General features: G+C 37.0%; 2 protein-coding genes and 1 pseudogene across 3 annotated transcripts; all 3 read right to left on the bottom strand.

Moving 5' to 3' along the window:
- On the bottom strand, positions 15,615-16,379 carry RPL10L (ribosomal protein L10 like). Of its 2 annotated transcripts, XM_005685552.2 has the most exons (2): positions 16,230-16,338; positions 15,694-16,148 (listed from the first exon to the last, which is right to left on the bottom strand). In XM_005685552.2, exons 1-2 carry the CDS (start codon positions 16,336-16,338, stop codon positions 15,694-15,696), a joined length of 564 nt encoding a protein of 187 aa, XP_005685609.1. The 2 variants fall into 2 exon arrangements, with proteins under 2 accessions (XP_005685608.1, XP_005685609.1); XM_005685551.2 differs by having other exon boundaries at positions 15,615-16,379.
- On the bottom strand, positions 215,427-1,143,626 carry MDGA2 (MAM domain containing glycosylphosphatidylinositol anchor 2). The gene is made up of 17 exons (XM_018054380.1): positions 1,142,795-1,143,626; positions 750,486-750,625; positions 646,229-646,403; positions 572,813-573,009; positions 560,062-560,194; positions 532,860-533,129; positions 482,287-482,616; positions 450,478-450,771; positions 364,912-365,181; positions 314,151-314,299; positions 277,098-277,275; positions 273,241-273,261; positions 265,625-265,780; positions 264,989-265,147; positions 234,833-234,963; positions 222,234-222,339; positions 215,427-219,583 (listed from the first exon to the last, which is right to left on the bottom strand). Exons 1-17 carry the CDS (start codon positions 1,143,072-1,143,074, stop codon positions 219,495-219,497), a joined length of 3,078 nt encoding a protein of 1,025 aa, XP_017909869.1. The 5' UTR covers positions 1,143,075-1,143,626; the 3' UTR covers positions 215,427-219,494.
- Positions 372,021-384,960, bottom strand: LOC102181305 (annotated as a pseudogene).

Genomic DNA, 1,153,433 nt, shown 5'->3' with positions numbered 1-1,153,433 from the left:
TCAGCTGAAAGCACATTGCTTGGAGCAAGAACCTCTTTCTACCCAAGTTTAAAGGCAGGAATACATTCCAGAATCATGAACCTCATTTTGATCATTTATACCAACTCTGAGTTGATCAATTTCTATATTGATAACCAGTCTAATACACTTTTGTTTTTAATACCAAAGAGAATCTTACTCTTGATAATACGTCTATCAGGAGATGAAATCCTGTGGCTTACTCCAATTCTCAGGAATTATGTCATAATATCTATTGACAAACCTTTCTTGCACTGAGATTGCTAAACCTCATTGGTCTTGGAATCCCCATAGTCTTTCTCCACCAGCCTATAATGATGCCTAGAACTTTCTTGAAATTGTATCAGTTCTACTGGCTTCTTATCAAGTGTTACTTGTCTCCATATTCTCTACCCTCTAAAAGTTTTACTCTCTGTAACTGGAACCTCATTCTAGTGACTATTTGTACATTTCACTATGTCTTGGTCTGCCACATCCCACTATAGATACTCAGTATACTACACAGTTTCACTTAGTAACTATTTGATCCAAAAGCACACTTATCTTAACAGAATACCATCTATCTTTTAAAAAGATGCTTCATATTTTCATGAACAATGCATTCATTTTTTGTTGGTAAGAATGAGCCTCATTATATTATTCAGACTGCATTTTGTTATAAGACCCCTCAAGAACATTATTGCAATCAGTTAGTAAGCTCAATCAGGTCTTCCAAAAGTAAATTTTAATTCATTCTTATTATAGGGTAAAATTTATCAGTATTGCAATTCTTATTTTCTGCTCAAGATTCAAAACATAATGCTTAATTTTATAAACATTGTAAATATTTAGGTGAATGATTCATACGTAAAATTTTTTGTTCCAGAATAAGTGATTTTTTCTTTCTTCCTTTTAGTTGATTGGTATGTTATTAGATTGGGTAGAATATGATACTACTGAATTTGCTAGAGTATTGACTTACTGACAATTTCCAATGTATGTGTGTATGTTGTCATATATATTCACATACAGAGAGAGAGAGAGAGAGAAAAAATGTTTCCAAATCAGAATTTAGCATGAAAACTTATTGTAATTGTGTGTGAACTGGTTGCCTTGGTAAGGTTAAGGTTAAGTCCAAAGTGAAAGACAATGTCTAGGTTAGCATTCTTTATGATCTTATGATTGGAGTCTATATGTTTTATGACTTTATTTTATACAGTTCATTATTACATTTTAATATACCATTTAAAATGCATGATGATAAATAAAAATTATTTTTCTAACTTGATCATAATTTTTCATGGTTCATCAAACCTATAAAAATATATACCAATATGCTCCTGTAAGTTATAAGTTGGAAATAGTAATTTTTTTACCTTTTACATTTCTTTAAAATAATTAATTTTTAATATTCCACACAAATAATTGTTTACATAATTACAGTTATATCTAAGTGCTTCAAACAATATAGTAACAGGAAGTAAAAGGTTAAAATATGGTAAAATTGTACAAGCTACAATAGTCATTTCACAGAAATTTTAGGTTCTTTCAGTAGAAAATCAGAATTAACTTACCAGGGAATACTGAATATGAAGGCTATTAGACATTTTCACACTTGGATTCAAGTATTTCATCATTATTGAGCTTACATAGAAAAAAATAGGTGTAATGTATACTTTAAATATGAATTTTTAAAATAACATAAAAATATTTTGAGATTCTGCAATTAGAAGTAAATATATTAATATTTTAGATTTCACTTCATGGTCAGGATAATTATATTAATAAGCATAGCTAATACACAGTGAACTCCTTTAAAGTTCTAATCATTTATTAATAAATGATGACAATAAGCAACACTTATTCTGAGCATACTATGTAACAATAACTGTGTTAAATGCATACTCTCATAACTGTCACGATAATCTTCAGTTATGGTTGGGATTGTTTTGAAGTTTAGACAACTTAATAAGCCTCTGAAAACTTCAATAACCTGCCCAAGGTGAAAGAGTATGTAGAGGACAGAACCAGAATCCAAATAAAAGTCTAGGTATTTCAAATGCTTTACTTTTTCAATAGCTTCACCAAACTAATTTTTGACATTTTCTTGATTTTAACAATCATTCCTATATCAGCTAGAGTTTGCTTAGGATATACTAAGTGTAATATGGAATAAGAAATGTATTTTAGGAATTAAACTTTGCAGAATAATGAGAACAGCTGGGAAAATAATTCTGAAGGGGATAGCAGGGTGATCAGACAAATGTCACCAAACAGGAACCATAATGAAGTCTACTGGATGCTACTGCCTCTCTCCTTGCAAGGGCCCTGAAATTATCCCAAGCCAGAAAGACAGGCAATAGGGAGGGAGAAATCTAAATGCAAAGTGAAGAGAAATATGGATAAACTTGATCCCACAGGCAAATGAAATTCATGAGGGCAAATGGAACTCCACAAGAACAATCTGGAATCCAAGTCTGTCTGTGTATCAAATTCCAACAGTGTTACTAAACACAAGTCTGTGCCCTTCAGCACAATTGCACACATGCCTGGCCTGGGTCTCAAAGAAAGTAAAGGGGGAAATCTAGCAGGGGCTATTAACTGAAGTGAGGACGTTGCCATCCATCAGTGAGGTGAGTCAGCATATCAAACACAACATTCATGAACTACAGAGGAGCCTGTGACTCTGCACCAACTTCAAGAGTATAATTGTTGTTGCTTTCCTTTTGCCTTCATGCAAATTTTGCACTGAAGGCAAATATCATTGCAAATATCATGCAAATTTCTTTGTGATCAAGCATCCTAGGAAGAAGAGAAATATATTTTCAGCTTTTGTAGAGTAAGACAACATAGTAAAAAGCCATTGCTTTGCACACAGTAATTTAGATCTAAATTTTGAAAGTAGGCAATGGAATTAAAAACCTTATAATATTTATGAAATCTGTATATATAAAGTAGGGTTAATTACATAGTTTTTTTTCCAAGGTACATACACCAGATTTTAAAATATTACAAAATTTCCACTTAGTAGGAAGACTATAAGTGTACTTCCAAATAAAATATAATTAGTTTCTGCCTATAATCTTAACTTTAGTCACATTTCTAGATTGCCTAGAAAACAAGAAATCCCAAGAGACCTAAAAATAGAAGCAAACAAACAGCAGCAAGTTGATATTGAAGCAGAAAGCTGTGAATGGTTAGAGCATTCAAAGTGGAGGGGATATATTTTCCAGATTCACACCATAATATATAATCTTTACAGAACCTATATGTGTAGCAAAGTCAGAAAGCTTAGCCTGAGAACTCCACAGTCTTGATCCCTCATGACAAAAGAAATTGGTTCCAGTATGATAGTGTCCCAGGGAACAGGAAAAATCCACTACAAATCCTTTCTGGTGGAAAAAATACTGAACGTAGACCTTGGTATACCAGAGAATAACTTAAGCAAGATATATCTAACAATAACAAATAATGTTAAAAGAAAACAAGCCAATATGAAATAAGAATGAAAGTAAAGCAACAAATAATATATTTAGATCCTCTATGATCTCAGATACTGAAATTATTAATTATAAAATTAAAGCAATAATGTATAAGAAGAAGGAAGAAAGACATATGGAATAAAGACATATGGAATAAAGAAAAGGAGTAGTGAAAATGTTGCTATTTTAAGAAAAAGCTATAGCTTCTGAAATAAAAAATGCAATTCTAGAAATTAAAATCTTAACAGATTGGTTAAACAACAGTCTAAAGTAAGGTAAAGAAATAATAATGGACAGGAAAATAGTATATTCAGAATTATTTAAATTACACGCAAGGAAACAAAGAGATGGAAACCTGAAAGAAATATCAGGAGACATGGGGGCAGGCGGGAGGTACAATAATTTCTAATACATAATCTGAGTACCAGAAAAAGAGAATAATGAAATTAAAAGAATAGTAATATCTGTAGAAACAATAGGTGAGAAGTTTTCAGATCTGAAAAAAAGAAAAGAATCTCTACAATCAGACACAAAAAAGAATAGGTTACAGCAACCAGTGTTACATAAAAAGAGAAAGTAAAAAAAAAAAAAGAGGTCGATGATAGATAAAATGATACAGAATAGCTAGGGCCCTGGGGCTGTGATAACCCATTACTAGGGAACATTCAGGAGTCACCAACATCCTCATTCAATACCATTTAGGCCTGCAAACTCCAGCATCTGTGAGCTAGAGGCGGGAGAGAGACCAGTGCTAGGCAGAAGGACACTGCCTTCAATTCCATGATTCTTTCCTGAGATGCCAGGAGCCAGCGTGAGGAACTCCGCCCATGGCAAAGGTCATGAGGAAGGAGGCTTCGGCATATGCAAAGGTGGGATCGAGCCTCAGGAAACCCCCTGTTCCCAAGCATCTACCCCCCAAACCAGAGTCTACCTACTTTACTGTTTCATGCTCTCACCTACACCTCTGACTTTATGGGGGTCTGTTCCCCACCGGTTCTCTTGGAGAAGGAGTAAACTTGCAGCTCCAGTCAATAAAAATTCCTGGGCATGACAAGGGTGTCTCAGGTCAAACCTCTCTGCTGGCAGACTAGCTTATGTGACAGGATTATCCACACTCCTGCCACTATGAACATGATTGTTTACTACCTCTCAACCATAAACAGCACAGAGAGTTTGGAGTATTTTGAAAATCTTATTTAGCACAGGGCTTTTCTCATTGTTGAGTCAATGATTGCCACCAGGCCTCCATATCCTTAGGCACCTGGGAATATATTAATGTATTTGGAATATAGAAAAGGGAATATAGTAGTTTTTGATGTTAGCAATACTAGACTTTTTGAGCTAATGAATTTTCTCTTTTGTTATAGATCATTGATCTTTGTTATAAATCACTGTGTCCTTGCTATGTAAAAATGTAACTTTATCACTATCTTAAGACTAAATAGATCTTAAAGGGAACATTGGTGAAGGGTTTTCATTTGTTGGGCTGATGTTTGCTGCTAAATCTCCATATTCCCTGATCTTATAATGAATATAACTAGCATGTAAGAGAAATAAGTATTAACCTTTAAGATTAATTATGCTAACCTTAGGTTGAATAAATTCTTTCTTAGTTGTAACCCACTACACCCTCACCCTATAGGAATGCAACTTTATCTGGTACCTTCAGAGGGTGGCGCCGGGTGTAAGAAAAAACACCCTTGGAAAAAAATAAGTTTTCTGGTTAACTGACCGTTATCAGAAAGAGAGGGTCATAAAATGTAAGCAGGCCCCATAGCCAGAAGATGATGTAAAACCCCTAAGACCTTTTTTTATACATTTATGTGAAGCACCTGATTTTGATAAAGGTCAGGACTGCTGATCCCTGCGTGACTTTAAAATTTCCATTTGTCTCTATCTGTGACAAAAGGTATATAAGCAAACCTAAAAAATAAAGAAATCGGATCAGTTTCTGGAAAGACTGATTCCCTCGTGTCGCTTCTTTCTTACTCCTCGTTTTCTTGGCTGAATTCCCATCTGGAGTGTGGGTGCTCACCATGTATACTTACTTGCCCTGGCTTCTAAGATCCGTGAGAGAGGGAGCCCAAGGTGGGGCACCCTCCGATATTCAAACGGGTGCCGGTGGCCAAACGTAGATGGTGCAAATTCCTTGTCTTGGAGTTTTATTGGTATCCCACATAAACCAAGTTATTCAGCCTCTTTTTCTCCACCAATATTTCCTACTACACTATCTGTTTCTAATCTCTCTCTATATCTGTAATTAAATAAGTTTTTCCTAGGATGCTGATTCCGTCTCCCCTTCGAATTACCCTGGATCCACCGGGGCTGGACCCCGGCACTACACATTGCATTCCAGGAAGGTTCAGTGGAGGATGGCATACAGGTATCCTGTGGCATCTCAATGCCACAGGAGCTAACTGCTGGCTCTCAATTTTATCTTTGCTTCAAGAGACTGAGAACACTTCCCAAGCTGGAGTCAGTAGAAGTAGCCTAAGGTTAGCCTGGCCAGACTGTGTACAGTTCTGACCCTCTTGTGTTATAATTCCAAGCTTAGAAACCTGCCTCGGTAGAAAGCTTTTGCTTTTATTTGTTTTTTTTTTTTTTCAATATTGTGTTGGACACTCTTACCCTCTGGTTATTGTAAATGGAAAAATTTCAGTCATATTTCCTTAGATATAATTTTTTCCTTCCAATCATTTGCTTCTGCAATTTCTTTCTGCCTAATTACATTGCAACATGACCAGAGGCTCAGTACCCCTATTGTCTGGGTCACGTGCCAGTTGGTTTCATCAGTGCTCTAAATAGAGCAACCAGGTGTTTGTTTTTTTTTAGATTATATATATATTATATATATAAAATATATATATATTTTAGATATATATAATATATATAATCTATATATATTATATATAATGTATATATACATTATAACGAATATATATATTGTATATATAATATATATGTATAATGTATATAATATATAATATATATGCTAAATTATATATATATAATCTAAAAAATACATATATACTCCTATATAATATAAATATATATATATATCTCCACAAAAATATAAAAGTCAGAATATTTTCTAAGCACTATAAAAGTTACATTAAGGTAAAAATCTTCCCTAACACATACACATATACACACACACAGGATCAAATGTTTAAAATAGACTTCTAACAAATGTTCCAGGGAAAATTATTACAGTATTATAAGTCTCTTCTAAGATAGAAAAGAGGGAACAGTACATACTAACTCAATTTATGAGGCAAGAATATCTTTGAAATGAACACAAAATAATAGTATAATATCAAACTTATTCAAGCTGAGTGTTTAAAAAATTGCACAACCAAATTAGATTTATCCCATGAACAAATGGGTGGTTTATTATGTAAAAATATATTAATGCAAACCACGTCATTTAGATATTACTACAGAAAAACTTAAAGTCGTCTAAAGAGATGCACAAAGACATGAAAAATATTCAACTTTCAGATTTGAAAGACTGAAGAGAGAAAAAAGAAAAGAAATAAAAGAAGCTAATTTTGGCCAAAATTGAAAATTTCAAAATTTTTTTATCCTATGGAAGAATATCTGTCACAAATATACAAGGAATATCATCCTTAAAAGTGGGAAGTTAGAGGCGATTTTTTAAAGTTCAAGATTAATGTAAAAATATTGTTCACTGTTGCTGCTGCTGCTAAGTTGCTTCAGTCATGTCCAACTCTGTGCAACCCCATGGACAGCAGCCCACCAAGTTCCTCTGTCCACGGAATTCTCTAGGCAAGAGTACTGGAGTGGGTGCCATTTCCTTCTCCATTCACTCTTACTATTTATATTCAAATCATATAGAATCATCATATGATTTAAATCATGTAGAAGCAACAGTAAGAATAAGAAATGTATTAAAATATAAATATTTGAAAGCAAATGGCAAAATTATTAATATTAGCAGATATTTTGATGTCTATGCAAAATATGCAAGAGAATCAACAGAAAGACTATTAAAGAGTTAGTAAAAGAGCACTCTTAAAATGTAATATGTACGATAACCTTTTCAATACCAACAGAAAAAACATAAGGCATCTATAAGAGCAAATCTAACAGAAGATGTGTAAAACAATAATGGAGAAAATTATAAAGTATATATTGAAAAACATTAAAGGAGACCTAATAAATTAGAGGTACAATTTGGAAAGAGGAAGACTCCTTTTCATAGAGATGTCAATTCTCAGATTACTCAAGAAAGTTACTATAAATTCAATAAAAACCTTATTAGGTATTGTTGAGTGTGATAATTTGACAAGCTGTTTATTAAATTTATCTGGAAGGGGAAAGTTCCAAGAATAGTCCTGACATAATGAAAATAATGAGCTGCAAAAGCTTGCTTTCAAAGGGAAAATATTTTAAAGTTATCATAATTAGCTAGTCATATGGGGAAGAAATGGCTCTCTTGGTAAACTATACAAAACAACAGATTTCCACAGGTTAAAGATTAAATCTGAGTAGTAAAATTTAATCTTTATAAATAAATCAGAGTACTAGATTTCAATATCAGGATAGATATAATTTCTTAAACAACACAGAAAAAATGCTAGCAACTAAAGAAAAAATTGATAAATTCTACTACACTATAACTAAGAATATATGTATTGCAATCTATTATTCATTAGTTACCTGTTATTGCATAACAGTTCAGCACAAATTTGGGGTCTTAAAATATACACATTTGTGTTATCAGTTGCTGTGAGTCAGGCATCTAAGCATAGCTTATCCTTAGTCTTCTGTAAAGTTGCAAAGTCTTGGCTAAGGCTGAGTTTTCACCTGGAGGAGAACCAGACTCCAGAAAAGTTTAGTAGGAAAATAGACATTTTCCTACCATAGTCTTATAAGTAGTATCATAGTTCTGGGAGTGATATTCCATCACTTTGGTTATACTTTGTTAGTTAGAAATATTAATAAGTCACAGGTCTTACCCACACTCAAGGGGAAGAGATTATATATGGGCATGAAATATCTGGAGGTAGGAATCTAGAGAGTCACATAAAAGTCTGTCTGCCACAGGTTTGTACATTTTGAATTACAATAACTAAATAGATACCTTTGAACTAAAACTCCAAAATATAAATTTAAAAATTACTAACATCATTTAATCTCTTGTGTGTACCTTTCATAGACCATGTCTATTACTCCCACGCCACGCTATGTCCCTCCCAACCAACCATTAGCGTGAATTTTTGTTCTTAGCATCCTTTAAGAAAACTAGATTTATCTTATTTTATACTTTTTTCCTCTAGTTTTCCTTGTTTGTTAGCTTAAAAAAGTGCATTACATTATTTACAGTCTTCTTTTATTTTATTTTTTTACTTAACACTTTATTTCTTATGTAAGTCTCAGAGATTTATTTATGCTGTATCTGTAGTTCATATATTTTCACTAAGTATATATCTCCCATTGTGAGTATACTCCAGTGATTATATTCATGAATTTATCTTAGGAATTAGGAGTTAGTTTTGGGTTTTCTTCACTTTTTGTTATGATGAACAGTGATATAAAAGCTCTTGCATACATCTTCTGATTCATTATTGGGTTTTTCTAGTATAGATATCTAAAAGTGGTATTTCTTTCTCTTAGGGCACAAGCCTCCTCAAATTTATTATGTAATTTTAAAATTGTTTTCTGAAGTTAGAGGGTTGATAGACCTCAAGTTCATTAATTCATTCAATAAGTACTGGTGGCACTTGTCACAAATATGTCATTAGATGTAGTTAAGAATCAATTTTCTGTAACCTTAAATTTGCTTTTTAAATAAACTAGGTTTGGACTTTGTACATACTATTATATTTCGATGATTTTCTATTATTTATAATGTCTTGAAAAATATATAAAACTGTGGAAATGGCATTTTTATCAATAATCCAGTTTTGCTTCAAGAACATGACTTGTAACCACAGAGCAAGTAGTTCATAAATTGAAGCAGTCCATTGTACATAAATCAAATCCTTACCAACTAGACAGAAAATAAAATTAATAGACATTGTTTACGGGTAATTTGAATAGAGCCACATGAACATGGGCTTCAGTGATAGAAATTTAAAGCATGCTCACACTTCAGGTGCTCAGATATGATAGAAAAGTAGAGAGGCCACAGGTAAATGGAAGTTGTTTAGAAACGATATGGAAATTTCTTTTTGTTGAATGAGGTTTTAGTTTAGTCTGGTGAAATTTCAGTGCCTTCTAAATTTTAGTAATTCAGGCATTTACTGGCATGGTGTGCAGAATTTTTTCATCCAAATGGTTTGACAGGAGAAATATTGAAGTGAACATGAAATTTTATTTTCCTGGAAAAACTACCAGCTGTGTTCCAGTGAAACCATCTTGCTTTTACATTAGCATGTTTCCTTAATAATATCTAACCCTCATCTGTAACTTTTCAATCACTTTCAATTCCTATTCAAACCTCCCATCTGTTACTTTAAAGCAGCCTAGACTCGTAGTTTCAGTTTCTTACAGCAGGAAAGAAGAAATTTCCTGCTCTTATTCCCCTAGCTGACCCTCCTTCATTCCTTGATTATGTATTACTGACAACAGAATGTGAGCATAGACAATATTCACTGTGTTAAATGAAGACTTCAAGGCACAGAAAACTAGTTCCTTTTCAGTACTGCTGGTGATCTTTACAGCACTGCCTCCTGGTTCTTTATGGATCTGATGTCCAAATGCTCACTCTTATGAGGTCTTTTTGTAGGTTCTTTAGAAGAGACTGGAGTTCCTCTCCCTATTAAATCCCCTCAAGCGAAATCTGGTTAAAGCATGGCTCATTCCATGCCTTTAGCTGCTCCCACAGAGGAGGTCTCCGAGGGCATTGAATCAGCAGTGTTACATAAAGAACCAGAATGGCCCCACATCATGGGATATTTAAGTCTTATCCTTACTATGCCAGAAGTTGAGGACTGTCCCCAAACACGCTATCTCAGTTCCACAATCTCTTTCCTGTCTTCACCCCCAGTACCATCTTCTTGTTTGTGATGGTGGTGGTGCTGGTGGTGGTAGTGGTGATGGTGGTCAGTGACTCACAGCATTCAGGTAAAAGAAGATCATCACTGGGAATTCCCTGGTTGTCCAGTGGTTCGGACTCTGCTTTCACTGATGAGGAGATAGATTCAATCCCTGTTTGGAGAACTGACTGCAAGTCATGTGGTGTGGCCAAAAAAAAAAAAAAAAAAAGTCACCATTTCCTAACAATTCAACGTCCTTTTCCCTACTCCATTCAGCCAGAGAGGGGAAAGGATTCTTGTTCCTTTAAGAACTCTGCATTTGTGCAAAAGGCACCATCGTCCTTCACAATCTCTAATATTTCTCTTCATCAGTGACCAGTCATTTTAGGACAACAGGGAGTTTAATGAATAGGACATTTGAAGAGTTTGATAATATTATCATAAAAATACAATAGTTGCTACCGTGAATATAGACCTATTATTTAAGTATTTGGAGCATACAAATATCAATAACTCTCAGGTGACATTTTAACATATAATTAACTCTGATAATTAGCTGATTGGGTAATTATTACATAACAACATAAAAGTTGTCAAGACATGTATGAGCAGAACACAAAATTTATATTTTTAGAATTTATATTATTTAAATTCTTCAGTATTAACATATATACAAAATTTGTATTTCTAGATGTTATATTAAAAATTCTTCATCTTGATGATCACAGTCATTTTACCTATAACTATTTGAGATCCACACCAGTAAAAGATAACCAGAGCTGCTACGAAACATGTGGAAGCATATTTCTACATGATTTGTTTTAAAGTTAAAATTTCCAGAAGTAGATAATTTTTAGTATAATATTAAGACAGCTTCTGGGTGAATAAACTGAAACAAAACAGGATCAAAGAATCTCCTTCTCCAATATATAATGAAGTGAATGATATAGAAAAAGAAATACATCTAAAATTCACCAAGGAAAGGGTCATGTCATAAATTTAGGAGTGAAGACATAAAATGAAGACAGTATTCTCATGTGTCCTTCTAGCACTACTTTTACTTAAAAATTTGACTTCAATAAAATGTATATATTAAGAAAAAATTCTGGCTAAATAGCTTTAATATAATTAGTATAATTATATATTTTGAGGCATGGGGAGAAATAACAGATTATATAATAATGATTTATGAAATGCACCTCGTCAAACTCTTAGAAGCATTCCTAAAGAAACATGAAATTGTAAAATGTCTCACAAATGTCCTAATATGGAGAGTAATGTACTGTGCATATAAGTTGTTACATAAGGGAAAACTAGGAAAATCCATGGACAGGTGTAGCTCCAAACTACACCAAAGATCCTCAGTATTTGGACATACCATTTTCTAGGGTTCCTCACTGAATAGGAGCAAGGTCAGGATAAGAAAGACACCATAGATAGATGAGCAGACTGCACACTTGAAAGACAGGAGTGAGCTGTGATGTAAGAATATTTAAAGGGATTTCAGAAGAGGTATCTGTCATCCATCAAAGGCTGTAACTATTAATCCTTCAATTTCTCTCCTATCCTTATCCCTCTCATCCTGAGGGTATGGAAAAGAAGATAGATAGCAATACCCAGTCCTCAAACAATGCCACCCAAAGAGAAGGCTAAATGAACCAAAAACTGCAAAAACTTTGTGAAAGGGTGACTAGAGATGTTCCACCATTTAATCTTTCAGAATTAATATAAGGTCTGGGTAGAACAGTATATATGTCACACATATGTAGTATGAAAATAATGTCAGGACAGCTATATAATCAGTCTCTTGAGAAAAAAGAGAGGAGAAGTAAAGAAAGAAGTAATAAATATTGAATGAAAAAGATAGGTAAGGTAAATAGAATAACTAGTTTGGAAGGAAAACATAGATAATGAAACAAATCTCCATAGTGAATAATAATCATATGTAGAGGATAACTGGTAAAGCATAACATTTTTCAAAAAAAAGTTCCAAAAAGAGATGACAAAATAGAAAAATATGAAAATGGAAATTTATAAAACTAAATATAACAACAAAAACTCGAACCAGAATATTGAATCCAAGTAAAACTAGAACTCAAAATTATACAACCAGAGGGAATTACGGTTGCAAAACAGAATATTAAGGTTATATATCATGAAAAAAGTAACATTACAAGCAACAACAATTAAGAGAGAGGCAGGAACAAATGTAACAACAATAACTTCAGATTCAACTGTTCTAAGTTAACATTGATTCATATGTACTTATGTGCAAGCCACAATCCTATTCATTTTCTCAATGAATTATCTCATATAGTCCTAAAAACAACCTATAATTATTGAATTATTATTAATGGTGCAATATACTTTTGGCTTTACTAATTTTTACATTATTTACTTAAAAAAAGAATATGTAGATAGTCTTAGGAAAACAATGAATTCATTACTCTAAAATAAAAAAGCATATGTTGTTAATATAAAGGCAGGAGATGATGGGGACTAAATGATCTCTCATCTCAATCTGTAGGTCAGCAGTTGACACTCTTTAAGAGACAAAAAGCCCAGCTTGAATTGTGTCAGGGCAGGCAGTACAGAGCTGCTAAAGTAGAAATAAAATGCCTGCCAATATTACTGATAACCAATTCATGTAAGAGCTGGTGTATATTTTCATAAAAATTAAGGATTCTAGGCGGGGTTTGCTTAATATAATTCCCTATTTTGAGAGAAGGAAAGAAATGGTGGATTATATAATAATTATTGGTGAAATATGCTTTTCAAAACTAAATTGGAATGATACATGGTCTATTTCCTAAGAGATTCAGCCAGTATTTTCCATAAAATCTGAAAAACTCCAACAACTAAATCAGAGAGTTTTGCAAGGCAATATTTGCTTGAATTTAGTCAACTGTACTTGGATTTTTATTTTAAATAAGCAGAGAGTTCTGTTTCATTGCAGTAGTGGATGAAATTCTGAATACATATGTTCCAAAATTAAATTTTCCATTTTGAATAGAAATTGAAAAATAATGAAGAGCTCTACAATATAAAATTAAATTTCAGTTCAAGTGTCATCAATTTTTAATAACTAGAAAATAGGAAAATGCTGATAAAACAAAATTATGGCTTGCAGAACATAAGTTAGCATGCTGTTTGTTAAGAAAAACAAGTGAAAATGTTCTATCAAAGTTAAAGGAAATAAAATTCATATATAATAGCTTGTAATAGGAAACTGAAGGGAAAAGTCAATTAATAAATCTTGATGATACCTTCCTACTAGATGTTTAATGTACTAATTTTTCATTTTTAATTCACCTATCTATATGCAATAACAATCATAGTTACCAATCTCTTAGAGCAAAGACATTCATGGGCTTATGCGTCCTGTATTTAGTGAGTATAGAGCTCCACATATGAAGGTTAAAACGTTTAGAAAGTTTGAGACCAAAGATAAGGATAAATAATGAAGATAGAGAATATTTTCAAAGCTGCATCATATTTGTATTAACATGTGACCAAGGAAGTGCTTTCTTTGGCACTGTGATTTTTCTGAAGTTGAGGGTTTTTTTTTTTTTTTTTTTTAAAGATTATGTGGTAAAAAATTAACAGGACTGGACAGGAGTCAGAAGATCCGGCTCTTTCATTGCAAGTTGCACAGTACTTAATCTCCTAGAAAATTTCAGGAGATTTAAAGTATTAATATCAAGTAAAACATGTCAAGTGCTACTTAAGCTGAAAGGTCCTTTCTATATATTCATGTAATTTAGTACCTGCTATTCTTTTTGTTTGAGCTTCCCTGGCTCAGCAGTAAAGAACCTGCCTGCCAATACAGGAGATGCAGGAGAGGCGGGTTTGATTCCTGGGTCGAGAAGATCCCCTGGAAAAGGAAACGGCAACCCACTCCAGTATTCTTCCTTGGAAAATCCCACAGACAGAGGAGTCCAGTGGGCTACAGTCCACGGGGTCACAAAGAGTCAGACAGGACTGAAGCAACTAAACCACTGCCATCCTTCTTGTTTAGGTATAATAATAACTATAGCTTAAAACAGCAACTTACCTTAAAAATACACAAGTAGGTAATATAGTAAGAGCAGAAAAGACTTATCAAGGCAGACACAAAATTTTAAGATTGACATAGGAATTTTAACTAAATGAAAATAATTTTAAAAGGATGTCTTTCAATACTGCTTATTTAGTATTCCTTTTGTTCCTTAAATACAATGACTTTGAAAATGAGTAGTTGTAGAAAACTGAGGGCACTGTTTGCAGGATTGAAATTTAGAAAACTAAATAACATTAAGAACCAGAATTTTAAAATGTAGTAGAGACCCAGAAACTTTAGCTTAAAGTAATTTCTAAAATAAAACATAACAACAACTAAAAACCCCACTTGTATGCACGACATAACTCTAATGTAGGGCAAGCCCCGACAGCTTGCAAATTATCTCTGGGATCTTTTAAATCTGCACAGATACCTGATTTAGTGTCATTTTCTTCTCTGTTCATTCTACTGGGACTCAGGTCAAGCAATATGAACTTGGATGTCATCCTATGACCTTTCTGTGATGAAGAAAAGATTGGATTGTCCTCTCTTGAGTGTAAGATAATGAAAGGCTTGTCTGGGGAAATCTTTTGCAGTGATCCCCAATTGTCCCAAGGCTGATAGTTGGAGTTGATAGGTAGTTCTAAAAGACAATGTGCAGAAATGTATAAGGAAAACCTAAGCAACAAGTTTAAGAATAGACTTTTTAGTTTCAAAGAGATCATAGTTGAAACACGACTAATGTCTACCATGATTTTCATTCCTATTATTTTCTATAACAGTAATTCTTTTCTGTAAACCTCAGATTCTTCTCTACTTTTTTATTTAAGGTAATAACTGTGTAATTTATGACTTCTCTAAAAACAAAACTTCTTACATATTTCCCTTGGCTCCCTAGGTTAACAGCGTGAATTAGAACTGCAATAGCTTTCCCTATGAATGGCATACAAATCGTTCACTTGAAAGTAAATTATCATTTGTTATTAAAATTCTTTCTGATAATTTTAATAGAAAAATTATTTCTCTAGTAGTCTAGTTTTAAAAATTGGATATTTTTAAACGTTTAAAATATTAAAAAAAATTAACAATTACTTTTTTGCCAGTAAATACAATTTATTGGTGAGCAAAATTTAGACCAGCATGGCCAAATTTGGCAGTGTTGTCAAAGACCTCAGGAGTGCAGAGCTCGCCACTTGTCCAAAGGTCCACGGTTGGGGACATATTTGACTCCGCAACCATCGGGAATGAGGCGCTTCTTAGCCACTTTGTCTTCAAATTCATCAGCATTAAACTTGGTAAAGCCCCACTTCTTGGAGATATGAATCTTCTGGCGCCCAGGGAACTTGAACTTGGCCCTGCGTAAAGCTTCAATCACATGTTCCTTGTTCTGAAGCTTGGTGCGGATAGACATGATGACTTGACCAATGTGGACTCGGGCCACCGTACCCTGGGGCTTTCCAAAGGCACCTCGCATACCTGTCTGAAGCCTGTCAGCCCCAGCACAGGACAACATCTTGTTGATGCGGATGACATGGAATGGATGGAGTCGCACTCGGATGTGAAAGCCGTCTTTGCCACAGCTTTTCACCATGTACTTGTTGGCACAAATTCGGGCGGCCTCTAGGGCTTCAGAAGAGAGCTGCTCATATTCATCAGACACCATGTGGCCACAGAGTGGGAACTCATCCACTTTGGCCTTCTTCCGACCCAGGTCAAAGATGCGGATCTTGGCATCGGGGACACCTCGGCAGAAGCGAGACTTTGGGTAAGGCTTATTCTTGCAGTACCGGTAACAACGGGCAGGGCGGCGGCCCATGACAACAGGAAGAATCTCAGCAGTGCGTAGTAACGAAGGAGGCGCTCGTGCTCACGCCTGCGCATGCGCTATATGTACATTGCCCATCTTTAGGTGCGGGAACCATAGAGGACTTGAAGACTCTCTTTCACAACATCCTCACCATAGATGCAGGGATACTCTACGCATGCGTATGGGAGATTTGAAAAATGAGCAGGACGGAGAGGCTACTGAATATATTGGCATGCGGGCATCCTGGTGAAGCAGTGGATTTTCCAGCAGCGGCCCTGTAAGGCTGTTTCCTTCCTCCTGTTTATCTTGAGCCTAGAATGTTTGCCGTAAGTTTTGTCAAAGGTATAAAAGATGTACTTTACCAGAATTTGAATGAGGAAGGGCTCTCTATCTAGTAAACACACTTTGTGTCTGGTTTGTTCAAATAAGGCCAGAGCTCACATCTCCTATTGCCGATTGTAGATCAATTGTTATTTGTCAGAGTATGTGCTCACCTTCATGGATAAAGTGGTTTCTTGGTATGAGCTCCCTGGTGAGGCTCAGGAAGAGATGAAAGTAGAGGGGAGAAAGAGATAGAATTTATCTGTTGTGCATGTTGCTTGATAATTGCTTTAGAAACATGAGTTTGGTTTTATTTATTTGGCCACGTGGAATGATTTTATTGTCAAAAAGTCATCCATAGTATTGGAATACCAACTAAACTTTTTAACTTTAAGGCTGTTTGCATTTTCAAATGTTGCTGCTTCTGGGAACTATATAAAAAGTAACTGTTGGGAATTCCTCCGTGGTCCAGTTGTCAGGACTTGGCACTTTCACTGTCCGGTCTGTGTTCTGTTGCTGGTTAGGGAGCTGATTCCACAAGCCAGGAGGCAAGGCCACAGAAAAAAAAAAAAAAAAGAGTAACTATTTATGCTTTATTAATGTTTTACACCTTACTGAGAATGAGCTTCACAGTTTGTTTTCATCTATTATTTGATTTTATAAAAATATTATGATCAGAGTGTGGGAAAGAGGGAAATGAAGGGGAGAAATTTACAATTAGTCAATCAGTTAAGTTCAGTTGCTCAGTCGTGTCTGACTCTTTGTGATCCTGTGGACTGCAGCACAACAGGCCTCCCTGTCTATCACCAAGTCCTGGAGTTTACTCAAACTCATGTCCATTGAGTCTGTGACGCCATCCAACCATCTTACTCTCTGTCGTCCCCTTCTTCACCTGCCTTCAATCTTTCCAGCATCAGGGTCTTTTCCAATGAGTCAGCACTTTGCATTAGGTGGCCAAAGTATAGGAGTTTCAGCTTTAGCATCAGTCCTTCCAAAGAACTCCCAGGACCGATCTCCTTTAGAATGGACTGGTTTGATCTCCTTGCAGTCCAAGGGACTCTCAAGAGTCTTCCCCAAGACCATAGTTCAAAAGCATAAATTCTTCAGACCTTAGATTTTTTTATAGTCCCAACTCTCACATCCATACATGACCACTGGAAAAACAATAGCTTTGACTAGATGGATCTTTGTTAGCAAAGTAATGTCTCTGCTTTTTAATATGCTGTCTAGGTTGGTCATAACTTTTCTTCCAAGAAGCAAGCGTCTTTTAATTTCATGGCTGCAGTCACTACCTGCAGTTATTTTGCAGCCCAAAAAACTGTTTCCCCATCTATTTGCCATGAAGTGATGGGACCGGATGCCATGATCTTTGTTTTCTGAATGTTGAGCTTTAAGCCAACTTTTTCACTCTCCTCTTTCACTTTCAACAAGAGGCTTTTTAGTTCTTCACTTTCTGCCATAAGAGTGGTGTCATCTGCATATCTGAGGTTATTGATACTTCTCACAGCAATCTTGATTCCAGCTTGTGCTTCATCCAGTCCAGCATTTCTTATGATGTACTCTGCACATAAGTTAAATAAGCAGGGTGACAATATACAGCCTTGACGTACTCCTTTTCCTATTTGGAACCAGTCTGTTCTATGTCCAGTTCTAACTGTTGCTTCCTGACTTGCATACAGATTTCTCAAGACCCAGGTCAGGTGGCCTGATATTCCCATCTCTTTAAGAATTTTCCACAGTTTGTTGTGATCCACATAGTCAAAGGCTTTGGCATAGTCAATAAAGCAGAAGTGGATGTTTTTCTGGAACTCTCTTGCTTTTTCGATGATCCAGCAGATATTGACAATTTGATCTCTGGTTCCTCTGCCTTTTCTAAATCCAGCTTGAACATCTGGAAGTTCATGGTTCACATATTGCTGAAGCCTAGCTTGGAGAATTTTGAGCATTACTTTACTAGCGTGTGAGATGAGTGCAATTGTGTGGTAGTTTGAGCATTCTTTGGCATTGCCTTTCTTTGGGATTGGAATGAAAACTAACCTTTTTGAGTCCTGTGGCCCCTGCTGAGTATTCCAAATTTTCTGGCATATTGAGTGCAGCACTTGCACAGCATCATCTTTTAGGATTTGAAATAGCTCCACTGGAATTCTATCACCTCTACTAGCTTTGCTCATAATGATGTTTCCTAATGCCCGTGTGACATCACATTCCAGGATATCTGGCTCTAGGATGGTGATCACACCATCCTGTTTATCTGGGTCGTGAATCTCTATTGGGATTTTTCTGGGTGTTTTGATTCCTTTTTGCTCTTTCACAAATCCATGACATCATGGAAAAAAATCCTTCCAGTGTGAATATATTCTGCTAGTGCTTTCTCTTTAACAGGGAAACATAAGTTGTGACAAAACTCCTGCTGTTAAAGTGAGGTTTTATAAAATACCCATGTTAGAGTAGAAATGTTAAAACTCCTAGTATAGTAAACTTCCCCACATTATGTAGAAGCTTGCTTAATTCCCATGCCTTCCATCTTTTCTGCCTTTTTATTTTGCTCTTCTATTTACTCTATAAACTACTATCTGTGGAAATATAACAGCAAGTAACATTGCACTGCCCTCATTGGGTTTACAAGTCTACAGGATACATTATATGTTATTCAGATAATATGTCATCATATTATAAAGTACAAATTATGGCAAAAAGGAAAGGCAAGGTGAGGTCTGAAAGCCTGGGATGAAACCCTAGTCTTAACTGAGGATTGGACAGGAAAAATGAAATAGGCTTCACATAGTGATAGGGGCACATGGAGTCTGGTTTTGCAGAGACAGTAAAGCGGGAGGAACATGGACCATTCAAGGAAGGAGTTAGAATAAGGCCCATGTGACTATGAATGAGGGGGTGAGTGGCATAATGTGAGTCCAGTGGGAGTAGCGGGGGCCGGGGGGTGGCTTTCATGTCACAAGGGCCGTTTGAACAAGTTAGTGATCCTGCTCTTCTGTTTGAGAACAGAGTAGCTTTACATAGGTTTTATCACTCGATATATATGATATAGTCATTAGAGTGGGAGCTTCCCAGGTGGCTCAGTGGTAAAGAGTCAGCTAGCCAGTGCAGGAGTCGAAGGAGATGCAGGCTCCATCCCTGGATTGGGAAGATCCCCTTGAGAAGGAAATGGCAACCCACTCCATTATTATTGCCTGAAAAATCCAATAGACCAAGGAGCCTAATGGGTTACAGTCCATGGGGTTGCAAAGAGATGGACATGAGTGAGCAGTAGAGCACACACACACGATAGACTGTAAGGGGCAAAAAAAAAAAAAAAAAAAAAAAAAAAAAAAATGGATGCAGGGAAGTCAGGAAGGAAGGCTTTTCAACACTGAAGAAAATAAGTGAATGTAACTTGAATATGTTTGTAATATCTTTCACTTTAAAAACATACTTGTATCTTTTTTTACTACTACATGCCCGGAATATATCATAGTTCTGGAAGAGATGAATATGTGAGGTCAAAGGAAGATACCCAGCTGCAGTTCATGTGCTATCACACACTCACCAGCACCTGTCTAGGTCATGCTTTGTGGTTTCAAAACCCTAGAAATCTCTGACCAGCAGATCTGTGGCTATCTGGACCTGCTTGCGTAACCCTCTTTCCATAATCCAAAAGATAACTAATCACTGTTTGCCTGGAACTGTACCAGTTTTGAAGTCCTGCATCCCCCCAAACCCCTCAATCCAAGGCAAAATGAGGGGATTGATCACCCTACCACATTTAAGCATGGGCCCCCTTACAGTTGTAGGCTGGAGTCAGAGGGTGGGAAGTGAAGGGGAGAGCCAGACTGGGGTTTTCTGTTTAGACTCGTTTCATGTTAGTCCTACAGTTATGAGAGGGGAGCCTGTGGAAAATGTCTGAGCTACACCATTCTACTTAAATGTTAAAAACATTCCCCTCAATTAGTTCCAAAGTCTGAGTGTTCCTCTGTCTCCCAACTCCTGGTACCCAAAATGTGGTTCATGCTAAGCAAATCTTGCAACAAAGTTTAAAACTTATCTGCTTTGAAATGACCTGAAATATGGTCAAGAAGAAATACATGGGAAATAGTTTAGATCTCATTTATAAAATTTTTTACTTTGGTAATTGCCATAAAAGTTTAGCGAAGGGAGACACTAGTGGCATATAAAATAGAGATGTCTTAAGGAATAATTAGAATATATGAAAGTGAAGTAAGGAATAAGGTGAGAAAGGGGCATGGCAACTGCATAAGACTGATTAGATCTAGGAGAACAAGAAATCCGTTTAGATCATTGGTTTTGCTTCCTGTTTTTGACAAATTGTGTGACCCATAGTACAGTTTTTTAATTAGTACCCAGCACTACTGAGGGACAACTGTGTTGGTCAATGCTTAACAAACCTGCGCCTTGGGGAGTGAAGTGAGGGGCCCCCAACTAGTGCTCGTTGAAATCTCTAGTGTAGATACTCCATTATCAGTTTCAGCCACCACTATGATATTAATGAACATGAAATGGCAAGAGACACACAGTAAGCTCTTGTGTGTCACTGGTTAGCTGGCTCTAGCACGCTACCATTTTGCTGTGCATACCCAAGAAAAATAGAAAAAACAAATTTGACTAAAGCTAATAATCATGTTAGAATAATGCATTTTGGCATGGGTAGGGAGAGATCATTTTCTTGGAGCCCTTAAAAAGCAGGCAGGGAAACATGTTTAGACAATGATTCAGGCTGTGAAGTCTTTCCTTCATGGTTTCACACTCCTGTTCCATAATTCCCATAGGAGAAATCTGCACTATTCTGTACTTACTGATTATGTATTATTCATCAAGGCAGCCTTTATGTGCTTAGAATTAGCACTGTATAGCATTAAAAATACAATCAAATTCCCAGTATCCTCTGCCTAGAAAAGAACAGTTCTGTGTATCAGTTCAGTGCAGTACTTCCTTTCCTTCTTTGATTTCACAGTTCAAACATTTCACAAAGAGCTAAACCTGATTTTGTTCTCAAACAAGAATATGTGCTGGAGTCTAATGTATTGACTGACATGCACCCTGGATGCCTTCTCCTGCTGCTGGGACCGCCTGCATTGTTGATCACTGAGTCATTAAGTAGCGTTTCATCACTTGGTGTTTGACAATATACTGTGATTCAGAGACCATGTTCCCAGTTGGGCTCTCAATGAAGTGTGAAGCCTCCACTGATGATGAACAGTCGTTTTCATCTGTGTTTTTTAGTCACTTCACCGTGGGAGCTGTAATCTCAATATTTTTGAGAGTCTAGATGAGCAACTTGACTGCAATTTCCTAGAGTTGAGTAGTGAATGTAAAAGAGTCATGGTTATGCTGGCCTTTTCTTCAACATGAGCCAATTTGAGTGGTCCCTCTTAGCCGGTGTCTCACACACCTGATTCACAATGGTCTTCTTTATCTGTTTGAGAAATGTACATTCTCTGAATAGAAACACAGTCAGGTGATTTTAACTGTTTTGTCCCAGGGGCCTAGTGAATTTTCTTCTTTGACTGATATTTTATACATTTTGATTACTTCCTTTTGGGAATCTGTTTTTATTTTGGATCTAGGAACTGAGTATATATATTTAACCTTTATGCTTTTGTGGTATAGGATGAATTCTTCTTCGATGAGTGATTTTATTTTTTTACATTGCTCCATAAAATTGGGGGAAAAATATATGAGGATTAAATCAGGAAGAAGTAATGCATAAATATGCTCATTAGAATTTAAGTTTAGTTTGTAAGCTTTACTTGTTCATGTCTTATCCTTGTACAGAATTTATAAGCCATTAATCAGTTTTATATGGTAATTAGTTAATGTGTAGTTTTAAAATTATAAATATTTAAGTAATGCTGTAACAAAGATATAATTTATCATATATAATAATCATAATGTTATAGAAAAGCATACAAATAAAAATGCTATACTAAAGATGGGCCTTTGCTTGTGGCTCAGCTAGTAAAGAATCTGCCTGCAATAAAAGAGACCTGGGCTCAATCCCTGGGTTGGGAAGATCCTCTGGAGAAGGGAAAGGCTACCCACGCCAGTATTCTGGCCTGGAGAATTCTATGGACTGTATAGTCCATGGAAGCACAAAGAGTGTGACATGACCAAGCAACTTCACTTTCACTTTCATACTAAAGATTAATTGACTCAACATAAATAATCTACTTATACATTTAAAAGTCCTTCTCTTTTAATGCTACCAAACCAAAACTTGGATCTGCTTTCCAGTGTGTAGTAATGCTAGTCTATTGACTCCATGCTGCGTGAAGCAAAGTACGATGTTGTAAGGTGCCATACAAGTAGTCTGGGACTGGTGATGCTCAAAAATTCCAAACTCCCTGATGGGTTTTAGCTCAAATGCTCCTTACATTTTCAGCGCAAGGTGAGGCAGGGGAGTCCCTGGGTACAGTGATCAACTCTTACACAATTCACTGATTGGTTGTTGGTAACAGGGGGGTGTCATAGGGGTTAACTTTATCAATCCTTGGGCTTCAGTGGGCCTGGGCGCCCTGTGTTCTTGGTCATCAAGTAGTTAATTTCTTTCATTTGGTGAGGAGTTTGGCCTCTGTAAAACAACTCAGGAAATGTGCATTAGACACTATTGTCTGTGTCCTTCAGAGAGGAGTTAAAGCAGAGAATGTGGGTAAGGGGTCTGTCCTGGGAGTGCCTCATAGGGTCCTGTTCATTAAAGGGATTAATTTAGCCTGAAAATTTCAGAAACACAGATCTAGGGTCAGGGTGCTGTGTATGAAGCTTGTCCTCCCTCGTATTGAGTGCATGGACTTTCTCTCCTTTAGATCCAAGTCTTCATTCGTTTATTTTAAAAGGCAAAATGCTGTTATTTTATCCCTGATGCCCAAGTTTCTTGCCAATAGTATTAATATGAAGTTTTATGTGGTTTATTAGGTTTACAGACATGCTGGAAGCAAATGTTTAGTTAAATATTGAAATTACATGACATATCATGATGCCCAATTGTATTTCAAGTTGAATGAATCTTGTATGTTTAATGGATGACCTCTTTATCGTCTGAACTGAACATTTTCTTTGTAAAAGTGTTTCTTTATGAAAGCATCCTTAGCATTAGATGTAAGCATTCTTTAATTACAAAATAAGTATTCCAATTGATAAAGTACTGACTTTGGAAGGCTTTTTAAAAAGCTTTGCTTTATCTACCAAACATTTTAATCCATTCATATTTTGTTTTTTTCCCCGGGGCAGCAAACATTAAGAAGTAGATGAGAGATGAATTACCATGCTAATTGGTATACATGGTAAACAAATACCTGCTTAATCCCTATATAAAGAATTTGGCCCTACCCAATTTTCTGTATTTTCCTTGAGCTCCAAAATCACTGCAGATGGTGACTGCAGCCATGACATTAAAAGACACATGCTCCTTGGAAGAAAAGCTATGACCAACCTAGACAGCATATTAAAAAGCAGAGACATTACTTTGCCAACAAAGGTCTGTCTAGTCAAAGCTATGGTTTTTCCAGTGGTCATGTATGGATGTGAGAATTGGACTATAAAGAAAGCTGAGCACTGAAGAGTTGATACTTTTGAACTGTGGTGTTGGAGAAGACTCTTGAGAGTTCCTTGGACTTCAAGGAGATCCAACAAGTCAGTTCTAAAGGAAATCAGTCCTGAATATTCATTGGAAGGACTGATGCTGAAGCTGAAACTCCAATATTTTGGCTACCTGATGCAAAGAACTGACTCATTTGAAAAGACTCTGATACTGGAAAAGATTGAAGGCAGGAGAAGGAGATGACAGAGGATGAGGTTGTTGGATGGCATCACCAACTCGATGGACATGAGAGTGAGAAAGCTCCAGGAGTTGGTTATGGACAGGGAAGCCTGGCATGCTGCAGTCCATGGGGTCACAAAGAGTTGGACATGACTGAGCGACTGAACTGAACTGAACTAAACTGAAAGCTTCTGGGCTTCCTTTGTGGCTCAGCTGGTAAAGAATCTGCTTGCAATGCGGGAGACCTGGGTTTGATCCCTGGGTTGGGAAGATCCCCTGGAGAAGGGAAAGGTTGCCCACCCCAGTATTCTGGCCTGGAGAATTCCGTGAACTGTATAGTTCATGGAGTCGCAAAGAGTTGAACACGACTGAGTGATTTTCACTTCACAAAGCTTCTGGGAGGTAATTTCTAGTGTCTTTTTTTGCCCAAGGACTTTGGTCATATTGGCAGGTCTGACAATGTGATTCAGAGTGAGGGCTGACCGTGCCAGAAAGACCAGTAATGTGATGTAGGTATTGTTATCTTAGAGACTTACAGCAACCTTTTGCAATCAGTCGATCAATCATGGCTGTATAATGGAGTCTCTATAAAAACTCTGGGGCTTGGGCAGATTTTCTGGTTGGCAGTGTTGTTCTTGTTCAGTCACTAAGTCCTGTGTGCCTCACTGAGACCCCATGAACTTCAGCATGCCAGGCTTCCCATCCTTCACTATCTCCCAGAGTCTGCTCAAACTCATGTCCTTTGAGTTGGTAATGTCATCCAACCATCTCATCCTTTGATCCCCTCTTCTCCTGCTTTCAATCTTTCCCAGCATCAGGGTCTTTTCCAGTGAGTCAGCTCTTGGCATCAGGTGGCCGAAGTATTGAAGCTTCAGCTTCAGCGTCAGTCCTTTCAACGAATGCTAAGGGTTGATTTCCTTTAGGATTGACTGTTTTGATCTCCTTGTTGTCCAAGGGACTCTCAAAGAGTCTTCTCCAGTGACATTGCATGTGGCCATTGCTGAGTTTTCCAAATTTGCTGGCATATTGAGCGCAGCACTTTAATAGCATCATCTTTTAGAATTTGAAATAGCTCATCTGGAATTCCATCACCTCCACTAGCTTTGTTCATAGTAATAATTCCTAAGGCTCACTTGACTTTACACTCCAGGATATCTGGATCTGAGTGAGGACCATACCAATGTGGTTATATGGGTCATTAAGATCTTTTTTTGTATAGTTTTCTGTATGTTCTTGCCACTTCTTCTTAATCTCTTCTGCTTTGGTTAGGTCCTTGCTGTTTCTGTCACAAATCAATGTTAGAAGAGTAATGCATCTTGATTCAATGGGGAGAAGGCAATGGAAGCTCCCTTGGTTGAATATAGTCTGTCTTCTTTCCCAGCAACAAACCATAACTGTGAGCATAATCACCTGCAGTGAGTTCTGTGAATTCTTATAGTGAATGATCAAATCAGATGATATTTTTGGAAATCCCCCAAACTTGCAGTTTGTGTCAAAAGTGAGGAAAGTCTTGGGGACTGCGAGTTCTCACTTTGTAATTGACTCAAAAGCTCTGGGATTTCTGTTCCTCACCCCTAGAAATCTAAAAATCCATTTGTAAATAAATGATGCGGCATTGAAACACACCGGAGAATGAAATCTGGTTTATATTATCTAGTAGAGTTAAAATATAATAGGCTTAAAATGTCATAGTATTTTCTGCTGAAAAGTATAATACAAGTTTATTGAAGAATTAGCATATAATTCATGACAAAAACATAAAGATAAACAAGATTTGAGTGTGTTTTCTTGCAATAATTTTATATGTACCATTCTTATATCCTGATTTTTCTTTTCTTAAGCTGTTTCTGTAAGAATGCTTTTCACATTCTTGTAATAATGGCAAAATGCATTTTATAATGTGCTTAGTTACAGATCCTTATATAAATATGTTTACTTTCTATGTGTCCATTTCATTGTGCTAGTCATATATTCAAGAGCTAGTACCACAGAACTGTATAAAAGGCAGCTTCAGCTTATTTACTATGATAACTTGAGGTCAACATTCAGGAGCTAATTAGGCTTAAATACAGGCTCACTGCTTCTGATAAAATAATCTTTAGAATGAGTCTTCTTATCAGTCAGTTAAGCAGCAAAACAGAGATTAACTACAAACAGTGCTAGTGACCAGCATAGGAAAAGTGATGGTGCAGGCAAAAGCACGAATGAAAATGAGCAAAACAAGTCCGTGACATGCCTGCCAGTTTTTGATAAAAGTCTTGATTTCAAAGAAATAAGAATTTGTAGTTCTTTACTGGACAGTGGGAGGATTTGTAAAATACTGACTCAATCTGGAAGATAGCTGTTTCATATTTCTTTCAGATTGTGTAAAATACTATTTTAAATTGTTCTATAGGCAATTTAAAGGCATTCAGGAGCAGAGCATATCCCCAAACTTTATTTTCTCACCATCTTATTTGAAAGCCACCTTATATCTTTTACGGAATGAGGTAGACTATTTCTGTATGTGTTTTATTAATAAAAATGTGCATCTTAACAAATTCATTTGAATAGGTCATTTTAGCAAAATTAGATTATATTACCAGGTTGTTTCTGGAAATTTAGTAAGTTTTGAAGATCATTTGTTAAGTTCACCATAATACCACAACATCACTCATGTATATATTAATAAATTGGGTAAAGCCGAGCTCAGGGATGACATATATCTCTTTATAAAAATATTTTCCCATACATTACTTCCCCAAAATAATTATCTTGCAAGGCATGGAAAGGCAAGTTAACCTGATTTTCAAAGTGAATAATTGACACTCAAATAGATGGGGAAACAGTGGAAACAGTGGCTGACTTTATTTTTCTGGGCTCCAAAATCACTGCAGATGGTGATTGCAGCCATGAAATTAAAAGACGCTTACTCCTTGGAAAGAAAGTTATGACCTAGAGTCAGAGACGACTGAAGCGACTTAGCAGCAGCAGCAGCAGCAGCAGACAGCGTATTAAAAAGCAGAGACTACTTTGCCGACTAAGGTCCGTCTAGTCAAGGCTATGGTTTTTCCAGTGGTCATGTATGGATGTGAGAGTTGGACTGTGAAGAAAGCTGAGTGCCGAAAAATTGATACTTTTGAACTGTGGTGTTGGAGAAGACTCTTGAGAGTCCCCTGAACTTCAAGGAGATCCAACCAGTCCATCCTAGAGGAGATCAGTCCTGGGTGTTCTTTGGAAGGACTGATGTTGAAGCTGAAATTCCAATACTTTGGCCATCTGATGCGAAGAGCTGACTCATTTGAAAAGACCCTGGTGCTGCGAAAAATTGAGGGCAGGAAGAGAAGGGGATGACAGAGGATGAGATGGTTGGATGGCATCACTGACTCGATGGCATGGGTTTGGGTGAACTCTGGGAGTTGATGATGGACGGGGAAGCCTGGTGTGCTGTGGTTCATGGGGTTGCAAAGAGTTGGACACGACTGAGCGACTGGAGTGAAGTGAAGTGAATTGATACTCAGAAACATAATACTCACCAAAATATAAGATTTAGTAAGAGGTAGATCTTGAAGAAAACTCAACTCATTTGTGAATGCTTTTTCTAAAATTTTTTCTTCCTCAAAATTTGCCACTGGAAGTCAGCAACACTGCAGCAGTCTATTCACTTAACATCTGAAAGTTAAGCTGGCTCTAGGATGAATTGTAAATCAATAATGAGCCCTTCAGGGCCTGTTGGATCTGAAACTGATACAATTCTGAGGGTCCTCTTTAAGAAAAAAGATGCAAATTATTGATACAAAATTGAAGACAAAGCAAATATTGATTTTAGAATGAGGAAATAAATTGCAAATTACAACTAGCTATTTAACAAAAATTAAAACACACAAATTTCAAAAATAACATATTTTCATTAATTGCCCGATCCACCTTTAAAACCTTTCTTCTTATATTTTCTGGCTGCATACTTTTTGGTCTTTTCTCTATCAACCATTGTTTTCTAACATTTTTATGAATAATAAAAACTCAATTCATTCTCCTTCTCTAGGATTGTTGAAATTTGCATTGATAAAACGCAAAAATTTCTTTCAACATCATAACTAATATCACTAGTGCTATGTACATCTTTAAAATTCTTGTCAAATTGAGGGAAATCTTTCTTTTTCAAATATGAACTGTCATATATCTAAGAACGTCAGTTTTTTGGGGCCATGATTGGCTGCACAATTTAGTGGACAATTCCTGCGAACCAATGTACAGTCGGTATCTTCCTTGCAATGTGGTGTTGGGAAGATATGAAGATATCTTCCACTAATTCCATCTGTACTCATAAGAGCTGATTGTATGCATCTGCTTCCAAGTCGGAGCTCAGTGATATCCTATTGGTAGGTTGATTGGCTATAATGGAAGTATTTACACCACTAGCAAGAACTAGAAATCAGCTTCTTTATTTATTTATTTTTTTTTCCAGAGAGCCACTTATTACATGTGTACCAACACACCAGTGTTAATACCTTCTCACAAGTCTTCACTGAGATCAGCACTCCATGTCTGGTCAGTTGGAAATTCAAATCTTTTGGTAATAAGTTCAAACAATATATTATTCTCTATTAATTGCATTTGGAAACAATCCAAAGGCCTATTTATAACTTGTTACAATTTTTGTTTAATTAAAGCTGTTGATGGGATCTGAAATTTATTTTGGCAATAATTTGTTTCTTGATTACAGAAAACTTTCTATGATATTGTTTATCTTTATTCCAGTATCTTATAGTCCATCAGTTTTTGCTGTTTTTTCTCAGTTATTTAATAAGTAAAAGCAATGCCAAATGAGAAATCTATTGTTTTCACTTGTGCCAAGTGAGATGTCCCGAAATGTCTTTCCAGATTGCAACTAAAATAGTATATTTTCAATTGTGTCAAAATAGTACACGTTCAACTGTGTCAGTTATTTAAATAAACACCTCTTTGACCATGTGTTTTTGAATCACAGTGGTAGACGAATCAGCATACAGAATAATCAGAATACTCTTAGAAGCAATTTCAACACCAGAACAACTAGCAGCTAGTAATCTGTATGTTGATATGACTGTCAACCACATAAATGTGCATACTAAGCCCATACTAAATGCATCCTTTAATAACTTCCTTTTCGCCAGAACCCCAGATTACAAAAGCCATTGCAGTACTGTCTGACGTCAGGCAGAGTGTGAAGGAAAGGAAGTAGGAGTGCAGAAGAGACTGCAATTTTTATGAAAACAATGTGTGAACACATTACTAGGGCCCATCCTAGAGCCTTGGAAGGGACCTGTGTAAATGAAGGTGCTTGAATCTGAAGCTTCATTAGCTCTATTAGAGGTCATTTCATTTCTAAGTAAATGTACTACTTTCTCTTTCTTAATATTCTTTTTCATTTTTACCTCCCTAAGTGGAGACACTAAGAAGACACTTAGAAGAGAGCAAAGGAGTAAAGCTTCAGGGTTTTTAAATGTGGTAATAAATGCATAAGTAATAAGAAAAACCTAGCTGCAGTGGACTCCATTTTTAAAAGTTTATGCTTCCAGATAGCTTCATGAAAGTGAAAAGATTGCCTATAGAACAGGAGAAAGTGCTTTTAATGCATATCTATTTAAACTGATTGACATATTCTGGATAATTTTATGTAAGATTCAACTATAGTGTTCTCTCATAAAAGATTTTAAATGACTTAAACCAAATCATAGCATAATTGGAATGTATCAAAATATACACTGGACCAATTCTAACAATTGTTTTTTAGCAAATTGAAATAATTCATGAGATGTACAGAGTGTCCTCATTAATAACATATTGCAGTGGGGGAGCTAGCCTGGGTACTTTGCCTCTTTCTGCTTTGTTATTTTTAATATGAATAAAATACTTATGTTTAACAAAAGTAAATATAGTATTTTGAAAAACTGTATGATACAGATTTTGTTCAGGCTCAACTCTTCCTCGAAATAAATGTTAATATTAAAATGTGGATAGAATTAAATCTAAAATTAATGCTTTGGAGTATAAAATATTAAGGAAATAAGTGATTAATGATCTACTTAAGATAAACGTGCAATAATACTCTTAAGCAAATTACTGGTTTAGTAATTCAGCTCTTACTAATTTTGAAAAAAATCCAACCAAGTGTTTCAGGACACAGTTTTTCTTCCATAAAACATCATTATGAGAAGATATAATTCTTGATATTCTAGATGTTGTAGCATTTAGATTTTGTACAAATTATTTTTGTCACTGCTGTAATCAACTGACATTTACTTATGATAAAACAGTTATTAAATGGTTAACAGTTAATTATTATAAAACAAGTTAACAGCATAAATATTTAAAGTTGAAATATATGACATAAATATTATAGCACAACTTTTCATCCTTCTCATTGATCCTGTGTTGCAGTCCAAACTTACCATTACTGTGTGATGGATAGCTTCACCCTCCCAGGAAACAGAAAGAATTTCACTGTCTGGCACGTTGAGACCCACACATTCTCTTGTAATTATAACAGTGGCGGTACCTACTCAAGCAGTGGTACAGTGAATCAGATTCTCTCTCTTGAGTACAGCTGCATAATCTGTCAGCCTCAAGCTTATTAAATTTCAGTGCTTGGAATGACATTTCTTTATTTAACAAAGTCTCTGATTTTAATTAAGGTTTAAACTAAGATATAAGTAAGATAAAACCTAGGTTGTGAATGAATTGCATGCTTTTTACCTAATTTAGTTAGCCACAGGTAGAATAGTTTTGAAATGTCTTCAAAGAGTGGAAGGCCAATGTTACAAAATTAATAGAGATACGTTCTCACAACAGAAGTATCCTCGTAACATCTCTGTTTACAAATACATTTATTGAAATTTCAGTTGACTTTGGATCAAATTAAAATTAGTAAAGATTTTTGTAGAGAATTAAAATGATCCAGTCAATTAATCAACAGAGATCCGCTGAGTGCTATATGCTCAGTTCTTCTCTACTCTGTGCCAGGAATGTGGGAGAACATTATTAAGAACAGATGTGCGGAAATCTAATTTGGAAGATAAGAACTTCATAAGAACATGACAGATAACTAAAAACTCAAAATCACATGTAGTAATATAACATGTGCTTTTGGTACATGTTGGTACACAGTACAATGTAGTTGGTACAATGTAGGATTCACAGTTCAGAGAAGGCAATGGCACCCCACACCAGTACTCTTGCCTGGAAAATCCCATGGACGGAGGAGCCTGGTAGGCTGCAGTCCATGGGGTGGCGAAGAGTCGGACACGACTGAGCGACTTCACTTTCACTTTTCACTTTCATGTATTGGAGAAGGAAATGGCAACCCACTCCAGTATTCTTGCCTGGAGAATCCCAGGGACAGGGGAGCCTGGTGGGCTGCCGTCTGTGGGGTTGCACAGAGTCAGACACGACTGAAGCAACTTAGCAGCAGTAGTAGCAGCAGCAGCAGTATTCACAGTTAGAGCTATAAAAATTCAATAAAAGTAATAGTTCCCAGGAAATTTGACTTTGGAGGCCAATGGGGCTTGATTACAGAACTTCCACGATCGTTGGATGGCATGACTGACTCAATGAATTTGAGTTTTAGCAAGCTCTAGGAGTTGGTGATGGGCAAGGAACCCTGGCATGCTGCAGTCCATGGGATTGCAAAGAGTCAGACATGACTGAGCTACTGAACTGAAAACTGAATAGTTCCTTAAGATTAGGTGATGAAAAATCTTACAGAAGAGTTTCTGATCACGAACCCAAATGAGCCCTCTTTTGTTTATTCAAAGATGACATTTCTGAGTAGCATCTGATAGTATCTGACAGGTAACTTTTTTTTTTTAATTTTTATTTTTACTTTATTTTACTTTACAATACTGTATTGGTTTTGCCATACATTGACATGAATCCACCACGGGTGTACATGCGTTCCCAAACATGTACCCCCCTCCCACCTCCCACCCCATATCATCCCTCAGTGTCTGTATTTCCAGAGTCTCCCTTCCTCTTTTCTTTCTCTACCATTGGCAGTACCCTACAACCTGCTAGAATGAATGACACCTTTTTTTTTTTTTTATAGAAGTGCTTAGACAAAAGTCTTGATATAACAACTAATGAGCCACAAAAATTAGATTTGCAACATGGTTAATAATGAACAGCTGTTGAGGCATACACATATACTCATTTTTATCCATTTAGTTTTTGGAACCTCAGGCTGGGGACCTTCAACAAGGTCTACCTCTGATAGGAAGAAAAGTGGGAATCAGCTTTTCTTGTAGTTTACTTGCTTCTAGAGAGCAAATATATGTTTTTTATGAGTCTTTTTCTATAGTTTCTGGAACTACCTTAGCTAGATAAATATTACTTTGTTTGACAGGCATGAAGGTCTGCAGTCCATGCTAATACTTTTTCATTTCAGCACATCACCTCTTGATGGAGTACTGTAAACTACTTCCACTTGTTGCCCTTGGTTCTGCCTGACATAACTTATGCCTTCAAGAAGTTTGGCATTATGCTCAACTTAAGTCTTTCTGAGGGGGAATAGCTTGGATAAATAGCACAATAAATTATTATTTGTTATTTTGTCACATAACTGTGTGATTAACAATGCATGGTGATTTTGTCTTTATTAGTAACTACTAAATATATCCTATATACCCTATCAAGCATAGAAGAAATGATTCATGTTTTGTTTGAGATTAACTACTTATCATTTAGGCTCATGTCACTCAGATTAGATGAAAAGGGTAAGAGAACAAGTTTGCCTTAACTTAGTACTGGACAATTAAGAAATTTATCAGTAACACTTAAAACCAAATCAGGAGAAAATGCAGTTTTAACCTTGTTAGTAGGATAAATTTTTCTGACTGTGGCAATTCAGTTGGGCATTTGGGAAAAAGGAGCGGAACGCAAGGCTTACAATAGGGAAGTGGCAAAAGAAACATATCCGAGCTGGGCTCTCAGGTAAATAAGAAAGTACTCACAATAAGACAATGCAGAGTGAAAGAGACCTTAATCCAGACAAAGGAGGGCACTAGGTAAAAACAAGACTATCATTCTGGGCTGAGGCACTTGCTTAAGCACTGTGATATAGTGTGAGTTCAAAATATATTTGATTTTTTAAAAAAATACTCCTCTTAAAATTGTTTTTCAATTAATTAGTATATTTTCTATTTAAAATAGGTACAAAATAGGCAAAACTAATCCATCAGTTTAGAAGCTAAGTTAATGGTTACCCTTTCATGTTAATGGTTACACTTGGCAAGGGGAGAGAAGAAGTTAGTGATAGAGTTAAGGGGTACTTCTGGGGGCTGGCAATGTTCTATTTTCTTGAGCTGGTTGTGCTTACAGGAGTGTTCTCAGATGGTATAAATTCATTTTTATATTTACTAGATGTGTACTTTTTATGTGAAAATTATACTTCTATAAAAGGGGTTTTTTTGTTTGTTTGTTTTTAAGTAAAAAAATTGCTAGATTTAAAAGGAAAGCCATGTCTGTATTGCATCTACCTTAAGTGAATGGTTTCGTAGGGTACTCTCAAGCCCAGGAAAATGAGCCAGTGCAGCAGGATGGTTTCTGCGTCTCTTCTCCCTAGCCCACATCTATACTTCATGCACCAATGTCAGCTTTGAACACTAATGTGGAGAAGGCATCATCAATCTGTGTTGGGGGTGAGAAATTACAATAATGACTTTGATGCTTCCCCACTCATGGTACTAAGATAGGATATCCTCAAATACTGGGTCATTTTTCTCAAAGTGGACCTGGCTAACAGTGTATATTTGTAACCCCAGATGGACCAGAAAGTGACTGTATTTTCATTCCGGGTTGTTGTGGTTGTGGCTGTTGTGTTTCACCATGGACACCTTGAGCAGCTACATTCTGTAACCCAGATCTTAGTTTTGTTAGTGCTCCCTCCTCCCTTTGTTCTCCCCCCTGCCACCCACCCGCTATCCCCCACCGCAGCTATCCACCCCCCCCACCCCAGCTCTTGTCCTTTATACTGTAGTGAGGCTGTCATGGACCCTCTCTTCCACATGTTATTATATCTAGAGTAAAGTTTTAAGTTCTATTGAATATTTCATTCAGGTCAGATGGATATGGTGTGAGAATTCATGTGTCAACTTGCCCGGGGCACAAAGTGCCAAGATATTTGGTCAAGATTATTCTGGGTGCATCTGTAAGTATGCTTTTGGATGAGATTAATGTTTGAATCAATAGACTGAGTAAAGCAGGACTGCCTTTCCTAGTGTGGGTGACCCTTCCCCAATCACTTGATGGCCTGAATAGAATAAAAGGTGGAACCTCCCAAGAGTAGACAGGAAGGAACTCCTCCTTCCTGGTTGGGTGAGCTGGAACACAGTCTTTCCTTGCCTGCAGAATAGACCTGAAACGTTGGCTCTTCTGGTGTCTCATAGTTGCCAGCTTTCAGACTGAAACTTACACTGTCAGTTCTGCTGGTTCTCAGATCTTCATATTCAGACCAGAACTACACCATTAGCTATCCTGCTATCCTGGGTCTCCAGCTTGCCAACTTTAGATCTTGGGACTTCTCAGCTTGTGTGTGTGTGTGTGTGATATAGAGGGACAAGGTTATGATAACTAAAAATAGGCAGAACAAAATCAAAATATTATTCTAGCCAGCCAGATTGTATTAATTAATATTGATGTTTCTTATCCACAATATCTAATTAAAACATAATTAAGCTGTTTTAGGAATAAAAACAATATATTTAATAGTGGAAAAATTTTCCCCTCACAGGTTCACAAGTGTCAAATTTATGTCTTTTATTTCAGCCAAGTTTAGATAATCATACACAGAATTTTAAGATAAATGTTTTTCTCCAGTGGACATGCTAGAGAAAGAGGAAGAATGTGGTATCTCTGGATAACAGCAGAGGGGTGATAGGCCATCCCTATGAAGAGATGGTAGAATGACAGGTGGAATGGCATATTTGAGAAAGCTTCTTTTTTAGTTAGAACCAAGAGCAGGGTCAAGAAAGGACTCTGCAGGTGTTTTAGACCTCACTATCAGGCAGACTGAGACTTTTTCTTAGAGGTGATAGTTATCTATTTCTGATAAAGTCAAGTACTTCCACCCTGGAGTGGGAAGTATTTATTCTGTCATTCAGCTGTTGTAGAGTGAGAATGACTCCAAAGAGTTCTTGTTCAGGGGAAAGAGAAGTCAATTTAAAAATTTAACTTACATGCTAAGGCTTCAGATACTAAACCTGGAGAACTAAAATGAAAAAAAGAAAAAAAAAGTGAAAAGATAGAAAAGGCACCTATCTGAGCTGTTATATAATAGGAATGTTTACCCTGACTTTTTATTTTAGGGCTTATTTTGCACAGAGATGGTGTTCAGTTCAGTTCAGTCACTCAGTTGTATCCAACGCTTTGCAACCCCATGGACTGCAGAATTTCAGCTTCCCTGTCTGTCACCAACTCATGGAGCTTGCTCAAACCCATGTCCATCACATCAATGATGCCATCCAACCATCTTATACTCTGTTGTCCTTTCTCCTCCTGCCTTTAATCTTTTGCAGCATCAGGGTTTTTTCCAATGAGTCAGTTCTTCTCATCAGGTGGGCAAAGTATTGGAGCTTCAGTTTCAGCATCAGTCCTTCCAATGAATATTCAGGACTGATTTCCCTTAAGATTGACTGATTTGAGCTCCTTGCAATCCAGGGGACTCTCAAGAGTCTTCTCCAACACCACAGTTCAAAAGCATCAATTCTTTGGCACTCAGCTTTCTTTATAGTTCAACTCTCACATCCATACACGACTAGTGGGAAAACCATAGCTTTGACTAGAAGAACCTTTGTTGGCAAAGTAATGTCTCTGCTTTTTAATAGGCTGTCTAGAATGGTCATAGTTTTTCTTCCAAGGAGCAAGCATCCTTTAATTTCATGGCTTCAGTCAAGATCTGCAGTGATTTTGGAGCCAAAAAAATAACGTTCCACTGTTTCCCCATCTATTTGCCATAAAGTGATGGGACTGGATGCCATGATCTTAGTTTTCTAAATGTTAAGTTTTAAGCTAACTTTTTCACTCTCTTCTTTCACTTTCATCAAAAGGCTCTTTAGTTCTTCTTTACTTTCTGCCATAAGGATGCTGTCATCTGAATATCTGAGGTTATTGATGTTTCTCCTGGCAGTCTTAATTCCAGCTTCTGCTTCATCCAGCCCTGCATTTAACATGATGTACTCTGCATTTAAGTTAAATAAGCAGGGTGACAATATACAGCCTTGATGTACTCCTTTCCCAATTTGGAACCAGTCAATTGTTCCACATTTGGTTCTAACTGTTGCTTCTTGACCTGCATACAGATTTCTCAAATATCAGGTAAGGTGGTCTGGTATTCCCATATCTTGAAGAATTTTCCGCAGTTTGTTGTGATCCACATAGTAACAGACTTTTGCATAGTCAATAAAGCAGAAGTAGACGTTTTTCTGGGACTCTCTTGCTCTTTTGATTATCCAACAGATATTTGATCTCTGCTTCCTCTGCCTTTTCTAAAACCAGCTTGAACATCTGGAAGTTCATGGTTCACATACTGTTGAAGCCTGGCTTGGAGAAATTTGGAGCATTACTTTGCTAGTGTGTGAGATGAGTGCAATTGTGTGGTAGTTTGAGCATTCTTTGGCATTGCCTTTCTTTGGGATTGGAATGAAAACTCACCTTTTCCAGTCCTGTGGCCACTGCTGAGTTTTCCAAATTTACTGGCATATTGAGTGCAGCACTTTCACAGCATCATCCTTTAGAATTTGAAATAGCTCAACTGGAATTCCATCATCTCCACTAGCTTTGCTCGTAGTGATGCTTCCTAAGGCCCACTTGACTTCACATTCCAGGATGTCTGGCTCTAGGTGAGTGATCACACCATCATGATCATCTGGGTCGTGAAGATCTTTTTTGTACAGTTCTTGTGTGTATTCTTGCCACGTCTTCTTAATATCTTCTGCTTCTGTTAGGTCCATACCATTTCTGTCCTTTATTGGGCCCATCTTTGCATGAAATGTTCCCTTGAGATATCTAATTTTCTTGAAGAGATCTCTAGTCTTTTCCATTCTATTATTTTCCTTTATTTCTTTGCATTGGTCACTAAGAAAGGCTTTCTTATCTATCCTTGCTGTTCTTTCAAACTCTGCATTCAAATGGGTATATCTTTCCTTTTCTCCTTTGCCCTTAGTGTCTCTTCTTTTCACAGCTATTTGTAAGGCCTCCTCAGACAGCCCTTTTGCTTTTTTGCATTTCTTTTTCTTGGGGATGGTCTTGATCAGTGCCTCCTGTACAATGTCATGAACCTCCATCTGTAGTTCTTCAGGCACTCTGTCTATCAGATTTAATACCTTGAATCTATTTGTCACTTCCACTGTATAATCATAAGAAATTTTCTTTAGGTCATACCTGAATGGTGTAGTGGTTTTCCCTACTTTCTTCAATTTAAGTCTGAATTTGGCAATAATGAGCTCATGATCTGAGCTACAGTCACCTCCTGGTCTTGTTTTTGCTGACTGTATAGAGCTTCTCCATCTTTGGCTGCAAAGATTATAATCTATATGATTTTGGTATTGACCAATACCATCACCATGGTGATGTCCGTGTGTAGAGTCATCTCTTGTGTTGTTGGAAGAGGGTGTTTGCTATGACCAGTGCAGTCTCTTGGCAAAACTCTGTTAGCTTTTGCCCTGCTTCCTTTTGTACCCCAAGGCCAAATTTGCCTATTAATCCAGGTATCTCTTGACTTCATACTTTTGCATTTTAGTCCCATATAATGAAAAGGACACCTTTTTTGGGTATTAGTTCTAGAAGGTCTTGTAGGTCTTCATAGAACTGTTCAACTTTAGCTTCTTCAGCATTACTGGTTGGGGCATAGGCTAGGATTACTGTGATATTGAATGATTTGCCTTGGAAATGAACAGATATCTTCCTGTTGTTTTTGAGGTTGCACCCAAGGGACTCTTGTTCACTATGAGGGCTACTCCATTTCTTTTAAGGGAATCTTGCCCACAGTAGTAGATATAGTGGTCATCTGAGTTAAGTTCACCCATTCCAGTCCATTTTAGTTTGCTGATTCCTAAAATATTGATTTTCACTCTTTCCAACTCCTATTTGACCACTTCTAAACAGTGAAAAAATGCAAAATGGCTGTGTGAGGAGGCAGTACAAGTATCTGTGAAAAGAAGGGAAGTGAAAAGCAAAGGAGAAAAGGAAAGATATACCCATTTGAATGCAGAGCTTCAAAGAATAGCAAGGAGTGATAAGAAAGCCTTCCTCAGTGATCAGTGCAAAGAAATAGAGGAAAACAACAGAATGGGAAAAACTAGAGATCTCTTCAAGATAGTTAGACATACCAAGGGAAAATTTCATGCAAAGATGGGCTCAATAAAGGACAGAAATGGTAACGCCCAAACAGAAACAGAAGATATTAAGAAGAAGAGGCAAGAATACACAAAAGAACTGTACCAAAAAGATTTTCATGACCCAGATAATCATGATGGTGTGCTCACTCACTTAGAACCGACATCCTGGAATGTGAAGTCAAGTGGGCCTTAGGAAGCATCACTACAAACAAAGCTAGTGGAGGTGATGGAATTCCAGTTGAGCTATTTCAGATCCTAAAAGATGATGCTGTGAAAGTGCTGCACTTAATATGCCAGAAAATTTGGAAAATTCAGCAGTGGCCACAGGACTGGAAAAGGTGAGTTTTTATTCCAATCCCAAAGAAAGGCAATCCCAAAGAACACTCAAACTACCGCACAATTGCACTCATCTCACACACTAGTAAAGTAACGCTCAAAATCCTCCAAGCCAGGCTTCAGCAATACATGAACCATGAACTTCCAGATGCTCAAGCTGGTTTTAGAAAAGGCAGAGGAACCAGAGATCAAATTGCCAACATCTGCTGGATCATTGAAAAAGCAAGAGAGTTCCAGTAAAACTTCTGCTTTATTGACTATGCCAAAGCCTTTGACTGTGGATCACAATAAACTGGAAAATTCTGAGAGAGATGGGAATACCAGACCACCTGACCTGCCTCTTGAGAAACCTATGTGCAGGTCAGGAAGCAACAGTTAGAACTGGACATGGAACAACAGACTGGTTCCAAATAAGGAAAAGGAGTACATCGAGGCTGTATATTGTGACCCTGCTTATACAAGCTGGAATCAAGATTGCCGGGAGAAGCATCAATAACCTCAGATATGCAGATGACACCACAATTATGGTAGAAAGTGAAGAACTTTCAAGAGCCTCTTGATGAAAGTGAAAAAGGAGAGTGAAAAAGTTGGCTTAAAGCTCAACATTCAGAAAACTAAGACCATGGCAAATGGTCCCATCACTTCATGGCAAATAGATGGGGAAACAGTGGAAGCAGTGGCTGACTTTATTTTTGGGGGCTCCAAAATCACTGCAGATGGTGATTGCAGCCATGAAAATTAAAAGATGCCTGCTCCTTGGAAGGAAATTTGTGGCCAACCTAAACAGCATATTTTGCCACCTGACACGAAGAGTTGACTCACTGGAAAAGACCCTGATGCTGGGAGAGATTGGGGGCAGGAGAAGGGGATGACATAAGATGAGATGGCTGGATGGCATCACTGACTAGATGGACATGAGTTTGTGTAAACTCTGGGGGTTGGTGATGGACAGGGAGGCCTGGCGTGCTGTGATTCATGGGGTTGCAAAGAGTCAGACACAACTGAGCGATTGAACTGAACTGAACTCAACTGAAGACAGCATATTAAAAAGCAGAGACATTATTTTGTCAACAAAGGTCCATCTAGTCAAGGCTATGGTTTTTCCAGTGATCATGTAGGGATGTGAGAATTGGACTGTGAAGAAAGCTGAGTGCCAAAGAATTGATGCTTTTGGACTGTAGTGTTGGAGAAGACTCTTGAGAGTCCTTTGGACTGCAAGGAGATCCAACCAGTCCATCCTAAAGGAGATCAGTCCTGGGTGTTCATTGATGCTGAAGCTGAAACTCCAATCCTTTGGCCACCCGATGTGAAGAGCTGACTCATTTGGAAAGACCCTTATGCTGGGAAAGATTGAGGGCAGGAGGAGAAGGGGATGACAGAGGTTGAAACGGTTTGATGGCATCACTGACTCAATGAACATGGATTTGGGTGAACTCCGCGAGTTGGTGTTGGACGAGGAGGCTTGGCGTGTTGGACGAGGAGGCTTGGCGTGTTGGAATTCATGGGGTCGCAAAGAGTCAGACATGACTGAGCGAATGAACTGAACTGAACTGAAACAGTGAAATGAATGCACATTTATAAAACGTGGTACATTACCTTCTTGGATTGTAGAAGTTTTAAAATATGCATTAATTAACTCAATTGATGCTTTAAGCTAACTACCTGACTTAATCTGGCTCTAAGGGCACCTGCTGCTGCTGCTGCTGCTAAGTCGCTTCAGTCGTGCGACCCCATAGACGGCACCCCACCAGGCTCCCCCTTCCCTGGGATTCTCCAGGCAAGAACACTGGAGTGGATTGCCATTTCCTTCTCCAGTCTAAGGGTACCTAACCAAGTCTAATTAATTTTAGTGATGTCAAATATCACACCAGTTTAATAGAATTTATGAGTTTTTAAACGAATAGTAATCAAGTATTTTGACAGAAAGCATACTCATTGTCACAGGATATTTTGGAATCTGCATACCAGCTTAACAAAGTAGTTCCTAGGGTGTATAGCATAGTTATTGAAATATATTTCCATCTAAATCTAGTATTACAATGCTTCTCCTTAATTCAGAGGCTTCCTACATAGAAGTGTTAAGAAAAGAGATTCTCTTTAAAATAACTGAACACTTGTAAAGCTTAGGAGTGTGTTAGATTTTAAATTTGTTAAAATGGATAGCTGGATATTGTTTGGATGGTCTTCACAGACATTTCAGTGATCAATGGCTTTTTAATAAACTTGCAAATTAAAATGTTTCTGCGTCATACTTATGAATAAAATCTGACAACAACAATTTGGTAAATAACTAGGAAAACATAAACATTCTGCATTGAATTTTAAATTTTTAAAAATTTTAAAAGTATTTTTGTTTAAAACGCATGTGACTGAAAACAGCAGATATATTTTGAGGATCATATACCTGTGGATGACATGACATACATGGTTCAGCAACATGGGAAAACCTGCATACCTTGAATTAAAACTTCTGAAAGTGCCTCTGGGTTCAGCAACAGAAACCAGCGGCAAAATCAAACACTTATGTTTTCCTTGGAAAAGTCCATTTAGAGAAAGAATGGCAGTACCTTTTTTAAATTATGCTGCTACTGCTGCTTAGTTACTTCAGTTACGTTTACTTCTGTGCAACCCTGTGACCTGCAGCCTGCCAGACTCCTCTGTCCATGGGATTCTCTACGTAAGAGTACTAGAGTGGGTTGCCATGCCCTCCTCCAGGGGATCTTCTCGACCCAGAGATCAAACCCATGTCTCCTGCATTGCAGGCAGATTCTTTATCATTGAGCCACCAGGAAAGCCCACCTTTACAAATTATAGAGGAGAACAATGTGTCTTCAGAACTGTGGCCTTAAGTTATTTGAATCTTACAGAACTCACTAATGAAGACACCAGAGTGTCTTCAGGATTTGTACAGAAGGCAAACTTCACATCGGAGAAGGCAATGGCAACCCACTCCAGTACTCTTGCCTGGAAAATCTCATGGATAAAGGAGCCTGGTAGGCTGCAGTCCATGGGGTTGGGAAGAGTCTTACATGACTGAGTGACTTCACTTTCACTTTTCACTTTCATACACCGGAGAAGGAAATGGCAACCCAGTCTAGTGTTCTTGCCTGGAGAATCCCAGGGACGGGGGAGCCTGGTGGGCTGCCATCTATGGGGTCGCACAGAGTTGGACACGACTGAAGCGACTTAGCAGCAGCAGCAGCAAACTTCACATCCTCATGGATAATGTGTTAAAGGGATAAATGACTGATTGGCTCTTCATCATAAAACAGTGCAGATGTATAAGGGAAAAGCAAGCAAAATTTAGAAAAGTGGATAAAAATAGCAGTGGAAAGATATGTGTAAGCAGGCATTTTAATTGTTCTGTTGACGGGAGTATAAAATGGCATATGTTTCAGGATAAATAATCAGGAGATTGTAGTCCCGAACTTATCATGTGCAAACTCTTACTTTACTATTCTATCTTTGAAGTTTTATTCTAAAGAAATAATAGATAAGATGGTGTATTTTTAACTAAAGTAGAAAATTAATGGAAAATGTATATATCCCAAGGTAAGAAATAAGAAATAAATAATATAGTAATATACTGTTATAAAGCTGTTTTATTGATGAATTTTAAAATTGTTTAAAAGGGTAAGATTCACCGATGTTAATGTGATTTAATTAGACTATGAAATAAGCAAGCAAGGTAAAAAAAAAAAATTGGATTATTCTACATAAAAATCCCTAGGCACTGTCCAGCTGATTTTTCCAAGCACCTGAGAGATTCCTGTGGTCTTTGGAATATGCTCAGCAAGCCTAAAATGCCAGGAAGTTCATACTCTTGTTGGTATCCTATAGCCTAAATAATACCTGGGAGTTTGTCAGCTTCCCTAGTGGCTTAGATGATAAAGAATCTTCCTCCAATAGAGGAGACCTGGATTTGATCCCTTGGTTTGGAAGATCCCCTGGAGAAGGGAATGATTCCGCTATTCTTGCCTGGAGAATCCTATGGACAGAAGAGACTGGCAGGCTGTAGTCCATGGGGTCACAAAGAGTCAGACATGACTGAGCAACCAACACTTTCACTTTATTGGGCCCTGGTGGCTCAGATGTTAAAGAATCTGCCTGCAATGCAGGAGACTTAAGAGACACAGGTTTGATCCCTAGGTTGGAAAGATCGCCTGGAGGAGTGCATAGCAAACCACTCTGGTATTCTTACTTAGCGAATCCTGTGGAGAGAGGAGGCTGGTGGGCTACAATCCACACAGTTGCAGAGTCCAGCATGAAACGACTTAGCATGGGTGCACTCAGTTTCTCACTGGCTGGGGCAACTCCAGATCATCTTCACTACAGTTTTCCTAAGATTCCCAGCTGGATCGGTCTCTGTCTCCCACAGGGGTAATTTATCCATCAATTCCCATAATCTCTCACAGGGGTAACTAATCCCTTAACAGTAGACTTTCTTTCTGTTCGTATATCCCTTCTCCTCTATGGGTGCTCCTGGATTCACCTCCCAGATAAAACAGATTCTTCTGTAATTTTATTCAGAGTCTGCTTATTGAAGAATCCAATGTGAAACAATACTTTTGTGTGTTATATGGCTTGTGTGTATATATATATAAGACAATAGAAATGGACACCGAAATGTTAACAGTGCTTCTTCATTTAGAATGATTAGAAGTACTACTTACACTTGTCTGTGTTATATGTTTATTTTTCAAGACAGTGTGTTATTTGTAGAAGGAAAATTTATGTACCAGAAGAGGCAGTGCACTGGGCCTTCTGAGTACACTGAGTCCTAGACTGAGGAAGAAGTGCTTCAGATGGGGCGGGAAGAGGTTTGCAGTTCATATATTTCCTTCTTCCAGAAAGATTGCCCCTTCTGTTCTGGAACTTCATAGGGTATAGGCTGAAGGTGAATTCCTCAGTGGACCAGCAGTGAGCGACTGGAGCAGGCAAAAGTAAAGGAAATGAGGGGCATTCATTATAAAAGGAAGAGAAACTCAAACTCCTGACTTTCCTATAGCAGGTTGGCTTAGCCCGCAGTAAGAATGATGTACTAAAAAAAGAACGATGTATTCATTTCTTTTCTTGCTAAAAGACCCTGTCAGTCTTCTTTACTGCTGTTTTTTTGTAATTGCTTTTGAAAACAACTAACCCGTTTAAAATAATTGAAGTTTATTAAAATAATGTAAAAGAATATGCTTATCAATGTCTTCATGTCATGGCGAAGACATTTATAATAGTAGCATAGGTTCACATGAGGAATGTCAACACTGAATATATACTTTGAAGAGAATACAAATGTTTAAGAATAGAACTGCTGATTACTTACAGTCTGCATTAATTTTTTCATTTTGAAAGGCAGTGATTTACTATATTCCCATATATTTTACTTGCCTGTAAAATTCTCTATCTACTCCCTAATAATTAAGAGTATAATAAATTTTTGTTATGAAAATTAGACATCTTGCTCAAAATTTAATTTTCACTTATTAAATTAATGAACTGAAAGATAAATTTAAAAACATACTTTTCTGTTGTGTTATTCATTAATGTCATGGATTGGTGATTTTATGTTATTAAGCATTAATGTGCTGTTCACACCATTTAGTTCTATGTTGAACAAAAGTTCAGCAAGATTTTTTCTTTACTAAAATTGTATATATCAATGGTTCTAATCATTTTGTTCTACCCTAAAACCAGGAAACAGCAGGAAAAAACACAAGTTAGTTGTAAGTCACATTTTCAAATACATTAAATCTGTACCATAAACATACTAAGTCAAGTAGACAGTGTTTGAACATTTTTGTGGAAAAATATAACAATATACATTTTGGTATTTTGATTCAGTTCAATTTAGTCGCTCAGTCATCTTTGACTCTTTGCAACCCTCTGGACCACAGTACGCCAAGCTTTCCTGTCCGTCATCAACTCCCAAAGTTTGCTCAAATTCATGTTCATCGAGTTGGTGATGTCATCCAGCTATCTCATCCTCTTTCTTCCCCTTCTCCTTCTGCCTTCAATCTTTCCCAGAGTCAGGGTCTTTTCTAATGAGTCAGTTCTTCGCATCAGGTGGCCAAAGTATTGGAGTTTTAGCTTTAGCATCAGTCTTTCCAACGAATATTCAGGACTGATTTCCTTTAAGATTGACTGTTTTTTTTTTTTTTTTTTTTTTTTTTTTTTTTTTTATGGAACAGAAAAACAAAAAAGATTAACTTCCAAATAAAATTTTATCACCTTTGTTATTGTGATACTTGCATTATATTCTATTATTGTCTATTTGGTCAAGTAAAATTTAAAGTTCTATCTGTAGCACTATCTGAATGTTCTATCTGAATGTCTATGAGGCAAAATTGTGTTTAAGAAACATGTCATGAAATAATGCTTAGGAGTTCTCTGTTATGTGTGGATTCATATTATTTGCTGTAACTCCGAATTGTTGTCACAAAAATTTAGTCTTTATTTTTCAGACTTTATTTTTTGGGGCTCCAAAATCACTGCAGATGGTGATTGCAGCCATAAAATTAAAAGACGCTTACTCCTTGGAAGAACAGTTATGACCAACCTAGATAGTATATTCAAAAGCAGAGACATTACTTTGCTGACTTAGGTCCGTCTAGTCAAGGCTATGGTTTTTCCAGTGGTCATGTATGGATGTGAGCGTTGGACTGTGAAGAAAGCTGAGCACCGAAGAATTGATGCTTTTGAACTGTGGTGTTGGAGAAGACTCTTGAGAGTCCCCTGGACTGCAAGGAGATCCAACCAATTCATTCTGAAGGAGATCAGCCCTGAGATTTCTTTGGAAGGAATGATGCTAAAGCTGAAACTCCAGTACTTTAGCCACCTCATGCAAAGGGTTGACTCATTGGAAAAGACTCTGATGCTGGGAGGGATTGGGGGCAGGAGGAGAAGGGGACGACAGAGGATGAGATGGCTGGATGGCATCACTGACTCAATGGACGTGAGTCTGAGTGAACTCCGGGAGATGGTGATGGACAGGGAGGCCTGGCGTGCTGTGATTCATGGGGTCGCAAAGAGTCGGACACGACTGAGCGACTGAACTGAACTGGACTGGACTTAGTACCAGACACAAGCTGATTTTGAAGTACTTCTACTTTCTGTATCAAGAAAGTGAAAATATAAAATAGAATCAGTGACTCTCCTTGGGCACAATAGAAAATGTTGTTGTTGTTCAGTCACTAAGTTGTATCTGAGTCTTTGTGACCCCATGGATTGCAGCACGCCAGGCCTCCCTGTCCATCACCAATTCCTGCAGCTTGCTCAAACTCATGTCCATCGAGTTGGTGATGCCATCCAACCATCTCCTCCTCTGTCATCCCCTTCTCCTGCCTTCAGTCTTTCCCAGGATCAGGGTCTCTTCTAGTGAGTCAGTTCTTTGCACCAGGTGGCCAGTATAGGAGCTTCAGCTTCAGCATTAGTCCTTCCAATGAATAGTCAGGATTGATTTCCTTTAGGATAGACTGGTTGGATCTCCTTTGCATTTCAAGGGGCTCTCAAGAGTCTTCTCCAACACCACAGTTCAAAAGCATCAATTCACTGTTGCTCAGCCTCGGTGGCTCAGACAGTAAAGCATCTGTTTGCAATGCAGGAGACCCAGATTCAATCCCTGGATTGGGAAGATCCCCTAGAGAAGGAAATGGTAACCCACTCCAGTACTCTTGCTGGAAAATCCCATGGACAGAGGAGCCTGGTAGGCTACAGTCCATGGGGTCTCAAAGAGTAGGACATGACTGAGTGACTTCACAGCCTTCTTCATGGTTCAACTCTCACATCTGTACCTGACTACTGGAAAAACCATAGCTTTGACTATATAAACATTTGTCAACAGTGTGACTAAGCAAGGTTTATTATTAAGAAGGTTTATTATTAGGAAGATTTATTATTAAGGGTATGACAGAAGATGAGATGGTTGGATGGCATCACTGACAAGATGGACATGAGTTTGAGTAGGCTCTGTGAGTTGGTAATGGACAGGGAGGCCTGGCATGCTGCAGTCCATGGTGTTGCAAATAGTCAGACATGGCTGAGTGACTGAACTGAGCTGAACTGATTATTAAGAATAAATTATTATAGTGTAAACATGGGATTTTATGTACTGGTTTATCTGTGAAATTTGATCTAATGGAACTAAAGGCAAAAAGTTGGAGTAAATGTTTTAAAATATATGATAGAAAACATTTGTTCTTTTTTTAAATTTAAATTTATTTATTTTAATTGGAGGCTAATTACTTTACAGTATTGTATTGGTTTTGCCATACATCAACATGAATCTGCCATGGGTGTACACGTGGTCCCCATCCTGAACCCCCCTCCCACCTCCCTCCCCGTACCATCCCTCTGGGTCATCCCAGTGCACCAGCCCCAAGCATCTTGTATTGAACCTGGACTGGAGATTCGTTTCTTATATGTATAGGGCATTTTTATATGAAGTTTTAAAACTATAATATTTGATAAATTTTAAATATTTAATTTTAGCAAAACTCAAATGCAAATGTTTAGAGCAAGGTAAAAAACACATGCTGTTAAATAGACCTAGGCGATGTCATTTTTATCAGTATGTACAAATTGAAATATTCTTAAAACAAGCATGTGCTGTGTTGCTCTGCTTAGTTGCTCAGTTATGTCTGACTCTTTGCGACCCCATGGACTATAGCCTGCCAGGTTCCTCTGCCCATGGGGCTTCTCCAGGCAAGAATACTGGAGTGGGTTGCCATACTCTCCTCCAGGGGATCTTCCCAACCTAGGAATCAACCCCGGGTTTCCTGCATTGCAGGCAGATTCTTTACCAGCTGACCTACCAGGGAAGCCCCAAAATAAGCATAGAGAGCAAAAAGATGAAGCTTAGCTTGGCGAAATATTCATTGCAAATCAATCCATTTATTAAAGTGTGCATTATAGAACAGCTTATAGAATAATGTAAGGCCTACTTTCTGATGTTGTGAATAGAGCTGTGCATTCAATTAAAAGATAAATTCTAAATTAAAATTTCCTACTTGGAACAAAAAATTCTTCTTTGGTACAGAAAAGTCTCAAGTCTAAGACAATAAACTGTTTTTTTGTGTGCTTTGTGCATCTGTAATATTTTAACAGTCTAACGCTCTGTCCTTGTTGATATTTTATTTTACTTATATGACTCAATTTTAATGTTAAAAGAGAGAAATAATTAAAAGTTCAGTGAAAGCAGCATATTATTTTAAAACACATTTTTGCCTCATAAAAGAACCTCTAATTTCTTGTATTTCCATGCTTGACTAAAATGGGAAAAATAGAATAACCACCTATTTTATTGTTATTAATTGTGGTGGTTATTTTATTTACTAATTGTCAGGTATTTTGCTAAGCATTTATAATATGTTAATTCATGCAGTCATCAAAATAGCCTGGTTAAATACATTATTGTTCCAATTTAATAGATAACATTGTTGAAGCTGAATGCCCATCTAAGATTACATGACTTCTATGTAGCAAAGTTGGGATTTCAGTAGGTTTATTTCAAAATGGAGGCTTGGATTACTTAGTATAACAGTGAAATATTCCTATTGCTTATCTGTAAAGACCATGCTGCTTTCCCTATTCTTGTGTTTGCAACTCTTCATAAGATTTTAATATTTTATAAAATTTTTATATTTGTAATATACACTTTTTTCTATATCCTTTGAAAGGCTGTCATATCAAAGCACCATCCCAAAACTATTGATAGCATACATCTTGTACTTAGTCTCCCTTCCTCGATTTCTTAGATTAAGAGAGAGTTTTTATTTTTAGAATAAGGTTCTGTTTTGTATGGGCAGTGACCAGGCCCATCAGTGTAAAGTGGTTAAAAAAAAATCTTTCCCACAATTAGATTGCTGCCACATCCTTGTTCTACCATTTACTGACCAGCTGCCAGTGGAAAAGTTAATTATCTGCTCTTTGCCTCTGATGCCTTCTTTGTAAAATAAGTAAACCAACAATACTTCTGGAGTTGTGGTGATAATTAATGTACATACACTGTTTCAAATAGTGATGAGTACTTTTAGGTATTATAATGAAGATAATCATAACTAACAAAATATATCAGGTGCTCATGCGCTTACTCTGTACCATGGATTCTTATTACTATTTATTTTTACTTTATTTCCTCTTCCTTTTAAAATCTTGATGACTTTGTGGGGGGGAAGATACTTGACTTTTTCATTGCAGTAAATGTACAAGCTTCCTTGATACAAAACAAAAACAAAACCTGGTAACTTGTAGGAAGTTTATATTGTTTCTGTTCTTTTGGCCCAGTGCACCAAGTATAAATTCAGTTACTTTCTAATCAATCACTACAAGTATGTGGGTTTGGCATTGCATACTGGTTGGTTAATAGCTCTAATGATGTTCTCAGCGGTAGGATAGCTTTTTTAGCACAAGTCTCAATCTTCACTAATATTACTGTGCAACATTCTCTTTTATCATTTTGTCACTTTCCTGATGGATTTTTGTACACTGAGGTATTTGTAAAATCTACCAACTGTCAGTTTTAGTATTACATTTTCATTACAAAAGGTAAGCTTTCTAAATGTTTCATATCTAGCTTACAAATGTTCCCTTCTTTCCCTTTCCTGAGAATCATTTCCTTCTTGCCATGAAACAGCTTATAAAATCCAAATTCATCCTAAATTTCTTCTTATGCAAAGGTACACAATAATATGTATCTTTTGGGTATTTTCAAGTAACTCTATATTCCTTTAGGTTCCTTGTTCATCATTATCCCAGTGAATTGGTGAAAATAAAATCATCTTTTGAGGCGTAAAGGAAATGCCTTTAAATGTTCCTAGAATCAAACTGAGGATACGTCTGCAGGAAAATTCTAGTTAATCTATTTCTTATTGTATTGTCTTATTGTAAACATTTAGCATTCAGAATTAACTATTTGAGCAGAAGTTCCAGTACTTTGATCACCTGATGGGAACAGCCGACTCTCATTGGAAAAGTCCCTGATGCTGGGAGAGATGGAGTGCAGAGGGAGAAGAGGGCATCAGAGGATGAGATGGCTGGGTGGCATCGCTGATGCAATAGGTATGAACTTAGCGAACTTCAGGAGATGGTGAGGGACAGGGAGGCCTGGCATGGTTCAGTCCATGGGATCACAAAGAGTTAGACCTGACTGGGCAACTGAACAATGGAAATTTTAAAATTCAGATCCATTTTCAGTAAGATATATTTTGGTTGTTTCTGATTAAGTATACTTACATAAATAAACTTATTCTGTATTCCATTAAATTTAAATTTCAAAGGAATTGATTTTTTTTCTCTACCAAATTTAATGATGTATTCTTAGAAAAATAAAGTTAACTATTGAAGAGGAAACAAGGCATATATGTCCTGGACCCTTCTCAAAATTACTTCTGAAATTTACTAAGGAAGGCTAATAAGCTAGAGCAGGTAATAAGTAACAGGCAAGAGACCAGCTGATTACAGACGCATATGTAGGAAAACCATAAAGAAAGTGGAAATAATATTTTCATTAAATATAGACTCATCTAATAATCTAATTTGCCTTATCATTTTGGGGCTCCCAAATCCCTTGAAAACCTGATGATAAGTATGAACTAACCACCCCCCCCACACACACACACACACAAACCCAGATAAATGTACATCCTAAAGTCTATCCAAAAAAGAACCAAAGGTCAAGAATAATCTTAGTTCTGTCAACACAGCAAGTAGCAGTAAAGTTTATCCCCACTATCTTCAGTGGTACATCCTACTTTTCTTTAAACAAGCTGAGATTTTCTTAGATCTGTGCTGTTCTGTTGTTTCATGCCCATATTTCAGTAGCCAACAACAATGTCCCAATTCAGTTTTCTCATCCCCATCAAATTATTGTAGAGGACATAAGTCCCTTGATCCCTCCACATTTCACCTTTAGTCTTCTGAGCAAACCAGTTTCTCCAGAGCTCAGAACTATTAACCACTTCAAATTCTCTCCCTAATTTCTCTGTGAGTCAGTTCTTCTTGATTTCATCATATTTGCTTGAGAACAAATCACTTTAAATCTGTCTTAGGATCTATCCAGATCACTTCTACAATAGGCTGAGTAGTGTTGCTAGAAAAAAATTAATGTATCTTCAAAATAAGTAGTTTATTGTCACTACAAATTTATGATAGCACCAGTTATCCTCTGAAATTATTTTACTGGTTTTTGGTCAATTCAGTCTCCCACTCTTGTCACCATTTTTTTTCAAATACAGGCTACTTTCCCTTAAGCCTTCTAACTAACTCTTAAACTTATTCACCAATGGGCAAGTAATTCTTTTATTTCAAAGAAGACAGGTTCTATCATATGGTAAATACCTAATTATCTAAATTCTAAGTTTCCTGCAGAATGATCTTTCAGAGAGGGAGAAAAACACAACTTCTTCCATGTATTCTAAAAGGTAGTAGTAATAAAATGGGGACCACAGTGGTACAATTGCTAGATATTGATTCTTCTAATGATTAGAATGAATGATTTAATAAAAATATATCCATGTTAAGATATCCAATAGTAAGTGGGATATTTAGAATCCATAACCTTCAGTTATACAGGTTGAAGTTCAACAGAGAAATTTTATTCAGTGTGTAAATCAGATTACTATAGATGAGAGCTATAGGTCAGAGTTTAATAAGATTGTCAAGAGAGCAGAATATGAAAGACACCTGACTGATGGTCAGTATTCTAGTCTAATCCATAGTGTAGTAGTTAAAGTCACTTAGTCTTATCTGACTCTTGGTGACTTCATGAACTATACAGTCCATGGAATTCTCCAGGCCAGAATAGTGGAGTGGGTAGTCTTTCTCTTCTACAGGGGATCTTCCCAACCCAGGGATCGAACCCAGGTGTCCTGCATTGCAGGTGGATTCTTCACCAACCAAGTCACAAGGGAAGCCCAGTCTAAGAGTCGGACACGACTGAGCGACTTCACTTTAACTTTTCACTTTCATGCATTGAAGAAGGAAATGGCAACGCACTCCAGTGTTCTTGCCTGGAGAATCCCAGGGATGGGGGAGCCTTGTGGGTTGTCGCCTCTGGGGTCACACAGAGTCAGACATGACTGAAGCAACTTAGCAGCAGCAGCAGCAGGCTAGACTGGGACCATTTCTCTTTATTGTTTTTACATCGTAGAGAAGAATTTAAATGTCTCAGAAATCAGCTTTAATGAAATCTGCCAACCTTGTCCTTTTTCCTAATCTTCTAGGATTTATTCTCAGATTTTGGCAACTTCTAACAACTCTTGGGAGCACAAAGAGTGCATTCTGTACCTTCACATTAGAGTTTGAACTCCCATCGGCAAGAAACCCATCTCCTTACTGCAGAACAACAGCAAGAGCAATATTAATCACTGAAGTGTTTTTCTGAGGGCTGACAACTCTCCCAGAATAACAGTTAATCCGTTTATTCCCTCCTTTGCATTCACACTCTTCCTCTGTCTCTTCAAGTGAACAGTCATGAATAAAATCTTTCCCCTACAACAGAAACAAAATAAAATATATATGTGAAGTCCACAATTGTCATTCTATCTCATTTCTTATAATGAATGCTTTCATACTTTGTGACAGCCACTCTGGTTTCCCACCCAGTAGGCACACCATCTGCCATTATTCTTCCTCACTGGAAAGAGGAGGAATTAATTTCCTTTGGGTAATCTTCTGACATGCAATCAGGATCTCAGAAGTTATGGTTATAATCCTTACTTACCTTGAGGCCTTGGGGTGAATGATGAGTGGTCTAAGCCAATCATAAAAGTCTTATTACTCTAGCTATTGATTGGTTTAAGTACAGCTCTGTGTCACAAACATAAGCAATGAGATGAGATAAAAATCTTACTTCTTAGAAAGTGTTCTTTTGCTAGACAAAAGAGATGAGAAAAATAAAAAACAGATGAAGATGTTTCTTATGCGTTGCCTAAAATTGTAGACATCATCATTCATTAATTAATAGACTGAGACTTCACTGGCTAAGTAGGGCAAGAAAAACAGATGAGAACATGCTGGGATACCATTGAGCCCTGAATTAACTTACCCTGGAATGACCTTTTCTCTGGATTTCATTATGTGTGAAAACAAAGGGCTAGTATTTAGCCTACTTTTACTTGGGTCTTCAGTGAAAGAAACCTATGTGACACCCAAATTTCTTATACAGGTACTTTGAAAATATGTTTGTCTGCTTATAATAAATATTACATTGTTATAAATTTTAATAATAAACATAATAAAATCAAATGTATTCAACTGACTGAGATGTTATCATATCAAATAAGAGTCATCTGTGTGTATAGCAAATTATGCAGTTTCTCATTTCCACTGCCAGAAAATCGGATTCTTCATTGAAGATGACTATAGATCTAGAATTGGTTAATAATTCAAACTATCAAAAACTTTGGTCATATTTACTAAGTGTTTACTTTTTCAAGGAAGTTGTGACTACACTGTCAACTACTTTTTCTGAAAATTACACTTTTTCTTTTATACCTTTATTTATTTTCTGGCAACAAGTTTTATTATACACAGAACCAAAAGGCCTCCATTGTTTTCTGTTTATCTGTGCAGGCACCTTTATTTTTTTCACTTGTTTCTTTTCTTTTTCTTTTTTTTTTTTTTAGGTGATCATCTCTCCCCCAGACAAGGATGTTATCCTGGAAACTTTCTGAGCAGTAATAGGACATCCTTCTATCTAGAAACTGCTCTTATTCTACATCTTGATACATATTCTTGTTACACGTTTAGCTTTCATAAGCAACTCTGGTAAGTCACTTAAAACCACACAGGAGAGTTATAGTCCATTCTCCTGTGAGAACTGTATCACCTCCAACCACAGAAAATTGACACTCCACTGAGAGAGTAATTGCTTATGTAGGATTGCCAAAACATTTCCCCCAAATTTTACACTTTGAAGTAGTGGAATATTTTATCCTTTGTTTGAACTGAGCTTAAGCTTCTTGGTGATGTAGTTATTGCTAAAGTTTTGGTGAGAATGTTATTTACTGAAATAGTGTTGTTGTTTTTTTTTTTTTTAGAGAGAATCATGGTGATAATATCACTTGGGTCTTGATATCAGGGATAGTTATGCTTCTTTTAAAAAAATGATTCACTTTAAGAAATTATGTTGTTCCTTCTTTGAGTAATCTTCTAGAAACCTTATGCATGCTCAGTCACTAAGTCGTGTCTGACTCTTTGTGACCTTGTGGACTGAATAGCCCACCAGGCTCCTCTGTCCGTGGGGATTTCCTGGCAAGAATACTGGAGTGGGTTGCCATTTCCTCCTCCAGGGGTTCTCCCAGATCCAGGGATGGAATCCAATCTCCTGTGTCTTCTGCATTGGTAGACAGATCCTTTACCACTGAGTCACCTAGGAAGCCCCTGAAAAACCTCAGAGGTAGTAATATAGCCTATATCTAGAAAAATGTAACCATAAAATGTATGTATAATTAATCTCACTCTGCTTCCTATTTTTATTGCTTTTCTTGTTGTCTTTAGGAACTTTTTTTTTTTAATTTTGTATTTATCATTCCTCTGCTTAAAAAAAAAAAAACTCTTAATTTATTATTATGGCTACACTGGATCTTTGCTACGATGCAGCCTTTTCTCTAGTTGCAGTGAGCAAGGGCTATTCTTCCCAGCAGTGTGTGTGCTTCTCATTGCAGTGGCTTCTCTTGTTGCAGAGCATGGGCTCTAGAGAGCAGGCTTCAGTAATTGCGGTACCCCAGCTTAGTTGCTTGATGGCACATGAAATCTTCCCAGACTAGGGATCGAACCCAATTTCCCTTCATTGGCAAGTGGATTCTTAACCACTGGACTACCAGGAAAGTCCCAACACTTACTTTTGTTGAAATTTCCTCACTGATTTACCATGTCTCACACCTCCACCCTGTTCTCATTCAATTTGTCATCAAATTATGAAGGTTTTTAAGTTGAAATCTCTCTTATTAAACTATTCCATTTCCAGTAAAATCATATTAGGACAGGTTCTTAGAATCTCTTTTTTAAAGCTATAAGAGTTATCTATGTTCCCGTTGGTTCCTCTCTTAATCCATTCTGCTCACTGCAGGCAAGTGATCTTTTCAAAATAAAATTATAATCGTGTGCTTCTATACCATAACTTCTGTCAAAGCAAAATTAAACATACAAAAATCTTCAAATTTTTCTAATTGCCCTGTATAAAACCACCAAATCTTTCAGGATTACAAGGCCGAAGGGAAGCTGTTTCCAGTGTCTCTTTGTTACTGGCCGAGATGATGAAAGAGAAACTTCCAACCTCTTAGACGATGAGAAGGTGGGTTCCACCCTTCCTTCACTCTCCTTCCATGTTCTTCACTAAGGATGACATATTTTATCTGGTTGGGGAGTTTGAAAAAGAGACAGAATACATATTTCACATCTTCTGCACACTTTCTTTGTCTCACAAACAAATAAATGTAAGCCTCCCCTCAAGAGGAATATGTCAACTGAAAGTGAAAGTGAAGAAGTCGGGCTCAGTCATGCCCGACTCTTTGCGACCCCATGGATAGTAGCCTGCACCAAGCTCCTCCGTCCATGGGATTTTCAAGGCAAGAGTACTGGAGTGGGTTGCCATTTCCTTCTCCAGGGAATCTTCCCAACCCAGGGATTCTCAACTTGTTAGGTTGTGCAACTGAAAAAAGTGCACAGCCTAAACGTTGAGAATTATGTTTTATTCAGCAAACAAACCTGAGGACTTCAGTCCAAGATATAGGATCTCAGATAAGTGAGAGACTGTTCCCAAGAGATAAGTGAGGAAGCAGGATATATAGGAGTTTTTGCAACAAAGACCAAGTAATCAGAACATCAAAAGGTTGCTATTAATTAAAGAAAACCAGATACCTCAACTTAAGGAATTTAGTGTTCATCTATATATGGAAAGACGGAAAAATCAGTACTCATTGAAATAATTTCTTTGATATGTACTTCAGCTATCTGGGGTCAGTATCCTCTGCTTTCTCATCCTGAGTCTTTCAGGTACACCAAGTGGGGGATGATGGCTTCAGTGGCTAACGGCTAGATGGCAGGCATCCTGTTTCTATCCTGAGTTCCCTCAGAGCTCACTGTCGGGGCAGCTGTAATGTGATGGTTTGATGGCTGCAAGCCATCATTTACTGATATGGCAGGCAACATTATATATATATATATATATATATATATATATATATATATATATATATATATATAAATCCAAAGATGGGCTTCCCAGGTGGCTCAGTGGTAAAGAATCTGCCTGTCAGTGCAGGAGATGTGAGTTCAGTCCCTGGGCTGGGACGATCTGGAGAAGGAAATGGCAACCCACTATAGTTTTCTTGCCTGGGAAATCCAATGGACTGAGAGGCCTGGTGGGCTATAGTTCATGGTGTTGCAAAAGAGTCAGAGACTACTCAGTGACTAAACATTAGCAACAACAACAAATCCAAAGCTAGACACTTGACAGGCAGGAGTGGTGTATTCATTTCCTAAGGCTTCTGTAACAAAGTACCACAATGTGTGTAGCTTAAAACAAGAGAAATGTATTGCCTAGTTTTGGAGGCTAGAAGTCTAGAATGGAGGTGTTGGTAAGGCCAGGCTCCTGTAGAGGAGAATTCTTCTTTGCTTCTAATTTCTCTTATTGGTCATCAATCATTGAAGTTTTGTGGTTTGCTGCTACATTACTCCAATTTTTTCCTTTGCAGTCACACAATATTATCTCTGTGTGTCTCTGTTTCTCCGTATGACATTTTCTTCTCTCTGTGTCTCTGCCTTTATTTTAAACAAGGATTCGAATCCTATTGGATTAGGGCCCATCCTACTCCTATGTGACCTTGTTTTAACTAATTACATCTGCAGTAATCCTATTTCCAAATAAGTTTATATTCTGAGGTACCAGGAGTTAGGACTTCAGCAGATCTTTTTGGATAGTACAGTTTAACTTGTAACAAGTAGATAGCCAGTGAAGTGAAGTGAAAATCACTCAGTCATGTCCAACTCTTTGTGACCCCATGGACTATACAGTTCATGGAATTGTCCAGGCCAGAATACTGTAGTGGGTAGCCATTCGTTTCTCCAGGGGATCTTCCCAACCCAGGGATCGAACCCAGGTCTCCTGCATTGCAGGTGGATTCTTTACCAGCTGAGCCACCAGGGAAGCCCAAGAATACTGGAGTGGGTAGCCTATCCCTTCTCCAGCAGATCTTCCTGACCCAGGAATCAAACTGGGATCCTCTACATTGCAGGCTGATTCTTTACCAGCTGAGCTACCAGGGAAGCCCTAGAGAGCCAGGTCAAGCTGTATTCTCTAATTGCTCATTTTGTAGCAGAGTTAAGTTTTAATATACGTGTGTGCATGTTTTTAAATTGTTTTAGTGTTTTGAATAAAGAAGAATCAATGTGATGAACACATCAACAAGAACCCTAAAAGGATCCAAAAGATGTGGTTGGTGTTAGCTGCTGCAGAAATATCCCACAAAATAGTGCATCTTTCTCACTAAGAGGCCTGCAGGGGCCTTTAATTCCTCAAATGCATCTTGTTTTTCCCTTGTAAGTCTTCCCTCAACTCCCACTCATCTCCTAAAGCAGCACAGGGCTTGTGTCATTGATTGGGACACTGTTCCTATCTCTCTTCATCTACTTAATTCCTACTCTTTTGCAAATCTTTGTTTAAGCACTTCTTCGGAAATGAAGCTACTAACCTATGAGTCTGGTTAGATTCCTTTCTTATATATTTTCACACACAGGGTCCCTTTCCTTAAGAACCCTTATATCAATGTGATATTAGACATTAGTTACAATGATTAACCAACTATTAGTCTCACTTAGCCTACAATGTTCATAAGGAATCCATTTGATTCTGTTCACTATATTAGTACCAATGAATTAGCAAACTACTGAAAATAAGATAGGCCACAAATAATATTTGTTGAGTATATGTAAATAACTTCTTTTGAGATATTTTCATATTTTGAGTAAATTTTTTAAATCCATTTTAAATACATTTTGGAACAAGATGGAAAAGGAACAACAAAGGAAAGAAAGAGAGGGTGAGAAAATGAGCAAAAAAAAAACAGCAAAAGAACAAAAAAGATGAAAAGGAGGGAAGATAGGTAGGGAAGAAAGAAGGGAGGAAGAACGGAAATAAAGAACAACAAAAAAAGTGAATTTCCAAGTTGATTATGAGCCATGACTCAGTTACTATTTCCAAATAATGTTTTAAGTGCTTAAATACGTTGTACTTTAACATTTCAGATTTTTTTTTTCCATGTGTTTGCTTTTATCATCGGTATGCAACTGTGAATTCCAGAATTAACACATATGCTTGATATTTCTAAAGGTGTCAAATTTGTCCTTGGTAAGTCTTTCTGAAATTTTTCAAGATGTGGGTGTGTGACCTCTGTTCTTAAGACTGGGTGTATAGTTCTGTACATGTCAGAAAAGGACAGTTGTTATGGCTGCTAAGATTTTAGATATGAATGGATGTGAACATAATATATCAGATTAGAATGTTACAGTTAGGCACATGATTAAGTATCCAGGAAGATAAATGTGGGAGTTTCACTGAACAAATTTGATTTAAATATGATTCACATTAAAACGATGCATGCATGACAAATAACCACCCAATACTCTTTGATTATTGGATATATTTGCAAGGAGTGTTGCATCCTCCTGGACCGCTCTTGCTCTTCTTCTTTTTGTAAAACTAAAAAAGAAGTTTAAAAACGAAAAAAAGAACTAAAAAAACACATTTTGTCATTGTTTGTGACAGAGATGAGGGAAGAATGAGATGATGCACACTCTGTATTTTGCACATAATTTTATAGAAATATTTTAATTTTATTCTGAATGGAGTTATATGCTCTTATGACTGTTACTCCTACTTTGGCTTTTAAAATGTTAGTCCATCATTTTATTCTCCTACACCAGATCTTCAGTGTCTTCTCATTGCATAATCAAGTCAAGTTTCCCTTCCCAGGACAGCAAAAGAAGATCTATATTGTCTTATCTTTTCCTATCTCTTCTGCTCCAACTGGAATCACTTACCTATTTAGTATGGCTTTTGCTCTCTTCCTCAAACTATTAATACCTAACTCACTTCTGCCACAGGCCCTGCTGTTTCCTTGGATAGGTTCCTCTCCTTGGGAAGTTCTTTTACAGGCCCTTCATGTAGCTACTCTCCCTCCTCATCTCTACATTATATGCAACCTCCACAGAGCAGTCTCACCTGACTAGTTTTGTTACTGAATTTAAGTTCGTATGCCTGACCCATGGTTAGGCAAGCAAACCAAAGCATCTGAGTTTGGAGCAGAGAAAGTTTTATTGCAGTGCCAAGCAGAGGAGAATGGGTTTGGGGCAAGAAAAGGAATAATGTTTTGGATAGAGAAGTTAGTCATAAACTCAGCAGATGAGCTTGGTTTTAGGGGGACTTAGTTTCAGTCTGTTTAATAGTCTTGTCTCCTAGGTCCCAAATAACATATCCAGTTCAGTTCAGTCACTCAGTCATGTCTAATTCTTTGCGACCCCATGGACTGCAGCACACCAGGCTTCCCTGTCCATCACCAGCTCCCAGACCTTGCTCAAACTCATGTCCATCAAGTCGATGATGCCAACCAATCATCTCATCCTCTGTCATACCCTTCTCCTCCTGCCTTTAATCTTTCCCAGTATCAGGGTCTTTTCCAATGAGTCAGTTCTTCGCATCAGGTGGCCAGAGTATTGGAGCTTCAGCTTCAGCATCAGTCCTTCCAATGAATATTCAGGGCTGATTTCCTTTAGGATGGACTGGTTTGATCTCCTTGTAGTCCAGGGGACTCTCAAGGGTCTTCTCCAACATCACAGTTCAAAAGCATCAATTCTTCAGTGCTCAGCTTTCTTTATAGTTCAACTCTCACATCTATACATGACTACTGGAAAAACCATAGTTTTGACTAGATGGACCTTTGTTGACGAAGTAATGTCTGCTTTTTAATAAACTGTCTAGGTTGGTCATAGCTTTTCTTCCAAAGAGCAAGTGTCTTAATTTCATGACATATTTTAATAACATATTAATAGATACCTTATTCATTGCTTTCACAGATGTAAAACAGTTTGAAATTATCTTGTTCATAGACTTTGTTTATTTTTTCACCTTACTGAAGTAGATCTCGAAGGGCAAAGCCTTGCTCACCGTTAGAATTCCATGTAGTGATTGAAAATATGCCTACAAAATTATGACAGTCCTTTCAAAAGTGGAGCTTAATTCCTTTATTTTGAGTGTGAAATGGATTTAATAACTTGCTTCTAACAATTTTTTTACGTGAAAATAATGGTGTGTGACTTATTAGATGAGATCATAAAAGGAACTGAAGCTTCCTGCTTTCTCTCCCTCTCTCTCTTTCATGGCCCACTTTGAGGGAATTAGTTGGTATGTCATGAGAATACTCAGTCTGCCTGTGGAGAGAGGCACAGGTGTAAGGCTCACAGGTGAGTCATCTTGGAAATGGTTTGTCTAGCCCAAACATGAGGCATCCTGAGCCAGGATCACTCAACTAGGCCAGTCTCACTTGCTGACATCAGAGAAACTGCGGGAGATAAAGTGTTGTTTTAAGGTATCAAGATTTTGTTAAATATTTACATAATATATAGCTAACATGCTCTATCAAATATTTTGTAACTTGATAAGTTCTCATTAACATATTTGAATGTGTTAATTCTCAAGCATGGAAAGAGTAAAATATCCAACCATGACGAATAGTACTACAGCTAATTCATGTTTCCAGCTTGAGTGAAGCATGGGCTTCTGCTCAACAATTCTGCCTGTGCTATTCATTGTTCCACTGCCTCAGCTTCTGCTCCTTTTACATTAAGGCAAAGAATGTACCTTCTAATTAAGAAAAAAGAAAACAGCATTGTGTGTGACATTTTGGGCACTATTTTCTTTCTTATTTAAAATGAATGGTTATTGAAATTTCCAGGCTTGCTTCAGAGAAAGATCTGTCTTTCTCTTCTAAATTTACCTTGAATCTATCCAGGGGACCCCATTTTCTCTCCTTTCTGTAGGATTAATATCATTCATGATCTGAGCCACAGTCAGCTCCTGGTCTTGTTTTTGCTGACTATATAGAGCTTCTCTATCTTTGGCTGCAAATAATATCATCAGTCTGATTTTGGTATTGACCATCTGGTGATATCTATGTGTAGAGTCTCCTGTGTTGTTGGAAGAAGGTGTTTGTTATGACCAGTGCGTTCTCTTTGCGAAACTCTGTTCGCCTTTGCCCTGCTGCATTCTGTACTCCAAGGCCAAATTTGCCTGCTACTCCAGGTATTTCTTGACTTCCTACTTTTGCATTCCAGTCTGTTATAATGAAAAGGCCTTTTTTTTTTTTTTATTTTTGAGTGTTAGTTCTAGAAGGGCTTGTAGGTCTTTGTAGAACCATTCAACTTCAGCTTCTTAGCATTATTGGTTGGGGCATAGACATGGATTACTGTGATATTGAATGGTTTTCTTTGGAAATGAACAGAGACTTTCTGTTGTTTATGAGGCTGCAACCAAGTACATGGGTGCATTATAGACTCTTTTGTTGACTATGATGGCTACTCCATTTCTCCTAAGGGATTCTTGCCCACAGTAGTAGATATAATGGTCATCTGAGTTAAATTCACCCATTCCAGTCCATTTTAGTTTGCTGATTCCTAAAATGTCGATGTTCACTCTTGGCATCTGCTGTTTGACCACTTCCAATTTGCCTTGATTCGTGGACTTAATATTCCAGGTTCCTATGCAATATTGCTTTTCACAGCATCGGACTTTACTTCCATCACCAGTTACATCCACTACTGAGTGTTGTTTTTTCTTTGGCTCCATCTCTTCATTCTTTCAGATGCTTTTGAACTATGGTGTTGGAGAAGACTCTTGAGAGTCCCTTGGACAGCAAGGAGATCCAACCAGTCCACTTGGGAATGCATGTACACCCTTGGTGGATTCATGTCAATGTATGGCAAAACCAATACAGTATTGTAAAGTAAAATAAAGTAAAAATAAAAATTAAAAAAAAAAAAAAAAAAGGAAATCAGGCCTGAGTAGTCATTGGAAGGACTGATGGTTAAGATGAAACTCCAGTACTTTGGCCACCTGATGGCCAAATGCTTGGAAAAGACCGTGATGCTGGGAAAGGTTGAAGGTGGGAGGGAAAGGGGATGACAGAGAATGAGATAGTTGGGTGGCATCACCAACTCAGTGGACATTAGTTTGAGTAAACTCTGGGAGTTGGTGATGGACAGGGAGGCCTGGTGTGCTGCAGTCCATGAGGTTGCAAAGAGCTGGACACGACTGAGCAACTGAACTGAGCTGGACTGAATATCATTCATTCATTCATTTACATCTAGAAACTATCTACTCTACTCAGGCTCTAAGGTAGGTGCTTGAGTAACAGATAACTGTGAGGATAAATACCCAAACACCAGTTACAGCATAGTGTGATAAGATAAGAGCTGTAATAAGGCCATTAAACAAGTTTTATGATGCAGCTGAAGATGTGGAGGGTCAGTTAGAAGCCCAAAATTGACTTCACAGAGGCAAGCTTTGAAACAGTGGGAGAAAGATGTCAGGCAGGTTAGCTGAAGAAAGGCATATCTTGTGCAAATATACAGGGGCCTGGAACCCACCACAGAGGATCTACACTGTGTGTTACAAGATACCATTTCTTCAGTCTAGAAGGCTCTGGACTCTCTCTCAGCCTGACAAATTCCTTCACACTTATCACATCAAGTGATAACTCTTGAATGAAGGTATCCTTGATTCCTCCAGGCAGATCTTAGGCACTTTGTTGCTTACTGTTCGAAAAAAAATTTACTTCATTCTCTTGTGACTCATTTGCTATAATGTATGCCTTTGGATTGGGAGGTAATCCTGGGCAAAGAGCATTTCCCCCCTACTATAACAGTGCCTATTTTATCCCTTGGTACAGAGCGGGAGATCAATAATTACTTATTGAATGAATGAATATCTACTCACAAGAGAAGTACGGAATTGAAGTTCCCAGACTAAGCCTTAAAGAATGTGTTTCTGAACATGGACATAGTTGAAAGTGTCAAGAAGATTTGTGTATTTGTATAATTATATCCAAAGTTCATTTTTCACAGTAAGAATTTTTAAATACAGAAATGATATTCAAGATTCAGTTGTGTCTAGATACAGAAAATACCTGTTTTATAAATAAAGAAAATAGATATTATAACCATAATTAATGTCAATGCAGTTGGCATGGCATGGGAATATATTTATTCTGTCTTTAAAAATATAGATGTTATTTGAGTTAGTCTTAATGCTTCTCTTAAATAAAATAAAAATTATATAAAACTTTTCATCAGTATTAACAACCAAATTTTATTTGGTCCCTATTTTAACTGTAATTATGCTACTCAAAAATTTTAGAGGCTATGTTCTTCCAGAATATTCATTAGTGCTTTTGAATAAAGCTGTATTATTTTGACCAGGAATTTATTTATGTTTTATTTGAATAGCAAATTACCTGGAAGATCAAGATAGTTTAACTCATTTGATAGTTCTCAGTTATATGAGGTTCTTCACTAATGTGGTGATCCACACAGTCAAAGGCTTTGGCACAGTCAATAAAGCAGAAATAGATGATTTTCTGGAACTCTCTTGCTTTTTCGATGATCTGACAGATGTTGGCAACTTGATCTCTGGTTCCTCTGCCTTTTCTAAAACCAACTTGAACATCTGGAAATTCATGGTTCACGTATTGCTGAAGCCTGGGTTGGAGAATTTTAAGCATTACTTTACTAGGGTGTGAGATGAGTGCAATTGTGCAGTAGTTTGAGCATTCTTTGGCATTGCCTTTCTTTGGCTTAAAGCTAAACTTTCAGAAAACTAAGGTCATGGCATCTGGTTCCATCATTTCATGGCAAACAGATGGGGAAACAGTAGAAACAGTGGCAGACTTTATTTTGGGGGGCTGATGATGACTACAGCCATGAAATTAAAAGACACTTGCTCCTTGGAAGCAAGGAGCCAACCTAGACAGCATATTAAAAAGCAGAGACATTACTTTGCCAATAAAGGTCCATCTAGTCAAGGCTATAGTTTTTCCAGTGGTCATGTATGGATGTGAAAGTTGCGCTATAAAGAAAGCTGAGTGCCAAAGAATTGATGCTTTTGAACTGTGGTGTTGGAGAAGACTCTTGAGAGTCCCTTGGACTGCAAGGAAATCCAACCATTCCATCCTAAGGGAGATCAGTTCTGAATATTCATTGGAAGGACTGATGCTGAAGCTGAAACTCCAGTACTTTGGCCAGCTGATGCAAAGAGCTGACTCATTTGAAAAGACCCTGATGCTGGGAAAGATTGAAGCTGGGAGGAGGAGGGGACAACAGAAGATGAGGTGGTTGGATGGCATTACCAACTCAATGGACATGAGTTTGTTTAGACTCTGGGAGATGGTGATGGACAGGGAGGCCTGGCATGGTGCAGTCCATGGGGTCACAAAGACTTGGACACGGCTGAATGACTGAACTGAACTCACTAACATAGAGAAGTTATAATATTTGATGAAATTCCCTCTACTTTCAAATCAGTTCTGATCTCATTGGGATCTATCCAGGGAAGGAAGTAAGCAAAGACAAAGAACCACAAGTTGAACAATCTATGATCAAAGTTGAAAAAAATAAATCTTTAGAACATAGACAACATTTTTTATATCACATTAATTATCTAAATAAAACAGAAAGGAGACCAGTTCACTCATTTATTTCTAACCTAGATGTTTTGTAGAGACGTCAGGCACAGACATACATTTGGATAACACCAACTACACATATTGTAGTTATGTAATGGGTGCACTTTAGGGCACTTTACAATCACTTCGTATAAAAACATACTAACTGAAATTTAGTCACTACATAAACAATTTTGTATCTAAAATGTGATTCCCTATCTGTCTTAATTTTTATATAAAGAAAGAAAGTGAAAGCGAAAGCTTCTCAGTTGTGTTCGTCTCTTTGTGACCCCATGGACTATACAGTCCATGGAATTCTCCAGGCCAGAACACTGGAGTGGGTAGCCGTTCCCTTTTCCAGGAAATCTTCCCAACCCAGGGATCAAATGCAGGTCTCCCGCATTGCAGGTGGATTCTTTACCAGCTGAGCCACCTGGAAGCCTTTTTTTTTTTTTTTTCATCTAACTTCTCTGTAAAAATTCTCTATGAACCTCACAATTTTTATCTTGAAGCAAAGATTTGCATCTCAGCCTTTATTTTTTCTAGGTGTTAGTTTACTCACCAAACTAAAAGCACGTTCCATATCATAATACATTTGCAGTATATTTACTTTAAAGGTATTACAGAAAAAAATGATTGGGAATTTTAATAACTTCTCAGGTATTTCAGCAGCAGAGAAACTATTTAACAAAATTTGAATTATATAGCTTTTTGAAAATAATTTGCTCCTAGCAAATATAAATATGTTTATGCACATCAGGGAATAAGATATAACTAAGTACAGAAAATTAGTCTTCAAAAAAATCAAGATGGGAGCATACATTTTTATTAAGAAAATTGTTAAATAGTATATTATATTCTATATAAATAATAAGGCATAATTACCCTCCAAATGTTATCCTCCAAAAGTGGCAAATGAAATAAAAAATTGAAATTGAGCCCCCAAAACTCCATTTCAGACAAATTGAGTTTTTAAAGTGTAAACTAAAAGTAGAAAAATGTATGAGATGAGTCAGTAAACATAATTTTCAATTAAAATACTTTTAAGAGAATACTAGGGAAAATATTTTATATGTGAATATAAAAGTCTCAATTAACATTGCATTTCCCCATAGGAACTTTGGACAGAAAAGTCCCACGGACAGAGGAGCCTGGCAAGCTACAATCCAAAGGGTTTCAGAGTTGGACACAACCCTGAGCAGCTTTTGAACTTTAATGAAACCAGTTGTGAGACAGTGCCTTTTTTTTTTTTGTTTGTTTGATGGTTTATAATGACCAATACAATTGTTTCCTTACAGTAAATGTAATAATAATATCATAGTGCTCAATTGTGAACTTCTCTAATGGGACCTGAGTTAAAATTTTTTTTTCTTCTCTATTATCCTGATGATGATCATTATTACAATTGTTGAACAATAATTAGTATTAAGGCTGCAAAGAATAAAGATCTTTTTTTGAAGTCTTAGGAATTACAATTCAGGAAACACAGATTTGGGTAATACTGAAAGAATGTTCCAGGGAAGAGAAAGAGTCAGGGAGTTACAAAGGCTAAAGCAGCAGTGTTGTTAAAGTGGTTTAGAGAGGATAACAATTGCCTCTGATGCAAAAGGGCTTCTCTGATGGCTCAGATAGTAAAGAATTTGCCTGCAATGCAGGAGACCCAAGTTTGATCCCCTGGTGAGGAAGATCCCCTGAAGAAGGGAGTGATTGAAATGTTGAAATGTTAGTCACTCAGTTGTATTTGACTCTTAGTGACCCCATGGACTGTAGCCTGCCAGATTCCTCTGTCTAATTGATTCTCCAGGCAAGAATATTGGAGTGGATTGCCATTTCATTCCCATATTTTTGTCTGGAGAATCCCATGGACTGAGGAGCCTGGTGGGCTACAGTCCTATAGTTCTGGAGTTGCAAAGAGTCAGACACAACTGAGCAACTAACACTTTAACTGATGTTAAAAGGAAATACTTGCCCTTAAGGCACAGGCTGTCACAGTTTATTTAGTATCGAAGGCTCAGATTCCATCTAGACTGAGATGTAACATTTCCTTAATGGCCTCCAGCCTCCATTTTAGAGAGTCTTTTAGCAACACTGACTCCATTGTAATTTTCTTTTTTCACTTGGTCCTGCTGCTGCTGCTAAGTCGCTTCAGTCGTGTCCGACTCTGTGCGACCCCATAGACGGCAGCCCACCAGGCTCCCCTGTCCCTGGAATTCCCCAGGCAAGAACACTGGAGTGGGTTGCCATTTCCTTCTCAATGCATGGAAGTGAAAAGTGAAAGTGAAGTTGCTCAGTCATGTCTGACTCTTAGCGACCCCATGGACTGCAGCCTACCAGCCTCCTCCATCCATGGGATTTTCCCTAGTCAAATAGCAATCAGATATAACTCTATGAGTCTTGAAAAAAGCACATGCAAAAAGTCTACTTGATTTTGATTCTTCTCTTGATATTTCTAAAGATATAGCCTTTATTTCTTTCAATAGTCCATTGTTTTAAATAAAGTGTAAGTATATAGAAAAAGTCTTATTTTAATAGTTTCAATGGAAATCCATTTTATGTTTTAGTTGCTTAAACCAGAAAATTAGCTGCATTTTTTTGTTTCCTGTCTTATATCAACATTATGTTCTCTCAGACTTAAATTCTCATAGAACAGAATGTTTTATTTATTGTTTTATCCTCATCATCAATTTTAGGAGCAACTAAATAGTTTATTAAATTAAAGTGAGCTATAAAAACCAGTAATGCACTGGTCTCTGGTAGTAGCTATTCCAAAATCCCAATGGAGGTATATTTGGCCAATTAAACACCATTTGAGTGAGAGCAAATAGCACATTGTCTAATATCCTTCTAGTTCACAGTTAGAAAATCCTCTTAAGTTTCTAGGAAAATAGCAGTGATATGTTTTCAAATATTCTGTATTGACTCAGTGAACAGCCAGAGGTAATGTTATCAATTGCTACCTTGGTTATACTCCATTCAAAGAGCCAGTTTTTTAATCTGTCATGAAGCCTATATTTCATTTGAACATCAGATTGGAATATCCTTGCAATAATTTGGGCACCTGTGTTTTTGATTTTAAATGCTGCAGAGTAGAGAAACGTGTTGGGTTGATACAGAACCCACAGCTCACTGTAAAACAATCACAGGTAGCTATAGATGATCCAGAAACACAGGAGCTTATTCCCAGGAGAACAGTCATTCTGGTGGACCGGATAAAAGCCATACAAAGTATGTTTATCCTGAAAATGGGGACTACCAAAATCCCTCTATAAATGCAAAATAAAACACGCCAGACAAAGCAGCAGATAAGTTTCCTATTCACGTCAAGTGAGGGCTTGCCAGGTGTCACTCGTGGTAAAGAACCTGCCTGCCAATGTAGGAGATGTAAAAGACTAGGCTTCAATCCCTGGGTCAGCAAGATCCCATGGAGGATAAAATGGCAACCCACTCTGGAATTCTTGCCTGGAGAATCCCATGGACAGAAGCCTGGTGGGCTACAGTCCCCAGGGTTGCACAAAATTGGACACAACTGAAGTAACTTAGCACCCATGCATGCACAATCCAACTGGGGCTGGCTTTATGATGATCAACAATTGGATGTTTTCACATGTGAAAATGCCCATAATCTGAGTGTTAGAAGGAAGAAATTTTCCTTTACCCCTCTGTGTAATTCTGCTAAGTCTAAAAATGAAATTGATGTAAAACAAATCAATAAGAGAAAGTCAAACATAAGTTTAATAACATGAATACATGGTCAGGTCAGTTCCGTTGCTCAGTCGTGTCCGAATTTTTGCAACCCCATGAACTGCAGACCGCTAGGCCTCCCGGTCCATCAACTCCTGGAGTTTACCCAAACTCATCTCCATCAAGTAACTGATGCCATCCAGCCATCTCATCCTCTGTCATCCCCTTCTCCTCCTGCCCCCAATCCCTCCCAGCATAAGGGTCTTTTCCAATGAGTCAACTCTTCTCATCAGGTGGCCAAAGTATTGGAGTTTGAGCTTCAGCATCAGATCTTCCAATGAATACCCAGGACTGATCTCCTTTAGGATGTACTGGTTGGATCTCCTTTCAGTCCAGGGAACTCTCAAGAGTCTTCTCTAACACCACAGTTCAAAAGCATCAATTCTTCAGCTCTCAGCTTTCTTCACAGTCCAACTCTCAAATCCATACATGACCACTGGAAACACCATAGCCTTGGCTAGGCAGACCTTTGTTGGCAAAGTAATGTTTCTGCTTTTTAATATGCTATCTATGTTGGTCATAACTTTCCTTCCAAGGAATAAGTGTCTTTTAATTTCATGGCTGCAATCACCATCTGCAGTGATTTTGGAGCCCAGAAAAATAAAGTCTGACACTGTTTCCACTGTTTCCCCATCTATTTCCCATGAAGTGATGGGACCAGATGCCATGATCTTCGTTTTCTGAATGTTGAGCTTTAGGCCAGCTTGTTCACTCTCTTCTTTCACTTTCATCAAGAAGCTTTTTAGTTCTTCTTTAATTTCTGCCGTAAGGGTGGTGTCATCTGCATATCTGAGGTTATTCATATTTTTCCTAGGAATCTTGATTCCAGCTTGTGCTTCTTCCAGCCCAGTGTTTCTCATGATGTACTCTGCATAGAAGTTAAATAAGCAGGGTGACAATATACAGCCTTGACGTATTCCTTTTCCTATTTGGAACCAGTCTGTTGTTCCATGTCCAGTTCTAACTGTTGCTTCCTGACCTGCATACAGGTTTCTCAAGAGGCAGATCAGGTGGTCTGGTATTTCCATCTCTTTCAGATACATGGTAGAGACTCAGAAAAATGGAGTAATTCACCATAATGCCTAAAATCTTCACCATAATTATCTTCAGGTAAAGACAAAAGAGGTCAGTGGTTGAAGGCAATTCACACAGAGATGGAAATGAATTATGGATAGGACTTGTAATTGGAAATGTTTAAGCAGGTATGAGCCGACTCATTGGAAAAGACCTTGATGCTGGAAACGACTGAAGGTAACAGGAGAAAGGGGAGGCAGAGAATTGAGATGATGAGATAGCATCACCGACTCAATACACATGAATTTGAGCAAACTCCAGAAGATAGTGGGACAGAAGAGCCTCGTATACTACAGTCCACAGGGTCGCAAAGAGTTGAACACAAATTAGTGACTAAACAAGTAGATATGATGTAAAAGACTTGCATCTCTTCTACCTGATTGTATTTTGGGGATGGACACTGAGTAAGAATCATTTCCCTTTCTTAGCACTATAAAACAGGAAGTGTGTAAATCTGCCTTTCAAGCCATGTTAATTAGACATGCTAAACGGGAACCAGTAAGATTGACTTTGAACAATGTACAATAGAGGCTTTATTGACTATGCCAAAGCCTTTGACTGTGTGGATCACTATAAACTGTGTACAATTCTGAAAGAGATGGGAATACCAGACCACCTGCCCTGCCTCTTGAGAAACCTGTATGCAGGTCAGGAAGCAACAGTTAGAACTGGACACGGAACAACAGACTGGTTCTAATCAAGGCTGTATATTGTCACCCTGCTTATTTAACTTCTGTGCAGAGTACATCATGAGAAATGCTGGGTTGGAAGAAGCACAAGCTGGAATCAAGATTGCTGAGAGAAATATCAATTAACCTCAGATATGCAGATGACACCACCCTTACGGCAGAAAGTAAAGAAGAACTAAAGAACCTCTTGATGAGAATGAAAGAGGAGAGTGAAAAAGTTGGCTTAAAGCTCAACATTCAGAAAACGAAGATCATGGCATCTGGTCCCATCACTTCATGGGAAATGGATGGAGAAACAGTGGAAACAGTGGCTGACTTTATTTTTCTGGGCTGCAAAATCACTGCAGATTGTGATTGCAGCCATGAAATTGAAGACACTTAATCCTTGGAAGGAAAGTTATGACCAACCTAGACAGCATATTAAAAAGCAGAGACTTTACTTTGTCAATAAAGGTCTGTCTAGTCAAGGCTATGGTTAAGGATGTGACAGTTGAACTATAAAGAAATTTGAGAGCTGAAGAATTGATGCTTTTGAGCTATGGTGTTGGAGAAGACTCTTGAGAGTCCCTTGGACTGCAAGGAGATCCAACCAGTCCATCCTAAAGGAGATCAGTCCTGGGTGTTCATTGGAAGGACTGATGTTGAAGCTGAAACCCCAATACTTTGGCCACCTTATGCAAAGAGCTCATTTGAAAAGACCCTGATGCTGGGCAAGACTGAGGGCAAGATGAGAAGGGGACAACAGAGGATGAGATGGTTGGATGGCATCACTGACTCAATGGACATGGGTTTGGGTGGACTCTTGGAGTTGGTGATGGACAGGGAGACCTGGTGTGCTGTGGTTCATGGGGTCACACAGAGTCAGACACAACTCAGTGACTGAACTGAACTGAACAATAGAAGCTGGACTTTTGGTAGAGACAAATTGTCTGTGCTACAACAGCTCTGTATGGAGCAGAGACAGGTTTATGATAAGATCCTATGACGACCTACTAGCAACAGATACTGTACTTGGATATTTAAGGGGCATTTGCTATATCGTGAAGAGTTGGACACCACTGAGCGACTTCCCTTTCACTTTTCACTTTCATGCATTGGAGAAGGAAATGGCAACCCACTCCAGTGTTCTTGCCTGGAGAATCCCACGGATGCGGAAGCCTGGTGGGCTGCCGTCTATGGGGCCACACAGAGTCGGACACGACTGAAGTGACTTAGCAGCAACTATATTGCTTTGGGTATTAATTGAAGCTTCTCCAATGATTGAAGGGCATTAGATGATACTGATGTCAGAGAATGGCTCTACCTTGGATGTCAGTGCCTGTAAAAGTTTTAAAATAAGATGGAAATGGTTTATATAGTATACTGATGTCCTGGAGAATGCAAGGAGAGATACTCAGAAGCAAGGAGACTCTTTTTCTCCTCTTTTCAATCCTGACTTAGAGCTGTCTGTGTTGCTGTTGAAACTGACTGCCATGAGAATGGTGCCCTATGCAAACATCCTCCAGCTGAACATCAAAGAGCTGGTTTATGGATGACCATTCCAAAATGAGGGCTTCCCAGGTGGCACAGTGGGAAAGAACCAGCCTACCAATGCAAGAGACTCAAGAGATGAGGGTCGATCTCTGGGTTGGGAAGATCCCCTGGAGTAGGAAATGGCAACCTTCTCCAGTATTCTTGTCTGGAAGGTTCCATGGAGAGAGGAGCCTGGAAGGATGCAGTCCATCGGATTGCAAAGAGTAGGACATGACTGATCAACTGAGCACACGTGCACACACACATTCCACAATGAATGGACAAAATTCTGTTTGAAAGGCAAATAGATCAACAGAGTATGGTGAGTGGCATGCAGTTTTCCTAGTAGTAATGGATGAGTTCAATGGGTGAACACTCCTATGCACGTAAGTTTGAGTGAACTCCGGAAGTTGGTGATAGACAGGGAGGCCTGGCATGCTGCAATTTATGGGGTTGCAAAGAGTCGGACACCACTGAGCGACTGAACTGAACTGAGCTGACTGAAACACTCCCGTGTTTGGGTTTTTAGTGACTCATGGGCAGTTGCCAATAGCCTAGTCATCTGATGAGGCAGGAAGGCAATGGAAACCTGATGTACTAAAGATATTCCCATATTGTCCTGTGGAAATAACTATATGATCTGAGGTGGGGGGGTTGGGAGGGTGTTAAAGAAAGACATGTAAATACTCATCAGAAGAACTCCCTCCAGGTTTGGAAGTAGATGCCTGCAGGTGCTCCTTTGAGAGTAAACTGGAAAATTATGCATAAACTAATATTTTAATGTGATTCTTACTTAGGAGTTTGGATTTAATTTCATACAATGAAACTATAAACATAGAATAAGCAGTTTTATTTAGAAGAAAGGTATAATCAAATTTGTGTCTCAAAAAAGCACTCATTCTCAGATGGATCATGGATACCAAAACCATGAAGAACTATAGGGAAAGGAATGCTGAGAAAGCAGAAAAGAGATATTAGATAATGGTCTGCAGAGCACTGGGGAACCAAAGTTGAACAAAATTAAAAACAAAATTTAGTCCTAAATTTTTACTTCAATGTGTATCTCATGGCTTTCCAGTTAGTACTCCATGTTATTTTAACCAGTTGGCCTTTCATATTTGCTTTGCTCACTCTGTTCTTTAACCTGAACCAAGCTTCTCTCTCACTTCCATTAGTCAAAATTATTCTTATTTTTTAAGGCCTAGGTCAGAACAAAGCTTCATGGAGCTTGTTTGATCTCTCCAAGCAGAATCACTTCTCTTTCTCATCTACCAACTAATTAATGGTATCTGTATCAAAGTAAACTAAAATAAACTTCAAGGACAGAACAGAAAAAAAAAAAAAGCATTAAATTCCTTAGGAAAGGTAGGTGAAATGCTATGGAATTAACAAAAGGGATAACTCCTCTGTCAGATAACTTCTGGGTCACTGCGGACAAGGAGGAAGACATAGGAAGTGATAAAAAATCATAAAAAAGATGATGATTGACATGGATTTTACAAGCTTAGGTAGGATTTGAGCACATAGCTTTGGGAGAAGGCAGTTTCTGGTGGCAGAGAGGGCAAAGGCCAAGAACCATGTTTCAGTTCAGTTGCTCAGTCATGTCCGACTCTTTGTGACCCCATGAATTGCAGCACGCCAGGCTTCCCTGTCCATCACCAACTCCCAGAGTCCACCCAAATCCATGTCCATTGAGTCAGTGATGCCATCCAACCATCTTATCCTCTGCCGTCCCCTTCTCCTCCTGCCCTCAGTTTTGCCCAGCATCAAGGTCTTTTCCAATGAGTCAACTCTTTGCATCAGGTGGCCAAAGGGTTGGCATTTCAGCTTCAACATCAGTCCTTCCAATGAACACCCAGGACTGATCTCCTTTAGGATGGACTGGTTGGATCTCTTTGCAGTCCAAGGGAATCTCAGGAGTTTTCTCCAACACCACAGTTCAAAAGCATCAATTCTTTGGTGCTCAGCTTTCTTCATAGTCCAACTCTTACATCCATACATGACTACTGGAAAAACCATAGCCTTGGCTAGATGGACCTTTGTTGGCAAAGTAATGTCTCTGCTTTTTAACATGCTGTCTAAGTTGGTCATAACTTTCTTTCCAAGGAGTAAGCATCTTTTAATTTCTTGGCTGCAATCACCATCTGCAGTGATTTTGCAGCCCAGAAAAATGAAGTCTGACACTGTTTTCACTGGTTCCCCATCTATTTCCCATGAAGTGATGGGACCAGATGCCATGATCTTCGTTTTCCGAATGTTGAGCTTTAAGCCAACTTTTTCACTCTCCACTTTCACTTTTATCAAGAGGTTCTTTAGTTCTTCTTTACTTTCTGCCATAAGGGTGGTGTCATCTGCATATCTGAGGTTATTGATATTTCTCCCGGCAATCTTGATTCCAGCTTGTGCTTCTTCCAGCCCAGCGTTTCTCATGATGTACTCTGCATAGATGTTAAATAAGCAGGGTGACAATATACAGCCTTGATGGACTCCTTTTCCTATTTGGGACCAGTCTGTTGTTCCATGTCTAGTTCTAACTGTTGCTTCCTGACCTGCATACAGGTTTCTCAAGAGGCAGGTCAGGTGGTTTGGCATTCTCATCTCTTTCAGAATTTTCCACAGTATATTGTGATCCACACATGTTTAGAGAATAAAATTAGCTCAGTGGACTGGAATATAGGCAAAGCAGACAAAGCAAACATTGAAAGGATATGAAAGACCAGGATTAGAAAAAGCCTTGAATAGAGGCCAAGATAAGGAGATTGTCTGTGTGTGTGTGTGTGTGTGTGTGTGTGTGTGTGTGTGTGTGTGTGCTCAGTCATGTCTCTTTGCTACCCCATGGACTGTAGCCCACCAGGTTCCTTTATCCGTGGAATTGATGTTCAGTTATTAAGCAAGCAAATCTTAGAAATATTATATTCCTCAGATATCTTCTTCCCTATTCATATCTAACCCCACCTTAGATAACCAGCCTCCCAGAGTCCCAAGTTAATGGTTCCCTGTGGTGTTGGAGAAGACTCTTGAGAGTCCCTTGGACTGCAAGGAGATCCAACCAATCCATTCTGAAGGAGATCAGCCCTGGGATTTCTTTTGAAGGAATGATGCTAAAGCTGAAACTCCAGTACTTTGGCCACCTCATGCAAAGAGTTGACTCATTGGAAAAGACTCTGATGCCAGGAGGGCTTGAGGGCAGGAGGAGAAGGGGACGACAGAGGATGAGATGGCTGGATGGCATCACTGACTCAATGGACGTGAGTCTGAGTGAACTCTGGGAGTTGGTGATGGACAGGGAGGCCTGGCATGCTGCCATTCATGGGGTCGCAAAGAGTCAGACACAACTGAGTGACTGAACTGAACTGAATGTGCCACAGAAACTTAAATATTGCTACCAAGCTTCTGCCCACTGAGTTGTAGCACAGCCTATAGTCCAGTGCTTCCTGAGTTATTGTAAAATAAGTTTGTATCAAGATTACATTCAAATGGTGGTACATTGATCAAAGGGGTTTCATTTCCCCATTGTAGCACTTCTCCGATCATATGCAAAATCTAATAATACCAGATAGTTCATGCATGTAAAAATGACAAAGTTTGTCTGCTATTTCAGTTCTTTCAATTTGATAGTAGATTTCTATTGTGAAAAGTGTATCTGAGTGAACAGAGGAAAAATGGTACTTCTTACACTAAAGCATAAATTTTAGCCTTATTTGCAACTACCTTCCCAGCCTCAAGATGATTTTCCTTGCTGGGTGGGTACCTATATCAATATTATGGTTAATAATAACAATATCGACTACTTATTAAGCACGTGTACTTTGTAGAGCTCTGCAATATCTCATTTAGTCTTTCCACAACAATTTTGCATATGAGCATGTTTATAGATAAATTAATTCCCTAAAGTCACACAGTATAAATGAAGGAATTGGTTTCTGAACCCAGGCCCATCTGATATCAAAACCTGAGCTCCAAATATTGAACTCTGATTGTAGGTTACTGCCTTTCAGTAGACCATGTACCTTCCATTTCTTAAAACAGAAGATTCTTTTTGATTTCTCACATGATTTGAGAGGAGATATAGAACAAATATTTAGCTTCTCCAATAAAAAGTAAAATAAAAACCATGCCTTTCTTGTCTACATAATGTTGTGTTACCTCATGTTTACTTGTTTTCCTGGAAATCATTAAAATATTAGGAATAAAATTGCACATGAAATCAACATTTTTCTTCTGGCTCTAAAGAATGTCATAACTTAGGTCTTATCATTTGCACTTCTGAATAAGCAGTTCCACCATAGCCACAGTCAGTACTTACCTCTTCTAAGGTATCATATGACTGAATCAAACTCTACAGGAAAAGGAAATAATTTCTATGTTTTAGGTCTTCCTCCTTACTTTAAGCAGTTTTAATCTTTGATTGTTTTGATAAGACCTATATAGCAGTTGCATATTTATCTTTCAATGAATGGTAAAATCATGACCTCTAGATATTGGGAAAATACATGCCAGTGTGATACTTTCAAATAATGATCAAAATTATCTCTGATTTTACCTTGAGCAAAAATTATGGATAAAACTAAATAAATACATTTTCAAGTGAGTAAATTTTCAAGTGAATAAAAACTTAAATTTGACATTAAGATTCCTGAGGAGGCCAAGTCTAGAACTCTCACCAGCCATTTGTCTTCATTGATACTTCATTTCTGATTCTAAGGAGCTAAATCATATTGTGCAAGTTTCTGTAGCTTAAATGTTCCTCATTTTTCTCATCTGTGAGTTAAGTAAGGGGTTGGATAAAGTGAACTCCCATCATGTCATCTATTTTCAAAATAAATCAGTTCTGTGATTTATCAGTCATTCTCTTCATAATTTGGATTCTCCACTAAGTTTAACTTTATATGCCTCACATATCTCTTGTACAATTTCACCATGCCTACCTTATTTTTTTTATTCTTTTTAAATTTTATTTTATTATTATCATTTTTTTTCAAACTTTACAATAATGTAATGGTTTTGCCATAGATCAACATGAATCTGCCATGGGTATACACGTGTTCCCAATCCTGAACCCCTCTCCCACCTCTCCATCCCATCCTTCTGGGTCATCCCAGTGCACCAGCCCCAAGCATCCTGTATCCTGCATCAAACCTAGACTGGCGATTCCTTTCTTATATAATATTATACATGTTTCAATGCCATTTTCCCAAATCATCCCACCCTCTCCCTCTCCCACAGAGTCCAAAAGACTGTTCGATACATCTGTGTCTCTTTTGCTGTCTTGCATACAGGGTTATCGTACCATCTTTCTAAATTCCATATATATGTGTTAGTATACTGTATTGGTGGTTTTCTTTCTGGCTTACTTCACTCTGTATAAACGGCTCCAGTTTCATCCACCTCATTAGAACTGATTCAAATGAATTCTTTTTAATGGCTGAATAATATGCCATTGTGTATATGTACCACAACTTTCTTATCCATTCGTCTGTTGATGGACATCTAGGTTGCTTCCATGTCCTGGCTATTATAAACAGTGCTGCAGTGAACATTGGGGTACATGTATCTCTTTCAATTCTGGTTTCCTCCATGTGTATGCTCAGCAATGGGGTTGCTGGGTCATAAGGCAGTTCAATTTGCAGTTTTTTAAGGAATCTCCACACTGTTCTCCACAGTGGCTGTACTAGTTTGCATTCCCACCAACAGTGTAAGAGGGTTCCCTTTTCTCCACACCTTCTCCAGCATTTATTGCTTGTAGACTTTTGGATAGCAGCCATTCTGACTGGTGTGAAATGGTACCTCATTGTGGTTTTGATTTTCATTTCTCTGATAATGAGTGATGTTGAGTATCTTTTCATGTACTTGTTAGCCATCTATATGTCTTCTTTGGTGAAATGTCTGTGCAGTTCTTTGGCCCATTTTTTGATTGGGTCATTTATTTTTCTGGAATTGAGCTGCAGGAGTTGCTTGTATATTTTTGAGATTAGTTGTTTGTCAGTTGCTTCATTTGCTATTATTTTCTCCCATTCCGAAGGCTGTCTTTTCACCTTGCTTATAGTTTCCTTTGTTGTGCAGAAGCTTTCAAGTTTAATTAGGTCCCATCTGTTTATTTTTGCTTTTATTTCCAATATTCTGGGAGGTGGGTCATAGAGGATCCTGCTGTGATTTATTTTGGAGAGTGTTTTGCCTAGGTTCTCCTCTAAGAGTTTTATAGTTTCTGGTCTTACATTTAGATCTTTAATCCATTTTGAGTTTATTTTGTGTGTGGTGTTAGAAAGTGATCTAGTTTCATTCTTTTGCAAGTGGTTGACCAATTTTCCCAACACCACTTCTTAAAGAGATTGTCTTTACTCCATTGTATATTCTTGCCTCCTTTGTCAAAGATAAGGTGTCCATATGTGTGTGGATTTATCTCTGGGCTTTCTATTTTGTTCCATTGATCTATATGTCTGTCTTTGTGCCGGTACCATACTGTCTTGATGAGTGTGGCTTTGTAGTAGAGCCTGAAGTCAGGCAAGTTGATTCCTCCCGTTCCATTCTTCTTTCTCAAGATTGCTTTGGCTATTCGTGTTTTTTTTTTTTTGTATTTCCATACAAATTGTGAAATTATTTGTTCTAGTTCTGTGAAAAATACTGCTGATAGCTTGATAGGGATTGCATTAAATCTATAGATTGCTTTGGGTAGTATACTCATTTTCACTATATTGATTCTTCTGATCCATCAACATGGTATATTTCTCCATCTACTAGTGTCCTCTTTGATAATTTTCACACTATTTTATAGTTTTCTATATATAGGTCTTTAGTTTCTTTAGGTAGATATATTCCTAAGTATTTTATTCTTTTCGTTGCAATGGTGAATGGAATTGTTTCCTTAATTTCTTTTTCTGTTTGCTCATCATTATTGTATAGGAGTGCAAGGAATTTCTGTGTGTTGATTTTATATCCTGCAACTTTACTATATTCATTGATTAGCTCTAGTAATTTTCTGGTGGAGTCTTTAGGGTTTTCTATGTAGAGGATCATGTCATCTGCAAACAGTGAGAGTTTGAATTCTTCTTTTCCAATTTGGATTCCTTTTATTTCTTTTTCTGCTCTGATTGCTGTGGCCAAAACTTCCAAAAGTATGTTGAATAGTAGCAGTGAGAGTGGGCACCCTTGTCTTGTTCCTGACTTTAGGGAAAATGCTTTCAATTTTTCACCATTGAGGATAATATTTGCTGTGGGCTTGTCATATATAGCTTTTATTATGTTGAGGTACTTTCCTTCTAATCCTGCTTACTGGAGAGTTTTTATCACAAATGGATGTTGAATTTTGTCAAAGGCATTCTCTGCATCTATTGAGATAATCATATGGCTTTTATTTTTCAATTTGTTAACGTGGTGTATTACATTGATTTATTTGTGGATATTGAAGAATCCTTGCATCCCTGGGATAAACCCACTTGGTCATGGTGTATGATCTTTTTAATGTGTTGTTGGATTCTGATTGCTAGAATTTTGTTGAGGATTTTTACATCTATGTTCATCAGTGATATTGGCCTGTAGTTTTCTTTTTTTGTGGCATCTTTGTCAGGTTTTAGTATTAGGGTGATGGTAGCCTCATAGAATGAGTTTTGAAGTTTACTTTCCTCTGCAATTTTCTGGAAGAGTTTGAGTAGGATAGGTGTTAGCGCTTCTCTAAATTTTTGGTAGAATTCATCTGTGAAGCCGTCTGGACCTGGGCTTTTGTTTGCTGGAATATTTCTGATTACAGTTTCAATTTCTGTGCTTGTGATGGGTCTGGTAAGCTTTTCTATTTCTTCCTGGTTCAGTTTTGGAAAGTTGTACTTTTCTAGGAATTTGTCCATTTCTTCCACGTTGTCCATTTTATTGGCATATAATTGCTGATAGTAGTCTCTTATGATCCTTTGTATTTCTGTGTTGTCTGTTGTGATCTCTCCATTTTCATTTCTAATTTTATTGATTTGATTTTTCTCCCTGTTTCTTGATGAGTCTGGCTAATTGTTTGTCAATTTTATTTATCCTCTCAAAGAACCAGCTTTTGGCTTTGTTGATTTTTGCTATGGTCTCTTGTTTCTTTTGCATTTATTTCTGCCCTACTTTTTTTCTCTCCTTTTCATTTCCCCCTTTTATCCTCCTGGCCACCTCTGTCTCCTTCCTCCCTCTTCTCTTCTCTGTATAACTCCGTGAACATCTCAGAGCGGTCCAGACTGTGGAGCGCACATAAGGAAATGATTACTGGCTAGCTTGCGCTCTCCTCTTTTGATTTCACCTCATCTAATTCGGGTCACCTCTAACTCCCTCCTCCCTCTTCTCTTCTCCATGTAACTCTGTGAACCCCTCTGGGTGTCCCTCACTGTGGAGAAACTTTTCGTCTTTAACCTAAATGTTTTATCAACAGTGCTGTATAGAAGGAGAAATCTTGACTACTGTAAAAATAAGACTGAAAACCAGAAGCAGGAGGCTTAAGTCCAAATCCTGAGAACATCAGAGAACTCCTGACTCCAGGGAACATTAATTGATAGGAGCTCATCAATTGCCTCCATACCTACACTGAAACGAAGCACCACCCAAGGGCCAAGAAGTTCCAGAGCAAGACATACCATGCAAATTCTCCAGCAACAGAGGAACACAGCCCTGAGTGTCAATATACAGGCTGCCCAAAGTTACCCCAAAACCATTGACATCTCATAACTCATTACTGGACACTTCATTGCACTCCAGAGAGAAGAAATCCATCTTCACCCACCAGAACACCAACACAAGCTTCCCTAACCAAGAAACCTTGATAAGCCACCTGTCCAACCCCCTCCACAGTGAGGAAACTCCACAATAAGGAGAACTCCACAAACTGCCAGAATACAGAAAGGCCACCCCAAACACAGCAATATAAACAAGATTAAGAGACAGAAGAATACCCAACAGGGAAAGGAACAGGATAAATGCCCACCAAACCAAACAAAAGAGGAAGAGATAGGGAATCTACCTGATAAAGAGATAGGGAACCTACCTGGTAAAGAATTCTGAATAATGATAGTGGAAACGATCCAAAATCTTAAAATAAAAATGGAATCGCAGATAAATAGCCTGGAGACAAGGATTGAGAGGATGCAAGAAAGGTTTAACAAGGACCTAGAAGAAATTAAAAAGAGTCAATATATAATGAATAATGCAATAAATGAGATCAAAAATACTCTGGACGCAACAAATAGTAGAATAACAGAGGCAGAAGATAAGATTAGTGAATTAGAAGATAGAATGGTAGAAATAAATGAATCAGAGAGGGAAAAAAAGAAAAATGAATTAAAAGAATTGAGGATAATCTCAGAGACTTCCAGGACAATATTAAACGCTCCAACATTCGAATCATAGGAGTCCCAGAAGAAGAAGACAAAAAGAAAGACCATGAGATAATACTTGAGGAGATAATAATTGAAAACTTCCCTAAAATGGGGAAGGAAATAATCACCCAAGTCCAAGAAAACCATAGAGTCCCAAACAGGATAAACCTAAGGTGAAACACCCCAAGACACATATTAATCAAATTAACAAAGATCAAACACAAAGAACAAATATTAAAAGCAGCAAGGGAAAAACAACAAATAACACACAAGGGGATTCCCATAAGGATAACAGCTGATCTTTCAATAGAAATTCTTCAGGCCAGGAAGGAATGGCAAGACATACTTAAAGTGATGAAAGAAAATAACCTACCGCCCAGATTACTGTACCCAGCAAAGATCTCATTCAAATATGAAGGAGAAATCAAAAGCTTTATAGACAAGCAAAAGCTGAGAGAATTCAGCACCACCAAACCAGCTCTCCAACAAATGCTAAAGGATACTCTCTAGACAGGAAACACAAAAAGGGTGTATAAACTCGAACCCAAAACAATAAAGTAAATGGCAACGGGATCATACTTATCAATAATTACCTTAAATGTAAATGGGTTGAATGCCCCAACCAAAAGGCAAAGACTGGCTGAATGGATACAAAAACAAGACCCCTATATATGTTGTCTACAAGAGACCCACCTCAAAACAAGGGACACATACAAACTGAAAGTGAAGGGCTGGAAAAAGATTTTCCATGCAAATAGAGACCAAAAGAAAGCAGGAGTAGCAATACGCATATCAGATAAAATAGGCTTTAAAACGAAGGCTGTGAAAAGAGACAAAGTAGGACACTACATAATGATCAAAGGATCAATCGAAGAAGAAGATATAATAATTATAAATATATATGCACCCAACATAGGAGCACCGCAATATGTAAGACAAATGCTAACAAGTATGAAAGGGGAAATTAACAATAACACAATAATAGTGGGAGACTTTAATACCCCACTCACATCTATGGATAGACCAACTAAACAGAAAATTAACAAAGAAACACAAACTTTAAATGATACAATAGACCCGTTAGACCTAATTGATATCTATAGGACATTTCACCCCAAAACAATGAATTTCACCTTTTTCTCAAGTGCACACAGAACCTTCTCCAGGATAGATCACGTCCTGGGCCATAAATGTAGCCTTGGTAAATTCCAAAAAATTGAAATCATTTCAAGCATCTTTTCTGACCATAATGCAGTAAGATTAGATCTCAATTACAGGAGAAAAACTATTAAAAATTCCAACATATGGAGGCTGAACAACACACTTCTGAATAACCAACAAATCACAGAAGAAATCAAAAAAGAAATCAAAATATGCATAGAAATGAATGAAAATGAAAATACAGCAACCCAAAACCTGTGGGACACTATAAAAGCAGTGCTAAGAGGAAAGTTCATAGCAATACAGGCATACCTCAAGAAACAAGAAAAAAGTCAAATAAATAACCTAACTCTACACCTAAAGCAACTAGAAAAGGAAGAAATGCAGAACCTCAGGGTTAGTAGAAGGAAAGAAACCATGACTACCTTAGAGTTAGCCTTTTAAAACCTTTGTTTAAACTATTGTCCTTACTGTAGTCTCCCTATTCCAATTCATATGTTCTATCTTCATTGTATCAGAGAAGGCAATGGCAACCTACTCCAGTACTGTTGCCTGGAAAATCCCATGGACTAGGAGCCTGGTAGGCTGCAGTCCATGGGGTCTCGAAGAGTCTGACACGACTGAACGACTTCACTTTCACTTTTCACTTTCATGCATTGGAGAAGGAAATGGCAACCCACTCCAGTGTTCTTGCCTGGAGAATCCCAAGGATGGTGGAGCCTGGTGGGCTGCCGTCTATGTGGTCTCACAGAGTCAGACACGACTGAAGCGACTTAGCAGCAGCGGCAGCATCTTCATTGTATACTAGTTCTCTGTGATACTATGAATAAATAAAGGGTGTGAATTAAAGTTTTTATAGGATTAAAGTTTATATTTTCCTAAATAAATCACTGCAGATGGTGACTGCAGCCATGAAATTAAAAGACGCTTACTCCTTGGAAGAAAAGTTATGACCAATCTAGATAGCATATTGAAAAGCAGAGACATTACTTTGCCGACTAAGGTTCGTCTAGTCAAGTCTATGGTTTTTCCAGTCGTTATGTATGGATGTGAGCGTTGGACTGTGAAGAAGGCTGAGCACCGAAGAACTGATGTGTTTGAACTGTGGTGTTGGAGAAGACTCTTGAGAGTTCCTTGAACTGCAAGGAGATCCAACCAGTCCTTTCTGAAGGAGATCAGCCCTGGGATTTCTTTGGAGGGAATGATGCTAAAGCTGAAACTCCAGTACTTTGGCCACCTCCTGCGAAGAGTTGACTCATTGGAAAAGACTGTGATGCTGGGAGGGATTGGGGGCAGGAGGAGAAGGTGACGACAGAGGATGAGATGGGTAGATGACATCACTGACTCGATGGACGTGAGTCTGAGTGAACTCTGGGAGTTGGTGATGGACAGGGAGGCCTGGCGTGCTGCAGTTCATGGGGTCGCAAAGAGTCGGACATGACTGAGCGACTGAACTGAACTGAGCTGAAATAAGGTCATTAAAATTAATATATATTTTATGGTCTTTTCAATAAATAATACAAAGTAGGAAACAACTTGTAAAAGAAAAAAGTCTAATCTTTGCCACGACCTTTTGATTTTTTTCACATACCTCTAGAACTAGAAAGGGCCTGGGCAACTGAAAATATGATATTATTAGTAATAAGTAGTGAAATTAAGAAGGCTTCCCCAGTGTTTCAGTGTCAAAGAATCTGCCTGCCATTACAGGAGTCCCAGGAGACATGGGTTCAATCACTGTGTTGGGAAGATCCTCTGGAGAAGGGAATGGCAACCCACTCCAGTATTCTTGCCTGGGAAATTCCATAGACAGAGGATCCTGGCAGGCTGCAGTCCGTGGGATCACAAAGAGTCAGACACGACTGAAAAACTGAGCATGCATATATGTAAAAGGTCAAGAAGTAAAAATTAAATCCTATTGCAACAAAGTTTAAGATTTAAAAAATTTTCTCCTCCTGTTTGCTGTTTTATTCCTTGGAAAGTATACCATTATTAAGGCTAAAACACCTTTTCATCTAGAAATTTTTGGTAGAGTATTATTTTTTGAAATGAATTTTGACCTATAAAACTTCAAAATGCATGCTTGGGGCTGGTGCATGGAGATGACCCAGAGAGATGTTGTGGGGAGGGAGGTGGGAGGGGGGTTCATGTTTGGAAACGCATGTAAGAATTAAAGATTTTAAAATTTAAAAAACAAAAAACAAAAAAAAAAACAACTTCAAAATGTTGTTAAGGGGAAAATGTGTTAAAGCTCTTGAAAACAGTCCTTTCAAGAAAATTATAGACCAATTCAATTACTATTACACACCACATAAATTACCTGATTTCATCTGGAATGTGATAAGTGAAATCCAGTTGTAGAGCAAGAGTTGATTCTGGTATCTTTCCTAGTATCTAAGAGAGGGTATGTGTCTATGAATTGCATTTACTGTACACAAACCACATCAATGTTTCAGTAATCTGTGCTTTTCTGATAAGTGAAAACTTTACATGGAATTTTAGTAATAGTTTTTCAAGTGATCCTGTTCCTCTCCAGGATCATATTTTCAATTAATCATGAGCTGAGAATTAAATCTGAATATAGTCATTAATCCTAGAAAATACATCAGTGGGTTTTATATGCAATTTTCAGGAGCAATAATTATTTAGGAGCAATTATTTCTAAATTGGATTTATAAAAATGAAGTAACTTGGTAACATTAATGCATGGACATAAGGCAACTGCCAAAATGGCATTTATAAATAATTACACTGATACAAGATTACATATGGAAATTATAGTTCACTTTCTAAAAGACTCTTAACAGTGTTTGAAATGCTGATAAGAAGAAATTAATCCCTCCAAAAAGTTTACTGATATCTAGTACATTATTGTAAATAGTAGAACTTATATGGATTAAGAGTTAATTTATACCTATTTTCTTAGATGATAAATTGTAGCAAGACTCTTTAGATATGTGAATTAAATATGTTCTGCTACCTACAATGCTCATTTTTAATAATGGAAAATCACCACCTTTAAAGCTTATTCTTATTAATCAACTGAGATTAATTTTAAAACATTCAAAACTTAGAGGCCAATATTTTTTTAAATGACAGTAGGGAGAATTTTCGAAGAAGGCAATGGCACCCCACTCCACTACTCTTGCCTGGAAAATCCCATGGGTGGAGGAGCCTGGTAGGAAGCAGTCCATGGGATCATGAAGAGTCTGACACGACTGAGCGACTTCACTTTCACTTTTCACTTTGATGCATTGGAGAATGAAATGGCAACCCATTCCAGTGTTCTTGCCTGGAGAATCCCAGGGACAGGGGAGCCTGGTAGGCTGCCGTCTATGAGGTCACATAGAGTCAGACATGACTGAAGCGACTTAGCAGCAGCAGCAGCAGCAGCAGCAGCAGGAAGAGTTTTATATTGTTAAGAGAATTTTTTCATATGACTTAAAAATTTTAGCCTTTTTTTCCAAAGGAAATTAGTGTTTCATGTGTATTTTCTATTTAGACTTACATTTGTGATTTTCAAGATGAAACTCATTCCTACCTTGGAGCCTAGTGTCACCATAGTGATAAGAAAAAAGATTTTGTAAACATTCTTTTCACAGTTGATTATTATCTTAGAGGTGCATTTGGACTAAATCTTATTTTATACTTTATTTGGTATATACTATAATACATAAAATATTAAAACTATGAGCCAATTATCAATTAAAAATTAAATGGAAAGATAGTTTTATGAAGCACTTCTAATAAATGAGTAATCCTTCAACTTAGCTATGACTGTTTAACAAAGTTTCCTGGCTATCGTCTCTGTCATGTATTGAATCTATGTCTATTTTTATTGGTTGGCTATGAGTTACATTGGGCTTCCTCGGTGGCTCAGTGGTAAAGAATCCACCTGCCAGTGTAGGAGATGCAGGTTTGAACCCTGGGTTGGGAAAAATCTCCTGGACAAGGAAATGGCAACCCACTCCAGTATTCTTGCCTGAAGATCTCGTGGACAGAGAAGCCTAGTGAGCTACAGTCCACGAGATTGCAAAAGAGTTGGACAGGACTTAGTGACTAAACAACAACAACATGGGTTGCATTATCTGTTTCTTTTAAAGAGTGTTGACCTTTGTTTTGCAGGTAGTTACTTGTAGATAAGTTTGAGTGGGTCAAAATTGCCTTTACTTTAAGGCTAATGCATGCCTTCTCCTAAAGCATGATATTTTTGAGTTTTTACTGGTTTTCCCAAGTTTCAACATATCTCTTTTCTCTGACTGGTGAAAATCAGAGAAATGTTTAATTTCACTGTAAACTCAGAGAAGTGTTTAATTTATAGCTCCCTGGCGATTATTTTCTTGGTCCTATGGAGTTTCCCCCTCTTAATGTGCAGATTAGTATTTAATGGAAGACTCAAAAGGGATCTCTTGTGAATTTCTGAAGCTTTTTCTCAGCATTCCCTTGTTTCTGATACTTTGTCCTGCAACTCTGGCTTCCTTTGTGTCCCTAAACTCTGATCTGTCTCTTCACCTCATCAGGATTTCCGGGCTCTTTGGACTCTCCTTCCCTATCAGAATATTTCATCTCACTAGAAAGTTGGTATTTGTAGAGTTTCTCTTATGTATTTCCCTTCTCTCACGGATCATAATTGGGCATTGACTCTTGTCCAATATATGAAAACTGTTTTTTTCTTGTTTCTTTACTTTTATAATTATTTGTAGTGAGAGAAAGTGTATAGGCTCATTTACTCCTTAATAAGTGAAAGTAGGAAACAATTTTTGTAGCTAAATATAAGAATAGGAAAATTTTGTCAGATATATTGGAGATTTGACATATTTGTTTTGAAAATATGAAATCTTACTCATTTTTAAATTCATACCTAATATTATCTGACCTGTGTCTGAAAGTGGTCATCAATACCAGCAAAGATGTCCTTAATGTTTATTTTGAAAACAGGATTGTCTTTTCAGATACGTGAACTAGTATAAGAAATCAGTTGTTTGAATTCCACATTGTGGAACATATGTGTTAGGATTTAAGAAATTTGAAGATTTGATTTTACCAAAGTATTAATAAATGTCATTCAAAGAAGATCTCTTAAGATTGTCTGAATTTCAGTAAGAATCATATTAAAGAGTTTTCAGCATGAATTGGAACTGGATAAGACCACATTGTGTCATTGCAAAATAAATTGATTTACTGGCTGTCACACTTTCTATTTGACATTTGAAAATATTAGTGTCATTGATGCCAAGGTATTCTTCCTTGCCAAAATTAGCCAACATCCCAAATGTTTCCTAAAGAAACTCCTGGACCAGTTTAACACAGATCAAGCCAACAGTATGGAGGTACAAGTGAATACTTTTCTTCTCCATACTTTTAGATTAGTATGCATTCAGTTACCAGAATAACAGCAGTAACTTATTTCAGAATGAAATTTAAAACAAGGTAAGAATATGCTAACTTTTATTCTGTTTGATGGTTAGAATTTAGAACTGAAATTTTATCACTTAACAGTTTTTGTTTAGTCTCATAATTTCTGTTGTTTCATTCTAGAGACTTAGAAAAAATTGTTTAGACTGAGAGTCCTGTGGTCACAACCTATCAAAGTGACCCATCTTGTCAGACTTTAAATAGTTTAAGTAGTAAAGAAATGCGTGTTACATACACACTGTGGTGGCAAAGAATAGCTAATTATTCATCAATCCTGTTTCTATTTTCTTTTGAGCACACATGCAGACAAATTGCTCAGCTTTCTTTGCAAAAAAAACTACTTTGTTAGTTGAACCTAGGTGGTCTTTGAACATTGGAATGTGAGAGTAGGTAGTGTATTTCCAGGCTGATTCATGATTACCTCCCTTCTCTCTCCTTCCACTCTTATTTCGCTGGCTCTAGAGAACTCTAAAAATATAGAGGGGACAGCCTAGTGACAGAAAAAGAGTCAAAGTCTCTGAATGGAGCATTACTCACACCCTCTCCCATGGAGTAGACTTCATATGATCAAGAAATAAACTTTTGTGTTAAGTCACTGAGATTTTGGAGTTGGTTTGTACTGCCTTGATTAAGATAGATTTATAAATTCAAGTCATGAATAAACTACTGTAAATTGTAAAGAGGGAGACCTGTGTTAGGCAGTGCCAAACATTTAGTTGGATAAATCTAACATTCTGACCCTATAGCTCTGGGGGCAGTGGTTAGAAATACTCAAGGAGTGTTATGTATGGCTTTTTATTTCTAGTTTTAGAAAGATTTCATGAAAGGAATAAGCTTAGTAAAAACTGCCTGGTTTTCAGAGAACAAAGATATTAGTAAGAGTTGAGAGAACATGAATTTTGCAGGCTTGGAAAAGCCAACTGCCACTGGGAATCTAAGTGGTAAAAATAAAGATGAAAAAAGATTTGAGCCACAGTGTCATAGTAAGACTTTTCAACTGAACAAAGAAATTCTGCAATAAAGCAAAGATCAGCTTAGGGATATTATAGTCCCCTCAAGAACTATGACCTCAAATTAACCCACTGAGTTGAGAGAGATTTCTAAGTAAGGAATCAAAGAAATAAAGCAAAGACAATTATGTCAAGGAAAAAGTGAGTATAATTCCAGGCACATGGAAAGGCACTGCAATAGATCAGAAGCTAAACTAAATCGTTGAGAGAACTGTAATATTTGCACAAGTGTGCGTGCATGCACACACACACAGACACATACACAGTCTTAGTCCATTTGGGCTTCTATAAAAATACAGACAAGGTAGCTTATAAGTGATAGAAATGTATTTTTCATAGTTCTGGAGACTGAAATTCCAAGCTCAAGGGTGCTGGCATGTTCTTAGGTGAGGGACCATCTTCTGAGTCACAGAATTCTTGTATTTTAACATGGTGGAAGGGCTAAGGAGTTCGGTGAGGTCTCTCTCTCTCTCTCTCTCTTTTTTTTTAACCAAATAAACTATTTTATTTTTTCTTTTCCATTGTGATTTATTACAGGAGATTGAATATACATCCCTGTGCTGTGAAATAGGACCTTATTGTTTACCCATCGCACATATAATAGTTTACATTTGCTAATTCCAAACTCCCAGCCCAGCCCTCCTTTGCAGCCCCTTGGCAACCACAAGTCTCTTCTCTATGTCTCTGAGTTTCTTTCATTGATATATTCATTTATGTCTTACTTTAGACTTCACGTATAAGTGATATCATATGGTATTTGTCTTTGTCTTTCTGACTACTTAATATGATAATGTCTGAGTCCATCCATATAGCTGCATATGGCATTATTTCATTTTTTTGTGGCTTTTTATAGCTGAGCAGTATTCCATTATGTATATAAGTATATATACACCACATCTTCTTTATTGCACTGTCTGTTTTGTAAGAGGACTAATCCCATTCATGACAACTTCATGCTTATATCTCTGAAGGCTCTACCTCCTAGTGTCATCATATTGGGCATTAAGGTTTCAACATATTAAATTTAGGGAGACATAACCATTTAGACCATAGTATTCTGCCCTTGAACTCTCAAAATTCATGTCCTTCTTACATGCAGAATACATTCAATTCATCACAACAAACCCAAAAGTCTTAACTGATTCTACCACCAACTTAAAAAGTCTTAGTTTAAAGTCTCATCTAAATATCACTTAAAGTAAATATGGGTAGATGATTCATCCTGAGGCAAATTACTCTCTAGCTATTAATCTGTGAAATCCAATGTGTTATTAATATGTGCTTCCAAAATACAATACATAGGATAAACACTGTCATTCCAAAGGAGAGAAACACGAAACAAGAAAGGAATAACATGTCCCAAGAAAGTACAAAACCTTAAGATTGTCACCTTCCAGACATAATGGAACAGGTATTTGTTACAGGAGCACACCCACTTCTCAATACCAGCTATCTTTCTTAACCCTTTCAGGCTGCTGCAACAAAAAACCACACCTTATCTTGTTTAGTCGCTAAATTGTGTCTGACTCATTGCAACCCCATGGACTGTAGCATGCCAGGCTCCTCTGTCTATGGGATATCCCAGGCAAGAATACTGGACCGAGAGATGGAACCTGAATTTCCTGCATTGGCAGGCAGATTCTTTACCAATAAGCCATCAGGGAAGCCCCAGGTAGCTTGTAAGAGGAATTTATTTCTCACCACTCTGGAAGCTGGAATTCTGAGATCAGGCAGAGGGCTCTCTTCCAAGTTGCAGACTTCATTCTGTATTCCTCACATGGCAGAAGTTCTAAGGAGTTCTTTGAGTTTCTTTCACAAGAACACTAATCTCAATAGGACTCTACCTTCATGATTTAGGCACTTTTTCAAGAACTTTACCTCCTAATACCATCACTTTGTATGTTAAAATTTCACCATAAAGAGGTGGCAAGAATACACAGAAGAACTGTACAAAAAAGATCTTCACTACCCAGATAATCACGATGGTGTGATCACTCATCTAGAGCCAGACATCCTGGAATGTGAAGTCAAGTGGGCCTTAGAAAGCATCACTATGAACAAAGCTAGTGGAGGTGATGGAATTCCAGTTGAGCTATTTCGAGTCCTGAAAGATGATGCTGTGAAAGTGCTGCACTTAATATGTCAGCAAATTTTGAAAACTCAGCAGTGGCCACAGGACTGGAAAAGGTCAGTTTTCATTCCAATCCCTAAGAAAGGCAATGCCAAAGAATGCTCAAACTACTGCACAATTGCACTCATCTCACATGCTAGTAAAGTAATGCTCAAAATTCTCCAAGCCAGGTTTCAGCAATATGTGAACTGTGAACTTCCAGATGTTCAAGCTGGTTTTAGAAAAGTCAAAGGAACCAAAGATCAAATTGCCAACATCCGCTGGATCATGGAAAAAGCAAGAGAGTTCCAGAAAAACATCTACTTCTGCTTTATTGACTATGCCAAAGCCTTTGACTGTGTGGATCACAATAAACTGTGGAAAATTCTGAAAGAGATGGGAATACCAGACAACCTGACCTGCCTCTTGAGAAACCTATGTGCAGGTCAGGAAGCAAGAGTTAGAACTGGATATGGAACAACAGACTGGTTCCAAATAGGAAAAGGAGTACATGAAGGCTGTATATTGTCATCCTGCTAATTTAACTTATATGCAGAGTACATCATCAGAAATGCTGGACTGGAAGAAAAACAAGCCAGGATCAAGATTGTGGGAGAAATATCAATGACCTCAAATATGCAGATGACACCACCCTTAGGGCAGAAAGTGAAGGGGAACTAAAAAGCCTCTTGATGAAAGTGAAAGAGGAGAGCAAAAAAGTTGGCTTAAAGCTCAACGTTCAGAAAACGAAGATCATGGCATCCGGTCCCATCACTTCATGGGAAACAGATGGGGAAACAGTGGAAACAGTGTCAGACTTTATTTTTTGGGGCTCCAAAATCACTGCAGATGGTGACTGCAGCCATGAAATTAAAAGACGCTTACTCCTTGGAAGAAAAGTTATGACCAACCTAGATAGCATATTCAAAAGCAGAGACATTACTTTGCTGACTAAGGTCTGTCTAGTCAAGGATATGGTTTTTCCTGTGGTCAGGTATGGATGTGAGCGTTGGACTGTGAAGAAAGCTGAGTGCCAAAGAATTGATGCTTTTGAACTGTGGTGTTGGAGAAGACTCTTGAGAGTCCCTTGAACTGCAAGGAGATCCAACCAGTCCATTCTGAAGATCAACCCTGGGATTTCTTTGGAAGGAATGATGCTAAAGCTGAAACTCTAGTACTTTGGCCACCTCATGCGAAGAGTTGACTCATTGGAAAAGACTTTGATGCTGGGAGGGATTGGGGGCAGGAGAAGAAGGGGTTGACAGAGGACGAGATGGCTGGATGGCATCACTGACTCGATGGACATGAATCTGAGTGATCTCCGGGAGTTGGTGATGGACAGGGAGGCCTGGTGTGCTGCGATTCATGGCGTCGCAAAGAGTCGGACGCAACTGAGCGACTGAAATGAACTGAACTGAACTGAACTGAGTGCTCTCTTCCAATTTGCAGACTTCATTCTGTATTCCTCACATGGCAGAAGTTCTAAGGAGTTCTTTGAGTTTCTTTCACAAGAACACTAATCTCAATAGGACTCTACCTTCATGATTTAGGCACTTTGTCAAGAACTTTGCCTCCTAATACCATCGCATTGTATGTTAAAATTTCAACATGTAAATTTGGGGTAACACAAACATTCAGACCATAATGAACATACACACGTACATATAAGCCCAGAGAAAACATCTTGGATTGTTTTAAATTTAGTATAGCTCTTAACATGCCAAGGGCTTCCCTGATTCCTGGTTTGGGAAGATCCACTGGAGAAGGGATAGCTACCCACTCCAGCATTCTTGGGTTTCCCTTGTGGCTCAGCTGGTAAAGAATCCGCCTGCAATGTGGGAGACCTGGGTTCGATCTCTGGGTTGGAAAGATCCTCTGGAGAAGGGAAAGGCTACCCACTCTAGTATTCTGGTCTGGAGAATTTCATAGACTGTATAGTCCATGGGGTTGCAAAGAGTCTGACACAACTGAGTGACTTTCACTTTTCAATCTCCCAAAATCACTTAAATAGGAAACCAGCTGTGAATCCTGGGATACTCTCAGGAAAGTATATTCCCCATTACTGACTTCTCCTATGTCCATACATGATAATGGTCCAGGAAGATCCTCTCAGAGATACATTTGAAGTATAATCAAGGAGCATGCACTAGTCCCAGGGAAGGGGACCTGCCAAATACCTGCCAGGCAGAATATCAGAATTGATAGGGAACAGTAACTATTTTGGTTTCCCCTTCATCTCCTTCTCAAATGCAAGTTTTTATTTCAGTTTCCCTAGTCCTATTTTGACATTCCATATCAGGCATTTGGGAGAGAGACAACTTATCCTTTAGGTAATAAGGCATTAGATCTTAGAGAAGTACATCCAGATCTCAGATACAGAGAATGGCATATCTTCCAGCAATTGATCCTGGACTTTTGCTTGATACAGTGACTGGATGGGGCTTGGGGTTGTTTTACTTGGGGAAGAAGTGAGTTTGTTTCAGTATGTGTGGGGGAGAAATGAACAGATAATTGTGGACCTCAGGGACAGAATGCAATAGAGAAAGCTGGTCGTTCAAGTTGTTCACCAAACCTGGCTCCTCTTCCTTCTGATACAGAGGCAAGCTCCTTTTCTTGTCTTCACTTGGAGTTTGGTGTCACCATAAACTATGAACGTGGAAAATGGATGGAATTGATATAAATCACATCACTGCTCCAAACACTGTGCAGATGAAAAAAACTGTGAGGGTGTATGAAAGGGGGAAGGACAATTTTCCTCTTCCACCACCCAGACTCGCTCCAGAATCCCCCTACCTCACCCCCACACACTCTGATTAGACTTTACAAGAGAACGAGTTGGATTTTCATTGTTCTAAATCTCTGAGATTTCAAGGCTAACAGATTGCAGCATTTAGTGTTACTTTAATTAGTACACATTAGCACATATGCATCCTTATATACAACACAATATAGGAAATAGCAAATATGGTGATTAAATGCTTTTGTCTGATATTTGATATCTCTGAATGCAGAACAAAGCTTAATAAAGTAGAGAAGTGAATTTGTATACCTCTAACATTAACATCTACATTTATTGAGTGATCTATATGCTAGTCACTTATTCAATACTATTAAAGGGAGGATTATTGTTTACACTGCGCTAGGCACTGAGCAGTGGAGATATGAACAACATAGACAAAAGGTCTGCTCTTACGATGCTTTGTTTCATTTAGACATCATATAAATCTGTTGTTGTTCCTCTGTATACTGCAAATGATTAAATGATAGCCCCAAAACTAAATCATTTGCCCAGACTCATACAATTAGAAAATGGTTAAACCCGCATCTCTGATTATTAAGCTCTTTGTAATTTTGGATATCTGAACATTTCAAATTAAATTAAACACTGCTCTTTGCCTCAGTTATAATTTGGATGTGATCACGTGGTCCATTGTACAGCTTCAGTCTTTAATATTACTCCACTGTAATATTTGGTACAAATATTTCTGGTATAAACTTGATCCATTTAAGTCACAAAGCATAATTCAAGGCACAAACAACTTCTAATAATTAAGAGTATGAATCACCAATATAATTTTGTATATTATATTTAAACAGTTGAATCTTTGACAAATTATGGATTATCCAGATATTTTCTTCACTTTCCCTTTCTGCTTAATATATAATGAAAGTCTAGAACTGATTGCTAGAATGAATGGATAAGCATATGTATTGATAGTCACCGGTAAATTCTTGCCTTTCACTGTTTACATATTACATACTTTGAACTTGATTCTTTTTATTACTATGAAAATCTTTTGTGAATATTGTCTCGTAGAGTAAGGAACTGCTTACGTAATGTATGACAAAAATGCAAACTATAAATTAGAAAATAAAACTTTAGTTGATTTTCTATTGATATTCAAGTGTGAATATGAGCAAATTAAAGGAATTTATATTATAGACTTTGGCTCCATAACAGACTGTTGGTGAATGAAGTTTCCCCTTGTCTTATGGAAAGCTGTTAGATTTCATACCCTTATGTCAGATTTCACAAATGATGCACTGAATTAAACACTCAGACTACAAATGAGAAATTATTACTCCAGGAGCAACTTGAGTGTTAAGAATATTGCACATCACTTTCTGTTTGCCTCTCCAGAGAAAGTAAGTAGTGAGAAAGTTCCTGAAATTATAACAATCTATATTGTAGTTATTTTAAAGATAAATCTAGATGATTTTAGTTTCAGTTTGGTTGCAGTTATTTTTCAATTAACAGATTGGAATGATGAACCCTAGAGTTTCAGCACAACTCATTGTATTTCTTACCACAAAAATAAATTATTCCTGGTAAAATGGTTTCCTAAAAAAGAAAAGAAATTACGACCTAAGGGGACATTTAAATAATCTTTGCTTTTTTAAAAGTCTTGGTTTCCAGTGAAATGTTACATAAACAAAACTCAGTTCAGCTGCTCAGTCATGTCCGACTCTGCGACCCTATGGACTGCAGCATGCCAGGCCTCCCTGTCCATCACCAACTCTCGGAGTTTACCCAAGCTCATGTCCATTGAGTCAGTGATGCCATATAATCATCTCATCCTGTGTCATCTCCTTCTTCACCACCTTCAATCTTTCCCATCATCAGTGTCTTTTCAAATCAGTCAGTTCTTTGCATCAGGTGGCCAAAGGATTGGAGTTTCAGCTTCAACATCAGTCCTTCCAATGAACACTCAGGACTGATCACCCCTAGGATGGACTGGTTGGATCTCCTTGCAGTCCAGGGGACTCTCAAGAGTCTTCCCTAACACCACAGTTCAAAAGCGTCAATTCTTCAGTGCTCAGCTTTCTTTAAGTCCAATTCTTACATCCATACATGACTACTGGAAAAACCATAGCTTTGACTAAACAGATCTTTGTTGGCAAAGTACTATCTCTGCTTTTTAATAGGCTGCCTAGGTTTGTCACAACTTTCCTGCCAAGGAGTAAGTGTCTTTTAATTCATAGCTGCAGTCACCATCTGAACTGATTTTGGAGCCCCCCAAAATAAAGTCTGCCACTGTTTCCATTGTTTCCCCATTTATTTGTCATGAAGTGGTGGGACCAGATGCCATGATCTTAGTTTTCTGAATGTTGAGCTTTAAGCCAACTTTTTCACTTTTCTCTTTCACTTTCATCAAGAGGCTTTTTAGTTCTTCTTCACTTTCTGCCATAAGAGTGTTGTCATCTGCATATCTGAGATTATTAATATTTCTCCCAGCAATCTTGATTCCAGCTTGTGCTTCATCCAGTCCAGTGTTTCTCATGATGTACTCTGCATATGAGTTAAATAAGCAGGGTCACAATATACAGCCTTGACGTATTCCTTTTCCTATTTGGAACCAGTCTGTTGTTCCATGTCCAGTTCTAACTGTTGCGTCCTGACCTGCATACAGATTTCTCAGGATGCAGGTCAGGTGGTCTGGTATTCCCATCTCTTTCAGAATTTTCCAGTTTATTGTGATCCACACAGTCAAGGCTTTGGCATAGTCAGTAAAGCAGAAATAGATGTTTTTTTGGAACTCTTGATTTTTCGATGATCCAGCGGATGTTGGCAATTTGATCTCTGGTTCTGCCTTTTCTAAAACCAGCTTGAACATCTGAAAGTTCACGGTTCATGTATTGCTGAAGCCTGGCTTGGAGAATTTTGAGCATTACTTTACTAGCATGTGAGATGAGTGCAATTGTGTGGCAGTTTGAGCATTCTTTGGCATTGCTTTTCTTTGGGATCGTAATGAAAACTGACCTTTTTGAGTCCTGTGGCCCCTGCTGACTTTTTCAAATATGCTGGCATATTGAGTGCAGCACTTTCACAGCATCATCTTTTAGGATTTGAAATAGCTCAACTGGAATTCCATTACTTGATTTCACATTGCAGGATGTCTGGCTCTAGGTGAGTGATCACACCATTGTGAACATCTGGGTCATGAAGATCATTTTTGTACAGTTCTTTTGTGTATTCTTGCCACCTCTTCTTAATATCTTTTGCCCCTGTTAGGTCCATAGCATTTCTGTCCTTTATTGAAACCATCTTTGCATGAAATAGTCCCTTGGTATCTCTAATTTTCTTGAAGAGATCTCTAGTCTTTCCCATTCTATTATTTTCCTCTATTTCTTTGCACTGATCACTGAAGAAGGCTTTCTTATCTTTCCTTTGCTATTCTTTGGAACTCTGCATTCAGATGGGTATATCTTTCCTTTTCTCCCTTGCCTTTCACTTCTCTTCTTTTCACAGCTATTTGTAAGGCCTCCTCAATCAGCCATTTTGCTTTTTTGCATTTCTTTTTCTTGGGGATGCTCTTGATGCTTGTCTCCTGTACAATGTCATGAACCTCCGTCCATAGTTCATCAGGCACTCTGTCAGATCTAGTCCCTTAAATCTTTTTTCTCACTTCCACTGAATAAAATTACATACCCAAATAAAATATGTGAATTCTAAAAGACTGGGCTTCCCAGGTAGCTCAGTGGTAAAGAATCCACCTGCCAATGCAGAAGGTATAGTAACAGAGGTTCGAACCCTGAGTCGGGAAGATCCCCTGAAGTAGGAAATAACAACCCGCTCCAGTATTCTTGCCTGGAAAATTCCGTGGACAGAGGAGCCTGGTGGGCTACAGTCCATGGTCTACAAATAGACACAACTGAACGATTGAGGAGAGCACATTCTAAAGGTTGTCTTAATGTGTTTTTTATTCACCCATGGAAGGAATATCTATTTTCTAAAAATATTATTTTGAAATAATATTCAACTTGGTAGACTTAAATAAATTATTTATCATTCCATTCTATTTTAGTTTGCTATTGTTATTGTAACAAATTACCACACATTTAGAAGTTTAAGACAACACAGATTTATTATTTATAGATCTGGAGGTCAGAAGTTTGAAATGGGTCACACGGCTGTGTTTCTTCAGGGAAGAAACCATTGTCTTAACTTTTCGAGTTAGTAGAGGCTTCCTGCACCTTTGGGCTCGTGGCCCTGAGGCCCTGGCCTCTGCTTCTATTTTCATACTGCCTTGTCTCTTTTGTCATTAAACTGGGCCTGTCCAGATAATCCAGAATAATCTCCTCATTTTAAAATGCTTAATTTACTTACATCTGAAAGTCCCTTTTGCAAAGTAAGGTAACATTTCATGAGTTCCAGGATCAGGATGTGGACATCTTTGGGGAGTGTTATGCATCTTTGGGGTCACAAAAGTTTGGACATGATTTAGTGACCCAACACACACACACATGCCATCTATCACATCTTTGTTTTCTGATATTTATTGAGCATCAGTTTTTCTTTTTTTTAATGCACTGATGCTTTAGGCAATACAAAGTTGAGAAAGACCTGGATTTTATATTAAGAAGTTTATGAGGTAGAAAGGAGAGATAATTCAGACCTTGCTAAGCATTATTACAGATACAGAAAAAATGTTATGCAAGTTCAAAAGAATTATCTTTTCAAGTCATAACCAGAGTGTTTACCCAGTCCTACAGTCCGAGGAATCACACTCAGTTACAAAGAGTTGCATATTCAGCCAGAGAAATTAGAATTGTTATAGAAATAAGATAAAAAATCAAATGCAAAAATGAAAAGAACTAAAAATATTTAATTCATGAAAGGAGCTGTGGTAACTATATTTAAATGTTTGAGGAAAAGTCATTTGGAAGTTGCCATAAACTTGTTCTCTTTAATTGCAAAGACAGAACAAATACATTTAAGTTATTAGAAGTCACACTGTCTTAATTCATTCAGGCTGCTATAAGAAAATACCACACACTGGGTAGTTTATAAACAACAGGAATTTATTTCTCACCCTACTGGAGGGTCAGGGTATGAGAATGTTTGGTTGAGGGCCATCTTCCAGGTCATCGATGTCTTGTCATACCCTCTCATGGTAGAAGGGAGCTTTGTGAGATTTCTTTTAGGAGAGCATTAATCCCATTCATAAAGGCTCCACCTTCATGGCCTAAATATCTCCCAAAGGTCTCACCATCACATTGGGAATTAGGATTGCAACATATTACTTTCAGAGGACAGAAACATTCAGATCTCAGCACATTAGCTCAAAATACAAAACATACTTTCTGAAAGTATCCAAAAGATGAGTGGACTTCTTCAGGAAGAAGGAAATTATTTTGAAATGAAACAGGATAACTATTTAGTCATCTTATCATACAGAAGCTTCAAAAGTCAGAAGTGTGTTTGAAATAGATGACCCTGAGTTGCTCTTTTCTAAGATCTTCAGTTGTATGATTAAGAGAAATCAGAGGAAGTTGTAATTGTGACTCATTTAGAAAGTCAAGTAGAATTTAGAAATCTTTAACTTAGGAGAAGATGCATCAAACTGAATGAAAAGAATGAATCAAAACAGCCAGCAAGGTGAGTTTGCTCTGTAAATTTGCCTGTCAGAGTGCGCAGCTTGAGGTGAAGGTGTGTGCACTGTAGTGTTCAGGCATGTCCAAGGATGTCTGAAGAATTACTGGGCTAAGTCGGCTAAGTGTCTATTGTTTATTCACCTGAGAGATCAAGAAATCTCCTGGCAATGGAACAAAACTACAGATTTTCTTTTGTAACTAAGATAATTAGAAAAACAGATATAAATTATTCCTTCAGCTACTTCTCTTAGATTTGATTTACAGTAATCTAAAGGGCTCTACTATTCCTATAAAGAATTGAGCAGGAGAAATTTCCTTTCCCCTTGTTCTGAATTTCTATGTGAGAGACTTCAGTTGAAAGAACATATTTGGCCTTTCTTTACCTTTTTTCCTCACCCTACCTAAGGGTTCATAGGAGATATGTGAAGGGGGAGGGAATAGGGTAGGGGATTAGAGGAGAATGAATTCTGTTAGTGAGGTTGGCTCAGTCGTGTCCTACTCTTTGCGACCCCATGAATCACAGCATGCCAGGCCTCCCTGTCCTTCACCAACTCCCGGAGTTCATTCGGACTCACGTCCATCAAGTCAGTGATGCCATCCAGCCATCTCATCCTCTGTTGTCCCCTTCTCCTCCTGCCCCCAATCCCTCCCAGCATCAGAGTCTTTTCCAATGAGTCAACACTTTGCATGAGGTGGCCAAAGTACTGGAGTTTCAGCTTCAGCATCATTCCTTCCAAAGAAATCTCAAGGCTGATCTCCTTCAGAATGGACTGGTTGGATCTCCTTGCAGTCCAAGGGACTTTCAAGAGTCTTCTCCAACACCACAGTTCTTCGGTGCTCAGCTTTCTTCACAGTCCAACTCTCACATCCGTACATGACTACTGGAAAAAACACAGCCTTGACTAGATGGACCTTAGTCAGCAAAGTAATGTCTCTGCTTTTCAATATGCTATCTAGGTTGGTCATAACTTTTCTTCCAAAGAGCAAGCATCTTTCAATTAGTGAGGTAGGTGAACAATTAAAGAAAGGAAGCCCAGTTTCTTCTTTTCATCCCCTTCTCTTTGTAATTTATCTCCCTTAAAACTCAGACATTCAGTTCCATCCTTCACACCAAATGTTTCACAAGGATAAGTCCCTACATGAATAGGTGCATGGTTTACTGGCTGTTGTCAGGCTGAGTAATTCCTCTTAATTCTGGGGTTCAGTACCAAGAAGCTTCTTGTTTCTGTACATCTAAAAGCCAGTTTCTTCAACATCAGCTTTATCTGTAATAATAATGTATTCTGAGCTCCCATACTGCTTTTCAATTGCTTCTGTGTTTAAGATCGTGGAAGGAGAGCTATTTATTAGAACTTTTCAAACACCAGTAGTGATGCAGTTAGAGGAATATTGATTTGTGACTGTTAAATTTAATGCTTTAGGCAACTTTTAAGGTGTTAATAACACTGCACAGATTATCTTTCTCATTTTATTCTTATCTGAATCAAATGTACTTGCTACTTCCCTTGATGCTTCAGAATTTTTTAGATTTTTAGAGTATTTTTAAAGTCTACACATAAAAACATATATAGAATATTTTATCAAGCGTTAATTCGGCAAACAGTTCAATGTTTTCAACTGTAGATAAATAGCAATGGAAGAGAATAAGCCATAGTTACATTCAAATAACCTGGATGACTCTCAAAAATGGAATATTTAGGTAGCAAGGCACTGAAAATAATTATAGTGTGTTTCAAATTATAAAAAACATATGAAAAAGTAGAACAAAGCCCTATTTCCTAGAGATGTGTAAAAAGATAATAAAACCTCAAAGACAAGGAAAGTATAACATTAGAATAACAGTCCTGGGGCAAATGAAGACATTGCAACTGAGGGGGGGGGGCATGTGGTGGGTATCTAGGGCTCTAGCAGGTTTCTGTTTCTTTACTTCAGTAGTAGTTACATGAATATATGCCTCTTTTGATGCTCTCCTCACAATTCAGACCTGTATTATTCTTCACTTAACTTTTATCCTCCTTAAATTCTACTACTATTCAGCTATGCTGTTGGAAATTATAGTTTTTTCCTCTCTTTTTTGAGAAAGGTAGTTCATATCCACAGTCTCTGCTCTTTTGGCTAACAAGTCTCATGTCTTCTTTTGTGATAGTGGTACACATTGAGGAGTATCTTAGCTTTTTTAGTTTTATTTTTCTCACCAGCCCCTCCCTCGTTTCCTTTTTTTCTTTTTTTCCTTGCTATCCTATCTGCCTTTCTTTTAACTCTGGTTCATTTATTCTAGGAATTTCCTCCCAGAGTCTTGGAGTACCATTTAAATGTAAATCTATTTTTTAACAATAGAAATGGCTTATTTTAGGGCATATGCAGTTTAACTACAAGAAAAAGATAAAATGAATTTATAAGCATATAAGTCTAAAATCAAATTCTGTTACATAAGAAGTAAACAAATAAAAAATCTCAGTACCTAAAAGACAGCTAGGAAAAGCAAAGATGAAAACAAAACCCTACAACATTTTTTTTTTCTTTTTACATGGCTTTAAGAACACTTTAAGATGGCATATGCATCTGATTATATTTTGTATTAACATTGATAGTAAATGAGTACTTATGGCAAATAGACAAGTTATAGTAGTTTTTATGACTCATCTTTTGGATCTGGACTCTAAGTGAGAAAAAAAGCTGTAGGATATTTTTTTCAGTGAGTCTTGATTAGGTGAGTAGTTGAGAAGAGCTACAGAAGGTTATAGATGTGAGTGAGTGTGTGTGTGTGTGTTTGGAAGAGAGTGAAAATAAAGGAAGACGCAGCATTCTATATACCATTGATGGTCAAATCCTTATATCTGCCAGGAGTCAGAATGAGGAATCCCGCCCGTGGCAAAGGTCATGAGGAAGGAAGCCTAACATATGCAAACGTGTGATTTGGTTTCAGGGGTTCCCCTTGGGTTTTCTTGAACATCTACCCCAAAAACCAGAGTCTGCCTGCCTTATTGTACTGTGGTTTCCACTCTTCTGACATAACAGGGGGCCATCCCTGATCACCTTCCTCTAAAAGGAATTAACTTAGGGCTCCAGCTAACAGTCCCCTGCATATAAAAATAATGTCTCAGTTTAAACCCCTTTGATGGCTTTCTAACTTACCTGACTGGTCTGCCCAGACTTTTACAACTTGTGAATTGTTTACAGCCCCCCAACCACAAGAGGCACAAAGCTTAAAGCATCTTAAAGATACAGAGCCTTTTCTAAAGAGCTAAAAATTATATTGGTGATGGGTTTCACTGTTGAGTCAATGACTGCTGCCAGGCCTCCATATTCTTTATCTTTTAGGCACCTGAAGGATATTAATCAATGTAATTGGGATATAGAAAAAGGAATATAGTAGTTTTGATGTTAGCAACACTAGACTTTTGAGTTAATTACTTTTCTCTTTGTTATAAATCACTGTACTTCTTTCATTGTTATAAATTGTTGTGGAATGTAACTTTATTTAGTGCTTTCTGAGAGTGGCACCAGACTTTGGGAAGAACAACACAAATAAGTTCTCTGGTTGACAGACCCTTATCAGAAAAGGGCTGTAAAATGTTAATTGGCCCTCTGGCCAGAAGATGATGTAAATCACCTAAGACTTGTGTATACAACTAGGTGTGCAGAGAGAAAGCCTGGTCTCAATAAGAGTCAGGGCTGCTGATGCTGCATAATTTTGTATTATCCATTGATCTCTATGTACAGTCAAAAGTATAAAAGGCCTTTCCAGACAATAGAGGATGGGCCAGTCACTGGAAAGACTGGTTTCCCCTGTGTCTTTTCTTACTCTATTTTCTGGCTGAATTCCCATCTGGAATGCGGAGGCTCGCCAAGTCTACTTACTTGCCCTGGCTTCTAAGACCCACACGAGAGGGAGCCTAAGGCAGGGCACCCTCCGCTATTCAAGAAGGTGCCAGTGGCCTAACATAGATGGTGCAAACCTCTTGTCCTGAGGTTTTATTAGTTCTCTGTGTAAACCAAGTTATTCAGCATCTTTTCTCCACTAAATTTTCCTACTATACTATTTTTCCTAATCTCTCTTATATTTCTAATTAAATAATTCTTTCTAAGACGCCATGCCATCTCCCCTTCTAATTACCCTGGATCCACCGGGGCTGGACCCCGGCATATACCCAGTCTAGATTTCTCTTCCTAGGTTCTTTTCTATGTATTCAGTTACTTTCTGAATTTTTTTCATGTGAATGTCTAAGATATTCAAAAACCAAATAATTTAAAATTAAACATATCAGTCATGAAACCTATTTCTCTTTATGTTTCTCATTATTTCGTATGAATATACAGCAAGCTTCTCTCTGGTCTAAGTCTCTAATTTTAGAAGTTCAACTTATTCCCTATCTTGCCACCACAATGATCCTTTCTCCTTCCCTTCTTTCTTTCCTCTTCCTTTCTTTCTTTTTTCATAATGAATATGAAATTTATTGTACAGCAGGACTAGATTCCTATATATCAGCAAGATTGCTATTTTTGAAGGGGAAGATGTAATATGGTATCCTCCCCACCTTGTTTGTGAAGATTTGAGAGGCTCCATGACATCCAGCCTGGGTTCCAAGCTTAAGACGAAACCTTCTCCACTGTCCTTGATGGCAGGACAAGAGAGTCTCACCAACATCAAAGTCCAGTAAACTTCAGCAGGTAGCAGCTCTGACAGACCACATTTGTTTGGTTTTAGAAAATGACTTTGCAATTCATTTTATTAACTGTAACCTGCAAGATTTAAGAGCTACCAGACAGACTAGTTCAAGGGATATAAAACAGTGGGTCGATGTCACCATCAAGGAGATACCACACAGGATAGATGTGGGAAGTTCACCCTTGGAGGTACTGAAAAGAACAGGAACCTCATTCATTCATTCCCACAACAACCACCTGAGTGTTTTGATTGGCTATAACCAATGTGTCTCCAAATATGGTTCCAAGCAAAACTCTGCCATCGTATACCATTTAGATTTTTATCCCAGATCCCAGTGAAATTGGGCAAAACCCCAACCTAGGTGGATCAGGAGAGGGTCCACATGTGTTTGTAGATCCTTCATGACAGTGAAGTTATTGACATTGAGGTACCTGGATGTAGAATCATTAGCATTGTTCTGTAAGAACTTGGGAAGGTAACTAACTGAAATGTGCAGAGGAATGTTTTTAATCAATATCACTGTCTTACAGCAAGTTGTGAGCACAGCCATATCAGACAAAACCATGTCAACTGTCAATTCAGAATGTGAAAGTTAGACACCATGGTAATGCCTGAAAGTCTAATTAAATATTGGATTTTCCCTGGAAAATTCAGCTACCTCTGTCAACAGAGAAAAGTTGGCTTATTTTTGTAAGAGTGGGGAATATGAAACACACATCTAATTTTTAATGTTTCTAAATTTTTGAGAATCAGTCTATTGCCTCACAAATAAATTTTATCTTCCTTAAAATAGACCCAATAAATCTCTAAATACTCTCTCATGCTTACTTTTCCAGGACCATCTAGCTCGTCTTCCCCACCTCCACCACTCTCTAGTTACACTAACCTGTAATTTGTCCAAGTCTCCATGATCTCTAGCTTCCAGAATTTCATAAGTTCCCCCTACCTCCTTCATCTACTTAATTATTACTAACCAACCTTTAAAATCTTCCATGTCATGTTCTCTGAAGAGCTTTCCCTGACTCTTAAATTTAGATTAGATCAATCACCACATTTGATATTGTTACTTTATGGACAGTGTTGAAATTTACATGAACTCTATAATCACAGAATACAAAGATGGCTGAGAAATCTCCCAGCTCTTTACATTCAGAGAAATATCTAACTGCCAAGAATATTCCCTACCATATGCCCAGAAAAGTCTCACCACCCCTTTGTTCAGTGTTATTTATTTGCCTCTGTTTATTTGCCTCTGTTAAGAGGAACCTCAGATCCTTTTCCTTTTGTTTGTTTCTCCATCATGAACACTCTTCCCACTGCAACTCACTCAATAAATTCATCTTACCCATCTGGTGCATCTTTACTATTAAGCACTGTCTCTGTAATATATAGGACTTGGTATACAATTAAATAAGAATTCTCTGTTGCATGTTTTTTACTCTACTAGACTACTATGTGAAAAAAGAAATCTTATCTGTCCTTTCCTCTGTAGTCTCCCTTGGACCTAGTGCAGTACACACCAACATCACTCACTTGTATTTAGTACTCTATGAGATTTACCTTTATTAACTTATTATATCTTCACAACCATACTATGATCTAGATAACTACACAGTTCCCACTTTATAGATGGGGAAAGTGAAACATGATGGAGGCAGACTAACTTCCACAAGATCAGACAAGTAATAAGTGAAGAGCATCTCTTCAATATTAACATAACTCTTGTTTCTGAGTTCCTAATCACTCACTAATATTCTCTCTCTTTGGAGAACTAAATGGAAACCCACTCCAGTATTCTTGCCTGGAGAAGCCCATGGACAGAGGAGCCTGGTGGGCTACAGCACCTGGGGTCACTAAGAGTTGGACACGACTGAGCGTCTAACACACATGATATTCTCTTGCCATGAATTTGTGTTGATTAAAAAATGAACAAGAAGAGTCTAGAAAGATAGACTCAAGTAGCAGGAGTTACAATATACAGTCTTGAATCTTAAGTCTCCACGTTAAAAAATGAATTAAAAATGTTGCATCTAGTTAGCAAAACGAAACTAAAATTGTTTAGTTGCCAAGTTGTGTCCAACTAATTGGAAGCTCTGTAGACTGTAGCCTGCCAGCCTTCTATGTCCATGGGATTTCCCAGGCAAGAATACTGGAGAGGGTTGCCATTTCTTCCTCCAGGGGATCTTTCCAATTCAGGGGTTGAACCCACATTTCCTGCATTGGCAGATAGATTCTTTACCACTGAGCCACCAGGGAAGCCCAAAATGAGATTATCTTATATATAAAATAAGATAAAGCTGATAACTGTGGGCGTTTTAATTCTATCATAATTGGTGTCCTTAAGAATTAGAACTCTTGGTGTGGAATAAGGGAGGTATAGATATGATGAGAAGCTAGGTGAAAACCTGTAGCCTTGGATTCGTGTTGTAAATATTAGTATAAATTTATAGTTTTCTTTATACACATATATTATTCATGTATATATTTACACATATAACTTAAAGGTACAGAAATATGACCAACCCAATATTCCAAGCCCCTAGATTGCAGTCTTAAAATATAACTTCCTATAGAAGAAACAAAACTTCTTGGGATAATGCTAATATCTGGCCTAGAGCAGGAATTGTGTAATAGAGGGTAGGAGTTTTATAAAATCTGACAAATAAGATCTCAAGGAAGTTATAGGAGGTCACGATGATTATGTTAATAAGACTCAGAAGCCAAAATGAAGAAGCACTTTATGGTTAAAGATAGGACAATTTACAGTTTATTTTGTATCTGAAGCACAATGGAATGATATTTATCAAATACACTTATAATTTTGAGTTCATATTGCTAGTCAAAAGCCACAAATAGGCTAACTTCTTTGGATGACAGAAATACAATTTACTATCTTGAAAACCATGCAAATAAAATGAAGGAATCAATCACATTTTAAATCTTTCTTTATAAAACTATTTGGATAATAAGTGAAACAATATGAAAGGATTAGAATATTGAAGTTTTGCAATCCCCAGTGAATTAATGGATCTGGGCAATGAACATTAAAGACTGGTAATCTTACAAAAAAAGACAAAGTAGACGTTATGTGTACATATAGACTTGTATAACAGTTTATAGTGTTGCAAAAGGGAATGACTATAAGTCTAATAAACACTGGGAATTCAGTTGCCAACTTACTGGAAATACAGAGGCCCAACAAGCATGCTGAGTAAGCCATGAGTATGCCATCAGTGAAGCCCATATTTTCAGAAACTCTATGGGTAAATGCCCTGGGCTCTCTAATAGGTAAAATTAAAAGAAAGGGAAAGTTCATGGGGACCTACAAACAGAGATTTAAAGGACATATCAAGGTAAATAGAAATTCATGGGAAAGACTAAACTGTACTGTCTAGAGATATAGAGATAAGAAAGCATTCCTCAGTGATCAGTGCAAAGAAATAGAGGAAAACAATAGAATGGGAAAGACTAGAGATCTCTTCAAGAAAATTAGAAACACCAAGGGAACGTTTCATGCAAAGATGGGCTCAATAAAGGACAGAAATGGTATGGATCTAACAGAAGCAGAAGATATTAAGAAGAGGTGGCAAGAATACACAGAAGAACTGTAAAAAAAAGATCTTCATGACTCATAATCACGATGGTGTGATCACTCACCTAGAGCCAGACATCCTGGAACATGAAGTCAAGTGGGCCTTAGGAAGAATCACTATGAACAAAGCTAGTGGAGGTGATGGAATTCCAGTTGAGCTATTTCAAATCCTAAAAGATGATGCTGTGAAAGTGCTGCACTCAATATGCCAGCAAATTTGGAAAACTCAGCAGTGGCCACAGGACTCAAAAAGGTCAGTTTTCATTCCAATCCCAAAGAAAGGCAATGCCAAAGAATGCTCAAACTACCACACAATTGCACTCACCTCACATGCTGGTAAAGTAATGCTCAAAATTCTCCAAGCCAGGCTTCAGCAATACATGAACCATGAACTTCCAGATGTTTAAGCTGGTTTTAGAAAAGGCAGAGGAGCCAGAGATCAAATTGCCAACATCTGCTGGATCATGGAAAAAGCAAGAGAGTTCCATAAAATCATCTATTTCTGCTTTATTGACAATGCTAAAGCCTTTGACTGTGTGGATCACAACAAACTGTGGAAAATTCTGAAGGAGATGTGAATACCAGACCACCTGACCTGCCTCTTGAGAAATGTATATGCAGATCAGGAATCAACAGTTAGATCTGGACGTGGAACAACAGACTGGTTCCAAATAGGAAAAGGAGTACGTCAAGGCTGTATATTGTCTCCCTGCTTATTTAACTTCTATGCAGAGTACATCATGAGAAACGCTGGGTTGGGGGAAGCACAAGCTGGAATCAAGATTGCTGGGAGAAATGTCAATAACCTCAGATATGCAGATGACACCACCCTTATGGCAGAAAGTGAAGAACTAAAGAGCCTCTTGATGAAAGTGAAAAGGGAGAGTGAAAAAGTTGGCTTAAAGCTCAACATTCAGAAAACAAAGATCATGGCATCTGGTCCCATCACTTCATGGCAAATAGATGGGGAAACAGTGGCTGACTTTAACTTTTTGGGCTCCAAGATTACTGCAGGTGATTATTGAAGCCATGAAATTAAAAGATGCTTGCTCCTTGGAAGGAAAGTTATGATCAACCTAGACAGCATATTAAAAGGCAAAGACATGACTTTGACCACAAAGTCCGTCTAGTCAAGGCTATGTTTTTTTCCAGTAGTCATGTATGGATGTGAGAGTTAGACTATAAAGAAAGCTGAACACTGAATTATTGATGCCTTTTAACTGTGGTGTTGGAGAAGACTCCTGAGAGACCCTTGGACTGCAAGGAGATCCAACCAGTCCATCCTAAAGGAGATCAGTCCTGGGTGTTCATTGGAAGGACTGATGTTGAAGCTGAAACTCCAATACTTTGACCACCTGATGATGACCAAATTGAGCTAACTCATTTGAAAAGATGCTGATGCTGGGAAAGATTGAAGCAGGAGGAGAAGCAGATGACAGAGGATGAGATGGTTGAATGACATCACCGACTCAATGGACATGGGTTTGGGTGGACTCCGGGAGTTGGTGATGGACAGGAATGCCTGGCATGCTGCGGTTCATGGGTTCGCAAAGAGTCAGACAGGACTGAATGACTGAACTGAACAGTGCTATTAAAGAAATTCAGGGAAGTAATTTAATTGCCTTGGAAGTTCAGCAGGAAAAAGGAGTTGTGAAAGGGATCAAGAAGGGATTTCTGGAGTAGCTGACAACAATCTTGAGAAGGAAATGGCAACCCACTCCAGTGTGCTCGTCAGGAAAATCCCATGAACAGAGGAGCCTAGCAGGCTGCAGTCCATGGGATCACAAAGAGTCTGACACAACTGAGCAATTTCACTTTGACAACATTCTCTTATGTTCTTGGTGATGTTTACAACCATGTTTACCTTATGTGCTGTGCTTGGTCTCTCAGTCATATCCAACTTTTTGCAACCTGTATACTGTAGCCCACCACACTCCTCTGACCATAGGGATTCTCCAGGCAAGAATACTGGAGTGGGTTGCCATGTCCTCCTCCAGGGGATCTTCCCAACCCAAGGATTGAACCCAGGTCTCCCACATTGCAGGCAGATTCTTTACCATCTGAGCTACCAGGGAAGTCCAAGAATACTGGAGTGGGTAGCTTATCCCTTCTCCAGGGAATCTTCCTGACCCAGGAATCAAACTGGGGCCTCCTGCATTGTAGGCAGATTCTTCACCAGCTGAGCCACCAGGGAAGCCCTTGTTTATCTTATGATACTTCACACAGTCATGTGGTTTCTAAGCCTGTTTTCTCAATTTACCTTGATTTTAAAGTACACTTTTTAAAAGTATCCAAAATAGGAGCTCCTAATGGTCACATCTGGAAAAAAATAATGGTGGTATTGAATTATAACTCCAAATATAAAATCAGTATCCATGAATCTGATGCCAAAAAGCTTGGTTCTCTGTGCACCAAGGCCAGAAGGAAATACAGAGACAGAGTTTTGGAGGAACAAGAAAAATGGCTTTAATCTTTGCCTGGCAAAGGGAAAAACACAGCAGGCTAGTGTCTCAAGAACTGTGCCCCTTTCTTTGGGGAATAAGGAGAGATTTTATATCCCACAGAAGGTCTTGCTTTTTTTTTTTTTTTTTTATCTTTTGCAAGATTTCAGAATGGTCACAGCTGGCATCAGGCAACCAGGTCTGTTGTTCCTGAAGTTATCAGCCAGTGACCTTCTTTTTGAAATGCAAAATGCTACAAGAGAGCGTAGGCAGGGAAGACTGCCAGGTGCAGAGAACAGCTCATAAGAGAGTCAGAGAGCAATCAGCTTTGTTTAGCTTTGTGAAGGATAAATCCAGCCACAAGTGTTTGTTAGCAGCAATAGCTAAAGAATAACAAAGATTGCTTACCTTTTTCAGGTCTGTTTATGTTGTTTCCTCAGCCTATTCATTGTTTCCTCATTTTCCTTCTTAATTAGAAAAGTCTTATTTCCGTTTAAGAAGTTTCTTCTCTATTTTTGCTGCACCAAATCCATGCTGACAAAAATATATGATTAGGCACATTGATAAATGAGGGAGATAGGATTATCCATTTTACAGAATTCTAAGTAATATATGTAGATACTAACCCTGCTAGTAAGGGCAGATTATTCACCCTTCCCTTGAATTTGAGCTGTACTCAGTTCTAACCAAAACTTAAGGAAACGGAAAATGGTAACTTTATGTAGAGAAACCTGGCAGATACCACCTTAATCAAGTGACCAAGATTGACATCATCAGTAGGTTGTTGTTTTGTGCTATTTACCTTTTATAGAAAAGCTATGAGAGACCCAGACTGCATATTAAAAACAGAGACATTACTTTGCCAACAAAGGTCTATATAGTCAAAGCTATGGTTTTTCCAGTAGGCATGTATGGATGTGAGAATTGGACCATAAAGAAGGCTGAGCAGTGAAGAATTGATACTTTTTAACTGTGCTATTGGAGAAGACTCTTGGGAGGCCCTTGAACTGCAAGGAGATCAAACCAGTTGATCCTAAAAGAAATCAATCCATGGATTTTTCTTTCGTTCTTTTTTTTTCCCCCGCCCCCAGGCTTTTCCCTTTCTTTGTCTGTCTTTTAGCTACTGCCATTTTGGACTTTTTCTCTATTCTAACTACCTAACAAGAGAACTGGATCCCACATATTACAACTAAGACCTGGAGCAGCCAAATAAATAAAAATAAGCATTTTATAAAAAAGACAGACAGAAACGGAGGGATAGTCTACAAATCACCTGACCAATACTATTCTATTCAAAATTACAGGTTCATAGTGAAAATGAAAGTAACTCAGTCATGTCCAACTCTTTGTGATCCCATGGACTATAGAGTCCATGGAATTTTCCAGGCTAGAATAGTGGAGTGGGTAGCCTTTCCCTTCTCTAGGGGATCTTCCCAACCCAGGGATCGAATCCAGGTCTCCCACATTGCAGGCGGATTCTTTACCAGCTGAGCCAAAATAGGTAATGGAAATGGTAAAAATTGGAGTTGCCTAAGGAAACGTAGGAGAAGGCAATGGCAACCCACCTCCAGTACTCTTGCCTGGAAAATCCCATGGACAGAGGAGCCTGGTAGGCTGCAGTCCATGGGGTCCATAGGAGTCGGACACGACTGAGTGGCTTCACTTTCATTTTTCAGTTTCATGCGTTGGAGAAGGCAGTGGCAACCCACTCCAGTGTTCTTGCCTGGAGAATCCCAGGGACGGGGGAGCCTGGTGGGCTGCTGTCTATGGGGTCGCACAGAGTCAGACACAACTGAAGCAACTTAGCAGCAGCAGCAGCAGCAAGGAAACCTATGGGCTTCCCTGGTTGCTCAGAGGTAAAGAGTCCTTCTGCCAGTACAGGAGATGCAGGTTTGATCCCTGGATTGGGAAGATACCCTGGAGAAGGAAATGGCAACTCACTTCAGCATTCTTGCCTGGGAAATCCCATGGACAGAGGAGCCTGGCAGGCTACAGTCCATGGGGCCACAAAAGAGTCAGACACTACTTAGTGACAAAAACAACAACAAGGAAACCTACGGCTGAATGCAGTGTGGTCTTCTACACTGGATCCTGGAAAATAGGACATTAGTGGGAAAACAGATGAAATCTAAATAAAGACAGATGTTTAGTTAATAATATTGTAGCAATATTCCTTAGATTTGACAAATATGCCGTAGTCAGGTAACATGTTACTAAAGTAGAGCTGGGAGAAGGATATACAGGACTCTGCTGTTTTTGTAACTTTTCTGTAAATTTAAAATTTGTTCAAAGTAAAATGTTAAATAATGATTTTGATGTACCAAAAAAATGAATGAAAAGACCTTTTGGTTGAAGATTTAATATCTCTTTCCCTCACTTATTTATTAATTTATTCAACCATTCAGTGAATCTTTAAAATTTTATTATGTACATGTCAAACATAATTTAATTGTCCTTTTTAATTCTCCATATGAATGTTTTTCACTTAGTTCTTCAAATTTTCCATTTGTTATTTCTGGCATTTTTTCCTAATACTTCTGGTATTTATTTCAGTTAAGAAACTTCCACCACACATTTAAACTCATTCAGTAATATCCTTACTTGTTTAGTCATTATTAACAACCTCTCCCTACACACGGATCTGATCGCGTCTCAATACTGTTGCTATAATAAATGTCTTGATGAAGTTACTATTATCTAAATTCACACACATCCACATGCACACACACATATACACAACAAACACAACTGTTTTAACTCAAGCTTTATAGGCTAAATAAACTGTGAGCTCCTCACTGGGGCTCTAAAGACTACAGAATCTGGATCCAAAATACCTTCTAAACTTATGCGTAATTGTTTAGATTTCCAGCCTGCACCCCAGGCAGTCCATTCTTCCTACCTTCTGCATACAGCTTGTTTTTCTCAGCAACATTTCACTGACTGCTTAATATTTTTACCTTAAAAATGTAAAGTTGTCTACTCTTTTGATACAAAATTGCATACCTTTAAAAATGTGAACAGTGTTGAAAGTTTGTAATGCTTGTAAAAGCCTAGAGAAAGAAATAAAATCAAAGCAAGTTAAATATACATATGAATGTATTATATTACTGTTTGAAGTTCTTGAGATTCCCCAAATGTTTACCATTTTGGTAATTTATTTCATGCTTAAATGTTTGGGGGCAAACAGAGTGATTTGCAAACAAGTAATTAGATATATGTGTGGGTTCTAAGTCGCTTCAGTCATGTCTGACTCTTTGCAACCCTGTGGATTGTACCCAATGGTATTTTCCAGACAAGAATTCTTGAGTGGGTTGCCATTTCCTTCTCCAGGGGATCTTCCCGACCCCAGGATCAAACCCTTGTCTCTAACATCTCCTGCATTGGCAGGTGGATTCTTTACCACTAGTCCATCTGGGAAGCCCAATAAGATATATGATGTAGTCACTCAGCCGTGTCCAACTCTGTGACCCCATGGACTATATATAGCCTATCAGGCTCCTCTGTCCGTGAAATTCTCCAGGCAACAGTACTGGAGTGGATTGCCATTCCCTTCCCCAGTGAGATATATAGAACTCTACAAATTAAAATTATGGAATAATTACCCAATTCTTATATTTCCACAGAAATGATGAATATAGTATTTAATAATACAACATAGTATTATATTTATTTACTGCAATATTGCTATGTGTATATGCAAATTGATATTTTTAAAAGTCACACTTAAGAGTGTTTAACACTTTAAATGTCATTTTATAGCAAATCCATTGTTACTAAATTAGGTATAAATCATTATTAGATCAATTAGCTAAATAAAATTGCTTCTAAAATTAATACCAATTAGCTATAACGGTCTAAATAACATATAGGGAATTTTAGTATCCCAGAGATTCAGTTTTAATATTTTATTAAGGAGTTTACAGAACACAATTTTATATTCTTGATATGTATAGACTAAAATACAGCTATTTGTTAAACCAATAGTTTTTATAAGAGAAAGAATGATGAAAATTCTTAAAAGTATGTTTTGTTTGGCTGTTTTTTTACAAAGTTCAGATAAAGATTGTATATATCTTGTACAAGGCATGGCCACAAATGTAAAACTAAATTTTTGTCTTGAAAAGGTAATTTTTTAAAAGATACTCAGAAGAAAAGCCATAGAGACAAAAATGCTTTTGTTAAAACAGATCAGCTTGGCTCTACAATGAGTATGATCAAAGTATCATCTAGCAATAGCAGAGGCTGAATTTGAGATTAAAATTGGAAATATCAAATTTGGTCTCATGGTTATGATGAATAGTTTTAGAAATTATGTGAGGAATAATTCATCTAAACTTTGGAGAAATCTAGGCGAAATAACTTGATACCTCAAACAACCTCGGCCAATATTTTCACTTGATCTGTTACTAAAAAACTGGTTGCCAAAGATGTTGTTCAGTTGCTAAGTCATGTCCAGCTCTTTGCTACCCCATGTACTGTAGCATGCCAGGCTTCTCTGTCCTCTACTATCTCCCGAAGGGTGCTCAAATTCACGTCCATAGGGTTGGTGATACTATTGAACCATTTCTTCCTCTGTGTGCCCTTCTCCTTTTGCCTTCAATCTTTCCCAGCATCAGGTCTTTTCCAATGTGTCAGCTCTTCCCATTAGGTGGCCAAAGTATTGGAGCTTCAGCTTCAGCATCAGTCCTTCTGATGAATATTCAGGGTTGATTTCCTTTAGGATTGATTGGTTTGATTTTGCTGTCCACGGGACTCTCAAGAGCCTTCTCCAGCACCACAATTCGAAAACTTCAATTCTTCAGTGCTCGGCCTTCTTCATGATCCAACCCTCACATTGATACATGACTACTGGAAAAATAATAGTTTTGACTACAGGGACTTTTGTTGACAAAGTGATGTCTCTGCTTTTGAATACGCTGTCTAGGTTTGTCATAGCTTTTCTCCCAAGGAGCAAACATCTTTGAATTTCATGGCTGCAGTCACCATCTACAGTGATTTTGAAATCCAAGAAAGTAAAATCTGTCACTGCTTCCACTTTTTCCCCTTCTATTTTCTATGAAGCGATGGGACTGGATGCCATGATCTTAGTTATTTTCATGTTGAGTTTCAAGCCAGCTTTTTCACTCTCGTCTTTTACCCTCGTCAAGAGGCCTAAGAGGAGGCATAGACAGTTTCTTACTTCCTGAAATAGTTGTTAACGATTTTATTTGTAGTTCACCCACAAACACATACACAGTGTGGTGCAGCTTACTAAGTATTATGTAATACATTAGGTAGTAAATGAGAAAAAGGTTTCCTTGTTGTTTTTTTATTTTCTAAAACCATGTATCCCACCTTCATTTTAAAACCTAGTAGAATATGTGCTATTTCATTTAATATAATCAGTGTCTTGTATCTGAAAGTTACAAATACTCTTAATGCATTGTTACTATTTGAGATATTACATAATATTTAATGTATATTTCTGAGCAATGTAAGAACAAACAAGAAAATTTAGTACAATTATCCTTAATACATTTCTAAATATGTTGTGTGCTTAGTTACTCAGTCGTGTCCCACTCTTTGTGACCCTAGGGACTGTAGCCTGCCAGGCTCCTCTGTCCATGGAATTCTCCAGGCAAGAATACTGGGGTGGGTTGCCATGCCCTCCTCTAGGGCATCTTCCCAACCCAGGGATCCAACCCAGGTCATCCACACCGCAGGTGGATTCTTTACCGTCTGAGCCCCCAGGGAAGCCCTTCTAAGTGTAAGTTCTCCAAATGATATGAGTGGTTTAACTTAGTTCATATTAATAAGAGAAATAGAAATAAGCATTTATAAAACTCTGTTTAGATATGAGATGATTGAGATGTTTAGTTACACAGTTAATTTTTAATGGCTTCTGTAGCACAAAATTTAACTTGATTATATAATTTTGAAATAAATGGTAAGGCATGCTGGAAAGGCTATAATCTTACTAAAGGAGATCCATTGAATATTAAGTTCAAACTCTGTGCCAGTGTTGCTTGAAGATGACCATCAAATACTTAGAAAACATAAATCACATATTATTTATGGTTATAAACAGCATCGCTAGTGCCACTTTTCCATTTCTACCTCTTAAATCATTCTGCTTCTTAATTGATGATTTTCCTCTCAAGATTTAGCACACTCATCTATTTTATGATTTATTCTTTCATGGAGATATAATGAGAAAAAATTTCTAAAAGATATATATAGGAGATATAGATAGATAGATAGGAGATAGATAGGAGATAGATAGATTTTGATGCTTTATTTATCCATTTATCCTTTGGACACAGCATTTTTCCATATCTTGAGTGGATAGAGAAAAGCTGCAGTGAGCGTAGGGGTGCAACTGTCCCTTAGAGATACTGATTTTATTTCCTTTGACTACATACCCAGTAATACGTAGTTTCAAATGATAGTTCTATTTTAATTTTTTGAAGAAACACCTTATTCTTTTCTACACTGTTGGCAGGAATGTAAAATGATGATTTATCCTGAGTTAAATTTTTTATACTTAATGATTCTGAGTTTTCTGTTCCATTGGTTTGCTTCTGCATCAAATTCAGTATTGATTTTCCTAGTGTAGTTCTTCCTGTGTGCTCTCTTGCAGCTGTCTATTCATTCCATCATATTATGTACCCCCACTGAATTGTAATTTTGTATTTTCCTACTCCTTTATACTCATTTTCGACTTAAAGGTCATGCGGCTAGGAGCTATATCTATAGTGTGCACTTTGCCAGTGTGTGAGGCAGATTAATCATAAAATTGTACCCATCAAGTGTTAAATACGAGAGGGAAAGACTCTTCAAGTCTTCCTTTTAAAATTTTATGAGATATTTTGCATATTTTCCCTTAAATTTCAGGACTATTTTGTTAAGCACCTCTCTTGACTCACTGTGATTTTGCCTGGTATGATATTAAATATATGGATTCATTTGAGAAAAATATACAACTTTTGATATTGATTCAAAATTTAATTTATGACGTGTCAATTCATGAAAATGGAGTGCATAGTTTTTTGAGATTTCTTTTAGGCTTCTCACTAAAATTTATCCTTTTCCTTCATTTAGATTTTGCATGTTTCTTGTGAAGTATATCATGTGGTACTTATTATTTTATAAATGAGATAGATTTTTTGTTAAATTTCTCAACCATTTATTGCTGGTATAGTAAATTCTAATTAATTTGAATAGATTTATACTTCATTTTCATCGGTTTCCAGTTACATAATTGTGTCCTAAGTACATTTAAAAAATATGTATCACTTTTCTGATATTGACTACTCTGGGTTTCTTTGTATTGTCATTGACAGACTAGTAGTTCCAGAACAATATATTTATCATTAGTGAGCATTATTTTTCTGTTGTCTTAATTTTTACAGAAATGACTCTAAAGTTTCAACATGAAGTTTAAAGTTGGCCCTTTGGCTTTAGTGAATCAGGTATGTAAAATTTTTTTTCAGTCATTTGTAAATGTTACTTTGTTTTTCTGGTAGTGATGAGAAACTTACAAACATGTTGATAAGTGTTTTTGAAAATAATTGAAGCTGACTATTTAACCCCCAAATATTATTTTTTTGCTACTGCAAACCATGGAATAAGTCATTAAAAGTACATTGTGCAACAAATATTTGGGCTTCCCAGGTGGCGCTAGTGGTAAAGAACCCACCTACCAATGCAGGAGATACATGAGACGCAGGTTTCAGCTATTGAACTGTGATTTTTCAATGTAAAAATGCACTAAAGTAGAAAGTATGATATTAGGAATTGCTTGCTAAAGATCTATGTAGGCACCCAATCCTTGGCACAGATTGGCCATTTAAGTGCTTTCAAATGTGTTAGCTTTCAATCTCTTGAAAACCCTATTACATCCAAAATAAAGATACAAACTCCAGGCTAACAGAACTAGAACGTTTCATTGAGGATTAAAAGCTGATTCCAGCAAATACGTCAAGAAAAAGCTAGGGAAGTCTCATATTTGAATGGAATAGCCCCATATTTGAATAGAAGCCCCAGAACTAATCATTTTAGTGCTATCTTTAACTTGCTGCTTACGAATGGGTTGCTATATAAATATCTTTGCTTAAGTTCTTTATTTTGCTATGAATATCCCAACTGCTTGAAAGCAAATTCCGTGCAAAACTGGGCCATGGAAGTTTTGTCCCTTGCTTTGGCACAGACTAATTTCTGCAAATCCAATCGGTTATGCTGAGATTCTCTTTCAGTTGTTTCAAATCTTGGCTGTAAAGTAGAATTGCCTAGGGAGATTAATAAAAAATATTGCATATTTTCGTCCCCTCCATGGAGATTCAGATTTGATTGATCTCAGGTGCATCCTGGACATGGGATTTTCTTTTCCTAACTGTTTCTGTTTACTTTAGCCGATGGCAGTTTGAGAATCACTGATCTAATCCATGATTCTTAAAATCCCATTAATACCTCTGAATATCTTCTCTTCTCTCACTTGCAGGCAAAAAAAAAAAAAATGCTTTCTTTGCTTCAAATTCTATGGAACAAAAGATATAAACACACAGTTTTGCAGTAAGAATGGTCCAGGTAAAGATTTTTTAAACCTAATGCAATGTCTGATTCTATTTATATTTTCTTGACTATTTCTTTTAACCCCTTGAGAGACAGAGGAATAGAGAGAGATCTTTTTATCCTGCTATTTTCAAATACCCATGTTTATGTATCCTGAATGTATCTATAGCCTCTGGTCTCATATGTTATTTGAAGCCATAATTTTTTTCCCACTCAAAGCAACCACATCAACAAAAGGCAAATGCCCTTTACTTTCTTGTTCTAAGCATTACCTTGGTGAACTTTCAAAGGCTTGTGCCATGATCACTACCACATCTAACCTCGAATATGCTTTTTACAAGCTTGTATTGAACTGAAAAAGCGCTTTAAGCATTTTGAGACTCTTTCTCACTGAGAAATAGGAATCCCTGAATGATTACAGAGAATAAAAGTTGTTCAATATATCAGAGTCATTTCATCCTCATAACTGGTGTCCCTTATGAGAGCACTGATAGCATGATAGCACCCCCATGACCAATTCCCAGAATATGAATAAGATTGAACACACTCTGAACTATACCTCTGTGTCAAGATGGCAGAGCCCTCTTTTTAATTTTGAAACTCACTTTGACCAGGCAGAATGGATTCTGATAATATTATTCAAACAAAAGTGAGGCAAAATTCTCTAAATGATACACCCAACCAAAAACATAAGCATCATCAGAGAACTTGGTAGAAGCCCAAATTCTCAGGTCCCAACACACATTTCCTGGACCAAAATCTTTGGGAGAAATCTATGTTTAAATAAGCACCTCCCAGGTGATTCTGATACATGTTAAACTTTTATTGTAAGTGCTGTTCCAAAGGGAAGATGGCTTCCTGGTACCTAGAATAAACTAAGTTCAACCCATGTAGGAGTAAGGGAGAAGACAAATAGGTATTCTTTTGTTCACTTGATAACTTCAAGAGTTGTGAAGTCTAAAAGGGAAACATTTACCCCACATTAAAGAAGAAAAATGAGTGATTAAAGAGTCAAATTGCAGGTTGCTACAGTTTGAAGAGTGTTTAATGGTGTTAAATAGAAAATAGCACAGCATTCAGGCTTCTGGACCATAGGATGATTCTATAGAGGTTAGACCCAATGTGGAATTTAATCTTTCAGTCAAAAGGAATTGAAATATAATGCAGCTCAGTCAGAACCCACAAGAAACTGGCCAGGGGCACAAACATGTCTCAAAGAGACCGAGAACAGAGTCCCCAAATGCCAGCCTACTAAACAACATTTCCAGGAAATAAGTCATTGGGAGAAGACATTTTCAGAGTACCCCTGAGGAATACAGCTACCTCCTGCATGAATTCTCTGAAACTCAAAGCACAAACAGCTGAAGCTCAAGAGATGAAGTCAACAAAGTCTGTGTTCATACCCATCCTTCTGCCAAAAGAAAAAAAAAAATCACTAATGGCTTATTTTTTTATGTCTTTTTATAGAAACATCTTATCTTGAAATCTGAGTTTTATAAGAGGACTAATTTGGAGAAGGCAATAGCAACCCACTCCAGTACTCTTATCTGGAAAATCCCATGGATGGAGGAGCCTGCTAGGTTGCAGTCCATGGGGTCGCTGAGGGTCGGACATGAATGAGTGACTTCCCTTTCACTTTTCACTTTCATGCATTGGAGAAGGAAATGGCAACCCACTCCAGGGGTTGGAGAATCCCAGGGACAGGGGAGCCTGGTGGGCTGCCGTCTCTGGGGTCGCACAGAGTCGGACATGACTGAAGCGACTTAGAAGCAGCAGCAGCATTCCCTACAAATAGTATGGAATAAGATAACATAATATGATTAGTCTTGCCTGTCCACTGAAAGGAACAGAAGACATTATGCAAAAGCGAGTGTAGATCTCCATGTGTGGTGAATTACTCACATGAAGTTTTTCGAAGGCTTATGTGAAGAAGGCTGGTGTTCTCAAAGGAGTGGTGTGGATAGCAGCTTGCTTCTTGCTATGCTAGCTGGAGAGATTCAGAGGGATCTGAGTTTTCAACCTCATCCATGCCTCCAGCACCTAAGGCTCTGCTCCTTGCCTTCTAGTTCCCCTACCTTAGCTGAAATCTGTGCCTCCCAGTTGCCGGGAAAATCTGCATGCCAAAGTGACACATTCTGAAAAGACTTATCCTGAATTCCATCAATACATACATATTTCCACCAGAAGGATTACTGAGAGAATCTTTCATCTTTTATTCCTTTTATCATTAAAAATAATACATCTTTGGAAAATAAGAACAATATTTGTGGGAGAAATTACTTTTTCACTGTGGAGTAAAAACAGTGATATTTTAAAATGAAAACATTGTGGGGAGAAAAGAGACGTTAAGTTTATGGCAGTTTATTCCTATACAATCTACTGTTTTTCAGTGCTATCTTTTCTCCTGAAATTTTATTTAAAGCAAAATGGCAGAAACTTGCTTTTAAAAAAAAATTCTATTTACTTAGAGAGAAAAAAATCTCATATGTGAGAATAGTAGAGAGGATATCAATAGATATTTCACTTTCCATATGGAGAACATAACCCAATGGATTAGGTCTAGTTGTGACCACAGGAGTTTTCTAGCGGGAAGCAGATGGTTAGTTACAACTAGCACATACATAAAACAGCTCCCTTCCCTAAAACCTCAGCAGTAATCTCATTTTATTTTCAGACTTGTTTTTCAAAATAGTGGGTATCTAAAACGTGGAGCGATACATATAAATTATAAAACTAAAAAAAACTTGCTTTCTTTTTATCTGGGAGAGAAGAGGTCATGTGTTACACTATAGCTGTCTTTTGGTGAGAATATCACAACTTAATTTGATTTGAATATGCCTTAATTGAGGCATATTCTTTTGAAATCAGAATGAATATATTCATAAGAAAACAAGCACAAAACTAATCACCTTGGTATAGAAATGGCTGTCTGGTTGGTTGTGGGGCAAAACCTGGAATGTATTTAACTAAGACTATAATTTTTATTATGGTTTACCTTATTTTCTAATGAATTATTTTACTCTTAGATGCAATCACATTCTAGATTTATTGCAGCTGTTCTTGGATTACTTCTTTCTTAATATAGAATTCAATGAGTCACTTGCTTAGGTGAAAAGAAAATCAATACTACAAATATCTTATTTTTTTTCCCATAGAAAGTCCCAAGAGAAATTATTCTATAATCCAATAAATTTCTTAGTGAAGAAATATATTCTATTACTCAGAAGTATGTACTCAATGTGTAGTCATTTTACCCCAAAATATTTAATTATATTGCAACCCTGTTCAGTTCAGTTCAGTTCAGTCTCTCAGTTGTGTCCAACTCTTTGTGACAACCCTGTTACAACAATGTAAATCATTTTCTTTCATCTTTGTAGAACACATTTTTAAGTTATATAATTCTTAGGTAACCTTTCAATTGGGGTTAAGAATGTCAAGGTAAAGACTGTGCTCTAAAACTGAAAACTGTAAAATTCAGTACATACATAAGAATACTCAAGTTCTTTATTCTAAGAGACTACCTTGAAATTAATTCTTAATGAAAGTGTTTTGTCATCTCTATTGAAGCTGGGGAACTCTGGAAATACCATAATCAATAGAACTATTGACCACATAAATTAGGTAACTCTTATGTTGACAAAGTAAAGGGCTGCTGATATTCATAAGAAAAATCTAGTTAGTTAGAAGTGTTATTACCTCTTCAGCAAGAGGAAACACCTTATCCAGCTTACAAAGATTTTTATCCTCCTGAAAATGTAATCAGAGTTTATCAGGTTTCTAGTATGAAGTGCATGTTCAGTTGCTTCAGTTGTGTCTAACACTTTGTGACCCCATGGCCTGTAGCCCGCCAGGCTCTTCTGTCCATGGGGATTCTCCAGGCAAGAATACTGAAGTGGTAAATGCTCTCCTCCGAGGGATCTTCCCAACCCAACGTATATCTCTTGTGTCTCCTGCATTGGCAGGTAGGTTCTTTACTCACTTGAGAAGCCCTCTACTATGACAACCTAGCATTAAAACCTTGGTTACAATTCTTCATCATACCTATGCTTAGCAAATAACTTCAGGTCATAATTTTATTTCCTTTATAAAGATCCTTAAGAGTGAAGGAGTAGGCTGATGATGTTATTTAAAATTTTTGTCCACTTGGCAGTTATACTCACCAGTGTAAACTAATACATTTTTAGAATGAAAAGCAATCGTTCAGGATTTATCATGTATGTTTCACAAAGCCCAGTTGCTTCAAGATGAATTAATAAAATCAATGTCAATGTTTAAAGACTAGATGTTAGATGTGTAAGGATCACATGAAAGTACTAAGACTTTGTTAGATTATATCTGAAATAGTGAAATGACTTCCTCTGTTATAACTTTTGCTGCATTCATTCTTTCAACAGCTATAGAGCTATGTTCCAGGCAGTAGTCTAGACACTAAAAGCACAAAAGCAGACTGGCAGACATGAACACAACCAGTTAGTAAAGTGTATTATAATAGGTGTTTTTAATTGAGACATAGTTGGCATCTAACATTATGTAAGTTCACACTGCATAAATTTAAGGTATGTAATGTGTTGATTTGATACACTTACATAGTTTAAAATTATAACCACCATAGTATTAATTAACACTTCTATCATATCACATATTATTATTTCTTTTTGTGGTGAGAACAATTAAGATGTAGTCTCTTAGCAACACTGAAGTTTATAAAACAGTATTTTTACCATAATCACTGTGCTGTGCATTAAATCTCCAGGACTTATTTATCTACTAGTTGCAGTTCTGTACCCTTGACCCCTGGTAACCACCATTCTAGTCTCTGCTTCTACAGTGTTTTTTTTTTTTAATTCTTTTTTTTTTTTCTACAGTTGTTTATTTCTTTTTTTTTTTTATTTTTTAAATTTTAAAATCTTTAATTCTTACATGCGTTCGCAAACATGAACCCCCCTCCCACCTCCCTCCCCATAACATCTCTCTGGGTCATCCCCATGCACCAGCTCCAAGCATGCTGTATCCTGCATCAGACATAGACTGGCGATTCCATTCTTACATGATAGTATACATGTTAGAATGGCATTCTCCCAAATCATCCCACCCTCTCCCTCCCTCTGAGTCCAAAAGTCCATTATACACATCTGTGTCTCTTTCCCTGTCTTGCATACAGGGTCGTCATTGCCATCTTCCTAAATATAAGTGACATCATACAACATTTGTTGTTTTGGTCTGACTTATTTCACTTAACATAATACTGTCAAGGTCATTTCATATTGTTACCCATCCTTACAAACAATGGTAATCTCTTACCTTCTTGATGACAGCCATTCTAAAAAGGAAATGGTGATATTATGGTTTTGATTTGCATTATCTTGGTAACAAAGGACATTGAGCATATCTTCAAGTAGCTGTTGGCCATTTCTATGTCTTTTTGGCAAAAATGTCTAGTTAGTTCTTTTTCTAGGGGCAGAGCGGGGGCTCCTCAGGGAATGCTGGTAATCTAGCTTGCCAGTGTGTGTGTTAGTTGCTCAGTCGTGTCCAACTCTCTGTGACCCCATGGACTGTAGCCCTGTTCACGGAACTCTCCAGGCAAGAATACTGGATGGTTTGCTGTCCCCTTCTCCAGAGGATCTTCCTAACAGTGGATCGAACCTTAGATTTTTACCATCTGAGTCACCAAGGAAGCCGAGAGTGCCGGAGTAGAGGCCAAACAAAATGTGGGAGGAAAAATTAAATAGGCTGATTGAACCTAAACTGCAAAAATCCTTAAATTTCACATTTAAGAAGTGGGTGTGGACTCTTCAGCCTAGTGAGCAAAAAATAACATGATCTGATCTGTGAAAACAGGGATAGGAGAAATGTGAATTTGAAGGCAGGAAACAAATTAATAATTATTTAAAAACCATTTCAGTATTCAAGGCAAGAAATGATGAGGGTATGGAATACAACTAATGGTGTGAGAAAGAACTTAGCAACCTATTGGAGGTAAAATCAGGTGGGATTTGGAGTTAAGTTCATCTATATTTATGGGGATTCTCAGCATATACAGTGTGGTTAAATATAAGTTGATGGGATAAGGAAGAATGTGTAATGTGAGGAAAGGATGTAAGACAGGCTTCTTTACCACTGAGCCACCTGCGAAGCCCTTTACATAATTGTAGCACACACATTCCGACTATAACAGGACTTGTAATATCTTGTGAAAGTTGCCCAGTCATGTCCAGCTCTTTGTATCTCCATGGACTGTAGCCCACCAGGCTTCACTGTCCATGGATTCTCCAGGCTATAATAGGAATAGGCTGCCATTTCCTTCTCCATGTAATATCTTGCCCCTAACAAAAATAGAAGTTTCAAGTCAGCCAAAATGGTCACACATTGGTAAAAGCAGATGATAACATAACCTGGAACATTCTAATTTTTTTTTTCAAACTGATCTTACATAATTAAACCATTCAGTAAACTACTGTGCATCTACCATATACCCCCAAAAGGAGGAAAACAGTGAGCAAAGCAGAAATGGTACCTGCCCTCAAAGGCTGTACAGCCTATTCTGTAAATGAACCAAAGATGGTCACTGTGTTTTGACCCTTAGCTTGTTTATTTCTTCAAAGCAGACTGAGGCCCATTAGCTCAAAAGCTTACTGACTCCAGACTCGTATTTTTACACATTAAAGGAAAACTCTTTCTCTACACATAGAAAACAGTTCAGTTCAGTTCAGTCACAAAGTCATCTCCGACTCTTTGCGACCCCATGAATCACAGCACGCCAGGCCTCCCTGTCCATCAACAACTCCCGGAGTTCACTCAGACTCACGTCCATCGAGTCAGTGATGCCATCCAGCCATCTCGTCCTCTGTTGTCCACTCCTCCTCCTGCCCCCACTCCCTCCCAGCATCAGAGTCTTTTCCAATGAGTCAACTCTTCGCATGAGGTGGCCAAAGTACTGGAGTTTCAGCTTTAGCATCATTTCTTCAAAAGAAATCCTAGGGCTGATCTCCTTCAGAATGGACTGCTTGGATCTCTTTGCAGTCCAAGGGACTCGCAAGAATCATCTCCAACACCACAGTTCAAAAGCATCAATTCTTCGGCACTCAGCCTTCTTCACAGTCCAACTCTCACATCCATACATGACCACTGGAAAAACCATAGCCTTGACTAGATGGACATTAGTTGGCAAAGTAATGTCTCTGCTTTTGAATATGCTATCTAGGTTGGTCATAACTTTTATTCCAAGGAGTAAGTGTCTTTTAATTTCATGGCTGCAGTCACCATCTGCAATGATTTTGGAGCCCAGAAATATAAAGTCTGACACTGTTTCCACTGTTTCCCCGTCTATTTCCCATGAAGTGATGGGACCGGATGCCATGATCTTCATTTTCTGAATGTTGAGCTTTAAGGCAACTTTTTCACTCTCCACTTTCACTTTCATCAAGAGGCTTTTTAGTTCTTCTTCACTTTCTGCCCTAAGGGTGGTGTCATCTGCATATCTGAGGTTACTGATATTTCCCCCAGCAATCTTGATTCCAGCTTGTGTTTCTTCCAGCCCAGTGTTTCTCATGATGTACTTCTGCATATAAGTTAAATAAGCAGGGTGAAAATATGCAGCCTTGACGTACTCCTTTTCCTATTTGGAACCAGTCTGTTGTTCCATGTCCAGTTCTAACTGTTGCTTCCTGACCTGCAAACAGATTTCTCAAGAGGCAGGTCAGATGGTCTGATATTCCCATCTCTTTCAGAATGTCCCACAATTTATTGTGGTCCACACAGTCAAAGGCTTTGGCATGGTCAATAAAGCAGAAATAGATGTTTTTCTGGAACTCTCTTGCTTTTTCAATTATCCAGCGGATGTTGGCAATTTGATCTCTGGTTCCTCTTCCTTTTCTAAAACCAGCTTGAATATCTGAAAGTTCATGGTTTATGTATTGCTGAAGCGTGGCTTGGAGAATTTTAAGCATTACTTTACTATCATGTGAGATGCGTGCAATTGTGTGGTAGTTTCAGCATTCTTTGGCATTGCGTTTCTTTGGAATTGGAATGAAAACTGACTTTTTCCAGTCCTGTGGCCCCTGCTGAGTTTTCCAAATTTGCTGGCATATTGAGTGCAGCACTTTCACAGCATCATCTTTCAGTATTTGAAGCAGTTCAACTGGAATTCCATCACTTCCGCTAGCTTTGTTCGTAGGGATGCTTTCTAAGGCCCACTTGACTTCACATTCCAGGATGTCTAGCTCTAGATTAGTGATCACATCATCATGATTATCTGGGTCATGAAGATCTTTTTTGTACAGTTCTGTATATTCTTGCCACGTCTTAATATCTGCTGCTTCTGTTAGGTCCATACCGTTTCTGTCCTTTATCGAGCCCATCTTTGCATGAAATGTTCCCTTGATATCTCTAATTTTCTTAAAGAGATCTCTAGTCTTTCCCATTCTGTTGTTTTCCTCTATTTCTTTGCATTTATCACTGAAGAAGGCTTTCTTATCTCTCCTTGTTATTCTCTGGAGCTCTGCATTCAGATGCTCTTATCTTTCCTTTTCTCCTTTGCTTTTCGCCTCTCTTCTTTTCACAGCTATTTGTAAGGCCTCCCCAGACAGCCATTTTGCTTTTTTGCATTTCTTTTCCATGGGGATGGTCTTGATCCCTGTCTCCTGTATAATGTCACAAACCTCATTCCATAGTTCATCGGGCACTCTATCTATCAGATGTAGGCCCTTAAATCTATTTCTCACTTCCATTGTATAATCATAAGGGATTTGATTTAGGTCATACCTGAATGGTCTAGCAGTTTTCCCTACTTTCTTCAATTTGAGTCTGAATTTAGCAATAAGGAATTCATGATCTGAGCCACAGTCAGCTCCTGGTCTTGTTTTTGTGGACTGTATAGAGCGTCTCCATCTTTGGCTGCAAAGAATATAATCAATCTGATTTCGGTGTTGAGCATCTGGTGATGTCCATGTGTAGAGTCTTCTCTTGTGTTGTTGGAAGAGGGTGTTTGCTATGACCAGGGCATTTTCTTGCCAGAACTCTATTAGTCTTTGCCCTGTTTCATCCCGCATTCCAAGGCCAAATATTCCTGTTACTCCAGGTGTTTCTTGACTTCCTACTTTTGCATTCCAGTCCCCTATAATGAAAAGGACATCTTTTTTGGGTGTTAGTTCTAAAAGGTATTGTAGGTCTTCATAAAACCATTCAACTTCAGCTTCTTCAGCGTTACTGGTTGGGGCATAGACTTGGATAACTGTGATACTGAATGGTTTGCCTTGGAAACAAACAGATCATTCTGTCGTTTTTGAGATTGCATCCAAGTACTGCATTTCGGACTCTTTTGTTGACCATGATGGCTACTGCATTTCTTCTGAGGGATTCCTGCCCACAGTAGTAGATATAATGGTCATCTGAGTTAAATTCACCCATTCCAGTGCAGTTTAGTTCTCTGATTCCTAGAATGTCGACATTCACTCTTGTCATCTATTGTTTGACCACTTCCAATTTGCCTTGATTCATGGACCTGACATTCCAGGTTCCTATGCAATATTGCTCTTTATAGTATCGGACCTTGCTTCTATCACCAGTCACATCCACAGCTGGGTATTGTTTTTGCTTTGGCTCCATCCCTTCATTCTTTCTGGAGTCATTTCTCCACTGATCTCCAGTAGCATATTGGGCACCTACTGACCTGGGGAGTTCCTCTTTCAGTATCCTATCATTTTGCCTTTTCATACTGTTCATGGGGTTCTCAAGGCAAGAATACTGAAGTGGTTTGCCATTCCCTTCTCCAGTGGGCCACATTCTGTCAGACCTCTCCACCATGACCCGCCCGTCTTGGGTTGCCCTGTGGGCATGGCTTGGTTTCACTGAGTTAGACAAGGCTGTGATCCTGGTGTTATTAGATTGACTAGTTTTCTGTGAGTATGGTTTCAGTGTGTTTGCCCTCTGATGCCCTCTTGCAACACCTACCATCTTACTTGGGTTTCTCTTACCTTGGGCGTGGGGTATCTCTTCAAGGCTGCTCCAGCAAAGCACAGCCACTGCTCCTTACCTTGGACGAGGGGTATCTCCTTACCGCCGCCCTTCCTGACCTTCAATGTGGGATGGCTCCTCTAGGCCCTCCTGTGCCCGCACAGCCACTGCTCTTCATGTTGCTCCTCCCGTGTATGTTTTTTTTCCATACTAACAACACATTCTCCCAGTTTCTATACACCAACTGAGTATCCTATAATTTAATTCTGAGAGAAACTACCTTGAGTTAATACCAACCCCAAAAGTTAAGGGCCCAGGCAGACAAACTTTGGATTCAAGTGCAAGTCTTGGGTTTTCATCTGTATTTCTCACCAGCCAGTTATGATTTGAGAGATTCCATACTCCATTTTTCAGGCTCGATAATTTGCTATAACAGCTCACAGGCCTCAGGGAAACACATTCCTTTGATTACTGGTTTACTGTAAAGGTTATTATAAAGAATACCAATGAACAGGCAGATGAAGAGGTTCATAGGGTGAAGTACCAAAGGGTCTCAAACTCTATAGCTTCTGTCCCCATGGAGATAGGGCATGTACCTTCCTGATACTGTATTTCTGCTGAACATGTGTGTTAATTTTAAAAAATGCTTCAAAATTTTAAAGTGTGCCATATTTGCATGGTGTAAGAAGCTGTTTTTTTTTTTTTTTTTTTAAGTAGCCATGGGGATTGCATACATTTTCTCTTATCACTACAAGTTAACTCCCTGTCTAGCATCGACTAAATGATTCTTATTTAGCATAGATCAAACTGAATACAGAATAGAAATTATATTTCCATTCCTTTATGAAAGAAAGCCACTTTCAGCTTAAAATTTCACTCTTCTCTAAGATATCAGCCAAAACATCAAAAAACACTGTTAGTATTTGTATCTTGTGGGATTTTATTACTGTCTATCTAACCAATGTATTCTAGAAAAGACTAATGATTTTCCGAGAAAGATTTATATACAGAGTCAACTATTTTAAGAGGAACAGTACAATTTTAATTATTTTTATCCTACAATGTCTCTTTTAATAAATGTCACATCTCTTGAGGAAAAAAGAGTTTAAGTATTCACATAAAATAGTATTATTGATTTATTCAGCAGCCAATATATTGCCTCAAAATTGCATTTCATGAAAACCATTGTGTTAAACATTTTAACTTGTTCATGCCAATTTAAAACTGTCAAAATGTACCTTGAAAGAATGACCAACCTGGAATCAATAGGAGGAATTTAAAACTTTGTTATATTTGTAATCCTTTTGGAAAAACCTGATAATTTCAATTGCTATATAAGGATGAAGAGACTCAATAATTATCTGGATAATTATATACAATAAAAGTTTTCTCAGAAAAATAGAGAAAATTTAGGTGGATTAAAATGTATATGATTTTCCCCTTTAAACTGAAGTTAGTTGTCCTTATTTTGTGTGCAAAGAAATACAATCAAGTCAGTTATTACTCTGTTAGAAACTCCTGCTTTCAGCTTGCTTTTTGCAAGCTTGTGTAGGCCTTTGCAGTAAATAAGCTACTTATCATTCCGATTCCCCACACTTTAAAAACTTGTAGTAACTATGTTTAAATAAAAATGCTGTCTCAAATATTTTTCTTCATAGAATATAAATAATTCCAGAGAGCATCATATTGTTTTAAGTCTCAATGAAAATTTTCCTTCAACTTTACTATATGCCTGTGAAAGTCACTCAGTCATATCTGACTCTTTGCAACCCATGAACTCTATACAGTCCATGGACTTCTCCAGGCCAGAATACTGAGTGGATAGCCTTTCCCTTCTCCAGGGGATCTTCCCAACCCAGGGATCAAACCCAGGTCTCCCGCATTGCAGGTGTATATGCCTAGGCACCAAACAAATTCTGGAATCAATAGATTAGACTCATACAGATATGAAAATAAAGGGTACAGGGTGATAGCTTACTTACCATTGTATTACTTTTACATATTCTCTGGATGACATATTTTTATTAAATAAGTTGATAAAACCATTAAGAATTGGAGATTTATCTAGGACATCTACTAAATCATTCATAAATACATGAATAATAAATGAAACAAACATAATTTCTTAAAATATTTTTCCTAACATACAAAAATTAATGAAAGAAATATGCTAATATTTTATATATGTGCTACTTATCCAAGCTGAATCTACATGTTCACTTCAAAACACTTTGGGAAAAAAAAGGTCAAGTTTGTTATTTGATAAGTCAGTATTAAGCTACATTAAAGACTCCTTATTTGCTTGACCAATTTTTATGCTCAAATTCAGACTTCCCAAATTCCTTAAGACTTCAAATCAAATTCAAATCAAATCTTTGAATCACACTGAAGTAGCTTTTCCAAACAAAACATGGCTAAGTAAAATATAGCATTTCATCTTTTTTTCACTTCCCTTAAAAGTAATACACTTATTCAGACTTTGAAAGTATTTCAGGTTCTTTGTATCACATTCAAACAAGGCTGAAATGCATGAAAAGAAAAATGAAAAATATATCATTAATTCTGCTTTCAAGTTAGCCAGTATTACATTATTTGTTAGTTAACTTTTAGGCCCTAAACTAAATATTCTGAATTAAGTACAATGAGATAACTTACCACAACCTCATACCCCTAATTTAAGATCTTGGGAGTAGAAATATTAATGGATATTAACATTTATCAATAAGATCTGCATTCATATAGTAACTTTAAGATAAAAAATTTGTAAAAAATTGTACTTTGTCTTAAGACAATTGTGGCTTTGAACTAGGTACTCTAAATTCTCTTTCAAATTTAAACTATTGATTCCATAGTAATTCCACAGTAATCTTTATTTCTATAAGTATTACATTGAATCTATAAATCACTTTGGGTAATATAGATATTTTAAAGTAGCTTTTCCAGTCTGTGAACACAGAAAGTCTTTGATTTTTGTGTCTCTTTCAATTTCTTTCATTGATATTGTATAGTTTTCAGTATACAGATTTTCCACCTCTTTGGTTAAATTTATTCCTTAGTATTTTATTCCTTTTAGTGATACTGTAAATGGGACTGTTTTCTTAATTTTTTTTTCTCATAGTTCATTGTTAGTATATAAGATGCAACTAAACTTTCTACATTGATTTTGTATGTTACTTTACTGAATTTGTTTGGTTAGTTCTAACATATTTTTGGTGGAGTATTTAAGGTTTTCTATATATAATATTAGGTCATCTGCAAATAGAGACAATTTTACTTTCTCCTTTCTGATATGTATCTTTTTATTTATTTTTCTTGGCTAATATCTCTGGCTAATTTTTTTGTTTCATTTCTAGTACTAGGTTGAATAAAAGTGGTGAGAGTGGGCCTCTTTGTCTTTATCTTGATGAGCCTTTTACTGTTAAGTATGATGTTAGCTGTGGGCTTCTCACATATTGTCTTTACTATACTGAGATCTGTTCTGTCTATATCCACTTACCATAATGAAAGGATATTGAATTTTGTCAAATGCTTTTCTATTACTGAAATGATTATATTATTTTTATACTTTAATCTGTTAATGTAGTATATCACATTTATTGACTTGCATATTTTGAACCATTCTTGCATCTCAACAATAAATCCCACTTGATCATGGTTGTGAGATCCTTTTAACATATTGGATTCAGTTTGCAAATATTTTGTCGAGGAAATTTGCATCTATGTTCATTAAGCACAGTGGTCTATAATTCTCTTTTCTTACAGCTGATCATTGCTTCATGAATAACACTTTGATTACAATTAGAAAGATAGGAAAGCATTGAGACATTATTCCTGCTAAGAATTTATAATATGTATTTAAACCAGAGTATGATATTAGTAAAATAACATTAAAATTATATATTTTGATTATAATGATCACTTACATAAATACCACACATACTTAAGAGTATTAGCTCAATTAATTCAGAAAAGCATCTGAAGAAAACTTTACGCCCATTCATAATAAAACTCTTAGTAAACAGGAATACAAAATAATTTCCTCAAATTGAAAAAGAACATTCACAATAGAATCCAGAGCTAACATACTTGTGAAAGATTGAATGCTTATACTCTCACCACTTCTACTCAACAATGTATTAGAGTTTCTAGCCAGTGCAGTGGGGCAGAACAAACACGCTCACCATGTCCACATTAGAAAAGAAGTAAAGTTGTCTTTCTTTTCAGATGACATTATTTGGCACGTTGAAAATCCAAGGAATCCCTCAAAATCAACTAACAGGCAAATTTAGTAAGGTATATTTTTTGATACAAGATCAATGTCCAAAAATCAACTGTATTTTTGTTATTAGCAACAAATAATCTCTCAATGAAATTAAGAAAGAAATTTCATGTATAATAGTATACATAGTATAATAGTATAAAAGAATAAACAACAATTCAAACAGAAATAGAAATCAGTTCAACAGAAAATTGATTTTAAGATATATACACTGGATACCATATAACATTGCTGAGTAAAAAAAACTGTTTATGATTCAAAAACTGAGTACTGTCAAAATAGCATTTCATCCCCAATTTATGTCTTTATTCAGTGAAATTCCTATAAAAAATCCAGTAGAAATTAAAAATGGAAAATAACAATTAAATGCAATAGCTAAACTATAAGACTTCCTGCATAAAACATAGGAGAAACATTCATGACTGTGGATTAGGAAAAGAGTTCTTAGATATGACCAAAAAAAAAGCACAACCCATAAAGAACAAAAATTGCAAATTGGATTTCAACATTTTTAAATTGCATTTGAAAATTTAAATTGCACTAAGAAAATACTTGGGATAATTTTTTTTTTTTTTTGCTATTATATTTTCAGAATATGTGGGGCTAACAACCATTAATCTAGGCAAATATCTAAAAGGACATTCCATCAAAGAAGATTTGTGAATGGCTAATAAGTGTGTATAAAGATACATAACATTCAGTTCAGTTCAGTCACTCAGTTGTGTCATACTGTTTGTGACCCCATGAGTTACAGTATGCCAGGCCTCCCTGACCATCACCAAATCCCGGAGTTCACCCAAACTCATGTCTGTCGAGTCGGTGATGCCATCCAGCCATCTCATCCTCTGTCATCTCCTTCTCCTCCTGCCCCCAGTCCCTCCCAGCATCAGAGTCTTTTCCATTGAGTCAACTCTTCGCATGAGGTGGCCAAAGTACTGGAGTTTCAGCTTTAGCATCAATCCTTCCAAAGAACACCCAGGGTTGATCTTTAGAATGGACTGGTTGGTTGTCCTTGCAGTCCAAGGGACTCGCAAGAGTCTTCTCCAACACCACAGTTCAAAAGCATGAATACTTTGGCTCTCAGCTTTCTTCATAGTCCAACTCTCACATCCATACATGACCACTGGAAAAACCATAGCCTTGACTAGATGGACCTTTGTTGACAAAGTAATGTCTTTGCTTTTCAATATGCTATCTAGGTTGGCCATAACTTTCCTTCCAAGGAGTAAGCATCTTTTAATTTCATGGCTGAAATCACCATCTGCAGTGATTTTGGATCCCCAAAAAATAAAGTCTGACACTGTTTCCACTGTTTCCCCATCTATTTCCCATGAAGTGATGGGACCGGATGCCATGATCTTCGTTGTCTGAATGTTGAGCTTTAAGCCAACTTTTTCACTCTCCTTTTTCACTTTCATCAAGAGGCTTTTTAGTTCCTCTTCACTTTCTGCCATAAGGGTGGTGTCATCTGCATAGCTGAGGTTATTGATATTTTTCCTGGCAATCTTGATTTCAGCTTATGCTTCTTCAAGCCCAGCGTTTCTCATGATGTACTCTGCATAGAAGTTAAATAAGCAGGGTGACAATATACAGCCTTGACGTATTCCTTTTCCTATTTGGAACCAGTCTTTTGTTCCATGTCCAGTTCTAACTGTTTCTTCCTGACCTGCATATAGGTTTCTCAAGAGGCAGGTGAGGTGGTCTGGTATTCCCATCTCTTTCAGAACTGGCCACAGTTTATTGTGATCCACACAGTCAAAGGCTTTGGCATCGTCAATAAAGTAGAAATAGATGTTTTTCTGGTCCTTTTTCCATGATCCAGTGGATGTTGGCAATTTGATCTCTGGTTCCTCTGCCTTTTCTAAAACCAGCTTGAGCATCTGAAAGTTCACGGTTCACATATTGCTGAAGCGTGGCTTGGAGAATTTTGAGCATTACTTTACTAGCATGTGAGATGAGTGCAATTGTGCAGTAGTTTGAGCATTCCTTAGCATTGCCTTTCTTTGAGATTGGAATGAAAACTGACCTTTTCCAGTCCTGTGGCCACTGCTGAGTTTTCCAAATTTGCTGGCCTATTGAGTGCAGCACTTTCACAGCATCATCTTTGAGGATTTGAAATAGCTCCACTGGAATTCCATCACCTCCGCTAGCTTTGCTCATAGTGATGCTTCCTAAGGCCCACTTGACTTCACATTCCAGGATGTCTGGCTCTAGGTGAGTGATCACACCATCGTGATTATCTGGGTCGTGAAGATCTTTTTTGTACAGTTCTTCTGTGTATTCTTACCACCTCTTCTTAATATCTTCTGCTTCTGTTAGGTCCATACCATTTCTGTCCTTTATCAAGCCAATCTTTGCATGAAATGTTCCCTTGATATCTCTAATTTTCTTGAAGAGATCTCTAGTCTTTCCCATTCTGTTGTTTTCCTCTATTTCTTTGCATTGATGGATGAGGAAGACTTTCTATCTCTCCTTGCTGTTCTTTGGAACTCTGCGTTCAGATGCTTATATCTTTCCTCTTCTCCTTTGCTTTTCACTTCTCTTCTTTCACAGCTTTTGTAAGGCCTCCCCAGACAGCCATTTCGCTCTTTTGCATTTCTTTTCCATGGGGATGGTCTTGATCCCTGTCTCCTGTACAATGTCACAAACCTCATTCCATAGTTCATCAGGCACTCTATCTATCAGATGTAGGCCCTTAAATCTATTTCTCACTTCCACTGTATAATCATAAGGGATTTGATTGAGGTCATACCTGAGTGGTCTAGCGGTTTTCCTTACTTTCTTCAATTTGAGTCTGAATTTGGCAATAAGGAGCTCGTGATCTGAGCCATAGTCAGCTCCTGGTCTTGTTTTTGCTGACTGTATAGAGCTTCTCCATCTTTGGCTGCAAAGAATATAATCAATCTGATTTCGGTGTTGACCATCTGGTGATGTCAATGTGTAGAGTCTTCTCTTGTGTTGATGGAAGAGGGTGTTTGCTATGACCAGTTTGTTCTCTTGGCAAAACTCTATTAGCTTTTGCCCTGCTTCATTCCGTACTCCAAGGCCAAATATTCCTGTTAGTCCAGGTGTTTCTTGACTTCTTAATTTTGCATTCCAGTCTCCTAAAATGAAAATAACATCTTTTTTGGGTATTAGTTCTAAAAGGTCTCATAGGTCTTCATAAAAGCATTCAACTTCAGCTTCTTCAGTGTTACTGGCTGGGGCATAGACTTTGATTACTATGATATTGAATGGTTTGCCTTGGAAATGAACAGAGATGATTCTGTCATTTTTGAGATTGCATCCAAGTACTGCATTTTGGACTCCTTTGTTGACCATGATGGCTACTCCATTTCTTCTAAGGGATTCCTGTCCATAGTAGTAGATATAATTGTCATCTCAGTAAATTCACCCATTCCAGTCCAGTTTAGTTTGCTGATTTGTAGAATGTCAGCGTTCACTCTTGCCATCTCCTGTTTTACTACTTAACATTAAGGAAATACAAATTAAGATCTCCATCTGTATAGCAGCTAAGTCTTGTCCAACTCTTTGTGACTCCATGGACTGTAGCCTGCCAGGCTTCCCTGTCCATGGGATTCTCCAGGCAAGAATAGTAGAGTGGGTTGCCATTTCTTCCTCCATAAGATCTCAGTATGGTACCACTATACATCCAATTGAACGGTTATAATCAGAAAGGTAGACAATAACAAGTGATGGCAAGAGCACGTAGATACTGGGACTCTTATGCATTGCTGAAGGATCTAAATGGTTACAGACACTTTAAAGAAAATTGTCAGATTCTTAAAAAGTTAAGCATGAATGGAGCATAAAATTCCATAGTTCCACTCCTAGGAATGAAGAGAGAAATGAAAACATATTTCCATACAAAGATATGCATGTGGGTTTCATAGGAGCATTGTTCATAATAGCCAAATGTTCACAACTGGCAAATGGATAAAGAAAATGTGGTGTGTCCATAAAATGGGACACTATTCAGCGATAAAAAGATGCATACTACAATATGAATTAACCTCAAAAACATTATGTAAATGAAAGAAGCCAAATGCAAAAATAAATACTTGTATCTTCCTTTTGTATGATATATCCAGAGAAGGCAACCTTAGAAAGCAGGTAAGTGGTTGCTTAGGGTTGAGGGTGGGAGTGGAATTACTGCTGGACATGAAGGATCTTCTGAGGGCAGGGAAAATGTTCTTCAACTTCAATGTTGTATAGTTGTGCAACTTTATAATTCATTGAAATTTATTGAATCATACATTCACAGCAAGTGAATTTTATGATACTTGAATTGTCTTAATAAAGTTGTTTAAAAATTGAAAGTAAAATAATATAGAGTGGCAAGAAGTGATGGAAGGTATACATGTGATTAGCTGATAATTGTTAAAGATGTAAGTGTATAAGTTTTCACTTCTTTTTATGGTTATCTAAAATTTCACAGTGTATTCTGGATTTAGTTCAAATTTAATTCATTTTCCTGAATCATAGTTCTTTGGAGCTGGACTCTGAAAAATATTCTTCTAATTTTTACCTCTATGTCTCCACTCATTTCCTAAGTTTCTCATTTCTGAAAACTATCATTGGACAGCTGGCCTCCTAGATGGGGCTATACTTGCCTTTTTTGTTCTTTTCAGTGTTTAATGTCATTTAACTTTGGAAGGAATTTTATTAACGTTCTCTTACCTTTCTATGGTCTGTTTTCTAACTTATACATTTTACTCTCCAAGGCTGATTGCTAGTCTCTGAATGTTCTCTTTTCTCGTAGCTTGCATTATTTTATCTCCCTAAGAATCCTGATGATAGTCTTGAGACCTTTGTCTACTATTTTCAATTGTTATTTGTCTCTTAAGCTGTCTTCTGTACTGGATGCTTTATTTTAATATCTAGTGTCACTTGACTTTCATATTTAGAGTGAGATTCTGAAAAAGATTGAACTAGATGAAGATGTGTGTGTGTGTGTGTGTGTGTGTGTGTCTGTGTGTGTGTGTGTGTGTATGATTGCTCATGGTGACTTTCTAGAATTTCACTGGAACATCAGGTTTCACTGGAACATCAGGTTTCACTATGTGTAGGGTTTTGTTTTGTCTTTTTCTTTCCAAAGCCCCTCAGTTTTTACATAGATGAATTCTGTAATCTATTACCTAAAGAATACATGTATAACTACTATGTTGCTGGGAACTGAGCCAGAGATAAGGCTCAGTGAGGATGTCAATGTTCAGTATAGATTGTCTTTCATTTGCTACCATTATTTGCTGTAAAGTCCCTCAACATCTCATGTTTCTTAGTCTCAGCCTCTTTTATTTTCTGTAGATATGGGAGATTGGTGGTTTCCATCTGCCCAGAGTTGCAGACAAGCTGGAAGTGTAACTGTTTTTTATAATGTCTTAAACCATCATCCAAGTTTTTGCTCCATGCTCACACCCACCTTGGCTCCTTTTGCAGCCGTTTCTGAGTCAAAGTTTCTATAGGATGAAGCAGCTGGCTACTCACTGCCCCTTCACTGTGGTTTGCTCTGTTGTGTCAGTCAATATGTCTTCCCACTGTTTTCCATTTTCCAAAATACCTGTGGAAATCTCCTGTTCTTGTCTACTTTTCTGTTCTCCTTGTGGTTGTAGATTATTAATTTTTAAAAGAAATGATCATTTTGCTATTCCTATAATGATTTTTAGAAAGAACAGAGCTATGCCCATGGAATTAAATCTGTTAATATTAAGACTGAATGGAAATCTAAATGATAGTCAAAAATCTTCATTAAAAAAAATCTACAGGTTCTGCTAGGAAATGGTAGCTATAGAGCAGAGGCAGTGAGAGTAGCTTCTGAACTGTCTAATCATAATTAATAGATAACGGTAACAGATGACTGCTAGTGAGACCAATGACTGAAAGTCAAGGAACATATTCTACAGCTTGCAAGAAAAATTATAGTATTAGTATAATCACAAAGGTGCTAATCTTTTCAGTGTTAACTTTGAAAAATACTGCAGCACTTTATTAACTTTAAAAATAAGATAGAAATATTGGGAAATGTAACAAAATGTCCAATATGATGAACAGACATCCTGTACACCAACAGCAGTCTCTGTTTTACATATTCTGTGTGCATCCTTATTTTTTTTAATAACCAGCATTTGAAAATAATATTACAAAGAAATACATGTTTCTGCTCTCCTGAAATATAAAGATATCTGGCAAATTCCTGTTAATGAAATCTGTTAGCTGAATCTGAGAATTACTTGCTCCTTCAGTTTGAACAAAAAGTGCTCTTTGGTGTTTGGTCACAACTCACATGTTGATACCAGCAAGCTGAAATAGAGCTAACCCAGAGCCCAGGCCAATGAGCATATGAGGAAGAATGCCTTAGCTCATGGGAACTTGGTGGAAAATAATGTCCTTGCCCTCATGCTTGGGTAATGAGAGGGGAAGAGCAAGAAACTTTTAATGAATATCTAATATAATTGACTAAATTATAAATTTCAAATTGCTAAGTTTACTCAAATTTTACAAAATTCAATAAAGTTGACCAAATTCAGTTTTCTTTCAGTTAGCAGAAATAGGGCCTCATGAGCAAAGGGGAGTTTGGTTATAGACAAATTAAGAAAGTTACATCTGCTCTACTTATATTTGTATTGTAAATTTGTATTGTAAAGTATTGTAAACTTTATACTCACTATAGTCATACACAATTACAATCATGTTATCCTCATATTTGCTAAATATTGATATTTTTCAAAATAGCTTTGTTTGCTTTTGATCTTTTTATTTCAGTGTTTATTTTCCAAAGCAGTTTGCCTATATGGGCTTAACTTCACATTCTGAAATCCTCTTAGGGAAAAAATGCCAGCTTGGACAATAAGATTTCAAGAAGAAGCTTTTTGCATATAAGAGTGAACAAATTTAAGGACAAGGAGTACTGTTTCAGTGGTTTTGTATTCTAGATCTATAGGTTACAGGTAAATTAAACAAGTTACTTTAAGTGTTTTGATGCCTCTGTATCCCCATACATAGATTTTATAGCAACTTTTCCAACTTTTATAAATGTAGAGTGATGCCACACAGGTTATAATTATGTAATATCTCTTTAAAGTGATAAAGTAACATATATGATACTATTCATATTTTAATATGAATAATTATTATTATTTTGAAATAATCCCCAGAAGTGTTCAACAAGACTAACTCCTTAAATTCATTGTTTCAAGATTGTGTCATTGAAGATGGAGAAGTAATTTGAAATTAGAATGCAAGATTAGAATGCTAGGGTTTATCTTATTATTATTGAATTAGTTCATTGATAAAAATTAGATGCATCTATGAAAGATTTTTGGAGAAGGAAATGGAAACCCACTCCAGTACTCTTGCCTGGAAAATCCCATGGATGGAGAAGCCCGGTAGGCTACAGTCCATGGGGTCGCAAAGAGTCAGATGCGACTGAGAGACTTCACTTCACTTCACTTCATTTCATGAGAGATTTGGGGACTTTCCAGGTGGTGCTGGTGGTAAAGAATTTGCCAACCAATGCAGGATATGCAAGAGATGAGGGTTCAGTTTCTGGGTTGGGAAGATCCCCTGGAGGAGGAAATGGCAATCCACTCCAGTAATCTTGCCTGGAGAATTCATGGACAGAGAAGCCTGGTGGGCTACAGTCCATGAGAACACAGAGTCAGACAGGACTGAGCACAAACATTGCCATTGCCATGACAGATTTTGATATAGAACTGAGTCAGCTGGGGAAAAAAAGTAGATTAGAGGGCAAGTTTCTGAGGGAGGAGTTGATTTTCTGTGTCCAGAATCAATAAAAATGATTTCCTTCTTAGCAGTTAGCTTCCCATTCATCAGCTTTTGAAACTTCCTCAAGTGTGTCAGAGTTAAAGTAATTCTTGTTGCCAGTAGTGATTGGTGGGGGCACAGTCTAGAGACTTCTCCTCCAGGTCTCTAAATGATGATGTAAACACCTAATTTTATGTAGTACGTACTTTTTGATAAAACTAGCTAGGTTGGATTTGCTGATTTTGTTGATTGGCTGACTCTTTAAATATTCAAACATCTTATTGTATTTAGACAACTTTACCCTATTGTTTGATTTTTCAGGATCAGTTGCATGCAGTTCAGTTTGATCTCTCAGTCGTGTCCAACTCTTTGATTCCATGGACTGCAGAACTGTCCACCAACTCCCAGAGTTTGCCCAAACTCATGTCCATTGAGTCAGTGATGCCATCCAATCATCTTATCCTCTCTCGGCCCCTTCTCCTCTTACCTTCAATCTTTCTCATCATCAGGGTCTTTTCCAAAGAGTCAGTTCTTTGTATCAGGTAGCCAAAGTATTAGAGTTTCAGCTTCAGAATCAGTCCTTCCAATGAATATTCAGGGCTGATCTCCTTTAGGATTGACTGTTTGGATAGCCTTGCAGTCCAAGAGACTCTCAAGAGTCTTCTCCAGCACCACAGTTCAAAAGCATCAATTCTTCGGCGCTCAACTTTGTTTATAGTCCAACTCTCACATCTATACATGACTACTGGAAAAACCACAGTATTGACTAGATGGACCTTTGTTGGAAAAGTAATGTCTCTGCCTTTTAATATGCTGTCTAGGTTGCTCACAACTTTTCTTCCAAGGAGCAATTGTCTTTTAATTTCATGACTGCAGTCACCATCTGCAGTGATTTTGGAGCCCCCCAAAATAAAGTCTGCCACTGTTTCCACTGTTTCCCCATCCATTTGCCATGAAGTGATGGGACCAGATGCCATGATCTTGTTTTCTGAATGTTGAGTTTTAAGCCAAGTTTTTCACTCTCTTCTTTCATTTTCATCAAGAGCTTCTTTAGTTCTTCTTCACTGTCTGCCATAAGGGTGGTGTCATCTGCATATCTGAGATTATTAATATTTCTCCCAGCAATCTTGATTCCAGCTTGTGCCTCCTCCAGCCCAGCATTTCTCATGATGTACTCTGCATAGAAGTTAAATAAGCAGGGTGACAATATACAGCCTTGACGTACTCCTGTCCCTATTTGGAACCAGTCTGTTATTCCATGTCTAGTTCTAACTGTTGCTTCCTGCCCTGCATACAGATTTCTCAAGAGGCAGGTCAGGTGGTCTGGTAGTCAACTGGACCTTATGAAGCATCACTACACTATGATTTTCATAAACTTATTGTTCTATTTTATAAATATTCCTGATTTGGCTTGTAAATGGCCCCCATGACCGCTGCCTCCTGGCATTTATATCCTAGGATAATCCTCCCCTAAGTGTAGATAGCCCTCAGTCTCACAGTCTACAAGTAACTAGAGATAGCAAATGAAGACATGAATAAGGTAATAGATTCTTCCCCAGTCAAGCATAAAATGATACTGCAGCCCAGGTTGACACCTTTGACTTCAGCCTTGCAGACAAACCAACTAAACAGGGCTCAGAAACTGAGCTAGCAAATATGTGTTGTTTTAAAGCATGGCATTTGTGGTTATATTGTTACACATCAACAGATAACTAATCTAGTTGTTTTAATGTGATTATAATTGTATTGTACCTGAAGAACTGAACACTTTTTTGTATTCTAATTAGAGAGTGAAACATGGCATCTGAACCACATAAGTAATGAGTAAAGATTGTTTGCATTTGTAACACTTAACAGTACATTGTTGTAAACAACTGCTTCTAACCAATCCAAAATTATATTCAAAAATGGTTTGTTAGAAAGTTTTTTATAGAATAATAATGGTTTCTGTAGTGCAGTTTCCTGCAGATAATCTCCTGAAGAGAAATTCCATTTGGCAATAATGTTCAATAAATACATATTAAATATGCATTTATTCCTGAATGACTTTTGTTGCTTGTTTGTTAATGGGATGTATGACACAGAGTCATACTTGTGTGAGTTCATCAAATTCTAACTGCATGACATTGTTTGTTCATATAAAGGCATCAATTAATTCACATTAAAATTATTATAAAAATATTAACTATACAACAAAGGAAAATAATAACATAAATTCCATGAAAAAAATCATCTAACTTCAACAGTTGATTCATACCAGTCTGATTTAGTGCACATCTTGATCTATTTCCGCAGACTTCATACAATTGCACCTGTAAATATTTCATTATGCATTTCTAAATTCCAAAAAAAGACATAATTTTAGTATCTTTCTCACAGCTACCAAGGTTCATAATTTCATCAAATATCCTGCTAGCATTCAAATTTCCAAACATCTCACACAAATGCCATATTATTTACAGTTTGTTCATTCAAATCTTGAGCCATGTAAAGCACACAGAATCTTTGTTTAATCTATAATTTCTCCCATTTCTTCCTTTTTTTTCCTTGCAAGTTATTTGATGATGAAACCCAGTTTTTGTTCAGCATCCTTTTCACAGTACGGATTCTGTTGATTTCATCCCCTGTGGTGCTACTCAGTACATTTCTCTGTCTCTATATTTTCTATAAATTGATGTTTTGGCAAGATGACTTCACAGGCAGTGTTCGTCTTCTAGCAAGTAGCACATGATGTCAAGTAGAATCTAATTTGTATTTTTAATTGAATAAACTGGAAAATGTAACAAATGGTCAGTTATTTGAAATCTTTCTACCTTTGGGGACTGGAGGGTGAATTATTTCCCGTGTGTTTTATAGTCTAAGAAACCTTGCCATTTCATCTTTTCATTCACAAGGCGTGCACCACCAGGAAGGACTCTGAGTCAGAATGATTGGCTAAAGACAACCCGGAAACTAATCCCTTCACCATAAAACCCAAGACTGCGAGCCATGTGGCAGAACTGTTCTCCTGGGTTCCCTTACCCTACTGCTCTCCACCCGGGTGCCCTTTCCCAATAAAATCTCTTGCTTTGTCAGCACATGTGTCTCCTTGGACAATTCATTTTTGAGTGTTAGACAAGAGCCCAGTTTCGGGCCCTGGAAGGGGTCCCCCTTCCTGCCACAAATGGACCTATAGAGTTTTACAGAGGTGTGCAAGTGAGAGTAGTGTTTCATTCCAAGTAGGTTTTTACTGCAAGTTTTCATAAGCAGAACTCCAAAGGAATAAAAACTTATGCAAAAATGTGAATGCCTCTTCAAGTTTTATTTATGATTACCTTTGATAAGTAAAACCACAAACATAGAAGGAAAGAGATGTTCTATTGTTACAGAGTTTCTAAAATGGTGGGCAAATAGTGCAATGTTTTTAATAATATATATTTCCTTTAAAATTACACTTGAGCTTGCTAAGTGGTTTAATATATGCAATGGAGCATGATGGATTTCCTCATAGTTCTCACAATTGTTGGGTTTGAAAAGGGGAATTCATACAGATTGCTTCCTTAGAATGCTACTGCGAAAACATTTTCAATGAAAAACAGATTTCCACTGAGATTTCTATAACAGAGTTTAACAGAAGACAAAAGTTTTCATTGAAACAGCAAAAACAGTATTTGTTCTGTAAATCTTATACCTTAAAATATATAGAAAAGTTTTGGAGTTTTTATTATAATTACAGCATTTTTATAACATGTTATCCACAGCTATACATTTCTTTTGCCTTGTCCATCTAAAAATCTTAGAGAATTTAAAAGGTATTGCACTGAAGAGTTAAAAAAAATTATATATATATATATATATATATGTTGTCACTTATCAGACAACATTTATGAGACAGAGACATATCTGTCTCCCTCTTAAACACCAAGAGATAACAAAGATCCAGACAGGTAGATTAATAAATCAGACTATGACTTGATAAACATATTATTAATGTACTTCCTTCAAGTTTTGCTAGAAAATTATTCTTAGTACTTCCCTCACCTTCTCAATTTAAAATTTCAATCCTACCACTGTTCTATCTTCCATCAGAATTCCTTATTCTCCTTACTTTTTTTTTCTTTCTGAAGCACTTGTCACTTTATAATCTACTATGTAATTTATTTATTTAACATCTTTCATCTCCATCTTCACCCACTAAAGTGTCAGTTCTTATGGATGGGGAATTTTTACTATTTTTGTTTTTAGCTGATTTATGCCCAGCACTGAAAGCAATGACTGGTTCTTATTAGCTTTCAAGAATTATAAATGAGTGAATGAGTTCCAGAAATCAAAAAGAAGAATTTATGGTGATTCAGTTTTTTACCTTCTTGATTCTCAGACTGGTTTGGTGTAGGTGACAGGTTTAGTATAGGTGACAGTTTTGGTGTATCTGATGCCAATGAAGGACAGAATTACCTGTTATTAAAATGATTTGCCTGTCAGTAAGCAATGTAGATATAATACCAAAATGGAGTCATTAGTACAAATTCTATAGACATTAAAAAATTAATAAAATATTTTAATAGAAATTAAAAAAATAATAAAATATTTTAAATGTATTCGTTTCATCAATGAAAAAAAATTTTTTCAAGTTTGATGGAAATGTGTGAGCAAAGTGCTAAAATTATTGTTTCCTGCTTGTAAGTAATTAATGACAATCATGTATATATACTTATATTTAAAAGGAGATCCACCATATAAACACTTTCCTTGCAAAAGTAGACATTAACATTCCAGTAATATTATGAAATCTAAGAAATTTTCAGTAAGTAAAATTGTTTCAAACATTTGATTGATAAAGATGAATGGAATTTATATTCTATATTAAAAGAGGTTTTGATAAATGACTACTCTAATAAACTGTGGAAAATTCTTCAAGAAATGGGAATACCAGACCACCTGACCTGCCTCTTGAGAAATTTGTATGCAGGTCAGGAAGCAACAGTTAGAACTGGACATGGAACAACAGATTGGTTCCAAATAGGAAAAGGAGTACGTCAAGGCTGTATATTGTCACCCTGCTTATTTAACTTCTATGCAGAGTACATCATGAGAAACGCTGGGCTGGAAGAAGCACAAGCTGGAATCAGAATTGCCGGGAGAAATATCAATAACCTCAGATATGCAGATGATACCACCCTTATGGCAGAAAGTGAAGAGGAACTAAAAAGCCTCTTGATGAAAGTGAAAGAGGAGAGTGAAAAAGTTGGCTTAAAGCTCAACATTCAGAAAATGAAGATCATGGCATCCTGTCCCATCACTTCATGGCAAATGGATGGGGAAACAGTGGAAGCAGTGTCAGACTTTATTTTTTGGGGCTCCAAAATCACTGCAGATGGTGACTGCAGCCATGAAATTAAAAGATGCTTACTCCTTGGAGGAAAAGTTATGACCAACCTAGATAACCTATTGAAAAGCAGAGACATTACTTTGCCGACTATGGTCCGTCTAGTCAAGGCTATGGTTTTTCCTGTGGTCATGTATGGATGTGAGAGTTGGACTGTGAAGAAAGCTGAGCACCGAAGAATTGATGCTTTTGAACTGTGGTGTTGGAGAAGACTCTTGAGAGTCCCTTGGACTGCAAGGAGATCAAACCAGTCCATTCTGAAGGAGATCAGTCCTGGGATTTCTTTGGAAGGAATGATGCTAAAGCTGAAACTCCAGTACTTTGGCCACCTCATGCAAAGAGCTGACTCATTGGAAAAGACTCTGATGCTGGGAGGGATTGAGGGCAGGAAGAGAAGGTGACAACAGAGGATGAGATGGCTGGATGGCATCACTGACTTGATAGATGTGAGTCTGAGTGAACTCCGGGAGTTGGGGATGGACTGGGAGGCCTGGCGTGTTGCAATTCATGGGGTCTCAAAGAGTCGGATACGACTGAGTGACTGAACTGAACTGTATACTCTACTAACAAGTGTATAATTGACATCTTTTTATATAGGAAAGCCCAAAGATGTGTGTAGAATTTTTCAATATGAATATCCTTCTCTCCAGGCAATCTACTTGCAAAACTGTATTCTGAAAAAGAACAGAATATGAGTACAAAGATATAGATTCAAACATGTTGGGTAAGCGTGGTTTCAAACAGAGTGAATTGTTTATTTAGGGGCAATTTTAAAAAGAAATTATATTCAAGTGAAATACATTAAAATTATCAAAAGTGATGCAGTATTAAACATTATATATTATTAAAGGAGAGCAGATCACACATGGGCTTCCCTGGTGGCTCAGTGGTAAAGAATCCATTTGGCAAGCAAGAGACATGGATTTAATCCCTGATTCGGGAAGATCCCCTAGAGGAGGGTATGGCAACCCACATGGCAATCCAGTATTCTTGCCTGGAAAGAGTAGCCTGGAGGCTACAGTTCATGGCGTCACAAAAGAGTTGGACATGACTTAGTGAGTAAATAACACCAAAATTACAGGTATCTGCAGTATTTTTATTATGACAGGCACTAATAACCACCACTTTGCACAATCCCGGAAGCACCATTCAGCTACAATACAGTGTGAATGGTGCCTGGTGCATATCTGTAGAACAGGGTTAAGGGCAAGAGCTCTGGCTCTAGCTCCTGTCTCCATGTCTGAGCTGTGTAAACTTAGGCAAGTTATTTTTACCTCATGGGGCTGATGTGGAGATCAAATGAGCTAATTCAAGCATGTGCAGGTCAATCAATGCTTGACACAGATATGCATGAGTGAATTAGTTTTATTCTTCATTGTAAACTCCATGTACATTCTGTTTTGCTCTCAACTGTATACCTGAATATAATTGATTCTTAATGTTTTGGATGTTGTCTAATTAAAAAATTTAATCCAAGTTTTCAGCGTTTATATATATTTAGAGAAAAAATTCTGAGAGACATATGTCACAACGTTGACAGCAGTTATCACTATTACATATAATTTTATTTTTCCTCTATATCTATATTTTATAAGGTTTTAACTTGAATATGTATTATGCAAAATGTTCAGTAAAACAATAGGATTACACTGGACACCCTTCAGCACGTAATTGCCCTTTAGCTCCTCAATTCTATTCATAAATGTTTACTGCAAAAAATGGAAACAAGAAGTTCTAAAAATCTTATAAGACTTATCCATAAGCAAGACTGCTTATCCATAGCAGAAGTGAGGTGAAGTGAAGTCGCTCAGTCGTGTCTGACTCTTTGCAACCCCATGGACTGTAGCCTCCAGGCTCCTCCATCCATGGGATTTTCCAGGCAAGAGTACTGGAGTGGGTTGCCATTGCCTTCTCCAGGGGATCTTTCTGACCCAGGGATCAAACCCAAATCTCCCTCATTGTAGGCAGATGCTTTACTGTTTGAGCTACCAGGGAAGCCCCCATCCATAGCAGTCTTGTTCACAACAGGCAAAAACGAAACTAGCCCATTTCCCATCAATAAGAGAATGAATAGACAAACTGAGGTACTTCATCTATATAAGAAAGTACTATTACTCAGCAATGGAAAGGAGTGTACTGCTAGTACCTGCAACAACCTCTGCATTTATCTGTGTATCCTTGTATGCATTTGTGTATGTATGTATTAATATGTATGTATGTGTGTTTAGCTATCTGCTGAGCCAGACAAGTATACACCCATATATAGTATGATACCTTTATATCAAAATTTATAACAAAAGAAAAATAAATTGTGAAAAAAGTAAAAACAATTATTATTTCATGGAAAGTCGGCTAAGGTTTTTCTGGGAAGGGTGGGAGGAATTTCCTGGTTATGATATAGCTCTGTATCTTGATGGGCTTTTGTATTACACAGGTTGATGCACTTTTTAATGTATACATGCAGCAAAGTACACTTATGATTTGTGCTTTTCATGTGCGTTTTTATGTAAATGGTACCTCAACAGAAAAAGACTGTAAGTCAACATTGAATACAAGTTAACGTGCATGCTGAAGTGTTTAGCAGAAAGTACTCTGATGAATTGAAGAATGAATAGATATATGGTAAATTTTAAAAAAATACAATGTTAATAATAGAATCTAGATAGGGTATATAGATAGTCTCTCTTATATATAAAATTTCAATCTTGTATATTTAAAAATGTCACCATAATATAATGTTGGCTAAAATGTGCAATAAATCCATAAAAAGAGAAATGTGGATCCCTCATTCTACACCCAAATTAAATGTGTTTAAGTAGTGACAGAATTAGAGACATAAACAGCCCCTTGCAATATAGGAGCTGTCTTACAGATACAGGAAATCAGTCCTGAATATTCACTGGAAGGACTGATGCTGAAGCTGAAGCTCCAATACTTTGGCCACTTGATGGGAAGAACTGACTTATTGGAAAAAAAACCCTGATGCTGGGAAAGACTGAAGGCAGGAGAAGGGAAAAACAGAGAATGAGATGATTAGATGGCATCACCGACTCTATGGACATGAGTTTGAACAAACACTGGGAGTTGGTGAAGGACAGGAAAGGCTGGCGTGCTGCAGTCCATGGGGTCCCAGAGTCACACGACTGAGCACTGAACTGAACTGGACTGGACAGTGTTTAGAGCTACAATTTTAACTTTGTATACTTTGACATAAAATAACTTTAGTCAGTATAGCCTATAAGGAACAGTTAAAACAGTTAACTCTTACAGATTTAGTTTTATGTAAAATTTAAAAATGTATATTTCTTGCACTTCAAATGAAATTCTATTTATCAAAACTATTTGCTTCTTGTTCACCTTAGGCATATAAATATGTTTTTATTATTTATTCACAAATAAGTGCTTAGAATTTGAGGTTTAATTTATTTCTAAATAAATACAAGCTTCTTAGTATAGAGTGCCTGACTTTGTGGTCTTCAAGGGCATTGAAGTGCTGGCTAGTCAGCTTTGGAGAAAACTGAAATGTATTTCAAGGGCAATTGTATTTAATAGTAAATACGAATTTGGCATTCATGACTCATTGGAAAAGACTTTGATGCTGGGAGGGGTTGGGGGCAGGAGGAGAAGGGGACAACAGAGGATGAGATGGCTGGATGGCATCACTGACTCGATGGACGTGAGTCTGAGTGAACTCTGGGAGTTGGTGATGGACAGGGAGGCCTGGCATGCTGCGATTCATGGGGTTGCAAAGAGTCAGACACGACTGAGCAACTGAACTGAACTGAACTGAACTGAACTGAACATTACTTATTTTAGGGTTGTTATTGGTGAATGATTCTTTGGATAATAATGTAAACTGACATTGTCATCTTTACAACTGCGATGAGAAATTAAATAATGTTTAGCTTTCTATATAGGGGGTTCTTTGGTATCTCAGACAATTAAGAATCTGTCTGCAATGCAAGAGATCTGAGTTCAATCCCTGGATTGGAAAGATCCCCTAGAAAAGGAAATGGCAACCCACTCCAGTATTCCTGCCTGGAGAATCCCATGGACAGAGGAGCCTGGCAGGCTACAGTCCACAGGGTCTCGAAAAGAGTTTGACATGACTGAGTGACTAGCACTACTACTACTACTTTCTATATTAATTAGAGTAAAGGAATGCCAATTCTTTTTTTTTTTTTTAAATGAAGTTCTTCACAGGTAATAGAAGCATGTGATCACAGACCAGGAATACACTTTTGAAGATTAGGCAAACAATACCTTATAATCATTTTAAACAGATGAATAGTTTTGCATTTAGAATTCAATTAAGTTGACACTTTTATTTACATTGATCATAAAAAGAAATTTAAAATTCTCAGTGTCATATGATGTTTGGCAGAGCAAAGGAATAATGGAGTAATTCATTCTTCCTTCAGAATTCCCCAATGTAAAGAAGGGCAAACTGGAACACAGCTGGGACATTGTGTTACATAGTTAAAGTTTGCTGTGCTGTACTTAGTCAGGTTGGACGTTTTGTAATTCCATAGACCAGGCTCCTCCCCAGGCTCCTCCATCCATGGGGATTTTCCAAGCAAGAATGCTGGAGTGAGTTGCCGTGCCCTCCTCCAGGGGATCTTCCAAACCCAGGGATTGAACCCAGGTCTCTCACATTGCAGGTGAATTCTTTACCAGCTGAGCTACCCAGGAAACCCAAAGTAAGTTTAATTAATATCTAATCCCAACCTTTTTCTCCCTTGCTTTGACTATAAAGGTTGGGTAAATAAACATTAGCCTCTTTGCAGTAAGTCTTGACCATGTGACTGTCCTGAGTATAAAGTAAAAGTGCTTTTAGCTTTTGGAAAGATTTGAGAAGCTACTCTTTTCTCAAAGAAAGTCGTGTTTCAGTGCTCTATTGCCGTCTCAGAAATCAGACCCAAACATTTTGGATTAAAATAGTCAAACACATGAAAAGATGCTCAACATCACTCATTATTAGAGAAATGCAAATCAAAACCACAATGAGGTACCACTTCACACCAGTCAGAATGGCTGCGATCCAAAAATCTGCAAGCAATAAATGCTGGAGAGGGTGTGGAGAAAAGGGAACCCTCCTACACTGTTGGTGGGAATGCAAACTAGTACAGCCACTATGGAGAACAGTGTGGAGATTCCTTAAAAAATTGCAAATAGAACTACCTTATGACCCAGCAATCCCACTTCTGGGCATACACACCGAGGAAACCAGAATTGAAAGAGACACATGTACCCCAATGTTCATCGCAGCACTGTTTATAATAGCCAGGACATGGAAACAACCTAGATGTCCATCAGCAGATGAATGGATAAGAAAGCTGTGGTACATATACACAATGGAGTATTACTCAGCCGTTAAAAAGAATTCATTTGAATCAGTTCTGATGAGATGGATGAAACTGGAGCCAATTATACAGAGTGAAGTAAGCCAGAAAGAAAAACACCAATATAGTATACTAACACATATATATGGAATTTAGGAAGATGGCAATGACGACCCTGTATGCAAGACAGGAAGAAAGACACAGATGTGTATAACGGACTTTTGGACTCAGAGGGAGAGGGAGAGGGGGGGATGATTTGGGAGAATGGGAATTCTAACATGTATACGGTTATGTAAGAATTGAATCGCCAGTCCATGTCTGACGTAGGGTGCAGCATGCTTGGGGCTGGTGCATGGGGATGACCCAGAGAGATGTTATGGGGAGGGAGGTGGGAGGGGGGTTCATGTTTGGGAACGCATGTAAGAATTAAAGATTTTAAAATTTTAAAAAAAAAAAGGTTACAAATTGATAAAAAAAAAGTTCACATATCAGTGAAAGTACCACACACAGAGAAAAAATAAAAATAAAATAAAATAGGGGTTTGTAAACTAGATTCCTAGTGGTAAATAAAGTTTATTGGAACATAACATATTGTTAACATTAAACTTTTATTTTTTTAATTTAAATTTATTTATTTTAATTGGAGGCTAATTACTTTACAATACTGTATTGGTTTTGCCATACATCAACATGAATCCACCATGGGTGTACACGTGTTCCCCATTCTGAACCCCCCTCCCACCTCCCTCCCTGTACCATCCCTCTGGGTCATCCCAGTGCACCAGCCCCAAGCATCCTGTATCCTGCATCGAACCTGGGCTGGCAATTAGTTTCTTATATGATATTATTCATGTTTCAATGCCATTTGTTAAATGTATTCAATGCAATCTTAATACAATAACAATTTTAGGTACCATTTTTGTTTCAATTTCATGAAACAGCACTTTTTAATAATTGAAATTTTACATAATTTTCTTTTTATATTTGAACTTGTATTTCAATTTCATTTTTCTGTAGTGCTTTTTCAAATATATATTTATGACTGAACATCTTTAAACTGTTTATATTATGACATATCTCAGCCAAAAATTTTGAAAAATATTTTTTTTCTTATGACCATTTGGCTCTAGGAGTCACAGATGGTTTTCTGGATTATTTTAGCATTCTTCAGTCACTAAGCCATGCCCAACTCTTTGCAACCCCATGGACTGCAGCATGCCAGGCTCCTCTGTTCTCTACTATGTCCCAAAGTTTGCTCAAATTCATGTCCATTGAGTTGTTGATGGTCCATCTCATCCTCTGCCTACCCGTTCTTTTGCCTTCAGTCTTTCCCAGCATCAGGATCTTTTCCATTGAGTCAACTCTTCTCATCAGGTGGCTAAAATATAGGAGCTTCAGCTTCAGCATCAATACTTCCAATGAATATTCAAGGTTGATTTCCTTTAGAGTTGACTGGTTTGATCTCCTTGCAGTCCAAGGGACTCTCAAGAGTCTTCTCCAGCTCCACAATTTGAAAGCATCAGTTCTTGGGCACTCAGCCTTCTTTAAGGTCCAGTCAAACATCTGTATGTGACTACTGGGAAAACCATAGATTTGACTATATGGACCTTTGTCAACAAAGTGATGTCTCTGCTTTCTACTAATAATATGCTATCTAGATCTGTCTTGGCTTTCCTTTCAAGGAGCAAGTGTCTTTTAATTTCATGGCTGCAGTCATTTTCCACAGTGATTTTGTAGCATAAGAAAATAAAGTGTGTCACTGTTTCCACTTTTTCTAGTGCCATGATCTTAGTTATTTTCATGTTCAACTTTAAGCCAGCTTTTTTACTCTCCTCTTTCACCATCATCAAGAGGCTCTTTAGTTTCTCTTTGCTTTCTGCCATTAAAGTGTTACTATTTGCATATCTGAAGTTGTTGCTATTTCTCCCGGCAGTCCTGATTCCAGTTTGTGATTCATCCAGCTGGGCATTTCAAGAAGGATGACAACACAAAGCCTTGTTGTACTCCTTTCCAATTTTGAACAAGTCAGTTGTTCTCCATATCTAACTGATGCTTCTTGATCTGCATACAGATTTCTTAGGAGACAGGTGTGGTGGTCTGGTATTCCCATCTCTTTAAGAATTTTCCACAGTTTGTTGTGATCCACACAGTCAAAAGCTTTAGTATAGTCAATGAAGCAGAAGTAGATGTTTTTTTCTGGAATTCCCTTGCTTTCTCTATGATCCAACAAATGCTGGCAATTTGACTTTATTTTAGCATTGCAGTTACATAAATAATAATCCAAAGAACATAAGCATATCAAATTGTTTGAAAAATGATTATTAAACATAAAAAGTACAGTGTTATATGGAATGCTTGTTTTAATAAAATGTGTATTATTTTTTCCTCGTGTAATTCATTATGTTGATATAATATTACTTGTTGCTACTACACATGATTAAAAATTTCTCAAGACATGTAAATGGACAAAAGAGATTGCAATGTGTCATTTCAGTGGAAATCCACAGATCCTCTGATTCTGTAGTGGCAGGCAGATTTGCAGAGCTTTCTTTTAACTACTCCATTTTATAACTAAGGCTGTAATGTCCAAAGTAAAAATTATAGAAGGCATTGCATATAAAATTCCCATTCATGGCAATGAAAAAGACTTTTATCTTGTAAGGAGTATAAATCTTTTCTTTTATTAAGATGGTATTTGAATTCAATGTTTTTTAAATTTTATTTATTTACTTACTTGGCTGTACAGGTCTTCATTGCAGCATATAGAATCTTTAGTTGCTTCATGCAGACTCTTAGTTGCAGCATGTGGGATCCAGTTCCCCAACCAGAGATCTAACTTGGATCCCTTGCATTGGGAGTGTGGAGTCTTTGCTGCTGGACCACCAAGGAAGTGGAGAAGGAAATGGCAAACCACTCCAGTATTCTTGCCTGGGGAATCCCGTGGACAGAGGAGCCTGGTGGGCTGCTGTCCATGGAGTCGCACAGAGTCTGACATGACCTATGTGACTTAGCATGGATGCATGCATTGGAGAAGGAAATGGCAACCCACCCCAGTATTCTTGCCTGGAGAATCCCAGGGATGGAGGAACCTGGTGGGCTGCCATCTATGGGGTCACACAGAGTCGGACACGACTGAAGCAACTTAGCGGCAGCAGCAGCAGCACCAAGGAAGTCCCAGTAATGTAAATCTTAGTTCAAAATCTCATGTGAACAGTGTTACTGAGTTCCTCATTAATTAAAGAGTTAGAAAAGTCCTTGAGAGGTCTTCATTTTATATTTAAGAGTTATGATTTATGTTTTAAAAGTTGTAATTGAGCAAAGGAGACAATACTCATCATCAATTCTATTTATTTTTGTGATGTAAGAACTGAGAAGACTCATTGACATTAGAAAAAGATGTAATACTTTTTAAAACTCTTTCAGAGTTATATGTCAAATATCACATATAATCTATTATTATATCAATTTATTATCATGCTCATCATATTAATAAATTTAATTTATTATTAAATATTCTTTATGGTTGATTTGCCAACAATATTGTTTATTCACTATTGCTAAAAGCAAAGATTGAGAAACTACCACACTTGAAAAAAGATCTGTCACCCAGTCATTTGACCATCCCAGAGGTTTCTATGTCTAGAGGCAATTTTCCAGTAAGAGTAGGAAAAAACAGTAATAGTAATAGTAATAGTAAGTGTAGGAAAAAAATGAGCTATTCCTTCTTTTGCTTTACCCTTAATTTGTAGGCATATAAATCCAGAGAATGGTACTTATCAAATCTACTTGAGAACTAATTCCCTTTCTCTCATTAAGAAAAGCTTCTTATAGATTTGGTTATCAGCATGCATCAGATTATTTTGTTTGTTTATTTGTTTTTTGTAAGCATATGTTCAAGGTAGAAAGCCCCTACAAGGACAAATCAAAGATCTACTATTTAAACTTTTCCCCTTTATCGGATTTGTATTTTGATATATGAATATACTGTTTCCTTTTACGCTGCAGAATCATTTTGAGATAAATAGTATTAATATATTTTTAAGCATTCACATGATTAAATGAAATTCTGCAAATATCATTGAAACTTGTCCCTAGAATGGCAACAGATAAAGTATACATAAAGCATAGTTTGTTGTTGTTTTTGTGTTAGAGCTGATTCTGATTTGTGGTTTACTCACCAAAAGAAGTATGAGAATAATTACGCCAAGTATTCAACATAAAAAGGTGAAAGTGAAAGTTGCTTAACTAAGTTGTGTCCGACTGTCTGCAACCCCATGAGCTATGCAGTCCATAAAATTCTCCAGGCCAGAATACTGGAGTAGGTAGCCATTCCCTTTTCCAGGGGATCTTCCCAACCCAGGGATTGAACCTAGGTTTCCCCAATTGCAGGGGGATTCTTTACAAGCTAAGCTACCAGGGAAACCCAATATTCAATATGCAGGGTTTTAAACGAAGCTCTTTTATAGGAGAAGAATCATTCATAGCAGGACATGGTCTTAGTGCTATTTTGTAGTCGATGTTATAAAAACAATGGTTTTTAACTTGTAACTATTTTATAAGGAATACTTGTAGTATTTTTACTTAATTATTTTATCTTTTATTCAGGATAAATTTGAAAGAGTAACTTTAATAGGCCTGGTGTTTTGGGGGAACTGCTAAATTTACTAACACACAGAACTGAGTGAAGTTGCTTTCATGATGCCTCCTTCTATAAGGAGCTGACTTGTGAGGTAACCAAGAAGACCTTAGAATTGCTACAAATGTATATGAGGACCTTTGCAATAAAGCTGGTTAGAACTTGGGCAAAAAAGATAACCCATAAATGATATATGACTGGACAACAAAACTGACCCATTTGAAACTGTCATTTCTGATGTCTAGGGCAGAAGGAAGACTGACAACATTTTCCACGTAGTTAGTGCTTAATGGATGTTTTCTAACTTGAATTTTATCTAGATGGTATCTCAGGTTTGTTTTCTCATAATAACTTTTTACTCAAGGTGATTAGCCCTCTCAATTCTAGTTTCAGTTCCTTAGCCTCTATAGACACATCAGTTATTCCCTGACTTGGCATTCTCTTTTAGATATTTCTTTAAGGCACTTCTGTTGTTTACTATGTATGTCTCTACACTTTGTCTTATATGCTTTTCAGTGTGTCCTGTTCTAGTTGATTTTCATCACTCTGCTAGTGCCTTCCACATTCTGAAAATCTGCTGTTTCATAAGTCAATTTTTATGCCATTTTGATTCTTATATTTATTTATTTCATTGATTACTCTAATTGCTTTATAGAAAAATTCAACATTTAAAAACAATCATGGTGGATATTTTCCTATCTTTGCATGTGAATAAACAAAAATTCTTTTTTTAAAAAAATATTCATGCATTTCCTGTGGGAGTTTTGCTTTAAAGGGCTGATATTTCTGTATGGTTTTCTTTTTATTTTTTAATAATAGTATAGTTATTTTCATCGAGGTCTATAAATTTATTTTTCTCTCCTTGCTAATGTTTGCTTGCAGTTACTTTGCTAATCAAAGGTAATTAAATGTAGTAAAACATTGAGTACCGGGACTGAATAATCTATATACATTGTTTTATTACTGTGTCAAAAGAACTCTGTAAAATTGATACCACAATATCCACCTTTCCAGCTGAAACTGAGGATTATAGGTTTCAAGTATATTTCCCAGACTGGTGTTAGAACAATAAAGTGAAACTCTGCGACCCATGGACTGTAGCCCACCAAACTCCTCTGTCCATGGGATTCTCCAGGCAAGAATACTGGAAGACGTTAATTTTAAATCCTGATTTTTTAACTCCTCATTTTGTATTCTTCAACTATTCAAACATACAATTCATATTATTATTCAGTTAATAACTGATGGTATCCATTTTGTTCAGATTCTAATGGTGCCTTTCATCAGCCACTTAAAGGAAGATTTACCTATGTAGACAAAGGACAAGTGACATGGCCCTTCAAGTGCTTTCTATAGCACACATTTGTAGGATTATATCTTAACAAGTGTCCTTATTTGAGAAAAGGGCCACAGTTTGTTTCTTTGTTGCTTAAGTTTTCTAACACTTCATGGATATTTTAATGAGAAATAGAAGCAATCACAAACACGGGGACTCAGCTAACAACTTCTGGAAGTCTTGGCTTGTGTTCATTGATGCAAATGTAATATTTGTACATCAAAGAAACCTTTGAAGCCAGCATTTTCTCACCCAGATATTAATTTAAAAATCTTTGCTTTTCTTGCCTGTTTCTTGGACTATTTTGTTTCAGATAAATACATTCCATTGCTCTATATACATGTCTAAAAAATAAAAAGGTAAACTATATTAATCTGATTTTAATGAGAAAGAATCATATACAAACACTTCCCAAAAGAAAGAATTTGATGGAAATAATGGTATCAACATGAATAATGTAATTCAATTCAAAAGTAACCCGTCACCTTTATAATCATCTTGAAATTTTTTTAAAGAAACATGACTTAATTTAAACATGACTTAATTTAAATTTATTCACAGATATTACCATCTGTCTGATAATAAATGCTATGAGATTCAAAATTCTAAGTCTGTTAACTAAATATTATTCCTGTTCTCAAAAGCATAATCTGTATTTTGAATAACAAGAAAAAAATAACTTCTTGTCTCAGATCACTTTCAGCAAACTGTTTCTTAATTCCTTCTACTGTGTGTGTCAGCCATTTTGTTTTTCTACATTTATCTCTCCTTAGAGATTTTTCACACAAAAAAATAAATTTCTGTTTCCTGCCTCCTATCCTTCCAGCCATCAGCCAGGTTCACCATCAGAATGGTCCACACTATGACCATTTCTTCTTGCCTGCTACCCACATACTTAGCTACTTTCTGTTTCTCTATGGATGCAGCTACTCATTTTCAACCCTCAGAGGTTTTCCTTCATCCCCAGAAGTCTGATAAAAATACTCTAGCTCTGAGCTCGACTCTCTGCTATTCCAGACCAATTTCATTCTTTGTTGTTGTAATGCTACTAACATTTGTTTCCATTAAATGCTGCTGCTGCTAAGTCACTTCACGTCCTGTCTTTTGCCTATCCCATTTTTGTAGACTCAGTTAAGCTCTATCTTTTACATGAAATCTTGAAAATACAAATGCTAACTGTTCTTTGGATTTCTAAACCCCTTATGATTAATACAAAAAGATAAGACAAGACCTTAGTTACTTGTTGTTTAATTGCCAAGTCATGTCCGACTTTTTGTGACCCCATGGATTGTAGCTCACCAGGCTCTTCTGTCCATGGGATTTCCCAGGCATGCATACTGGAGTGGGTGGCCATTTCCTCCTACAGGAAATCTTCCCAGCCCAAACCAGGAATTGAAACCGCAGTCTCTTGTGTTGGCAGGTGGGATGGGTTCTTTACCAGTGAGCCACCAGTAAAGTCCAGAGTTACATTATGAGAACTCAGAAAGTATTAAGAGAAAGGTATTTGACCACACTGCTCTTCTCCATCTTGGTTTGGCTCACTCTTCTGGTTTGATTTTGCTACAAAGTACATATGGATAAGTCACCCTATCACACTTAACAGGTCAGCAATCAGCCAACATAACATACCCCAGCAGCCACCAATTCTGTCAAATAAACGTGACTAAAAAGAGCAATCACTTTTTCTTGTGACATATTTTGAGCTTTCCCTTAATAAAACTCACTCATGCTTTTATTTAGAGTTATGACCTGTATGGAGGAGGTTGTCTCTTATATATATGCATTGATAAAGTATAGTTTTCAAAAAGATGACTTTAAAAGTATGACTTTAAAAATTAATTCATCTCAAATATTTTATTTCCTTAATTATTAAAAGAATGATATGAATTCAAATTCAAATTTGACATATATATACATATATATATGTATTTGCTACTGGACACAATATGCTTGCATCAGTTCAGTTCAGTCGCTCAGTTGCGTCCAACTCTTTGTGACCCCATGAATCTCAACACTCCAGGCCTCCCTGTCCATCATCAACTCCCGGAGTTCACTCAGACTCACGTCCGAGTCAGTGATGCCATCCAGCCATCTCATCCTCTGTCATCCCCTTCTCCTCCTTCCCTCAATCCCTCCCAGCATCAGAGTCTTTTCCAATGAGTCAACTCTTTGCATGAGGTGGCCAAAGTACTGGAGTTTCAGCTTTAGCATCATTCCTTGCAAAGAAATCCCAGGGCTGATCTCCTTCAGAATGGACTGGTTGGATCTCCTTGCAGTCCAAGGGACTCTCAAGAGTCTTCTCCAACACCACAGTTGTTTTATCACCCAGAAATGAAATACATTAGTCAAAAATAAAGAAAGAATATAATACTGTATGTCAATTATACTTCAATTATACATTAAAAAAAAAATAATCACCAGAAAGGTCTGCAGTATACCTCCATTGTCAGACCAGGCCACCACCTTTGCCCATTTTCTGACAGAGTAAATTGAGTCTTCAGCCTTTTAGTAGTTTCTGAGCTACTCTTTGATAGCTATCACTTTTATGCATTGGAGAAGGAAATGGCAACCCACTCCAGTGTTCTTGCCTGGAGAATCCCAGGGACGAGGGAGCCTGGTGGGCTGCCGTCTATGGGGTTGCACAGAGTCGGACATGACTGAAGCGACTTAGCAGCAGCAGCAGCAAGCAAGAATCAAGTTCTAGTAGGAGTAGGAACTGAAGTTGCAAAGATATTTTGAAAGGAGGAGACGCTGTTCTGATACATAAGCAGCTCATAGTTATAGTGGAATGACATGTAAAATGAGACATAATGCAATATTACAAGAAAAGATAAAAGTGTAGCATTGACATATATCCACTGCCGTGTGTAAAATGGGTAGCTACCTGGAAGCTGTTGCACAGCGCGGGGAGCTCACCTCCATGCTATTTGATGGCCTGGAAGGGTAGAATGGGAGGGTGGGTGGGAGGCTCAGGAGGGAGGGCCTATATGTATACCTATGGCTAATTCACAGTGTTGTACAGTAAAAACTAAAAAAATATTGTAAAGCAATTATATTCCAATACTTATAAAAAGGTAAATGTATGAATAAGTAAAAAGAACTGTTTAATTTTTAACTGGGAGTGTTATTGTAAAACATTGTTTTAAAAATAGATTCATTGAAGTTAAAAATAAGTGAAAGTGTTAGTTGCTAAGTCACGTCCAACTCTTTGTGACCCCATGGACTGTAGCCCATCAGGCTCCTCTGTCCATAGAATTCTCCAAGCAAAAATACTGGAGTGGGTAACCATTCCTTCTCCAGGGAATCTTCTGGACCCAGGGATCGAACCCAGGTCTCCTGCATTGCAGGCAAAATCTTTACTGTCTGAGCCACTGATTAATTAGACTCTTTCTTTTTTTTCTCTCTCTCTTTGTTTCTTTAAAGAAAAATGAACCTAATTCAAGAGAAACATCAAGCATCATGTAATAAAAGTAGAGAAGGCAGTACTCAGCTGAAATTTCTGAAAAACTGCAAGAAGCAAAAACAGAAATCCATGTTTCAACATGCAGCAAGTGACTCTCAGATTCCCTCAGACTTATGATTGCCTTCCTCAAGTTCCTGCTTCTAGACTATAAATTCTGCTCCCTTTTGGGGTCTCTGGCTTCTGCTTTTGTACTCTATAATGTCTTTACTGGAGCACAATTGTAGGTCTCTGAAAGCCTTGGTATTATTTCTTCCTGTTTCTTTGTGTTTTTCTTCACCATCCCCTTTCCTTCATTATTGCTTTCACAAAATTATTACTGTGTTTGTTTATCTTCAGGGAGAAAAAAATAAAGGCTATGGTTATTCTAGGAATTTGCCCTAACGTATATGTAAAATTCTTACATAGGATTTTTTTTTTTTTTTTTTTTTTTTTTAGTTTCAAGAAGAGTAATCAAGCAGTCTTAAACATTTTTTTTTTCAGGACCCAGCACTTTCTCTAGCTTGCCTTCTTCACATCTTCAAGTCAGAAAAAATACAAAACTAAACAAAAAAGGAAAATAGCTTCAGGTGTTGTGTCTTCTGCTCTGTGTATGATTTATACAAGCCTCTAATATTATCTTTTTCTTCTATAATAATATTAATTTTCATTATCACAATCAATTGTAGTAATTTTTTCAAGTCTCTTACTCTTTTTACTTTCAATATATTTGTTATTGAAAGAGGAGATTGAAGTTATAAGAGGATTATAGGAAAGAATGAAGTTTATTTGCAGGTGCAAGGACTCAACCTGAGCCATCTTTGATGAAAAAAACATTAAGGAGATAATTTATTAGTACACATAAAAATATTGCTAGAAGTACAACAGAGAGCACAACTTCCAATTAAAATGCATTTAGAGATCTCTCTCCAACTCTCCTTTCTGTGTCCTCTGTATTCTGGCTTTATTCTAAGTGTATTTCTCAAAAAAACTAGCATTTACTCTTCCAACTCTAGGATCATGTACTCACAGCTTTGTGATAAGTGATAAAAGATCTCTTTCCTCCCACATACCATTGAACAAAAACCATGGAAATAAGCTTCTTTCTCTGACTTTAGTTACATGTTTGTATTTTGGACCACTTTGTTTACTGAAATGATCCTTTATTCTATTAATATGCTGAATAGGATTAACTGATTTTCAAATGTTAAACCAACATATATTCCTGGAATAATCCACATTAGGTCAGTTTTCCAGTTATCTATTGAATAACCAACCATCCTAAACTTGTTGTTGTTATTCAGTTGCCAAGTTGTGTCTGATTCTTCATGACCCCATGCAACATGCCTGTCCCTCACCATCTCCTGGAGTTTGCCCAAGTTCATGTCCATTGAATCAGTGATGCCATTCAACTCATCAGGTGCTATAATAACAAAAGTGACATTTATATTTGATGGTGCAGGTGGGTTTGTTTTTTTTTTTTTTTGCTCACAGCCTCATAAGGTTGCAGTCAGATGGTGGTCCAGCTGGAGTGCCCCCAATCTTCATCAACGTGTAAGGGAGTTGATGCTTCCTGTAGGGTGTGACTTTAGCAGAGGCTGCAAACTGTAATGTGTGCGTGCATGCTAAGTTGTTTCAGTCATGTCTCACTCTCTGTGACCCTATAAATTATGGCTTGCCAGGCTCCTCTGTCCATGGGATTCTCCAGGCAAGAATACTGGAGTGGATTTCCATGCCTTCCTCCAGGGGATCTCCCTGACCCAGGGTTTGAACCTGTGTCTCCTGAATTGGCAGGTAGGTTCTTTACCACTAGTGCCACCTGGGAAGCCCACAAACTATAATACCTACTGGAAATTTCTCCATGTGGTCTCGGCTTCCCTACTCTAATGACTGGATTCCAAAGGCACTGAGTCCTGAGAGAAAACTGGACAGAAGCTACTTTGCTCTTTAAAATCTGGCCTAGAGCCATGAAGCATCAACCATACTGCTTCCTATACATTAAAAGCAAGTAACTAAGCCCATATCCAAGGGAAGAGTAAGTATTCTTGTTGAGAGACAGTGAAAAAATTTGTGGACATGTTTAAAAGCCATCACAGTCATGATCATCCTTTTTATTGAATCTATAACTAGGTGCAATTTGTTAATATTTTGTTTAGGATTTTTGTATCTGCGGTTGTGAGAGAGATTGCTTAATAATTTTGTTTCTTGTAATTTCTTTGTGTGTGATTGGACAGGGTTACCTCTTCTTTTTTTTCTGTGGGAGAGTATGTATGAGCTTGGTGTTATTTCTTTATAATGTTTGGCAATATTTAGCAATGAAGACTTCTGTGCTTGAGGTTTAGTTTCTGAGAAAGTTTTTAATCATAAAGCCCATTTTCTGAAAACAAAGTACTGTTGAGATTTTTCTACCTTTTGTCTAGTTTGTTACAGTTTTTTTCTTTCTAGGTGTATTTACATCTTATAACTTGTCGAATTTATTGACATATACTTTCATTGACTTGGTAGTTTTCTAATGTTCATAAAATTTGTAGATCTGTATTCTCATTTCTGAATTATTAAGAAAGGTTTCTCTCTTTTTCCCATGATCAGAATTTTTCAATTTAATTTAACTTCAAAAATCCAACTTGGTTTCAGTTCTCTAGCTCCTTTTCTCTAGCCTTTTGATTTATTTACACATGTATATTATTCTTTTCCTTCTACTTTTTTTGGGTTTATATATTTTTTTCTTTTTCTAGACTCTTATGATTTGGTTCCATAACTATTTTTAGAAAATATTACTTTAGTAACTACAATATACATCATTAACATCTCATACTCACCTTAAATTAATATACCATTTTAAATATAATGTAAGAAGTTTACAATAACGTACTTCCTTTGACTCCTTCTGATACTTTGTGTTATTATTGTAGCCTTTTTTCTCATATTATAAACTAAATAAGATATTGTTAAGATTTTGCTTTATAAAATAATTGGTAAGACTTATCAAGCAAGAAAAGTCCTATTGGCTCTACCTTCAAAATATATCAAGAATCTTGAGAGATGGATGTATGGATACCTCTGTGCTTCAGCACATGTAATAAAATGTTACTGATGGAATATGGACAGTAAGTATATAGGTGGTCACTCTATAATTCTTTTAATTCTGTTCTACATTTGAAAAAAAATTTTATACAACATTTTTAAGAAACATCTTTTTAAGTAAACAAATATTGAGAGAATTCATCACAAGTAGATCTACACTATAAGAAATGTTAAAGGAATTTGGGAGAGGGGTGATGGGTTTTGCATGGCCCTATGATTGAGTTTTCTGGAACTCTTCCTGTGGCCTATATTTTGCTTCATGGGAGAGAAAGGTGTGTGAAACTGTCTGGCTCTATTCTAACTCTTGCTCTGCTCATGGTCTTTCTTAAAAGCGTTTGGTGATGACTAATGGAAAAGCTCTTGAGACTGAATATGAAATCACAGGGTTTCAGGAGACTCATATTATCTAAGCTGTCTCATTATCTTCTATTTACTCTTTAAGAATGTTTTAAATTTTCAGCTGATTTTTTTCTTAACTGCTTTTACAATATTCACTTTTTCTTCCAGTGCTTTGTCCAAAGTAAAACAGTTCCTGAAGGGTTAATAGGGTAGCAGAGACGTGCCTGCAAACGGGTCTCTCTGCTCAGGCTGAACGTCCTTGCAAACAAGGCGTTCTGCCAAAGAGTCTGGACACAGCCTTGAGTTTAATGGTCCCTTGCAAATGAGGGAGCATTCCCTTCTTGTGATAAGAAGGAGAAGAGGGCTTTGGACAGACTCTGCAGCGGACAGGGATTTCACTCCCCTTTGCTGTACGATAACATGTATGCACCTGCGCTGTACTGAAAAAGGCTTATTCATGCAGTCTGGAATTCTGCCTAGGGGACTTTTATAATAATAAACCGCAATTAGTTTTGCACAGTTCTGTTCTTCCGGCCGGAGTGTGTATTGTCTGTCTCTTGTGTGTCTCGTGTTTTGTCTTTGTGTCATTTTGCTCGCAACATCTGGCACCCAATGTGGAGCTTGAGTGAAACCAAAAGGGTGAATAACCCTGGGGGATTTTAAATCCATAGCAGGGGAACTTTTGGGAAAATCATGGGGAATTCCTCACCCTAGCAGGGGAACTTTCAGAAAATCATGGGGAATTCCTCATCATCATTACAGACACAATACATGGAGTTAGTCAAAGGACTTCTCCACTCCATAGGTGTTAAAGCCTTGACTCGTCCATTGAGTGAGCTCTTTCACTTGGTGAAGCAATATTGTCATTGGTTTCAATATCAAACTAAGTTACAGTTAAACTTGAAGGAATGGAAAATAATTCAAAAGGAATTGAGAAAGCAACATCAGAAGGGTAATGTGATCCCTTTGAAGTTATGGACTTTGTGTAGTGCTATAACACAGGCTTTGACCTTGCTCTCTACTGATAATGAAACTAAATCTAATGCTTCCAGGAGGGGAGAAATAATTTATGAGGATGTGTCAGACGCTGGTAGGGCTTCTGCATCGCCTGAAGGCAAGGATACAAATGAGCCTCCTCCTGTAAATGGTGAAACATCTGATAGTTCAGAATCAGATTCGGAGGCTTCTTCGGTTTCGTCAGAGGAGGACAAAGAGATTAAAGAAATGACGCATCTGTTCCAGGAATGGTGGAAATCCCATAGGGAGGAGAAAAAATCTACACCTTCTGCTCCTCCTTGTGCTTCTCTTTCCCCACTGCGGTTGACCGGCCCGATGTGGGCAGGGAACATCGTCGGTTCTCCTTTCCTTTGTCTATGCTTCATGATGATGACTTGTCTGCTCCCCCTGGTGGGTTTATCGATCCTGCACAATTGTTTCCCATCCAGAGACAGCAGGATGGCAATGTGATAAATGTTCAATACACTCCTTTGGAATATAAATTTTTTAAAGATCTTAAAGCTGCAATAGCGCAGTACGGTCCTCAATCTCCCTTTGTTTTAGCTATGCTGGAATCATGGGGAAAAGGCAAATTGATCATTCCGTTAGATTGGGAATCAATTGCCCAAGCTGTCTTGGAGGGTTCTCAATGGTTGCAACTTCGTAGCTGGTAGGAAGAAGAAGCTAGAAAGCAGGCTCGGATTAATGAGGGACAGAATAACCCTGGTCCTCTCAAGGACAAGCTAATGGGAGAGGGCCCTTATCAGGCTTTAAGAGAACAGGCTCAATACAGTGATCAGAACTTACAACAAGTCCGACAGGTCTTTTTATGAGCATGGCGCCATGTGGTGCCTACTGGCCATGCCAGCCCTCCTTTGTTAAAACAATGCAAGGCCCCAATGAGCCATATACTGATTTTCTAGCAAGATTGAGGGTAGCTGTGGAATGGGCTGTAGGGAGGGATGAGATTTCAGAGATATTATTACAAACTTTAGCATTTGAAAATGCAAATCCTGAATGCAAGCATATACTGGGATCTTTAAAGGGACAGGGTGCATCTATAGCTGAATATATCAGAGCCTGCTCGGGAGTAGGAGGAGCTAAGCATCAGGCTGATGTCTTTGCTACAGCCTTGGCCAAAGTTATGAGATCACAAAAGGGAGGTAACTGCTTCCATTGTGGAAAACCTGGTCATATGAAAAGAGAGTGTCGGAAATTAAAAGCTGATCAAGGTGTAATTCCTAAAGACAGATCTCTTGCTGGGAAGAATAAGACTCCTCCTGGACTTTGCCATTGGTGCGGGAAGGGGTTTCATTGGACTAATGAATGCAGATCTAAAACAGACAAAATGGGCAACCCAATACTGGGAAACTATCCTGCGGGCCTAAGTCCCTGGGGCCCAGGAACAATACCGGGGACTTCTCCTTGCCCTCCTGCCATCCCACCTGCCCCAACCCTGTTCCCTCCCAGCAACTGTTACAAGTCGATGCCCCATTAAAAGGACCTCAGATGATGATTTCGAACTTACAGTCTGCTACTTCAGGGAGTGCTGCTGCTGATTTGCCACTAGCTGATAACGTTCTTTTCTCACCAGGGGGAGGCATTTATAAATTAAAAACAAATGTATTTTGACCACTGCCTAAGGGCACTTTTGGCTTGATATTAGGCCGTAGCAGTGCAGCTTTGAGAGGTTTAACCATAATTCCTGGGGTAATAGACTCTGACCATGTTGGGGAAATTTTAATTATGGTTTCTACTTCTACCACACTTTCATTGTTAGCTGGGGAACATATTGCTCAAATACTTCTCCTACCTTATCACCCCTTTTTGGCTCTTCCTAATGAACAAACAGGAGGATTTGGAAGTACTGGGCGACATATATTTTGGGAAATGCTTATCAAAGATTCTCACCCTGTTCTCTCCTTGATTATACAAGGAAACAACTTTGAGAGACTACTAGACATAGGGGCAGATGTTTCAATCATTTCTTCTCAACAATGGCCCCAAATTGGGAAAAAGAAAAAAGCCCTTTAATGCTGATGGGATTGGGCTCCATTGCAGATGTCTGGAAAAGTACCCATCCCTTGCAATGTCAATTCCATAATGGAAGATCAATGTTTGTTACCTCTTATATTGTAAATATACCTATTAATATATGGGGGAAGAGATTTTCTCTCTCCTTTGGGGGCTTCTGTAACCATTCCATCGGAAAACTAGTAGCCACTGCTCAAATTCCTTGAGCACTTCCATTAAAATGGTTAACTAATACTCCAAAATGGGTTGAGCAGTGGCCATTACCACAAATGAAGCTTGAGGTGTTAGAACAATTAGTACAAGAACAACTCCAACTTGGTCATATAGAGCCCTCTACCTCCCCCTGGAATTCTCCTGTTTTTGTTATAAAAAAGAAATCTGGAAAATGGAGAATGTTAACTGATTTACGAGAAGTTAATAAATGTATTGAACCTATGGGAGCATTACAATTGGGACTCCCCTCTCCAGCTCTTATTCCTCAGAATTGGTCCTTAATGGTGCTAGATCTTAAAGACTGCTTTTTTTTTTTTTTTTTTACCATCCCCCTACAATTGCAAGATAGAGATAAATTTGCTTTTACAGTTCCTGTTCTTAATCATGCTCAACCTGTTAAGCGTTATCAATGGACAGTCCTACCACAAGGAATGATAAATAGTCCTACCTTATGCCGAGAATTCGTAGCTCACTCTTTACAATCCCTCTGCTGAGTATACCCCAATTATATTCTATATCATTATATGGATGATCTCCTATTAGCAGGTCCTAGTATTGCTGAACGTGATGAATTCTTTTTAAAAGTACAGGTGGCTTTAAGACTATACAATTTGCAAATAGCCCCGGAAAAAATTCAAAAGGACTTTCCTATTTCATATTTAGGGACAATATTGGAACAACATAGAATAAGGCCCCAAAAGTTGCAAATTACAAGAGACCATCTCAAAACCTTAAATGATTTTCAAAAGTTATTGGGAGCTACTAATTGGCTATGCCCGGTACTTGGGATTCCTACTTATCAATTATGACATTTGTTTTCTACTTTAGAAGGAGATACAGCTCTGGATAGCCCCCGGACCTTAACCCCATTGGCTTTACAGGAACTTCAATTTGTTGAGCAACGACTAAATGATGGCTTTTTGACTTAGTTACATGCATCTCAACCTATTTCGTTTATAATATTTCATACCCCTTATTCTCTATCTGGTGTAATTGCTCAAGAAAAATGATTAATAGAATGGGTTTTCTTACCCAACAGTTTTTCCAAAAAATTGACTACATATATGGATAAATTAGCCTTCCTTATACAGAAAGGTCACCATCGTATTTTACAACTGTCAGGATGTGAACCACACCAGATTGTTACTCAGTTAGCAACTGCTCAAATATCTCAATGTTTACAATTTAATGAAAACTGGCAAATTTCTCCTGCCTCATATCCTGGTTCATTTTCTAATCATTATCCATCATCTAAATTGATTTTCTCCGGACTAACGCTATGATATCTCATTCCCCAATTTCAGATGTTCCAGTTAAGGGACTCACTATTTTTACAGATGCAAATAAAAATACTGCTGGATATTGGACCCCGGAAAGTTCCAAGGTTCTCCCCCACTCATCTTCTTCTGTACAGCCCGCTGAATTGTGGGCTATCTATTTAGTTTTGCAAGATTTTCCCCAACTTCCTATTAACATTGTTTCAGATTCTCGATATGCTATTCTCTCTTGCCTACAGCTTCCCCATGTCTCCCTTCCACTGACCCTTAAAACAGCTATTGATAAATTGTTTTACCAAGTACAACAATTGCTCTTGCAGCGTTCAGAGTTAATTTTCTTTACTCACATCTGTGCACATTCTGCCCTTCCTGGACCCTTATCATTCAGAAATGCTACAATTGATGCCTTACTTTATCCTATAGAAGCAGCAAAACAAAAACATCTCTTACAGCATACCAACTCCAAAGGGTTACAAAAATCTCATGCTATTACTCGAAAACAAGCTCAAAATATTGTTCGTTCTTGTTCCATATGTACACCCTTTGCTTTACCATTTACCCCCACCAGGTGTCAACATGAGAGGACAACAAGCAAGTCAGATATGGCAAATGGATGTAATTTACATTTCTTCTTTCGGACAACAAAAATGTGTGCATCATACTATAGATACTTGCACACATTTTCAATGGTCCAATGCATTACATTCTGAAAAGGCTGATGCTATTATTACTCATTTGTTATCTTGTTTTGCAGTTATGGGATTACCAATTGAATTGAAAACTGATAATGCACCTGCCTACCAATCTGCAAAATTAGCTCACTTTTTATCTCAATACCATGTAACTCATACTTTTGGTATTCCTTATAATAGTCAAGGGCAAGCTATCATTGAAAGAGCTAATCATACCTTGCATGATTATCTTGAAAAAATAAAAAAGGGGGAACAACAGAGATTTATGAAACCTAAAGACATTCTGAATAAAACCTTACTTACCCTAAATTTTTTGAATGTTTGGAGCAAGGGAAATCTATCAGCAGCAGAGTTGCATTTTCAAGGGAAAGAAGAAGATAAGAAGATCTTGAATACGCCTATTTGGTATAAAGATAAAGAGAAAGGTTGGATCGAAGCATCATTAATATATTTGGGATGAGGGTATGCTTTCATTTCTGTTAATAATTACAGGTTTTGGACCCCAGCAAGATTGATCAAAATCAACAATGGCTGATCCCTTTATTCAAAAATTCGAAGAGCTTACTATGCAGAGAAGCTTTACTTTCCGTACAAGGGAAGCAACACCTCCTATGTGGTGTCAAATGAAGAGGTTGACCCAGGAAGCAGAGAAGACATTAATGAAGGCGGGGCAACCTCTGAATCCTACCAATCTTTTGCTTGCCATGATGGCGGTGGTGACATGTCAGGTAATCAGTGTATCGGCAAGTAATCATACATATTGGGCATATATACGTAATCCCCCATTAGTGAGAGCAGTTTCCTGGGGGGAACCAGAGGTGCAGGTATGCACTGATGAGACTGCCTTCTTTCCCCCACCAGCTTGCGGGGGAATAGGACAACTATCTCATCATAAACAACAATATAACATTAGTAATTCGACCATTGCAGTGGAAGGTATTCCTTTGTGTATAGGGGGACACCCCTTTTGTCTGCCCACCAAGGAACATTCTCATCATTCCTATAATACATGGGGGGTAAAGTACAATAATTACCATTCTGCTACTTTTACTGTGCTTGTTTCCACCAGGGGATTTAGCACCTCGACAGAACCCATAGACATTCATAATGGAAAACACGTGTCGCTATGTCCTGTTAACTTTTTTGCTCCTTCTCTAGAATCTTTGGAGTGGGAACGTTGCCAAGGTCATCAACCCTTTAAAGTCATGAATTATTCTGGGGCCATCATTGTAGACTGGAGTCCAGATCATGGGCAATTCTTAGAAAAATGGTCAAATAAATCTCTTAGGTGGCATCATGCAAATAGCACTTTGATGGGCAATGGTAATGAAACAGTTAAATGGCAGCAATTTGCACTTGTCCTTCCTCAGTTACAATTGCAAGGATATCCGCACATTCAAGGAGATATTTGGAAACTATGGGCAGTTTCTGGTAATCTCACTATCTGGTCAGGAAACTATACTTTGGACAGTGGTAACTCTTCGAGTCTATTCCATGTTAATTTACATGTTAATAAATTTTATTCCACAATGGCATGTGTAAAATATCCTTTTGCATTGTTATATGGGAATTGGACCTGGAATGATACTGTGGGGTCTATGTCATGTGACTATTGTAATCTAACTCAATGTGTAAATCAGTCTTGGTGGGAAGAATTTGAAAGACGAGCCTATAACTCCAATTTCTCGTTAGTAATTGTTAAGGCTCGGACAGAAGTATGGTTACCTATAAATCTGACTCGGCCGTGGTCAGATTCTTTTGCTGTTTCTCATCTAGTAACCGATGTACAGACTTTGCTACACTGATCTCGACGTATGCTTGGTGTGGTCATTGCTTCGATTCTAGCAGTCACGTCAGTAACTGCAACAGCGGCAGTAGCAGGTCTTGCATTACACCAAGGAATTCAAACAGCTGATTTTATTCAGGACTGGCATAAAGACTCTCTTTGTTATGGCAACAACAGCAGGATTTGGATGCACAACTTGCTACCGACGTGCTCAATCTTCAACACACCATTTCCTGGCTTGGAGATCAATTGGCTGTTTTATCTACACGAAGTGTGTTAAAATGTGATTGGAATTCTTCTCAGTTTTGTATAACACCTGTACCATTTAACATGAGTGAAGGATGGGATAAACTAAAGCAATCCTTGACTGGGCATCAAAATCTCACTACGGAGATTATGGACCTGGAACGACAAATTTTGTCTACTTTTACCAGGACTTTACCTGACATTACGGGGTCTGATTTGCTGAAAAGTCTTCAAGAGGGAATGAATAACTTAAATCCATTAGGGCATGTATCCTCACTAATTGGGACTACCTTTGGGAACACTGTGTTTATATTACTTTTATGTTGTGTTGCTTTTCTAGTCTTCCGGCGATGGCGGAAAGGGAAACAACTAAAGTGCGAAGCAGAGAAGATCCAGACCATGCTACAATTTATCAAAGCAAAAAAAAAAAAAAGGGGGGGGGGAGATGAAGGGTTAATGCAGCCACAATAGGGTAGAGGAGATGTGCCTGCAAACGGGTCTCTCTGCTCGGGCTGAACATCCTTGCAAACAAGGCATTCTGCCAAAGAGTCTGGACACAGCCTTGAGTGTAATGGTCCCTTGCAAATGAGAGAGCATTCCCTTCTTGTGATAAGAAGGAGAAGAGGGCTTTGGACAGACTCTGCAGCAGACAGGGATTTCACTCCCCTTTGCTGTAGGATAACATGTATGCACCTGCGCGGTACTGAAAAGGCTTATTCATGCAACCTGGAATTCTGCCTAGGGGCCTTTTATAATAATAAACCGCAATTAGTTTTGCGCAGTTCTGTCCCTCCGGCCGGAGTGTGTATTGTCTGTCCCTTGTGTGTCTCGTGTTTTGTCTTTGTGTCATTTCGCTCGCAACAGTTCCTGTATATCATCTCTTCCCAGGGAAATTTGTCACTCTGGAATTGAGACTACGTATTGTTTTGTGACCCTGTATCTCTAATGAACTTAAAACAGACAACACAATTATATATATTGTTCAACTCTTTTTTTCATTATTAGTGAAGTAACAATATTTTCTTGGGGTTTTCAACATCATAAACTAAAATGGAATTGTCAGCTTTGCTACTGATAGATATTTTTGATAGATACAGAATTTTATGTTGACAGATCTTTTTGTTTTCTCTTCAACATCCAAAAGATATCTTTTCATATTTATCTGGATTTTATCATTGCTGATAAAAAACTAGGTTTTGTCCATTTATATTATGTCTCTTCTTTGGCTGGTATAAATAATTTTTTTCCTTTATTTTTATTTTCAACATTTGACTATCAATTATCTAGATGTAATGTTTATCATCCATCATATCAGTAGTCACATATACATAGAAGAGTTGGACCATAAAGGAAGCTGAGTGCTAAAGAACTGATGCCATTGAATTGATGGTGTTGGAGAAAACTCTTGAGACCTATGGACTGTAAGGAGATCCAATCAGTTCATATTAAAGGAAATCAGTCCTGAATATTCATTGGAAGGACTGATGTTGAAGCTGAAACTCCAATCCTTTGGCCCCCTAATTGAAGAACTGACTCATTGGAAAAGACCCTGATGCTGGGAAAGATTGAAGGCAGGAGGAGAAGGGGACGACAGAGTATGAGATTGGATGGCATCACCAACTCAATGGACATGTGTTTGAGTAAACTCCAGAAGTTGGTGATGGACATGGAGGACTGGCGTGCTGCAGTCCTTGGGGTGGCAAAGAGTCAGACAGGACTGAGTGACTGAACTGAACTAAGTGTTTATCATGTGTGTTTATCATGTTTGAAATTTTCTGAAATTCTTGAATTTATGAGTTTCTTAAAAATTTTTATCAAGGTATTTCTTCAAGTATTTTTTCCACCTCAATTTTTATCTTCTTTTATTTTCTTCCTTTCCATTAAAGATCTCTTGGACTCTTTAATGTAGCCACTTGTTTCCCTAAGGCTTGATCATATATGTATTGTTGACTAAAAAAATTGCACAGCCTAAAAGTTGAGAATAATGTTTTATTCAACAGACATTCTGAAGAATTCAAGCCTGAGAGACAACTTCTCAGATAGCACTAAGGGACTGCTCTTAAAGGAGGAGCCAGGATATATTAGAGTTTTTGTGACAGACACCGGGGAGAAAGCAAAAGATTACTGTTAAAGAAAACCAGGCATCTCAAATTAAGGAACTTGGCTTTTCTATGTAAGAAAAATCTGGTCTCATTTAAGTCATTCCCTTGATATGTAACTCAGCTCTCTGAGGTCAGTATCTGGTATTTTCCCATCCTGAGTTTCCTCAGGGTGTATGGTGGTGGGCTGGCTGCAGTGCTGATGGCTTGATAGCAGGCATCCTGTGTCCATCTGTGTTCCATCAGGACTCACGGTTAGGATGTGGATGGGGGACTGTAATGTGATGGCGTGGTGGCTGCAACATCTTTTTGTCTACTGATATGATCGGCAGGTACCATTTTTCATTCTCAGTGTATATAAACAAATAATGAGCCATGAAAAAAGAAATAGGAAACCTAAGTTAGTTTTGGATAACTTAACTAAGTTGCCACACAGACTCTGTTTTAATTGGGATAGTTTTTACTTTTCTTTTGCAGTGCCTAATTTGCTGTTAAGCACGGTCAGTGAATTTTTCACTGAATGATTTCCATTTTCTTCTTTGTTTATATTCTTTCATTTTCCATCTTTTTACTTATTATATCCATTGTTTCCTTTATATACCATTGACCTTTATATCATTTATAGTTGTGGTTTTAAATTCCTTGTCAACTTATTTCAAACTATACAGTAACTCTGAGTCTGTTTTTGTTTGTTTGTTTCTTTTCTTTATCATTTTCTTTCTTTTTTGTGAAGGGTAGGAGACTCTCTTGGTTATGGGTCATGTTTTCCTATATATTCACATTTCCTGTGATTAATTATATGCTAGACATTGCCAATCCTATGTTGCTTACAGTCTGGAATTAATTTTTTTTCCTTTAAAGGATGCTAACCTTCTTTCTGGAAGACTGTTGTTAATCAAATGATGAATAAGCCTGACTGTCTCAAGACTGTTTCAGTTTTTTGGGGAAACAGTCTAGCCATTTTCTAGTGTTATGGTAGCCTTATTTCCAAAGTATAGTTTTCATTTATAGTTACTTCAGGCTGAATTTCCTTTCAAAACTGTTTTGTTTTTCTTATTTAACTTTAAGTTTACTACTAAGAGAAAAAATATTCCTTCCTGGTTTGTTAAGACATGGTATCAGAGGGTCAGAAGGTTTGTCTGTGCTGAGTTTCATTTGTTCTATTGTGCATGAATTCAGAGAGAAAGATAGTGAAGAACACTGATGTCATGCTCACTCTTATGAGCACTTTCTCATGAGCAATACAGAAAGGACCACTTTACAACCGTTATTACTTTTGGAATACCTCCCAGGATGGAAGAGAATAATTCTCTCATTTCATCTTTTAGAAATTGTTGGATTTTGGTCATTACCCTCATTCTTTTGCATTAAAATTGAATTTTTACTTTCATAGCATCAAAACATATGAGATAAATGTATTAAAATGTGTGAAGTCCGCTGAATAAACTAGGGTTGACAGTTTTAATTCATTTCCATGCAGTCAATAAGCTCCAAAATGAAATAATTTACCAAAACAACTCAGAAAGCACTTCACAGGGATTGGTTAGTACTACATGATGGAAAGATAGTTTGAGCTTGTCTTATACAAAGATAAAAACAAATTTGCTACTTAGAATTAATAAAAAATAAATTAAAGACTTTCTGCTATAAATATAGGGCCAGATGCATGCTTTTCTTTTTTTTCTTCCTCTTTTTAAAGTGAGACTGGGCCTTATATTTGATGGGCCTTAAAATATGAAAAAAATTCAAAGTAAAAAATTTTATTTATCCTTTAGAAGGTATGTTAGCAAATTACTGCTTGATTGAATGTTTTCATTAAAAATGAAAGCTTTGTTTCATATGCTTTACTAAAAATTCCTATTAAAATTATATATATATGAAAAGTAAATACATATATAACTTCTTATGTAAAAATAAATTATGTTAATAGGTAAATATATCTTTTCAGTCACAATAGGATTTATTATTACTAACATTTGACTCATTAATTTGATGCATATATAATTGTTAAACACTTACAAAATAAAATTTTGAAGTACCAAACATATTCTATAAGATGGTCTTCTGAGGATGTCTATTTCTGGCCAATGGTGACAGAACTTAATTTCTTCAAATGAGTAAAACATTACAGAATATAGGAAATAATGTTTCTCAAGACACTGGACACCAGGCAACCAAGAACAGTGATTTGTGAGAAAAGGGAGTCAAAAAAGATGAACTCTGGGGTAACCCCAGCTTACTGCATGTGGAAATATTTCAGGCCAGAGAGCAACTGGTGAGGCTAAGAGAAACACAACAGACTAAACGAGTGGATGAGATAAAGCTCTGTGTTCAGGGAGGTAAAGAAAATACAGTGCTTAGGGAAGAATAAGAGCTGCTCATGGGATGAGCTGTGATCACATGTAGTCAGTATCGCTCCAGAATTCAGCTAAGTAATGATTAACATTTACATATGAGGGAATTTGAGGTGAAGGAAGGAACACCTGAAAGAATTACAGGAACATCCCAGTGCTTCCACACGGCTGGTCTATGTGCCTTTTCACACCAGCCATCATCAGCCCAGAGTATTGAGTAAAGTGCTCAGAAGTATTTGTCTCAGGAAATGTGCAAATTGTCCTTGTAATTACATTGTTCTGGTCCCATTCAGTAAAGATTAAAACTTAATCTGCACATTTCAAAATGTTTCCAAGCATCTTAACTAAATGAAGATGAATAACAGGGCAAAATTCACAGTACCTGGAATTTGATAAAACATTACTAAGTATGCTAAGAATCAAGAAAGTGCTACACATAATAAAGAAAAAAATTGATCAGATATATTGACTTTGAAATGACAAATATATAAAATGATGATCAATTGAATAAAAAAGAACATTAGCTTAGTTTCTGTCACTGTATCCCATACGTTCAAGAGTATAGAGGAAGATTGAACATGATAAGTAGAAACAAAGAGGAATCAAAAAGACATAATTTAATTTTTAGAAATGAAACTATTCAATATAATGTCTAAGATGAAAAGTACACATGATATAATTAATAGAATATTAAATATTACAAAAAAGTAGTGAATTTAAAGATACAGCAATAGAAATTATCTAAAGTAAAACAGGAAAAACAAAGATAGAAAATCTAATGAATAGAGTATTATTTAGCTAAGGGACAATTTCAAGTGCCAAATATAATACCTGTGTAATTGAAGGAATTACAAAGAGGAGTGGTTTTAAAATATGCCCACAAATTCCTTGCTACTCCTCCTACATGAGATGTAGCCTAATCTCCAGCCCCTTGATCATGGGATGGACTTAATGGCTTGCTTCTAATGCATAAAATAAGTTGGCAATGGTTTTCAGTGATTAGGTCATAAAGGTCCTATAGATACCTTTTCTATCACTCTCTCTTGAGGACATTAACTGCTGCAAAAGGCCCATGTAGAGAGAAATGAAAGCCATCTGCCAGCAAGAATCAAGAAATTGAGACCTCCTGTCATCAACCAGATGAGTGAGTCGTCTTTGAAGCAAACTCTTCAACCCAGCCAAGCTTTCAGAGCCAGGAGATGACTATAATCACATGATATCTCTGGATGCATGGCAATAAGCTTCTTCTGAAACTCTGTCCCTCAGAAACTATTACATATATATACATATATATATATATAATTTTAAGCTATTAGATTTTGTAGTAATATGGTATGACTCAGTTCAGTTCAGTCGCTCAGTTGTGTCCAGCTCTTTGCGACTTCATGAACCATAGCACACCAGGCCTCCCTGTCCATCACCAACTCCTGGAGTCCACCCAAACCTATGTCCATTAAGTCAGTGATGCCATCCAACCATCTCATCATCTATCGTCCCCTCCTCCTCCTGCCCTCAATCTTTCCCAGCATCAGGGTCTTTCCAAATGAGTCAGCTCTTCGCATGAGGTGGCCAAAGTATTGGATATGACTAACAGATGACTAATACATATTTTGGTACCTTAAAGCAGGGAATGAGCATAAAATTATCCTATAGGTAGAAGTGGCTTTAAATCTGGGCAATGGGAAGAATCTGGGAAAATTTAAAATTGTTTGTAAAAGCCAGAAAAGCCTAGAAGAAACTTTACAGAAGCAGCATTGCTTTTGAGGAGGCCATGGATGAGGGCTTAAAGGAAAGTGAGAAAAATCCTATTGAAAATGGGAGGAAAGTAGATACTTATAATTTAATGGGAGAGAACAACACTGCTTCCTCTGATAATATGCAAAATGGAAAATAATGAACTACATGATCTACTACTAAGGATATTTCCAGCCTAAGTGATGCATGCAGACTGGGTGGCATCTTGCTGCTTAGAATAAAATGTGAGAAGATAGACTATTACATAAAAATAATCAGAAGTTTCATATGGTTGAAAATTCTCAAACTTTTCAAAGAACTATATATTATATATATGTATATATAAAATAGAACTTTTTCTCATTTGATAAAGGTGTTTCTCCCTACAGATTTTTTTTAACATTTTTAATGAAGTATAGTTGATTTACCAAATAGAAGGGGGAAAAGTGTAGGCTGAAGTTAAAGTTCCATACTTTGGCCACTTGATGTGAAGAGTTGACTCATTGGAAAAGAACCTAATGCTGGGAAAGATTGAAGGCAAAAGGAGATGGGGGCAGCAGAGGATAGAATGGTTAGATAGCATCACTGACTCAACGGACATGGATTTGAGCAAACTCTGGAAGACAGAGGAAGACAGAGGAGCCTGGCCTGCTGCAGTCCACGGTGTCACAAAGAGTCAGATATAAATTAATGACTGAAAAACAAAACTTGATTTACAATGTTGTGTTAGTTTCAGGTGTACAGCAGAGTGAATCAGTTATATATATATATATATCTCCACACTTGCTATTTTTTAGACTCTTTCCCCATATAAGCTATTATAGAGTATTGAGTAGAGTTCCCGGTGCTATGCAGAAGGTTCTTATTAGTTACCTATTTTATAGATAGTAGTGTGTATATGTCAGTCCCTCTCTCCCAATTTATCCCTCCACCACCATCACCTGGTAGCCATAAGTTAGTTTTCTACATCTGTAACTCTACCTCTGTTTTGTGAATAAGCTCACTTGTACCTTTTTATAAGATTCCATGTATAAGTGATATCATATGATATTTGTCTTTCTGTGTCTAATTTACTTCACTTAGTATAGCAATCTCTAAGTCCATCCATGTTACTGTAAATGGCATTTATTGGTTCTTTTTTATGGCTGAGTAATATCCCATTGTATATTTGTTGTTCAGTTTCTCAGTCTTTGTGACCCCATGGACAGAAGCACACCAGGCTTCCCTGTCCTTCACTAACTCCTGGAGCTTGCTTAAACTCATCTCCATTGAGTCAGTGATGCCATCCAACCCTCTCACCCTCTGTCATCCACTTCTCCTCCTGCCTTTAATCTTCCCCAGCATCAGGGTCTTTTCTAATGAGTCAGTTCTTCACATCAGGTGGCCAAAGTATTGGAGTTTCAGCTTCAGCATCAGTCCTTCCAATGAATATTCAGGATTGATTTCCTTTAGGATTGACTGGTTAGATCTCCTTGCAGTCCAAGGGACTCTCAAGAGTCTTCTCCAACACCATAGTTCAAAAGCATCAATTTTTTGGCACTCAGCCTTCTTTATGGTCCAACTCTCACATCCATATATAACTACTGGAAAACCATAGCTTTGACTATATGGACATTTGTCAGCAAAGTAATGTCTCTGCTTTTCAATACACTGTCTAGGTTAATCATAGCTTTTTTTCCCAAGGAGCAAGCATCTTTTAATTTCATGGCTGCAGTCAACATCTGTAGTGATTTTGAAGCCCAAGAAAATAAAATCTGTCACTGTTTCCATTGTTTTCCTATCTATTTGCTGTGAAGTGATGGGACTGGATGCCATGATCTTCATTTTTGAATCTGCAGTATTAAGCCAGTTTTTTCGCTCTCTTCTTTCACCTTCATCAGGAAGCTCTTTAGTTCCTCTTCACTTTCTGCCATAAAGGTGGTGTCATCTGCCTATCTGAGGTTATTGATATTTCCTCCAGCAATCTTGATTCTAGCTTGTGCTTCATCCAGTCTGGCATTTCACATGATGTATTCTGCATATAAGTTAAATAAGCAGGGTGACAATATACAGCCTTGACATATTGTATATATGTACCACATATTCTTTATCCATTCCTCTGCTGATAGACATTTAGGTTGCTTCCATGTCCTAGCTATTGTAAATAGTGCTGCAGTTGAACACTGGGATACGTGTATCTTTTTGAATTATGGTTTTCTCTGAGTATATGCCCAGCAGTGGGATTGCTAGCCATAAGGTACCTCTATTTGTAGTGTTTTAAGGAACCTCCATACTGTTCTCCACAGTGGCTGTACCCATTTACATTCTACCAACAGTGTAAGAGGGTTCCCTTTACTCCACACCCTCTCCAGCATTTATTGTCTGTAGATTTTTTTGATGATGGCCATTCTTATCAGTGTGAAGTGATATCTCATTGTAGCTTTGATTTGCATTTTTCTAATAATTAGTAATATTGAGCATCTTTTCATGTGCTTTTTAGCCATCTGTATGTCTTCTTTAGAGAAATGTCTGTTTAGATCATCTACCTGTTAGTTTGCCCACAGAATTTCAAGGTGATTTCTTTTCCACCATTTTTGACACAGTGCTTACATTAAGGCTGGAACATACTAAAGCTTCAATAAACACTTATTCAGTAAAAATTATGACTTGCATTGATATTAACACAACTGTATTTAATGCAGTTTATATGATTGACAGTAATATAATTATAATAAAATTTTTATTTTTATATGATATGTTTTTACTCATCACACTTCTGACACCAAATATGTGAGATTCTTCCATACCATCAGCCAATTCTCCAACACTCTAGTCAGCAAACTGGGTGTCGTATAGTTCCATTCAGTTCTGGCACCAACTATAAGGAGTTATTGTCCAGACCCTACGACTTTAAGGACTCGGTCCCACAAGATTGTCCAAAGTATTGAGTCTCAGAGCATATTTTTTGTCCAACATGGCTATAATTTCCTACCCATAATCCCCTATCCTTTCAGAAAATTGAGTAGAATGGCTCAAAGAATTCAGAAAAACACTTTACTTAGTATCAGTGGTTTATTATAAAGGGTATAAATGAAGAGGTACATAGAATGAGGTCTGGAAGAGATTCAAACAGAGGAGCTTCTATCCCCATGGAATTGGAGTGCACTATCCTTCCAGTGTGCTGGAAGGGTTCACCAACTGTGTTGCTCTGAACCCCTTTGGTGAGGGACTTTTATGAGGATTTCATTATGTAGGCATGATTGATTAAATTAGTGGACACTGGAGATTGACACATTCTTTAGCCTTTGTCCTCTCCCTGCTGGTTGGGTGATGAAACTGGCTTTCCAAGCTTCTAGTCAGACTGGATCTTTCTGGTAACCAGGGTCCATCCTGAAACTTCCTAGGAGTTCTTCAGCCAAGAGCCATCTTATTAGCCTACCAAAAGTACCATTTGTCACCCAAGAGATTCTAGAGGTTTTGGGGCAGGGACAAAGACCAAACATTTATTTATTTATTTATTTTAATTTTCCCTCACACATAAATAAAAGGTGTGATTAGAATTGTTTATTGGGCTTTCCTGATGGCTCAGATGGTAAAAAAAATCTGTTTGCAATGCAGGAGACCCAGGTTCCATCGGTAGGTTGGGAAGATCCCCTGGTAAAGGGAATGGCTAACTACTCCAGTATTCTTGCCTGGATTATACATGACAACTACTAGGAAATAAATTTTTCTTGTATTTATACTGTCATTAATAAGAAAAAGTTTGAATAATGTGCTTGTCTGCACAGATTGAAGTCTTTCCGATTTGGGGAGGCAACACAACAACAAAAATCCAGTGTTTCCTGAAACTGAACTGACTCAACTTCTCAAATATCTGTTAACTATTTTATTCATATATATATATATATATATATATATATATATATATATGGAACAGATAAAATTCCAAAATTCCAAAATTATTTTTTAGTGATATTTTATAATATATGTAACTTTCGTTTGCTTGCTTCCCTGGTGGCTCAGATGGTAAAGAATCTGCCTGCCAGTGTAGTAGACCCAGGTTTGATCCCTGGGTTGGGAAAAGACCCTGGAGAAGGGAATGGCAACCCACTCCAGTATTCTTGCCCGGAGAATTCTATGAACAGAGGAGCCTGAAAGGCTACAGTCCATGAGGTTGCAAACAGTAGGACATGACTTAGTGACTAGCACTTTCACTTTAGTTTGCTTAGCTTATTTTTGCTAGTTTTAGTCTTTTGGAAGAGATATTCTTGCTGCTGCTGCTAAGTCACTTCAGTCGTGTCCGACTCTCTGCGACCCCACAGACAGCAGCCCACCAGGCTCCTCTGTCCCTGGGATTCTCCAGGCAAGAACACTGGAGTGGGTTGCCATTGCCTTCTCCAATGCATGAAAGTGAAAAGTGAAAGTGAAGTCGCTCAGTCGTGTCTGACCCTCAGGAGTGGGGTGCCATTGCCTTGTTTTCTCATTGGAAATCTGAACTGTTAAAATGCATCCAATAATTTAAAATTAGATAGGCCTAGCTTGGAAGATGTTGAAGGAATGACATCAGTTTTCATGGAACTTGTCTCATTTTTCAGCCACTGGGGAAAAGAAAACAAAAACAAAAACAAAAGTAAACTTAGCTTTTAATTAGGCTTCTGAGAAATTCCACTGTTCTTGTCTGTTATATTAGGAGATTGAGAAGAAAACAAGCAAAAGAAAGTGACTTTACCAATGCCAGTGGTGATACTATTTCTTTCCCAGCAAGGTGTTGAAATGTTAATAGCTGTTAAAAGAAAGGCATATGCAATTGACCCTTGAACATGGGTTTTAACTGTGTGAGTTCACTTATAAGCAGATTATTTTTGATAAATATACTGAAAATTTTTTGAAGATTTGTGACAATTTGAAAAAACAATATAGCTTAGAAACATGAAAAGCATTAAGAAAAGTATATGTAGATCCTTGTCTATTTCATAAACTTCTACCATATACATAAATCTACTATAAAAAGTTAAAATGTATCAAAACTTGTGCACACACTTATAGACTATACATGGCACCATTCACAGTTGTGAAAAATGAAGCAAATGCAAAGATGCTGTGTTAGATCATAACTGCATAAAATTATCTGTGATACATATTGTACTACTGTACTGGAGAAGGAAATGGTAACCCACCCCAGTATTCTACCCTGGAGAATCCCATGGACAGAGGAGCCTGGTGGGCTACAGTCCACGGGTCGCAAAGAGTCGGACACGACTGAGTGACTTCACTAATTCTTTAGACACCTCCTGTTGCTGTTCAGGTGAGCTCGAGTGACGCATGTATCTGCTTAAACTATCATGTGAAGGTAATCATCTCTCTCTAAGCAGTTGGTCTCTCCAGTATAGTGCATGCTGCAGCAGAAAGTGATCTCTTGCAGTTCTTTTGTATTTTCTCATTGTGCTTAGTGCACACAAACTCATGTGAATAACACCATGGGGCCTATATAAAATGCCAGTAGTGATGCAAGACGTGCTCCCAAGAAGCAGAGAAAAGTCACGACATTACTAGAAGTTGAATTGTTTGATACCACAGATTGAGGTCTGCATAACATGATTTGAGAAAAAGCAAAATCATTATATGGCAACTTAAAGTAAATAGAAAGTGAAGGACCTAAAACTTGAGAATTTAATGCCAGCAAAGGATTGTTTGATAATTTTAGAAAGAGGTTTGGCTTCAAAAATGTCAAGATAACAGGAGAAGCAGCTTCTGCTGACTAAGAGGCACCAGGTAAGTTCCCAGATGCCATAACATCATTGAGGAGAAAGGATATCTGCATGAACAGGTTTTTAATGTAAATGAAAGTGCCCTATTCTGGAAGAAAATGCCACAAAGGAAGAGAAGAAAGCACTAGGATTTAAAGCAGGATGGAGTAGCTAACTGTTCTTTTGTGCAAATGCAGTTGGGTTTGTGATCAGGACTGCCCTTATCTGTAAAGTTATTAACCCCTGAGACTTGAAAGGAAAAGATTAACATCAGCTGCCAATTTCTTCAATAACAAAAATGCTTTATCTGCATTAGTTTCATCAATGCTTTGTCTCTGAAGTCTCGAAGTACCTTGCCTGTAAGAGACTACCTTTTAAAGTTCTTTTGATATTGATGATGCTCCTGGACACCCAGAACCCCATAAGTTCAATGCCAAAATTGGTGAAGTGGTGTACTTGTACCAAAACACAATGTTTCTAATTCAACCTCTAGATCAGGGGTCATAAAGTGCCTTTAAGACTCATTACATCAGTACTTTATTGAAAGGATTGTCAACGCTATGGAAGAGAACCCCATTAGAAATAATATTATGAGTCTGGCACCATTGAAGATACCACACTGACATTTGACAGTCTAGCAGAAGAGATCCCATTATATCAATATAAGATTGCTTTTGACTTCTTTTGCACTATGGACCCTTCTATGATACAGGTACCGAAACTGAATCAAAAAGGGGAAGGGTTTGTGCTGTATAGAAACAATTTTATCAAAAATGAAAAAGTAAAACAGTGCTTTTACATTGCATTTCTCTAAAGTTACACCAAGCCTGCCTGCCTTCTTGCTTCCCTTTCCACTTCTTCCACCTCCTCTCCCTCTGCTACCATTAAAACAGCACGACCGTCCCCTCCCACTCCTCCGCCTTCTTCCTCTCCTCTTCAGCCTACTCATCATGAAGACGACAAAGTTGAAGACTTTTATGATGATCCACTTCTACTTTATGAATAGTAAATAATCACCATCATGTGCATATAGTAAACTTATCTTTTATATGTGTCTTCATGTGAAAATCTAGTAAATGTGTGGTAAGAATTGGATGAAACACTTTTGTGTCATCATCACCTAAGCATTCACTGGGTGAATTATTGTATGCAAGACTTGTGTTGATGTGGATAGTCTATGCTTACACAGGCATAATGTGACTGATATTTAATATAAAATTAATGTATTGGTTTTCTTATTGTTTTATAAAACTCTGTTCAAAGAATTAGGGCCTCTCCAGTGGTTCAGTGGTGAAGAATCCGCCTGCCAATGCAGGAGATGCAGGAGGCATGGGTTCAATCCCTGGGTCAGGGAGATCTCCGGGAGGAGGAAATGACAAACCCTTCCAGTATTCTTGCCTGAAATATGCCATGGACAGAGGAACCTGGCAGGCTATAGTCAATAGGGTCGCAAAGAGTTGGGCACAACTGATTGAGCACTTCAAAAATTACAGTACCATACAGTAAGCCTCTCTCATAATTGGGGAGCAGTAAATCAGCCTATTCACAGGTAAATAATTTTTTACTAAAGAGCCTTTTGATGAAAATGAAAAAGAGGAGAGTGAAAAAGCTGGCTTAAAACTCAACATTCAGAAAACGAAGATCATGGCATCCAGTCCCATGACTTCATGGTGAATAGATGGGGAAACAATGGAAACAGTGAGAGACTTTATTTTGGGGGGCTCCAAAATCACTGCAGATGGTGACTGCAGCCATGAAATTAAAAGACACTTGTTCCTTGGAAGAAAAGCTATGACTAACCTAGACAGCATATTAAAAACCAGGGACATTACTTTGCCAACAAACATCCATATAGTCGAAGTTATGGTTTTTCCAGTAGTCATGAATGGATGTGAGAGTTGGACTATAAAGAAAGCTGAGCAACGAAGAATTGATGCTTTTGAACTGTGGTGTTGGATACAACTCTTGAGAGTCCCTTGGACTGCAAGAAAATCAAACCAGTCAATCCTAAAAGAAATCAGCCCTGAATATTCATTGGAAAGACTGATGCTAAAGCTCTAATACTTTGGCTACCTGATGTGAAAAACTGACTCCTTGGAAAAGCCCCTAATGTTGCAAAAGATTGATGCCAGGAGAAGGGGACGACAGAGGATGAGATGGTTGCATGGCATAACTGACTTGATGGACATTAGTTTGAGCAAGCTCTGGGTGTTGGTGATGGCATGCTGCAGTCCACAGAGTCACAAAGAGTCAGACACAACTGAGCAACTGAATGGAACTGAACTGATAGCAATGTTTGCAGTACTCTCTCATGAATATGACTGTAATATGATATATTATAAAAATTGTATAACAGTTCTTTAATTAGCATACAGTTTGCTGTTGCTGCTGCTGCTGCTGCTAAGTTGCTTCAGTCGTGTCTGACTCTGTGTGACCCCATAGACGGCAGCCCACCAGGCTCCCTGTTCCCTGAGATTCTCCAGGCAAAAACACTGGAATGGGTTGCCATTTCCTTCTCCAATGCATGAAAGTGAAAAGTGAAAGGGAAGTTGCTCAGTCGTGCCTGACTCTTAGCGACCCCATGGACTGCAGCCTACCAGGCTCCTCCATCCATGGGATTTTCCAGGCAAGAGTACTGGAGTGGGGTGCCATTGCCTTCTCCGAGTGTACAGTCTAGGCTACCGTAAACCAATATTATTGCTACTTCTTTGTTATTGATGTGTGAGTCATTATATTGTAAAGAACTTTGAATTTCTTTTTTGCATTATTTTTATTTTGATGTCAGGTCAGTAATATGCATAAAATCTATAATGTTTTGTATCATATAGGGCAATATTAATGTCAGTACTGACAGACAATTCATCTTATAAACAGACAATGTAAGCTTATGGTATTGGTACACTGCTGTGCTGTAAATGCATTTTCTCTTGTAATTTTCTTAATAACATTTTATTTTCTTTAGCTTACTTTAGTGTAAGAATACAGCAAAAGTGTTAGCCGCTCAGTCATGTCTGACTCTTTGCAACCCCATGGACTATAGCCTGCCAGCATCTTCTTCACACAAGAATAATGGAGTGAGTTGACATTTCTCCAAGAGATTGTCTCGACCCAAGAATAGAACCTGGATTGCCTGCATTTCAGGCACATTCCTTACCATCTGAGCCACCAGGGAAGCCCAAGAAAACAGTACATATATATACAAAATACATGTTGTCTATGAACAGTAGCTACATTTATTACAGTTAGTTACATCTTGGGGGAGTCAAAAGTTCTATGTGAATTTTTGACTGCACAGGGAGTTAGCACCGGTAACCCCTATGTTGTTCAAGGGTTGAGGAGTTTACGTTGCTAGGATTCCACTGTTTAGCACATTCTGTAGTCCTATCTGGAGAACTTGGTTTTATAACATTATCAAATATAATCTGAAATGAGAGTAAAACAGTAGAAGACAGATTCTATCAGGATACAGTACAGTTCTTAAACATAATCAAGGAATGTCCTGATCATATTCATTGGTCCTGAGGAAACCAGGTGTGCAGAAAAAGACAGACACACAGAGAACAGTTGAGGCACAATCATGCACATCCTTGAAGACCTGCTGCCCAGGTGCTTACCAAAGCCTTGGATTCAGAGGGTATTCTAGTCCCAGCCACATGAAATTCATCTTACATGTATGTGGCATTCCAGGTCTCTCACACCCATGTATGTCCTTAATCTTACTCTTCACTGCCAGAAATATCCTGTGTGTCTTTATTCCCTATGGTTTACATTATTTAGCAAAAACATAAGGAAATGGACTAGATTATGGACTGAAGTATTCATAAAATCTACTTCAAAAGAATTTCAGATCTCACTTAATATGTAATGAACTTATTAATTATAACAGGAATATTCATGCAAGAGACTTGATTATTAAATATATTCATTGATATCCATCAATTATAACCACTTTTCAAAATATATTTACATAAAAATAACTAGTTGCAAGACTGTATATCAATAATTCTTAGGATATATTTATTTTCACTTAGAAAGGCAAACCCAAGGGAATCATATGCAGTGATCCTATTCAGGCTTCTCTTTGAAGCCTGAATTGAAATATTAAATTAAAACAAGCCAAGTTAATTCAAATGTCTGTAAATATTAAATATATATACTGTATTTATTCTTTTGCATTCTAGGTGGCCTTACATAAAGTCAAATGTATTTTTTCTTATTAAATGAATGACCTTTAATGTTTAGTTTTCTACTCACTAGTGGTTTCTTTTTCCTTTTTCTTTACTTTTGAGGACCTTCAGATTCTGTTTAACAAGATAGTTCTTTCTTGGAATCTTTATTATTCTAAAAAGCTTGACTTCATTGACTATAATTTGTCACGTCAAACTTAATGAATTTAATATTCTAAAAATAAGGGTTGTAAAATCTCTTCTCAAAAATCTGCAACTACCAAACTGTTTATATTGTGTATTTTTGTCTCTTTTGTTTCTCAGCACTCATTTTTAACTCCCCTTATTCTGCTCTTCTTGAATATACAGATGACCCAAGTAGAAATAAAGTGACTGAGTGCTTATCTTTGTGGGGTGCATTAGATTTTTCTGGCCACTTGTGTACATTTAATAAATTGCTACTCCAGTGCATCAAGTGGAACTCCAGTAGCCTAAAATCATTAATGCACTTAATAATTTGGCATTTGTAACTGCCAGTGATGGCTGTACATTTGCTTTCAGATTCTCATAGCAATAATTATGAAGAAAGAATTTGTGCCCCCCAAAAATCGATGATTAGCTATTAGAATTATGGAGTCTTGTTAAATTTATAATATACCCCTTTACCATCCAATACTAAATAAAAGATACTTCACCAGATGTGGCCAAATATTTTGTTTCTTCTCAAAACACAAAGTTTATTCCTGTTTCTCCCTGCAGTGAGAGAAACCACATACATACACTCTAGTATTTCAGGGCTTTACTTTCATTCTCTTTTCATAATTAACCAAATTACTACTTGAAAAAATGATGTAGTCTCTTCGAGCATTGGCACAGTAAAGAATTTAATGGTTTTGGTTGACAAGGGGCTCAATCCACAAAGTAGGAAACAATTTTTTTTAATAGAAAAATAAGGGGTTTTTTTTAACATACATTGAAGGCTAATCACATAATTCTAACTTTATATGTTTAATTTTAAATGAGTACTGTGTTATCATAGGCAGCCACTGGTGCTAAGTAATTAGTTTTAGTCAATAGACTGGCTTTATGGCTCATTTAAGGCCACTCATTATCTCTCACTACAGTGTGACGCACCTTTGTCAATGTAACAATCAGGGAAAAAGCATCTTTAGGATATGCATTTCCCTAAGGATAGGCAAATATCACAGGAAACCTAAATCACCCTCCAAGTTCTAATTCTAAAAGCTCAGCAAAATTCAGTATGTGTTTTTATGTATCTTCATTTCCTGAGATTCACTTCTTAATTAGTGAGAGGTAAACCAGGCTATGTAATCCCAAGGGGAATTGATGTGAAGGCTGAGTTTACTTGGTGGTTTAGAATCCTTGGAAATTGCTGCTATCCTTAGAGTTAAGGTGTCTATCTATCATATTGGTGTCAGTAAGAGTACCTTTATGGATCATGACTCAGTTTCTAAGCCTGATCATGAAACTGCTTCATATGCTATGCTTTTGTGGATTTTTTTTGCTGTGCTCTGTAAAGTGTTTCATCTCAGGTATAGACATAAAATTATTTTATTTATAATTGTTACTCACTTTGTTCTGTAATCACTATTTTTGCTGGAAATCAAAATTACTTTTGGACTTCTCATCTGCTTCTACAGGTTGTTATTCACCTTAGGTTATTAAAACAGCTTCTGTTCAGTTATTGAAATCCTGTTCTCCATATTTTAAAACAGAGGTTCACGGTTGACTTAGTGTTCTTCCCATCCCCCACTGCAGGCTCAATGAGGCCCCAGTAGCTTGTCTCATAGGGGTTGGTGAACTTGGTCTGCTTCTTCCAGTGTTTTCTTTCCTCTGTCTTTACTCCCAGAAGATAGGATAAGGAAAAGAAAGAGGTTTTGATTTTGAGTGTGTATGACAGTTTAGTTAATTCTTTGAGTCGTAATGTGGGCAGGAACACATTGAAGGTAGTTAAGCTGTGGTCCTTTTCATGGTGGTCATGGTGTCTCATCTATTTTGTGGTTTAGAGAATCAGCGAAAAGACAGGCAAAAACCTTACTGAGAAGATCCTGACTCCGGATTTTGTGGCTTGTCATCAAGTTAACATTATTGCCAATGGAGTTGATTTGTGCTTTACTTCAATAGAATTTAATTCAACAACCAATCAATCATTAAACATTATGTGCTGACTTTGTTTATCTTATAGAGGCAGACTTGAAAAAGGAGTCCACAATCATGAGAGAGAAAGGTGTCTAAAGAGATACTTAAAAATAATTTAGGTGGATATAATTATATTTGGGGATCATTAAGGAAGTTGAAACTCATCAACTGAAGAGATGTATCATGGAAGGTGGGACTATAAATCGAGTCTTATGGAGTGATTAAATTGTGGGTTGCAAGATTAGGTTTTGTCCCCGGCAGGCGTATCAGCCTCCCCTAGTATCCCCTCAGAGAATCTGTAGAAATTCTAAGGCTTTGTTTTCCCTCCACAGTAAGCTAAGCCACAGCATATCCAGCATTTGCCAAGAATCAAATAAAAAAAAAAAGCAGTATTGAACTAGAACAAGATAAAACAATATAAACTACCCTAGTGAATGATGAGAGAATATGCTCAAGTGAACATGAAATAAAAACGAGATTTTAGTGGGCAATAGCTAGTGAAGGACACCCACTCCAGTGTTCTTGCCTGGAGAATCCCAGGGACAGGGGAGCCTGGAGGGCTGCCATCTATGGGGTCACACAGAGTCGGACATGACTGAAGTGACTTAGCAGCAGCAGCAGCTAGTGAAAGACAGATCCTTGAAAATACTAGTATTTGAGACACTGAAGTAAAAGTATGCATGGGACCATTTTGTGAGCAAAGAAAAGATATCTTGGAAAGGAAAATTACATGAATAAAATCACATTGTCAGGAGGGCAAAGGCTATAAATATCAGTAATGCAAAACAGGTGAGAAGAGGAATGAATTGGTAGAAACTGTGACTAATTAGATAATAGAAAATTAGGTAGCTCAGATGGCAAATAATCTATCTGAGAATTCCATAGACAGAGGAGCCAGGTGGACCACATGGGGCTGCAAAGAGCTGGAAATGACTGAGCTACTAATGCACAAAATGACACAAAGAAAGGAGTTGAAACTTGTCCAAAATTTTGAATATTTTATTTGGAGACATAGATTGGAGAAAAGTTTAAATATAAAAAAAGTGAAAGTATTAGTTGCTCAGTCGTGTCCACCTCTTTGTGACCCCATGGACTGTAACCTGCCAGGGTCCTCTATTCATGGGATTTTCCAGACAAGAATACTGGAGTGGGTAGCCCTTCCTTTCCCCTGGGGATCTTCCTGACTCAGGGATCAAACCCAATCTCCTGCATTGCCAGCAGATTCTTTACCATCTGAACCACCAGAGAAGCCCCATAAATATAAAGGCAAGTGATAAAAATTTAGAAGTCAAATGAGGTCAGACTAATTGAAACAGAGCAGGTCCTTGCCACTTCTATGAACTTGCCTGCCTTTTGTCTGTGGAAAAATTTTAGCCAAAGAATAGGTTTAATCAGAGAAGTGAGAAAATGCATAAACAAAGAGAAACAGTCAAAGGAGACCAACTAATAATGTAATCATTAAGCATAGTCAAGAACCTTTAGTTCCTTCTCAAGGGTTATAGATAATATTGTAAGCCACGTCCTCTGAGCTGTCTTGTAGATACTGAAACTCCCACCAAGTGGAAGACGTTAACAACATGATGACCAGGCTGTAGCCATGACAAAAGCTGCCACAATTTCAAGAACTGGCCTCAAGAAACGGAAACAAACCAACCCTGGAACTGAAGATTAACTGTACCTAAAACAATTAAGATGTCACTGGTCAGACCACCAACAACCAATCTGAAGATGACTGTCAGAGCTGACTGTGCTGTTTCTGCATGTAGCCCCCTCCCTCTCTATATAAAATTCTTGCTCCTGATTGTTGGGGGTGGAAGTGGGGTGGAAGTCAGCTTTTGATGAGACATCCAGTTCTCCCCACCACACCCCGCTCCCTAGTTGCCAGCATCCAAAATAAAAGCAAACTTTCCTTTCCAGCTTTTGAGCACGAGCAGCTGGACCTGTGTTCAATAACATTACAACTCTTCATTCTCACATCCTTGTTAATTTTGAGAGAGGCAAGATTAAAAAAAAAAAAAAACTGATCAAACTAACCAAATAATAAGATCTAATTTATATTTGAAGATTTTAATATATTCTCTCTATCTCTTCTATACAATAAAAGTCAGCCTCATGAGATGAGCTGAAACTTTATACATTTAAGAGGGCACAGGTGGAAGCCTTTGCTACCTATCAAATAAATTTGTAAGAATCTAGAGTAACCTTTTTTTTTTTTTTTTGCATTTCTTTTTCTTGGGGATGGTTGTGATCTCTACCTCCTGTACAATATCACAAACCTCTGTCCTTAGTTCTTTAGGCACTCTGTCAATCAGATCTAATCCCTTGACTCTATTTGTATCTTCTACTGTATAATTGTAAGAGATTTGATTCAGGTCATACCTGAATGGTCTAGTGGTTTTTCCTACTTTCTTCAATTTAAGTCTGAATTTGGCAATAAGGAGTTCATGATCTGAGCCACGGTCAGCTCCTGGTCTAATTTTTGCTGACTGTATAGGGTTTCTCCCTCTTTGGCTGCAAAGGATATAATCAATCTGATTTTGGTGTTGACCGTCTGGTGATATCCATGTGTAGAGTCTTTTGTGTTGTTGGAAGAAGATGTTTACTATGAGCAGTGTGTTCTCTTGGCAAAACTCTATTAGCCTGTGCCCTGCTTCATTCTGTACTCCAAGGCCAAATTTGCCTGTTATTCCAGGTTTTCTTGACTTCCTACTTTTGCATTCTAGTCTTCTATAATGAAAAGGACACTTTGTGGGGGTGTTAGTTCTAGAAGGTCTTATCAGTTCAGTTCAGTCACTCAGTTATGTCCGACTCTTTGTGACCCCATGAATCGCAGCACGCCAGGCCTCCCTGTCCATCACCAACTCCTTGAGTTCATTCAGACTCATATCCATTGAGTCAGTGATGCCATCCAGCCATCTCATCCTCTGTCCCCTTCTCCTTCTGCCCCCAACCCCTCCCAGCATCAGAGTCTTTTCCAATGAGTCAGCTCTTCGTATGAGGTGGCCAAAGTCCTGGAGTTTCAACTTTAGCATCATTCCCTCCAAAGAAATCCCAGGGCTGATCTCCTTCAGAATGGACTGTCTAGATCTCCTTGCAGTCCAGGGGACTCTCAAGAGTCTTCTCCAACACCACAGTTCAAAAGCATCAATTCTTCGGCCCTCAGCCTTCTTCACAATCCAACTCTCACATCCATACAGGTCTTCATAAAACTGTTCAACTTCAGCTTCTTTAGCATTATTGGTCAGGGCATAGACTTGAATTACTGTGATATTGAATGATTTGCCTTGGAAATGAACAGAGATCATTCTGTCATTTTTGAGCTTGCACCCAAGTAGCACATGGCAGACTCTTTTGTTAACTATGAGGGCTACTCCATTTCTTCCAAGGGATTCTTGCCCACCGTAGTAGATATAATGGTCATCTGAGTTAAACTCACCCATTCCAGTCCATTTTAGTTCGCTGATTCCTAAAATGTCGATGTTCACTCTTGCCATCTCTTGTTTGACCGACCACTTCCAATTTGCCTTGATTCATGGACCTAACATTCCAGGTTCCTATGCAATATTGCTCTTCATAGCATCAGACTTTACTTGCATCACCAGTCATATCTACAACTGGGTGTTGTTTTTGCTTTGGTTCTGTCCCTTCATTCTTTCTGGAGTTATTTCTCCACTGATCTCCAGTAGCATATTGTGCACCTACTGACCTGGGGAGTTTATCTTTCAATGTCCTATCTTTTTGCCTTTTCATACTGTTCATGGGGTTCTCAAAGTAAGAATACTGAAGTGGTTTGCCATTCCCTTCTCCAATCGACCACGTTTTGTCAGAATTCTCCACCATGACCCTTCCATCTTGGGTGGCCCTACATGGTATGGCTCATAGTTTCATTGATTTAGACAAGGCTGTGGCCCATGTGATCAGACTGATTAGTTTTCTGTGATTGTGGTTTTCAGTCTGTCTGCCCTCTGATAGAGAAGGCTAAGAGGCTTATGGAAGCTTCCTGATGGGAGAGATTGACTGAGGGGGAAACTGGGTCTTATTCTGATGGGTGGGGCCATGCTCAGTAAATGTTTAATCCAATTTTCTCTTAATGGGTGGGGCTATAATGGTTGTCTAAGGAGGCCTTACAAATAGCTGAGAAAAGAAGAGAAGCTAAAGGCAAGGGAGAAAAGGAAAGATATACCCATTTGAATGCAGAGTTCCAAAGAATAGCAAGGAGAGATAAGAAAGCCTTCCTCAGTGATCAGTGCAAAGAAATAGAGGAAAACAATAGAATGGGAAAGACTAGAGATCTCTTCAAGAAAATTAGAGATACCAAGGGAGTATTTCATGCAAAAATGGGCCAATAAAAGACAGAAATGGTATGGACCCAACAGAAGCAGAAGATATTAAGAAGAGGTGGCAAGAATACACAGAACTATACAAAAAAGATATTCACGACCCAGATAATCACGATGGTGTGTTCACTTACCTAGAGCCATACATCCTGGAATGCGAAGTTAAGTGGGCCTTAAGAAGCATCACTACGAACAAAGCTAGTGGAGGTGATAAAATTCCAGCAGAGCTATTTCAAATCCTGAAAGATGATGCTTTAAAAGTGCTGCACTCAATATGCTAACAACTTTGGAAAGCTCAGCAGTGGCCACAGAACTGGAAAATGTCAGTTTTTATTCCAGTCCCAAAGAAAGGTAATGCCAAAGAATGCTCAAACTACCACACAGTTGCACTCATGTAGCAAAGTAATGCTCAAAATTCTCCAGGCCAGGTTTCAATAGTACACGAACTGTGAAATTCCAGATGTTCAAGATGGATTTAGAAAAGGCAAGGAAACTAGAGATCAGATTGCCAACATCCATTGGATCATAGAAAAAGCAAGAGAGTTCCAGGAAAATATCTCTCTGCTTTACTGACTATGCCAGAGGCTTTGACTTATGTGAATCACAACAAATTGTGGAAAATTCTTCAAGAGATTGGAATACCAGACTACCTGATCTGCCTCCTGAGAAATCTATATGCAGGTCAGGAAGCAACAGTTAGAACTGTACATGGAACAACAGACTGGTCCCAAATCAAGAAAGGAGTATGTCAAGGCTGTATATTGTCACCTTGCTTATTTAACTTATATGCAGATTACATAATGAGAAACACTGGGCTGGATGAAACACAAGCTGGAATCAAGATTGCTGGGAAAAATATCAATAACCTCACATATGCAGATGACACCACCCTTATGGCAGAAAGTGAAAAACTAAAGAGCCTCTTGATGAAAGCGAAAGTGGAGAGTGAAAAATTGGCTTAAAATTCAACATTCAGAAAACTAAGATCATGGCATCCGGTCACATCACTTCATGGCAAATAGATGAGGAAACAGTGGAAACAATGGCAGACTTTGTTTTCTTGGGCTCCAAAATCTGTGCAGATGGTGACACAGCCATGAAATTAAAAGACTTCAAATTAGAAAGACTTTCAAGCTTGTTCCTTGGAAGGAAAGTTAGGACCAACCTAGATCGCATATTAAAAAGCAGAGACATTACTTTGCCAACAAGGTCCATCTAGTCAAGGCTATGGTTTTTCCAGTAGTCATGCATAGATGTGAGAGTTGGATGATAAAGAAAGCTGAGCGCTGAAGAACTGATGCTTTTGGACTATGGTGTTGGAGAAGACTCTTGAGAGTTCCCTGGACTGCAAAGAGATCCAACCAATCTATCCTAAATGAAATCAGTCCTGAATATTCATTGGAAGGACTGATGTTGAAGTTGAAACTCCAATCCTTTGGCCACCTGATGTGAAGAACTGACTCACTGGAAAAGACCCTGATGCTGAGAAAGATTGAAGGCAGGAGGAGAAGGGAACAACAGAGGATCAGATGGTTGGATGGCAATACCAGCATGATGCACATGAATTTGAGTAAACTCTGGGAGCTGGTGATGGACAGGTAGGCCTGACCTGCTGCATTCCATGGGGTTACAGAGCCAGACATGATTGAGCAACTGAACTGAACTCAACTGAGAGTTGCCTTACCTTACTGCTATAGCTAGAAAGTGAAAGTCGTTCAGTCATGTCCGACTCTTTGCGGCCCCATGGACTGTAGCCCACAAGGCTCCTCTCTCCATGGGATTCTCCAGGCAAAAATACTGGATTAGGTTGCCATTCCTTCTCCAGAGGATCTTCCTGACCCAGGGATTTAACACTGTTTTCTTGCATTGCAGGCAGATTCTTTACTTGCTAGACATTTTTAAAAATATCTACAGAGAAAAGTGATGCATTAAGAAATACTAAGGGCTTCAGAAGTTCGCTTATGTTCTTGGATGGACCCTATATGTTTAGACCACTGTTACTCCAGAATTATTTTTTTATTTACTTTTATGAACCAGAACTCAGTAAAGTCAAAACCAAGAGAAACGATGAACTAAGAAGGAATCTGAGCTGATTTTCAAGTCATAAGTCTGTGGAAGAGAATGATGGAAAAGTAGAAATACAGTTATGTGTTGTTCTTGTGTTCTTTTGCTCTAGTCACACCCTGTGAAGGTGGGAAAGCCTGTCAGTAATGATGAGTCCTTGTTAATGTCTTTTTTTTTTTATATGCTACTACAAACTAGCACCAAAAATGATATCATGAGAGGCAGCAAAGGAAAGTATATGTGTGCTTAGTTGTGTCCAGCCCTTTAGGCTGTAGTCCTCAGGCTTCTCTATCTATGGTACTTTTCAGGCAAGAAAACTGGAGTGGGTTGCTGTTTCCTCCTCCAGGAGATCTTTCTGATCCGGGGATCGAACATTGTCTCCTGTGTTTCCTGCACGGCATATGAATTCCTTACCTGCTGAGCCACTGGGGAAGCTCAAAGGAAAGTATATATTATACTAATATCTAGTAAGTTCTAGGGCTCAGGGTTCATTTATAATTTATGCAAATGAAGAAAATATATAGATTAATTCAATAAGCTTTGTGTTCTTTTAATTTGTTATTTTTTCTGTTAAAATATTACATCTTTGAATCTGTTCTCTTAAAGGTAGTTGCACAATAATATAATAAAGGCACAAATATCTAAAACTTATGAAGTCTCAAATTATCATTTCAAAATTTAAAAATCAAAAGTGAGAAAAATTTAAAGTAACTCCAAGTGAAATTGCATTTTGAAATAGAATTTTAACTTCAGAGATTCCTGATGATATATATGCCTATGTCTGTGATTTTGTTTTGTACATCTGAAGGAACTCAACTTTTCAGTCATCCAGATTGTAATAGGTCACATAGAATTTTGGAAAGATAGAAGATTTGAAGGTTAGAGTCTTGATTTTGTGCTTTTGCTCAACTCATTTCTAATTACGAATACATTATCTTAGGTTCTTTGAGCATGAGATCTTAATCTATGATACTGCTACCATCATGTATGTGTATGTTTTAGTTACTTAGTCATGTCCAACTCTGTTACCCCATGGACTATACCGCCAGGCTGCTCTGTCCATGGAATTCTCCTTGCAAGAATACTGGAGTGGGTTGCCATTTCCTTCTCCAACTAACATCATAGTAGTTAACGAATGCTACAGGATAAGTGGGGCTTCCCTGGTAGCTCAGACGGTAAAGAGTCTGCCTGCAATACAGGAGACCCTGGTTCCATCCCTGAGTCAGCAATATCCCCTGAAGAAGGAAATGGCAACCCACTCCAGTACTCTTGCCTGGAAAATCCCATGGACCGAGGAGCCTGGTAGGCTACAGTCCATGGGGTCGCAAAGAGTTGGACATGACTGAGTGACTTCACTTCAAGGGATAAATGTGTGAATGCATTGTTCTGAGAAATGTACATGTTTTAATCCATTTAATTCTCATATTAATTAGTCTGTGAGATACATACTGTTATTATCCTATTTTACAGATGGGGAAATTGAGACATATAAAAAGTAAATAAATAGGATCAAAAAGCTAGTAAATAGTGGAGCTAAGACATACCCAGGCTCGTTGACCTTAACCTAACAAATTTACTTTAAATAGTGCATAGTAATAATACTTAATTCATAGTATTAGCCTACATATCAAATCAGGTAAAGTAGGCAAATGTTCATTGCCTGTGAGATGTGATCAATGATTTAAAATGTTGGTTAAATTACACTTTGCACAAAAGATTGTACTGAATGAAGTCTAATTTTAAACATAACTACTATATTTAAAGGTTTACACATAATTGCATAAAGATTGCAAGAACCATCACATACTTAATTTCTCCCCATATGCAGACCTGTGATATATGTCCTGCTGATTTATGGGACAGTGTAAAGTCATTAGACACCCAGCTGTGACTTGGTATGAAATATGTAGTTAAGACAAATCATTGAGATACATTTGCAAGTAACCAATGCAGATTTATCACAGTGCAAAACATTCTTATGTAAGCTAACAATAAATATGAAATTCAACATTTAAACTACTTTTTATAAGTAGGCAGTAATTTGACTTTTATTTCTGATTGTCTTCTTTCCAAACTGACACATTGGAAGTTTGAGATGGCTTACATATATCTGAATATTCTGTGGCCAAAAAGTGAGAACTTATTTAAAATTGCTATTTTCACCTCTCCTCTTAAAAAAAAAAAAAGTGACACAGCAGAAGGAAGTCATAGGTGCACATTAGATTTTCATATCAATATTTCATATTTGAAATATGAAAAATGTTATATCGATTTTGTATTTTCTATTTAATAAAAATAAACTCCAACTTTATTTCATCATTTGAGAGCTTTTTAGTTTCTAATCATTTCTAGATAATGTGCAATTCTTGATTTTCATTTTTTCTGCCTCATTCCCCCACTATGGGAAAAAACCAAAAGGTGAATTTTCAGATAATTTTTATTGTTTGGTAATTTGATAGAGAACGAATGTGGTTTTTTTAAAATCTTTATTGCTGTATCATTAATTGTTATCAATTTATTTCCTAAATTAGTCTCCAACTTATTAAGTGCAATTGATGGCATCAGTTCAGTTCAGTTCGGTCTCTCAGTCCTGTCCAACTCTTTGCGCCCCCATGAATTGCAGCGTGCCAGGCCTCCCTGTCTGTCACCAACTCCCGGAGTTCACCCAAATTCATGTCCATCGAGTCGGTGATGCATCCAGCCATCTCATTCTCTGTCGTCCCCTTCTCCTCCTGGCCCCCAATCCCTCCCAGCATCAGGGTCTTTTCCAATGAGTCAACTCTTCACATGAGGTGGCCAAAGTATTGGAGTTTCAGCTTCAGCATCAGTCCTTTCAATGAACACCCAGGACTGATCTTTCATACAATTCCAATACTTTCTTCTCCCCTGCTGTTTTTTCTTTTTTTTTAAGTAGCACTGTCACTGTAACACACAATGTAATTTAGTTACTTTGTTGATGTCGTGCTCCTTGTTGTTTGTTGTGGCACTGGTGATGCTTCTATTTCTACTTCCACTAGAATATAAGCTCTATAATAGTAGATTTTTGTTTATTTATATGGTTATGTTATTAGCACATGGTCTAATGCCAAGCTCATAGAAGTCACTCATTTATGTTGTTAAGTGAATGGATGGTTGGTGGGTAGATGGACAGATGCATGTATACATCCATCAACTTAAAGATGCCCCTCACATTAGTTGTAAATAGACACATTTTGTTACAGTTTATTAATCAATCAAGTAAAAGTTACATAGCTTTAACTATAATGTCACTATGAAACGTCACTTCACAAAGTCATTGAATCTGATAGCAATTTTTACGGTTTGGGGACCAAGTAGAGTGGAAATAAGATATAGCCACGTGCTTAGTTGCTCAGTCATGTCCAATTCTCTGTGACCCCATGGACTGTAGCCATCCAGGCTCTTCTGTTCATGGGATTCTCCAGGCAAGATTACTGGAGTGGATTGCCATTTCCTTCTCCAAGGGATCTTCCCAACCCAAGGATCGAACCCACATCTTATCTCTTGTGGCAGATTCTTTATCTGCTGAGACATCGGGGAAGCCCAATAAAATATAGATTGTCCTCTAAATCCCCTGATATTACTTCTAGATTATCCTTCCTTTATTGTTGCAACTCAGTTCTAGAAGGTTTGATTGAATAGCTAATCAGATAAGTATTACTTTACTTAAGGATAAGAAAAGTCAGTCTTGTAATAGCTTCTTCAGAAATAGGCATATTTAACCAAAGACTCAATATAGCTTCTTTCTTAGTTGACTGCACAGCATTATAGATTTCATTAAGCTCCTGGTAAGTATATTTCTTTTTTTTTTTTTTTTAAGTTGCAGTTCATTGCTAACTTCACAAAAAGATAGTTATGGTACATCTTCAGAATTTTTAATACATTTGTTTCATATGTTTTACTAACAAGTTTCCAAAGTATCAGGACTAAGAAATGAGAAAACTACCAGCAAGTACCTTCACAGATCCTGTCAGCATCCTTTCCTCACATGTGATCTGAAGAGTCTTTCCTTCCACTTGTGATCACCACACTTTGGCTACTGTAACTGGTTTGTAAGCTGATAAAAGACATGCTGGGTTAACAAGCTGAGTCCTTTGAGACTTTTTAAGAATGGTCTAAGGGAATAGAGTGCTACTCTATTTTCAATATGATCCCTGTAAGTTTTGTCATGAAAAACAAGAGTAGAATCAACATACAGAAATACGAGGGTGGAGTATACTTAAAATATATTTATAGAAAATTGAATAGTTATTGTAAGGCATGCATGTAAATCTGTTACTCAAAGTTTATTACTGTCTGTTTTTCACCCAGAAATTTGAAACTAGATTACCTTAACAAAGCAAAAGCCCAGTTAATTGATAATATTAACTTGAGAAGGCAGTGCTTTCCATCTTATTCACAATGTATTCCTGGTTCTTAGCATCTTAACTGGCTCATAGTAGCATATTAACACAGATCTGTTCAAATAATGCGTACTTGAAAGGATGAATCCAGAAGTGAAAAGGAACCAGAAAGAATAGTTATAAATTCAACATCATAGCTGCAAAGCCTATAATCTAGTTAATATAGGCAATCTACCTGCTTTCCCCATAACACTAAAGACTCAACCAAGTCACAAATGGGCTTTCCAGGTGGTGTTATTGTAAAGAATCTGCCCACCAGTGCAGAAGATGCAAGAGATACAAGTTTGACCCCTGGGTCAGGAAGATCCCCTGCAGAAGGAAATGGCAACTCGCTCCAGTATTCTTGCCTGGAGAGTTCCACGAACAGAGGAGCCTGGTGGGCTACAGTCCATGGGGTCTCAGAGAATCAGACATGACTGAGCGACCAAGCACAAATCACAAACATAAAGAAAAGGAATCCAAAAGTAAAAAAATTACAAATTTGTTCAAACATCTGACAAACCAAATTGTATTATTAAAACTATTTAAAGAATTAAAGATTTTAAAATTTAAAAAATAAAAAAATAAATAAAATTTAAAAAAAAAGTTTGTCAGCAATTTTTAGAATAGAACTTTTCCTTTCTAACCAAAGAGATTATATTTCATATGAGGCACTGGTCTTATCCTATCAAGTTGTAAAATCAGTATGTTTCTAATCTAAAGGATAGTAAATAAATTCATTTAAAGAAATAGTTGTAGAATATTAGATCTTTTACAAAGAAAAATGACATTCTTCTTAGTTTTTATAAATGTAAACAATCTCCACTACCTCATGAAACTCATCTCTATCAATTTCAACACATAATTAACATTTTAGAAATACTTTTGGATACTTATAGCCAGATAGAAGTATAGAAATAGTCATAGTACTTCTCAACAAACTCCTTTTGGGAAGAAAAATTGATTTTCTTTCCAACTAATTTCCACCATTGCTTTGGCAACATCGGTGTACTTGCATGCACTTAAATCTCTTATTCCCACCAGGGTCTCAGTGTGAGTGTGTCAGACAAAAAAATCTTTTATATATTTTTTAGTATCAAAACATTTCATGTTCCCACTGTGGCATTTCCAATTCTTCTTTTGAGCTTGTATTCAGTGCTGAGGATGAATGAAGATGACTATTGAAGTTTAAACACCGTATCTTCCTTGTATAATTTCCAGTGTGACTCTAGGTCCAAATTGCAAAGTGTCACAAAGAATCTGAATCCGGTTTATTCATGTTCAGGCAACTGTGTGCAAACAATGCTAGAAAGTTGAACTGGTTACAGCTATATGAGCCCTATTTTATGCTGATATGTTACAGATAATTTCAAACTAAAATGAACATGATTATATTTTGATGAAAATAAATCTTTCTCAATTTGTCTCCTTTGAGTTACTATATGATATAGCAATTGATGATTTATTGTCAAGAGATGAATATGGCCCTTGAGAGAGTCACTAAAACCATTCTTCTAAAATCACAGAAAGGTTGGGAAAGATTATTGTGTCCCTAGAATTTACAGATGTTGCATAATGCACACATGCTGATATGCATATATATACACAACCAATTGTGTGTACACATACATGCAACAACTGATCCATTATTGGCAGCCTCTGTTAAAGAGTTTTTCCAATGTTCTTATCATCTTTCAGAATATCCTGCAGAATATATTCTACATATTACTCTAGATAAAACAGAATTTAAAGCATTACATTCCATTTGCATATTAATTCACTTTACATTTGTAAACAAATAATATTGGGATTAGGAGACACTATGTTATGGAGACAAATGTCAAAAGACCCTGTTTTTAGTTTTCCAGAGAATCTTCCTGACCCAGGGATCAAACTCGGGTCTCCTGCATTGCAGGCAGAGTCTTTACCATCTGAGCCACCCTTTGGCTCATGTTAGGGTGACAAATGTCAAAAGATCCTGATTTTAGCTCTGACCTTGTTATCAGTTATGCTACCTTTGTAGATTAGTTATGAAAATCCCTGTTCTACAGTTTCCTAACCTATAGACTGAGCATGCTATTATTTGTTCTATCTGACAAAACATTTGGGAATGTTACATTAATGGTTTTATAAAAATTTTGAAAACAAGTAAATCATATAAACATAAATAATATTATTAAATCATATAATAAAACAAATGATACAGCAGGAACAATAAATTCTTTATTCTATACATTCTGTTGTACAAATTTCAGTAAATTCTTGAATATTTTTGCTATATATATATATATATATATATATATACATTTGCTTAGTATGATTTCCTACATATTTAGTTTAATTCAACAAATATTAATTGAGCACCTAATATATGTCAATTCCTGAAACTGGCATTGCAGGGAACATAAAATGAACAAAATATAATTCCTGCTCTTAAGGAGCTTACAGTCTTTATTCAGGAAATAAGATGGGGCTTGATTGTTATAATGTAAAGTAAAATATCTATTCCATAAAAGAAATGCCAAAAGATGTTATGAATTTCAAGAAAGATATCAAGTAAAAAGGTAGCATTTGACATGAATGTTCAAGAATGGGTAGAACTTTCCCCTCCCTACCACTCCTCACTCCCAACTCCCAAGACCATAAGCTAGAAGTCACTTAAGTCAAGTGGGATAGTAAGATAAAACTCAAAGAATTTAGACAGGATGAATATGTTCTAGGAAATGTATGCTCTCTAGTAAAATTTCAACATACAGTAATCTGGCAAGATGTATTAGAAACTATATTTAAGAAGAGTTGTGGGTATGCACTTAGGCATTTGTACCTTAGTTTGTATATAAAAGGTAGACACTAAGAATCCCTGAGAAGGGGACCAATATACGAAGGCTCCACAGTCTTCTAAAGCAGTGGGACTCTAGGAAGACCAACTTGACATAGTTATGGTGAGGAATTTGGGAACAGGGTGCCTAAGGACAATGACATGAGTTAGGATGCTATTACACTGTCTATACAGGAGAAAAGTCATTTTTGGTGAGAGTAGAATGGAGTTTAAAAAGAGTTAAAGATTACAGAAATGAGAAAGCAAGACTGATTAAATTTAAGACACAAGGTAAATGGAGACAGACAACTCTCCAGGTTTTGAACACAGTTTAACATGGTTCATTGGAAAATGATAGAACAACAGTGGTCAAATGAATGAGATGGATAAGTCAAGAGAAGAATTAAGAATTCAGGAGACAGATTTGGTTTTCAGGGATTAGAATCTTTGAGGGGATTTTTTATTTGGACTATAGAGATGATAATATTCAGCATAAATCTTGAATCTATATAAAATATGCAGGCTTGGAAAATGATGTCAATTTGGACATCATTGAAGAGTTGTTCTGGTAGTGGATGGGATGGGACTAACAACAAATTTAGACCATTGGAAAATACACTTGGAGATAGAAGAAGAAACAGGTGGCATGCAGGTGATAGTACCTAAAGCAAGAAGGAAAAGCCTGCCAATATGATAACATGTAACAATGTTGGATATTTTTAAAAATTGGTAATTTTATAAGTGTGATGAAAATTTGTCAAAAGTAATTTATCAAAAAGTAAAGAGATTTAGGGGGAATGTCTTTGCATGTGGCTTCTGAATGATCAAAGTGGGGAGAATATATTCATTCATCAATGCCTTACAAATATTTGACATCTTGTTCTGAATTTTTAAAAGATGGTAAGGAAAATAAGCACGTTTCCTCTGGCTTCATAGAACTTATAGTAACGTAAGGGAATTCATAATGATAAATGCACAGATATTCAATTAAACGTTTGAGAAATGTTTTAAGGCAAGATAGTGGGAATATATAATAGAAGAAACTGATTTGGTCTAAATGATGAAGAAAGGATTCCCAGAGGAATTCTTGTGTAAGCTGAGATGGAGAACAGACTGGGCAAAGGGGAAAGAGGTCTGAGAGTATTTGAAACATGGGAAAAGGAAGCAAAAGGCCCTGAGTGTGGAGGCAGCACTGGAGACACTGAAGAAATGATGTGTCTGAAGCAGCATGGGCAAGCGTGAGAGTGGTGGGTTAATTATTCATTCCTTCATCTTAATCTATGAATACCAATAGACTGAGGGCTTCCAAGGTGGCACTAGTGGTAAAGAACCTGCAGTCAATGCAGGAGCCATAAGAGACGTGGGTTTGATCCCTGGGAGGGGAAGATCCCCTGGAGAAGAGCATGGTAACACACTCCAGTATTTTTGCCTGGAGAACCCCATGGACAGAGCAGCCTGGTGGACTCCAGTCTATAGGGTGGCAAAGGGTCGGACATGACTGAAAGTTCATACATCACAATGATAGAATGCATAATATGACAGGTACTGGGAAGTACCAGTGCCTAGTGAACAAGTGAGGTGAGGTTGCTGCTGCTGCTGCTAAGTCACTTCAATCGTGTTTGACTCTGTGCGACCCGTAGAGGGCAGCCTCATGAAAGTGAGAAGTGAAAGTGAATCGCTCAGTCATGTCCGACTCTTAGCCACCCCATGGACTGCAGCCCACCAGGCTCCTTCATCCATGGGATTTTCCAGGCAAGAGTACTGGAGTGGGGTGCCATTGCCTTCTCTGAGGTGAGGCTAGATTGGTGAAAAGAAGCCAGCTTATACAGATCTTTCTTATGCTACTTTAAAGAATTCATTTTTCCTTGGCAAGCAATGGGAAGCCATTCAAAACATTCAAGAAGAGGAGTGAACTTAAATATTTTTATTTTAAAATGTATTTTTACCTAAGCTACAGGGTGAAGAATGAGTGAGGGTGGTAGTGTCAGATGCAGAAATCCACAATGAGAGACTAATGCAGTATCCCTGTGAGAATTCAGAATCACTCTGTCTAGGGCAGTGACATCAAAGATGGTGCAGGAAGACAGATTTGGAATTCATTTAGGAGGCACAGTCAAGACATGGTGATGGATTGGATACAGGGGTGAAGAATAAGGAGGCATCCAGGATGATTCCCAGGTTTCTGGCTTACTTTTAATGACTGTTATTGCTATTCCAGGTAGAAGGAAAACTGACGAAGTGATGGGTGTTGACCAAGGTAAAACAGGGTTTTGAAATTTTTATTCTATTACTGTGATAAGGAAAATCATCAGTTTAGCCGGACAATCAAAGTCCTATTTCTGACCAATACCAAGTGTTAGTTTGACTGAGACTATCAGTGTGTATCCATAGTTTTCATCTCTCTATGCACAGCTAATTAGGGGTTTTTGAATCTGCAGGACTGGCCTCATTAGCACAAGCCCCAATCAACAGAGCTAACCAGGACAGAAAGATAAAAAGAAATGCACTCTTTGTGATGGAGACTACTTTCATGTGCAGGACACTATTTTTCAGAACAAATAAATATAGTTGAAAGACTATAATTCAGATCAACAAATAATTAAGTGTACAGGAGGGAAGAGATAAAAATAGTCTCAAGGAACTTGTATATTATACTCTAAAACAGGAATTTTTCATTTCCTCTTGGCATGCAAACTCTTTATTGTTATTCATACTTGATGCACATGTTATCATTTCTATTAACTTACAAGCAAGGTTTTCACTTTTTTTTCAGTTAATATTTCCCAGTCTAAACTTTGAATGAAGTATCCTGCATTAAGTAGATCATATTTTGACTCTACAATATTACCCAATTTCCCCTGCTAACATGCAGCAACATTCAGTGATATTTTGCCCTAGTAATTATCCTGTCTTCACTATGCCGGCACATGGTGTTTCTCCTCACTCTCTTATGCCTCCATGTAGAATGCCTAAAGCTATATTTTCTAGCTTTTTTTATTTTGAAAAAAGAAAAAAAAAATCTTTCCCTATGCTGAGTCATTTTCCTCCTTTTGTCTCCCCAGGATTTTTTTGTTACATTTTTTTGTTTTGTTTTTTTCAGACTATAGAATTAGCATATGTTTAATGTCCAAAAAATTAAGAACCCAAGAATGAAATGAAATGGAATATCAAACTTTGCTAAACAAAACAGGAATAATGTTAGGAATTTGAGAGATATATATTTTTATAAATATATCAAACTATGTGTGATATTATATGTTTTTAATCTAACAATATATAGTAAATATAATTATGTGTTATATGAAATTCAAGCCCATTTTAAAAAAGAGATTTCTGCTTCTCTCTCCTATAAATAATTGTCTTAGTTTGGTTCTTTCAGAAGCAGGCCTTAAGACAAGGTTTCAGTGCAATATTTTATCTGGAAGGTGATTCCAAGAAATTCTAGTAGGGGTATGATAAAGGGGAGGAAAGGCAATCAATAAAAATTTTCTCTTATTGATGGAACACTTGTTAATGAACTTAGTCCTTTTCGAATTCTGGAAATCTGTGGAACAGTCATCGGGAGTTACTCTTCCTTGGGGCTAGAACATGATGCCTTGGTTGAGGACTGCTGGTGCAGAGCAACGGAAGGGTTGGTTGTGGTGGTGGTACATTCTGGAACTTTTGAACAATAGTGCATGGTTAGATCTCAGCTCCCAAAGAAATCTCCCATACAATTGGCAAGAGCACAACCATGCTCTTCTCAGGAAGAGCACAACCATGTTTTATTCAACATTCCCTTACTGATGGGCATTTATATTGTTTTGCATTTTCTCACTGTTATAAGTGGCCACAATAACCTAATACATGACTATTTGCCAGGCTGTCTGATTTTCATAATTCATAAATGAAATTAAGGAAGAATTTTTAAAAGTGAAACCACTAATCTTTGGGTATGTTTTGAGATGAAGAGACATGACTTTCTTCTCTTTATATGGTTGTATCATATAATATAACTTTAAATGTAACATTCAAAATTTTGATTTAATATCTAAAATATCCAAATTGTTAAACTTCCTTTATTGCTTTGTTTAACATCTCCCATCATTGCTATGAGAAAATATTAGTATTTTTGAACTAAAATAAATGTACCTAACGTTATAACAGGACTCTTAAAATGTATCTGATTTTCCATCGTAGGATAAAGACATTACTTTTAAAAAACAACAGGGAGAAAATCTTTAATATCTAGCAATAGACAAAGAGTTCTTAGACAACACCACAAGCATGACCCACAAAAGGAAAAAATAAATTGGACTTCGTCAAGACTAAAACCTTTGATCTGCAAAATACCATGTGAAGAGGATGACAAGACAAGGTGTAAGTTGGGAGGAACTACTTAAAAGTCACATATCTGGCAAATGACTTACATACATAATATAAAAATAGCTCTAAAAATTCAACTATTAAAAAATCGAATTAGAAAGTAGCTAAACATTCACAGAAGAGGATATTCAGATGGCAAATGAAAAGGCGCTCAACTTCATTAGCCATTAGGAAAATGCGAAACTTCAATGTGATGTCACGACACCCCAATCAAGATAATTGAAGTAAAAAAAAACCAGTGGTGACACTAAATTTGGTGAGAATGCATGGAAATCAGATCATTCATACATTGCTGATGGGAATGGAAATTGGTGTGATCACTCTGGGAAACAACTTGACAGGTTCTTATGAAGCTAAACACGCAACTACCATGCCACGCAGCAGTGGCACTCCTGAACACGTATCTTGGGGATGGAAACTTCCATTCACCAGACAATGTATCCATGAATGTTCATAGCAGCTTTATCTGTAATAATTCAACACTAGAAACAACCCAGATGTCCCTCACTGGGTGAATGGTCACACAAACTGTAGGTACATTCATGCTTCACAATACTGCTCTGCAATATAAATGTACAGACTGCTGATACATGCTGAAATGTGGATAATTCTCCAGAGAATTAAGCTGAATGCAAAAAGATGTTACCCTTATATAGTGCAAATTTAATATACTCCAAATTTATATAGTGTGTGATAGCATTTATATAACATTCCTGAAATGACAAAATTGTGGAAATGAGCAAATTAACTATTACCAGGATTATAGGACGGATTGGAGAAGGGAGGCAGAAGGGAAGTGAATGTGGTTATAAGTATACAACACTATAGGGGTTCCTATGGTGACGGAACTGTGTATCTTGTCTGTGGTGGTGAATACGTGAACCTACAAATGTAATAAAAATACACAGAACTAAATACACACACACATACAAATACATGATGTTATCACTTGGGGAAACAGGATCTCCCTATATTATCTCTTACAACTACATGTGAATCTATAATTATCTCAAAATAAAGGTTTATTTTAAAAAGTGAACAGCATCTCTGTCTAGAATATAAACACATATGCATATATGAGTGGTTTCCTTTGAAGGATGCCAAACCTGTACTTATTTACTAACTATTGTCTAATTTGTCTAACATTTTTTTGTATCCTAAAATAAGCATAGCTATTCAAAAATTTTATATTATAAAGAAGCCATGGGACTTCCTTATTTGAAGGGCTAATATACTTCATGCCAGATAAATAAGAACATTAAAATATTATAGAACATTCTTCCCTGGCCATCTTCAAGATAAGGAAAAGGAAATCAGAATTAGCCATGAAAAGAAGTTTTAAAGAACTTAATTTGAAAGATCTTCCTTTATTAAGCCAATATCTAAAAAAAAAAAAAAAAAAAACACTTTTTGCCAAATCCTTAGGCTGCATTGCCTCATTTACTCATCCTGGTGTTATGAGGTAAGTGCTGTTATTACTATCCTGTTTTTGCAGATGAGCAAGAAATTATCTGGGGGCTCCCCTGGTGGGTCAGCTAGTAAAAAATCTGCTTGCAATGTGGGAGACTTGGGTTTGATTCCTGGGTCAGGAAGATTTGCTGAAGAAGGGATAGGCTACCCACTCCAGTATTCTTGGGTTTCCCTTGTGGCTCAGCTGGTAAAGAATCTGCCTGCAATGTGGAAGACCTGGGTTTAATCCCTGGGTTGGGAAGATCCCCTGGAGAAGGGAAAGGCTGCCCATTCTAGTATTCTGGCCTGAAGAATTCCAGGGACCATAGAGTCAGTCCATGGGGTCCCAAAGAGTTGGACAAGACTGAGTGACTTTCACTTTCAAGGAATTATGTAGTGCTTGTTAAAGACCAGCCGTGTCCTATATGTTTTATGTATATTAGTTCATTAATTAGATAATCCCATTTTATCCATAAGGGAGCTGAGGGAGATGATGTAATGAAGAATCTGACTGTCTGAATCTGGACCGCTCTATAGTGTCCCCAGGAACACTAAGGCATAGGACTTTTAAACCATCTGCTCAAGGTCACATAGCTACTAGCAGTAAAAATCAAGATTTGAACTTACATTCTTTTCACTACACCAATCTCTATCAAATTGTAGCTGTTTTGATCACAAATGTCAGAATTATCAAGTGGCTTGTTTAAGACCCCATGTCTTCCCCTTCCTCCAGCCCTACTGTATCAACACCTCTGGCGCCAAGACTCTGGAATCTGTATTTCCAACAACCAGTCTAAGAGATTTTTATTCACATTTAAGGCAAAATCCAACTGCTTTATAATACACAGGACAGGTTTCTGTAAGTTTCAAATGCAATACTAGTACATTAAAAATAATGTCATATTCCATTAATCTTAAGATTCAGTTTTTTCACAATTTAACATCTTCAAAATAGGACTGCCTGTTATAACTGATGGTGTTTTGCAATCACATTAAAGATGTGTTTTTTTTCCCTTCTTTGTGGTACACAAAATAATGTTGTTTTAGATTTCATATCATATGGAGGCTCCCTGTATAATAAAATACCCAAAACATTGCTTATTAAACATTGTTATTTTCAGTCCTGGGTCCCTCTGAATAGGTGGCCACCTACATGTAATGAGAGTGAGAGGCAAGATGATGGAAAGAGGACAGGACATCGTTTATCATAACTCAATTCACACACACCATGGAAAAGTCACCAATCATCCTGGGTTAGAATAGATGAAACAGTGTGTGTGAAAACACTTTGAAAATGATAAATCATATTAATGGCATGTATAAGTGTGTGCATATGCATGGGCTTGAAGTAAAATCATTAGAGAAAGTGAAAATAATTTGAAAATGCTCTGACACTCGTGGACAGGATAGACATTATGATTCTCAACTTTACTCTTCTGTCTCTAAGAATATCATCCTATCAGTAAAAAGTGTTCATTCTCTTTACAACAGCCAAGACATGGGAGCAACCTAAATGCCCATCAACAGAGGAATGGATAAAGAAAATGTGGTACATATATAAAATGGAATATTATTCAGCCATTAAAATGGATGAAATGCCATTGGCAGCAACATCAATGGACCTAGAGATTGTTATACTGAGTTAAGTAAGTCAGATAAGGAGAAATACCATATGCCATCCCTTATATGCAGAATCTAAAAAAAAAGTGATGGAACTAAACTTAGAAAAAAGAAAGAAACTCACAGACATAGAGAATGAACCTATGGTTGCTGGGGAGAAGGATGCAGGAAGGGATAGCTAGGGCGTTTGGGATGGACATGTACACACTGCTATATTTAAAATGGATAAGCAACAAGGACTACTGCGTAGCACAGGGAACTCTGCTGAATGTCATGTGACAGCCTGGATGGGAGGGCGCTTTGCAGGAGAATGGGTTTGTGTATATGTATGGCTGAGTCCCTTCACTGTCCACCTGAAAGTATCACAACATTGTCAATTGGCTATACTCCAATACAAAATAAAAAGTTAAAAAAATAAAGTTTTTGAAAGTTAATTAATTCTTCGATATTCTAGGAAATTAAATGTCTTACGTACCTTATGTCATTTGAGCTTTCCTGCAGTCCTACTAAATAAGCATATTATTACTGGTGATATTATCCCTATTTTACAGGAGAGAAACCTGAGTTGTTAGGGACATTAAATATTAACTAAAATTATATAATGAAAAAATGGTGGAGAAAGAGTATGAACAGAGGCAGTCTGAAACAGAAACTAGTTTGTTGAAATACATCTTAAAGGAAAATGTACTCTACAGACTAAACTATGTGCTATGAATCCAGAGAAGCAGAAAAGAGAAAGTGGACAGAGAAGCCATGTTGTAAACATAGTCACTGCAAAGGAAGGAAGAGAAAGCGAGAGGAGCATGTGGTGAATATTTGTATATATATATGTATCATAGCTCCTTTTCAAACTTACTTAATCTAAACATTTAATTTTCATTTTTTAGGTTATGTGCCTGTACAAAATACACCTGACTGTGCAATTTTCCCTTTTTCTCCTTTCTACTAGTGTGAACAATCTGGTGGGATCAGTTTCATTTTTAAGTGCATCCATCCGCATCTATTTAATCGTCCCCTCTCTGTGACCTCATTGTTTATATTTCCATCCTAGAAGCTCTCTCACTCTGTTGTTTGAGCTCTTGCCTGTGTCTGACAGCCTGACATTCCTCTTATTTATATACTGGATATGTAATCTGGACCTGTCGTCAGGAAAACTGTGAAATGAATGCAGTCTTTGAAATCCCACACCTCTCCTCTCTGCATGTTTCTCCTTCCTGTTCCTTAGCCCCTTCCAGTAGGTCCTGGGTTTTCTAAGTCTGTTTTGCTAGATGTTCGAAGACTGAGCTCATAAAATGTTACTCCAAATAATAGGGACTAGTATGTTTTCCCAATGGGAATATTTATAGTTTGAAAGAAGAGTAAATGGAGAAAGCAACACCAGGCATAAAGGACTGGGCTCCTGAGTGAGAAATCGCATGCCCTGGTGTGGGAGTTGACTCAGAATGGATACCCTTCCAGTGCCTCGGATACTCAGGTACTGCAAAAGCCTTTTGAGTACATATAACATCCCACTCTTGTATACAATACTGGCAACAAGTAAATGAAAAAGAAAGGATGCATGTTTATCTCATTAAAAATTATGACGGTATACTACTTATTTTTTTAATTAATTATTATCATTTTTGTCACACGCTAGCACTGTACCATCTTTTATTTTGGGCTCATTGGGCTGTTGAATTGTGTCAGTTTTTGAAATCAAGACATATAATTCAAAGCAGAATCAAAATAAAATATTAAAATTAATAGACATCTCTGTTACCAATTTTGAAAATTAAATTTTCTCATTATTTTGTTCCATGTGTAAGAATCTTGTATTTGATACCTAAAATATTATCCAGAACTAAATAAATATCTTAGTTTTATAATTTATTATCATTCAACTCTAAAATATTTGCATACTAAAATATACTTCATTTCAAATCTAATGGATGATTGGGTCCCAAGAGATATCCATCTATCTTTCTATCTATCTATCTATATATACTCCAGCAAACTCTAGAAAAGAACTAAGGCTGAATTTAGCTCATGTGATCTCCTGAATGTAAAATTAAGCATAGTATAGTATAGTATAGTATAGTATAGTATAGTATAGTATAGTGAAGTTGCTCAGTCGTGTCCGACTCTTTGCGACCCTGTGGGCTGTAGCCTACCAGGCTTCTCCGACCATGGGGTTCTCCAGGCAAGAATACTGGAGTGGGTTACCATTTCCTTCTTCAGGGGATCTTCCCAACCCAGGGATCGAACCTGGGTATCCCACATTGGAGGCAGACGCTTTAACCTCTGAGCCACCAGGGAAGCCCCCAAAATTAAGCATAATAGTCTATAATTAATATATTTTGATTAAAAGAAGGGATTCTATGTCATATTATTCTCATGTATAAGGATAACATCAACACAAAACATGCAGAATTAGACTCCTTTTCCTTAGTTTGTTCGTGGAAACATTAAAAAGGTTTGCCTTTTTATTAAGAAATACAATACTTTTCTTTTAAACTAAGAAGTGCTTGAAAATCGTATTGGAAATGGGTAAACTGATGTTTCATTTGCCTCGATTCCTTATTTTTCTCAGCACCTAGGAGATGTCTTCTGTCTGTGAAATGTCACTGATTTCATAACTGAAAGTTGACATGGCTGCTTATTTCCTGTGTTCATTGAGTAAGTTTTCTTCTAAATGTATGTCTAAATTAAGAATTAATTTGGTAATCATTAGTTCAATCACCTCTGTAGAACCCAGGTAAACTGGAAGCTCTTAAATCTGTAAAAAGACATAGTCCTTGCCATGGAGGTGGTTACAACTTCAGCTGGGAAGCAGATGTGTGGACAACTAAAGAATAATCTAAAGAATATAAGTACCATAGGAATCAAATATGGGCAAAGTCTTTAATTTGACTAAAACAGCTCATGAAGAATAACCAGTACTTTAACAGGCAGTTATGGAGCAATTAGGTAGTTGATTTCTGAGGATGCTTAATAGGTCTATTACTGTTAACTGTATTTCCAAAGTTTCAATGGATATAAAGCTATAACACCAAAGATGAAGAAAAAAACTAAGCTAAATAGGCAACAGGGAAATAATAATAAACAAGTTTTAGGATTCCACTTATAATTTGTTTCACTCAAATCATTGTCAAGCAGTACTATTATTTTCCCTTGGAAGACTTATATTCACCCGACAGTGCCTCCATGAAATATGTTATTAAAACTTTCATCCTGGAAAATAGTAGTACTGTTAATCTGTAACCATACAAAAGCCCACAGTTACTAAATTGAGCCACCATTCTTAAATCACAGTTTATTCAGGAAAATTTTAGTGCCTCCTTGTTTAACACAATCTTATAAATGACCCCTCAGAAAGGATGTAAAAATCTACACATATCTTTAATGGGCTAATTGTGCTTCACTGCAGTGTTGAGTCTATAAAAGCTATTCAATACTGAGAGAAATGATGGCATTCTCATCTTAACTTGAAAATATAATTGCTATTCTAAATATCTTTTTGTTTCTAACCTAAGTGCTTATTAACAGCAGAAATTTCCCCAAAACACTAGAAGAGTATTTAACATATTTCATTTATTGAAAGAAAATCCAAGGGCAGATTACATACAGCTATCTGCAACTATTAGCAGAAGGAAAATATCAAAAGGAAAAGTAAGTTAAATCTAAACTTTGAGATCTAAAATGCAACTAATATTCGATATGAATTTAACACAGCATATATTTTATTGAACGTATACATTTAAATATACTGATGCCTCAAGAAATAAAAATGGTATCCTGGAAATCCAGGACAAGAATTGAGAGCCATACTAACACAAACTGAAACTAATAGGCTAATCCCTATTTCATAGAATTTCCCATCACTTTATTGAAAAATAAGATTACATTTAAACTCAACTTATGGAAAATTAGTACAATTGAAATTAAATTCATCAGGTTCCTTTATGAAAAACTATTTCAGTTTTTACCCAAAGTTTAACCCTTGCCTTATTCAAATTTTGAATTCCAATTCCTTAATTCCAATATACTCAATGTAGATTCAGAGTAATGAAATCACCAATCATGATTTATTAAGCCTTATATTAATGTCAATAAAGAAGTCCATATACAAATATATGGAATATTTATCTCTCCCTAACCTAACTTTCACTTCTGTTTCCAAACAGACATGTACATATGATAAATTGGTTCTGAACTGGCATATTTCACTTTAAAATTTCAAATTTTTAAGTCTTACTTTTTCTATGTAATAACATACATATTTACTTATAAATATTATGGATATCAGCAGAGAACTTTTTATACCATATTTGAAAAAAAGTTCTGATCATTCTGCAGTAGCTTTTCTAAGTAGAAGTAGAAAATGCCAGAGACATTGCTTTTTAAAAATAAGCACTAAGAAAACTAATCAAGCCAGTTAGTCACAAAGGGAGCATTGTAGGAAAGGAAATAACTTGGGATTGAACCCTATGATTTTATTGTTTTCACAGAAAATGCAATAACTCCTCCTTGACATCAACTACCCAGTTGCAAGAAGAGTATACCTTCTGCCTTGTTGAGATGCAGAGGAAGCAATTAGTAAGAAATAGCCATCACCCAAGAAGAAAATGAATTCAGAATGATTTTTTTCCAGTTTAAATGTCTGTTGAGAGGCTCTGATCTTTGAAAGGCACATTAAAAAAAAAAGTTTGTTGATAAAGAACATGCATTCAATAGAATTCTTTGAAGTCATTCTATCAAACTCTGATTATGTAGTCTGTCAGTATCTTTCAGTTCACTAATCTAAACAAACAAAAATTGATCATGAAAAACACCACAGCCAGTTTCATACAGTCTTAAGTATGGAACTAAATTAATTGTTCTTCAAATTACACATTTTGACAGATAAGTTTATTATAAAGTCTTTAAAATAAAAATGCATGTTTGGTGAAAAGTTAGTACAGTTGTCATTCATATTTTGTCATATTTTAAAATATAAAAGTAAAGAATGGTATTTTTTTTTACCATTTTTAACATGATGTAACTGACCAGCTGGTTTGCAATTCTCATTATTGTTATTTATCACAATTCATTGCCATGCCAAAGTCGATGCTGTGATGTAGGTGAAATGAAATATCATTAGTTTAGCCTATTACATGACATTGTGATGCACCATGCATTTTTCAAATCTCTGAAAGAAATTTAATGGCAGGCCAAACTTCTAATGCATTAAGTGCTATGAATCACATAAAAACAGAAAACATTTTAATCCAGGGGTACGTGGCATATTGTAATTTATGATAGAACCAAAAATAAGGTAGCAGGAAAAAAAAGAAAGAAAGCAGGGCTAGGTTTGTATTATAATATATGTAAGAGAAGACTCAGATTTTTTAAAAGCACAAAATTAAAGTTGTTATTTTTAAATAATGTGTATTCACGTAATATAAATCCTACAAATATGAAGTGGGTATTATTTCTGTTGAAAAGTAATAACACTGGGCAGGATTTGAAACTTGGAAACTTTGGTGAATTTCAATAACTAAGATGCCATTGTTTTTAGGATGTACTCTTATTTTCTTTATCACTACACAGAAATGCTGCTAATTGTAATTAAAATATGCTTGATTGCAAAGATGTTAGAATGTGGAGAAACAAGCATCTTTGAACTGATGAAACAGAGTAATGCTTCTTATTAATTAGGATCAACTACTGGCAGTAGATTATATGATATAATCTTTCTCCCAGAAAATTAAAAGCTCTATTGCCTAATGCCTTCCTATGAAAGAACAACAACAACAAAATACTGGCATCAATTATACTTTAAATGTTATCAAAAAGGAAAAGGGGGGGGTACATTGGAGAGTTCAACTCATATACAAAAGTATTAGGAAAAGGAAGGCAGTTGGTAAACAGATTAAGTGCTTTAAAGTTATTATAGCTAATATTAAAGAAGGGAATACCTCACAATTTACATTGCCTGTATGCCAACCTTTTAAAAATTTCTGCATTTTTATCCATTGTCTTTCAATTAAAACAACTAAACATGTGCTCTGAATGAAAAACATTGATTCTATGTTTGTCGGTTTATATAAGCGATCTAGAACCCATTTGAGTTATATATTTTATTACCATACCAATAAAGTTGATTGATTTGCAGTTCTGATTATTCTTTTGTTTTTGGCATTCATCTGCAATTTCTCATTTAATCAAAATTACCTTTTGGAGTACCAGCCAGTTCTCATGAACTTCTGAAGGCTTGTGTATTCTTACTGTGTGAAAGGTTATAGAAAGACTTCAGTATTTTGTGAATGTTAAGTAGTAGAACTGTATCTTTTGCTGACAGCAGTTTCTTTGTTCAGGGTAACTTGGGAGAAAAGACTTGATTCTTTTTCTGGGAAGGACATATACATATCCAAATATTCTGAATGTAGATTTTGTTTTGTTGTGATTTTTGCAAAAGCCTCACTCAAACAAAGATCAAGGAAAGAAGGCCAGGTACAATAAGTTAAGCCTCTCTTTTGATCTAGAATATTTTTATTGATATTATCAGAAATGAATATGCAGAAAATAAATTTTAAAATATGATTCACTAATATGGGAGAGTGGAGAGAAGTGGTTAGTTGCCACATAAAATGGAAGTCAAGGTGAAGGGAGATTTAGTAAATATTAAGCTAAGTGTCTCAAATATTGTTTACTTTAATTTCTTTGGTTTGATAAAATAGGTGACTATAATTTTGAAATTTTTTTCAATGTGCCTGATCTGTTCAAATATGTTATTAAATTCATCTGTTTATTCGGCTTAATTTAAAGAACTTGAGTTAGCTTGGTTCTATTACTACTGGAATACTCAGACTGGTCCCCTCTATGAAAATACACATTAAATTCCAAGTTTATATTTGTTTCATATTTTACTTTCAAAAGTTATTTTTTTAACATGTATTACATATAAGAGAGAGTGCATCAGAGATTCCCTGTCAGAATTTCTTCCTGCAGACATTACAGTGTATGAAGCACTGAAGATTTATCCCATGGTAACATAACCAGTAAATTGTATAACTAGTCTCATTTTGGTGATAAGTGAATGTTGTTCAACAAACACACATACTGCTTTTCATACCTTACCTGGAAAGAGGCTTTATTGAACATAGCTGTAAAATTATCTTTTAAGCTGAATTACTGAATTTGCACAAACATTTCTACAGAATTTTCTTTTAAAAAAATCAAGCGTTGTCACTTTCCACTACATTTTGTTGTGCTTTTTATATTAATATTTGCAAATGTTATAATTTAATACTTATATCCCAATTACTTGCATAATCAGTTTTTTAATCCTGGGGTGTTGAAAGAACATATAATAATAATAATAATAATAATAGTATTCTTCTTTAGACAAAGTCTTTTTAAATGAAGTTAAAAGCTGAGATAATTTAAGGAAAAAGATCTTCAAATTTTCATAACCAACAGGTTTAAGTGAAATTTACAATGCATTGGAAAACTGGCTGGTTAAAGGTATGATTTGTCCTCAGGTAGCTCAAAATCATTTTTACAGGTTTTTGTTTTTTTGTAAAAGTGTTTTTTAATCTTGGCAAAATAATAAAATAATATTTCACAATTTGCACAGAGTCTGACTAAAGGGCAGAGGCATTTTACCCTCAGTGCTTAGAATAAAGCCAGATTTGTCAGGCCCAGTTCCACTGTAGAGTTTGTATGCACTGCAATCACAGACATTTTCTTGCTCCCTCTAAAGCTAGGGCCAATTTCATTTCAAATGGAGGTTAGAGTGAAAAATCACGCTTGTGTTTTACCACCTTCTGCGCTAATTATTATCTTAACAACCTTTTGTTCTGGTTGACCCATTTAATAACCTGGAAGAAAAAAGTGTTGCTCCCATGTCTGGTCTCAATGGAAGTTATTTTCTAATGGACAATAAGCCAAAAGGCCATGGCTGTCTAGGAGGTCAAACAACAAATATCTCGTCTGCATGGGCTTACGCAGCAGCTTCGGTCCTTTCTTCTTCAGAAGCGGCTTAGTTGTCTTGCCTGTAATTTGCACATTTAGGCTCTGTAGTTTGTTTATAAAATAGTTTTACACAAACCACTCTTAGCAGTGCAAGCTTCTGAGTTGAAAATTATTCAGGCTTGTCTCATTGAAGGCACTTGGTTTCCATGGCAATTTATAAAAGATGGTGGTTTGGTTTCTTCGTTGGAACAGATGACTTAGTTTGGGTGTTCAAGTGGCCGCAAGCAAACTCCGATAAGCCTGTGTAATGTGTAAGCCCAGGTTTACCATCCTGGATAGTAGTGCATGCAAAAAGAGACAGCATACAGTTATCTAGCTTAGCCATGGGAGGAAAACAAATAATAATAATAAAGGTGGGATAGGGATAAGGTGGGGAGGAAGAAGAATGTTTTAAATAATTCCGAGTTCGGGTTATTGTCAAGGAAGGGTAACAACCAAAGGTAAAAGGGCCTACATTTATTTAATTCTCTATGCAAAACCTTCTCAAAAGGAAAATAAATGCCAGCTCTTCACGTACCCTGTTTACAGTGAGGTTTTCGTTGGCAGGCCATTAGGTTTCCATAGTAACAAGCAAACTATTCATTTGAAACAAAACCAGCCATGACTTTGTGCTTTGACAAGGATTTCTATAGCTCTTTTTTTTTTTTTTTTTCCGAGTTCAACCAGATGACCAGATGATGCTGTATGTAATCATTTTAGCCATAGAAGCACCTGAAGGTCTCTTCTCTACTCAGGTCAAGATTTTCTTTTATTTGTAGTGAGGAATAAGTTATATTTCCATGATGTCTTTTTATCCCCAGTGCTTAAAAAAATTTGTTTTTATTATTTTATTTTTGAGTCAGTAGTCAGTGGAGGAATCTTTGGTAGTTTGTTTTTTCAGTGTCCATTTACAAAGACTCTTTCTTCATGCTAGTGCCTGGTGAATCTTTTATAGCCTCTGCCAGGGTAAGGTCACCTTCGAGGACTTAAGATAGAGATGAGGACGATAACTGGAAAAAGCCACATATGTACTAAAATTCCAACAGCACCATCAACGGAATCTAAAGACAAGGAAATAAATGCCAAGAAACAAATGGAAAAGGAGACTAAGTACCCCATGTAGTTACCAATACAACTTTAGTGAACTAACAAAACAATTTTAGTACACAGAAGATATATTTGGAAAACATTTGTTGTTTTGGTTTGGTTTGTTTTATTTATCAGATTCATTTCCAAGACAAGTGAAAAGGAAGATAACTTGAATATATGCCTAGAAATTTGATAAAATTAAACTATTTTCAGATTTTTGAATTGATATGATATGCTACAAAACCTGTTCAGAAGATATTTATATGAATTTGTGGCTTAGCTCAGTCTCAGAGTTTTGTTGGCCACATGAAGTCATTCACACAGAGAAAATTCTCAAAAATCTAAAAGGTCAGCTTAAAAAAAAAAAAGTTTTCAGAGATGTTTAAGCTTAAAGAAAATCTACTCTATGAAAACTAGGTAGGGATTATTATCGGTAAAGGAATTAACTACTGCAAATAGTAGATTATATATATTTAGATCAGCCAATTATCTATAAATTAGATAAAAAAATATGCTCCTTAGTGTAATGTTTTAAAGTGCTAGGAAGTCTGTTCTAACTAAACATTGTTTCACCGATCAGCCTTGAGATGCCTCCTGTAGCTGATAATTTTAGTAAATTTCATATCCCGATGATACCTTTTAGAATGTGTAGTTTACCTAGGAGGACTAACAAGGACAAACCCAATAATTCATTAACCTGTCTTAGGTTACCAAATGGGTCTCACCTAGGAGCGAGCTGGGGTTAGAAAGAGACACACAATCTCAGCTTTTGATAGCATGGCCAGAGTGCTACATTTACTACTGGAGAACGGTTGGGAGCCTGAGCAATTAGGAAGGGGCCTTTGGCCTCCAAGCTAGTTTGCACTTAAAAATTAACATAAATTTAATATTCATCCAACAGTTTTCATCAAAATGAACTTAAAAAGTGATAAAGAGAAACAAATGTAACAGAATATTATCTCATAGCAAAGAAATTTTTTCCTTCAATTAGATTTATTTTCTCTGATTTACAGAGGCTAAATAAAGATACCACCAATAAATATAGATATCTTACTTAAAATAGTCACATATTTTTCTGGATTTAGTAGTTTAGAAGAAAACTGGTTATGAAACTGTTCCATCATATAATAATAAAGTGCCTGTGGGTTTTCATGGTCATTTCATTGTGGCTACATTTCTTCTGTCTCCTTTTGGGAAAGTAAATTATGTTCTCTTGCTTTCCTCATTTGGAAAATGTATTTGATTTATAATAATTTTGTGATTTAATTATCAAAATGTAAGATTTCTGTATAAGATGGTAACTATCTTCAGTTAATATACGGTTACTGTTGTGGATCCATGTTGTGAAATTCAAAAGAAATCTGTTTGCCCTCTGAGAAGAATGCTTGCTTTTCTGTGTATTTGATAAACCTACTTCATTTGGATTTAGCTACTGGTTTACTAAAGCAAAATTAGCCAGACACAAGGAGAAATTTTTACTAAAATTGTTACTTGAAATGTTAAGTGTAATGATAAAAAGGAGGAAAAAATGAGCAAAATGGCTCATTGTTATACACAATTTAATTTTTTTCTCTTAACAATATTCAAAAATGGAGTCCATTCCATTTTTATGGGCAATCAGTGGACAGTTGTATAAATTTGACTTTCAACATCCAGACTGATATAATTTCTCACCAAATATACTAAATTAACAAAGACTCTGATTTGCTCTAGACTTATACAAAGTGGATTTTCATGCTCTTTTTGTAAGTGTTAAATAATTGATGAGTCATTTGTATATATTTAGTTTGATTGATACCTCTTTAAATAACCACAAAATTAAAGATTCCAGATGGTTCTATGAAAACCCTTCAATTGGAGGAACTTTTCATAAGAATAATTTTAAATTTCTCATCTTCACATGAATAATATAATGAGGATTTTTAAAAACCAGCTCAGTACATAACTCTGATACTTTTTGCATTATTTATAATTTTCTATATAAACCTCTTTTACTAAAAATGAATTTTTGGTGAAAAAAATACAATTTGAAGATATCATTATATCATAATACTCAAACCAGAATAATATTGAAACCAAATTACTAAACAAGATTGTGATGCATGTAGGAGATTAATCATACCAGGAAAAAAATCAGGCTACTCCATTACTTAATACATATATACTAAGACTTGTCACAAGATTGAATCTGTTAAAATGGTTGGCAAAAGTTAGACCTAGAAAATACATTCATAAACTTGGGGGAATAAAAATAGCCATGGCTATATAAATGTAGGTTGATTATTTGGATTAGCCAGATATTTTAATAATAGTTTAAAAATCTTCTGAAATTAATGATATAAACAAAAAATATTTAAAAACCTTAATTAAAAATCAAAGTGTGCTTGCCTTATATGAACCAAAATCAAAATTATTTTAGGTCAAATAACTGAGGTCTAGTGCCTACCACTGGATTTAATAATTTGATTTTAAAATATGTTTGAAATTTTAGAGTTTCATGCATAGGAAATTTTTGAATAAACAAGCTAAAAATCAATTCATTTTAACGATTAGACCATATTAGCCTAATAGTCATTACTTTACTTTAACATCACACCAACAGATCCAAGAAGAGACACTTACTCTTAGTCGTTAGGTCTTGTTTTGCACATTCTCCTTCTGCAATTGATACATCATCAATGGCAATGTCACCTTCTATGCCAGGACCTCGAATACCTTCAAAAATGAGCTACAAATATGAATGAAACAAACCTAAATGTAGAACTTTGATTTGCAGATGAATTTTTACTGAGAAATAGAGGAGCCAAACCTAAAATTGACAATCCTGGTATTTATTATTGATAGTCTTCAGAATTCTTGCTTGCAAAAAAACTTTCTCAACAAAACCAATCATAGGATCTTCCTTGTACGGCAGTTTTCCATTTTATAAGCTCTGTGTCAATTTTAAAACAAAACTAAACCTAATTGAATAATAGAATAAAAACAGCTACAAAAAACAAATCATATCACTTTTTGGTTTCAAGAGAAAGGACATTTTTTTCCTCTGAAATAGATTCCCTCCAATGTTCTCTAAACATATCTCATAACACTGGCTTTCTATTAAAGATACATTTTATGGATGAATCAGTTCCAGGTTCATTGTGACAGTGCTATGTTTACAGAAGCCCAGAACAAGTGTTTACACAGTGAATAAGTTAATCATATTCCCCATATGCTCTGTTTTTAAATACTTGGAGATATTCATGGGTTTAATGGCAGATCTTCAAACTTTCAGTATCTAGAACATTGGTTGGCACTAAGTCTTAAAACATTAGTGTTGAAAGAATAGATGAATGAAATCAATCTACATTTATTACTAAATTCTGGATACAAAGTCAATGTAAGGACAAATAACAATTTTTTATTTCATTTTTATAGACATAAGACTCTTCATAAATTTTCTGTCTTGTCTCACAAATTCTCCTTGCTTCCAGTATCCTTTTGGTAGAAAAAGTAACCTATGCACTTAGTGACTATATTCCCAGAAAAATTTCTATGTACCAAAATGAAATACCTAGTTTGTTCTTTCTGAAGAAAAATTAGCTTAATAAAGAGCTATGTTCAACATCAAACTAATGTGTGTAATTTAATACGATCTCTAATCTTATTTCATTGCAACAAATTAGAGCAAAAGACTATTTTTATGAATACAAAAATTTTTGTTTCTGTCTTATCATAGAGTATTTAATATGATTCCTTAAAGGTAAATTTGTGGTGATTTTTCTGAGGACTTTCCTTTCCCTACATAAATATGGTCTGTAAGAATGAGGATAAGTTTCATTTTATAGGATAAAAAGATTTGAGAAGTTTTTTTTATTATATTATTATTATATTTAATTTAGAATTAAATTAGATATGAGAGGATTTCTTGCTTACCTATTTTGAGACAAGTATTATATGTTAATAGTGTCCAAAGCCATTTCTTTGAAAAGCATCCAATTTGTCTTATATCACTGAAGCCAAAATAAAATGGCAGACCAGAGTCAAAATATTTAGAACCAAGTTGGGAATGTATAAATGCTCCCTCCTTAGACAGAATCAGGACTGAAACCTTAGTTTGGCTGCCTGGGAATGATAATTTGCATTTGACTTAGGGTGGTGTTTTGGAAGATATCTGGGTAGTGGCTAAAAACCCTCAGAGGACTATTTAAATTACAAGAGAGAAAATTTAAATAAAAAATCAATTGGTATAAAAATTCAAAAGCACTGAATATGGAAAAGGATAAGTTATTTTAATGGCAGCAGAATAGTCCATGTTATTGATAGAACAAAATTTATTTAATCAGTATGTATTGTTATTGTTAGACAATAAAATTATTTTCAGTTATTCTGAACAAGGCTGAAATGAATATATTTCACATAATTATTATACACAATTATTTGAAACACATGGTTCTTCAGGATCATTTTAAATTGCCCTTTTCAGCAGTCTATCTGTGAGAAAGTACTGCCTTTTTCCTAACAATGGGTTTTTAAGTAATGGAGCTTTTTTCCTTTTTTTTTTTTTTTTTTTTTTAATACGTGCTGCTTACCTGGTAAAGAATCAATGTTAAGAGTAAATCAATGGTTATTCCCACCCCCTTCTTAGTTTCAGTCATGTGATGCTGAGTCTTCTCTCCTGAAGATAACAACATGAATGGAATGTTATCTTGGAGAAAGTCAGAACTCAAAGTTCATGCTATTATGAGTCTGATTCGACAATATCAAATATTTTCCACTTTGCCCCCAAGACAAATACTTTACTGAATAGAAGTAGGATGTTATCATCACAATTTTTTTTCTTTTATGCATGTATTTTAAAGATTGAATGGAAGAAAGGGTAGATTTCTGCCTCCCAGTCAAATTTTAATCCTGGAAGGAAGTATGAACAAGGATGTATTATGCAAACTTTCCTTTCCACCAACCTGGCCTTATATTGACTTTTAAGCAGTGAGCAGCCATACCTTGATGCCGGAAGCCAGTGTGAGGAATCCCACCCGTGACAAGGTCATGTGGCAGAGATCTAATGGGCAAGGCGAGTCAGATCTCAGGGTGTCCCCCTGGTATTTCCTGAGCATGTACCCCAAAAAACCCAAAATCTGCTGGCCTTTGTACTCTGCTTTTCCACTCTTCTGACACACTGAAAAAAGTCAACTTAGGGCTTTAGTCTTCTGCATTTGAAAGGGATGTTTCAGTTAAACCCCCTCTGATAACTCTCTAGCTTGCCTAACAGGTTCCCCTGGACCTCTTACAGCTTGTGAATTGCTTACAGCCCCCAACCGTGAGAGGCACAATGTTAAAGCATCTTAAAGATTCAGAGTATTTTCTAAAGAGCTAAAAATCATATTGGTGACAGGTTTTCACTGTTGACTCAATGATTGCCGCCGGGCCTCCATATTCTTTATCTTTTAGACACCTAAAGGATATTAATCAATGTAATAGGGATATAGAAGTAGGAATGTGGTAGTTTTGATGTTAGCAACACTAGACTTTTGAGTTAATTAGTTTTCTTTGTTATATATCACTGCATTCCTCTTGTGTCCTTGCTATGTAAGAATGTAACTTTATTTAGTGCTTTCTGAGAGTGGCACCAGACTTTGGGAAGAACAACACAAATAAGTCTTCTGCTTGACAAACCCTTATCAGAAAAGGGCCGTAAAATGTTAATTGGCCCTCTGGCCAGAAGATGATGTAAATCACCTAAGACTAGTGTATACAACTAGATATGCAGAAAGAAAGACTGGTTTTGATAAGAGTCAGGGCTGCTGATGCTGCATAATTTTATATTATCCATTGATGTCTATGTACAAAAAAAGGTATAAAAGCCCTTTCTGGACAATAGGGGCCGGGCCAGTCGCTGGACTGGTTTCTCCCGTGTCTCCTCTTTATGCTGATTTCTGGCTGAATTCCCATCTGGGGCATGGAGGCTCGCCATGTCTACTTACTTGTCCCAGCTTCTAAGATCTGTAAGAGAGAGAGCCCAAGGCAGGGCACTCTCCGATATTCAAACGGACGCCGGTGGCCTAACGTAGATGGTGCAAGCTTCTTGTCTGGAACTTTATTGGCTTTCCACGTAAACCAAGTTATTCAGCCTCTTTTCTCCACTTAATTTGCCTACTACACTATTTCTTCCTAATCTAATCTTATATTAATAAACAAATAAGTTTTCCTCACCTACACCATCCACGCTTCGAATTTCCCTGGATCCACCGGGGCTGGACCCCGGCACCTTTCAGTAGAAGAATGATCCTGCCATTGCTCAAAGCATTTCATAACTTCTGTCACTGAGTTTAAAGTATTAAACAGTTCTATTTTTCCTATCAATTCTCTGTTTCTTCCCCTCTTTCTGCCTCCCTATGCAGCGTGATGAAAAACATAAGATTGAACCTAAGCTTGTGCTAAAAACAAAGCTCTCCAAGCAGCAAGGCTGTGAAGGATGCTGCCACCCTTCTCTTATGGTCAGACTGAGAGGGAGTATTGGGGAGCCTTTTATGGTAAACGTCAGGGAGTAGATTGACTGATGTATTTTAATATGTGTGCTACTTGCCTACTGGCGATGTTGACCACAAGTGTGTAGTTGGATGAACAGCAGAAATACAAATCAGCAAAAGCTGAATTGTCATACGCCCAGAGGACCGCCTCTATCTAGAACATTCTTTTATAGGAATACTTCATGGTGATCTTAAATGAGGTAGTAAAAACTGTTTGGTAAACTTATTGTTTACATTTATCTGTACAACTATAGATAATACAGTTTGTCTCTGAATAAAGTTGATTACTTTCCATATAAGTGTAGCAGCATTTTAGTTATTGTGTGGGAAAAAAAAATTAGAGAATTAGTAGCAGTTATTACTGGGATGATAAGAATAACTTTTGACTATCAAACTCTTGGTACAGTTAGAACTTTTTTTTTTAATATTTATTTAAAATCTTGTGATGATAGGGAGATCCAATCCAACAAGCTAGAGAAACACTGTAACCTTCCTGATGGTCCTGTTTGGACAAGAAGAAAGAAAAATATACTGTGCAGTGTATTCATTTCCTTTAATTTCCATAGCAGCTTTGTTATTGGGAAGATATAGATTGTCCTTTTAACTCACTGGACTCTCACAAAGAAATATTTATTACATTATTCTCTTTATGCTCTGAACACCAACTACAATGCTATCTGAATTATTATGACACTTAGATTCTAATAGACTTATAAATGGCTTTGAGACAAAGACCTAGAGGGATACTTTCTCCTTTATATTGTTTTTGACTATGAGATAGATAACAGAGATAAGATGTATATGTATTAAATTTAAATAATGTACCTTGGCCAAACTTTCAAGTGCTTTTAAAAATAAGTCCTTGGTGACAAACATCTTTTTTCCTCAAATACAAAGATGAGAAACTATAATAGTCCATTATAATATGATGTATCTCAACATGGAAGATATGATCTGTATGCAATGAAAAAAATCTGAATCATATTCACTCAGTGAAGAAATGCTCTCTAATTTAATAGGTTAAATTATGTCATATTTTAATTAAGTACCATCATGATTCTGACTACTATTACATTACAAGAATAAGACTATGTCCCTTTCCTCTTTAATACTTCTGACACTTTGGCTTAATTGCCTTCAAGAAGGAATTAATGGCATCTAGATTCTCAGGGAGAGAATATTGATGTTCAGTTCTCCTGAAAGAGGGTTCAAATTACTCAGAGCCTGTTCTTCACACAATCACACTGATCTTATTTAAAATGGTTTCCCTTAACTGAAGTGACAAATTTAAAATGGTAATATTTTCACAGTGTGTGCATGCAATTCAGCAAACTTAATATGTGAGAAATACTGCACAATCAGAAAATTAATTCCTAGCGAGTAAATGCTAATGGGAGTTTAAAAAAAATGTGAATTTCTATATCAAAACTATACTACATAAAATTAATTCATCAATTGATAGTTTCTTACATTTATTTATAATGCTTTAAAGCATAAAGATAAAGATATCAATATGTAGGAAAATACAGATGATGCTATTAGAGCTGATGTTCAAATATAATTTCTCAGAAAAGTAGGAAGAGCTACATGTAGCATTAAAGAGCAAAAGCAGATGGGGAGTCAAAGATTATAACACAGTTCTGATTATCTGACTTCAACATTAATGGTGCCTTCTGCAAATGTTTTCTATTTGATGAGATATATTGGTTCTCATCATTACTGCTAAGGCAAGGTCAAAGACTTGGAATGTAGCTTGAAAACTGACAGTGTACACCACTTGGAAAAACTTCAGGATGTGAATAAATTTGAAAAGAGCTATTAACATTAATAATTTTACCTTCATTTTGTTACTGGTTCAGCAAATCATTAGACTATCCTTCCCCCGTCCCCCTTTTTTTGATAGGTAACATGTGGATTTATTCAGATTCAGAGAGAAGCACACTCCACAGAGTGTGGGTCATCGCAGAAGGGGAGTATGGCCTTTTCCCCACTTCTTATGTGCGAAGAGCGGGAGAACTATCCATAACTAATACAGAAGAGAGACTCAATGGACGTGAGTCTGAGTGAACTCCGGGAGGTGGTGATGGACAGGGAGGCCTGGCGTGCTGCGATTCATGGGGTCGCAAAGAGTCAGACACGACTGAGCGACTGAACTGAACTGAACTGAGCATAATAAACAGGACAGGACAGGGAGGTCTATCATGCTGCAGTCCATGGGCTTGCAAAGGGTCTGACATGACTGGGCAACTGAACAATAACAGCAACAACATAATAAACAGGTGGTAGTCTAAATTTTGACTTTTTATTTTTAGATTTTTTTTTGGAGAAACTACATAAATATTAACACTGAGTGTAACTTCTCAAGACTCTACCAGTCCACGTTGCTGGATAAATGTCAGATGGTTGTCAAAGCTTCTAATCTCAAATAATAACATGAGATTTTGACTGCTGGCAAAAACAGAAAGAACTAGATGGCACTATCAACTGCAATTAGAAAATGTTTTCAATTGTTAGTTACTTCAGGAACCATCAAGTCTAAAACTGCCCTGGAATTTGGCTTAAAATGTCAGATATATATCTACACAAGCACGCAGTATCTATGAAGGACATTTTCTGGATTGTTATTATTCTTAGATAAATATAAAAGCAGAATGATGTGATGAGAGCATTATAATCTCTTTTCCAATCCCTATTTAACATTAAGGATTTGTGTGATTTAAGATAAATTGTCTCACAGCTTACTTCCAAATCTTTAAATGAGAGTATAAGAATAGAAGATCTCCAGAATTCTTTTTGCCTGTGACAAAGAAAATGTAAAGTCAGTCTCATAATGTCTCTATATTTTCCCTCAGAAAATGTCTGAAATGTACTGTGAAAGAAGTAAAGGATTAAAAAGGGCAGTTAAATATTTTCCAGGGTGTAGGATATAAAACAAAAGGGACACTGTAAGACTGCTGCTGCTGTTAAGTCGCGTCAGTCGTGTCCAACTCTGTGCGACTCCATAGACGGCAGCCCACCAGGCTCCCCCATCCCTGGGATTCTCTAGGCAAGAATACTGGAATGAGTTGCCATTTCCTTCTCCAATGCATGAAAGTGAAAAGTGAAAGTGAAGTCACTCAGTTGTGTCCGACTCTTAGCGACCCCATGGACTGCAGCCTACCAGGCTCCTCCATCCATGGGATTTTCCAGGCAAGAGTACTGGAGTGGGGTGCCATTGCCATCTCCAACTGTAAGACTAACACTGCATTAATTTTACTTTTTAGAAACTTTTCCCTCTAATCCTTCTGAATATAGCTAAGTATATTTTCATTACAAGCACTGATCATGCTAAATTAATTCTAGAAAAAGAGCCCCAAAGAAATTTCAGTAGGAGAAAATTTCTATTTGCCTGGAAAAGTACTACACAATAATGTTATTGTCAGCTCAGCAAATATATTGGACAGACTTAGACAAAGAACTTTGCAAGTGGTAGCATTTTTGTTATATATTTTTAGAGTTTATGATCAAACTAATTTGAATGCATATAAACTCCTAAAAAATAAAACATAAAAGGTGTCAATGTTAACAGAGGCTCAGAATCACTTATTTTTCATTTAAAATTCCAAAAGGTAAAAGAAACCCTATCTACTCAAATTAAAGACATCCTTGGATGCCACAAACCTACATTTGAATAATATTAAAACTTCTCACAACTTAATTTATATGGCAATATATTTCATACATTTTTTTACCATGTTTTTCTGCTAGGCATCACACATCAAAGAAAGATTTTTGAGACGCTTGATAGTTTATAAATGACTTTTGAGGGAAAAAAACAGTTGGAAAAAAGTTAACTGCAACAAGAAACTTGAAAACAAATTTAAATTAAAAAAAAAATAGGGTAGGATGCCGCAGTTGTGTTTCCTTGAACAATCAAAATTTATGAAGCGAAGTAATCCTTAGCCAATAGACCTTGAAATGTCTTGGAGAGACAGAAGAACCTAGAGATCCAACATAAAAAATATTTTATTTATCTTCATTTCTCATTAGTAATTTAAATAGCTTAGAAGTTCATTGATTCAAAATCTTCATTTTTTGATTGGCTTCCCTCCAAGATAGAGTAACAGAAATCAGATTTATCCTCCCCACTGAAACAGCCAAAGAACTTGACAAAAATACTGAAACAATGGTATTGAGAACACTAGACGACATCAGGTAATGAAGAACAGTGAACCCTGAGTGACAGAAGTCAAACGAGGTTTGCTCTATGACGGCCCTATACAGAATTTGTAGATTATGAAGAAAGCAGAACAAAGGTAGAGCCTACTAGAAAATCTGGGTTGAAGAGAGAGACCTGAGAGTCCAAGGCAGCTAGAGTATGTAGGGTAGAAAACCAGCAAAGAAAGAACTGGAGAGAAAGAAACATCTGCAGAGGAACCCCCTGAAGTTCTCAGCAAAGTCCTGAATGGGACTCGAATGAAAGAGAACTACTTAAGGCTGGGAAAGGCCCAGAGGAATGCAATTAAGGGAACAGAGTCCAGCTAACACAGGACTTGGAAAAATCTCGTAATTCATGGGGCATTGGATAGAGTACTCAGAAGACTTTTGCCTCAGTACTGAGAAACAATCAACCTGCTAGCAAAGACTATTCTAATCTCACCTACAAATCTTTAAAGCAAGAACAAAAATTTTCTGAGTATTAATAAACTACATCCACAGGGCTTTCCCTGGTGGCTCAGTGTTTACGAATCCACCTGCCAATGCAGGGGACAAGGGTTTGATCCCTGATCCAGGAAGATCCCACATGCTGCAGAGCCACTAAGCTCCTGGGCCACAACTACTGAGTCCGTTTGCCTGAAGCCTGTGCCCTGCAACAAGAGAAGCCACAGCAATGAGAAGCCCGCACACTGCTTACTGCTAAAGGGTAGCCCCTGCTCTCCACAATTAGGGAAAGCACACATACAGCAAAAAAGACCCAGCAGAGCCAAAAATTAAGTAAATCTTAGGGGGAAAAAAAAAAAAAGCTGCCTCCACAAATAAGCTCCAAAATAAATACCAAAAAAAAAAAAAAAAAAGCCCATCACCTTTTAAGGTAAAATTTACAATGTCTGACACCCAGTCAGACTACCAGACATGTAAGAAAGCAAGAAAATAGTGACTTGTAAAGATGAGAAAACATCAATCAGTCAAAACTAACCAAAAACTGGCACAGATGATATCATTAGCAGACATTAGTTATTATAACTGGATTTAATATGCTCAAAACATTACCTTAAGATATGAAGAGTATTTTGTAAAAAGACTCAAACTGAACTTAAAGAGATGGAAAGTATAATAGCTAATGTGAAAAATACTCTGAGTAGAGTTAAAAGTGGAGAAGGCAATGGCACCCCACTCCAGTACTCTTGCCTGGAAAATCCCATGGATGGAGGAGCCTGGTAGGCTGCAGTCCATGGGGTCACTAAGAGTTGGACACGACAGAGCGGCTTCATTTTCACTCTTCACTTTCATGCGTTGGAGAAGGAAATGGCAACCCACTCCAGTGTTCTTGCCTGGAGAATCCCAGGGATGGGGGAGCCTGATGGGCTGCTGTCTATGGGGTCGCACAGAGTCGGACACGACTGAAGCGACTTAGCAGCAGCAGCAGCAGCAGCAGAGTTAAAAGTAGATTGCGTGCGTACTAAGTCACAGTCCTGTGCATGGACTGGAGCTTGCCAGGCTTCTCTGTTCATGGGATTCTCTAGGCAAGAATACTGGAATGGGACTCCATTTCCTTCTCCAGGGGATCTTCCCAACCCAGGGACTGAACCTAGGTCTCTTGCATCTCCTGCATTGGCAGGTGGGTTTTTTTTTTTTTTTTTACCACTAGCGCTGTTTGGGAGGCACCCTGAAAGTAGATTAGATATTGCAAAAGAAATGATTAGTGACTGGGAAGACAACTAATTATGAATAGTGGAATAATTTTAAATAAGATGGTGGTTCCCTAATTTCCTTACCACCTTATGCATTTCTTAAGTGGGAACTGTCTGTAAGGACCAGTCGTCTGGACTTGACCTGCTTTCCAGTTTGAGAATCACATTCTTCAAATTCTGCGGTCACCAAACTTTCCTGGATATTCTTCCTTGTAACTCTAAAAAATACTACTTAGGATCAAGCTGTTCTTCCACAGTTTATTGTTAATGATTGGTTTGTGTTCTATGTGGTTCCACTGTCTTTAATAACTGTTCACATATGTACACTTTTCCTTGGAAATATCAATCATTCCCATAGTTTTAGGCAACACATAAAGCCTAATAACTTACACACGTTTGTCCTCAAAGTTTCAGAAAAATATATACAATAGCCCTCTGCACATCATTAAGAGGACATTCCACAGGCATGTTATATTAACATGTCCAGAATAGAAATAACCCTAATCATCCCAGAATTTTTTTCTCTTTTCCTCTCTTTGTTATTTAAGGTAATGGGTAAAATAACAGGCATTACTCAAGATTCTCTAGTTAGAAACTTCTTGGTCATTCATGGCTACTTCCCAAATACCCAACATAAAAATGTTCTGCTAGTTTTTATACCCAAATACATCTTGAACTTATCCTCTTTTCTCTGTACCACTTCCCTGGTTTGTCCCTTCAATATCCCTTATGTGAATTTTTCAAGTGTCCTAACTGGTTTGCTGGCCCGACTTTACCTCCTTGACTCACCTTCCATACAACCACCTAAGTGATGCGCCATCCCATCCCCTGAGTAAAATCTTCCACGACTCCCCAGTGCCTGTGCTCTTGAGGTTCCTTAATGTCATCTCACATCAGTCTTTATTTTTGTATTCCGAATTCCAGGTAAGCATCTCCATGTTTCTCTGAAAAATCCTGTGATATATGACCTGCATGTTTTGTTTACTCTCAACTCTGCATCGATATTGATATTAGCCCCTTTTCTGAGCTGCAATCCGTCTCTTCAGTTCAGCTTTCACCCCATGCTACAGGCTCCTCTTGCTTCTCCTCCATACTCTTCTTGTTCATTATGTGTGCCCATAGAAACTTCTGCATATTTTACTACTGACATTATTACATTATATAATGCATGTGTTTAGATATGTATTCCCACCAATCTGAAGTAAACAATCATTATTAAATCTTTATGCCTAGCAATGTGCCTGACATATGGTACTAGCTCAATAAGGATTGAGTTGCTGTCTGTGACAATAAATGACTATCCTGAAGGTGTGGTGGTGTTGATTTAGTTGCTTAGTCATCTCCGACCTTGCAGCCCCATGGGCTGTAGCCTGCCGGGTTCCTCTGTCCCTCGGATTTCCTAAGCAAGAATATTGGAGTGGGTTGCCATTTCTTTTTTCATGAGATCTTCCCAACCCAGGGGTCGAACCCAAGTCTCCTGCATTGTTGGCAGATTATTTACTGCTGAGCCACCAGGGAAACCTATCTTGGAGGTACTCAATAAATATTGACTAAATCAATGTCTATAGCAACAAGGAATTACTCTGAAGGAAACATTAATATAACTATTCCCTTAAATGCTTAAAGTATATATATTTGATTTAATAATTTTGTATTTATTAAGTCAGTGATATAGAAAGAAAAATATGTCTTTTTAGAAATTTTTTTGATGCCTATAGAGGTATGCACATTTTAATATTAAGGTTACTTCTATCAGTAATGCTTTGAAGTTCCATCTTCCCAAGTTTAATCTGGTTTAATAATATGCTGCCATATATTCCATTTTTACTATTTTATTCTTTTTCATTGAAAAAAATTATTAGGATCTATGATTTGAGTTGCTTTTATGTGTTTTTAGATAATCAACTAGACTTACTCCATTATTCTTTACCAGAGTGAACAACTGAATGCATTTTTATCATCTTGGTGAGTTTTAGTAATGCAGTCTCTAAATCAAAATCATTACAACTTTATAGATTAGGTTACCAAAAAAGAGTATTCCACCAATTAAAAATTAGCATAATTGACACTGTCTGAATTTCCATACCCTTACTAAATGCCATAAAATACAATAAGAACTCTCCAGTATGAAAAAAAAAAAACCCCTCAACCTGAGTATATAAAACACATATATTATATAAAGTTACTAAAATCAGTAAACTACATTATTTTCTTCATTAAAACAGTTTCATGATAAATTGTTTCTAGCCATGATGACTACTAGTATAAATGCTAAAACGTTTATTATATATTTGCAACTAGTTATTTCTCTTAATTCTATCTAAGCCTTTCTTTTCTACATAAAAACAAATAAAAGCAATTTGTTTAAAGTTCTCTGACATTGAAAATCAAAGTAATAAATTACTAAAATGATAAAGGGACACATTTTGTTAAAGCATACAAAATCCCATCAAGTAAAATTCAGATTGAGAATTGATTATCCAGCTTCTGTTATATAAGAATCTATGTTGTTTGTCTTCAAGTAACAAAATATACACATATGATTTTATAGAAATGGATAACATTGTCTCCAGGCAAATCATTTGAATTCAGATAGACCATTATTCAAACATATTGCTTGAGAGATGTTACTTAATAAAAGAAAAGGGCATTTTCTCTTTATAACACTGCTTTTAGAACTAAAGGGAAACAATCATGTAATTTTTGTGATGCTTATATCAGAATTTTTACATACTATTTTTCTAATTTTGCTCAAGTTCTGCCTTTAACATTATGCTCAGGTGCAACAATCTATCCACAGACATGACTGTTCTTTTCTTACCTGAAATGAAGTAATTGGATATATATTAACATGTGCCTCATTCCATCGTTGTCCTTTGTTCCCACTTGAAGACCACAGTGGATTCTCTATTGTTGTCTGTCCTTTCAAACGTAGATAGACATTTAAAACACCTAAAAATAACAATATAATTTTATTCTGTGTATTTATTTTGGCTTCATACTTGTTTCTCCTTAACTGAGCACTTGTAAACTTTAAAAAATGAAATTTCATGGAATACTCCAGTGTCTCCTCTTCTCTTCCTCTCTCATTTCCAGTCTTGCTCTTAGGACACTTGGCATACATGGCGGGTCTCCAGAGGTGATCACATGTTACCTTATATGGCAAAGAGACTTTGCAGATATGATTAAATTAAGAATTTTATTAAGAAGATTATTTCAAATAATCTCAGTGGGCCCTATGTTTAATCACATTTATCTTTTTTTCTAAGATGGAGACTTGATACAGGAGAGAAGGTCATGTGAAAGAGAAGTTGCAACACTGCTGGTTTTAAAAATGAATGAAGGAGCCACAAGCTGAATGCAAGCAGCCTTTGGAAGCTAAAGATCACAAAGAGACAGATTCTCCCCTAGAGCCTTCGAAGACAGCAACCCTGCCGACATCTTGATTTCAGCTCCATTGTACTCATTTTAAATTTCTGTTCTCTAGAACTTTAAGATAACACATGTGGTTGTTTTAAGTCATGAAGCATGTGGTAATTTTTGTACAGTGTCAACAGAAAACAAATACAGCATGTAATCATGTACTGTCTATAATGGTCAAAGTTTATGGAATTTTTTTATCATCAGTTAACATCAGTCTTAGTTCATTTTCAGTTTACTTTTCATCCACATCTCTTTTTCCCTAAAAGAATTGTCTCAAGAGAAAATGAAAACAGGTTTTGTCTCATGATTTGTTGTATCTCAACAGTCTCATCTCCTGCACATAGTACTAACAGTAATGATGATAATAATAATATGATATGTTGAACACTTCAGGTAAGAAATGAATCCTCTCAATAATTCTGTGAAGTACTTAATACTGTTATCCTCATGTTATAGATAAGAAAACTTAGAGTGATTTAGTAATTTGCCTTATATCATACAGTAAGAAAATAGCGGAGGCAGAATTTGAACCCATTGAGTTTTAAAATCTGTTATCTTAATGCTAGGCAATCAGTATTTTAGTAGATGCAATTTAAAAAGTCAGCTTTATTGATGTATAATTTACATGCAATAAAATTCATTTTAAATGCACAAGTCAGTAATATTTGATCAATATATATTATAGTGTAAGCATCAATTCAGCCAAGATACAAAACATGGCAGGCCTCAGCATCCCTCACTATCTCCTGGAGATTTCCCAAGTTCATGTCCATTGAGTTGGTGGTGCTATCCAGACATCTCATTCTCTGTTATCCCCTTCTTCTCCTGCCTTCAATCCTTCCCAGCATCAAGGCCTTTTCCAATCAGTTGGCTCTTCACATCAGATGGCCAAAGTATTGGAGCTTAAGCTTCAGCATCAGTCCTTCTACTGAATATTCAGAGCTGATTTCCTTTAGGATTGACTGGTTTGATCTCTTGCAGTCCAAGGGAATCTCAGGAGTCTTCTCATTGAAAGAATTGAAAGCATCAATTCTTCATTGCTCAGCCTTCTTTATGGTCCAATTACCACATCCATACATGACTACTGGAAAAACCATGGCTTTGACTATACGGACCATTGCTGGCAAAGTGATGTCCCTACTTTTTAATACACTGTCTAGGTTTGTCACAACTTTTCTTCCAAGAAGAAAGTGTCTTTTACTCTCATGGCTGCAGTCACCATCTGTAGTGATTCTGAAGCCTAAGAAAATAGAGTCTGTCACTGTTTCCATATTTCTTCCATCTATTTACCATGAAGTGAATGTCTCTGCTTTTTCATATGCTGTCTAGGTTGGTCATTACTTTCCTTCCAAGGAGAAAGTGTCTTTCAATTTCATGGCTGCAATCACCATCTGCAGTGATTTTGGAGCCTAGAAAAATAAAGTCAGCCACTGTTTCCACTGTTTCCCCATTTATTTGCCATGAAGTGATGGGACTAGACGCCATGATCTTAGTTTTTTGAATGCTGAGTTTTAAGTCAGCTTTTCACTCTCTTCTTTCACCTTCATCAAGAGGCTCTTTAGTTCCTCTTCACTTTCTGCCATTAGGGTGATGTCATCTGCATATCTGAGGTGACTGATATTTCTCTTGGCAATCTTGATTCCAGATTGCACTTCAAAACAGCCTGGATTTTTTCATGATATCCTCTGCACAGAAGTTAAATAAGTAGGGTGACATATACAGCCTTGAAGTACTCCTCTTCCAATTTGGAAACAGTCTGTTGTTCTTTGTCCAGTTCTAACAGTTGCTTCTTGGCCTGCATACAGGTTTCTGAGGAGGCAGGTCAGGTGGTCTGGTATTCCCATCTCTAAGAATTTTCCAGTTTTTGTGATCCACACAGTCAAAGGCTTTAACATAGTCAATGAAGCAGAAGTAGATGTTTTTCTAGAATTCCCTTGCTTTTTTAGTGATCCAATGGATGTTGGCAATTAGATCTCTGGTTCCTCTGCCTTTTCTAAATCTAGCTTATATATCTGGAAGTTCTCAGTTCACATACTGTTGAAGGCTTCCTTGAAGGATTTTGAGCACCACCTTGCTAGTGTGTGAGATGAGCACAGCTTATGTAAAATTATATGTTATAAAGTAATTTATCCTTCAGATTTTTAGAGCAATTTTGCCTAATTATTATTCATAAGACCACCTGTATTCATATTATACACAAATGAATAAATACAAACACCTAATTTTTAAACAATAAAAAATTGCATTCTTTACATCATAACTTTCACTTTCTAACTGGATGAGCTTGACGTGGTCTCTTAATCTCTCTGCCTTAATTTCCTCATCTGGTAAATGATGATGAGCGTAACTAGCATAAGTTTTTTGTGGAAATTGAAATTAGTTATAGTATATAAACCATAAATTGTCTCAAACATTATCTTCAGTATATTTTATCTATCAAGATATCAAATACTACCTCTCTATTTCTTTCTCAATGCAATAGATTACATCAGTATACATTTCTTAATGTTGAACTATGAGTATACTACAGGAATAACTTTGTAATAGACTACTATTTTCTTATTAGGTTTGATTTAATTTGCTAGTATTGCCTTTAAAAGTAATGCATCTATATTTATATATAATATTATCCAGTTTTCTTTCTTGTTTTATCTTTCCATGTTGCATGTTCACTTTTTGCTTCAGAATCTATCATCTTCTATCTTTTTCCATCAGTGTAAGAAATAATCTCAGGCTTGTCCTTCATAGTACAGTACTGATTCGTTTTTCACAATTTGGATTCTATCCTTCTGCTCCTAATATCATCTTGATCCAGCTGTATTATTTCTGATGTTACATTCTTTTCTGATCTTATCAAATTCCCCTATATTTTGGTCCTTTATCTAATTCCTTCTTTTCTTGTTCCACTGTTGTATCATTCTATCGTTTTTTGTTTCATACAGTTCATTTTACACTTTCTTGAAAATATAAATTGTCAGTAATTCTTCTTTGACAATATGTGCTTATTTTACTGTGTACATGTTAGCCTCTTTTTATACTGTGGGATCAAGCCTGATTTTCTCTCTCTCTCTTTTTTATCTTCTTCCTCTTTATTCTTCTTAAATAGTTCTAAGTAATCCTGTGGCATTTTCCCTAAAACCACTAACGGGGCTTCTTTTATATGCACAGCATGGGTGTGGATTGTTAGCTCCTCCTCTAAAATTTAAAGCTATAGGCCAGGTGCATGTGAGGTTTCACTACTATATAATGATTCAACAATCGAGAATAAATGGAAAAGCATTTATACTTTTGAGCATTTTAAGAGTTGAACTTTCTGGGGTTTTTCCCTTATACTCAGTGAGCTATTATAACAGGGAGTAGCTTTCTAAATTCATCTTCGCTAGACACCCAGTGAGGCTCAGTTTTTCTTGCTGGCTGGTGGTGGTCCCTTGTGCATCAGATATGCAATCCTATACCAAAAGGAAAAGTCACCACAGCACGTATTTCTGTGTGGTGTAATTGCATTTTTTTTTAAAACATAAATCTACAATGGGGAGCGCTCCCAAGGAAATCATGCCCATATAAAAATAAACTGTGTTAAACATTAAAGTGATACTTTTTGAACCTGTTGTCATTGGATGAACAAAGTGTTATGTAGCAAATACCTTTTGAAAATTATGTAGGGAAATAGTCTGTGTGGATTAAATAGGAAAGGACTGCTCGTCAATTCCATGGCCTGCCTCTAGCTATAACAATGATAACTGTGCTGAACTAAGATCATTTCTACTGATTTCTACTTAAACTGCATTGCTTTTCCAGAAAGGAAAGTATCAGTTATTTCACGTTAATTTTTTTTTTTTTGTATTTCTTAAATGTATCACTTTAGCTTTTATACCCAGTAGAGGTCTTTCAATAGCTTGCATGTAAAAAAATGAAAGATACTCCCCCTAAGCTACCAATTCAGTTCAAGTTGTTCCATACATTAAAAAATTACCACTGGATACTTTAGTAAATGAAGTACTAATGTAAATAGATGGCAGTGAGTGAAATAGCATTTTATACAAAGTCTTATTTCTTTTGGTAGCATGGCCTGCTATTTTGATTGCAGTGAAGGAATCAATCCCGTCACCAAATCAATACACAGAAATATCTCTGAAATGTTAATAAAATGATGATATCCTTTTTAGATCTATTCATTTTAATTAGGCTAACCAAGCACTGTTTACTCTATGTCTTTTATAATTTACTTACATAAATATATACTTTTGAAATAATATACATATTAATAGATATGACTTACCACTACTATATCAATAATAATTATTCTATCAATATTTAATGTACTTTATCTCAGAGTATATGTTTTTCCTATGATCATGTTTACTTTTTTATTAACATTTTATTTTTACCTATGTAATATAAACTCAAACTTGGATTATTTCTATTTATATTTATTAAATATGTACTATGTGAGAAGACTTTTCTTAGGTCTAAACAGGCCAGGTCTGAATTATCCTAGATTTTGAATTAATTTTTGAATAGATTTTATGGCTAGATTTTATTTAAAAGCAAGTATTACTTTTGTTATAACAAAAAGACACTTGAAATATAATTGACTTAAATAAGTTCTTACCAATATAATGTAAATGTCTATTCCATTATCCAAATCAATAAAGACAAATTATTGATTCATTAGTCTATTTTAGAGCTGATGACAAAAAATACTATTAATAGACAAATGATAAATGGGAATTCAGTACCAGAAGTTACTTAAATTTATGTCCAGATCATCTTGGTCAACAAAGTGAGGGCTTGAGAAACAGAATAAAGCTATTCAAGAGAAATTTGATTCAGCAAAGCTGACTCAGCCCATTATTATAGTATTATAGAAAGAAAATTTTGAAGTTAATATAATGGACTGTGTTAATACCCTTAAAAAGTAACTTTAAATCCTCAGAGGCAGTGTGTTTATGCTTTGGTAAGCACCAGATATCAATAGGTGTGAATTTAATCATCCCCAAGGATTTTCATACATTATGTAATGCATGAAACAAGTCTGAAGTTTGAAGCTAGTAAGCAAAACTGACTGTGGCTCAGATCATGAACTCCTTATTGCCAAATTCAGACTGAAATTGAAGAAATTAGGGAAACCCACCAGACCACTCAAAATTTTCCAAGGCAGGCTTCAGCAATACGTGAACTGTGAACTCCCTGATGTTCAAGCTAGTTTTAGAAAAGGCAGAGGAGCCAGAGATCAAATTGCCGACATCCACTGGATCATGGAAAAAGCAAGAGAGTTCCAGAAAAACATCTATTTCTGCTTTATTGACTATGCCAAAACCTTTGACTATGTGGATCACAATAAACTGGAAAATTCTGAAAGAGATGGGAATACCAGACCACTTGACCTGCCTCTTGAGAAATCTGTATGCAGGTCAGGAAGCAACAGTTAGAACTGGACATGGAACAACAGACTGGTTCCAAATAGGAAAAGGAGTACGTCAAGGCTGTATATTGTCATTCTGTTTATTTAACTTCTATGCAGAGTACATCATGAGAAAGGCTGGGCTGAAAGAAGCACAAGCTGGAGTCAAGATTGCTGGGAGAGATATCAATAACCTCATATATACAGAGGACACCACCCTTAGGGCAGAAAGTGAAGAGGAACTAAAAAGCCTCTTGATGAAAGTGAAAGAGGAGAGTGAAAAAGTTGGCTTAAAGCTCAACATTCAGAAAACGAAGATCATGCATCCGGTCCCATCACTTCATGGGAAACAGATGGGGAAACAGTAGAAACAGTGTCAGACTTTATATTTTGGGGCTTCAAAATCACTGCAGATGGTGATTGCAGCCATGAAATTAAAATACGCTTACTCCTTGGAAGAAAAGTTATGACCAACCTGGATAGCATATTCAAAAGCAGAGACATTACTTTGCCAACAAAGGTCCATCTAGTCAAGGCTATGGTTTTTCCAGTAGTCATATATGGATGTGAGAGTTGGACTGTGAAGAAAGCTGACCGCCGAAGAACTGATGCTTTTGAACTGTGGTTTTGGAGAAGACGCTTGAGAGTCCCTTGGACTGCAAGGAGATCCAACCAGTCCATTCTGAAGGAGATCAGCCCTGGGATTTCTTTGGAAGGACTGATGCTAAAGCTGAAACTCCAGTACTTTGGCCACCTCATGCAACTGAAACTCCAGTACTTTGGCCACCTCATGCAAAGAGCTGACTCATTGGAAAAGACTTTGATGCTGGGAAGGATTGGGGGCAGGAGGAGAAGGGGACGGCAGAGGATGAGATGGCTGGATGGTATCACTGACTCGATGGACATGAATCGGAGTGAACTCCGGGAGTTGGTGATGGACAGGGAGGCCTGGTGCGCTGTGATTCATGGGGTCGCAAAGAGTCAGACACGACTGAGCGACTGAACTGAACTGAACTGAACTGAACTGAAGCACAACTTAACTGTATTTTTCTTCTGAGTGTCCTATTTCTTATCTTTTGGTCACCAGCCTTTAAGAGTCAGAGGCCAGAGTTAGGACACATTTGTTTATCTCATGCTTAGGGATTACAGTCAGAAAGACTAAACGACCTAAATGCTGTAATATCTCATGAGCTGTGACCTGAGTTTTGGAGTTCTTCCTGATGCTATTCAACAACACAATCCTTATTTTAGTACTGTTTCATAGAAACTGCAGTATAAAATATAATTTGCTTACATTTTATTTATAATTACTATTACCAAGTTCTCTTCCTTCATTAAGTCCTTCATTAAGTCCTTGCTTCTAATTATTTTACTATAAGTATTTTTTATATATTTTAGATAAGTAATTTAAATATATATCCTATAATGGGCATACTCTTTTAAAATAGATATTTGAATTTACCAAATTCATATAATCTCTAGCTTGCTTTACTGCAAAGCCTAGGGAATCACTTGCATAAAAATTATGTTTTCATTCTAATCAGTAATACAGACTCATTAATTTGAGCTTCAAGATGTGCCAAAATCATCTAGCTCCAGGCAAAAGCTATGTCTATTGATAGGTAATTGGTAACCTCATTTGTATTATACACACAGACAAAATGGGAAATTATAAAATCATTATTTTCTGCCTGAATAGAAACAGCTGCATGCATTCATTATTATTTTTTAAAATATATAATTGAAATGATATCTTAAATTTTAAAAGTCAGTTTACTTTTGGCAGTCATTACCATGCCTTCTTGTATCCAGTTGAACCTCTATAGCAGTATCCAAATTTTTACTAAAACATAGCTTTTATAAGACTTTCTATTTCTGTAATGTATGTCAGAGACCATTATAGATTTGGTCACTATTTGCTTCTAAAAAAGAACAGGACCCTATGGGACCCTCCCAGGTACAAATCCTTTTCAAGTCTGCCATTTTTTAATTTATAGGAACAAGGCTTCAGGGTCCTAGACCTTCTGGGTCTACCAAAGGGCAGATTCAAACAGTTGCTAATCTGAAAAGTGAAGAAAGGAAGAAGCAATGGAGGAAGTCAAGAAACAGTAGTGCAATGATGGGGCAGGGTCCTGGGTCCTCCTGAAGAAATATACATAACAATATCTTTGAATTCTTCTGCAGGAACAAAGGCCACCACCCAAGCGGAGAATGCTAACACCAGGCTGAGCACAAGATTCTTGGAGCACCACCTCATTACCTCACCACCAACCAATCAAAAGAAAGTCTCACACCCTGCAGTCCTCACCCCAAATTTTGCCTATAAAACACTTCCTTGAACACCTTCAGAGAGTTTGGGCTTTTTAGCTTGAGCTGTGCATTCTCCTTGTCTGTTCTGCAATAAACTTTTCTATGCTACAAACTGATATTTGGATTTGTTTGGCCTCCTTCTCTGTAGGGCACATGAACTTGCTTGTATTCAGCAACACTTACCTCTTAGAGGATGGCTTACATTTCCTTTCTTCCTTAGAAACTTTATCTTAACTTTGCTATTATAGATGTTCTCTCCCTTATTCACCCATGGCATGGGCTTGTAATGTATTTTTGCTGTATATTATATCTTTTTATTTTTTATTTTATTTTATTTTTTTACTTTACAATACTGTATTGGTTTTGCCATACATTGACATGAATCCGCCACAGGTCTACATGTATATTACATCTTGACTTTCATTTTATTCAGCAATGTGTTATCCCAAATAACAAATTTTAATTTAAATTTCTCTAAACTAGGCACAAAGCATGTTGAACTCACCCTACTGACTAGAAATGAGTGAATCTAAGACCTAATGAGACCACAAAGGGCCCTGTAGGGCTCCTGGGCACAAAGTATTTCTGTGTCCCCCCATTTCTTTGATTATAGAAAACAGCCTTCATTCAGCCTCCATGTCCTTCCCTGAATTCCAGTGGGCAGATTCAAGCTGTTGTTAATCAGGGAAGGGAGGGGATGTGAGACCAAGGAGAAATAAGCAGTGAAGAGCAGCCTTGAGGTAAGGTCCTGATTCCCCAATAAGGGATACACACAAAGATATCTTTGAGCTATTTCCAGATATTGAAACCCTTCCAGGGAAAAGAAATGAACAATTACAAGCATGCAGACCCCAGACCAGTTAGACCGGAAGGTTGATGATACTGATTCCTACTTACACACCACAAACCCATCAGAAGAACGTTACTGTTGTTCAGCCACTAAGCTATGTCTGACTCTGCAACACTATGGACTGCAGCATGCCAGACTCCTCTGTTCTTCACTATCTCCTGGAGTTTGCTCAAACTCATGTTCATTGAGTCGGTGATGCTATCTAAACATCTCATCCTCTGCTGCCCCCTCCTCTTTTTGCTTTCAATCTTTCCCAGCATCAGAAGAATGCCCATGGACTAACTGAGGCAGGAGGTAGATGCTCTCCACCCCCAGGGTAAGGTGATAGGAAATCTATACCCTGTAGACCCAAAATCAAAGATGAGAATAGCAGGGAAACTAAGAAAGGAGACTGGGCCCTTCCCAACCACATATTTCTCATTTTCAAAGTCAGGAGACCTCCTCAATTACACATAAACAGAAAGTCTCCTTGGAGGTCAAAAGGGGAGAAATGCTAACTGATATTAGTCTACCCATAGGTCTCTTCAGTAGAATCCATCTTGGATAAGAGATTCAAGTGCACACATTTGAAGATCCTGAGATATAACCAAACATGGTTCAGGTAAATCAAAACCATAAAAAATGCCCCATAGAAGGAATTCAAACTGAGGTAGGAGGTAGATGATTCCCACCAGGGTAAAGTGATAGGAGATTCATTTCCCATTGATTGAAACTCCAAGATGAGACTAGCAGGACAGTTAAGGGAGGAGGCTGAGTCCTGCCCAGACCGCATATTTCTCGTTCTCAAAGTCAGGAGACCTCCCTGACCACGTATGTGTGACAGCCTATCAGGCTGGCCACTACCCAGAAGCCCAAATTATAAACTTTGTAGTTGCTCAGGCACAAGGAATAAACTCCAAAATAAGGAGAATTACCACAGGACATAAACTCTATAGACAAAGGATCACTCCAAGTCCTGGCAACTGGTCTACTCTCATTCAAAAGCCCTTCTCTGGCCATTCTGGGTTGGGTGCCCTGCACAGGGTATCATGGGAGCCAGATATACTGTCAGAAATCGATGAGAGAGGAGAGATGCTTGAAACCTCATAGGGATCAAAGGGAATTTAGGGGATGCTCTGAACCCCTTCAGGTTAAAACCTCTTGGTAAATGTTTCCAGGACACTGTATTTCATTCTAGGAGCACTCTCTTGTTCTTGGTTGCAAGTTACTCAACATGGGAGGATCCCTCTCCAAGCCAGAAGAAACATCTCTGGAGTGTTTCCTTAAGAATTGGAAATTCTTAAATCAAAGAGTTAGAAAAGGAGGAACTTAAATTGTACTGTAGCAGTGCCTGGCCTTTGCATGAGTTGAGGAATGGAGAAAATGGCCTCAAAATGAGTCTCTAAATTATAAACCATTCTGCAATTGGATCTTTATTGCTGCAGGATGGTAAAGTGGAGTGAGATTCCCTACTTTCAGGCCTTCATGGTCCTTTACCAAAATACTGCCCTACACAGCTCTTCTAATTTAAAACCTGGAAAACCAGAAGTCTCTCCTGACATTTTAGATGATCTCTTTCTAAGCTCTTCCATCTCTCCAGGGAGGAAACCTAGCTCTTCCTGTTCCTGACAATATCCCTACATCTCTGGAGCTGTCTACTTCTCCCAGTCCCTCCAACCGATCCCAAACTCCACCTCCTTATGTCCTTCCATACCATCTGTTACCCCAAGAAACAGAAGTTAGTCCTGCTGGGGTAAGTTACAGTGGGGCTTCCTATCACCCAGGATCAGGGAAATTATGCCCTCTTAAGGAAGTGACAAATGGCAAAGAGACAATTAGAGTACACGTGACCTTCACTTTAACTGACTTAATACAGACAGAAACTGGGTCAATTTTTGAAGACCCTAGTAAGTTTACTGAAGGGTTTCATGCCCTCACCCTGGTCTATGATTTAACTTGGAAGATGTTCAAGTAGCTCTGTCTACCTGCTACACCCCTGAGGAAAACAGAGAATCAGGACAGCAGCTAGGGGCATGCTGATCAGCTTGCCAGAGTCCAATCTGAACATTATGCTATGAGTGGAGATGTAGTCCTGAGTCAGGAACACTTTTGGAATCATAATTCTTGGGAGGGAACAGAAGTCAAGAAGCACATGATCCAATATGTATTAGAAGGCATGAGAAAGTGTGTCGAAAAATGAGCTAACTACGAAAAGGTTAAAGGAGTGACCCAAGGGGGAAAAAAATCCAGCCCTCTTTCATGGGTGGCTTGTGGAGGCATTTAGATAATATGCCAATATATTGCATTCAGATCCCCCATTTCCAAAGGTCATTCTCTGCTGGGAGAGCACTTTATTAGCCAGGTTGCCACTCATATTGGGTGGAAACGCCCAAAGTTACAATATGGCCCACAAACACCCATGCCCCAGCTTTTAGATGTGGCCTTTAGGGTATTTAATAATGGAGACCAAGATCAGGACAAAGAGAGAAACCAACAAGAGGAAACACAAGACAGCATTCATGCACAACTGATAACTGCTGCTGTCAGCCACGCCTTGCAACCTCAGGACAACCCAATGGGGCCAATCAAGTCCATCTATCCATCTGGAGGTAAGACCAACAAGGGGGGATGCTGTCACTACAATGCATGTTAACCAGCCCCAGGGCCTGAGAGTGCCAGAAAAAGTCCCCTGGGCCATGCCCAGCCTGCAAAACAAACAGATCACTGGAAGAGGGACTGTCCTCAGTCTGGAAGGAGAAGTGGGGTGCCCACTCTGGAGATGGCCATGCTGAATGACTGAGGTGGCCCAGGGATTCTGGTGGCTCCTCCCAACCAGCTGCCTGTTTTGATGGAAGAGCCCTGGGGAGTCCTTGACATGGCAGCTAAGAAAATCAATTTCGTAATTGATACAGGAGCTACTTTGTGTTAATTTTTCACACTGGGTCTCTCTCCTCTAAAAGCTGCACTGTGACTGGTATCAATGGAAAATCTTGCACTCATTATTTCACTGGACCTCTCACTTGCCAATTTTAGCAGCAGTTGATTTCGACGCCTTTCCAGTTGTGCCTCAGTGTCCTACCCCTCTCCTTGGGAGGGACCTTCTGAGTACCCTCGGGGCCACACTTAGGTTAGGAGGCCCCAAGCAGCCCCTTATTTTGACTCTGACTGAGAGAGACCAGGGCTTCCCAGGTGGCTAAGTGGTAAAGAAGCCTCCTGCCAATGCAGGAGCTGCAGGAGACCTGGGTTCAATCCCTGGGTAGGGAAGATGCCCTGGAGAAGGCAATGACAACCCACTCTAGTAACCTTGCCTGGAACATCTCACGGACAGAGGAGCCTGGTAGGCTACAGTCCAGGGGGTTGCAGAGTCAGCCACGACAGGAACTGAGCATACATGCAGAAACTGCCTTCTTAATAAGAGACAATATCCTAAAAAGTCAAAAACGAAAAAGGGTTTACAACACTTGGTAGGTAAATTCTGAAGGCCTCTTGGTGTCCTGCCAGTCTCCATACAACGCTCCTATTCCAGTTGTTGAGCCAAATGGGGTCTATAGAATGGTATAAGACCTCAGAGCACTAAACACCACAGTAGTCCCTATACATTCCCTTGTGGACAATCCTTATAGCGTGTTAGCCCAAATCCCTGAGAATGTTAAACGGTTTACTGCACTTGATCTCAAGTATGCCTCCTTTTGTATCCCAGTTCATTTCTCACCACAACACCGTTTGTCCTCAAGGGGACTAATACTGACTCAGGCCAAATGCAATAATACACCCGGACAGCATTGCCTCAGGGAGTTGGGGACAGCACACACCTGTTCACTCAAGCCCTAGGAAAGGAACTAAGGGAAATAAACCTAAAAAGAGGTGCTCTTCTACAGTACACAGAAGATATATTAATATCCAGTCTCTCCATGGGGTCCTCAAATCAAAATACCATCGAAGGCCATGATTTCCTTAGGGCCCAGGGTTACAGAGTCTCTCAGAAAAAGGCACACATCTCAAAGCAACAAGTTAAATATCTGGGATATATTTTAAACCCCATAATAGACAGTTATCTCCAAAGAGAAAATAAGCTATATTAGGCCTAAGCTGCTCCAAAGACAAAGAAACATCTCTGTACCTTTTGGAGCATGGCAGGATTTTATAGAATTTGGATTCCAGGATTTGGGCTAATGGCTAAGCTCCTGTATGAAGCCACTAAAGGCCCAGATACAGAACTGTTACTTTGAAACAGGGAATGGGAACAGGCTTTTAACGATATCAAGTAAGCTCTCAATAGAGTCCCTGTTTCGGGTCTTCCCAATTTGAGAAAGGCATTCACCTTGTATGTCACTGAAAAGCAAAGGACAGTTTTGGGGGTCCTTATACAGAAGCTAGGGGAAGCACCTCAGCCTATAGGATAATTTTCCAAGCAACTAGATAGACTCCCTGACCCTAGGTTGGCCTGCCTGCTTCCAGGTGGTAGCTGCCACATATCTATTGGTGGAAGAAGCGAATAAGCTTACCTTTGAACAGCTGCTGAAAGCCTAGACCCCTCATCAAGTGCAAGGGGTCTTAGTGATAAAAGGCTACCATGGGCTAACTGGAGGCCACCTTATCAAGTACCAGGCTTTGCTCCTTGACTTCCCAGAGCTAACCCTCAAAATTTGCCACACTCTTAACCCAGCTACCTTAATGCCTGCCAAAAGCTCAGAGCTAACATATTCTTGCCTCAAAACCCTTGACCAGGTCTATGCTTATAGGTCTGACCTAACAGTCCAGGCCGTAGAAAACCAACAGTTCACTGATGGCAGCAGTTTTGTTAGAGATGGGGTCAGGAGGGCAGGGTATGCTATCGTGAGCACTCATCATGTCACAGAAGCAAAACCTTTGCCACCAATCACCTTGGCCCAAAGGCTTAACTGATAGATCTAACCCAAGTCTTAATCCTAGGGGAAGGATACATACACAGACTCAAAATATGCCTTCCTTGTTTTATGTACCCACATAGCTCTCTGGAAAGAGAGAGGACTTCTAAATGCAAGAAACATCCTTATAAAATATGAGACTGAGATCTTACATCTCACAGAAAGGATCCCAAAACTGAAACCGGTAGTAGTCATTCACTGCCACAGGCACCAAAGGGGAAATTCTCAAAGTTCCCAAGGAAACCACAGGGCAGATGGGGGAGCAAAGGAAGCAGCCCTGATGCCCACAGCCAAACGGTTCTAGCCCCATCTCTTACCCCTTCTAACATTATACTCAGGTACTTGACTTCCAAAGAGAACTGGGAAACAGATAGAGAGGGACTGAGGGAACGGATGGCTGGTGGCACATAGATCAGAAATTGCTCGTAAGTCTCTGACCAATGGAAAATTGTTAAAGGGCTATAGAATTCTCTGGGGAGAGATGCAATGTTTATGATTGTTTTCCTACTTTTTACAGGGAAAGAGTTCCTAGAGACAATTAAAAGAGTCACTTAAGTCTGTGCCCTATGCATCACCCATAATCCAGGAGGCAATGTTAAGCCTCCTCCTCTTGTTAACCATGATAAGGGACTTACCCAGGAGAGAACTGGCAAATAGATTCCACTCAGATGCCCTCCTTTCAGTGCTTCACATACTTACTAGTCTTTAAAGACATTTTTACTGGATGAATAGAGGCCTTCCTTACTAGAACAGAGAAGACAACTCAAGTAGATTTCAGTTGCTCTGCCACCTTCAGAGTGACAATGGACCTTCGTTTATAGCAAAGGTCACACAACAGCTTTAGCAGGCTTTAGGAATTAAATTTACCACCTCCATTTGTCCTAGAGACCTCAGTCCTTAAGAAAAGATGAACAGACTAATCATACTCTAAAGAAAACCTTGGGCAAACTCTGTCTGAAAATATCAGTCATGCTATTGCCTGTTGCCAATAGCCCTCTTAAAGGTCAGGGCAGCTCCTGAAACATCCACTAAATTGAGTCATTGTGAAATGATATAAGGAATGGAAGACCATTCCTTACTCTGGACATGCTGACCCAGAAACCCCGGCTCATCTTAAATATGTTATAAACCAAGGCCTGATTCAGAAGGCTCTACAAGCATATGGCAACAGAGTGCAGCCCTCTCCAGATGACAGTCCCAGGTTTTGTTGCTTTGTTGTTGTTCAATCCCTAAATCTTGTCTGAGTCTTTGTGAGCCCCAAGCCCTGTAGCCCACCAGGCTCACCTGTCCATGGGATTCTTCAGGCAAGAATACTGGAGTGTGTTGCCATTTCCTTCTCCAAGGGATCTTCTTGATCCAGAGATCAAATCTGTGTCTCTTGCATCAGCAGGCAGATTCTTTACAACGAGTCACCTGGGAAGCGAGCTTTCCTATACCTATTTCCCCTATCTACAAGTTGTGAACCAAAACTCCAAGACAAGAACTCAGTAAAAATAAGAGAGGAGGCTAGGTCCTTCTCAGACCACATATTTGTCATTCTAGAAATCAGGAGACTTCCCTAAATACAGAAGCACAGAAAGACCCTTTGGAGGTCAAAAGGGAAAAGATGCTACTGATGCCAGGCTACCCATAGGCCTCTTCAGCAGGATCCATCTTGGCTAAAAGATCCGAGTATACACACAGGTGGATCCTGAGATACACCAAATATGAACTCTGAAGCAGGCAAATAAAAAATACTGGCTAAAAAAATTTAAAAAAGAAAGTGATATACAATAAAAGAATTCAAACCACCATAAAAGTGGGACTCAGGGATTCTCTAAGTCTGTCTGTGTGTCTATCCACACACGTACAGTATTCTTTTCCTCCTAATAAATACTTGCTTCACTACTTTCTGTCTTTGTGGGAATTCTTTTCTGCAAAGCCAAGGGTCAGGGTCTTGTTACTGACCCCTGATCTGGTGGCTAGGATTCAGTGTTTTCACTGTACAACCTGGCTTCAGTCTCTGGCTGGACAACTGAATCCCCACTTGGAGGTGCTGCAGGTAGAGGCCATCAAAAATCATGATTATGCCTTCTTTGAATAATTACTCTAAAACTTCTCAATATCTTCCCCTGGGACATAGTTTTGAGGGCATTAGCTTACTGTGGCTCCCTTTGCCTGGCAAAGTAATAAAGCTATCATTTTATGAATAAATGAGTGTTTAGTTGCTTGCTGGTAAGTCGCTTCAGTTGTGTCCGACTCTGTGCAACCCCACAGACGGCAGCCCACCAGGCTCCCCCATCCCTGGGATTCTCTAGGCAACAACACTGGAGTTGGTTGCCATTTCCTTCTCCAATGCATGAAAGTGAAAAGTGAAAGTAAAGTTGCTGAGTCATGTCAGACTCTTAGCGACCCCATGGACTGCAGCCCACCAGGCTCCTCTATCCATGGGATTTTCCAGGCAAGAGTACTGGAGCTTAGTCCTATGCAAATCTTTGTGACTCCATGGACTGTAATCCACTAGACTCCTCTGTCCATGGAATTCTCCAGGCAAGAATACTGGAGTGGGTTGCTATTTCCTTTTCCAGGGGATTTTCCCCACCCAGGAAGCGCCTCAGATCTCCTCAATTGCAGGGATTTTTTTTTTTTTTTTTTTTTTTTTTTTACCATCTGAGCTACCAGGGAAGCCTTATCATTTTCTACTTCACCCAGAACTCTTGTCTCTAAGATTCATTAGGCACCAGTGTACGGAGAAGCTGAGCTTTCAGCGTTACTAAGGATACAAATATTCATCACAATAAATTTATATTTTCAGTTAAATTAGTTTCAAAAAGTATACTGGATGAGAAATAAAAGCTTTAAACTTATTTGCTTACCATTAATTCAATTGATGAAATAATACTTTATTAATTACACTGAAAATGAGATGTATATTTGAAACACCAGATTTTCTCAGTCACATTGTTAATTTTGTTTAAACATCCTTTTACAATACCTTAAACATCCCCAAGAAAAAGAAATGCAAAAAGGGAAAATGGTTGTCTGACTAGGCCTTACAAATAGCTGAGACAAGAAGAGAAGCTAAAGGCAAAGGAGAAAAGGAAAGATATAAGCATCTGAATCCAGAGTTCCAAAGAATAGCAAGGAGAGATAAGAAAGCCTTCCTCAGTGATCAATGCAAAGAAACAGAGGAAAATAATAGAATGGGAAAGACTAGAGATCTCTTCAAGAAAATTAGAGATACCAAGGGAATATTTCATGCAAAGATGTGCTCAGTAAAGGACAGAAAAGGTATGGACCTAACAGAAGCAAAAGATATTAAGAAGAGGTGACAAGAACACACAGAAGAACTGTACAAAGAAGATCTTCACAACCCAGATAATCACAATGGTGTGACCACTCACTTAGAGCCAGACATCCTGGAATGTGAAGTCAAGTGGGCCTTAGGAAGCATCACTAAAAACAAAACTAGTGGAGGTGATAGAATTCCAGTGGGGCTATTTCAAATCCTAAAAGATGATGCTGTAAAAGTGTTGTATGCAATATGCCAGCAAATCTGGAAAACTCAGCAGTGGCCACAGGACTGGAAAATGTTAGTTTTCATTCCAATCCCAAAGAAAGGCAATGCCGAAGAATGCTCAAACTACCGCACAATTGCACTCATCTCACATGCTAGTAAAGTAATGCTCAAAATTCTCCAAGCCAGGCTTCAACAGTATGTGAACTGTGAACTTCCAGATGTTCAAGCTGGATTTAAAAAAGGCAGAGGAACCAGAACTCAAATTGCAACATCTGCTGGATCATAGAAAAAGCAAGAGAGTTCCAGAAAAACATCTATTTCTGGTTTATCGACTATGCCAAAGCCTTTGACTGTGTGGATCACAAGAAACTGTGGAAAATTCTTAAAGAGATGAGACTATCAGGCCACCTGACCTGCCTCCTGAGAAATCTGTATGCAGGTCAAGAAGCAACAGTTAGAACTAGACATGGAACAACAGACTGGTTCCAAATTGGGAAAGGAGTACGTCAAGGCTGTATATTGTCACCCTGCTTATTTAACTTATATGCAGAATATATCATGCAAAATGCCGGGCTGGATAAAGCACAAGCTGGAATCAAGACTTCCAGAAGAAATATCAGTAACCTGAGAATTGGAGATGACACCACCTTTGTGGCAGAGAGCGAAGAAAAACTAAAGAGCCTCTTGATGAAAGTGAAAGAGGAGAGTGACAAATTTGGCTTAAAACTTATCATTCCGAAAACTAAGATCATGGCATCTGGTCCCATCATTTCATGGCAGACAGATGGGAAAACAATGGAAACACTGAGAGACTCTATTTTGGGGGCTTCAAAATCACTGCTGATGGTGACTGCAGCCATGACATTAAAGGATGCTTGCTCCTTGGAAGAAAAGCTATGACCAAACTAGACAGTGTATTGAAAAGCAGAGACATTACTTTGCCAACCAAGGTCCATCTAGTCAAAGCTATGGTTTTTCCAGTAGTCATGTATGGCTGTGAGAGTCGGACTATAAAGAAAGCTGAGCACCGATGAACTGCTGCTGTTGAATTGTGGTTTGGTCAAGATTCTTGAGAGTCCCTTGGAATGTAAGGAGATACAAGCAGTCAATCGTAAAGGAAATCAGTCCTGAATATTCACTGGAAGGACTGATGCTGAAGCTGAAACTCCAATACTTTGGCCATTGATTCAAGGAACCAACTCATTGGAAAAGACCCTGTTGCTGGGAAAGATTGAAGGCAGGAGGTGAAGGGAAGGGCAGAGGATGACATGCTTGGATGGCATCAGTGATGCAGTGGACATGCGTTTGAGTAGGCTCCGGAAGTTGGTGATGGACAGGGAGCCTGGTGTGTTGCACTCTATGGGGTCTCAAAGAGTCCTACATGACTGAGTGACTGAACTGACTATACCTTGCCTGAGAGAATGTAGGGGAGCAGAATTTGCCACTCTAAAACATGTCTCCTTGGCATATTAATTGTTTTAAGCCTCTTATTTTCCGAAAATCAGCAGAAATGGGAAATTCTCTGAAAAGCAAGTAGGAGCTGCTGCTTGGTAAGAAATATGTACATTTATAAGGGAAATCTCTATCTGTAAGCCTGGGCATACATATGCTTGCCTGCATGCATGCCAAGTCGCTTCAGTTGTGTAAGACCTGAAGGACCACAGCCCCCCAGGCTCCTCTGTGCATGGCATTCTCCAAGCAAGAATACTGCATTGTGTTGCCATTTCCTCCTCCAGGGGATGGATCTTCCCAACCCAGGGATTAACCCACACTTCTTAAATCACCTGCATTGGCAGGTGGATTTTTACCACTAGAGACACCTTGTAAGCCCACATAAGAAAGAGGACAACCAAATCTCTTGATTATAAAACTTTGTGTGATTTTTCTCCTGTTAATTTATCTCATGTCAATTTAATTCTTAGACCAGTCAGAACCCAGAAAGATAGAGGAAAATTTCTTCCTCCTCTGCAATACCATCATCAATGAATAATTAAGTAGGAAGAAACTATATTTAGGGGTAACTGGTGGTTCATAATTGGAGACTTAAAAGGTAAATGTACTAGATGTTACATATAGTCTTTTTGGAGAGTCTGTGACAAGGTTCTGTAATAATATTTTGATTATAAGTGGTAATAAATCAGGGTTAAATTCTATCCACCACCCCCTTAAAAGTACAGCTTAATTTAACAAAGCAATTTAGGGAATTAACGTCTTCTTTCTGCCTCATTATTTCCTCACTGATGACACTGGCATTAGCAGTATTAACTATAAAGAAGACTTTGCTAAAAGCATTATCTAATTCTTAACAGAAAGAGTACTTTAATAACAATTATTAACAAATAGCCCACTGTTGGTAATTATTCTCTTGTATTTAAGTGTAGAATATTAAACAACCTTATCTAGACTCTCAGCTACCTGAGAATTGTCTTTTGCAAGGGCCTTAATTCTGAGAAGTGGTCCAAATGCAAGTGTCTCAAAATTACACATTTATTTTGCTGAAGTACTTCTATAGTCAATGTAATTAAGACCCTAAAATAATAGCATCTTAATTTTTTTTTCCAAGCTCAAACTGTCTCTCACATGTTGTTTAACCCCAAAGGGGGGATAAAAAACTATGTGGGCAGATTTTCTGTTTGATGAATGTATTTGAAATATAAGCAAAAATGTCGATTTAAAATTACTGATCAGAAGAAATATGATCTTTGCCTAAAACAAGAATACAAATCAGTCTCCTAAAATCATGCAAAAGATTTTCACCTTTGTTTCCCTTGTACCTTGTATGAAAACATTTAAGTCTCCATTTAAAAATCTTTGAATGTCAGCATGGAGAAAGCTTTAATTCAGCTCTTGCTAAAGGATAAACTGAATATTATATTAAGAGAAACATCAAGAGTTTAATTTCAGATTTATTAATTTTTTCAGATTCATTAAATTTTATTTTTACATTTTGTTAGATCTTCATAATGCAACATATTTGAATCACAATATTTAGGATGAAAACTCGAATTTTATTATCTAATGTATTATGCCCTATTATTATATTCAATTTTTATTGTACATGTTTTATGGTTTTCTAAAAGTTCTAAGTGAAGATATTGCTAAGAGTATAGCAATATCTATATAGTATAGCAATATTTGGGCTTCCAAGGTGACACTAGTGGGAAGGAACCCACCTGCCAATGCAATAGACAGTAAGAAAGGCAAGTTCGATCCCTCAGTCGGGAAGATCCCCTGCAAGAAGGCATGGCTCCAGTATTCCTGCTTGGAGAATCTCATGGACAGAGGAGTCTGGCAGGCTACAGTCCATACAGTCATACAGAGTCGGACATGACTTCAGTGACTTAGCACACATGCATGTAGCAATATCTATATTGCTTATAGTTACTGAGTCCTTTCACCAAGTACTGAGTACTTTCATTAAGTTAAGTTTCCTTTTGAATTAATTGTTAAGAAATACGCGACACTTTTGTTTTAGTCTATGGTTAAGCTGCCATAAAACTTGAATTCACAATCAAGTTGTCAATGATTAACTCCTATTTTTTCTCCAGCCTATCCTATAAGGTCTTGGTGAAACTACTTTCCATTTTCAACCTAAACTCATACTTTCATTACCCTCATTTTGTCACTCTTCTAGAAGCTGGAGGTTAAAGTACCTGTTTGTATCATTCACAAAAATCTACTGAGGAATTTGTTTTTCCCAGAAGATCAAATATGAATAAATCATGCTTATTTCTCTCAAGGAGCTTATGGTCTATCAGGGGTCAGGGTAACAACAAACATGTGTACCAAACATGTGTACCAAGTGTTATGAGAACAGAATGAGCAGGGATGATGGGGAAGAAGTTTAGCAGATGTCCTTGAGTTGGATTTTGAAGGAAGAATATGAGTTACCTAGATTATTAAAGAGAAGTGCTACTTCTACCATATGTTTTAAAAAAACATTCATTTACTTAATAAATATTGATGGAGAGGTCACTTACACATTTACATTTGCAGAGTACCATGTGATGGGAAGAAACATTGTTTCTGCTCTCCCGAAGCATACATTTCAAGTAGGATTAAAAAGAAAAAAAAAAAAGAGAGAGAGAGAGAGCCGGAGAGAGTCTATAAAGAAGCCCTAGATACAACACAGATCAATTTGGAGAAATTCATGAAGAATTGGAATAAATGAGGGAGCCTCCCCAAGAAGAAGCCAGAGGAGCATGCATCCCTGAGGTCTTTATGTTATTAGTTTTACAGAATGATCTTTACCCCCAGAAACTTGAGGCTAAAGAGACAGCAAGGAAAGTAGTTAGCAGACTAATTCGGTACAATACACAAGAAGCAATGGACAGGGACTTTCCTGGTGGTCCAGTGGCTGAGACTATATGCTCCCAATGCAGGGGGCCGGGGTTTGATCCTTGGTCAGGGAACTAGATCCCACATGCCACAGCTCAGAACCTGCATGCAGAAATGAAGTTCAAAGTTTCCTGTGTCACAACTAAGACCCAGTGCAGCCAAGTAAATAAATAAAGCATTTTCAAAAAGAAGTGATGGAGAGTCAAACTGAACATTCTATACTAAAATACATTTAAAAAGGCTGAAGAATGACTTCTTCATCTCCAATCTCACCAGCTTTCTATATCCCTGATCAGTATTTCTTTTCATTTACCACTTTTTAAAAATGGCTTACTCGTTAAAATGCAACATTTGCATTTATTTTAAACAGAAAACAGACTGTTAGGAAGACAAATTTTGCATCTATTTGCTGTTTTTGCAACAAAGAATTAATCAGAAGCAGTTTTAATTGTTTTCATCCCAACTCAGTGGAAGAGACATGAGTATCGTTTTCAAGGCTGATCCCCCACTGGACTTTTAAATTCTAGTCTCTTCAAGAAACTTGTTTCATGCTGTTTTATGTATCTCTAAACCTACCTTTTCTATTAACTTCTTTTCCTCTTATTCACAATCCCACCTCGTACAATTCCACCTTGTACAATCCCATCTCACTCTGCTGTATCACTTCTTCCTCCCTCTCAGGATTCATGAGAATAGATTTCATTAGTGAACTCCTCCTTTTCCCTACTTCCTATTTGTTTCATAGTGAAAGTAGCTTTCTAGAGACACAACTGTATTGAACCATTGTTATCAAGTTCAATGACTATATTCGTAAGTGTCTTTTGTATTTTTATATTTACATTCCTGGTATGGTTTGATGTTTATATTTCACATTCTTATTTCTAGAAATAAATTAAGTATATATTTTACTGATTTTTAATGAGTTTTTGTCATGAGGTTCAATTTCTTTGCAAGAAAGTTAGAAATTTAGCTGATTAATCAAGAATCAAAATGCTTACTTGTGGTTTAGGACTGTTGAAACAATCTTATGTTATTACAAATAGTCAGATATTGTGTCATGTACCTATGAATCAACAGTTAGTTTAAAGGTGACATATTATAGCTCTCATTTATTTTTTTCTCAAATCAATTTTGATGAAAACTTAATAAGAAACTGTAAAAGTGTGGCAGACAATCTCTAAGATGCCACCCAATGATTTCAACCTCCTAGGATTAACACTCGTGTATCATTTTCTCCCCAGAATGTGAATTGGGATGATCAACTCAGTTGTAATAAATAGAAAAAGACAGAAGCTATGGGATGTCACTCCAGTGACTAGGTTATAACAAATGTTAGGTGTGTATTTACTCTCTCTCATGGATCACTTGCTTTGGAGGAAGTCTGCTGCCATGAGACGGTCTTAGAGAGCTGTCCATATGGTGAGGAACTGAGAAAGGCCTCTGGCCAACAGACAGCAAGAAATCAATATCCTTAGTCTAACACCTGTAAGGGAGTGAGACCTGCCAAAATCCTAAGAGGTGAGCTTAGAAGTGTATTATCCCCAAGTGAAGTCTTTGACTTAGGCTGCAGTCTTACCTGATTGCTTGTCTGCAACCTCATGACAGACCCAGAGCTACAGCTACAGCTAAGCCATACCTATACTCCTGACCCACAGAAAATGTGAGATCATCAATCTTTGTTGTTTTAAGTCACGAAACATGGGTGAATCTTATCATGCAGCAATAATAGATAAGTAATATAACATATTTGACTTTATTTCAAAGAGGAAACTTTAATAAATAACAAATAACTAACTGATCATCCACTTTTGTATTATTTAAAAAACTGTGACTCTTTTCAATGATATATTGTCCATTAGTGCCAATCAAGAGAGCAAAGATTACTCATGGTTACTCAAGAATAATTGCAAGTATGTGATTAGAAATCCAGGACAAATCATTGTGAATCTTGTTTTCCAAAAGAATGGATAAAACTGAGACTATAGTTTGTAAAACCAGTGATGATAGATGCCCACACCCCACCCCCCGCCCCAAGTTAACAGATAAATGAACATCTTAGAATAATATTTGCAAAGAGGGAAGGTTTTAGATACAGGCAATATCTTTCTAATGAGGTAACTCACCTAACTGTCATTGATTGAGTAGTCAATGTCTACAGATATTTTTGCCTAGATTTTAGCAGCTCGGTTGTTCCTGCTGAGAGGGGACCCAAGTGATATACCTGACATCTGCAAACTTTAAGCCTCTGAGGAAGCAGGGAAATGACACAGGTATCAAAATAGTAGATTTTTGAGAACATGGAAAAAATGGAGAACTGCCTTTTCTTTGAAATAATCAGAACAAAACTAGCAGAACAAGTTGGCATTCATTGACAATAAAGTTCATAAGAATAACAGTGATGAAGTTAAAAGTATATTGAAATTATCTTGAAACTCAGCATAAATATGCAAAACATTTGAGAGGGAATCGAAGGAAGCCAGCCTCACAAATAAGGTAAATGCATAGCTTGCTCAATTAAAGTAATTCAAAATATTTATCTTGAAATTATTTTTTGAAAACCATTTTAAAATATGCCTGTTTCAAGGTATACTGGAAGAAAAGAAAAAAAAGTCCATGAAATATAGTCAAAATAGAGTATGTGAAATTATACCTGATTAAAGAGAAGAATTAGAGTTAAGCTAATCCTATACTGGTAATAAAACAGTAATCTCACAATAAATAATATGGTCTGCCAATTGTGTTGGGATTTATTCCCTTTCATAGTTTAGGCTGCAGTGAACCCATGACTATTCTCATAGCTTTTTAATTGCCTTTCCAGTCTGTATTATGTTTCTCAATAATTTTACCTATGCTTAGGAGATTTATTTCCCCAAATCATAGATGTCACTATACTTGTTGTCTGTACAAACTCTGTAGTAAGTTTTCCCTGACTGCAAAACAGCTAAGCTTCCGGGATATTCCAACAGTCTCCTTGCAGGTGAAGCAGGCAGACTACATGTCCAGCTTCCCAGATTAGTATATGACTTCACTACACATGGGTTCAATTCCTGAGTCGAGGAGATCCCCTAGAGGAGGCTAGGACAACCCACTCCAGTATTCCTGCCTGAAGAATCCCATGGACAGAGGAATCTGGTGGGCTACAGTCCATTGGGTATAAAGAGTTGAACATGACTGAGTGCAAACACACTTACCAGTTATGATATGACCGGCATGGTAACTAACGTTCTCAGTATTTTAATTTCATTATCTATAAAACAGGATGATATTTTTAATGAGTCTAAATGTCTATTGCAAAAATTAAGAGAAATAACCTATCACATGTTAGGAATAGTGTCCTGGTCCATTATGAGTATTTCATAAATATTAGCTATTACTTTATGATTGCTAATATTGCTCCTCTTTGAAATTCAAAGTAACCTAACATTATGAGTGTCTACCATCTGAGATAAGATTTTATGTACATTATCTTATTTAACTTGAATTACAAGTCTTTTTTTAATTGATTTTTTTAAAGATACTTTTGATGTGATCATTTTTTAGTCTTTATTGAACTTGTTGAAACATTGCTTCTGCTATTTATGTTCTGCTTTTTTGGCTGCTAGATATGTGGAATTACTAATTCCCTGACCAAGGATGGAACACATACCAACTACATTTAGAAGGCACAGTCTTAACCACTGGACTGCCAGGGGCGCTCTGAAACTACAAATTTATGAAATAGGAATCACTATTCATATTTTAAAGATGAGGAGACCTAGATCCAGATATTTTAAGTGACTTCTGTACATTCTTACAAAGACTGAGTGCTACAACCAAATTCCCACACAGATTTCCTGACTTCATGTTGAGGGCATTTTTTTTTTTTCACTGCACAGGAGTTTACCGTTTCAAGTTTGTCACCAACTACTCCATTGTAAAGAATACTGGTTAATAATTTTGGCTATGAATTTGAAACCAGCATAAACAATTACTTGTAATTCATACAAATTCACAAAGTTTAAACTTTCTTAACTGTAAAAGATGGATAATGATGCTCATCTTTATAAACTTATTAAAAGGATTACTTCACTTACATAAGTATAATAGCTGGTAATATGTGCACAAATGTATTAATTTATAGGAAAATATTTATATTTTTAGAGGCTTCCTTGGTGGGTCAGTGATAATATATCCACCTGCAATGCAGGAGACACAGGTTCTATCCCTGGATTTGGGAAGATCCCCTGGAGAAGGAAATGGCAACCCACTCCAGTATTATTGCCTGGGAAATCCCAAGGACAGAGGAGCCTGAAGGGCTACAGTCCATAGTGTCTCAAAGAGTTGACCACGACCTAGTGACTAAAGAAAACCAACAAATTTACATTTTTAGATTTGTTAAATTTATATTAAGACAATTAATATTCTCACATCCAAATTTTATTTTTTCATTACCAGACCCTAATCTTCCCTGCAAAGTCAAGTGAGCCTTAGGAAGCATCACTATGAACAAAGCTAGTGGAGGAGATGGAATTCCTGTTGAGCTATTTCAAATCCTAAAAGATGATGCTGTGAAAGGGCTGCACTCAATATGCCAGAAAATTTGGAGAAAGCAGTGGCCACAGGACTGGAAAAGATCAGTTTTCATTCCAGTCCCAAAGAAATGCAATGCCAAAGAATGCTCAAACTACCACACAATTGCATTCATTTCACACGCTAACAAAGTTAATGCCCCAAATTCTCCAAGCCAGGCTTCAACAGTACATGAATCAAGAACTTCCAGATGTTCAAGCTGGATTTAGAGAAGGCAGAGGAATGAGAGATGAAATTGCCAATATCTCTTGGATCACAGAATAAAGCAAGATAATTTGAGAAAAACATCTATTTCTGCTTCATTGACTATGCTAAAGACTTTGATTGTGTGGATCACAACAAACTGTGGAAAATTCGTAAAGAGATGGGAATATCAGAACACCTTACTTGCCTCCTGAGAAACCTGTATGCAGATCAAGAAGCAACATTTAGAACCGGACATGGGACAACGGACTGGTTCCAAATTGGGAAAGGAATAGATAATGGCTGCATATTGTCACCCTGCTTATTTAACTTATATTCAGATTACATTATGCAAAATGCCGGGCTGGTTAAAACACAAGCTGGAATCAAGATTGTCAGGAGAAATATCGGTAACCTCAAATATGCAAATGACATCACCCTAATTACAGAAAGCAAAGAGGAACTAAAGAGCCTCTTGATTAAAGTGAAAGAGGAGAGTAAAAAAGTTGGCTTAAAACTCAGTATTCAAAAAATGAAGATCATGGCATCTGGTCTCATCACTTATTGGCAAATAGATGGAGAAACAATAGAAACAGTGACAGATTTTATCTTCTTGGGCTCCAAAATCACTGCAGATGGTGGATTGCAGCTGTGGAATCAAAGCACAGTTGCTTCTTGGAAGAAAAGCTATGACAACACTAGGCAGCATATTAAAAAGCAGAGATCACTTTGCCAACAAAGGTCCATATAGTCAAAGCGATGGTTTTCTTGTAGTCATGTATGAATGCGAGTGTTGGACCATAAAGAAACCTGTGTGCCAGAAAATTGATGTTTTTGAATTGTGGTGTTGGAGAAGACTCTTGAAAGTCCCTTAGACTGCAAAGAGATCAAACCAGTCAATCCTTAAGGAAATCAGCCCTGACTATTCATTGGAAGGACTGATGCTGAAGCTGAACTCCAATACTTTGGCAACCTCATGCAAAGAGTCAACTCATTAGAAAAGCCCCTGATGCTGGGAAAGACTGAAGGCAGGAAGAGAAGGGGAGAGGCAGAGGATGAGATAGTTAGATGCCATCACCAATTCGGTGGACATGAGTTTCAGTAAACTCTGGGAGATGGTGAAGGACAGGGAAGCCTGGTGTGCTGCTCTCCATGGGGTAGCAAAGAGTTGGACACAACTGAGCGACTGAACAACAATCTTCTCCATGCTTATCTCTGACTATTGAAAATGCGCCCTTCTTTCATAGAGAAACGTTTCCCTTTGTCCCAAGCACTCCCTTATCCTCCAAATAGATAAAGATCCACAGTCCCGTGCCAAGCTCTGTAGAGCTAGATATGCATCACCATTCAGAATTTTATCTTATTTTATAGTTAAGAGTGTATGTCTTATATAATATATAATCTGTTTTAGTTCTTAAACTAAAGTTTAGTTCTTTAGCTCTTAAGAACTAAAACAGAATTCCACAATTAAACACAATAATATTTTTGCTGAAAATAGTACATATGTTCATATTCATTTGGATAAATAAAGACTACACATGGGTTTATATCAGTTCAGGCCATAGATTCTAACATATGCAGATCAGGCTAGAAAGTGGTTGCCAAATAATTAAATTTAAAACAGTTTGTGTTCAGTGGTTTTGATTTTATAATTACACATAAAGAATTGTAGATCTGTATGAACTCCTTCTGTTCCCTATCTCCCTACTCTTAACAAGTTTATTAGGTTTTTTCTTGAGGTTATGTGGTATTCTGCCTAGCATGATTGTGTAATTACTCATCTTAGCCTCTGTTACCTTAGGATCTCTAAGGGAAGGAACTGTGTCTTCATCTTTGTATGTTTTTCAGGATCAAGGATATTCTTAAGTCCTACTAGGTATGTTAGGCACACTTTACAAACAAGAAGCTATCACACCAATATTTCAAATGGGTAGATACTGCTAAAAGCACTTGTCTTCCAAATATGGCCACACTTCTTTTCACGGTTCCAGAGATCAAGTTGCCAACATCCGCTGGATCATGGAAAAAGCAAGAGAGTTCCAGAAAAAAACATCTATTTCTGCTTTATTGAATATGCCAAAGCCTTGACTGTGTGGATCACAATAAACTGTGGAAAATTCTGAAAGAGATGGGAATACCAGAGCACCTAACCTGCCTCTTGAGAAATCTGTGTGCAGGTCAGGAAGCAACAGTTAGAACTGGACATGGAACAACAGACTGGTTCCAAATAGGAAAAGGAGTACGTCAAGGCTGATTATTGTCACCCTGCTTATTTAACTTCTATGCAGAGTACATCATGAGAAATGCTGGACTGGAAGAAACACAAGTTGGAATCAAGATTGCTGGGAGAAATATCAATAACCTCAGATATGCAGATGACACCACCCTTAGGGCAGAAAGTGAAGAGGAACTAAAAAGCCTCTTGATGAAAGTGAAAGAGGAGAGTGAAAAAGTTGGCTTAAAGCTCAACATTCAGAAAACGAAGATCATGGCATCCGGTCCCATCACTTCATGGGAAATAGATGGGGAAACAGTGGAAACAGTGTCAGACTTTATATTTTGGGGCTTCAAAATCACTGCAGATGGTGAATGCAGCCATGAAATTAAAAGATGCTTACTCCTTGGAAGAAAAGTTATGACCAACCTAGATAGCATATTCAAAAGCAGAGACATTACTTTGCCAACAAAGGTCCGTCTAGTCAAGGCTATGGTTTTTCCAGTGGTCATGTATGGATGTGAGAGTTGGACTGTGAAGAAGGCTGAGCACTGAAGAATTGATGCTTTTGAACTGTGGTGTTGGAGAAGATTCTTGAGAGTCCCTTGGACTGCAAGGAGATCCAACCAGTCCATTCTGAAGGAGATCAGCCCTGGGATTTCTTTGGAAGGACTGATGCTAAAGCTGAAACTCCAGTACTCTGGCCACCTCATGTGAAGAGTTGACTCATTGGAAAAGACTCTGATGCTGGGAGGGATTGGGGGCAGGAGGAGAAAGGGACGACAGAGGATGAGATGGCTGGATGGCATCACCGACTCGATGGATGTGAGTGTGAGTGAACTCCTGGAGTTGGTGATGGACAGGGAGGCCTCGCGTGCTGCGATTCATGGAGTCGCAAAGAGTCTGACACGACTGAGCGACTGAACTGAACTGAACTGAACTGAATATACATTGAGTCATTATCCAAGCACATTTCTTTGGAAAGAAACAGTGTAAATTATGCTGGTATTGAGTCCCAAGAAGATCTCATGAAGAATTTAACCTAATTTAGGTTGGCCTAAATTAGGATTCCAGAGGAGGTAGGTAATGCCCCAAAATTTCAAATTCTAATCTAAATTTGGGAAATTAGAACATGATGGGGTAACATTCTTTGCATCTTATTGTCCATGTGCAGTTGAGCCATTAAAAATTTAATGATGATATTCTTTGACTAAAATTGACTTCATCCTATGTGTTTGTGAACCTTTTTGTTCCAAGTTATGATTTACTTTAGAAGAAACAGTAACATTTGCCATCTCACCTATATGTTGTCCATACATGTGATAAAAGAAGCTGAAACAATATGCAGTGTTCGTGGGTCCATAAGGGTTTTTGGGAGCTATGCTGAAAACAGGGCTGAGAAGTCGAGCCTTTTCTCCTTCCAATCTGGGTCGAGATGTCTCAATGTACATGTAAAAACCTTTGAAAAGACAAAATAAAATGTGTAGGCAAATTATTAGTAGGTGACATGAAATTTAAAATCAGTGAAAGGTTAGAATTTTTGTATATATTAATAGTAAAATTAATAGGAGAGTCTGCATCTTATTTATAAAAATCTATATATGCAAACAATATAAAAATAAATAATATACATAATTAAAAATAAATTTTTAAAAATGTATAAAAATGAGGCAAAACTGGAATTTTAGACTTGAATTGTCAAAAAAATTTCCTAATCTCTTTATACAGGTCAGTAAGTTGTCAGTGAAAATTAATGATTACAAACTTTGTAAATAACTGAATACTTGATATGGTAAATAAAAAATTTCATGTTTTGTTCCAAAATATTTAAATCTATAGCTAAACATTCTCTTGCATTTCACATTTAGCATAATAGCATTTTTTAAAGTCCAAGGCTGGAGTATGATTGTGAACACACCATTTCATACCCTCATACCTTCTTTGGAGCCACTACGATCAGCATTAGGTCCAGTGTTTGGAGTATATTTTGTATTTCTTGTTGCAGTACTTTGTTTTGTCCAGTCAAAATTATCTGTATCATCTTGGGTGAACAAACAAATGTTACCGTCTTCAAATCCACAGTGAAATTCTCCTGTTGGCAAATTTTAATTACAATAAGTTAAATTAATACAAACACTGCAATAGTCTTCTAAGAAAAATTTAAAACATACAGCAATAATAATGCAAAGTTGCAATAATGGCACCATAGCCAAAATAATGTACAATATGACAATTAAAAGCTACTTCAATTTTAATGGAAATGAAAAATAATCTTGATATGTAAATCAGCCTCTTATTTAACAATTTAAACCCAAACCATTTTCCTCTGAAATATCCAAATAATTGAAATTAAAGAATGTGCTGCCTGCTTGAATTATGGCTGAAGAATTTCCTAACTTTCCTTCTTCAAGTATAGGAACAATCCAAAACGAACAATTAGAAAACGGTCTTAATTTAATTACCTGATGGTACTTTAAAGCTGTCTACCTTGAGCCTACAGTATTTCACACCACATCTGCAGATGCTCTCACGCATACTCATTTGCACAAATTGAGGCTTATTAAGGAAAGATACTGGCAAATTTTTTTTAAAAAGTAGTTATCTTTCATACTTTATTTGAATGTGGATTTGCAAGATGCTTAAAATTCACTAGAAGTAAAGTAATGAAAGTCGCTCAGTCGTGCCTGACTCTTTGCAACCCGTGGACTGCCTGTGGAATTCTCTAGGCCAGAATACTCCAGGGGATCTTCCCAACAGAGGGATCAAACCCAGGTCTCCTGCATTGCAGGCAGATTCTTTACAAGCAGAGCCACAAGGGAAGCGGCTTGGACAATAAAGCATCTGCCTGCAATGTGGGAAACCCTGGTTTGATCCCTGGCTTGGGAAGATGCTCTGGAGAAGGAAATGGCAAACCCATTCCAGTACTCTTGCCTGGAAAATTCCATGGACAGAGGAGCCTTGTAGGCTACAATCCATGGGGTCACAAAGATTTGGAGACGACTGAGCGGCTTCACTTCAAAGTAATGAAGAGGTTTTATGAAGAACCTGTGGAAGGACTGGGATTTCTTGGATGCCAGCCACATGCTGAGCTCAGACCAAACAACAAGTTCAGAGAATGGTAGTAATGTTTCCAGGGATTAAAGGGTTTTCTTACTGGAATGGGCCCTGCTTGAAACACAGGAGTAACTAATATCTTTAACTGAAAAAAATAAAGCAAGCTTGCATTATTTCACTCAAACTTTAAGAACTCTATAAAAATACAGAAATACTAACTCATGAGGTTCACAGAAAAGAAAGTTTTGGCTAATTTCAGCTAGTAAATAATGAAGTCAAAACTGAGTACAGGTTTCCTTCAATTCATAAAGTTAAAGACATCTAAATAATAAAGACTCCCATATTTTCCCCCTGCAATGGGTTAAATTTATAAAATATTCTTGGGAGTGGAGCCCTTGAAGTTGGAACCATGCTCCTGAATTAATCTGTGTTTCTACCCACTAAAAATGAAATGTCAAAAAAGGGAGTTAATAAAATTATCTCATTTTCAGTAGCATCAAAAAGAATAAAATATCTAAGAATAAACTTAGCAAAATATATGAAAGACTTATACACTGAAAACTATAACACATTGATGACAGAAATTAAAGAAGATAAAAATAAATGGAAAGACATCTTACATTCTTGGATTGGAAGAATTAGTACAGTTAAAATATCTTTACTACCCAAGGTGACCCTTAGGGTCAATGCATCCTCTCTGAAAATACATGTGGCATTTTTTTTTAAACAGAAATAGAAAAAAAAAAGTTCCTAAAACTCTTATGGAACCACAAAAAACTTGTATACTATTGGTTGGAATATAAATTGGTACAGCTATTATGAAAAAGAGTATGAAGTTTCCGTAAAAAAATCTAAAGACAGAAACACCATATTGTCCAGTAATATCTCTTAAGAACACACATCCAAAGAAAATGAAATGAATACCTAAAAGAGATATGTGCTCTCCATGTTCATTGCAGTATTATTTGCAAAATAATATTATTTGGAAGACAAATATTATTTGAAAAATGGTATTATTTGAAAGTTGTTCAGTCATGTCTGACTCTCTGTGACCCCATGGACTCATACAGTCCTAACCTAAGTTTCCATTAATGGATGAATGAGTAAAGAAGTTATGGCAGATATATGCAATAGGATATCATTTAGCCTTAAAAATGATTATCCTGCCATTTGCAATAACATGGATGAACCTGGAGGACAATATGATTCTCTTGACAACAAATGATATTTGGTTTTAGTTAAAAATGTCAATCAAAAGATTTTTTTTTAAAGAGCCTTCTGAATAGAAAGACCTCCTCAATTAAATTTAAAACATAAGTTTTTTGAGGCTAATGAAGAACAAGACTGTGACAAAATTTCATGGACTTACTCTATATAAATATTTTGGAAGTGGATATTTAGGATAAATAAGTTGATTTAAAGACTATGTAAGTCAATAAAATGCAAAAGGGCATTTAAGAGTAACTTGATTTATTGCCAACATATGAGGTCTCATATCACAATTATTATCATATTAAATGTAATATATATTTAAATATATTCTTGAAATCATTTTATTATATTAAATAGAATTTTAAATAAACTACAGTTTTATACATAAGCCAACATACATTCAAACCATTCAAAAAATTTTATTATCAAATGATCTTTTTTGGAAGAAATATTGCTAAATAGTAGTTTAAGAGTTAATGATGGATAAGTCACTTATCAATTATAAATAATATATGAGAAGAAAGATTTGGCAACATTTTCTTCATTTTTAGAAATAACTTAGAATTATAATAGAAATACTTAATGTTTGTATTGTTGCTGTTGTTCATTCATTAAGTTATATCTGGCTCTTTGCGACCCCATTAACTGCAGCATCCCAGGCTTCCCTGTCCTTCACTATCTCTCTGAGTTTGCTCAAACTCATGTCCATTGAGTAGGTGATGCCATCCAACCATCTCATTCTCTGCTGTCCCTTTCTCCTTCTGCCTTCAATCTTTCAAAGCATCAGGGTCTTTTCCAAAGAGTCATTTCTTCCCATAAGGTAGCCAAAGTCCTGGAGCTTCAGCTTCAAGAAGCAAGCATCTTTTATTTTCATGACTGCAGTCACCATCCACAGTGATTTTGGAGCCCAGGGAGATAAAATCTTTCACTGCTTCCACTTTTCCCCCATCTGTTTGCCATGAAGTAATGGGACTGGATGCCATGACTTTCATTTTTTGAATGTTGAGTTTTAAGTTAACTTTCTCACTCTCATCTATTACTCCATTAGGGGGTTCTTTAGTTCCTCTTTGCTTTCCACCATTACGTGGTATCATACGCATACCTGAGGTTATTGATATTTCTTTCTCACAATCCCAGCTTGTGAGTCATCCAGTGGCATTTCGCATGTATTCTGCATGTAAGTTAAGATAAGCAATGTGACAATACACAGCCTTGACGTACTCCTTTCCCAATTTTGAACCAGTCTGCTGTTCCATGTCCAGTTCTAACTGTTGCTTCTTGTCCTACATACAGGTTTTTCAGGAGCCAGTTAAAATAGTCTATTTCCATCTCTTTAAGAATTTTCCACAGTTTGTTGTGATCCACACAAAGGTTTTAGTGTAGTCAATAAAACATAAGTAGATGTTTTTCTGAAATTCCCTTGCTTTATTCTATGATCCAGCAGCTGTTGACAATTTGATCTCTGGTTCCTCTGCCTTTTCTAAATCCCGTTTGTACATCTGGAAGTTCTCAGTTCATGTACTGTTGAAGGCTTGCTTGAAGGATTTTGAGCATTATTTTTCTAGCAAGTGAAATGAGTGCAATTTTATGGTAGTTTGAACATTGTACAGCATTGCCCTTCTTAGGGATTTGAATGAAAACTGACCTTTTCCAGTCCTGTGGCTACTGCTGAATTTCCGGCATATCGAGTGCAACACTTTTACAACATCATCTTTTAGGATTTTAAATAGTTCAGCTGGAATTTCATCACCTTAATTAGCTTTGTCTGTGGTAGTGCTTCCTATGGCCTATTTGACTTCACCCTCCAGGATGTCTGGCTCCAGGATCACTAGGTGAGTGATCACACCATCGTGGTTATCTGAGTCATTAAGACCTTTTTTGTACAGTTCTCCTGTGTATTCTTGCCACCTCTTTTCAGTTTCTTCTGCTTCTGTTAGATCCATAACATTTCTTTCCTTTATCGTGCCCATCCTTGCATGAAATGTTCCCTTGATATCTGCAGTTTTCTTGAAGAGGTCTCTAGTCATTCCCTTTTCAGTGTTTTCCTCTATTTCTTTGCATTGCTCATTGAAGAAGGCTTTTTTATCTCTCCTTGCTATTCTCTGACATTCTGCATTCAGCTGGGTATATCTTTCCCTTTCTCTTTTGCCTTTTGCCTCTCTTCTTTTCTCAGCTATTTGTAAGGCCTCATAATTTGTAAGGCAAGATAATCACGTTGCCTTCTTGCATTTCTTTTTCTAAGGGTTGGTTTTAGTCATCTACTCCTGTACAATGTTACAAACCTCTGTTCATAGTTCTTCAGGCACTCTGTCTGTCGATCTAAGCCCTTGAATCTATTTGTTACCTCCACTGTATAATCATAAGGGGTTTGATTTAGGTCATACCTAACAGGCTCAGTGGTTTTCCTTATATTCTTCAATTTAAGCCTGAACTTTGCAATGAGGAGGTGATGATCTGAGCCACAGGGAACTTCAGGTCTTGTTCTATCTGACTGTATAGAGCTTCTCCATTTTTGGCTGCAAGAATATAATCAATTTGATTTTGGTATTGACCATCTGGGGATGTCCATGTGTAGAGTCGTCTCTTTTGTTGTTGAACGAGGGTGTTTACTATGATCAGTGTTTTCTTCGCAAAACTCTGTTAGCCTTTGTCCTGCATAATGGTTTTAATTACAGTGTTTTCTCAGATTATTTTCCTTTGAACTGCTTCATTTTCTCTTTCACTTCAATTGCATTAACAATATCATTACTGGGAAGGTACCTTTTAGTAAATCGTGGAGAATAAATACTAAGTAAGTTGTAGCTAATTAAAATGATAGCAAAATAATAGTAACATAAAACAAGTTTGCCAGAGGCTGAGGTACAAGGAACCTGAACTGCAAAGCAACACAAACCAATTTTAGGGGTAATGAAACCTTGTGGTGACAGCTACATGACTGTTTAAACTGGTCAACTCTTCTTTCAGAATTGTACACAAAATATGGTAAATTTTATCATGTGTAGGTTATACCTTGAAAATAAATGACAAAATTTAAAATATTGTAGCATTTAAGGAAAGTAGGTAAAAGTAGACTTAGGGAATGAAAAATTAACTTTCCTTAGCAAAAATCTAAAATAAAACATGACCTTCTTATACACATTGGCCTATTTTCTTTTCTTACTGAATAATGCATAGCTAGTGTATTGAAGACCCGAATCCATAACGAATGACTTTGATAAAGTACTGTTATCTGTGTTTGGGACCTGGAGGGAGTAATGAAGGTTAAAAAAAATCAATTAATAAGAAAAAATGCATTTGACTGTCAAAAATATAAAAATAATTACTTTCTTTTGATAACAGAGAAATCATTAGGTAGTATTTACTCATTTCTTTTTTCTAAACAACTCTCATATTCTACCATATTGACTATCATTAAAAAAATTCAAAAGGTACACAACCAATGGAAATTTTGGTATAGAATGTTATGCTGGAAATTACTTTAAAAATAGAAAATCCAATGCATCATTTGGATTTCCATTTCACACATGTGAAGTCCTTGCTGAAGAAGAGAAGTCAATAACTGTGACCTGAAGGACACAAGTTTTAAAGGAAGCATGCAAATTCTAATAAATATTGTCCATCTTTAGGGCACATTTCTGGCTTAAATAACTTCTGAACACTGTACACCAGACAAATGGAGCTTTGTCCAGTTACTATGTATGTGAACATGATCCCTTTTCAATGACAGGCGAGCCTTTCTTCACCTTCTTTACCCGAGGGAACTCTATTAAACTTTCAGGATCCAGCGTTGATATTATCTCTTCTGTAAGATTTTCTCAGCTGCCATAAAATAATGGTGCTCATTATATTGGACTGAGGTAATCAGTTAACAATCACTTCCTGTCTATAAATATGCATGCATTTTGTTCAGTAGATAGACTGTTCAAAATTCTTTCCTTGAATTGAAATACTTGTCAACTTGCCCCTGTAATTACTTTTAATCTTTCTATGATAACTATTTTTAAACATTTCCACTGAAAGTGCAGTCAGAGAACTTACCTTCAAAGGAATTATAGTCAATATAGTAATTAATTATCAATAGTACCCTGAGTAGAAGCCAGGGAGAATTTTATTTATGCCATTAATTCATCTTGAAACTGTCATGTATTTGTTCTTTTAACAAATGATCATTGGACACCTGCTAAACATGAGATGCCATTATAGACACAAAGAGTGAAATATAGAGAGAAACTAGAAATGGATTTAGTTCTTAAGTATCTTACAGTTTACTGGAGGATATGAGAAAATAAAAAATAACTTCTACATAGATGAAGATAAATTGTAATTGAAAATCAAAATGAGGGAGTAATTAGTGGAGGAAGAAGCATTTGTGCTAAACATTATAAGAAAAATGAACCTCAAAGAGCTGATAATAATAGCTGCATTAAAAGGTCATTGAGGTGATTAAATGAACTTTTATGCATTGAGGCAAGATGTGAACAATAAAGGTCTATAAAAATATTCAGTATTAGTGTTTGGTTATGCAAAAGCAGAGTAAAAGAGAATCTTTGGGAGGAAACACAGCAGGAATAGAGGTTATGTAATTTGGCCTTTGTTATATAATCAGTTAAAGGCCAAAAGAGAAAAGAGAATACAGTAAAATGCAAAAACAGATTTGGACATTTTCTTCACTAAGGATAGGAAATTAAGAATGTTTAATGGATAGGAGTAAGAGTACAAAGATGGCTCTTCTTTCTTTGTTAGACCAGAACAATATCTTGCTAGACACAAAATAAGGGACAAAAATTGATTCTTAATTTTAAAATGAAATATTAAGAGGATGGTGATCAAATTACTTTTTCTTCATATAAGATTGGAATATAGAATAGTGATTAGTGAAAAATCTTGATTGAACCATTAAAATACCAACTTTCTAAGTGAATATGATATTTCATGAGTTGAATATAGAAATCAAAAGGTAAAAATTAAAGAAATAAATAATAGCAATACAAATAATATACAATACCACAAAAGGCATAAATAAACCACAGTTACACAAATAACAGTTGTTAAGCATGTTGGAGAAATGGCTGGATATTTAGGAAAAGTCAATAATCTATATTAAATTATTTGTCTTTATGCCCGTAGGATTCAAAGTTTACAATTAACGCTGGTTTTACTATTTCTAAGACATTCTATGTCAACCCAAATATGAGCAATTGATAAACAACCTTTGTATGTTTATGCATTTTTTATTTGTATAACTTGTCAAATATAGTGCCATTTTTAAAGTGAAAATATACTTACTCAAATGAGGATTAACAGGAGCTACAAGAAAAGCAAAAAATAATGTTAGCATGGCTTAAATGCCTTTTATAAATAAAAGACTAATCAGCGTCTCATAAGTGCCTAACTAAAACTTAATGATCTTCCCCACTGTGGCCAGAGAGAATTGTATCTGCAATCTATTTTGTTCTCGAAGACTGAATAGAATCTACTTTGGAACTCAGCAATAACAGCCTCAAAGTACCCAAATTATCAATGCTAAATGGCTTACGGGATTTGTTCATTTCCCAAGGTATAGAGTAGCTGATTTTTGTTATCTTAACCAGTGTTAAACAAAACCAAGTAATCAAAACTGAGGCTGACAAGCTATACTTTTGATGTTTTAAGAATGAATGCAATTATCTAACAGAGAACACACTTTAGTTTTTTTTTTTTTTTTGCTATATCTACTTCTGTTTAAAATATATGGTATATATGAAAATAAAGCAATCTTCATATCATGCCATTGTGTGTGAGCCAAAACAAATAGCTACTTTAATGCTGTTTTAATTACTTTCACACACACACACAGTTTTCAAATGATAGGTAATGCATTTGCATTTTTGCAATATTTATCTCAAGAAGAAATATTTATCTCAAAAATTGTGTTTACAGTGCCAATTGATTTCTACCTGAAAAGAAATGCATACTTTAACTATTACTGAAGCAAAACAAAACTATATCTAACCTAAGAGACAAAATGCTATCTGTATATATCGATTAAGCATTGATCACTCTGAGAGAAAATTTCATTCTGGATGAAAGAAAGCATTATTGCAGTCTCCTAAGATTAAAATGGGTTGCTAATCTAACCTCCAGAAGATTGTCTATTTTGTTGCTGGTTCCTAGTGTTTGCCATTAAGCACTTTTGTTAAACTTGGACACAGCAGTAAAATACAAAATGAATGTCATAAATACACACACATGCACAAAGCATCTTCATATAAAATTTTTACATTTAATATACTGAGATCAATTTTAACAAAGTGATTAGTTTATCAACGAATTACTTTTTACTATTTCTACATCAAGAAGACAGAGTATTCCCATTATTTTAGCTGTTCTACTTGTACTTGCCCCATTGCAAATTATGAAATGAATAACATAGAGAAGGGACTATACATTTATTAGTTCCACTGAAAAACAAACAAAAATAATCCCTTTCTTGCACGGTGCATGCATGCTAAGTTGCTTCAGTCATGTCCAGGTCTTTGCAATCTTATGGACCATATCCCACCAGTCTCTGTCCATATGATTCTCCAGGCAAGGATACTGGAGTGGGTTGCCAGGCCCTTCTCCAGGTGATCTTTCACACCCAGTTATCAAACCTGTATCTCATTATGTCCCTTGCATTGCAGGTGGATTTTTTACCACTAGTGCCAGCTGGAAAGCCTCAAGGTATCAGTATGTTTTAGTTTGAAAATTAATTATTGAAATTAAAATTATTTTATAATTAGGATAACTTTTGATTTTATATATAGTTTTTGAAAGAAGTAAACATCTTTGAATTATAATTTAGTTCTAAGCAATGTCACAGCTACATGTAACCTGTGACCAGACCAAATTTTGAGACTTCTAAAATATTTTAGTCAGCAAATTCACTGCAAACATCAGGATTAATCTTGTAAAAATTTGCCATTCTAATTTGAAATATTGCAGTGAGTCTACTTTTCTTCTTTAAAACTATCAATAGCATGTTGAATTTCTTAAGGATGCCTATATATACAATGTATGCTTACACACACTAAAGTATACTTTACCCAAATCCATAGTATATAAAAGCAAATTTTAATTAAAATGTTTAAGATTTTAATAAGCATGACAAGTTATAAAGATAGTTAAAAAAAGTTGGAACTAAACACAGTACTGATTTTCCAGATTTATTTTTCATTTCTGTTTGTTACATCAGAGTTTTCAATAAAAATTAAATTGAGTTTCTGAAGATTTTTTTCTATATCTCTGTAAGACAAGTTCTAATGATTCCTATAAACTGAGCAAATAGGTAAAGATTTCTGTCATTTAGGAGTGATCTCTAGTTTTCATTAGTTAGTCATGTCATATAGTTGTTTAATGCGACAGGACACTGAAACCTTCTGGGTCTTAATATCTTCACCTTTAAAAGAATGAGTATTAATTACGGTTTCCAGTGCCCTCCATATTACGTAGTTTGCAGTTTTACATCTTAGAGGAGAGGGAGCATAAATATTAGAAGGAGTAATTCATATTTTATAAAAATATTTGATGCTAAAACTTTAGACAATTATACTAAGATGTAATGTGGTTGTTTGTTGGATGGAATCATGAAAGTGATTACAGAATAACAATTGCTATTCTGCTCTAATATTTATATCATTAAGATAAAAATGTACATTGTAAAAAGAGTCATATTCAAGAAAATATATGCAGTGATTCTAATGTTTTTATATTCCTTGATCTTATATGACTATTCCACTATATATTCTATATTTCATTTTTTAATGAAAATTGAATTTGTCATGCCCAATGTGTACTCTGACTAATGAGAGCAAATACAGGTAATTTTATAACTCCAGTGAGGTTTTAATAATTTCACTTTATTTTTTACTTTGACAGTATTCACTGTTGCCCCCGTCAGTAGGAAAATATACTTAATGCTAAACAGAATGGAAAACTTCAGCTGCAAAAACCCTCATTCTATTATCTTTTAAACTCAAGCCTTAATCAAAAAGAAAAGTATTCCACTGAGGTAACAAAACATACACAACCTTGCAAAATACATTGATGATTTTAGAGCTAGGCTTTGAACACTATAAATTTCAGCTGAAAAATGCATATAAATTCCAAATGATAAAATATTAATCTGTCAGGTTATGAACAATAATATCATATCAATCAACATTATTCCTATTTGAACTATTATAAAGGTTTTGATCAACTTTGTCACAGTTTTACACTATTTTCTATATTTGTTTAAGGAGGACATTTAAATAGTAAAGAAATAGTAAATGTATATCATTTATAAAGGAAAACCATCGCTAAAACATACACATTAAATTTAGTGTTCTAAAGGAAAAAAAATGATGAAAAAAATCAACTAAGATGTTGTTCAATAAGTGAATGGTTAAACAAACAGTGGTACACCTATGCAATGGGATGTTACTTGACAATAAAGAATAATGAGCTATCAGGCTACACAAATATATGTAAAAGCTTTAAATGTATATTGCTAAATACAGTAAGTCAGTTTGGAAAGGTTATATGTTGCATTATTCCAACCCAACATTCTGGAAAATGCAAAACTGTGTAACATAAAGACTAATTTCTGATATAAACTATTGACTTTAATAATGTATAATATTTGTTAATCAATTGTTAACAATGTGCCACATTAATGTAAGATGTTAATTGTAGGGGAAGCTGTAACAGGGAGAGGGCATACATGGGAACACTGTACTTCCTACTCAATTTAATGTGAATTTAAAACTACTCCAAAAAATGAAAAAAACTCAAAAATTCAATCACATTTCCTAACTTCTTAATGATATAAACTTTAAAATCATTAAGAATTTGTAAAAAATGTATACATACTGCCTCATAACTATGACATAGAAAATAATAAGGCATTCATGACATTATCTCTGAGGTTCAAAGTTAATTAAGCATTTGTCTATACCTCTATATTCAAAACTAAATAGTACAATTTATAATGATTAAGTATTACGGAATTTTTTTCTCACTTGGCTAACGGCCCAGAAAGTCAGTATGTTAAATTTTAGTTTGTGTCTAAATTTGGTAGATAGTTACAACTCTCTAGTTAGTTTAGTATATAAATAAATTCTTTTAAACAAAAAGCTACTTACCACTATATTTGATGACACGAATTGTTGAATCTCCTTCACCAAATTTGGTGAGAGGAGTCAGTCGGACTTCATAAGCCTCTGGTTTTATTAGCTCAGTCAAGTTATATGTAATTAATTCTCCCTTTTGGATATTTCCATTTATTTTAATCTCTTGTTCCCACCATCGCTGCTGTCCAGCCTGAAATTAAAAGAATTATATAATAATGTTTCTGATAATTTTAACTGTGTGTTGATCATGTGGTTAAGAATACTATTGCTAGAGATTCTTTAGGGCCTAGGACAAAGTTATATTTCATTAAAGATGTACCTTTATTTCTGACATTCAACAGTATGGTTCACTTTTACTTTAAATATCAAACCCTTTGGTGTCACAGATTAAAATGAAGATGGTCTCTTTTTTTGGATGCTAAGTTGCTTCAGTCATGTCCAACTCTTTGTGACCCTATGGACTGTTGCCCAGCAGGCTCCTATGTCCATGGGATTCTCCAATCAGGTATACTGGAATGGGTTGCCATGCCCTCCTCCAGGGGATCTTCCTAACCCAGGGATTTTAAATCTGTGTCTCTTATATCTCCTGTGTTGTAAGTGGGTTCTTTATACCTAGTGTCATTTGGGAAACCCTTGCTTTGGATAGGACTTGGGTTTTCATTCCTTACCACTGCCAAACTATAAGAATCAAAGTTCAAGTTTGTCTGGGTTGGTTAATAACTGAAGGCAAAAGCAATATATATACTATATATGTTAATATGTCTATACCATTGTTGTTTATTCACTAAATCATGTCTGACTCTTTGGGACCACATGGACTATAACCAGCCAGGCTCCTCTGTCCATGGGATTTCCCAGACAAGAATACTGGGGTGAGTTGCCATTTTTTTCCCAGGGGATCTTCCTAACCCAAGGATTAGACCTGTGTTCCCTGTATTGGCAGACAGATTCTTTACTGCTAAGCCACCAGGGCGGGGAGGTGGTGGGGGATGGAAAATAACATATATATATATATATACACATATAGATATATTTTCACATATTTGTTTATTTGCTTGTTTTCTGAGGGTGGGTTACTGTTAATTATATAGCCTAGCCTGCTATATTTCTAGAATTGAAAATTTCAAGTACATGCTATTAGCACAAGATTAGACAAATGACAAAGAAAAGAATGAAATTGAACAGAAAGCCCATATATTAATTTGTGTAGGGAATTGTTCACGTAGAAGACATGAAAATATATACCACTCAATTGCTTGGGTATATAAAAAAATACATAAATGTATCTTAGAAAGAATAGTCTCAGGAAAATCAAATACTTAAATTTAAAAGATAAAAGTTAAATCTTTAGAAAAACACAGAAGAATGTGGTTATGATCTCACACAAGGTGTTATATTCTTAAACAGAATAGAAAAGCATGAAGAAAAGACTAATAAATTAGTCAATCTTAAAATTGAAATTAACATTAAATTAAAAATTTTAACATAAATATTTTATCTCATCAGTGCTCCCCAAAAAACAGGTAAAATAAACGCAGAGGTTTGAAAAAAGATATTTAGAACAAATACAGTTAACCAGAATGTATTAAAACCCCCTATAACAAAATAAGAAAAATATTTCAATAGTAAAGAGTCTAATAGGAACAGGTATTTCATAAATGAGAAAGCCCAAATAACGAATTACAGAAAAGTCTTAACCTCATTGTGAATCAAGGAAGTGAAAATTAAAACCACAATATTATTTCCCATAAAAACAGAAGCTTATAAAGAAAACAACATTAAGGTTTGTTGTTAACACAAAACAAAGAATATTTATACCTGTCAAGAATCTGGAGCAGGGGAGGGTGGATGGGTAAGATATTAGTCTACTTACAAGCAAACAAGTTAGCCTGCAATAGTATCATGGGCCATCAGCAGAAGAATTCTGACTACTGGGACAGAGAAAAGGATTCACAACACAGAAGACAGCATAAGCTTTACTTTCAAACCAGTTCCCTTTGTCTCCCTATTACCCCACGGTGATGAAGGAGTGACGAGTTGGATCTTGCACATACCTTCTGTTTGTATCACATCTCTGGGATCCTGAGCTAAAAAGACTTAAGTCTTTTATAAGTGACAGTAAGTACCCAAATCTGTCCAACCACTGCCCAAGAGGGAGACTTTATATTCATTATACTAGACATTAAATGAGCTTTCCTTCTGCTCCACAGGAGGTCTCTATATTCTAAGGATGTTTGCTATGAAAATAACCTTGAAAAGATAGACTGGAATAAAAAGACAGTGCCTTTGCACATATTATGCAAAAAATCAAGAGATCTACAGAAAGCTCTCTTCTAATATAGTCTCTTCTAAATATAGTCTTGAGTATGTAAATTGGTAGAAGTATGGAGAGCAATTTGGCAATAAAAACACTATTACAATGAGAACAGATAAACTTGTATACACAGGAAACAGAAATATTTAAGGCATAGAAAACAGAATTATCTAAACATCAGTAGGAGATAGGATAATCAAATTGTAAGCTTTTAATAAAGCATAATTCAATATAGAGCATGAAAAATGAACCTAAGCCACAATACATCATCATAGATGGATTTAACAAAAGTAATATTGAGGTAAAATCAACTTTAAAGCAGATGTTTTATAAAATTTAAGTTCAAAATATGTACCTTGAAAAGGGATGCATAGACATACATTCAAGTATAAAGAAATGCAGAAAATAGTAAATACTTGGTCATGTGGGATAGGAGAGCATCAAGAAGAGAATTTGAAATTGTGAGGGGCTAGCAAAACACTCAGGTGATTTTAAATTTTTTAGATTGGTAGCAGGTATATAAAATACTTACATTATTTTGCCTACGCCTGAAATATTTCTCTTTGTTTTTCAAAGAGAGAATTTCAGAATAAGAGTTAGAAACAGGCAACCATGAGTTATCTTAAAGCTTTTTCTCCCTTGAATTTTAAGACTGTTTCCTTGTATCAACAGCTTCCCTCATCTACATCTGTGGCTACTCATCCACTTCTGTGCAGCTTTTCCTTTTCATGAGTTCAGAATGTTGATAGTCTCTGGAGTTTTGTATCTGATGTGGTTAATACTCTGTATAATGGTTCTCACTTTTAGGCAAGCATGAGAGTCATGGGACAATCGTGATTTAAAACCAAAAATTTCAAGTCTTAGCTGTCAGTAAGTATTTTGCTTCTGTGAAGTCTAGAAACATAATTTTTTGGTGAGTTTAGAAATACATAATTTTTAAAAAATCACCTTCTCCTTTACAGGGTAATTTGGAAGCAGGTGATCCAGGATCTGTATTTGGCACAGCTCAGCAGGGCTAGAGGTTTTGTCGCTAACCCGTCCAACTCATGCGACCCCATGGACTGTAGCCCATCAACTCTTCTGTCCATAGGATTTTGCAGGCAAGAATACTGGAACAGGTTGCCATTTCCTTCTCCACAGACAGGCTAGACCACAGCATTAATACTAGTGGTTTCTTCTATACTTCTATATTGATTACTGTCTAACTTGTGATGTCAGATCAGATAATAAACAACAAAAACATCCTGCTACATTAATTTGTATGTATCTGCATAGTGTATGTCCGTATACTATGCATCCGCCAGGCACCATGTTAACTGTATTATATCTACTGTATTCAGTCTAGCACAACCCTTAGTAAGCAGGAACTAATACCAGCCCTATTATACAAATTGATGAAACTGAGGCAGAAGGAAGTTTCTGTAGCTCTCCTAAGGTTGTCTGGAGAGTAGCAGCTACAAAATTTGGTTACACCCAAAATTACTTTATCTAGCATCATCTTCTCCTTTGCTTCCCCAGAATGTATTACTCCCTTGTTTTCACTAGCATTTTTATATATTTAGTTATAATACAATTAATAGTACTTTTTTGCACATAGATTATAAACCAGGAACAATTTCTTCTTCTTATTTTTTTTTTTGCCTATAGTGTCTGATCATTAACTACATAACAATGTGACAAGATTAAATTCCAGTACACAGTGTATATTCAACTGACCCAATGAGTGGAGCAGGAAATCTAACTTAGTGATAACTGCATACAGTCACTATATTTACAAACACTGGTAAAAATGTACATAAAACCTAATTCAACAGAAAGTAATTTACTTCTGCATAGCTGATACTAGACATTACAAAGTTCCTATCTGTTTTGGAGACTAACAGTTCTACAAAATAATATAATATAAATGAAAATTTCTTTCCTTGTCTTTGGACTTTAATTATTATGTATGAACTAAGAGCAATGTACTATTATTTTAGATGATAAAAGTAGTTTAAACCCACAGAATTTTAACATTGTTATATTATCTAGAGGCATACAAATTTAATCAAGTATACTTTTCTGGATGTTAACTATGTTTAATATCACTCAATATTTATAACAGATCTCAAAAGGAAATTGTAGATATTCTGTTTCTATAATGAGATGCTCTACTCAAGTAATTTTAGTTGGCAGATACATTGATGCCGTTATTTATTAAAACTCTTCATAACTTCATATGTATATTAAAAAAGCAATAACTTTGATTCTAAATCTTTAACTTAAAGCTATAATGAAAGTATATATTTCAGCAGTTGAGAAATAAGCAATTAAACACTTCATATCATATCTCAGTGAACTGTGCAAAATGTAAAAATAGAAAACTAAATGCATATACATAAAAGAAAATACAACATTAGCCCACTGTTTGGAGGTAATACCACAAAACCCCCAGAGAACATAGGACCCAAACCATAACCAGAGTTGACAGTTCCAGAGCATACCCATGAGCATGTTGATATGAAAGCAATATGTAAAGTAGTTATCATTTCAATTTTTTTTTAAATTGTGTAACTTCTTTTTCTAGCAGATATATTCATTTCACATAATTTAGAGGACCTTTTTCACTATTTGAAGATGAAATGAGCCATAATTTTTCTGCATGCTAAGATCTGTAAACTGAAACATACACATGATCTGGAAATTCTTGCCAATCCAAGTTAAACTCAACATGCTCAGGGTTTGAACTTGATACTCTTAATCCAGTCACTCTGTGTAGTGGTTATCACCTAGGCAAGTACTTAGATGGGGCAAAGGCAGGGGAAACCCATAGCCGAGCGTAAGTGCCCTTGGCCTGCTGGTGCAGGGGACGAGTGTTGCTTGGATTACTGTTTCCTTCTGATACTCTCTCGATTCAGTCAAATTCATTGGATCTTTCTTTTTGGTTGGTACTGGCATCCTTAGGTTTTGCAGCTGCCTTGGCCTATGGTTAATATTTCTATTAAATCCGCATCTTTCTTAGACAAATCATAATTCTTTTGATCTAAAAGCACCATCTCTGCCCTTTTTCAGGGCTTTGGGGAATCCTGTTTCACCTATAACACAGTAAAGCAAAATACTTACCAGACCCTAGTCTCTGCAAATCAGATTCGGTCTATGCTACTACCATATGCAAGGGCTCCCTCTGGGAAAACCCAAAGCCTCAAGGCAATTCCTGTAGTCTTCCAGAGCTACCTGTGGGAAAGTGAGCCCATTTCTTTCTTATTCAAGTGGGTTGTAGTTACCTTTCTCAGGAAAATTCTAGGACTTATGTTATTGTTCTTTTAATTTTACTAAAATATTCCTCATACCTGAGGACTTTGTATATTTGCTCTGGAATGTCTTCCTATATTTTCATTCTGAAACTCTATGCTTTTCCTCATTCAACCACCTCCAGCTCACTTTTATGACCTCTTGTTTCATTTAAAGTCTAGGCTTTTGAAGCTACCAGATTTCCTTAGGTTTTATAAAATCTATTCAAATATCATTTACTATCTTTTTAATTTTGTACTGGTGTGTGTTTATGGGTTTGTGTTCATATACTTGGACTATAAATCTCATTCTCCTTTGTTGCAATTTTAAATAATGAAAGGGTAGCAGATAAAAGAGAATTACAAGATAAAAAGTGCATTTGTTAATATGTCAAACTTCCAATTATCTTTTGTAATCAATATTTTAAATTTACATGGTATATGAATATCAATCTGCATTTAGCTTTAAATTTTTTGAAACTTATTCCCTGTAGTTTGTCTAATTTATATTTATCAGAATAGTTACCTAATTAAAAAACAAAACAAAACAAAAACCCTCAGGTAAAGACAGCATGGAGTGGGTATACAGCTTCAGTAAATCTGTCTTTCATGAAGTTTTCTGTCCTTGCCTACCTTGGTAAGCCTCTGCTGTCAGACAGAGGGGTACAAAGTGGATATACAAGAAGTCTTTGGCAAACATTACGGTACATAGATGAAAGGCCTTGTAAATATTTTTCAAGGATGATTTAAAAATTGAGAACTAAATATTAGGTACATAGAACAAAGTCTTCAGTGACAACCTAATGAAATAGGATTGCCCAGTGATCCTAAAAATGGAAGAAATAGAAGTAGAAAAAGACTGGAGTCTAATATTTCCTAAATATATTGTGTGCCATGGCTCAAAGCTCAACATTCAGAAAAAACTAAGATTATGGAATCCAGCCCCATCACTTCATGGCAAATAGAGGGGAAACAATGGAAACAGTGACAGACTTTATTTTGGGGGGCTCCAAAATCACTGCAGATGGTGACTGCAGCCATGAAATTAAAAGACACTTGCTCCTTGGAAGGAAAGCTATGACAAAACTAGACAGCATATTAAAAAGCAGAGACATCACTTTGCTGACAAAGGTCCATATAGTCAAAGCTATGGATTTTCCAGTAGTCATGTACAGATGTGAGAGCTGGACCATAAAGAAGGCTGAGCACGAAAGAATTGATGCTTTTGAAGTGTGGTGCTGGAGAAGACTGTTGACAGTCCCTTGGACAGCAAGGAGATCAAACCAGTCAATCCTAAAGGAAATCAGTCCTGAACATTCATTAGAAGGACTGATGCTGAAGCTGAAACTCCAATACTTTGGCCACCTGATGTGAAGACCTGACACATTGGAAAAGACCTTGATGCTGGGACAGATTGAAGGCAAAAGGAGAAGAGGTCAGCAGAGGATAAGATGTCTACATAGCATCACTGACTCAATGAACATGAATTTGAGCAAACTTCATGAGATAGTGAAGGACAGGGAGGCCTGAAATGCTGCAGTCCAGGGGTTGCAAAGAGTCAGATATGACTTAGCAACTGAACAACAACATGGCTTGAAGTTAAAAACACAGTTCTAGAAAAATGATGACAAATATTAGAACAGAACTTTGGATAAAAGGAGTTTTCTTTATAAGATAAAAGGAGTTTAGCACCCTAAAAAATTGAATGCTGTGCTTCCTTGGTGGCTCAGTGGTAAAGAATCCACCTGCCAATGGAGGAGACACAAATTCAATCTTTGGTCCAGGAAGATTCTGCATGTCACAGAGTAACTAAGGCCATGTGCTACAACTACTGAGCCTGTGCTCTAAAGCCTGGAAGCCACAACTACTGAGCCCACATGCTGCAACTATTGAAGCCCGCATGCCCTAGAGCCCCTGGTCCATGACAAAAGAAGCCTGCACACACAAGTAGAGAGTAGGCCCCACTCACTGCAACTAGAGAAAAGCCCATGCAGCAATGAAGACACAACATAGCCAAAAACAAATAAATAAATGGTATAAAAAAGCAAAGGAATGCTCAAAATTCTCCAAACCAGGCTTCACCAGTACGTGAACTGTGATGTTGAACACTTCCAGATGTTCAAGCTGGATTTAGAAAAGGCAGAAGAACCAGAGATCAGATTGCCAACATCCGTTGCTTCATTGAAAAAGCAAGAGAGTTCCAGAAAAACATCTACTTCTGCTTTATTGACTATGCCAAAGCCTTTGTGTGGATCGCAACAAACTGTGGAAGATTCTTCAAGAGATGGTAATACCAGACTACCTGACCTGTCTCCTGAGAAATCTGTATGCAGGTCAAGAAGCAACAGTTAGAACTGGACATGGGACAACAGACTCAGATTCCAAATCGGGAAAGGAGTATGACAAGGCTATATATTGTCAACCCTACTTATTTATCTTATATACAGAGTACATCATGAGAAATGCTGGACTGGATGAAGCACAAGCTGGAATCAAGAGTGCTGGGAGAAACATCAATTACCTCAGATATGCAGATGACATCCTTATGGCAGAAAGCGAAGAATTAAAGAGCCTCTTGATGAAAGTGAAAGAGGAGAATGAAAAAATTGGCTTACAACTCAACATTCAGAAAATGAAGATCATGGCATCTGGTCCCATCACTTTGTGGCAAATAGTTGGGGAAACGATGGAAACAGTGACAGATTTTACTTTTTTTGGCTCAAAATCACTGCATATGGTGACTTGCAGCCATTTGGAAGAAAAGTTATGACCAACCTAGACAGCTTATTAAAAAGCAGAGACATTACTCTGCCAACAAAGGTCCATCTGGTCAAAGGTATCGTTTTCCAGTAGTCATGTATGCAGTGAGAGTTGGACTATAAAGAAAGCTGAACACTGAAGAAATGAAGCTTTTGAACAGGGGCTTTGGAGAAGACTCTTGAGTGTCCCTTGGACAGCAAGGAGATTAAACCAGTCTATCCTAAAGGAAATCAGTTCTGATTATTCATTGCTGAAGCTGAAACTCCAACCCTTTGGCCACCTGATGTGAAGAACTGACTCACTGGAAAAGACCCTGATGCTGGGAAAGCTTGAAGGTTTGTGGAGAAGGGAACAACAGAGGATGAGACAGTTGGATGGCATCACGGACTCAATGGACATGAGTCTGAGTAACTCTGGGAGTTGGTGATGGACAGGGAGGCCTGGCATGCTGCAGACCTTGGGGTCACAAAGAGTTGGACATGACTGAGTGACTGAACTGAATCGAATGTTTCTGTAGTAGGTAAACATTGAGTAAAGACTAGAATTTTACACAGTCATAAGTGTTTAGTGGGCCTCCCTGGTGGCTCAGAGGTATAGAATCTGCCTGCAATGCAGGAGATGCAGGTTTCATCCCTGGGACAGGAAGATCCCTTGTAGATGGAATTGGTAACCCACTCCAGTATTCTTGCTGAGGATATCTCATGGACTGGCAGGTTACAGTCCATTGGGTCTCAAAAGATTTGGACACAGCCTAGCAACTAAACAACAACAAATGCTTAGTACATATTTATTAGTGTGATTTTACATTCTCAATGTGACTTTATAATGGAAGAGTTACATGAGAATATTTTAAATAGTTAATGTTTATTGAGTGATTGCTATGTACTAGGATATTCTTTGTATTTTGTTATTTAACTTAACCACAAAGAATTCAGTGGTAGATATATAATTAACTTTAGATTTATTATTATATTTCCACTTATTCTATTAAATACATAGTTATTGTTTCCCTGATAAAAATAAAACATTATAACAAAGAGAAAATACTAAATATGGTATCTCAGAAGACATATAGAATGAATTGAATTTCAAATGATTCTTACTAGTCTTTTTTTCCTGCCCCTTGAATGAACATTTTAGATTGTCTGTAATATACATGGCATTTGAAAGGTAACTGTTAACACAATTTAGGTAATGCTTCAGGGGAAAAAAAGTTTGTTTCTTAACACTGCAGAATATGTGTATCTTATTATATGAATATGAGATAATTGTTTACTGTTTTATGAAGTTAGTAATACTTTAATGGTGAATTGTAGGCATTAATGTAAACTATATAGCAGAAAATACAGTTTAAACTCATAATTTGATAGAATTTAAAAGTTCTGATATTTAATAGGACATATAAGCCTTTGACTGTGTGGATCACAATAAACTATGGAAAATTCTGAAAGAGATGGGAATACCAGACCACCTGACCTGACTCTTGAGAAACCTATATGCAGGTTAGGAAGCAACAGTTAGAACTGGACATGGAACAACAGACTGGTTCCAAATCGGGAAAGGTTTACGTCAAGGCTGTATGTTGTCACCCTGCTTATTTAACTTATACATAGAGTACATCATGAGAAACCCTGGGCTGGAAGAAGCACAAGCTGGAATCAGGATTGCCGGGAGAAATCAAGAAATCAGTAACCTCAAATATGCAGATGACACCACCCTTATGGCAGAAAGTGAAGAGGAACTAAAAAGCCTCTTGATAACAGTGAAAGAGGAGAGTGAAAAAGTTGGCTTAAAGCTCAACATTCAGAAAAGGAAGATCATGGCATCTGGTCACATCACTTCATGGGAAATAGATGGGGAAACAGTGGAAACAGTGTCAGACTTTATTTTTTGGGGCTCCAAAATCACTGCAGATGGTGATTGCAGCCATGAAATTAAAAGATGCTCACTCCTTGGAAGAAAAGTTATGACCAACCTAGATAGCATATTCAAAAGCAGAGACATCACTTTGCCAACAAAGGTCCGTCTAGTCAAAGCTATGGTTTTTTCAGTGGTCATGTATGGATGTGAGGGTTGGACTGTGAAGAAAGCTGAGTGCCAATGAATTGATGCTTTTGAACTGTGGTGTTGGAGAAGACTCGTGAGAGGGCCTTGGACTGCAAGGAGATCCAACCAGTCCATTCTAAAGGAGATCAGCCCTGGGCCCTTCTTTGGAAGGACTGATGCTAAAGCTGAAACTCCAGTACTTTGGCCACCTTATGTGAAGAGTTGACTCACTGCAAAAGACTCTGAAGCTGGGAGGGATTGGGGCAGGAGGAAAAGGGGACGACAAAGGATGAGATGGCTGGATGGCATCACTGACTCGATGGACGTGAGTCTGAGTGAACTCGTGATGGACAGGGAGGCCTGGCGTGCTGAGATTCATGGATTCGCAAAGTGTCAGACATAACTGAGTGACTGAACTGAACTGATGAAGATCTTGATTTAATACTAAAATGATCTTTGTTTCAGTTTATAAAGAATAGTTTTTTTTGTCTTGAGTTAGTAATATAAAGTCCTAATAACTACACTTCATCTCCCGAACTATTTTCGGATGGTTGCACATTTTTTGGATAATGATGCACTTTATACTATGATTATAGTAAAATATTTTAAAGTTTATCAAAATTTGAACATATGGAAAAGCTCCAATCTAAACTTAAACGAGCACATGTATTAATGTATAGTACAAATTAATATGGGTGGTTCTAGTTCAGCAAAATTGTCACTTTGGTCCTGGTCAGACTATCATAACTCTACCTGTGGTGAAGTGGTCCCATTATGAGAAACATGAATTCTAAAGACACAAGTGGGATTTCCCTGGTGGCTCAGTAGTAAAGAATCCACCTGCCAATGCAGGAGACATGAGTTTGATCTCTGATCTGGGAAGATCCCATATGCCGTGGAGCAACTAAGCCCACGCACCACAACTAGCTGGTGCTCTAGGGCCTGGGAGCCATAACTTCTGTGCACACATGACAACTACTGAAGCCTGTGTGCCCTACAGCCTGGGCTCTGCAACAAGAGAAGTCACTGTGATGAGAACCCCGCATACTGCAACTAGAGTTGCAGTAGCCCCCATTTGCTGAAACTAGAGAAAAGCCCCACACAGCAACGAAGACCCAGCATAGCCAAAAATAAAAAAAATAAAGAAATAAGTAAAATTGTAAAACAAAGACACAAGTGACGAGTCTGTTAAAAATGGACTATAAGTTCCTTTTAAAGAGTATAATACAACACTCATTTTTAATTATAAAAATGTAAATACAGTATATTCATATTTCAATATTATATCTAAAATTTTAGGAACAAACTTGACAACCATGGTGTTCTTTACATAGGCATTAAGAAATTAATCACGAAGATTGAGCTTACATAAAGATTCTCTTTAATTATATACTTTCTTTGAGTATAAATAGTAGTAAATCAGGATCCCTCCAGTTCTGACTGCAGGGAGCTGGGTGCATAAATGATGACTTCTGTATAGTTTGCCTTTTGATTCAGCCCCTGGACACAAGAAAGGCTGATCCTTTAAATGTTCAGTTTATTTCTACAGTTTATGGAACTTTGGTATGACAGTTGGTCATCCTCAACTAAATTATTTAAGTAATTTTGTCTACTAAGAAAATTAAAAAATGCTAGCTACTGAAGATTTTAAACACTAGTTTTCATTCAATTTTTATAAAACTCCAATGAGGTTAGAATTATTATATTTATTTCCTCAGTCAAGGAAACTGACACTTAAAGAACTGATAAACTTTTCTAGATCACATGGTTGATAAGAAGCAAAAGATGAAATAGGAACCCAATATTGTCCAATTTCAAGGCTACCCTTTTAATCTTGATCACTGTTATTTTTTGCTATTATTTATATTAATATGTTGCCTTCACAAATTTTTCAAATCAATGTGCACTTTATTTCCATTCCCTTGGAAAAGTGATAAAGAATTTTTACACTTAGGAAGGCCTAATTATGTTGAACTGAATTATATGGCAATGGGTGACAGACTTAAGATAATGAATCTTTCTTTTGGAGGCAGGTTAAGCATACAAAAGGTTTTGATTCTGTGAGTCCTGACAGTTTAAGAGAATTCAAATTCTGCTTTTGAATTTTATTTCAGGACTCCAATGAATGTATGCTCTGTTTGTGCTGAGCTCTGCGCTCATAACTGTTACATAAATTAGTAAATGACAGGGTATTTCACATTGCCTCAGGAAGAAATTTGCATGTGTTACTGGTGTATCCCTTCAACCATGCTGTTTTTACTTCCATCTGCTGAAACAAAACAACACTGAAAACCACCCAAGAGACCATGAATAACAGTAAAAATAATTATTCTTTAGCAGGTAGTAATAAATCACTATAGTAGAAAAACTGGTTTCCTATCAAGTTTGGAAATAACAGTCTATTTTCTTGCCATGCTTAGATCAGCAGGTGAAAGGACACCTCAACCTAAACCTTAATTCATCATGCATTTCTACCTTGATACCTTGGAATTAGGCAGTCCAAGCAATGTCTTTCTTCACAAGGTAATTTTTTCAGGATATAAAATAGATCAATATTTAGGGTTTTTATTTTGGCATTTCATCTTGCCATATCATTTCTCTGATATAAAGGGGATCATAATAACAACTTTCCTTTTATGAATATGTACTGCTTTACATCTATATTTTACTAGTGCTATGCTCTGGATTTATTACTGATAGCTTTGTATTTTGACCCTGCAAATACCACCTGACCCCTCCACATCTCATTAATAACTTTCTCTAATAGCCTTTTCATTAAATTTACTACCAGTAAATTCTGATTCCTATCCATCCTATACATTGCCACCAAAGTAACTTAATCTTATTATCCTGCTCCAATTATCTGAGTGCAATGAGTTTGGAATATTATTTATAATAATAGCTAACATTATTGAACACTTACTGGGTACATTGATGAACCATTCAGCTAAACTTATTTGAAATCTATAATATCACCATGAATATTTTCTAGGTTTTGTTATAATATGTTAGCATGATACCACTTAAATAGACAATTATCCATTTGGGCAATCAATTTGACACTCATCGGGAGAAGCCTCAAGTTAATATATTTTCATAAACTCTAACATGTATACTATCATGTAAGAATTGAATCGCCAGTCTATGTCTGATGCAGGATACAGCATGCTTGGAGCTGGTGCATGGGGATGACCCAGAGAGATGTTATGGGGAGGGAGGTGGGAGGGGGGTTCATGTTTGGGAACGCATGTAAGAATTAAAGATTTTAAAATTTAAAAAAATAAATAAATAAAACATTTTAAAAAAAAGGAAATAAAAAATAAAATTAAAAAAAAACAAATGCAAAAAAAAGAGAAATTAGTTATATAGCAGTTAAATGTATTTAAGTACTATAGTTTCATTTCAATTGTCATAAAAGTCTTAATCATCAAACTCTTTTCAAATTATAGGCATAGAAGAAAAGAGAGTAACAAAAACAAATATGCTTATACAAATATGTAGAGATAAGCATTTCTTACTGCATTTTAGGAAAAAAACAACAATATTCTCTTTTCATAATAAACATTGCACAACAACATTGACTGATACAATTGCTCATTCATTAAAAAATCACCTAACTAGATTGGCATGAAAAAATAAAAATAATGAGAAACTAAGCAAAATTATTTTAACAGATACAATATCTGTTGAACTGAAAATGGATGGTTGAGGGAACAAGACAATGAAAATATTACATAAAACTTTTATGCATTTCAAATATAATTTCAAATTTTGTGTACATTTTTTATGAGTCTTGGGGAATTTAGATTTAAAAATTTCCTGAGATACAAAACCATTACATTTTAGTGAGTTTATGGCCAATACAAGAAAATAATTTTTCTCAGTAAATGAATAAAGCAATGTCACTAAAGCTACTGTTTCCTAACTCATTCCCAGTCCCCTTGCTCTTTAGCAAGAGAACCCAGTTTTCAGCTGTGCTGTTTTTCTGAGTCTCCCGTTAAACAAATTGTGGCCATGTGATCTAATCTTGTCCAATGAGTGGTAAGTAGAGTTGCTGCATGGTGTTTCTGGGAAGGCTAGTGCAGACAGCCTAAATAGTCATACAGCATTTTCATTCATTTTTTGGTTTGTTTCTTAAGGATTTTATTTTTTTATACTTTGCCTTTACTTTTGATTCTGGCTTATGATGACTTTGTGATGGTATAGGTTATAGCAACTATCTTAGATTCTCAGGTAAACTTGGGCATGAAAGACATGAACTTTGATTGTGAAAAAGAAAGCTATAAAGTTATGTCTCTGATGATACTATGGAGCACATGTCAACCCTGGATGGCTGATGTCTGAAGTGATTTTATGTGAAAGAGAAATAAACATCTATCTCATTTAAACTCTTATTATTTTGCTTTTTTTCAGTTATGAAACTAGGTACAATCTTAATTATGACAACACTAGCAATTTGTTTCTTTTTCTATATATCTTAAAAAATTCAGACCGTTGAGCTTACTCAATGTAAAATTGTAAATCTTTCCAGATTCTTTTAATAAATCTGATTGTGGTTGAAGCAATGTGGTCTTCTATGAAAGACTCACTTTAAAAAATTGAAATATAAGTTATCAGGGAAAAATAATAGTACATTTGTTTAGATGTTGCATAACAATACTATTTTACAAATAACCACAAAATCTTAATGGTATAAAATAATAACAAGCATTTGTTTCTTGCTTGCCTCTGCAGGTTGGTTGGGTTTCAGCCAATTTAAGCTAGGCTTGACTGGACTTGTCATTAGTCATGGATCAATTTCCAGTTAATTCTATATTAAATTATTAACATCTGTTATTTTTATCAGACCACCAACCTACCCAAGGTAGGTTTGTCTCGTTGATGAGGTCAGATGGTCCTTGAGAGTGAGCAGAATCAGCAAGGCCTCTTAATCCCTAGACATTCCTGTACTTTTTCTCTGTAGTGACAAAAGCAAATTACTTGCCCAAGCTCAATATCTGTGAATACATTCTTTCCATGAAGATCAGAATCAGGGAGAAATAAATTTTAGATGAACAACAATCTAATATTCTATAATGTGGTTTTAGAATTTTGTGTGTATCACGCATTTCTAACAGCAAAGTTTTCTTATTAAAGGGAAAATTTTAAATACATAAGCTCTTGGAGCTTAAACCAAAGGTGTATCACACTGACATATAATCACATTTTCATACTCTTTTTCATATATGAGAGTTAAAAGCAGTATTTCTAGAAGCCAACCTTTACTTTATCTAAAAAATATCATTGACAATAGATGCTTAGCTAGTTATAAGTCTTTTCTATGACATGAAACTAACTCTGATTTTAGGGAAGAGATAATCATTGAAATCAGTCTAGATACTAGGAATACATAGTAAAAAAAAATTAACAACAATAATAATGATACTAAAAAAAAAAAACAACCCAGATTTCTCAAAACTAACATTTCAGTTGTGAGAAACAACACTAAACAGCAATAAAAATTAAATATGTAATATGTAGGAGAGTAACAAGTGTGACAAAAGAAATAAATCAGGAAAGTTGGATAAAGAAAAAGGATCTTAATAAAATTAGGGTGAAAAGAAAAATTGCACATTATTTAAGATACAATTCCTTAGCCCCAAACTTGATTTTGTAATATTAGAGTATATTTATGACTCCATATGGACCTTTCTAAACTTGTGGGGACATGGAGTGCTTTTATATGCTTTTTTCTTCCATTTCAAGTGGGACTTTTTTGTTGTATTTGTTTTTTTTTAATCTTTATTTTAAAATGATAAGTATAAGGTTACTTGCATATTACTAACATTTTATTATAAAAACTCAAGGACACTACCTAGTGAGATTCATTAAATAAATTTAGAGGAGAAAAAGCATATAATTGAGTTGAAATATCTTAAAAGCAGAAGGCTCCAGGATAGTCCATCATCTAAGTCGTTAGTTGTTTTTTATTTTTATTTTATAACTATTAGTTGCTTTATTGGACCCATCAAGAAATTTGAGGGCTGCAGTTTCCTCAGTAGTGTAAGGGTGGTCTCTAAAATCCACTGCAGCACTGAAACTGATGAATATTTGAATATTTTGTACTATCTAGTTCTATAGATGAGCTCCATTATTAATATTTTATCATAATCTACTATTTTTATTTTTACCAATAACTGAGTTGGCTGAATATTTACTATAAGTGTTTGAAGATCATTAGACTGTGTGACCAGAAAAACCAACCATGTGTACTATGGAAACATTTTAATTTTAAATACTTTTGAAATTATGAAAAATGTTAAAATGCAGAAACATACAGAGAATATATAAACTAATAACCATGTATTCATCAATAAAGTGAACTCAGTATTTTATCATAGTTTTCTTAGATATCTTTTAAAAACAGATAAAATCTTACAGATTTATGTAACCCCACAAATGTATCCTCTTTCCTGATACATTTTTTTTTCACTCACCACAAAAAGAACTATACATAGGGTGCACTCACTCTTCCCAAATATGGTTTTATACTTTTCCAACATATATTTGAATACATAGAAGTTACATTGGTTGAAAAAGAAAAAAAAAAAACTATCTTCTTCCAAAATACAAGCTTTTTTTGCTATGATAAAAATAATTTTTGAAGACTTCCCTTGCAGTCCAGTGGTTAAGACTTTGGGCTTTGACTTCAGGGGCCTTGGGTTTGTTCCCTGGTTAGGGAAATAAGTTCTCACATGCTATGCAGACAAAACAGTTTTAAATAATAATAATAATTTTTCTGTAACTGAGATTTTGTTTTATTTCCTCAAAACAACTGCACCTAAATGGGCATGGCATTGTGTTGATGTAGAATGTATATATACAAGTACCAGAATTCTTCCCACTATTTGTCTATGTTTATGGTTTCGTATGACTTCCCTGGTGCCTTAGATGGTAAAGCATCTGCCTACAATGAGGGAGACCCGGGTTCAATCTCTGGATCGGGAAGATCTCCTGGAGAAGGAAATGGCAACCCACTCCAGTATTCTTGCCTGGAAAATACCATGGACGGAGGAGCCTGGTGGGCTACAATCCATGGTTTCATATATGGGTATAATATCCTTATATTATCAACTAATAATGACCAAGAATCTGCTCCATGTTCAAGGTAATGCTATTGAGCCCTTTATAGTGGAGAAAATATGCATTTTCTCAAGACTTACACTACTTTGTACGGCAATACTTCATTTGCTACATTCTCTAATGCACTGAGAACACACAGATCTAGCTATACACACAGCATAGTCAGTGTTTCTCTTTTATGTTAAACAACCTAATTTCCCATTTTAATAGATTTCACCAGAAAATTAAATTATCATTTTTATTATGTCAGGAAATATATTCTTTTAATTTCAATGTTAGGGGAGAGTTAGCCCAGTGTAGCCTTTACAGATAAAATGGTTTGTTATGTGTTTTGACTTTTTACTATCTCAAAATAATAACTTTTATTTTGATACTTCAAAAGTTTTATTTTCTAATCTTGACCAAAATGCCCAATTCTATACTTGACTTGGGGTAACTTTATTCTGTTTCCAAAGAAAGTATTTTACTTCCTCACTTCCATTACATAGCCACTGTGTCAGATGGCCAATATAATTAATTATTTTTCATCAAGAACTAGTTGAACTTAGACTAATACATGTGCTTATCACCTTATGTGTAAAAAGTTCCTGCTTTATCTTGTGTTGTGGTTTTGCTAATTAACTAAGCATTATTTGATTATTCATTATGTTAGTTTGGTTTATAAGGAACAGTTTTTTGAAGAAGATGTGATACTAAATACCTAAATATAGCAATTTTTTGATGGTTGCTTTTGCATTCATCTAATTAGAATTGTCAAATCTAGAACATATAAAATAATTTTATACTAGCTAAAATGAATAAGCTTTTAAATTATTCTGAGTCAATTAGAATCACTTTGTAAACAGAGGTAGTTTTAAAATAAACATTTGTTTAAAAAGAAAAAAATTTATAAAAAGCTTCATAAAAAGAAAAATTTATAAGAGAATTTAAATTTTATTTGAAATATTTTGTTATAAATCACAGTGTTGCCTTTATCAACATTGGCATTAATAATAAAAGTGATAATTTTAAACATTTTAATCCATAAAAGAATATACATATATATACCCAGAGCATGTCAGTGAGGCAGATTAAGTACTTTTCGGAACCTAATATAATTCTCAGATGTGGAACCAAAAACAGAATTATTACTGAGGATCAAACATATTAAGAATAATTGAGAAAATTCATATGTGAGACATTTATTTTTATCAAATCTTTTAGATGTTTTTAATATACAAGTTAAAAATGTTTCAGTGTTCACATTAGCAAGTTTTCCTTTAAAGAATTAAGGGTCCATAAATAGTGAAGGAACATTCATGCAAGGATGGGCACCATAAAGGAGAGAAACGTAAGGACCTAAAGGAGGCAGAAGATATTAAAAGAGGTGGCAAGAATACACAGAAGAACCATACAGAAAAGTCTTAATGACTGGGATAAACATGACGGTGTGGTCACTCATCTAGAGTCAGACATCCTGGAGAGTGAAGTCAAGTGGGCCTTAGGAAAGCATTACCATGAACAAATCTAGTGGAAGTAATGGGATTCCAGCTGAGCTATTTTAAATCCTAATAGATGATGCTATTGAAGTACTACACTCAATATACCAGCAAATTTGGACAACTCAGCAGTGGCCACAGGACTGGGAAAGGTCAGTTTTCATTCCTATCCTAAAGAAGGGCAGTGCTTAAGAATGTTCAAACTACCATACAATTGTGCCCATTTCCCATGCTAGCAAGGTTATGCTCAAAATCCTTCAAACTAGGCTTCAGCATACTTGAATTGAGAACTTCCAGATGTACAAGCTGGGTTTAGAAAAGGCAAAGGAACCAGAGATCAAATTGCCAACATCTGTTGGATCATTAAGAAAGCAAGAGAATTCCAGAAAAACATCTACTTCTGCTTCATTGACTATGTGAAAGCCTTTGACTGTGTGGATCACAACAAACTGTGGAAAATTCTTAAAGAGATGAGAATACCAGATCATCTTACCTATATCCTGAGAAACCTGTATGTGGGTTAAGAAGCAACAATTATAACCTTAAATGGAACAACTGACTGGTTCAAAACTGGGAAAGGAGTATATGAACGTTGTATACTGTCACCTTGTTTATGGGAAATAGATGGGGAAACAGTAGAAACAGTGTCAGACTTTTTTTGGGGGGGGCTGCAAAATCACTGCAGATGGTGACTGCAGCCATGAAATTAAAAGACGCTTACTCCTTGGAAGAAAAGTTATGACCAACCTAGATAGCATATTAAAAAGCAGAGACATTACTTTGCTGACTAAAGTCCGTCTAGTCAAGGCTATGGTTTTTCCTGTGGTCATGTATGGATGTGAGATTTGGACTGTGAAGAAGGCTGAGTGCCGAAGACTTGATGCTTTTGAACTGTGGTGTTGGAGAAGACGCTTGAGAGTCCCTTGGAATGCTAGGAGATCCAACCAGTCCATTCTGAAGGAGATCAGCCCTGGGATTTCTTTGGAAGGAATGATGCTAAAGCTGAAGCTCCAATACTTTGGCCACCTCATGCGAAGAGTTGACTCATTGGAAAAGACTCTGATGCTGGGAGGGATTGGGGGCAGGAGGAGAAGGGGACAACTGAGGATGAGATGGCTGGATGGTATCACGGACTTGATGGATGTGAGTCTGAATGAACTCCAGGAGATGGTGATGGACAGAGAGGCCTGGCGTGCTGCGATTCATGGGGTCACAAAGAGTCGGACACGACTGAGCAACTGAACTGAACTGATGCAGAGTATATCATGAGAATGCCGGGCTAGATGAGTTACAAGCTGGAATTAAGACTGCTGGGAGAAATATCAACAATCTCAGATATGCAGATGATACCACTTTGATGGAAGAAAGTGAAGAGGAACTAAAGAACCTCTTGATGAGGATGAAAGAAGAGAGTGAAACAGCTGGCTTAATGCCATGTTTTCATGACTGCAGCCATGGAATTAGAAGATACTTGCTTCTTGGAAGGAAAGGTATGACGAATAGACAGTGTATTAAAGAGCAAAGACATCACTTGGCCGATAAAGGTCTGTATAGTCAAAGATATGTTCTTTCCAGTAATCATGTACAGATGTGAGAGTTGGGCTATAAAGAAGGGTGAGCACTGAAGAATTGATGCTTTCAAAATGTGCTGGAGAAGACTCTTGAAAGTCCCTTGGACAGCAAGGAGATAAAACTAGTCAATACTAAAATAAATCCACTCTGAATATTAATTGGAAGGACTGATGCTGAAGCTCCAATACTTGGCCTCCTGATACAAAAAGCTGACTCATTAGAAAATACCCTGATGCTGGGAAAGATTGCAGGCAAAAGGAAAAGAGGGTGGCAGAGGATAAGTTGGATGGCATCACTGACATGAACTTGGGCAAACTCTGGCAGATAGTAAGTGACAGGGAGGCCTGGCATGCTGCAGTCCTTGGGGTTGCAAGGAGTAGGAAATGACTTAGGTACTGGACAACAACAACAAATAATGAAAAGCATATATCATTCCTAAAAAAATTCATAAACTCATAAAATAAAACTTAACTAAATGCTCTAGACTTCAGTGAACACTCCTTATCCAACTACAAGGTCTCAACAAACTTGCTTCTTAAAAAAATTCACACTTGAATTCTTAGAAGTCTATTTCCTAGTCTCCTAAGTAGTATTACCAGGGTAGACCATGTATAACCATTGGAAGTAAATATGAATTTCTGCAGCTGCAAGAAGGCATTGAGAGGTCACAGCTCTATTAAAACAAAATTAATGGAAACGTAGTGATAACCTATGCAAAACAGATAATCAGAAAAAAATTTCAGAAGACTCTTCTCTACACCTAGATGATTATCCTTCATCTCACTTCATTCTCACAGGATCATTATTCATTAAGTTATTTTGAGATAAGTTGCTAAGTCTTTAACTTAGATGGAAAATCCAGAATTTCACCTTATTTGGAGTACTCACTTTATAGAAGAAGATGAATAAAGACAGAAAAGATTTCAAATGTTCAAAGCAATATCCTATGGTGCAGTGTCAAGACTGGAAAAGCTATTTTTGAGCACGTGGGACTTCTTGAAATCTATGTGAAAATACTAAGAAGTAACCCTTACATGAATACAAATAAAACCATGCCTTATTTTTTTTTATTTGGCAAATGTACTCATCTTTTAAATCCATTTTACACTTCTATTTATATTCTTCTGATTGCATGCAAACTATCTCATATGTAATTATTGATATTAATTTGTGTCACTATGCATAGGCACACAAAACCCATACGCACTGGAAACAGAAGCAAATGTAAGTCAGTCAAAACAGAGGAGTGCAAAATATTTCTGAAGTATTAAAATATATCAAAATATTATCAGGCTATACAAAATGGTAGTAAAATATAGTGAACTACAATAATTTTATTGCCATTTGATTTTAGCAGCAATATAACTGCTCAGGTAGTGACAGAAATAAATAATGGAGCATTCATAAGCATGGGCTTCCCCAATAGCTCAGCAGGAAAAGAATATGCATTCAATGCAGAAAACACAGGAGACATGGGTTCAATCCACAGGTCAGGAAGATCCCTTGGAGGAGGAAATGGCAACCCACTTCAGTATTTTTTTTTTTTTTTTGCCTGTGTACTATGTATTTTATTTTTTTATTTTTTGTTCTTTATTTTTATTATTATTATTATTTTTTACTTTACGATACTGTATTGGTTTTGCCATACTTTGACATGAATCCGCCACAGTGTACATGAGTTCCCAATCCTGAACCCCCCTCCCACCACTGTCCCCATATCATCTCTCTGGGTCATCCCAGTGCACCAGCCCCAAGCATCCCGTATCCTGTATTGAACCTAGACTGGCAGTATTCTCATCTGAAAAATCCTGTGGACAGAGAAGCCTGGCAGGCTACAGTCCATGAGGTTGAAAGGGGTGGACATGACTGAGTGACTTGAGTGTAATTTATTAGAACTCACTGCTCTTTGTAACTATCTGATACTGGGTTAATTTACCCTTTATAATGTATACTCCACATAGCAAACAATCTTTTTGTCACTGTGTTATTCCCACAGGATAGCCTAGTACTTACTGAATTGATATATTAATATAAGCATTATTACATCAGTTACTCAGTAGAAAGATGTATCTTACTTTCTGGATAAGAAGAGAGACATTTTGCCCATCCTAATAAAATGTTTTGCCATTATTTAGATTACTGACAGATAGCTAATAAAAACTTAAGTCCAGCATCAAAATTAATTAACAACTGTCTCTCATTGAGCAAACCCAATTATGAACAAAGTTTCACTCTTTGCGTGTTTTAATTTCTACAAAATCAGCTGTGGACTCTTCATTTTGATCTTCCACATAATATATCCTCTATCAGTCCTCTCATCTGCTAATCACATTTCTAATTAGCAAAATGTCTTATTCTCTGCAGCTGGCCTTTTTATTATTATAACAATTAGATTCATAAAAAATTTTGTATTTGGACCTTCATTATTTCTTTTAATAAAACTACTCAATTTTTCTAATAGGTATTTACAGATAAAGTGCTTGCAAAATAAGTATAAAATGCATAATTTACATATGCATTTATTTCCCTCTGATATACTTATGTGTTGCTTTCATCTCTAAGTTCAATGTTTTTCTGGCTCATAATTCTTGACTTCACTCATATCTGTATTCAACATCAACTCCTGAGAAAGGAGCCCCTGACCACACTATCACACGTGGCACCAATATCACTCTTTACTCGATGATCTTACTACATTTTACCCCCAAAACATTTTTTTAACTGTCTGAAATCATAATGGTTGTTGTTTGTGGATACAATTTCTTTATAAATAAAAAGGAAAGTTTCACAAGGTAAGGAGCTTTACCTGAGTATATTTTTAGGGCTGTTTCTGTCTTATCAACTCAAAAGTGGGAGGCACATCTTTGTTCTCAGCTGCAGGGTATTAGGTACCAATTTAAAGGCAACAGGAGGAGTTCCAGGCAACATCACTGATACAGTGTCCCACAGATGTCCCCCCATATCATCATACCACTATTAGCAATGAAACCAGATGTTAATAAAGCCATATATATTATTTAACCATATATTGGTGATAAAAACAAAATCATCTTTAACATTACTATTCTTTGTGCCTATAATAAAATATAAGCTAAAAACTGAGAGTACATAGGACCTCATGCAGAATTTTAGAAATTAAAGATCACCAAAAAAAATTCCATTTCCCATAGTTAGAGCCATCTTGAAGTGGGGAGTAGCTAAAGTTCTAGTTGTCGATTTCTTGGTATCACGCATGCTGCTTTGGGAAACTCTTTCCTTCTCAGTTTTATCTTTTGTCACCTGTCTCTTAGCAGCTTGATACTCTTCCCTGAGTCACTTTTTTTTTTTTGGTTGGGGAGCTATTGAGGCTCATTTTATCCTAATTAAATAACTTAGGTTTTGGAATGCAAAATTCAAAATAATTATTTAAATAAGCAAGGAAATACAGTTATAATTGAAGCATTAGGAGTCTCAACCCTTTTGAAAGTAGGTCTTCTGTTCCACACAATAATACCTCTTAGAATCTCATATGTTCCTCTTAGTTGTCAATTCTTGTTATGCAAGTGACCTGCCTTGCAAAGTGTTGCATGGGTTTTTACACACTGACCAGTCAAAATATGTTCTCAAAATATATAAACTGTATTCCAACTCAGATTTTTCCTTTTACTCCTGAACATAGTTAAGGATTATGAATGTAGCCACTGAATTTTGGGGTTATTTACTTTATTTCATTCAGTTTTTAGGAATAAATAACATGATAAATGCAGGAAAAGTTTATTACTGTTTAATTTTAGCTAATGTACTTAATTATTCAAAATTAGATTCCTTCTTTTCACCAGACTAAACTATAAGTCCACTTCATGAGAACATGGTTTAAAAATTATCTCAAAGTTATGAACTTGTGGAGAAAGTAGATAAACATCCTGTTACTTCTCAAGTTTTCATGAGATTCTTTGAATACAGAATAAATTTTTAAGATACCAGTTTTCTTCTGTCTCTGTGTGTTGCATAGCATTAATCAATTTCTGATAATATTTATTGATTTATTATTTTCTTTTATCTTATGGTATCTTTGATTTGCTCTTTACCAGAATACAAGGTTCATGAGATCATGGACTTTTTCTGCTAGGTATACTTTGGAGAAGGAAATGGCAGCCCACTCCAGTGTTCTTGCCTGGAGAATCCCAGGGACGGGGGAGCCTGGTGGGCTGCCATCTGTGGGGTCGCACAGAGTCAGACACGACTGAAGTGACTTAGTAGTAGTGGTAGTATACGTTGTGTTCCAAGTACATATAATAGTATATAACATTTAATTACAAAATAAGAATTAATGTTGAGGCTTAGATTCTTAGAGAAGCATGTGTCAGATTTTAGTATCCTTTTACATAGATCATATGTATAATCTAATATTTATTTATTGACTCAGGCACTGTAAAGACATGAACGTCTTTGAATTCTTTATGCTTTCATTATTTGAAATAAATGGTACAATTTCATAGATAAATCTTTTTTTTCAGTATTTTAAAAGTCAATTTAAGAAGCAGATCTTTCTGAAATTATATATTCAGCATAAATTCAAATGGTATTATTAATATATTCAGTCAAACACTGCCTACCATAGAGACAGATCTGGGTAGGAGTTTGAGCTCTTCACATATACTTGATCCTTATGTTCCTTGCAGTACATGAAGATAATACTTGTTTGCCTTGTTTGGCCTCAGATCATGTCATAGGGCTTACTTTAGACAAGGATATTTGAACAGAAGTGATATGTGCTCCTTTCAGGGAGGATTTTAAAACCTGGTGCATGTTTTCAGCATGCTCTCTCCAAAAAACAACTGATATTGTAATGATTGTTTTTTATCAACATATAGAAGTACTTAACCTAGTATACCAATATTTGTGGGATACAAGGACAACTAAAGGAGAAGGCAATGGCACCCCACTCCAGTGCTCTTGCCTGGAAAATCCCATGGACGGAGGAGCCTGGTGGGCTGCAGTCCATGGGGTCGCTAAGAGTCAGACACGACTGAACGACTTCACTTTCCCTTTTCACTTTCATGCACTGGAGAAGGAAATGGCAACCCACTCCAGTGTTCTTGCCTGGAGAATCCCAGGGACCGGGGAGCCTGGTGGGCTGCCGTCTATGGGGTCGCACAGAGTCGGACATGACTGAAGTGACTTAGCAGCAGCAGCAGCAGGACGCCTAAGGAAAGAGTGACCCATAGGTCATGAAGATCCCCTGGAAGAGGGCACGGCAGCCCACTGCAGTATTCCCGCCCAGAGAAACCCACGGACAGGGGAGGCTGACAGGCTATAGTCCACAGGGTCGCACAGAGCCGGACACGACCGAAGCCACTTAGCACAGGTGCATGCACACAAGGGAAGGATAATACAAGAAGCACAGAGGAGCTAGCATAATGGGAAACCCACAAAATTATGTGTTAAGTGAGACTATTCTTATCAAAAAATCTAGACTTTGTTAAATTTAGGACCCTTTATTGCAGCACTTTATAAAAACATACAGTAAGTCCCATACATGGGAATGAGTTCTGTTCCGAGGGCATGTTTGAAAGTGCAACTTATTTGTAAGTCCAAAAATGTTGGCCTAGGTACCCAATTAACACAATTGACTATATAGTACCATAATGCAATAGGTAGATAGTGTTTTTCCCACAAATAATGCATAAAAACAAAAACAAAAATAAAACAGTTTTAGCTTACAGTACAGTACAATAACTGGCATATGGGGGCTGGCATCAGGTGAACAGTTAAGAAGAGTTTCTGACTGGACGAGGGAGAGGGGTGGAAGATGGTTGAGCTGAAGATTCATCAGCTAGAGGAGATGGAGGGCAAGCTGCAATTTCATTCCTGCTTCACCTTGATGGCACAGGTTCTGGTTCCTTGCTGGATTCAGTTCTGGCTACCCTCTTGAGAAAAATCCCCAGTGACGTCTGGATAGTAGTTCTTTTTTTCTCATTGTAGAATGACACCATAGCACTGGATTGCATTCTGAGCTGCAACCTTTGTGTAGCTTTCTATATTCTGGTCCTATGCCTCAAAAATTAACAGTGCTTCCTCAAATAAAGAAAATCCCTTTGCCATTTCCTGCATCATGAATCTCTTCTCTTCTTCAGTTACTTCTTCCTTTTTTCTGTGTCCTGTCTCTCGGCCTCCACTTCCATCAAGTCTTCATCTGTAAGCTCCTCCAGTGGCACAGCGTAGAGTTCAGTGAAGTCATCCTTTTGCAGACCTAGCTCCAGGTTCTCCCTGAGGGTCACTGAGCTGCTGAAGACCCCTTTGGACTCCTCAACCACCTTCTCAAATCCACAAAAAATAGTGAACAAACTATGGGAAAAGATTCTTCCAAATCCTTTCATGGTGATGGCTGTAACTTATACCAAGCAAAGTCAATGTGTTTTTGCAGCCATTAAGATGTCATAGTCCTTCCAAAACTGCCACAAGGTTGTTCCTGATTTGTCACTTGCCTTTACTGCCTGAAGAAAAGCATGACGTATTTTTTGAAAGTTGCTATGACTCCCTGGTCTCTAGGTTGGATACGTGATGTACGTTTGCATCTTTGAAAGTTTGTTACTTTAAGGTTCATATGTAGGGACCTTATTGTATATGTTTGAATTTAGCATCTCTAAGCAAAGAAGCAGCTAACTAAATATAAGAACACTTCCTATCAATTTTTTATGTCATTTTATTAATACATGTATCTTTTAGAATAAATTCAAGCTTAGTATATTTAAAACATTAAAAAATGTTACATAGATATATTGGTTCTTTATTTTACATTATAAGATGAAGCTTTCTTCAGATTTTATGTTTTTAAATTTCATCATTTTATACTTCCTTGAAAATATTTCATTAAAGATATGTCTAACATTCATTTCAGTAACAACTCATTTTTCTTTCAGTATAAACAATCATATTCAATAATATTTTCTTAACATATAAAAATAAGAAAACAAATATTACCAAGTTTTAACCTAAGATTTTCTAAAGACAAGCACTTAGGTAGTGAATAGTTTCTTCATCTCTGCCTTCAGGTTCTCTTCTTTTCTGCAACCTACACTTGATCATCAAATCCTTCTCATATTGTCATATGAATTTGTCTTCAATTGCCACTGCAGCAGCACTGATTCACGTCGTTAATTTTCACTTGTAGTAAAACAACAGCTTCTACTCTATGGTGTCCCCTGTGTTGTACCATGATAGTACTCTTGCCTGGAAAATCCCATGGATGGAGGAGCCTGGTAGGCTGCAGTCCATGGGGTGGGGTCGCACAGAGTCGGACACGACTGAAGCGACTTAGCAGCAGCAGCAGCAGCAGCAGCAGCAGCGATTATTTGACGCCTCTGTTTTGGCTCTTCATGTGTCTCCCTACTTCTCTCAATGTAAAGTCCAATTTCTCGGGACCAGCTCATATGGCCCATAATGATCTCAGTCCCTTGTATCTTTCGTCTCTTCCTTCTCTCTTGAACTATCAGGAAAGGTCTAGATATACTGTATTATTTTCACTTCTCCAAATTTATCAAGCTGGCTTTGTACCCAGGCACCTGGTAATTTCTCCAAGTCTCCTGATATGTGTAACTTCTCTTCAACCCTCTGGTATCAGTTTGCTAGTATTTCTTTCATCAGCATTGCTCACATCCCAAAGTTAACTTAGGTTTCCCTCCAATGTTTTCTAGTAATACCTTACAACCATGCTTATTATCATACTTATCAAACTATATTGTAGTTTGATATCTACTTGGTTGGGCTTTCCCTGTGGTTCAGTGGTAAAGAGTTCACCTGCCAATGCAGGAAACCTGGATTCGATCCCTGGGTTGGGAAGATGCCCTGGAGGAGGGCATGGCAACCCACTCTAGTATTCTGGCCTGGAGAAGCCCAGAGACCGAGGATCCTGGTGGGCCACAGTCCACAGCATCGCAAAGAGGCAGACATGACTAAAGTGACTGAGGTTGCCTGTATCTACTTGGCTGACTATCTCCTCTTATGTTTGTTTGTTTGTTTTCTTAAGTTTTTTGACGTGGACCATTTTTCAGAAGTATCTATTGAATCTGTTACAATATTGTTTCTATTTTACGTTTTGGCTTTTTGGCTGTGAGACATGTGGGATCTTAGCTCCCAGACCAAGAATTGAACCTAGACTTCCTTCATTGGAAGATGAAGTCTTAAACACTGGACCACCAGGAAAGTCCCTCTTCTCATATGTTTTAAAGTCTCTGAAGATAAGAACTATATCTTAACTTCTGTAAGATTAGTTCTGTACCTAAACAAGAGTGATAATACCAATTTTACAAAATGTTTTGATATTTAATATTATACTTAAATATTTTCCTAATTTACATTTTATTCTTTTGAATCCAAACAATTATTCTATTTCCCTTTATCATTAAAAAATTTAAAAAGATATGATCATACCATGATTGAACAACTTATAAAATTAAAAGCTGAGGAGGGGCTTCCCTGGTGACTCAGTGGTAAAGAATCTGTGAGCTAAGGTCCATAGGGTCACAAAGAGTCAGACATGACTGAAGCAAACACACACACACAAAGCAAATGAAGCACTTTGTTATATTTTGCATTTGTTGTTTGAACTTTTTAAAACAGAACAGAAATTTGGAAAAAAAAAAAAAAAACCAGCAATCTATAATCAAGCAAGCATACAGCAGTAATTTTATGTAATTTTATTGATAATTGTCACATTCAATATTTATCATTTGAAGGTAAAATTGTTTCAGATATAGCAGTTGAAATATTTTAACTGCTGAAAAGAAGACACGTTTCTGTTATAGAAATAGTGTAGAAGAAATATACCATGTTCGTGGATTGGAAGAATCATTATGGTGAAAATAAGTATACTACTCCAAACCATCTATAGATTCAAAGCAATTCTTATCAAGCTACCAATGGTATTTTTCACAGAACTAGAACAAATAATTTCTAATTTATATGGAAATACAAAAAACCTCAAATAGCCAGAGAAATCTTGAGAAAGAAGAATGGAACTGGAGGAATCAACCTGCCTAACTTCAGACCATACTACAAAGCTACAGTCATTAAGATAGTAAGGAACTGGCACAAAGACAGAAATATAGATCAATGAAACAAAAATAGAAAGCCCAGAGATAAATCCACGCACCTATGAGCACTTTATCTTTGACAAAGGGGGCAAAAATATACAATGTAGAAAAGACAATCTCTTTAACAAGTGGTGCTGGGAAAATTGGTCAACCACTTGTAAAAGAATGAAACTAGAATACTTTCTCATACCATACACAAAAATAAACTCAAAATGGATTAAAGATCTAAGTGTAGAAAACTCCTAGAGGAAAACATAGGAAAATACTCTCTGGCATAAATCACAGCAAGATCCTCTATGACCCACCTCCCAGAGTAATGGATATAAAAGCAAAAATAAACAAATGGAGACTTATTAAACTTAAAAGCTTTTGCACAATGAAGGAAACTATAAGCAAAGTGAAAAGACAGCCTTTAGAATTTGAGAAAATAATAGGAAACGAAGCAATTGACAAAGAATTAATCTCAAAAATATACAAGTAGCTCATCCAGCTCAATACCAGAAAAATAAACAAACCAATCAAAAAGTGGGGAAAAGACCTAATCAGACATTTCTCCAGAGAAGACATACAGATAGCTAACACATCAAAACCACAATGAGGTACCATTTCAGGCCGGTCAGAATGACTGCTACCAAAAAGGTTACAAACAACAAATGCTGGAGAGGATATGGAGAAAAGGGAACTCTCTTACACTGTTGGTGAGAATGCAAACTAGCATAGCCACTATGGAGAACAGTGTGGAGAGTCCTTAAAAAGCTGGAAATAGAACTACCATACGATCCAGCAATCCCACTGCTGGGCATACACACTGAGGTAAACCAGAATTAAAAGAAACATCTGTACCCCAGTGTTCATTGCAGTACTATTTACAATAGCTAGGACATGGAAGGAACCTAGATGCCCATTGGCTGGTGAATGGATAAGAAAGTTATGACACATTGTTGTGGAATATTACTCAGCTATTAAAAAGAATGCATTTGAATTTAATGAGGTGGATGAAATTGGAGCCTATTTAGAGAGGGAAGTAAGTCAGAAAGAAAAACACCAATACAGTATATTAACACATATATATGGAATTTAGAAAGATGGTAACAATGACCCTACGTGCAAGACAGCAAAAGATACACAGATATAAAGAACAGACTTGTGGACTCTGTGGGAGAAGGTGAGGGTGGGATGATTTGAGAGAATAGCACTGAAACATGTATATCACCATATATGAAATAGAGCACCAGTCCAAGTTTGATGCGTGAAACAGGGCATTCAAAGCTGGTGCACTGGGACAACCCAGAGGGAAGGGATGGGGAGGAATGTAGGAGGAGGGTTTGAGATAGGGGATACATAAACACCCGTGGCTGATTCATGTCAATATATGGCAAAAACCACCACAATATTGTAAAGTAATCAGCCTCCAATTAAAATAAATAAATAAATTTAAAAAAAGAAATAGTGTAAAAATAAGTATGACTCCATATTTTAAAACAACTTAAGAAACCTAAAGAAATACAACTGAAAATGATAAAGCTAAACAAATAGTAATTTATATTTTAAAATGAAAGGAAGCAATAGGAAATAGTTATCAATTCAAGAGAACTCTGAGATTCATTCTTGAAACTTGAGGGAATGTTCACTGAGAAGTTGTATTTTCAGGTAGTCACACTCCTATGTAAAGCACTGAATTAGTCATCAGAATTACCAAATACAAAGTTTAGTTTGCATACCACAATAAAGTAACTTTTAATATCTCATTAATATGTTTGCTATTTAAAAATTTTTTTTCTTAGAAATATATTCTAATGTAAGTCTAAGGAACTGAGTGTATCTTGCCCAGAAGAACTAAAGAAAATATTTGCCATTTGGGTTAGTTCTCAGTCCATGGAGTAAATCTTGAAACTTAATAGATGACTGAGCACAATATTTTAATAATCACTGGATTTGGAAATGCACCAATCCAGGCATAACTAGAGAATGCATCTCTTGTTGGAACTTATGTGTGTATGCTCAGACATGGCCAACTTTTTGAGCCCATGAACTGCAGCCTGGCAGGCTCCTCTGTCCATAGCATTCCAAAGAATACTGGAGTGGGTTATCATTTCCTTATCTAGGGGATCTTCCTGACCCAGGGATCAAACCTGGGGATCTCCTGCATTGCAGACAGATTATTTACCATCTGAGCCACCAAGGAAACCAGTATTTATGAGATGATTAATGTAGTAAGAATTTTGTTGACTGACTGGATAAGAACATGAATACGATAACTCAAAGTATTTTAGTGTCAACGTTTAGTAAGACAAGAACAGGGTGAATTAAGGTATTTTATTCAATAAAATATCCCCTATTCCAAAGATGAGAGTCAAAAAAATCACATTCATTGTGGGTCTCTAAGACAGAGTATAAAAAGAAAACTGTATAAAAGTCTAAAATCCTTCATGTTTAGAACCTATAGTATATATGTTGCTGCTGCTGCTGCTGGTAAGTTGTGTCAGTCATGTAGTGTTTGACTCCGTGCGACCCCATAGACAGCAGCTCACCAGGCTCTTCTGTTCCTGGGATTCTCCAGGCAAGAACACTGGAGTGGGTTGCCATTTCCTTCTCCAGTGCATGAAAGTGAAAAGTGAAAGTGAAGTTGTTCAGTCGCGTCTGACTCCTCGCAACCCCATGGACTGCAGCCCACCAGGCTCCTCTGTCCATGGGATTTCCCAGACAAGAGTACTGGAGTGGGGTGCCATTGCCTTCTCCAAGTGTATATGCTAACTGGAGTCAAATGATACCTATGTTGTGTTGTATATTCAAATAACTCGGAACCGTTTTGCTTGTTTCTTAATTCTTTAGATACTAAAAAAAGCAGACACTCAAATAACCTTTTTCTCTTTCCTGTTAAGCAACAAATGAAGCAAATAGTTGGGAAGCTAGCAGCTGTCTAAGGAGATTAAACAATTTCTTAGCTGAGCCTAAAAAGTACAACTTAAAGACATTAAGATTTTGAGAAAAATTTTTTTCCATACATTAATTTTTTAACTTCACATGAAATATCTGTTCTCTTTTTAAGTTTTTTAAAGCAGTGATTCTAGAATTCTAATGCTTTTTTATAGATAGACAGCAGCAACATTTATGAAAAGTATATAAGCCAATAATCAAATTCTAAAACTTTTCTCATTATATTTAAATGAAGATCATACAATTTAATCAAAAGAGTCAGCTAATTTTACCAAAACTTTGGAGGAATGCTGGGTATAGTTACCAAACCCATCCAGGAAGGAGTTTAATGATACAGTACTGATTTTATAACCTTAATTTTTAGAATAAATAAGCTTTTAACATTTTGTGGATTAAAGAAAAGGTGGGCTCTTTTTGAACTGAATTTACCATGAGTCTTTAAGGGTCAAATTTACTTTTCATGCTTCAGCAAATCAAAAAAGTGTTGTATAATTGAAGTCATGCTTGATATTAAAAAAGAAAGTACTTTTCATTACACAATATAGACAATTTATAGATAAAAGAAATTATATATACATAGGCTCAAAATAAAACTATAGACTTTAAAATTATAAAGTATGTAATATAAATTAATAATCCCTTGGAAAAAAACAGTCTCACAGTCAAAGACATAAATAGTATTTATTAGAGAAGAAATCTTTTTTAAAAATTTATGTTGTGTAAATTTAAAATTTATTTTATAGAAATTTAAAATTTGCTACATTCCTAACATCTTTAAACATTATCCAAGTTACATTGGTTACATTCAGAAGCTCATTGATTCAAAATTCTAAGTTTGGGACATGAAAAGGCCATATTCATGTTACATAAAATCTCCACTACAATAATCATTAAATCAGAATTAAAGAAGGATTATGTTAAATGCTAGTATTTGATTGTGTCTTAAAATAATGTTAATATCTAAATGTGCATACTTGAGGAAGTTGGAATCTAAATTTTCTATGATAATACAGAAAAATGATTTTACTTAATGACTTTGTTTCCTATTATTAAACAAAGAATATTCTTAAAAATTATATCAATTTCATTGTATCTAGAATGCTTCTGCCCTATGGTCCTCAACTTTGGTGTGCAAGAGGATCTTCAAAAGAAATGATGTCTACTGAGGCCATTTTTGCATGTTACGATTTTTCATGAAAGGGTTAAATGTAAAGAATATGGGAGTGGAGTATGGAAAAAGAGTAGTGTTTATACTTGATCTTTCTGTTCTTATACTATATCTACAAACATTTCCTTTCTTTCACTTTGGCAGGACAGTGGAAGGCCATTATTCTTTATTGAAACATCCCCAAAAGATACATCAAAGTTTTTCTTCCATGGCAAGATACAGTGTCTGGGTAAATTACCAATTAAAATAGAGTATAACAAAAACAAAGCATCCTAGGAAAAAATAATACTTGTTTCTAAATATAAAAGAAAATCCTAACAACAAAGAAAACCAGAAAATAATGCTAAGGCAAGTAAACAGCTAGCTTCAGAAACTAAGAAAAAGGACTGTTTTTTGAACCATGGTTTGTAAAACCAGAAATATGTCTTCCTCTGGTGAATAGCATGAATCTCACAAACTTGGAAAGAATACTATTAGCATCAGGCTTACTGATCTGATCAAGAAAGCTTTAAAATAAAACTGATAGTAGAATAGAAAAATGTGAATTGGTAAAATGGGTATTAGAGAAGAAAATAGTTTTGAAATAAAAATAAGACAAGTGAAAAAAATGGCTAGAAATTATTTTGTGAAAATCATGGCTTGGAATACTACTTAGATCCAGGATATACACTGTTCTGAATAAAGCTGAAATAAAAATAGTACATATGTTAAACTCTTAAAATGCACTAAAAAAAAAAAAACAAAAACTGTTAACACATCCCAGGAAGATGAGTTTAAGAATTACCACAGATGTCTGTGTAAGGAGTGCCCTGCATAAGGGAACCTGGCCTGTGGTATAAGTGGGGAATATATTTTACTCCACACTCCAATTACCTGACAGGTATTATTATCTTTGACTTCCCAGGTAGGAGTCACGGTTTTGGTATGTTCAGAAATATTGAATAGTGCTCAAGGTTATATAGCTCAAAATGATAAGGCTAGATTGGCTAGAATTGGAAGCTAGGTGTGCAAGAAATGCATAATTTCAGCAAAACACAGTAAGGAGAAATTTATACACATGCATGCATGCAAATATAATGCATTCTAGTGTAGCAGGATGGGGGAAAATTACCTAACTAATTTGTTCACAAGGATGAACACTGACTGGGAAATGTGTGTCACCACATATCAGGGAGTTATATACTAGTTTTATGATCAGGAAGCAAAGACAGGAATTTAGAGATGTTCATGTCAGGAAAGGAAAATTTAAAGAAAAGAAACTCATTGGAAAATAGCATGGGAATCCCAGGAAAAAATATTACAGAAGATAGTGTATTAATAATGAATACAAGATATGGACAAGAAGGAAGGGCTTCCCTCTTAGGAGGAAGTTTAAAAGTTTTAAATCTCTCCATTTGAGAGGAGGACTTAGCTGGTAACTCTTCTGTCAAATATAATTTATAGAGAAGGTGATTTGCATACATAATGGAGACTTCGGGAATGAAAGTTGGAATACTTTTAGAATAAAACAAGAGAATGGTAAGTAGGGTTGGGTAAATTAATTCTGCAGATGTAACCAGACAGCTCTGCAGCATACAGAAAGCAAAGGGCAGTTATCCAGACACTTTAAGAAAATATAACCAAGGAAGAAAGTGAGAAATTAAAGATGAAATTCTGACTCAAATGTTGGAGAACAACCTATAACAGGAAAAAGGAAAAGATACCTAAATAAAATGATTCAATTTTACACTGCAGTTTGGCATTGTGTGTTGTGTTAAGTTGCTTCAGTCATGTCTGACTCTTTGCAACCCTACGGACTGTAGCCCACCTGCCTTATCTGTCTGTGTTATTCTTCAGACAAGAGTACTGCAGTGGATTGCCATGCCCTCCACCAAGGCGTCTTCCTGAGCCAGGGATGGAGCCTGCGTTTCTTATGTCTCCTACACTGGCAGGCAGGTGCCTTACCACTGGCAACACCTGGGGTTCTTTGTTTTTTAAAAACATATGTAATAAAAGATGAATATAATTGCTCAAATCATTGGGTAAGGGCTTGGAAAGGAATGTAAGGTATCTAAAGTCAAGAATGTGCTAAAATGCTCTAAATATAAAAGATCTAAAAACATTAACTGTGTTGAGAAAAGAAAAAGAAAAAGAAAAACATAAGCCAATAAACCGGGGGAGAAAGGGCTGCTGAACTTTTTCGTTTCTATCGTTCCATCAAGGAAAATTACCATTAAATTCTAACAAGTATAATAGAACAATTTTGACATGTATTTGGTATTTACTTAGGGACCGAAATAAATAAGAGTAATAGAGAAAATTTCCAAATGAACAATTCCTGCCTACCATGCCTGTGACCTGTGAATACTTAGACAAGAAGGATAAGAATATTCAACTTAAAATGTATCAATTTTAATGACATATATTGCATAGTCTTTTATTATAACTTTGTTAACAAGATGAAAAAAAACAATGGTTTTATGATATTGAGACTGAATGGATTGGTGGTGATGGATCAGTCTTTCTCTAAGCAAATTCAGTCTTTTCTACTTTCAAAACTCAAAATGTTATTGTATGATTTAGCTATGAAAGTGGAAAACACACTTTACAAATCTCTGCATAATACAAAGATGTTAAAGAAAGCTAACAGCTTATGTGATAATCAAATAAATCTTCAAAAATGTTTTGTCATGCTGAAACAGTGTTTCCATATAACTTACTATATAACAGGAAATAATGAAAAGACCTACATTTAAATTAAAAAAAAATATGTATCATTTATACCAGCAAAGGATAACTGAATTTAACATTGGTTCATTTGAAAAAGCTATGATATTTTTACAGACTCTATAATCTTCAGCTACTTTAGGAAAACACCCTACTTCATTGTTTTTTGTCATTTTACCAAAATATTTCCATTCTTCAGACACATTAAATTAACTTTTAAAAATCAGATATGCTTTGAATCCCTGAGAATAAAAATATGTAGGATTTCTAGCTTAGGAAATGAGACAAAGAATTACTCAGTGCAGGTAAATGTAAGCACATGTTAAATAAGTTTCTTTCATAGAAATTATACCATGTAATTTTTTCTACAGCACAGCCAAATGATGAAGTATTTCAGAAAGCTCCCTTTAGCATGTCTCACATCATAGTAAAAATGCATAAATTAATTTCAAAGATTTGTAAATAATTTGAAACAGTTCTTGGTAGTGTACTGTTATCTTTGATTTAGAAAAAAATATGGTCTGAAGTTCACTGAAAAATTTTTATATCAACACATCATCATAACAAGATCTTCAAAGAGAATCACATAAGCACAAAAGAAGATAATTAAATTCCTCACCTGCCTAATACCCAACCGGTATGCAACAATCCGATCCACTGCATCAGGATTCATTTGAGTCCACTGTAGACTGTAGGAGTAAACACGGTGTCTGTTCTGCCACACAGGATTGTAGGTATCGTAATAGAATTCTGGAGCATAGGCCTTTCCTAGAAACAGAAAGAGACCTTAAAATTAAATGTATATTACAGTCAAACCTAATTACTCTTTTTGTACCTTTTATTACTTTCTACTTCATGTTCCACAAGCAATTTTTATATTTAAAAAGTCATATGATTAAATTCAAATTAATTTATGGAGAATTTGAGAACAGATGCAAGATGATTTCCTGGTAGGTTTGATGAACAGTGTGAGAGGAAGAGAAGACCCAAGAATGACTAAAAGATTTTTGGCAAAAGAAACCAGAAAAATGGAATTTCCATCAACTGACATGAAAAGCTATGGGAGGATCAAATTTGAGGGGTCAGGAAATTATTTTTGAACAATTTGAATGATCTAAATGGAGACATCAGGTGAGATACATTGGACTAAAATGCAGGAGAGGCCAGGCTTGGAAATATAATCTTGCTAACCACAGGCATATAGATAGATTTCATTTATATATGTTTAAATATTTTCATTGATGCATAGTTGCTTCAAAATGCTGTGTTAGTTTCTGCTGTACAGCAAAGTGAAACAACTAAACATATACATATATCCCCTCTTTTTTGGATTCTCTTCCCATTTAGGTCATCACAGAACAGCCAAAAACTTTATCAGCAAGTGAATGATAACTCTGCCAAAAAAAAAAAAAAATCAGTGAATATGACAATCTGTGTTTATATTATCCATGTCTTTGGTCAGTAAATTGAAATTAACCAAACAATGATCAATAACAAAATGGTTTGTTTGTTTGTTTGTTTTTAGATTTTAAGGATACGTGAGGTGTGTGTGTGCTGTGTCACTTCAGTAGTATCTGACCCATTGAGACCCTAGGGACTGTAGCCTAACAGGAACCAGGATCCTCTGGCCCATGAATTTCTCCAGGCAAGAACACTGGAGTGGGTTGCCACACCCTCCTCCATGGGATCATCCCAACCCAGGGACCAAACCTGCATCTCTCGCATTGCAGATTCCTGTGGATTCTTTACCACTGAACCACCAGGGAAGTCCCCATACATGAGGTACACATAGTGTATATAACCTACATAAACCATCTCAGGTTTTTCTTTTAATTGCCAAATTGAAAAATGTACAAACTGTTGGGAATTATGGGTCCAACTCATTAATAATCTGAAATATAGACTTTTTACACCTTATATTTTATACCAACAATACATTTATTTATTAAATCAATATTTATTGAGAGTCTATTGAATGGTGAGTAGTGTTCTAGGCAATGAACAAAGAGGTATGGCCTCTGTCTTCCTAGAAATTGCTTCCATTTTCTCAGACCTTTCAGATAGATTTACAATTTTTACTGGATTTACGATTTAATAAATGGTAAGTTATTCAACAGACTTTATTTTTTTGAAATTAGGTTAAATATTAAACGTCCTCCTGAGGTTTTCATTCTGGGTTCCTGTTTGCAGGGAATTTTCTTACCTGGTTTTCTTCATCATTAATCACCTAACATCTAGGGATTGCACAAGAGCTGATTCATAAGAATTTATAACAGATAGTTAAAGAATGAATTTTGAAGACTAAGAATGAAATTTATGGTCTCTATTACCCTAGAGAGGTTTACCAGGAAAAAAATGTTAGATGAACTGAAGTTAATTTCTGATAAATTTACTAGTAAAATTAAATACATTGAATTAAATATCTGAATCTTAATAACATTTGGTAAAGTCTTACACCAACATTGTGTGCTTTTAAAAATGTTCTATGAAGGTTCATTTATTTTAATTGAAATTGGATTATTAATTCTATACAAATTGTCTTGCATAGGAGAAAAAGAGCCACCACATTTGTTTTATTGTTTCTTTATTTTGTATATTTTTTACTTATTACTAACTATATGAGAGTGCAAATTCATGTTCACATCACTTAGTAAAATCTAGATGAGAGGAACAATATACTGAATGAAGGGATCAATACCCAAAATGTCATTGACAACTTGCATTTGAGACAAAATTTCCCAAACCATTATCGAGGAAGTACATTTGATAGAAGCCTATATAATGAGTCGAGGGTTTTGATTAAAAGTAAACATCCAAAATGTATAAATGAAGTAGTGAGCTGTTTAAGTGAGTAATGTCAATATACAGTGTTTTCATTAGAAATTAGTGTCTAGATTGAATTGAGGAGGTAACTATCAATGGTTGGTTTTTCATTTATTGCTTTTTATTTTTGCTTTTTTTGAGGGGAACAGGGAAAGAGGGGATTGCTTTTGTAACTAAGCCAAGAGGGAAATACAAGGGGTATTAGATTTAGTGCTATCATTCATATTTTCATAAAAAAACAGAATCAAACAGAAATAACAAAAGAATAAAGTCACAACCAGAGGCTATTTAGCATGAAAAAGAAAAAAAAAATCCCTCAAAAACTGGCAAGTGAAGTTTTTCTGAGAGTTGAAACTCCATCACAGAGAAAGAGAATCAGGCTATATTTTAACAGATCTATGAAAGATGAAAGCCAGTAAGAGGATGCATATTCTGATTTAGGAATGTTCTAGCAATCCTCTCTGAATACAGGCTATGAATATTCCTTTCACTAAAGGTATGGTTGTCTGAGGAGTTCTTACAAACAGCTGAGAAAAAAAGAGAAGCTAAAGGCAAAGGAGAAAAGGAAAAAATATACCCATTTAAATACAGCATTGCAAAGAATAGCAAGGAGAGATAAGAAAGCCTTCCTCAGTGATTAATGCAAAGTAATAGAGGAAAACAATAGAATAGGAAAGACTAGGTATCTCTTCAAGAAAATTAGAGATACCAAGGTAATATTTCATGCAAAGATGGGCACAATAAAGGACAGAAATAGTATGGACTTATCAGAAGCAGATTTTAAGAAGAGGTGGAAAGAATACACAGAAGAACTATACAAAAAAGATCTTCATGATCCAGCTAACCACGATGGTGTGCTCACTCACCTAGAGCCAGGCATCCTAGAATGCAAAGTCAAGTGGATCTTAGGAAGCATCACTATGAGCAAAGCTAGTGGATGTAATTGAATTCCGGTTGAGGTATTTGAAATCCTCAAAGATGATGCTGTTAAAGTGCTACACTCAATATGCCAGCAAATTTGGAAAACTCAGCAGTGGCTACAGGACTGGAAAAGATCAGTTTTCATTTCAATCCCAAAGAAAGGCAATGCCAAAAATCTACTGCACGATTGCACTCATCTCACACACTAGCAAAATAATGCTCAAAATTCTGCAAGCCAGGCTTCAACAGTACATGAACCATGAACTTCCAGATGTTCAAACTGGATTTAAAAAGGCAGAGGAACCAGTGATCAAATTGTGAACATCCACTGGATTATTGAAAAAGCAACCGGGTTCCAGAAAAATATCTACTTCTGCTTTATTGACGATTTCAAAGCCTTTGACTGTGTGGATCACAACAAACTAAAAAATTCTTAATGAGATGGGAATACCACACTACTTGACCTGCCTCCTGAGAAATTTGCAGGTCAAGAAACAAGAATTAGAACCATACATGGAACAACATACTGGCTCCAAATTGGGAAAGTAATACATGAAGGCTGTATATTATCACCTTGCTTATTTAATTTATATGCAGATACTTATATGTATCATGCGACATACTGGGCTGGATGAAGCACAAGCTGGAATCAAGATTGCTGGGAGAAATATCAATAACTTCAGATATGCCGATGATACCATGCTTATGGCAGAAAGCAAAGAAGAACTAAAGATAAAAGTGAAAGAGAATGAAAATGTTGGCTTAAAACTCAACATCAGAAAACTAAGATCATGGCATCTGGTTCCATCACTTTATGGCAAAAAGATGAGGAAACAATGGAAACAGTGAGAGAATTTATTTTCTTGAGTTCCAAAATCGCTGCAGATTGTGACTGCAGCCATGAAATTAAAAGACACTTGCTTCTTGGAGGGGCTTCCCTGGTGGCTCAGAGGTTAAAGCGTCTGCCTGCAATGCAGGAGACCTGGGTTTGATCCCTGGGTCGGGAAGATCCCCTGGAGAAGGAAATGGCAACCCACTCCAGTATTCTTGCCTGGAGAATCCCATGGACGGAGGAGCCTGGTGGGCTACAGTCCACGGGGTCGCAAAGAGTCAGACACGACTGAGCAACTTCACTTTCTTTCACTTTGCTTCTTGGAAGAAAAGTTATGACCAACCTAGACAGCATATTTTAAAGCAGAGACATTGCTTTGCCAACAAAGGTCCATCCAGTCAAAGCTATGGTTTTCCAGTAGTCATGTATGGATGTGAGAGTTGGACAATAAAGAAAGCTGAGCACTGAAGAATTGATGCTTTTGAACTGTGGTGTTGGAGAAGACTCTTGAGTCCCTTGGACTGAAAGGAGATCCAATTAGTCAATCCTAAAGGAAATCAGTCCTGAATATTCATTGGAAGGAATGATGCTGAACCTGAAACTCCAATACTTTGGCCACCAGATGTAAAGGGCTGACTCATTTGAAAAGACCCTGATACTGGGAAAGATTGAAGGCAGGAGGTGAAGGGGATGACAGAAGATGAGGTGGTTGGATGACATCACTGACTCGATGGACATGAGTTTGGGTAAGCTCCAGGAGTTGTGATGGACAGGAAAGCTTGGTGTGCTGCAGTCCAGGGAGTTGCAAAGTGTCGGAATGACTGAGCAACTGAACTGATCTGATCTGAGAGTTATTTAGTTAATACCTAACTACCATTTAGCAGGGATGAAATGGGTGGATGATTGTCAACAAAATGGCCTTGAAGGTAGGGCTCAGGCTCAAGTCTGAAAGTTGCTATGAAATATTTGCCTACTGTTTCTTGTATTACTTCAATTGTTTTAAGCACAATTAAATTTACTTATAAATCCCATTTAATATTTCTATTGGATTGGCCAAAGATGTTAGATAAAACCCTATTGAACTTTTTGGATAAGTCAATAATATCTGTAGTCTAGTTCTATCTTTTATTGACTGCCAGAAGAGTAACTGGCACATTGGTATTGCCTGTATGTCATAAATGCAAATTGGCATAATCCTAGAACTGATTGTTTATCTAAACAAATACTTTTCACATTATTGAAGCAGTTTGACACTGAAGTCAGAAAACAATTGGCAGGGCCTATGTGAATAATATGAATTTATTTATCAAAATCCCATTTTCAAGGTTGTGAAAGATTAAGGTACAATCTAACCCTCATTTAAACATTCTAAGTAGATCACATTTTCCCATAACATATCATCACAATCTTTATATTTAATGGTAGATTAATATAAAGGCTTTTCAATGTATTCTTGAAATATTTTATTTGTAGTGACATGTCTACATTATGTATGAGTGATATTTTCAGGAAATATTGGAGAAAGAAATAGCGATTACCAACTCGAATATCTTGTATGACAGATAAATTATGGAGCAGAATAAAAAAGGTGACAATATATGGATGTTGATATAAAATTTTATTTTAGTTGAATAATTGCATCACCTTTTTTTAGAATTTTAGAAGTTTTTTTAGAACAAAATAGGAAAAAATTTTTAGATAGTTCATAAGTAATATTGATTAGCAATAAATAATTACTGATAAGAAATGGTTTTGAGTAGTTATGGTTAAATATGAACTTGCTTGCTATGTCTCAGAGAAAGCATATCTAAATTTTGGATAAATGTGATACACCTCTTTTGGATAAATGTGATAAAAGAAAAATGCTTTCTGACTTCATCTGAGAAATCTATCTTAGAAGTAAAAAAAAAAACCACAATTTTTCTGTCTGCTTTAAGAGCCACTCACATGCGATATTTATATACTCATTTTGTAAGAAGCACATAGTACACATAGTAATACTAAGGAAATATTGTTATAATAACCATAAGCTTTGACAAGCAAACATGACATCTGCTGGTTGAACAGGGAAATAATTCATAATTTTCCTTCTTTTTTTATCCTTTAGACATTTTTTTGTCCTTCTAGCAAGCGCACCAATTTTTTTCTCATTCTCTCTTATACTCCAGTTTTATTTTATGCAACATTGTTTGAGTTTACATCTTTTCAGATTAATTGACCTAAAACTACAGTCATTATCTAAATTAGCAAATAAACTTTAGACATTATGCATGATTATCTATAGATTTTGAATTTTAAAATATTCATAAAATATATTTGGAGAAAAATTTAATTGTTCAAATTTTTAAAATAAGATTTATGCAAAAGTAAATTTATTCTATTTTGCAAATAGCTTTTCAAAAATGAGTAAACTGAATTTTCAAAGTATTTTATGCACAAAGCTCAAAGTAAAAGAGATGTTAAGAATATGCAACATGTCACTTTCCTAGTCTAAAAATGTTAGATTAAAGTACAACAAAAATCTTTCTTAGATGCATTCCTAAGCTTACAAGTTGAAAGGTAATTTTTTATTAAGGGTCAAAAACAAAGAACTGAAAATCAGACATTGAATAGGAGCTTAGGGAGAAAAAGTGTTCTTGGAATTTGTACTCTTGGGAGCTGGAATTTTAAGTCCATAGGAGATGAGGTTAATGGGCCAACTCAAGATAAGTTAGAAATGAGACCCCACATGAGTATAATCACTGAAAAATAGCATTCTTAGTCATAGAATATACTATAAAAAAAAAGTGTCTCTAACCAGCATAGGAAAATGAGAAATATATTTATATTAACAAAAAGTAATTCTTGGCTAATAATACCACAGGATGGCTTGAGTAGATACAATATCAATTTGCTCTTTTTTGAAATTTAAGTATAGTTGATTTACAATGTTAATTTCTGCTGTACAGCAAAATGATTTAGTTATACATATATAACTGAGTGGTTATAGGGTGGTATATGGATGTGGATATAAACATGCATATACATATGTATGAATGTATATATATATAAATGCATTCTATTTTTAATATATTCTTTTCCACACGATTTATTGTAGGATATTGAAAATAGTTCCTTATGCTATACATTAGAACCTTGTTGTCTATCTCAATTTTTTCCTGAAAGACATTCTCTCAACTTAAACTGCAGAGACTTTCTGCAAACTAAATCTCAATGAGTATGAATTATTAACACAGAGAAAATTTTTCATGAGTGACTAAGAAGGCCAATAAACAACAGGGTTTGACTGACTCCTAATAGGAGAAGCATGAAATGGAATTTATAAATAAGTATTCTCAAAACAACTAAAGAAATATGGTATAGAACAGTAAACAAATACTATGGGACCTTCTATGAAAGAATGATCAATACTCATTATTGCAACCATTGGTAGGCTTCATGGGGTGCATAACTGACATCTTTATTGATTTTAAAGGAGAAATTCCTCAGACAGACAAAGGTTTCTCATCACAGGATAAAAAAGAGAAAAAATAATACATGGTTTTAGAGCTTCCCTGGTGGCTCTGCCTGCAATGCAGGAGACCTGGATTTGATCCCTCAGTTGGGAAAATCACCTGGAGAAGGGAATGGCTACCCACTCCAGTATTCTTCCCTGGAGAATCCCATGGACAGAGGAACCTACCAGGCTACAGTCCATGGGGTCATAAACAGCTGGACATGACTAAGCAACATTCACTTAAGTAGGGGAGAAAATGTATTAAAGACAATAGTTTAGAACTCCCAAGGATCTGGTAAAGTGGCAGTGCCCATTTTTCTTACCAAACTGTGCACTCTTGAAGGGCAGGGAAGGTCTTATTAGCTATTACTACAATGGTTGACACAATACATGTGCTTGAGTAAGGCAGGGAGAACAGGTAATTGCTAATTTATGAAGCTTCTTGTTCAATATGGTAAGATGTTAGGTATTTACCTTATAGTCTAATTATTCTCAAATTATTTTAACTAGTACTCACCTATGTGGAAGAAAAGATTTTATAGTGAGTCTACCAATTTTCATATCCCAGTGTAAAAAGAACTCAGTGATATTAAAAAAACTGGAAGATAACTAAATTAATAATCAAAATAGTAATAATAAAGTTTCATAAAAACATACTTGTAAAGTATCGAAAGTAATAAAACAATCTAAAACTTTTCAAATGTGTCTTTATTAGTATAAAAAGAGTAACTACATAGATCTATGGCAAATATCAACACTGATGATGCGCTGATGAAGAGAGTTCTAAAAAGATGCAGGGATCAGCTCTCTATATGCATTTTTAGCAAAAACTAACTGAAATAGTCAAGAAAGAACATGTAATTGTTGAAACCATAACTATTTTCTCTTCACATCAGTGAATCTCATTGTTGTTCTGGTTTCTCTGGTAGCTCAGTCAATAAAGAAACTGCCTGCAGTACAGGAGACATGGGTTCAGTACCTGGGTCAGGAAGATCCCCTGGAGAAGGAAATGGCAACCCACTCCAGTGTTCTCACCTGGAAAATCCTATGGACAGAGGAGCCTGGTGTGCTATAGACCATGGGGTCACAAGAGTTGGACACGATTTAGCAACTAAACCATCACCATTGTCATTCAGTAGCTCCATTGTGTCTGACTCTTTGAGACCACATGGACTACAGCACACCAGGTTTCCCTGTCCTTCATTATCTCCCAGAGGTGGCTTAATTCATGTCCACTGAGTTGATCCAACCATCTCCATGAGCTGATCCAACCACCTCCATGTCCATGATGCCATCCAACCATCTCATCCTCTGTTGGCCCCATTCTCCTCCTATCCTCAATCTTTCTTGGTGTTAGGGTATTTTCCAATGAGTCAGCTCTTCACATCAGGTGGCCAAACTATTGGACTTCAGCTTCAACATCAGCCCTTCCTATGAATATTCAGGGTTGATTTCCTTTAGAATTGACTGCTTTGATCTCCTTGCAGTTGAAGGAGCTCTCAAGAGTATTCTTCAGCACCATAGTTTGAAAGTATCAATTCTTTGGCATTCTGCCTTCTTTATGGTTCAACTCTCACATACATACATGACTACTGGAAAAACTAAATCTTGGACCATAAGGACTTTTGTTGGCAAAGTGATGTCTGTGCTTTTTAATATGCTGTCAACATTTGTTGAAATTGGACAGTTCTATGAAGACCGGCAAGACCTTCTAGAAGTAACACACACTAAAAGCTGTCCTTTTCATCATAGGGGACTGGAATGCAAAAGTAGAAAGTCAAGAGATACCTGGAGTAACAGACAAGTTTGGCCTTGGAGTACAAAATGAAGCAGGGCAAAAACTAACAGGAGTTTTTCCAAGAGAATGTACTGGTTATAGCAAACACTCTCTTCCAACAACACAAGAGATGACTCTACACACAGACATCACTAGATTATCAATATCGAATTTAGATTCATTATATTCTTTGCAGCTGAAGATGAAAGTTCTATCTAGACAGCAAAAACAAAACCAGAAGCTAACTCATGCACAGATCAGGAACTCCTTACTGCCAAATTCAGACATACATTGAAGAAAAGAGGAAAATCACTCAGCCTTTCAGTTCAGTTCCGTTTAGTCACTCAGTCATGTCTGACTCTTTGAGATCCCTGCATGCCAGGCCTCCCTGTCCATCACCAACTCCCGCAGTCTATCCAAATGCATGTCCATTGAGTTGGTGATGCCAACCAACCATTTCATCCTCTGACATCCCCTTCTCTTCAAGCCCTCAATCTTTGCCAGCATCAGGGTTTTTTCAAAAGAGTCAGCTGTTTGCATCAGGTGGCCAAAGCATTGGAGTTTCAGCTTCAACATCAGTCCTTCCAATGAACACCCAGGACTGATCTCCTTTAGGATGGACTGGTTGGATTTCCTTACAGTCCAAGGAACTCTCAAGGGTCTTCTCCAACAATATAGCTCAAAAGCATCATCAATTCTTCAACACTCGACTTTCTTTTTTTTTTTTTTTTTTCAATTTTTATTTTTACTTTATTTTACTTTACAATACTGTATTGGTTTTGCCATACATTGACATGAATCCACCATGGGTGTACATGTGTTCCCAAACATGAACCCCCCTCCCACCTCCCTCCCCATAACAACTCTCTGGGTCATCCCCGTCCACCAGCCCCAAGCATGCTGTGTCCTGCATCTGACATAGACTGGCGATTTGTTTCTTACATGATAGTATACATGTTTCAATGCCATTCTCCCAAATCATCCCACTCTCTCCCTCTCCCTCTGAGTCCAAAAGTCTGCTCTACACATCTGTGTCTCTTTTGCTATCTTGCATACAGGGTTATCATTGCCATCTTTCTAAATTCCATATATATATGTTAGTATACTGTATTGGTGTTTTTCTTTCTGGCTTACTTCACTCTGTATAATTGGCTCCAGTTTCATCCATCTCATTAGAATTGATTCAAATGTATTCTTTTTAATGGCTGAGTAATACTCCATTGTGTATATGTACCACAGCTTTCTTACATCTAGGTTGTTTCCATGTCCTGGCTATTATAAACAGTGCTGCGATGAACATTGGGGTACATGTGTCTCTTTCAATTCTGGTTTCCTCAGTGTGTATGCCCAGCAGTGGGATTGCTGGGTCATAAGGCAGTTCTATCTGCAAATTTTTAAGGAATCTCCACACTGTTCTCCATAGTGGCTGTACTAGTTTGCATTCCCACCAACAGTGTAGGAGGGTTCCCTTTTCTTCACACCCTCTCCAGCATTTACTGCTTGCAGACTTTTGGATCGCAGACATTCTGACTGGTGTAAAGTGGTACCTCATTGTGGTTTTGATTTGCATTTCTCTAATAATGAGTGATGTTGAGCATCTTTTCATGTGTTTGTTAGCCATCCGTATGTCTTCTTTGGAGAAGAATCAATATAGTGAAAATGAGTATACTATCCAAAGCAATCTACAAATTCAATGCAATCCTTATCAAGCTACCAGCGATATTTTTCACAGAACTAGAACAAATAATTTCACAATTTGTATGGAAATACAAAAAACCTCGAATAGCCAAAGCAATCTTGAGAAAGAAGAATGGAACTGGAGGAATCAACTTGCCTGACTTCAGGCTCTACTACAAAGCCACAGTCATCAAGACAGTATGGTACTGGCACAAAGACAGAAATAGAGATCAATGGAACAAAATAGAAAGCCCAGAGATAAATCCACACACCTATGGACACCTTATCTTTGACAAAGGAAGCAAGAATATACAATGGAGTAAAGACAATCTCTTTAACAAGTGGTGCTGGGAAAACTGGTCAACCACTTGTAAAAGAATGAAACTAGATCACTTTCTAACACCACACACAAAAATAAACTCAAAATGGATTAAATGTAAGACCAGAAATGATAAAACTCCTAGAGGAGAACATAGGCAAAACACTCTCCTACATAAATCACAGCAGGATCCTCTATGATCCACCCCCCAGAATTCTGGAAATAAAAGCAAAAATAAACAAATGGGATCTAATTAAAATTAAAAGCTTCTGCACAACAAAGGAAACTATAAGCAAGGTGAAAAGACAGCCTTCTGAATGGGAGAAAATAATAGCAAATGAAGCAACTGACAAACAACTAATCTCAAAAATATACAAGCAACTTAAACAGCTCAATTCCAGAAAAATAAACGACCTAATCAAAAAATGGGCCAAAGAACTAAATAGACATTTCTCCAAAGAAGACATACAGATGGCTAACAAACACATGAAAAGATGCTCGACTTTCTTTATAGTCCAACTCTCACATCCATACATGACTACTGGAAAAACCATCTACTCTAGCCTTGACTAGGTGGACCTTTTGTTAGCAAAGTAATTTCTCTGCTTTTTAATATGCTGTCTAGGTTGATCATGACTTTCCTTCCAAGGAGTAAGTGTCTTAATTTCATGGCTGCAATCACCATCTGCAGTGATTTTGGAGCCCAAAAAAGTAAAGTCTGACACTGCTTCCGCTGTTTCCCCATGCATTTGCCATGAAGTGATGGGACCAGATGCCATGATCTTCGTTTTCTGAATGTTGAGCTTTTAGCCAACTTTTTCACTCTCCTCTTTCACTGTCATCAAGAGGCTTTTTAGTTCCTCTTCACTTTCTGCCATAAGGGTGGTGTCATGTGCATATCTAAGGTTATTGATAATTCTCCCTGCAATCTTGATTCCAGCTTGTGCTTCTTCCAGCCCAGCATTTCTCATGATGTACTTCTGCATATAAGTTATATAAGCAGGGTGACAATAATCAGCCTTCACATACTCCTTTTCCTATTTGGAACTAGTGTTGTTCCAAGTCCAGTTCTAACTTTTGTTTCCTGACCTGCATATAGCTTTCTCAAGAGGCAGGTCAGGTGGTCTGCTATTCCCATCTCTTTTAGAATTTTCCACAGTTTATTGTGATCCACACAGTCAAAGGCTTGGCATAGTCAATAAAGCAGAAAAAGATGTTTTTCTGGAACTCTCTTGCTTTTTCAATGATCCAGCAGATGTTGGCAATTTGATCTCTGGTTCCTCTGCCTTTTCTAAAACCAGCTTGAACATCTGGAAGTTCACAGTCCACGTATTGCTTAAGCCTGGGTTGGAGAATTTTGATCTTTACATTACTAGCATATGAGATGAGTGCAATTGTATGGTAGTTTGAGCATTCTTTGGCATTGCCTTTCTTTGGGATTGGAATGAAAACTGACCTTTTCTGGTCCTGTGGCCACTTCTGAGTTTTCCAAATTTGCTGGAATATTGAGTGCAGCACTTTCACAGCATCATTTTTGAGGATTTGAAATAGCTCAATTGCAATTCCATCACCTCCACTAGCTTTGTTCATACTGATGCTTCCTAAGGCCCACTTGACTTCACATTCCAGGATATCTGGCTCTAGGTGAGTGATCACAACATCCTGGTTATCTTAGTTGTGAAGATCTTTTTTGTACAGTTCTTTTTTGTATTCCTGCCACCTTTTTTTAACATCTTCTGCTTCTGCTAGGTCCATACCATTTCTGTCCTTTATTGAGCCCATCTTTGTATGAAATATTCCCTTGGTATCTCTAGTTTTCTTGAAGAGATCTCTAGTCTTTCCTATTTTTTTGTTTTCCTCTATTTCTTTGCATTGATCGCTGAGGAAGGCCCTCTTATCTCTCCTTGCTATTCTTTGGAACTCTGCATTCAACCTAAATCAAATGTCTTATGATTATACAGTAGAAGTGACAAATAGATTCAAGGGATTAGATCTCACAAGACAGAGTGCCTGAAGAACTATGGACAGAGGTTTGTAACATTGTACAGGAGGCAGTGACAAAAACCAAGAAAAAGAAATGCACAAAGGCAAAATGGTTGTCTGAGGAGGCCTAACAAATGGCTGAGAAAGAAGAAATGCTAATGGCAAAGGAGAAAAGAAAAGATATATCCATCTGAATGCAGAGTTCCAAAGAATAGCAAGGAGAGATAAGAAAACCTTCTTGAGCAAACAATGCAAATAAATAGAGAAAACAATGGAATGGGAAGGACTAGAGATCTCTTTGAGAAAATTAGAGATACCAAGGGAACATGTCATACAATGATGGGCACAATAAAGGACAGAAACAGAGTGGACTTAACAGAAGCAGAATATATTAAGAAGTGGTAAGAATACATAGAACTGTACAAAAATGGTAATGACCCAGATATCCACATTGATGTGATCACTCATCCAGAGCCAGACATCTGGAGTGTGAAGTCACGTAGGCCTTAGGAAACATTATTATGCATAAAGCTAGTGGAGATGATGGAACTCTAGCTGACCCACAAAACCCTAAAACATGATTCTGTGAAAGTGCTGCACTCAATATGCCAGCAAATTTGGAAAACTCAGCATTGACCACAGGGCTGGAAAAGGTAAGTTATCATTCTAGGACCAAAGTAGGACAATGCCAAATAATTTTTAAACTACCTCATAATTGCAATTATTTCACTTGCTAGCAGGGACTTCCCTCATAGCTCAGTCAGTAAAGAATCTGCCTGCAATGCAAGAGACCTGGGTTCAATTCCTGGGTCCAGAAATCCTCTGGAGAAGGAAATGGCAACCCACTCCAGTATTCTTGCCTGGAAAATCCCATGGACAGAGTAGCCTGGCAGGCTACAGTCTATGAGGTCGCAAGAGTCAGACACTACTTAGTGACAGAACCATCACCACCACTTGCTAGAAAGATAATGTTCAAAATCCTTCAAGCTAGACTTCAGCAGTATGTGAACCATGAACTTCTAGATGTACAAGCCGGATTTGGAAAAGCAGAGGAACCAGAGATCAAATTACCCACAATGCTGGATCACAGAAAATGCAAGGGAATTCTGGAGAAACATCTACTTCTGCCTCTTTGACTATTCTAAAACCTTTGACTGTGTGGATCACAACAAACTGTGGAAAATTCTTAAAGAGATGGGAATATCAGATCACCTTATCTGCCTCCCAAGAAACCTGAGTGCAAGTCAAGAAGCAAGCATTAGACCATACATGGAACAAAGGACTGGTTCAAAATTGGAAAGGAGTACGTCAAAGCTGTATATTGTTACCCTGCTTATTTAACTTATATGCAGAGTACATCATGTGAAATGCCAGGCTGGATGAAGCTGAAGCTTGCATTGAGATTGCCAGGAGGAAAAACAATTACATCAGACATGCAGATGACACCATCATAATGGCAGAAAGCAAATAGGAACTAAATAGCCTCTTCATGAAAGTGAAAAAGGAGAGTGAAAAAGCTAGCTTGAAATTCAACATTCATAAAACAAAGATCATGACATCCAGTCCCATAACTTTATGGCAAATAAATGGCGAAAAAATGGAAACAGTGACAGACTTCATTTGTTTGTACTCCAAAATCACTGCACACAGTGACTGCAGCCATGAAATTAAACATGAATCTTAAGTGATACATTTTTTTAAAAAGGAAATAAATGCTTCTACCGAAATGTGGATTTTTCTGCTTGTAATCAGGAATGTGATAGAAATCTACTTTTATTTTACAACTCTAAATGGTGAGAAAGAAGAAAACACATTAGATTAGAAAGAAACCCTCAGGAGGAAATTCAAGAAGCGACTGTCTTAAAAACAGAAAAGAAAAAGAAATGTGATCTGGGAAATGAAGAAAGGCTGATTAATTCAAAAATTGCAGACAAGCAACTGACCAGTACTTGTTCTCTGACTGGTACTGTGAATGTACTCCTAAATTTCAATCATCAGAGACTAAAGGGACACCAGAGTCTCTGAGTTGAAAAATGACTGTATGCATCTCATCCTGGAAGAAGAATAAAGAAGTATGATAACTCTTGGGATCCTATTCTACTGAAAGCTTATCCTTTTGATTCAAAGCCATGTAAAAAGTGTCATGAAGATGGCATAAGGCATAATCTGAGGCCGCAACATTTTATCTGTGAAGTCAAAGGAAATTGTTTTAAAAAGAATCAGTGTCCTAATCTTATTACCTATATTTGGTATTTAGTTATTTAACACTGAATATTAGGCCTAAATATTTAGTGAATGTATTTAGTGAATAGTATTCACTAAAACTAATAAAAGAATTATTACTGAGTTGGTGGTTCAATTTTCATATGAATAGAAAGGTGTAAATTAATATGAAGAAGGAATTAGAAAATTGAAAGTATGTAAATAACACTTAACAAAAATGTTATTTTATCTGATAAGTGACAATTTATCTTAGAATTAAGGTGACTGTCACAGAAGCAATAAAATGAATGTCATCAAGCGTTTGTTCAACTATGTTAACTTGGAGATAGCATGTAAGAAACAAAAACACAAGATAAAAACATACAGCTAGGAAGTCAATGATATCTCTCAGTTAATGATTGTTTGGAGTTTGTAAAAATAATTGCAAGATGTGTGACAATTTATAACTCAACTAAATCATTTAGGTGCAATGCTTTTGTGCTTGAAACATAGAAGTGTTTATCCATACTTTGTCTTCCCATATGTTTTCAAATGACCAGTCATTGGGACATTATTTTTATTTATTAAAAAAGTTTTTATTTTACTTTATTTTACAATACTGTATTGGTTTTGCCAGGATTGGGGACATTATTTTTAAACTGCAACCCATCAGTCCTCACATGGATCCATTTTCTTCTGCTGAAGTCAAAGCTGTGAATACCATATAGATGGCAGACTGCCCTATGACCACACTTTAGCACTCAAGAACTTCCTTAGAATTTATATCCCTGGAGAACAAGTTTATTGATTAGATAAATAACAAAAATATTGACAATACTGTCAGTCTCTACAAATCACCTGGACCTTTGTAAAAAACTTTTAAATTTGCTCAAGTATAAGGTATAGTTGCTTTTGTTACATTGTGATTACATTGTGATTTCTTTTGTAGGTTATGTCCTTTCAAAATAAAACAGCTAAAAAACAGGTTTCTCACTCTTCAATAAAATGGCTTAATTAAAAACACTTTGTATTAAGTTAGTGCTCCTATTCCCCACCTGGAAAAACTTCAGAAAATTTTTAGCATTATTTTTCTTTAAAAATCCAGTCACTGGAATAATATTTTCGATAAATATATGTTCATGAATTTACATTATGAACTGCTAAATTCCTAATAATATGTATAAAGCATTTTTATAAAGGAAATAAAACAGTGGAAACTTGGAAGAAATGTTATGGGATTTATGTCTAAATTTCTTTATAAAACAAAACTTTGCATTCATCTTTGCCTCTTTTCTCTGTTGCATTTGAAGATTCATCATTAGATTGTCTATTGTTTGCAACTATTATAGTTTATTCTAACGGCATCTAATATCGCTCCTCACTTCACACCATCAAAAGACTTCTAACTCAGTGTTCCTTGTATAAACGAAGCAGTAAACTTCTCTCCACCTTGCGCTTCTCTTGCCTATAGTCTAGTGACTCAGCTTGCCAGCGACTGAAATTTCCTAAAACTTTAGTTTTATTCTCACACATTTTGACTCCTTAAACTGAAAGTCTTTCCTGGTATGTATTTTATCTGCTTTTCAATTATTTGGTACCCAATCATGACTATCATTCCTTTCTTGATCTTTTTTCTATGATAATTATTTATACTATAATACTTTGCACTTAATTAGGAAAACACAACACATTGTACTGTTATACTGATACATAAGTACTCCTGAAAATATTTTCTAGTTAATATTTTTCTTTTATTTTTCTGACTAGAGGCTCTTTCCCAGATTTAGATATAATGTAATTGCCACCAGTAGAGTATATTGAACAATGTAAAGAAACTACAGTCTTGTTTTATCTTGATGTTTCAATTCACACGCATATAAACTTTTAAGAATCAGAATTGTGCTATAACTAATATCTCTAAGTAAAATCAGTTTTAATTAAATTCCAGCCATTAAATTTAATGCTACTGGCCAAGAAAAACCTACCCTAGGCATACCTGTGCTTTTCATATTAGTCCATAAATGAAATATTAGGATGATTTTTGCAAAGCAAAATAAATGGGATTATAATATGTTATTATAAATGGGATATAATAAATGGGATTATAATATGCTATTATAATATGAATATCACATTTACATGTTTTCATTTCTGATGGTTATTTAAAACATTATTTGGAGAGTTTTGATAAGGATATGTTAACATAAATATTCATAGGTAAGGGAAGAAAAAGTTAAGCAACTCTGTAACTTGCTCCCTTTCTCCTCAAGGATGCCTGAGGTGCTTGTGACTCTATCAGACCACCTTCTAAACCAGGGCTTCAGCAAACTTTCTCTGTAAGGGATCAGATAGCAAATATTCTAGGCTTTAAATTGTAATCATAAGATATTTGACACAACTATTCAACTATGATATTCTAAAGAGGACGTGGTCATGGACAATACTGAAGGGACATGACTGTGTTACAATAAAAATGTTATTTATGGAGACTAAAATGTGAATTCCATACATTTCACATTTACTAAATTATTATTGCTCTTTTGAATTTTTGACTACCATTTAAAAATATAAGAAAACATTTATTCATTTATTTAGGTCACAGGACATACAAAAGAAGATGGTGTGCTGGATTTGTCTCATGGGCCATGATAAACTCTATTATAAATCATTAGGGGATGTTAGAGTTTATAATATAAAGTTTGTTTCTAAAAATTCAGGATGCACTATGTAAGCACCTGAAAATGCCTTGGTTCAGCTCTATCTGCCCTATGAAACTGCTTATTTTTAATAAATATGCAATAAATATATTTATGAAGCAAGGCAGCAGTGAAGAGGGGAAGTTAGCTACATACCAACTCTCAAGACACCAAACCTATATTTCCTGGGCTAATCACATGTGTCACAGGAAATACCAAAAAAGGCAAAAGGAATATTGGAAGCTCCATCTGTTGGATATGGGGATTCATATACAAATGCTACATCTGCATCAGTTTCTTGCTTATATACTGGGCTAAATATTAGTGAAAGACATGATTTATATGAGCTTGTTTTGACAGAATTGGTATGGACATAACAGAGGCAGAAGATATTAAGAAGGTGTGGCAAGAATACACAGAAGAACTATACAAAAAAAGATCTTCATGACCCAGATAACCATGATAGTGTGATCACTCACCTAGAGCCAGACATCATAGAATGCAAATCAAGTGGGCCTTAGGAAACATCACTATGGACAAAGCTGGTGGAGGTGATGGAATTCCAGTTGAGCTATTTCAAACCCTAGAAGATGAAGCTGTGAAAGTGCTGCACTCAATATGCCAGTAAAAAGTGGAAAACTCAGCAGTGGCCACAGGATATTCAAACTACCACACAATTGCACTCATATCACACACTAGCAAAGTAATGCTCCAAATTCTCCAAGCCAGGCTTCAACAGTACCTGAACCATGAAATTCCAGATGTTCAAGCTGGATTTCGAAAAGGCAGAGGAACCAGAGATCAAACTGCCAACATCTGTTGGATCATCAAAAAAGCGAGAAAGTTCCAGAATAAAACATCTACTTTTGCTTTATTGACTATGCCAAGCCTTTGACTGTGTGGATCATAACAAACTGTGGAAAATTCTTAAAGAGATGGGAATACCAGACTACCTGAACTGCCTTCTGAGAAATCTGTATGCAGGTCAAGAAAAGAGTCAGAACCATACATGGAACAACAGACTGGTTCCAAATTGGTAAAGGAGTATGTCAAGGCTGCATATTGCCACCCTGCTTATTTAACTTATATGCAGAATACATCATGAGAAATGCCAGGCTGGATGAAGCACAAGCTGGAATCAAGATTGCCGGGAGAAATATCAATAACTTCAGATATGCAGATGATACCACATTTATGGCAGAAAGTGAAGAAGAACTAAAGAGCCTCTTGATAAAAGTGAAAGAGAATGAAAATGTTGGCTTAAAACTCAACATCAGAAAACTAAGATCATGGCATTTGGTTCCATCACTTCGTTTCAAAAAGATGGGAAAACAATGGAAATAGTGACAGACTTTATTTGTGGGGGGGGCTCCAAAATCACTGCAGATGGTGAATGCAACCATGAAAGTAAAAGATGCTTGCTCTTTGGGAGAAAAGTTATGACCAACCTAGATAGCATATTTAAAAGCAGAGACATTACTTTGCCAACAAAGGTCCGTCTATGCAAGGTTCTGGTTTTTCTAGTAGTCATGTATGAATATGAGTTTTGGACTATAAAGAAAGATGAGCACCGAAGAATTGATGGTTTTAAACTGTGGTGTTGGAAAAGACTCTTGAGTCCCTTGGACCACAAGGAGATCCAATTAGTCAATCCTAAAGGAAATCAGTCCTGAATATTCATTGGAAGGACTAATGCTGAAGCTGAAACTCCAATACTTTGGCCACCTGATGTAAAGGGCTGACTCATCTGAAAAGACCCTGATGCTGGGAAAGATTGAAGGCAGGAGGAGAAGGGGACAACAGAGGATGAGATGTTTGGATGGCATCACGGACTCAACGGACATGAGTTTGAGTAAACTCTGGGAGTAGGTGATGGACAGGGAAGCCTGGCATGATCCATGGGGTTGCAAAGAGTTGGATATGACTGAGTGACTAAACTGAACTGAAGACAATTTAGTTTATCTCTCATCAACAGTTGATTAAAAGTACCAATTTTACTTTGCAGATATATATAAGCAATAGTTTAAAAATTTTCTAGAGCAAATGGAAGTAGATTTAATATGTGCTGTGCTGTGCTGTGCTTAGTCATTCAGTTGGGTCCAACTCTTTGCAACCCCATGGACTTTAACTTGCCAGGCTCCTCTTTCCATGGGGATTCTCCAGGCAAGAGTATTGGAGTGGGTTGCCATGCCCTCCTCCAGGGGATCTTCCCAGCCCATGGATGGGATCCAGGTCTCACACATTGCTTGCATATTCTTTACCATCTGAGCCATCAGGGAAGCCCATGAATACTAGAGTGGGTAGCCTATCCCTTCTCCAGGGTATCTTCCATACCTAGAAATCAAATCAAGGTCTCCTGCATTTGAGGTGGTTTCTTTACCAGCTGAGCTACCCGGGAAGCCCAGATTTAATATGTTCTTAGTGTATTCTCCCAAAGTGGTCAATTGCTATATCACAGCCTTTTGGTATTCAGTGTGGTATTTTCTGACATATTGACATCAGTAAAGAAAAGAAATGCTTTTTTTGTAAATAATAACATATTTAGAATAGAGATTTAATGAGCTATTAAAAACATCATGATTTTAAACCTTTAAAAGAAAACATAACTAAAATAAAGCACTCATTTCTCATGCTTAAATCATTTTATATAAGACCTTGTTTAACGATGAATAAAATCTGAAGTACAAGACTACACTAGTCACACATACATGAAATTGAAGAGAGTTATTCTCACTGTATGTTTAGTAGATTATAAACACCTTGATGGCAGAAACTTCATTTTTTATATACTCTTCCCTCGGTTGAGGTTTTGAGGAAAAATAATTAAACTCATAAACTATCTCTGCTACAATTTTTAATGCAAATGGTCATTTGTATTGTATTTTGTGGGGGTGGAGTGAGGAGTTATTCAGAGTTATCATCACTAATACATTAACTAAAATTTTTTTGACTGGGAAGAGATTTTTAAACTTGTTAATATTATTGATGAAAAGATCTCCCCAGAACAGAACACTCAAATATGTACTGTCCATTTCAGTAGATCCTGGAAAGACTATTTCATCATTTTCCAGTTGTAATGTAGAAAAGTGTATTTTAGCCCAATTCTTTTCCATTTATTTTTAGGGTATTTTTTAGGATAAAAAGGTAATGTCAATTTAGTTGTAGTCATGTCAGTGAAAGCCTTCCCACAAATTTCCTTGTAAGTTTTATTTAAATAAATGAAAGTCACTGGAATAATCAATAGATCATCAAATAATATTACTGGAATAACAAAAATTGATGCAGAGCAAAATAGAATAATGAGTTTGTACATTACTTAGAAGTTGACAAATTTCAATTATTCTTGCTTGATCTGCATAGGTGTGAAGCTGATTAGGATTAATAACGTAATCATATAAAATGCATGGGATCATCGCATGTACACCCGTGGTGGATTCATGTCAATGTATGGCAAAACCAATACAGTATTGTAAAGTAAAATAAAGTAAAAATAAAAATTTTAAAAAAGGAAAAAAAAAAAGGAAAAAACAATATATAGCAAGATTCTCATGACATGCTAATGAAATGGCATCATAAAATTCATACTACTTATTAAAATGTGTTACCATGAAGGGTAACACATCATTAAAATTACACAGATACCAAAGCTCTTTTCCTAATTAACAACAACAACAAAAAAATCATTAAAAGAAGATACTTAGACTTGAGTGGAAAACTTTAACTTAGTCTTTCTACGGTTTTCTTCAATAATTTAAGTTCACTTGAATATAATATCCTACCATATGATTCAATTTTCCTTTACAGATACTTCCTAAAATGATTAGATATGTACAGTAAGTGTGTTTATAGAAATATCTACTTGGAAAATTATTTAACCATAATGAGTTCAAATTGTCTAAATTAAAATATCATTTTTTACCTCATGTATTGAAACATGAAATGAACACAAGACTCAATTTTATAAATTTCCCTAAAGACATCTTCATTTGTCAATAATTTAGTCTTTTCCTTAATCTCTAGGAAGGCAGAGGCCATTAAAATAAGACCAAAGAATATGGCCTCTAGGCCTATTCACTAGGAAGTAGAAACTGAAAATGATGATCAGGTACAAAGTCTATATAACTTACCAAGAATCCTGCCTTTGGTTATGAAGAAGCAAATCACTCAGATTGAAAAAGGTAGGCAATCAAGTAGGGTTTTCAGAAATAATATGGCTTATTTATTACTTCTTGCAAGAAAAAGGTCCATTTTAACAAATCACTAACTGCTCACACCACACATATTGATATCAGTTGGAAGCTAATGTGATCTGTTTTTCATTGTAAAAAAACTGCCCGAAATTTATGACACTTCTCAGAAGTGTTCACGCTTTTCTTTAAGTAGGGATCCACCATACAAAGTCATGATTCTTTATTTAATAGAAAATAGAATTAATGGTTTCCTTTGTAGCTCAGATGGCAAAGAATCTGCCTGCAATGCAGGAGACCTAGGTTTGATCCCTGGGTGAGGAAGATCCCTTGGAGAAGGGGATGGCAACCTACTACAGTATTCTTGCCTAGAGAATTCCATGGACAGATCATGGGGTGGCAAAGAGTTGCAAAGAGTTAATGAGCACAGCACAATCAGCAAATAATGATAGATTCATTTGTAATTGTAAGAACTCTTTCAATTAGGTTTTGGGGGTTCAAAAATAATAATTATTTTATAAAGTTAGCCAGGTTAAAAAGATATCACTGAAGATGCAAATGGATCAAAATATAAAATTTATTCTGTTAAAATTACTGGATATAGTCTACATAAAATATCTATCATCACACTGGGGAAATAGTACTTAATGAACATTAATCTCCCATTGCACCCTCTCCCACAAAGAATAAAAAAGAACATAAAATAAAATTGTCTAGAAAGAGTTTCATAGTTTGGTTTCATTGTTACTGTTTAAAAGCACAGAAACTTGAAGCAATATAAAAAACTAAACTAGACAAATTTAAATGAGTTCCTATTTGTTTTTTTTTAAACTTTAAGCACTATTTCAGTACAGTTAAATTGCTTCTGGACTCTTTTGGGCATCAGCCTAGAAAAAGAACTTATGCAAAGTCATTATTGGCTTACATACCAAATATATACAGTTGTCTTGGGTGATAGAAAGTAAATGCATGCACTTATCAGATAACATTTCAAATTAAGCAAATGACATTTTTTACTCTAAAGCCCTGAATGTACTTTGTCAAAAATGATGCTAAATATGAATAATCTGAGGGTTTTTTCCCCTCAAATTGGCTTAAATTAAGATCTAGTCCAAGAATATATAAGGTGATTTGGATTTGATAAAAAAAAATAGCTTTCACATTAGGCATATAAACAGGAAATTATTAAGGAATCAGAGGAAGTTTTGTAATAAAAATTATACGTCCATTGATATTTCACGTGGAAATATCTAAGTAAGTTTTATGTGTATTAAAAACCACGTTTGAAAGAAAAATAATCTGAGCACTCCTCTGGGACAAAGAATGGTTGACTTTTGGAGGAGAGACGTATATACAAGAAAAAGAAAAGTCAGCTCTTACACTCTGCACTTCAATTATACCTTTGTATAAGATATAGCTGGCACAAGGCTTTTGCTCACTACTATTCTGTCCAGTATTCAAGACACCTCCTGGAATTATTTGTCTAGGATTGCCACTAAAAGTTATTCTATTATAATTTAACATTGCAACCATGGGCTCATGGGGCAAGAAAAATCTTGAGAGATGAAAACTGTATCTTAAATTTATATAGGAATTTACAGTTAAAAAGTACTTCCACAAATATTCACTGTTTTTAGTCTTCACAGAAGTTCGAAGGGCAAATATGCAGAGGATATAACTTGGTTTGAACTGCAAGTCCAGGCAGTTAATGTGCACATCATAATTACTAAAATAAAACTCAGACTACTATCTTTGTCCAGTCTGTGGATCATCCCTCAAAAAGAGTCAAATGAATATTTTGTGAAAAGGAAGAGAGTTTACACCATTTGTCTAAATTTGCAAAGGTAGCTGGCTTACATCCCTACCTTCCTCAGAGATGTTAGAATAAAATGAAATTATCAGAAATCTCTCTTTTTGGAAATATTGCAGCAAATACTCCCAAGGAAGACCGAATTTTCCTGTCATTGGTGTTGGAAGCACAAGGTCAGAGTGGCTGTCTGGAGAACCACACTTGGCCATGTCACAACCATGGCTCTAGACTGATTTTGTCATTCTCTTCTGCTATCCCTTCAAGACTTGCACCATTTCTTTCATATATCAAAAGTCTGCTTGTTAATGAGTCAATTCTAGAATATTTATGTATGTACTGGCATAAGGGGCTTCCCAGGTGGTGCTAGCAGAAAAGAACCCACCTGTCAATGCAGGAGACATAAGAAATGTGGGTTCAATCCCTGGGTCAGGAAGATCCCCTGGAGGTGGGAATGCAACCCACTCATTAAAGACAGAAGCAGATTCAGAAACAGCAGATGACTAAATATACATGGGGTCCAAAATCCTGTCGCTTAGTCACTTCAGTTGTGTCTGACTCTGTGTGACCCTATGGACTGTAGCCTGCCAGGTTCCTCTGTCCATGGGATTCTCCAGGCAAGAATACTGGAGTGGGTTGGGATTTCCTTCTCCAAGGGATCTTCCCGAACCAGGAATCAAACCTAGGTCTCCAGCACTACAAGCAAATTCTTTACTGCTGAGTCACCAGGGAAGTGCCCCAAATCCTGGACTAAGCACAGATCTCCTATTTTGTAGCGAGTGTGCTGTTTTGTAAAAATAGTGAGTGCACCTTTTCTAATGGCACCGCACTCCAGTACTCTTGCCTGGAAAATCTCATGGACGGAGGAGCCTGGTAGGCTGCAGTCCATGGGGTCGCTAAGAGTCGGACATGACTGAGTGACTTCACTTTCACTTTTCGCTTTCATGCATTGGAGAAGGAAATGGCAACCTAGTCCAATGTTCTTGCCTGGAGAATCCCAGGGACGGGGGAGCCTGGTGGGCTGCCATCTACGGGATCGCACAGAGTCGGACACGACTGAAGTGACTTAGCAGCAACAGCAGTCCTATACATCCCTCACCTAAGAAATGCTGCTAGAAAATCAATCACTGAAGTAACTAGTAATCATTTATTTAGAAAGTCAATTGCTAATACTTATATGGCCCAGAAGGAAAACAGAAATACTATTTGTATTCCCCTTAAATATGAATATTTATGAGCCAAAATATGGAATAACCAAAATCTCTGCTTATTTACCAATGCCTACATTTTTACAAAGCTCCAAAACTTTTCTCTCTCTTTTTCTGGGAATCCCCAAAGGATATTTCATATATAATTCAAAAGCTAGTGATTTTAGGCTTTCTTGTCTTTTCTTTCCTATTTCAGTTTTTATCAAAGGGACACTCAGAGAACTTCTCCCTTGAGGTAGTGTATAGTGTGGGGAAATTTTATGTAAATATGAATTATGTAAGAGAAACAGTATATGAAAAGCATACCAATGTTCAGATTTGAAATAGAATTTGAGAAAAACCACACAATGTAATATTAGAGATTCAATTTACTTTTATTCAGCTTTTTAATATCAGGTACTGAAGGATTTTTTTTCCTTCATTTCATATAGCACATATATATCTGTATATGGACAACTTCTCATAAAGTTTTCATAAAATGCTTTCTTCTGGGGTCTTCCTCTTTGTAAGCCTGCTTCCAGTGTTCTATCCGTACACAGAAAATATTCTGATTGTGACATAGGAGAAAGTTTAATCTAGGGAATACAACAATTCTTTCTAGATGCTTGATCTCTCCCAGAGGCACTGATGTGGTTAATTTTTCTATTTGCCAGATACCATGCCAACCACTTGCATACGTTATGTTTCTTAATGCTCAAAATGCCCTGCAGGAAGAGAATATTCTTATCATTTTCCTTTCACAAAAAATGAAAGTAAAGATTAGAAATATTAAATGACTTGCCCTGTAGTAAGCAACTGTGGAGTAACAAAGTGGCATTCTAAAACCATGTCCGAAGTCCCTTTCATTCTAACTCCCAGTGTCTTTGGATAGGGTTGCCACTACCACAGGTGACTGAAATCCAGGCTCTGTTTCTCTTGTAATCACTTGTGCTCTGGCATGGGAGTCACAACCATTTGAAGAAAGGGGCACCTTTTCCCTAATTCACACACACAATCTGTGCAGGCTGGTGGATTTCCTGATAAGATGCTACTTCCACTATTCTCAAAAGGATTCCTGCTTCCTTACTCTGCCCACTGTGAATAAAGAAACTTGAACTACAATTTACCTGTAGGACTAAACCAGATTTGCTATACTACATCATTATTTCAGAGTATTATCAAGTCAGGAATTTCTAAAGATAAGGACTGACTAAATCTCTAGAATGAGAACTACATGTATTTATTTAATTCAGAAGTAATGAATAGATAATAAGCTGCAAATAATTCAGTCTTTCTTAAAGCTTTACATTTCCTAAAATCATAACATTTCTAAAGTATCTAAAAGCCTGTGTTCCTTTAAAGGACCACTGGTTGGGGTGTGTGCATGGATGGGGAGCAGATGGATGAAGTGACCCAGACACTCTCAGGCTGAGAGGACTGAATGTTCAATGGTGTACTTAGAAAGCACATTAACTTCTTGGCAAGCACCGCTGCTGCGCATGTGGGTGGTCCATTGCTGAATATGAATGTGCCGAATATCATTTAGGCAGGGAGCAAGAGGTGTTCCAGAGTTGGAGAGGAGCCCAGAAGGTATGCTGTTTATCTTCTAGGAACATTTATTTTCTCCAAAACATATAACTTGAATTAATAAAGTGGATTTAGACGTGAATAAAGGAAATCAGTTATTGAAACTGAATAACTGTGACTCTCTAAGAATAACCAAAAGATCTGTGAATATGTCTCCTGGAGCAAGAAAAAGATTAGAGCACAAATAACTGCTCTTATCATATTGACAAGAAGTACAGGTCCAGATCCAACTGCAGAGCTGGTATCTGCCTGGAATTAGATCCTGAGCTACTAGTAACTGTCATTTTGATGAGTTCTTTAGAAATAGACAAAGTTCATTGGAATGATGAAAGAAGGTGATTTCTTAAGTAACACTTACATATGGAATGTGAAGTTATAGGATTTTGGTTATATCCTCTGGTCCTAAGTGAAAAAACAATCTGTAAAAAGAAGACCTCTTTTGACTTTCTCAAGTTACTGCTATGTCACAAAATATCCCTTGAGAAAAGACAATCAAGTTGTGGGCAATCATCTGTGGAAATTCTCACCTGATTACCTTACGTCTTGTTTCTGGCATGTCTTTGGAACAAGTTTTACACTGTCCTCATCCATTAATCATTTCTTCAGGGTGATGGACAAAGGCCAGGTGCTTAAATAGACACTTGGGAGTAGGGATGGGGGGCTGGGAGATGGCTTTGATTACACTGAATTTAAAAAGTCCTTTGATTCTTTCACAGATGGATTTTATTATTGCCCATTATCTACTGAAAAAAAAAAAAGTCCAATTGAACTAAGTGTTATACGTTCTCTTAAGAACAGAAATACTAAACATGTAATATTCATATACATAACGTGTTCAGTTCTATATTTGGGCTTCTTTGTTTTATTCTTTTCTGGTGTCAAAGAATATTATGAAGATTCTTTCCTCTCAGGGGAAGCTATTTGTGATTTCAAACTATTCCTTATCCTCTACAAACTGAATCTAATGCCTGCTCAAAATAATATGAGGAAGCTGTGAGAAATAGTTTTGGAATATTGTGTCCTACCCTACATCTCCATCTTCTCTCTATTCTACCCAGCAGTGACAGTATCATTTACAAAATGATAATTCTCCAAAAATCTGCTTCATATCTTTCTGATTTCACTTTGTATATATGACCTTTGTTACCAATAAACTGGGTCATTCAATATTCTTAATGCAACAGTCGCTATCTCTTAAAGTAAGGGATATACATTTGGGCAAAGATAGTAGTGGTTATCCTGGGAAGGGGAACTACTATGAAGATAACCAGTTTAGTGTCTTCTCCAAAGCATGTAATTTAGAGGTTAGGGGAAGGAAAAGGTACACAGGATTCTTGAGAAGCAATTAAATTTTTTAAAGAATTAGCACAACATGGATTAGAAAAAGTATATATATATATAATAACATTAAACACCTCCTATTCCCAACCCTAGCTTATTTGTCAAATATTGTCCATTTTTTCAGTAATACTTTATTGAAGTATAATTTACATACAGCAAAATGCATGCATTTTAAATGCAAATTTCACTGAGTCTGGAAATCTATGTAACTGTATAATCACCAATCAAGATACAGGGGATTTTCATCACTGCTGAAAGTTGTCTCCTACCCCTTTGTAATCAATCAACCGAACTTTCCAGCCCCAAAGAATATAATTTCTAATACTAAGGGTTAGCTTTGTCTGTTCATGGAGTTCATATAAATGGATCATAAAGCATGCACTTTCTGTGTCTGGTTGTGTTTATTCAACATATTGTTTTTGAAATCCATTCATTCATGTATTGTGTATCAATTTTTCTCTCAGTTTTTATGAATTAGTAAAATTTTGCTATATGAGTAAATTTGATCACAAGTTGTTTATCCAATCAGCTGTTGATGGATATTTGGTTTGTTTCTAGTTAGACACTTTAACAAATAAAGCTGCTATTAAAGTTGGAGTATAAATCTCTGTATAGACATTTCCCTTTCACATCTGTTGAGTAATCATCTAGGACCGGAATTGCTGGATCACTTGATCAGTACATATTTAAGTTCTTGAGAGACTGACAAGCTATTTTAAAAAGAGAAATCCCATTTTACACTCCTTGGTAATAGTGCGTGATAATTCCAGTGACTATGACATTCTCACCTACAGTTGCTATTAGTCTTTTTAACTTCAGTCATTATAATGTGTACGTAGTGCTATCTCATTGTGTTTTAAATTTAACTTCTCTGGTAACAAATGATGCCTACCACTTTTAATACAAATGTTAGTTAATTGTATGCTCCTTTGTGCAATGTATATTCAAATATCTTACCAAATTTAATTGGATGGTTTGTCTTATTATCGAGTTTTTAGAATTATTTGTATACTCTGGATAAGAACCTTTTGTCACAAACATGTATTTTAAATGTTCTTTTTTTCCAGTTTCTGGCTTGCTTTTTCCTTTTTTTTTTTTTTTTTGTTTGTTTAGACCAATAACTTGAAAATTTACTGGAGTATAGCTGATTTATCCTATTGAGTTAGACTCAATTATACACATACAGATATCCACTTATTTTTAGATTCTTTTTCTATGTAGGTCATTACAGAATATTGAGTAGTTTCCTGTGCAATACAGTAGTATATATATATATATGGCTGAATCCTACTTTACTATAAAAAATGATTTAAATAATGCTGTTTGCAGCAAAATGGATGGACCTAGAGATTGTCATGCTGAGTGAAGTCAGACAAAGACAGACAAATATCATATGGTATTGCATCTATATGGAAGCTTTTCCTTTTATAAGAGCAGAAAGACTGTAGTTTGAATGATGTTTGTATTGCTATTACTATTTATATTATTTTTAATTGATCAGTGATGTTTTGGCTTACTTTCTATTCCAAATTTGCCTAGATCTTCTCTTAAGTTTTCTTTTGTATGGCAAAACCAATACAATATTATAAAGTAATTAGCCTCTAATTAAAATAAATAAATTTATATTTTAAAAAGTTTTCTTTTAGAATTTTACAACTTTAGCTTTCTGTGTTTATAGCACAGTCAATTTTAAATTAATTTTGTTGGCAGTGTGAGGTATTGTTTAAAATTTATTTCTTTAATATGAATATCCAGTTGTTCTAGCAGAATGTATTCAGTAGACTAGCCTTTCCTAATGGATTACACAGACTACTTTGAAAAAGTCAACTGACCATATGTGTATTATATCTGAAGGTCCATTATAACCATATCATAACCATGAAGGTCTATTCCTAGATTCTTTATCCCATCTCAATGATCCATGTGTTTATACAAAAAAAACACACTATTATGACTTTACAGTAAGACTTGAAATTGTGTAATTTAAGTCCTCTAACTTTTTTCTTTTTCCAATAGGTCAATGTGGAGGGAATAAGTATGAAAACAACATTGATTTTTTCCAAAACATGAATTAGGGATATTTCTCCACTTATTTAGGCTCCTTTTGCTCTGTAATTTGGGGGTAGTTTTTAGTGTATCTCTTGTGTGTATTTTAGGGCTTCCCTGGTGGTGCAGAGATTAAAGCATCTGCCTGTTATGTGGGAGACCTGGGTTTGATCCTTGGATCGGGAAGATCGCCTGGAGACGGAAATGGCAACCTACTCTAGTATTCTTGCCTGGAGAATCCATGGATGGAGGAGCTTGGTGGGCTACAGTTCACAGGTCGCAAAGAGTCAGACACGACTGAGCGACTTCACTTTCACTTTCACTTTGTGTATATTTTATTAAATTTATTCACACTTTGATGTCATTGGAAATAGTATATTTACATTTGGATTTTAGTTTCAAATTTTTATATATATTATGTGGAAATATGATTGATTTTACATACTAATTTTGTATCTTATGCTTTTGCTAAATTATCTTAATTCAAGTAGATTTTCTCATAGACACTTGAGCATTGTCTACAAAAATAACCAGATAATCCGTGAAAAGAAGTAATTTTACTTCTTTTCTGCTGTTTATGTATATTATTTACTTTACTTGTATTACTGTAGTAGTAAGGACCTGCAGTACAATATTTGTGACTAATGAGAATGGATATTTTTTCCTAGCTCCCAATTTTAGAAGTAAACTGTTTGATCAGTGTATTATCTGTCTTGGTGAGCACTCCATGTGCACTCCATGAGCAATCGCTAAGTCATGTCTGACTCTTTTTGATTCCATGAACTGCAGCACATCAGGCTTCCTTATCCTTCACTATCTGCCAGAGTTTGCTCAAACTAATGTCCATTGAGTAGGTGATGCCATCCAACCACCTCATCCTCAGTTGCCCCTTTCTTCTGCCCTCAATCTTTCCTAGCATCAAGATCTTTTCCAATGAGTTGGCCCTTCACATCAGGTGGCCAAAGTATTGGAACTTCAGCATCAGCATCAGACCTTCCAAAGAATATTCAAGGTTGATCTCTTTTAGGATTAACTGGTATGATCTCCTTGTTAACCAAGGGACTTTCAAAAGTCTTCTCCAGCACAGTTTGAATGCCTAGTTCTTCAGCACTCAGCCTTCTTTATGGTCCAACTCTCATATCTGTACATGACTACCAGAAAAATCATAGTCTTGACTTTATGGACCTTTGTTGGCAAACTGATGTCTCTTCTTTTTAATATGCTATATAGGTTTGCCATGGCTTTTCTTCCAAGGAGAAAGTGTCTTTTAATTTCACGTCTGCAGTCACCATCCTCAGTGATTTTGGAACCCAAGAAAACAAAATCTGCCGCTGTTTCCATTGTTTTCCCATCTATTTGTCATTAAGTGATGGGATCAGATACCATGGTTTTTATCTCTTGAATGTTGTGTTTTAAAGCAGCTTTTTCAGTCTCCTCTTTTACCCTCATCAAGAGGCTCTTTAGTTTCTCTTTGCTTTCTGTCATTGGAGTGGTATCATTTGCATGTCTGAGGTTGTTAATATTTCTCCTGGCAATCTTGATTCTAGAGTGTGATTCATTCTGCCTGGAATTTTACATGATGTACTCTGCATAGAAGTTAAAGAAGTACTCTGCATAGAAACCTTGACGTACTGCTTTCGCAATTTGAAACCAGTCTGTTGTTCCATGTCCAGTTATAACTGTTACTTCTTGATGTGCATATGGGTTTCCCAGGAGGCAGGTCAGGTGGTCTGGTATCCCCATCTCTAGGAATTTTCCACAGTTTGTTGTGATCCACACAGTCAAAGGCTTTAGCGTTGTCAGTGGAACAGAAGTTGATGTTCTTCTAGAATTCCATTGCTTTCTCTATGATTCAACAAATGTTGGCTATTTGATCTCTGGTTCCTCTGCCTTTTCTAAATTCAGCTTCTTCATCTGGAAGTTCTTGGTTCACGTACTGTTGAAGCCTAGATTGAAGGATTTTGAGCCACACATATTTAGAGCTGTGTAATTTTCTCTGAGGGGGGAATGGCAACTCACTCCCATATTCTTGCCTGGAGAATCCCCATGGACAGAGAAGCCTGGTGGGCTACAGTCCATGGAGTTGCAGTGAGTCATACATGACTGAGAACTAAGCACAGCACAGCACAGCACAGCAACCTTCCTTATAAATTCCTCTTTTGCTATTACTAAAATGTCCTCCTTAATTCTTTCAATTGTTCTTTCTTGTAGTCTACTTGTCTGGTAATAACATAGCCAAGTCAGCTTTCTTATGTGTCCTTACCTGTTTTTCCTCAATCCTCTCAGCTTCTTTCTGTCTTTATATTTAATTTGTGTTTATTTTTAATAGATAGCAGTGTCTGTCTTGTAGACATCTTGTTTTTCTGTTTTCTTTTTAAAATCCAGTCCAGTGATTTCTGATAACTGAAGTGTTAACTTCTTTTACCTTTCATGTAATTATTAATATAATTGGGTTAAAGTCTACCATCTTATCATTGTCTTCATTGTCCCTTCAGTGTTTTTGTTGTTGTCCATCTATTGTGCTTTTCTTAAAATATTTTGAGTAAATTCAAACGTGTTTTAGTTTCTTCCATACAAACCTTAAAAAAATTTTTTTTGGAAGTCTATATTGCCAACATCTGCTGGATCATGGAAAAAGCAAAAGAGTTCCAGAAAAACATCTATTCCTGCTTTATTGACTATGCCAAAGCCTTTGACTGTGTGGATCACAATAAACTGTGGAAAATTCTGAGAGAGATGGGAATCCCAGACCACCTGACCTGCCTCTTGAGAAACCTGAATGCAGGTCAGGAAGCAACAGTTAGAACTGGACATGGAACAACAAACTGGTTCCAAATAGGAAAAGGAGTATGTCAAGTAAGTTGTCACCCTGCTTATTTAACTTATATGCAGAGTACATCATGAGAAAAGCTGGACTGGCAGAAACACAAGCTAAAATCAAGATTGCCGGGAGAAATATAAATAACCTCAGATATGCAGATGACATCACCCTAATGGCAGAAAGTGAAGAGGAACTAGAAAGCCTCTTTGTGAGAGTGAAAGTGGAGAGTGAAATAGTTGGCTTAAAGCTCAACATTCAGAAAATGAAGATCATGGCATCTGGTTCCATCACTTCCTGGGAAATAGATGGGGAAATAGTGGAAACAGTGTCAGACTTTATTTTGGCGGGCTCCAAAATCACTGCAGATGATGACTGTGGCCATGAAATTAAAAGACGCTTACTCATTACTTTGCCAACTAAGGTCCATCTAGTCAAGGCTATGGTTTTTCCAGTAGTCACGTATGGATGTGAGAGTTGGACTGTGAAGAAGGCTAAGTGCTGAAGAACTGATGCGTTTGAACTGTGGTGTTGGAGAGGACTCTTGAGAGTTCCTTGAACTGCAAGGAGATCCAGCCAGTCCATTCTGAAGATCAGCCCTGGGATTTCTTTGGAAGGAATGATGCTAAAGCTGAAGCTCCAGTACTTTGGCCACCTCATGCGAAGAGTTGACTCATTGGAAAAGACTGTGATGCTGGGAGGGATTGGGGGCAGGAGGAGAAGGGGACAACAGAGGATGAGATGGCTGGATGGCATCACTGACTCGATGGACATGAGTCTAAGTGAACTCCGGGAGTTGGTGATGGACAGGGAGGCCTGGTGTGCTGTGATTCATGGGGTTGCAAAGAGTCGGACATGACTGAGCAACTGAACTGAACTGATATGGCAAAAATTATGCAAATTTAACTTACTGATTCCATTTACAGTCAATATGGTATCATTTAATATATCATACTTCATATTTCATGCTTCTCTGAGGTCCCATTGGCTTCTCAGTTCCCATTTCACAACTAATATAAACTTAGAACAATGTAACTCAAATTAACCTCATCATTTATGCTATTGTTGTAATATTTCAGTTGAAAAGATATTATAAACCCAAACTTATAATGTTGTTTTTGCTTCAAACCAAGCATTGACAGGCTTTTCCTCAATGAGCTATATTATAAATATTTTAGGCTATGAGTCTTGTGGTTGCTGTTACAACTACTCACCTCTCCTGTTGTAGCATGAATGGAGTCACAGACAATATATAAGCAAATGAATAAAGCTATGTTCCAGTTAACCTTTATCTATAAGAACTGTTGTCAGGTCCTCAGCTGTAATATTCTGACCATTTCTTGTGCAGCTGTTTATTAAAGAAATTACAAAAACAAAAAAACAAACACAGTCCTTTATCTTTACCTACCTGTTTACTGGATCTGAACATCATTCCATTTTTCTTACCCAGCTTTATTGAGGTATAAATGGTATATAAAACAACTGCACATAATTAACAGAATACAATTTGGTAAATTTAGACATATGTACACCTTGTGTTGCTATCACCACAATCCAGGTAATAAACAAAGGTTTCCTTGTGTTCATGTGTGTGTGTCTGTGTGTGTGTCTGTGTGTGTGTAACAGCCCAGAAATAAACTTACTCATATGTGCTCAACTGGTCTTCATCAAGGGTACCAACAATATACAATGGAGAAAGCACAGTCTTTCGAAAATACGATGTTGAAAAAACTAGATATCTGCATTCAAGAATGATATATTGGACCCTTGTCAAAATGAATGAAATTGGATCCTTGCCTTTCTTTCAGTACACACAAAGTTTAACTCATAATAAATTAAAGATTTGAACATAAGATCTGAAAACATAAAACTCACAGAAGAAAACACAGGGAAAAAGATTATTTCTCTGTGCTATCCTGGTTTCCACTGATAACTTTTCCTTTTGGTGTGAAGAATATACTTTGGCATATTTTGTGGTGCAGTTTTATTGACTACTAATTCTCTAGCTTTTATTTTACAGAAAAAAATTATTTAACTATTTTCAAAGCATGTTTTCACTGGAAATAAAATTATGAACTGACAGTATTTCTAAGAGGTTTAAAGGTTTAAATTGTTTCCTTGTCCTCTAGCAAACATTGTTTCTAACAAGAGGGTAACTATACAGGACTGGAAGAAACACAAGCTGAAACCAAGATTGCTGGGAGAAAGGTCAATAACCTCAGATATGCAGATGACACTACCCTTATGACAAAAAGTGAAGAGGAACTAAAAAGCCTCTTGATGAAAGTGAAAGTGGAGAGTGAAAAATTTGGCTTAAAGCTCAACATTCAGAAAACAAAGATCATGGCATCCGGTCCCATCACTTCATGGCAAATAGATGGGGAAACAGTGGAAACAGTGTCCGACTTCTTTTTTTTGGGGCTCCAAAGTCACTGCAGATGGTGCCTGCAGCCATGAAATTAAAAGACGCTTACTTCTGGGAAGAAAAGTTATGATTAACCTAGATAGCATATTCAAAACAGAGACATTACTTTGCCAACAAAGGTCCGTCAAGTCAAGGCTATGGTCTTTCCAGTAGTCATGTATGGATGTGAGAGTTGGACTGTGAAGAAAGCTGAGCACTGAAGAATTGGTGCTTTTGAACTGCGGTGTTGGAGAAGACTCTTGAGAGTCCCTTGGACTGCAAGGAGATCCAACCAGTCCATTCTGGAGGAGATCAGCCCTGGGATTTCTTTGGAATGATGCTAAAGCTGAAACTCTAGTACTTTGGTCACCTCATGCAAAGAGTTGACTCATTGGAAAAGACTTTGATGCTGGGAGGGATTGGGGGCAGGAGGAGAAGGGGTCAACAGAGGATGAGATGGCTGGATGGCATCACTGACTCGATGGACGTGAATCTGAGTGAACTCCGGGAGTTGGTGATGGACAGGGAGGCCTGGCATGCTGCAATTCATGGGGTCACAAAGAGTCGGACACGACTGAGTGACTGAACTGAACTGAACTGAAGATTATGCATATCTTCAAAATATCAGTTTTATTCTGGCTGCTTTGAAATTTTTCTGTTTTTGGTTTTCTGCAATTGGATTATGATGTCCTTAGGAGTGATTTTATTTACATTTTTTCTTGCTTTGTGTACCATGATATACTTGAAATCTATGGGTTTGAAAAAAAATTTTTTTGGCCCCACTCCCAATCTCTTCTAGAACTTCAATTTCAATTATCTCAGACCATTTATTATTATCTACCATGGCCTTTGGTCTCTTTTCTTTAGTCTTCATTCATTTTTCTATCTATAAGATTGTCTCAGCTCATTTAATTTGCCTTCAATTTCACTGACCCTTCTACCTTTTCCAATATGTTGTTTATTCCATCTATGTACATTTTTGCACTTCTATTTTACTTAAAGAATTTGCATTTGTTTTATTTTTAGAGGACTTTTTCCTTCTGCTGAAATTTCTTATCCACTTGCTCATAAATACTGCATTTATCTTTAAACCTTTGAACATATTTTCCTTTAATACTTAGATATTATTGTAATAGCTAGGTTTTGATATATGCATCTGGGCTAGCTCAGGGTTAGTTTTTATTTTTTTTATTTTTTTTAATTTTTTATTTTTTTTAAATTTTAAAATCTTTAATTCTTACATGCGTTCCCAAACATGAACCCCCCTCCCACCTCCCTCCCCACAACATCTCTCTGGGTCATCCCCATGCACCAGCCCCAAGCAAGCTGCACCCTACGTCAGACATGGACTGGCGATTCAATTCTTACATGACAGTATACATGTTAGAATTCCCATTCTCCCAAATCATCCCACCCTCTCATTCTCCCTCTGAGTCCAAAAGTCCGGTATACACATCTGTGTCTTTTTTCCTGTCTTGCATACAGGGTTGTCATTGCCATCTTCCTAAATTCCATATATATGTGTTAGTATCCTGTATTGGTGTTTTTCTTTCTGGCTTACTTCACTCTGTATAATAGGCTCCAGTTTCATCCATCTCATCAGAACTGATTCAAATGAATTCTTTTTAACGGCTGAGTAATACTCCATTGTATATATGTACCACTGCTTTCTTACCCATTCATCTGCTGATGGACATCTAGGTTGTTTCCATGTCCTGGCTATTATAAACAGTGCTGCGATGAACATTGGGGTACATGTGTCTCTTTCAATTCTGGTTTCCTCGGTGTGTATGCCCAGCAGTGGGATTGCTGGGTCATAAGGTAGTTCTATTTGCAATTTTTTAAGGAATCTCCACACTGTTCTCCATAATGGCTGTACTAGTTTGCATTCCCACCAACAGTGTAGGAGGGTTCCCTTTTCTCCACACCCTCTCCAGCATTTATTGCTTGCAGATTTTTGGATCGCAGCCATTCTGACTGGTGTGAAGTGGTACCTCATTGTGGTTTTGATTTGCATTTCTCTAATAATGAGTGATGTTGAGCATCTTTTCATGTGTTTGTTAGCCATCCGTATGTCTTCTTTGGAGAAATGTCTATTTAGTTCTTTGGCCCATTTTTTGATTGGCTCATTTATTTTTCTGGAATTGAGCTGCAGAAGTTGCTTGTATATTTTTGAGATTAGTTGTTTGTCAGTTGTTTCATTTGCTATTATTTTCTCCCATTCAGAAGGCTGTCTTTTCACCTTGCTTATATTTTCCTTTGTTGTGCAGAAGCTTTTAATTTTAATTAGATCCCATTTGTTTATTTTTGCTTTTATTTCCAGAATTCTGGGAGGTGGATCATAGAGGATCCTGCTGTGATTTATGTCTGACAGTGTTTTGCCTATGTTCTCCTCTAGGAGTTTTATAGTTTCTGATCTTACATTTAGATCTTTAATCCATTTTGAGTTTATTTTTGTGTACGGTGTTAGAAAGTGATCTAGTTTCATTCTTTTACAAGTGGTTGACCAGTTTTCCCAGCACCACTTGTTAAAGAGATTGTCTTTACTCCATTGTATATTCTTGCCTCCTTTGTCAAAGATAAGGTGTCGATATGTGTGTGGATTTATCTCTGGGCTTTCTATTTTGTTCCATTGATCTATATGTCTGTCTTTGTGCCAGTACCATACTGTCTTGATGACTGTGGCTTTGTAGTAGAGCCTGAAGTCAGGCAAGTTGATTCCTCCAGTTCCATTCTTCTTTCTCAAGATTGCTTTGGCTATTCAAGGTTTTTTGTATTTCCATACAAATCTTGAAATTATTTGTTCTAGTTCTGTGAAAAATGTGGCTGGTAGCTTGACAGGGATTGCATTGAATTTGTAAATTGCTTTGGGTAGTATACTCATTTTCACTAAATTGATTCTTCCGATCCATGAACATGGTATATTTCTCCATCTATTAGTGTCCTCTTTGATTCCTTTCATCAGTGTTTTATAGTTTTCTATGTATAGGTCTTTAGTTTCTTTAGGTAGATATATTCCTAAGTATTTTATTCTTTTTGTTGCAATGGTGAATGGAATTGTTTCCTTAATTTCTTTTTCTACTTTCTCATTACTCGTGTATAGGAATGCAAGGGATTTCTGTGTGTTGACTTTATATCCTGCAACTTTACTATATTCATTGATTAGCTCTAGTAATTTTCTGGTGGAGTCTTTAGGGTTTTCCATGTAGAGGATCATGTCATCTGCAAAGAGTGAGAGTTTTACTTCTTCTTTTCCAATTTGGATTCCTTTTATTTCTTTTTCTGCTCTGATTGCTGTGGCCAAAACTTCCAGAACTATGTTGAATAGTAGCGGTGAAAGTGGACACCCTTGTCTTGTTCCTGACTTTAGGGGAAATGCTTTCAATTTTTCACCATTGAGGATAATGTTTGCTGTGGGTTTGTCATATATAGCTTTTATTATGTTGAGGTATGTTCCTTCTATTCCTGCTTTCTGGAGAGTTTTTATCATAAATGGATGTTGAATTTTGTCAAAGGCCTTCTCTGCATCTATTGAGATAATCATATGGTTTTTATTTTTCAATTTGTTAATGTGGTGACATAGATGCAAAAATCCTCAACAAAATTCTAGCAATCAGAATCCAACAACACATTAAAAAGATCATACACCATGACCAAGTGGGCTTTATCCCAGGGATGCAAGGATTCTTCAATATCCGCAAATCAATCAAGGGTTAGTTTTTAAAGACCACTGTTATTCTTGACTACAGACAATATTTACCTATTTCCTTTGCATGTAAGATAACTTTTATTATTTATTGAGCAATTTTAGTAATTATTACCACATTCAGTTCAGATCAGTCGCTCAGTCAGGTCTGACTCTTTGTGATCCCATGAATCACAGCACACCAGACCTCCCTGTCCATCACCAACTCTCGGAGTTCACTCAGATTCATGTCCATCGAGTCAGTGATGCCATTCAGCCATCTCATCCTCTGTCGACCCCTTCTCCTCCTGCCCCAAATGCCTCCCAGCATCAGAGTCTTTTACAGTGAGTCAACTCTTTGCATGAGATGGCCAAAGTACTGGAGATTCAGCTTTAGCATCAGTCCTTCCAAAGAACACCCAGGGCTGATCTCCTCCAGAATGGACTGGTTGGATCTCCTTGCAGTCCAAGGGACTCTCAAGAGTCTTCCCCAACACCACAGTTCAAAAGCATCAATTCTTTGGCACTCAGCTTTCCTCACAGTCCAATTCTCACATCCATACATGACCAGAGGAAAAACCATAGCCTTGACCAGACAGACCTTTGTTGGCAAAGTAATGTCTCTGCTTTTGAATATGCTATCTAGGTTGGTCATAACTTTCCTTCCAAGGAGTAAGCATCTTTTAATTTCGTTATTTCTCTGTAATATATTCTATATAATACAGATAACTGGACTATGCCCTTTACTTCTGAAGAATGTCAGTATTTATTCTAGTAAATAAATCAGTTACCTGCTGACCACATTACACTTTTGTATTCTGCCTTTTTATTTTATTTGGATAAGCTGCACAGAGAATGTAGATTCTTGCTCATCTATATTGGTGGAACTCTACTTCCAAATTCCACTTCCTTATGGATCTTATCAGGGCTTGGAGTTAGTCTTTGTTCAGGAGTATCTAGACTAAGCCTTTATTCTTAAGCATGGTCCTTATTCCTAAGGCTTAATCATTCTGATATCTCAGCAGGAAGTTTGGAATTTTAAGAAGGTATATCTTCTTTTACGAGCTGAAAACTCTAGCTTTCTCCAGCACTTCTTGAACTCTATGTCACTTCATGGCAAATGATGGGGAAACAATGGAAACAGCAAGAGGCTTTATTTTGGGGGACTCCAAAATCACTGCAGATGGTGACTACAGCCATGAAATTAAAAGACACTTGCTCCTTGGAAGAATAACTATGACTAACCTATACAGCATGTTAAAAAGCAGAGATGTTACTTTGTGGACAAAGGTCTGTCTAGTCAAATTTATGGTTTTTCCAGTAGTCATATATGGATGTGAGAGTTGGACTATAAAGAAAGCTGAGCACCGAAGAACTGATGCTTTTGAACTATGGTGTTGGATAAGACTCTTGAGAGTCTCTTGGGCTGCAAGGAGATCAAACTAGTCAATCTTAAAAGAAATCAATCCTGAATATTTATTGAAAGACTGATGCTGAAGCTGAAACTCCAATACTTTGGCAACTTGATGCACAGAGCTGACTCATTAGAAAAGACCCTGATGCTGGGAAGGATTGAAGGCAAGAGGAGAAGGGGATGATAGAGGATGAGATGGTTGGACAGCATCACCGACTCAATGAACATGAATTTGAGCAAGCTCTGGGAGTTGGTGATGGACAGGGAATTTTGGCACACTGTAGTCCATGGGGTGACAAAGAGTTGGACATGACTGAGTGACTGAACTGAACTGATCACTTTTCTGCCCTGAACCTGAAAGAGCAGAGTGAGCTAAGTCTCAGTGGTTTCACTTTATCTATGCAGCCCAATCCTCAGGAAAGGACTAGAATGAAATCAACAGAAATTCCTATGACCTTTTCTTTAATCAGCATTTTCTGCTCTGGTGTCTAAAATAAAGTATAAGGTAGAGAGAAAAGTGAAAGTGAAGTCACTGAGTCATGTCTGACCCATTGACTGTAGCCTACCAGGTTCCCCCATCCATGGGATTTTCCAGGCAAGAATACTGGAGTGGGGTGCCATTTCCTTTTCCAAGAGATCTTCCCAACCCAGGAATTGAACCCAGGCCTCCCACATTGTAGGCAGACACTTTACCATTTGAGCCACCAGGGAAGTTAGATTCAATATTAAAGTAAAGAGTTTGGTAAAATGTTTGCTAAATGATAGTATTAATTTCCTTAACTGATATTTACATTTTTATTTCTACCTTTTCAGAGTTAGCATGGACTCACCTATATTTTGGGGCTTCTCCAGTAGCTCAGTGGTAAAAAATGTGCGTTGCAATGCAGGAGACTTGGGATTGATCCCTGTGTTGGGAAGATCCCCTAGAGGAGGGCATGGCAACCCACTCCAGTACTCTTGCCTGGAGAATTCCAAGGACAGAGGAGCCTGGTGGGCTACAGTCCATAGGGTTGCATTGAGTTGGACATGACTAGAACAATTAAGCAGCGGCAGGACCTACATTAGATCTGGCTTAATTATCCAAAAATTCAACTTCTTTAGAGTCACTAATAAACAGTCACTGAAGTGTGTCACAAAGAACTTGATTTACAGTCAGAAGATACATATTTTATTTTTGGTTTCCTTAACCTCTATTAGCTTACTCATCATAAAAAGGTGATACCACTTCTACACACATAGCAGAATTGTCTGAATAAAAAGAATATTAGTGGAATCAGTTTATACAACATAGAATACATTGAGTTGTTACCACATACAATGAATTTTCTGCTCTACAGTTTTCACACAATTGTAATTCATAAGGCTGACAAAAACACTGGGATCCATTAGACTATCTATTATCATCATAAGTAAATTGTAATAAATTTAACACAATTCTAGCCCCCAAATATTTGATTTGACATTGATGTTTTTTGCCTCTTAGAGTTATCACAGTGAGTTAGTTTTATTATATACTTTTGCATCAGTTCATTTCTCTTATTTCTGGTAGTTCTAACGATTTTTCCATAGTGTTGGGCTGTTTAGACTTAACATGTTTAGACTTAACAAACAAGTATTCAGCTGAATAATGCAAACATATACATTGCAGGAAAATAAAATATATTTTATATCTCATTACTATATAACTCAATCTGACTTTGGAAAACAAGAATAAAACATTTTGATTTGGAGTCAAATGTGATTTGGTTGTTATTTCATCCTTTTCATTATTTAGAACTAAATAATGCTAAAAATAATACAACATCCTGTCTTAGGCACATTACAGTTCTCATTCATTCTGAATTTCTTTACATTCAGAGTAATAGTATGTACTTCCTTTCAAAGAAATGTCTCACTCTTGCTTTATTTGTTCTTTAGGATCTATTTAATTTTTTATTTGTCTGATCTGCTGGTGCTGAATATGGAGAAAATAGTAATCCCAAAACGTCAATCTAAATATTGTAATGTATCAATTGAAAATTAGAGGATGAACAATCCCACCACAATATACTTCCAAATTAGAGGTGAAAGCAACAGTCACAAGCAAATTTTTGTTGGTAAAACCCTACTTGCCATGTTTATTGACAAGGGAGTAAACTATGAGAGATTTCTTTAAATATTGCCATAGATAAAGCAGTTTGATACATAGGTTGTGTTTAGAGTATTCCTAGCAAACAGAAAAGTTGATATTATGTGACAGACTGAACCTAAGGGAACTCCAGTGATTTCTACTTCTGCTTTTCATATCTTTGTATATAATACGCTCCTTTTGAGTGTGGCAAATAATTTTAATGGAATGTTCCTTTGGTAATTAGGTTATGTTATATAAGATTCTGGGGCTCCCCAGGTGGTTTAATCGTAAAGAGTTCACCTGCCAATGCAAGAGATACAGGAGAAGTGGGTTCCCTGGACCCCTAGGTCAGGAAGATCCCCTAGAGGAGGAACTGGCAACCCACTACTGCATTCTTATCTGGAAAATCCCATGGACAGAGAAACCTGGCAGTTTACAGCCCAGAGGGTCACAAAGAACTGTGCTCTACATGACTGAGCACATAGGAACACATTTAAGATTCCATCTTAACAGACTGGAGCTAGAGATTCTTCTTCACAGCTTGATAAGTGAAGTAGCCATGCTGGAAAAGCCCACATGACAAAGAATTACAGGTGACCTCTAGGACCTGCAGAAATCTTCTAATACATAAGAGTGGTCTTCACTCAACAATCAGCAAAATCCTAGGGTTCTACCATGCAACCTTTAGAGTGTTAAGTCTTTTACTAACCTTAATAAGTCTGGAAGTGATTCAACTTCTTACACAAGTTGAACGTCCGGATAAGAAAATCTCACAAACATTTGGATTGCAGTCTTGTGAGAGCCAAAAGACAGGATCTAGCTAAGTGATCCTTGTACTCCTGACCCACAGAAATTGTGAGATGTTAATGTATGCTGTTTAAAGATGCTAAGTTTGTACCAATTGGTTATACGGTAATAAGTAACTAACATGGTATTCTCAATTACATTGTTTACCAGTAAAACTCTGTTTTCAGTTGCTTAGTCATGCCCAACTCTTTGTCACCCAGTGGACTGCAGCACACCAGACCTCTCTGTCCTTCATCATCTCCCAGAGCTTAAAAACTCTCAAGAATCTTTATTAAACCAATTAAAAAATATTCTAAACCTGAATGACCATGGCCCCTGAGAGATGATTCTGATGATCAATGATGGTGTTAAGTATTACAGAGATAAAACCAGAGATCCTAAAGTTTCCTTGTCAAGCTCAGTTTTATTTCATGAAATAGTTTCAATAAAGGCAAGTTTAAAAATATATATATATATAGCTCATGTATATATATGTGTGTGTGTGTTACCTAATCTTCCTAGAACAAAATATATACCCACAGTTTGTATAGCAGTTATCACACTATGATTAAGTTGCCTCCAATGAGTGAAGAACTAAAGAGCCTCTTGATGAAAGTGAAAGAGGAGAGTGAAAAATTTAGCTTAAAGCTCAACATTCAGAAAACTAAGATCATGGCATCCGGTCCCATCACTTCACGGGAAATAGATGGGGAAACAGTGGAAACAGTGGCTGACTTTATTTTTCTGACCAACCTAGACAAAATATTAAAAAGCAAAAACATTACTTTGCCAACAAAGGTCCGTCTAGTCAAGGGTATGGTTTTTCCAGTGGTCATGTATGGATGTGAGATTTGGACTATAAAGAAAGCTGAGTGCTGAAGAATTGATGCTTTTGAACTGTGGTGTTGGAGAAGACTCCTGAGAGTCCCTTGGACTGCAAGGAGATCCAACCAGTCCAACCTAAAGGAGATCAGTCCTGGGTGTTCATTGGAAGGACTGATGTTGAAGCTGAAACTCCAATCCTTTGGCCAACTAATACAAAGAGCTGACTCATTGGAAAAGACCCCAATGCTGGGAAAGATTGAGGGCAGGAGGATAAGGAGACAACAGAGGATGAGATGGTTGGATGGCATCACCGACTCAATGGACATGGGTTTGGGTGGACTCCGGGAGTTGGTGATGGACAGAGAGGCCTGGCATGCTGCAGTTCATGGGGTTGCACAGAGTCGGACAAGACTGAGCTACTGAACTGAACTGAACTGAATGAGATGCAATGGAGAAGAAAATGGCAATCCATTCCAGTATTCTTGTCTGGAGAATCCCATGCACAGAGGAGCCTCGTGGGCTACAGTCAATGGATCACAAAGAGTTAGACAAGAGTGAGCAACTGAACAATGAGATGTAAGCAGAAAAGATAAATATAATAATAATAAAAAACACTACTGGGTAGCATCATTAAAAAGAGGTGGTGGGGGGAGAAGGAATATGCTGAGATGTAGAAGCATATTCTACATGCTAGAAGATGCTAGTAGAAGATGTAGCCACTTAAGTAGCTATTAAAGCTATGAGATGTGCCATCTACGGATGACAGTCAAGTAGAAAGATGGAAGAAACCTGGACCCCTGAGGACTTTGTGGGACAGAGCTACTACGTTAGTTTCTGAAATAATACTTCAAGGTTTTAACCTTAATGAAATAATTTTCTATTCTGTTTAAATCTTGGTTTCATTGTTCAGTCCCTAAGTCTGACTCTTTGTGATCTCAAGGACTGCAACACACCAGCCTCCTCTGTCTTTTACTATCTCCTGGAGTTTGCTCAAATTCATGTGCATTCAGTTGGTGATGCCATACTCGGAGTTTTACAGATACTTTCAGATACTCAATAAATATTAACATATATAATTTATTTGTAAATTGTAAAATAATATATTATTACAGCCTATATTTCTATATTTGGCTGAAGAGTCAAGGTCAATATAATCATTTTAAAGGTAAAAAAAAAAAAGTCATCACAACTCTAGTAGAGGAATACACAAAGAGCTAGTATTTTAGAATAAAGTATCATGTGAACAAGGCACAGAGTCCTGAAATTATGTAACTTAGCAGATGGCAGCAGAATCTAGTTTGACTGGAATTTAAAGTAATTGATAGGATTGAAGGAGAAACGATAAACTTTTTAAAGGATATTAATGAATGGTTTAAAGATCCATGAAATGAGTTTGCATTTCACCTATAAGCCACAAACATTTATCACTAAGAATAAGATCTATTTTCTGGAAAAATAAAGCCCAGTAGTATAGAAAATAGATTGAAAGAGATAAAGATTAAAAATTCAGCTAGCAGTAAAAATATATAGAGAGGACATAATATCTTAGATAAGAGAATATAAGGCTAACAGGAGCAATAGGGTTAAAAAGAAAATGGTGGCTACAGAGTACTATGAAAATATAAAAATGACAAGACTCAGAAATATACATGCTAGGGGAAAGATTTTGAGATGAGGATATTCATTGTTTTACTTCTGATATAATCTAGTACCTGACAGTCAGTAGGTACATAGTAAATAACTTAAATATTTGTCAGATTGCAAAGAAATTCAGTAGGGACAATAATGGTTGTTTCATGCTAAATTATAATTTGTAGTTATGCAATAAAAATTTTTAGTAGTATACCTAATGTTACCTGTTGAAAAGAACACCACTGTTTCAATATTTTTCATTTAATAGAATTTAAAACTGTCTTCATTGATTGAATCTTAAATGATTCACAAGTTTCAGCATATGTAACTGTGTATATATACCCTCTGGAAGTTATAAAGACATTCTGTTTTTGCTTCTGGGCTATAATTGACAACCATGTTATTCTGCTTTTACTTTAACTGACTTAAAATATAGTTTAATAAGTACCCATGTATATACTGTCACATGAAGGCTTCCACATTTTATTCAAGTAACTAATTAAAAGAAGTAAACAGAAAAATTCGATTCATTTCCTTGTCCAATCTGCTTTTAAGTCTTAATTCACTAACATCCATAAAATTTCAATAGATACATATTGTCAGAAACAAATTTGTTAAAGGAAAGAAATATGCTTATGGGATAGTTTAGAACTACCATCTCAATCACTAAATAATTTAAAAGACATAGGTAATTTAAAATTTTATAAATCAATTGTTGTCATTATTGTTTAGTTACTAAGTTATGTCCGACTCTTTGCAACCCCATGAACTGTATAACCTGTCAGTCTCCTTTATTCATGGGATGTCCCAGGCAAGAATACTGGAGTGGGTTGCTATGCATTTTAATTCAGATAGCCTAGTTTTTCATATTCAAGGAAGTCAAAGTGCATCTTCATTAAACCTGGGCATTTCAACAGAATCTGCCAACAGATTCTCTCTCATCTGTTATCCTATGTAATCAAGCAGCTGCAGACATCTTATCTTCACTTTATTATATAATAGGCATAACATTTCAATCTTGAAGCATCCCTTAGGGGTCTTTACCAATGTATAGCTTAAAGCAACATCAGTGACAGATGCAGGGGGCGATGCAACCTCCCAAGGTGCTTTCCCTCCCAGGCTTTAGCAGTTATAGCCTTGTTTCAGTTAGCTCTTAAGGAGGTAAAAGCAACCACTGTTTATAACTTTTCTGAGCTGTGAGAAGTTTCTATGCCTATTGTGCAGGGGTTTAGCCTGAGTAAGGTATCAGAGTTGAGGATATCTGGCAAAGCAGTTCTATTTAACTTGAAGCATTTTAAAGAAAGGAGTTTATTGAAACACTGGTTTAACTGCATCCCTGCCTCTGTACTCACATTGCCTTCTCCTCTCTCAAAATTCCCTATGCCTTACTTTAAAGGTACACATCATTGCATTTAAGACCAACATCAACCATCCAGGAAAAGCTGCTTGTCTCAAAATCCTTAAATTAATCATGCATTACCATGTAAAGTGATATTCACAGGTTTTAGGGATTAGGACATAGATTTACTTTTCTTGAGGGACACTATTTGGGCTTCCTAGCTGGCACTAGTGGTAATGCAGGAGACATAAGAGACATGGGTTTGATTCCTGGGTCAGGAAGATCCCATGGAGGAAGGCATGGTAACCCATTGTAGTATTCTTGCCTAGAGAATCCCACAGATAGAGGAGCCAGGTGGGCTACAGTCCATTGGTCGCAAAAAGTCTGAAACAACTGAAGCAACTGAGCATACACACAGGACACTATTCAGCCCACTACATATTTTCACCTTGACTATTGTTTTATCCTCATTTTTTCCTAATAAAGAAATGATATTCAGTAAGAGTCCCTCCATCTAATCATTCATCTTGGCCATCTGTTTCACCATCCTAAATTTCCTGGTTTTCTTTTCTGGATCAAGCTGTGTGCCAGGATCTAACCTAGCATATTATTCACTTATATCTATAATATAATGAATGTGCCTACATATTTTAGAGTATTTAAAACTTTTTTTGTTTTCCAAATGTTAGTTTGGAGCATTTGGACCTGTGAGAAAGTGAAATCCATGCTCCAGTGGAGTGACATGCTGAATAGTACAGAACTATTTATTAATATAAAAATACTTCCGTCTATGTATGTATACATATATACTTGGAATTTCACATTTAAAAGTGGATTGATTCTAATAAGTTAAAATTCCACATTTATTTCTAGAACTTGTAAAAATTCTCTACTAGAAAAATATGATAAAATGGTGTTTGGGTTATTGCTATAGATCACAAAGGCTTAAACCACAAAAACAAACAAACACACACCAGGCTTAAGTTCACTATAACAATACTAGAAAATAAAATAAATGAACTACACAGTACGTTGTAATATTATAATTAATATTTCCTAACATAGATAGTGGATTACAAGCTGGGGGGGTCATTCTTCCTAAAATACCTTTGCTTACTTTCTTGTTTTCCTTTCCAGGAAAATATTCTCACACCCTGTCTGACTTCTCGGTAAAGAAAACCCTCCTCTCCTACCCCTGAACACCGACACATATCACATACTCATGATATATATGAAGACAACAGGCCTGAACTTTTGAGCTTTCCCAGGAACTAACATACATATAGACATGCGGCTGCCACTGCCTTTGTGCTCAGCTCTATACATTTGGATGTACAGTCAGATCAAATCCACTTTCAGGTGACTACATGGTATTCACGACAAGCAAGTGGAAGTCTGTTCTTAAATTTGGTAAAATAGTTCTAACGATAAAATTTTAAATGTTTCTTAGTTAATCTGGTCCTCAAGGAAGGAAAGAGAACTGTCTTCAATGATTGGTGTTTTGGGTAAAGAACATACGCACATTGAATGCATGCAGCCTTGCATCTATTATATTTCCTAGCTCTCTTCTGCAGAGCTTCAAAGAGTTTTGAATTGCGGGGAATTACTACTAATTCTATATTATATACTACTTCATAGTACTACTAATTTATGCTATGTTTTAGTAGAAAAAAGTAAAAGGCCTTTCAAAGTTTCTTCCAGATGTCTGATTCTACGGATGCATTAATTTCTTTATATATTTTCTGGAATTATACTGTATTTGGGATTCAATCATTTCCTTTTCTCTTCTTCAAAACTTTGTTAGATTTTATGTGGAGGTCTTGAAAAAAATGAAGCTGACCTGAAGACTGAAAAATGCACACTGGAAACAAATTAATGCCTGGGGTTATTTTCTCTCCCTCCATGGGGCAATCCACAACAGGTTTATTCCTTTCTGCAGCTATTGAAATCTACTTATTGCACCCCATGAATCTGGGATGGGAGAATGGAGCTAGTGTTTCTTTCAGTCTCAGCTTGTCTTCTAGCTCAAGAAATAGGATTTGGATCATATAATAAAGAACAATGAAAATCTCACAGAGTGCATAATTTAATATAGTCCAAGTTAGAAAACAGCGTCACCAAAGAAAAGCAGAATATGTATAAAGCTGAAAAGGATTGGAGAAAGGAGTTTAGTTAATTTTATGGGGTATTTTTATTTTGGAGGGATAATGGAAGGAAGTAAAGTGTTCCATTTGTACCAATATGTGAAAAATAATTGCTTTTGAAGATTCTTATTTTTTTGGAATATACAAATAAGGAATGAAAGTATATCATGCCATTTAAATTACCTCTAGAGTAATATATTACATTCTTTTACCCTTTTAAATATTCCTAGGGATAAAAATTAGATTATCATGTAAGTATCAGTCCTAGAGATTTTTTCATTTTAACAATTCACTGGAAGAATTACAGTAGAAAAGACTTAGGTTCAACTGAACGTTAATAAAAGAGATTGCAAAACCAAGAGGTGGTAAGCTCCAGTGGAGAGGATGTCTTCATATTCTTTGCTTAGTCAATTACATTTTACCTATTAATGCCTAATATCCTATTTCAGGAAGTTAAATGTCCCAAGGCAATCCATATTAGAAAATTCTCTTATGAGTAAGAACTCATTAATAAGAGTTTATATTACCAATGAACAAGATTTAATTAAGTCTGAAACATTTTAATCATAATTTTTATGATTGCTTTACATATAACATCCAGTTTCTTCTTTTAGTAGCATAAACACTGTAACTGTTAAAACAAACTTTATCTAGAACAAAATAATAATGTAAAGGAGTATATTCTTTTAAGATATGCCTAAACCCTAGCTCAAAAATAAGAGATTTAGATTATAAAAATAATTTAAATAAATATATATATATAATTTAACACAGATTTACTATCTCTTTAAATACAGTAAAATATAATGACATCAAAGGCGATAATATTCTCAATTCATTATATACCAAATACAACTATATTGATTTCCCTTTGAATATCTGTGATCCAATTGTAAGCCAATGATAAAATGTACATTCACCACACATTGAGTTAATAAATAAACAAGAAAAAGAAAGCACTCTTAAAACCAGCAAAGATAATGGATTGCAAGGGCTTTTAGACTTGCAGAAAAAATACGTGTTAATATTTGCAATTTGATCTAAAAAAAAAAAAGCTGGTTAAGATTTGTCACTTTGTTACTGTGATATTCAAAATAACCAACCTCATCACCAAATCTATTCAAATTCACATAAGCTTCTATCCTATTTTATAGGCACATAAACTATCTTAACTACTGAAATAGACTTGCCTTGAAAATAAATGAGTAGACACTCTAAATAGAACAGGCAAGCTGTTCATAATATGCTCCATGGATTTGCAAAATGCTTTCATTCTTACAAGAGCCTAAGCTCCTATGATCTAAAAAAAAAAAAAAAAAAAGCAAAATATTTAGCACCTTACCTGTAACAAGAAAGCTGCATCTCCCTGCTCCAGCTTCATTTATGATGCTACAATTATAAACCCCATAGTTTTCATTGGAAAGACTCTTCACTGGGTATTCTGTGTATTCTTGAGAGTCAAACTGACCCGTCCGCAATAATTTGTTGCCCAAGCGCCACTCATAGGTCAGCACCCGTATTGGATAGGCTCTTAGGACCCTGCAGCTCATAGTGACACTTCGGTCTTGTCCTTGCCGGATTTCCAGAAATGCTGGTTCCACAGCAGGAGGATCTGTAGAAAAAGATATTATAACAGATAAAACGGGTGATTGGCAATAAGCCAGTGGCCACTCTTACTGTGAGAAGCTATTTTCAAGAATACATCTAGCCAAAGGAAAGGGCTATTATCAGATAGGTGGAGAACATATTTAGGCTAGGAGATTTTGGCTTGGGTGAAAGTGAAGTCGCTCAGTTGTGTCCAACTCTTTGCGACCCGGTGGACTGTAGCCTACCACGCTCCTCCATCCATGGGATTTTCCAGGCAAGAGTGCTGGAGTGGGTTGCCATTTCCTTCTCCAAGGCCTGGGTAGGGAAACATAATTCCTGAGTGTAGGCAGTGAGTAGGATTAATCGCCTTAAAATAGCATTTGCAGGTGTGTGTGTCTGTGCTTAGTCTCTCAGTCATGTCTGACTCTTTGTGACATCATGGACTGTAATCTGCCAGGATCCTCTGTTCATGGGATTTTCGCAGCAAGACTACTGCAACAGGTTGCCATGTCCTCCTTCAGGAGATCTTCCAGACCCAGGTACTGAATCAAGGTCTCCTGTAGCTTCTGCACTGGCAGGCAGGTTCTTTACCACTGAGAGGCCTGGGAGCCTCAGCTGAATCTAGAAGAGCTTTTTTTTTTTTTTTTCTTTCTAGCTGCTTCCCAGAAAAAAACTGTCATCAGCGTGTTTGGTTCACAGTGCATTGTGCTTAGTCACTCAGTCATGTCTGACTCTTTGCAACCCCAGGGATTACAGCCCACCAGGCTCCTCCCTGGATGGAATTCTCCAGGAAAGAATACTGGAGTGGGTTGCGATTCCCTTCTCCAGGGGATCTTCCTGACCCAGCGATTGAACCCATGTCTCCTGCATTTAAAGTAGATTCTTTACTGTCTGAGTCACCAGGGAAGCTCTGGTTTATACTGTTAGCAACCAAATGATGTTCTAGGTATAAAAACAGAGTATCCATATTAGCATGAAATTCTGCAGCAGATGAAGCCACTGGTTCATGTAAGCAAATTCTAATTATCCCATATGAAGCTCAGTCCTTAGCATTCTGGATACCAAGTATTTAATAATATGGATAACACAAGTATATAAATTTATTTTCAAAATTATTTGGTCAGAAAGAATGTGACAGCAATTTATAATATTCATGTGTAAGCAAACAGAAAATTGTGCTACAGGTGGATATGGATTTCAACCCACTGCAATGGTTCATGGATTTGGCGTAATCGGGAATTTTTTCCCTATACAATTGAAACTTGCTGCATTAGATACCTAATCTTTTTTGTTTCTGACGGAAAGATTTCCAAAATGTGTGACACCCTTCTCCCGTCATTCAGGTTAGGCAAAATACAGGCCTTTACTTGATGACTCCCAACGGCCATAATAAATAATACTTATTTTCTGGGATCTAATGCCATGATTCATTTAATAAAGGAAATTAGGTATGACCAATCAGGGTTTTCTTCAGTCAGAACTGCTCTGTGCAACACAACCATATCCTTGACTAGAGTGTATGACACCCTCCTGAGTTGCACAGTATCAATGCTGGACAGTGCTACCCAGAAAACCCTTCCTTGAAGATGCTAAAAGGTTTTAGGACTATCACACCAAATGCACCATTTGATATTCTTTACGTGTTAATCCATCTACTTTTTATAGCATTGCTCTCCTCTCTCACAACTAGTCTACTGACTGACCCTTCTTGCTTCTTTCAACAAATATGTTTAAGCTACCATATCAATTTTAATTTTATTAATAAGTTTAACTTTTGAGTCTTCCTTATACAAATGCTAAGAATAGAAAAAATGAACAAGAAAAAATCCTCTCTGCATATAGTTTATGGCTTAATACAATAGATAAAGATTTAAATAGCTAATTTAAAAATTGGAAGGAAAAAATATTCTATGGTAGAAAGTGAAGAAGTGAATAACACCATGAGGACTGATCAGGCAAGGAATGTGATACTTGAACTGTATCTCTCAGGATGTATAGGAAATTGTCATGTGGGTAAACAACAGGAGAGGACATTGCAGGTAAGAGGATAAGTAGGTACAAAGGTAAGGAGGAGACAGGGAGGAGGGAGTGTTCAGGGAAGTATAAGTTATAATAATACAACTAGTGCGCAAAAGGTGCATGAAAGTTTGGGAGGAAATAAAAAGGAAAAAAAAATAAGCAGACATTGCCATGGATCCTTGAACATCATTTTATAGATTTTGAATTTTATCCAATTGGTATTTAAGGCCTTTAAAAAGTTTTAAATGAAAGTTTTATATGAGTAAACCAATCTTTTAGGAAGATTGTGTGACAGATAGGAGGAGTGTAAACCTCGAAGAGAAGAAACTCAAAGAAAGACTTGAACTAAAGTAGTGTCATGGGACCATAAATGACGCCTTAGACAATGATGGGGATGAGATGAAGATGGGGAAAAAAGGAAAGGTAGTTTGAAACTTGATAGACATGTCAGATTTGTGCATGTATTAGTTGCACAGTTCAGTTCAGTTCAGTCGCTCAGTCGTGTCTGACTTTTTGCAACCCCATTAATCGCAGCATGCCAGGCCTCCCTGTCCATCACCAACTCCCGGAGTTCACTCAGACTCACGGCCATCAAGTCAGTGGTGCCATCCAGCCATGTCATCCTCTGTCATCCCCTTCTCCTCCTGCCCCCAATCCCTCCCAGCATCACAGTCTTTTCCAATGAGTCAACTCTTTGCATGAGGTGGCCAAAGTACTGGAGTTTCAGCTTTAGCATCATTCCTTCCAAAGAACACCCAGGGCTGATCTCTTTCAGAATGGACTGGTTGATTCTCCTTGCAGCCCAAGAGACTCTCAAGAGTCATCTCCAACACCACAGTTCAAAAGCATCAATTCTTTGGCACTCAGCTTTCTTCACAGTCCAACTCTCACATCCATACATGACCACAGGAAAAACCATAGCCTTGACTTGATGGACCTTTGTTGGCAAAGTAATGTCTCTGCTTTTCAATATGCTATCCAGGTTTGTCATAACTTTTCTTAAAAGGAGTAAGTTAATTTCATGGCTGCAGTCACCATCTGCAGTGATCTTGGAGCCCCAAAAAAATGAAGTCTGACACTATTTCCACTGTTTCCCCCATCTATTTCCCATGAAGTGATGGGATGATTTTGTTTTCTGAAAGTCAGGCTTTAAGCCAACTTTTTCACTCTCCACTTTCACTTTCATCAAAAGGCTTTTTAGTTCCTCTTTACTTTCTGCCATAAGGGTGGTGTCATCTGCATGTCTGAGGTTATTGATATTTCTCCCAGCAATCTTGATTCCAGCTTGTGTTTCTTCCAGTCCAGTGTTTCTCATGATGTACTCTGCATAGAAGTTAAATAAGCAGGGTGACAATATACAGCCGTGACATACTCCTTTTCCTATTTGGAACCAGTCTGTTGTTCTATGTCCAGTTCTAACTCTTGCTTCCTGACCTCTATACAGATTTCTCAAGAGGCAGGTCAGGTGGTCTAGTATTCCCATCTCTTTCAGAATTTTCCACAGTTTCCACAGATCCACACAGTTTATTGTGATCCACACAGTCAAAGGCTTTTGCATAGTCAATAAAGTAGAAATACATGTTTTTCTGGAACTCTCTCACTTATTCCAAGATCCAGGAGATGTTGGCAATTTGATCTCTGATTCCTCTGCCTTTTCTAAAACCAGCTTGAACATCTGGAAGTTCACGGTTCACGTATTGCTGAAGCGTGGCTTGGAGAATTTTGAGCTTTACTAGCGTGTGAGATGAGAGGAATTGTGCAGTAGTTAAGAGAGTTCCAGAAAAACATCTATTTCTGCTTTATTGACGATGCCAAAGCCTTTGACTGTGTGGATCACAATAAACTGTGGAAAATTCTGAACGAGATGGGAATACCAGACAACTTGACCTGCCTCTTGAGAAATATGTATGCAGGTCAGGAAAAAACAGAACTGGACATGGAACAACAGACTGGTTCCAAACAGGAAAAAGAGTGTGCTAAGGCTGTATATTGTCACTCTTCCCATTTAACTATGCAGAGTACATCATGAGAAATGCTGGGCTGGAAGAAGCACATGCTGGAATCAAGATTGCTGGGAGAAATATCAATAACCTCAGATATGCAGATGACACCAACCTTATGGCAGAAATTGAAGAGGAACTAAAAAGCCTCTTGATGAAAGTGAAAGAGGAGAGTGAAAAAGTTGGCTTAAAGCTCAACATTCAGAAAACTAAGATCATGGCATCTGGTCCCATCACTTCATGGCAAATAGATGGGGAAACAGTGGAAACAGTGTCTGGCTTTATATTTTGGGGCTCCAAACTGCAGCCATGAAATTAAAGATGCTTACTCCTTGGAAGAAAATTTATGACCAACCTAGATAGCATGTTGAAAAGCAGAGACATTACTTTGCTAACAAAGGTCCGTTTAGTCAAGGCTATGGTTTTTCCAGTGGTCATGTATGGATGTGAGTGTTGGAGTGTGAAGAAAGCTGAGCACTGGAGAATTGATGCTTTTGAACTGTGGTGTTGGAGATGACTCTAAGAGTCCCTTGGACTGTAAGGAGAATCAACCAGTCCATTCTGAAGGAGATCAGCCCTGGGTGTTCTTTGGAAGGAATGATGTTGAAGCTGAAACTCCAATACTTTGGCCACCTCATGCGAAGAGTTGACTCATTGGAAAAGACTCTGATGCTGGGAAGGATTGGGGGCAGGTGGAGAAGGGGGCAACAGAGGATGAGATGGCTGGATGGCATCACTGACTCGATGGACGTGAGTCTGAGTGAACTCCGGGAGTTGGTGACGGACAGGGAGTCCTGGCGTGCTGCAATTCATGGGGTCAAAAAGAGTCGGAAACGACTGAGCATTTGAACTGAACTGAACTGAACTGACCTTGCCTTCTTTGGGGTTGGAATGCAAACTGACCTTGTACAGTCCTGTGGCCATTTACTGATTTTTTCAATGTTGCTGGCATATTGATTGCAGCACTTTCACAGCATCATGTTTCAGGATTTGAATTAGCTCAACTGGAATTCCATCACCTCCACTAGCTTTGTTTGTAATGATGCTTCCTAGGGCCCACTTGACTTCACATTCCAGGATGTCTGGCTCTAGGTGAGTGATCACACCATTGTGATTATCTGGGTGGTGAAGATCTTTTTTGTATAGTTCTTTTGTATATTCTTGCCACCTCTTCTTAATATCTTCTGCTTCTGTTAGGTCCATACCATTTTTGTCCTTTATCGAGCCCCTCTTTGCATGAAATGTTCTGTTTGCATCTCTAATTTTCTTAAAGAGGTCTCTAGTCTTTCCCATTGTATTGTTTTACTCAATTTCTTTTCATTGATCATTGAGGAAGGCTTTCTTATGTCTCCTTGCTTTTCTTTGGAACTCTGTATTCAAATGGGTATCTCTTTCCTTTTCTCCATAATTTTTGGCTTCTCTTCTTTTCACAGCTATTTGTAAGGCCTCCTCAGACAGCCGTTTTGTTTTTTTTTGCATTTCTTTTTCTTGAGGATGATCTTGATTTCTGTCCCCTTGAAATGTCATGAACTTCCATCCATAGTTCATCAGGTACTCTGTCTATCAGATCTGGCCCCTTAAAACTATTTTGCACTTTCAGTAACCTTATATTGTACAAGCATCTCTTATATTTTTATATTTTTATTTATGTTTAGAGTAGAGACTTTATCTTAGAAGGATAAAGGATAGAGGTGTGATAATGTTTGGCATTTAAATTCAGGTTTGTTTTAAGTTTAATGTTAATCCATGCCATGTATCAGTAAGAACAATACAAATTCTGTAGTTGTGGCCCCAGTCAGATACATATCTAGTATTACAAATTCCCTACAAGATACACATATTGAACAAGAGGTTGAGTTAGCAAAGGAGGCAGGGCGGTGAATGGAGGGTGAAGAGGGTAGGAGAAGAAAGAAAGAATTGAACATGGATGCAGGCTTTTCCATACTACCTTTAATAACTTGCTTCGAAGGGAGAGTAAAATTAGGCAAGGATAAGCAGCCAAGGGTTGTTGACTTGTTACTAGAACCATGCTTTTTAGCAATATTTCAGCAGAGTTTGAAACCCTTTTTTTAATAGCAAAACCATTACAACAACTCCCCCAAACAACCTTTAATCACCTCCAATTAATTTTAAACATTGGCATAAAGTTCAACTTGAATGATCAGTTAAAAGGAAAATGATACCACACACATCTCTACAGTGTGATTTACCTGTCTCTTACATGCTTGCATCAGCTGAAAGTCAAATGGTTTTCAAATGTAACTTTCATTCCTAATGGCACTGTTGCCATATCTGGCAGGAGACAATACAGTAATGCCGAAAAGGCTCCTATGCAGTCTTGTTAGTGTTTTAAAGAACCTAATGCTTGGGACCAGTGAAATCCACAGAAATTCACTCTTGCCTGTAAGAACTTTTGAAAATCGTTTATAATATCATATATGAAACGAATCACCAGTCCAGGTTCGATTCATGATACTGGATGCTTGGGGCTGGTGTACTGAGATGACCCAGAGGGATGGTACAGGGAGGGAGGAGGGAGGGGGGTTCAGGATGGGGAACACGTGTATACCTGTGGCAGATTCATGTTGATGTATGGCAAAACCAATACAATATTGTAAAGTAATTAACCTCTGATTAAAACAAATAAATTTATATTAAAAAATAAAAACAAAACAAAAAAATAAAATAACAACAACAAACCAAATAGGGCAGGAGCCTAAATTCTTAGACTGAAGGTAAAAAGTCAGATTTGGTGGTTCTCAGTGACCGTTGGTGGATTTCCTAGAAGGGTGGGATGAGGAGTGTGGAGTGTTCAGAGGTGATTTCTCTTGTTGCCTTTTATGTCTTACTGATTTTCATCTTACACATCCTGCAGCACTTCTTTATTCTGCTCTTCACCATCACCCTGATGTCTGAAGTCCACAGTGCCAGATTATTACATAGTACTGCTACTGCTAAGTCGCTTCAGTCATGTCTGACTCTGTGTGACCCCATAGACGGCAGCCCACCAGGCTCCCCCACCCCTGGGATTCTCCAGGCAAGAACACTGGAGTGGGTTGCCATTTCCTTCTCTAATGCATGAAAGTGAAAAGTGAAAGTGAAGTCGCTCAGTTGTGTAAGACTTCACCACCCCATGGACTGCAGCCCACCAGGCTCCTCTGTCCATGGGATTTTCCAGGCAAGAGTACTGGAGTGGGGTGCCATCGGCTTCTCCATCTTTAATAATAATTGCATGGTAAATGTAGTTTTTATAGTTTTATTCACTCAACATATCCAGTTCTGCAACTGCATCATCAAAAGCGGCTTTTGCCAACCTGCAGGCACGGTTTGAGGGAATTAAGAATTTCACAGTAGAATACAGGGAAATTGAGAGCAAGACCTAAGCAAATGGTAGGTGTCGGTAGAAGTTCTGTTACTGCAATATCACTAGGAGCTTTAAAGCCACTAAGTTATTCTCCGTAGCCTCCTTTTTCTCATTTCCAGGTAGTTCCCTTTCATCTTATAATAGGAAATCTTGGACTTGCCAGTGTTAGCTGCTGGAATGAGGGGTTTGTTCAGTACATCCAGAATGTCACAACAGATTAGTTTAGCCCCAACTATTTGCCACTATTCCCAAATCATTTTGAGTTTGCCTTCACCTCTCTTGTTTTCTTCTTTCTCTTCAGTGCTGCCAATTATTCTCCAGGAAGCTCTCTTAACTCCAGTAGCATTTTCACATGCAACAGATGAGAAATTTCTTTATTCAACTGTCAACTCCACATCCAATCCTGCTTCTTTCTTCATGGATTCCACCGTTTCATCCTATCACTCAGCTGGCTTGGCCAGCTCTGCCTGGTACACCAGATCCTCCCATCACCCATAACAGCAGTGGGTCAGGCAGGCTTTACGTGATAGACGGAAGTGCAGGGCAATAGCGTCTGGGACCTTCAGTCTCTCACTCAATGTCCAGGCAGCAAAAATCAAGCACTTCTTTTAAACAGCACATAGGCTTGCTAATATTTCCTCTGTATATACATGTCTTTAACATTATATGTAATAAAAATGAATCATTCAATATAAAAAAAAATAAACAGCACATAGTTATATTCTTTTTTTTTTTCAAAAAAGTCTGACAATACTTTTATTTTACCCAGAACACTTAGCTTTATTCATTTAGTATATTGATATAGTTGGGTATAAGTGTTCCTTTTCATGTCATAATTTCTCTTTTTTTGTGTCCTTTCTTTGTCTTTTTTATATTAATGGATGATATCTTTATTGTAACCCTTTTTCTGATATTCATCGGGACTTTAAAAGTTTCTATTATTTTGTTGATTGTCTTAAAGCATGCAACATACATACTTAAGTTATCTAAAAATATCAATATCTTTACCATCCTCTTAAAATAAGAATCTTAGAACACGTTGCTCCTTTAAATCCGATTCTGACATATGTTACTGAGTCTTGATTTTACATTTATTGAATATTATCATAACCTTAAACCTGTACTATTTTTTAAATTACCCATATATACGCTAGCTTATAGTAAGGTAAGTTAAGTGAAAGTCGCTCAGTCTGTCCAACTCTTTGCGACCCCATGGACTATACAGTCCTTGGAATTCTCCAGGCCAGAATATTGCAGTGGGTAGCCTTTCCCTCTCCAGGGGATCTTCCCATCCCAAAGATCGAACCTCGGTCTCCTAAATGCATGGATTCTTTACCAGCTGAGCCACAAGGGAAGCCCAGGAATACTTGAGTGGGTAGCCCATCCCTTCTCCAGGGGATATTCCCGGCCCAGGAATCCAACTGGGGTCTCCTGCACTGTAGAAGGATTCTTTACCAACTGAGCTATCAGGAAAGCCTTATTTGCCCTTAATGCCTCTTCCATTATAGACCTTCCAAATCTATGATCCCTTTCCTTTTGCCTAAAGTATATCATATAGAATTATCTTCAGTGAACTTTCTGATCTTTATTTTCTAAAAATATATTTTTAATTTCATTCTTAAAAGACATTTTCCTTGTGTATATTGGATTACATGTTGGCAGTAATTTTTTTCCAGCACATCAGGATATAATTCCACTGTCTTCAGAAGGCCGTTATTGCTATAGAGAAGTAAGCTCAACATCTCACACTTTGAAATGAATGAAATGAAGAGAAATGAATGCCTTTTTTTTCCTCCAGCTACTTTGCCAATCTTTTTTGTTTTTGATGTTCTAAAGCTTCAGTAAAATGTTTCTAGGTATAGGCTCCTTTCTATGTTTAGTTTGGATATATTGGGCTTCGTAAATCTCTTGATTTATGTTTGATGACTTTCATCTAGGAAAGTTTTGGAAAATTCTCATTGTAAGCTCTTCAAATAACCCCTGTATGTTTTTCTTTGTACTCTTCTTGAAGATCATTTTTATTCTGTCTTCCATGTCTCTCAATCTCAATTCCAAATGCTCCATTTGAGGTTTCTGCATTGCATTATGAATAAATTCTCTGAGCTAATTCAGTTACTGATTATTTTTTTTTTTTTGGCTCTGCTTAATCGGCTAAATTCATCCATCATGTTATTACATCAGTTATTAGTTATTAATAACTAATTATCAATATGTTCTTTGGTATACTTTTATACCAATGTTTTAGTACATTTTCATGACCTGCAAAGGTAGTAAGACTTGCCTTTTATTACTTTGTTTTATTTAAAACTAAGTAATTGTTTTAAACTGTCTGATATTTCTAATTACAGTGTTGAGACAGATTTTCTCTTAACTTTCTCTCAGGGCACCTTGTTTCTGTGTATTCTTTGTTAATTTTAACTCTGTGCCACTCATTGTCCTTTAAAAATATTTATGAGAATATTTCATGCCAAAGATGATGACTTCCTCCTCCAGAGATCCATGTCCACAGGCAGCTCTTAGCATCAATATCTCGTTGTTGTTCAGTGACTAAGCTGTGTGACACTCTTTGTGACCCCATGGACTATAACATGTCAAGCTCCTCTGTCTTCCACTATCCCCTAGAGTTTGCTCAAATTCATGTCCATTGATTTGGAGTTGCTATCTGACCATTTCATCCTTTGCCACCTCCTTCTCCTTTTGCCTTCTATCTTTCCCAGCATCAGGGTCTTTTTCAATGGGTCGGTTCTTCCCATTAAGTAGACAAAGTACTGGAGCATCAGCTTCAGCATCAGTCCTTCCAATGAATATTTAGGGTTGATTTCCTTTGGGTTGACTGATTTGACCTCCTTACTATACAAGGAATTCTCAGAAGTCTTCTCCAGCACCACGATTTCAAAGCATCAATTTTTTGGCTCTCATCCTTATTGGTCCAACTCTCACATCTATACATGACTACTGGAAAAACCATAGTTTTGACAGTGTGAATCTTTGTCAGTAAAGTCATCTTTCTGCTTTTTAAACCACCATCTATGTTTGTCATAGCTTTCCTTTCAAGGTGCAAGTGTCTTAAAAGCCATTTCATAGCTGCTGTCATCATCTACAGTGATTTTGGAGCCCAAGAAAATAAAATCTGTCACTGCTTCCATTTTTTCCTCTTTTGTTTGCCATGTAGTGATAGAACCAGATGCCATGATCTTACTTTTTCAATGTTGAATTTGAAGACAGCTTTTTCATTCTCCTCTTTCATCCTCATCAACAGGCTCTTTAGTTCCTCTTCACTTTCTGCATTAGAGTGGTATCTTCTGCATGTCTGAGGTTGTTGATATTTCTCCCAGTAATCTTGATTCCAGTTTGTGATTCATCCAGTCTGGTACTTCACATGGTGTACTCTGCATATAAGTTAAATAAGCAGGGTGGCAATATACAGCCTTGTCATACTCCTTTCTCAGTTTTGAACCAGTCTGTTGTTCCATGTTAAGTTCTAACTGTTGCTTCTTGACCTGCATACACATTTCTCAGGAGATAGGTAAAGTGGTCTGGTATTCCCATCTCTCTAAGAATTTTCCACAGTTGGTTGTGATCCACACAAAGGTTTTACTTCAGTCAATGAAGCAGATGTTCTGGAACTCCCTTGCTTTCTTATCATCCAGCAAATATTGGCAATTTGATCTCCAGTTCTTCTCTTTGATATCCAGTTTGTACATCTGGAAGTTCTCAGTTCACTTACTGCTGAAACCTAGATTGAAGGATTTTGAGCATTACTCTGCTACATGTGAAATGAGCACAATTGTAGGGTAGTTTGAGCAATCTTTGGTGTGTCCCTTCTCTGGGACTGGAATGAAAATTGATGTTTTCCAGTTTTGTGGCCACTGCTGAGTTTTCCAAATTTGCTGGCATACTGAGTACAGCACTTTAACAGCATCATCTTTTAGGATTTGAAACTACTCAGCTGCAATTACATCACCTCCACTAGCTTTGTTCGCAGTAATGCTTCCTAAGGCCCACTTAACTTCACACTCCAGGATGTCTTGACTCTAGGTGAGTGACCACACTATGGTGGTTAACCTGGTCATTAGGATTTTTTGTATAGTTCTGTGCATTCTTGCCACCTCTTCTTAATAGCTTCTGCTTCTGTTAGGTCCTCATTGTTCCTGTCCTTTATTGTGCCCATCCTTGCTTCAATATTCCCTTGATATCTCCAGTTTTCTTGAAGAGATCTCTAGTCTTTCCTATTCTAATGTTTTCCTCAGTATCTTTGCATTGTTCATGTAAGAAGGTTTTCTTACCTCTCCTTGCTATTCTGTGGAACAGTCTTTTGAGTTCCAACTTCTGTTGGTAGACACTTCCCCAGGAAACACCCTGGGTTTGGAGTTCTACTCCTCTTGCCCCAAGATGCCATCAAAACTGAAGTTCAAATTTGCTCGTATCAGCAAATGCCCCCAGGACAAATGTAGTCTCACTGTACTATATTCACATAAATTTGGCATGGAATTTTTAACAACCACTTTAATGCTTTCAGAATATTTTAATAATATTTCCTAGCATTTTCAGTTGTTGACATTGAAACGGTTTGTGGAGTATTTTGGCTATTTTATGCCCAGAAATGCATGCCTCATATTACCAAGAGGAATGTGTGTGCATGCTCAGTCATGCAGTCTTGTGAAGCCCACCAGGCTGGTGTGTCCATGGGATATCTGAGTCAAGAATACTGGAGTGGGCAGTTATTTCCTCCTCCAGGGGATCTTCCTGACTCAGGGATCAAACCCACGCCTCTTGCATCTCCTGCATTCTTTATCCACTGAGCCAACTGGGAAGCCCATGGATCTAAACTTCAGAATGGAGCAGTGACTGCAGGATACAGTGTTGTTAAGATATCTCAAGGTAAGTATTAACAAAGGCATTGTGTGTCTGTGGGTGTTCAGTTGCTTAGTTGTGTCCAACTCTGTGTCTCCATGGGCTGTAGCCTGCCAAACTCCTCTGTATATTGGAGTTTGAATACTCCAATAAGTTTTATATATTACCCAAGAATACTGCAGTGGGTTGCATTTCTTACTCCAGAGGATCTTCCAGACCCAGGGATCGAACCTGTGTCTCATGTGTCTCCTATACAGGCAGGTTGATTCTCTACCACTGCACCACCTGGGAATCCCATAGTAAAGGCATAGAGAATGTCAAATTTGAATTTACTCTTAAATATAATCACAGAGTTTGAGGAAAATAAAAGTTCCTAAAAGAAATAAACACAAACTAGCATAGATATATGTGGATCCAGAGAGTTGTGTTACAAAAATTAAAGTAGTCATATGTTTCTAAGAGCAGGAAGTAATCAAATGTGCCAAATCCTAGCAAGTCAGGAATTAATACTGGAAATATATACTGTTTTTGACAAATTCAATATCATAATGATTATAATGAAAGTACTTTCTGTGAAGTATTTATAGTCTGGTTTACAGGGTTTTGGCATGTGTGAGGATGGTTAAATATTAGAGGTCATTAATGACAGCTATTTGTTCAAAAATGTTGTCTGTGATTATAAAAGATGGTTACTTAAATTTATTCTACCTTCAAAATACATTAGGAGTTTGTACATTTCTCTCAGTCTTCACTACCACCAGTGTTACCTTTTGTGTGTGTGTGTTAATTGCTCAGTCATGTCCAACTATTTGTGACCCCATGAACTATAGCCCACCAGGCTTGTCTGCCATGCCAGGAATACTAGAGGAGGTAACCATTCCTTTCTCCAGTGGATCTTCCCAACCCAGAGGTCGAATCCTGGTCTCTTGCATTGGCAAGCGGATTCTTCACCATCTGAGCCACCACAAATGTCCTGCAACAGTCTTCAACCAGGCCAACATGCTTCTTCTTTTGACCCTCTCTACCTTCTGAGATTGGCCAGATATTCTTTTAAAAGAGAAATCAGCTCCTTTATTCGCCTTCTTAGAACATTCTATTGACTCACCCCTGCTTGTTAACCAGGCCTACCAGGTCCTACAATTTCTGGGTCTGGCCATATACCCATCTACTCTCATCTTGAACACTGTGCTTCAAAAATACAGGTTTTCTTCCTGCTTCTGTATGACAAACCCTTCTGGACAACAAACCTCTGATGTTTTTTCTTCCAAATTCGTTCTTTTCTTTATTCTTTCCTTTTATCCTTTCTTTTACTATTTCTAAGTCTCATGTTTTAGATTTTTTACCTCGAGAAAGTCTACCCTTGGTCAACAGTAAGTGAAGCATCTCTCCTCCTGTGAATAATACAATGTTATTATCCATTGCATTTGCTTCCTGTGTTAGCTTTATTATAAAGAAAGTTGCAAATTCCCAGTCATTGCATCACCCTGCTGAATCTATCGAGTACCTAGTATTATATTTGCATGCTCAGTCACTTCAGTCATGTCCAGCTCTTTTCTGACCTGTGGACTGTTGCGCACTAGGCTCCTCTGTCCTTGAAATTCCCCAGGCAAGAATACTGGAGTGGGTTACCCAAGACCTCCTCCAGGGGATCTTCCTGACCCAGGAATCAAACCCATATATTGCTTATACCTCCTGCATTGGCAGAAAGGTTCTTCACCACCAGCACCACCTGAGAAGCCCCACCTAGTTTTATATCTAGTGACAAGGATTATTGATTAGGAACCCCCCCCAAAATGATTAAATTAATTGCATTGGTGTTTGAACACTGTTTTGGATTTATTATCTTTCTTTTCTCCATGAAAGTCAAGGAGTGGGACCAGAAGTTCCAATCTTCCAACAATGGCGGGGTCTTTTTGGAGACCAGCTCACATCCTGAAGATATCTAGGGATCAGCCAAGATTCACCTTACTAGAATGAATTCAGGATGGTTGGAAAGAGCTTTTTATAAGTAATAAAGGGTGATCCTTTTACTCAGGAAATTCTAAAACTTTTAGGAGGTTGGTCCCAGGAATGAAGGACAAAGATTTTATATAGATATATATCCCATCAATTTACAGCAATTAGTTATTGCCTTCTAAGAATCTGCACATTGATTATATTAAATTGTGTATACTTACCTATATTACAATATTATCTTTACACTGATACTATAAATTCCATGTTAATAGGAGTCATTTTTATTCATTTTAAAAAATATCTTATTATATCATCGCTCACCCAACATTATCTAAGAATCTTATAAGTTTGGGCATGGTTGATAAAAATAAAACAAGGGTATTTTGAACATATATCTGTTTAGTTACATAAAGCTTCAGTGTATCACGTGGTCAGATCTAAATGGCTGTCTTAAAGGTAAATTAGCCTAGGTTCAAATATGTTCAGTGTCTCTCAATGGACATAAACAGGTTACTTTCATTCATCTTTTTGAAGTTCAGTTTCCTTAACATCATTCTTGCTGTTCAGTCACTGTCGTGTCTGACTCTTTGCAACCCCATGGACTGCAGCACGCCAGGCTTTCCTGCCCACCACCAACTCCCAGAGCTTACTCAAACTCATGTTCATCGCATTGGTGATGCCATCCAACTATCTTATCCTCTGTCATCCCCTCTCCTCTCACCTTCAATCTTTCCCAGCATCAGGATCTTTTCCAATGTGTCAGCTCTTTCTATAGGTGGCCAAAGTATTGGAGTTTTAGCTTCAGTATCAGTCCTTCAGTGAATACTCAGGCATGATTTCCTTTAGGATTCACTGGTTTGATCTTGCATTCCAAGGGACTCTCAAGAATCTTCTCAAACACCACAGTTCAAAAGCATCAATTCTTCAGTGCTCAGCTTTCTTTATCGTCCAGCTCTCATATTCATACATGACTACTGGAAAAACCGTAACTTTGGCTAGATGGACCTTTGCGGCAAAGTAGTGTCTCTGCTTTTTAATATGCTGCTTAGGTTGGTCATAGCTTTTCTTCCATAGCTTTTCTGAGCTGTATCCTTTATAACAAACTGGGAAGCCTAAGAAAAAGTGTTTTCTCAAGTTCTGTGAGTCCTTTTAGCAAATTATCAAAATTATCAAATGGGAGGAACTGCCAAGCCATGGGAACTCCCAAATTTGTAGTTGGTTTGTTAGAATGACAACTGGGAATTGTGACTGATGTCTAAAGTGAAAGCAGTTTTGCGGCACTGACCCCTTTAGCTTGTAGGCTCTACACTAATGCTAGGCAGTTAGTGTCAGAAATGAATTGATTTATAGATATCTAGATGATGTCAGAGAATCAGAGAACTGGTGTTAGAAAACACACCTCTTACTTGGTGTCAGAAAGAATAGAATTGCTAGTCAAGTCTTAAATAAGCCTAATTTATTCAATAGGGAAATATAAAGAATGGACTTGGAAAAAGATGACTGAGAAGTCTGTAGGATCTGGCTAATGTATCTAGAAAAGATAGAGAGTGAAACAGCTAACATTTATCCATTAATGTACTCTATATGACTGTGCTAGCACTTTTCACATATTTATTACCTCATTCAACCCTTACAGGAACCTTGTAAAATGTGTATTATTATCTTCATTTTACACATGAAGAAACTAAATCTGAGATGCTATATTCTCAAGCATCCCACACAGCCCAGGTGACAGACTTCAGACCGAAAACAACACGACTTCAAAGTCCATGTTCTTTCCAACACAGCAGACTGAGGAAACAGTGCCAAAAGCAAACTGTAAATTAGTCTCTAACATAATGTTAGTCTTGCATAGAAGCTTTTCCATTTCTTTTCCATGGGAAAGACATGCAAAAAAGCAAAATGGTTGTCTGGGGAGGCCTTACAAACAGCTGGGAAAAGAAGAGAAGTGAAAAGCAAAGGAGAAAAGGAAAGATACATGCATCTGAATGCAGAGTTCCAAACAATACCAGTGAGAGATAAGAAAGCCTTCCTCAGAGATCAATGCAAAGAAATTGAGGAAAACAAAAGAATGGGAAGGACTGGAGATCTCTTCAGGAAAATTGGAGACACCAAGGGAACATTTCATGCAAAGGTGGGCTCAATAAAGGAAAGAAATGGTAGAGACCTAACAGAAGCAGAAGATATTAAGAAGAGATGGCAAGAATACACAGAAGAACTGTACAAAAAAGATCTTCACGACCCGGATAATCACGATGGTGTGATCACTCACCTAGAGCCAGACATCCTGGAATGTGAAGTCAAGCGGGCCTTAGAAAGCATCACTACAAACAAAGCTAGTGGAGGTGATGGAATTCCAGTGGAACTATTTCAAATCCTGAAGGATGATGCTGTGAAAGCATTGCACTCAATATGCTAGCAACTTTGGAAAACTCAGCAGTGGCCACAGGACTGGAAAAGGCGTTTTCATTTCAATCCCAAAGAAAGGCAATGCCAAAAAATGCTCAAACTACTGCATAATTGCACTCATCTCACATGCTAGTAAAATAATGCTCAAAATTCTCCAAGCCAGGCTTCAGCAATACATGAACTGTGAACTTCCAGATGTTCAAGCTGGTTTTAGAAAAGGCAGAGGAACCAGAGACCAAATTGCCAACATCTGCTGGATCATCAAAAAAGCAAGACAGTTCCAGAAAAACATCTATTTCTGCTTTATTGACTATGCCAAAGCCTTTGATTGTGTGGGTCACAATAAACTGCGGAAAATTCTGAAAAAGATGGGAATACCAGACCACCTGACCTGCCTCTTGAGAAACCTATATGCAGGTCAGAAAGCAACAGTTAGAACTAGACATGGAACAACGACTGGTTCAAAATAGGAAAAGGAGTACATGAAGGCTGTATATTGTCACTCTGATTATTTAACTTATATGCAGAGTTCATCATGAGAAACACTGGCCTGGAAGAAGCACAAGCTGGAATTAAGATTGTTGGAAGAAATATCAATAACCTCAGATATGCAGATGACACCACCCTTATGGCAGAAAGTGAACAGGAACTAAAAAGCCTCTTGATGAAAGTGAAAGAGGAGAGTGAAAAAGTTGGCTTAAAGCTCAACATTCAGAAAACGAAGATCATGGCATCTGGTCCTATCACTTCATGGCAAATAGATGGGGAAACGGTGGAAGCAGTGTCAGGCTTTATTTTTCTGGGATCCAAAATCACTGCAGATGGTGATTGCAGCCATGAAATTAAAAGATGCTTACTCCTTGGCAGGAAAGTTATGACCAACCTGGATAGCATATTCAAAAGCAGAGACATTACTTTGCCAACAAAGTTTCATCTAGTCAAGGCTATGGTTTCTCCAGTGGTCATGTATGGACGCGAGAGCTGGACTATGAAGAAAACTGAACACCAAAAATTGATGCTTTTGAACTGCGGTGTTGGAGAAGACTCTTGAGAGTTCCTTGGATTGCAAGGAGATCCAACCAGTCCATTCTGAAGGAGATCAGTCCTGGGTGTTCATTGGAAGGACTGATGCCAAAGCTGAATCTCCAATACTTTGGCCATCTAATGCGAAGAGTTGAGTCATTGGAAAAGACCCTGATGCTGGGAGGGATTGGGGGCAGGAGGAGAGGGGATGACAGAGGAGGAGATGGGTGGATGGCATCCCTGATTCAATGGACATGAGTTTTAGTGAACTCCGGGAGTTGGTGATGGACAGGGAGGCCTGGCGTGCTGCAATTCATGGGGTCGCAAAGAGTTGAACACGACTGAGAGAATGAACTGAACTGAATTGAGATGAACACAGAAGCAGGCAATATTGGAAAACGTGGTTTAGAAATAAAATAGTCTATAGCATTTGTAAATAATTAGCAGGAAAGCAACCCCAAAGATCTGGTGATGTACTTTACAAAATTATTATTTGCCTCTTTTCATAAACACTTTGAGATTGCTAATAATTATTACTTCATATTTTAAGTAGTTTTCTCAGCAGGATAAAATTTCAGAGTTACAGTGTAGAATTATTGTTATGTGACTGAAATTACTGGTACATTTGTATTGTTCACATGAGGCACATGATGCCTAATCTGTAGAATTACTGCAATTTCTTTCTCATAACAAAAATGATAGTACACTCAGTACTTAAGCCTTTTATGGAAGTTTTGCTTTGTGTGATTATAGATACTATTTATTATTTAGCTATTATGTTTCTAAGTGTAAAAGAAAGTGACAAAACAACTCTAAATAATTAAAGGATGTTTGTCATAAAACAATTGATTTAATTATTTGGATTTCTCTAGGATATTAATTATGAATAAAATGGAATTAGCATCTGTCCATATAGGTAGTATAGCCATAAAGAGAATCTAAATGGAACTCAAAATGTTTTCCTTCTAACTCACACAACTAGATTCTTGATATATGTATAAATAGATCTAGAAACATTATTATTCATGATGATAATAAATGTCTTCTAAACTAGGAGAGAAATACATTTCTATTTTTATTTTTTTTTCTATTTTTATTTTTATGTATGTTATAATATGGTTGAATGGCATCACCAACTTGGTGGACATGAGTCTGAGCAAGCTCTAGGAGCTGATGATGGACAGGAAAGCCTGGGGTGCTGCAGTCCATGGGGTCACTAAGAGTCAACATGACTGAGTGACTGAACTACACTTATAAGGCTCGAGCTTCACTGTTTCGCATGTGGTTCTCCAGTTTTTCCAATACCATTATTGAAAAGACTATTCTTTCTCCATTGCATATCCTTGGTGTCCTTATCAAAGATTAGTTGAACATATTACCTTGGGTTTATTTCTGGGCTCTCTATTCTGCTCCATTCTCCAAATGGTGCTGGAGAAGACTCTTGAAAGTGCCCCTTGGACAACAGCGAGATCAAACCAGTCAATCCTAAAGGAAATCATGCCTGAATATTCATTGGAAGGACTGATGCTGAAGCTGAAACTCCAATACTTTAGCCACCTGATGTGAAGAACTGACTCATTGGAAAAAACCCTGATGCTGGGAAAGATTGAAGGCAGGAAGAGAAGGAGATGACAGAAGATGAGATGGTTGGATGGCATCACTGACTCAGTGGAGATGAGTTTGAGCAAGCTCTGGGAGATGGTAAAGGACAGGGAAGCCTGGTATGCTGCAGTTCACGGGGTTGAAAAGAGTCAGACACGACTGAGCAATTGAACAACAACAAAATCCTGTTCCACTGGACCTGCTGAAACAGTCCCTTGCCTCTTGTTTGTAAAAAAAAAAAAAGCTTCTAGGCCTTCCCCACGTTCCAAAGATCAAATTTAATCAAAGAAGTCATATTTTAAATCCAAAAAATCAATTTTTAAAGGAAAATTCAAAAACAAAGAAAGTAGTCAAGCAAGATCAAATAATAACATTTTAACCACAAAACAAAATGAAAGACCTTTAGTTCCTCCTCAAGGGCTATAGATAATATTCTGAGCTGTATCTTTGACCTGTTTCTCACATACTAAATGCTCCACCAGGTAAAGAAGTTAACTGCATGATGACAAAGAGTAAGTAGACCCCAAAGTGGTTGGAGCCAGATAACTGATAATTGAGATTCCTGAAATACCTCCATGTTACCTCTCCATCAACCAATCAGAGAAGTGTGCATGAGCTTATCAGGAACCCAGCAACCTTCTCCCTCACATTGTCTTTACAAACTCCTTTTTAAAAGATATTGGGGATTTCAGGTCTCTTGAGTCCTGGCTACCCATTCTCCTTGATTGGTACTCTGCAATAAACATTGTACTTTCCTTTACCAAAATCCAGCATCCATAGGATGGCTTTGCCACATGTCCAGCAAGCAGACATGCTTGGTTTGGTAAAACTATGTGTCTGCTTTTATGCCAATATTGTATTCTTTTGATTAATATAGCTTTGCAATATAGTCTAAATATAAGAAGCATAATGACACCAGCTTTGTTTTTCTTTCTCAAGATTGCTTTGGCTATTTGGAGTCTTTTTGGTTGCATAAAATTTTAGGATTGTTGTTTCTATTTCTGTAAAAATTGGCACTGAAATTTTGATTATGATTGTATTAAATCTATAGATTGTTTTGTGCAATACAGATATTTTAACAACATTTATTATTCAAATAACATTTATTATTCAAATGCATGAGTAATTAATATTTTTTCATTTATTTGTATCTTCTTTGATTTATTTCATCAGTGTCTCATAGTTTTCAGTGTATATATCTTTCAACTCCTTGGATAAACTTATATCCAAGTATTTTATTCTTTTCAATGCCATAAATTGGATTATTTTCTGAAATTCCTTTTCTTGAGAGTTCATTGTTAGTGTATAGAAACTCAACTATTTTTCTATATTGTTTTTGTGTCCTGAAAACTTACTTGATAGTAAAAAAAATCTACTCAAAATGGATTAAAGACTTAAACATAAGTCCTGAAACCATAAAACTCCTAGAACAAAACTTGGTGGCTAAACTCCTTGACATTGATCTTGGCAATGGGTTTTTAGATTTGAATCCAAAAGCAAAGACACCAAAATCAAAAACAAATGAGTGGAATTACATCAAACTAAAAAGATTCTGCACAGCAGAAAACAAACAATTTTTTAAAAGCCAAACAAATAAACAGGAAAAAAAAAAAAAAACCCACCAACAAACTGAAAAGGCAATCCGTGGAACGGGAGAAAGTATTTCAAACCATGTATCTGATAAGAATTTAATATTCAAAATATATGAACTACTTTATTGTCATGAGAAGAAAAGGAAATATTGCCACTTGGAACAACATGAGGACCTTGAAGGCCAAGGGAAATAAGTGAGACAGAGAAAGACAAATATTGCATGATATCACTTATAAATGGAATATATCTATTACTATGCTTATATCTATAATTTAAAAGGTAAAACTCATAAAAATAGAGCTAAAAGATGGTTGCCAGGGCTTGGGGGATGGAAGAAATAAGTTGATAAAAGGGCACCAATTTTCAAGTATAAAATGAATAAGATCTGGAGATCTAATATATAACATTGTGATGACAGTAAATGACACTGTAGTGTATAAATGAAATTTCCTAAGACAGAATAACTTAAACGTTTTCACACACACACACACACACAGAAGGTAAATATATGATATAATTAAATATATGATATCATTAATTCTTCTCGGAAGAATGTTTTCACAATGTATACATATATCAAATCATGTTACACCTTAAATATTATAATTTTATTTGCAACTGATACCCAAATAAGGTAGAAAAAAATCTATTTCCTATGCTTTGTTCTTGTTTCCTTCTCATTGCCTTGTTTACATTTTTCTTGTTGTTTAAATGGTTAATGGTCAACTTTGTGCAAGATGCTATAATTAAATAGTTATAAGTAATATGCTTGGGGAAAGTTTGTTAACAGCTATATCATTTTTTAAAATGTATGAGCAGTGTCTTACTAACAAAAAAGTGAGACATTCCAGAAAAAAAAAAATCCTTGTAGTTATTTAGTTAACATACATGCACGTGGATATGTTTAAGAGATATTTTAGTGAAGTAGCATGAGAAAATTGCAAAGGACATTAAACGTGTTACACTAGTGCTCAAGGTTTATGATTATAGCCACTGATTTAACTAGAGCATCTTTTTTCAATTTATCACAACAAATCTGAAGCTTTCTCCTGTGTGCTCCGTCACTCAGTCGTGTCTGACTCTTTGTGACCCCATGAACTTTACACCACCCTGCTCCTCTGTCCATGGGATTCTCTAGGCAAGGATGCTGGAGTGGGTGCCACTCCAGGGGATCTTCTCGACCTAGGAATTGAACTTGCAGGCAGATTCTTTACCACTGTGCCACCAAGAAAGCCCTCCTTTAGGTTATTCGCTCTTAAAGCTGCTACCAGAAAAGCTGCATCCCCTTTCCCATCTCCTTGCTTCTGTTGTTGTTCCCTGTAGTTGCATACTTTAAAAGAACTACTTAAAAAACCAACTTTAAAAAAAAAAACAACATCTACTAAGTGAGAAGGATTTCTCCAAAAGATTTATAAATGACAAAAAATTATATCTGTTCACAGTTTTGCAGTTTCTGACTCGACCTTTTGTATAAAAATATAATGAGGGTGAAACAATATAAATGAATACAATTCATACATAATTAAATCACACATAGGGTCAGAAAGAATCATAGTTTCACATTCAGTCATCTGTTTAAAGACTTTATTAAAGCTTTATTGAATATTGATTTATAGAAACAAAGTAAACAACAAAAAATAAAATTGAGGTGTTGCATGCTAAGCAATTCACCTTGTCAAAACCTTATGCTTCTCGTTCTTGTTAAAAGAAGAAAAAACAAAAAACAAAAAAACCAAAAAACACTTTGTTTCTCTTCTAAATTTCCTCTATTAAAATTTCTTATCCTCTCTTCCATCCACACTGTACTCATTAGTTTGTTTCATTTTTTTCTCTACATTCTTCTTACTGTGACCAAATGTCCTCAATATGTAATATTTTCATTATGTATAGCTCCCCTAGGAAGCAGCATTCTTCACCCTTTTCCATTGCTTTGATCAGGGGAATCACTGCAATTGCCTCACTGTAATTGCCAACACTATCTCAAGTTTTAGTTAATAAAATTCTGTTGCATGTTGCAAACACACAAGAAAAAATGTTGAGTCAGAAGAAAACACTATTGGACTATTTCTGTACTTTTTAAATTAAACATATAGCACTTTAAATCAAAACACCAACATAAAAAGAGAAACTTTGATGGCAATATCACTTTTTAAAAGTGGAGCACAAGCCCAACTAGATTCCAATAGTGTATCTAAAGATTCTTTGTGCTCTTTTTCTAATATTAGGAAATGAAACAGGATTAATCATTTAAAATAGCTATTTCTACCTCAAAACTATGTACATTTGGCTCAGCAGATAAAGAATCCACCTGCAATGTAGGAGACACAGGAAACTCGGGTTCAATCCTTGGGTCAGGAAGATCCCTTGGAGGAGGAAATGGCAACCCACTCCAGTATTCTTGTCTGGGAAAATCCCATGGACAGAGGAGCCTTATGGGCTACAGTCCAAGGGTCACAGAGTTGAATATGACTGAGCAAGAGCATAACCTACATGTGAAATGTACATTATTACTCTGAAGTATTACTTTTTTATTAAAAAATTATAACTGTGTGGTGATAGAAGTTAACTAGACTAATGACAATCATTTAACAATATATACAGGTATTAAATCATTATGCTATACATCTGAAATGTTATATGTCATTTATATCTCAATTTAAAAAATACATATATATATGTATAGTTTAATGTTGAGGGACTCTTGGCAATATATATTTGGTAATAATTTCAGTGGAAAAGGAATTTTTAATAAGAGTAATATAACACCTATTCTTTCTGGGTGACCTTTTATATTTACTTCTTTGTTAATTTGGGAGGAAAGTACATTTAACACAGACATTGTAGAAATCTTCAACTGATTAGTTCATACCAACCTAGATAGCATATTAAAAAGCGAGACATTACTTTGCCAACAAAGGTCCGTCTAGTCAAGGCTATGGTTGGTCATGTATGGATGTGAGAGTTGGACTGTGAAGAAAGCTGAGTGCCAAAGAATTGACGCTTTTGAACTGTGGTGTTGGAGAAGACTCTTGAGAGTCCCTTGGACTGCAAGGAGATCCAACCAGTCCATCCTAAAGGAGATCAGTCCTGGGTATTCTTTGGAAGGACTGATGTTGAAGCTGAAACTCCAATACTTTGGCCACCTCATGTGAAGAGCTGACTCATTGGAAAAGACTCTGATGCAGGGAGGGATTGGGGGCAGGAGGAGAAGGGGACAACAGAGGATGAGATGGCTGGATGGTATCACAGACTCGATGGACATGAGTTTGGGTAAACTCCGGGAGTTGGTGATGGACAGGGAGGCCTGGCGTGCTGTGATTCATGGGGTCGCAAAGAGTTGGACATGACTGAGCGACTGAATTGAACTGAACTGAACTTGCCTCATGAAAAAAAAGGGCTACATGAAAGGAAGAAAATGTATCCCCAATAATAAAATGTATTATTATTCAGAAAATATTTTAAGGTCAATTATCTAGAGTTTTAGTAATTAATGTATAGTTTGAGGTTAAGGTCTGGTTCAAAAACTGTTACAGTTGTGTGACAAGATAAGGAGGTTGTAAGAAAATGTAAACTAATTACATCACGGCATACTGCTAAATTCAGCTGGTAATTTGAGTGGGAAACTTAGGAAATTGGTAAAAGCAATTATACAATGCATTTTTATTGATGAAGTCAGTTAAAAACTTGTCTGATTTCCCTTTAAAGCCTCTTAGAGCTATCTTGTGGGTCTATGTAATTTAACAAACTTGTCTCAAAGTTAAAATTAAGACTTAGATGAAAGCTGGAAAACTGACTTGCTAACAACAAAGTCAAACAATATCTGAGATGAAGTTCTAGCGATGATGCAGAGGAACCACAAGAAACTAATCTTCAAAGCCTCAACCTTTTCTGCACTTGGTATTCATCAATGAAAGGAATATTTCAGACTCATAAGCAGTAAGAATCACTTCAATAAAACTGGCCTTTTATAATACTTAAACTCTAAGCCAACCAGGAGGTTCAATTAAGCAGAATAACATTCTCAGAAAATGAAATTTCAATACCCTCAACTTGTGCTCATGTTTGATTTTATAACACATAGTAAATGAAAAACAACAGACTAGATTTTACAATAAATTTTGAACTTGGTCTATAGACTATGATATCATTTAACTGTCCTTATATTTTGGAACTTGATGTATGCTATAAAATTTTAGTTTAAAAATTAGTTCAATTTACTAAAATAGTTATACACCAATAAAAATAAATAAAAAGAAAAATTATTAAATTTAAAATAAACTTAAACAGAATTGATTCATTAACCTATCACCTTAGGATAGGTTTCAGGACTCAACAAAGCATGGAATCATCTAGTTCACCTTTTATATAATGAAAAATGACTCTATAACACAGAAGGATCTGCTTTTAGATGTAGTAGCTTACCAATGATCACTGAGCTAAACCTTGAAAATCTGGGACAAGAAATTTTACATTTTATATCAAGTTTTACATTTAAGAAGAGACAACTTAATTGTTTCATGAAAAAAGTTTCCCAAGAGAATTTAGTTTCTGATGGAATTAAAGAAGAATTGAGAGATCTATAAAGTTATTTGGACATAGAAAATTATATTTTTAACAATTAAAAAAAGGGTTGTTGAATACTATATTTCCAATATGCAAATAAGATATAAGAATAAGAAACATGAATTTACATGTGTGACTGGGATTCTTCTAGCAAATGTGATTCCTATTGGAGATGTCAAAAAAAAAAAAAAAAAAGAGAAGAGACAACAGAAATAGGATTGTGAAGTAAGCAGAAGGCAAGGTCAGAGAACACATTTTATGAAAATGTATTTTGGCAAAGATAAAGGAAAGAGGAAAAGTTAAGGTATTCAATAGAGTAGACACCGTGCATTTTTAAGGAAGGAAAGGTCTGTGGCACAATAAAGAGAGACTGATATATTCCTTGAGTATGGAGGGAAGAGAATGAAGTAGATCGATAATACCAGTGTACCACCACTGTAGAAACTGAACAAAGACTAATCAAGTTTTTTCACCCACTAATAGTGAGCAGTCACTTAATAGGCTCCTCTGGAATGAATGGTTGCATTTGGTGTGTCTTTATAATTTGAATCAAAAAGTATAAAAGCAGCTTAACAGTTGGTTAGAGGGCCAGGCAGGAGTTTGCCTTATATATCTGAAATATATGAAAACAAATTTACAACTAAGTCTTTGAAAACATAAAACAAAGCTGGTCCTCAAAAGTCTCTATAATGTCAGACATTAGCAAATAAAATGCCACTAGTTTAGTATATTGCATTTAATGTGTTGTCTTTATTGTTTTATTTAATGTCATCCATTTGCTCACTCATTTTCTCAGTTGCCTAATACAGATTTTGTTCTCTATTTTGCTGAAAATAGTTCTCCTAAAATGGGTTTTTTTTTTTGAAATATAACTTCACACTTAAGAAGGAAATATACTTTTCTTACTCATCTGCTCTTGTTATTATCAAAGATAATCTGCAGATTGTTGGAGATTGCAATTTTAACAAATTTGGTTTCAGATGATACACAAACTGTTGCTTTATATCTTTCAAACTTCATCATTCCCTTGGAATTTAGGTAAGAACTTGAGAGATATTCAATCCAAATTATGTTATTAAGGATATGGGGGCCAAGTTTTCAATTATGTGCTAAATTATATTTAATAAGATAGGATAGTAGGATTAACACAATCACATGCATGTCTATTGTCAAGCTCAGAAAGAGTAAAAGTTAACTCTAGAACTTTAACTAGGGAAAAATGTCAGTTTTCAAATCCCATCCTCAGAAATCCTTTATAGTGTTACTTTTAGCAGTCAGTCTAGAGTTCAAGACACTCACTTTTTTTTTTTGAAGGATAATATAAAGTATCTTTGAAAACATTAAATAAATGGGCTTAAAATGAGAATGCTAAAATTTTTAATATTTTCTTCCTTTCACATAGACAAATATTAATAATAAAAACACAGAGAGATTGCTCATTTTCTATGTTCATGTATGAAATCATAATTTAAAATCCATTTATTTTATTTCAGCCCATATTTCTACACCCAAATATGAAATGGTTATTTGAAAATAGACTCAATATGTAAAACATGAAACCATGTGGATTTGCCAAAAATATATTTTATATGTTGCATTTTATATATAGACTTATCATACATAGGCATTTTGTGTTTGCTCTAAGTCGGAATATACTTAATAGATTGCTACTTTGACAAATGAAATATTAATTCATTCATCCTTTACAAATCAGATATCTAGATACTATAGATCATTGACACTATCGTTAACTTAGTAGATGTAGAAATTTTCAGAAATAAAGAGAAGGGCTCAGAAAAAGTATTATCCTTGAAAACCCTGCTATGAAATTGAAAAGCCTAATCTTGGGCCAATCTTAGCGGAAGATATTTTGCTTTAGTCTTTCAGGAGACCTGAGTTTGATCCCTGGGTTGGGAAGATCCCCTGGAGAAGGCAAAGGTGACCCATTCCAGTATTCTGGCCTGGAGAATTCAATGGACCATAGTCCATGCTGTCTGAAAGAGTTGGATATGACTGAGCAACTTTCACTTTCACTTTGGCAGCAAAGAGGTATAAAAAATGAACTCCATTACCAAAATATTAGAAAATGGAAGTTGCATGGTTTTCTGTTGTTGCTCCTGGCTCCTTCAAAGTGCTTTTTTTTTTTTTTTTTTTTGGTGTATATTTAGTGGATACTTTAGTTATCTTATTTTCTTTGAAGGTTAAAGACTCTTCATGTATTGTCTATTCATACAAAAATATTTTCAACAAAAACAACAAATAAAACAAAGCAGAAAACCAAAATGATTATAATACCTGTGGCTACAAGATTGCATCATCAAATATAGTTACCACATTGTTTTATTTTACTCGTTTGACTTATTATAACAAAGATAAACAGTCTGATGAAAAATACTAACAGGAACCACTCATAAGCAGAAAATATTTAAATTAATATGTTGCTCTAATTTAGGCTTCAAAAATAGCATCTCAATTTCTCTTTCTGATTTTTCATTGTTACCATATAGAATTTAAGAGAAATTACAGAATCAATCCCATTCACCACTGCAACATAAAGAATTAAATATCTCGGAATAAACTTACCTAAGGAGACAAAAGAACTGTATGCAGAAAATTATAAGACATTGATGAAAGAAATCAAAGATGACATAAACAAATGAGAGATATTCCATGTTCCTGAGTAGGAAGAATCAATATTATGAAAATGACTATACTACCAAATGCAATCTACAGATTCAATGAGAGCCCTATCAAATTACTAGTGGTATTTTTCAAGAACTAGAACAAAAAATTTCACAATTCATATGGAAATGCAAAAGACCCCGAATAGTCAAAGCAGTCTTGAGAAAGAAGAATGGAGCTGGAGGAATCAACCTTCCTGACTTCAGATTATACTACAAATCTATAATTATCAAGACAGTATGGTACTGGCACAAAAACAGAAATATAGACCAATGGAACAAGATAGAAAGCCCAGAAATAAACCCATGCACCTATGAGTAACTTATTTTTGACAAAGGAGGCAAGAATATACAATGGGAAAAAGATAGCCTCTTCAATAAATGGTTCTGGGAAAACTGGACAGGTACATGTAAAAGAATGAAATTAGAACACTTCCTAACACCATACACAAAGATACACTCAAAATGGATTAAAGACTTAAATGTAAGACCAGAAACTATAAAAGTCTTAGAGGAAAACATAAGCAGAACACTCGACATAAATTAAAGTAAGATCCTCTATGACCCACCTCCTAGAGTAACAGAAATAAAAACAAAAGTAAACAAGTGGAATTTGATTAAATTTAAAAGCTTTTGCACAGCAAAGGAAACTATAAGCAAGGTGAAAAGACGGCCCTCAGAATGGGAGAAGATAATAGCAAATGAAACAACTGACAAAGGATTAATTTTCAAAATATACAAGCAGCTCATATAACTCAAAACAAACAACCCAATCAAAAAGTGGGAAAAAGACCTAAACAGACATTCCTCCAAAGAAGACATACAGATGGATAACAAACACATGAAAAGATGCTCATCATTACTTATTATCAGAGAAATGCAAATCAAAGTTCAGGGAGATATTACCTCACACCAGTCAGAACGGCTATCATCAAAAAGTCTACAAACAATAAATGCTGGAGAGGGTGTGGAGAAAAGGGAATGCTCTTGCACTATAGGTGGGAATGTGAATTGATACAGCCACTATGGAAGACAGTATGGAGATTCCTTAAAAAACTAGGAATAAAACCACCATATCACTCAGGAATCCCACTTCTAGGCAAATGCCCTGAGGAAACCAAAATTGAAAGACACATGTATCCCATTGTTCATTAAAGCACTATTTACAATAGCTAGAACATGGAAGCACCCTAGATGTCCATCAACAGATGAACGGGTAAAGAAGTGTGGTACTTATACACAATGGAATATTACTTAGCCATAAAAAGGAACTCATTTTAGTCAGTTCTGATGAGGTGGATGAACCTAGAATCTATTATACAGAGTGAAGTGAGTCAGAAACAGAAAGGTAAATACCGTACTCTAATGCATATGCACTGAATCTAGAAAAATGGTACTGAAGAATTTATTTACAGGATAGCAACGGAGAAACAGACATTGAGAGTAGATTTATAGACATGGAGAGAGGGGAGGAGGGCAGGGAGAGGGGAGCATTTCTACTTACCATAATTTAACAAAGCATTCAGCATACATGCTAGTAGTCAAGAAGTACATTAAATATGCTGGTGTAGAAGTGGGAGATACAGGTAGTGATTTAGATAGCCATGCGTTATGCTATTGACATTAATTGCAGGGCCCTATATTGGAGCTTTCAGGATATACTTCAAAACAGCCAATAACTACCAAAAAATCCCACCTATCGTTTCACTATATTTTACTTAGTGATAATGACAGACGAAGCAAGGCACTTTTTAATGTGCTGCAAATTTTTGTATATCAAGTAACTATAAATCTGAAGTTGCAGCTTCCGGGAGTTATTGTTGGTAACAGAGGAAGAGATGTTTTCATTGCTTCTGCCAAGTCAGCGATGCTACATTTGCAAACACTGGGAAAATATTACAGAAACCCTATTAACAAGCACTAAATCTTTCCTGAAGAACCATTCAGAGATGCAAGGTAATATTTATATCTCCATTCACACATTTTGCGATGTATTTTGGAAACTGTACATTCATATTAAATACTGAATTTGAAAAATAAGCCCTTGCCTAGACTTTCTGTATACATTAATAGATGCATTGACTGAACATAAACACAGTTGGGTTAGTATTTGACTTCATAAAAATGTCTATATTCAAAATTTTGAAAAGTTCTGACCATCCCTGATTTTAAAGTACCTATCATTTTCCCTTGGGATAAAAGTAGGTACTTATGTCAATAAATAGATACACTGAGATGAGGAATCATGTGAAACAACTACACAGAACATTTTTTTCTACCTTTTAAGAAACTCTGAGCCTGAGCTAGTAGATAAGAAATAAAAATATAAGTTACACATCATAATACTACCAAATGCTTATTGTTGTATCAAGCAATATGACAAATCAGTTACGTTTCAATAAAAAATTTAAAAACATGGAGAAGAGAGTTTTGACTAATTTTCTTCTTCATCCAACAAAATGCATCCTCATAATACCTAGTGGGGTGCTCAATGAAATTATTTTGAATATTAATTTATTATTAACATAGAATTAATAGCATTGGTATTACTTTATACATGAAAGTCTCTCAGTTATGTCCGAAGTCTCCAGGCCAGAATACTGGAGCGGGTAGCCATTGCCTTCTCCAGGGGATCTTCCCAATCCAGGGAAGATACTTTATATGACTACTTTATAAGACTATAAGTATATTAATACTTTAAAGATACTTTAAAGACTTTATAACCATATTAGTAACAATATAGATTGGGCTTCCCAGGTGGTGCATTGGTAAAGAATCCACTTGCCAATGCAAGAGATGCAGGTTTGATCCCTGGTTTGGGAAGATCCCGTGGAGTAAGAAATGGCAACCCACTCCAGTATTTCTTGCTTGGAAAATTCCACAGATGGAGAAGTCTGGCAGGTTACAGTCCATGTTTTGCAAAGAGTTGGCCATGAGTGAACAACTGAGAACACAACAATATAAATATGTAACAATATTTGCATGGTTCCAATGAATACCTCAAATTAGATTTCTGATTTCCACACTTCAAAACATACCTACTAGTCTTTACATCCTCAGCCTTGATTCTTCACTTATTAAAACAATATACTATACTCAGTACTCAATTTTCCTGGCATTTCAAAAGAGTATCTGACATGTATTTATAATTCTTCAAGCTGTAGTAGGTAAATAAAGCAGAATTGCAATCTCTAGGGAAGTGTTAATAATCGTATTTCCATTTATAAGTATTTTCTACCTTCTATGAAAATTTAAAAATAATGTTGTATGGTTTCCTCAAGCTTCTTTGCTCACCTTTACCTGACTTTATCTAACTGTAAAGGTAAATGTGCATGCCCAGTCATGTCTGACTCTTCGCAACCCCATGGGCTGTAACATGCTGGGATCCTCCGTCACTTGAATCTTCCAGGCAAGAATATTGGAGTGGGCTGCTATCTCCTACTCCAGGTAACCTTCCTGACTCAGGGACTGAGCCTGCATCTCTTACGTCTCTTGCATTACACCCAGATTATTTCCACTGTGCCACCTGGGAAGCCAAATCTTCCAAAAATAACTTTGGCCTAGGTTTTGCACTATCCTATAAGGAAATGCCTCAATGAAAGCTTCTAGATGCAACATGGTATATGCTGTTGTTGGTTAGTTGCTAAGTCATGTCTGACTCTTGTGACCCCACGGACTATAGCCTGCCAGGCTCTTCTGTTCATAGATTTTCAAGGCAAGAATGCTGGAGTGGGTCACTATTTCCTTCTTCAGGAAATCTTCCCAACCCAGGGATGGAACCCACATCGCCTACACTGGCAAACAGGTTCTTTACCACTGAGGAAGCCCAAACATGGGTATAACGTCTACTAAATCTCTCCCTTTTCCATGTGTATTCTCTTCTCTAAGAGTGGTGAGTGTAAGTCCTTATTATACAAATATGAAAAATATAATCAAAGCACCCATAGAATTTCCACATGGAAAATAAATGATTCCTGCTCTCATGTCTATAATCAATAGATTAATGCCATTATGTCCAAATCAGGACAATGATTTTCAGTGGATACTTGTACATCACATTTCTCAAGAATATTTACACAGTCCATCCATTCATCAGTTAAAATCGTATACAGTTGATTTACAACACTGTGGTTTCTCCTTACCTATTGAACTGGATATACTCTAGCAACCATATCAAAATGCTTGTAACTGCCAACTTATAAAAGAACTAGAAGTTATTTTCATGTTTAAATTTTCTGTTAACAGAATTACAACATTTACATACAAGTGAAGTTTATATTTTGCTCTTTCATCCCTAATACTCCCAAGTCACCCACAAATTTCTTTTAGCTGCCCCTGTAGCATGTGGGATCTTGGTTCCTCAACTAGGGAATAAACCTGGATTGGAAGCACAGAGTCTTAACCAATGGGCTACCAGTGAAACTCCACCAACAAAATTTTAGCATAAACTTAATAACGGTCATTCCAAATTGTAGTTAGTACTGGAATCTCTAAGTAAGCATTTGTTGAATTTCCCTCACAAATTTTCTTTTAAATAGGAATTGTTCGTCAATATGCAGTAGTGCGTTTTTGTTTTCACTTTTTCTCATTCATTTTCTGCTTTGGGGCCTTCTGAAGACAATAACAAAGAAGTAAGAGAAGAATAAAGTACAAAAAGCTATAGACAAGGATCCAGAAGTCTCTTCCTACTACTGAGGCTGAGAGTCTAGGTGACTGGGAGCAAGTCACATACTTTTGATCAGGTTCGATTTTCTAGTCTATTTTGTGAATTTTAGGTACAGACTCAATTCTGTCTTTGTCAATGAGTTCTCATGAAGATTGAATGAAATAGATGTGAAAGTGGTTAAAAAGAAGTGATAACAAATATCAGTATATATGCTGTATATACTGTACAGATTAGCACATATGAAAGATGCATGCTAAGAAATTTTATAGATAGAAACATTCAATAATTATACACTAAATATAGAGATTACTGATTGTAAGCATTAGAGAGAATATTTAGATATTTTCTGACTTTATAAATAGTTGACATAATAAATGTTCAACAAGTGATGACCACTGTTACTGTGCAAAACTGGTATTATCATATTCTCTTCCTTGTTTACTAATGAAAGTAAAAGTGTTAGTTGCTCAGTTGTATCCAACTCTTTGCCACCCCACAGACTGTAGCCCATTATGGCTTCCCAGTCCATGGAATTCTCCAGGCAAGAATACTGGAGTGGCTTGCCATTCTCTTCTCCAGAGGATCTTCCTGACCCAGGGATTGAACCGGGTCTCCTGCATTGCAGGCAAATTCCTTACCATCTGAGCCACTAGGTAAGCCCTGTTTAATAACAGCTGTCATTTAATATTGGCCCAAAAGGCTGTGTTTAGCTTATTTTTATATTGCAGGGAACATCTAGCTCAGGTCCATGCATATAGTAGTATTTTTGTGAAAAGTTTAATTTTCCCTATTACATTCAGTTGTATTATTCTAATTTAGCTGTTTTAATAAGGAATACTTTTTTATATGAAGACTGAATAAAGAATTAATAACAACATAAGAGAATACAATGGCAGGGAATAATTGATTTGTCAACATTATTTTCTGCTAACTTATTTTGTTTGAGAAAGCCAGTACAATTTCGTGAAAATAAGTGTTTCTCCTAGAAAAAATGTTGAAAAAAGTGAACTGACTATAAAGGAATATTCATTTATAAGTAATTTACATGCAAGCATTTAGATGCCATATGATGCTAAATTGATAAGCAAATATCTTGCTTTATCTTATTAAAATTCCCCTAAAGTTTCATTTTTAAAAAATTCTAGTGAATGTATGTTACAATGATTTATAGTGTGGTTAGGCCAGATAAGTTTTTGGAGAGAGGTTATTAATAGTTTTCTTAAATGCACACTCATCCCCTCTCTGACATACTGCTACTCAAAATAGCCTGTGTTGGACACAAAATACTGTGCACTTACAAAGAAAATGAGACCACAATAGGAAAATCCACTCTCCATGTAAATAGTGGAATATGGCATCTCTCCTGCTGCTGCTGCTGCTGCTGCTAAGTCACTTCAGTCGTGTCCGACTCTGTGCGACCCCATAGACGGCAGCCCATCAGGCTCCCCTGACCCTGGGATTCTCCAGGCAAGAACTCTGGAGTGGGTATGGCATCTCTCTTACAACTGAGCAAATCTTTACTTGAATGGTTTACCCTGGAGCTAATAAATAATTGGCCATCAGTGGATACAGGGTAGAATTATATATTGATTATGAATATACAAGGAACATCTTCACAGATTCTACATTATTTCAATAATCCTGTATTCAAGTGAAAAGAGAGGCATTGTTGGAAGAATCACAGCTCTCATCATCTTATCCTACAGGATTAACACAGGTGTCATCCACCTTATCAAGGCACCATTAACTATCTGCAACTGGGACATTTTTCCAAAAAAATAAAGAATTAAGTTTTCTTGGGTTTTACATATTGCTCCATAAAAATGATTCACCACCATTCCGAATACTATCCTTGCCTACTTAAAAGCATCACTACATTTTGTTAAGCTTTGACACTCTGAGGAATCCTTCCTGGAATATCAGGTTTCAAGTGAGTATCAGAACACTGCAGTGCTCACAAACCACTGCTTTTGCCCTATGGTGCCAGCACTCGGCACAAACACAAAATAACAGATGGCACGGAGATATCAATTGATTGCCATTCACAAGCAGTGTCATATACAGAACTCAATTATGCACAAATGGATACAGAAGCCCTTTGTACAAGAAGTTTTATCAGCTACCTTTACATCTGTGCCTTTATTATTTGTACCGAAAAAAAAAGAACCCCTTCAGTGATTCTTTCTGTTTAAGCTACCCCATTTAATTATAAAGCACTGGGATGCTTTACTCAGCACTAATGACCACATGAAATGCAAGAACAATATGAAGGCTGACAATCTAAGCAGCTGCCAACACTGATCCCAGAAAATCCAAATCACCTTCTCTGAAAATACTAGTGCAAGATTTTCTTTCTGATTCTCATCTACAGGCCGATTAAATTCATGTTTAATGTTATGGGGTACTATTGAGGAAAAGAGCTATCAAAGAAATATCTAAAAGAGAAACATCTTAGAAAAATTAAAAGTCTAACTGAAATTATCTACCCAAAAGGCACAAGTAGGTTTTTAGCATGCTATCTTTGTTTTCTTACCAACACATCACACATTGTTTGTTCCTAAGTATCAATGGTAAGCTATATCTGATTTGCTAGCACTGATTTAATTACTGAAGTCAATAAAACTTACTTGTTCTATACTTTTTAGCATAACCTGTCAAGAGTGTCTGATTTTCTATCAGAAATTATGTAGAAACCTTGGTTAAGAATGTTGTCGATTTTCAGGACCATTCTGGGGAAAGAACTTCACAACTCTTCAATGCGACTTCTCACATTTCCTCAAAGCAGCTTTAATTTGATTTAAAGCTATTACAGTGATGCTTACAACTTTGTCCCAGTCTCTGTATGTCTACCTGTCTATTTATTTGTCTATCTAATATGCTATTTACCTTTTTACTTATTCATTAGCAGTTCACCTGACAAAATCTATATTTACCTCAACTTATTTTAAGAAATTTATTCACAGAAAGATTATCCGAACTATCATTCTCAAAATGACAGTTCTCTCAAGTAAAGGATTAAAGTATTAATATGCTCAAGGTGAATTTTGGGTGAAAGGCTGGCTGAGCAAATGGAGCTGAATTTCTCATTGCTAATACGTTAGCACATATGATGAGTCAGTCTCCTCATTACTATTGAGACACTGTCACAGAATATTTTCGTGATATGCCCTGTCGAGATGTAACTGAGAACTTGGCATTAAAATGGCCAAGGTAAAAAATATCATTACCATCACATATTCATAATATCCACAAGACCTATTCCTTCTCAGGAACCATGGAGCAGTTTAAGATATTCTCTCTCCTATGCAGATGGGTGTAAGGCCTGTGTTCGGAATGTTCCAGGGTACAGAGGAAGTAACTGATACTTACCATATTGATAAATTGAGAAGAAAGTTACCTTGATGATCTGAAAACAGAAAATCACTTTAAGGAGCAAAACTAGTGTACATAAAATGTTTGCTTAATTAATTTCCTAAATATGCATAAGATTCACAAAAATACTAGAATAATACCCACTTTGATAATCAATGGAAATGAATTTAAGTGATATTTACTAAGTTCCTACTATGTACTAGGGATTTTAACCAGTACTAAATTACATTAAAATATAGTAATATAACACCATTAGGGCCTCAAAAAGCAACATTGTTTTTCACTGATGAATTATTATGTCTTGTAAGGTATGGAAAATATGTATGGAAAAGGGTGTTGAGATAGAATATCCTGGGGGTTCTTATAATTTACTGTAAAGCATGCTACAGTTATTTAGGGTGAATATTAGTATGTAATGGTGTAATAAAATATAAATAATAGTGCTGAAATTAATATCATTAACATAATATCATTTTACATATTATTCAAAAACTGTCATAGAGAGTAGAATGTATTGAGACCAGAGTAAATGGAAACTAGAAGCTTGTAATTCTAATGTTATGTGGGAGCTGAGGATATGTCATGGAAATGGAGATAAGAAAAGAAGACTAAGATGAAGGTCTTCATTTTAAAAGTAGAAATCAGACTGAATTTGTTTAATATAAGTATTTCATAACATTTCAATCCACTCTAGAAAAATCTGTCTAATACATTTCATATCCCTTCAGAAAAAGTAACATATTGTCAACATAACATTATAGCCAATAAGTAGGTAATGATCAAGAGTTTAAAATACAAAAGTGAAGAGGCTATGATAATCACAAATAAAGACAAATAATATTTGTCCAAAACTAACTTTGAAAGGAAAAACAGAATATTAAATGTTCTAAAATAAGCATTATAGCATTAAATCAGTGTCAAGGTGATATAAGCATTCAAAGGATGCAAAGTGAGAGTCCCAATACCACCAATCAATAAGCTCGTTCATTTGAATACTTTCAGTCTCCTGTCTTTGGCATCATTTACTCTAAACATTTATTTTCTGTTTCTTCTCCCTTCCTCTAAACACAGTCACAAAAACAGAAAGACAGGGAGGAATATGTGGGAGAACAATCTAGAAAAGTCCTTCCCAGGAAGGCTTTCTGTCTCCAACCTGCTCACCACATCCACCCCATTCATGTCAACCTACACCCCTCCATCTGTTCAACACCTTGAAATTTCTCATGCCTACTCATCCCACTCTTATTTCCTACTCTTCTATGCATTTCCCTGTTTCCCCTCTTCTATTCTTTCACTCACAACCATTGCCTCCAATTCACTCAGTGAAATTTACAATTTCAGCTTGCAGACAAAATTAGTCACAGTTCTAAATAAGTATGAAAAGTGGAAGTGTAGTTGCTTAGTCAAATCCGACTCTGTGACACCACAGACTGAAGCCCGTCATGGCTTCTCTGTCCAGTGAATTCTCCAGGCAAGAATACTGGAGTGGGTTGCAATTCCCTTCTCCAGGGAATTTTCCTGATCCAGGGATTGAACCCAGGTCTCTACATTGCAGGCAGACTCTTTACTATCTGAGCCATCAGGGAAGCCCTAAGTATAAAAAGGGTAAATATAAATTTTGAAAATGTCATAAGTGAGTTATTACTCCATCATAAAGAATGTATACCAAACTTATTGTAGCTCCAACGAACCATGGTCCTAAATGACATTACAAACCATCTTCAAGAAAGAGTACCTTTCAAATTTTCAGTACATACTCTTACTACTATCATAATGAAGATGGTATTTTAAGATGGTACTGGTTAGCAAGGCCATGTAAGAGTGTGGGAGAAGGGTTGTCTTTTGTCCACTTTCTGTAGGGTTGGATATTGTGTCTTCAGATTCATAATGAGATAATTGTAATGATTCTTCCAAAAATTATAAAGAATAGGAATAAAAAATCAGGATCAAAGAACGTTGGAGTTGATGGAAAAATTCAAGTTTATTAGTTTAATTTGGAATCCACAACTCAGACAGCTATGATCTCAAAGTTGAATTTGGTGATAAAAAACTTAATAGAAACTGAGATACCAGGAAATCAAAGGTTATACTCTTCTGTGTTGGCTGATAGAAAGGATGTTGATGCTGTGTGTGTGACAACAGTGTTTCAGCTCACCAGAGACCCTGTGGAGCAGTCTGATGCCAAGATAAGAATATCATGTATCAGGGACAGGAATAAGCTAAACAGTGGCAGAAGAATTTGCAGAAAACTAAATGCTAAGAAGAAGAATGAACAGGTACAGCTTTTAATATACGATAGCAAGCGTACCGTACATAAGATGGAAAGAGGGATGAATGAAGCAGAGCTTTAAGAAATCTCAGGAGGCTCTGATTTACCTGTATTTTCTCAGGTAGAATTGAAATTTATGTTATATATTGGTTTTACCAGTAGGAATGAGACCCATTTCAAAACAGATATGTTTAGAAGAGTGATTTTCAACTGTTTATGCAGGATAACACCTGGATAATGTGTTCTCAAGCACAACACAATCTCATGTATGAGGAGTGAGGAGTGTACAACATTAAATGATATATGCCACTTCTGGAACGCTAACATTGCCTCGGTCACGAAGAGTTGGGCACGACTGAGTGACTTCACTTTCACTTTTCACTTTTCACTTTAATGCATTGGAGAAGGAAATGGCAACCCACTCCAGTGTTCTTGCCTGGAGAATCCCAGGGACGGCAGAGCCGGTGGGCTGCCATCTCTGGGGTCCCACAGAGTTGGACACGACTGAAGCGACTTAGCAGCAGCAGCAACATTGCCTCCATCCTTCATTTTAAAGAAAGCATATCAAAGGCATTTTGTTCTAATTTCTTTTAATTTATATTGGAAGCAAGTCCAAGCAAATCACTACCTTATACTAATAAATAATTATTCATCACATGCCTCTGTAATTCTGTCTGGTTTTCACTTTCCTTCGTATCTTTCCAGTAAGCTCTACAAATCCCAATGTCACCATAAACTTCTGTGTTCCACGTCTACATGCTGCTGCTGCTAAGTCACTTCAGTCGTGCCCGACTCTGTGCGACCCCATAGATGGCAGCCCACCAGGCTCCCCCATCCCTGGGATTCTCCAGGCAAGAACACTGGAGTGGGTTGCCATTTCCTTCTCCAATGCATGAAACTGAAAAGTGAAAAGTGAAAGTGAAATCCCTCGGTCGTGTCTGACTCTTCGCGACCCCATAGACTGTAGCCCATCAGGCTCCTCTGTCCATGGGATTTTCCAGGCAAGAGTTCTGGAGTGGGGTGCCCTTGCCTAGTTAGACCTAATTCCACTAGCAAGTCTCAGTGGCCTTTTACATCTGTATGGGTCAGAAATATTTACAGTGAAGTGATGGGGAAATGGAGCTTGCCTAAAATATCAGTACAAGACAATTGCAATGAAATAAAAGCTTGCATGTATAGACAATAAAACACGTTTCTGAGGAAATTCTTACTAGAAAATGAACTAAACATAAATAAAAACACAAGGTGGCAAGATTACATTTTTTAATCTTGGCAGTTGACAGTACATGACTAATCTGTTTCAAAATCTCCTGAATTACATAATGTTAGCACTATGATGGGAGAGACTAAATATAGCATCAGCTTAAATAGTCTGTTGGCAAGAGCTACTCAAAACACATCCAGTTAACTCCTCAGTGACTGTACCAATGGAAGAGGAAATGATAGAAGTAATATAAATAATGGATTGCTTCTTTCCAAATAGGTTCCATTTAGACTGCATTTTATCAGAGCTAGAACTACATACAGGCATTATACTTGCATTAAATGGTTAGCTACATAGGACCACACTGGCTGGCAGAGGATAAAGATGGCAGGAATCACAAAGAGTGTTTCATCAAGTGGATCCTGTATATTTCATAAAATCACAGAACTCTCAGTGTTGAGAGAAACATTAAAGTCAGAAGTTCAACAGCCCACTAGTGCCTGTTTTCCTGCTACTATTTTCTCAACTCAGTTTATTGATTTTATGAAACTAAAGTGACAGCTTCAAATTTAATATAGATGGTGCATCTTATGCAGGGCAGGTTATTATAAAGGCACAGTCTTTTATATAACTTAGGGTACTTTAGAGTTCTGAGACGTGAATCCAGATTTTATCTCTTGCTAGACGTATGAGAGTGTGCCAGAGGAATTATGAACAAAGGTTTCTAACACTGTACAGGAGGTGGTGATCAAAACCATCCCCAAGAAAAAGAAAGGCAATAAGACAAAATGGCTGTCTGAGAAGGTCTTACAAATAGCTGGAAAAAGAGAAGCAAAAGACAAAGAACAAAAGGAAAGATATACCCATCTGAATGCAGACTTCCAAAGAACAGTAAGGAGAGATAAGAAAGCCTTCTTAACTGCACAATGCAAACAAATAGAAGAAAACAATAGAATGGGAAAGACTAGATATATCTTCAAGAAAACTAGAGATACCAAGAGAACATTTCATGAAAAGATGGGCATAATAAAGGACAGGAACAGTGAGGACTTAACAGAAGCAGAAGCTATTAAGAAAAGATGGCAAGAATGCACAGAAAAACTATACAAAAAAGTCATAATGATCCTGATAACCACCATAGTGTGATGACTCACCTAGAGTCAGACATCCTGGAGTGTGAAGTTAAGTGGGCCTTAGGAAGCATTACTGCTAACAAAGCTAGTGGAGGTGATGTAATTGCAACTGAGCTGTTTCAAATCCCAAAAGATGATGCTGTGAAAGTGCTGCACTCAATATGCCAGCAAATTTGGAAAACTCAGCAGCGGCCACAGGACTGGAAAAGGTCAATTTTCATTTTATTCCCAAAGAAGGGCAATGCCAAAGAATGTTCAAATTGCTGTACAATTGTATTCATTTCACTTCCTAGCAAGGTAATCAAAATCCTTCAAGCTTGACTTTAGCAGTAAGTGAACTGAGAACTTCCAGTTGAACAAAATTTAGAAAAGGCGGAGGAACCAAGATAAAATTGCCAACATCTACAGATCATCAAAAAAGAAAGGGAATTCCAGAAAAAATATTTATTTCTGCTTCATTGATTATGCTAAAGCATTGCTTATGCTAAAGCATTTGACTGTGTGAATCACAAAAACTGGAAAATTCTTAAAGAGATGGAAGTACCAGACTGCCTACCTGCCTCCTGAGAAACCTGCACATAGGTCAAGGAGCAACAGTTAGAACTGAACATAGAACAATGGACTGGTTCAAAATTTGGGAAAGGAGTACATCAAGGCTGTATATCATCACCCTGCTTTTTTAACTTATATGCAGAATACATCATGAGAAATGCTGGGCTGGATAAAGCACAAGCTGGAATCAAGATTGCCAAGAGAAATATCAATAACCTCAGATATGCAGATGACACCACCTTAATGGAAGAAAGCAAAGAGGAACTAAAGATCCTCCTGATGGAGGTGAAAGAGGAGAGTGGAAAAGCTGTCTTAAAATTCAACATTCAAAAAAACGAAGATCATGGCATCCAGTCCCATCACTTTGTGGCAAACCCATGGGGAAAAAATGGAAACAGTGAGAGACTATTTTCTTGGGCTCCAAAATCACTGTGGATGGTAACTGCAGCCATGAAATGAAAAAAGATGCTTGCTCCTTGGAAGAAAATTTTTGACAAACCTAGACAGCATATTAAAAAGCAAAGACATCACTTTGCCTTCAAAGGTCCATATAGCTAAAACTATGGTTTTTTCAGTAGTCATGTCGGGGTATGAGAGTTGGACCATAAAGAAGATTTGAGTATCAAAGAATTGATGCTTTTGAACTGTGGAGTTGGAGAAGACTCTTGAGAGTCTGTTGGACTCAAACTAGTCAATCCTAAAGGAAATCAACCCTGAATATTCATTGGAAGGACTGATGCTAGGAGACCCAACCAGTCCATTCTGAAGGAGATCAGCCCTGGGATTTCTTTGGAAGGAATGATGCTAAAGCTGAAACCCCAGTACTTTGGCTACCTCATGCAAAGTGTTGACTCACTGGAAAAAACTCTGATGTGGGAAGGATTGGGGGCAGGAGGAGAAGGGGATGACAGACGATGAGAGGGCTGGATTGCATCACTGACTCAATGGACGTGAGTCTGAGCGAACTCCAGGAGTTGGTGCTGAACAGGGAGGCCTGGCGTGCTGAGACTCATGGGGTCTCAAAGAGTCGGACACGACTGAGTGACTGAACTGAACTGAACTGAACTGATGCTGAAGCTGAAGCTCCAATACATTGGCCACCTGATGCGAAGAGTTACTCACATGGAAAAGACCCTGATTCTGGGAAAGATTGAAGGCAGTAGGAGAAAGGGACAATAAAAGACAAGATAGTTGGATGGCATCACCAATTCAATGAATATGAGTTTGAGCATCCTCCAGGAGATAGTGAAGGACAGGGAAGCCTGATGCTGCATTTCATGAGGGGGCAAAGAGTTGGAGAAGACTGAGTGACTGAACAACAAAGACACATGACCTTGAAATATGTGAACTAAATTTCTCTCAGGCTTCACCGTCACACTTGTAAAATGGACTGATAATAGTTCTTAAGCCTCAAGTTTTTTATTTTTTGTAAATTAAATGGAATAACATATATGAAGCATTTATTGTATTTCCTTGCCCCCAGTTTGAAGGACACTATAAAGACTCTGTAGTGTACCACTCCTAGGAGGCTAATTTACAACAACAGAAGCTCCTTGAGAGTAGCAAACTTATTCAGGTTTGTTTACTATGGAATTTCAAGTATTCGTTAAACACCTCTTGAATAAATCAAAAGGTAAAAGTCTGAAAGTAAAATTTGTTTGGAAAATTCTGCTTGTTCTATTCTTCTCTTGAGAATTTACACTATACTTTAAATAAAAGATGTCGAGAAGTATTATAAAAGGTACAGGTAGTAAAACCTGTTGACATTTGTTAAGCTTTCTTCAAAAATGTTAACCATTTCTTTTATTTTTTGAGTTTCTGCTAATGTCTATAGTTATATGCAATGCACAATGGAAAATGATGTCTTTGAAATATTATATTTTAAAAAGTAAGATGAAAGATGTAAAATAATTTCTAGCAAGCATATTAGGTACAGATAGGTAAAAAAATACATATTTTTATATACAAAATACATCAAATTTTGCTGTGTTACATATAGTAATATGCTTAATAATTAAATTAAATGCTAGAACAGGTATAATGATCAAGCTTCTAGTTATTAAGCTGTCTTTATATACAGAGTCAAACATAGAGAATACACATAAAACAGAGCAGGGAAATACAGGAGCAAGCTGTTGTTGATCAGGTCCATAAATGATTATGGGATCATGGCTACAAGTGTCAAAGCACACACTGAATTAGGCTTTCTGCTCAGTGATTTTTTCCCTGGCTACCATCTGGCCCTTCAATATGGGGTAAGTGCTGGTAGTATAATTACCTTGTCTTACTGGGGTCATACAGCTAGACGCTTTTTATTCTAATGAATGTGCTTCCTGTTCTGTTCTTTAATATTTCTATTTAAAGTTCTGTGGAAACGTCATATACAGCAATAGAAACTTTAGGATGCCGAATAAGAAGAAAGACATCCTTTTCTCTAGAAAGGTCATCTCCTGAGGATTATTTAAATTCTTGATGAAATGTAAAGAAGATCTTATAGTTTCCAGAAAGAAAAGAAATAGTATTCTCATCTCAGTACTTAAAACACAATTATTTTGTTATGTATTGAGTTGTCCAGATAATTAATCACACAGAACCATTGCCAAATAGCAAGACCAGCCATAACTCAATAATTTACCTTAATGGATCCTATAATATCGCTATTCTTTTTTAATTTATGTCCTAAGTCAAAACAGGTAAGTTCAATCATTGATGGCCTTAATAGTGAAATTATTTGGTAACTTTATATCCACTAATGAATATATGACAATTTTCATCATACCTTTGAGTTTAGTATAAGACTCTCTTGGATCCCTTTCAAAGTTTGAAATACAAAAAGAGCCTTGTACGTTAGCTTTTTGTCATGGACTCAGAAAAATGAATAACTGTGTGACTTAAATAGGAGAAAAATTATTGCTTCCACCTCATATTTGATGATTTGGTGAGAAAAGCTAGTTTTAAGTATAATCTTTTTGTCAGAGTATAACTAACAGTTGCTATCAGCAGTTGAGTTATACACCATAACAACAAAACTGTTTCCAACAATAACAATTAAGAAATTCTCACACAGTTCAAATCCTTGATGTGAGCATAAGTAAAAAAAAAAAAATGCAAAGGAGAACAATACTCAATGGCAAGTCTAAATTGAAATTTCATTGTTTGGAAGTGACTGGAGTTAAAATATATACAGTGAAAATAAATCTGCGTTTTTATTCAAAAGAAATAGAATAGACTAGGCAAATTCTATCAATATTACCAGAAGAAATACATGGTAATTTTCTATTTAAGCAATTACCCTAGAATTTTGAACAATATTTTAAAAATCTTAAGAGTTTTCTTCCTACAAGGCGGGTAATTGCTTACAGTTCCATGTTTGTTATAATCAAGTGCTTCCCTGGTGGTTCAGATGGTAAAGAATCTGCCTGCAATGTGGGAGACCTGGGTTTGATCCCTGGGTTGGGAAGATCCCCTGGAGGAAGACATGGCAACCCACTCCAGTATTCTTGCCTAGAGAATTCCCATGGAGAGGAGACTGGAGGGCTACACTTCATGGGGTCGCAAAGAGTTGGACATGACTGAACAACTAAATACAGCACAGACCACTTACTAATAATTTATATACTATAGTGTTTAGTAGCTAAGTCATGCCCAACTGTTTTGCAACCCCATGGACTATATAGCCCACCAGGCTCCTCTGACCATGGGATTTCCAGGCAAGAATGCTGGAGTGGGTTGCCATTTCCCTCTCCAGGGAATCTTCCTGACCCAGGGATGGAACACTATAGTCTTGTATTGGCAGGCAGATTCTTTACCACTGAACCATCAGGGAAGCCTAAATACTACAGTAGCTTGTGATAAAAAAGGGAAAAAAAGCTCAAATTTATTATCCACTACAAATGTTTCAGTGTAGTTTTTGAATGAGTGGCACAGCATGTGGGATCTTAGTTTCCTGACCAGGGATTGAATCCTTGCCCACTGAGGTGGAAGCACAGAGTCCGAACCACTGAACTGCCAGGGAAGTCTCAGCAGTACAGTTAGTTTTATTTGTACAATGATTTTCCCTCTAGAAGAGAATATTCTGTCATATCGTTCTGATAATTTATTGGTACATTTCTCAGAGTAGTTAGATACCTGAGTTCTCCAACAATAATATACTTATTTGTACTCTGCTAAAAGCTTCTATGTAATGAACATACCTATATAAGTTGTGTCACTTTCTATATGTCAGAAGAATTAAATTTTGAGCTCAGCTCTAAGAAATGAATTGTGAAACAAAAATAGATTCAGAATTGTCCCAATGATTCCTGAGCCATGCATGAAGTTGATTAATGACAAAGCAATATGCCTTGACTAACCTAATCACTTAACATTTAATACTGACAAGAGGAAAATGAGTGATATGAAAACATTTTCAACCAAATATCCTGAAATTGTATACCTCTTTCTCCAATAACTGGATTGTTATTCCTTGAGCTTGACTTGTCTCTTTGATTATTTATTGTGGAAATACACACATACAACATTTCTTCTCATACACTAAAAAAGAGGCACCTTTGATGAAAAAGATGTTGTTATTAGGAAAAGATTTAAAAAATTATTTTTCTACCAATATGATGATTGAAGCATTCTTTCAATAAAATGACACTATTTATTAAGAATATCTTTCAAACTGCATCCCAGTTATCCATAAAATGATATGAATTGCTAAAAAAAAACACCTAAAAACCATTCCCTCTATCAACATTTTATTTCCAAAATGTTCCTTCACTACTTAGTTCAGTTATATTCCTAAAATATTTCATACTGACTGTGTGCGTGTCTACTAAGTGGCTTGAGTCATGTCCATTCTTTGTGACACTATGGACCATCGCTCACCAGATTCCTCTGTCTACGGGATTCGCCAGGCTAGAATACTGGAGTGGGTTTCCATGCCATCCTCCAAGGGTTCTTACCCACACAGTGATTGAATCCACCATTCTTAATGTCTCCTGCATTGGGAGGCATGTTCTTCACCGCTAGTGCCACCTGGGAAGCCCTCATACTGAATGAAACTGTGAAAGTCCTTCACTTCTGTCTGACTCTGTGACCGCATGGTCTGTAGACCACCAAGATCCTCTGCCCATGGAATTCTCCAGGCAAGTATACTGAAGTTGGTAGCCATTCCATTTCCAGGGGATCTTCGCAACTTAGGGATCAGGTCCTGTTCTCCTGCATTGAAGGTGGATTCTTTACTGTCTGAACAACCAGGGGAATAATTAATTTCAAAACCTATGCATTTAAATTGCTATTAAATAGTATTTACAATGAATTTCACAAAATTATCAGGTTTTTTTCCTATACTGTTCTTTATACTAGGGACCATGTTAGCTATCTCTAACTCATTCAAGCTTTTATCTTTCTGCTTTAAAGAGCTGTGAGAAAAGGTGGCAAAAATATGCAGAAGAACTATACAAAGAAAAAAAAGTTCTTAATGACCTGGATAACTAGGATGTTTGGTCACTCCCCTAGAGCCACATATCCTGGAGTGTGAAGGCAAGTTTGCCTTAGGAAACATTGCTACAAACAAAGTTACTGGAGGTGATGGAATTCCAGGTGATCTACTTAAAATCCTAAAAGATGATATTGTTAAAGTGCTGCACTCAACATGCCAGCAAATTTGAAAAACTCATCAGTCGCCACAGGACTGGAAGGGTCAGTTTCATTTCAACCCTTAAAAATGGCAATGCCAAAGAATGTTCAAACTACTGTAAAATTGCCCTCATTTCACATGTAAGCAAGGTAATGCTCAAACTCTTTCAAGCTAGGCTTCAGCAGTACATGAATTGAGAACTTCCACATATAAAAGTGAGATTTACAAAAGGCAGATGAACCAGAAATCGAATTACCAACATCCACTGGATTATAGAAAAAGCAAGAGAATTAAAAAAAAAAAAAATTCTGCTTCATTGACTATGCTAAAGCCTTTGACTGTGTGGATCACAATAAACTGTGGAAAATTCTTTAAGATATGGGAATACCAGACCACCTTACCTGTCTCCTACAAAGCCACTATGCAGGTCAAGAAGCAGCAATTAGAACTGGATATGGAACAATGGACTGGTTCTAAATTCGGAAAGGTGTATATCAAGGCTGTGTACTGTCATCTTGCTTATTTAACTTATATGCAGAGTACATCATATGTAATGCTTGGCTGGATGAATCACAAGCTGGAATCAAGATTGCCAGAAGAAATATCAACAACCTCAGATGTGCAGATAATACCACTCTAATGGCAGAAAGCGAAGAGGACCTAAAGAGTCTCTTGATGAGGGTGAAAGAGGGGAGTGAAAAAGCTGGCTAAAACTCAACATTTAAAAAATGAAGATCATGGCATCCAATCTCATTACTTCATGGCAAACAGCTGGGGAAAAAGTGGAAGCAGTGAAAGATTTTCTTTTCTTGGGCTCCAAAATCACTGTAGATGGTGACTGCAGCCATGAAATTAAAAGATGTTTGCTCCTTAAGAAAAGCTATGGCAAATATAGACAGCATACTAGAAAGCAGAGACATCACTTTGCTGACAAAGGTCCATACAGTCAAAACTATGGTTTTTCCAGTAGTCATGTATAGATATTTTAGTTGGACAATAAAGAAGGCTGGGCACCAATAAATAGATGTTTTTGAACTGTGGTGGTGGAGAAGACTCTTGAGAGTCTCCTGGACAGCAAGGAGAACCAACCAGTCAATTCTAAAGGAAATCAACCCTGAATATTCATTAGAAGGACTAATGTTGAAGCTGAAGCTCCAATATTCTAGACACCTGATGTGAAGAGCTGACTCACTGGAAAAGACCCAGATGCTGGGCAAGATTAAGAGCAAGAGGAGAAGGGGTTAATAGAGGATGAGATGGTTGGATGACGTCATCAACACAGTGGACATGAATCTGACCAACCTCCCGCAGATACAGAAGGATAGGGAAGTCTGTCATGCTATAGTCCATGGGGTGGCAAAGAGTCAGACATGCATGACTGAGGGACTGAACTACCACAACAGTAAATAGCTAAGCCTTGACCGAGAGTGTTCTGGCTTTTACTTTCAGATTCTGGGATATACCTACATCATAACACATAGAAACGTCTTTATTCTGGGTGGGAGCTGGCCACACTAGACGGTCTTGAGTTTGTCACACCAGAATGGCCTCGTAATTTAGGGTGGGAGCTTTGGATTACACAGAATTAGGTAATGTGGAGAATGACTTCAATTAGATGGGCAATCAATTAATCATGACTGGTACACAAAATCCCTAAACGCTGAAGCCTGAATAAATTTCCCTGGTTGGCAATATTCCATGCATATTGCCACACATTAGTGCTGAAAGGGTATTGTTACATACTGGCTCTTTGGGGAAGACAATGGAAGACTCACAGGTGGAGACTTCTGTGTCTCTTCCTCTGCCTTCCTCTTTAATCCATCTCCTTTGCCTGTAAAAACTGTAAATTTGAATACAAAGCTTTAAATGAGTCCTATGAGTCTTTTCAGCAAACTACTGAATCTAAGAGTGGTTTAGGAGACACCCCTGAACTAACTCTTGCAATCGGTGTCAAAAGTAAGGGCAGTTTGCAGAGAACTGTGTCCTAAAATTTTGCAGTTTGGTTGACTCCCAGGCAGAAGTGTTTCGAAGACACATTAACTGAAAGGCAAACATACACACACACACAGTGAAAAATACTACACAGAAACTCAGTCTCAACATAAAAATGAACAAAAAATCAAATTATAGATCAATAAATGTCAATAATGTACTGTCAGTTCTGTATGTGTAGGCTGTCATGTGTAGGCTCTGAACTCTTACACTATAGAGTTCAATAGTTTATTCAAGTATTTATGCAAAACAATTTTAAGTATAAGAGCAAAACCCTTAAACAAAAGATAGAAATAGAAAGCCTTTAGAATGGAAAGTATAAAGCATTAATTTCATGTCTTGATGCTAAGGAAATAACATGACAAAGCAGAAAAATTCAATTAAATGTAACTGCTCATAATCTTTTCATGTTTTTAAAACACAAATGATAGTTCCTTTAATCAATTCTCTGAAGACATTATTTTCAGACCTTGCCTCATTACAGTATTATTCTTGTAGATGCATACACATTTGTTAACATCAATATTAAAAAAAATTTCAATATTTGTAATTTTTAATTCCAAATTTAGCTCATATAGATCAGAACAAAACAATATTCCTGAAATCTGATGAGAGTAGAATGACATTTCTCTAATCAAATAGGGAAGGTATACCATTAAATGGTTATGAACATTATTTTATGAAAATTACATGAGACAGCTTTAAAACAGATGAATTAAATCAGAATTTTAAAGTAAAACAAAATTAAATTCTATTTGCTCTGCTTTCATTTATGTTCTCTTAAATGATCATCTGCTACAATGCCTTTAATGAAACTGTTTTCATGAGAACCACTGGTGAGCTTTTGGTTTCCAGATAATAACCTAAGATATTCTGAATTGGCAGATTGGGTAAGATTCTGGGTTTCCACATTTTAGTAAGTTCTCTAAATGATTCTCTTGAATATCAGAATTTAAGGACTATTGATCAACTAAAGTTTCTTGAGGATTGGACCTCGCATACTGCTTTGGACTAAAATAAAATGTTCATGGAATTTTAATAAATCACATTCTAAAAGTCAAAATTTTCAAAACTGTACCATTTAATCAACTATGATTATTTAAATAGTTTTTGTGATTTTGGTATGGTATTATATGCATTTATTTCTATGAGAATAGCTTTGTTGGACAGTATCTTTTGCTGAATTCATTATCAGAAGAAAACACATGCTAGTTATTCTGAATGTTTTAAAGTTTCTTTTGATAATATTAAAATCAGAGTTTTATTTTTCAACAGAAATATCTTTAATATAATTTTATGAATGTGAAAATTCATTTCTTCACATATATTAAAATAAGGCAAGGATAAGTATAAGGAATCTTTCATAAAGAGTTTTATGCAACAAATTAAAATAAAAATGCAATTAAAAAGAAAATGCAACAAATTTCATTAATATAAAACTATCCTTTGTATCAGTCATATAATAGCATAAAAAGAATTTGCAGGTAGGACAAGTTAGAGAGTAATTTTCTTGAATTCTAAAGTGTTTCTTATAAAAGTAAAGTGCTTAACACAGTTGGCTGAAAAAAACTGGGAATGCCATTTTAATTTTTCACATTAAAAAACTGGTCTATAGCCAAAATCTATTCACATAAAAAGCAGTGGTCAGTGTCTTGACCATATACATCATTAGTTATATGAGTAGGAAAAGGTGAATAATTTCATAAAGTATTTAAGTATTTAATAATTTCATAAAGTATTGTATCTAAGAATGATGATAGTAGTATTATTTTGTATAGTCTTCAGGAAAAGCTTTTTATTCTCTAAATTTTGTATTTGCTCTCAAAAATCACTGAATTTCTGCTGAAGGAAAATTATTTCATTACTGAATTATTGCTTTAATTTTAAACCTCTTGTGGGCTCAACATTATTCATATTCAAAATGCAAAGGGAATTTAAAGTATTTCTTGTGTTCTCAAGTATTACTTGTGGAATTCCATAAAAATCGAAAGGAATTAGGGTGTGACAAGTATCAATATCATAAACAATCAATTCTGCTGTGAATACTCCAAGTTCAAAGGTCTATGAATGCAAATATTTTGTGTGTATTTCATATTTATCAGGAAATTGATGGGTTTGTAATTATAAGATTATGAATAATTTCTATAAAATATCAGAAAAAAAAATGAAAACCAAAAATGACAAATTTAGACAAAGAGTAATGGGTGGTGGAGGAGGAAAAGAGAATTGTTTTAAAAGAGCTCTAAGGAATAAAAACAAAATGAAGTGAAATATCATAAGGCTTAGAAAACAATTTCTCTGTTTTATTGAGGAGTGAGGAAACCAAGCCACTTCTAAAAAAGTTAAATTCATGAAGCTATCTTGGGAGACCTGGGGTTATATAAACATATCTGTTGGAGAAAAGTTTAGAAACATATTGCTCAAAAAGTTTAATAAAGCTGAGTACCTTAAGCAAAGGTTACATAAACTTTGTTCAGTCTTAAAACTGCAAGATCAAGCTCTTCTGCATTTCAGAATCCAATAAGAAGACCATAAGGTAGAAACTATTAACAGCAAGTCATAAAATAAGAAAGATGGAAGATCAGACTCTCGCTCATAATTCCTTTAAAATATGTATTTTCTGCAAAAATAAAAAGATACAAATAACTTTTGGAATGTTCCACAAAAGAATCTGAAACTTATTTTTATCAAATATGAATAATAATGGGCACTAATTATATATTACTCATGACTACTAATTGGCTGTAATATCATTTATGATTTTAACTGTGGGTTGAATTTTTAATTATTTTAAGGCTTTTAAAATAAAGGCCTTAATGCCTTTATTTATAACCTTGATCTCCCATTTCTATTTCCCTATGCAATTTTAAGTTTGTTGTTCAGTCGCTCAGTCGTGTCAGACGCTGTGACCCCATGAACTGCAGCACACCAGGTTTCCCTGTCCTTCACCAGCTCCCAGAGTTTGCTCAGACTCATGTCCATTGAGTTAATGAGGCCATACAACCAACTCATCCTCTGTCATCCCCTTCTCCTCCTGCCTTCAATCTTTCCCAGAATCAGGGTCTTTTCCAATGAGTCAGCTCTTCACATCAGGTGGCCAAGGTATTGGAACTTCAGCTTCAGCATTGGTCCTTCCAATGAATATTCAGGACTGATTTCCCTCAGGATTGACTGGTTTGATCTCCTTATAGTCCAAGGGACTCTTAAGAATCTTCCCCAGCACCACAGTTCAAAAGCATCAATTTTTCGGTGATCAGCTTTCTTTATAGTCCAACTCTCACACCCATACATGACTACTGGAAAAACCATAGCCTTTACTAGATGGACCTTTGTTGGCAAAGTAATGTCTCTGCTTTTGAATATGCTATCTAGGTTGGTCATAACTTTCCTTCCAAGGAGTAAGCGTCTTTTAATTTCATGGCTGCAATCACCATCTGCAGTGATTTTGGAGCCCCCAAAAATAAAGTCTGACACTGTTTCCACTGTTTCCCCATCTATTTCCCATGAAGTGATGGGACCAGATGCCATGATCTTCATTTTCTGTCTGTTGAGCTTTAAGCCAACTTTTTCACTCTCCACTTTCACTTTCATCGAAGGCTTTCTGCCATAAGGGTGGTGTCATCTGCATATCTGAGGTTATTGACATTTCTCCTGGCAAGCCTGATTACAGCTTGTGCTTCATCAAGCCTGGAATTTCACATGATGTACTCTGCATATAGGTTAAATAAGCAGGGTGACAATATATAGCCTTGACACACTCCTTTCCCAAGTTGAATTTTAAGTTTGTTCAACTATAAGTTGTTCTACCATGGGAGGTCACTGGAACCTAACCTTCCTAAGCGACTGTTTATTAAATTATCTCTTTAAAAAAAAAGAGTGGAATACGAATGCAGAATGGAATGTAATAGATGGAAAATACATTCTCAGATATAAGCTAATTATTACCACTCCTTTCATTCTCCAGCTCAAATAAAACTCTTGAATGTTTTGCAAAATTTAAAACCTGGCAATTTGAAATATGATTTAGGTATAAATTGCAGAATCAGAAGGCCAAAATTCTATTATTATTTCAGCAAGTAACAAAAAATAGCTGCAATGCAGTCTGTTCATTTGGCACTGTACTCCTAATAAAGATAATAGCTGATATCTTCAATATAATTTTTTTGATATATGAAATCATACGCAATATTAGAACACAGGCACTAATAGGTAGTTACATAATATGTGGTTTGATTTTTTTTTAAATCATTAAGGTTAAGTACTTAGAAAGGTTTTTCAAAATTACAGATTTACCATTAATAGCCCAAACAGATGTAAAATTACTTGATTCTAAAACTGGTGCAACATCTCAAAAAAATGCTTTTTTTTTCAGTATATCTAAAGTCTAAAAACGTGTCTTTTTTGCTATTCCACTTTGCAATCTATTGATAGACATATTTACAATGAGGTAAACATAAGAACTATTGGACAACAATAAATCCAATATTAAATATTTAAAATATTCTGAAGGAAATAAGGAAAGCCATATATTTCCTTTTCTGCCAGCTTGGAAACTACAAAAATGGCAATATCTCTCATTCTTTCACTCTTTTGTTTCCCTCTACTTCTTCCGAGGTGAGGTAAGGTGAAGTTGCTCAGTCGTGTCCCACTCTTTGCACTCTTCGCGACCCCGTGTACTATAATCTACTAGGCTTCTCCGTCCATGGGATTGAATACTGGAGTGGATTGCCATTTCCTTCTCCAGGGGATCTTCCCGACCCAGGGATCGAACCCAAGTCTCCCGCATTGGAGGCAGATGCTTTAACCTCTGAGCCACCAGGGAAGCAGGGCACAATTACCTACCAAATTAGGACATACTAGAACATCTACTTTGCCTGGAGAATCCCAGGGATGGGGGAGTCTGGTGGGCTGCCGTCTCTGGGGTCGCATAGAGTGGGACACGACTGAAGCGACTCAGCAGCAGCAGCAGCAGCAGCAGAATATCTATCTACTGGAGAAGGCAATACTCCAGTACTCTCCCACTCCAGTACTCTTGCCTGGAAAATCCCATGGACGGAGGAGCCTGGTGGGCTGCAGTCCATGGGGTCGCGAAGAGTCAGACACGACCAAGCGACTTCACTTTTCCTTTCCACTTGCATGCACTGGAGAAGGAAATGGCAACCCACTCTAGTGTTCTTGCCTGGAGAATCCCAGGGACAGGGGAGCCTTGGAGGGCTGCCGTCTATGGGGTTGCACAGAGTCGGACACGACTGAAGTGACTTAGCAGCAGAACATCTATACTATCTGCCCACACACATTTTAGACAGTTGAATTTTATAAGGAGGATATAAGCTCATCAGATTAATTGTGGTGACATTTAAAGCAAAACACCTGGGTGGGAATCCTAGCATTGACCTTTGTTAACTGCACAGATTTTATGTCATTTATTCTTTACAAATTTAAGTTTTACTGCTTAAAAAATAACTGCAATTTTATGTGTAAGAAAAGAAAATATATTACACTGAAAAGCTATACTAATACTAATGGCTGCTATTTATTTGATACTTACTGTGTGCCAGGCAGATTTAATTCTCATAGCACTAAGACATTCTGGTATCTATTTAATACACAAGGAAGCTGAAGGGTAGAAAGCTTGACTTCAAAGTACATTACTGCTATTAAGAATGATAATACCTTCTTTAAAAGCCTAGGTTCCAGGCAGCTGTGAATATATTATTTTAAAAATGTATGCAACTTCTTTGCAAATTAAATTGCTAACTGTGAGGTGCTGGGTATTATAACATAGCTCTCAAAAATATATAAGCTTTCAAAGTAAAAAAGTTGTTCTAATCCCTAAATTCATGAAGAAATAGTATAGAATGATAATAGAATTTTAGAATCAGGAATAAAGCAATGTGTCATGGTAAAGGAAAGTAAGCAATTCAATAACTTATATTAAAATTTTAATTTAATAGATTTGACATAGCATATCTAGTAAGATCTTTTTGGAAATAAGTAGATGCATTATTAGAGTAGCCTATATTACCACTTTTATTGAGGTTCAACTAAAAAATAAACTGCATGTAAAGCATAGTTTAATATGTATTGATTATGTATTTTGACAAAGCTATGAAACCATCACCAGAACCAAGATAGAGGACATGTCCATCATCCACATGTTTCTCCACACTGGTTGGTGATTCCTTCCTCCCATTCCCCTCATTTCCAGGGAATCTGCTCTCTGTCAATATAGATTAGTTTGCATTTTCCAGAATTCAGGGTAAGTGAAATCAAGCATCACATGTTCTTTTTTGTCTGGCTTCTTTCACTAAGACTAATTATTTTGAAGTTCAAACATGTTATTGTTAGCATTTTGTTTATTCCTTATACAGACATACCACAGTTTTTCTCTATTCACCTATCCGTGGACATCTGGCTTGTTTCTAGTTTTTGGCTATAAGATTCTGTGAATTTGTGTACCAGTCTTTGAGTAGACGAAAGGCGTTATTTCTTCTTAGTAAACATCTAGGAGTGGAAAGCCTGGATCATAATGATAAGTGAATTTTTAATGATTAAGAAACCCACCAAACTGTTAGCCACATTTGTAACCTTTACATCATGAGAAACGCTGCACTGGAAGAAACACAAGCTGGAATCAAGATTGCCGGGAGAAATATCAATAACCTCAGATATGCAGATGACACCACCCTTAGGGCAGAAAGTGAAGAGGAACTAAAAAGCGTCTTGATGAAAGTGAAAGAGGAGAGCGAAAAAGTTGGCTTAAAGCTCAACACTCAGAAAACGAAGATCATGGCATCTGGTCCCATCACTTCATGGGAAATAGATGGGGAAACAGTGGAAACAGTGTCAGACTTTATTTTGGGGGGCTCCAAAATCACTGCAGATGGTGATTGCAGCCATAAAATTAAAACACGCTTACTCCTTGGAAGGAAAGTTATGACCAACCTAGATAGTATATTCAAAAGCAGAGACATTACTTTGCTGACTAAGGTCCATCTAGTCAAGGCTATGGTTCTTCCTGTGGTCATGCATGGATGTGAGAGTTGGACTGTGAAGAAGGCTGAGTGCTGAAGAATTGATGCTTTTGAACTGTGGTGTTGGAGAAGACTCTTGAGAGTCCCTCAGACTTCAAGGAGATCCAACCAGTCCATTCTGAAGGAGATCAACCCTGGGATTTCTTTGGAAGGAATGATGCTAAAGCTGAGACTCCAGTACTTTGGCCACTTCATGCGGAGAGTTGACTCATTGGAAAAGACTCTGATGCTGGGAGGGATTGGGGGCAGGAGGATAAGGGGACAACAGAGGATGAGATGGCTGGATGGCATCACGGACTCAATGGACGTGAGTCTGAGTGAACTCCAGGAGATGGTGATGAACAGGGAGGCCTGGTGTGCTGTGATTCATGGGGTCGCAGAGTCGGAAACGACTGAGCGACTGAACTGACCTGAACAATCCCAATAGCATAGTATGTGAGTTCCACCTATTCACATTTGCCAACATTGGTGTGGTCAGTCATTTTAATATTAGCCATTAATAAATAACAACTGTGTAGTGCATCACACGTGGTACATCATTGTTTTAACTTGCATTTCCCTGGAGGAGGGCATGGCAACCCACCCCAATATTCTTACCTGGAGAATCCCAGGGACAGAGGATCTGGTGGGCTGTAGTTCATGGAGTAACAAAGAGTTGAACACAACTGAAGCAACTGATGAATACAGTAATAATGTTGAGTAAATTTTCATGTGATTATTTGCATTCCATATTCTTTGTTGAAGTGTCTATTTAATCCTTTCAGTTCAGTTCAGTCTCTCAGTCGTCTCTGACTCTTTGCGACCCCATGAATTGCAGCACGCCAGGACTCCCTGTTCATCACAAACTCCCGGAGTTCACTCAAACTCATGTCCATCGAGTCAGTGATGCCATCCAGCCATCTCATCCTCTGTCGTCCCCTTCTCCTCCTGCCCCCAAACCCTCCCAGCATCAGGGTCTTTTCTATGAGTCAACTCTTCGCATGAAGTGGCCAAAGTATTGGAGTTTCAGCTTCAGCATCATTCCTTCCAATGAACATCCAGGACTGATCTCCTTCGGAATGGACTGGTTGGATCTCCTTGCAGTCCAAGGGACTCTCAAGAGTCTTCTCCATTTAAACCTTACCCACATTTTATTGTTATTTTATCATTATTGAGTTGAGAATTCTTCACATATGCTAGATTTGCAAATATTTTTCTCCTGTCCATGGTTTGTCTTTTCATTCCTTTATCAGTCAATGCCATTGAAAGAGCAAGCTTTTATTAATAATATAATCAAATATACCTTTTTAAAAATAATGTTTTCATTGCTGCACAAAGCTGAAAAACTTGTAGAAGAAAATACAGAAAAAATCTTTGTAACCATAGATTAGGAAAGACTTTCTTAAATACAACACCAAAACACAATTTGTAAAATAAAGAAATGATACACATTACCAAAACTTAAAAAAAATTCTATTAAAAGAGACATGAAAGAATACAAAGACTGGGACAAAACATTTGCAAGTCATATATTTGATAAGAAAAAAAATGTGTATCCAGAGTATGTAAAGAATTTTCAAAACTCAATAGTGAGAAAGCAACTTGATAAAAACTTCATAAGATGTGGATAAAACTTTACCAAAAAAAAGATATATGGATAGTAAATAATCATATGAAAAGATACTAAGCATTATTACTCACAAGGAAAATGCAAATGTAAATTCATGATAAATTTTGTGTTATTGTTTGTATGTGGAGCAAAGGATGTATTAAGGTTCATTTTGGAAATTCAGCTATTATGGAAACTTTTGTTGAAAAAATTATCCTCTCGTCAATAAACTGCTTTTACACATTTGCCAGTAATGAGGTGTCCCATATACATGTGGGTGTATCTATATTCTAGAGAATAGTTCCATGAATCTATTTTTACATGAAAACCACACCTTCTTTATAAATAAACCTTGAAATCAGGTAGTTAGTAATTCAACTTTGTTCTTCCTTTTAAAGTTGTTTTGGCTACTGTATTTCCACATGAATTTTAGAATCAGCATGTTTATGTTTACCAAAAAAATTTAGAATTTCAAATGAGTTTATTTGAATTTCTATAAGTTAAACTGATGACGACTGAGATCTTAATAATACTGAGCCTTATAATTCATGAGCACATATATCTTTCCACTTATTTATGTCTTTAATTTATCTCAATAATATTTTAAAGTTTTTTGCTGTGTGGCCTTTCTCATCTTTTGTCAAATTTCCTTTTGCATCATATAGTACAATTTTATTTTAAAATTTAAAATTTTAAAATTTATTACAAATGGGATTTTATTTTAAAATTTTATTACAAATGGGGTTCTTCTCTAATGCATTGTCTGTGTATTTGTTGACCATATATAGAATTACAATTGTTTTATACATTGAGATTTTATCCTGAAATCTTGCTAAACTCAATTATTTTAGAATCTTGTGTAGATTCTACTAGATTCTTTACATAAATCATCACATAAATTGTAACAAAAGCCTTTATATTTCTTTATTTTCAACAAAGATGTCATTTACTTCTGTTCCTTGTCTCTTTGTACTAGCTAGAATCTCCAGTATGATAATGAATAGACCTGGTTAAAAACAGACATTCTCATCTCTTCCTTAAGAAAGAAATCATTCACTTTTTTTTCCCTCATCAAGTATGATGATATCTCTGTTCTTCTTTTTAACATGCTTAGGAAGTTTCCTTCTATTGCTAGTTTTCTAAGAATTGTTTCTGCCATTTTTTTTTCCTTTTTTAGAAAAAGTTGTTGGGTTTCAACAGATGCTTTTTATACATTTATTGAAAGAAGTGTAAGATTTTTCTTCTTTAACTTGTAAAGGGAATACCAGAAAAACATCCACTTCTGCTTCAGTGACTACGTGAAAGCCTTTAACTGTATGTATCATAACAAACTGTGGAAAATTCTTAAAGAGATGGGAATATCAGGCCATCTTAGCTATCTCCTGAGAAACCTGGATACAGGTAAAGAAGCAACAGTTAGAACCGGACATGATAGTGGGTTGGTTCAAAATTGGGAAAGGAGTACATCAAGGCTGTGTATTATCACCTCGCTTATTTAACTTACATGCAGAGTACATCATGTGAAATGCTGGGCTGGATGAAGCACAAGCTAGAATCAAGATTGCCAGGAGAAATACCAATAACCTCAGATATTCATATGACACCACCTTTATGGCAGAAGGCAAAGAGGAACTAAAGAGCTTCTTGATGAAGATGAAAAAGGAGATCAAAAAAGATGGCTTAAAGCTCAACATCCAAAAAACAAAGCTTATAGCATGTGGTCCCATCACTTCATGGTCAACAGATGAGGGAACAATGGAAACAATGAAAGAATTTATTTTGGGGGGCTTGAAAATCACTGCAGATGGTGACTGTAGCCATGAAAATAAGACACTTGCTCCTTGGAAGAAAAGCTATGACCAACCTAGACAGCATATTAAAAAGCAGAGATATTACTTTGCTGACAAAGGTCCATATAGTCAAAGCTATGGTTCTTCCAGTAGTCATGGATGGATGTGAGAGTTGGACCATAAAGAAGAATGAGAGTTGAAGAATTTATGCTTTTGAACTGTGGAGTTGGAAAGGACTCTTGAGAGTCTCTTGGACTGCAAGGAGATCTAACCAGTCAATCTGAAAGGAAATCAACCCTGAATATGCATTGGAAGGAGTGAGGCTGAAGCTGAAGCTTCAATACTTTGGCCACCTGATGCAAATAACTGACTCATTAGAAAAGACACTGATGCTGGGAAAGATTGAAGGCAGGAGAAGAAAGGGACAACAGAGGATGAGATGGTTGGATGGCATCATCAACTCAATGGATATAAGTTTGAGCAAGCTCTGGGATATTGTGAAGGACAGGGAAGTCTGGCACGCTGCAGTCTATGGGGTCACAAATATTTGGACAGGACTGAGTGACTGAACAACAACACAGCCTAATAGATGGTTATCTGGCCTGAACAGGCTGAAGACTTAGATAAGCTCTCTAAAGGGTGATTTAGGCAATGCTCTTTCTCAATGCAACCATCTTCTTCCATAAAATTATATAGATACAGGAAATTTTCCAGAAGGCACATTTCCTATATAGAGTTCAACATTCTGGATGACTGATAAACTGAATTCTATGGGAGAAGACTCTGATGCTGGGAGGGATTGGGGGCAGGAGGAGAAGGGGACGACAGAGGATGAGATGGCTGGATGGCATCACTGACTCGATGGACGCTGAGTCTGAGTAAACTCCTGGAGTTGGTGATGGACAGGGAGGCCTGGCATGCATAGAAATTCTGGTCTTGCACGTGAAACTCAACTCATGAGTCAAGATTTAAAAAAAAAAAAAAAGACTAATGCAGAGAGGTGACTGATTATGCAGAACATACATTGACCAAGCCAAATTGTAGACATCTAAAACAAAGGCCTTAAGAACACAAATCCAGTTCAAATTATTGCTGCCCTCCAATTTTTCATATCAATTGTAATTAATTAATTGAAGGTTGAGATTTTATGTTGCATTTCTTCTATGTTATGATGTATTTGCTATAGGATTTGGTGTGTCTGGTGGGTAAAGGTAACAGAAAGTAGTTTGGTAGTTGCAAGATGCTTACTATATACCTACACATAAACCTAAAGGCTATTTTAATCAATATTAAGATTACATGGTATCCTGTTATTTGTGAGGGCAATTTGGATCACTTACTAGAGATATTTACCTTGAACACTGCACTATGGGAATTAAGGAACTTTACATAGATTGTTCCCAATGTTACCATCTTGACTATAGCAAGTTTGTTTCTCCTCTATGATTAGAGAATGGAAGAAGACCAGGAGGGAAATGTAATAACATTTAAAAGCACTGGTATTTTTCAATGATCTCTAGATCTCTCCTCTTGCTCCTCAATTATCATGATGTTTGGGTAGAACTTTTATTGATATAAATAAGTATCAGATTATTTTGTTTAATGTATAAATGGCGCTCATTTTAAAGCTGTGAGTTGCTCTCTCTGCTGAAAGTGTTTTAAGTTTAGGTGAAGCAAATTCTAAAAATATTTAACTATATTCACTTTCAAATATGATTTAGGTTTCCCTAAATAAGCACAGGGTGAATTTTCCTGTGATGAAAATTATTTGGAAAACATCCAATTTCTAAATGTGTTTTATTTGGAACTTTCATTTGTGTCTACAAATCAAATTTTAAATTTATTATAAAATGGCAAATGTTAAACAACCACTATATAATCATGCCTTTAAATATCCTATAATATATAAATGTACTTAAGTATAATTCCATACGCACTTTATGAGGGCAAGATGTATGCTTTGGACAAATGCGCATAGAGGAACAAAAACAATTCAGAGGTCCTCAGGATAAAAATGAAGAACGGTTATGGAAAAAAAGTATAATTTAAATAAAAATTCCAAAGCTAAGAGTAGATCAAATATTCCTAATAGGCAATGTTAGAGTAATTAACTGATGTCTAATTGTTTCTGTTCCTGCAGCTGGCTCATACAAGCAGATTAACAGTGATAACTCCCCTCTATATCTGGCATGTGGAAATAAGTTTTTGAAACCATATATTCCCTGAGCCACTTTGCTAATCAGTGTCAAATTACTAGGACTGGTCTGAGTGCACTGATTCAATTATATCCTTTGGGCTCTACAGTCAAAGAGTATGGTGTATTTTATGTTTCTGTACAACACAGACTTAAATATTTTAATATTTTGTAGAATTTGGCAGTATTGGTATGAAAAATAACACTGACAGTTCCTGGCCCCAGTTCTGCCACTAATCAGGTGTATGATTTAATTAATCCATTTAACCTCTTAAGCTACAATGTTATTATCTACAAAATATCTTCTCTGTAAGTAAAGATAAAATGCAGTAATGTTCTTAAAGGAGTTTTTAAAAATTAAAACATTGTATAGTTATAATTGTAGATCATTCTATGAGATCTCACAGTCTCTTCAATAAAGTGTGTTAACTCTTTGTTATAATATTCATTTTATTTAAAAATATCTAAGATCCTTATTTAGAATTAATATAAATGTTTATTCCTCCCTGAGCACATCTTAGCTGTTAAATCATTAAATTTTATTTGACAATTTAAGCTAACATGTATTCTTTCTATTATTAACCTAATAACATGGAACTACATGAAAACGTTTCCATTACCCAACTCAAACTTCATAAGCAAATATCACCAGGTTAACTTTGCTTAATCAGGTAACATAATTTGATGCGATGTCTATTCCATAGATCAATAAAATTGTATAGTATGGCACTCAAATAGTCGTATTAGTTTATATTATCATATAAACTGAGTTGGCACATAACAATTTTTTTTTTTTTACTTAAGTAGCAGATTATCCTGTTTTCTAGAATAATGAACTATGGAAACGATCACATAAAATGATTAAACGTCCCAGTAAAGTTTGCTTTTTTCTTAAAAAAAAAAAAACCTGTGGTTTTTCTTAAGGTCACTATAATCAGAAAAAAATCATAAATACAGGTGACTTCAATTTGACCACTCTTTAAACATGTGCCTTATGGAACAGATTACCTGAACCCTTTCCAGCTCCTTTGGTAATCAGAGAATCTTGACATGTAAACTGGCCTCTCATCTTTAAACCTGATCAATATCCATTTTTCTCTAGCACATAGCAAACATTATACTTTGTATTAGAAATACAAAGTTTAAGAAAAAAAAATCAGACCTATAGTGACTAGGACTTCAGAAATATTTTGCTATGATATGTGATAAAATGAGTGAGCACTATTTGTACATTTAACTGTGATTCCATCTCTCCAGTAAAAAGGTGCATTCAATGTCCCTTGTTGAACATACTTACTGAATCCTATTAAGTATAGGCAAGAATTTTCAACTCAGTATTTCAGGCCAACAGGACAGTGGAAGAGACACTCATCTCTGTAGCTAGCATAGCAGGACTTCATCCCCTCATATCTTCCTAGCCACAGCTGTGCCTTCTTTGTCTTCAATTTTCCTCTAGCAGTACTGACTTCCTCTGTCATTCATAAACAACATGCTATTTCTAGTCCTCTAAGCCTCTGCTCATTCTGGTTTCTCTGCCCCATACACTGTTTCCAATCAATTAAGTCCTGATCATCCTTCAAATCTTAGTTTAGACATCACTTTAAGAAAGATTTCAAATTTTCCATTCTAGTAGACAAGACTGAATCTCCTTTTATTGATGTTCTCCATTGACTCTCAAGCCCCAGTAGAAAATTTCCCCTTATGGACTAGCACAGAAATGATGGATATTCTGACTACTCAGCCACATAGGAAATTCTTAAGTATAGCAACCAGACCTTAATAACACTTGTACCCTCAGTACTCAGTCCACTTGCTGACATGTTCAATATATGCTTTTTGAACTTTTCTGACGAAACAGCTTAGAGATAATCAGAGAACCTTTTGAGAGCTTCTTAAAAAGGAATTTAAATTAGATGTACAAAAAAAGAAATTTCCAGGACATTAAAGCTGAATGTGTACACTTTGAGGTTGAATTTCTACCCAGTGAAAATAAGGGTCAAATTCATCTTTCTGATATATTTCAATAAGCAAATCAATTTTTTCTTTAAGTCTGTGTATTACAGAACTAATTACCTCAGTTCATAACTACAATTTCATAACCCAGTTTTGTTTCCTACAGTACTTGGGGTATTAGGTGAGGATAGGCAGTCAATGATTCCAGCTATTCAACATAAAGATTGCATAGAAATTTCAGTGCTTTGAATGTCCAACTTCCATTTTTTAACCAGGTAAGATTATGTTCATTAAGCTTGGTGTTTTAAATGCACTCATTTATATAATCCAAATTATATTATTGATAATACTTAAAATATTAATTTTTCAAAAAAGGTAGGTTCCATCATTCTATAGCATCCTTACATCTATTAGATTTTCAAGGCTTGCATAGCACACTAGGCTAGACAATTTGTCTATTATTCAGATATTTTATTTTTATTTCACTTTGTATAGTGAACATAGATTTATCATTTAATATGAAATTAGAAAATAAATACATTGGAGAAGATATTAGTATATATGTTTCAATGACTACCCTGCATATATTTTAAAATTTCCATTGGAAAAAGAAATAGAGCCTAAAACTCTCATTATCATTCAGTTAATTTCGAATCTGCAATAATGCTGTTTAGAGCTTGGGAAACTGTCTTACCAAAGAAACTCATTGTGAATATAGCTAACATGTGCAGTGTGAGTGAGTGTGTGTGAGTGTGTGTGTGTGTGCATGCTGTCACTTCTGTTGTGTCTGATTCTTTGCTTTTGAAATGAAGCTGTATCATGATTTTTTGTAAATATGAAAGCATGAATCTAAACTTCTGATATATGTATTAATACACCTAGGATATGTTCAAAATTAATAGAAATTATTCAAATTTTATATAACTCATAAATAAGTGCTTCCAAGACACTTGTCTAAAATACTTTCATATTTCCCTTTCTTAGTAGTTTTTTAAATCATTTTCTTCCACATTCTATACATTTTTCCTATTTATTCCCTATTTAAAAGAATGTTTCCATGTTGCAAAGTACCTGTATTTTATGTTACAACCTTTCTTATTTAGGAAAAGTAGATATCGTGTATCTATGTATGTCTCTATTTCTCCTGGTTTCCATTTGTGTTTATCTACCGATTCACTTTTATCAAGGCACTTTATCCTTGAAATTGACTTTTCAAGCTTATCAAAGGAAAACATTTTCCTGACTTCATGCTCACTTGCTACCCATAGAGACAGGTTTCATTTTTGATTGAGTTAGGAAAATCTAGTTGCAGTAAAAGCCACCATCCAAGGGGTCAAAAAGAATTATTCTAGGCTCATACAAAGAAAAGGAATAAAATTTTATTTTTGTGTTCTTTTTGAAAAATATCCCATTAATCAATATTTTAAATCAAGTAGGAAAATATATAATAAAATACATTCTAATTCTATATTATGCCCAGCTGGGAAAGAAATACAAACACAAGAAGAGAGAACTGAAAAGCCCAGAGAAACATGACAGAATCTCAGGATTTAACCAAACCCTAAATTCAGAGTTCTCAAATTTATATACACACATGAAATTCAACATTTATGAGGGAAAAGGTGTGAAAAGGTTTCAATCTAAAATAAAATCAGAGGACATGAAGTGGTGAACTTGACAAAAGAAGGCAGAAGAACATATTCATATGATTCCTTAAGGAAATGGTTTTAAAATTCCACATAAAGCTGAAAAATACAATTCTTAATTTTCTTCTTTTGTTTTCATTTATTAGAGAGATAAGCCCTACTTTCATGTTCCAATATGTGGGAAATATATGCTTCAAATTTTAAGGGAAAGATTTTGCATAAATAGATTAACACTATCATCCTGTGTTGCTTTAAATTTCAGTGTTGTTTATAGCGATATTTAAAACACAATGCATGAAGTAGGACTTACATGCTGCCAAGTTGTTAAAGAGGACCCCCAAGCAAAGTGTGGGCATTTGCTTTGGTATTATCCTTTTCTGTCACTATATTGAATTTTGTATTCATTGCTTGTGGTAGTTGTCACTTTCTTCTTTTCCTAGTGCATTCTTCCTGCTCTATCTTTGATATGTTTTTCTGTAGACACAGGCTTACACACACACACAAATATATACAGACAAACACACAGAAACATATATTCACATGCCGCACAGAGAAGGAAAGTAAAAAATGTACTGTTTTAAAGCCCCAAATAACTATGTTCTGTGGGAATGCCTTTTTCTGAGGTAATTGGCTTTTTATATATTTAATTTTCACTAGTCGACCTAGGACAGTCTAAATAGGAGGGCACCACCATGAAAAGAATTAAATTGCTATGCATAATAAGTAAGATATATTTGAGTTGTGCCTATTATTGATGTCTCAGGTTAGGATGTAAAGATGGCACTTAGAAGGGAACTAAGGAGATAGCGACCACAGAGTGATTGCTTACAGAAGGAAATGTTAATGGCGATTATCTAGGAACTCTGATAACTCATTCTACTCTATCCCCCAGTTTCTGGAAAGCTTCAGTAATCTGTTTTGCCTCTTGACCTTAGATTAAGACTACTTTAGGGAAATTATGAAGGGAGATTATGTCCAATAAATTAAATTATGTGAGAGGAAAATTATAATTTGCTAAGGGAGGGATGATGATGATGGGAAAGCTGAGAACATAGGAGGAATTCAGATTGAGAGATTCACAGAATTAAGAACCCCAGAAATTCTCAGAAATATTAGAGAAGCAGGCTAGGAAACATCTCATAATTAACTGTAGGGCTCTAGCCACTTTATAAAGTTTATGTTGAGAGAATCAAAATGAAGTAACAGGACTGAAGTAAAACTTTTATACATTAATACCTATCATTATTGGTGAAATTTAATGCAAAAATATGTACTGCAATATGGCTGTCAGGACAAAGCATAATTAGTTACCTCAACCACCTCTTCTTTAATCATATGGTACCTATTACATATCTTATGTTCAAAGTATCTGTTTGATTTTACATTACAGTATTCTTTTACCTGCATACACACTACTTTCCTTTCTTATTTGAAAATTATCCTTATTATGAAACAAAAATTGATAGGTTATCAGTAAATATTCACTGAATTATATTAAAGCTTTCCCATTTAAATATCTATTAACATGGAAAGAAGAAAAAGTTTCATTACTTTGGAAAAGAATGAAACATTTAGCAATTAATTAAACATAACTAAGCCAGGAGTCAAGACAATGCCAATGTTTGAGTTTATAATGTAGGAAGAACGGTCACTGTTTTGAGAAAAACAGACGAAAGTGGAAGTATACAAAACAATCATGGTGAGGCATAAAAAACATACTGCAAGTAAATGTTCTTTTGTAATTTGGCTTCAATTTTTTAATGTAGTTCATTGTTACTGTTATTTTGTTATTTTTGTTTTAACAATGTATAAAGAGATTTGAAGCTATCAATATTTTATTTTCAAAATAAAGTGAAATTATTTACTAGATAAAAGAGATGAGACACTTTCAAAAACTAGCATCTCATCTACACTAAATTTATGTAACTTACTATTGCTAAAAAGGAAAGAATATACATTTCTATTCCTATCAATTTTAGTATAGTCAGGTGAATAACAAATCTTTATTTGAATTTTATGGAGAGACTGACTCCAACTTTTCAGGCCCCCACTCAACATTAAAGCTGAAAATTCAAAGCACTGATATTTTGAGATCTAGTGTCAACAAAGAACATGCATATTCAGATTATCAAATCTATTTGTGTTTTTTCATTTAAGGGCATCTATCTAACAACCATATGAATAAGCACATCAGTGTTAAGAAATTCTGCATATGAACTAATTAAAATGCAAAATATGCAAAAAATTATTGCAGCCCAGAGTTGGGGGCTATATGATCAAATAAGATTCTTAAGAAACATTGGTTTACACAATGAGGTGCCATCTCAGGCCGGTCAGAATGGCTGCTATCCCAAAGTGTACAAGCAATAAATGCTGGAGAGGGTGCAGAGAAAAGGGAACCCTCTTACACTGTTGGTGGAAATGCAAACTAGTATAGCCACTATGGAGGACAATGTGGAGATTCCTTAAAAAAAATGGGAATAGACCTGCCATACAACCCAGCAATCCCACTGCTGGGCATACACACTGAGGAAACCAGAATTGAAAGAGACACGTGTACCCCAACATTCATCGCAACACGGTTTACAATAGCCAGGACATGGAAGCAACCTAGATGTCCATCGGCAAACAAATGGATAAGAAAGTTGTGGTACATACACACAATGGAATATTACTTAGCTATCAAAAAGAATGCATCTGAATCAGTTCTAATGAGGTGGATGGAACTGGTGCCTATTATAGAGAGTGAACTAAGTCAGAAAAACACCAATACAGCATATTAACACATATACATGGAATTTAGAAAGATGGCAATGATTACCCTATATCTGAGACAGCAAGAGACACAGATATACAGAACAGACTTTTGGACTCTGTGGGAGAAGGCGAGGGTGGGATGACTTGAGAGAATAGCATTGAAACATGTATATTACCATATGTGAAATAGAGCACCAGTCCAAGTTCAATGCATGAAACACAGCACTCAAAGCTGTGCCAGTGGGTGCACTGGGACAACTCTGAGGGATGGGATTTGGAGGGAAGTGGGAGGAGGGCTCAGGATGGGGGACACATATATGCTCATGGCTGATTCAATTCAATGTACGGCAAAAACCACTACAATATTGTAGTCAGCCTCCAATTAAATTAATTTTAAAAAAGAAACACTTGTTTATTCAGTCATCAATGTCAAAATCCAAGAATTATGATCAAGTTACAAATTAGGATCATTCGTACTCCATAACATGGGATGGCTTGGTGCTCATCTTCAGAAGTAGGCAGAAAGGAAAAGATCAATAATTTCTTGTGTAGAATTCTAAAGTATACCAGTCTGATCATTTAAAACAGACAGTGGCAAGATATGTTCCATCTTCAAACAAGGAGCTACAAGCTTAAATTATAATCACATAAAAGTGTGTATGTATGTATGCAGGGGAAGAGAATATAGCAATATGGCAAGGGTTGGGGGAGGGAAGAGACAGACACACAGTCAGACTTTCGGAAGGTAAAATTCTTCCAAAACTACCTAAGAAAACAATTATATTTTCCCACGACTATTGGAGGAAACTTAACACATCTCTTGTGGTATTGTCACATGACTTATTACATGTTACTTTGGATGTAGCCCAAAGTCAAAATGGTCACTTCAATTAACATATTTTTCAAATCTAGACAAATACAGCATGTATCCTGAACAAATTAGGTTTCTGGTTTTTTTTTTTTTTTTTAACCCAAATGAACTGATGTATTAATATTTAAAGTACTAGAAGCAAAACTTTTTTAAAAACAGATTGCTCACTCTGTTAAAAAGACTCAGGAACTTCTCAAAAAAGATACACTTGCTAAAGAAAACAGCTGATCTAATTTTAAAATTAGGTACTTGACATGTTCTGGTGCTATTTTTTTAAGAAGATACTGGACAATATATTTATATTCTTTAAAAATAAGTAATTGCAAAGTAACATATCTGCACATACAATGCTTAGACTAGCACATATGTCCTATTATACATAGTGATCATTGCTATAAAATGAAGTTAATCAAAATTAAGACAAGGGGAAAGGTTCAGGTAAAATTCACAAGACAACACCTTTTATATATATATATATTTTTTTTTTTAATTTATCAGCCACTGAAATGTTGTCACTAAATGTACCAGGAATACCTTTTCAGTAAGATTTCAAATGTGTTGCATTTTCTCTAATGCAAGAGATGCAAAAGAACCAAGCATGTGAAATTATAGGTGCCTCTAGTCTCCTAATTTATCTTTTCTTTTATCTTTACTTGCATCTTTTAATTAGAATAGACATTTGGGTTCTTTTAACCTTGACTACTTATGTGATGAAATGTTTTCATCCATATATCTTCTTTTTAATTCAAGTATGTAGTTTCTAGGAGACTCCTGAAATGATTACTAGAATATGTGTTTTCTGTAATACAAACATTAATTATAATGGCTTATTGTTAACAATTTGAAACTTCAAGAATACTAAGAGATCACCTTACTAAGCTCTTCACTTGCATAAAGAAATTAGTGGCAAAGACTAAGACAAGACTAATACAATTTAAAACGTCACCACTAGAATTAGAACCCAGTGACAGACTCAGAATCTATCCTACAATTTATAGTCTATTTCTCCCCTATTCTAGTGTGTACCCATATTCACAGTTCAGGTAAAAACTATGTGTAGTGTAACATTTTCATTAACAAAATTATAACTGAAAAACACTAAAGCCAGAAATATATATTTCAAATAGTTATTAAGTAATACAGTTACTGATTTAGGCTCTTTTAGAAGCAGCAATTATGATTCATGAAGGGAAGAGCTTATACTTTAATGAGAAAGAAACAGAAAAAAGGAGAACAGAGACATGCATAGATAGATATAGATATAGATTCATATCATACATATCTGTATCTATGTCAATTTATCTATCAATTAGTAGTTAGAAGGTTGGCATTACTAAGAACAGAAAAAAGGTCAGATCTAGAGCATAAAAAGATTACACCTAGCTGGAGGTTTCAGAGGTTACCATTAGGAAAGATATTTGAATGCTGTTTTGAAGGTGGTAAAGAGTGAGTTCACAGAGGTGACTCTTAAGAATATTTGTGACAAAGGAAATGGAATTACAAGCAATAGCAAGTTCAAAAGTACACAGGGTAATGAACTGTTCACCCTGACCGGAATATGGTGACGGATCATGTTTTCCAATTTAAGAGTCTGAATTTTGAATCACAGGCAATGAGTAGTCATATAGAGCTTTCAAACAGAGAAAGAACAAAGAATGCTTGCATTCATGCTTTTGCATGAATTTGGCTTGGTTATTCAGGCCAAGAAAATCATGGCCCATTGGAGTTAATCTTTGATGAGAGGAAAAAGGGACAAGTGTGTTTGTCTGTTTTTTCAGGTACAGCTGGAAATAATGAGACCCACTAAATAACCCAAACACATGGAGAACTGAGCTGATGGTTGAGAAGAAGGTAATATTTAAGCTCCTGGAATCCACTACACTTTATTGCCCATAACAGACAAGAACTTTCTGTTATTTTCATCTGAAAATGTTTCTGCTCATAAAGCAAGATTCATCTGATAGAAATGTTCTGAAGGGAAAGGGAAGATCAGAAATGAGGGAAAGTAGTAGGGTTTCTTACAGGAGATAAAAGGGCCTCCTTTGGTAAATGACAGTGGGATTGGAGAGACAGGGATGAATTCAGAGAATGTTTGAGACATGACAGCTCACATTTAGTACTATCTATGAGTCAGGTGGCTTCCCTCATAGCTCTGTGGTAAAGAACATGCCTGCGATGCAGGAGACACAGGAGATGCAGGTTCGGTCCCTGGATTGGGAAGATTCCTTGGAGGAGGGCATGGCAGTCCATTCCAGTATTCTTGCCTGGAGAATCCCATGGGCAGGAAAGCCTGGCGGGCTACAGTTCATAAGTTTGCAAAGAATCAGACACGACTGAAGCAACTGAGCATGCATGCACGCATCTGTGTGTCAAACATTGGGCTAAACACATATCAAACATCATCTAATTTAATCCTTGGATAGACCTATGACATAATGAATGAAAATAAATCTCTCTCATGATAGGTATTTTAAAAAAACAAATATTGAGAGAAATGATGTCTAAAGTAGCAAAGCTACAATTTAAATAGTCTAACTTCAGAATCCAATATTCTAATTTTCAAAGGCATATTTAATAAAAGGGAAAATCAAATAGTGACTCTATTTTTTTTTTCCCCCTCGGGTGGGAGGCAGCACTCCCTGTGGCTCAGTCTGCACATCTGGACACATGAGGAGAGCTGAGGCCAGCAGCAGGGAAGAAGGGGCATGGAGAAACTCCATGGAGCTGGTCCTCACATCAGCAGCTGCTGACCCCCATCAGCAGTCATACGTCATAGGTCTCCAGTTCACTGGGCAAGCTCTAGTTCAAAACCAGGATTCAGGAGGAACAGCAGTAGCCCACCCACCATTCACAGGATCCTCCCACATGATCTGAAACCACTAACAGGAGGTTCTAGGCTATCTGGAGGCAGCTGCTAAGCATTCTTGGGATGAGGAGCAGGGTGCCAGCATGAGGGAGCTGGGTATGGTGATCACTTAGGTCTCCACAGCACTGAGGCCTCAAATCCAGGAGGCAGCCTCTGCTCCTCATGGCTGGGGGGCTTCTGCAAGGATAGAGCAGGCTGCACACTGGAAGAGAAAGCACTACTCCATCGACAGTGACTAGAACAAGGAGGAGAGACATCCTTTAAGGTGGGACAGGGAATTCAAGAGGAGAAAAACAATAAAGGGAAATAATTATAAACTTATTTTAGTCACATTAAATTTTAGAATTCATTAGGAGACAAAACTGAAATTTCACAGAAGCTGGCTGAATGTCTCAGATATACATGGAGGAAGATCTGTGTAGCAATGATAGTTTAAATCATTAGGTTGCCAAGTGAGAGAGCACAGAGTAGAAGAATAATATGAGACCAGAACCTAATTTGGGGAAAGAAAGATAAATAGCAGTAAAGACTCAGTGAAAGTTGCTTAGTCTTGTCTGACTCTTTGCAACCCCATGGATTATACAGCCCATAGAATTCTCCAGGCCAGAATACTGGAGTGGGCAGCCTTTCCTTTCTCCAGGTGATCTTCCCAACCCAAGGACTGAACCCAAATCTCCCGCATCGCAGGCAGATTCTTTATCAGCTGAGCTACCAGGGAAGCCCTAATAAAGACACCAGAACTAGCATCTCAACATCATAAAAGACAAAGAAGAAAAAACAGTAACGAGTGCTCACTCAATAAATATGCCCTCTTTAAGGAGCCTACACCAATTCAGATTGATATACATTATATGTATTTATATCTCTCTAAATATTTTCATAAAATGCATCTGTATCTATTTATATGTGATCAATCAGTTTATACACTTGTATCTTACAGTTTCAAGTAAGCACATCAAGCAGAAACCTCATATAGTTAAATTACTTTTATTTTTAACTGAACTGTAGGGCTTCCCTAGTAGCTGAGCTGATAAAGACTCTGCCTGTTATGCAGGAGACCCAGGTTCAATTCATGAGTCAAGAAGATCCATGGGAGAAGGGATAGGCTAAGCACCCCAGTATTCTTGGGCTTCCCTGGTGGCTCAGCTGGTAAAGAATCAGGCTGCAGTGTGGGAGACCTGGGTTTGATACCTGGCTTGGGGAGATCCCCTGGGGAAGGGGATGGCTACCCACTCCAGTATTCTGGCCTGGAGAATTCCATGGACAATATAGTCCATGGGGTCACAAAGAGTTGGACACAACTGAGCCACATTCACTTTCACTGAGCAGTAAAGTGTTATACTTTATCTTATGTTGTATCTTATGTTATACACAAAGCAGTTAGCTTACATTTAAGAACATATACTTCAAACACAAGGATCAATAGGGAACATATTGACACAAACAGAAACTCAGAACAGCTGAAGAAATCAGATAATTTCTACCACTTCAACCACACATTTTAATACAAATAACTAAATGCTAAGAAACAACTTGGAAGAAAAGTTATGACCAACCTAGACAGCATATTAAAAAGCAGACACATTACTTTGTCAGCGAAGTTCTGTCTAGTCAAGGCTATGGTTTTTCCAGTAGTCATGCATGGATGTGAGAGTTGGACTATAAAGAAAGCTGAGCGCCGAAGAATTGATGCTTTTGAACTGTGCTGCTGGAGAAGACTCTTGAGAGTCCCTTGGACTGAAAGGAGATCCAACTAGTCCATCCTAAAGGAAATCAGTCCTCAATGTTCATTAGAAGGACTGATGAAGCTGAAACTCCAATACTTTGGCCACCTGATGCGAAGAGCCAACTCATTTGAAAAGACCCTGATGCTGGGAAAGATTGAAGGCGAGAGGAGAAGGGGACGACAGAGGATGAGATGGTTGGATGGCATCACCGGCTCAATGGACATGAGTCTGAGTAAACTCCCGAGTTGGTGATGGACAGGGAGGCCTGACGTGCTGCAGGTTGTGAAGAGTCGGACATGACTAAGCAACTGAAGTAAACTGAACTGAAGAAATACTGTCCCATTTTTCTTAAATGCTTTTCTATTTCCTGTTTATTTTTGAACATTTTCTTCCCCTGATTAATTCTGCATATTTAAATCCCTCTTAAATTTAAGTACTCATGCTACATAATTATCCTTCTCTTAATTTATTGAGAAACGATATTAAAGAACAAATTCCACATATTGACCAATTTTCAAGATCATTATTTGACTCCTTTCCTTTTGGAAACACTCTGTAATTAAAAAGAAAGTAATTTCCAATTTTAAAATAATTCTAATAAGTGTGAAATCAACATAGAATGTCTTTCAAATTCACAATGCGTGGTCAGCTTAGGTTTCAAAGTTTCCTGTTGAAGGATTTTTGTTTTTGCCTACTAGAATCCTTAAAGCTTCAAGTAAACGCTCATTTGCCAGAAGAAAGAAACTCATAAGATGATCAAAATGATACAAGAATGAAATACAGCTACTGCCTCCCAAACCCAGATACCTGCTGAAAGTCCAGCAAAGAAAGAACATAAGCACAGCAGTAAAACCGGAAATGAGACAAATAGCAAGTTAAGAGACAAAAAGTAAGGTATATTGGAAACATACTTTCGTAATTTATACAACAGCAATTATTATGACCAAATGAAGAAAAACACTGAAGCAAAAGAATTACCAATAATGTGTAACAGATGCATTTGAAAAAAAAAAAAATTCCCTACTGCATGAGACTCTGACCGTCTTTTAAAGTTCTAGCTCTGATCTCCATGACAAGGGAAGAATGCCAACTATGTTTTTAAGCAACATTTCTGTATTAAGTTGTTTCTGGATTGAGAGAAACGTTAATATCTGATAAGATTAGACGTAAATTAGAGCTTAGTGTAGCTGGTGACTCTTCTGACTTTGGGGACTTTGGATGTTGTACCTATAGATTTGTTACAAGAGACATTGGTTCCCGTGGGGCAGAGAATTCTGCCAGAGTCCCCGTCTCCAAATTACAGAGATCTTGGCTCCTTATACACAAGCCATCATCTAGGCAGAGGTTCTCAATGGGTATAATTTATACCCCTTTGGGTACAATTTTGCCCATCACAAGCATACCTGATGTGTATAATTTTAATTATGCCTAGTATAATTAAGTATACCTGATGGGTACAGAAGACATCTGGCAAGGTCTAGAGATACATTTTATTGTCATGATATGAGGGAGGGGTGTGCTACTGTACCAAAAGATTAGATGCCAGGGAAACCTCCAAACATTCTAAAATTAACAAGATCTATGTATTAGACGCCAGTGGCATTCTTCTTCTAATTATGACAATCAAAATTTGTTGACAATTTTCAAGTGTCCCCAGAAGTGGGGACAGGTGGACATGCTGGCAAGCTGTGGTTCCTGTCTTATATCTGCAAAAGTGTATTTGAGTCAATATGTGTCTATAGTAAACCCATGAGTTGAGTTTGAATGTAGTTGAAAATAAGAAGACCCTCTGGTAGGTTATACAATAGGACAGTTCACTACTAGGTTAAAAGTTATTCACATAATATAATATAATCTCCATTAATATAATATATGCAAAACTCTTTGGCTGGTGTTAAATATTAAAATATGATATTGAATCAAACAATTGATAATACCTAAAGAAAAAATTGCTAGCACATAAGCTAAAATTCTGTATGAACAATGTTCATAAGTGGATTAAACATTATTGGTAAATGCATCTCTCTTGCTGAAGTAATAGGGAGTCATGTCTTCCTGTGACAATATCAGCCTTTGATTTCTCATATCCTAATTGGTTCCATGTACTGACTGAAGTGCCTTTCTATCATCCAGTTTCTTATATTGTTACCTAACTTCTAAGGTGCTTATGCTGTTTTTCCTAACCAGAAACTCATGTCTTTTGCACACTTTATATTTTCCTTCGCACGAAATGTTTCATGGCAGGTATATTTATAAAATAAACTGATCAAATCACAACCATGTTCATGGAATATATTATTATAAAACTCTGTGTGTGATTTATTTATTATTATTATCTTTTTATTTTCATGGGATTCTTGTAGTTACACACATATATTTACAAACATGTTTATGTTTACTTCTCTTAGAGGATGTATTTTCATAAAGTGAGGAAGGGAGAAGGATAAGAAAATATCCCAGGGAGAGGGCCAACGTAAACCTTCATTCAAACAACATTTAATCACATATATGAAGGCTTTCAAGAGACAAAACCATCTTTTCAGTATTATGGTTGTAATACTACAATCATCTATTTGAATTCATATCTGCATAACAGGAGTGGGCAGAAGTACTTAACTGACAACATCAGTCAACAAATACTTGCCTGAGTTAAGTTGTCAATACTTTTAACTATACTGTTAAAACTGGCTGGTTCCCATCTCACTTCTTCACATAGATGCTGAAAATAAAACTTTTAATGAAAGGTTTTTTTTTCCTCTAAATATTAAACTATGGCTGTATTCTACATTAAGATAGAAGCAGAGACGGCACCAGGAAAAAAAAAAAGTGCTTATTTTCTTTACAAGATCCATATACTTGAGGAAATGATCATCTTTCCAGGTGATCTGTGCTCCACAGTTCAATGAAGACATCTTGTCAGTGTTCTGCGTTGAGAAGCTCTTTAGAATGGGAGGTTAAAGAATCCACCTGCAATGCGGGAGACCTGGGCTGGGAAGATCCTCTGGAGAAGGGAAGGGCTACCCACTCCAGTATTCTGGCCTAGAGAATTCCATGGACAGACAAGCCTGGCAGGCTACAGTGCATGGGGACTCAAAGAGTGGGACATGACTGAGCAACTTTCACTTTAGAATGAGAATTTCCACTTTCTTTGACAGTTTCCTTAGATTAAATACCCTATCGCTGTCTCTGAAAGAGTGAGAACAAGGAAGCAAGAAGATAGCCCAGGATGGCAGGAGCAGTTCAGTTCAGTTCAGTTGCTCAGTCATGTCCAACTCTTTGTGACACCATGGACTGCAGCACGCCAGGCTTCCCTGAACATCACCAACTCCCGGTGTTCACTCAAACTCATGTCCATTGAGTTGGTGATGCCATCCAACCATCTTATCCTCTGTCGTCCCCTTCTCTTCCCACCTTCTATCTTTTCCCAGCATCAGGGTCTTCTCCAACGAGTCAGCTCTTCGCATCAGGTGGCCGATGTATTGGAGTTTCAGCTTTAGCATCAGTCCTTCCAGTAAACATTCAGGACTGATCACCTTCAGGATGGACTGGTTGAATCTCCTTGCAGTCCAAGGGACTCTCAAGAGTTTTCTCCGGCACCACAGTTCAAAAGTACCAATTCTTTGGCACACAGCTTTCTTTATAGTCCAACTCACATTCATACATAACTACTGGAAAAACCATAGCTTTGACTAGATGAACTTTTGTTGACAAAGTAATGTCTCTGCTTTTTAATATGCTGTCTAGGTTGGCCATAGATTTTCTTCTAAGGAGCAAGCATCTTTTCATTTCATGGCTGCAGTTACCATCTGCAGTGATTTTGGACCCCCCCTCAAAAAAAATAAATAAATAAAGTCTGCCACTGTTTCCACTGTTTCTCCATCTATTTGCCATGAAGTGATGGGACCAGATGCCATGATCTTAGTTCAGCTAAAGTAAATTCATCATAAAGACTCTGTAAAATATCATGTCCACTTGGGACATTTAATTTTCAAATATTCACGAGGAATATAAAAATAAAATCTTTAAACAAATATTTTTTCTCAAGGCAGCTCCATTATAATTTCTCATTAAATCTTCTGGGAAATGAGGTGAAGTATACTTATATGACATATTGACATGATATAAAAATTTTAGAGTTTATTTTATACAGTTTAAATTGTACACTATCATATAAGGCTATAGTTTCTTCTTTTTAAAGATAAGATCTTAACTACTTGGGGATGCAGAAGCTAAGATGGGAGAAAATAGCACAAATATTAATATTCTCAAAATATTAACACTGCCTCAAGGTTTAATTGATTAATGCTTTTAATAACTTCTGCAAACATCAGAAAAACAAATATGGCCACTTAATTCAAATAAAGGAACCGAGTGTAATAAATTCTTAGTTCCATTTAATAATCATTCATGTTAAAATATGAAAAGTGAATGATTAAAATATTATTTTCTTGGTAAATGTAAACATTTTCGCCAACCTACATTCACTTGAGAAGATAAAATTTTACATTTCTTATTACTAAAGTTTTAGCTTTAACCTTATCTCAAGTACAGAGATCCTGGAAATGGATCAGTTAATCAAGAATCTACTAATTTTACATCTGCTCTCATGCTAGAAATGTAAGAGCTGCTTTGGCCCACAAAGACCTTAAGTTATAGTAGGAATGGATCGAAGGGTCTTTAGAGAAGGAAACAGGAAACAGTAAGGTAGAGGAGGAATAATTTGCACTAAGACACTGGATAGTTTACATTAAAACATTTCAGAACTGATACATTAAAATGATAATCATAATTTCTATTTTGTGCTGTCTGGTGAGCAATATTCTAGGAGCTTTGCAAAGTTATTTCAAATAAATGTTAATTGAAAACGGAAAATGTTTTTCTTTTCTTGGAAATAGAAAACTAAAGCTGAGAGATATTAAGATATTGTCCATGGGCCATATACATATAATGTTAAATTCATTAAACAAGGAGGCCATTTGACTGAGGGGTAAGCAAACCAAAATCAAAGCCTAGGAAAGGATCAAGTTTACAAAACTGAAATCTAAAGATGACCAGTCACAAACAGATAACCAGGCTTGAAACTTTGAAAGTAAAAGTGACTCAGTTGTGTCTAACTCTTTGCAACCTCCATGGACTATACAGTCCATGGAATTCTCTAGCCAGAATAACAGAGTGGGTAGCCTTTCCCTTCTCGGATTTTCCCAACCGAGGAATTGAATGGGGGTCTCCGGCATTTCTGGTGGATTCTTAACCAACTCAGCTATCAGGGAGGCTTTAAACAATAGCCAGTCAATAACTGGCTTACTTCGTTTTTACATTTTCTATACGTGTCGCCACAAGCTCCTGTCTATGGAGCCCTCCTAATCACTTCCAGTTTGGTGCTGGTGGATCGGAATCAATTTCTGCTCAAATATGAGTTTAAGAGCTTGCTTAAAATTTTCAACATGCCTCAGTTTATCTTTTAATAACACGGGTGTGGGTGTGTGCGTGCTTAGTCATGTCTGACTCTACAGTCTATGGCCTGTACCAGGCATTGGAAGGAAAAAAAGCTATGATTCTGCGGGTCAAAGAAAATTCTTATGAATACTCTCTTCAAAGTTATCATTCATGCAGGGGCAGTGGTTGTACACTGTTTTGCTGTCGTTACCTAAAATGTTGAGAAAAGAAACTTGAACTTACCATTTCTGTTTCTGATATACTCTTTTGAATAACCTTAAGGGTTTGTCTTCAACTTTTGAGTGTAAATTTATTTTGTGAGAGTAAACTAAGTCTTTTAGAATCAAGTCATACTGGTGAAAGAAATAAATCCATGAGAAGGACTTTTTGTGTTGTTCCAACTCACTCTATGAGCAATAGTACAGAGGGTTTGGATGAAGTCAACAGTGAAATGGCTAGATAGCATCACTGACTCAATGGACATCAATTTGAGTAAACTCCGAGACATAGTGAAGAGCAAAGGAGCATGGCGTGCTGCAGTCCACGGGTTTGCAAAGAGTCAGACACAACTTAGTGACTGAACAACAACAACAGTGAAATAATAGCCAGTGATTTTGAAAGAAGTATATCTTCTAATGTTATTGTTGTTGCCATCTAATATGCATGTTCAAAAAGCAGTTTCACTTTGAAGTTTTAAATTGTGCATACTAAACACGAGGGTCCACAGGGCTATCAAGGAGGGCCCTTCTCAGTAACTAAGGGGCTTACTAAAGGGGGAAGACTGAGGCAGGACTTAAATGGCTGAAGAGTTGAAGAACTGGTGGGAAGAGGAGAATGGGGGTATAGAAGTCTACGATAGAGGCATCATTGAATTACCATGTCTATCAGGCTGAGAAGAGATGGGAAGAATTAAGATGAAAATAAGAATACATCTGAATAAGTAGAGCATTTCCGGTTATGTTAGAAGGCACATTATTGTTCTTTTAAGTAAAATTATTGTCCATTTACTTATAAATTCCCTTGTATAGCCTTGAACATCTCCCTGTGTGAATATGGCTAACTGCCTCCTTGTTCCCTCTTTAATCAGTACCTTGTCTCTCATATAATATTTAGATCATTTTAGTCAAAATAGTTTTAAAATAAACCAAAAAGCAGTTCAGTTCAGTTCAGTCACTCAGTCGTGTCCGACTCTTTGCGACCCCATGAATCGCAGCACGCCAGGCCTCCCTGTCCATCACCAACTCCCAGAGTTCACTCAGACACACGTCCATTGAGTCCGTGATGCCATCCAGCCATCTCATCCTCTGTCGTCCCCTTCTCCTCCTGCCCCCAATCCCTCCCAGCATCAGAGTCTTTTCCAGTGAGTCAACTCTTCGCATGAGGTGGCCAAAGTACTGGAGTTTCAGCTTTAGTATCATTCCTTCCAAAGAAATCCCAGGACTGATTTCCTTTAGAATGGACTGGTTGGATCTCCCTGAAGTCCGAGGGACTCTCAAGAGTCTTCTCCAACACCACAGTTCAAAAGCATCAATTCTTTGGTGCTCAGCCTTCTTCACAGTCCAACTCTCACATCCATACATGACCACAGGAAAAACCATAGCCTTGACTAGAGGGACCTTAGTTGGCAAAGTAATGTCTCTGCTTTTCAATATGCTATCATTATATTTGTTCAATTCAGTTACTCTGTATATCTCAACACTGTAGAAAATTACTCAGTAATTCATCTAACAATAGTCAGCATATCTGTTACATGCATTCCAATCTGTCTTTAATTTTCCTTTTCTTTATAGGGTCCGTGATATTCTGCTTTGGTTGAATATTCATTTGACTGAAAGAAATAAACATGCACTCTTCAATAAGCTTCTGAGTAAAAGAGTAAGCGATAATGGCTTTAATCTATGGTTCCCTCCTCTTCATACAATCTGGTCTTGCTTTGGAAATAGATAAGGAACATGGGTCTTTCAATAGCTCTGACTGTTTTCTTTCACAGTTTTCCTTCATTTGGAAAATAGAAATTGTAAGTAAAGGGAGCATGGAATCACATTTGAAGATAGCTGAAAGATGGTTACTTAATACATTTTAACACTTGTCAGTTTTGAAGTTTTCATGTGTACTTTATATCTTATAAAAGAAATATCTTTAATTGTAGGTGCCTACATATAATAAAGCTTTGGTTAAAACTGACATCCAACGTAGCATATATCTTCTTCACTTGATTTTCAAGAAAATATATCTCAAAATACATTGAAATATATTTCTTCACTAAAAGATTTCTTACTTCACTGAAAGATTTTACCAGTGCTTTGAGATTAAACCATTTAAAGTTTGGCTTTTATTAAAAATAAAATGCTATAGTTTATGAAATCAAAATAACAGTATGTAATATACATATGTACACTTCAAATAATTTCTTTTAGAGGACCATAGGCATAACTGGACATCTTCATTTAATATAAGTATTTGAATATATTCTTCCAATGACATTTTCACTTAATTACTATTTAAATGATCATTATTTTACTGGAGAAATGTAAAAATCACTTTACTGCTACTATGTTTAGGCAAGTGCTCTAATTTTGTTCAATAGGCTCATGCATACTATAATTTTTAAATAATGAACCAATTAACCTATGCAACATTTTTATTTTCAATGATCTATTCTAACACTGCTTCAAATAAATATAAGCAACTTAAAAGAATTATTACATATTTTCAAAAAATGTGAATGAAATTAAATAGTGGCTGAATATTTAAACATCTGTTATTTAAAACTGTATAATACATGCTGTAATTTCATCTAGCATTTTTAGAAATTTAGATGAATTTTAAACCACTATTTTTCAAGGCCTTGTATTTGAAACTTCTCATTCCAGTCTATATCATTTGTCCTAACTTGCTATTGTAGAAATTAAAAATATTATAAAATAAGCATCAGCTTTCAAGAATGAGCACTGTGAACAAAAATTTAATAATTTAAACCATTTCATTATGGTGATTAAGCTACGCTTAATAGGACATAGAATGGTGTAAAATACCTCTAGGCTTCTGTCACTTCCTAAATCACTATCCACACATTTTAAGAAGAAGCAAATTAACTGGGGATAGTAAATAATTTAAAAAGTTTTAATAAATGACTACTGTATAATTTTAACACATTGGCTAAGAACAAATCTCATTTGAAGATTTAGAACATTAAGCTAAGTGGACTGTTTCATTTTTTATGCAATATGAAAACAATTATACTATTTATACTTAGGCCTTACTACCTCTGCTCATCAATTACTAACTCAATTAATTCTTTAATTCTTTTGATTGGTTAGTGTTTAATTGGACACAACTAAAACTTAACAAGGGAAAATATGCTTTCAGTTCAGTTTAGTCACTCAGTCGTGTCCGACTCTTTGCAACCCCATGAATCGGAACACGCCAGGCCTCCCTGTTCATCAACTCCCGGAGTTCACTCAGACTCGCATCCATCGAGTCAGTGATGCCATTCAGCCATCTCATCCTCTGCTATCCCCTTCTTCTCCTGCCCCCAATCCCTCCCAGCATCAAAGTCTTTTCCAATTAGTCAACTCTTTGCATGAGGTGGCCAAAGTACTGGAGTTTCAGCTTTAGCATCATTCCTTCCAAAGAAATGCCAGGGCTGATCTCCTTCAGAATGGACTGGTTGGATCTCCTTGCAGTCCAAGGGACTCTCAAGAGTCACATTTTTGTGTGTTTTTTTATCTATGATGACCATCTATTTTTCATTCTTTCATGTTTCAAAACAATATGCACAATATATACAATTATATATAAATATATGTTTATATTTATATATTTTATGTATATATATACATATTGTGTGTGTGCAAAATAGACTGTCATAGAACTTGTCAGTGTAATATATTTTAGGAAAGGAGATCTTAGTAAACTAAAGTGTAGAGTTTGCATCCTGAAAAATGTGTTAGGTACAAGTTAGAGTATTTGACATCTCCTCCCTTCATACACTTGGACATTTTCAGCTGTCAAACTGTTATGTGGCTAGTCATCAGATATTCCTGAACCCTAAATAATAAAGAACAAACTATACAAGAAGCAAGATATATATATATACATATATTCCATATATGTATATATACATTCATTTGATATATTTACTCAATGCATTTGATTAGCTATAACATAAAATATATTATGCTGAGAATACAAAATGCATAAACCATAGCTTTATATATCAAATGGATATCTGATATATAAACTATATGAAATAACTTTATATTCTATATGAATTATTAGCACATGTGGCACAGCTATCCCAATTAAGCACAAATACCATATTATTTTCAATCTTTTAAGAGATCACCATAAAAGTTAAAATGTTTATCATTTTAAAATGTTATCAAGATTTCTGCATGACTAGTTTTACAGAAATAAGCCTTAAGTAGTTAAGGCTTCTGGAGTTGTTACCAGTTATTTGTACCTGGCAGATGCTCAGACACATAACCAGAGTCTTCAAAAGAGTTGGGAATACATGAAAGAGAGCTTTTTGAAAGACATTAGGGCATTCTCACCAGCAACTGGCCAGACTGCTGGCACTCAGCCTTGTTTCCTGGTAGGCTGGGGAACTTGCCTCTAAGAGGAAGTGTTGTTAGATTAAACCTTCTGCTCTGCAAAGTCACCTTGGGATGCAAATCTTTTCCTGCGCATTAAATGAATTTGGCTTTGCCTACCTATGTCTATTGATGTCTTTTAGTCAAATACATCCTTGTGACACTAGAGACAACTTTGCCCGTATTATCTTCATCTGATATTAACAGGATTGAATTTTAAGATCTGGTGCTGAATTTATTATATCTGAAATCTATTAGGAAGCAAAAACGGGGGAAATTAGGTCACCAAAGGAATCCTAGAGGTTAGTATATTCTATGGAGATTAAAGATCCTGGCTCTTGAAACTTTAATTCAAAATTCCCTAGAGCCAATGGGTTCCACCGCTTCTATTTGTGTCACAGCTTCCACAGAGAGATTTCAGTAGAGTGAAAACGAATTGCCCAATAGCTTTAGGAACATTGAAACTTCCTACATAGTTCCAGAGGAAAAAACATATTCCTGTGATTACTAACAAGAATGAAGTACTCCAAACTGTATCCACATCCTGATTACCTAAGGGTGTCTCTTATTTATTGGAGAATTGAGGAGATTCTTTAAAATTTTGTTTTTCTTTCTGAAACTTGTTTTCACATGAACCTCCTACCCTATGAGCTTATTATCATGAGTATAAAGGCCAGTGAGAAAAAAAAGGTAACATTCAACTGTGGAATGGAACTCACCATTTAAGAGCTGCATTCTTTACAGATAAAACTAGTAAGATACTTGACAAGTATAAGTTTGCTTATCCACAGGACAAACAGCACATTGAAACCTGAGTTTCTAAAGTATAGGGACAGGAAAGGGTTAAACAGGAGCCAGACCCTTTCTCCTCCCATTACTCACACTCACAGTCCTCATACATAAACATGTGTGTTGTTATCTGTTGCAAACATAATCCTTCCATATTTCAACTATCTTTCCAAATTTAAAGTAAGATAATTCAATCTTCCAACATCTTTATGACTAATATAAAAATAGATATTTTGGACTGATTTCTATTTTCCATTTTCTGTGTTAGGAAAGAACCACAAAAGAAAAGAACATCATTGCTTATTAAAGTGTATAGTTACTTCCAATTCATTCTTTTTCTTAAAGATTTTGCCACCATGTAAATAATAAATAATACCTCAACTAAATTTTACAGCAACATTCCTGGAGTTTGAACAGATTGTGCTTAGCTTGCTTCTTCTCTTCAGTATTACCCACACCACCTGCTATCCAAATTCCAGGGCATCATTCTCTAATAACCCAACACCAGTAACATTGTTAAATTTCTTAATTTCATGAGTTTAGGCATTTTTACACTAAAAGCAAATACAAAGCACACCATGTCTGCATTTTTTGTTAGCCCTTTCAATGAAAATAGTTAAAAATCTATCATTTTCAGCTCTCAGAGTTAAATAATTATCTGTTAGGAAAGTAAAGCAAAAAATCAGCACCTAATATCTGCCTGAATTATCTCAATATTACTACAATTATGTAATTTACTCTTACATTTTCAGATAGCAAACATAGCATTGCAATGATTAGGTCTCCACAATTTAAGCAAAGGACACCCTGAAATAGGTGAATAATTTGGGCAAAGGACAGGCAATTGCTGAAGCAGAAACATAAACAGTGAAAACAAAAGAATATTATAATCTGAATTAGCAATTACTTCCAATTTCCATTTTGCTTCATTGCACACAGCCAGTTTTTAACCATTAGGCTTGTTGATTCTTTGGCCTTAACCAATGACATAACACCATCATAATCATCACACACATACTAATACAATTCTTTTCCATTAGTGTGTATTAGCTCAAATAATAGGCAGACTTAGGGAAATTATAGTTTAAATTGGGTAGCAATAATGTAGAAATATTGATTCCTAATCCAACTCCAAAAATTACCTAATTTTCTTCCCTTCTCCCCCCAGTAGAAATACATAGAAAAAAATGCACTCACACTGCACGATGAGCTGCACCAAGGCTTCTCTTGGTTTCACGTTAAATCCATTATATTGGCTGGTCTGACATCGGTACATTCCTGACATTTCCCTAGACACATTCACAATCCTCAGTGTTCCATCATAACTCTCCATTTGCATACTCCCGTCAGGCATTGCGACTTCTTTATCCGCTCTAGACCAAAGGATGATGGGTTTAGGTTTTCCAGTTACTTGACACTGCAGTTCTATTGTGTCTCCTTCTCTGGTGACCAAAGGTGATTTTTCCTGTGGAACAGTCAGATTGGGTGGAACTTGAAATGGGAAAAAGAAAATTTTTCAAGGTTAGTATATACTGGTAAAGCGTATTCAAACACAGAAAATCATAAGGAAACAATTTCTGCTGGTTGAAGAAGTGTGGCAATTCAGATGACAAAAATTACAGAGACCTTGGGATAAGTGGCACATACCCTCATTTAAGTAATTCTAAATTGTTTTCATGTTCTCAAATGAGGACTTCAAACATTAGCAAGATAAATAAGCATTAAACTGGAATGCAAATGATCAACAGAAGAACAATCTACTCCATGATTGGCCATTATCAACCATTAACTGGGTCTTTAACATCTGCATTTCACAAAAGAGTGATCCTACTTGCTACGGTAAGAGTAAGTTTTTCAGTCTTCTGCTTCTTAGGCCATTATCTCTTACCCAAGGACGCTATAAGAAAGGGATAAGAGATATTATAGACTTAGTAGGTACAGTAAATGCAATAGGAAGGGGAAAAAGAAGAACCTCTGATATAAAATCCAAAGTTCTGAAAACTGATTTAGAAACTGACCAAACTGCTAAGGTTTAGATTTTGTTCTCTCCCCTGAGAAAATGAAATGGAACAATGGGTTTCAATGGCATACTCTGACAACTGAATGTATCATTCTTTTCGATTTTTAGTATTTTTTGACATTTGAATTTCATACGATTTGCCTTGAACACATTTTTAGATCATTGTAAATAGGTTGTCATGACATTGCCACTATTTCTATAAAATGTATTTCAAGTGAGTTTTGAAAAATATATTTCAATAATATAAGAATGTAATTTTCTCAAGTAAAGCTAATTTCTGATGTTGCCAAAGATATTTATTAGAAAATTAGGTTGATTTTTAAAAACTGTGTATTATTTATTTTGGTTGTGCTGGGTCTTTATCGTGTTGCGACAGCTTCTCTAGTTGTGGTGCGTGGCTTCAGTAGTTGTGGCGTCCGGGCTTATAGTTGCAGTATGTGGGATCTTAGTTCTGTGACCAGGAATCAAACCCAGGTCTCCTGTACTGGGAGTGCAGAGTCTTAGCCACTAGACCATCAGGGAAGTACTAGATTGATTTTATAGGAAGTTAACTTTACCACACTTAAAAACATGAACTAATAAAAGGGAAATATTATTCAATGAATTTTTAATTTTTTTTTAAAAAGGTATCTCCTGTTCCACTGGAAGACTTTTACTTCTCATACAAATGTATATGAATTCAAAAGTATTTATACAATAGAGGATCTGTAAGAAAAGCATGGGCTAAATTAGAATGGCAGAATAAGAATAACCAGAAACATACACATAATTCTATCCTTGTGAAAATGTCATACATTTTCCCCTTTGGAGGTAATACTGCATATGAACAAAAAGGCAAAAATTTTATTTGCCCTTCTAGCATTACTGTGCTCCAGTGCTCAGGAACAAAACAAACATATTTAACCTTTAATATATTTTTCTACTCATGTTGAACTGTTTTCTTATACATTCAGAAAACAAAATTTACAAAGTGATATCAGAATTAATTATTTTGCTGTTTAAATATCTTCATGACTACTTTTCCATTTAATTCCTTCATTTACTTCTAGTTTAAAAAATTATTTAACCATGCACAGCATCTTAGAAATTAGAAAACATGAAATGTTTACCACTATCTTCTTGAAATATGTATACATTCTAGGAAATGGCATTAACAAAAACATATTTAAATATGGCTGCATTAAAAAAAACCTATATGATTAAATCATTTACTCTTGTAAATATAAACCACTAAATAATGTAGCTAAATAATTTGTTCTTTTTGAAATGAACCACCAGAGAATGATAACAATACTAAACAAGCATCACCTTGTAACAATAGGATCAAAAAGAAAGCTGAAATATTTATTCACCCTCCATGAGAAAGGATACAGAATAACAGCAATAACCTCAACATTTAACATTAATTATGCTCCTACTGTGTACCTGGCATAGTTAGGAACTTTACATTTTCATGAATTCTCATGACCATCCTTGAATCAAATGTTTAATATTAAAATTTAACAAATGAGAAAACTGAGAATAAGAGAAGATAAATATTTTGATTTGAGCAGAATTAAAACTGAGGCAAATTGATAGCAGGTGGCTGATGTAGAGATATGAACCCTGAAGCAGGCTTTAGCAAACTATGGTGTTTCAAAGGAACAACGAGTTAGCACTGGACTCCTCTCCTTTTGCTCATAATTACTTTGTTCCTATGGACAAACTGGAACAGTTTTCCCTGCTTATCTCTTGGTTGGCATCTCAGGGACAATAAAACAGTCTAGGTAGAAATGTGACGGAGTATGTAACACATATGCTACAAATTACCTTATCTTTCTATACTGCATCTTATATATCTGCCTTAAATATCTATATATAAAAATACTAGAATAATTCCCATATATGGCAAAATAAATGTCCAAATTATTTTACATTTGTACAAAATAAATGAAAATAAATTATACATTGAAAGATTATTTAATGGAGTGTTATTTAAAATTGGAAAATTTCACCTCTTCCAAAAACAAGTCACATGACCTTGGCCAAGCTTAAACACTCTGAGTATGAACTGCTTCATTTTTGAAACTAAGAATTGAAATTTAACCAACTCCAAGGGTATTAATGTGCTGATTATAGGAACAAACAGTAAAATATTAAAGACAGAGAGGGCTAATAAAAGTATCCATTTTCTGATTTAAGAAGATGAATATTCAAAGATCTTATTACATTAGGCCAGTCTAACAAAAAAAGACCCTTGGCTAGCTATATTCTTTTTAAGTTTATCATGCTAAATAGTTAAAAAAAAAAAACCTCCCTTGTAAATGTAATCATTTGTTAGATAAACTTTTATCCTTTTGTAATACAAATTATAGAAATGTAAACCTCAGTTTTAATCTAGGTAAGTTACAAATTTATTTTTTAATATATTTGCTCATTTTAAAACAAATACCAAAATCCAGTTAAAATACAGCTTATTTTCCACCCTTTCCATGATGTTTTTGAAATTTTTATTTCAGAGTTAACCCCTTCTTTAACAGCTTTCTTGGCTAAGAAGTTCCTAAAATGTTAAGTTTTTATAGGCTTCCCTCTTTCTCTCCACATTATATTTTCCATTTTCTAGAATGCTCTAAATTATCATTATTATCATATTTTTTTCTGTTAGGAGATTTTGTTTATTCTCATGAATCTCTCTCTGTTTTGTAGGGTTATAATAAGAATTATAACTTTACCTCAAGATTCTTTCAGTCTGTAATTGCAGCCTACTATGATTTTCCAAAATTCTTGCAAGTCCTTAAACCTAAGCACTATTTATTTCTTGACTTAGTTGATAGCTAATTATGAGGACACTTGATATGCTAATGAAAACCCATAGACTTTTCTTTGTTTAGCATTTATTCTAACTCATCACTTCCAATCAGCTGCTTTGGTTTGTCTATCAAAAATCTCTCTTATATCTACCCATTTCTTTTCATGGCTACTGGAAGATTTTTTAGTAAATTCATCATTATTTCTTCTTGTGACAATGTCCTAAGTGGTCTTTCTGTCACCAGTTTAATTCTTCCTGTCCTCCTGCTTCCCTGTCATAAGATTTATCATCAGAAACACAATTATGTTTCTGTCACTATGAAAATTTCAATCCTCAGTGAGAGTGCTCATCCTAATGCTGCTTTAATTAAAAAAAAGAAACTGAAATCAGACTGACAGATTTTGAAAAAATCATGATATAGTCACATAATAGATTATGATACAGCATTTTCAAGTGATGATGTAATTGACCCACACTTATTGATAAAGATATTTATATTGTTATGCAAGAAAAGCATTCTTGTGAATAGTATGACCAGCTATAACCACTATTAATAAGTGAGTAAAAGATGTTACTGAATGGTATATACCGTATCATATTTTTATATAGAAAAGACACATGCCAATGAATGTCAGCAGAGAGCTTCTTAGAGGGGAGAATATACATGATTCACCTTTATATTTGCAGAATTCCCCACTCTCTTTTGCAGTCTCTGAGCTAATAGGAACTCAGTAAAAATGTTTATACCAAATATACAAATTAAGACAGTGAGGCAGTTGATCACTGGGTTAGAGAGGAAAACAAGACTTTCACAGGGGAAAATGTAGAGGAAAAGAAAGCCTAGAAGGAACTATGCTGAAACACTAACAGTAGTTCTCTCTGAATGTGGAATTATTGCCAAGTTTTATTTTTGGTATATTTTTCTTCATCTTTCACTCTTCTATAATATGTGCTATGCATATTAGCATATTGTAGGGTTCAAGAACTCAGAGAAACTTAAAACATTAATGCAGCCTGTTTTCCAAAGCTCATTTGATGAAAACTCCACTTTTCAATAACAACAAGAGGGTCACTCCAGATACACTGATCTAGACAACACAGCCTTAGAAACGCTCTTCTAGAATCACTCACTCCTACAACATTCATTTACTTACAGTTCCACTGACCTTGAACCTCAGCGCTCTTGCAGTTTTTTCCTGCAGTAAAGTGTTCAGCAAGTCTGGCCCTGTCTTCTAGCACTCCTGTTTGTCCCATGTGTTGAGATTCAGTTCAAAGTTATCACTTAGGTGATAACTTTGCCCACCCCTCGGCTGAGCTGGTTGTTCACATTTCTTGACCACATATTGGGTGTATACCCACTTCAGCTGTACTCATGGCTTCACTCTGTATTTTCTCCCATGTCTATATCCCTGACTACACCGCTCTGAGAAGGCACAGAATGTCTTGCTCTACCTCTAAAGCCTAATGCCCTACTTTTCTGGTTGGCAGAAACCAGGAAGTTATGAAATAACTGAGGAAGGAAGAAGGAGAGAGAGAGCAAAAGGAGTTAAGGAGGAGAAAAGATAAAATGCTAAGACTATAACAGAAAGAAAAGTGAAAGTTGCTCAGTCATATCCCATTCTTTGTGACCCCATGGACTACACAGTCTATGAAATTCTCCAGGCCAGAATACTGGAGTATTCTCCCTTCTCCAGAATACTTTCCCTTCTCCAGGGGATCTTCCCAATCCAGGGATTGAACCCAGGTCTCCTACATCGCAGGTGGACTCTTTACCAGCTGAGCCACCAGGAAAGTCCATAACAGAAATAAATATGATAGATAAAAATCATGAATATTTTTTAAAAAGCGATAATGACCAAATGTAATAATTCTACAATTATTTCAACTAGCAGAATTTCCACTAAAATAAATTTTTAATACAGATTTCAAATGTAGTAGTTATTGAGATCTGGGGAGGTATGTGAGAGTTAAGGGGATCTTTCTGATGGCTCAAAAGGTAAAGAATCTGCCTGCAATTCAGGAGACACCAGTTTGATCCCTGGTTTGGGAAGACATGGAAGTGGCTTCCAACTCCTGTATTCTTACCTAGAGAATTCCATGGACTGAGGAGTCTGTCAGGCTACAGTCCATGGGATCTCAAAGAGAGTTAAGAGAGTCAAAAAAGGGCTCTTGCAGTTTTCCTTTTCTTTCACTTTTCATTTAAGATTTAGATAGATAAATTGTAAATTAAAAACAAACAAACAACAAAAGTGCCAACAGGATATATTATTTAATTTGGTCATAATGGTTTTTATGTTCTTTCTCTAATCAACTAAGTTATTTTTTATTAAAATATAGACTCATAACAAAAACATCAAATTAAGGAGAAATTTAAGAAATGTCTAAGCTTGGTTTATTCATATTACATTAGCTAGAAAAATGTCTCTCCTATTGAAAACACAAAGATACATACAGTCTCTGATATATAGCCTATAATATGCTGACCTTGCTTTGATTTTTCTTATCTAAAATGCTATTGTAGGAGATGCTATAATCAAAGAGACTTCAAAAACATGATATGGCACCAAAACTTCTCATTCCAAACATAACAAAAAATAGGCAAGTAATTTGAGCAAACCAGTTTTCTGTCAACTTTTCCATTGTATCACAGGCTGTAAACTAAAGCAAGTGTAGAAAATAAAAATGCTTTCATTTCTTCATTAGGAAGGAAGGTGAGGAAATTCAATCTTAGCTTTTACTCAAAAAATGGCAGGCTTATTTTCCTCACTGAAAAGAATACAGGGGAAAGTTAGTTAATCTCAACTATATGAGAAAATATGCTGTTAGAAACAAAAAAAATCAGAATATGCTTATTATGAGCTTATTGCTTTAAAATATATACATCTGTATAGTGTATTTTAATAGTAGATATTTAAATAAGATCCATTTCTTTAATACAAAAATTATAATAAAATAATAAGTGGAATTGTCTCCAGAAGGACATCCAGATTCATATTTTCAAGAATCCTAAAATAAGTATGGCACTAATTTAATTATATTTGAATTTTAGGGAGAAGTAATTTATAACACATATGTATGTTTTAGAGTGGAATGTATAATCGATATTTAAAACATAAATAAGACCAAAATAATATTTTTTGTTTATAAAAATGAACCTCAGAAATAAAAAGTCAAGCATGCTCATGCTGACTAGGTCTATGTAAACACATGTAAAAAAGTTAAGACTCAAGAAAATAGTGAATTTGTAGATTTAACTAATCCAAATGAACCGAATTTATTGTATTTTTTTTAACCTTCAAAAACAACAAGTGAAGTAAAACTTTCCTGTAGACTTTATGTGAGTTTCAAGCTTAGTGACCTAGTGATTGAAACGCAAAGGTTAGAAACGTCCTTAATTTAGACCTCAAAATTTTAAAGGAAACATATTCTCTCACACTTGAGTGCTTTGTCAGTGTTTAAGTCAGCAGTTGTTGTTGTTTTTTTTTTTTTTTTTCCCCCCGTGTAACATATTACACATTAGCTTTGTAAACATGTGGAGAAGGAAATGGCAACCCACTCCATTGCCCTTGCCTGGAGAATCCCGTGGACAGAGGAGCCTGGTAGGCTACAGTCCATGGTGTCGCAAGCAGTCAGACACGACTGAACAACTTCACTTTCACTTTCTTGAAGCATGAGACTTGCCCATGGATATAGTTGGATTTAGAGGTTTTGAAAAATCAAAGAATGATTTTACATGAAGGTATAGAACTGAAAGATGGGGAAACAGTGGAAAAGGTGGCTGACTTTATTTTTGGGGGCTCCAGAATCACTGCAGATGGTGATTGCAGCCATGAAATTAAAAGTTATGACCAACCTAGACAGCATATTTAACAGCAGAGACATTACTTTGTCTAAAGGTCTGTCTAGTCAAGGCTAAGGTTTTTCCAATAGTCATATATGGATGTGAGAGTTGGAATATAAAGAAAGCTGAATGCCGAAGAACTGATGCTTTTAAACTGTGGTGTTGGAAAAGACTCTTGAGAGTCTCTTGGACTGCAAGGAGATCCAACAAGTCCATTCTGAAGGAGATCAATCCTGAGCATTCATTGGAAGGATTGATGCTTAAAGCTGAAACTCCAGTACTTTGGCCACCTAATGCGAAGAGCTGACTCATTGGAAAAGACCCTGATGCTGGGAAAGATTGAAGATGAGAGGAGAAGGGGACGACAGAGGATGAGATGGCTGGATGGCACCACCGACTCAATGGACATGAGTTTTGGGTAGACTCCAGAAGTTGGTGATAGACAGGGAGGCCTGGCGTGCTGTAGTTCATAGGGTCGCAAAGAGTCAGACACGACTGAGCGACTGAACTGAACTGAAAAGACTGAATGGGCCTCCCGAGTGGCTCAGTGGGTAACGAATCTACCTGTAATGCAGGAGATGCAGGATAACTGGGTTCAATCCCTGGGTCAGAAAGATCCTCTGTAGAAGGACTTGGAAACCCACTCAAGTATTCTTGGCTGGAGGATCCCATGAACAGAGGAAACTGAAGGGTCCATAGGGTCACAAAAGTCGGACATGGCTGAAGGGACTGAGCACACATGCAAAGAACTAAATCGCTTGCAATTGCAACAGGTATCAATGGCATATCAGAAATGCGTTTTAGTAATGGACTATGGGTTAAGTATGGAGAAGGAAATGGCAACCTACTCCAGTTTCTTGCCTTGAGAATTCCATGGACAGAAGAGCCAGGCAGGCTTACAGTTCATGGGGTCACAAAGAGTCGGACATGACTGAATGACTGACGTACACACATGGCTTAAGTAAGATAAGCCTGTGGTTAAGTGCAATCGTCAGCATCTGGTTCTAACTACACTCAATTTTCTTCCATTCAATTCAGTATCTTCAATCTAAGAGAGAATAATATCATAACTATAAACTATGTTTTAAGACCTTCACATACTAATGGTTGAAATATTTTAATTATCATGTACCTCATACAGCTATGAACACATTTTGATGAACATACCACTAAGATTTGGAATAACAGCCTTAATATATGGAATTTATAAGTGGCCATTAGAAAACATTCATATGATATAAGGCAAATCTGATAATTCCCTTCAATATAAAAATAATTATAATCCAAATATCCAAAATACTTTTTAAACAAATAAGCTTGAATCATTTTCTTAATAATTTGTGTCAATTAAAATATCTAGTAAGATGTGTTTGAAAGATATTCAAGGTGACAAAAGAAATCCAACATGCTAAAGTGAAAGTGAAAGTGAAGTCGCTCAGTCGTGTCCGACTCTTTGCAACCCCATGGACCGTAGCCTACCAGGCTCCTCCGTCCATGGGATTTTCCAGGAAAGGGTGCTGGAGTAGATTGCCATTTCCTTCTCCAGGGGATCTTCCTGACCCAGGAATCGAACCCGGGTCTCCCGCATTGCAGGCAGACACTTTACCATCTGAGCCACCAGGGCAGCTCACTTATTAATGAGCTTCTCATATACGCTTTCTTTCAGAGACCATGATGGGTAATAATATTTGATGAAAGATAGCAACACTCGAAAAGCTCATTTCTCATGACAGAAATAAAGGTTGCCAATAGATACTTCCTGTTTTGTAAAAACATGGAGATAATATGGTGATTTATATGATATGCAGTACAGAGAGTGCTTCTGCAGTTTTTTTTTAAATATGAAGAATATCCCAGAGCCATAGGTTAATATGGTATAATAATATATCACATTGCTGCACTTTCTTCTGAATTATCCCCCCCTTTATAAATCACTAAAATCCAATTGATGTCTTTTTTCTCTCTTGTTCTAAAAAGATCCTACTATTTCTGAACTAATCTTCCTTTAAAATATTATTCTACAGTTCAAATAGCGTCAGCAGCTCCCCATTTTCTAGAACTAGACTAAATTCCATTGTTTGTTTTCCATCTTACCTTCCACCATTATTAATTTATAGTGCTTTTGTGAAAAGCTCTCTATTCAACTTAGATAGGTTGCTTTTGGTCTGCTTTTGGGCTTCCCTGGTGGCTCCGATGGTAAAAAATTTGCCTGCAATGCAGGAGACCCGGCATTGATCTCTGGGTTGGGAAAATCCCCTGGAGCAGGGAACGGCTACCCCTGGAGAAGGGAATGGCTACCCACTCCAGTATTCTTGCCTGGAGAATTACATGGACTAAGGAGACAGGTGCCAGGCTACAGTCCATGGGATTTTAAAACGTTGGACACCGCTGAGTAACTAACACTTTCACTTTGGTTGGCTTAACACTTGGCTCATTTCCTATTCAATGCCTTCCATCTTTCCCTGTAGGAATGACTTTTCCAAAATAATTCCCATCCAATGATTCCCAATTCTTCTAAGGCCCCATTGAAATTTCCTATTCTCTTGTCTTTCCTAATTTCTGTATCTTTGTATCACACTCCACATCTCTGAATAACAGTATGTCTGACTTACTCTATCAATGTATTACGACAAAATGTCTACTCCCTTTTATATGTAGGTAAAACATTCTAAGGTAAGTATCAGATTTTATCTATTTCCTCAGAAATGGCTCCGAGACCTTGTGATGTGTTATCTTAGAGGTGCTTAATACATTTTTGATTGATTGATGGAGCACCAATCAAGGTTACTAAGCAACCACAGTAAGAAAACTATTGATGAATAATCACCTCTTGATTATTTGAGCTTAGTTATAAAGTATATGAATTTCAAGATCATTTTTTTACACATGAACGCTATTTTTAACTGAAAAAGAAAACCCACAAAAACAATAGGTTTCATAAAGTTAGGTCTTACACTAGATTTTAATTTGGGCACAGTAAAGATGCTTGAGACTCCCTTGGGCTGCAAGGAGATCCAACCAGTCCATTCTGAAGGAGATCAGCCCTGGGATTTCTTTGGAAGGAATGATGCTAAAGCTGAAACTCCAGTACTATGGCCACCTCATGCAAAGAGTTGACTCATTGGAAAAGACTTTGATGCTGGGAGGGATTGGGGGCAGGAGGAGAAGGGGACGACAGAGGATGAGATGGCTGGATGGCATCACTGACTCGATGGACGTTGAGTCTGAATGAACTCCGGGAGTTGGTGATGGACAGGGAGGCCTGGCATGCCGCGATTCATGGGGTTGCAAAGAATCAGACACAACTGAGCAACTGAACTAACTAAAGATGCAAGGAAGTAAAATATTAGAAATATTTGGTAGTAGTGAGTAATTTGTCTATGTTGGGGCTTTCCCCCATCATCAGTAAAGAAAAGGCTAGTTGGCTTTACAACAGAATGTCAGTTTAGACCCATATTTTAAGATTTGTATTACTTACAGTCTTTTTTGTAAATCACATATGAAATAGATATATTTTTAAACATGCCATCATACCATATGGCAAGCTTACTGTTTCTGTCCATGATATGAATAAGCATAAATACTTCTCTTATCATATGCTGTGGATAAAAACTGTCCTTTTTGCACTGACACACACATTTTTTTTTTTTACTGAGTCATCCATAATAAAGCAGAAGATTCTAATAAAGCAAAATTGACAGTGATTTACAAATCTAGCTACAGAGCAGGATGAAAGCATGCATTAAAAACAAACATGAGATTAAAATACCATGATGTGTGCTTTCGGAAATTCTAAAGGGAAATGGGCATGCATACACCCACATAAACACATACACACACATGCAAAATGCTTATTTTTTTTAAAGAGTTAAAGAAAATCTCATTCTAAGGGTATTGCTAGTGATTTGAAATCTATGGGAGGAGGCAAGATTCTGAGGAGTAGCAACTGTGGAAAGTTTAGTATTAGAAGATGGAGGACACGCAGTGAGTGTCACTCAATCAGGATAACGGGTTTGGCAGGCAACAGTTGTGGCTGTTCCAACTCCCCTCTCCCAGCAGGTGCTGCTATGGCACAAGAATTGTCTCCAAGGGCTTCAGTGGAACACAAAGTATAAGATGAAATAGCAACACAGAAAATAAGTCCCTGAGTGGCATTCATATTTTCTCTGCTAAACAAGATACAGGGCCAGTTGCAAATAAACACAGGTTCCATCTTTGCTGCCTCAAACAGATCAGTAAATGGGGCCTTAAGCTGGGGATGCTTATGTAGCATTTGTTTAGATTTAGTTTTCAAGTATCTTGAATTGTTATGATCTTCTCATAGTCTGGTTTTCTAACTTGAGCTTATAATAAAATATTTTATAGAATCATTAATAGAAATCTATGTCAAGAAGACAATGTTTTGCTGATATTCTGGGGCAAAGATGTGAAAGCATATCTTTTTTATTTTTTTTTTCCTGGGTTTAACTTCTCTTTCCTGACTTATTGTATGTTTCTCATATACTGAAATACAGAAGTGAATGATGGTCACTGACTGAATATGCAAAGTATTGCAAGTGAAACACTTATTTTCTTTGGAACAGCAACAACAACAAAAATGAGACCAAGATCATTCTGCTTGCTGGTAACTCAAATTACGTTAACCTTTTAGCAAGCCAGGAATCTGAACTAGACTGAAAATGTTGGAAGATACGGACCACAAAAGAAGCACTTGCTTTTATTCTTTAATAAGAAAGGAGATATTATAATAGTCAAAACAGCAAATAAAATGCTAAGATTTCAATTATTTAGAAAAGAAAGAATCATGGTTTTGCATTGTAGACTTTGCCATTTGATTTTGGAATACATTCTTAAATAAATGTAGTTACATTACACATCATTTTAATGTGCATTTCTCGCTTTACATTGTTTTACTTGTTGTTTATTTTATATTTATTTTAGACTAGGGAAATGATGTTAGACAAAAGCAAATTCAAGTGATTTTCTTATTTGATTTTGAAATAGGTCATAAAGCAGCAGAGACAACTCACAACATCAACAATGCATTTGGCCCAGGGACTGCTATTGAACATATAGTACAAGAAGGGTGGTTCAAAAAGTTTTGCAAAGGAGATGAGAGCCTTAAAGATGACGATCATGGTGGGTGGCCATCAGAAGTTGACAATGACCAATTGAGAGGATCACTGAAGCTGATCCTCTTAAAACTACACAAGAAGCTGTCGAAGAACTCAACCTCAACCATTCTATGGTCATTTGGCATTTGAAACAAATTGTAAACGTGAAAAAACTCGATAAGGGGGTGCCTCTGAGCCGACCACAAATCAAAAAATTGTCCATTTGAAATGTCATCTTCTCTTCTTCCATGCAACAACAAACCATTTCTCAACTGGATTGTGACAGGTGACAATAAGTTGATTTTTTATATCAACCAGTGATGACCAGCTATGTGGCTGGACTGAGAAGAAGCTCCAAAGCACTTCCCAAAGTCAAAGTTGCACCAAAAGAAAGCCACGGTCACTGTTTGGTGGTCTGCTGCCAATCCACTACAGCTTTCTGAATCCTGGCAAAACCATTACATCTGAGAAGTGTGCTCAGCAAATCAATTAGATGAACTGAAAACTGCAATACCTGAAGCCAGCATTGGTCAACAGAAAGGGCCCAATTCTTCAGCACAACACCCTACCACACATAGCACAACCAACGCTTCTAAAGTTGAACGAATTTGGCTATGAAGTGTTGCCTCATTCGCTGTATTCACCTGATCTCTTACCAATTGACTACCACTACTTCAAACATCTAGACAACTTTTTGCAGGGAAAATGCTTCCACAACCAACAGGAGGCAGAAAACACTTTCCAAGAGTTCATCAAATCCCGAAGCACAGATTTTTATGCTACAAGAAAAAACAAACTTATTTCTCATTGATAAAAATGTATTGATAGTAATGATTTCTCTTTTGATTAATAAAGATGTGTTTGACCCTAGTTATAATGATTTAAAATTCACAGTCTAAAACAGCAATAACTTTATTAGTAATTTACTTAGTATTTAACAACCTAAAAACTAAGATATGATCAGGTCATTTGATGAAAAGGTAATCAATCTATAACCATTTCTGGGAAATAAAGGGCCAATTCCTCAACTCTCTACTGTTAATCAAGTTCAACGTCATATTTGGTATATGTTATTTTTTAAATAATGCAGAATAAAGCTGGAAAACATAGTTATTTAAGGATAAGAAATTGATTAAGAATTTAAACTTTAAAAGTTGAATATCACACTCTAAACATATACAAACTAAAACTGTCAAGCAGGAGAGTCCTAGAACTTAAAAGTTAGCTCAGATAGTCCCAAATTCATAGAATGTTGATATTTCATAATACAGTTGTGCTCTTGCCTACTTATTCTAAAAATATTGTGCCATGATTTGTCCAAATACATTTAACTATATATAAATGCACTACCGCTTAAATTAACACTTTGGAGTAACAAAGGCAGATCTGCATATATGAAAACATGCACTAGGCAGGACTTATTACCAATTCATTTTAATACACATTTGTCAGCCCCTCAAATAGGTACATATGCTGAAGACTGGGGCAAGAGAGATAAATTAGACCTTTAACTACTTTTAGAACTTACAGTGTGCATGATGAAAGCTGATAAATAAGGAGAATTCTCAGTAACTGATCATTGTTCATAATCGTTTTTAAGTCAGAAGGCCTTTTTAAATTGAGATGCAGAGTTCGGAACAGTTGTAAGTGTACAAGATCAGAAATTTTACCTGGACTCAGTAACTACCACTTACTAACTGTACAGCCTTGGTTTGTCTTTGTTTTCTCATCAGCAAACAAGGCTGATGAAAAGAATTTGATGAGAATTTAAAAATAAAATGGTATAAGTTACATTAGAGCATACTGTGAAGTGAAACATATTTCAAGTTTTATACTTTTAAAGAGCAAGGCTCAGGCAGCCTGGATTCAGCTCTACCACCTACTAACTGAATAACCTTGGGAAAGTTACCTAACCAGTATATTAGTTTAACTAAACTGAGCATAATATTACTTACTTCAATTTTATTTTTTTAGTATTAAACAGTATAATATACCTAAAATCTTGACCATAAGGTCTATCATATAATAAATCCTCAAAATTCTCATCTTTGTCTTTTATTAGGGTGGTATCAACAACTATGAGGGATTCCCTGGTGGCTTAGCAGTAAAGAATCTGCCTGCAAATGAAAGACATGTGTGAGGAGATGCAGGTTCAATCCCTTGGTGAGGAAGGTCCCCTGGAGAAGGAAATGCAACCCATTCCAGTATTCTTGCTTGGAAAATCCCATGGACAGAGGTGCCTCGTGGGCTATAGTCCATGGGGTCACAAAGAGTCAGACCCAACTTAGTAACTAAACCACGACAAACATTAATGACTATGACTATATTTTATTGTTCTGTATATATGTCTATATTAGGGCCTAGATTTTGTTTTATTCATACTTGTGATGTCTCAAATACTGAGTTTCAAATATGAAACTCCAATACTTTGGCCACCTGATGTAAAGAACTGACTCATTGGAAAAGACCCTGATGCTGGGAAGGACTGAAGGCAGGAGGAGAAGGGGATAACAGAGGATGAGATGGTTGGATGGCATTACCTACTGGATGCACATGAGTTTGAGCAGGCTCTGGGAGTTGGAGATGGACAGGGAAGTCTGGTGTGCTGCAGTCCATGTGGTTTCAAAGAGTTAGACATGACTGAGCAACTGAACTGACTAACTGGTAATATATGTGTGTGTGTATATATATATAAAATTATATATTATATCTTATAGAAATTAAATATTTATTTATATTATATAAATTTATCATTTATATTTATTTTATGTTTTAATATTTCATATCATTTATTTTATATTTATATAAATGTCTTCATAAATTATATATTTTATATAAATGTATATTATGTATATACAAATATATATATTAAACATTATATATATTATAATTATACATTATATATGTAGTATATATATATTATCATTGCCATTTTCAGCTTTCTTGGCAATATGTAGTTCATTTCAGATGATGACATTATTTGAAGAAGATAACATATTGGAAAGGATAGGAATGAACCTTTTTAATCTGAATAGTCAGAAACATTCCCCAAAGCCATCCAAAGAAAGCAGGTTGCAGATTTCTGCCATTAGATACAATAACTTGATCTGTGTGTTTGGATAGCATTATAAAATAGGACATAATGCAGATAGTCTAGGTCTCAGTCTATTTCTATGAAGTAATGAGGTTTGGACATTCCTAAATACATATATATTCCTCCCTTATGAGGATGACAAAATGTCAGCGCTGTCCATTTTCACAAAGGTCAGGGTGTTGCCATGAAAACCAGGGACAAATAAGTAAAAATAAACTGTCTGATCATGTTAATTATGTGATCGCTTCTTTGGATGAGGAATTCTAAATTAAAAAGAGGATAAGCTATAAACTATATACCAAATCTACTTAATGAAAGCATAGAAAAAAAAGATGCTTTAAAGAAATTCACAATTTATTTTATTTTCAAGAGCAACTGTTGGTCACAGAGGTAAACTCCTCAATGACAAATGGCTAGAAAAATCAATTTACTTCTATAATAAAAAGGCCATTTGTCTCCTTGTAGAATCCATGTGACATTGTTTGGCCTTTTATAAATGATCAGTCTGAATAATGTCTATGGTTTACAAATTCCCTAACCACATCACTGATTATGTACCAATGAATATGCCTTATCCTGTGGAAATAGACACTCTCACCATTTTAACAAACATTTTAACCTAAATAAAGCTGGCTCTTTCATGCTTTGTCAAGAGTATAGCAAAAACCAGTCGACCCCATAAACAGTAGCTGCACCAAGCTCCTCCGTCCATGGGATTTTCAAGGTAAGAGTACTGGAGTGAGTTGCCATTTCCTTCTCCAATTAGTAGATAAGTGGTCAATTAAAACATAGGATTTTTCTTATAACACATGGTGACTTTATTAAGAAAATTTCTACACATGCATGATTGCATTTTATGATTCAACCTGCCACTCTGTAGAAGTATAGAATGCTACAACAAAAATATGGGCCTAATTTTGGAGCTACATAAAAACTCATATAACGTCATTGATAGGAAGGATATATAACTCATTCTCAGCTAATAAATGTGTGAATAGAGTTTAGCACCATTTTATTAATGTAGTTTTAGATTGCATTTTATTCCTAAGCAAGGATATTTCCATTTAAATGTCAACTAAATATATTCTGTTTACAAGTATTATTTAGACAGTCTTGGTAAAAGTGGACTACTTATGTTTCATTTATAGTGCACTGTTATTCACACTAAATGCATTTTACAGTGGAGACATTTGAACTGCTTGTCATTTTATTATTTCTACTTTGCATATTTTAATTACCAATATATTTCATATTGTGCATGGAACCTCTTTTTAAAGTGCAGTCATATGCTTCTCAGTTCACATCTTTCTAATCTCATCATTATTACTGATAGAATATCCCTAAAATTTGGGAAACTGTGATTTATTTACCTGATTTATTTATGTACTTGAAAGAAACCTGGTATCCTCAGTTCTTCATTCCCCTGGAGATTATCATCTTGTTCTCTTTTCTAAAAACCTCATTTCTGAGCCTAGGCTGTCTCTTAGGTTGACTTTCACTCAACTGGACTGCTCAGGTTCTAATTCTTTAGTCAAAGAGATACGGAGGCAGACATGGCATGATTTGGGTTTTCTGAGATGGAGTCACTTATCAAAAATAAATTTCTCATAGTTTATCTCTTGAGCCTGAAACTATATTCCTGTGCTCGTTCCATTGAGAAGCTGTGTGTCTTTTGTAAAGAGCCTAGGTTTTGTAGTTAGAATTGACCTGCGTTCAACATTTTGAAATGCTTCAGCATATGCTAATACTTCGCTCCTTTAATTGGGTGTGTACACTAAGCTACATGCTTACAATTCAAGCATTATTCCATTTTTGTTATGCTGCTATAAAAGTTAAAAAAATATTTCATTGACAATGTTATTTACACTGGCACACTGAAAGTTTTAATGTATAGTCTCAGGTTACTTTAACACATAATATATGCCACTCAGGAGCACACACCCCTAGATGTGGTTAGGCAGGATTTTAAAGATACAAACCCTGGGTCCTCTCTTCTCAGGAAGCTAGGACAAGACAAGTATCATCATGTTTAGTTGCACTAGAGGATTTTTAACCTTGCATAATGCTGAAAGTGGTCTTTTTGGGTGAAAAGAATACTGCTCAATCTATACACCTAGGTCAGAATAGGGTAAGGCTTCGTCTAATGTTAGTGACAGGGATATGAGATAGGCAAACAGAACCTGACATCCTAACACTCTTTGAAGTGATGTTCTCAGAGTAGGGGAGAATGTTGTGCTCTGCCATCAATCCAACACATGACCCAACTAGACTGTTACATGACTTCCTCTTAGAATATTTTAATACCTGCCAACAGTAATCCTTTCATGCAAGGCCCTTGTTAAGTGGTATAACTAAATATAAGAATCACCTGAGATAGTAAAGGGAAATGCCCATTTAATGTAAGCTGCTGCAAGCTTATACTGAATTTGGAATCTGAGATCATAAACTTGAATTAGGATGTGATCACAGGAAGTGAACAAGTACCTCTAAACTTTGAGATCTCATTTTCCACTCTATAAAATGAAAGGTACCAGGTACCTCAGTATTTAAAAACAATTCCAATAACTGAGACATTTAGAAATATTTTAAACTTGTTTTACAAAATAGGTATCTAGGAACCTGAACAAATTATCTTTTGCTTTTATTTAAAAATAGATATCCAGAGATCATAAATATCCTTAAACTGTGCCACCAAAATCCTAATTGTAATGATTTACTAAATTTATTTAATCTCTGGCCTAACCTCACTGATCTCTCACAATGAAGGATGAAAAAGACTATGAAAACTAATGAGGCCCTTTTCACAGTAAAATGTATGCTGATTTAGAGGGCAAAGTCCTTTGCACTAATGGTAGTTCTAACTTATATTTTGGAGTTATTGAAAGAAAGAACTTAGATTGAAGACATTCCAAACTGTAAAATGAAACCTAGACAATACAAACAAATTATGTCACTATAACAATTTTCTATCTAACGCCAGGGATCTAGGATTCTAGATTTATTGCTATTACATAAAGTAAAGTAGTGATCCAACTGTTAGTCTACGGGTCTAGTTTCTATGGATACTTCTATTAATTTCTCTGTTCTTCAATTGATAATGGTAGCTTGGTAGTGTCATTTAAAAAGAACATAAAAATCCCAAGTGTTATCATAATTCTATCAGTAGTGAATCTCCCCACACCTCTATCTTCTCTCCTAGTCAAGAGATGCAGAGTGAGTCCTGGTATTGTAGCTTTAATAATATATTCTGATTTACATCCATTCGCTACTATAAATTTGATGGAGACACTTATTTTTCATCAGTTAATGAATATAATTTTCACAATTCTTTCTTTAACTTGCATAAAGTATTGGTAGTTATAATTTTAAGTGCAAATTATGAAACCAACTAATGATGTTCAGCCCTATAGATTAGAGGAATTTCTATACAGTCATTTAAAATTTAAATAGTTTCCATGTCCCCATTGCTTGAATTTATAAATGGATGAAGGGTGTAGGAAACATAAATTGAGCATTCATTCCTATTTCTCATTGACTTGTTCTTATCTCAGTGTAATCTTGGAATTTCAAAAAGTGTTTAATTCTGCCAAGTGAAGGAAGTCCTCAACGCAGGACACAGTAATTAGGTAATAGTTAATTAACCACTGTTAAACTATAAGTTGTAAGGTAGAATGGAGCTTCCCTTGTGGATCAGCAGTAAAAGAATCTGCCTGCAAAGAAGGAGACACAGCAGACACTGGTCGTATCTCAGTTTCAGGAAGATTCCCTGGAAGAGGCATGACAGTGCACTCCAGTATTCTTGCCTGGAAAATTCCATGGACAGAGGAGCCTGGTGGCCTATGGTCCATGGGGTCGCAAAGAGCTGGACACGACTGAAGTGAATGGGCATGTACATAAGATAGAATCTTTGTTCTTAAATTTGAGAAAAAAAAGTGTTAGATGTTTTAAGATGATAATTAGAGTTGTAAATCTGATGTTATTTTCATCATTAGTTAGATTCAATTTTTTGAGAAAACCCTACTATAAAAACATGATTAATGTTTAATCAACTACCGTAGGAAACAGAATTAATTTAATGCAGCCAATCTTTGCATTTATGCTCTCCTCAAAGTAAGCAGTATCAATATTGATAAAATCTATGCTTCTCAAAACAATTTTCAACTTCCTGGCAAGGCCAACTAAGAATGTTTCAAATATTCCTTCTCACTTCTTTAAATGATCTCACTGAAAACAGAATTAGTGTAATTGTTGCTGCTGCTGCTGCTGCTGCTGCTAAGTCACTTCAGTCGTGTCTGACTCTGTGCAACCCCAGAGATGGCAGCCCACCATACTCCCCCGTCCCTGGGATTCTCCAGGCAAGAACACTGGAGTGGGTTGCCATTTCCTTCTCCAATGCATGAAACTGAAAAGTGAAAGTGAAGTCGCTCTTCACAACCCCCTGGACTGCAGCCTACCAGGCTCTTCCGTCCATGGGATTTTCCAGGCAAGAGTACTGTAGTGGAGTGCCATTGCCTTCTCCAGTGTAATTGTTACTGTCTGTAAATCTCTCTTTCTCTCATTCTCTCCCTTATTTTCTGTCTCCTTTGCTCCCACCTTCCCTCCTTAAATTCCCAATCCTTTCACTTAAAGAAAAATTAGAGCTTGCTTCTATTATCAAAATCTATGCATCAATATTAAAGTACTTGAAACAAATATAATCTTTCACGTGCCTCTTCATGCTGATGAAAAGGTACTGAAGGCTCTAAAGCTGTTGTACATGAAAGATGCCACTGGATATTCCTGTCTTTCACATAAACTAAGGCATTTTTTTTTTCCCTTGATTTCCACTGACTATTCTTTTTTTTTTTTTTTTTCTGCATGATTTCTGCTTTTTCCACCATATTCTTGGACATTATTTTTGTTTGTTCTGCTTCATATTCTCTTCTTGGATAAGATGATCTACTTCTAAATAATGAAATTGCTTGTGAAGTCCATGTCCTGAATTTTCTCTCAACCATCAAACCCTACTTTCTAATTGGTCACCAGAAACTTGATGATGTCTTCTTATCAACCATTCAGGTACAACTACTCTCAAACCGATTTATCCTTTCAGACTTTTCCTTAAATCCCTCTTTCAGACCTAACATCCTTCCCTCAGAATGTGGAATTACCATATGCTGAAATGAAGTTGAACACTTTGGAACCATAGAAAGAAGAACATACTTTGGAAGGAATGGAAGAACTCATCTAAGCAAATGGCTTTCAACTATGTGTGCTTACTACTGTGTGCACTCATATATGTTTGTGAACTTGAGTTAGAATTCTCTGTCCAAATATAATCTTAGACAGAAGTTCTATATAAGAAAGAGAGATAGGCTTTGTTCTATTTGAAATTGGAAGGTAAGTAAAAAAGGTAAAAGTCTCAACTGGTTACTACCCTTCCTCCTGCAGTTTAGCAGCCCCTAAGGATAGCTTTTAGAAATCTCTAGTTGTCATTGGAACACCATTTAGAAATCAGCTATCCAGCTGATCCCTTTATTCTACAGATGGAAGTTTTGGGGTCTAGCCAGACCCAAGGTCACAATGCTATTAAGCAGAAAATTTGGGCCTGGACCCAAGTCCCAGGCTCTACACACACTAAGCTACCTGATGTCAGTCAGACATTTCTCAAATTGACTTGAGTGCATTGGTCACTGACTTAGCTCTCCTGTAATGAGGTTGTGAGTGTCCCTCAGCACCTCATTTGATTTCTATCAAACTCTTCAGCTGAATAAACTTCCACCCCCAACCACTCACAAATACCACACACAGGCTCTGATAGGTAGACTTTTTTTAAAAAATCATATTCCATTTTTCATTCTATTTCTTCAAAGTATCCTAAAGCTGTGGTGAAAAAGAACTGAAGATGTAAAGAGGCTACCTCACTTCTCAGATATAGTTTGTGAGTGAGTCTCATGCTGTTTCTACCAGCTAAGCTTTATGGCAGCCCACTCCAGTATCCCTGCCTGGAATACTACATGGACAGAGGAGCCTGGTGGGCTACAACCCATGATGTCACAAAGAGTTGAACATGACTGAGTGACTAAGTACACACACACACACGCTTTCTGTATTTTCTGTCACATGACACATCCGTTAAAGAAATGTGTACCTCCAATGCCTTAATTTACTTCCTAAGAGAATTTTTCTGCCTCCTCTTTCACATTATTGCTAAATGACTCACTGAACACCTCGCCATGATGCAAAGGTAGTCTACACTATTGGAGAAACAGAGGAAAAGTTTTCTTTCCCCTGTTGATTGAGTGTGAAGCTTCTGAAGTGTTTCTTGAATGCTCTTCTAATTCTTCACCATCCTTCTTCTAATTATCTCATTTTGGAACACTGCAAATTCATCCAATGAATAAACCCTCCAAACACCAATCTGATCATGCTGCTACAATGATAAAATTCTGTGGTCATCCTTGACTGTGTGAAGGAGATCCAATTACATTCATTTTCTTCAAAGATCTAGTGCCATATTATCCCCATTCTTAATCCAGCTCAGACACCACCTGCTTTATGTTAACTCTTGCGGAATAGACTGAATAGTTTCATCCTGTATTCTTCTATATCACTCTAATAATTTATAAAGCAAATGCAAGACTATCTGTTAATTAAAATTTTTGAGTTTGGGGGATATAAAACCCATGAATAAGATCCTACACATCTTAATTTCTTTCTGTATCCCTCTCCCTACAGTGGTTGTTTAATAAATATTTTGGGGGACTGAAAATGCACTACATTTAATGAATTAATCCCTGAATTGTGGATGACAGCTCTATTTAATTTCCCTTTGCCATATTAGAACACTTGGCATTATTCCTACTTGAATTGTCAGTTAACCTTTGTCTCTCAAAGGTAAATCTTCCTCCACTAAGAATAGATTATCTAAGGCTGAGGGCTTGTGAAACAAAGGTCAGATATACCAAAAGGAAGGAAAAAATACCAATGACTTAAGTTGTAAATACTGTGTTCATCTCTTGTCATGGGTTTCCTATTTTTTATAAAAAAAATCAGAAGTTTCAGGAAGCTTCAATAAAGTGCTGTCAATTGATTTAATTTTGTGCAATTTTAGCAATTTCTCTCCTAGGTCATTCAGCATATTTTAATGTGGCATTTGCTAAGCCTTCTGGAGGTATCTTACTTTAAAAATATTCAAGCATAGATGTTTCTCTTTGACTGTTTGAATGGCTGATATCAATAGGGAACTGGACCTTAGCTCCAAAGAGTCAATGCTACCTGAAGCTAAATGATAGTATCAATAATAATACAAAAATAATATCTCATGTGGATAACTGACATTTTCTCAAACTTATTTAGTGTCAGTATACCATTTTTGGACTTCCCTGTGGCTCAGATGATAAAGCGTCTGCCTACAATGTGGGAAACCTGGATTCAATCGCTGGGTTGGAGACTGGGGTTGGAGAAAGCAATGGCAACCCACTCCAGTATTCTCGCCTGGAAAATCCCATTGACGGAGGAGCCTGGTAGGCTACAGTCCATGGGATCACAAAGAGTTGGAAATGATTGAGTGTCTTCATTTCACACCATTTTTAGAAAACTGCTGTTTTTCCTTTTATTATTTTAAACATATAATCTGAATAAAAATTGTACTGCTCATTTAAACACAGATTCCAGACAATTACCCTAACTACTCCCAACACTTCCAGACTGTTGTGTTTACATGTCTCCTATATAGAAAATCTTCACCAGACACAGAACATGAGCAGAGCAGAATAAATAATTCTAAATTATTAAATGAATTTTATATAAAACACATTTAATTTACAGAGTAAAACTTATTTTCTGATAGGCAACATTAAGCATAAAATTTTCTTCTTGTTAAACTTTTATATACCTAAATATGAGTTTTATAACCATGCCTGCCATGTAGGCTGACATTAATACCACCATTTACTATAAAAGTACAAATGAATGGAATTAGGTATCTCTATGAGTATGCCACAGATGAATATTTCCTAAGGAATGTTCTTTGTATATGGTCAATAAAAATAGTATTTCACAGCTCATTTTTTCCTCTGGTAAGTTCATTAAGCACTATAGGAATTTGAGTTGTATAAGAAACACAGTAAAGATGTGCCATGCTTAATTCTAGTCCCAGTGCTGGTGAGGAGGCATTTTCAATTATGAAAAGAAAGTGGGAAAGGCTGTAGAAGAGATAATTTGAAGTTTTTAGGGGGACAGTTTCCCTATTGACACCTGATCAAAATACTCACCTTCTTTTTGGGCCTTATCAAGGACAGATATAATATCCCTTACAATCAACATAAACCAATACAGTATTGCAAAGTAAAATAAAGTAAAAATAAAAATTAAAAAAAAAGAGTCAACTGAAAGATAGGAATTTTCAACATCTAAAGAGTAAATACAATCTGTATGAAACTTTGCCTAAAGCCAATGTGAAAAGCAGCCCATCATCCATTCAGATGTCTCCATAAGCAGGAGAAGCTATAAAGTTCAGAGTATGTCTCACTGTTTTAAAGTTTGTTTGTTTTTTATTGTTTCCCCAGCCATTCAAAATTAAATATATAGAAATTGATTGGAATAAAAAAAAAAAGGTGAAGGAGTTCACAAACAGAATGGAGGCAGCAGCAGGAAATCTTGCATGCTAGGAATGAGGTGAGCAATTGCAAAGTAATCTCAGGAACCCCTGAAAACTGCGCAACCTAGCAGAGAATGATTCATTTAACAAGGAGCCCATAAAATATAGTTGACCTTGAACCACATGGATTCAAACTGCATGGATTATCAATAGACAAGCACTGTAGCACTGTATGATCTTGGGTTGGTTGAATCTGAGGATGTGGAACCTCAGCTATGAAGGAACCTAGAATATGGAGGGCCCTGATGAGTGAGTGAAGTTGCTCAGTCGTGTCCGACTCTTTGCGACCCCGCGGCCCCATGTTGTAGTAGGGCCCTCCATTATACTCTGATTTTCCACAGCTCAGAAGTCAGCATCCTTAGCCTCCATGTTGTTCAAGGGTCAACTGCATACACGGACATGAGAAATAAGGAATAACCAAGATTTTTGCCTCAATCATTAGAAAATATATTACTGTTTGTATACACAAATAAATTATATGTAGATTTAACTTAATTTCATAGTAAGTTCACAGAGTTTAGATTTGTTATGATTTTCTTTCTTAATAAACAGGGTTTCAGAAGTCTAGGTTTGAGGTTAGCACACTATGGCCTATGGGCAAAATGTGGTCCACTACTTGTTTTTCTAAATAAGGTTTCATTAGAAAAGAGCAGTACCCAATTATTTTATTGCCATGGCAGTTTTCCTAGTGTATTAGCAAAGTAGAATAGTTGCAACAGAAACCATGTAGCCTGAAAAACTGAAAATATTTACTATTAGACTCTACAGAAAAAGATTTCTAACCTCTGTTCTCCATCAGTTATCTCCATTTGGAGGTTATGTGTTGAAACTTACAGTTTTGGAGTCAAGGAAGAAAATGAATTCTGTGTCCGGTAATTTAGGAACCAATTACATAAACTTTTTGGCTACATGGAAGCTTCCTCTGGTCAAATCATTGTCAACTCTTACATGTGTTAGTCGTACTTATGACTTCCTCTTGTATAAAGTGATCTATCACTCACTAGTGTCATTCTCTAAACTTTTAGTTCAAATAAGCACAATTTCATGAGTCTCTACACCTCTATAACTTGAAAATGGCAAAGAAGCAAATCCAATATGATAATCATTTGTCTTTTGCTCTCATGCTCATTAACTATTCTTATTTGTTGTGTACCATAGTCCTATATTATCAAGAACTTTCATTTCACAGATGGGAATACTTGCACAGACACTTAACTATCATAATTATAGTATCTAGTCAGGTAGATACTGAAAAAGAAAATTTCAAACTAACTAGATACTGAAAGAGAAAATTTCAAACTAACTTTCTCAGTTTGTCACCTTCTCTTTGCACCTATATTTATATTGCTAGCTCCAGTTTAATCCTCTCAATCTTGCTCCATTTTCTGCTTTATAAAATGCCCCTCTACCTTAACAGGGAAGAAAAAAAAAATTATCAAATTTGTATCGAGTCAAATTTGTATATTTGCCCGCCAGATGTCTCACCATGGAATTCCACAGATCACTAGGCTCACTATTTGTATTTTCAAGGCATAATGCAGGCTTCAAAGTTTAGTATAAACCTACAAGTTTTCAGGTCATGCAAAGGAACACATGCAAGCTCAGGAGCACCAAAGGACTTGATGCAGAACAATATTACAGGAGGCAATGGGATGTTATTCAGCAAGCCCTCTGAAAATTGAAAATCTATAACATTTATACTTATATAAATGTATAACATCTATTTCTGCTTTATGGACTATGCCAAAGCCTTTGACTGTGTGGATCACAATAAACTGTGAAAGATTCTAAAAGAGATGGGAATGCCAGACCACCTGCCCTGCCTCTTGAGAAACCTATATTCAGGTCAGGAAGCAACAATTAGAACTGGGCATGGAACAACAGACTGGTTCCAAATAGGAAAAGGAGTACGTCAAGACTGTATATTGTCACCCTGCTTATTTAACTCATATGCAGAGTACATCATGAGAAATGCTGGGCTGGAGAAAGCACAAGCTGGAATCAAGATTTCTAGGAGAAATATCAATAACCTCAGATATGCAGATGACACCACCCTTATGGCAGAAAGTGAAGAGGAACTAAAAAGCCCCTTGATGAAAGTGAAAGAGGAGAGTGAAAAAGTTGGCTTAAAGCTCAACATTCAGAAAACGAAGATCATGGCATCTGGTCCCATCACTTCATGGGAAATAGATGGGGAAACAGTGGAAACAGTGTCAGACTATTTTTGGGACTCCAAAATCACTGCAGATGGTGACTGCAGCCGTGAAATTAAAAGATACTTACTCCTTGGAAGGAAAGTTATGACCAACTTAGACAGCATATTAAAAAGCAGAGACATTACTTTGCCAACAAAGGTCCGTCTAGTCAAGGCTATGGTTTTTCCTGTGGTCATGTATGGATGTGAGAGTTGGACTCTGAAGAAAGCTGAGTGCTGAAGAATTGATGCTTTTGAACTGTGGTGTTGGAGAAGACTCTTGAGAGTCCCTTGGACTGCAAGGAGGTCCAACAAGTCCATCCTAAGGGATGTCAGTCCTGGGTCTTCATTGGAAGGACTGATGCTAAAGCTGAAACTCCAATACTTTGGCCACCTCGTGCGAAGTGTTAACTCATTGGAAAAGACTCTGATGCTGGGAGGGGTTGTGGGCAGGAGTAGAAGGGGATGACAGAGGACGAGATGGCTAGATGGCATCATTGACTCGATGGACATGAGTTTGAGTGAACTCTGGGAGTTAGTGATGAACAGGGAGGCCTGGCGTGCTGCGATTCATGGGGTCACAAAGAGTCGGACATGGCTGAATGACTGAACTGAACTGAAGTGAAATGTATAACAGATAAGTGATAATATTTTGAGGATTATTTTAACTGTTGCTAAAATTTTAGGCTAAAATTTATGTGCATTTTCCAGCAAGTATGTGAAGGATTTTCATTTTATAAGATTTAATTGCAACAATTAATATTTCAGTATATTCATTTTTTAATTAAGAACTTGACTGTGATTACTAAATGTTTTTTAAAACTTATTTGCATTCTAGACACATAAAATATACTTCATTAGTGATAACAATAAAATAAAACAAACCAATAAAACTTGCCTATATTAATATCAGCTGATACTAATTCTACATAGAAAGCAATAATCACATAGTATTTCTGGGACTTCCTTCATCCTGTATATTCTACCAAATGTATTCTCACTTCACCGCCACTGTCACAGTGCTACTTCCATCAAGATTTAACTCAAATGTTGTTTCTCTGTGGAATTTTCCTGGGCCAACAGTTTGTCAATATTGACAAAAACATTCATGATTCCTACAGAAGTCTAATCAAATTTTAAGTACAGTATCTATTCCACTATATCTTGTGCCTAGTTTTTAAATCATCTGACAGCTGAGTAATTTGACAACTTAGACTCTAAGCTCCCAATGGGCACGGCTCAGTATCTGTCATCATGAGACATATAACCAGACACACAGAGCAGTAACATAGTAAAAGAATCTGCAAGGAACATGAATTCTAAATTGACAGAACAACAAACACTCACAATAAAACAGTTTGCATGTTTGTAGAATCAGGAGGAAAAAATACTTCTAATAAGGAATTAAAGTAAAAAGAAGAGATAATCTCTTATCACATATATCATAATTTTCATTATTCAGTCAGATGCAGGAGGCAAACTCCAAAACACATGGAGCCTCTCTCTTTAAATTTTTTTTTAGTTAAATTATTGTCTTTTAAAAATATTAATAATTCTGTAAACTAGGATTTACCTTCCTGAGGTATTTTATATTTCAGTATTAAGGTCCTCAAAAGCAGATCTGGAAATGCACTTCTGTCATTTAAAGAAACAGTTTTCAATCTATTAGGCAGAACTATCTTAATGGCACTTCATTCTCATCTTAATGAATTTCATATATGTATCTTAAAACAGTAACAACTAAGATTCAATATAAAATTCTGTATGGAAAACAAAGGTTAGAATTTTTTTAATTTAAAATTTCATCCTAAATTTGGTTACATTTAACATATACACAGTTTAACAAATAAGAAACAACAATTATAAATTCCCTAAACTAGTATAATTAACAAAACCCAAAATGGCCTCACATTATGTACTTACGTCTAAACAGTAGTTTCCTTTTCTTTGACTTCACTCACCCAATTTGTGTGAATTTCCTCTGAATTCTATATGGTTCATAGAATTAATATGGTTCAGGATTTTCCTGCATGCTATCAGTTCAATTCAGTTCAGTCACTTAGTCATGTCCGACTCTTTGGGACCCCATGGACTGAAGCACGCCAGGCTTCCCTGTCCATCACTAACTCCTGGAGCTTGCTCAAACTCAGGTCCATCAAGTCAGTGATGCCATTCGTCATAGCATCCTGCATGCTATAGCTTGTTCAAACTCTATTTCCCAGTAATCTCTCTGTATTTCATATCAAAGCCCTCTTTAAGTATTTTCCCTACTTTGCAGGGATAAATACAATTTTTATTGATACTGACTGAATCACACAACCTCCGGTCTAGAGATCTTTATGCTGCACTCTGGTACTCTACAGTACTGTGAGCAAAATGAAACATCAAATCCAGTTTCAGCATGAAAACAGAATATGAAATCTCCTTCAGTGACTTATCCTTTCAACACCATCTTCTGTGAATTTCTATCAAAGTACAATTCCCTGCACAGATTGCCCTGCAAGCATGTCATCTGTGCAGCCATGTTTAGAAAGGCCTCCTCACTTGGTTTAATGCTTTGATATTGCCATCAAGAAATTCTTATCAAGTTCTGAACAGGGGACATGCCTTAACAATTTTGCACTGGACACCACAAATTATGGAGCCAGTCCTGTCCCTGAGAGTTGTAGCACATTAAATCATAGTATAAATTGGTCTTTTGAATGACTTTTCTTAAAGTCAGTAGAGAATTATATGATCAGGAATTACAACACCACATGTCTATATTGGGAAGGTAATAATAAGAGGAGGAAAGCAAACCTAAAGGGAAAGCTACATGCACAAATTAGTTTATTGTTTTGATTTAATAATTATTTATTATCTTCTAAGTGCCATCTCAGCAAAGGCTGAGATCACAACAATGAACAATACGGACAAGTTCCCAGACTTCATGGAGTTTCCACTCAAGTGAGGAGACAGGCAACCAGGTCTGTCTGTGGTGGGTAGGGCAGAAAAGCGAAATGTTTTGGAAAAGGATTTAACATATCTCCTTCAGAGATATCCTATGACATCCCTTATATGTGGAATCTAAAAATAAGTGATACAAATGAACTTACTTACAAAACAGAAAGAGACAGACAGAAAACGAACTTACGGCTGCCGGGTTGGGGCTGGGAGAGGAAAGAACAGTTAGGGATTTGCAGAAGGTCATTTGGGGAAGGTACACACTGCTATATTGAAAATGGATAACCAGCAAGGAACTATCGTATAGCACATAGAACACTACTCAGTGCTATGTTCCAACCTGGATGGGAGGGGACTTTGGGGGGAGAATTGATACATATATATGTATGGCTGAGACTCTTCACTGTTCCCTGAAGTTACTACAACATTGCTAATTGGCTATACTTCAATACAAAATAAAATGTTTAAAACAAACAAGCAAACAAAAATATATCTCCTTTATTTTGGGTATTATCACCTTTGGTGACCAGACAAAATGTTAATGGTTAAAAAAACTTTATTACAACCACATTTTTATTACTAAGAGGTAATTTTGAGTGTTTTCATCTTTTAGCATTTTCCTGGGAAAATTTTTGGAAATTTCATAAATTAATGCTGGTCATTTTACAACACATAGTTTCAAACTGGCAATATTATTAGGTTATATAAAAATGAGTGTTAGGACTCATTTGGTGAATAATTATATAGTGCTCCTGTCTCCTCTCCATTTTCTCCTCCCTCCTCTCTCTAAATTTAATTGTATATAGACTGTACTCTGTTTGGAAAGGAACACTGATTCTTTGCATATGAGTTTGTGTCACCAGTTCCAAGAAAGAAACAAGCAAAAACCAGGCAAACAAACAAAGCAATGGTCATGATTGAATGTAGACCACTTGAAAATTGTCTCTCATAAATAAGGGCAAATTCCACGGATCTCACAAAATTGTTCTTACTCTTATAGGAATTATCATATATCGGGTGTCCCCTAGCATGTTGATGTAGGCATTCAATGGCTATTTTGCTGATTGAATAAATACATAAATGAATGATGACTGAATAGATCAACAGATTTCCTTACATATCCTAAAACTGGTCCATCTCCTAGGGATAGCACTAATTTTGAATAAAATACTTATTGTTGTAGTTTTTGTTTGTTTGTTACCTAGGAAAGAACATCTTTCCAAACACAAGTACCATCCATCACCCTAGAATTGAATATTCCTTAGAAATGATCTAGAATGGTGAAAAGCAAGCACATTTGGCCACCAGAAGTATGGCCTATATCCCTTAAGAAGTAAAATAAATTCAGTGTGTATTGCAATTGAATCATGAGAAGACACAAAATCACAAGTCCATCTGTTAACACACAACAATCAAAATACTGCCTGACTGGAAAGAAGACGTTGACTATTTTAATTCCTTCAAAACAGTATGTTTGCAATCTACATTTGTGCTCTTTGTTTTCAACACATATTACTCACCCTCGGATTATATGAAAATTCTAAATTAAACCTCAATCTAGTTAGCAAGCTGTCAAAACAAATAAAGCTACACTGGAGTTCTCCAAATGCATACTCACTGCAGTTCATAAAATTGCAGGGCTTCAAAACATCCTAAGAATTACGCTAACATGTCCTCCATGCCAAAGCCCTGCAACTGTCCTCACCTAAGGATGTTCATTTGATTGAGAGAAAATTGATAACATAATTTTGGTCTTAATAGAAGAAATTTCACTCCAATATATTTTTATATTTAGTCATTCTCATTGTGAAGAGATCCTAACATAAAGGTCTACAAAGAGTCACATCTGATTACAATTTTAACATATCTTTTTTTATCTTGGTGGAAAATATATTTCTTATATAACTTATATTTTAATACTCAACTTATCTCTTGATATTTTATCCTTAGGAATAAATAGTTTGTTTGTTTCAATTTTCTGAAAATTGTCCCAATTCTTTCAACATTTGGTATTCAACTTTATCAATTAATATAATTACAGGCTTTACAGAGAGTTCCTAGTTAATAATTTAAAACCTGGTACCATCTAATCCAGAAGTTTTTATCTGTTATAACCCACACTATTAATTTTATTTGCATTATTTCTGTAAAACCTCATGTAAATCTAAACAAAACTTGATGTAAATCTAAATCTAATAAAAAATCAAAGTCTCTTAACATGATATTTATTGGGCATTTGGAATGTTAAGATTTTGGTTTCAGGAAACTTTTTGAAAATCTTAGCTTGACTGAAGATTATTTTATATATTCAACATTAAAAAAAAAAGGTTTTCAATGTGAACATCTTTTAAATCATAAATATGCTTCTTACCTGTGCTGCTGGATATATTAACATCAATACTGATATCAGATATTCCGCCTCCCTTCAGAGATGCTACACATGTGTATGTCCCAAAATCCGTGAATTTTAAATCAATGATGTCCAAGTTGGTCGTTCCCGGAGAGACATCCGGATCAGTCTGCGTAATAACCATCCGCTCAGAACTTCTTAATGGACGACCATTTTTAAACCAACTAAATGTTAACTCCTCAGAAGGAACAGCTTCTACTTGGCAAGATATTTTCACCTCACGCCCAATCTGGATGTTGTCATCTTTGTGATAAGGATCTGGTGTGATCCAAAATCGTCCTTTTTTTAATGCTAAAACATAAAAATTCCATAAGTAATTAGTGTTACTTTCATAATGTTAGGGATTAATTCACTATATATAGGTAGTCATCTCTGGTCTGAAATAAAGTAAAACCAGATAAAATAAAATGTATATGTATTTCTTCAATTTCCAAGTAGTGTACATATTAATAAAACTCTTTTAGGTAATTTAGAAACAATCTAAGTAACTAAATTACTTACAGACTCTAAAATGGATTTTTATAAATCAGACAATATTTTCCAGGAATACAAAAATGCTTTAAATATATATATGATACTTAAACATTGTTGCCTTTGAATTTTGAACAAATGATGAAATATGTCTATATAAAGTCATTTAGGTATTAGAATTAAAAATAATTATCTGGATCATTAAGCCCAATTTCTTACCTACGTCATACCTATTATGGCATCATTTCTCAAATAACTCAAATACTGTGAAAATTTCGTATTAAAGAAAATTTTTAAGTTCTGTTTGCATGCTGACCAAAACTAGTTTGGTAAGAATTCAGTTACTTCATATCACTTCATATTCATGAGGCACTTTCATATAGTATTGAAATAAACTGAATTGAAGAAAAATGTTTTTTCAAAAAAATTGCTCGGATAGCTCTGTTCCACCATACATAGATGTCTTCAGTAGAAACCATTTACTGGCTATCTCATGCAGGTGGCCAAAGAACCTCTTGGCAGATGGCTTGGAAAATATGCTGTGTTTGTATCCTAACAGCAGTGCCTTCTGGGTCTAAGGTCATTGCTGTTCTCACAGCCTGTGTCAGTAATCACGACTACCTGAAACTGCCAGAAGAGCATCTATTGTTTCTTTTTTTAAGGGCTTCAGTTCTGAGCTTTGAATGATCCGATGGTATTCAGTTTGTAATATAGCTCTGTTGTTGTTGTTGTTGTTAATTGCAGTAATACTGTTTTGTACACATTTTTCTCTTCTCCAATACCCTATCCATGCCCCTCTCCAACATCATCATGCCTACACAATGAAATGGAGCATATGCACTGAAACATAATGGTCAGAATAAAACCATGTTCATTCTCTTTCACCATTAAACCTAAATATATGATGACACCGGCAAAAATGTTGTGAGTTTAGAGGACCTGCAGATATTGGAGGCCTACTAATTGCATTCTGGGCAGACTTTCTTGAGTTTAACTTGATTTTCCTCAGTTCAAAAAAGGCCGGGAAATACCACAGGTTTAGAACTATTTGAGAACACACTAGAAATTAATTCATTTTTAAATCATAAAGAGATATTTTAATTTTCTTTACTTTTCAGCCTCAAGTATTTTCATCTGCTTTCTTGTTTGTATCTTAAGAAGAGATAAATGAATATCACAAAAGGTGTTTGTATGTCTTTTTTTTTAATTCAAGAAATATTTATGGGGCTCGTATTCAGAACTAGGCACTGGCAAGACTCTTATAACATGAGATGAACAAAATAGACATAACCTCGATTCTTACATATGGCAAATTGTATATTCATAATTTATAGTGCAATCTATCTAACCTGTACATATGATACTTATGTCTAAAAATATATGAAATGTTTAATGAGTTTAAAGAAGTCTGAACCACAGAGGAGAATCCTCCAAAATATTGTTTAGAAAATGCACAAGGCTGCAGTCTTAACAAAATCACCGGCAGACAAATATTTAAGTCAGGTTCTTATATTGCTGTTTGTTACATCTTCCAAATGCAACTGATGAATCTTATTTATTCCAACCATAACTTTATCAGTACATGACTCTAGGATGAAATCAGGAGAAATTATGTAATTCATTATGTAGAGTCACATTTGTATATTTTAATAAGAAACTGAAGCATGTGACTTTACATTATATCTAGAAAGCGAAATGTGTTAAAAAAATCTCCACATCTGGCTACTTACATCTGATATGAAATACTGTGCACATATAATTCAAATATAGTTGAAGTTCTACAGCACAAACAAAATTATAAGATCACAGAATGTCATTTTCTTTTATTTAATAGACCTAAAACACAGTCCATGGGGTCACTAAGTCGGATATGACTGAGTGACTTCACTTTCACTTTTCACTTTCATGCATTGAAGAAGGAAATGGCAACCCACTTCAGTGTTCTTGCCTGGAGAATCCTAGGGATGGGGGAGCCTGGTGGGCTGCTGTCTATGGGGTCACATAGAATCGGACACGACTGAAGTGACTTAGCAAAACATAGTACGTCAAGGGGCATTTACTTTCATTAGCACTCACAACATTTAAACTAAAGTTTCCTTTCATTTGGTAAGAATTTTCCTTATCCTGTTTCTATAGAGAAATAATAATCCTACATTTAAAAAGATGAAACTGATGATACATAATTTTCAAAGATAAAAAATTATATACATATTAATAAGTTCATATGGAGGTACATTTAGGATAAATTCCACTCCGAAGTTTTAAATTGGTTGTCATATACAAACACCACAAAAAACCCCTGATGTTTCAATGATTAAAATTTATTGATGAGGTAGCTATTGTTTTCTAGCTCTGTTCTCTGTACAGTGACATATTAAAGGGATACTGATGTTGAGAGAACTGCAAACTCATCAGACAAATGAGATTTAAACTACTAAACCATTCAAAAGCCACTGATAAAAATCAAGAAGATATCAAAATCTATGTTATATATCCTGGACTGTTTTATTCATGAGAGAGAACTTTTAAAATTCAAAGTAAAAATATTAAATATTATAAATGCAATAAATTCATAAATAAAATTATATTTTTAATATAGAGCAATATAACCAAGTAGACTTTAAAGACTGAACTCCTTGCCACAAATATTTGTTGATCTCAGTATCAGACAATTCTACTATTTGGCCAAAGTCAATCATATTAGTCTCTCAAAAGATAGACTCTGAGAGGGACAAGAGGGACAAGTTAGTCTGGCAATGAGCAAATGGTGAGGAATATCAGAATAAGTAGCATGGATTAATTGACTCTGGAGCTAGCTATTTTGAGTTTGTTTTATATTACTCCATAACAAAATAACTGGTTTTACATACAGAACAGAAATGTTCTAAAGGAAAACATTATGTGTGTGTGTGTGTGTGTGTGTATGTGTGTGTGTAGCCATCTGACAAATTTACTTAATTTTCTAACTTACTTTAGGTGCTCAGCTCAGAGGTTAAAGTGTCTGCCTCCAATGTGGGAGACCCGGGTTTGATCCCTGGGTCAGGAATATTCCCCTGGAGAAGGAAATGGCAACCCACTCCAGTATTCTTGCCTGGAGAACCCCATGGACTGAGGAGACTGGTGGGCTGCAGTCCATGGGGTCACAAAGAGTCGGACATGACTGAATGACTTTACTTACTTACTTACTTAGCTCTGTTAACTAGGCACAGGTACATTAATAACTTGAAACCCCATTCCAGTTTTTCATTTCTAAGTGGTCCAATATGGGCAATCTAATTTTTTTTTTTCAATATGGGCAATCTAATTTTTATGGGTCAAGTGCATCATTTATAAAAATAGGAGGTGATAGTATTAGACTCCCTCTGAGACCCATTTTGAGAAATAGCTTATTAACAATAGTGTAGATCTTTGAAAATATAAAATGTTTAATATAGTTAATCAACTGGGAAACAGGTTTCTTCATTTATAATTAAACACACTTTTCCAGTGAACAATTTATAGTAGTTCATGCAATGTTAATTTAAAGTCATTTCCTGCTACCAGTTAAGATTTCAAATACTTAAAATCAATCTGTGATTAGTACCAGAATATAACAGCGCTGCAATAGACATAACAAGACTCTGAAGAACTAAAGAAACTCTATGGAGAAAAAGAGGAGAAATCCCTTTCCCCAAATGCAATTTCTTAGCCTGAATATAGAAAATCCCATAACACCAGCTTCAGAGAACATTAGATTTAGCTTAATGTATCATAAATTGTGATGGATGAACCTCAAAAGGTACTTGTTTAGTCTGGCAATGCATGTAAAAGAACTGGCATCAAGCTGCGCCTCTGTTCTGGATAATCAGCTTAGAAACACTGCAGTATAACCCACAGCCCCCTTTCATAATATTGTGAGAACTGAATGCAATTGGCCTGCATTCACTTTCCAGATATTACTTGCCAGGACATTCTCATTGCACTCACTGAAGCCCTCTACTTTGAGATTTACAAAGGTACTTTCTGAATAGAATGAAACCAGTGTATAAATGAAAGCCCACTGCAAAGATCTGGGTACAGCTTGCTGCTGACCTTGTCCTAGAGAGAAAAGTGGATTTTTGCTTGTGGATGACTAAAGTTCCAAGGCAGACTTCAATTATTTAAAAGTGATTACTTCTTGAGTTTATCCTTGAGCTAAAGACCAGTGGCTTTGGAGAAGTCTAGGCTCATGGCTTCCAGGAATACAATATGCATATAAAGACAATGGGGGTACTATGGGATTATATCTTGTTTAGCATTATAGATTTAAAATGATAAAATGTACTAATTGTTTGTCATATGTTCCAATAATTATACAATGCATATTAGTACATTTTGAAATAAAATTTCTGCTTGAACAAAAATGAACATTAAATAACATTTTTTAAATGTTTTAAATTTTAATGAGAAAACATCTCTTTGAAGAGAAGAAATATCAGGTATCAGCTTCTGAACATCTGCTAAGAATCTGTTAGGTTGGTAAGAGACAGACTGACCACTGACCATCATTCCAAGTAGATAAATTAGTTAAAAACCTCCAAATACATCACTTATTATCATCTCAGTAGGATTCTAGTCAACATGAAACATTGATAAATGTTGCTAAGGAGAATGGATCTAGAGATAATTAATAGTGTAATCAGATAAATAAAAATTGATTCTATTCATGTATTCTCTGTAAAGAACAATGAATATATCTGAGTGAAAAAAGTACTTGCTAGTCCCACAGGATGCTAGCTAAATAAAGAACTGGAAACATATCACATCAGCAAAGCAATCTGCAATAGTAAATGACAGTAGATAACAATCTGTCTTGGGGATTTCCCAGGTGGTGCTCATGGTAAAGAATCCATGTGCTGATGCAGGAGACGTAGAAGACGGGGGTTTGATCCCTGGGTTGGGAAGATCCCCTACAAGAGAGTATGGCAACCCACTCCAGTATGCTTGCCTGCAGAATCCCATCTACAGAGGAACCTGGTGGGCTACAGTTCATACGGTTGCAGAGTCAGACAGGACTAAAGCAACCTAACACACACACACACACACGAATAATCAGTCTTAATAGAGTTAAATGCCTACCTTTCTTCTTAAAGAGATTGTGAACACCTGGGGACTGGGCCTGTGCCTAAACCCTCCTTTTTGTCCCCAATCCAAAACCTGGTTCCTTGGTTCCTCAGTTCCTTGTTACATTCGGTATTTAACAGTTTTCATTAAAACGGATTAAAGTTGACTTAATTGTCAGCTTTACAGCATTGACTTTACAGATTCCAATTGTTTCCATTCAGTCTGATCTGTCTATGTTAACTTTGTTCCTGCTTGGTAGTCTTACATTCTAAGATGCAAGGGGGAAACAAGATAGAGAAAATAAATTTCTCGATATCCTCTAGGATTCAAGGGTTTTGTTTAGGGAGCAAAATATATTTGATGAAATAACAGGATTAATGTACAGAAAACTCAGGAGACCTCATTCTATCACACTTACTGAATAGCTAACTTTGTGTCCCAGCCATACAATGGTACAAGAAAACCAGCTGCAAACATGGTATCATTGACTCATCCCTGCTGCATAAAGAGATGGAATTTCATGCAAAAGGGCTTGTTCATATGCTTTCAAAAAAAGGTTAATAAAAATCATGTTAAAAAAGAACAAATAAACTGAGGATTGAATATGACAGTAAAATTTTTGCTTTTCCACAGAACTTTGAACATATTAAAATGCACATTAAAATATTCTTATTGTTCATTTGTAAAGTCATGTCGGACTCTTTGTCAGACATGGACTGCAGCTAACCAGGCTCCTGTGTTCTCTACTATCTCCTGAGTTTGCTAAAATTCCTGTCCATTAAGTCAGTGATGCTATCTAACCATATCATTTGCTGTTGCCTTCTTCTCCTTTGGCCTTCAATTTCCCAACATCAGGGTCTTTTCCAAAGAATTGGTTCATCATATTAGGTGACCAAATATTTGGAGCTTCACCATCAGTCTTTCTAAGGAATATTCAGGGTTGATTTCCTTTAGGATTGACTGGCTTGACCTTCATGCTGTCTAAGGGTCTCTCAAGAGTCTTCTCCAGCACCACAGTTCAAAAGAGTCAATTCATTGGTGCTCAGCCTTCTTTATGGTCCACCTTTCACATCTGTACATGACTACTGGAAAATCCACAACTTTGACTGTGTGGACCTCTGTCAGCATAGTGACATCTTTGCTTTTTAATAACAATGTCTAGGTTTGTCACTTCTTTTCCATGGGGATGGTCTTGATCCCTGTCTCCTCTACAATGTTACGAACCTTCATCCATAATTCATCTATCAGATCTAGTCCCTTATATCTATTTCTCGCTTCCAATGTATAATTATAAGGGATTTGATTTAGGTCATACCTGAATGATCTAGTGATTTTCCCTACTTTCTTCAATTTAAGTCTTAATTTGGCAATAAGGAGTTCATGATCTGGGCCACAGTCAGCTCCTGGTCTTGTTTTTGTTGACTGTATAGAGCTTCTCCATCTTTGGCTGCAAAGAATATAATCAATCTGATTTTGGTGTTAACCATCTGGTGATGTCCATGTGTAGAGTCTTCTTTTGTGTTGTTGGAAGAGGGTGTTGCTATGACCAGTGCATTTTCATGGCAAAACTCTATTAGTCTTTGCCCTGCTTTATTCCATATTCCAAGGCCAAATTTGCCTGTTACTCCAGGTGTTTGTTGACTTCCTACCTTTGCATTCCAGTCCCCTATAATGAAAAGGATATCTTTTTTGGTTGTTAGTTTTAAAACGTCTTGTAGGTCTTCATAGAACCATTCAACTTCCACTTCTTCAGCGTTACTGGTTGGAGCATAGACTTGGATAACTGTGATATTGAATGGTTTGCCTTGGAAATGAACAGAGATCATTCTGTCATTTTTGAGATTGCATCCAAGGACTGCATTTCAGACTTTGGTTGACCATGATGGCAACTCCATGTCTGAGGAGGCCTTACAAATAGCTGTGAAAATAAGAGAAGTGAAAAGCAAAGGAGAAAAGGAAAGATATAAGCATCTGAATGCAGAGTTCCAAAGAATAGCAAGGAGAGATAAGAAAGCTTTCCTCAGAGATCAATGCAAAGAAATAGAGGCAAACAACAGAATGGGAAAGACTAGAGATCTCTTCAAGAAAATTAGAGATACCAAGGGAAAGTTTCATGCAAAGATGGGCTCGATAAAGGACAGAAATGGTATGGACCTAACAGGAGCAGAAGATATTAAGAAGAGGTGGCAAGAACACACAGAAGAACTGTACAAAAAAGATATTCATGACCAACATAATCATGATAGTGTGATTACTCACCTAGAGCCAGACATCCTGGAATGTGAAGTCAAGTGGGCCTTGGAAAGCATTGCTACAAACAAAGCTGGTGGATGTGATGGAATTTCAGTTGAGCTGTTTCAAATCCTGAAAGATGATGCTGTGAAAGTGCTGCATTCAATATGCCAGCAAATTTGGAAAACTCAGCAGTGGCCACAGGACTGGAAAAGGTCAGTTTTTATTCCAATTCCAAAGAAAGGCAATGCCAAAGAATGCTCAAACTACCACACAATTGCACTCATCTCACACGCTAGGAAAGTAATGCTCAAAATTCTCCAAGCCAGGCTTCAGCAACACATGAACCATGAACTTCCTGATGTTCAAGCTGGTTTTAGAAATGGCAGAGGAACCAGAGATCAAATTGCCAACATCCACTGGATCATCAAAAAAGCAAGAGAGTTCCAGGAAAACATCTATTTCTGCTTTATTGACTATGCCAAAGCCATTGACTGTGTGGATCTCAACAAACAGTGGAAAATTCTGAAAGAGATGAGAAACTAGACTACCTGACCTGCCTCTTGAGAAACCTATATGCAGGTCAGGAAAAAACAGAACTGGACATGGAACAACAGACTGGTTCCAAATAGGAAAAGGAGTATGTCAAGGCTGTATATTGTCACCCTGCTTATTTAACTAATATGCAGAGTACATCATGAGAAATGCTGGGCTGGAAGAAGCACAAGCTGGAATCAAGATTGCCAGGAGAAATATGAATAACCTCAGATATGCAGATGATACCACCCTTATGGCAGAAAGTGAAGGGAAGCTAAAAAGCCCCTTGATGAAAGTGAAAGGGGAGAGTGAAAAAGTTGGCTTAAAGCTCAACATTCAGAAAACGAAGATCATGGCATCTGGTCCCATCACTTCATGGGAAATAGATGGGGAAACAGTGGAAACACTGTCAGACTTTATTTTTGGGGGCTCCAAAATCACTGCAGATGGTGACTGCAGCCGAGAAATTAAAAGATGTTTACCCCTTGGAAGAAAAGTTATGACCAACCTAGATAACCTATTGAAAAGCAGAGACATTACTTTGCCAACAAAGGTCCGTCTAGTCAAGGCTATGTTTTTTCCTGTGGTCATGTATGGGTGTGAGAGTTGGACTGTGAAGAAAGCTGAGCACCGAAGAATTGATGCTTTTGAACTGTAGTGTTGGAGAATTCTCTTGAGAGTCCCTTGGACTTCAAGGAGATCCAACCAGTCCATTCTGAAGATCAGCCCTGGGATTTCTTTGGAAGGAATGATGCTAAAGCTGAAATCCAGTACTTTGGCCAGCTCATGCGAAGAGTTGACTCACTGGAAAAGACTCTGATGCTGGGAGGGATGTGGGGCAGGAGGAGAAGGGGATGACAGTGGATGAGATGGCTGGATGGCATCACTGACTCAATGGACATGAGTCTGAGTGAACTCCGGGAGTTGGTGATGGACAGGCAGTCCTGGCGTGCTGTGATTCATGGGGTTGCAAAGAGTCAGACACAACTGAGTGACTGAACTGAACTGAACTGAGGTTTGTCATAACTTTCCTCTAAGGAGTGAGCATCTTTTAATTTCATGGCTGCTGTCACCATCCACAGTGATTTTGGAGCCCAAGAAAATAAAGTCTGTCTCAGCTTCCACTTTTTCCTTCCTATTTGCTATGAAGTGACAGGACTAGATGCCATGATCTTCGTTTTTTGAATGTTGAGTTTCAAGCCAGCTTTATCACTCTCCTCTTTCACCCTCATCAAGAAGCTCATCAAGGTTCCTCTTCATTTTCTGCCATTAAAGCAGTATCATATGCATATCTGAGGTTGTTAATATTTCTTCCGGCAATCTGGATTCTGGTTTGTGATTCATCCAGCCTGACATTTCACATGATGTACTCTGCATATAAGTTAAATTAGCAATGTGACAATATATAGCCTTGATGTACTCCTTTCTCAATTTTGAACCAGTCAGTTCTTCCATATCTGGTTCTAGCTGTTGCTTCCTGGCTGACATACAGGTTTCTTAGGAGGCAGGTAAGGTGGTATTCCCATCTTTTGAAGAATTTTCCACTGTTTGCTGTGTGATCCACACAGTCAAAGGCTTTAGTGAAGTTCATGAAGCAGAAGTAGATGTTTTCCTGAAATTGCTCTGCTTTTTCTGTGATCCAACAGATGTTGACAACTTGATCTCTGCTTGCTCTGACTTTTACTAAATCCAGCTTTTGTGTCTGGAAGTTCTCAGTTCACATACTGTTGAAAACTAGCTTGAAAGATTTTGAGCATCACCTTGCTAGCATGTGAAATGACCACAATCGTACTGCAGTTTGAACATTCTTTGGCATTTCCCTTCTTTGGGATTGGAATGAAAACTGATCTCTTTCAGTTCTGTGGCCACTGCTGAGGTTTCCAAATTTGCTGGCATACTGTGTGCAGAACTTTAACAGAAGCGATCTTTTAGGATTTTAAAAACTTCAATTCTGTCACACCCACTAGCTTTGTTTGTAGTAATGCTTCCTAAAGCCTGCTTGACTTCACATTTTTCTGGCTCTAAGAGAATGACCTCACAGTGGTGGTTATCTAGGTCATTAAGACCTTTTTGTATAGTTCTTATGTATATTCTTGCCACCTCTTCTTAATCTCTTCTGTTTCTGTTAATTTCTTATCATTTCTGTCCTTTACTGTGCCCATCCTTGCAGGAAATGTTTCCTTGACATCTCTTTGTTGAAGACATCTCAAGTCTCTCTCATTCTATTGTTTAACTCTGTTCCTTTGCCGTGTTCATTTAAGCAGCCTTCTTACCTCTTCTTACTATTCTCTGGAACTTTGCATTCAGTTGGGTATATCTGTACATTTCTCCCTTATCTGCTTCTTTTCTTTCCTCAGCTATTTATAAGACAATCACTTTACCTTCTTCAATTTCTGTTTCTTTGGGAGGGATTTGGTCCCTGACTCCTGTACAATGTTGTGAACTTCCATCCATAGTTCTTCAGGCTCTCTGTTACCAGATCTAATCCCCTGAACCTATTCATCACCTCCACTGTTTAATCATAAGGGATTTGATTTAGGTCATATGTGCAAGGTTTAGTGGTTTTCTCTACTTTCTTCAGTTTAGGCCTGAACTTTGCAATAAGGAGCTCATGATTTGAGCCACAGTCAGCCCCAGGTATTCTTTTCACTGACTTTATAAATTTACTTCATCTTTGGCTGTAAAGAGCATCGTGGTGGTTTGGTTGCTAAGTCATGTCCGACTCTTGCAACCCCATGGATCGTAGCCTGTCAGGCTCTGCTGTCCATGGGATTTTCCAGGCTAGCATAGTCAATCTGATTTCGGTATTGACCATTTGATGATGTGCATGTATAGAGTCATCTCTTGGGTTGATGAAAAAAGGTGTTTGCTATGACCGGTGTTGTTCTCTTGGCAAAACTTTAGCCTTTGCCATGCTTCATTTTGTATTCTAAGGCCAAACTTGCCTGTAATTTTGGGTATCTGTATTTTTGCATTCCAATCTCCTATGACAAAATAGACATCTTTTTTTATTTGTTTGTGTGTGTGTGTGTGTTAGTTATAGCAGGTACTGTAGGTCTTCATAGAACCAGTCAACTTCATCTTCTTCGGCACTAGTGGTTGGGAACTAGACTTGGATCGCCCCTGTCATAATGTTCATGGAGGTCTCATGGCAAGAATACTGGAGTGATTTGCCATTTCCTCCTCCAGTGTACCACATTTTGTCAGAACTCTTCACTATGACCCATAATGGCAAGGCTCATAGCTTCATTGAGTTACACAAGCCCCTTCACCATGAAAAGACTGTGATCCATGGAGGAGAAATATTCCTAGAGGGGCTAATAATACTTAATAAAAACTCTTTACTTGTGAAACATCTTATCTTTCAGGACTAGTATCTCATAGGATAAAATAAGAGAATCTATTAGCTGATGAAAATCATTAAAATTACTCTAAAATTAGACTCCATTGTTGTTACAGGCATTTCCATTATAAGCACCATAAAATGATAAACACAATACAATTCTCTTGTAAAAATAAAATTTATAATTGAAAAAAAATAAAGGAAAAGGAAAATATCTTGATTTTTTTAAGTTGTGTCTAATGACACAATGAATTGCAAAACACACTTCAGAGCCATGTAATAAAGTATCTGCACTAACACTAGTGTGGTTCTTTCTTTTTCCAAACCACCAGGACTTCTTCAAACTGAATTATCAGTTTGTTCCTATCTTGGAAATTCACACTTTGAAATATCCAACTATCATGAAAAAGGGATGAAATGTGTTCACATCTGTGTAAGCTGCAATTATTGATACAAGCTAAAGTATAGTCTCACCCAGTTGCTTGAGGAAATAATAATAATAATAATATATTTATTTATATCTTATTTTGATATAAAATGTATTTAAACTGTTATTATGATGTGTAGTAAACCTTCCAGAAGATGGATGGGGAAGAAGTTCTTTATTTGAATTTTATATACTATTTGCTATTCTTATACTCTTTTCTTTTATATAAATATTGCCAATCTATAGTCTGAATGAAAGCTCATTAATAATGTAAGAACAACAAAAAAAATCATTACACCTATTTCCAAAAAGTAGTTCAAAATAGCACCCTTGATAATTTGAATGCAGAGTTAAATGCTGAAAGGAAATTGGGGTTCTATTTAATTATGAAGTATCAAGGCTCTATTTACTTTGTGAATTTACTCAAAGCTAATTACTGCAGTTAGTCATTCAAATTGTTTAAGCAAAGTATGGTTGAATTTTTAATTCTCTTTTAAATGTCCTTGCTCAGATTAACTGCAGGTAAGTATTTTGAGTGAAATTAAAGGAAGAAAAATCTTTTAGGGGTCATAAATTTTGCTTTTTGATATAAGCCCTTCCTTGAGAGGAGAAAAAGAAGTGGACTAAAACAATATTATTACTATCATCATTAGTATTTTGCTATTCTTACCATTTTAGCCCTATCTTAAGAAGAAAATATATATTAGCTATGGTGGCTAAGAGGTTAAAGCGCCTGCCTCCAATGCGGGAGACCTGGGTTCGATCCCTGGGTGGGGAAGATCCCCTGGAGAAGGGAATGGCAACTCACTCCAGTATTCTTGCCTGGAGAATCCCATGGACAAAGAAGCATAGTAGATTACAGTCCACGGGGTCGCAAAGAGTCGGACACGACTGAGCAACTTCACCTCACCTCATAAGTTATCAAACTGTCCATATAATGTCATAAATAAAGACAAATAATTTCATAGTATTATTGCTTTTCAGTCACTCAGTTGAGTCTAACACTTTGCACCTTCAAAGACTGCAGCACAGCAGGCTTCCCTGTCATTCACCATCTCCCAGAGCTTACTCAGGCTCATATCCATTGAGTCTATAATACCATCCAACCATCTCATCCTCTTTCACCCCTTCTCCTCCTGCCTTCAATATTTCTCAGCATCAGGGTCTTTTCCAATGAGTTGACTCTTCACATGGGGTGACCAAAGTATTGGAGCTTCAGTATCAGTATCGGTTGCTCCAATGAATATACAGGATTGATTTCTTTTAGAAAGAACTGATTTGATCTCCTTGTAGTCCAAGGGACTCTCAAGAGTCTTCTCTAACATCACAGGTCACAGCAGCAATTCTTTGGTGCTCAGTTTTCTTTATGGTCCAACTCTCACATCCATACATGACTACTGGAAAAGCCATAGCTTTGACTATATGGACCTTTGTCAGCAAAGTAATGTCTCTACTTTCTAATATGCTGTCTAGGTTTGCCATAGTTTTTCTTCCAAGGACCAAGTGTCTTAATTTCATGGCTGCAGTCACCATCTGCAGTGATTTTGGAACCTGAGAAAGAAAATCTGTTTCCGTTTCCATTGTTCCCCCTTCTATTTGTCATGAAGTGATGGGACTGGATGCCATTATCTTAGTGTTTTGAATGTTGAGTCTTAAGCCAACTTTTTCACTCTCCTCTTTCACCTTCATCAAGAGGCTCTTTAGTTCTTCTTCCCTTTCTGCTATAAGGGTGGTGTCATCTGCATATGTGAGGTTATTGATATTTCTCCTAGCAATCTTGATTTCAGCTTATGTTTCATCCAGCCCGGCATTTTTCATGATTTACTCAACATATAGGGATCCCCTGGTAGCTCAGCTGGTAAAGAATCCTCCTGCAATGAAGGAGAACTGGGTTCGATCCCTGGGTTGGGAAGTTCTCCTGGAGAAGAGAATGGTTACCCACTCCCGTATTCTGGCCTGGAGAATTCCACAGACAGAGGAGCCTGGCGTGTTGCAATTCATGGGGTCGCAAAGAGTCAGACACGACTGAGCAACTGAACTGAACTGAACTGATGTCATTAAAAATCAGTAGGTATTTTGAATTCACATTTTCTATCAAATTAAATACATCCATTCACTATGAGAAGAGTGAATCCAAGATGAGTTATAATTTAATTAATTTTGAAAAACTTAGGACTAGAAACAGCCATAACATGAACTGCAACTTAGAAAGGCATCTTTGAGAAAATAGCACATCCTTAGTATTTATGGAATTGATTATGCAGTAGTGAAAACTGGAAGAAAATAATGAGATTAATAAACTAAAAAGTCATTACTCTTTTTGCTTTCCTTATTTTCTGTTTCATAAGCTGTGTACCTTCTCCTTTTCAAATGGATCCTGCCCATCTACCAATCTTTATCCCTGTTCTTTGATAACTTGTACCCAGGTTATACACTTTCTTTTGAAATTTCAATATTTTTAGGTAGTTAGAATAGGAAAAAGGAGTCTAGAATGGTGGTGGATAAAAGAAAAGGAAGGGAAAAGCTCATGAAAAGAGAACAAAGGAAGGTCCAAAGACCTGAGTGAGGACCTCAGGTAGAACAAACAGCGCTCCTGGCTAGCCCAGTTTACACAGGGCAGGCCCAGGGGGAGGAAAAGACATATAAAAAGAGGAGCCAAATGGTCGGGGCTCTCTCTCGTCTCTTCGCCTCTTTTGGGTAGGTATGCCTTCATGCCTAGAGGATGTATTTTCCTTTTATTTTCTAAATAAAACTGAGCTGTAACACGGAGATGTAACACTGATCCGTCCCCAAGAGCTATAACACGGTCTGTCCAAGAGCTGAGAGCTATAACATGGTCTATCTGAGAGCTGTGACACTCCAAGAGCTTTAATGTCTGTTGCTTCAAATTTTTGTTGTGACGAGACAGAACCGAGGAGATTACACTCCCCTGACAATATGATGTTTAATCTTAGAGTAGAAAGTTGTTTCGATCACATCGAAACTTAGAAGATGCTCCCATCATGAATAATCTTACATATTATTTGTTTCAATTTTCTTAAAAAAAATAATGAAAAACCAATTGTCTTCTTGTGTCAAAATGCACTCATTCAGGTGGGCAGTTCACAAACTGGTTTTCACTGGTGCTATTCTGACACTGAAGTCTCAAAGGTTACCAATAGCCACTTATTTCATTAATACAAAGATATCTTTCAGTTTTTCTCCATGTTTGTATCACTTGCATTTTGTACTTCATATCACTTTACGTTACTTATTCTTTCTTCCTTCTTGAAAATTCTTTCTACAGACTTCTGTGACTAGGGAAGTATAATATTTAGAAAATGAATGAATTAATTGACTTTGCACACATGCACCACAATTGTCACAAACCATATCTTAGTTCTGTAGTTCATTTGAATTTTATCTTTTGAACAGTTGTTGTAAAGCTAGTCTTTGTTGAGAAAGAAAGTATTTTTATAAATTACTTTGTCATAATTGCAGACCACAAAATTTTTATTTAATTTTCTACCTTTTAATTTGTTGCCCACGTTTAGGCACATGAGATTGTCATTTGTTTTGTTCCTTGACACACAAAAGATTGCAACAAGATCCACACACCTTCCATTTAAATTATAATAATTATTTAATCATTTGAATCTATTCTTTCATATTTAATAATAAACAGCAAGGTAAATAACCTAAATATATTGAATGAGCAGATGAAAGTTACCTGTATTTACTAGGAATTTATAATATTATCATAAATTGTAACCTGTTTTGTGAGAATTTGAAATGTCAACACCATTGACAACGCCAACTAAACATTCCCCCCAGTGTGACTAAACATTAGACATGCTTTGTCCTGACTCTAGGCCCCAGTCTTCCTTTTCCTCTGAGAGCATTTACCTTTAGAAAACTTTCAACGGTAGAGCAACTTTTCTGCTCCTTTGAGATGCAAATTTTATAAGCCAGAAATGGTTTTTTCAAGGAGCTAGGAGCCATCCATTTAAAAAGTGCTAACCTCAGAGACACTATGGGTTCAGTTACACAGCACCACTATAAAGCAAATCTTGATAAATGGACTCACAAATTTTTCAGTTTCCCAGTGCGTGTGGCAGTTATGTTTGCACTATGCTATAGTCTAGTAAGTGTGCAATTTAGCATTATGTCTAAGAAAGCAAAGTACATACCTTAATTAAAGAATGCTCTATTGCTAAAAATTGCTAATCATCACCATAGCTTTCAGCAAGTCCCAACTTCTTTGCAATAGTAAAATCACAGATCACCATAACAAATATAATAATAATGAAAAAGTTTTAAATATTATGAGAACTGCAAAACTGTGGCACAAGAGACACATAGTGAGCAAATGTTGCTAAAAAAAAAAATAGCCCCAATAGACTTGTTCAATGCAGGATTGACATAAACCTCCAATGCAGGATTGATATAAACTTCCAAATTGTTAAAACAAACAAAAAAAAATCAATACCTGAGAAGCACAATAAAGTGAAGTTCAACACAATAAGGTATGCCTGTAATTATCAAAAGAGATAGTATTTCTAGCTCCCAGTTTCTATAGGAGAGTAGGAGCCTAAGTTTGAAAATGAAAAGACAACGTGGCAAGCCCAGATGGCTTAATCACATTGACCAACTTCCCCTCTAAAGTCTTCAGTACTTTTCCGGTAGCTCATCCCTGCATTTAAAAACCTTCTTTTGTTTCAGCATAGTTACATTTTATCTCTCCCCTCCTTTGCAACAGTCTCGAATATTGCTGTCTTTGATAATTTATAAAGTGTCTGGTATAATTTTTCTTTTACATCATGGTAGTCTTTTATACCATAGTCTTTTGTATTACTGAAATAGATGAAACATTATAGGCAGATTCTTCATCAGCTGAGCTATGAGGGAAGCCCTGAAAACTGAATATGCCTAGGAAATCCATTGCTATAAAGTTTCAAATGAAAAGAAAATAATGTTACAGTCACAACACACACATTGTAGTAGATTGTTCAAAGATGAAATATCGCATGAGTAAAAGTATATCTGAGAGTTAGGGAGGTTAATTTAATCCCTTTATAAAGCTGTGCTTCCTCCAATGTGGTAATCCCTAGTTAATATTTAATACCCTGTGGGTCTAGGATTTCTGATAATAGGCCACAGGACAAGACTCTGGATTTGTGAGCAACCAAAAGATGACAGAACTGCTGAAGTGAAGTCTGAAGAGACTAAAACTTTAATGTATATATTATAAAGAGAAATGTATAATATTTCTCTTTTAAAAAGTACACCCTACCTTGTTCTGCTGCTGCTGCTAAGTCGCTTCAGTCGTGTTTGACTCTGTGTGACCCCATAGATGGCAGCCCACCAGGCTCCCCCGTCCCTAGGATTCTCCAGGCAAGAACACTGGAGAGGGTTGCCATTTCCTTCTCCAATGCAAGAAAGTGAAAAGTGAAAGTGAAGTCACTCAGTCGTGTCTGACTTTTAGCAACCCCATGGACTGCAGCCTACCAGGCTCCTTCATCCATGGGATTTTCCAGGCAAGAGTACTGGAGTGGGGTGCCATTGCCTTCTCCAAAAACTAAAACTTTAATGTATATATTATAAAGAGAAATGTGTAATATTTCTCTTTTTAAAAGTACACCTTACCTTGCTCTAGATAGTTTTAAAGCAAACTTTAGCCATATATGTTACAGTTTTCCTTTCCTCTTTTTAATGAGAAAATTGTAGCAAATAAGAAAATGAGTTAAAATCAAAATGATGGTGGTATAGAAATGTTTTTATATCCTATAAAATTCTATTTGGGCTATAAATTGGCTCTGATCTTTACAGGAACAAAGGCAAAGAAGAAAACACTAATTTGATGTTTCACTCTATCTATAAGATCAAAATACTCCAATTCCTAACAAACAAACAACAAACAGAAAATATTCTTGGTCCAGAGATCTCAGTAGAATTTATCTCTTAAATCTGCATGAGTGAAATACACAACAAGCAGCATTATAACCACATCCTTATGATGATCATAACAATGTAATTTACTGAACTCATTGTCGAGAGAGTGAGAGTGAGAGAGAGTGAAGTTGCTCAGTCGTGTCCGACTCTGCGACCCCATGGGCTGTAGGAGCCTACTATGCTCCTCTGTCCATAGGATTCTCCAGGCAAGAGTACTGGAGTGGGTTACCATTTCCTTCTCCAGAGGATCTCTCTGACCCAGGGATTGAACCTGGGTCTCCCACGTTGTAGGCAGACGTTTTACCGTCTGAGTCCCTCAATTACAAGGTTGTTAATTACATTATTTTATTCTGGAACCAAGGGTTTCCCAGGTGGCACTAGTGGTAAAGAACCCTCTTGCCAATGCAGGAGACATAAGAGACGCAGGTTCAATCCCTGGTTCAAGAAGACCTCTTGGATGAGGGCATGGTGACCCACTCCAGTACTCTTGCCTGGGCAATCCCCATGGACAGAGGAGCCTGGCAGGCCACAGTCCATAGGGTCGCAAAGAGTTGGACATGACTGAAGCAACTAAGCAATCATGTATTCTGGAACCAAAGGAGTATGACCCAGGTACGCAGGTATTCAGTCTCAATTTAAAGATAAATCCAGATAGTATTCAGTGAGTATTACGCAATAGTAAATGCACATTCACAGTCTATGAGCATGACCCAGCAAGGTTATCATCGGTGGTCATGGAGGGAGAGTGGTGTTGCAGATGTTATATATTGAGGGTTATATGGAAATATCTGCTTTGTTAGCTGACATAGATGTAAGATTCACATACTTCTAGAAAGTAGAAAGAAGACAAGCCAAACTAGGACCCAAGCTCTGTAAAAAGATGAATAGTGGGATGCTTGGTTATAAGAACAAGACAGAGGTCCAACATGTTACTGAAACCAAATGAAAATACCACTTTAACAAGTAAAAAATGCTGAGCATCTTAAGCAAAAAAAAATTGGTTTCACAATTTATCTCTCATGTCAAATCAACTGTTTGCATTACTTAGAGAGTCATTGGCTATAAGCCAGTTCACAGTGTTAAGACGCATTTACCAGAAACAATGACTTTTGTGTTTGAAGAATTGCTCTGAACTCCTTCTTAAAGGAAATGATTTGATAATAAGGCTAGGAATATATTAAAGGTATGCATACTATTTGAAATTAAATCTATGACATCTACAGTTTAGAGCATTAGTATTTACAGTGTGGATCCTAGGCCAATAGCAACAACAAAACCTGGGAACCTATGGGAAATGCATGTTCTTGGGTGCCCCTCACACCAAAACTGCACTTCTTGGGGTAGAACTGAGCTATCCAAATCCAAAAGTTTTGCTAGGTGATACTGATGTACTGTCAAGTTTGAGAACAACTGTCTAGAAAGCAATTATCCTTGGGAATTCCCTGGTGGTCCAATGGTTAGCACTCACTGTTTTCACTGCCAGGACCTTGGATTCAATCCCTGGTCAGGGAACTAAGATCCTACAAGCCACATGGTGCTCCCAATGAAAACAATTATCTTTCTATCTTCTAGAAATGCAGAGATAGAGGAGCAGGAGACAGGCCATCAGTTCATCCAGAGGATTACTGAATTATTATGCAGCTCAATTCCAGAAAAATAAACGACCCAATCAAAAAATGGGCCAAAGAACTAAATAGACATTTCTCCAAAGAAGACATACAGATGGCTAACAAACACATGAAAAGATGCTCAACATCACTCATTATTAGAGAAATGCAAATCAAAACCACAATGAGGTACCATTTCACACCAGTCAGAATGGCTGCAATCCAAAAATCTGCAAGCAATAAATGCTGGAGAGGGTGTGGAGAAAAGGGAACCCTCCTACACTGTTGGTGGGAATGCAAACTAGTACAGCCACTATGGAGAACAGTGTGGAGATTCCTTAAAAAATTGCAAATAGAACTACCTTATGACCCAGCAATCCCACTGCTCGGCATACACACCGAGGAAACCAGAATTGAAAGAGACACATGTACCCCAATGTTCATCGCAGCACTGTTTATAATAGCCAGGACATGGAAACAACCTAGATGTCCATCAGCAGATGAATGGATAAGAAAGCAGTGGTACATATACACAATGGAGTATTACTCAGCCGTTAAAAAGAATTCATTTGAATCAGTTCTGATGAGATGGATGAAACTGGAGCCGATTATACAGAGTGAAGTAAGCCAGAAAGAAAAACACCAATACAGTATACTAACACATATATATGGAATTTAGAAAGATGGCAATGACAACCCTGTATGCAAGACAGCAAAAAAGACACAGATGTGTATAACGGACTCTTGGACTCAGAGGGAGAGGGAGAGGGTGGGATGATTTGGGAGAATGGCATTCTAACATGTATACTATCATGTAAGAATTGAATCGCCAGTCCATGTCTGACGTAGGGTGCAGCTTGCTTGGGGCTGGTGCATGGGGATGACCCAGAGAGATGTTATGGGGAGGGAGGTGGGAGGGGGGTTCATGTTTGGGAACGCATGTAAGAATTAAAGATTTTAAAATTAAAAAAATAAAAAACTGAAAAAAAAAAATAATAAATAAATAAATAAATAAAAATTAAAAAAATAAAAATCTAAAAAAAAAAAAAAACAAGAATATGCTAAAAGAGGCCACAGCATATCTTTTTACTTTATAAGGCCCTCAAGAAATTGTTTACTATGATTAAAACACTTAAAATATTATTAAGGAAGAAATCCTACAAGTATCATTAAAAACAGGGTCTAAATTGACCTCACACAGCTTAATCTATATCTACAGTCCTTTCAACACAGACAAAGCCAGAGGAAAATGGCACAAAACTACATTATTTTTAGATTTCTTCACAAAATGACAAAGGTGTTAAGAGTGGCCAATATAAAGTATCTTCCCCCTCTTTATCTAAGAAACTGTCACTACTGAAGTATTAAGGATGTAAGCAAATTTCGGTCATAATTTGTCATTGTCGTAGACCATCAACTTTCTTCTGAGAGCCAATGGCGTCTCAAGAGAGTCAACATATATAACAGTTAAGAGTAAGTATTCTGAGGTCAGATGTCTAGGTTTGAACACGATTTCATCATTTATTAGCGGTGACCTTGTGTAATTTAGCCACTCTCCTAAATCTGTAAAATGGAGATGATGATACAATTCACCCGTGAAGCTCTGAGTATGCTGACACTGAGTAAGCAACCCATAGATGTCAGCTGCTTTTTCTTCAAGGTCACCCAGGCACTCCCAACATAACTGTCACTCTGCTGGCTACCAAAGGGACAAAGACGAAGAGCACTGTGGTCGAGAAAAGCATAGAAATAAATAACTTTATTTACAGAGTAATAAAGATAAGGATTCATTGTACTATGTATTATGGAAAAGAATACTTAGAAAAATACAACTAATTACCACGAAGCAGGCATTTCTCTGTGATTTCAACCAGTCACTTCCATTCTCCTCCTCCTGTCTCTGAGGATACAAGTTTGGTCCTCATTTCAGAGTTAACCTCTTCAACTGTGCTCCTGATCTCAACTCCAGCTCCATACAGAATATCACACACTTTCAATTTTTCCCTGTCTTTTTCTCTTAAATTCTCCCTTGCAATGAGGCCCATCCTATGCATCTATAAACATGATCAGAAGCTCCTCATTAATTAAAACAAAATAAAGAGACCACTAAATAATACAGGGAACCTGTCCTCAATTTCTTTATCTCATGGAACTACTTCCTATTCACTCTCCTTTGTTTTCTCACTGTCAAAATATGAAAATATAAACCACTCACCTCTAACCTCTTGCAATGAGATCTGATTTCCACCAGTAACAGAACTTCTAACCGTCATCATCAGTGAGGACTGTGCTCCAAGGAACTGCAGCTCTGTGTATATTCCAGGCTGCATCTGTTGGGTCTTATTCATCCTGACCATTTGTTTCTAGCTGTCAGACCAACTCTGTCTTCACCTCCTTTGTCCTGAATCTGTACTTCTATTTTCTTTTCTCCGTCTACACTATTACTTTACCACTTGCTTTTCTGTCCATGGTGTCTGTCTCAGCACAGACGCACCCTTGGTAAAATCCTCTGTACCCACCTCAATGAGTTATACTTGCTTATTTCCAAACACCTGCTAGCTTGTTATGTGATGGAGCACTTCAGGGTCCATGGGCCTCAATTAAAACTTTTCATATCACCACTGTAAGAAATATCTGTGTGACTCTCCTTTATTCTCCTATTTTATCTGTAAATATAATCTATTAAGCAAAATAAATATTTGAGACCATACTGTACGGACCAGACACATTCCTTAGGAAGTCCACATGAAACTTGGGAGCAAATCAATGAAGGTGTTATGATGCTGTTATTCTAAAGATTCTCTCAAAAGTTATTCTCCTGAATCTACTTATTTGACCTAGGTGATAGAGCCATACATTAGCCTTCTATGTTTTGTTTTATTAACAAAATATAGAAGTAACCAAATAGAGGATACATTTAAATTTAGCTGATCTGGAAAATGTTTCCTTACCTGAACATTCTGCAAAATTTTACTCTTTTTATCTTTCCTCTTTTAAATAGATAAGGATTTTTGTTTATAGCAAAGTTAAAACTCAAGCATTGGATTTATAAAACGTTTGTTCTGTATAACTAAAAATATATCATCTTAGGGCTACAGCTTTAAAAGATTAAGCATTTTAAAAGCATTTATTTTAAAATATATTACATATGTTGCTGTTAATTTTAGGAAAGGAGTTGGAACATATTTTTCATTTTCTTTACGGTTTGAAAGCCTATCATAATCAATTTACTTTAACTCATAGTTAGATACTAGGTATCTTCTCATTATGATAGAATTATTATTTTTTCTTTAATAAAAGCTGCAGGGAGGTATTTTTAGCCTATGCATGTCTCTTTTTGGTCTCAGCCATTTTCTTTGTTGATGACTAACAACTCTTATCTCCACTATCAGCATATGCTTAGTCAAACAAGTTTATTCCTCTCCTAATCTGTTCCTTTATCTCTTTTTCAAAAGATGAGGTTTATCACATGCAGTTGTGCTCTTTCTTTCCATAGTTATATTTTCTGTCATTTTTTGGTTTTCTTTCATTGAATCTCAACTCCTAGTTGTGCTCTTTTAAGTTAGTATGTTTGCTGTAAATGTGTAATTATCACCTGCCACTCTCTGCATGGTGGGATTTAACATAAGTTGGAGGCTACATTTATACCTTGCCATATTTTAAGAAGGACTTTCAACATTTATTATTAATATATTGCATCTTGCAGCAAAAACAACAAGAAACAAGGAATCAATGATTGAATCAAGTTAGGAAAATAAGGCAAAGCCAGACTGAAGTTGATATGAAAAATAAATACAATAAACCTCTGTATAGTTATTCACTGAGGCAAGACAGAGGTTATATACTAAACATTATAGCAGCCAAAATTATAAGGAAAACATAGCCAATTAAAAGAGCTTCCCAGGTGGCTCAGTGGTAGAGAATTTGCCTGCCAATGCAAGACATGTGGGCTTGATCCCCAATCCAAAAGACCCCCTGAAGAATAAAACAGCAACCCACTCCAGTATTCTTGCCTAGAAAATCCCATGGATGTAGGACCCCGGTGGGCTACAGTCCATGAGGTCACAAAAGAATCAGAAACGACTTGATAACTAAATGACAATAACAACAGCCAGTTGTGGCAGGATCTGTAGAATAAAGACAAAAAAATTGTACAGGGGAAGTACAACCACTCCATGGTCCTCAGAAAAACCACGCGTTAGAGAGTAGGGAACAATACCTTTGAATAATTTAGGGAACAATTTTGGAAGGCTATTTGTTTAAAAAACAAAGTTCAGTACAGACCCAAAAGGTTAGGCCAAGAGGAATTCAAAAGGAGGACTCTAGTATGTGAGGATTGAGGCACTCTACTATGCTATATCAATTTAGGGACTGATTTTAGATCACTGAGTCAGCGCTTCTCAACTAAAAGTAAGCATCAGGATCACAATATCTGATCCATATCCCCCAGTGATTCCAAGTAAGTTACTTTAGGGTAGGGTTTGGGATCTGCATTTTTAGGCTACAATACAGATTTTAATTTATGCCTTGGGATGAAAAACTACTGACCTAAAGGAACAGCTGAAAAACAGCCTACTTGAATTCCTCCATGAATTTGATATTTTTAAGATTCTAAAAGATATTTAGCAGCAATAACTTTGAGGTCAGAATCCCCTACAAGTAACCACAGGACAACCAATCTATCCTGATGGTTAACTACAGAGCCATATTTCAACAGTCAGCCAAGTCAAGACAGCGTCCCATAGAAACTATGGAGCTTATATGTATCACAACTTTTTTATCCATTCATCTGTCCATGAACATCTAGGTTCCTGCCAAGTCCTAGCTATTGTAAACAGTGCTGCTATTAACATTGGGGACACAAGGGGGAAGGAAAGAGTGAGATGAACAGAGAAAAGAGAATCAACATATATACACTGCTGCTGCTGCTGCTGCTAAGTCGCTTCAGTCATGTCTGACTCTGTGTGACCCCATAGATGGCAGCCCACCAGGCTCCCCCATCCCTGGGATTCTCCAGGCAAGAACACTGGAGTGGGTTGCCATTTCCTTCTCCAACTTATGAAAGTGAAAAGTGAAAGTGAAAGTGAACGTGAAGTCGTGTCTGACTCTTAGCAACCCAATGGACTGCAGCCTACCAGGCTCCTCCATCCACGGAATTTTCCAGGCAAGAGTACTAGAGTGGGGTGCCATTGCCTTCACTACCATGTGTAAACTAGATACCTGGCGAGAAGTTGCTATATAAAACGGGGAGCTCAGCCTGGTGCTCTGTGATAACCTAAAGGGATGGGAAGGAGGAGGGGAGGGAGGCTTAAGAGGAGGGGATATATGTATAATTATGGCTGATTTGTGTTGTTGTAAGTAGAAACTTACCCTAAATTAGCTCAGAGTATCGATGACAGAAACTCCTTACAATAGCAGCATATAAAATAAAACATCTCTATCAAATGCTTAAAATATAAATCCAATTTATATTTTAGATGTTAGTACAGCACAATCTGTATAACTGTTTATTCCTTCTCAAATTTGAGTCAAAGTTACGAAGGGAATACCTTAGATAACTTCTCTCACATTTTTCATGAGGGAAATAACCTTTCAAAGTAAAGTTTTGAAAAAAATTATGTTGACTACCAAGCATGCCAAATATGCAAATATGTGACATTTTTAATCCTACGTCTTCATATAGCTATAGCCATTATCACATATTAATCCTAATAGTCCTTCCTATCCAGACTGTATAATACCTCAGTCATTTAGGACATCATACTATGGGCATCACTAATATCTGATCAGCAGTTGGCATTCATGAAGAGATCTTTCCGAACTTCAGCAAGGTTACCTACTCTTTACTTGACATAGTAATTATTTCTTAATGAAGGACTGTCTTTAATTTGTAGATTCTTTGGGTGATTTTTTTGTTTAGCCATTGAAGGAGGGTACAGATTAGGATAATAAATGATTGAAAAACTGTGGTAGATAATGTATCATTAATGGATTGAGAGATGTACAAACTAGTAATTGCTCCAAAGAACTAGCCTACATTTAATTCTTGCTTTGATTATAATGTTTCTGCTTGCTAAAACTAAGAAAAATTCAAGCCACAATGAAATTTCATTACTTTAACCTTTAGGAAAGAAGACTAGCTCAAGTATACCTTCATTCTGAACATACTTGAGGTAGAAACCTGCACAAAATAATATATGAATGCAGGCAAATCAAATATGAAAAATATAGGTAATTGATGGTAAATCTGATAATAAAGCTTAGTGATGAGGACAGCCAGATTCTCTGTCCCTGTACACTTGGTTTTACTATAGAAAATATTTACTGAATCCAAATGTCAGTATTAATGCTGATAATAAGTAGTTTTTTGATATTAATCCTGATAATAAGTAAGTTGGTGTGTTGATAAAAAACAAATGCTACCAAATATACTATATTATTTAAGTCAGTTGTTGTTTTTACTCCTAATTTCCATTTGCAATCCACCTGGAACTGAAAAAAATTGAAAGAAAGAGCTACGGGTAGGGGAAGTTTAAAAACTCCAATTCAATTAAACAGATACTATGTATCAGTTATGTAATTCAGGCATTAGATCTGTTCTCTGTCATCACATATGCAGAAGAAAATATTAATCTAAAACAAAGCTGAATGTGATAGAAACTAAGAGTAGTAAAAATTACTTAATTTATATTGTATGTTTAATTCAATGATTTCTGGTTGAAGAGATATTATTCTATTTATATAGGTACTGGTTTATTTGAGGACACAGGATCAGACTAATTTTCTTCCACAAAGGCCTTGAATGAGTTTTGCTTCAATGAGAAAACAATTTTTGACTATCTAGTTTAAAAATGCCATGTCTATAAATATTAAGAGCTATATGGCTTAATTTTATGTTAGTTGCTCAGTTGTGTCTGACTTTGTAACCCCATGGACTGTAGCCCGCCAGGCTCCTCTATCCATGGCAAGAATACTGGAGTGGGTTGCCATTCCCTTCTCCAGGGGATCTTCCTGACCCACGCATTGAACCCGGGTCTCCTGCATTGCAGGCAGATTCTTCACCAGAGCCACCAGGGAAACCACCCTAATTTTATATTACTATACATATATCTTTAGTTCTTAAATCCCAGTCACTCCCATAGTCTGCTGAAATCTGGCTTGTGATCCACCTTAGTGCCACTGTGCACCAGTGGCATATTTTCAAGTTTCAGCCTAGTCTACCTTAACTCTTTCAGACATCTTACATGTTTTCAAGGCACAGAGAGTAGATTTGTCACGGAACTCAGTCACAGAATGAACAGAATCAAAACTGGGTTTGCTCTGTCTCCTGTTTGCCCCAGTCATGTACTGTGCTTGTGCTTAGCCTCTCAGTCGTTTCCGCCTCTGCGGCCCCATGGACTGTAGCCCACCAGGCTGCTCTGTCCATGGGATTCTCCAGGCAGGAATACTGGAGTGGGTTGCTATCTCCTAGTCCAGGCACTCTTCCCAACCCAGGGATAGAAATCAGGTTTCCTGCGTTGCAAACCAGATTCTTTGCCATTTGAAATACCACCTTTAGGCAGTGGCATTTGTGAAAAATCCTTTTTTTTTTTTTTTTGGCCTCTGGAACAGCATAAGTTTCTCATTCTTGTTTTACCTTGCAAACAACTTTTTCTCAATTTTAAAAAAAAATGCTATATCCTCTAAATGTATACATTTCCAAAGGTTTATGTGAAGGTTTATGCCCTTAATCTGGAGATACTGAAACAGAAGCATAGAACAACTTACTGAAAAGATATAAGTATCAACACTATAAAAAGAAAGTATTTCTAAGTAATATTTTAAATATTATCTAACAAAAGAATTTTAGAAAAGAATATATTACTCATGCATTAATGCAATCTCCAAGCTTACATGTCATTTGTGCATTTGGGCTCTTTCTGTAGGGTAAAGAAACTCAGGCAGGAAATTGGGATGCAAAATGCTTTTGAAAGAAAGAAAAAATAAAAAGCACTAGAGTTTATTTGGCAAGGGAATACCATCATGAGGTTATTTTTGGAAATGATGTGTTTCTTAAATAAAATGGTTGAATTACACAAATTGCTATATCACATTAACTGGTAACTATGAACAGTTCCTAAATTATCACTGGAAAAATACATATCCATTAACATATTATTTTCATTGCACAGTGCCTACAATTAAGACATTTCCATTAGCAAAGAAAGAACTGTGAATTTATTGCTCAATTAAAAGTTTTCATTATTTGCTGATTGAGCCGTTTGCCAATTATTGTTTCTGTGCTGGTAATCATTATATTATGCTGGTAATCATTATATTACATTATGGTAAAATTATGCTACTGTTAGCACCTTTACCATGTAAATACATCAGCTGCAAATCTTATCATATTCTATCACCCTTTTTGCTCCTCCAAATGAAGAGGTACCAAAAGTTTCAAATAGTTGTAGGAGCTTAAAAAATATCACATTTATGGTATAAAAATGAACAAATCTAAACTACTTGGTTATTTTCCATTTTACATGCTCAAAATGTTTGAGTTTCCTATGTTCTATCATCATTGCTCTTCAAATATAAAGTTAGTCTCCACTGCTACAAACACATCATTGTTAAAACTATCCTGAATCAGACTTCTATTTCTGACTTTACTAGGGTCATTTGTAGTTGACCATCATTCCCATGGAGAAAAATTAGAAAAGTCAATAAAAATCCTTAAGTCTTTTTTGAAAGCAGCAAATATCAGTTCAGACAACCTGAACTTGAGAAGTCAAAATCCCAGAGAATGAAAAAAAAACAAAAAGGTGAGCTAACATACTACAGCCATTTTTCTTTCAAGATTTTTTTTTTTTTTTTTTTTGCCTGTAGTAGGAGGCTAAAGATCCAAATAAAAAGCTCCAGTGAATAGCCCAGGATATTTAGTTGGGGCAAATAGCAGACAGATCATTACCAACTTAGCCTTGAATCTGGTCATTTCCTGACTGAATTTAGATAATTGAACTATATACTCTCTGCCTGGAAAAAAAAAAATTGAAAAGAAATTTTCTGAACAAACACAACATAATCCTGAGCTATTTTTAACATAGAATAATGGGGTCGCTAGAGTCGGGTACGACTGAGCGACTTCACTTTCACTTTTCACTTTCATGCATTGGAGAAGGAAATGGCAACCCACTCCAGTGTTCTTGCCTGGAGAATCCCAGGAACGGGGGAGCCTGGTGCGCTGCCGTCTCTGGGGTCGCAGAGAGTCGGACAAGACTGAAGCAACTTAGCAGCAGCAGCAGCAGCAATACACATTCAATAAGAGGATAAGGCTTCTCAAGAGACAGGACAAAATCAAACAGAAGAATAACAACAGACCACAGGTAATCAAGACACTGGAGTTCTCAGATAAAAATACTAAAATTGTTATGATTAGAATGTTTAACAAAATAAAGTAAACACTGGGGAAAGCAAAATGAGAAGATAGGAAGTTTCACCAGATAACTGAAATCTATAAAACTACACCAACTGTAAATTTTACAATGAAATAATAAAACTATGTAAGAAATTACCTCAGTAAGTGTGCTTTATAGTAGATTAGAGACAATAAAATACAGCATTGGTGAACTAGAAGGTGGGGCAATAAGAAATATTGAAACATAGGTGGAGGAGAAAAGGAGGCGAAGATAGGAAAGAGCATAAGAGAACTATGAAACAGTGAAAAGTCTAAATAGAAGTGTAAATAAAAGTGTAAATAGAACCAATGAAGAGGAAAAAGAAGTGGAATAAAGAAAACAGACTAAAGTCCAAAGACATAAAATGCTCAGAAAAGTCCAAGCAGGATAAACACAAAATCACATCAAAGTAGATATCAAGCAAGCTATTAAAACATCTAAGCAAACAAACAAAAAAAAAACCCAAAAGTGTTAGAATTCAGCCATGGGGCGGGAGTGGGAAACTGGAAAAAGAGATATACTCACAAACACTACAAATAAATCAGATGGAAACTTTTAAAATTTAGTTATATTTCATGGGAAAAATAGGGAAAAGTACATCTACTCTCCATTCCAGAATATACAAGTGCCCTATATTCAAATATCCACAGAAAGACAAATAAAAGAAACAAAGTGAAAAATGGAAAACAAACAGCAAACAGAAGATAAGTGGCATACTTAATCTCTAACATTTCAATCACTATATTCAATGTTAATGGTATAAATGCACCAACTAAAACACAGACTGGCTGAGTCAATGGAAAAAGAATCCATGACTCAATTATACATTGTCTACAAGAAACTCACCTCAAATATAATTAAGATTAAAAGTGAAAAGAAAAAAAAAGATACTTAACATTCAAACTTCAACAGCAAGAAAGAGGAGCTATATTAATTAATATCAGATAAGACAGACTTCACAGCAAAGAAAATTGCCAGGTTCAGAGAGGGACATTATATATTGACAGAGGGTCAAGTCACCAAAATGATATAGCAGTTTTAAACGTGTATACACTAAAAACAAATAGACAAAAAGAGGCAGCAAGATAGGTGAAGCCGAAACTGATACAACTGAAAGAAGAAATGGACAAATTTAAAATTATATATAGAGACTTTGATATCCCTCCTTTAAAACTGATAGACATAGTGGATATTAGAGAGTATTTCAAGCTGAATAATACTAATTAATATTACATACCAAAGTTCATGAGACACAGTTATTATTATGTCTAGGAAGAGATTTATAGCTGTAAAAGCCTACACAGAAAATTTTTAAAAGGTTAAAAAGTAATAATCCAATCAATGCTCTCAGAGATTTAAAACAATTTGCAATATGAATCTACAGATTTAGGAGTAAGGAAATAAGGGTAGAATTTATTATAATACAAAACATATGTACAATGAGGAAAAATTTTAAAAACCGTAAAGGTGCAGAGTTAGTCCTTTACAATAACTAATAACATTAAATGAACTCCAGAAAAACTAATCAATAAAATCAAATAAAGAAGACATAAATTTTCAATATTTTTATTTAATTACAGATTACAAAAGTAGTACGTTAGAACTACTTCATATCTGCTCAAGACAGCAAAATATGTGCATGTCTTCCAACTATATGACTTGAAATAGGTTGTTCTGATGGTATATTGGCAAATATTATAAATCAAGTTATTTTTTCTCCCAAAACTGGTTTATCAGCACATCACTAAACCAAAAAAATAAAAAGTAACTACAGTACTTATAACAATTTTATACCAATAAACTCAACAATTTAAATAACACCTGTAGGTTCTTAGAAAAACAAACAACATTTTAAAACGTTGAAATTTAATAGTTCTATATTTACTAAAGAAATTTTGCAGTTGAAAATCTTTGTACAAATCAATCTGCAGGCCTGGACGGTGGCTTCTCCCTAAAATTCTTTCCTAAACCATTAAATAAAAAGTAATACTGCATTTACTTAAACTTAAGTTTTACAAAAACTTAAGATAGTGAAAAAGAAAACATGTATATGGATTTGGTTTTTTATATATATATATTTTTGTAGTGAAGTGTAATTTACATACGGTGAAGCCTAGACCACTGTGATCTAGTGGGCTTCCCTGGTGGCTGAGACTGGTGGTAAAGAAACTGCCTGCAATGCTGGAGACCTGGTTCAATCCCTGGGTTGGGAAGATCTCCTGGGCAAGGGGATGGCTCCCTCTCCAGTGTTCTTGAGTGGGAGAATTACATGAATAGAGGAGCCTGGCAGGCTACAGTCTGTGGGGCAGCAAAGAGTGGGACAACACTGAGCGACTAACACTTTCAGCTTCAGACGACTGTGAAACCCACATTTCTATGATGCAGGAAATCCTATCATCATATAAAGCTCTCCAAGTCCCATCTTAGTGAATGAGCCCTTCCCAAGAAGTAACCACTAATATAATTTCCATTAAAAAGGATTACTTTGGTCTATTCTAGATGTCATATAAATGAAATCATACAATTTTTACTTTTGTACATCTGATTTATTTAACTATGGTTAAATAGTATGGTTGTTATGATCCATCCTATTGTTTCAGGTACCATTATTTTGTTCCATTTTATTGTCAAAAGTATTCAACTATATATAGAACTATATAAATAACACAGACTATTTTCTATCCATTTTAAAGATGATGGGCATCTGGACTGTTTCTATGTTTTGACTAATAAAAAAGATGGTATACATTACACACAAGAATTTGTATGTATATAATTTAAACTTCTCTTTGAAAAATGCCTAGGAAAAGAATTGCTATATCATAATGCAAATTATGCTTAACTTTTAAAACTGCTAATGCTATTCAAGGATTTACGACTTTATGCTCCTACTGGAAGTTTATAAGTACCAGGTGCCCCACATTTCCTACAGTTTTTGGTGATGTAAATTATTTTCATGAATCCATTTTAGTGGGGATCTTGTGGACTTAACTGTTTTTTTTTAACTGGCATTTCCCTGATGAACAATGACGTTGAGTACTTTCTTATGTGCTTATTAGCCATTTACATACCAGTGTCTGTACAAACCTTTTCTCTATTTTTAAAAATTGGCTTGGTTGTTATTTTATTACTGAGATGCAAGAGTTATTTATACTATCAGGATATAAGTCATTTGTCATAATATGTGAGAGGGTATTTTCTTCCCATCTCTGTCCTATTTTCTCAATAGTTTCTTTTGAAGAACAAAAGCTTTTAACTTTCTTAAAATTGAATTTATCCATATGTAATGGCAACTTTTGTTTTTCACAGATTCACTAAGAATATGTCATCAGAGAATAATAATAATTGTACTTCTTCCTTTATAATCCACAGGATTTTCTTTTTCCTCATTTCACTAGTGGAAACTGCAGGAGGTATAATGCTGAATAGCTGTAATGAGAAAGGACATCTTTCTCTTGTCAGTCTTGGGAAGGAAAGTGTTTAGTATTTTATTATTAAGTCGGTTTTTGTTTTTGTGCTTTATCCAACTGACCTCTTCTATTTCTAAAATTGATGTTAAATTGTAACCAATTTTTTTTTAACTGTAGTGGGGCTTCCCAGGTGGCTCTAGTGGTAAAGAACCCACCTGCCAGTGCAGAAGATATAAGAGATGCTGGTTCATTTCCTGGGTCGGGAAGATCTCTGGGAGGAGGGCATGGACCACTTCAGTATTCATGCCTGGATAATCAAATGGACAGAGGAGGCTGGTGGTCTACAGTCTATAGGGTCAAAAGAGTCAGACATGATTGAAGTGATTTAGCACAGGATTTTTACTGTAGTAATTGAAATATTAATATTCTTTTTCTTTTGTAATCTAGTGATTACATTAATTGCTATTTGAATGCTAAACCAACACATTTTTAGATACAATCTACAAGATTATTTGTATTATTCTCTTTATATATTAGTGGAATTAATTTGATTACATTTGTTAGGATTTCTGTGTCTATGACTATAAAGGATATTGGTATGAATTTTCATTCCATGTAATCTATTATCATATTATTTTGCTACTAAGGTTATGGTGGTCTTGTAGTATAAATCAGAATTTCTTCTTCTCTTTAATATTGTTTTGTTTGTGTGTGTAGGACTGACATTGTTTATTCCAGTAGATTTGATAGAGGTCACTAGTGAAGTCATCTGGACATGTTTCTTTAGGAAATTTTGAAATTATGAGTTCAATATCTTTAATTAATATTAAGGTATTCATCTTTTAATTTTTTCTTATGTTTTGATGAATTGTTTTTTTCAGTAAATATGTTCATTTTACTTGTCAAATATATTTGCAAAAAGTTGCTCATAAAACCCTTTCACTGTCCTTTTAAGTTTGTAAATTCTTCAGTAATGATACTTCATTCATATCTGATGTTAGAATTTTTTATTTATCAATTTTTTAAATCAGTCCTTTTAGAAATTAACCAACTTTGTTAATGTTATCAAAAACACAGTTTTGGACTGTTTAAGTCTCTCTGTTGCTTTTGTATATTTCATTGACATATGTTCTCTTTTATTATTTTCTTCCTCCTGCTTAATGCTTGATTTCTACAAGTTCCACATATCCTCGTTCCCCATTCTTCTTTTCTTGCATTGTTTGCATTAATTCAATTATTTTATGGCATTTAGAACTCATTAAAATTTCTTGGCCTACTATGAACAGAATAGTATTATTAAATTGTCTGAATCATGGAAAAAGATCCTGATGCTAGTAAAGATTGAGGGCAGGGGCCGAAGGGGGTAACAGAGGATAATATGGTTGGATGGCATCACCAACTCAATGGACATGAATTTGAGCAAACCCCAGAAGATAGTAAAGGACACAGAAGCCTGGTGTGCTGCAGTTCATGTTGTTGCAAAGAGCTGGACATGACTTAACGACTGAACAATAAAAACAACAAACCTAGTATTTAATGATTTGACTCTTAAAACTTTCCCTTTGGCATTGCAAAAGGGAGAAGAGTACATAATATTCTACTGCTATTAAACATGTAATTTCAACATTTTTGGCAACAAAATAAATCAAGAAAAATATATATATACATGCAAAAAAAAGAAGTATAACTTTCATTATTTGAAGCCAAAAGATTATGTACATAGAAAATTCAAGAGACTCTAAGATAATTATTAAAATCAATAACTGAATTTAGCAAGGTTGATATACAGTCTTTTGCATCAAAACAAATAGGAAATAAATACATTAAAATAGATAGGAAATAAAACTTTAAAAATGATACTATTTACAATGCCGAGAAGAAAAGCAACAAAATTCTCAAATACTCAGAATAAATCTAATAAAAGTTGTTAAGATCACTCCGTTGATGATCACAAACTGTTGTGAAAGAAATTAAAGAAGACAAATAAATGGAGGGATAGAAAATGCCAATAATTGGATGATCTGCAGATTCAATTCAGTCCAAATAAAAATTTCAGATTTTTTTAGGAGTCCAAGTAGAAATTGATAAACTGCTCATAAAATACATATAGAAACACATGAGGCCAAGACCAACCAAGGGAAGATTGAAAAAGGAAAAAGCAAAAATCCTTGCTCTACCAGATTTCATACAATTTTATAGTAATTGAGACATATTAACATAGGGATAAACAAAGACAAATAGAAGAGAAATGAATCAAGAAATGGACTCACATGTATTTAATCCTTTAATTTATGACAAATGTGATGAGGCAGTATAATGGGAAGTAATGGTCAATTTTATTGGTGGTAATGATTTAACTAGATATGCAAATTAAAAACCAAAACATTATCTTTAGTCCTACCCCAAACCACATATAAAAGTCAATTTCAAGTGAATTACACATCAAATATTTAGGTAACACAATGAAATGTTTAGCAGGACACATAAGAGTATATTTTTATTATCTAGGTTTAAGACAATTTTTCTTAAAAAGAATAAAAAAGATTTCTTAAATTCCTTTTTTTTTTTGGATAGTTTAGACTGCATCAAAATGGAAGATTTTCCTATTCATTATAGAATGGCATTAAGATTGTGAGAAGGTAAGCCACAAAGTAGAAGAAAAAAATTTAATAAATATATTAAATATATGACATATCAAATACATAAAGGATTTTACAAATGAAGAAAAGTAAGACACAAAAGGGGGAAGGGGGACGAGACTTGAACAGTTGATTGCCAAGAACAGATAATCTGATGGTCAAAATCTTTTGAAAATTTACTCAATTCACAAATCATAAAGATAAATGCAATTTAAAATCACACTATGATTCCATGACACCAATTAGAGTGTTAAAATGAAAAATACAGATGACATTAAGTGCTGACAATAACATCGAACAAATGCAATGCTTGCAGAAATGTAAATTGGAAAATTGTTTGGTATTAGATATCAAAATCTTCTTATCCTATGCTTATTAGGTACATATGTGATAGAAGGGGCTTCCCTAGTGGCTCATCAATAAAGAAATCTGCATGCAATGCAGGAGCTGCAGGAGAGGCGGGTTTGATCTCTGGGTTGGGAAGATCCCCTGGAAGAGGGCATGGCAACCCACTCCAGTATATTCTTGCCTGGAGAATTCATGGACAGAGGACCCTGGTGGGCTACAGTCCACAGGGTCACAAAGAGTCAGACATGACGGAAGAGACTTAGCGTGCATGCATCTAATAGAAATATGTTCATCGAAAGACTGGTCCAAAAATACTGAGAGCAGAATTATTCACACAATGGTCTCAAACTGGAAACAACTCAAAAATTCATAAATAGCCAAATGTAATAATTCTGTTCTATGCATACAATGGAATATTATACTAAAAATTAAAGAAATCTTGCTATACATAACAGCGTATGAATATCACAAACATAATATTGGGACAGAAATCTAGAAATAAGTTGTATTGTATATAATTCCATTAAAACGGCAAAACTAGTATAGGACGTTCAAAGTCAGAAGTCACATTTTAGTGAGGCTGTGAAAGAGTGGCAAGAGAGAAGCTTCCTGAGAGCTATTAAAATTAATTCTCTGCTTCTCAATCAGGGTGCTACAGACACAGATGTGCCCACTTCGTGAAAGTCCAATAAGGTATATACTTATATGCTGACGATTTCTGTTATACTTCTTAAAATAAAGTCATATTTTACATTACATTTTTAAGACAGTGTTTTAATATACCCAGATTATATTATCGCCAGGCAAGAGGATACTGTGTGACAATAATATATTAAAACTAATAACAAAAGCACAAGTCTAGACTACCATTACTGTGAGAGGAAAAAAAGACTGACATTTTGCTATGAAGTGAACATCATTTCTCTGAGCACTCACACCAAATAACTTCTAAATTAACAGACCAACTGCAATCAATCACATGCCTCGCTTTTCAGGTTTTCCTACTTCCATCAGAATAAATTAATAGTCAATGTGAAATGAAATGAAATGTGCCCTGGTAGAAACAGTCCTTCAAAATAAGTTTCAGTAAAGAAAAAGTCAGTATTTAACCCACAGTGTATGAAGATAAGCTCTTTCGACCACATATACATTCTGTATTTCCCACACACATATACACACACAAACAGGATAAATTAGGAGAAAGGTTAGAATGATTGATAAAAGCAACCGAAATATCTATTTTTTATTTTCCATCACCTTACTTTCATGTCTTGGATCATCTGACAGGTTATCTTCTAGTGCTACTGGAAACATGGAGATTGTATAGGACTTAAGAGCACCATACATGAAAAAATTGTGTTTATTTGGCTATGTTCATTGACTCTGTGGGCTCAGTGGATGACCTGGGAGAGGCAGCACATCTTAGTACATTAATATTTACTACTAGAGTAAATATTACATTTCAAAATTAGGAAGCACATTGAAAAACTTTAACAAATGAAGTGAGACCTGTTGGCAAATGGAGTATAGAGCTTCAGAGGAATGAGTCTAAGATACTGAGTGGGTAAACAATTGAGACTCACAGAGAGAGATCATTATAACCCAGGAGATAGGAGCTCATAAATATGGACCATAGAGAAAAGACACTGCTCAAAGGTGAGGGACAGGGAGGCCTGGCATGATGCAGTCCATGGGGTTGCAAAGAGTCGGACGCAACTGGGTAACTGAATAACAACAACAAAAGCCGGGCTAGTCGATACATTTTTCCAAGATACAGAGAAACAAGCAAGTCAGGTTAAGAACAACTGACATCTGAAATTCTAAGAAATGTGTCAAGAATGATTAAAATCTGACATCAATCTTGGGTCAAAATGTACAGTGTTTTTGGAAATTAACTATGTGTGTGTGCACACATCAGTGTATAGCTTTGTGAATCTTTCTAGCTTGCTATAAGGGAAAGCTTTACCTAGGCCAGATTTTCTCAATAGCATCACTATTTACACTTTGGACCAGGTATTTTCTAATATGAAGGTTGCCCAGTGTATCGAATGGTATTTAACAGCATCCCTGGCCTCTACCCTCAGATGTCAGTGGCACACCACACTCCCCATCATAACAATAAAAAATGTCTCCTGCCAAGTCACTTCAGTCATGTCTGACTCGTTGTGACCCTATGGACTGTAGCTCATCAGGCTCCTACGTTCATGGCATTCTCCAGGCAAGAATACTGGAGTGGGTTGCCATTTCCATGCTAGGAGATGTTCCTAACCATCTAGCCTATGTCTGTTATCTCCTACATTGGCTGGTAGGCTAGGGCTACCTGAGAAGCCCCAAATGACTCAGTACATTGACAAATGCCCTCGAAAGGAAATACTGCCCCCAACTGAGAACCACCAATCCATGCAGATAAATAAAATGCTACTCTTTTCTATCTCATTTTTTTTGCAATGGGCTCACATCATCCACTCAATGGTGGCTTGAACTTGAATATGAATTGTGCTATCCCTGTGCATATTAGCTGAATAACTGCATGTGGGGCAGAAATGATAGAAAGAATCATGGGAAGACCAATCCTAATGTTTCCATGACTGAAAAAGTTCTCTAATTAGAAAAAAAAAGTAGCTTTTAAAAGTATATTACTACTTTTTGGATTTTGGAAATTAATTAATTAGTTTTGGAATGAATTTATGAACTTTACACAGATAAATTTTCTCTTATCACTCACATTTGATTGATTTTAACAGATACATTTTTGCTAAGAGGGATTGGAACAAGTGCATTGATTTCCATGCACACACAATTTTCAGATAACTATATTTGCTGAGACAATAAATTTTAAAAAAGAAAAAAATATAGAAGATTCTTTGAAAGCTAAAATTAAGAAATCATCTTATCGAGTCCAGATGAGTTATAATACACGAATTAGGTTGATTATCTCTCTTTAGAGATTTCCTGAAGCATTTAGAAAAGGCACTAGTGTTAGAAGAATATTGGATGGAAACCAAGGAGAAACAGAAAACATAGTAAACATAAAATTGACTAATTCAATAAGACTTTTATATAAAATCTTATGCAACTCAAGACTGCAAAATATTAATGTTAAGGCTTTATTTCAAAATTTCAAGATAAAATGCATAAATTACCTAATTCTGAAAATATTTACTATCAAATATGAAAGTTAAACACAGTTATTTTTCTTTTAAAAAGCTATTAATAGTTTCTGATTTTTCATAAATAAGAAAATGGAGAAAGTTCAAAAAGCTACTTAACATCAATATTCTGAGCACAAAAGGAAAGAGGGACTTCATTTCTACATATGAAAGGATTCTCATTTTTCAAAGACCTTGTCAAACGCCACCATCTTGGGAATTTTCCTCTGTCTTCCTAATCACAATTAACTGTTTCTTCACCTGAGCTTACAACAGCACACTGCCTATTCTACTGTGAAGTTATGATCTTCCTCACAGTCTATGGAGTAAGTTGCCCTGCTGATTGTCTCCCTGTAAGTTTAAGAACTCAAGAGGTTCAGGGACTGTACCCATTCTTTTTCTGTCTCTTATAGCAACTGATACAGATCTAGAGTGGAATAGAAATCTTGTAAACATCTACTGAAAGTACCATTTGCATTTATCTTTCTGGCTTAACATCCTAAGGAAAGAAACTAAAACAAAATTTTTTAAAAATAATTTAGTTTGAAAGTTCAATGTTTTTTAACAATCATATCTGTACACCTATGTATTTGTAATCACATATTTGTATGAGCAAATCTGTAAACAAAAATAAAGTGTGATTAAGTCAGATTTCATTCCAATCCCAAAGAAAGGCAATGCCAAAGAATGTTCAAACTACCACAAATTGCACTCATCTCACTTGCTAGCACAGTAATGCTCATAATTCTCCAAGCCAGGCTTCAGGAGTATATGAACAGTGAACTTCCAGATGTTCAAGATGTATTTAGAAAAGCCAGAGGAATAAGAGTTCAAATTGCCAACACCAGTTGTATCTTCAAAAAGGCAAGAGAGTTCAGAAAAACATCTACTTCTGCTTTATTGATTGCACCAAAGCCCTTGACTGTGTGGATCACCACAGACTGGAAAATTCTTCAAGAGATGGGAATACTACACCACTTTACCTACCTCCTGAGAAATCTGTATGAAGGTAAGAAGCAACAGTTAGAACTGAACATGGAACAATAGACTGGTTCCAAACTGGGAAAGAAGTACATCAAGGCTATATATTGTCACTCTGCTTATCTAAGTTATATGCAGAGTATATCATGTGAAATGCCAGGCTGGATGAAGCACAAGCTGAAATCAAGATTGCTGGGAGAAACATCAATAACCTCAGATATGCAGATGACATCACCCTTATGGCAGAAAGTGAAAAAGAACTAAAAAGCCTCTTGATGAAAGTGAAAGAGGAGAATGAAAAAGTTGGCTTAAAATTCAACATTCATAAAACTAAGATCATGGCATCTGGTCCCATCACTTCATGGCAAAATATGGGGAAACAGTGACAGACTTTGGACTTCATTTTTTGTGCTCCAAAATCACTGCAGATGGTGACTGAAGCTATGAAATTAAAAGATGCTTGCTCTTTGGAAAAAAAGCTATGACCAACCTAGCCAGCATATTAAAAAGCAGAGATATTTTTTTTTGCCAACAAAGGTCCGTCTAGTCAAAGCTATGTTTTTTTCCCAGTGGTCATGTATGGATGTGAGAGTTGGACTATGAAGAAAGCTGAGCGCCGAATAATTGATGCTTTGAAATCTGGCATTGGACAAAGGGTCCCTTGGACTGCAAGGAGATCCAACCAGTCCATCCTAAAGTAAATCAGTCCTGAATATTCATTGGAAGGACTGTTGCTAATTCTAAAACTCCAATACTTTGGCCACCTTATGCAAAAAACTGACTCATTGGAAGAGACCCTGATGCTGGGAAAGATTGAAAGCAGGAGGTAAAGGGGACGACAGAGAATGAGATGGTTGGATGGCATCAACCATCTCGAGTTGGTGATAGACAAGGAAGCCTTGCGTGCTGCAATCCGTGGGGTCACAAAGGTTCAGACAAGACTGAGCAACTGAACTGAACTGAACTGAATTCAGAAATTGGCACAGGTCATGGTATGTTTTGATAGTGTAGAATCATAGACTTTTAGTGCAAAAAGTACTTGAAAATTAGGAACTGTAATTTCTTGGTGTAGAGGAAAGTATGCAGAGGCCTCTTTATTCGTAGTCTGGGAGCTAATTTAAAGGAAGCCATGTCCATATCATAGATCTTTTTTCCTGCTATACTTTACTGTCTGCAGACTGTTTAATCCATATAGACTAAGAGTGGTGAGACTATAGGCCTGGGAAATAAGCACCTTCTATAACAACAGGATAAAAAATCTAAATATATCATTGTTTTGGTTCTATTTTACAACTGTAGGATATCCAAAAATGAAACAAACAAAAAGATATATAAATGCCTTCAAAGAAACAGAAGAAATTTAAAAGTAATGTACTTGAATAAGCTTCCTTTTTTCTGGCTGTTAACAAGTAATTGACTTTTAAAGCACTACTACTAAGTGATGCATCTCCTTTTGACTAAAGTATATGTGACAGATTCCAACTACTGAGTGGGACAACCTAAGTTTTAATAAAATAAAATGTATGACTAAGCTATCTGTATATAATTATATAAAATTAATTATAAGATTATACAATATCCAGATAAACTTGTTACTTGGAATTGTATTTTATAATTCCTCCTGTGTTATTTCAACAAACAAAGGAAGTTAGATTTATTTTGTTTGTAAGAGAAGAGAAATCTATATTCAGATGAGAACTACCAAATTGGTAATTTTTACATTTTGTATAGCCCTGCTTAATTTTTAAAAAGATAATAATGAAACAATTTCAGAGCTACACAACATAATACACTAAAATTCTCTGTGGTGTTTTGGGGAGATGTAATTACTACAGAATATTAAGTTGGGAAAATAGAAATAGAGCATTTAATCTACATGAGTAATTGGGACACCTGCACACAGCAAACAGTTTAGCTGTTGGAGAATGTTAAAGGATTATTATTATTATTTTTTTTTTTTTACAATTTCAGCTAATATCATTACAGTTTTTATTACTGAAAGGTTATGGAAGAAAACTATTGATGACTAGAAATTTAATTTGATTAATCTAAATGCTTGGGAGGAACTGGGCCCACCCTGTAATTGGTAATTCACAAGTAATTTACATTTAGGAACACACTGGGAGCTAAATAAGATCAAATCTTTCTGGAAAATTGACAATTAACTCTGAATTTCTGATCAATAGCTTATAGATATATACCTTTTAGCGAAAACAATGAACACACTTTATAGTCCTTGTTTTGTTCCTTGTTTATACTAGATGTCTTATTTATGCAGCTATTTTGTATCTTTGTCTTTCATAATTCAATTGATATTTTATCATTAATAGAAATTTTTAAATAATTTTGTACTATAATCTGTAAGACTGCCAATAAAAGTAGCAGAGTCATGGTCAGTCCTTCAAATGTAACATTATTTAGAAAATCCTAAACTACAAACAGTATGTTGGTTAGAATTTGAAGTATGCCCACCATTACTGGAGAAAAAAAATACTGATTAACAAAAACATGGGATTTCCTCCAATCAAAAATGATTTTATATAGGGGAGGGAAATAGTGTAATGCGAAGGACTATACAGTGTTGGGGATCTTTTTCTAATGTGCATAAAAATGTATTCAATTTACAACCCAGAAAGAATTCTTTGTAAGGTTTTGGTAAGGCAATGATAGAGGAAAATAGAAGGACATTAGTTAGTTCAGTCTGGAGACAGGGGAAGGAGTTATACATTTTTAAAAACTTGGCTGAATTTTGAAAGGCACTATGGTACCTTGGTTAAGACAGTGGCCCTTGAACCATACTATGTGGGCTTTGAAACTCAGCTTCACTGATTAAATAAGGCTTGTACTTGGGCAAAGTTATTTCACTGCTTACTCTTCAGTTTTGTTATTCTTTAAAATAGAGATAATATTTTTTACTTCATGAAATATAAGAATTATCAAAAACGTCTTGTATATGGTATACCTGGTAGCCTAGTACATGATGAATGCTCAAAATGATAATAACACTAGTTCTTAAACAGAACCAGCATACTCAAAAAACTAACATTTTTTTGCATAAAATTTTATAATTATAAGACTTTTTTCAGTAATAATCCTAAAGATAATTTGGAAATATTAGCAGTGCTAATATTTGATATATTACCATTAAATGAGTTCTGAACAAATATGTTTAATATAAAACTCAAGTTTTTAAAGATCTTAGTCCTTTTATGTGGATATAATAGAATTAGGTAAATCAATGCTTTTCAGAGCGGAGGGTTATGATATTCCTGGAGGTTACAGTATATTTTTGTTCAGTTAGGAAAGTGTAAATTCATGCTTTGCTGAATACATATTGACTTCTTCCATAAAAGTTAAACCTATTTCAATATTGACAAAATATTTCCTCCATATTAGGAATCTGAGATCACAGCCAACAAAGATAAACTGGAGAAATTATACAATTCAAAGAGGACATCTGTTCAGGACATCAATTTTGCAGAAGCTATGGTTCAACATAGGAGTTGATGAAATTAAGGAGGAAAGGGGAAAGACAGAGGCATAAAAGTGCACTGAGGCAGCCTAGGAGTATGAACGAAGACTATGGCTTGTTGTGGTGGCTCTAAAACACATCTGCAGGCTCTCTGACTCATATCCCTCCAAAAGGTGAAAATATTTGATCTCCTCTTGGAACCAGGCCAATCTCTGGCACTGACTTGATGAATAGACAATAGCAGTAATGATACTACATGACTTAAAAGGATAGAAACACTCTAATCTGGGAGCCTGTACAAGTCTGGGACCTTGAGGCTGCCAAGTGGAGAAACCATGAAAAGAGGCTATTAAAAATGAATGAGAGAAATGAGAGACCAATAGATGAGAGATAGAGAGACTGACCTAAGGAGCCCAGCTGTTTTAAACTTTCTGGTCCAGAAACCAAACATTTGATTGGAAAAGCTTTGAAGATGATGCCAGTCCCATTATATTCTGAGTGAGACCCTGATGGCTCAGTGGTAAAGAATTCACCTACCAATGCCAAAAGATCCCTTGGAGACAGGCATGGCAACCCAGTATTCTTGCCTGGATAATCCCATGAACAGAGGAGCCTGGAGGGCTACAAGCCATGGGGTTTCAGAGTCAGACACAACTGAGTATGCACACACACAGTACTAGATATTTTAGCCAAGTTTGCCAACCCCCAGATTTGTGAGTAAATAAATAAATTATATCATTTCAAGCTATTGTTTTGTAGTGGCTTATTACACAGCAATGGATAATTAGAACAATGTGGCCTTTCAAATGAGTAGTCATCACATAAATGTTTAATATGATTTAACATGTTGCAGAATTTCCTAATTTTGTTTGATATTATGTATTACATACTTAAGAGTATCAACAGGCAATAGAAGTCCAGAAGAAATCATTAAAAGTGATGAATTCATTCAACATTTATTTATGAGAATCTACTGTATGCTGAGCAATTTTTTAAACTCCAGGTATATGTCATTGATAAACCTGAGAAATAGATAATTTCTTTGTTCCTATATATAGTGCCATGAAATAGACAGACAGTAAGTTGTTTCAATGTATAAAATAACTCCAGGCATTTATGTGATAAGAAGAAAGAACAGATCATTCAGTGGATTAAGGGTCGATTATCTACGATAGGGGAGTCTGGGGAGATATTTCTCAGAAGATGGTATTTGAAAATTAACATCCCAGGCTGAAAGAACAGCAAATGTTTAAGTCCTGAGTTGTGAAGAAGAACAAGAATAATGTATCTAAAGCAGAGTGAGTAAAGAAGAGAGTGACGTGAAATGACCAAGTGAGGAATGTGAATTCCATTTTAGGTAAGGGGGAGGCCATGGGAGGCCCTTTCAGAATGAGACGCCTCTCGAATGAGTGTAACAGAGATGGTTTGCAGTTGACCAAAACCCATGCCCTCTTACACCTGGCACCCAATGGTGTGACCATGTACCAACAGAACAGACTACATAGCCAACAGAACAACAGAATGTGACTGGAACTAATACATGTGCAACAGATAGAAGTGTTCCATGTGTGCTCATTCAAGCTCCTTCCCACTCCCAGCTGACAGAGATGGGGGTAATACTCAGAGCAGTCTTACAAGCCATAGGTTGAAGATGACAGAAACATCATCACCCTAGGTGCCTAATGACTGCATGAAAGACTCTCTACTACTACATGCACCCACTTCACACACCAATCACACATACAATGCCACTGCCAACATATCAACTAGGCAACACCTTAAAGACTTCCGTGATAAAAGCTAGAAGATTTTTGTTTTGGATAATTATATGTATGGGTCTATTTGTTATCTCGGCCTCTTGTTGTTTCAATGTCTAAAATAACTCTTTGTTATTGTTCAGTCCCTAAGTCATGTCCAACTCTTTTGTGATGCCATGGACTGTATCCCGACAGGCTCCTCTGTCCATGGGATTTCCCAGGCATGAAGACTGGAGAGGGTTGCCATTTCCTTCTCCAAGGGATCTTCCTGACCCAGGGACTGAATGTGCATCTCCTACAATGCAGGCAAATTCTTTACCACTAAACCACCAGCGAAGCCTTGTCTACCTTATATAACTCAGCCTAGTCCACCTTATATAATATAGTGGATAAACAGCCTCTTCTAAAACAGAGGCTGAAGTGGAAAGAAGATTAATAAAAAGACTATTTTAATCAATGAGGGGAAACATGCTGATAGCTTACACAAGGGTGGCAACAGTGAATTTGCCAAGACATGCTCCCATTCAGAGTATAGTCCTAAGATAGAACCAAAAGGACTTACTGATGATCACATAAGAACATCAGCTAGAAATTCTGAAAATTCTTACAATCCTTCTATACTCTTGTGAAACCAGATAATATAATAGACTTTTCCTGATTCACTCTTGACAGAGAATAAAATCCACAGAATTTCACAACGAGTGTAAGGCTAATCTCCTTCTTATGTAGAATTTTCAAAAGTGAAAGAAACTCCATTCCATGATTCTAGGGGTTTACAGATAATTAAGCACAGAGATGCTGTGGAAACAGTGTCAGTCTTTATTTTGGGGGGCTCCAAAATCACTGCAGATGGTGATTGCAGCCATGAAATTAAAAGACGCTTACTCATTGGAAGGAAAGTTATGATCAACCTAGATAGCATATTCAAAAGCAGAGACATTACTTTGCCAACAAAGGTCCATCTAGTCAAGGCTATGGTTTTTCCCGTGGTCATGTATGGATGTGAGAGTTGGACTGTGAAGAAAGCTGAGTGCCAAAGAATTGATGCTTTTGAACTGTGGAGTTGGAGAAGACTCTTGAGAGTCCCTTGGACTGCAAGGAGATCCAACCAGTCCATTCTGAAGAAGATCAGCCCTGGGATTTCTTTGGAAGGAATGATGCTGAAGCTGAAACTCCAGTACTTCAGCCACCTCACGTGAAGAGTTGACTCATTGGAAAAGACTCTGATGCTGGGAGGGATTGGGGGCAGGAGGAGAAGGGGATGACAGAGGATGAGATGGCTGGATGGCATCACCAACTCAATGGACGTGAGTTTGAGTGAACTCCAAGAGTTGGTGATAAGGAGGCCTGGAGTGCTGCAATTCATGGGGTTGCAAGGAGTCGGACACGACTGAGCAACTGAACTGAATTGAACTAAACTGAAGCACAGAGAAAAGTATCAAAGATGATAGTTGACTGGAAATATATCTTTGAATAAAACTGTGAGATGATGCTTCTCAGGCCAAAGCACCTGGGAGCCTATTTCATCTCAGGCCTATTTAGGGGCATTGCATGGGACCAGCCAAAGCACTGAAATATTTTCGCTGAAATGACACCTGGACATATCTGAGGAAATCAAAACCTGTGTGACCATAGGCTAGAAGTTGGAGTCTCTGTGCTCTCACAGCATTTATTGGTAAGCACTTCTGCCTATAGCAATGAGTCACACAGGAAGGAGAGGTAATATGGACTTCTTGTCTTGGGCTCTTGTTGAGCTGGCTGCCTCGAGGAGAGAGAATCCTTCAGCAGACAAGCAGGAGGGATAAGGTACAAAATGTTCAAGGAATATGGCACAGTGATGGTCTTGGGACAACGCATGACTAGAGATCTCTCCTTGGCACACATAGTTGTGTATCTCTTCTAGATTGTTGTTGTCATTTAGTCACTAAATGAGTGTCATTTAGTCATTAAAGTCATGTCCAACTCTTTTGCAACCCCATGAATTGCAGGACTTCCCATATGGCTCACTGGGTAAAAGAATCCACCTGCAATGCAGAAGATGCAGGCAGATGTGGGTTTAAACACTGGGGTGGGAAGACACCCTGGAGAAGGGCATGGCAACCCACTCCAGTATTCTTGCTTGGAGAATCCCATGGACAGAAGAGCCTGGTGGGCTACAGTCTACAGGATTACAAAGAGTTGGACATGACTGAAGTGACTGAGCCTGCATGAACTGTAGCCCACCAGGTCCTTCTATCCAGGATTTCCTAGGCAAGAATGGGTTTACCATTTCCTTCTGCAGGGGATCTTCCTGACCCAGGGATTAAATCTACATCTCCTGCATTGGCAGGCAGGTTCTTTACCAGCAATCCACCATGGAGAGTCCATTAATGTGCCACAGAAGAAAAACAAAATTATATTGAGAAACCTTCCTACCCTACCCCAAACCAGGAACATCAGGATCTGGCTATCAGGTCAGGGACAGGGTGGTAGAAAGGAGGGCAGAGAATAAACAGACAAACAATTAGAAGCCAACAAGACTAGCCCCTCATTCCCTTGCCCACTGAAGGTCTCCAGCCCAAAGTTGCCCCAAGCTGTTCAGGAGAGATAACTTTCCATTACATCAGGTTCAGTTAAGTGTCCAACTCTTTGCGACCCCGTGAATCACAGCATGCTAGGCCTCCCTATCGATCACCAACTCCCGGAGTTCACTCAGACTCATGTCCATCAAGTCAGTGATGCCATCCAGCCATCTCATCCTCTGCCGTCCCCTTCTCCTCCTGCCCCCAATCCTTCCCAGCATCAGAGTCTTTTCCAATGGGTCAACTCTTTGCATGAGGTGGCCAAAGTACTGGAGTTTTAGCTTTAGCATCATTCCTTCCAAATAACACCCAGGACTGATCTCCTTTAGGGTTTGTATTACTATTTTGCAACATGCATACAAAATTCTGAACTAAATGCATGACTGTGATTTGAATGCACTGCAGGACTCTATTTCTCAAAATGAACCAAAGGTCCATGGGATCTGCCTGACTTTTTTTTCTGAAGCAGGGCAAGATTCAGCCACTGAATAAAAATTTTAAAAACTGCAGGACACTAAAATATAGTAAAGTCTTGATCATGTTATGAACCATGCTTGCTCAACACAGTGGCTCATTCAATTCATAACAGAAGAGAAATGTGGGCATTTCTAAATACAGTGACTCACAACAACAGAGAACTTTGGGTGGGAAAGTGGAAACTGAGCTCAGGTCATCAACATGTAGCTCGGAAAACAGCATACTTTTCTTACCAAATGTATGGCGGAACTTCTCTTCTGACTTGGAAGAAATGTAGCTTAATCACTATAATCTCTTAGAGGATCATAAGAAAAGAATTGCTGCTGTTTCTGAATGTCCAACAAAACATTAAAACCTATGAGATTCCTCTTCTGTTTTGGAGTTCACTATCTACAGAGATGGTTAACTACATTATTTAAAGTGTTTTCTATTTTTTTTAAAGCAAATGACACATTCAAAAATATTTCTAGAATTTATTTTTTCCTGTCTGCTACCTACAATCTTGTTTTGTCCATGGATACTCTCAAATGATAGTGGAAACTCTATGCATCCCCTATCCTCATGCTTTCTTAGAAAACCTGGTCTGTGGCTCTTGATTTAATTATGGAAATGAATGGGGGAAAACGAACCCAGAGTTCTATTTTTGTGTATCCATGACACAGTTAATCTAAGATATGGCAGAGTTCTACAAATTCAAAAGACTTGAAAATAATTTATTTGCTATAATAAGAAGAAAACCATTTTTTCTTTAACTGAATTTCTTATCCTTTGTGGCAGAAATCAAATGCCTCATAGTACTGTAGCAGTTTTTCTCCTCACAATTTAATCTAGGACTTCTTAACCAAGGCTATTTCTATATTCAGCAAGATTACATACAAACTCGATTTTATGAATCATGTGAATGCTACTGCTGAGAAATTCTACTGGTAATATGACTATGCAAATGGACACTTCAGGTAAATTAAAGGCATAAAAGAGAAATTATAAATTGAAGAAATACATTATAAGGGTTTATTTATTTTAGGTCATTCATGTCAAAGCTAAAAACTATCTTTAGTAAGAATACAGATGAAAACTGCTAGATGGGCTAGGAAGAAGCAAATCATTCTAGGAGTATATACTTGCTGTGAATTGATTGAGTTCTTTATGGAGGGTCCCTGAGCAACACCACTATGCTGGACACTTTGCCAGTTATTCAGGAATTCAATACAGTTGCAGATGGGTCTATGATTAAACTAGATTTAGAAATCTAAATGACCATAGTCACCAAAGATTGATATGAAAACTGACTTATAAGTTGGGTTGGTTCTGAGTCTGAAGATTTAGGAACAATTTAATCAACCGATTTTCCTTGTTATATATGCTAATGGATGATATATGGTTTAAAAGCAAACCTAAATATGAACAATACTTCTTTCAGTAACATTCGGTTTCGTAAGACAACATTGCAGTAGCTGAATAGGCATGAAGTTTTATTTTATGATGATCCTAAGATAATGGTCTATCTGACAATTACTAAGTACAATTGCTAAATACATATTGAGTACAATTTTGCGGTAGATAGTGCAGTATCTACAGGGTCTTGGTTTACATTGTAACATCTTGCGATATTTTGAATAGAGTGTATTTTTGACCAAATAGTATATTTCTGATAGTTTAGATGGTAACACATAACTATGGTCATTAAAACTGCTAGTCTATGTTCACAAAACCACAAGTGTTTATCTCAATATACCCAATTATATTTTGTTATCATTACAATCTTCCATCATGAGAAATTTTCATTTGTCTACTGGAAGAGGCCCATATGGATATCTATTTTAACTTTAGAGGCATGGATATCCATCCTCAGTCCCGAAGCCAGAGCCAAGCCAGTGAAGTGAGACAAGAAGAAACATGCTCTCCTTGCACAGTGACTTTACCTTCTCTGAAATGGAAAGTTAGCATCTCCTCCACAAGCAGCGCCAGTACACTAGCTATACAAATCACTGCTATTGACAGTGGTAGGTAAGCAGCAGGTCACTACCTACTTTTTACATCAATTCCTCAAATAAACTTTACCTTTTCCTAACTCTAACTTTTCCATGACTTTAGCTAATCTCAGTCTGTTAAAACTCTACCCAGCCTACAAAACCTGATACAAATTATTAGATATTCCCTAATAATATTTGCCAGAAACTACTATAATTTTTATTTTTATGTCCATAGCTTTTGCCTATGCTTGTCAAACACTGTATCATATGGCTCTAAATTGATACATTTAATTTTAACACTCTGACAGTAGAATCCTTGAGTACAAGGACATGTTTATAGATTTCAATGTAATCCCACAGTTTAAGGTTCTTCATATAATAGGGATTCAATAAATGTTTATTAAACATTAAATTGATACATTTGTTAAATCCTTAAAATTATACCCAATCTGTATAACAATGCATAATATTCTATGCCAAATTTGGGTTTTAAGCTTTTTTTTATATATATAAAACTATTCCACAGTATCACTTAGAATGTGTTATGAAAACTATTCAATGCAAATATAAAGCAGTGTTATTAAGACTCAGAAATCTTGGGTTACTTTTATAATTGAAGAACATTATTTACAAACATTATTTGCTTTATCATAGCCTGGCTAACCTAGAAATTTATGCTGTAACATTCTCTAGGCAAACTTACCTCTCACAATGATGTTGGTGGACTTTTTTGCAGGGTTTCCCACGTTATTATTGGCAATGCAGCTGTAAGTGCCAGCATCTTCTGAGGTGATGGCAGGTATGGTCAAAGTTCCTCCATTCAAAACAGTCTTTTCAGGCAGAGTCCCAAAGGATCTGACCCATGTGAGAGAGGGTGCAGGCTCTCCTCCTGTCGTGACACATACTAATGTTATGGCCTCTCCAGGATTTACAACAATAGGGTCATCCACCAAGAGTTTGATTGATGGAGATGCTAAAAGACAAACAAAAGAACACGCACCTATTTAGATCTACTAGAGCTAGACCTCAACAGTATGCTTTATATTTACACAGACAATTGAAATACTGTTCTCTTGTGCAAAAATCTTATTGTATTGATCACATTTAAACCATATAGAATGGTTATTTATTTTAATTATGTGGCGTAAACCTGTGGAATTTTACTAAGAATCTTACACATGGAGAGGGGAATTAAATTTTATGTATTCTTGAATTGTTCCGCAATTAGAAAGATGAGAAGAATTAAAGTTTTAAAACAAGAACCCCTTTCTCTTTTAATGTTGACAACCACCATTTGTTTTTGTCCTTCCAGGTATAAATATTGAAGCTGTTTAGTTCTTGTATTTTCATGGTCACGATCATCCTCAGGTCAAATGATGCATATTTTGCAAACTGAACACAATCAAGTAAGGAAAAAGATTGCCAGGGGTTTTTACCAGGCAGTAGGCCTGGTTTTTCATCTTGAAAGGAATAACAAAATCATGTAACTTAAAGCATCTCCAATATTTCATCTCTAACCTCTGTTCAGAAAGTTTAGGCAATGTGAGTTCTCATAACCAGTTTTAAAACTTAGAAGCAAACAAACTGCTTTTCAAAAATAGTCACCTAACTATGATGGCCACCACTCCAACGTTCGGGTTATACTGATCTCCCCAGTGAAAGTAAGTTGTTTGAAACTTTTTATGTAAAAAAAAAAAAAAATGTAGATAAATATCCATTCAATAAAAAAAATGCTTTATTGCACACTTTTCATCACACAAAGTAGAAACTGCACAAAAACCTGTTCAGACACAGTAATTTCTTTTCTGCTTATATCACAGTGTCAGTCTATGTAGTACATTACTAAATAAGAATAGAGGAAATGCATTATGCTAATATTTGATTTCATATATTCAGAAATATTTGAGGCCAAATTTAAAACTGAAATCTATCCATATTTGGAATATAAAGTGTTCAACTGTACTGTGTAACTGCTTTTAGATATTAATTTCAGCTCAGAGTTGGAGAGAGTTTTTCTCAGAATGAAAGGTAAACTCCCTATGGGGTTCAGTATTCTGCCTTGATGGAATATATAAATATTCAAATGAATATATATATTCTACTGTATATATATATCTTGCCTTTGGGAACATAGGTGTGCCTTGAGGGCATTATACTAAGTGAGATAATTCAGAGACAGATCCCATATGATCTCACTCATATGTGGAGTATAAAAAAACAAAAAGCAAAAGAAATGTACAAACAACCCCCGCCCCAAAAATGTAGATATAGAGAACAGAGTGTGATTACCAAAGGGAAAGGAGTAGGGAAAGGGTGAAATAAGTAAATGATATCAACTGTATGGTGATAGACGGAAACAAAATTTTGGGTGGTGAGCTTGCTGTAAGGTATACAGAAGTAGAAATATAGTATTGTATATATGAAACTTATAGACTATTATAGGTCAGTGCTGCCTCAATAAAAAACAAATTTGAAAAGATGCCAGGGGAGAATAAGAAAACAATTCCATGTTACAATTATGGTTCTGTGTAATAGGCATAGTCACAGGCATAGTCATATAGGCATAGTCATACGCCTGCTAAGTTGCTTCAGTCGTGTCCGGCTCTGTGTGACCCCATAGACGGCAGCCCACCAGGCTCCCCCATCCCTGGGATTCTCCAGGCAAGAACACTGGAGTGGCTTGCCATTTCCTTCTCCAATGCATGAAAGTGAAAAGTGAAAGGGAAGTCGCTCAGTTGTGTCCGACCCTTAGCATGGACTGCAGACTACCAGGCTTCTCCATCCATGGGATTTTCCAGGCAGGAGTACTGGAGTGGGGTGCCACTGTCTTCAACCTTTTTAAACATTGTTGGCCTTTCTAACATCATTGTAAGTAATATACAAGTTTTCAAAGTATTTTAGTTGCCCTTCTGAGGTGCTGACTTTAAATTATAAAAATCTATGATTAAAAACCTGTTGGGAAAGTAACAAAATGAAAATGAGACAAAAGGCACTGCAGAGTTTGGTAGAAAAGAAAGTATTTAAAAATGCTATTTAATATTGCTTAACTGATAAAAAGATACTACTAATGAAATTTTAAAAATAGTTTACTTATTTATTGACACAGCATTATGAAACAATAGTAGAAATTCTTACAGCCCAGTTTGAGGTAAACAGTATAATTTTACAAAGGTATTTAGTTAAAACAGAAGTCTAGAGAGTCCAATAGTTATATTAATAAGACTCATTTTTTTACACCATGTTTTGGTAAATTAAAAATCCCAAGGCCTAAGGACCATTAATATATGTTTAGATTATAGAAACACACAATGGTGATATTAAGTCAAGAAATATTTGCCCCTGAAATTGACTTGTATAAGGATGAGTTGTTTTAAATATACTTGTATATTTTGAGGACACATAATAAAACATTTATTAATTTTGCTTTACAATTTTAATTTGGAAGTTGAAACTATTGTTTTTTCAAGATTCAGCATTTTTTTAGAGCCTTTAAAGTCTCAGGCAAAAGTGAATTGCAAGTGAATAGTATTATTTTAAACAGTGTTTTTAAACTCTTCAACCACATTGATCCCATGCACAGTTTCTTACTTTGTACTTACATAGGTAATTAGGGAACTAAGAAAGATTGATCTCATTGCATTAAATCATGTTCATGGCTGAGTGTTCTTTAAACGTCTATTGCATGCTTTGCTTGATCTACTCCATCATTACATAAGAACAAACGTACAAAGCCATTGAGATCATCAGCTTCCTTATAACCGTGAGACAAGAGCATTGGTCAAAACCATATTGCAGGATCTAGACATCCAGTCATTCTTCACAGCAACATGTGAGAGACGGACTACTATTTGAAGTTCATTTTTAAGTTAATAAAGAAATGAAACACAGAAATTAAAAAGGGACAAGAGAAAAACAGAGTGGACAGTATGTTAGTTTTTATTTGGAATGTTCATCAAACCAATGTAAAAAGTAGAAAAAGGTGAACTACACAAAGTAAACAAAGGCAGTTTATCAAGTTAAGTGAAGAAGCATTGAATGGATGATGGATGAAACTAGGGGGAGGAGTGGGAGGGAGGGAATATATGTTTACATATAGCCGATTCACCTCATTGTATAGCAAAAAATTAACACAACATTGTAAAACAACTGTACCCCAATTAAAAAATAAAATAAACATCACATATTATTTTAAACATGTTTATAGTTATCACCAAATGGTTCAAATTACATAAAAATTATTCCAATGAAGTCCGTTTTTAACATGACACACAATACCAGCCATAAATTCGCTATGTACACAATGCTCATAAATAAGTGCCCATCTGACTTTCAGAATGAGAATCTTGCCAGCCCTCAATGATGGAGGGCATGGGTCATCATAGCAATTGTCTCAGAGACTTGACTCTTTCCTTAAGATGAGTATGTCAACATTCTAGCATGTTTGATATGCTCTGTGGGGCAAATACAGTAGATAGATCTATAAATTATTGGTCCTGGGAGGGATGGGATGAAGTATAATGACAGGCAAACAAAGAGAAAGAAAGGAAAAAGAAAGGAAGGGAAAAGAAAGAGAGGAGAGACCAAACAGTCTGTGGTTTTTATTTTTCAAAATCCTAAACCCTTTAATAACTAAACATGGAAAGTATATTTTAGGAAATCTCTCTGAGGAAGAGAACACTTCCCAAGCTCTCTTCAGCTCCTCCCCTCCTGGCAAGCAAAAAGGAAAGTTTTTTTGGGCTGAGCAACAGTTACTTTAGTTTATCTGCAACATAAAGAGGATTGGCTTCCTGGCTCCCACACCAAATCCCAAACATTAGTATATTCAAGAGCAAAGGGGATCTCTGTGTCCCTTCTTGGTTGAGGTCACTAAGTTTGACTGGCTAGACAGACATAGTGAGTCCAAGGGGTAGGCTCCAGGCCTCAGGGGAATAGCCCCAGCCCCAGATGATGGAATGGAAGAAGCAGAGAGATAGGTCAGAACTGAATGTGACAAGACAATTGGAATGAAGGGGATGTTAGGTGATCCATGCCCATCAGAGATCCAAGTCTCATGTCCCACACCATGGTAAAATAAAAGCAACCCCTAGAATTTAAACAAAATCTGGTGGAAATGGGAAATCCATGTTACCAATTTCTGAAATTATGGCAAAATAGATAGTTGAAATAAAAATGAAGTTAAATTATAGAATAATAAAGATATATTTCTTTCAAACCTGAGTTTGTAGGCAGGGATTCATACCCATTAATTTTAGTGAGTCAGTTCCTCATGAGGTCCTCTGGATGGGCAATACAAAGGTTTAGCTTGGGGTTAATTAAGAATACATTCTGTAGGAAGAAAATACTATTTTAGCCAAGGTCAATGACGTTTTTGGTGCTTTGTTTGGCTATTACCTAACATAATAGCTTGCTGAAGATAAACATTTCTTAAAAAAATGAAAACAATGCAATGATAATCATCTTATATTTTTAGAGATTTAGCCCTCCATGGATCTGGGCAATTTTTAAAAAGGAACTTAGATTTCTATCCCTGACTCTGATTAAATGGATGTGAAGTAGTTAACTATAGTAAAAGCTACCATTTGGATTGAGTTAGAAATACCCTAAGACATATAATTCCTTGATTGAAAGGAAATTGACTATTGAGTCACAGAGAAAAATCACAAGGAAGGAAGAACATAAAAACCAAACCAAAAACAAAACCAAAAACAAAACACCACCACCACCAAAACTCACAAGAAAGAGCTACATCCTAGCTGTGGATTAATAAAAAATCTACAGCTAGGATGGTATTTGTCTTAGCTTGAATCCGCCCAAAAGCCAGTCCTGATATAAGTAGATCATTAGGGTGATGAACCCAGGAAGTATACTGAAGGAGTAGAGAAGAGATAAAGAAATGGAAAACATCCAGTAATGGAACAGGAATGAGTGGTGGTCACTGTGGGAAACTTGACTCCCTGCCTTTGGGAACCCTCTGGGAAACTAGAAAGAACACATCCTAGAACTTTCCCTCTGAAAAATGAGGAGGCTGACTGGGGTGTTTATCTACCAACCCCTGTCCCTCATTAGTTAAGGACTGTTCCATGGGTTTTAACTTTCCAACATTCTCCATTGTCTGAAAACATTGATTAGTCTAGAGAGAGTTTTCAGACAGAAGGACATGGAAAAGAAACTGTCAAAAGAAACAATAACCTCCAGAGCAAGGCAGTCAGAGTCTCCTAGGGCACCCTTTCCACGTAAGTTCAATGATCAATAGTTGGCCACATGGAGATAATGTCAAAAGTATACAGAAAAAATAAGGAAGAAATCAGTGGTGAGTTGGGGCACATTTACTCATCAGGATATAAGCACAAAATAAAATGAGTAACAGCACAGCATGAATAAAAGGAAGAGGAAGCGAAAATATATACAATTAACTTTCTGTTTCTTTTCCAAGGATCTACATTTTTCAAACTGAAAGAATATTTACATGCTAGACAAACCAAGTCCAGCTTCTAAATGGAGAGATATGCTATATATACAGATTTGAGGAACAAAATTTCTCTTGCAAAAAGAAGTCATTTAACTGAGATACAAGAATCACTATAATTTTGTGCATTTCACTGAAATTCATTTTCAACAGACATTTCAATGAGCATTTCATTTAATAAAAAATGAGAGCATATATTAGAAGTTGATTTGAAAATTCAAAATAATCCTATGTAGTTGAAATTATTATTCTAATATTATCATTATTGACAAGTTGATTGATTCTCATGAAGTCCAGGAATGATATATTACTAGGAAATTCTATAAAACAATGCTCCAGGATATGACAATATTTGAATAGTAATCATAAATAATCTCTAAAGCATGAGAGAGCCTTTGCTACAGATATAGAAGCTAACAAGCATTTTTCTTTTTTTTTTTTTTTTTTAATGTCCGTAGGACAGATAGTCCTGCAAATGAATGAGAAAGCAGAGTAAATATGTTGCTTCATGGAACATAAAAGTTTCCTAAAAGAGACATACTGCATAATAACATCAGTTCTAAAAAGAGTTTCACTAGATAGGTTTTGTTTGATTGACAAAATATTATTTATTGTTTATTTTTATTGTTACTAGGAATAAACGCTTTTAGATATTGTTTGTTCTGCCCAGTATAACGCTTTTCAACATAGTCATTTAATACGTATTTATTGACCACCTACTGTGTATTAAGGCCTGTGATAGGCACCTGTAATATAACAGTGGACAAAACAGCCAGAGCTCCTGCACTTAGTTTTACATCCTAATAGGACAAAAACCTGTTCTCTCTCATTGTCTTGAGTGACTTCACATATTTAAATCACCTCCTGTTCTCTGATTTTGTGTGCATTTGTTATTCTTGACCAGAATATTTATGCCATCACAAAACAATGAGTAAAGAAATTTGCCAATAGGTATTCTTCAGTGAAATCAGACTTTATAAATTATAACAGGTTTTATATATATCTGAATCTAGTCATTAAACAAGATAAACAGAAAAAAAATAGAACTACAAATTGGTTTCCAAGGTGAGCAAAAGATATAAAGATTAAGTCAAAGCTTATTTTAGTCAATAAGTTATGTTAATAGCTGGGGTACTAATACTTAATGGCCTGAAAAGTCTTTATAATATTTTTGAAACATGATGGGAAAAACATCATCACCACACACATCTCCATCCTTTGGTGAACAATCCCTTACTGTTCCTTCCAACAGGTGAAATTGGCAAAACATGGTCTCATTCAGTTTTATGAGAAGCTGAGTGTCATCTGCAGTTGCAGCTGAATCCTTGAGGGTCATCACTCATGGAAGGAAAATCCAAGCTATAAAGCACTTCCAACCAAGGGATCTGTTTTCCAGGGAATTTTCAGTTCTAGAAGATACCGGCTTTTTAGGGATAGGGCCAGTGTGCAAAGATGCCCTCCTCACAAAATCAGCATAATGTGAACTTGCTATTCCTGTTGCCTGGGAGTTTCTTCAACTGCTTATTCACCAGGTAAACCACTTTATTATGGTCAAATGTCAATAAAATTTCTTTACCAAATTCCTAGTTTTTGTCCAAAGCAATTGAATCCTTTCCTGCTTTGAATTATATAAACATAGCAGTTTATAATAGCTCTCCTTACAACATACCCTGGTTTAGTTGCTCAGTTATGTCCAACTCAGCCACCTCATGGTCTGTAGCATGCCAGGTTTCTCTGTCCTTCACCATCTCCCAGAGCTTGCTCAAACTCATGTTCATTGAGTTGGTGATACCATCAAGCCATCTGGCCCTCTGTTGTCCCCTTCTCCTCCTGCCTTCAATCTTTTCTATATCAGGGTCTTTTCCAGTGAGTCAGTTCTTTGCATCAGGCAGCCAAAGTATTGGAGCTTCAACTTCAGCATCAGTCCTTCCAATGAATATTCAGGATTGATTTTCTTTAGCATTAACTGGTTTGATCTCCTTGCATTCCAAGGGATTCTCTAGAGTCTTCTCCAACACCATGGTTCAAAAGCATCAGTTCTTCAGTGTTCAGCCTTTATGGTCCAACTCTCACATGCATACATGACTATAGGAAAATATCACAGCTTTGACTGTATGGAAATTTGTCAGCAAAGCAATGTCTCTGCTTTTTATATGCTGTCTAGATTGGTATTAGCTTTTCTTCCAAGGAGCAAATGTCTTTTAATTTCATGGCCGCAGTCACCATCTGCAGTGATTTTGGAGCCCAAGAAAATAAAGTCTCTCACTGTTTCCATTGTTTCCCCATGTATTTGCCATGAAGTGATGGACCAGATGCCAAGGTCTGTGCTTTTTGAATGCTGAATTTTAAGCCAACTTGTTCACTCTCCTCTTTCACCTTCATCAAAAGGCTCTTTAGCTCCTCTTTGCTTTCTGCTATATGATGGTGTCATGTGCATATCTGAGGTTATTGATGTTTCTCTCAGCAATCTTGATTCCCGCTTGTGCTTCATCCAGCCCAGCATTTCACATGATGTACTCTGCATACAAGTTAAATAAGCACAGTGACAATATACAGCCCTGACAAACTCCTTTCACAATTTGAACAAGTCCACTGTTGTATGTCCATTTTGAAATGTGGCTTCTTGACCTGTGTACAGGTTTCACAGGAGGCAGGTAAGGCAGTATGGCATTCCCATCTCTTTAATAATTTTCCACAGTTTGTTGTGATTCACACAGTCAAGGCTTTAGCATAGTCAATGAAGCAGAGCTAGACATTTTTCTGGAATTCTCTTGCTTTTTTTATGATCCCACAGATGTTGGTAATTTGATCTCTGGTTCCTTTGCTTTTCTAAATCCAGCTTGAACATCTGAAAGATCTCAGTTCACACAATGTTGAAGCCTAGCTTGGAGAATTTTGTACATTACTTTGCTAGCATGCGAAATGAGTGCAACTGTGTGGTAGTTTGAACATCCTAGCCACATACCCAAGCCACCATTAGAATATTTACCTTCCCCTTTCACTCTGAAATATTTAAGAATTGAATTATCTGTGAAGAAGGTGATGGTTTTCATATTTGTAACAAAAACAGTTGCAAAATTGTTTGCAAAGAACTGTGAGCTCAATAAAGTTTTATTGAAAAAAAATGCTGAATGTAAAGATTAGAGAACAGGAGCTCCACATAAGACCTATTTGTCATAAACTGAACCTGCCAAAAAAAAATCAACACGAAAAACTCAGGATTCCATGAACCTTTCATTAAAAAGTACTAGTTATGAAGACCTTTCCAGTTTTTCATTGTTTAACCCATCTAAAATAACCATGCTTTATGTCACTAACAAGATGATAGCAAAGACTTTCTCTATCAAAATTTAGAGTACCACTCACAAAAATAATTACAGCATATTACTTATACTTCTTTGAACTTAATTTTTTGCTCAGTTTCAGCAAACATATTACTATTAATAAACCATCAGATTAAATCAAATTATGTCCCTGATACCAAAACTAGAGGCATAAGCCATTTGTCATAAGAGGACAGCATGTGAGTAATTCAACATAGAATTTTAAAAAATCAGTTAAGATTTAAGGTTCTTCCTTAAGAATGATATAGCAGCGGAACAGATAAAAACATCACCTAAAACCATCTGGTGTTGGTCTCCTAGCTATACTTTTTGAGCCCTCATTAGTGTAGCAAAGAAAACAAGACAATAAAATTCTGCTTTGGCTATCACAGTTGCTGAAGTGGAGGCAGCTGGCCTTTCTACAACCAGTGTTATAACATAGAGGGATTGTGCAAAAAGGTATTCTCTTATTAGTCAGTCTCTTGTTCCATCGTATTGGTCTTATAAAGATAAGATTTTTAAAATATTTTTAAATTAATTCTTGTACCTTTTTCTTTTTTAGGCTGCACTTGCACTGCACAGGCTTCCCTGATGGCGCAGACGGTGAAGCGTCTGACTGCAATGTGAGAGACCCAGGTTCGATCCCTGGGTCGGGATCCCCTGGAGAAAGCAATGGCACCCCACTCCAGTACTCTTGCTGAGAAAATCCCGTGGACAGAGGACCTGGTAGGCTATGGTCCATGGGGTCGCAAAGAGTCGGACACGACTAGGTGACTTCACTTGCACTCCACGGCATGTGGATCTTAGTTCCCACACCAGGGATTGAACCCATGCCACCTGAACTGGAAGTCTTAACCACTGGACCCCCATGGAAGTTTCATTTTATAGTAATTTGGCTAATATGACTCATAGCTAATCTTAAAGAATAATGTTGAACAGATTTAACTCTGCTGGGACTCTATTTGCCTCTCCAGGGGAATTTGTTAGTTTCCAAAGTATTGCCCAGGCCAAATCTCTGCTTGATTAGGAAAAAACCTTGGCATATAGTCTCCTAATCTTATGACATATCTGTACTCAGATTACTCAAATATCTAAATTGGTTCCAAGAGAGAGCAAAGGTTAGAAATCACATCATGAGCTTAATTAGCCAGGTCATTAATAGCAACTAAATAAACTGATGGCAAACAAAGGAATAACCTATGTTTTATTTAAATAAAAACTGTTAATTTAACATATATCTATTAAGAGCCAACTGTGTGTCAGACTATTCTAGGCACTGGAAGTAACAGGGAAAAACAGACAAGAATCCTGCCTGAGGTGTTTGCAATTAGATGGAGACAATCACGGCCCTTAATATGCTCCAGGCACTCTTCAATCACTTTTACGCATATTTTTAATGTAATTTTATGAGACGACTAGTATTATTAACTATTTTACTTATTACCAATCTGAGAAACAGTGTAGATAAGTTTGCCATGGCAACATACATAGTGAATGGCTCCAGAGCTGAGATTCTAATCTAGTCAGTCTCACTTCAGATGGATAAACACAGTAAATAAACTCCAGAGTGAAATAAAATTAATAATTCTCAAGTTCTAATTAAATTCCTGGTGATATTTATGCCAGAGGAAGAATTAATTCTGCTCCTCTAATAGAAGGGATAACATTAATATCATCCATTATAATAAAGCCTAAGGAAGGGAAAAATAGACATAGTTTGCTTGTCAGGCTTATAGAAATCTCTATCATTTATAATAGAAGAAAAAAAAGGTCTTGTAAACCCCCTAAGGCATGATTTAAAAGCCAAAATTCTGAAGTGATGGTAAAAGAGGCTCTTAGGCCATTGCTCAGTGTTTGCACTTCAGGGCTTAGTTATTTAAGTTCTCAGACTTCACAAGGTAAGGAGGAGAAATTTCAACACGGAAAGGATTCCTGAGACAGGAAAATGGAGAACAGTGTAGGTGACAACATGCCACTAAGAAAAGAGTAAGAAAAACAAGTGTAAAAAAAAAAAAGTGTATTATTACAAGGACTAGCAAGCAAATTCACAAAGATAAACTTATTAACCAACTATTCTTCTATTTCAACTGCCAATCTTAAAATATCAGATTAGGCAGGTAGAATTTTAAAAGGCAAGAAAAGAAGAAATATAGCCATATATTCAGGTATTAATCATGGGATAAAGAGAGAGAAAAAGGGAGAAAGAGAGAGAGACTTTTGCTGGTGCTTCTAAAGTAAACTATCAAATACTACTTTGCAAAGGACAAAAGTAGTCATATTTTGCTAAATACAACACTGGACCAAAGGTCAGATTAAATAAATCAAAGTATATGAATCATGTATACATTCAGACTTAACACATTTAAGCATTAAAATGATTATTTATGTTAGTGTCTAGAAGCAGTTTCATAAAATAGAATAGCATATCTTGATTGCTGAATTGGGCCACAACTCAAAGACTCATGGCACTTGCATCATGGGCACCTCGGCCCTTACCAAGTATCTACTGCAACCTTCTAGCTGGAATTTCTGCGGCAGCCTGAGAATGCTGGAGTGAGGAATCTAATTCTAGGAGATGAGAGGTGCTTCAATAAATAAAGGCCTGCCCTGGGAAACGTAAGCACTGTGTACATTTTCACTTACAAAGGGCAAAATATGTTTTCAGGAGATGTTCTCCTTTCAAGTACACAACAATTCACTATTATTTACTTTGTGCTTACAGTGATATTCTTTCCCCATGGTTAATTAAATGAAAAAAGAAAGGAAAAGAGAGGCTGAATCAGAGCATAGTTTGTTAAAAATGAATGTGCCAAAGAAGAGGGATTTGATTCCAAGTTTTGTGTATGGTTAGGAGCCAATTTATTGGACTAAATTACAAAACCACAAATTTGTGGTTTGCACTTCAGAAAGATGACAATTTGACACTCTAGACCTTGTAATAGATGTCAGTACTGTATCATGTTGACACACTGTAAATACTAACTGCTGTTTAAGAATTTTATTAGAGACCTAATTCCAACATGAGTCAATCTAGGCCTATTAAAACAGTTATGTTTCTTATCTTGGGATTTCAGACATTCAGAGTACTTTTAAATATACTGTTGTCATATTCTGGGACAATGCAGCTATATTATAAGAGAGGTATTTCTTTTTTTGAATAAGATAATACTGTAGTGTAACATACGTGAAGGAACTAAAAAAGCTGCACAAAATAAAACGTTGCTTAAGGAAAGACTAAAAGCCAATAAAACTTTAAAAATATGATTTTTTTTTTTGTTAGATCTTTTTTTTATTTATTTATTTTTTTTTTTAAAAATTTAAAATCTTAAATTCTTACATGCGTTCCCAAACATGAACCCCCCTCCCACCTCCCTCCCCACAACATCTCTCTGGGTCATCCCCATAAAAATATGATTTTAATAAAAGATAAAACATTTACTGAATCACCTCCGAATGCAAATCCTCTCGACACATGAGAAACGCATGCACGGAAAATGTCCTGCTGATACTGTATTTCTCAAAGCTACTGAAAACATGATTTTCCCCCTCTAGTTCCAATGCTTTCAACATAGATTTTGTTAAACCCATATTTCCCATTCTGCATGATTAATATGCACTAACGAAATATCTTTACAGAGGAAACAAATACTTCCTATTTGTTTGCAATGTCGAATTATGCTTTGTTTTTCTTCATCTTAATATTGATATGTATTGAACTGCCTATTAAACTCTCCAGTGACTTGAGAATTAAATCCATATTACATATCATATTCTTTGACTGTGGATCTGTATGCATATAATAATGCCTTTCTAAACCTGTTCATATTTAACATTTGCCTTAAACACACTAAACAATGCTTAGTACGCAGATAGTTACATAGTCACTGAATTTTCAGGTTCTCTGAAATCTGGTTATTATTTTGCTGTGTGGTCCACACTGTCATAACTCTACATGGATATCATATCTGATTGCTGTTTCCTTATGGTTCCAAAGTGAAAAAGACATAAACATTACAATTTTCAACAGGTTGAGCTAATTCTAATCCTAAAAACAAGATGCAGTGAGGCAGGACTTTGGTTATTAAGTATTCATGATCAACACCAAGAGAAATAGAAAAATACAGTTAAGAATAGAAGGAGTTTTGCTTCTTTCCACCCATTTCGTACCTCTCAGACAGTTATCTTAGTAGATTCAATTTCAGGGAAAATTATAAGACCCTATATCACACTATTTGTTTATCTAACCACTTGTTCATTTACTTCCTGTTGTGTTTTTCCTTCAACTTGAAAATATATATTTTAATTTGTACTTAATATGTAATAATCATTTTGAAAAAATTTCTTATTTATGGTTACCTATTAAGTCAAACTATATGAAATTGCCTATATTTTACCATTTTAGAACTATAAACTATTTTTGGTAAAACAAAGCAAACCTGTCTTGCCAGATTCTACTAAAGACAAACCACTACCTACTAGTATTTTACTTGACTGACTAAAAATTCTGCCTCTTACTTGGCTGTGCACAACGTTGCAATGCAAAATCAAAATGCAGCTTAAGAGTAGCTTCATACAAGTGTCACATCTAGTAATGCCAAAAAATTGTACACCCTGTTCCCTGATAATTTTCATTTTTGTCAAAGCAGGGAAATAGGTACCATTAACTGAGGAAATCAGTCCTGGGTGTTCACTGGAAGGACTCATGTTGAAGCTGATGCAAACAGCTAATTCATTTCAAAAGACCCTGATGTTCGGAAAATTTGAGGGCAGGAGAAGGGGACGACAGAGGATGAGATGGTTGGATGGCATCACTGACTGAATGGACATGAGTTTGGGTAAACTCCGGGAGCTGGTGATGGACAAGGAGGCCTGGTATGGTGTGTTCATGGGGTCACACAGAGTCGGACATGACTGAGCAACTGAACTGAACTGAACGAGAGGACAAGGCTGCTGCTGCTGCTGCTGCTAAATCGCTTCAGTCGTGTCCAACTCTGTGCGACCCCATAGGCGGCAGCCCACCAGGCTCCGCCATCCCTGGGATTCTCCAGGCAAGAACACTGGAGTGGATTGCCATTTCCTCCATAAATTTCTAGTACAAACTGTGTCTATCAGAAATCAATAATGTTGACTTTACCACACAATCACTCAATAGTATGTGATTGAAGGGTTCAGTAAAAAAAAAAAAAAAAAAGTCACTAGTACAATATACCAAGTAAGGAAGAGTGACTAAAAGGAGCTGAAAGAAAGAAATACTGCTCAAAACATGAACTAAGACATAATACTAAACAATTGGACATACCTATTTTCTATAGCAACAGAACAGTAGCAAGAAAATAAAGAAGAGTATGTTGTTATCAGGAAAAAAAAAAAAAGTCTTTCCTAGAACAGATGTTGCAAAAAAATGAAAATGTAGGGAAAAGCCAAAATCTCTGTGATGCTCTGGAATTAAGTGCCCCAAGAGCAAACCAAAAGTACAAGCTGCATCTAGACTTACAGTCAAAGTCTAGACTTAAAGTCAAATTTCTGATCAACTAACATTATGCTCCAGATCATCTCTCTCATTTTAGTCCCAGTAATGACTGTGCCAAAGCCTTTGACTGTGTGGATCACAATAAACTGTGGGAAATTCTGAAAGAGGTGGGAATACCAGACCACCTCACCTGCCTCTTGAGAAATCTATATGCAGGTCAGGAAGCAACAGTTACAACTGGACATGGAACAACAGACTGGTTCCAAATCGGGAAAGCGGTACATCAAGGCTGTATATTGTCACTTTGCTTATTTACCATATATGCAGAGTACATCATGAGAAACGCTGGGCTAGAAGAAGCACAAGCTGGAATCAAGATTGCTGGGAGAAATATCAATAACCTCAGATATGCAGATGACACCAAAGTGAAGAGGAACTAAAAAGCCTCTTGATGAAAGTAAAGGGGAGAGTGAAAAAGTTGGCTTAAGGCTCAACATTCAGAAAACGAAGATCATGGCATCTGGTCCCATCACTTCATGGGAAACAGATGTGGAAACAGTGTCAGACTTTATTTTTGGGGGCTCCAAAATCACTGCAGATGGTGACTGCAGCCATGAAATTAAAAGACTCTTACTCCTTTTAAGCAAAGTTATGACCAACCTAGATAGCATACTGAAAAGCAGAGACATTATTTTGTCAACAAAGGTCCCTCTAGTCAAGGCTATGGTTTTTCCTGTGGTCATGTATGGATGTGAGAGTTGGACTGTGAAGAAAGCTGAGTGCCTAAGAACTGATGCTTTTGAACTGTGGTGTTGAAGAAGACTCTTGAGAGTCCCTTGGACTGCAAGATCCAAGCAGTCCATTCTGAAGGAGATCAGCCCTGGGATTTCTTTGGAAGGAATGATGCTAAAGCTGAAACTCCAGCACTTTGGCCACCTCATGTGAAGAGTTGACTCATTGGAAAAGACCCTGATACTGGGAGGGATTGGGGGCAGGAGTAGAAGGGGATGACAGAGGATGAGATGGCTGGATGGCATCACTGACTCGATGGACGTGAGTCTGAGTGAACTCCGGAAGTTGGCGATGGACAGGATGTCCTGGTGTGCTGCGATTCATGGGGTCGCAACGAGTCGGACATGACTGAGCAACTGAACTAACTGAACTGAACTGAACAATACATAAGATACTGTCCTCTCAGGATATGGAATACTGTGTGGATTTTCTTAATTTTCAAATTTAATTCAAAGCCTTTATGAACCAATGTGGATCTTTTAAATTATGTCTAGAAGTTGCTCAAATGACTATATGAATTTGAGTTAACAATGGCCACAACGCTAATCTTAGCCACACCACAGGATGTTAAATCCTATGAGAAGTGTGGTTAGGGTCAGAAGTCCTTAAAAAAACAAATATATTAGCATGACGTTTTAACAATAATATGTGTATTTCATCATACCAGAATATCAGTGGAAAAAAAATGTCAGATCTTTATGGCACACTGCTTCCCTCAACAAAAGTTGTTTGCATTTTTTCCTGTTCTTTAAAGTAGAAATTTTATTCTAGAAGTGTTCCCTGATGAGATAATAATCAATCCCTACTTTTTTTTAAATTTACATTTACTTGGTACTGATTAGCATACTTGATTTTAAGAAAGGGTAGGAATATAAATTGTATCGATTTCTTCATTATGAAAGTAAGTACGTTACCAAAAGTTTTTATAAAATCTAGCAGAACTAATGTAAAAATTTACTCATTACTAATACACACATTAAGTTCAGTTCAGTTCAGTCACTCAGTCGTGTCCAACTCTTTGTGACCCCATGAATTTCAGCACTCCAGGCCTCCCTGTCCATCACTGTCTCCCTAAGTTCACTCAAACCCGTGTCCATTGAGTTGGTGATGCCATCCAGCCATTTCATCCCCTTTTCCTCTTGCCCCCCATCCCCCCCAGCATCAAAGTCTTTTCCAATGAGTCAACTTCCAATGAGTCAACTCTTCTCATGAGGTAGCCAAAGTATTGGAGTTTCAGCTTCAGCATCAGTCCCTCCAATGAACACCCAGGACTGATCTCCTTCAGAATGGACTGGTTGGATCTCCTTGAAGTCCAGGGACTCTCAAGAGAATTCTCCAACACCACAGTTCAAAAGCATCAATTCTTCGGCTCTCAGCTTTCTTCACAGTCCAACTCTCACATCCATACATGACCACTGGAATAACCATAGCCTTGACTAGGTGGACCTTTGTTGGCAAAGTAATGTCTCTGCTTTTCAATATGCTATCTAGGTTGGTCATAACTTTTCTTAAAAGGAGTAAGAGTCTTTAATTTCATGACTGCAGTCACCATCTGCAGTGATTTTGGAGCCCCCCAAAATAAAGTCTGATACTGTTTCCACTGTTTCCCCATCTATTTCCCATGTAGTGATGGGACTATACGCCATGATCTTTGTTTTCTGAATGTTGAGCTTTAAGCCAGCTTTTTCACTCTCCTCTTTCACTTTCATCAAGAGGCTTTTTAGTTCTTCTTCACTTTCTGCCATAGGGTTGGTATCATCTGCATATTTGAGGTTATTAATATTTCTCCCGGCAATCTTGATTCCAGCTTGTGCTTCTTCTAGCCCAGCATTTCTCATGATGTACTCTCCATATATGTTAAATAAGCAAGGTGACAATATACAGTCTTGACGTACTCTTTCCTATTTGGAACCAGTCTGTTGTTCCATGTCCAGTTCTAACTGTTGCTTCCTGACCTGCATATAGGTTTCTCAAGAGGCAGGTGAGGTGGTCTGGTATTCCCACCTCTTTCAGGATTTTCCACAGTTTATTGTGATCCACACAGTCAAAGGCTTTGGCATAGTCAATAAAGCAGAAATAGATGTTTTTCTGGAACTCTCTTGCTTTGTGGTGATCCAGCGGATGTTGGTAATTTGATCTCTGGTTCCTCCACCTTTTCTAAAAGCAGCTTGAACATCAGGAATTTCACAGTTCATGTATTTATTGCTGAAGCCTGGCTTGGAGAATTTTGAGCATTACTTTCTTAGCGTGTGAGATGAGTGCAATTGTGCGGTAGTTTGAGCATTCTTTGACATTGCCTTTCTTTGGGATTGGAATGAAAACTGACCTTTTCCAGTCCTGTGGCCACTGCTGAGTTTTCCAAAGTTGCTGGGATATTGAGTGTAGCACTTTGACAGCATCATCTTTCAGGATTTGAAATAGCTCAACTGGAATTCAATTACCTCCACTTGCTTTGTTCGTAGTGATGCTTTCTAAGGCCCCCTTGACTTCACACTCCAGGATGTCTGGCTCTAGGTGAGTGATCATACCATCATGATTATCTTAGTCGTGAAGATCTTTTTTGTATAGGACTGAGGTTCGTGACATTATGCAGGATACAGGGATCAAGACCATCCCCATGGGAAAGAAAAGCAAAAAAAGCAAAATGGCTTTCTGGGGAGGCCTTACAAATAGCTGTGAAAAGAAGAGAAGTCAAAAGCAAAGGAGAAAAGGAAAGATGCAAGCATCTGGAAAGATGTAAGCAAAAGGAAAGATGCAGCGTTCCAAAGAATGGCAAGAAGAGATAAGAAAGCCTTCCTCAGTGATCAATGCAAAGAAATAGAGGAAAACCACAGAATGGGAAAGACTAAAGATCTTTTCAAGAAAATTAGAGATACCAAGGGAACATTTCATGCAAAGATGGGCTCGATAATGGACAGAAATGTTATGGATGTAACAGAAGCAGAAGATATTAAGAAGAGTTGGCAAGAATATACAGAAGAACTGTACAAATACACATATTAGTGATATGATATTTTGAGGCTTCCCAGGTGTTCTAGTGGTAAAGAATCCACCTGCCTATGTAGGAAACATGAGACACAGGTTCAATCCCTGGGTTGGGAAAGTCCCCTGGAGAAAGGCATGGCAACCCACTCCAGTATTCTTGCCTGGAGAATCCCATGGACAGAGGAGCCTTGTGGGCTACAGACCACACGATTGCAAAGAGTAGGATACAACTGAATCAACATAGCACAGCACAACTAAGTATGAAAATTTACATTTAATGAGTATATAATATTCGATATTCACTTATTTCTGTAACCATTGAAAAAGTTGGAATTTGTGATTTAATATTTCTGCTGAAAAGTACAAAGTAGTCTATTGTAACACTGATACTTTCAATAAGTAAAAAAGGACAACCAAAGGGCTAAATGAGATTTTGGAACTCCTCACTGATTTCTTCACAATGGTACTTTTTTTAAAAATCTAACAACCATAATACCATAATACTTAGAGCCCACCATTTTCCAGTCAATTTAAATACAATATCATTTAATCTTCAGTTTGAGTAATAAGGTAAAGTTCTATGGGGAAATGTGTACTTTTAAATGTCTTAGAGCTGGAGGCAGGACAGTGACCAAGAATATATCTTCTCTTGAATGAGATGAAAACTTCTCTGCCAGTGACTTTTTGTAAACAAAATATTGAGGGCTCAAGATTTGCAAAACTTTCGTCAAGTAGGTTCATGAGTTCCACAGGTTATTTGTTTGCTATTTTTTCTCAAATAGTAATGTAAGCCTTATGTATAAAAGTACAACAGCAAATGAGGTATTAATCTTATCGAATTCTGCAAGCCTGAAACTTGCCTGCATGAATGATGGAGCTTAAGAGTAGCTGTGTACATATAGGCTGTATCTACTTCTTTGTAGCCATCTCTTTTCAACTAAATTTCCACTGATGTTAGAGTTACCATGCACATAAAAATGAAATCTGAGAGTAAATATTCTCTATCAATCGATTATCCACCCACAGCACGCTATCAACATGGCTTAGCAAAAGTCAGGTTCAAAGAGTCGAAGGACTTGATCACACAACTGGGGAGAGTCAGGATCTACACCTTGGTTTTTCTCAAAAATGCTTCTTTATGTAGAGCTGCTTAAGGCTGCATGTGAACCAGTGTTAACAACTGACATTGAGACTCATATTCCATATGTGGGTAGGCTGCATGTGAATTAGATCATTAAGTGACCAATTATACTAGCTTGCTTGAGATTTATAGGATGTGAGACTTTCATTGAGTCCAGGACAAACTGGGATGGTTGGAAACCCTCAAGACAGTTCACTGATATAATCTATTCTAGGATTTTGGGAAAAAAAAAATATGGGATTAGTTACATGCACTTATGGAAATCATTGTATATCATCATGAGATCCAGTAATGTATTAAATGAACTTTGTCAGTGAATGATCATTAAAATATTCTAAACTACAAGTTGTACATGGAAGTTCAAAACCATATAAGAACCTTAGAGTGCATTTTCAGCAACTGAATTATTATCTATAACATATTTCTCAACAGTTTCACTAGAACAATAGAACCTTATTAAGTACTAAGCCAAGGTCTACAAATCTGCAATCTAAAATTAAAAATTAATTGTTCTAAAGTGTAAAAATTCTATTGCTTTGTTTTAGCATGATCTCACCCAACTTGCTGAAAGAAATATCACATGACTTGAACTCCTTTATTCTTAAAAATAACTTTTAAATTGTTTAGTTATAATTATAGTTTATTAGCATTTGAAGAGGAGAAGGCAATGGCACCCCACTCCAGTACTCTTGCCTGGAAAATCCCATGGACAGAGGAGCCTGGTAGGCTGCAGTCCATGGGGTCGCGAAGAGTCAGACACGACTGAGCGACTTCACTTTCACTTTTCACTTTCATGCATTGGAGAAGGAAATGGCAACCCACTCCAGTATTCTTGCCTAGAGAATCCCAGGGATGGGGGAGCCTGGTGGGCTGCCGTCTATGGGGTTGCACAGAGTCAGACACGACTGAAGTGACTTAGCAGCAGCAGCAGCAGCAGCATTTGAAGAGTAACTGAAAAGCTGGGAAATAACATCAATGAATTGTTCTAGATGTTTGCTAAAATACAGACTATTTGACATATTTTCCAAAGTATTTGGTTAAGTTGTAAGACAATATTTCTTTAGTGGCTCAGATGATAAAGAATCTGCCTGCAATGCAGGAGACCTGGGTTTGATTCCTGGGTAGGGAAGATCAACTGGAAAAGTGAATGGTGACCCACTTCAGTAGTATGGAGAATTCCATGGACAGAGGAGCCTGGTAGGCTATAGACCATGGGATTGCAAAGAATCAGACATGACTGAGTAACTAACACTTTCACTTTTAAAAATAGGATTTCAATAATTTATACCCTTTTATGATAGTGTTACCTTTCATTTGATTAACAGTCTTTTTTTCTTTTTTAATCTTATTTGCTTAGCTATCTACTATATCTGAGTTATGATGTCTTCTGGGCAAGTTAATAGTTTATGAGGAATATTGTATATAAGAGTTCACAGTCTAAGTTCACTTTGGATGTAGTGAAACTAAAAAATTCATTGCTAGGACAATAAAATGTACAGGTGTAGAAAGATCCCAGAAATATGCATACTTTCTGTTACTATGGCAGTAGAATTTTGGAAAATTTGAGTCAGATTGTTGTTCAGAAAATAGTCTCAGTCAGACCAAAGTTGAAGCCCCATAATGACCATTGCTTCTGTCCCCAGATTCACTGCATACTCAAGATCTGTATGCTCATATTATGAAGCTACATTAATGAGGATAGGGCATATATAGGTTCAATTGCTATAGGAAATGATGGAGCACCCAGATGAAGAATCTGTTACATATCAACAAAAGTCCAAGTTTATTCAACTCCTTATCATTTTCACAGAATAGCATTTTATATTTCTGTTATACATTTTGTCAATTATAGTTTGATGGACATATGACAGAAGAACTATTCATTATACTTTTTTGGGAAAATAGTAGTATTAATTTATCCACTGATAAAAGTAATTTAAAAATGATAGAGAACTTATTTGAAGATTAGTAATCAATGACTGAAGCTATATACCATATCCTAGCAAAAATCTAAGATTCTTGTCCTCATCTCACCATGATTACTGATGATACAAATTTTATTCTTTTTCGCCATTATCAAGGTTAACAGCCCAATGATGATACTATTTATTGGATTTGTTATGTGCTGGAATCTCTAAACGTTTTTCATTTAAGGGCATTTACAGCCTATAAAACAAAGTAATATGGATTTCTGTGTCATCTCTGTTTTAAAGAGGGGAAAAACAAGTTTAGAGAAGCTAAATAAAATCTCCAACTTGAGAAAAACAAATATGAACCTTAGGCTTTTGAACTTCAAAATTCATGCAAGAGAGTTGTAGGAAACATCTCATTCTCTAATTATATGGCCTATCAATAAGATTGTAATAGTAATTACATGTATTCTTCTGGTGTCTTCAGTAGTAAATACTGTTGTTTAGAAAACCTGCATTATGTATAATTTTAAAAAATCTGCTAAAGCATTCATATTCCCAAGATTTTAGTATATAAACAATAAAACATTTTTTTTCCATTTATTTTCCTTTTTCTTCCTTCTGTTTCTTCTTTCTCTTTTAATAAGTGGTGCTAATGACCTGTTTGGCTAGATGCTATGGAGCTCACCTAACAGAAAGAAGTTCAAATATACAAATGGCTAAGAAATATTTATGAGGTTAGTACTCAGGTACAGATGACAGAAAAGTTTCCCCAGTCATTTCTTTTCATCTTTTTACTAGTTATATATGACAATGGGATATACTGTTTTACAAGAGAAGGGGCTTATGTCCACACTATTCCTATTACAGACAACTCCATAAAGTTCCAATAACTGAAGTATTATTTATTTATCATAACACTTAGATAATTTAAATTCCTCTAAACATAGAAGAGAACTACCATGAATAGATCACAGCATGCACAACGTTTTATATTAGGTCTCACAGAAATTGCTGAGCATTACAACTTTTCTACAGGTTATATAAAGTAATAAGAACAGATAATGGTTATATAATGAAGGGAACAGATGTTTCCTAACCTCTTTCTTTTTCCATGGTAAAATGTAATGGGACAGATTAGAGAGGAAAAAATAAGGAGAAAGAAGAAAGAGAGAAAGCAGAAGAGAAGGAGGATGTAGATGTTTCCCATATTTCTATAGTCAGTAATATTTTGGGATGACTTGGTTCCTAAATGTAACACATTTATGGAAAACATCCCAATTGGATAATTTTATAAATGCCAAATTTGAGCAGACTGAATCAGAAGACCTATATAATTTAGTAAAATTAGCCCCACCTGTCTCATTTCTTTATGGATTCATCATAACCTCCCAAGTAGGTACAAAATATGTATTTCATCCTAAAGTAACATGCTTAATTCTTATTTGCCTTTGAAATCATGTCATCAACATATAAGTGCTTGAAATATATTAAAATAAATTAAATCTGTTTTATTATAATTTATAGGTGTCCTCGTGTTAGAAATACACATAATTTCAGTTTAGTTACCATAACTATGATAATTTAAAATATACTTTCATTTATTAATATTCTAAATTTTAACATTTGAATAGGTTTATTTTAATAAACTATGAAAAATACAAGGACATTAAGAATTTACCAATCAAAAGGTAATATTCATTTTCTTCCAAAAGGGAGTTGAAAAAGGATCAAAACAATTTTTAGACCCTGCTATAAGATTATGACAACTGAAAATCAACAAACATGCTATCTTATGTTTCATAAACTTCTATGAATTTTTCATGATGAGGTCTAAGACAGCTAGATTAGCATGATAAATACTATCTATATAACAGAAAATTTTTCATAGCATGGCAAATAGTCAACAGAGACCAACAAATGATTGGATACTCCATGACAGATATATAATTTCAAGCTCTACTATGATGCTAATTCATAGTAAAAAAGTTAAGAAAACACATTACTGGTAAATCTATAGATGACACAGACTCTTAAAATGACACCTAGCAGTTGCTTTTTTAAGCAGGTCTAGAAAATTGATTTTTATCAATGGAAGTTTCTATTCACAAAATGTAAGAGGTTCATGGCAAACAGTCTGACAATAAAGACATTTGTTTTCCAAAGCATTTATATATGTTTAAAATGTATACATTGCCAGGTCATTCCCTAGAAATTCTAATTCTGTAGATGTGGAATAGGCTCAGGAATCTATACTACACAATGCAATTGTTCTGCTGCCAAATCTTTTAGAAACCCTCATCTACAGTAGACACTTATTTCCATCTTAACATGCTGTATCATTTGGGCATTGTGCAAGTCCAGTCGATAGAGTGATTGAAATTTAAAAGTTTATTTGACTATAAAGATGTTAAAATGAAATTTTGTCTGCACAAAATATACATTTTTAGTAAATAATTTGATCTCTATACCAAAATTATTAATATTTCCAGTTATACTTTCCTAAGTATATTACAAAGGAGATTAATCAAACATTACAATATTTATAATAGAATATCTTTTCCCTCAATAAATTACACATTTTCCTTGACACTGTGTACACTAAGAGTTAGAAATGTGAGAACTTTTTATTTAGAGATTCACAAGAAGGAAAACTTAAAAATATCTGACTCTCATACTGGTTATGGCAGTGGTGACTTAGGATCTCCTGATGTTAGTAAAACTTTGGACTTATTTGTTAGTTTACAGACCTATTTGCATGGAGATGATGGAAACTTAACTTATTTGAAATTCATGGACTCTTCTAACTTTGAGTACAACCAGAGGGGAAATGTGGTTAAGCAAACCTGATTTGAATATGAAAAAACACCAGGTACATACTTGATTATAGTCAACAAAGAATCAAACAAGGTATTGTTTTATATTTTTCAATTCAATTATTTACAATAACTCTGAAGCTCATTTTGTAATGATTGTCAATCTAAATGTTGTCAAATATTTATAAAAGAGAATATTCAAAATATTCATTAAAGAGAATAATAGTTTGTTTGTTCAGTCTAGATATATCATATTTTTGCTTAAAAAATAATAGACCAGAAAGTGATCTTGTGTTCTTCATGTAGTCAAATCTCTGCTTTCTGAGCTAATGATTCTTAAAAATTATCTTGGAAATAGTCATCCAGCTGCTTTACAAGACTTTAAGAGTTGGAAAGCCTATTACTTCTTGTGATAATCTTCTCCCTTCCACTTTAGGATAAATCATTTATTTCTAATAAAACACTATGGCTGAGATTTAAGTTCATTTTCTCAGATCCACAAAAAGATCTGAATAGCTAGTCAGTCTCCTATTTTAAAATAACCCTTCAAACATTGGGACCAAGCCTGTCTCCATCCCTTCTTAGCTGTGGAAATTGGAAGGTAATAAAATCATACATATGTTCAGCATTAAAAAAAAAAGATGCAATTTTATTATACTTTAATCTTTAAGAATTTTTGTTTGTCTTACTTCAGTTCATCCTCAAAACAACCCAATGAGGATACTTTTTAAATCAAAAATTTCATTTTTTAAAAAATTTCCATTTTATATTGGAGTATAGTTGATGAACAAGGTTCTGTTAGTTTCAGGTGTAGAGCAGAGGGATTCAGTTATACATATATATATATCTATTCTTTTCAAATCCTTATCCCATTTATATGTTATTATACAGTTCTGAGCAGAGTACCTGGTGCTATACAGTAGGTCCAAATGAAAATATTTTAATTGCTGTAGGCCAGTTTGTTATGTGTCAGGTGATGCGAAAACACGTGACTAAAAAAATCCACCTGTTTACATCTCAGTAGTTATAAAGAGAAACTGAAATGATAAACATTAAATACTTTTAAATTAATAAAGCACTTCTCAAATGCAAGGCTGTAACATAGGTAATATATACACTATTATGCTAGTCCTCATTTCACTGAATGGAAGAAATATTCACACACATTGAGATATGGTGAAGTCAGCTTGGCTTACACATGATCTGGCTTGAACTAGAACAGCCTGCATTATCGTCTGTCAACATGCACTGCACATTTGCTTTAATCATTAATAAAAAGGGTGCATTTAAAAATCAAAATGGAGTAACCATGGTTCAGGCATCCAGGATGGAGCCGAGAGGTCTCTTCATTTTCTGCCATTAAAGTAATATCTGCATATTTGAGGTTGTTGGTATTTCTCCCTACAATCTTGATTCCAGTTTGAGTTTCCTCCAGCCCAGCATGGAAGTTAAAAAAGCAGATGTACTCTGCATAGAATTAAATAAGCAGAGTGACAATATACTTGTTGTACTTCTTTCCCAGTTTTGAACAAGTTGGTTGTTCCATGTCTGGTTGTAACTGTTGCAGGTTTCTCAGGAGACACATACAGTGGTCTGGTGTTTCCATCTCTTTAAGAATTTTCCATAGTTTCTTGTGATCCACACGGTCAAAGGCTTTAGCATAGTCAACAAAACAGAAGTAGATGATTTTCTGGAACTCCTTTGCTTTCTCCATGATCCAAAGGATATTGGCAATTTGATCTCTGGTTCCTCCAACTCTTCGAAACCCAGCTTGTATATCTGGACGTTCTCAGTTCACATACTGCTAAATCCTAGCTTGAAGGATTTTGAGCATAACGTTGCTAGCATGTGAGGTGAGCACAACATTGCTAGCATGTGAAGTGAGCACAATTGTATAATAGTTTGAACATTCTTTGGCATTTTGGCATCCCTTCTTTGGGACTGGAATGAAAACCGACCTTCCACAGGTCAAAGTATGAGCATACAATTTTTTCATCTTTCCAAAAAGCCCTAGATTTAATATTTCTACCAAATGAGTAGATGGAGCTGCTGACTACTAGCTCACTGCCAGAGGAACAAATAAGTGTGTCCTATATTCTTTATACATTAACTCATAAATCCCTTCCTATAACTTTATGAGTTTATGAGGAAACTGGGGCAATGAAGAGTAAAGTAACTCGCTCAACAAGATCTAATAAGAGCTAATAAGTGGCAGACCCAGGACCTAAACTGAAGAACACCAAAACCTACAGTTTTCCAGGTTTTTGTTAATGGGTAAAGCACTTTTTAAAGTTCTATACTTTTAATATAATAACAAGATCAAAAACTCAATAATTGCCACTGAAAATTTCTCAAAATCCATTCAAATTATAATTTATTATGGTGATTTTTTATATACAAACTTATAAAAGTAGGTCATTCACATGCTCTTTCTTTGCTTTTTCATTCAAGCATTTCTTCTCCACATGTTTGCAATTATTCTGAGGTCTATATTACTAAACAAAGGCTAACTTAAGGGGAAATCTTGTTGATTTTTGACATTTTCTACAAAAATAATTTCCTAAAAATACCTACCTGAAATTACCAATTAGCTTTCTTGGCATGAAACGGAGTAAGGGAAAGGTTCTTTTACTCAGCTTTGGAATCACGAAACACTTATAGCAACTTGGAGCATAAATTTTCATATGAAAAATCTAGTATTTCTCTGAAATTTCTTTGAACAAAAATATAGGCTGATTTGTGATATCTAGGAAAGCATTATTTTAAGGAATAATCATTTGATTTGCTATATAAACAAATGCCTTACATGGGATCCTATTGCAGTTAAATTTTACAGTTTCCAATTATAAAAAATTTTCATGTATCACAGAATTTTCTGGAAAGAAAAGACACTGTTCCTACATATACTATAGAAATCGTTTGGTCAGTTAAAAAGTTATAGAGACTTTTAAAACATTTGTTGTGGATAAGGAACATAAAACATTCAGATTGTAGTTCCATACCTGTTTTATTGGAAAGTCTAAATGACACCATCTTATCAGGGATATTACATACATTCCTCACTGAAGCAATGCAGCTATAATTAGCATAGTCCTGTGGTCGAAGATTCTTTAGTTTTAAGATCTTCGTTTCACCCTGAAAATGTAGAAAAAGTCATTAGAAAAAGTCAGTGGTGACCGAATTAATAAATGGATGAATCATAACATTATATTTTAAATCATATTATCAGAATATGGAAGATTGTCAGTTATTTAAGAAAAATGCCCTAAATTTTAAAAATATATTGCACTTAAAAATCATACTGTAATTTGCTTGGAGATAAAAACTAACAAACAGCAATGAAAATTCATAACAATTTCTTTGCAAACCAGCTTCCTAAGGGGGAGGGATCTATTTCTGGTGGTAGTTATGCAAATTATTATGCAAAGATCAGAACAGTGTACTTAATAATGGAGTCTATTCAACAAACAGTGTAATCTATGCAGATTTCAACATGAAATGTTATGAAAGAAAAGGATTCTGAAGATGAGACAATAAATGAAACGCTGTTGGTAGAACAAAGTTAATGAAGTCAATCTAATGATAGATAATTAAATTTATATACATAAATATTTTGTGTATATGGAGCAATGGCAGATGATAGATCTAAAACTGCATTTAAAGAGTATTCATGATGTTTTTATATTATTTTTGTTCTTGTTACTTTACTTTCAGGAATTTAAAGTCTAAATCTCCTGAGTAAATCTGCAGAATTGCAGATAGATTCAAATTAGGCAAGTTGCCAAAAATGTCTTATCCACTCTTGATGAACCAAAAAGCCCATACAAAAACACTGAAATTATTCAGAAGATAAAAAGAACCACCAACAACAATAAGATGATGAAAAAAAAAAAAAAACTTGCCCAATTCAAATAAGGTCTCCTGGGATTTTTTTCTTTACCAGCTAAAGTTATTAATGCATCTCTCAAAATAGTTCCTCTCACAAGTAACTTAATTATGGAGATGGTAAAAATGTCTCCCAATGACATCCCATTTGGTATAGCAATTTTCAAAATGTTAATTTTTCCAGATAACATCTGTACAGAACCATGTGTTTCTTTTATTTTACTTAAGGACTTCATTCAAGTCCTAAAAATTGCAATACTTTCATACATTATTCAAAAGAATCAGAATACTTAGTGACTTAATACATAAGACATGGCCTGTTCATTTGCCAAAGAAAAGAAAAGAAAAAACCACCCTCCCCCCAAAAAAAGCATAGTTAGGTATACAGTGTTTTCGAAATGTCAAATGAATCTTCTTCAGTGTGTACAGGCATTTGGCTAACACCTTTCATTCAGTCTTGAAACAGTCACACCTTAAAACACTAGGATTTTCCTCACTAGGATAAATAGTCATATCTTAATTTTTTTGTAAAAAAGACATTGCATTTTTTTCTGTATAAGCAATGCAAATACACCCCACAGAATATACAGAGTCAGTGTCTGTGGTTCTAGAATTTATATTTAAAACATGTTCTCAATATATTACAGAGCTTTCATGTTATCTATATACAATGCATATAAAAGTGTGCTTAGTTAGAAAGCATAGAGAAAGAATATGTTATACTAGAACCAGTTGACTCAGATAATTTTTTGAACAAGATACTATATCTTCCTCCTTGTACCTCTGAATATCACAGATAATTTTTTGAACAAGATACTATATCTTCCTCCTTGTACCTCTGAATATCATTGCTTAGATTTCTTTTCTTTCTCCCCTTAACACTTGACTGTCAGTATTCTCTGGAATTCTATTTGTTTCACAGTTAATCACACTTTATAAAATTTCCTTAAATGATTTTATCCTTGCTGATGAATTTATGATGCAAGCCCTATATTTCTGCCTTTTTCTTCAAGTCTTTATTTCTATTCCAGAATTGTCTCAATTTCAGATGTATACAGCAAAATTTTTACATCAGTTTTGTATATTTTTATGTCTCGTAGATACCTAAAACTCAACATATCCCAAAGCAGACTTCAAGTCTATTCCTCTAAATTTACTCTTTCTTTTTTAGCAACAGGAATCTTAGATTTTCAATTATTATTTGATATTCATATATTCAGTATCTCCATCTCAGATTCTCTTATTGACCTTGCAACACATTCAATATTGAACATTCTTTTATTTATACTTAAATATAATGCTCTAAGCCCAACATTCAGCTGAGAAATTTCTGATTGTGCTTAGTATAGCTTAAGAATCCAAGCAAATATGATCATCTAATCTAGAATCAGGACTTTTCAACATGGAAATCTGATTATGCCCTCTCTCTGCTTAAATCAAAGGAATGGCATGTTATTGTTCTTAAAAATAAACATAATAATTCTTAACATGACTGTCAGCCCTTTGGACCTGCATTTTCCTCACCTCTCCTGTCTCCTCTCATTTTCCTAACGCTTCCTGTGGCCACAGACCCTCTGCACATGCCTGGTTCCTTACTTCTCTATGCCTAACCAACTTTGTCTCATTCTTCAATCCCAACACTCCTCACTTCCACAGGTAGGTCTTTCCTTACTTTCTGGAAAAAGAGGAAACGCTTTCTGGGAGGTCTGCTTATACCTTGTTATAACACAGTTTCTTTTTTCCACTTATTTTGGTAATGGATTTATTTTCTGCCATGCTCCCCCCTTGCTAGTAAGTACCAAGAGGGCAGAGATTATGTCTGTCTTGTTCTCAGCAGTATGTCCTAAGCACTTAGCAGAGGATTTATCATAGGTGAGATACTTTTTAAACACATTCTTTTGCAATTAAAAGTACTGTGAATACTTACATTTTAGCACTCAGCATTTTGCTTATACATATTTATTTTCCCAGAATTTATTTCTGATTGGTGCCTGATATGAATTCAATAGACATTAATAAATATAGTCAATATTCTAAAATAAGCCAGACAGTGATAACAATTCTTATATAAAAGAATAAATGGTGCCATTCAGATGCATATTAAATGATAAAGTCTCTTATTTACATAGAATTGATTATATTCTGCCAGTATTCCTTGTTTCTGTTTCCACTGGCAAATTATATTTAATCTATATTTTCTGGATATTTTTTCAACACTTCACTGAAACTTCCAATGTCACTAATAATCTCTTTTGTTAAAATTCAATAAATCTTAATAAATCTTCATTTCCTTTTTATGTGTGTATCGTTCTCCACTTCCTTCTAATACTTTAGATCACCTTTGCTATTTTGACAGCACCTTGTGTGTAGGTAAAAAATTATAAATAAAATAATTTAGACACATTTTGGTTACATTTATTTCATTTTCTATTATACAAATTTTAGTCTGCAAACTTCTATGAATACTATTTTTCTATAGCAATCTGATGCATTATCATGGTTTCAATTAGCATTTATGTTCTAGGAAGTAGATTTCATCTATAAAAGATCTCAACTGACATCCTTTTGAAACTTACTACTACTCTTCTGTGATTTTGATGGACTTCCCTGGTAGCTCAGATGGTAAAGCGTCTGCCTACAATGCAGGAGACAGGGTTCGATCCCTGGGTCAGGAAGATCCCCTGGAGAAGGAAACGGCAACTCACTCCAGTATTCATGCCTGGAAAATCCCATGGACCGAGGAGCCTGGTGGGCTACAGTCCATGGGGTCGCAAAGAGCTGGACACGACTGAGCGACTTCTGTGTGTGTGTGTATAGATACCTAACAAATTTCTAAGCCAAAACACACACACTTTTGGAAAAATAGCCAATAGTATTGCAATTAATGAAATCCTGCTTTTCCAAATTTTCCTGTCTTTTTAGTTGCAATGTTTGCTAGCCATTACACTCTTGCACTTGAGTGTCTCCACACCCCATCTGGATCTCTTAAGATATTCTATCTTGGTTTTCTAATTCTTTCTGACTCTTCTTTTTATTGTTATTTACCTTTACTGACTTCTATTCTTCCTGCAATACAGAGCTCCTACCCCCAAAAAAGCCACTTCATATTTTGCCAACAAACAAGTTAGACTTGTCTCTCATTTCCAGATTGAATTTGTTCTCTCTTGGATTTATATTGATATAAATATACAATGCAAACTACAAGAAACATACATAACCATGTAAACAAACACAACTGGTATAACTATATCAAAGATACTAACTCAGAAAATAAAAAGCATGAAGGAAAAATATACTTTTAGAGACTGTCGCAGAGGTAAGAGATTTTTAGTTTGAAAACTCTTCCTTGAAATAATGACATACATACACTACCATGTGTAAAATAGATAGCTGGTGGGAATCTGCTGTAAAGCACAAGGAGCTCAGCTCAGTGCTCTGTGATGAATTAGATGGATGGGATGGGAGGTGGCAGGGATTTCCAAAGGGGAGAAGATATATGTATACAAAAAGATGGTTTACTTCAGGTTCAGTCCCTGGGTTGGGAAGATCTCCAGGAGTAGGAAATGGCAACCTGCTCCAGTATTCTTGCCTGGAAAGGTCCATGTACAGAGGAACCTGGAGGGCTACAGTCCATGGGATTGGATAGTCAGATATGACTGAGCACACACACACAAACAGCAGAAACTAATGCAACACTGTAAATCAATTATAGTCCAATAAAGATTTAAAAAATAAAAGAATAGATCCAACTCATAGTTCTGAACATAATGTATTCAGTAAAAAATTTTTGAACCACGTTGACTCTAATTTTAATAGTAAGAATGAAAAAAACATTAATATTAGGGTAAGATGAATGATAGATTTAAGAAGCTGAGTTAGGGACCATCCACAGAAGAACTGAACAGTCCACTATTAACAAGCAAAGATAAATAGGAAACAAGCCCCAAGGGACTGATGAAACAATCAAGTACATTCAAACCAATAGCAATGAAGCTCTGGCTGTTAAAATAAAGAGGTCATTCTTGTAGTGAATGCATTCTTGAAATATTACATATACTTAAGTTCTTGTAGTTAGAAATGCCGCTAGTATTTATGTTATCTAAAAATAAAGACTATAAACTAGGTACTGATAGTGAGTTTTTAAAACTTTACTTTTGAGATGATTCCTACCTTTTAAAGATCAACAGATATGGTTCAATAAATATAATGGTTTATGTATAGCATATCCTAGTTAATTCTTATGCAGATCAGAGCAGCAAAGTGAACACATGAGAATGACTGATGGAATGGAGAAATAACTTACTGTGACTTCTAGGTCCACCATCTCCCAAGGTTAAGCTATCATATGAATGGAGAATCATTTGGGTTGAACTAAAATGATTTATATTTTCATATGAATTTCTATCATTTGTAAAAAGGAATTTTCAGTTAATCATTGTCTAATTGTATAATTAGTCTAATTAGCCTAATTATAACTAATTACATAATTGATGTAAATATGTTCAATCTTGCAATTAGATGGTATAATTACAATGCACAAGATGATGTCATGAACATCTTTATAAAAGCTCTGGAGAAATAGCAAGAATACATGTGTTTTGTAAAATTTAAGTACAAGTTTTTTTAATATTCACAAGATTATTTGAAACATGTAGATTTAAACATTTAAAACTACTTTTTAAATAAATAAAGGGAACCTCCTTACCAAAGGTGATTATTGCCTAATGAAATAATATCCATAACCTGAAACAGTATTGCTATTTTACTTAGAAAAGGAATTTGAACTTTCTTTTAATATTTACTTTCATATATCAATAAAAAGAAAAAAAATCAATTCACACTCATTTTTTAGCTCTAAAAGTTAATTAATTTATTTATTTCTAAATAGATAACAATATATGCTGTCCAGCATACCTAGTATTAAGTGAGTGCAAGTATGAAAAGCATAATTATTCATCTTAGACTTATATGCTTATTAATTCATAGCTGCCTCAGGAACACAGATCAGTTTCATTCTGGAAGCATGATCTATAAAAAGGTGCAGTCAAGGTTCTGTATTTCTACTGTATGGTAAAATAAATATTCAATTTAAGTTGATATAGTTATTAACTTAGTGTGAACGTGCATGTGAGGCACATGTATTGCATTATCTTAGAAATTCTATTTTATTAAAAACAAGACATTGTTATTGAACAGCAAAACATAATATCTTTAAAACAAATGTAATTCTCTAATATTAAAAATAAGCAGATTATGATCTGTCATTCGAATCCATCCACAGTATATATAGTCCCAATATATCTTTCCAGCTTTGTGGTCCACTGTTGCCCCCATATACCAATCATTATTCCAACCAACCAGAGGGGTGGCCAATCTTTGAAGATATCATCATCGTTCTGTGTATTATACATGCTATTGCTTTCCATTTTGAATGTTCTCTTTGATTTCTCCCTGTAGTATCAAAGTTAGGAGGAGCCTTGCCTAGTAACCTCTGTATCTCTGATAGAGAGGTGCCTGAACCTTGTACGAAACAGATCTCAATCATTTTTAACTGGATCTTATTTACACTATGTAGCCATAGCGGCCTTAGGTTCTATGAAAATAAATTAAAATATCACTGTAGTGCTCCAAAACAAACAAAACTAAAATGGAAAGTTTTTTTTCCTAATAAAGTACACATAGCGGTTTTTGGGAAACAACAGTCTAAGAAATCATTAACACATAAGAATACATATACATACATAGTAGCCTGATAAGCAAAAAGAAAAGTATGGCTAAATACCATTCCTATCTCATTAAGAACTGCAAAGGCATTACAGGAAGGCAAAACAAAACAAAACAAAAAAACCCTCAATATTGGGAAGCAATTTAAGGATACAAAGCAAAGCTAATTTTAAATCTAAAGCAACTATGATATATACCCCAAATAACTGATGCTTTCATTCCAATTATACAATTCTGAATAGTTACTTAGAAATGTTTGAGTTACCTTTCAATATAGGGAAAAACAACTAAGTATTATTAACTTTGTAAATTAGAATCTACATAAAATTTTTGTTTTATCATTGTAAAAATAAAGACCACAAGCTGTATCTACTGTGTTTCTTTCTCCTCCTGGTTGATCACAGTTCACCATGCTTCCAAATTTCCAATGCAGCTAGAAGGTACTAAAGAGAATGCTGTTTGTTATCAAATAAATTCATGGGTTAATAAATGTTCTTTTCCTGTAAATAAATGTTCTTTACATCCTATGTGTCTGTATTATAAAAATGTGCCCTAGAGGCTGGAATGAGCCCTGGAATTCTCAATGTGTTAATTTTAGTTTTTTCATACAAGATAACTTTTAGAGAAATCCTGCTTATTCTATAATTCCCTATATTTGCAATTGTACAAAAGTAGTAATATTATCATATGTGTCCTCCCCTCATGAAGAAACTGTGGACTCAAGCAGAACTTCAAAATGGCAGCCCTGATGGTCAGATATAGAATTCTGAAAGCAACAGGTCGTATATTTTTTTCTAAAAAGCAGGCACATACAGCAAGCCTAACCGGCTATTATTTTCATACTAGCCCCCACAGATCACATATTTATGGTATCAGATAGTTTAGTAGGCATCTGCATTTGTGTTTCCTGCACAAAAGTAAACATACTATGGACCACTGGAAAAACAAAAACTGGCTTCCTAGGTGGTACAGTGGTAAGAATTGGCGGGCCAGTGCATGAGACGCAAGAGACTCAAGTTTGATGCCTGGATCGGGAAGATCCCTCCAGTATTCTGACTGGAATAACCTCATGGAGAGAGAAGCCTGGTGGGCTACAGTCCATGAGGTCACAAAGAGTCAGATGCAAAGGAGTCACTGAGCATGCACGCACCCCTTAACCCAAGAGGTATTCGTTTTAAGTAAACCCTTGAGAATTTCTTAAACAAATGATTAGCTTCCCATGCATTTATGATAAATATCCATATATACATGAAAATACTCAGAGAGTATCTAAAAAATTTTAAAATGGTATTGAAAAATCTTACATATACTCTTGAATTTTCATAGAACAATACTACACATGATAGAGAGGTAAAACCAAAATGGAGCAGGTTAGATTTTTCTTTGCTTGGTATTAATACATTGCCAATATCAATCATCCTCCACTCTATAGCTTTCATATCTCAGCTTGTTCTCAGATTGATCTACAGATTCAACAAAACTTCACTCAAAATCTTATCACACTTTCCGCAGAAATCAAGATGATCCTAAAACTTAAGTGGGAATACAAAGAAGTGAAAACATTTAAAACAAATTTGAAAAAGATGAACATGGTTATGGTACTTACTCTTTCTCATTTTAAGATTTGTTATAAAGCTATAGGAATTAACACAGTGCAGTATTTAAATAAAGACAGACAAATAAATCAATTGGACAGAATAAATAGCTCAGAAATACTCTAATACAAAGAGGCAATTGATTTTCAATTTAAATGCCAAGGAATTCAGTGATGAAAGAAAGACTTTTTCAATAAATATTTCTAGAACACATGTATATCCAACTGCAAAGAACTGAAGCTCAAATGTTTCCTTACTCATAAATCAATGCAAAATGGAAAAAAGGACATATATTGGTAAATTTAAATGAATAATGATTTTTTCAAAGAACAAAAAAAATCTTGTTTTTAAAATATATGTAGAATTAAAGTACTAGGCAAAAAATGGCATAAACTATAAAAAGGGTAGATATTTCTAAGTTATTCTAAAGTTCTATCATTCTTGAAGAAGTGCTAAAGTAGTAAATAAATAAGCATGCATGGTGTAATTTTTTAAGGTAGCCAATAAAAGTTATTAAGATAATTTTAAATTTTAGTTAGATGGATGATAAAAATGGAATAGTTAAAATATCTGATAAACCCAGAAGGCAAGAAGAAAGAGAAGTAAAATAAAAGAAGAGCCTAACATGGTTAAAAAAAAAAAAATACTAGTCATTGGATTAAATGTACTAAAAATTAAGATAGTTCCACTGGCTTAAAACAACAACAAAAATCTATATTCTGATTATAAGCAATGTGTTGCAAATATGAAGTTTGAAAGTAAAGAGATGAATATTTATTACTCTCCCCCTCCCTCTAAAGAGGCCCACCAACCAAAGGAAAGTGTATATAGTTAAATTGATGACAGACAAAACAGACATAAGGCAAGAACACTGCCAGTAGTACATTTCTGAGTGATAGCTTACCAGGAAGCTATAATATCAGAAAAATAATACACTCAGATCATCCACGGCTGCTGCTGCTGCTAAGCCGCTTCAGTCGTGTCCGACTCTGTGCAACCCCATAGATGGCAGCCCACCAGGCTACTCTGACCCAGGAATTCTCCAGGCAAGAACACTGAGCAGGTTGCCGTTTCCTTCTCCCATGCATGCATGCATGCTAAGTCGCTTCAGTCATGTCTGATCTGTGCGATGCTGTGGACAGCAATCCATCAGGCTCCTCTGTCCACAGGATTCTCTAGGCAAGGATATTGGTGTGTATTGCCATTTCCTACTCCAGATAAGCCACTAAGAAGATATAAAAATTCTAATTTTGCAAGTTCTAGGAATATAATTTCAAAATATAAAAAGCATAAATTGATAAAAATGAAGATGAAAGAAACAAATCCACAGTCAAAGTCATAGACATTAACTAAATTCTCTCAGCTTTTAGAACAGCAGTCACAAAAAATCAGGAAATATGTAGAATACACAAACAACAAAATTAACAAATATGACCCAACTGAAACTCAACAATTTTGGAATCACAATTTGTGGGTGCATAAGGATCATTCAAGGAAATACATCCCAGGCAAGTCTCAACTTCTAAGGACTGAAACTTTCCTACCCAGTAAAATTAGACTAGAAATCAATTAAAAATTACAACAAGAAAATCATCAACAGTTCAGAAATTAAATACACTAAAATTGATTTAATTTTAATATCATTCTCATTCACATTTCACTAAGCTTTCTTTAGTGGGGAAAAAGAAGTAAGAGTTACAGAGAGTGTTTCAGGATTTACTAATAATTTTAACTATTCCTTGGGCTTCCCTGGTGGCTCAGATGGTAAAGAATCCACCTGCAATGCAGGAGACCTGGGTTCAATCCCTGGGTTGGGAAGATCCCCTGAAGGAGGACATGGTAACCCACTCCAATATTCATGGCTGGAGAATTCTATGGAGAGTGGAGCCTGGTGGGCTTTAGCCCATGGGGTCACAAAGAGTAGGACATAACTGAGTGACTAAGCACACATTCCATAGTTAAAAATCCAGACATCTTCATGGGAATATTGGCTCAATATATTCACTGAGATTCTTCAGTGTGTCAGTCACCATGTGAGTTATTGAAAAGAGTTTATGTCCAGATATACAAATAAGATAAGTTTATAATTTTAGTGCTGTAGAAAAAAATGAAAACAAGAAAAACTGAGTTTTGGGGATGAGTAACTGAAAGGGAAGAGATGTTACTTCAGATAGATCTGTCAGGGAAAGCCTTTCTCAGGTGATGAGTTCTCAGTGTTAAGAAGATCCCTGCCATGTTATCTAAACAGCATTCTAATTGGAGGAATCAAGAACATGCAGAACCTGGCCATGTCTATAGTGGGTGTGACTAGAACAGTGAATGAGGTATAGGAGGTTAGATAAGCAAGAACAAGGTGGAACAAGATCAAAAATGGTCTTGTAGGCCACAATACTTGGACTTGTGTGCAATATATCAGCTTGTGTAGTATGAAGAAAGACAATTAATAATGTTTGTCCATGAGAAAGCCAACATTTTCTGTGGTCATAAGTACTTTCCATGTGCTGCTGTTTGACAGTTTTATCAATCTTGCCTACCAAAAAATACGTTTAATATTGACAAATTAAGTACATATATAACATAAAAATATTGAAGCATTTCTTGCTTCTATGTAATTTTTAAGACAGATATAAATACATAGCCATTTTAGGAGCAGAGATAAAACAATCAAGTAACCAAAGGCAAGAAAGACATTTTAAAATGGAAGCTAAAATTATATGCTATTGGCAATTATCAGTTACAGCCGGTGAATCCAGAGCACAGAATTTTAAGAACAATTTGTTTCTTAAACACTTTTTTAAGATAATTAATTTGGAGGGTCCAAACAGCAGAGTTCCAAGTACAGTAAAAAGCAGAAAAAGCATGTGTTATGCAGCACAGTATAATATTCACATCAAAGAAAGTATCAGTATTGAAATGTTCAAATTAAAAAGTTGTTTTTCTCATAAAGAATGGGAGAAAAATAAAGAAGGAAGAGAAAATAAGTAACTTTCAAAAGGCAGAATCAACAGCTACAAGTCTGAGAGCTTCTTTAAGATACACTTTTTGAATTGCTAACACAGAAACAGCAACAAATTTAAAGGAATGAATGAAAAATTTGATTGCGCTTATTTAAAACTTTAAAACAAAGTCTTAATTACTTGGAAAACATAAAAGTTTCCCCTAAATTTGGGCAAGACCCATGTGTTTATTTTTAAGTGACAAGACCCTTCTTCAAGTAAGAAGCTGCCTACGGTGCTTCAGTACTTAGTGAATATGTGTTTAGAATTGCCTTAGTATGGTAAATATCATGTGAACAGAAAATTATGCTTTCTGAATTTTAACAACATACATATTTTAAAAGAAGTTGACAATAGAAGAAGCAAATAGATGATAGGTGATCATTTATTCAGATTTCTAAACCTTAGGGACATCAAGATACTAAATAGTGTTAACAAATTTTTCAGTTATTTTGCTAACAAAAACAATGAATTTTAGTAAAAATTCCATAATGAACTGCAATATGTATTTAATGCTGTATTTAATAAAAATGGGATGATGGGGAATTTATAATCTCAGGACAATCTTATATTATTGGAGGGCTGGGATGTGAAATGTAAAAATCTTTAACATTCTGAAGTTAGAATATTTATAGTATTTTAAATTTAGTTATATGTTTCTCTCCTTATGGACATTGGATGCTTCAAACTTTAACAGTGTAGTCAGATTCTTGTTTATTTTGTTACCTATATAATTAAAAAAATAATAGTCACAATTATTTTGAAAATTTTTCCAAGTACATTTTTTTAAATTTAAAATATTTTCTTTGTTAGTTAGGTTTGTGTTCTTTTGTAAATGTCAAAATATCTTTATAATTACAGCATTCAAATATTCTCACAACTTCCATGTCTCCTCAAGAAGCATTAATTCAATCAACTACACTTCAATAAAATTTTAAAAAATGCATTACAAAAGAATGTTCCATATTACATGCACAGTATATAAAATTAATTTAAATGTTCTTTTTATTAAATAAGTTTTTGATGACCAAGATATATTAACTTTTATATAATTGTGATTCTATTCTTAAACTAAGCCAACATCGAAAAAGAACAAAGAAAATTTGATAGATTTTTTTCCCCTTTAAACCAAAACCAAACATATTTCAAATACATTTCTTCATTTTCTTAAAATGAATTTACCATTACAAACGTGGAAATCAGAATATTTTAATAACTATTTCTCACAAAAAAAGAAAATAAAGCAGACAGCAAATGTATAATTATGGACTTTAGCATGAAATCCAGCCAAACCTATGGACAAGGAAAAATTTAGCACATATACATTTAACTTGTTCTCAAGAAGTAACTTGATGCATGTAGCTACTACATGACAAACAAACAAATTGTTTTCCATTATTTGAGTCCTCTGATCTTTCAACTAAATATATATTGCTTAAAAAAAAAACAACAACTATCTTTTCAAACAGAAAAGTATTTGAAGTATTGCAATGCTGCCAGAGTTAGGAAAATATCCAGCAGTGGGGTGGAAATACTATTACATCAGTTCCTACCTGGGTAAAGAAGGGTTCATAAATCTCAACGCCTTTATCAGATCCTTGTAGTAATACCTCCTGGCCACGTCTCCAGCTGTACCGCACAGGTGGATTGGAATTGGCAACACACCGGAGAAACACTGTTCTCTCATAATAAAACTGTTCTTTAGCTTCACCTATACTTTGATGAACAGTTACTACTGGATCATCCAAATCTAGAAAACATAAAAATAGTGTTATGAGTTATATGGCTTTAAATTACTGAACATATAAAACTTAACCAAAGATTAATTTTCTTAATTGAATGTATTACGTTTAACTAGACTCTTTTTCGTTGAGCTCATTGAGCTCATTTGCAGAGAAATTTTCAGTGATAGAAAGTAACAAGAAAGAATAGTTGCTTCTTAAGATCTCTATTTGCTGAAATAGTACAAATGACTACATATTTCTAATACATTGTCAACAGCCATATAAAACAGAGTTCCAAGATAGAGATCAGAAAATTCAGGAGGTTAGCCAATGAATTATAGTCATAGAAAAAATTTCCAAGCATCTCAGTTGACTCTTAACTTTATCATACTTCCTTTTCCAATTATTCATAACATATATTTAAAAAATAAAATAATTTATGTTTATAAATTATTATAACCTTTGTAGTAAGAAAATATGACCTTGTGCCAGATTAAATTTTCCTTCATCTCAGATTTTATATTCCACATTGGCTGATTTAAAATGTACTAGCAGAAGGTACTATTAAAATGCATTAATATTTCTATTACTGAATATTGGAACTAAATTTTGCTGTTTTACATACATCCTAAAGAAAGAATTCACAAGAATTAGACTTCTTGATTTCAGACTATACTACAAAGCTACAGCAATCAAAACAGTATGGAATTTTCATAAAAACAGAAATACAGATCAATGGAACAAGATAGAAAGCCCAAAGATAACCCCACACACCTATGGTGACCTAATCTATGACAACAAATGGCAAGAATATACAATGGATAAAACACATTCTCTTCAATAAATGATGCTGGGAAAACGAGATAGCTATTAAAAGAATGAAATTAGAACACTCCTTAATATCATACACAAAAATAAACTCAAAATGGATTAAAGATCTAAATGTAAGGCTAGATCCTGTAAAACTCTTAGAGAAAAATAGAGGCAGACACTCTTGATGTAAATTTGAGCCATCTCCTAGAAAATAAAAACAAAAGTAAACAAATGGGATGCAATTAAACTTAAAAGCTTTTGCACAGCAAAGGAAACCATAGACAAAACAAAAAGACAACCCTCAAATTAGAGAAAATATTTGCAAACAAAACAACCAAAAAAGGATTAATCTCCAAAATATAAAAACAGCTCATGCAGTTCATTATCAAAAACATAAACAACTCAGTCAAAAAATGAGGGGAAGATCTACTAAAAAATAGACACTTCTCCAAAGAAGACATCTAGATGGCCAATGAACACACAAAAAGATTCTCAACATCTCTAATTATTAGAGAAATACAAATCAAAACTACAATAAAGTATCACCTCACATCAGTGAGAATGGCTATCATCAAAATATCTACAAACAATAAATTCTGGAGAGGGTGTGGAGAGAAAAGAACCCTCCTACACTTTTGGTGGGAATGTAAATTGATAACACTCACTGTGGAGAAATGTATACAGTTTCCTCAAGAAACAAAAATAGAACTATGAAATGACCCATTCCTGGGCATATACCTAGAAAAAACCATAATTCAAAAAGATATTAAATACATGCACTCCAATGTTCATTGCAGATCTATTTACAATAGCCAGGACGTGGAGGCAACCTAAATGTCTATCAACAGAGGAATGGATAAAGAAGATGTGCTATATATATATACAATGGAATATTACTCAGTCATTAGAAAGAATTAAATAATACCACTCACAACAACATGGGTGTACCCAGAGAATGTCATACTGTGTGAAGTAAGTCAGAAAGAAAAAAAACAAATATCATATAATATCACTATACGTGTGGTTTAGAAAAATGATACAGATAAACTATTTGCAAAGCAGAAATAAACACACACATGGAGAGAACAAATGTACGGACAGCAAAAGGGGAAGAGGGAGTGGGATGAACTGGGAGACTGGAATTGACACATATGCATTAGTATGTATAAAATAGCCAATGAGTATAACTAATAATGTATAAAATAACTAATGAGTACCTACTGTAGAGCACAGGGAACTTTATTAGATGCTCTGTGAGAAGGGAATCTAAAAATGAGGGGATATATGCGTGATTTACTTTGTTATACAGCAGAAGCTAACACAATATTGTAAAGGAACTATACTCCAATAAAAATTAATTAAAAAAAGGGGTATCCACAACGTGTGTGCTTAGTCACTTCAGTTGTGTCTGACTCTCTGCGACCCTACGGACCATGGCCTGCTAGGCTCCTCTGTCCATGAGATTCTCCAGGCAGGAATACTGGAGTGGGTTGCCATTTCCTTCTCCAGTATCCATGACACGGTTTAACCTATATTTTCTGGAAACAGTTTATGAATATCTTGTGCTTTGTAGTTCACACAGTTTTTATCTCAACTGTGATAAACTCTATCATTATAATGGGAAAGCATCCAAAGACAACAGGTAAATGAATGAAAGATGAAGGTTGCTGAGTTCCACAAAATTTCATTTACAAATGCACGTGCCACAGCCAGATTTGGCTCATGGGCCATAGTCTGCACGGATTACCAACCTCTGATACAGCATATCCCAAGTTCTTAAGAGAAAAAGAAATCAAGGATATATTAGCTTTAAAACAATTGTATTGCGTGTTTGAAACTTTCTAAGAGCGTAAATCATAAAAGTTCTTATTATAAAGAGAACAAATTCGTTACTTTGTATGATGACAGACAGTAACCAGAATTATTGTGGCAATCATTTTACAATGTATGCAAATTGGAATCATTATATTGTATACTTGCAAAAAATATAATGCCATATGTCAATTATACTTCAACTAAAATAAATACACACAAAAGTTTATAATTATGTGTTAAAATAATAAAAAGGCAACTAAAATGGAAAACTAAGTGCTTCCTTAAGAAATCAAAATAAAGAACAAAATTCCAAATTTACCCAGTTTTTAAAAATCTTTTTTCCAATAAGAATTGCTTGATAGCCCTATTTAGATATTTAGTTTTGCAATATTCTTATTTTTCCAACATTAGGATCTTTTTCACAGCTACCTCAATGGCCTCTAATTTTGGTAGTGAAAATTTAGAGAACAATTGCTGGTTTTTTGGAAAAGCTGTAGGAACCTTCAGTTTATATTCATTCTATTAGCTGTACAGGAATATATGCCTGGTTTTAATAAGCTGGAGTATTCAGGGATCACAGCATCATTACCATGAAATGTTTAAAGGTCTTTAAATTCCATCAAATGGTCTCTTGTTTGATGATTAGGCTTTTTACATATAAATCAAACCCTACAGGAGACTGATGAGCTGAATTCCATCTTAGTGGCTTGAAAAAAAGGTACTGTGAGTCCATTGTAAGCAACTTATTTTCTCTTGTTCAAAACATAATTTCTATTAGTTACAGTTTCTTTTTAGAGATATGAACTGTGTTATATTGTTAAAAAATCTGAAGCTGGAAAGTTCTGGAACAAAATAGATTTGAATGAGAAACAGGGTAATGATGATAACGCTCTTTGGGTTCAAAATAGTTAATAGTATTGTAGTTTTCAACTTCCATTCATTGATGCATCCCTAGCTCTTTTCACATTAGGTACTGGTGTCCATAATTGCAGTCAGAATAGACCAAAGCTGAACAATCGTTTAAACATGCTCTTCCCTGACTTGGATGAGTTTCAGGTGAGAATCCAATCCTATGACAATGGTTTACAGAACACTATATTGGCAGAATTACCTGTTAGATTCACCCATGTTTAGGAATTTCTATTTCAGAAAACTCCAGGATGATTTTTTTATACTTAAAAACAAATACGCAGGGTTACCTTCCTGTACAGTATAAGACATTTCTGTCTGTTATTTTTATTACTATTTTAAAAATCTAAAAAAGATGTAATAGAGAAAGTAGTAAACAAAGAAAACCGATTCAAGTCAGTTCTGATGAGATGGATGAAACTGGAGCCGATTATACAGAGTGAAGTAAGCCAGAAAGAAAAACACCAATACAGTATACTAACACATATATATGGAATTTAGAAAGATGGCAATGACGACCCTGTATGCAAGACAGCAAAAAAGACACAGATGTGTATAGCAGACTTTTGGACTCAGAGGGAGAGGGAGAGGGTGGGATGATTTGGGAAAATGGCATTGAAACATGTATACTATCATGTAAGAATCGAATCGCCAGTCTATGTCTGATGCAGGATACAGCATGCTTGGGGCTGGTGCACGGGGATGACCCAGAGGGATGTTGTGGGGAGGGAGGTGGGAGGGGGGGTTCATGTTTGGGATCGCATGTACACCTGTGGTGGATTCATGTCAATGTATGGCAAAACCAATACAGTACTGTAAAGTAAAATAAAGTAAAAATAAAAATTTAATAAAAAAAAAAAAAAGGAAACCAAATAAGCCAAAAACAAGATTTCTGTTAGACAAGTCAAATAATGGCATGGCCAAAAAAATATTTTAAGTAAGATTATACCTTTATGTACACATACATATATACATATATATGATATATATCATATATATACAAATATATGATAGTTTAAGTGATATAGAAATATATATCCTTTAAAAATATGTTTAATATCTATTCTTTATATTACTGAATATAGACTGAATGTGTGTATTTGCTTTAGGTCAGGTTTCTTGGAAGAGAAACCCTAAGACAGAGATATGTGTTCAGAAAATGGAAATTGTCTTCAACACTCGTGGGGGAGTGAATGAAGTAGACTGGTTAAGAAGGACAGTGGAACAATACAGCAGTTGCATCTAAGTTTCACAGTAGCTCTAGAGGCGATCTGGAGCCCTGAGGTCCTCCCACTGCCTTAAGACAAGGAAGCTAAACCTTTATACTTCAGCCCTTTCCCTCATCAACCAGTCCTGCTAGTGCCCTGTTCTCCTCAACTTTGGAAGGGGCAGTTCTGTCTGGCTTGGGATAATTCCTAGAGGAGTTAGCTGACAGTCATCAATGTTAAAAGTTTTAGTGGCTGTCGGAATAAGTGCTTCAGCCCTGAGGAAAGGATCTGGGGGTGCACTTCAGCATCCACCCAGATCTACCTGCCAGATATGAAAAGTCACTCTATCTGAGAAATGCTATTCCAGGATTCTCGATAGTCACCTTTCCTGGTGAATCTTTTTAAAAGGAACCATGGTAGGATGATAGTCATCATCTCTTACTATTGCCATTCTATATTGCTCTCATCCTGGGCTGGTACATCTTTTGATATAAGTAGTTTATCTAGTGAGACTACTAGATCTTTGTCACAGGGGATGTTGAGCCTCTGGTAAGCATGCTCTTCTCAAGCCGTTAGTGATGTATTTGTCTGTTTACCACCAAAACTGGACGACAGAATAGCAAGAAATGGCTCAGTGGATCAACTGGGTAAGAAATATATTCTTACTGCCTTCTTGTATAACAACAATCTTATCTTCAAGCTGACCATATGGGCCAGTTACTCCTTCCAGGATGGTGATTCCTCACATCTGCTATTTCTTGACACAGGAAGCCTAAAGTAACAGCAGCCAACTCTTGAAGATTAATGGGACTCTTGCAGTGTCATTTAAGAAAAGCATTTTCCCTTTCTGAGAACAAGAACATCTAAACTAGCAGAAACCAGCATTGTGGGGAGGGAAACATATATGCCCCTAGAGGATCACGGAACGTGATGGTAGTAAGTAGGGTCTCTACTTAATTCTGGAACCTATGTATTCCACCAACAACCCCTACCCCCAAAACAAGAAAGAAAGAAATGGAAATAAAAGCATCATATAGTGACGGTCATTGATTTAGGATGTATACTGCATCTTGGAAGATGGCACCCATTCCTTACTGGATATTATCTCTCCAAGACTTAGATGCCTCCTCCAAAGACTATTCTATAACTCTAGTAAGTTAATTTTTTAGGTGGTATTGAATATGATATGACTAGAGATTCCCACAGCAATGTTCCCACTGCTACATCTTAACTGCTATAAAATTTGCTTCTGGTCCCATGGGTGTTTAGGAAGAATCATATATTAAGAATAAAACATCCTAAAAGGCTTTCGATAGGACTGATGATGGCTAGGGTCAGCAGAAAAGTTCATACTCAGAGTACGCATCAAATTCAATCAAAATGATACACTGTTATTTTTAGGGTAAAAAAAATCATTCTAATATAATCTACTGGTTGGCATTCTTGATGGATAATGCTTTATCATGAAGAAGTGGTGTCTATTGTCCGATTAGATATTCAGTAGTGACATTAGAGGAGGAGGCAATGGCAGCCGACTCCAGTGCTCTTGCTGGGAAATCCCATGGATGGAGGAGCCTGGTAGGCTACAGTCCATGGGGTTGCAAAGAGTCGGACACAACTGATGTGACTTAACAGCAGCAGCAGTGACATTAGACAGGCCAAGCTTCATGAATGATTATTGAAATTTAAAACTTATGCATAGCCTCTCTCTCCCTATCATTATAGCTATTCTTTTCATGAGTCTGTTGTCCCAACTATGGGCAGCCAATGACAGAAACTGGTTGGCATCAACTGTCTGCATTACTCTGTCAACTTCATTATTTTGTGCTGCTTCTATGGTAGATAATTTTTGGTGCTCATTAACATGCAATACAAATGTTCAATACTTCATGGCACACCCACAGGTCCATCCAAATGCTTGAATGTATCTCCCCTGTTCACTCAAAATGACTGACCAGGTACACCGCCCAAGTCAAAGTTCTATCCACTGAGATAATTTTCCGTTATTACCTGTCTATCAAAGACATCACATAGTGGGGTTCTCCTGAAATAACAACCCAATTTCCAACCTTCATAAATGTACTGAGCTGACTCATTATGAAATAAACTTAGCCTCTCTGCCCTATTATTATCTCAAAAGAGACCCTCTATATGGTCGTTATGATTTTAGAGAGAGAAACTGGCAAAACACTGATAGCTGCCATGGGGGTCTGGGCACTTGCTTGTACAGTGCTCCTGGCCACTCTGGCCCTGGTCATGCCTCATCTTAGTTTTAACACTTCCATATGATGATGGACTACTGATATCTTGCCCTATTTTATTACTGAACACTTGGTAGATATGACAAAACCCAATGCATGACTGGCACTGGTCTGAAAATTACCATGTTCAACAACTGAACAAGGAGTCTTGACTTTTTATTATATCACCATATTCAGCCTCCTGATTATCCATTTGTTTTAACTGTGTATATGGGGCAATACCCTTGTTGACTATCCACTTATTTTGCCCCAAGGAATGCTATGTTCTATTGACCGTCTCTAGAGCTCTCTGTGGGCTCCCCACATGTGCTAGTGGTAAAGAATCCACCTGTCAATGCAGGAGACTAAGAGATGCAAGTTAGATCCCTGGGTCAGGAAGATCCCTTGGAGTAGGATATGGCAACCAGCTCCAGTATTCTTGCCTGGAAAGTTCAACGGAGGGCATGCAAAGAGTTGAACACAATTAAGCAACTGGGCACATACACACACACATACACACACACACACACACACACACACACACACACACACACACATACACAGAGAGCTCTCTGTGAGTCTAGTGCACTGGATGCATTTGAACTGTCACCTCCCCTCTATTATTGTGTAATCTCAGCATCCCATTGTTATCAGGAATACCAATTCTGTAATAGCATATCCTAATATGAACATTTGTCTGCAAAGAACAGTCACCCCTAAGTCTCAGTGATGCCTGCATCTCAGTCATCAGCACATTCCTACAGATTTAATAAATGTGGTGTCTTTTGAGCCTTTACATAAAATATACTGAGTTGATAACATTTTTAGGTTCTAACTGGTAAATTCACTCTAGCATGCTTACATATGGGTCTTTTGATCTCATTTGATTCTATATACACAGCGTTTGTGGCACATATTCTTCTTTTTGTGGGGCTCACTGCTTTCCCCAAGCTTCCAAACACCATCCGAACAGCAGCAACCATCTCCTGCTACCCTGGCTAGGGTCTGCATCTTATATGGGAGAATGCTCCTACATCAGTAGACTCTTATTTTTTCTCTCCACTTGATCTTATTCTCCATCTGTACTCTTAGTCTGTCTTACTGTCAGCCCCACGTGGTACAGCAGCCTCAGGATCCTACTCCCTGTGTACTCTCTTGGTTCTTACTAGAAAATATTGGGTAGGGTCAGCAGCTCATTTGAAGAATAGCATAGACTCCTCCTCTCCCTTGGAAACCAAGCATTTCCACACCAGCCCATGTCATCTGTTGACCCTACATACTAATTTGCTGGTAAGAAATGAAGGTGAGGGTAGACCCCAAGAAGTGTATATATTACCACAAAAGGAAGAAGATTCTGCAACATCTTTAAGTGGGATGGAAGTTATACCCTCCAATTGGAAGAAAGGGTACACTTAGGTCCACAATGTTTAAGAAAATCTAGGTTTTCAACATTTTTGAGATCATAAACCCAGATACAGCCCACCTGTCCAAGTCAGGGTCCTACTTATTCCCAGCTGGGGTTCAGATACTGGCTTGGGCGATTTGCTGAGGCTGAGGATTCACACTTCTCTGGAACTCTGCTATACTTTAAATAAGTTCTAAGCCTTATTATCAGCTTTTATAACCTCTGGCTAAAGAAGATAAGACTTTCTTTATATTCTGTAAAGAGACTTTCTTATCCTCACATATCACCTTCAACTCATGATTAATCACACCCAGTCTTTTATTCTTTCTCTTCACTGTATAAATAGAACTCAGCAGAAATGGATTATATTGTACTTATTACTTTCCATTGAATTCCTCAAAAGCCAAAGATATTGAATTCACAGAGCATTACCTTCCATTGGCACCCACCCGTCCTTGTTCACCATCTGTGAAGGTTTTAACAATCTCACCTCTATAGCATTCCAAGGCTATCCATGGTCTACCTACCACCAGCAGTGGGATCCTCACTGCCAGTTGGTTAGTGGGCTGATGAGTGATCTAACATTTTATTTTATACACTACTTCCTCAGACTGTCTAGAATTATTCCTTGAAAATATGATTCTCTGATGAAGATATGCTTTCAGGAAATTTACAGGGTAGTGCTCTCAGGATCAATTTTTGTGATTATGTGCAGAAAAGAAAAAAAGGGGGGAAGATAGCATTAGGTAGTGAGGGGAGTTAAACTGTGATACATCACTACAAAGTCTCCATGTGATCCAGAGGAGCTCCAGAGTTGAGATGGTCTTTCAGAGTTGTCCTACAAAGGATAACAATCAGTCACTAGATTAGGCCTGGTAGGGATAAGGCTTGAACTTGGGTTAGGCAGCTGTTTCCAACTGAGGTAGTTTCATGAGAGGGATTCACCTGAGATCACGATCTTCCAGCACTCCCAGGATATAGAGAGTACCTGCTATATTGTTTCACCGTAAGATAACTTTCTACATTTACTCATCATCAAACACACTAGTGGCTTAGATACTCTTACCAAACCACGCTGGGCGATCTTACATTATTGATGATATTTTACTGGCATTTATTTCTTCTCTTTAAATTTCTTTCAGTTTTATAGGCTAAGTAGGTAAAATTCAAAAATCTAGAGATGATATTCATCAACAAATGCAAATTATTTTTGAAACCAAGAGATAGATTTTATATAATTTAATGGAAGTCAAACTCTTCATATTTATCAAATAAACCATTGAATGCAATATTTGATGCATGAATATTTTATATGTTTTTAAATAACAAACAATATAGTTTTCTATAAAACATAGCCCAATGTGCATAAGATCTATACCTTAATCTTGTTTTATTCCTAGAACTGACATAAGGGATAAAAGTACTCAATAATGATCTAATAAATTAACATGAAATAAATCTTTAACTATATGCTCAATGTCAACTTTCAACACTGCTATACATATGTACTATAATGAGAAGCCTAAGGAAAATTCATTTTTCTTTCTAACAAATGCTACCTGTCCCTTTCTAATTGAAATAATTTTCTGGAAACTTTTACTTTGATTGATTAAATATGCCAGCAACTGACAAATTAAAGCCATTTATATACATACATTACCAGTTACCCAGTGCAGTTCATGAAAGCTTCTAAGCTTACATGAACTTACATATAAGTTACGTATATATGTGACTTACATGAATATATTAGTTACATGAACTAACACACACATATAAATGTATATATATGGCTTTAATTTGTCATTGTATATATATGTGTGTATATATACACACATATATATAAAATGATGAAAACTACCATTCTTAAGCTTAGAAGCTTACATGAACTGTACTGGGTAACTGGTAGGATATATGGCTGAAGAAAAGGTGAGAATTTAGGAAGGACCTGGCTTGGCAGCAGACAGTGTATTAACTGAAATAGGAAATGTAACGATAACCCTATCTTCCCAGAGGATGGAGTGAAGGAAGACGTGATTAGAGAAAGGAGCTATTTCTGCTTAGATCATGCTCAATGTCAAGTACCTATCGCTCTCTTAATCATAATGTTTTAAACTAGACCAGAATGAGAAGTGTGGGCTACAGATGTTGGACAGGAGACACCAATATTCTGTGTGTGGCAGTGAAACAACTGAAGAAGTGTGCAGAATGAAAAGAGGAAAGGACAAAGAAGAGAGCTCTGGGCTCTGGTCCACAGCTAGTGGAGGCGAAATAATTAAATAAGTAAATGAAATAAGGGAGATATCTGAAAAAGACGGGAAAAAGTGATGAGAGAGGTGGAGACAAAACAAATCACTGGGATAGAAAATAGACTTTAAAAGTATTTTAAAATGCCCTTTCAGGGATTGGAGAACGGAATAAATGGTAAAACAAAATCAAGGTGAGAACAGAACTGGAAAGGGATTTTAAAATTGGCAAGAGATATACTGCTGGTGAGCTTCATCAGAGCTGTGCCAGTGGAGTTGTGGGACCAGCAGTCATCTTTCTGTATCTTTGAAAGTGAAAGAAAAGTGAAAGTTAAAGTCGCTCAGGTTCGACTCTTTGCAACCCCATGGACTGTAGCCCAGCAGGCTGCTCTGTCCATGGAATTCTCCAGGCCAGGATGCTAGAGTGGGTAGCCATTCCCTTCTCCAGGGCATCTTCCCAACCTAGGGATTGAACCCAGGTCTCCCACATTGCAGGTTGATTCTTTACCATCTGAGCCACCACAGAAGCCCTTTGAAAGACAGATAAAAAACATGAAATATCTAATGTATATAATTATTTCAGGTAACTTGGCTATGACAAGGAAGAGTTTGGGAAGTAACTAGAAGACAACATGCAATCACAAGTCTTGCTTTGTTTTCAGTTTTGTTTTTTTATAAGTCGAGAGACATATATTTAAACACAAGCAGGGAAGAGTCAGTAGTTTGCAAGGAAAAATGATGGGGAGTTCTAGGAAAATGGTAGATGCTTGAATTAGCTGTCTTAATAAATAATGACCATTTCTACGGTATAATTATGATATGAATTTTTACATCTCAACATTATTTAAGATTTCCTTTATCAGTAGTATGTCGGTTTTTAGATGTCTTCATTCAAGCTTTCAGTCCTTTATGCTAGAAAACTTGGAATTATTTCTAATCCTTCCCTATCTTTATATATATTCAAGATAGCTTACCTTAAAAAATCCAAAATTAATTCTTATATACATTAGATATCCTTGTTTGAGATAAAGGTAACTAAGTTGTGGAAGCATTTGTTTAGTCTATTCTCCACTTAAACTGAGATACCCTAGTGACATGAGGAGTTAACTCTCATCTCCCAGTATGCACTGGCACAATTAATCTATGTGCTTATGGTTAATCAGTTATTAACGGCAACTGAAGTCATGGGTGTAGTTACAAGTTAAAGAAGCAATTAATCTCAAGAATAATCACAGCAGAAGCCTGTTTTCCACAGGGGTTTATTCCACCATTTGGTCCAATTTTTCTGTCTTTAATCTTTGAATTAAACCAAATGAATCTGAAGACCCAGATGGCAAAGACACACTAAATACTGTATTGGATATTGCCTTTCCCTCTGGGAAGTTCAAAAAATCTTATGCAAAAGAAATCCAGATGTGTTTTCTTAAGGAAAATAACCATACAATAAACTTGTAGGCACTAAAGCTAATCAAGTATATTACTTTTTCACTTTATGGGCAAAAATGTATGTTACTATTATAACCACAGGATGGATGTACATAACAATAGATAATGCTGACAGACTAACTTGAATAAAAATAAGTTGCTTTGAAGTTATAAAAAACTAATTAAATCATTGTTAGATATATCAATAACCAAGAACTAAGCACTTTATTATAAACAAAGCTTTTATGTCAATAGTTTGTAGTACACTCTGCAGATACAAATACAAAAGCACCATCTTTTAGATAAATGAGAAATTTATCTAAAATTCTGTAAAAATACTGAAAACAAGAAATGTTTCATATGTTTATCTGTATAGTGATTTTTGAACAATGACTAATTTTATCTAACAATCTATAAAAGGAAACAGACACAATGAGTATTTATAGCCAAATTCTAAACATGGGATATTTATGAGAGAAGCTATCGGTAAGATTTAGATTCCTTCTTTCAAATTTTGTTCATATCTACTCACACTGGTTAGAATACATTATACATTCTGTAATTTTTAAATGCAGCCAACTGTTTAAATGGGGACTAATTAAATTTAAAAGCTTTTGCCAGCAAAGGAAATTATTACCAACACAAAAAGACAACCTACTGAATGGGAGAAAATATTTACAAATGCTATGTCCAGTGAGGGGTTAATATCCAAGATACCCAAACAGCTCACATAACTCAATATAAAAAAATCAAACAACCCAGTTAAAAGATCAGCAGAAGAAGCTGAATAGACATTTTTCACAAGAAGGTATGCAGATGGCCAATAGGCTGTCAGGGAAATAGAAATCAAAACCACAATGAGATACCACCTCACATCTGTCAGAATGGCTATCATCAAAAAAATCACAAATAAATGTTGATGAGGATCAATCAACATTTGGAGAAAAAGGAACCCTTACACACTGTAGATGGGAATATAAATTGGTGCTATTTACTGTGGAAAACAGTAAGAATGGTCCTCAAAAAACTAAAAATAGTTACCATGTTGTCCAGCAGTTCCACTCATTCCACTCCTCAGTATACATCCAAAGAAAAGGGAAATACTAATGTGAAAAGATACATGTGCTCCATTATTTACAACAGCCAGGATATGGAAGCAACTTAATTGTCTATATACATATAAATATAATGAAGTATGATTATTTTTTCTTATATAGCTTTGGTTGGTAACATAAAGTAAAGTCTGCCTCATTTTCTCCTTGATTGCACATGAAGTCTTTACTCTCATAAAGATTCCCATCTTTTGATCTTATATATATATATATGCAATATATATATATTCTATATAAATATATACATGTATAGTAAATACACTTATATTTTTTAAAAGGTTATTTTATAATGTATCAGCAAAATTTAATTTTTTAAATAATTTCATCAATAATTTTATTTTCCTTTCTTAGAATGTTTACTAGAAATCTAAGAAAATACAAAAAATAAGACTGCAAACAAGCATCCACACTGGATCCTAATTTTACCTGAAATTATTTTAGTTTTCTGTTTTTGTCATTTAAGATTTCTAAATTGAATAGTCTTGGTTTAAGTAGTTTTTTTTTTTTTCTTTCTACTTCTAATTTATTTAGAGATTTGTTTTAAAGTTAAGATGGCTGCAAAATTGTATTAAATGCTTTTAAAAAACCTATTAGTAATGGGTGTATACCTTTTCACATAGTGGGAAAATTTTTGTACTCCTTGAATAGACCTTTTTTTGATAATATTTATTGCACTTATAATTCTACTGGCTAGTTAATGTGCTAAATTTTACTTAATTTTTTTCTATCTCTGCCATAAAAATTCATCTATAATTCTCTCCTTTGTTCATCATTCTTAATCTGAAGTGACTTATTTAATTTTATGAAAATAAGAAAATATCTCTGGTTAATAAATATGACTTTGTGTTCCAAGCGTACTTTTCAGCAAGGTATGTTATATGGGCTAACAAAATCATTATTCCTAATATAAGCCTAATATCCACAGAAAACAAAATCATAATCTATAGCACTTTATAACTCTTCTGTTTTCTCCATTACTTAGTTATTTAAAGAATTGAATTTGAAAATATACATATCAATAGTAAATTAAATTTTTATTGTAATTTAGTGAACTCTGTAGCATAAACTTCATAAAAGGACCTTCTGTATGACCATACAACCATATACATTGCATAAATTAACTAGAAGGTAAAGAGAGTAGATAGCATTCTTGTTCCCAGAGATATATGTTTATAAGCAATATCAATGAAAAAAATGTCTCAAATTATTCAACGTAGATAAAAGGGACAGTGTATCCAAGTAAAAACTGTGTACATTTTGGTAAAAAATATATATATATTTATATTCAAGTAATAATGAACATTGGTGAGATATTATGAATTGTTTCTTTAAACACATTTTTTTTGTTTTTATCTGCTATCTATCAAAATAATAGAAAAATGTGGAAAAAGAATAAGGAAGGATGTTAAAAAAAAAAACATAATCTAGATGAAAGTATAATTTGGGCATATATCTCTCAGTCCAAAAATCAGATTGCATACATTTTAAATATATTTCTTGCTTATATCATATATATTATGACAACATTTATTTTTCATAAGCATTCACCATATTCCTCCTCTCATTTTCCAGGCACTAGTCTAGGTACTATGTTTTCAATAGGAAAGGAAGGAAGGAAAGAAAAAAGAGAGAGAAAGGAGGAAGGGAGGGAGAAAAAGAAAGGAAGTCTAAAGCACTAAGTAATTACCAAAACAAGTGATTAGTAAAAATTCTGAATTATAATTATGATAAGGGCTAGGAGGAAGGTATAGGATGCTATGAGAACCTGTAAAAAGGGAACACAGCAGTCTAGCATCACAGGAGGAATTGATAAGGGCTGGTTGAGAATTTCAGATGAAGTGTGGAGTATTCAGAGCTCCTGAAATGGGCAGAAGCTTTGTGGATTCCAGAAACCGAGATAAAAGTGGCATGACTGAAGCAAAAGCAGAGAAATGGAAGGAAACCTGGGGTGAAGCTTGAAAGTCAGGCAGAGCTCAGCGGAACCAGGTCATATACCATATTAGGCAGTGGAAAGACTTTGAAGTGTTTAATGAAGGTGTTCTGCAAGCAAATTTGACTTAATAAAGTTGCTCAAGCTGCAATCGCAAGAAGATATTGAATGGCAAGTGGCAACAGTGAATGTGAGGAGACCTGTTCATATGCCTGTCTAAGGGGCCAGAGTGGTGTTAATAGAAATGGAGCAATTGTGTTCAAATGGCTATACGATAACCCATGGTATTACTGCAAACACAATTGGATACATCCACCATAAACTTTGAATCAGGCGCTGTTGATGCAAAGAGAAGATCTATTCTCATAGCATGTGGTGGAGGTGGCAGCAACAATACTGAGTTTCCTGGGGAGCAGGGAGAACTGTGCTAGTGGCAGAAGCCAGTGTTTGATAGGAGCCGCAGCAGGGCACTTTGGGAAATGCTGTGCACCTTGCCTGAAAAAGTGGTTTTCCAGACCTCACTGGTTGGTGGAGGGATTAGGTGTGTGCCACTCATGTGATTTATCCTTATGTGTCCCTGATTGTTTTCTAAACTTCATTCTGAAGCCTGAAAGCAAGTCTACAACATTTAAGTTCATTCATTCATTCATCCAGTTTCAATCTGCCAGAGTCGAAGTTTCCTCCTTACATGTGGTGGTTACTGAATAGCAGTAAATCAACCTTATTCCTTCTGCCACTTGTCATTAGATAGGCTACTTCTTTTCCTGCTATTGGATAAAACTGGGGGACATGTTTCACAGCTTTCTGAGTTCCCTGTAGTCAGTCACAAGAACAGTCCCATTTTTATAATTAAAATGTCCAATTCAATAACTTAAAATGAAGACCTGTGAACTTTCCAATTAAGACTTTCTCCATTGCCTCCAGCTGTATATTAAATTAAGCTTGATATCTTGAAAGTCTGAGAGCAACAAATGGAGAGTGCGGGGTGTTTACTTAGCTCCTGTTTTTCCCTTGGCCAACATTTGTTGTTTGACTCCTCCCTCCTACTCTAACTAGCCAAAGGGGCTAAGCTCCTTCAGGACTGTAGACACAATGACTGAAGGAGAAGGTTAAGAACTATGCAGCTCTGTCTTTTGAAAATGAAAAAGTCTGCAGAATTTTAAGGTGAAGCTCTTAAAATTCCTCTCATTTGGCTGGAGGAAGCATTACCATCTTAATCCACCTTAGAGTGTTCAATGAAGCACTCTCAACAAAGAATTCCTTGGCCTCCATCCCTAGGTCCCAATCTCAGATGTTTATAAAACAGAAATGGGGAGTCTCAGATGCTGACATGGAGGGTCTAGCAGTTCACCTTGCAAGAGGTACTGGGCAACTTCTAAACTGATCATCTCTTTGCCATGAAGTGATGGGACCGGATGCCATGATTTTAGTTTTCTGAATGTTGAGTTTTAAGCCAACTTTTTCACTCTCCTCTTTCACTTTCACCAAGAGGCTCTTTACTTCTTCTCTTTCTGCCATAAGTGTGGTGGCATCTGCCTATCTGAGGTTATTGATATTTCTCCTGGTAATCTTGATTCCAGCTTGTGCTTCATCCAGTCCAGCACTTCTCATGACATACTCTGCACAGAAATTAAATGAGCAGGGTAACAATATACAGCCTTGAAGTACTCCTTTCCGGATTTGGAACCAGTCTGTTGTTCTATGTTCAGTTCTAACTGTTGCTTCTTGACTGCATAAAGATATCTCAGGAGGCAGATCAGGTGGTTTGATATTTCCATCTCTTTAAGAATTTTCCACTGTTTGTTGTGATCCACACAGTCAATGGCTTTGGCATAGCCAATAAAGCAGAAGTAAGATGCTTTTCTGGAACTCTCTCACTTTTTTGATGATCCAATAGATGTTGGCAATTTCATCTCTGGTTCCTCTGCCTTTTCTAAATCCAACTTGAACATCTGGAAGTTCATGGTTCACGTACTGTTGAAGCCCGGCTTGGATAATTTTGAGCATTACTTTGCTAGAGTGTGAGATGAATGCAATTATGTGGTAGTTTGAACATTCTTTGGCATTGTCTTTCTTTGGGATTGCAATGAAAACTGAACTTTCCCAGTCCTGTGGCCACTGTTGAGTTTCCCAAATTTGTTGGCATATTGAGTGCAGCCCTTTCATTACCTCGTCTTTTAGGATTTGAAATAGCTTAACTGGAATTCCATCACTTCCACTAGTTTTATTCATAGTGATGCTTCCTAAGGCCCACTTGACTTCACATTCCAGGATGTCTGGCTCTAGATGAGTGATCAAACCATTGTGATTATCTTGGTCATGAAGATCTTTTTTGTTCAGTTTTTCTGTGTATTCCTGCCATCTCTTCTTAATAAATTCTGCTTCTGTTAGGTCCATACCATTTCTGTCCTTTATTGTGCCCATCTTTGCATTAGATGTCCCTTGGTATCTCTAGTATTCTTGATTTTGGGGGGCTCCAAAATCACTGCAGATGGTAATTGCACCATGAAATTAAAAGATGCTTGTTCCTTGGAAGAAAAGTTATGACAACCTAGACAGCATATTAAAAAGCAGAGACATTACTTTGTCAATAAAGGTCTGTCTAGTCAAAGCTATGGCTTTTCCAGTAGTCATGTATGTATGTGAGAGATGGACTATGAAGAAAGATGAGTGCTGAATAATTGATGCTCTGAACTGTGGTGTTGGACAAGATTCTTGAGAGTCCCTTGGACTGCAAGGAGTTCCAATCGGTCCATCCTAAAGGAAATCAGTCCTGAATATTCTTTGGAAGGACTGATGCTGAAGCAGAAACTCCAATACTTTGGCCACCTGATGCAAAGAACTGACTCATTTGTAAAGACCCTGATGCTGGGAATGATTGAAGGCGGGAGGAGAAGGGGACTACAGAGGATGAGATGGTTGGATGGCATCACCAACTTACTGGACATGATTTTGACACCCCAGGATTTAATGATGGACAGGGAAGCCTGGTGTGCTGCAGTCCATGGGGCTGCATCGAGTTGGACACGATTGAGCGACTGAACTGAACTGAATGAAGTTGATCTCAGCCTTCATGTTCTCTGCCAAAACAGATACAAAGAGACTCAAGGCAAAGTGTTCTGTTACTCTTGCAGCTAAGAGTCCTGACAAAAGAGCTTTTTGAACTTCTAATAAACCTTTTTTTCTTAAACTTCACTCAATTAATGATAAGCAAGATAAAGACATACATTTTTTGTCCTACTTCCTACTTTATTTCATACCTAAGAATAGCATCAGTGGCTGATTACCAAGATAGTTCAATTTTTGTAGGTCAAAATACACCTGCTCTACATTTTGATTTCTTCAGCTTTGTAAGTAAGCCCTGTTTACTGCTTTAATCCATTACTTTAATTCATTCTTAGAAATTTTAAAAGGTTTAATAGTGAATACATATATACTACTTATTTCATCATTCCAAAAAATATATATTTCTATGCAATTAATTACCTTTTCTATTTTCTCCAGGAAATACAACATGCATCTTCCTGCTTTTAACAACCCTGGTTATTCATCCAAAATACATGCTTTAGCAACTTTCTGGTATTGGGAAAAGTATCTTTGATAACACATTATGTAAGAATGGGTCTTTAGAGTAAAATAAAAATACCTCAAAATGAGACACAACCCAGAGGAATCCTAGGTGAAGACTAAAAAGTCTGAAAGAACAAAAGTGGAAGCAGCTTATTATTTCTGAAAAAAAGGGCAAACATGAATCAGCTCAGCAAAAACCTCACCTGAGATAAAGAGTGTTTACGACTCCAGTGCTGGCCTGATGGTACAAAGAAAATAACTGGCTTCGCACCTCCTACTGATTACCAAATGCTCCTCATTCTAATTATTAATTTAAAAACTAATCAACAGGGACTCCACACAGGTAGACAAGACAATTCGTGTCAGCTAGAATATATCAGGCAGTCTAGCCAAGTATCCAGCATATAGGATTCTGCTTTCAGCTGCCGTCTCCTAATGGTCTGGATTTAGCTCTCTGAAAATCGGAGGAAATTAGCAATACTGCCAAATGTAGACTCTGCGCAGTCACTACTGACAAGCTCCACTTGTGAGAATCCACCCACCTTTATTACTGAAGTTGATACCTGTTTAAAAAGTAACAGAATGAAACTAATTCTAATTAAAGGTGAATAGGAATTAATTTAACTTGCTGCTTACACAGAGAACAGGTAATCTCCCAGATCTCTGCTCTAGTCTTTACTAATACTCCAATTTAAGGCAACTTACTTAACCTCTCTCTGCTTCTATATCTTCTCTTAATGTAAGCTCTGCTGAGGGAAGCACCACTGAACCAGCTGATCGTGAAAAGCAGAAAGAACTTTCTGATTGAGTAGAGAAGGAAAAGGGTACTGGAGATTAACCGGGAAGAGAAAATCAGTATCAGTGAGCAACCTTCTCACAAGAGACAAATAGAAGAGGCCAAAGGAACAGAAAGGAGGCAAGAGTAGCAGAACTGAGCAATTTCCAAGCTATAGGAGGTGGTCTGATTAAGTCAGTCTTTCCTTCTGGGACATCAGATTTAAAGAGGCTAAAACATCTTTGAATCATACATGCAAGCATCCAGGGAGTTACTGGAAATACTTGGGATGGCCAATCCTACAAAAAGATTTAGATTTCCTTAACAAATGAGTGATACAGGTGACCAGAATGGCATTTTACTTTAAACACAACTGTTTCATTTCATATTAAAAATCTTGTAAAATCTGAGAATCTTTGTAGAGTGGTTTCAGAATGATGGGTGTACTGCTGCTTCTATACTGTCCCAAGCAAATAATTTAATTGCATTTCCAACATGACTGACTATTTTAGTGTATATTTTAATTACACAAAATTCACAGCTCCCTGGAGGAGGGCATGACAACCCATTCCAGTTCTCTTGCCTGGAGAATCCCACAGACAGAGGAGCCTCACAGGCTGTAGCCTAGGGGGTCGCAAAGAGTTGGGCGACTGAAGTGACTTAGCATGCATGCACACATGCTCACATGTGAATAGGTAACTTGTCAGGATGCTATGGGTTTAGGTCTACATCTTTGACAATTGTCTCCCCTTCTCTACCATTTCAGTTTGTTTTTCTTTTATAGGATTTCTGATAATTTTAATAGCCAAATAGCAACCTTTGCCACTTCCACAAAAGAGATACAGCAATCTCCATCAAAATAATGAGAATTTTAGCAAGAATATCATAAGCATCACAGAGATGGAATCAGCATTGGGGTGAATTTACAATGCCTCATGCCATTTCTTTATTTGCCAAAACATAGAAGGAAAGGAAGTTAGGGACTAGTGTTCTGCTATTGAGAATGATAGAAGAATCTAAGATTTTTGACTATGAGGAATCAAATAATTGACTTTGGTCAGACATACTGTTTCAGCAGAATTAGAGGCTATCAATCAAAATGATTGATAAATTAGTAAGCTGGGTGGGATGTCTCCATACTAAATGTTAACTATAACTATACTAAAAAGTATTTTAAAAAATAACATAAATTACATCATTCAGAATCAAATGCAACTAAATAGCATAAACCGAGTTATAGAAAAGGAGGTAAATTTAATAAATGTGTGCTGATTTTTATAGTCTGATATTAAGCTATCAACCAAGTTCAGTTCTAAGGCACTGCTAGAAACTCAAGTTAATGCAACTTAAATTATATCTATACATTAAACTTAAGGAGCAGAAATTTTTCAGCAAAGTAATAAGATGTTAATAAAGCTAATGGAAGAAATTTTGCCTTTGAGGCACTAACTTAATGAAAGGCTTATGTTCCTCAGAACAGTTTCCCTTTGGGAAATGATTGACCTAAAGTATCTCATCTGTTGAACCTTAGCAACAATTATACCTGACTGATGTTTGTAAATATAAGTCACATGACACTGACTTAAAGACTGAAACACTAGTTTTTTTATTGTCTCATTAGTTATAAAACTAATTGGTCTAATTTTGGCTCTTTTGAATGCACATTGAAGGAAATTTAACTAATTAACTCATGGTATTTATTTATTCAATCAGTCTTTCCTGGGCATTAAAATTTCCTTTCCAAATAGACATAGTAGGGTGACAAGAAACAACTTAAAAGCTACTTTGCTTAATTTGAATATTTCAAAGTAAGCACGCTGAGCACACTGAAATTGAAATTCAGTTTATGAGTTCAACAATATGACCAACAATAATATATGACAACTTTAACAACTGGTTCCTTTGCAGAATATTTTCTGCCATTCTTTGCTCTGAAAAATACCCAAAGATATTTGTACACTGCAATCAAAATGCATCTACAATTTAAAAAAATATTTTTCTGGCTCTAATAACCTTCAAATACTAAGAAAAAGATTCATATTTATCAGAAATCAACAATTTTTGCTAAGAATTTCCAAATATTGTTGACAAGGAAATGAAGTATTAGTAAAATATACGAATAAAACTTTAGGACTTTTGAATGATGATTTTCATAAAATATTAATCACCCAGAAATTGAAAAAATTAAGTATATTGTTACAGAATCTCCCTCTCCCCTTTTCCACATTCATGCTGTTCCAGTCAGGCAAAGAAATACAAGGTATTATTAAATAAATATCAAATGGTAGATAAATAGAATAATAGTTCAATTATTCTGACTTCATTTATCTATATTGGGGACCCTGTGGCTCAGATGGTAAGGAATCCACCTGCAATGCGTGAGATCTGGGTTTGGTCCCTGGTTTGGGAAGATCAATAGATAAATAGAATAATAGTTCATGATCCTGACTTCATTTATCTATATTGGCCATCACCCAGAACCCATCCTAGCATTTATCCATAAACACAAGAGACTTCTGAAGAAACAAAATGTCCATATCCTTTACTGATAGGACCCAGCACTTTTCTCTGGCCTCCAATCCAAGCTTTTAGATACAATAATAAATTGCTTCCTGGTTTAATTACTAAATTCTCAGTTAACCAAAAGGAGAATGGAAGAGGGAAAATGGCAGCAGCAATAAGAAATAGTATTAAAAAAGGTTGACAGTTTTCTTTAATAATGTTATGGAAATAATGTCATTAAGCCAGAAGCTTAATGAATGTTATGGAAAAAAGTGAAAGTGTAAGTCACTTAGTCGTGTCTGACTCTTTGTGACCCCATGGACTGTAGCCCACTAGACCTCTGTTCATGTAATTCTCCAGGAAAGAATACTGAGGTGGGTAGCCATTGTCTTCTCCAGTGGGTCTTCCTGATCCAGGGATGGAACACGATTCGATCTCCTACATTGCAGGCAGAGTCTTTACCATCTGAGTGAACAGGGAAGCCCAATGAATGTTACAAATACTTCTAATTCATATACTAGGACAAATAAAAATAATAAGATATATCAATATCAATATATAAACATATATATTGCTTTCATTGAAATAATTTGGAAATCCTTTTGTGTAACTGGAATAAAAAAACTAAAAATTAATAAATATTAAACTGAAATCTTATATTCTTGGCCTGGGAAAAGGTCAGATTTCATAGAAAAAATGGTATTACTTTTCTAGAACTCTCCTCTATTGTTTCTTATTGACACATGACACAAAGCAAAGTAGGTGATATCTCATTGTTCAAAGGGAGATAATTTCATCAGTGACAACATCCATTTTAGATAAGTGGTATAATACTTTTAGCATCTATATAAAACTTTATGCCAATTTATTATATATATGCATATATTTCTTTACCAATTTTCTATTTGTGAACTGTTTAAGGCCAAAGGTTAATAGAGATGCTTAGCAGATTAACTATAAATATATATATTAAATTTCATCATAACTGATTCTGCTCTGTGGCTACAGTGTTACAAAGATTTCCCTTCGAATGCATCTCAAGGAATGGACGACTTATAAAACACATGTTGAGGGAATTAAGTGCTGACTCTGAAATCTAAAAAACTTAGTCCAGAATAGCTCCATTTTCCTTAAAAGAAACTTTTTAAAAGGCATTAAATAGTATTAAAATTCATAACTAAACTACTATGGTGTTTCAAAGTAAATGAAATGGTGTCATTTTCCGCTTTAACAAAGAAAATGCACATTTGGCTGTCTGAATCCCAGGCCATTTCTGGAGCAATTATTTCCTTTCATAAATAAAAAGCATTCAGAAGCATCTCTACCAGGTCAAAGCCCCCAGGCTGACTTTGACCTTTTTTCGCTATTCATAACTGGGTATTTAAACCTGCTACTATGTTAGTAAACCTTTGACTATTTTGTCTTTTGTCTCTAACTTTGGTATTTTGCAGGTATTTAAAATATCTTCTCCCTCGTCTATTTAGATATTTTACAAAATGTATTGATAAGTTAATTCATTTACTCTATAAAAGTCTTTCATGTCTACCATTTGTGTATCAAGCATTCAGCTAGTAAAAATAGAAAAATAACTAAAGGAAATTATTACCTGGGAAGATCTCACACCTCAGTGAAGCAGAAAATACAGAAAAATAAACATCCTCAGGTGGAAGGTGACTATGGTAATGATGGGAGACAGCTATATTGTAGATATGCGATTATATAACATATCCAAAATTTTACAGAGATCCAAGGCATAAATAGCAACAGATTTTGCCTGATGGTGGAATACAGAGGACACTTGAGCTGAGGATGGAAAAGTGGAGAGGCTAACCTTTTTCTAGCAGAGGGATGAGCAAGCACTTGGAGGTATAAAAGAACATGGTATACACAGGCAACTGCAAGGAGTTCAAAGTTGTTGTATGTGTCCAAGCTCAGCCTCTAAGTCATGTTCGACTCTTTGCGACCCCATGGACTGTAGCCCACCAGGCTTCTCTGACCGTAGGCAAGAACGGTTTCTCAGGCAAGAATATAGGAGTGGGTAGCCATTTCCTACTTCATGGAATCTTTCTGATCCAGGGATTGAACATACATATCCTGTGTTGGCAGGCAGGTACCTTACCTCTGAGCCACCAGGGAAGCCCCTCAAAGTTGTTAGAGCAGTACATATTTTTATTCTACATTTTTGTATTCTCATGAGCAATGAAGATCACCAGAAACTTTTGGGAGATGATGAAAACAACCCTACGTATTAGAATGTTAACTTGCTTGATAAACAATTTTAATTGAGAATCTACTGTGCCTGGCCATTTGTTAGGCCATGGAGAAAAAATTTTGGTCATAGCACAGTGACGGTCTGCACTAAGATGAATATTAATCAAATAATTATAAGTAACAAATATTAAACAAACGATTCTAAGTATACAATGTTATGGGAAGGGAAAATCAACAAGTCATCAAGTTCAAATATGTAATTTTAAAAATCTGTATTTTCATTTATGGTTTACCATTACTTGAAATTTTTACTGTTTTTCCTCTATTTACATCTGTAGTAAGTAATTATTTACTATTTAATATAAAAATAACAATTTGAGGGCAATTATTCTAAATTTTCATAACATTTTCTTTGTTTTTTTAAATCTGATTATTAGTCCAAACAAACTATTGGGTATCTATGAACAGCGACCATCTCCATACTATTCATGCTCTTTTTTTTTCTTTCTTTCCTATGTTTTAAATTATGCAAATATGACAATACAGTTACAGGAGACTTGAAAAATACAGAACAAAGTTACGTATAGTTCCACTGTATATCACAATTATTTTTTAAGTAAAGATCAATTTTTAGTTAGAGTTTCAATTTCCAACTATTTTTAGGTCCATTCATATTATTCAGATTCTTAAGCCACATTGATAATACGTATCTGAATCAATTCAGATCCATTTATGCATCATTAAAAGTTTGGAGCTTTCTTTATAATATCAGAAATATTTTTACTATACATTTTAATAGACTATTGCTGATATATAGAATTTTAATATAAAAAGGAAACCAAACACAAATATGTAGTTTCTATGGAAACACAAAGGGAGGTAAATACTTTAAATTATGACAAATATTTAATTGCTACACCTCATTATTTAAACTCATCAGTTCCGTTCAGGTGCTCAGTCATGTCCGAGTCTTTGCGATCCCATGAACTGCAGCACTCCAGGCCTCCCTGTCCATCACCAACTCCCAGAGTTTAATCAAACTCATGCCCGTTGAGTAAGTGATGCCATCCAACCATCTCATCCTCTGTTGTGCCCTTCTCCTCCTGCCCTCAATCTTTCCCAGCATCAGGGTCTTTTCAAATGAGTCAGCTCTTCCCATCAGGTGGCCAAAGTATTGGAGTTTCAGCTTCAACATCAGACCTTCCAATGAACACTCAGGTCTGATCTCCTTTAGGATGGACCGATTGGATCTCCTTGCAGACCAAGGGACTCTCAAGAGTCTTCTCCAACACCATAGTTCAAAAGCATCAATTCTTCAGCGCTCAGCTTTCTTCATAGTCCAACTTTCACATCCATACATGACTACTGGAAAAACCACAGCCTTGACTAGACAGACCTTTGTTGTCAAAGTAATATCTCTGCTTTTTAATTTGCTGTCTAGGTTGGTCATAACTTTCCTTCCAAGGGGTAAGCGTCATTTAATTTCATGGCTGCAATCACCATCTGCAGTGATTTTGGAGCCCCTCCAAATAAAGTCAGCCACTGTTTCCACTGTTTCCCCATCTATTTGCCTTGAAGTGATGGGACTGGATGCCATGATCTTAGTTTTCTGAATGTTCAGCTTTAAGCCAACTTTTTCACTCTTCTCTTTCACTTTCATCGTTCATATATTCATCAGAATATTCTAGTGGAGGAGTTACAAACAAATTCAAGCAATTAATGATTCTATATTCTGTCTTAACTAGAAGAGCATCATTTTTTAATAACTTAATTTGGATTTCCTAAACATGGCAATATCAAGAAACACACTTTAATCATTTAATGTTTTACTAGATTCTAATGGAGTAGTCCTCTGATTTTATTCATAATGTGACTGCATTATTCTATTCTTCATTCTTTTAATTAATTTTTGCTTTCTAATTAACCATAAATATATTAAGATAATCTTGACTGGTGAGTTTTAAAAACTATAGCTTATTGCTTATCATTTTAGATTCATAAGTTACAGTCCATTTTAGCTGATACAATTTAAATTTTCTGTTTTCAATAATTTAATTTTCTTTCCTATTTAGTAAGTGGATATAGCTTCCCTTTCTCTTCCCTTTTCTCTTCCTTTCCTCTCTTACTTTTTATTGTTATACTTTGCTTTGCAAATAACATACATCCATCACCATATATCATCAAATATCATAGGTGAAATAAAACAGGAGGATTAATTCCAGACCAACTTTTTCTATTCATTAAGAGTGTGACATTGTAAAAGGCATTTAGACTGTCTGAATTTTCATTTCATCATATTTATACTAAGAATTTGAAAGTAACTGATTTTTCAGTTCCCTAATATAAACTTCTAACTGTCTACATTTATTGTCTGGTGAACTAATCAGCCATGTTTTCATTCAAGATTAATTCACAGCAATAATTCAACATCTTTTCTATGCTAGGAATTGTACCAAGAGCACTTCCCATAAGCTTTGATTCTTGTTTACCTGTGACATCAGGATAGTATAACAGATTATTTTATCTCTTTGAATAGACTTGTCTTAAAAGTAGATTATTTTTCTCGTGATTAAATTTTTGATTGAGGCAGTTTTTATTACACAACTTATCAGAATTTTCACCTTATATTGATATTCTTGAGTATCAACTGTTCACCCCAAAATGTGAATATTGAAGCTCAATATGACTGTATTTGGAGATATGACCTTTAAGGAGTTAACTAAGGTTAAAAGAAGTTATAAGAGTAGGTCCCTAACCCCAAAGGACTGATGTCCTTATAAAAAGAGGTAGAGACATCATGAGTGCACGCATAGAAGAAATGCCATCTTGAGGAAAAGTGAGAAGGCAACCATCTGGAAGCCAAGAGAAGCCTCATCAGAATCCAACTCTGCCAGGACCTTGATCTTAGAATTCCAGCCTCCAGAACTAATAGATACCAAATTGCTGTTATGTAAGCCACCCAGTTCATGGTATGAAGTATGACTTCATTTTCACCTGAATATTGAGCTGAAGTTTCTTCTGAACCAAAATCCAGTTTAGCAAATACTTGCTACGCGTGGACATTTTGTTCTTCTCTAAACATTTGTTATCTATACACATGTAAAACTGGACTCATCATCTTCCCTTTATATCCTTCAGTGTTTATCATTCCAGGGAATAGAGTCATCATAGACAAAATTCATCAACCTTGATTCAACAGCTGAAGTTAATAAATCTCTAAGCCAGTAAGGTCTATCCCCTAAGTCCATCTTAGATTCTATAACATGTCAATCTCTATTGCATCTACCACAATTTAGGCATGCACCACAATTTAGGCATCTCTGGCTTATTTTAAGTATTTCTCCCTCCAGTTTCACTCCTCATATTCCTACATCCATTCATTACAATATAGCAAATGAGAGTTTCTATATTGTGAACTAGACACCTACCTCAATACTTGTCAAATGCCACAAAATAATGTTCATATGTTTTGGTGAGGTTTATAAAGCAAGTCATAGTCTGCCCTGAATGACTGCTGTCTCCTACCACCATATCACTCAATTTTTATATGTGTTCAAGTTATGTTGAAATAACTGCAGGGTCTTAAACAGGCAACAATGATTACAGCCAAGATAATAATAATAACTGATAGCATATTTATTGGTCACTTACTCTGGGCTAAAAATTGCACAAAACAACATATATACATAAAAATATCAAACCTATAGAACATACTGTTGATATACATAATATTATCATTGGAATTCATCTGAGTATTAGAAATTAAATGACTTCTACAAAATAGTTCAACATCAGAATTTAAATCCAAGTCTTCCATAAACCAAAATGTAGGTGGCTATGCTGCCTCCCTGCATTTTTTGCCTCTGTGCCTGAGATAGTTGCCTCTACCTGAAAATCTCCATCCTTTTTTTGCATATCTAACTCTTAGTTGATATTTAAGGTTCAGATATCAATTCTATGAACAAACATAAAACAATGATCTTCCCGCTCAAATAATGGCTTAAACCCCTTATATGATTTAGCACACATTATGTTTACCATACATTCATTATATATCTTATATTAATTAATTTTAAATGATATGCACATACATATATGTGTGTATCCAAATAAATACATGATGTCTACCTATGTATCTCCTTATTTTGAATGTGAAACAGAAATATTTATGCATAGGTATTAGAATTTCTTACTGTTGAAGTTTCACCATCCTTTAACATTATTTTGTTGATTTAAATTCTCTGCTTCAATATTCCTTAATTAAAATGTATTAATGGTCAATATTTCCTTGAAAGCTAGTCAAGCAGTCTTTATTCATGCATAATTGCTTTGCAGATAATAGTAGGAAAACAATCAAACAGCTGCAAATTAGACCTCTATTGGGATATTTTAAAACATTTTATTGTCCATGTGGGTAATTAGAAATAAACCCATATGATGACAAATTTTATAAACTGATACTGGTATAAATCTGGATCACTTTACAAAATAGCCATGTGGTCCAGATGCAGCTTTCTATTCAGTCTCTCTCTCCATTTCCCTCTCTCATTTCCTCTTTCCCTCCCTCCAAAGTTGCTGCAATATTTTCTAACATGTAAGACAAGCAAAATTTGCATTTTCAAAGAAAGTTTAGCTAATCAGAATCAATTTGAGCATTGTAGAATAAATGTCATTCTATCCATCCCCTCCTTGAAAAAGCTGTTAAATAGATAATAGTCAAGGTAAACGATATGTTTTATGAACTAGAATATGGGGGGTGTGTGTGTGTGTGTGCACGTGCTCAGTCACTCAGTCGTCTCCGACTCTTTGTGGCCCCATGGACTGTAGCCTGCCAGCCTCCACTGCCCATGGATTTTTCCAGGCAAGAATACTGGAGTGAGGTACCATTTCTTCCTCCAGACTGAGCTACAGATTTAAAGATATCTAAAACACATGTATTATGAAAAGAGCAGAGATATTGACTAAAGTTTAACATAGGTTGAATACACACCCAAAAGCTAGGTTTATCTATTAAAATAGAATGTGCGATTTTAGAATACATGGAAAGAATAAGTAAAACTAGAACAAATAACACAGAAAGGAAATAAAGCAAACAAACCCTATAAAATGAAATTAATGAATAATGCTAGAAATGTAAAATATGTTAATAATACTAATGTAAGTTGATAATAAAAGTTAAGAATTTTCTTTTCAAAAAATCCAATGATATCGTCTTTACAGAAGATATACCTAAATAAAATGTTAACATAATGTTATAAAATATTTTAAAGAAAAGGATGCATAAGAAAAGGCAAATATTAACCACAATAATATTATGGCAGCACCATTAATATGAATAAAATAAGGCAAAAGAAATGATAGTGATAAAGTGAGTCATTATTTTATAATTTTGAATATTATTTTTCAGAGAGACAGTGAAGATTTATATGCTAGGTAGCAATTTTAAACATTTTACATGTATTATCCTAATTAATCTTCAAATATTCTCATCAGGTGTGGAGAAAGGGATATAAAATAAATACAATTCAAAAAGAAAGAATAGAACCATCCCTGTTTACAGATTACATGATCATATATATAGAAAACACTAAAGACTCTTATTGAAAATACTTTTAGGACCAGTAAAGGAATTCAGTGAAACTACAGGAAACAAAATCAACATACAAAAGTCAGTTGCATTACTAGAATTATCTGAAAAGGAAATTATGAAAGCAATCCTATTTACAATAGTACCAAAAAAAAAAAATACTTAGAATACACTAAGTAGATGAAAGACTGTACACTGAAAGTACAAAATATTAATGGAAGAAATTTTAAAAGATATAAACAAATGGAAACATATCCCATGTTCACAGATTGAAAGAATTAATATTGTTAAATATCCATAAACCTCAAAGATATGCCTATTCAATGCAACCCCTATCAAAATAACAATGGTTATTTTTTATAGAAATAGAAAAACAATTGTAAAATTAATATGGAATCACAAAAGACTGTGAACATCTGGAACAATCTTTAGAAAGAAAAACAAAACTGGTAACATCACATTCCTGATTTGAAAACATAATTTAAAAGCATAGTAATTAAAACAGTATCTGACTGTCAGAAAAACATACAAATATACCTACCAATGGAACAAAACACAGGGGCCAGAAATCAATCCATGAATACATGGTCAATTAATCAACAAAGATACCAAGAATACACAACAGAAAAAGGATAAACAAATGGTGCTGAGAAAACTGTATAGCCTCACACAATAAATGGAATTGAATCATTATCTACACCTTACAGAAAAATCGACCAAAACTGGATTAAAGGCTTAAGTTTATGACTGGAAACTGTAAAGATCCTCGAAGAACATATGGGAGAAATGTTTCTGGATATTGGCCTTGGCAACAATTTCATTGATATGATTCAAAAGCACAGGCAACAGAAGGAAAAATAAACAAGTGTGACTACAGCAAACAAAAATTTTTCTGAACTAAAGGAAACAAATACCAAAGTGGAAAAGCAACCTGTTAAATGGGAGAAAATATTTGCAACCATATAATAGATGAAGGAGTCTATTTCCAAAACACATAAGGATCACATACAGATCAGTAGCAAAGAAACTAAACTCTATTTAGAAATAGACTAATAAGTTGAATAGACATTTGTTCATAAGATATTAAAATGGCCAAAAGATATATGACAAATGGTGAACATAAATGAAAGTGAAAGTTACTCAGTCGTGTCTACCTCTTTGTAACCCCATGGGCTCTACAGTCCATTGAATTCTCCAGGCCAGAATACTGGAGTGGGTTCAGTTCAGTTGCTCAGTTGTGTCTGACTCTGCAACCACATGAATCGCAGCACGCCAGGCCTCCCTATCCATCACCAACTCCGGGAGTTCACTCAGATTCATGTCCATCGAGTCAGTGATGTCATCCAGCCATCTCATCCTCTGTTGTCCCCTTCTCCTCCTGCCCCCAATCCCTCCTAGCATCAGAGTCCTTTCCAATGAGGCAACTCTTCGCATGAAGTGGCCAAAGTATTGGAGTTTCAGTTTTAGCATCATTCCCTCCAAAGAAATCCCAGGGCTGATCTCCTCCAGAATGGACTGGTTGGATCTCCTTGCAGTCCAAGGGAATCTCAAGAGTCTTCTCCAACACCACAGTTCAAAAGCATCGATTCTTCAGTGCTCAGTTTTCTTCACAGACCAACTCTCACATTGATACATGACCACTGGAAAAACCATAGCCTTGATTAGATGGACCCTTGTTGGCAAAGTAATGTCTCTGCTTTTCAATACATTATCTAGGTTGGTCATAACTTTTCTTCCAAGGAGGAAGCATCTTTTAATTTCATGGCTGCAGTCACCATCTGCAGTAATTTTGGAGCCCCCCAAAATAAAGTCTGACACTGGTTCCACTGTTTCCCCATCTATTTGCCATGAAGTGATGGGACCAGATGCCATGATCTTCGTTTTCTGAATGTTGAGATTTAAGCCAACTTTTTCACTCTCCTCTTTCACTTTCATCAAGAGGCTTTTTAGTTCCTCTTCACTTTCTGCCATAAGGGTGGTGTCATCTGCATATCTAAGGCTATTGATATTTCTCCCGGCAATCTTGATTTCAGCTTGTGCTTCTTCCAGTCCAGCATTTCTCATGATAAACTTTGCATATAAATTAAATAAGCAGGGTGACAATATACAGCCTTGACGTACTCCTTTTCCTATTTGGAACCAGTCTGTTGTTCCATGTCCAGTTCTAACTGTTGCTTCCTGACCTGTATACAGATTTCTCAAGAGGCAGTTCAGGTGGTCTGGTAGTCCCATCTCTTTCAGAATTTTCCACAGTTTATGGTGATCCACACAGTCAATGGCGTTGGCATAGTCAATACAGCAGAAATAGATGTTTTTCTGGAACTCTCTTGCTTTTTTGATGATCCAGTGGATGTTGGCAATTTGATCTCTGGTTCCTCTGCCTTTCCTGAAACCAGCTTGAACATCTGGAAGTTCACAGTTCATGTATTGCTGAAGCCTGGCTTGGAGAATTTTGAGCATTACTTTCCTAGCACGTGAGATGAGTGGAACTGTGCGGTAGTTTGAGCATTCTTTGGCATTGCCTTTCTTTGGGATTGGAATGAAAACTGTCCTTTTCCAGTCCTGTGGCCACTGCTGAGTTTTCCAAATTTGCTGCCATATTGAGTGCAGCACTTTGACAGCATCATCTTTCAGGATTTGAAACAGCTCAACTGGAATTCCATCACTTCCACTAGCTTTGTTCGTAGTGAAGCTTTCTAAGGCCCGCTTGACTTCACATTCCAGGATGTCTGGCTCTAGGTGAGTGATCACACCATTGTGATTATCTCGGTCGTGAAGATCTTTTTTGTATAGTTCTTCTGTGTATTCTTGCCACCTCTTCTTAATATCTTCTGCTTCTGTTAGGTCCATACCATTTTTGTCCTTTATCGAGCCCATCTTTGCACGAAATTTTCCCATGGTGTTTCTAATTTTCTAAGACATCTCTAATCTTTCCTAGTCTGTTGTTTTCCTCTGTTTCTTTGCATTGATCTCTGAGGAAGGCTTTCTTATCTCTTCTTGCTATTCTTTGGAACTCTGCATTCAGATCTTGATCCCTATCTCCTGTACAATGTCACGAACCTCTGTCCATATTTCATCAGGCACTCTATTAGATCTAGGCCCTAAAATCTATTTCTCACTTCCACTGTATAATCATAAAGGATGTGATTTAGGTCATACATGAATTGTCTAGTGGTTTTCCCTACTTTCTTTAATTTAAGTCTGAATTTGGCAACTAATCATCAGGGAAATGCAAATCAAACTCCAATGAGGTATCACCTCACACCTATTAGGATGGTTATTATCAAAACAGCAGAGGACAACAGTATTGCTAAAGATGTAGAGAAATGGAAACCTTTGTAAATTATCAGTGGAAATGCCTAACAGTGCAACCACTATGGAAAATAGTATTGAGATTCCTCAAAATATCAAATATTGAACCACCTTAAGATCCATTGACCAAACTTTTGGATATTCATCTAAAAGAATTTCAGTCAGGATATCAGAACCTCTCAAAGTAACTGCAGCTTTGTTTACAACAGCCTAGATATGGACAAATTAAATTTCCATCAATAGATAAATGAACACAGAAAATGTGATTTATACATATAATGGAATATTATTCAACCTTAAAAAAGGAGAAAATTCTGCACCCTGCAAAAGTGTAGATTAATCATGAGGATATTATGTTAAGTGAAACAAGCTAGTCACATGAGAGCAAATACTGTATGATTCCATTTAAGAAAACTAAAATAACAGTCTGAGAAAGGATACTTGTAACACATATTACAATTATTAATTTCAAAAGAATTTAAGGTCTTTCTTAAAATTAAAAACAACAAAAATAAACAGTCTAAAAATAAAATTTAGAAATTTTATGGAAGGCTAATTTACAGAAAAGCTAGGGTAGTGTTAATAAATATGCAAAAGGTATGCGTCCTTACTAGAAATTAAAAATATCAAATAAAAAATTTCAAGATACCATTTAAGACCTGTTTGATTGGCAAAGTAACAACTACTGACAAGAATATGGGAAAGAAAACATCCAATAAATTTCTTATTAAAATGAATTTTAACATGAACTCTTTGAAGAGCCTTTTAACAATCCTAAATACAGTTGAAGATGTGCCCTCAGACCTAATAATTCCACTTTTAGATATACACATTGAAAAATATTACAGATGTGCACATGAAGACATTTATACATATATTCAATTAGGTCCTGCAAAAAATTAGAGAAAAGTTTTAGTATCACTATTCAGTGTGATTGCTATACTATAGTTTAATAAATGAGGTAAATCTTAATGTATTAACTTAGATAACTCCAAAAAAACTCATGTGGAATAAAAAAAATAAAGCTGTAGAAAAATGCATTCTGTTTCATAATATTTTAATAACTACTGAAATACAAAATTACTACATATGATGCATACTACATATATGCATACAAAAACATGTAACAAATGCAAACAATCAAAACTTGGATAAGAAAGATAAAATTTTAGTGCTGGGAGTCCAATGCAATACATTTTGATGAAATTATTTAATAATTATAATTAATTAGAAAGTTAATTCTAATAGTAGATACTATAGGTAAATACGTATCTAATATGGGTAGGGTGAATATTATTAGAAACATAATTGTTTTCATTTAAAGTAATATATTAACCATTTTCAAATAATTAGGAACTCATACAATCTGTATGTCTAACTAATAATAAAAGCTAATATTTACAGAATTCTTAAAGATTATTTCCTGTTCTACAAGCTTTATAAAGACTAACTCAATACTAACAGGAATCTTATGAGGTTATGAAGATTACAAGTAAGCAAAAACTAGAATATTTAGGAAACTTCTCATGATTGTATAACCCGTAAGTGACTGAATTGATTTTCAAATCCAGACATGGATTTGAATAGCATGGTCTAATTCATGCTATTAACCATATATTCTACTGAATCTTGATATGCCTTAAACACAAGCTGACTTTTGACTGTCACTGGGACCTATCAATCCTTCTCAAATTACTCTGGATTGGTAAATCAACAGATGGAGCCCAATCCTCTCTAAAGAAATATATTTACTGGATCACTTTGATTTTTCTGGGATGATCATGTATTGTTGATTACACTATTACCACCTTCTTTTGTTAATTTGTTCTCTTGTTTTGCTCTGAGTTTATAATCATTTGTTTTATCTCATTCTGGATGTGGCTCTGTTTCTATGATGAGGCTGGGCCAATATTCCCACTTATTTCTGCTGCCAATAATGAAGAGTTAGAAAGATCCTATTTACACATGTTATTATTTTCAATGTAAATAGTTAGCCACAGCTGCTGCAATTTTCCCAATTGTTAGGCAGAAAAAGGAGGTGGGGAGATGAGGGCACAAATACATCATCTGTCTAAGCATTCAGAATGAAAGATGTAAAAAGACCAAGAAACAATGATTTGTTTCCAGGACACCAAACTTCAAACTGTTGGATCCATAGATAGCCTATTAACACCTAACATGTACAATGAGCATAATCTTAAGACAAGGTTTGAAATTAATCATTAAAATGCTAACACATGCCAGGGATTTTCAGAAATATGTTTTCTGATTACCTCACATAACTAGTTGGTAACCTGAAGAACAATAGAATATTAGATGACACAATGCCTTTAGTGATCCAGGAAAAAAAGTTCTGTAAGTACATTTTAAATGAGTAACCAAGAATAACATTAAACCACTTAAAAATTAGTTGAGTGAACATATGTATTATTTAAGATATTCTATCTCCAAATTAAGGTTTGTGAGATGAATTCATGTTAATATGTGATTCCAGTTCATTTATTTCCATTATGATAATATTTAGCTTTATGAATATACCAAAGTGCTCATCTCCATTTAGTAATAAATATGAATTCTCCCTTTTCTTTTTCTGCTGTTATGATTATTACTTTTTCCAGCAACCTTTTACATATATTCCTGGGAGCATATGAATAGATAAAACAGAGGGACCATTGTATGAGGGTTTTAAAGAAGCAAAATAGTAGCATATTGTTAAATAATGCATAAATATTATAAAATTATAAAAATATATATTGAAAAGAACACCAAAGACAGGACAGCAATTATCCCTAAGGAAGTAGGGGTACATAGGGGATTTTAGCTACACTGACCTTGCTCTGTTATTAAAGTAGGATGTAGATATTAGGTGTTTGTTCTATTATCTCTATACTTTCTAGAGTTACCAAATACTCTATCAAATTATGCAAATTTAATCCCTTTACATGAAAATACAAAGGTAAAATAGTTTTCCCATTTGAGATTTTGTAAAACTGACTAAGTAAACTGTCTTTTTTTTTCTTTAAAAACTAAAGCCACTGGTTAAAGTTCCCATTCGTGGTAAATGGAAACTTCTAACATGAATCCCAATGACCTCTCTTTCTGGTATTCATGACCTGGGAAAGCTTCTCCCTTTGAGTGTGGGCTGTAACTCACTTCTAATAAATACAATGTAGCAAAAGTAAAAGGATTTCACCTCCATGATTAAGTTACAAAGGCAGAGTGGTTTTCTTCTTGGATATCCACTCCTACTCTTTTGCTTGTCTGGTCTATGAGAAACAGGGTACTGTGCTGTGAGCTGCCATGTGATAAGGGACTTTTATCTCTGGGGAATAGCCAGTGGTGTCATGAAGCCTGCCAACAATCATCTGCTTTAAGATTGAAAGTGAATCTTTACCAAGTCAAACTTTCAGATGGCTATAGTCCCCTTGGAAAACAGCTTGGTTATAGCCTTGTGAGAAATCCTGAGCCCCAGGACCTAGCTAAGCCATGATGAAATTCCTGACATACACAAACTGTGAGATAATAAATGTTTGTTAACTGTGAGCTATCAATATTTGTTATTTTAAGCCACTGAGTTTGGAGTAATTTATTATGCAATAATAAACACTGGGAAAGGAAACGAAACTGGACCACAGGAATGTAAAAATATTTCTAGAAGTAAAGTTAGAAAGAACAAATATGAAATATTCTTCATATATTCAAAAAGATGACTAGAGGGGATTAATTTCTAACAGGACAGAACAAGGAGATCAACAAATCCTCTCCCAAAGAAGGCAACAAACATCCCAACCCTCTGATATTGACTCTAGGCATACAACCTACTGAAAAACATTTACTTACAAAATTCCTGAACTTCAGATAAGGACAGCACAGATCTGTGATGCTTATGTTTGTGGCTACTTCTCTACCCCAACCAAGCTCTGTCTTCATCAAGAGAAGTTCTGCTGCTGCTGTCAAAGATAGCTCATTGACTGAGAGGTTTTCACTTAAGGCAAGCAAACAAGAGAGCTGACAGCTATGGTATCCTGAGTTTGCAACCCTATCCTCCTGTGGCATACATGGTCACACAGACACACACACACACCCCTCCACATTAAAGTTTATCAATAATTACTTTTCAGTCGATGCAACTGTCACTCCCCAAGGTGCAGGAGCAGCTTGAAGCCATCATACTGCTCCTTTATGAAAAATGTTCTTCCCAGAGTGACTTGACAAGAAGCATGGGAATTATTGCTTCAGAGCCATGGAATACAGTTGGCTCAGTACCTCTGTTTATGTCTCACCAAAGTCACTAGATGGCTTTCCCAGGTGGTGTTAGCGGTAAAGAACCTGACTGCAAATGCAGGAGACATAGGAGAAGCAGGTTCGATCCTGGGTCAGGAAGGTCCCTGGAGGAGGAATGGCAACCCACCCCAGTATTCTTGCCTGGAGAATCCTATGGATAGAGGAGCCTGGTGGGCTACAGTCCAAAGGGTCACAAAGAGTCAGATACAACTGAAGCAACTTAGCACAAAGTCACTAGATATAGGCAAAAAAAAAAAATATTATTCTTGGCAACTACAGTTACTGAGTCAGCTGTCACTTCTGTTCTTCCTAGTGTAACATAGAGATGGTTGAACCCATCCACTTTTCCTCCTCCCAATCACCTCTTAAACAAAAATATCATTATTGATTTTCAAGTTTAATGGTGACTGAAAACACTCCTGTGTCATTAGACAAACAAGCATCATTTAATTTTACGCCCAAACATCTTTCCTAAATCATGGAAGTAATGACTAAATTTCAGTTGCTATTTAAACCCTGATTGTGAGAAGCACAGCTCAATACATGGTTCTCAAGGGAACAGATTTAAATATTCAATCACCATGTTAGGTAGGAGATGGATTTAATGGGTTTATCATCATATTTGGTGGTCTCTCTCACTGATCTGGTGATAATTAACACCTAAAAAGCACCTCAGTTCAGAAATAAAAAGAAATAATGAGGTTACGCTCTAACACCCTAGTAAAATGTCACTCTTTCGATTACTTCTCCAGAATTTCACTTGTCTGCCAGGTCCAATTGTTTCTGTCATTTATCTGCGGCTTTCACTGTAGGGTTGGAGAAGGAAATGGCAACCCACTCCAGCATTCTTGCCTGGAGAATCCCATGGACGGAGGAGCTTGGTGGGCTACAGTCCACGGGTCGCAAAGAGTCAGACACGACTGAGCGACTTCACTTTCACTTTCACTGTAGGGTAGTGGCAATATCGTACAGAAGTGCTCAGTCTTATGGCCTCTGTATTTACTAAACAAACAGCCTGTGATAAATTCATATCAGTTTGACCTGCCATAACATCCAATGTCAGGCTAGAGTTGATCCCATTCCAAATTGGAATGCATAGCATCTTCTTTCTGCTTCCATGCAGTGTCTGGAAATGGCTACTTTGCTAATCTACAAGTTGGAACCTAATGACCCTTTGCAATGCTGCTGTGGTAAAATAGCATGAATGTGTAACAAGTCTCACTGACTTTAATATACACAGCCTCCTAGGACAGCAAGCCAGGTCGAAATCAATTATGTGGGAAGGCCTGCCTATCCTCTGGGCTGAACTATTAGACAGTCAAGACATGCTGCTTTTTTCATATTATTATATTAGCACATCTGTTTTCAAGGCAAGAGTCCTTTGGAATTTTTCTCATATCTCTGGTGGAAATATATAAACATCAGCAAATTCAATAAACTGCTTCACAGATCAACTTGAATGTAAGGTCAAAGTTCTCAGACATGACACATCCTCAAAATATTCTCTTTGGCTATTAAAAAATAAATGCATTGCTGTGAGAGTATCATATCTGTATGACATTATATAACATTTGGACTCAATGTTCAGAAGATCAGCATGGTGTATAATCCATGGAGCACTTTTTTTTTCCCTTTTCCCCTTTATGAAATGAACATTACTAACAGAAATTGTTCCAGTGGGGAGAAATATGGCTTAACACAGAACTATCTAAATCAATTTTCTTTTCACATCCACAGTAGAATACAGCTATAAGTTGCTGGAGTAATATAGTAGAAAACCCAATATAGGAGACTTGCATGTACACTGGAGTTTTCAATCTTATTCCACTACCTTGTTTGAAACAATATAGTTGGGGTCAGTTAGGGTACTTTTCTCCAGGTTTTTCAGAAGGCACTCATTCATGTAACTGTTTCAAAATGTGTGAAGTTGAGATTTGCTCTATATGCTGTTACCTTAGATTTAGGGAAGGAAGATAGTTTTTCAGCTGAAATGTTAAAAAGTGATTTTCAAATGTTTAAAAGATACTTTTAGTACATGAACTTAGCTGCTACTGCTGCTGCTAAGTCGCTTCAGTCGTGTCCGACTCTGTGCAACCCCATAGACGGCAGCGCAACAGGCTCCCCATTGAACTTAGCTAGTGTCACATATATTTATGTATACACAAATGCATTTTATATTTTAAATACACATTATATATTTCTTTGTACTTATATATATGGGCTTTCCAAGTGGCACTAGTGGTAAAGAAGCTGCTTGCTAATGCAGGAGACATAGGAGACATGGGTTTGAACCCTGGGTCAGGAAGATCCCCTGGAGGAGGCAATGGCAAACCACTCCAGCATTCTTGCCTGGCGAATTCCATAGACAGAGGAGCCTGGTGGGCTACAGTCCATAGGGCTGCAGAGTTGACATGACTGAGTGACTAAGCAGCAGCAGCTAAAAATAGTTTATATTAGGATGTCAGAATTTTTAAAATAATATGAAAACCCTAGAAAACTGCCATAATGTTCTTTTTTGAAAGCATTTAAAAGCATCCTTTACAGATCTCCTAAACTAGTACCACTTATTTCATTCAAGAGAACCAAAAAGTGCTTTCTACATACAACCATTGATTTTTGAGCCTTAAAAAATGAGGAAATGCTAGAAGTTTTACTATCAATGCTTACTTATGGTATCTATTTTTAGAACAGGCTATCTCAGGGCCATTTTATCTTTTTGAAAATTTTCATTGTCATATCTATAGTTAACGTCTTCATTTGATTAAGGTTCAATTACCTGCTTCAATTTCTTACAAAACTCTTTACTAGAAAAGAACTTTATGTCCATGAAACCAGCAGATTACCAAGCTAAGTATAATAATGTCTTCTTAACTTTCTCACTAATAATAGGTTATAATTGCCTACTTGTTTCTACATCTGCTGTTCAACCTTTGTAATTAATGAATACACCATGGTTAAATGGTAAATCTAATCCACTGTAGTCAGAAAATACTTAGTAATGTCACACACACACACACACACACACACACACACATTTTAGCTTTCCTTCTCAAAATCAAAACACAGTATTATGGACCTACCTGTGGAGCACACAGTGAAGGAGTAGGAGGCAGAGAAACCTAGGTGTTAATCAAAGGTACAGAGTGTCATAGTTCATACAAATGAAAAGTCACCCCGGATAGTGAGTAATCTATTGCCTGCATCTTACTGAGCATATCAGTAAGCAACTGCTTTCATATCGAGAAAGCAACTATCTTAGCTATGAGATAAGTGAGGTCTCCTCAGTTGAAATCTGAACTGTGCACAAAGGCAGGTCTTGAGGACTTTATGCGATTAGTATAATAGTAAAGGAAGGCAACGCCATTACCTGTGTAGATGCGTGTGAGATCTACGAAGAGACACATGTGCATGCTTTGCTTTGACTGAATCTTGGTGACTCCTGCCCTGAAAATGGCATTTTAATATCTAGTCACTTGTTATTTTTTTGACTCACTATTTTATTGAGGTACAATTGACATATAAGATTATATTAGTTTCAGGTATACAACATAATGATTCGTTATTTGTATACACTGCAAAATCATCACCACAATAAATCTATTTACCATCTGTCACGATACGAAGTTATAATTTATTTTTCTTGTGATAAGAACTTTTAAGATTTACTTTCTTAGCATTTAAAAAAATGCAATACAGTATTATTGACTGTAGTCACCATACTATACATTACACTCCCACGACTTATTTATTTTACAAGTGGAAGTTTGTACCTCTTGATCCCCTTCAGTCTAAAATTACTTTAAACATAAAAACAGCAGACAGAGATGAGCTTCTAAATAGTAGATTTCCACTAATTTAGTCTTAGAGTATATTTATCAAAGAGTAATTCTAATTAGACTTAGAAGAAATACTTTGCTCATTAACCACTAACATAAACAACAGAATATATTTTTTTAACTCTCTTCAGAAAAAATTGTCTCAACAACCACTTGCCCAGAATACTGTACCTCAAAGGAATGTATAAGAATATTTCCTAGATATGTATCATATTTGTGTTTGCATTATAATATATTGTATTCTGAGCTTCCCTCGTGGCTCAGCTGGCAAAGAATCTGCCTGCTATGTGGGAGACTTGGGTTCTATCCCTGCATTGGGAAGATTCCCTGGAGAAGGCAATGGCTACCTACTCCAGTATTCTGGCCTGGAGAATTCAGTGGACCATATAGTTTATGGGGTCACAAAGAGTCAGACATGACTGAGCAACTTTCACTCACTCATATTGTATCCTGGACAAAATTATATTCTGCTAATAGATTTAAAGTTTAATTGAAAAAAATTATCCACACATGCCATTAAATATTTGAGGTGAAATACTAATTTAGTAAAATAACAAATTCAGAAGATCCAGGCTCAAGTTCATTCATGTGGATCATTAATATTCCATTGTTTTGGCTGAATAACCAATAATAAAGGTTTTAACAAAAGTGCTTAAAATAGTTTTATATTCTATGTATTACTGTATCATCAGTTTAATCATAAAATTTCAATTATAAGTTGTTTTTTTATATGAAATTTCAGTTAATTCACCTGTTTTGATATATTTTTACCCTTTTACAATATTCAGACATGGAAGTTTTTGTGCCCTATAAAAATACTTATCTTGAGATTGTTCCTTTGTCTGAGATTACTGAAAAATTCTTTTTCAACTAGGTTAACTGGCCCCTTGGAACCTCTTTAGGAAGCACAGTTTCAAGATAAATACTTGAGCCTGATGAAGTAAAGCAATCAGCTCATAAGAAACAAGAAAACCGTAATAAAACTCCAGTATTGAATTGAAGATGCAGATAAAGAGACAGCACACAGGTAAAGATGTTGGCCTGAATTGCAATTAGGTAATTAGATGAATGGATAAATATTTGTTCTCTCTTCCCTTCTTCTCTCTCTTTCTCTTTCTTCATAACATCTTTGCAAAAGTTATTGCTATTGTTCCTTTTTTAGCAACAGAAAACCTGACTTTAAAAATAATTTATGACCTTTGCACAGTGATTTAACTGTTAAATATAGAGACAGGAGCAAATGCATTGTTCATGTTTCTTATTGCATCATACCACTTTCTTATTTATTTGATGTATTCTGAAAGATTGTGATATGAATGTGCTTGATACAAGACACAACTCTCACATTTTCTCTCCTGTGCATTAAAGTACAATCCCTGTATTGCAGCACAAACCTCAGTATAATGGTTAAATAAAGGTTGCTGTTCAGTAGCCCAGTTGTGTCTGACTCTTTGCGACCCCATGGACTGTAGCACGCCAAGCCTCCCTATCCCTCACCATCTCCTGGAGTTTGCCCAAATTCTTGTCCATTGCATTGGTGATGCCATCCAGTTATCTCATCCTCTGATGTCCTCTTCTTCTGCCCTCAATCTTTCCCAGCATCAGAGACTATTCCAGTGAGTCAGCTTTTCACATCAGGTGATCAAAATACTGGAGCTTCAGCTTCAGCATCAGTCTTTCCAATGAGTATTCAGGGTTGATTTCCCTGAAGACTGACTGGCTTGATGTCCTCACTGTCCAAGAGACTCTCAGGAGTTTTGGCACTCTGCCTTCTTTATGATCCAACTCTCACAATCATATGTGACTACTGGGAAGACTGTAGCCTTGCGTATACAGATCTTCGTCAGCAGAGTGATGTCTCTGCTTTTCAACACACAGTCTAGGTTTGTCATAGCTTTCCTGCCAAGAAGCAATCATCTTCTGATTTCATGGCTGCAGTCACCATCCACAGCGATTTCAGAGCCCAAGAAGAGGAAATCGTGGTAGTACATGTTATATTAAAAACAGTGGGGTGAAAATTTTCATTCTTTCAACTTTAAATTGTATGCTTTCTATGTATACATCAGTTATATTTTGAGATTCTATGATTGTATTTAATTCTTCAAATTTCCATCACTGTTGGCAATAGTTTATTGAACCACCATGAAAAGCATCGTCTTTTCAACAAAATTGCGGCTTAACAGTGCAAAGATAATAATACTGTAATTTGACTAGGGAATAGAGGAAATATTCTTATGTACCCTAGGAGCACTTTTAAATCCTTAATTTAAAACTTCAGTCTCTGAAAACACCTATCATCAAAATGTGAAGACATTAAGAATAAGATTTGTACTATATCTCACCACAGGGTATGTTTAATGAACAGTTTTATTGGACTACGTGAAAATGATTAATATAGACTTAAATCTGCAAAGTATTCTAAAGTTTTTGGAAAGAAACTTAAAATGCTATTGCAGCAATGATTCCCAGTTTGCTTCAGTCCATAACTGACAACTGGAATATAAGAAGACAGCTAAGGAACTTATAAGTAAATTGTCTATTCTCTTCAATTTATGGATATATCTTTTTTTAAAAAAACGTTATTTTTAATTTGAGGAGAATTGCTTTATAATGTTGTGTTGGATTCTATAGTACAACAAAGTGAATCAGCTATAAGTATACATAGAGCCACTCATATAGCCCTTTCCTCTAGTGCTTCCCTCCCACAGCCCCCATCCCACCCCTCTAGGTTGTCACAGAGCCCCAGGCTGAGCTCCCTGTGTTAGAGAGCAACTTTCTTAAATGCCAGAGATCTAAAGCAGAGAGCTATAGACAGACATCCAGAAACGATGCATGCCTAATAAAGGAAAATAATGAATTAAAAGCTCCATTTAAAGTTAAAATCAGGAAGGGTGGGAGAGAGATGGATTGGGAGTTTGAGATTAGCAGACGCAAACTGTTATATCAGTTCAGTTCAGTTTAGTTCAGTCGCTCAGTCATGTCCAACTTTTTGCGACCCCATGAATCGCAGCATGCCAGGCCTCCCTGTCCATCACCAACTCCCGGAGTTCACTCAGACTCACATCCATCGAGTCCGTGATGCCATCCAGCCCTCTCATCCTCTGTCATCCCCTTCTCCTCCTGCCCCCAATCCCTTCCAGCATCATAGTCTTTTCCAATGAGTCAACTCTTTGCATGAGGTGGCCAAAGTACTGGAGTTTCAGCTTTAGCATCATTCCCTCCAAAGAAATGCCAGGGCTCATCTTCAGAATGGACTGGTTGGATCTCCTTGCAGTCACAGAATGGTTACAAAATAGGGTTCTGCTGTATAGCACAGAGAACTAAACAAATGCAGCTTCTGTTTTTCCTTATTCATATTGCATCATCTGCTAAACTGTCTATTCCATCAACTTCTTAAGGAAATTTTTATATCTAGTTTACAACCTCTTCCTCCATGTTTCCTTCCATCAGACTGAGATTTCAATATCTATATCAGCACTGCATGAATCCTCACTAGCTCTAAATTCCTTAATTACCTCTACTGAAAGGATGGTAACTTTCATTCTACCCGAGTCACCCTTTAACAATGTTTTACCCAGACTTGAGATGACACATAGGCAGCCTGCTGCTGCTGCTAAGTTGCTTCAGTTGTGTCGGATTCTGTGCGACCCCATAGATGGCAGCCCACCAGGCTCCGCCGTCCCTGGAATTCTCCAGGCAAGAACACTGGAGAGGGTTGCCATTTCCTTCTCCAATGCATGAAAGTGAAAAGTGAAAGTGAAGTCGGTCAGTCGTGCGCGACTCTTAGCCACCCCATGGATTGCAGCCTACCAGGCTCCTTCGTCCACAGGATTTTCCAGGCAAGAGTACTGGAGTGGGTTGCCATTGCCTTCTCTGTAGGCAGCCTATCCCTGCAATTATAAACCCAGATTGTTTGTTTTCCTACGTGGCCTCACTATTGTTTCCCTCTGCCTTACCTGGTGGACCTACAGGTAAATCTAATAGCTTTTCATGATGTTTCTTGAAATAAACAGCATTTCCCATGCCTCACAAATGCTCAAGATATGAAGAATTTCTTCAGCTCTCTAAGCCCATCTCTGTCCAAATTCTCATCAAATGACTTCCCTTTTATTTTAGTACACCAAAACGTCTTCACCTTCTCAGCCACTGCCAGCCTACTTAATCTGTATCTTTCTCGATTTCCTTCTTTCCTGTCTTGGTATTACAAAGCAAAAAGGTTAGATTTTATTCAAGTAACCTATCTGAGTTTTTTATTGTATTTCCTCCAGTATCCCATCAAATAGCTCTGCTGTCTTATACTATTTATCTTTCTTTATATTCAATTTCATTATCTGTAAAATGAAAAATGTGCAAATTTAATAAATTAACATAAGATGTATTTGAAATACTGCATAGTGCATAGTAAATGCTATGCAATGTTAACTTTTATTATTGTTGAGTAGTAATAATATTAATCATGATATAATTATTTTATGTGCTCAAGTCTCTTGCACCTATACATAAACAAATAAGATCAATATGATACATCCCATTGCCTCTTCTTTTCATTCCTAGACTTTTTCTTCTAGATATCCTTTATTGAATTCTTACCATATCAGTCACCATATTACTAAAACCTTTATAGTTGTAAGAATGAAATAGCAAAATCCTTACAATGGACTCAACACTGCTGAGCAAATAGTAGGCACTTGATTATGCTCAGTAAATGCAGTTGTGATAGTTAGGCAATAACAATTCTATGGGCTAGATTCTCATTGCCCTTTAATAAGGAATTAAGTAATTTGTCCAAGATCATAAAACTAGTAACTGTGTAGATGGTTTCTTGTGATTAGATTAACTCACTTTAACAATCCTTACCCTTGGAAGGATCCTGCAAACTTACTGATTTTCTCAGATATCACTTGGTATAAAGTTTCAAATGGTGACAATGATGACTGAAATTACATAGTCCTGAAATTACTCCTTAGTCTGTTATATCCCTATCATGCCACATGTCAGTAGTAATTAAAAGATGACTCTCTTGAGCTTTCACTTTGTGTCAGCCATTGATTTAGGAACTTTACATGCCCTGATTTACTTTATCCTTGAAACAACTCTCTCTATATATATATGTATGTATATATATATGTGTGTGTGTGTGTGTGTGTATGCAAAAGGATGGCAACCCACTCCAGTATTATTGCCTGGAAAATCCCATGGACAGAGGAGCCTGGCGGCCACAGTCCAAAGGCTCACAAGGAATCAGACACCACTGAAGTGACTTAGCATGCACTCATATATATACATGTATATATATATATATATATATATATATATGATAGTATCATTATCTCCATTTTCAAAATGAGCAGAATTAGTTGCATGATATTCAAAAAATGAAAATATATGGATTATATGGTTACACCACTTAACAGAATTGACAAGGGCAGATCCAGGATTGGAACCCAGCAGCTTGATTGAATGTCTGTACTCATAAGGATGCCACTCTACTGACTATATGTCCAGATTCGTGGCACATAATTGATTCTAGGACATGATCATTAAAGAGCTGCGTTCTATATAATTATTATTATAATAATTAACTAACTACAATGTTAAGAGAAATCATTGCAATACTGCAAAATAACTTTTCTTTACAATTCTGGTGTTTAAAACACCTGAAAGAGTTATCAATCATCATGTTTGACTTGAAGGTGAAGGTTTGCTCTTATGGTCTCAACATACCTATACATAAAAAGTATAAGCAAGCAGAGTCAGTCACAGATATTGTTTAGGCACTGTGCAGTTACAGGGATCCAGATATTCCTTATGAAACTCTAATGAGGTAGATGAACTTTATTAATTTACTACCTGAAACTAGTTCCCCCAAGGAAATCACTCTTTTGAAAATACAATTATTTGTGATCAAGGAGAAGCTGAAATTGGAAGGACTGGAGGAAGAGCCCACTAGATTTCAGAGGAAGGTGATGCTGTTTTTCATGAGGGAGGAAATGGTGACAGGTCAGGGAGAGAGTGTTGTACTGTACTGAAAGAAAGAGGAAAAGAATGTAGGGAGAAAGGCACCAGGAAGACACAAAACATCTGAATACACAGAGAGAACACAAGATCAATGATTCCATTGAGTCTAGGTAAAGCTGTTTGTATTTCTGTGATGCAAATTTGCTTCCATCATAGATGGACAAGTTTCAATACACTTTACTGTGATCATGGAAACTTGGTAATTATGGAGTTTTGAGTAAAATCAAATAGGCCATGCTTGCTGACTGGGTGAAAAAGGACTGCTCAGTGATATAGACAGAGAAGCGGAACCCAGGTGGCAGAAGGCTCAACAAATTAGGGCAATTTTCAAAAACCTTGAGGGAAAGCTTTGGATTTTGACAAAATAGAAAAAGATCAAAACTTTGAGGCAGATACCTAGTTTTGAATCTGGAGGTCGACTAAGATCTATAATTTTTTAAAGGTCCCCAAGAGATTGAGATATATAACCAGAGATAAGAACCACAATATGGCTTCAGGACCATGAGGAAGAAAGAAGCTTCTCCAACAACACCTCCTGAGGACACACTCTTGTTGCAAAGAAGCAGATGTATATCTGTGGGGTCTTTACGCAAGGTTAGTGGAATGGTGAGTTCTGAGAGGTGTCCATAGGAAAAATTAGGGTGAGCATAGTGTAATAATTGGGAAAAGAAGTATGAAGAGATATAAAAACCCTACAATTAGAAATGCGCTCATACATAGTAAACATTTTGAAAGGGCCATATAATTTTTATTGAAAGGCTTAATAATTAATTTTATATGAATATTAACTGGGGTCATTCTATCTCATTTTTTCCTATCAATTATAGTAAAAATTATCAATTATAGCGACTCATTTCTGTTTTAGCCTAACACTGCATGCTTAACACCTAGCAAAAAGAGATTATGTAGAAGAGAGAATTAAATGGTTATAAACTTAATATGGTGAATGAGAAAATTCAGGAAAAATACATTAAAAATAACTCTTATTATCACAGGGAACTCTGTGAAAAACTAGAGGGGTGGGAAGTGGTAGGGTGGTGGGTGGGCAGGAGGTTTAGGAGGGAAGGAACACATGTATAGTTATGGCTAATTCATGCTGTTGTATGGCAGAAGCCAATACAATATTGTAAAGCAATTAACCTCCGATAAAAAATACATTGGAAAAAAAAAAGAACTGGTATTATAAAGTGATGCAGACATGTCCTTCAAAAAAGATAAAATTCAGTGAGAAAGAAAATTATGTAATACAAAAAGAAAAACTGCATCTTCTAAAATACAAATTGACAAACCATATAATAATCTGTTTCCTAGGTTGGAAAGATCCCAAGGAGGAGGAAATGACAACCCACTCCAGTATTACTGAATGAAAAATTCCATGGACAGAGAAGCCTGACAGGATACAGTTCATGGGATTGCAAAGATTTGGATTCAACTGAGCATGCACATATAATAATCTGTTACCTCATTTCAGATAGATTTTGCATTCTCCTCCAAATTAGAGCACAGAGACTATGTTTTTGGTTCTTCAAAATATACTCTTTCATTCTTTTTTAAAATTCCTATTAATTGTAACACCCACTCCACACTCAGTATTGCTTTATAAAGAGTAGACCCTCAAAAATGTGTGTTCACTAAACTCACTTATTAATAGTTTGAAACAGCTCAGGCTCACAATGTTTCACTGAGTTCGTGAAAGATAACATGCTAAAAGATGAAAATTTACCAGAGTTTCTTTATTACCAACATTACATCATTCTAAGACAATTTCTCCATGATACCAAACATCGTGCTGTGAAGACTCCAGAAAGCTATTTAAATTGAGTGATCCAAGTCACAGTGCAGAAAATGAGGCCTTTCTTGCTTTCTCTCTCTTGCATCCTTCACACTTCTACCGATTTTTTTTTCTTTCTACATTTCAAAGAATACACATATCCTTGCTCAGCAATTCAACCAGGGCTCCTCACTGCCCACACAATAATAAATAAACCATGTAAAGTTTGCATTCCAGGCCACTGTGCAAATATCCAGAAAATATTTGCCCTGTAACTTTTACCCAAGTTTCTCTCCCACCTAAGTAATAGAATCAAGCTCTCCTAAATATATAATCCTACATTCTCCCTTGGCCAGTCCCATTCTTCCAGTCAGAAATATTCTCCCTTCATCACCTCAACAGATCTAAGTCTTCTCTTCCTTTATTGCTTTCTTCCTTCAATCATACCAATATTTAGTGAACTCCCTGAACTTCTGTAATACACCTTTGTGTTTATGAGCTTATATCTGTTCATACTTGCAAAAGAGGCTATAACTAATAGTATGCTTTACAAATGTTAATATCCCCAAACCTAATAAGTACCCCACAATATTTGCTAAAATGGAATTATAATTATTAAGAGCTGTTCTTAGGGGACAAAAGTAAGTTTTTGTTTAATAGAGCTTTAATCTCTTCCATGCCCCAGCATTTACTCAAAATCTTCACTCTAAATGCTTTCTGTTTAATCTGAAGCAATCTTTCTATAAAATACTCAGAATCAAAGAATATAAAAATTCTGGTGGCAATTAAGGATATTTTAGTTCTATTTATTCATTTAGAAAAAAAGAAAAACCCATGAGACCCAATAAAGTTGTATCTTTATTGAATTCATAATTTAGAAAGTCTCAGGGACAGCATGAGAAGACATGGAACCATTATTTCTCAATTTTAACTCAGCATTTCAGCAAGTATCTTAACTGTCTCTCCTGGATCATATTCTCTCTCATGATATGATTTGTGCTGATTTTGTATAACACTCTGTTTCCAGCAAAGATTGATATAAAATCTGCCAAACATACATCAGTTAAGAATTGTTTATTGAATGAATACTGAATGGCTCACTGTACATGATAACATGTAAAGTAGAATTTCACTTCCACAAAGCACACTATTCAAAGGGTGTCACCCATTTCCAGATGCCACCCTCTTGTTGACAACATTGCTTCATACTTATAAAGAAAACAAAATAAAGGAAAGAAACTGAGTTTTCCAACTCAGAGTTTTCCAGCTACAGCATAGCATCTTATTGCAGTGAACTGCCACTATCAGAAGCTCTCTTTTCCCCAATGAACATATACCATCATTTAATTGACTACATCTTTACTTTGAGGAAATTCACTGGCACACAATTGTTAAGCAGTTGTTAAAAAAAAAAAAACAACAGCAAAGAATTTACATATTATTAACATTTATTTGGCAATGTTATGACTAGAATGGGGAATCACAGGACTTAAGTTATACATGCTATTTATAAGAATTTGGAGGTCATAAAAGAGGGGCCAAAAGTCTAAGGAAACATAAATACTCAAATGTGCATTCTAAATGAGATTAAATCAAGTAGTTTGATTTTGGTTCTAAGTGCTTCTCAGAAATTAATCTATCTCTCTACAAACACCTGATTCTTATATCCTTCAGCTAGTTCAGCATTGCCCTGGTCATTTGGAAAGGACTAAATAACAACAAAGGCAATGCCAAAGAATGCTCAAACTACAGCACAATTCACTCATCTCACACACTAGTAAAGTAATGCTCAAAATTCTCCAAGCCAGGCTTCAGCAATATGTGAACCGTGAACTTCCAGATGTTCAAGCTGGTTTTAGGAAAGGCAGAGGAACCAGAGCTCAAATTGCCAACATCCGCTTGATCATCAAAAAAGCAAGAGAGTTCCAGAAAAAACATCTATTTCTGCTTTATGGACTATTCCAAAGCCTTTGATGTGTGGATCACAATAAACTGTGGAAAATTCTGAAAGAGATGGGAATACCAGACCACCTGACCTGCCTGTTGAGAAATCTGTATGCAGGTCAGGAAGCAGCAGTTAGAACTGGACATGGAACAACAGACTGGTTCCAAACAGGAAAAGGAGTACGTCAGGGCTGTATATTGTCACCCTGCTTATTTAACTTATATGCAGAGTACATCATGAGAAATGCTGGACTGGAAGAAGCACAAGCTGGAATTAAGATTGCCAGGAGAAATATCAATAACCTCAGATATGCAGATGACACCACCCTTATGGCAGAAATTGAAGAGGAACTAAAAAACCTCTTGATGAAAGTGAAAGAGGAGAGTGAAAAAGTTGGCTTAAAGCTCAACATTCAGAAAAAGAAGATCATGGCATCTGATCCCATCACTTCATGGGAAGTAGATGGGGAAACAGTGGAAACAGTGTCAGACTTTATTTTTGGGGGCTCCAAAACCACTGGAGATGGTGACTGCAGCCATGAAATTAAACGACGTTTACTCCTTGGAAGAAAAGTTATGACCAACCTAGATAACATATTCAAAAGCAGAGACATTACTTTGCTGACTAAGGTCTGTCTAGTCAAGGCTATGGTTTTTCCAGTAGTCATGTATGGATGCGAGAGTTGGACTGTGAAGAAAGCTGAGTGCCAACGAATTGATGCTTTTGAACTGTGGTGTTGGAGAAGACTCTTGAGAGTCCCTTGGACTGCAAGGAGATCCAACCAGTCCATTCTAAAGGAGATCAGTCCTGGGTGTTCTCTGGAAAGAATGATGCTAAAGCTGAAACTCCAATACTTTGGCCACCTCATGCGAAGTATTGACTCATTGGAAAAGACTTTGATGCTGGGAGGGGTTTGGGGCAGGAGGAGAAGGGATGATAGAAGATTAGATGACTGGATGGCATCACCAACTCGATGGACATGAATTTGGGTGCACTCCAGGAGTTGGTGATGGACAGGGAGGCCTGGCGTGCTGTGATTCATGGGGTTGCAAAGAGTCAAACACAACTGAGCGACTGAACTGAACTGAACTGAAATAACAACATAAGGTGATCCTCGCACTCTGGGTTTTAAAAGACCTTCAGAAAGACAAAATTTACAGGTATGAATCATCATATAATACCTGCCAATGTACACAGTAATATTAACACATCTGTAATTTTTATGTATGATTCAACAATTTCTTCTGCACAATTCTGAAGTAAAGATTTTTCATAACTCATTTGATAACAAAATCAGATACAACGTGACTATTTTGATAACAAACATTGCCTTCATATGATTTGAGTCTATTTATAAAGTTCATTTCTCCCACTTCATGTTTGATATAACTCAGGGTATAGAGAGGGTTATATTAATATTTTCATCATGGTGATGGTATAAAAAATACTGTATATTAATCATAACTTTTCTAAAAATCTGAAAAACTGAATTGTGAAATTGCCTGGAAGATGCACAAAACATACTGTGGACCTGTAGCTTAAAGAGGCTGATAATTGCACTAACTGTTTGAAGAACACAATTTTTAAAAAAATGATGTTATAATTCCCAAGAGTGGAGATGAAGAAAGAATTCAAGCAGTCAGCAAGGAATCCTGAATTGTAGACAAGGTTGGGAAACTGGACAAAAGCGAGGGGAGAATGATGCAGAAGACACAACAGGAACACAGTGTGGACCAGGCTCTTCAGCAGCAGGAGAGGGCCAAGCCCAGCTAGAACAGGGGGAAAGGGAAAGAGAAGAGACCTGGGGGGGGGGGGTCACTGTTTTGGGAAGATGAAGCATTACATTTCAAAAAGGAGGAGAAAAACAAGCGCAAGGAATTTGGGGGTTATTAGTGAAAAAGAACAGAATGAATGCAGAATGTTTAGTGACAAGTATTATGATGAACTCTGAATTAAGTGAGATTGATCTGGCCATGATATGCATATAAACTCAGGGGGAACACTGCTGCTGTAGGAGAGGTCTACAGGAACCAGGTGTGAGGTTCCGATGAGGGACTAGAATAAAATAGTGGAGGTGGGATTACAAAACGGCATCTGTTACCCTTTCTCTAATTTAGCTCATTCTCAAAATTGGAAAAGATTTCTAAACGCCTTTCGTTATGTGTTCACTCCACATTTTGAATGTAACTTAGGGATGGACACCTGAAAATGGTTGAAATTGAACAAACCCTTCATTTACTTCATTCACAGCCATCTGGACCCCTTGAATACATATATGCTTCACAGTTACCTCATAAAACATGGATTTTATATTCTAAGCCCAGTGACAAACCCAAGTGACAATGAATAAAAAACAAAAACAATATAAATCTAACAAACAAAAACCACTGTACTCTTCTCTACCAAGGTTTAACTGCTTTCGTTTCACTTTCAATTTAAGAGTGTGAAAGTAGGCGTACTTTTCAGATACTTCAATATTTGGTGTTCAGTCATACCAATGGTGGCTCAGACGGTAAAGCATCTGCCTACAATGAGGGAGACCTGGGTTCAGTCCCTTGATGGGGAAGATCTCCTAGAGAAGGAAATGGCAACCCACTCCAGTGTTCTTGCCTGGAAAATCCCATGGACAGAGGAACCTGGTAGGCTACAGTCCATGGGGTTGCAAAGAGTCAGACAGGACTGAGCAACTTCTCTTTCACTTTCATACCAGTATGGGACTTCCCAGGTGGCTCAGTGGTAAAGAATTTGCCTGCCAATGCAGGAGACACAGGAGACACGAGTTCAATCTCTGGGCGAGAAAAGATCCTCTGCGGGAGGAAATAGAAACCCACTTCAGTATTCTTGCCTGGAGAATCCCATGGACAGAGAAGTCTGGTGGGCTACAGTGTATGGGAACGCAGAGTTGGACATGACTGAAGCAACTTAGCACACACACATAGCAGTTGGGACAGATGCTAAAAATGTTAATTAAACTTCTCCCTCTATCAAGAAAAGAGAGCTAAGTCTTTCAAAATATGAAGTATCAAAGAAAGGTAAGATGTTTCATGTCATTGACCATACTGAAAAGAACTATTTTCTTTAATTGTCAAAGAAAAAAAAAACTTAAATAAATTTGCTTTAATTTAATATTGGAGGTAGGAATCATTTTAATTTTAAACAACTTCTTAGCTTGTGTAAATCTAATTGATTTTTGACCCTTTACAAGACTCTTTCTACCTTATCTTATAAAGGTAGCCAAGATTTAATAATTCAAATAATTTCATCTGACTCATGATATAGACACAGCTGCAGAAGCAAAGTTTGCTAGATTTTCTTGGGAATGTTATAAATTTGAGAGTATAATACATTCTGAGTAAATTTAGAGAAATTATTAGTCACATAATAGCTTCATGTGTAGTACTTTACTATTGAAACTTTTACTTTATCCTTTCAGTGAGAGAATTTTCTAGATTTAAAAATATGTGAAACAAATCTAATCAAACATCTTCATATATTTTCAGATTTAAATCATTTTATTAGTTCACATTATTTTATAAATATATTGCCTTTTTTTAATGAAATATGTATGCAGTCTAGATTTGAAAGTAGTAGACTTTATCCTCAGGGAGAAAACTGGATTCAGAGAGTCAATGAACTGGAACTCAGAACACTGAATGCCAATCTCAAATCTCTGGTTCACTCAGTACGAACACATGCCTGCCATTTGATTTTAGGCTAAGCAATTTCACAGAGATTTCTGTGGTCTGTTTTCTCAAGGGCCTTTTATTCCATTTAATTAATGAATTTATCATTTTGAAACGACAGATAAAACTTTTACAAATATTTTTTAGATATGAGAAAGAACTTTTACTGCATTTGGATACAAAGACTTTGCTTCCATTTGTTGGTAAATATAAGCATAAAAAATATCAACATAGTTGCTCATCAGAATATTCAACATTTGTGAAAAACATTGCTCTTGTTGTTGTTCAATTAGTTAAGTCATGTTCAACTCTTTGCAACCCCATGAACTGCAGCAAACCAGGCTTCCCGGTCCTTCACTATTTCCCAGAGTTTGCTCAAATTCATGTTCATTGAGTCAGTGACACCATCCAACCATCTCATCCTCTGTCGCCCTCTTCTCCTACCCTCAATCTTTCTCAGCATCAGTGTCTTTTCCAATGAGTCAGCCCTTTGCATCAGGTGGTCAAAGGATTGGAGCTTCAGCTTCAGCATCAGTTCTTCCAGTGAATATTCAGGGTTGATTTCCTTTAGGATTGACTGGCTTGATCTCCTAGCTGTACAAGGAACTCTCAAGAGTCTTCTCCAGTCCCACAACTCAAAATCATTAGGTCTGAGCTCAGCCTTCTTTATGATCCAGCTTTCACATTTGTACATGACTGCTAGAAAAACCATGGCTTTGGATATTTGGATCTTTGTTGGCAAAATGATGACTTAATTTTTTAATATGCTGTCTTGGTTTGTCATGACTTTCCTTCCGAAGAGCAAGCTTCTTTTAATCTCATGGCTGCAGTCATGGTCTGCAACGATTTTGGAACTCAAGAAAAGAAAATCTGTCACTGCTTCCACTTTTCCCCCTTATATTTGTCATGAAGTGATGGGACTGGATGCCATGATCTTCATTTCTTGAATGCTGGGTTTCAAGCCAGCTTTTTTACTCTCCTCTTCCACCTTCATCAAGAGGCTCTTTAGTTCCTCCTTGCTTTCTGTCATTAGAGTTATATCATCTGCATATCTGAGGTAGTTGATATTTCTCCCAGAAATCTTATCAGTAAGTAAGTTTGTTCAAGACTTCAAAGTTTTACACAACTAACAACTAAGCAATTAAATGCCTATTGATGTAATAATTATATCTATTTTCTTGAATTCCTTAATATATCTGTGGAAAGACTTTCTAACTGATATGTCATATTTCATATCACTTTTCTTTAGTATTTTTTATACACATATTCATTTTGCTTCCAGCCTATTCTTCAACCATGTTGTTTTTATGGCTATTTTTCAAATCTCTAGCTAATTATTAACTTCTTTAAGTCAAAGCCTTTATATTTTTTTCTTTCATCTCTCACAATAGCTTCTAGTTAGAATGTTTTCTATATAGCAGGTCCTCAACATTGCAAACTGACTGATTTTAATTGGAAATGTCTTTGGGTACCTCCAGTCAAGAAAGTTTTGAAAGCTTTGGATTTTCAGAATCAGGATGAATGAGCACAAGGACCTAAGGGCAGTAGGAACAGGTGCAGAGCAACTGAGAGAAAGCTGCTTCTAGCTACTTTTGTTGTGTCTATGGAATCAGGCAAGGATTCCTATAGATGCTCTGTGAATAATGCTTAAGAGATTGTGTTTGATCAGTAATGAATGCTTGATGGTCTTGATCCCTGTCTCCTGTACAACGTCACGAACCTCATTCCATAGTTCATCAGGCACTCTATCTATCAGATCTAGGCCCTTAAATCTATTCCTCACTTCGACTGTATAATCATAAGGGATTTGATTTAGGTCATACCTGAATGGTCTAGTGGTTTTCCCTACTTTCTTCAATTTGAGTCTGAATTTGGTAATAAGGAGTTCATGATCTGAGCCACAGTTAGCTCCTGGTCTTGTTTTTGTTGACTGTATAGAGCTTCTCCCTCTTTGGCTGCAAAGAATATAATCAATCAATGTGTTGTTGGAAGAGGGTGTTTGCTACGACCAGTGCATTCTCTTGGCAAAACTCTATTAGTCTTTGCCCTGCTTCATTCTGCATTCCAAGGCCAAATTTGCCTGTTACTCTAGGTGTTTCTTGACTTCCTACATTTGCATTCCAGTCCTCTATAATGAAAAGGACATCTTTTCTGGGTGTTAGTTCTACAAGGTCTTGTAGGTCTTCATAGAACCGTTCAACTTCAGCTTCTTCAGGGTTACTGGTTGGGGCATAGACTTGGATAACTGTGATATTGAATGGTTTGCCTTGGAGACGAACAGAGATCATTCTGTCGTTTTTGAGACTGCATCCAAGTACTGCATTTCAGACTCTTTTGTTGACCATGATGGCTACTGCATTTCTTCTGAGGGATTCCTGCCCGCAGTAGCAGATATAATGGTCATCTGAGTTAAATTCACCCATTCCAGTCCATTTTAGTTCACTGATTCCTAGAATGTCGACGTTCACTCTTGCCATATCTTGTTTGTACACTTCCAATTTGCCTTGATTCATGGACCTGACATTCCAGGTTCCTATGCAATATTGCTCTTTACCACATCGGATCTTGCTTCTATCACCAGTCACATCCACAGCTGGGTATTGTTTTTGCTTTGGCTCCATCCCTTCATTCTTTCTGGAGTTATTTTTCCACTGATCTCCAGTAGCATATTGGGTACCTACTGACATGGGGACTTCCTCTTTCAGTATCCTATCATTTTGCCTTTTCATACTGTTCATGGGGTTCTCAAGGCAAGAATACTGAAGTGGTTTGCCATTCCCTACTCCAGTGGACCACATTCTGTCAGACCTCTCCACCATGACCCTCCTGTCTTGGGTTGCCCTGTGGGCATGGCTTGGTTTCATTGAGTTAGACAAGGCTGTGGTTAGACTGACTAGTTTTCTGTGAGTATGGTTTCAGTGTGTTTGCCCTCTGATGCCCTCTTGCAACACCTACCATCTTTCATGGGTTTCTCTTACCTTGGGTGTGGGGTATCTCTTCATGGCTGAAAATAGCTGTGAAAAGAAGAGAGGTGAAAAGCAAAGGAGAAAAGGAAAGATATAAGCATCTGAATGCAGAGTTCCAGAGAATAGCAAAAAGAGATAAGAAAGCCTTCTTCAGTGATCAATGCAAAGAAATAGAGTAAGAGAACAGAATGGGAAAGACTAGAGATCTCAAGAAAATTGGAGATACCAAGGGAACATTTCATGCAAAGATGGGCTCAATAAAGGACAGAAATGGTATAGACCTAACAGAAGCAGAAGATATTAAGAAGAGGTGGCAAGAATACACAGAAGAACTGTACAAAAAAGATCTTCACGACCCACATAATCATGATGGTGTGATCTCTAATCTAGAGCCAGACATCCTGGAATGTGAAGTCAAGTGGACCTTAGAAAGCATCACTATGAACAAAGCTAGTGGAGGTGATGGAATTCCAATTGAGCTGTTTCAAATCCTGGAAGATAATGCTGTGAAAGTGCTATACTCAATATGCCAGCAAATTTGGAAAATTCAGCAGTGGCCACAGGACTGGAAAAGGTCAGTTTTCATTCCAATCCCAAAGAAAGGCAATGCCAAAGAACACTCAAACTACAGCACAATTGCACTCATCTAACATGCTAGGAAAGTAATGCTCAAAATTCTCCAAGCCAGGCTTCAGCAATACGTGAACTGTGAACTTCCTGATGTTCAAGCTGGTTTTAGAAAAGGCAGGGGAACCAGAGATCAATTGCCAACATACGCTGGATCATGGAAAAAGCAAGAGAGTTCCAGAAAAACATCTATTTCTGCTTTATTGACTATGCCAAAGTGTTTGACTGTGTGGATCACAATAAACTGTGGAAAATTCTGAAAGAGATGGGAATACCAGACCACCTGACCTGCCCCTTGAGAAATCTGTATGCAGGTCAGGAAGCAACAGTTAAAACTGGACACGGAACAACAGACTGGTTCCAAATAGGAAAAGGAGTACTCCAAGGCTGTATATTGTCACCCTGCTTATTTAACTTCTATGCAGAGTACATCATGAGAAACGCTAGACTGGAAGACACACAAGCTGGAATCAAGATTGCTGGGAGAAATATCTATAACCTCAGATATGCAGATGACATCACCCTTATGGCAAAAGTGAAGAGGAATTAAAAAGCCTCTTGATGAAAGTGAAAGAGGAGAGTGAAAGGGTTGGCTTAAAGCTCAAAACTCAGAAAACTAAGATCATGGCATCCAGTCCCATCACTTCATGGAAATCAATGGGGAAACAGTGGAAACAGTGTCAGACTTCTTTTGGGGGGGCTCCAAAATCACTGCAGATTATGACTGCAGCCATGAAATTAAAAGACGCTTACTTCTTGGAAGAAAAATTGTGACCAACCTAGATAGTATATTCAAAAGCAAAGACATTACTTTGCCGACTAAGGTCCATCTAGTCAAGGCTATGGTTTTTCCAGTGGTCATGTATGGGTGTGAGAGTTGGACTGTGAAGAAAGCTGGGCACTGAAGAATTGATGCTTTTGAACTGTGGTGTTGGAGAAGACTCTTGAGAGTCCCTTGGACTGCATGGAGATCCAACCAGTCCATCCTGAAGGAGATCAATCCTGGGATTTCCTTGGAAGTAATGATGCTAAAGCTGAAACTCCAGTACTTTGGCTGCCTCATGCAAAGAGTTGACTCATTGGAAAAGACTCTGATGCTGGGAAAGATTGGGGGCAGGAGGAGAAGGGGCCGACAGAGGATGAGATGGCTGGATGGCATCACGGACTCGATGGACGTGAGTCTGAGTGAACTCCGGGAGTTGGTGATGGACAGGGAGGCCTGGTGTGCTGCGATTCATGGGGTTGCAAAGAGTCAGACATGACTGATCGACTGAACTGAACTGAATGCTTGATGAAGATAGGACTATATTGGTTTACAAGCAACTCCTCCATTATGTTCTTAAATAAGAACCAGTGAACAGGTATGAAATAGGCAATGTTTGTTAGGCATTAAGAAGAACTAAGTCTTCTATAGACCCAAGGACATGCTTCAGAATCTGTTCCACTAAATTTGACAACTGTAAATATAACCAGTAGAAGAGAACGAAAAAGTATTTAATGTTTCCTCTTCTCTAGTAGTGAAATAACAAATTATTCGTTGAAATTTATGTTGAAAATCCTTAAAAATCCTGAAGGTATTACTTAAAAAGATACCTTGTGATTACATAAAAATGATATTCTTTATTAAATAAGTCAAAATACATGCTAATCAACAGCTTAACACTCACTATATACAAAATAATTTTATGGTTATTCCATAAAGTCAATAATTATTAATTATATATATTAATGATGTTATATTATTAATTAAAAATATTTATATTACTTAAATGTTATTCATTTATAAATGGAATAAATATTTTTCATAACATAAAAGTTATGAAAATACAAATGAGCCAGATCTATAGCTTGCTCTTAAAGCTAAAATCAAACTGCTAACATTCTAGAATAATTTATTATCATACTAAGTTAAACACACTTCCCTTTATCAATATATATCCTTTTGAGTTTTGCCAGAAGCACCCCTATGACAAAGATGAAAATGCAAAAAGTGTGTTTGAAAAGTGTTCTCAGAAACCCTCATAAGGTATTGGGAATGTGTGGGGAAAAATATATGCAAAGGATATATTATTAAACTAGTAACAGTTGTGAATAATTAGAATTTAATTTTCCTGAGGAACTCTAAGAGACAGTGAAACAGGTGGAATTAGTGGGAATTCCATTACTTTATTCATTTAGTACCATAATAAATAGACTTCTTTTCTTTCATGAGTTTTTTTTTTTTGGTTAAAGTATATTTACTTCTAACCCTTAAAATGTGCTAAGAAAAAAAAAGAAACCCAAAATGACCGATACACTTTTGAAGACATTCTGTATACTTCATAAATACACTGTAGAAATGGAGAATAGGTAAAAGTAGTAATCAAGAAGCCACAGATAAGGATAAGTGTAACAAATATCCCTAAATCCTCAGTGGCTTCAAAACAAAACAAAAAAAATCTTTCTTTCATGAAAATTCCCATTCAACTGCTCCCATTCTTCTAGGTCCCCTGGGTGGCTTCCCTCCAAATGGTGGCTCTAGGGAATTCACTGGCAGTCCAGAAATTGTGAATCCGAGCTTCCACTGCAGAGAGAAATGGATCCAGTCCTTGTCATGGAACTAAGATCTTGCATGTCGCATATCATGGCCAAAAAAAAAAAAAAAAGGATAAATAAATGGTGACTCTGTTCTTCAAAATTTTTGCATTGTGTGGCTCCAAAAACCAGTGAGTCCTCAGACACTTGGGAGGCTCTGTATGTAGAGATAGAAAACTCAAGATACTCTGTAAACAATTGTGTGAGGTGTTTCACACACTCAGCCTGAGTAGGGCACATACTACTTTCTCTCACATGCCTCTGGCCCAAACTCGTCTCATGACCCCAACCATACTGACTGTGAAATAGAGTTCCCCTATGTATTAAGGAAATTAATATTGGTCTGGAAACATCTGGAAAGTGTCTACCACAGGTAATAATTGATAGCCTAAAATTTGGAGGTGTGTTTCTAGCACTGCATATTAAAGTGGTTTGGTCTTGGTCTTGCCCCTAGGATACATTTTTAACAATGAATGAGATGAAATTTAGGAAACAAGTAATATTTTAAATGAAATAGAAAACTATAAAATGAATAAATAGGAAGCATAATCCTACAACAAAAGTATTTTAAAATCTTAATTTATGCACAGGTAAGGTGAAAAATAAAGTGAAATTAAGTGGATGAAACAATATTCTGCCTTTAGGGTACAATACAATTAACTGCACAAATATGTTAACAGAATGTAAATTTTCAAATGTCTATTTAAAAATATTTTTTCCACAAGCCAAATTCAAATCAATACAGTGAAAATATTATTGCTCTATTTTTTTCAAAAGTTAAATATTTTTATTATCAAGAAAGTAAATTTCTTGATTATATGGATTACACTTCTAATTTAGACTATGAATTAGCAGATATCTAAAGTTGTTTGGGGAAATATTGACAAATTTAAACATGATATGAAAGCCCACTATAAGTTAAAATATTTGGAAACTTTCTCATACCAAGAACAATAAATTACGTGGAAATAATAAATCAATTTAAAAAAACTACAGGGGGTCAGAACGCCATTGTTAAAATATTCTAAATGGCCACCTGAAAGGGAGAGCAGACATATGTTTATATACTAAAAATTTTAGGAAATGCATTGACATTTTTTAAAATCTAAAAACGTGACACAAAGAACTGAACAAGCAATTGTAAGTTGAAGATATATTACAGTAGCCAAGTATACTTTATGTAAGACTCTAAGCAGAAGAAATTAGATGGGTTTAAAAGGGATGTAATATATAGCTTTATCCACCCATTCATATTTAAGATTACAGGAATTCAAGTATTCTCAGCATGATGTTGACACAGTTTGATAGGAGTCTCTACATTCTCACTGTAGCTTTCACTGAAGGGTTTTTGTGTGTGTGTGTTATTAAGTTCTTTTATTGGTAATGCTAATACTACTTGGGAATTAGATTGGTTATGTTTCCCATGAGTAAATAACTGATAAGCAAGCATTCTTCATTGGCAGCATACCAAAAAAATGGAAAAATTCTGTCTTGAAATTTATTAACAGGCTAATTACCATGACAGCAACCCATTTTTAATAAGCATTGTAATTACCACATCAATCTTTAAGACCTTCCAAATCCAAGGCTGATGTTTTGGGAAAAGGGGTGGTGCTAAGACAATTATGTTTAATGAGATTGACTTAAGACATTATTTTTCTTCCAGAGTTTGTCTTGCTACCAGAATCCCCATTAGTTGTTTTAGACCTCTTTCTAAACTGTGTTGTCCAGAAGTCATGTTGATGAGTCTAATGAAAATAAACTCAAATAACTCACTGTCAATATTTTTTAACTGTGAAGTTTCTCATTCTTTCTAACACAGGTAAATTGTATTTGAGAATAAATTGATCACATGTCATCCTAATTTCCCATTAGTTTCTCAGGTAAAACAAATCTAACAGACAGTGAAATGAAAGTGGGTAGTATGTTCAGAAATAAGAAGGCTTACAAAATGTTTAATAGATATTGGAAAAGATTTGTCTCATGTGTGAACAGTGTCTGCACAGATGAAAACTTATTAAGCTAATGCCTCTGAATCTAATTTCCTTCTGATTTAAAAATAAGTTTTAATCAAACCCTAACCTTTAAAGTTGTATGACCTCTATTACCCTGTGAGCAATACAGTCATGGCTGAGAATAAGTGAAAGAATTACAGAAACATATTCTCAAAAAATTGTTTAAATGCCCTTAAGAATCTCAAAGTAATATTTATCTCAGTATGAGAACTTCAAAATTCTGTGAATCTACCTTTTTATTTATTTTTTTAACATAGAATATACTCTCTTCCTCCAAAGATAGATCCTGTCTTTTGAGTGACCATTGCTTCTTAGGGCAAATGAGTAGTATTAATATTAGGAGAATGCTGACTCTCATCAGTAATTCTGAAGTCCTAAAATTATAATTTATTCATTTTACATTTCACATAAACAGCAGATGGTCATTCATATCATCTGAAAACATTAGCAGTAAAATCTTAACACAATATGACAGCCCATTTTGCAAATTAAGCTTTCTTTCTTCTAAACCCACCGTTTGAGTCACTGTTCCCCCAAGCACAGTTCTGTCTTCTGTATTTCTAATCAGACTGCTCACTCATTACAGAATATCATTGGCTTTCCCCTCTACTTATTTCAATCTATTGTGTCAAGAACTCTGAAGAGTTGTCTATTTTTTTCAATTTACTAGCTAACATTAGTTTGCCACAACTTCATGGAAGCTGACAGAAGATGATTCCTGGGTCAGAAAAAAAAAGGACTTTACTATCCAAGGCTCATCTCAGATGAGCCTCATGTCTTTATAAGTTCTCTCCCTTAATTTCAATAGGAGCAATGTGAGAGGAGTCTAGATAAATGTTGTACCAGTTTGTGACACAGTTAAGGAATTCTGAGTTTAGGAAACTTCTGATCTTTAAAAGGTCCTGCTAGCAAACCTGCCTAATTTTTGCCCTTAAGGGAGACATTGCCTTCAATATCCTGATCAGGAAGCAGATCTTCCTTCAGACCTGGAGGCAGACACAATCTCTAACATATAAGGCTGTCTGCTACACAAACAGCCTTGAGAAAGAGAGTTCAGGACAAAAAAATGCCAAAAGACATGCCGAAATGCATATCAAACCCCATCCTTCAAGCTACAATGTAAATCCTACTTCTTTTATGATCAGAGGCCACAGTAACATTTCACTATACATTTTCGGCACCGTTTGACACATCATTCATATTGTGTGGTATTATGCATGTTATTTATTTTCTTGCTTAACATTTATGTCCCATTTAATTAAACTATATATTTCATGTTGTCTCCTTACTTCAAACTCAATGAAGGTACAAATTATAATATTAAATTCCTTTTTAGCCTCACAGAATTTAATGGAATTTTATTTTGAATAGTCTCTCAAATATGTGTTCCATGAAGAAGGGTCAAACTTTACTTTGTAAATTTTTCATCCTAAACCACTGGTAAACAAATGGTAGTGAAAGAGTTTTACTCTATCAATTTTTTGTTGTTGTTGTTTTGGTTTGGGGGGAATTAGTTAGAATGTGGCAACAACGTTCCCTATGCTATCGTCTATCCTTTTCTTAAAGCTTTTCAGTCAACTTTATTGGTGTCAAATATCAAAGAATGTCAACTCTCTATGTCTGTTTCTCCACTGTTGCCCTGCAAATAAATTCTTCAGTACCATTTTTCTAGATTGAGAGGGGAGGAGAGGGTGAGATGTATGGAAAGAGTAACATGGAAACTTACATTACCATATGTAAAATAGATAGCCAACGGGAATTTGCTATATGGCTCAGGAAACTTAAACAGGGGCTCTGTATCAACCTAGAGGATAGGGAGGGAGATGGGAAGGAGTTTCAAAAGGGCTGGGATATATGTATACCTGTGGCTGATTCATGTTGAGGTTTGACAGAAAACAGCAAAATTCGGTAAGGAAATTATCCTTCAATAAAAAATAAATTAATTTTAAAAATGTCAAAAGCATCAATTCTTACGGAGAATTAAAGAAAAGCATAAATATAATTAGAATTGACAACAATCTTCAACAAAATTTGGAATGAGATTAGTTTTCACTTCTAGGAGCTTAATAACAAGGCCTGCAAGGCAAAATCTTCAAATCTATATTTTATGAATTAAAAATTATCAAATATGCACATAGGTTAGAAAGCCAAAAACATTTATAAAACACAACCTCAAGTATTTCTAATACGTCAAGGCAACATTTTCTAATGCATCTAACTACCATTCTTGGTTTTGCCTTCATATTTATAGATGTTTAACTGCTATTACTGGTGACTCAGAGGGTAAAGCGTTTGCCTGCAGAGCAGGAGACCTGGGTTCGATCCCTGGGTCAGGATGATCCCCTGGAGAAGGAAACGGCAACCCACTCCAGTATGCTTGCCTGGAGAAGCCTATGGACAGAGGAGCTTGGTAGTCTATAGTCCACGGGGTCACAAAGAGATGGACACAACTGAGCGACTTCAATTCACTTCACTTCATTTCACTTCAACTGCTATAACAGATTTTTTTTTTCCATTTTCACATGGGCTTACTGATTTCTGCCTGTTGAGAGAAGTTTTTTTCTCTCTTATACCAACTTTTCTCCTTCCCCATATTCCTTATATTTATATCCTACTTGTTAATTCAACTGCTATTATTACCACTGACTACATAAAAGTTTATCTTCAGAGTTGAACCTTGTAATATATTTCAATTACAATTCATTTCAAATAACTTTTTTGTGTTCATTAATAACACCCACAAGTTGTTTCTTCAATCATGTACACACGCATCATTACCATATTATCAAGTTTTCTATGAGAAGTGTAGAATCCTTCTCTAGTACATCAAATAATCCACCAGTTGCATCTCTTTTATGAAGACATCCTTCATGAAAGCTCTTCTGGCAGCTTCAGTCTGTCTTGAATGTTCCTGAGTAACACAGCATATCTATCATCATGATGTTTTGCTTCAATATCACTTTGGGAGTCCATTCTCTCTTATATATAATATCTTATATTTTAAATTAGTTTTGGTAGAACATTCATTAAACTAGTGTTGAAGAAAAGAAACATAGCAGAAAAAATTTGGAAATCTAAAAATGTCTTTCTTCTTTAATACCTGAAAAAATATGTCTGGTTGGGTGGAAAATTCTAGTTTGAAAATAGTTTTCCTTCAGAATTTCAAAAGTTTTACTCAGACATCTCCTAGCTTCTTAATTTTTACTATGTCATTTTGATTCCTAATTCTTGATATATGATTATTTTGGGAAAAAAATGAAAAATTCATTGGAAATGTTTAAGATCTTCATTTTTTCCCTAGTGTTTTAAATTGCAAGTGAATGAGTTTTGATGCAGATCTTGCTTACTTTGTGTGCTGGACACCTAGTGGAAGCTTTGTAATTGAAAACATTTGTCTAAATATGATATAGTTCTTTACTTTTTAGAAAATAATTTCTTAATCTCTATTTTATCTTTTGGAATTCTATTCATATGTTAGATTAGCTGGACAAATTCTCTAATTATATTATCTTCCCCTTCTTCTATCCCTTTGATTGTTTTATTCTCTGGAAGATTTCTTCAGCTTTATTTTCCACTCCTTTTATTGATTTTATATAGTAACATTTTTACTATTCTAAGAGTTCATTGATGTCCTCTGAAAATTCCTTGCTTTTATTTTCCTATTCTTGTTATATGATTGCAACATTTCCCTTTTTTCTCTGGGAATACTAATTAAAAGTATATGTAACTGTGATTTATTTTGTAGTTCTGCTCCCTGCAGCATTTTTGTTTCCTGAGTCTTTTTCTTGGTTTCTCTCTTGTTTTTTTTAGATGATTGTCTCAAATGTTTGGTCATCCGGTATACTCACACCTAAGATTCAGTTATAAAACAGCTTATTGGTAGCTCTCTTGATCAACAGTGGCCTTTGCTGTGAGTGTATTAGCAGGGTTGTTTCACCAAGGATTACCTTGTCAGGATTTGTAGCTGTTTCTCCAGAGTTCATCAGTTTTACTAGATAGGTTCTCTAATATTCCTCCAGAAAGGCATTCTCAGAACCAAGTGTGAGACGGGATTGTGAAGAGTACATAAACTTACATTTAATAACTCTAATTAAAGAGCATATTGCCTTTTGTTTTTGATGATTTCACATTTCTTAGATCAAAGTTTCTCTGGCGAACATCTCATAAAAATAAATTTATAGTCATCTGTAGGGATTTAACTAGCAAGTTGGTAAGGGAACAGAGGTAGTTTGGTGTCGAACTGTGTGAAATGTAAAAGATCTGGGAATGTAACTCTTCTTAAATAGATTTTAAACCACTGGTATTGTTCAGACTGAATTACTCAATATGCCAGCAAATTTGGAAAACTCAGCAGTGGCCACAGGACTAGAAAAGGTCACTTTTCATTCCAATCTCAAAGAAAGCAATGCCAAAGAATGCTCAAACTACCGCACAATTGCACTCATCTCATACGCAAGTAAAGTAATGCTCAAAATTCTCCAAGCCCGGCTTCAGCAATATGTGAACTGTGAACTTCCAGAAGTTCAACCTGTTTTTAGGAAAGGCAGAGGAACCAGAGATCAAATTGCCAACATCTGCTGGAGCATCAAAATAGCAAGAGAGTTCCAGAAAAACATCTACTTCTGCTTTATTGACTATGCCAAAGCCTTTGACTGAATGAATCACAATAAACTGTGGAAAATTTTTCAAGAGATGGGAATACCAGACCACCTGACCTGCCTCTTGAGAAGCCTATATGCAGGTCAGGAAGCAACAGTTAGAACTGGACATGGAACAACAGACTGGTTCCAAATAGGAAAAGGAGTACATCAAGGCTGTATATTGTCACTCTGCTTATTTAACTTATATGCAGAGTACATTATGAGAAACTCTGGGCTGGAGGAATCACAAGTTGGAATCAAGATTGCCGGGAGAAATATCAATAACCTCAGATATGCAGATGACACCACCCTTATGGCAGAAAGTGAAGAGGAATTAAAAAGCCTCTTGATGAAAGTGAAAGAGGAGAGTGAAAAAGTTGGCTTAGAGCTCAACATTCAGAAAACAAAGATCAAGGCATCTGATCCCATCACTTCATGGCAAATAGATGGGGAAACAGTGGTCACACTGTCAGACTTTATTTTGGGGGACTCCAAAATCACTGCAGATGGTGACTGCAGCCATGAAATTAAAATATGCTTACTCCTTTGAAGGAAAGTTATGACCAACCTAGATAGCATATTCAAAAGCAGAGACATTACTTTGCCAACAAAGGTCCCTCTAGTCAAGGCTATGGTTTTTCCAGTGGTCATGTATAGATGTGAGAAAGCTGAGCGCCGAAGAATTGATGCTTTTGAACTGTGGTGTTGGAGAAGACTCTTGAGAGTCCCTAGGAGTGCAAGGAGATCCAACCAGTCCATCCAAAAGGAGGTCAGTCCTGGGTGTTCATTGGAAGGACTGATGCTAAACCTGAAACTCCAATACTTTGACCACCTCATGTGAAGAGTTGACTCACTGGAAAAGACCGTGATGGTGGGAGAGATTGGGGGCAGGAGCAGAAGGGGACGACAGAGGATGAGATGGCTGGATAACATCACCGACTCAATGGACGAGAGTCTGAGTGAACTCCGGGAATTGGTGATGGACAGGGAGACCTGGCGTGCTGCGATTCTTGGGGTCACAGTCAGACACGACTGAGCGACTGAACTGAACTGAACTGAACTGAAATGTATAACAGATAAGTGATAATGTTTTGAGGTTTATTTTACCTGTTGCCAAAATTTTAGGCTAAAATTTATGTGCATTTTCCAGCAAGTATGTGAGGGATTTTCATTTTATAAGATTTAATTGCAACAATTAATATTTCAGTATATTCATTTTTTAATTAAGAACTTGCCAGCGATTACTAAATGTTTTTTAAAACTTATTTGTAGTCTAGACACATAAAATATAGTTCGTTAATGATAACAATGAAATAAAACAAACCAATAAAACTTGCTTATATTAATATCAACTGATATTAATTCTATATAAAAAGCAATAATCACATAGTATTTCTGGGACTTCCTTCATCCTGTATATTCTGTCAAATATATTCTCACTTCACCGCCACTGTCACAGTGTTACTTCCATCAAGATTTAATTGCAACAATTAACATCTCAGTATATTCATTTTTTAAATTAAGAATATTGTTTTTTAACTCAAATAATGTTTTTCTGTGGAAAACAAATTTTCTGTGGAAATTTCCACAAAACTCTGTGGAATTTTGTCAATGTTGATGAAAACACTCACGATTCCTACGGAAGTCTAATCAAACTTTAAGTACAGCACCTATTCCACTATATCTTGTGCCTAGTGTTTCAATCATCTGACAGCTGAGTAATTTGACAGTTTAGACTGTAAGCTCTAAGGGAGCAAGGCCCATAATATGTCACCATGAGACATTCATGGGGTTGCAAAGAGTTGGACACAACTGAGCGACTGAACTGACTGACTGACGCTCTAAAAGCTAAGTGATGTCTCCAATTACTGAGTTTTTTAATGATTCCATAATTCTGTGCCTCATTTTATCCTCCATACTGACAGCTTTGATTCAAGCTTTCTTCAGTATGTTGAACAGTGGTCGTTTCCTGATCTGATTCATTTCCTACGAAATTGTTTTCCTGTCATCTCCTCTTCCACTCCCTCTATCACTGTTCGCAGGCTTGGTTATTGTTTTATTCCTTCATTATTGTTTTAGCATAGTTTCAGGGAGAAGACACATAGAATGAATATTTTGAAAACAGCAGGTTTAAGTAGAACTAACTCTTTATTTTCTCTTAAACATATAGCTGTTAGTATTCAGACCCTCAGAAGCTATTTCCCAGCAAAAGAAGAAATGTAATTGAGTAGCTTTGGATCAGAAATATTTGTATAAATAACTAGGTAAGCTTTCTTTTTTTAATGTAAGTTATCTGGTTATAAAATCTGCTTGTTTATAAATATATTTTTAAAGAAATTATATTCATTTTGAAATGCTTTTATAGTTCTTAAGAAAAGAATCATAGGTCATGATAAACTGAAAAACAGGTATATCTTCTCCAAACAGTTGCATTGAGTAAACTATTTTCTAGATTTAAACAGCAAAGAGAATAATAATAGTACATTTGCTAGTTTCTTTATGGAACCTACAAGGTCCAATTACTACAAGACATTTTAGAAAATTATCTGGGAAGGAATTGTTAATTCAAACTAAAAAATCTTCCCAAACTGATCAAAATATTAATACAGTATCACAAATATTTTTATATTACTATATAATAAAATCACCTCATTTTATATCAATCAGCATTGTGGCATGTTTCTCTTCAGAAAATAAATTTCCTTATCAAAATAAAATTTTTTTAGGATAGTATTAGCCATTAAATCTAGAAACTCACGATTACCGAATGGGGTTTATGTAAGATATACATTTTTGTGGTTATGAAATCTCTCCAGGATGGCTGTAAAATTGGTACTTTATGGAAGATTTTTAAAAGACAAACTATCATGAGGAACTCAAGGCTAAATTCTAATGCCATTTATTAGAATTTTTGCTAAATCTAAGCCATAGTCTGTCTCAGCTGGCTGTTGCAAACATGATCCTCACCTGCAGATTATTTTGCATTCTATGCCTATATTATTTCAAGTTCTACCAGTTGGATGAACCAGTTTAGAAAAAGAAACAGAAATTTATAGTGTATTGACAATCCTAAAACTATGGCTCAAAAGGTTAAAAAAAAACAAAATTAGTCCTATAGTTTTAGCATTTTTCAAAATTAAGGTAAAAGCACCTGAAGTAAAGTTGCTCAATTGTTTATGGTTTATAAAAATGAATTTCTAGTCAATCAACCAGTCTGACATCAAATCAAAATTCAAATAACAGATGAATCTTAAGACTATAAACCAATTTTAGATGTTAAGGTTGTCAAGTTTCAATCCAGCACTAATACGTTACTCATGTTCCTATTGACAATGATAGGGGAGGTTTTAAAGAATAAATATTCATGTAAAGAAAACATACTTGAGCCTAACAACTGTTATATATAGAACACATAGATCATATATAAAACATAGATTCCCCGAAAGACCTGTCACCTTTATTCATAGAGTCCATATGAATGGACTACTAGTTTACATGTTATTCTCTGAATACATGTTATTGTCTCAAGTAATATAATTTTAGACAGCCTTCTACTAAATCCTTGTCATCAAAAATGTATTGAAGGTAGTACTCCACTACGGTATGCACCACCATGACATTTCACATACACAACAAAGAATGAGATGTTTGTCAAGTTCAGGTTGTGTGGGAAAAATCCCAAAGTAGGTCAAAGAAGAAGGTTATAGAACTAGTGCCTTCTAGCATGGTTTCCTGGAAGGTGACACCACCTTAAAAGACTAACAGGGCCTGGGGAAACGAGGTGCCTTGTGCTGTTAGTTCCCCTCAAGTATGCAGTGTGAACTGAGATCCTGCGGCCCAGCTGACTCTGGGCAGCAGGGCCCTGAGCAAATAGAAAAGAGGGAGAATCATGCACGGCAGTGCTGCAAAGGCTTTGCAGTAAGAAGAGAAAAGAAGCCTCTTTCCAAAAGTCTTTTAAAATGCCATTTCTCTCTTGTATTAGATTTTTAATCCAGCAATACAATCTTATTGTTTTATCAAATGTATTCCAGTGGGAACACAACTCACAATCTCTTACTCAAAACCTTAGGGAAATGTTTTTCTGAATATTTGAGATTTTAGGAAGATATTATAGTACGTATTCCATGTTTTACATAACACATCCAGCAGGCTCTGTGGCAATACTGTGTAATCAAACACATTATTTCCAGAGTAAAACATATGATTATTCAGATGAAGTAGGATAAATAAAGAAGAGAAAGTATTTTCTATTTTCGCATTCAACTCATTTCAGGTTGGATGTCACTACCAAACTAGTTCTCATCAGCTTTTGCTACAAAAAGTTACCAATAATATTTAACAAAACACATCCATTCAATCACTAGAACTTTTTAGATTTTAGAATTGTGTCTAAGGTATCAAAGTTGTGTACTATAAAACTTCATGACCATAATTATAACAAAAATCACATGTATGTTCTTTCTAAAAGATATATTATAGAAGTGTTTGACTAATTTAATTAAATTTAGTGCCATTTAAAATTATATATGAACAAAACAATATACATAGTCTTTTTTAAAAGTATATATTACTATAAATATTTGATTGGGGGGGGATGGGCAGAGGATATACTGTTCAGAAACATACATGTAAGGCCAACCAGAAGGCCATTAAGAAGAGGGAGAAAGCAGCCTCCGGGATACAGATGCCTGAGTTATTCCAGGTCATGCCTGAAGGCCTGGGAATTGCTAGAGATATTGGAGCTTGGGCTTCTTCTCTTTCATCCTTTCCAGGAACAGTGAAAGCTCCTGAATGTGGAAGGTGAATCACATATGCAACCCTGTCACTCACTTCTCAGTCACCCGAACAATTACATGAGATGCAGCATAGGATCTGATCAACCACATATAATTCCAATCACTTTCCTAACTATGCAACCATATCTTGTATTGAAAGAAAAAGAAAAAAAGGAAAGAATGAAAGGTGGGTTAAAAAATGAGAATGCCTCACTTGCTACTTATATCTGAATCACTAAAAGTAAACATCTTTTTATTATAACACTAAAGAGTTAAATAAAATGTAAGTATTTGCAAAAAAGACAATGGAGCAATAGAAACCTATACAAAAAAAAAAAAAAAAAAAAAAAACTGAACTGAATGTAGGCCCTTAATTTCTTTTGGTGGGGAAGACAGTATTGAGACCAAGAGGACTTTAAATATATCTGCTAACAGCCAAGAGCAGAAAAATGAGAACAAAAACAAAAATAAATCAACAAACACATTCCAAGAGGCTCAGCATCACCCTAGGTACTGATTACTTTTAACAGAATTGGATCAAAACAGAGTCTACACAGAGATTTTGGCCTTTTACAAGCCGGTTCAAGTAACTTCACTCATGAAGTGCATTTTACAAAATAAGAATAACTGAAATTCACATGGGCTAAGTTAACAAAACCAATCACCATATCCACAGCATGATTTTTTTCTTTATACAAATATAAATATGCATTTATATACTTATATGGAGAGATAAAAAGTATATACATTCAACACTAATAGTCATTATTAGGATTTTAAATGATATTTATTTTATTTTAATCTAATTCTTAAATGTTCTGTAATTAATATGTATTATTTAATCATAAAATCTATGAAAATTTCTAATGGAGATTCTACAGGAAATATGCTAAATGAGCTATCTTAACCTTAAAGACTTGTCATTCTCAACTAAATATAACTATTTTTTTGAACAAACTCTAGTCTTTCTCAATAGATGTAACAACAAAAATAGTTGTAGGACAAAACATATCTGCAATTGACTTAATTATAGATTTCTGGGACATTTACTTACAGTACACATCCACTCTGATTGACTTTATCGCTGGGGACCCCAGGCCATTCTCTGCTTTACAGTAATACCGGCCTCCTTGATGTCGCTGAATATTTGTAATCCTCAAAGTCTCGTTGAAGACACTTGAGTCTTGGAATCTGTCAGAGGCACTTCCTGCTGTTTTGGTCCACCTGATCTGAGCAAGCATCAACAAAGATTGTTACTTTAGGTTGGCTTTCTCACTGAAAAATTAAATAGCAATTACTCATATGGAGGGACTTCCCTTGTGGCTCAGCTGGTAAAGAATCTGCCTGAGATGTGGGAGACCTGGGTTCAGCTCCTGGGTTGGGAAGATTCCTTGGAGAAGGGAATGGCTACCCACTCCAGTATTCTGGCCTGGAGAATTCCACCGACTGTACAATCCATGGGGTGGCAAAGAGTCTCACACAACTGAGCAACTTTCACTTTCACTTATTTGGAGAGTTGGCATTCAGAAACTACTACAGTGCCATTTTTGGCAAGTTATTGAAAATTAAGAAGAAAAGTTTACATAAAAATAAAATTATAAAATTTTAAATGCAGTGTCCTTATTATATAGTACATATAATTCTACCTCAATTGCATAGAGTTCATCATAGTTTCATCAGTGTGAAGGACAAAAAAAAAAATTAATATATACAAAGGAAGTTAAATATAAGTAGTACATTGGAAATATGGATTAGTTTCTTTTCCTTGAGCCCCTAAAATTCTATTTTCCAAATCCTGTAAGGCATTTTTAATTTACCTAGCATAGGAACAACAGGTAAGCTCTCAGTTTCCTTTTGGACATGTTTCATTATTTTACACAATATTTTCTATTTCATTTGGTTAATTAAAGTTATTACTAGAGTAGCTTATTGAGATTATGTGTAATTTTATACACCTGGTTGTTACAAATGATTTTTATATCATTTTTATAGCTTTGCTGTTATAACCCCACAAATGACTTGTCTGTTTGATAATTAGAATTCACTTTACATCAATAATTATTTTCAAAAAATGTGTATACTTTTCCAAAGAGAACATTTCTATTAAACTGCCAAATCACTTTGAATATCTAAAACATTCCATTATAAACAATACTGTTCTTTTCAACACAGCTGTGCACATCAGACTTGGGTTTTACTAGAAATAAAGACTAGTGTTCAAGTACACTTTTGGGTAGTTTATATAAACCTGAACAAAAGCCACGTGATGGTACTGTAAAGTGATACAAAACAGGATGTAAAAAGATTCAGTTTTATATTTCTTCTTGTCCCTGCTGTGTAATATATTGCTTTACTTATTTTTAGGTTGTAAAGCTACTGATAGAAATCCTCTGCAAACACAAATGAAGAAACATAGAAAAATGCAACTAAATAGTGGGTTATCAATATTTAAATCATTTAATACTACTATTATTTATGCTATTTTGATACAATGTTAATTCAAACTTATGATCTAATGACACTAAGCATCTTTAAAAATTCTCCAAATCATTACAATATCAGTATAAATATATTCATGTTTGCCCTTAATTGCGTGTGAAATTAAAATTTTACTTAGAGATTAATAAAAGTTGATTAATTCATAAAAATACATATCAAATATTTATCTAACACTTTGTACAGAAAATATATATAAAAATTAAATGGTATGATTCTTGATTTCAAGTAGTTCATAAGCTGATTATTAATATGCTCATACAAAGACAAAGGGTAACATTGGCACTGATTTGATAAGTACCATTTCCATGGGAAAATATAGGGTTCTATTTTAACTTAAATTTCAAAATTTATAGGTAACAAAATAAAAAAAGATTGAAATGAACAAGCAAATTACATATTTTTGCTTTGTATATCTTATATGAGTGAGTGAGTGAAGTCACTCAGTCGTGCCCGACTCCTTGCAACCCCATGAACTGAGCCCACCAGGTTCCTCCATCTATGGGATCTTCCAGGCAAGAATACTGGAGTGGGTTGCCATTTCCTTCTCCAGGAGATCTTCCCAACCCAGGGATTGAACCCAGGTCTCCTGCATTGTAGGCAGACGCTTTACCATCTGAGCTACCTTATATGCTGCTGCTAAGTCACTTCAGTCGTGTCCAATTCTGTGTGACCCCATAGACGGCAGCCCACCAGGCTCCCCCATCCCGGGGATTCTCCAGGCAAGAACACTGGAGTGGGGTGCCATTTCCTTCTCTAATGCATGAAAGTGAAAAGTGAAAGTGAAGTTGCTCAGTCGTGTCCGACTGTTCACGACCCCCTGGACTGCAGCCTACAAGGCTCCCCCGTCCATGGGATTTTCCAGGCAAGAGTACTGGAGTGGGGTGCCATTGCCTTCTCCACCTTATATAGATATATGCTAATTCTTTCCTATATATATATAAGTATATTTCTAAGGTAAAACCTAAGATATAAATAAAACACAATTCCAATTAAATGCCAAGTTTTTCTTGACTATCACAATATGGTACCAATATTGATTTTTAAAAATAAATATTTCAGAATATAAAAAGTAAGTTCAGAATCAAAAGAGTTATGGAAATGGCCTAGAGGTTTTGGATATTAAAAACATGATATTAAGACAATAATTTAGTTTTAGAATACTGTTATAGTACTGGTGATTGTCCAGGAATTGGGGGAGGTAGAGAAAAGAGTGCACATGTGTGTGTTGCGTGGGCGGAGAGAGACAAAGAAAGAGAAAAGAGTGAGAGTAGAAATTATGATACAGACTATCAAACTTTTTGATCTTAGAATACCTTTATTAAAAATTATTAATGATCCCCTATATCTTTAGCTTATTTAAATTATATCTATTCATAATCAGTGTAGTAGAAACTAAAACTAAGACAATGTTAAATTATGCATTATTAACTCATTTTAAATCATTTTAATAAACTGAAGACATTAACTTAAGGAACACTTTTAATAAAAATTATATTTTTCAAGACAAAAATAATTGAGTAAATTGAATGGAATTGCTTTATAGTTTTGCAAATCTCTTCAGTATCTTCTTTAGTGAAAAAAGCTGGCTAGATAATTATATCAACATCTGCATGCAATCTGTGGCAGCATGTTGGGTTTATCAGAAATATTTGAAGAAAATCTTGACTGGCTATAAAGGAAGTAGTATTTCAATAGCCTTTTTAGATAACTGTGGACAGTCTTCCTTGAGACTACAGTAAAATTCCTTCAGTGTTAGTTTCCTACCTGCAAAATAGAATGAAAACCATATCAATGCCCTTTCGGCTCTTTGTAACATAAAACCCATTGGTCTATATTGCACTTTTAATAGATCATTTTCTCATGCATGATTTTGTAGCAACATAGATTAGTCATCTGGAAAATATGAATTCATTGAGTTATGAAGATCTTCCAGATGTTGAGATAGCTTGATATATAATACAATTCACATACACTAATATCATCAATCTTCATAGAATATTCTATAAGGATTGGTAAAATTAGTATATGTGACTATGATGCTATCATGCTTCTGTTGGCAGGTTTTCCAAAATTCTAAATTTTCTCTTAAATATGTGAAATTTATCATCAGGAATAAACATTGTTAAGGTGTTTTATTTGGGATGATAGGTTCATTTCATTCATTTTTGGGGAAATATTTGCCAAATACCCAAGTCTGAATAACCATTGTATAAAAAGCATCCTTTTAAGTTAAAAAAAAATTCTATAAAAAAAGTGGGTAATTCACCACAAAACTCATTCATACAAGACTTTGTCTTGGGACAAATACCATACTTTAGTAAGCAGCAGAAATGCTTTTTAGGAATTTTCCATTTTGTCACTTAGGATATTAAAAATATAGAAACTGTCTTCTAAGATGTTAAAAATTAATACTGGAACTTCCCTGAGGGTCCAGTGGTTAAGACTTTGTCTTCCAATGTAGAGGGTGGAGGTTTGTTCCCTGATCAGGGAGCTAAGATAGCACATACCTCTTAGCCACAAAAGACCAAGAAATGTAACACAAATTCAGTAAACACTTTACAAGTGGACCACATCAGAAAAAAAAAAAAAAAAAACTTTAAAAAAGGAATACTGATTTTTACTGATGTATCAAAAATAGTGACACTGATCTTTTAGTAGTATTATTACTGAGAGTAAATAGTAGTGAATTAGCGAAGAATACAAAGACTGCTAGTACAATTTGATGCCACAGCTTTGTTCTGTGCTAACATGCTGCCTGTTTTATCTTCCTTTACTACAAAAGCAGCATAGTGAGAAACAACATTCTTCTTCATAAACTCCCTGTAAAGATCACAGGGTCCCCAGAGAGATCTAGGGACCACACAAGAGAACACTGTTAAGAGTACAGAAATATGTATATAGTTTAGATTTCATGCAGGAAATATTTTAAATGAAAAGCGAAAAGAAAGTTTGTTTAGTAAGTAGTGTTCAGGCAATTGACTATGTATCCATAATGGAAATAAAAAGCTGACTCTCTAACCCACCCTTCATATCAAAATTAATTCTAGATGCAATAAAGATTTCAACGTAAAAAATTGAAATTGTTCCATAAGAAAATATGGAGTGATCTGTCTACAATTATTCAAGTGAGCAGGGCTTTTAATACAAATTCTAAAAAAAAAAACCTATCATTTTGATTAATATGGCACTCTTTTTAAAAAATTATGTAAGACAATTTACTATTAAAAATGTCAGAATTCAGGGTTAATTTCCATAATATATACATATATATACATAGTATACTAGGCGATGAGTAAGTTAATGGATAAGAAAAGAAAAGGGAAAAAACAGAACTACAAATTGGCATTATTTAAGTAAAGAGATGTTTAATTTCTTTCTTTTTAAAACTGTAAATCAAGCATGAGAAACCAACTTTCACCTATTGAATAGCCACAAATACTGATACTATCTTGTGCTGTTGAGGTTTCATAGCTGGGATTGTGCTGGGGGCCATCGTGAGGAGCCCTGCCCATGGCAAAGGTCATGAGGAAGGAGGCTTGGCATACACAAAGGCGTGATCAAGCCTCAGGAAACCCCCTGTTCCCGAGCATCTACCCCCAAAACCAGAGTCTATCTACTTTACTGTTTCATTCTCTCGCCTACACCTTTGACTTTATGGGGGGCTGTTCCCCACCGGTTCTCTCGGAGAAGAAGTAAACGTGCAGCCCCAAGTCAATAAAAATTCCTGGGCATGACAAGAGTGTCTCAACTTATGAACTCCTTTGAAGGTCCTCTAGCCCACCTGTATAGGTTCGTCCGGCCACATGTGATTGTTTATAGCCTCCCAACCTGAGAGGCACGAGATGTTTTAGACTTACTAAAGGCAAATTCTTTGGGGAAGTTGTGCCAATAATTGCTGCTAATTCCCTGCCCTGGGTGTGACAAGGGTGTCTCAGGTCAAACCTCTCTGCTGGCAAACTAGCTGTGTGACAGGATTATCCATACTCCTGCCACTATGCACATGATTGTTTACTACCTCTCAACCATAAACAGCACAGACAGTTTGGAGTATTTTTAAATTCTTAATTAGCATAGGGCTTTTCTCATTGTTGAGTCAATGATTGCCGCCAGGCCTCCATATCCTTAGGCACCTGGGAATATATTAATCAATGTATTTGGAATATAGAAAAGGAAATATAGTAGTTTTTGAGGTTAGCAATACTAGACTTTTTGAGTTAGTGAATTTTCTCTTTTGTAATAGATCACTGTACTTTGTTATAAATCACTGTGTCCTTGCTATGTAAAAATGTAACTTTATCACTATCTTAAGACTAAATAGATCTTAAGGGGAACATTGCTGAAAGGATTTTCATTTGTTGGGCTGATGTTTGCTGCTAAATCTCCATATTCCCTGCCCTTATAATGAATATAACTAACATATAGGAGAAATAAGTATTAACCTTTAAGATTAATCATGTTAACCTTGGGTTAAATAAATTCCTTTGTTGATTGTAACTCACTACATCCTCACCCTATAGGAATACAACTTTATTTGGAGGGTGGTGCCTGGTTTAAGAAAAAAACACCCTTGGAAAAAATAAGTTTCTTGGTTATCAGAAAGAAAGGGTCGTAAAATGACCGTAAAAAGAAAGGCCTCATGACCAGAAGATGATGTAAAACCCCTAAGAAGTTTTTTTTATGTAAAGCACCTGATTTTGATAAAGGTCAGGACTGCTGACCCCCGCGTGACTCTGTATTCATCCCTATGTGTAACAAAAGGTATATAAGCAAACCCCAAAATTAAGAAATCGGATCGGTTTCCGGAAAGACTGATTCCCCCATGTCGTTCTTTCTTGCTCCCTGATTTTCTGGCTTAATTCCCATCTGGAGGGTGGGCGCTCACCATGTCTACTTACTTGTCCTGGCTTTCAAGCCCATGTGAGAAGGAGCCCAAGGAGGGGCACCTTCTGATATTCAAGTGGTACAGGTGGCCCAATGTAGATGGTGCAAATTCCTTGTCTTGGAATTTTATTGGTATCCCATGTAAACCACGTTATTCAGCCTCTTTTTCTCTCCTACTATTTTCTGGCCGAATTCCCACCTGGTGCATGGGTACCCACCATGCCTGCTAATTTTGCCTGGGCTTCTAAGATTGGACCGGGGGGGCCTCAGTGCCTCCTCTCCTTCGGGAGAATGGGAAGACGCCTGCAGCCTAATAGGTGGTGATTGGTATTCCATGTAAACCAAGTTATTCAGCCTCTTTTTCTCTGCTAATTTTCTAATCCCTCTCTATCTGTAATTAAATAAGTTATTTCCAAGGATGCCAACTCCGTCCCCACCTTCAAATCACCCTGGATCCACCGGGGCTGGAAGGGTAAGATGGTAAAATCTTCCCTTTTGGCGCAGAACTCGGTAAATTATGTCAAAAAATAAATACATTCAGACTTGAACTTAGCAATTATCTAGTTAAAATATACCTAACATTTGCACAAGAATGTAGAAAAATGTCTATGTAATAGTACAACACTGAAAATAATACAATATCAAAAGATAGGGAAGTGGTGACAAATTAATTGACTCCAGTGCTGAACTGAATAGAGTAACGGAAAGAATAAACATACAAAATGTTTTATCAAGCTAACAAAAAATGAGACTATTCTCATCTGTGTAAAAAGAGTACATGTGTGTACATGCATTTGAACATATATACTAATATGTTACTTCTGGAGAAAGGAATGGCAACCCACTCCAGTATTCTTGCCTGGAGAATCCCCATGGACAGAGGATATTGGCAGGCTACAATCCATAGCATCGCAAAGAGTTAGACATGACTAAAGCGATTTAGTATACAGGCATGCACTAATATGTTAATACATATTAATACATAAATGGAGCACATGAATACACACAAAATTTAATCTTGATTAATTCTATGAGTGGGACAGGTAAAAGAAGAGAATATGCAAAATACTCTTTTCAAAAACTTATTTAAAACAGCAATACAGTATACTAACACATATATATGGAATTTAAAAAGATGGCAATGACGACCCTGTAGGCAAGACAGGGAAAAAAGACACAGATGTGTATAACGGACTTTTGGACTCGGAGGGAGAGGGAGAGGGTGGGATGATTTGGGAGAATGGCATTCTAACATATATACTATCATGTAAGAATTGAATCGCCAGTCTATGTCTGACGCAGGACACAGCATGCTTGGGACTGGTGCATGGGGATGACCCAGAGAGATGTTATGGGGAGGGAGGTGGGAGGGGGGTTCATGTTTGGGAAAGCATGTAAGAATTAAAGATTTTAAAATTTAAAAAAAAAAAAAAGAAAAAAAATTCTATTTAGTTATTTTATAATGTCTTGTTTTAAAATAAATAAGATAGAAAAAAATTAAAATAAAATTCTTATTTATATTTTATTTTACTATGAAAAAATACTGAATTTATTATAAATAAGTTTAAAAGAAAAAAATACAATGTAGTTGTGAAATATAATAGGAAAACCAGAAAAGTATAGAAAGAATACTAAATAATCACTTATAGAAAAGGTTTTTTCCCCTTCTACTTAAAAAGATAAATAATGAAAGGAAATATTCTTGAGTTTTAGAAAGATAACTTTACTCATTAAGGGGGTTTACCAAGTTATACATCTAATTGATGAGAAAAGAAACCCCTATACCATCCAAGGAATTCTCCAGGCCAGAATACTGGAGTGGGTAGCCTTCCCCTTCTCCAAGGAATCATCCAAACCCGGGGATCAAACTCAGGTCTCCTGCATTGCAGGTGGATTCTTTACCAGCTGAGCCACCAGGGAATCCCAAGAATACTTGAGTAGGTAGACTGTCTCTTCTCCAGTGGATCTTCCCATCCCAGGAATTGAACCAGGGTCTCCTGCATTGCAGATGGATTTTTTTACCAGCTGAACTACCAGGGAAGCCCATAATGAAACCCCAGGCATACTCTGACAGAACTTTTGACCTCAAAGTCTACAAAGGAGACTGTATAGGCTTCCAGGCAGAAGGAACAGACTATTACAATAAAGTATTACAATGTGTTAGAGTCGGCCCATTCCCTGATGTTGATTTCTCCTACTTCCACAGTAATTGAATCCCACAGTATTCATTAGGCACAAGGTTGCCCAAAACAAAGGCATTTCCCATTTCAGCTACATTCTTGCCAGTGTGTTTCAAGAAGAAATATTCTTATAGGGAAATAGCCCTCCACATTTCGCTCATTTCAGCACATTACTGCTGTGTGCCATCTTGGACGCTGAACAGATATGCAATGAAAGTCAAGCACAGAGAATCTATAAAACAGAAGAATCTACATCTCTGACATCATGGGAGTTTCACCTACCTAACCTGAACTATGTATAGCTTCTGGGTTTCTACAGAGGAGAAAAATAAAATTCTATCTTACATCATACTTTGGGAGGGGGGTGGTTTCTATGACTAACAGCCAAACTTTAACTGATAAACCTGGAGTGATAAGGAACAGCACACACACACACATGCACGCACACACACATGCACGCACACACACATGCACGCACACACACATGCACACCCACCATAGAAATACTTTATGGATAAGTCAACTTTGCATCCCAATCCTGATTAGTTCAGTAGATATTTAATCTGTTGAATGAAATGAGAACTTGAGTTGAAACTTGAGGTGTTGGTGGATATAATTCAGCTGTAAGATAAACACATGAAAGTCGCTCAGTTGTGTTTGACTCTTTCAACCCCATGGACTATTACAGTCCATGGAATTCCCTAGACCAGAATATTGGAGTGGATAGCCATTCCCTTCTCCAGGGGATCTTCCCAAGCCAAGGATCAAATCCATGTCTCCCGCACTGCTGGCAGATTCTTTACCAGCTGAGCCACAAGGGAAGCCCCCAAATACGGAGAGGATAGCCTATCCCTTGTCCAGAGGATCTTACCAACCCAGGGATCAGACTGGGGTTCCTGCATCGCAGGTGGATTCTTTACCAACTAAGCTATCAGAAAAGCCCAAATGAGCTATGAGGGAAGGTAGATATAATTCAGCTGTAAGATAGACACATGAACAGAGATTTATACAAGATAAATTTAGATTCCATCATGTAAAAAAAAAATCTGGAGTGAGGCAGACCAGTGAGAATTTAATGACTCCGCTCAGGGACTCAGGCTCTTTGAAACTGCCTGCACTACCATGTGCTGCTTGAGCTCAGGGCCCAGAATAGCAGCTACAAATCTAGTTTTCACATCCCATTCCTAACAGAAGAAAAGAGGAAAAGACAAAAAAAAGTGCCTACCAGATCTGCTTTACAGAAGGCTCTAGGATATTGCCTCAGGGCACTGGCTCACTTCAGATAGACAGAGATCTACCCATAGCTACCAGAAAGGCTGGGAAATGTACTCTTTACCAGGCAGAGCTCCTGTCTCCCAGGCTCCTTCTAAAATCTAATTCTATAGCTCTGGGAAAAGAGGAGATGGGTTATTTGGGACAACTTGCTAGTCCCAAAGCAGGAATAAAATACATTCACTACTCAGATATGCTGCATTGTTAAATATGATCGTATTTAACCCCTTTTTATTTCCATAACATGTACAGAAAAAGAAAGATGTTACATTTTAGGGGGATACTCTTTTTGGTAACTATATAATCTAAAGGAACAGCTTGGAGATACTCCTAGGCTGCAGATCATAACACTTCGCTTAGAGTCACCCAACCCTCAACAGAGAATTTTCTATTTTGCTTTTTGCAAATAATGATATTTCTGAAACATCATTGGTTTTATGTAGTCTTAAGTAAAATCACTGTTGACTAAAATAGCTTAAGAAAACGTTAGAAACCTGAAGTGCAGACCAGAGATAGACCTAGGTGAATCCAAAAGAGTGTATTCCATAGATAGTACAAACTCAATAAGTAGTTAGCCCTTGACAATTCTCAGATTTCTAGGTTCACCCCTTTAATTAACATCTAGTGAATGAGGAGTTTTGTGAATTAAAGATACTTTCTATCAGTTGTCAAGGTGTTAAGCTTTATTCTCCTATCTCTTCAGGTCAATCTATGATGACAAATATGAGCTTTGTATCAGCCTTGTTCATATTCTTAAAAAAGATCCATTATCTGTAAAAGACATCCAGAGAAAAAGTAAGATAAACATCATCTGATCTGCTATAATTATGGGGGTGATTTGCCACCAGGGCCTTTGGGCACTAAACAAAGCCAGTCATAGCTCTTGTCATTTCCAGAGTGATGGTGTTAAAAAGAATAAAGGTATGATTATGAGTAAACAGTGCTCTTCACAGTTTTGAAAATAAAAGTTATCCTCTTATCCTGCACTAATATCAGGGAAAATAACACAGAAAATATGTTCTCTTTGAGCTACTTAATAAATAGAACTCTGAGTGGAACAGGACTCCAGATCACATGGGTTCAATTTTTAATAAACTGTATCAGTCTATTATAAATAATAGAAAAATGTCACTCTTGTTTCTATATATCATACAAAAATTTTCTGTCAAAGCAACAAATTTTTAACCTGAAAACTTCTATAGACTGTGTGTGTGTGCTCAGCCGTGTCTATTTTCAACCCCATGGACTCAGCCCGCCAGACTCTGCTGCCCTTGGAATTCTCCAGGCAAGAATACTGGAGTGGGTTGCCAATTACTACTCCCTGAGGATCTTTCCAAGCCAGGGATCGAACCCGCATCTCCTGAGTCTCCTGCATTGACAAGTGGATTCTTTACCACCAAGACACCTGGGAATCGAAAACTTTTTCACTCTATGCATGAACATTATATTTTTCTAGTACGCTGACCAATATTAGAGATCACTACTATCACTAATATGATTACTACTAAAAATAAATTAGAACTTCAAAAGATTCCTACAAGTTAGAGTTACTATCTGTTAATACGTCCACATTGTAATAAGGAAGAATTGTTTAAAGTGTGTAGTGTGAGTAAGAAGCTCAGGGAAGCAATAAAGAAAAGAGAGTCTGAACATCAACCTGGGGTCTTCTCACCAGCCAAAGAATAGAATGGTGAAGGAGAGGGAATCATTATGGTAAATGCATTGGAAACAAAGGGAGAATTTCGAGGTGAGGACATGGGTATTTCTGAAAATGAGATACGCCTTAAAGCAGAGAAAACATTTTTTTCTCATCATGCTCTTGACTGTGGCTTTTCTTTTGAACTTAAACTTTGAAGACTATATTCATCTCTTGTGAAAATAAGCAGTGAGAGATACTAAGTAAATATTGTGTTTATCTTTAACAGCATCGTTTCCTACATGTGTATGGAGAACTACAATAGGACCTGGTAACAGTCTATCAAACCAAAGGTGACAGAAGAGGGTACATTTTGGTGCAAATGCTTTAAAAAGTGTTGGGGGTTACTGCAGATTGCTTCGTTGAAGGCTTTTCTTTTGTAGCATAACCAAGATATTAATCATGGACTCCAGACAACCAGTAACAGGATTTTACTTCTTTCAAAGTAAATAAAATGCTTTTTTATTTTATTGGTTGATTTTAAACCCACGACAGGCTTGAAAGGTAGGATTTTTTTTTTCTATGTGTCTGTGCTTTTGTACACCATGCTCCTCCTGAAATGAAAGTTCTCCTTTTTTCCTTCACTCATTATCTAGTTAACTCCCTCTGATCCTCCAGAAATCATTTTATTAGAAAGTCTTCCCTCTCCCATAGAACTCTGTTTCATCCTGTCCTCAGTGTTGCCATAGCACCTTGCAAATCTCTCTGCCAGAGTACTCATTATGTGTCATATAAATTAGCTATTTCTATGTTGTAGATAACTGGTGTTCCGCCTGAATCTCTTGCAGTCCCTTTGTGCTTTCCATGTGCATCTCCTAAGGATGCCCTCTTACATTTGGAAGGTCTCAGGTCTGTGGGGCCACTTTGCTCTCAGAGGCAGAGTCTGAGAAATGCTAGAGATTTTCCGCTCTATCCGGTGGCTTTTTAGTGACTATGTAAGCCCAACTCCCTTGTCTCCCTTAGGACAGATTTTGAAACATAACTTACACTCTTGAGCTCCTTCCACAGGATCAGGTTGAGGCTAATCCCCTAAAACCACACCCTTGCCTGGCTTCTTCCTTTTTCTGTCTTGCTTTTTTACTTCACTAGCAGTATCTCCAACTCTGATGCTGGGAGGGATTGGGAGCAGGAGGAAAAGGGGATGACAGAGGATAAGATGGCTGGATGGCATCACTGACTCAATGGACGTGAGTTTGAGTGAACTCAGGGAGATGGTGATGGACAGGGAGGCCTGGCGTGCTGCGATTCATGGGGTCGCAAAGAGTCGGACACAATTGAGCGACTGAACTGAAATGAACTGAATAAACCCCTTGGACTTGAATTCTCATCTCAAACTCTACTTCTAAAGAACCAGACCTAAGACAACTATTTTGCCTTTAATAAATTACAACATCAAGGACTGTTCTTGATTTTGGTGTCTCCAATCCAATGCACTGAGTATAGGATATAAGAATAATTAACAAAATCATTGTTGCTTGAATGGATTCTTAGCACAATAATTCTGCTGACAATGAAACCTAAATTAGAGAAAAATTCCACTCCACAAGGCACCCACAATATAATGAGTTTCAATTAATTGCAGTTTTGATATTTTAATAAACATTTCCTCAAATGAAAACTGAGTCTACTCAGCCACATTCATTTTGAAATGTAACAGAGGGATTTGGGGGTAAATTGTATAATTTTAATAAATTTAATTAATATCTAAATATTAATATTTTCATTTTATCTTTATAAACATAGGATTATATATTGAATATGAATGGACGAATTTAGAAGAAAATATCAAATGGTACTTCTCTACTGTCATATTTTAAATTCCTACTGAATCAGCAATTAGTAGTACTATCTAGGACAAGAACAAAATTTGATAAATGGAAAAAAATAAATTTATAAAACTAAATTCATTCAAGAGAGCTGGAAATATTGGAGAAAAATAATATGAAAATGAAAACAGAAGAATAGGTAATGTGAGTTATGAATTTGTTTATCAGAAAACCATCCAAATTTTACAGATAGGGTGTTAAATGAATCAACATTGCAATACAGCTGACATAAAAATATCAAACACCATGCTAAATGTATTCAGATATGATTAAAATGTAAAGATTTGACTTCATTTCCAATAACCTCAGATATGCAGATGATACCACTCTAACAGCAGAAAGTGAAGAGGAACTAAAGAACCCCTTGATGAAGGTGAAAGAGGAGAGAGAAAAAGCTGGCTTACAAGTCAACATTCAAAAAACTAAGATCATGGAATCTGGTCCCATCACTTCATGGTAAATAGAAGGGGAAAAATGGAAAAAATGGCAGATTTTATTTTCTTAGATTCCAAAATCACTGTGGATGGTGAGTGCAGCCATGAAATTAAAAGTCACTTTCTCCTCAGAAGGATAACTATGAAAAATCTAGACAGTATATTAAAAGGCAAAGACATCACTTTGCTGACAAGGTCTGTATAGTGAAAGTTATGGTTGTATTAGTAATCATGTACAGATGTGAGAACTGGACCATAATGAAGGCTGAGAGCCAAAGAATTTATGCTTTCAAATTGTGGTGCTGGAGAAGACTCTGGAGAGTCCCCAGGACTGTAAGGAGATCAAACCAGTCAATCCTGAAGGAAATTAGTCCTGAATATTCACCAGAAGTATTTATGCTAAAGTTCAAGCTATAGTATTTTGGCCATGCAGCCTGGCATGCTACAGTCAATGGAGTGACAAAAAGTCAGACATGATTTAGCGACTGGACAACAACAACACAAGCTATAAAAAACAGGGGGAAAAAACCAGCAAGATATATTCTCCCAAGTTCCAACAAGGTGACTGGAAAGATATTTGTTTTGCTGCTTTCTTACTATCCGTTCAGGCTTCCCTGATAGCTCAGTTGGTAAAGAATCTGCCCGCAGTACAGGAGACCCTGGTTTGATCCCTGGGTCAGGAAGATCTGCCGGAGAAGTGTTAGGCTACCCACTCTAATAGTCTTGGGCTTCCCTTGTGGCTCAGCGGGTAAAGATTCCAACTGCAATGCAGGAGACCTGGGTTTGAATCCTGGGTTGGGAAGATCCCTGGAGAAGGGGAAGGGCTACCCACTCCAGGATTCTGGCCTGGAGAATTCCATGGACTATATAGTCCATGGGGTGGCAAAGAGGCTGATACAACTGAGCAACTTTCACTTTCACTTTCCCGTCGACTGCTTCCTAGTCTCCTTTGGTGGTTTCTGCTCATCTGCCTGACTTTTAAATGGATGCTGAGTGCCATAATGCTTGTTCCATCTACACTCACTTCCTTGTTCATCCGTTCTGTACCTTAAATGCCACTTATGTGATGATGACTTCTAATTTATTATGTGTAGTTGAGCCCTTTTTTCTTGAATGCAGTCTTCTGGCACCACCACCTACTCTCTGTCTACAATGTAACATATCCAAAATTGACCAAGATATAAACTCTTGATCTTCCTTCCAAACAAACTCTCACTATCTTTCCATTTCAGTTAATGACAACTCCATTCTTCCAGTCATCAGATCCAAAACTTTGCAGTCATGGTGATGAAAAGAGAAGGCCAATAAAAATTTAAAATTATGCTATTTATCTATGTACCAAAAAAAAAAAAAATCACATCTGTGATAGACCTTAAAATGTGTTTTATAACTTGAGTGAATGAGTAAGTATTCAGTCACTTACTGAATTTTCATGTTTTTTTTTTTAAGAGGTCTTCAAGATGATGTCTAGGTCTGATGACTCACAGAGGACTTATAGGACTCATGATATAGTCATACTCATGACTATGACATATTACAGTGAAAGGATACAAAACAAAACTAATAAAAGAGAAATGTGATGGGGGGGATGACATTTAAAGGAAAACAGGAATAAGCTTAAAAGAATCCTCTCCCCATGTTGTCACAATGAGGCACTTAACTCCCCCAGCATTAGCTAATGACAACACTTATGAAATATTCTATCAGGGAAGCTTACTAGAGATTCAGGTTTTACTGGGTCTGGTCACATAAGCACCATCTGCCCCGCCTATATCAAAATTCGTTCTGCAAAAGTAAAGCAAGTGTTCCATGCCAATCATATTGTTTGCAGAAAAAATTCAAGCACAATGAAGCATTCTAATCAGAGAGGGACTGGAGCAACCCTTCCTGAAATCCAAATTCCCAGATGCCAAGCAAGGACCAACCTCTCAAGCAGGCCTTTCTAAGTACAGTATTCTGGGACCTGCTAGATTTATTCTTTCTGCACATATGTTGATGACTCACAGAGGACTTATAGGACTCATGATATAGTCATCCTCATGGCTATGACATATTACAGTGAAAGGATACAAAGCCAAGTGTTGTGAGGGACCTCTAAAGAAACTCCTTAAAAGAGAAGGGCATGGACCCATTTCTGTGTTTCCCATTTCTTCCTTCCTGCCTGAAATTCAACTGTGATAGCTAGGGCTGCAGAACCCATCTTATATTGTGAGCTAACTCCAAGGCAAAAGTCATATGTGCTAAGGATGGGTCCCTCATGACACCATGAAGGGATTACACTATCTCAAAAATTTTGACATCTAGATTCATTTTCTAGACATCTAGATTTCATTTTCTTATCTTGTTTAAGGTACTATTATTTCTGCATTTGGTAATTAGCAGACAAAGACAACTTGTCATGAAAAACTTAAACAATAAGAAATCCATTTTTAATATTTGCAGACCTTATAAACATTTGATTTGCTTTTCCAAGTGCAAAATAACTAAAATGCTACTCTTGAAGAAGTAACTAGAAATGCTCTATTTAAGGCATCTAAAAGATCAGAGTGCCAGCTCATAAGACAAAGAATAAACCATTGGTTAAAAAATAAATAAATCATTACACTGAGTGTTTAGAACTCAATCATCAATATGTTATTTTTATGAATGAGCAGGTGCTGTAATGGCATACAGTATATTCCAAACACTTTTTTTTTGGCAATTAGAGGACATATATGGGAGGGTAGTCAAGTTTCACTATAGTGTTTCTTCCAGAACTTTAAAAGTTTCCTCTGATTTAAATTTAGCACTTTTATACTTAATAATCAATATTTATTTAACCACAATTTTAACTATTAAGTATTTTTTCAGTGTTGCTGATAAACAGCTAGTTTTTCACTTTTTCCCTATGGGTTTCTTATGGGACATTTTTCACCATCACACTTAATCTTGCTGAAAGCAAAGCAGCAAATTCTTTAATGATTTTTATAATAGAATACAATCTAAATTAACAGTATTTCAGACACTGCAGAGTATTAGAAATGTAATAAAAAAAAGTTGCTCTGCCTCACTCACTCTGAGTGGACCCTACTAAAGCTGCATTTAAATTTATTCATAAGATAACAAAATGAACTTTTGCTATTTGAAATGCTGAAAAAAACACCAACACACTTCAGAAAAATGACAATGTCTTTTGGCATGTAGGCTTGGCAGAAACGTTTGTAATTATGATATTCTGACCTTCTCCTAATAAATAAATTTAGCCAGATTATACCAAACATATAATTAAAATACAATTCTATTTCATGTTTTATAACAATTCATCTAAAATACTGAAAGAAAGGTACATTGAATTGGCCTAAGGATATACTTGAGAGTAAATTATCTGTCCCTCTGTACTTTTCTGGGAACCTGAAACTAGAAAGAGAAATTAACATCCTCAATTCCTATAGGTACATTTTTAATCTATGGAAAAATCTTTATTACATACTTTTCCCCTGAAACATCTGAGCAACTTTTAGAAAAACAGGAATAAGAAGGGTAAGATATTTTATGGGCACCTTACAATACTCAGAGGTGCAAATGATCTTTACTCATAGCTGTTGACTTGGAATTTAAACTTGCGGCAACATCCAGGTGATTGAAAGCTATCAGAGGAAGACATGCAGAACCAAACCGAGGCATTATAAATAATAAAAATGAAAGAGGACCACTTAAATATTCAAGAAAGTGGCTTAATTTCAGGAGCTACAAATCAGAGAGTATTAATGGTATGCTAATTTCAAACATACTTGAAATATTTCAGCCCTCTAGATTAATGTCATAGTAAAATATTGCAAGAATTTCTTTTTTCCTTGTTTCAATTTTGGATAAAGCTTAGACAGGGAAGATATGGGAACTAATATTGTGTTAGATTCTATATAGTCACTTCTGCATAATTGTCTTCATAAAAAATCCTAAAAGAAAATGTTATTATACTTAATTTGCAAATTACTAAATTCTAGTAAATACTAAATACTATATTCAAAAAGGTTAACTATAATACCTTTCCTAAGACCATACAATCAATAACTAGTGGTTAAAGGATTTTAACAAGCATCTGTATGACTCTGAATTTCTACTAAAAGTAGTCAATAATTTACTAACAGTTTGATCTGGAAAATGCTTTATGATGAAATCTCATTTAATTCTCACAGTCATATCAATTAGGGACTACAGCCCCACTTTACAGATGAGAAAACTGATGCTGAAAACAGTAAAGTGATTTGTCCAAGGTCCTACAAGGAATATATGGGGAAGTTCTCTCTGAAATCAGTCTGGTTTTAGTCTTGCTCTGGTGTTACTAACAGAAATTCAGGCTGATAGCTTTGATTCAAGAAGATCAAAGAATTTTTCTCTCAGAACAGATAGAAAAAAGGATGGTGCCTAAACTCTTAGTAAAGAGAGAACACATCATTCAACTTTACCAACACACTGTAATATTTCTGGCACATATTTATATTTCTGAAAAAAAAAAAGAAAAAAAGAAACTGTTAGTCACTCAGTCATGTCCAACTCTTCACGACCCCACGGACTGTAGCCTGCCTCGCTCCTCTGTCCGTGGATTTCTCCAGGCAAGAATACTGGAGTGGGTTGCCATTCCCTTCTCCAGGGGATCTTCCTGACTCGGGGATCAAACCCACATCTCCCATGCTGCTGACAGATTCTTTACCATCTGAGCCACCAGGAAAGCCTAATTTATATTTCTACGAGACTGTTTTTCCCAATTTAAATGGAAATGAAAAATAAAGAACAAAATTATCCTGTGATTCTCAGGACTGAATATTTCTGCAACAGGAAGGAAATCAGAATATATGTAGATTTCTGCAGAATAGAACCTGTTTGCTGGGCTAAAAAGAGAGAAGAATTTTAAAGTTAAAAGAGGTCTACAAAGAAGTCTGTTCTAAGACAGAGTGGTTTCCACAAACAACAGGAAATTGATATATCTTCAACATGCTGGCAACTTCAAGACCTACGTCTTTGATAACAAGTTTGAGATTTTGGCTTTTGTCCAAATATGAGCATGCATGCTCAGTTGCTAAGTTGCATCTGACTTTTTGAGACCACATGGACTGAAGCCCATCAGGCTCATCTGTCTATGGTATTTCCCAGGCAAGAATACTGGAGTGGGTTTTATGTCCTTCTTGAGGGGAATCTTCTTGACCCAAGGATGGAACTTGCATCTCCTGCATTGGCAGGAAGATTCTTTACCACAGAGCCACCAAGTCCAAATAGAATGAAGACCAAATTGTTTCTGGAGATAGATGAATATGAAATCATCCCATATAATTGCCCCCTTGGACCACAAGATACAGTTCATTGGTTGCTTGCCATCTCTTTCAACTTCTGAGTAGGATGCCTTCTTACAATCTGAAGCCAGAAAGCTAAAAATTACATTTACCAGACTCCTTTGCACTAAGGTTGCAAACAGAATTTCTGTTTTATTAATGACAATTCAGAAACAAATTAGGTGGGAAGAAAGATATTTTCTGAGGAATCAATCATAACTAAGATCCATTTTTTTTTAAATCCACTGACTAAGAAACTACTTTGTGATTCTAAAAGAGGAAACAGTTCAATTGTGGGTAAACGCTGGGAGTCATTCCAGTAGAAACAGCCTTACAGCCTCCTGCAGCCCTTAAAATGAGCTTTGTAAGCAATTAATTACCTCAATTAATCCATTTATGCTGAAACTAGCTAGAATAGACTCTGTTATCTATAACTGAAACCTGACTGATAACAGCCATTTTCTCCTCACTCTCATCTGACATCAATCAGATTCAGCTTCAAAGCAAGACTTAGCAGAGTAATGTCAGCACTACTTTGTCATACCAGGGGCCCCCAACCTCCAAAAGCATGTTCCTCTCCTTGGATTTACCTACCTTAGTATTTTCTGGATACTAAAATATTTATTCCACAAATATAAATGAGCAGCATAAAATCCAGCTGCCCAATGGGATGGATAATAGACAGGACTGTTGGTCACATAAGTTCAAACAAAGAAAGGCTGCTCAAGAATTTCTTTGGAGAAGGCAATGGCAGCCCACTCCAGCACTCTTGCCTGGAAAATCCCATGGACGGACACAACCATAGGAAAACAATGTTTTTTAAAAACTTATTAAAAGACTCATACAAAGTTTCTTATCTAAAAGATTACTCCACTAACAAAAACATGACTTTCAGTTCAGACTCATTAAGAAATTCCTGAGAATATTTCACTCTTACCCCTAGGACTGGGGGGAATTCAAACATTTTTAAAATCATGAAGTAGGGCCTCTAACAATGGATGTTACCAACAGCTCTATACTTTGAATTGAGGTCCTTTAGGAAAGTAAGTGACACAGATGAAACTCACTCAACTTATTGCCCCTTGAGCTATTAAGAGTAACCCCTAAAATGTTTTCAACTACTTGACTGGTTCAAAATAAAACTAGTACACATAGCACTATAAAATATCTTTTATAAATAACTTGTTCTCTTTTTATTAACTTTATTGTAGATTTTGTTGTTATTGCTGTTTAGTCACTAAGTTGCGTCCAATTGTTTGCCACCCCATGGACTGTTGCACTTCAGGCGCCTCTGTCCTCCACTATCTCTCAGAGTTTGCTTAAATCCATGTCCATTGAGTAGGTGAGGCTATTTAACCATATTATCCTCTGCCACCGCCTGCTCCTTTTGCCTTCAATTTTTCCCAGCATCACTGTCTTTTCCAATGAGTCAGCTCTTCGCATCAGGTGGCCAAAATATTGAAGCTTCATCTTCATCATCAGTCCTTCCAAGGAATATCATGGTTGATTTCCTTTAGTATTGACTGGTTTGATCTCCTTGAAGTCCGAGGAGTCTGAAAAGTCTTCTCCAGCTCCACAATTCAAAAGCATCAATTTTCAACTTTCATCCTTCTTTATGGATCAACTCTCACATATGTACATGATTACTGGAAAACCATATTTTGTTAGAAGTCTTTACTATGACCTGTCTGTCTTGGGTGGCCCTGCATAATATGGATCATAGCTTCTTTGAGTTATACCAGCCCCTTTGCCACAACAAGGCTGTGATCCATGAAGGGGATACAGGTAGATACCAAAACCAAAATCACATAGAAAGTGACAGAGATATTAATACATAACCTGCCTCTCATAATTCTGGATACTGCCCCAATAATATGTGTGTACAAATACTTTATGTATTATATAAGTATATATTCAATGTATAAAAATGTTTATATTTATATAAATACATATTTACATTTGTTATATATATATGCAATTATTTGAAACTACAATCAGATGTTCTCCAGTAAAACAACAAAGACATACAAAATAACATGAGGTGTAGATACTGTTTCTCAACTATTAATTAAAGTTTGGACACAGTTTTATCATCAAATATGTATTAAGTAAAAACAATTATAGTACCTAAGATCTCATTACCATCTGAGCAGGAGACATAAGAGACTCATGTTCGATCCCTGGGTCAGGAAGATCCCCTGGAGGAGGACATGGCAACCCACTCTAGTATTCTTGCCTGGAGAATCACCATGGACAGAGGAGCCTGGCTGGGTACAGTCCATGGGGTTGCAAATAGTCAGATGTGACTGAAGTGACAGCATGTACACACACAAGATCTCATGATTCCAAATGTACACTAACCACTGTTATCTTCTATGCCTAATGCCAAGAAGCCCCCAAATAGCAAATATATTCAAATAGTCAATACTTTATAGCAGTGACTCATGTTGAGGACCCAATACCAAAAGCAGATAAATGTATGTTGAACTGAATAGATAATAGGAGATGATGTACATTCTAAGATGCTACCATGGCATTTAATGGAAAGGATTTTTGTCTCTTCTAATAAACATACATTTACTATTTCAGGTAAGATGCAATCTTGTTATGTCTTACTGTAAAATTAATACAGTTCCTATCAAACTTCTAATAAACAGAAAATGCTAGAGTTCACTGAGAGGTAATTTCAATAAATATGTATTTTTATTTTTCCCTGACATTTTTTGATGGAAGTATTTATTTGATTTTTGTCACTTCAGTCAATTACTGTTTATTTACATAGTTAAAATAAGTGTCTATACTTAAGAAATTAGTGTTCACATGTGTAATCATTTGAACATGCAATTATGATATCTAATTATACAATTATAGGATATACCGAAATGATCAAAATCTTCATTATCTTATTGGTTTTAAAAGAGTGCATGATATTAAGTATGTGAAAGATAAAACTTTCAAGTGTCACTTATAATACTGTCTTTAGAATTGCTTACTTTCCAAAATCAACTACTACTAGATTTTAGAGGGAAATAAAGAGAAGGTAATGACACAAATCTTATATATCCATATTAGGTTACAAATTTTTTTGCATTGTTTCATACTGTGACATGCCAAAAAGCCTATTAGTGAAATCTCACCATTCAATGTATTCATTTACGATGCATTTATTACAAGTTTTGCCCAGGGATAGATTTTTTTTTTTTAATTCCTGGAATAATCATAGGGAGAAAAAAAAAAAAAGGTCTTATGTCTTCTGGAAAAAGTTTTTGTTTTGTTTTGTTTCAGAACTAATAATGGAAATAATGATATGAACAACTGATGGTAACAGTGTAGGGAGAAGGGGACTTTATAAACCTTTCTATTCCTTATAATCTTTGCTAAATGAATGGAATAATAATACCATCTATCTTAGTCCCAATCCTTTAGAAAGAGCAGTGCCCAAAGCAAGACATTGTTGACAGTTTCTTTGGGAGATCCGAGTCTAGGGAAATGAAGGGGGATAAAATGCAGATGTGACTAAGGCAAGGAAAAATGTAGGGCAATGAAAAGGTATGTTGCTCCTGCTGTGCCTGTTTCTGCCTGCAGGTTTATCTGCAAGATTTGCAAACTGGAAACACACTCCCATTGCAGTTCTCTGAAAAATGAAATGAAATGTATCCATCTTATCCTGTCTCCTGCTTCCTACTTATCTAGATTCATGCCAAGAAAAACTAACTCTCCCACATGGTCTCAGTGGCTACTCAAGATGCTAGATCTGAAGACCCAGAAATGGTCCTCAAATCAAGGACTTTACCAATTTCAAAGCCTGGGGTCAAGGGTCAAGGTAAAAGAGAGGAAGAATCAGTGTCAGAGAAAACAGGGTTACAGAGGAGAGTCCACTGTGGGGAGATGATTTGATTTTAAGTGGCCCAAAGAACAAAAGTGAAGGATGCAATTAACTTTAGTTGGAATTGTTTAGGAGAAGTTAGTGCTTGAGAAGTCATAAATAGATAATATTGACGGAAGTAGATTAAGAATCCCACACTATTTCTGGGATGAAGGAATGCTAAGTAGGCAAGATGTTATTTCCCATAGGTTATTCCCATAGGTTATTTCCCATAGGTTCCATTCATTAAAGCACAGTGAATGCTGACTTGGATTACTTTCTCAAATGCTTCCCTAGATGTTGGGTAAGGATTGATGATGCAATAACTGTTGGCACCTTACAGAACACTAATAATGATGGTTAAATGAATGAATAGCATCTTCAGTGTCTTCAGGGAGGGAATAAAGGTTGTGGTAGCTTTTTGTACATTAGCAAAGTGTTTAAATACCCAATAATCAACTTGTTTAAAATATTTAAAACAAGTTAGTAGGTAATATCAGCCTTAAGGATAAAAAGCTAATATTTCTAGAAACTTTTTCCTTTTTCCCTGATCTAGGCCATAAAATATAGAGGAGAGTCTTCATGAAAATTCACTCTTTAACTTTGCTTTGCAATATAAGTTGATTAAAAAAAAAAACTTACAAGGTACCAATTTAATAATTCTCCGTGACCCAGTTCTTAGAAATCTGTTATTGAGTTATCTATTAATATAACTTACTAGTGCAAATACCCTGAATATGCAGTACTTATAATATTCAGGTTCCTATAAAAATAGCTATTGCCTCCCCCAGAGTAAGGCAAGTTTTCCCTTTCTCACAACCTAAATCTAATTTAGACAGACTTATTATTAATTCAGAATACCAGAGATTCTGGTGCATAAAAAAGGAGAGCTTTGAAAAAAAAAAGTCACATATTTCTTGAGCCTAATCCAAGAAAGTAAGGTCATGATAGGTCATGATATCTAAAATACCTTAGTTCCCTGATAAAAATTAAGATCAAGTTAAGCAAACTGAAGAAGTCTAATTTATGACATAATCAACTGACTTGCATTGTTCATCAAAATTTGAGATGAAACAGAAACAAGAATCCAGATAATCTTTCTGGAATGAATCACAGATTTTCACTTTTCAGCACAAAAATGTTAGAAACCAAAGATCTGTTATACAAACTTTTCTGTTGATAAAGGATGTAGAGGTCCTTAAAGTTTACAGTTAAAAATTCAGTAGTCAAAACTCCTTGTTTGTATATATGGCACCCACCATTTGTTTAGCTCCTAAGACCAAAATTCTTGAATCATCCTTGACTACTCTTCTTCACTCACCCTCGTACAAATATTTATCAACAAAAACTTCACTCAAAATATACATGATCCACTTTTTTCTACCAACTCCAAAACTAGCCCCCATGCAAATGTCACCAGTATACCTGAACAGAGCAACAAGTTCCCTCTTCTGCTTAAACTCTTCTTTGGTTTCACCTTGCAAGTAGAATGGAACCCAATCCCTTTTCATCAGGCCCTCTATCTTCCTTCATCTCCATCAATCACCTCTCAGTCACTGGATTCCAGTCATACTGACCTTCCTCATCAGTTCAGTTCAGTTCAGTCACTCAGTTGTGTCTGACTCTTTGTGACCCCATGAATTGCAACACGCCAGGCCTCCCTGTCCATCACCAACTCCCGGAGTTCACTCAAACTCACTTTCATTGACTCGGTGATGCCATCCAGGCATCTCATCCTCTGTCATCCCCTTCTCCTCCTGCCCCCAATCCCTCCCAGCATCACAGTCTTTTCCAATGGGTCAGCTCTTCACATGAGGTGGCCAAAGTACTGGAGTTTCAGCTTTAGCATCATTCCTTCCAAAGGACACCCAGGACTGATCTCCTTTAGAATAGAGTGGTTGGATCTCCTTGAAGTCCAAGGGACTCTCAAGAGTCTTCTCCAACACCACAGTTCAAAAGCATCAATTATTTGGCGCTCAGCTTTCTTTACAGTCCAACTCTCGCATCCATATATGACTACTGGAAAAACCATAGCCTTGACTAGATGAACCTTTGTTGGCAAAGTAAGATCTCTCCTTTTGAATATGCTATCTAGGTTGGTCATAACTTTCCTTCAAAGAAGTAAGCATCTTTTAATTTCATGGCTGCAATCACCATCTGCAGTGATTTTGGAGCCCAAAAAAATAAAGTCTGACACTGTTTCCACTGTTTCCCCATCTATTTGCCATGAAGTGATGGGACTGGATACCACGATCTTAGTTTTCTGAATGTTGAGCTTTAAGCCAACGTTTTCAATCTCCTCCTTCACTTTCATCAAGAGGCCCTTCAGTTCTTCTTCACTTTCTACCATAAGGGTGGTGTTATCTGCATATCTGAGGTTATTGATATTTCTCCCAGCAATCTTGATTCCAGCTTGTGCTTCTTCCAGTCCAGCATTTCTCATGATGTACTATGCATATAAGTTAAATAAGCAGGGTGACAATATACAGCCTTGACCTACTCCTTTTCCTATTTGGAACCAGTCTGTTGTTCCATGTCCAGTTCTAAATGTTGCTTTCTGATCTGCATATAGGTTTTTCAAGAGGCAGGTCAGGTGGTCTGATATTCCCATCTCTTTCAGAATTTTCTACAGTTTATTGTGATCCACACAGACAAAGGCTTTGGTATAGTCAATAAAGCAGAAATAGATATTTTTTCTGGAACTCTCTTGCTTTTTCGATGATCCAGTGGATGTTGGCAATTTGATCTCTGGCTCCTCTGCCTTTTTTAAAACCAGCTTGAACATCTGGAATTTCACAGTTCACATATTGCTGAAAAGCACACCAACATTCCTTCTGCTTCAGGCCCTCTGTCTTTGCTGTTCTTTCTCTTGACTTCATTCAAGGCTATGCTTAAACGTCATTTTATCATTATAGACTTCTCCGAGCATCCTATATAAAATAGTGGTTTCTGTTATTCTCAATCATGTAATCTAGTTTAGATTTCCTCAGGATACTTACTTAATGTCAGAAATCAGAATGTATGCTTATTTGTTTATTACTTGAGGTCTGGGAATCAGGAAGTCTGTATCCTAGCGCCAAAAGAGTGTCTCACTGTTTGTAGGTGCTTAATGCTCGCCTCTTTATATATGGCATCCACTTGCCTTTTCCAAACTCCCTAGATAGTCATTAGAAAGTATCAAGGGCCTCATTAACACCCCATGTAATTCTGAGGGAATACTGCACTCCATTTAAGAAACTCAGCTTTGTACACACTCACACACACACACACACACACCAAAAACACACACACACACACCAAAAAAAAAGTTACCCATTCAGCAATAATAAAAACATTATTAATTTAAATGTCCGTGCTTTAAGTTACCCTATAGACCTCTTCAAATAAAAGTGAAAACACCATGTTCCCAGAAGGGCACTTTATTCACAGAAGTTTTATGAATAGAGTTTAAAGCTCAGCAGTTTTAGGAAGAGAAAAAGTGGAAAGCTCAATAATAAAAAGGAAATACATTCCAGTAACTTCTCCATACCTAGTGATATAAAAACAAAATAAAACTTAACAAAACAAAACCTGATTTTAAAAAAATATGAATAACCCAGAGGACTCCAAATACTACAGAGGGATATAGCAGAATATTTTTTAATTAATAGAAAGCAAAAATGAGTTAAAAAGTAGAAAATCCAAAATAAGAAAGCATTTTTAAAGCATCTGATGTGTATAATCTGTGCTCAGTTCTGCAATTACATGCTATTCTTCATCAAATATTCCATTATAGCATTTATATAGTTGGGTTATTTCTAGAAAGTTATCTAATAATTATCTTTTGCATCCCTTGAAGTTTAATGAAGGTCTAATATGAGCTTTACACTGACTAGGGGAACCAAAATATATTTTGTGTGATCCTGAAGACCACAATGTATAAGGAAGACAAAATGTATAAGACAACTGTTCTTCAGTTCAGTTCAGTCACTCAGTCGTGTCTGACTCTTTGCGACCCCATGGACTGCAGCACGCCAGGCTTCCCTGTGGGTCAACAACTCCCAGAGCTTACTCAAACTCATGTCCATTGAGTCAGTGATACCATCCAATTATCTCATCTTCTGCCATCCCCTTCTGCTCCTGCCTTCAATCTTTCCCAGCATCAGTGTCTTTTCCAATGAGTCAGTTACTTACCATCAGGTGGCATAAAATGATTTCTAAACTTTCTCACAGATGAGCAAATCAGCCACCTCAAGAACATGTTTTTACATAGGAAAAGGAAAGGAATATTTTTTGATCAGTTTATTGTGAAACATAAAAGTCTTCCTCAATATAAACATAATACTATTGAGGAAGATTTCTGTTAATTTTTAAAGTTTCAAGGGAATGTGTACCAAAAGGAGCAGTAAGTGAAATGGTTATTTTATTATTACATTTGCAATAAAACAATAATGTATTGGAAAATACATTTCTTCTTTAGAAAAAGTGTCTTCACTGCTTGCCAAATAATTATAAGTTCAATTATCTGTCTAAAAAGTCACTATTTTAATAAACATTTTATTAGGGTTTTTTTGTCCTTTGCTTACACATTTGCTATGGCATCCTCATTTTTTGAAACAATAAATTTTAAGTAAAATTTGTATATCAGCCTTTCTATGGTATGGATATATATTTTTTCTGAAGTATAGCAGCACTCTTTCTCTCTAAACATTTCATTCCTTGAAATATCTTGGGTACATTCAGTTATTCTAACCTTGTCACTGAAGTATCTGATAAAACAAAGTGATCTTACCAAAACTAATAAGATAATAGCATGATTCTTGGTAAGAAATATTTTTTTAAGAGGAATAATATTGTGTGGGCCATTTTCTGTGTCTTAATTGGGTTATAGGAGTATAGGAGTGTTTTCAGTTATATACATATATATATACACACATATACATTTATACAAGTATATATATGTATATATATAATAACCATCATCATAATAAAGGGTAACTGGATAATTAGAAGGATTTAAGAAGTATAGTGCATAGGCAATGTCAAGGAACCCTTGTTTTTGTGAATATCCCACAGGAAAGAAGGCACAAATTGAAAATGAAAAGCAGCATAATATGGTAATGGAGAGAGAAAAAATATATATATGTAAAGAAATTATGGAAATAATCAAAATGAATTAATGATTATTGCTATAGAGGTAGTAGATGCTTTAGAAAACATAAAACCGAGAGGTTTTAGATAAAAATATATTACCCAGAAAGGAAGGTATAGAGCAGAAGCAGAAGCTACATTTCTGATGCTCTCCTAAACCATGATTAGTGAGTGCTTAGCCTATCAATTCCGGAGAAGGCAATGGCAAGCCACTCCAGGACTCTTGCCTAGAAAATCTCATGGGCGGAGGAGCCTGATAGGCTGCAGTCCATGGGGTCGCTACTAGTCAGACACGACTGAGCGACTTCACTTTCACTTTTCACTTTCACACATTGGAGAAGGAAATGGCAACCCACTCCAGTGTTCTTGCCTGGAGAATCCCAGGGACAGGGGAGCCTGGTGGGCTGCTGTCTATGGGGTCTCACAGAGTCGGACACGACTGAAGCAACTTAGCAGCAGCAGCAGCAGCAGCCTATCAATTCACTTGAAAACAGCTCTGGGGATGGCAGTCTCCATTAATTCATGAGTTCAGTTCAGTCAGTCATGTATGATTCTTTCTCACCCCATGAACCGCAGCATGCCAGGCCTCCCTGTCCTTCAGCAACTCCCGGAATTCACCCAAACCCATGCCCATCGAGTCGGTGATGCCATCTAACCATCTCATCCTCTGTCGTCCCCTTCTCCTCCTGCCCTCAATCTTTCCCAGCATCAGGGTCTTTTCAAATGAGTCAGCTCTTCTCATCAGGTGGCCAAAGTATTGGAGTTTCAACTTCAACATCAATAAACAGCCAAGACTGATCTCCTTTAGGATGGGCTGGTTGGGTCTCCTTGCAGTCCAAGGCACTCTCCTGAGTCTTCAACACCACAGCTGGAAAGCATCAATTCTTTGGCGCTCAGCTTTCTTCACAGTCCAACTCTCACATCCATACATGATCACTGGAAAAACCATAGCCTTGACTAGACGGACCTTTGTTGGCAAAGTAATGTCTCTGCTTTTGAATATGCTGTCAAGGTTGGTCATAACTTTCCTTCCAAGGAGTAAGCATCTTTTAATTTCATGGCTGCAATCACCATCTGCAGTGATTTTGGAGCCTAGAAAGATAAAGTCAGCCACTATTTCCACTGCTTCCCCATCTATTTGCCATGAAGTGATGGGACTGGATGCTATGATCTTAGTTTTCTGAAAGTTGAGCTTTAAGACAACTTTTTCACTTTCCTCTTTCACTTTCATCAAGAGGCCCTTTAGTTCTTCTTCACTTTCTGCCATAAGGGTGGTGTCATCTGCATATCTGAGGTTATTGTTATTTCTCCCAGCAATCTTGATTCCAGATCGTGCTTCTTCCAGCCCAGCATTTCTCATGATGTACTCTGCATAGAAGTTAAATAAGCAGGGTGACAATATACAGCCTTGACGTACTCCTTTCCCTATTTGGAATCAGTCTGTTGTTCCACGTCCAGTTCTAACTTTTCCTTCCTGATCTGCATACAGGTTTCTCAAGAAGCAGGTCAAGTGATCTGGTAAGTATTCATACTTTATTGCAATTAATTTAATCAGGTGTTTCTTCATAACATTCAGCTGAGTCACCTGAATTTAAGAAATTTTATACATATGGAGAGTATGAAAAGGAGTGTGTGATTCTGGAAAATGGGTTATACGAAAGAAACCTAGCCTAGATATATCTGATGGAATGACTGCAGGTTTTCAAGTTTTACTCACCTAACTCTTATGATGGTCTTCCCAGATGTCTTAGCAGGTAAAGAATCCACCTAGCAATGCAGGAGACATAGGAGACATGGGTTCAACTCCTGGGTCAGCAAGATCCTCTGGAGGAGGGCATGGCAACCCACTCCAGTATTCTTGCCTGGAGAATCCCACGGAAATAGGAGCCTGGAGGATGACAGTCCATGGAACTGACAGTCCACTCGGACATGACTGAGTGACTAAACACACTCTCTGAAAGCAACTCATGATTGGATGCCCAGACCAGAAGATGGGGATTCAGATTCACTTGATGCTGCAAGACTGAGTACATAAAATGCTACTTTACTGCTTCCTTAAAACAGGTGTAACTCAACTACTAGGAACGTTACCATGACTTGGTGGGGAGAGGCACTGCATCAAGTAATTATAACAAAAGTCAAGTGTTTGCTTTAAAGCTGGACTTACAAAAGGGAAAATAGTGAAACCACTAGTTTCACTTAGGTTCCTATCTCTCTTTTTGATGCACAGCAACACATATTTCTATTGCTATAGGATATCTCCACAGAAGCAGAAAATATGAAGAGTTGGCAAGAATACACAGAAGAACTATACAAAATAGATCTTCATGATCCAATACCCACTTAGAGCCCGATATCCTGGAATGCAAAGTCAAGTGGGCCTTAGGAAGCATCACTATAAACAAAGAGAGTGGAGGTGATGGAATGCCAGCTGAGCTACTGCAAACCCTAAAAGATGATGCTGTGAAAATGCTGCACTTATATCAGCAAATTTGGAAAACTCATCAGTGGCCACAGGACTGGAAAAGGTCAGTTTTCATTCCAATCACAAAGAAAGGCAATGCTAAAGAATGCACTCATTCAATTGCACTCATCTCACATGCTAGCAAAGTAATGCTCAAAATTCTCCAAGCCAGGCTTCAAGTTACATGAACCGTGAACTTCCAGATGTTCAAGCTCGATTTAGAAAAGCCAGAGGAAGCAGAGATCAAATTGCTAACATCTGTTGGATCACTGAAAAAGCAAAATTGTTCCAGAAAAACTTCTACTTCTGCTTTATTGACTACGCCAAAGCCTTTAACTGTGTGGATCACAATAAACTGTGGAAAATTCTTAAAGAGATAGGAATACCAGACCACCTGACCTGACCTGCCTCCTGAGAAATTTGTATGTAGGTCAAGAAGCAACAGTTAGAACTGAACACGGAACAACAGACTGGTCCCACATTGGGAAAGCAGTATGTCAAGGCTGTATATTGTCACTCTGCTTATTTAACTTATATGAAGAGTACATCATGTGAAATGCCTGGCTGGATGAAGCACAAGCTGGAATCAAGATTGCCAGGAGAAATCAATAACCTCATATAGGCAGATGACACCACCCTTATGGGAGAAAGGGAAGAAGAACTAAAGGGCCTCTTGATGAAAGTGAAAGGGGAGAGTGAAACAGTTAGCTTAAAACTCAACATTCAGAAAACAAGATCATGGCATCCGGTCCCATCACTTTTAGGCAAATAGAAAGGGAAACAATGGAAACAATGAGAGACTTTATTTTGGGGGGCTCCAAGATTACTACTGATGGTGACTGCAGCCATGAAATTAAAAGACGCTTGCTCCTTGGAAGAAAAGCTGTGACCACCCTAGACAGCTTATTAAAAAGCAGAGACCTTACTTTGCCAATAAAGTCCTTCTAGTCAAAGCTATTGTTTTTCCAGTAGTCACATATGGATGTGAGAGTTGGACTATAAAGAAAGCTGAGCATTGAAGAATTGAACTGTGGTGTTGAAGACTCTTGAGAGTCCCTTGGACTTTAAGGAGATCCAACCAGTCAAATCTAAAGGAAATCAGTCCTGATTATTCATTGGAAGGACAGATGGTAAGGCTAAAGCTAAAGCTCCAATATTTGGCCACCTTATGTGAAGAACTGACTCACTGGAAAAGACCCTGATGCTGGGGAAGATTGAAGGTAGGAGGAGAAGGGGATGGTGGAGGATGAGATGGTTGAATGGCACCACCAACTCTATGGACATGAGTTTGAGCAAGCTCCCGGAGTTCCTGATGGACAGGGAAGCCTGGAGTGCTGCAGTCCATGGGGTCACAAAGAATGAGACATGACTGAGTGACTAAACTGAACTGATCTCCACAGAGATACTTTCATCCAGCTGCAGAACCATATTATCTTCCCCATTAAAATGTCAATTCCTTCTGGAGCCAAAAGAAAGAAAAAATGTGTGTGTGTGTGTGTGTGTGTGTGTATGTGTATGTGTGTGTGTGTGTATGTGTGTGTATAAAGTATTGACACTGATGAATGATGTAGAGGTTCTTTAGTTCATTGTCTTAGCAAAGGGGTTTCCTTTAATGAAAGGTCATCCTTAAACCAAAAGAAAAGTTCTCCCGTGAATTATTTGTGGCCTTAAATATGTGTATGAATTTCTATGGGGAAATAGTATAACAGATTCCCCATGCTCTTACATCCACCAACCTTTTTCTCTGACTAATTGTCTTGCTTTCCAAAGTATTTCATAGTATCATAAAACTCTATTATACATTCTAAGATCTTTCCCACTAGGGTAACAATAATGCTTAATACCGAAATAGGCAATGCAATGTTTATCTATCAAGAATTTTTTTTAGGCAAGGGAACAATAAAACACTGCTTATATAGAATGCTAGATTGAGATCCCTTTTATATTATAATTGCTTTGTGATCTTGCCTTAGAAATTAATGAACAAGGGCTTCCCAGGTGGCGCTAATGGTAAAAAAAAACCCAGTGGTCAATACAGTAGAGGTAAGAAATTAATGAATAGAAGTTAAACGAGTACAGAGGCCAGAAAAGAGTTTCTCATTTCCCAGGAAGATAGTCCAGGGACGAAGAAAGAATGTCCTCTTCTTGCCTGGCCACAGTGCAGCCAATAACAGACTGTTGGAATTCAGCCAATGAAAGTCACTGTACTTGAAACTCCCAATTCCTCCAACGGACTCTTTATTTACTATATCCCTCCCAACTTCCTTTTCCCAAGGATAAAGGAGTTCTCTCCTTGTTGCACCTGGCTCATCATGTTTGCAGACCTTGAACTGCAATCCCAAACAAGCCTGATTTGCTAGAGAGATAACTGGCAGTCCATGTATATAGCTGACTCTGGTATAGCTACTCTGTTTTCCTAGAACTTCACATTCCATATTAGCAAAATGGAAACAATTATACTTAACTCAGAGGGCAACTGAGAAGAAAAATATGAGATAGGATTTGGCTAATGATGACAGAGAATGTTTTTATTCACTGTTTCCTTGGCAGTAACCCCCCGAAAAACTTACTCCAATGTTTTCTTCCAATAACCTATAGCTAATATTCATCTACCATATATTAATTGTTAATTTCAGCTATACACCCTCTACCATACACACCAGCAGCTCTGTTTTTCAATAATTTTATGTGTGCTCAGTTGCTCAGTTGTGTCCAACTCTTTGCAACCCCATGGACTGTAGCCTGTCAAGCTCCTCTGTCCATGGGATTTTCCAGGCAAGAATACTGTGCTGCCCTTTCCTACTCCAGGGGATCTTCTCAATGATTACATAATTATTAAATGGTTCTATTAAATAGTGCCTTGATTAGAGGATGTTAAATCCTGGTGGTACCAACCACTACATTTCAAGTGGTCACTGGAAACCATGTCCCAGTGGCATCGCATCAGAACATGCTTAAGTTTTGCCTCTGTCTCTTGCTACAGTTTATTCTAAGTTTCAGATTATGGTTCTATAGAATGTTAGATGAGCAGAGCAGTTCTTTCTACCTTTGTACTTTTATAGTTCTACTCATTCCTGTCCTGATGATTTTTCCCTGATGGCATTTACCATGTTTTGCAATTGCTTCCTTATAAATTTCCCACTTCCCTAACTTTCTGCTTTTGAGGGCAGAAACTTAGCTCTCACTTTAGTTACGGTATCCTCAGCAGCTAGCAGAATGCCTGACAAAATTATTAACTAATTAGTTTAATCTATTAGTTAAAAACTAAAAGGTAGTTTTTAAAAGCCTACTCTGCATTGAAACATGTATAATATCATATATGAAACGAATTGCCAGTCCAGGTTCAATGCATGATACTGGATGCTTGGGGCTGGTGCACTGAGACCACCCAGAGGGATAGTACGGGGAGGGAGGAGGGAGAGGGGGTTCAGGATGGGGAACACGTGTATACCTGTGGCGGATTCATGTTGATGTATAGCAAAACCAATATAATATTGTAAAGTAATTAGCCTCCAATTAAAATAAATAAATTTATATTAAAAAAATAAAAGGATTGTAAAAAAAGTAACAATAAACCTTATATTCTTAAAACAATAATAAATAGTAAATAAATTTAAACTACCTATTAGTTTTTAAAAACTACCTAAGGTAGTCTCCATAAAAACTACCTATGGAATTACAATGAATTAGTTTAATGAATGAACAAATGCCCACCATACTCAAGTAGAAAAGATAACATAGGTTTATTAATTTTAATGTGATATTTCTTCTATTTGCCTTTAAGCAATGTACTTTCATTATAAGTTATGCACCCTCCAGAATTAAATAAATAAGACTCTTTGTATGCAATTTTATACTCTTACAATTTTTTAATTTGTGTATCCATCTTTTCTGCTACAGTCTTTGCTACAGTCAGAAAACAGTCTTTGCTCTTTGAAGGCCTCTCCCTGGCCTTCAGTATCAACATATTTTTTGGTCACATATATTCTCATACCTAATACATGTTAAAATAATCTTATTGACACCTTTGTAAATATAATCATTTTAATTCTTTAAAATCATTTTACATTTATCATTTCAGTGTGATTCTTGTATCTATGTTAACACTGCTTTTCAAAGCTTCTGTAAAATAAGAGTCAAGCTTTCAAGGCAAACGGTTGTCTAGTTTGTGGCACATAGATGAGGCAGCATTTTTTCAACGAAACAACATCTCAATTAAAGGGATAGAAGATGCTACATTGTGAAAAGGCAATTGAAAGTGTGGTTTCTGTGTCTATGTATTTTTATACACATTATCCAAAATGGTCTTCAGTTCCCTTCATCTCTTGTATAATGATAAAAACAGAATAAGCATGGTCTCCACACCACTGAGATGAGGACAGGGAGCAGAGAAAAATGGCTGCAAGATATGAATTGTTAGTTTGCAGCCAGCTTTTACATGGAGCTGGCAGCCTCAGATTTAGATATGTTGACAAGTAAACTACTCCTACTCTGGTGCCAGGACTTCTCCAACCCATTATTAAAAGATACCTGAATTTCTCACCCTCACTTCCTAAAGGAATTGATTCTGATAACAAACAGTGGTAAAGGTGATAATATAAAATTCTTATAACTTTTTCTTGTATTTCTTCAAATTCTTGAATAAAACAACCGAAAACAAAGGCTTTTTTTTCCCCAAGTAAAAGGGACTTTTGGAAGATTTTTTCCCTCAGATTTTGCTCTTAAAATCTAGTTATGAGGAATCTGGAAGTATTAGAAAGTTGTAGAAAAACATCCACTTCCCTCTTATAATTTTAGTTAAAAATTCTATGTATAATTTAGCAGCAAATGATTTTAAGAAATTTGTCTTTAAAACACAAATGCTACCGAAAACTCTGTGAATCCATTCCCTGCCTATCAGAGAATATAAATATCAACTCTTCTAGTTTACTTTTATGACATTTGCTTCCACATACCTAAATAACATTTATATAATTTCTTCTAACTTTTTATTAGAGTACTCTGTATTGGCATCCATTGTACGAAATGGGGATTTAGTTCTTCTCCATTGCCTAGACTCACTCATCCTCATCACAAAGACACACAGATTAGACACAAAACACACTTCTTATCCCTACGTATACCCAAATATAATTAAGTCTATTGTTTTAGCTTAATCAGTCAGTGTTTATAGTACTGTGTCTGTAAGAATGCTATTCAAGGCTGAGCTCTCGAGGATGCTATGTAATCCATACTTTCTTATTCCAGGTTTGGCTTTTCTTGAAATAAATTACTGTGAGTTTGCTTGTCTGATCTCTTTTTTATATGACTATTACTAATTCATTCTCAATTGTCAACAATATACTTTTATATCTCAGTATATACAAATACGTTAACTATTTCATTCACTTTCCTTATGGAAGATGCAAAAGCTTCTACCTTTCAAATCTGGATAGACTGCTTTTCTCAATTTCTTTAGCAGCTGTAATCTAAGAATGTCCATGTGTGCTAAATTGCTTCAGTCATGTCCCATTCTTTGGGATCCACCAGGCTCCTCTGTCCATGGGATTTTTCCATTTGGAACCTCCAGAATAATTCTCTATTTTTTTTTCCTCCTAATTTCAACTTCATCGCTTGTTTTACTTTCTGATATTTCTGAATTTCCAAAGTTCCTATTCAGATTTCTCTCACAACTCTCTGATCTTTAATTTCCATTAGCTTGTTTATGTTTGACAACTATTTTAAATAAAATACTATTGTCTCATCGATGCATAAGCATGTTTTATCACTCTAAGACTAAGTGCATGCTAAGTCATTTCAGTCATATCTGACTCTTTGCAACCCTATAGACTATAGCCTCCAGGTTCCTCTGTCCATGGGATTCTCCAGGCAAGAATACTGGAGTGGGTTGCCATGCCTTCCTCTAGAGGATCTTCCTGACCCAGGGATCAAACCCTTGTCTCATGCTTCCTGAACTGGCAGGCAAGTTCTTTACCACTAGTGTTCCGTCGTTCAGTCATGTCCAACTCTTTGCAATCCCTTGGACTGTAGGCCACCAGATTCCTCTGTCTGTCCATGGAAGTTTCCAGGCAAGAATACTGGAATGGCTTGCCATTTCCTACTCCAGGGAATTTTCCATACCCAGGGATCTAACCTAGATCTCTTGCATGCCCTACATTGGCAAGCACATTCTTTACCACTGTGTCACGTGGGAAAGCCCACTCTAAGATTACTAAAAAACAGGTTTGAAGATAACTTCACTTCCTGTTTAGCATCTTTCCTTATATATATACTTTTCCTTTTTTTTTTTTCACCTCTACCTTTCATCTTGTGTGACTTCCTTAAATATGTAGTGTTCCATAGCTCTCTGTTCATACTAAGCATAAAATATCAAAAAGTTGATTGGACATTCCATGCCCATGCATGGAATTTGTTAACTGTGGCCTTCTATATATGATGATCTTCTGAGCCATTTGGGGACCTGTGATATCAGTACTTTCAAGATTCTCTGCCCATCCACCCAAGATTACCTATACAAGCAGCTTTCATTTTCATGCCTGCAGTATGTACCATGTTTCCAGGATCCTGGATGTGAGGTGGCAGGAAGCTAGGGCTGGGTATGAGGCACCTCAACTTAAGCACTCAACACTCATTTGCTCACCCTGTGTTACTTTAGTGTTCCTCTCACTTCCCTAGGCAGAGATTCTCTCATTTGCTCTTTCCAAAATATAATGTCTTCATCTTTTGTCAGAGTGTGAGAGGAAGAACTATCAACCACACAGAGTTCACGAGAGAGGATCAGGGTCTAATTGCTTTTCAAACAGTTTTCAGCCAATTTTCCCTTTTTTTTTATTTTTGCTATTTCCTCCACTTCTACAGGGCTTCCCAGGTGGCACTATTGGTAAAGGACCCGCTTGCCGAAGCAGGAGACATAAAAGACCCATGTTCGATCCCTGGGTCTAGAAGATCCCCTGCAGGAGGAAATGGCAAACCACTCCAGTAATCTTGCCTAGAGAATCCCATGGACAGAAAATCCTGGCAGGCCACAGTCTATGGGGTTGCAAAGATTCGGACACAACTGAAGCAACTTAGCATGTATGCCACTTCTACAGATACCTGATACCGTAAGTTTACAAGGCTGTGATGTTGGAAAGGAAGGATCCTGTGAGGTAAATCCTATTTCTTCTCTTTTTTAACAATGCTGGCTTCGAATTCAGCTCTCTTTTCCCCCTTTCTGCTGCCCAGCTGCTGTTTATATTCCAATGATTTATTTGCTTAAGTCTCCTTCCCCATTCAAATTGTCATTTTTACAACTTTATAACAAACAGTCTTAACACATGTATTTAATCCATTATTTTTAACTAGGTTTAAAAAGATTATGCTACTTCACGTTTACTTTTGCCACTGCTCTGTTTGCAATATTTCACATGATTACACAGGTAAAGGCTTTGTCTGCTCCAGAGAATCAGAAGTTTTATAATAGCAAGAGCTCTTTCCTCTTTGCATTGGTGAGGCCCAAGTCACTCTAAATAACAACAAAAGAACCAGATACTAAATATGACACCCTGTATAGGATTGCAAAGTGCATACTTCTAAGAAGCCACCTGATGCAAAGAGCCAGCTAACTGGAAAAGACGCTGATGCTGGGAAAGATTGAAGGCAGGAGAAGAAGGCGATGACAGAGGACAAGATGGCTGGATGGCATCACCGACTCAATGGGCATGAGTATAAGCAAACTCCAGGAGACAGTGAAGGACAGGGAAGTCTGATGTGCTGCAGTCCATGGGGTTGCAAAGAGCCAGACATGACTAAATAACAACAACAACAAGGAATTTGAAAAACTGTAGTACTACAATCAATCCATAATATGGAGGGAGAAGAGTAGAAGAAATTATTTCAAAGTTCCTTCCTAACTCTAAACAACTATGAAAGCATATATATATGTATATGTATATATCCTGACATGCAAACATGTCCAAGATATACATGAAAAAAGCAAATTATAAGACTTTATGTACAGTGGTCATATTTTTGGCAAATATACAGAATACTAAATGTATTCTTATTTCCAACACAAAAGAAAATACTGCTATAAACATTAAAAACTTTTTTACCTAGTTAAAAGTTTAATATTTTAACATCTTACTCTTATTTGCAACTATCTGCCTAAATAGATAGCAACCACTTATATTACCTAACTCTAGGAGTGCTTTTTAAAGAGTCTTAAAAACATTAACTCATTTAATACTTATAACAACACTATGAAGTAGTTGCCATTGTTACTCCTATTTTGCAGATGATGAAATTGAAATAAGGAGAGGTCGAGTGTCTTGTTCACGGTCATACAAAGCTACTGATCAGTAGAGAAGAGTTTAAACTCAGGGCATTTTGGTTCACGAGCCAGGTCTTTCCAGCCCCACCTACAACATTGTGCTGCACCATCCTCTTCACTCCACCGCCCATTCAGAACATTAACTTGATACTCAAGCTCATTGGTGATTTATTAATATATTTACCTTCTGTTAATTTATTTTACATACATTGAGCACCAGTTATGTGCAAAGCATTGCTTGTTAACCTCTGTTTTCAGTAGTTGATGAGTTCTGTTTTTCAGTCCTCTCCCCTTAATAGCTAGACCCAAATTTATCAGTACTTCTCAAGGTCCTGATCCAATCATTTCAAAATATTTCTAATATCATCATCATTAGTAGAAACATAGAGGCATTAACAGGCTACTCAGAAATATAGAGACAACCTATCTCAACACTTTCTAGGAGGCCACCATTTCCCAAACTCCCTGCATGCAACTCAAAACACTCACATGTTAGAACAGATACTCCCACGGTAAAGCGTCTGCCAGCAATGCGGGAGACCAGGGTTCAATTCCTGGGTCGGGAAGGTCCCCTGGAGAAGGAAATGGCAATCCACTCCAGCACTCTTGCCTGGAAAATCCCATGGACGGAGGAGCCTGACAGGCTACAGTCCACGGGGTCGCAAAGAGTCGGACACGACTGAGCAACTGAGCGACTTCATTTTCACTGTATATATACCAACATTCAGGAACTGCTGACAGGTATGGAAGTTTGAGCTAGATAACTCCTAAATAATCATGGAATGAGTCACATACTCAATATCTGTGACCCTAGAAAGAACACTTTTTCCAGGAATGATATCTAAGAATAGGGTCAGAAAATTTCACAAACAGGACAACTTATTCCTTTTATTTTTCAAATGTCCAAGTTTGCAAGGTTTCTACTAAAAACTAAAGAAAGGCTACAAGAAAGAATCAGAAACTCCTGAATTCTGAGGGTAGATGAAGAAGAAAACAAAAACAAAATGCAAACTAAAACACTTGAATGTATAATAGCAACAAATAAAAACAACAAAAGCCAAAGGATCCTTGAATGTGTGACACGGCAGAGGCAGGGCCACAGTCCTGGGTCTGAGAGAGACAGAAGGGCAGGCAATACTAGAACAGGTTACTGCTACCCAGTGGGATCCTTAGTTAACCGATAAGTAGTTTGGATTCTTTTTTGTTGATACATTTCTGTTAATTACAAATACTTTGTATTTGTAATGTTGAGACTGTTCTTCAGGCTGTATTTTAACTGGTTTGTTGGAGCCAGGACCAGTTTGGTCACAAAGAAAATAAAAGCCTTGCAGGACAAGAGGCTCTCCAATCTCTACACCTTAGACTGAGGGAGAAGGGTAGCTTTTAAGCAAGGGAGCCAGATGTGGAGCTCCTCAGGAAGGAGAGGGGTGTAGACTTAAATATGTGTATATTCCACATGCCTAATATAGTGTCAAGTTGACAGAGTCAACATAATTTGTTAAATAGGTGAAAGTATAAATTAGTACATTAAAGAACAAATATACTACGTATTATGAAAAGAGAAGAAACTGATGACTCCTCAAAAAACATGAGATTCATAAGATGGATAACAGCAATAATGAAACATAATGTAAAGAGTGAACCCCTTTCCACATCTTACATAAGTTTCATAGAAGCTATGGAGGAAATGTTATGTTTAAAAGTTTAGGAAAATCATGAAAGAAGATAATTTTCTCCATGAATATGCAGAAAAGCAGACCTAGATAGTAGCCACAAGGAAGTGATTCAGATGATAGTATTCAAAGCCAAAAAGAAAATGACCTTTTAAAATTTACATGACAAATCCCTAATGTCCTGTTAAAGTTATACAGCTTTATAGTAATAAAATGAGCCTTTAAATTGGCAAGTGGTTGGCAGCAGGCAAACTATAGTGTCTTGGTTTTGTTTATTTTTGTTTTGCTTCCAATTTGGAAAAACATACAATGCCTGAGCATCAGAATAATCATAAATCTTATTAGTGGCTGGAAAACAAAATAGTGTGCATAAGAGCAACAAAGTATTAGGTTTGTCAAAGTAAATAATTTCAAGTAACACTGCTACAGTGTTTAAACTCTGCTATAAGAACTTAGAAAAAATTAGTATATTTGATGTTAATATCATTGTCTAAAACCTAAAAGTTAGATTTATGCTTCAGTTCATCTTTTCTATCAAAATCCTTATGGTCACTCTACCTTCTTCAGAATTTGTTGGATAAGACAGGTATTTATATCTGTTAAGATGAGACAAGGGATTAATCAGAGGCTCCCTTATTTTTATTTTAAGAGAAACAGATTTAGATAGTCCTATAAAAAGTAGGACAGGAATGAGCATAAAGCTGGAAAAACTTGTAAAATCTGTTCTTTGTATTTTCCTTTACGTAACAGTTTGTGTTCCTAAAAAATTGATAATGAGAGGACACAACGGGAAACCTTGCACCTGTAACCTGGCACTTCTATGGCAGGGAAACAGACCTCCACACTGTGGAAGAAGCTCTAAGAGAAGACCCACAGTCTATTAGGGTTGTAACCAAAGGGACTAAGGGATGCCTTTAAAAAGTCCCAGGAAGAGGAGTTAAGAGATATAGGATAATGAAGGAAAATTCTGGTGTAGAAGGGACATGTCTCTGTTCCAGTCGTATCTAATGTTTTATGTTAGATTGGACACTGAGTCAATATATTCCTGCCCTTAGACTGAGGCAAAAAATGCAACACCAGCATAGATCTTCTCATAGAGATTAGTTCTCTGGACTTTTAGGGAGCAGACTACTCAAAGTCTGCAACAGATGATGTGAGGGCAGGCCTGATGGATTCTGGGAACAGGACTGCCATTGGGGAATTCTGGATAGTACTGTATTTTTAAGTTGTGTTATTTACCTATTTATCTTCTTATCTATCATTTATTAAATCAATACACCCTTCACACACATATATGCATACTGAAAAAATAGGACTTAAGATATTGTGGTAGTTTTAAAACACGGTCAAAATCCCTTGGTTTTCTTCCATTGAAAGTTGGAATTGATGCTTTTGTCACTGGAATGTGAGCAGACCTTGTAAGTGCTTTGAGTAACAGCAAATGGGCACAAGTGATGCCATGTTTCTTCAAGGTTAGGTCATAAAAGGCTATTCAGCTCCCCCTTATCCTCTGAAACACATTCTGAGAGTCCAAGCCACTCTGTGGGATGTACAACTCCCTTGGGCCCATCATTCGAGAGATTCCATATGTAGGGACTGCAGTTTTCCTTCAGAGCGTGCTTAGTCTTTCAGCCATTTCTGACAAGGCAGCACACATGTCAGTGAAGCCTTATTGACCCATCTAGAACGGGTTGACTGCTAAATAAATGCCACCAAATAACTTTGGTAAAACAACAACAAAACACAAACAAAAACAGAAGAATCATTTAGCTGAAGTCTAACAAAATTCCTCACAAAATAATGAACTACAATAAAATGATTATTTTAAGACACTAAGTTTTGAGGTAGTTTGCTGCATTATAAATAATAGGAACACCCAAAAGATTTATTAAATATGGACACATAAAATATTAGGGTATAGAATAATATAATTTATGAGTGGAAAAATAAATGTTCCTACTGAACATTTCCAAGCCTTCTTTTATGGTTTAAGTCCTGGACTTAAACCAACATAAGGACTTAAACCAACACACGCCTCCCAGGACTGCTGCTGCCAGTCCCCCTGTCCTCCGGGCAGGCCACTGCTGATACACGCCTTCGTGGGAGAACCTCAAATACTCACAGGCAGGCCTGACTCAGTCTTTTCTGGGAACGTGGCTCCTTTCTCTTGGTCCTGGTGCACACAGGACTTTATTTGTGCCCTCTGTTTCCCTTAGTTCTGTGGAAATTCTGTAATTGAACCCTGCTATCCTTCAAAGTCAGGTTCCCTAGGGATTCCCAGATCCTTTGCAGGATCCCCAGATTGGGAAGTCTGATGTGGAGCCTTGAACCTTCCCAACAGTACAAGAACTTCCTTAGTATTATTGTTCTCCACGTTGTGTGGAGAAAGCAATGGCACCCCACTCCAGTACTCTTGCCTGGAAAATCCCATGGATGGAGGAGCCTGGTGGGTGAGTTGCCCACCAGGCAGGTGGGTAAAGAACTCGCCTGCCAATGCAGGAAATGTAAGAGATGTGTTCTGTCCCAGGGTAGGAAGATCCCCTCCCCCCTCTACCAAGAAAAGCATGGCAAGAAGAGCCAGTATTCTTTTCTGGAGAAGTCCATGGACGGAGGAGTCTGGCAGGCTACAGTCGATGGGGTTGAAAGAGTGGGGCACAACTGAAACAATTTAGCATGCACCCATGCACATCGGACACGACTGAAGTGACTCAGCAGCAGCAGCAGCATGCACGTGCACGCAGGCACATCCGGTAGGTATGGATTTGATTTTAATGTGATTGCACCCCTCCTACAGTCTTGTTGCAGCTTCTCCTTTGTCACTGGACATAGAGTATCTTTTTGGTGGGTTCCAGAATCCTTCTGTTGATGGCTGTTCAACAGCTAGTTGCAATTTCGGTGTTCCAGAGGGAGAAGAGAAGCGCAGGTCCTTCTACTCCACCATCTTGCATGTATTTAACTACAAGTTTGTACATTTCTATTATTATGGGTTAGCTACTTATTATTTCATAATCTATTGGGCTAGTTATAGCAGTAAATTTTAAAATTATTTATAGAAGAATATGTAGAGTTAAGAACATTTATTCTGTTAACATGTGTTTTTCTTGAAAATTGAGACATGCCACTATTATTTCATTTTGGTGATAAAACATGAGTGTTTAACAGAAGCATAGTTTGGAATCACAATCTGAATTAGAAGCTCAATGCATATGGAAATGCTATACATATCTGTATATTAGAATATAGACAGAGACAGCAAAAGGTGAGGAAAAGGATAAGGTGAAAGTGATGTTTCAGAAAAAGAAAATAACATTTACATGTGACAAGTTACATATTTTAAGTTTGCAAGAAATTAAAAAAAAACACTTTTCTAACAGTAATAAGAAAAACAGAAATGCCTAAAATAGGAAAAATCTAACATATGGTCAATATCTCAGTCAATACTTCTTTGGCAGCTTCCTTTATTTTTTGAAATTGAGAAAATCACTTGCTATTCAAGATCAGCCAACTATGAGTAATGTTCATGAAAATTAAAGTCTATCCTATTTACAAAATAGTTAATGGATGGAAAATTTGCTCAGGCGATGGTATGGCTCTGCTGTCCAATGAATATGATGTCTGAGTATCTCTTGGTGATTTGATAATTTTGATTCTTGTTCCCCATTTAGCTCTTTCTTTTACTTCCATTTTGGTTTTTTTTAGGTTGGGTTGAAATTGTGGGTGATAGAGGGAATGGCTGATGTTTTTATTCTTAATTCACTCAACATAGTTAGCAAGATGTGATAGATACGTGTTATGGGTCGTTCATTACCAAACTGTAGGGATGCAAGGGAGACTAGACCTTGGATTGTGCCTTCATGGAGCATACATTCTCAAAGGAAAGACAAACAAGTACAGAGGCAATTAATACCATTATTATACAATGGTGCAATTGCTAATAGATATTGGGAGGAATTAACAAAAGGGTAAGGAGAAAGAAAAGTGAGATTAATGCCTCAATAAAAGAAGAAAACTAACAACTGTTTTCTATAGTGTTGTTGTTTTTTTTAACAACTTAACCATTTTCAATTGTACAGTTCAGTAGTGTTAAGCATATTTACATTGTTGTGCAAGAGATCTCCAGAACTTTTCATCTTGTAAAACCAGAACTCTATATCCATTAAGTCACTTCTAAAAACCTTTCAGCCACTTTCCCTTCATTCCCATCAGGAATTTATCATGAGAAATGCTGGACTGGAAGAAACACAAGCTGGAATCAAGATTGCCAGGAGAAATATCAATAACCTCAGATATGCAGATGACACCACCCTTATGGCAGAAAGTGAAGAGGAACTAAAAAGCTCTTGATGAAAGTAAAAGAGGAGAGTGAAAAAGTTGGCCTAAAGCTCAACATTCAGAAAACGAAGATCATGGCATCCAGTCCCATCACTTCATGGGAAATAGATGGGGAAACAGTGGAAATAGGGTCAGACTTTATTTTTGGGGCTCCAAAATCACTGCAGATGGTGACTGCAGCCAGGAAATTAAAAGACACTTACTCCTTGGAAGAAAAGTTGTGACCAACCTAGATAGTATATTCAAAAATAGAGACATTACTTTGCCAACAAAGGTCAGTCTTAGTCAAGGCTGTGGTTTTTCCAGTAGTCATGTATGGATGTGAGAGTTGGACTGTGAAGAAGGCTAAGCGCTGAAGAATTGATGCTTTTGAACTGTGGTGTTGGAGAAGACTCTTGAGAGTCCCTTGGACTGCAAGGAGATCCAACCAGTCCATTCTGAAGGAGATCAGCCCTGGGATTTCTTTGGAGGAAATGATGCTAAAGCTGAAACTCCAGTAATTTGGCCACCTCATGCGAAGAGTTGACTCTGATGCTGGGAGGGATTGGGGGCAGGAGGAGAAGGGGATGACAGAGGATGAGATAGCTGGATGACATCATGGACTCAATGGACGCGAGTCTGAGTGAACTCCGGGAGTTGGTGATGGACAGGGAGGCCTGGCGTGCTGCGATTCTTGGGGTCACAGAGTCAGACACGACTGAGCGACTGAACTGAATTGAATTGACACTTAGCAAAAGCATACAATCAGTAATCTTGTCTCTGTTTCCTCTCTCCTTCTGTCTCACTATCTGACTTTCCTGCTCTCTTTCTGTGATTCCTCTTACTATCAAATTTCAGTACATTTCTCTAGTAGAACAGTTTATGTATTTGCTTCTTTCTTTCCAACCAAGTCATCCACTCAAGTGCTTACCTTACACATTAAAAAAAAAAAGATAATTTACCAAAAAATAAGTCATTTCTCTGGGGAAAAAAATATTCTAGTACTCCAACAGTAAACAAAGTGATTTTACTTATTTGTCATTTTAAATAGAATATTTTCTTTCCTCATCAATAATTAGTGTGACCTTACCTCAGGGATCTTGTCTTTGCTATTTCTTCTGAAATGTTTGCATCACTCCCTTACTTTCCTTCAGGTATTTGCTCAAATACAAGCTTCTCATTAAGGTTTTCCCAACAATTTACTGAAACTTGAAATTGCCCCTGACTACCTCTTCCAGCTCTCCTCATCTATTACTCATGTTTTAGTTACATATTTGTCCATTATCTGTGTCCCCTTATTAGAATATCCATGATAACAGGGATTTGTGTCATTCATTCACAGCTGATTTGTCCAGTGCCTAGAAATGTGTCCGGCACATATGTTGCTCACTGAAATATTTGTAATGGTTGAATCCTAAAGATATTACCAGTTATCTGACTAATGTATAATTAATCACATGTACAGTTCTTTAAGAGCTCTACCAAGACAGAGCCAGTTAGCCTGAAAAGAGGGGAAGGACACGGGAACCTGGAAATGAGAATAAGAACCTTAAATTGTAGAACAATACTTCCCAACAAGTATTAGGTAGAATTATGGTTTTCACACACTTCTGGGGCTCCTAAAAGACTTTTGAAAGACCAGGTACCTTCATATATTAGTTTTCCTTTTAATTTTCCTAATTAAAAACTGGGAAACTTGCTCATATAAATAAGAATGTAAGAATTTATTCTTTGAAATTCTTCCAAGCTTTGGGAATAATATCATTAGTCCTATGATACATCATCAAAAATTACTTCCAGTAAACTGTCAGCTGATAACTCTATCAGATTCACCTTAAATTTCTTGAAAGAAAAAAGAAATAAAAACCAACTTAGTTGCAGTAGAATTTCTTACCCAAATACAGATACTCACTTTTTGAACATCAAGACTTATTTCCGTTTGTGCCTTAAAAGCTTTTTCACCCTTCAGAAATAATGTACTAATAATAAGATCAAAGTTGTGAACTATAATTTTTTTCTTTGTAGAAAGGGATAAGAGGGATTATCATGAGTGGGGAAAAAGTATTTAAATACCACCAACATTTTCCTCAAGCACATCAATTTTAGGAAAGTGTAAGGAATCTGAAAATAATAAGGTTAATTCCCTTAACATTCTCTATCTACTGACCCTTGTTTGAAGTTTTTGCTTGAACTTTTTTTTAAAAAAGTAAGTCTACATAAATGCGCATCCTAAAATGTTTACAAAGTAAACCTGTTTCAAAAATGCTGTTTTTGTTCTTCCCCTTTGAAGAAATTCACAATATTCATTGGTCTCTGGGGAGGAAACCTGTTGGGCTTGTTTAATTTGTATTTTCTAAACCATATTTGAACCCAGAACCTTTTTCTTTACAACATTATTTGGCAACCCACAAACTAATATTCCATTGTTAAATGATTAATACTAAAAGCAGATGCTGCCACTGAGAAGCATAGAGAGATTATCTATTTATCTATTTATCTTCTTTTAATAGAAAACTGGCTTTAGAAAATAAGGACTTGCTGTCATAGGAGAATGAATTCTGAGAACTGAGGCATCTGAGAGTTGAGAGGGATCCAAGAGCTGAGCAGAATACTGCATATTCATAACAGAACTAGTTCAAGAAATGTGGGGGAAGGGAGAGGAAACAGTGTCACCACCAAAATATTATATAAGAGATTGACAAAACTGTCCAACATCTAGGATACTTCATCTATATTCAACAGATAAGCTGCTGCTGCTAATAGACTTTTCTTTCTTCTGGAAGCTAAGGGTGGGAACCTAGAAAGAAAATAACTCTGCATCTCCAGAGATCAAGGGAGAACATTCATTCAGCTTCAAATTGGTTCTAGGTATGAAAATGGTGATTTAAGGTGGGGAAATAAAGATGGCCTGACCCAAAATATAATGCTATGCAGAAAACTGAACTGACTGGAGAAAAAGATTAAAAACTCCAGATGAGAGCTCCTTAAATTAGTGTAGCATGAATTAATATCTGACAAAGGAAGAATTTATATATACGTATATAAGAGAGAGGAAAAGAGATTGTTTCTGCTTTTTCTCAGAGATTTTCTAGAACTATAAAAATTTCTGTATGCTCAATGCAGTGCACATATGTTAGAAAATTATAAGAACGGAGAAATGAAAGGGAAAGTCAGGCTTTAAGCAGGAAGTGAAATTTTTACTGAGCCCTTAGACAGGAAGAACAGAATTCACCTAAGACAGAGAGCAGATAGGATGTATCTAGGAGTCTTACAGAGATTTCTTGAATGTGTGCTCTCTCATTTTGGTTCTCAGATTGTAATTTTAAAAACAGTTTAGAAACATTAAAAAATCATCACAAAGATAAATAAGAGAAAAGCAGCATAGGAAATGCTCAGAATGAATTTTTAAAAGTAAAACTTTGTCCATACAACCCCTGTAACATTTAGACCGGCATCTTTCTTGGGTTCTCTGAACAAACATCTAATGAAACTGGGCTGAGTCTGAACAAATCATAACCTTGGGGCTAAAAACAGATGCCACTGTATCAACTCCTCAGTCAACCTAAATTTTCAATGTCCTTTTTATACAAAGTCCATGCTCAGCCCATACAGTTTCTAAAGAATGCAAATACTAGCAATGATTTAAATGTGAAATCCAAGAAAGAAACTTATATTTAGCTTTAATATCAGTTACTATGACAACCAATGGGCTGTTTAAAGCTATTAGCATTCTCGCCCACTCATTTAATAATACTGACAAAAATGGCATGGATGTTGAGAAAAAGCAAGTTACTTCAGTGTCATATCACACAGCAATGACAGTGAAAGCCACACAGGCTTAGGAAGGTTCAGAGGGTTTAGAGAAACAGTTCAAAAGACGAGTCAATCAGCAGCTCTTAGAACATGGAATATATTGATGCCCGCTCCCTATCATACTTTTCAAGTTTTTTTGTTTTGTTTTGTTTTGTTTTTTAATTCCAAGTTCAGGATTTAAACAAGACATGAAAGTTATACTGGAATGGACAAATGGATGTTTAGCCAAAATCTTTTACAATTACAAGGACTTGATCTTACTGTTACAAGAACTTGATCTTACTGTCCACTGTTTTATCTCAAGTACGTGGTGAATAGTAGAATGTAAAGTTAGCTCTGTGATATCCAGGTAATTTTAACAAGGAAAAAGGTGATGTGATACAGAAGGCAGGATCAAGTTTCATGAACTTCCCTGTGAAAGATTTATCTGCTAAAAGCAGCTAAGAACGATATATCATAAGATGTTAAAACAGATGGCTGAAGTCACAGTGCTACATCACAAAAGTATGGAGACTAAAACTAAAATAGCCACAGTAATATGTCTATTAACAACACGCCAAGTACAGCAGCAAAAATACCTTGAGGAAGAATCTCACTTCAAAAAAAAGGTTTTTCCTCCTTACACTTGATGCTATTTTCTGAATTACTCTTGGTTTGTTGCATATGTTTAACCATCTGGGTGTTTGCCATGCTCAGATGAAAGAAACTAACCTCTCTCCTTGAATGAGGTGTCCTTGTCTTATAAGCCTACCTATGTTAAACAGACAAACAAGAGTAAACTAAACAGGCAACCTAGGAGCAGCATGCTATACTGAAAACTTTTGCAGAGAATATTTTTTTGCACATTACACAAGCAGAGTGAAGAATTCTCCAGTCTTTATATTAGTTATTAAGAAAAGAACACTCATTAACCCATGACAGTAAATGCTATGAAAGTGACCTTAAGATTATTACAGATGATGTCAAAAAATCACTTCAGAAATGTAAATATACATGGAAGTGGTTGTAAACTGAATCATGATTACTCATAGACATTTCGACTACAAAAGTAGGCACACAAAAAGCAGATCAGAGTATGGTATAGTCAAAGACATGGGAAAGTTTCTTCCAAATCAGAAAGAACCCACTGAGATTTACAGAAGGATTCACTTACACAGACGTATCAATAAATATTGTTTACTAATGTATGTGGATTCATTCATCTATTAATTATACTTAGAAATTACCTTTGGGAAGTGGCATGATGTAATAGTTAAGAAGATAGTCTGGTGCCAGACAACGTGGTGTGAATCTCAGGTCCACTCTTCTGGACAAATTATGTGACCAATCTGGGCTTCATCTGTATTTTTCTTACAAGGCTACTTTAAACATCAAAAGAGTGATTTTAAACATCAAATGAAGCTTAAATTTGATTTAAACATCAAATGAGTTTAAAGCTCTTAAGTATCCAACACATGGTTTGTACTATATACTGTTGACTATTATCATTATTTATTATATACAATATAAAATATATTTAAATATAAATGTTGAAAATATGGACAAATAAAAATTATAATATTGTTCTCCCATGAATTTGCTTGCACAACCCCACCAAGCCCATCAATCTGAAGGACAGAAGTTTTTAATAACTTAGAGTCAAAAGACAAAGATTTGCTGGTGGTGGTCCAGTGGTTAAGACTTTGCACTTTCAGTGCAGGGGGCATGGGCTCCATCCCTGGTTGTGGAAATAAGATCCCACGTGTCACACAACAGAGCCAAAAATAAAAATAAATAAATAAATAATAAGCGCAATTCCTGAAGGCCCAGCATCAAAAAAAAAAAGGAAAAAAAATATCCTGATCTTTTGTCCCTGATCAAGCACAGGAAAAATATGATACAAAAGTCTTAATATTTGCTCTGACAGGACTTGGGACCTTGGATTTTACTCTACAGAGACAAATAGCACAGCTTTTTGAAACCTAATGTCATTTTATCTTGAACCATAAACCTAACTTGCCTGATCAAAATGTAGCTTTCCTTACAGCTTTCAAGTAAGGAAAGAATATTCTACTCAAAGAATGAAACTACCACTTTACTAGCTCGATTTCTCTAAATAAATAAATGAATGGATAAATAAGTGAAAAATCATTCTGCTTGTAAACTTGAAATTATTTTAGGTTTTGTCATCATGAGGCTGACACGAGTCAGCCTACAAGTCCATTGAAAAGTTTGAGTTGCGTGGCCTACCAGGCTGTGGGGCAGACACTGAATAAAGGAATATTCACCAGGATAATTCCTCCCTGTATAGCCTTCGCCTGCCTGCCTGGCTGGCTGACTGCATCTTCCTAATGACATCCTAGCTACTCAGACACTACGGCTTTAAATTTCTCTAAGTTGAATCATAGAGAATTGGCACTGCTAAATATCAAATATTAGAACTTACTCTATAGAACCAAGATGTATTTAAGTATGTGGATTTTAAGCTGTTTTTGTTTTTCTTTTCTCATATTATCTCATCAAGGAAATTTTCACAAAACTTCCTATATTATTACTATTCTTTGAATCCATGAATAAAATCAAGAAGCAAGCTCTTTAAATTGAGATGTCCCTGTGTGTTAGTTGCTCAGTCATGTCCAACTCTTTGTGATACCATAGACGACAGCCTCTGTCCATGAATTATCTAGGCAAGAATATTGGAGTGGGTTGCCATTCCCTTCTCCAGTGGATCTTCCCAAACCAGGCATTGAACCTGAGTCTCCCAAATTGTAGGCAGATTCTTTGCCATCTGAGCCAACACGGATGTCCCTGGGGAATAATTTAATAATTTGAGTTGTTTCCAAGGAGCAGAGTGGTACTGTTTCTGAATATCTCTCTTAAAATTGTACCTCTCTTAAAATTGTAGTTCATTTCTATTGTGGTCACTAAAAATTTCTTCATCAATTTTTCTGCTCTCAAATCTTTGGCAAATTGACATCTTTATAGACATTATCAGATAGTTGAAATGAGGTGGACGAACCTAGAGCCTATTATACGGAGTGAAGTAAGTCAGAAAGAGAAAAATAAATATCGTACATTAATGCATATATATGGAATCTAAAAAATAGTACTGATGAACATAATGGCAGGGTGGGGATAGAGATGCAGAGGTAGAGAACAGACTCATGGACACAGCAGGGAAAAGAGAGCAGGGGATGAGTTGAGAAAGAGTTGGCATATATACACTACCATGTGTAAAACAGCAAGCCAGTGGGAAGCTGCTTTATAACTCGGGGAGCCCAGCTTGGAGCTCTATGATGACTTAGAGGGGTAAAATGGGGTGGGTAGAAGGGAGACTCAAGAGGGACAGGATATTAGTACACATATAGTTTTGACTGATTCCAGTTGTTGCATGGCAGAAACCAACACAACTTTTTTTTGCCCCTGTTTTTTTTTAATATAAATTTATTCATTTTAATTGGAGGCTAATCACTTTACAGTATTGTAGTCGTTTTGCCATACATTAACATGAATCTGCCACGGGTATACATGTGTTCCCCATCCTAAACCCCCATCCACATCCCTCCCCATCCCATCCCTCTGGGTCATCCCAGTGCACCAGCCCCAAGCACCCTGTATTACGCATCGAAATTAGACTGGTGATTCACTTCACATATGATAATATACATGTTTCAATGTCATTCTCCCAAATCATCCCACCCTCACCCTGTCCCACAGAGTCCAAAAGTCTGTTCTATACATCTGTGTCTTTTGCTGTCTCGCATACAGGGTTATCGTTATCATCTTTCTAAATTCCATATATATGCGTTAATATACTGTATTGGTGTTTTTCTTTCTGGCTTACTTCACTCTGTATAATCGGCTCCAGTTTCATCCACCTCATTAGAACTGATTCAAATGTATTCTTTTTAATGGCTAGGTAATACTCCATTGTGTATATGTACCACTGCTTTCTTATCCATTCATCTGCTGATGGACATCTAGCTTGCTTCCATGTCCTGGCTATTATAAACAGTGCTGTGATGAACATTGGGGTACACGTGTCTCTTTCAATTCTGGTTTCCTTGGTGTGTATGCCCAGAAGTGGGATTGCTGAGTCATATGGCAGTTCTATTTCCAGTTATTTAAGGAATTGCCACGCTGTTCTCCATAGTGGTTGTACCACTTTGCATTCCCACCAACAGTGTAGGAGGATTCCCTTTTCTCCACACCTTCTCCAGTATTTATTGCTTGTAGATTTTTGGATAGCAGCCATTCTGACTGGCGTGAAATGGTACCTCATTGTGGTTTTGATTTGCATTTCTCTGATAATAAGTGATGTTGAACATCTTTTCATGTGTTAGCCATCAGTATGTCTTCTTTGGAGAAATGTCTGTTTAGTTCTTTGGCCCATTTTTTGATTGGGTCGTTTATTTTTCTGGAATTGAGCTGCAGCAGTTGCTTGTATATTTTTGAGATTAATTCTTTGTCAGTTGCTCATTTGCTATTATGTTCTCCCATTCTGAAGGCTGTCTTTTCACCTTGCTTATAGTTTCCTTTGTGGCCAACACAACATTTTAAAGCAACTATTCTCCAATTTAAAAAAATAAATTAATTAAAAAAATGTTGAACAGAAACCAATGAAAATAGTTATTACTAATATTCACAATTCTTTCCTCCAAAAAATTTAGATAAGCTACAGTTTTCAACATTTTTAAAGCATGTTTTTGAACACAATAAAATTTTCTTCTCAGATATTGCTGAAGGAGAATATCTTTAAAAACAAGTTTGGAGGGATCAGAGAAAGATGGCAGAGGAATAGGACGGGAAGACCACTTTCTCCCTCACAAATTCCTCAAAAGAACATTTCAACGCCGAGCAAACTCCACAAAACAACTTCTGTAGGCTGGCAGAGGACATCAGGCAACCAGAAAAGCAAACCATTGTCTTCAAAAACAGGTAGGAAAAAATATAAAAGACGAGAAAGGAGACAAAGGAGGTGGGGAGGGAGCTCCGTCCCAGGAAGGGAAGCCCGTCCCGGGAAGGGAATTTTAAGAAGAGAGGTTTCCAAACACCAGGAAACACTCTCCCTGCCGAGTCTGTGGCGAGCCTTGGAAACACAGAGGGCAACATAACAGGAAGGAAAAATAAATAAATAATTAAAACCAAGAGATTACAAGCCCAACAGTAACTCCCCCAGCGGAAAAGCAGCACAGACGCCTGCATCCGCCATTGGGAAGTGGGGGCAGGGCAGGGACGCGCGGGAGGCGCGGGCTGCGGAGCTTTGTAAGAATTGGGCAGGAACGCCCCACGCGCAACCAGAACGATCTAACTTGGGCTAGCAAACCAGACTGTGGGATAGCTACCACGCGAAAAGCTCGAACATAAGACACCGCCAGGACCGCGCACAGAGCAAAAGACGGAACGGAAAAAGCCGGCTGCAGACCATTCCCCGCTGGGGACAGGCAGCCAGAGCCGTAAGGACTGGAAAGGGGCAATTGCAGACCCGGAGAGACTTTACTTACCTAACTGCAAGCAGGCTTCTTTGCTAAGACTTCTGGGGGTGCTGGACAGTCACAGTCTGCCTCACGGGGGGGCGCCAGCGGGCCACCCAGAAAGCTGAGCAGCAGCGGCAGAAAAGGTGACAGGCCGCGGCGATCTCGCTCGCCAAACTCCTGAGCTACTCGGACCTGGGAAGGGCACAAAACGCAGTCCCAACCGAATCTGTGCCTCTGAGGGCTGCTTGAGCGCCGAACCTGAGCAGCTTGGACCGGGGAAGTGCACGCAGCCCAGGGCCGGCCCCAGACGGTTCCCGGCTGAGCATCGTAGAGCCGGAGCAGAAAAAAAAAGAGGAAGAAGTAGGGAATCTACCTGAGAAGGAATTCCGAATATTGATAGTGAAAATGATCCAAAATCTTGAAATCAAAATGGAATCACAGATAAATAGCCTAGAGACAAGGATTGAGAAGATGCAAGAAAGGTTTAACAAGGACCTAGAAGAAATAAAAAAGAGTCAAAATATAATGAATAACGCAATAAATGAGATCAGAAACACTCTGGAGGCAACAAAGAGTAGAATAACGGAGGCAGAAGATAGGATTAGTGAAATAGAAGATAGAATGGTAGAAATAAATGAATCAGAGAGGAAACAAGAAAAACGAATTAAAAGAAATGAGGACAATCTCAGAGACCTCCAGGACAATATGAAACGCTCCAACATTCGAATTACAGGAGTCCCAGAAGAAGAAGACAGAAAGAAAGATCATGAGAAAATCCTTGAGGAGATAATAGTTGAAAACTTCCCTAAAATGGGGAAGGAAATAATCACCCAAGTCCAAGAAACACAGAGAGTTCCAAATAGGATAAACCCAAGGCGAAACACCCCAAGACACATATTAATCAAATTAACAAAGATCAAACACAAAAAACAAATATTAAAAGCAGCAAGGGAAAAACAACAAATAACACACAAGGGGATTCCCATAAGGATAACAGCTGATCTTTCAACAGAAACTCTTCAGGCCAGGAGGGAATGGCAAGACATACTTAAAGTGATGAAAGACAATAACCTACAGCCCAGATTACTGTACCCAGCAAGGATCTCATTCAAATACGAAGGAGAAATCAAAAGCTTTACAGACAAGCAAAAGCTGAGAGAATTCAGCACCACCAAACCAGCTCTCCATCAAATTCTAAAGGATATTCTCTAGATAGGAAACACGAAAAGAGTGTATAAACCCAAACCCAAAACAATAAAGTAAATGGTAACGGGATCATACTTATCAATAATTACCTTAAACGTAAATGGGTTGAATGCCCCAACCAAAAGACAAAGACTGGCCGAATGGATACAAAAACAAGACCCCTCTATATACTGCTTACAAGAGACCCACCTCAAAACAAGGGACACACACAGACTGAAAGTGAAGGGCTGGAAAAAGATATACCTCGCAAATAAAGACCAAAAGAAAGCAGGAGTGGCAATACTCATATCCGATAAAATAGACTTTAAAACAAAGGCTGTGAAAAGAGACACAGAAGGCCACTACATAATGATCAAAGGATCAATCCAAGAAGAAGATATAACAATTATAAATATATATGCACCCAATATAGGAGCACCGCAATATGTAAGACAAATGCTAACAAGTATGAAAGGGGAAATCAACAATAACACAATAATAGTGGGAGACTTTAATACCCCACTCACACCTATGGACAGATCAACTAAACAGAAAATTAACAAAGAAATGTAAACTTTAAATGATACATTAGATCAGTTAGACCTAATTGATATCTATAGGACATTTCACCCCAAAACAATGAATTTCACCTTTTTTTCAAGTGCTCATGGAACCTTCTCCAGGATAGATCACATCCTGTGCCATAAATCTAAACTTGACAAATTCAAAAAAATCGAAATCATTCCAAGCATCTTTTCTGACCATAATGCATTAAGATTAGATCTCAATTACAGGAGAAAAACTATTAAAAATTCCAACATATGGAGGTTGAACAACACACTTCTGAATAACCAACAAATCACAGAAGAAATAAAAAAAGAAATCAAAATACACATAGAAACGAATGAAAATGAAAACACAACAACCCAAAACCTGTGGGACACTATAAAAGCAGTGCTAAGAGGAAAGTTCATAACAATACAGGCATACCTCAAGAAACAAGAAAAAAGTCAAATAAATAACCTAACTCTACAACTAAAGCAACTAGAAAAGGAAGAATTGGAGAACCCCAGAGTTAGTAGAAGGAAAGAAATCTTAAAAATTAGGGCAGAAATAAATGCAACAGAAACAAAAGAGACCATAGCAAAAATCAACAAAGCCAAAAGCTGGTTCTTTGAAAGGATAAATAAAATGGACAAACCATTAGCCAGACTCATCAAGAAGCAAAGAGAGAAAAATCAAATCAACAAAATTAGAAATGAAAATGGAGAGATCACAACAGACAACACAGAAATACAAAGGATCATAAGAGATTACTATCAGCAGTTGTATGCCAATAAAATGGACAACGTGGAAGAAATGGACAAATTCTTAGAAAAGTACAATTTTCCAAAACTGAACCAGGAAGAAATAGAAAATCTTAACAGACCCATCACAAGCACGGAAATTGAAACTGTAATCAGAAATCTTCCAGCAAACAAAAGCCCAGGTCCAGATGGCTTCACAGCTGAATTCTACCAAAAATTTCGAGAAGAGCTAACACCTGTCCTCCTCAAATTCTTCCAGAAAATTGCAGAGGAAGGTAAACTTCCAAACTCATTCTATGAGGCCACCATCACCCTAATACCAAAACTGGACAAAGATGTCACAAAAAAAGAAAACTACAGGCTAATATCACTGATGAACATAGATGCAAAAATCCTCAACAAAATTCTAGCAATCAGAATCCAACAACACATTAAAAAGATCATACACCATGACCAAGTGGGCTTTATCCCAGGGATGCAAGGATTCTTCAATATCCGCAAATCAATCAATGTAATTCACCACATTAACAAATTGAAAAATAAAAATAATATGATTATCTCAATAGATGCAGAGAAGGCCTTTGACAAAATTCAACATCCATTTATGATAAAAACTCTCCAGAAAGCAGGAATAGAAGGAACATACCTCAACATAATAAAAGCTATATATGACAAACCCACAGCAAACATTATCCTCAATGGTGAAAAACTGAAAGCATTTCCCCTAAAGTCAGGAACAAGACAAGGGTGTCCACTTTCACCACTACTATTCAAGATAGTTCTGGAAGTTTTGGCCACAGCAATCAGAGCAGAAAAAGAAATAAAAGGAATCCAAATTGGAAAAGAAGAAGTAAAACTCTCACTGTTTGCAAATGACATGATCCTCTACATGGAAAACCCTAAAGACTCCACCAGAAAATTACTAGAGCTAATCAATGAATATAGTAAAGTTGCAGGATATAAAATCAACACACAGAAATCCCTTGCATTCCTATACACGAATAATGAGAAAGTAGAAAAAGAAATTAAGGAAACAATTCCATTCAACATTGCAACGAAAAGAATAAAATACTTAGGAATATATCTACCTAAAGAAACTAAAGACCTATATATAGAAAACTATAAAACACTGATGAAAGAAATCAAAGAGGACACTAATAGATGGAGAAATATACCATGTTCATCGATCGGAAGAGTCAATATAGTGAAAAGGAGTATACTACCCAAAGCAATTTACAAATTCAATACAATCCCTATTAAGCTACCAGCCATATTTTTCACAGAACTAGAACAAATAATTTCAAGATTTGTATGGAAATACAAAAAACCTCGAATAGCCAAAGCAATCTTGAGAAAGAAGAATGGAACTGGAGGAATCAACTTGCCTGACTTCAGGCTCTACTACAAAGCCACAGTCATCAAGACAGTATGGTACTGGCACAAAGACAGACATATAGATCAATGGAACAAAATAGAAAGCCCAGAGATAAATCCACACACATATGGACACCTTATCTTTGACAAAGGAGGCAAGAATATACAATGGATTAAAGACAATCTCTTTAACAAGTGGTGCTGGGAAAACTGGTCAACCACATGTAAAAGAATGAAACTAGATCACTTTCTAACACCACACACAAAAATAAACTCAAAATGGATTAAAGATCTAAATGTAAGATCAGAAACTATAAAACTCCTAGAGGAGAACATAGGCAAAACACTCTCAGACATAAATCACAGCAGGATCCTCTATGATCCACCTCCAAGAATTCTGGAAATAAAAGCAAAAATAAATAAATGGGATCTAATTAAAATTAAAAGCTTCTGCACAACAAAGGAAAATATAAGCAAGGTGAAAAGACAGCCTTCTGAGTGGGAGAAAATAATAGCAAATGAAGCAACTGACAAACAACTCATTTCAAAAATATACAAGCAACTTATGCAGCTCAATTCCAGAAAAATAAATGACCCAATCAAAAAATGGGCCAAAGAACTAAATAGACATTTCTCCAAAGAAGACATACGGATGGCTAACAGACACATGAAAAGATGCTCAACATCACTCATTATTAGAGAAATGCAAATCAAAACCACAATGAGGTACCACTTCACACCAGTCAGGATGGCTGCGATCCAAAAATCTGCAAGCAATAAATGCTAGAGAGGGTGTGGAGAAAAGGGAACCCTCTTACACTGTTGGTGGGAATGCAAACTAGTACAGCCACTATGGAGAACAGTGTGGAGATTCCTTAAAAAATTGCAAATAGAACTACCTTATTACCCAGCAATCCCACTGCTGGGCATACACACTGAGGAAACCAGAATTGAAAGAGACACATGTACCCCAATGTTCATCCCAGCACTGTTGATAATAGCCAGGACATAGAAACAACCTAGATGTCCATCAGCAGATGAATGGATAAGAAAGCAGTGGTACATATACACAATGGAGTATTACTCTGCTGTTAAAAAGAATTCATTTGAATCAGTTCTGATGAGATGGATGAAACTGGAGCCGATTATACAGAGTGAAGTAAGCCTGAAAGAAAAACACCAATACAGTATACTAACACATATATATGGAATTTAGAAAGATGGCAATGACAACCCTGTATGCAAGACAGGAAAAAAGACACAGCTGTGTATAACGGACTTTTGGACTCAGAGGGAGAGGGAGAGGGTGGGATGATTTGGGAGAATGGCATTCTAACATGTATACTATCATGTAAGAATTGAATCGCCAGCCTATGTCTGACGCAGTATGCAGCATACTTGGGGCTGGTGCATGGGGATGACCCACAGAGATGTTATGGGAGGGAAGTGGGAGGGGGGTTCATGTTTGGGAACGCATGTAAGAATTAAAGATTTTAAAATTAAAAAAATAAAAAGAAAAAAAAAAGAAAAGCAATATTTCTGGCAAAAATAAATAAATAAATAAATAAATGTTAAAAATAAAAATAAAAACAAGTTTGGTGGCTCAGCCTTACCAATAACATAGGGCTTAACTAAACTAAATTTTCTAAATTCTAAGTTTTGCTGGCTATGGAAGCACCAAAGAATTTTTAAAAATTTCTTAGTGATTAGTGCTTTCCTTGATTTACCCCTAGTCAACATCATTCAGATTAGTTAGTTAGTTCAGTCGCTCAGTCGTGTCCAACTCTTTGTGACCCCATGAATCGCAGCACGCCAGGCCTCCTTGTCCATCACCAACTCCTGGGATTAGCTTTAAAAATACTTTAGACTTTCCCTCTAAATGTTTTTAATTGTTTTCTTTTTAAGTTGCTACAAGAGTTTGATCCCTAACTTACCCCTTTGTTCAGTGGCATGCTAATAAATATTTAACAGCCAGCTCACCAAACAAAATTAAACAAAAGTCTTGATTTGTAACATTTACCAATTTCTGTGAAGCAAATACTTCTTATGGGGCTGATTTCAAATTACCAATATAATGACATTGAGAATAGAGTTAAGAAGAAATGCATAATACAGCATTATGTAACATTTCCAACATTTAAATACAGCAGATATAAATAACTTCAAGATCATCAATAATAAGATGCAGTAAAATAATGAGAATGTGATTAATTTTGATGATTTATTACCTTTAGTTTTAATGTAATTTATTCAATGGTAAGATCATATCATTTAATTATTAATAGTCTCCATGTTTAACGATTTTTTTCACAAGCAATTAAGAGCTGGCTCCAGCACACCACTGCCTGCATTATAACAATTGATTAATATTTAAATATATATGTGTATAAATATTTTCATGATAGCAAAATCCGTATTTCAAACACCTATTTAAATACATTCCACAGTTTTGGCATTTTTCTTTTCTTTTCTTTTTTTTAATTGGTTGTTAACTTTTCTACTCATGGTAGCTGGAGTATTCTACTATCTTTGCTTTTTAAGTTCATGGAGGAAAGACTAAATGTCGTGGCATAAACTTGACATTGCTGTGGAAGCCAATATTTCAACTTGTTTTATAAATTAACCTCCTTTAAACTGGCTGATTTATGATATGACAATTTTTCTTTGTAAATGGCTGGGCAAATCTTTGAAAACTAGAGAGATAACAAGTCTTCTGTGAGGACCAGTGACATTAGCATAATTTTTTTCACCTCAGAGGCCTTCATGTTAATACTGACCAAACTGCTGCTGCTGCTGCTAAGTCACTTCAGTCGTGTCTGACTCTGTGCGACCCCATAGACGGCAGCCCACCAGGCTCCCTTGTCCCTGGTATTCTCCAGGCAAGAACACTGGAGTGGGTTGCCATTTCCTTCTCCAATGCATGAAAGTGAAAAGTGAAAGTGAAGTTGCTCAGTCGTGTCCAACTCTTAGCGACACCATGGACTGCAGCCTACCAGGCTCCTTCGTCCATGGGATTTTCCAGGCAAGAGTACTGGAGTGGGGTGCCATTGCCTTCTCTGACTGACCAAACTAGTGAGCAAACTAGTGAGACCAAATTCTTAATAACACAGAAGTTCTACATTTCCTAATCAAGCATTTTAAAAAGAAAATCACATATTGCAATACTTTCTACACAAGTGATACAAACATCATAATCTCCACTCTCCAAAAATCTTCACTAATATTATTAAAATGAATGCTATTAATAGCTAACACTACTGCTAGGATGACATAGTGAATTAGTTATCATAAGTTTAATAAACACAGTGGAGTAAACAAAGGTCTTGGGAGTTAGCCAGAATTAGATTCGGGTTAAGCTGTTACCTTTATTACCTCATTTTACCTTTGGAGAAGGCAATGGCACCCCACTCCGGTACTCTTGCCTGGAAAAGCCCATGGATGGAGGAGCCTGGTAGGCTGCAGTCCATGGGTTCGCTAAGAGTCGGACACAACTGAGCGAGTTCACTTTCACTTTACCTTGCAATCACAAGTAGGAGGTACTCCTGCTAACCCCAATTTATAGGTCAAGAAACAGATAAGGTTTAAATAAACCAAGTAAACAGTCCAAATAATAGTAGGGATAAAACTGGAACCTGAATGTAATTCTGGCTAACTCCCAAGACCTTTGTTTACTCCACTGTGTTTATTAAACTTATGATAACTAATTCACTGGGTCATCCTCCTAGTGTTCAAACTAGAAGCCCTACACTTTTTAAATGCTGTGTAATCCTTCACCCTCGCACTTACTCAATGACTAAATCCTACTGGTTATACTTCTAAAATGAGTCCAACATTTGCTATCTCCACTGTCGCTACCCTGGTAGAGGTCACCATCATCTCTGGCCTGGGTAACTATAATAATCTTCTACTTAGTTTCCTTTCATTTTGCCACTGTACTCCGCATCACCATGCTCTATCATTTCTCAGTGTATAGGCAGAATAGTCTCTAAAGCTAAAGTCTGATTCTATCAATATCTTAATTAAAATACTTCAGTGGTGGATCACATTAAGCCCAGAGTCTTAGATGGACCTCCCCAGACTCTGCAGTTTGTTCCCTGTTATCTCATTAGGCTCTGGCATTGCAGCTTCCTCTTTTTTATAGTGACTGGCTTCTGGTTCTCTGAAAGTGCCAAGCTCTCACCAACTGGCTTTTGACAGGTGCTTTCTTCTGTCTGAAGTGTTAATCTTCTGTTCCTACACTTCTCCAATGCTCCTGGTTTGCTCTGGTTAATTATTTAATTCTCAACTTAAAAGTCACTTTCTCTGGAAAACTTTCTAGACTCTTGCAGCCTAGGTAAGATGTCCTGCCTTCTTGCTATCCACAAATTCTCCATTTAAAACATTTACTACACTGTATTATAATTGCCCTGTTAATTCTGTGAAGTCAGAAACTATGTCTATCTTATTTATCTCTATATGTCCACCTCTGAATATGGAGGCTTAAATAGTAAAGGCAATCAATAAGCATTTGTTGAATGAATTGATGAGTTTGTTCTGCAGATTATAAGGGGATAATACTACAAAGTACTTGGTCACACAGTCCTTTTCAAGAACTTAAATATACAAGTATAATCATGAATGGAAAGAAAATGATTCCTCCACTTTCAGTCCTGAAGGTGATCCTTTTTGATTAATGCATGTATTTTAATAATTATACCAACACAAATATATTTTAAGTGTGAAAACAAACCTTAAAATTAAGATTGCAGGGGGAAGTTAATTCTTTGAAAAATAAATTAAATGATTTACATTCTTCTGGTTGAATATTTTCACTTCACTCCGTCATGTCTGATGTTAATTACAGAAACAATTTGATTCACTCATTTGAATTTGTTCATTGCGGGGAGCCAGCATGAGGAGTCCCACCGGTGGCAAAGGTCATGAGGTTAAGGGGCCCGACAGGCAAAGGCGAGTCGAGCCTTAAGGGAGCCTCACTGAATCTGCTTGTGCATCTGCCCCCAAAGCCAGAGTTTGCCTGCCTTGCTGCATTATGCCTTTCACCTATACTTCTGACATTATGGGGGGCTATCCCCCACCACCTCTCTCTGTAAAGGAGTTAACTTAGGACTCCTGTTAATAAATCTCCTGGGCGTGTTTCAGTCCCAAAACTCTTCTGATGGCTTTCTAGCCTGCCTGACAAGATTATCCAGCCACATGTGATTGTTTACAGCCTCCCAACCGTGAGAGGCACGAGATGCTTTAAACTTTCTAAAAACAGATTCTTTTGAGAAGTTAGAAAATTATTAGTATAGTATTAGCGAGTTAGTTAGAAATTATGTTGGTGAGGGGTTTCATTGCTGAGTTAATGATTGCCGCCAGGCCTCCATATCCTTAGGCACCTCGGAGTATGTTAATCGATGTAACTGGAATGTAGAAAAAGAAATATAGCAGTTTTGATGTTAGCAATACTAGACTTTTTGAGTTAATGAATTTTCTCTTTGTTATAGATCACTGTACTCCTCTTTCTTTGTTATAAATCATTGTGTCCTTGCTATGTAAAAATGTAACTTTATCACTATCTTAAGGCTCTCCTGGTCGCTCAGATGGTAAAGCATCTGCCTGCAATGCAGGAGACCCGGGTTCGATTCCTGGGTCGGGAAGATCCCCTGGAGAAGGAAATGGCAATCCACTGCAGCACTCTTGCCTGGAAAATCCCATGGATGGAGGAGCCTGATAGGCTACAGTTCATGGGGTCGCAAAGAGTCGGACACAACTGAGTGACTTCACTTTCACTTTAAGACTAAATAAATCTAAAGGGGAAACAAGTTTTCTGATCGATTAACCTTTATCAGTAGAAAGAAAGGTGGGTCCATAAAATGTTAATTGGTTTCCAGACCAGAAGATATTGTGAACAAATGTAAGACCCTTGTAAGAACAAAGATATGCTGAGAACACATTTATCTCTATGTATAACTAAAAGTATAAAAGTGGACTTGGAAAATAAATGAACCAGTTCCTGGAAAGACTGGTTTCCCCCATGTGGTCTTTTCTCATTCTCTTCTTTTCTGGCTGAATTCCCATCTGGTGTGTGGAGGCTCGCCATGTCCACTTACTTGCCCTGGCTTCTAAGACCCACGCGAGAGGGAGCCCAAGGCGGGGCACCCTCCACTACTCAAGCGGGCGCCGGTGGCCTATGTAAGTGGTGCAAACTCCTTGTCTCGGAGTTTTATTGGTTCTCCACGTAAACCAAGTTATTCAGCCTCTTTCCTCCATTTATTTTCCTACTACACTATTTCTTTCTAATCTCCCTCCATATCTTTAATTAAGCAATTAATTCCTCAGATGCCGATGCTGTCTCTGCTTCAAATTCCCTGGATCCACCGGGGCTGGACCCCGGCAGTTCATTTCAAAATTTAATTGGGGTTTCTACCATTGGTTGTTTTATGTGTGTATTGTGCTTGTTGATTCCAAATTTCTCAGGTTAAATTTGGTAAACAGAAATTTTGTCAGAATAATTTTATTTTCCATTATTTTCTATAGATAATGTTTTTAAGTTATGCATATCTGACCAATATCAGTGTTTTATAGATTATACACAAAACATGCAGTGGTTTATCTTCCCCCAGTTATGTTTTCTTTTAAAAAATTTTATGTTTTTTACAGGTTTTTTTTTTCTTTTCTTATAATTGATTTTTAATATCATAGCATTATGGTTGGGAAATATGCTTGATATGATTTCAAATTTCCTAAGTTTACCAAGGCTAGATTTGTGGCCTAGCATGTGATCAAACCAGAGGATGCTCCATGTGACCTTGAGAAGAATGTGTATTCTGCTGCTTTTAGATGGAATGCTTTATAAATATCAATTAAGTCCATCTGGTCTACTATCCCATTTAAGATCTGTGGTTTCTTAATGATCTTCTGTCCAGATGATCTGTCCATCAATGAAAGTGGGGTGCTAAAGTCCCCCATATTGTGTAACTGTTGATTTCTCTTTTTATGGCTCTTAGTATTTGCCTTATAAGTTGAGGTGCTCCTAATTTGGGTGCATATATATTTACCATTGTTATATCTTCTTCTCGGATTGATCCCTTGATCATTATGTAGTGTTCTTCTATGTCTCTTGTAACAGTCTTTATTTTAAAGCCTATTTTGACTGATATGAGTATTGTTACTCTAGCTTTCTTTTGATTTCCATTTGCATGGAACAGCTTTTTTCATCCCCTCACTTTCAGTATGTCCTTAGATCTAAAGTGGGTGTCTTGTAGACAGCATATATATGGGTCTTATTTTTGTGTCCATTAAGCCTGTCTATGTCATTTGGTTGGAGTATTTAACTTGTTTATGTTTAAATTCATCATTGATACATATATGCACTTATTGCCACTTTGTTAATTGTTTTGGATTTATTTTTGTAAGTCATTTTTCATCCATTCCTCTTTCATGCTCTTCTCTTGTGATTGATGACTAACTTTAGCATTGTGCTGGATTCTTTGTTCTTTTTTCCTATAGGTTATCTCTTGTAGATTTTCAGTTTGAGGTTATCATGGGGTCATCATAATGTTTATGAATAGTACTCTCTATATACATGATATTTTTTCACTTAAAAATACTCTAATAAAATATACATTTATTATTGAAAAATGGGGAGTGTATCAATAGATATAAAATCCACCTATATCCATCACACAGAGATTAATTATAGATAGCAGTTTTGTATAAATGAATAAACAAATTTTTAAAAAGTATTGAAACACTATATGCTGTATTGACTTTGAATTCTTCTTTTTCTTAATATAAATTTATTTATTTAATTGGAGGCTAATTATATTACAATATTGTATTGGTTTTGCCATATCTCGACATGAATCTGCCATGGGTGTAGTCATGTTCCCCATCCTGAACCCTCCTCCCACCTCCCTCCCCATAGCATCCCTCTGGGTCATCCCAGTGCACCAGTCCCAAGCATCCTGTATCATGCATCGGACCTGGACTGGGGATCCATTTCACATATGATAATATACATGTTTCAGTGCCATTCTCCCCAATCATCCCACCCTCGCCCTCTCCCACAGAGTCCAAAATACTGTTATATACATCTGTGTCTCTTTTGCTGTTTTGCATACAGGGTTATCGCTACCATCTTCTAAAATTCCATATATATCCATTAGTATACTGTATTGGCACCCCACTCCAGGACTCTTGCCTGGAGGATCCCATGGACAGAGGAGCCTGGTAGGCTTCGGTCCATGGGGTCGCAAAGAGTCAGACACAACTGAGTGACTTCCCTTTCACTTTTCACTTTCATGCATTGGAGAAGGAAATGGCAACCCACTCCAGTGTTCTTGCCTGGAGAATCCCAGGGACGGGGGAGCCTGGTGGGCTGCTGTCTATGGGGTCACACAGAGTCAGACACGACTGAAGTGACTTAGCAGCAGCAGCAGCATACTGTATTGGTGTTTTTCTTTCTGGCTTACTTCACTCTGTATAATAGGCTCCAGTTTCATCCACCTCAATAGACCTGATTCAAATGTATTCTTTTTAATGGCTGAGTAATACTCCATTGTGTATATGTACCACAGCTTTCTTATTCATTCATCTGCTGATGGACATCTAGGTTGCTTCCATGTCCTGGCTATTGTAAACAGTGCTGTGATGGACATTGGGGTACATGTGTCTCTTTCAATTCTGGTTTCTTAAGTGTGTATGCCCAAAAGTTGAATTGCTGGGTTATATGGCAGTTCTCTAAGTCTGAGTGAACTCTGGGAGTTGGTGATGGACAGGGAGGCTTGGCGTGCTGTGATTCATGGGGTCGCAAAGAGTTGGACATGACTGAGCGACTGAACTGAACTGAACTGATGGCAGTTCTATTTCCAGTTTTTAAGGAATCTCCACACTGTTCTCCATAGTGGCTGTACTAGTTTGCATTCCCACTGACAGTGGTTCCCTTCCAACATTTATTACCTGTAGACTTTTGGATAGCAGCCATTCTGACTGGCATGAAATGGTACCTCATTGTGGTTTTTATTTGCATTTCTCTGATCATGAGTGATGTTGAGCATCTTTTCATGTGTTTGTTAGCCATCTGTATGTCTTCTTTGGAGAAATGTCTGATTAGCCCTTTGGCCCCTTTTTTAATTGGGCCATTTATTTTTTTCTGGAATTGAGCTGCAGGAGTTGCTTGTATGTTTTTGAGGTTAATTCTTTGTCAGTAGCTTCATTTGCTATTATTTTCTCCCATTCTGAAGGCTGTCTTTTCACCTTGCTTATAGTTTCTTTTGTTGTGCAAAAGCTTTTAATTTTAATTAGGTTCCCATTTGTTTATTTTTGCTTTTATTTCCAATATTCTTGGAGGTGGGTCATAGAGGTTTCTGCTGTGATTTATGTTGGAGAGTGTTTTGCCTATGTTCTCCTCTAGGAGTTTTATAGTTTCTGATCTTACATTTAGATCTTTAATCCATTTTGAGTTTATTTTTGTGTATGGTGTTACAAAGTGTTCTAGTTTCATTCTTTTACAAGTGGTTGACCAGTTTTCCCAGCACCACTTGTTAAAGAGATTGTCTTTAATCCATTGTATATTCTTGCCTCCTTTGTCAAAGATAAGGTACCCATAGGTGCGTGGATTTATCTCCGGATTTCTATTTTGTTCCACTGATCTTTATTTCTGTCTTTGTGCCAGTACCATACTGTCTTGATGACTGTGGCTTTGTAGTAGAGCCTGAAGTCAGGCAAGTTGATTCCTCCAGTTCCATTTTCTTTCTCAAGATGGCTTTGGCTATTCGAGGCTTTTTGTATTTCCATACAAACTGTGAAATTATTTGTTCTAGCTCTGTGAAAAACACCATTGGTAGCTTGATAGGGATTGCATTTAATCTATAGATTGCTTTGAGTAGTATACTCATTTCCACTATACTGATTCTTCTGACCCATGAACATGGTATATTTCTCCATCTATTAGTGTCCTCTTTGATTTCTTTCACCAGTGTTTTATAGTTTTCTATATATAGGTCTTTTGTTACTTTAGGTAGATATGTTCCTAAGTATTTTATTCTTTTCGTTGCAATGGTGGATGGAATTGTTTCCTAATTTCTCTTACTTTTTTCTCATTGTTAGTGTATAGGAATGCAAGGGATATCTGTGTGTTGATTTTATATCCTGAAACTTTACTATATTCATTGATTAGCTCTAGTAATTTTCTGGTGGAGTCTTTAGGGTTTTCCATGTAGAGGATCATGTCATCTGCAAAGAGTGAGAGTTTTACTTCTTCTTTTCCAATTTGGATTCCTTTTATTTCTTTTTCTGCTCTGATTGCTGTGGCCAAAACTTCCAAAACTATATTGAATAGTAGTGGTGAAAGTGGGCACCCTTGTCTTGTTCCTGACTTTAGGGGAAATGCTTTCAATTTTTCACCATTGAGGATAATGTTTGCTGTGGGTTTGTCATATATAGCTTTTATTATGTTGAGATATGTTCCTTCTATTTCTGCTTTCTGGAGGTTTTTTTTTTTATCATAAATGGATGTTGAATTTTGTCAAAGTCTTTCTCTGCATCTATTGAGATAATCATATAGCTTTTATTTTTTATTTCTTATTTTTATTTTTTATTTTTCAAATTTTTTATTTTATTTTTTATTTTTCAATTTGTTAATGTGGTGTATTACATTGATTGATTTGCAGATACTGAAGAATCCTTGCATCCCTGGGATAAAGCCCACTTGTTCATGGTGTATGATCTTTTTAATGTGTTGCTGGATTCTGATTGTTAGAATTTTGTTAAAGATTTTTGCCCCTATGTTCATCAGTGATATTGGCCTGTAGTTTTCTTTTTGGGGGGCATCTTTGTCAGGTTTTGGTATTAGGGTGATGGTGGCCTCATAGAATGAGTTTGGAAGTTTACCTTCCTCTGCAATTTTCTGGAAGATTTCAAGTAGGATATGTGTTAGCTCTTCTTTGAATTTTTGGTAGAATTCAGCTGTGAAGCCGTCTGGACCTGGGCTTTTGTTTGCTAGAAGATTTCTGATTACAGTTTCAATTTTCATGCTTGTGATGGGTCTGTTAAGATTTTCTATTTCTTCCTGGTTCAGTTTTGGAAAGTTGTACTTTTCTAAGAATTTATCTATTTCTTCCAAGTTGTCCATTTTATTGGCATATAATTGCTGATAGTAGTCTCTTATGAGCCTTTGTATTTCTGTGTTGTCTGTTGTGATCTCCCCATTTTCATTTCTAATTTTATTAATTTGATTTTTCTCCCTTTATTTCTTGATGAGTCTGGCTAATGGTTTGTCAATTTTATTTATCCTCTCAAAGAACAAGCTTTTGGCTTTGTTGATTTTTGCTATGGTCTCTTTTGTTTCTTTTGCAGTTATTTCTGCCCTGACTTTAAAGATTTCTTTCCTTCTACTAACCCTGGGGTTCTTCGTTTCTTCTTTTTCTAGTTGCTTTAGGTGTAGAGTTAGGTTATTTATTTGACTTTTTTCTTGTTTCTTGAGGTATGCCTGTATTGCTATGAACCTTCCCCTTAGCACTGCTTTTACAGTGTCCCACAGGTTTGGGGTTGTTGTGTTTAGATTTTCATTCATTTCTATGCATATTTTTATTTCTTTTTTGATTTCTTCTGTGATTTGTTGGTTATTCAGAAGCATGTTGTTCAGCCTCCATGTGTTGGAATTTTTCATAGCTTTTTTCCTGTAATTGAGATCTAATCTTAATGCACTGTGGTCAGAAAAAAGGCTTGGAATGATTTCAACTTTTGTGAATTTACCAAGGCTAGATTTATGGTCCAGAATGTGATCTATCCTGGAGAAGGTTCTGTGTGTGCTTGAGAAAAAGGTGAAATTCATTGTTTTGGGGTGAAATGTCCTATAGATATCAATTAGATCTAATTGGTCTATTGTATCATTTAAAGTTTGTGTTTCCTTGTTAATTATCTGTTTAGTTGATCTATCTATAGGTGTGAGTGGGATATTAAAGTCTCCCACTATTATTGTATTATTGTTAATTTCCCCTTTCATACTTGTTAGCATTTGTCTTACATATTGTAGTGCTCCTATGTTGGGTGCATACATATTTATAATTGTTATATCTTCTTCATGGATTGATCCTTTGATCATTATGTAGTGGCCTTCTTTGTCTCTTTTCACAGCCTTTGTTTTAAAGTGTATTTTATCTGATATGAGTATTTAGGAAGACTTTAAGAACCTTGTTTGCTGATGGGTGGGGCTGTGTTCCCAACCTGTTGGTTGTTTGGTAGGTGGCATCCAAGGACTGGAGCCTGCAGTTTGTTGGGTGGGCCTGGGTTTGGGTGAGAAAATGGCAGCCTCCAAGAGGGCTGACTCCAAAGAGTACTCCCCAAAACTACCACCACCAGTATCCTTCTCCCCATAGTGAACCGCAGCTGCCCACCACCTGCACAGGAGACCCTCCAATACTAGTAGATAGGTCTGGCCCAGTTTCTTATGAGGTTACTGTCATTTTTTCCCAGGTCCTGGTGACCACAAGACCCTGTGTGTGCCCTCCAAGAGTGGAGTTTCTGTTTCTCATCCTGTGGAGTTTCTGTGATCATTACCTGATGGCCTTTAAACCCAGATTGTTTGAGGCTTCTTCCATTGTCAGACTCTCAGGATAGAGAGCCTGTTGTGGTGCTCATAACTTTCACTCCTGTAGAAGAACTTCTGTGGTATAATTATTTTCCAGGCTCCAAGCCCACGTGGCATATATGGGATTTGATTTTTATTGTGATTGTGCCCTTCCTACCACCTCATTATGGCTTCTTCTTTGTCTTTGGATATATCTGTTTTGATAGGTTCCAGCATTTTTCCTTTATATTTTTCATCAGTTAGTTGTGATTCTGATGTTTACAAGATGAGATGAGTTCATTAAATTTTACTTCACCATCTGGTCTCCTCTTGCTTCTTTTACCAACTTTAAAAGGCTCAGTTTTATACATTTGGGGCTTTATTTTGTATTATTAGGGTTACCAATATTATTTATTATAAGTAGTATATAAATGACTAATAATTTGATTTATTTTTAAAATAGCTGAAAAAATATAAAGCCTTTAGTAGGTCAAAGGTATACCTGCAAAGTAAAGCGCTCATCATTATAGCCAAAATGTGCTTTACTTGAGAAATGTGCTGTACTTAAGAAACATTCATTGGTTGTCTTGAACTTTTCTTTGAATTTTAAACATTAGTCATTTTCCTTAAGTACTTTGAGTAATATGACCAAGGCTTAATCTATTTAAATGTCCTCAAAAACTTTTATTTACCTTTTATATATAGGAATGGGAATTTTCAGCATGAAAGGAATTTTGGAAAATTTAATAAAAAAGAATAGTACTACAAGAGCAGTGACTGGAGTATCTCAGATATTTAAGTAAGACAGGGCTTCAGGAACAGCCAAGGAATAGAATTCAGAGACAATTTGTCCTTACATGTTGGAATGAATGAGAAGGCAAGATGGAAAATGATTTCAGATCCTCCATCTTTTAAAACATGAATTGCTTTTGCCAAAAGTCTAAATATAATCCAGATCTTTTCTGTGTCAAAACATGATGCAATTATTTATGAAGCAGGTATGCAATCTGGGTTACAAAGTTCTCTCTGCCCTGTGATGATCTGAGAATACTATCATAAACTCTTCTTCAGACTACACACAAAACATTCTCAGCAGTCATGAAGCATGAATTCTAGGAATTAAATATGTTATTGTCAGGGTTGACAGGAATCAGTGTTTAGAGATAAAAACTGCAGAGGACATGGCAACAATAGCAAAATATGATTCAAATTCATAAGTTTTAATTTTTAAAAGATGTTAAGACTGTTGTGATTATAGACTTCCCCTACTAGCCCTTCCCCTCCCTTCTTTTTTTCCCGTAAATGTTACTTTGCTTTTATGAAAGATATACATTGGTAAGGTAACTGCTTTTTTTTAAAAGTGAAAATCCTTTTTGGATTTCTTTTTATTAATGAAAAATAGGTATGAATGTAAGTCTTTCATAAAAGCCAAATGGCATAGGTGAACTTTCAGAAAGGGTAACTATATGGTTTTCACAGACTCTGAAGCAAGGCTTGCCCCTATGAATAAAGACCTCTTACTTAATACTTGAGGAAGAAAGAAGTCCTTATTGATCAAGGAAATGTCCAATGGGAGGACAATTTCATGCAATTAATCAGTTGGAAATTGTTGAATGATACAATTAAGGAAAATATACTCTAACAAGATCACTGCTTGATACTGTATAATTGTATTTCATGGGTCTTTGTATGAAACTTTTTCTTCAGATAGCCTATGTAATATATTTGTTTTTGTAGAGAGAAACAACAGGTCATTTCAAATGTCCATTATCATCATTAACTATATTCATTCACACCACTCTTTCAAGTCTGCACAGAGAAAGTTAGTTAACATCCCAGGCACCAGTTTCCTTATTGAAAAAATGTAGAGTGGACCAGATAGTTTTTACAGAACAAGTATATACTTTACATTTCTAAATTAGAGGACTCTGTACCTTAACTGAAACAGTTTCGGGGATCATAATATAAGAAGCAGTAGTAATAATTTTATTTTCTAAGAAGCAAGTAGCTTTTGTTATGAAAATTCCGGAAACATTATAAATAATCAGTTTCTGAAAGAAGTTGGATAGTTGCACGATACTGAATAGAAATGTTTTACTGATATACTCTTCACTAAATATCAGTAACGTGTGTGAGGGACTTGAGAATTAAGAATGAAATGCTCCACATACAGATTTTTCAGATGTCAACTTAAAATTCCCAAATTTGGGGGTCTCTGTGCATACTCAGATAAGAAAAATTCAGTAGGAATAAGCAAATGATATGGTCTTTCTGTATAGACGACACTTTCAAGGGGCAGTTTTTACCTATGAGCCTAGATTCTTTCAACACACAACAAAAAGACTGGTGAAATGAAGTCTGGAAAAACACCACTATGTTTTCCCCTTGCAGCCTATTACATCAGCCAGCATTTCCCTGTACTTGTGATTATTATATTATGACTTGATTACTAACTATTACTGCCACAGTTGGAAAAGTGAAAGCACAGCATGGAGCCATTTTCATCAAAGGAATATGAAATTCCATAACAAGCTCTGAGGCTGCATGGCTGCTGTGGGTTGAACTCAGAAGAGCATAAGTATCTACTTAAGATGCTCTTTGAAGGAGCACCCTAACTAACATCATTATTTCATTTAGTTTGAACTGTACCATGGATTTTTCCATTAAGCAATATTAGATACTTAAACACTATATAAAGGTTATTTGTGCTTTAAAAAAAAAAAAAAGGCAATGTAGTTTCTTCTGCCCTTTTGAGAGTACCAGAATTTTCTATCTCATGTATATGCAATCCTGATTCTGTCTAGTAGAACAGACTAAATGGTTACATAAGCTAGACAACACCAGTCATGTTGAAGTGGTATAACTAGGAAGAGAAGCATTAATATCCATGTTGGTAATATGGTCATCTGTCATTTGGGAAACCTGAGAGAAAAGAGCTTCATTGTCTATTATTTAACAGGCCAAGAAAATGTAAAATAAAGAGTCTAGCATATTCAGAGCATATAAATTAATGTTGTTGGAGAAAAGGAATGATGATACTCTTTATATATATTCTTGGTTTATGTATCATTAAAATGATAAGGTGGCCTGAGATGAGAAGTGGGCTATAATCAAGTTATTTCACAGTGTTTTTAGGACAAAATCTGTTGGTGGAAAAACACTAAACCATTTAAACAGTTTATAGAGGGATGATCATCACTTAAAGAAAGTTACAAATTATTATATACTTACTTTTGCTTAGGACAGATTCTATGCTTGTGTGCATATGAGCATGTGAGTGTGTGACTATATACCCAAAGTAAGATAAATACCTGGGAATGTATGATTTCTTTTTATTTTTAAAACCACAAAGATCTGTTACTTTATGTGATTTCTTCTACCATAATCTTATGGAGAAAATCTGTGTTTAGCATGATTAAATCTATCTCCAGAAGCTTCCTCAAGGTAAAGAGACATTTACAGACATTTACTCTGTCTCATTAGGCTGTTTGCTTTCCTGCATGGGACTCCTCACTTGGACATGAAGGCACGTCCTTTGACAGTAGCCAGTACAAGTTTTTGGATCCTAACTGTGAGGGAGAGGAATCTAAAATGGTTCCAAATCTCAGTATCAGCATCAGTTACTTTCTCCTTCACCCAAAGCCTTGGCTACTCCCCTTTCAATCATCCTTCCACTAGTATTAGCATTAATGTCACCTCTGAATGCCTGTCTCCATTTTATTTTTAATCTTTTAAGCACGCTTAAAAATCACTAATATAATTCTACCCTCCTCCCACCAATTTTGAAAAGAAAATACCTACAAAAGTATAGGAAACCGTGTGAGCGACTTTGTTGGCTTGCTTTCCAAAAGGATGTATAGCTTTTTTTTTTCTTTCTAAAAATGGAAATGCAGATGAAATTTAAAAGTCTAAATTATGATTCTAGGCCCTCCATAAAAGAGGATAACAAACGAGTATAAGTGGAATCTGGGAAAATAGAGACTGTGATTTAAAAAGACCCTGGAAGCCTGGAAAGAGGCATCAAAGAGTAGCAAGAATGATAACCTCTGAGTTATTATCCTGGACCTGTGACTGGCTGTGTACCTCTTAATTTTGAATAAATCACTTAAGCTTAGGAAATTATTACTTTCTTTAAATACATCAACACCAATAACATTAGAAAATACTTCTTTAAAAGTTATTAAAATTATAAATAACTTTCAGTCATTAATAAAAAATACACTTATAAGTGATTCCCCTAAGGCAAATAGTTCCCTATTTCCTCTGAATTTCTAAAATAATTTTCTTTTCCCATTAAAAATGATTAACTTCTATAAAAACTATTTAATCTAGGACTTCACACTTACTGAATCACAGCATATGGAAAACCATTGTTTATTGATTTAAGTGTTGATATTTCACTATTTTGTGCAGACCAGTTTTTATTATCTAAATATTTATGAGTAATAATGCTTTGTTTTCCCCTTTTAAACTATTATTTCATTAAAGCACACCCAAATTAAAGGCTTCAGATGTCAAACAAAAATGCTCAGCAATTTTTTTTCATCAGTAAGTAAAAATGAGAAATACAGTACATGTTAAAAAGAAATTTAAGGAAGGGAGAAAAAAGGGAAAAGAAACAGCTAGTTCAAAGGTCAACTGTTAATATTCACAGAACCCTAATTACAAGCCAGACTTTCTGCTAAGTGCTCTACATGGACTGTATCGCTTAGACAACATGCAACCCCATGAGGAAGGTGGCATTATCATCTTTCTTGCTTAGATGAGGAAACTGAAAGGAAAGCTAGAGCTTTATTTGAAGATTCTGCTCTGGGTGAACAGCAGAGCTGAGAAAGATACTCAGGAATGTGATCCAAGGAGAAAAGAGAGATTGAGATCGAGATAATGATAAGGAGTGGATGGATATGGTTCCCTATTCATTCATTCCCAAAGTCACATTCAGGTTATAAGCAATCCCCATGCCAGCTGTTACTCCACTCTTTACTCTGTTCTCCAATTAGCACTTTTAATTAAGAAAAAAAAAAGGAATAACATAATTTTACTATAAAAATAACCCTGGTTTTTTTCTTTTACTCAGGTGAACCATTTGTGGAAATTGACACTTTAAATATTTCTAGTAACATATTACATGCTATCCATTTCATAGCTGTTTTTATCAGCTCAATGTATCACCACTGAGTTTATCTATTAATGCTTTTTTATAAAAAATAGTCTAGATAAAACAATATGTATGTGAGATGGGTTACAGTGTTTGCTAATCAGCAAAATGCCATTAACTTAGCTTAGTTCAAGGTAATTGGTTACTATAAAAAATATAATACCCCAGGTGCAGAGAGATGCAAAGACCTACTTTCCACCTAACTAAGGCAGTGGTTTTTACTCTAAGGAGTTTTAGGCATTCTTTGGAGGTGTCCCAGAAGAGCAATGTGGCTAGAGGTTGGGTCTCCTGACCCTCTTTTTTAATTCCTAAAAAGGAGAGTAACTCTGTTCTTATATGATTTATATACTGGATTTTGAATATGATTTTGTTTAGGGAAGAGTTCAGTTCACAAAATCTTGAAAATCACTGAGGTAAGGGACTTTCTATTTTCTTCTAGAATAACTTTTAATGTAAAACAAATTTAAAATAGTTTCATAAAGATGTCTTCAAAAATCATATCAAATTATATTTGTTTTATTAATGAAATAAAATGACAATGAAATATTGCCATAAACCCATAAAATAATATTTGAGTAACAAAGTTTTAGTTGTTCAATACATTTTTCACTCAAGTATACTTGGGAAAGAAAAAGGCAGAGCAAAGTAACAATGTTTGAAAAGTTTAATGGTGCTTTTAAAAAAAGATAAAATAATCATAATCGATAAAGTCTATACTATGAGAAAAAATCAAAATGAGTCTGATCTGATTTTTCTTTCATAAGATCATGACATTAATGGCCCAGTATATTCTATCACTTTTTGCATGCAAATATTGATTACCTGCCTTTGAAACTTGTCTTTATCATCCATAATTTCAAGGCAAAACCTCTCCTACATTAAAAAAAGAAAAAAACGAGTATTGCACACTGCATTTTCTACTGGTGGCTTGGTGGTAAAGAATCTGCCTGCAATGGAGGAGACATGGGTGTGATTCCTGGATTGGGACGATTCCCCTGGGGAAGGAAACGGCAACCCACTCCAGTATTCTTGCCTGGGAAATCCCGAGGACAGAGGAGCTTAGCAGGCTACAGTCCATGGGGCCACAAAGGGTCAGATACAACTGAAGATGAAACAACAACAGTAAGGAAAGGATTACTTACTAACTGTCCCTAAGTATTTCAAAATTGATTTTAATATTATAAAATTATAAATAGGCTCAAAAGGGTTACATCTATGCTAGACTCTGGCAAAATAATAACAGCAATAGTTATTATGAAGAGGAGGAGAAAGAGGAAGGGAAAGGAGAAAGGGAAGAAAGAAGAAGAGGGGAGGAGGAGGGAGCCACAGGAGAAGGAGGAGAGGAAGAAAGTGAAGGAGAAGAGAGATCAAACCAGTCAATCTATAGAAAACTCTTAATATCCATTGGAAGGACAGATGCTGAAGATGAAGCTCCGATATTTGGCCATCTGATGCAGAGAGCCAACTCATTGGAAAAGACCCTGATGCTGGGAAAGATTGAGGGCAGGAGCAGAAGGGGACAACAGAGGATGAGATGGCTGGGTGGCATCATTGACTCAGGGGACAGGAGTTTGAACAAGCTCAGGGAAAGAGTGAAGGACAAGGAAGCCTGGCGTGCTTCAGTGCATAAAGTCAAACACAACTGAGTGACTGAACAAAAACAACAGTCTCTGATCTCGAAGAACTGTTAGTTTAGAGGTAAAGCCATCCACATGAGGAATTTTAAGGCAATATGACTGATAATGTAGATACCCTGGCAACCCAAAGAAAGGGAAATGAGCTCCAAGTTAAGTTTCAAAAAATTTTTTCTAGAAGCCACAGTTAAGCTGAGGGCTTTCTAGAAAACAACTTTATTGACATATTATTGAGGAATAATTCACATACCATATTATCCACTAATTTAAAGTTTACAACTCAATGTTTAATATATTTGTATGGTTTTGCAACCAACATCAAAACCAAATTTTTGACCATTTTGGTTCCCTCTAAAATAATTCAGTAGCCATTAGCTATCATTCATCATCTGCCTCCACCACCATCTGTTTTCATCCTCACAAGCCATAAGTACGCACTCATCTGCTTTATGTCTATGGATTTGCCTATTCTGGACTTTGCTTGTAAACTGGAGTATATACTAGGTGGTCTTTTATGACTGACATTTTTTTACCTGGTGTTTTCAAAGTTCATCCTGTTATATGTAGCATGTGCTATTATTTCATTTATTTTTATTGCTGAATAGTTTTCCTTTGTATGAATGTGCTATATTCTATTTAGTCATTCATCAGTTAACGGATATTTGGGTTGTTTCTACTTTGGTCTACTGTAAGCAGTGCTTTAAAAACATCTGTGTGCACATGTTTTCTGTGGACTTGATTTTACTTCTCAAGTATATTTATACATAAGAGTGAAATTGCTGGGTCATATGGTAACTCTATGTTTATTTTTTTGAAAAATTGCCAAACAGTTTTCCAAGATGGCTACATCATTTTACATTTCCACTAGTAATGTATGAGGGTTTCAATTTCTCCACATCCTCACTAACACTAGTTATTATACCTCTTTTTGTTTTTGGCCAATTTAGTGGTAATGAAGTGTTATATTGCTAAGGTTTTGATTTCCTTAATGACTAAAGATTTGAGCACCTATTTCATGTACTTATTGTCCATTTGCACATCTTCTCTAGAGAAATGTCCATACAGATCCTTTGCCCATTTTTTAATTGATTTTTTTATAACTGATTCATAAGTGTTGCTTATATACTCTCGTGGCTCAGACAGTAAAGAATCTGCCTGCATTGCAGAAGACTTGAGTTCATTTCCTGTGTCTGGAAGATGCCCTGGAGAATAGAATGGCTACCCACTCCAGCATTGTTCCCGGGAGAATTCCATGGACAGAGTCTGGTGGGCTACAGTCCATAGGGCCACAAAGAATCAGACAGGACTGAGCGACTACCACTTTCACTTTCACTATACAAGTTCTTTATCAGATATATTTTTGCAAATATTTTCTCCTTTTTCATGGGTTATCACTTTACCTTCTTGGTCTTATTGGCAGCACATGTGTTTCTAATTTTGACTTAGTCTAATTTATCAACTTTATTATTGTTGTTACTATGCCTTGTGCTTTTGGTGTCATGTCTAAGATACTATTTGGGCTTTGGCCTCAAATAAAGAGTAGGAAACAATCAAATTAAGAAGCTAATTCTATCCAAAGATAATAGAGCAACAAATGACATGGAAGCATGATGCACTGTGAAATCCTCCCCTATTTGTACAGAACAGGGGAGATTCCCACAGAGTCATACTTAATAACTTTGGCACACCATCATCCCAGTTTTATAATGTACAGTACAGGTCCCAAAATGGTATTGTTAACACAATATTAGGTTAAGTTCAGTTAAAGGAGTATTTGTTCTAAAAGAAGGCCCATATGATGCAAACATTTAAAATATATATTCTTTTAAATAATTAAATGATTCGTGTCCTCTAACTGGAAGATCCTAAGGCAAAGATCAGTTTATGTATCCTAGTTATTATTCGGGATTCAAAACTCTATCTAGGAAAATGTCAACTAAATCTCAAGATTTTTTTTCAAGTATGATAATTCTGTGGAAAGGTGGTAAAAAAAAAATCTATTCTTCACTCAATAGTGATTTATTTTTACTGTTCCTACAGCTTTGATTAACTTCTCTGTGTCTTAATCTGCAATGAGAATCTAAGCTCCTTGATGCTATCACGGCTAGGAAGCCTGGAAGTTATAACTTACACTGTAGACTTTCCCCAGGATCAGGCTGAAGCCACTCTCTAAAAGCCTTTGCCTGATATCACATCCTCTTTGGCTTCCTTCTGCTCTGCCTTTATTTCCCCACATCTTTACCAGTCTCCCCTATAAGTACTTCCTTAGCAAATCCCTTACATACCAGTCTTCATTTCAGTAACTGCTTCCAGGAAACGTGATCTAAGATACTGTGATAGAAGATAAACAATGACAAGGATATGCAATGAGGATAAAGAATGAACAAGATGGATTTCTATCTTTCAAGGAGGCCAGTCTTAAATAACTAACTGTACATTTAGACCTTGATCACTTATCTTTGATTAGCATTGCACTAGAAGATATTTCATAACTATGTGTTGGGTGCACAATTATAAATAATTTAACTAACAAATGTAGAACACATATACCCACTAACCAATTCCTGTGCATTTGATTGGGCCCTGCCCAGAGACAGATTTGAGAGAAGAAATCTATTTAATTGCAAATAATAGGCTTAATACAAATTAGGGGAAATTGAATATATCAACTAGGGAAAAGTACATAAGTCACTTGGACTTAATCCACCAGAACTATGAAATGTTCTCCAACAGAAATGAAAGGAAAAAGGAACAAGGAACATAGCGGGACTGAACAAGGATTAATTAAAAGCTCTAGAAGCTTAAATCGTTAATGCATCATTTTAATGTCTTGGCAATAAGAATTAGACACCTTTGAACTTGCTGACAAATCCTACTCCCTCAATTTTCCTGGAAATGCTGATAACCACAAACCTCACCCTAAGTAAGTAATTCCTCTATATGGGTGCTGCTGTGTGACAGAGTGAGGAGACATTTTCCAGGGCTGGCCCAGGGATGGAGTGAAGAGGAAGAATACAACAGGCAGGAGGATTACAAGCAGCAGCCAGCAGAGGGGGAAAACAGAGATAAGGAGGGGAAGCTCAAGGAATTATAGAGGAGGGTAAAGGATAAAGAAAGGAAAGAAAAACCTCTTAGATACATAATCTACATGGCTACAAGAATGAACATGGAAAAGCAGAGAAGTCTCTACAACAACTGGGAGTGAATTTAATATGTAAAATGATAGTTATCCTTGTTTAGTATTGTCCAACTCTTTTGCACCCCATTGACTTTAGCCCCCAGGTTCTTCTGTTCATGAGATTTCCCAGGCAAGACTACTGGAGTGGGTTGCCATTTCCTTCTTCAGCAGATCTTCCCAACCCAGGGATCAAACCTGTGTCTCCTACATTGGGAGGCAGATTCTTTATCACTGAGCAACCAGGGAAACCTCAAAATTTACAGTAGTAAAGATGAAATTATAAACCTTGGAATATATATTCATAAGGGCAGAACTGATACTGGAAAGCTGGCAGTGGCATTAGGACACACTGCCCCCTTGGAGGTCCTTTATGTACCCAGAGAAAACAACTTTCATCACTGACAGGAGCACAGCAACAGAAAGATTTGTCAACCATCCAAGATACTTAATGAAATATTAAATAGGACCCCATATAATGGGTCAGACATCTAAAGACCTGCACCAAGCAGTGAGCTTATTGAAAGAGTCTCATCGGACTAAGACTTTTTTTTTTCTCCATTCAGTTCAGTTCAGTCGTTCAGTCATTTGTGACTCTTTGCGACCCCATGGACTGCAGCAGCCAGGTTTCCCTGTCTATCACCAACTCCTGGAGCCTGCTCAAATTCATGTCCATCGAGTTGGTTATTCCATCCAACCATCTCATCCTCTGTCGTCTCCTTCTCCTCCTGCCTTCAATCTTTCCCATCTTCAAGGTCTTTTCTACTGAGTCAGTTCTTTGCATGAGGTGGCCAAAGTATTGGAGCATCAGCATCAGTCCTTCCAATGAGTTATTCAGAACTGATTTCCTTTAGGATTGATGGTTGGATCTCCCTGCAGTCCAAGGGATTCTCAAGAGTCTTTTTCAACACCACAGTTTAAAAGCATCAATTCTTTGGTGTTCAGCTTTCTTTATGGTCCAATTCTCACACCCATACGTGACTACTGTAAAAACCATAGCTTTGACTAGACAGAATTATCAGCAATGTAATCTCTATGCTTTTTAATATGCTGTCTAGGTTGGTCATAACTTTTCTTCCAAGGAGAAAGTGTCTTGTGTCTTTTGACTTCATGGCTGCAATCACCATCTGCATTGATTTTGGAGCCCCTCAAAGTAAAGTCTCACACTGTTTCGATTGTTTCCTCATCTATTTGCTATGAAGTGATGAGACTGGATGCCATGATCTTTGTTTTTGAATGTTGAGCTTTAAGCCAACTTTTCACTCCTTTAGTTCTTCTCTGCTCTCTGCCATAAGGGTTGTGCTATCTGCATATTTGAGGTTATTTATATTTCTCCCGGCAATCTTGATTCCAGCTTGTGCTTCATCCAGCCTTCACATTTCACATGATGCACTCTGCATATAAGTTAAATATGCAGCGTAACAATATACAGCCTTGATGTACTCCTTTCCCAATTTTGAACCTGTCCATTGTTTCATGTCCGGTTCTAACTATTGCTTCTTGATCTCCATACAGATTTCCCAGGAGGCAGGTAAGGTGTTCTGATAGTCCCATCTCTTTAAGAATTTTCCACAATTTGTGGTGATCCACACAGTTAAAGGCTTTGGCGTACTTAATAAAGCAGAGGTAGATGTTTTTCTGGAGCTCTCTTGCTTTTTTGATGATCCAACAGATGTTGGCAATTTGATCTCTAGTTCCTCTGCCTTTTCTAAATCCAGCTTGAACATCTGGAATTTTTCAGTTCATGTACTGCTGAAGCCTCACTTGGAGAATTTTGAGCATTATTTTATCCTCACTAATGTTTTGGGAATATTACTTATTTTTTACTTTAAGTTAAAGAATAATTAATATATACATAAATTTATAATTCAAAGAAACATGAAATATATATAGTTAAATATAAGTATCTTTCCCTCCATCCTATGTCTCCCTTGATAAAAATAGACATGTTCTTATTAGTTTTTTTCGTATGTTCTTTCAGGGCTATTTCATGAATTTTTCAGACCAATGTTAGCACTCTGTTTTTCCGCTTGTCTTGTCCTCCTCCTCCCCCTCACCTATTTAACAATATATCCTGGGGCATTGTGCAACAACATAGTTTCAGAATATATATAAAGACTTTATTGTTTTAAAAAATTTCATAGTATTCAATTGTATAATTTATGGGTTGGTGTGCATGTGTGTGTGTTAATGAATTTATTTGTCTTGTTCTCTACTATTTTTGTACTAGCAAAAGATGTTTCTATATTTTTCCTAGTATAAAAATGTTGCAATAAAAATCTTTGATCCATCTTTATGTAACATCAGAGACATATACGAGAATATAAGGTAAATGCAGGGCTTCCCAGATGGGCTCAGCAGTAAAGAATCTACCTGCCAATGCAGCAAATGAAAGTTTGATCTCTTGGTTGGGAAGATCTCCTGTAGAAGGAAATGGCCCTAGTCATTCCTGCCTAGGACATCCCATGGATAGAGAAGTCTGGTGGATACAGTCCAGAGGGTTGAAGAGTTGGGTTTGACTTAGCAACTAAACAACAAGATAAATGCACTGAAATATAATTTCTGTCAAAATCTAGATTCATTGCTTTTAATTACACTTTGAAACTGACAACAAACTTAGTAATTTATATTATATCAGAAATAAATGAGAATATTCATTCACTCACATACTTGCAGATAGTGAGGTATAAATCACTTTTTATCTTAGCCAACTTAACAGAATTTTTAAAAGGCCTCCATTTTCAATTTTACAAGCTTATTATATGTGTCACACTAAGCTAATCTTGGGCTTCCCTGGTGGTTCAGTGGTAAAGAATCTGCCTGCCCATGAAGGAGAAGTGGATTCAATCACTGCGGGGGAAGATCCCCTAGAGAAGGAAATGGCAAGCCACTCCAGTATTCTTGCCTGGGAAATGCCATGGACAGAGGAGCCTGACAGGCTATAGTTCATGGGGTCTCAAAGAGTAGGACATGACTTAGGGACTAAAGAAGCTAATTTTGGTCTATTTAAGGACATCTGTGTAACTTTTTCTGCCTAATCACATTCTTTGAATTTATTTCTCTTGAGCTGCAATACTTTCTCTTACATATGCCCTGCTTTTATTTTGCTGAAAGCATTACCTTTGTCTTAGATATAAATAGTAAATATTTTAATATTCTTTCCCACTTTGGCACTTGTTTTTAATTTAGAATTTTTCCCAAAACTTATTTTGTATTATTATTATTTCGTGCACTAGAACATACCACTTTTTTTGTTTATGGCATCAGGATTTCATCCTTAAAAAGATTTCCTTACTCTAAGATTAAAAACAAAACAATGAATCTTATTTTCCTTTAGTCTTTTCCATTTTTTATGTTTAACTCTTAGATCCCTCCAAAACACACACAAACACACATTTTTTTCTTCTTTTTTAACTCAGATGATAAGGCTTATGTTGTACCCTAGATACAACTTTACTAGGTAACTGGTTCTGATGTGTAATTTTTAGTAATAAAGAGAACTATCAGTTCAGTTCAGTCACTCAGTCATGTCCAACTGTTTGCGACCCCATGAATCGCAGCACGCCAGGCCTCCCTGTCCATCACCAACTCCCAGAGTTCACTCAGACTCATGTCCATCGAGTCAGTGATGTCATGCAGCCATCTCATCCTCTGTCGTCCCCTTCTCCTCCTGCCCTCAGTCCCTCCCAGCATCAGAGTCTCTTCCAATGAGTCAACTCTTCGCATGAGGTGGCCAAAGTATTGGAGTTTCAGCTTTAGCATCAGTCTTTCCAATGAAGAGCCAGGATTGATCTCCTTTAGAATGGACTGGTTGGATATCTTTGCAGTCCAGAGACTCTCAAGAGCCTTCTCCAACACCACAGTTCAAAAGCATCTATTCTTCGGTGCTCCGCTTTCTTCACAATCCAACTCTCACTTCCATACATGACCACTGGAAAAACCATAGCCTTGACTAGATGGACCTTTGTTGGCAAAACAATGTCTCTGCTTTTGAATATGCTATCTAGGTTGGTCATAACTTTCCTTCCAAGGAGTAAGCATCCTTTAATTTCATGGCTGCAATCACCATCTGCAGTGATTTTGGAGCCTCAAAAAATAAAGTCTGACAGTTTCCACTGTTTCCCCATCTATTTGCAATTATTTCTAAATCCATTATTTTCAGACATTTATCTATCTATTCACCAAAACAAAAAGCAAATTAATTCTTTTGTATACTTTATTAATATTATATAATCAATTTTATGATGAATATAAGGGGACATTATTATGTTTAAGGTTTAAATTTTTATGAATGTTTTTACTGACATTAAAAATAACATTTTAAAAACAGGACCTAAAGATAAGTGTACTTCCATATTTATTACAGTTTTATTCACAATAGCCAAGGTATAGTTAACAGATACGTGTCTCGTCAATGGATGAATAGATATGGCATATATATACAGTGGGATATTATTCATCCATGAGAAAGAAGGAAATGCTGCCATTTGCTGTATTATGGATGGGCCTTGAGAGCAGTACACTAAGCGAGATAAGCTACCCAGAGAAAGAGGAAAACTCTGTGATATCACCAATATGTGGAATCTAAAAATCCTGAATTCATAGAAACAGAGAAAATAATGGTTACCAGAAATTGGTGGTGACAGAAGTGGGGAGATGTTAAAGTGTACAAACTTGAACTAGAAGATGATTAAGTTCTGATGATCTAATGCAAAGCTTAGTGATTACAGTCAACAGCACTATATTATATGCATCAAAGCTGCTAAGAAACTAATTCTTGAACATTGTCACCACACAAAAGCAATGAGAATCAGGTGATACAATAAAGGCGCTAGCTAACGCTATAAATGCAATCATATTGCAATGCATATATGGGTCAAATCAACATGCTATAGATCTTACACTGACACAGTTATTTATTAGTTAAGTCATAGTTAATTAATTTTTCTAGGTATTTAGGTATTTAGCTTATCTGCTTTAAAATGCTTTCCAGACTAAAACTCTCCCTGTCCAGCTCTAGTTATGTCACTCCGCAGACTCAGTTATTTGTCATCTATGTGCTAGATCCAATCCAATGTTATTTTGATATTTATCATAATATTCTGGAAATGTTACACCTACACAAAAGTAAATAGAATTTTTAATGAGCTCATATATACCCTTCACACAGCTTCAACAAACAACTTACATTTAGAGTTCCCCTTCTCATCCTCTCGTCTTTTTTCATCATATATTTTAGTTATCTTGAAATGTCTTAAGCAAATTACAGACACTGTTATCGTCTATTCCGTAAGTACTTCATATTATCTTTATGAATATCAACACTACATCAAAATACATAACCACTAAATCTTACAATATGAACAGGGATTCCTTAATATAATACAAACCAGGCTGTGTTCAATAGTTCCCAATTGTCTTGAGAGTACTTTTGAATATTTTTTTTCGGTAAGAGTCTGGAAAAATCTTACCCATTATGTAAGAATGATATGACGCTTATACATCTAACTCTGTAACTTTTCCCCGCCCACAGTATGTACTGGTGATCTGACCCATACATTTCCTACAATCCATGTTTAGGTGACTGCCTTCTGGTTCTATTTAACATTGTTTCCTAACTCCATATTTTCTAGAAACTGCTAGTTAGTTCTATAGGCTTCATTATATTTAGGTTCACTCTTAAATTTATTTGGGAACAGAGAAAGAATAATTCATGGGTAGCACCATGCACTCCCTAGTGTTTTTTTAAAATTCAAATTTATTTATTTTAATTGGAGGTTAATTATTTTACAATATGGTATTGGTTGTGCCATACATCAACATGAATCCGCCACGGGTGTACATGTATTCCCCATCCTGAACCCCCCTCCTACCTCCCTCCCTGTACCATCCCTCTGGGTCATCCCAGTACACCAGCCCCAAGCATCCTGTATCCTGCATTGAACCTGGACTGGTGATTCGTTTCACATATGATATTATACATGTTTCGATGCCATTCTCCCAAATCATCCCACCCTCTCCCTCTACCACAGAGTCCAAAAGACTGTTCTATACATCTGTGTCTCTTTTGCTGTCTTGCATACAGGGTTATCGTTACCTTCTTACTAAATTCCATATATATGTGTTAGTATACTGTATTGGTGTTTAAGCATAGAATACTGGTTGTCCCATCGCCAGTTAAGTTAATACTGATCAGGGGCTCCAGGTGTGCTTCTCCTGATCCATCCACTTTAAATTTCCTCAACATATTCCATCTAATAATTTTAGCAGTTATTGATGATTCCTGCCTAGATTCATTATTTTGGGAGGAGCTTAAAAAACATTGATCCTTAAATTCTATATTTATTTCAGTGTGTATTAGCTGAAATTCATTTCCAAAGAAGATATTTTCTTTAACAAAAATTTGCTTACTTTGAAATACAGTTTGCATAGAAGGTATTTTCAGGAAAATGAATATATGTTAGCAAATTCTAAATGTAACCATTAATTTTTTGTTGTTTTGTTTTGGCTTGCTAGTATTATTATGTATAGATTTTGATGCATTTGACATTAATACAGTCATTTTGAGATTCAAATTGTTTATTCTTTGACCAGTAGAAGCCCTTTCCAGTTGGCTTTTGTGTCCTTTGGAAATGACCCTAAGTCATCTTTGATCCTTTCTTTGTTTTAAGGCCAGAATAAAAATCTAGGCTCACCTTATGTAATTGCCTGCCCCAGGATAGGAATCAATCATTCTTCCAACAAGACCTAATTCTATTTACCAGGAAATTTTACTTAGAGATCTAAATCCAGGTGCTATGAGGCACTCTGTGAGACATTATCTCTAGAAATTTTCATTAGATTTAGCTAGGGAATGCATATATTTTCAAAAAAGAAAATTAAATTATGAATTCATATGGATATTTCCAGCTAAAATTAAAATTATAGCTTTCATTTAAATTGCATGCGTACTTACACCTTTTCTAGTATTATATTCTTTAGGCTATTGTTTTAATATTAGTTTCCTATTGCTAGCATTATAATTACACAAGCTTAGAGGCTAAAAACCAGAGATAGGTATTTTCTTAACAACTCTGGTTAAAAAAAAAAAAAAAGGTTTAAAAATGGATTTCAAACCTGCATCTTTTGGAGTTTCAGGGAGAAAAGCTGTCTTTTTTCTTTTTTGCTTTTTCCAATTTCCTGTAACTGCCTACTTCCTTTGAATCATTGCTGCTTTCTTTCATCTTCAAGGGCTTCCCCTGTGGCTCAGCTGGTAAAGAATCTGCCCATTATGCAGGAGAACTGGGTTCGATCCCTGGGTTGGGAAGATCTCCTGGAGAAAGGAAAGGCTACCCACTCCAGTATTCTGGCCTGGAGAATTCCATGGACTGCATATTCCATGGGGTCGCAAACAGTGGAGAAGACAGAGCAACTTTTACATCACTCCATACTCAAATTCAGTTCATTTCAGTTGCTCCATCTTCAAATCCAGCAGCATATTATCTTCTCTCTTTCACACAGAGCCCCAGGGTAATTTCCCATCTCAAAATCCTTAACTGAATCCCACCTGCCAAGTTCCTTTTGCCTTATCACTCACAGGTTATAGTGATTACAGCATGGACATCTTTCAGTTCAGTTCAGTTCAGTTCAGTCGCTCAGTCATGTCCGACTCTTTGTGACCCCATGAATTGCAGCACGCCAGGCCTCCCTGTCCATTGTATAGCACCTGTCCCTGTCCATATGTGTAGCATATGAACTGGCTATACATATGCATGCATCCACTGTTTGTTTTTTTAGATTATTTTCCCATATAGGCCACTACAGATTATTAAGTAGTGTTCCCTGTGCTATATATCAGGTTCTTATTGCCGCTGCTAAGTCGCTTTAGTCGTGTCCGGCTCTGTGCGACCCCATGTACATCAGTGTGCATATATTGGAGTCCCATTCTCCCAATTTATCCCTCCCCTGTCCCTTATCCCTTGGTAAACATAAGTTTTTCTTCTACATCTATAACTCTATTTATGTTTTGTAAGTTCATTTGCACACTTTTTATACAATTCCAAATATAAACAATATCATATACTTCTCTTTTGGTGTCTAATTGACTTAACTCAGTATGGCAACCTCTAGGTCTATCCATGTTGCTGCAAATGACATTATTTGTTCTTTTTTTCTTTATGGCCGAGTAACATCTTATTGTATATATGTACCACATCTTTTTTATCCATTTCTCTGTTGATGGACATTTAGGTTGCTTCCATGTCTTGGCTATTGTAAATAATGCTGCAATGAACATAAATGTGTAGTATCTTTTTGAATTGTGATTTTCTCCAAGTATATGCCCAAGAGTGAGATTGCAGGATTATATGGCAGTTCTTTGTTTAGTTTTTAAAGAAATCTCCTTACTACGTATGTTTTTATTAAGATCATAATACAAGAGAATAAGTTTTTGAGATTGAATGAGAAATAAAGGGGCTGTGAGAAACAAAGAAATTAGCTTCTGTGAGTCACAGAAAAGCAGACACTGGTGTCAAAGGCAGCAATAGTTTCAGGTAGTAGTATGCACTCTGTGTAATACTATTAATACTGGCAGTAGTGATTTAGCACTTACGCTAGTGTCTAATATTTGCCAGGCACTGTGCTCAAATTCTTTATGTATCTTATGTATCGAAATTTCAGGCTTCACTGATGGCTCAGATAGTAAAGAATCTGCCTCTAATGGCAGGAGAACTGGATTTGATCCCTGGGTGGGGAAGATCCCCTGGAGAAGGGAATGGCAACCCACCCCAGTATTCTTGCCTGGAAAATTCCATGGACAGAGGAGCCTGGCAGGCTACAGTCCATGGTATCACAAAGAATTGAACATGATCGCCTGACTAACACTCATATAAACCTTTCAAGAAAGACAAATGTGAAACTTAAATCTATATTTCCCTGAAGGTTATAATGAACCACTACATTCCACTATGTCTAAGGAAGCAAGTATGAAACAATCTACTAAGTATTATCCTATATTAAATATACTCTGGAAGAGAACTGCCTTCAAAGAACCAGTAAGTGTAATGAGTAGGAGGATCTCAGTAACAATAAAAGGATTGTCCCTGCCTGCTGGATAATGCCGAGTTTGTGGAAATTAACAATATGCATACAGTATCTCTTATAAGATGGGTAAATATCTAAGACCCACATACCCTGGGGTTATGTATGAGCTTCTTGGGGATTTTCTTGACTGCATGACTATATAAATCCATAAAATGAATGACCCTCAAACTTTAAAATGCACCAGAATCATCCGGAAGATGTATTAGAACATATGTTGCTATACTCTTCTCCTATAGTTTCTGATTCAGCAAGAATCTGTATTTCTAACAAGTCCCCTGATGACACTGATCCTGTTGTTTTGAGAACCACAACTTAAATCATACTATCAATCAATTGCTATGCCTACAATTGGTAATAATAAAAGCCAATCTAAGTAGCAAATAAATTATTTTTCAGGTTATCAAGTTGAAAAGTGAAGTTACTAAAAGGGGACAGAATGGGTACATGTGTTTAGAAACACAGAGTTGGTGGAGGAGGAGTATGAGGTCAGCAGTCTGACAGACACCACCTAGTCTGTATGGCTGAACAATCTGAGTAGCCTTGACTTAGTCACTTAACTTCTCCAGGCTCAGTCTGCATATGTGTAAATTGCAGAAGAAAGGGTAAAATATATTGAAAGAGTTTTGGGATTCTAATAAAATTTAATAAGATGCACCCATCCTAAAAAAATCAGAAATATAGGAGCTAAGATTGTCCTCAGAGAAGGCAGTTATCGTTAAGCATTATAATACAGAATAGAGATAATGCAAGGTCAGCATAATGAAGGCACCACATTAGCACATCTCTGGGACATGACTATGTGACTGAATGTATTAATATTAAATCTAAAGAAAGAATGGGCCAATCAAAACATAAATAGGTCATCCTTCGGAACAGAAAAATAAGCTTTCAGGAGAACAGACTGGCACGTAGTATCTAATTGGGAACTGTCCAAAAGAGAGAAAATCTTTACTACCGGATTCAGGCCTTTTGGTCTCCTACCTCAAAATAGATTAGACAGGCTTCGGATGTTCCAGTTGAAATTTCTTGCAAATCAACCTGATTTTTGTTTGGCTTCTTGATTGGTTTGCCTACTGAGAGAGTGATCCTAATATATAAGAGCAATGTTCAATCAATTTGCCATTGTACATTAAAAATTTGATCAATATTTTGCTTTGAATGTAGTTTACCTACATTGATTAACAGGTGGAATAATTTGCTGTAATCTACAACTGCATTTCTCATTATAGATGCCTAACCTGATTTTTGTATTGTTTGTATGTGTATCAGTCTTTATAACTTCGGAAAATGCAAACTCATCCTTATCTTCTTTCATTATATGAACAAAACAAGACTTGTGAACGCACAACATGAGTATTAGAACCTAATGTGGCCTTATTTACCAAGGTGAAAGTCCATCTGTGGAAAACTGCCTGGAAAGCCAGCCAGCATTCCCCAGGTGGTACCCCTCTCCACTACTGTGATGGATTCCTGTGACCTGTTTCTTCATAAATCTGTTTTCAAGGCTTCCTCTTTGCCTCTTAATGAAAGTGAAAGAAGAGAGTGAAAAAGTTGGCTTAAAACTCAACATTCAGAAAACGAAGATCATGGCATCCAGTCCCATCACTTCATGGGAAATAGATGGGGAAACAGTGGAAACAGTGTCAGACTTTATTTTTTGGGCTCCAAAATCACTGCAGATGGTGACTGTAGCCATGAAATTAAAAGACGCTTACTCCTTGGAAAGAAAGTTATGACCAACCTAGACAGTATATTAGAAAGCAGATACATTACTTTGTCAACAAAGGTTCATCTAGTCAAGGCTATTGTTTTTCCAGTAGTCATGTATGGATGTGAGAGTTGGACTATAAAGAAAGCTGAGCTCATGGATGCTCAAAGATGACTCATTGGAAAAGACCCTAATGCTGGGAAAGACTGAGGGCAGGAGGAGAAGGGGATGACAGAGGATAAGATGGTTGGATGACATCACCAACTCAATGAACATGGGTTTGAGTGGACTCTGGCAGTTGGTGATGGACAGGGAGGCCTGGCGTGCTGAAGTTCATGGGGTCACAGAATCAGACACAACTGAGCGACTGAACTGAACTAAACTGAACTTTGCTCTGTATCATTGAGCAGATGCTAAACACTTGCAGATTATAAATATTTTCCCAGACTCTCACTGGTTTCAAACAATAGATTGGCACTGGCATGAGAATGGATGATATTAAAAAAAAAAAAAAAAGAAGAGCCATTATTGATTATTTTTTCCTTCTCAGCCTCTTCGATTCCCAGTAATTCATTTCTTTTGTTAAATATCCTCAGCTTTAAATTCAGAGTTTTTTGTTTTTTTTTTTTAACAAACTAATGAAGTATTGTGTTAGATTCAGGTAAAGAGCATTTTGATTCATTGCTTTCTTTTACCAATTATCTCTAGTCAAGGCTATGGTTTTTCCTGTGGTCATGTATGGATGTGAGAGTTGGACTGCGAAGAAGGCTGAGCGCCAAAGAATTGACGCTTTTGAACTGTGGTGTTGGAGAAGACTCTTGAGAGTCCCTTGGACTGCAAGGAGATCCAACCAGTCCATTCTGAAGGAGATCAGCCCTGGGATTTCTTTGGAAGGAATGATGCTAAAGCTGAAACTCCAGTACTTTGGCCACCTCACGCAAAGAGTTGACTCATTGGAAAAGACTCTGATGCTGGGAGGGATTGGGGGCAGGAGAAGAAGGGGATGACAGAGGATGAGATGGCTGGATGGCATCACTGACTCTATGGACGTGAGTCTGAGTGAACTCCGGGAGTTGGTGATGGACAGGGAGGCCTGGTGTGCTGTGATTCATGGGGTCGCAGAGTCAGACACGACTGAGTGACTGAACTGAACCGAACTGATTAGCTATTACAAGATATTGGGTATAATGCCCTGTGCTATACAGTAAACCTTTGCTGTTTTTGTATACTTAAAAGTTTCAAATAATCTGAATGATTTCTGTTTTCCTTGTCCAAACCCAACTAATGACCATGTAACATAAGAGCTTGCTAGTAACTGCCACCATCTGTTCAAGAAGTATCAAATGTGTACCCATGGATACAGAGAGAGACTCATAATAAAATTATATAAATCAATAAAAAAATTGGTTTGCATTTTTTTTTTGGTAAATTATACTAGGCAGCCACATTAAATAGTCACAGCCAAGTGTGTGACTTATTTTGATTACTAAAAAGCACTGCAAGGAGATCAAACCAGTCCATCCTAAAGGAAATCAGTGCTGAATATTCATTGGAAGGACTGATGCTGAAGCTAAAACTCCAAAACTTTGGCCACCTGATGCGAAGAACTGACTCATTGGAAAAGACCCCAATCCTGTGAAAGATTGAAGGCAGGAGGAGAAGGGGACAACAGAGGATGAGATGGCTGGATCACATCACCGACTCAATGGATGTGAGTTTGAGTAAACTCTGGGAGTTGGTGATGGACAGGGAGGCCTGGCATGTAACAGTCCATGGGGTCGCAGAGTCACACACAACTGAGAGACTGAATTGAACTGAACTGAAAAAGCAGTCAGAGCTAATCATCAAAATCTCAAGTAGACAAAGTGGTTTTGAGGGCAGCTGTAGAGTTAGATTATGCATGTGTCTAATAAGAAAGTAAATGTAGTTTTCAATTTAATCTATGAAGAAATCAAACTACTGGCAATATTCAGACTGAAAAACAGAATGTTACAGAATGTCATCACAGTATTGGAATATTTACCCATTTTGTTAACTAAAATATTGGCAAAGACAGTGCATTTTTCTCTCAGGGGAATTCAAATGTGAGAAAAAGTGCCTAAGGTTCATCCATTTAATATCATGCATCTAAATTCCCTGTACTTACAGAAGAACTAACTCCCTTTGGATTTTCTGTTTCACCATACGTACAACTTTGACACTATGCTCTCTTAAAGCCTTTCAGCAAAATTAAGTGGGGCCAGTTGACAATATGAGGTCAAACATATCTTAGTATACACTTTTAAAATTCTGTTCTACTTTATATCAATGTTAATTTTTCCCTTTTCTGATGAAAATTACACTTCCATTTTTTCCCTGTTATTTGGACATAATACTATGACTTTGTCATTTAAAGTAACAAAGTCCAAGCAATGAATTACCAGGTTTTTGTAACTGAAGAATATGCTACAGTCACTTGAGTCCCCAATGTTGCCCTGTTATATCTATTAAAAAAAAAAAAAGTGTATTGTTGTCAAAAGTGGCATGAGGGTTTAAAACTAGACTCTTCAACTACAGGGCTGTAATAGCTTCATATTATTGAGTCCCATTTCCCAAGTGTCTTTAAGTTCTTGCTGGGTAGTAAAATAAGAAGACACATTAAAAACTCTTAGAGACTACCAAGGGAGCATTAAACGCAACCTTGAAGGCACTGAGGTGTGTGGCTTCCTACAGTGCCTACACAAGTGAATCTAAGATTTCCTTAAATGCTTAATTTTAAGAGGTAAATGACACAGGCATTTACAAACATAATTTTGTACTTTTAAAAAGGAAACAAATTAATTAAAATATTCAACAATTATCTCCAAGTGATAATGCCTGCCACATTTACTCCTTTAATAAATAATCTAGAACCCCTCTGTGAATACCTTTATGTTTATGGTTCCATATATTTTATCCTCCAAAGTAGGATACTTTTGGGGACTGAAAGACAATGACATCAACAAGTGTACCAGAACACTAGCTGTAAATCAGGTCTGTCCCAGGCAAATCATGACTTATGTTCACTCTGAGACAGAAAATGGGAATGCAGGACCCAGCCCTTTGTTTTCTAGGAATTTACAGTTCAGTGAGAGAGAAAGGAAACAGAAAAGCAACATGGTTATTCTATTATTTCTATCATTATCATCATTGTTATTCAAGATTTTTATCTTCCCTTGTATGGTTTTATTTGACACTTAATGAACAGATGTTTACTACTACAATTGTCTTTTTGTACATGAGGAAAACAAGCGAAATGGAAGTTAAATGTATTGAGTTGGCCAACAAGTTCATTTGGGTTTTTCTGTAGGATGTTATGGAAAAACTCAAAAGAATTTTTTGGACAACTGAGTATTACCCATATTGACAGAGCTGAAAAAGTAGAGAAGGTGAAACGTGAAACTATGGAATTTTTCTGCAAAATCTAAAATCTCACTCACTCCCCAAAGCAGGATCCTATGATGTATTGTGGTAAGAAATGGCTTGGTATTATGGAATCATATAGAAAGGGTACTTGAGCAAGTATCTTTGACCAAGCAAGGCTTTATGGAAGAGGTGACAAATAAGACACTGACTCAGCTGGCCAAGGGGAAGGGGTGTAGGCAAGTGGGACGACAAATACTAAATCATTAGGCAAAACACTGTAAATCCCTTGAAGATTAATGATGCAGAGTAGTCACTGCATATGTAATGTGCTCTTTAAAAGCAGCCCTAGTATATGCATAAACTATGTTATTTAAAATGACAAATGAGTTGAATTATGTGTCCCTAGGATATGTTGGAGCCTGGTAGGCTGCAGTCCCTGGGATCCCTAAGAGTCAGGCACAACTGAGCAACTTCACTTTCACTTTTCACTTTCATGCATTGGTGAAGGAAATGGCAACCCACTCCAGTATTCTTGCCTGGAGAATCCCAAGGAAAGAGGAGCCTTGTGGGCTGCCGTCTATGGGGTCGCACAAAGTCGGACACGACTGAAGCAACTTAGCAGCAGCAGCAGCAGGATATGTTAGAATACTAAATGCCAGTTCCTCAGAATGTGATCTGATTTGTAAACAGGGCTATTGCAGACGTAATTAGCTAAGATGAGATCTTACTGGAGTGTACCAGTATGACTGGTATTCTTATAGGAAGAAGAAAATGCCATTCAACAGACCAGACAGACACACACACGCACACACACACATACAGGTGACAACAGAGGCACAGATAGCAGTGATGTGGCTGAGACCCAGTGGACACCAGTCTTGATGGTTACCACCAGACACTGGGAAGATGTGAGGAGGGGTTCTGCCTAGAATCTCAGAGAGAGCATTCGGGCACCGCTGACATGGATATCACAACTCCAGCCTTCCAAACTGTGAGAGAGTAACTTCTGTTGTTTTAAGCCACCCAGTTTATGGGACTGTATTGTGGCAGTCCTAGGAAACTAACCCAATGTACAACCATGAAATTCAGACACTTATACCATTCTGGAATTAGGGAACTGTTCAGGCTATTATTGGGCTTCCCTGGTAGTGGCAGAGAATCTCCCTGCAATGCAGGAGACCCAGGGTTTGATCACTGGGTCAGGAAGATCCCCAGGAGAAAGGAATGGCAACCCACTCCAGTAGTCTAGTCTGGAGAATTCCACAGACAGAGGAACCTGGCGGACTACGAACCATGGGGTCACAAGGAGTCGGACACAACTTAATGAATAACACTTTCACTTTTCACTTTAAGTTAATATTATACTTCAGCTGATATGAAATTTAAATATCTATGAAATGTGTTTACATGCATTTTATATAATAACACATGTAATACTTTTGTGTTATTAAATGACTGGCTATAGTCTATCTTCTTGATGGCACTGTGAAGAATTATTCAAGATGGTAAATTGTTCTGATTATAGCCTGGCATGCTGCAGTCCATATGATCACAGAGCCAGACACGACTTACTGACTGAACAACAACAGCAATAAAAGCAATGTAAAAGGTCAGTTAGATTCGGTACTATACCATACCTGGATGCCTAAAAGTTAATCTTAAGAAATACAGATTGCTATGATGCCCAAGAAAACTGGAGTGGGTAGCCTATCCCTTTTCCAGTGGATATTCCCAAACCAGGAATCGAACCAGGGTCTCCTGCATTGCAGGTAGATTCTTTACCAACTGAGCTATCAGTGAAGTACAAGCTGGAATCAAGAATACCGGGAGAAATATCAATAACCACAGATACTCAGATGACACCACCCTTACGGCAGAAAGTGAAGAGGAACTGAAGAGTCTCTTCATGAGGGTGAAAGGAGAGTGAAAAAGCTAGCTTAAAACTCAACATTCAAAAATGAAGGTCATGGTCCTATCACTTCATGGCAAATAGATGGGGAAACAATGGAAACAGTGAGACTCGATTTTCTTGTGCTCCAAAATCACTGTATATGGTGACTGCAGCCATGAAATTAAAAGATGCTTGCTCCTTGGAAGAAAAGCTATGACCAACCTAGGCAGAATATTAAAAAGCAGAGACATTACTTTGTCGACAAAGGTCCATCTAGTCAAAGCTATGGTTTTCCAGTAGTCATGTATGGATGTGAGAGTTGGACTATAAAGGAAGCTGAGCACCAAAGAATTGATACTTTTGAACTATGGTATTGGAGAAGACTCTTGAGAGTCCCTTGGACCAAAGGAGATCCAACCAGTCCCTCCTAAAGGAAATCAGTCCTGAATAATCATTGAAAAGACTAATGCTGAAGCAGAAACTCCAATACTTTGACACCTGATGAGAAGAGCTGACTCACTGGAAAAGACCCTGATGCTGGGAAAGCTTGAGGGCAGGAGGAGAAAGGGGTGACAGAGGATGGGATCATTGGATGGCATCAACGACTCGATGGACATGAGTTTGAGCAAGCTCCAGGAGTTGGTGTTGGACAGGGAAGCCTGGTGTGCTGCAGTCCATGGGGTCATAAAGAGTCAGACATGACTGAGAGACTGAACTGAACTGAACTGATGATACCCAACAGTGAAGACACTAATTATGGATTTTGTTATTCTCAAGCTGATCCAACATCATCACCAAAGGCAAGTAAGTTATCGAATAATGATTCCTCATGTTTCATGGGAAAAAGGAAAAAAAAATCAATGTTTGTTGATTGAAACAGATAAAACTGTCAGGAAAATAAATGTTATTTTTAGGCTTTTGTTAAAACTGGCACTAAAAGAAAATCAAAATAAAAGATTAACAAGTCTAAAAAAAAATAATTGAGTCATTCCGAATAACTATTTTCTCATTTTTCAGTCCTAGAAATACTTGTTTTACACAAGTGCTTTTTTGTGTAACATGAATTAACTTTTTCAGATCATAGATAGGTTTTCCTCCTTATTGATTTTGTTTGAAGCATTCTGAGAATTTCAGGAAAAGGCTGTGATGAGCCTAATTTGAAATAAATGTGCCATGCTTACAACCAGCACCTGTATAGATTATTAATTACAACTGATAGCATATTCTTTAATATAGACTAGATAGGTAATATTTTCTATAATTTTAATTAAAATTATTGAAGCTAAGTCTCAAATCTCAATATTTTAAAGTAAACGTAAGGAGTGGTACATTCCATTGGAGTTTCAAAACTAAATTCAGTTCTCTTAATTGGCATCTTTAATGTACTAGCCAGAAATGAAGAGGGTAAACTTGATTCAATAGGATCACAAGTAGATCACTACTATTAATATATTTGTTTTCACACTACCTTTTTAAAATAGCAGGGATTCATACAACTATAAATGAACACTTATCGTTGAATGTGCCCCCAAAACTCACACTGTATTATGAATTTATCTTTCTGTGTGTGTGTGCATATACATACATACATGCATATATATAATATAGACTTGAAAATAGAAAAATTGATTATCATCCCATCATGAAAAAATTCACGTTGAAATTAGTGCATTTTGATTTTGTTGACAGCTCAAGTGAAAGTGAAAGTTGCTCACTCATGTCCAACTCTTTGTGACCCCATGGACTATACCGTCTATGGAGTTCTCCAGGCCAGAATACTGGAGTGGTAGCTGTTCCCTTCTCCATGGGATCTTCTCAACCCAGGGATCAAACCCAGGTCTCCCACATTGCATGTGGATTCTTTCACAGCTGAGGCACCAAGGAAGCCCAAGAATACTAAAGTGGGTAACTTATCCCTTCTCCAGTGGATCTTCCCAACCCAGGAATCAAACCAGGGTCCTCTGCACTGCAGGTGGCTTCTTTAATAGCTGAGCTACTAAGGAAACCCTGACAACTCAATAACTACTACAAAAATATTAAAAACTAAAGGAAAAATATATATTGTAGGGTATCTATCACTCAGAAATCTCCCCATACATCAAATAATACATACTGAAAATATATCAATGGGAGTATTCTTCTAATAATAAAAATACAAAACCAAATCAATGTCTATGTAGTTATACAACACTTCTACTTTAAAAGAATCACAGCTATTTACTTTAAAATGATCCATGTTAACTATGTACAATACAACCAATAGATCCTCAACCATATATTGATAAGCAATAGTGATTTCTTCTATCTTCTGGAAATGCCCTGATCATTTTAAAAAGCTTATTTCATGTCAACTGCTGCAATAAAATAATGATTATGTTCTCATAACTCATATATATTTTTCATTGAAAGATGCAGATTTCAAAAAGACACATCTAATTTCAAACTTCCATGTGATCTGTATATCCAATTATTTTGACTTTGTTTTGAGATCCATTTTCCGATTACGCTGGAGATCCAATTTTGACAATATAATCTACAGCCATGCCATTTATATTATCTAAAAGTCTTAAGAAATAAAAGCAAAATTTAATTGAGCATCCTACCTTGCCTAGTGACATGTGGTTTACCTTTACAAGTCTTCAAGAAAAGTAGAAGTACAATAATCCTGAATCAGAATTAAGCAACATTAGGTCAGCAGCAAGGAAGCACAAACTAACGTTAGGTGGATAAATGTGCTTGCTCCTCATGAGGTTTGAGTCCAGAAGACAGGTACTGTATTATCCTGGAGTTGCCTCAGGAAGGAAAATCTGAGACAAGAGATTACAGGTAAAAGTTTATTTTCAGAATTAATTCCAGGGAAGCAAAATAGGGGACTGTGAACAGTGACACGGAGAAGGAGAAAAACCAATGAAACAAAGTGTTATTATGCTAGACATTGCTGAGAGTGACTGGGGCTCCATTCTTCTGGGACCCTCCAAGGAACCATGTGGAAGTAGAATGTGTTACAGAATCACCTGACCAAGGGGGCAGGTACCAACTGGATCCTACTTCCTATTGACCAAAGAACAGCATTTCAAATATCAATTAGCACTATGCTGTAGAAAGTCCAGTCTTGTTCTAGAATCTAAAGGTTTGTGCTGTGACTCTATTCTTAGGACTTTAATATAAGATCCACACATTACCCATAAACAGCATCAAATCTTCTAGATCATCATGCTTGCGGAGCAGGCAAAATGATGTGTTATAATCAATATAATGGACTAGTATAATGTTATGTAGATTATGAAGATGATCTAGTTCTCTGCGCACTATAATGTTACAAAGAGTGAGACAGTTCATCTTGAGCTAGGGCAGAACTGTGCAAGTGCACGGCTGTCCATCTCACATAAGAGCAAATTTTAAATCCTTCTCCTTGAGAATTGAAAACATTCACTTATCAGATGACTAGCTACATACTAGCTAGTATCAGAAGTGTGTCAGTTTTTTCCAGTATAGACACAACTACTGGCCCAGATTACAGCTAGCTCAAAATACATGAGCTAAATTCATGCTTGTGACCAAGCCCAACTTCAATGAGAGAGTAAGGAATACCCTACCTACTCTATTGGGTTACCTGCAATTGAGTAGTGATGACAATAATAGTTTAGAATTATTAAGTTTATAGAAAAAAATATTATTTTGTATCAGTAATACAATCATAAATATGATGATGACTAAGTATTTACTTTTTGCTAGGTACTCTGCTAAATGATCTATGTGTATTATCTCATTAGGTACATTGACTAATGTTGCTTTTGCAAGTATCTGGAATTGTCTGATAAATGTTTCTTCTAAGTATCAGGAACTGTTCGTGGAATTAAACAAATGATGAACTCTGAAATAGCTGTAAATAAATTCAGATCTCCTCAGGAAAAAAATGACCCTTTAAATTCATGAGGATTTTTATTAAATGTTAAAAAGTCTTTGGTTAATGCTGATGTACTGGGCATAAAAAGTATCAGTACTTGTACAGTATATTAGAGTGTTGAACCAAAAGAGTCTTTCTATAGTCCATATTAAAAGTAACAGTAACAAAACTATTTGAAGGCATGATATTAATGATCAGAAAGGCTATAAGAGCTATCTCCTAAACAAGCTATGGGACTACATTTTCCCCATGTAACGATGAACTTAATAAAGATGTATATCACCAGGGGGTGAGACTTTGTGCGTATGTGTTTGTGTCTATGTGTGTATTGGGAAAATGTGAAAGTAGTTATTGATATGAAATTTGTGATTAATAAATTTTTGGATATTTCTCCTAGACCCTTTCCCATATCCTATCCAAAGATAAACTGAAAAAAATATTAGTTGTTTCAGTTGGACAGTCACTCACCTGTTACAGTAAACAGACCCAGTCTGTTAAATATCCTATTGTTTAAATCATTTATCAGAGAACTGTATTTATAATTCATTTCTTACTGGTTTTGTAACATTAAAAGAGAAGAGAGGAAGGAAAGAGGAAGAAGGAGAGAAGGAAAGAAGGAAGGAAAAAAGAAAAGAAGGGAAAAAAAGAAAAGGAAAATTAAGAGTTTAGGTAGCTGAATTCTGAAATTATGAATGTACAGAGGTACAACAACACTAGGTTGGTAGATTAATTGACAAACCCTTGTCTCCATTCTTACTTTTCCATATATTAACATCTTTATAATAAGCCTTTCTTAATGAGGAGGACTTAGTTCTAGTCCTTGCAAGCTAAGAAAAGTTAATTAACAAAGATGCAAAGTCTCTGCAATACATTAAAACACAAAAATAGTGAAACTTATTGAAACGTATCTAATTTAGACTATATAAATGCTAAGAACCATTTCTAAAATTCGCTTATTTCAAATATGTTCAACAGTAGAGACCAAGTATAAATTACTTAAAATAATAAAAAGCCAGTATATATTTTATTATGTGCCATCTGTTTATATGTATATATGTAAGATATATGCATATATTTTTATAACCTGCATTTACCTTTTGAAAGGAGTCAGTGATATAGATATGATGGTTGCCATTATTGTATTATACACACAGGAAGACTGAGATGCAGAGAGCAGTGAGGTTAAGGAACTTTCCCAAGATCACGCTAGTAGTCAAGAAGGATCCTGGACTATACCCATGCAGTCCCATGCTCATAACCACTACTATTTACTGAATTTATTCACTTATTTTAAAGAAATTTTACATTGCTGCCTTAGAATACTTGTGGAAATGGAAATCTTTATGACTCTCATTGCCAGAGAAATAGGTAACAGATTAAGAAATCTGAAAAGTGAATGAGGAACTTCTCTTTTTCACTGCATTTCCAAATATTATCATATTCAGATTAAACAAAGGAGCAAGAAAACCTTTTCAGCTTCATGGTATCATCCAAGAAAATTCATCCTGAGAAAACCAGCTGCCAACAGCACACCCTTTAGTATTTAGACAGGATGCAAAGGCCCAGCTGTTTTGTCAGCCTTCCTTATACAGCTTGTTGACAAAGAAGAGGCCCAGTTAATTTTTCAAGTATGCAATATAAACTGAAACTGATTCACCTGAAAACACCTGAATTGCTTCTAGGAATGAAGAAATAATGATACCAAAATAATAAATTTTTCATAGGATTAGAGTACACTGAAATGATTCAAAAAATGGAATTTATCAGGAAAAATGGATAAGGCAATAATCTACTTCTGTTTTTCAGAACTTCTTTCAGATTGCTCAGAGCTCAAAGATTCCATCCAGACTGCTGAAGCATGAAAGGGAAGATATATGGACAAAATAAGAAATGTCGAGACTGAGAGAATGTAAGTATGTAGATAGAGGGAGCAGAATATCGGATGAATTAAAATGTAAGTTGCATTTTTAGTTCAGAATGTGCAGAATTTGGTACCGTCATTGTAAGAATAAGGGGATCATCAGTGAGTATTCTCTTGTGTCTTCTTTTAGGTTTACTTGGACATTCCTGTTTTGATTTCAACTTTTTTACTCTGGAATTTTTATTCTATGACTATAAATTAAAAAAATAATAACAACACTGAACTTTCTTTGGGATAATATTCTCGAGTTAATGTTATCATTTTTAATATAACTAAAATGATTTTAATTGGACTACCTTATTTTCGATACAAATTTTTAAATAAAAGTGCTATTTAAATATCAACTTATTTACCTACGTCATATTTCAACAATTATTGCTTCTGGGCTTGTGTATTGAGTGTGACAATCATTTTTTTTCCTACCAAAGCTAATTCACTGGGTCAAATTTTCTGCCTATGTATGCTCAGTTGCTCAGTCGTGTCTGACTCTGTGACCCCATGGCTCCTCTGTCCATGGAATTTTCCAGGCAAAAATACTGGAGCAGGTTGGCATTTCCTACTCCAAAGAACCTTCCTGGTCCAGAGATCAAACTCATGTCTCTTGAGTATCCTGCACTGGCACGCAGATTCTTTATAACTGCGCTAACTGGGAGGCCTCAAATTTTCTATGACTCAATTTTATTGAGACAAATGTATTCTTTAATAAATTTTCTGTTCTTAGAAAGTATCATAATTTGCAATTTTAGCCACTATGGATCTTAATATTTTAAAATAATTTTTAGATTACTTTTATTGTTTTCCATTTTTTCAACAGCATAATTTTTATAAAACATGTTTCCCCATTGAAGTTCACTCATGGTCTCATCAATCCATTGCTTCATTCTATAAAGTTCACATGCTTATTTTCATTTGCTCTTCAGGGTCAAAATGGCAGAGCCAAAACATCTTCGAGAATTAAAGAGTTAAGGATGACAAGACCAAAAGACAAGATTAAAATGATGGGAGATTTTATAATCTTCACACTGTTCTGTACTTTTCCCTGTACAGTCGTGTGTTAACTGGAATGTTTTTCTGTAATACAAATAAAATATATAACTTTGTCTACAAAATGAGACTTCTTTTTCAGAACAGTGTTTGTGTTGAATAACAATCTATATTTTGAACCAGTGAAGTTAAATATATGACAATAACAACTGGCAATTAATGAATAAAACATCCTGAAAATTTTGGATCTGAATTAAATCTTTAAATCACAAATACATAGCCTAACAATATTATCTCTTATCTAACCTCTTTTTTCACTCGTACAATTTTTTTCTTTGCTCATTATTTATCACTGTAGTGCCCTGTGAAAGTCTCAATTTCTGTTCCTGGTACTTAGCTTGTAAAAGCTGTAGCTGCTAACTCTGAGAACCTGAATTCACATAGCACCTGCAAATATCTGTTTTTCAAGGTTTTCTCTGAATATAATGACAAGGAGTAAGGAAAGTACCTGTGACCTCGTGCATCACACTTTTAGAACAAACGCCTCCTCCACTGCAATTATGTCATCATGAAATCATGTTCCACGTTCTAAAATAAACTCATTGCCATATGAATTGTTATCTGACAGAGATATTTTTGCAGTTGTCTTTTTTAACAGCTTTCTTAGACTAGTGTCTTTTAAATTTCTCACAATACCAAAACAAAAAATTTTTCTTTGTCTATTCTACATGCTTACTTAAGCTTGAATGTTCAACAATTACCACCCTTATCCTACACTGCACATATAATATGGATTTCACATACACACACACACAAACACATACACATTTTTAGCTAAATTGTCTAAACACACACATATATATATACTTTTGTTTTTCTGATTTGCAAGACAAGTCAGAGAGTTTTCCACAATTTCACGGTTCGGGACTCACCTGTGGACGTGGATGTCCCGTGACTAGACAGGTCAATTCCAGGGTTTCCCCTTCCCGTATAGTGTAGACCCTTTCTGAGTAGCGCTCCTCTTCAATGTTACAGGCCAAGCCTGAATGCACAATACGAACCGTGGGGGGAGCTGTTGAATCAGAAAGAAGATACGTAAAAAGATAAATAAACTGTCATCCAATGAATCATCGTGGTTGTAAACAGCAATTCTTATTAGATTTTAGCTCTGTCAGATCCATCAGTCTTAACACTTTGAACATCCTCAAGGGATTAAACATTTTGCTGGACAGAAAGCTTCAAATTTATCTAAAAGTCGCCAACACATTCTGAAAATGGAAAATGGGAGTAGGGTGCTGAGAAAAACTGGTGATTCAGGAAATCACCATCATTACAAGACCTGGGATAAAACTTTGACTGCTAAAATGTGATAGTTCCCCTCATCTCTGAAATGTGAAATTTAATATAGTAAAGGATGTTGTCCAAAGTCTATGTAGTAGTAACAGTCGTTCAGCCGTGTCCGTCTCTTTGCAACCCCACAAACTGTGGTCCCCCAGGCTCCTCTGTCCGTGAGATTCTCTGGGCAAGAACACTGGAGTGGGTCGCCATTCCCTTCTCCAGAGGATCTTCCTGACCTAGGGATAGAAACCAGGTCTCCAGCATTGCAGGTAGATTCTTTACCATCTGTGATACAGGGACTATGGTGGTGAAAAAGAAAGATCACTCAAAGGAAAAAGTAATCTAAATTAAAGACATTTCCATTTTTCTGTTAATGTTCTAAGTCCTGTGTTAAAACTAGGAAGCTAAAGCATAGGAAGATTTATCTGTCAGAAATTGAGTATCAACTTAGTTTTCAATATTTATAGACTCCTATATTAATATGAACAAAAGACACTGGTGAAGATCATAGATCACTGAGGCCTAAGTATAAAATTCTGACTCAAGATAGACTTAGTTTTCATGAAATTGTATAAATTCTTAAGTACAGTTTCTCCTACTTCAATGCTTCATGGGCCTATAAAACTTGTCTAGGATTCAATGACTTACTCTTTGTTACCCTATGGAATATAGCCCACCAGGTTCCTCTGTCCATGGAATTTTCTAGGCAAGAATAACGGAGCAGATTGCCATGCGCTAAGAATTGAATCCATGTCTCCTGCAGTTCCTGCACTGCAGGCAGATTCTCTACCACTGAGCCACCGGGGAAGCCCATAGGAAACCTATTATATGCAAAAACTCTTTTGGTCCTGAGAAATACTTAGATAACAGGATAGGCTTCTTGCCATCAAGGAGATTACAGTAAGTGACTTCAAATTGGAGATCATCCCCATTTGTGAATTCAGCAATTTGTTTGTAATATATTTGGAGTAGAGAAGAAAAATATTGTTGTACTGGAGAAAAAGCTTCATCTGTATATAAGAACAATGATCTCAAGAATTTACTGATAGCAATCTCAGCCTCAACAGCAGTATTATCAGTAGAGGCTGTGGTTGCTTAAAAATTAATATGACTATATTTGGAATTTTTTACTTAACATTTAAAAGATCATGAATATTGTTAAATTTACAGATAAATTTGGTGATTTATGGAGGAAATAAGATAATTATAAGTCCAACTTACAGGAAATTTTCTTTTGGGACAACCTATGTTCTGAAAATAAAAAAGAATAATTTCCAATACTAATACTTTGCTTTACATAACAAAAATGTATAGAATACTCCTAGAGTTTAAGAACTGAAAAGGGCAAAGTTTGTTATTGTTCTTAATTTCAAACTGAGAGACAGAGAAGTCTGCTTGTAAATAATAGAAATAAAACAACCAGTTATTTCCATTTTCTTTCTGGCTATCCAAGCAAAGTACTGTTCTTCAACCTTTCAATGAAAGATCAAATTTAAACTTCAATTTAGATACATAATATTAGAAAGCCACTTATTCTTAAACATCTGTTGCACACTGTATACATATTATGGAGGTTAACAAACTGATGACAATCAATTAACACTTTCAAAATATAAATAGAAAATTGTTAAGGAAGAAAATAGAGATTCATTACCTTGAAATATATTTCTATGCCAAATTTAGCCTAACAAGTGATAGTTCACATGTTTATTAATACATCTAATTATATAGTAACATGGCATCTTTTCTAGATTATTTTACAATGTTATTTTTGCTTTATTTCATATCAATGAATAGTATTATTATTTTAAGGATCATCTTTCTAAAGAATCACTATGCAAATAAGTAGCTTTATTTTAAAAGTTTAAATTATACAGTAAGCACACTGTCTTCATCTACAAGGGGTAATTTTCTGCTTTTTTCTTCCATATTTTAACACACTCTTGGAACAGGTAATTGCCTATATATTGAGCCTTCCACCTATCTTATAGGAAGGTGGAATATTCTACCAAATTATAAATGTTAAAGACGTACTTTACCCAGTATGCGTTAAAATATATAGTCAGTACTTAAGGAGCTCAATGATAATGTGAACATTTTGGAAGCTCCCATGAACTCTTCTGGCCTGCAGAAAGCTCAACTGAAAGGTCTTAGAGTTCATCCAGGCCAATGCTCTTATTTCCGAATTATGGAAGGAAAGTCTGAGAACATCAGGTGAGCTGGCAACAGGCTTGCAGCTAGTTGTGGCCTCAATGAGACCAGGACCACTGGTCCTAGGCTCTCTTTACTAACTCACGCTATTAATTCTATAACAGACATAGTCAAAGCAGATTTAAATAACTCCTAAACTAGATCTAGACTAGACAAGGGGGTAAAAAAAAGATTGAGAAAAAGTTCATGAAGTAGTTACAGCACCATAACTAGATCAACAATATTAATTGTATAATTGTTCCAAACCTAGCCAGTGTAACATTGTCACAATTTTTGTCCTGTCTCCAATCCCTAACAAAATCTTATGAGTTCCCAAATAATATGTTGTAACTTGTTTTTTCATTATTTTCCCTAAGAGGGACTTCCCAGCCAATGCAGGAAACATAAGAGACTTGAGTTTCATCCCTTCTGGAAGATCCCCTGGAGAAGGAAATGGCAACCCAGTCCATTATTCCTGCCTAGAAAATTCCACAAATAGAGGAGCATGGCGGGCTATAGTCCATGGGGTTACAAAGAGTCAGACACGACTGAGTATCTAAACAGCATGACATTTCATGGAGTCCAAATCACCCCACATGGCGTTTAATCCCCCATAAATGGGCCACATATTGACTATTCAACATGAAATCTCACTTCTCTGTATCATCAGCCCAGTGTCAATGGGAAGTTAAAGAATACTGACAATTCAATTTCTTTGATCATAATGTCCCCCCATATAGAATTCCCACACTGATCTTTGGACCAATGTTGCGAAAGCTTCTTGAATTACTTAGCAATGATTTTCTTCTCTTTTTTACCAGGAAATGTGTATTGCCCAGTGATTCTCCTTTTTCTTAACATTATAACTTGATAAGAAGCATGTCATTACAAGAATGAACATCATTTTGAGCATCTGTACCACATTACCTAATTCAGAGCACAGAGTAGGTATTTAATAATTAATTCATAATTTTAAAGCATGTATCACTATAAGGACTCTTCCCTCCTATTTTAGCAAAAATATCAACTATTAGGACACTGAATTTGCCTACTTTAAATACAAATACAATTTGCAGAACTCTATCTAAAGCAAGACATATTTTATCCTCTGCCTTGTTGGAAAAAAAATCTTAACTCATCATTCTTAAATTGGACTAAGGGTTATGATCCCTTTTGCCCTGTAGAGTCAGCAATGAATTAAAATGTTAAAATATTGCAAGAGACTCATATTCATCCAAATTTGCTTGCAGTAAACAAAATCCCATTATATAAAATCTTTCCTAACACTAATTCTATCAACTCCCTTAATCTGAATAAACTGGCTTTGGGCTCAAGAGGTCAGCCTAAAAGGACAGAAGAGAAACATTCTCTTATCTTGTTAGCATATACTTTTGAAAGTCATACCAAATTCTCTCTGTATTCTGTTGGAGAAAGAACACAAATAAATTCTCCAATGGCAACAGCAAGAGCATATTTTAGCCTTTTATCTCATAAAAATACTTTCAAACATATATTAATTGAGCAACTGCTATAGATGAGATGAGACATGTGCTAAGGATACGAAGATTGATGCTACGAGCGGTGCCCTCTGTGCCCACTGCCTATTGTGTTTTCAGCCTATTGGGTCTGACCAATTTATTTACATACAAAAGTCATTCAAAAATTACAACTGAACAGAATAGTTATCTAACAGAAGAAAGTGAAAAGTACCACAACAGGACAAGGCAGAAACTGACTAAATCTGCCTGGGGGATTCCGACAGGTTTCAGGAAGCCAATGACATTTAACAAGGTTTGGAAAGATACACACAGTGGAGGCAAAAGAACATTCCAGAGAAAGGAAACAGTGTGTTCAAAAGCATGTAATCATGTCTTTTGACATAATACTGCCTGCAGTGTTCAGGAAATAACTACATGAAAATGTGATCCACACAATTTATAATCTACTCCAAACCCCGAGACCAGTGCCACTCTCTCAATCTACCCTGATGTCTCCAGACATGAGAAAGAGACCGTAGGGCCCTGCCAATGGAAAAGATGAGAGAAACCTACGTGAGAGTTCTTATTAGACAAGACAAGCACTGATTGATGTGGGAGTGAGGAAACATGAATTCAGACGTCACTGAAGTTAATATTTTGGTTAAACAGGTGAAAGACTTTTTTTTAATAAAAAATATTCTCTTGATCAGTAGGGGCTCCACATTATTCACAGTTGGGAGAGACTTAAAATGAGGGGATCTGAGTCCAAATAATGGAGTGCTTTGTTAGAGTGAGGACTTAGACATGAAGTGTTTTTGAGGGAGAAGCTTTTTCCATGTTCCTGAAGGATATGCTGTTATTAGCCATTAATAAGTTTCATAATAAGAGTTTTCTTTCCTCTAACAACGCCAAGCAAGAGCATTGTACTTTTGCATATCCTTCAAATCCCTGGTCCAACTATTCTCTGGGAATTCAAATTCCAATAATATCGTACAACTTTGCTACACTAGTTCAAGGTAACTTGGGGTTACTGAGTCACTAGTTTAAAACAGTACAAAAGTCTTCTCCTCCCTCCTTTTTCCACAATGAATTCCCATTCAAGTTTTAAATTAAGTATTATGTTTACAAGCATGGGGCTTCCCTTGTGCCTCAGACAATAAAGAATCTGCTGCAATGCAGGAGACCCAGGTTTGATCCCTGGGTTGGGAAGATTCCCTGGAGAAGGGTATGGCAACTCACTCCAGTATTCTTGCCTAGAGAATTCCATGGACAGAGGAGTCTGGGGTCACAAAGAGTTGAACACAACTGAGTGACTAACATTTTTGCTTTTCTCTGAGTATAGTCTATAATTATCCCTCTTCTTGGTGACAATTCTTTTGCCTAATATCTTTCTCCTTAGGCTCACTATATTAATATATATTTAATATAATAAATTCAGACAAGGAAGCAGAGAATATGAAGATTTTGGAGAGGAGGTGAAAATTTTAGTTTTAGATGCTGATGGTAAGCTGGGCACAAATGAAAAGTTGCTGCTTGATATAAAGATTTAGAGCTTTAAAATGGTAGCCGATGTTTGACAGCAATAGAATAGATGCAAAGCCTAAAACAGAACATGTAGAGTGAAAAATTAAGAGGATAATGATAAAATCATAAGGAATGTGAATTCTTGGTACAGAGCTGTTGTGGATGTGAATATGGATACAGTGAGGCCAAGAAAGGAGACTCAGGGGCAGAAGGAATACAAAGAAAATGCAATGCTTCAAAAGTTATACAAAGAGATGCTCGAGGATGGTAAATTGTCCAAAACTGTCACTTACAACAGATTTGAAGGAGCATAAACAAAAGATCATTGCCAATGATAGTTAGGAAGGCACTGGGAAATTTCAAGTGAGGCTGTAGAACAACAGGGGGAAAAGATGAAGGAGGTGAGGTTTGAGAAAGATAAAAGTCTTCCTGGGTCAACCTAGCTTCAGGCAAAAGGCAAAACTGCTTTGAGGTTTACCCACATGTAAAAAATAAGGAAACATACAATTAAGCATTCTAAAATACTATGCCATGCCTCAGGATTACAAAGACTAACTATTTACATTATAAGAAACAAACCATAATGTCTGTATTTCCGACATAAACTGTAACTTTTAACCATACTATACTATTTTTCTTCTATCTTTCATCATGCTTCTAAAATTAAATTTCTCTAAAATCTGGCTTTCTTTATTTTCTTCCTTTTTTCTTATCTTTCTGCTCTTTTACTCTTTTACAAGTTTAAATCTTGTAACTTTGTTATCCCATATGTAGAAATCACTCAAAACAGTCTAATCTTTTCTGCAAAAAAAAAAAAAAAAATCAAAGTTAATTCTCACAGCATATAAATATGCTAATCTCTCCCATATTAAAGGCTGGAGACAAAACAACATTTATCCTCTCATCACAGGTCTCCTCTCATCTTTGCTTTACAGCCTAGTGATTGGAACTAATGGTACCCACTCTATGCCAGACTTTGCACGTTTTTGCAATCCTCAGGCCATAGCAGTCTGGCACCTACCTTATCTTTTGTGTTTATAAAAGAATAAAGAGAAAAATAGAAAACTGTTTTCTTTGCTCTACTGCTAATTTTTGTCATTATTTTGATCCCTTATATCTCCTTCAGTCTTAGTTTGCCTGCCCTCATTTCTGCAACTATAAGGATCTTTTGAAATTACACATTTGTTCTACCCTTCAGAACAATATAAACTATTATTATATCCCACTATTATTCTTACAACCATGAATGTAAGCATATATTAAAACATGCAGATAGCAGAATATTCAATTTCTATGTCTATTACAATAATTTCTGCAAAAAATAGTTAAAATCCTTCTGTTACTGTCATTTAAATAATCCCAAATAGGACAATATCTTGATACACAAACATTTTGCAGATTATTTATAATCGGCTTTTACTCATTTGGTTGTTTTTAATTAACTACTATTTCAGCATCAAGGTGAATTTATTTTCCTTTACCCTCATCCTTCATACTTGGTTAACACTGAATTCTTGCCCACTGGAGAGAAATACATTTTTATCTTTAATATGATGAGTTATAAAGTAAAAGTACTAAGATCATATTGATCATATTTTGGATTTAATCAAAAGAAGATCATATCTACCTCAGCATGACTTTGGTGAAGGCTCTGAATATGAAAGGTTTTGAATATTTTGTATTATTTCCTCAGCACATGTTGAGCAGCATTGTTATAAATTAATTGAACTGCCCTAAGAAATTCTGCAAAGCCCAGAGTAACATAAGAAAATTAAACCCTGAAGCCTCTGGTTCTAGAAAGAAGCTATTAATTTTTCCTAAATAACAGAGGTTGATCTGATTTTTTAGGTTAATGTTAGTCAAGAATTTAAAGCAAAGAGTTTATATTTTTAATTAAAAAACAAGTTATCTGTTATATGCAATAGATACTATTTAAGAAAATGAAGAAAGTTTGTCATTAAAGAAAATGACATTAAATAACAATGCAATTATGTTCATGAAATTTTAAAGTTAAACATAAAAAAACATAAGCAATTTAAATTTTAATATTAAAAACAATAATAAAAGTAATAATGTTTTGTATAAAAGAATTATCTTTCAATGTCATCTTTAAGCATTCTTGAATATAGGTGCTAACTTTACAAAAAACTGAATGTGTGCATGCTAAGTTGCTTCAGTGGGATATAGCTCTTTGCAACAAAAAGCTGAATACATAATGGCAAAACATTAATCTAAATCATCTTCTATAAAATGACATATTTGATTCTTATGTGTCTTAAATGAAACAGTATGAAACTTATAAATGTTATTAAATTAAGGTTTCTACATTAACAACTTCATCAGAAATAACCTTTTTGTTTTCATCCCAAAACATAACCTATTAATATAAAGCTAAAACTTGAAAGACTCTTATATGTTTTATAGATACAAACAAAAAAATAAAAAAAAGTTTCACTGAACCTATGGTTCTTAACATTCTTTTCAAATACAGCATTTGACAACCTCCGATATGTGTACCAGAGAGGAACTGTGGGTCCCTAAGTCTGACATACATAGCCATCCATGCTTCTACATGGATATCCCCAGCCCAAGCCATTCAGCCATTCACTATGTTCTTCGCAGTATTTCCCAGGAGAAATATATGACCTATATGTAAGCAATATTTGAAAGTTTATCAAATAGTTCATTAACCTTTTATTGTATTTACAAAAGACTTATGTTAACTAAGCTTTGTGCTACAACTTAAGGTAAACATTGTGGTGAACTAAGCTTTCTCTAAGAAGGTAGAAATGTGAGATACTATACACAAGTTCCTGTTTCTATATCAGATCCAATGCCAAATCATGAAATGTCTCCAACTAAAGACTGAATCATGTTTCTATCTAATCAGTAAATTTTAGTAGGAACAACAAAAACAAGAAAACAAAAAAACAAAAACAACTACTCCAGAAATTTTGAAGGCTAGGCCATAGACTATAAATACAAAAACAAACAAAAAATGACAAAGACAGAAGGGAGTCTCCTCTTGCTTTTATGGTACCATTCTGTTATGTGCTTTGAGTCATCTTGGAAGCATAGTGAAGGAGGCAGAGAAACTATTATAATGCTATGAGAGAGAACAGCATTTAATCTTTAAAATGGTTGGTAAGTTTTACCCCCTCTCAATCAACTTCATGAAGTGGCTTCCTCTTAATAATGTCAAAAGTTATATATCATGTGCTCAGTGAGTCCTCTAAAGTTCTTTGAACCAAATCTTCCTGACTCATGAATTATCAAAACGTCTTATGAGATTAGGATTTCTGAACCCACAGGTGTTAATTACATCATTTTAAACACTCTGGACTGAAATGTATACTTAAATGTACTCACCTTCTCTAAAATTAAGAGCATTTCAGCTTTCTTGGGAAGAACTACAAAGCCACAGCAAATATTAACTAAAATGAAATTAGTATCATCATTATGCTCCAACTTTAATCACAATTTGGTTATTTAGAGACCACTATTATTTCTTTCACTCTAGCTCATCAACAAAACAAATGATATCTACTAAAGTGAAGCGAAGTTGCTCAGTCGTGTCTGACTCTTTGAGACCCCATGGACTGTAGCCTACCAGGCTCTTCTGTCCATGGGATTTTCCAGGCAATAGTCCTGGAGTGGATTGCCATTTCCATCTCCAGAGGATCTTCCCAACCCAGGGATCAAACCCGGGTCTCCTGCATTGTAGACAGATGCTTTACCATCTGAACCACCAGGGAAATCCCAAAAATATTTACTAAACAATATGCCAAAAATGAAAACTTCAATTTGCTTCTCCAAGAGTGGCAATAGCAGACATAGGATTTTGTCTGCTGACTTCTCCATTGTTTCTCTCCATTGAGTAATGACTACTGCTGGACTACCCCCAAGAAGGACAAGTTCCTCAGGATGTTACAAAATTGCCTTTGAAACTCCAGCATAGAGGAATCTGTGTGATAATGACACAACCCAAAGTCTCCTTCAGAACTAAATGGAAGAAAAATTATCACAAAGCCATAATGATTCCAATCCCACCAGGCAATATTCATAGACTAAGAACTTAGCAAACACCAGACACTTGTGCAAAGCTTGGTATTTTTTGACACATTTGCTAGTTCTTTCTAAATCCCAAAAAGGTATATTTTAAATATACATTTGAAAAAATAAGACATCTCCATTGAAGGTTAGTGAATATTCAAAGTCTAGTTTCATCTACAGTTGTCTTCCCTAGGTTGGGAAGATCCCTTAGAGAAGGTAAAGGCTATCCACTCTAGTACTCTGGCCTGGAGAATTCCATGGACCTGGACTGACTGTATAGTCCATGGGGACGCAGAGTCAGACACAACTGAGCAACTTTCACTTTCGCATTCACAGTTGTCTTTCTCTAGAAACAAATCATGTTGTGTGTATTTATATATATGTGTGTGTGCATGTGTTGTTGTTGTTGTTTAGTCTGTTTAACACTTTCATAGATATATATATGTTTAACACTTTCATCAGTTCAGTCACTCAGTCGTGTCTGATTCTTTGCGACCCCATGAATCGCAGCACACCAGGACTCCCTGTCCATCACCAACTCCCGGAGTTCACTCAGAGTCGTGTCCATCGAGTCAGTGATGCCATCCAGCCATCTCATCCTCGGTCATCCACTTCTCCTCCTGCCCCCAATCACTCCTAGGATCAAAGTCTTTTCCAATGAGTCAACTCTTCACATGAGGTGGCCAAAGTACTGGAGTTTCAGCTTTAGCATCATTCCTTCCAAAGAAATCCCAGGGTTGATCTCCTTCAGAATGGACTGGTTGGATCTCCTTGCAGTCCAAGGGACTCACAAGGGTCTTCTCCAACACCACAGTTCAAAAGCATCAATTCTTCAGTGCTCAGCCTTCTTCACAGTCCAACTCTCACATCCATACATGACTACTGGAAAAACCATAGCCTTGACTAGACAGACCTTAGTCAGCAGAGTAATGTCTCTACTTTTGAATATGCTATCTAGGTTGGTCATAACTTTTCTTCTAAGGAGTAAGCGTCTTTTAATTTCATGGCTGCAGTCACCATCTGCAGTGATTTTGGAGCCCCCAAAAATAAAGTTTAACACTGTTTCCGCTGTTTCCACATCTATTTCCCATGAAGTGATGGGACCGGATGACATGATCTTCGTTTTCTGAATGTTGAGCTTTAACCAACTTTTTCACTCTCCTCTTTCACTTTCATTAAGAGGCTTTTTAGTTCCTCTTCGCTTTCTGCCATAAGGGTGATGTCATCTGCATACCTGAGGTTATTGATATTTCTCCCAGCAATCTTGATTCCAGCTTGTGTTTCTTCCAGTCCAGTGTTTCTCATGATGTACTCTGCATATATCACTTTCATATATATATATATATATATATATATATGTACACACATATATATGTATGTATGTGCATGTGCATGGGTGCTCAGACATGTCTGATTCTTTGTAACCCCATGAACTGTAGCCCACCAGGCTCCTCTGTCCATGGGATTCTCCAGGGAAGAATACTGGAGTGGGTTGCCAATCCCTCCTCCAGGGGACCTTCCTGACCCAAGGACTGATCCAGATCTCCAGCATCTCCTATATTGCAAGAGGATTCTCTACCGCTGAGCCACTAAGGAAGCCTATATATGTACGTAGGTATGTATATAAATAATGCCATGCCACATCCTCATTTTTAAAGGATAGACTTTACATCTTTAGAATTTAGAGGAAAACAACAGAATAAAAAAATAATTACTAATCACTTATATTCCCAAAGACAAAGAGTATTTTTATTAAATTAGTTGGAACCATAAGAGATAAAAGTAAAAACATTTTTGTAAACCATTAAATGTGAAACATAAGCACTTATTAGTAAATATTATCACGCAACTTTTAATTTTGTACTTAGGCTTGACACTTTCAAAGAACTATACACAAGAGATGAGGAAATGCCCACAGTTTCTGTTCAAACAATTTAATTTCCATCTATTTGAGGATGAAGTTTTGAAATTGACCTTTTAAATATCTCAGTGGTTCACCTCTATGCAGTGTGAAACAGCATTCCCCAGGAAGCCTCTTAGACCTGTCATCTCTCCCAGACCCCTCTCATTGCAGGTCCCAGGGCCTGGCACACCCACTTTCCTGCTCAATCACCTGTGCTCCTTCAGTTTTCCATGGAGCAAGACCTTGCTCTCCACTTTATGTTTCACATTCTCCTAAATGAATTCATAAATACCTTTTCTAAGAATTGTCATATTTGTTATTAATGTCAGGATTTGTTAATAAAACAATATGAGAAATCTGCAGTATCACAAAACCTTAAAATCTTGAGTAGTAGCAAAAACATGGTTGATCCACACCACTTAATAAGTACACAAGGTTTTTTAAATTTAATTTTATAGCTTTAACCTGCTTTTTTTTTATTACAAACTTCTAAATAATATTTACCTGATTTGTTTGAGCAAACAAAGGAATCTATAAAAATTTATAAACAATTCCTTTTAGCTATAGCCCCTTATGTTAAATATAAAACTGTTATGCTTAAATTCTCATAGCACCATCCACCTAGTCTCAGATATTATGCTTGACATCCTTCCAATTTTCTCTGCAGAACCTAAGAGCTCATATCTGTTTGATGTTAAACCAAATGAGTTATTCAGATTTTAAGCAATCTGGGTTGTAACACAGCTGGATCAGTGACTTTCAAAACATTCTTCCAAACACAAGTGGTCTAAAGACATGTTCAGTGTTGTTCAATCTGGATAATTTTTAAAGAAATTTAAACCACTAAAGTATTTGCTTTGCCAAAGATATTGATAAAGATAATAAATACATGAAACCAAATGTTAGAATAATCATGAGGTAATATATATCTCCATGATTATTAGATGAGAATCAGTAGAGTTTTTTTGAGGATGCAGTTTGCCAATTTAGATTCCAAATGTAAATGTATATATAACATTTGAGTCACCCCTAACACAAAAACAACTAATGAGACAAACTGCCAGAAAGTACACAAACAAATATTTCCACTACAGTATTTATAAGTGAAAAACTGGAAACATCAGAATATTTGGAAAACTATTGAGTTGCTATTTCCTTCTCCAGGGGATATTCCTGACCCATGGATCAAACCTGCATCTCCTGAGCCACCAGGGAAGCCCACTTTAAACATGGGTATGTAGCTCCAAATTTATTGATATATAAAAATGCTGATGTCATTGATTTTTTAAAAATTTTAAGAAGAGTGTAGATCACACAGAATGCTGTGATCATAAGCGAGGGCTCTGAATTGAGGTGTCCAGGTTCAAATTCCCACTATGACATTTACTGTGTGATGTTGAGCAAGTGACTTTATCTTTCTGCGCCTCTGTTTTGGTATCTATAAAACTAATTAAAAACAAAACCTCTCTCAGAGGATTTAGTGACAGTGTGATAAATAATGCTCATTAGAACAATGTTCAGCTCATCAAAGCTGGCAGCAAGTGTAAGCCATTAATATTTCCAAATGTACATGTAAAGTTTGCACATATACAAATTAGATATATGTATAAGGAGATTTCTATACAGATATTTCCTGAATTTTTTTTCTAAAAGGTAATTTAGAAATAATCACACAAGAGGGAAAACATATGATCAAATATAACCATTAAAGTAGTCTTATTTTTTTAATGATTGATAAAAGTATGGAATCAGTATAAGTATCAAATTTATGGTACCAGATTAATAACAGATTACCCTAATACCAGTATAAAAGGATGCAAATTCATACTTGTTGACATGGAAAGCAATCCATAATAATTGCTAAAAACAACATGTTTGCTATGACCCTGTGTGTAAGTGTGCATCTAGAGACATGTCTAGAAGGATGTTGACTAGAATGCTAACAATCATGGTATATTGGGACAGCAATTTTTCTGATATCTTTACTTTTTCTTAATGTCATCTATATTTTCAAAATCTTTAGAGTAAGAGCTTTTATTACCCCCCAGAACTACTAAAATGATCTCATAGTTCACATCTAAGATATGGAGCCATCTCTACCTCTGACTGTAACACTTCTCTACTTTTACTCCACAGTTGCACAGTTCTCTTGATCTCAATGAATAAAGGAAATACTTGTCTGTCTGGATCCATCAGATTTTTCCCCATAACTTGAGGCCATTTTTAAAAATTGATTTAGAATCCTCTGACTTTTCTTCAACTATGTTTCAGGACTTCAACAATCCTACCCTCTTCTTGGTCCTGACAAGTCTGACTATAATATAACCACCGCTTCTATTGGCAACTTTAAAGAAGCTCGTTTTTTTTTTCACTTATTGTATAACTCTAAGCAACTGTCTTAGCAAAGTCTCAGTAAGCATCCTTAGAATTGAAATCTGGCATCATCATTGAAGTATGACAGCTGTTTCTTTTCATCTTGCAAAATGCTAACGTATTGATAGACTTCTGCTCTTTCCACTCCCAAGTTCCTGCGTGAAACTCTTAATAACTTCTTACATTCTCCCAATTTCAGTTTAATTTTTTCACTTTATTGGTATGGCAAATAAGACAATACACAAATATCCAATTAACGATCAAGCTCATTATGGTTCAGGTCACCAGTTTAGTCCAGTTCCCCAAGCCCCTTGCAACAAGTCATCACTCATGTATCATCTTGCCAGTACCCATTTTTACTGGTACACCCTCCTGGGTATCTATCTCCCAAAACCCAACAATACAATTTTACAATATCAACATAATTTAAAACAAGAACTCAAACAGTCAAAGTTTTAAGCGAAGGAAAATTGACATTTTTCTTTTAATAGTGATGTTCTCCCACAAGTAATTTTCTCCCACACTCGCTTAATGCTACTGATAAATAGTGAACAAGTGTGTATATATAAAGGCTTTCCAGGTGGCTCAGTGGTAAAGAATCCACCTGCCAATTCAGGAATAAGAGATGCAGGTTCCAGTCCTGGGCTGGGAAGATCCCCTGGAGAAGGGAATGGTAACCCACTCCAGTATTCTTGCATGGGAAATCAAGTGGACAGAGGAGCCTGATGGGCCACAGTTCACAGGGTTGCAAAGAATTGGACATGAGTGAGTGACTGAACAAGCACATATGTATATATATACTTGTTTGTATAGATAAATACATGATTGTGTGTATAGATAGATGGATATATACACACATGCAGGTGTATATACAGATGTGTATACATAGATTTTTTTCTTTGAATTAAAAAGTCTCTAACAGCAAGAATTGAATCTTCCTCATATTGCTAATTTAAAGTACTGGGTTTGGAGTTGGGTTTCCTGGGTTGGAAATATTAGCATATAATCTAAAATAATCAATTTCTTCAAGAATAAAGTGGGGATGAAATGACTTTCTACTTCATACAGTTGTAGTAATAATAGTAGATAATCATATCTAGGGTTTACCATAGTACACAGCTCTAGCATTAAGCATTTAAAATTTTAGTTTTTTCTTAGCAGCCTAAAATCTCCATGTATGGAACAAACATTGCAGGAATAATATTATTTCTGATTAATAAAAGCATTACAAATTCTCATCCCAATAACTAATATGAAACAAAAAAACTAGAAATGAAAAACATTTGTAAAAAGTGACAGTAACTTTATGTAAATTGCTCAAATAATGAAATGATCAAATTTGTCAGTGAATCTAAATTTAGATTCATCTGGTGCTTTTCAAAATTAAACATGGAAAAATAACAAGGTAAATACTATTTAATTTATTTAATTAATATCACAAACCAATTTTAAATAAATAAAACTAAGGAAATACCAAATAAATAACAAGGGTACTGATCAACAGAAAAACATTTCACATAGGCTTTTGTCTAATTAATCACTGCATTCAGCATTCTTAGAAATAATATTTTAGTACTCAGTGCACAAATCATGTAGAGCCAAACATCTGTAGAAATTTCAAAGACATATCCAAAAAAATTGTTAAGTGACATTTTCAATACTGAAGTTTCAATACTTAAAATGAAAAACAGAAGCCAAAAATGTTATTATGTAGATGAAGTCTCCCTTTTAATTAAGGGCTGAGAACGAGAGACCTGAGGGTCTAATTCCAGACCTATTTTGACATATATCAAATGTTCCTTAATTTACACTGAAAAGCCTTTCTAACAAGTCCTCATGTCAATATGTTCCTATTAGCTACCAGTACCTTTAAGTGGTGTTTTGTCACTGACCTACATTAGCATATCAAATTATGACAAGAAATTAATGGCTTCTCACAATAATAATTCAGATTACACGCTCCAGCCAAATACTTAGAAGAGAACCTCAAGAGCAACAAAACATGAATATCTGTTTCTACTTTATTTCACAATAAAAAAACTTTGAATATAACAGTAGATAGCTATACAGTTCAGTTCAGTTCAGTTGCTCAGTCGTGTCCGACTCTTTGCGACCCCATGAATTGCAGCACGCCAGGGCTCCCTGTCCATCACCAACTCCCGGAGTTCACTCAGGCTTGGGAGATGCCATGAGATGCCATCCAGCCATCTCATCCTCTGTCGTCCCCTTCTCCTCCTGCCCCCAATCCCTCCCAGCATCAGAGTCTTTTCCAGTGAGTCAACTCTTCACATAAGGTGGCCGAAGTACTGGAGTTTCAGCTTTAGCATTATTCCTTCCAAAGAAACCCCAGGGCTGATCTCCTTCAGAATGGACTGGTTGGATCTCCTTGCAGTCCAAGGGACTTTCAAGAGTCTTCTCCACCACCACAGTTCAAAAGCATCAATTCTTCAGCGCTTAGCCTTCTTCACACTCCAACTCTCACATCCATACATGACTACTGGAAAAACCATAGCCTCAACTAGATGGACCTTTGTTGCCAAAGTAGTATTTCTGCTTTTGAATATGCTATCTAGGTTGGTCATAACTTTCCTTGCAAGGAGTAAGCGTCTTTTAATTTCATGGCTGCAGTCACCATCTGCAGTGATTTTGGAGCTCCAGAAAATAAAGTTTGACACTGTTTCCACTGTTTCCCCATCTATTTCCCATGAAGTGATGGGACCAGATGACATGATGTTCGTTTTCTGAATGTCAGGCTAAAGCCAACTTTTTCTCTCTCCTCTTTCACTTTCATCAAGAGGCTTTTTAGTTCCTCTTCACTTTCTACCATAAGAGTGGTGTCATCTGCATATCTAAGGTTATTGATATTTCTCCCGGCAATCTTGATTCCAGATCGTGCTTCTTCCAGCCCAGTGTTTCTCATGATGTACTATGGATAGAAGTTAAATAAGCAGGGTGAAAATATACAGCCTTGACATACTCCTTTTCCTATTTGGAACCAGTCTGTTGTTCCATGTCCAGTTCTAACTGTTGCTTCCTGACCTGCATTCAGGTTTCTCAAGAGGCAGGTCAGGTGGTCTGGAATTCCCATCTCTTTCAGAATTTTCCACAATTTATTCTGATCCACACAGTCCAAGGCTTTGACATAGTCAATAAAGCAGAAATAGATGTTTTCTTTCTGGAACTCTCTTGCTTTTTCCATGATCCAGCGGATGTTGGCAATTTGATCTCTGGTTTCTCTGCCTTTTCTAAAACCAGCTTGAACATCTGGAAGTTCATGGTTCACGTATTGCTGAAGCCTGGCTTGGAGAATTTTGAGCATTACTTTCCTAGCGTGTGAGATGAGTGCAATTGTGCGGTAGTTTGAGCATTCTTTGGCATTGCCTTTCCTTGGGATTGGAATGAAAGCTGACCTTTTCTAGTTCTGTGGCCACTGCTGAGTTTTCCAAATTTGCTGACATATTGAGTGCAGCACTTTCACAGCATCATCTTTCAGGATTTGAAATAGCTCCACTGGAATTCCATCACCTCCACTAGCTTTGTTTGTAGTGATACTTTCTAAGGCCCACTTGACTTCACATTCCAGGATGTCTGGCTCCAAGTGAGTGATCACACCATCATTATTATCTTGGTCATGAAGCTCTTTTTTGCACAGTTCTTCTGTGTATTCTTGCCACCTCTTCTTAATATCTTCTGCTTCTGTTAGGTCCATACCATTTCTGTCCTTATTGATTACATTCTTTCCAGCCAAAGATGGAGAAGCTCTATACAGTCAACAAAACAGGACCAGGAGCTGACTGTGGCTCAGATCATGAAATCCTTATTGTCAAATTCAAACTTAAATTGAAGAAAGTAGGGAAAACCACTAGACCATTCAGGTATGACCTTAATGAAATATCTTATGATTAAAAAGTGGAAGTGAGAAATAGATTTAAAGGACTAGATCTGATAGATAGAGTGCCTGATGAACTATGGAGGGAGGTTTGTGACACTGTACAGGAGACAGGGATCAAGACCATCCCCATGGAAAAGAAATGCAAAAAAGCAAAATGGCTGTCTAGGGAGGCCTTACAAATAGCTGTGAAAAGAAGAGAAGTGAAAAGCAAAGGAGAAAAGGAAAGATATAAGCATCTGACTGCAGAGTTCCAAAGAATAGCAAGAAGAGATAAGAAAGCCTTCCTCAGTGATCAGTGCAAAGAAATAGAGGAAAACAACAGAATGGGAAAGACTAGAGATCTCTTCAAGGAAATTAGATATACCAAGGGAACATTTCATGCAAAGATAGCTATACAGGCTCTCAAAATTTTCACTTAGGATTTTGTACAAAGGTTCAGTTCAGTTCAGTTCAGTCACTCAGTCCTGTCTGACTATTTGTGACCCCATGAATTGCAGCACACCAGGCTTCCCTGTCCATCACCAACTCCTGGAGTTCACTCAAACTCACGTCCATCAAGTCTGTGATGCCATCCAGCCATCTCATCCTCTGTTGTCTCCTCTTCCTGCCCCCAATCCCTCCCAGCATCAGCGTCTTTTCCAATGAGTCAAGTTTTCACATTAGGTGGCCAAAGTATCATAGTTTCAGCTTTAGCATCAGTCCTTCCAAAGAACACCCAGGACTGATCTCCTTTAGAATGAACTGGTTGGATCTCCTTGCAGTCCAAGGGACTCTCAAGAGTCTTCTCCAACACCACAGTTCAAAAGCACCAATTCTTCGGTGCTCAGCTTTCTTCACAGTCCAACTCTCACATCCATACATGACCACTGGGCAAACCATAGCCTTGACTAGTTGGACCTTTGTTGGCAAAATAATGTCTCTGCTTTTGAATATGCTATCTAGGTTGGTCATAACTTTGCTTCCAAGGAGTAAGCGTCTTTTAATTTCATGGCTGCAGTCACCATCTGCAGTGATTTTGGAGCCCCAAAAAAATAAAGTCTGACACTGTTTCCACTGTTTCTCCATCGATTTCCCATGAAGTTATGGGACCAGATGCCATGATATTCGTTTTCTGAATGTTGAGCTTTAAGCCAACTTTTTCACTCTCCTCTTTCACTTTCATTAAGAGGCTTTTTAGTTCCTCTTCACTTTCTGCCATAAGGGTGGTGTCATCTGCATATCTGAGGTTATTGATATTTCTCCCAGCAATCTTGACTCCAGCTTGTGCTTCTTCCAGCCCAGTGTTTCTCATGATGTACTCTGTATAGAAGTTAAATAAGCAGGGAGACAATATACAGCCTTGACGTACTCCTTTTCCTATTTGGAACCAGTCTGTTGTTACATAATTCAATTCCGGAAATAAACTCCCTTTTAAAATAAACAGAACAAGAAATAATTTTGAGAAATAGAAGACTAAGACTTTGACATGTATATTTTTGACATATATACTCCTGAAAACCTCAAATTGAAAACATTGGGCTCATGTTGACCTGATATTTGTCTCTTTTTTCTTCATATAAGGTAACAGGTTAAAATATGTGACTTTTTATCATTCCTGAGATAGAGATGACTAACAGTGTGCTAGGGAGCTAAGGGCTTTCAGAATTTTGAGAGTCTGCCTCAAATTCTCAAAATATTTCATCAAGAAAAGCTTCCTATAGTGCTTACCAAAACTAAAAAAAATCTTCCCTTAGAATGATTACATTTTCCCACTGGTCATTTATGGGGGAGTGGGTGTTGTGGGGAGGGAGGGGTAGTGGTCCCTACCAATTTGATTATCTTTTACAAAAAGAGGCAAAACATAATATGCTACCCAGGGCTCTCCTCAATCATTTTTACTCTACAGAACACTTACATTTAGTTGTAGAATGATATATCTATCATCTGTTTAAATGGCTCACAAATTCATCTGCCCAACACAGACCTTGGGCCTGCTCTCTGGGCCTCTGTATCCAGTTGGCTACTCAATGTTTGTCTTGAATATCTTTATATTCCAATATATCCAAAATTTAATTTAGGCCACAACACTCAAAAAAAGAAAAAAAAAAGGAAAACAAAACAGAAGTCTATTTCAGGATTTCTTATGTCACTGAAAGGGCAATACTATCCAAAAAAGTTGCTTATACTAGACACAGAGAACTCATCCCTGCCCTTACCCTCTTAATCAGCAACCTCACTCCACCTTCACCACCCCAAACTACAATCATCTCTCACTAAGACTACTGCAAAAGCAACCTAACTGATGTCCTCTTTCCAATTGCATCTCCAGGCAGCACACTAGCGATATTTCAAAATGACTGTATCAACCTCTTACTTAAGAACCTTCAGTGGCTCCCTGATGCTTTCAAAATCAAATTGCTTAACAGGACTCTGAAAACCCTGAAAGCTTCCCCTTTCCCACATGGACATGAAGGCAGAGATTAGGTATGACGTATGCAGCCAAGCCATGAAACACCAAAGCTTGCCAGCAACCAGCAGAAGCTAGGGGAGAACCATGGAATAGATTCTTCCTCAGAGCCCTCAAAAGTGAAACTGTCCCACAAAGGTCAACAAAAATTGATCATTAACAGAAATTCTTGAGCTCATTTTCCATGTAGGTTCAGTCACGTCCAACTCTTTGCAACCCCGTGGACGATAGCCCACCAAGCTCCTCTATCCAGGGGATTTCCCAAGCAAGAATACTGGAGGGGGTTGCCATTTCCTCCTTCCAACCCAGGGATCAAACCTGCATCTCCTACTTCTCCTATGTCTCTTGCACTGAAAGCAGACTCCTTAATTTTAAGCCACCAGGAGAGCCCATCTTACAGAACAACAAATAAGAGAAACAGCCTATTAAAACTCCTTTACTTGTAAACTGCCTTCACAGAAGAAGTTCACTTTAGTTATTTTGTTTTTTTACTCTTTAACTGCAAACGTTCGCAGCTTCACACACCCAGTTGATTCACAGGACTGGAGTCAACCCTTGCCTGGTGCAAGCTGGTTAGGGCGTGTGGGAGCCACTGCCTCCAAAACTAGCCCAGATGCCCAGGCTGGAAAACTCCACCCTCCAATCTTATTCAGAGTGTTCTTGCTGAATATGCAGAGTCCCCTAACAAGATGCGGATTACTAAGTACCTCCCTGTCTTCCCTGCCTCCAATCACCTTTTCCCACCCTTCAGTTCAGTTCAGTTCAGTTCAGTTCATTCGTTCAGTCGTGTCCGACTCTGCGACCCCATGAATCACAGCACACCAGGCCTCCCTGTCCATCACCATCTCCTGGAGCTCACTCAGACTCACGTCCATAGAGTCAGTGATGACATCCAGCCATCTCATCCTCTGTCGTCCCCTTCTCCTCCTGCCCCCAGTCCCTCCCAGCATCAGAGTCTATTCCAATGAGTCAACTCTTCACATGAGGTGGCCAAGGTACTGGAGCTTCAGCTTTAGCATCATTCCTTCCAAAGAAATCCCAGGGTTGATCTCCTTCAGAATGGACTGGTTGGATCTCCTTGAAGTCCAAGGGACTCGCAAGAGTCTTCTCCAACACCACAGTTCAAAAGCACCAATTATTTGGCGCTCAGTCTTCTTCACAGTCTAACTCTCACATCCATACATGACCACAGGAAAAACCATAGCCTTGACTAGACAGACCTTAGTCCTTATACCTGCCCAGTTTATCCCATATATATCCTAACGTTCTCACTTTTGGGGAGGCAGCTTTCCATCTTGTTTTCCAGTCTCCTTGCTTCGCTGTCTCATGGATAAACTTTCTCGGCTATAAACCTCAGAATCTCAGCATTTCGCTTGCCGCCAATGGGACAAACGAACTGGTTCCATAATAGAAGCAATCAGTCCTACCAATACCTTGATCTTAAACTTCTAGCCATTTATCTTGTTTACACCATCCAGTCTGTGGCACTTTGTTATAGCATCCCTAGGAAACTAACACACTATTGAACCATTAGTGAGAAAGATGGGATGGGCTATTTATAGCTTGGCATTTTCCCCTAATGATATAATGATAGGCTCCCTGGTGGCTCAGGCAATAAAGAATCTGCCTGCAATGCAGGGGACCCAGGTTCCATCCATGGGTCTGGAAGATTCCCTGGAGAAAGCAATGGCAACCTACTCCAGTATTCTTGCCTGGAAAGTCTCGTGGATGGACCAACCTGGCAGGCTGCAGTGCATGGGTTCACAGAGAGTTAGACATGACTGAGAAACTAACACTTTCAATAGGAATGAAATAATTGTGTCTACTTATCTTTCCTTCATTTCAGCCCCTTCTATTTTCCTCTTTCTTCTACTCTCCCTTCCTTTTTTGTTATTTTTTTTCTCTCTTTCTTCTCCCATTTCTTTTCTTCCTTCCTTTAGACAACATGCTAAATAAATCATGGCCAGTACCATCAAGAATACCTTAAAAACAAGGGAGTTTTCTGAGCAAAGAAGTCAAATATTTTGTCCTTGAATTCAATGAGAGATGGTTATATTAAATAGCATCTAAACTTTTGTTATCAAAAACATAAATTCCCCTCTATTTTTCCTGGAAGGAAATAGGCTGAACTAGAGGATTTAAGACTGTCTTGGGTATCTGCACTGAACTTAGAAGAAAGTTATCTATCTCTGCCATTTACCCATGAAACACTGTAACCCATATAAAACTAAACCAGAACTTATAAGAGATGGTGGTCAAAAGGGGCACAGGGAAGGATTTCATTGAGGAATATCAAGGACATCCTATGGAATACTATGGGAAGTGTGGGACCTTCTCAGGATACAAAATATCTGTATGTTACTAGAATGACACATTTGAGAGTGAAAGATGGCACAGTCGATTGTGGACCCTGAGTGATTAGTTGGCTTGAGAGTGAAAACACACACACAAACATATACCAGGATGACATTACAGTTAGTGCTGGGTAACCCTGTACATTTGTTTTTGAGGTTCCTCCTTTTGTGGCAGGCCTAAGCAAGGTCACTGCAGTAAAGGAAGGCTCTGTTGGTATTTTATGTCTTGCAATTAATTGCTTTTTGACACAGATGATATTCAATGGAGCATTATTAACATCACATATTATAATTTTCACAAATTTTATCCAATGGAAGATCTTGGCCAAAGGATATATCCCACTCCTAGCTGTTATATATCAGTTCCCCTAGAGGGTGGAAATTGAAACCCAGCCTCTAGCCACTGGGCTTGTCATTGTTCAATGCAAATTGTCTCTGCCTAAGAATAAGGTTGTCTGTGTGTGTGTGCTCACTCATGTTCAACTCTTTGAAACCCTGTGGACTGTAGCCCACCAGGCTCCTCTTTCCATGAGATTCTCCAGACAAGAATAATAGAGTTGGTTGTCATTTCCTTCTGCAGAAGATCTTCCTGATCCAAGGATCAACTTTTCCCAATTCTTTGTTTATTTTTTTGTGCTACAAAGAGATTTAGTAAGAACTACTAAAGATCATTAACAGTCAACCATTACTCTGTGGCTCTCAACTAGGTTTTTCCAAACCAGAGTAAAAAGAAAAATTCCAACACTATTTGTGACAGTTTTAGCTATATAAGCCAAAGATTTTTACAAAATGCGATACACTGATATTTATAAAAAGGTAATCATATTGCGTTAGCCAATCTTTCACAATCTTTTTGTCTGAAAAATTGACACACCCTTACTTTCATCTCACTTGTTTATGAATATTGATCACATATATTCACAAAGAAAATAGCTTTACAAAAGTGTATAGCATTCTACTTAGGCAGAAATATTTATGCCACTTGTTATTAAAATGCTAAAAATGGCTTTTTCTCCCCCAAAACACCAAACTTTGAATGCAATAGTGCACTGAGTAAAATGAGAGTGATAGAGACAAATAAAGATTTCAGTATTTTCTATACAAAGAAAAGCATTTTCCATTCACAGTGTTCTATTGGGATTGGTTCAATGTCCCTGGAGACACTGGCTGACCAGACATGAGCATATGTCACTAAGCACAGGGTTTTAAAACTTACACCGCAGGAAATGCTATAAACAGCAGAGTAACCAGTGGTAAGTGGAGGAAAGCTGAGGGTTCCTGCATGTAACTAAAGCTTCCTCATCCTCAGTATTTTGCTGACAAATGTCAAAATTAACTTACCTTCTGACAACAGTTTTGGAAAGTTTGTTTGCAATGTAATTTGTTTAGCCACTTATTATTATTATCTTAATATCACTGCCCTGTAACAGGAAAATAAGAGACTAAAAAAATGAAACTAACTGCTAACATTTGATGAAATCAACAAATGATGAAATCACACAACCTGACAAAGAAAAGCAGAATTTCAATTTGATTTTATCCTACAGGAATAGTGCTGGAATAGACAAGGCAGGACTTCTAATGTGACACTATCCAGAAAACATGACCTGCGTGTAAAGAAAGTAACTTTTATGGCATAGTCACATCTCAGATTCTATTTATCATCCATGGGTACTCAGTTTTTCATTTGGGTTGAGATGGCATAATAATTTAGGATCTATGAGGAGTTGGTCAGATGGTCGATACAAAAATCTGATTGATCATATTCTTTGCAGCCAAAGATGGAGAAGCACTATACAGTCAGCAAAAACAAGACTGGGAGCTGACTGTGGCTCAGATTGTGAATTCCTTATTGCCAAATTCAGACTTAAATTGAAGAAAGAAGGGAAAACCACTAGACCATTCAGGTATGACCAAAATCAAATCCCTTATGATTATATAGTGAAAGTGAGAAATAGATTCAAGAGATGAGATCTAATAGAGTGCCTGAAGAACTATGGGTGGAGGTTCATGACATTGTATAGGAGGCAGGGATCAAGACAATCCACAAGAAAAAGAAATGCAAAAAGGCCAAATGGATGTCTGAGGAAGCCTTACAAATAGCTGTGAAAAGAAGAGAAGCAATGGTCAAAGGAGAAAGGGAAAGATATATCCATTTGAATGCAGGGGTCCAAAGAACAGCAAGGAGAGATAAGAAAGCCTTCCTCAGCAATCAATGCAAAGAAATAAAAGAAAACAATAGAATGGGAAAGACTAAAGATCTCTTCAAGAAAATGAGAGATACCAAGGGAACATTTCATGCAAAGATGGGCACAATAAAGGACAGAAATTGTATGGACCTAACAGAAGCAGAAGATACTAAGAAGAGGTGGCAAGTATACACAGAAGAACTATACAAAAAGGATCTTTATGATCCAGATAATCATGATTGTGTGATCACTCACCTAGAGCCAGACATCCTGGAATGTGAAGTCAAGTGGGTGTTAGAAAGCATCACTATGAACAAAGCTAGTGGAGGTGATGGAATTCCTGTTGACCTATTTCAAATCCTGAAAGATGATGCTGTGAAAGTGCTGCAGTCAATATGTCAGCAAATTTGGAAAACTCAGCAGTGACCACAGGACTGGAAAAGGTCAGCTTTCATTCCAATCCCAAAGAAAGGCAATGCCAAAGAATGTTCAAACTACCACATAATTGCACTCATCTCATGCTAGTAAAGTAGTGCTCAAAATTCTCCAAGCCAGGCTTCAACAGTACGCGAACCGTAAATTTCCAGATGTTCAACCCGGATTTAGAAAAGCCAGAGGAACCAGAGATCTAATTGCCAACATCCACTGGATCATCAAAAAAGCAAGAGAGCTCCAGAAAAACATCTATTTCTCAAGATGGGTTTAAAAATCTTGAGAAAGATGAATGGAATGGAGAAATCAACCTGCCTGACTTCAGGCTAAACTACAAAACAACAATCATCAAGACACTATGGTACTGGCAAAAAGACAGAAACGTAGATCAATGGAACAAAATAGAGAGCCCAGAGATAAATCCACGCACCTATGGACACCTTATCCTTGACAAGGGAAGCAAGAATATACAATGGAAAAAAGATAATCTCTTTAACAAGTGGTGCTGGGAAAACTGGTCAACCACTTGTAAAAGAATGAAAGTAGAACACTTTCTAATGCCATACACAACAATAAACACAAAATGGTTAAAGATCTAAATGTAAGACCAGAAACTATAAAACTCCTAGAGAAAAGCAGAGGCAAAACACTCTCTGATGTAAATCATAGCAGGATCTTCTATGACCCACCTCCAGAGTAATGGAAATAAAAGCAAAAATAAACAAATGGGACCTAATTAAACTTAAAAGCTTCTGCACAATGAAGGAAACTATAAGCAAGATGAAAAGACAGCCTTAAGAATGGGAGAAAATAATAGCAAATGAAGCAACTGGCAAAAAACTAATCTCAAAAAAATACAAGCAACTCCTGCAGCTCAATTCCAAAAAAATAAGCGACCCAACGAAAAAATGGGGCAAAGAACTAAACATACATTTCTCCAAAGAAGACATACAGATGGCTAACAAACACATGAAAAGACACCCAACATCACTCATGATCAGAGAAATGAAAATCAAAACCACAATGAGGTACCATCTCACGCCGGTCAGAATGGCTGCTATCAAAAATCTACAAACAATACATGTTGGAGACAGTGAGGAGAAAAAGAAACCCTCTTACACTGTTAGTGGGAATGTAAACTAGTACAACCACTATGGAGAACAGTGTGGAGATTTCTTAAAAAACTGGAAATAGAACTGCCATATGACCCAGCAATCCCACTGCTGGGCATACACACCGAGGAAACCAGAATTGAAAGAGACTCATGTAACCCAATGTTCATCGCAGCACTGTTTACAATAGCCAGGACATGGAAGCAAGCTAGATGTCCATCAGCAGATGAACGTATACAAAAGCTGTGGTAGATATACACAATGGAATATTACTCAGCTATTAAAAAGAATGCATTTGGATCAGCTCTAATGAGGTGGATGAAACTGGAGCCTATTATACAGAGCCAAGTAAGTCAGAAAGAAAAACACCAGTACAGTATATTAAGCCACATATATGGAATTTAGAAAGATGGTAACAATGACCCTATATGCGAGACAGCAAAAGAGACACAGATATATAGAAGAGTCTTTTGGACTCTGTGGGACAGGGTGAGGGTGGGATGATTTGAGAGAATAGCATTGAAACATATATATTATCATATGTGAAATAGATTGCCAGTCCAGGTTCGATGCATGAGACAGGGTGCTCAGGGCTGGTGCACTGAGATGACCCAGAGGGATGGGATGTGGAAGGAGGTGGGAAGGAGGGTCAGGATGTGGAACACATGTACACCCATGGCTGATTCATGTGAATATATGGCAAAAACCACCACAATATTTTAAAGTAATTAACCTCCAATAAAAATATTTTTTTTTAAATTTAAAAAGAAAGGGAAAGAGGATAATGAAAAGGTTGGCTTAAAACTCAACATTCAGAAAACAAAGATCATGGCATCTGGTCCCATCACTTCATGGCAAGTAGATGAGAAAATAATGGAAACAGTGACAGATTTTATTTTGGGGGGCTCCAAAATCACTGCAGATGGTGATTGCAGCCATGAAATTAAAAGAGACTTGCTCCTTGGAGAAAAATTATGACCAACCTAGACAGCATATTAAAAAGCAGAGATATGACTTTGCCAACAAAGGTCCATCTAGTCAAAGCTATGATTTTTCCAGTAGTCATGTATGGATGTGAGAGTTGGACTATAAAGAAAGCTGAGTGCCAAAGAATTGATGCTTTTGCACTGTGGCTTGGGAAGACTCTTGAAAGTCCCTTGGACATCAAGGAGATCCAACCAGTCAATCCTAAAAGAAATCAGTCCTGGATATTCACTGGAAGGACTGATGCTGAAGCTGACACTCTAATACTTTGGCCACCTGATGCAAAGAACTGACTCATTTGCAAAGACCCTGATGCTGGGAAGGATGGAAGGCAGGAGGAGGGGATGACAGAGGATGAGATGGTTGGATAGCATCACCAACTCAATGGACATGAGTTTGAGTAAATTCTGGGAGTTGGTGATGCACAGGGAGGTCTGGCGTGCTGCAGTCCATGGGTTCCCAGAGAGTCAGACACGACTGAGCAACTGAACTGAATGAGGAGTTGAGCGTTATTTTTTTAAAGTGTGTTCATTTACCTAAAGTATGAATGAATTTTTTTTCAGACCCACGAACCATGATGCAAACAAGGGGAATATTTATCAGCACTGGGTCAAGTCTGGTAATGTATAATCAGCCGCCATGATTTCCATCACCACCACCAGGTCTCACAAGCATATATATTTTCCTCCTCTGCAAGGTGGTTAGTATTAACATAAAGTTTGCAGTTGCCACAGACAACAAAGGAGCAAATGGTCCTAAGTCTGTGACATAGAAGCAGAGAGAAAATTTGGGGGTTGTAAAAGATTCTTCCTCTTCTTTAGGGACTAACTTTATCTACTGTCCTGCGGTGAAGGTTGTTAGGTTTTTGATAAGGCTAACCCCAGGGGAAAAGAAGCCATGCATTTACACTGTATATAGTTCCCGATGACAATTTTGACTGACTACATGTAAGGATTCAAAATAAATGGCTTAACCACAGTTATTCACTAAATAACTTGTGGCTAAAATTGATTAATCGATGTGATAAAATAAATAGTTCATTTCCTACATAAGAGAAGCAGAAGAAAAAAAGAAAAGAAAGCTTTCTATAACTTACAGAGTTACTAAACATTCTCAACTGCAATAATATCCTCAATTAGAATTAATTTGCAATTGAACTTTGAAAGTAGAGTTTGGAAAAAGCAAAGGAGGGAAAAACTTCAACCAAAAAGAACTATGATAAGAATTAAAGTATGAAATAACTTGGAAATAGATATGAGAAAAACTAAATCTTGAATCAATCCATTCAGTTTGAATTAGGAAACTATAATTGAATAGATACTCTATATAAATGTTGCATTAAGATCTGTCAGTGATACAAAAGTATAAAAAACATTATTCTCTTTTTCCTAGAAGTCCAAAGTACAGTGAGGAGAATCAGATATTTCAATGTTGCCCAGGGACCAGCTATACCAAAATCACTGGGACTGAATGTTATAAATGCACGTTCCATTAATCACTCAGAAAATGCAAAAGTTACCTTCCACCTAGAGATGTACAGAATATTTTCTTTCTTCAGTTGAAATTAGTCCAGAACCTCAAATAGACCTATCTAACCTAGAACCATTGGGCCAAATTATTATCATATCAAAATTATAAGAGAATTTTTTTTTCATTTTTTTCTTCTTAGTTTACTTTAAAAATAAGATGGAAATACACAGGAAACAAATTCATTCATATTTTCCTTCCAACCATGAACATTTGCATATTTCAGATTCTAATATAAGATGATTAAATTGTCATCTTTTGTCAACTGTTTGAAAATTTTAAGATGTGAGTTTTTTTTCCCCTTGATTTCTCATCAGTGGTTATCTTAACTTGATAAAAGAGGAAAAGATGATAAGTAACCTAAGGGTTGTTGTTCAGTATTGTATGAGAGAGAAGGAGAAATTAAGCAATTAGTCAGCCTGAGGAGTAACTAATTTTAAAAGATGTGGACTATGCATATGACAGAGCAAACTTTGGGAAAATGGATCAAGAAAAACTAGTCATGTGTATCTGAACATAAAGGAGAACAGTGCTAAAACAGAAGTAAATACCACAGCATGACTACTGTGTTGCAGCACAGTTTTGGAAGTAAAGATTGGCAAAAGCAGGAGAGGACATAAGAAAGAAGTGAAAGAACGAGAATGTGATCAAATGAAACAAGGAATTAGCATAGAAGATATGGATATTAGAGATGACATATTCTGATTTTTTCATTGGCCATTCAAGATCTGATCATATTTCTCAACTTATCCTTAATTAAGAAACTGAAATTGAGAACTCAGCAATGTTCACGTCATGAATCAAGTGTAGTTGAGATGATTGCATCCATCCACTCATCTCAGGGGCAGAAATTTCAATCATGAGAAAATTATGCATACCAAGAGAGGAGCGTTAAGCCTGGGTGATGAGTAGTGTCAATCCCTTTCTCTTTGATCATTGATCATCATAAAATGCAGGCGTGCACGCATGCTCAGTCACTAAGTTGTGTCTGACTCTTTGTGACCCTATAGACTGTAGCCCACCAGGCTCCTCTGTCCACAGGATTTTCCAGGCAAGGATACTGGAGTGCAATGCCATTTTCTCACCCAGGGGATCTCCCCATCTAGGGTTTGAATCTATGTCTCCTGCATTGGCAGAAGGATTCTTTACCATTGACCCACCTTGTGTTAAAGCACACAGACCTTGTAAATCAGAAACTTTTGGATTAGGACACTCAAGAAGCTGTATTAATGACATTTATACATAATCAGATAATTTATTTTCTAATTTGAGAACACTTTGAGAAATGCTATAATGTATCTTTACTTAGCATAACATAGGAAAGGGAGGAAGGGAGAGAACATAACTTAAATGGGAGAAGGGGATACGAAGAGCATCTCTTCGAGAAGCAGATTGATTGAGCTCTGCAGAATGATTGGTATTTTCTTGGGTACATATAGAAAAGATGGCTATATATCAATCATAGGAAATAGTTATAACAAAAGCTCAGAGGCAAAATAAATCAAAACTCTCAAGGATATTTAAATAGCTGCTAATGGAGTACAATAAGAAAATAAAGCAATATAACAGATGGGCTAAACCAGTAAGAACTTTGAATTCTAGATCAAGGATAGTTAACGCCATATAATCAAAAAAATAAAGAGGCACAGATGTCTGAGGATACATAAGACGAAATCAGATTAAGTATATAAAGGGCAATTTAGGTGAGAAGAACTGAAAGAAAGATTCACTAGGGCAATATGGAGGAATCTCATAAATATAGTGAAAGTGAAAGTGTTAGTCGCTCAGTTGTGTCTGACTATTTGCGACCCCATGGACTGTAGTCTTCCAGGCTCCTCTGTCCATGGAATTCTCCAGGCAAGAATACTGGAGTGAGTAGTCATTCCCTTCTCCAGGGGATCTTTCCGACACAGGGAACGAACCCATATGGCCTGCATTGCAGGCAGATTCTTTACCATCTCCGTCACCAGGGAAGCCCCATAGATATAAAGGGATCAACGTAAGACATAATCATTGCGGAAGACACCTAGAATACACCTGGAATTTAAAGGAATTTGGGTTTTATTTTGTTATATTTTGAGCATAGGAATGACAGCATCTAATATTAATATAAAATGGCAGCAATGCAAATTTTTAAAAAATGAAATTAATAGGAATTAGAAAATATTGAAGATCTGAACTTTCAGCTAAATTATCCATTTCAGTAAATGACACCAAAAAAATCACATACTGCACCAAATCATATATCTGCAAGTCTTCTCATACACATCCTCTTCACCATACATGTTCCTTTCACACCCACAAACGTACTATTAATATTAATAATATTTAAGGTGCATATTATATAATGTTTACTATGTACCAGGAGCTATACTATGTATCTTAACATATGTTAATTAAATCCTTACTCTGAGATAGGTACTATTCCCCTCATTTGGCCGATGAAGAAATAAAGACTCAGAAAGGTGAAATTATTTTCCCAGGTACACAGAGCAGGTAACATGCTAACCATTGCACCCTAATGCCTCCTAACAACTTCCAAATTATTCCTCTCCAGTACCTTTTCCTCTTCCTGATCTGATCAGTTACTCTCATCTCTTACCTCAACTGCATGACAGTCTCTAAATGAATATTTCTGCCTTGTTTTATCTTTTTTCAAGTCACTTTCCATGATGCTGTCACACCAGTTGTTCTAAAATGCAAGCCATAGCGTTCCTTTGCCCTTAGGCAACAATAAGATATATTGTATATACAAAACACACAGTTGCAGAAACTCTTAATCACAGAGAGAGAAAAATTCAGGCAAATTGGTTACAGCTTGTCTTGGTTTTATAAATAGAGATATTAAGTGCTATCGATCTCTGGAGTAGAATAATCTATCATTCCTTCCTCTCTACATAGAAATCATTAATTTTGTTTCATTGAAGACATTTGTATCAGTCAAGTTCTTGTCAGGAATCAGATGCCACACTCAAAAAAGCACGCTAGAAAAGATAGTAATGAAGAGACTGTTGAGCAAGGAATAGGTGGAGTTAAGGGAAACAGCAAGGGCAATGAAGACCTCCAGGACGAGTAAAAGTGGGAAGCCATGCCCTGACCTGGGCAAGGAAAGACAAGCAGTCTGAATCCATCCAGATCAATGAACAGAGAGGGAAATCCACAGGAGTCACTGATTAGGCAGAGAACAGAGCCACTGACAAACTGTGGTCCCCTAAGACAGCAAGCTAGTGAAATAACTAGCCCCCAACTTCCTCTATGGACCAATCAGGGCCCTGTGGTCCCACTGGTCTAATCAAGTCAGAACCTGGATAAATAGGGGGCCCAGTCAAGTCAGCCCACACAGGTTTGCCTGTCATGGAACAGAGTGAGATAGACAAAGGAAGACAGTGAATAAGAAGACAATAATAGGAGAATATCCAGCAAATTTGTCTGCCTTTATATATAACAGTCGTTTTTGACACAGAATTATGTGAATTAAGGCTTATCTGAATGTAAGAAACAAGCCCATCATTTGACTCAGCAAGAGGGAGGCTTGCTGGGCTTCCATTTTCTATTGCTTTTCTATTGCCGTATTGCTGGAATTGTCTTGCCTCTCATTTACCACAAAATCAACGATTTTGGCAGGTAGAGACATGTATAAACCTTTATTGCCAACAAATAAATCCTAATGCAGAGCAAGTCCAGATCAGTGTACTCATTTTCCAGAAACAGATTTCTTTACTCCTCAAGGCTCTTAGAATTGCTTACCATCATAGTTTATTTATAATGTAAACTACTACACAAAACATAAATATAGCCTATGCACATACATATGTGCGTATATTTTATTTTTTAATATACCTGGCTCTGTGTTACATATTTCATATAACATTACTCATTTAACATTTACTAACCTTGGATAGTGTGTATCATTCTCATTATCATTTAGCATGGAAGAATTCTGAATAAAGAAGAGGGAACACCAAAACAAAAGTTCACATTTTAAGGAAAAAGTGGAAGCAAGGGTTCAAACCACAGGAATCTAGTGTCACATTATACTCAGTTTTTAAGTTTTACCACCTACAGCTATAGACTCACATAGAGTAATGTAGTATCATATATTTGTTTCTGGAGAACAAAAATACTTCTTATCCCAGGGTAACATTAACAAATTTAGTCTAGAAGCTCGTTCATGATAGAGGATTGAGGTAGTTATTTAAGCATCACTTTATGTGTATACATATACACACACACACTTTTTTCATCTGAGCACTCCCCAGTAGCAGAGAGGAATAAATCAAAGTGCTAAGCACTGTCTGAAAGACAATGTGGATTTAGTCACAAATTCCTGAAGAAATATAAAGGGAAAGATTTTTCTCTACACAGTGTTCATCTCCCACTGTGAAATCTTCTATTTCTACCAACCCAGGGAAACTTTAATGATCAGCTGAGGGCAGTACAAAACAGAAGTGTGCAGAGAACAGATAAATCAGAGGATCTATTGTTCATCTTTCAGTGCATACAACAAAAATTTATGCTAATATCATGATGAATTTTAAAGATTTTAAGTAATACAAGCTTATTTTCACTATTCATGCACTTTAAGCACTATTAGGAGACCCCTCCTTATTCCCACTATACATTGCACTGCTATACTCCTGGAACAAATTGGTAGATGTGAATTCATAAGCCTGTCTGAAAGACTTGTGTCCTTCATGCACATGTATCCGGCCGGTTTTGCTTTTTATTTATTAATTTTTGTTTTTATTCTTTCAGGTGTCAGTTCAGTTCAGTCGTTCAGTCGTGTCCGACTTTTTGCGACCCCATGAATCACAGCACGCCAGGCCTCCCTGTCCATCACCAACTCCCGAAGTTCACCCAAACTTATGTCTATCGAGTCGGTGATGCCATCCAGCCATCTCATCCTCTGTCGTCCCCTTCGCCTCCTGCCCCCAATCCCTCCCAGCATCAGCATCTTTTCCAATGAGTCAACTCTTCACATGAGGTGGCCAAAGTACTGGAGCTTTAGCATCAGTCCTTCAAAAGAACACCCAGGACTGATCTCCTTTAGAATGGACTGGTTGGATCTCCTTGCAGTCCAAGGGTCTCTCAAGAGTCTTCTCCAACACCACAGTTCAAAAGCATCAATTCTTCAGTGCTCAGCTTTCTTCACAGTCCAACTCTCACATCCATAGATGACTACTGGAAAAACCATAGCCTTGACTAGACGGACCTTTGTTGGCAAAGTAATGTCTCTGCTTTTCACTATGCTATCTAGTTTGGTCATAACTTTCCTTCCAAGGAGTAAGCGTCTTTTAATTTCATGGCTGCAATCACCATCTGCAGTGATTTTGGAGCCCCCCAAAATAAAGTCTGACACTGTTTCCACTGTTTCCACTGTTTCCCCACTGTTTCCACTATTTTCCCATGAAGTGATGTGGGATGCCATAAATAACAATCATCAAAGAAGTAGCCTTGCACAAAATATTTTATTGAAGTTAGCATTATAAATATGAGACAAGCAATAACATAAGTGGATAACTGCAGGGTTTTGGAAAAATAAGTAGTGGGTTCTTTTAGAATCTGCTGCCCATCTAGCCAATTAGGATTAAGGAGAATGCAAGTGTTTTAGAAGGCACTGCATCCCCAAAGAAACGAGATGAGAATCATGGCAACATTTGTTAATATTCACATTTTGGATAACCTGAACAGAGCAGATGTGACAAAATTCTTAACTGAGGCTTGGCTTTGATCTTAACTGATTACTTGATAAACACCATGTATGTGATGTCCCGTTAACCAATCCATATTTTTTTAATGGTGTGTATATTATAAACTAGGGGAATTTTTTTTTTTTTTTCAAATGCTTAAGGGGACACATCAGATATCATCTGGGACAGACCAGAAGACAGAAACAATAGAGAGGTAGGTTATGCTGAGAACCAAAAAGAACTGGCCCAGTGAAATATGAAATGCAGGGGAAAACGGCCAGCTCTTACTCCACATCAGCAAGTAGTTGCCAGGTGAGAATATGGTCTCATTGTTCATAAATCTCTTTTTTTTTTCTAAAGACAAGAGGAAAATGTATGCATGTGTGTGCGTGTCTGTGCATGTGTGTGTGTGTGTGTGAAATCTCCCATTTCAGTGTTGGCAACTGATGCAAAACCTTTGAGACATTGTACAGGCAGGCATTCTGTACTCCAGTCCACACACATCTGCAGGTATGCAACAGCCCACAGGCCACCAACTGTGCCCTCAATTATAGATAAAGGACATCATTCTTATGCATGTGACTGTTTTCTCTATCAATTGTTCTGACAGGGTTTTGTTTGCTTTGTTGATTTTTTAAAGTAACTTTCTAGGTTTCAAATTATCCTCCAGCAGCAAGATCCCCATTTCTTTTGTCCACTCTGAACTGACAAAGTGTTGAACTGGATCAACTCATTTTTTACATATATTTATAGCAGAAGCAGGGCAAGATTTTGTTGTTGTCATTGGATTCAAGTAGTCTTGGCTATCATTATTTCTTAAACTTTGTATTCTGTTTAAGAATTACCTAAAACCACTACAATATTGTAAGTAATTAGCCTCCAATTTAAATAAATAAATCAACTAAAAAAAAAAAAAAAAGAATTACCTAAAACCAAAGCAGTACTTATATTCCCTAGGGGTTTATTTTCTTAAGTATGTCAAGAAAGAAGAAAGACAAAGAAAGGGAGGATGGGAGAGGAAGGGAGGGAGAAGAAAAGCAAAAAGGAAGAAAAGAAAAAGAAAACAGGAGATGATGTCAAACTGCTAGGGAAAGGGTCCAGTGAATCTTCCTAACTGCCAAAATAGAGAAATACCTGCTTCTGTCTGAGTTCATGGAAAACTTCAGAAGTTCTCACTTCTCATGAATAAACACAGTATGTGTTCATATTATACGATTCAAGTGTGGTTTATTTTCTTACAGAAACAAAAGTAGAGATGTTTATGATCATTCAGTACGTTCTTTTTCTGTATGTATGTTCTGACTTTGAAGAAATTTTGAAAACTACAACTCATAAATACTGGGTCATAGGGCCTCAAAATCTCATAGTAAAAATTCCAAGTGTTGACTATTATATATTAATTGTTGTTAGTGAATATGTAAAATCTGACACTGAGGGATAATCAGAAACAGATATAAAATTAATTATATCAAAACTCTAGGTAATCTAGCAGTCATTTTATAATGATAAAGCTGAAGCAAAAGGAAATTAAATGATTTACCCAAAGTCACTTCTTTGGAAGTCAGAGTGAGACTTTAAAATTTAGTTCAAAACATTAAATATGGAGTGAAATAAAGTCTTCTCTATTTGTAGAAAGAAGCAAAATCAAAGACATGAAATATTCAGATGTAAAATATCTCATGCACAAATGTTTCAATAATGTTCAAACTGCGGTTGTTCTTAGCTGCTGGAAAACCACTTAGGCTAGAAATATTAAGGCATACCAATTTAAAAGGAATAATATTAAAATAAATGTAACCATATCCACATGTATATTTCATAAATATCAATTTTAAGTGAGTTCCATTCCTGTCATTTTAAGAAGTGATTTATAGATTACCTAATAAAAATGTTCATTTATATTAAGCATTTTATATATCAATTGATTTATTTTTACATACTTAGACTTAAAATTGATATACATGAGAATTCTATACATTTGTGGTACATTACTCTCTATATATAATATAAATTCTACTTGAGATATTAGCTGCTATAGTTTGTGCTTTGAATAACTGGGATATACAAAGAAATGAAGAGAAAAGAGGATATATCTTCCAAGGATTATTTATATAAGATATATCATAATTCAATAAAATATCAAAAGGAATAATCTATGAGCATTTGGTAAACTTTAATCCGGAAAAGCATAACTCTGACAGTAAAATTAAGTTATGCCTGTGAAAAGTAAGGCTTAAATATACAGTATGTATTTTTTCATCTATGACAAGGTATAAACAGAATAACTTGTATTCCCATGTCCATTTCAATCATGACATAAGGTAATAGACCTTATCATAATGATCTATTGCATCAACATAAAATTCAAATATTTTATACTTAGACCCCAAAATCTATGTAAGTGATTTCTTAAAGAACCACAGACTATACAATCTCCTTTCTGACATTCAAATATGTACGAGTGAAATGAGGAAGCATTTAAACAGAATGGGAAAGACTAGAGATCTCTTCAAGAAAATTAGAGATACCAAGGGAACATTTCATGCAAAGATGGGCTTGATAAAGGACAGAAATGGTATGGACCTAACAGAAGCAGAAGATATTAAGAAGAGATGGCAAGAATACACAGAAAAACTGTACAAAAAAGAGTTTCACTACCAAGATAATCACGATGGTATGATTACTTACTTAGAGCCAGACATCCTGGAATGTGAAGTCAAGTGGGCCTTAGGAAGCATCACTACGAACAAAGCTAGTAGAGGTGATGGAATTCCACTTGAAGCTATTTCAAATCCTGAAAGATGATGCTGTGAAAGTGCTGCACTCAATATGCCAGCAAATTTGGAAAACTCAGCAGTGGCCACAGGACTAGAAAAGGTCAGTTTTCATTCCAATCCCAAAGAAAGGCAATCCCAAAGAATGCTCAAACTACCGCACAACTGCACTCATCTCACACACTAGTAAAGTAATGCTAAAAATTCCCCAAGCCAGGCTTCAGCAATATGTGATCTTTGAACTTCCAGATGTTCAAGCTGGTTTTAGAAAAGGCAGAGGAACCAGAGATCAAATTGCCAACATCCACTGGATCATAGAAAAAGCAAGAGAGTCCCAGGAAAACATCTATTTCTGCTTTATTGACTATGCCAAAGCCTTTGACTGTGCGGATCACAATAAACTGGAAAATTCTGAAAGAGATAGGAATACCAGACCACCTGACCTGCCTCTTGAGAAAACTGAATGCAGGTCAGGAAGGAAAAGTTAGAACTGGACATGGAACAACAGACTGGTTCCAAATAGGAAAAGGAGTACGTCAAGGCTGTATATAGTCACCCTGCTTATTTACCTTATATGTAGAGTACATCATGAGAAACGCTGGACTGGAAGAAACACAAGCTGGAATCAAGATTGCCGAGAGAATAGAAAATAAACTCAGATATGCAGATGACACCACCCTTATGGCAGAAAGTGAAGAGGAACTAAAAACCCTCTTGATGAAAGTGAAAGAGGAGAGTGAAAAAGTTGGCTTAAAGCTCAACATTCAGAAAACGAAGATCATGGCATCTGGTCCCATCACTTCATGGCAAATGGATGGGGAAACAGTGGAAACAGTGCTGACTTTATTTTTCTAGACTCCAAACTGACTGCAGATGGTGATTGCAGCCATGAAATTAAAAGACACTTACTCTTGGGAAGAAAAATTATGACCAACCTAGATAGCATATTGAAAAGCAGAGACATTACTTTGCCAACAAAGGTTCTTGTAGTCAAGGCTATGGTTTTTCCAGTGGTCATGTTTGGATGTGAGAGTTGGACTGTGAAGAAAGCTGAGGGCCAAAGAATTGATGCTTTTGAACTGTAGTTTTGGAGAAAACTCTGTAGAGTCTCTTGGACTGCAAGGAGATCCAACCAGTCCATTCTGAAGGAGATCAGCCCTGGGTGTTCTTTGGAAGGAATGATGCTAAAGCTGAAGCTCCAGTACTTTGGCCACCTCATGGGAAGAGTTGACTCATGGGAAATGACTCTGATGCTGGGAGGGATTGGGGGCAGGAGAAGAAGGGGACGACAGAGGATGAGATGGCTGGATGGCATCACCGACTCGATGGACGTGAGTTTGAGTGAACTCCGGGAGATGGTAATGGACAGGTAGGCCTGGCGTGCTGCAATTCATGGGGTCTCAAAGAGTTGGACATGACTGTGCGACTGAACTAAATTGAGTGGATATCCTTGCCCATCTAAATCCAAATATCTTCAAAAAATAAAGAAAGATAGACAGTTTTGTGAAAGAATTACATATTTCTGGATAATGCAGTGTATCTGCATGCTTTTTTGAGGTTTAGAGTTGCAGGATTTATCCACTATTAATGAACTTCAGGCTGGACTAGTTTTAGTTTATTTTAATAGCTTTTTTGAGGTATAATTGATTTACAAATTACTGACCATATTTCATGTGTACAGTTCATTGAGTTTGAACACATGCAAATATCCATGGTACTATCACCACATTTGAGGGAATAAACACAACCAACATTTCCCAGATATTCCTTGGTTCACTTATTTCTTTTGCATATGTAGTAAAATCACTTAACATTTGATGTCCCCTTGTAAAAAATTATGAAGTGTGCAACATAACATTGTTAACTATAGTTACTATGTTGTATGGTAGAAGTCTGGTCATGTAATATAACTGACACTGTATTCATACTGAATAACAACTCTCCATTTCCTCCACACTGCCTTATGATCCAGCATTTTCACTTCTGGATGTATTAATATATTCAAAAGAATTGAAACCAAGATCTTAAAGAAATATTTGTACTCTCCTTTTCATTGCTACATTATTCATAATAGCCAAGATATGTGAATAATAGATGAAACTGTTATAATCACATAGAGTGGAATATTACTCAGCATTAAAAAGAAGCTAATCCTGCCATTTGCAACATAGATAAATGTGAAATATTTTGCCAAATGAAAGAGCCAATCATAAAAGAAAAAAATATTGCATGATTTCACTTACATGAGTTATCTAAAATAGCCAAATTCAGAGAAGTCAAGAATACAATAGCAGTTGCCAGGGATTGGGGATGTGGGGAAAATGGGCCAAGGCTCTTTGTTTTATACTGCTTTTTTATTTAATTCATATTTTAAAATTCATTTTTTTAAATCGGTATTTAAAAACTCAATTCTTAATACAAAACAGGTTTACTAATAAAATTTTTTATGATGAAAGTTTTGTGAACTGCAGTACTGATCCATGAAGATATTTATTAAATATTAATTTTTAAATGTCAAGATTAAAGATGAACATACATAGCTGCATAAGCATATATAAATTCAGAAAAGGGCAATATTGCTTTCAAGATCAGAGCACATATTTTCATGAAAAAGTACTCTTCTTATAAGATGACATAATTCTTCAATCAAATGCTCAGATTAAAAAGAAAACATAATTTCTGTATTTAGCCCTGAGCAGTTTGGTGTGAGCATGAAAGGAAAAGGAGCAAAAAAATCACTCTACATGTCATTATGTCAAGTAATAAAAAGGTGCTAAAATAAAATTCATACTGTAGAAACCAGTATTCTAATTTACCCTTACTCACTTTAGTTTACAAACACAGACATCTGAAAAAAGTTCTGTTTCACAAAAATGCGCATTTTGACACAACTGCTTTATAGACTCTCCCACTTTATCTTACTCTACCTCATGCAATTTTTCTCAACAAGTCACTTGATATTATTCTGGGTTAGTTTGATATTTTACTAGAAAGCTACTGATACTACTTGATTTTTGTTAATAAATTAGCCTACTGGGACTATCGGAAGGATAGGATTATTAGATTATTTGAATAGGATTAACAAAGACTAGCTGCCTTATTTTGTATATGCTTCATAAACTAACTAGATCACTGACATATTTGCCATTAATGATTGATAAACTTTCTATTTTATTGGTAAACTTTCATTTGTAAATCTCAAACAGTTAAAAAGAAGTCCTCTCTTCTTTTAACAGTTGACCACAGATATCTTTTTCTAAAAGAAATCCAATAAACCAATTCTCATTTAGTACATAGGGATATTTCAGCATAAAGAAATCAAAAAATTTGAGGGGACATGAATAATAGAATCAGAGGAAACAATCCAGGTTGTCTCATGTCTGGTCACAATACAAATCTTTAAAATGACCTGCACCACATTTACAAACATAAAATAACAATGTTAAATTTGACTGCAAGACCATTTCGTTCATCCCATAAATACTAGAGACCAGTCTCAATTCCTCCACTAACTCTCTGTGATCCTGCACAAGTTAGTCCTCTTCATTAAGCCTCAGTTTCTTCTTCTGGAAAACTAAAGCATAGACAATGCTGAAGTCTCCCATAAGCTCTTAAGCTCAGATAATTAGTGATTGATTTGCGTTCGGAAATTGGCTAAGTGACCACCCTGGCTTTACTCCAGGTGAAGTTGGCAATGGCGTGTCAGCACTTCATTAGCAAAACTCAGACATGCTGTAGGGTCCAAACAACATTAAAACAATGATAACAAAAAGAATTCAAATAGCGAATTTGAGTTAATATACAAAACTATAAGCCTATCCTGAAAAATCTTCCCAACCCAAGGATAGGACCTAGGTCTCCTGCATTGCAGGCAGATTCCTTAAGGTCTGAGCCAACAAGGAAGCCCAAATATGTAGCCATAGTATATAACATTATTCCAAATTACAGCAAATATCAAAAGTCTAAAATATTCATTTTCATAATCATGTTTTCAAAACTATAATTCAATGATCTAACCACTTTTGTTTAACAATATGAATTTTTGTTTTACCATAATACTTACAAAACTAATTTTGAAACTTACTGCATTTAATAGTAGTTCTTCTATCACTGCTAGCCCAAGAAACAAAACTAAGTCTTCCTCTCTCATTCCTCCCAGTCTCCACCCTCCACTCTGATGCTCACACATGCACAAATGGAATAAGTCATTTATTAAACAAAACAAGGAAATGATTTCACAAAGTAATTCTAAATCTGTGTTAATAAGTAAAGTGTGGTAATATTAAAGATAGTCTTAAATCCGATTTTGAACTGACAAACGAATAAGAAACAACAGTATCCTAAGCCCACAGTTTAAAATATACTTTAGGAAGTTCCCCAGTGGTCCAGTGGTTGGGACTTGGTGTTTTCACTGCTGAGGGCCCAGGTTCAATCCCTGGTTGCAAAATAAGATCCCACAAAGTGTGTGACTTGCCAAAATTACACTTTATGAATTGCAGTAGTTTGTGTTTGAGATGACTTTCCAGTTCCAGGTGATAAACTAACAAGTAATATTTCTAGATCCCTCAGTATTTTGAGTTGTGGTTAAGATATTCCCTCTAGCAAAATGTTGATGTTCAGACTTTGGGGAAATCACAGCTCTCAACAGAGATGATAATGACAAACTAAAAATAAGTCTAGAGTGGAGTTGTGATTCATCACATTCAAAAGGTGATAGCTAGGAAGGTTTGAAATCTCCCAATGACACATAAAAACAAAACAAAAAATTTCCTGGTGTTTTGAGGCAGAACTCTACAGCACAGATGCACTGGAGAAATTTTTTTTTTAATTGTCTAGATTCAAGACAGAGTAGACCTATTTTTTTCATGGTGAAACATATTTTATATATATATATATGCATTAAAAATCATTTTAGTAGGAAATATGCAAGTTTAAGTACAGTAAATCTATTACATATAGTGTCATTTTAAAAAATACAAATTTCTAGAGTAAGGGAGCCTTATTTTAAGTTCTAATTTTATTTATCACTTGTATAATCACAGGTAAGTCACTGGATCTTCCTAAATATTAGTTTTCTCATCAGAAGTAGAGGCATAATGATCCCTCATAGGCAACCACATGTTCATTCTCTAAGTCTGTGAGTTATCTTTCTCTTTTGTAAGTTCATCTGTATCATTTCTTTTCCAATTCCACATATAGGGGATGTCAGGTTGCCGGTGGGAGGGATAGGGGAAGGAATAGCTAGGAAGTTAGGGATGAACATGTACACCACTCTGCTATGTTTAAAATGGATAACCAACTGGAACCCACTGTATAGTTCACGAAACTCTGTTCAATGTTATGTGGCAGCCTGGATGGAAGGTGAGTTTAGGGGAGAATGGATAACATGTATATGTATGGCTGAGTCCCTTCGTTATTTACCTGAAAAATATGACAATACTGTTAATCAGCTATACCCCAGCACAAAATAAAAAGTTTAAAAAATGATACCTCATAGGGTTATTAAGAGAATTAATGAGATAATCATGTCAAACTACATAAGAGAATAATGGCTATATTTAAAAATTACTTAAATATATTACTCAATATCTTGCATTATTTCAAGGTTAAAGACAAGTGAGCATTAGGTTACCTGAATTATTTCTATTTTGCTGATTATTTTGCAAGCAAAATGCACGTCTTACTGGTGTCTGACTACATTTTAAGTGTCAGAAGGACTCAGGCTATAACACGATTGATAATTCAAGTGGAATCAAATGCAAGAGACTGTGATTGCTCAGAAAGCTAGTCTTATGTGGTGGAAGGATCCCTGGGGTGCAGGTCAAGACCAGATCTGTCTTTACATAGAATGAGCAATATCTGTTGAATAAGCCTTTAAATCTTTGAGACTTGGATTTCCTACTGAAAATGTTAAGGAGCTGTACTGCATAATCGCTAAGATAAATTCATCTACCTTTAAATGGGGAGGGAGGTGGGAGGGGGGTTCAGGATTGGGAACTCATATACACCTGTGGCGGATTCATGTCAATGTATGGCAAAACCAATACAGTATTGTAAAGTAAAAAAATAATAATAATAAAAAATAAAGAGCACACAAAAAATTGAGTGCTTTTTTAATATTTAGAGATAAATTATTATATTGGAGAAGGGCTTACTATAAAGCAAACAGTATGTCCTTTATGTATAATGCCTCAATTAATTTCATTTATTCAAAGCTATTATTAATATTTACTATGTACTAACCTCTTACTCTTCTCACAATGTTGGGATTCAGCAATGAAAAAGCAGAAAAAAAAAATAAAACTGCCTTCATAACTTCTACATGGTAGTAGCAGAGACAGAGATATAAATATATATGCCATAGTATTTTGTGGTCAATATTATAGAGAAAAAAGATATAAAGAATATGACAAGAAGATATAAAAGAAAGATTTCTGAGGTTGACGAGCTGCAGTTTTCATGAGTGGCCATGGAAAATATTCCTGAAGAGAAGACATGAGCTAAGTCTTGATGAAGATGAAGAGAGAGGGCCACTGGGATAGGTAGGGGAAAAGCCTTCCAGGATTCAGAAGCAGCAAAGCAAAGACCCAAGGTAAAATGTTCTCATTGAACAGGGCAACTGAGGGGAGAGGAATGGCAAATGAGGTCAACAGTTACAGGAGATCAGATCATGGAGGACTTTTTCATAATGGCTGAACAAGGTAGAATGTCATCATAGCCATGAGATGAATTTAAACAGTGGACAGATATAATCTGACATACAGTAGACACACACACACAGGATCACTTGTTGAAAATAGACTAAAGGGAGACAGAACTTGAGGCAAGAAGACCAGTGAGGATGCTATCAGTTTAACTCAAGCAAGAAACACCAATGGATACATGGACAGTTGATTATAGAGCATAGAGAGAGAGGGCCAGGACAGCAACATCATTTGCGTGGCTCAGGGCAAATAAAAAGATGCAGTTCCTGTTGAAAAACATTTAAGGAATTCAATACAGGGCAAGCAGAACAATAAACCAAGCACAGAATTTTCTGAGTGTGGAGCCCTGTGTGACTGCATCACAGAGTCACATACTCATGATGCTGATTCTAGAGAGAATTTAAGGATGACCCCAAATTTTCTACCTGAGTAATGAAGTGAAGGAGCTTCTACTAATACTGAATTTTTAAAATGTACTGGAAAGGAAGTTTGGGGGCCAGGGGAAAGGTCAGGAATTGTACATTCATGAGATATCTCAGACTTCACATAGAGATGCCAAATAAGTAGCTAGATCTATGATTTGGGGGTTCAGGGAGAAGTCTGGGCTAAAGATATATATTTGGGTGTAATTCACATATCAACTCACATTAGGCCTAGAGTAAACACAGACAATTGAGGGAAAAGGCCAAAGGATAGAGTCCTGAGAAAATGAGGAGGCTGAGAAAGAGTAGTAATGAAGAAATATAAATTTAATGGCTCTGGAGGCCAAGAGGGGACAAAATAGAAGTAAAGGAGAAAGGAATGATTGACTACGATGTTAAGTGGTTTCTCACGGACTAATAGAATGATGACTAAGAATTTACTTTTACATTTAACAATACAGAAGTCATCACTGACCTCAACAGCACAATTTTGGTGGAAAGAGTAATGGTCTGACTGTAGTAGTTTTGAGAAAGAAAAAAAGAAGAGAAATTAGCATCAGCAAGTACACAGCCACCACAAATTTAGCTGAGAAGGGAAGCTGAAAATGGAGAATGGCAGTAAGGAGAACATGGTAAAAAGAAATATATTTGATAGAAAAAATAACTGCACTCTCATAATAATCCTTTTAAGTTGGCATTATTTACCCTCCTTTATTAAGTTTAGATAACTTGCCCTAGACCACAAAACTAGTAAGTTGCAATAGTATGAAACCACAAGTGATTTTATTTAAATGAATGTGCCACTTTTCATCACTGCCTTAGATCAATTGCTTAGGATCTTAGCATCTCGGGGTTTAAGGTGAGAGACGTTATATAAACACACTGGCTTAAAAACAGTAGGGTTTAAGATTTCAGGTTAAATGTCACCTCTTCAAAGAAAAGTAGGCCCCCTCAAGATCTCTACTACATCATATAGTATGCTTCCTTCACAGTACTCAGAAAATGGGCAGTTATTTCACTTATTTCTTTATTTTTTGCTTATCTACTTTTTTTTTCTATTTCCTACCTGTAAATGAATTCAGAATTTTTTTTTTCAAAATTGCTCTCAGAATTTTGTTCACAGTACCCAGCACAATGCCTACAGTAGTATATGCTCAATAAATATTCACTAAATGAATAACCATCTTTATTTCATGCACCCCTTTCATAAGCATGCCAATCTAAAGAAAAGAAACATATATCTCTCTTAATGGATATTCTTCTCTTTTACCAGAAGCAAAAGTACAAATGCTCATTCTCTTCTAATATCTGATTCCATTTACATTTCAAACTCTAATACTGGTTATGAATGTGATGTTACATTAAATTATGGTCATAATATTTTCATATAAATTATATTATTCACTCAGCTTCTTATAAAAAAATAACCAGTTAAATGAAATAGAAAAACAAAGGTGAGATATGTAAAATGTCAATAGTAAAAAGTGAGTCACTCAGTCACGTCTGACTCTTTGTGACCTCATGGACTATACAGTCCATGGAATTCTCCAGGCCAGAATGCTGGAGTGGGTGACTGCTCTCTTCCCCAGGGGATCTTCCCAGCCCAGGAATTGAACCCAGAAAAATGTAGAGACTATGTTAAATCAGGAAATCTAGTTGGTCGAATTCATTCACTTTTCCAGAGCTTCAATAATGATAATACTTCAATATATTTCACACATATAGCCATAAAATGTATCATTCACAGATATTACTCTTGAAGCATATGCTTAAGAATCATACTAGCTCCAAACAGACCATTTGCTATTCAGCATTCTACATTCCATGTTCAACGTTCTACATTGCCTACACTCTCTAACTAAAATATTTGCAACCCAAAGACCCTTCAGTTACAACATGGCAGTTAAGATTTCATCTTGACTATAAATCTGCTGGTTTGGGTGCTACTAACAGCCTGCGAGGTGGCGGGGTGTCGGGGAGCGGGGAGGCGGGGAGTAGGCTCATTTGAGGAATAAAGAGGAAAGTAAGCAATAGTTGACCTTTTTAGCCAAATTTTCTTTGTGATCAATATGACATCAATCTGCTTATACATTAAAGCCCCCATCTATCTGATTGTCAAAACAACAACAACAAAACCAAGCTCTCACACCAACTAAATGAAAAGAGGAAAGAAAGAAGAAAGGAAGGAAGGAAGGGAAAGAAAAAAGGAAAGAAGGTAAAGAATGAGAATGAGAAGAGGTACTTTTAAATTTTTCAAGGTATGGATACTAGCAACTGATAACACAGTACTATTTATTAAGAAAGGAGCTGTAAAAATAAAATTAAGAAAAATCGGAAATTGCTTCGATGAAGCAGGATTACAAAAATAGGAGAAGTAGACTTTTCAGATAATGGCCATTGCCTAGGTACCATCAATAACTTTTCCCCTTAGGTTCATAATCTAAATCTAAATTTAGATTTAGGATTAGACAGTATTCAATGATCATGATCAAATTTTGTATACTGCTGTATGATATTATATGAAATATCAAGAAAGAACTACATAGCATCACATTCCTTATTTTATTTGGAATAAGCTACTCTATAAATAATTATTTTTAAAATTCTTCAATCACCAGGATATGATTTTCTTAATTACACACACACTAGAACACTGTGCTATAGTTTCTACTCCATAGTTTGATTTTTCTTTTGAGAGTTGTTTAAATAATCGTATGGTGTAACAGAACAATTTTGTTCTGAAGGCATCTTAAAATAATCTGTATGTTTACTTGATTCTTTAAAATTACCTAGGAGAGACAAGCTTGGTTTTCAATAGCCGTTTTATCCTAATTGTGTATTTGTTCTTTTTAATTAACAAGTCATCAAACTAGAACATGTGATTAGAGTGAATGATATTTTATTGCATTTGATCTGGTTTGCTTTAAATAGATAGTTTGTGTAGGTTTATGGAAATAATTTTACTATCTAGGTAGGATATGTTAAGTACATAGTTTCTGAAGAACTCTCTTAAGAACTAGATGGCATCAGAGAAGGATCCTTTTCAGCAAAGGACCATGTTGCTAAGTGTACCCTAACAGGCTATATTTCTAGTTAGTAACATACTCATAAGTGGGCTCTAAAGTCTCTCTATATGCATGTGTATTCCTGATATTCAAACTTAAACATAAGAGAATGATCACATTCTTACTGACTTATGCAAATTTATAGTGCAATTAAATAAGAATGAAATTTGGTAAGTGCTTCATAACTTATAAAGCTTTCAAGCACTGCAAGAGAAATGGATTTGACATAGTTATTATACTTTGGTTTTTAAAGACAGTAGTAAAAGTATTGATTATTTCCCAAATGGCTTTTGCAAATCTATACTAGCATAAGCTATTGTTCAAAAGTCCACTGACATTGTTTAAAGTAGTGAACCTAATGTGTCGTTTTAACATTATCAGATTACTTTTGTTCTACCAAAGCCCCAGTTCTTTGTTTTCTGAAAGACATAAATATTAATTTCTGTCTTAAGAAAGCATATTAATAACTCAGTTGTATGTTTGGAATTATAACCTAAGTCAGTGTCCACATAATACCTAAACCAACAACCAGTTCTAGGAAAACATTGTTCAAACCAGTTAATGAACAAAGTGTCTCTTTTAGTCAATCTGTCAAGAACCTACAGTGAACAATCTGTAGGTTCACACATCCCTCAAAATTCTACCCACAATATGACAACTTCTTTACTGAGAAATAAAAGGAATCTGTTGACTCAAATAAGGATATTTCACAGAAGCATTATAATTCAAGACATTAGGATTTAATTTACAAGATACAATGATTTACTTCCTCAACTCTAAAACGTTCACAAATACATAAAGCCCAGCTGTCGCTATTTTCATTCCTGATTCTCAGTGTGAAGCAACATTAAAGGAATGTATTTTGTTCATATGATATACAGTCCTTTATAACTGAATCACAAAATACTAAACTAATTAACAGAGGGCAATTAGCCATTACCTTCATGAGGAGTTGGATATTTTGAAAATTTCTACATACCTATAAAATATTTAAGAGGAAAAAAAATGTCTAGTTTATTCTGGTTTAAATTAATCACTAGTTATAAATTTGTAACCTAAATAAGTTAAAATTGGTGAAAGAGATTTCATGTTTCTCATGAAGAGGGAAAACAAGTTATAAAAGTTTGAAAAGTTAGCACATATTAAAATTTAAATGAGAAAGCAAAATTTCTAAGACTATATTTATGTAAGCATATATATTTGTTTTTATGTCTGTATACATATATATATATATATATGAGTTTGTATACACATAGGTGTTTCCCCTACTAATGTGAGTATTCTGAATTGTCAACAAACACCATAACTTATATACCCTCTAAAAATAATATAATTTATCACACATGTGCCTTCTAAAAATAAATATACAGCTAACACATTGCTTTGGATTTTAGACTTTTTTAGGATAAAATGAAGATGTAACAGCAATGAGGCTAGGTGGCCACTTGGGGAGGCCTTGATTTTGACTGGACATTCATAGTTTAAGGTCATCAGTTTTAAAAGTAATCATTTAATTTTCACAACCAGAAATCACAGCATGTTATAATCAATGGGGAAAATTCTGGCTCACAAAACTCTCAACACATTATTGCCCAAATCAATTTTTAAATAGATTTCCTACCCATTAATTTATAATGAGAAATATAAGTACTAAAGAAATTAAATATTTATATGTGTTTGATCAGTGTGGCCAAAGATGGAGAAGCTCTATAGAGTCAACGAAAACAAGACCAGGAGCTGACTGTGGCTCAGATCATGAACTTCTTATTACCAAATTCAGACTCAAATTGAAGAAAGTAGGGAAAACTGCTAGACCATTCAGGTATGACTTAAATCAAATCCCTTATGACTATACAGTGGAAGTGAGAAATAGATTTAAGGGACTAGATCTGATAGACAGAGTGCCTGATGAACTATGGAGGGAGGCTCGTGACATTATACAGGAGACAGGAATCAAGACCATCCCCATGGAAAAGAAATGCAAAAAAGTAAAATGGCTGTCTGAGGAGGCCTTACAAATAGCTGTGAAAAGAAGAGAAGCGAAAAGCAAAGGAGAAAAGGAAAGATATAACATCTGAATGCAGAGTTCCAAAGAATAGCAAGAAAAGATAAGAAAGCCTTCTTCAGCGATCAACGCAAAGAAATAGAGGGAAACAACCGAATGGGAAAGACTAGAGATCTCTTCAAGAAAATTAGAGATACCAAGGGAACATTTCATGCAAAGATGGGCTTGATAAAAGACAGAAATGGTATGGACCTAACAGAGGCAGAAGATATTAAGAGAGGCGGCAAGAATACACAGAAGAACTGTACAAAAAAGATCTTCATGACCAAGACAATCATGATGGTGTGATCACTCACCTAGAGCCAGGCATCCTGGAATGTGAAGTCAAGTGGGCCTTAGAAAGCATCACTACAAACAAAGCTAGTGGAGGTGATGGAATTCCAGTGGAGCTATTTCAAATCCTGAAAGATGATGCTGTGAAAGTGCTGCACTCAATATGCCAGCAAATTTGTAAAACTCAGCAGTGGCCACAGGACTAGAAAAGGTCAGTTTTCATTCCAATCCCAAAGAAAGGCAATCCCAAAGAATGCTCAAACTACCTCACAGTTGCACTCATCTCACATGCTAGTAAGGCAATGCTCAAAATTCTCCAAGCCAGGCTTCAGCAACACGTGAACCATGAACTTGCAGATGTTCAAGCTGGTTTTAGAAAAGGCAGAGGAACCAGAGATCAAATTGCCAACATCCGCTGGATCATGGAAAAAGCAAGAGAGTTCCAGAAAGAAAACATCTATTTCTGCTTTATTGGCTATGCCAAAGCCTTGGACTGTGTGGATCACAATAAACTGTGGAAAATTCTGAAAGCGATGAGAATACCAGACCACCTAACCTGCCTCTTGAGAAACCTATATGCAGGTCAGGAAGGAACAGTTAGAACTGGACATGGAACAACAGACTGGTTCCAAATAGGAAAAGGAGTACGTCAAGGCTGTATATTGTCACCCTGCTTATTTACCTTATATGCAGAGTACATCATGAGAAACGCTGGGCTGGAAGAAATACAAGCTGGAATCAAGATTGCCAGGAGAAATACCAATAACCTCAGATATGCAGATGACACCACCCTTATGGCAGAAAGTGAAGAGGAACTAAAAAGCCTTTTGATGAAAGTGAAAGTGGAGAGTGAATAAGTTGGCTTAAAGTTCAACATTCAGAAAACAAAGATCATGGCATCTGGTCCCATCACTTCATGGCAAATAGATGGGAAAATAGTGGAAGCATGTCAGACTTTATTTTTGGGGGCTCCAAAATCACTGAAAATAGTGCCTGCAGCCATGAAACTAAAAGACGCTTACTCCTTGGAAGGAAAGTTATGACCAACCTAGATAGCATTTTCAAAAGCAGAGACATTACTTTGCCAACAAAGGTCCATCTAGTCAAGGCTATGGTTTTTCCTGTGGTCATGTATGGATGTGAGATTTGGACTGTGAAGAAAGCTGAACACTGAAGAATTGATGCTTTTGAACTGTGGTGTTGGAGAAGACTCTGGAGAGTCTCTTGGACTACAAGAAGATCCAGCCAGTTCATTCTGAAGGAGATCAGCCCTGGGATTTCTTTGGAAGGACTGATGCTAAAGCTGAAACTCCAGTATTTTGGCCACCTCATGTGAAGAGTTGACTCATTGGAAAAGACTCTGATGCTGGGAGGGATTGGGGGAAGAAGGAGAAGGGGACGACAGAGGATGAGATGGCTAGATGGCATCACAGACTCGATGGACACGACTCTGAGTGAACTACGGGAGTTGGTGATGGACAGGGAGGCCTGGCGTGCTGCGATTCATGGGGTCGCAAAGAGTCAGACACGACTTAGCGACTGAAATGAACTGAACTGAACTGAACTGATCAGTGTGGTCTCTCCAATCAAGTAAATGACTATAGGGGATAAAAAATATCCAGAATACTGATTTTAATCATGATTTTGGGGCCCAAGGTAATTAAATAGATGGCATCAATAGCTAGTACCATCTAGTTATGCCACCCTATAGAATCCATCTCAGCCACAGGAATATATTTTCCAGCTGGATTTCTGATAGTGATGGCACTCTCACTTTTTAGCACTAGAACCAAACCAAAAATTCATTCCCAATTACCCGAAAAAAATTCCTGATCTCCTAGAGTTTATAAACATAGCATTTACAAGATAGAGTACCCAGAGGATTGGCAAATCATTTGCTGCCATTCCTTGACGGTATAAGATGGCAGATGTCAATTATAGCTCTCTTTTCTGATAAATCTGGACTTAGTTTTAGAGTAGCAAGCAGCCGACTGCACTCACTATCAATTGATTATAATTGTCATTTTAAATGAAATTCACTTGCCATCCTGGAGTTAGAATTAACTTTCAGACATACTATGTATTCAAACAGTCAAGATTCAGTGCCATGAAATTCTCCCTGTTTGTGATAATATTGTTTCTGTGATTTCAGAACCATCACTTACAGAATAATGGTTCAGGTGGGTTGTTTATACAGGTGGTTGGTTGATATCACCTACATTTAATACTCTATAACTTTATTTCCAATGAATTTCTTATCTTCAAGTTTTGGATCCAACTTACTTTGCTTTCCATGTACTAATGCAATTCGTTTCATCTGCTATTAGACAATCTTGCACTTTCCCCTACACTGATCTTATTTTAAATTATCTTTTTAAGAACAACGAAATTTAATGATACGTAAAAGAACAGTTCCACATACTAGGCTGGACTGGGGAACTGTTTTTTAGGGAATACAAGTAATAGTACATTCAATTCAGTTCAGGACACGCTGAGCATGTCTGAGTCTTTGGAATCCCATGGACTGTAGCACGCCAGGCTTCCCTGTCCATCACCAACTCCTGGAGCTTGCTCAAACTCATGTTCATCGAGACAGTGATGCCATCCAACCATCTCATCCTCTGTCATCCCCTCCTCCTGCCTTCAATCTTTCCCAGCAGCAGGGTCAATAGTACATTAGGACATTACTAATAGTACAATAAGGATATTAATATTAATAGTTCTACTATAATAAAAATACAAAAATCCTGAACTTCTTGATGCAATGGTATACAACCAAATCAATCTTTGTGATAGATGTTGTAGAGTGAAATTAATAAAACTGATTATTTTTTCAACACTGATAATTATAAAATGGAAAAGAAATCATATTAAAAGTATAAGACATCTGCTTCTTGGTAGGTCCTTTCTTACTTTGGGGTAAATTTTAAGTTGTTTTGTTGTTGTTATTGCTGTTGGTGTGTTAATGCAAAGATAAAACAATATACTCAGTTACTCAAGCGGGTCTGAAAATAGGGAAGTTACCTCAATGCAAATAAGGTTAGCTTTGATCTTGCACTAACATTATCATTATGTAAGGATATATCTGACCAGCAGCCTTATTGTAAGAGTTTAAAATGTTCCCCTTAGCAAGTTTGGATGTTTCTTTGGGGAAAAGTGTTTCTTGTTTCCCTTTCCCTAGAAGTGACTGGCTGTTCTTGAGCAGCCACCTGTGCTATTCTTTGAGCAGCTATTTGCTGAAGACAGTGAGGTGGAGAGAACAGCGGCAAGACCCTGTAGGAGAGATTGCTACTAGGATGTGAGCTGGTTTATTCAGAGATTCATAAACTGATCTGTGAGTTCCTACATAGAGATTGCATTTAAAAATATTTTTTTAACATTTAAAATGTATGCCCAGCTCAGATAAAATGTTATATAACTATACATAGTATATCCTATTCTTATATGAAATTAAGAATTCACATAAAATATGAATGATGATTATATGAAATATTATAATTCTTATATGAAATGAAGTATATGTCATATATATATACTTAAATATATATAATATAGTATATATCATATGTTATATGATAATTCTTATATGAAATGAAGAATCATTATTTCCATCCTACAGATAAGAAAACAGAAGTTCATAGCCAGTGAGTAGCTAAGCTGAGACTCAAATTTTGGTATCTCTTCCTTCACAGCCCAAGTTCTTATATTCCCTGTTGCCTCACACTTAATAATCCCAAACTAGAGAAATGTACTCCTTTCAGACTATTGTTTTCTTATATCTGTGGATAATGTTGTTGGTGGGTTTTCTCTCAGTACAGAATGAAGTTACCTATTTTACTATGAAGAATTCATCATAAGACAGCATATGTGAAGTCCTGTGAAGAATTTTTTTCTTTTTCAGGAAGGCACCTCCAGTTTAAAGATGTAACACTTGATTGAGGGGGTTCTCCCTTAGAGAGGTAAACTGCCCGAGACATGGTCACGAAGTGGCCTATGAGCAAAGTTAAAAGCAGCCTGTTGGCTCAGACGGTAAAGCATCTGCCTACAATGCGGGAGACCTGGGTTTGATCCCTGGGTTGGGAAGATCTCTTGGAGAAGGAAATGGCACCCCACTCCAGTATTCTTGCCCGGAGAATTCCATGGACGGAGGAACCTGGTAGTCCATGGGGTCACAAAGAGTCGGACACCACTGAGCAACTGCAGTGTGTGTGAGAGACTTCACAGAGACGGATCTGTATTGGGGTGGACTGAGAGGAGTCACAATTGTGGTAGTAAGTTCTTCTCCATATTGTATTTCTCTTCTGTTACCACAGAAAGCTTTCTTAGAGACTTGAGGACTAGGTTCTGCCTGAAGGACTCATTTTATACTTGGGATAGATGAATGAAAACCATATCCTTTCCTCTGAAGTCAGAGTAATGGCAGCTTTGCTTGACAGAGCACTAGCTCAAGGAAGCCATCACTAGAGTGGGAAAAGCAGGTAGCAAGACTAGAAGGCCAAGAGGATCCCTAAGGGACTTACATCTAAAAAGGGAGGCCACAGCCCAGGGAACAGGTGCTCAAGACATCATTGATGGATTCATGAAATATTAATAGCTGAGTTACTTTGAGAAGGACCGATTTCTAATGACCTTTCTGATAAGGTCTCAAGACATTAAAATGAACATGGTCTAATGTTTTAGACATTATTGAATACTTGGCATCACATCAAGAAGGCAATGTCACCTAAATTATAAGTGGTAATGAGATGTGGTGAATCTGGGATGAATTGAGCATTCCCATAGCTGAAAGGAGGCCACAACCTGGCCTAAAAAACCTAACTTTGAGTCCAAAATAAATACATCCATTCTTTCCATCAACATCACTAAAATTCACTTATCTATTTTATTGAGGTATTTCCATTCCCTTTCTTTACTTCTTTTTGTCATTTTTCACCCTTATGTTTTCATGATGGCCTTCTTTTAGCTTTATCTTGAATTGATATGGCATAATTAACTGGCACAGAGTAAAAATGTTTTCTCTAACAAAGAAGGCAGATCCCAAGGAACAAAAATGCCATTTTCACTCATTACCTAAATATAATAACAGACATGCACAACAGGAAAGTTTTTTCTCCTCTTAAAAAATGTTTTGAATTTAGGTTATGATAATTTCATATTGCTTTACTAAATGATTTGTTCAAACTTTCCCTAGTGCTTGTGGCTTTTCTTTCCCTTGTGTATTCAAGCATTGCACAATTATATGGCCTGTATGCATTTTAGAATGCATTAAAAAAGAAAACAGTTAAGGTAATATGCAATAATTCAGAATAAAATAGCCATATGTTTCTAAAAACACAACACTTATTCTGTTCAATTTGATAATGGAATTCACCTCTTAACAGCTTATTCATTTACCCTGACTCTCAAAGAAATAAGAAAAGCATGTGCACCTCTGCACATTTAGGATTAACTGAACTGTCATTGTCACCCCTCCCAGATGGCAAATAGCTGATCATTGTTTACACACAATCATGCTCAGCTACAATTGTTTCCCTCATTTTCTTTCCAATTTCCTTCTGCCTTCTTTATCCTTGCATTTATCAAAAACATGTCTTCAGAGGGATAAGAGATTTCTTTATTTCATAAAGAGAAAAGCATTTTTAGTTTTGGCGTGTGCATACACAAAGTAATTTTTAACTCTGTGATGTTGTCAGTAGAACAGTTTCGTCTGTCATCCTATCGTTAAAGATTGACCAGGGTAGGGCTGACCGACATGCTTTTGTGTGAAGAACCACTCCTCAATTTAAAAAAAAAAAAAAGCAGTCTTGAAGCAATGTTTTGTTACACAAAACCAGAGCCAATTTTAAAACTAATTTATTCTTTCCTTAAACACTAGTTTGCTGTCCCAGAAACATGACTGAAGAAAGTGAGCTTTTCTCTCTCTCTTCCAATTTTGCATCTTCTAGTCAATATCAGGGAATTTTTTTACAAGTTGTGTGGTGACTAATAACAATATACTATATATAGTCTGGGATTTGGGCAGATTGAGAAAGGCAATTACAAAGAATGTTCAAACTATTGCACTGTTGGGAGCAAACAGGCGCCATGACAGGCTTCAGGGGGCCAAGGTAGGCCTAAGTCTCCTTTACAGAGGGGCTGAGTTATTGCCAGGGAGGAGCTGAGATCATCCTCTGCAGGCGCCAGGACTCGACCAATCAGTATACTCCTTGTAGCCTGGTTCAAACTTATCAGGACAAGGAGGAAACACACCCCGCCCCCCACCCCGAGAAAGCCCGCATGCGCGAAAATCTAGCCAATTAGCAGATGCTAAGGAGCCCTGGCAACCAATCCGCCCCTGCCAATGCCCTGTCTTTGTCTTAACCCTATCAATACTGCTGTAATTCAGGGCTCGGGGCCCTTGTTCCACTCCATTGCATTGGATGAAACTTGGGTCCTGGCTCAAGCTAGCAATAAAATTCCCTTTTTGCGTTTGCATTGCTGTGGATGTCTTGTTCTCTCAGTTCTGGGGATTGGGACCTTGGGCATAACATTTGGGGGCTCGTCCGGGATCCCCTGACTGAGAAGAACAACACTTTCCAGGCATAAGGGAAGCCTCGCTAGGAGGAAGTATATTAGGACGCCGGCATCAGGTCAGGGGGCGGAAGAGTCGCCCACCCAGCATAAGTCCGGGGCCCAGCATTTGAGCTGGAAGGCAGCTGGTTCTGTGAGCTGCTCTGTAAAGGAATGGGGGAAAACGTTTCTCCCGATCCTGAGTCTGGTGGGCAGTGGTCGCCCTTCGGTAAGGTAACTTTGGGGAACAGGACAACAGCAAGGCGGGATAAGCCTAGTTCAGTGTTTTCGGCCGATATTTGTTCGTCTACTGTCTGTCGCTTGTCTCTGTGTGCCGGCCGTGTGCTTGCTGTTTGTGCGTTTATTGTGGGTGTTGCCGCCATGGGTCAAAGTTATTCTATACCACTATCTGTAATGACTGACCATTTTTCCAATTTTAAGTCCAAGGCTCAGAATCTATCCCTGCTAGTAAAGAAGAGCAAGCTAAAAACCCTACGCTCATCTGTGTGGCCGACATTTCAGGTCGGCTGGCCGCCGGAGGGAACTTTCGGGCTGCTGGTTATCCAGGCTGTTAAAGAAAAGATAATGGCTCCTGACCCTCGGGGCCATCCGGACCCAGCTCCCTACCTCCTGGTCTGGGAAAATCTAGTAGAAGACCCTCCCGTCTGGCTGAAACCACAACCCCCCCAGTGCTTCTGTTCCACAGGTCCTGGTCATGGAGACCTCTAAGGAAGAAAACCGGGAGGCACGGGAGAGCCGGAAGAAACCGATACTCCAGGAATCTTCCCTATACCCTAGTCTGATTGATTTAGACACTGAAATCTCGCCTCCCCCGTATATCCCGCCACCCTTGCTTCCGCAGGTACCTCAGGTGTCCTCCGGAGATCAAAGAGGGAACTCAGAACCCTCGGCTCCGCAGCAAGAAGGGGGGCCAGCCCAGGGAACTCGCCCCGAGGGGGCGGGGACTCGTCTGACTACGGGAGCCAAGAGGCCCCTTCGTCTACTGTTCGAGCACTTCCTGTCCGGGTCGGGCGGCAAATCCTGACGGAGAACGGAATTATCAATATTGGCTGTTCTCTACCAGTGACTTTTATAACTGGAAAGCTCAAAACACCTCTTTTTCTGAAAAGCCCCAAGGCCTTATTGATCTTTTAGACACTATCCTGTTTACTCACAATCCTACTTGGGATGATTGTCAGCAGCTGTTACAGGTGCTTTTCACCACAGAGGAACGGGAGCGAGTTCTGTCGGAAGCGCAGAAACACGTTCCCGGAGCTGATGGGAGGCCGACCATGCAGCCCCATCTAGTGGAAGAAGGGTTCCCTTCCATGCGGCCGAACTGGGACTTTGAGCATCCGGACGGTAGGGAGCGTCTTCGGGTCTTTCGTCAGACTCTAATGGCCGGCCTCCAGGCAGCCGCCAGAAAACCGACAAATTTATCTAAGGTGAATCTGATAAGACAGAGCCCGGCAGCCTTCTTAGAGAGGTTAATGGAAGCCTTTAGGCAGCATACACCCATGGACCCCCCAGGCTGATGAGTCACGCGCAGCAGTTCTGTTAGCTTTCGTGAACCAGGCAGCTCCAGATTATCAGGGGAAAGTTACAGAAGACAGAAGGGCTGGGGGAATTGTCAATACAGGATCTGGTAAGGGCAGCTGAGAAAGTGTTTAATAACAGAGAGACCCTTGAGGAGAGGGAGGAACGGATAAGACGGGAAGAAAGAGAATATGAGGAACGGATTAGACGCGAGGAAAGGGAATATAGGGCCGAAGAAAACCGGAGAAATCAGAAAGAGCTGGCTCAGATCCTTTTTGCGGGGACGAGAAAGGGGCCTGAAACCCCAAGAACTAAAGACACCCGGTCGGGAGGAAAGGAAAAACCAGCTAGACCTGCCCTAAAGAGAGACCAGTGCGCTTACTGCAAAGAGCAGGGACACTGGAAAAATGAGTGCCCCAAGAGAGAGCTGAAGAAAAAGACTGTAAGACAGGAAGAATCTTCCTCGGGGACCCGCGTCTTATATGCCGGGGAAGATAGTGATTAGGGGGGTCAGGGCCCGGCACCTCTCCCCGAGTCCTGGGTAACTATTAATGTGGAGGGGAAACCGGTCGGCTTCATGGTGGATACGGGAGCCCAATACTCAGTTCTCAACCAAAAATTTGGGCTGATGTCCAAAAAGACTAGCTTGGTCCAGGGAGCCACCGGGACAAAGAGATATTACTGGACTACTAAACGAAAAGTGGACTTGGGAGCCCAACGGGTGTCCCACTCATTTCTGGTGATGCCGGAATGTCTGGCCCCTTTATTAGGAAGAGACCTATTGGTCAAAGTCAATGCGCAAATTCACTTTGACTCTGGGGGAATATCAGTCACAGACGGGCTTGGACAACCAATTCATGTTTTATCCCTGGCACTGAGAGATGAATATAGACTACATTCACCAAAACCCCCTGCAGCGGTGGATCCTGCTATGCAACAGTGGATTCAGAAATACCCTCTGGCCTGGGCAGAGATAGCAGGAATAGGACTGGCTAAACAAAGACCTCCCATTGTTGTTGAATTAAAAGCAAATGCTATTCCTGTGAGGGTGAAACAGTATCCCATGAGCCAGGAGGCCCGGCAAGGAATTATGCCACACATCCAGCACCTCCTAAAGGCAGGAATTCTCAAAAAGTGCCAGTCCCCATGGAATACTCCCCTGTTGCCTGTGAAAAAGCCCGGGGGAGCAGACTTTAGACCAGTCCAAGATCTTCGTGAAGTCAACAAATGGGTGAGTGACATTCATCCCACTGTCCCTAACCCATACACCCTCCTGAGCAGCTTGCCACCAGACTATGTCTGGTATACAATTTTAGACTTGAAAGATGCCTTTTTCAGCTTGCCTTTGGCACCCCAGAGCCAGGAAATCTTTGCATTTGAATGGGCTGACAAGGACGGCCAAACTGTGGGGCAGGTGACCTGGACTCGCCTCCCACAGGGGTTCAAAAACTCGCCGACGTTGTTCAATGAGGCTCTAGGCAAAGATCTCTGTGAGTATCGAACCAGCCACCCCGAAGTCGTCCTGTTGCAGTATGTAGATGACCTAATGCTGGCCGCTACGACTAAGGAGGTATGCCTAAAGGCCACAGGCGATCTCCTCCAGACTTTGGGGACACTGGGGTACCGGGCAAGTGCAAAGAAGGCCCAAATTGCTAGACAGGAAGTCATTTATTTGGGATATAAAATAAAACAGGGACAAAGATGGTTGACTCAGGCTATGAAAGAGACTATTCTACGGATCCCCGAGCCAACAACTCCCCGGCAGGTGAGGGAGTTTCTAGGGACGGTTGGGTACTGCAGACTATGGATTATGGGGTTTGCTGAAAAGGCCCGACCTCTATATGAAGGAAGCAGAGAAAATAGAGACTGGACTTGGACTGAGCCAATGAGGCGGGCATTTCAGGAACTTCGACAGGCATTACTGGAAGCCCCAGCCCTTGCTCTTCCGGACCCAGCTAAGCCGTTTCAACTGTTTGTGGATGAAAAGCAGGAAGTAGGGAAGGGAGTCCTGACGCAGCAATGGGGACCATGGAGAGGGCCTGTGGCATATCTCTCTAAACGACTGGATCCAGTAGCTGCGGGATGGCCACCCTGTCTCCGTATCATCGCAGCCACTGCTCTCCTTGTCCATGATGCTGACAAGCTGACTTATAGACAGCGTCTCCTGGTCTACACTCCTCATGCCATAGAGGGAATCCTCAAACAGCCACTGGGTAAGTGGATTTCTAATGCTCGCTTAACCCATTACCAGGCCCTGCTGCTGGATGCTCCCCGGATACACTTTCAAACACCTTGTTTTCTGAACCCTGCCACTTTGCTACCCATCTCAGAGGAGGACGGGCCTCTCCATGACTGTGTTGAAGTGTTAGCTGAGGTAACCGCCATACGAAAAGACCTCAGCGACTTGCCATTAAAAAACAGTGCGCTGGTATGGTTCATGGACGGGAGCAGTTATATAAAGGATGGGCAGAGAAAAGTGGGGGCAGCCATAGTAGATGACACTTGAAGGATCATCTGGGCTGAGGCTTTGCCCCGTGTAACATCAGCCCAAAAAGCAGAACTGATAGCTATGATACAAGCACTAGAGAGGGCAAAAGGAAAAAGAATCGCTATTTACACTGACAGCCGATATGCATTCGGCACTGTGCACATTCAAGGCCCCATATATAAAGAGCAGGGGCTCTTGATGGCGGAGGGAAAAGAGATTAAAAATGTGCCTGAGATTCGCAGACTCTTGGCAGCGGTCCACTTGCCCCGGGCAGTGCCCATAGTGCATGTCCTGGGACACCAAAAAGGAGAGGGTGCCAGGGCCCGAGGCAACCGTGCTGCCGATGCAGCAGCCCGTGAGGCTGCTGCTGGAGACCACGGAGCCCATATACTGACTGTGGGATTGCCACCGCCGGGGATGGGAACACTCCCCCCAAGCCCCATACACTCCCCCTCTGATTTACGTTGGGTGCAAGATAATACCACCTGTCCTGCTGTCAAAAACGGATGGTATCGGGACCAAGATGACAACTTGTTGCTTCCTGCCGACCTGGGCAGGCATCTCTGTACCCATTTACATCAAACTACCCATTTGGGAGAGAAAAAGACTTTGACACTCCTACAAACAGTGCAGCTGCGGTTTCCCCAACAGAAGAAAACCATCCAGTATATAGTCCACACCTGCAAGGCCTGCCAGGTGATGAGACCGGGAAAAGGACAGCACACAGGTGTAAGATATTGGGGGGAAAGGCCAGGACATCATTGGGAGATAGATTTCACTGAGGTAAGGCCAGGCAAGTATGGGTACCGTTACCTGTTAGTTTTGGTTGATACGTTTTCTGGGTGGGTAGAAGCTTACCCTACTAAGAAGGAGACAGCGATAGTAGTAGCTAAGAAGCTCCTAGAAGAGATTATACCTAGGTTTGGGCTGCCGGCATCTATTAGCTCTGATAATGGACCTGCATTTGTGAGTAAAATTGTTCAGGGACTGGCCTCAACCCTGGGGACCAAATGGAAGTTACATTGCAAATACAGTCCCCAGAGCTCAGGACAGGTAGAAAGAATGAATCAGACCCTAAAAGAAACTTTAACAAAACTGGCAATAGAGATTGACAGGGACTGGGTGACCCTCCTTACCTTCGTGCTTTTTCAGGCACAAAACACCCCCTATAAACTGGGTTTGACTCCCTTTGAAATTGTATATGGAAGTCTGCCCCCCATTTGTCCAGCATTTGAGGGAAAGACCAAATCACCTCTCTCGCTATGCGCTTTCCAACAGGAGATGCTAGCTTTGAGTAAGGTGCATAAACATATCTGGTCATTGGTACGGGAAATTCATGAGGGCCAAAATGAAGGAACAATCCCGTCTCATAATATAGGCCCGGGAGATTGGGTTTGGGTTAAAAGACACCAGTCAAGGACCTTAGAACCAAGATGGAAGGGCCCTTATGTTATTCTTCTTACCACCCCTACTGCCCTCAAGGTAGACGGAATTGGACCCTGGGTACATTGCAACCACGTGCGACAGGCCACTCCAGAGGAACAAGAGAGGGCTCAAAGAGAATGGAAGTCAACGCTGCATCCCTCCAATCCCTTAAAATTGAAGCTCGTCCGAGAGCAGATCTCAGATGGATCACTCTGACTCTCCTGATGATGGCTGTCCTCCTCGACCCCGGAACTGCCAGCACTGACCCACATCAACCTGTCAAGATCACCTCGAGACTTCAAAATGGGCTGCTGCGAGAGATACTCAATACGACCACCGAGACACATCCTCCGAACACCACCTGGTGGCCTGACTTATATTTTGACTTCAAGGACTTAGTGGACACCCCGTGGTCAGGGCTTTTGGTCCGAGCTAAAGGTTTCTGGGCATGTCCTGGTCATAAAAGTGACGAGGAAACTTGTGGGGGTATACAACATTATTTCTGTAGGTCATGGAGCTGTGTGACTTCAAATGATGGGGTAGGGAAATGGAAAATTAGCAACCGAGATTTAGTCAACTTCTCCTTCACTCAGCCTGTGTCAGGAGATGAATCCTATGAATTCTATGATCAGGGAGATGAGATACCTAAAGATGAGATTGCTCAGGTAAAATTAACGTTCAACCAGAAGTTGGCTATGCAGGAAAAGTCTTGGGTGTCTGGATTATCTTGGGGCTTCCAGCTACAGGCCGATGGGTTCAGTGTAAACCCTGGGGGAATCTTGATTGTGAGTCAGATCATAGAACCTATCCAAACCCAAAGTGTAGGCCCCAATCAGATTGAAAATCCGGGCCCACAGGGTGTTTAAGGCAGATCCAACTCAGAGGGCTACAATTCTGAGCCCTACGCCCTCCGTTTCCCGACCAGGAGGCCAGCCTAATATAGCAGAGGCCCTCGACCCCTTGTCCTCCACCTCCAACCTTGAAACTTCAGACCTGTTATAGGATCTAGCTAAAGCAGCCTTTAAAGCCTTAAACCATTCTAACCCCAGAGCAACTCAATCTTGTTGGCTCTGCTACACTCTTTACCCTCCCTTTTATGAAGCAATAGGCTTAGATGTTTCTTACAATCTGTCCACCAGCTCAGGTCCACCCCAGTGTCACTGGAGAAAACATAGGGTCGGTCTCACTTTAAAAGAAGTTTGGGGAAGAGGACTTTGCTTAGGTAAAGTTCCACTTGAAAAGACTCCCTTGTGCGCCCGAACAGTCAATCTCACAGAACTGGACCAAATAAAATGGATTGTGCCCAACGCAGGGGGATGGTGGGTCTGCTCACATACCGGGCTGACTCCGTGTCTATATGCACCGGTCTTTAATCCAAATAGAGAGTTTTGTGTATTAGTGACTGTGATGCCCAAAATCCACCCAGAAGAAGCTATGTATGACTATTGGGCCAAGGAGACTATACATCAGTGGGGGAAAAACAGAGTTAAGAGAGAGCCTATCACAACCATCATGCTAGCGAACATGTTCGGTCTCAGGATTGCCGGGGCAGGGACAAGAATAACATCCCTGACTATGCAAAATCAGGGATTCACTTCCCTATGAGCGGCAATAGATAAAGACATTACCCGTATAGAACAGTCAATCAGCCACCTTGAAGAATCCCTAACTTCACTGTCAGAAATAGTTTTACAAAACAGAAGGGGCCTAGACTTGATCTCCCTACACCAAGGCGGATTATGTGCGACTTTGGGAGAAGAATGTTGCTTTTATGCAGACCATACTGGGGTGGAGAGAAAGTCTATGGCAAAAGTAAGAAAAAGATTAGTACAGCAGAAGAGAGAGCAAGAAGCCCAGCAGGGGTGGTTCGAGTCTTGGTTCCATCAATCTCCTTGGCTAACAACACTAATTTCTACCCTACTCGGACCGCTCATTATACTCCTACTCATTCTAACTTTTGGCCCATGTATTTTAAATAAATTGATAATCTTTGTAAGAGAACAAATCAGTACCATTCAGGTAATGGTACTGAGGCAACAATATCAGGCAGTGTCTCAGAATGGAGAGGAAGATTCCTCTCAAGGATCAAAAGACAGAGGGGAATGTTGGGACCAAACAGGCGCCATGACAGGCTTCAGAGGCCAAGGTAGGCCTAAGTCTCCTTTATAGAGGGGCTGAGTTATTGCCAAGGAGGAGCTGAGATCATCCTCTGCAGGCGCCAGGACTCGACCAATCAGGCTCCTTGTAGCCTGGTTCAAGCTTATCAGGACAAGGATGAAAACCCCCCCAAGAAAGCCCGCGTGCGCGAAAATCAAGCCAATTAGCAGATGCTAAGGAGCCCTGACAACCAATCCGCCCCTGCCAACGCCCTGTCTTTGTCTTAACCTTATAAACACTGCTGTAATTCAGGGCTCGGGCCCTTGTTCCACTCCATTGCATTGGATGAAACTTGGGTCCTGGTTCGAGCTAGCAATAAAATTCCCTTTTTGCGTTTGCATTGCTGTGGATGTCTTGTTCTCTCAGTTCTGGGGATTGGGACCTTGGGCATAACATTGCACAACTGCATTCATCTCACACGCTAGTGAAGTAATGCTCAGAATTCTCCAAGCCAGGCTTCAACAGTACGTGAACCATGAACTTCCAGATGTTCAAGTTGGATTTATAAAAGCCAGAGAAATCAGAGATCAAATTGCCAACATCTGCTGGATCATCAAAAAAGAGAGAGAGTTCCAGAGAAACATCTACTTCTGTTTTATTGACTACACCAAATCCTTTGACTGTGTGTATCACAACAACTGTGGAAAATTCTTAAACAGATTGGATTACCAGACCATCTGACCTGCCTCTTGAGAAATCTGTATGCAGGTCAAGAAGCAACAGTTAGAACTGGACATGGGACAACAGAATATTTCCAAATAGGGAAAGGAGTATGTCAAGGCTGTATATTGTCACCGTGCTTATTTAACTTATAGGCAGAATACATCATACAAAATGCTTGGCTGGATGAAGCACATGCTGGAATCAAGACTGCCAGGAGAGATATCAATAACCTCAGATATGTAGATGACACCACCCTTACGGCAGAAAGCAAAGAAAAACTAAAGAGCCTCTTGATGAAAGTGAAAGAGGAGAATGAAAAAGTTGGCTTAAAACTCAGCATTCAGAAAACTAAGATCATGGCATCTGGTCCCATCACTTCATGGCAAATAGATGGGGAAACAATGCAAACAGTGAGAGACTTTATTTTGGGGGGCTCCAAAATCACTGCAGATGGTGACTGCAGCCATGAAACTAAAAGACGCTTACTCCTTGGAAGAAAAGCTTTGACTAACCTATACAGCATATTATAAAGTAGACACATTACTTTGCCAACAAACGTTCATCTAGTCAAAGCTATGGTTTTTCCAGTAGTCATGTATGGATGTGAGAGTTGGACTGTGAAGAAAGCTGAGGGCCAAAGAATTGATGGTTTTGAATTGTGGTGTTAGAGAAGTCTCTTAAGAGTCCCTTGGACTGCAAGGAGACACCACCAGTCCATCCTAAAGGAAATCATCAGTCCTGAATATTCATTGGAAGGACTGATGCTGAAGCTGAAACTCCAATACTTTGGCCACCTGATGCAAAGAACTGACTCATAGAAAAGACCCTGATGCTGGAAAAGATTGAAAGTGGGAGGAGGAGGAGACGAAAGAGGATGAGATGGTTGGATGGCATCACGGACTCGATGGACATGGGCTTGAATAAGCTCCGCGAGTTGGTGATGGACAGGGAAGCCTGGCATGCCGCAGTCCATGGGGTCACAAAGAGTCAGACATGACTGAGCGACTGAACTAAACTGATTTGGGCAGATTCCAAAAAAGGAAATCTGGTGTGGTCTTTACCATTTTTTACAAACTGGCCCCATGGTTCCTTGGGATCAGATATTTCTATGAAACTTCTTAACAGTTTCTTATGATGAATTTAATATTTACTCTCCTATATAAAATATATATTAATTCAGTTTATCTCTTTTTTATGTACCTTCAATTTGGTGGGACATCTTTATTAATAAAGCACTATTTAATATGTTAGAGCTAAGACTTTGCACCAATGACCAGAAGTTAAATATGAAAAAATACCTTCTAACGAGCCAACAAAATATTATAATTTTACATTTTTATTACTTTACCATAAAATTACTACTTAATATACTAATATGGAAAAGTGTGTGTGGGGGGAGGTGATAAACATAATATCAATGACTGGTAATCATTATTTCATAACAATTTATATAAAATAGATGAGACAGAGAAATGAAAGAAAAATTTTGGCATATTTGATTTTAAAATTCAACCTAATATTTTGTAAATGAAAATTAAACACCTACATTTCTTTCTCCTATATTCTTTCCCTTGGGCATTTACAACATCTTCTAGGATAGTTCAAAACCAATGAAAAAAGAAGCAAGTTCCATTTGATATTTATTTTTAGCAAGAACTTGGCACAACCAGATGCCAGGAGTAGTTCTACCATTCTGAATACTAAGTATTCAACAGATGGCTCTTCTTAGATTTCATCCAATCTGGAAATGCCCCAATAGGAAACAAAGATGGCCTTCAGATTGACCCTTTTCTAATAAAATATACTTCCCACACATGTTATGAATAGGAAGGTAAGAATTACAAGCTCATTCTATAAAACAATGAGTTTAAAGGACTATACCAATATTTATTATGTAAATAAATATCTCAAAGAATAGTTTACATATCCATTTGTAAGTGAAGTATTAAGAAAAGAAAAGATGAAAAATATCTCAAAGATGGTTTGGAACTCCTAGTAACTTGACAACTCTTAACTACGTAGTGTCTTTACAATTTAAAATTTAAGTTGCCACCCCCCCCAACCCCACACACACACACACAACCAAATTCTCAAATGAAGCTTGGTTAAACAATAAAACCATTGAGATCTGGCAATTTCCACAGCAAGAGGATCCTCCGCTGTAAGACTACAGATGAATTACAATGAGGCTCAAAGAATAGTCATAAATTAGCTAACCCAAATACTAGATGTTTTATATTCTGCAGAAGTGAAGCATGTGTTGTCTGTTTTCTTCTCAATATAAAGACAAATACGTGTGCATGTGGTATATTAATAGGTTTAGTCAAAGTGAGTTAGTTCATATAGTTAAGCTAACATCAATTGAAGGACAACTAGTAAGTAACACAGTGAATATTCAACAAATGGTAACTATTATTCTTGTTCTATTGTTAGTACTGATCAGTTAGCCATACTAGTTTGTATCTTATATTACTATAGACTTGTCTAATAAACAATGTATGAAAATTTTGTACTTCTAGCACTTCCAAAATTCAGTCAGTGAGATACACCAAAAGCAACAGTAATTGAGAAGTCAGGGGCTCTAATTCTATTTTTTTAAACATTAGCTTTTACTTTAGGCAAGTCATTGTTTTTTGTTGTTTGTTTGTTTTATTTTTGCATTTCAATCCTCTTCTGTATAAAACAAATAGTACCTCTATTCAGAGAACTGTCTTTAGGATCGCATGGTATAATGTATATAAAACATTTAACAAATTGCATATTAGTCCTCCGACTAAAATAAATGTGTCTTGTATTATAATTTTATTATAGCATATCACTTACTTTTAGTAACCCATTCAAGAAATATTTATTAAGCATTTACTGTGTCTGGCACTGTTCTAAGTGCTGGGGATTTAATGATGAACAATAAAGACATACTTATCACCTTCACAAAGCTTACAATCCTTAAAGAATATAATTCATATAAGGTAAAAACAGAAAAACAAGCAATTATAACGCTGAAAGAGTTTATATGGTGAAGTATACAAAGTAGGAGCAGTTCTACGTATCTTGTAATTCAAGAAAGGCTGAGAAGAAATTGGTGCCTAATCTGAGAACAGAAAGGTGAGCCTGGTGGAGGGAGAACTGGGTTAGGGAAACACACCACAAGCCCAGGGAGCAATCCATGAAAAGGCAAAGAGTCAGGGCAGGAGTGTAGACACAAAGAAATGAAAGGCTGATTCTAAAGGATACAGAGAAAGGAACGAGAAGTGATCACACGTAAGTTGGAAACCATTTAAACAGAGCTCAGTAGCCACATTAAGGAGCTGGGACTTTAAGAGCATTGGAGGATTTTAAGCCTATAAGTGATATAGTCAGATGTTCATTTTTAAAAGTCATTCTGTTAGCAACTGTGGGTAATGAGTTAGTTAAGCAGGTAAGAATGGAGATCAAAACACTTCATAAGAGACTGTGGCAATAATTCCAGTAAGGTAAAAGGGTATGATGTACTAGAGAAAAAGGAAGAAAAAGTGCTAATGAGAATGGATAAAAGTGATCAGTGGAACAGATATTTAGATAGTAGAATTAAAGAATGTACATTTTATTGACTAGTGATGGAGGCAGGCATTAGGGAATGGGGAAATTGGTTATGTCAAATGGACAAATGATCCCAAGGTGTCTGGCTTAGACTTCTAGTTGGTTGATGTTGTCAGTCACTGACTTAGAGAACACATGAGGAAATATGAGTTTTCTGGAAGACTTTGCATTCAGACTTCAACATTTTGAAGTTAAGCTGCTTACTGCACCTAAATATGAAACAAAGGACAGAGATCTGGACAGGAATAAAGATTTGAATAAATCAGCATACAGTGCAAATGAGTCATGAGAGTCTATGAGTTCACTGAAAGAATATGAAGCAGAGGAAAAGAGTGTTAAGGACATCCTTATAAATAACATTAACATGCAGAGAATGGACAGAGTAAAGAGCCCACAGAAATGACTGAGAAAAAATGGTCTGGCATATGGGTATATAACTGGGAAAGAGCAATGCTATAGAATCTAAAATATAAGGAAATGTTCAATGGCACCAAGTGCTAGGAGGAAGTCAAGGAAAAAGAAACTTTTTATATTTTCTCTAAGTCTTGTTTTCTTTTATAAAATCCTCAGCATAATGCCTGAAACATAGGGGTTCAAAAACAAATGTGACATGTTCTTACATGTATTATAACTTATTATCTATCCCATGGAATAATTGTGAGGAATAGATGAGATTATATATGTAAAGTCTCTGTTTAAATTACAAATTACTAAATATTTTTTTTTTTTTTTGGAAAAAAAAAAATCTATGACAAACCTAGACAGCACATTGAAAAGCAGAGACATTCCTTTATGGACAAAGTCTGTCTAGTCAGAGCTATGGTTTTTCCAATAGTCATGTATGGATATGAGAGTTGGACCACAAAAAAAGTGAAAGTGAAATTGAAGTCACGTCCGACTCTTTGCAACCCCATGGACTGTTTGCAACCCCATGGACTGTAGCCTATCAGGCTCCTCTGTCCATGGGATTTTCCAGGCAAGAGTGCTGGAGTGGATTGCCATTTCCTTCTCCAGGGGATCTTCCCGACCCAGGAATCGAACCCAGGTCTCCCACATTTCAGGCAGACGCTTTACCATCTGAGCCACCAGGGAAGCCCCTACAGCCACAAAGAAACCTGAGTGCCAAAGAATTGATGCTTTTGAACTGTGGTGTTGGAGAAGACTCTTAAGAGTCCTGTGGACTGCAAGAAGATCAAACCAGTCAATACTAAGGGAAATCAGTCCTGAATATTCATTGGAAGGACTGATGCTGAAGCTAAAACTCCAATACTTCGTCCACCTGATGTGAAGAACTGACTCATGGAAAAGACCCTGATGCTGGGAAGGACTGAAGGTAGGAGGAGAAAGGGATGACCGAGGATGAGATGGTTGGATGGCATCACGGACTCGACAGACATAAATTTGAGCAAACTCCAGGAGTTGGTGATGGGCAGGGAAGTCTGGTGTGCTGTAGTCCATGGGGTCACAAAGGGTCAGACATGACTGATTGACTGAACAACAACAATCTCCCCTATGCCAATTGGTTGCCATTTCCTTCTCTAGGGTTATGATTCATAGTAAATTACAAATCTTTAAAAATAAAAGAAATAATTTTGACTATCTTAAGTGTGTGTATATATATATATATCAACACATTAAGTCATTCCATTTTTAATTAGTCTAATGATTGATTATTTAGTGTTTATTGTCTTTCCAAGGTATGGATCAACTATACCAAGTACACACACAAAAAATGAAAATTTAATTACTAACATTCTTGGTTGCATTTACTTTTATTTCTTATTCTGCCTTACATAGATTTCCCCCCCATTTTACATTTTTTATAAATGACTTCTTTGAATTATAATAATTCACAAAATTATTAGGTAAAACTAGAAAAAAAAAACAAACTAACTAAAAGTCATCAGCTTCTAAGTCTCCCCAAATTTTTTGAAGGGATATTTTATCATCTTTAATAAAACTCTTTTTTATATTTTGCTACCTCTTATCAGTTTGTTATTTTGCTAGTTATTATGATATTAAAAATTGAAGCTTTCTCAATGGTTTTGACAATAGGTATTATTTCATTTTACTTACCCTAAATTACTTCAAAATAAAGACATCAGAGACTAGTGGACTGAACACTGGCAGTAAAATCTCATTCCATAGAAGCACTTAGAACTAAAATTGCATGATAATTTAAAATTTATATATATATATATATATATATACACACATATATACATTCCTGCTGCAAAACAATTAGTAAACCTTTAAAAATAATTAAAAATGTAATCATTAAAATTGTAGCACAACCATAAAATTGTAGCACAATTTCATATGCTCACAAAACAGCATTATTTTCTTTCCCTCAGGAGAAAACATGTAGAAGATAAAGATATTAGAATCTGTGTTTATCTTGATAATATGACAAACTATGCAGGAATGCCTTCCTTCCTCTATTAGCATATATCTTATTTTCATATATTTTACATACACTTTTAGATATACAATTGTATTAAAAATGCTTGAATATGTGTGTTGTATCAAATTTGTATGTTTTTACCAAATCCTGATGACAGATCCAAGTTTCAAACAGCTCCTACATTTTGAATTATATCAAAAAATCATGCAGCATGGTAAAAGAACTGGTAAACATTTATTTTATAAACAAGGGCCGGAATAAGAGACAAAGAGAAGGAGGAGCAGGAGGAGAAAGAAGGAAGGAGGGAGGGAGAGGAAAGGGAGAGAGAGCTGAAGACAAAACAGATGAGCTACCTGAGTATTTCTGGTGAAGAATTAATCTAATTCTGTATGTGAATATATATTTTAATACTCAGTGCATGTCTAATATGTATATTTCATTTGCTTTGCACCTTTTAAATTTAGAACAGATACTTAAAAGTGCTAATATATTTCAAAACAGTAGCTGCCTGAATAAAAATGAAATTCTTAGAAATTTTGAGTTAAGGGAAAAAAAAAGATAGATCACCTACACTGAATCACATGGCTATAGATGAAGCTCACATAGAATCTGGGCATTCCCAAATGTTTTACACTGTCATCTTTATTTCAGATAATCATTGTCGTGATTTTCTCTGAGTTTTATCAATCCTATTTCAACAATGCATATATACGCTATCTCCAAATAATAGGTATATACTTTCAGAGAAGGAAATGGCAACCCACTCCAGTGTTCTTGCCTGGAGAATCCCAGGGACGGGGGAGCCTGGTGGGCTGCCGTCTATGGGGTTACACAGAGTCGGACACAACTGAAGTGACTTAGCAGCAACTTAGCAGCAGCATGTATACCTTCAATACTGAATCCACTATTCTGCTAGTCATGAATTATATTAGTTGGAAGAGTATAGTTCCCCTGTTAAATGACAACCAAATGAAAACGTATGCTACTAATGCTAAATTGTGTTGCACAAATTTTCACTGGAGAATTGACTCTCTAGAGAAACATTCCCTGGTATTCTAAGTTGGATCTTAAAGCTAATTTATTATACAAAGAGTGTGAGGAGAGTTGCTTAGGAAAGTCAAAAGGGAATATTAGTAGTTTATAGGTAAAAACAGAATTTCATGGTCTCATCTAAAACTGAATCACCAAGTAAAATAGTACTTTCATAATATAATGTTTATGAATTCTAAGAAACAACTAAGAAAACTTGAACGAAAACCATCTGTAAACACAATAAAGTTCTTTTGGGGAAACTGTAGTTTGATTTCTACACTATTCAATGGAATTTCAACTAAACAGGCGCTCGAGCTATTATCAGAGAAATCAAACAACATTCAGTTCCATCACCTCCATCCATTTCTCAATAGTATATTATATCTGAAAGAATTACGATGAAGCTCACTCTTTTCCTTCTGCCTTAGAAGGAAGACATGCCTTTCTGAGCACAGCTGGAAAATGTGCCCCTTGGTGACCCACGCCTGTCTTTCTTGTCTGTCTAGGTTCACCCACGGAAGCTAGCAGTATGCACAGCTGCTGAGGCAGAGATAACTTCGCCCATAATAAAGGACTGAAGCTCTTTACACCATGAAACCTAAAGAGCTGATTATTTTGGAATGGGCAGAATCACCACAGCTATGCTGCCTACAGCACAATCCGCTGCCATTCCTAAGCTACTTAGTGTCATGACCAGTTAGCACCAGGAGAAAAAACTTGGAAAAGGCCAAGAACACCTCGTGACAGTGCACAGCATTTTTCTTCAAATATTATTTCCTCACTTTTATTCTCCTTTTTCTCTCACATTAAGCAGCATAAGACAATTGTTTCAGATTGTGAATGGTAGCTCACTCTGCTTCCAAGTACAGAAACAGCCAGAATACCTACAAAGGAGACTCAGTGAAGGACATTAAGTACAGTCTTAACTTTCTCTTTCTTGCATAACATATTGCTTCATTGAATCATTGTAAAGACTTTTCCTTCTTCCTCTGTTTACAAATATTTATAGCTCCAGTATGCCACCACATCCTAATTTGATGCCAAGCCAAAGCATATCCATTCTTTTAATCTTTTCTCATAAATCAATACTTCCAACTCTTTCATCATTTTTGTGGCTTTTCTCGGAAGCTCTTTTAATTTATTTAAATCTTTCCTAGAACTGAGGTGCCAAGAACTCAATCACAAAGGCAATCTAAATGACCATGCATGAAGGAGAAAAGGAAAGGGAAAAGTCCCCAGTTCAAAATCACTCTTATACGTCTCATTTTCAGCAATTGCAGTTCTCACAATAGGACCTGTTCTTCCTGCATCACTAGAAGCATTCAAGGGCTCTTTCCTACAGTTCAGTTTCCCCCATTGACAGCTTTAGGGCCTTGGGTCTTGAAGATAAGTTGGGAAAACTATTAGAACTCTGGATTGAAGCGCCCCATTCTTCAGGAGGGGCAGAGGAAATTTTTTTTCTTTTTTTTTAAATTGGAGGATAATTGCTTTACAGTGTTGTATTGGTTTCTTAACAATGTCAATCAGCCATAAGCATATTATATCCCCTCCCTTTTGAGGCTCCCTCCCACTCCCACCTCTCAGCCCACCCTCTAGGTCATCACAGAGCATTGGGCTGGGTTTCCTTGTGTAACATAGCAGCTTCCCACTAGCTGCTCTACATGTGGTAGTATATGTATGTCAATGCTAGTCTCTCGATTCATTCCACCCTCTCCTTCCCCTGCTTTGCCCACATTCTGTTCTCTATTCCTGCCCTGTAAATAGGTTCATCTGTAACATTTTTCATTAATGTTAGATTCATTAATATACAATGCTTGTTTTTCTCTTTCTGAGAGAATTTCAAAATGTGAATGCCCAAGGACATCTGGGTCTGATGTCATAAGTTTGTAAAACATCTGAGTTCTAGAGTCTCTCTAAAGGGAGAATAATTCCTTCTAATCCTACTAGCATTAGCCTGGATGAACCTGTTTCCCATGGGCTTTTTTAGTGAAGGCTAAAATAACAGCAATATGGGGATTCCTTCCTAATTTTTCTCTTCATCCTGTTTACTTTTACCAGCAGTGATGATGTAGTAAGTGCTGGATTCATCAGCCAGTAAAATGGGCTTCCCTGGTGGCTCAGCTGGTAAAGAATCTGCAGGAGACTTGGGTCCAGTCCCTGGGTTGGGAAGATCCCCAGGAGAAGGGATGGGATACCCATTCCAGTATTCTGGCCTGGATAATTTCATGGACTGTACAATCCACGTGGTCGCAAAGAATCCAACAGGAGTGAGCAACTTTCATTTTCATTTTCAAATGGTCAATGGTCTTCCCTGATGGCTCAGTGGTAAAGAACTCACCTGCCAAGCAGGAGATCTGGGTTCAATTCCTGAATCAGGAATATCTCCTGCAGGAGGAAATGGAAACCCACTCTAGTATTCTTTCCTGGGAAACCTCATGGACAGAGGAGCCTGGTGGGCTACAGTTTTTAGGGTCACAAGAGTCAAACATGACTTAGAAACTAAACAACAACAAAATGGCCAATATAATACGTTCATCTGTTACAAAGGTTATATAAATATATATATATATATATATTTTTTTGGTTTTTAAAGTTTTTTATTTATTTATTTTTAATTTACTTAGTTTAATTGGAGACTAATTACTTTACAATATTATAATGGTTCTTGCCATACATTGACATGAATCAGCCATGGGTGTTTAAATTGCATATTACTTAAATTTGCATCCTCAATTCAGTTCATTTACTCAGTCATGTCCGACTCTTTGCAACACCATGTACTGCAGCACACCAGGCTTTCTACCACCAGCTCCCAGAGCTTGCTCAAACTCATGTCCACTGAACCAGTGAGGCCAAATAAATGATAATGTTACTAAAATTGAAGAACTCTATACTGATTAAATATAAATGAACTAAATTTGCATCCCAATTCATTTATATTTAGTCAATATAGAGTTTTCAATTTTAGTATCATTATCATTATCAATTATTTGCCTTTGTTCAAGTGATTATGTTATTTCATCAGAAGCTTTTAAAATATTATATAAATTTCAGATAAACATACTTATATCTAAGCAAGTTGGCATACCTTAAACATTATGTGTGATACTGTGTTTTTGCCAACATTTAAACAAAATGCAATCATTTCACTTTGACTTTGGCTCATCAGTCTTGCTTCTAACAGAAGAAAAGAAAGAAAAGCTGATTTGTCTGTAAAAGTAAGAACTAATGAACAGAAAGCTTAATCTATATGGTTAGAACGGTTACAAATAAATGTGTTTCAAAGCCAATCATCTGTCGTCAAATGAAAGACTGACAGTTATGAATAAGAACACAGTTGGAGTTTATTAGCTAATAATTGCTAACATACACAGAGAAATAGAAATATAATTAAGCTACCTTAATTCTGCCTTATAGTAAGTATTAAAACACAGTGGTATTAATTCACTCAATTCACAAAATATTGTGAGTAATTTCACAATATTCTGTGTATTTGCAGTGATACCTATCCATCTTTCTTTCAGAGTAAGATAAAGTCCTAGAGTTTTCAAAATCACTTAAATCTTTCCTGCTGCTGCTGCTGCTACTGCTGCTAAGTCGCTTCAGTCGTGTCCGACTCTGTCTGACCACATGGATGGCAGCCCACCAGGCTCTGCTCTCCCTGGGATTCTCCCGGCAAGAACACTGGAGTGGGTTGCCATTTCTTTCTCCAATGTATGAAAGTGAAAAGTCAAAGTGAAGTTGCTCAGTCGTGTCTGACTCTTCACAACCCCATCGACTGCAGCCCACCAGGCTCCTCCATCCATGGGATTTTCCAGGCAAGAGTTCTCTAGAGATATACATCTCTAAAAATGTCTTTCTTAAAACCAGTGATACTGTATTCATGCATGAATGCTAAATTGCTTCAGTTGTGTTAAACTTTGTGCAACCCTACGGGCTGCAGCCTGCCAGGCTCCTCTATCCATGGGAATTCTCCAGGCAAGAATACTGGAGTGGGTTGCCATAGCCTCCTCCAGAGGATCTTCCCAAGCCAGGGATGAAACCCACATCTCTTATGTCTCCTGCATTGGCAGGAGGGTTCCTTACCACTAGCACCTTGAAAGCCATATAATCTAAATTATAAATCACCTGGTTTTGACTCCCATTTAATTTAGGTACACAGATGTCAATTACTGAAGCAATTATTTTTATCTTACTTTCTTAAATAGCACTGGTTACTACACAACCTACAGTCCTAAAATTATCTTAAATCTCATCAACATTCAGAAAGGGCATAAAAATGTTCTAAGTTTCTCACTTTGGAAAAGCAAACTTTCTTTCTGAATTATATTTAAGAGAAAATAAAATAAAACCTCTTCATAAAATCCATATTTTCTAGTAAATAATAGAAGACAGATACTAGATACGGTTTAATGTAATATGATTTCTGATCTGATAATTGAATACTGATAAAGTTGATTGTATTTGTTACTTCTCTTTAGCAGGACCATCAAAAGAGTAAGAAATCAATTAAGAGGTCATATAACCAAGATGCTTGTAAGAGACTAAAGTGTAGCAAATTCTTTTCACTAGCAAGGATAAACTTTAAATTAAAGTTATACTTACTTCCATATAGAATTAACTTGATTCTAGTACTACCAAAAATACTCTTTCTCAGGTAATCAAATGTCAAATTGTCTAGTTGTGCACAATACCTTCCCAAAGTAAAACCACAGAATGATGGGCCATTAGCCACTAGACTATTATGGAGAAACTATTCTGAAAATTGTTATTCTTTTTCTTCCATAGTTTGCCAAACAAATCTTAATTTAAACAAGAGCAACGATTACAAGCATGTGCATCTTGATCTTCTAATCCCCTTTTTTAAATTCATTTTTCTCTGCTTTACCTAATTCCCTTACTTGGCCAATATACCTTTTGGTATTTCTCCAAACTTGAGTTAGGGTGACTCTAAAGAAGGTTGCCAATTACTTAGGCAATGCTCTTATCATCTGGGAAAGTAAAAATATATCTTTGCAAAGGCAAATTGTCCTTGAAACAGAAAATTTATTATTTTTCCCTTAAAGTACCAAAGTAAATTACCCTGTGTTATCCATGCTTTTTAAGAAAAATAAGGGAACATACGCCAAACTAATCTGGAACTGAAATGAATAAATGATGTGATAGACATAGTAAACACTAACTTCACAAGATATATTCACAAATTAAATATTTCTTCAATGGAGGTTAGATGGTGATACAAAGGAAAATAGAATTGAATAATTTCACAGTTACATGGATCTTTGTTTTGTAAGTGCATAGTTGAACAATAAATTGATTTAGATTTTTCCTTATTAGATGTGTGCTTTCAACTATATACTTGTGAAAAGAAACATGAAATAGTGCTGGTCAGTGGCAATTTCACACCACTTTTTATTTAGGACCTAAGATATATAATTCCAGCTATTTTATCTTATTGTCATAAAAAGTAACTATGATAACACCAACAATTCTAAAGGGTAATCTTATTTTTTTAAATTTATTCAAGGTTTACACTGTCCTTAATGTAAGAAATGAAGTTCAGAGTTCAATGAATTAAAGTTGTATTATAAAGTACATTAAAGTGTATTATAAAGGGGGCCATAGGAAGCATCACTACCACAAAGCTAGTGGAGGTGATGGAATTTCTGCTGAGTTATTTAAAATCCTAAAAGATGATGCTGTGAAAGTGCTGCACTCAATATGCCAGCAAATTTGGAAAACTCAGCAGTGGCCACAGGACTGGAAAAGATCAGTTTTCATTCCAGTCCCATGAAAAGTAATGCCAAAGAATGCTCAAATTACTGCACAGTTACACAACCAGGTTGTGTGAGATGAGTGCAAAATGTGTGCTCAAAATTCTCCAAGCCAGGCTTCAACAGCATGTGAAGAGTGATCTTTCAGATGTTCAAGATGGATTTAGAAAAGTAGAGGAACCAGAAATCAAATTGCCAACATCCATTGGATCAGTGGAGAAATAACTCCAGAAAGATTGAAGGGATGGAGCCAAAGCAAAAACAATACCCAGCTGTGGATGTGACTGGTGATAGAAGCAAGGTCTGATGTTGTAAAGAGCAATATTGCATAGGAACCTGGAATATCAGGTCCATGAATCAAGGCAAATTGGAAGTGGTCAAACAAGAGATGGCAAGGGTGAACGTTGACATTCTAGGAATGAGCAAACTAAAATGGACTGGAATGGGTGAATTTGACTCAGATGACTATTATATCTACTACTGCGGGCAAGAATCCCTTAGAAGAAATGGAGTAGCCATCATGGCCAACAAAAGAGTCCGAAATGCAGTACTTGGATGCAATCTCAAAAACGACAGAATGATCTCTATTCGTCTCCAAGGCAAACCATTCAATATCACAGTTATCCAAGTCTATGCCCAAACCAGTAATGCGTAAGAAGCTGAAGTTGAATGGTTTTATGAAGACCTACAAGACCTTTTAGAACTAACACCCCAAAAAGATGTCCTTTTCATTATAGGGGACTGGAAAGTAAAAGTAGGAAGTCAAGAAACACCTGGAGTAACAGGCAAATTTGGCCTTGGAATGTGGAATTAAGCAGGGCAAAGACTAACAGAGTTTTGCCAAGAAAATGCACTGGTCACAGCAAACACCCTCTTCCAACAACACAAGAGAAGACTCTACACATGGACATCACCAGATGGTCAACACCGAAATCAGATTGATTATATTCTTTGCAGCCAAAGATGCAGAAGCTCTATACAGTCAGCAAAAACAAGACTGGGAACTGACTGTGGCTCAGATCATGAACTCCTTATTACCAAATTCAGACTGAAATTGAAGAAAGTAGGGAAAACCGCTAGACCATTCAGGTATGACCTAAATCAAATCCCTTATGATTATACAGTGGAAGTGAGAAATAGATTTAAGGGACTAGATCTGATAGACAGAGTGCCTGATGAACTATGGAATGAGGTTTGTGACATTGTACAGGAGACAGGGATGAAGACCATCCCCATGGAAAAGAAATGCAAAAAAGTAAAATGGCTGTCTGAGGAGGCCTTACAAATAGCTGTGAAAAGAACAGAGGTAAAAAGCAAAGGAGAAAAGGAAAGATATAAGCATCTGAATGCAGAGGTCCAAAGAATAGCAAGAAGAGATAAGAAACCCTTCTTCAGCAATCAATGCAAAGAAATAGAGGAAAACAACAGAATGGGAAAAACTAGAGATCTCTTCAAGAAAATTAGAGATACCAAGGGAACATTTCATGCAAAGATGGGCTTGATAAAGGACAGAAATGGTATGGACCTAACAAAAGCAGAAGATATTAAGAACATGGCAAGAATACATGGAGGAACTGTACAAAAAAGATCTTCATGACCCAGAGAATCATGATGACGTGATCACTAATCTAGAGCCAGACATCTTGGATTGTGAAGTCAAGTGGGCCTTAAAAAGCATCACTACGAACAAAGCTAGTGGAGGTGATGGAATTCCAGTTGAGCTGTTTCAAATGCTGAAAGATGATGCTGTGAAAGTGCTGCACTCAATATGTCAGCAAATTTGGAAAACTCAGCAGTGGCCACAGGACTGGAAAAGGTCAGTTTTCATTCCAATCCCAAAGAAAGGCAATGCCAAAGAATGCTCAAACTACCGCACAATTGCACTCATCTCACATGCTAGCAAAGTAATGCTCAAAATTCTCCAAGCCAGGCTTCAGCAATATGTGAACCATGAAATCCCTGATGTTCAAGTTGGTTTTAGAAAAGGCAGAGGAACCAGAGATCAAATTGCCAACATCGGCTGGATCATCAAAAAAGCAAGAGAGTTCCAGAAAAACATCTATTTCTGCTTTGTTGACTATGCCAAAGCCTTTGACTGTGTGGATCACAATGAACTGTCGAAAATTCTTCAAGAGATGGGAATACCAGACCACCTAACCTGCCTCTTGAGAAATCTGTATGCAGGTCAGGAAGCAACAGTTAGAACTGGACATGGAACAGACTGGTTCCAAATAGGAAAAGGAGTACGTCAAGGCTGTATATTGTCACCCTGCTTATTTAACTTCTATGCAGAGTACATCATGAGAAATGCTAGACTGGAAGAAACACAAGCTGGAATCAGGATTGCCCGGAGAAATATCAATAACCTCAGATATGCAGATGATTCGACTCTTATGGCAGAAAGTGAAGAGGAGCAAAAAAGCCTCTTGAGGAAAGTGAAAGAGGAGAGAGAAAAAGTTGGCTTAAAGCTCAACATTCAGAAAACGAAGATCATGGCATCTGATCCCATCACTTCATGGGAAATCGATGGGGAAACAGTGGAAACAGTGTCAGATTTTATTCTTTTGGGCTCCAAAATCACTGCAGATGGTGACTGCAGCCATGAAATTAAAAGACGCTTACTCCTGGAAGAAAAGTTATGACCAACCTAGATAGCATATTCAAAAGCAGAGACATTACTTTTCTGACTAAGGTCTGTTTAGTCAAGGCTATGGTTTTCCCTGTGGTCATATGTGTATGTGAGAGTTGGACTGTGAAGAAGGCTGAGTGCCGAAGAATTGATGTTTTTGAACTGTGGTGTTGGAGAAGACTCTTGAGAGTCCCTTGAACTGCAAGGAGATCCAACCAGTCCATTCTGAAGATCAACCCTGTGATTTCTTTGGAAGGAATGATGCTAAAGCTGAAACTCCAGCACTTTGGCCACCTCATGCGAAGAGTTGACTCATTGGAAAAGACTTTGATGCTGGGAGGGATTTGGGGCAGGAGGGAAAGGGGACGACCGAGAATGAGATGGCTGGATGGCATCACGGACTCGATGGACGTGAGTCTGAGTGAACTCCAGGAGATGGTGGTGGACAGGGAGGCCTGACGTGCTATGATTCATGGGGTCATAGAGTCTGACACGACTGAGCGACTGAACTGAACTGATTGGATCGCTGCAAAAAGAAAGTTCCAGACAAACATCTACTTCTGCTTTATTTGCTACACCAAATCCTTTGACTGTGTGGATCACAACAACTGTGGAAAATTCTTAAAGAGATGGGAATACCAGACCAACTGATCTGCCTCTTGAGAAATCTGTATGCAGGTCAAGAAGCAACAGCTAGAACTGGATATGGAACAACAGACTGTTTCCAAATAAGGAAAGGAGTACATCAAAGCTCTATATTGTCACTATGCTTATTTAACTTATATGTAGAGTACATCATGAGAAATGCTGGGCTGCATGAAGCACAAGCTGGAATCAAAATTGCTGGGAGAAATATCAATAATCTCAGATATGCAGATGACACCACCCTTATGGCAGAAAGTAAAGAAGAACTAAAGAGCCTCTTGATGAAAGTGATACAGGAGAGTGAAAAAGTTGGCTTAAAACAGCATACAGAAAACTAAGATCATGGCATCTGGTCCCATCACTTCATGGCAAATGGATGGGCAAACAATGCGAACAGTGAGAGATTTTATTTTCTTGGGCTCCAAAATCAGTGCAGATGGTGACTGCTGCCATGAAATGAAAAGACACTTGCTTCTTGGAAGAAAAGCTATGACCAACCTAGACAGCATATTGAAAAGCAGACATTGCTTTGCCAACAAAGGTTCATCTAGTCAAAGCTATGGTTTTTCCAGTAGTCATGTATGGAGAGTTGGACTATAAAGAAAGCTGAGTGCCAAAGAATTGATGCTTTTGAACTGTGGTGTTAGAGAAGGCTCTTGAGAGTCCCTTGGACTGCAAGGAGATCCAACCAGTCCAACCTAAAGGAAATCAGTCCTGAATATTTGAATACTAAAAGGATTGATGCTGAAGCTGAAACTCCATTGGCCACCTGATGCGAAGAACTGACTCATTTGAAAAGACCTTGATGCTGGTGGGAGGAAAAGGGAACAACAGAGAATGAGATGATTGAATGGCATCACAGACATCGAACTCAATAGGCAGGAGTTTAAGTTAACTCCTGGAATTGGTAATGGACAGGGGGGTCTGGCATGCTGCAGTTCATGGGGTTGTAAAGAGTTGGACATGACTGAGAGACTGAACTAAACTGATAAAATGCATAGAGAGGTCAGATAATAATACACACTTTTTAAAAAGTCATTTTCCTGTCTGCAAACATTAATAAATTAAGTTTAATTTATACCTCAAAAGTTGGCAAGTGATTCCCATCATTTCGTGCCATATATGCACTGAAATATATTATCTGAATTGCATATATTTATTACCACTTGTCTAGGGTATAAACATAGTATGTACCCAATGTAAAACAATTTTGAACAAATGAACAAAACTTATAAAAGTAAAAATCAATTCATGGCAACATTATTCAGAGATAGAAACTACTATACAATTTAGTGTTTTAAGTCAAAATATGGTAGATAGATAGATGGATAAATATACTGGGCATGAAGGTTTTCATTATATATTTTTTATCATGTAACATTATATCATAAAATATTTCTAGTGACAGTAAAGATTCTCTGATGTAACTTCATTTCAAACAACTGTATATTATTTATTATATCAATTATTTAATTTTTCTCCTAACATTTTACATATTCATAATCTTACAATCAAAAAATAGTGCCATGTTGAAAATCCTTGTACAGAAATTATAATTTGTCTCTGAAAATTCCCTTCAATAGATTCCGAAGATGTAAGTACATTGTCAAGGGTAAAAATCTTTTTATGATTGACACCATTGCTGAATTGCTTCCTCAAACTGTGGTGATAATTTGTATCAATCCCTCTCATAATAATGTTTGAGAGCTCAGGGTTTTTACCTCCCTCCCCACCAAAAAATTATCACAGGATGGATAAAAAACGTTGCTTACTAGGTGTTTTATTTTGACTTTCATGATTAAAAATAAGATATGGTATTTTTATATGGTATTAATACAGTGGTCTTTTATATTTCTCTCTCTTAAAGATTTTAATCAATTTGCTTAGCTTTTAGGGAAATCATTTAGAAAGGTGGAATATTTTTTCATCATGATTTGTACAAACTCATATTAAAAATATTATCTCACATATATTTATAGGAAATATTTCAACCAACTAGCCACTTTGTTTTTAAATGGTTCACAATAACTTTGTGTATACAGGCTTCTAGACATTTAGGTAATCATTCAAGTACAAATTTCCTTTGTGGTGTTTCTAGTTTTAATGTTTAAAACATTACTTCTCATTCCATTTTGTGGTCATTTTAAAAAAATAAATAACTCTTTAATCATTCTGACATTTACTTTGAAATAGAAGTAATTTACCAGGCTTATTTCTTTTTTATTGCTGTTTTTCCTTATATGGTAATCTTATTCTCTCACAACAGTCAATGAATAATAAACTCAATCACTCAATAATTCACTCAGGGGTTATTTACTAAGATACCATGAGCTTAGTATTGGTGTAGGTGATGGGATCCAGCCTTTGCTGGAATGAAAGGGTGAAACAGCCTTTGCTCCCATGAAATTTACATTCCTGGGGAAAAGAAAGTAACAGATAACTATATAATAGCATGTGTCAACAAATGCTTTGAAGAAAAAATCAAAAGTAGATTAAGAATATAGAGAAGGCTGTACATGTGTGCATGTATGGGGGATATTTAAGACAGGTGACAAAAATGCCTCTCCTAGGAAAAGTTGATATGATTTTGAATGAATATTTTGCAATATTCTGTTTATTGTTTTAATATGTATAAATGTGAGTAAGATTTTGTGTTTGGACATCTAGAACGAAATTTATGTACAAGATCTAATAGTCTATGTCAAATATTTTTGTCAAACTGATTTAGAGATTATGCTATTCACTTAAATAATTTTGTTTATATTATATATTACTCAAACTGAAGTCATTGGAATATTCACTATGGTGCTAAATTCATAAAAATTGTCCATCACTAATATTGTAAACTATTAATGTCAGATAGCCCACCCCAACTTCTTCTAAGCATTTGTTGTCCAGTGACTCAGCCATGCCCAACTCTTTTCAACCCCATGCACTACATACATCAGGCTTCCCTGTCCTTCACTGTCTCCCACAGTTTGTTCAAACTGTGTCCATTGAGCCCATGATTCCATCCAACCATCTCATCCTCTGTTGCCCTCTTCTCCTCCTGCCCTCAATCTTCCCTGGAATCAGGGTCTTTTCCAATGAGTCGGCTCTTTGCATCAGGTGGCCAAAGTATTGGCTTTTACGTTAGAGTTTATACAAATATTCTGTGCATGTGTAAAAATCTTTTACACAAAGGTTTTACACTATTTAAACATTTATAACATTGTTATTCTGTTCTAGTTAATACCTTGCTGAGTGCACATTTTATATCTCTACCTTTATAACAAAATCGTCAAGATTTAAATATATATCTCATATCTAGAAGACAGCGAAAAAGAAATTATAAAATATTTATTGACATGGAAAAGTTTGTAAAAGAAACCAGAATAAAATAGGGGATGAAAAAGTGTAAATAATGATAATTTCACAATTTAAAATAAACTTGAAAAGTGGAAGATACTTTTATTCTTCTCTGAGACAAATTTGCAAGCCAAAATTCAGTGGTATGATAGGGAAATTTTTTTTTCATAATAGTCTAGATTAAGAGATATTATTATTAGAGTAACAGTTATGACCTTTTAAAAAGTATGCATGAGCCATTTTAAAATATTGTTCTTTCTAATTCAATGAAAGAACTACTAAATTTTAGTACAAAATTATAAAACCTAAAGTCACTATATAAAGTTTCAAATATATACCTTTTTGGAAGTTACCTATTGGAAATATCACTCTTTGTTAGTCCACTAAATTAATGTACTGACTCTCTCCAGCCATAAATTGTATTCAAGTTAGGAGTTAATATGTTTTCTCATAAAATATTAACATTATAGTGATTAATCATTTTAACCCCAGGCACATTTTTATATTCTGAATAGAACAAAGAGGAGCCAAGAACCAGATAAATAGCTCTAGGATAACAATGCACAAAAAGTAGTTTCCTAGATGATAATATTCTTGCAATTCCCTCATCCCAAAAATGTCCTAATCAAGAGGTTTCACATAAACTAAAGTTCTTCCATACTGCTAATGCTTTTCCAACTTTAAAAATAATGGATTCTTGTTTTCACTGAACGGGTACCAGAAAATAATGCACACCAAGATAACATCTAGACCTACAACTTGAATATTTTATATCATAGAATCAGATTAATCAATATTCCTCCTTTGGGGTAAAAATATCTATTAGTATTATTTTACATTTTATATATAATAGCATTGTTAGTAGCTGTTTTTTGAATTAAACATTTATAATATATACTATCAGTTTTTCATTTTTAAACATAAAGACATATGTATAATTTCATTTTGTAAAATATTCTGAGATTTTAAAAAGCATTTGATATTTAGAAAAGGAACTGTGAAGAAAATGTATATCATATTAACAGCAGCTAATATGCTGCTAACTGTTCAGCTAACTGAATATCTTAAAAACATTATGTTCTTTTGCTTAAACATAATACTAATGTCAGGGGAAGCACACTGACTGAAGCTGCCCACCCTGGCCAGGCACCATAGTAACAATTTGCATGAATTGTCTTATGACAGGAGGTCCTAATAAGGAACAGGGAACTAATAAGCTGCCACCAACAAAGAGAATTCAAGAAAGGTCAAAAGGTGACACCAGGTGTCCAACCACCTCCCAGAATCCCTCTCACTGATCCATCTTGGCTGAGCCAAGTGTGAACCACCAAGAAGGACTCTGAGTCAGAATGACTGGCTAAAGACAACCCAGAAACTAATTCCATCACCATGAAACCTGAGACTGTGAGCCACCTGGCAGAGCAGTGCTCCGGGGTTCCCTTACTGCTCTCCACCTGGGGGGGCCCTTCCCAATAAAATCTCTTGCTTTGTCAGCACATATGTCTCCTTGGACAATTCATTTCCAAGTGTTAAACGAGAGCTCACTTTTGTACCCTAGAAGGGGGTCCCCCTTCTTGCAACACTGAGTGAAGTCGCTCAGTCGTGTCCGACTCTTTGCAACCCCATGGACTGTAGCCTACCAGGCTCCTCACTCCATGGGATTCTCCAGGCAAGAGTACTGGAGTGGGTTGCCATTTCCTTCTCCAGGGGATCTTCCCAACCCAGGGAGTGAACCCGGGTCTCCTGCATTTCAGGCAGATGCTTTAACCTCTGAGCCACCAGGGAAGCCCTAGCTGAAATGAATTAAATTTTTTTAAAAGTATGAAAATAATCCTATAACTAGAAGGCAGAAAAACTTTCTTGAGCAAAGAAAAATGATTGAAAGAAAGTAAAAATAGATATATATGAGCAAATTAAAAAGATTTATATAGTAAAAGACAAAAACAAAGTCGAAAAACAAATGATAAACTATTTGCATCACAAATAATAAGCAGATATTAATATCCATAAAATATAAAGTGCTCCAATAAGTTGCAAGAAGAAAGCAAACAAATTTGATGGAAAAAGAGCAAAGGGAAATAATTACCAATTCACAGAATATGAAATTTAAATTGCTAATTAACATATGAAAAGATTTTCCCTTTCCTTGCAGTCAGAGAAATTAAAATTAAATCAACAAAGAAATAGACAGAGAAAATTGGCAAATTTAAAAAAGATTGACTATATCAGTCTTTGGATTATGGAGAGGCTATGAAACAGTTACTCTCATGAACTGCTGGTTGGGAGTATGATTTGCTATATATATTTTTGAAAATAAATTTAACATATATAAAAATTAAGGATGACTATCAGCTTAGCCCCTCTGTTTTATGGAAGCAAGCCTATAGAAATTAATATATTACTTATAAAAAGTATATGTTCAAGGATGATTACTGTAGCTTTCTTTATAGTTGTAAAAAATTAAGAGGCAAAGCAACTAAATTTGAATACTCAATGAGAGGCAAATGTTTATATTAATTTTGTTAATACCAGTTTTATGGAACATTATGTCATCATTAAGAAGAATGAGTTAGAGTTACATCTTTTGGCTTAGAAATATATGCATGGTATGTTTTTAAATGAGAAAAACAATTTGCATTGCAGAAAAATGCAAACGTCAGGATTATTCCATTTCAAAATGTCATACAACATACCCTCATATGTGTGCAAATATAATTTTGTATTTGTATAAGTTTGTATGTATATTTTATAAATTCAGTAGCAAGAGAGAACAGTATTGGGATATAGTTGGTGATGCTATTTAACCATCTTATCTTCTGCTGCCCCCTTCTCCTTTTGCCTTCAATCTTTCCCAGCATCAGGGGCTTTTGCGATAAGCTGGCTCTTCAAATCAGGTGGCCAAAGTATTACAGCTTCAGCATCTCTTCCAATGAGCATTCAGGGTTGATTCACTGGTTTGATCTCCTTGAAGTCTGGGGGACTCAAGCGCCTTCTCCAACACCACAGTTCGAAAACATCAATTCTTCAGCCCTCAGTCTTCTTTATGGACCAACTCTCACATCCATACATGACTACTAGAAAAAGCATAGCAGTGACTATACAGATTTTTGTTGACGAAGTGATGTCTCTGATTTTTAATATGTTGCTTATGTTTTTCATAGGGTTCCTTCCAAGAAGCAAGTGTTTTTTAATTTCATAGCTGTAGTCACCACCCTCAGTGATTATGGAGTCCCCAGAAAGAAAATCTGTCACTGCTTCCACGTTTTCCCCTTCTATTTGCCATGAAGTGTTGTAACTGGATGTCATGATCTTGGTGAATAATGTACCTGATCTTAAAAGGTTACATATTGTGAGTTCGGTTTTGACTATTTGGATGTCTTTTCCCTCAATTTTTAGTTCTTCTCTCTGGTTCTCTATAAACAAGTTTGTCAGACATGAGCAAAATATGATAGAATAATTTTCAGTCTGGGCAGGGCCCCTGATAGTCTCTGATATTCAAATTTTTAACATTTTCAGATCTATTTTTACTCCATGGGGGATTACAATTACTGCATGAATATCTATTTTCAGACTACAGTTTTCCAAACATGGGTTTGGCAGTAAATTCAGCCACTAACATTTTCAAATTAAACACCAAAATGGTTTCCAAATCTGTGACAGATCAATTTAGGGGTGTTATATAAGAACCAGGAAAAGTTGCAGGTGCTGGAAAAAACAGACTGGATTTTCTTCTATGGTTTTATGCACATTTGTTCCTCAACCTGATTAAAGTTATTATTTAGTGCTAAAATATGTGATCCTTTCTGTTCCAAACTGGTATTTGTAATAGTATGTCTTCCAAAGTGTATTTTTTTACCCATACCTATATATTATTACATGTCAGATGGACTAAATATAAAACCTATTATCTCTCCAGTGTTCCCCTTCACAGGCATAGTCGTCTTCAACTCAGTTTTCTTTTAACTTGCCCTCACCCTGATAACTAATCATTTAACAACATTAAAAAAAAAATGCTTTTCTCAGTGTTAAAATAGTAAGCGCTTGAATATTGAAGTCAAATAGAGCTTATCTTGAATTTTGGCTCAAGTGTTTTCTAAGTTTTCACTTGGTCACTCTCTTAACCTTTCCAAATCTATTTCTTGACTGACAAAGTAAAGAAGAGAGTATATGCTTTGTAGCTCTGCAAGGTGGTGAAATTAGTCATCATTAAAACAAAAAAAGTCTAATATAGTGCTTTATTTAAAAAAAAAATGACCCACAGTAGTTAATTTTTTAACATTTTAGCCCACAGTTTCCATCTTAATAAAAACCCTTATCATGTTGATTGATCTTTTTGCCACATAGGACAGCCTGTTTTATCTCTAAAGTATAGTTCACGTCTTTACTCCGCAACAATCTTCGATGCCAGGTTATGGAATTAATTTGACAAATAAACTCAAAATGCTTAAACTTCAACTTTAAGAGCCTTCTTAATCTGGCTTCATCCTTCTTTTATTTCAGTAAAACTGATGTATACTTGAAATAACTTGTTTTCCCCAAATCTGCCTTTTCCTAATGTCAACTTAAAAAAAAAAACAAAAAAATATTTAACTTTTAACTTATTAGTCTCTGCTTCCATGACTATATACATTTTACAATTTTATTTTCCATTTTAACAATATAATGATATTATAGTTGTCCCAATTCTCACAATTACCCAGATTTAAAATTTTACCTACTTTGTAAAACTTTTCCTAATATTTCTAACTGTAAGTCATGTCTCTCTTCTTTATCCTCTAAAACAATAGCTTTTAGACTTTGTGATGCAAAAGTCTGTATTATTGTTAAAGTTCTGATGTTATTTCCTATGATTGCTTTCCTCTTTTGTATGGCTTATGTGTGCTTTCCTTGAAAAAGCACAGCACACACATGCAGAAAGTACCATGTGCTCAGTGGATAGCCTATGACCAACTGAAAGTCTTGATTTGCTTCTTTTTAATTAGTTCACTTTCAGGTCAATCAGTCAATTGAGTTCTAACCATCTGTACAAAAGTCACATTCTTCTGAATCATTAGGAAAATAAAATTCCATTGTATTCACTTTATAAGACAAAAAAGATTTCTGTCAAATTTCTTCAAAATAATGAAAAGGTATTTTTAGAATTTCACTTAAATAGAAAATGTAATTTATTCCAGTGCTTTAATCTCAAAGCACATTCACAATTTTATTTTATGCTAACTATATTTGATGAGTTTATTTTTGAAAATCTGTGTGCATAATGTCAAGAGGTACTGCAAAAAAGTAAAAAATGCAACAGATATTAGAGTGCACCTCCTATAAACTGGCCAAATGTTTTACACATACTCATTCCACATTTGTTTTCCTTATAAATATCATTATCATCTGTACTGACATGTCCATTGCATATAAAGGCTCATATGGGTAACGAAAAGGAGAAAAAAAAATTACAGCTGTGTAACCTAATTATTATAGGTCAAACTCAGACCTAGGCTTGTTCTCTTTTTCAATTAAAAATAAATTATAAATTTATTACAAGCACAAATTTATTTTTAAAAATAATTTCTATTTAATGCTAACTTTCAAGACCGTATCTTCTCTGCATGTATTTATTTTCTCCTTAATAAGAAATATTAAAATTTGGGAAATATTTGATGGTTTCCTTTGGCTCCTTTATTTTATGCAGTTGCTCTTGCACAAGATGTCCATCTTAGCATCCATACATATCACAGTTTTTTAGTTAAACCATTTAATGATTTCCTAAGCAAGAGTTTACAGAAACAGTCACTTTGCCCAAGAAACTGACTTAGGTTCTAGAGAAAGTTGCTGAAAAAAAATAAAAATGCATAGTCTCAGGGACTTTTGCATTCAGTTAGAGCAAAATAACAAACATGAACTTTCCTGAAGATTAACTTTAATCAGTTGAAAAAATAAATCCTCATAATTATTGTTGTGGTTGTTCAATTGCCCAGTAGTGTTCAACTCTTTGCGACCCCATGGACTGCAGCACAGCCAGGATTCCCTGTCCCTCACCATCTCCCAAAGTTTGCCCAAGTTCATGTCCATTGCCTTAGTAATGTCATCCAGCCATCTTATCCTCTGATACCCTCTTCTTCTGCCCTCAGTCTTTCCCAGTACCAGGGACTTTTCTTCCAATGAGTCAGCTGTTCTCATCAGATGACCAAAATACTGGACCTTCAGCTTCAGCATCAGTCTTCCAACAAGTATTCACGTTTGGTTTTCCTTAAGATTGACAGGTTTGATCTTCTTATTGGCCAAGGGACTTTCAGGAGTCTTCTCCAGCACCACAGTTCAAAGGCATCAATTGGCACTTTGACTTTTTTACAGTCCAGCTGTCACAATCCTATGTGACCATCGGGAAGACCATAATCTTGATTATATGGATCTTTGTCGGCAGAGTAACGTCTCTGCTTTTCAACACACTGTCTGGGTCTGGCATAGCTTTTCTGCCAAGAAGCAGTCACCTTCTGATGTCATGGCTGCAGTCATCACCCACAGTGATTTCAGAGCCCAAGAAAAAGAAACCTGTCACTACTTCCACTTTTTCCCCTTCTATTTACCATGAAGTAATGGGGCTGGATGTCATGATCTTAGTTTTTGTTTTTGTTTTTTTTAATACTTGGGTTTAAGCATAGAATACCAATAAAAAATGATTTTAAAAAAATGTATATATATATATATCTCCTTGACCAAACCTTAGTCAGAATCCTGTAAATTCTCCTTTCAACTAGACCTTGTATTTGAGCTTTTATGTTCTCCTTTGCATATTCCAATATTAGCAAAAAACCCTACTGTCAGTCCAATCATAATCCCCTACCTTGGTAACTGATCATCCTCAAAATCTGATCAAGTTCCTCATCCCCCACAGTTCTCCAGGTGATGTCTATACCCCTGGCCTCCTTTCAACAAGAATCCTGTTAGGTCATTCAGGCAGAATCATCCTTGCCAGATATGCAGTATTTCCTCTTATCAATTTTCCATCCACTGACCCCCACCTTACAACTTGGCTATCAATTCCGACCTTTCCTTGTTGTGTTTTGAGTTGAGCCTGATCTCTGTCCTCACAAAATCCCATGTAGTAGGCCCCTGAATAAAGTCTACATTACTGTCTTCAATAAGTCTCATGAATAATTTTTCTTTAAGAGCATTGATGGAATACAAAATAAAGACATGGATAGATTAAAGAAAAGGTTATTTATTTGGATTTCATGAGGCAAATTTTGGAGTTATGAGCCTTGGAAGTAATGAATGAACATGGCAGAAAAGTTATGGTTGTCTGTGGAAGGAAGAGAGATGGCTATTAAGAGGGGCTTCCCAGGAGGTGTTAGTGGTAAAGAACCTGCCTATCAATGCAGGTTAGATGTAACATACATGGGTTGGATCCCTGGGTCACAAAGATCCCCTGGAGGATGGCATGGCAACCCAATCCCGTATTCTTGCCTGGAGAATCGCATGGAAATAGAAGCGTGGCCAGCTGCATTCCATAGGGTTGCACAGAGTTAGACTCAACTAAAATGACAGTACGACCTATAAAAAGACACTGAAGAGAAATATGGAAACTGAAATTTAGGGCATTATACACTGCTTTATTTGAAGCAGAGGTTTCAGAAGTTGAAGAAATAGACACTAACAGATTTAGTGCATACTGAATGCTTGTCTAATAAATTTCAGGTATTAACTGACCGATGTGTACAATCTGCGATTACTTAAGGAAGCAATAAAGTACTAAGTGAAAAGTGATTGAAACATATCATATCCTTCTTCTGAACACAGATTCATAAGAATTTATCATGCACAACCACTCTGTGGAGAATATCTGATCAGCTTTGATCATGACTGAGACAAAATGTTGCCGTCTATGGACTGTCCAGTCCTTGGAGGCAGTCTGGCATAAAGTCACTATGTATGGTGTTCCATAGACAGATACATACAACATAATGGTGTTCTATATTGCTTAGTGACTAATCTTATCAATTATTCTATCAGACATTTGAATATTAGATATATGTGCTGTGTGTTAAGTCACTTCATTCATGCCTGACCCTGCAATCAAGAACTATAGCTTGCCAGGCTTCTCTGTCCATAGGATTCTCCATGGGGATCTTTTCCAGGGGATCTTCCCAACCCAGGGATTGAACCTGCATCTCTTATGCTTCCCGTCTTGGCAGGCAGTTCTTTACCACTAGCACTTCCCAGGAATCCCAGATACATATTTAGTGACTGATAAAGTACTATAACATAGCAACTGATATAGATGTCACAGAAGCATCCAGGAGGCAGTGAAGAAAGTAGAGACTTCATCCTTGGCAGCACTGACAGATGCAGAGGGACTGAGTCAAGAAAACAGAACATTATGAGAGTTGCTGCTGAGCCGTGACAGGGACTGCAGAATCCAGACAATTCCAAAGTTCAACTCCAAGGTGAGGCTGTGACAACTTGGGTAATTAATTTAATTAATTAACTTCATGATGATCTAAAACTTTATAATAATCTTAAAACTTGGAAACATTTGAAGGTGCAAACTCTGTTTTTCCTGAAGATACATTTCCTAGATTATTTCTCATAGAATTATTATTCCGTATATTATTCTGTATTCTTCTTCCTTCCCTTCGCTCTTGTTTTTTCCTTGGTATGTGACTACCCCTGGCACTATACCAGATTTACCTTCATATGCCTCCCCCCCTCACTAATCTGGACTACTTTATATTTCTGTGTTCTGCAGTATGGCTGAAAGGGCAACTTCACCACATACTGTCATCCAAATCATGCTCCTGATTGCTGGGCTGGATGCACAGTGCTGTCACGCAGCTCCCACCTGATATACCCACTTACAGACACTCCAGTAGAGAAGAAAATACTGCAAAACACATTCAAAGTCACTGAACAAATGGGGGTGTTAAGCCCAGTCAAGTGAACCAGATGAACAGAACACTGCAGAGCTAATCAGGAAACTATGCAACCTGGGAACACAAAGATAGCTGAGCCCATAACAATGCAGCAATCCTACAATGAGCACTTCTGATGCCTTTGGCTAGTTCAAATTTGTCTTGCTAGGGTTTTCCTAAAAGAGAGCAAACACTGTTCTTGATGTGAGCAGACATGATTTAAAGTCCCAGCTGTGCTATTGGCTGCTTGTGTAATCTTGGGCAAAGCCCGATCTGTAGAGCCCTAGTGGGAGAGAATACTGACCATCTCATGTATATAATGTATAAATACTTGTGAACTAATTAAAATTATAAAATCATATTTTTATTTCTAAGGGTTTTTAATACATGTTTTTAATAAACTGCGTGTTAAAACCTAAAGATTTTAGCTATATAGATATAAATATCTACAGTGCCCCTGGTAGTGTCTGGGTGCAAACAAAATTAATTGAAAACAGTCACATTTATCAAGATTAAGAGTTGACATTCATCCTCTTAAAACACAGTAAAATACACTTACTAAAAATTAAAAAGGCATTTCTGAATAAGTGATAAGTGTAATTTATTTCTGAGAGTTGTTAGGCCACATGCATTTTGTATGTGAAAATACTTATCAGATTAAAAATTCAAACACAATCAAAAATATTTTGAAGAATGGTGAATACATAGGCCATTGTTTCAAAGTTAGAGTCATAATACTCTTATTGAAAAGATGGGCACCAATCATTATAAAGCTACATTTTCCTTGTAATGTTTTACATATTTCAAAAACAAGGCAAGTGACCATCAGTGATTCCTTCTAGCCTCCTTCTTTGCTCACCCATTAGCAATGCCCTCACTGTCTCTATGTGTCCAGAGCAGAGAAATCACATATTTGCTCACTGTCGAAGAAGGGGTGGCTAGCCCTGGTGTGACCACAATGAACAAATTATCCTTAAGATTTCCAAAAAAGTCAGTGATGATAACAACTGAGGCTACTGCTTACTCATCTTTATAATGTCGATAAACCCTGGGGCTGGAAGCATTAAATGCATGACAGAGTAAAAAATAATAAATGCAGATTATCATTGAGAACAGTATAATGAAATAAAGGCATCCATATCATGCCCATCAGAGTGATTTTTTTAAATTTTAAAAGTACAGACTTCATTTGTAATATTCTTGTCAATTCTGATTTCACAGGGACTGATTATGGTGGATTCTAGCAGAGGAAAAAATGCAACCATTGATTGATAATATGTAGTTAACACAGAGATAATCATCACCATTAGTTTCACAGTAAAATGGCCACCACTCCTTAAAGATGTGAATGTAGTAATCATTTCAGAAAAAAATAGCAACAGAAGTGACAATTACAAGGTGAAAGAATCCTTAGGAAATGACAATATAAAATGCTAGCCTTGCTAAAAGGTACTGATTAGCTACAGAAGCAGAGTGAAAACACTAAAAAGAAAAGAGACAAATGGAGGGACAAGTACCAAACTATCAATACCTGCTGAGGTTAGCCTCTTACAATTTTTCAAACCAAATACAAAAAGAAGCAACTTCCACAACTAAGCATGTGCTTCATTCAGATCACATACGAGCCATGTAACAACTCCGTGTACAGACATGGTTGTAAGCATCGATTCACAAGGAAGATTGTTGGCTTTAAATCCTATTCCACCATTCAATAGCTGTGTGATCTTGGAAGCTTACTTTCCTTATCTGCAAAATGAGGGCATTAATAGTTACTTCACTGGATTTTTAATAAGGATTAAATGAAAGATAGTACATATGGCACTTGGCAAGCACTCAATAATGTTTTAAAATATAATAAATTAAAAATAACAAAACAAATATAAACAGACTATATACGTCACATAAGTGAGTGCTATTTTTCAAAGTCATCTTCAAAGGACATGACTATGATACCTGTAATGAACCTGTAGCTTCTGAATACTATTCTTAGAATATATTTTTAGGAGATGGCTACTCTATAGCCTAGCCTTAGGAAATAAAAGGGTTTCTCTAACAGTTACTTCAAAATTTTGTAGGCAAAATTGATCCTGGATTTCTATGGTCAATACATCAGAACAGCTCTCCATTTCTTATCTCTCATCATTGTCTACTAGGTATCTCTTCTTCTCATCAATCTCTCTCTCTGTTACTTTCTCTTATACATTTGATGTAAATAATTTCAGTCAGAGAAAATATTAGAAAGTTGCTCTAAATTGTGCTTTTCAGTAAATCAAAGTGTTCAGATGCTTCAAAAATTTTAACACAGAGAACACTTCTTTGTTCAAATGTCATCATGTGGGCATGATATTGTTTAACATATTTGCACTTTAAATATCTTTGTGTCAATGATTAACACATGCTGTACTCTTATCTGATATACTCTATACTTTCTGTAAAATGGATATGACAACTTTAAAAGATATAGATCTCATTACTTTTGTAGATTGAGGGTATGTTTCTATGTAAGCAGACCCCTTGACTTTATCCAAACCAGTCTTTATTTATGGCTGGCTCAGGCTTCCCTGGTGGCTCAGACTCCAAAGAAACCACCTGCAATGATCCCTGGGCTGTGAAGATCCCCTGGGGAAGGGGGAATGGCAACCCACTCCAAAATTTTTGCCTGGAGAATTCTGTAGACAGAAGAGCCTGGCGGGCTATAGTCCACAGGGTCAGAAAGAGTAGGACACAAGTGAACAACTAACACTTTCACTTTCACAGACAAATTGTGGGGCTTCCTGCGCTAGTGGTAAAGAATCTACTGCCAATTCAGGAGACACAAGAGACACAGGTCAAATCCCTGGGTCAGGAAGATCCCCTGGAGGAGGGCATGACAACCCATTCTAGTATTCTTGCCTGGAGAATCCCATGGACAGAGGAGCCTGGTGGGCTACAGTCCATGGGGTCACAAAGAGTCAGACACAACCGAAGCCACTTAGCACTCAATGGACATGCGTTTGGGTAATCTCCGGGAGTTGGTGATGGATAGAGAAGCCTGGCATGCTGCAGTCCATGGGGTTGCAAAGAGTCAGACACAACTGAGCAACTGAACTGAACTGAACTGGAAGCCTTAGATCCTGTTTTGTTTTAACACTCAGGAGAGCCTTAATCCCAGATGCCCTATCTCAGGACTCGGCCCCACACAATCTGGTATCTCTACCAGACAGGACATGGGGAGAGAAGTTAGGAGATCCTCCACAAAGTGGAAATAAAGGACGGATTTGTATCACCTTGTTCCTTAATAATCTTTGTTACTTGTGTCTCCCTTTTGAAACATTGTCAGATTCAATAGCCTTTCAATAAGACAGTCTTCTGTAAATGCAATGCGCCCTTCAGAGACAGGCCCAGCCCATCTAACACACTTTTCCCTGTCATCTACCAACGCTCCTTCCCACCGCTTCCAGCTCTACTTGAACGCTCTGTATCCTGCCTACGTTACTTCTTTTCTAAGAGTTGTTTTAGTGGCAGTCATCCAACCCGGTTGCCCTTTTGACCTTGCTTGACCAACAAACTCTTCCTTCAGCTACTGAGATTAGGAGTTTGAGATGCCAGTCAGCATTTGACAGGCACTTAAACTGAGGATATAAAAATTTAGGATTTTGGAGAATGAGTTGTAATCCTCCTTCATGTGCAGAAAAGTAAACTTATTCCAGGAAAATGGAGATAGTGATGCAGATGTTCACAGAAAAGTGCAGGGAAGGGGACTTTGTTGCTGTTGTTCAGTCGCTCAGTCGTGTCCGACTCTTTGCGACCCCACAGACTGTAGCACGCCAGGTTTCCCTGTCCTTCACCATCTTCTGGACTGGAACTTGCTCAGACTCATGTCCATTGAGTCAGTGATGCCATCCAACTATCTCATCCTCTACCGCCCTCTTCTCCTCCTGTCCTTAATCTTTCCCAGCATCAGGGTCTTTTCCAATGAGTCAGCTCTTACCATCAGGTAGCCAAAGTATTGGAACAGGTGAGCCCAGATTCAAAGAAAAGGTTAGAACAGGGCCACTGTGGCTTTCAGCTCTTGAGATCTAAGTGTAACTCCTGATCATACTATGATCACGTCCATTTCCTCTCAGTACAGGCTGCTTTCTGTCTAAGCTGGCTGAATGGATTTCTATTAGTTGCAACCATGGGTCCCAAACAAGACACTGACTATCATTCATACTAAAGGTCACATTTCACTTTCTGTGTGATGTCTTCTAAGATTATCCCTTATTGATTTCTGAGTCTCAGAAATCCCACTGCAAAAGAGGCTTTGAGTTACAGAAGTCTGCGCTAATGATGCATTGTCTTTGTCTATTAGTCACAGCTCATTGCCAAGATTGTAAGCTCTTGTGATTGGCATCAAGCCTTTACTTTTTATTTCCCAATACATACAACATGCTACTAGCACATAGTTGTGTTAGATAATAATTTTTACTTAGCACTATATTCATTTTGATCTATGAAGTAGAAATACAAATGTTACATAAATTTTTGCATAGAGAGAAAATATATGTAAACATATAAGCATGTTGACTCCTAAAATAGAGGGAGCATTATGCAAATAAGTTTAGTTTTTTAAAGTTTCCAAACTAATGTATAATGACTAGAAAATTATGAATAATACATTTTTTTATGTTTCTTAGGCTGAACTTACTGATTTTGTGATTTTAAAATGGTATATGGAAATATTTATTCCAACCAATATATTTCTGGTTTGTTCCCATATTGTGGGGGGTGGGGGGTGCATGCTGAAATGCAGTCTTCAAAAAAAAAAAGAAAAACTGCTTTCTTGAAATGTATAGAAATATTTGGACCAAGAACTAACAAAGTGTTGTAGTTCAGTTATATTCTAAAAACAAACAAAGTCATAGTAAAAGACATCAGATTTGTGGTTACCATAAGCTGGGTTTGGGGGAAAAGAGAACTGGATGAAGGCATTTCAAAGGTACAGAATTCCCGTTATAAGATAAATGGTACTAGGGATATAATGTACAGCATGACAAACAAAAGTAACACTTCTGTATGTGATATATAAAAGTTGTTGAGAGAGTAGTTCCTAAGAATTCTCATCACCAGGAAAAACAGGCTTTTTTTTTTTTTGCTTTTGCATTTATACTTGTCTATATGAGACAATGGATGTTCACTAAACTTATCATGGAAATAATTTCACAGTGTATAAGTTGACTGGGAAAAATGCACAACCTAAAAGTTAAGAGTTATGTTTTATTCAATGGACAAAACTGAGGGCTTAAGTTTGGGATGAATGAATGAAGCCACTCAGTCGTGTCTGACTCTTTGTGACCCCATGGACTGTAGCCTACCAAGGCTCCTCTGTCCATGGGATTTTCCAGGCAATGGTACTGGAGTGGATTGCCATTTAGTGGATTGCCATTTCCTTCTCCAGCGGATCTTCCCAACCCAGGGATCGAACCTGGGTCTCCCACATTGTAGACAGACGCTTTACCATCTGAGCCACCAGGAAAGTGGGATAGAGCATCTCAAATAACTGAGAGACTATTTTGAAGAGGCAAGGTGGGGAACCAGGATATTATAGGAGTTTTTACAACAAAGATTAGGTAGTTGAAACATCAAAAGGTTACTATTAATTAAAGAAAATCAGATATCTCAATATCTCAAGTTAATTACTTTTGTGATTTTCTATGTACCTGCTGTGCCAAGTCACTTCAATCATGTCCTACTCTTTTACAACTCTATGGGCAGGAGCCTGCCAGACTCCTCAGCCCTTGGGTTTCTCCAGGCAAGAATATTGGCTTGCTAGGCTCTCCTCCGGGGGATGTTCCAGACCCAGGAAGATCCCAACACAGGGATCTATCTAACCCTTATCTCTTCTGTCTCCCTCTCCAGCATTGGTAGGCAGATTCCACTGGGAAGCCTTTCAGTGTTTCTCTCTGAAAAAGGAAAAGTCTGTGCTCATTGAAATCATTCCTTTGATATGCACCTCAGCTATGAGGGGTAGGGTGGGGGGGGTAGTATCCTGTGCCTCTCATCCTGCGTTCCCACAATGTACACCATCTGGTGGCAATAATGTGATAGCTTGATGACAGCAACATCATTTGTTTACTAATATATATTTTTTTATTCTCACATAAGTGAAATCAGTATACTTCACATCTTAAATTCACACAGTGCTGCATGTCAATTATAGCTCAATAAAACTGGAAGGGGAAAAAATGTACAACTGTTTAAAAAGGTAAAACATTGCTATCTAGGAATATGTTCAGACAATGGGATAAATGAATAGAGTGCTGTATGAACAGTTACAAAGGACTTAACAAATTTCCTTTTGGGGGAAAAAAAACCTTAAGAGAGCAAAGCAGTCTAACCTTCTGCAAGTGTAGAATTAGACAAAGCTATGCCCTACTTTGCAGTCCTTGAGCCTCAGGGTAAAAAAACTTGGGGGGAGGGGAAATTCTCAGAGAGCTGTGAATAAAAACTGTTGCCACAGTCAAGTACTTCAAAATGCCTAAGGGCAGAGGATTCCAACATAATTCTCTCAAACACAAACAACATTTTAAGCATTAAGCCAACTGACTTTAAAAAGATAATAAGAAAGAGGCCATTTAACTATATAGTAGTCAATTTTCTGATTCTTACAGAGAAAACGAAGTAGGCTGGCTCTCTCAGTATGCTCCTCCAATACTGAGGATACTCTCAGACTTAAAGGACTGGCCTCTTTGAGCTAGAAATAGTTTTTTCTCTCGACTCTCCATTGTCCCAGCCCTTTTTGAAAAATCCTTGAATTTCAGTGTTTCAGGTAGTTGATCAACTAATTTACTCTCAATCTAAAACTGTTCCTAAGGGCACACATAGAAGTTAAAAATGAGAGGCTTAATTCTCTCTATGGAAAGTGAGGGAGAGGCTTGTTCCCACACTCTCTTCTTGGAGCAATTTCTTAAGAAAACTTGTGTTAATATTTTAAGTTCTTAGTGGCTGACTTTATTTTTCTGGGCTCCAGAATCACTGCAGATGGTGATTGCAGCCATGAAATTAAAAGATGCTTACTCTTCAGAAAGAAAGTTATGACCAACCTAGACAGCATATTAAAAAGCAGAGACATTACTTTGCCAACAAAGGTCTGTCTAATCGAGGCTATGGTTCTTCCAGTGGTCATGTATGAATGTGAGAGTTGGACTATAAGGAAAGCTGAGCGCAGAAGAATTGATGCTTTTAAACTATGGTGTTGGAGAAGACTTCTGAGAGTCACTTGGACTGCAAGGAGATCCAACCTGTCCATCCTAAAGGAGATCATTCCTGAGTGTTCATTGGAAGGACTGATGTTGAAGCTGAAATTCCAATACTTTGGCCACTTAATGCGAAGAGCTGACTCACTGGAAAAGACCCTGATGCTGGAAAGATTGAGGGCAGGAGAAGAAGGGGATGACCGAGGATGAGATGGTTGGTTGGCATCACTGATTCAATGGATATGGGTTTGGGTGGACTCCAGGAGTTGGTGATGGACAGGGAGGCTTGGCGTGATATGTTTCATGGGGACGCAAAGAGTTGGACATGACTGAGCAACTGAACTGAACTGAACTGAACTTCTCTTTGAAACGTATGTAGCTCTTTTTATTTTTAATGAAGTATAGTCAATTTACAATGTTATATAACTGAAACATTTTGCTGTACGTAACTCTTTTTGAAAGCATGGTAAGCCTCCTGCCAGCTTCACAATACAGCCATGTCTCTTTGAAGAACTGGACAATCAACCCTTTGAAGTGTGATTATCAAGGAAACTGATACCCTATCTCTTAGTTTCTGTTTGGTGGGTAGGTGCCTAACCCTGGCACCAAAACTACCTTCTGTCAGAAAATTATTTTTTCTTTGGATAAAGCCAACTAGCTAACACAGGTGGTCACCCCAATTATCAAGTGAATTTAGGATGAATTACGTGCAGCACATGGTGTTTTCGAGTCCTCTTACCTGAAGACTAATTACTGTATATCTTGAGTACATGTATGTGATGGCTCTCTAGGAAAGGATGAGATGTCTGTCTTTCTTTACAATCTTTTATCAGGTTGCCTGTGACACATCATATTCTGATATAATCCTTATTCAATACTGAAGCTGTTTTCTCTCTCTTCTACACTTGTGATTTTAAAACTGAAGGTACCATTAGATTGAGGTGCCTTGATAGCAATCAAAACTGATGTTAGAGTCAAAGCTCTAGAATCCCAGAAAATGAAACGTAAGAACCACCAATTCCAAACAGCCAACATGGATTTCCCAGGTAAAGCAACCACTTAGGCTAGAGACAGTCAAATAACATTCCTGCTTTGCTAGTTATCTTCTCTATAAAAGCCTTTCTTAGCTGCTGCTTGTGGAGTGTCCCAAAGACTTTCAGTCTGGCACTGCCTGACCCATATAGATGTATGCTCAAATACACTCTTGAAAATGTAAAGTGCCTCAATTCATTTTTGAGCAGTTCAAAGGTTTTCTGGGATAGAATATTTTGTTTTTTAACTATATTGCCCCAACACCAGCTCTTGACACAGGGTGAGGGATCCCTGGAAGAAGAGAACTGGGCATAGCTTTCTCAACAAAAGTGAAGTCATTTTTGGCCTAAGTCATTCTGTGATCAAATCCTGGCTACAATGTTGATCCTTGAACAGGTCTCAGCAATTAACGATCTTAAGGGAATAAAAGAGTAAGGAAACATTGACTGTCATCAGGCAAGTGAAGTAGCAATAGCGAAGATAATGTATCAGGTGTAAAGACTCCTACTTCTGTTTCAATGGTAAAGATTAGCCTGAAGTGCTCAATCACCAGATCAACTGGTGATCCAATGAGAAGACCATATTGACCTTTTCTGACCCCTGTGAAATCAATCAAAGAAAGCTTGGACTCTGTGATTGCCCAAGCCTCTTTATGAATATCTATATACCTTTAGCTTAAAACTTTCCCAATTTTGCTGTTTTGGGAAGCACTGCTTTGTGAAAGTTCCTGGGTGTTCTTCTTACATGCAACAAGTAATAATAAACCCTTCTTCTCCCGATCTTTGGCTTAGTTGTGTCTTTTGGCCCGTTACCCACTAAAAGGTGAATCTAGTTTTTGGGTAACATCTCTCTGCCTGCCTTCTTGGTCCCCTTGGTTGAATTATCTTTGCTAACATTGACTGGGCCAGATTTTTCAAGATTAGGTCCCTTTCCATCTTTCCAAACTGAGCTTTTGCCAGTACAGGCTCTACCGACCCCTGCCCAGCCAGCCCTTGTACGCTATACAATAAAACGACACCACCAGAGTCACACCATAGTTTTGATTCTATGTATTTAAGGTGCTGTCCTTTCTGGCTGGAGTCACCTATTCCTCTGGTCTGATCTCCTCTGTTAAGCTTTTCCTGACCAGACTATGGAAAATTAACTACTCCCCTTGCTGCACACTCTGCTCTGATTCCACGCTACCCAAATAATCTTCTGATTGTAAATACATAGAGTATAGATTTGCTGAAGGGAGAAAACGCACTAGTCTGCTCCAGAATTCCTGTTCAGTGACAGTGATTTCTCATTATTAAATTGGCTGCATTTTATGTATCAGCTTCTGGGAGTAGGTGAGTGTGATACTGCTTTTAAGATAAGGGACAATCCATTCAGAGAATTCCTGAATTCGTGAGGCTGTGAAGGTCAGACTCAAGGCCATGGTAACCTTTGGGACCCTGTGAATGCTATCTAGTCAGGCTTCTCTAGTTACATGCCTACCTCACCTCACTCTGAAGTCTGTTTAATTGTTCTAGTTGCAAGCATGCATATAAATATAACCACTAATCAAGACAAGTCACTTTACTGATCTTGGTTTTGTCACTTATAAAATGTCAGATTGACCTTGTTTATCTCTAAAAGTCACGCCCACAATGAGGTACATGTATCCATAAATGTTTTCCTAATCTGCAGTGTCAACATCAGAAAATACTAGGAATCCTCATGTATATATAATTAGTGTCAGACATTCTATTTTCTTCTTAGTGGGCTGTTGTGGACTATAAACCCCCTTCAACAAAGATATCTCAAAAATTTCATATAAGGAGCTGACAGGCATTAAACAAGTTTTTTTTTTTTCATTTAATTTTTTTCCAAGTAAATTTTCTATATCTTTTTAAAAATTAAAGTTTATTTCCTTATTTTTATTAATATTTCTTCTCTTTTTGTTACTTATTTTCATAGGCATCACCCAAAAGGATAAAAGGTTTAACAAGATTATTTGGAGCATATCTATGTGCAAGTTGCTTATAGGAAAGTGACATGAAACTAATCTCCCTTTGATCTTATCAAACTCTCAGAATGTCAGTCTTTTAATTCTGAGATTGCCTAAGGGCTTGTGCCTTAGTCACTCAGTCCTGTCCAACTCTTTGCAAAATGAATTCTCTGGGCAAAATACTGGAGAAGGTAACCATTTCCTTCTCCAGGGGATCTTCATGATCCAGGGAGAGAATGTAGGTCTTCCACACTGCAGGCAGATTCTTTACCATCTGAGCCACCTAAGGGGAGCATTAAATAGGTGTGTTGCTTTAGTGGGACACTAAATAGTGGGAAGTTGCTTTAAGACGGAGGAACACTTCAAGAGGGAGCACTCAGAATAGTGCTCTCTGATGATCCAGATGGGTGGGATAGGAGAGTGACAGGAAGTATCAGAGGGAGGGGATATATGTGTGTGTGTGTGTGTGTATATATATATATAGCTGATTCACTTTGTTGTACAGCAGAAACAAAGACAATCAACAAACCAAAACAAAGACTGCAAAGCAATTACATATACTCCAATAAAAAATATTGTACAAAAATGTGTGTGTAAATGAGTAAATGAATGATGGATAAGTAAATAAATAAATACACATATACAAAATTAATTGAAGGTGAAGCTGAGGAGAGGAAAAAGACTGTTAGTTACCAAAGTAAAGGGTGAAATAAAGCAAAGCTTAGAAATGATTAATTGCTATTATTTGATTAGGCAAATGTTCCAACATTAAAGTGATGAGAAATTATAGTCATAGTACTTTATAATGCAAAATCTAATTTTTGCTGATAGTTCATGCTGACCTACATCAGAATGTTTATTATAATACAGATTCATGCAGTAAGGCCTTTGAGTATAGGCCAAATTTCAGCAAAAGTTTTGTTCATTTAGCAGATATTTTTGAGAGAAAGATACAATGATGAACAAAATAAATATAGTCCCTGCCCCAAAAAAGGTAGTGGATTTATAGCCAAAATTTCCATAATGGCCTTACTGAGCTTCACATACCAAGCAATGCCTCTTGGAAGGCAGGAAGGGCCAGAACCAAGGCCTGCGAGCATCTCCTGGGAACAGAGGAAGAGACAGCTGTGCATGGTGACTTGGCTCAGCCTATACTTTCACTTGAACTTGCTGTCCAGAGACAGTTACTTCTTGACAAACAAAAAAAGAAAATATACCCACATTTAAGAAAAAAATATCTGATGAATGAGATTTCTGAATTTAAACAAAAAACATACAACTCTATTATTGCCTGAATGAAATAAAAATCACATTTAGAGAAATGAAAAGGCTCTGGAGTGTGTGAATAATGTGAGTTTAGGGGTCTCATTCCTCTTATTTCTTTATAAGCCAAGGAAATTCTGATGGGGAATATCAGATCAGTCTCATGTTTTCTGAGAAGCTTTTATGGCTAAAAGAGAAGTTAGTCTTCCAAAGTCTTAAAAACTAAATTGTTTGCTAGATGAATCTTAAATTGCTGCAAGCTAGATAAACAGAACCAATAATCAAAAAGAATTGCAACAAGAAGTACATGTATCTACCTGTGCCAGAATCTTTTTTCTTTACGATTGACAGGCTTGAAGAAGAAAAGCAACTTTAGAGTTGCTTCAATTGCAAAGTCCAAAGCATTCACTTTTTTTACATCCTTGAGAATCTGGGTAATGTGTTGCAGCAATGTAACACCCAAATACTGTTGAAAACTCCAGACCAGATCTCTATGCATTTTATTTTTTCAGAATTTAGTTTTGTTTTTTAAATTTAAAAAAATTGTGCTTCTCTATTTAAAATGACATATAATTACATATTTAATGCATGAATGTATTTGCTATTTAAAAATGAAAATTCAACAGCTAAAAACTATTTCTTTTAATTTGTGGGTGAATTGTGGGGGGGAGGTGGATTTATAATCAAAGGCTTCCCCTATGGCTCAGACAGTAAAGAATCTGCCTGCCAATTCAGGAGACCTAGGTTCAGTCCCTGGGTCTGGAAGATCCCCTGGAGAAAGGCATAGCTACTCACTCCAGTATTCTTGCCTAGAGAATTCCATGAACAGAGGAGCCTGGCAGGTTACAGTCGATGGGATCTCAGAATCAGAAACAACTGAGCGACTAACACTTTCATAGCAGAAGCAAATTTCCCATAAAGCTTAACCTTAAGTCTCTTATTTGCACAAGGCCCTACCTCAAGCTTTTTATTTGTTATTTTATATACTATTTCTGTAGGAACTTTTCCCACTCTACCTCAAAACTGTACAAGTTTGGGGAGTCAATAGTCTGAATGTAAACAGTGAAGGACTTTATTTTCTTGGGCTCCAAAATCATCGCTTATGATGACTGCAACCATGAAATTAAAAGATGCCTGTTACATGAAAGAAAAACTATGACAAACCTAGACAGTGTATTAAAAAGCAGAGACATAACTTCTGACAAAAGGCTGTACAGTCAAAGCTACAGTTTTTCCAGTAATCATCTCCGGATGTAAGAGTTGGACAAGAAAGAAGGTTGAGCTGAAGAATTGATGCTTTCAAACTGTCCTGCTGGAGAAGACTCTTGAGAGTCCCTTCCACGCAAGGAGATCAAATAAGTCAATCCTAAAGGAAATCAACCCTGACTATTCATTGGAAAGACTGATGACTTTGGCGACTTGATGTGAAGAGCTAACTTACTGGAAAAGACCCTCATGTTGAGAAAGGCTGAGGGCAGGAGGAGAAGACGGGGAGGGCAGAGGATGAGATGGTTGGATGGTATCACCAACTCAATGGACATGAGATTGAGCAAACTCCGGGAGATAGTGAAGGATAGGGAAGGCTGGCATGCTTCATTCCATGGCGTCTCAAAGAAGCAGATATGACTAAGCGACTGAACAAGTCTGAATGTGATACCAATAACTGATATTCTAGAACCATAAGATCCTCAGCTACTTGTTCATAGTTCAATACAGAGAATATTCTGTGATTTATGCTTGAACTGGAAGTGAGAAAGTGTGCTTGCAAACTTGACTATGTAGTTATACTCATTAACCAAGGTCTGGAGGTTTTCTTGGGAAATGAGACATTCCATGCTAAAAACAGACCAGCTGGTCACCAGAACACTGAGCTGGACAGTGGTTTAAGAAACAGAAGGAGCAAAACAAAGCCTGTTCAATAATGTTCCCCTATGACAAAATTGTTGTTAACCTACCTTTTCCTGGCCCTTTCTTTTCTTTCAATTAAATTGAAAATGCACATTTTCATAAGTTTTATCATAAAGATAATTACCATCAAAAGAAAAATATGTGTATGTCTATGCATATGTAGTAAAACACACTATGTATTTGGAAGTGTGTGACATAATTTTTACTGATTGCTTGTACAGCTGTTTATTCATTTGAAACTTTAAATAATCCATCAAGGTAGACACTATATATTTTACTTGTTTTTTTTTTCTTTTTTTTTTTTTTAATTAAAGCAACCAGGCTAGTAAGGTTTTGAATCACGAACTGAAGGACAACTGTTTGTTAAAGCCTGAACTAGAACTAAACTTTCTTGAATTAGCACAACAGATCAGCAAGAAGTTATCTGACACATCCTGGAAAATGTCCCTGACTGCTAATATTTCCCAGTCAAAACCCATCTTGGTATTAATCTAAACCATGCTAGCAATTTAAGCAAATCAGAAACCATATCACAGAAGCAGTTATTTGACTATAACAGAAAAAAAGAAGTCTTAATGCCAAACTAGATAAGCTACTGTATTGCCATTCAAATGGATACATCTGGTATAGAATGCAAAGAGTACCTATTTCCCTTTATATGTTCTAACATGATTTTTTTTCTACTTGTAGTTGGTGGTTCTCTTTAAAATTACAACAGTTTAATTTGAGAATTTCACAAATCACATAACTATTAAAATATGTGGATTTTCTTCACATTGTTAATAGGTAAAGTGTCCAATTAGACCAAAAGTATTTTAAGATCATAAAACGCTCAAAACCAAAACCGATAAAAAAGTTTTTAAATTAAACATTATTAATTACAAATGCAAAGTTATATATTAATGACAAAAAGTAACATTTAGTTGTGAGCTATAGGCAACTAAGACCCTGTGGTTTTAAGAGAAACTACTGCCCCTCCCTTAACTTTCTAGAAAGAATTTAAACTGGGGCTATTTCCCAGTAAAAGAGATATTACCAGAGATAAATTGTATCTAAATGGCCCCATCTCAATGGCAAGGCAAACATCTAGACACCAAACATCTGCTCTTTCTCTTATGGAACTCTCCTGAAATGACTCTCTTCTCCTTGGAAATTCCAAGTTCATATTCCATTTCTTAGCTCAAAATGACATATATACCTCATTCTATCTTTCTGTGTTTGAACTTTTCATGTATTTGAGGTCTGTGACCTCTCCTGTATGTAGGATTCTTATACTTACAAAATTAAATTTGATTTTCTACTGTCAATATGTATCATGTCAATTTAATTCTCAGATTAGCCAGAAAAACCTACAGGGGACAGGAAAATCTTCCTCCCCAACATATCAGAATGTTTAAATGTACATTCAGTTAGAAAATAAATTAGATTTTTTTTAACTAGGCGGGAACTAGCAATTTCTGCCACTAGTTGCCATATTTACTTTTGTGTGTAGTAAGCAGAGAGGAGAAAACTAAACTCAAAGTCTGAGTATTTTCTGAAGCCTAAGGTAATGTACATATTTCATAAGTGTTGGGCTGGGTGAAATTGAGGTGAGGTAGTAAAATGTGCATTAATATTAAAAGGAATGCACAAATAAATTTCCAATAATACACATGGCTTATAACTTTAAGTGAATAAACAACTTTTCCTAATAAGCATAATCTTAAAGTTAAGGAAATTTAGAGGTTTCTTTTTTTTCTGTATTTTATATAAATCAGATGGCTAATGTGACTACTGTTATAGAATCTTAGAATCTTTTTTTAATATAAATTTATTTATTTTAATTGGCAGCTAATTACTTTACAATACTGCATTGGTTTTGCCATACATCAACATGAATCTGCCACAGTGTACACATGTTCCCCATCGTGAACCTCCCTCTCACCTCCCTCCCCATACCATCCCTCTGGGTCATCCCAGAGCACCAGCCCCAAGCATCCTGTATCATGCATCGAACCTGGACTGGCGATTCATTTCACATATGATATTATACATGTTTCAAAGCCATTCTCCCAAATCATCCCACCCTCACCCTCTCCCACAGAGTTCAAAAGACTGTTCTATACATCTGTGTCTCTTGCTGTCTCGCATACAGGGTTATCGTTACCATCTTTCTAAATTCTATATATATGTGTTAGTATACTGTATTGGTGTTTTTCTTTCTGGCTTACTTCACTCTGTATAATCGGCTCCAGTTTCATCCACCTCATTAGAACTGATTCAAATGTATTATTTTTAGTGGCTGAGTAATACTCCATTGTGTATATGTACCACTGCTTTCTTATCCATTCGTCTGCTGATGGACACCTAGGTTGCTTCCATGTCCTGGCTATTATAAACAGTGCTGTAATGAACATTGGAGTACACGTGTCTCTTTCAGTTCTGGTTTTCTTGGTGTGTATGCCTAGCAATGGGATTGCTGGGTCATAAGGCAGTTCTATTTCCAGTTTTCTAAGGAATTGCCACACTGTTCTCCATAGTGGCTGTACCAGTTTGCATTCCCACCAACAGTGTAAGAGAGTTCCCTTTTCTCCACACCATCTCCAGCATTTATTGCTTGTAGACTTTTGGATAGCAGCCATTCTGACTGGCATGAAATGGTACCTCATTGTGGTTTTGATTTGCATTTCTCTGATAATGAGTGATGTTGAGCATCTTTTCATGTGTTTGTTAGCCATCTGTATGTTTGGAGAAATGTCTGTTTAGTTCTTTGGCCCATTTTTTGGTTGGGTCATTTATTTTTCTGTAATTGAGCTGTAGGAGTTGCTTGTATATTTTTGAGATTAATCCTTTGTCAGTTGCTTCATTTGCTATTATTTTCTCCCATTCAGAAGGCTGTCTTTTCACCTTGCTTATAGTTTCCTTTGTTGTGCAGAAACTTTTAATTTTTATTACGTCCCATTTGTTTATTCTTGCTTTTATTTCTAGTATTCTGGGAGGTGGGTCATAGAAGATCCTGCTGTGATTTATGTCAGAGAGTGTTTTGCCTAGGTTCTCCTCTAGGAGTTTTATAGTTTCCGGTCTTACATCTAGATCTTTAATCCATTTTGAGTTTATTTTTGTGTATGGTGTTCAAAAGTGTTCTACTTTCATTCTTTTACAAGTGGTTGACCAGTTTTCCCAGCACCACTTGTTAAAGAGATTGTCTTTTCTCCGTTGTATATTCTTGCCTCCTTTGTCAAAGATAAGGTGTCCATAGGCGCATGGATTTACCTCTGGGCTTTCTTGTACTCATAGAATCTTACCTGCACTCTGAGACAAAACTAGTGAAAGCTGCTCAGTCGTGTCTGACTCTGTGACCCCATGGACTATACATGGAATTCTCCAGGCCAGAATACTGGGGAGTGGGTAGCATTTCCCTTCTCTAGGGCATCTTCCCAACTGATCTTCCCAACCCAGGGAATCAACCCCAGGTCGTCTTCATTGCAAGTGGATTCTTTACCAGCTGAGCCACAAGGGAAGCCCAAGACCACTGGAGTGGGTAGCCTATCCCTTCTCCAGTGGATCTTCCAGACCCAGGAATTGAACCAGGGTCTCCTGCATAGCAGGCAGATTCTTGAGCTATCAGGGAAGCCCTAAGACAAAACTAAGGCCTAAAACAATTATAATATAAAAGTCACCTAGATAATTTTCCAGACTCCAAATAAATTAGAGTGTAGGCAAATCAACAGGGCTTCTTTTCTCTATACAGCAAAAGAGAGATATCTCTATAAATAGATAGGTGCTCTCTCAATAAAGGTATGTATTGCACATGTGTGTGCATGAGTGCATGCTCAGTCGTGTCCGACTCTTCATGACCCCATAGACTCTAGCCTGTCAGGTGCCTCTCTGTCCATGGGATTTTCCAGACAAGACTATTAGAATGGGTTGCCATTTCCTCCTCCAGGGGATCTACCCAACTCTGGGATAAAACTAATGTCTTTTGCATCTCCTGCACTGCAAGCAGATTCTTTACTGCTGAGCCACCAGGGAAGTCCCTGCATTATATATGCACATATATATATACATACATACAAACATAGGTATTTTTATATAAGTACACAAAAATACATGCATATATTTGGGCACTAGATGCAACAATGTAGTACTGGGGGGCTGGTTGAAGAAACCTAGACTGAGAGAGCTGTAATATAGAAAACGTGGAGTTCTTATTGTCAATTATGTATATCTATGTCAATTATTTAGATGTTTCAACTATCATCCATATCTAGTAACTAACACTTATATGGCACTTAATATGTACCATGTACTGTTCTAAGCACTTTTATGTATTCCCATTTTATCCTTACAGAACAAGATTGTTATTATCCTCATTTAACAGAAAAGCACTTGAGGCACCATAAATTTTGACATGACTAAAGTCATTTGTAAGTGTTTGATCCAAGAATCAAAGCCACTAGTAGTTTGGTTCCAGAGTTTATGACCTCCACCATGTGCTCTGCTGTGCTTAGTTGCTCAGGCATGTCCGGCTCTTTGCTACCCCAGGGACTGTATTCTTTCAGGCTCCTTTGTCCATGGAATTCTCCAGGCAAGAATATTAGAGTGGGTTGCCGTGCCCTCCTCCAGGGGATCTTTCCAATCCAGGGATCGAACCCAGGTCTCCCACATTGCAGGCAGATTCTTTACCATCTGAGTCACTAGGGAAGCCTGACCTCCACCATAATGCCCTTCAACTAACTGTCTAGGGCCAAAATTGCCATGATAAAAACCTGTGGCTTAAAGACAGTCTACCCCATTTACTTATAACTCTGAAACTCTTGAAATTTAGAAATCAAGATTATTTTTATAGGTACAATTTCACATGCATTAATTCTAGCAACAATCTTATAAGAGGCAGCATGAAGCCAGGTAGGTCTGACTCCTAGTCCAGCTCTACTAACAACTTCCTGTGAGAGTTTAGGAATATGTTTTAACCTTCTTCAGCTTTATTTTACTATATTATGCTATGCAGGGAAAAAAGCATTCTTTAAAGGGTTGCTATGAGGGAAGATCCCCTGTAGAAGGGGATAACTACCCACTCCACTATTCTTGCCTGGAGAATCCCATGGACAGAGAAGCCTGGCGGGCTACAGTCCATGGGGTCAGAAAGAGTCCAAGACAACTAAGCATGCACACACACATGAAGGTAATAGAAACTGTATATATATTTTCTGGCCCATTCACAAGTACTCTATAAATGACCGCCACTATTAAGCTATCATTTTTATTCCCATGATAACTGAGAAAACTGAGGTTCAAAGACTATAAAAGATTTCCCTAAGAGAAAACTTCTGAAGTAGCAGAGATATATCTTGAACCTGTCAGGTTCCTTGATACTATATGTGATGAAACTTGTAATATGTCACATTGTTTCAAAATTTCCCTCATTGCACAGCACAGATGTTATCTGTTCCATTTTCCCCTAGTTAGTTAATTCCACATCAAGTTTTCTTGATTTTGAATCTTTATGTTGTATATAATTTATAAGATACAATTTAGTATATAACTACTTCTAGATCTGTATACTGGTGCTTCTGTAAGAAGATTGCACATTTTCTGAGGGAAGAATAATCGATATCTGTACACAACTGCATTTACATACCACTGTATACTCAGTAAGCAATTTTACTTGTTTTCATTATAGAACAATGTTCACTTTTTCATCAGATAAAGCCTATTCGAATTCACCTAATGGGACCTCTGAGTCTCCAGGAATTCTTTCCTCTTCAGCCAAGAAAGAATACCAGGTTTTGTCAAAAATTTTTTTATCAAAAATAATTTCTGGTATCATCAACAAGTAAGGAGAATTTGTAGAAGCAACTTTTAGTTAGATATACAGAAAGAAAAAAAAGGTTAGAGATGAGACAAAAGAAAGAAGGATGCAACCATCTTCAACAGCAGCATAGAGAAGGACAAGTCACGGGAAGGAGGAGGAGGAGGGACAGGAAGAGGAATAGATCTGACAGAGAGTTTATGGTACACAGTCACACGGGGACCAAAATAGAAAGGAGCAACAGACAGTGCAAAGTGCGAAACGCAGGTAAAGCCCTATGGGACTGGGAGTGTCTTTTTGCATAACAGGAAAAGGGAGAAGGAGGGATAATAACTTCCAGGATTTGCTTCTTTGTTCTCAAAATAAGTAGCCACTTCTCCATTATCTTAGAAGTAGATTTACTTCTGTCTGTTTTGAGACCTCAGAAAACTATGATTGAACAACATTTTTTGTCCCTTTGAATACCACAGCTGACTAACGTTTCTGGCTCTAGAGAAAAATGTCTTTCTCTTCCACAGGACAGACCTAACACATTAACAGGTGCCAGAGCCTGGGTTTCCTGGAGAATTTTGTTTCCATGGCTTTGCAAGTATAGGTTCACCAACTCTGAATGAAATGGAATTTAGTGAAATACACAATTAAAGAAGACAATTAAAAAAATAAAAGTTCCTAAAGAAAAAAGAAAAAAAAAAAAAAAAAAACAGGTGCCATGTGCCAGAGCAGACTGATGAAGCATGTGTTAATAACACACAGCAAAAACCGGATGTTTTATAAATGTTTCGTTACTTCCATGAAGAGTTTATAAAAAGTTCAGGAAACAAAGAATGTCTGAATTAAAAGGAAAACAATGCTATGTGATAATATATAGTAACTGTCAAATTTAGGATATAAAAATAGCAAGCTTTAGGATTTCAGAGGAAAGGAAAATCACCATGGGTCAGCTGATGTGGTCAAAAGAGGCATCCATAAGGAGGTGGGTCTGGTCATCAGCCAAGTCTCTTACTGTGGTACCGAGAGTATATAATTAAGCAGTGACACCTAAAAGGCTGACCATGGTACAGGAATAGCATGTATTTCCAATTTACATCCTGTTTCCCACCGATGGAGTTTTGCCAGTTTAGATGCATAAAGTTCTGATAAAAATAATCTTGTTGACAGAACATTCATATACAGAAGAAAATTTCTAGATCTAGGACAGTTGAAAATGCATGATTATCATGAAAAAATCTTTTGAAAACTTGTATACTTTTTTTTTCTGTTTTCTTCCCAATTTAATGTTAACATCTTTATTTTCCAACATAGTTAGTTCCTGGTCCCAAGCTACCAGAGCTCTATCATTTAGTGTGAATTCTTTCGCAAACTCACTCAACTTTATATTCAGCTACTCAGCATTTACTCTTCTTATCATGACTATCATTTTTAAAAATTATTTTCTGGAATGTGTCTTTCTCCATTCACCTTTTATGCAGAATAGTCTTTTAGATTGGAGAAGGCAATGGCAACCCACTCCAGTACTCTTGCCTGGAAAGTCCCATGGATGGAGAAGCCTGATAGGCTACAGTCCATGGAGTCACGAGGAGTTGAACATGACAGAGGCTTCACTCTCACTTTTCACTTTCATGCATTGGACAAGGAAATGGCAACAAACTCCAGTATTCTTGCCTGGAGAATCTCAGGGACAGAGGAGCCTGGTGGGCTGCCGTCTGTGGAGTTGCACAGAGTCAGACACGACTGAAGCGACTTAGCAGCAGCAGCAGCAGTCTTTTAGATTGCCTTTTCTGTCCCCCATACTTGTACACTGACATCTAGCTCCAAATGAAAATCTACCAGTGACATTTAACCAATAATAAAATACATTTTACAGAACTTATATTAGTAACACCTACAGCTATGGTTTTTTCAGTAGCCATGTATGGATGTGAGAGTTGGACTGTGAAGAAAGCTGAGTGCCGAAGAATTGATGCTTTTGAACTGTGGTGTTGGAGAAGATTCTTGAGAGTCCCTTGGACTGCAAGGAGATCCAACCAGTCCATTCTAAAGGAGATCAGTCCTGGGTGTTCTTTGGAAGGAATGATGCTAAAGCTGAAACTCTAGTACTTTGGCCACCTCATGGAAGAGTTGACTCATTGGAAAAGACTCTGATGCTGGGAGGGTTTGGGGGCAGGAGGAGAAGGGGACGACCCAGGATGAGATGGCTGGATGGCATCACTGACTCGATGGACGTGAGTCTGAGTGAACTCTGGGAGTTGGTGATGGGCAGGGAGACCTGGCGTGCTGCAATTCATGGGGTCGCAAAGAGTCAGACACGACTGAGCGACTGAACTGAACTGAACTGAACAGCAAACAAAATCACTGGAAGAAAAACAACACAGCACTTTTAAAATCATTGATGCCAAGGCAAATATTCCCCCCACCCCATGTTTCCAATTGGTATTTTTCCTGCCTAATCAAAGAACCTCAATAAAAATATTCTAAATAAATGAACAAACTATTGAATACAGTAACAAAGCAAGTGTTCATTCTTTGTTTAATCTATTTAGTTAATCATTAATTCTTGTACCCTTTTATTCCAGTAGACACTTTGGGGATAAAAAGACAGAATGGAACTTTAGCCTTTGAAACAGTAAAAGAGGGAATGGAGGAGGACATGAATGTGAATAATTTAAACAGACCCTGAAAGCTCACAGTGCCAGGGTGCCGTAAGATAAGATTCAGAGCCATAAGATGCATGGGAGCTGAAGGGAGAAAGAGAGAGCAAACCAAGGTTTGTTCTGTTTGCCAGAGAAAAGCACTAACACGGCCTAATAATTACAAACAACCAATATGACTGGAGAAGGCAATGGCATCCCACTCCAGTACTCTTGCCTGGAAAATCCCATGGGCAGAGGAGCCAGGTAGGCTACAGTCCTTGGGGTCGTTAAGAGTCAGGCATTACTGAACAACTTCACTTTCACTTTTCACTTTCATGCATTGGAGAAGGAAATGGCAACCCGCTCCAGTGTTCTTGCCTGGAGAATCCCAGGGACGGGGGAGACTGGTGGGCTGCCTTCTAAGGGGTCACACAGAGTCGGACATGACTGAAGCGACTTAGCAGCAGCAGCAGCAGTATGACTAAAGTTAGTATTAGGTTAGTCACGAACTGCTTGAATTTTTACCAATGAATTACCATACAGCTTGGCTATGTTTACAAGTCAACACTGAATGATGAAATGTAACCAAGCTGTGAATTGGGGTCCTCATGATGTTTGGTACCAGGCAACCTGGCAGCAAATGACAAGCCCTGGCATAACCTACTGCTGTTGTGCGTCAGGCTCTGTGCACTCCATCAGATCAACCCATTCAGAAGTTGTGTCTGTCCTCCCCAAACATGTCTCAACCACAATCACCTGAGAGCTCTTTTTCTGGAAACCCATGACAGCCAAGGTCGGTTCTGGCTGGGCCACTGATTGCATATCTTTTGCTGATTTAATTAAGTGATAAATTTTGATGTGTGCTGAGAGACAAAGTTTCTTTATTGTGAAGCTGACTTAATGCAGTGGATCTTCAAGGAGTGGCAGGTGAGAGGCAATAAATAAACAAAATCCAAATACCTTATAACAAGTGAAGACCTGACTTTAGGACATAGCCTAAAGGTATGAAAAATCAATGGCCATCAAAATCCATTTTGTGGCAAAAGTTATCACAAACAGGTAGTTTATTGATGTTTATTCCACATAGACTAGGAGTACTTAAGACTTTTTCATGGTTTGTTTCTTGTTCTGTAAATTACACTTTTTTTTTTTCCCTGCGCCTATGTTCATAGATCTGCCACAGTAGTCAACACATCTTTAAAAGGCATTAAATGCAGAGATCCAGACTTAAGGAGCTTCCAGTATATTCAGAAGGATAGAAGGAAGTTAAATCACAAGCTGGAGGGTTTTTTTGTCACTATGTTTCCACAAATCTGATTTAGGTTTTCACAAACCAACAAAGGACTGACTTATGCTAGAACAAAATATACACAGACCACACACACACACACACACACACACACACACACACACACACACACACATCCCGCTACCCTTTTATTTGCTGCAAACAGGGAGTAAACTTAACCTCAGGTACAAGTACATTTCCACCTCACCAAGGAGTACATTATTTCCCCAATGCAATTCTGTAAATGAGGCAGAAGTTCTCTTTCTAGCCCACAAAATATATTTATTCTGTAATATTGCTGGAACAGTATGGTAAAAAGAAGTGACGAATGTCACTTTGAGGAGAATGTCAAAAAAGAACAAACAGAAGGATAAAATATAAATTGTTTTACTTTAAAACAGTATTTTGCATCTGTATAGCATTAAATAGTTCACAAAATATCATGTACACAGGTTTCATATTACCTTAAAAATGGTGTGTCATCAGGAAATTACAAACAAACAGAGTGGAATACCAAGAACATATTAAAAGTTTGAAAGTTCTAATTCAAAAGTTCGTTTCAGCTTCATTAACAAAGAATTTCTACTCCTGTGGGTAAATATTTTTCACCTTTTCATCTCTTTAGCTATTTGGCACCATTATTTAACTCCCTTCCAAATACAGTTTTTTCCCTCTTGACCTGCTTTTTCTCCCTTAACATAAAATCATTCTTGAACTTTTTCTCAGGTTAAAAACAACAGCTGTTCTCTCAGCACTGTCTTTCCCCAGCCACCAAGCTATGCTCCCTTCTTAACTTTTTGAGATTCATCTCCAGTCGCCTTCCTCCATCCGCAGCTTAGTTTCATCCTTCCCAACTCTACAAATGCACTCTTGCCAAGTCCAAAGACTCCCCAGCTGCTAATTCAACTGGGCATTTTCATTTCTTATCCAAGTTGGTATCTCTGCTTCATTTCACACTGTCTTTTTCTTCCCTACAGCTCTTTCCATTTGCCATTACAGAATCTGCAAACCGCTTTCTTCACCTTTCCCCTCTGGACATTCCTTATCAGTCTATTCTGCAAACTGCCTTTTCTCTGCTGTCTACATGAATGTTAGTTGATCACATTCAAGGTCAATACTGCAGTCTTCTGGGATCTTTCCCTCTCCCTTTCACCACTGCAATGAACTGAACAACAGGGACCATCCATCCGACCAACTAATCTCTCGAAATTCCAATTTGCCCTCTCTATTTCTGCTGCCAGTGCCTCAACTCTACTCCTTGCCACCTATCACAGTTTATTATACAATCTGCTAACAGTTCTTACTGCCTTTCCTCAACCATCTCTACCACTATGAACACCACCCCTGACAACAACCACTCATTCACCCTCCATGCAGATCCCCCCAAAATTATTACTTTTCAACTTTATTTGGCAATCAGGATGCAGTTTTTTCAAAATAGCAAGCACATTTCTTAAGGTCTTATTCCTTCCTTTTTGTTTCATTCATTGCTAACCTTCAACATGAATTCTTAGTCCAGTTCACACAGCTGTCTTGCTCCTCTGCGAGGTTATGCTGCCCTCTCATGCCTTCAATCTTATGGAGGTTCCATTCCATAGACAGTGGTCCCAACCTTTTTGGCCCCAGGGACCAGTTTCTTGGAAGACAATTTTTTCACAGAGAGGGGTGGGGAAAGTTTTAGGATGATTCAAGTGCATTACGTTTATCACATGCATTTTATTTCTATTATTATTACATCAGCTCCACCTCAGATCATCAGGCATTAGACCCTGGAGGTTGGGGACTTCTATGAAACTCTTCTCTGATGCTTATCTTCGAAGGCCTCTGCTAACTGTCATCTCCTTATAAAAGTTTCCCAAGACTTCCTAAATTGTGTTTGAATTTGGATTCACTAGCTTCCTATATCTACCATTTTTAAGTTACTATGGGGTTGTTGGTTTATTTAACTTACCTATAAATTTTTATGAAAGTGATTATGACATAAATCTTAAGGATTTTAAGCAAACTTCTAATTTTATGCTAAAATAAATCTTAGATTATCTCTTTGTATAATAAAGCCTTTAACCAGGATAGCAAAAATGAAAAAACAAGCAAACTGCACCTCAGTTTCAGAACACGCTATTTCTAAGTTTTGGAATCTGAAGCAATGAATAATGTTTATAGCAGTCATTAATTAATCAGTGCTTTCTAAGTGATAACTCATGAAACAGTTTCTCATATATTTCTCCTCTGATATACACATGCATTCTTATGTTTCTATAAAAATGATTAATAACAAATGTGCCTTGATGCAACTTTATCAAAATACAAAGTGATCAATTAATTTGCCTTTTAAATCAAGGAGATGTAATGTGTCCTTCATCTTAACTGAATTCCTAAATAAAATTTAATTCATAGCCTCATCTTGTGTTTTACACTTGTCTCTCTCCTGGTGAATATGAACTCTGATGCATTACTGCTACAGTGTAATATTCTGTCATATCTATAAATTCCAGAAAGTCTTAAACCATAAAAAAGATGGCTACACGCTGTTTTTTTTTTTTAATGTCTGAGAATTAATCATTTATTTCCCTTTCCTGACATGTCTTTTATGCTTTGCATGTTTTTCAAAGATAAGGGGAGTAGTAATGTTAAGCAATATTACTATTCTCACCAGTGGAAGAAAACAAAACTATCAATCCCAAAACAAATCTACACACTTGACTTTGAAGGTGCAGTAGTTTGTCCAATTTCTGAGTATTGTCCAAACACCTTTCCTTGAATTATGAACTGCAAAATCACTTTGACAGTTACAGATTCTATTTTTAGAGTCTATACCTTTTGTCACATAATTTTACATAATCTTCGAAATACTTGGAGCATGAAGACAATAAGAGGGAGATATAAACTGCTTGAACAGTCACAGTATAAATAACATATGAAGCAATCACATAATTCAGTCAACAGATATAACACCACAAAGACTGTTTCCAAAAATTATCTATGTTCATGCATAATTCAGCATTATTAACAGCATCTGCATAGTCAATGTTGGAATAAAAGAGAAACAATTAAGAACTTTAAGCTTAAAAATGTACAACTAAATTTTTTCTATAAAATATAAATCTCAAGCCTGGTCCACAGAAATTGAAATGCATTGGTTTCTTTAGTTGGAAATTCTATGCAAGTGGTTTAATGAAAGGCAAGACCAGGAGCAGGAAAGGAGATGATCCTCATTGTGAGAATTAACACACATAAAAAAGCTATATTCTCATACTGCAAATTAGTGATACATTATGGAGAAATATAAAGATAATTTTCAATAAACCTAATAAATCTTACACAGTCAAGTCAGAAATTTATTCTTAAGAAATAATGAGAAACTCATATAAATTAGGTAGTTCATTGTTGCATATTCTAATATAGCAAAGCAATGAAAACAATACAAAATTTTGAAATTATAAGTGCAAATATGGTACAAATAATTGACCATATGGTAACTATGTAATTAAGTGTGCTACCAATTAAGGATGGCTTATTAGGTGACCACTGAAAGAGCAGTACATATGGAAACAAAAAATTTAAAACCTGAGGAGCAGAATTTATCCAAGAAAGTTTGGAACAAAGAGGAAACAACATATTCTAGTCTTCACATCCAGTTATATTTTCTTCTATGCATCAAAGAGAAGAGATACCATAAAGCTATGAAGTATTTCTAGTAATAACTGGGTTGTTACTTCTTCATCTCTGTCTATTCTTTGTACTTAGTGAACAAAACATGTTGTATTTATTCTGTGACTGTTTATTCATATGTATCACTTTTTTCAACTGAATTTTTGTGAGTTCTTTCTAGATTAATGAAGAAATATTTAAATGTTACTCCCCACTTCAATTTTACCCCTGAAAATATGGTCTACAACTTTGGCTCTTAGTAGATTTTCCTACATGGTATATTCCTAGAGAAAGTTAAAGTAATGCATTTACGTAATCAGATTCTAACTTAAGATATGTATACAAAATAGATTTGTTTCCTTCATTCTCTATATAGAGAGTTACAATTAAAATTTCTTTTTCACTATTCACCACTAATTAACTGTACATTTCACCATAGTATTATGGTGAAAATGAGAGTGTGTATTCAATAATATTTATTAAGCAGCTACTAGCAGAAAGACTTCCTTCTAGGCATTTTGAATATGTCAGTAAAGAAAATAGATGGAGATGTGTATCTGCGTGAGGTTTTCCTAATTCTAGTAGGGAGAGACAGATAACAAACCACATGTATGAAGCAAAGCAATGGGTCCTCAGAAATGTACATACCCTAATCCCCAGAACCTATGACTCTGTTACCCTACATGGCAAAAGGACTCTACAGATATAATTAAGGTTGCGGACATTAGAATAGGGAGTTTATCTTGATTTATCTGGAGAACCCATCTAACTTAATGACTCCACAAAAAAGAACTGTTTCTGGTTGTAAGTGGAAGGGAGATGATTCAGAAAGGGAAGTCAGATATTCCACGACTTAAAAGTATATTATGAGCCATTTCTGGCTCTGAAATGCAGGGAACCACATGCAAGAATTAGAGACAGAACTCTAGGATCTAAGGGTGGCCTCAGTTGACAGCCAGCAAGGTCAATGGGACCTCAGTTATATCAACACATGGAACTGACGTTTGCCAAGATCCTGAATGAGCTTGGAGGTCTATTCTTCCCAAATCCTCTGACAAAAACCCAGGTGACAAACACTTTGATTTCAGCCTTATGAAATCCAGAGCAGAAAAAACAGCAAGCCAATCTGGACTTCTGACATACAAAATGGGGAAATAATAAATCTGTCTTGTTTGAAGCAGACACTACCTCTGTGGTAATTTGTCCTGACATCGAGAGAAAACTAATACAAAGTGTATAATTAATAATTAAATTAGATGCTACATTAGAAGATATTGAATGATCTGGGAAAAATCAAAATTAATGTAAGGCCAGAAGAATCAGGAATGCTTATACCAGGAGACCGCACAGATGGAGCATTAACAGGTGGCCAGGTTAGGCCTCATCAAGAAGGTAAGAATTGAACAAAGGAAGTAAGAAGACTGGCCAAGTTAACATAAGGAAACAGAGGTACCTGCTATTGGAAAGACTCTAATACAGACCTGGCATGTGGGGGAACAGGAAGGAGCCTTGTGTAGCTGGGCAGGAGTAAGCTGGGGCTGCACACGGTTAGTGGAGATGAGGTAAGAACATTTGCCATCTCAGCCCTTGAAAACCTGAGCTTTTACTCAGTGAAATAGAAATCCACTGAAAGGTTTTGAGTGGATAAGTGATATGATCTAATTTAAAAGTTCCGAGACCAATCTTGCTGCTGTCCTGAGAACAGGTTGTTAGGGAAGCAGGAACAGAGATCAAGAGACTTGTTCAGAAGTCCACAATTTGCTCATTTATCCACACAAAAGATGGTCATGGTTTGAATTAAGTTAGTGAAAATAAAGATGATAAGGAATCCTTTTCTGGAAATAGTTTTGTTTCTAATTTAAGGAATATGACATTATAGAAATGTATAACATTTAAGGACCTCTTTTTCCAGGAAGCTTCTGTGACACACTTAGATAGCTTTACTTAATTATCACAACACATCACACTATTTTCATATCACTTATCACACTCTATAGCCTGAAATGACCTGCTTACTTTCTCTCTCCCTCTAGACTTCAAGTTGGACTCTTAAAAAGGCAACTTCATATTTTCAGATGAGCCTAATAAAAAGCTACATGCTGCCAGCCTTATCTCTAATCTGTACTCCAGGTACAATCCAGACTTCTAAGAAGAGTTATCTTTTATGACACACCAGAAGTCCTCCAGGCCACTTCTCTCAGAAGCTACATAATTTCAGACAACTTCAATGACACCTAGATGTGAAAATCAGGTTCATATTATTTTGATTTGTTTTCCAGTAGAAGAAAAACCTCAGGAATAGTATAATCACTGGTAGAAAGACAGTCTAAATGGAATATTGTTTCCTAGATTTTAATTCACTGGTTTTCCCTTCTTGGATTGGAGCATTCTAAAGAAAAGGCCTAGAACAATCCAAAAAAGAAAAGTGGGTGGTGGAAGAATATTAAACCTTTCAAAGCCAAGAAGTTCGTGTAACAATTGATTTCCATGCAATAATAAGGAGCATATCATTCCAGACTATAAATTGGATTCTGTTTAACTACTTTTTAAAAACCTTTTATTTTGTATTAGGTTATAGCCAATTAACAGTGTTGTGATAATTTCAGGTTAACAGCAAAGGGACTCAACCATACGTATACATGTATCCTTTCTTCCCCAAACTGCCCTCCCATCCAGGCTGCCACATAACATTGAACGGAGTTTCCTGTCAAACTACTCTATTTTTTTTTTTTTTCCTGCCTTGCCCTTATTCTAACAAGAACAAAAGCCAACTAATACTTGTTGTCTTCAAGCAAGAAACTTGTCAGGGTGTGAGAAAGGACCATTTTGCATTCTAATCACTGCTTAGTAGACCTACCTATAAATTAATCTCCAGGCCTAACAACTTTAACCGTTTAGTACCCAGAGAAGCATCATTAATCTAGGGTAAGCCTTCGTTTGCTAAACCTTACTTACGAGGAAGATTAAAAAAAGGCCGAGAAAGTTATCACTTATTTCTAGTTTTTGCAAATTTTATGAGCAAAAATGTTAAAGGTATTCAAACAACCAAGAACTTATATATGTCCTTTCCTTTCAACTATATTGTACTAATTTGATATAGGAATTTACCAGTTTTCTTTTTGTTTTTATATATTTGAGGTTCACTTCCCTACTTTTTTTAAACTGTGCCTCTATAACAAACTTATAAGAAGTGATTTCATACGGTGAATGATGTACTGACTACAATCATTTGCACAGAGATATTTGATCAGAGTTAATAAGGGAGGAAAAGCAAATCTCTAATCAGAAAAGGGACACTTGTGAGTTGCAACGAGAAAGATAAGATAATATTAATTAATCTTCATATAATTATAATAGGAATAGATAGAAGTTTCTTTTTTTTCCCCCCACCCCCAACCCTGCCATGGGCTAGGAGTTAGCAATTAGACAAAGAAATAAATAATAGCCCCAAGCCTTGAAAGTACATTACAGAATACAATTTTATTGGGAAAAAGGAAACAGTGTATATTAAAGTGGCTGGTGGTTGGGTTGGAACATTCCAGAGTGACTTGGAATTACAGCTGTTCTTCTAAGCCCAGGTAGGGAGACTGTAGCCAAACCTTATATACCCTAAAATGATTAAGTACAAGTTAATCCAAACTTTTGACCTACATCACTTAAATTTCATTGCATCTCTGGGAACTTAAAGGGTAGGTATTGGGAAACAAAAAACAACTATAAATTGAAAAACTCATATAATACCAGAAAATAGGAAAATAAAGCATGTGGAAATGAAAAAGATTAACTGGTAGTAGGCTCATGTAGGATTAGGTAAGAAAAATGTCAGCAGTAATCCACGTGGAAAGTGGGAAGAACACAGCCATCTGCTTTATTGGTCTGTTGAAGTTATGCTTTTATTCTATCAATGCATGTATTCCAGGATGAACCATGAGGCATAAGCTCTTATCTTTGAATCAGAGCCCTGACTACCTTAGGGCATTTGATAGTACCTCATTGCTCAGGCAGATTGTCCATGGAGTGCTATGTACCAGGCACTGTGAATGTATTAACTCCTCCTCACAACAACCCTAAGAAATAGGTACTCTTATTAGGGGTATTACCATTTTACAGATTATAGAAACTCAAAGCTAAGTTAAGAAACTTCCCTAAAGCCCCAGAATTAGTAACCCAGTGCACTACAGTTCCCATTTTTTCTGGTAACATTTTCTGGGATGAAGACAGAAAATGCAGCCATCAGAAGCTCATAACTGTTTTCAGTCTGTTTTATATGAAGTATCTGTGAGCCTCCATGGAAAAGGATAAGGATGAATGATGTGAAGCAGTGCAAAGCATGAGATAGGAAGTTCTACAATTACTTAGAAGAAAAACCAAATAGAAATGAAAATATTTCAAGTGCCAAAAATAGTTTTACAATGTTGTAAATGGCTGATAATGTCTAAATTATGCAGTAAAATAAATTATGCTGATAGATTTTCTATGGAAGAGACAGGTTGGAATGAAAGTGGTCCTCCAGACTGTTACCAATGCCAGACCCCTGAATTTCCCTGGGAAAGAGGCCCTGAGGTTTACAGATGCTACTGATGTACATACACAAAGCAAGCCACACACTGCTCATACAATTTCAAGGTGTGTTTTGGGGAAAAGGCCTTTAGAGCTAAACAGCTTTGCATTCATCTGTTGGAGGAAGTGATGACGAGGCCTTAACCACTGGTTGAACTGTGAAATGGACCAGGGAAACTAGAGATTCCTCACCCCTTAGCATGTCCTCACTCGTTCCCACAGTGAGCTGATGCAAGGACACAGCCTTGAGAGAGTAATGTGTTGCTAAGACTATCTAGGCTGTGTACAGTAACTGAACCCACTTAAGGGTAAACTTTTAAGATTTGAGATGACAGGTGTGGAGATCTACTTGTCTTGTGACTGCCCAAGACAAGCCTAATAACTAAGTTCTCTTGCTCATTAAGCCAGTCCCCTGCCAATCTGGAGTGCTCTGTGTCTTTTTCCAAACTCTCTTTGCTCTCTGTGTATGATGGCCACTTTGCAGACCAACATCATCCTTTATTATAAGGTTTTGTGTTTTTTTTTTGGTCATGTGGCATGCAGGATCTGAGTTCCCCAGCCAGGAACCAAACCTGCAACCTCAGCAGTGGGAGCGCAGAGTCTTCACCAATGGACTGCCAGGGAAGTCCCAAGACAACTATTTTAATTCATGGGTGCTTTGAAAACTGAATATACTACAAATAAAGGAATCTCTCAGCAATCCATTCATTAATATGCATCTAAAGCTATCAACTCCTCATTGAAATTTCATTTGATTTTTTTCAGAACCATTTGGTGGTCCAGAAAATTGTGTAATGTCAAACCTTTTTATTTAGTGAGAAAAATGACATTCTATCAGGCTACCGAGCATTAAACTATATTTCAGTATTTCAAGCTTATATTAAACTTGCCCTATCAATATTAAACATCTATCAAATGGCAAAGGTTTTCACTAGACTGGAAATTATTTGACTCTTGGTAAAATAATTAGATGGGCTTCTCAGGTGGTACTAGTGGGAAAAAAACCCATGGGTTCAATCCCTGAGTCAGGAAGGTGCCTTAGAGAAGGAAATGGTAACCCACTCCAATAATCTTGCCGAGAAAACTTCATAGACAGAGAAGCCAGGGAGGCTACAGTCCATAGTGTTGCAAAGAGTTAGACACAATCGAAGTCACAGCATGCATGCATGCACACAAACTTTTTAGACATACAGGAAAGCACATTCTTAAACTCCAGGTACACAGGATGGAACCTATGGCTGCCTAATATTTGAAGTTGTAAGCTTGTCCATTATCAAAATTAAGCTCAGAAAATTATTACTAAGTCCCTACTGTGTTCTACGTATTGCATTAAGTAACTGAGTTTCTAAGGGTGAAAAAGACAAGCTCTCTGCTTCTAAGGGAAAGCTTAGTGGGAACAACAGATGTTACATGAAAAAGGGAAATGAAAAAATAAAGGCATTGCCCATGTCCTCAATGATTTTATGAGGGAAAGATTACAAAATGTCTACAAAATAATGGGAGGAAGTTAACAACTTACAAGGGGAACACAAACAAAAGGTAACAGATTGGCCAGCCTGCTTGATGGTCTATTCATCACAAGCAATAATAAACCCAAATGGCCTGTTCTATATGCAAAGAAAGAAGAGTTGCAAAAGGACATTAAGCAAGCAAGAGAATAGAGTGGAGAGGAAGGACATCAGTGGTGGCAACAGCAAGTTTAGAGATGTGATGGGACACAGAGTTGGGAAGTTCTGTCTTCAGTTCTGTCATCAATGTCACCAACAATACACAGTGCTCTGTCACAGTCTTTCAAGCTCCAAGGAAAGAAAAGAAATAGATACATGCTCTCTGGGACTTGAAAGCCTATTCAGAAGATGACATTTATAAAATGATAAGTAGTGTTTCCTAAGGCCGAAAGAAAATAAATTTTCCGATAGAAATTAAGAGAAGTGTAAAATATCAGTGGAATAAGGTTGTGTTGAAAAAGTTTGCATAAAATGGAGTTGTAGTCCTAGGGTATTATTAACCTCCTTATTTTTAATGAAATTTCTCCATCTCCATAAGCTCATGAATGTAGTAGTCAAAACCACTGACTAGTAACAAACAGCATCTTGTTATAACCCAAGAGCTGTCCCTTACAAGTTTTGTGTCCTTAGCCATAAAATCCTTTCTAAGACTACGTATCCTCAACAGAGTATGAAAATGATAAAATGATTAGTTTTATCCATCATTAGTTTTCATTGATTAGTTTTTAGAGTTAAATTATATAATTCATTAAAAATCCTTAATATAGACCAATGTTTTTAATAAACATTAGCTACCAATAGCAAAAATAATTTTCTTTGCTAAATCACAAATCAGTCTTTAGAAATAAATTTCTTGATATATATATATACATATATATATATATATACATACATACAATATATATTCACACAGACATAAGAACATGGAGGGTAAACACTTGATGATTCATTAATTCAAGTAAAAACTAAACAAAAACTTTACTAGAGCTCTACAAAAATGCTAACGCACACTATATCTATGGATATTAAACCTGAGGAGCTTGGAGTTTTCAAAATTACTTTCTTTGATTCATATTTCATTGTATACATTACTACTGTGTTGCACATTTGACCATTATTAAGATTTATGAAGTTCTGTCCTGATTTAAATTCATACTATGTAACCAAGGCCCAGCAAAAATTTAGATGCAACAAAATAGATATTGAAAAAGAGATAAAAGCCAGTCAAAAGAACAATAATTAAGATTAATGCAACTGTCATTTTACTAACATTGCAAGAATTCAAATTTAAATCTATAAAAAATAAAAGAAAATAAAAGAAGACTCAATTTTTGTTCAAAGATCTTTAGTTAAAATATAAATGTGTGTGTGTGTGCATTAGTTGCTCAGTCGTATCTGACTCTTTATGACCCATGGACTGTAACCCACCAGGCTCCTTTGTCAATGCGATTCTCCAGGCAAGAATACTGGAGTGGGTAGCCATTCCCTTCCCCAGGGAATCTCCCTGACCCAGGGATCAAGCCCGGGTCTCCTGCATTGAAGGCTGATTCGTTACAGGCTGAGCCACCAAGGAAGCCCAAGTGTTTGTGTATATTCATATATAAATTTGGATATTTTCATTAGGGTCACTCTTTAGTTCACTCATTCCCTTTAAAACTAATGCCACTATTTCGACATGAGAAAACTTATTTTGAAAACTCTTCATTGAATAGACCCAAGTGTATTCAAGATGAGAGCAATATCCACACCAATAATTCTTGAAGTGTATGTATAATTTTGGATAATAACATAAAGAAGCGTGGATTAATCAACAGAGGTGTTTTCAGTAACAAATTCAAAGATCTATCATTGCCTCATAATTATGGAGAGCAAACACCCTCATACATTTAAAAATTTAACCAGTTTTAGTCATTCTACTTTGTTGAAAATATGTCCTATATACATATTATTTGGAATTTGGGTATCTATATTTGCACACATATTTGTGCTCAATATAAAGTAAATTACATTATTTTATTCTTCAAGATTTACTTTCCACTTTTATTCTAATATAGTAAGGCTCTTCTTTAATTACAAATGTGTCAATCCTACTAACCCCATAAGAATCACCATATAAATCTTAACAGAATACACTCAAGGCATTGTACAAAATGGAATTCCTTTCATAAACTGCAAAGTTCCAAAAGTGCTGTGCACAAATGAAGCAGGCAGTCACCACCATGGTTGAATTTGAAGGAAATGAAAGTTTTTCCAGATTGAAAGACTCATTCAGTCAAAATATCTTGATAGCCAGTTTACCAGATAACCTAAAATTTCACCAGTAGAGATTTATGTCTTTGTTATTATATAACCCAGCTTCTGACTCATTAAAAATAAAACAAACAAACATGGGTTTTGTAAGATAAAACATATACAGTCATCATTTATTAACATCTTATAGTAATAAGTTTTTTACTTCACTTGCTAAACATATCTAACAAGTAAAAAACAAGAGAACCTAGGTTTGAGAGAACAGGAATAATATTACATCTGAAATGCTGTCAAGGAAATCAACTTATTGGGGAGGGTTCATTTGATCAAAAAATATTATGCTGCTTTAATCTAAGTGCTCTATGAATTCTGGGGACAGAAACTGGAATAATATTCAGTTCCTGCACTATACAGAAAGTATAGGTTAAACAAAGATTAAAGAGATGTTAAAGGGAATTTAAAGAGGGATTTAGACATATAGATAAATAGTTCCAGTTTACTTTTAAGAAGTGTAACTTTGAACAAGTCATTCACTTATATATAGGGTATATCAGTTATCCACTTACCAGTGTTGAAATTGATTTTTAGGCTGATACTTACATTTGAAGAAAAACTACGGAGACCATGAAAGGAAAGAGGATTCCAAGTTGAAATGGCATTAAATGCAAAGGCACAGACAAACAACACACACACACTGCCCCCATGTTATCAATATTGCTTACACGAGAGAGTAATTTAGCAAAAGGGAGCTTCCTTTCGGTCTTAACAAGGATTCAGATATTGAAAGATCAAATAAGAAGTCAACAGCCATGCCCTAAAGAAAGTAAGATGGTCAAGATCCTTAAACATACATTCAGTAATCATAAGAAAAACGATTTAAATATGTTTTCAAGTAGTCTTCTCTTAAATAACATACCTGAGCACAGAAGAATGAATTTGATTAACTGGCTTTAGGACTCTTGTATTCTTATTTCTATTAATCAAGACCTTTCCTGACATATTCCCTACACAGGTTCACTGCTTACTTATACATGCATATATGCATGCTCAGTCACTTCAGCTGTATCTGACTCTTTGTGACCTTATGGACTGTAGCCTGCCAGGCTCCTCTGTCCATGGGATTCTCCAGGCAAGAATCTGGAGTGGACTGTCATGCCTTCCTCCAGGGTATCTTCTCAACCCAGGGATCAACTGTCTCCTGCACTGCAGGAGGATTCGTTACCTACTGAGCCTCTTGGGGAGCTCCCATTGATACATTCTTTTTATCATCAAGTGAATTTGTTTAATTAATTTTTAAATTAAATGTTTAAAATCATGTAAATAAAATATACCATATCTCTCAATATACACAAGACCAAATCTATTATTTGGTAAAATATACTGAATATTAAAATTTAAATTTTAAATTGACAGTTGCAGAATTGGTTTGATAACTGAGTAGGGAGTAAGAAATATTCTCCTGTAAGGGTCACTTTTGAGGGGCAAGAGAGACCTTTCTCTGAGGCTAGGCATACTTACTAGAAGCTGAGATGTTTTTTAAGGGAATATATGGAACATTCATATATGAAGAAAGGTAACCAAAAGTTATACAAAGGTAATAAGATATAAGTGAATAAAAGCTAGAAATAAGAAATGACTTAAATAGGAAAAGAATGATGGGCTCTGAATATAAGAGCCGTTACTTAGCAAATTATATGAATCAGTTTTGACTGGAAGAAAGAACAAAATAGATACTGTACAAGTGGTCAAATCACCCAAAATCTGCATATTCTTGTGCATGTATGCATATACCTATATGTAATATATATGGTAACAATTTTTAACCAAGTTTTAAAAATGACTTTTAGAATACTTAAATTGAAAGTCACATAAGCAATGCAAGCTTGATAACTGACAAGTCATCAATTCACATGAATCTTTTCAGAAATAAATCTGGTAAAGTAACATGACCATGTAACAAGATAATGATGTTGATAAAGGGTTCAAATGTAAGGGAAAGAAATAGACTAGTTCCTAGTATTCCATGTTATTTTAAACATAACAGTATCTTCTGTGATTCCAATAAATTCTACATTGGGGAAAATTTTATAACAAATTAGCATTATGGGTGACTTAGATCTTTAAACTAACATTAAGGATAGTAAAACCAAGAAAAAAAGGAGAGGAGATGAGGAATGGGAAAGAAGGGAAATCAGAAAGGAGTCATCCAAATATATTTGATGAATCAAACAGGCTGCAGAGTGGAGAAAAGATAGGAAGAGAGCTCCTCTGTTGTTCCTAGAAAGAACTCACAGGATAGGAAAATGTTGTATTTTACATGGATATTCAATAACCTCTAATGCAACTGATTTAAAAAAAAAAAAAAAAAAGACAGACCTAAAATGGAGTCACTTGTGCTAAGCCCCAGCAAACTGGGGATTTAATAACCAAACTAAGTAAGTTCAGTTCAGCTCAGTCACTTAGTCATGTCTGACTCTTTGTGACCCCATGGGCTGCAGTGTGCCAGGCTTCCCTGTCCATCACCAACTAAGGGAACTAAGTGAACTAAGACTTAATACCCAACCTAATTTCAATTACAACTTTCTCCAGGAATGTATTAGACTAAAATGATCAGGTCAGCACCAGTGAGGTAATCTGCCACTGTCCTCTTCTGTCCTCCATGGATAGGTTGCCTAAATCTAAAACAACTCTGCAAATTCCCCTTCTGTCTACAAAAGTCTTCCATGTTGTAGAGTGCCTTGGAGCACCTCTCTACTTGCTAGACAGGATGCCGACCCTATTCCTGACTTGCTCCATAAAGCCAATCATATCTTCAAATTTACTTGGTTGAAATTTTGTTATTTAAAACATCTGAGAGTCTATCTTTGAAACGGTATACAAGCTCTTCTGTCCCTGTACTTTGAAATAAAAGGCTTTTGCTTTAGTCTTCCAGGACTCCCCACAGTCTCAAAAGGCTGGCTCAAGAGTTAATGATTAGGAAATGTAAAGAGTGAGAAACAAAGAATAGCTGTTAGGTCAAGAAACTGGTAACGACTTATACTATAAATCAGCTACACAGCAGTCACTGAACTCCCAGTTCCCTGAAAGATATAGATAAAGATCTGATACACATTCCTAAATTGTATTTACAGGAAGCAGACCCCCAACAGATTAAAAGTGCTGATCGAATGCATGTAAAACCCAGACCAGTTGAAACCAGACAGTTAATGATGCTTGCAAGTTCACCTTGATGCCAATCAATCCGGGAACTGAGCAGAAACTGATCACACACCCTGTGGCCTCCTCCCTCAGACTACCTTTAAAAGCCTTTCCTAAGCCATCAGGAGTTCGGGCTTCTGAGCATGAGCTGCCCATTCTTCTTGCTTGTTGTTGGTGCTTAATCACTAAGTAGTGTCTGACTCTTTGTGACACGATGGGCTGTAACCCACCAGGTTCCTCTGTCCATTCTCCAGTCAAGAATACTGGAGTGGGTTGCCATTTCTTCATCTAGGGAATCTTCCTGACTTAGGGATCAAACCTATGTCTCTTATGTCTCTGTCATTGGCGGCAGGTTCTTTACCACTAGTGCCACCTGGGAAGCCTCTTCTTGAGTTCAGTTAAGTTCAGTTCAGTCACTCAGTAGTGTCCGACTCTTTGCGACCCCATGAACTGCAGCACACCAGGCCTCCTTGTCCATCAGCAACTCCCGGAGTTCACTCAGACTTGCGTCCATCAAGTCAGTGATGCCATCCAGCCATCTCATCCTCTGTCGCCCCCTTCTCCTCCTGCCCCCAAACGCTCCCAGCATCAGAGTCTTTTCCAATGAGTCAATAAACCCTGTACTTTCCTCCACCAAACCTCATGTCAGGTGACTGACTCTACAATGCACAAGTGAGCAGACAAGTCCAGGTTCAGAAACATTTTCTGTATCAGTATGTTGCATTGGAATAGATCTGGAGAACTTCATGCTAGGTCTACCCCTCTGTAATATATACATTTTAAAACTTTGTTACTCAAAGAGTATGAAGAAATTAAAAGTTGTATCTTATGAGATTAAAAAGTCAGAAGCAAATCAAAACTTCAACCTGTGGAGAAAAGTTCTGGTTAATGGATAGTCAAACAAACAGTTTTGAACACTATGATTCATGTTTTCAGAAAAAGATGAAAAGTAGAACACATATTTCATGAACTTCTATTCCTTAATATACGATCAAGCAGAAAAATAAAAGAAAACAAAAGCAAAACTGGACAGACAGAAAATTCCTTGAGTTTCTTGGTTTTCAGCACAGAAAGGGTAAAATCAAATTTTATTGACATCTACAGAAAATATTTGCTTATATAATGGTGCATTAATAGAGTTGTGAGTACCCCTGATATATCACTAAACTACTACTTGGTATCAAACATATATTCATTGATATTTGTGAGGGAAAGTGTCATATTTTAAGAGAAATCTCTCTCGTGATGCCTGAAGTGAAAGTGTTAGTTGCTCAGTATGTTCGATTCTTTATGGCCCCATGGACTATAACTCACCAGGGTCCTCAGTCCATGGAAATCTTCAGGCAAGAATACTAGAGTGGGTTGCCATTTCCTTCTCCAGGGGATCTTCCCGACCCAGGGATTGAACCTAGGTCTCCTGCATTGCAGGCAGATTCTATATTGTCTGAGCAGACTATGATGCCTAAAAACATTTACTGATTCTTTCATTGTGAAAACTAGATTATATTTCCTAAATGTCCTTAACTTTTGCAGAAATTTAAGAGTGTGCATTTTGCTTTCTTTTGTGTTTGCTTTGGTGTCAAACTGTTTACTAATTGTGTTAACTTTTAAATTCATTTTTCCAAGTTAAAAGAAATCAAGCACCTGACAGTTTTAGAGGTGCGATGACTGTACTTTTTATAAAAAGCTGTATATTACAACTTTAACACTATTCTCTGAAGTTGTCATGTCACTAAACAGAATATTCATTTCTTCCTAAAACCTAAAATTTGCCCTCTATGTGCTATGGCACAGACATTCACACTCTCTCTTCTGTTTACTAAATTGCCAGACTTGCATTTTCTGATTTTTATCTCTAAACTCATAAATTTTCTGCTCTCTCCTTCAGTAAAGCATTCTCAGCATTCTGTAATAGCAATAAATTAAACACCTGAGTTCATTTGTGAGAAAAATCTCTATAGACTGAAAGGTAAATCTGACCTTCCAGTTACCTTTCTTCCTAGTGAAGCCTGGGTTTTCTTTTGGTTTTTATTAGCAAAGCGGCAGTCTTCTCTTGTTTCTCAGTCACCCCTACTTCCCGCCTCCAGATTCCAGGTTAGCAAAAGTAAAATCAACTGAATTGACAATGACTCCTAGAGAATAAGAGAATCACCAAGGTACTTCTGAAGTTCACATAAGAATTTTGAAAAACAAGGCTCAAGTGGAAAAGAAGCTTATATTAGAGACATAATTTACATTGAGTCGAATTTTGTTTTCCTCATTCAAATATTCCGTTTGAAGTTTTCTAATGTTTTATGTCGTAATTTCTATGATGTAGGATCTTTTTTATCAGCCCTTCTCGCTCCACTCCTTCCATATTTCAAGGTGTGCAGTCAGTTGACTACAATACAAAGTTAAAAAAGGAACTACATTTGGCTAAAGTTTTGCATGAAAAATAAATTTTATTCTTTTTTTTTTCAAACGCCACCAATAGGAAAGCCAAAATGCATGTCTCTTCTATTCATCAGGTCATTGACAAGGACTGAGTTAGAACTGTCACAAGGAAAGGAACTGGAAGGCTGAAACAGCTTTCATTTATTCGACATATATATGGTGATATACCCATTCCCCACATATCTCTGTGGTGTGCTTAGCATCCCATTCTTGCCATCCTTAGGGGACCCTATCATTATCTGTGAGATACATTATTTTAGGAAATAAATATAAAAAGACAGAATGGAACAATGAGAATATATGCTATCTTCTTTTACCTCACAGAAATAATTTATAATTAGTTTTTAAAACAGAGAAGACAATGGCACCCCACTCCAGTACTCTTGCCTGGAAAATCCCATAGATGGAGGAGCCTGGTGGGCTACAGTCCATGGGGTCGCTAAGAGTTGGACACGACTGAGCGACTTCACTTTCACTTTTCACTGTCATGCATTGGAGAAGGAAATGGCAACCCACTCCAGTGTTCTTGCCTGGAGAATCCAAGGGATGGGGGAGCCTGGTGGGCTGCCGTCTATGGGGTCGCACAGAGTCGGACACGACTGAAGTGACTTAGCAGCAGCAGCAGTTTTTAAAACATTGATCAAAGCATAAACCATATGTTAAATTTCAAACTGAAAAATCAACTGATGAGCTATGAACTCAAAAGCCAGAGTTTCATGGAGCTACAAATCCCCATTCTATAAATTGCAGTGTTTATAATCTGTTTTAGCAACAAATTAAAGAATAATGTTGATAGTACCAGGAACATAAAACATCTACAGATGACAGATTATTGGACAGTATTTAAGAAAGTGTTTCAAGACAATGTGTACTTGAGAACCATCATGACAACTGGACTCTGGATAAAATTGGAAACATAGAAAAATGGAGCCTTGACAGGAATAACAAAGGTCATCTACTGGATAATTGATAGGTTGTTCTTACATGATTATTTCCTAAACTAGAGGAGCTTAACAGTAATCCCCTAACTAAAGGACCATTTTTTTGTTTTGTTTTGTTTTTTGGCTCATGAAGTCTTTTCTATGCCATGATTCTTGTTCAGATACAAAGTACACCCTATATATCTTTTAAGAAATATATTTGCCTTATACTGTCTTCATTTAGTAATGGTACAAAATTAATTTGAATACTAACAATTATGAATATGTATGCTAATTTCAGATATGCCCACTATGATTTCCAAACACATGCAGAACTTCAGCAATGCCTGATAATTGTTTCAATGACCGACCACATCTCAGGCTATGTTCTGTAAAGCTTCAACATTCCTGAATTAGCACATGCATTTATTTCCTGCACAACTAGATGAGAAACTTAAATACCCGAGAATGCTCTGTCTGCTTTGAATAACAAAAAGATGATTTCATTTTTCTCTGTGTGCTTACAATTCAAGTCTACAGCTTTATTCCATTTTCATGAAATAACAATGTAAATGGCAGCATCAGCCCCACAGCACTTCAATTCCCTGATGTCCTGGATCCAGAATTTCTAATTTCCTTTAGCGAGGAGCTTTCACTCTTCAGCCTCTTCAGTCCTCAGTTCAGTTTTATAAAGCTTTAGGGAATATCTCCATTAATATATCAAGCTACTTAGTTCAAAACTGGCAATACAATGGTGATTATTTTACAGGGTATAAACATTTTTCAAAGCAATTCTAAATTATTTTCAGTTTCATATCTTCTCTATTTTCCTATGCCTTTAGGTTGAATGTTTTTGAAAAGATTATTCTGTGATTCCCAAATCAGGCGGAATGTCAATTGCTTTCTTCACCAGTACTTAGTGTTTCTAGAAGACAGTCCTGGTGAAGTAACCAAGTGTCATAAAGAGGCACCTCTGTTTCTCAGAAGGGAAACTCGGCCAGTTCTAAGGTTCTATGGCTAATACTGTCAAAATGGTTTGAAAGAAAAACTTTGGATTGTGGTTGTGACCATTTATAATTAATATTTCTCCTCACGCACTTTTGATCCACAAGTTATTCTGCTCTGTTTACACCTTGCCTTTTTTCTTTTGAAAAGACAATTGCATCCATAATTACTGGCTTAGTACATGCCTTCTCCATGTGACCATGAGGGCAGGAAGAAAAAGCCATGCCTCTTCATTCATCTTTGTATTCTAACATAGGCTGGCATATGGCAGGTACTCAATAAATATGGAAGAAATGGGTGAATAAAATTATATTAATACTTGGGTCCTGGTCTGCCAACAACCTCTACAATAATCATTTATCTTCAAAATTTTTATCTGCATTTACTTTGGTCATCCAAAAATATAAAATAAGGGTAATAGTTTTAAACTAGAGCTTTCAAAATGTCTTCCTTCAAAATTCATTATTGAGAATGTGATTTATTTAAACTATGTTATATATATTAGTGATATCAAGACCGAGAGAGCAATTTTCAATGTATTAACATAGAGCATTTTCCTGCACTCAAAGTTCTTATTTGAGACAACATGTCTTTTTTCCTTTTTCAAAAGTACCCAGAGAGTATCAGGAGTTTGTAAGGCCTTTGTTCATATAATTGAGAATATGAATATATTTATATTTAGACTGAAATCATATCATTGTTTAGGCATACATTTTCAGCTAAAAAACACCATGGAGAAATCCTTTCTACTTATAATGGCATTAGGAGAGGAGTCAGAAAGTATATATAAAGCAACATAAATATACAGGTTTTTTTATTCCAAGGACTTATAAATTTAACTGGGCAGATACATGTGAGACAACATAATATGAAATATATCAACTGCTGAACAAAATTTAAGCAGAATTATGACCTCACATAAAAGCATGAGATTTCCTCAGCCATCACATATGGAAATTAATTCAAGAATATCTGTCCAACTCTGAAGGTGAAATAGACTTTTATCTTGTGTCATAGATTTTTAATAATTTTTTTGTAATTTTTAAACATTCATTTTTTAATTGGAGGAAAATTGTTTTATAATCTTGTGCTGGTTTCTTCCATACAACAGTGAAAATTATCCATAATTATCACCTCACTCCTCAGCCTCCCTTCCCTCCTCCCATCTCACCCCTCTAGGTCTTTACAGAGCACCAGGCTGGGCTCCTTATTTTTTACAGCACAAAACCATGAAGTAAAAATATCCATATGAAAGCCAATTATCCTGCAAAATATTTTTTTAAGTGTCAGATATAGATATGTGCACAAATACCCATAGATTGGCCAAATTATTCAGTTATGCAGACCTAATGGCTATTCTCTTTCAAGGGCTGATTGTTAATGCTAATCTTCACTAGATAAAGAAGTTTATATAAATCATGTTCTACCTACATTCATATCTCCCTCACTTTGTTCCTTAAAGTAGTAATACCTTGGGAGGTTAACAAGGGTGTTTGAAATAAGTTTTAGTCAAATATGTTGTAGAAAGCTGCATTAAGCAAATCTGAAGAGGTTTCTTCATTGTAGGACTTTTCAGTCTTTAGTTTACTGATATGTATTATAAACTGCCAGAGAAGGCAATGGCACCCCACTCCAGTACTCTTGCCTGGAAAATCCCATGGATGGAGGAGCCTGGTAGGCTGCAGTCCATGGGGTCGCTAAGAGTGGGGCACGACTGAGCAACTTCACTTCCACTTTTCACTTTCATGTATTGGAAAAGGAAATGGCAACTCACTCCAGTATTCTTGCCTAGAGAATCCCAGGGACGGAGGAGCCTGGTGGGCTGCCGTCTATGGGGTCGCACAGAGTTGGACACGACTGAAGCGACTTAGCAGCAGCAGCAGCAGCAGCAGCAGCATTATAAACTGCCATTTTAAAGAAAATGCAATATAGACACAGATTATTTTTCAGTGACTAATTCTCTGCCTGTTTTTAACTTTCCTAGTTTTACTGTTCACAATAAAATTTCAAAAATGTAGAAAGTAAAGTATAACTTATTTTTGTAATAAAATAATATTACTCCAGAAACCCTCAATTTTGCAGAGAAAAACTGCACCCCAAGCAACATTTGAAATATGATCAAACTTCTTCAGTAGATAATTAGTAGTAAAGCCATAATTTGAACTTACCTCTACTGCTATGCATTTCCCATTATAAAATATCAGAAATATAACATTTAATGAGTTCTTTCTATTTGTTCAGTTCAGTTCAGTCGCTCAGTTGTGTCCAACTCCTTGTGGTCTCTTGGACTGCAACCAGCCAGGCTTTCCAATCCATCACCAACTCCCGGAGCTTGCTCAGACTCATGTCCAATGAGTCGGTGATGCCACCCAACCATCTCATCCTCTGTTTTTCCCTTCTCCTCCTTCCTTCAATCTTTCCCAGCATCAAGGTCTTTTCCAACAAGTCAGTTTTTCCCATCAGGTGGCCAAAGTATTGGAACTTCAGCTTTCTATTTGCTAGGCACCAGGATTATATATATTACCACATAAAATTCTTATAATACTCATGTGATATGTGCACCATTACTCCCATTTACACAGGCCCTTTGACTGAGAAGATAAATATAAATGCCTTTAAGTAACTTTTATCATTAAATTTAGAAAACTCTACATATTTTCCTCACTCTTTAAACTGGATGATTAAATTTTACATTTTGTACTTTCTGCTCAGTTTTGGTATGAATCTAAAATTTACTCTAAAAAAAATAATGTCTGTTGACAACAACTTACATTGTAAATCAGTACCCACGATTGAGTGAGTTGCCCTCACTTACAGCGGTATTTGTAATTTCCGATTAACTGTTTGCATGTGTGCTGAGTCACTTCAGTTGTGTCTGACTCTTTGCGACCCCATGGACTGTAGCCTGCCAGGCTTACTGTCCATGGGATTCTCCAGGCAAGAATACTGAACTGGGTTACCATTTTCTTCTTCAATATATAATACACAGACACACACACACACACACACACATATATAGTGCATGCATGTGAGAAAGAAATAATCATAGGGGAAAGCTCCATATATACAGAGTAGCTGCACATATATAAAGCTCTCTATATACAACAATGACAGGGGAAAAGCTCAGCTGAAAGTAGGCTGTCCCAGTAGGGCCTATTATTTGGGTTTGACTGATGATAATACGATATCAGAATATAATAAATTTATGTATGAGAGTTTTGGAAACAGATTCTTGAAAACCACATTCTTTTTAAGGTAACACTTTTCATTTTGAAAATAACATCACATCTCAACTAATAAGAATCAAATATAAACTTGATTCTGAAAATTAGTTTCTATATAGGCTAACCAGGATTTCTTATTTTGCAGTATGACAGAATAATAACTTATTATGAAAATTTCTATATGTTTCTAATGTAAGGAGAAATTCATTGAAATCTTAAAATAATTCATAGCAACATTTTCAGTGAAACCCAAACTTTAGAACTGAACATGCATCTTTTTTCACTATGAGAAGGACTGAATGATACTGATATGGTATTCTCCAGACTAAGTGTCCATACTCATTAGTAATGCAGACAACAAAGTGAGAAAAAAATGCTTTTTAATTTTTTCCCTCAATTTCCAATTATATACTGACTTTGAAGTGGCACTCAAAATAGAATGATATATTTTCAATGCAAATCATCCCTAGAAAAGTTTCTCTGTGAGCTGATCATCAAGTTAAAATAGCGATTCAGAAAGAGGAAAGAAAAATCTGGCAAGATCAATAAACGTGTTTTAGTGAAATCAAGGAATAATTTGTCTTTCTTAGGAGTTTGGCAACAGTTTATTTCCTTCTTAGGTGCAGCTAATCCATAGATCTAGACTAACAGCATGATAAATTTTAATCTTGGCATGTTCCAACGATAGATCCCTTAATAATGAGAAAGAAGCACATCTCTCACAGAGTCTACACTGAATCAAATGTTTAGCAGAACCACATGAAGCTTCCCCTAACTCACTGTTCATTGGCACTTTCTAAGAGAGAAAGAATTGCTAGACAATTCAAACAAATTCACCATTTGAAAAGGTATCTGGCATCACATTAAGTCCCAGAAAGAGAAAAATGGCTGTGCTTTTCTCACTCCATCTCTTGGCTCCTACCACCTAGCTTCCTGACAAATACTCAATCGCAATTAAATTCTGCTTCCACTGAGAATTTTGCAAAAAAGGGAGAGACTTCAGAGAGTGAGGAGACTTCCTGAGTTTGTAACTTATGTTTAGATAAATAAAAACCAAATGACATAGAGAACCTGGATCCAGAGACTTCTTTTTCCTTATTCCCTTGATCAAATTGGTGATGCTAAAAATAACTGCAATTCATGACTGCAGCCATGAAATTAAAAGATGCTTGCTTTTTGAAAGAAAAGCTATGATAAACCTAGACAGTGTATTAAAAAGCAGGTCCGTCTAGTCGAAGTTATGGCTATTTACAGTACTCACATATGGATGTGAGAATTGGACCATAAAGAATGCTGAGCACTGAAGAATTAATGCTTTCATACTGTGGTGCTGGAGAAGATTCTTAAGAGTCCTTTGGACAGCAAGATCAAATCAGTCAGTATAAAAGAAATCAACCCTGAATATTCATTGGAAGGACACATGCTGAAGCTGAAGGTCTGATACTTTGGCTACCTGATGCAAAGAGCTGACTCACTGGAAAAAACACTGATGCTGGGAAAGACTGAGGGCAGGAGGAGAAGGGGATGGTAGAGGATGAGATGGTTGGATGGCGTCATCAATTCAGTGGACATGAGTTTGAGCAAACTCCAAGAAATAGTGAAGGACAGAGAAGCCTGCTATGCAGCAGTCCATGAGTGAGCACCTGAACAACAATAACAGAGTATTTAATATTGAAAACATAGTATCTACAAACCCAAACATCAAAAATCATAATAATCTTTCCTCTAGCTTTATTTACCACCCTCAGCTGACTCTTGCTACTCCGTAACCAAAAATTCAATCATTTTCCTTAAATCCTTGTATTCCCATAAGTTTCTGGCTTTGAAGGAAGCAGGAATAATAAGGTTTATTTGTTTGTTTGTTTGTTTACCTTCAGAGAGCACATTTGAAATACAAAAAAAAATTGTTTTGTTTTCTTTTTAACCATTTTGCTATATTGACAATAGTAGCATGACAGCAGCTTATGGGAAGTCTATGTGGATTAAAACTAAGTAGAGTTATTTAACTATTGTCAATTGAAAAGAAATGAAATTCAGCAATGTTTGTATTTAAATTATTACATAGTTTTAAGAGCTTCTGATGTTCAGTGGGCGTCCCTGGTGGATCAGACGATAATCTGCCTGCAATGCAAAAGATCTGGGTTCGATCCCTGGGTTGGGATGATCCCCTGCAGAAGGAAATGGCAACCCACTGCAGTATTCTTGCCAGGAGAATTCCATGGACAGAGGAGCCTGGCAGACCACAGTCCATGGGGTCACTAACAGTCACACATGACTGAGTGACAAACACTTCACTTTATAGTCTTAACCTATTACCACTACTGTATATTTACTTCCAGACATTTTTTCCTATGGTTACAGGAATACAAAAAATTCACAATAGGTAGAGAATTCCAAAGAGAGCTGTTCATCTCAAAGCAGAATATTATGTATTTCCTTCCTCTTCTGTAAATATAAATCTGTACCATACTTTAAAGATTACATGTTTCAAATACTATTAATTTAATCAACCCCTTATTGTTGGACATCTAGATTTTTCACAGCATTTTGTTTTAGATATATAGACAGATACATGCATATATAGATAAATCACACAAGTATACATGGCGGCTCAGAATAGTATATCAAAGTTGCACTAAAATGAACATATTTTTCCTTAAGCTCTCTGGGAAAGTGGGCTTTTAAATTACACTTTAGTGAAAAATATCTTAATGCCTTTCAACATCCCTGTACAGGAAATAATTTTACTTGTTCCTGGAAGTGTCCAGCCTCTATGGTGCGTGTGTGTGTGTATTTAGTATTTCTTTTACTCTTAAACATTTTAATAACATGATATTGACTATTCTTAATGATTTCCATTAGAAAGTGTTCTCAGGATTTGATGTTGATAGATACTATTATTTGGTACTTTAAGTGACTTTTTTCTATATTTATTTCCTACAGATATTCATTGAGGGTTTATCTGGTTTCATTTTATTTTCTACATGGATATGCGCACTATCACTAGAAACTAGTTTTGTCAGGTAGTTCTAAAAACTGATATCCTCAAATATGAAGTTTGTAATGTGAATCTCAATGTTGGTGCAGCTTCTCCCAGTATATTAACATTGAACCATATTTTTCAAGGATGAGGATTTTTCAAATTTACAGAAATACACAAGGGATTATGAGATTTATCAGATAAGCTAAATTTAAATTGCCTGATAACTTTAAATGAGAACTTGTGTTTGAAGATCTACCTTGGGAGTTGCTGTAATTCCCATCACACTTGGGCTACTTCTTTGCTGGATCCTCCTAACTGTCTTTATTCTTATACCCTATCTCTTTCTCCCTATTCCAGGTTGCCTTCTCTTGCAGTTTTCCAACATCAGATATCACTTCATCATGTTTCTCCTAAAATTAGAAAAATTAAAACTATGAGCTTACTAGTTGCTATTTGCTTTGGTTTATTGATAACCAGGTGATGGGAAGACAGGTGGAGGATATGATCTATCATATTAGTTTGTGAAATCATAAAATTAATTAAATTAACCTATGAAAACAGAAACATGAAAAGACCATTACCCAAGTCACATGGGTATGTACTGCTCCTCTAAGAACCTCTAGCTATAAGAACCTCTAGCTTCACACTGCACTGATTATACAATTTTATAAAGTTTGTGCATCATTTAAATTTTTTTTTAGTTGAAGGATAATTGATTTACAATATTGTGCTGGTTTTTGTCACACATCAACACAAATCAGTCCCAGGTATACATATGCCCTCTCCCTCTTGAAACTCCCTCCTATCTCCCGCCCCACCTTACCCCTCTAGGTTGCCACAGAGCACTGGGATGAGCTTACTGTGTCGCACAGCAAATTCCCACTGGGTATCTAGTTTAAATTCGGTAATGTGTATGTTTCCATGCTACTCTCTCAATTCGTCCCACCCTCTGCTTCCCACACTGTGTCCGCAAGTCTGTTCTGTATGTCTGCATCTCCATTATTGCCCTGCAAATAGGTTCATCAGTATTACCTTTCTAGGTTGCATACACATGCATTATGTATGATATTTGTCTTTCTCTTTCTGACTTACTTCGCTCTGTACAACAGGCTCTAGGTTCATCCACTTCATCAGTATTGACTCAAATGTGTTCTTTTTATAGCTGAATAATATTCCATCATATATATGTACCACAATTTCTATTTCCATTCATCTCTAAATGGACATCTAAGTTGTCTCATGTCCTAGCTATTATAAAAAGTGCTGCTTTGTAAATTGATACAACCAGTATGGAAAACAGTATGGTAATTTCTCAAAAAGCTAGGAATAAAACTACCATATGACTCAATAATCCCACTACTAGGCATACAACCTAAGAAAACCATAATTGAAAGAAACACATGCCATGTATCATTTTGAGTCAGAATCACCTCTGTCATAATCATACATGCTTAAGAGTGAGGTATTTCTAATGTATATATTAGATTGTTTAAGTGGTAATAAAGTCCTGACACATATGGGAAGATGTAGGGCATTAGAAAGAACACTGAAGTCAAGAGAATTTGGTTCAAGTGCCCACCTATGTCCCTAACTTACTGAGTCATTTTTGGAAAAGTGAACAATCTCTCTGAACTTCTCTCTCTCAAAAGTTAAACAAGGCTTTAAGTAATTGATTAAAGCAGATAAATCATATACTAGTTATTAAACACTGTGTATGTCCACACTCATATGCACACATATATTTTGGTTTAACAATCTTAAGCAGCAGAAAAATTCAGTAGGAAATACCATATTGAGTTCTAGTGCATGGTTCCTTAAAAACCAGGTAAGTAAGAAAGTAAAGAATCCTAAGGCATAAAAAAAAAAATTCTTAACTTTCTGTTTCCATCTCATCACCATACTGAAGTTGAACAGCAGAGAGAGAGAGAGAAAATCACACACACACACACACACACACACACACACACACACACACACGCACGCACACATGCACATGCATGGAGACAGAGAAAGAGAGAAAACAAGCACTGGGTTCAAGTCTGAGCTCTGACAATTAATTAGTAGCTCCGCGATCTTGGGTAAATCACTTACAATTTTGAGGTTCATTTTCCTGATGTCAGGTTGTTCTGATGACTAAATGAAACCAACAATGTATGTAAAGGACCTAGCAGAGTATATTTTACATTTACACCAGTATTCAGCAAATGTTAGTCTCACAGTCATTACTGATAAGTATTAGGTGTATGTAAGTTAGTATGGAGAAGGGAGAAAAATGACCTACAGAGATGAATTACCTAGGGATTTAAAGACTTTTGATTTTTTTCCTTATTTTTCAAATCAACAATAAGTAGAAAAATGATTAATTTCAAATTTAGTTCATGGTTCTATGCATGGGGGTAAAATTATTTAATACATAAATACAGACAAATGTGTGTGTTCTGTATACAGGAGTAACTTGAAAGAAAAAAGTAGAGAAACAAGGATTTAGTATCTAAACATTGGAAAAGAAACTGCCTACTCATGAAAATATCTTCCCCCACACATGAAAGAGAGGACAACTAGCTATTTATAGGTGGTTAGGAGAAGACAAAGGCAACGGCAACCCACTCCAGTACTCTTGCCTGGAAAATCCCATGGTCAGAGGAGCCTGGTAGGCCGTAGTCCATGGGGTTGCGAAGTGTCGGACACGACTGAGCGACTTCACTTTCACTTTCTTGTGTTGGAGAAGGAAATGGCAACCCACTCCAGTGTTCTTGCCTGGAGAATCCTAGGGATGAGGGAGCCTGGTGGGCTGCTGTCTATGGGGTCGGGTCGCACAGAGTCAGACACGACTGAAGCGACTTAGCAACAGTAGCAGCAGCAGCAGCAGCAGGAGAAGACAAGATAATCACAAATTATAGGTAAGATAAATCTACCTATATGTATAATCTGTCTATCAATGGCAGACACACAAATAAGTATCTGAAGAATAACATGGGAGTATAGCATACATAAATTCTGATTTGGTCACTCTGGTCTCAATATTTCAGGACTCAGTAAAGGAGGCAATACTGTGCTTTTATTAAAATCATCCTGCAATAGTATCAAATTGCATTTTACATGGGCGATACAGTTACTCTATTTAGCTCTAGCAGGAGTATCAGTCGGAGAAGGCAATGGCAACCCACTCCAGTACTCTTGCCTGAAGAATCCCATGGACGGAGGAGCCTGGTGGGCTGCAGTCCACGGGGTCCCGAAGAGTCAGACACAACTGAGTGACTTCACTTTCACTTTTCACTTTCATGCATTGGAGAAGGAAATGGCAACCCACTCCAGTGTTCTTGCCTGGAGAATCCCAGGGACGGCAGAGCCTGGTGGGAGGCCGTCTATGGGGTCGCACAGAGTCAGGCACGACTGAAGTGACTTAGCAGTAGTAGGAGGAGGAGGAGTACCACTGGTGCACTGTAGTCCATGAGGTTGTGAAGAGTCGGACATGACTTGGCAACTGAACGACAAGAGTGTCACTCTCCAGGAAAGGCAGCTGCACCTTCCTAAAAGTATGAGGCTCTTGTGCTGTGCTGTGCTTCATCACTCAGTCATGTCCAACTCTTTGTGACCCCATGGACTGTAGCCTGCCAGGCACCTCTGTCCATAGGACTTTCCGGCTAAAGGTTTCCTTTGTGTTTTGCCAGGCATTTCTCGATGCAATTATTTCTGTCTACTGTGCTTTTTTTTCTTTTAAATAAATTTCTCATCATTTTCTGAACGAGGAATTATGCACACATCTCAACAGACCCACATATTTGTAAAAGTATGGACTATGAAATGTGAACCAGGGCAAGCATGTCTTAGCACAACCTGGGAATCAGCTGTCTTGAACTTAGTTGTTTTCACTCACAAAACCCTTTACTCACAGTTTAACAACCTGGCTTGTATTTTATATGACGTATGAGATTATGGCTATTGTTGCTTCCAAAATAACCAACTTGTTTTGTAAGACTTTCTATGGTCACCATAAATTGTTATTTATGTTCATGGTAACACCAGGAAATATTTAAAAGCTTATTAAAAAAAACACCTGTCCTGCCAAGGATTTCCTGTACTGAGGAACATACGGCTTTATGGCCCTGCCACTAATGTGGTGATGGAGGTTGACATTCCTTCATGACCAAGTTATGGGCTTCCCACATGGCTCAGTGGGAAGGGTCCACCTGCCAATGCAGGAGATGCAAGAGATGTGGGTTCAATTTCTGAGTTGGGAAGAGCCCCCAGGTAGGAAATGGCAACCCACTCTAGTTTTCTTGCAGGGAAAAAATCTCATGGACAGAGGAGCCTGATGGGCTACAGTCCATGCATGGGGTTGCAAAGAGTCGGACACAACTGAGCATGCATGCATGCATGGCCAAGTTACCAAAAATGTCTAATTCAGCCCTCTCAAATTAATTCCTTATGAATTTGACAGAATATGACATATCACACCGTATTTGCATCATTCAGTTTCTCCTAGAATATCTAGAGCATTCCCACCTGACCTATCTAAAACCTTCAGCCTTATTCTAGGGCTCCTTCCCTTCTTCTTCTCTCTTGTCATAAATCTGGTTACTTCTTGGCAGAGAGCCTATCATTGTCATAAAGGGCCTCCTCAAGCTCCATTGTGCATTCTATGCAGCCAGTACTTCAAGGCTTAAGTCCAGAAATCAAACTTTTCTTCAAACTGGGCCATCTCACAGAAAACTCATCCATGGAAATACATCTCTAATACCCCAAGTCTTCCCTTTTCATACTTGAGAGGTGGCTCTTCTCAAGGAGATGAATGGAAGCTGATAATAAGAGATTTTGGGTTTCAAAAAATGGTTGAAATTTTTCAGTCCTGGATGAATACTTCAGGCATTCTAGTGGAACGGGGGTTAGAAATAGGTTTAACACTAAGTGATATATGTTTCACACTTGTGTATAAACTGAATTCCATACATGTTATGTTTCTAGTAATGCAGACAAGCATAGCAAATAGCATTTCCTTCTAAATATAGTATGTATAGTATCATTTATATTATATATTACTATATGCATATTGTATAGTATATAATACTATGCACCATTTATCTATAAACTACATATCTAATTATATGAATGCATACATAATATCTTTAAAGAGGGAACCCCCAAGTGGTATTCAGAGAGTAGAATGAAGAAAGAGAAGAAAAATGGACACGTTCACCTTCTAAACTGCTCTGTACTTTCTGGGTCAACTCAACATATAAAGCCCCAGGTTTGCAGGGAAACCACGGAAAGTGTCTGGCAGCCAGTTGCCTTCTCAGGGAGAGTACTAGCTCCAGTCTGAGTTCTGGATACAAGCTCACTGCATGTGCTCCTGCAGGAAGGAGAGTAGTACCTACTCTACATCGTGTAGGCTCCTCTGGGTTCATCATCGTTGCACACAGACCCCACCATTGCACTTCTCCTTCTGTATACTGCTGACTACAGAGTGTAACACTGTTTGGTTTCTGTCTTTACCACTACATGGAAAGCTTCTTAAGATTGGGCACCGTACTTAATCATTTAAGTAGGCCTTTTTTTCGGTTTCTTTAAACATAACTCTATGAGAAATAACCTCAGATGAATGCCTCTTCAGTCCAAAATAGTTATATAGAAACATGGCCCTACCCTATACAGGGTCCCAACTGGTACCAGTCTGTGGTGGTCCATTAGAAACCAGCCCTCACAGCAGGAGGTGAGCAGTGGAAGAATGAATGAAGCTTCATCAGTGTTTACAACTGTGCCCCGTTGCTCTCTCATCAGCCCCAGATGTGAACTGTCTAATTGCAGGAAAACAAGCTCAGGGCTCCCACTGGTTCTGCATGATGGTAAGTTGTATAATTATTTCATTATACATTACAATGTAATAATAACAGAAATAAAGTATGCAATGAATGTAACATACTTAAATCATACCCAAATCATCCCCCACCACCATCTGTGTAAAAATTGTCTTTCATGAAATCAGTCCCTGGTGTCAAAAATGTTGGAGACCACTGCCCTAATGGATAATTATATTGGCTACCAGGCCTGAAATCTTAAAGCAAGATACGTAACCCTTTTGGAGTTCAGATATCTCAACTGGGTTGTGAGGATTAAATATGATCATGCACCCAAACTTAGCCTATCCCAGAGCATATGGTAAATTTCAATAAACATTAGCTATTATTTGTATTGTATTTCATAGCTTTGATAGGCTTCCAATTGCTCAAACCATATCTAGTGTATGTCGCCACTACAGAAACATGGCAAGTTGCTAGAAGACAATGATACCACCTCTATTTCTTTAGTGGTTATAGTATTTTCCCATGACTTATACTCATTCACCCACAGTTTGTACACAGAATGGGTTCCCCAAATTTTGAACAGTGCACTGGGCAAAGTGGAGGCAACAAGTGACATTAAGTTACTGTGTAAAACAAATCAGTTTTCAAATGTGATCAGGAAACTGGGGTCATTCTTGTACTTTAAGAGTATGATCAGAATTTCTTCCACAGCTGATCTTTTAAATTAAACAAACAAGCGCAGCTGGAAAAACAAATGCAAATTTTGGTATTTCAATCCAGCAATATGCAAGCATATCCGCAGTAAGAGTAATTTTCTGAAGAAGCCTCATTAATGAGTTCTAGCCCTGGTTTATTATGAGAAGTCATGCTATACTCTAATAAAGGCAACATTTTCCTGAGTGCTGCATAAGGTCATGTCTATGCACAGTGTCTTTCCCCATAAAACACCAGTCTTCTGAGTCAAGAACCTTCTCCCATTATGAATAGTTTGTCAAATACACACAGGGCTCTGTATTTCTCAGCATCTCATTCTGAAGTAACTCTGGATTGAATTGTTATTAACACATACTGTTCTACATTAGGATGTAATTCAGAAACACCAGTGGACAGACTGGTGTTATAGTCTGTTATTAGCTGTTCGTACATTGATTTCACTACTTACTACATTGCAAATTTAAAGCCTAAAAGTAGAATAATCTGAAGTGAAGCATGTTAACTCAACTTTAAGATAAGAGGAAGGTAAGATTCTGCAGTGAGGCAATGGGAGGATCACCAAGAGCATACTAAGGGTGAATGTCTCTCTCCAGAAAGAATGGTTGGTACAGCGTCCATTAAGCTTTAGATTCACTTTGCAACTCTCATAGTGGAAATATCCAATATATAAAATATCACTGGATATACCTGATGACAGACACTGTTCCGACCTATAGCTCAGCACGTTGTATTTGTACAAAAGATTTCAAACATTCCTAATCAGTCCTTCATCAGGAGGACTGATGCTGAAGCTGAAGCTCCAATCCTTTGGCCACCTGATATGAACAGCCAACACATTAGAAAAGACCCTAATGCTGGGAAAGATTGAAGGCAGGAGAAGGGGATGACAGAGGATGAGATGGTTGGATGGCATCTCTGACTTAATGGACATGAGTTTGAGCAAGCTCTGGGAGATGGTGAAGGACAGGGAAGACTGGTGTGCTACACTCCATGGGGTCACAAAGAGTCAGGCACGACTGAGTGACTGAACAGCAACAATCAAGCTCTAAGTACCTTCCCCCCCTCATATATATAAGCCAGTATGGTACTTCACTCCTCTAGTTCCATGATGCCATTTTCAAGAGACAGGAGCCAAAAATATGTTGCAGCTCTAGCCCTGCAGCTGAGATTCCCAAGCTGAAAGAAGGAAATGTCAGCAACGCAAAAAGCAAAAGAAGAAACAGACCAATTGGCACTGCTATTGCCTGATTTATTAGCATGGGCCAGGGGTTATTTTCCAATGTAGAAAAAAAGCTGGCACAAATGCTTGGCATAGTGCTCCAAGCTCTATCAGGGAAAGGAATTGATATTTGGATAAGTAAGAAAAAAAAAGGCTCTCGCCACCTCACTGTGTCTCGTATGTGTGGTGCTACTGTACTGCTTCAGGAACAAGCATAGTGTGTCTATTTTTAGGGCAAATGTGCCTACTCTGTCCTCGCCAACTAAATCTTTCTACATGACTAATTTGCAAGTTGAATTATCTTGGTAAATAGGCTGACTCACTAGCAAATAATCTGCAGAATTTAACTATGCATTAGGCTTCTGTAGTGAATTAGGTCTTTCTGTCTTGCTTAGAATGCTGAAATGAACTGCAGTAGTGCTTTGGTTAATAAAAAAAAAAAAAGGAAAGAAAAGTTATTCCAAAGGCAAGACAAGTCTTTCTTTAGAAGAGTTTGGTATGATGGAGATAAATATAGCAGGCTATATTGAGAGACATAGCAGTGACTTAAGTCAAATAAAGAAATGAGCCACAGTTCAGATAGATGTGTGCAGAGTTGAGATGGTTGAGTGTGTATACATAAGATGTATTTTATGTATGTATGTATCCTATACATATGTATATGATAATTTATACTTACATAATCATTTATCACACTGCGCACAGCAATCAGTATCCAGTAGTTGCTCAAGAAACACTTGTGAAATGAATGAAATTAAATGCTGGGTTAACATTATCACACTGGATCAAACGTCCTGTCCCTCTGCTGCCCCACCCCCTCTATGCCTGTGATGATTCAGTTGTAGAAAGACACATCTTATACATCATAGGTACATAAAATTTTTTCTCTTATTTCTTGTTTTGTTTCCGTGTGGTTTAAAAAGATTACTAAATAATTTGCAATTATAGGGATAATGGCTGACATTCAAAAAAATACATATACTGTCCAAATATTGGGCTTCCCTGATAGCTCAGTTGGTAAAGAATTCACCTGCAATGCAGGAGACTCTGGTTTGATTCTCGGGTTGGGAAGATCCGCTGGAGAAAGGACAGGCTACTCACTCCAGTATTTTTGGGCTTCTCTTGTGTCTCAGCTGCTGAAGAATCTGCCTGCAATGCGAGATACCTGGGTTCGATCCCTCGGTTGAGAAGATCCCCTGGAGAAGGGAAAGGCTACCTACTCCAGTATTCTGGCCTGGAGAATTCCATGGACTGTATAGACCAGGGGGTCGCAAAGAATCGGACACGACTGAGCAACAGTTTTAAAGCATGGTAGGAATTAAAATTTTATTTACTTGAGTACCTAAGAGTGGGCCAGGATGGCAGCACGCCAAGTAAATGTACACGGGATAAGCAGAAAGGGGGTCAGAAGCATTCTATCAGTGACAGTATTCAGAATTGCTGGTGCATGGTGACCATAAAAAGAAGACTGACTTTTAGCCAGTTTTATTTTATGTTCTTTGTAAACCCTCAACAGACAGTGTACTTTCTTACTGCTTGCCCTTAGAGAGCACTATCTCTGTCAGCTTCCCCTCTTGGGCCAGGATCCTTAGCAGAAACCGATGTCAGAGTTCAGGCTGAGGCTGTAGCAAAGTCAACACCCTCCCACACCTGTGCTGATGTACTGCTCATTTACCAGCACACGCACTGGCTCCGACATGCCCTCACTCTCAGCAACAGGCACCTGTGGCTCCCTGGGGGAGGGCTACCCTCAGTCTCTGGACTCGGCTTTGCACGTACCCAGGAAGAGATGCGCCCTTGGAGGTAGATCTTACTGATGACATCTAGATGTCATGCCCTCAGAGGACCATTCGGAAGTGTGATCATCACCATCTCCAGAGACCCCTGCGGGACTGACTCCAGCGTACTCTCCATGGAACTCCGTTTAAATTCCATCCTTACGTGTCCTGCCCTGTGCCATTTCCTTACTCCTAGGAGTACTTTCTAAGAAACCATCAGCTCGTGAAGCCTTGTCTTGGGGTCTGATCTGGGGAGAGACAGGGCAATCTTAGACCCAAGTGACTGTTTACCTTAAAACTGGAAGAATCATGGATTGCTGGGCAATCTTAAAAATTAGGCTAGTCTAGTTTGTATCTTGGTAGCTCCAATTTCATAAAAGAAAAGCTAATATAAACCCCATTGTCTTACTCAGCATGATTCTACCCTTTCTGTAGGCTTCCAGAAGTTCCCTGGAAAGAGAAATGTCAAAACGTAAAACGACCTTTCTCTCAGTCTAACGATATTCTTTGCCTTCCTCGTTATACATAGATGAGGGAAAAATGCAGTTGCTTTCCCTGGAATCCAAGGCATTATTATATAGAAATTCTTTTCACTTCTCTCTCACTTCCTTATCCCTTCCAAAAGTAGAATTAAATTCAAGATCACAGCTACGGCCTGAATACATGGCAAGCCCTGATTCCATCTAGGGACTGCAAATTCACATTCTAAAACATTATCTACCTTTGGTACCACAGTGTAATTGGAAAGTCAGATTTGTGCACAGCAACTGTAAAGCATGGGAGAAACTACATGCCTAAAAAAAAAAAAAAAAAAACACCTATAAATAAAGGTTTATGGGAGCTGAAAGGTGAGGCAGATGAACTCTGAACAGGGAAGCCAGGCAAAGCAGCATGGCCAGGGTGGCCCTTGGGGAGATCCTTAATGTACGAGTTTGGTCAGAGGGAGTCAAGGAGGACTCTTCCAAGGTGACAACAACATGATCGGTTGTGATATGCAGAGACTAGAGCAGCAGGTCATACAGTCAAATACAGGGAGCAAAACTGGAACAGAGCAAAGCTTGTGGCAAGGATGCACCGAAGACCCAATGGCTATTTCATGATGACTGAAATTCCACTGACCTCACTCAAATTGCAACCTTGCAAAGAAGTGTAATTGTAGCTATGTCGTCACTTTTATCCTGAAGTGAGTGATTTCTAAAATAGTCTGATTCACAGCTGGCTTTGATAGAGGAGAAGTAAGATGAAGTTACTACTTCCTTAGGCCAGGAAGAGGAGAAAGTAAAGCACATTTTGTCCACTTAAAACACTGAAAGTTTCAACCAGGCTTTTGCAACAGCCACATACTGAATAAGAAAACAAAACATATGAATATCCAGCACTCTTTCTCACAATGAAGAAAGGAGGAATAGTAAACATCAGCAATTGATATTAACAATTTTTTCATACACACACTCTTGGATGTAACAGAATAATTAATTTATCAGCTATAAAGTATGGTGACTTTAAGCAATTGAAATCTGATGAGAAATCATAGCTAGAAATGATAGCACAGAAGATTAGGAACTAATCCAGACACAAGGAAAATAAATTTGCCTAAACCCTATAAAATCACTTGACAACATAAACTATAAAAGTCAAATAAGTGACTGAAGCAAGGCATTTTTTAGCCATATTGAAGGGCTTATTGGGAAAATTAAGGACTAATCTAGTTTTAACTACCAAAATAAGTACATGAACAAATATTGTGTGAACAAACATATACTCAACAAACATATACTGACTACCTATAAGTACTAGGACTACATTGTTGAACCAGAAAGACTCATTTTTCTCATATGAAAATAACAGTGAAAATCAGGTTAATGACAGGTAGGTACAACATATGACACCTAGCAGAGAGAAAAATAAAAAAATTGGTTGATAAACTTCATACATGGATACACGTTATTATGCCAATAGATAGAATGGTGTTAATACAAACACAAACTAGTATTTGAGGTTTGAATGAAACATCAATTAGACCCAACATCATGAGTTCAAAGCTGAGAATAATTATGAAACAGCTGCCACAATATATCCTGGGATAGAATTACAGTGCCAGATGCAAACATTTTGTGCAACAAAACTTTTCCAATTTAATTTCAGAAAATATATAAACCAGTCAAATATATTGATTCAAGGTTTCACTTAGGAGAAAAAAACTCAGAATATAGCAGAAAAGATAAATGGTGTAGAAACTGTTTTACACACACTGTTCACTATGTGAAGTATCATAGGTTGGCATCAATTTGTAATAATCATATTGATAATAATAATAATGGATAACATAATTTGAGTTATTATGTGACAAGCAGTCTGTTCAGGGATTCATGAGCATCTATTTACTTGTTCCTATGTTCATTGAAATCATGCTTATTTTGGTTCTATTTCATGTTAGGCATTGTCCCAGATACTACAGACATAATGATGATTTAACAGTCGAGTCCTTGTGTTCTGGAGCTTACTTTCTAGTAAGCTGGAGGGACAGTAATAGTAAGGTGGAGAGACAGCAATAAACACACACAGAGGAAGAATGTAGTCTAGTTTGAATACTATAGTAAAATCATCAGGATGAGAAAATAATGGGTCCTTTGCTAGCTATCCTGGACTCTCTGATGACCGGGGGAGGGACATAAGTGAGAGTCAGGCAGGTGGCTATCTGAAGGCTCAGCCTTCATGGAAGAGGGAATGGGAAGGGGGACAGCCAGGAGTGAGAGCACACGTGACCTGGTCAGAGTCCCCACTGAAGGCTGGAGCACAGGGGCGGTGTGAGCAAGAAGACTGGCCCAGGAGGCCAGTGGTGAAGGCAGAAGCTAAGCATTAACATATTTATCCTCACAATGATTCTACACAGTAGGTGTTATTACATATGAGCCAGCAGCTCAGATGGTAAAGAATCCACCTGCAATGCAGGAGACCCATGTTCGATCCCTGGGTCCAAAAGATCTCCTAGAGAAGGGAATAGCAACTCACTCCAGTATTCTTGCCTCGAGAATCCCATGGTCAGAGGATCCTGACAGTCTTGATTTTCCTTCTTACATAGTTCTGGGGTTACTCTTTATTCTCCATATCTATTCTATGTCTACGAGATTACAACCTCACTGAGGGCAGGTCTTAAGTTTTTGTGTTTTTCCCATAGCACAGTCTCTGGCACTTAAGAGACACTAAAGAAGAACCTGTTTAAATGAGAGATCATCTTGCTTGTGATAGAGGTTTCCCTTCCTGTAGACACCTTTCTGGAGATGAAAACTTTCCCTTGGCTTATTGCCCATAATGCATGCATGTATAACTTCTGGGGTTTTCTAAAGAGTCACTTTGTATTGGAGCCTTGGTTATTTACCAGAATTACTAACAGAAAGGAAAAGTGAATTTGGTGAAAGCAGGTATTTAGACACACGAGAGACTTAGCCTCATAGCGTTAGCTTGGAACAGGAGTGCCATCATGCATGGCATTAGGGGTTAATAAGACTGGATTTATTAGCTGAACTTATTTTCTCAGATGTAAAGTAGATGTTATACATTGAAATCATTATATATTATAATTTCATTGAATATTGCCATATACCTAGTTTGCCTATTAGAAGATGAATATACTTCAAAGAGAAAAACATCCTTCCTCACAGTAAGTTTGCTGTAGGAAGGATCCTACAGAGTAGGCATAAAGAAAAAATGTGGGGGAAATGTTAAGTGCTGAATCTAAGCTGTGCATATGTGTGTGTTAGTATCTCCATCATGCCTGACTCTTTGCAACCCCATGGACTATAGTCCGCCAGACTCCTCTGTCCATGGAATTTTCCAGGTGTGGACAAAGCTGAGAGTAGAAGCATAGAGCTTGCTGCCTCTTTATTCTACTGTGACCTTTTCTCCCTCTTTGAAAACAAATGGAGTTCAGAGCTGGGCCATTGGTACCCACAGCAAGGCTATGATAAGGAGGAAAGGAAAAAGAAAAATGAAGGGATAAAACACTGAAACAGCAGCAATGTCATGGAAGAATATCTGTTTCTGGCGCCTCTATCACCTGACTGTGGGCTTCCTTGGTGACAGCTGGTAAAGAATCTGCCTGCAATGCAGAAGACCTGGGTTCGATCCCTGGGTTGGGAAGATTCCCTGGAGAAGGGAACAGCTACCCACTCCAGTATTCTGGCCTAGAGAATTCCATGGACTGTATAGTCCATGGTGTCGCAAAGAGTCGGACACAACTGAGAGACTTTGACTTTCAGTTCTTACCTGACTGTAGCAACCTCTTATGTTTATAAATGTCATTCAGAGAATAAGCATCTATGTGTTCTGAAAATAAAGGTATTTTTTCATACATCTTTTAAAATTTGAAAAAGTAACAAGTGAAATTATTAAACTTGCAAATTATGCCTTATATTTTTATTATATCTAATTGCAACAAAAAGTTTTCTTTTCTTTTTAATTAGTTTCATTTTAACCAATGTCATTTCATTTTTTATTATTTGATGATAAGGATAGAGTTCATGGAAATATTATTTTAATTTATTTTTAACTGGAGTATAATTGCTTTACAATAGTGTGGTTTCTGCCATCTATCAACATGAATCAGCCATAGGTATACATATATGTCCCCTTTTAAAAAGAACTTTAATTTCTCTATCAATTCTTTCTCAACCACTGAGATGACAAAACATAATAAGACAAAAAAAAAAAAAATCCTGAGGGGATGTCAATAAGGAAGAGAGAAAATAAGAAAATGAAGATGATTTGAGGGAGTCAGGAAAATGGGGGCAGGGAGAGAGCAAAGTCACTCTGTACCAGCTTCAGTGGATGCCATGTGGGTCCTTTGTGAATGGCCTAGGGCAATGATAAGTGCAAAAAGAAAAGGCAAAGCAATGAATCAGAAATGGAATTCAATTTCTTGATACCACAGTAGTACAGGCTATGCTGACTGACAGACGGAAAAGAAAGGAACACAATGGAACAAAATACAATTTATATCCATATCTCTCATAAGGACTCAGAAAGCAATCTGGGTCAATACTCTGTGTATGTGGCAATTGCCTAGCTTTGTAGTTTTAGGCTACACAGTCATTTAATCTTTTTTCAAGAGCTCTCACAAGCCTGTCCCCTCAAACTGCTAGAGCTTGTCCCTATGTGCCAACAGAAGGGGAAGGGGTTATTTACGACTTAAAAAAACAGTTTGTATAAGTAATACATAAAAATAACTGCCCACAATTTTAGACTCACTGCCTTAAAAAGAAAAAGAACTTGTATCAGAGTTAGCCCAATGTGGAATTTTTAATAAAAATGGCTTGTCAACTGAGAAATTTTACATGAAGATATATATGAGGACATGCTTTGCTGTAACAAAGCACAAACACCTTAGTAATTATGTGTGAGCAGATTATACAAGAAATCTGGGTGGAAGTTTATGCAGTTAGTAGCTTTTAACGAAAATGTAATGTGTTTGTCATCCAGAATTTATACTGGTTCCACAAGCCATAAACCATGAAAAGAAAGCTGCTTAAATGGACACATTACTGGTTTCCCCACCTTTTGGGGTTCAGCTCATTGTGAAAGAAGAAGAATCAGAAACATTTTGATCCGTGTTTCTTCTAAATGATACTAAATATAAAAGTAGGGAGCACTTGTAAGACTGACATGAAGTTTATATAAGATTCAAAAAGATAGTTTCTCCCCACTTGTCAATAAGATCACCCACTCCCCTCTTCTGACTCTCCTCAGCTTTGTCCTAGTATTAAGCCAAATTAAAAAGCCTGAGCCAAGGCATGTCGGTGTACAAAGAAAAAGAAAGAAAGAAATTAATGGGGGAAGTTCAGATTGGAGAGCAGCCACTTTCCAAGGTCAAATTTGAATATGTGATGCTAATATCCAACAGGTTCACTTTATCCCCCTGGACTACAGACCTAAGTGGGGCACACCAGAATTCTCTTCTCATAGTGGGAATGAATTTCATGCATCCTTGTAGTGACTTTTATCATTATATGGAATGGGCCGAACTCCATGGCATGTAATCGGAAAACAATTTATTTTTTTTCCCTCACTGTTCTGTTAAACCTGACCCAGGGACTCATTCTTCTCTAACTCATGGATGAAATACTTTCCTATTACTTTCAGATAATAAAATATTTTATGTTGCTCTCACTTAATAAATATTACCGTTTTAGCAATAAGAACGTCTAGTCTAGGGAACTCCTAACTTCACAGAACTTAATGCTTTTTCCTCCACTTCCTACCTATGCTAACCTTGAAACTGATTAGCCTGGGAAGATTTTGATGAAGGTAAGAGGAAAGGTCAGAATCTTTTCTCATTCCTAGCCCCACTGCCTGTCGTTGCCTCCAACCAATGTTTTGGAATCCATTTAAGGAGTCAGATCAGGGAAGGAAGGGGCCAAGGAAAGGGGAAGGAGAGATCTTTCTCCATTTATTCAGATGCCATCTGGCTGTGGGTCTCCCTCCTATGGTAGGTTCTCAGTATAAATGCTGTCTCATTGTGGATGCTTCTGTGGGTTTCATGGGAATTCTTCACAGTGCCTGGAGCTGTGGCAGTTCACTTCTCAAACAGGCCACTTCTGATGTTAATCCTCAGCTCTCTACCAGGACATATGGCAGCCCACTCCACAGAGACTGTCCTTCTAGACGGCACTTCTGTAAGAAGCCCTTTTAAATTCACTCTGTACAGGCTCCATCTTCTGTAGTTGGTTATAGTTTATGGGAAATTAGGAGTTTTGTTCCTACCATCAGTAGAAGTGATTTCATTCCCAACATATAATCTCCTTAGTAGACAGTTAAGTCAGCAGCTCAAGCCAAAGACTATTGCCTGTGAATTGCTCAGATAGAAACAAATATCAGAGTTTTGGCCTCTTCTAGACTCAAGTCAATCTATGACAAGATCTGTGAGCACCATCTTAAAACTCCTCTCACTCGATTTGAGGTGAGAAGGAAGCATTTCCCCAATTCTATTCACAGGGATCTTAACTCTGGTTCTTCAGCTTCTTATGTACACGGGAAGCAGATGAGTAGCTAAGAAGCACTAAACTAGTATTCTGCCCCTGCTTTCGCCTGTCCTGAAACAGTTGTCCAGTACCCTTCTTCACAATGTGAAGGTTCTTATCACTTATGTTTTTTGCATCTGGAATCCCAGCCCTATCTATGGTCAAGTGTTTACTTCCATTTAAACACTCCACTAAACTCACAAAAGTACATTTCATATTTTAAATCCATATTGCATATGGTCTTAAAGCAGGAATAAATGAGGATTTTACAGAAACTCAGTCAGATTTAACAGATCATTATAAATTAATTTATGATTTTATGATAAATCAATCATACATTGATTTGTGATTTAATTATAAATTTAATTTATTAACAAATATGCTTTGCCACAGTCTTTTCTCATAGGATTTGCCATGCTGGGAGTGTTATTACAAAGGAGCATAACTTTTTGTTTAGAAATAGAAGTGAGTTTTGAAGTCATCTAGTTTATATTCTTCAATAATTTAGATTTACCCGAGAAACTTAAACACATTTGCAAAGTCACTAACATTATCTTACATATAACAGTCACAAAAGATAAAAGGGAAGATGGCAAAAAGCTTTTAAGTTTCAAGATTTGTAAATATATACAACTCTGAAAAGCAAAAACAGAACTGCCTAGGCTAATATTGACAAACTACTTCATTCATTGTAAAAAATATTCTAAGAACTGCACCAGAATATTTCTCTAAACATGGGTTTTCTTATGCAAAAAGAAAAAACTGGTGACTTAAGAACAATTACTATTTTCAACAGGGTTTCATAAACTCAAATTGTTTCATATTTTTATAATCCTTATTGACAACCTACATGTTTTTAATTCATATCTTCTTGTGAGGATATTTTGAGGGTAAATAGCTCTCAGTATTTTTGAAGTTTACTGGCACTTTATTTAAATAGAGCTTCCTAACACTTGGTAGCAAAAATTAGATTCCCAGTGTATTTACACACAGTTGTGTGGATCTGTCACTTTTCTTTTTTTGCATTCTCTGAGCAAAGACCTTTTAAACACACCTTAAGTCAAGGCAGTTGGAGAAAAGGTGTATCTCACAGATTGTGCAAAGGAGCATCATCTACTTCCAGCCTAAAGTAAGTTGCAGAGGGGAGCTGCTGTGTCAAAAATTGGGATGTAATCTTCTGCTATATTCTCATTGATATATAGTGTGTGCGTGCTCAGTCCTGTTCGACTCTGCAGCCCCCTGAACTGTAGCCCACCAGGCTCCTCTGTCCATGGAATTCTTTACATAAGAATACTGGAGTGGGTTGTCATTTCCTCCTCCAGGGGATCTTCCCAACTCAGGGATCAAACCCATGTGCCTTACACCCTCTGCACTGCAGGAGGATTCTTTACCACTATGTCACCTAGCAAGCCCATATATAGAGAAACCAAGGGAATTCCAGAAAAACCATCTACAGAGATCATGGCATTCAGTTCCATCACTTCACAGCAAATAGAAGGGGAAAAATTGGAAGCAGTGACAGATTTTATTTTCTTGGGCTCCAAAATCACTGCGGATGGTGACTGCAGCTAGGAAATTAAAAGACACTTGCTTTTCGGAAGAAAAGTTGTGACAAACCTAGATAGAATATTAAAAAGTACAGATATCACTTTGTCAACAAAGGTTCATATAATTAAAACTATGGTTTTTCCAGTGGTCATGTATGTTAAAGTTGGAACATAGAGAAGGTTGAGTGCTGAAGAATCGACGCTTTCAAATTATAGTACTGGAGAAGACTCTTGAGAGTCCTTTGGAGTATAAGGAGATCAAACCAGTCAATCCTAAAGGAAATCAACCCTCAATATTCATTGGAAGAACTGACGCTAAGGCTTTGGGTTCAATAATTTGGCCACCTGATGTGAAGAGATGACTCACTGGAAAAGACCCTGATGCTGAGAAAGATGGAAGGTAAAAGGAGAAGGAGGCAGCAGAGGATGAGGTGGTGAGGTAGCATTACTGACTCAATGGACATGAATTTGAGCAAACTCTGGGAGATAGTTGGAGAAGGCAATGGCACCCCACACCAGTACTCTTGCCTGGAAAATCCCACGGACTGAGGAGCCTGGTAGGCTGTAGTCCATGGGGTCGCGAAGAGTTGGACATGACTGAAGCGACTTAGCAGCAGCAGCAGCTAGGAGATAGTGGAGGACAGAGGAACCTGGAGTGCTACAATCCTTGGGGGTCTGTCCAAAGAGTTAGATAAGACTTAGTAACCGAATAGCAACAAATATAAAGGCAAAATTTTAAAATATCAGTGTAAAATAATGCTATCTTCTTTTACCACCTGTCATTTGAGATTATCTATATTTCATTTACCAATATTAATTAATACATTTTTGTCTTAGAATTAAGACACTGTAATCTTAACCTAAACTAAAGGACAATTACTTACAGCCTTTATAACAATGGAAGAAATGTTCTGTGAGTAAATATGAATAAGGATAACATATTTTCAAGCTGAAGGGAAGCACAGCAGTTGCAAAATTGTGAATAAATTTTTTCAAATGGTTGCTATTGGAATTCATAATAAAGTTTAATGGCTTAAAGAGCTGAAGGTCTTGTTTTTTAAATGAACTTAAGAATTCAAATTCAAAAAGCTTAGTTACCTGGAGCACTACAGAATGAACATTTGGATAGGACAGGTGTTTTCAACTTGGTTTGCTCCCTAACTCATCAGAGGGATGTGAGAGACACACATCTGTTAGTAACTATAGTTTACCACAAAGAGATGCTAAGATGGCAGCCACGCTAGAAAAAAGTACCACATCTCATCACTGTTACAACCCCTCCAAATCCCCCTTCCTTAATCACTGGAATAAGGTTTACTATCTGCAATTCTAAAGACTTACTAAAACAGCACACTTTAGAAACTTCAGCTCAATTTCTCCAACCCAGGGAAGAAGGTCTCTGATTTGGACCAAGTTCATTAAAAATTCTTTAAAATATCTAATGGGGATCATTGTGATAAAGGGAAAAACTTTAGTGGTTTTGTGGAAGGAATAAAGTGATCATATGAATCTGAACTGGGGCAAGTATTATTATTTTTTTATTTTTTTTAAAAAACTTTCTGGTCACTCTGTAAATTTCAACTATATATATATATATATATATATATATATATATATATATATATATATATATATATACCTGGCATTAAAATGGAGCCTGGGAACATGTTCACATGAATTTCCTTGTCTTTGGAAGGTGAGAGAGATAGCAACTTGTGGTTTGGGGAAAAAGCAAAATGGAACTTCCTATTTAAACCTCCTTCAAATCTTAATCTAAAGGAACCTTTGAAGCCAACAAACATGTCAACCAGTCTACCAGGATGGAGAAACGGATGCAGATAATAGACCAAAACCTAGAGTAATAAGGAAAATTTTAATCACATATCTCCATGTGCATCTCTTTTGGTACCTACACACAATTGACTATGGCTACATTAGGTATCTACCTGTTTCATGTAACGAAATTTTGATCCTGGCTATAGGTTTTATTTATCCTCCCCTATGTAATGAAAACTCAGTAACATATATTATAATAAAATACTTGCCATTTCATGCAGAGAAAATACTGGACAAATAGAAAAACACAGAAATAGTAGAAGACCTTGGAAAGACTCAGCAATGTTTGGAGATTGATGATACAAGTCATAGGGTACATTGTGTATAAGTTTGAGGGTACAGTGAGACACAATTTCTTTATGTCTGAAGAATATTTGAAGAATGCTGATGCAGAAAAGTATTAGATTTGCTCAATAAAGTACACATTAAGAACCAAGGGATTCAAGATATGTGTTTTAGTTGCTAAAAAGAAAAGTTTCTAATACAATTCTTTAAAAATGGACAAAGCAGTCTTGAGTGGTAACGAGTATGCTATCATGTGTGGTGTTCATGCATAAGAAGGTTAAAAGTTTCTCTGTGTTTCTTCCCCGCCAGCACACACACACACACACACACACCATAGATGGAAGATGCCTGTGCAGAGATTAAATAGCTTGTGAACTATGTAGGATTTCTACCATGCTATCTGTGCTTTCTTTCCAACAAAGATACGTGTTGCTGCAAAGCACAAGACCACCTAAGGGTATTTTCCCCAGACTCACTGCATCTAAATAACTAATTCTCTATAAAGTAATGTTTGCATAAGTGAACATGTCAGTTCTAAACTGAAATAGCTAAGGAACTGTTATATCTTCATCATGCTCTTATTTCTTGTCTTCTGCTTAAAGGACAAAAATATGGTTAAAAAAAAAAATCTCCAATGCTGAGGGGATGGTAGAGACATAAGATTAAAGGCATTTAAGTCCATGGATTACAGCGTGGAAGGCCACCAACTTTACAAGCACATTATAGTAACTGTTATATTAGTGAGAAATATAGTTCTATTATGTTATGTCACTAACATCCTAGGGTTAATTTGTTATAACAGTTAATCTACTTTGAGCAATAAAAATTATGATAATGTCCTTTTCTCTAATAAAGTTTAAAGTATTTCACACATTCTTGCCCTATAATAATATAATAATATTATTACAATTTATTGGGCACTCTATTACTAGGTACATTTATGGCAACGGAAGAAATGTCAAAAGAGTAATTTTAAGTAAAGGCTACTCTGCTCTTCAAGAGTGATCAACTGCAGACTGGGCCTGAGCTTAGTTTTTGATTACTCCAAATTTCTCATATGTCTTAAGTCCCCCTGGTTTCTGTCCTCTTAATTTAAAACATAATGATCTTTACAAACAGATGCTATAGAGTTTCAACTTATTTTAAGGTCTTTTGTCTTTGACAAATTCAAGACCTAAATTGCAGAATTCTGGAAAAATAATGAATTTGTATCAGGTACAACACTACCCCCAAAAGCTGTACTTTATACAAATTCATTATTTACTCGATGGACGTGAGTTTGAGTGAACTCCGGGAGTTGGTGATGGACAGGGAGGCAAGGCGTGCTGCAATTCACGGGGTCGCAGAGTCGGACACAACTGAGTGACTGAACTGACCTGAACTGAACTTGCTACTCAGTGAAAAATAACTCCCTCACATGGTAAATACTAAGTAAATCTTGAGCTTTCTAGATGTCTTTTACTTATTTCTCAATATGCTTACTATTCTCTTCCCTCCTAATTGTACCTCCCTCTAATTCCGGCATCTACGGGCCAATCTGAAAAGCACAAGGTTTGAAATCTCCAAAGAGCAAAGATCTTCAGATATGACTAACTAAATTTTAGAAATATCATTCTGATAAAAGTTGCCTTAGTTTTAGACTTATATAATTTCAATACTTTGGTAACAACTAAATAATTGATTCAGTTCAGTTCAGTTCTTCAGATATGACTAATTACATTTTAGAAATATCATTCTGATAAAAGTTGCTTTAGTTGTAGACTTAAAAAATTTCAGTACTTTGGTAACAACTAAATAATTGATTCAGTTCAGTTCAGTTCAGTTGCTCAGTCGTGTCTGACTCTTTGCGACTCCATGAATTGCAGCACGCCAGGCCTCCCTTTCCATCACCATCTCCCGGAGTTCACTCAAACTCATGTCCATTGAGTTGGTGATGCCATACAGCCATCTCATCCTCTGACATCCCCTTTTCCTCCTGCCCCCAATCCCTCCTAGCATCAGAGTCTTTTCCAATGAGTCAACTCTTCGCATGAGGTGGCCAAAGTACTGGAGTTTCAACTTTAGCATCACTCCTTCCAAAGAACACCCAGGGTTGATCTTTAGAATGGACTGGTTGGATCTCCTTGAAGTCCAAGGGATTCTCAAGAGTCGTCTCCAACACCACAGTTCAAAAGCATCAATTCTTTGGTGCTCAGCTTTCTTCACAGTCCAACTCTCACATCCATACATGATTACTAGAAAAACCATAGCCTTGACTAGACAGACCTCTGTTGGCAAAGTAATGTCCCTGCTTTTGAATATGCTATCTAGGTTGGTCATAACTTTTCTTCCAAAGAGTAAGCGTCTTTTAATTTCATGGCTGCAGTCACCATCTGAAGTGATTTTGGAGCTCCCAAAAATAAAGTCTCACACTGTTTCCCCATCTATTTGCCATGAAGTGATGGGACCAGATACCATGATCTTTGTTTTCTGAATGTTGAGCTTTAAGCCAACATTTTCACTCTCCTCTTTCACTTTCATCAGGAGGCTTTTTAGTTCCTCTTCACTCTCTGCCATAAGGGTGGTGTCATCTGCATATCTGAGGTTATTGATATTTCTCCCGGCAATCTTGATTCCAGCTTGTGCTTCTTCCAGCCCAGCGTTTCTCATGATGTACTCTGCATATAAGTTAAATAAGCAGAGTGACAATATACAGCCTTGATGTACTCCTTTTCCTATTTGGAACCAGTCTGTGGTTCCATGGCCAGTTCTAACTGTTGCTTCCTGACCTGCATATAGCTTTCTCAAGAGGCACGGTCAATATATAAAAGGAACTAGAGAACTGGAAAGATCTGACAAGATCTGCCTTTGGGTCAGCATTGACATCCACCAGGCATAGTGAATTGGTATTATTAGCTAATAGTTCAATAAAGGCTATCTCTGCTTCTGCAAGGCTTTTAATCTCACAGAAAATTAAAGCCACATAGATAAGCCTTTAAAAAGATGAGGTAACAGATGTTAAATGTCATGCTAAAATTACTGTTTACAGTATTTGAAAATCTTTTGATTTGTCATTGGATAGGTTACATACCCCCTCTGCTCCTAGAATTGTGAAACAGGCCCCAGTAGGGAGGTTTAGCTTAATAAATGTAGCTGCTTTGTTCTTCAGATGGCTGATCCATGTGATTGATCAAAGCCTCTATTTCATCCAGGGAGGTGGGAGAGTGTGGTAGGCAGCAGACGGTAATTTTTGATGTCTGACAGAGCAAATGAAATTCATGGGACAGAATTCCTCTGCCCCTCCAAGCTGCATCAATGTGTACTTATGATGAAGGAGAAGGTGAGTGAAAAACAGTAGTATTGTTTACCATAAAGCATGAAGTTTTACATTCTGCTTTTTAGAAAGAGGAATGGCTGGTCTGTGGTATATTTACAACCTCAAGTTTCTTTAGTATTTTAAATATCTAAAATGTAGAACCAAGTCTACCAAAAAGCTCACTCTATAATACTTAATGTCTTTAAGGGATCAATGAAAATTATTATTCATTCTCCTGTTGAAGTTGTTTTTAACTCTGTGTATAGGTTTCATACTCAGTGAGAGCAAGCTTTTACATATGTACTGGATACGCTGAGCTACATAATCATTTCTCAGTTTCAATAGTGGTGTCCCCATAAAAAGACTTCAGTTGAGAGCTTGCTAGTGGGCATCTATTATGATGCTTGAAATTAAAGGACCTGAAAGTGTGCTGAATGACCGCCTGAAGTAACAAATGGTAAAAAATGGTATCTTTCAGGATCTTCTCAGATTTGGAATTCACTCTTCCGAGCAAGGTAATTTCACACTCCTCCAAGCAAAGTTGATTTCAAAAGATAAAATGTGAGGAATCAGGATACATAAACACAGGGCAATGGGCAATGTTGGGAAGATAACACTGACAAAGGACCATTAATAAGTACAGTGGAGAAGTGGATACATAATAGCGTGTTTGAAAAAGCATACATACGTCTTTTCTTTCAGCTTTGTTCAATAGTCTAAAAGGATAAGGAAAATACTATCATTTGACAACAGGGCATGGGCATTATGTTAAAGCAAGAATGACGAAGCACATTATAACATTCCTGTTGTATAAAATAATGAACCAAAAAGGAATATAAGGTGTTTATGAATATATATTCTCTATACTTTGATAATGCATAGAAGTAAAAGTACCCTAAGGAGGGGTATATTATATAAATTAATCTAAAAGGATATGAGGAAATATTGAATAATATGAGTTATGAAGAATTTTGATGCACAAAATATAGGCCACAGAAACTATGAGCTTTTGCTTTTCTTTTTTACATTGATAGGTGACAGTGAATCCCAGATTAAAGATTAGATTATTACTGACAATGGGATATGGAAACAAAATGTCAAGTTGGTTAAATGAATTTTTATCAAATGTAATTAAAAGGAAGATGATAGAAGAAGAAGCCTTTTATAAGGCTTTAGAGGGGAGGGCATTTTAGAATATTAAATGATCACGGAAAAGTCTTCAAGAACAGATTATAACATTTATACTAAAACAGATAATTGAGTCAGTGTTAGCAAGAAGTTGTGTCAATTTTATCGAGTTAGAGAGATGTAAAACTATAGGGTGAGGGATGAATTAGAAGACAAATGACAAGTTATAATGTCCCTATGTGAGAGAAAAAATAATGCAAATGATTAAGGAAGTCACCTCTTTGAAGAAAGAAATATGATGTCTGAATACTTCAAGAGCAGTTTTTCCCTAGTGTTTTATAGAAGAGCAGTAGAAATATGGTGGCCCTTAGTTTGTGAATGTGGTTTTTTTGTTTTGTTTTTTAATTTTAATTTTTACTTTATTTTACTTTACAATACTGTATTGGTTTTGCCATACGTTGATATGAATCCGACACGGGTGTACGTGAATTCCCAATCCTGAACACCCCTCCCACCTCCCACCCCATATCATCTCTCTGGATCATCCCCATGCACCAGCCCCAAGCATCCTGCATCCTGCATCGAACATAGACTGGCGATTCATTTCTTACATGATAGTATACATGTTTCAGTGCCATTCTCCCAAATCATCCCACCCTCTCCCTCTCCCACAGAGTTCAAAAGTCTGTTCTATACATCTGTGTCTCTTTTGATGTCTCGCATACAGGGTTATCATTACCATCTTTCTAAATTCCATATATATGTGTTGGTATACTGTATTGGTGTTTTTCTTTCAGGCTTACTTCACTCTGTATAATCGGCTCCAGTTTCATCCATCTCATTAGAACTGATTCAAATGAATTCTTTTTAATGGCTGAGTAATACTCCATTGTGTATATGTACCACTGCTTTCTTATCCATTCATCTGCTGATGGACATCTAGGTTGTTTCCATGCCCTGGCTATTATAAACAGTGCTGCGATGAACATTGGGGTACATGTGTCTCTTTCAATTCTGGTTTCCTCGGTGTGTATGCCCAGCAGTGGGATTGCTGGGTCATAAGGCAGTTCTATTTGCAATTTTTTAAGGAATCTCCACACTGTTCTCCATAGTGGCTGTACTAGTTTGCACTCCCACCAACAGTGTAAGAGGGTTCCCTTTCTCCACATCCTCTCCAGCATTTATTGCTTGCAGACTTTTGGATCGCAGCCATTCTGACCGGCGTGAGATGGTACCTCATTGTGGTTTTGATTTGCATTTCTCTGATGATGAGTGATGTTGAGCATCTTTTCATGTGTTTGTTAGCCATCTGTAGGTCTTTCTTGGAGAAATGTCTATTTAGTTCTTTGGCCCATTTTTTGATTGGGTTGTTTATTTTTCTGGAATTGAGCTGCATAAGTTGCTTGTATATTTTTGAGATTAGTTATTTGTCAGTTGTTTCATTTGCTATTATTTTCTCCCATTCAGAAGGGTGTCTTTTCACCTTGCTTATAGTTTCCTTTGTTGTGCAGAAGCTTTTAATTTTAATTATATCCCATTTGTTTATTTTTGCTTTTATTTCCAGTATTCTGGGAGGTGGATCATAGAGGATCCTGCTGTGATTTATGTTGGAGAGTGTTTTGCCTATGTTCTCCTCTAGGAGTTTTATAGTTTCTGGTCTTACGTTTAGATCTTTAATCCATTTTGAGTTTATTTTTGTGTGTCGTGTTAGAAAGTGATCTAGTTTCATTCTTTTACAAGTGGTTGATCAGTTTTCCCAGCACCACTTGTTAAAGAGATTGTCTTTACTCCATTGTATATTCTTGCCTCCTTTGTCGAAGATATGGTATCCATAGGTGTGTGGATTTATCTCTGGGCTTTCTATTCTGTTCCATTCATCTATATGTCTGTCTTTGTGCCAGTACCACACTTTCTTGATGACTGTGGCTTTGTAGTAGAGCCTGAAGTCAGGCAAGTTGATTCCTCCAGTTCCATTCTTCTTTCTCAAGATTACTTTGGCTATTCGAGGTTTTTTGTATTTCCATACAAATCTCGAAATTCTTTGTTCTAGTTCTGTGAAAAATACTGCTGGTAGCTTGATAGGAATTGCATTGAATCTGTAGATTGCTTTGGGTAGTGTACTCATTTTACAAATTATAGTGAAGTGTATGGTGAAAAGGACTGGGTTACTTAGTGCAGGAGTCCCCAATCCCCCAGGGCTTGGATCAGTACCAGTTATGGCTTGTTAGGAAACAAGCCACACAGCAGGAGGGGACTGGTAGGTGAGAGAAGCCTCATCTGTATTTACAGCTATTCCTCATTGTTCACATTATGACCTGAGCTCTGCCTACTGTCAGATCAGCAGCAGCATTAGATTTTCTAAGAAGATCAAACCTTACTGTGCTTTGAATCATCCCAAAACCTTCCTCTCCCCAAGCCCACGGAAAAATTGTCTTCCAAGAAACTGGCCTCTGGTGCCAAAAAGGTTCGGGATTGCTGACTTAGTGGAGTTAGATAAACTGTATGAACAGTAACTGTGTTAACATGATATTATCAGTCGGGAGTAGAAAGATTTAGTATTTCTTGTTTGTATGTGGTTTCCCAGAGGAGAAAATATTAATCATATATTAGCAATCAGCATACATTTTAGAAGGCATGCTTTCTGCAAATATTTATCAATGCAGTGAGGACTACACTAATGCAAACTCATTAAATTCCATATTAAAATACAATTGAGAATTAATACATGAAGACAAGTAATTCCCATTCAAGGTGCTACGTGACAAGTGGTTTGGAAGAATATAAACAATAATTTAGAAAAAAATGGAAAGGGAAGAGACAATATATTTTCTCCAAAGAAGCCTTAAATAGCTTCTAACAATATACTTCTGCTTCACTGAATACATGAAAGCCTTAGATTGTACGGATTACAAAAAACTATGGAAAATCCTTAAAGAGATGGAAATATCAGACCACCTTACCTCTCTGCTGAGAAACCTTTATGTGGGTCAAGAAGCAACAGTTAGAATTGGATATGGACAAATGGATTGTTTTTTTTCCAGTGTACAACATAACCACATTTATTTAAGAATGCATTCTAATATCAAAGGGTAAATTTCTTTTTTAAAATATAAATTTGTTTATTTTAATTGGTGGTTAATTACTTTACATTGGTAAAGAAGTACAACAAGTCTGTATATTGTCACCCTGCTTGTTTAAATAATATGCAGAATACATCATGCGAAATGCCAGGCTAGATGAATAACAACTGGAATCAAGATTGCCAGGAGAACAACAGCCTCAGATATGTAGAAGACACCTCCCTAATGGCAAAAAGTAAAGAGGAACTAGAGAGTCTCTTGATGAGGGTGAAAGACGAGAGTGAAAAAGCTGGCTTAAAACTCAACATTAAGAAAACTAAAATCATGGCATCAGGTCCCATCACTTCATGGGGAGGATAAAATGGAAGCAGTGGCAGATTTTATTTTCTTGGGCTCCAAAATCGCTGCAGATGGTGACTGGCAGCCATGTAATTAAAAGGTGCTTGTTCCTTGGAAGGAAAGCTATCAAAAGCCTAGACAATTTATTAAAAAACAAAGACATCACTTTGCTATCAAAGGTCTGTATATCAAAGTCGAAGCTATAGCTTTTCCAGTAGTCACGTATGGATGTGAGAGTTGGGCCATAAAGAAGGCTGAGTACTAAAGAATTGATGCTTTTGAACTGTAGTGCTAGAGAAGACTCTTTTGAGAGTCCCTTGGACAGCAAGGAGATCAAACCAGTCAATCTTAAAGGAAATCAACCCCTAATGTTCATTGGAAGGATTGATGCTGAAGCTGTAGTTCCAATATTTTGGCTACCTAATGCGAAGAGCTGACTCACTGGAAACTCTGATGCTGGGAAAGATTGAAGATAAAAGGAGAAGGGGGTGACAGAGGATGAGATGGTTAGATAGCATCATCAACTCAATTGACATGAATCATAGCAAACTCTGGGAGAGAGCAAAGGATAGGAAAGCCTGGCATGCTTCAGTCCACGTGATCACAAAGAGTTGGACGTGACTTAGTGACTGAATAACAACAGCAACAACAAATATTTCTCTATATTGCATATTTGATTTTCTGTACTTGTTAACTCCACTGTTCATTTTATCATATTTGGAGTTAGTTATGCTATTTTGTTTTTGTTTTTATCTGCTACTTAAAAACTTTAGCTTATTTCCTTATTTCATATTAGCTTGAATCAGTCTATATTTTAAAATATAAGTTTGATCTTTTATTTTGACTTACTAGTCTCAGGTTGTATGATCATTTTTATTTTCCTATTTATTAATTTACAGAGTTTTTTAATGACAATAGTTAGTAGATATATTCTAAAAATCATTCACTGTTACTATAGAAAATTATTTTCACAAGTATATTACTATTCCAAGTGGTTAAAAAGATATTACTTATTTTTATAATTTTTAAATTTTCCTATCTTTTCCATAAGCCTGCCCCTCTCCAATTTTGATATCTTGCTCTGATATCCTAAGTTAATGACATATTCAGAAAAGTCTTCTAACAGAAGCAAGATATGTGTGAATTAATCTTTTTATTCCCACTGTCCTCTGGAACTGAAAGAATATTCTACTTTATGGCAGGGCTGATATGCAGAGCTTCCAGTTCAGTTTTCAGTAATGGCCAGAAATGTATCTAGTATGGCTTTGTGGGATGAAAGTTTATTTTCTTCTACCCTCCAACAGTTCTTTAACTAGGAGAAGTGTTTACAGCCTAGTGAATTTGAGGCAGTCTATATTCTTTGACCAGAAAAATCTCTAAACCATCATGGCTCAGGCAATCTCTACTGTTATGCAAAACATTATGCACTGGAAATAAACCTCAAGTAGGCTATGCAATGCCTTCCATCCCTTTTCTAAATTCTCTTGTTGTTATCTTTGAGTTGCTGACTTACCAATGAGAGGTTAAAGGGAAATAACCAAGAAGAAAACATACAGAAAGCTGGCAGAGAGTGGGGGTTGGGAGTACAAGACAGTGACCTGGTTTTGTCCACGGTCTAGGCACTGAATCTCCAAGAATAAAAGTGACTGAAAGTCAAAGTGAAAGTTGCTCAGTCGTGTCGGACCCTTTGCAAACCCTATACAGTCCATGGAATTCTCCAGGCCAGAATACTGGAGTGGGTAGCCTTTCCCTTCTCCAGGGGATCTTCCCAGACTAGGGATTAAACCCAGGTCTCCGGCATTGCAGCCAGATTCTTTACCAGCTGAGCTACCAGGGAAGCCTAAATGTGACTGGGCTGTACCATTTTAAAGGGAAAAGAATCCCTTTTAGATTGTGGCACTGTTTAATGGCTGGTTTTATTTTTTTTCCTTCAGAATTGTGTTATCCATCCATCTATCTATCTATCTTTCTATCTATCTTAATCTATCTACCGTCCTTTCCTTTTTCCCATTATTTTTATTTTCTGCTTTCTGTGTTTGTATGTGTGTGTGTTTCAATAGCAGAAAGTTGTTAGAAAGGGTATATCAAACCCTTAAGGTGAAATGAAAAAAACTGAAAAAATCTCAAGAAATTTAAATGTAATTATTTCATAATTTTGTAAGTCTCAAATGCTATTGCTCTTATCAAAAATTCTATGAGATTAAGAATAATAAAATGAACTAGTATAACTCTTATGGTAACTACTTCTGCAAGGTCTGTTGAAAATGTTAAGAAGCAGAATCATTTTCAGAGTAGTAGGAAAAGGTAGGAAATAGAGAAAAGCATTAAGCTAGCCAAAAATTTCATTCTGGTTTTTCCATAACACGTGGAAAATCAAACTTTCTGGCCAACACAATATTTTCATAATTTCAAAAAAACCCAGATAATTAGTGATCTAGAGTGGATATTTATGTATTTGAATCTCTTTTCTTGAACTTAAAGACTACAAAATAAGATATTTTCACTTGCTCTGATTCTGATCTTTTATGAAAAAATCGTAATGCCACTTTCTTCACTCATACCCATTGTCAGTATTAAAATTGACTCCTTAGAGATCTTTAACATTCTTTTTATAGACATGCCTAACACAGAACATGTTCTGAGAGCATCTCATTCCTGTTTGGCGTGTTATAACCTTTGATTCTCTATAAGTGATCCTAAATTCTATGTAATAAATATTGTTTCTGCTCTGCCTGAAATTATGAAAAATAATAAGTGGAAGATAGGATATGACTTTGAAATGATTTGAAAATAAAATAGAAATAATGGAAATGTGTTAAAACTGAAAGGAGATATGTAAAAAAAACAAGCACTATATTGCGATGTTTACAATTTGCTACATTTTTGTCTATTTCTAGAAAACTGATACACTAGAGTTGTTCACTGAGATGAAAGACAAAGAGAAGACAGAGGAAAGAATCACACTACAAGAGGAAAGCGTTCGAATTCCATGCAACATTCAAAACGAAAGACAAAAAAGACAGTTCTGTGCAAGTAAGCAAAAGACTTAAATAATATTTTATCTAGCAATCATATTTGGGTAATCTAGGACCCACCATGCAGCTAATTCAAGGGAGCACCCTCTTTGGAAGATGAGGTATTACATAATGGCATTCTCCAGTGCTCTGAAAACAGAACCCAGGAGGACATGATTCTATGCAGAAACTCTCAAAGAGACTAGGATAAAGGATAAAATGGGCATTCCTGATCCGTATCTGCTCACTTGGAACATCTCCCCCGCTAACTTTAGAGGTATACAAGTCCCATGAGTAGATACAGGCAGCCCAAGAAAGTGTTTTTTATCCCACTTGCTTGACTGAGAGCATATATTCATTATCTGCATAGTTGTTCCAACATTAATGATCAATATTTAAATAAGAAAGCTCAATATTTAACAGAGCTTCACATTTTACAAAGGCAATCCCTCTGATTTGATTAAAAAAAAAAAAAAGTAAAATCTTGGAATCTCACTTTCCAAATCTGATGGCATAATACACTTTGGTCATGCAAGCGTAAAGCCGCTTATTAATTGTACCTCTGCGTTTTAAGAACTCTCTCTACTTAGATGGCTGTGAATGCATGCCAAGTCGGTTTAGTCCTGTCCAACTCTTTGTGACCCTATGGACTGTAGCCTGCCAGGCACCTCTGTCTATGGGATTCTCCAGGCAATGGAGGATTGCCATGTACTCCTCCAGGGGATGGTCCCAACCCAGGGATCGAACCTACATCCCTTTACGTCTCCTGCATTGCAAGTGGATACTTTACCACTAGCACCCACTCAGATGGCTACATGGCACCAGCTACCCACTAAGAGGATGATAGGAGGAGGAGAACTATGCAGTCTAAGCAGAATAACCCCAGAGTTTCTTAATGATGCCATGAGAGTCAAAATTAAGTACTTTCATAGTTGCCTGCAGCTTAAGTTAAAAAACATTGTGAGATAGAGGCGCAAACCCAGCAGTCCATCCGGGCAGTTACACCAGGAAGAACACCTGGTCCAACTTCTGACTCAAACTAGATATAAAACAGAGAATTGTAAACATCTTAGAACAGAGGGAATTCAGAGCTGGAAATAACAACAAAGAGCGTATCTTAGTTTTATAAAGAGAAAGCACTGTCCAAAAATGGAGAAGCAATTTAAATTTTCTGCGGTACATTTATTTCTCAGGAAAGTTGCTTCCAACTGAGAGCATTCGCTCCTTCACAGACTGTGCTCAGTGGCTCCAATACATTCCAGCCCACAAATACCTGTAATGATTGCAGACTACAGACAACCACAAAAAGGCATCAAAAAAGACAAGGAAAAAAAAAAAAAGACCAAAGGAAGATACTTAATGAAAAAGATTTGAGCGATATATGACACTGGTTTTCTTATTTTCATGTAAAGTGAATGATACCACTGAAGTTCAAAGCTGTTCGCTTTTCCCAGAAACCCAATTTCGAATTCTTTCAAAGAGGAACACTTTGAAAAGACTGAAACAACAAGGAACAAAAGAAATTCATACATGAGGAATGTGCTTTCAGAAACAGTCTCTAAACTGAAATCTGTGGGAACCCTACGTATTTAATTGAGGACAGTAAATTGTTCTAATTAGAAATATCTTGTAAGTGATGAAGACAGTTCAGCAGCTAACAGCCCTCTTAGGTCTTTGCCATTAAAAGAACCTTAATAAACTCTAACTGTCTTGCCACCTCTATATCCAGCTCACAAGAAATGCTCCAAGTAAAACCAGTGATTGTGGTAGGTGATGTTTGCAAGCATTTATAACTAGGAATGAAGGGAGCAGACAAGAAGGATAACTACTTCATGCGGATGCTTTCCAAATTTCCTGGATGTTAAAAATTGCCTGAAGTAATTTTTTAAAATATAAAATTCTGCAAGGAGTTATGGTTACAAACACAAGTTCCTGTTAAAATTACCACTAATCTAAGAGTCACTGACTAATAAACCCCCCAAGAAGGAATAGGAAGTTGCATGCTCAGGGACCCAAAGAATAATTATCAACATGATAATCTTGGAAATAAGTGATACCAATAATGGAACATTTCATGCAAAGATGGGAACAATAAAGGACAGAAATTATATGGACCTAATAGAAGCAGAAGATATTAAGAAGAGGTGGCAGGAATACACAGAACTATACAAAAAAGATCTTCATGGCCCAGATAATCACGATGGTGTGATCACTCATCTAGAGCCAGACATCCTGGAATGTGAAGTCAAGTGGGCCTTAGGAAGCATCACTATAAACAAATCTAGTGGAGGTGATGGAATTTCAGTTGAGCTATCTCAAATCCTGAAAGATGATGCTGTGAAAGTGCTGCACTCAATATGCCAGCAAATTTGGAAAACTCAGGAGTGGCCACAGGACTGGAAAAGGTCAGTTTTCATTCCAATCCCAAAGAAAGGCAATGCCAAAGAATGCTCAAACTACTGCACAATTGCACTCATCTCACATGCTAGTAAAGTAACTCTGAAAATTCTCCAAGCCAGGCTTCAACAGTGTGTGAACTGTGAACTTCCAGATGTTCAAGCTGGATTTAGAAAAGGCAGAAGAACCAGAGATCAAGTTGCCAACATCTGTTGGATCATTGAAAAAGCAAGAGAGTTCCAGAAAAGCATCTACTTCTGCTTTATTGACTATGTCAAAGCCTTTGACTGTGTGGAACACAGTAAACTGTGGAAAATTCTTCAAAAGATGGGAATACCAGACTGCCTGACCTGCCTCTTGAGAAATCTGTATGCAAGTCAGGAAGCAACAGTCAGAAATGGACTGGCTCCAAATTGGCAAAGGAGTACTTCAAGGCTGCATATTGTCTCTCTGCTCATTTAACTTATATGCAGAGTACATCATGAGAAACGCTGGGCTGGATGAAGCACAAGCTGGAATCAAGGTTGCCAGGAGAAATATCAATAACCTCAGATATGCAGATGACACCACCCTTATGGCAGAAAGTGAAGAACTAAAAAGCCTCCTGATGAAAGTGAAAGAGGAGAGTGAAAAAGTTGGCTTAAAACTCAACATTCAGAAAACTAAGATCATGGCATCTGGTTCCATCATTTCATGGCAAATAGATGGGGAAACAGTGAAAACAGTGTCAGACTTTATTTCTGGGGGCTCCAAAATCACTGCAGATGGTGACTGCAGCCATGAAATTAAAAGACGCTTACTCCTTGGAAGAAAAGTTATGACCAACCTAGACAGCATAATAAAAAGCAGAGACATTACTTTGTCAACAGAGTTCCATCTAGTCAAGGCTATGGTTTTTCCAGTAGTCACGTATGGACATGCGAGTTGGACTATAAAGAAAGCTGAGCATTGAAGAATTGATGCTTTTGAACTGTGGAGTCAGAGAAGAGTCTTGAGAGTCCCTTGGACTGCAAGGAGATCCAACCAGTCCATCCTAAAGTAAATCAGTCCTGAATGTTGAAATACTGCAAGGACTGATGCTGAAGCTGAAACTCCATAACTTTGGCCACCTGATGCAAAGAACTGACTCATCTGAAAAGACCCTGATGCTGGGAAAGATTGAGGGCAGGAGGAGAAGGGGACGACAGAGGATGAGATGGTTGGATGGCATCACTGACTCAATAGACATGTTTAAGTAAACTCTGGAAGTTGGTGATGGACAGGGAGGCTGGCGTGCTGTAGTCCATGGGATTGCAGAGTCTGACACTACTGAGCTACTGAACTGAACTGAATAATGGAACATTTCTTTAAATGGGAATAATTGACTAAAGTATGTGATAATTTTGCCTAGGTGACTTCAATACTAAACAATTATTCTGGCTTCTCCTCTTCCCACCTCTCATCCTAAAATGATTTAATATATTAGCCACATATCAACATCACAGGGCTTCCCTGATAGCTCAGTTGGGAGAGAATCCATCTGCAGGAGACCCCACTTGGATTCCTGGGTCGGGAAGATCCACTGGAGAAGGGATAGGCTACCCGCTCCAGGATTCTTGGGCTTCCTTTGTGACTCAGCTGGTAAAGAATCCACCTGCAATACAGGAGACCTGGATTCAATTCCTGGGTTGGGAAGATGCCCTGAAGAAGGGAAAGGCTACCCATTCAAATATTCTGGCCTAGTGAATTCCACGGACTGTATAATCCATGGGGTCACAAAGAGTTGGACAGGACTCAACAACTGTCACTTTCACTTTCTTCAAACATCAGATGTTCAGAGCACAGGAAGTTGGACTTTACTTGCAGAACTGAAGCATTTATGTACAGTTGTGGTTTGTTAACAAAAACTTTGAAGAACTTTTTAAAAAAGAAATTTCGTGTATATGTGTCAGAGAAATAAATATGCCAAATGCTAAGTCATGGAAAAGAGCAGGAATATTCAGTCATCAAACAATTCCTGAAAAGGTGAGTATAGAAGTGCAAAATAATAATAATAATAAAATAAACATTATATCATATATAACAGTTTTCAGCAAATTTCTATTAAAATTGCTTTTGTATTTCCTTACCCCATTTCACTGAAAACAAACAAACAAACAAACATTCCTTTGAGAATTATTTATGTACAAACCCCTGAAAAAAATCACATAAATGTCTGCCTCCAAGCATGTAGTATAATGGTAAATACCGTATGGACTATGAGTCAGCTCCTGTGTTTAGGATTTTCATAACTTAGGTGGAAAAAGATGGGGCACAACTATCCCAAAACTAAAACAACAGTAACAGTCCATAATATAGCAGTCCATCTAACTGCATGTGATACAATATATACATATTATACATCATCGAAATGAGACACCTAATGAAAAGTGATCAATCACAGAAAACTAACCAACTGATCACCTGGATCACAGCCTTGTCTAACTCAATGAAACTATGAACCATGCCATGTAGGGCCACCCAAGACAGAAGGGTCATGGTAGAGAATTCTGACAAAAACATGGTCCACTGGAGAAGAGAATGGTAAACCACTTCAGCATTCTTGCCTTGAGAACCCCATGGACAGTATGAAATTACAAAAAGACGTGACACTGAAATTACTCTGAGGGTGGGAAAGATTGAAGGCAGGAGAAGAAGGAGATGGCAGAGGACAGATGGTTGGATGGCATCACCAACTCAATGGACATGAATTTGAGCAAGCTCCGGGAGATGCTGAAGGACAGGAAAGCCTGGCGCGCTGCAGTCCACGGGGCCGTAAAGAGTCGAACATGACTGAATGACCGAACAACAACAATGAAAGTAAATATGGTTTCATGTGTTTGTGAGTCACTCAGGTGTGTCTGACTCTTTGCAACCCTGTGGACTGCAACCCTCCATGCTCCTCCGTCCCTGGAATTTTCCAGGCAAGAACACTGGAACCAGTTGCCATTTCCTTCTCCAGGGGATATTCCCGACCCAGGGATCAAACCCACGTCTTCTACATTGAAGACGGATTCTTTACCACTGTGCCACCTGGGAAGCCTGGTTTCATGTATGTGAGACTAATTATTCAGCTAAGTCTTCACACAGTGATTAAGGTGAACTTTGTTTGTGACCCCATGATCCATGGGATTTTCCAGGCAATGGTACTGGAGCGGATTGCCATTTCCTTCTCCAGCGGATCTTCCCAACCCAGGGATCAAACCTGGGTCTCCTGCATTGTAGACAGATGCTTTACCATCTGAGCCACCAGGGAAGTGGGTTGAAATAGAGGGAAATTTATTTTAGCAAGAAGATGAAAAGGGGATACTCTATAAGAACACTTAATATCCAAGCAAACTTCTGGAGACAAGAACATATACACAGTATTGTTAAATAAAATATACATTTTATGACCACCAATTATATGCAAGGCATTGTGCAAAGTAATTTTCATATCATTTAATCTTCCCATATTGTTTTGGACTCTTTTCCAGCAATAGAAAGGAAATTCTAGGGTTTTTCTAGTCATTTCTTATATATTGGTATCCTTTTCATTTATATGGGTATAACTTAAAGTATGGATTCCATGATAGTTCAGTGGGTAAAGAATCCGCTTGCAATGCAGGAGACCCTGGTTCAATTCCTGGGTAGGGACAATCCACCCTGGAGAAGAGATAGGCTACCCACTCCAGTATTCTTAGGCTTCCCTTGTGGCTCAGCTGGTAAAGAATCCACCTGCAATGCAGGAGATATAGGTTCTATCCCTGGGTTGGGAAGATCCTCTGGAGAAGGGAAAGGCTACCCACTCGAGTATTCTGGCCTGGAGAATTCCATGGACTGTATAGTCCATTGGGTTGCAAATGGATGGAAATGACTGAGTGACTTTCACTTTTACTTCCAACTTTAAGTATAGTGTTGTATTTGAAAATTCAATTTAATGACCAAATGTTTGGTTGAGAGGAATGTTAGGACAGATCACCATTGTGCATAACCTAAGAATTTTATAACATTAGTCACAAGTTCTCACTAGAATAATTACTGTAAGACAAACTGAGTAGCTTAGTTTTCAACTTCTCAACTTGAGAACAAGTATGCTCCTCTTATATGGATGACAAAGTACCTGATCAGCTAGAGGAGTGGGATGGAGGGAGGGGAAGGAGGCTCAAGAGAGAAAGGATAGATGTGTAATTATGGCTGATTCGCATTATTGTATGGCAGGAACCAAGACAACATTGTAAAGCAGTTTTCCTTCAATAAAAAAAAAGAAAAAAAATCTTACAATAACATGGAAAAGTGATATTTCAAAGGGAAGTCTTCAAATTAATCCTTTGAAATATGTGGATGTATACATATGTAAACACATGATACATTTGATTCATTAATGATATATTGCTAATACCATATATTAATACCACATTACAACATAAAATTTTATATATATATATATATATATACTTTCTTTCTTTTGACAGATATCTTTAATTTCACTTTCTGAAGCTTGTGCTTTCCTGTGCATAACATAAATGATTGAGGGAATTGCAGAAAAGAGAAAGGGCAATTGAGTCACTGCTAGAAGGAAAGAGGCCAAGTGTTCAGCACAAACCACCAACTCAGTGACTGTGAACCAGAGCAATTATGACTAAAGAGGTATAGTGAGGGTGCCACTAAGGAGGTAACTCTATTCTTCAAAATGGCACCAAGATCATAAATTACTACTTTCTCTACAAAAAAAGCCACAAAGATTTATGATAAATGCCTGCCAAAATGGTAATACGGAAAAGCCAAAACAAGGCTGGTAGTTAGAGGTGGGGGGGGGGGGAAGCAACAGAGCTCAGAGGAAGGTTTCCTTTATCTTCCTCAGATTCAGCAATACTTTATATCCATGACTGACGATATGGGCAGCTGAGTGATCAAATTACACAGGAAGTATATGTGCTACAGGAATGCAAAAGAAACACAATTAAGCTTCAAGCAGTGGAAAATCTGGAAATGGAGAGACATGAATCTTGCAGCATGACAAGCAATAAAGTTCTGAATAAGGGCTCTGGGAAAAGAGACTGTCACCTTTCATGCTTCTCCCACCATTAATACGCCCTACAATGGCATGAATGAGGGCATCACTTAAAGGTTTGGATAGCTTGGCATAATTTTAATATTGTGAAGGAGCTGAAGAAGCAGCATAATGCCATAATGCAGTGGGGAAATGGACAGCTCTCAGAGCCACACTGCTTGGGGATGCCTTCTCACTCTTCCACTTACCTCCTTTTTGACCTTGAGAAAGGCATTTAGCTCCTGTGCCTCAGTTTCCCTATCTGTAAAATGAGAGACAAATGAGGCTGTGATGATGACTTAATGAGTATTTGCCTATGGGTGTGTAGTTAGAAACAGAGCTTAACTCATATATATGGTGCGTGTGTATGTGTGTGTGTGTGTGTGTGTGTGCGTGTGTGTATAATTTAATGTTATTTTAATCATTAACTAGTTACAACATCTCATATAAACTAAACTTTAACTCCATACCTAAAACATGGCTAAAGTAAAAACTCTATTCATAGAGTATCTGTCACACAATAAAATTTTTGTATAAAGATGGAGCAGAAAGTGAGAAACACTGGAAACCAGTTAAGGAAACTGGATCTGGTCTTACAGTAATGGAGAGCCATGGAGGGTAGTAGCTTACAAAAGGCTGTAGCTTACAGAGTGGAAGCAATGTGGGTTTTGCATTGCTGTTAGGTTAGTACAGGAGAAAAGAGCTGAAGGGTGAGGGCAACCAAGCCCGTGTTGCAAAAGTCCGATTACCCAAAGATTTCTGGGTGGGTGACAGTGACAAAAGCAGTCTTAGGATGGTTTCAGACCAACTTCATGATACCTTGTGAAATTTTCTGAGGTCTTGCCTATCCATGATCTTCAAAATGTATCTCAACGAAGGGAAAGAGACAAGCATTTGTTCTTTAACGGAATCACAAACTGACTAGAATTCTGCCAGCTCCAAAGTTGATGGATGCCCATGTTGGTTTTGTTGCCCTTCATCTTCTTTCTAAGTCGAAAAGCTAGGCGCCAATGACTGGTCCCCATACAACAGAAAACTCTGAATTACAACTGAGTGAAGTAAGTAGTTTTTTTCTTTCTGAAGCTTCTTCAAGTAAAGACTTGTATGGATAGTAACTCTGATTGTGATGAGAGGCCGAGGCCAAAATTAATCCAAATCTAAACAATACTTAATAAATCAACTAAAACAAAAGTAGGTTGAAATCCTTATCCATGCCTAGTAGAGCTTCACCTGACCTCGTAAATTGAAGTTCTCATGGTTAGTTTTTCCTTTAACTAAGGAGTTAAAAATAGCATTAAAATCTAGATTAAACCAATGGATAAAATCTTTAAAGTATATTTTAGTGAAGCTTGGCACCTCTTAGGATGTAAATGCCAGGTGCATTGCTTTTCAAATGACTTAACTCACTGCAAAGTGTCTGAGCATATAGAGAATCTTGAGAATTTACTATGCAAATAATAATCACTTAAAATTACCTTTGAAATGTCAAATCTGCTTCACACTGAGGACTGCAAATTTGAAAAAAAAAGATTTTTCTTTCATGTTTTATATCCAGAGGAAGGCTCTGGAAACAAATATAATTCTGTTTTATTTTATATATATATATATATATATATATAATAGTTCAGACAAATATAAAAATCACATAACGATGACTTACATGATGTCATAATATACTCAAATATATTGAGGTAACAATTCTCAAGAGACTTACTGAACTTAATTTGGATTAGAAATGGGAAGAAATTAGCACCTTCTTGTCATATTAGAAGGGCACCCTAGAGTTAATGCCTATAAAGTAGATGGAGCTTTCCCTCATGCTCCCCTTGTCTCTCTTCTTAAAGAAATTAAAACAATGACACCACAAGCAGGTTCACTACTGTTCAGTTCTATCACAGTGTCAGTTAGCAGATTTTAATGAGGTTTCCCATGGGATCAGTTTCTCTAGTTTAAATGGAACTTCCACTGAAGGGCTACCAGGTGGCAGGTTGATCAAGATGAGTGAAAAACTCTCCCAGGAGAAGGTATTTCCAGTGCCAAATTGGTATCAATTAATTAAAGCATCAAATCAAGGTTGACTTTATACTCAGCTACGAAGACATTATTCTTTCCTAAAGTTTATAATAGAAAGTTTTAGGAAGTGAATTTCTGTTATAATTTATCAGCAATGGTGGATTTGTTTACAAGTCTAATCTCAAGGATGTAGTGGAGTGGTAAGGAAAAATTACTATTCTTCTCCACCTGGGGTAGTATTGGGGAGGAGGTTCTAAATCACCATTACCACTGTTTTAGTATCCCCAAATATTACAGAATGATAGTGCAAAAACAGACCCTGATGCTGGGAAAGATTGAAGGCAGGAGGAGAAGGGGATGACAAAGAATGAGATGGCTGGATGGCATCACTGACTCAACGGACATGAGTCTGAGCAAGCTCCATGAGATGGTGAAGGACAAGGAAGCCTGGCATGCTGCGCTCAGTGGGGTTGCAAAGTCAGACATGATTGAGACACTGAACAACAAGTGCAAAAAACGAATGAGGGTCTTTTTGTTTTGTTTTTCTTTTTTTATCTCGCCAGGTAAAGCTAGATGGCTCTCAGAATAGAATCCAGAAGAGAAGGGGAGAGATTATAGAGCATTCTTCTATTTCCCATGACTAATGGCATTAATAGAGCGTTTTTTTGGATTTTTTTTTTTTTTAGTAACAGACTCTAGATGTTGTCATTATCATTTTAACACAGTCTGTGCTAAATCACTTAGTAGTGAGAGAAAGTTATAAAATTATCTTGACATTTAAAAATACATTGCCTTATTTCCACTCCATATTAAACTAGTTAAACATATTTTAAAGTCAACTAAAGCAAAACAAGGAGGAAATTCAACATATGAAAAAGTCTAAGAAATATAATTTAGTGAAATGCTTATTTATTTGAAAAATAATCATGGCAGCCTTTTTCCCATTTTTAGAACTTCTTTGGCAAAATGCTTTCTACTTTTCATTTAGAAACACCACATCTTGGTTAAACTGATTTATTCAACTAAAATAAAATAACTAATGCTAGATAATTTGCACAGTTAACTCTCACATAATTCCAAATTTTAAAACTGCCTGAATCATTTTAGTGGCATATTTACTCTTTGGGGATTAATTTAGTAATAAACTCTATGAATGCAGAAAACATTAAAGGCTTGACAAATATAATGATTCTTGGATTCCATAAGAGTTCCAATTTTGTATTAGGATAATAATTTACTAAATTGGAAGACAGTAGCTGAAAAATCATTTATATCTCTTTCCTAATATGTTTTAGTCTGCTACCAGATCAAGCTTCCACAAATAAAATGTTTATGATGTTGTTATATTTTCAGTGAATATTGAATGAAATCCTTTTTATTCAAGGTAATAAAGTAAGTTACATCAGGGACATTGGGGAACAGTATTGTTTTTCCTGTTAAGTCTATAAATGTAATATATTAAGACTAATGATAATTCAGAAAAAGAGAAAACATATAAATAATCCCATTATTCCAACCCAATGGTTCTATTATTGCTTATTCATTGAGCTATGCATATATGTATATTTTAGCTATTAAATATATACATATTAGCCATAGTAATAGCATATACATAATTTCAGTTTTCATTTTTTTTACTTAACATTCATCTCCTATGATCTTCCATAATTTAATGTCGTTAGTAATGATTGCATACTATTCTATCAAACAGCTACCCTATAACTTTTTCAAGAATAGCTTTTAAATTTTTTAAGCTTTTTATTTTGTATTGTGGTATAGCCGACTATGGCACCCCACTCCAGTACTCTTGCCTGGAAAATCCCATGGACAGAGGAGCCTGGTAGGCTGCAGTCCATGGGGTCGCTAAGAGTCAGGCACAACTGAGCGACTTCACTTTCACTTTTCACTTTCATGCATTGGAGAAGGAAATGGCAACCCACTCCAGTGTTCTTTCCTGGAGAATCCCAGGGACAGAGGAGGCTGGTGGGCTGCTGTCTATGGGGTCACACAGAGTCGGACACGACTGAAGCAACTTAGCAGCAGCAGCAGCATAACCGATTAACAATGTTGTGATATTTTCAGGTGAACAGTGAAGAGACTCAGCCATACATATACAGGTATCCATCACTTTTAAACTAAAATATCTTAAGATTTTTAAAAAGTGAAATGATGATTTTAAGCAACTGAAATTCCTTGGGGTTTCCCAGTTGCTGCTAGTGGTAAAGAACACGTCTGCCAATGCAGGAGACATAAGAGACATGGGTCTGATCCCTGGTGGGTTACAGTCCATGGGGCCACAAAGAGTCGGACATGACTGAACTACTTAGCACCTGAAATTCCTTGATACTCTGAAAGTGTAAGTCAAAACATCATATACATTTTTGTGGCTGTCACTTGCTCAGATTTTTATGCTTTTTCTTGATCATATACTATGACCCACTTTATGACTAAAATCATAAGCTTAAACAATTTCTTGTGTCTGCCAATAACTAAAAGGTAAAGCTAAATTTTGAACATAGAATGTTTAATTCTTAGGGTATATGCGTCATTTCTGTCAGAGTCATCAAGTGCTTACTTTGTGAGACTTGCCATACTAGTCACTGGATGACAAAATAACTTGTAAGGCAAAACCCTTCTCAATAAACCTAAGTAATTTATTTACAGAAGTGAGGCAGTGGATTGTTAGTTCTACAGCCTCTACAGAGGCAAGCTTGGTTCAGTTAATGCCAGTGGTTGTTAAGGATGGAATGATTAGAGCAGCTTTAGTACTTTATCAGGTCACTACCTAAAAATGGCATCGGGAAAGAGTCAGGCAAGGCTTGGGGAATTTGCTCACCCTGGAGGAGTGTAGAAAGAGGGGCTGTGGGGTTATCCTTTATCTCACCAGCTGGGCAGCTTTAAAAGCCTGTGTTTTCATTTCCTTAGCTGGAAAGAATTTTAATAATATCAGGCTTCCCAAGTGGCTCACTCAGCCTGCCAATGCAGGAGATGCAGAAGACTTGGGTTTGATACCTGGATGGGGAAGATCCCGTGGAGGAGGAAATGGCAACCCACTCCAATATTCTTGCCTGGAAAATCCCATGGTCAGAGGAGCCTGGTGGGTTACAGTCCATGGGATCACAAGAGTTGGACACGACTTATTGACTGAACAACTTCGTTGAATGGTTCTGAGATTCAGTGAATTTGTACCTGAAGGCTGCTTACTAGAATCTCTGTGCTAGATTTAAAAAAAAAAAAAAAAATCCTCAAGACTGTTTATTCTTGTTGTTGATAGAATTCTCCAGCCAATTTAAGAGCCAAGTATAAGTTTGTATAACTGAACATGAGAAGGCAAGAGGTTCATTTAGGGAAGTGTTCGGAGAAGAATACACACAGTCCAGGTGGAGAAAGTCCATGTGTAACAAAGGACCCGGAAGCAAGGCATGAGGACAAAGCAGATAAAAGGAGGGAGAGTCACTGATCAGAGCCGGGAACAGACCACAGGGCAAAAGTCAGTCAGCCCTGATGGCTGGCAGCTCTGCTTGCTCTGTGCTTCCAGTTGCCTTCATTTTATTTTTTTATTTTTTTTATTTTTTTATTTATTTTTTTTTTTTGGAAATCTGTCCTTTATTTATTATTTTTTTTTTTTAAAGAAAATGACTTTCAATCTTGGAGTAATTTAAGATTACAGAAAAGTTGCAAAAAAGCTACAGAGAGTGGCCATGTACCCTTCTCCCAACTTCCCCAACATTAACATCTTATATAGCCATGAAGCATTCATCAAAACCGAAGGACTACCATTGGTGCAATATTGGTGCAATGTTGTTAGCTAAACTGAAGATTTCATCCTGCTGCACTAGCTTCATTTTAGGTTAAGGCACCAGAGGTCTCTCTGCAAGCTACGGAGTAAGACAGATTCCAACCATCAGCCATGAGTATGACAACTCTCTCTTGTTTTATAAATAATATTGCTTTAAATGTTGGATTTAGGCATTTAAAGAAACCATAAATGTACTCCAAGACAATTTCCGAAAGAGCAAGGACTTTAATATTTTGAAATAAAGTTCTTTGAACGAAACTAACACAACATTGTAAAACAACTGTGCACCAATAACATTAATTAAAAATACTAAAAACATAAATAAATAAAGTAAAGCTCTTTGAAACCAAAGGCAGAATAAAAAAGAAAATAAATTGACTACATTATTACTAACCTACTTGAAATGTGAAAAAGCATCATGAAGAAAGTTAAAAGGTAAAGAACAAACTGCAAGGGGACTTGTACTATAAAGTCGAAGAGCTAATATCATTATATGTAAAAGACTCACAAAGCAAATTTATAAAATTCCCTGATGGAGTAGGGTATCTGTTTCAGGAAGCTCATTTTGAGAACAGTGTGAATAAGGCAAAGCTGGAGGCTCAAAGAAAGCTACTGCGATGGTCCACGGAAGAAGTGAAAGAGAACTTTCACTAACAGCAGCGGCAGCAGGGCAGAAAAGAGAGGGAGGCAGAGCTTCAGGAAACACTGGGGAGATTAAATTCACAGTGATGGATTAAACACATGAGGACATTTTCTAACTCGGGCAGAAATGAGGGAAAACGATGGACCTAGAATACATCTGTTATTAGCAAATTTAAATTTTATTCCCTATTTAGGAATGCTTGGTGTACTTGCTCTCTACCTGAAATGTGCTTTCTTCAATTAAGAAGAAAGAGCTCATCAGTAAAATTCAGTCTGACATCAAAAAATAAAATAAAAATTCCATTAGAAAATGGACATGTTCAAGGACAAAATTAATTTTTTAAAACTTTAACTGGCTCAAAAACATAGACATAAATGTTTAATCTGAGTAATGAAGATTTGTGAATATAAAAACTTATGTGTACACCCGTAGCGGATTCATGTCGATGTATGTATGGCAAAACCAATACAATACTGTAAAGTAATAGCCTCCAATTAAAATAAATAAATTTAAATTAAAAAAAAAACTTACAAATAGTCAAAAAGAATAATATATGCAGATATATTCAAAATCTAATGTTAGACATAGGGAAAGAGGCATCATACTTACCAGGGGTATAAAATGTTAAAAAATTATCTGGAGCACAATTTGTCAAAATGTATTAAAGCTCTTAAAAATTTATAAAATTTTATCCTGAATATCCTAAATAATAAGAATATTCATGAAAGTTTAAACATAAAGGTAATAACATTTTGCATTAGAACAATTTAAAGATATTTTTCAGTCAGTTCAGTTCAGTCACTCAGTCGTGTCAGACTCTGCGACACCATGGACTGCCTCACCACCAGGCTTCACTGTCCATCTCAACTTCCAAAGTTTATTCAAACTCATGTCCATTGAGTTGGATATGCCATCCAACCATCTCATCCTCTGTCATCCCCTTCTCCTGCCTTCAATCTTGCCCAGCATCAGGGTTGTTTCCAATGAGTCAGTTCTTTGCATCAGGAGGACAAAGGAATGGAATTCAGCTTCAGCATGAGTCTTTCCAATAAACATTCAGGACTGATCTCCTTTAGAATGGACTGGTTGGATCTCCTTGCAGTCCAAAGGACTCTCAACAGTCTTCTCCAATATCACAATTCAAAAGCATCAATTCGTTGGTGCTCAGCTTTCTTTATAGTCCAATTCTCACATCCATACATGACCACTGGAAAAACCATAGCTTTGACTAAACAGACATTTGTTGGCAAGTAGTCTCTGCTTTTTAACATGCTGTGTAGGTTGGTCATAACTATTCTTCCAAGGAATAAGCGTCTTTTAATGTCATGGCTGCAGTCAGCAGTCACCAACTGCCGTGATTTCGGAGCCCAAAAAAATAAAGTCAGCCACTGTTTCCACTGTTTCCCCATCTATTTGCCATGAAGTAATGGGACCGAATGCCATGACACTTTTCTGAATGTTGAGTTTTAAGCCAACTTTTTCACTCTCCTTTTTCAAAAGGCCCTGCCACAAGGGCGGTGTCATCTGTGTGTTTCTGACATTATTGATATTTTTCCTGGCAATCTTGATTCCAGCTTGTGTTTCATCCAGTACAGCATTTGGCATGATATACTCTGCATAGAAGTTAGATAAGCAGAGGGACAATATATAGGCTTGATGTACTCCTTTTCCAATTTGGATCCAAACTCTTGTTCCATGTCCAGGTCTAACTGTTGCTTCTGACCTGCATCCAGATTTTTCAGGAAGCAGGTCAGGTGGTCTGGTATTCCCATCTCTTTCAGAATTTTCCACACTTGGTTGTGATCCACACTGTCAAAGACTTTGGCATAGTCAATAAAGTAGAAACAGATGTTTTTCTGGAACTCTCTTGCTTTTTTGATGATCCAACAGATGTTAGCAATTTGATCTCTGGTTCCTCTGCCTTTTCTAAATTCAGCTGGAACAGCTGGAAGTTCACAGTTCACACACTGTTGAAGCCTGGCTTGGAGAATTTTCAGCATTACTTTGCAAGCATGTGAAATGAGTGCAATTGTGCAGTAGTTTGAGAATTCTTTGGCATTGCCTTTCTTTTAAATTGGAATGAAAACTGACCTCGAGTCCTGTGGTCACTGCTGAGTTTTCCATGTTTGCTGGCATATTGAGTGCAACACTTTCACAGCATCATCTTTGAGGATTTGAAATAGTTCAACTGGAATTCTATCACCTCCACTAGCCTTTTTTCATAGTGATGCTTCTTAAGGCCCATTTGACTTCACATTCCAGGATGTCTGGCTCCAGGTTGGTGATCACACCATTGTGTTTATCTGGGTGATGAAGATCTGTTTTGTATAGTTATTCTCTGTATTCTTGCCACCTCTTCTTAATACCTTCTGCTTCTGTTAGGTTTATACCATTTCTGTCCTCTATTGAACCCATCTTTGCATGAAATGTTCCCTAGTTTTTTGCATGAAATGTATCTCTAGTTTTCTTGAAGAGATCTCTAGCCTTTTCCATTCTAGTGCTGTCCTCTATTTCTTTGCATTGATCATTAAGGAAGGCTCCCTTATCTCTCCTCGCTATTCTTTGGAACTCTGCATTCAAATAGGTATATTTTTCCATTTCACTTTTGCCTTTCATGTCTTTTCTTTTCTCAGCTATTTGTAAGGCTTCCTCAGACAATCATTTTGCCTTTCTGCATTTCTTTTCTTGGGAATTGTCTTGATCTCTGCCTCCTGTACAATGTCATGAACCTCATTCCATAGTTCTTCAAGCACTCTATCAGATCTAATCCCTTGACTCTATTTGTCACTTCCACTGTATAACCATAAGGGATTTGATTTAGGTCATACTTGAATGGTCTAGTGGTTTTCCCTCCTTTCTTCAATTTAAGTCTGAATTTAGCAATAAGGAGTTCATGATCTGAGCCACAGTCAGCTCCCAGTCTTGTTTTTGTTGACTCTTAATAGCTCCTCCATCTTTGGCTGCAAAGAATATGATCAATCTGATTTCAGTATTGACCATCTAGTGATGTCCAAGTGTAGAGTCTTCTATGTGTTGTTGGAAGAGGGTGTTTGCTATGACCAATGCATTCTCTTAGAAAAACTCTGTTAGCCTTTGACTTGCTTCATTTTGTACTCCAAGGCCAAATTTGCCTGTTACTCCAGGTGTTTCCTGACTTCCTACTTTTGCATTCCAGTCCCCTTAATGAAAAAGACATCTTTTTTGGGTGTTAGTTCTAGAAGGTCTCATAGTCTTCATAGAACCGTTCAACTTCAGCTTCTTCAGCATTAATGCTTGGGGCATAGACTTGGATTACTGTGATATTGAATGGTTTGTCTTGGAAATGAACAGAGATCATTCTGTCGTTTTTGAGATTGCATCCAAGTACTGCATTTCGGACTCTTTTGCTCACCATGGTGGCTACTGCATTTCTTCTAAGGGATTCTTGCCCACAGTAGTAGATACAATGGTCATCTGAGTTAAATTCACCCATTCCAGTCCATTTTAGTTTGCTGATTCCTAAAATAATGTTCACTCTTGCCATCTCCTGTTTGACCACTTCCAATTTGCCTTGATTCAAAGACCTAACATTCCAGGTTCTTGTGCAATATTGTTCTTTACAGCATCAGATTTACATCCATCACCAGTCCCATCCACAACTGGGTGTTGTTTTTGCTTTGGCTCCATCCCTTTTTCTTTCTGGAGTTATTTCTCCACTGATATCCAGGAACATATCAGGCACCTACCAGCCTGGGGAGTTCATCTTTCAGTGTCCTATATTTTTGGCATTTCATACTGTTCATGGGGTTCTCAAGGAAAGATATTTTTCATGTTTACTTATCTGGGGTTACTTAATAAAATATCATATATATTATCTGAATCTAATCTTATGAACAGTTATTGACATATAAAGATATAGACATACCCCCAGGTGAAGAAAAGAAATTGATTTTTTATGGGTAAATTCTATATAAGTGTGTCTAGATGAAATATGAAGGACATAGAGTTTATCATTTAGCATGAGGTGGCATATTTTTACATTAGCCTTTTTTTCCCTAATCATGCATTATACATTTTCAATAACAAATGTGGACATACTCATATAGTTTTATAGTCGGAAAAATATTAAAATGTGTAATAACATGACCTTTGGACACAGATCAGGTATGGACAGCCAATTCTTCCAAGGAGCAATCTTCTTAATACTTAGGTTTTAAGTTAAATCATGGCATCCAGATTATAAAGTCACAGAAATTAAATAAAATAATACATGTAAAGTGCTTGATACAATGATTGCCACGTAAGGAATACTCAATAAATCTCTGTTCAGTTTGTAGAAATTTGCCACTTTAAACTTCTGGATGTTAGAAAACATGATTTTAATTTAAATAACTATGAAAGCTAAAATAGTACCAAGTATGAAATGCAAATTCATTTGAAATGGTAATGAAATGAAATGGAAAATTCTGAAGGAGATGGGAATACTAGACCACATGACCTGCCTCTTGAGAAACCTATATGCAGGTCAGGAAGTAACAGTTAGAACTGGACATGGAACAACAGACTGGTTCCAAACAGGAAAAGGAGTACGTCAAGGCTATATATTATCACCCTGCTTATTTAACTAATATGCAGAGTACATCATGAGAAATGCTTGGCTGGAGGAAGCACAAGCTGGAATCAAGATTGCCGGGAGAAATATCAATAACCTCAGATATGCAGATGACACCACCCTTATGGCAGAAAGTGAAAAGGAGCTAAAAAGCCTCTTGATGAACGTGAAAGAGGAGAGTGAAAAAGTTGGCTTAAAGCTCAACATTCAGAAAACGAAGATCATGGCATCTGGTCCCATCACTTCATGAGACATAGATGGGGAAACAGTGGAAACAGTGTCAGACTTTATTTTGGGGGGCTCCAAAATCACCGCAGATGGTGACTGCAGCCATGAAATTAAAAGATGCTTACTCCTTGGAAGAAAAGTTATGACCAACCTAGATAGCATATTCAAAAGCAGGGACATTTCTTTGCCGACTAAAGTCTGTCTAGTCAAGGCTATGGTTTTTCCTGTGGTCATGTATGGATGTGAGAGTTGGACTGTGAAGAAGGCTGAGCACCGAAGAATTGATGCTTTTGAACCGTGGTGTTGGAGAAGACTCTTGAGAGTCCCTTGGACTGCAAGGAGTCCAACCAGTCCATTCTGAAAGAGATCAACCCTGGGATTTCTTTGGAGGGAATGATGCTGAAGTTGAAACTCCAGTACTTTGGCCACCTCATGCGAAGAGCTGACTCATTGGAAAAGACTCTGATGCTCGGAGGGATTGGGGGCAGGAGGAGAAGGGGACGACCGAGGATGGGATGGCTGGATGGCATCACGGACTCGATAGATGTGAGTCTGAGTGAACTCCGGGAGATGGTGATGGACAGGGAGGCCTGGCTTGCTGTGATTCATGGGGTCGCGAGGAGTCAGACACGACTGAGCGACTGAACTGAACTGAACTGAATATGTATGGATGTGAGAGTTGGATTATTAAGAAAGCTGAGCACTGAAGAACTGATGCTTTTGAACTGTGGTATTGAAGACTGTTGAGAGTTTCTTGGACTGCAAGGAGATCCAACCAGTCCATCCTAAAGGAGATCAGGTCTGGGTGTTCATTGTATGGACTGATGTTGAAGCTGAAACTCCAATACTTTGGCCACCTGATGAAAAGAGCTGACTCATTTGAAAAGAGCCTGATTCTGGGAAAGACTGGGGGCAGGAGGAGAAGAGGACAACAGAGAATGAGATGGTTGGATGGCATCACCGACTCAATGTACATGCGTTTGGGTAGACTCTGGCAGTTGGTGATGGATAGGGAGGCCTGGCATGCTGCAGTTCATGGGGTTGCAAAGAGTTGGACGTGACTGAACTGAACTGATGTAATGAAATTTTGTGAAAATTGTGAAATGGAAGGAAGAATTAAGGCCTAATATGGAAAGCATGCTCCTTCTATGTTTGAATATCTCAAACAGAGTCCATATGTGATTCTTTTGATTTTTCAGGTCCTTACCCAAATTTTCATTTATGACACTAACTCTGACTTTTTGTCCCCTGGGACATTTGTCTTTACCTGATTTAAATAATTATTGGCTTTCAACTTTGCTTTCTACCTTGGGTTTTATTTTTGTACATCAAATCGTACCTGATTGTTGACTCATGTTCCTCCACTATAGCAACTTTCATTTTTCTGTATTAATCCTTTATCTGAAATATGAGAATGATATTCATTCATTTATAAGTGAAGAGAGACCCTCATAGACTCTATGTGTAAGAGGATCTTGCCCAACTACATCAAGAAACCACCCATGATACTCCATAGACAGTCAAACATACATGTGGCACCAAGCACCCTGAGAAAACATCATACAATCTTTCTTTTAAAGAGAACAAAATTGTGTCCCTGAACGTCAAGGTGTCTGTCCATGGTTAAATGACTAACTAATAAGAGGACTCAGTTCAGGCCTTCTTATTCCCAGACCACTGACCTTCCCACAACATCCTGTGGCTTTTAAGGTACTTAAAAATAAACTCAGTGCTGCTGAAACATATTGTTTTTGTTTTTAAAATGGACAACACTTCTGGTATTTTAGTTCACAATGCCTAAGGCAAAACTCAACCCTACATATTTTCTCTGATGAAAATAAAGTTCAGTTCATCTTTAAATAGCTGCAGTTGACTGGGTAGAAATTTTGTTTTCCATATTGTAAAGCAATCAAACTTCAAGGCTAAACTTTCTATTTTTCAAAACACAGACATATTGAATATATTCTAAATAGACACATTGGTGATCAAATCTAAGATACTTATGCAATATCAAATAATGCTTTCAGTGCTACTTTTGCTGAAATACAATTATATTTACAAATATTGCTTTATACATGTTTTTATATCCAAGGGCAGTACTTATCCAGCAACAATAAATTCAAAGAACGCGTTGAAAAAATTTCCTGTGTTTGGAATTCAGTGGAGAATATTTCACGAGTGGATGACACAGCATGCTAAATAGATGAGGAAAAGACACAGCTTTGAAGTGCTGGGGATTTTTTGGCATCTTGAAGCCTTCTAAATGGCAGCTAATTTCTAGAGAACTTCACTTTTGGCTCTTTTAGGCAAGTTAGATTTGTCTGTAGTTCCCTATACTTGGCTCCATCAAAAAGAAATATCCACCATGCTAACTTTAAAACAATGATTTTTTAGAGTAAGAATCGTTACATAACCTCTTTCTTGTAACAGTCCAATAAACAATCATTTTTTTCTCAATTAAACTGAATTTGCAAGGTACCTTGCATATAAACATAATAATTATCCTAATAATAAGTCAAATAGATGAATACTAGATCTTGATATAAACTCAGAAATACTTCAAAATTGATAACCACTTCCCTATTGAGATATAGAGTAGAATGACGATTCAAATGAGGTTTCCATCAGTTCAAAATCTAGGTCCTACAGTAAGGTAAGGTACACAATAACAACACTTTACATGCTCTCGTCTCTAGACTCAAAGCTGCAAACTGTATGAACTATTAAAGGATCTCCTGCCTCCTCTTGGCATCTAATTTTAATTACAGGTTTATTCCTTATCAGCAATTATTTTCCTATACCAAGGACAATCACAAAGAGTCCGACACAACTGAGTGACTCTCACTTTTCCAAATAGGACATAAATATTTAATGATGCAAACATCCCCTTTGGTGAGATGTTTTTCTAAATATCCACCAGTAAACATTCACTCTATCTCATCAGTAAAGAAAAACATGCACACAATACAAGAAACAAGTGATTTTAGACAGTAAATATTAATAACACAGCCTATATTCCCTCCCCCAGTGATGCACCATGCTCCAAGCTAACCACACAGAAAGCTGAATCACCTTACCACCACCAGTTTATTGCTTCCAGTTCATACAATCTCTCTCAAGTCAAATCACGTCTGCTCCATTTCTACGGCCCTTGACAATGTTCAGGTTCACATCTTACCTTCCAAAGGTCATGCAATAACATCCTTTCTGTTCTCTCTCCCTTCAGGTTCATCCCTCTCAAAGGCCTTAAGCAAAACTTAGGCATTAATATTTTTTCAATGTGGCTCCTTTACATATAAAGGCATACAATTTTAATTATTTAGAAACTATCTCATACCTAATGCCTTTCCCTTCTTAATATTTACTTAAAAGTTTCTAATGGAAAGTTCTTTAAATATCAGTCAACCTTTAGAACATGTAAAATTAATGCATAAATACATATAAAGAATAAAACAGTTCCATAGAAAAGAACCTGTGTTTACAGTTAATCGAAGAACTGCACAAATTGAACTAAAACTGTTTCTAGTTAAGGCATTTAAGTTCTGGGGGACTATTTTAAAATGTCAAATGAATTTTTCCCATCAAATGTCTTTTATATCTAAGAAACAACAGTTCTAAGAAAATGATGCCTTTAATTTGTCTAAAATAAAATATTTGACAACAGACTGACATTGCGTTCCTAATTTCTTGTATTACTTGGTGAAAAATGATTATAAGAATTAATATTTCAAACAGCAAGTACTAATAATACAATATTTTCTGTCAAGAGAATACAGTGTAGATGTTGAGTATGACAATATTATGCAAAAGAAAAAATACTTTTTTCTCACATTTTCTTCAAAATGATGAAGATACCAAATACACTTAACTATCATCCCCATGACAGGAAAAAACAGATAAACTTAATCTACCAAGGTGTCTCCAGTGGTAAAGAACCTGCCTGCCAATGCAAGAGACCTGAGAGATGCGGGTTCAATCTCTGGGTCAGGAAGATCGCCTAGAGGAAGGCATGGCAATCCACTCCAGCATTCTTGGCTAGAGAATTCAATGGACAGAGGAGCCTGGTGGGTTACAGTCCATGGAGTGGAAAAGAATCAGACACAAAAGATGCGACTTAGCATGCACCAATATTGATTCCTGAATAACCACTGTAGCTTTTGAAACCTGGAATTGAAGATAAACTAGGAAAGAGAAGATTGTGAGGTTTTGGTTTTTGTTTTAGTTTTTTTGGACCAAATAGGAATCTTTAAGAAGAATGAGGTATTGTAAATACCCCTGTAGTAATTAGGACAATGTGGTATTGTAAAAATTCTCACATTATAGGATGATTATATTATTCTTTTTTACACTGAAAAGGAGAAGCACCCTTGAGAATTGTTCCAATAGTAATAATTATCTTGCAATTATAATGGTAATCTCATAGTGTTTGAGAATAGAAATGGATAAAGAATGGGAAAAAAAATCCTAAGATATTAGAAGTCTTTATATAAGAACTTTCTAACATTAAATCTAGAGGTACATAAGTAGTGGCACTGCCATTGCAAATATGAGTTAGAGAGGTCCAATTCTCTGCCTAAGTTAATGTGATACTAAGAAAAGATGCTAGCATTACTCCTCCTACTCTTTCACTCCCTTTGCCACACAGAAAGTGGTAAGTGTAGGAGGAAATCTGACTTGGCAAAGAACCAGCACTATTTCCAGTGTGCAGAAAACAGTTTCCACTTAGAAATTTTAAAATCAACATTAACTGAATAGACTATCAGAGGTTTTTTTGGACAGTGTTTACGTGATGTATCAGTTTACAGGAAATGAAATGTGCTAATGATATGGCTGCCCATGAAGCAAAACAAGGTTCACAGATGCAAGGTATTTTGTCCAACATGTTAATAGCCAAGAGGAAGAAGTTCTAACAGACACTAATATCCTGAATGTTCAGAACAATGTTTCCTCTGTGCCTTGAGTGTAAAATAGATCTGGTGCAAAAATACCCATTCTCTACCTACAGAGAAAAGTAATCAAATTATTCCAAAGTCATATCATCACTTAAGTCCTTTTTATTACCAGATAAAGCACATAAAAGAGAAGTAACGTTTTTCTTAGTTTCTCTATCCTAGGTAGAAGGGCTTCAAAGGCAAGGAAACACTTACAGCTCTTAAGTTATATTTGACTTAGTAATTTTGCAAAGCCATGCTCAGTCACATCCAACTTTTTGCAGTCCCATGGACTGTAGCCCACAAGGCTCCTCTGTCCATGTAATTTTCCAGGAAAGGATATTGGAGTGGTTTGCCACTTCCTACTCCAGGGGCTCTTCCTGATCCAGGGATCAAACTCACATCTCTTGTGTTTCTTGGGTCTCCTACATTGGCAGGCAGATTTTTTAACATTAGTGCCACCTGGGAAGGCCCAGGTCTTATCATATCAGGGTTATTTTTCCATTGATGAAATTTAAAACACTATTTCACTAGAAGTAGCATAGATTATTTCTGAATAATAAAAAGAAAATATCTAATGTGTACTGTATATGAAGAAATATATGAACTGTCAGAAATAAATAGCTGAAAACATATAATGATTTTGTTATCCCACATTTACATAATGTTAAAGATATACAAGGACTATAATACAGGGGTAAGTCTTAGTTAACATATCTTTAGTAATATATTGCAGTGAATTAACAGACTCTGTAGGTTGAATTTAGATTTCCCTGGTGGCTCAGATGGTAAAGATTTTGCCTGCAATGCAGGAGACCCAGGTTCAATTCCTGGGTTGGAAAGATTGCCTGGCAAAGGAATTGGCAAACCACTCCAGTATTCTTGTCTGGAGAATGCCATGGACAGAGGAGCCTGGCAGGCTACAGTCCATGCAGTTGCAAAGAGTCAGACACATCTGAGTGACTAACACTCATGCACTTCTAGTTAGAATTTATCATAAGGTTGTAATAGTGAATGCACTGTGGCTCCCCAGGTAGCTCTGGGAGGCATTAGAATTTCTAGGTGAAAAACAAACACGGGAAACTTTAACTCTGGAAGCTTTAACTCTTGGGTATTGAAAAATCATATTGTCTCAGGAATAACACTCCTTTAGGAAGAAGGGAATAGAGGGAAGTTTCCCTAAGATAAAGTTTCTGCTATAAAACCTTTTACAAAACAGCATGTTGAATGACACAGGATGCCAATCAATTCCTTACCAATAGTTTTCATTTTCATATCAGGAGTGGTATGGTATATTGGAAGGAACACTGGACTGTAAATTAGTCCCAGATCTAAATAAAACTATGACATGCACCATCCTGCCTGTGTCACTGGGTCTCAGCTTCCTCATTTGGCAAAGAGAGCATTAGACTACAGCTCATTCCAACTCTACAAAACCTAGACCTCTCTAATTTTCAAATGCAAAAGCATGCTAATTTGTTTTGCAATACAATTTGAATCTAAGTTCCCAGGCTGTGAAACAAGAACCTTTCTCTTCATTCTCCTTTCATTCATACATTCATGCATTCATCCATTCAATACTACTGACTACCTGCTGATGATCATTCTAACTTCTATACTGAGAGACTATAGGAAGCAAGGAGGACAGGGGAGACCTATTAGAGAGCTACAGTGAAACTCTGGGCTTGTATCAGGATGTTACTAGCAGAGGTAGTGAGAAAGCAGTCAGACTGTAGATATATTCTGAAGGTATAGCCAAGAAGGTCTGCTGAAGGATGGGATGTAGGATAATGAAAAAAAAAAAAAAAAAAGGAGGATATTACTACAATTTCCCTTTCAGCCATCTCAACCCTTTGTGTACTAAAGAACTTCTTCCTTTCCAATTTACAATATGATGAATATTTTTTTACAATATTAAACTGGTACTTCATGGTATACTTTCAAGTTTTAAAAAAAATTGAAGTGATTGACTTATATTTCTTTCATATCATGGCAACTATAACCATGGAAACAGCCTTTTGAGTCTTTTTATTGATACCCGTCCTTCCCTTTCCACAATTCTAAAACACCTCTCAAAGGCATTTTTTTTTAAAATCTGCTAACTTGTATTACTGTTATTCCATATGACATTCACTTTCAATGACCACATATTTTATATATTCCATGTTGTTCTTTCTCCTCCCTGATACCCATTGGCCTGCGTTTGTCAATCTTTCAGTGAGAAACACTGATGAGCAAGAGTTTGCCTCAGACACACACGATCACCACAATCATGATCTTTGTAGTTGCTTTTATTATTTCTTTCAGCTCTTCGTGCCCCATCAACGTCATGTCCTAAGCTGACCTGTAATGTTGAGAGGCTCCAATGTTAAGAATCATTCTTATTTCTGAGAGCCCACATTTCGAAAATTTACCCCAGAGAACTGCTTTAAATCTTTTCTCACACAGTGAAGTCCACCGTGTATGTGCAGAGAAGTACAGATGGTTTTAGACAAAGCTGAGAGCTCATGAGTGCATCACAGAAGTCAAAATAACAGTGGCTTTCCATCTGTTAACATATTCATATTTACCTCATTTCCCACAAGTACTACTCTTTACTTTCCATTCACACTGGCAAATCTCAGCAGGCAATGAGTGGTTGGCATCTATTTTCATCCTGTAGTAGTTCTTGAGACTTCGTTTTCTAAACAGTGTGCTATTATAAAGACAAGTGCCAAAGACATATTTTAGCCCCCAAGATGCGTTTGAGTGTTCTCACTCCTAAGCAATTTCTACTGTCACTGCTCAGTATTGGTGACAAACATAGCAGTCTATTGGTATGACTACCCTTGAGGTACAAATTTTTTCTAATAGCTGTAAAATCTTCATTTTCATGTATTTCAAAATAAACTTTTTCCAATTATTTTAGTATTTTTTCTTTCTTTTCTTTCTTTTTTTTTTTTTTAACTTTTGGCTGCACTGGGTCTTTGTTGCTGCATGTGAGCTTTCTCTAGTTGCAGCAAGCAGGGGCTACTCTCTAGTTGTGGTACAATGAATGGGCTTCTCATCGTGATGACTTGTTTTGCTATGGAGCAAAGGCTCTAGGGTCTACAGGCATCAGCAGTTGCAGCACACAGGCTTAATTTCCCCATAGCATGTGGAATCTTCCTGGACCAGGGATTGAACCCATGTCCCCTGCACTGGCAGACAGGTTCTTAACCACTGAAGACCTAGTTATTTTATAAAATAAATTCAAGGAGAATTGAATGGAAGAAATCTCCAAATGAAAATGTATGGCTACATAGATTTAATCAGTTTACAACAGTTTTTAAGTTAGCTATTATTTTTTTAACAATGCTTCAGCTTTATCATACCAAGCCATATCATAATTATGATATAGAAGTTATGGACCAGTAACTATATATAAATAAATGTTTATATATTTTCAAAGAATTTACTTTTAAAAACTGATAAATATTGGTTTTCACATTTCATACGATTTATACAATTTCATACAATTATAGGGGAATAATTTACATGGTTTCAAAATAAAGTATAGTATTTAAGTCCATCGAATAGAGCAGCTTTTGATGATAACTGGTTAATTAGAAAAAAAGCATGATTCATTTATTAATGCTTTACGACAGAATCTTTCAAAACCTGCAAAAACCGCTTGTTCATTTTAAGGAGGGCTTGATAACAAAGTTTTCTTTAAATTGTCAATAGAAGCAACACTATCTGTTAATTTTGTTCTCCTGCTTGGTGCTAGTTCTATGGAGATCTGCACGGTCCAAAACAGCTCTTCAAATTGACATGTGGATACCAAATTAGCACTGAAGTTTTTTCTTTTTTTTCCGTATCACTTTCATGTGTAAATGTGCTTGACAAGATCCATGCATTCTTCATCAATTTACAACATTACAAATATAAAAGTCTCTACATTTATAATATGCTATGAAAAATAACTGCTCAGTTTGAATGTTTGCTAATTTCTTCTCACTTATCTCTTCCTAAGCCAAACCTTGAGAAAGCAAATAGTATCACAGGCCCTGTTCAAAACAAAGAATGTAAGTGCCTTAAGCAACACTGCCTTATTCAAATTCCCTGATGGATGTTCATGCACAACAAGGTTACTGTTTCTGATCCCAAAAGAGATACAGTAGATCACATTCAACCAGATGTAAGTCTAAGACATCTAGGTTTGACTTTAGAAGATTTAGCATATTTTCCATAACTAGGAATATGGGCAGTACATTATCAAAACTTACACCTTGGGTAGGTTACTAAATATTTCTGAGCTTTGGTTTCTTCATATATGATACAAAAATTATACAACATAATCAATAGAGTTGTATAGGTTGAATGATAAAAGATAAGTGAAAGATAAGTGGTATGGAGCAGGCTCCCAGTAAATGAGAATGTTTATCATCACTTCACGGCTGTTCATTTTCACATGTTACGAGCACTTTGGCTCCATTATCATGTCTTATAATGCTCTCTTCAGAGAGCAGAATAATGGAAAAAATATCAGATAATTATTTGAGCCCAATATTGCTTAAGGTTACTTTTAAAATGTATTTGGTAGTTTATTTCTAAACTTAGAAGCGGTACCATAAATAGAAAAACTAACCCTTCACTTACTGTTTCATAAATTTATGTTGATTGACAATTAACCTTTCTTCCTAGCATTTCCAAGATTTCCCTCTTTCATTGAGTTTTGTTAATACCTCAAAATGCTCATTATAAAAGTCTAATTTGCACCATATTAAAAATAGCTAGATTTTAAATTATCACTTATTTTCATATATCACACAAGGATTTTCTTATCCATGGAGCATTGCTATAGTAGGAAAGTAAAATTATTGGTGAGTTAGGAATGTCTGTTTGAATGCAAGCTGTCTATCACCTTGTAGGAATCGTTTCCTTCCATAGAGCCCTGGGGGCTGTCTGGGCTGTCTGACTGCTTCAGGCCACTCGTTCTCTAGCCTGGTTAGATCCTTGTGTATTCTAAGTATAAGCGTATATTTTAGAGAATCCAGTCACCCTATGAGCTGTCTTGTCAATCATGTGTATATGCTGACATATGAGATTTCAAACCAAGACAGAGTGTACTTAGGCCAGAGAGGAATAGAACCATCTAAATTTCAAACCTTCAGTAAGTAAATCTCTTTACAAAGCCAACTTTTGCAAAACAACAGAAATAAGCTGACTAGTTTCCCCTTTCAAAGAAGCAACAGGCCTGGGCATTTTGTTCACAGATCAAATTCAAGGAAATCATTATGCTTTTAATATCTTGCCTCCTATAGTTCTACTAGTTTACATGTGAACTTTGTCACAGATACAAAGACTTCCTAAGAATGCATCATGAAAACGCAGGCCACTCCTTTTATAAGGTGAAAGAAAAAAATCATCATAGACTTAAGGCATATATATTAATGAGTTAAAACTATACAAAAAAGAATAACAGAAAAATAAACATAGAAAAGAAATGGGATGAGGGAGAAGCACATAACTAAACAGAGATCATGGTCAAGGTCCCAGTTTTTATTTTCAGTGTGGTTAGTGAGTGCTTATTAGAGATTTATAAGCAAATAAAAAAGTTCAGTCAGTTCAGTCGCTCAGTCGTGTCTGACTCTTTGTGACCCCATGAACCGCAGCACACCAGGCCTCCCTGTCTATCACCAACTCCCGGAGTTCACCCAAACTCATGTGCGTCAAGTCGGTGATGCCATCCAGCCATCTCATCCTCCGTTGTCCCCTTCTCCTCCTGCCTCCAATCCTTCCCAGCATCAGGGTCTTTTCCAATGAGTCAACTCTTCGCATGAGGTTGCCAAAGTACTGGAGTTTCAGCCTCAGCAACAGTCCTTCCAATGAACACCCAGGACTGGTCTCCTTTAGGATGTACTGGTTGGATCTCCTTGCAGGCCAAGGGACTTGCAAGAGTCTTCTCCAGCACCACAGTTCAAAAGCATCAATTCTTCAGAGCTCAGCTTTCTTAGTAAATAAAAAAAATGTAAAGGCTTGGAACAGTATTGAAAGCACATAATGAACAGAGGATACTAATGAGTCCATTAGTGCACAGCACAAGTTGACTAGGAAAATGAAAGAAAAAATGTGTCATGAGAAACACATACCATAATCAGCTGAAGTGGAGAGATGACTGCACTATCTCCTGTTAGCTAATAAGAGGTATCCCTTATATAAAGGATAGGACCAAGTTATGGTAAGTGATCAAACAATCCAACTAGGAAATGTGGTTCCTGGTAATTATTATGTAGATTTAGCTAAATCATATCTAGATATATGGACCACTGAAGTTCCCTGTTATGCTATAATGATTTTGAGTACTGATGGGATTTCAAAACATAAATGGTTAAAAAGAAATCAGCATTTCTGTGATGGCTAAAGAAAATTAGGTTAGCTTAATAAGAACTAACATTTACAAAACTAAATCATATTTTTAAAAGTTTTTCTTTCTAAATTTATAAATGGAATTCATTAAATTATGTTTTTTATATTGAATTCATGATAACTTTTTCTTGGTGTATCTTTAAAGGATTCATCTACTTACTAACTTGAACCAGCCTTTTAGTTTGTGTTTCATCCTTGAACATCTTATTCAAAGAACTGACAGACAACTAATTGCTGACAAAAAAATAGGCTTTTCCTAAGTGCTATTTTCTTTGGTTGACATTTTAATTCTTTTCCCCATCTATTTGGTGAAAGTCACAGTGGTCTGTGAAACGTCAACACATCAGAACAAGACAGACAAACAACACTGATGATTCAAACAGTACTTTACATAGACAACATTTGCATAAGATGATTTAAAATTTTTCAAGTTTATCATGCCGTTGATACAATAAACACACAGGCTTCCGAGGTGGCTCAGTGGTAAAGAATTCATCTGCCAAGCAGAAGACGCAAGTTCGATCCTGAGGTCAGAAAGATCCCCTGGAGAAGGAAACCGCAACCCACTTCTAGTGGGATGCCTGGGACATCCCATGGACAGAAGAGCCTGGGGGGGGGGGGGGGGGGGGAGTGGCTACAGTCCATGTGGTCGCAAAAGCGTCAGATACGACTTAGTGACTAAACGACAACAACAAATATAATAAAAATCCTGTAAGCATTCACAACAGCTACCATCTGCTCTTTATAAAGGGGAAACTGAGGCAGCACATGGGATAGTGCCACAGTCGTGTAAATGCTCAATGAGACACCTGGGTAGTGCTTGTTGCTTTCCACGTCTAATGAAGTGTCAACATGTCTTCAGCTCTCTTTCTTCCCATGGGATACGTTTTTCTTTTTAACATAGCTCAAGCTAATCATCAGCATTTCTTTATAACTTAGTGGGTTACTTCCTAAAAACGATGCAACTTTCAAGATCAGAAAATTACTCGGCAGTTTTCACACCCATACCCTTTTGTGGCAGGTTGTTTTCTAAAGGTGTCCTAACGAAGAATGAATATGTGCACCTACTTGTAATTTGGAAAATGGAAATGTGACAATGATCACTGCTTTAATGAGAGATGGTATTGTCAACACCAAGATAAAATCTATTCCCCAAACAAACACTTAACAACGAGACTAGTGGGTCTTTTTGCTCATAAACTATGTAGAAATTGCAACTCTTGGGGTTGGCTCATATAAAATGTTTTTGAATTTTAGATTTTGTTGTTATTTAAACAAAATCACTTCCCTGCTGGCAGAGAAGTTGAACTCTACTGACTATGCTAACAATACTGTGCATATATAGAGGAATCATCTTCAGTAATTTGAAAACATTTCATTTAAAGCAAATACTATTGGAAGCAAAAGAAATGAAAAAGCTGTGAAAAATAATTTTATTCTGAATACATTTCAAGAAAATAAGCAATTCTTCTATAATGGGTGATGGAAAGCATCATATAAAAGTGAAGATTCATTTTGAAACCAAATCATATGGTATAGCTTGATTCCTCTATGCAGATCACATTAACTTAATAATCGCCAAATCTCACTTTCACAATGTTACATATATTTGTAGGAATAAAAAGAGATGATAAAAACCATATTAGAAGTAAAACTGGAAGTATCAAATTGTAGAATTGTAAGCAAAAGGAAATACAAAATAAGAATTTACAACAACAACAACAAAAAAATGAACATCTAAAAACATGAACTAGGAAATCCCCTGGAGGTCCAGCTGTTAGGGTCTCATTCTTTCATTGCAAAGGGCCCAGGTTCAATCCTTTGTCAAGGAACTAAGATCCTGCAAGCCACATGGCATGGCCAAAAAAATAAAATAAATAAAAACATGAACTAAGCGATAATGAAGCTTGTTAGATTAGATGTAATAAGCAAAACAAGCATCTTGTTATGGTGGACTCTGGAGAATCCTCTCCAAGGGTCCTATGATTCAGTCGCTCAGTAATGTCTTACTCTTTGTGACCCTATGGACTGTAGCCCTCCAGGCTCCTCTGTCCATGGGAGACTCCAGGCAAGAATACTGGAGTGGGTTGCCATGCCCTCCTCCAGGGGATCTTCCTGTCCCAGGGATTGAACCCACTACTAAGACCAGCGTGTGTACCACATACAGACAAGCTGTGTGTATGATATATGGGAGAAGGTTTCACAGGATCTCTGACAAGATATCTGTTATAAGTCCTTTCATTATAGAAACTATTCGTGACTTGCTTTTTATTTGTCTGTTAAAGCACTAGGAGAATTGGCCCTTGTTGTACGATGGTAGATGTATAGACATATGGGTACCTAAACAAATGTAATCAATCACTCTAAAGACAAGTTGATTTTTAGGAAATAATTATAGGAGGATATTGAGTGGAATTCTTTCTGTTATCTGAGAATTATGATTGAGGTTCATAGGTGAAAATAAAATTCATCAGCTAGTCTGCACACTGATTTGCCTAAGAGCTATAACACGGTTTGTCCAAGACCAGAGAGCTGTGATGCACCGAGGGCTTTAATGTCCTTCGCTCCAAATCTTTGTTGTGAGGAGACAAAAGAACCGAGGAACATACACTCGCGTGACATCTATGGTGCTGTTACTCGGATTTAACCTGGCTGAAACAACCTCCTCACGGAAGAGGCCAAGCACAGCAGGAGCCCAACTCAGTGAAGCTCCCACGGTAGAGGCGGAACACGAAGAAAATCCAGCGCAGGGGAAGGCCCATCGTGCTGGAAACCAGGACAGGGGAAAACAAACTCAGCAGAAAGCTTGCACAGCCCAGCCTCAGATTCCAGAAGACCTCCGGTTAAGGTAAGAGGTCCTCGCTCCTATGGCTGGACGGACATGCCTAATGAAATCTTAATTCCTTTACAATCTCTCGTTTCTTGTTCCCTCGAACCTCCTGCGAACAGGCGGGAGGCAGGGGGCACAATTGAGGGACTCTGGAGAGGCTACTCCTCAGCATGTCCCAAAGGCTCTATTTGCTGAGACCCAGTAGTTGTTACACAAGCTGGTGGGGGTTCTTCTGTCCTTTCTCTTCTCTTTACCAAGGATCAGACCAATGAAATTGTGAGCACCAGTCAGATATTTAGCAAATTTTCCAGCGGGCTATGAAGGGGATTCCTTGGCACGTTTTCCCCACTGCTTTTTCCTCCCGTCCTTCAGCTCTCTCCCGGGACTCAAGCTCAGCCAAAACTAATGAAACTCAGGCCCTGATGTCTCATTGCAAAAATTCATTGAGAGACAAAGCGATAAGAGGTAGATTTGTTAGGATCCAGAGAGAAGTCTTCACTTTCATGCACTGGAGAAGGAAATGGCAACCCACTCCAGTGTTCTTGCCTGGAGAATCCCAGGGACGGGGGAGCCTGGTAGACTGCCGTCTATGGGGTTGCACAGAGTCGGACATGACTGAAGCAAATTAGCAGTAGCAGTAGCAGCAGTCTAAAGAGATATGCAAGAATTCAGAAAGCCAGAACCAAATTCCACACAAAGTTTACTGAGTTAAGCACAGCCAGCCCCACTGCCACCAAACATCAACCCACCAACTGCTCCCTAGAGTCTCTTTGAAGGTCTTGTGACGAATGCAGAATTTACAATGAGAAAGATGCCCTTTTCCCTCTGGCAAGAAAGGGAGAAAGGAACTCTCACCTATGTGAAGCTAAGTGAGAAGATTAAAGATGCTTACAGGAAGGAGAGACTATCACTTCATCTCCCAGAATCTCTGCTTAACCAAGAGACTTGCTGATAAATGGATCTAATGATGACAAATATGGAGGTCAAAATGGGGGCCTAAGAAGGTGGAGATGCTTTTGTTTTTTTGTGTGTTTTTTTTAAGTTTTATTTGGTAACTTGGATATATAACAGTGGTTAACAATCATTCCTAGGAGAATCCCAGGAATACTCCAGGATGATAAATATCTGTTACACAATTATTATTTTATGTTTAAATACCACATTTGCTATGTAATAAGTCTAATTTAAAGAAAAAGATATTAAAGCTATTATTCATTTCAAACTATTAATAGTATTTTTTTTTTAATTCTCTAACAAATGCTATCACATTTGACCAGAGAATCATTGTAATATTTTCAAACATTCCTGGTAATATCCACTTTTCAATAATCTATTTATGGCAATGACATCGCTTAGAAACTCAGTTTTACCATTAAGTATGTTTGTCTACAGAGTCTCCAGCAATCCGTGACCATTCAAGAACATTTGTTCTCTATGAACCAGCAATCACAAATATAAATTCCTTTCCTTCCAATGCTTCCTCATGCTAAGAAGAAGTGAGTTCAAGTAAAGGCACACTAATTTTTTTTCATTTAATCTTTAATTTCCCAGTACTAACATATTAACAAGGTTGTTTTTATTGTAATAAACCCATACACCAATCAAATTTGCTATCGTTTCTGATTTTAAAGCCAGAACGATAGAGAATGACCAGAAAGAGATCATTTCTTCATTCATTCATCTATTTAAAAAATTGTATGAAATCTCTATCTCTGCAATGTTGTTATTTGTAAGAAATACTTATTTGGTCCTTCTCCATGGTTATTGGCTCACAGCTTCTAAAACCCTTGGAATTTCCTGAGAAATAAAAGCCTTTGACTGTGTGGATTACAACAAACTATGGAAAATTCTTCAAGAGATGGGGGTACCAGACCACCTTAACTGCCACCTGTTAGAAGCAACTGTTAGAACCAGACATGGAACAACAGACTGGTTCCAAACTGGGAAAGGAGTATATCACGGCTGTATATTTTCACCCTGCTTATTTAACTTATATGCAGAGTGGGCATCCCTGATAGCTCAGTTGGTAAAGAAACTGCCTGCAATGCAGGAGATCCCTGTATGATTCCTGGGTTGGGAAAATCTGCTGGAGAAGGGATACCAGCTATTGAAACCAGCATTCTTGGGCTTCCCGTGTGGCTCAGCTGGTAAAGAATCTGCCTGCAATGCGGGAGACCTGCATCAATTCCTGGGTTGGGAAGATCCCCTGGAGAAGGAAAAGGCTATCCACTCCAGTATTCTGGCCTAGAGAATTCCATAGACAGTATAGTCCAAGGGGTTTCAAAAAGTCAGGTGTGATTTTCACTTTCACACTTTCTTTTATATGCAGAGTAAGTGAAATCACTCAGTCGTGTCCAACTCTTTGGGACCCCGTGGACTGTAGCCTACCAGGCTCCTCTGTCCATGGGATTTTCTAGGCAATAGTACTGGAGTGGATTGCCATTTTCTTCTCCAGCGGATCTTCCTAACCCAGGGATCCAACCCAGGTCTCCCGCATTGTAGACAGACGCTTTACCGTCTGAGCCACCAGGGAAGTCAGAGTACATCATGCAAAACGCCAGGCCGGATGAAGCACAAGCTGGAATCAAGACTGCCAGGAGAAATATCAACATCCTCACATATGCAGATGACACCACCCTTATGGCTGAAAGCGAAGAGGAACTGAAGAGCCTCTTGATAAAAGTGAAAGAGGGGAGTGAAAAAGCTGTCTTAAAACTCAGCATTCAAAAAACTAAAATCATGGTATCCAGTCTCATCACTTCCTGGCAAATAGATGGGTAAGCAATGGAAACAGTGAGAGACTTTATTTTCTTGGGCTCCAAAATCACTGCAGATGGTAACTGCAGCCATGAAATTAAGACACTTGCTCCTTGGAAGAAAAGCTATGACCAAGCTAGACAGCATATTAAAAAACAGAGACATTACTTTCCTTAGCTCTTGAAATAGCTTCAGAGCCATAAAGATGAAGTGGGTGTCTAATTATTCATAACAAGACCTTTTCCACCATGAGAAGTGAAAGTAAAAGCGTTAGTTGCTCAGTGATGTCTGACTCTCTGCCACCCCATGGACTATAGCCTGCCAGGTTCTTCAAAACATGAATAGAAGTATAGGACTACAAGTGCGTGATTTCTTGCACAGGGAGGAGAGAAGAACTGGAGATTGAATCAATCACCAATGTGCAATGATTTAATCAATCATGCCTTTGTAATGAAGCCTCCAGGACTTCCCTGGTGGCTCAGATGGCAAAGAATCTGCTGGCTTGTTGGAGAGCTGGGTTCAATCCCTGGGTCAGGAAGATTCCCTGGAGAAGGGAATGGCTACCTACTCCAATATTCTTGCCTGGAGAATCCCATGGACAGAGGAGCTTGGTGTGCTACAGTACATGGGGTCACAAAGAAGCAGACACAACTGAGTGACTAACACTTCACTTCTTCCAAAGTGAACTTGGTACTGTCCACTTCTTGACTGAACATATAATAGCTTAGATATAATGGGTATGTAAAGCATCAGAAAGTCCTTAAACTGGGCTTCTCTGGTGGCTCAGATGGAAAAGAATCCACCTGCAATGCGAGAGACCTGGGTTTGATCCCTGCATTAGAAAGATCCCTGGAGGAGGCCATGGCAATCCACTCTGGTATTTTTGCCTGGAGAATCCCTATGGACAGAGAAACCTGGTGGGCTACAGTCCATGGGGTTGCAAAGAGTCAGACAGGACTGAGTGACTAATCACAGCACAATGAAGCCTCCATAAAAACCCCAAAGGAATGTGGTTTGGTGAGCCTCCAGGTTGGTTTACATGTGGTGAATCAGAGGGAATGGTTCACCCAGAGCAGACCTGGAAACTCTGCACCCCATCACCCACTACATACTTAACCTATGCATCTTTTGCACCTTGTTGCTCCTGAATTACACTCTTTTACAATATACCAGTAATGCAATAAGAAAATGTTCCTCTGAGTTCTGTGAGCCACTCTATCAAATTAATTGAACCCAAAGAGGCCATAGGAATCTCTGATTTATAGCCAGTAGATCATAAGTCCAGGTAAAAATCTGGGCTTTCGATGGTATCTGAAGTGGGTGGCAGTCTTGTAGGACTGATCCTTGTGGGTTCAAGCTTGGCTCTTGAGACAAATATAAACATTAATCAGACAGAGAATATGCTCTCAATGAGCTTACAATGAGTTGTTTTGATATATGTATGTCCAAAATTATCAATCAGGACAGAAATGGAGAAATGGCAAAAGCAATTCAGAGAGAATTTTTGCTCCTTCAATGGAAGGAAACATTATTTATGGCTCGTTGGGTTCATTCATTCAGTTCAATAAAGGTTAGTTTCTAAGTGATTTTTCATCCCAGTCGTTAAGCTAAAATATGATCAATTTCAGACCACATTAGCTGAGCTTATTTTCAATAAGAATTGAGTTGAAGTTTCCTGATAGGCAAATTTATTGAAAAGATATGGGTAATCTTTTTTAATGTTCTGAACCACATCCAAGACCTTACTGAATCATATTAGCAATAATAAAATTATCTTCATGATATCAGATTTATACAATATAATCTTTTATTTCATGATTCAAGGTAAGTCAGAAAGATCTTCCAAGAATCAAAACAAAAACTTGAATACTTACTTTACATGATTCTAGAGATATTCTCTTTCACTTTGTTACAGTCTCTAAAATCAGACATTTGCCTTTTTTTTCTGTTCTCTCCGTGCAAATTTTGAAACTACTATATTGCTTTTATCACCAGAATAAAAGTAATATAGTTATAGCTCTCATAAATGTGACTTACTTACATTTGTAAATGCTATGCTTTAAACTATTAATGAAATGTTTAATACAAAAATCTCAATATTTTTAGGTAACGGAAAGCCAAATATACTGTACTAATGATATCCAATTGTGTCTTCAACTCAGAAAGATTTTAATAGATAAATACAACATTTTTTCCATTAAAATGTAACTGAAATTCAGATATATTAAAATTATCTAAAATATTTAATATATGTTTTTTTATATTTAATAATATATTTAATGTATATTTATATTATATTATTATACATTTAATTACATATCTCAAAAAGTAACTTTCAAATATCTTTTAAATTCCATCTTGGAATATTTTCCCACCCCATAGATTATCAATAATTACACTTAAATTATTGGTTCTTTTTGTTATTACCAGTGCAAATAGTTCAATGGAATTCATGATTTAAAATTTTTGAATATAATCTACAAGATTCCAGAAAGAAGGTGCCATTCAAGAGAAAGATATAGATACTGATCACTCTGTAACATATGTAAATCTATGTAACAAGTATTAAATAAACCTCATTTTCCTGAAACCATTCCATAATGACTATAGTTTGGTGACTATCCTATTGTTTTTAAACTGCAGGTGATGGCCAAAGCTACATTCCCTCAGAGGATATAGAACAAAACTTTTGGAAAAAAAATTTGGCAATACTGCTATGTTAAACTAGATAGCATGTTGTTTTGACTTTATCTATGAATCCTCCACAGATAATGACCTGGTAAATCCAATCAACCAAGTCTGGAGTCAGATGATCCTGTTTTCAAATTATGTATCCCTTATTTACCATCTTCATGGTTTTGAGAAATTTTATTTACTCCTTATAGCCTCATTTTTAAAATCTCCAAAATGGAAAAGAACTACTATTCTTATTATTATGGAATGGCATTTGTGATGATTAAATAGCTAATGCAGATTTTAATAGTCTCATTGTACATGTCAGGAGGATGGTGGTCACTGAATAGAAAGAAATATCACTGCTTCAGATCTCCATTTCTGGATGCTTTACAAAGAGGATACATAAATTTGCATTCTCAGTGGCAGTGTATGTAAATATCCATTTTGCTATTCTATCATAATCATTGGGTTACGTCATTTTTTAAGCTTTTGCTGATTTAGTGATTGAAAACTTATTTTACTCTAATTTTTATTTAATCACTTTGAAAATTCAGTTCAGTTCAGTTCAGTCGCTCAGTCGTGTCTGACTCTTTGCGACCCCATGAATCACAGCACGCCAGGCCTCCCTGTCCATCACCATCTCCCAGAGTTCACTCAGATTCACGTCCATTGAGTCAGTGATGCCATCCAGCCATCTCATCCTCGGTTACCCCCTTCTCCTCCTGCCCTCAATCCCTCCCAGCATCAGAGTCTTTTCCAATGAGTCAGCTCTTCGCATGAGGTGGCCAAAGTACTGGAGCTTCAGCTTTAGCATCATTCCTTCCGAAGAAATCCTAGGGCTGATCTCTTTCAGAATGGACTGGTTGGATCTCCTTGCAGTCCAAGGGACCCTCAAGAGTCTTCTCCAATACCACAGTTCAAAAGCATCAATTCTTCGGCGCTCAGCCTTCTTCACAGTCCAAATCTCATATCCATACATGACCACAGGAAAAACCATAGCCTTGACTAGACGGACTTTAGTCAGCAAAGTAATGTCTCTGCTTTTCAATATGCTATCTAGGTTGGTAATAACGTTTCTTCCAAGGAGTAAGCGTCTTTTAATTTCATGTCTGCAGTCACCATCTGCAGTGATTTTAGAGCCCCCCAAAATAAAGTCTGACACTGTTTCTACTGTTTCCCCATCTATTTCCCATGAAGTGATGGGACCAGATGCCATGATCTTCATTTTCTGAATGTTTAATTTTAGGCCAATTTTTTCACTCTCCTCTTTCACTTTCATCAAGAGGCTTTTTAGCTCCTCTTCACTTTCTGCCATAAGGGTGGTGTCATCTGCATATCTGAGGTTATTGATAGTTCTCCCAGCAATCTTGATTCCAGCTTGTGTTTCTTCCAGTCTAGCATTTCTCATGATGTACTCTGCATAGAAGTTAAATAAGCAGGGTGACAACATACAGCCTTGACATACATCCTTTTTCTATTTGGAACCAGTCTGTTGTTCCATGTCCAGTTCTAACTGTTGCTTCCTGACCTGCATACAGACCTCTCAAGAGGCAGGTTAGGTGGTATGGTATTCCCATCTCTTGAAAAATTTTCCACAGTTTATTGTGATCCACACAGTCAGAGGCTTTGGCATAGTCAACAAAGCAGAAATAGATGTTTTTCTGGAACTCTCTTTCTTTTTCCATGATCCAGCGGATGTTGGCAATTCGATCTCTGGTTCCCCTGCCTTTTCTAAAACCAGCTTGAACATCAGGGAGTTCATGGTTCAGGTACTGCTGAAGCCTCGCTTGGAGAATTTTGAGCATTACTTTACTAGCATGTGAGATGAGCACAATTGTGCAGTAGTTTGAGCATTCCTTTGCATTGCCTTTCTTTGGAATTAGAATGAAAACTGACCTTTTCCAGTCCTGTGGCCACTGCTGAGTTTTCCAAATGTGCTGGTATATTGAGTGCAGCACTTTCACAGCATCATCTTTCAGGATTTGAAACAGTTCAACTGGAATTCCATCAGCTCCACTAGCTTTGTTCGTAGCGATGCTTTCTAAGGCCCACTTGACTTCACATTCCAAGATGTCTGGCTCTAGATTAGCGATCACACCATCATGATTATCTGGGTTGTGCAGATCTTTTTTGTACAGTTCTTCCATGTATTCTTGCCACCTCTTCTTAATATCTTCTGCTTCTGTTAGGTCCATACCATTTCTGTCCTTTATCAAGTCCATCTTTGCATGAAATGTTCCCTTGGTATCTCTAATTTTCTTGAAGAGATCTCTAGTCTTTCCCATTCTGTTCTTTTCCTCTATTTCTTTGCACTGATCACTGAAGAAGGCTTTCTTATTTCTTCTTGCTATTCTTTGGAACTCTGCATTCAGATGCTTATATCTTTCCTTTTCTCCTTTGCTTTTCACCTCTCTTCTTTTCACAGCTATTTGTAAGGCCTCCCCAGACAGCCATTTTGCTTTTTTGCATTTCTTTTCCATGGGGATGGTCTTCATCCCTGTCTCCTGTACAATGTCACGAACCTCATTCCATAGTTCATCAGGCACTCTATCAGATCTAGGCCCTTAAATCTATTTCTCACCTCCACCGTATAATCATAAGGGATTTGATTTAGGTCATACCTGAATGGTCTAGCGGTTTTCCCTACTTTCTTCAATTTCAGTCTGAATTTGGTAATAAGGAGTTCATGATCTGAGCCACAGTCAGCTCCTGGTCTTGTTTTTGTTGACTGTATAGAGCTTCTCCATCTTTGGCTGCAAAGAATATATTCAGTCTGATTTTGGTGTTGACCATCTGGTGATGTCCATGTGTAGAGTCTTCTCTTGTGTTGTTGGAAGAGGGTGTTTGTGATGACCAGTGCATTTTCTTGGCAAAACTCTATTAGTCTTTGCCCTGCTTCATTCTGCATTCCAAGGCCAAATTTGCCTGTTACTCCAGGTGTTTCTTGACTTCCTACTTTTGCATTCCAGTCCCCTATAATGAAAAGGACATCTTTTTTGGGTGTTAGTTCTAAAAGGTCTTATAGGTCTTCATAAAGCCGTTCAACTTCAGTTTCTTCAGTGTTACTGGTGGGGGCATAGACTTGGATAACTGTGATATTGAATGGTTTGCCTTGGAGATGAACAGAGATCATTCTGTCGTTTTTGAGATTGCATCCAAGTATTTTTTCAGTTTATTTGATATTTGCATGCTTTGTAAATTGTTTCTTTACATAATTGGTATATTTACTAATTAGGATTTTTGTATTTATTTACTAAATGTATTCATAATTTGTCATTTTCTTATAATTCAGCCAATTTTCTAAACCAAATGAATAGATGAATGAATGCCTGAGAATAATTTTTAGTATCACAAATAGAACAAATCATATCCTTAGAATTTACTTGTTGTTTTTACAAAATTGTTAGTTTAATTTTGGAAGATGGAGAGAAAATTTAGGTAAGTAATTTTAAAAGGAAGACTGATTTGCATTTTAGTTACAATTAAATACGCTGGCATATCATTGTTAAGTATAATAATCTCTGTAAAGTGGAAGGCTTGAAATTTGCATAATTTTCGTCACAGATCACTAATGTCTTGTAAATTTAGCAATCCTGAATATTGTTCATTAAGAACAAGATTTGACTCATCTTAAGATTCTCAATATCAAGTCTTTCAATACTGAGACTCACTTAAACAAGTCACTTATTATCATTCATAGACTTGGTGAGGGATTTAGCAAATGAAGCAACTGACAAACAACTAATCTCAAAAATATACAAGCAACTTCTGCAGCTCAATTCCAGAAAAATAAACGACCCAATCAAAAAATGGGCCAAAGAACTAAATAGACATTTCTCCAAAGAAGACATACGGATGGCTAACAAACACATGAAAAGATGCTCAACATCACTCATTATTAGAGAAATGCAAATCAAAATCACAATGAGGTACCACTTCACACCAGTCAGAATGGCTGCGATCCAAAAATCTGCAAGCAATAAATGCTGGAGAGGGTGTGGAGAAAAGGGAACCCTCCTACACTGTTGGTGGGAATGCAAACTAGTACAGCCACTATGGAGAACAGTGTGGAGATTCCTTAAAAAATTGCAAATAGAACTACCTTATGACCCAGCAATCCCACTGCTGGGCGTACACACCGAGGAAACCAGAATTGAAAGAGACACATGTACCCCAATGTTCATCGCAGCACTGTTTATAATAGCCAGGACATGGAAACAACCTAGATGTCCATCAGCAGATGAATGGATAAGAAAGCAGTGGTACATATACACAATGGAGTATTACTCAGCCGTTAAAAAGAATTCATTTGAATCAGTTCTGATGAGATGGATGAAACTGGAGCCGATTATACAGAGTGAAGTAAGCCAGAAAGAAAAACACTAATACAGTATACTAACACATATATATGGAATTTAGGAAGATGGCAATGACGACCCTGTATGCAAGACAGGAAAAAAGACACAGATGTGTATACCGGACTTTTGGACTCAGAGGGAGAGGGAGAGGGTGGGATGATTTGGGAGAATGGGAATTCTAACATGTATACTGTCATGTAAGAATTGAATTGCCAGTCCATGTCTGACGTAGGGTGCAGCTTGCTTGGGGCTGGTGCATGGGGATGACCCAGAGAGATGTTGTGGGGAGGGAGGTGGGAGGGGGGTTCATGTTTGGGAACGCATGTAAGAATTAAAGATTTTAAAATTTAAAAAAAAATAAAAAATTTAAAAAAAAAATAAATAAAATAAAATAAAATTACTTCATTAGAATATTCTCTTCAAATTGTGATTATTATCTAAGAAGTATCTGTTTACATTAATTTCTGATGTATGCAAATTTAGGGACACTATAAAAAGTTACAGGGTGAGTGTGTACTGAATCAAGATAAGCCCCAACTGCTGACAAACGTGTCTGATGTTGGTGCAAATTAATAGAAAAACACAATGTAATTTGCAGTAATTCAGTTTGTATATTATTGTTCTGGTAACTATTACTTTAAGAATCAGTTATAATGTTCTCTTTTGGATGCTCTTTCCAAACTTTCAGTAATTATTCAACAAGCTTCACTTGGAAATCAGAAAACAAACAGTAGAAGAAGCATGGTTGAAAAGAGGATGCTGGCCAGGAAAACATAAAGTAGTTGACTCTCAATGCAGGTTCGAACTGTCCAGGTCGACTTAAATGTGACTTAAAAGTGCAGGCATTTCTCAAGGGCAAATACTGTAGTGCCCATGCTTGGTTGAATGCAAGGATGCAAAGGAACCATGGAAGTGGAGGGATGACTAAGGTTATACTTAGATTAAGTTCCCGAATTGTTGAAGAGTCAATTGTAATTATAAATCTTTGACTTTCCTATCAGCATCCAGATACCAGCATTTCCTATGGTGTAATTCTCTTCATTGCTGCACAGTATTCTGAAGCAATTATCCCCTCTTATCAACTCTAATGATATGTGTTGTTAACTTGTTAACTGAGCTAATATTTCTACAATAAAATGCTGACCAAGGACAAACAAATTATTTTTATCACGAAGCTGTTACTGAAACAATATAGACTTAGAAGACCCTTGATTTCTGAAGTTACACCAGTGCTCATCCTTGTGCTCTATTGTTAATAAACGTGTGTGCTCACGATGCCTTTTCCACCATGGTAAGTACAAGAGAAACAGGACTGCACAAAGGGAACGTAAGAAAACTTCTCTTCAGGTATTCACTCACAAAGGATCTATTTAAGATACACTCAAGCCAGGAAAAAAAAAAAAACAATGGCATTATTTAAATTATTATTAAATGCTTCCACGGTAGCAAAGCATATGAAATAAAGATATCCAATGCTTGGCAAAATAAAAATATCAAGAAACAAACATGTCAAGACTTGAATTGAAAGATGGAAAAACATGTAACAGGAAGGATTTCAGCACAGTTTTTGTCACACAAACATCCTGTGTATCCATACATACTTTGGTCTGAAAACTTGGAAAAAGAAAGAAAGAAGTTTCCTTAATCATTGTCATGGCCTCACCATTCATAGTTTATAAAACCACAGTTTATGAATCATGTCCACAATTTAAGTACTTGACAATTTGGCACTTTTCTTATTCTGTAGGATTTCTTTTCATTGTATTAATTATCATGTGCTAATTGTTCATATTTCTTCAGCATAACTAAAATTTGTTCACTTTTAAAACCAAAGGTGTGTGTTCATTATTTAGGCATATTTCTTCCTAATCACTCCAGCTGGAGCTGGTCCATAATGTAATGGAACAAAGTTGCATAAAATGAACCTGGCTCTCTTTCCACTGATTTGTCTTTGCTAGATTGAGATCTTAGGTTCATAGCAAATCCTAGAGTATCAGAGGTATCAAAGTAAGTTTTGTCCTTTGTAGGCAGACCTTGCATATCTATTTCTTACTTCTGGAAAAATCACTAAAAAGTATTTTTATTACATAGGCAAAGATAGTCTTTTTATTTTAAAAAAATATTTATTTTTTAATCAAAGAATAATTGCTTTACAGAATTTTGTTGTTTTCTGTCAAACCTCAACATGTATCAGCCATAGGTATAGGTATACCTATAACAAGGATAGTCTTGCCTTTTCCTACTTATACAGATTTATAACTATTCAATCAGATTAATGCCATTCTACCTACACCCACAATATATATAAACTCCATGCTTCCTATTCTTCTAGAACAAGAGAGTGTTTTACAAATTGTAAGCAGGTAATGAATTTACTTTAATGTGTACTGCTGGACTCTAACAGTGCATTTCTACTACAGTTCACTGCCACCATCAGTCTATACATCTATAGTTTCCAGCAACAGAGATGAGTGTGGATTGGCTGTTCCAAAGATAATGAGAGGAATACAAGGTACAACAGGAGGAGAGCCTGCACTTATCTTTTGATGAGTTTTTCCACTTACTAAATCAGGACAGCCAGGCTCTGCCTTCTGAGAAAAGACAGTTCATAGGCACTGCAAATTCCATGCTTGAGAATTTACAAATAGATTTTCTTTTTCAATCAGATCTAATTTAGTCTCCTAAAAGTGTCCATTCTCTTGTTTTGTGTCCTGGCATTTATCTTTGCCCAGATAACCACTGGAAAATATGTACCTGTAACCTTAAAGATGAAAGAAAATGTGCAATTTAGTATTAGACATTGTTAGAAAATATATCAACACTAAAAGTGTTTTTTTTTTTCCTTATCTGCAAGTCTACTTCCACTGAAAAATCATTTGCTGTTGCTCAGAAAAGAACCAGAGAAAATACACATGACAGTATGCACAATCCCCACACATGAGTCTGAGGCTCATATCATTTTGAATTTAGGGCAAAAAGTATGTTGCATAAATTTCCTCATATCTTCCTAACTGACTGAACTCCTTGGTTATTCTAACAGTTTTTATAAAAGCCAAATTAATCCTGTGACTGATAGACCATTTAAAGGCCTAAATCAGTCACAGAAATTTCTCTTCAACTGAGATTATTTTGTACAAATAATATTTATGTAATATACCTGTGTGTGTATGTGGTTAGCCTGTATCAAATTTGTGAATATTTCATTCTAGATTTTGTTTCCAAATAAGGGTTTTCATTCTTTAAAGAGTAGTGCACTAAAAGAAAAGATGTATAAAATGTGTAAACCTAAGATCTTCGTAACAATGTACATGGAACTTTAAGATGCCCTTTCTTATAGCTGAGTGACTTAATATTTAATGATTATTCTATAATAAAATTAATATCAAATATTATTGTAGTTGTTTAGTCACTAAGTCACATTTGACTCTTTGTGACCCATGGATTGCAGCCTGACAATCCTCTGTGCATGGGATTTCCCAGACAAGAATACTGGAGTGGATTGCCATTTCCTTCTCCAGGGGATCTTCCTACCCAGGGATTGAACCCGGGTCTCCTGCATTGGCAGATGGATTCTTTACCACTGAGTCAGCAAGGAAGCTCAATATTGAAAATATTTGAGGTTAAGCAAGGTCAAGGACCAAAAACAACAAAATTCTGTAAAGCAATTATCCTTCAATTAAAAATAAATAAATTAAAAAGTAATCTAAAGGAACTCTTGTAAGACTTTGGTATTTCAATGGAATAGTGATTTTTTTTTTCCACATTTTCATTTTGAGAATTCTTTTTTTAATAGTTGTTAAATTGTTCTTTGGTCATGGAAATTATTTTTGAGTACTAAAAAACTGCTACTGCTCACTAGTTCTGGTAATATTCAAAAAAGATGAGGATATGCATATTAATGTCTTCAATGTCCATCTTCTCCATCCTCCATCATATTGTATCATATCATATCACATTATATTTCATATCATGTTATAATATAATGAGGTGAAGAGTGAGGCTAGCACCTGCCCTGTTCATGTTTTATCTGCAGACCAATAATAATGCCTGTTACATCATTAGGTACTCAGTGTTTGTTAAATGAATAAATAACTCCTACATATGAAAATGAATTATCTAGGTTATTATCATTCATTCTAGTAAAAACAAGTTTTAGCAGTTTTTGTGTATGAATTTTTCCTAGGAATTTTTGCCATTATTTGCAAAGTTCAGACTAATCCTAATCTTCAATTAAACTTCAAATCTCAACTTGCACTGCAGTCTCTTGTGACATTAATGCAAAAGTAATAAAAGAATCTAATTTGAATTCAAATCCAGATTCATTTATCCATTGAATAATTCATAATCCCTGTCAAGGTATTCCATTATTCTACATATTTCCACTATGTTTCTTGCTTATTTATTTTTCATTTTTTGAACCCAAATTTAGAAAAACAATAGCCATGTTATTCATGCACTCTGAATGAATACTGAGTAGAAATGATACACAAAACACACTCTTCTGAGTGGAATGAGAGAAAATTATTAATAAAACAATGGTACTATTATCTTTGAACAAGTAGTTTGTAGGTGAGATAAGGCATGCACCCAAATAACTAATAAAATATAGGTTTCAGTGATAAGAAAGTACAGAATAAAAAAGAAATATCTATGAGAGTTCAGTAGATTACTTTTAGCTGGAGTGATCAAACATTCTTCACAGAAGAAAGTAGTGTTTATACACATAAACTGTTTGGACAAATTGAGTTTGGATGTCAGAAAAAACATCAAAACAGATTGACTAGGAAGACCAAAGGCATAGAAAGGGGAGACATGAGATAGAGAATAAAAAGACATATGAAAAGTAGACTTGGTGAAGGACACAGCCAATTCTGTTCTCAAAATCTAATTTTTTTCCCTTGGCTACCCATCTAGAAACTATATTTTCCAACCCTGTTTGCAGTCAGATGTGGCCATGTGACCAATGTCTTGTCATGGCACATGAATGCAAATCCCCCTTTTCTGCTGTAGATGAAATTGCTTGCCCTGAATTTTCCTCGTTTCTCTCACTTTCCCTTTCTCACAGTCTGAATGTTTCCAGAATTTGAATAGGGTTCAAGAACACGTATGAAAAAAGTGCTCTAAACTATGAGGCCTTGAGAAGAATGGAACCAAGGTCTCTTAATGGTTTCCTGGAGCAAGTCATTCTGGACACTGAACATTCAGACTTTATGCTATGCTTGAATGCCAGGATGAGTTTAGACATTTTTCTGTTTACTCACTTCAGTAGGTGAAAGAAGGATAGAAAAGAAGATAGTCTCCTTTTTTTCCCACTTACTGTGAAGTCTTCCAAGTTATTTCATTATAATATGATGAAAATAATTTCTTTAATGGAATGAAGTAAGAATAGATGACAAGATTAAATTAGTTAATATCATATGTAAGAGAAGGTGAAAGAGAGAACAGAAAGGTAAATTGTAAAGAACACAGAATCTCAGTTATAACAGATTACTGAGCTATGATATTAGCCTAGGAGACAATAGAGACTGGGTTCCTTTCAAATTAGGTAACACAGAATAAGGAAAAGGATATAAAATAGGGAATTATGAATAGATTTATGAAAATATATATATTCATTATATGTGAATATATATTCATATAAAATATATATTCATAAATATATAATGAAAATATTTCATTCATTCTTCTTTGTTACACACTTAGAAGAACTAGCAAGAAAGCAGGACTGAAACTTGAGTTTAGAAATCATTTGTTTAAAAGTAAGTTAAGAAAATAGCTCGGTATAAGCCCAAATGTAGAGTGTACAAAACAGACCAGATCTGAAAAGGAAAGAGGACAGGATTTCACAGATCCACATTTGATCCTCAATAAAAGAGAGCTGATAAACCTCTCACTCTAAGTTCCTTTCAAGTAGTTACAACATGTTAACTATAGATCATCAGACAGAAGAAGAAAAGTTTTGAATAGTGATTTCAACTTTCCCCTAGTGAAAATGGTAATGTTTTATTCTCTTAGTGTTTTTCTTTATACTTAAAGGAATGTTTCCAGATAATACTCATGTGGGTCTTATCTTCATTATCAGAACTGCCTAAATAATTCATACAGTTTTTCTTGCTGCCGAGATTACGTCAGTAACTGAAGAAAACTGAATTTGGACTTCAGATCTCCAAGTTGATTGCCTAGGTTGTTCATTATTCCATTCCAATATGGAATCTGAGAACTGAAGCAGTGATTGAAACAGTGATTGCAAGTCCACAGCAGCCAGCTCACCCTCATGCTTAAATCCCTCTATACCCCTCTTGCCTCTGTCTAAATATTACCAGGTACTTCCTGACATCAGTGAAAGATAATCCTGTTTTTGAATGGCTCTATTTGTTCAGAAGTCTTCCTGATATAGTAATACAATCATATCAGCCCTCTAGAGAAAGCTCCCAGTATAAAGATAATTCCTTTTCAACATGACTACAATTCAAATATTCAAAGACAGTTATGTTTCCTATAAGTCTCCTTTCCAGACTAGCCATTTCTAGTTCCTTAAGTCATCTCTGATACAGCTGTTTGCACTACCTTTACCATATTGATCATTTACTGTACTGGGGACCTACATACCCATATTCTGCAGACAGCCAGAAGGAAAAAGAATTCGATCAGTGTGGAACAATCAGGAACTCTCATCTTATCTATTACAATCAAAACATTATGCTAAAACTAATTCAACCTTCTGCTAGCTTCAAAGCTTACTATGGGTCCTTCCTGTATAACAGTAAGTAACAGCAACACAACAAAATTAGTCATTTAAAATTATCAAGCCTCCAAAAAAATATGCTGCTATTAGTCTGTATGCGTGCAGCTCAATTATTATCTAAGTGAAAGATTTTGTATTAATTCTTACTCAGTTTCACCTGAATGATTCATTCTCCCAACCTGTTGAGAAAATAAGTGCATCCCAATCCTATACCCAGATTATTCATCACTGCTTTGTTTGAGTTTTATCATTATGCTATGCATCTCCCTTTTGAAATAATAAGAATATTTAAAGGACAAAATTGAAAACTGAACCCAGCAGAATGCCACTAGAGGCTTCCCATAGGGTGATGTACATTCACTAATAAATTATTACATTATTATCTATTATAGTAAATATTATTTCTATTTAATAAGTTATTACATAATTGTATTTCACATATGGTCATCCAACTCACTTATGAGATTAACAATGTATTTTATAATCTAGACATTGTTTTTTCAAATTAGTCAAAAATATTTTAAAAGTCATTTTGTCATATTAATCTAAGTAGAAATAATATATACTATATGTACTATTATTGAAAAAAACCAGCTTTTCTAGTCTAGTTAAAACAGAAATACAAAGAAACAGGCAGAAACAATAGCAACTTAAGAAACTGAGGTCCTGTTGCATGTCTTATTCCTAACGCATATATGTGTTGCTCCAGGTATTAAGTCACTTTTAAGCACCAGTAATCATCTAATTCAGAGAAGGCAACCCACTCCAGTACTCTTGCCTGGAAAATTCCATGGACGGAGGAGCCTGGTAGGCTGCAGTCCATGGGGTCGCTAAGAGTCAGGCACGACTGAGTGACTTCACTTTCACTTTTCACTTTCATGCATTGGAAAAGGAAATGGCAACCCACTCCAGTATTCTTGCCTGGAGAATCCCAGGGACAGAGGAGCCTAGTGGGCTGCTGTCTATGGGGTCGCACAGAGTCGGACACGACTGAAGCGACTTAGCAGCAGCAGCAGCAATCATCTAATTAACAAGTCAAAGGAATCAATGCTGGTATCTAACCTAGTATTATTATTGTTGTACTAGACTTTTTGTCCTTTTAAATATAAATACATTGTATACATCTCCAATGGTTTACTAATGCCCCTAAAAATACTGGAGTAATCCAGAGTTAACTAGTACCAGCCATTCTAATTTGTCAGTTGCCTCAATTTCTGTTCCACTGGTAACTTTTCTCATTTTTGGAGTATGTATGAGAAATAGAATTTTTTAAAAAATGATGACATTGATCTCCATATTTCCATTCATTGTTGGTATATAAAAACTAAGTCTTTATGCAAGAGTGAGATAAGGAAATTTATTTTTTATTGTTTCATTGTCTGTTTTGGGTGGTTATTTTTACATGGAATTGAGATCTGGTAGATGGTTTAGAGGTTGTGTCATATTTTTGAAAGCAACTTCCAGAGTATAGGTGGGAATAAGATAAATGCCTACACATGCATATAACAGTCTGGGCAAAATGTGGCACAACTTCCTACAGGACCACAGGGGAGGAATTGAGATGGTTACAGATGTGGATAGGTTTCTATGAGAAAAGTTGAGTTACTGAGGGTTAGACAAAAAAAGAAATTAAAAAAAAATAGTCACCATTTATAGGAGAGGGCTGATAAAAATAGAAAAGCCTGGATGAGAAATTAATCAACACTGAGTGGGTAGACTGTCATATAAAAAAACCTCTAGAATACGCTTTGCTGGGATGGGGTAGGGTGGGACTGTGTGTGAATATATACAGTAATACCCTTGGAATATTTATTTCAGAACTAAAGAAAATGAGGTAAAGATATCAGTTTAGGGATTATAAATGCAGTGGTAATCCATGAGAGTGGATGAGCTCATTCAAGGAAAGTGGCATGAAAGCACAGAAGGATGTTCTGGGAGGCCCTGTATGCAAGAAGGAAAAGTGAAAGTGTTAGTTGCTCAGGAGTTTCCGACTCTTTGTGACCCCACAGACTGTAGTCCACCAGGCTCCTCTGTCCTTGGAATTCTCCAGGCAAGAATACTGTATATATGGGTTGCTATTCCCTTCTCCATGGGATCTTCCCAACTCAGGGATAGAACCTGGGTCTCCCGCATTGTAGGCAAATTCTTTACCCTCTGAGTCACCAGGGAAGCCCATGTAAGAGTGGGAGAGACAAGTAATCATGGGAGAGAGGAACACAGAGAAAGACGCAGAGAGGCAGATCTTCCATGTTTAACCTATTGCTCTAAATAAACATCCCCTAAGGGGCAGGAGGAAAAGGGGACAACAGAGGATGAGATGGCTGGATGGCATCACCGACTCGATGGACGTGAGTTTGAGTGAACTCTGGGAGATGGTGATGGACAGGGAGGCCTGGCGTGCTGTGATTCATGGGGTTGCAAAGAGTCAGACACGACTTGAGCAACTGAACTGAACTGAACTAAAGGTCCTATTGGTTAGCAGTATTATAAACTTCATCTTATTTTTAGTCTATAGCCTTTCTGTTAGCTTGAGATCTCTGCAATTTCATTTATTTTAATTTTCTAATTCAATATCTCTTTCCAAAATATGACATAATGAGCACAGCCTCAAATAACCATCCTTCCTTTACTATCCCACCTCCCCCTTTTTGTGGGACAAAAGACTGATGTCACCATGGGATGTAAGGACAAACGGGAAACCCTCCAATGACTTCCCCTTGGTACAGCAATCAAATCTAAAGTCCTTGTGGTTGTCCCGTAAGTTCTTACAGGACCTGGCTCCTGCCTCTCTGATGTCATCACGTTTTACCTTCCATCAAATATGTCTTCCTTCTGTCCTGGCATCCTCCAACATACTACTACCTCAGGGACTTTACACCTGTCATTTTCTCAGTCTGGAACGTGAGTTCTTTGTTCTCATAGTTTGAATCTCAGCTCAGATATTATCTTCTTGGTACAGACTTCCCTAACTATCTTAGCTAAAGCAGACGTCTCTATTCCATGGTCCAGCCTTAGTTCCTTTATACAGTTACAATTATCTATACTTCTCTAATTTTTATTGGTTTGATATGTGTCTACCAATCTACTTACATACATTTAACTCCATGAAGTGTTTCATTCCTAGTGTGTCTTCAGATTTTGGAGTAAGCAGGAAGAAGGCCCTCAGGATACAAATTTCATTAAATTGAATTAGTGATTGCAAAAGACAACTTAAACTGTGCCCAAAGGAAACCTCACTACTCACAGAAATTTAATTTCAAAAGACTGAACCATAAAGCGAACATCAATTATGTTTACAGAAAAATATGACTATTTACAATATAGAAATTTTCTTTTAAATAAATATTTTTAAAAAACTCTTTCATGTGCAAAGAATTAACATATAAGAGTGCTGATTGGTTGGTGATGGTTGTGATATTTTTGCCCTTTTTTGATTTTTTTCAACTCTAATGGACCTAAACATGCCATGTATTTTCCTGAGAATAAAAACATTTCCAGTAACTTGTTATTTTAAAGTGTTCGGTATTATATACATGGAAAAAAGAAGAGGAAAGATAGGACATTTCACAGAGCACAGACACACAAATACACTTTTGTACCAGAAATATAAATGTAACTGATGGAGCAGCCAGTTCAAGCTGAAAACCTATCTTCACTGTACTGAGCATGAAGAGGAGCAGGAGTGAAAAGGAATGATGACCAGTCTGCAGAAGTACACATAATCAGGTCTGCTCCTCAAAGAAATAGTGTGTTTTTTTTTTCGCTTGTTTGTTTGTTTATAATGAGTACTTGCACATCTACATACCCCAAATGTTCTAGCCATCTTGGACACATAAGCACAATAACTCACAAATAATAAAATTGGCTCAGTTAAGTGAAGTCCTTGTCAAGGGTCATAGAGCTGGTACGTGAAACTGTTTCATGGGACATTGTAAGAGCTACTGAAAACTGCCCAGGGAACACCAGCATGTCAACTGTTTTAATATTTTATTTTCTTCCTAAATTCAGTAATATAGATGGACACATAAAAATATTAAAGAATAAAAATATTTTGTCTTTATCTGACTTTGACCTCCAACAATGAGTCAAACTGAATGTGTTAGATTAAAAAAAAAAGCTGACATAAATTTACCCACTATAAAATTTTTCTGATCTTTCTGCATTAGAAGAATCATTAAAATATTTGGTATCTATATTAATTCACTGAATATAAACATTTAATATGATCTCAATCTGATGATAGTTCAAAACTGCTCATAAAGATTCAAAGAGATTCCAAAATTAAAGGACTATAAAGTCATAAATCAAATTCTCCACTTTACTTACTGAAATGGTATCAACCTCTCAAGTGCCAAAGATTTGAATGACTTATGAAGAGATGCCTTGTTCTATCGACATCATAAATCTATCGTAGCCCATGCCAAGGTCCATACTTAACAGTACTTCAACTGTGAAATGCTAATTTAAATCCACAGTTCAATGATTTTCTTAAGAGATGACAGCATAATGCTGAAATTATTGATGTCAGTCTCTTATACAGCAGATTCCCTGCAGAGCTACTCAAAATCCATGGCTTTCTCTCACTGTGAGGGTACCAGCCACCTCTGAGTTGGATGAAAGAATGGGAGAAAATATGACCCATGTTATCATACTCATGTAACCTATCCTCTTTTTTAAATTGCACAATACTAAGCCAAACTTTGAAACTCTGCTATGTTTCTAGTCAATGCCATAAAAAATCTGACTAAATGGCATTCAAGAAAAATTTTAATAATATTTATACTCCCAAAGTTATTATATCATTTATTTCATGTACATTTTGGTAAGAATGTTCTATCTTGTTCTGTTGTATCCAGTCAATGTTTACAGTATATTCATTTCCTTCAAACAAATCTAATCCACTGAAAGAATTTTACAAAAACAGTAATTCTTAGATAGCTGTGTTATTTAAGTAAAACTTGTGATGAAAGTGCTAGCTAATTGAAAATAGGAAATTTAGCACACTATTTGAGAGAAGAATTCACTGCAATTATGCAAAGACATACTGAAAACTTTCTATAGGCCCATACAGCAATGAACAAAGCAGCAACAGAGCAGTTTCTGTCCCAATGGAGCTCACAGTGAAAGAAATTTTCTAAAATAATTACTATAGTAAACTCATGGGATAATTTAATATTTCATTCTAAGGTTCCTCACATAAAAAATTTAGACCACTAAATCCATTTCTACTTAGCATATTTAGTGACCTTTTTCTACCCATATAGAGAAATAGATTTATATCTGGGAGCCTAAAAAATGAATGGGTAATTAAGCATTTCATTCAGTAACAGAAAGCAGAATCAGTTGCAATGTAAACTCCACCTAACATGTTAAAATCTAATACATATTATCCATAAGGCTGGTAACCATACATAAGTGTTTGCTGCAGAATGTTTGAAATTCAAAGAACTGTAAAGCACATTAAGTTAGTACCCTCTATGTCTTGAGTTACAAACTAATTGACTTCCACTTCTGTGTTCAGTTGCTCAGTCATGTCCGATTCTTTGCAATGCTATGGTCTGTAGCCCACCAGGCTCCTCTAGCCACAAGATTCTTCAGGCAAGAATACTGGAGTGGGTAGCCATTCCCATCTCCAGGGGATCTTCCCGACCCAGGGATCAAACCTGCGTCTCCTGCATTGTAGGCGGATTCTTTACAGGCTGGGCCACCAGGGACCTCCATTTCTAATACTGTAAAAATTTACTGAAATGATTTCTCCAAATTAAGATAGCAAGCCATCAATCAACTTAACATTCATTGATCTTGTACCTTTGTCCTTTGTTAAGCACCTTTAGATGCCGCTGGGATCTAAATACTGAGAGATACTGAGATAATGTGTAATATCTGAAACATAGTAAATGCCCAACAAATCTTGTTGATTTCTAGGAATATTCTACTTGGTTAACACACCATGAAGTATGTAGTGACACTGAAGAGAAGGGGAGCAACTCAGAAGCTGACAGCAAAGAACATTTTAAAAAGAGTTCTGGTTTTAGCTAGGGTGCCTTAACAGACTTTTTACTGAGTTTTCATTTTGTTTGTTTTTCATAGAGGTAAAGTGGTACTCGAGAGAAAACTTCACCTAACACATGTTTTTCTTTTTTTTTTTTCCCCCATACAGTGTTTCTCTTTCTTCAAAGTCAAAAAAGATAGGTGGGTAAACGCTCCCCAGTTCCTGAGAAACATGATATATGCCAACCATCTTTATTTGTGATCTCCTCATGGGCTTGGGAGGCAAGTAAAATTAGATCAAAAAGCCCTCCCAGGCTAATATTAACTTCTGAAATTCTGTTTTTCTTCTGAATCTCCTAGGATGATTGGAGAAGAAAGACTCTATAGGTACCGCAAATCTTTGTTTTGCAAAGGAGAGCACCAGAAACTCTTGAGATTTTTTTTCTGTAACACACAAATTTATTAATATCAGTCCTGGGTCCTGAAGAATACTTAGTAATTTTATCATCAGTGTACTTCTGTCAGTTCCCATTCCTTGCAGTACACTTTATACAGGTGGTACTTAATTTATACTCGTATAAGGTAAATTCTGCCTTATAACTGAATGACCACCTATGAATAACATCCCTCGTCTTACATCATTTTTCGTCTCAATTTCTTTCTCTGCTACTTCCAGGTGCCGCTTAAGCAGCCAAGACTCTTGATTACAAGAGGTCACAACAATGTTAAAGGTTCTCCCAAAGTTATTTCTTTTTTTCTCTTCTATCTGGTTGTCCTGATATTTCCCATTTCATCTGCTGTGATGATAATCTAAGCATAGCTATCTCTGAAATAAAGATTACTGATGCTTTATCTCTTCATATATATCTCTGCCTACTTTGCATTTTCTTATATGGGCTTCCCTGGTGGCTCAGAGGTTAAAGCGTCTGCCTCCAATGCGGGAAACCCGGGTTCGATCCCTGGGTCGGGAAGATTGACTAAATAAATAGAAGATAAGTTGAAGAACAAAGAGCAGAAAAAGTGGTTCTACAGTCAGAATTAGAAAATGATTAGGGCTTCCCAGAAGGCGCAAAGTCGGAAAGAATCTACCTGCCAGTGCGGGAGACGCAGGAGACGCAGGAGACGCAGGTTCAATCCCTGGGTCATGAAGAACCCCTGAAGGAGGAAACAGCAACTCACTCTGGTATTCTTGCCTGGAAAACGACAGAGGAGCCTGACAGACTACAGTCTATGGGGTCACGAAGAGGTGGACACACCTGAGCATGCACACATGGACGAGTGAATAACTCAAGCAAGAAAGGAATTTATTTCAGGATTTACAGTAGCTCATACAGCGAACTAGAAGAAGAGAATTTGGCCTAGATGAGGGGCCGGGCCATTGATTATACAGTAAGGTGATGCCACAGGCATAGCCATTTAGGATGCCAGCCCAGACATCATCACAGTAATTTTCAGCAGTGTTGTCAAACTCTCAGTTTGGTTACCACCATGGTGAATTACCTGTGAATACCCTGCACACATGAAGATATAAAGTTCACATGTTATGGCCCTGAATCACATGACCACATGTCTGCAGAGTAAGAGCAGGGGGAGGAAATATCTTCTTATTTATATTCACAGAGAGATCAGTGTAGCATTGCTTCCTTATTCTTTTGGAATCCCACCCCCAACACACACAGACACACACACTTGCACACACAGACATAACATGCACAAACCAATAAGAGAATGAATATTCGGTGGCTGGATGCCAAACATCAAATAAGTACTTAAGACAGAGATGGGAATCTCTGATTTTGAGAGGTTCATTTCAAGTGTTAGAATATTATGCTTCAGCTTATGCAGATATATAAGGCATGGTGGGCAGGTCTGGAAACATGAACAAAGCATCAAGTGTCACAGTATTTTTTAGGAAGAACTATACAACGTTTGAAAGCCAGTGTATCCAATAATGACGAGCACAGACTGCAAGGTGTAAATAGTGTTTCGGCCACTCTGGAAAAATTCACCCAATTTTCTTTACTTAAATCCTCTAATCTGATAATAGAACAGAATCAATATCTAAGTGTTCATTCCAAGTTCTGAGCCACCAAATAAATGCTAAAATCACATCCAGTTACTAGATTTAAGACTGCCTTAATTCCACTGTTTGCAACTTAAGTCAAAGAAAATTTTCTGAGATGCAGATAGAGACCCCTCATTCCCAGAGTTAATGGAAAATAAGCATAGTTCAATCATTAAGCCCAATTCAAAAGACTCAGGAAACTCAAACAGGGGCTCTGTATCAACTTAGAGGTGTGGGATGGGGAGGGAGATGGGAGGGAGTTTCAAAAGGGAAGGGATATATGTGTACCTATGGCTGATTAATGTTGAGGATTGACAGAAAACAGCAAAATTCTGCCAAGTAATTATCCTTCAATAAAAATAAACAAATTAATAATAAAAAAAGACTCTACCTTTTCTTACATACTGACTGCATTTACAAATAGTTTTCTATAGGCGACACTTATGGCTATTCAGTTCAGTTCAGTTCAGTCAATCAGTCGTGTCTGACTCTTTGCGACCCCATGAATCGCAGCATGCCAGGCCTCCCTGTCCATCACCAACTCCCGGAGTTCACTCAGACTCACATCCATCGAGTCCGTGATGCCATCCAGCCATCTCATCCTCTGTCGTCCCCTTCTCCTCCTGCCCTCAATCCCTCCCAGCATGAGTCTTTTCCAATGAGCCAAATCTTCACATGAGGTGGCCAAAGTACTGGAGTTTCAGCTTTAGTATCATTCCTTCCAAAGAAATCCCAGGGCTGATCTCCTTCAGAATGGACTGGTTGGATCTCCTTGCAGTCCAAGGGACTCTCAAGAGTCTTCTCCAACACCACAGTTCAAAAGCATCAATTCTTCGGCGCTCAGCCTTCCTCACAGTCCAACTCTCACATCCATATATGACCACAGGAAAAACTATAGCCTTGAGTAGATGGACCTTAGTTGGCAAAGTAGTCTCTGCTTTTGAAGGCTGTAGTGGACCCCAATTAATTTTTTCACCAGTTCTTCATACATATTACTAATACCTCCCTCTGCCTTCCACTTTATCAAGTGAAATCATTAAATATAAATGCATAGGACATTTTTAAAAATTGATAATTTTTTCATAAGCTGTCTGTAAAATGGTCTTTTATGCATAGTCCTGGAGCTGACATTTGTTGCTTGCCTCCTCAATAACTAACCTCCATTAAATTCTCATCAACAGTACCTAGGCTTTCCTATAGCCAATCTGTGTAACATCATTCAAAGCTTTTTTTGAGCCTCAGGTTCAGAAAGCCACATTGCTTAAACCAGGTAGTAAATTCCATACTCTGGGCGGCAGGCTTCAGTTCAGGGATGATGAAGTCAATGGATCACAGGAGGTATTCACCGGGGCTGCCAGAAGAGCAGTTTCTCTGCTTTGTGGGGGAGCTACCAGAACAGTTGCCTTCTCTTTCTCCGGACTTCATAGTGTGAAGTTATGAGGTTTGACTCCTTTGTGGTTATCACGTGAGAAGACGACCTGAGTATCAGACCTGCACACAGAGTGTACACAGCTGGACAATTACAGAAAAAAGCCAAAATATGGATAACCTCATTAATGTTTAATTCAAACTGTGTCTCAAATCAGTAAAAGCTCTTATTTGGTAGATGAAAAGTGAAAAAGTGTTAGTAGCTCAGTTGTGACCCTTTTAGTGACCCCATGGATTGTAGCATACCAGGCTCCTCTGTCCACGGAATTTCTCCAGAAAAAATACTGGAGTGGGTAGCCATTCCCTTCTCCAGTGGATCTTCCTGACTCAGGGATCAAACCCGGATCTCCAGCATTGCAGACGGATTTCTTACCATATCAGCCACCAGAGAAGGCTTATTCTGTAGATATATGTCAAATTAATTTTTATTTCTTATGCCAATTTGGGCGAGATTTTCCACCACATGCAAGCAAAAGATTTCCAATTAAAAAGGAAACTAGAAAACGATCAGAAAATATATTCTTACACATAAGAACAAAAATAATGGATGTTATATTTACCAAAAAACTGTGTACTGTAATACATTCATCAGAGAAACAATCAGAAGTTGAATCAGAAGGCATGGCAGATTGAGACTCAGAGCAGTTGTGATAGTAACAAATCGTTTACAAGCATCAACAAATGTTTTCACATATGACTATTTATCCTCCTTTTGGACTGAAAATGTCAGTCAGATAAAAGGAATCTTAGGTTTAGTTTAGTTTTTTTTTTTTTTTTCACAAGTACATGAGAAAAAAAATCATTCCTGCCAAAAATGCTTACACCTGACTTTACAATTTAACTCTGACTGCAGGTGGGAGTCTTTCAATGACACAAATGGAGAGAAGTCAAGCTTAACATACCCCAGAGCTCTGAAGGGAAATTACAATGTCAAAATACACTCTTCAGCAAAAGTTAATGCAGAGACACTAGTGTACTACTGTGTACACTATTCTCAAGGGTGTGAAAAGAGAGAGGGGAAATCAGGATATTTACAGCAAAATATTTACAAAGTAGGTTATAACTTTCAAAAACATTAACCTTGCTTAAATCTTTCATTTAAAATAAGCAATTTGCAAACCAGAGAGAACCAATAAATCACATATGTTAAATGTCCCCTGGATTGTAGCTCACCAGGCTCCTCTGTCCATGGAATTCTCAAGGCAAATATACTGGAGTGGGTTGCCATTTCCTTCTCCAGGGGATCTTCCCAACCCAGGGATCGAACCGAGGTCTCTCACACTGAAGGCAAATTCTTTACCATTTGAACCACCAGGGAAGCCATATTATGTGCAAAACACTACATTTAGATGATCAGATAAAGTGAGCCCATTCCATAAAAATAGAGGTAATGAACTCTAAATTAGATTCTGCTGTGGAATTAGCTCGATGAACTTGAACAGTACACAGACACCTCTTGATTGTCTGTTATTTATTGATAACATATTGTGCATAAGGGTACTGAAGACATGACATTGTTAAGATATAATGAAGAATAACTTATCCTTGAATGCATAAAATTACAAAAATGCCTAATAATCTAATTATGTGCATTCATTTATCCCTATTTACCAAAGTATTAGGTCTCAGACAAGAAACTGGAACTTTTTGGTGTAAAGAAAACATACCCTCAACATATTGCATGTCTTAATTTCCTCACTTTTTCCTCCTTTCTTTTCAGTTTTTATTATTTTTTAAATCCAACAGTATAAAAAATTAAGGTGATGAAGACATATAATAAGGAGAGGGTATGCATATGTGTGTATGTGTGTGTGTGCATGTGTGTGTGTGTGTGTGTGTGGTAAGTGTCAGGGGGCATTATGTAGTTGAACTAATGACATATTTTGTAAGCGGCTGGACCAATAAACAGTGAGGAGATACAGTATGCTGATATAAAAGAGCATATATGTGCATATTATCAAGATGGGTTAAGAAATAATTATTCACCAAATGACTAAATGATATTTCAAAATTCTAGATGCAGAATAATCTACCCAGAAAAATATACCAAATTTGTAGGGGTGGAGGATGGGTAGGTGGTTGGGAGGTCAATAGACTTCATAGATATTGCAGTATTAATAGAAGAGATACGATAAATTTCCTCTGAATAAAAAGAAATCATACAATTTTAACATACTTATATATATACACATATATATAAGTTTATAGATGCTAAAATTATATTTACACATGCTTAGTCACTTCAGTTGTATCCAACTCTTTGCAGCACTGTGGACTGTCACCCACCAGGCTCCTCTGTCCATGAGGATTCTCCAGGCAAGAATAATGGAGTAGGTTGCCATAGCTTTCTCCAGGGCATCTTCCCATATCTATACATAGATACATGTTTATGTATGTATAAAAAACGGTGCAAACTGTTATATGACACTAATTGTTTAACACAAAACACTATTTAGGCTTTCTGTTACTGATGTACATATCATACACTTTAACAGATAATTTGTAAGAGTGCGCTTGCCAAAATATTGTTATTTCACACTTGCTTCATGCTTTGTTTTTCTATTTGATATTCTGTTACATTAGGTATCCCCATAGAGAAGCTTCTTTTTTAAAAAAAAGGAAAGTTGAGGACTAATGTATTAAAATCACTTACAGGAATTTGACAAATGGCTATCCAAGAGACCTAAGGCATCATGAACAGCACCCTGCTTTATATAAGCTCTGGAGACACTGTGAGCTGTCACACACATATTCAGGAGACACACAGAACCAGGTTAAATGCTAGGTCATCATCATTTTTATTATTTTCACTTTCTGTCTGTTGCCTAATTTGGCAGCCATGTGTCCTGTTTTTCTTAAAAAAAAAAAAACAAGTTATTAAATCTAAATATTTTAGTGCTCTTTTGCTTCCTATTTTAGCAAGCACTGGTATCTTTATGGAATATTCATCTTTATTTAATGTAAAACATAGAAAACATACAGAGAAAGCCCATGAATTAAAAATGTTTTGTCCAATTTTATTTTTAGTGCTTAACTTATTTATATTTCATACATAGCTATGTTCTAACTTATAGGACTGATTTAGTCTTTTTGACTCAGTCTTTATAGGATTTCATCAGAGGGAAGATGAACATACTTTTTGGCCACTTGTTGTGGGAGTTTTGTTTTATCTTTTCTCATGCAATTTTTAAAAATTGCAACTTTATGTACAGTGTGTGACTTAAAAAATACTCCTCAGTCAATTAAACTGCAACTCCATTTTAAGGGAAATAATTTAAATTTACACATGATGCTTAGTTGAAATCGTTGATTGTTTTCTCAGAAAAATAGGCAATAAAAGAAAGCACAAGAGTGGTAAAAAAATGTTGTCCTAAGATTTCATTTCATACACACAGAGAAACTAAAATTAATTTTCCACCTTCCTCAATCTGGTTGCAATCTTTTCATGAAAAGACTTGTTTTTTCCTTCCAGGGTATCTTAATCATTGGTTCAATGACTGGCATCTTTAATATCCAATTGTTGAACAAGGCGATAGAAACTGAATTTGGTAAATTTTTCTTGGACCCTCTCACATGCTTTCTTTTCACAAAAGTATACTCAGTCAAGCTCCCTGACTCCTAGTGAGTGCATTTAAGGGTAATTATAATAAGAACATCCACCAGGTACACTGCTAAGTTTCATACGTCTTGATCTTTCTACCACCCTTTCTCTTACAAAAAGAAAAAAAAAAAACAACAAAAAAGGAAAAACTATACAGCAGCTGTAATTAGTCTCACTTTATAGATGAAAAACTGAAGCTCAGAGAGTTTAACACTTTAACTAAAGGACCAAGGACAGTAACAAAGGGAGCTCACGTTTGAAACTTGATGTTAGTTACAACCTCCAAAATGCTAGAGCCATTTTTCAGAATGGCTTCATATTTAAAATACTGGAACTTATCTTCCTAGGCATGTTTATACTTCCTTTTTGGATAAATAAACCTCAAATCTTCAATGAGAACATACTTTCCCTATTTCCCTCTTACTTTAAATACTCCTCTGAACTAAGATAAACACATAAACTTATAAATATAAGCCCATGGTCAGAAACTTTTTCATTTCATTTTCTTTCCATAGGCAAGTCAATGATTTTCTCTTGCAGTATAAATGTCTGCTTTTAATGTGTTACATAGGTTAATAAAAACAATATAATATTGTCTTTTCATATATGAATATCCAAAATAAGAACATATTTGTTAATATGTGTATATATATATACATATATACACTTCATAAATTACATATACTTAGAAATGCTATATTCAGTTGAATATGTTCACTAAATAAATTCCTCTTCTGCTTTAAATAACTTGAGAGATGCAATTTTGAGCAATGTCATTGCCATTTGATCAGGGAGACTACTTAAAATTTTAATGTTTGAACAGTCCAGAAGAAATGAGTGAGGTAATAACTAGTGAGATAGTATTTTTAAATTTCAAATTTTATCCATTGGAAGGAATAATATCTTTAAAAATACCACAGGTTATTTCCTCCAATTGGAATTAAATCAATTCAATAATTCTAGCACTGAATTAATTTAAAAGCAACTATTATGTTCAGAAATGTATCCCTAGCTTATAGTATTTCTAAAACCCATTTTTCTTATACAGTATTTCCATAATGAGGTTATATTCATTAAGATGCCAGAATTTCAATTTCCCAAAGAGACTGACACTTTCAGGCAATCTTCACAATTTCAGAGGCAGTTCAATCTATTTTCATTTAATATTGATTAACATCTTTGGAAATAATGTGTAGTGAATTGCTGAGCTAATCAAGGTAAATAGAGCCCTGCAGGAAGAATGTTATTCAATCACAAAATAACCCACATTTTCAAACTCCAAAACAACAAATTAAAGCTGCCCTTTGAAAAACTTAATTTCAAGTCAGTTCATTGGTATTGTCATACACATCTATATAGTTATCAAACAGTAACAATATGCTCCTAACATAAGAAATAGACCATCTACCCTGTAAAGCAAAGGCTAAATAAGACCAGCCCCCAAAATATAATAATTAAAATACAATCAAGTCCATTTATCTTGCCCATTCAGTTTTGAATGACAAAGCACTCCACAGTACCCAATTTTATTAACAGAAAACCTAGTTTAATCTGAACCAACAAAATAATTTGGGATATACAGTAGGAGGGTAATACAAACCATAGAGGTTGAAGATAATTTAATGGACACTGATCCTAAGCCATTGGCTATTATTTTTATTTTAATCTTTTTTTAAATTTAAAACAATTTAGGGAAAGAAGCCCCTTACATCAGTATACTTTAAACATAATCTCCTATTTGAAGTGGAAAAAAGAAATGACAGAGACTGAAGTGTGGAACACATGCAGGTTACATCTGTAATCAGGCCATAAAATCTTCAGATACTCTGGACCTAATTCACTTGAAACTTGGAGGGATGATGACAAGGAAGGACCATTCAGGCAGATGGAAAGGCAAGGGCACCTGCAACCTGGTCTGACCTCCAGACACCCTGCCCCACATTGACGCCTGGCTTACGTGCCTGCCTATACATGGGTTTACGGCTTGACTATGCATAGGTTCATTAAGCCTTCAGCACAGGATCTCAACGAAAGGACATCTCCATTTTTATTTTGCCATCCATCATATTAGAAGCTGCTTTGCCTTAGTTTGTGACTGAAACAAAACATCCCTATTTCTTTCTTCAGCAGCTTACAAGTTGAAAGGTGTATCAAATGGGAACACAATGTCACAGTTGAAACATTCATTTTCTCCAGAAAACAATCTTCAGGCAGTGGAACTGACAATATTTTTCAGTAATGTTTGAGGGCAAATCAAGGACAGATTAAAAAGGACCTGAGATGCTTGGTATTTTCTTATTTTTCCCCTCCAGTTAAAAAAAAAAAAAAGGTGCTTCCAAAATGTAAAACCTCTTTTCTACTATGAAGACAGTTTTTAAAAATATAATTTTGTATGAAGTGTATGTTTTTGAAGATATGTGTCATGATCACATACTGTAGATCACATGATCACATATTATAGACCACAGTATAAGCCAACCTCTCAGCTGGGGTTATTAAAATGATGGCATAAAAGATTATCAATCCCATTTGATTTAATAGGAGAAAATGTTTGGGGTAGAAAATAATTGCAGAGGATTTTGATTTAATGGCACAGAAAATGCATTTAAAAGTTACTATTAATAACATCTTTTTTCCTACTGGCACAAAAAGACTTATTTGATCACTTCATGACAAAGAACTGGAATCATTTCATTAACAACCAATACAAAAATTAGGGTCTGTTGAAGAAACACAAGATTGTTTAAACTGATAATACTGAGGCACCAAGTGTGCCTTCCAGAATTTTGAAGCAACAGTATGCCAAGATCACCTAGTTGTCCTGAAAAGGGTTATATTTATAGCAGTTATGTTCACTTTGACAAACAGCATGTAATCTCCTCTGTAAAAAGGAATAAAATGTGCATTTAGTGAGAATAAATTATTCTCTTACACTATTCAGCTCTGTTTTAATAATATATGTCCTATCTCCCCTTGTACAATGTTATATTATAGTGACCTGAATAAGACAGAAACTCTCAAGCATAGGCTTTTCTCAAGTTCATGATTCAGATGATGCCAGAAACTGTCTTATGTCTCCTAGTAGCCAGCCCCTCTGCCTGGGACGAGGCCTTCCATGAAGTAGGTACTCACTAACATTTGCTGAGTTAACAATTAAATGAACAACTTCTTAAATCAGTGGTAGTCATAAAAATAATCATTCACTTGGAATGCACATTTCAGAATTATTTAACCTTGGAGTTGCAAGGAGCCGAGGAGAGCTCATTAAATTCATATTCAGTTTAAGAATACCTTCTACCTCTCAGAAGCTTGGTCATCAAAATCTCAGTTTTAAAAATTTCCCAATGTTTGGCAGTTCACTGTTTCATTTTCATCCAGGCCTATTTATTAAACTTTCCTGGGTTGAGGCACAAATTGCTTCCCTTCAACTTGCATCCTAGCTTTGTCCCCTGGATAACATAGAACAAGTAAATTGCCTTTGCATCCTGACAACACGCCAAATATTTTAAGACTACCAAAATTGTCTCACTCGTTTCTGGTTCAACATTCCCACTTCTTTCACCTTCTTATTATTTTCTGGTCTCTAGGCCCAGTCTCCAGGTGTTTTAAGATCTCTGCACACTTGCCAATGGACATGATCCAGTTCATCAATCACCTTCCATATGCATGGAACTAAAAAATGAACAAAATTAAAATGTGGCTCCACTGCTTTTATGTTTTTTTCTTCTTTTGTTTGCAGTAGGTTATGATACACCCAGGTATGATTTGTCATTGTATCTACTACCCTGGAGTCTGAAGATTTTTGAACCTGTGCCTTAACTGCCAGTTTTTGAACATTTTCATTGATACTTTCCCATTCTCTTGCACCTCCCTTTCTAAAACTCTAAATTATAAGTATGTTTGGCAATTGACACTTTTTCTTTTTTTAATACTCTTATTCGTTTTCCAGCCTTATCTGTCTCTGGCTTTAATCTAGATATTTTTAGTCATTTATTTCCCAGTTCACTAATCCTCTCTTCTGACATGTCAAATCTGTTATTAACCTATCTGTTGGATCTTTAATTTTCAACCACTGCATTTCTCAGGTTCCAGTTCACTAGGAAAATTCTGCAATTTTTCCTTCTATTTTTTTGAAAATATTAACCATAGTTATTTAAGAGTTCCTATCCTCAGATATATTACTCCAATATCTAATTCATCCTCTGGGTCTCCAACTATAGAATTTTGTTTTTACTTTTAGCTTTCTAGACTTCTTTTTGTGCACGTGAGTTAATTTTAAAATGACTATTAGGTATCATATATTAAATAGGGTTGCAAAGGTTCAAGCTGCTGCTGCTAAGTTGCTTCAGTTATGTCCAACTCTGTGTGACCCTATAGACAGCAGCCTACCAGACTCCACCGTCCTTGGGATTCTCTAGGCAAGAACACTGGAGTGGGTTGCCATTTCCTTCTCCGATGCATGAAAGTGAAAAGTGAAAATTGAAAGTGAAGTCGCTCAGTCCTGTCCGGCTCTTCGTGACCCCATGGACTGCAGCCTACCAGGCTCCTCTGCCCATAGGATTTTCCAGGCAAGAGTACTCCAGGCCAAATTTTATTTTACTCTAGAAGGCAGGTAGACTACTGGCATATTCAGCTAACCATGGGTTTTGGATTTTGTTAGGGTTGGTCTTTTTTCTCAATTCAGTTCAGTTCAGTTCAGTCACTCAGTCATGTCTGACTCGTCACAACTCCATGAATCGCAGCACACCAGACCTCCCTGTCCATCACCAACTCCCAGAGTTCACTCAGACTAGTTCACCCTTATTCCTAGATCTTAGTACTTCTGGCATGACTGAAAGCCTATGAAATTGACAAGGGCCACTCCACTTTTTCTGGGCCTTAAACTCTAACTTCTCTCTTACTATGACCACCAGGATATTGATTTCTTTGCTAACCATTGTGGTCTTTTGGGAAGAGGTTTCTAGTTGATTTCTAGGAGTTCCACCATGCACATGTATAGTTTAAAAATTAATCAATATGATACACCACATTAACAAATTGAAAGATAAAAACCATATGATTATCTCAATAATGCAGAGAAAGCCTTTGACAAAATTCAGCATCCACTTATGATAAAAAAAACTCTCCAGAAAGCAGGCATAGAAGGAACATACCTCAACATAATAAAAGCCATCTACAATAAACCCACAGCAAACATTATCCTCAATGGTGAAAAACTGAAAGCATTTCCCTTAAAGTCAGGAATAAGACAAGGGTGCCCCACTCTCACCACTACTAGTCAACATAGTTTTGGAAGTTTTAGCCACAGCAATCAGAGAAGAAAAAGAAATTTAAAAATCCAGATTGGAAAAGAAGTAAAACTCTCACTGTTTGCAGATGACATGATCCTCTACATAGAAAACCCTACAGATACCACCAGAAAATTATTAGAGCTAATCAATGAATATAGCAAAGTTGCAGGATATGAAATTAACCACAGAAATCCCTTGCATTCCTATATGCTAACAATGAGAAAACAGAAAGAGAAATTAAGGAAACAATTCCATTCACGATTGCAATGAAAAGAATAAAATACTTAGAAATATATCTATCTAAATAACCAAAAGACCTATATATAAAAAACTATAAAACACTGATGAAAGAAATCAAAGAGGACCCAAACAGATGGAGAAATATACCATGTTCATGGATCAGAAAAATCAATATAGTGAAAATGAGGATACTACCCAAAGCAATCTATAAATTCAATGCAATCCCTATCAAGTCGCCAATGGTATTTTTCACAGAACTAGAACAAATAATTTCACAATTTGTATGGAAATAAAAAAACCTCAAATAGCCAAAGCAATCTTGAGAAAGAAGAATGGAACTAGAAGAATCAACCCACCTGACTTCAAACTATACTACAAGCTATGGTCATCAAGAAAGTATGGTACTGGCACAAAGACAAAAATACAGATCAATGTAACAAAATAGAAAGCCCAAAGATGAACTCACGCACCTATGGACACTTTATTTTTGACAAAGGGGCAAAAACATACAATGGAGAAAAGAAATTCTCTTTAACAAGTTGTGCTAAGAAAATTGGCCAACCACCTGTAAAAGAATGAAACTAGAACACTTTCTAACACCATAAACAAATATAAACTCACAATGGATTGAAGATCTAACTGTAAGACCAGAAACTTTAAAACTCCTAGAGGAGAACATAGGCAGAACACACTCTGACATAAATCACAGCAAGATCCTCTATGACTCACCTCACAGAGTAATGGGAATAAAAGCAAAAATAAACAAATGGAACCTAATTAAACTTAAAAGCTTTTGTACAACAAAGGAAACTACAAGCAAGGAGAAAAGACAGCTTTCAGAATGGGAGAAGATACTAGCAAATGAAGCAACTGACAAAAAATTAACCTCCAAAATATGCAAGCAGCTCATGCAGCTCAATACCAGAAAAATAAACAACCCAATCAAAAAAGCTGGGCCAAAGAACTAAACAGATATTTCTCCAAAGAAGACATACAGATGGCTAACAAACACATGAAAAGATCCTCAACATCACTCATTATCAGAGAAATGCAAATCAAAACCACAATGAGGTATCATCTCACGCCAGTCAGAATGGCTGCCATGAAAAATTCTACAAACAATAAAGGCCGGAGAGGGTGTGGAGAAAAGCGAACCCTCTCACACTGTTGGTGGGAATGCAAACTAGTACAACCACTATGGAGAACAATGTAGAGATTCCTTAATAAACTGGGAATAGAACTTCCATACAATCCAGCAATTCGACTGCTGGGCATACACACTGAGGAAACCAGAATGGAAAGAGATACATATTGCAGCAGAGTTTATAATAGCTAGGATATGCAGGTAACCTAGATGTCCATCAGAAGATGAATGAATAAGAATGTTGTGGTATATATACACAACGGAATATTACTCAGCTATTAAAAAGAACACATTTGAGTCAGTTCTAATGAGGTGGATGAAACTGGAGCCTTTTACAAAGTGAAGGAAGTCAGAAGGAAAAACACTAATACATTATGTTAAGGAATATATATGGAATTTAGAAAGATGGTAACGATGACCCTACGTGCACGACAGCAAAAGAGACACAGATTTAAAGAGCAGACTTTTGGACTCTGTGGGAGAGGAAGATAGTGGGATGATCTGAGAAAATAGCAATGAAACATGTATACTGTCATATGTGAAACAGATGACCAGTCTAAGTTCCATGCATAAAACAGGGCACTCAAAGCCAGTACTACTGGGACAACCCAGAGGAATGAGATGGGCAGGGAGGTGGGAGGGAGGCTTGGGATGGGGGGACACATGTATACCCATGGCTGATTGATGTCATTGTATGGCAAAAACCACTACAATACTGTAAAGTAATTAGCCTCCAATTAAAATAAATAAATTTTAAAAATTGAAAAATATTTTCAGAAGAAATCACATATATTATTTCTGGTTCAGTTCTCAGAGATTTCTTCCTCATGTCCTGATCTACTCAATAGTGCTGAGTGCTAAATTTTCTCTCTCCAGCCCAGCAAGTCTGTTGCAAGCCCCTTAGCTGACACTTTCCCTCAGCTTCTCTTCCATTCACTGAAAATTAACAAGTTCTGTGGGGGGAAACTGAGGCTTCCCAGGTAGCCAGTGGTAAAGAAGCTGCCTGCCAATGCAGGAAACTCAGATTCAACCCCTGGATTGGGAAGATTCCCTGGAGTAGGAAATGGAAATCCACTCCAGTACTCTTGCCTGGAAAATCTCATGGACAGTGGAGCCTGGTGGGCTATATATAGCTCATGGGGTCGCAAAGAGTCAGACACAACTCAGAGACTGAGTATGCACCCAGGCACACATGTGAGGGAAAACTAGAATGATTGTTGGGATCACCACAATGATCCCTTTACTCCAGGATGTTGGGCCATGTCCTGTCTGCATTAGGTTTTCACCCATGTCATCAAGACATCAAGATTTGAATATGCCATTTTAGTGCAGGGTGCAGTGAGGTTATTATAGTTCAAAAATGTTTGTTGAATATTTACTAAATCCTAAGCCCTGTGCTAAACAACTTACTAAGATGATTAAGATATGATCCCCACCCTGAACTTCACTTAACACAGAGAGTAAGGTTAAGCCTGTGAGGTGATAGTGGGTATGTCAAGGAAAGCACTTACTCTTGAGCAGATTCATTGTTTGTTTGTTTGTTTTTTCTAATTAGAAATATTTTTAATTTCTAATTAAAATAGTAATTCACATTAATTTTCAAAAAATCAGAAAAGGAATAAAACTACCTCTTGACTCTCATCCAGGAGACAGACTATTTTACTATCTATCCATCAAGGCTTTTATGGTTAGATGCATGGAAAGAACAAAAGAAGAAGGATGGAGGAAGAGAGAAAAGAAGGATAGGAGGTAGGTGAGAATTAAAATGCCAACTGCTATATCAATAAACAAAGGTTGTTACAACCATTAAACCATCACATTATAGCCACCGAGATGGTGAGCCTTGAGGGAACTCAGTTCAGTTCAGTTCATTTGCTCAGTAGTGTCCAACTCTTTGTGACCCTATGGACTGCAGCACAGCAGGTTTTCCTGTCCATCACCAGCTCCCAGAGCTTACTCAAACTCATGTCCATCAAGTCAGTGATGCCATCCAAGCATTTCTGTCATCCCCTTCTCCTCCTGCCTTCAGTCTTTCCCAGCATCAGTGTCTTTTCAAATGAGTCAGTTCTTCACATCAGATGGCCAAAGTTTGAGAGTTTCAGCTTCAGCATCAGTCCTTCCAATGAATATTCAGGACTGATTTCCTTTAGGATAGACTGGTTGGATCTCCTTGCAGTCCAAGGGACTCTCAAGAGTCTTCTCCAACACCACAGTTCAAAGGCATCAATTCTTCAGCACTCAACTTTCTTTATAGTCCAACTCTCTAATCCATACATGACTACTGGAAAAATCATAGCTTTGACTAGATGGATCTTTGCTGGCAAAGTAATGTCTCTGCTGTTTAATATGCTGTCTAGGTTGGTCATAACTTTTCTTCCAAGGAGCAAACATCTATTAATTTCATGGAACTCAGGATGGAGACAGATTGAGTTGCTCACTGCCAAGCCTGTCTAGCAGCCAGACACTGTAGCCAGGCCCAGTGGTGGAAACTCAGGATGAGAGTACACAGGATACTAGCCCCAGACTGCTGTCCATATCAAAGGAATGATTTTAGTGAGCCCAGACTCTTGCATCTTCCCATATAGAGAAAAGCACTAAACTCCTTAACTAGAGATATCTGATTTTCTTCTACTAACAGTAATCCTTTAATGGTCCAATGACCTGGTGTTCTGTTGCAAAAACTTCTAGATATCATGACTTCCCTCCTTGCCTCTTTGGGATAGTTTTCTCAGAGTTATCTGAGATGCTGTGTACTGGACTTGAAATCCTCAGAAAATCCACCAAATAAAACATAACTCTCAACTCTAGGTTGTGCATTTTTTTTTTTAGTTGACTTAGGAAAGAAAGAAAAAGGCAACAGTTAGCATATAAGATGTGCTAAAAATACTAACAGTGGAAAGGAATATCTTTGAAGCATGTGTTCATGAGACACTCAATGGACTGAAAACTGAGGTAAGAACCTTGTAAAAAGCTAAAGTCTTATAAAAGCTGGAGAGGAGTGAGACTGGGGATTGGGGTAGTGAGAAAAGAGGAAACTGAAGACTCCATGAGCAAGAGAACAGAGTTTCAAAAGGATGACATGAGCTGAAGGTTAAAAATGCAGCAAAGATTATTGAAAACCCCTCTTCATCGGACCCTCATAATACCAGCATGTGCTGGCATATGTGCTAAGCTCTTTCAGTAGTGTCTGACTCCTGTGACTCTACAGACCATAGCCCCCCAGGCTCCTCTGTCCATGGAATTCTCCAGGCAAGACTACTGGAGTGGGTTGCCATGCCCTCCCCTAGGGGATCTTCCTGATCCAGAGATTGAACCCATATCTCTTTAGTCTGCTACTTTGGCAGGTGGGATCTTTACCACTTACACCACCTGGGAAGCCCAATATCAGCATGAGTGACTTAAATGGGACTATTTTGTGTACAGCAGTGGTGCAAACCCAGGTTTCACAGAGGAAGGAGGAAATGAGAAAAGAGAAATGGAAGACATCAGTTATCAATTATTCTCCTTGATCTTTGGTCATGACAGGAAGAAAGAGATAAAGCAGTGGGTAAATTATTTAGTTTTAACTCTAGAGAGACTTGGGCATGTTTAGAGACTAAAGGCAGGAAACCATAAGAAGGCAGAAACTGAAAATGTAGGCAGAAGAACATGAAGCTAACAAAATAAGATCCCTTCCTTGGATGTTATGATAGAGAATATGATCACGCCAAACATTTGTGTACATATATTTCAGAGCAGGTGCACATTAAATTTTAAGGTCAAATAAACTTCTTTTTCATAAGAACTTCTACCAAGTCAGGCCATCTCTTATCTGTTTGTGCCCAAATAGGCTAACGTTCCTTTTCCTGTATCCAGACCCAGCACTGCTAAATTCCGTCTCTGCCCTCCAAAGCTTTCACTCAATAAATATTTAATCATTGCTTACTGTGGGCAGAGCATGAAGCATAGCAAGCAGAGTATTGTAGTGAACAAAACAGACACGTTCCTGCTCCTTGAAGCTTATACTCTAGCTGTTCACAGAACAGTATACGCTCCGATCAACCAACCACAGTGCTGTGTATGTCAGTCGCTCAGTGATGTCATCTCTTTTTGACCCCATACACCGTAGCTCTCCAGGCTCCTCTGTCCATGGAAGTTTCCAGACAAGAATACTTGATTGGGTAGCCATTCCCTTCTCCTGGGGATCTTCCCAACCCAGGAATCAAACCTACATCTCTGATGTCTTCTGCATTGGCAGGCAGGTTCTTTACCACTACCACCAGCTGAAAAGTCCAAACATACTGAAAGTTCTTCAGTGAGTAACTGTGGAAACTTGTGGCAACTTTCCATCTTCCAACTGAAGACAGAAATCACAGTCTCTTCTATAGTTACCTGAGAGTAGGTTTCCAGCAGATTTTCAGATAAAAAGATTAGAAAATAAACATTCACTGAAATTATAGATACATTATGCCAACAACGTTCAACATAACAAAATGTCTAAAAGTTACATTTAACCAGCTTATGTTTTAATGATCTGTGTAATAGAAATTATTGATTAAATTAAAATTTATTTTCTTTCAGATATATTAGCTTTTAGGCTGAACTGACTAAATCAAATTTTATAATTGGCCTAAAATAAATAGTCTTTTTTGCACCAAATTGGGAAGCTCATGAGTAAGGACTATCAAAACATTTTATTTTGTAAAACAAACCATCTACTACACAGAGATAATTATCTAAACATCTTCTCTTGGGTAGAGACAATGCTGCTGCTGCTGCTGCTAAGTCACTTCAGTCAAGTCCAACTCTGTGCCACCACATAGACGCCAGCCCACCAGGCTCCCCCGTCCCTGGGATTCTCCAGGCAAGAACACTGGAGTGGGCTGCCATTTCCTTCTCCAATGCATGAAATTGAAAAGGGAAAGTGAAGTCGTTCAGTCGTGTTCAACTCTTAGCGACCCCATGGACTGCAGCCTACCAGGCTCCTCTGTCCATGGGATTTTCCAGGCAAGAGTACTGGAGTGGGGTGCCATTGCCTTCTCCAGAATAGAGAGAATATTATTCCATGGAACTGTTTCATAAAGTTTTCTGGACAAGGAAGGGGTAGCTATCATTAACCCCTATAGTATCAATGAGAAAGATTTTAAAGACTCTTTTGTAACACACTACATCTATTAATACAATACAGTGAGTTACCATATTACCAAGCCCCCTTTTGTATAACTATCCTATAGAAACTACAAAATCTACCATGAACACTTATTATTTGTGTTTTATAGAGAATATTTCACTAAGTAATAAAAAAAAAACATTTTTGTAAAGTTAAAATGGAAAATTTTTCCATTTGTCATTATTTCCACACTGTTAGTGACCTTCTACAGAGAGCTCTGTTCCAGCATTCTGAACTCATGACCTGAATTTCTACATTCTTTTCTTTCATGAAAAACACTGAGAATGGTCAGCTAGAACTCAACCTGCAGGAAGAATCTTTTTCAGCAGGTAAGAACTAAGTCTACCTGTTTGACTAAATGTTGTTTTGCAAGTCACAGCTGGAGATTTTTCTATTTTGGAAATCCTATCATTCAAAGCAATTGTACAGTTGCACAGAAGCAGCTGCAGGAAATCTATGGCTATGACATTTACACAACTGCAAGCATCTTCCATACAGGAATCATGTTTCATTAGTTTGAACTTTTGCTATTCGGAAACATGAAGCTGCTGGTGCTGCTAAGTTGCTTCAGTCGTGTCCAATTCTGTGCGACCCCAGAGAGGGCACCCCGCCAGGCTCCCTCGTCCCTGGGATTCTCCAGGCAAAAACACTGGAGTGGGTTGCCATTTCCTTCTCCAATGCATCAAAGTGAAAAGTGAAAGTGAAGTCACTCAGTCGTGTCTGACTCTTAGCGACCCCATGGACTGCAGCCCACCAGGCTCCTCTGTCCATGGGATTTTCCAGGCAAGAGTACTGGATTGGGTTGCCATTGCCTTCTCTGGGAAACATGAAGGAGCAGAGTCAAAATGATAGATAAAATAAAACAAAGAATAATTTTCTTCTAGCACTCACCTTAAAAGTTTCCTTATCCAAATTATTAATTAATTAAACCCAGGTTATCTACATTCCATGAAGTTTCCATACTAAAATTAATTTTCCAAAGGAGGTTAAAATTAGCCTGGAAAATTAACACTGAATTCCAGGGTCAAAGGGGCTTCCCAGGTGGCTCAATGGTAAAGATTCTGCCTGCCAATGTAGGAGATGTGGGTTCGATCCCTGGGTCAGGAAGATCCCTGGAGGAGGAATACTGGACAACTCACTCCAGTATTCTTGCCTGGGAAATCCCATAGACAGAGGAGATTGACAAGCTGCAGTCCATGGGGTCACAAAGAGTCCGACATGACTGAGTGACAGCATGCATGCGAGGGTGGAAGAGGTAACATCTGGGAGTTAGGTACCACTCTTTCAGCAAAACTTCAAATACGATCACTCAAAATGAGGATACAAGATGTATAATCACAAAATGTGCACATCACGTTGGCCTGCAAAAGCCAGTATCTAATGAAGCCTCATATTAAAAGGGAAAGGGAATTATTTGCACTATTTTAGACAGCCATCAGATAACTACAGTATTACTAGGTGTATAACTTAAACCTATCTGAGCCTCAGTCCCTTGCTTATAAAATGTGAATAATAGTAGCACCAACTTATAACATCGTTGTGAGGATTAAATGAATTAATTCACAGAAAGTCTTTACAACATTGCTGTGCATCTGATTGTGCTTCCCTATTCTACCTTGCACAGGAGGAGTTACATTTTAGCCTTTCTACTGTGGCCAATGAAACAACATCCTGTCCTTCCCTCATGGTAGCAGCACACAGCTGCATCTGCTACAGTTCTCCAGTCCTCACATCACACACTCCAGGGCAGAAGACAACATCTTTTCTTACAGTTTGCACACAAATCCTGGGGTTCTTTCTCTTGTTCTGATTTAGGTCAGATTTACACCCTTAACAAAATTACTGGCTTGGAGATAGGCCTACTGAGTCAGAGGCAGCTTCAAGTCTTCCCACAACACAAGGCTTAGAATGGGGCAGATGAATCCTTTGAAGAAAAATCAGGGTACTGTGTCAAGAGAAGGGGAAATGTGTGCCAGAGAGGAAAGCAAGTCCCATCAGGTGACAAACTCTTAGCACAGATCAAGCTGTATATACTCCTGTGCTCTCTCCTTGTTCCCACGGTATCCACACGCAGAAAATCCATAAGTTGATTCTTAATATATGTGTTGGGATTTACTGATTGATCAATAATAATTACAACTTGACATACATATTTGGATTATACGGTTTATATACATCTATCTTGGGGCCAGATTAGATGCTTGGAGGAATACTAGTAGTAAAGGTTATGTTTGTTCACCTCTACAAACATAGGAAGGATGCTCAAAACATAACTAATGGCTCACATGGCAAAAAGTCTGCCTGCAGTGCAGGAGACCCAGGTTCAATCCCTGGGTCAGGAAGATTCCCTGGAGAAGGGAATAGCTTACCCACTCCAATATTCTTGCCTGGGGAATTCTATGGACAGAGGAGCCTGGAGGGCTACAGTTCACAGGATCACAAAGAGTTGGACATGACTGAGCAACTAACACTTCACTTTTTCACTTCAGAATATAATTTTTAAAAGTATATAGTACCCTGTGTGTGTTTGTGGGCTAAGTCACTTCAGTCATGTCTGACTCTTTGTGATCCTGTGGACTATAGCCCGTCAGGCTCCTCTTTCCGTGGGATTCTCCAGGCAAGAATACTGGAGTGGGTTGCCAAGTCCTCCTCCAGGGATCTTCCTGACCCTACCTATGTTCTAATTTGCAAATTTGAGAATTATGACCTCATTATACTGCCTATGCCCTGATATAATCTTGCTTAACACTTGAATGTATTTTAATAAATATATATGTCCTTAGTAGACTGTACAATTATTTAGTTATTTATATTTGTTTTTGATCATTTTATTAGTTCCAGAGTTCAGCAAAAGTCATGAAGCATAGCAGGTCCCAAATATCTATTTGCTAAATAGCATTAACTATTATCCTACTCTTTGATTAGTAAGTACAGAAAGCAAAATTGACATTCCTTGAGTTATGGTAAATACAACTGGCCAAATTCACCACTGGAAGAAATTCTTTATTTCTTCCAGAAATAAAGAAGGTCCAATTTTAAACAGCCTAAACCCTTATACCATAGTATTCAAATGGGTCTGGATATGCCTTGGGAGCTTCATGTTGGAGAAAACTTGTGGGGAAAAAATATCTTGTGGAAGAGATGTGAGACTCAACAGAGCTTCAAGGACAGAGAGCTTATACTGAAGGGGTAAGACTGCTTTAAGGTGGGGAAAACATCTGTCACTCTGATCTGTGGTCCAGTATTCAGGTCTTTATACATAAATCCTAGGAAAGAGGCACAGTGATTGGGAGACTGGTGGCTTCATTAAAAAAGCAACTAACAATGAAAAGTGCTGGCTTTGAATCTGACAGCTTTGGCACCAGCAAATATAGTCGCTTCATGGGCACAGGTTGTTTTGATAAGAACACTGGCTCCCTGAACTAGGTCTGAGGGCTCTGGGAGAATATATTAGGCACCAATAGCAGGAAAGGTAGAAAATGTCAGACAGCAGGTGATAAATGAGAGGACCACAGTGAAGCATATAATGTAGAGTCTCCCCGGGAACTTCCAGACTATGTGGACAGAAACTGAAGAGCCTGAGTGTCTCACAGATCAGTTTAGATAGAACTCAAGGAACACAACACCACTGTTCTTCTTACAGTCTTTGGTGAAAGCCACTCAGGTAGAGCCTAGGGAAACATAGACTGTGTCTCAAACTTAGTAACTGAACTGTGAAAAATTATGTGACCAATAATTAATATGTCACATTAAAATGACATGTTTTCTTTTTGTTTATTCAGAATCTATTTGTCATCCTTAGGACTTCCAGGTGTTGAGCATTGATTCAGATCGTATTTTAGTTCTTGTCTAGCAAAAGGAAAAAATTAAAAAGCAGCAGTATAAATTGCATTTATGTCAACTATACAATTTCTTTCATACAACAGGATGCACTGACACTGGATCTTCTTCTTCCTGAAGACACGATAACCAGTGTAGTGTGAATGTATGTGTGTGTGTTTTTAAAAATGTCCTGTATACTATGAAGCTGACATTTTTTGAAATCATTCTGGCTGGGAGAGACTGCTCTCCTTTAGTGGCTTTTCTTAGAGACAGCAAAAGGCCCAGCCAAGAGCAGGCCTTTGACATGCAAACACTACTTCTCTCTGGGGACCTTTAATCCCAAGAGGCTATATTTCTTTGCCTTAATCACCCCAGTTCCAATACCAACAATCAGAGATTAGTCTTATAGCTCAAAGCCCACCTGAATTATTCAAACTAGCCACTCTTAAACTGCTTCCCTGCCCTGACTTGTCCTTGCTGCAGAAAACCCAATAAAGGCCACTTGCCTAAGCTCTGCCATGCTTCTGCTTTCTGACTCCTGATACCCTACTATTTTTCCATGTGGTCATGTATGATGTGCCCTTCCTCCAGTCTCTAAGATCTGTGAATATAACACACTTACCTTTGTCCTGAGCCTCTCCTCTGTCTCCTCCTGTAGCTACATCTGATTGACCAACTCAGTAAGAGTACACGACAACTAATAATAAAGATTAAACTTCCGTACCTAAAACTGACAGCTATTTGCTTTTAGTCGTACCAATAATAGAAACAGGAAATCCTATTTAGGGCAGATTCTTTGTTCTGGAAGGAGCTATTTTGTTTTCCTCTCTTGGGCATGCAGAGGTAAGTCAGGAACTTCTAGTTTCTAAAGGTTAACTCCTAACTTTGGAAAGTTAAGTCAAGTGCAAACAGTTTAACTGGAATGGAAGTAATGTCCTGTCTGACATTAGCAGGCAGAGGAAAGGACTGTTCTGAAAGACTTTATAAGGGAGTTGGATGACAAGGACAGGGTTTAGTCAGCTCTGGGTTACAAAAGAGATGGGAGCAGTAGCTCTGAGTTGAAGAGCCGTGGATTTCAGTAAAATCGCGACAGACAAAATAATAGAAGGAGATAATGGGTCTTCGGAATGGTGATGTCCTATATAAATAACTCATAGACCAAGAAAGAGGATAAATAAACATGAAATGCTGAAGTAAAATTTTTCTGCTTCACCTTCCAGTACAATAGTTCTAAAGTCAATGCATATACATAATCAAACTTAAATTTTAGCCACAAAAGTAATGCATAACAAACCACTCCCAAACTCGGTTAACATTTCATTGATCCAAGCACATGACCTGCTTAAACCCAAATCAAGAAACAGATTTCTAACTCTAGTTTGCAGAACTACAGGGACTCAAAACAAAGGACAAGGGCTTGGACATGGTTATGGTGAAAAGTTAGGGGCAATACTTTAACTTACCACAAAAACAGCTGAGGAAGTGAAAATACCAAATATGTACCAACACATTACTAAAAATAAATTTAAATGCATCCATGGACTGAATGTTTGTGTTCCCCATAAATTCATATTGAAACCTAATCCCCAAAGTTATGGTATTTGAAGGTGATCAGGTCACTAGGGTGGAGTTCTCAAGAATGGGACTAGCATCCTCATAGAAATAGCCCCCAAGAGCTTTCTTGCCCTTTTCACCATGTGAGGACACAGCAAAAAGACAGCTCTGTATCAACCAGGAAGCAGGTCCTCACCAGATATGAAATCTGCTAGGGGCTTGGACTTCTGACCATGAGAAATAAATTTCTTCTGTTTCTAATTCACTCAATCTAAGGTATTGTGTCATAGCAGCCTGAATGAACTAAGATATATGTCTCCCTTCCGGATGTTGGTCCAATATTTATAGACAGAGACTATCTGTAACCTTGGGCATTATGTGTACAGATGTGATGTTAACATTAGCACACACAAAAAAGTAATTATTGTCTTGAAAAGTGAATGTTATATTGCTCAGTCATGTCAGACTCTTTGTGACCCCATGGACTATAGCCTGCCAGGCTTCTCTGTCCATGGAATTCTCCAGGCAAGATTACCGGAGTAGGTAGCCATTCTCTTCTCCAGGGATCTTTCTGACCCAGGGATTTAACTCGGGTCTCCTGCAAACTTGAGCCACAGGGAAGGCCAATAATTGTCTTATGTTATGTCTGTGTGAAGTGTAAAAGTTTCTGTGAGATTTACATTGCTAAAGTAGATGTGAATTTCTAAGTGTCCTATTACTCAGAGTAAGAGTTCACAAGTACTCCATTAACTAGTTAAGCACACAAGTCAATAAGCATACCCCTTGAAACAGTGGTAATGAATAAATACCAGAATATAACCATACCATTGTGAGACATAATTGAGAGTTTGTAATAATATGCAGAAGTTCCAGCAAGTCAATTCAGAACTACTAACAACTTCTTTGTAAGAAGTAAAAAAAAAAAAAAAAAGTTTTTATTTAAGCCACCAATGATACTGACAGTCCAGCATGAATATTCTTTATAGTTGGCCATCAAGGCATTTCAGCAATCTAATTTCCCTACAGGTATGCTCTTGCCCCAAAGTTAAACTCATAACAAAAGAAACAGACAACATCTGTGTCTATTTAAAAGTTAAGTATGACACTAACTCTAAGCATCTGGTTAAAGGTTATAGACCACTCCATGAAAGAATGGCAGCCTAAATTAGTTAATCCACAAAAAAGACATTGCAAAGAGGTCAAGTGACTATGGAAGAATTTAAGGAAGAATTTTAAGAACTGTAGATTCTAGAAATAAAAGATCCTTCAAATGTTCCATAACAAATTGTACCAGCTGTTGATAACAAAGAGAGATCTTACTGTGCAATTCAAGAATTAATCTGAAGAGGAAACCTGGGGCCTACTATTATCCACTGGTACCTACTCACTGTAAAAACTTAAAAATAAGCAAAAGCTTGTTTCAATACTAAAATGTGTCACATTACTCTTTATTTTTATTTTTATTTTTTTAAGATTTAAAATGTTTTATTTTTTATTTTTTTTTTAATTTTAAAATCTTTAATTCTTACATGCGTTCCCAAACATGAACCCCCCCCTCCCACCTCCCTCCCCATAACATCTCTCTGGGTCATCCCCACGCACCAGCTCCAAGCATGCTGTATCCTGCATCAGACATAGACTGGCGATTCAATTCTTACATGATAGTATACATGTTAGAATGTCATTCTCCCAAATCATCCCACCCTCTCCATCAGAGGCAGATGGGTAATTTGACTGAACCAACATTTGTTTACAATGGAAAAGATACATTGATCCTGTGCCAAAGATGGAGAGTGGGAGCGGGATTCGGGACTGGGGGACACATGTACACCTATGGCTGATTCATATCAACGTATGGCAAAAGCCACCACAATATTGTAAAGTAATCAGCCTCCAATTAAAATTAATTAATTAATTAAAATTTGGGCTTGGAATACGGAATGAAGCAGGGCAAAGGCTAACAGAGTTTTACCAAGAGAACGCACTGGTCATAGCAAACACCCTCTTCCAACAACACAAGAGAAGACTCTACACATGGACATCACCAGATGGTCAACACCGAAATCAGATTGATTATATTCTCTGCAGCCAAAGATGGAGAAGCTCTATACAGTCAACAAAAACAAGACCAGGAGCTGACTGTGGCTCAGATCATGAACTCCAAATTGCCAAATTCATACTTAAACTGAAGAAAGGAGGGAAAACCACTAGACCATTCAGGTATAACCTAAATCAAATCTCTTATGATTATACAGTGGAAGTGAGAAATAGATTTAAGGGACTAGACGTGATAGACAGAGTGCCTGATGAACTCTGGATGGAGGTTCGTGACATTGTACAGGAGACAGAGATCAAGACCATCCCCATGGAAAAGAAGTGCAAAAAAGCAAAATGGCTGTCTGGGGAGGCCTTACAAATAGCTGTGAAAAGAAGGGAAGTGAAAAGCAAAGGAGAAAAGGAAAGATATAAGCATCTGAATGCAGAGTTCCAAAGAATAGCAAGAAGAGATAAGAAAGCCTTCCTCAGCGATCAATGCAAAGAAATAGAGGAAAAGAACAGAATGGGAAAGACTAGAGATCTCTTCAAGAAAATTAGAGATACCAAGGGAACATTTCATGCAAAGACGGGCTCGATAAAGAACAGAAATGGTATGGACCTAACAGAACCAGAAGATATTAAGAAGAGGTGTCAAGAAATACACAGCAGAACTGTACAAAAAAGATATTCACGACCAAGATAATCACGATGGTGTGATCACTTACCTAGAGCCAGACATTCTGGAATGTGAAGTCAAGTGGGCCTTAGAAAGCATCACTATGAACAAAGCTAGTGGAGATGATGGCATTCCCGTTGAGCTGTTTCAAATCCTGAAAGATGATGCTGTGAAAGTGCTGCACTCAATATGCCAGCAAATTTGGAAAACTCAGCAGTGGCCACAAGACTGGAAAAAGGTAGTTTTTATTCCAATCCCAAAGAAAGGCAATGCTAAAGAATGCTCAAACTACCACATAATTGCACTCATCTCACACACTAGTAAAGCAATGCTCAAAATTCTCCAAGCCAGGCTTCAGCAATACATGAACCGTGAACTTCCAGGTGTTCAAGCTGGTTTTAGAAAAGGCAGAGGAACCAGAGATCAAATTGCCAACATCTGTTGGATCATCAAAGAAGCAAGAGAGTTCCAGAGAAACAACTATTTCTGTTTTATTGACTATGCCAAAGCCTTTGACTGTGTGGATCACAATAAACTGTGGAAAATTCTGAAAGAGATGGGAATACCAGACCACCTGACCTGCCTCTTGAGAGGTCTATATGCAGGTCAGGAAGCAACAGTTAGAACTGGACATGGAACAACAGACTGGTGCCAAATAGGAAAAGGAATATGTCAAGGCTCTATATTGTCACCCTGCTTATTTAATTTATTTGCAGAGTACATCATGAGAAACACTGGGCTGGAAGAAGCACAAGACAGAATCAAGATTGCCGGGAGAAATATCAATAACCTCAGATATGCAGATGACACCACCCTTATGGCAGAAAGTGAAGAGGAACTAAAAAGCCTCTTGATGAAAGTGAAGGAGGAGAGTGAAAAAGTTGGCTTAAAGCTCAACATTCAGAAAACGAAGATCATGGCATCTGGTCCCATCACTTCATGGGAAATAGATGGGGAAACAGGGAAACAGTGTCAGACTTTATTTTTGGGGGCTCCAAAATCACTGCAGACTGTGATTGCAGCCATGAGATTAAAAGACGCTTACTCCTTGGAAGGAAAGTTATGACCAACCTAGACAGCATATTCAAAAGCAGAGACATTACTTTGCCAACAAAGGTCCATCTAGTTAAGGCTATGGTTTTTCCAGTGGTCATGTATGGATGAGAGTTGGACTGTGAAGAAAGCTGAGTGCTGAAGAATTGATGCTTTTGAACTGTGGTGTTGGAGAAGACTCTTGAGAGTCCCTTGGACTTCAAGGAGATCCAACCAGTCCATTCTAAAGGAGATCAGTCCTGGGTGTTCATTGGAAGGACTGATGCTAAAGCTGAAACTCCAATACTTTGGTCACCTCATGCAAACAGTTGACTCATTGGAAATGACTCTGATGCTGGAAGGGATTGGGAGCAGGAGAAGGGGACGACAGAGGATGAGATGGCTGGATAGCACCACCGACTCAATGGACATGAGTTTGAGTGAACTCCAAGAGTTAGTGATGGACAGGGAAGCCTGGCATACTGCGATTCATGGGGTCGCAAAGAGTCAGACAGGACTGAGCGACTCAACTGACTAAACTGAATTAATTTAAAAAATAGAGGAAAAAAAAACTTCCCCCTGTTTCAGCTACTATATTAATTCCAGGTTTCACTGAGCCTCCAAAGAACAAGCTAAAGATTTTACCATATTCCTCAAGGATAAAACAACTTCCATGAGTTCATACTAGTAAATATTTAGGAATCACACTTCCCAAGAAAACATAATGAATAATAACCTTATACAGCATAGGTGGGCAGTTTTATATCCTAATGTATTATCTATATGATAGGACAAAATATTGTTAAATGAAATGCACTGTTTCCAGCACTTATGTTTAAGACCATGCAGATTCAGATAAATAGATCCTTTGTGTTTTCCTATTTGCAATTTAAATTACAATATTGGAGGGGTTTAGGTCCTAATTATTTAAAAGAGGCAACAGTTAAACAAAGGTATGCTGTTCTGAATCTATGCTAACACATTTTAACCATATGTAAATGTATGCCCTGGATATACATGGCTTATTGATGAAATAAAATTATTGGGAGCTTTGTCTGCACTAATGTATTATTAAAGTTTGACTGACTGTGATTGGTGTGCTATTTCAAATTTGTGAATTATTTTCTTCTAATTATTATTGCACAATCTGTCCAGCAAATAATTCCATAAGTTTGGAGTAGCATCTAAGATGTTGACTTGATTACTCAGCTAACAGGTGATTCAGTAAATTACTGTTCAAGAATAGTAAGTGATAGGTCAAAGTGTTTAAGTCTTACAGTGAAACTAAGTGGTCTTAGAAATTAACTTACTGATACTTGGTGCTATACATAAAGGTAACAACATAATATCTATAGACGGGGTCCTCTACTGAAAATTTGCTCACACTGATTTGCTCAATGACTGATATAATTGACTTTCTGATACATCTCTGCTCTGTCACCTCCATCACAGGTCTCACTACATCATGATGTCACTCTGCATGTGTGTGTGTGTGTTTCTTCGCCACCTCTCCCCACCACTGTTTGCTCATACTCTCCAGTCATGTCCGACTCTGTGCAGCCCCACAGACAGCAGCCCACCAGGCTCCTGTGTCCCTGGGATTCTCCAGGCAAAAACACTGGAGTGGGCTGCCATTTCCTTCTCCAATGCATGCATGCACGCTAAGTTGCTTCAGTCGTGTCCGACCCTGTACGACCCCATGTACAGCAGCTCACCAGGGTCCCCTGTCCACAGGATTATCTAGGCAAGAATACTGGAGTGGGTTTCCATTTCCTTCTCCACAGTCTCCCATAGGACTCTAAATTACCTGAAAGGTAGAAATTCTCTTTACATGCTATGTGGTTTTTCTTGGCAATTATCAGGTACCAGCACTTAACTGTAAGTTTCAGAGCAAGTAACACAGTTGCTTTACATGTAAAAATTGCCCAGTAAGTATGCATGTCCCTGAATTAAACTATATCTTTCTATTCCTTATTAAGTTCAATTTGCTTGTCAAGAGTGCTTTGCACACTTGTATCAGTTGCCTCTCTTACTCCACCTATCATGCTCCTCTTACTCTTGAGTTTTCAGATAACAGCAACTCAAGTAACATTTTGGCTGACTTCTTCAATTTGATATATCCTTGAGAATACTGACAAAATAAGCATGCATCTTTCAGTTTCAGCATTAATATTTTGCCCTATCACCTGTATCATTTGCGGTCCAATCAGGGGTTAGAAAACATATCTTGATATGAACAGGCAAAGTTTAATACCAATAATTAGGATATACAGCAAATAAAATTAACTAATATTTAAGTTATTAAATAATAAAGAATGATTAAGTTATCTACAAAGGCTTATTGAGAGCTCTAGAGAAAACTCTAGAGCTGAGGGAGAATACCTGAGGAAGGTAAAACTGCACAGGGGAGGAGAGTTCTCCAAGTCTGGAACACAGATATAACTGATGAAATCCACTGAGCTGTCCAGGCCAGAGCTGTTTACAGTTGCTACGCCAGCAAGGTGCACCTTTTGGGGTACAGGTTGCTCAAGGCTGGCAGGTGGGCATACTGAAGGACTCAGGGTATTAGAGCCTGCTAACCAGCAGAGCAGCAGGAGAATACTATATGTAGTATCCCACTGGGAGACCGGAAGCAAGATGATGCATCAGACTGGATGCTCTGGGTCCAGTCTGAAACAGGGTACCACTGTGTGTTCCCACACCAGCATTCTTGTAATACAAGTAAGAAGCAAAACAGATTAACACAGAGCTAGTTAAGGGAAAGACTCTTCCTTCAGCAATGTCGCTTTAGCACCCTCTACTGACAAAGCTTAATTTTGCGTAAAGGACCTGACTCCATTATAGCTGGGCAGGTAATGAAGGGTAGATGTGGAGCTGAGAGGCAATGAATGAATCACTGAAATATCACTGGACAATCAAAAGAGGATCAGGATTAGCATTTCATCATTTGGATTCTCTTATCTGTTGGCCCAACTTGCATCCTTTCTTCTAATCAATCTATTGCAGTGGAGTATCTATAGAGGTAGAGGGCACAGGTTATGTTACTTGGACTTTACAAAACTGGGACATATTAGAGCAAGTTCGGTATAAACTCACTTTCTTTAGGGCCTAATACAGTTCATACACAGAGGCAGAGTGCAACTTGGAGTGTTAACAATTTATAAGGCATTTCAAATAGAAAGCACTGTTACCTCTCTTACTGGTTCACACCAGGCAATCACCCAATTCACTCCTCCCACTCCTCCCCCCACACACTGGCCTCTTTAATGTTTATTTAACATACTAGCAAATCCATTCAGGGCATCTGTCCTTAATTTTTTTTTTTTTCCTTGGCCGGAAGACTTATCCCTCAAAGAGTCACAGGGATTATTTTCTTTATGTTCTTACACAAATGTAACCATCTCAATTTAGACAGGAGAGTTAGGGAAAGCCTTAATGAGAGGGTGACTATCCCTAATGACCCAGCCTAAAATAGAAACCAGTGATACTGTCCCTTTTCCACCTTTATTTTCTCCTTAGCACTTATAACAAACAAACTATATATTTTAGTTGATTGCATGATTAGATTACATAATGGCATATGTACATTAGAACAGAATCTCCACGGAGGAAATTTTCTAACTTCTTCACTGTCCTATACATTAGGTCTTAGATCGGTACCTGACAGATGCCTGGCAATCAGTAAATACATATGGAATTACTTTTATTCTATAATCTAAGATCAGATCATTGCTCACTCTCTCAAAATTAAAAAATTCAAATGCCCACATATGCCAACAAGGGAATATAAATATCTGAAGCAGGCCGAGGTGAGTCCTTGGGTGAAGGGAGGAAAGCATATCCTGTTGGAAGGGAGTTAGCTGTTTATCATCTCTATTGAAAGTTGTGGCCACAAAGGAATAAGACCTAATCCTTGCTATTTTAAAACTTTTCAAAGTGGCAGGAAATCAAGACTTTGAGGTATGTCTTCTACTTTGTAATGTAGGTACTGGTTCAATTTAAGAACAACAACAACACACACACACACAAATAAAACCAAAACAATTTTGCAAAACAAACAAGATATACCTGGAGCCTGAAAGCAGCCATAGCGGATATGATATTCCCTCACTGTGATACTATGGAAATACCATGCTTGATTTCTAAATGCATGTTTCCTGTATTCATGCTCAAATCAATGTTTCAGTCCTCTCTCTTATCACATTTGGCTCCCATAAAGACATCTCTTCCCTCTGTCCTCTTATATCCTTTATTCTTTCAGTCTTTTCTGTCAATAGCCTACACATGGTAAATTTTCAGAAGAAATATCTGCTTTGGAATTTAAAAAATAGAATTGTATTATAGCTCTATCTTTTGATTGTTAGGAGAACTTGATTAAATTTCTACAGCTCCAACCTCTTAATTTTCTCATAGAATTTGAGTTCCTTAGAAAACACACCACCTTTTTTCAAGTCTTTCTATCACTTTCCAATAACCCAGCTGTCCCCGAGGCCTCTGGCTGTGCTTCCCCAGAGTAGCCTGAAATCATCTCTGCTTAATAGGGAGAAACACAAAAGCTTGTCTTCTAAAAGAAGTCAAATTCTGGCACTAAAACCTCATTTTTACCATAGAATATTTTTATTTAAGAAACGAGTAATTATTTTGTTAACAAGTATCCCTTGGAAGCAAAAGAATGGATTCCACAGTCTTAAACCACTCCTTGCGTTCCATGGTTCTGTGACTACATGGACTCAGTAAATAACTAAGAGGACAGAGTATGTTAAAGACACAAAATATTTATTTCCAACAAAGCACTTATTTCTCCCTAATAGTTTATGAAAGGAATATTCTACTAATAATTTCGGTTTATGATACCCTTAACAGACATTTAAAAATTCATGTTTATTTCTGAAAAGATATATGGATAGCAAACTCTCCATCAGTGTTATAAAAACCTCTGGGAAGCACATTTGATTGGTGCTTTAGCACACAAGGGAAGATAGAGGTTGATTACAACTGGTCTATCTGATGTTCTTTCAACTTTGAAAGCGTTAGTCATTCAGTTGTGTCCGACTATTTGTCACCCCTATGGACTGTAGCCCATCAGGTTCCTCGGTCCATGGGATTCTCTAAGAAAGAATACTGGAGTGGGTTGCCATTCCCTTCTCTAGGGGATCTTCCTGAGCCAGGGATCAAACCCAGGTCTCCTGCATTGCATCAGATTCTTTACCACTGAGCCACCAGGGAAACCCTGACAATATTTCATGTTCCTACCAGTAAATTCAGAATCAATACTACTTTAGCCTTTAGACTACAATATAGTTTAAAGATGGACAGCATTTAAAAATCGTCTCAAGGCCAAAGACATAATAACATTATTTAGGTTTTATAACAGTAGGTTTGTATTGATAAAGAGTTTTTAAGAAAGATTATCTATCCATAACCCAACTGGAATAAAAAATTAATTATGTTAGATTAAAAATTTTGACACTAAATGCCTAAAATGTTGTAAAATTTCTACTTTATTTCTCTCATATTTTATATTATCAACTAATGTCTAAGTATCATAACTGGTTAATGCAAAAATGTAGTATGCTTTGTGTTGAATTAAAAAACAGATCTATAAATGAATTTTATCTCTCAGGTTATAAAAAGTAATACATACATTTTAACAAGCATGGGAAGTATAAAAACAGAAGATAATAGAAAATAAAATGATTAATAATTTCAATTATGAAAGTATATCAAGTCATCTCAGGCACAAAGCTCACTGAGCTGTAAGTAACCGTAATTAAGACTTAATGCCTAAAGATATAGTAAAGCAGAGAGTAAGCACTAAAACTTAAACAAGGGGAAAGTTAGTTAAAGTATCTTAATACTCTAATTTAAAGGAGTTAAGGACACAGGCATGGTCCAAAATGGTGAATGGAATGTAACTTCTGAACAGGTGACATTATCAATTTTCCAGTTTTTCCCCATGGTTAATAAGTTAATGACCTTTATTCTTGCCACTTCAAATGAATTAAGTCAGATAATTCAAAAATATCATGAGTTCTCTCATGAACCCTCCTAGAATTATAGTCATAAATCATCTAATCTAGCCACCAGACTCCATAAAAATCTATAAATCATTGAGGGAGATATGTTTGAAAGATGCTATGAAAGATATTAAGCACTAAAATATCATTCAGCAAAGTGAATACAGCAGAGCACTAGTCCAGTGAGATCTTCTAAGAAAAAAAAAAAAGGGGGGAGGGTAGCTTATGAACCCTCCCTGCAGGTGTCTCAAAGTATATTATTAACATATAAAGTGTTAATAACACATATAAAGTGTTCTCAGAGCATACAAGTGGGATAAACACAACTGATTGATTAATTTTTTTTAACCCGCTATCTTCCATTATATTTTCCAGTGAAAGGTTTAGCCAAACTTCCTCACTACTCCTCAAGAATACCTTAGAGGTTTGGGATTTGTTCATATAAAGTTCTAATAGCAAACATAATCAAAGGAACTAAGATAAAGTCCAAATATCTGAAATATAAAGTTTAGAAAATATGTCATAGACTAAATGCTGGGGTTAATATCACCAGTGAGAAAATAACAGTTATCAAAAATGTAATCGTGTTCAGGTTTAACAGTTACAAGACTAGTGTTTAAACACTTTTGATTTTTACAAAACCATTAGCAAGGAGATCAAACCAGTAAATCCTAAAGGAAATCAATCTTCAATATTCATTGGATGGACTGTTGCTGAAGCTGAAGCTCCAATACTTTGGCCACCTGATGCGAAGACCCAACTCATTGGAAAAGACCCTGATGCTGGGCAAGACTGAGGGCAGGAGAAGGGGGTGGCAGAGGATGAGATGATTGGATAGTATCACGGACTCAGTGGACACGGATCTGAGCAAACTCCAGGAGATAGTGGACGACAGGGGAAGCCCAGTATGCTGGAATCCATGGGGTCACAAAAATAGGACACAACTGAGAAACTGAAAAACAGCAACTGGCAGATGATAGTAGCCTTTAATTTACTTTCCAGATACAAAATGTATAATCTGTATATTTCAAACCTGTAGTCATGCACTAACAACTGTAATAAAATATGTGCCTCCTAAATTGCACGTTTTTAATTGCCTGAAAGATCAATGTGAAACAATCACATTGATTCTAATTAGAAAAGCTAATCAGATGAGCTCTCCCAGCCAATCTGACTGTAGATTACAAAGATTATACAGTGGAATCAAATCTGTAGAGAGAAATAAAGATACCATGAGAGTCACAATACAGGACCAATATGAAAGATGACCCAGTAATTGCTTTGTATCACCAGAGATATGCAGATTTAGGCTTTACTTAAGGTTTATTTTTAAATGTAAAACAATCTTTTCTAAATTTAATCTAATTCACCAGTAGAATAGTACTAAGAAAAGTAGGTATAAAGCAATGATCTAAATGATCTGGGCCAACTAAAATTGATTTTTTTTTTCCAGAACAAAATAGTCATTTTTATTATTCAACTATGCAACACCAAGTTCAATATTTAAATGAAATATCCTGGCTTTGTATTACTATTGCAAAATCTGTCAAATTCTGTGACAAATGTTTCATATAGATGAATCAATTCTAAGTTACTGTTGGCTCTGTTTAATAATATTTATGGAAATAAAAGGACAAAATATTCTGATGCCACTAAGAGCTAATCGCTAAGCCTGAAACGTATTTAAGTGTTCATATTTAATGGTTGGGAAGCAATTTAAACCGCGTACCATAAAACCCATCAACACACACTTTTATTTAAAAGGGAAATCTCCATTTTGTGGTTAGATAGACTCAATATTTGGTCTGAAAACATTTCATGTGTTCATAGATTAGAAAAGATTAGAGCAGGGGCAGGGATCATGTGCTAGATACACTTTATTTTTCAAAAAGGAATATGTTCATGACTTGGTATACACTGTAAACAAGAATGAAAGCCATAGATTAAAGGTCTATACACATCAAAAGCCAAGGAGAACTATGCAGGGTGCTACTCATGATGTATTATTTACACAGGTGAATTTCTGCCAGCAGAGCTTTCCACCACAAAACACATTTGAAATCTGCAGTGTCAATCAATGACATTTAACAACGCTGTCATGGTCAAAAGGAAAAAAACAACCTGCTTGGATCCTTACACTGAACATTTAATAATGATAATACAAAAAACCCAGCAGCAGTCTCAAGCACAGCAGTGTGCTACCAACAGAAAGAAAGAAGATGATAGTGGAAAGGATTTGAAAGTTATGTCCATCAAGTGTACTGTGAACAATTTAAGCATCGTGTGTTTACTGATATCTGTCAAAGAATACAGCAGCCTGATTTATGAATAGCCTGTGTTAATGAAAGTATGTGATCTGTGCTAGGCACTTTGAGGGAATATTTAGATGTTTAAGACACAGTTCTTGCCTTTAAATAACTGCTATGATGGTGAAGTATTCATTGAAAGGACTGATGCTGAAGCTGAAGCTCCAATACTTTGGCCACCTGATGTGAAGAGCTGACTCATTGGAAAAGACCCTGATGCTGAGAAAGATTGAAGGCAGGAGAAGAAGGGGACAACAGAGGATGAGATGGTTGGATGGCATCTGAGTCGATGGACATGAGACTGAGCAAGCTTCGGAAGATCCTGAAGGACAGGTAAGCCTGGAGTGTTGCATTCCATGGGGTCACAAAGAGTTGGACACAGCTGAGCGACTGAACAACAACAATATGATGGTGAAAAGGAAAGCTTAATTGGGTTTAGGAGAATAATGAAACGATTACCACAAATGGTATATTTGTACATGAAATAAATGCAAACAGAATTACATGATTATTCATAAGGGAACAGGTTACAGATAGTGGGGAGAAAATACTTTGCATAGAAATGGAAACTCCTAAAAGCCACCTGGGAAAGCCCCTTTGGTTCCAACCAGAGGTCTTTGCTGGGGTCTGGACAACCCAGAAGAGTAGTAGGAGGAGGGCTCCAGGGTCTGGAGCTGAGGCTCTGGGGCTTCTAATTACTTTAAAACCTCAAAGTTGTTTCTTGTGTCCTCTAGTTCCTAGATTAGCCTCTTTATTTTCTTCAATGAACCTCCATAAAGCCAAGGCCTTTAACGTTGTTCACTTTGAGGCCGAGTGCTTAGAACAGTATCTGGTTCCTTTTAGGTTCACAGTACACTGAATGAATTCATGTTTTAGTTATCACATTTATTTAAAAAATGCTTATCCTCCTGAACTCACACAGGAACTGATTAGTCTGTTTTCACAAATGCTCCTCAAGGTATACTTTCTTGATGCACGTACTTAGGCCCTTGAGTTTTTAATGAAGACATCTCACACAAATTACTGAGAGAGGGTCTGGAATAAAACAGCTTCATTTTAGTTCAATTTATTTTTTCTTTATTTATAAGATGTATGTGTGCTAAGCCACTTTAGTCATGTCCGATTTTTTGCAATCCTATGGACCATAGCTCACCAGGCTCCTCTGTCCATGGGATTGTCTAGGCAAGAATACTGGAGTGGGTAGCCAAGCCCTTCTCCAGAGGATCTTCTCTGCCCAGGGACCAACCCATGTCTCTTCAGTTCAGTTCAGTCACTCAGTCGTGTCCGACTCTTTGTGACTCTATGAATTGCAGCATGCCAGGCCTCCCTGTCCATCACCAACTCCTGGAGTTCTCCAAACTCATGTATATCGAGTCGGTGATGCCATCCAGCCATCTCATCCTCTATCGTCCACTTCTCCTCCTGCCCCCAATCCCTCCCAGCATCAGGGTCTTTTCCAATGAGTCAACTCTCCACATGAGGTGGCCAAAGTACTGGAGTTTCAGCTTTAGCATCATTCCTTCCAAAGAACACCCAGGACTGATCTCCTTTAGAATGGACTGGTTGGATCTCCTTGCAGTCCAAGGGACTCTCAAGAGTCTGCTCCAACACCACAGTTCAAAAGCATCAGTTCTTCAGTGCTCAGCTTTCCTCACAGTCCAACTCTCACATCCATACATGACCACTGGAAAAACCATAGCCTTTAGTAGATGAACCTTTGTTGGCAAAGTAATGTCTCTGCTTTTGAATATGCTATCTAGGTTGGTCATAACTTTCTTTCCAAGGACTAAGTGTCTTTTAATTTCATGGCTGAAATCACCATCTACAGTGATTTTGGAGCCCCCCAAAATAAAGTCTGACACTGTTTCCACTGTTTCCCCATCTATTTCCCATGAAGTGATAGGACCAGATGCCATGATCTGTTTCTGAATATTGAGCTTTAAGCCAACTTTTTCATTCTCCTCTTTCACTTTCAACTTTCACTTTCACTTCTCAACACTTTCAAGAGGCTTTTTGGTTCCTCTTCACTTTCTGCCATAAGGGTGGTTTCATCTGCATATCTGAGGTTATTGATATTTCTCCCAGCAATCTTGATTTCAGCGTGTGCTTCTTCCAGCCCAGCGTTTCTCATGATGTATTCTGCATATAAGTTAAATAAGCAGGGTGACAATATACAGCCTTGATGTACTCCTTTTCCTAGTTGGAACCAGTCTGTTGTCCACATCCCTTAGGTCTCCTGTATTGCCAGACAGCTTCTTTACCACTAGCGCCACCTGGGAAGCCATTTATAAGACAGTGAAAGCTAAGCAATAGATGAAGTCCTGTAGTGGGTTCTTGTACGTTAGAGAATGAACGAAGACTCAGCTATATCTCAACAGAAAAACTAGATTCAGTCTATTTTAAGCATTTTAAGACAGAAAACCAGCAAGACTGTAATTAAAAAAAAGAAAAGTTAACGGACAGAACTTCAGTCAACAGCTGCCACCAGGCTCCTCTGTCCATAGAATTCTCCAGGCAAGAATACTGGAGTGAGTTGCCATTCCCTTCTCCAGGGGATCTTCCCAACCCTGGGATCGAACCCAGGTTTCCTGCAATGCAGGTGGATTCTTCACTGTCTGAGTCACCAGGGAAGCCCCACCGCATTAATTACAGTCTGTGAAACTTCTGAACACTGGCCGTTTGCCTGTTTACCTTTCTGCCTACACTTTCTATCACTTTGTTGGTGGTCAAAAGAACCAAAGATCGAATGAAGAGACTCTAGGAATTTGGTGTCCTCTCCTTCCCCACCTTTCCTCTTTTCTTTTCCCAGGATCTTTTATGAGTTTCCCCCCAGGATTTGGCCTGAAGAGAAATACAAAGCAGGGAGAGTAGGGGTTGGGAATCGGCGATGCCAAATAATGGTGACATAGGAGATGAACTGGCTGTCGCTGATGCAGAAATGGTGTTTTCACAACTCCCTGACATTCCAAAGTTTAGCCATGAATAAGCATGAAAACTGGTTATTGCTTCTAGAATTCTTCCAAAGTTCAAAATAGGTTAAGAACAGAGGCCCTAGAGTAAGAAGTCTTTGATTTAAAATCTGGCCCTGTGCTTTCCTCCTGATATGCCCATGAGCAAGTTACTTGGCATCAGTTGAGTATTTGTACCTGGATATAAATTATATCCCTCACTTTACCTGTGGTTGTTATTATTAAATATGATAAATCAAAAATATTAGCACCGAAGAAAGAAGGCAATAACCACCAAGTATCACATGCTATTGCTATTACTGCCCATTAATGCAAATATATAATCACACTGTGGTTTAAAATGAGAAAACATACTTACTGAGTGCCTTTTAAATGAAGATTTATGTCTGAGAATTAAAGTTGACTTATATATTGTAATATCCTGTGTATGGCAGAATCTTAATAAAAACATGTTTATATATTCATTTAATGATGATGAGAAATCTAGTTAAAAAATTAGATGGACCAGTAATCTTTGTTCAAGTCTTGTTATAAACCATATACCTAGTTCCAAAGCTCAGAAATTTCTGTTTATCATAGAGCAAATGTGAGGCAAAGCAAAAGCAGTGGGATTAAAAACAAGTGAGCAAAAAAAAAAAAAAAAACAAGTGAGCAAACAAAACAAAACCTCAATTTACTTACTTTATTTGTAGTACATATATGGATGGTATCAGTAGCTCTAAACATCTAAAAGAATGGTCATTCTTTGTAGAAAATTATTTCATCCCCATCATGAACAGATACAATAAAAACTGTTAACTGCATAATAACCTTAGATATGCACATGAAATCACTCTAATGGTAGAAAGCAAATAGGAACTGAAGAGCCTCTTGATGAGGGTGAAAGAGGAGAGTGAAAAGGCTGGCTTACAAATCAGTATTAAAAAAGCTAAGATCATGGCATCTGGTCCCATCACTTCATGGCAAATAGAAGGGGAAGTGGAAGCAATGACAGATTTTCTCTTCTTGGGTTCTACAATCACTGTGGATGATGACTGTAGTCATGAAATTAGAAAGACACTTGCTTCTTGCAAGGAAAGCTATGACAAATCTAGACAGCATTTTAAAAAGCAGAGACATCACTTTGCCAACAAAGGCCCATATAGTTAAAGCTATGGTCTTTCAAACAGTCATGCACAGATGTGAATGTTGGACCATAAGGAAGGCAGAGCACCAAAGAATTGATGCTTCCAAACTATGGTGCTGGAGAAGACTCTTGAGAGTCCCTTGAACAGCAAGGAGATCAAACCTATCAATCCTAATGTATTGGAAGGACTAAAGAATATTCATTGGAAGGACTGATGCTGAAGCTCCAATACTTTGGCCACCTGATACAAACAGGTAACTCATACTAAGAAAGATGGAAGGCAAAAAGAGAAGAGGGTGACAGAGGATGAAATGGTTGGATGCCATCACTAACTCAGTGGACATGAACTTGAGCAATCTCCTGGAGATAGTGAGGGACAGGGAGGTCACAAAGAACCAGACATGACTTAATGACTGAACAATAATAAACAGCATAATAGTATATATTTTTTAAAGCTAAATTTCATATTCATAATCTTAGTCATTCAAAAAGAATTTCTACCTTACCATTAACCATCACAATTGCTAAAAAATTAATTAAATACACATAATTTTCATGGTATAAATGGTATAAAAATATACTGCCTGCAATATGCCCTTGTTTCCATGAATAGTAATATCTTCAGTTTCAAAGAAGCAAAGTGATTTTTAAACACGTTTGAACCAAGATTATTTTACACTTTAAAATTGTGTCAAATGTAATTTTTCGCAGAAGCTAAATGTAAAGTTACTGCTATATCACTGGTGGCCTTTAAAAATAACCATTGCTACAACCATGGTAATAATGACTGATTTTCTTGAGCAGAATTAGAAATTCCATTTGGTCCCACTTTCACATAATATTTCTTAAAGAAAAAAAAAGTCTGAACTAGAGTAATTTAAGCATTAAATACGTATCTATTACACCAGACCGAGAAAAAACATGGAATCATGTGAATAAATTCCAATAATTTTAATGCCATAAAATCTAGACAGATTTTTCTTAAAAGAATATATAATCAGATTTTTGACTTATGTTTAATATACCATTTACATACCATAACTATACCATGCATTGACAAATGAGATAAGCATGAACACTGTGGCCAGGCACAGGCCAACTCTCATGATTGAGAGAGTCAACACTAAAAATATTCAGTTTTGATATCTGCTAATCACAGAATCAGCACAGACATAATTCAGATCTGGCTTGGGTTAGAATGTCATGCAAACTTCAGAGGCAGAAAATCATTTATGCATATAAATTGGATAATTAGATAGTGTTAATTTGATAATACCAGCAATCAAGCATAGTTATAAGCCATGTATCTGTATTAAAAGAAAATCATCATTTTTTTCACATGAAATAAAATGATAAAACTATGCTCCTTCATTTATGTTATTTGTCTCTCAGTCTCTTCCTTTCTATTTCCAAACATCCCAGTTCTCACAGGACTTATCTGTGATTCTTTTACTCCTTTAAATTGTATTGCCCTTTCTCTCCTGGTTATCTGAGTTGCTAAATGTTATGGACTGAATGTTTAGAGTCAATTCAATTTCAAAGTACAAAAAAAAAACTTGCTCCAATTGTCATACAAATTATTTATATATTATAAACCCATCAGTACAGTTTTAAAATTATTGCTTTACACATTTGCCTTTTAAGTCAAATAGGAAAGAAGTACATCAAGACTGTACACTGTCACCTTGCTTATTTAACTTATATGCGGAGTACATCATGCAAAATGCCGGACTGTATGAAACACAAGTTGGAATCAAGATTTCCAGGAGAAATATCAGTAACATCAGATATGCAGATGACACCACCCTTATGGCAGAAAGTGAAGAGGAACTAAAGAGCCTCTTGATGAAGATGAAAGAGGAGAGTGAAAAAGCTGTCTTAAAACTCAACATTCAAAAAACTAAGATTATCGCATCAGCTCCATCATTTCATGACAAATAGATGGGGAATAATGGAAACAGTGACACACTTTATTTTCTTGGGCTCCAAAATCACTGCTGATGGTGACTGCAGCTATGAAACTACAAGACACTTGCTTCTTGGAAGAAAAACTATGACAAACCTAGACAGCATATTAAAAAGTAGAGACATTACTTTGCCAACAAAGGTGTATATAGTCAAAGCTATGGTTATTCCAATAGTCATGTATGGATGTTGAGAGTTCCTTGGACTGCAAGGAGATCTAACCAGTTGATCCTATGGGATATCAATCCTGAATGTTCACTGAAAGGACTGACACTGAAGCTGAAGCTCCAATACTTTGGACATCTGGTGCAAACAGCCGATATATTGGAAAAGACCCCGATGCTGGGAAAGATTAAGGGCAGGAGAAGAAGGGGATGACAGAAGACGAGATGGTTGGCTGGCATCACTGACTCAATGGATATGAGTCTGGGCAGGCTCCAGGAGATGGTGAAGGACAGGGAAGCCTGGCATGCTGCAGTTCATGGGGTCACAAAGAGTCAGACATGACTGAGTGACTGAACAACAAAAACATTCGCTCTTCCAGAAGATCTTCTCTTATTATGATAACTTAATATTAGAGTCAATCTTTTTTTATTTAGTCCTCATTATTCCTGACTGCCATACTTTTCCTTTGGGTCTCATTTCTTTATATTTAAAGCACTGATGATTCTACCTCCTCCCTGGCTTCGGTTTCTGTTACAAACTGAATTGTCTCCCCCCCACAAAATTCATATGTTGGATCCTTAACTCAATGTAACTGGAGAGAGGGTCCATGAGGATATAATCAAGGTTAAATGAGTATTTGGGGCTCTGATCCAACAGATCAGTGGCCTTGAATAAAAACACCAGAGAGCTCTCTCTCCACCCATATGTGCCAAGGAAAGACAATGTGGGCAAGTGCAGAGAGGAGACCATCTATGAGCACGGAAGAGGGCATTCACCAGAAAACGGACAGTATTAGCACCCAGATCTCAGACTTCCATCCTCTAGAACTGAAAGAAAAGAAGCACCATATCTGTGGTATGTTTTTTATGGAAACCCAACCTGATGAATGTAACTATCCTCTAACCTATAGGCGGTAAAGTGTCTGTCTACAATGCGGGAGACCTGTGTTCAATCCCTGGTTTGGGAAGATCCCCTAGAGAAGGAAATGGCAATCCACTCCAGTACTCTTGCCTGGAAAATCCCATGGACAGAAGAGCCTGGTAGGCTACAGTCCATGGGGTCGCAAAGAGTCAGACACGACTGAGCGACTTCACTTTCACTTAACCTGATGAATATAACTATCCCTCTAACCTATTTCTCAACTCTTAAGTCCACTTTTAAGTTATCAGCATGTATTTTTAATTTATTGCTTCATATCACTTTCTTGATGTCTTGCTGGCTTCATAATCTCAGCATATTCCAACTAGAATCCATAACTGTAAATCAGCAACTCTTTCTGCCTTTCTAAATTTTACTGATTCCCACTCCCAGCCACCCTTACCCATACCCTAGCAGAGTTGATTCTATAAAATGTTTTCTAAAACTATCTAGTGGTCGTTTCTAAGCAAGAAATTAAAGACTAGATAGCATTTTCTTTTCTTTTCTGTGACTTCTCAGTGAAAATAAAAAGTCCCATGCTAGCAGAAGTAGCTATAAGATATAGTTGTGTATGTTTGGCAAGTCAGCTCTGTATGTTAATGCTTCTGTCACTTTCTACAGAATCAATAGCATCAAGCATACAAAAGCTATGCACTATAAAAAGAAAATTACTATTGCAAGAAATGTAGACTTGTCATTAAACCTGTACCTCTAAAAAACCCACCAGCAAAACTGAAAATCTGATGAAGAAAAAGCAAAATCACAGCAATCCTTAAATGTTGCATAAGTCAAAACATGATTTGTTGACTGATTTTTTCACTTTTTAATTCAGTTTAATTCACAAATAATATGACTAAATTTCTGTCTCACCATAGTCTTATTGAGACTATGTCTTTGTAACCATCACTGTCCCTGCCTTTAGCAGCAAGGCAGAATTCCTGGAATTATGTGAGCATTGCCAGAAGGGACAATGGTTTTCCTCTAAGTTATATCCAGTTCTGCCTAGTGTGATCTCATTTTTGATAACCAGATAACATACCAAGAAAACACCTCCTCACTGAATTTAAAGTCCAGAGATTGGCCTAAGGTGCATACTGAGATAGTTAGAGAGCCTCTCTCAGAATCCTTACCCTTTCCAAGTCGACTCTTGGCCACCTAGCTGAATGGATCTCTCTGCAGCACAAGGAGGAAAACCAACCTAGTGTTTTCAAAACACACAGTCTCATTCATTTTTGCATCTCGAGTATTTTCATCATCTAAAGTATGTGTTGAAATGAGAACCATAAATGTTTAATGTTAATTTATTAAATATACTTTAAATTTTAAGATGGAAACCAGAAGAGGTTTATAAAGAAATTAAGCACAATATGACACCTTCCAAACTAAACTAATACTATAATTATTACTTATTGAATACATATCAGAGGAGATCTTTTGTTTTTAACTCAAAACATCTTTCAAAATACACATACTTTTAAATTCCACCTTCAGATAACTTGAAGTGAAGTGAAGTGAAGTGAAGTGAAGTCGCTCAGTCGTGTCCGACTCTTGGAGACCCCATAGACTGTAGCCTACCAGGCTCCTCCCTCCATGGGATTCTCTAGGCAAGAGTACTGGAGTGGGTTGCCATTTCCTTCTCCAGGGGATCTTCCCAACTCAGGGATCAAACCCAGGTCTCCTGCATTCCAGGCAGACGCTTTAACCTCTGAGCCACCAGGGAAGCCCTCAGATAACTTAGGTAGGTAGTTTTCCTTTTGCCTTTTCATCAGCCTTTAACCTATTAGAATGATTTCTGACTGCATGTGTGTTCAGTTCCAGAGTCGTGTCTGACTCTGCAACCCTACGGACTGTAGCCACTAGTACCAGCTCAGAGAAGTCACTAAGCCTCGTCTTTGCCTGGGAATAATCATTTTTGCTTTCTGTGCTTTTCTATTAAAACATCTATACCAAATGCAACTGCTGTTCGGGATAAATATTGTGATGTTCTCACTTCTTCACAATCCACATAAAACATATTGCTCCTCTGAGTCTTCACAAAATACTTTAATAGCATTTTATTTAAAGAAAGGGTGTCTTTGACATCTTATTGGATGGTTCTAACCCTTTCCCCAAATTTGATCTCATATTAATCTCCAAGGGAGGGTTTCTGCATTATTATACATTTTATATATGTTACAATCTAGTGTCTCCAGAGAATTAAGACAAAAAGCAGAAATCAACAGAAACAGACTCAAAGCCAGGTCTCCCATAGACCTTAATATTACAACACATTCATAACTATTCCTTGACAGACTGGAAAGTGAAACAAACAAGACCAAAAGAAGTTGTAAGCATATTTCTAAAAATGTCTACTAAGGTCCTTTTTATGGAACACTCATGAGGCAAAAAATCAATTTCCATTTGTCCTTTTTCAATAAACTCTATCTTTATTGAAGAAATTATTGTATCTGTAAGAGGAAAGAAAGCAGCTGAGGTAGAAATAACATCAACGATAGTAATTACAAAAGGACTCAAGTTATTTTTTCTGTTCCAATAGGAAAATATACTTCATTTTTGAAAGAGTTATAGTCATTTGGAGTTTATTCTTAAATTACTCTAAAAGCAATATTTAAAGACTTCAGCTCTCTTAGTTTTCTTACCTCCTCCCCAGCTATTCTATCTTAGTCTTTTCTCTCATTATTTGATGTAAATAAATAACATGGAACATAAATGATATATTTTTATTATTTGATAAATTTTAATAGCTCCTTTTTTGAAATAAGTATATGATCATTAGGAAGATTTTCAAAAATATCAAAAGGTAAAAAGAACTGTCATCTCTGTCTCAACATTTGAAATATTTCTGATTTTTCCTATGTACACACATATACATATATATACACACATATAAGCGACTTCCCTTTCTCTTTTCACTTTCCTGTATTGGAGAAGGAAGTGGCAACCCACTCCAGTGTTTTTGCCTGGAGAATCCCAGGGACAGCAGAGCCTGGTGGGCTGCTGTCTATGGGGTCGCACAGAGTCGGACACAACTGAAGCAACTTAGCAGCAGCAGCAGCACATACACACATGCAATTTATAATACAGGAATAAAAATACATTCAATTTTAAATACTTTATCAAGTTATTAACTATTCATCAAAAACATTTTAATAGTGCCATTATATTTGAATGCACATGAATTAATTTATTTAAGCAATCCCGTATTATTGAAATTTATCTGAAGGACCATAAGTCCATTATCTTCCACACACAGTTTATTGATTATGAACTCATCCAGAATCATTCATCAGAGATTTCACAGGATTGTAACTTACTTGTTTATAATATATGAGAATATGGTTTTCTTATAATTTATTGCATCTATAGAACTTTCCATTGTTTTCTATATATTAGGTGTTCCATAAATATTTATTTACTAATCATGAAGAAAATATGCAAATACCCTATACTTTCCTAATAGTAAAGTCACAGATAAAATGAAATCAAGCATTCTATTTGAGCTTCCCTGGTATCTTAGACAGTAAAGAATCTGCCTGCAATTTGGTAGATCCAGGTTCAATCCCTGGGTCAGGAAGATCCCCTGAGAAGGAAATGGCAACCCACTCCAGTATTCTTGCCTGGGAAATCCCATAAACAGAGGAGCCTGGTGGACTACAGTCCAACTAGAGTCGGACGCAACTGAGCGACTAACACACACACACATTCCATGTATTTTCAGGTAGTGTTAGTCGCTCAGTCATGTCCAACCCTTTGTGACTCCTCTGTCCATGGGATTCTCCAAGCCAGAATACTGGAGTCGGCTGCCATTTCCTTCTCCATTTATTTTCAGGTAGGAGTACAGCAATTCTATATACTTTAGTTTGGATCTTGCTATTTTAGCCCTTCCCCTATTTATTTCTGCTATCATTTAAGAAATCCATTTTCTTTTGATGAGTGTTCATTTACTGAAATCACTGTCCATTATGTAAGAGCATTTGATTTCCTGGATGCCTATGTCCTGGATTTCAGAGTGGGAGTTCCATTACAGATGTTACTGATTTGGGCTGAGTTTCTTTCTCTGAGCTACACTCAACATTTGCCATCTGACTGTCTGATGCTGAGTATATTGCACCTGAGTAGTTTTTCTGCATGTTATTTCATAGGAAAACGGAGATACGGATGGAAATTTGGCTGCTAGGAAAAATAACTTTGAAGACTATTTTTTGAAATGTATGTTTGTTGGGTTTTTAGTATGTATGTTTGTGTGTAAGAACAAGATCATAAACTCAAAGGAATACAAAGAAAAACCCCATGAAATATCATCTTGTCTTCATAAACCACTCCAGCAGCCTTAGAACTAAACTATCCCAGACAGATGGAGATGTGTATTGATAGGCTTATTGGATGGCTGAAAAATTAATGATTCTTTGGGAAAGTTTCCAAGCAGCAGGCTAATTTTATTACCAGTACTTTTTAATAAATCTTTGTTCCCTAACTGTACTCATAATAAATAATTTTTAAAAGATTATCTGCTTTAATATGAGCTGATCCAATCTTTTGACTTGGATATTAGTTTCCCATTTCATCTAAGAATCAGTGGTTGAAACTGGACTCTTTCTATCCTAAATCACCTCTGTTAGGACATTTTGGTTATATTCAAACACAGAATCTAAGAAGTTCACGTTTGGAAGTGTCTAAAGCAATCACTTCCTTTAGTTCCTTTCTTTTGCTGATGTAGAAACTGAGGCCAAAAGTCATTTGCCATGAGCGGTTATGTCACTATCTATTTCACCTCTCTTTCCTTTTTTCCCTCATATTTCTCTTTTCTAATTTTCCCCAGCAGAATTGCAGAATAAGGTCAAATCTCTACAAATAAGTAAGTTCAGCTCAGTCAAAAACAACATTATGTCCTATAAATGTTACAGGAAGGAGATTATTAGAACAGGCCTATTGCCTTTGTCAGAGTACAGGCTGGCAACAAGCGATGGGCTTCATCCTGTATACGTTCTCACTGACTGAGGAAAGTAAATAAGGATTGCCAATGCTTTCTGTGGCTTCAGTTGGCAAGTCTCTCTCTAATATTTTAAACCAAGGTCACACAGCTAGCTGGCACTAGAATTAGCACCCAGAAACCCTGGCTTTCTGTAACTTTTCATTCCTTATCACGGCAACATTATTAGTCATTGGGATTGCATGCTCATGAAAACTGGGGTGTGGCATTGTAGCATTTGTGAGTTCTGTATAATAGAGACTCATGACATTGAGCATGAAATGGAACTAACAACATATACCCCTAAGTCTGAGAAAGACAGCAACTTTATTCTGACCAACATGTGTGTTGGGGCTACACACTATATACTCTGGAGGAAGATTCAAAAGTAGGGGTATAAGTAAGAATCCTTCATCATGATGTTTAAGAAGTTACTTTAAAGTACTATTTCTACATTCCAGGAGACATATCTTTTTAAAAGAAAATGAAGCAATAGTGAGCCAATGAAAATGAGAATCACTGTTTCTTCACCTCCCATGGTAAAGTAACTCAGTTGGCCAAAACTGTTTGATTTCTTTTTAAACTGCTCCTTCTAACTCGTGTCCCCTGTCTATCTCTTACCCTATGATCGCAGCAATTTTTCAACAAATACTGCTCTACCTTTTCCCCTCCTTTCCACATCCACCCCATTTGTAAACCCCAGAATCCTTCCGCTCCCCAACTACCACTGAGAGCAAGCAGTGGTTCCGCAAACAGGCTGCAACCTAGAAAAACTGCTGTTTGGGCTTGAAGGTTTCCGTTACTTTGCACCTTGACATTTCTGAATTTAGAATCTTGCTTGGGCTCAGATTCTTGCAGTCAGTCTTGCTGAGTTACTTCCTTCCAGTTACTACCTTCCTGAGACCCGCTTCTGCTTCCACTCTGGCTACATCTTGGTTGGTAGGCTCAGCTGTGTTTCCCCATTACTGGTCCTTAGGCTGTGCCCCATCTCTGAATTTGAAGTTGGTTCTGTCATTGCAAGTGCCACACAGCACAGATTATGGGACCATTTTCCACTAAATCAAATACAAATTCCATTCACTGACCTTTATGACTCCACGATCTGACCTAAGGAACTGTGAGAACCTATCATTCATTCCCTCTCATTTCTCACCAAACAAGTACAACCAGTCATTTCAAAACCTGCCCAGTCAGTGCTTTCCCACCACTGAAAGTTCCCGCACTCAATTCCCTGAGTTGGGAAAGCCTTTGTCAGAATCCTATCCCCACTGAGAGAACTCCACACATGTTCCAAGGTTGGATTTTTTAAAGCCACCTCTCCAGATTATAGGCAAAATTAACTAATTTTCAAAATATTTTTTTCTTCTTTTATTTTAATTTTTATTTTTTTAATTTATTTTTATTTTTTAAATTTTAAAATCTTTAATTCTTACATGCGTTCCCAAACATGAACCTCCCTCCCACCTCCCTCCCCACAACATCTCTCTGGGTCATCCCCATGCACCAGCCCCAAGCAAGCTGCACCCTACGTCAGACATGGACTGGCGATTCAATTCTTACATGACAGTATACATGTTAGAATTCCCATTCTCCCAAATCATCCCACCCTCTCCCTCTCCCTCTGAGTCCAAAAGTCCGTTATACACATCTGTGTCTTTTTTCCTGTCTTGCATACAGGGTCGTCATTGCCATCTTCCTAAATTCCATATATATGTGTTAGTATACTGTATTGGTGTTTTTCTTTCTGGCTTACTTCACTCTGTATAATCGGCTCCAGTTTCATCCATCTCATCAGAACTGATTCAAATGAATTCTTTTTAACGGCTGAGTAATACTCCATTGTGTATATGTACCACTGCTTTCTTATCCATTCATCTGCTGATGGACATCTAGGTTGTTTCCATGTCCTGGCTATTATAAACAGTGCTGCGATGAACATTGGGGTACATGTGTCTCTTTCAATTCTGGTTTCCTCAGTGTGTATGCCGAGCAGTGGGATTGCTGGGTCATAAGGTAGTTCTATTTGCAATTTTTTAAGGAATCTCCACACTGTTCTCCATAGTGGCTGTACTAGTTTGCATTCCCACCAACAGTGTAGGAGGGTTCCCTTTTCTCCACACCCTCTCCAGCATTTATTGCTTGCAGATTTTTGGATCGCAGCCATTCTGACTGGTGTGAAGTGGTACCTCATTGTGGTTTTGATTTGCATTTCTCTAATAATGAGTGATGTTGAGCATCTTTTCATGTGTTTGTTAGCCATCTGTATGTCTTCTTTGGAGAAATGTCTATTTAGTTCTTTGGCCCATTTTTTGATTGGGTCGTTTATTTTTCTGGAATTGAGCTGCATAAGTTGCTTGCATATTTTTGAGATTAGTTGTTTGTCAGTTGCTTCATTTGCTATTATTTTCTCCCATTCAGAAGGCTGTCTTTTCACCTTGCTTATAGTTTCCTTTGTTGTGCAGAAGCTTTTAATTTTAATTAGATCCCATTTGTTTATTTTTGCTTTTATTTCCAGAATTCTGGGAGGTGGATCATAGAGGATCCTGCTGTGATTTATGTCTGAGAGTGTTTTGCCTATGTTCTCCTCTAGGAGTTTTATAGTTTCTGATCTTACATTTAGATCTTTAATCCATTTTGAGTTTATTTTTGTGTACTGTGTTAGAAAGTGATCTAGTTTCATTCTTTTACAAGTGGTTGACCAGTTTTCCCAGCACCACTTGTTAAAGAGATTGTCTTTACTCCATTGTATATTCTTGCCTCCTTTGTCAAAGATAAGGTGTCCATATGTGTGTGGATTTATCTCTGGGCTTTCTATTTTGTTCCATTGATCTATATGTCTGTCTTTGTGCCAGTACCATACTGTCTTGATGACTGTGGCTTTGTAGTAGAGCCTGAAGTCAGGCAAGTTGATTCCTCCAGTTCCATTCTTCTTTCTCAAGATTGCTTTGGCTATTCGAGGTTTTTTGTATTTCCATACTTATCCTGTGAGAGGTAGAGCCATGAAGCCAGACTAGGTTTGAATCTGTGCTTCTCCACTGGAATTCCAGCTGGAAGAGTGTGGTCAAGTGAAGTGTTTTTAGCCTCCATATCCTAATCTTCAGAGTAGAGCTCTAATCATCCTAACTTCACAGAGTTTTAGGAATGACTATCTGAGTTTAAAGCAAAATGCACCTGGCATACGATACATGCCCAGTAAATACATAATATTGTTAATACTTTGCCTCTAAGATACTTTCGAGAGAAGGTAATGGCAATCCTCTCCAGTATTCTTGCTTAGAGAACCTCATGAACACAGGGACCTGGAGGGCTATAGTCCAAGAGGTCACAAAGAGTTGGGCACAACTGAGTGACTAGCAGCAGCAACAAGATACTTCCCCAATAAAAACTAAAACGCTTTATGGGTATAGACTTCTTTTCTAAGTGTTTCTTGGATATTTAATATTGTTATGCAGTATTCTATAGTTAAAATTTATTCTATTCTATAGTTAAAATTTCCATATATAAAGAGGTTTATCTATCCCCAAGCTCTGTGTTGTACCTGTGAATTATCCCCATTTCATCAATAAGGAAGACTGAGAGACCAAGCTGCTGGTCCAAAGACACACACACCTGGTAAATGGCACAGACTCTGACATCAGCCCCACAAACTACGCACGATGGTGCAGCTTCCTTAGGCAGGCAAAAGCAGGTTTACCAAATCCTTCTATTCCTCACAGCACAGAACTCATTGTTTTATCTGAAGTAGGTACATAAAACACATGTCATGAATTATTATTCAGTGGCAAAACAGGAACAAAAAAGTCATCATGGTGGAGGTAAGATTTATAAAACTGGAATGGAAATAAAACTTACAGAAATTTGTGAATGGATACATTTTAGCATTTAACCAATGAACATCCCAGAAGGCTTAAGAAGGCCTTCTTAAGTGAACAATGTAAAGAAATAGAGGAAACAACAGAATGGGAAAGACTAGACATCTTTTTAAGATAGTTGGAGCTATCAAGGGAACATTTCATGCAAGGATGGGCAAGATAATGGACAGAAATGGCAAGGATCTAACAGAAGCAGAAGAGATTAAAAAGAGGTGGCAAGAATACACAGAAGAACTATATTGAAAAGGTCCTAATGACCCAGAAAACTACAATGGTGTGGTCACTCTCCTAGAGCCAGACATCCTGGAATGTGAAGTCAAGTGGGCCTTAGGAAGCACTACCATGAACAAAGCTAGTGGAGGTGATGGAAATCCAGCTGAGCTATTCAAAATCCTAAAAGATGATGCTGTTGAAGTACGCACACTATTTAGAAAATTTGAAAATCTCAGCAGTGGTCACAGGACTGGAAAAGGTCAGTTTTCATTTTTCAATCCCAAAGAAAGACGATGCCAAAGAATGCTCAAACTACCATATAACTGTACTTGTTTCACATGCCAGCAAGGTAGTGCTCAAAGTCCTTCAAGATAGTCTTCAGCATTACATGAAATGAAAACTTTGAGATATCCAAGCTGGGTTCAGGAAGGCATAGGAACCAGAGATCAAATTGCCAACATTTGTTGGCTCAAACAGAAAGCAAACGAAGTCCAGAAAAATATATCTTTTTGCTGCATTGACTAAGCTAAAAGTCTTTGACTGTGTGAATCACAATAAACTGTGGAAAATTCTTAAAGAGATTTTAAAGTACCAGACCACCTTACCTATCTCCTGAGAAATCTGTATGCGGGTCAAGAAGCAACAGTTAGAACCAGACATGGAACAACAGACCAGTTCAAAATTGAGAGAGGAGTACAACAAAGTTGTATATTGTCACTCTACTTATTCAACTTACTTGCAGAGTACAACATGTGAAATGCCACACTGGATGAATCACAAGCTGGAATCAATATTGCAGAGAGAAACATCAACAGCCTCGGGTATGCAACTCTAATGGGCGAAAGTGAAGAGGAACCAAAGAGCCTCTTGATGAGGGTTGAAGAGGAGAGAGAACAAGCTAGCATAAAACTCAACATTCAAAAAACTAAGACCATGGCATCCAGCCTCATCATTTCATGGCAAATAGAAAGGGGGAAAATGTGGAAGCAGTGCTGGATTTTACTTTATTAGGCTCCAAAATCACTGTAGACAGGGACTCAGCCATCAAGTTAAAAGATGTGTGCTCCTTAGAAGAAAAGCTATGACCAACCTAGACAGCATATTAAAAAGCAGAGACATCACTTTGCCAACAAAAGTCCATACAGTCAAAGCTATGGTTTTTCCAGTAGTCCTGTACGGACATGAGAGTTGGACCATAAAGAAAGCTGAGCACCGAAGAACTGATGCTTTTGAATTGTGGTGCTGAAGGAAACTCTTGAAAGCCCCTTGGACAGTAGTAAGATCAAATCAGTCAATCCTAAAAGAAATCAACCCTGAATATTCATTGGATGAACTGATGCTGAAGCTGAAGCTCCAATGGTTTGGCCACCTGATGCAGAGTCAAGTCATTGGAAAAGACCCTGATGCTGGGGGAGATTAAAGGCAAATGGAGAAAAGGGTAGTAGAAGATAAGATTGTTAGATAGCATCATCAACTCAATGGGCATGAATTTGTGCAAACTTTGTGAGATAGTGAACGACAGAGGAGACTGGCATGCTACAGTTCAAAGGGTCGCACACAACTTAGCGACTAAACAACCACAAAAACCATCCTATCCTAGTAAGATTAGGGACATTCTGGATATTGGTTTGTTACTTTATCCCTGGGAAAATTTTAGACAAAGGATACAATTTATTTTTAAGTGAATTGATTTGGTTTTAACATCCCTTGTTTGAAGTGTTAGATCTATAAAACTTCCTGATAGTTCAGGCTCACAAATCAATCTTAAAGGCCCTACACATAGGCCTTTAAGAACCAGAGAACAACAACAAAAGAACCAGAGGAGGACAGAGGACATTTCCAGTATCTGGGCAGGCCGAGGTGGGGAAGGAAGAGAGGGAGGCCAGATACAATGCTAGGAAGCTTGGAGTTATTGTTCAAAATTTCAAATTCTTCACAAATTTTACATTGTATCTAACTTAAATCCATTTCTTTATTCATTCAACAAATGTTTACTAAGTACCGATTAGTAAGGCATGTTCTGTATCAAGTAGTTTGGCTTTAACATTGAACAAAAGGTCTGCTTGTTAAGAAGCAGTATACTTATTCTGGGTCAGTTCTATAACTGGTATGTGTGTGTATGCTCACATGCATGTGGGTGTGTGATCGATTTGTGAGTAATTTCTGACACATTTTGTTTTGACCACCCTTTGTTAGCTTGTACACGCAAAACTCACCTTGCCACACTGTCGTATTAAAAAGTTACAAACAGACCTGTAAGTCAAATAAATTGATTTTTGGATTACCTACATTTTTCATTAAAATTCTTTCACTTATCCCATGTAATTGAGATATAAGTCTGAATGGTCACGTTTCTGAAAATGAGTCATCATGGATTTTTTAAAAATAGAATCTTATGGGATAGCTGACAGTGAAAATGAAGGCAAGTGGAGAGGAGCATCAGAAAGAAGGCTGATCATATGAGACTATGTGTCTCTCATCCTTAGAAAATACGGTTCATTACTGGATAAAAACCCTGATAATTCCCATATATGCCTATGGATAGAAGTGTAATGCTTTCTAAAAATAATATTATTCTTCAAACGCCTTCCAATCCTGGTTTTAAAAAGATCTGTAGTAGAAGCAGCCAGGGTTAAGAAAAAATAAGTTTCCACTTTTATATCTTCACATTTTAGGTCTAGACTGGTGTAATGCCAATTTTGATTTTAACCCAACATCTGGAGGAAGTTATATTTTCAATAGAAAAGTAATGTTTACTGAAAATGACTGACTCATCACGTAGTTTTCTGGGGGAGGATATTATTTATACCTAAACAAACTGAAGAACAACTGTCAAGAATCCAAAAATAATGAGTAAACATCTCTGGATTTTAGCAATCAATGATATGAATTGACAAAATAAAGCAGTCTCTCTAAGTAGTGAATTTTATAATTTGCCTCTATCGTCAGGAAGAATATATATATGCACATCTTCTTTGTCCATTTTTATGACTTTTGTGCCTCTATTACAATAAGTGCTGTCTGCCAGTCAACGACAGTATGCTTGGACTTTTATGAGTGTATATAAATTTAACTCTTTCCCTTAGGACAAACAGGGAATATACATATATAATGACAGTTATAGTAAAACCTAGGGGTGAGTTTGTGCTGATAAATGATTATTTTTAATGATAGAACTTCTCACAGAATCCTGATTAAAGATTTTCCTGCATGGAGATATTTTATCTTTCTTAAGGGAGTAAAATAAGTACCTATAATCTGTAAATTGTACTTCATTTTCTTAAAAATTTTATATGCCTATTTTATATATATGTGTGTGCGTGCATGTGTGTGTGTGTGTGTGTATTATATATATATATATGGTTTTGAAAAATAGTTTTGCATGAAGTTGTTCAAGTTGGCATTCTATAGCCAAGAATACTGGAGTGGGGTGCCATTTCCTTCTCCAGGGGATCTTCCCAATACAGGGATCAAACCCACATCTTTTTGTTTCCTGTACTGGCTGGCAGGTTCTTTACCACTAATACCACATGGGAAGCCCCAGTTTTATGCAGATATTTCAAATAAGTAAGCACTTTAAAAATATTAATGAATAAAGTATTAGATAAAAGGATAACATAAAGAATATTTTTAAAATATTTTCAAAGATAATTCATTCATCATAGATAAGTATTTGCTTGTATTATTATACAGCCTGTCCCAAGCAAGGTCTATAATAGAAAGAGATGGTGAGCTTTACCTATGACTAACCAAAATGAGGTCTTTATGCCATGAGGGACAAACATATCATACATCTAGCTACCGGAGCTCTTCATCTAGAAGCTAAATCTCACCTACTCTCTAAGCCAATCCACCTACTCTCTAAGCCAATCCCACACACCACAAGGAGTGCCTCTGCAGACAAAACACTGATGAGTAAGGTGAAATTAAGTCTTATTCTATGAGATCTAGTGCTCACAGTATTAGCATTAGTGGAAAGGTTGTGTTACATACCCCTGAGGCCATGTGCCTAGGCTTCTGGGTCTACTTCCCTAAACCAAGGACAGCTTACTTATCCTGACATTATGTCTATAGTTTTTTTGTTTTATTGGTTTAGTTTCTGTGTATGCATACACAGATATATAGCTATAGACAGATTATGGATGTATAGTATATATACATTTTACATATAAAATAAACAAACCAAATCTCATTCCTTGTGTCAGTAAGGTGTATTTTATTTGTTTTCTCCTAGGCCTGGCTGGAATGCTGCTTTAAACTGTCAGATTCTCTAAAACCTCCTGTGCCTCTGCTTGTTGGCATGCTCCCAGCACCTGGATGCTATCTGCGGACTTCCCAGGTTACTCCCATACCAGTCCCCCCAGATAAGGAGCCAGCCCTATAGCTTTCCTCGGCTCACTCTTATGTTTCCACAGGATCCCAGTGTCCTTGTTTTCTTCACTAGTCAGTACTGCTAACAGTATGGATTTTGTTCCAGCCTGCCTGAGTTATGACACAGGAAGGTCATTAAAGTTAAAAGTTTTAAAATCACATGTGGGTTTTATGGACCTCATGCTGTCTATATAGACTAAAGCCATCAACCAACTGTTGTTCCAGGGAATTCTGCTCCTGCAACTGCAAGTCAGTGTGTTAAGACTGCTCAGCTTCCCTTACCGCTGTCCACTTAAAGAATTCACCATCATCAGTCGCTTTTTAAAATTTTTAAATAAAATACAAAACTGAACAAATCATTCCAACTTAAGGAATTATTTGTGAGGGCTTCCCTGGTGGCTCAGTGATAAAGAATCCACCTGAACTGCAGGAGATCCAGGAAATGCAGGTTCAATCTCTGAGTAGAGAAGATCCCCTAGAGGAGAAATGGCAACCCACTCCAGTATGACCTGGACAATCCCATGGACAGAGGAGTCTGGCAGGCTACAGTCCCCAGGGTCACAAAGGTCACACACAGCTGAGCATATGCAATTATTTGTGAATTCCCTTTTGTGACAAGCACGTCTAAATCCTAAATATGACAGTAGGGACTATGGATTATATAACCAATTTTTTAGCAAAAGAAGTCACTGCCAAAAAAAAAAAAAAACAAGAACATTTTCTCTGAACAGTAAAGAAAAACTTCAAAATCTGTCTTTGGAAAAGGTAGCTAAATGGTTCAGAACTCTCAAAGTCTACATATAGAGTCATTTATTCCAATTTCCATATCATAGAAATTTCCCCAAAACTATTCACCTTATTTTCTCTGGGGAGAATAAAAATGAAGATTTAGATAACTGCATTAAGAAATCTTTGTAGACTCATAAAATTATTTTTCTATCAATGGGTACAGGACATACTAGGAGAAGCTTGGCATATTTGAAATTGTTGCTGAAGTGAAAATAACTTTTTAAAATGCAGAATTTTCATGCGATCAATTTTGCTTTCATGTGGTCAACAGTTGGTTTGCTGGTTATAAACTATATACTTTCTTTTTTTTTTTTTTTAACTTAGCACCGGTGCTCATGAACTATGACCACTGTCTGGAGACCCTTACTTCCTATTGGTACATAAGTTCCTTCTATCACATTTAACTAAACCATGAAACTATGACCACTCTAGATATAAACTTGGATGGTTACTGAAATAAAGAATAAAATCAAATTCTGTGTTCTTTTTGCTGTTAAGGCCTTTATTTGTTTTACAAAATAACTCTCATAATCAGAAGTCCTACAGAAAAATTTAAGTTGACGTCAGAGTAACAAGGACACTGCATTTTTAAAAAATGCACATATGCAGTGTTTAGGATAAAAATCTAATCCCTGTTTTCCTCTTTTCAATACACAGCTTTGTTCAGATAGCCATCCCATCACTGCTTCTAGAGAATGCATCTTGATTGCTCCAAGCTACCCAGTGTATGGCATTAACATGGCGACTGCCATTAGTCTGACCTAGTCAGATAAACATGAGGATTTACATTCCATATTTGGGAAATAAGTTCTCTGTTTCTCACTAAATATGAACCAAAAAATTTGTGACAGTCCCAGGTCACAAATTCAGCCATCGTGTAATCACCACAGAAAAGAGTCTGAGGAGCAGGCTAACACATCAAGGGTGATAGAAAGCCCCCAGTGACATGGTTCAGTCAACAATCAATTCTTGAGCACTGACAAATTCTGGAGATAAGAAATACCTTTATTGCTTAGGCTATTTCTGTCAGAATTTCCAGTACTTACAGTTCACAGCATACTAACGGATTAAATACAGTTTAAGAGTAATCTAGCTGAAAATGCAAACAATTATATTTCACAGATTGAGCCTTCTCATGGTATTGAATTCCACTGGCATACAATTAGTAATATCTGATATATTAATTTCAAGACCAGTTTTAGGAAAAAATTCACCTTAAGCATGGGAAACAAAAAGTGCTTTTAAAGACTTACAGTTATACTCATAAAGCAAGAGCTTTAAAATGTTGAATAAACTGTTTAGGCAAAACAAACCACGTTATTGATGAAGACTGAAAAATGTTTAAAATTAGATTAAGTTTAATTTTGCCCATGATTCAGTTTAAGGAAATAATGAAAAATTTGTTTTATACAGATATATTATTAGAAAGTATCCAGTTTGTAAGATGCTTTAAATTTTTAACCTTAAAGAAATTTTGTTTTCTCTCTCAAATATACCCCAGAATTAATGGAAAAAATAAGGACCAAATAACAAGGTGGGAGGGGGGTTCATGTTTGGGAATGCATGTAAGAATTAAAGATTTTAAAATTAAAAAAAAAAAAGACCAAAGCAATAAAGGCAGAAATTATCCTAAGAATCAAACAATGTAATTAATTTACCATGGACTTGTGTTTCCTTGAACAGATCCCTTAACACAATGACCAACCCCTCTGCAACTGATTATTTCTCTAGCTTAATTCTATAAATGAGCATGACCATTAAGGAATTTGCTTCTCTGCCTATTTTTATCTATAGATACATTAATAGACATCAACTCCATCAAATTGTCAATGAAAATATGAAATACTATGAAACGATCAAGATAACACTTAAAGAAATGAGTATTATTCTTTTAGTGAGTGTTTTCCAAGCAGTTAAGCATGAACTGTTGAGTAGAGAATCCAACATAATAGACACATGCTATTTTTAGCCCTGGAAAAGTAGAATGTTATTAATCACATTATAATCCTTGGATAATGCAGGCAGATATGTTAGTATACTTCTCATTGCCAGAATCCTGAGGGCTTGCCGCCTTACTGGATAGCATATTTTTTAACAAACCCTACATTCGGCTTACATGTGTCTTCATTTTAACTGTGAGAATCTAGTAGAAACCCAAACTTTCTCATGCTCAGTTTCTTTATCTGTGAAATGGGGGGAAAGTAATAATTACCTAATGTTCTCAGGTGTTCTGTGGTTTAACTAATTAGAGGTTATACTGCCTGATAAAGCACTAAGTGGTATTAAATATCTATATAGCATGCATTTACTGGCCAACGTGTTCGCCAACTGCTTAAACACAGCTGCTGTTAACAAGCAGTAGAAAAAAATCAGCTAAAAGCATGTGAAGAGCGGATTGGAGCAAACGACATGGAAGGAGTGCTTTACAAGTCATGAATTGGTTAACATTGTTTTTAAAATTAAGATTTGATTTCTTTGTAGAATGTCCATGTCTTTTAAAATCCTAGAAAGGTGAACCTTAGGTAAAGCTTAGAAATTATAAGAAAATACTCTGAAGAAAATACTCTGAAGTTCATGGACTGTGCCAAAAGGACTTTCAAACCCAAATTGAGATCGTTTGCCTTTCTTCCCCACTGTTCTTTCTCTTTGTTCTGCTGATGATAAAACTTAAGTGATGTATACAGATACAACCCAAGACACTAGTTTATCAATGGCAAGTTCTTACGGAGAAGTTGGGTTATATGCACTGTGCTTCTTTAGCAAGCTAGAGTCAGATTAAGAAAGAGAGTGGATTAAACACAAACAGATACTAGGGTACTCACTGACTTTGGTTCCTGCTGATGATCAGTATCTGTGGCCCCAACCATATCGTGGCTTCCCTGGTACCACAGCAGTAGCAGTAAAGAATCTGCCTGCCAATGCAGGAGATGCAGGTTTGATCCCTGGGTCAGGAAGATACCTGGAGAAGAAAATGGCAACCCACTCCAGTATTCTTGCCTGGAAGATCCCATGGAGAGAGGAGCCTGAGAGGCTACAGTCCATGAGGTGGCGAGAGTCAGACATGACTGAGCAACTAAACCAACACTGCCGGCAGGACTGGGGCTATGCTATGCCATTGTAGAACAGAGGCGAGCGTGTGTCTGTCAGTATTGTAAGGGTAACAGTGATCTACTGTTAGAACACAATATTTTTTTGTTTATTTATTTATTTCAGTAAGACTCGCTTCTGAGTTTGCCGTTCCAAGTTAATTTTCAAGTAAGAAGATTAGGATAATTTCTAATCATCATTGTCCATTATACAAAACGCACTCAGAATATAACTTTGCACAGGAAATGTAATATCCTTTTAAATACGGATGACATACTTTTAATCATTATAATGGATAGCTTTCAAATAAAATAGAAAAAAAAAACCCACCCTGGTCCTAATATCTAAATGTTCAAAGAAATAAGAGCTCAATATTAATTCTATCAAAAGCTAAAGCATTATTTTTGGCAAGTAACTGAAATCATTTGTTTTGTATTAAACACTACACAGACTCACAGAAAAAGTGCACCATGTCACTTGGAATCACTTATCAACTGGCTAAACATGGTGATCATAAATGTAGGACTTACAACATTTCCAGGCATAAATTAATTCTGTCATGCCAACATCCCAGGTCATCATCAGATAATAAAGCTCAGATGTTTGTCATCCATTACCATTCAAGAACAAGAAGTGATGTTTAGGGAAAATATGTATAACTCATCCTTTCCTCAGTGCTTTACATTTTATTAGAGATCAAAATCAGCTATTATAGAAGGATATTATTTGAATTGTATTAGTTTTGCATTCACAGATTCACCTTTACTGAAAGATACTTTAATATTGTGCCCCTTACATTTTTTTGAGGGTCATAAAATATATATGAAATTTAATATGGCATATTATGTAAAATATAATTTAGGACTCTATTATATAAATTCATATCCAGCACATAAAAACCCACATGATACATTTTGGAATTCAGTGCTAAAAAAATATCTGGTTCCTCTGAAAAACTGGTGTATATATATATTCTGGCTCAGTATTATAAGCTACATAATTACACCATGTTTGTTGTTTCCTGAATCCCAACTCCAGCTTTCTGGAAGCTGAGAGCCAAATTTGAGTGTCAATCACACAACCTTTATAATATGCTTACATTGCTTATAATATGGCATCTTTCTATTTGAAACATTTTCTAATTCAATTTGTATTTTACTATTTAATTAGAGATTCCTATTTTTGAAAACAATCTCAAAGTTTTCATGAAACAGGTATGCTGTAAATATAAATATATAAATGCAAAAGTCAGCTTATCCTATAAATAATTTATCTTTGTAAAGTACAGATCAATATTTTAAAACTGCTATTACAATGCATCCTCAATGTGGATAGTTGATATGATCTTAAGAACTGAAAATAAAAGGATTCTGTCTTCTCTGTAATTTTGACTCTTCATCTCGTTATCTTTGTCTTAGCACAAAATCAGGCTATACTTGGTGGCACAAATATCATTTCAATCAGTATAAAAATCAAAGAGCCATATTTCCCACATATCAATCACCAGGGTAAACCTAGCAATATTGGAAAACAAGGAGGAGCAATCTTGAGAACAGAGCCTAGCATAAATATACTAGCTGGATATTGTCGGTGGTGGAAATAAAATGTTACTATTGATAGTAACAATGTTAATAATTTACTATGAGCCAAATGCTCACTTAACTTTAACCTCAGAGCCCATTCCAAAAAAATGCAACGTATGCTTGCTAGGTTTAATTTCTCCATCAGTATGTTTCCTCTTTCATTTCAACTTTGTAGTCTTAAAAAAAAGGTACTCATGTCACAGAAGTTCTGTCCTACAGGAGCTCCATCTATGGCAACTCTGTGGAGGTTGGGAAACTTTATTAAATTCAGTAGGAAAAGGGAAATAAGATTTAATGAGGTCAGGAAGAAATCTCAGCACACTAACTTAACTTGGGTATGATATTTCCCAGGCTTTAGTTGTTTCAAATCATAAGTGTTTTTCCTTTCCTTATAAAATAAACTCCACAAATGTACTCCCAATCTCCACTGCAAGGTCACTGTTTCTGTAATCTTGCAATTACCTTCTCTGGAGTGCACACCATAAAAATGCTAACACAAACCCATGACCTGCTATCCCGTTTCCAAATAAAAATAGAAGGAAAAAAGCCCTGAAATGTTTGCTGTAGTAACCTAGTTATAGCTCTATTTTCATTCCCACTTATTTGAACTTTATCGCAGAGCAACATATGCCCATAGAGCTGCGACAGCCAGCCAAGTACCTTCAAGTAGTAGCAAGACGGTTGACTGTAAAGACATCACGCTAGCAGGTGTGCTTACTAAGGACAAGCAGACTGTTTTATAGGACACAAAACTGAGGATCAAAACCTAATCAAGGCTCATTCCTCTTTACCAAGTGGACTGCTGGACAACCTTGGACTAGTCAAATAATTAATTACACATTTTCTCTGTTTAGTCATTAGTAAAAGATGACAGCCAACTTAATGGATAATTGTATGTGTTCCCAAACTCAGAGGCTTCTCAGGTGGCTCTAGAGATAAAAAATCAGTCTGCCAATGCTATAAGAGACGTGGGTTTGATCCCTGCGTTGGGAAGATCCCCTGGAGAAGGGATGGCAACCTAGAGAATCCCACGGACAGAGGAGCCTGGAGTGCTACAGTCCACAGGGTCACAAAGAGTCGGATATGAGTGAAGCAACTTAGCATACACCAAACTCAGAGAATAACCTATTAGTAAGCAGTGTTTTTCTGTTCGCCTGTTTTTTCATGGTTTGGAATAGTGAACATTATGCCCACTATGTATGGAGCATGTAGACCAGTGTTAGAATTTTGGCTTAGAAACGTAGCAGCAATTCGATCTTGAACAAACACCATTTTTGAGCCTAAATTTCATCAACTATTAAAAATAAGGATAATAATAGATATTTTGCAAATTGTAGTGAAAACTACCATTAAGAATAGCTGTAGAATTTTCATCTATATCATCAGCACATTACAGTTCCTCAAGAAGACTTAGTTTTCTTTAATCACTTCCCCTTATCTCAAGATACATTGTTCCCATCAAACCAGGTTTAGTCTCACAGAAGCATTTAGGTTAATTCAATCTGTGATATATGTTTTGTGATTTTATCACAGGTCCTATATGAACTGGGAAGCCATCCCTGCCTTCAGAAAGCTTACAACCTAATTATAAAGGGGAAAAATAGGCCAGAATTTATAATTGAGCATCAAATAAAATATGGAGAGTTCTCAAATTTAAAACAATGTCTTGGTTTTCTTTGAAAGTCCACTTTCTTGCCTAGCCAGAATATTCTTGAAGAAAAACTGTAATGTTATTCACATGCTCAGTCACTAAGGCATGTCCGACTCTTTGCGACTCCATGGGCTATAGCCTGCCAGGCTCCTCTGTCCGTGGGATTCTCCAGGCAAGAATACGGGAGTGCGTTGCCATTTCCTCCTCCATCTTATTGTGCATATTTCTAGGAAGAAAAAGTTAAATGAAACAAGGGATGGAATTGAAGAATAGAAATAACCTGTTTAAGCAAAATGACTTTATAATGTCCCCAAAGCATGGTGAACTTCCACCTTACTCTGGAAATTATCAAAATTTGAGTTCAGATCCCCAACCAAGCAATGATAATATGACATGACCAAGGTAGGGAAGAATTCAGCCTAGCTAATTTTGATAATTTACTTTCTTTTTTATAATTGAAAAACACCATAATTCATGATTTTGCATTTAAATCACCTATAATCATTATATGTCAGTTAATATGCTGTTGCTTTTACTCAGCATCATAAGTAGTTCTCTAACTTTCTATGGTGTTCACAATTATCCTTGTTAGAGGACATACCATAACTTATTAAAGGGTTTTATATGTTATGCATTAATCTTGCTTCCATTTTTGTGCCACAGTGAATTTCTTTTTCCTTGGCTTGAAATATTTTCCTAGGACAAATTTTTGGGAGTACAATATTAGATCAAAGTCTATGAACTGCTTACCCTCAACATATCAGAAAAAAACTAATCATTACCATTTACCATTTTCATTCAATTCTTAAAAAATAAATATATTTTAGGTTTTATCAATATTTGACAGAAGTGTAATGAGAGAGTAAAACTTTATTACAATTTGTCATAAGATTTTAAACATATCAACCTCTATTTTAAAGAGAATATTTGTATAAAATATTTTAAAAGATAAACTTTCATCAAAATGGGGTGAGTCAGGTTTTTGTAATAAAGTATTACATGATTAAATCTTTCCAGTTGAATGCCAAATGAAGTGAAAATGCTACATTTATTTTTGTCCTTAAAAATGCATTATTCATCTACTTATTCTTGATTTGGGGAAAATTCATCTAGAATATCATAATCTGAAGACTCATGGTCGGAGGTTTCACTTAAAAAAGAAATTTCATCAGCATCATTAAAGTCTAAAGTGCTACTGTCTCTTTCCATTCATCTTTTGATTCATTTAATAATTGTGAAACATCTTCCCTTAATTTTATTTTTTAAGTCTTTTTCAGGATAATTAGGAATCAAAGATGAAAAATTAACTAATTCCTATAATAATTAAATAGCAAAATGTTTAGGATATGGGAAAAATAATATCACTATATCCCACAATATAACTAAGATTTATAAAAGGGCCCAATGGACCCATATGATAATTACAAGAGAGGATGAATTCTATCCTAATTAAATAAACAAGTAAATGTTCTCTTTGTCCTTTGGAAAACTTCTAAGGATAACATTTCTAACATCTCAAGACTTACAAAGAGTTTCAGAAAATCAAAAATTAGATCCAATGGGCCCTATGGTATGTAGGGTAGACAGCTTTTTCTGCTTGTTCATTTTCTAGTTAAAACAATTTTTAGGAAAACAAATAGAAATCACTAAAAACTACTGGGCACCTATTACTATATTCAAGGCATGATACTATTATTTCATTTACAAAGTAGGGCTTCCCTGATGGTAAAGAATCCATCTGCAATGCAGGAGACACAGAAAATTCAGGTTCAATCCCTGGGTCAGGAAGATCCTCTCAAAGAGAAAATGGCTACCCACTCCAGTATTCTTGCCTGGAGAATCCCATGGACAGAGGACCCTGGTGGGCTATAGTCCAAAGGGTCCCAAAGAGTCAGACACAACTGAGCTAATGAGCACGCACAGGGCAGTTTACAAAGTAGGTCCAAAAGAGAGGAATTTTAATTCCCATATTAGAGGAAGTATTTGAACCCACCTCTATTTTATTTCTATTTATTTTATTTTACTCATTTTATTTTTATTTATTTTCTGGCTCAAGCTTTTACATGGGAGTCAGTTGTCATAAATTGTAATCATATAAATAGGCTTCCACTCAACCCACTGTTATAAACCATAAGAGGAGGCAATATGAGATAAGTAGAAAAGGAATCTAGAAAAGAAATAGTTGCCTGCAAGTGGTCTCTGAAAGAGTAGAAATTATGCTATTTCTACATATTTGAGAACACAGAGAAACAAATGCCAGCATATCCCTTGGAAATTTTTTTTTCTTTGAAACAGTATGGATTTATATTTTCCTGAGGTTTTAAATCAGAACAAGGCACTGGTTTTCTTGCCTCACGGTTTGCAATTATGAGAAATAATGCTCCTACCACATAACATGATGCCTGTGGTTCCTAGTCAACTTGGTGACAATGCTGCTCTCCACAGGTCACACATCAAAGGGACACATCAACAGCAGCTGCCTGGTTTCACAGACTTCCCTCCAACTCACACTGTTTTAGAACAGAACAATGATTGCTAATAAATTTAAAGCCACGATGACTCAATCACTGGGCAAGGCCAGGTTTTAATCATCTGAAATCAGGAAACACAAGTTATCACAATGCCTTAAGTTTCTTCAGCAATTTGCTTCTAAAAACCTTTATCTCTAATTCAGTTTTTCAGCTAATTAAACCTGTAAGCACTTATCTTCACAGAACCAGGAAAAAAATGTTTTTTCTATCTCCAACCCATCCTGTGGTACTCTCTTCACTGGGGTCTACTTCCTGACTGGAGGTTAGCAACATTTTTAGGAAAGTATTCAATAGTCCTCAACAAAATGTGGTGGTAGGGGTAGTATACACCTGTGGAAGTAGTATTTCCATACCACCTCTGCCCACTCAGTTCAGTTCAGTTCAGCTCAGTTGCTCAGTCGTGTCCGACTCTTTGCGACTCCATGAATCGCAGCACACCAGGCCTCCCTGTCCATCATCAACTCCCGGGGTTCACTCAGACTCGCGTCCATCGAGTCAGTGATGCCATCCAGCCATCTCATCCTCGGTTGTCCCCTTCTTCTCCTGCCCCCAATTCCTCCCAGCATCAAAGTCTTTTCCAATGAGTCAACTCTTTGCATGAGGTGGCCAAAGTGCTGGAGCTTCAGCTTCAGCATCATTCCTTCCAAAGAAATCCCAGGGTTGATCTCCTTCAGAATGGACTGGTTGGATCTCCTTGCAGTCCAAGGGACTCTCAAGAGTCTTCTCCAACACCACAGTTCAAAAGCATCAATTCTTTGGTGCTCAGCTTTCTTCACAGTCCAACTCTCACATCCATACATGATTACTGGAAAAACCATAGCCTTGACTAGACAGACCTTTGTTGGCAAAGTAACGTCTCTGCTTTTCAATATGCTATCTAGGTTGGTCATAACTTTTCTTCCAAGGAGTAAGTGTCTTTTAATTTCATGGCTGCAATCACCATCTGCAGTGATTTTGGAGCCCAAAAAAATAAACTCTGGCAGTGTTTCCACTGTTTCCCTATCCATTTGCCATGAAGTGATGGGGCCGGATGCCATGATCTTCGTTTTCTGAATGTTGAGCTTTAAGCCAACTTTTTCACTCTCCTCTTTCACTTTCAACAAGAGGCTTTTCAGTTCCTCTTCACTTTCTGCCAAAGGGTGGTGTCATCTGCATATCTGAGGTTATTGATATTTCTCCCAGCAATCTTGATACCAGCTTGTGCTTCTTCCAGTCCAGCGTTTCTCATGATGTACTTTGCATATATGTTAAATAAGCAGGGTGACAATATACAGCCTTGACGGACTCCTTTTCCTATTTGGAACCAGTCTGTTGTTCCATGTCCAGTTCTAACTGTTGCTTCCTGGCCTGCATACAGATTTCTCAAGAGGCAGGTTAGGTGGTCTGGTATTTCCATCTCTTCAGAATTTTCCACAGTTTATTGTGATCCACACAGTCAAAGGCTTTGGTATAGTCAATTAATTTCCCTCAATCCTCAAGTTTCTAATAACTCAGCCCCTGGTTGAAGACTATAGTTGGGCTTCCTAGGTAGCACTAGTGGTAAAGAACCAGCCTGTCAATGCACAGGACATATGGGTTCGATTCCTGGGTCAGGATGATCCCCTGGAAGAGGGTACGGCAATCTACTCCAGTATTCTTGCCCGGAGAATCCCATGGACAGAGGAGCCTAGCAGGCTACAGTCCATAGCGTCACACAGAGTTGGACACAACTGAAGAGACTTAGCACACACACACACACACACACACACACACACACACACACACACACACGATAATCGGGGACTGTGAACAAGTTTGTAGGGTAATATGTTTAAATATAGTCTCTTGAAAAGAAATTAGAAAATCTATGGGATCCACTTAGCTGATAAATGTGGGAAGAACACAGAAGGTTTACCATATGGAATACATACAGGGCATGGTCCCACTCATGATTCTCACTCTGTGTGGGGAAATCACTTTCTCACCTCCTTGATACTGAGCTTGGTAACATGACTGGTTTTGATCATTGGAATCTGAGCAGAAATGACAATTTAGCTATTTAAAGCAGAGGCTACAGTTAACACAAAATTTGTCTGCCCTTTTGCTTCTTCATGAGAAAGCTATGCCCCCGTAGTCACTGGTCCCAAAATGAAAACACAGTGGAGTGGCTTGGACCTAAGAGGAAAAATAAATGTTTGTTATTAAAAGTCTTTGAACGCTGTTAGTTAGGACTGATTATTGTATAGACCTGACTAATGAGCATAGTATTTCAATAATTACTTTCCATCTTCATTCCCCTCATTCTGCCCGCAGGTGCATTCATTACTTTAGGCAAAACAATGTCAGTTAAGCATGCAAGCTCTGAAATCCGATAGACCTTCAGTAAGCTAACTTCTGCAAACACAGTCAATTGTGAAACGGGCATAACAATAGTATCTAGTTCATACTGTTGATAAGAGATAAAGTCCATAAGATAAGAGATAAAGTACTATGCTCATTATACAGCAACCATTCACTATATGTTAGCTATGATTTTACTATTTTTTCATTATTTATTCTTCATTATTGACACTCTATCATGCCACAAGCTGCCATTAAAGACCCAGGTAAGAAACATCTTTCCAATTATCAGTATCCCATGTTAATGCAGTGAAAATTTTTGCATAAAAATGCATATCATTTCATAAAAAGTGCAACAGCAAAACAGAAAGTATGATGAGTTTATGTTTTAAAACTGCGATGCTGAGAACAAATGGCTTTTTCATGTAGCTGAATAGGAATTCTTTCACACTGAAATTGTTTTAATCCCTTTTGATGAAAATATTCCCAAATTTCACGATGATTTGCCTTTCTTCTGTATACAAATTTCAAGTTTTAAGCATTTTCCATGAACCTATGTTTATTTTTTAATCATTATAACACTTGGCATTTTTAAAATAAATTTGAGGTATCCATACTGATTATAGGATAAACATACATTTATCCTATAACTACATTGGCATATAACTATAACTACAACTTACATTTCTCAATATAATCTGTATAGCATCTTCTCCTTTGCTTAGTTTAAATAAAGGTAAAGTGCAACAAGTATAGTTGCTTGGCTTTAGCCAGATGACCACTGTCCTACCTCAATCAGATTAGCAAATCCAAGGATTAACCAGTTTTCCTTGAAGTTATTTTATACTCTTCAGTTCAGTTCAGTCGCTCAGTCGTGTCCGACTCTTTGCAACCCCATGAATCGCAGCACGCCAGGCCTCCCTGTCCATCACCAACTCCCAGAGTTCACTCAGACTCACGTCCATCGAGTCAGTGATGCCATCCAGCCATCTCATCCTCGGTTGTCCCCTTCTCCTCCTGCCCTCAATCCCTCCCAGCATCAAAGTCTTTTCCAATGAGTCAACTCTTCGCATGAGGTGGCCAATGTACTGGAGTTTCAGCTTTAGCATCATTCCTTCCAAAGAAATCCCAGGGCTGATCTCCTTCAGAATGGACTGGTTGGATCTCCTTGCAGTCCAAGGGACTCTCAAGAGTCTTCTCCAACACCACAGTTCAAAAGCATCAATTCTTCGGCGCTCAGCCTTATTCACAGTCCAACTCTCTTAATGAGATAATATTTTGTTTACCAGTACTTTTGATACTATAGCATTATTCAAAGTATTTTCTCCTAATTCATAATCAGTAACCACTTCAACTGCTTTGACATGTTCGACTCAGTCTATCATTTCTATAAATGTCAAACTATGGCAAGTGACTAAATATGTATCCGATTTTGAGACAACACTCTTTGATGGGAAAATAACACCATCTCGTGAAGACTTCAGATATTCAGTCTCAAGTCTATCCATCCCAATTATGTTTTTAATTCATAATTTATTCATGTACTAAATCTTTCCAAATAGGAAAGACATACATCAAGGCTGTATATTGTCACCCTGCTTATGTAATTTATATGCAGAGTACATCATGAGAAATGCTGTGCTGGAGGAAGCACAAGCTGGAATCAAGATTGCCGGGAGAAATATCAATAACCTCAGATATGCAAATGACATCATCCTTATGGCAGAAAGTGAAGAAGAACTAAAGGGCCTCTTGAAGGAAGTGGAGAATGAAAAAGTTGGCTTAAAGCTCAATATTCAGGAAACTAAGATCATGGCATCCAGTCCTGTCACTTCATGGCAAATAGATAGGGAAACAGTGGCTGACTTTATTTTTTGGGGCTCCAAAATCACTGCAGATGGTGATTGCAGCCATGAAATTAAAAGACGCTTACTCCTTGGAAAGAAAGTTATGACCAACCTAGATAGAATATTCAAAAGCAGAGACATCACTTTGTCAACAAAGGTCGGTCTAGTCAAGGCTATGGTTTTTCCAGTAGTCATGTATAGATGTGAGAGTTGGACTATAAAGAAAGCTGAGCACTGAAGAATTGATGCTTTTGAACTGTGGTGTTGGAGAAGACTCTTGAGAGTCCCTTGGACTGCAAGGAGATCCAACCAGTCCATCCTAAAGGAGATCAGTCCTGGGTGTTCATTGGAAGGCCTGATGTTGAAGCTCAAACTCCGATACTTTGGACACCTGATGCGAACAGCTGACTCACTGGAAAAGTCCCTGATGCTGGGAAAGATTGAGGGCAGGAGGAGAAGGGGGTCACAGAGAATGAAATGGCTGGATGGCATCACTGACTCGATGGACATGAGTTTGGGTAAACTCCAGGAGTTGGCGATGGACATGGAGGCCTGGTGTGCTGCGGTTCATGGGGTCGCAAAGAGTCGGACGTGACTGAGTGACTGAACTGAACTGAACTAAATCTTTACCAAGAACCCACAATGCATTATTTTGGGAACCCGAGAGAAAGATGTAAAGCAAGACAGCCTCACAGAGTTTAAGGGGCAACAGATAATGTGCAAGTAAATAAATGAATAAATGTAGTGTGATGCAGAGACTTAAGGCAGAATGATGTGACAGCAGGCAGTCAGATTAAGTTGGATGACTGCGAAAACACCTCTCTCAGGAGGTGGGATTTATGCTGAGCTGCAAGTGACAAGAAGCAGCTATCCAGTGGAACTAGAGAGCTTTACAATTCCTGGCTTAAATGTGAATTAGAGCCTTTGATTCATCTTGACATTTCTCTTTAAAATTGTGTAATTGATTCTTCATTTATTTTCAGAGCCATCAGGGCATCAGACTTTGGGGTGGTGAATAAACAAGATTTTACTGAAATATACATATGTCTATATGTATGTATGTCAAATATATATATATATATATATATATATATTTAGCTCTCTCTACCTTGAAAATTTGATATAAATTTTATGTCCCATCAACAAAATCACATGCCTATAACTCTCAACGGGATGGAGAAATGATAGATTTTAAACATATCTTTTTATTAATCATTATCTATTCTTTATTTAAATCCCTGTATTTGGGTCTTGGATTAAAATAATATAAAATTGCTTCTGTTGTCAGGCCAAAATAAGATCCCCAGATAATATGTGATTACTTCCTCAGAAAAATTCTTTATTAGCTGTCTTTAGAAGTTGAAATGATTACCTTGTGTATAAACAGCACTTTCTCTGAACGGTTTAGTTGTCCATTCAGACTTTTATTTTTAATTACTTTAAACCCACATAATCCTCAACACATCTTAGTGATGCAGAGGGAAGACAACCTTATCCCTACAATGCTAATTAGTAAACTGAGGCACTTGGCAATTAAATTACTTATTCTTGATTACCCTGTAGTCTGTATTTTCATGGTTTCAAAGTGTCAGGATAAAAAGTAATCACCTTAGCTAGTTATCTTCCTGATGACAAGAGGTTGACTATTTGAGAAACATACAGATGTTTATTTAAAAAATAATCATCTTTTTTTAAAATAAAACTTTTCACATTTTTTAACCCCCTGATATATGTTCATTTTTCATTCACTAAGTAAGCATTAATTGTGCCCCTCCTATTTTCCAAAGACAGTGCTTGGCATTGAGTGCACCGTAAATGAATCAAATGTGGTCTCTTTTGAAAATTTTTAATCTAATTTTAGAAAATATAAAACCTAATCACACCCATGGATAATCATCTAATTGTTATGCATTAACATTTAATCTGGACATATGATGATTGCTCAATCAATACTTGCTACCTGATAATGTTTTGCTGTGTAGATGTAATCTTAATATCAAAAGCACATATAAGATAGAGCTTTGCTTACAACTGTCATATGGAGGAAGGTGTTGTTCTATTGTTGTAGTACAGACAACTAAGAAAATCACACTTCAGAAACAAAAACATGCATTTAAACGTCCTGTTATGTCTCTTACCATCCATCCCCTCCTCTCCATCCCCTCCTCTCCATCCCCACTGCTACAACCTTGGCCTAGAAACTTAGAGCCTCCTGTCTGGATTATCACAAAGTCTCCTCAAGGCCTTCCTGACCTCCCAACTTGCCTCAGCTAAAATCACTTTTCATTTTAAGTCTTCTTATGTTATCTTTGTGCATATAATTTTTAATGGTTTTTTGTTTTCTACTGGATAGAGTTCAGACTTCTTAGATTCCCACAGAAGTTTTTCCATGAAATTAAGCATCAATATCTCATAACTCAGCCATGCTGACTCCTTTCAGTTCCTATGGTGTGCATTCTCTTTCTCAGTTGCACGCCTTTGCAAGTGCTCCGTCTCCTTGGAATGCCTTCCTCTTCACCCCAAACGGCACACATGTATTCATACTGACTTCATTCTACACAGCTTTTTCTAAATCTTATTTCCCTATTCTAGTAAAAACAAATTCCCTCTTTAATGGTCCCTTATAACAGTTCATTTAGCCTTAAAAATCATAATGCCCAGATTCCAATATACTTTTGGAAACATATATAAACACAGGGATATCTCTCCCTGGTTGAACGTAATCTATTGAAGTTTAGAATCTTTTTTTCCAAACAGGTAATTTGGCATTCAAAGAAAATCTTTGAAGAATAAGTGATTATTTAAAAGACAGCAAATAGGTGCTGTAGGGAACAAAACTATGTATGCTAGGTGGTGGCTGCTTTTTCTCCAACTTTGCAGATGTAGGTCTGCCAACGTTCTCTCTAAGCCATTAGTACCATCAGCTTCCAGAGCAAGGCTAGGTTATGAACGAACTCATACTTTACATTTAAGAGTCTCCTTCCACCACCACTAACAAGCATCTAAACTTGAGTAAATTATTTATCTCTAAACTTCAGTCTTATCGATAAAATGGAAATAACAGGACACATCTTATAAAGCCACTGTAAGGATTAACTGAGAATATAGACACAGTGCTTAGAACAGGGTCTGGTCCATAGTAAGTGCTCAGGAAAGAGAGCTGTTTGATAGTTAGGGCTCTTTTTTTTTTTTTTTTTAATTTTAAAATCTTTAATTCTTACATGCGTTCCCAAACATGAACCCCCCTCCCACCTCCCTCCCCACAACATCCCTCTGGGTCATCCCCGTGCACCAGCTCCAAGCATGCTGTATCCTGCATCAGACATAGACTGGCGATTCAATTCTTACATGATAGTATACATGTTAGAATGTCATTCTCCCAAATCATCCCACCCTCTCCCTCCCTCTGAGTCCAAAAGTCCATTATACACATCTGTGTCTCTTTCCCTGTCTTGCATACAGGGTCATCATTGCCATCTTCCTAAATTCCATATATATGTGTTAGTATACTGTATTGGTGTTTTTCTTTCTGGCTTACTTCACTCTGTATAATCGGCTCCAGTTTCGTCCATCTCATCAGAACTGATTCAAATGAATTCTTTTTTACGGCTGAGTAATACTCCATTGTGTATATGTACCACAGCTTTCTTATCCATTCATCCGAGAGACCCAAGATAAGCCAACTGACAATAACAACAACAAAAGTGACTGACTGGTTCCCGTAACTAGGAACTATAAAGTGCCTAAAAGGTTGCCATAAATCATTAATTCACTTTGACTTTCAGAATCAATTTCTCTCTCCCAACTCCTCTTTCATCCTTCCCTCTTTAGTTTATTCCTACATACATTGTTTCACTTTTTTTCCATATGTGTACGGCCAACATCAGCCCCATTGCTCCATGCTTGCATCATTCAGCTTCGGCAAACTTAGCAAAACACGAGGCAAGAAAAATTCTTTCTTAGCCTCAATCTGTACAATCTCTGTGAGGCTGGATGGTCAGTGGGATAGCCTTCCCAGGTAACTCTAGTGGTAAATAACCCAGTTGTCAATGCAAGAGCTTTAAGAGATGTGGGTTTGATCCCTGGGTCGGAAAGATCTCCTGGAGGAAGAAATGGCAACCCACTCCAATATTTGTGCCTGGAGAATCCAATTCCATGGACAGAGGGGTCTGGTGAGTTACAGAAAGTAAACTCACAGAGTCACAGATAGTCAGACACAACCGAAGACACTTAGCATGTGTACACGCAACCCCCAAGATGATGGTGTTTGGAAATGGAGTCTTTGAGACGTGATGAAATCATGAGAGCATGATTATGAACACTAGGTGTAACTATTTTACACAGAAAATGAAGTTATGTCTTCATTATTGTGAATTTAGTTATTAGAATACCAAGAAGATAATACAGATCACTTAAACCAAAAAATGTTTATATGCAGTATGAATCTTAGGACAATCATAGCAACAATGTATCAAATGGTATCTTGTAATTTGTTCACTGCCCATCCATTAAACAAAGAAAATTTTAAATTAACTTAACCAAACAGTATTTTTGAAATCTGATGATTAATCAACAAATAAAGATGAAATGTTAGGGAAAATGTCAGTTTAACCCAATTACAGGCTAATTTTGGAACAGAAGAGGACATTTCATCTTTATACTGTCAACAGACAAAACTCTGATATGTCATAAGGAATGATTCTCTCCTATGGACTCATTAAATTTAGTGCCAGTTTTACAAAAGAAAGTTTTTGCTCTGCTTCCTCCTGGCAATGGAAAACTGCTAATCTCTGACGTGAAGATTCCCAGGCTTGACTGCTAGGACTGGACATGTGCCTTTCATGCTCTAACTTACCTGCTAAGTTTTGGCACGAGTTCAAGCAATATGAAAGCTCAGTGCCAGTGCCATGTAAAGACAGCTCAATCAAGGCCCTGACTAAACATACATGTTTAAATTATATTTAAAACCTAATTAAACTGAAAATACTAGTGAAATTGTAAAATTGCCAGAAGTATTTCAGAATGAAACATACATTTTTCAAAATAAAAGCTAGTGAAATAAAATTTTTATCACAAATTATGCTTTTAATTATTTAGCTTCTTATAGTACTCACATAACAGAAACTGACACACCATGTTGTTGTTTAGTCTCTAAGTCACGTCTGACTCTTTTCGCAACCTCATGTACTGTAGACCACCAGGCTCCTCTGTCCACAGGATTTCGTGGGCAAGAATATTGGAGTTAGTTGCAGTTTCCTCCTCCAAGTAAAATTGTATTTTTCAAAATAAAGACCAGAAAACAATTTGTGAAATATTTAAAAGTGCTCAAGGCATTTTAGAAAGTAAAAAAATACACTTTTCAAAATCAATCAGTTCACTTCTCTTCCTCAGATAAGGAATTCAGATTCAGTGTGGCTTGAGAACAACAGTCCTTGTAAAAGTATAAGTAACTCCTAGATTAAGGCTCGCTGTCTTTCAGGTTTTGTCTGGGATAAACATTCGGAGAAGGCAATGGCACCCCACTCCAGTACTCTTGCCTGGAAAATCCCATGGACAGAGGGGCCTGGTGGGCTGCAGTCCATGGGGTCGCTAGGAGTCGGACATCACTGAGTGACTTCACTTTCACTTTTCACTTTCATGCATTGGAGAAGGAAATGGCAACCCACTCCAGTATTCTTGCCTGGAGAATCCCAGGGATGGGGAAGCCTAGTGGGCTGCCGTCTATGGGGTCGCACAAAGTCGGACATGACTAAAGCGACTTAGCAGCAGCAGCAGCAGCAGCAGGGATAAACATTAGACTAAATGTTCATACTTTCAAAGAGCTAGTTTGTTGAGACTCTGGTAAGAATATGAGTATAGATATCCTTCTGTATGCTAAGGGCTTCCCTTGTGGCTCAGCTGGTAAAGAATCTGCCTGCAATGTGGGAAACCTGGGTTCAATCCCTGGGTTGGGAAGATCCCCTGGAGAAGGGAAAGGCTACCCACTCCAGTATTCTGGCCTGGAGAATTCCATGGACTAAGTCCATGGGGTGGCAAAGAGTCAGACACAACTGAGCGACTTTCACTTTCTTTATGTTACTTTGTTCGCTCACATACTTCTAGAATAACTTACTGGTTTTGATGACTAATCTTATTTTAATTTTTAGCTTAAAGTGTTAGAAAGTAAAATACCTTGAGAGCTTATAGATAAATTCAACATTCCAATAAGAGGATAGATTTTTCTACAGATTGCTCTGAAGGGCCATAGTTGTTTCAATCAAAAAATACCAATTAATGGAAACATTAAGATTCAGGTTGAGTAAAACTAGGTCTTGTCACTTTTTAGAAATAGACTTTTAGGTTCAGTGCTCCTCGGGGCTTAAGGGGGAAGCTACCTCCTAGGCGTTCATGTTCTCAGGTGTCAGATACAATTGTGCTCATTTTATACACAAGGATGTGGTTCTCAACTGCAAGCACAGTAGAGACAGAGCCAGGCCCCTCTAGTCTCTGTGCTCACCATGAAGTTCCATGTACGCTTTTTATTTTTTCAGCCAATATTTATTGAGTACCTACTGTGTACCTAACACTGTGCTAGTTGCTGAGAATAGAATAGGGCAAGGAAGTCTCTTTGTTCTCAAGTTACTTCTAGTGAAATGGATGAGAAAGATTACAAGTTGTACATCACGTTTACCTGTCTTGTCAATTTCCTCCATATCTTCCAACCTTTTGGCTTTCATTGGTACTCTCTTCCTTCATCTGAGAATGCCTCCTCACTCCTGACAATTAAAACATTATCTATATTCAAGGTCTAGCTAAATACCTAGCTTCTTTCACAAATCCCACTCTAACAAATAGACACACTCTTCAAGAGCAAGGCCCATAACTTCAGCTTCTCTCACTTGTTGAAAGTGCCTAACAATAACTTATGCATGCTGTAGAACCCTGATGATTTCTGGCATAAGCAACAGCAATAACTGGGATGTTCAAAAGATGATCCTTTAGACTCTCTCAACCATGTTTCCTTGCTGATCCTTAGCACTGAAGGAACATATAGAGATGACTGTACTCGAAGAAATATTTTAAAAAGAAGTAACTCACATAAACTCATCCTACTATGTTCTGAGTTGAATCCAAGTGAAGAATTCACTCGAGGGCATAATAGCCTAATAGGGTGAGAGGCATTGATTATACTCTGAAGGAGCCATCCTCAGCCATGCAACTTAAATGCGTATCACCTGAAATGAGTTGCCAAGGCAGTGCCCACGCTAGGCAGAAGCATGTAGGCATATAGTAATCTCTGTCCCTTAACTCAGTTTTTCCTGTATGATTTGGTAGTTTTCAAAGCCCTAACAAGGAAATTGATGGTCTGCATGAGATCTGATGCCTTTTCTATAAGAACAAGTCTGACTTTATATGACTTCCCTGCTGAACAAAATAATTTAACTATTAAAAAGCATATCCTATAAAACGGTAAAATATCCAGGAATAAACCTAACAAAAAGCACACCAGATCTATTGGACTGGTCAAAAATTTTGTTGGGGTCTTCTGTAATATCTTACCGAAAAACTCAAACTTTTGGCCAATCCAGTACTTAGAGAAAATGTTAAAATATTCCTTCCATTCAACTATTTAAAAATACAGAAACCATTCTTAACTTACGGATCATACATAAACATGCATGGAACTGACTTAGCCCATGGACTATAGTTTCTCCCTTATAGATTTAATTAATTTTAAAAGCCATCAAATCAATGCCTCTATTTGTTCAAGTTTCTTTTTTTTTCTTTTTTGGTAATACAAACAATCCTGGCATGAGTATCCTCTGCAAGACTCCTGGTACACATATATGAGGATCTGCATTTAAAATTTTATAAGACCTTGCCCAGGACTTAACGTTCACAACTAGTATACGAGAATTCTGGTTTCTTCACATTATTACCAATATTTATTATTTTCAGATTTTAGTTTCTGAAATTCCTGAGGAGTGTGACATTAAAATTTCATTTTAATCTGCATTTATCTGATTTTTAATGATGCTAAACATTTTGGCCATTTGGATATCCTTTACTGTGAGTTGCCTATCAAACTTATTAATTACATCATAGAGAAAAAATAATTTGTGTTCTAAATATCTTTTTTCAGTCTATGGTTTATCATTTAACTTTGTGCTTGGTGTCTTTTGTGCAATGTAAAAAAAATTTAATTGAATGCAAAAAAAAAAGAGAATATCCTGTATGATTTCATTTTTAGAAATTCTAAAACAACAGCAAAAATTCAACCTAATCAGTTGTTGCCTGAAGCTAAGATGGAAGACCTGGCTGCAGAGGAAAACCAAATAATTTGGGAGGGTAGGCAGTGAAAGTGTTCTATACCTTGTTAAAGGAGTATTAACACAAGTGCACATATTTTGTCAATACTTGTTGACCTGTGCACTTCAGATGGATGCATTTTATTGTATGTTAATTATACCTCAATAAAATTTGTTTAAAAGTTAAAAAAGAAACCCAAAAGGCCTTTGAAAAGTGAAACTGAAGTCGCTCAGTCTATCAGACTCCTTGTGACCCCATGGACTATTGCCCACCAGGATCCTCTATACATGGGATTCTCCAGGCAAGAGTACTGGAGTGGCTTGCCACTTCCTTCTCCAGGGGATCTTCCCGACCCAGGGATTGAACCTGGGTCTCCCACATTGTAGGCAGACACTTTACCGCCTGAGCCTCCAGGGAAGTTCTGGTGGACCTGCTGCTGCTGCTGCTGCTGCTGCTGCTGCTAAATCGCTTCAGTCGTGTCTGACTCCGTGCGACCCCATAGACGGCAGCCCACCAGGCTCTGCCATCCCTGGGATTCTCCAGGCAAGAACACTGGAGGGGGTTGCCATTTCCTTCTCCAATGCAGGAAATTGAAAAGTGAAAGTGAAATCGTTCAGTTGTGTCCGACTCAGTGACCCCATGGACTGCAGCCTACCAGGCTCCTCCATCCATGGGATTTTCCAGGCAAGAGTACTGGAGTGGGGTGCCATTGCCTTCTCCGCCACTCTTCATTAGGTGGTAGCTATTAACACATCAAACAAAGCATCTGTGCTAATGTGTTAGTGAGTCACCGTGTCACCACACTGAGGCCACACATTCAAAATCCCATCAAAGCCTTCTTCCGGTAGAAGACTGAGTTATTCTGCGAGGGATGGGTGTGCTTGAGCAATCAAGAGACCTTTCTTTAAGAAGCTGAAGTCACAGAAAATTTTCCTTTAAGGTTAAATTTAATAGGTAGTCAGTTAAAGAAAAGATAAAGGAATCATCAAAAAAAAACAAATTCTCTAGAACTATTTCTCACAGACTGACTAAGATTGTCTGTTTCCATAGTCAAAAAGTGTAGAAGTCTGGCCTTTTTTTTTTTTTTTTAAAGAAAACATTATTTTTCAGTAAAACTCAATAGGGAAAGTATCCTAGATGAAACTTTCTCTTTTTTTCTAGCAAATTCACCAACACTTTTCAATGAACTAAAAACAATAATGTCAGTAAAATATTCCAACTATAATATGACTAACCTTTGGGATATCTTGGAATTTATTATGACCCTTAACCTTGTATTTTACAACCTTCTAACCCTACATCTTAGAAATTAATTTTTGAAAAATAACTTTATGTTCCCTTTCAAAAGAGATATTTTATAAATATAAAAGTGAAAAGTTAATAGTTATTTGAATCAAAATGATCTCTGCTAACATCCTCCTCCCTAATCATCATTACTATAACAACTTTAAATCAGTTTCATATACCCTTGCTTGCGTTCAACAGCTGCTACAATGGCTTCCTCTTTTAAAATCTAGTAGATTACAGTCAAAAAGAATGTTACATATATGGAAGATTTATTTAAAATAAAATAAAAACAGGGTCTGGACTTGCCACCTCCAGATATAATTCTTCAAGCCCTGGGAAAGGACAGATACTGATTTATTAGGACATCAAAGTATAAAGCTTAACAAATACTGTGTCTATAAGGTATAGACACAAAGTGTGTGTTAGTATATATTTTGGAAAAGAAAGCTTTGATAAACACACAAAGAGGCATTCAACATCATTAGTCATTAGGGAAATGTAAATCAAAACCACAATGAGATATCACTTCATCTCTACTAGGAAGGCTACAATAAAATAAATAAATAGTCCTGGAAATGATGTTGAGAAAATACAATCCTCACACATTGTTGTTAGAAATATAAAACGGTGTAGCCACTGTGGAAAATAGTTTACGGTTTCTAAAAAGCTAAGCATAGAACTACTATATGATCCAGAAATTCTACCCCGAAGTATACATTCAAAATAATTGAAAGTAGAACTCAAACAGATGTTTGTACACCAAATTTCATAAGTTATTTACAATAGCAAAAGGGTGTTAATAACTTGTGTCGATCAACAGATGAAATAGATAAAGTAAATATGATGTATAATAGAATATTTTTCAACCACAAAAAAGGAATGAAATTTTGATATATACTGTAGTATGAATGGACCTTGAAAACATGCTTAGCAAAATAAGTCAGACAGAAAAGTGCAAATACTGTATGATGAAGAATCTAGAATAGACAAATTCATTAAGACAGAAAGTAGAAAAAGAAAGGGGAGAATTATTTAATGGATATAGAATTTATGTTGGGAGAGGTAAAAAATTTTGAGTGTACACAGTGGTGATGGTTATAAAACTTTATGAATGTATATAATGACATTGAATGTGTACATTTAGAAATGGTTAAACTGATAAATAGTATCTTACATGTATTTTACCATGTTGACAATAATTTACAAGGAAATTCGCCCTCAGTGTAGTTCAGTGCTTTTCTCCACAGAAACAATGAACTAGGAGAATTAACTTTTGCAAATACATTATAAGAGGGGTCCCCTAACCCCCAGGCCACAGACCAGTACAGGTCCATGGCCTATTAGGAACTGGGCTGCACAGCAGGAGGTGAGCAGCAGGCCAGCAAAGCTTTGTGTTTATTTACACCCACTCCCTTGCTAGCATTACTGCCTGAGCTCCACCTCCTGATCCGATCAGCAGAGGCATTAGACTCTCATAGGAGCACAAACCCTACTGCATTTGACTCATCCTGAAACCAACCCCTCCCCTCAGTCCATGGAAAAACTGTCTTCCATGAAACCATTCTGTAGTGTCAAAAAGGTTGGGGACTGCTGCATTACAAGAAAGGGTTATTTTTTAATACCTAGACAGAATATAGCTTAGTAGAAGGAATCGTGAAACTGGGACACAACACCAACAGCATGTCATCCTCTATTTGTTTCCCATCAGTTTATTTCATCTCCTAAACTAGATAATAAGATCACTTGGGAAAGACATCATGTCTGTCCTCCTCTGCTATGCTTCACAGTATCATTACGAACAAGGAGGATATTCCATAATTGAGTCAATGATTTTTAACTTAAAAGGAATCTGTCAAATCATTCCATCTGAAACGGAACTAGACAGAAAATCTGCTAGCAGGAAAGAATGAAGTCAGTTGGAAACTAAGACAAGTCCTGTTTTGTTTTGTTTTTCCATTTTATTCAAATGGCAGCAAATCAAATTAAGATAATTACTGATGTATACTTAGGCACAGAAAGAAAAGGCAATATAGGGAACTCCAATCACTTACACACAGCTGAGAATTTTACTGCATCCAATATTTCTTCCAAGAAGTAGCAGAAAGTGGCATGTGCTTAGAATAAGGAGTCATGAGTTTTTCATTTAACTCCATCAATCAGTTCAACTCCATAAAAAAGAATAGGTTCTATATAAGTATCTGATTTTGTTTGCCTCAGTCCATGGGGTCGCAAAGAATGGGACATATCTGCAGCTATTTAGCACACAATACAGATTTAGGTGGACAACCTATTTATGTTCTGTATATACGCAGTAGTATCACTATCAGAGATGGAAAATAAGACTCGATTTAGTTTCCAGTTTATACCATATGGAATAAATAAATGTAATTCAAATTTACGAGGAAATGAGATATATTTGATTTGCAGCTGTATTGACTACAAGGCTATGGTATGTTTTCTCCTCTCTAATACTGTACAATTGTCCAAGGAGGATAGTTTAATACTTTACCTAACTCTTATTAAATTAATGACTACATGAAAGAGAATGAGACCACCTGATCTGCCTCTTGAGAAACCTGTATGCAGGTCAGGAAGCAACAGTTAGAACTGGACATGGAATAACAGACTGGTTCCAAATAGGAAAAGGAGTACATCAAGGCTGTATATTGTCACCCTGCTTATTTAACTTCTATGCAGAGTACATCATGAGTAACGCTGGGCTGGAAAAAGCACAAGCTGGAATCAAGATTGCCGGGAGAAATATCAATAACCTCAGATATGCAGATGACACCACCCTTATGGCAGAAAGTGAAGAGGAACTAAAAAGCCTCTTGTTGAAAGTGAAAGAGGAGAGTGAAAAAGTTGGCTTAAAGCTCAACATTCAGAAACAGATCATGGCATCTGGTCCCATCACTTCATGAGAAATAGATGGGGAACAGTGGAAACAGTGTCAGACTTTATTTTGGGGGGCTCCAAAATCACTGCAGATGGTGACTGCAGCTGTGAAATTAAAAGACGCTTAGTCCTTGGAAGGAAAGTTATGACTAACCTAGACAGCATATTCAAAAGCAGAGACATTACTTTGCCAACAAAGGTCCGTCTAGTCAAGGCTATGGTTTTTCCTGTGGTCATGTATGGATGTGAGAGTTGGACTGTGAACAAAGCTGAGTGCTGAAGAATTGATACTTTTGAACTGTGGTGTTGGAGAAGACTCTTGAGAGTCCCTTGGACTGCAAGGAGATCCAACCAGTCCATTCTAAAGATCAATCCTGGGTGTTCATTGGAAGGACTGATGCTAAAGCTGAAACTCCAGTACTTTGGCCATCTCATGCAAAGAGTTGACTCATTGGAAAAGACTCTGATGCTGGGAAGGATTGGGAGCAGGAGGAGAAGGGGACGACAGAGGATGAGATGGCTGGATGGCATCACCAACTCGATATACATGAGTTTGAGTGAACTCCAGGAGTTGGTGATGGACAGGGAGGCCTGGCGTGCTGCAGTTCATGGGGTCGCAAAGAGTTGGACACGACTGAGCGACTGAACTGAACTGAACTGACTGTTTTTGGATGTACTAGAATTGTGTTATTTCTCAATGGCTCTCAGGAGTCTTGGTTCCTCAGAGTGTCATGCTGTTGGGACCAAAGAAATGCACCCAAACCCACAGGTGGGGATGCTTATGGTCCAGAATAACAGTCTCAGTCACTCTTGCCCTTATAACTACTTTGGAAATGTGTATCTGCATGTCAGATCATTAAAAAAAAAAAAAAAAGCTAGAAAGAGCTCACTTAAATTGGTGTAATTTATCAATGTTGCTTAAAGGCAGCCTTAAGTGTCTTTTTGATAGCTGAAGAAAATTCAAACACTGAAAAGTTATATTAACCAGTAAGTTTCCCCTGACTGAATGAACAACTTTAACAAGGAATTTTAATTTAGGGATACTAGACTTACATGCTGTTATTGCTAGCATCTTCTTACAACATGCAGAGAAATGTGCCATCAAACGTCTAGCATCTACAAGTCTGTTATCACAAGATTTCCAAAGACAGTAGAAGCTGATGGAATATTTGATGTTGATATCAACTCAAACAGAAACACTAAGCATTTAATTGAACAAATATTTTTGAGCATCAACTAGGTTATAGGTTGATGAGCTCTTTTACTCTGCAGAATAAATGCTAGTTGACACCATCAGTTAAATCTGAGGAGTCAGACAGAGGGTATGAAGAAATATTGAAGGTCTGTAAGAGCTTCAGAGACTTCCCTGGTGGCTCAGAGATAAGCGTCTGCCTGCAATGCAGGAGACCTAGGTTCAAGCCCTGGGTCGGGAAGATCCCCTGGAAAAGGAAATGGCAACCCACTCCAGTACTCTTGCCTGGAAAATTCCATGGATGGAGCAGCCTGGTAGGGGTCACAAAGAGTCAGACGCGACTGAGCTACTTCATCTTGGTTCTTGGTAAGAGCTTCAGTGAGTAACAAGGAGAGAATAGAACAACCTTGATTTCAGAGCAAGACTCAGGACCCATCTGAGGTGACAGGCTATGTGTCTGCTGTGCTAGAAATCGACAATTCTGACTTTCTCAAATAGGCTTCTGCATCCTGGATACAGAATTTTTTTAAAAAGTGTATTGATTCAAAGTAGTTATTTTTCTGGAAGATTAGAAAATGTCAGGGAGCAAGAGCTTTATGTATGGCCCTTAAATTATAAAGGATGCTTACATATAAACCTATATTCTATTATTAGTCAATAGTCTTGGATGAAACAACTCTATTCACTTCCTTTTCCACTGTACTGCAACTAAATGGTTTAATAAAACATCCTTTCTTTTTTAAATAAGAAAGAGATAAGACTCTGTCAGAATTACATGCATACTTGAGATGAAACTCAAATTTTGTTCTTAAAAAAAATGGGTAAAAGATATTTTGTTCCAGTTTTAATGGCATCTGAGACAAGGCCATAGGTCATGACACAGCTCCATCAGTGAATAGTGTTTGGATGTGTTAACCCAGTATATGTAGCTCTGGGAATGAAAGCAAGCTTGTGTGTATCTGGGTCCACACTAACAGATATTCTTCAGTAAAACTTGAACTCTCTTTTAAATGTAAGAAAGTCTCATGAATCCATACAAAGACAAAACTCATATTCTCTCTTTTAGCTTTGGAGTTCTGGTTTAGGTTTATTTTCCGGGAGATACTATGTACTGTTTTAGGTAAGCACTAAAGGAGATTCACTCATTTAAAAAGAATAGGAATGCCACAGTCAATGCTACATATTAATCTAAGAAAGCTCCTCTCAGGGCTATGGAAATCTATGACTATTTTAAACTTAAACAGAATTATTTTTTAAATAAGTAGCATGCGTTTTAATTCAATCTTATCAAAGTGTGTGTGTGCTCAGTCATGTTTGACTCTTTGCAACTCTTTAGGCCCCTCTGTCCATAGGATTTTTCAGGCAAGAATACTGGAGTCGGCTGCCATTTCCTCCTCCAGGGATCTTCTCCACCCAGGCATCGAACCCACATTTCTGGTGTCTCCTGAACTGCAGGTGGACTCTTTATCCACTGAGCCATCTTATACCAGCAACTTAATGTTTTTATGGAATGACAATGTTAAACAACTAACCAATGAACTGACAGGCCCAATAACAAAGGTGTACCGTGAAGACCAGTTAGTCTAAATCCAAACAGACAGCTGAAACCAAGAGGCCCAGCACAGAGTAAGCGCAGTAAAAGCACTAGCTAGTGCCTGCTTTTAGATCAGACAGTGCCAAGAGGAACGAGCGGCATTAACTCTGAACAGATGCATCACTCATTAAAACAGTATAGAAGAATTCCACTTTATTTTTTTTTTGAGGGTGTTTACACAGTTCTGAAGCTCTGTAAAACACAAACAATTACAATTCCTCTAAAAACAGCAGGAAAAAGAGACCACCTATATTTCCTCTCTTAGTAGGTTGAAATTTACATATATTTAGATCTTTATGGAAAACTTATTTCCAGTAAAGAAGACTTTAAAGAGGAATGTCTTTGGGGAAAGGGGAAAATTATAAGCACCTACATTCTTTGCTTGAGGCTTCCAAAGGCAGGAAAACTTAACCATCTGTTTGTAGTATGTAAACCTGATGAAAGATGGAGCTTCGGGAGAAAACTAGCCCGTCACCCACGCTTTCCTTGCACAGGGCTCAGGACTTCCCTAGCACAGGACTATGAAATATGATGTACTGGATACAAGCAGCCCAAGAATTCAGAAGGTTACATTGAATGCTGCATGTTTTTGAACTTTGTTCTGATATATATCACTGGAGTCCAAGTGAGGTACTTAGTAAGTCTGAAAGCTCAAGGCTATCAGTGAAAAAGGAAACAACATGAGCTATAAGTCACACATTAAATAGAGCCTATACAGAACTTTCATTCAATTACTGCCCACACAAAGCCACAGGAGCCTGCTTATCCTTGCAAGTTCATCTGGTCAATTTAGGGGCTTAGATTAATGAGCCTACATAAAATCTACCCCAATAAGAAATAGGACCATGGCTCTTTAACCAACAATGCATTCTGTCTGCCAAGAAACAGAGACAAGCAATATTTTTACTTTTTCCATCTGCATGATTTAAATAAAGGGATTCTAATTTTTCTGCCTTACCACTAATTGATTTTGCTTTTACAGTCTTTTCCCAGCCATTAATGAAACTGTTCGATTTCATTTGAATGCTTTATTAAACTAATACATCAGTCTGTACTCATTCCTCATAGTGATGTATTAGTCCAAAGCACTGGAGTACATCCTCAAATTACATACAGTGGACATAAAATCATCACTGGTCAAAGAAGCGCTGCTTTAAAAACGGGTGTTATTTGATGTCATGCTGAAAATGCTCCCATGTCAGAGGCTGCTCCTCTGAAGGAATAAGAGATCTATATTCTGCAAGATGCTGGTTAGAAAATGCTTTGACTTGTCCAAAGACTGAGCTAAAATTAGAAATGGATTTATTTTCTGTTCCTTACTCATCTCTTACAGTCTCTCTCTGCTGCCTTCCTTTCTCTTCCTTTCCCTGCTCCATACTCATTGTCTCTAAATCCTTGGAAAACTTTGCTGAACATACATGCAATTGGTTGACAGTCCTTGAGTCAAATGGGAGTAAAATGTGAAAGGAGTACTGGCAGCTTTTACTTGGATACTACAGATGTCACTCTTCTCTCCTCCTATGCACCCCCTTCCTCCAGTTTTCCCCTTTACCCATCACTACTCTCATCTCTGCTCCTCTTTTCTCCAGAATCTTGATCTCACTCTAGCTCTCTCAAATTACAAAGAGCCACACTTTCTGGGCATTTCTTTCCCTCAGGAGGCCGAATCCCTCTCTAACCTGGGTAGGTTTTGTGATTTTCATGGAAGTGATACCCAGCAATTTTCAAGAAAGACTCTTTCTCATCCTCTTTTAACCCTGAGATCATCATACTCCAGAGAAGCCTGGTCTGGCTTCCTCGAGGTTGAAAGACAACATGAAGATAGGTCCACCTGTCCCAGGTGATCCCCTGCTGAAGCATCTGTATGACAGAGCGCAGGCAAGACCAGCAGAAGAACCACTGTACCAGGCACAACATCCCTAAGAACAATGAATTGTGTTTAAGCTACTAAACACCTGAGGGATAGTTTGTTACAGAGGGAAACATAGCAAATATACTCTGATTTTATCCCGCTTTTTTTTCTTATTTTTCTCTACAATTTAAAGTATTTTGTTCTACCAATGCTATTGGCATGTGCCCAATAACAAGAGTTTCCTCAGGTTCATATTTTCAGTTCAGTTCAGTCGCTCAGTCGTGTCCAACTCTTTGCGAACCCATGGACTGCAGCACACCAGGCTTCCCTGTCCATCATCAACTCCCAAACTCATTTCCATCGAGTTGATGATGCCATCCAACCATCTTATCCTCTGTTGTCCCCTTCTCCTCCAACCTTCAATCTTTCCCAGCATCAGGGTCTTTTCTAGTGAGTCAGTTTTTCACATCAGGTGACCCAAGTCCTAGACTTTCTGGAATGCTGGTAACTTCAGCATCAGTACTTCCAAAGAATATTCAAGACTGATTTCCTTTAGGATGGACTGGTTCGATCTTCTTGCTTTCCAAGGGACTCTCAAGAGTCTCCTCCAACACCACAGTTCAAAACTATCAATTCTTGGTGCTCAGAATTCTTTATAGTCCAATTCTCACATCCATACATGACTACTGAAAAAAAAAAAAAAACAGCTTTTACTAGACCGATTTTGTTGGCAAAGTAAAGTCTCTGATTTTTAATATGCTGTCTAGATTGATCATAGCTTTCCTTCCAAGAAGCAAGCGTCTTTTAATTTCATGGCCATAGTCACCATCTGCAGTGATTTTGGAGCCCCCCAAAATAGAGTCTCTCACCATTTCCATTGTTACCTCATCTATTTGCCATGAAGTGATTGGACCAGATGCCATGATCTTAGTTTTCTGAGTGTTGAGTTTTATGCCAATTTTTTAACTCTCCTCTTTCACTTTCATGAAGAGGCTCTTTAGTTCTTCTTCACTTTCCGCCATAAGTGAAGTGAAGTGAAGTGAAGTCACTCAGTCATGTCCAACTCTTTGCGACCCCATGGACTATAGCCTACCAGGGTCCTGGGTCCATGGGATTTTCCAGGCAAGAGTACTGGAGTGGGTTGCCATTTCTTTCTCCAGGGGATCTTCTGACCCAGGGATTGAATGCAGGTCTCCCGCGTTGTAGGCGGACGCTTTACCATCTGAGCTACCAGGGAAGCCCCTTCTGCCATAAGAGTGGTGTCATCTGCATATCTGAGGTTATTGATATTTCTCCCAGCAATCTTGATTCCAGCTTGCGCTTCATCCAGCCCAGCATTTTGCATGATGTACTCTGCCTATAAGTTAAATAAGCAGGGTGACAATATGCAGCCTTGACATACTCCTTTACCAATTTGGAACCAGTCTGTTGTTCCATGTCCAGTTCTAACTGTTGCTTCCTCAGGAGGCAGGTCAGGTGGTCCGGTATTCCCATCTCTTTAAGAATTTTCCAGTTTGTTGTGATCCACATAGTCCAAGGCTTCAGTGTAGTAATAAAGCAGAAATAGATGTTTCTCTGGAACTCTCTTGCTTTTTTGATGATCCAACAGATCTTGGCAATTTGATCTCTGGCTCCTCTGCCTTTTTTAAATTCAGCTTGAACATGTGAAAGTTCACGATTCACATACTGTTGAAACCTGGCTCGGAGAATTTTGAGCATTACTTTGCTAGCATGTGAGGTAAGTGCAATTGTGCAGTAGTTTGAGCATTCTTTGGCATTGCCTTTCTTTGGGATTGAAATGAAAACTGACATTTTCCAGTCCTGTGGCCACTGATGAGTTTTCCAAATTTGCTAGCATTTTGAGTACAGCTCTTTCACAGCATCATCTTTCAGGATTTGAAATAGCTCAACTGTAATTCCATCACCTCCACTAGCTTTGTTCATAGTGATGCTACCTAAGGCCCACTTGACTTCACATTCCAGGATGTCTGGCTCTAGGTGAGTGACCACACCATCATGGTTATCTGGGTCATGAAAATCTTTTCTGTATAGTTCTTCTGTGTATTCTTGCCCCTCTTCTTAATATCTTCTGCTTCTGTTAAGTGCATACCATTTCTGTCCTTTATTGTGCCCATCTTTGCATGAAATATTCCCATGGAATCTCTAATTTTCTTGAAGAGATCGCTAGTCTTTCCTATTCTATTGTTGGCTTTTATTTCTTTGCATTGATCACTGAAGAAGGCTCTCTTATCTCTCCTTGCTATTCTTTGGAACTCTGCATTCAGTTGGGTATATCTATCTTTCCTATTCTCCTTTGCCTGTAGCTTCTCTTCTTTTCTCAGCTATTTGTAAGGCCTCCTCAGACACCCATTTTGCCTTTTTGCATTTCTTTTTCTTGGGGATGTTCTTGATCACTGCTTCTTGTACAATATCACAAACCTCTGTCCATAGGTCTTCAGCCACTCTATCAGATCTAATCCCTTGAATCTATTTGTCACTTCCACTGTATAACTGTAAGGGATTTGATTTAGGTCATACCTGAATGGTCTATTGGTTTTCCTTACTTTCTTCAATTTAAGTCTCATTTTGGCAGTAAGTTGTGTGTGTGTGTGCTCAGTCATGTCTCTCTCTTTGCAGCCCCATGGACTATAACCCACCAGGCTCCTCTGTCCATGGCATTTTCCAGGCCAGTATTCTGGTGTGGGTTTTCATTTCCTTCTCCAGGGGATCTTCCCAAAGCAAGGATCAAACCCACGTCTCTTATGTTTCCTGTGTTGGCAGACAGATTCTTCACACTGGCACCACCTTCACATCAAATCTACAATAGATGGTGGAGGATGGCAGTGTAGAAGGACATTCACTCATCTCCTGCAAGAACTCCAAAATTACAACTTGCTGCTGAACAACCGTCAACAGGAGAATGTTGGATCCCATCAAAAAAAATACTCCATATCCAAGGGCAAAGTAGAAGCCCCAGCAAAACAGTAGAAGGGGCCAAGTTGCATTTAGAATCAAACCCCATACCCACCAGAGAAGCTCAGAGGGCTCAAACAAACCTTGTTCACACCAGGACTGAAAGACCCCACAGAGACTGAGCCAGAACCGTGTTTGAGTGTCTCCTGTGGAGGTACAGGTGAGCAGTGACCTGCCACAGGGGCAGGGGCTCTGGGTACAGCAGACCTCGGTATGGCATATTCTTGGAGGAGATTGCCATTAACCCCACCATAGAGCCACCAGAACTTACACAGGACTGGGGAAACAGACTCTTGGAGGGCACAAACAAACCTTGTGCACATCAGGGTCCAGGAGAAAGGAGCAGTGAGCCCACAAGGGACTGACCCAGACTTGCCCGTGAGTGCCCAGGAGTCTCCATCAGAGGTATGGTTGGCGGTGGCCTGCTACAGGGTTGGAGGCACTGGGTTGGCAGTGGGAGTAAGGGACCTTTTGAGGATGTCTCCATTATCTTCATTACTTCCACCACAGTTTGACCTGAGGTCAAACAACAGAGAGGGAACATATCACCACCCATCAACAGAAAATTGGATTAAAATTTTATTGAGCATGGCCCCCTTGAACAGAACAAGACCCAGTTTCCCCCTCAGTCAGTCAGGAAGCTTCCATAAGCCTCTTATCCTTATCCTTCAGAGGGAAGATACAATGAAAACCACAATCACAGAAAACTAACCAAAATGATCACACGGACCACAGACTTGTCTAACTCAATGGAATTATGGGCCATGCCATGTAGGGCCACCCAAGATGAAAGGGTCATGGTGGAAATTCTGACAAAACATGGTCTACTGGAGAAGGCAATGGCAAACCACTTCAGTATTCTTGCCTTGAGAACCCCAAAGACAGCATGAAAAGGCAAGGAGATAAGACACTAAAAGATGAACTCCCCAGGTCAGTAGGTCCCTGATATGCCACTAGAGATCAGTGGAGAAATAACTTCAGAGAGAATGAAGTGACTGAGCCAAAGTAAAAAACAACACCCAGCTGTGGATGTGACTGGTGATGGAAGCGAAGTCTGATGCTGCAAAGAGTAATACTGCATAGGAACCTGGAATGTTAGGTCCATGAATCAAGGTAAATTGGAAGTGGTCAAACAGGAGATGGCAAGAGTGAACACTGATATTTTAGGAATCAGAGACTAAGATGGACTGGAATGGGTGAATTTAACTCAGATGACCATTATCTACTACTGTGGGCAAGAATCCCTTAGAAGAAATGGAGTAGCCCTCATAATCAACAAAAGAATCCGAAATGCAGTACATGGATGCAATCTCAAAAGCAACAGAATGATCTCTGTTCATTTCCAATGCAAACCATTCATTATCACAGTAATCCAAGTCTATGCCTCGATTAGTAATGCTGAAGAAGCTGAATGGTTCTATGAAGCCCTACAAGACCTTTTAGAACTAACACCCAAAAAAAGATGTCCTTTTCATCATACGGGACTGGAATGCAAAAGTAGGAAGTTATCGGGATACCTGGAGTAACAGGCAAATTTGGCCTTGGAGTACAAAACAAAGTTTTGCCAAGAGAATGCACTGGTTATAGCAAATACTCTCTTCCAATAACACAAGAGAAGACTCTATACACCATCACCAGATGGTCAATACCGAAATCAGACTGATCATATTCTTTGCAGCCAAAGATGGAGAAGCTCTACACAGTCAGGAAAAACAAGACTGGGAGCTGACTGTGGCTCAGATCATGAACTCCTTATTGCCAAAACTTTTAATGAGTAACAGCATTTACCTATAAACTCATCAATCCATTTAACTTCCATGAGGGATAATGAAGGCAATCATTACTTTCCTGCCTAAAGATAAGAAACAAAAGAGCTCAGTGGAAACACATGTGTGTTTGTGTCTTTGTGTAAGTGCACATACACGCATGCATACACACAAGTTTTTTCTTATAACTACAAGGAAGTCCTAACTACAAGAGAAGAATATGGACCCACAAGGATGGATGAGTCATCTAGTAGGTGAAGAGAAAAATTAGAAACTTTTTCTATAAGACATTATAGATAGAATAACATCATTTACAGGAATGGGGAAAATCACATCAAATCAGCCTAGCAAATATTCAAGGGAACAAAATTAAGGTACTATCCAATGTTCTCATAGATCAGCTTTACAGCGGTTGTGTGTGTGTGTGTGTGTGTGTGTATGCTTAGTCTTGTCCAACTCTTTGCAATCCCATGGACTACAGCCCACCAGGCTCCTTTGTCCATGGAATTTTTCCAGGCAAGAATACCAGAGCAGGTTGCCATTTCCTCCTCCAGGGGATCATCCCAACCTAGAGTTCAAACCCCCATCTCTTGAGTCTCTTGCATTGGCAGGTGGATTCTTTACCACTGGGCTATTTGGGGAATCTCCTTTACAATGGTTACAATGAAAGAAATGAGTCTCAGAACTCCTCAAAATAACTTTAACATGAATTCTGAGGCAGGTTCATGAAATTCCTTCTCACAAGTCAAGAGAGTAAGCATTCCTCCCAAAAAGAACTAGCTTTTACAGTAGGTTCCAATAATCATGATTGCTATTTGATTACATAGTACAAGTGTATTTCATAAAATGGTATCTAAGTAATCTATCTTCTTTCCTGTCTCTCCTAATTTCCTTCAACTCTCTTCTTTATTTTGGTCTTGGTTTTTCTCAAACATGCTCAACTCATGCCATGACTGTCTCCTGACTGTTATGAAAGTCTCTTCTCTGTGTTGCTCTCTCAGTGAAGTTGTCTCCAATCACTGTATCTTATGGCGCCCCCTCCTCATTTAATCTTTTACACATTAACAAGGTTATAGAGTTTTTCATAGCACAAATCACTAACTGAAGTTTTTATATTTTTCTTTTACTTTTTATTTTTCTCAACTAAAGTGTGCAGTTCATGAGATCAGTGACCTTCCTTTTCTTGCTCACTACTATGTACTTAGCGCCTAGAATATGTGACCATAAAGCATGAATTGACAAAGGAACTACACAAACACCAAGTACAGAATTGACTGCCTCCCCAGTCAAAACCTCATACCATGTAACTTTTTCCTGACACATCACATCACACAATTTGGAATCACTTCCTTTTCTATCAAAACCAGGACTCAGAAAACAAAGGGAAATTTAGATCTTGCCACAAACCTCTTTTTAAATGGTATGGGAAACAGTGGAAACAGTGTCAGACTTTATTTTGGGGGGCTCCAAAATCACTGCAGATGGTGATTGCAGCCATGAAATTAAAAGATGCTTACTCCTTGGAAGGAAAGTTATGACCAACCTAGATAACTTATTAAAAAACAGAGACATTACTCTGCCAACAAAAGTCTGTCTAGCCAAGGCTATTGTTTTTCCAGTGGTTATGTATGGATGTGAGAGTTGGACTGTGAAGAAAGCTGAGTGCCGAAGAATTGATGCTTTTGAACTGTGGTGTTGGAGAAGACTCTTGCGGGTCCCTTGGACTGCAAGGAGATCCAACCAGTCCATCCTAAAGGAGACCAGTCCTGAGTATTCATTGGAAGGACTGATGCTAAAGCTGAAACTATGATACTTTGGCCACCTCATGTGAAGAGTTGACTCATTGGAAAAGACCCCGATGCTGGGAGGGATTGGGGGCAGGAGGAGAAGGGAACGACAGAGGATGAGATGGCTGGATGGCACCACTGACTCGATCAGATTAGTTTGAGTAAACTCTGGGAGTTGGTGATGGACAGGGAGGCCTGGCATGCTGCGATTCATGGGGTCACAAAGAGTCAGACATGACTGAGTGACTGAACTGAACTGAACTGAACTGAACAGAAAGGAACTTAATTTAATCCAAATGCCAAATACACATTCTGTATGTTCAAGATGTACTTTAACGGACTTCCCTGGTGGTCCAGTGGTTAGAAGAAGTATTAGTTGCTCAGTCGTTGTCTGATTCTTTGCGACCCATGGACTGTGGCCTGACAGGCTCCTCTGTCCATAGGATTTCCCAGGCAAGAATACTGGAGTGGGTTGCCACTTCCTTTTCCAGGGGATCTTCCCAACCCAGGAATTGAACCCAGGTCTCCTGCATTGCAGGCAGACTTTACTGTGTGAGCCACCTAAGACTTCACCTTCCAATGCAGGGGGTGTGGGTTTGATCCCTGGTTGGGAATTTAGAATCCCACATGCCTCACAGCTCAAAAACCAAAACATAAAGCAGAAGCAATATTATAACAAATTCAGTAAAGACTTTAAAAATGATTCACATCAAAAAATATCTTTTAAAAAATGTGCTTTAGAAATCACCATGTTGGGCATGAGATATCTGCTATTCCTCATCAGAAGAGGTATTTGAGACCTAACTGTAGAGTGAGCCCAGAATTGCAGCCTCCAGCCTCAACCTCACATCTGAGGCTAAATACTACAGGTACAGTTTGCCTGTGTAAGCAGATCCACCCACACCACTTTGAAAAGGCACCACCCTTTCCTACTACACACAGTACACTTATAAAGATGCATGATATGATGTGCTTCCCACTGGGAAGAAACAGTTTGTAGGACAAAAAGAGCTGCTGTGAGTCAGAAAGCATGCTTCTTGTGCAAAACTGAAATGTCTCTCTCCATGAACAACAAAGAAATAGTTTTTAGTTTTTTTTTTGTAATAATTCACCAGTTTTCTCTATTGCTTAAACTTTTATCAATAGCTTAATGAATGCGTGCATGCTAAGTAGCTTCAGTCATGTCCAACTCATTCCAACCCTATGGACTGTAGCCCTCCAGGCTCCTGCAGGGCTATAATCCTCCCAAATGTTTTTTGATGTGAATTATTGTTAAAGTCTTTACTGAAGTTGTTATAACATTACTTCTGTTTTATGTTTTGGTTTTTTGACCTGTCAGGCATGTGAGCTCCTAAATCCCCAACCAGGGATCAAACCCACACCCCCTGCATTGGAAGGTGAAGTCCCCTGTCCATGGGATTTTCCAGGCAAGAATGCTGGAGTGGGTTGTCATGCCCTCCTCCAGGAGATCTTTCCGACACAGGGATCAATCCCACATCTCCTGCTTTGCAGGCGGATTCTTTACCACTGAGCCACGGAGAAGCTCAGTTTAAAGAATATTAACAAACAATATCATGCATTGAAGAGGTTGTAAAACTAGGAAGCTTGAAAATTTTTAAAACATGCATACACTAGCGTGACCAAATTATCCAAAATTTTAATTGGCCCAGGAACTGTAGAATAATTGAATTTCAAATTTTTTTTTGGTTATTGTTTGCTAAAGATTATTTGGGTAATAGCAAGAATCAAATTATTTTTAATGTTAAGATTTCCTATAAGAAATACATGTCCAAGAAAATAAACATGCATTTCTCTATTACAATGCATATTTCAAGAGAAAACAAATTACTTGACATTTGTCTCCAGATATATGTTGCTTCTGAATCTGTGTAGCTTTACTCTGCAATTAGAGAGACTGGAGTATGAAAAAGGAGAAAATAAAGCACACAAAGATAGGTATTTTATCTTCATGTTTATCTTATAAGACAGGTATTTCACTGTTGCTTATGGAACAAGGGGACATTACAACTAATGATATACGAACTTTGTTCACCACTTATTTTTCACTTTCAGCTTTACTGCTGTTAGTGGGAAAAGCATAAAGTGATTTTAGTTGCTGTATATCAACAGAACTACTTAGCTTAGGCAAAATAAAATTTTTAACACACTCTTCTGTGCCCTTTAAGACTAACATTTTCTTTTTACATTTTGAAACTTTTTATTTGTGTATTTAAAAAGTGCACATTCCAGTATTTAAAAATCACTTTAACAAAGAGGAAATGGCACTCTAAACTGCACTTCACAGCCCACAGGACATCTTGGACCAGCTCGCTTTTTGCTCTAAAGTTCACTGCTGCCCCATCCAGCTTCCTCTTTCACCAACTTTTCCTTTCCTTTTAGTCAGACAGGCAGATGAGAGAGAGAGAAGTGGCCTACACGTTGTTAGTAGTTCTACTTTCTTTGATGTGAAAAGGGTAGCACAGTCATTTAAAGCTGATCCAACCTCTTTGTATCTTACAAAGTTAAACAGCAAAAAGAAGTAAAATAAGGCACTGCTTGTGGAATGTACCCGGCATTCTGGCACTGCAGGTATTGTGACTTCATTATGACTCCCCTGCTTGCTTTTCCTGTTCAATAGTTTCTTTTGAAGGCAGTGCATTTTTCTCTTGTGTTTCTGTTTTATTCAATTTCAACTTATCGAACTTCTCTAGCTCAGCCTTATGGGGTTTGTCAGACATGGTTGCAGAGGGAAGGGAGCGAGCTGTGAGCGAGTGAAGTCTGGTTTGCACTGTGGCCGCTGCCGAGTGCCTAAGACTAACATTGGTAGCCAGGAAATGGTTCAGATCATTGTATGGTGGGGCAGCAAGGGTCAGAGGTAGCAGCGTTGATCAGCAACAACTAACCGAGGAACCAAACGAGGATGGCAGAAAAGACAAGGATCCTTGCAAGGGACAGGTTGGTAAGGATATCAGAACACACAGGCACAGAAGGAAGGGCCCTTCATTCAGACGAAGTGGTTTTGACTGCACCGTGTAGGCCGGAAGGGATGTGAGACTGTGTTTCAGAAAACTGGTTAATAAGCTAACTTAACTCAGTACGTTCAAATTAGTAGTCAATAGCTATTCAATTACTTAAAACAGGTTAATGGTCTTGTGTATACAGGAAATGGCCTAATCAGGCCCCCTGGGAAAATGGTGCTTATAATGTGATAAGATCAAGTACTGAAGAAAGACTTTGCTTTGCAACACTGCCGTGTCCTCTTTCTGAGCTACTTACGGCATTGACTGTTTTTCCCCAACGGTAGAAAAATATAAAAAGCTAAAAATCTTGCCAAAAAATCACCATGAGCTTGTTTTTCAATCTTGTGACCACACGAGTGGTAATGGCTTGAGATAGTCAATGTGAACCACATAAAATCAAGTAATATCTATACCTCACGGTGGAGAAGGCATCACTGAACAGCGCAGTTGTACCCACTCACTCCTCATGGATGCTGGCTCAGGAATGGTTGATAGGTGCTAGTAGTTCCTAGTGAGTCAGGGTACATTATAGCTCATTCATGAAGACCTCCCCACCATCTTCCGAACAAAACTGTGAGAAATTAATCATCTTAATATAGCTTGATCTTCAAGCGGTTAGACAAGTGATTCATCAACTTCTGTTTGCTGCTGCTGCTGCTGCTGCTGCTAAGTTGCTTCAGTCGTGTCCGACTCTGTGCAACCCCATACACGGCAGCCCACCAGGCTCCCCCGTCCCTGGGATTCTCCAAGCAAGAACACTGGAGTGGGTTGCCATTTCCTTCTCCAATGCATGAAAGTGAAAAATGAAAGGGAAGTCACTCAGTGTGTCCGATTCTTCGTGACCCCATGGACTGCAGCCTACCAGGCTCCTCCATCCATGGCATTTTCCAGGCAAGAATACTGGAGTAGGCTGCCATTGCCTTCTCCGCAACTTCTGTTTAGATCCCACCAAATCCATGTGTGTGTTAATCACTTAGTTGTGCCTGACCTTTTGTAACCTCATGGACTGTAGCCCGCCAGGCTCCTCTTGTCCATGGGATTCTCCAGGCAAGAATACTGGAGTGGGCTGACATGCCCTCCTCCAGGGGATCTTCTTGACCCAGGGATCGAACCTAGGTCTCCTGCATTGCAGGCAGATTCTTGACTGAGCCACCAGGGAAGCCCCCAGTATAATATAAACAATTATTTGGAGATCCTGAGTGCAACATTTAGAGGAGAAAACTCTGGCCATCTTATATGGAAATATTTTCCAAGGTCAAAATAAATACTTAATCCAAGAAATATGTTTCCCCTAATCTGTACCCCAATACTGTACTTTTCTGCAGCACTCACTACATTTATTTTATATTTAAACTATACGTTTCTATATTGTACCTGTTTCCTGTGTTTTATCAAATGCCTGTCTCTGGAATAGAGAGTGACATTTACTAGGTGTAGGATAAAAACTCACTGCAGAGAATTCACGTAAGTAATTTAGGAGGTTATGCACCCTCATGGACGGAGAAGGCAATGGCACCCCACTCCAGTACTCTTGCCTGGAAAACCCCATGGATGGAGGAGCCTGGTAGCCTGCAGTCCATGGGGTCGCTAAGAGTTGGACACGACTGAGCGACTTCACTTTCACTTTTCACTTTCATGCATTGAAGAAGGAAATCGCAATCCACTCCAGTGTTCTTGCTTGGAGAATCCCAGGGACGGGGGAGCCTGGTGAGCTGCTGTCTATGGGGTTGCACAGAGTCGGACACGACTGAAGCGACTTAGCAGCAGCAGCAGCAGCAGCAGCACCCTCGTGGAAAGACCACTGATATAAAAGAACTATTTTTTACTCTACTTTAAAATGAAAACATTTATACATATAAGCTTTAAAACAACCACAAAATAGGTTCTATAACTTTCTTAAGCTTGTCAAAGTTCTAGACGCCCAAGGTTATAACTAGGGGCATGTGCATTTTAACTTTCATTAACCCCAAAAAGTGAATTTGTCTTTAAGCATCTTATACAGCATTTATCATCTGACACTTTTCACTTTTGGCCATGCAGAGTTATTTGAATGTGCTCCTGTTTGAAAAGCCTTCAACCTTCTCCAAGTAATTTGTAACTGTTTATGCCCTTTAAGTGCTATCTGTATAAGCTTTTTCTTTCTTTTTTTTTTTTTTTCCTGAAATAAAGGGCTGAAATAACATTTCTGGCTCAGGAAACATTTTATCCACATAAAGTCAAGTATACTTTAAACATTCTACTTCCTCAGGTAAGAAATACAAAGTAAAATTCATATCCAGTTTAAAATATGGGGTCAGTTCATGACTTGTTAGGCAAGTACATTCCTAAGATCTAAGTCTGACCATACTAAAAGTGGACCAAGTCTGTCTGCAGGATTTCCTCCTCCTGGGCCTCGCTGACACTCCTTTCTCAGCATCCTTTGAAGACCTACTCATACCATGTTTTCTCTTATTACTTAGTTTTGAAAATGGAAGTCAGGGAAGAGCTTCAGGCAGCCATTCATGTTGAGTTTTAAGCATCTTCCACTGAAGGACAGGGAAGACTGGTCTGCTGCAGTCCATGGGGTCGCAAAGAGTAGGACACAACTGAGCAACTCAACAACAACAATATGCCAATTACCGTGATAGTTGCTATAATTTTCCCATTTCTTTTTCACACCAACTCTGAAGTAACCACTGTGACTTTATTTTCCTGAAGAGCAAATTAGGACCTTAGAGTATAAATAACTTGCCTATGGCCACTCAGCCAGCTACCACCAAGAGTCAGTACCAGCTCTGTTGGGTCCTAATAGCCTTGTTTTTCATTAGATGGCAAACCGCCTAGAATATCTCCCAAGGAAGTAATTTTTGCATGTTAACCCATTAGTGAAGTCTTAAAGCAAAGAAATGTGCACGCTGTGTAAAGGAGTTTCAGATATTCACCCAAGAGATGAGAATGCATATTTTGAGGGAGAGGTTCTGAATTCACACTCTGCACACATTACCTAATTTATTACATACGCATGTACAAACACACTCACACTTCAAAAGACAAATTGTGAACTTCCTACAATATTATTTATCATGAAAGAAGGATTCCTTTCATACTGTGAGGGTCAATGCTATCTGAACAGCCTAGGATATGGACTTACATTCTCTCTGCACGTACATTCATATATAGCTCTCCTGACTTCCGCTATGAATGACACACATCTGTCATGTCAACATTCACCACACAAGATGATCATATCATTTTCTTTATTAGGAAAAAGTCTCAATCTCATATAACTAACTTCCCACATGTCACCAAAAATCAAACTTCAGGCACTTATTAGGATATTTTACTTGTACTTTTATATGAAATATTTTTAATTTCTTTTATCAGATATGAACACATCTAACACATATGTATTATACATACACACACACATATATATATATCTGGAGCTATATTTGGAATTGTGTTAAATATAGCTTCTCTACTCTGAGGAATTATGAACAGAATTTATGCAATTTTGAAAGAAATTCATATATATTATTTTAAAATATATAAACTTGATTGAATAGTAAAAGCTATGTAATGAGGTACTCCTCATACCAGTCAGAATGAACACAATGACCATCATTAAAAAGTCTACAAACCAAATGCCGGAGAGGGTGTAGAGAAAAAGGAAGCTTCCTACACTGTTGGTGGGAATGTAAATTGTTGCAGCTACTATGCAGAACAGTATGGATGTTCCTTCAGTTCAGTTCAGTTCAGTCACTCAGTCATGCCCGACTTTTTGCAACCCAATGGACTGCAGCACTCTTGGCTTCCCTGTCCATTACCAACTCCCAGAGCTTACTCAAACTCATGTCCATCAAGTCAGCGATGCCATCTAATCATCTCATTCTTTATCAGCCACTTCTGCTGCTGCCTTCAATCTTTCCCAGCATCAGGGTCTCTTACAATGAGTCAGTTCTTCATATCAGGTGGCCAAAGTACTGGAGCTTCAGTTTCAGCATCAGTCCTTCCATTGAATATCCAGGACTGATTTCCTTTAGGATGAACTGGTTTGATCTCCTTGCAGTCCAAGAGATGCTGAAGAGTCTTCTCCAGCACCACAGTACAAAGCCATCAATTCTTTGGTGCTCAGCTTTCTTTATAGTCCAACTCTCACATCCATAAATGACAACTGGAAAAACCATACCTTTGACTAGATGGACCTTTGTTGGCAAAGTAATGTCTCTGCTTCTGAGTATGCTATCTATGTTGGTCATAGCTTTCCTTCCAAGGAGCAAGCATCTTTAAATTTCATGGCTGCAGTTACCATGTGCAGTGATTTTGGAGTCCAAGAAAATAAAGTCTGTCACTGTTTCCATTGTTTCCCCATCTAATTGCCATAGAAGTGGTGGGACCATATGTCATGATCTTAGTTTTTGAATGTTGAGTTTCAAGCCAGCTTTTTCAATCTCCTCTTTCACTTTCATCAAGATACTCTTCAGTCCTCTTCACTTTCTGCCATAAGGGTAGTGTCATCTACATATCTAAAGTTATTGATATTTCTACTAGCAATCTTGATTCCAGACTGTGCTTCATCCAGCCTAGCATTTCATGATGTACCCTGCATCCTTCATAGCTCAGTCAGCAGAGTCTGCCTCCCATCCAGGAGACCTGGGTTCGATTCCTGGGTCAGGAAGATCCCCTATAGCAGAAAATGGCAACCCACTCCAGTACCCTTGCCTGGAGAATCCCATGGACAGAGGAGCCTGGCAGGATACAGTCTATGGGGTCACAAGAGTTGGGCACAACTGAGAGACTAAACACATATACACACAGACACCCTGTATATAGGTTAAATAAGCAGGGTGACAACATACAGCCTTGACATACTCCTTTCTAAATTTGGAACCAGTCTGTTGTTCCAGGTTCAGTTCTAACTGTTGCCTCTTGAGCAGCATACAGATTTCTCAGGAGGCAGTTAAGGTGGTTTGGTATTCCCATCTCTTGAATTGTCCACAGTTTGTTGTGATATATAAGTCAAAGACTTTGGTATAATCAATAAAGCAGTAATCAGTCAAGTAGATGTTTTTCTGGAATTCTCTTTTTCTATGATCCAGTGGATGCTGGCAACTTGACCTCTGGTTTCTCTGCCTTTTCTAAATCCAGCTTGAGTATCTAGACATTCTCGGTTCATGTACTGTTCAAGTCTTGCTTGGAGAATTTTGAGCATTACTTTACTAGTGTGTGAGATGAATGCAAATGTGCAGTAGTTTGAATATTCTTTGGCATTGCCTTTCTTTGGGATTGGAATGAAAACTGACCTTTTCCAGTCCTGCGGCCACTGCTGAGTTTTCCAATTTGCTGGCATATTGAGCGCAACACTTTCACAGTATCATCTTTGAGGATTTGAAATAGCTCAACTGAAATTTCATCACCACCACTAGCTTTGTTTGTAGTGATGCTTCCTAAGGCCCACTTGACTTCGCATTCCAGGATGTTTGGCTCTAGGTGAGTTGACCGCACCATCATGGTTATCTGGGTCATGAAGATCTTTTCTGTATAGTTCTTCTGTGTATTCTTGCTCCCTCTTCTTAATATCTTATGATTCTATTAGGTCCATACTATTTCTGTCCTTTATTGTGCCCATCTTTGCATGAAATGATCCCTTGGAAGCTCTAATTTTCTTGAAGAGATCGCTGGTGTTTCCCATTCTATTGTTGCCCGCTATTTCTTTGCATTGATCACTGAGGAAGGTTTTCTTATCTCTCCTTGCTATTCTTCTTGCATTCAGATGGATATATCTTTCCTTTTCTCCTTTGCCTTTAGCTTCTCTTCTTTTCGCAGCCATTTGTAAGGCCTCCTCAGACAACCATTTTGCATTTTTGCATTTGTTTTTCTTGGGGACGGTTTTGATTACTGCCTCCTCTATAATGTCACAAACCTCCATTGATAGTTCTTTGGACACTCCTTGTCTATCAGGTCAAATCCCTCGAATCTATTTGTCACTTTCACTGTATAACCATAAGGGATTTGATTTAGGTCAGACCTGAATGGTCTAGTAGTTTTCCTTACTTTCTTCAAGTTAAGTCTGAATTTGGCAGTAAGGAGTTTGTGATCTGAGCCACAGTCAGGTCCCAGTCTTGTTTTTGCTGACTGTATAGAGTTTCTCCATCTTTGGCTGCAAAGAGTATAATCAGTCTGATTTTGGCATTGACCATCTGGTGGCGTTCATGTGTAGAGTTTTCTCTTGTGTTGTTGAAAGAGGGTGTTTGCTATGACCAGTGCATTCTCTTGGCAAAACTCTGTTAGCTTGTGCCCTGCTTCATTTTGTACTTCAAGGCCGAATTTACCAGTTACTCCAGGTATCTCTTGACTTTCTGCTTTTGCATTCCAGTCCCCTATGATGAAAAGAACATCTTTTTTGGGTGTTAGTTCTAGAAGGTCTTGTAGGTCTTCACAGAACCATTCAATTTCAGTGTCTTCAGCATTGTTGGTTGGGGCATAGACTTGGATTACTGTGAGATTGAATGGTTTGCCTCTGAAATGAACAGAGATCATTCTGTCATTTTTGAGATTGCACCCAGGTACTGCATTTTAGACTCTTTCGTTGACTATGAGGGCTACTCCATTTCTTCTATGGGATTCTTGCCCACAGTAGTAGATATAATGGTCATCTGAGTTAAATTCGCTCATTCCAATCCATTTTAGTTCACTGTCTCTGAAAACGTCAATGTTCACTCTTGCCATTTCCTGTTTGACCACTTTCAATTTATCTTGATTCATGGACCTAACATCCCAGTTCCTATGCAATATGGCTTTTTACAGCAATTGGACTTCACTTCCATCACCAGTCACATCCACAACTGGGCATTGTTTTCACTTTGGCTCCATGTTTTCATTCTTTCTGGAGTTATTTCTCCACTTTTCTCCAGTAGCATATTGAGTACCTACTGACCTGGGGAGTTCATCTTTCAGCATCATATATTTTTGCCTTTTCATACTGTCTTTGGGGTTCTCAAGGCAAGAATACTGAAGTGGTTTGCCATTCCCTTCTCTGAGAGTTCTCTCAGAACTCTCCACCAAGATTCCTAGTTTAGAACCCTCCAGTAGAGCATGATTTAAAATGCTACCTAATCAGATTAAATTTCTACTGGTTCATCATTTTAACTGGGTAAAATAAGAAGAAAAGGCTAAACAAGAATCATAGTAATTTTTAAAATATATCTCAAACATCAACTAGTTCATTCAGAACATTCAGAAAATGTTAAGTAAGACATATGTTTCTAGGGCTTAACAGTGACCTAGTTCTTCCATGTTCCTTCTTCTATAAAATGGTACAAATAATAGTACTCACTTCATGTGGGGTTTAGATTTTTTTAAAAAAGATTGTATCTATTAAGGATTTGGCTCTTTCATACATCTATGACCATCAACAAGATGAGGAAATATAATTTATTTCTCTTGACCTCCTCAGGAATAGATGTTGAAGTAATATTAAAAAATGATACTATTCAGAACATGAAATAACATTTGATTTAATGGTGCTTTTAATTCCCATCAAAACAACTATTTCAACCATTCTAAAATAATGTATATTTATTAAAAATCATGGAACATTTGAAATTCATGAACATTTTAAGGATAATTCTAGTTATCCAGATCAGTGGCTACACCGAGCATTAAGGGACTGTCCAAGATACCACTAAAGCGAATGACTCTAGCGTGAGCTAACAGATAAGATGTTTATAGCATAGAGCCTGGGATAGTCAGAGAATGAAATGTGGGTTGTGCAAGACTCAGTTCAGTTCAGTTGCTCAGCTGTGTCGGACTCTTTGTGACCCCATGAATTGCAGCACGCCAGGACTCCCTGTCCATCACCAACTCCTGGAGTTCACTCAGACTCACGTCCATCGAGTCAGTGATGCCATCCAGCCATCTCATCTTCTGTCGTCCCCTTCTCCTCCTGCCCCCAATCCGTCCCAGCATCAGTCTTTTCCAATGAGTCAACTCTTCGCATGAGGTGGCCAAAGTACTGGAGCTTCAGCTTTAGCATCATTCCTTCCAAAGAAATCCCAGGGTTGATCTCCTTCAGAATGGACTGGTTGGATCTCCTTGCAGTCCAAGGGACTCTCAAGAGTCTTCTCCAACACCCCAGTTCAAAAGCATCAATTCTTCAGCGTTCAACCTTCTTCACGGTCCAACTCTCACATCCATACATGACCACAGGAAAAACCATAGCCTTGACTAGACGGACCTTAGTCGGCAAAGTAATGTCTCTGCTTTTGACTATGCTATCTAGGTTGGTCATAACTTTCCTTCCAAGGACTACGCGTCTTTTAATTTCATGGCTGCAATCACCATCTGCAGTGATTTTGGAGCTCCCAAAAATAAAGTCTGACACTGTTTCCACTGTTTCCCCATCTATTTCCCATGAAGTGATGGGACCGGATGCTATGATCTTTGTTTTCCAAATGTTGAGCTATAAGGTTATATCTTATAACTAAAATACATTTGACTCAGTTTTGAAGCAGACAGTAAAATATGATGGAGTGTAACTGTCAAATTTGACTGAAGAATCAAAGTGAGTATCTGTGTACTGTCTGATATCTGCTAAAATGTCCAGATTAGTTTGTACCTGGCAGTAAACTTTGAATTAGCCTGTTCAGTTCAGTTCAGTCACTCAGTCGTGTCCGACTCTGCGACCCCATCAATCGCAGCACGCCAGGCCTCCCTGTCCATCACCATCTCCCGGAGTTCACTCAGCCTCACGTCCATCGAGTCCATGATGCCATCCAGCCATCTCATCCTCTGTCGTCCCCTTCTCCTCCTGCCCCCAATCCCTCCCAGCATCAGAGTCTTTTCCAATGTTAGAGGGTTTATTTTAACGTTGTCTGTTTATGTCATTTATGCTACTCATATAATTTTTGCAATAACAGGTGATTTATTATTCTATAGCTATTCAATTAACATTTAAAAATCTAGATTTTATAATGCTGTTCAACTCTTGCTTCTTCTTTCCCCAGCTGCCTGTATAGTTTTGAAGCAAGTACTTCTTTAGTTCAGAAACTTTTTGCTGGAGGCATGTTTGAGTTTTCAAACACTGTCTCTATATTTATCCTGCTAAGTATTTGGTCTGCTTTAAGTATAACATAATGGGCCAAACAGCAACTTCTCTTAATTTGGAGATTGTTACATACATGGGAAAACTGAAATCCCACTGATTTCTAAAATTTTCACCAAAGTCATCATAAAAGACAACATAGCAATTTTTAAGATAATGGACTGCCAATGGAAGTTCATTTCCACATTTGTATGAGCTTATATATGGAATGCTCACTGGACAGAACAAATGAAAATCGCATCCATCATCAGACAGCACTGATTTTAGGGCATCACTTTTGGAATAAACTCATTGTTAAACGACGGACTTTAAGGAATTAAATTCATATGCATCCATATGATGTAATCTTTTTCTACACAGTAGAGAGTAGATATAATCTGATAAATGAGGTGAATAATAAAGCATTTCTAAGATTATTTAAATTTTATCAGTCTTTTTTGAAATAAGTGAACTTGCATACTACTATAATAACCACTACAATTTTAAATTATTTCTGCACTAAAGCTACCAGCTCACTACAGTTCTTAGACTTCATAAAAAACCAAGACTACATATATATGTAAATAATTTTGATTTTTTAAATATGCACTGAATTTACCAATATATAATTAATATGCACGCATGTGTGCTCAGCTGCTTCAGTCGTGTCTGACTCTTTGCACCCGACGGACTGTAGCCACCGGGCTCCTCTGTCCATGGGATTCTCCAGGCAAGAATACTGGAGTGGGCTACCATGCCCTCCTCCAGGGGATCTTCCTGACCTAGGGATCGAACCCATATCTCTGCATTGCAGGTGGATTCTTTACCATGAGCCACCAGGGAAGCACTATATGTTAATATATATTTAGTGTCTTGGTTGACACTCTCCAAGATAGTTTCTTATTCTGCTCTCTATCCCTCCACCCTTCCCTACCCCCATGGATGCATAATTATCTATCAGTATGTTTCCACCACTCATCCTTCCCTGAAAGTTACACATCCTTTCTTGAGACTCTCTAAAATTCTCCATTGGTACTTTTCTTGCTGCAGTATATATTAAAGGCTCCACGTCTGGTGAAAGTAAGCCCTCTATCTAAAACAAAATTCTATTTTATCTACTTTGGATTTCTTCTTTTCATTTGCCTTGCTGCAATTTCTATTCTAGTACTTTAAAACAGCCACAAAATTAGAAAGAACCCTTAAACACAGAGCATGAACAAAGTTAGTTTAAAAACAAAATAAATCACCCAAAAAAGGCAAAATAATACAGCTTTGAATGCAGGTAGGCTATAGCTGAAATTGCAGTTACTTAGCAGGCTTTGGAGCTTTCCAGACTCAACACTGATGGCACTCACATAAAGGACTGTATCTGTACAGTACACTAAAAGGAACAAAAAAATCCTTTCATGGTGGTCAGATGGGACCCATCCAGGGGCTCTAGCTTCACTTGGCCCCTCTTTTCATGTCTGAAAGCTCAAAGAACAAAACCCTGGAGTGGAAATCTCTGGGTTACATTGCTTTTGATGCATTAACATAATAGTATCTCTAAGCCTCAATTTCCTAATTTTATATAGACGTAGCAATACTTTCTCTGCTGGAAAACAAGGTAAGTAACACATCAAGCATTATGTTCGACACTAAGAAGACATTCATACATAGTACCTAAAAATTTTAGTGCCTAACAATGATACTCAATATATAAGTCACATGAATAAAACAGTACTCTTCACAGAATAGTGTCAGGTGCATTGTCAATACCATGAAGTAGACTGCTCACAGAAGACTAGCTGATTGATATTTTTTTTAATAAGTAAGCAGAGCTTTAAGCACATTAAAACTGATATCAGTAATTTCAAAGGTAAATTAAAGGCTTCTCTAGAACCAAACATCAAATGAAGGCTAGAAGGAGCCAAGAATTAGAACGGTGTATTCAGTCATGGTTAAAGAGCTCTAGGAAACACCACTCCAGCCTTCCAATGGCAGAGATGGAATCTCAGAATGACAGAGCCCTGAAGGCTCTCAAGAGACCGCATAGCACAACTCACAGATGAACAGGTACTTGCCTGTATTCACAGCCTGAGCATAAGGAGCTCCAGTGCCCTTTTCAAGCCTGGGGACTGACATTTTAAAAGGCTGTTGATTTTATGTTTTGTTTCCTCTGACAAATGCAGTCATCTGATTGGACACTTTTCCCCCACAGAGTCAATATTTGAACAGGTTTTCAACACTGATCTTAAACGCAATTGCAATTTAACTTATTACTTTGTTAGCCACAGCTGCTCCACTCTCAACAGTGGCGCATGATTGACCCAGAGATTGATTCGCTGCTGTCCTCATCACAGCACACAGCCATCTACTTGATTCAGCTGGCACAGACCTGTCTTCGTATCTTGGCTCCACAAGAGACCTCGAAAAAAGGGTCACAGGAATCTCCAGACTAGATACACATACAATCCTTGGCTTAATGCTGATATTTGAGATCTAGAGTTAAATATTGAAGAATGAAATTAATTTAGATCTAATAGTACTTACATCGAGAAATCCAAGGCACCAAATAGATGCCAACTTTTAGAAATAAATGAATCATCAGGAAGCTAATATCAATATAATGGTTTATGAAATCATTCATCAGATATTTCTAATTCAAGAGAAAAATAATTGAGTTTCTGAATTACAACAATAGGTAGCAGTCAAGACACTGCAGCCTATTCAAGGGCATGTGGAACACGATGATACTTGGTGGACTATATTGTGATGTTGTTAACATATATAAAGTTACCATTAAAAAAATAACTGTTTATTTTGGAAAATATTTGGCAAGTACAAATTAAATCATCCCATGAAGTTCACATCTATATATTTTAAAAAGAATGCATGTAGTTCTCAGTTTCCCAATTGTTGTTGCTGTTGTTCAGCCGCTAAGCCATGTCCAACTCTTTGCAACCTCATGAACTACAACACACCAGTTATATTTTTCCCAATATATCACATCAAATCAACACAGTATAAACTTCTTCCTTACAAGAAATAGAAAGCATTGCTGATTCTATATGAGCAATATTTTTTTAATTTCTTTAATCTGACTTCTAAATTCTTAAATTATAAAGATCCAATTACATGTAAATACATTTCATTTAATTGTAGGTATATGTTATATGCTTACAAATGCTTTTCCTCTTTCCTCAATTAATGAGAAAGCGGAAGAACCTAATTATGTGCTGCCTAGTTGTACCATAAATTTTGTGCCCAAAACTCAGAACATTTTAGTTTCTAAATAGTAAAATTAGCATACACAATTAACCCTTCAAAGTGTCCAAAACAGTCTACCAAGAAAGTAAGAATCTGGTTGCCATGTTATGGCTTGATTGCAGGATAAGGGTTTGAGGAGAGAATGGAGCAGTTAAAGGCAGTGGCTTCTGGTCTTTTGAACAGCAAATGTGAACATCCCCTGGTAATGCATGATTGGATATTTGTGTTCATTCTGACTGAGTTAGGCTGGCTGAAGCACCACCATTCCAATCAAGGCAATGTGAAGCACATACAGGAAAAACTGCCCACTATTTTCACCTGAAGCCTAATTACAACTGTAATCACTGAGTATTCCCAATGCCAAAAATTAGTTTCAGTCATTTACCTCTAAAATACATTAATGTAGCAAATAGTTGAATATGACTTAAATGGAAAAACTCCTCTGCAACTCCAGTCACATCCCTACTACCTGACCAGTGCAATGATCATTATGTCTGAATACATACATTTGTCATCACAGACCAATCTCATGAACTGCCAACCCCTTTACCACCACTTACACTTTTGCATTATTAGAACTATATTTTCCTTTTTTCAAAGTCCCTAATCCTTTCACAAACCCCCAAACTATCAAATGCGCTAATATCTAGTTCTTAATGATTATTATTTTCTTTTTCCTTCTATCTTTTTGCAATAATCAGACAACCATAAGAACTCCTGTGCCCACTCCGTATTAGTCACAAATACTTGCCTCCTTTGTTTAATTTTCTTGACCATGTACCTTAGCTAATAGCACTTATTTGTATTTGTTGTTCAGTCGTTCAGTTGTGTCTGATTCTTTGCAACTGTATGGACTATAGCATACCAGGCTTCCCTGTCCTTCACTATCTCCTGGAGTTTGCTCAAACTCATGTCCATTAAGTTGGTGATGCCATCCGACCATCCCATCCTCTGTCGTCCCCTGCTCCTCCTGCCTTCAGTCTTTCCCAGCATCCGGGTCTTTTCCAATGAGTCAGTTCTTCACATCATGTGGCCAAAGTACTGGAGCTTCAGCATCAGTTCTTCTAATGAATATTCAGGGATGACTTCCTTTAGGATTGACTGGTTTGATCCCCTTTTGCATTATTAGAACTATATTTTCCTTTTTTCAAAGTCCCTAATCCTTTCACTGGGACTGTCCAAGGGACTCTCAACAACACATGCAAACATGGGCTTCAAGCTTGACTATGTGACTTTCCCTGGACAACAGAATGTGAGCACAAGAACAGAATGTTCCATAAGCATCTGCTTCTTCTGCTTAGTTCCCAAAGTGAGAATACAGAGCAGAATCACAACTAAAGCACACCTAAGGTAAATGAAAAAAAACATATATTATTGTAAGCCCCTGACATTCTGAGATTATCTGCTATCCCAGTATAACTCAGAGAAAACTAGTACAGTATGTCATGGGTTTATAGTGATAACTAATTTAAATAAGACAATGTGAATGGTGATTAGCACCGTGCTGGTACAGGAAACATTCTACACATGTGAGCGATTGTCAAGTCGGCATTATTCCACAGGTTATCTGTTTCATTTTCTTACATTCTTCAAATAACAGAACTATGTGTTTTCTAAGCAGTGATTCCTAATATGCCCAGAAGAATGACAGGTACCTAATAAATACGTATTAAATACAATCAAAAGGAAAGGTAACAAAAAGGTAACCTGAAGAGAGGGAGAAGAATAACAGGGAGAAGAGTAAGATTTAGAGGAGGGGGGAGAAAATGATGTCATCACTCTTTTTCACTCAATAAATATTTATTGTACACTTAACTGTGAGTCAGACATAATGATACACATTAAGGAAACAACTGTGAATGAGGCAATTCTGTCTTTCCAGAGAAGGAAAAGAAAATGAAAAATAGCAATTATATGTCCTCCCATGTAGAGAAGCACAGGTGACTTTGAAACAACACAGAAACTGTTGAGACGTTTTCTTCAGGTGAAAACATAGTCATATATTAAACTGAAAGGAGCAGAGGGAATAAACCCATCTTTAGGGAGTCAGGCAACAACTGATGATGCCATTACAGACAGTGAGTGAGGAAGCTGACCAGAACTGAGAAAGCTTTCTAGGCGCTATTGCTGACTTACTGGAAAGCATAGCAGTAGAGGGGCATTGATAATCAGAGTGCAGTGATTTTCTACAGTGATACTCAGACTGGTTATGCTCACAGCAAAGTAGACAGGTGGTTGGTGCCAGAGTAGTTTCTGATGCCAGATGGGTGCACTGAAGCCAACAAGGAGATGGAATTGTGGATATTGGCAAGGATGTGGCTGTTGCTATGGAATATGATGAAGATAATATTCCATCAGGAAAATAAAAGGATGATAGTGCTTCCATAGATTAATGCATCAAAAGCATTATGTTTTCCAGGAACTGGCGGTCTCAATGAAGCAAAAGCATGGCTTTTTTAAAAATTTAGGTTCCATGCAATATCTGACGGAGTTGCTCTCTACAGATATGACCAGGATATACTTCCAGGATCACTTCCTTCTGATAACTTACATGATCTAACACTCTATTATTACTTTATTTGCAAGCACTTAAGTTTGAATGGTTTCATATGTATTAAAAATACACTTGACATTACCATGTGTGTTAATGGGATACCACTATTAATATCTTTGTTTTGTAACAGGAAAAAAATTGAGGTTTGGGCAAATTTTAAAACTTGCCTTAGGTTCCAAGGTGAGTTTGTGATGAATTATAACAGAAGCCAGCTTATTACTCCTTTGATATGTACCTCTTAATAAATATATGAAGAAAACTCAAAAACAGATGCAGATTACCTATATGATATAATACCAGCATATACTGAAATTACCCATCATCTCAAACTCCTTTTGTGTGATTTCCAAACCATAGGCCAATGGCTGCCTCCTTCTGGTCATTCCAGAGAGAACAGTTATCTGTAGGAAGTTATTATGTCAGTCTTATCCTCATTTTTGAGACATTGCTTTTGCTATAATGTGTACCTTTATGATATAAATATTGTTTTTATCTAATCATTGTAAACCTTAAAGGCTACATCTTCAACCTAGTAAGGTTGAAGTTCCATATTCCTTTAGTTTTGGAGATCTTTTTATTCACCCTTGAGAAATAACAACTATACATTTTATCCAATTATAAGGATATAAATAGAAACAAATGGTTGGTTCCAGGACCGGAAAAATAAATTAATATTCTTATATCCAATCAGCTGAAAACAGCTCCAGGGTATGAAATAGATGGTAAACAATTTTCCTATGTGCTTCTAATTTTAAATTAAAATCAAGGTCACATTGAACTGGTGGAAGTCAAAACCAATTTAGTTTCTTTGATCTCAAACTGGGAAATATACATTCTTGCTTATTTACTCTATATCAAATAAATGGTTTTCATATAAAACAAAGACTATACTACATATAAATAAGGGGATAGTATGGTAGGCACCATATAAAAGTATTTTCAAATGCAAAATAAGTTGATTCTGTACAGATTGACTTTACCTTTGCCTGTGTGTGTGTGTACGTGTATATATTTCTATTAGAATCACAATTAAATGGAGCACTCGTTTATATCTGGTTTGACCATGACCTTGACATGTGAAATTAAAGAAATCACTCAAACTCTCATTTTTTAGGTTTAGGTTTCCTTGTCTGTAGAGTAAGTGAACTTATTTGCCTTGACCAACTCTTAGGTCCTAAAAATTAAATGATTTGTTCAAGATTTTGTTGCAAGTGACAGCTAAGAACTTCAAGCCATATCTCCTGAAATCAATGACTCCTTTTCAAGTTATAGTACAGTTGTTTCTGCAATAGGCTTTTATTCATCTTGGAATGATTTATTATCGAGTACTACAGTGGTCTCCATGAAAACCTGATCAAACTTCTTATATCTGCTGCAAAGATATAGACAAAGAACACAGATGATCCTCAATAATGTATAAGCAAAAAATAAAATTAATTTAACTACAGGATGCAAGATTCTTTGTTTCACTAAATGACTTTATAACAGTGTTCTACTTCAGTCAGTTTAGTTCAGTCACTCAGTTGGTCTGACTCTTTGCAGCCCCATGGACAGTAGCACGCCAGGCTTCCCTGTCCATCACCAAATCCTGGAGCTTGCTCAAATTTATGTCCAACTAGTCAGTGATGACATCCAACCATCTCATTCTCTGCTGTCCCCTTTTCTTCCTGCCTTCACTCTTTCCAAGCGTCAGGGTTTTTTTTTCATTTAGTCTGTTCTTCACATCAGGTGGCCAAAGTATTGGAGTTTCAGCTTCAGCATCAGCCCTTCCAATGAATATTCAGGACTTATTTCCTTTAGGACTGACTGGTTTGATCTTGCAGTCCAAGGGGCTCTCAGGAGTCTTTTCCAACACCACAGTTCAAAAGCATCAATTCTTCAGCATTCAGCTTTCTTTATGGTCCAACTCTCACATCCATGCATGACTACTAGAAAAACCATAGCCTTGACTAGACAGACCTTTGCCAGCAAAGTAATGTCTCTGCTTTTTAATATGCTGTCTAGGTTTGTCACAGCTTTTCTTTCAAGGAGCAAGCATCTTTTAATTTCATGGCTGCAGTCACCATCTGCAGTGATTTTGGAGCGCAAGAAAATAAAGTCTGTCACGGTTTCCATTGTTTCCCCATCTATTTCCCATGAAGTGATGGGACTGGATGCCATGTTCTTAGTTTTGTTTCTTTTTTTAATATTGAGTTTTAAGCCAGCTTTTTCACTCTCCTTTCACTTTCATCAAGCGGCTCTTCAGTTCCTCTTTACTTTTTGCCATAAGGGTGGTGTAATCTGCATATCTGAGGTTATTGATATTTCTCCAGGCAATCTTGATTTCAGCTTGTGCTTCATCCAGCCCGGCACTTCTCATGAAATTCTATTCTGTGTAGAAGTTAAACAAGCAGGGTGACAATATACAGTTTTGAAGTACACCTTTCCCAATTTGGAACCAGTCTGTTGTTCCATGTGCGGTTCTAACTTTTGTTTCTTGACCTGCATACAGATTTATCAGGAGGCAGGTCAGGTGCTCTGGTAGTCCCATCTTTTTTTTTTTTTTTTTTTTCCCCACAGTTTGTTGTGGAAACAGACTGTGTGGATCCACACAGCCAAAGGCTTTGGCATAGTCAATTAAGCAGAAGTAGATATTTTTCTGGAACGCTCTTCATTTTTATATGAGCCAACGGATGTTGGCAATTTGATGTTCTACTTAATCCCATTTTAAAACTACCTTGTACCTTGTAGTCACATACCAATGCCAATATTTATAATATACCCCTAAGAGCAATGTTACACAAAATTTATATTGTTTTCAGGTCTGAAACTGGCTAACTGTGGTTTGCAACTATCATAATTGCTCAATGACTTTTGGCTATTAAATTGGTCATTGGAAAGAGACATACATGCACTCAGACTTAAGAGTTCTAAGTTCTGTTCCTTCCTCTTCAGTATCAATGTCTTAAAATAAGACTTCTTCACTTATTATCTGGATTACTGAAACGTCTCTCTAACCATTTCCCTACTGATAACCTTACCACTCTCCAATTTTTAGTCCACATGACCATCAGTGTAACCTTTCTAATATGCTCAATAGACTGTCATTTTCCTGCTTTATAGTTTTCACTAGTGTTTCACAGTTTTCAGAATAAAAGAAAAAATTCCTACCTCAATCTCTAAATTCGTAAGACTTAGCTTCCATCCTTTCTTTAACCCCAGACTCCTCTGCCATCCTTATCAAGTTAATTATAGGAGGAGCCCAGGACTGGAGATCAAGTTTCAAATCTCTGTAAAACTCTAATACACTGTTTCTTCACCGAGGATCCTTGCCTGTTCCTCGCTGGGTCAGCAGAGCTCACTGAAACTTAAAAGCTTCCCTCAAGCATTAGTTTGCCCTTCAGTCTGATTAGATGCTCTCCTGTGTGTTCTCACCACATCCTCCTAACTGTCACATCCTATCAGTCAGCAATCTATGTTTAAATCTATTTTCTGCATAGCAGCTAGGGTATTACTTTTTTAAAAAATTGTAAATCTAATCATATTACTAAAAAAAAAAAAACAGTCCAGACTTGCCCCCTGAATTCTGGACAACAGCCTCCTAAGGGTGCTACATGACTTGCCCAGCCCAAGCCTTAATCCTTATTGATCTGGTAACACATTTCTTCCTGCCCACTATGTCCCTGTCATAGTCTGGGGACAGAAGAAGAAAACCTGAACTCTTCCCCAGGTTTAGCATCTTCTCTCCCCGTGTCTGAAGTGTGCTTCTCCCCACCTTGCTCATCTCGAGTCTCATTTTACATGACACTTCCTCAAAGTCTTTACCCAACCCCCATTTTCAGGGTAATTCACCTTTCACTCCTACTCATATTTTGCTTTTCTTTCACAGTAATTATCAAAATGTGTCATCATGTACTTATCTCTAGGACCATTTGTTTAATGAGACGATGCTGGATTTGCTCATCACGCCGGACTCAGTGCTTGTCCTAGTGGCTGGTGCAGAGTAAGGCTCGAGAATATTTCTTGAATGAGTTCAAAGCCTCTTTTACTAAGTATCCTTACTCTTGAGGAATGATTTTATCTGACTTTATAACACCAATTAACTGTATAGTGTAGAACTGCCCATAGTGGGCTCTTACTTAATATCGGATCAATGAGTAGGCAGTTGTCAGAGATCAAAATCTTACTATTAAAACTATGCTGAACAGTATCAACCTTTCTTTGAATATCCATACATATTGAAGGGTGCCCACTCAGGAGTGAAGACACTCCCTGAGCTGGCAGGAGTACTGCAGGAAGATGGCTCTCCCTATCAGCTCACTTTGGGGATGGCCTCAGCTGAAGAAAACCACTATGTTTTGACTCTCACCTACCTACAGAGGCATTCTCATTCTGGTGTCCAAAGGTCCAGTCTCACCCAACTGCAGACAATGCTGGACGTCATATATAGCTCTCCATGGGATCCACAGAAGAAGGCCAGGGTCTGGACCATCACTCAACTTCCCCCTTTACCCACTCTTGCTTTTTCCTCTTCACTTCCATAGATGCTGACCTGAGAAGCCTTCCCTCATGAACATCTTGACTGCTACATATCATCTCAGGGTCTGCTTCACGGCAAGCCCTTCTGTGACAAGAAGAAAAATTAGCATTTGTGTGGATAAAAGTGACAGAAAAAGGACTTGTGGCACGTTGATGTTGTGGAGAGGTATATATTATTATTAAAGGGTTTCTTAAGGTACTGGAAGAAAGCATGGAGTTCTTTCAATAGCATTATATATAATAGCAATTCTAACTAGAGTTAAGTGGATGTTTCCAGATACTTTGGTATTATTGTCCAAGTTTCTTTTTGTTAATATTAGCACTGTGGTCCATATTTGCCTGAAGAGAACAAGTACATTGTTGACGATCTCTTTGTGTCAACGGAGAATACGATGGAGGGTAAATATGCTACATTTTGTGCAACACCATGATGATTTTTGTCTTTCTAGAAAACAGAAGCTTATCCTTATAAGCATTGGTCCAGACAGTAAATGTTGTAGGATAAAGGTGTAACTAGTTTCAGAGCAAGAAGGGATGCCTTATGCAAAAGGAAAAATGTATAAGGACTTGCTGGTGGTCCAGTGGCTAAGACTCCATGCTTCTAACGCAGGGGCCCGGGTCAGGGAACTGGATCCCACATGCTGCAACTAAGACTTCTCATGCGGCAGTGAAGACCTGGTGTAACCAAATGAATAGATATATTTTTTTAAAGTATACATGTTTGTTTAGAATAAAGGAATTAACCACCTGACTTTGGGAATTGCTTTTCAGCATACTACACCAACATTTAACCCTATTACTTTTTCTCTTGTATCTCAGTTTTGCATACTACATAGTTAAGTATTTTAAATTAAACACCTACACTTTTCTAAAGAAATATGCATTCTCTTTCCTCTGTATCTCATTAGAAAATGTCTAATGGGAAAGGACAGCTTTCTTTTGAGGCATTTGAGCTTCTCAATCTTTACTATAAATCAAACCACCCAAAAGATTTTATTAAAGTGCACACTCAAATTCAGGAAATCAACAGTGAGATCACAGAGCCTGCATTTCTAGCAAGCACCCAGGTGTGATGCTACCAATCTATGGACCATACCCTGAATAGCAAGTGTATAAATAAACAAAAGAACATGTAACTAGAGCTCACAGAATATGATTTAGATTTAAGCTCATATTTCTGATATATTGTTCACTAATGGAAAGAAAAGATATGTGTCACTTTTGAAGGAAAAAGAAAATTATACACACAAGCATATGTTAAAAAAAAAAGTTGCTCAGCTACTTTAATTGCACTTTATAAAATGAGTACACCAAAAGCCTAGTCAGCCTTAATGAGTAGTTGTTTGTGAGGAGTAAGTGAAAATCATTTCTGTAATGCAAACATTAAAATGTTCAGTGTTTTTGTAACTGTGAATTGCATGGTACAATAAATAATTTCAGTAGATTGTTTTCATATTGAAAAGCTACATTTTCAGGGTTAAATGTAGATATATATCTGTGTTGTGTGTGTATGTGCACATATCTCACACATACAGAAATCAAAGTTTGCATGTCAAATTTTATGTGCTACAATGACAGATAATACAGTTGATCCATACACTATTCTTGTTTCATGTCTTTTTATTTAATAAAAGTCTTAACTTTTTCTTTGCGTATAGAATTATCTAAATAACAGAGAACTTTCTTTCAAAGGATATAAATACTCTCATGTGTCTTAACATTAAAAACAAAGTCAAACATGAAAACAAGCTCGTGTGCACTGTCTGAAAATGAATTATTGTGATACTGCTAAAGAAAAAGGGAACATCCAGAACATCTATTCCCTTCATTCCAATGAAGCAAGAATCCTAGAGTGGGTTGCCATTTCCTTCTCCAGGGGATCTTCCCCACCCGGGGACTGAACCTGTGTCCCCTGTGTTTCCTGCACTGCAGGTGGGTTCTTTATCCACTGAGCCATCGGGGAAGATCAATGAAGTCAAGACAACTATTATCATGTCCTGAGTGTGCAGAACAGTCAGGTATTAGAAATGAAACACATTTCTAAGAGTCTTCATTTTGGGGTACAAAAGAACAGAAACAATATTTATTGAGGATTTGCCATTTTCCAAGGACTATACTAGTCGCTTTATCCCTGTGCTTATCCATTCCAAAAGGCAAACTTGTGTGGTAGGTCCTATTCCCATTCTACAAATGAAACAAATATTCCTGGTCACAGAGAAAGACAGCTCCCATCTTCCTTTGTAAAGATATACAACTCTTGTTAATAGCTGTCGATCACATTTACACAATGGAATCAGCCGAAGAGCTCTTTTTTTTTTTAATTTTTATTTTTATTTTTTTAAATTTTAAAATCTTTAATTCTTACATGCGTTCCCAAACATGAACCCCCCTCCCACCTCCCTCCCCACAACATCTCTCTGGGTCATCCCCATGCACCAGCCCCAAGCATGCTGCACCCTACGTCAGACATGGACTGGCGATTCAATTCTTACATGACAGTATACATGAAAGACTAATTCTTGGATCCCACCTCTTAGAGGTTCTAACTTAAATAGCCAGGTGTTTGGTCTTCATGTGCTTAGTCACTTAGTCATGTGGACTCTTTGCTACTCCATGGACTGTAGCACCGTCAGGCTCCTCTGTTCATGGGATTCTTCAGGAAAGAATACCGGAGGGGGTTGCCATGCCCTCCTCCAGGGGATCTTCCCAACCCAGGGGTCAAACCCACAGTGAGTGTAAAAGTCCCTTAGATGAGTCAGTCAAAGCTGAGAGCCAGGGTTCTGGAGCATCTGAATACCTCTTTCCTTATCCACTTCCCCTCAGTGTAAACACAGGACCTCATCTCTCAGTTTTTATTTCATAAGGAAAGTAGGCTCTATCAAATAGGGACTGCCTCAACTTGTCACAACTATAATCTTGATACTGAGCTCTAATAATATTCTCTTTTTCCCCAATTTTCACTTTCCCCCCAATTTACATCAGAGATTATTCATTCTAATTCTAATGTCACACACCCCTCATGTCAGTTCTTTCCCCCTGAGTGCAAGACAGCACCTTCTTCCCCAGCGCCACCTCCAACTCCTTCCCTGGAAGCTTCTTTAATATACAGTTGTCTCTTTATTCTCTAACTTCAACTTGTCCCTCCCTGTCAACTCACTTCTATATCTATTTTTAAATCCTCACAGTTCTCCTATCTTTTAAAACAAAGCCCCCAAAGCCTCTTTATCACCATAAACCATTTTAGCCTATTCTATTATACCCATCACAGCCAAATTCTTCACCAAGTTATCTGAAAGGGCTGTTGACATTTTCTCCCCCTCATGTCCCAGTCTGATTTCTACCACAACATTCAATGAAATCCACTCTTACCCAAATCATAGATATCACTTTTCATCAATACCTCACATGTCTTACCAGCATTTGACCCTTAATCTTTCCCTTTTTTCAACTGGTTTCTTTCCTTCTTTGCAACACTGCACTTTTCTGGGCTTTCTGCCTACAATTTGGAAGGTCCTTCTCAATCTGAAGGCTTCTTGTCCCATATATTGATGTTCCTCCTTGTATTTCTCTCACCCTATGTATTACATAGACATGAATCCCACATAAAAACCATTAGGGAAGTGAATCACCAGTATTGATACCCTGCTCGAATCTCTCTTGAACTGCGGATTTATATGCCCTATTATAAATCAGACATCTCCAAACTATGGCAACTTAGTATGTTCAAAATTCAACTCAGAATCTTCCCAACACTCTTTCTTATCTTATGCATCCTAACCCTTTGGCAATGAAGAGTACCATGATGTGGCCTCATCCCAGAAACATAACTACATTTCTGAACCCTCTCTTTCCATATAAAAACATTAAACCAATCATTGTTGTTTTTGTTCAGTTGCTCAATTGTGTCTGACTCTTTGCGACCCCATGGACTACAGCAAGCCAGGTTTCTCTGTCCTTCACCATCTGCCAGAGTTTGCTCAAACTCATGTCCATTGAGTCGGTGATGCTGTCCAACTATCTCATCCTCTGTCATCCCCTTCTCCTCCTGCCTTCAATCTTTCCCAGCATCAGAGTCTTTTCTAATGAGTTGGCTCTTCACATCAGGTGGCCAGAGTATTGGAGCTTTAGCTTCAGCAGCAGTCCTTCCAATGAATATTCAGGGTTGATTTCCTTTAGGATTGACTGGTTTGATCTCCCTGCAGTCCAAGGAACTCTCAAGAGTCTTCTCCAACACTACTGTTGGAAAACATCAAATCTTCGGCGCTCAGCTTCATTATGGTCCAACTCTCACATCCCTACATGCCTACTGTAAAAACCATAGCTTTGATTATATGGACCTTTGTCAGCAAAATAATGTCTCTGCTTTAAGTCCTCTTAACTTTCAAAGATACCATCTTGACATCATCTTCTACTGCCACTCCCTTACCTGGTAACCACTATCTCTTACCTAGGTGGCTACTCCTAACTGTCCCCTCTGTTTCTACTTTTGTCCCCTCTACTGTATAATCTGCACATGGTCATCATGGGAATCACTGTAAAAACAAACTGGATCATGGCACTTTCCTTGAGGAAACTCTTCAATGGCCCCACATTTCCCTCAGAATAAAATTCAAACTTACTGTCTTCATTTAGAAGATCCTTCATAAACTGATCACTTCTTTCCTTGTAGCTCCATCTCAGGTTTTTCTCTTTAATATTCAAAGAAATATCTATGATGAACTTACTAAAGTTCCTTCAATTCGTCATGTCTTTTCTGGCTTCACAGCTTGGCACAGGCTCTTTTCTCTGCCCAGAATCCTTTTCTCACTCTTCACTACCCCGATCTGTCTCCCCTTATGGTTAACACTTCGTTCATCTTTCAGGTGATAGTTCTACAGTAGGTGTCCACATCTCAGACTCAGGCTGTGCTTGAGTAGGAATTCTAACATTTCATATCGAGTGAATATAAGATAGTTGTTTAACCTCCCTAATTCACAGTCACCTCATCTTTAAAATGAGGATAACAGAAATACTCATCTCACAGAACTACGTAAAATTCAAATGAAATAATGCTTATAAAGTGGTTGACACACTACCCAGCACATGTTAACTGTCAATGAATGTTATTATTCACATGTTCTTGGAAAGGTTCCACTGACCCCAGAAATGTTTTTGGTCAGTATTTTAAGTATTCTTACATGCTCTCTATTGCTCCTACCACTGACCTCATGATGTAGAATGACTAAGTCTTTTATCTTTTTATTTCCCACTACGTGGAAGCCTCTGAGGGTCAGGACCATGTCCATTTTACTTAATCCTGAAGTCCTGACATCCGGCACAGAGACATGCCAGTAACAGTACCAGTTAAATATTATCTCAATAAAGGAGGAGGGGCTTCCGAATTAAAAAGAAACCATTCCAACTGCATGGACTGTGCACTTCTCAAAGCTCCTTGCTACTTCTGGAAATAATAACCAGTGTGTGTGTGTGTGTGTGTGTCTGTGTGTGTGTGTGTGTGTGTGTCTGTGTGTGTATTAATTAAATCATTCAGTAATAATCTTTAAAATTTATGTTTAATTTGAGATGCTAGTTTATGTTATATGCATTTTAGTAAATGTAAAGTATAAATCATTACATAGATAAATTTTTGACAGAATGCTAAATGGACATATAAAAGAAACATCAAATTTTAATCTGAGGAATTCTGAAATATTTTAAAATATTGGTGTCATGTCACTAATTTCAACAGTGAACTATACAGAGCATTGTGCTTATTTTACAAAGGCCATGTGAAAGCTGCAAAATTCTACTGATAATGCTACAAAGACGCTACAAATTTCAGTTGGTAATCCACCTTAAATGTAAGGCAGATCTTTGTCCCAGAATCTATTTCTTAACCAAATCACTTTCAAAACCCTGTATATATAAGATCCTTGGGCTTTTGTAATCTAAGGGTTGGTGCCAACTGAATTAACTGAATAAAAGTTGTTCAGATGAGAAACTCTAAATCTTGAAATACTGAGGAGAGGAAAGGCTTGAAAAATAGATTATTCTTTTCTAGGATGTAATACACAGCAGTGTGTACCTAACCAATAAATGGATCCTTTAAGAAAGAAAATAAGGCACATGTCTTTTGGAACATAATGTGGAAAATGTTTGTATAGCTTGACCCAGTATTCCTCCCTCTGGAAATTCACTTTGAGAAATATTCTGAAAGGAGAAAAAAGATAAATGCATTAAGAAGTTTATTGTAGTATTTCTCAAAATAGAAAGGAAAAACCAGAAACTATATTCAAAATGAGAAAAGAGTTTAGTGTCTTAAGACAGATCATGTGTACCCCTTAAAATTAAAATGAAAACTATGATCATATCATAAGCATTTTATGTTGCTATATAATATCAAATAAAAGCATACTGAGTTCAATTATGTGGAAATGATACATGCATAACTTATTTTATTGAACTTCACAGGTATTGGGATTTTTTGCAAACTGAATGTCTCTGACAACCAACCCTGTGTGGTCGTCAGTATTTTATAGCAGTAAAGCATTTTAAATTAAGTGTGTACATTGTTTTTAAGACATATTGCTGTGGTACACTTAGTACAGACTATGGTATACTATAAGCATAATTTTTACATACACTAGGAAACCAAATATTTCATATTGTTCACTTTATTACTATATTTGTTTCACTGCTATATTGCTTTATTGCAATGGTCTGAACTGAACTCACAATATCTCCAAGGTTTGATTGTATGTTCATATTGAAGAATAGATGAGAATATAGCTAGGCAATAATTTATAAGAGTTGTATAGTTGTGAAGACACTTTTTAATAAATTCTGGGAAACATGTATATTTATTATAATATCTGTCCATTTTTAAAGTTTCCCAAATGTAAAAATCAGTCCTAGAAGTTTACTAGTATTATCATTCTGGAAAAAACAACTGCTTGTGAGTCTGGCTTCCAATAGAAAAGAAGGGCTTTTATAAACTGTATTTTTAGTAAAATAAAATGATTACTTTTGTGTCTCAAGTCCAAAGCACAGGACTTCAATTAGAAAGAGTGATTTCAATACCACTTAATTTGACTTTCTGAGTTATGCAGCCACAGTTTACCTGGCAAGAAAACTATTTTTATTTTTTTATTTGTCACAAATGAAGACTATGTAGAATGCTAGGTAAAAGGCACAATGTTCTTATATTCTCCCATGTTAATCATTATTATGTACCAGTCCATTAACTGAATCATTTTAAAAGAGGCCATTAATGTGAAAGAGCTAAATTTAAGAAGAGGCTCTGCAATCACATCAAAACGCCTCATGTACGAAACTGTGTGGCTTCAGGCAACTTATTTAACATCTCTGAGCTTCAAATTTCTTGTCTAGATTATTATTATGAGTAATTATAATGCCTACTGAATACAGTGGTTGTAAGCATTAAATATATTTACAGATGAGAAGCACTTAAAACAGGAAGAGATGTAGTATACAACATATAAATGTTAGTATAATCACTCAGTATTAATCAGAGCTAAGTTTTATACATTTTGTTTTCTTATTTAAAGTGCTCAAAAAGTACAGTACAAGAAGTAAATTCCATTCTGTTTTCCTAAGAGAAAGTCCTGAAATTCTTTACCTTGAGGTTGACCTAAGGTAAGTCACTTTTTTCTCTGAGCATCAGATTCTCCACTAACAAAATGAGATTAATATCTATATTTTAGGATTACATGAAACAAATAACAGAATCAGTGCAATACAATCAAAGTTGTTGTTGTTGTTCAATTGCTCAGTAGGGTCCAGGTCTTTGTGACCCCATGAACTGTAGCACGCCAGGCTTCCCCATCCATCACCAACTCCTGGAGCCTGCTCAAACTCATGTCCGTTGAGTCAGTGATGCCAGCCAACCATCTCATCCTGTTGTGCCCTGCTCCTCCCACCTTCATTCTTTCCCAGCATCGAGGTCTTTATCAATGAGGTGGCTCTTCGCATCAGGTTACCAATGTATTGGAGATTCAGCCTCAGCATCAGTCCTTCCAATGAATACTCAGGACTGATTTCCTTCAGGATCGACTGGTTTGATCTCCTTGCAGTCCAAGGGACTCTTAAGATTCTTCTCCAGCACCACAGTTGGAAAGCATCAATTCTTCAGCACTCAGCTTTCTTTATGGTGCAACTCTCTCATTCACACATGACTATTAGTATTCTCCTCTAAGTTCATATGGCCTAGCATAGCATCTGACACAAAACAGATGGTTTACAAATAATAATAATTTTTTAAAGTAGATATACTTGAACAAAAAATAATTTCTGAGGTGGACATTCATTTAGAAATATAACCTCAATGGGTCAAATGTCATGAGATGCCATTATTCCTTACTTACCAAATGTATTATGATGCCAGAGTGCCAACATCTCATCAATGTGTGGACAGACAGGACTATGGCCATTACCTTAATTAAATCTAGCTTCACAGAAAACAGTTGCCAAAGTCAGTGGTCCTTGACTTCAGAAGTGCTATTTTTCTAATCTTGCAACTCAAACTTTAAAGGACAATAAGACCCTTAAATGCTGACTTCTGTCAAGAAAAAGTAATGCCTTGTTGTTACTTTCCAGAGAGCTTAGGTTTCATTCAAAGCAGCACATGAGGTATTCAAGAATATGGTAGAAAAGTATTAATTTAGAAACGGTAAAAGTAGACACACTTACGCAAGACATAATCTAAGGGAATGAAGGACACTCAACTCGCTGATAAAAAAGAAGACCCCAGCAAATCTTTCTTCTAAAAGTCGCCTACTTTAAAATTCTCAGTGAGTAACTAAGAGGGAACAGGATAAATCGGAACATTTTTCACAAAGCTGCTGAGGGAAACGGCTTGCCGGTAAAGGACAATAATTTCTTACAACAGGGATATTTTATTACTACGTCTGATCTATTCATGGTAACACAGTACTTTCAAGCACTTTGTTCCCCTCAGACTCAGAAACCCCTTAAATAAAGGTGTCCTTCTAAAAATACAACTTGAATTTAAGCAAAAGATAACATGGAATATTAATCTTACTATTAAAAGCAACACTGTCTAAGTATAACTGGAAAGGAAACACGAAACCAAAAGGCAGTCTAATCTGCCTTCACTGAATACAAATGAAGAAGACAGCTTCTGTTGGTTTTTAGGTTTGAATCAAACATGAGAGCAAAATCTGCTAAAACTGTTCTAAGGCTAGAGACAGTTACATCAATTGAGGATAGCTTACTGATACTATCCAGAAACCAGCATTAGCACATGAATGTATACATGTGCACACCCAACAACTTTCAGGAATTAAAAAGTGTTTCAACATGCTAAGCCTCGTAAGATATATGGTACATGCATTTTTCTCATGTTAACCGTCAACTTTTGGAAGTCTGGTATTATATCCTCATTTACACATGAAGAAACAAGATCTCATAAAACATACCTGTCTACATGGATATGGATATGTATACAGAGTTGAATGCCTTGCCCAAGATCACTCAGCTGGCTAGGGAAACAAACATGCTTCAGATACAAGTAGAATAGATCCAGCACATCTAACTCTATCCACTAGGAGAATATGTCTGTGTTTATAATGCCTACAGTTAAAAATTTGGTATCAAAAATTTTAATTTATGAATAAACCATTTAGCCTTGGGCAGCAAATTAAAGTAACTAACACACAAATATCAATAAAATAAAATAACTTGAGTGGAATATAAAAATATTTTAAGAGAAAATTAACTTTTTAATGGTTTAGTTCTCTCCAGAGCAACACAGCAAAATAATTACCTAAAATAACTACTACAAGGTATAATTTTAAATAATTTTCCAAGAATGATATCCCTACAGAGACTTTACAGAAAGAATTTTGAAGGTTAAAAAATTCCCAAGAAAGATCACATCAGTCCTACCTCTAAAGAAAATCAAAATTCTGCAGATTTTAATTGTGTATAGAAAAGTGTTAGTTAGTCGTCTCCAACTCTTTGTGACCCTATGGACTATACGCACTAGGCCCTTTTGTCCATGGAATTCTCCAGGCCAAGAATATTGGAGTGAGTAGCTATTCTCTTCTCCAAGATATCTTCTTGACCCATGGGATTGAACCCATGTCTCCTTCATTGCAGCCAGATTCTTTACATCTGAGCCACCAGGGAAGCCCTTTAAATGTGTACAGCTCTGCATAAAAGTATCCTTATATAGTATATTAAATAAAATATAAGCCAGTATCAAGTGACCATAGAAAATGCTATCTGATTTCACTGCAAGATAGTATTAAATATGGCAAAATGTCAGATTTCAGATGCAATATATATAATCCTAAACTCTAGCTGGTCTCATTTCATTGTTATTCTTGAATGAACTATCATGCTAATTGCATAGCTCTGTTCCTACACTGCCCTTGGCAAGGCAAACAGCAACACGCTCAGATTAAATGTCTATGTGGTTACCCAAGGAGATGAAATGACTCAACCATGATTCTTTTTGCTTACCATCTCCTTTGTCATCATCATTCTCAATCAAATCCTACCAGGCTTTGAGCATGTGATTATGGTCTTCAAAGCTACAACAGTCAAAGAAGCTGGCCTAATGATGCCTAACACAAAGAATTTAGATGAAGCCCCTGACATCCAAAGGCAGAAATACTCAGTAGTGAAGAAATGAATGCCAATAAACCTGGGCACCTCCACAAAATATGCCCGTACATATGGATATGTGTGCATATTTCTAGGTAGGAATGTAAAATCCATTTTGCAGCTAAAATCATTTAAAATAAATTTAATTTGAGCAATAGGAGGCGCTGAGAAGATTCAAAGGCAAATGATAAATAAGAAATCTGGTTCTGCTATGAAAAAACCTTAGCAAAAAGAGCACCTAGAGTGATTCTTAGCACCTTAAATAAAACCTTTCCTCTGTGCTTCCTTGAATATGAAATTGAGTCTAAGGGAAACATTCATCAAATGCCTACCTGCAATTCCCCAAACTAGGTAAGAAGTAGAACTGCAGACTCCCAGATTTCATCCTCAGATTTAGTCAGCTTAATTCTGCACAATTACTCAGACTGAAATTCCCAAGGAGGTCTTGGTCTCCACTCTTTCTCTCCTACCCACAGCCAGTGCAATAACCAATCCCATTAGCCCCTACTTTCAAAACAGAAAGTCAAATTGTGGATCTTCATACCATCTCCAATTCTGATCCAAACTACATCATCTTTCTCAACTATGGCAAATGCCTTCTAATGGACCTCTCTCAGCCCATTTCAATTCTCTCCAGTCTACCGTATATCCAGCAACCAGAGTCATCCCTTTAAAGACTGTAACAGATTACCTCACATTTCTATTCAGGCCCCATGATCTCCACTGCACGCAGTCAGAATATGCTTACATGTAACAGTTAACAGTCTTCATTATGTGTAACACATTTAATGATGTTCAAGACTTACTTGATTGGCCCCTGGTTCTCTCTCTGGTCTTTTTTTTTTTTTTTTTCCCTGCAGTTCTGTGCAGTTCCCTGATAGTCTTTGAACACACAAAGCATTCCTACATCAGGGTCTTGGCACTAGAGTACCCTCAGCCTGGAATTCTCTGTCCTAGCTTCCTCATGTAATTCAAGTTTCTGATGAAATGTCACCACCAGAAGTCTTCCCTGATTATTGTACTTTAAAAAGGAACCTCCTGCCACTGTTCCCTATTTTCCCATCTTAATTTATATTCTTTATAGTACTGTTACCAGCTGATAATATAAATATTTATGTATGTGTATAGATTGTGCTTCCCTGGTGATAGTAAAGATTCTGTCTGCAATGCAGGAGGCCCGGGTTCAATCCCTGGGTTGGGAATATGTCCCAGAGAACAGAATGGCTACCCACTCCAATATTCTTGCCTGGAGAATTCTATGGACAGAGGAGCCTGGCGGGATACAGTCCACGGGGTCACAAAGAGTTGGACACAACTGGGTGCCTAACACTTCCACTTTTTTTTCAATCTGTATAGATCGATAGATATAGATATAAATTTGTTGCCTATTTTGCACCACTAGACTAGGTACTATGACAATGATGTCTTTAGAGGATGACATTCAATTAAAAACTTGACAAGGAAACATATTATCAAGCACTGCTGACACAATCTCCATATATCATCCCCTCAAAGTATTTCATTATCTGATCTACTCTGGCCAAGACATAGACAAATCCTTTCTCTCATGTCTACCCTCTTCCCCTTTGAATACAACTAAATAGTAATGCATTTTTGTCTAAGTAAAAACTCTCTCTCCTTTCATAATCACTCATGAGCTCCAATCTACTTTATATTTTCATCCCAAACCATTGCAAAGCTGAATTCTACTGAATTATATTGTGAATCCTCTTGTTATGGTATTATATAACACCTCTTAAATTCTGAATTAAAATGTCAGCTTTTATTCATCTCATTAAACCTTTCCTTATAGTTCACATTGCATACTATTTTATTTTTCCATGACTTTCTTGGTTCAACTCCTACCATCCAAAATACTGCTTCTTGGTCTTATTCAAGGAACTCTCCAGCATCACCAATCCATTAGATGTTAGTGTTTTCTAAGATTCCATAGTATGATTTTTTTTTTTTTCTCAGTGGAAACACTGCCTGGACAACCCCAGATATCTACATGCTTTTGACTCCCAGACATCCCTACTGGCTTTTCTAGTCTGCGTTCCTGGGGAAAAAGGGCCATTGCCTTCTCATCAATGAGTTGCTAGCTCTAAGTATAGTACATGGCACAGAATAGATGGCAAGTAAATACATGCTAAATGAATGACCCCAAGGCAATGCACAACTCTGAGCCAGACCTCTCTCCAGATTTCCAAAGCCGAAGCTCTACCTACTAATGGGGTATGTTCACTTTGATTCTGACGTTCTTTGAACATGTACGAAAAACATGTTCACAAGTAAATCAAATATTTCCCCATTTTTTTTCTTCCCCCACACTTAATTGTAAATTGCTCCCTTGTCTTATATTCCAAATCTTAAAAAATGAAACCCACATAAGCCAAGATTTGAGAATCACACTGTCATGTATATCCAACTTTTAACTTCTATAGGCTCCTTCTTCTAATTGCCTCTTTAGTAAATCCTCCCTTGTTTAACACTGACACAAATATGTCAGTGCATGTCTTTCCTTAACAGGTTTACTGCAGTGACTAAGTGTCCTCCTTGCCTCCAGTTATATCCTAATAGCCTTCCACATGGCTGCCTTTATGTTGCTGTAGGTGCTATTGTCTTTTAAGGTTAAACTATGTCATATTACTTGCTGGAAATCTGTGGAGGGCTTCCTATCTCCTTCTAAAATGCTTACAAGCCAATTTTTACCACATCACATAAAGCCTCACATCATATGGACCCCACATCTTCTTTAGTCTCTTCTGTCTCTTTCCTGATCTCACCCATTCCCACCCATCTGCTCCCCAGTACTTTTCCGCTCATTGTCTCCAAGGGCTGACTTATTGCACATGCAGGTCTTTCCACCTGAAACACACACCCCACTCAACACTATTGATAGTTTTATGAAGACTTGCTCAGACATTATTTCTTCTAAGAAGTTTTTCTGCCTTGAGCTATCATCAGGTCCTTTGTGCATTTCTCTCATTGCACATATCACATAAGACCACAGCATATGTCCAACAGAGGCAGGAGCATCACCTCTCTGGTTTACACCTACACATAGAGAGGTTAGTATAATCCGCACTTAGGAAGTACATATCAAACATTTCTTGAAGAAGTGTACAATTATTTTTTTTACTTTTCTGTCTCTCCTACTCAAGTAGCTCCTCAGTGGCAAGAAGAAATATCCATCTCATTATTTCCAGTGAAATAAACATAGCAAGTAGGTATTCAACATTTTGCTTTATTCATTCAACTAAGAAACTGCAAAAATATGCATATGTACCTATACATCTATATGTATCCAAAGCAAATTAAATATGTCTAATATTGGTATAGTTGGAGTCAGGCCAAGAAATTTATATTCTAACCAGGGATACAGATCCTTACTTTGATGCCTAGTCTAAAACACAAAACAGGTCCCGTTGCCAAGTGTATGCAAATCTGATTCCAAAACATAATCAATGGTTTCTTCACTTACATTATCAACTTTGCTCACTCTGGGAAGTTGTAATCCCTGATTCAATAACTGCTTCTAGAAATATCTCAGCATGTCTTCTTTTACTTGTTTCTAAATGCAAATATGACTGTAAAAGTTTGACTAATGAAAACACTACAACAAGAGGCCAAGTTTGAGAGAAAAAGAGAAGTGAGAGAAACTCCAGCAGAGGAAAGTGATGCCAAAGTTAAAGTGAAATTGTTAGTCACTAAGGGCTCGATAAAGGACAGAAATGGTCTGGACCTAACAGAAGCAGAAGATATTAAGAAGAGGTAGCAAGAATACACAGAAGAACTGTACAAAAAAGATCTTCACGACCCAGATAATCATGATGATGTGATCGCTAATCTAGAGCCAGACATCTTGGAATGTGAAGTCAAGTGGGCCTTAGAAAGCATCTCTATGAACAAAGCTAGTGGAGGAGATGGAATTCCAGTTGAGCTATTTCAAATCCTGGAAGATGATGCTGTGAAAGTGCTGTACTCAATATGCCAGCAACTTTGGAAAACTCAGCAGTGGCCACAGGACTGCAAAAGGTCAGTTTTCATTCCAATCCCAAAGAAAGGCACTGCCAAAGAATGCTCAAACTACTGCACAATTGCACTCATCTCACATGCTAGTAAAGTAATGCTCAAAATTCTCCAAGCCAGGCTTCAGCAATACATGAACCGTGAACTCCCTGATGTTCAAGCTGGTTTTAGAAAAGGCAGAGGAACCAGAGAGCAAATTGCCAACATTCGCTGGATCATGGACAAGGCAAGAGAGTTCCAGAAATACATCTATTTCTGCTTTCTTGACTATGCCAAAGCCTTTGACGGTGTGGATCACAATAAACTGTGGGAAATTCTGAAAGAGATGGGAATACCAGACCACCTAACATGCCTCTTGAGAAATCTGTATGCAGGTCAGGAAGCAACAGTTAGAACTGGACATGGAACAATAAACTGGTTCCAAATAGGAAAAGAAGTACGTCAAGGCTGTATATTGTCACCCTGCTTATTTAACTTATATGCAGGGTACATCATGAGAAACGTTGGGCTGGAAGAAGCACAAGCTGGAATCAAGATTGCCAGGAGAAATATCAATAACCTTAGATATGCAGATGACACCACCCTTATGGCAGAAAGTGAAGAGGAGCTAAAAAGCCTCTTGATGAAAGTGAAAGAGGAGAGTGAAAAAGTTGGCTTAAAACTCAACATTCAGAAAACGAAGATCATGGCATCCAGTCCCATCACTTCATGGGAAATACATGGGGAAACAGTAGAAACAGTGTCAGACTTTATTTTGGGGGGCTCCAAAATCACTGCAGATGGTGACTGCAGCCATGAAATTAAAAGACACTCCTTGGAAGAAAAGTTACGACCGACCTAGATAGTATATTCAAAAGCAGAGACATTACTTTGCCGACTAAGGTCCGTCTAGTCAAGGCTATGGTTTTTCCTGTGGTCATGTATGGATGTGAGAGTTGGACTGTGAAGAAGGCTGAGTGCCGAAGAATTGATGCTTTTGAACTGTGGTGTTGGAGAAGACTCTTGAGAGTCCCTTGGACTGCAAGGAGATCCAACCAGTCCATTCTGAAGGAGATCAACCCTGGGATTTCTTTGGAAGGAATGATGCTAAAGCTGAAGCTCCAGTACTTTGGCCACCTCATGCGAAGAGTTGACTCATTGGAAAAGACTCATGCTGGGAGAGATTGGGGCCAGGAGGAGAAGGGGACGGCCCAAGATGAGATGGCTGGATGGCATCACGGACTCGATGGACGCAAGTCTGAGTGAACTCCGGGAGATGGTGATGGACAGGGAGGCCTGGCGTGCTGCCATTCATGGGGTCGCAAAGAGTCAGACACGACTGAGCGAGTGAACTAACTAACTAACTAAAGTTGTGTCCAACTCTTTGTGACCCATGGGCTATAGCCTGCCAGGATCCTCTGACCATGGAATTCTCCAGGTAAGAATACTGGAGTGGATTTCCATTCCCCTCTCCTGGGGAGCTTCCTGACCCAGGGATAGAACCCAGGTCTCCTGCATTGCAGGGAGATTCCCTACTGTCTGAGCCACTAGGAAAGTATTTGAATAGAGAGCTGAATGATGACCAAGAGTTCAAAAGTCCAGACAATGGTCAATAAGAAATCAACAGAAAGACTGATAAGCAGCTGCAATCCTCTAACAATTTCTTTGTCATTGTAAGGATTTAATCCTCTTACAAAACAATTTGGGCTGAATATTATGATAACCTTCCAAGCTAAAATGAAATAATCAGAAAGTTTTACTGTAATACTTTCCTTTACATAACAATCTTAGCTTAAGATTCTCAGGTGCCTGAGTGCATGCTCAGTTGCTCAGCTGTGTCCAACTCTTTGGGACCCCATGGAGTGCAGCCCACCAGGATCCTCTGTCCATGGAATTCTCAAGTAGTTTACACAAAATGCCACTTTAGACATATATAAATTCACTTACCAGTCCATTAGTCTACCCAACGTATTTCAAAGAGAGAGGAGAGGCAAGGACAGTAGAGAAGAGAGGAGAGAACAGAAGAGAATTGGTATAATCTACAGATAGAACCCAAGGGTTAAGGAGTAGGAGTGGGATGTCATAGCTTTTAGGTACGTCATTCCAATTGTGAGAGGAAAGTATGAAAAAGTGTGAACTAGGCTAAATTAGGAGGAGGAGGCTCCTCTCCCAAGAGAAACTTGTTCCCACAGATTTAAACTACTTTACGTACAGAGAATGGACCCTGGAGATAGAATGCCCAGATTCAAATCCTGGGCCTGTCACTTATTATCTCAGTGACCTTGGACTCATCAGAAAAATGGGGATTATTGTGGTACTTGTCTCACTGTATTGTTATAAGAATTAAATAAATCATTATTCCCAAGGCACTTAGAACAGAATCTGGTGTATACGTTTGTTTGTTCAGTCACCAACTCGTGTCTGATTCTTTGCGACCCCATGTACTACAGCATGCCAAGGCCTCCCTGTCCTTCACCATCTCCCAGAGTTTGCACAAGTTCATGTCCATTGAATTGGTGATGCCATCCAAACATCTCATCCTCTGTCACCCTCCTCTCCTTCTGTCTTGAATCTTACCCAACATCAGGTCTTTTCCAATGAGTCAGCCCTTCGCATCAGGGTGTCCAAAGTATTGGAGCTTCAGCTTCAGCATCAGTCCTTCCAATGAGTATTCAGGACTGATTTCCTTTAAGATTGACTGGTTTGATCTCCTTGCTATCTAAGAGACTCTTAAGAGTGTTCTCTAGCACCACAGTTAAAGAGCATCAGTTCTTCAGCACTCTCTTTCTTTATGGTCCAACTCTCACATCCATATATGACTATGGAAAGACCATAGCCTTGATTATATGGACCTTTGTCAGCAAAGTGCTATCTTTGCTTTTTAATATACTATCTAGTTTTCCTGCCAAGAAGCAATCATGTTGCCCGTTCATGAGTCACTGTCTTTTCATGGTGAAGGGTCCTGCATAATTCAAAGAAGCTATGAGCCATGCCATACAAGGCCACATAAGACAAACTGGTCACAGTGGAGAGTTCGGACAAAATGTGATCCACTGGAGAAGGGAATGGCAAACCACGACAGTATTCTCACCATGAGAACCCCGTGAACTATATAAAATGCCTGGTAGACAGTAAGCACTATATAACTGTGTGCACTAAACATGTGTGCATTTCAACACAACAAAATAAGCTCAAAAACATGATCTTCCAACAGATGAGAAACAGACAAGTACCTACATCCATCAGCCACTCTGCAGGAGAACTTGGACAGAGCTTTAGCTCCCACGCATTCTCCAATCAAAATCAACATTTTCTCAACCTCACACACATTACTAGGCAAACACAGCTTCACATCCCTTTCAATCAACCAATGTCCCTCTAAACCAACATGGTATAGCAGCCATAGGGCTCCTAAGGCCACAGCTCCTAAATATCTACATTAAAACATGTATGTATATGTTAGTTGCTCAGTCATGTACAACTCTTTGTGATCCCATAGACTGTAGCCTGCCATGCTCCTCTGTCCATGGAATTTTCCAGGTAAGAATACTGGAGTTGGCTGTCATTTCCTTCTCCAGGGAATATTCCAGACCCAAGGATCAAACCCAGGTCTCCTTCATTGAAGGCAGATTCTTTGTCATCTGAAACACCAGGGAAGTCCAGCTGTAAATTCTATACTCCAACCTGTTAACCTAAAGAGTTAACTTTGTAAATTTAACTTCCAGAAATTTTCTATGTGGGGTGAATTATTTGCATATTCATGAGGATTAATGTTTAATAATATTTTTAAAATACAATAATGATTTGTTTTGAGTTCAGACTCAGATTGTCAGAGTTGACACAGACTGACTGAGTTCAAACCCCAGCCGATATTAAATAGTTATGTAATTTAGATTTAATCTTTGTGTTATTTTCTTATCTATAAAATGAGGATAATTAGGCATATATTTGCATATATATGCATATGTATATGTGTATATATATATATACACATATGTATATGTGTAACACACTTGGACTATTATCTGGCAAATAGCATTATGTAAGCTTTTGCTTTATTATTATTATTGTTATTCTGGATAGAGCACAATGACTATACTTCTTTCCTATGCTGAAACATATTCTACTCTTAAAGAAACAGCCAAATAAATGATGAATTCTGTGCATGTTCATTTATTTCAAATTCTGTTCATGAAGCAAAGGAAAAAAAGGAAAATATTTTAAAGTACTACATTATGCGATTTTAATAAAATGTCTATCAAAAGTTGAAAAGATATTTAATGAGCAGAATGTTTTAGTATCTCTGGTTCTTCTTGTCAATCATTATAAAAATCATGCAGAAATCACTAACATTCACCATTTTTGGACATGCATATGCAAATCACTGATTTCTCTAAGCCCATCAGGTATGCTGTAGGGAAGCTAATGATGTAAATATGAAATGGCAATTTCTTCCCAATAATTCCTCAAAACTCATCTCCAGAAGTAGTTTAACATGCAAGGAAATGGCATCCTAGTTACTGAAATAAAACCTTGCATCTTTTTATCACCAAGCATTCAAACTATTGGAAAACAAGAAGGTATCAACTGCTAACATACCTGATGGAAGCTCTTAATCTCTCCTTTAAAGCTCTGTTGTGCACATAAAAATATCAAGAAGTCATAATTTGACTGGCAGGTTCTCTATATAATAATAATCATCTTTTACTGGAATAACGAAAATATTTTTAGTAATACTTTTCCATTTACTCTGCAGTGGTAAACGGGGATAACCAGTGCTAAAATAAAAATAAAATGGTTTAGATTCTCACTCTTTTTTTATTTGAATAGAAAAAAAAATTGTGAGAAAAACTAAGTCTCTTTGTAATGCAGTAACTGCTAAAAGCTCATTATCAAGCACTCTGCTAGTTGTGTATAATTTCCATAGTGAAAAGGAGGAAATGAGCCATTAAAGGGTCATTCAATGGATCAGAGCATAAAGCAGGTGAGTTTTCTCATGGCTAATTTTAAATTACTTTATTAGAGCATCTATGGAGAAAGCAATGGCACCCCACTCCAGTACTCTTGCCTGGAAAATCCCATGGACAGAGGAGCCTGGTGGGCTACAGTCCATGGGGTCGCTAAGAGTCAGACACGACTTAGTGACTTCACTTTCACTTTTCACTTTCATGCACTGGAGAAGGAAATGGCAACCCACACCAGTGTTCTTGCCTGGAGAATCCCAGGGACGCGGGAGCCTGGTGGGCTGCCGTCTATGGGGTCACACAGGGTCGGACACGACTGAAGCGATTTAGCAGCAGCAGCAGAGCATCTATACACATGCAGTAAGAATTATGAAGATATGGTTTCATATTGAAAACAATCATTTACTCTATATTATAGAATCTGATTGTGGTAAACAGAATAACACCCCCCCCCAAATGTCCATATCCTAATTCTTGGTACCTGTGATTATGTTACTTTATATAGCAAAGGGAACTCTGAATATGTGATTACTTTATACTTGTTGATATATGAAAATTATCCTAGATTATCTTCCAATGGAAGGATCCAATAGAATCACAAAGCTTCTCATAAGATTTAGCTAGGAGTGTTGGGGTAAGAGAAAGATTTGAAAAATACTAAACCTGCTTTGAAAATGAAGGAAAGGCCATGGACCAAAGAACCTAGGCAGACTCTAGAAGCTGGAAAAGGCAGAGAAAGAAAATCTCCTCGAACTTTCAGAATGAATGCTGTGGAAACATTGATTTTAGGCCTGTAAGACCCATTTCACATTTCTGTCCTCCAGAACTATTAAGATAACAAATATGAGCTGCTTTAAGTAACTAAGTTTACAGTAATTTGTTACAGCAGTAATAAGAAATAAATGCACTGCTTTTACAAAAATAATACAGCCTCTACTATATCATCCTTGAAAGGAACTATCTTTTTCCTCTCTTCTACCTGCAAGAATTTCTGAGTGATCATCTTTATTTTTCTTCTGCAAGTGAAAATTCTAAACAGAAAAAATTGCTTTCAAGGACTTGCTAGATAATGTCTGTTTTATTATTACACAGTTTTTTAAGTTCTCACTAATCTAGTACCCAGGGATCTTAACCACATCTCCAATGTCTTCCTGCATTGGCAGGAGGATTCTTTACCACTGAGCCACCCAGGAAGCACCCATTTGGCTTAGAGACTGAGTATAAAATTTCTTATCCTGAATGAAAAAAACTTAACTAGATAAACAAATCTTAACCCTTAAGAAATACTACATAAAATATGATCTCCTTTCGTGCACAAAAGTAATCATATTCCTCATTTTGACATTTAATTTACACTATTCCATGCAGTAGAGTAATACTGATATGGAACCACAAAATAACATAGATATTTGATATCCATATGTCCGAAATATATATATGCTGTATAACTGTTTTAAAAGCTTTAGAAAACTAAAAATGAAATATAATAAAACATGAAACCAGCTATATACCTTACAGCATCTTCTTTATCATTTTATTTTCTCAGCTTACAAAACAATAAAGTGTGCCTACCAATTAAATTGTATTCTCAAGTATTCATTCAAATACACACAACTTCAAACTATGTTTCATGCAAAACCTCCAGTTCTCTGCCCATCTCATGATGTGCTATTTTATATTGTTAAGAGGCATGAATACAGATTGTGGTGTTCAACGCTTGTGGCTTCCAATCTGGACTCTGGAACTTATTAGCTACATAACTTTTCAAAATTATACAATCTGTCTGAGACTCGGCTTCCTCTGCTGAATTTGGATACTCTTAAAGGAGTATTTTGAGAATTTATGAAATATGAACACAAGGTTCATTCTCAGTAAATGATGGTATTGTGGGTATGGTTATGGATTTCCTTGTCTTGTCAATGGGAGTATATGTTTGTTATCTGAGGACAAAGTCCATTCTCAAAACTGTTTGAATATTTTCCTGAATGTCTAGGAAGTACTATGCTATGTACATAACATCTAACAATGATTCACTCAATGAACAATTGTAACCAAAGATAAATAGAGAACAATTAAGCACTAAACCAGAAGGCACTGAAATACAAGTGCAAGAAAAGCTCAGCTTCACAGTGATGTGAAGGGAAGGATTGTAGTCAGGGAAGGATCAATGGCAGACAAGGGACTAAAACAGGGAAGTGATAGCCTTTCTAGACAGAGCAAGACTAAATAAATAAAATCACACAATGTTCTCAGCAGAATATATTTCCAAATTTTAACCTAAGTGAAGTTACTAAAATAGGCTACTCAGTTTTCTGATCTCTTCATGTGAGTTCAACTTCTTTAAATCATCTTTATATATATCTTCCTTAAAATACTCACAGAAATGGAAGAAAGATCATTTATTTTTGCCTAAAATTATATCAATAACAATTATTTTACCTGAAGCTACTATGTTAACAATGATGACGGTTTTTGTATGTGTTCCACCTTATGTCTTCCACCTTAAGCATACTTACTTATTTGGAAACATCAGTGCAATAGAAAATCTCCAAGATTAATTATGTAAAATTTCTGTATACTCACTAAAATAATCTAAAAATTATTTCCATAGTTCTAAATGATTCATAGTAACTTCGAGTGTTCACTAAAAGCTTATGGGGTAAATTTTTCTTAAGGGATGAATAAGAAAATGGTAACTTTGTACTGGAAAACTTTCCCACTATCCTAAGATTTTAACAACTACTTCTATGACAAACTTAAAGAGCTGCATCTATAGTGACAAACAATGGTAGGGACCAGGGTGATGGCAGCAGTACGTCTGAGACCTGCCCGGGGGCCTGGTTAAATGGGAGTGAAGGAAATGGCAGAGTCAAGTATGACTTCCAGGCAGATGATATGAACTATTGTGTAGATGAGAGTGTCCTTTAATAAATACAGGAAAACTGAGGGGCAAGAGTTAGACAAAGATCAAGAGTATATAGCTTTTAACATATTAAGTTTGCTGCATTTGATGAATTAAGGTGGCACCGTGAAAGAGGCAGTTACCTACTGGAGCTCAGAACAGAGCTCTGATAGGGAATAAAGGTCTGCAAGTCATCAGACAGAGATGGTGTGCAATATGCCTAAGGAAAGAAGGTGCAGCGTGAGGGAAAAAGAGGGAGAAGAACAGAACTCTGAGAATCCCTAAAATCTGGAAACCGAAGAGCGGAGGAATTAGCAAAGGATACAGATCAGCATTGGGGTTTCCCAGGTGGCTCAATGGTAAATAATCTGCTTGCAATGTAGGAGATCTGGGTTCAATCACTGGGTCAGGAAGATCCCCTAGAGAAGGGAATGGCTACGCACTCCAGTATTCTTGCTGGAGAATTCCATGGACAGAGGAGCCCGGCGGGCCACAGTCCATGGGCTCAGAAAGAGTGGGACACGACTGAGTGACTGAGCACTGGGTACACTCTGATAAGCATTATCTATGAAAAAGATTTCCTTGTTAGAAAATACTATTTTCCTTTACTACAAAGTACTATTGGAACATCTCAAACTGTTTGGAATAAGTTATTCACAGAAAACTTAAATATAGCCAATATTCATCTCACCTATTATTTCTGAGTATAGAACTTCTAAAATGACATAATAAATTATTTAGAGAGACACCTGAACTTTCATTATATGTATACCACTATCAATAGAAGTCTCAAATGACATACAACTGTTCTTAAATTTTGCATAATTAAGACTAACTGCAATGACGGAAAACTCACAAAGTAATTTTCCTTTATCTGAAAATATCAATGTATCCAATATTTATAACATATATATGTTTTAAAATAGAATTAGGCGGTACTTTACAATGTAAAACTTATGAAGATGCCATGAAAGTCACTTTGGATTTATATAATTATTTCTTGAGAGAAAATAAGTCTTAGAAAATTTTGGCAAACCAGAAAAATGGAGGTTGCATAAAAAACCAGTACCATATACTTTTTTAAATAATTTTTAAAATTGTAAGTACTTTTTCAGTATCATATACATACATACATACACACATATTTCTCCAATAACTGATAATTTAGAGTGGAAAAAATATACCACTTTGGGGGTTTGCCTGGTGGCCCAGTGGTTAAGACTCCACGCTTCCACTGCAGGGATGCATATTTGATACCTGGTCAGGGAGCTAAGAGTCCACATACCTCACAGAAAAACAAAAGATACCACTTTAAATTTTTTTCAAAAGAATCAGGATTAAAACTCGGAAATCAGGATCTCAAAATACCTTAAGAGTTGGCATGTATGACCAAAATTACCACAGAGGGTAGCTGGAAGTCAGAGCCAGATCCAAGCTGAAGAGAAGATGATACTGACTGACAGACCATGTAATGTCCATTTTCATCCCCCTTACTTCCAACGACCAATTCATGGAGCACTGGTGGGTATGGGTGCTATCCTGGCAGAGCCTTATTTTCCAGTAAGACTATTAGATGGCGAGAAAAAAAATTTCAACATAAGAAAACCTGAAACTGCCATAGTTAAGGTCCTTTAAAATAAAAAATAAAAAAATTGTTGTCTAGAGAACATAAGAAATAGAAGAAATACGAAACAATAGTAACAAATCCCAGGAGTATAGAATAAAATCTATACTGATAGCTCAGTTGGTAAAGAATCCACCTGCAATGCAGGAAATCCCCGTTCGATTCCTGGGTTGGGAAGATCCACTGGAGAAGGGGTAGGCTACCCACTCCAGTATTCTTGGGCTTTCCTTGTGCTCAGCTGGTAAAGAATTTGCCTGCAATGAGGGAGACCTGGGTTCAATCCCTGGGTTGGGAAAATCCCCTGGAGAAGGGAAAGGCTACCCACTCCAGTATTCTGGCCTAGAGAATTCCATCGACTATATAGTCCATGGGGTCACAAAGAGTTGGACACAACTGAGCGAGTTTCCCTTTCATAGAATAAATTCATCACAGGAATATTGCAGAAGCAACAGTTCTTTGCTGAGATTTGCTGAGATCTGTGATGAGGACTGCTTGACCTTTTTTGTGATTTTCTCTCTCTCACCTAGACGAACAGAAATAATGACATACGAGAGGAAGTAGTATGCAGTGTCTCAGGTATTGACAGGCTGGGATAAACAGTAACATAAGGAGGGCAGATTCAGGTGGTTATTGCTAGGGACTACCCATGCATTTGAGAAAAACAATGGAAGGTTGGCATCAATTTATTACTGTTGTTCACAGAACACTGCCCCATCCCTTAAGATTTCCACATCCTAATCCCCAGAAACTGACTATATTAGCTTGCATGGCAAAAAAGAATCAAGGTTACATGTGAGATTAGAGTTGCAACCAGCTACCTTAAAATACTAAGAACACCCTAGATTTCAGGGTTCATCCAAGGTAATCAGAGGTAGATGTGACTATATAAAAAGGGCACAGAGAGACACCACACTGCTAGCTTTGCAGATGGAAAAATGGGCCATGGGTCAATATGGGCAGCCTCCAGAAGCTGGAAATGTCAAGGAAATGGATTCTCCATTTCCATTTCCTTGGAACCCCTTTATCCTTCCCTCAAATACTCAGTAGTATCAGTAACATTTTAAAATACTCCATTGTCATGCACTGTATTTCTACATTTGATCAATTATACATTTGGTTTCCAAGAGAATTGTTCCAGACTAAATTGTGTCCACAAAATTCATATGTTAAAGCCCTAAACCTCTAACGTTACATTGCTTGGAGCTTAGGCATTTAAAATAAAGGTAATTAAAATAAAATTAAATTTTTAAGAAGGTCATTAAAAAAATTAAATCAGAAGTATGAGACTGTAAACCAAGAGGACTTTTGTCCTTGTAAGAAGAATAAGAAACACCAAGAAAACACCCACACAGAGGTTACAGAAATGCCAGAAATATAGCATATAATGGAAAAGTAGATGAAAAGAAAGAGTGCATTTATTTCTAGTAAGGGGGATAGATGTGTACTATCATAGTAGTTTCTTTCACTGAGCCCTGTGTTAGTTGGCAAGAACGGCCATAAGAAAACACCACAGACTGGGGGGCTTAACCCACAAAAAGTTATTTTCTCTCAGTTATGGAGGCTGGAGATCCAAGTTCAAGGTGCTGGTAGGACTGTTTTCTCCAGAGGCCCCTCTCCTTAGCTTGCATATGGCTACCTTCTTGCTGTGTCCATACCTGTGTGTGGGTGTGGTTTATTACATACACACAGCAGTCCTCTTGCTTTATTAGAGCCCCATCCTCTGATCTCATCTAACTTTAATTACCATTTTAAAGGCTTAATCTCCAAACACAGTAACATTGGAGGTTTAGGGCTTTAACATATGAATTTTGTGGACACAATTTAATCCCATAACAATTATCTTAGAAACCAAGAAATGTGTAATTGATCAGATGTAAAAATACAGTCATGACAATGGAGTATTTTAAAATGTTACTGAGACTACTGGTTATTTGGAGGAAGGACAAAGGGGTTACATTATCTCTGGGTTCTCCAGAAAATGGGGCTAACCAGACCAAACACTATACTCTTATCATAGAGTGACTAAAAAAGAATATTTCTAAAAGGTTAAATGAGTGGGAAAGCTTGAGCGCACATACTGTTTAAAGCCAGACACATCACCAACTGCCTATGTCTGCACCAGGGGTCTTGACATTGCTGTGGTCAGGACTGACAGTAGGAGATGTCGTTACAGAATTGGATTCCCTGACAGCCGTGGGAACGATAGGATCTCTAAATAACAGAGGCCAGATCGAAGCACTTAAGCATCAGTAGCAACGATGGCACAGTTAATCATAAAAAGCAGCAGAGTGGCAGCTAGGGTGAGGGATTCTCTAAAACGTCTATTATCTCAGCCCTAAAGCAAGCTAGCAAATCACAAACAATATCGTCTACTGGGAGGAATGGATGATATAGATGCCACTCTTATAACCTGAAATGAGGCCTTATGTCCTAATTTTATTCACTAGTCTGGTCAACACAACAACCAAATGGATGATGGAAGATGAGAGTGGACTACCAGATATTCAACCAAGTAGCAGCATCAATTGCAGTGTGTGACTGGTGGCAGTATCTTCACTAGAGCAGATTGACACAGCTTTAGGTCATGGTACTTGACAACTGATCTAGGAAATGCATTCCTGTCCATCTCTATCAAGAAGAAGAACCAGAAACACTTCTCACTCACATGGGGCAAACAGCAGTATGTATCTACCATCCTGACTCAAGACTATAGCAAGTTTTTCATCCTTTGCCATAATACAGCCCATAAGGATATGAACTTAATGGACATTACATAAAGCATTACACTGGTCCATTATATTAATAACATCCTACTAAGTGAGCCAGATAAGCAAAAATAGCAAGTATAATACTTCAAAAACTTAGTAAAACACATGTGCTCAGAGAATGCAAAATAAACACCTTAACAATGAAAGTTTTAGGGCTCTAATATCTGAGTAATAGGAGGACAAGTCTGCATAAGGAAAGGACAAACAATTGCATCTCACATTATTCATCAGTAAGAAAGAAGCAAAATCCCTATCAGGCCTCTTTCTATTCAGGAAGGAACATGTCTTACTCTAGGAACACTACTCTCATCTACTTAACCATGTGTGACAGAAGGATGCTGGGTAGGAATGGGCCACAGGGAAGTCAAAGGCTTTGCAGAAAGTACAGGCATAAAGGAAGAAATCCTGATATTTCAGCAAAATGATTCTACACAACTCCATGGTACTAGACTATTGTGGGAGAAAACACCATATAGAATTTATGACAAATCCCAGTAAGAGAATTACAACACAGACACCTAAAGATTTTAAGAAACCCTAAACCATTTGCAGTAGAGAATTAAAAATAATTTGGAAACAGCGTATGATGTCCTGAGCCTCGTTTAGGCAGAGTGCCTGATCATAGGCTATTAAGAGACACTGTAGCCAAAAATGTCCATTGCAAGCTGGATTCTGTCAGTCAAACCAGGCAAGATCAAGCAAGCCCAGAAATAATCCATTATTAGATAAAAATGGAATTCCTGGGCCTGAGCACAAGTAGAGAACGCATAAGTGAGCTACATGCAGAGGTGGTCCAGACCCCTACATCTACCTGCATAGTGAACAGTGGCTCACTAATCTCAACTCACACCTGTGACGACATGAGACGTCCTTCTAACCACCAAGGCCAAATATGGTGGTTAGATGGGTTGGCTTGATGTGACGTTGTTGTTTTTGTTTAGTCACTAAGTCATATCCAACTCATTGACTATAGCCCTCCAGTCTCCTCTGCACATGGGATTTCCTAGGCAAGGATACTGGAGTAGGTTGCTATCTCCTCCTTTAGGGCATCTCCCCAGTGCAGGGATCGAACCCAGGCCTCCTGCACTGGCACGTGGATTCTGAGCCACCAGGCAACACTGGCTTGCTATGTGGTAAACTACAAAGGCACTGCACCTGCCCTAAAGCCCCACTAGGGGGTGCCTTCAAAGTGAGTATGCCAAATTGCTTTAGTCCCGCAGGACTCTTTGTGACCCTATGGAATGTGACCCACCATGTTCCTCTGTCCATAGGATTCTCCAGGCTAGAATGCTGGAATGGGTTGTCATTCCCTTCTCCAGGGGGTTTTCCCGACCCAGGGATCAAACCCCCATCTCCTATGTCTCCTGCATTGGCAGACAGGTTCTTTACCACTAGTGCCACCTGGGAAGCCCATTCAAAGTCAGCAGTGAGGAGAAATCTAACCATGGACACAACTTCAGGGATCACACACTGTGTGTGCAAAGAGAAGTTGCTGAGGTAAGAATATATACTTATCTACTTGTGTATTTATTGGCAGTGAATAGCTTGGCTGGTTGGTTGGCTGGAGACCTAGAGTGGGCACAAAGTAGACAGATCTTTGTCTAGCATGTTACTGCCCTCAAGAGAGCATCCACCACGAGTCATGTTGCAGACTGTACTCTCTAAAGAAATCTGCAATAATTTCCCTAGTTGCCCAATGTGCAATGTGAACATCTTCCAAAGTGAACTTGGTACTATTCCCATCAACTAGGGAGATCTATAGTCCCTTCCTTTCAACTTGGGTGGACATTTGTCTCTGCTTCATACAAAAGCACATAGAATTGATGCACAGTTTTCAAAGCAAGATCCAAGAAGACCTCTTCTATTCTCCAGGCATACACGCTCTTAGAATTCAGCCACCATGCTGTGATGAAGCCCAAACAACGTGAAAGCCCACATGGAGACAACACATGTAGGCATTCCACCTGCCAACAAGCTGAGGTCCTAGCTCTCGGCCAGAATAAAGACACCTCCAGACGATTCCAGTCCCGAGAGGCCAAGACACCCTCTGCCTTCAAATCTTAATAGGTAAGAGTCCAGAAACTATGGGACCACAATGAGCCATTCTGACTGCCCCTTGTATGAATTCCTAGCCCACAGAATCCATGAACATAATAAAGTGGCCACTCTCAATTGCTAACTTTGGATAGCTTTTTACAGAGCACTAGTAATTAGAGTAAAGCAATTAACAGCCAAATAGACGGAATGACTTGGTCCGTCGACATCAGTCAGCTTGCTGTCAGTCACCTCAGTGTTGTTCGAGAGGTGCAGGAAGAAAGCAGCCGCAGTGAAAAGTAGGACACTGCAGATTGAGCAGCACAGGCTCCCATCCATCAAGCTTATCCAGCTACTGCTGCTGCTAAATGCCCACCCCACCCCGATGTACACCATTCCCCAAGGAGGCCAGCCAGCTATTCAGTGGTAATTGACTACACTGGACTCCATTCAGACATGAAAGAACGGACACATATTCTGGGTATGGGTTTATATTTACTACCTACAGGGCCTTAGCAAGTACCTTAATCCAGGGGCTTACAGAATATGTTATCTACCCAAATAGGATCACTCATAACCTTGCACTGAACACGGGGACCCATTGAAGAGTTAAAAAAAAAAAAAAAAGAAAAGGTACAGCAATGAGTATATGATCATATAATCCACTGGTTATATCACACCATGTGCCATTCAAAAGCTGTTGATCTGACAGAATGATGAAACAGTCTTTTGAAAGAGCAGCTGACAGAGAAACCTGGGGATAATACCCTGAGTGGATCAGGCACCATACCCACAGTAGTAGTAGAACCTTAAGTTAATGACCATTGTATGGAGCTGCGAACTTTCCTGGTGACTAGACAGTGAAGAATTCACTTGCAGTGCAGAAGACCTCAAATTCGATCACTGGTCAGGAAGATCTCCTGGAGAAGGGAATGGCTACCCACTCCGGTATTCTGGCCTGGAGAATCCCATGGACAGAGGAGCCAGGCAGGCTGCAGTTCACGGGGTGGCAAAGAGTCAGACATGACTGAAGCGACTCAGCACACAGTCATGTGGAGCTGTGTCCTTAGCAAGTAGAACACAAAACTCCAAGAGTCCCATTTACCTTCACTCCCAGTAACCCACTTGAGGTATCTGTGCTTTACTCCCCGTAAGTATAGACTCTAAGTGGCTAAGATGTCCTGGCTTCCAGGGGAGTAACAAAAACCTCCACAAAAGAACAAGGATCTCAAACTCCTATGACAGCAGCCACCTAGCCACAGTGCAAAAGACAAGCAGGCAAGAAAATTACCTTACCTTCCAGGCAAGGACAATTAACCCTGATTGTTAAGAGAAGGCAAGACTACTATAAATTTAATGTGAGGATGGAAGAAGACATCAGGCACCCAGGTGACCCACTTAAATATCTGTCAGTGCTCCCTCCCAATGCTGAAAGCAAACTGACAAATGTAACAGCTGTGGAAGTAGCTTGAGAAGGACACAGTGACCAGGATCCCAAGCCCTTTGGGGTTACTTCTCTATGCTTGATATCCAGCCCATCAGAGTTGTTCACTGTGGGGAAGGAAAATCTAGAAAAGGTAGTTTAAAAAATAAGAGATAATGAATATCAGAGATCAAGGATGACGATGGTTCTGAGATCCGGGGTAGCAGCAGGGACTGAAATTCATCCCACAGACTTTCTTTCTGTATGTATCGCTAAGAAAAGAGGCCTGCTTCCAGAGGACTGGGTACCAGATGAGATGAACTTTCACAAGCAAACAAATACTAACTCCCTAAGGGGAGAGGCATAGAAGATGTGATGCACTGTCCAGAATCCTTTCTGCATGAAGACATTCATTCCCCCAGCTCCCAAGGGTGTTACCTCCTAAGCTTTCACGGTTGAGTTCCTCCTAGGTTTCACCTTCACTCCAAGGGAGCCACCTCATCCTGAGAAATGTTACGTCTTCCCCAGGGGCAATCCACACCCAGTGATTAGTTAAAAGGGCGGGGTGAAAAGGGGTTTTCCTCTATCTGGGGCATCTCTGAAGTCTACTCCAACTTCACAGTATCCCATTCACTCAGTTGAGACTCTGCTGTAACTGAGTCACAGCTCAACTTCTCTGTCTGCTGAATGCTGGCTCCCTCCCTCTCTTCCAGTGGTAGTTCCAAGAGAACACACCCCAGGAAGATCCCCTGAAGAAGGCATGGCAACCCACACCAGTATTCTTGCCTGGAGAATCCCATGGACAGAGGAGCCTGGTGGGCTACAGTCCACAGGGTCACAAGGATCAGATACGACTATGCAACTAATACTTCCCAGGAAACTACCTGCTCGTTAATCTTCCTCTCAACCCCTGACAAGCAGACACCTCATCCTACCTTGATCCATTCTACTAATTCCCATGCTACTGCTGCTGCTAAGCTGCTTCAGTCGTGTCTGACTCTGTGCGACCCCAGGGATGGCAGCCTACCAGACTCCCCCGTCCCTGGGATTCTCCAGGCAAGAACACTGCAGTGGGTTGCCATTTCCTTCTCCAATGCATGAAAGTTAAGTCGCTCAGTTGTGTCCGACTCTTAGCGACCCCATGGACTGCAGCCTACCAGGCTCCTCCATCAATGGGATTTTCCAGGCAAGAGCACTGGAGTGGGTTGCCATTGCCTTCTCCAAATTCCCATGACGTAGGCCCAACTATCTCCTTGTAATAGCCATCAAGTGATTCCAGCTGATTCTGCCTGTGTGGGGGCCAATATCATGATCAGACTAACTCACCTGTTGTTCCTCCACTTGCAACTTCAAACTCAATCCCCCCCAGAGCAACACACAATAGTATGTTGGAAGTTTGCTTTACCAGTTTTCATCTTTTGCTTTATCAAACACTTCCCATTTGTACAAATGCTCAGTTTTCATTAATAATGAGAAAACCTCTGGGATGTCACAATAATTGTTGGGAGGATGACAGTTACGTACAATGAATGAGAAACAGTCGATAGTTACGGCACCAGAAAAGATTCTGAAGCTATTTTAAAATATATAGACTTTACTTTCTGTCACAACTGAAGATATTTAAATACCATTTTCAAGTTTGTAAGCTATTTCATCCTTTGTTCTAAGAATACCTATTCCAGCTTTTTTAGATATTCAACTGAATAAATATTGTTAATATATATAATATTCAACTAAATGATAAACCATAACATACAGATGCCCACGGAGGCTCCTCTGTCCATGTAATTCCCCAGGCAAGAATACTGGAGTGGGTAGCCTTTCCCTTCTCCAGGGGATCTTCTCAACCCAGGGATCAAACCCAGGTCTCCAGCACTGCAGGTAGATTCTTTACCATCTGAGCCACCAGAGAAGCTCTTAATATATATAATATTCAATTAAATTATAAACCATAACATACAGACAAACAACGCTTTTGGTATATAATTTTATACCAAATCATTAAGACACTGTGCAACTTCATCCAAAACAGACCATTGCCTCCAAAGTATCATAAGATAGAAAAATTAGAAGAAAAGAAAGATGCAAAAACAGGGAGCACTATTTTTTGTAAGTACTCTGAAATACAACATTAAATATGTGAAGCAGTAAAAACATACAATCTATGATTAAGCTCTTTTGAACACTGATTTGATTCATCTTTCACTATATTCCTTTACAAAAGTTTGTGATTTAATTTGAGATTTTTAAATTTCAAAATACATGATGGCACACTCCATTTAACAACATTATCACAATTTCCAGTGTGCAGAAAGTCACAGACCACTAGTTTCAAGTATCTGGCTCAAGTATTAAGAAGCACTGTTCAGAGAAAAATTCACAAAATAGATGTTTCCCCATATTCTTCAAATAAAGAGGTCTGCCTTTAAAATGCAACAATCATAACACAGTTATACTAAAAATTAATGAATTCCCAATTGTGAACTATGAGTGCATAATGAATTTCAGGGCACTTCTCTGGCAACCAGACCAAATTAAGAGTTAAAGTTCTAAAGCCTCAACTGCCTCTGAAAATTTGGGGGGTGGTGATCAGTTAAAGAAAACATCAGCTGTTTAGAAATGCATGGCACTACAGCTGAATATAATACCTTTCCTGTTCTCTCTTAAAATGGTTTCCTATCGAAGCAGTTTCTGTATCAATCACACAATAGCCAGAATGGTACAGGGTTATACTATATGACACAATAACCACATTCAAAAAGCATAGGAAAAAAAAATCACTTTTATAGTAGCAAATGCTGTAGCTAAAAGCCTAAAACAAATCACTAAACTGCACTAATTTGTAAGCTTTGAGGTTTGGGGAACTCCCTGGCAGCTAAGAGAAGGGCAGAGCTTGCAATCAACTGTCCTCTGGAGCACAACAAGATTTTCAAGAAAAGAAACCCGTTGATACAGTCTCCTCAATTAACTTTGCAAAAAAATGCTCAAGCAATACCCGGAGGGAATTCAAGGCAAAAATCAGGCCAAATATCACATTTAACTATCAATCTTACCAAGGCCAGTGACTGTTAATCAGCCTGGGGGGAAATAAAGTACTACACTTGACAGTGGTTGTTTTTTTAATAAGCATAATGCTTCGTATTTTACATGGAGAAATATCACTACTTCTGCAGAATATCTAGTAGAGCCACGTCTTCATTTTTACAGGTCACTAATTACGAGTGTGCTTAAAATATCCTCCCAGTCCAAAAATAAATTATAGCAGAGAGAGCCCTCAGTATGGGCATTTTGATTCTAAAAAAAAAAAATGAAATTATAAATCATATCTTCCTTTTCCAAGAAAGAAAATTGTGATGTGAAGTGCTGACATGAGCTACATACATATATATATATATATATATATATATATATATATATATATTTCTTGGCCAAAAAACTAGAATTTATACCCAATTTGCATTTCAAATATAGAGTGTTTGAAATGTCTCAGAAATGGCATAAGATGATTCAGGTAACTTGTATGATTCTGTCATAGTAGGTCTACACACACATATGTGAATATAATTTAATAATATACATAAGGATATATACAAATATTTATTTTTATATCCATTTCACATTTGATTTCAAATTCAGCCATTAGTAACTATACGGTAGTTAGTCAAACTTTATGAGTTTCAGATTTCTCATCTACCTCATTCAAAGATTATCGAATATGGCATAATGTACATAAAACTCCTAGCAGAAGGTGCGGCATATAGGAGGCACTTGTAAGATGGCAGTTATTCTATGAAAAAATTATGGTATCCTATGTTTGATTATTTTTCAATGATAGATGGAAAAAGAAGATAGATAATCCAAGTCAATTAAACTTGGTTTAAAAATATATTTTAGAATCCACACTTGAAGACAGATGTGCCTGTTGCTCTAAAATCCCATTTTGGAAAAGAAAAAAGACCAGTATAAAGACCTGGCTACCAGAGCAGGAGGGATGGTCTTCTGAGTATGCAAGTGACTGGGCTTCAAGTTTATACATCACTATACTGCCGGTAAAATAAACCACATGTATTGCTCTTACCCAGCTAAGAAACACGTCTCTTCTGTCAATTGCAAAAATACAGAAGGAAAAATACAGAAAGTAATGGGAGTTCCTGGAGGTAATGTGGCAAATTGGAAATAGTACAAAAAGGAATTATCACAAAAGATATTTAAAAACAAAACGAATATTAGAAGAGATACTGCACTCAACACTAAATCAGAGTCAGCTTTGTAAGGGAAGCAAGAAAGCCATCCAGTCCCTCAAGCTCAGCAGAAAGTTTAGCCACTGCTCCCATCAGACACACTCAGCAAACAGAGACACATACACTCCCACACACACATATAGAGTTACAGTATGAGTATACAGTCTACAGTATATACATATATACTCTACATACAAATATAGGTGTAGTTTGTGTGTAGATAGAAAGATGGATATCTTCTTTACAGTTTCTCTAAAGCTGGAGAGGTGATTAAATGTAAAGGTTTCAAAGTATTTACTTCTTTGCATAAGTAAGCTTAGAGAGTTAAGACATTAACCAGTGAGTTTTCACTGATGACGGAAAATTAAAAACTTAAATGTTTTTTGAAATATCAAGCAAAATCACATCATTATAATTGAGTTCAACAGTAAATCATGAAATCACAGGAAGCAGGAAGAAGGCCACTTTGAATCCCAGCTGCTGTGACTGGAGGGATGCTTGTTGGTGCAACACGGGAAATCATCAGAGGATAAATAGCCTCTGAGTGAAAAGTCTGCAGCCCACCAGGAGTTATTCTTGTCTTGGGTAAAAAGGGGTAAGTTTCTAAATCTCAAAGTTTACAGTGATTCTGTCATTATATCGTTGCAATATGGCAGGGAATGGTCAAAATGGAATAGAGCTGTGCCTCCTAAGGAAACTATACTTACACAAACCTACATATGACTAAGACCAAAATCAGCCCCAAATTGAGGTTTGATTAATTATGAACTAAAACAGAGAACTTTAATATTAATACAACAGCTCAGAACAAAAAAAAAAAGGTACAGGTAATATAGTCCAGTGTGAAACACAAACTAAATAAAAATACAAGTGAATACAAGAATATAAGTAGTGTTGGAGAAGACTCTTGAGAGTCCCTTGGACTGCAAGGAGATCCAACCAGTCCATCCTAAAGGAGATCAGCCCTGGGTGTTCATTGGAAGGACTGATGCTGAAGCTGAAACTCCAATACTTTGGCCACCTCATGAGAAGAGCTGACTCATTTGAAAAGACCCTGATGCTGGGAAAGATTGAGGGCAGGAAGAGAAGGGGATGTCAGAGGATGAGATGGCTGGATGGCATCACTGACTCGATGGACATGGGTTTGGGTGAACTCCAGGAGTTGGTGATGGACAGGGAGACCTGGCGTGCTGCAGTTCATGAGGTCGCAAAGAATCGGACACGATTGAGCGACTGAACTGAACTGAACGGACAAGCATAAGAGAAGAATCACAGCAATGGTGAAGAATAAGCCATGAAAAAGAAGAAGCAAGTTCAGAACCAGGATAAAAACCGGTAACTATACAACTTCTTGATGATAACTTCACTACTTCTGATATATGCCAAGATAAGACTGACAACTACCGAACCACACATCTGCTAACCCTGTGTGTGTCAGAGTCTGCTTGTGTGCATACGCTTAAGCGGCATGCCTAGCCAAGCTAGTATTGTTCATTCCATATAATGGGCAAAATTGCTTCCAACTAATGATTTTGTTGTCTGTTTAAAGTCTAAAGTAAAGATGACCTTTTGGTTTGGTTACAGCACCTTACCAACATTCCCAACCATTATAGAGCTAATAATCTGACACTTAGAAAACTAGTCTGAAGAATTTCTCTGATGTACTTAATTATGTGAATGGGTATTATCAAGCTGAATTATCTTTCACCCTTGAAAAGTAGAAAAGAGTGTTTACCAAGGATAATTTAAATCCATTGTATACAACAATGCATTTTTTAATGGTGTATAAGGTCCCAGGCTTATCATTTAATTCTACAGATACTTTTTTTTTTTAATGACTACGTGACTAGATGGGAAACAGCAATTTTAGTCACTCACTTTTGGGTCATTTTTGGGTCAGTTCAGTTGCTCAGTCATGTCCAACTCTTTGCAACCCCATGGACTGCAGCACGCCAGGCCTTCCTGTCCATCACCAACTCCCATAGCTTACTCAAACTCATGTGTATTGAGTCAGTGATGCCATCCAACCATCTCATCCTCTGTTGTCCCCTTCTCCTCCCACTTCCAATCATTCCCAGCATCAGGGTCTTAGTTCTTCGCATCAGGTGTCCAAAGTATTGGAGTTTTGGCTTCAGCATCAGTCCTTCCAATGAATACTCAGGTTGATTTCCTTTAGGATGAACTGGTTGTATTTCCTTGCAGTCCAAGGGACTCTCGAGAGTCTTCTCCAACACCACAGTTCAAAAGCATCAATTCTTTGGCGCTCAGCTTTCTTTATAGTCCAACTTTCACCTCCACACATGACTACTGGAAAAACCAAAGCTTTGACTAGATGGACCTTTGTTGCCAAAGTAATATCTCTGCTTTTTAATATTCTGTATAGATTGGTCATAACTTTTCTTCCAAGGAGCAAGTGTCTTTTAATTTCATAGCTGCAGTCAACATCTGCAGTGCTTTTGGAGCCCCCCCAAATAAAATATGTCACTATTTCCATTGTTTCCCCATCTACTTGCCATTAAGTGATGGGACCAGATGCCATGATCTTAGTTTTCAGAATGTTGAGTTTTAAGCCAACATTTTAACTCTCCCCTTTCACCTTCATCGAGAGGCTCTTTAGTCCTTCTTCACTTTTTGTCATAAGAGCGTCATTGGCATATCCGAGGTTATTAATATTTCTCCTGGCAATCTTGATTCCAGCTTGTGCTTCATCCAGTTCATCAGTTTTTTTATGTACTCTGCATATAAGTTAAATAAGCAGGGTGACAATATACAGCCCTGACGTACTCCTTTTCCAATTTGAAACCAGTCTGTTGTTCCATGTCCAGTTCTAACTGTTGCTTCTTGACCTGCATACAGATTTCTCAGGAGGCAGGTCAGGTGGTCTGGTATTTCTGTCCCTTGAAGAATTTTCCACAGTTTGTTGTGATCCACACAGCCAAAGGTTTTGGAATAGTCAATAAAGCAGAAGTAGATATTTTTCTGGAACTCTCTGGCTTTTTTGATGAGCCAATGGATGTTGGCAATTTGTTCTTTGGTACTTCTGCCTTTTCTAAAACCAGCTTGAACATCTGGAAATTCACGGTTCACGTACTGTTGAAGCCTGGCTTGGAGAATTTTGAGCATTACTTTGCTAGCCTGTGAGATGAGTGCAATTGTGCAAATACACAATAAATCTGTGACAGCTTCATTTAATGTTTATTCTCACTTTATCTGGTTTTATTTTTAAATTATCAATTACTTGTATTCTTACAAATAAATCCCTATTTTTCCCATTTGGAGGTATCGTTTTTATTTATAGTGTTATTTTCCATTTAGTCTCAAAATGGCATGATATTGAGACTATTCTTGCTCTTTGATACAAAAGGGATATTTATACACATATTTGAACACATATAAATATACTCATTATGATAAGGTCAGGGTGACATTAATAGTCTCTGGAGCTCATAAATGAGGAGCGATACCAGCTCTCCACCCTGACCCCCACCCCCGCCATTAAGGAGCAAAAGGACAAACTCCAGGGTTCTGTGAATTCAGAGGAGAATAGCCCAAGGAGCAACACCAAACACAGAGGCATACAAGATAGAGTACCAAATGGCATTCTTGTGCACATATGAATATTACATGCACTATTTACAATATACCACCTGTGTTATTTTCCGTTTGACAAATGAGAATTATTTTCTCCAGATTATAATTGCTTGCTCTCTATTACTTCCTGCCCCCTTACTCTGTTCTGAGAACCAAATGGCACTCCTGCTAGAATCCAATTGTTGCATCCCTGAACATGTCTTTCTAAGACTGAGGACAGTCGCTATGTACTCTCCCTCTCCTCCAGATATAAAATGCAACCATACTTTATTTTTGCTGTTATTTACATTTTCCTTATTTAACAGTCCACTTTCCTAAAAGTTTATTAGATACAGAAACTGAGGGGTAGAAAGATTACAAAAATTTTTTTTTGCCTGTGGTCATGCAGTAGAGCAGCAGGTGAATGAAAAGAAAGCCCAAATTCACCAAGAGTTTTCAACTACATCATCCTTCTCTGAATGAGAATTTTTTTAAATAATAATAATAATAAAAGCACATATCTCTCTTTTCTTAAGGGCAATGAATTCATCTCAGTGGCTGCACATCTGTAAAGAACATGATGTTTTAAGTCATTCTGGACTCACAGTTCACTGCTTCTAAGTAGTAGACAATCTAAAAAAGCTTTGATAAGTCTTTGACTTTAACTCCAAAAGTATCCCCTACGTAAGTTCAAAGCTTCCTAAGACTGCCTCAAATTGGGGAGGGCTCAGTATCCTACAGGAACTCAAGAGATAACTGTCTTTTCTTCTGATGAGCAGGTTAGGTGGCTTCACATTGAACAGACACAAACCTAGGAATCTGGTGGACATAAATACCTGAGCAAGTTTCAGGGTATTATCCAGTAAAATTTATTTCACAGATTTACAAGCTTTGGGAAGGGAGAGTTACCAAAGGTTAAAGGATGGACACATTTTTCTAGTTGGAGTAAACTTTGGAGAAACTGCTGGAAAAGACTCTTGAGAGTCCCCTGGACTGCAAGGAGATTAATCCAGTCAATCCTAAAGGAAATCAACTGTGAATATTCACTGGAAGGACTGATGCTGACGCTGAAGCTCCAATACTTTGGCCACCTGATGCAAAAAGCTGACTCATTGGAAAAGACCTGACTCATTGGAAAAGACCCTGAAGCTGGGAAAGATTGAAGGCAAAAGGAGAAGAAGGTGGTAGAGAAGGAGAAGAAGGTGGTAGAGGATGAGATGGTTAGGTAGCATAACCAATGCAACAGACATGAATTTGAGCAAACTCCGAGAGACAGTGGAGGACAGAGGAGTCTGGCATGCCATGAGGAAAGCCCCATATACAGTCTATGCGGTCACAAGGAGTCAGAAACGATTTAACGACTGAGCAACAGCAACAAGTCGCAGGGTTATTTTTCTCTCTGCCTCCTGTTCCTGCAGCTGGAATCCGTGCTGTAGCACTGCCCTTTCCTTTCTTTTTACCTATATATCACCAACCTACTTGAAAGATTCAAATCATGATGTACCAGCTTTTTCAAGTTTCCTCCAACCATGGCAGCTATCAGCGCTTTCTCCTGTCCTGGGTCAAATGTTTGTATATTTCTCAGTCTTGATTGTTTTTCCACTTGGCTTTATCTCCTCAATTAACTTGCAAACTCTGAGTTCATGGGGGCCTCCAACTCTTCAGTAATAAGTGGACCTGAGGGGAGGCCTGGATTCAATTCACAGCTCCGCAGAAATAACGGAGAGAATGTCCCAATGTTTAATCTGTGTCTCTCTCTCCTTATGTACAATCAATTAGCAGGTAGGGTAATCTGGTCCACTGGGACTATAGGTCCTATTTAAGAATTCTTCATTTTTCCCATTCAGGAGATCAGAAAAATGTCCCTGAAGAGGCCTTTATATCAAATGGTAGCCATTTTTTTTCTTCCTCTGTTTGACATGCATGAACAAAGTTCTATTTAGTTAGATTTTTTTTTTTTTTTTTTTTTGCTGGTTTGCTGCCACTTAAAGGGCAGATACACTTTTCCAATACTGTTTTCAGGCCAGCATCTGATTTCCTGCTCACCTCTTTGAGATTTCAGTGCCCTCTTTACTGTCCTTTAGTCCTGTGGGAGGCCTAGCTATGAACCAACCCTTCCTCTCTCGGATATATATATGTATTTCCCTTTCCACAGAGTCGCTCCATTATTTTTTATCCCTCCCACTCTCATTACAACAAAAGAGGACAAGAAATGTGCTGCTTGCAGATATGGCAGCATGTCACATATCTGACCCTGTCTGCCAACCACATAATAGTCCTTGGCACAGTTTTGTCGGGGAACAGTAAGAAACTGATGTCTCCCATTGTTATGCAAAGAGGTAGCTTACTAAAAGAAATAATAAGTTACATCATAATATCTAATACCTTTACTCCTACCATAATATGTCTTTAACTGATAAATTTATGGTAAATGTGTAACAGCCAAAGGAAAAAAAAAAATGTTCCTAATATTTGAAATTCTTTTCTGTGATTGTGAACTCCTGGGGAATGTATGATCTGGATTATGAAATGGAAATTATCTTTCTTCCTGAATTCAATTACATCAACAGGAAAGGAAATAAAGTGTTTGAAAACGAAGATTAGAAATGGTATCTTGGAAATAGTATCTTGGAAGAGTAGTAAGAAACCAATATAAAAAAGCTTAACTAGGATCAGTTGAAGTTGGTATAGTTAAGAACAAAAATGGAATTGTACTGGCATACAATGGGAAATAACTAAGTGCATACCCAATAAAGAAGATGAGGAATTTTAGCAAGATGGCAAAAGTATCATTCCAGTGAATAAGTCTAGACTGTGGAAAAAGAGTTGTGAAATTTCTTTCTGTAAAGAAAAGTCACAAAGAACATAGGACCACTGTCTGACTAGCATAATACAAAGCTATTGTGTCATAAATTAGTGAGATGATTTAATGCCATCATAAAGTCTCTTACTTGCAACTTTATGATTTTACGGAACCAAAAGTTTATTAATTGGATTTGAAAATAAAAATAGAATATAGTGCTCTATGAATGAAATCATTTATTCAGTCTGCTCTAAGTAATATATTTACATTGACAGTCACTGAAGCAAAGAAATGAAATTTCATTTTGAGGGACTATTCAGTTAACGGCAATTACAGTGAAGCTAAAAACGTTCACCCTATTCATACTTGAAATGCATTCAGTATAATACTTTGCTTGTCCTTCCAAAAAGCCAAAAGGGAAAGTAAGATCTTCCCCAATTCAACTGGGAGCTGATAGCACATTCCTTTAGTTCACTGCAGCTGCCAAGAGCTCAGTTCCAGGACTAGGAGGGTATAACTGGCTCTTTGCCTTAGATTTTGTTGATTGCAAGCCTTGAGCCTATCTCTTCCAAGACTCTTCCCAAAGCATGAGAACCAGGCCTGAGAACATGAATGATTAATTATCTGTATAGATGGAAAGCAACCCAAGATCATGGTTCCTAACACTATCTTAAGACATAAATTGAATCCATAGGCTAATGCAATTAGCTGCATCCCCATGAGTCTTACCCTAGTCACATTAAAACAGTACATTTTAAGAATACACAGCACATTTTTTCCTGAAGAATTTGCTCATTCCCCATTTCTAAAAATAAGTTCAAGGTAGTTTGCCTTACAAAACAAAAACGAAAAGAATTTTACAATATCAGTAAGAAGAGCTGGTACCAGAGGCAATAAAATTAAGCAAAGATGATGAAGAAAAATGCATTCCTTGAATTTCTTTTATGACATCTATTCACCAGCACTGCTTCACCCCTAAATTTTTAACCTCTGATTCCTAATTGTCAGGACCCTGGCATCCTCACTGATTTGTTCACTAGAAAATGATTTCTTAGGCTTGATGTGCAACCTGGTCAATCTAAAATACTTAATAAATCACTTAGAGGCTTCCCAGGGACAAACAGGACATGAGTAATTGATACTGTATAAAATAATCTGCTCATCTGGCATGTGAATTTTCAGTAACACAAACAGTAAGGACAACTTTGAATGGACAAAAATCATCTCAAGATACAAAGAACAGCCTACTTTTTCTTGTGATGGTGACCAAAGCAGTGATGATTAAGGATGTGCTGTGTGTGTGTGTGTGTGTGTGTGTGTGTGTGTGTGTGTGTGTGTTCTCAGATGTACATAGGGATAACGGAGTGAGAAGTGGGAAGAGAAAAGGTTAAAGCTAACTGTATATGAAAGAGCTTCAGATTTACTTTTTTAAACAACATTCAATAAAGTCCATCCTCCCTCCTCCCACAGACTGACACCCTATAAATATGTGTTCAATCAAAAAGCGGTACCTGATCACAAGGTTTCTCCAAACTCAAACGGGCTAAAAATCACAATTCATTGCACCTTGGGATAATCTTGCCGTGAGGATGACAATATTCTGGGACCAGATGTAATGGTCAACTGACCTTCCAGAGCACTTTTATCCCTTAGGGTCAAGCTGTACATTTAGATTCAACCCACTGACAGTCTGAAATATCTTCCAGATCCTTCTTCTCTACCTAATCCTTTGGTTCTCAATTCCACCAATCTTTTCTGTCAGCTACTGCCTGAGGTGTCATTCTTAAAATTTGTGAGATTAATTGATATTACTTGAATTGAGAGCATATAGCTTGCTAATTTGTCATACACGTTGATAAATTTATTCAATTTACTGGTTCTAGCACATCCTGCAAGCTATTTATGGGCAGTACATTAACTATATTAAGACACCAAGTCATCTGTTGATTTGGCTCCCCTTAAAAACTATTCAAAGACATTTACTTGGTTTTTCAATTGCAGTGGGGATTTGTCCTGCACTAATGCAGTTATAAGGCTTCTCTGGTGGCTAAGTAAAGAATCTGTGGAGATGTGGGCTTCATCTCTGGGTCAGGAAGACCCCCTGAAGAAGGAAATGGCAACCCATTCCAGTATTCTTGCCTGTGAAATCCCATGTACAGAGGAGCCTGGTGGGCAACAGTCCATGGGGTTGCAAACAGTCAGACATGACTGAGTCTGACTAAACAACAACAATTATTATAACAGCAATTATAGTCTTTTATTAACCTCCTTGGAAATTATGAGTATAATAGGTCGGAGGTAAAAAATACAGTAGTTTGTTTGTTTGTTTGTTTGTTTCTTTTTAAAGAAGACAATTGTGAAGTTTACAAGAGATATGACTCTCAAAATTATGTAATTATCAACAGGTTCTCTAAAAAACAAATAAAACATCCACAGAATAATTTACAAAGAAAGCTTTAAAAACTAAGAAAATACTTTGGATCACTCTGCTCTAAGTATTGCACTAGTATACATTTAACTGGGGTTTATATTTTGACCCTGAATGCTATGTTTACTAGTTTTCCCAAACTTAATGCAATGAGTTTAGTGCAATAAAATTCACAATGTCAAAAATGGGTACCAGTTCACAGTTCTTTAATGACTTCTTAGTTTCAGTGATGTTTAATATAGTAAAAAGAATATTAAAATAAAGCTTTGCAATTCCAAGATTATTTTACTAAAAAGGTTTGACTACAAATAACTTTTTAAAATTCAAGATGGGACAATATATAATTAAGGAAACTTATTCTGAAGACTACACAAATATAGATATCTACAGGGAAAATATCATTTAAAAAATTGCTTTTTAATAACATCAGAATCATTGGTGAATGGTAGACAGGCAGATATAAATCAAAGGATAATCTTCCTTACCCATATGCCACATATCCACAAATCTCAGCTACTATGAAGTAAGTCTGCTAAGCAATATTCCCAGATAAATGATGATAAGTTCCTAGATCCATAGCAGAAACTTTTATACTTAAGTAGTTCACAAAGGACCAAACAGATCAAGCACAACAGGAAGACAATTAGAGTTAACTCGAGACAATATAAACTATGCATTAAAACAAATATTCCCAATTACTTCAAAAAATCTGAATTTCATGCTCAGAATTTTCCAGGTGAGCAGTAGAGTAAGGGACTGACCAGCTATTTCAAAGAAGAAAAGTCACAGTGATATCTTTCTAACTCTTGTAATTAATTTTAGACCACAATGAAATGATTTTGCCTAAACTACCTATAAACTAATTTTATTTCCTCTTGATTCTAGCTACTAGAAGACAAAATTAAGAAGTAATCCTTTGTGTGTACCATGGATGGTTTTAGATCTGCAAACACAGGCAAATACAGGGATACAGTGGCATAGACTTTTATGCTGGCAAAGTTCCTACCTAGTCTTTGATGTGTCTGTTTATAATTGCCCTGCTTTTTTAAATTAAATTATTTTCAAGACTCCTTACGTAAAATGTTCAAAACACACTTTTTATAATCTTACACTAACTCTCATTATCTATGTCTTTTTACAGCTGATCAACGTTTTAGGCCTAAATAAAAATAAAATCTTCTCTTCCCCATAAATGTTTTCACAAATGAAAATAAAGCTACTTCAGGTTAAGAAAGGTCATGGTTTACAAAGTCAGAGCAATGGAATTTGCAGTTTTATCAGTGGTTCTCAGACTTTAGCTTACATCATAATCATCACCTGAGGTGAAAAACCCAGAATGTGGGTCCCACACTCTGAATTTCTGATTTAGAAAGCCTGGGACAGGTATGAGAATTTGTATTCCTAACAAGTTCCCAGGGGACACTGACGCTGAAGGTTAGGGGTAACCACTTTGAGAATCTAACTTCTGTGATATGAAAGACAGATTTGAAAAATAATAGATAAATATAGTTTTCACCCACCTAATAGCTATGACATTTACGACTAGAGATGCTGCCTAATTTTCAAACAAAGCCAATTCTATTCCTAGCTAAGTAACTAATAACCACATCAACAGTAAAAAAAAAAGAAGAAGAAGATCATCACCTTCATAACTAGGATCAGCTAAGTAGCAGAAATGCTTCCCCCCTTAATGCCAATCAGCTTGAGCACAGGATCATTTTGATGCAATTGTTCTAGGGTAAGTCTTATGCTTCTAGATCTTATGCTTTGCCACTACCTAATATGAAACTTGCCAGGGCAAATAATCTAAATGGCAAAAAGTGACAGAAAAATGGAACACTGCCTCTCTAATCCAGACAGTTCCAAAACATCCCTTACCCCCACCTCTCATTATCTCCTACACACACACACACACACACACACACACACACACACACACACACACATACACACACACATTAAAAAAAAAAAAAAAAGACCCCTCTGTTTATTTGGGTTAATATGAACCAATGGGAGAGAAATAAAGACTTGGATAAGCAGAATTCAGACTCTCAGACTAGGGAACAGCTTCCTGAGAAGGTTCTATCGTTTATCTGCAACAGTGGTCCGCCCTTAGAATCCCAGCCACTCTCAGATGCTAGACATCAGTGTCCAGCAAAAGTCAAAAGAGCTCTAAATGAATTCCTGCTGCTCAAGGCTCCACCTCCTGCCATCAGCCAAGCGGGTAAGACCTCCGGAGAGTCTCGGCAACTCTATCCGACATGCAACACCACCACCAGCAAGAGCCGCGCTACCATCACCACCAAGAAAGCTCTCAATTTCTTTCTGGAAAGAGGGAGTGCGGAGAGAGGAGATAATCAGATGCTTAGAGCTGGGAGAGAGTGAGGATCTCTCGACTAGAGCCAAGGAGGGAGGCAGGAAGACAGGCAAGGGGAGTGGCCGCAGAAGCTCAGCACAGACCAGTCCTCACCGCTTCAGACCCTCTCCCTCCACCCCCAGCAGGGCTTAGCCCTGGACCAGACACCGCGGAGAGAGTCAAGGCTCGGTTGGATTTCGCGCCTCGGTTCGCAAACAGCTGCCCACTGCGCACTCGAGGCTCCCAGAGTTCGAGGACTCAAGGTCCCCTGGCATCTGCGCCCACTCCGAAGTCACTTCTAAGGTCCGCGCTTCCACAGACACTCATGCCCTTTACCCCTGGGCAACCTCTGTGGTGCTGGGGCCTCGGCCCCTAGAGAAATGGAAATCACAAGCCGGGGGTCGGGGTTGGGCGGTGGGGGGAGGTGTGTTGATGTGCAAATTTCATTTTTTCTGGATGTCAGCCATAGCCTAGATGCTTTGGGTGAGTCTCGGCCTGCTGTCCCCTCAAGGGCTGTTGTCCTAACCTTCCCACCATACCTCGAGAATACAAAAGTTATTTTTCCTTTGTGTCACTGCCCGCTTGTCCCAGGAGAAGACGTACATTTCAGTTCAGCCAGAGCCTGAGGGTGTGTGTGTGTATCTTTCGGTCCCAAAAGCCAAGGGTGCCAACTGCTGACAGGCAAAGGAACCTGGATTTGCTCTTGAGGACTTAAAAACATCCGAGTTAACAAGCCTGCCCTTCTCTCCATCCTAGCCCGACCAGCCCTGGGTTTTCCAGAGAACTGAGATTGTGTTCCAGTTGCAATGAGCTCGCGTCCTGCCCCGAAGCCGAGATGCGCGGACTTGGCTGTCCGTTCATTCATGCATTTGCTCATCCATTCACATAAACATGTTCCTTAACTGCGTCTGGCACCGAGAATCTTGCCTGCTTTTTTCCCCTCCCAAGTCAGTGCTCATGGCAACGGCTGGTGCAGAATGTAACTCGACTGTCAACCCACTTCCAGAGCCGGAAAATCAAGTCAAGGAGGCATTCCACTCCGCCGTCTCCCCCCAGAGAAGGAAAAGGTGGAAAGGAGAAAGCTGGGGGAGGGGGACGGAAGGCAGAGAGGAATGGGACGCTCACTAGGGTCACATTCGAAGCTTCCCTTCGGAGGAAACGGCGACACCGACGGCAAAGACTGCAAGGAGCCCAATCATCATTAAACCCAAGACTGCTAGAGCTCCGGTCCCCAGAGGCGATAAATCAAGTGCAAAGTCACTCATTCGCAGGAGAGCGGGGCTGCCGGCTCGACCCAACACTGAACCCGAGCCGAGGCACTCGGAGAGCGGCTCGCAGCCCAATCCGCAGCGCGCTCGCTGCCTCCTTATCACTCCCAATAACGTGATGAAGTGTAAATCAAAAGCCACGCCGGGAGGGGCCCCGGAACGGCGCGAGTCGTGCATTTTCGCTCACCAGCCTGTCTTACCTAAGAATCACAAGGTCACGACAGCGTCGCGATTCCACTCACCGTATACTCCTTGGCCAGAGATCCCCTCCAGGAGGACTGTCAGCAGCCACACGAGACCGTACACTAAATCCATCTTCACGTGAACATGAACATATCCAGCCCGGGGGGGACGCAGCGGGACCTTCTGGAGGCCGGCGGCCAGCCGGGCGCGCTCCGCTCGCGCCTCAGCGGAGACGAGGTGCCGGGGAATCGCTCGCGGAAGAGAGAAGCGCCGTGCGTCCGTCCTTTCCCGGCGGCGGCCGAAAGCGGAGCGCAGGAGCCCCGCACACCCCACACTCATGCACGCACGCACACACAGACACACACACACTCACACAACACAATACCCTGACACACTTCCACGCACGCCGCACTCACACCGGGCGCCTGGGAAAATCGCAGACGCCGGGGAGGAGCAGGGGGCGTGCTGGGAAGCGGAGCCGCGAGGCGAACGGTTCTCCAGGGGAGCCGGCTCGAGTCTCCGCAGCGGCGGCAGCGGCGGCGGCGGCGGCGCCCTGGGCCAGCGGCGGGTGCGGGCGAGGGGCCGGGTGTGCCGAGCGGTGCGAGCCTGGCGCGGGCAGCCACGGAGCAGGAAGTGGCCTCTGACTCGGGGCACCGAGCAGGGGCTTCCTCGTTTGGGTTCGCCTTTACAAAGTAACTCGCGAAGGTCCCCGGAGGAGCGTCAAGCGGCGGCAGCGGCCCGCCGGTCCGCAGTCCGGAGCCCCCAGCCCTGCTGTCTTGCCTTCCCCCATTCCATCAGTTGCCATTGCAACGCCAATCCTGTTACACGATACAGGCTCGCATCGCCGAGCAGGGAGAGGAGGAAGAGAAGGAGGAGGAAGAGGAGGAGTGGGGCTAGGGGTACGGGGGTGGGGAGAAAGGGAAGGGAGGAGGGGGAAGAAGGAGGAGAGGGACCGGCAGGGCGCAGAGTGTGCGTCTGGAGCTCTCTCGGGCACCAGCCTCAGCTGCCGCCGCTGCCACCGCCGCCACTATTCTCCAAAATAGCCTTGAGCGCCCCGCCAGCGAAGAGGGGTCTCAGGCCCGCCGCACCAATTCCGGGAGCCGAAAGCAGAGTCCAGGCACCGCCACTTGCAAGAGAGGGAGAAAGCCAAGCAGAGACCGGATCGCACACACGTCTACGCTTGCCCACCGGCACCGCGCGCGTCCTCTTCGCTTCCCCGCTGCCCCCGCCAGGTGGAGGGATGGGGGCGGTCGGGACAGGCGGGAGTTTAGAGGAGGGAGCCGCAGAAGGGGTTCCCCGCCTGTGCTAACGTAGTGCTGGCATCCGGAGGTGAACGCGAGAGCAGCTGCCAGAGGAGGACCCCGGCTGCGTGGCCGCCGCTCAGGCCCCAGCTACGGCGGAGGTGCCCGGGCTGGGCGGCGGAGCGCCGAGGGTTCGACGCCGGCCGGAATCCCTGGGTGTGCGCGGGGGTGCGCGCCGCGGAGGCGGAAAGGAGACGGAGGAGGAGGGCGAAGCCGAGAGCGGGCTGCTGAGCTGCCAGGCTGCCGGAGAGGAGGGCTGTGTGTGGTCACGTTGTGCGCTACGTGCTGAGAGCGCGAGCTGCTAGCCGCAGCCGGGCGACGTCAAAGCCGGGTGCGCGGCTCGGTCGCCTTCCTCCGCGCCTCCTCTGCCTCCTCCTCAGCTCTGCCTTCCTGTGTCAGCCCAGGAGCTCATCAGTATGGACAGCGCCGAGAGGCTCCGCGAGGCCGGCGGCATCCGGCCTCCAGCCTTCCCCGTGAGCCCCTCGCCCCCACCTCCCGGACCTGCGCGGCCGCGAATGCCAGTTATCATTGCTGATTCCGCTATTGGCGTCTGCACGCCGAAAGGCCGGCTACCACCTTAGACCCCGGGTAACTACAGGACACACCGTCCCCTCCCCGCCGCCCAAGGTTTCCCAGGATCCGTTCTGCTTGACTAAAGGGCAGAACAGGCCACCACGCTTGGGAACGGCACCGTTTCTTCCCTATATCTGTTCTTTTAAAGAGAAATACGGCCATCACAGCAATGAAGACTCTTAGGGAAAAACACCTAAGAGTTCAGAGATTAGTATGTTTAATATGCAATGTCGCCTACGAAAGTTAACCGCTTTGAAAAATCTTTTCTCTGAAAGACGAGTCTCTCATTGGGGCCAAGCTAGCCCTGATGTTAGAAGAGCTTAAGAAATTCATAGTTACAAAAGGCTCAGGAAATGCAGAGCACCTGTGATTTACACTGGAACCAGTGTAGAAATAGTTCACCTAAAATTAATAGGCGAAAACGGAATATAAGTAGCGGTTTGTGATTTCTGTAGCCACAATAATTAGTGCTTCCTGTGCGCAGTCCACTTTGTGGAATATATTCTTCACTCTTCAAACAACATACGGATAGGGAAGTGATTAAAATAGCTAAAAACGTGCATTTATACATGTGTTTAAAAAAAAGTAATTGCTATGGAAAATCTGGAGCATAGTATTCATTTATCCCCTCCCATAATAGACTGGTATAACACACTGCGGGTCCCTCTCCCTCTGCTCCGGCTGGGAGGGGTGAGGGGCGGGGGATGGGGGTGTTACCTCCTAGCACTAGGAAATGAATAGTCCCCATTGTTTCCACCAAGCTCCTGTTCCTTACTTAAGTGAATTATGCATATTATTTTTACTGAATGTGAGCTACTGTTTATGCTCTGTGTTTTCAAGTTAAGAGGACTAATGTTGAGAAGATCCCAAAAGATGCCTTAGTGTTAAGACCCCTTGTTTATGCAATGCCACTTTCACATAGATGTAATTAAGTATCACTCTAGAAGCAAAACTCACTGTGTGGCATTTGTGAAGGGGAGTGAGTGGTCAGCTGAGATCCACTCACTGATCAGCTGAAGGGGACAGTCTTCGGTTTCAGGATATCAGTCTTTTAGAAGTAGGTGATTCCTGCATACTGCAGCAGCTTCCAGGGTAGTCCCAAGTGCAACTCTTCTCTCTGGCTGCTAATAATGTGTATTGTCCATGAGGCATTTCCAGATTTTAGGCACTCGTGTTCTGAAATACTACTTCACCTGTATACTTTAACATAGGAACCCCACACTAAGTCAGTATCTCTACTGGGGATGATTCTGCTTAACCTGCCACATCAGGATGGAAGCTTCAGGAATTTAGTGCCTTTCTTTGCCATGTAATGCGTACCTCTGCCTAGGGAAGGACCAAACACCCATGGAGCCCCCAGCATTCCTGACTGAGATATTTGGAGCTTGTAGAGAACTAAGAGAACCCAGTCATTGTATAGTTTACTTTTGTTGAGAAAACAGCCAGGTATAGCTACTCTTGGACAAGTCTGATCCTGGATATTGAACATTCAAAGATATACAGGACGGAATCCCTTCAAAAAAGACACTATCTAGTGGACAGGGTCACACAGGCATCACTACTTCTGTTGACACTATAGGTGTGTGCTTAGTCCTGTCCCACTCTTTGTGACCCTATGGACTGTAGCCTGCCAGGCTCCTCTGTCCATGGGTATTTTCCAGGCAAGTATACTGGAGTGGGTTGCCATGCCTTCCCTCAGGGGATCTTCCCAACCCAGGGATCGAACCGGGTCTCCCGCATTGCAGGTGAATTCTTTACAGTCTGAGCCACCAGGGAGGTCCTGACACTGTAAGTGCTACGTAAAGAAACTTCCAGGGCAAATGGTGGTAGATTTTATGTGCAACCATTAATTAGGCTAAATGAAAGAATAAAAATGGCACTGTACCTAATATGGGTTTTTTTTTTCCTATGAATTTACTAGATTGATTACGTACACAATCAATTGGCCAGTTAAATCAATCACAGTTTTTGTTTGGTTCGTTTCCTTAAAATTTAATAGTGTTTAGGATGCTCTGACCAAATAAGCAGGATGTATCCAGCCACACCTTAGCACCAACTATTGAAGGCCTCCAGGTGGTGAGCCTGAGCTGAGTCTAAGGACAGTCAGGGAGCTGTATTGTTGGAGAGAAGAACAGATGCTCCAGAAGGCAGGTCTGAAGGCTGTAATGAAATCAGGACCAGGATAATCTGTGTGGCCCAATTAGTGCACTCTTCTACACTTTAAGAATCACCAGCTTATTGGATTTTGCATAGTGAATATGGAAATTGTATAGAACCTTAGAGGAATCCACATTGCGTTACTACCAGAGCCTAACACTACTCTGTTTCTAACAGGAGCAGCAATGGACACTTTATCATTTATGATGACAAGGCCAGGAAAATTAAGGGTCTCTCCTCTGACAGCCTTAATTACCTTAATAACCCAGTAGAGTTTTATTGACTATAGTTTCATTTAAAATTTCTATCTCTGTCCTCCAGTATAAGCAAAATGTTCCATCCTGGTCAGCACGAGAGAGGCAAGGTAATGGAGGGTGTCACAGTTTGACACAAAATCCACTCAAGATAGTGGGACAGAAATGGGAAAAACTAAAAACTCAGGAGAAACAAGTAAGTAGGCAAAATCAGACCAACAGTAGCAAATGTGTCTGTTCTTTTTAATCTAACTTCTTCCCACAGAGCAAATAACAGGCCTTCTATATTACCCATGGCTACTCCCTTGAAAGTGAAAGTGTTAGTGGCTCAGTGGTGTCAGACGCTTTGCAATGCCATGGGTTGGAGACCACCAGGCTCCTCTGTGCATGGGATTCTCCAGGCAAGAATGCTGGAGTGGGTTGCCATTTCCTTCTCCAGGGTATCTTCCCAACCCAGGAAACAAACCTGGGTCTCCACATTGCAGGCATACTCTTACCATCTGAGCCACCAGGGATGCCCTTATGGCTCTTTAAATCACCCAGACTCCCATACAAATTATTCCCTTTTTAGTTTATAAAGTCAAACAAGAATGTAAAAGTCATCAGTGGTATATCAAAATTTCTGGGGAATTATGCATCCTGACCTGTTGCTCCATTCTTCTTTATGCTTGCTTTATTCTTCATGATCACAAGATTCTGGCTCATATCATGGCTTGTTAGGAATATAAACCGCCCTGAGTCATTCCTCAGTTAGCTACATATTTGTATCCCTGGCCTGATCCTTTAATCTTGAAGCTAAATATATTTATGATATTTTCCAAGGTCAGTCAAGACAAGCTCACTACTCTATGGCCCAGACATGTACTTGAGACCATGAAACATCACCTCCTCAACCTCTGCCCAGTGGACCATCTCTCTTTACAGTTAACCTAGATGACAACAAAGTTTGATTAACCCTAAATTAGAACAACTTCTGTAGGGCATAGTCTTCTGTGCTGATAAATTTTCTTTAGCCAAATGCCTGTTCACCTGGTTTATTTCCTGCTACTTAGTAATAGCTTCCAGCATGCAAGCTTGGAAGTCCAAGCAGCATCACATGGAATTGACTGTTTCAGATGATAGATATTCTATCAGAGGCGCAGAGCATAGCATTAGGGATTCTGTGTGCGTCATTTCCAGGAGACAGGGTGGGTGGGGGCAGTGGTTCATAAGAAGCAGAATCCAGACACTGGTGACAAGTATGAGACAAGGATTTCACTTTGGGAAATAGTATTATCCCTTGACAGGGCTTTAGTGAGAATGAAAAGGTCAATGAGAACCGGTAACTGCTAATATTAGAAATAAGGCATGACATCAGATGGGCTTTGTATGGACTGAGAGACGTCAAGGAGACGTATGACTCAAGGAAACAGCAAGGTACTCAAAGAATAATCCCTAGAAATAACAAATCCAGGGTCCAAATAAAAAAGGAGATGCTCAGGAGAGGCTGATTAGAAGAGGCTTGTTTTGAAAGGATGCCAAGGTAATTTGTTGCCAGATGATGGGGCTAAGGTCTCAGGTATATTGTGGCTGCCAGTGAAGAGTTCAAGAAAAACAGGAAAGTTGAGGCAGAGACAGAAAACATGAGACAAGGTCTTTGAGATTCTTAATACTCTTATCATCAGCTTAAAATCCCAAACTTCTGAGAGTTTTTAACTCATTTGGTAAAGAACTTTCCCTCTCATAGGCCTTCCTTCTTTCAAGACAGAAAGAAGTGTCTGCTAGTTTCTAGTTGTAGACTTCTGGGATCTTGTGAAACATTCATGTTTTCTTTACAGTTTGTATCTTTAGCCCATAATTAGTTTTAAAGGTCTATCTTAATATACCGTAGTCTTCTGACTTTAGTAGCTCTGCCCTAGATTTATTCTTATTCTGACATGTCTCCCTTGCACTATTATTATAATTCTGATACTATTTAGGGAACAAACCCAATGCTGATTTGTTCCAGAGCAGATGTTCGGTGCTGGGGTATGTAACACAGTAGGTAAAAGTCTGAGCTTTGACATCAGATTGCCTTGAGCTCGAATTTCTGATGTCAGTGTGACCTTGACATTTCCCGTATCCCATACAATGAAAAGGACAAGGGGTTACTAAGAGTTTTATATAAAGTAATACATGAGTGTTACATAGCTCAGCACCTGGCTTAAGCAATACATTATTATCATTTTGATTATTGTTAATATTTTTCATTAACATTTGTTAATTGTTGGAGAGCACTAAAGGAGATTAGTCCTGGGTGTTCCTTGGAAAGACTGATGCTAAAGCTGAAACTCCAATACTCTGGCCACCTCATGGGAAGAGTTGACCCATTGAAAAAGACCCTGATGCTGGGAGGGATTGGGGGCAGGAGGAGAAGGGGACAACAGAGGATGAGATGGCTGGATGGCATCACCAACTCAATGGACATGAGTTTGGGTGAACTCTGGGAGTTGTTGATGGACAGGGAGGCCTGGCGTGCTGTGATTCATGGGGTCGCAAAGAGTCGGACACGACTGAGCGACTGAACTGAACTGAACTGAACTGGAATGGGCTCCATTTTGAGGTTAGCTGACAGCTTGGAACCTTTGGTTTCATAAGGATGATGAAATGTTTTTCTCTAAAAGCATTACTTCACTTGCTTTTATTCAGAGTTCATCTGTCCCATTTCTGTCCAGTCACATTGAACTCTGAAGTCTCCACAGTTTATCTGTAACAGTTTGGCGTTTCAGTACTTAAGAATAGCTGATAAGTTGAAATTTTGAGAGTACAATTCTACTTCAAGTTTTCTTTTCTTTTTTTTTGAAACTGCTGTATCCCTAGATGTATCCTTGGAGAACTCAACAGCTTAAATATTAAAGCAGAGAAGTTTCTGCTTATCACTATGCATGCTTTGCTATCTTAAAAACAGATTAGTATAAGTGATGCTTACACATCTAGGTCACCAGATTAAAGACCAGATTAAAAGTCACACATCTAGTAGACAAGATTAAAGATCAACATCAATGTTGGATTAGAAAATTTGGGGTGGAAATAAAAAGAAACCCACTGTTTCTGACAAAGAAGTGATTTGATTAAGCCACAAAGATATCAAGGACCACAAGAGAGCAGAACAAAAACTTCCCCCCAAGATTCTGTATTTGGAGCAGTTTACAGATATGTATGTAATAGGAAATAAAGGACAGGAACTTTGTGGCATGATCAGGTGGTAGATTAAAAGTTTGTCATTACAACATTGAAATCAACATAATATCAACTTTCAATATTCTCTGTAGTTAAACTCAATCTGCAAACAGGCTACTCATATCAACTAGCTATTAGAAAAACTCAAGGAAGTACAGTCTCTTCTTGGTTAAAACTTAGTCTCTCTCAGATAATTACTTTATTTTCCAGGGTTTCTCTTATATGCTCTTCTCCCAGTCCTTACCCGACTAGTGGTTGGTTCGTGTTTTGTCCTGATAATAAGGAGAGAGATCTTCTTCCATTCTGTGCTGCTCTCCTCCGCTTCATCACTGGGTGTCTGCAGCTTACTCTGCTGCACCCTGTGCTCTGACCCAGTTGGCTCCGAGTCATAAGGACTCACCTCGTACCTCCTTCCCACCCCAGGCTTCTCCCAGACCTTTAGCCATGGAAGTATAAACCCATGCTGTGCTGTAGCCACCAGGACTGTCTGGATCTGCCAGCCGTGACTCACATTAGGAAATCAAATGGCGCTATTCCTCTTTCTCTCTCTACCTGAATATACTGTGTTGACATTTCTACTCATTTGAAGAAGTCCTGATTTGCACTCTGTGAGGCGTTGTCTGCTAAGAATTAGGGGAAGATTCAAAAAACAAGCTTTCTGTATCACGGAATTTTTAAAGTATAAGAAGGTGGCTAATCCCTGTGCTACCATGAGAGGACAAGGAGGCCCTCAGGGGCATGTAGACATGCATAGCCCTGTCTTCCAACTCCGCCTCTCTTTTGCCTTCATCTCTCTCTATGGTCCTCCATTCTCCCTGCCTCCCCAAGGCAGAGGAGTGTTCACCTTCCTTCTAAAGGGAAAAATAGATTTCATTTCAGTCTTGCCTTCTACCTACTCTCTGGTTTATAGAAAAATTGCTGTGGTCTGAATCTTCCAAGGTAAAGCTTAATAATTTAGAGCCTGGAATCTTGGAATTCTCCCCAAAACATTTTTTCTCTCAAATGTCTGACACTTCTTTTTTCCCTGGCTTCTGCCCTTTCCCTGAAGAGATGTTCAACTGCAATAAATGTAGAATCCTGGAGCAGCAAGAATTACAGGAGGTCAGAAACAAATTGATTATGGGATAATGTTTCAAAACATCAGTTATAGATGCACAGTTTGGTCCCTTATAAATAAGTTACTCAAGGAATAGGACCAGGTGACCCTGCTTGGGGTGACTCAGGAAGACAAACCGTCACATGGAAGTTCTAAGTTCAGGAGCAGATCCAAAGGAGTGCAGGGCTAGGTTGGGTGGAGAGTTTCCAAAGGGAAGAGCCTTGAAGGAGGGAGAAAACAAAACAAAACATGTAGGTAGGAGATGGTTTATTAGGAGATTGGAGAGACATATTAACCAGCGTGCCACCAAACTGGCAAAATAAGCAGCCAAGCAAACAATAATGGCTGTTGATGGGTGCATGCTTGCATGCATGCTAAGTCGCATCAGTCTGGTCCAACTCTTTGTGACCCTATGGGCTGTAGCCCAGCAGACTCCTCTGTCCACGGGACTCTCCAGGCAGGAATGCTGAAGTGGGTTGCCCGCTGAGAGTTAATAAGTGAAAATACAAAATATTAATAGATGGGAGGAAGAGAAGGGGCACAGGGAGCTGTGGTGGGTTGGATAGTGTCCCTCTAACGCATGTCCTTCCCTGAATCCTAAAACATGATGATATTTGGAAATAGGGTCGTAGCACATGTTATTAGTTAAGGTGAGGTCATGATGGAGTGGAGTGGGCCTGTCACCCAACATAACTGATGTCCTTAGTAAAAGACGTCACAGAAGTTGACACGCACAGGGGAGAATGCCAGGTGACAACAGAGGCAGAGGCAGCAGAAATGCATCTACAAGTTACCACTGCTGCTACTGCTGAGTCACTTCAGTCGTGTCCGACTCTGTGCTACCCCATAGATGGCAGCCTACCAGGCTCCTCCGTCCGTGGGAGTTTTCCAGGCAAGAGTAATGGAGTGAGGTGCCATTGCCTTCTCCAATCTACAAGTTAAGGGATACCAAAAGGCCAGGGGAGAGGTGGAAACAGGTTCTCCCCCAGCATCAGAGAGAGTATGGCCCTGCTGACTCCTTGATTTCACACTTCTAGCCTCCGGAAATATCAGAGTATAAATTTCTCTTACTATACACCGTTGAATTTTTGGCACTTTGTCATAGCAGCCCTAGAAAGCTAATAGAGGAACTCTGTGTGCGTCCCTTGGGCAACAGGCTACACAAAGGCTATTTGGCTGAAGCCTCTGGAATGTCTATCTTAAATCTTTTTCTGTAGGAAGTATCCTTCTAAATCACTATGGGTCACACTTTCCAAGTTTGGACAAATCAAATAACCATAGCCTTAGTAACACATGACTTCTCATATCCGTAAACTATATCACTGACAGGAAAATGTTGTGAAAGATAAACAGAATGATATTTATTAAGATATAGGCTATCATGTCGGAGAAGGCAATGGCACCACACTCCAGTACTCTTGCCTGGAAAATCTCATGAACGGAGGAGCCTGGTAGGCTGCAGTCCATGGGGTCGCTAAGAGTTGGACACGACTGAGCAACTTCACTTTCACTTTTCACTTTCATGCACTGGAGAAGGAAATGGCAACCCACTCCAGTGTTCTTGCCTGGAGAATCCCAGGGATGGTGGAGCCTGATGGGCTGCCAGAGTCATGGGGTCGCACAGAGTCAGACACGACTGAAGCGACTTAGCAGCAGCAGCAGCAGGCTATCATGTCCTTTCTCAGGGAACTGGAAAGGACCATGGAACCTGGACTTGAAGGAGTCCTAGTCCCAAGTTGACTTTGCTTTTGCACACGCCAGAAAGAGGTGGGGAGCCTGTGCTGTTGAGAGAAAAATCTAAGTACAAGTGTACAGAGACTTGTGTGTTCCCCTGCATCTCTCTGATGGCACCCTCTATTTAGCAAAAGCCTGGAAACAGGAAACCTCCTACTTTGTCTTTTCTCTCTCTTTCTTACTTTCCGATGACCGGAAGAGGGAAATTGGCCTCTTCTTCCTGTCTATCCACCTTAAATAAAACTCACTTGGAGCAGCAGTTATCAAACTTTCTTTTCTTTCCATATTTTTAAACCTCAACCCACAGCAATAAATGCATTTAATATGATGACTCAGTGTACATATACACACAAACCCACGCAAAATGCATCTTTTTCTCATAAAA

The sequence above is a fragment of the Capra hircus genome, chromosome 10 (assembly GCF_001704415.2).
Source record: "Capra hircus breed San Clemente chromosome 10, ASM170441v1, whole genome shotgun sequence".
NCBI lineage: Eukaryota > Metazoa > Chordata > Mammalia > Artiodactyla > Bovidae > Capra > Capra hircus.
The sequence above is the reverse complement of the archived record's forward strand: the minus strand, read 5'-3'. Positions and strand labels throughout refer to the sequence as shown.

Coding starts and splice junctions, on each gene's coding strand:
- RPL10L (XM_005685551.2), bottom strand. CDS start 16,338: ATGGGCCGCCGCCCTGCCCGTTGTTACCGGTACTGCAAGAATAAGCCT.
- MDGA2 (XM_018054380.1), bottom strand. CDS start 1,143,074: ATGAGTGTGGGGTGTGCGGGGCTCCTGCGCTCCGCTTTCGGCCGCCGC. Junction 265,148..265,624: donor TCGTAGTGGCTCCAAAGAAG/GTATGAGGGTAT, acceptor GTCTTTTCAAAG/GTTTTTACATGTACATTGAG. Junction 219,584..222,233: donor ACAAGACCTAACGACTAAGA/GTAAGTGTCTCT, acceptor CCTTGTCTTTAG/ATTCCGTTGATGGTGCTGTT.